This window comes from Heptranchias perlo, chromosome 1 (genome assembly GCF_035084215.1).
Source record: "Heptranchias perlo isolate sHepPer1 chromosome 1, sHepPer1.hap1, whole genome shotgun sequence".
NCBI lineage: Eukaryota > Metazoa > Chordata > Chondrichthyes > Hexanchiformes > Hexanchidae > Heptranchias > Heptranchias perlo.
In genome coordinates this window covers 37,257,849-38,316,844 of record NC_090325.1, presented here as the reverse complement: position 1 = coordinate 38,316,844, position 1,058,996 = coordinate 37,257,849, and the positions used below count along the sequence as shown (strand labels likewise).

At 42.4% G+C, this 1,058,996-nt stretch overlaps 2 protein-coding genes across 3 annotated transcripts; one reads left to right on the top strand and one right to left on the bottom strand.

The window, feature by feature from the left end:
* Positions 1-323,378: 323,378 nt before the first annotated feature.
* LOC137321425 (WD repeat-containing protein 7) lies at positions 323,379-967,588 on the bottom strand. Of its 2 annotated transcripts, XM_067983813.1 has the most exons (29): positions 967,509-967,588; positions 956,208-956,321; positions 921,691-921,862; positions 917,852-917,958; positions 915,909-915,987; positions 913,744-913,918; positions 910,730-910,806; positions 906,397-906,516; positions 905,019-905,164; positions 897,614-897,716; positions 880,360-880,497; positions 866,263-866,410; positions 864,718-864,966; positions 861,204-861,424; positions 832,953-833,148; positions 802,002-802,216; positions 753,933-754,693; positions 746,148-746,236; positions 717,457-717,575; positions 715,217-715,340; positions 665,589-665,702; positions 542,437-542,661; positions 508,028-508,214; positions 441,752-441,869; positions 431,019-431,168; positions 423,260-423,342; positions 421,640-421,739; positions 331,996-332,100; positions 323,379-326,368 (listed from the first exon to the last, which is right to left on the bottom strand). In XM_067983813.1, exons 3-29 carry the CDS (start codon positions 921,847-921,849, stop codon positions 326,165-326,167), a joined length of 4,512 nt encoding a protein of 1,503 aa, XP_067839914.1. In that variant the 5' UTR covers positions 921,850-921,862; positions 956,208-956,321; positions 967,509-967,588; the 3' UTR covers positions 323,379-326,164. The 2 variants fall into 2 exon arrangements, with proteins under 2 accessions (XP_067839914.1, XP_067839921.1); XM_067983820.1 differs by lacking the exon at positions 880,360-880,497.
* A 5,648-nt stretch (positions 967,589-973,236) lies between these two features.
* Positions 973,237-996,559, top strand: txnl1 (thioredoxin-like 1). Its single transcript, XM_067983802.1, has 8 exons — positions 973,237-973,500; positions 976,753-976,849; positions 979,660-979,830; positions 983,005-983,127; positions 985,253-985,322; positions 993,544-993,716; positions 994,283-994,387; positions 995,771-996,559. The coding sequence occupies exons 1-8, from the start codon at positions 973,400-973,402 to the stop codon at positions 995,798-995,800; spliced, it is 870 nt and encodes a 289-aa protein (XP_067839903.1). The 5' UTR covers positions 973,237-973,399; the 3' UTR covers positions 995,801-996,559.
* Positions 996,560-1,058,996: the final 62,437 nt, after the last annotated feature.

Sequence of the window (1,058,996 nt, the reverse complement as noted above, 5' to 3'; positions counted from 1 at the left end):
CCACCTCCTTTCCACTATTAGGTGGTCTGTAGTATATCCCTATTTGTGTGATAGATCCCATCTTATCTTTTATTTCAATCCTTCTGTTAGTTATATCCCTTTTTTTTCTACTGCCATTATGTTATCTCTAATTAGTACAGCTACATTAGGACTAAGGGTGATCATAACAGTGAAATAACCATATGCAATCTCAGTAGATACAACACTGTAAGAGTGGAAAATAATTTTTTATTTTGAAATCCAAACTTATTGAAAGAACAAAGGACACTACATTATCAAATACTGAAACTGTACATTAGTATAGAAGCTCACGAGAAATTGAAAAAGATTCTCCTTGTGACATAAATGGTTGGATAATATTGAAGTATCTGTAATTCTGAGGGCCATGATTTAATATCTGTTTTGTCAGCATCTCCATTCAGTACATAGAAGATATACAATGGCAAACTTTGAGATACCAATACTGATATTTCTCACCAATGGAAAACCAAGCATTCCATTTACACAGTGTACCTGGAGATAGCTACCAAAAATAACATGTAAAAAATATTTGAGGATAATAAGGTATTTCAACACTCCTCAATACACTGTGTGAATTGCGTCTGACCTCTCTCTAGATGTGATTGCACACTATCTTGAAAATCCCCTGAATCAGGTTCTTAACTCCAAATATTGCTTCTTTCCATCAGTGAGTTATGGAGCTAGCATAAGCAATCCAGTGGTTGTGGCCTAGAAACCTGATTGTGCCAGAATCAGGCGCACAGGGAGTAGTGCATGCTCTACACACACCTGTTGGAAGTGACTCAGGCAGCATGTGATATCCGTGTAGCCTGATTATCATCATCATGCAAGCATGCAGCCAGTGCTACCCGATCTACTCATTGGCTGTACATCTGTAGGAAGGCCAGATATTGGGCCTCTCTGACGCCACTTAAAAGCAGCTAGCAACTCTTGAAGAGGAAGTGTATTCTAGCTGCGGACACCAGGGAAACAGTTTCGAGTGAAGAGACGGCTCAAGCAACTAATGAGAGGGCACCAAGGTTCTCTGTTGCTGCCTTGGAGGCCCTGGTGCAGGCAGTGGACTGGAAGAGGGACATCCTCTTCCCCAAGGGGTCAGGAAGCCCCCCAGGCATCAATTCAGGAGACATTTCAAAGGAGGAAGAGAGAGAATGGTTGAGCAGATCAACAGCTACAGACCTATCATGGCAAATGAAGGGCCAAAGGCTAGGCAGTTAGAAGTCAAAGTGCAGTTGTAAATGACTTGAGTGAGTTTTTTCCAGGGTGATGCATTTGTCTCCAATAAAACCTTTACTATTTCCCATCCTGGGCATTTATCATAGTATCATAGTAGGTTCAGCACAGGAGGAGGCCATTCAGCCCATTGTGCCTGTGCTGGCTCTTTGAAAGAGCTATCCAATTAGTCCCATTCTCCCGCTCTTTCCCCACAGCCCTGTAAATTTTTCCCCTTCAAGTATTTATCTAGTTACTATATAGTCTGCTTCCACCACCCTTTCAGGCAGTGTATTCCAGATCATAACAACTCGTTGCGTAAAAAAGTGTTTCTTCATATCGCCTCTGGTTCTTTTGCCGATCACCTTAAATCTGTGTCCTCTTATTTCTGACCCTTCTGCCACTGGAAACAGTTTTTCCTTATTTACTCTATCAAAACTGTTCATGATTTTGAACACCTCTATCAAATCTCCCCTTAACCTTCTCTGTTCTAAGGAGAACAACCCAAGCTTCTCCAATCTCTCCACATAACTGATGTAGCTCATCACTGGTACCATTCTAGTAAATAAGAACATAAGAAATAGGAGTAGGAGCAGGCCATACGGCCCTTCGAGCCTGCTCCAGCATTTAATAAGATCATGGCTGATCTTCCACCTCAACTCCACTTTCCCGCCCTATTCCCATATCCTTTGATTGCCTTAGTGTCCAAATATCCATCAATCTCAGTCTTGAATATACTCAATGACTGAGCATCCACAGCCCTCTGGGGTAGAGAATTCCAAAGATTCACAACCCTCTGAGTGAAGAAATTTTTCCTCATCATGGTCCTAATTGGCCGACCTCTTATGACCCCTATTTAGATTCCTGGGACATTGGGACAGGTTCTGGGGAAGGTGGGACCTGTACAAGCGGGACGGATTACACCTGAGTAGGACCGGGACCAATGTCCTCGCAGGGGTGTTTGCTAGTGCTGTTGGGGAAGGTTTAAACCAGAGTTGCAGGGGCATGGGAACCTGAGCGGGGAGTCAGAATGGAGTAAAGTTGAGAGCAGCAAGAGAGGGGAAGATCCAGGGGAAATTTACAATACAAATAGTACAAACAGTTGTTCGAGAACAAGTGAAAGGAAAAAGCATAGAGCAGCAGAAAGAAAGTGTACTTTAGGCACTACAGATAAAGTGAAAACTAGAAGGCGTAAAGAGATTAAGCCAGCATCAAAGCTGAAGGTCAGGCTAGGGTGTGTGGCCCAACTAAGAGTTCTATATACAAATGCACAGAGTATAATAAATTAAATGAACTACAGGATCAAATTCAAATTGGAGGGTATGACATGATAGCTATTACTGAGACATGGCTGCAGGATGATCAGGATTGGGAACTAAATATACCGGGTTATAAGGTCGATAGGAGAGGTAGGGAAAATGGAAGAGGGGGAGGAGTAGCCTCAGTGATTAGAGATGAAATCACTTCAATGATAAAGGAGGATATAACAAGGGGTAAGCAGCCAACAGAGACCTTATGGGTTGAATTGAGAAATAGGAAAGGATCTAAGACTATAGTGGGAGTTGTGTGTAGGACCCCTGGCAGCAACTCTGAAGTGCTAGATTGTATAAATGCAGAGATTAGACAAGCGTGTAACAAAGGCATAGTGGTCTTAATGGGGGACTTTAACCTTCACATAGATTGGGAAAAGGAGACTAGCAACAATCAGAAAGGTAGTGAATTTCTTGAGTGTGTCCAGGATAGATTTCTACAGTAGTATGTCCTAGAGGCAACAAGGTGGCAAGCCATACTAGATTTAGTGATGAGTAATGAACCAGATTTAGTTAACAGCTTAACTGTGTGTGAACATCTATCCAATAGCGATCATAACATGATCGAGTTCAATGTAGTGTTTGAAAGGGAAAAAAGTGAATCAGCTGCTAAGATTCTAGACTTGGGTAAGGCTGACTTCAATGGGATGAGACAGAGACTGTCCACAGTAAACTGGGCAAATCTGTTAATGGGTAAAGCGACTGATGATCAGTGGGAAATGTTTAAAGAAACATCTAACGAGATACAGAACTGGTTTATACCCCTGAGGGGCAAGAACTCTACTTGCCATAAAAAACAGCCATGGCCAACTGAAGAGGTAAGGGACAGTATAAGACATAAGGAAAGGGCATACAAAAAGGCAAAAAATGGCACAGATCCTGGTGAATGGGAAAGATACAAAGATCAACAAAGGGTCAGAAAACAGATAGTAAGAGCTACAAAAAGAAAGTATGAAAAGAAACTTGCAAGGGATATCAAAACCAATACAAATAATTTTTATAGTTATATTAGGAAAAAGAGGGTGGTCAGGAGCAGTGTTGGCCCCTTAAAAACTGAAAGTGGGGATATTGCCATTGACAATGGGGAAATGGTGGACATGTTGAACAATTACTTTGCGTCAGTATTTATAGAAGAAAAAGCGGATAGCATGCCGGGAATCCCAAGAAAACTAATACTGAATCGGGGACAGGGACTCAATAAAATTAACATAAGTAAAGCAACAGTAATGAAAAAAATAATAGCACTAAAGAGTGACAAATCCCCAGGACCAGATGGTTTCCATCCCAGGGTTATAAAGGAAGTAGGTGAGCACATTGCAGATGCCCGAACTATAATCTTTCAAAGTTCTCTAGATTCAGGAACTGTCCTTCTAGATTGGAAAATTGCACATGTCACTCCACTTTTTAAGAAAGGAGAGAGAGGGAAACCAGCGAATTATAGACCAGTTAGCCTAACATCTGTTGTGGGGAAAATGCTGGAGTCTATAATTAAAGATAGGGTGACTGAACACCTCGAGAATTTTTAGTTAATCAGAGAGAGCCAGCATGGATTTGTGAAAGGTAGGTCGTGCCTGACAAACCTGATTGAATTTTTTGAAGAGGTGACTAAAGTAGTGGTCAGGGGAATGTCAATGGATGTTATTTATATGGACTTCCAGAAGGCATTTGATAAGGTCCCACATAAGAGACTGTTAGCCAAGATAGAAGCCCATGGAATCGAGGGAAAAGTACGGACTTGGTTAGGAAGTTGGCTGAGCGAAAGGTGACAGAGAGTAGGGATAATGGGAAGGTACTCACATTGGCAGGATGTGACTAGTGGAGTCCCACAGGGATCTGTCTTGGGGCCTCAATTATTCACAATATTTATTAACGACTTAGATGAAAGCATAGAAAGTCTCATATCTAAGTTTGCTGATGACACAAAGATTGGTGGCATTGTAGGCAGTGTAGATGAAAACATAAAATTACAAAGGGACATTGATAGATTAGGTGAATGGGAAAATCTGTGGCAAATGAAATTCAACGTAGGCAAATGTGAGGTCATCCACTTTGGATCAAAAAAGGATAGAACAGGGTACTTTCTAAATGGTAAAAAGTTAAAAACAGTGGATGTCCAAAGGGACTTAGGGGTTCAGGTACATAGATCATTGAAGTGTCATGAACAGGTGCAGAAAATAATCAATAAGGCTAATGGAATGCTGGCCTTTATATCTAGAGGACAAGAGTACAAGGGGGCAGAAGTTATGCTTCAGCTATACAAAACCCTGGTTAGACCGCACCTGGAGTACTGTGAGCAGTTCTGGGCACCGCACCTTCGGAAGGACATATTGGCCTTGGAGGGAGTACAGCGTAGGTTTAGTAGAATGATACGCAGACTTCAAGGGTTAAGTTACGAGGAGAGATTACACAAGTTGGGGTTGTATTCTCAAGAGTTTAGAAGGTTAAGGAGTGATCTGATCGAAGTTTATAAGATATTAAGGGGAACGGATAGGGTGGATAGAGAGAAAGTATTTCCACTGGTTGGGGATTCTAGGAGTAGGGGGCACAGTCTAAAAATTAGAGCCAGACCTTTCAGGAGTAAGATTAGAAAACATTTCTACACACAAAGGGTGGTAGAAGTTTGGAACTCTCTTCCGCAAACGGCAATTGATACTAGCTCAATTGCTAAATTTAAATCTGATATAGATAGCTTTTTGGCAACCAAGGGTATTAAGGGATATGGGCCAAAGGCAGGTGTATAGAGTTAGATCACAGATCAGCCATGATCTTATCAAACGGCAGAGCAGGCATGAAGGGCTGAATGGCCTACTCCTGTTCCTATGTTGCTATGTTCTCTAGTTCTAGACTCTCCAGCCAGGGGAGACAGCCTCTCAGCATTTACCCTGTCAAGCCCTCTAACAATTTTATACGTTTCAATGAGATCACTTCTCGTTCTTCTAAACTCCAGAGAATATAGGCCCAGTCTACTCAATCTCTCCTCATAGGACAACCCTCTCATCCCAGGAATCAATCTATTGAACCTTTGTTGTACCCCCTCTAAGGCAAGTATATCCTTCCTTAGGTAAGTTGACCAAAACTGTACACAGTACTACATGTGTAGTCTCACCAGAGCCCTACATAATTGCAGCAAGACCTCCTTACTTTTATACTCCAACCCCCGTGCAATAAAGGCTAACATAGCGTTTGCCTTCCTAATTGCTCGCTGTACCTGCACGTTAACTTTCTGTGATTCATGTTCAAGGACATGCAAATCCCTCTGACTACCAACATTTCTTTGTCTCTCACCTTTTAAAAAATATTCTGCTTTTCTATTCTTCCTACCAAAGTGGATAATTTCACATTTCCCCACATTATACTCCATCTGCCACCTTCTCGCCCATTCGCTTAACCTGTCTATATCCCTTTACAGCCTCTTTGCGCCCTTCTCTCAGTTTACTTTCCCACTTAGCTTTGTATCATCAGCAAACTTGGATACATTACATTCGGTCTGCTCATCTAAGTCATTGATATATATTGTAAACAGCTGAGGCCTAAGCACCAATCCTTGCGGCACCCCACTAGTTACAACCTGCCAACCCGAAAATGACCCGTTTATTCCTACTCTGTTTTCTGTCCGTTAACCAATCCTCAATCCACTTAAATTTATTATCCCCAATCCCATGAGCCCTAACCTTGTGTAATAATCTCTTGTGTGGCACCTTATCAAATGCCTTTTGAAAATCCAAATATTTAACATCCACTGGTTCCCCCTTATCTACCTGGCTGGTTACACCCTCAAAAAACTCTACTAGATTTGTTAAACACGATTTCCCTTTCATAAAACCGTGTTGACTCTGCCTAATCATATTATGATTTTCTAAGTGCCCTGTTACAATGTCCTTAATAATAGATTCTAGCATTTCCTGTACTACTGATGTCAGGTTAACTGGCCTATAGTTCCCTGTTTTCTCATTCCCTCTTCTTGAATAGCGGGGTTACATTTGCTAGCTTTCAATATATGGAGACTGTTCTAGAATCTAGGGAATTCTGGATCAAAACCAATGCATCCACTATTTCTGCAGCCACCCCTTTTAAAGCCCTAGGACGTAGGCCATCAGGTCCAGGGGATTTGTCGGCTTTTAGTCCCTTTAATTTCTCCAGTACTTTATCTTTACTAATCTTAATTGCTTTAAGTTTCTCCCCCTCATTAGACCCTTGGTTCCCCACTATTGCTGGTATTCTTTTGTGTCTTCTACTGTGAAGACAGATACAAGGGGCCCAATTTTCAAAGGGCGGCGGGATGGCAGCTGGGGTGGGGGGAATGGGAGTCAATGGGCGCGCGGCAAACCCGTATAGTAAAAACTTACCTTTCACCACGCGATCGCGAGTTAATTGGTGGCCCTTAACATGGCTTCCGAAAGCTGTGCAGTGGGCGGACTGTGCTCCCGCATGACAGGCTGTCAGCTGGAGCATCTAGATTTGAAGGGCCATTGATCCAATGGCTTTTGCTGGAGCAAAGACCAAGAGCATACAATATGGAGCAGCACAGGGGCAAGGCTGCTCCAAGCAGTTCACACTGTGTGCGGACAACACAGTGTGAACTGAGAGTTTGGTAAGTGTGGGAGTTTAAGGGTTAATCTCTTTAAAATCTAGTGCATATTGCTTTCAACTGTTTAAGTTCAATTGCTATCAACTGTTTAAGTTCAATTTTAAAGTTTAAATGTTTAAGTTTCTGTCAGGCTTCAGCAGAGAGAGCTGCTGTAGTAAGTTAATTGGTTAGCTAGATTAAACTGGTACCTGAAGGTGGGGCAGGCCTGACTCATCTGAGTCACAAACTGTAGAAATACAGGGGCCTGTCAGTGCGACAGCACAGTGTGCGGACAACACAGTGTGAACTGAGAGTTTGGTGAGTGTGGGAGTTCGGTGAAGTGGGGGAAGGAGGTGCTGCTTTGCCTTGCTTTTCCTAACTTTTTCCCCAGAGCGGCAGTGGACCTGAGAGTAGAAGACTGAGATCGGGGAATAAAAGCAGCAGCAGACCTGCAACAAGAGACAACTACTGTGAGACGTCACAGGTGAGGCAGGAGAGTCTGAGAGGTGAGCACAGTATAAAAGGAGAGACCTAGAGCGGGAGGAGAGTCTGAGAGTCTAAGGCAAGTCATGGCAGCACAGCTCGCACCCGTGATATGCTCCTCCTGCACTATGTGGGAAGTCATGGACACTACCAGTGTCCCTGGCGACCATGTGTGCAGGAAGTGTGTCCAGCTGCAGCTACTGGCTAACCGTCTTTCGGAGCTGGAGCTGCGGGTGGATTCACTGTGGAGCATCCACGATGCTGAGACTATCGTGGATAGCACGTTCAGTGAGGTGGTCACACCGCAGGTAAAGATTACGCAGGCAGAAAGGAAATGGGTGACCGCAGGGCAGAGTAAAAGGACTAGGCAGGTAGAGCAGGAGTCCCCTGGGGCCATCTCCCTCTCAAACAGATATTCTGCTTCAGATACTGTTGGGGGAGATGGCTTATCAGGGGAAAGCAGCAAGAGCCAGGTTCGGGGCACCACGGGTGGCTCTGCTGCACAGGAGGGGAGGAAGAAGAGTGGCAGGGCTATAGTGATAGGGGATTCAATTGTAAGGGGAACAGATAGGCGTTTCTGCGGCCGCAAACGTGACTCCAGGATGGTATATTGCCTCCCTGGTGCTAGGGTCAAGGATGTCACGGAGCGGCTGCAGGGCATTCTGGAGGGGGAGGGTGAACAGCCAGTAGCCATGGTCCATATTGGTACCAACGACATAGGTAAAAAAAGGGATGAGGTCCTGCAAGGTCAATTTAAGGAGTTAGGAGATAAATTAAAAAGCAGGACTTCAAAGGTAGTGATCTCAGGATTACGACCAGTGCCACGTGCTAGTGAGTATAGGAACAGGAGAATAGACAGGATGAATGCGTGGCTGCAGGGATGGTGTAGGAGGGACGGATTTAGATTCCTGGGACATTGGGACCGGTTCTGGGGAAGGTGGGACCTGTACAAGCGTGACGGGTTACACCCGAGCAGGACTGGGACCAATGTCCTTGCGGGGGTGTTTGCTAGTGCTGTTGGGGAAGGTTTAAACTAGAGTGGCAGGGGGTTGGGAACCTGAGCGGGGAGTCAGAAGGGAATAAAGTTGAGAGCAGGAAGAGAGGGGAAGACCCAGGGGAAATCTACAATACAAATAGTACAAACAGTTGTTCAAGAACAAGTGAAAGGGAAAAGCGTAGAGCAGCGGAAAGAAAGTGTACTTTAGGCACGACAGATAAAATAAAAACTAGAAGACGTAAGGTGATTAACTCAGCATCAAAGCTGTGGCAGGGGGTTGGGAACCTGAGCAGGGAGACAGAGGAAAGCGTGTCAGGAAGGGACAGAAGGTATGGAGTAAAAGGTAAAGTGTTAAAACAGGAAAAAGCAGGAACTAAGTGTCACAAAACATATTTGAAAGTTCTTTATCTGAATGCACGTAGCATTCGTAACAAAATGGACGAGTTAACTGCACAAATAACTACGTATGGGTATGATCTTGTGGCCATTACAGAAACATGGCTGCAGGGTGACAACGACTGGGAATTAAATATGCCAGGGTATTTAACAATCAGGAAGGACAGGCAGGAAGGAAGGGGAGGTGGGGTGGCGATGTTAATAAAGGAAGGAATCACTGTAATACAGAGAAATGATATTGGGACAAAGGATCAGGATAATGAAACAGTTTGGGTAGAGATAAGGAATAATAAGGGGAAAAAACCACTCGTGGGCGTAGTATATAGGCCTCCTAATAGTTGCAACTCTGCTGGAAGAAGTATTAATCAGGAAATAGTCGGGGCATGTAATAAGGGAACAGCTATAATTATGGGGGATTTTAACTATCATATTAACTGGACAAATCAAATTGGGCAAGGCAGTCTTGAGGAAGAGTTTATTGAGTGTATTAGGGATGGATTTCTTGAGCAGTATGTAACTGATCCTACAAGGGGGCAAGCAACCTTGGACCTGGTCCTGTGTAATGAGCCAGGATTAACTAATAATGTCCTAGTTAAGGATGCCCTGGGAATGAGTGACCATAACATGGTTACATTCCATATCCAATTAGAGGGTGAGAAGGTTGGTTCTCAAACAAGCGTACTGAGCTTGAATAAAGGAGACTATGATGGTATGAGAGCGGAATTGATTAAAGTGCACTGGGAAAATAGATTAAAGGGTAAGGCGGTACATGAACAGTGGTGTTCATTTAAGGAGTTATTTTACAACTTTCAAAAAATATATATTCCACAGAGGAAAAAAGGAGGTAAAAGAAATGACAGCCATCCATGGCTAAGTAAAGAAATTAAGGATAGTATCCAACTAAAAACAAGGACATATAAGGTAGCCAAACTTAGTGGGAGGATAGAAGATTGGGAAGTCTACAAAAGACAGCAAAAAGTAACTAAAGGATTGATTAAGAAAGGGCAGATAGATTATGAAAATAAATTAGCAAAAAATATAAAAACAGATAGCAAGAGTTTCTACAGTTATATAAAAAGAAAAAGGGTGGCTAAGGCAAACGTAGGTCCCTTAGAGGATGAGACCGGGAAATTAATGGTGGGAAACATGGAGATGGCAAAAATGCTGAACAAATATTTTGTTTCAATCTTTACGGTAGAGGACACTAAGAATATCCCAACACTGGACAAACAGGGGGCTCTAGTGGGGGGGGAGGATCTAAATACGATTAAAATCACTAAGGAATTGGTACTCAGTAAAGTAATGGGACTCAAGGCGGATAAATCCCCTGGACCTGATGGCTTACATCCTAGGGTCTTGAGGGAAGTGGCAGTAGGGATTGTGGATGCTTTGGTAATAATTTTCCAAAATTCTCTGGACTCAGCAAAGGTCCCGGCAGATTGGAAAACTGCTAATGTAACACCCTTATTTAAAAAGGGTAGTAGGCAGAAGGCTGGAAATTATAGACCAGTTAGCCTAACATCTGTGGTGGGTAAAATTTTGGAGTCTATTATTAAGGAGACAGTAGCGGAACATTTGGATAAGCATAATTTAATAGGACAAAGAAGGGGAAGTCATGTCTGACAAATTTGCTTGAGTTCTTTGAGGACATAACGTACAGGGTGGATAAAGGGGAACCAGTGGACGTAGTGTATTTGGACTTCCAGAAGGCATTCGACAAGGTGACACATAAAAGATTATTGCTCAAGATAAAAAATCACTGGATTGGAGGTAATATTCTGGCATGGGTGGAGGACTGGTTATCTAACAGGAAGCAGAGAGTTGGGATAAATGGTTCATTCTCGGACTGGCAACCAGTAGCCAGTGGTGTTCCGCAGGGGTCGTTGGTGGGTCCCCAACTCTTTACAATCTATATTAACGATTTGGAGGAGGGGACCGAGTGTAACATATCAAAGTTTGCAGATGATACAAAGATGGGAGGGAAAGTAGAGAGTGAGGAGGACATAAAAAACCTACAAGGGGATATAGACAGGCTGGGTGAGTGGGCGGAGATTTGGCAGATGCAATACAATATTGGAAAATGTGAGGTTATGCACTTTGGCAGGAAAAATCAGAGAGCAAGTTATTATCTTAATGGCGAGAAACTGGAAAGTACTGCAGTACAAAGGGATCTGGGGGTCCTGGTGCAAGAAAATCAAAAAGTTAGTATGCAGGTGCAGCAGGTGATCAAGAAGGTCAACGGATTGTTGGCTTTTATTGCTCGGGGGATAGAATATAAAAACAGGGAGGTATTGTTGCAGTTATATAAGGTATTGGTGAGACCGCACCTGGAATACTGCATACAGTTTTGGTGCCCATACTTAAGAAAAGACATACTTGCTCTCAAGGCAGTACAAAGAAGGTTCACTCGGTTAATCCCGGGGATGAGGGGGTGGACATATGAGGAGAGGTTGAGTAGATTGGGACTCTACTCATTGGAGTTCAGAAGAATGAGAGGCGATCTTATTGAAACATATAAGATTGTGAAGGGGCTTGATCGGGTGGATGCGGTAAGGATGTTCCCAAGGATGGGTGAAACTAGAACTAGGGGGCATAATCTTAGAATAAGGGGCTGCTCTTTCAAAACTGAGATGAGGAGAAACTTCTTCACTCAGAGGGCAGTAGGTCTGTGGAATTTGCTGCCCCAGGAAGCTGTGGAAGCTACATCATTAAATAAATTTAAAACAGAAATAGACAGTTTCCTAGAAGTAAAGGGAATTAGGGGTTACGGGGAGCGGGCAGGACATTGGACATGAATTTAGATTTGAGGTTAGGATCAGATCAGCCATGATCTTATTGAATGGCGGAGTAGGCTCGAGGGGCCGATTGGCCTACTCCTGCTCCTATTTCTTATGTTCTTATGTAAGATTTAATGATGCCTCACTCCAGGTGCTACTGGCCGGGGTGAGGAGGAGGAGGGAAATTTTTTACCTGGAGGACAGGAGGAAGTCGTGCTCCCGCTGCCACCAAGAAGGCCTGGCTTGAGGTGGCAGAGGAGGTCACCAGCAGGAGCAACATATCCCGCACCTGGGTCCAGTGCAAGAAGCGTTTCAATGACCCAACTCGGTCAGCAAAAGTGAGTACACTTACTGATTCTCCTGCATTCCATGGTGCACACCCCCATCCCCCACCAGCCCATTCTGCACTGCCAAGACTACTCCATCACATCAATCCTCACACCCACGTAAAGCTCATCCTAAATTTACCTGCACTTCCTCTCGTCCCCATTCGTCACCCCACCACTACCACTCACCCCAATCCTGATCCAATGTTATGTCTCTGTCTCATACTCACCCTCTGATGCACCCCTTTCATGGTCAGCCTCACTCAAACTAATGCATTCATCGGTTGGCCACTTCACCCTCACTCACTCACACGTCTGTATTTTCTCCCCTTCTGGGAGAAGAGGGCGCAAAATGTATGCAAGAGGGCGAGGACTGGAGAGGGGCTCCACAAATAGTGGTCCTCACAGACGCGGTGGAGGAGGTCCTGCAGATCAGCTGCAGCGTGAAATGCCTGTCCGTCGGGGACGCTGAGACTGGCACCCCACAAACGTCTGGTGACACAACTTTAACATTCATCACACACAACATGAATTGATGTTAACGATGATTGGCACGTTGAACTCCTCAGTATGCTCATCACAACATGACACATCTGTGATGATGCTTAATATTGCCTTCTGTTCTCTTACAGGCCCTTCAACGACCGCAGTGACGGTAGAGGGCGATTCCTCAGAGGAGCTCCAGGCCTCTGAGGGCGCACCGTCACATCTTAGTGAGCCATCCACCAGTGCAGATACTCACACCTCGGTTGATCCTAGTAGTCAGTTAGTTGGGTTGGCACCTGGTGAGTCACCACACACAAGTGAGCACGAGCAGACACTGGTGGCAGGGGCAGCTGTGGAGAGTCCGCCTCGGTGGGCGCACTCCTCTCCAGGCTCTGCTCAGCTGGATGTAGATGCTGAACCCTGGGGGCCATCCTTTAAAAGGAGAATGATCGAGGGACAGCAGCACATTTGTGAGGTACTGGAACAGGTGCCACACGCACTCTCTCCGCAATAGCGCAGAGGATGGAGGAGTCCAACTCCTGCATTAGTGGAATGGTGGCATAGGTATGGGAGGGCATCTCTGAGATAGTGTCACAGGGACGTGAGGAACTGTCTGAGATAGTGTCACAGGTAGCTGCTGAAATGTCTGAGATAGTGTTGCTGGTAAGCGCGAGAGTATCTGTAATGGAGAGAAGGCTAGACTCCATTAAGCTTCAAGCACGGCTCATAAATGAATCCATTCAAACCCTGACAACAGCTGTTCAGACTCAGGGTGAACAACATTCTGCTGCCTTAAATATGCTGTCAGATACTTTAGAAGTGGCCTTCCAAGGCATCACACGTCATACGAACATACGAATTAGGAGCAGGAGTAGGCCATTAGGCCCCTCGAGCCTGCTTTGCCATTTGATGAGATCATGGCTGATCTGATTGTGTCCTCCAAACTGTTGTCCAGAAGGGTGGTAGGAGTGAGGTGGGCCTGGCCCAGAAGAGGGATGATGGCAAAAGGGGACATGGAAGTGGGGACGCCACTCAAAGTGCTTCCACATCTTACCCATTGCCCCCCTCTCAACCAGCACCTGCAATGCTGTCTCCTCTCCAGTGGCCAAATCTGCCCCTGCACAGGTGCAGGTGGAACAGTCTTTGGAGGGGCCCTCATGGGCTCCAAAACTCAGAGGGCGTAGACCGAAAGCATCTAAGGAGTCAGGGCATGAACATGAGCAACCTGCTACTATCTCTGCTGCAGCCACAGGGGATGTACCACATAGAAGTTGTAGGAAGAGACAGGCGAAGGTTTTGTTATCACGAAGGGTATGCACAAAGGTGTCTGACAGATTGTCATGTTTTTCATTTATATTTGGTTTTTGTTAAAGTCACATTAAATGTTAACATTCTCACCGCTACTGCCACGTCTTGCCCATTCTTGACTGGCTTTTGTGATAGCGCCCTTTCATGTGTTTCATCATGAACGGCGACACTTGATGCCACCCAGTGGGTCACCTTACAGTGGGTGTATGTGTAGTTGCAGGACAATTTTGTGCAGCGGCGGGTGTGCTGGTGTTGGCGCTGCTCTTTCCAGGTGGTGAGAGGACCGAACTCTTCTCACTTTCTGATCTTACGAGAACCGTTCACATATGAGTGACTCCCTGGCCTCACAAGCAGCCAGGTGAATCGTTGCTCTGTCCATGGGTTTGTCCTCCTCCTCCTCCTCCTCCTCCTCAATGGCAGATGTGGATGGTGGATGAGGGCGTGGGTTCTCCTCAACCGGTACCCCTCTCTGTTGCGCCATGCTGTGCAGGACACAACACACTATTATAATGCAACCCACTCTCGCTGGTGCGTATTGAAGCGCTCCCAACAGAACTATCGAGGCACTGAAATTGCATCTTCAGCTGGTGCACCTGGTCGTGATGTGGCTGTCGTTGTATCAACGCCGCTGTTGCTCACTGATGGGGTTCCTCAGAGGTGTCGTGAGCCACGTGTGCAGGGGGTATCCCTTGTCCCCAAGAAGCCAGCCCTTAAAGGGCAAAAGGGTAACTAGGGAGAGAGTAGGGCCTCTTAAGGATCAACAAGGTCATCTATGTGCGGAACCACAAGAAATGGGTGAGATCCTGAATAAATATTTCACATCGGTATTTACGGTTGAGAAAGGCATGGATGTTAGGGAACTTGGGGAAATAAATAGTGATGTCTTGAGGAGTGTACATATTACAGAGAGGGAGGTGCTGGAAGTCTTAACGCGCATCAAGGTAGATAAATCTCCGGGACCTGATGAAATGTATCCCAGGACGTTATGGGAGGTTAGGGAGGAAATTGCGGGTCCCCTAGCAGAGATATTTGAATCATCCACCGCTACAGGTGAGGTGCCTGAAGATTGGAGGGTAGCAAATGTTGTGCCTTTATTTAAGAAGGGCGGCAGGGAAAAGCCTGGGAACTACAGACCAGTGAGCCTGACATCTGTAGTGGGTAAGTTGTTAGAGGGTATTCTGAGGGACAGGATCTACAGGCATTTGGAGAGGCAGGGACTAATTAGGAACAGTCAGCATGGTTTTGTGAGAGGAAAATCATGTCTCACAAATTTGATTGAGTTTTTTGAAGGGGTAACCAAGAAGATAGATGAGGGCTGTGCAGTAGACGTGGTCTACATGGACTTCAGCAAAGCATTTGACAAGGTACCGCATGGTAGGTTGTTACATAAGGTTAAATCTCATGGGATCCAAGGTGAGGTAGCCAATTGGATACAAAATTGGCTTGACGACAGAAGACAGAGGGTGGTTGTAGAGGGTTGTTTTTCAAACTGGATGCCTGTGTCCAGCGGTGTGCCTCAGGGATCGGTGCTGGGTCCGCTGTTATTTGTTATTTATATTAATGATTTGGATGAGAATTTAGGAGGCATGGTTAGTAAGTTTGCAGATGACACCAAGATTGGTGGCATTGTGGACAGTGAAGAAGGTTATCTGGGATTGCAACGGGATCTTGATCAATTGGGCCAGTGGGCCGATGAATGGCAGATGGAGATTAATTTAGATAAATGTGAGGTGATGCATTTTGGTAGATCGAATCGGGCCAGGACCTACTCCGTTAATGGTAGGGCGTTGGGGAGAGTTATAGAACAAAGAGATCTAGGAGTACAGATTCATAACTCCTTGAAAGTGGAGTCACAGGTGGATAGGGTGGTGAAGAAGGCATTCGGCATGCTTGGTTTCATTGGTCAGAACATTGAATGCAGGAGTTGGGATGTCTTGTTGAAGTTGTACAGGGCATTGGTGAGGCCACACTTGGAGTACTGTGTACAGTTCTGGTCACCCTATTATAGAAAGGATATTATTAAACTAGAAAGAGTGCAGAAAAGATTTACTAGGATGCTACCGGGACTTGATGGTTTGACTTACAGGGAGAGGTTAGACAGACTGGGACTTTTTTCCCTGGAGAGTAGGAGATTAAGGGGTGATCTTATAGAAGTCTATAAAATAATGAGGGGCATAGATAAGGTCGATAGTCAAAATCTTTTCCCAAAGGTAGGGGAGTCTATAACGAGGGGGCATAGATTTAAGGTGAGAGGGGAGAGATACAAAAGGGTCCAGAGGGGCAATTTTTTCACTCAAAGGGTGGTGAGTGTCTGGAACGAGCTGCCAGAGGCAGTAGTAGAGGCGGGTACAATTTTGTCTTTTAAAAAGCATTTGGACAGTTACATGGGTAAGATGGGTATAGAGGGATATGGGCCAAGTGCAGGCAATTGGGACTAGCTTAGTGGTATAAACTGGGCGACATGGACATGTTGGGCCGAAGGGCCTGTTTCCATGTTGTAACTTCTATGATTCTATGATTCTATGATTAGGGTATTCAGTGCGTGGAAGAGGCCCAGAATGTTGGATTCCCTCAGAATGAACGAATCGTGGCAGCTGCCAGGGAATCTGGCGCACACGTGAAGGAATCTTTTCCTGTGTGGTCGCAAACCAGCCGTGTGTTGATGGAGTGATATCCCTTTCTGTTGATGAATAGTCCTGGCTCATGTGGAGGTGCTTGGATTGCTATATGTGTGCAATCGAATGCACCTTGTAACCATGGGAAGCCAGCCATAGAGTGGAAACCCACTGCCCCCTCCGTCTTGCTGAGGTCATCCATGGGGAAGTTGACGTAGTGGGATACCCTGCGAAACAAACCATCAGTGACCTGCTTTATCCGCTTGTGTGCAGACGACTGAGACGCCCCGCGATGTCACTGGTGACATCCTGGAGTGATCCGGAGGCAAAGAAGTTGAGGGCAGTGGTGACTTTAACAGCGATGGGTAATGAGATGCCGCGAGGCCCAGCCGAGAGCAGCTCAGCATGAAGGAGACTGCATATGTCTGCGACTACCTGGCGACTCACTCTGAGCCTCCATATGCACTGCTCCTCAGAGAGGTCCAGGAAGCTGAGCCTCGGTCTCTAGACCCTCTGGCGAGGGTAGTGCCTCCTGCGATGTTGCTCCCTCTGTTGTTCCCCTCTGTGTTCTTGTGCAGGTGCCTGTGGCGCAGCACTGTGTTGTGGACCTCCAAGTGGCGGAAGTGCATGGTGATGTTGCTCGTCCTCAGATGTGCTGGTAAATGCAGCCATCTCGCCCCCCCATCCTGATGGTGTGAGTTTGAGGGGGTCCGGAAAGTTGGTAAATATGTGTAAACAGAACAATTCCGAGTGTAAACCAAGAATTCTCAGTCTAAACACAAAGAGCTCGCAGCCAAAAGTTTGTTTGAGAGAACTCAGTGCCTTGCTGCAATAACTCATCTTTTATCCCCACCTGTCAAACAGGCATTTAAGTGTCCAAATGGCTGCCGGCTCAAACACAACTCCTTCAACATGGTGTGTTTCACACAGCACAGGAAACAAGCTGAAGCACAATGAAAATCCTTTCCCTGCCTCAATCACCATAAAATTAGTACTTTAACAACTTTAACTATCTTAATAACTGCTTTAAATATCAGCCCACCAGGACTTCCGGATTCCTGAAGCACGCACAAATACAGGTGCATCTTTGTGAAACGCAGAAGTCGGCGGGTTGGAGACGGGTTCCTTTCCCGCTCCGGATTTTCCCAATTTTCGTTGCTCCCCCCCCCGCCCCCAACGCATCCGGACTTCCATTTGAAAATTGAGGCCAAAATATTTGTTTAACATCTCTGCCATTTCCTTATTCTCCATTATAATTTCTCCTGTCTCTGCCTCTAAGGGACCGACATTTACTTTTGCTACTTGCTTCCTTTTTGCATACTTGTAGAAGCTCTTACAATCTGTTTTTATATTTCTTGCTAGTTTACTCTCATATTCAATTTTCTCCCTCTTTATCAATTTCTTAGTCATCCTTTGCTAATTTCTAACCCTCCCAAACCTCAGGTTTACTACTATTTTTCGCAACATTGTAAGCCTCTTCTTTTAATCTAAAACTATCCTTAACTTTTCTCGTCAGCCACGGTTGGATCATTTTCCCCATGGGGTTTTTGTTCCTGAAGGGAATGCATATTCGTTGAGAATTAGAAAATATTTCTTTAAATGTTCGTCATATCTTTTAATGTAATTTCCCAATCTTCCTTCACCAACTCACCCCTCATTGCTACGTAATTGGCTTTGTTTCTCTTCTGTACCCTCTCCAAGGCTTGACATCCTTCCTAAAGTGTGGTGCCCAGAATTGAACACAATACTCCAGCTGAGGCCTAACCAGGAGGGGCTAAGGATGGATCCTTAGGGATTCCATAAGTAATAGTGCAGGGTGGGAAGTGAAGCTATTACTACAGATGCTCTGGCTACAATCTGATAGGTAAGAGCGGAACTGAGCGAGAGCAGTCCCACTGAACTGGACAACAGAGAAGGAAGCCTTGGAGGAAGATGGCATTGTCAACTGTGTCAAAGGCTACAGAAAGGTCAAGAAGGATGAGAAGGGATAGTGCACCATGATCACAGTCACAGAGGATGTCATTTGTGACTTTGATTAGGGCCGTTTCAGTGCTGTGCCATGGCGGAAATGTAATTGGAGAGATTCAACATGGAGCTGCGGGAAAGATGGGCATGGATTTGGAAGTGACAATATTCAAAGACTTTGGAGAGGATGGGTTGGTTGGAGATACGGCAGTAGTTTTCAAGGACAGAGGGGTTGAGGGTGAGTTTTTTGAGGAGGGGAGTAATGACAGTAGTTTTGAAAGGGAGGGGGACTGTACCTGAGGAGAGGGAGCTATTTACAATGTCAGCTAGCATGGCACCTAGGAAGGGAAGATGGGAGGTCACCAGTTTTGTGGGACTAGGGTCAAGGGAGCATTGGGGTGAGCCCCATGGGCAAGATGATCTCTTCGGCTTAGGGCAGGGAGCCTAAGAGGAGATTTGGCTTGCTAGTCAAGGGGAAAGGAGGGGATGTAGCAGAGGCAGTTGAACAGATGGTCTCAATCTTAGTGACAAAAAAGTCCACGAGCTCCTCGCACAAGTTGTTGGAGGTGAAGGAGGAAGTGTCATGGGAAAGGGATGACCTGGAATAGTGAGCAGTTTTGGCAGAGGAGTGCTAAGCCCGATAGTGCTTGATGTGATCCCGTCAGATCTGGTGATGAATGGATAAACCAATTGTGCGCCAGATGCGCTCAAGTCTGTGTCTCTTGGACTTAAGGGAGTGAAGATGGTGGCCATACCAGGGTAAAGAATTTGTTAAAGGGGAATTGTTTGACTAGCTTGATTGAATTCTTTGATGAAGAAACGGAGAGGGTTAATAAGGGTAATGCGGTTGATGTGTATATGGGCTTTCAAAAGGCATTTGATAAAGTACGACATAATAGCCTTGTTAGCAAAATTAAAGCCCATGGGATTAAAGGGACAGTGGTAGCGAGCATACAACATTGGCTAAGGGATAGAAAGCAGAGGGATCTGGTGAACGTTCATTTTTCAGACTGGAGGGAAGCATACAGTGGTATTCCCCAGGGGTCAGTATTAGGACCACTACTCTTTTTGATATATATTAATGACCTAGACTCGGGTATAGAGGGTATAATTTCAAAGTTTGCAGATGACACGAAACTCGGAAATGTAGTAAACAATGTGGATGATTGTAACAGATTTCAGGAGAATGTGGACAGATTGGTGAAATAGGCAGACACATAGCAGATGAAATTTAAAGCAGAGAAGTGTGAAGTGATACATTTTGGTACAAAGAATGAAGAGAGACAATATAAACTAAAGGGTACAATTTTGAAGGGGGTACATGAACAGAGACACCTGGGGATGCACAGACACTAATGTTTGAAGGGGCAGGACAAGTTGAGAAGGCTGTTAAAAAAGCATATGGGATCCTGGGCTTTACAAATAGAGGTATAGAGTACAAAAGCAAGGAAGTTATGCTAAACCTTTATAAAACACTGGTTAGGCCTCAGCTAGAGTATTGTGTCCAATTCTGAGCACCATACTTTAGGAAGGATGTGAAGGCCTTGGCAAGGGTGCAGTGGAGATTTAAAAAGAAAGACTTTCATGACCTCAGGACGTCCCAAACCACTTTACAGCCAATGAAGTACATTTGAAGTGTAGTCACTGTTGTAAAGTAGGAAACACGGCAGCCAAATTGTGCACAGCAACGTGATGAAGACCTAATCTGTTCTTAGGTGTTGGTTGAGGGATAAATATTGTCCAGGACACCAGGGAGAACTCCCCTGCTTTTCTTTGAAATAGTGCATTGGGATCTTTTATGTTCACCTGAGGGCAGACAGGGCCTCGGTTTAATGTCTCATCCAAAAGACGGCACCTCCGACAGTGCAGCACTCCCTCAATACTGCACTGGAGTGTCAGCCTAAATTTTGTGCACAAGTTCCTGGAGTGGAACTTGAACCCACAATCTTCTGACTCAGAGGCAAGTATGCTACCACTAAGCCATGGCTGACATCTATGGTAACAGTTAGCAGAATGGAACCAGGGATGAGGAAACTCAGTTATGTGGAGTGAGAAGCTGGGATCGCTCTCCTTAGAGCAGGGAAGGTCAAGGGGAGATTTAATAGCGGTGTTCAAAATGACGAATGGTTTTTATAGAGTAAATAAGGAGAAACTGCTTCCACTGGCAGGAGGGTCGGAAACTAGAGGATGCAGATATAAGATAATTGCCAAAAAATCCAGGGTTGAAATTAGGTGAATTTTTTTTTTATGCAGCAAGTTGTTATGATCTGGAATGCACTGCCTGAAAAGATGGTGGAAGCAGATTCAATAGTAACTGTCAAAAGGGAATGAAAGGACGGAAGGAATGAAAGGAAGAAAAGACGGTAGGAACGAAAGGAATGAAAGGAAGAAAAGACGGGAGGAATGAATGAAAGGAAGAAAGGAAGGAAGGAATGAAAGGAAGGACTGAAAGAAAGGAAGGAAGGAAGGAATGAAAGGAAGAAAGAAAGGAAGGAATAAAAGGAAGGACTGAATGAAAGGAAGGAAGGAAGGAATGAAAGGAAGAAAGAAAGGAAGGAATGAAAGGAAGGACTGAATGAAAGGAAGGAAGGAAGGAAGGAAGGAATGCAAGGAAGGATTGAAAGAAAGAAAGGAAGGAAGGAATGAAAGGAAGAATGAAAGGAAGAAAGAAAGGAAGAAAGAAGGGAATGAAAGAATGAAAGGAAGGAAAGAATGAAAGGAAGGATTGAAAGAAAGAAAGGAAGGAAGGAATGAAAGGAAGAAAGAAAGGAAGGAAAGAATGAAAGGAAGGATTGAAAGGAAGGAAGGAATGAAAGGAAGAAAGAAAGGAAGAAAGAAGGGAATGAAAGAAAGAAAGGAAGGAAAGAATGAAAGGAAGGATTGAAAGAAAGAAAGGAAGGAAGGAATGAAAGGAAGAAAGAAAGAAAAGAACTTGCAATTATAAAGTGCCTTTCACGATCTCAGGATGTCCCAAAATGCTTTACGAACATACGAAATTGACGGTCAGGAAAAGACCAGCTGGTCCATCATGGCTAAACACCTCTTCCCTCCCCCGATCTCCCGTCCTCATACCCATCCCCGCAGCCACGTAAGAGGCAAAAAACAGAAAAACCCAGGGCTAATATGGGAAAAAATACTCTAAAATTCCTCTCTGACCCCCTCAGGTGATCAAAACCAGTTCAGGAGATCACATGGACCAAGTGTCATCTATAAAGACATTTACCTGCTCTATGATACAATCTCTGCCCCACTCAGGAACTGGTCCAGGTCCCTTTTGAAGGCATTCAGAGAGTCAGCACCCACCACACCAGTCAGCAATGTATTCTAGAGGCTCACAATTCTCTGGGCAAGGAAGAACCGCCTAACATCCAGTCTATTCCTACTGTTGCATAGTTTAAACTCGTGTCCTCATGTCCTCCCCAAACTGTTAAACTGGAATCATCTATCAATAGGAACGCTATCCAGCCTTTTAATTATTTTATAGGCCTCTATCAAGTCACCTCTAAGTCTACGCTGCTCTAAAGTAAATAGACCAAGGTCCTTGAGCCTATCTGAGTAGCTGAGGTTCTTTAAGCTAGGAATCATTCTTGTTGCTCTCCTCTGGACCTTTTACAAGGCCACTATATCACCCACCATGTGGCGGGACCAAAACTAGGCACAGTACTCTAAATGCGGTCTAACCAGTGACCTGTATAATGTCAAAATGGAGTCCTTTGATTTATACTGAATGGTTCTATTAATACAACCTAATACCTTGTTAACTTTAGCTACAGTTTATCTACTTTGGTCATGAACCTTTAGTGATCTGTGCACAATAACACCAAGATCTTTTTGTCACTCAACCTCTTTCAGTATTATTCCCTGCAAATGATACGTGTATTCTGTGTTGGCCCTACCAACATGCATGACACTACATTTATCTAAATTAAACACCATTTGCCAATATGTGGCCCACTCCCCTAGCACATCGAAATCATTTTGGATTTGATTACACTCCTCTACTGTCTTAAGCCTTGCACAGATTTTAGTGTCATCTGCAAACTTACTTACCATACTCCCAACACCGCCGTCCAAGTCATTAATAAAGACTGTGAAGAGTAGCGGGCCCAGGACCGATCCCTGGGGAACACCACTAGTAACAAGTCTCCAAGCTGAACCACATCCGTTAACTACAACCTTTTGGCTGCCGGATTGGAGCCAATTCCTAATCCAGATTTTCAAATTTCTACTGATACCACAAGATGAAGTAACATAGTGTGAGGTAACATATCAAAGGTTTTCTGAAAGTCCAGGTAGACAGCGTCTATTGGATTACCCTCGCCCACTACCCTAGTGACTGCCTCAAAAAACTCTATCAAATTTTTTAGGCATGGTCTATTTTTTCAGAAGCCATGTTGAGAATTTCTAATGGCCCCTTTCCCAGTGACCATAAAGGGCATCTCTTACGATCCCTTCTAGCATCTTCCCAATAATAGATGTCAGGCTGATAGGCCTGTAGTTCCCCGGCTCTGATTTGTCCCCTTTTTTAAAAATAGGAACTACATGAGCTAGCTTCCAGTCTAAGGGAACTATCCCTGACTCTAGTGAACTATTAAAGATATGGGCAAGGGGCTCACAGAACGTCTCTTTAATCACCCTTGGATGAATATTATCCGGCCCTGGAGCCCCATCAACTTTGAGCTTTCCTAATCTATCCAAGAGGACATTATTATCTATTTTAATATTAATAATGCTATTCAATACTAAGCATCCTTCATCTGGAACATAAGCATCATCTACAGGAGCAGACTGATGCAAAATAATCATTTAGCAACTCTGCGATAACCTGAGAATCAGTTTGTATCTGCCCTACAGTATACTTTAGTGGCCCTATACGGTCCTTTATGGTTTTCTGACTACTGACATAGCTAAAAAAGCTTTTGCTATTACTGCCACAATTATGCACCATCTTCTTTTCCAGAGATCTCTTGGCTAATCTTATGGCTACTTTTGTCTTCCTTAATTGCGTGCGATACGTTTCCCTGTTCTCCTATGAGTTAAATGCCTTAATAGTGTAGCATACCTTCTCTTTCGATTAAATTTGCCTCTGTTCATTCCTCGTCAACCACAATGGTTTTGTTTTACCATGTGCCCTTCTTTTAACCATTGGGACATGTATCGCTTCATTTTATTTGAGAATGGTTTTAAATAGAGCTCATTTGTCCTCAGTATTTACTTGCCTATCTAGTAGAGTTGCCCAGTCAACTTTTGCCAGATCTTCAGCCATTTTTGTAAGGTTAGCCCTCTTAAAATCTGGGACCAGCATTAGACTGGCTGCAACCTTGGATTGGCCAATAAGATTAAATCGAATTATATTACGATCAAAGCTGGCCGGATGTTCCCCCACATGGAGATTTGATACAGCACGAGGGCCACTGCTAAAAACCAGATCTAGAGTTTGTTTATCCCTAGTTGCCTCACCCACAAACTGTGTAAGGAAACAAACATTTATGTGTCTACAAAAATCTCAGCTACTCCAGATGGTTCACCATAAAATCACTTATACAAGGAAAGTTGAAGTCTCCCATAACGCAAATTGGGCCCAGCCCAGCAATTTGTGAACAAAGTTCCTCATTCGCTAGGGATGCTTATCCTGGAGGTCTATAACAGGTGCCAATCATAAATCTGGGGCCACTGCCTAATTGAATCAAAACAACTTCAGCTCATGCTGGTATCTCTTGCCACGGCAGGCAGATCATTTCAGACAAATAAGGCTACACCACCTCCCTTCTGAGCTGTTCTATCTTTCCTAAATCAGTTATACCCTGCAATATGGCATTGGGCATCATCATTTAAATCTAGCTATGTCTCAGTAACACCCATAACATCTGGGTTTTCTAGTGCTGCATAAGATTATAGTTCCAGCAGTTTATTTCTAAGAGTTCTCGTATTAGCATAGAAGCATTTCATTGGTTTGTCAGTTAGCTGACTCTGGGTGCCATTCATTTTCTATGCCTTACCTTTAGAAAATCTGGGTAGTCTATTAATGCTACCTACCCCAGTAAAACTACTGGCTGGTTTATCTAATTGGCTCAACTAGTTTAAATGCTCCCCAAAGGCTACCTCAAAATTCTCAGCTAATGAAGTACGGAGGTAAGGGAGCAAGTGGTTGGCTTTATGGAAGAGTGACAATGGGAGGGGGGAGATGGAGGAGAGACTGTGAAGAAAGAGGGGTGAGTGCCCTAGGGTGGAGTGAGTGAGGGTGAGATGGGGAGGGGGGTGGGAAATGAGGGAAAGGCAGCAGACTGGATGTCCACAATTTTGGACACAAAAGATTCCATGAGCAACTTGCCTTTGGTGTCTAAAATGAGGATTGAGGGTGCAGTTGAAGATGATTGGAGGATATGGCTGTTTTGGAGGATTTTCGAGTTGTTCCTGGTCTCCAGGTGATCTTATACTAGTATATAGACTTGGCTGTGGAAGGGGAAAGATAGTAGACCTTGAGATGATCAAGCCAAATTTGGCAATGGATAGCTAGGCTGGTCACTCGCTAGGTACATTCCAGTTCATGGTCATAAAAACATAAGAACAAGGAGCAGGAGTAGGCCGTAGGGCCCCTTGAGCCTGCTCTACCACTCAATTAGATCATGGCTGATCTTCAATCTCAACTCCACTTTCCTGCCCGATCCCCATATCCCTTGATTTCCCTAGAGTCCAAAAATCTATCTCAGCCATGAATATACTCAATGACTCAACATTCACAGCCCTCTGGGGTAGAGAATTCCAAAGATTCACAACCCTGAGTGAAGAAATGCCTCCTCATCTCAGTCTTAAATGGCCCACCCCTTATCCTGTGACTATGCCTCCTAGTTCTAGACTCTCCAGCCAGTGGAAACAACCCCTGAGCTTCTAGCTGTCAATCCCCCTTAGAATCTTATATGTTTCAATGAGATCATCTCTCATTCTTCTAAACTACAGAGAGTATAGGCCCATTGTACTCATCCCCTCCTCATAGGAGAACCCTCGATCCCAGGAATTAATCTAGTGAACCTTCGTTGTACCGCCTCTAAGGCAAGTATATCCTTTGTTAGATAAGGAGATAGTACTCTAGGTGAGATCTCACCAAAGCCCTGTACAATTGTAGTAAGACTTCCTTACTCTTGTACTCCAACCCCCTTGCAATAAAGGCCAACATGCCATTTGCCTTCCTAATTGCTTACTGTACCTGCACACTAACATTTTGTTTCTTGTACCAGGACACCCAAGTCTCTCTGGACGCCAACATTTAATAGTTTCTCACCATTTAAAAAATATTCTGTTTTTCTATACTTTCTACCAAAGTGAATAACCTCACGTCTTCCCACATTATACCTTCTTGCCCACTCACTTAACCTGTCGAAATATCCCTTTGCAGACTCTTTGTGTCTTCCTCACAGCTTACTTTCCCACCTAGCTTTGTATCGTCAGCAAACTTGGATACACTACACTAGTTACACCCTGCCAACCTGAAAATGACTTATTTATCCCGACTGTCAGTTTTCTGTCCGTTAACCAATCCTCTATCCATGCTAATATGTTACCCCCAACCCCATGAGCCCTTATCTTGCGTAACAACTTTTTATGTGGCACCTTTTCGAATGCCCTTTGAAAATCCAAATATACGACATCCACTGGTTCCCTTTTATCTACCCTACTGGTTACATCCTCAAAAAACGCGAATAAATTTGTCAAACACGATTTCTCTTTCATAAAACCATGTTGACTCTGCCTAATCATATTATGATGTTCTAAGTGCCCTGTTACCATTTCCTTAATAATGGATTCCAGCATGGTCAGGGCATTTTAGGCTTCAGTGCAGGTTGTACCGGGGGAGCGATGGGGATGGAGACTGTCCAGGATCTGATGGGAACAAGGGTATTAAAGTAGTGATTACAAAGAGCCCTGTTAGTAATAGAAAAGAAAGAAAGACTTGCATTTATACAGCGCCTTTCACACCCTCAGGACGTCCAAAAGCACTTTACAGTCAATACTTTTGCAGTGTAGTCACTGCTGTAATGTAGGAAACCTTGTAGTAAGGTAATAGAGACCTTGTAGGTATCAAGACATTGTATGGTGACATGTTCTGGAAAGTGGCTGTGTTCACAGTTGGGTGAGTCAATGTGGGGGGACAAGGTTCAAGGAGAGCAAGGAACTTGGCTGTGATGGGGCAGGTGAGTATAGGTCAAATATACCAGGTCCCAGCTTTATGGGGAAATTCTCAAACATCTTGCCTGTCTCTGATAAGGCAAGTGGTGTAAGAGGAGGTGAGGTGGCGGTACAGTGATATACAGTCAGGAGGGAGTGGCCCTGGGAGTCAACATTGACTCTGGACCCCATGAAATCTCATGGCATCAGGTCAAACATGGGCAAGGAAACATCCTGCTGATTACCACCTACCGCCCTCCTTCAGCTGATGAATCAGTCCTCCTCCATGTTGAGCACCACTTGGAGGAAGCACTGAGGGTAGCAAGGGCACAAAACGTACTCTGGGTGGGGGACTTCAATGTCCATCACCAAGAGTGGCTCGGTAGCACCACTACTGACCGAGCTGGCCGAGTTCTGAAGGACATAGCTGCCAGACTGGGCCTGCGGCAGGTGGTGAGCGAACCAACACGTGGGAAAAACTTACTTGACTTCGTCCTCACCAATTTACCTGTCGCAAATGCATCTGTCCATGACAGTATTGGTAGGAGTGACCACTGCACAGTCCTCGTGGAGATGAAGTCCCGTCTTCGCACTGAGGACACCATCCAACGTGTGTGGCACTACCACCGTGCTAAATGGGATAGATTCAGAACCGATCTAGCAGCTCAAAACTGGGCATCCATAAGGCACTGTGGGCCATCAGCAGCAGCAGAATTGTATTCCAACACAATCTGTAACCTCATGGCCCGGCGTATTCCTCACTCTACCATTACCAACAAGCCAGGGGATCAACCCTGGCATGGTTCAATGCATGCCAGGTGCAGCACCAGGCGTACCTAAAAATGAGGTGCCAACCTGGTGAAGCGACAACTCAGGACTACATGCATGCTAAACAGCGGAAGCAACATGCTATAGACAGAGCTAAGCGATTCCACAACCAACGGATCAGATCAAAGCTCTGCTGTCCTGCCACATCCAGTCGTGAATGGTGGTGGATAATTAAACAACTAACGGGAGGAGGAGGCTCTGTGAACATCCCCATCCTCAATGATGGCGGAGTCCTGCACGTGAGTGCAAAAGACAAGGCTGAAGCGTTTGCAAACATTTTCAGCCAGAAGTGCCGAGTGGATGATCCATCTCGGCCTCCTCCCGATACCCCCACCATCACAGAAGCCAGTCTTCAGCCAATTCAATTCACTCCACGTGATATCAAGAAACGGCTGAGTGCACTGGATACAGCAAAGGCTATGGGCCCGACAACATCCCAGCTGTAGTGCTGAAGACTTGTGCTCCACAACTAGCTGTGCCTCTAGCCAAGCTGTTCCAGTACAGCTACAACAGTGGCATCTACCCGACAATGTGGAAAATTGCCCAGGTATGTCCTGTCCACAAAAAGCAGGACAAATCCAATCCGGCCAATTACCGCCCCATCAGTCTGCTCTCAATCATCAGCAAAGTGATGGAAGGTGTCGTCGACGGTGCTATCAAACGGCACTTACTCACCAATAACCTGCTCACCGATGCTCAGTTTGGGTTCCGCCAGGACCACTCGGCTCCAGACCTCATTACAGCCTTGGTCCAAACATGGACATAAGAGCTGAATTCCAGAGGTGAGGTGAGAGTGACTGCCCTTGACATCAAGGAGCATTTGACCAAGTGTGGCACCAAGGAGCCCTAGTAAAATTGAAGTCAATGGGAATCAGGGGGAAAACTCTCCAGTGGCTGGATTCATACCTAGAGCAAAGGAAGATGGTAGTGGTTGTTGGAGGCCAATCATCTCAGCCCCAGGACATTGCTGCAGGAGTTCCTCAGGGCAGTGTCCTACGCCCAACCATCTTCAGCTGCTTCATCAATGACCTTCCCTCCATCATAAGGTCAGAAATGGGGATGTTCGCTGATGATTGCACAGTGTTCAGTTCCATTCGCAACCCCTCAGATAATGAAGCAGTTCGAGCCCGCATCCAGGCTTGGGCTGATAAGTGGCAAGTAACATTCGCGCCAGATAAGTGCCAGGCAATGACCATCTCCAACAAGAGAGAGTCTAACCACCTCCCCTTGACATTCAATGGCATTACCATCACCAAATCCTCCACCATCAACATCCTGGGGGTCGCCATTGACCAGAAACTTAAATGGACCAGCCATATAAATACTGTGGCTACGAGAGCAGGTCAGAGGCTGGGTATTCTGCGGCAAGTGACTCACCCCCTGACTCCCCAAAGCCTTTCCACCATCTACAAGGCACAAGTCAGGAGTGTGATGGAATACTCTCCACTTGCTTGGATGAGTGCAGCTCCAACAACACTCAAGAAGCTCGACACCATCCAAGATAAAGCAGCCCGCTTGATTGGCACCCCATCCACCACCCCAAACATTCACTCTCTTCACCACCAGCGCACCGTGGCTGCAGTGTGTACCATCCACAGGATGCACTGCAGCAACTCGCCAAGGCTTCTTCGACAGCACCTCCCAAACCCGCGACCTCTACCACCTAGAAGGACAAGAGCAGCAGGCACATGGGAAAAACACCACCTGCACGTTCCCCTCCAAGTCACACACCATCCCGACTTGGAAATATATTGCCGTTCCTTCATCGTCGCTGGGTCAAAGACCTGGAACTCCCTTCCTAACAGCACTGTGGGAGAACCGTCACCACACGGACTGCAGCGGTTCAAGAAGGCGGCTCACCACCACCTTCTCAGGGGCAATTAGGGATGGGCAATAAATGCCGGCCTCGCAAGCGACGCCCACATCCCATGAACAAATTTTTTAAAAACTTCAAACGTTGGCGTTCCCACGTTCAAGGGCACTCAGCTGGTGGAGGCAGGATTAGCAGTCAACATGCATGATAGAACATAAGAACATAAGAACATAAGAAATAGGAGCAGGTGTAGGCCAATCGGCCCCTCGAGCCTGCTCCGCCATTCAATAAGATCATGGCTGATCTGATCTTAACCTCAAATCTAAATTCATGTCCAATTTCCTGCCCGCTCCCCGTAACCCCTAATTCCCTTAACTTCTCGGAAACTGTCTATTTCTGTTTTAAATTTATTTAATGATGTAGCTTCCACAGCTTCCTGGGGCAGCAAATTCCACAGACCTACTACCCTCTGAGTGAAGAAGTTTCTCCTCATCTCAGTTTTGAAAGAGCAGCCCCTTATTCAAAGATTATGCCCCCTAGTTCTAGTTTCACCCATCCTTGGGAACATCCTTACCGCATCCACCCGATTAAGCCCCTTCACAATCTTATATGTTTCAATAAGATCGCCTCTCATTCTTCTGAACTCCAATGAGTAGAGTCCCAATCTACTCAACCTCTCCTCATATGTCCACCCCCTCATCCCCGGGATTAACCGAGTGAACCTTCTTTGTACTGCCTTGAGAGCAAGTATGTCTTTTCTTAAGTATGGGCACCAAAACTGTATGCAGTATTCCAGGTGCGGTCTCACCAATACCTTATATAACTGCAACAATACCTCCCTGTTTTTATATTCTATCCCCCGAGCAATAAAAGCCAACATTCCATTGACCTTCTTGATCACCTGCTGCACCTGCATACTAACTTTTTGATTTTCTTGCACTAGGACCCCCAGATCCCTTTGTACTGCAGTACTTTCCAGTTTCTCGCCATTAAGATAATAACTTGCTCTCTGATTTTTCCTGCCAAAGTGCATAACCTCACATTTTCCAATATTGTATTGCATCTGCCAAATCTCCGCCCACTCACCCAGCCTGTCTATATCCCCTTGTAGGTTTTTTATGTCCTCCTCACTCTCTACTTTCCCGCCCATCTTTGTCTCATCTGCAAACTTTGATATGTTACTCTCGGTCCCCTCCTCCAAATCGTTAATATAGATTGTAAAGAGTTGGGGACCCAGCACCGACCACTGCGGAACACCACTGGCTACTGGTTGCCAGTCCGAGAATGAACCATTTGTCCCAACTCTCTGCTTCCTGTTAGATAACCAATCCTCCACCCATGCCAGAATATTACCCCCAATCGAGTGATTCTTTATCTTGAGCAATAATCTTTTATGTGGCACCTTGTCGAATGCCTTCTGGAAGTCGGCCACCAATCCGTATAAATTTCCCCACCTTGGGAGGCAGACCCGGAATTTGGCCTGCAACCCAGAAGAGGAAGCCCCGGGTAAGTTTCTTTTTGATTTAAATGCAGCTGCTTTATGAAGGAAGCCTCAGGGGCATAACTGAAGGCAGCACCGACCCAATCCCCAAGACACTGCATTTTTCAGCCTCTGGGGGCAGTCAGGCATCTGAGATGAACTTCCAGCGGCACAGATGCCTGATTAGAGAGTGCTAAATAGGGAGCGTCCTCTTGATCCCAGATAGTCTGCTGGGGTCAGCAGCAGAGGATCCCGGCAGGTATGATCCTAGTGTAATTGCAGGGGTTGCAGGCTTAGGGAGGTTTGGCCCCCAATGTTTCTGAAAAGTTTCACGTGTATACTTTGCCAATTGACACATACAAGCAATCACTTTATTAGACCCATGAAAAAATGTTGCCTTTTCACCACCAGTTTTCATTAGAGTAGCAACATCATTTTCAACATGAGAGATTTCATCACTTACCAAACTGGTAATGATCTGTAATATTTGCTCACTGAATAACAAGTTACAACTAAGCTTTCAATTTATATTCATGATTCTATTTTTCTCCTCCTATCTCACCCCAAAAATATGAAGTCATATTATCTGCAAATGCTAGATAATTACAGCAATCAAGCTTGGCTTCCAGTTCACTTTTGTAATTGTTTTTTTAAGTAGAGGATGATCTCGAGTTTGACCAGTGCTACTGATTGCATTTAATGGCATCATTTCAGGGTAATTTCTGTTGTTCGTGTGGAAAAGCATATCAATGGCAATGTTCAGTAATACTCTGGATCTATGCAATTTTTATAGCTACCTGAATTACCCACGTCACAGACAAACACCAGTTCAAACATAATGGGACACTGCAGCTACGGCTCAGTGGATAGTACTCTTGCCTCTGAATCAGAAGGTTGTGGATTCAAGTCTCACTCTCGGGACTTGAGCAAAAAGTCCAGTGCAGTACCGAGGGAGTGCTGCACAATCAGAGGTGCCGTCTTTCGGATGAGACGTTGAACTGAGGCCCTGTTTATCCTCTCATATGGACGTAAAAGATCCCGTGGTACTATTTCGAAGAAGAGCAGGAGAGTTCTCTCTCGTGTCCTGGCCAATATATGTCCCTCAACCAACATCACCAAAAAAAAAGATTATCTGGTCATTATCACATTACTGTTTGTGGGACCTTGCTATGTGCAAATTGGTTGCTGCGCTTCCTACATTACAACAGTCACTTCACTTCACTTCAGCAAATACTTCATTGGCTGTAAAGAACTTTGGGACGTCCTGAGGTCGCGAAAGGAGCTGTATAAATACAAGTCTTTCTTCTTTGATCCCAGTGTTAAGTGCTGGCATCGGGCCACCAGAAACCACTGGACTTTCAGGGTCAGGAGAGTTTCATTGTTTCAATAATCCTGGTGGGCACATCTCCCAGTCCAGGGAGGCCACTAAATGTAATGGAGGCTGGCTCCCCATGAAGGGGAGGGTGCAGCCGGGCCTCACCCCACCCCTCCCAAAAATGGATGTCTCAGAAGCCCCTTTTGTAAGGGAGCCGTGGAATTCACAATGCCGTTACCTTTTCTTCAGGGGTGCAGCCCCTGTCCCGGGACTGGACCCCCAAGGTGAGCCGCACGTGTTCTCCAGCGGCAAGTACGCCTCCATTCTCCTGGAGTACTGGCTGCTATTCAGCCACTAGGCCAGGCCGGGGATGAGGAAACTTCTGTCCTGAGAGTTCTCTACGGCTGGCCGTGATCCCTCTGATGCAGGTGACCTTGTTTGGGGCAACGGAGATTCCATCCCAAACAAGGTCCCAAGGAAGCTGGCAGAGAAGGCCAGAACCCGGTATATTTGAGTTCCGGCCTCATTGCCAGGCCTTCCAGCACACTTCATGGAAAATAGGGGCCAATAAAGTAAAAAATATGACTTTTTTTAAAAAAGACCTTGTTAAAACCCAATCTGCCTAGAAAAGCAGAATCTTTCTCAGCTTTGACTACCAAAGCAAATTTACCTATTTATTCATAACAGACCTGTAAATAAGTTTTTTGGAGAACTGGCAAGACGCCAATGTTTCCGCACAGCCTGCCGGATGTGAATAATGCAGCATGGTTTTCAACACTGCAGAATGGATCGAGCAGCTGACACAACCATACAAACCTCAGCAGTCTGGAGAAACTTTATTGAATGGTGATTGTGACAAAAAATTAATTTTATCTAAGATTTAGCATGGTATTAATTCTTTATTTCTGCCATGGTGCATAATAGGTTAAAATCAGCTTCACTCAAAGAAATTATGTGCCAGCTTAACTTGATACATTTGTTGCAACAATTATTTGAGTTCTTGACAGGCAGTTGCCCATGGGAGGAGTGGAGGCATTCAATTCAAATACAAACATCTTGTGCAATTTGTTAGTATGTTTTTTTGATTGGTAGCTCCCTTTTTATTAACAGACAGTTGTTTAAATTCAGTGAGCCTCAGGACCAGTTATGAAAGCATTTAAAAGCTCATCTTTTTCAAATGGCACAGCAGTATAGAAATATTTATGATTTTTCCAGTACAAGGTTCTAGATAAGCTTAGTAAAAACATAGAATCATAGAATAGTTACAGCACAGAAGGAGAACATTTGGCCCATCGAGCCCATGCCGGCTCTTTGTAAGAGCAATCCAGTTAGTCCCGTTCTTCCGCTCTTTCCCCGTAGACCTGCAAATTTTTTCCCTTCAAGTATTTATCCAATTCCTTTTTGAAAGCCGTGACTGGATCTGCTTCCACCACCCTTTCAGGCAGCGCATTCCAGATCATAACTACTTGCTACATGAAAAAGACTTTCCTCATGTTGTCTTAGAGTCTTTTGCCAATCACCTTAAATCTATGTCCTCTGATTCTCGACCCTTCCGCCAAAGGGAACAGTTTCTCTTTATTTAATTTATCTAAACCTTTCATGATTTTGAATACTTCTATCAAATCTCCTCTCAACCTTCTCTGCTGTAAAGAGAACAACCCCAGCTTCTCCAGTCTATCAACGTAACTAAAGTCCCTCATCCCTGGAACCATTCTAGTAAATCTTTTCTGCACCCTTTCTAAGGCCTTCAGGGCCTTTCTAAAGTGCGGTGCCCAGAACTGGACACAGTACTCCAGTTGTGGCCGAACCAGTGTTTTATAAAGGTTCACCATAACTTCCTTACTTTTGTACTCTATGCCTCTATTTATAAAGCCCAGGACCCCAAATGATTTTTTAACCGCTTTCTCAACCTGTCCTGCCACCTTCAAAGATTTGTTCACATATACCCCCAGCTCTCCCTGTTCCTGCACCCCCTTTAGGATTGTACCATTTAGTTTATATTGCCTCTCTTCATTCTTCTTGCCAAAATGTATCACTTCGCACTTCTGTGTTAAATTTCATCTGTCATGTGTCCGCCCATTCGACCAGCCTGTCCGTGTCCTCTTGAAGTTTATTACTATCCTCCTCATTGTTTACTACATTTCCATGTTTTGTGTCCTCTGCAAATATTGAAATTGTGCCCTGTACACTCAACTCTAAGTCATTAATATAAATCAAAAAAGCAGTGGTCTAGTACTGATCCCTGGGGAACACCACTGTTTATCTTCCTCCAGTTCGAAAAACAACTGTTCACCACTACTCTCTGCTTCCTGTCCCTTAGCCAATTTCGTATCCATGCTGCCACTGACCCTTTTATTCCATGGGCTTCAATTTTGCCGACATGCCTATTATGTGGCACTTTATCAAGTACCTTTTGAAAGTCCATATACACAACATCAACCGTATTGCCCTCATCAACCCTCTCTGTTACCTCATCAAAAAACTCAATCAGGTTAGTTAAACAAGATTTGCCTTTAAGAAATCCATGCTGGCTTTCCTTTATTAATTCACACTTGTCCAAGTGACTATTAATTTTGTCCCGGATTATCGTTTCTAAAAGCTTCCCCACCACCAAGGTTAAATTGAGTGGCCTGTAGTTGCTGGGTTTATCCTTACACCCTTTTTTGAACAAGGATGTAATATTTGCAATTCTCCAGTCCTCTGGCACCACCTACATATCTAAGGAGGATTAGAAGATTATGGCCAGCACCTCTGCAATTTCTACCCTTACTTCACTCAGCAATCTAGGATGCATCCCATCCGGACCGGGTGACTTATCTACTTTAAGTACAGCCAGCCTTTCTAGTATCTCCTCTTTATCAATTTTTAGCCATCCAGTATCTCAACTGCCTCCTCTTTTACTGTGACTTTGGCAGCACCTTCTGCCTTGGTAAAGACAGATGCAAAGTACTCATTTAAATTAATGGGACACAAGAGGTTGTTACACAAGATTAGGGCTCACGGGATTGGTGGTAATATATTAGCATGGATTGATTAGTGGGGATATAAAGAGCGGCGGGCCGAGGCCTGAGACCAGAGAGGCGGCGGACCTGAACGGGAGCAGAGGAGAGAGACCGAGAGCGGGGGATATAAAGAGCGGCGGCCCGAGACCCGAGACCAGAGCGGCGGCGGACCTGAACGGGAGCAGAGGAGAGAGACCGAGAGCGGGGGATATAAAGAGCGGCGGCCCGAGGCCCGAGACCCGAGACCAGAGCGGCAGCGGACCTGAACGGGAGCAGAGGAGAGAGACCGAGAGCGGGGATATAAAGAGCGGCGGCTCGAGGCCCGAGACCAGAGCGGCGGCGGACCTGAACGGGAGCAGAGGAGAGAGACCGAGAGCGGGGATATAAAGAGCGGCGGCTCGAGGCCCGAGACCAGAGCGGCGGCGGACCTGAACGGGAGCAGAGGAGAGAGACCGAGAGCGGGGATATAAAGAGCGGCGGCCCGAGGCCCGAGACCAGAGCGGCGGCGGACCTGAACGGGAGCAGAGGAGAGAGACCGAGAGCGGGGATATAAAGAGCGGCGGCCCGAGGCCCGAGACCAGAGCGGCGGCGGACCTGATCGGGAGCAGAGGAGAGAGACCGAGAGCGGGGATATAAAGAGCGGCGGCTCGAGGCCCGAGACCAGAGCGGCGGCGGACCTGAACGGGAGCAGAGGAGAGAGACCGAGAGCGGGGATATAAAGAGCGGCGGACCGAGGCCCGAGACCAGAGCGGCGGCGGACCTGAACGGGAGCAGAGGAGAGAGACTGAGAGTGGGGATAAAAGAGCGGCGGCCCGAGGCCCGAGACCAGAGCGGCGGCGGACCTGAACGGGAGCAGAGGAGAGAGACTGAGAGTGGGGATAAAAGAGCGGCGGCCCGAGGCCCGAGACCAGAGCGGCGGCGGACCTGAACGGGAGCAGAGGAGAGAGACCGAGAGTGGGGATAAAAGAGCGGCGGACCGAGGCCCGAGACCAGAGCGGCGGCGGACCTGAACGGATCAAAAACGACAACAGAAAACCAAGGAGTGACGTCACAGGACAGCAGGTAAGTGATTGGTTGGTGAGTATTACTGTTTTTTTTCTCTAAATTAGGGCATTGGTTCAAACTAAGAGCTGGGAAACTAAGCAGCTTTTATAGCAGGTAGTGTTTTTTTTAAAGTGAACCTAGGTCCCTAGTGTAGTTAACATTTTCTAATTTCAACGTAATTTAAAAGGGGTAACTGAGCTAAGGCAAGTCATGGCAGCAGACCTCGCACCCGTGATATGCCCCTCCTGCAAGATGTGGGAAGTCATGGACACTACCAGTGTCCCTGCCGACCATGTGTGCAGGAAGTGTGTCCACCTGCAGCTACTGACCGATCGTATCTCGGAGCTGGAGCCGCGGGTGGATTCACTGTGGAGCATCCGCGATGCAGAGAAACTCGTGGATAGCATGTTTAGCGAGTTGGTCACACCGCAGGTAAAGGGAGTACAGGCAGGAAGTGAATGGGTGACCACCAGGCAGAGTAAGAGGTGCAGGCAGGTAGTGCAGGGGTCCCCTGTGGCCATCCCCCTCTCAAACAGGTATACCGTTTTGGATACTGTTGTGGGAGATGGCTCACCAGGGGAAGGTGGCAGCGGCCAGGTTCATGGCACCATGGCTGGCTCTGCTGCACAGGAGGGCAGGAAAAAGAGTGGCAGAGCTATAGTGATAGGGGACTCGATTGTAAGGGGAATAGACAGGCGTTTCTGCGGACGCAACCGAGACTCCAGGGTGGTATGTTGCCTCCCTGGTGCAAGGGTCAGGGATGTCTCGGAGCGGCTGCAGGGCATTCTGGAGGGGGAGGGTGAACAGCCAGTTGTCGTGGTGCATATAGGTACCAACGATATAGGTAAAAAACGGGATGAGGTCCTACAAGCTGAATTTAGGGAGTTAGGAGTTAAACTAAAAAGTAGGACCTCAAAGGTAGTAATCTCAGGATTGCGACCAGTGCCACGGGCTAGTCAGAGTAGGAATGACAGGATAGCTAGGATGAATACGTGGCTTGAGAGATGGTGCCAGAGGGAGGGATTCAAATTCCTGGGACATTGGAACCGGTTCTGGGGGAGGTGGGACCAGTACAAATTGGACGGTCTGCATCTGGGCAGGACTGGAACCAATGTCCTAGGGGGAGTGTTTGCTAGTGCTGTTGGGGAGGGTTTAAACTAAAGTGGCAGGGGGATGGGAACCGATGCAGGAAGTCAGTGGGAAGTAAAGTGGTGACAGAAACAAAAGGCAGTCAGGGAGAGTGTACAAAACATGACCGGACAGATGGTCTGAGAAAGCAGGGCAAAGACCAAGGGAAGTCTAGATTAAACTGCATTTATTTCAATGCAAGAAGTCTGATGGGCAAGGCAGATGAACTCAGGGCATGGATGGGTACATGGGACTGGGATGTTATAGCTATTACTGAAACATGGCTAAGGGAGGGGCAGGACTGGCAGCTCAATGTTCCAGGATACAGATGCAATAGGAAAGATAGAGCAGGAGGTAAGAGAGGAGGGGGAGTTGCGTTCTTGATTAGGGAGAACATCACGGCAGTAGTGAGAGAGGATATATCCGAGGGTTCGTCCACGGAGTCTATATGGGTAGAACTGAAAAATAAGAAGGGAGAGCTCACTTTGATAGGATTGTACTACAGACCCCCAAATAGTCAACGGGAAATTGAGGAGCAAATATGTAAGGAGATTACAGACAGCTGCAAGAAAAATAGGGTGGTAATAGTAGGGGACTTTAACTTTCCCAACATTGACTGGGACAGCCATAGCATTAGGGGCTTGGATGGAGAGAAATTTGTTGAGTGTATTCAGGAGGAATTTCTCATTCAGTATGTGGATGGCCCGACTAGAGAGGGGGCAAAACTTGACCTCCTCTTGGGAAATAAGGAACGGCAGGTGACAGAAGTGTTAGTGAGGGATCACTTTGGGACCAGTGATCATAATTCCATTAGTTTTAAGATAGCTATGGAGAATGATAGGTCTGGCCCAAAAGTTAAAATTCTAAATTGGGGAAAGGCCAGTTTTGATGGTATTAGACAGGAACTTTCAGAAGTTGATTGGGAGAGTCTGTTGGCAGGCAAAGGGACGTCTGGTAAGTGGGAGGCCTTCAAAAGTGTGTTAACCAGGGTTCAGGGTAAGCACATTCCTTATAAAGTGAAGGGCAAGGCTGGTAGAAGTAGGGAACCTTGGATGACTCGGGAGATTGAGGCTCTAGTCAGAAAGAAGAAGGAGGCATATGACATGCATAGGCAGCTGGGATCAAGTGGATCCCTTGAAGAGTATAGAGATTGCCGGAGTAGAGTTAAGAGAGAAATCAGGAGGGCAAAGAGGGGACATGAGATTGCTTTGGCAGATAAGGCAAAGGAGAATCCAAAGAGCTTCTACAAATACATAAAGGGAAAAAGAGTAACTAGGGAGAGAGTAGGGCCTCTTAAGGATCAACAAGGTCATCTATGTGCGGAACCACAAGAGATGGGTGAGATCCTAAATGAATATTTCGCATCGGTATTTACGGTTGAGAAAGGCATGGATGTTAGGGAACTTGGGGAAATAAATAGTGATGTCTTGAGGAGTGTTCATATAACAGAGAGGGAAGTGCTGGAAGTCTTAACGCGCATCAAGGTAGATAAATCTCCGGGACCTGATGAAATGTATCCCAGGACGTTATGGGAGGTCAGGGAGGAAATTGCGGGTCCCCTAGCAGAGATATTTGAATCATCCACCGCTACAGGTGAGGTACCTGAAGATTGGAGGGTAGCAAATGTTGTGCCTTTGTTTAAGAAGGGCGGCAGGGAAAAGCCTGGGAACTACAGACCGGTGAGCCTGACATCTGTATTGGGTAAGTTGTTAGAGGGTATTCTGAAAGACAGGATCTACGGGCATTTGGAGAGGCAGGGACTGATTAGGAACAGTCAGCATGGTTTTGTGAGAGGAAAATCATGTCTCACAAATTTGATTGAATTTTTTGAAGGGGTAACCAAGAAGATAGATGAGGGCTGTGCAGTAGACGTGGTCTACATGGACTTTAGCAAAGCCTTTGACAAGGTACCGCATGGTAGGTTGTTACATAAGGTTAGATCTCACGGGATCAAAGGTGAGGTAGCCAATTGGATACAAAATTGGCTTGACGACAGAAGACAGAGGGTGGTTGTAGAGGGTTGTTTTTCAAATTGGAGGCCTGTGACCAGCGGTGTGCCTCAGGGATCGGTGCTGGGTCCGCTGTTATTTGTTATTTATATTAATGATTTGGATGAGAATTTAGGAGGCATGGTTAGTAAGTTTGCAGATGACACCAAGATTGGTGGCATTGTGGACAGTGAAGAAGGTTATCTAGGATTGCAACGCGATCTTGATAAATTGGGCCAGTGGGCCGATGGATGGCAGATGGAGTTTAATTTAGATAAATGTGAGGTGATGCATTTTGGTAGATCGAATTGGGCCAGGACCTACTCCGTTAATGGTAGGGCATTGGGGAGAGTTATAGAACAAAGAGATCTAGGAGTACAGGTTCATTGCTCCTTGAAAGTGGAGTCACAGGTGGATAGGGTGGTGAAGAAGGCATTCGGCATGCTTGGTTTCATTGGTCAGAACTTTGAATACAGGAGTTGGGATGTCTTGTTGAAGTTGTACAAGACATTAGTAAGGCCACACTTGGAATATTGTGTACAGTTCTGGTCACCCTATTATAGAAAGGATATTATTAAACTAGAAAGAGTGCAGAAAAGATTTACTAGGATGCTACCGGGACTTGATGGTTTGACTTATAGGGAGAGGTTGGATAGACTGAGACTTTTTTCCCTGGAGAGTAGGAGGTTTAGGGGTGATCTTATAGAAGTCTATAAAATAATGAGGGGCATAGATAAGGTAGATAGTCAAAATCTTTTCCCAAAGGTAGGGGAGTCTATAACGAGGGGGCATAGATTTAAGGTGAGAGGGGAGAGATACAAAAGGGTCCAGAGGGGCAATTTTTTCACTCAAAGGGTGGTGAGTGTCTGGAACGAGCTGCCAGAGGCAGTAGTAGAGGCGGGTACAATTTTGTCTTTTAAAAAGCATTTGGACAGTTACATGGGTAAGATGGGTATAGAGGGATATGGGCCAAGTGCAGGCAACTGGGACTAGCTTAGTGGTATAAACTGGGCGACATGGACATGTTGGGCCGAAGAGCCTGTTTCCATGTTGTAAAGTTCTATGATTCTATGATTCTATTGAGGATTGGTTAACATACAGAAATCAGAGAGTAGGAACAAACGGGTAATTTTTGGGTTGGCAGGTTATAACTAGTGGGGTGCCGCAGGGATCAGTGCTTGGGCCTCAGCTATTTACAATATATATATCAATGACTTAGATGAGGGGACCTAGTGTAATGTATCCAAGTTTGCTGTTGATACAAAGCTAGGTGGGAAAGTAAGCTGTGAGGAGGACGCAAAGAGGCTGCAAAGGGATATAGACAGGTTGAATGGGTGAGAAGGTGGACAATGGAGTATAATGTGGAGAAATGTGAAATTATCCACTTTGGTTGGAAGAACAGAAAAGCAGAATATTTTTTAAAAGGTGAGAGACTAAGAATGTTGATAGAGGGATTTGTGGGTCCTTGTACAAGAATCAAAAAAAGTTAACATGCAGGTACAGCAAGCAATTAGGAAGGCAAATGGTATGTTAGCTTTTACAGCAAGGGGGTTGGAGTACGAGAGTAAGGAGGTCTTGCTTCAATTATATAGGATTCTGGTAAGACCACATCTGGAGTACTGTGTACAGTTTTGGTCTCCTTAGCTAAGGAAGGATATACTTGTGTTAGAGGGGATGCAACAAAGGTTCACTAGATTGATTCCTGGCTTGAGAGGGTTGATCTATGAGGAGAGATTGAGTAGAATGGGCCGATATTCTCTGGAGTTTAGAAGAATGAGAGGTGATCTCATTGAAATGTATGAAATTCTTGGAGGGCTTGACAGGGTAGATACTGAGAGGCTGTTTCCCCTGGTTGGAGGGTCTAGAACTAGGGGGTCAAGATTAGGGGTCAGCCATTTAGGACAGAGGTGAGGAAAAATGTCTTCACTCAGAGAGTTATGAATCTTTGGAATTCTCTACCCCAGAGGGCTGTGGAGGTTCAGTCACTGAGTATATTCAAGACTGAAATAGACAGATTTTTGGACACGAAAGGAATCAAGGGATATGGGGATCGGGCGGGAAAGTGGAGTTAAGATCGAAGATCAGCCATGATCTTAGTGAACGGTGGAGCGGGCTCGAGGGGCCGTATGGCCTACTCCTGCTCCTATTTCTTATGTTCTTGAACCAAGGCCATTTACGAGTGAAATCAGGAAGCACTTTTTCACCCAGAGGTTAGTGCAAATCTGGTACTCACTCCCCAAAATGGCTGTGGATGTTGGGTCAATTGAAATTTTCAAAACGGAGATTGACAGATTTTTGTTGAGTTAGGGTATCAAGGAATATGGGGCAAAGGCAGTCAACATCACATAAATGCAAGAAGTTATTGTTTTTAAATCAAAAATTTTAAACAGCTAGGTTATAGGTTTGTTTTTGGAATCTGCCAAATAATTCCTTGACTTTGCCAATTTCTCAGCGGTTAAACCACCCAGTATATATATTTAATTGAATTAGTTGTTAAACCAAGCAAACCAAACAATGGCCCAGAATGTGTCAAAATAACGGTGATGCTAATGATGTTCACCGTTATTTATGTGCAAATTGCAAATCAACTTCAGGCGAGGGCAGACGCGTGATTAAACATGAAAATCCGGACGTCGTTGTCCGAGATGTGACGCTCCACCGTCAGCTTTGTGAAAACGGCATCTCGCTGTCTGACTCACCATGCATTGAACAGCATGAAGTTCCTGTATTTGCATGGTAGACTCGAACTAAGCTCGCCACAGAAAGTTAGGTCTTGTCCATTTCAGTCTAAGTATCCTTTTTAACGGTGTGATAAGTGTTAATTACTGCCAAACAACCTCTTTGGCACTGACAATTAACTATTACAAAGTGTGGAGTCTCATTCCTTCAGCTTTTAATTGTTGTATGGGCAAAAGCAATTTAACATTGTAATAGTTTGAAGTGCTATTTACATGAATTTATTTTGTAGCAACAAATTTGCTATTGACAAACATATTGGGCCAGAATTGCGATTACTAGTCATAACCCGCTATATATCTGACAGTCTCATCTTCATTACCCTTTCATTACATAATCTGTAGGAGATTTTAAAAAAAAATTTAAATTAAATTTTTAAAAACTTTTTCTTTCTGTCTCTTTTATCTCTTAATCCAATCTTTCTTTCCCATTCTTTCGCTTTCTGTACCTGATTTGACATTGAATTCACTATTCTAACTTACACTTCCTGGTTCCAACTCTGTGCTAGACAATAACAATTCTTCAATCTAATTATTAAGGAGACACACAGTTGCTTGCCTTGTTCACATGGATCCCAGATGCCCTGTAGAGTCTGTGCTGTTTCAATCTCTCACCTACAGCAACTTGCTGTACAAAAGCTCATGGAAATTAAAGGGCAAGGATAACAAATGGCAGGTGCTGTTCGTTTACCGGCTACAGTAAATTCTGGCCCAATATGTTTGTCAACAGCAAATTTGTTGCTACAAAATAAATTCATGTAAATAGCACTTCAAACTATATATATATATATATTAAAAACAATGTTAAATTGCTTTTGTCTATCTATTATGTATAATATATACCCACTACATGGTATACTTTCTGTAATCTATCAAAAAATAAAATTGCGATTACTAGTCATAACAATGCTACATAACTGACAGTCTTATCTTCATTACCCTTTCATTAAATAATCTGGAGTAACATTTATCTTAATCATCCTAGTTTAGCAGTATCACTAACACAACCACCAACTCACACCAAATCACTTCTAACCAAGTAGAACTAGTAAAATTAGTTCTGATGAAAGGCCTCACCCGAGACAGTAACCTGGAGTCATATACGAGTGTAGGTTATTTTTGAAGAATTAGCAAAGATTGGCTGAATGGCCTTCTTTATTCATATTTATCTAGTGACCCATGCATTCTTTATCATATTCTGACCAACCTGCGGTGTATTTCTAGAATTTCCTGTTTTTATTTGAGATTTCCAGAATTTGTATGCTTTCTCTTCTCTAGAAATAATTAGTATATATATTTTAAAGAATAATAACTCCAAGACCAGACCTGATGACATTATGAATTGCTCAAATTTCCCTTTTGTGCTTTATGAATCCCTTTGTTCAGTTACTATCTTGTATCTGGCTGCCGACATTTATTATTCTATACAGTTTTCATACAGTACACCAAATTGAAGAATAATCCTTATTTCCCACCAAAGCCTGTAATACTTTCTCATTTTATCATGGTTGAAGGTGCTCACAGTATTTTGAAGGGCTAAATCCATTTTGTCTTCTAAAAACAGCTGAAAATTCTTTACTTAAAAGGTTAAGCAGTTCTTTTGGAAAATTGGTAAAGATGAAAAAAGGAAACCGATGCCTTAAGCATTTAAGTCCCCCGCCCGATACGTATAGATTAGAGGTCAGTGCCCAACCTGCCACTCTGGGACAATGGCTATTGCACACACTAAGTGACCACTACTGACCAAAGGCTACAGTTGCCTAGCAACCAATTGTCTAGAGAGCTTTCTCTAAATTGCAGTCAGCTCTGATCAATTTTTAGCACGTGATCAACTGACCAGTATCAATCACTGACTCCCAATAGTGAGGAGGAAGCCAATTCATTAAATGGGTTTTGGAATAGCCCCAAAACAAACGAAAATGAGGGTTTGGTATTAGTGACGGTTTAAACATAAATAAATATTGCTTTGTAAATCTCTGGGAGGACAGGTCCTCCCCATTAACCTGGTACTTAAAGTTAGCAATGCTGTTCAGATATCTCATTTTATAATGGATGCCTTATGCTACAACACATTTAATGAGAAGCATATATGCAAATTGTGTCTTTGGGTTCTCCTTTGTGTCATTTAAAAAATATAATTTTTGCATTCTTAAATTACAATACCTTTGTTGTTTAGAAATCTTTTTTAAAAATCTGCCTTTTTATTAAACTTGCAAGCACTGTGAGGATGATGGAAGACTGTAATCTATCCTTTCTGGAAGCAAGGTAAAAGAGCTCCTACTGCAGTTTTCCAAAGGTAATTCCAAAACTGTTTACAGTTCAGTGCAAGCCTACAGGACCTTTGTGTCATTTTCTAATTGAATTTGATGTGGGCTTTTTTTTTTAAGGCTCCCACTGCTAGGTTTTGTCTCTCAGCTGGGAGACCTGAAATGATTAGGCTGTAGTGTTCTTCGTGTTTGAGTCTCCACAGTCAGCTGACAGAAGGTGTGCCTCTGTGGGATGGGACCAGTGCAGCTACCTTCTTCTTTCTTCCCACCCCTCCCCCATTCCGTCCAGTTGATCAGGCATGAACTATTGGAATATCTCCACAGAGAGATTAAAACGAAAACTGTGAATACTTGAAATTGGAAATAAAAACAGGAAATGTTGCAAACACAAAATAGGTCAGTTAGCACCTGAAAGATAAGGATTTTCACTGCATCCTTTAAGAGAACTGGTGGATCAGATAAGAGAGCCCCTTTATAGTGCTGACCAAAACAAAGGGGGGAATAAAGAACAACCCAACGAGAGCATGCTTGCATAACACAAGAGGCTGGGTTGGAGACCAATGCTGTACTGGCTGTTAAACTAACCACCCAATAGACTTGTTAATTGACCAGAATTTGTCCAAAGTGTTGTTTTTGTTAATAGTGTCTCAACAACATTTCACTCTAACAGGGCTTCACTGGAGGTACATTCAGCAAGACCACACTCCCTGGTGCGGAGCCTCACTTGACGGGAACATAGATTCCAGAATCGACCCTTAGTATTAAGTGATGTATCTGTGATCACACTTCTGTTGAGTGATGCTCCTCACCAGGAGAACAGTTTTATTCAACTTAATCTTATGTCAAGAGCCTAATGACTGGCTGTAATTTGGTCAATTGGAATAAAAGTCAAACTCAAAAGAGTAAACAGTCAGTTCAACTTAAAATTGTTTTCTATTTATTTAAATTAAATTTGAAAGACCGATCTGAAGAAAGTACTGCAATCTCTTTTCATACAGTATGTGAGCCTGAGGTGAAAGCGAGTATAGTCTAGAAAGAACTGTTTGTGATACTAATGTCTGAATGTTTAACACTTACTATGGTATTCCTTTGTCTGCTACTTTAATTGAACTGTTAACCTGATTACTTTAAAACGGCTAACAGGTCTGATAAAAAAGAGGACTGTCATGCAAGCATGTTAGGTATTAATGCACCACTGATATTGCAAACAGTCATTTTTAATCTTATGTTATTTGAAAACAAAATTGTTTTATTTTCAGTCCTGAATGTAAAAATCACCCAGGCTCCTTTCATGCATCTCCTAGAGTGATGGTTACAGAACAGTGTTAACAGAAGGGTGGGAACAAATAGTTTGTCAGCCCTTTAATTGGGGACAGCGTGATACTGGTAGCCCCAAAAAGGGGAAGGGGGGGGTAGATTTTTGGTGGGAAACCCAGAAGTGAAGTGAGCGGAATCTGCAATCGCAGCTCAATTGATGTCAATTACCTTTGCTTCCAGGTTTCACATCTCCAGTCTCCAAGCTGCGTATTCGGGCGTACTGTGCACCCGCATGACGTGATCTGGAGTCCACTATTTAAAAGCCCAATGCAAAAATGGATTTTGGAGGAGAAAGGAGGAAGTGAAGCCATGGATTCGCAGAAAGCAAAGGCAGCACCCAGGTTCACGGATGAAGTACTGCTAGGTGCAGTGAGAACCAGGAGGGAGGTAATTTACCCAAGTGATGGCAGGAAAAAAATGAGTTCTGCCACCAAAACGGTGTGGCTGGAGGTGGCAGAAGAAGTGAGCAGCAGGAGAACGGTGCCCAGGTCTTGGCTGCAGTGCAGGAAGTGGTTTAATGACCCAACCAGGTCAGTGAAAGTGAGTACAGTTGCTGATTCACCCGCGTACAACACCCACCTCTCACTCTGTCTTGGCAAGCCTACTCCATCACATTTCTCCCCACACCCACTTAAGCTTCAGCAGCAACATTCTTCACTTTCCATGCACTTCCTCACCTCTCCATGTATCCATCCACCACTGCCACTCACCCCAATCCTTATGCAAAGTGACACATCTGTCTGATAGTCACCCTCACCCAATGCACTGCATCCATCGGGTGAATACGTCACCTTCAGTCACTCACAGGTCTGTTCTTTCACCCCTTGTTGAAGAGAGCGCAAAACGCAAGGGAGAGGGCGAGGACTGGAGGTGGACCTCCACAAATAGTCTAGCTCACAGATGTAGAGGAGGAGGCCGTGGAGATAAGTGGGACAGCTTTTCATTGAAGAGCGAGAGACTGGGAACTCACAGATCCCTGATGACAGAGCTTAAACATCTTTAACACCCATGATGACTTTATTTCATCAATGATTGAACTATGAGAAACTGAAGTATGGTGATTGGCAAGATTGTTACTTTGCCATGACTAATTCATATCGCTTTCTGTTGTCTTCCAAGGCCTTCATGCACAGAAGAAGAATGTGGCAAGATGGAAGACATTGATTCCTCCGAGGGCCTTATTCCTTCTGAGGGTGCACCATCACAGGACATACAGCCATGCACCAGTGCAGATACTGGCACTTCGGTGGGTCCTGTTAGACAGTTAGTTGGGTTGTCACCTAGTGATTCACAACTCACAAAAGAACACGAGCAGACACTGATGGCAGGGGCAGCTGTGGAGAGTCCCCCCTGGGGGACACACTCCTCTCCAATCTCTGCTCAGTCAGATACAGATGCTGAATCCCGGGCAGAATAATTGAGAACGAGAATGATCGAGGTACAGCTGCACCTTTAAGAGGTACTGGAAAACGTGCCATGCGCACTCTCCACAATAGCAGAGAGGATGGAGGAGTCCAATTCAAACATTAGTGGATTGATGCTGCAGGTAATTGCAAGAAGGTCTGCCATGGAGAGAGTGGCCGCCTCCATGGAGCTTCAAACACGGCTCTCAAATGAGTCTATGGAGGCCATGAACACGGCCGTGCAGACTTTGGAAGCTAGCATGTCTGCCGTCTTAAGCAGGATGATAGATACCTTATCTGTGGCCTTACAACATGGCACATATATTCACCAACCTGCTGTCCAGCAGAGTGGTGGGAGTGATGTAGCGCTGGCCCGGGAAAGGGATGATGGCGAAAGGGGACATGGAAGTGGGAACTCCACTCAAAGCACTCCCACATCTCAACCAGTACCCGAAATAGTGCCTCCTCTTGCGATGACCGAGTCTGCCCCTGCACAGGTGCAAGTGGAGCATTCTTTTGAGGGGCCCTCACGGGCTCCAAAACCCAGAGGACGTAGGCCAAAAGCATCTCAGCAGTCAGGGATCTGAGCAGCCTGCTTCTACCGTTGAAGCCACAGGGGATGCACCACGTTGAAATGGTAGGAAGCATAAATTTAAGCAATTGTAGTTCACCAAGGGTGTTTGAAGAAATGTTATGTAACAACATAAGTGTCCTTTTTATTTTAATATTGGCATATGAAATTTATTGATTATCGCCACTTCCATGTCTTGACCATTGTTGCGTCCAGAGTGTGAAGTCACCCTTTCATTTGCTTCAGGATGAATGCTAATACATGACGGTACCCATTGGACGGAAGTGCAATGGGCATATGCATGGTTGAAGGACTGTTTTGTGCAAGGAGGGTGGTGGGGTGGTGATTATGCCAGGCGGCCTTAGTATCTGAATGTCTCTCTCTTGCGACTGTTATTAACAGAACCTGCGAGAGATGAGGGCACCCCTGCCAGCAATGTATGCGAATGGTGGCAATGGGTGCCCCATCTTCATCTTCCTCCTCATCCTCTTTTTCAAAGTTGTCACCAACAGAGGATGATTGAAGAGCGCCTTCATCCTCCTGCATCTCTAAAGCTCTCTGCTGCACTGTGTTGTGCAGGATGCAGCACACCACGATTATCCCGGAGACCCTTGCTGACGAGCATTGAACGGCGCCTCCAGACCTATCCAGGCACCGGAAGCGCATCTTCAACATGCCGATGGTTTGCTCAATTACACACTTGGTGGTCATGTGGCTCTGGTTGTTTCACTGTTGTGCTTCATTGGTGGGGTTCCACACAGGTGTCATGAGCCATCTTTGCAAGGGGTAGCCCTCGTCTCCACGAGCCAGCCCTTAAGTTTGTCTCCTGTTTCAATAAGGTCTGGCATGTTGGACTGGCGCAAAACGAACACATCATGACAGCTGCCAGGGAATGTGGCGCACACCTGTAGAAATATCTTCCTGTGGTCGGACTCCAGCTGTGTATTGATGGAGTGATAGTCCTTTCGGTTTATGTAGACCCCTGGCTCATGTGGTGTTCCTCAGATTGCCACGTGTGTGCAATCAATTGCGCCTTGCACTCGTGGGGAGCCAGCCAGAGAGGCGAAACCCACTGCCCTCATTCTGGCTGATGTCGTTGCGGGGGAAGTTCACATAATCGGACGTCCTGGCAAACAACCCATCTGTCATCTGTCTAACACACTTATGTGCAGACGACTTACACACTCTGGAGGTGTCACCGGTTGCACCATGGAAGGACCCACAGGTGAAGAAATTGAGGGCACCAGTTACTTTTACTGCGACGGGCAATGAGTGGCCACCCCGTCTAGTGGGGAGCAGCTCTTCCTCAAGGAGGCTGCAGATATCTGCGACCACCTGCTGACTCAATCTGAGCCTGCGTAGGCACTGCTCCTCAGAGAGGTCCAGGAAGCTCAGCCTCTGCTTGTATACCCTCTCACGTGGGTAGTGCCTCCTGATCCCTCTGCCCCTCTCTGCTGTTCTCCAGATCCTTGTTGTGCATTTCTCTCTTGTGCACGTGCAGATCCCAACACAGCACCATGTGGCTGAAAGGATGGTCATTTTCCTCCTCCTCAGATGTCCTCTGGAATACATCCATTGAGCCCCCCATTCCTGATCTTGTCAGGTTGAGAGGCTCCAAAGTTTTGCTAAAGATGTCTCAACACAAGAACTCTCAGTCTCAACAAAGAACTTGCACAGTCTCAACACAAGAACTCTCAGCCAAATGTTTGCCTGAGAGCACTGAGAGTCTGGCTGCAGTACCTGAGCTTTCATTGAGATGTGTCAATCACAGGTTTAAAAGGCCAAATCAACTTCAGCATGAATCTTGCCTCCATTTCACTGGTGAGATTCAGAAGCCATGAGAAACCCATGCAGGAGAAGTAAAATTTGTTTTTGTTTCAGAATCAATTAAAAAATACCTACCTCAAGTATTTCAAGTAGGTAAATTGTCCCTTAAAAATCCACTCGCCGGCAGTAACTGGGGACACAATTTCCGGGTTTCGGCTGCGGACGTGCATCCAAACACGCCCAAGTTAAACCTGGAAGTGGGCGCGTTGGAGCCAGGTTGCAGTCATGATTTAAAAAGCTGCAAAAATTTGACCTCCCACCCGCCCCCAGCCCACCCTTTTTTGGGGGCTAAAATTCCCACCTATCCAACATAATATTGTTTTCCCCTTTTTCCTCTTCTTCTTCTGAACATGCAGAGTCATGGTGTAGGACAGTTGCACAGATACCAGAAGACCTCTGTTACCTCACCCAAGTGGCCAATCTTCATGTGAGATTAGACCGTAGGGCCTGGAGTTTCCCGTCGAAATCTGCCCAACCTCAGGCGGTGCAGAGGTGATACGGCAAGGGAAATGGAGCGGGGAGATCTACCACCAAAACACTGCCTCAAAAAATATCTGTCATTAATTTGCAGCGACGATTTGACGTCAACTGAATCCCCATGCCCTGAGCCAGTCCCACTTCATGTAAATGAAGGTGGGGTGATGTAGCTTCATTATCCTTGGGATTTCCCTTTGGTTCCTCCTATTTTCTGCCCTCAAGAAACGTCGGCACTATAAAGGCAGCTGTGTTGAGCCTGGTATGGTGTCCAAGCGACGAGAAGCATAGTGGAGGCCATTGCTTACACAGATCTACCATCCTGTAGGATTGAAAAGCATGATAGCAACTGCTAATTAAGAAGCCTATTGGAATCTCAGGATTTAAAAGACGTTGCTAGATTCTTTAAACAATTAAAAAAGATAATTTGATTTTGGGAAGTAGTGGATTTGTCTTTGAAATTCCATTGTTCTTGTGCTTTGAGGAAGAGAATGATGAGGATGATGAGGAGAGGATGGAAGCCAGGAGAGTCTGGCATCATGCACTTGGACTACACCTGACCCGTAGCTATACATAACAGACGGCCTACAGATTAGGAAAGTTTTATCTTTAGTTCTCGTACAGGCATTGTGTAAGAAGGCTGCGGTTTCCCCCCCCACCGTAAACCCCAGGCCCCCTCCCTCCCCTCAGCTTCAGAGGTAGGGACCCGATAATGTGGAAAATTGCCCAGGTATGTCCTGTCCACAAAAAGCAGGACAAATCCAATCCGGCCAATTACCGCCCCATCAGTCTACTCTCAATCATCTGCAAAGTGATGGAAGGTGTCATCGACACTATCCATCAAGTGGCACTTACTCACCAATAACCTGCTCACCGATGCTCAGTTTGGGTTCCGCCAGGACCACTCGGCTCCAGACCTCATTACAGCCTTGGTCCAAACATGGACAAAAGAGCTGAATTCCAGAGGTGAGGTGAGAGTGACTGCCCTTGACATCAAGGCAGCATTTGACCGAGTGTGGCACCAAGGAGCCCTATTAAAATTGAAGTCAATGGGAATCAGGAGGAAAACTCTCCAGTGGCTGGAGTCATACCTAGCACAAAAGAAGATGGTAGTGGTTGTTGGAGGCCAATCATCTCAGCCCCAGGACATTGCTTCAGGAGTTCCTCAGGGCAGTGTCCTAGGTCCAACCATCTTCAGCTGCTGCATCAATGACCTTCCCTCCAACATAAGGTCAGAAATGGGGATGTTCGTTGATGATTGCACAGTGTTCAGTTCCATTCGCAACCCCTCAAATAATGAAGCAGTCCGAGCCCGCATGCAGCAAGACCTGGACAACATCCAGGCTTGGGCTCATAAGTGGCAAGTAACATTCGCGCCAGACAAGTGCCAGGCAATGACCATCTCCAACAAGAGAGGGTCTAACCACCTCCCCTTGACATTCAACAGCATTACCATCGCCGAATCCCCTACCATCAACATCCTGGGGCTCACCATTGACCAGAAACTTAACTGGACCAGCCACATAAATACTGTGGCTGCAAGAGCAGATCAGAGGCTGGGTATTCTGCGGCGAGTGACTCACCTCCTCACTCCCCAAAGCCTTTCCACCATCTACAAGGCACAAGTCAGGAGTGTGATGGAATACTCTCCATTTGCCTGGATGAGTGCAGCTCCAACAACACTCAAGAAGCTCGACACCATCCAGGACAAAGCAGCCCGCTTGATTGGCACCCCATCCACCACCCTAAACATTCACTCCCTTCACCACTGGCACACAGTGGCTGCAGTGTGTACAATCCACAGGATGCACTGCAGCAACTCGCCAAGGCTTCTTCAACAGCACCTCCCAAACCCGCAACCTCTACCACCTAGAAAGACAAGAGCAGCAGGTACATGGGAACACCACCTGCACGTTCCCCTCCAAGTCACACACCATCCCGACTTGGAAATATATCGCCGTTCCTTCATCGTCGCTGGGTCAAAATCCTGGAACTCCCTTCCTAACAGCATTGTGGGAGAAACTTCACCAGACGGACTGCAGCGGCTCAAGAAGGTGGCTCACCACCAACTTCTCAAGGGCAATTAGGGATGGGCAATAAATGCTGGCCTCGCCAGCGACGCCCACATCCCATGAACGAATAATAAAAAGGCAGTATGAACTAGCTTCCAAAGGATCTGGTCAGAAGCTAAGCCAAAAAAGATAAGGAAGCCAAGAAAGTTGAAAGAATTGAAGATGGAACTCACCAAACAAGAATCTCACTGTTGTCCACAGTAGAGTGAATGGCTTAAAAAAATTGATGCAGAGCCCACCTGTCTACACAGGCTCCTATGCCAGTGAATATTGTGCATGTTGAATGTAACAGCAGCTGGTGCAGTAACCAATTCACTGGCACAAATGAGTGTTTAAAATAGCAAATTCTGTATTGATCCTAAAGTTAGTAGCTCTGCAATGATGATCTCAGTGGAGATTGCCAGAGGCGAGAATGCATCCTGCGTTTAATGCTCACCTCTGTAGCTCGGAGGGAGGAGGTGTGACTGGCATTGGGAGAGCATTTTCCGATCATGTTGCAATGCCAGCTGATCTTGCCTATGGGACCAACGGAGGTGAGAGCTACTGGGGATGACCTGTATTCCCATTATCTGCCTTCTTGTGGGTGATTGAGTTTTGTCTACTGGCAACTGTTGCTCGCACACGAACAACTTTTATTTAAAATCTTCTGAAAAACTATTTATTTTGTCTCCCAAAATTTCCCTAATGAGGTGTACAGGTGAGTGGTGTTGCAAACATTTCACTTCCTGTACGGAGGAGAGTGGAAACACTTTTTAAGGCCCTCAGCCTGGTTCAGCCATGTTTTTTAAAAAACCTCTTTTTCTGCCCTGACAGCTGCTAATACTACTTTGTAATGTAAATGGAATGGTTTCAAGAGCAGTAGAGTTGGAAGTGGGATCAGCAGATTTGCTTCCTGCAGTATTTCCACCATATAAACAGGGTATGAGATTGAGAACTTGCTGCATGGGGAGTCATGGGTGTGACCGAGCATTGTACTGTTGCATGGAAAATAAAGTCAGCTAACATACAAATTGAATTGACGTAAAATGTATGCAAAGGAATACTTTACACAGCAATTAATGGGTACCCGGTGAATAGGAGCATTTTTTTTAAACTGGAGAGACTTGCCATCAGTATATTAAAAACTATGATTAAATTTAATAGTTCTGTTGAAGAGCCGTTACCTGTATTGTTAATTGTCTTTTCTCTTTTTAGATGCTTACTGCTCTGCTGTTTATTTCCAGTATTGTCTGTTTATAATTATTATTTTTGTTTTTATATTATTAATTTAATATCCATACTAAAAAAAATGAAGTGCTGATAACATAACCTGGAAAACAGGCATATGCAACTATGTTGCTGTGCAGCATGATGCTCTCCCACAGCAGAGTCAGTGAAGACGCAGCAATGTAGTTATGCCACAGACACCATAAAACACTCCAATTAAGAAATGCGGATCACTAAGAAGGGAGACATGGAGACACCATCTGCTTGACTCCTGGATGAATGGTGAGGGCAATTTTGGAGTCGGCCATTCAGTTTTGGTCACCCTATCTCTAAAAGGACATTGGTGCATTAGAAAGGGTTCAAAGAAGAGTTATCAAAAATTATACGAGGTTGTGAAGAAAGACTCGAGCAACGAAACTTATTTTTGCAGAAAAGAATACTGAGGGGAGACTTTTTTTCTATTCGTTCATGGGATGTGGGCGTCGCTGGCGAGGCCAGCATTTATTGCCCATCCCTAATTGCCCTTGAGAAGGTGGTGGTGAGCCGCCTTCTTGAACCGCTGCAGTCCATGTGGTGAAGGTTCTCCCACAGTGCTGTTAGGAAGGGAGTTCCAGGATTTTGACCCAGCGACGATGAAGGAACGGCGATATATTTCCAAGTCGGGATGGTGTGTACTTGGAGGGGAACGTGCAGGTGATGCTGTTCCCATGTACCTGCTGCTCTTGTCCTTCTAGGTGGTAGAGGTCGTGGGTTTGGGAAGTGCTGTTGAAGAAGCCTTGGCGAGTTGCTGCAGTGCATCCTGTGGATGGTACATGCTGCAGCCAGAGTGTGCCGGTGGTGAAGGGAGTTTATGGAGGTGGATGGGATGCCAATCAAGCGGGCTGCTTTGTCCTGGATGGTATCGAGCTTCTTGAGTGTTGTTGGAGCTGCACTCATCCAGGCAAACGGAGAGTATTCCATCACACTCCTGACTGGTCCCTTGTAGATGGTGGAAAGGCTTTGGGGAGTCAGGAGGTGAGTCACTCGCCGCAGAATACCCAGCCTCTGGCCTGCTCTTGTAGTCACAGTATTTATATGGCTGATCCAGTTATGTTTCTGATCAATGGTGACCCCCAGGATGTTGATGGTGGGGGATTCGGCGATGGTAATGCCGTTGAATGTCAAGGGGAGGTGGTTAGACTCTCTCTTGTTGGAGATGGTCATTGCCTGGCACTTTTCTGGCGCGAATGTTACTTGCCACTTATGAGCCCAAGTCTGGATGTTGTCCAGGTCTTGCTGCATGCAGGCTCGGACTGCTTCATTATCTGAGGGGTTGCAAATGGAACTGAACACTGTGCAATCATCAGCGAACATTCCCATTTCTGACCTTATGATGGAGGGAAGGTCATTGATGAAGCAGCTGAAGATGGTTGGACCTAGGACACTGCCCTGAGGAACTCCTGCAGCAATGTCCTGGGGCTGAGATGATTGGCCTCCAACAACCACTACCATCTTCCTTTGTGCTAGGTATGACTCCAGCCACTGGAGAGTTTTCCCCCCGATTCCCATTGACTTCCATTTTACTAGGGCTCCTAGGTGCCACACTCGGTCAAATGCTGCCTTGATGTCAAGGGCAGTCACTCTCACCTCACCTCTGGAATTCAGCTCTTTTGTCCATGTTTGGACCAAGGCTGTAATGAGGTCTGGATACATGATACAGGTCTTCAAAATAATGGAAGATATTCGATGAGGTGAAAGTAATGAAGCTATTTAACTTGGAGAATGAGATTAGAGGACACAAGTACAAAATTCACAAATCTCAAGCAAGGTTAGTGATTAGATTTTTTTCCCCCCCACAGGTTAGTGGAATTGTGGAACAAACTGCCAGAGACGGTAATTGATTTGAGGCCAGTTTTCACCTTTAAAAGGAGCTGGATTGATATCTGTTGAGAAGAGAGATTCAAGGTTATAAGCAGTTTTTATGGGGTGCTAGGTCTACTGGGTCCTGATGTGCAAGTGTCTCACGGCCAACAGAAATCCCAGAGTTAGCTTACTGGAATTGCTAAGGCTGGCTGCAGGAAGACCAGTCTTCAGAGGGACAGCCCTTAGGGAATTCAGCAAGCTTATTCTAGGGTTGCCACCTGCTATGTAAGAGACTTGTATCATACCAAAATAGGGTAAAACTGCAAACCCTTCTTCAATTACCCTTCAATCTGCTGAAGAGGAACAGATACTCGTCAGAAAGAAAGTGAGACTGGCATGAAGGCATTGGAAGATTTCCAGAGCTAAATTCTTGAAGATAGGCCACTAGTATCATAAACGCCGCTATTAAGTATAAAGATAAAAACACAAACCATCCGTACAAGGAATAACGTATTAACATTCCCATCATCAGTTACACAGCCCCTGCCCTCATCATCCTCAAGATGACCTTTGATCCATGTCTGACTTTCCTGCTCACATCTCACTTCATAATTTTTAATTTGTGTCAGTCAGTATTTGAACACTTCATCATAACAAACAATTTGCCTGGATGAATTTTCTTTACATTTTGAAACCTTCAATTAAATTATCTCACAATCTCTGCTTTTCCAAAGAAAACGCATCCAACTTATTTAACCTTTCCTATAACTTGAATTCCTGATAACTGGATTGGCTCCATTGCTCACCTCTGTACCCTTTCAAGGCAGTACTCATCCTTCCTCCTATGATATTGCTTTCAACAGCCAAGCTTTGCATTTATTAACTTGTTACAATAACATTTGTTTTGCAAAACCATCATAGTACCACTAATATATTAGTACATCACTGGCACGTCACATCAATGCAGCAAAAATTATGCTATTTCCCTCCCTAAACAATAGTGGTCCCCTTCAAATTGCTGTTTTCAAACCATAAACTAGAAATTTTTGTTGGCAATATTAATGGGTGAAAACTTGACATGTTCATACGACATTCCTCTGTTGCTATTTTAACAGAGATGTGAGATGAAGTAAGGTGGGAGGAGGCTTATGTGGAGCATAAACACTGGCATAAACCTGTTGAGCTGAATGGCCTGTTTCTGCGCTGTAAATACCATGTAATCATTTATTTTAAACCATCTAATGCCTCTGTTAAAATAGCAGACAGACGAATGCCATACAAACAGCATTAAACATTTGCCTGCTAATATCCCCTGGAGTCATTTCTAACTTTGTATATTACTTTAAGTTTGATCTGTGCGATTGTATTATTTCCTAAGACCCATCAGGTTTGCAAACTTTTCTCCAGCTGACTCCTATTGCTGTGCCTCTCAGCACTGAGTGGCACATTGTTGTTACAAGTTCTATAGTAACAGTTTAGTAAGTTACAAGTTCTTGTACAGATTGTTCTCCCCATGCCAACACACATGTGCGTAATTGGGCTTAGAGTTACAAAAGGCTGCCTGCTCAGTTGGATTATAATTGTAGAGTTCCCTTATTAAAGTAACTGCATTTTTTTTTCTTTTTTGAATTGACTAAATTTACAGCAGTTTTCTTTGACTAAATTTACAGCAGTTTTCTTTAAAAAAGAAAAATTACATTAAAACTTGCAGCAGTACACTCAGTCTTCATCTGAAAAACGGCACCTCTGACAGTGCAGCACTCCCTCAGTCCTGCACTAGAGCATCAGCCTAGATTGGGTGCTCAAGTTTCTGACTCAGAGGCGAGAGTGCTACCGACTGAGCCACGGCTGACACATTATTATTGTATCATATCGTGCGACTACCTGGATGGAAGAAGGCGAACTAGATGAACCATGGTCTTTTTTTTTTGTCTAGCAATTCTTATGTTCCTTCGTAGGCAAATGCGGCATTAAATTTACACATGGTAAGGTCCCACTTAAATCTACTTATGGTCTAGGGAAGAATGTTGGCCAAGACATAGAGAATTTCCTCCTCTTCAAATAGTGTCATGGGATCTTTTCCGTACATCTGAACCACTGAAATGAACAGATGGGATCTTGTTTTAACCTCACATCTTAATGATGACACCCCTAAAAATGCATACCTCCTCAGTACTGTACTGAAGTATCAACCTAGATTATATGCTTATGTCCTGGAGCGGGGCTTGAACCCACAACCTTCTAACTCAGATGAGTGTGCGATCAGCTGAGCCAAGTTGATACTTACGCAAAGGAAGAGAAGCAAATCCGGTACTCTGAACATTATTGAATATAGCAATGTAGTTCTTGTTGTTTTCTTCTTGATATACAATTATTAAGGAATATTAATAAAAAGAAATAAAGCTGCATTATTGGAAATCTGAAAAAAAAACGTTGTAGCTACATAGTAGGTCAGTCTGTATTTGTAAAGAGAAGACAGGTTAATGCTCTGGGCATACCCATGCATCAGAAATGAAAAATGAAAAGCTGTTGGGAGAGAATTCTCTTCCATTCCTATATCATCAGCAGCCCTCCTTGAGTTTTTGAACAGTATTCAGCCACTCTTTCAAGAGCTGCGTCTTGCAATTATAAAACTGATATTAATTCACAATGCAAAACTGTTGTCACATGATTACCTGATAACTCCTAATTTAGAAAGGCTGCAGTGTCAGAAGTGGAAAATGCTAGGTTGGTGCAGGAAGATGTGCTCTTTTGAGGTTGAAGGTGAGGTACATTGTATGGACAGAGTACAGGGAGAATTATTATGCATCTCATCATGTCACTGCCAATGCTGGGTGCCTGAAGTGGAAAAGTGTTTCATTTTCCAGTGTTTAAAAAAAAATCTACCCTCACAGTCTCCTCACATGGTGGGTGATATTGAGGCTTTGGAAAGCATGCAGAGGAGGGCCTGTAGATTAATTCTCAGCTTGAAGCATCTTAGTTATCAAGATAGGCCAAAAGAGCTGGGAATCTACACTTTAGAGAAGTGTAGACTTAAGGATGATCTGATCGAGGTTTGTAAGATAATGAAGGGAATAGATAGTGTTCCAGTTGACAGTTTGTTCCAATTAAAAAGGTTAGGGAGGACCAGGGGTCACATTTTAAGTTGTATAAGGCCAGATCTAGGTTAGATGCCAGGGGGCGGTTCTTTTCCCTGAAAATAGTGGATGTCTGGAACAGGCTGCCGGCTTGTGCGGTGGATGCCGATTCGCTGAATTCCTTCAAGCGAGAGTTTGACCTGTTTTTGGCTAAGGGCGGAGATCACCTTGTACAAAAGATAGCTGCTTTTTTTTCTAATTCATTCATGGGATGTGGGCGTCGCTGGCGAGGCCAGCATTTATTGCCCATCCCTAATTGCCCTTGAGAGGGTGGTGGTGAGCTTCTTGAACCACTGCAGTCCGTGTGGTGAAGGTTCTCCCACAGTGCTGTTAGGAAGGGAGTTCCAGGATTTTGACCCAGCGACGATGAAGGAACGGCGATATATTTCCAAGTTGGGATGGTGTGTGACTTGGAGGGGAACGTGCAGGTGGTGCTGTTCCCATGTGCCTGCTGCCCTTGTCCTTCTAGGTGGTAGAGGTCGCGGGTTTGGGAGGTGCCGTTGAAGAAGCCTTGGCGAGTTGTTGCAATGCATCCTGTGGATGGTACACACTGCAGCCACTGTGCGCCGGTGGTGAAGGGAGTGAATGTTTAGGGTGGTGGATGGGGTGCCAATCAAGCGGGCTGCTTTGTCCTGGATGGTATCGAGCTTCTTGAGTGTTGTTGGAGCTGCACTCATCCAGGCAAATGCAGAGTATTCCATCACACTCCTGACTGGTCCCTTGTAGATGGTGGAAAGGCTTTGGGGAGTCAGGAGGTGAGTCACTCGCCGCAGAATACCCAGCCTCTGACCTGCTCTTGTAGCCACAGTATTTATATGGCTGGTCCAGTTAAGTTTCTGGTCAATGGTGACCCCCCCCCCCCCAGGATGTTGATGGTGGGGGATTCAGCGACGGTAATGCCAAGGGGAGGTGGTTAGACTCTCTCTTGTTGGAGATGGTCATTGCCTGGCATTTGTCTGGCGCGAATGTTACTTGCCACTTATGAGCCAAAGCCTGGATGTTGTCTAGGTCTTGCTGCATGCGGACTCGGACTGCTTCATTATTTGAGGGGTAGCATAGCATTATCAGGGCCAGAGTGATCTGGACTAGTTTCGATCGCCTACAAGGGTCGGAGAGGAATAAACTGGCGAAGGAGCTGATTGGCTGGTAGCTGATGAGCGTTTCTTTTTCTGTTGAGTTTTTTTTAAGGCTTGATTTATTTTTGTTAATTTTAGTAAACAATCTAATAAATCGAGGCATGGCAGGGCAACTCAGACCCGTCAAATGAACGGCCTGTGCCAGGTGGGAACTCCAGGACGCTTCCTGTGTCCTGGACAACCACAGGTGTAGGAAGTGTTGTCAGCTAGAGGAACTTGAGCTCCGGGTTTCAGAGCTTGAGCAGCAGCTGGCATCACTGCAGTGTATCCGTGAGAGCTACGTGAATAGCACATTTCAGGAGGTGGTCACCCCGCAGCTTAAAAAAGTGCAGGCAGAGGGGGACCGGATGACCACCAGGCAGACAAGGAGGACCAGGCAGGTAGTGCAGGAGTTCCCTGAGGGTATCTCACTCTCTAACCAGTATTCAGTTCTGAATACTGGTGAGGAAAGGGTTCCTCTGTGAAGTGCAGCCACAGCTAAGACCATAGAACCATGGATGGCTCAGTTGTACGGGGGCCAGGGGAAGGAGAACAGTCTGGAGAGCAATAATGATAGGGGATTTTTTTTTTATTCGTTCAAGGGATGTGGGCGTCGCTGACAAAGCCAGCATTTATTGCCCATCCCTAATTGCCCTTGAGAAGGTGGTGGTGAGCCGCCTTCTTGAACCTCTGCAGTCCGCGTGGTGAAGTTTCTCCCACAGTGCTGTTAGGTGGGGAGTTCCAGGATTTTTAAGTCACGGGTTTGGGAGGTGCTGTCGAAGAAACTTTGGCGAGTTGCTGCCGTGCATCCTGTAGATGGTACGTGCTGCAGCCATGGTGCGCTGGTGGTGAAGGGAGTGAATGTTTAGGGTGGTGGATGGGGTACCAATTCTATAGTTAGGGGAGCAGACAGGTGTTTCTGCGGTCGCAGACGAGATTCCAGGATGGTATGTTGCCTCCCTAGTGCCAGGGTCAAGGATGTCACTGAGTGGCTGCAGAACATTCTGTCAGGTGTGGGGGGGGGGGGGGGGGGGAAGAGTGAACAGCCAGAGGTCGTGGTCCATATCGATATCAACGACATAGGTAGAAAGAGGGATCAGGTCCTGCAGGCAGATTTTAAGGAGTTACGAAAGAGATTAAGAAGTAGGACCTCAAAGGTAGTAATCTCCGGTTTACTCCCAGGGCCACGCGCTAGTGAGTGTTGAAATGGGAGGACAGAGCAGATGAATGAGTGGCTGGAGAGATGGTGCAGAAGGAGGGGCTTTAGATTTCTGGGGCATTGGGACCAGTTCTGGAGAAGGTGGGACCTGGACAGGTTGCACCTCAATGGAGCTGAGATCAACGTCCTCGTGGGGAGGTTCGCTAGGGCTATGGCGGGGGGGTTTAAACTAATTTAGCAGAGTGATGGGCTCCGGTATGTAACAATGGAAAGGAGAAGCAAGGGGCAGAAAGGTTCAGGGGAGGAAGATAGCACTAGAGCAAGTAATAGTATAGTATTAGGTGGGATCAGACTAAGAGAGAGTACAAGAAAGTCTAAGACTAGTTTGCAGTACATATGTGTAAACGCACCAAGAGTGGTAAACAAGGTTGGTGAGCTGAAGGCGCAAATAGCCACATGGGAATATGACGTCGTGGCGATAACGGAGACCTGGCTCAAAAAAGGGCAGGATTGGGTAGTGAATATTCCTGGATACAAGGTGTTCAGGAAAGATAGGGAAGGAAAGAAAGGAGGGGTGGTGACAGTGTTGATTAAAATCATGAAGGGTCTAGACAGAGTGGATAGAGAGAAACTGTTCCCATTTGTGGAAGGGTCAAGAACCAGAGAACATTAAGGTGATTGGCAAAAGAATCAAAAGAATCAAAAGAACCAAAGGTGACATGAGGAAAAACTTTTTTACACAGCGATCTGGAATGCACTGCCCGAGGGGGTGGTGGAGGCAGATTCAATCATGGCCTTCAAAAGGGAACTGGATAAGTACTTGAAAGGAAAAAAATTGCAAGGCTAGGGCGGGGGAGTGGGACTAACTGGATTGCTCTTGCATAGAGCCGGCGCGGATTCGATGGGCCGAATGGCTTCCTTCCGTGCTGCAACCTTTCTATAATTCCCCAGCTCTTCCCCCCCCCAAATTGGCCTGGATTTTTAATCTGCTTTTTTCCCTCCCCCAGGAGATCATATGATTTTGGGTGGGGAGTGTATATATTGTGATGCACAATGTGTGGCATAGGCTGGATGGACCCAAGGGTCTTTTCCTGACTGTCGTTATTTGTATGTATCTAATGTTTGGATTAACATTTATTGTAAGAGCCAGTTTTTGGAGTGGAAAATTGCAGGTTTTTCCTTGTGTTGAGGAAAAAGTGTTCCAAATTAGGGTCAGATTCTGGCAGTTGGCAAACAGCCTTGCGGGGCAGTATCATATTTTTCGTCGGCCTCCTGCGCCTCCTCCTTCAGTTGCTGCTCTGTGGGTTCCTGCGGCAGCGCCTCCCAAGTAGACACCTCCTTCTCTGACGATTTTGTGCAGAATACAGCAAACCATGCTGATCAGAGATACTTTGGTTGGCTGGCGCTTCAGGGCATCTCCTGACATGTCGAGGCACTGCAATCTCCATGATGACAATCATATTTTCCACAATGACCTCATGGACCTTATTTTACATGTACTCGTCTTGTGTGTGTGGAGGTCATGAGGCAAGGGAGGAGCAGGTATCCTTGACCTCACCAGAAGCAGCCCATCACCATCTATGGATAATGAGAGTGCTGGAATGGAAGACTATTGTAAAATGAAGATTTCAAGTGTGTTGCTTGGAAATTTGACTATGGATTGACATGATGCAGTATACATTTTCATACACACATTAATGGAGTAGCAAGCCTTACTGTTCATGTAGGGGCCACTCCTTCTGGATACTATGCCATCTATCTCCAACTACGCTTTGGGAATTTCTGACATTTTGAAGAACCCAAGGATGTGGGTCTAATGTTCCTTGAGGTTCACTGGGAACTTGATGAAATTGTTGGATCTTTGGAACAAGGCATCAGTCACCTGTTTTTTTTTACAGCGATGTACTCTGATTAACAGATTTGACTGACATCCTCAGTCGCTCCTGGAAAGATCTCGACAAAAAAAAAATTAAGACACAACGACCTTGATTGGCACTGTTAGTGCCATGCTTGCCCTGGAGTGAGGCTGCAGTTGCTCCTGCAATATGTCACATACTCTCAAACTACCTCCCTGGGGAATCTTGGCCTGCAAAGTGAATGTCACTATGCAAGATTCTGGAAAGTGCTACAGGTAGATCCGTCCTACTGCATAGGAGGTGGGTGGGTGCTCTCCTTCTCCTATGATATCTCACCTCCCTGGCCTCCTGCTCATCCTCCTTCTCCTCCAAATAGACCAGATATGATGCGATCCCAAGTAGAACCCCCACTGTGCTTTATGGGATTGGTGGCCTCGCAGCACTCCCCAGATCTTCCCTGAAATTTGGGGACAGAATATTCCCCTAGTGCATTTACATAGTTCGAAGCAGAGCAGGGGAGTTCTCCCCGGTGTCCTGGCCAATATTGATCCCTCAACCAACATCACTAAAATAGATTATTGGTCATTATCACATTGCTCTTTGTGGGACTTTGCTGTGCGTAAATTGGCTGCCGCATTTCCTACAATACTACAGTCACTACACTTCAAAAATACTTCATTGGCTGTAAAGCGCTTTGGGACTTCCTGAGATAGTGAAAACCACTATATAAATGCAAGTTCTTTCTTGATTAATATCGACAATTCTTTGGGCCAAAAGTGAAATTCCATGTGTTCAAAAATTTATAGCCCGTCACTTTGAGAGAAAACATTCCCTGAATCAGCCCCAAGTTTAAACGGTGGCAACTTGCATCGGACCTGTGACAGTGGAAATAGATCAAAGCTGGCCGTAGACAGACATCATTTGACCCCTATTAGCATATCATTTCAAAAGCAATGCCTGTTTTAGGTGCAAGCAATCACACCCCCAGGGCAGCGTGACTGGAAGTTGGTGGGCAGTGCAATCGGTGCGCAGGTCTCCGTCCATTGTTCCACATCACTGCTTTCCCAAATAGGTGTAATTGGGGTGGAAACCAGAGAAATCAAGACATCAAACAAAGAAACATAGAAAATAGGAGCAAGAGTAGACCATTCGGCCCATCGGGCCTGCTCCGCCATTCAAAATGATCATGGCTGATCGTCTAACTCAGTACCCTGTTCCCGCTTTTTCCCCATATCCCTTGATCCCTTTAGCATTAAGAAATATATCTATCTCCTTCTTGAATACATCTAATGACTTGGCCTCCACTGCCTTCTGTGGTAGAGAATTCCACAGGTTCACCATCCTCTGAGTGAAGAAATTTCTCCTAATCTCGGTTCTAAATGGCATACTCCGTATCCTGAGACTGTGACCCCTGGTTCTGGACTCCCCAGCCATCGGGAACATCCTCCCTGCATCTAGTCTGTCTAGTCCTGTTAGAATTTTATATGTTTCGATGAGATCACCTCTCATTCTTCTAAACTCTAGTGAATATAGGTCTAGTCGATCCAATCCATCCTAATACGTCAGTCCTGCCTTCCCAGGTATCAGTCTGGTAAACCTTCGTTGCACTCCCTCCATGGCAAGGACACCCTTCCTCAGATAAGGAGACCAAATCGGCCCAAAATATTCCAGATGTGATCTCACCAAGGCTCCGTATAACTGCAGTAAGACTGGTGTACAAGGACACCCAGCTCTCATTGCATCTCCCCTTTTCCCAATCTATCACCATTCAGATAATAATCTGCCTTTCTGGTTTTAAAACTAAAGTGGATAACCTCACATTTATCCACATTATACTGCATCTGCCTTGTTCTTGCCCACTCATCCAACTTGTCTAAATCACATTGGAGCCTCTTTGCATCCTCCTCACAGCTCACATTCCACCCCAGCTTTGTGTTGTCTGTAAACTTGGAAATGCTACATTTAGTTCCCTCATCCAAATCATTGATATATATTGTGAATAGCTGGGGCCCAAGCACTGATCCCTGAGGTACCCCACTAGTCACTGCCTGCCACCTGGAAAAAGACCCGTTTATTCTTACTCTCTGTTTCCTGTCTGTCAACCAATTCTCAATCCATGCCAGTATATTCCCCCCAATCCCATGTGCTTTAATTTTGCACATTAACCTCTTGTGTGGGACCTTATCAAAAGCCTTCTGAAAATCCAAGTAAACCACATCCACTGGTTCTCCCCTATCTATTCTATTAGTTACATCCTCAAAAAACTCCAGTAGATTTGTTAAGCATGATTTCCCTTTCATAAACCCATGCTGACTTTGTCCAACCCCGTTAATGCCCTCCAAGTGTTCTGTTATCACATCTTTTATAATAGACTCTAGCATTTTCCCCACTACTGATGTTAGGCTAACTGGTTTGTAATTCCCTGTTTTTTCTCTCCCTCCTTTTTTAAATAGTGGGGTTACATTTGCCACACTCCAATCTGTAGGAACTGTTCCAGAGAGTCTATAGAATTTTGGAAGATGATCACCAGTGCATCCACTATTTCCAGGATCACTTCCATTAGTACTCTGGGATGTAGATTATCAGGCCCTGGGGATTTGTCAGCCTTTAGCCCCATTAATTTCCCTAGCACAATCTTTTTTTTACTAATACTGGTTTCCTTCAGTTCCTCCCTCTCACTAGACCCTTGGTTCCCTAACATTTCTGGCAGGTTATTTGTGTCCTCCTTTGTGAAGACAGAACCAAAGTATGTGTGGGAGACTAAAGGTGGGTCTCCTTACACATCCTCATGTAGATGTGCCTGGGCCTCAAAACTTGGATCCTGGCTTGAAGCTGAATGGGCACTACATGTCTGAGGTGTAATTGTACTTGCCACTTTCCCCCTCTTCCTCCTCCAAATCTAACACTGCCATTAGAAGGCCAAATGGAATTCCCAATCTGAGCAATGTGGTTATTGCTAAGGAAGCAGCTGCTGTCAGCAACAGTGCCGTGGGAAAAGGTCTCTTTGTAAAAGGAGTCTCACAATGCAAAAATGCAGCAAGAAATACACCTATATCAAAACAGCTATGTGAAAAGTAAAAAAAGTGAACTTTTAATGCAGTAGTAAACTGTCACTGATACCTTCAAGAATCAAATTTCTTAAAGCCAGAGCAGGAAATCCCAGCAACAGTCATTTTAAATTGACAAGCACACTGAATGGGTGAACAGGTTTAAAAAAAAATCAGTAGACATACCATTGACTAAAATTAATAGTTATAAGACTCATGCAAAAAATTTAAGTAACTGAATTTGGCACCTCACGAATCAAATGCTCAGGCCTACTTGCTTGATTCAGTGTGATGTGCTCTCAATGTGTGGATGTGCTCACCGAATGCACCAGTACTGAACTGGCCCCAGGGTGAAAGAGAACAAGGTTGCTCTGCCATCAGACTGTCTGAGGATTACCCAGCTGAGTCACATTGCAATATTAAGGCAAATGTGCTTAAAAAACAAACAAACTGAAAAAGTGGGAATAAATCTGTCTATCATAGTAGGTACAGTACAGGAGGAGGCCATTCAGCCCATCGTGCCTGTACCAGCTCTTTGAAAGTGCTATCCAATTAGTCCCATTCCCCTGCTCTTTCTCCAGAGCCCTGTAAATTTTTCCCCTTCAAGTATTTATGAAATTGGTTAGCAAAGAGAATTGATATGAAGAACTTTGAGCAACTACAATCAAAAACTCAGCCAGGTGAATGAATGAATGAAAGATAATTGTTTTAAATTCCATCCCAGACAAGAATGTAGGACCCAAGAAGACAGCCCTTTTGGAATCAATGGCCATTTCATCAGTGTACCTGAAAGCCTAGAGGGGAGTAGCTGTGATATTTGTCACACATGTTATATTCCCATCCTGCCCTTCCTGGGTGCCACTTTTAGTGCTCAGGCAATTTACTCTCCTACTATGAAGGCTCAACAAAAGATAAGGAAATTTAAGAGCAACACATTCAACAGAATAATTTAGTTGTCAGCAACCTTTATAAAAGTGCTGTGCCCACTCTAGAATTTTATCCTGAATTTTAACTGCATTTACACTGCTTATTTCCTATATCAGTATTTCACCAGGGAAGTGAAATTTTACTCACACATTAAATATCAGGGTCAGTAATCACGATCTGAGATGGGGGGAGTCTGCATGGATCTGAGTCAAGGGCTCCCTGACCTAGCTGCTCTCAGCACACTATGCTCACTCCTTTCTCCTCTGTCTGCTTTGTCTCCTGACAGGACAAGGACCCCAATCCCAGTGCTTCAAAAGATGCCTGTAATACCAACTAACTGCTGCTGTAAAATACAAATTCTGTAAAATTCAAAAACAGCATATGGTAACAAATATATGCTAACTTTCTTTTAGAAAAATGTGATTATAGCCCTGTCCTTGTGCTTAAAAAATGCCTGTTAAGTGCAGAATTATACTTACTACTGCCGAAATTAAATAAACTTTCTACATCAATTTTTGCAATATTCTAAACTGTTCTACAAACATAAATGTATACAAATCAAGAATGAAAAAATATCAATCAGGAAGTAACTAAATAGGGCAGGAACTAAGACAGCCTCTGCGATCCTTGTAAGAGATGGCAGTCAGCCTATTTAAGAGCATTGTTTATAACAAAATATTTTTAAAATTCACAATTGGTGATTTATGATCACACTCGGTTTTATTGGATTACCTAGTAACACTTATAATTTTATTATACTCCATTAGCATTTGGCTGATATAATTTTATATTACAGGCATCTCTTTGAAGATCTCCAACATCAGGAAGAGGGCAGGGGGGGTCCTTGCCTTATTAGGAGGCAGTGCTCATGGAGCAGACAGAGGGAGAGATTGGGGTGAGGAGTGCTCATCCCAGGCTTATTCTTATTCCCTTTATTTTAGATTGTGATGATTAAAATTCTGGTGTATTCTTCAGACCATTGCTAATCTCCCTCCCACAAAAAAAATATATTTCTGGAGAAATATGGAGTGTAAAAATGCAGGAACTGCTACTGGAAGTAATTCCTCAAGTTAAATGGGGTATTTGTGGCTAGCCTTGAGCAGCTTTTAATAGAAATCTGGGAGCTGCCCTGCCACCTGTGACTATGTAGGGAAACCGTCCACCTCCTGCCATCCATGTCCCCCTCCACCCCCCTCCCTTTGATAGGAGAAAATAAAATTCACTTTTACAATTCAGTATGTGTTGTATCCAAAAAAACCTCGAAGTGTTACACTGTTTTATTGTTTTGATGCCTTCTGGAACCTTGCATATCCTTGATGAAAAATTGATCTTTGGAGGTGCATACATTTGACATATATAGGTCAATGGGGCAATATGTAACTACTGCAAAATCAAATTTGCTTGTGCTTATTTGTGTTTGAGTATACATTCTGTTATCTCATGCAGATTTTTTTTTCTGAACAGGTTTAAATTCTAGTATCTTAATTTAACAAATGTGCAGTGTTAATAATTATACACAGTTTTATTTGGCTGAGTATGAAATTAAAATAGAAACTTAGCCCCTCGAGCCTGTCCCGCCGTTCAGTGAGTTCATGGCTGATCTGTGACCTAACTCCATATACCTGTCTTAGCCCCATGTTCCTTAATTCTTTTGGTTAACAAAAATCTATCAATCTCAGATTTAAAATTAACAATTGAGCTCGCATCAACTGCCATCTGCGGAAGAGAGTTCCAAACTCCTACCACCCTTTGCGTGTAGAAGTGTTTGCTAACTTCACTCCTGAAAGCCCTGCCTCTAATTTTTAGACTATGTCCCCTCGTCCTAGACTCCCGAACCAGCGGAAATAGTTTGGGGTCTAAATTGGGCCGCGTGGCACCCACTGTGTAGGCGCTACGCGGACTCCTAAGGACCCAAAATGGCATTCAGAATGAGCACACAAAATTGTAGCGTGGTGTGCGCTGGACGCCATATTAGTAAAGGCGTTTGTGCACGCGCAGATAACAAACGCCGGCACCATGTAAAGTAGGGACAATATGCAGTAGATCAGTGTGCATTTCTGATTTAAAGGGACAGATGCGATTTTGGAATTCAACGCTCCAGTCAACGCACTGTCTTAACCTCGCACGGCTCAACAGGTTGTAAACAGCACGGAGGACCCCCCCCCCACCCCACCCCGGCTAGCGCTATGTAAAGGGATTATGCAGGAGTTACAGGTTAGTTGCTGGATTATTGCTTCTGGCTGCTGATGCATTTGTACTTGTTTTTGGAGGCGTCTTGTATTTGAATACTAGAACTGGGGGACACAGCCTAAAAATTAGAGCCAGCTCGTTCAGGAGTGAAGTTAGGAAATGCTTCTACACGCAAAGGGTGGTAGAAGTTTGGAACGCTCTTCCGCAAATGGCAGTTGATGCTAGCTCAATTGTTAATTTTAAATCTGAGATTGATAGATTTTTGTTAACCAAAGGTATTAAGGGATATGGGGCGAAGGCAGTTATATGGGCCCCGATATTAGCGGGGAGGCGGGATGGCAGCGGGGAGGGAGGGGTGCGATTGGACGCGTGGGTAACCCGCCCTGTAAAATCCGTCCGTTCCCCATGCGATCGTGGGTAAATTGGAGCCATTTAACGTGGCTTCCGGGGGTTCCCGTCGGAAACCTGCGCAGCGAGCGGACTGCGCACCCGCATCACAAGCTGTCAGCTGGAGGAGCCCTATTTAAAGGGGCAGTCCTCCAATAGCTGCTCCTGGAGCAAACACCCAAATTACACAATGGAGCATCCCAGGGGAAAGGCTGCTCCTAGATTCAGTGATGCCTCACTCCAGGTGCTACTGGATGGGGTGAGGAGGAGGAGGGATGTCTTTTACCCAGCGGACGGGAGGAAGTGGCGTGTCTCTGCCACCAAGAAGGCCTGGCTCGAGATGGCAGAGGAGGTCACCAGCAGCAGTAACATCTCCCGCACCTGGATCCAGTGCAGGAAGCGATTCAATGACCTAACTAGGTCAGCCAAAGTGAGTACACTTACTCATTCTCCTATACTCCGTCTTCCACATCACTGCCCTCACCCCACAACTCATTCTGTACTGCCAACACTACTCTATCACATCACTCCTCACACCCACTCAAAGCTCATCCTCAACTTACCTTTTTTTTATTCGTTCATGGGATGTGGGCGTCGCTGGCAAGGCCAGCATTTATTGCCCATCACTAATTACCCTTGAGAAGGTGGTGGTGAGCCGCCTTCTTGAACCTGTTGAGCACACCCACTAGGTTTCTCTGACACTCCCTGAGTGGTCACAGACTATAAAGGTTAATACCCGAAAAGGAGAGCTGACGCTGGCCAGGCATTCCGTTCTCTCTCTCTTTCGACGTCGTCTCTACGTCCCTGATGTAGTTTCTTCCACTTCCGCGATGGTTGGTCTCTGGAGTCTTCGCTGGCTCCATGCCCGAGATTCTTCCTTCTTATTCCGAATCTTATCTCTTCAAGCTGTGCTGTCTCTCTCCCGTTGGTTTAGGTTTGCTCGCCGAGTCCGTGTCTTCTCCTTATTGACTCTGTCCCAAGGACTTAGGTAGCATTACCTCATTACTCCTTTTCTAAATAAGGACTTGTGTCTTATCACATCTCCTTTGTCTTTCACGAAACTTAACTAATTCAAACCGGTTCCAGCCAGCTCAGGCCAGCGACTGAACTCAGGTTACTTCAATTCAAAAGTTGCTTTTGCCTGTGTGTCAGCAGTTCGGAATAAACTCAATAGTTTCTGCATTCCCTGGCCAACAATCTGCTGCAGTCTGTGTGGTGAAGGTTTCCCCACAGTGCTATTAGATAGGGAGTTCCAGGATCTTGACCCAGCGACGATGAAGGAACGGCGATATATTTCCAAGTCGGGATGGTGTGTGACTTGGAAGGGAACGTGCAGGTGGTGTTGTTCCCATGTGCCTGCTGTCCTTGTCCTTCTAGGTGGTAGAGGTCATGGGTTTAGGAGGTGCTGTTGAAGAAGCCTTGGCGAGTTGCTGCAGTGCATCCTGTGGATGGTACACACTGCAGCCACCGTGCACCGGTGATGAAGGGAGTGAATGTTTAGGGTGGTGGATGGGGTGCCAATCAAGCAGGCTGCTTTGTCCTGGATGGTGTTGAGCTTCTTGAGTGTTGTTGGAGCTGCACTTATCCAGGCAAGTGGAAAGTATTCCATCACACTCCTGACTTGTGCCTTGTAGATGGTGGAAAGGCTTTGGGGAGTCAGAAGGTGAGTCACTCACCGCAGAATACCCAGCCTCTGACCTGCTCTTGTAGCCACAGTATTTATGTGGCTGGTCCAGTTAAGTTTCTGGTCAATGGTGACCCCCAGGATGTTGATGGTGGGGAATTCGATGATGGTAATGCTGTTGAATGTCAAAGGGAGGTGGTTAGATTCTCTCTTGTTGGAGATGGTCATTGCCTGGCACCTGTCTGGCACAAATGTTACTTGCCAGTTATCAGCACAAACCTGCACTTACTCACCACTTCCTCACCTCCCCAGTACTCACCCCACCACTACCACTCAACCCAATCCTCGTACAATGTCATGGCTCTGTCTCACACTCACCCTCTGATGCAACTCTTTCACTGTCAGCCGCACCCAAACCAATGCATTCAGCAGTTGGCCACGTTACGATCACTCACTCACGTCACTCCACTTTCTACCCTTATAGGAGAAGAGAGCCCAGAATGCACGGGAGAGGGCGAGGACCAGAGCGGGGCCGCAACATCTAGTCGTCCTCACAGACGTGGAGCAGGATGCGCTGGAACCGAGCTGCACCCTCGAGTGCATGTCCGTCGGGGACGTTGATTCAGGCACCCGATAAACGTCAGGTGACAGAACTTTAACATTCAGAACACACAATATCAATTGATAGCAAAGTACCTTGCCATCTTCAGCACCTCAACATCTGTCATCATGCTTAATATTGCCTTCTGTTCTCTTACAGGGCCTTCAGCGACCGCTATGACGGCGGAGGGCGATTCCTCAGAGGACCTGCCGGCCTCTGAGGGGGCACCGTCACATCTGAGTGAGCACATCACCAGCACAGATACACACACCTCAGTGGGTCCCCATCCTCAGTTAGTTGGGGTCACACATGGTGAGTCACCACACACGTGAGCATGAGCAGACACTGGTGGCAGGGGCAGCTGTGGAGAGTCCGCGTCGGTGGGAGCATTCTTCTCCAGGCTCTGTTCAGCTAGGCACAGATGCTGAACCCTGGGGGCCATCCATGAAAAGGAGAATGATCGAGGGGCAGCAGCACATTTGCGAGGTGCTGGAACAGGTGCCACGCGCACTCTCCACAATCGCGCAGAGGATGGAGGAGTCCAACTCCTGCATGAGTGGAATGGTGGCACAGGCAAGGGAGGGCATCTCTGAGATACTGTCACAGGGACATGAGGGCATCTCTGAGATAGTGTCGCAGGTAAGTGCGGGAATGTCTGCGATGGAGGGAATTCTAGCCTCCATGGAGCTTCAAGCATGGCTCACAAATGAGTCCAATGAGGCCCTGACAATGGCCCTTCGGACTCAGGGTGAACAACATTCTGTCGCCTTAAACAAGCAGGCAGATACACTAGCACTGGCCTTACAAGGCTTCACACATGTCCTCCAAACTGTCATCCAGCAGAGTGATAGGAATGGTGTAGGCCTGGCCCAGGGGAGGGAAGATGGCTAAAGGGGACATGGAAATGGGGACGCCACTCAAAGCGCTCCCACGTCTCACCAGTTGCCCCCCTCTCAACCAGTACCCACAATGCTGCCTCCTCTCCAGGTGGCTGAGTCTGCTCCTGCACAGGTGCAGGTGGAGCAGTCTTTGGGGTGGCCCTCACGGACACCGAAACCCAGAGGGCATCCGCACAAAGCATCTCATCGGTCAGGGCATGAATAAGAGCAACCTGCCACTACCTCTGCTGCAGCCACAGGGGATGCACCATGTAGAAGTAGTCGGAAGCAAAAGGCGAAGGTTTTATAAGCACAAAGGGGATGCACAAGGGTGTTTGACAGTTGGTCATGGTTTTTATTTATATTTGCTTTTTGTTAAACACACATTAAATATTATTATTGTCACCACTACTGCCACGTCTTGGCCATTCTTGACTGGCTTGTGTAATAAGGCCCTTTCATGAGGTTCACCATGAATGCCCACACTTGAAGCTACCCATTGGGTCACTCTACAGTGGGCGTATGTGTAGTTGCAGGACTGCTTTGTGCAGGGAGGGGTGGGGTGGTGGGCTGGTGTGGCCGCTGCTCTGTCCAGGTGGTGAGGACTGGACTCTTCACACTGTCTGATGTTAGGAGAACCTTTCACATATCAGTGACTCCCTGGCCTCACGAGCAGCCAGATGAGCCGCTGTTCTGCCCATGGGTTGCTCCTCCTCCTCTGTCTCATCCTCCACCTCCTCCTCCTCCTCCGCCTCCTCAGGGCACAACGCACGACTATAATGGGTCCCACTCTGTCTGGTGCGTATTGAAGCGCTCCCCCAGAACGATCAAGGCATCTTGAGCAGCCCTATACCATGCTCAATTGTAGACCCGTTGGCGATGTGGCTGTCGTTATATCGACGCTGTTGCTCAGTGATGGGATTCCTCAGAGGTGTCATGAGCCATGTGTGCAGGGGGTATCCCTTGTCCCCGAGGAGCCAGCCCTTGCGGGTGTTCGGTGCGTGGAAGAGGGGCAGGATGTTGGACTCCCGAAGGATGAAGGAATCGTGGTAGCTGCCAGATTATCTGGCGCACACATGAAGGAATCTCTTGCGGTTGTCACAGATGAGCTGATTGTTGATGGAGTGATTGCCGTTCCTGTTGTTGAACAGTCCTGGCTCGTTTGGAGGTGCTCGTATTGCTATATGGGTGCAATCGATTATACCCTGCACCCGTGGGAAGCCAGCCACAGCGTGGAATCCCACTGCCCTCTCCGTCTGGCTGACGTCATCCATGGGGAAGTTGACGTAGTGCGAGGCCCTGCAAAACAAGCCATCGGTGACCTGCCTTATACAATTGTGTGCAGATGACTGAGAAATCCCGGCTGGCTAGCTGACAGGCAACAGCAAGGGCATTGGCGGAGGTGGGACAGAAATGCTGTCATCCAGAGAGAGGACAGCAATTTCATGTTCCATGGAGCCACTGCCACTTGCTGCCTCCTGTTTTGCACTACCTTCCCCTGCAATAAAGCGGGACGTGTGTCGGTGAGTGTCCTGCAAAATGTTTGGGTGATGTGGCTGTCATGGTTGAATAGCTGCCAATGTGTGTGAACTGTGAGTTGTGGGTGTGCAGCTTGCAACAGTGGTAATGTGTGAGGGTAAGAGGAAGCATCTGATAATTGAGTACTGATTGAAAGAGTTTGTCGGTACGTGGGTGATGGGGGGTGTAGCGTGTGGTGAATTTGGTAGGAGACGCCACTTGACAGTTGACCTCACTCACCTTGTCCACTCATGTCAAAGCATTGAACTTCTTCCTGCACTGATTCATATTCATGGTGCTATATGCCTGGCATTGACTTTGTCCCCTACTGCCTCCCACTACCACAGGAGCATATGTCTGGAGGGCCTCTTGTCCTCCCTCCTTCTGTCCATCTCTTGCACCAAGGCCTCTAGTGCATCATCCGAGAGCCTTGGTGCATGCTTTCTCGCAGGCCTGGTACAAACTCAGATCGGCAGATTGGCGGGATCTGGCGTGCAGATTGGAGGGCGTGGGATTTAATAGTGCACAACCTTTATTCAAAGTTTTAAACTAACTCAACAGTTTGTAAACATAAGGATGGGACCTGCATCTGTGTGCTACATGTGTGATATCTGATCTCCAGTCAGGCTCCTTGCAGCCCCCTATCTTATGTTTTGCAAATATCAGAGTCCCGCAAACGTTGAGCAGCCCAGTTATTGCTCATTTAAAAATTCCAGAGGTCCCATCATCACATGCTGCATTATATTACAGCACAGATTCACTATATTACAGCACAGATTACAGCAGACTTCTACCACTTCATGCAGCCAAAACGCACCTTTCCTTTAAGAGGTGCAGGCTGCCTTTAAGCAGTGTCAGCCACTCGCAGTATCTGGGCCCCCTGCTGGTGAGCAGCCACTCAACAGTGCAGGTAGCGCTGGCTGCGCGCAGCAATCATGTAAAACAGCAAGCAGCATGAATGTTACATGCTGCTTGCATCTCAATGACTGGGTGCAGGTTAATCGCACACCGCGACCCCCACGCCTGGTTTCGGGGGTTATCTCATATAACCCCCTTTCTCTCTATTTGCCCTATCAGTTCCCTTTAATATCTTGAAAACTTTGATCAAATCACCCCTTAATTTTCTAAATTCCAGGGAATAAAAACCTGGTTGTGTAATCTCTTCTCGTAATTTAACCCTTGGAGTCCAGGTATCATTCTAGTAAATCTATGCTGCACTCCCTCCAAGTTTCCCAAGGTGCGGTGCCCAGAACAGAACACAGTACTCCAGGTGTGGTCTAACCAGGGCTTTGTATAGCTGTAGCATAACTTGTACTCCCTTGTATTCTAGTCCTCTAGGTATAAAGCATTCTACTAGCCTTTTTGATTATTTTCTGTACCTGTCCATGACATTTTAATGATCTATATACATGGTCCCCAAGTCTCTTTGGACCTTCACTGTTTCGAGCTTTTCACCATTTAGAAAGTACTCTCATCTTTCCTTTTAAGGTCCAAAGTGGATGACCTCACACTTGCCTACATTGAAATCCATTTGCCACAGATTTGCCCATTCACTTAATCTATTAATATCTCTCTGTAATTTTATACTTCCATCAAATGCCTTCTGGAAGTCCATATAAACAACATCCATGGTCATTCCCCTATCCACTACTTTAGTCACCTCTTCAAAAAATTAAATCATGTTCGTCAGGCATGACCAACCCTTTACAAATCCATGCTGGCTCTCTCTGATCAGCTGAAAATTTTCAAGGTGTTCAGTCACTCTATCCCTAATTATAGACTCTAGTAATTTCCTTGATAACAGATGTTAGGCTAACTGGTCTATAATGCCCTGGTTTCCCTCTCTCATCTTTCTTAAATAGTGGAGTGACATGTGCAAGTTTTAAAGTTGTAAGAGTATATAACCTGTTCATTTTATCAAATACTATGTGCAAAATTCCATGATGGATTTCAAAGCTGCTGAATTAGGGGATAATTCCTCTCATCACATCCTGAAATAAGAACATAAGAAATAGAAGCTAGAGTAGGCCATACGGCCCCTTGAGCCTGCTCCGCCATTCAATAAGATCATTGCTGATCTTTGACCTCAACTCCATTTTCTTGTCCGATCCCCATTTCTCTTGATTCCCTTCGAGTCCAAAAATCTATCTATCTCAGCCTTGAACATATTCAATGACTCAGCATCCGCAGCCCTCGGGGGTAGAGAATTCCAAAGATTCACAACCCTCTGTGTGAAGAAATTCCTTCTCATCTCAGTCTTAAATAGCTGACCCCTTATCCTGAGACTATGACCCCTAGTTCTAGACTCTTAAGCCATGGGAAACAACCTCTCAGCATCTACCCTGTCGAGTCCCCTCAGAATCTTATATGTTTCAATCAGATCACCTCTCATTCTTCTAAATTCCAGAGAGTATAGGCCCATTCTACTCAATCTCTCCTCATAGGACAACCCTCTCATCCCAGGAATCAATCTAATGAACTTTCGTTGCACCGCCTCTAAGGCAAGTATACCCTTCCTTAGATAAGGAGACCAAAACTGTACACAATATTCCAGATGAGGTCTCACTAAAGCCCTGTACAACTGCAGCAAGACATCCTTTCTCTTGTACTCCAACCCCCTTGCAATAAAGGCTAACATGCCATATGCCTTTCTTACTGCTTGCTGTACCTGCATGCTAACTATCTGTGTTTCTTGAACGAGGACACATCCAAGAGCAGACATCCAGCTTCCTTACGCAACTAATGCAAGGATCACAAAGTGGGCAAAGCATCACATCATGAAGGGATGCATAAATTCTAACAGCTTCAGTAAACACGGACGAATGAAGATCCCATCCACTGTTGCCGGTGCAATTAACTACAATTTCAAACAAACTGAAAAATCATTGTAAGTATACAATTTCTAATGAAGATTTTAATTGGTGATTTTTACCAGTGAGTGAATGGTATGCTGAATCCAAGATAAAAATGAATCTGCTGGTGTGCACATATTGAATTTTCTTTTCTGATGCTGATAATTACTGGAATGCTGCCCCCTCATATGCACATGCCTCCTCATTCATTATTGCTTTTGTGCACCATTCACATGCTGAATAAATGCAGAGGCCACCAGTTGAGTCATTTTTTAATGTATAAGAACATTCAAAATCATGAAGGGTCTAGACAGAGTAGATAGAGAGAAACTGTTCCCATTAGAGAAAGGATCAAGAACCAGGAGGCATAGATTTAAGGTGATTGGCAAAAGAACCAAAGGTGACATGAGGAAAAATTTTTTTACACAGCGAGTGATTAGGATCTGGAATGCACTGCCCGAGGGTGTGGTGGAGACAGATTCAATCATGTCTTCAAAAGGGAACTGGATAAGTACTTGAAAGGAAAAAATTTGCAGGGCTACGGGGAAAGGGCGGGGGAGTGGGACTAGCTGGATTGCTCTTGCATAGAGCCGGCGTGGACTCAATGGGCCGAATGGCCTCCTTCTGTGCTGTAACCTTTCTATGATTCCATGAACAATTTATTTTTGATGATACACCACAGAAGTCTACATTTATCACTATAACATTTTATACTTTAAGAAGGAATTTTTTTTTTAAATCATAAGTAGAAGCAATTTAAACAAAATATCTGTTCTATTTATAAATACTCAAAGGGAATAAATGTGCAGGGCTACATGGAAAGAGCAGGAGAATGGCACTAATTGGATAGCTCTTTCACAGAGCCGGCACAGGCATGATGGGCCGAATGGCCTCCTCCTGTGCTGTACCTACTATGACACTGGATTCTAGAGTCTAGCTTTTTTTTGAATTTTCGAAAGTTATCATGACATGGAACAGAAATGTAATCAATCACTTATTCTCTAATACTACAACTTAAACTCATATAGTGACCTAGAAATTGGATTGTGCTGCGCCTGTTTTACAGGTGTAAAACTGGTGCGTTAAGGTCCAACATGATGGGCGGCACACTTACGGCACGGAATGAGGGTTAGGGTTAGGGCTTCTCGTTAGGCATCCAGGGCGTGTGCCTGAAAGTGCTGCTAAGCCCATTGCATATACAAATCAGAGACCTAATGTCTGTGTCAGGCGGCTTTGCAAAATTGGACTGCGAATGACTGCATCATGCGCTGTTCATGCTGAGTTCAGTTTCTTAAGGCGCTCAGCAGTTAAAACACCGGTCCTTAAAGGGACCGCCAGAGGCTGCCACCTGAAAGAGAAGTTTGAAGTTTTTTCCTTACCTTATTGTTGAGCCAGTAGCCACAATAATACTCTTCCCAATTCCATATTAAAACCGTGAGCCACTGCTGCCCATCGCTTGCCCTCCCCTTGATTGCCTTCTCCCCCACACCCCACACCCCACCCCCACGGTCCCGCGGACTCTCCTGGGGCCCTCGGCCAGTGTCCAAGCCAGCCGATCTTGCTGCCCTCCCCGACAGGCAAGCTGCCTCATGGGCCCCAAAAAGCACCCGCAGCTCTCCAGCTCTATTAATGTGGCCCGTGGACCAATTTGCTGCGCTCCTGCTGCTGGCCCCTTAGGCGTGTGCCGTGTGCGCTGCACCAGGATCGCATCCCGATTCAGATATAGAAACATAGAAAATAGGAGCAAGAGTAGGCCATTCGGCCCTTCGGGCCTGCTCCACTATCCAAAATGATCATGACGGATCGTCTAACTCAGTACCCTATTCCCGCTTTTTCCCCATATCCCTTGATCCCTTTAGCATTAAGAAATATATCTATCTCCTTCTTGAATACATCTAATGACTTGGCCTCCACTGCCTTCTGTGGTAGAGAATTCCACAGGTTCACCACCCTCTGAGTGAAGAAATTTCTCCTCATCTCGGTTCTAAATGGCATACCCCGTATCCTGAGACTGTGACCCCTGGTTCTGGACTCCCCAGCCATCGGGAACATCCTCCCTGCATCTAGTGATCCAATTTCTAGGCCAGTGTCTTTCGCATAGCAAATGTCTCTTGGCATTTTAAAGGATAATTGGAGGACAGCAAGTGAAGAAATAGAGAGAGGTTATGAGAGATGACTGAAAGTGCAGTTGGAAAGGTAGGCGGAGAGACCTTTGAATGTGGGGAAAAGGTTGATAACACAGAGAGGTTTAGGAAAAGAGTTCCATAGTGTTGGGACGTGAAGGCTGAAGGCTGTGGTCAATCGATAATCAAGGATATTGCACGATAATTCTGATTGGGCCAGAAATTGCACCGAATGGCAAGTCAACGCTCCTGCGAATTAAATTAGCAAAATTATTTACTGCAGACTCTGTGGCGTTGAATTGCTTGAATTTGAACTTTAAGAAAGTTGTGCGCCATCAATCCAGCCTTTGAGCAGCGTGAGTTGACGTGGCTGGAAAAGACACGCTCATAAAATCTGTCAGGATGAGAAGTCATGCCCACAGAATCAAGTGCAGTGCTCAAGCAGACAAGCAGACTTCATTCATTTAAAGTTTGTATTCTGTATGTAATTGTAAATAAAAAATTTAATTTTTTTTAATAAAAAGCCAAAGAAATAATTGAATTAAATAAAAGACAGAAGGGAAAAGTAAAAAAAATGTTCTTAATTTTTTAATTAAATTTTTTTTTTAATGACCAAAATCTATGAAAATAAGAAGTAATGAGACTCTACATTTTTAAAAGTTAATTTTTAGTTGTTTGACAGTCATTAAGACTTAAAACTTAGTTTCGACCTGTATTTTTAAGCATGCCTGTTTGGTGACGTAATTAGTTACTTTCTAGCTGGGCAGATAACAAATTGGCGCTATTTCAATGATTTCTCTGATGGCAGCGTGCGATGTCCCTTTAATTCGAAGCTGTCATATTGGCGGCGAACCACGAGGAGTGAATTCCAGATTTCCGTGTTTCACTGCGCATGTGCAAACGCCGAAACTTGCTCCTTCAATTCGCCACTAACAACGGAGAGCGCTGTTGAGCTCCTCCGTTATTTTGGGAGCGGTTTGTGTCCTATTATTTTCACTGATGGTATTTGTCCATGTGGTAAGTTGCAATTCTATAATTGGATAAGAATTTTTTGGGTCCGTCCTGTAAATCAAATTGTAATTTATTTCAAGCTATTGTCCTATAAAAAGAAATGCAAATACTGTGCAAAGCAGGTCCCTGTGTACCAACGTATTATTCATGGGGAGTTTTCAGATAAGTACAGTTCTTGAGAAGACCAGAAATAGCCTGCTCACTGTACACTATCATGTTGGGCAAAAGGGAATGATGCAGCATGTTCCCACTAGGGAATGAAATAAAGGAAGAGTTAGCATTTATGTAGTACTTTTCACAACCTCAGGACTTCCCAAAGTGCTTTATCGCCAATAAAGTACTTTTGAAATGTAGTCACTTTAGGGAAATGATGCAGTATGTTCTCAGTAGGGAATGATACAGAATATTCCCCACTAGAGAATGATTTGGTATGTTCTGCAGTGCAAATGCCTCCATTTGTTTGTTGCTTTTCAGTACTAGTTTTTAGAGTTTTTCAAAACTATTTTTTTTCTTTTCCCATTTGGGCACCCTATGTTAGTGTCATGCACTCTCAGATTAGAGATTGCACAGTTATGTTGCTGTAATACTGGTCTGAGACTGATATTTGTAGAGTGCGATGGCCAATTGGCAAACCGAGTTATACAACCTACCCCAAAGTCGAGTGAACTCAGTGTCAAAGGAACTCTGCACATGCAAGCCCAGAATGGGGCACACAGCTCTACTCTTGGGGAATCTCATTTTTAATGTTAAGAGAGGGTAGTCAAGAGTATTGAAAAATAAGTTAAAGTTTTGGAGAGTTCCAGTGGACCGCTAAATAAAAATGTCTGATTTGTAAATCTGTTTTTTAAAATTTGTTCATGTGATATGGGCGTCGCTGGCAAGGCCAGCATTTATTGCCTATCCCTAATTACCCTTGAGAAGGTGGTGGTGAGCCGCCTTCTTGAACTGCTGCAGTCCATGTGGTGAAGGTTCTCCCACAGTGCTGTTAGGGAAACAAAGGCAAAGTGACAGCAATCAAAGGGATCTAGACAAATTAGTAGCTGGGCTAGGGGATTTCAAATGGAATTTAATGTGGAACAGTAACATGAAACATAGGCGTACAATAGAGGTGTGTCTATTAAAAAAAGATGGAAAAGGAAAAGCAGTAATGATCATTCACTGAAAGTTTTCAATCAATGTGAAGCTGTTATTAACAAAGTACTCGGATACATCTCAGGATATTTGATTATTCATTGAATAAGTTAATTCTAAGTTTATTATTCCAATTCTGGCCTCTTGCGCAACCCCAATTTTAATCGCTGCACCATTGGTGGCTGTGCCTTCAGCTGCTTAGGCCCTAAGGTCTGGAATTCCCTCCCTAAACCTCTCCGCCTCTCTATCTCCCTCCCCTTCTTTAAGACACTCCTTCAAACCTATCTTTTGATCAGGCTTTTGGTCACCTGTCCTAATGTGGCTTGGTGTCAAATTTTGTTTGATAATGCTACTGTGAAGTGCCATGGGACGTTTTACTATATTAAAGGTGCTACATAAATGCAAGTTGTTGTTGTTGTATACAGATTACTGATGAGACCACATTTGGAATAATAGGACAAATTCAGTAAAGCTCAGTAGGAGTTAAGGGACTCCTGTGGGTGGCACTCTGCACTGGCACTTCAACTTGCTCTGCCAATGAATGATAGGATGTAATTTCATACCCAGGATTCCCTACAGTACAAATTCCCAGTATCTACTGTGCAGCCAGTTAAAGTCACCAAGTCAATGGCTAAGCTCATCCCCATAGGGGAAAATTGAAATCTGCCATCTCAGTAATATCAGATTGCTCTCATGCCTCCTCGTGGTTAGTACAAGAGCCAGATTGAGAAATGTATGGGATAAGGTTCCTCAAACAGGGAATGAGTGGGCCCATAGTGGGAAAGAATCAAAGACCTAGAATGCAATTTAATGTGGATAAGTGTGAAGTGATGCACTTTGAGAGGCAGTATAATCTAAATGGTACTATTTTGAGGGGGGTACGAGAGCTAATGGACCTGGGGGTGCATATTCACAAATCTTTGAAGATGGCAGGGCAAGCTGATAAGGTGGTTAAGAAAGTGTATGGGATACTCTTGGCTTTGTAAATAGGAGTATTGAATACAAAAACAAGGAAGTCATGCTAAACCTTCACAAATCACTGGTTAGGACTCAGCTGTACAATTCCGGGCACTACGCTTTAAGAAAGATGTCAAGACCTTGGAGAGGGTACAGATTTACCAAGATGATACCAGGGATGAGTGACTTCAGTTATGTGGACAGATTGAAGAAGCTGGGATTGTTCTCCTTAGAGCAGAGGAGGTTAAGGGGAGACCCAATCGAGGTATTCAAAATTGAGGGGTTTTGATAGAGCAAGTAAGGAAAATCTGCTTCCTCTGGCAAGTGGGTCAGTAACCAGAATTCAAAGAATTTAAAAGAATTGGCAAAAGAACTAGAGGGGAAATTAGGAGAAATTTTTTCACACAGAGGGTTGTTAAGATCTGGAACGCACTATCTGAAAGGATGATCGGAGCAGATTCTACAGGAACTTTCAAAAGGCAATTGGGCATATACTTGAAGAGGACTAATTTGCAGGGTTATGGGGAAAAAGCTGGGGTGTGGGGTTAAATTGGACAGCTCTTTCAAAGAGCTGGCACTGGCACGATGGGCCTCCTTCTGTGCTGTAAGATTCTATGATTCTAGAAATTCCTCTGCCTGAACGGATAGGCCCAAGGCTCACCCAATATTGGGCCTCGGGCCTCATAGAAATGAGACCGGCGAGCTGCCGACACCTGCTGGGCATCCCCAGGCAGCTCGCCGGCAAAGCGGCTTCGAATTTCGGGTTGCTGAGTCGCTAACAGCGGCCCTCAGGTAGGTTGTTAAAGGAGAAGGGGATGATTGGGATTGGGGGGCCACCGGGACGGCTGGTCAAGGCGGAGGTCGGGAGCACACCCACTCCTCCTGGCTTCACATTCAGGTAAGTCATTTTTTCCATTTTGGAAGTGGTCTGCAGCGGTCCCTTTAAGGACCACCGGTTAGGTCACATGTAGACCTAGTTTTCCTGAACGCTGCTGGCCTGGCGCCAGCTGTGTTCAGGGCAACCCAATTTTGCTCAGGGGGCCTGAAACAGGCATTAGTTCCCTTACTTGCATATGCAAAGGGCTAATACCTGTTTCAGGCGCATTCCCCTGGACCCCTATTTTTTTGTCTACATCAATATGGCAGGTGGCGTAACTTCCGGCTTGTAATTAGCCCGTGCTTCCTGCTTTAAAAATTGGAAGCTTAGGTGCCCATTTTGCACCCAAAAAACGGGTGTGGAGCCAATCCAATTTCTTCGCCAAAGTGCCTAAAGATTAGGACAAAACCAGTTGCTGGATCAATCAATGCCAGAGAAATATACTCCCTTGAATATTCTGTAACATTATTTAGATATTTAAGCAATTTTATGAAGTATAATGGTAACTTACTTTCCCTCAGTCATGATCACCTTTAGCCTATGGCTTCTGTGTTTATTCAGATTATTTAGTGGGAATTTAGTCTTGTAACAAAGCCTTTCCTCTCCTCTGCTGAAGTGCTACCTCATGCTGGGATGCTGATTGTATGGTTCCACAAACACTGGTGGTCCTCTTACCTATTCTTCTTGTGTGAGCCTAGACACTGAGGGCCCGATTTTAGCACCCGCTCTCGGGTGCGTTCTCGGTGGGGGGGCCTCGAAAATTGCGAAATGGAGGAGCGGGACCAGATCGCGCCTCGATCCCGCCCACTTCCGGGTTCCCCGCTGACACGCGGGCGTGCGCACGCAGCCCCCGCTGGTGGGAATCCCGCAGGCAATTAAAGCCAGCAGGATGCCACTTGACGCTATTTACTTTGCTATTTCAGGTCATTAACTGACCTGATTAAGGGACTGTGTGTGATTTTTGAGCAACATGGGACTGTTTCCCGTACTGGGGGAAACACTCCCAGCTGGAATGGACGTGTTGCAGCTGTCAGCCTGTGGCAGCTGCAAAGGTCCATTTGACAGGTGGAGGGGGGGAGACCCTCACTCATTGCAGGAGGCCATTCTGTCACTTGGGACAAAGTTTGGCCTCCACCACCCTCCTCCTGACGGTCAAAGTCACCAACCTGCACACTTACCCCGGGGTCCGGAGATATGTACCTACCTTGCGGACCCCCTCAGATGTACATCTTGCAGATGGGGGCCGCCGTAGCTGCAGTCATGACCTCCTCAGAGGGCGAACAGCCTCGCCAGCCTCGCCATCCATGCCGTCCACCTCTGACATGTGGAGCTCCACAACAGAGTGCTGTGACACATCCACCTGTACAGCAGGAGGGAGGGCTACCGCAGAGAGAGATGGTCGCAGAGGGCACTACCCTCGCCACAGGGTCCACAGACCGAGGGGCAGCCTCCTGGACCTCTCTGAGCAGCAGTGCACACGGAGGCTCAGAGTCACTCGACATGTAGCCGTGGACATCTGCAGCCTCTTTCATGCCGAGCTGCTCCTGGCTGGCCCGTGCACCATCTTCCTACCTGTCGGTGTCAAAGTCACCATTGCCCTCCCGAACTTCTCCTCCGCATCCTTCCAGGGTGCCACCGGGGACATCGCCGATGTCTCTCAGTCGTCTGCGCAGAAGAGCCCTGCAAATACACCTACACCCACTCTGTAGTGACACAATGGGTGGCATCAGTGGTGGGTCCTCATAGTAATACCCAGGAGTGGGCTTTATTGCACAAACCGGACAGGATTCGCGAAGACATGGCAGTAGTGGTGCCAATAGAATGTGTGATGTGAGTTGTTCTGAAATTCAATAGAAGTAACAACCATGACAAACCCTCAAACACCCTTGTGCATCCCCTTCATGCTCACGAAACGTTTGCCTTACGCTGCCTACTGCACATTTGTGATGCATGCCCTGTGGCTGCAGCACAGGTGGTGGCAGGTTGAGTGAGGCTGGCCGTGGGAGAGATGCACGAAAGGGTGAGTATGGGATAGAGCCATGACATTGTATGAGGATTGGGTTGCGTGGTAGTGGCGGGATGAGTACTGGCAAGGTGAGTAGGTGCAGGTAAGATGAGGATGGGGTTTGAGTGGGTATGAGGGGTGATGTGACAGAGTAGTGTTGGCAGTGCCGAAGGAGATGTGGGGTGGGGGCAGTGATGTAGCAGACGGAGTGTAGGGGAAAGACTATGTGTACTCACTGTGGCTGACCTACTGAGGTCATTGGAGCGCCTCCTGCACCGTATGCAGGTGGGCGATATGTTGGTGGCGCGGGTGACCCCCTCTGCCACCTCGAGCCAGGCCTTCCTGGTGGCAGAGGCGGGCCGCTTCCTCCCGCCCGCCGGGTGGAAGATCTCTGTCCCCCCTCCTCCTCACCCCATATATTGATACCCTGGAGTGAGGGATCATTAAACTGGGAGCAGCCGTCCCCCTGGGCTGCTCCATGCAGTCATCTTTGCTATTTCTTGCAGCATCTGTCAGTGGAGGACTGCCCCTTTAAATAGAGCTCCTCCAGCTGACAGATCTTACTGCGCATGCACAGCCCGCCCGACGCGCAGATCAGCATCAGGGAACCCGGAGGAGCAGGTAAGTGGATCCAATTAGTGCGTTGCCTGCTGCGATCGCGCGGGAAACCCACTAATTTCACCGGGCGCGTTACTAACGCGCCCGCTTGCCCATCCGCCGGGAACCCGCACCCCTGGTAAAATCGGGCCCTGAGTCTTAGCAGACTATTCATCCATGAGGGGGATCACAAGCAAACCTGACACATTTGCACTTTCCAGAATAGGGGTTCACTACACAGGGATTAGGAGAACCCTCGGTGATTTTCTCCCTTCCCTAACCCAGTGCCATTGAGGCCAACTGAAGTGCCTTTCTGCAGCTAATTCAGTACAGAGTAGCAATTAAAACGGGGACCTACCTAAGTTGCATAGTTTAACAGCACACTGGGCTCTTTTTATCCATTAAACCATTATGGGAGCTAAGTGTTCTTTTTTTTAAATGAGATATTTTGGTACAGCAGGTGGGGGAGAGCGGGTTCCACATTATGAATATAGTAATCCAAACAGATCTCAGCAAACACATTTTTATCAATGCATGTATATCTAGTTCTCACAAACTGCATTAAGCTGAAGTGAAGCCTCTTGCAATCAGCACTTAAAGGATTACGTTTTTTTAATAGATTTTTGAAATGTTGCTGCTAAAAGAACTCTTCATCAAAGTGTAGATTAGATCTCACCAGACACTAATTAATTACCTGTTACCTCACCAAATCCATAACGAGCTTTCTATTTCCATTTTTTCTACGTCATTTCACCATTCCATCTCATTGTTTTGGTTTGCCATGTCAATCCTTTTTGCATATCTCCACTCTTTCCCTATCATATCCTCTTTCTGTTTCTCTTCCTTACTGATAGCACAACAGGGTATTCCCCTCCCCCTCTCCCACACACACACTCCCTGCAGCTACTGTTCTGAATCTTGCAACATATCTCTAACTGAATATTTCCATTTTTTATATTACTGTGGGTTGTAACATTGCACTCCAAGGAACCAATATACATTCGATCTTTTTTCCTACATCGTTTGAGTCCTAAATGCAGAGTTCAGAATACACAGGTTTACTTTCCATAGACCTTCTGCACACATTTTTTTTGTCGATTGAGATGCTGAACATTCTAAGGTAGAGTGCACTAGCAATAAAGCACAGAATCCACAAGGAGATTTTTGAATTCACATGATTTTCTGAGCCAACAAGATGCACCGTTCCTCATACCGTAACCAGCAGAAATAGATTCCTGTGCTTTCCCTCAAGTACCCAACACATGCCCCCAACACAGCCTTATTTACTCTCGTTGAGTCCAGTTAAATTCAGCTCAATTAATGACAATTAATCAATCAGTATCTTAAATTATCCACACACTACAAGGAAAACTAGGGCAAAACCATATTACATTTTTCATCCCAGACTACAAACATATAAATGCAGAGGAGCATATCAAAATGGCTGTCAGTGAATTAGAATATGGGTAATCTGATCGTGAGGTTCAGATGACATCACAAACTGTGACAGCAAAGCTGAAGTCTTTTTTGTTGGTCACCGGAACCCTGAGATTGGATTATTGGCTGCAATTTTCTGACAAGTATTGAGTGGAGTGTTAGATTTTTAAAATATTATTACCAACTAGCATTGACAGCAGCTGGCTCTTTTGATGGTGAATGTGTTGCCATGGTGCAGGGCTTCAGAGAATATATTTTTTGCAATATACAAACATGTCATTTTTTGATAGCAAGTTACCCAAAAATTCATTTGCTGGTGCTTGTTATAAATACAAATAAAATTAGAACAAGTGTATTTTGATCTCCTATAGCAAATGAGATTGACATCACACTATTGTTAAACTTGGTCTCATAATTGTGCAGCCGCTCTAGAGGACAACATTGACACCTCCACCTTTCAGGCTCTGGTATTGCGGTTTCTGTCAAGGAAGGATTTGCGAATGCTCTCCTCGGTCATTAAGTGGCACATTGTCACCTCAGTGGGATCATAGAATCATAGAAAATAGGATTCATTGAAAATAGGATTCTATGATTCTATGGATCGGTGCAGAGATTTCAGCCAAAGGTTCATTGCCAAAGCTGCTGGTTTAAATATCAATTCTTAATATGGAGTAAAGACAGGCAAAAGATTCCCACGAACAATTGTGGCCTGCGAGCTCTTATGCTCCAACCCATAAAGCTGCCACTAGTTCCTGTCTTCCTTGCAATTGTACACAAATCCAACTTTAGCAGCTTTGGACAGCTCTTTGAAGTTCTCGGGGCTGGAGTACCGGAAAAGGCTACTCCATTATTGGTCAGAATCTACCAATCAGGAAGCAGCCTTTTCTAGTCCTCCAGGCCTAGGATCTTTATAGAGTTGAAGTTTCCATGTTTAGCAAGCTCGCATTATCACTAGTGGCGTTCAGGCTTTGGAGGCAGGGGAAGACTGCGAGGGAAAAAGAAGGATGAGGTGGCTTCACTTTTTGTGTGTAGGAGGGGAGGGGGGGGTCTTGCTTTCTCTGCATAGGTTCTCAATTTTAGGGGTCTCACTTTTGATGTGTATGGGGACTCGTATTATTGTGTAATCATTTGCAGCCCACTCATTAGTTTTGACATGTGTATCCAGTCCCACCTCCAAAAGATTCAACATCCCTGATCTAGAGCACAGACTAATCAATTGCTTGTACATCTGCATAGCACCAGGTAGTGAATCAGCAAGGTTCTTATCGTAATTAAAGATTCTGTTTGAAATAAAGCCACAGACTTCTCCATGATCTTTTGAAAAACAAGTGAAACAGCATTGGCAGCAAGGAAAGGTTTACATTGCAGCATTTCACTACATCGAGAGCCAGATGCTTGAGATCTTTGCTGCTTTGACTCCCATGCATCTTGTCCTCGGTTCCAGTTCTCTATTGTTCAGATCTGGTTTGCCCAGTAAAAATATAATCAGGCCCTTCTGATCTGATCCATTTATACCAAGATACCAGTCTGAGTACATAGAGAAATGTTGTCAGCACTACAACTGGTGATGATTCTCCTTCCCTCCTCTGCCCCGGCATTCAACAGAAACATGCCCAAAGAGCAGTGCATCTTTCTAAACCGAGCTTTGCCCGAATTTGGTGGGCTGGGATATCGACATGGTCCGATCCTGCCTCCAGTGCAGGCCTGCCCCCTGACAAAGTCTTGCGATGGCAAATGGAGGAGTAAAACAGGAACACGAGACTTGCAGCTGTGGGCTTGACCGGAGGCCTTGGGGATTTCTGGTTGCTGCTGGACAATAGCAGCCAGAAGGCCTCTTGGCCCAGAAATCCGCCTGTTCTTGCCAAAAAAGTGGGCAACCTACCTTCTGACCTTGTTGCCTGGCCTCTTCAGACATTCTGATCTAAGGGGAGTGGGGGAGGTGGGGGGTCACTGGCACAAGGGCTACCATAAAGCTCTGTGCCACTGTGACTGAGCACCTGACTGGCTAATCAACAGGAAAATGAAGCAGGAGGACCAGGGATGTCCCCTCCAGTCTCATGTAAACTGATATGGTGGGCCTACGCCTATTGCAGGTGCAAGTTCTGCTTTGCCCATTAAGGGAAGCCCTGGAAATCTCGGGGAATGGAAAGCAAAGGGGTGGAATCCACTGTAATGGGTCTCTGACCTTTGCACCTAGGGAATAGGCATTCTCCAGGGGCTAAGGTCAGGAAAATCTGCCCCAATATCACAAGCATTAACTCCAGAAACGAAAGATTTCACAGACTTGCAGATCATTTCTGCTTCCATTCAGACTCTCGATGCAGTCTGTTTTCAAACAAAGGCAATCAACTTATGTTGTCATGGTTACAAGCTAAGAGCAACCTGTCATAAATACCAGAACATTTACAACTGTCATATAACGTGATGACCCTGTACTATCAAGGTCAATGGTTAATGCAACTTTCTTAAGCGCTGAACCTTTTAGTAGCTTTTTTCTGAGATCCTTCCCACTTTAACCTTCCCAATATCTTTGAACAATAGCTACCTTGAATATCCTTGGTATTATATGTGTCATCACTTGCAGGGTCAACAATAGGCTTATTTAGTGGACAAGCATATCGCTCATACTATTAGTTTAGTGAGTTGGGGGATGTGTTGATTTGAAATAGGGATGTGAAAAATATGAATGGGGAAGCCTCATTAATGGTCGCCTTGGAGAAAAACCGACTGAAAGAAACAGTTGATGAGCTGGTGAGCAGTGCTCGGTATTGTAATCAGTTGAAAGGATAGTGGTCCCTAATTCAGTGATCTGATTGGTCAAAGGTACTCTATAGCACAGCAGTCATCTATTCACACAAACACAAGGGCCCTGGAATTCCGCAGGGCTCACTCAGTCTCCCACGGTTTACACCATTTCTCATGGGGTGCTGCAAGACTTTTAATAATATATAGTGGAAAATTATCTCTGTTCATTTAAGAGAAAAATTATTAACACTGGAAGTAGTGAACAGCAAAAATCTTCCTCATAGATACATTGGTACCAGTGTATTATAAGACAACTTACACTTAAGCCAATATGCTCTGACAACGTGGGTCAGAATTTACTCGGCACTGCTCCTGCTCCACCACCGGAACTTTGCCGGAAGTATGTGATTTCCGCTGAAGTTACGAGTGTGACCAACTCTGAGGAAATTCCCTGCCTGTATCAAGGTGTTTTTTTGTGTGATGCTTTTAATTCATCACCTCAAATAGCTCCCACTACCATCACTCGTGACAAACCTGTAACCAGCATTACTTCAGTCTGGTCTCATATAGCTCAAAATGCTTTCTCCACATACAACCAAGTTTGGAAGACAAAATATATAATTGCACTGATGAGCATTTTTCGCAGTTCAAGTGGACATGGTATAAAAATTTAACATGTTCACTATTAGGCATTACTGACATCCTAGTGACAACACCAACTTCCCGCTATCAGAACAGCGCACTATTTAATTCATCTTCTAGATGTGGTATCAACATTTTTATGGTTGTCCTCAGTATTACATAGAATTATATTGAACTTTACACCATAGAAACAGGCTATTTGGCTCAACAGGTCTATACCGGGTGTGTTTATGCTCCACATAAGCCTCCTATGCTGCACAAACTAAGCTGTTCACGAGTATGTTATTCATACTTAAAATTCAAACAGCATAGGGGATGAATTTTCTTGTCGCTTCCAGCGCATTAGTGGTGCTGGAATGGGGTCGGAAATTTTTCCAGCGAGGAAACTCATGAGGACGTCCTTTTTAGCGCTTGTGCGCCTTTAAACGGCCTCCCCTTGAGATCCCTTGTGCTTCTGGAGCCATTTCACAATGCATCCATGGCCTCATTTACACATAGCCTCATTTATACATGGCCACTGGCCTCATTTACACATGGTCAGCCAGTGGCACCATGGATGGAAGTTTCCTGGATTTATCGCACCATTACACTCAGCATAAGTTTACCTGTTTGTAAAAGGTGCAGCAGCTGCCAGGGTCAACTGATACTGGTAGAAGTGAGGGGTTTCTGACAGAGAGGAGTTAGCACATCTTTTATGGAAGATTTATGAAGGTAGCAAATCCTTTTCAAAGTGTTTTTTTCCCCCATTTCACCTATAGACACCTGCAATTCCTTCTTACTGCTTCTCAGAGAATCAGACCACTGGCAGACCTTTGGACGCTCGAACCACCCCCACCCTACACCCACAGTCAGGGCTTCTCAGAGCAGATATGGCATTCCCTATGGGCATACTCTTGTATGCCATTACATTAGACAGACAGCAGCACCACAGGATGAAGCGAAGGAGACTCAGGCAGCATTTACTGCATCACAGCTCACTTCATCACTAAAGCTTTCTCTTCTGTGGAACAAAGTCTACATTTGACACCACAATCATACATCCTTCTACCTCCTTGCCAATAAAAGGACATTCCCTCAGGGTACTACCCATCCTCTACATGACAACACACAAGCACTCTTTGCCAATCATCATCACATTAGTGAACATATCAGCACAATGTAAGTGCACCCTTTCCTGCATGATTCTAACTTCTATCAGGAACCTATAGGAACAGGAGCAGGCCATTCAGCCCTCGAGCTTGTTCCGCCATTCTATTAGATCGCGGCTGATCTATACCTCAACTCCATTTACTCACCTTTGCTCCATATCCCAAAGTGCCATGTCAGTGCCATTTTATTACAGCAAATTCCAAAGTGCACACAATTAACCTATTCTTTCTTCAAGCTGTGCTTCTCCTGGTGTCTGTATGTACCTTTTTTTTTACCTTTTCTAATGCTTTGAGGGAGGCGGTTTGCCGCTCATGCCCTACATAAAGCTTATACGACTGAGATGACCCTCGTCTTATGGCAGCTTCTTGGCAGTTTGATGTCACCCCACACTGACGCATTGCTATGAAGGGGAGGGCTGGAGGCTTGGCATGTGTTGCTGCCCTGAGAGATGGCAGTATCATGCAGCTGCAACTTCTGAGTGGCTTGGTCCTCATCAGCGTCTCCATCATCATCACCTTCCTCCTCCTGCGCGACTTGTTGCTATGGTCAATCTGCAGGAAAGGAGGATAGAAACCAATAATGGGTGAGCAATCCCCCCCCCCACCTTGGGATTAATGCCTGCACCAATGGGTATGCAAATGAGCATAGCCAGGAAACTCTGCGTATTTCCTGCTAGAGCCCACTGACAGATGTTGCACTTTTTTTGAAAGGTGCAACAATGGTATAAGTCACATCAAGATTAAATTCCAGATCGTAGAGTCATACATTGAGAATTTCCTCGGAGCTGCACCCACTCTGCCACTGTAAACATCTGAAGTGCGGTAAGAACCCCATTCACATGCATAACAGGGGTCTCTGCCACACCTTCAGTGAAGTTACGGTGGCGAAGTGAGAGCGGCTCCCAGGAAATTCCCAGCCATAGAACTTTACACCAAGAAGCAGGCCATTAGACCCATCATGCCCGTTCTGGCTGTCTGAACAGATATCTGTTTAGTCTCATTCCCCTGCCCATTCCCTACATCCTTAATTCAGTTTGAAGCAATATGAATTTAACTGCCAATGATTGAATCTTGAAGCTGACATTCATATAGGATATATAACACATGGGTCCCATTTGATATTACATTTATCCAATCAGAGAATTTATGCAGAGAAAAAGATTCAGGGAAGAGTGACCCCAAAGGTTATTACTGGCCTTGAATTGTTTATGTTATGAAAAGAGGCTGACAAAATTGGTTTTCACTGAAGATTGAGAGGTGACACGATTCAGGTTTTTATAATATAAATGAAATTAGAATATTGATTGTAGATGTATTGGACACTAGTAGAACATTAACAAGCCCTAGTGAGGTTAGAGATTGGAAGGTTTCTATTGTTTGTGGAGCAGTAGATATATGAAACAGAGTCCTATTAACAGCAGTTACAAGTACAATGGAATCCTTGTTTAGTGATCATAGCTTAAAGTGATTATGCAGATGTAATGCTCAAATCATAATTTCAAAACTCATTTATATTCGCTTTATGCACCTTCCATCAATTTTGTACTGCAATCCTAATTGTTCTCACCCATCTGTACTAAAAAAAAAAGAGTTTTCAGATAGTTTGAATTAAACAACTTTAAATTAAGGGGAGTAGGCTGTACCCGAAAGAAACACAGAGACAGTATGAGCAATTGATTTTAGATGATATATCAGTCAATTCAAACTCAAGTAAAGGAGGGAGATGTAATGTATTGCTTTGTATGAATCTGTATTCTCTGTGATCAATCCTTGTAAATAAGGTAAGGCACTTCCTGTGTTGTTGCCTTGCTCAATCAGTCTGTGTGCACGGATCACTGAAACCTGAAAACCTTATACTGATCATGAGTACGATATTCACTGGGGACCAGAAGTTTAAGTAAAATAAATCACTCAATGGAAATTACCGTATACCTCACAAAATGAGGTATGTCAGCTATGCCACAAGTGACTTGCTTTCCATAAACCACAGAGTGCACAAACTATTTTTAATTTATTTTGTGAAGTTTTTTCTTTTATTTGCACTTTAGATTCTTTTGCATTTGAGCATGGAATGAAACACACACAATTTTCATTCACATTAATGTTTTTATGTTTTGATCTTATGTCATAGCTCATCTGCTGCTGAAACCCTCTTTGTTACCTTTAGACTGGATTATTTCAATGCTCTCCTGGCCGGCTTCCCATCTTCCACCCAAAGCTCATCCAAAACTCAAGCTGCCCATATCCTAACTTGCACCAAGTCCCACTCACCCATCACCCCTGTGCTCGCTGACCTACATTGGCTCCCGGTCCAGGAACGCCTTGATTATAACATTCTCATCCTTGTTTTCAAATCCCTCCACGACCTCACCCCTTCCTATCTCTGTAACCTCCTCCAGCCCTACAACCCTCCGAGATCTCTGCGCTCCTCCAATTCTTGCCTTTTGCGCATCACCAATTTTAATTACTCCAACGTTGGCGGCCGTGCTTTCAGATACCTAGGCCATAAGCTCTGGAATTCCTTCCCTAAACCGCTCCGCCTCTCCACATCTCTCTCCTCCTTTAAGATGCTTCTTAAAACCTACCTTTTCCACCAAACTTTTGGTCAACTGTCCTAATATCTCCTTATATGGCTCGGTGTCAAATTTTGTTTGATAATCGCTCCTGTGAAGTGCCTTGGGATGTTTTACTACGTTAAAGGTGCTATATAAATGCAAGTTGTTGTTGTTATGTGTATTATTGCATCATAATAAGTAACAAAAAAAGCTACTTGTGATTTTCCACGAGAAGCAGATACCATTGAGTGTAATTCATTAGTATGGAGACCACATATTTGATCCTCTTCTGCTTTATTTTAACCAGTTTCTTTTTTGTTTCTATTTTTGTACTTAGCAAAGTCTGGGTTGTTAGTATATAGATGATTTTTCCACATCCAGTCGTGAATGGTGTTGGACAATTAAACAACTAATGGGAGGAGGAGGCTCTGTAAACATCCCCATCCTCAATGATGGCGGAGTCCATCACGTGAGTGCAGAAGACAAGGCTGAAGCATTTGCAACCGTCATCAACCAGAAGTGCTAAGTGGATGATCCATCTCGGCCTCCTCCTGAAATCCCCACTATCACAGAAGCCAGTCTTCAGGCAATTTGATTCGTTCCACGTGTTGTATCCAGTGCACTGGATACAACAAAGGATATGGGCCCCGACAACATCCCAGCTGTAGTGCTGAAGACTTTTGCTCCAGAACAAGCCGCACCTCAAGCCAAACTGTTCCAGTACAGCTACAACACTGGCATCTACCCAAACAATGTGGAAAATTGCCCAGGTATGTCCTGTCCACAAAAAGCAGGACAAATCCAATCCGGCCAATTACGGCCCCATCAGTCTACTCTCAATCATCAGCAAAGTGATGGAAGGTGTCGTCGACAGTGCTATCAAGTGGCATTACTCAACAATAATCTGCTCGCTGATGCTCAGTTTGGGTTCCGCCAGGACCACTCGGCTCCAGACCTCATTACAGCCTTGGTCCAAACATGGACAAAAGAGCTGAATTCCAGATGTGAGGTGAGAGTGTCTGCCCTTGGCATCAAGGCAGCATTTGACCGAGTATGGCACCAAGGAGCCCTAATAAAACTGAAGTCAATGGGAATCAGGGGGAAAATTCTCCAGTGGCTGGAGTCATACCTAGCACAAAGGAAGATGGTAATGGTTGTTGGAAGCCAATCATCTCAGCCCCAGGACATTGCTGCAAGAATAAAAAGAAAATATAAAAATATAAAGGGTGGCTAAGGCAAACGTAGGTCCCTTAGAGGATGAGACCGGGAAATTAATGGTGGGAAACATGGAGATGGCAAAAATGCTGAACAAATATTTTGTTTCAGTCTTTACGGTAGAGGACACTAAGAATATCCCAACACTAGACAAACAGGGTGCTCTAGGGGGAGAGGAGCTTAATACGATTAAAATCACTAAGGAATTGGTACTCAGTAAATTAATGGGACTCAAGGCGGATAAATCCCCTGGACCTGATGGCTTATATCCTAGGGTCTTGAGGGAAGCGGGAGTAGGGATTGTGGATGCTTTGGTAATAATTTTCCAAAATTCTCTGGACTCAGCAAAGGTCCCGGCAGATTGGAAAACTGCTAATGTAACACCCTTATTTAAAAAGGGTAGTAGGCAGAAGGCTGGAAATTATAGACCAGTTAGCCTAACATCTGTGGTAGGTAAAATTTTGGAGTCTATTATTAAGGAGACAGTAGCGGAACATTTGGATAAACATAATTTAATAGGACAAAGGCAGCATGGCTTTATGAAGGGGAAGTCATGTCTGACAAATTTGCTTGAGTTCTTTGAGGACATAACGTACAGGGTGGATAAAGGGGAACCAGTGGACGTAGTGTATTTAGACTTCCAGAAGGCATTCGACAAGGTGCCACATAAAAGATTATTGCTCAAGATAAAGAATCACTGGATTGGGGGTAATATTCTGGCATGGGTGGAGGATTGGTTATCTAACAGGAAGCAGAGAGTTGGGATAAATGGTTCATTCTCGGACTGGCAACCAGTGGTGTTCTGCAGGGGTCAGTGCTGGGTCCCCAACTCTTTACAATCTATATTAACGATTTGGAGGAGGGGACCGAGTGTAACGTATCAAAGTTTGCAGATGATACAAAGATGGGAGGGAAAGTAGAGAGTGAGGAGGACATAAAAAACCTACAAGGGGATATAGACAGGCTGGGTGAGTGGGCGGAGATTTGGCAGATGCAATACAATATTGGAAAATGTGAGGTTATGCACTATGGCAGGAAAAATCAGAGAGCAAGTTATTACCTTAATGGCGAGAAACTGGAAAGTACTGCAGTACAAAGGGATCTGGGGGTCCTAGTGCAAGAAAATCAAAAAGTTAGTATGCAGGTGCAGCAGGTGATCAAGAAGGCCAACGGAATGTTGGCTTTTATTGCTAGGGGGATAGAATATAAAAACAGGGAGGTATTGCTGCAGTTATATAAGGTATTGGTGAGATCGCACCTGGAATACTACATACAGTTTTGGTGTCCATACTTAAGAAAAGACATACTTGCTCTCGAGGCAGTACAAAGAAGGTTCACTCGGTTAATCCCGGGGATGAGGTGGTGGACATATGAGGAGAGGTTGAGTAGATTGAGAAGAATGAGAGGCGATCTTATTGAAACATATAAGATTGTGAAGGGGCTTGATCGGGTGGATGCGGTAAGGATGTTCCCAAGGATGGGTGAAACTAGAACTAGGGGGCATAATCTTAGAATAAGGGGCTGCTCTTTCAAAACTGAGATGAGGAGAAACTTCTTCACTCAGAGGGTGGTGGGTCTGTGGAATTTGCTGCCCCAGGAAGCTGTGGAAGCTACTTCATTAAATAAATTTAGAACAGAAATAGACAGTTTCCTAGAAGTAAAGGGAATTAGGGGTTACGGGGAGCGGGCAGGAAATTGGACATGAATTTAGATTTGAGGTTAGGATCAGATCAGCCATGATCTTATTGAATGGCGGAGCAGGCTCGTGGGGCCGATTGGCCTACTCCTGCTCCTATTTCTTATGTTCTTATGTTAGTTCCTCAGGGCAGTGTCCGAGGCCCAACCATCTTCAGCTGCTTCATCAATGACCTTCCCTCCATCATAAGGTCAGAAATGGGGATGTTCACTGATGATTGCACAGTGTTCAGTTCCATTCGCAACCCCTCAGATAATGAAGCAGTCTGTGCCAGCATGCAGCAACACCTGGACAACATCCAGGCTTGGGCTGAGAAGTGGCAAGTAACATTCGCGCCAGACAAGTGCCAGGCAATCACCATCTCTAACAAGAGAGAGTCTAACCACCTCCCCTTGACATTCAACGGCATTACCATTGCTGAATCCCCCATCATCAACATCCTGGGGGTCACCATTGACCAGAAGCTTAACTGGATCAGCCGGATAAATACTTTGGCTACAAGATCAGGTCAGAGGCTGGGTATTCTGCAGTGAGTGACTCACTTCCTGACTCCCCAAAGCCTTTCCACTATCTACAAGCACAAGTCAGGAGTGTGATGGAATACTCTCCACTTGCCTGGATGAGTGCAGCTCCAACAACACTCAAGAAGCTCGACACCATCCAGGACAAAGCAGCCCGTTCGATTGGCACCCCATCCACCACCCTAAACATTCACTCCATTCACCACCGGCGCAATGTGTACCATCCAAAATATGCATTGCAACAACTCACCAAGGCTTCTTCGACAGCACCTCCCAAACCCACGACCTCTACCACCTAGAAGGACAAGGGCAGCAGGCACATGGGAACAACACCACCTGCACGTTCCCGTCCAAGTCACATACCATCCCGACTTGGAAATATATCGCCGTTCCTTCATTGTTGCTGGGTCAAAATCCTGGAACTCCCTTCCTAACAGCACTGTGGGAGAACCTTCACCACACGGACTGCAGCGGTTCAAGAAGGCGGCTCATCACCATCTTCTCAAAGGCAATTAGGGATGGGCAATAAATGCTGGCCTTGCCAGTGATGCCCACATCCCAAGAACGAATAAAAAAATACTTTTAGCACCCAATGTCAGCAACCAGAACATCTTGGTCAGCGATTGAAGAGCTCACACGTATAGAGTAAAGGTTTCCCTGTACTGCCACAACGACATGCTTCGATTCAGCCTCAGAAGAGAATCAACTGCTGTGCCTTTTCCATTTTCCATACCACCAATCTTGTTTCTGAGTGAAATAGCCAACTTAGTGCCGTGGGCAGTTTTTTGCTGTGGGCCCACCTCCCATCGGAAGTGGTTTCAGACTCGTTTCCCACAGAGTGCCAGCAAAAAGAGGAGAATTTCATCCCAATGCATGGAGTTAGATTTTAATCCAGGTACTAGAAGTAGATGAACCAAGGTGGTCAGCCTTGGCTCAGTGGTAGCACTCTCGCCTCTGAGTCAGAAGGTCATTTGTGGGTTCAAGCCCCACTCCAGAGACTTGAGCACATAATCTAGGCTGACACTTCAGTGCAGTACTGAGGGAGCACTGGACTGTTGGAGGTGTCATCTTTCTGTCTTCTCAGGTGGATGCAAAAGATCCCATGGCACTATTTCGAAGAAGAGCAGTGGAATTTTCCCCAGTATCCGGCCCAATATTTATCCCTCAACCAATATCCCTAAAAAAAAAGATTATTTGGTCATTAGCTCATTGCTGTTTGTGGGACCTTGTTGTGCGCATCTTGGCTGCCGTGTTTCCTACATTACAACAGTGAGTGCACTTCAAAAGTACAGTCTCCACCATTGATACCGGCCACACTTATCATGGGTAGCCACTTATAACGGGCAAACCATTTGCCATTACCGCTGAATTCAATTACAAAGACGCAGCTTACAACACATGAAGGGTGCCGACTATTTTGGGCAGCAGCGGATCTAATGGTGGTTATCGCGTTTGTGATATCGCAGTATGTGGCCAGAGACACGGGAGGTGGAAGCTTTGTCATGAAATATTAATAATCTGCCCTTTATTACATTCTCTTTTACATTGTACGTTTCACAAGGTCGGAATTCTTGCAGCTCGGGATAATATTACAAATATCTGTTGTTTACTGCCATGGTACAGATTTGCCATTTACAAGCGTGGCTACAATTAGATTTAAACAGTGAGGAAAGGCTGATAAGTTACCTTATATTCTGGGAAGAAAATGAAAAGGCATTTTTCATTAAAAGGAATCTTCAATAGTTAAAATTTCAGTAATTGCTGCATTGCTGAGCGGCTCTGCTAATACATTTTATATTGAATTGATTAAACATAAGAAACATAAGCAATAAGAGCAGGAGTAGGCCATACGGCCCCTCGAGCCTGCTCCACCATTCAATAAGGCTGATCTTCAACCTCAACTCCACTTTCCTGCCCTATCCCCATATCCTTTGATTCCCTTAGGGTCCAAAAATCTATCGATCTCAGTTTTAAATATGCTCAACGATTGAGCATCCACAGCCCTCTGGGGTAGAGAATTCCAAATATTCACAACCCTCTGAGTGAAGAAATTCCTCCTCATCTCAGTCCTAAATGTCGGACCCCTTATCCCGAGACTATGCCCCCTAGTTCTGGACTCTCCAACCAGGGGATACATCCTCTCAGCATCTACCCTGTCAAGCCCTCTTAGAATCTTATATGTTTCAATGAGTTCACCTCTTATTCTCCTAAACTCCAGAGAGTATAGGCCCATTCATAGAATCATAGAATCAAAGAAAGTTACAGCACAGAAGGAGGCCATTCTGCCCATTGTGTCCGTGATGGCCGAAAAAGAGCTATCCAGTTTAATCCCACATTCCAGCACTTGGTCCTGTAGGTTACAGTACTTCAAGTGCACACCCAAGTACTTTTTTTAATGAGTTGAGGGTTTATGCCTCCACCATCCTTTCAGGCAATGAGCTCCAGACCCCACCACCCTCTGGGTGAAAAGATTTCTCCTCCGCTCCTCTCTAATCCTTCTACCAATTACTTTAAATCTATGCCCCCGGTCACTGACCCCTCTGCTAAGGGAAATAAGTCCTCCCTATTCACTCTATCTAGTCCTGTCATAATTTTATATACCTCAATTAAATCTCCCCTCAGCCTCCTTTGTTCTAAAGAAAACATCCCCAGCTTATCCAATCTTTTCTCATAGCTAAAATTCTCCAGCCCTGGCAACATCCTCATAAATCTCCTCTGTACCCTCTCCGGTGCAATCACATCTTTCCTGTAATATGGTGACCAGAACTGTATGCAGTACTCAAGCTGTGGCCTAACCGATGTTTTATACTGTTCCAGCATAACCTCCCTGCTCTTATATTCTATGCCTCAGCTAATAAAGGAAAGTATCCCATATGCCTTCTTAACCACCTCATCAACCTGTCCTGCTACCTTCAGGGATCTGTGGACATGCACTCCAAGGTCCCTCTGTTCCTCTACACCTCTCAGTATCCTCCCATTTATTGTGAATTCCCTTGCCTTTTTTGCTCTCCCCAAATACATTACCTCACACTTCTCCGGATTAAATTCCATTTGCCACTTTTCTGCCCACTGACCAGTCCATTGATATCTTCCTGCAGTCTATAGCTTTGCTCCTCACTATCAAGCACACAGCCAATTTTTGTATCATCTGCAAACTTCTTGATCAAGCCCCCCACATTCAAATCCAAATCATTAATATAGACCACAAAAAGCAGGGGACCTAGTACTGAGCCTTGCAGGACCCACTAGAAACAGCCTTCCAGTCGCAAATTCACCCGTCAGCCATTACCCTTTGCTTCCTGCCACTGAGCCAATTTTGGATCCAACTAACCACCTTCCCTTGGACCCTATGGGCTTTTACTATTTTGACCAATCTGCCATGTGGGACCTTGTCAAAAGCCTTCTTAAAATCAATGTACACTACATCAAATGTGTTACCCTCATCGACCCTCCTTGTTACCTCCTCAAAAAATTCAATCAAGTTAGCCAGACACAACCTTCCCTTAATAAATCCATGCTGACTGTCCTTGATTGACCTGTGCCTTTCTAAATGACGATTTCTGCTGTCCCTCAGAATTGATTCCAATAATTTGCCTATTCTACTCAATCTTTCCTCATAGGACAACCCTCTTATCCCAGAAATTAATCCAGTGAACCTTCATTGCACAGCCTCTAAGGCAAGCATATCCTTCCTTAGGTAAGGAGACCAAAATTACACACAGTTTCTTGGTGTGGTCTCACCAAAGCCCTATACAATTGTAGCAAGACTTCCTTATTCTTGTACTCCAACCCCCTTGCAATAAAGGCCAACATACCATTTGCCTTCCTAATTGCTTGCTGTACCTGCATGTTAACTTTCTGTGTTTCGTGTACAAGGACACCCAAATCCCTCTGAATACCAACATTTAATAATTTCTCACCATTTAAAAAAATATTCTATTTTTCCTACCAAAGTGAATAACCTCACATTTCCCCACATTATACTCCATCTGCCACCTTCTTGCCCACTCACTGAATCTGTTGATATCCCTTTGCATCCTCCTCATAGCTTCCCATCTAACTTTGTATCATCAGCAAACTTGGATACAATACACTTGGTCCCTTCATCTAAGTCATTATTTTAGATCATAAATAGCTGAGGCCCAAGCACTGATCCTTGTGGCACCCCACTAGTTACAACCTGCCAAACCGAAAATGACCCGTTCATTCCTACTCTCTGTTTTCTGTCCGTTAACCAATCCCCAATCCATGCTAATATATTAGTCTCAATCCCATAAGCCCATGATTAGCTCAAAGTACTATAACAAAGACAGACAATACTCCGATATGTTCTCTCACACTTTACTGTTCACTTATCGCGGGCAAATCGCATTAGTATCAACGCACCCGCACTAAACGGTAAGGACTGTACTTCATTGGCAGTAATGCGTTTTGGGGACATCCTGAAGTCGTAAAAGGCACTATATAAATGTAAGTTCTTTCTTTCTTCAATTTTTGTTGTATTTTTCACTTGGTAATTTCTCCTCTCATATTTTTCACTTAACCTCTATCCCAAGTTAAGTTATTCAGTCAGGAAGGCAGGACAATCCATAAACAATTGTGTAGTATGTCAGACAACTTGACCTGGCAAGAGGTCTGAAACATTAGCTCAAATGGGAATGCCTTAGGTATGAGAGGTTGTAAATAATTTTTTGTTTTACACTTTGGGAGCAATAATTTTATCTTGAAAGTACCACTCCCCCCACTATCACCCTGAGCAATGTTTCCCATTGTTTGTTCCACTAGTTTGATTCAACACAAACTCACACATAAAAAAATCTCAATTTTCAGGAAGCTCAATGTCACTTTTCTTTTTGGAAACACACAATAGACAAAGAAGAAGATAATCTCCCTTCCATCTTCACTATCTTTGTCAAGTCATTACGCAGGGCTGCCATTCAGCCGTGGATGACAGAACCACTCAATTGTAAGTGCAACCAGCAAAGACATACTTACTGGATAAAATTGTACAGACTGGGAATTCATCAGCGCTCTCACTAAACTTCACAAGCTGACAAATATTTTTAAATGTACAGCGCTAGGAAAATTTTAAAAATGATGTTTGGCATCAGTTTATTATTAGTGACAGATAAAGCTTATAAAAGATCTGCTTACCTATTCTTCTTGTAAGTCTGAAGTGCAAATGGTAAATGGACTGTGTCCTAATTAATTGTCGCACAATAGTTGTTTCCTTAAAGAGAAAAGCAATCCTTTTCCTATCTGCTGGTAATAATCATCACATATCAACAGAGAAAATTCAGTAAAATAAACAATGGAATGAGGCGCTCTGCGGGATCTGAATTTGAATTATTCTACAGTTGCCAGGAAAATGCACTTAATGTTCCAACAAATGCAGACCTGAATATATTTTCAGAAATTAAAGTCCATTTATTTTTTTGCCTTGAGTGAGAAGCTGGACAGTTTCTGAATGGTGCAGTAAGGGGTGACATAATCATCTCCGTGGGATTGGAAATACATTTTGTATTCTACACTAACGTGTGCTACTGTTCTTATGTCAAACTGGGGCATAAAGTGGAGAACAAAAACTACCACTTGGGACTTGATAAATGGCGTGTTATGTATTTTAATGTTTTTTGATGGGCTGACCAACTTAAGTCTTAACTGTTTGACTTAAGTCGAACAGTTAAATTCCTGAAAGAAGAATGTTTTCTACTAATTCATCCAACAAGCTTTTTCTCCCCAGCTCATAAAAATGTATTTAAGCACAGCCTTAATTCCCATCATTATGTGAAATTCTTGACCAATGTTAGATATGAGTCAGCCTTGGCTCAGTTGGAAGCTCTCTCTCCTCTGAGTCAGAAGGTTGTGATTTCAAGTCTCACTCCAGAGACTTGAGCACAAAATCTAGGCTAACACTCCAGTGCAGTACTGAGGGAGTGCTGTACTGTCAGAGATGCCATCTTTCGGATAAGATGTTAAATCGAGGCACTGCCTGCCTCTCAGGTGGACATAAAAGATCCCATGGCACTATTTCGAAGAACAGCTGGGGAGTTCTCCCCGGTGTCCTGGTCAATATTTATCCCTCAACCAGTATCACTAAAAACAGATTATCTGGTTATTTAATCTAATTTCTGTTTGGGAGAGCTTGCTGTGCCTACACTTCAAAAGAACTTCATTGGTTGCAAAGCACTTTGGAACATCCTGAGGTCATGAAAAGCACTATATAAATGCAAGTCTTTCTTTTTTCTTTTCATATCAGAACACTAACCCACGGTGTTGGATAAAAAACATGCTTCGTTAGGAGATAGAACATATTACAAACAATGCTGCTGACCCCATCTTCGGCACATCCAAAACAACCTTCCAGGTTAAGGGCAGGGATACTGCCCACTAATATGAATCTGGAGGGAAATAAGTTATGTTGCAGCAGTCAGTTATAGGGGAGCATCACTTTCTGAACAAGAAGAAGAAGAGCAGAAACAATATCTGAAGCAGCAGCAGCACCCTCAGGAGGATCGGCAGATGCAAGGGTCCCTTGACATCTAACTCTCAGGTGAACTTCTGGGGGTGTTGCTGGCTGAAGTCAAGGTCAGCAAAGGCAGACTTCTGGGCACTGAGGGCCGGAAGCCCATAAGAGGGTGGTGCAGGCTAAATGGAGGGGGATGGCTGAGGTGGCCAGTGCAACCTTGACTGCCACACAGTGCATGAAGAGGTTTAATGGTCTCACAAGGGTGGCCAAGGTAATCTTACTCTCCCAGATGACATGACACGATGGGGACGAAATTGGTCTTCACCAGTAGCGTGAAACGCGGACATAACAGATCGGCAGCCCGTTTTACACTGCGCTCGATTTTCTTTTCCATTTACTTCAATGGAAAAGGAAATCTGGCATCATGTAAAACAGGTTGGCGATCCGCTATGAGGGCATTTTGCAGTATTGGTGAAGTCCAATTGCACCCTCATACAGCCATCGCTCATCTCCTTACCTATCGTACTTTCTCTCAGCATTAATAAAATAAAAGCCTTTCCTATTCAAAAAATTAAGGGAGTTGTCATATAGGATTTTGAGTGCAACATGCCATTCAGTCCTTCACTGTGTTGTTGCTTCCCAAATCAGTGCCTATCTCTCCTGTAACTTCCTATTTGAATCTTTCCAATCAGGTTTCTACCCCTGCCACTGCATTGAAACTGCCCTAACCAAAGTCACAAACAACCTCCTCTGCGACAGTAATTGTATCCTCGGTGCATTATCCCTCCTTGTCCTCCTCGACCTCTGCAGCCTTTGAAATTGTTGACCACACTATCCTCCTCCAGTGCCTCTCCTCCATTGTCTTTGTTCAGGGGCAAGGTGTCACCAAGCACGAGCCAAGTTTCAATCAAAACCAGGATGTCAATGCAATCATTCACAATAAGATTGCGGACAGTAAAGAACTTGTTCATAATGAAATGGACATTCTGAAGGGAATCTAAAATGGTTACAACACAGAAGGAGGCCATTCGGCCCATTGAGCCCATGCCGGCTCTTTGTAAGAGCAATCCAGTTAGTCCCACTCCCCCTCCTTCCCCGTAGCCCTGCAAATTTTTTTCCTTCAAGTATTTATCCAATTTCTTTTTGAAAGCCATGACTGAATCTGCTTCCACCACCTTTTCAGGCAGCGCATTCCAGATCATAACCACTCGCTGCGTAAAATAAATTTTCCTCATGTCGCCTTTGGTTCTTTTGCCAATCACCTTAACTCTGTGTCCTCTGGTTCTCGATCCTTCCGCCAATGGGAACAGTTTCTCTTTATTTACTTTATCTAAACCCTTCATGATATTGAACACTTCTATCAAATCTCCTCTCATCCATCTCTGCTCTAAGGAAAACAACCCCAGCTTCTCCATTCTATCCACAAAACTGAATTCCCTCATCCCTGGAATCATTCTAGTAAATCTTTTCTGCACTCTCTCTAAGGCCTTCACATCCTTCCTAAAGTGCGGTGCCCAGAATTGGACACAATACTCTGGTTGTGGCCGAACCAGTGTTTTATAAAGGTTCATCATAACTTCCTGGCTTTTGTACTCTATGCCTCTATTTATAAAGCCCAGGATCCCTTATGATTCTTCAACCACTTTCTCAACCTGTCCTGCTACCTTCAAAGATTTGTGCACATACACCCCCAGGTCTCTCTGTTCCTGCACTCCATATAGAATTGTACCATTTAGTTTATATTGCCTCACCTCATTATTCCTGCCAAAATGTATCACTTCATACTTCTCTGCATTAAATTTCATCTGACATGTGTCCACTCATTCCACCTGCCTGTCTATGTCCTCTTGAAGACTATCATTATCCTCCTCACTGTTTTGTGTCATCTGCAAATTTGGAAATTGTGTCCTGTACACCCAAGTCCATGTCATCAATATATTTCAAAAATGCAGTGATCCTAGTACCAACCCCTGGGGAACACCACTCCAGTCCGAAAAACCACCGTTAACGACTACTTTCTGTTTCCTGTCACTTTGTCAACTTCGTATCCATGCTGCCACTGCCCCCTTTATTCCATGGGCTTCAATTTTGCTGATAAGCCGATTATGTGGCACTTTATCAAACGCCTTTTGAAAGTCCACATACACAATATCAACCCAATTGCTCTCAACAACCTTTACTTCATCAAAAAACTCAATCAAATTAGTTAAACATGATTTGCCTTTAACAAATTCGTGCTGGCTTTCCTTTATTAATCCATACTTGTCCAGGTGACTATTAATTTTGTCCTGATCATGGTTTCTAAAATCTTCCCCACCACCGAGGTTAAACTGATTGGGAAATGTGGAGAAGGCCAGCGTTAACTGATCCACCAGCAGAGTCCAAGGCGGCAGTGGTGGGTGGGGTCAGTGGGCCAGGAAGGTGGTTAGTGAACTTAGCTGGCAGCGGGCAAGCTGGTAGAGAGGGAAGAGGATGGGGCAGTTGGGGTAGCTGTTTGAAAGAGGCAGTGATGTCTGCCTCGATGGAGTATGCAGGGGATAGTTATAAGCTTATTCAAGGGGTATTCAAACCTGGGATGGCAGCAGAAGAGTAGAACAGTGGAGAAGCAGGGGAACGGATTGGTGGGGGCAGGGTCCAAGAGGGGAGAAATTAAAGGTAGCATGACTGAGTGACAGAAAGGGGAGGAGATGGAGCAGAGGAGTGGCCCATAAAAAGGCGGAAGTCAGGAGCGCAGGATGAGCTATGGCGGTGGACCAGAGGAGCGGCTGAGTGCGAGCATCAGGGAGAGCGAGAAAAAAGCCCAAAGTGACATCAGCACAAGGGAAGGAGCTAACTGGCGAGTAGCTGATTGGTGAGTGTTTCTTTTTCTGGTGAGTGTTTTTTTTAAGTCTTCAGTTTATTTTTGTTAAGTTGAGTTAATAATATAATAAATAGAAGCATGGCAGGGCAGCTCAGACCAGTCGAATGTGCATCTTGTGCCATGTCGGAACTCCAGGACGCTTCCCGTGTCCTGGACAATCATAGGTGTAGGAAGTGTCGACAGCTGGAGGAGATCGAGCTCAGGATTTTGGAGCTTAAGTGGCAGCTGGCATCACTGCAGTGCATCCGCAAGGCTGAGAGCTACGTGGATAGCATGTTTCAGGAGGTGGTCACCCCACAGCTTAAGAAATTTCAGGCAGAGGGACTGGATGACCGCCAGTCAGAAAAGATTCTGAGGGGACTCGATAGGGTAGATGCTGAGAGGATGTTACCCCTCATGGGGGAATCTAAAACTAGGGGGCATAGTCTCAGAATAAGGGGTCGCCCATTTAAGACGGAAATGAGGAGGAATTTCTTCTCCCAGAGGGTCGTGAATCTTTGGAATTCTTTACCCCAAAAAGCTGTGGAGGCTGAGTCATTAAATACATTCAAGGCTGAGTTTGACAAATTTTTGATCAGCAAGGGAGTCAAAGGATATGGGGAAAAGGCGGGAAAGTGGAGTTGAGGTAAAAATCAGATCAGCCATGATCTCATTGAATGGCGGAGCAGGCTCGAGGGGACGAATGGCCTACTCCTGCTCCTATCTCTTATGGTCTCTTATGGTCTACAAGGAGGACTAGACAGGTAGTGCAGGAGTCCCCTGAGGGCATCTCGCTTTCTAACCAGTATTCATTTCTGAATACTGGTGAGCGAGAGGGTTCCTCTGTGGAGTGCAGCCAGAGCCAAGACCATAGAACCATGGGTGGCTTAGCTGTAAGTGGGGGAGGAGAAAGGTCAGGAGAGCAATAGTGATAGGGGATTCTATAGTTAGGGGAGCAGACAGGCCTTTCTGCGGCCGCAGACGTGAGTCCAGGATGGTATGTTGCCTCCCTGGTGCCAGGGTCAAGAATGTCAGTGAGCCCACTGCAGAACATTCTGGAGGGGGAGGGTGAACAGCCAGAAGTCGTGGTCCATATCGGTACCAATGACATAGGTCCTGCAGGAAGATTTTAAGGAGTTAGGAAAGAGAGTAAGAAGCAGGACTTCAAAGGTTGTAATCTCCGGATTACTCCTGGTGCCATGCACTAGTGAGTATAGAAATAGGAGGATAGAGCACATGAATGCGTGGCAGGAGGGAGGGCTTTAGATTCCTGGAACATTGGGACTGGTTCTGGAGGAGGTGGGACCTATACAAGCCGGATGGGTTGCACCTCAACAGGGCCGGGACCAATATCCTTGTGGGGAGGTTTGCTAGTGCTGTTGGGGAGGGTTTAAACTAGCTTGACATGGGGATGGGAACCTGAGTGTAGATTCAGATGGGACAAAATCAGAACTGGAGATAAAAGGCAGAAAATTAGTAAATGACAATGGTTCAAAAATAAACAACAAGGGAGTTTGGCAGTGCTTAAAGGTATATACTTCAATGCAAGGAGTATAGTGAATAAGGCAGATAAGCTGAGGGCACAGATAGACACGTGGCAGTATGATATCTTAGCTATTACAGAAACATGGCTTAAAGAGGGGCAGGAATGGCAGTTCAACGTTCCTGGTTACAGGATTTTTAGACAAGATAGAGAAGAGGATAAAAAAGGAGGCAGGGGGTGGCAATTTTGGTTAAAGAAACAATTACAGCTGTGAGGAGGGATGATATGTTAGAAGGATCATGAAATGAGGCCATATGGGTTGAGCTAACAAACAAAAAAGGGGCAGTCACACTACTGGGAGTGTACAATAGACCCCCAAACAGTCAGAGGGAGATAGAAGAGCAAATATGTTGGCAAATTTCTGAGAAGTTCAAAAATAGTAGGGCGGTAATAGTAGGGGATTTCAAATACCCTAATATTAACTAGGACACAAACAGTGTGAAGGGTATAGAGGACACAAAATTTTTAAATTGCATTCAGGAGAACTTTTTTAGCCAGTTTGTAGCAAGCCCAACAAGAGAGGGGACAATTCTGGATTTAGTTTTAGGAAATGAGGATGGGCAGGTAGAAGGAGCAATAGTGGGAGAGCATTTTGGTGGTAGTGATCATAATACAGTTAGTTTTAGCATAGTTAGGGACAAGGACAAAGATAGAAAAGGAGTTAAAGTTCTCAACTGGGGAAAGGCCAATTTTACCAAGCTAAGAAGTGATTTAGCAAAAGTGGACTGGAAACAACTACTTGAAGGTAAATCAATGTCAGAGCAGTGGGAGGCATTCAAGGGGAAGATTCAAGGGGTGCAGAGTAAACATGTTCCCACAAAGAAAAAGGGTGGGGCTGCCAAATCTAGAGCCCCCTGGATTTCAAGGAGCAAACAGGGTAAGATAAGGCAGAAAAGGAAAGCTTATGTCAGACAGCGAGAACTCAATACTACGGAAAGCCTAGAGGAGTATAAAAAGTGCAGGGGTGAAATTAAAAAGGAAATTAGGAAAGCAAAGAGAGGGCATGAAAAAATATTGGCAAGTAAAATCAAGGAAAACTCATAGATGTTTTATAAATATATTAAGAGCAAGAGGATAACTAAGGAAAGAGTAGGGCCTGTTAGAGACCAAAAAGGTAATCTATGTGTGGAGGCAGAAGATGTTGGTATGGTTCTTAATGAAAACATGCGTCTGTCTTCACAAAAGAGATGGACAATGCAGACATTGTAGTTGAGGAGGAGGAGTGTGAAATATTGGATGGGATAAACTTAGTGAGAGAGGAAGTATTAAGGGGATTAGCATCTTTGAAAGTAGATAAATTACCAGGGCTGGATGAAATGTATCCCAGGCTGTTAAAAGAGGCAAGGGAGGAAATAGCGGAGGCTCTGACCATCATTTTCCAATCCTCGCTGGATACAGGCGTGGTTTTTTAAAAATTTGTTCATGGTACATGGGCATCGCTGGCAAGGCCGACATTTATTGCCCATCCCTAATTGCCCTTGAGAAGGTGGTGGTGAGCTGCCTTCTTGAACCGCTACAGTCCGTGTGGTGAAGGATCTCCCACAGTGCTTTTAGGTAGGGAGTTCCAGGATTTTGACCCAGGGACAATGAAGGAACGGCGATATATTTCCAAGTCGGGATGGTGTGTGACTTGGAGGGGAACGTGCAGGTGGTGGTGTTCCCATGTGCCTGCTGCCCTTGTCCTTCTAGGTGGTAGAGGTCGCGGGTTTTGGAGGTGCTGTCGAAGAAGCCTTAGCGAGTTGCTACAGTGCATCCTGTGGATGGTACACACTGCAGCCAGAGTGCGTCGGTAGTGAAGGGAGTGAATGTTTAGGGTGGTGGAAGGGGTGCCAATCAAGCAGGCTGCTTTGTCCTGGATGGTGTCGAGCTTCTTTAGTGTGGTTGGAGCTGTACTCATCCAGGCAAGTGGAGAGTATTCCATCACACTCCTGACTTGTGCCTTGTAGATGGTGGAAAGGCTTTGGGGAGTCAGGAGGTGAGTCACTCGCCGCAGAATACCCAGCCTCTGACCTGCTCTTGTAGCCACAGTATTTATGTGGCTGGTCCAGTTAAGTTTCTGGTCAATGGTGACCCCCAGGATGTTGGGGGATTCGGCGATGGTAATGCTGTTGAATGTCAAGGGGAGGTGGTTAGACTCTCTCTTGTTGGAGATGGTCATTGCCTGGCACTTGTCTGGTGCAAATGTTACTTGCCACTTATGAGCCCAAGCCTGGATGTTGTCGGGGTCTTGCTGCATGTGGGCACGGACTGCTTCATTATCTGAGGGGTTGCGAATGGAACTGAACACTGTGCAATCATCAGCGAACATCGCCATTTCTGACCTTATGGTGGTGGGAAGGTTGTAAAGAGAGTGGATCCAGGAGCCATTAGAGGGGCAAGTATCAGCAGGCATGCTGTTGGACATTCTCCAGTAGAATCAGAGGGCTGAGGAAGGGTAAAGAGTCGACCATGAGCTAGTGGCCTTGGAGAGAGTGCAGCGTAGGTTTATTTGAATGAAACCTGGACTCCAAGGGTTAAATTCCAATGAGAGATTACACAAACTATGGTTATATTCTCTGGAATTTAGAAGATTAAAGGGTGATTTGATCAATGTTTTCAAGATATTAAGGGGAACTGATAGGATAGATCGAGAGAAACTATTTCCGCTGTTTGGGGAGTCTAGGACTAGGGGACACAGCCTAAAAATTAGAGCCAGGACTTTCAGGAGTGAAGTTAGGAAACACTTCTACACGCAAAGGGTGGTAGAAGTTTGGAACACTCTTCCACAAACGGCAGTTGATGCTAGCTCAATTGTTAATTTCAAATCTGAGATTGATAGATTTTTGTTAACCAAAAGTTTTAAGGGTTATGGGGTTAAGGCGGGTATATGGAGTTAGGTCACAGATCAGCCATGATCTCATTGAATGTCGGAACAGGCTCGAGGGCTAAATGACCTACTCCTATTACTGTGTTCCTATAATTCAGTGAAGGATCATGGAGGGGTTCTGAAGGACGAGTGGAGTAGAGTCAGTGGCCATGGGAAGTGGATAGCAGTAAAACAGAGATCATTCAGCAGCAAGGGAGCAGTATCCAGAGCAGGATGGGAACCAATAGGAACAGATCAGAGCTGGCCAGCATAGAGTAAAAAGTCCCATTGAAGGAATAGAAACTGAGATTGCAGAAACAGACTAAGTAGTGGGATAGAGGCGTCCAGCAGAGAAAATAGGGTACAAAATTGGGCCATTTAGCGCCCGTTTTGTAGGCGCTACGCCGACACCTAAGCCCCGAAAATGCCGTCCAAGATCTGTGCCCACACTTATAGCATGACGTGCGCCGGACACCATCTTGGTAAAGGCGTTTGTACATGTGCAGATAACGAACGCCGGCACCATGTAAAGTAGGGAGAATATGCAGTAGATCAGTGTGCAAAGCTGATTTAAAGGGACTGATGTGATTTTAGAACTCAGCGCTCCAGCCAACCTTACATAGCAGAACAGATCTTAAATGGCATGGAGAACCCCCAACCAGCGCTATTTAAAGGGATCATGCAGGAGTTACAGGTTAGTAGCTGGGTTATTTGTTCTGGCTGCTGATGCATTTGTACCTGTTTTTGGAGATTCCTATCTTTAAATAAAGTTGCTATACTCCACAAGGAGTGGGCTGTCTAGTTTACAGGCAACAGCAAGGGCACTGGCGAAGTGGCAGGGGTGGGACAGGAATGCTGTCATCCTGAGAGAGGACAGCAGGTTCATGTTCCATGGAGCCACTGCCACTTGCTGCCTCCGGTTATGCGCCACTTTCTCCTGCAAGAAAGCGAGATGTGTGTTGGTGAGTGTCCTGCAAAATGTTTGATTGATGTGGCTGTCATGGATGAATAGCTGCCAGTGTGTGTGATCTGTGAGTTGCGGGTGTGCGGTTTGCAACAGGGATAATGTGTGAGGGTGAGATGAAGCATCTGATTGGAATAGTTGAGTACTAATTGAAAGAGTTTGTTGGTAGGTGGGTGATGGGGGGTATAGTGCGTGAAGCAGTGGATGCGGCTAGTGGTGCAATTGGTAAGATATGCCATTTGACAGTTGAAGTCACTCACCTTGACCACTCGTGTCAAATCATTGAACCTTTTCCTGCGCTGCATCCGTATTCGTGACGCTATGCTCCTGGCATTGACCTCATCCGCTATTGCCTCCCATTGCCTCGTGAGCATATGTCTGGAGGGCCTCCTGCCCCCCTGCGGATATAGGATGCTAATCCTTCTGCCACCCTCTTCCACCAAGGCCTCTAGTACATCATGCGAAACCTTGGTGCACACTCTCTCGCAGGCCCGGTACAAACTCAGACTGACAAATTGGTGGGATCTGGTATGCAGATTGGAGGATGTGGGATGTAGTTTTGAGACACCTTTATTCAATATTTTAAAATGCAACAACAATTTTTAAACATAAGGACGAGACCTGCATCTGTGTTTTACATGTCCAATTTCTAATCTCGGTTCAGACTCTTTTCAGGCCCATATCTTATATTCTGAAAATATAAGAGTCCCGCAAACCTTGAGCTGCCAAGTTGTTGCTCATTAAAAATTCCAGAGTTCCCATCATCACCATGCTTCATTATATTGCAGCACAGATTCACTTCACAATTAACCTCCACCACTTTCTGCAGCCACAGTGCACCTCCCCTTCAAGAGGTGCAGGTTGCCTTGAAGTGGTGCTAGCCACTCCCGATATTGGGGCCCTCTGCTGGTGTGTGCAGCCAATCAACAACGCAGGTAGCACTGGCTGCATGCAACAATCATTGAAATCATCAGGCAGTGTCAATGTAACGTGCTGCCTGCATCACAACCAACGGGCGATTCCAGCGCCCGTTTTCGAGGGTTAACCCCCACAAATCCAATCCGGCCAATTACTGCCCCATCAGTCTACTCTCAATCATCAGCAAAGCGATGGAAGGTGTTGTCGACAGTGCTATCAAGCGGCACTTACTCACCAATAACCTGCTCACCGATGCTCAGTTTGGGTTCCGCCAGCACCACTCGGCTCCAGGCCTCATTACAGCCTTGGTCCAAACATGGACAAAAGAGCTGAATTCCAGAGGTGAGGTGAGAGTGACTGCCCTTGACATCAAGGCAGCATTTGACCGAGTGTGGCACCAAGGAGCCCTAGTAAAATTGAAATCATTGGGAATCAGGGGGAAAACTCTCCAGTGGCTGGAGTCATACTTAGCACAAAGGAAGATGGTAGTGGTTGTTGGAGGCCAATCATCTCAGCCCCAGGGCATTGCTGCAGCAGTTCCTCAAGGCAGTGTCCTAGGCCCAACCATCTTCAGCTGCTTCATCAATGACCTTCCCTCCAACTTAAGGTCAGAAATGGGGATGTTCGCTGATGATTGCACAGTGTTCAGTTCCAGTCGCAACCCCTCAGATAATGAAGCAGTCCGTGCCCGCATGCAGCAAGACCTGGACAACATCCAGGCTTGGGCTCATAAGTGGCAAGTAACATTCGCGCCAGACAAGTGTCAGGCAATGACTACCTCCAACAAGAGAGAGTCTAACCACCTCCCCTTGACATTCAACGGCATTATCATCGCCGAATCCCCCACCATCAACATCCTGGGGGTCACCATTGACCAGAAACTTAACTGGACCAGCCATATAAATACTGTGGCTACAAGAGCAGGTCAGAGGCTGGGTATTCTGCGGCGAGTGACTCACCTCCTGACTCCCCAAAGACTTTCCACCATCTGCAAGGCACAAGTCAGGAGTGTGATGGAATACTCTCCACTGGCCTGGATATGTGAAGCTCCAACAACACTCAAGAAGCTTGACACCATCCAGGACAAAGCAGCCCGCTCGATTGGCATCCCATCCACCACCCTAAACATTCACTCCCTTCACCATTAGCGCACAGTCGCTGCAGTGTGTACCATCCACAGGATGCACTGCAGCAACTCGCCAAGGCTTCTTCGACAGCACCTCCCAAACCCGCGACCTCTACCACCTAGAAGGACAAGAGCAGCAGGCACATGGGAACAACGCCACCTGCACGTTCCCCTCCAAGTCACACACCATCCCGACTTGGAAATATATCACCGTTCCTTCATCGTTGTTGGGTCAAAATCCTGGAACTCCCTTCCTAACAGCACTGTGGGAGAACCTTCACCACACGGACTGCAGCGGTTCAAGAAGGCAGCTCACCACCACCTTCTCAAGGGTAATTAGGGATGGGCAATAAATGCCGGCCTCGCCAGCGACGCCCACGCCCCATGAACGAATAATAAAAAAAAATTTCCTAACCAGGTCAATAATTTGCCCTTACTTCCATGAGCTTCAACTTTAGCTAACAGTCTCTTATGAGGGATTTTATTGAATGCCTTCTGTAAGTCCATATAAACAACATCTATATACATTTCCCTGTCTGCTATTTTAGTCACCTCTTCAAAAAATTCAATCAGGTTTGTTTAGACATGACCTACCCTTTCACAAATCCATGCTGGCTCTCTCTGATCAGCTGAAAATTTTCAAGGTGTTCAGTCACTATCCTTAATTATAGACTCCAGTAATTTCCCAACAGATGTTAGGCTAACTGGTCTATAATTCCTCGGTTTACCTCTCTCACCTTTCTTAAATAGCGGAATGACATGTGCAATTTTCCAATCTAAAGGAACGGTTTCTGAATCGAGAGAATTTTGGAAGATCATAGTTAGGGAGGGCATCTGCAGTTTTTCACCTACTTCCTTTAAAACTCTGGGATGGAAACCATCTGGCCCTGGGGATTTGTCACTCTTTAGAGCCATTATTTTCTTCATTACTGTTAATTTGCTTACATTAATTATGTTGAGTCTCCGTCCCTGATTCAAAATTGGTTTCCTTAGGGTGTCCGGCATGCTATCATCGTCCTCTACTGTAAACAGCAGCAGGTGGGGAATGGGCATTGTAGACTGGAACAGGTTACTGTAAACTAAAAGAGTCTGATTGGCTGAGCAGTCACGACAGCCGAGGTATACAATGCGGTCCAGCAAAGAAGCAACAATGTGATGGCAGAGGAGTTCATGAGCGCAGGAAATCCTGAATCAGGTATGTCTAGATAGCATATCTTCATTTAGCTGAAATCAAAGTCTCATTATGTGGAAAATCAAGGGCCAGCAATAAGCGAGTGTACTCTCCAGAGTGAGCTACAAAACTCCCTCTGCCCCACTTTTCATTTCCCAAACAATGGCTTTAATCTCTAGTCTTACAGGCAAGTATATGCAGTGTATTATAACTGATTATTAATGTAGTTGATCTCCGTTACATTCAATAGACCAATCCTTAATTGTATTTAACCATGGACCATTAATAGATCCAGGGAAATCCAAGTCTTCCTGGTCTGGCCACTTTAGCAAAGCTTTCAGCTCAAATGACATGGCACTAATATCGTAGCAATAAAACAACTCAAATTGTAAAGAGTACAGATGGAACAGGTGTTACTGTTAAGGCTGCAGTGAGAAAAAATGGAGTTTTCACTTGAAGCTGAAATGCTGCAAATTTTCTTTCCACATTCGAGGCTTTTGCACAGAATGATGACTGCATTCAATACTCCATTAGGTTGCTATACTTAATGAGCTCTTTGCACTTGGTTCCATCTGAGGGAGACAAATGCATCAAGCCTTGCATAAACATGATAAGATGGTGCCTTTCACTCTTAAGCACCTAATCTGCCAATTTAGCACTCAAACTAAAAAATTCTTCCAACAGCAATTTTGTAACGGGTGTGAAATGAAAGAAACGAGTGCTTTGGGCACAACTGACATTATTGGCCACTAATGCACATTTTCTGTTGGTGTTAGGCTTAATAATGCACGTGTTTACTTTAGAGGGCCTATTTTACAAATGCGTACCACCATTAGGGAGCCTTGCCCACTGAGAGTGCATATTAGGAAATTGTGGGCACAAGCCAATAATTTCCCATCCATTCATTCTGATGGACGGAAAATTATGAAAATTGCATCTGCAATTTCCCGATATGTGCTCTCAGCAGGCAAGGCTCCCCAGTGGGAATACAACATTGTAAAATTAGCAGTATACATTTATAGCATAGTAATAGAGGTACTGTTAAAATTGGAGTCCTTTTATTACTACATTATTTGTGTCATGTCATCTGGCAAAGGGGGACTGGCAGGAGCAGAAAGGGTCTCAAGACATACCACCATGTCAGTGGTATGCAAGTCTTGCCACTATTTTACATAGACGAGCTGATTATGTGCCCCCAGTAGTGAAACCCACTGACAAGGAGTCTGGATGAAAGAAATGAGATTATAATGCTGTAGCCCAACCTCCAATCGATGTTCCATTCAAGTGTGGCTTCCCTACTGGCATTATCCGCTGGGCTCCACTGGTCTCCCTTTGGAGCTACGACGGGAGTCCACTGGAACTCCCGAGGAAATTTGGGGCCCGCATGCTGTTGCATTCTTTTATTGTCAATTTCTGTTGGTTTAGTATTTTCCTTTTTAATTGGTGTTCTTGTGTTTTTCTTCCTGCTGTCATGGTTCTCCTTTCCGCTCCTATTTTAGTATTTCAGAGAACCGTGGCAGGAGACTGAAAAATAATGATACATGATACTAGGAGGGGGAAGGGAGAGGAGCTGGTAATCTCTGAATCAATCTGTGAGGAGAACGTAGGTCAGAGAAAAACAAAAAGACTGCAGTAGGATACCTGTCGCCACCTGAATTACAATTTTGTTTAGCCGCAGGTAATTCTGGTAGTCAGTTAAGGGATTTATGTTGTAATCTTGTCTGTTGTACTAAGAAATTCTACAAATAGAGAAATCATGGGCTTAAAAAGAGTGACTTTACAGCACAACTACCCAGTCAGATCAGCATGAATTTCAGACATAGGGCTCACAGCTCGCCTGCCTGCTGTACTGATTACACCAGGATTTCTGAAGCAGGCATTAATTAGGGGCTTCCTGGTATTTATTCACATGTGCAAATATAAGTATCACACAAACAGTTATGTGTCATTGATCTTGAGAAGACGCAGAGCCAATTAATGAAGATGATTCTAAAGGCCAATTGTACAAGGCTTAGCTGATGTACTGAATGCTGCATTCTGTGGCAAAGACATTTCCCATTGCTATCAGCCAGTACTAGCCTCATTTTACTTTTGAACATAATAACATAAGAAATAGGAGCAGGAGTAGGCCATACGGCCCTTCGAGCCTGCTCCGCCATTCAATAAGATCATGGCTGATCTTCTACCTCAACTCCACTTTCCCACTCTATCCCCATATCCCTTGGTTCCTTTAGAGTCCAAAAACCTATCAATCTCAATCTTGAATATACTCCACAACTGAGCAGAGGGCAGAGAATTCCAAAGATTCACAACCCTCTGAGTGAAGACATTTTTCCTCATCTTGGTCCTAAATGGCCGACCCTTATCTTGAGACTATGGCCCCTAGTTCTAGACTCTCCAGCCAAAGGAAACAGCGTCTCAGCATCTATACTGTCAAGCCCTCTAAGAATTTTATCCGTTTGAATGAGATCATCCCCCATTCTTCTAAACTCCAGAGAATATGGCCCCATTCTACTCAATCTCTCCTCTTAGGACAACCTTCTCATCTCAGGAATCAATCTAGTGAACCTTTGTTGCATCCCCTCCAGGGCAAGTGTATCCTTCCTTAGATAAGGAGACCAAAACCGTAGACAGTATTCCAGGTGTGGTCTCACCAGAGCCCTTACTCTTATACTTCAATTATATTAATGACCCCCAAGCTGAAATTCCTGATTTCTCACTGGCTCCTCTCCCATAACTCAGCTCACTTATGTAAAACTGCCTGGCCTGTAAAAGGAGGCTTCTTAAAGCTGTTCTGAAATTATCACTTTTTATTTAATTTCATCTGCATCTTTTTTTTTGTGAATTGGTCCCTATTGCAGACCATGGGGCTGAAATTTCACAGAAGTCTTTCTGGGAGTGGATCTAGTGTGGGATGGAAGTTTCCTTGCCCATGTCTATATAATTCTGGCCCATTTCACAAGGGGGAGGGGCACTTAAATATTTTGGGCAGACGCTGGTGACATTTACAACACCAATGGGGCTCCTGCCTCAGGTGGGGGAGGGGGGAAGACGGGATGGGGTAATTCACCAAGGTGCATTGAGCAGTGTCAGTGGACTGTTGTCATGTCTGAGCAGTTACAAAAATGTTAAAACTGGCCTGATTTTAAACATACTGATTTCTATAATGCAATTGATTGCGGAATGGTAAATCTAGGTGGGAGGGCAGTTAAAATTGTCCAGGTGACTTACCTGCCGACGTTCCGGATCGATCTCACCATCTTCAATTTTAGCTGCTCTTTGAGCATGCGGCAAGGAAACATGCTTGAAGCCAATTGGGTTCTTTCTTAAATATGCAGATCTGGGTCCAATGACATTATCAAGCTCCGACTACAATTTTAACTCTGGCCTGAGCAGAGATGCAGTTGTGGTTTTCCTGCCAGACCAATCTAACAGGAAGAGGATTCGGAACTGGAAGAGGCCATTCAAAATACATTTTTTTAACTTTCCTTATGGGGCCAGGAGGAGCAGGAATGCTCCTTCTGGCCCCACACAGAAAGTTTAGGCATCTCCTGCCCTAAGCTCCCTCCGCCCCCGGCCCCTTCCCTCCCGTGAGATCCTCCCAAAGCCCCTTCCTCATGACTTCCCTTCTTGCTGTGGGCCTCCCTTTGGTGATGGCTGGTGGCTTCCTGCCTTCCGAACCTCTGCTCCCACCTGCTGGCATGCTGCCTCTTTCTGCCCATTTCGGGAGGTTGGCAGACCAGCAGCATGCGGATGAGGCCTGGAGGTTAAATTGCCCAGGCTGCATGCTGCCGAGGTTGGGCGGAGAGGTTTGGGTTTGGTGCCAATCTTGCACCACCCCCGCACCCCCACCACCACCACTTCCACCACCCGCCCGAAACGTGCTGCAGGTTAAAATCGGGGCTATAGATTCCCGAACAGTGGAAAGCAGATAGAGAAATGGATATGTAAAGAAATAGAGAAAAATACAGAAACAACAGAGCCATAATAATGTGTGACTTCAATTATTCATGGATGGATTGGGATAAAAGTTATGTGAGCGGCAAAGAAGGGGAGGGCTTTCTACAATGTATTCAGGACTGCTTTCTAAATCAGTAAGTTTTTAGTTCAACAAAGAAGGAGGCAGTGCTGGATCTAGTTCTGGGAAATGAAGTGGGGCAGGTAGAGAACATCTGGAAAACAACTGCCATAACATTATTATGTTAAATATAAACATTGAAAATGAGTGGAACCTTCAAAGACTGAGAAAAGCTAATTTCAATAAGATAAAAAGGAAACTTGCCGAGCTAAATTGGAAAGAAAACTGGCAGTTAAGTCAGTGGGTAAACAATGGAAAACTTTTTAAATAGGAAAGAAAGAATTTGCATTAATACAATCTCAGGACATTCCAAAGTACTTCACAGCCAATGAAGTATTTTTGAAGTGTAGTCACTGTTATAATGTAGAGAAAGATGGCAGCCAATTTGAATGCAGCAAGGTCCCACAAACAGCAATAAGATAAAAGACTTGACAATCTGTTTTTTAGTGATGATGATTGAGGGTTAAATGCTTGCAGGACACCAGAACTCCCCTGCTCTTCTTTGAATAATGCCATGTGATCATTTACGTCCACCTAAAAGGGCAGAGGTGCCTCAGTTTAATTTCTCATCTGAAAGGTGGCACCTTTGACAATGCAGCACTCCCTCAGAACTGCGCTGACGTTGCCTGGATTATATGTTTAAATCCTGGAGTGGGTCTTGAACCCATGCCATTCTGACACAGAGGAGAGCAGGCTACCACTGAATCAAGGTTGATACCTTGGATGCTATTAGGGTACAGACTAGGCATGAAATAGATGGGTACAGCAAAAGTTGGAGATCCTTTGATGAAAAGAGGAAATAACATTAAATTGAGGTATATTACATATCAAGGGCTAATATACAAAAGAAAATCCAGCAAAGTGTAGAAATATAGAGGGGAAGTAAGAAAAAGAGACTGGAAAGGCTAAAGAGATATGAAGAAAGACTGTCAGGGAATGTAAAGGGAAATAGTAAAGAATTTTATAGAGACATAAAAAGTAAAAGAATAGTTGAAAAGGTAGGGCCAATTAGAAATTAAAAAGGAGAATAAAGGAATGGAGGAGATACTAAATGAACACTTTGTCTTTTTTTTTACCAAAGAGAATGATAGTGGGAATGAAAACATGAAAGAGGAAGAGGTGGAACAAAGCTAGGCATTAGGACCCTGATTTGCATATTCAAGGCACCTAACTCCTGCTTCAGGCGGGCACACTGCACACTTAGAAGTTGCTGGCTTCCAATTGGGCACCAGTGCTCTTCCGATGGAGATGAAATGCAAGAGTTCGCGACCTAAAATTAATCTCTCCAACAGTAATTTTTTGCCCAAAAACAAGCGAAACAAGGTTAAATTGCTCCCCCATGGTATTTAAGGGAATTTACATGGATAGAGTTGGCCTAAGAACAGAAAACGGAGCAAGAAAGAAAGAACTTACATTTTATATAGTGCCTTTCACGTCTTCTAGACCTCCCAAATTGCTTCTCAGCCAATGAAATACTTTTGAAGTGCAGTCACTTTTAAAGTAGGAAAACACAGCAGCCAATTTGGGCATAGCAAGGTCCCACAAACATTAATGAGATGAATGATCAGATAATCTATTTTAGTGGTGTTGGTTAATGGATAATTTTCAGACTGGAGGGATGTAAATAATGGTGTCCCCCAGTGTTGGAACTATTCTTAATATATATATATATATATATTTATATATATATTTATATATATAAAACTATCTGCATGCCCCCAGGTAGATTACCTGGGCTGGTGAGTGAGTGAGAGAAAGGAAGAATGATGGCACGGATGAGGATTGGCTGGTTGGACAAAGGTGGAAGCCTGTTTTGCTTCTTTCTTCCTCCTTCTCAGTGGCACCTTGCTTTGGGTTATGTAGAGGGAAAGGAAATGAAGAGATATATTAATGTTAGTTAGATACCATGACAGTTTCTTTGTAGCTTTTGAAAGTGCTTGATCAGTTTGACACATAAAGTTACAACAGTGGCAGAAAGCAAGAAAAGATAGGCAGCCTTACTCGCCATGTTCTCCGCAGCCTTCAACATGTCATCAATGAGGACAAACACCTCGCTATGGCCATCCCCACACCTCCACTACTCGCCTTTAAACAGCCACCCAACCTCAAACAGACCATCGTTCGCAGCAAATTACCTAGCTTTCAAGAGAACAGCGTCCACGACACCACACAACCCTGCCACGGTAACCTCTGCAAGACATGCCAGATCATCGACACAGATACCACCATCACACGAGAGGACACCACCCACCAGGTGCATGGTTCATACTCCTGTGACTCGGCCAACGTTGTCTACCTCATACGTTGCAGGAAAGGATGCCCCAGAGCATGGTACATTGGCGAGACCATGCAGACGTTGCGACAACGGATGAACGGACACCGCGCAACAATCGCCAAACAGGAGGGTTCCCTCCCAGTCGGGGAACACTTCAGCAGTCATGGACATTCATCCACCGACCTTCGGGTAAGCGTACTCCAAGGCGGCCTTCGAGACACACGACAACGCAAAATCGTCGAGCAGAAATTGATAGCCAAGTTCCGCACCCATGAGGACAGCCTCAACCGGGATCTTGGGTTCATGTCACGCTACACGTTACCCCACCAGGGAACAAATGTTATCTGTTTTTAATATAACGGGTCAGTTGCTGTCTTTTCTATGTTTCTACCTCTCTATCTCTGTTTTTTTTTGTTTGTTTTTTTTTGGTGATTTGTATATTCTGAGACCTGGCAGGTAACACCTGTCTGTCTGCACACTGATTGCCTTGGCAACGGGCAGTTGAAAAAACTGTCTGTAATCACCAAGCATTGTTCTGTGAATTATAAATGCGATTTCATTTCGAGGATTTCATTTTCACATCGTTCACCTGACGAAGGAGGAAGCCTCCGAAAGCTTGTGAATTTAAAATAAAATTGCTGGACTATAACTTGGTGTTGTAAAATTGTTTACAATTGTCAACCCCAGTCCATCACCGGCATCTCCACATCAAGGAAGGTACACATGAAGTAGATTGAGAGGAGTCAATAGTTCAGAGTATAACCTTATAGCACAGAGAGAGTAATGAATGAAGGTGTATCACACATATAAAAGGCTATAAGGGCAGGCTGAGAAAGCAGGTAGCTTACCTTGGCTGCTCCAGCAAGGTCATTAAACTTTCTGCAATGCATTCGAGATCTTGGGATCAAGGAGGTAGCACTTACTGCCACAGCCATCTGCTTTCACAAAGTGCACACCACATTCTTGGCGGGTTCCCTCTTCCCTGACCCCAAACACCTCATTCCTCCTGCTGCGTATCCCTGTTAGTAGGGCATCCAGTTCAGACTCCTTGACGTTTTCTCTTTGGTCTGGTGTCGTCGTTCTCTTCCGGTGTTGCCATTGCTTCTTTAAGCAGCAGCAGGTTTTATATCATGCCTCTGTACCAGGCCTTCACCTCTCCCACAACTATTTTCTGGCCCCTCCCTGTCTGCCTACCATTTCAGAGGGCATTTGTTACCTTAATTCCCACATCTTTGTGTTTTCTGCCTGACACCTCAAGCCCCACCCAGCATATCTGAGGTATATTTACACAGCCTGAACACCTCTTAATATTTAAATTATCTGACCCTGCACTTTCTGGTAGAGTCAATGCCGCAGGGTCATGATGTGGGGGAATCCTATGGCACAATAGCGCCATTGGAATTTTGGCCCCTATCTTTCTATTTGGGTCCTCTTACATTAGCAATCTTGACGAGTCCAGAAAATTTCTTTCTCATCAGTTCCCATGACTTCGGGATGTTGGGGTCCGGCTTCACTTATTCAGTCACTTCCACTCAAGTAACAGTGCTTCTGAGTGGGGGTGCCCCTCAGTTCCAAAGGGGAAATCCTCTTTTGCAGTACCTCCCATTGGAAGACCTTCAGAGCATCGTCCTCAAAAGAAGTAGTCTGTCCTTGCTTCCATTCTGAACTGCTAGCAGCAAGGCTACATTTTTCAATGTACAGCTTTGCTTTAACTATAAGCAGTATCCCTTTAAGAGCTGCTGACTCACTGGATATCCTGCCTACGCAACCAGCCCATACGTGCACCCAGCACACTCCCAGTGCATCAGCTAATCTGGTCAGTGAGCATTTGATAATGATTAAAATTAGTGAACTGCCCTTGTGAGTTCAGCTCTATGCTACTTGTGGGCCATGTGAGTCATACATTGCAGCCCCATCATAATCAGCTGTATGGTGAGAAGGCAGATCAGTGGAGTTGAGATCAATCAAAATGAAATGGTATAATTGAGCTCAGTGTTTTTTTCCCAGTTCCTAAATATTCTTACGTTTTAAAGAAATCCTTTAAATGTTTGCCTGGACCTTATGATCTTATTTATCAGAACACAGGATTATAATTAACTGGAACATCCCGATACTCCAATAGGTTTGGGCAGGGAAGGGGAAAATCAGCCAGGGTTTCCACACCTGATCATTATCAAGTGACCCCAGCTGAAAAATGCACATCTGTGGATGTCAGGTGAGGACAGCTTTGAGCTTGATTATGTGTTAAATAGCCTGCCAACACTCACTGGGTGCACACGTGAAGAATGGTCACTTGGGTAAGATACTAGAGGGCAGCCAATCCTGTGGAACAGTATTGAGTCACCACCTTTGAGAGAGGAGGGCAGCATATTAGAGAAAAAACAAACTGTAAAAACAAGTTGTCAATGCATTCTGACATCCAGACAATGAACTGTACAGCGAAAGGACTCCACTAAACTTGATCCCCAGTTCAATACATGTTGTGCTTCTGAGATAATGTCCAATATCTGACAATCATTCAAAATCAATAGAATATATTAATAGCAAGTTGTATAGTTTAACCCCTAAAATATGTCAGATGCAATAAAAGGGGCACTGAAAAATATTGATTTTATTTTTGTAATGCAGTTGGTTTCATTGAATATAACATTTAATGAGTAAGTGGTTTGTTTAACCAAATACAAAAAGAAAAGAGCACTTACTGAATGCTTCTAAATGCGATGTACTTTTGGCCTGGTTCAAAATGTCATCAGCTTCATAGCTCACAACAACATAGGTTGCATTTTCCAGCAAAGCACAAAATTAGCTTATGTGACTTTTTAGATTTGAGAAAAATGAGTTACATAGAAGGTAATGGATACCTGTTGGTGAATTAGACAGCAGCAATTCAATCAGGGGCCTCAGAAGACATCACATGTCTCATACTGCCTTAAATTCACAGGGACATACTTGTTACTGTTTGGTTCTTTCTACTTTCTTTTGCCATGAGGGCAATTTTCGGTGAATTTCTGTTCCCTTTCTGCAGGGAATGATATGACCTATAGCCATTGCCAGGCACAACTTTTTGTGACAGCTTGGCTTAATTGATAGTACTCTCATCTCTGAGTCAGAAGACAATGGATGTGAGGTCCACAGCAGAATTAGAGACATAATCTAAAATTATGCTCCAGTGCAGTATGAGGAAGTGCTGCATTGCTAGAAATGCTGTCCTTCAGCTGAGACATAAACTGAGGCCCCATCTCTCTACTCTCATGGTTCAGGAGGACATTAAAAAATCCTTTGGCATTATTCAAAGGAGAGTAAAGAGTACCACTGCTACCTTGGCCAACATTCCTTCCTCAATACCATCACCAAAAAACAGATTAACTGGGCAGTTGCTTTTTGCTTTTGTGGTATAAAAATAAAAGGATCTTGAGATGTACAACCCGAGAGATAGGGCACAAATCCTAGGAGGTAATAATGACTCTGTACAAAGTACTGGCATGACTACATATGGAGTACTGTGCACAATTCTGGTCACTGTACTACAGGCATTGGAGGCAGTGCAGAAAAAGATAACCAAATTGATATCCAGCTTAAGGCAACTGATTATGAGGAGAGAGTGAGGAGCCTAGGTTTGTTTACACTGGAGAAGAGAAGGCTCAGGAAAGATATCATTTAAATATTCTAGGTATTCAACAGCACACCTGTAAGATCTCACCTTCAGTCTTCCTCAGCTATTGGTTTGTTGCCCCTGTTTCATAGTGGCATAAATTAAATCAGTTGATCTTAAAATCATAGAATCATAGAATGGTTACAACACAGAAGGAGGCCATTCAGCCCGTGCCGGCTCTTTGTAAGACCAATCCATTTAGTCCCATTCTCTTGCTCTTTTCCTGTAGCCCTGCAAATTTTTTCCCTTCAAGTATTAACCCAATTCCTTTTTGAAAGCCACGATTGAATTTGCTTCCACCACCTTTCAGGCAGCGCATTCCAGATCATAACTACTTGCTGCATAAAAAAGATTTTCCTCATGTCGCCTTTCATTCTTTTGCCAATCACCTTAAGTCTGTGTCCTCTGATTCTCGACCCTTCTGCCAATGGGAACAGTTTATCTTTATTTAGTTTATCTAAACCTGTCATGATTTTGAACACTTCTATTAAATCTCCTCTCAACCTATTCTGCTCTAAGGAGAACAACCCCAGCTTCTCCAGTCTATACACATAACTGAAGCCCCTCATCCCTGGAACCATTCTAGTAAATTTTTTCTCCACCCTTTCTAAGGCCTTCACATCCTTCCTAAAGTTCGGTACCCAAAATTGGACACAATACTCTAGTTATGGCTTCTTTAACTGCTTTCTCAACCTGTCCTGCTACCTTCAAAGAGTTATGCACATCTACCCCCAGGTCTCTCTGTCCTGCACCCTCTTTAGAATTGTACCATCCAGTTTATAGGGCATAAATGTCGGAATTTAGGACGTAAGAGTTTGGATTTTCCTCCTGCTGGGTGGGATAGAGGCGGAAAATGGGACCAAATCAGTTGGCGAGGCATACCGCCGCCTCCTTGTCCTGAGCTCCATTTTCCTCCCTTCGCCCCTATTGGGACCATTGCCAGCAGCCGCCTTCCTGCCTTCTACATCTAAATGCCAGCAAGGGGGACACAGCTTGGCTTCCTGCCCAGTTTCCTCCCATCCACAACACCTCCTGGGACTACCTGGTGAAAGTCCCAGGGTACTGGTGGAATTCACACTCCAGTGGCTCAACTGGGACTTGGCCTATGTGTGGAGGATGTACAAACCTTCACAGTGATGGATATGGGCTCTACTTGTATGGTCCAGGTCAGGAAAGCGGCCTGGACCCTTGAAAAAACACACAGGTATTTCAGGCGGCTGAGGGGGTCACTGGGTGTCAGGGGTGCAGGCTGGATACACCACGCTGGAGAATCCTGTCACAATGAGCCAGGCAGGTGCTGGAGTTACGCAATAGTGGCACTCGTGCCTGTAGTCCACCTCATCCTAATTAGCTGCCCTCCCACTGACTCCACAAACTCTGGTGGAGTCAGTGCTGATGCTCACAAGTGGTTACGATCCCAGAGTAACCATGAGGATCGCGTCCTGAGGAATTTTGACTCCACTAGCTTTATCCTAAGTGTCCTCCATGAGCAGCTTGAAGCAGCTGTCTGAGAATTTGCAGAAGAGCACAATAGTCACCATTGCCGTGCTGCAAGATGGATTTGCACAAACGCGGAGTATCATGGAGTGAGTTGCAATTCCATGACCATCTGCAGTGGAGACAAATCACAGAACAATGCATTTTCAGGAACGTTGTGACTGATGGCAAGGAGATTTTGGACATTCACTCGCTGCCAGAATGGAAAAAGTAGGCAGTGATGGCAGGTTCTCCTGCAGGTCGCCCAGCACCAATGGTGTGGCTGCAGAAGGATGATGAGATGGATTTCTGTTCATTTAGCCTTACATCTTCCCACTCTCAAGTTGATCTCACATCCTCACACTCCATCCTTCCCTCAGGAGTTCAAGACCACAAACATAAGAATATAAGAACATAAGAAATAGGAGCAGGAGTAGACCATACGTCCTCTCAAGTCTGCTCCACCATTCAATAAGATCATGGCTGATCTTCAACCTCAACTCCACTTTCCCGCCCGATCCCCATATCCCTTGATTCCCCTAGAGTCCAAAAATCTATCCATCTCAGCCTTGAATATACTCAACAACTCAGCCTCCACAGCTCTCTGGGGTAGAGAATTCCAAAGATTCACAACCCTCACACAAACATCCTCCAAGCACTCCACCTCTTCCTGCTACTGGAGTTGCTCCTCCCACTTGGGGAACACTTCAAGCATACCATACACAGTTATCAAAGGGAAGCACTGGTGCAGGGATTAGATCACTTGGCTTTCCTTTATGCACTTAAATAAATTATGGTGTCCACACTTAAGAAAAGACATACTTGCTCTCGAGGCAGTACAAAGAAGGTTCACTCGGTTAATCCCGGGAATGAGGGGGTGGACATATGAGGAGAGGTTGAGTAGATTGGGACTCTACTCATTGGAGTTCAGAAGAATGAGACGCGATCTTATTGAAACATATAAGATTGTGAAGGGGCTTGATCGGGTGGATGCAGTAAGGATGTTCCCAAAGATGGGTGAAACTAGAACTAGGGGGCATAATCTTAGAATAAGGGGCTGCTCTTTCAAAACTGAGATGAGGAGAAACTTCTTCACTCAGAGGGTGGTAGGTCTGTGGAATTTGCTTCCCCAGGAAGCTGTGGAAGCTACATCATTAGATAAATTTAAAACAGAAATAGACAGTTTCCTAGAAGTAAAGGGAATTAGGGGTTATGGAGAGCAGGCAGGAAAATGGACATGAAGCTGAGTTCGGATCGGTCAATGCCCTGTGGGTGGCGGAGAGGGCCCAGGGGCTGAGTGGCCGGGTCCTGCTCCTACTTCTACTTTAGATTTGTGGTTGGGATCAGATCAGCCATGATCTTATTGAATGGCGGAGCAGGCTCGAGGGGCCGATTGGCCTACTCCTGCTTCTATTTCTTATGTTCTTATGAAATGTTATTTTCCTCTTCATATGGTCTTCCATTGCTGTTTGGGTGGAGGGTTGGTAGGCTGTCGGTGCAGGGAAGTGTGAGCAACTTGACAAGCCAGGTCACCCTATTATAGAAAGGATATTATTAAACTAGAAAGAGTGCAGAAAAGATTTACTAGGATGCTACCGGGACTTGATGGTTTGACTTATAGGGAGAGGTTGGATAGACTGAGACTTTTTTCCCTGGAGAGTAGGAGGTTTAGGGGTGATCTTATAGAAGTCTATAAAATAATGAGGGGCATAGATAAGGTAGATAGTCAAAATCTTTTCCCAAAGGTAGGGGAGTCTATAACGAGGGGGCATAGAATGAAGGTGAGAGGGGAGAGATACAAAAGGGTCCAGAGGGGCAATTTTTTCACTCAAAGGGTGGTGAGTGTCTGGAATGAGCTGCCAGAGGCAGTAGTAGAGGCGGGTACAATTTCGTCTTTTAAAAAGCATTTGAACAGTTACATGGGTAAGATGGGTATCGAGGGATATGGGCCAAGTGCAGGCAATTGGGACTAGCTTAGTGGTATAAACTGGGCGACATGGACATGTTGGGCCGAAGGGCCTGTTTCCATGTTGTAAACTTCTATGATTCTATGATTCTATGAATACAGTGTGCTGTTTATAGAACCTTCGCTCTGTTGGCTATCGTAGGTTAATGAAAGATAGTAGGTGGAAGTAGGTGTCCCTTAATGGAAGCAGTTTTTAATAACAGAGTTTTAGGCCAATCTTCCTGTCTGAACATGTATGGCCCTCCATCTCACCCTCCTCTTTTTCCTCCTGCTATCTCACTGGCCTCCTCCAGCTGGATGCTTAACTCTCCTTTAATGGCAAAATTGTGCAGCATGCAACAGACAGTAATAAGTTTGCACATCTTACAGTCTAAGCAATGGAATAATTTCTTGATTATCCTAATGGTGTCTCCACAGTAATTTGGGTGTTATCAAGGGCCTCATTGTATCTACACTCTATTGCTGTGTGGGGGTTTCTAATTGGGGTCAGGAGCCTTGAGTGCAAAGGGTAGCCCAGCTGTCCCAAGGGCCATTAATTCATTCTCTTGGCACCTTCAAACAATGCAGGCAGCGTGAGCCACTCCAGGATGAAAGCTTTGTGGTCGGAAATCGCCTACTGGAGTGGTATCCCTTTCTGTTCATATACACAATGGGATTATCATAAGGAGCTGTCAGGTAGACCAGGTTTTAGGATAAGTTTTGTGAAAAAGGCTAAGGTATGGGAAAGGTTAGCTAGCGAGGATTAAGGATATAGGGAAAACAACTGAGCACCGTATATTCTGACTGCTACAAGAAAGACAATGAGCCGACTTCCCTGACCTGAGTAATAGGACTGGCATACTTCCTTGTCTCTGCCTTCACAAGGTCGTCTCATTGTTTTTCTTTGGCAGATGTGCTATCTGCACATTTGTCCAAAGTAGGCAAGAATGGTGAAACAAGAAGGGGTAGGTATGTGAGGGTATGTATGGCCAAGGTTTGTTAGAGAAATTGAGCAGTTTTAAGTACCTGAACTAGAGGTAAGAACTGGAAGGCCGGGTTATCCCAATGAGCTGTTTGCTTGTAGATGCATAGATATCTGTATTGTCTGCCTGCTTATTGTAATTAATATCTGAAATAAAGAGAGTCGACCGCTGATACCAGAGTGCAAATCTGATGATTATTTGAGATATCAAGACAATATCTTACAAGCTCTAGTAGTCACACGGTTTACGTCCATAGTGCCCTGCACTCTTGGAAAGTGCGGACGTGTAAATGTACTCTCTAAGTGTGGACTGCAACACCCCATCGCTCTTTAAGAAGTAAGCAGGCCTGCTCAGCAGTCACGTGCCCAGTTTTTAAGGGAGAGGCTATCGCTATAGACAGAGCCTTACTCAAAATCATGAAGTTGGGTTTTACATCATTCCTGTATGGTAATGATGCCGGTAGCAGGGTTTCACTTCCAAGTCTCAAAACATCTGTTGTATAATCGGGGATGCTGCAAATATTTTCTGATATGTGCCTGCTGTCTGTGAGGTCCTGGCACAGCATCGCAAAATTTACCGTTAAATGCCATTTGCCACTCATTAGCCTGCCTTCTCAACCTAATCAAAAACTTTATATTTTGTTTGCCTCTTCCCTCTTGTTTCAACTCCTATTCCCATTTCGTATCATCTGCAAACTTAGCTTTCTTCTGTTCCCAGCCCCAAATCATTTATATACACTGCAAACAGTAATGGACCCAGCAGTAATGCCTATGGCATCCCCACCAGTGAGGCCTAGCCATGTTGACAAAGCATCATTTACCACCAATTCTCTGATTTACCCAATTTTCAAACCACCTCGGAAGCTTGCCATCAATTCCATGCATTCCTACCTTGTGGACTAATCATTTGTGTGGCACAAAATAAAAAGCTTTGCTGAAATCTAAATGCCAGGCAATGACCATCTCAAGTAAATGGAAGCCCTGCCATCTCCCCTTGGCCTTCAACCACACCACCATTGATGACTCACCGACCATCAACTTCTTGGGGGATCATGATTTACCAACAACTTAACTGGACTAACCATATCAACACCGTGGTTACAAGATCATGGCAGAACCTGGATACTTTGTGATGAGTGGTTTATCTCCTGACCTCTCAAAGCCTATCCAACAGCTACAAGGCTCAAGTCAATAGTCACTCGCATGCAGGAAGCTCGACACAATCCAAGTAACAGCAGTTTGCTTGACTGGGACTACTGCCACTGGACTTATTATCCACCCCCTCCATCACCAGTGCACTGTGGCTGCAGTACATATGATCTACGAGATTTACTGCAGCAACTCACCAATGTTACTTAGACAGCACCTCCCTCCTCTGCAACCTCTACGACCGAGAAGAACAATAGCAGCCATATTTTGGGAGTACAAGTACCCCTCCAAGTCACACATCATCCTGACTTGGACATATATTTCGATTCCTTCATTGTTGTTGGGTCAATATTCCTGGAATTCCCTACCTAACACCATTGGAGGAGCACCATCACCACAAGGACTGCAGCAATTCAAGGAGAAGGCCCACCACCACTTCCTCAGAGTAACTAAGGATAGGCAGTTATTACAACCTTTCCAGCGCCGCCCACATCCTGAGAACAGATTTAAAAAAAGAACCATGGTCGCAGTTTAGTATTGGCTACAAAAGGCGACACATTTGACAATACAGCATACTCTCAATACTGAACTTAAGTATTATCCTAGATTGTGTGCTGAAGTCTTGGAGTGGTGCTTGAACTCACAACCTTCTGTTCGAGAAACAAGAATGTCACCACTGACCCACGTATGATATTTAAGTGTTATTGTGCAGCTTACAGTGGCTGTGATTAAATGGAAAGATTTGTGTGGGTGAGTCCCTTAAACGACATGGCAGAAAGAACACTTACTGGTGTAAGCTGCTGGTGCAATATCCTTCTACATCACGGCCGTACATTGATAATCATTCAAAGTATTGTAATATAATGTGAGGGGGAGGAAATTATACTGTGGAAATTTTCTGCTTCTGCATTGAAATTGTGCACCTTAATCATGTGATTTTTCTGTCCTTTAAATTGTGCGCCGGGGAAAAGAAGTGGAAAATTTCCCCTTATGTGCCATGCATACTTTGAACAGTTAATGACTGTAAGAGGTGATTCCATGATTTGTTCCTTGCATCTGGAATGTCTGTCTCAGGGAGTCCATGTCAGGAAATTAAGGGCATGCAGGGGGTTAAATTGGTTAACCCCTGAAAACGGGCGCTGAGATCGCGGTACACGATTAACCCGCGTCCGGTTGTTGAGATGCAGGCAGCACGTAACATTCGTGTTGCCTGGTGATTTCAGTGATTGCTGCATGCAGCCAGTGCTACCTGCGCTGTACAGTGGCTGCATGCACCAGCAGGGGACCCAGACATTGGGATTGGCTAGCACCACTTAAAGGCAAAAGGGGAGATGCATTGTGGCTGCAGGAAGTGGCGGAGGTTAATTGTGAAGTGAACCTGTGCTGCAATATAGTGAAGCATGGTGATGAAGGGAACACTGGAATTTTTAATGAGCAACAACTGGGCAGCTCAAAGTTTGCGGACTCTTATATTTTTAAAATATAAGATACGGGTCCAAACGGAGATCAGAAATCGCACATGTAAAACACAAATGCAGGCCCCGTCCTTATGTTTAGAAACTGCTGATTTATTTTAAAACATTGAATAAAGGTTGCTCACAACTACAACCTACATCATCCAATCTGCATGCCAGACCCCGCCAATATGACGATCTGAGTTCGTTCCGGGCCTGTGAGAGAGCGTGCACCAAGGTTCTCTGATGATGCACTAGTGGCTTTGGTGCAAGAGGTGGACAGAAGATGGGGCATCCTATATCCACAGGGGGCTCGAGGCCCTCCAAACATATGCTCCCAAGGCAGTGGGAGGCAGTAGGGGACGAGGTCAATGCCAGGAGCATTGTGCCAAGAACATGGATGCAGTGCAGGAAGAAGTGCAATGATTTGACACGAGTTGTCAATGTGTGTGTGTTCAATTGTTAAGTGGCATAGCCTACCAACTGCACCATTAGCCGCATCTACTGCTCCACGCACTGCACCCCCCATCACCCACCCACCCGCCAACAAACTCTTTCAATCAGTACTCAACTCTTCCAATCAGATGCTTCATCTCACCTTCACACATTACCACTGTTATAAGCCGCACATCCACAACTCACAGGTCACACACGATGGCAGCTATTCAACCATGATAGCCACATCAACCAAACATCTTGCAGGACACTCACCAACACAGAAGGTGGCGCATAACAGGAGGCAGCAAGTGGCAGTGGCTCCATGGAACATGAACCTGCTGTCCTCTCTCAGGATGACAGCATTCCTGTCCCACACGTGCCACTCTGCCAGTGCCCTTGCTGTTGTCTGTCAGCTAGCCAGCCTACTCCCTGTAGAGTACTGAAACTTTATTATAGTAACATAGGAACAGGAGTAGGCCATTTAGCCACTTAAGGCTGTTTCGCCATTCAATGAGATCATTTTTTTTTATTATTCGTTCACGGGATGTGGGCGTCGCTGGCAAGGCCGGCATTTATTGCCCATCCCTAATTGCCCTTGAGAAGGTGGTGGTGAGCCGCCTTCTTGAACCGCTGCAGTCCGTGTGGTGACGGTTCTCCCACAGTGCTGTTAGGAAGGGAGTTCCAGGATTTTGACCCAGCGACAATGAAGGAACGGCGATATATTTCCAAGTCGGGATGGTGTGTGACTTGGAGGGGAACGTGCAGGTGGTGTTGTTCCCATGCGCCTGCTGCCCTTGTCCTTCTAGGTGGTAGAGGTCGTGGGTTTGGGAGGTGCTGTCGAAGAAGCCTTGGCGAGTTGCTGCAGTGCATCCTGTGGATGCACTGCAGCAACTCGCCAAGATCATAGATCATGGTTGATCTATGACCTAAATCCATATACCTGCCTTAGCCCCATATCCCTTAATACCTTTGGTTAACGAAAATCTATCAATCTCAGATTTAAAATTAACAATTGAGCTAGCAGCAACTGCTGTTTGCGGAAGAGAGTTCCAAACTCCTACCACCCTTTGCGTGTAGAAGTGTTTCCTAATTTCACTCCTGAACATGCTGGCTCTAATTTTTGGGCTATGTCCCCTAGTCCTAGTATTCAAGTATAGGACATCTCCAAGAACATGTACAAATGCATCAGCAGCCAGAAGCAACAATCCAGCAACTAACCTCTAACTCCTGCATGATCCCTTTAAATAGCGCTGGTGCGAGGTCCTCCATGCTGTTTAAGACCTGTTCAGCTGTGCGAGGTTAAGACAGTGCGTTGGCTGGAGCGTGGAGTTCAAATATAGCAATGGTCCCTTTAAATCAGCATTGCACACTGATCTACATCATAATCTCCCTACTTTACATGCTACCGGTGTTCGTTAGGTACGTGCTCAAATGCCTTTACCAAGATGGTGTCCCGCGCACATCATGCCGGAAGTGTGCGCGCGCTTCTCGGACGCCATTTTCGGGGCTTAGGGGTCCGCATAGCGTCTACGCAACTTAGCCCCCATAGTCTGTGGGGCTAATTTTAATTTTCGGTGATAGTGAAAAACAGACGTCATCGGATGGGTTGCCCATTATACACCCCGCCTGAAATTCCTTTCCATTGAAGATGTGTAACGGGCAGCCGACCCGATATCGCCCGTTTTACACCATTGCGGGAAGTTAAAATTAACCCCTGTGACTTTACATCGTTGTACAGAAAATCACAGGCTGCACAGCTGCAATTTCCCAACATGTTTCTTGCGTACTGCTCCCCAATGGAAGTGCCGGATTCGTAGAATTGCATCCCTATAAGCAGCTTGGCTGACTTATTCTTCACTTGTTGCCAGCTCCTCTTGATATTTGATTGTGCATTCACATGCATAGTCACCTCATCCCAAACTCTCCTTGTGTGGTTGCCTGTGTAGATGGTGCCTCTGCTGCCAAACAGTCCTATCCCTTCTGTCCACTTCTTCTAGCAGGCCTTCTACAACAAATCTCAGGGTGCTGCAGCACTTCTGGCAGCAGTTTTTGCAATTGAAATTCAAGAGATTTGAAAATTGGCCAGGAAAAACACACCTCTCTTTGAACTTTCTCCTGCAACCCTACAAATCCTACAGCAGCATTGGCATTCCCATGTTCACAAATAGCAAGCTCCCATTGCAGACAATCTTCATACCGGTGGTTACTGTCATGATAATTAAGCAGGGCCCAGAAGTTCGACCCTGAAAATCAACTCTATTTTATGTGAAGACATTTCTGAGAGATGTGATAAGTACAAGGCTTTCCTTATTTTCATTTCTTTCTTTCTTCTTTTCTTGCTGTGAAACACTACGGTCCCCAATCAGTGTCTCCTCACTCTGCAGGACGCAAACTTGCATTTGTGGCATTGGGTGTTAACAAACCAACACCATGCTAAACCATGCTGACTGTCTGTTATTTGTTGAGAATATATACAAAGTTGTGAATTTTTTTTACAAATAGATCTTCCTTGCTACTGTGGTAGGACATGGAGCCCAAAGGTATACCAGATTTGTGTCACAGGATCTGTAGGCGATTTTAATTTGTGTGGTAGGATGTACGATTCACTAACTTATAATTATGACATTTAAGAAAATAGCTCACATTTAATAAATCTTAATCCACAAGATTGGTTGCTGTCGAATTCATGAGAACATGAATTCCCATTGAGTGAATATTCCCCATAAATGAGGAAAATTTGATGGCAGGAAGGTTACTCGCTTGTCAGGAACAAATTGTAAAGAGAGGCAAGGATAAAAAGATTGATTTGTTTTGACCAATATTTGACTATTGGCCACAATTAATCAGCTCACTAAAATCTGTGCTCAGTGCTCTTCTAGTTATTAATTGAATAGTCATTGCACCCTTAAGGCTTGGTTCTAATGCTGCAGTAGATACTGTCGATGCATTTCCATTAGCTCTTTGGTTTCTGCTTGTGGAACCTTAGTGTGATGTTCATCTTCAACCTCCCAAGTGCACTGTAATTCTCTGGAACAGTACTTACTGCCTGTAATAATATTACATCTCTGTATACTACATGGTCCCTAAGCCAGTTTTTCAATTAAAAAGGGAGCACTGCTCTATTAACCTTTTGGCTGCTAACCACATTTTTCATGTAAACATTGCACTAAGCTCACGACTATTGTTTAACCCTTTGAGAACTCTTGTAATGTTCTGCGATGATTTTAAGAAGAGAAAAGGAATCATTTATCCCCCATTGATTATTCCCTACATCTTCACAGGTGCCTATTTGGAGGCAATCTTTGGAGGTCCCTTGTACCCCAAGGCCCCAAGTGAGTATATACACAGAAATTTAATTTTCACCTCACACAAAAGGGGTAATTTTGACTTTGGATGATAGCATAATACGGGCAATTTTTATTTCCATTTGCTTCAGTGGAAATTAAAAGTAGGGAGAGATGTATAATGGGCGGCCGAATCATTATCGCCCGCTTTACACTCTCGCCCAAAGTCATAATGACTCCCATAGTGTGATGTTAGGTCACATTCTGGCCTCAATTTTAACAGGGAGGCATGTTCTAGATGGCGGGGGTGCGAGAGGGAAACCCCCACAGGGGTCTCAGCATGAGGCCTGAGCCATTTTTAACTCCTGGGCCTTATTTAAATAATAGAGTTCCTGAAACTGCAGGACTGACGTCAAGGCCGGGGGATGGGAGTGGGGAATCAGGTTGGAAGCCTTAGGACACTGGAGACCCAAGGGAATGGTCCTCGGCATGAATTTAGCACTGGGAGAGGGCTTTGGCATCTGATGCTCGCACCAGGAGAAAGAGACAAGGCCGGGGCTGGGGAGGCCCAAGGATTCCTTGCGGGGTCTGGGAAGAGCGCTCGTGTTCTTCCTGGCCCACAAGGATTTTGCAGCAAAGTTATTTTTAAAACTTGCCTTCGTCTCTTCTGGCCAGTCGGCGCCTCCCGCCAAGTTTCTCTAGCAATTTGACACCGGGCGGGCCGCCTCCTGACTCGTCATGAAAATCAAGTCACGACACCGATTACATCATCGGTCTGTGACTTTTAAATTTAAATTAGGCCCACAGCGAGAGCCTCGGCTGACTTCAAAGTCGGTGAAGATATGATGTTGCCGGGCAGGCACAGTGCAGCCTCAGGCCGGTAAGTGGACTCAGCCTAATCTTAACCCTTCCCATGCACGATTCTCGCTGGGCATGGAAGGCTAAAATCGAGGCTTTTATGTTTTTGTTCCCCCTCTGCCCCATAACCCTTCACAACAACCCATAATACTACAACTGTGTAGTCCTCCATCTTGTAGTGCTTGCTTGAGAACTGCTCAGACTTGCCTGGGTGGCAGTAAGCAAGTCCCAATGTCAGCCATGCTGATATTTGAACTTGCGACCTCTTGCTCAGGTTAGGAGTCCAGTGCTCTATTGTTTAACTCTGTACCAAAGTGCATCCAATATTTAAGATAAACATATGCAATACCTATAATTTACTGCAGTTAAATACCATTTTAAGAATCAGTACTTCAACTTACAAACATTTTCAAATACACTTTGTACAAAAAAATTGCAAGTTGCCGTAATAACATTGAAAGTTTGTTTTCCAGCCTGAGTAGCTCCATTTTGAGTAAGATTTTAATTCATTATCAATTTTAAATTGTTGCCAGCAGACTAATCAAGAACTGGGTTGCTTCTTCAGATTATTATCTGATTATAAATCAAAACAAATTACTTTAACCCTACATAGCCCAAATTAAGACACATTTAAAAAAAAAATTGCTCTTAGGATATGGGCAACATTGAATTTATCGCTCATCCTAATTGCCCTGACAGCATTAAGAGTCAACCACATAGTGTGGGACTGGAGTCACATATAGGCCAGACCAGATAGGGATAGGGCTTCCTTCCTACAGCAATACAGTAACTTTCCTGGTGGTACTATTCAAATCACCAAATTACGGTTTTACAATTTTTTATGGTGGGATTTGATTTCACAACCTCTGGGTTGCTAGTCTAATTTCATAGTCACTAAACTACCATACCCAACTTTGTACTATAACATGTAGTTTTGTATACTTATAACCACAACAACAATTATTACATTCCAAAAGTAATTCATTATGTGAAGTGTTTTCAATGTAGTAAGGTGCTATATTATTAAAAGGGGCATTAATGTTTTGGACTGGGTTCATAGAAGAATAACAAGGATAATTCTGGAGTCAGAACACAATTTCAAATGTGAACATCGTGTCACACAACTGGAAATTGTTTTGATTGGAGAGAGAATGAGGTTTTTAAACTGCCAGATCACAAATTGAAAAATTAACAACTTGAAATAAAACTAAAAATTAAATTATTTTTCTGATAGTGGACTCATATAAGGGCCAATTTTACAAAGGGATGTTCCAGGCAGGAAGTCTCATCCACCAAGAGTCCAATTCAGGAAATCACAGATGGATGGAAAATGAGAGTGAGAGAGAAAATGAGATGAGAGTGCCCTTGATTTCTTGATATGCACCTTGTGTGGGCAAGTCTCCTCACTTGAAGCATAATTTTCAAAAATCGGTGCTGCACAATAAAATAGTAAGTCTTATGCTTAAGAAGTAGCTGACTATGAAATGAATTGAAAGTTATAGGGATAAGTCTGGACACAGAGGAGGAAATATTTCACAGAACACTTTTGTTTCCATAAAAATGTCAACTATGGAATTCACCAGATAAGATGGAATAATGTTTGATGTTGTGGAATTTTTCATCCAGTGGCAAGAGGAAATTTCATAGAGTTTCTTATTTTGAAGGTATTTACATCCATATAGGGATTAAATAAATTAAAAATATTCAATTATAAAATTGTGCATGACCTGAGGAAGGAATAGTCTTTACAGACCTAATGGGTTTTTGTCATTTGATATTTTTTTAGTTTTTATGTTCTTAAATTTTATACATACAAATAAAATGAAGATAATTCTCCTTACTAAATAAAAACAGAAAATGCTGGAAATGCACAGCAGGCTAGTCTATATTGGAAAGAGAATGAGAGGTTAACATCAGGACATAAAAAAATCAAGGATGTGAAAAGATGGGACGTCATCCCTCTAACATATTGTATGGTACTCTCATACACCTTACAAGTTATCTGGGAAGATCCTGGGGCATATCTTTTGGTATTTGACTTCTGATTAGCAAGCAAGCTTCCTGAGCGCATTGCTCCTGGCAAGGCAATGGAGCAGTGCAGCTGGGACATTGGGAGCTGAGAGGCAATATAGTAGCACAGGTTATCAGGGTACCTGTAGGGTATATCCTTCACCAGAAACCCAGTTCTGAGACTTGTGCCTTAAGGTAAATAAAACCACAGCATCAATTGGTATGAAGCCAGTATTAGTAACTCAGCAGTCTGAATGTTACCATAGTAATGGAGATGTTAGTCGTAACAAAATCTTATTAGTCATTCTTCCTCTCACTGGACACTCACATATACAATCTTAGCACCACACAGAAGTATCCTGCTGTGTGACTCGTGCAGTCAGAGTAAATCCTAACCTTGTCAATACAGTGCCAAGAGCAAAGAAACAGGTTTCATGCTAGGTAAGTAATGGAAATAAGGTATAGGTTTATTCATTTTTTTTATTGTGGAGAAGATTTGTGCTCGGCTCGCATGGATTTTTCAAAATGTGTCAGTACTAATGTTCGTGGGATGTGAGACTTTGAAATCAAATATCAATACTGTCATTAATTATTTCAGAGACTATAGATGTATGAAATGTTTGTACTATATCCGTTTGTAGTATGAAAACTACCTACAGTACAAGTGCAGATTTTGACTTACCAAACGTGGATTGTGTCTGTAGAGAGTATTTTGAATTGTATGAAACTAGAGTTAAGCTTTGATGGTTACAGATCTGTCACTGGTGGTGGTAGTGGTGGGAGTAATTCAAGGTGGTGAATTAAGAGCATCACATAAAAAGCAAATTGGCTTAAGAGTGAATTTTCCTACTGGTAGCATATTGTTACCAGTACGTTAAGTAAGCCCATTAATAGCACTGAAATATTATCACATAATTTCATGGGTGTAAAACTATTTAAAACAGTTTTAAAAAGTAGTAGATTCTCTGCCAAATAATTCAGCTCCTTCATATTGTCGGAATCAGTAACATATTTAAACCTGAAAGATATTATCAATGCTAGCTGCTTAAAAAAAATTATTTGCAGATATTGACAAAAATATCTTTTAAATAATCATTGTGAGATTTACTCTTTAACATGACCTTATTCCCAAAGATATGTTGACCGACTAAAATACAATTCGCTGCCATTTCTTGTCTGGTTTTTCTTCAAGTAATAATTTGCAGGGGAAAAAAAGCTAGAAAAAAAGCATTTGTTGAAAATTACATTTGATCAAATCAGCAAAGCTTTGTGATTGAGCACTTGTTGATAAATAATTACAACCTACACACAATGAGTTCCTGATCACAGCCAGGCTTCCATAGAGGCACATTTACAGACTGACAATGATTGGAGCATGGGAATAGGTTGCCTGCTCCAACCTCTCATTGGAAGAATGTGTGAAAGTTTACTTTTCCAGGCACTGTCATGTTGCAAGTGCTACAATGAATACACTCGTTGGTAGTTGCCTTTTCAGATTTTGATGCACACCAATCCATCAAAGGTCAGCCAACCATGTCAGCCTTTACATTATGGGCTTAGAACTACCTAAAAAACTGGCCATCAAGTCCAGTTTTCAGCTAATCAAAACTGTTTAAAAAAAAAACCTGCTTCCACTTCCAAACTGAACGCTTGGAGCCAGAAGAAAGAGGAAGACAAGGGGGCTGAAAATCTGTGGCTGTTCCAAGAAATTTGCAGGGCCATTGGAAAAGAGCAAGGGCGTGGGACTGATTGGATAGCTCTTTCAAAGAGCCGGCATAGACACGATGGGCTGAATGGCCTCCTTCTGTGCTGTATAATTCTATGAGTCTATGATTCTATATTCCCACCTTAACGTGGACAGGAGCCTACCAGTAAGGCCATAAACTAGGTGCTGAGCCCTGGCATAGTGCCTCAATTTCCGGATAGCCTTGTGGACACACAGCCTTTGCCTGCCCTCAATAAGTCCATTGTCATAAAGGGGGCAGGGTGCCACTGGGGGCAGGACTTGCTATATCAGGATTTCCCGTGACCTCGTTCCTTAAAGAGACCCGGCATATCATTGGTGGTGGTAGAACTGGTGAAAGTAGGAAAAGGTGCAAATTGTACATAGATAATTAAATTACTTCTCTCTCCACCCGCCCCCCCCCCCTCCAAACTCTAACAAAGGGAGCTGAGGGGGCCAGAAATCCATCGCCAGAAATCCATCTTTCCGGGCATCCCCGAGCCCTGGATTGAGCCACTATGATATGTGGATTTCCAATGATTGGGCGCCCCATGTCGCCGACACTGCCAGTGCTATTTGAATTAACAGATCTCTCCCCCAGCCTACGGAGCATGCCAGTACTTACACCAATAATGCACCTCCCCCCGGAGATTAGGGAGAAACTAAAGTTAAATGAAATTTAAAAAATAAAAATAGGACAGAGAATAGAGGAAAAATGAAAATGAAAAAAGAGGGATATTAGGATGAGCAGAATTAATGTTTACAATTTTCTAACATTTAGTTTAATGTGTTTTTAGTGTTATTTTCATGGTTTAGGGTTAACTCACACTTTAGGGAGAAATTCATCTGACAGCCTCTTTGGTTCAAGAATGCATGGGAAATAAAAAACAATTGCAATTTGGGAGAAATTGAATTAAAAAAACGTATTTTGTGAGGGCCTTTAGTGGCTCAGTTTGGAAATGTTCTGCTGTAGGTGGAACAAGACTCAATACCTAATTCCTAATTCCTAATTCAACATTCGTTCCCAATGCCTCAGAACTGTGGAACCCTTTACCTTCTGCAGTTTTTCCCTCCTCCTATAATCTTAAGTCTTTTAAATTCACCTAATCACTATTTCCTAATTTACCTTTTCTTATAGAATCATTGAAATGTTACTGCACGAAAGGAGGCCATTTGGCCCATCGAGTCCGCGCCAGCTCTATGCAAGAGCAATCCAGCTAGTCCCACTCCCCTGGCCTATCCCCGTAGCCATGCATTTTTTTTTCCTTTCAGGTACTTATCCAGTTCCCTTTTGAAGGCCATGATTGAATCTGCCTCCACCACTCCCTCGAGCAGTGCATTCCAGATCATAACCACTCACTGTGTAAAAAAATTTCCTCATGTCACCTTTGGTTCTTTTGCCAATCACTTTAAAATCTATGTCCTCTGGTTCTTGACCCTTCCACCAATGAGAACAGTTCTCTCTATCTACTCTGTCTAGACCCTTCATGATTTTTAATACCTCTATCAAATCTCCTCGCAACCGTCTCTGTTCCAAGGAGAACAACCCCAGCTTCTCCGGTCTATCCTCGTAATTAAAGTCCCTCATCCCTGGAAACATTCCAGTAAATCTCTTCTGCACCCTCTCTAAGGCCTTCACATCTTTCCTAAAGTGCGGTGCCCAGAACTGGACACAATACTCCAGTTGTGGCCGAACCAGTGTTTTATAAAGGTTCATCATGACTTCCATACTTTTGTACTCTATGCCTCTATTTATAAAGCCCAGGACCCCATATGCTTTTTTAACTGTTTTCTCAACCTGCCCTGGCACCTTCAATGATTTGTGCATGTATACCCCCAGATCTCTCTGTTCCGTTACCCCTTTTAGAGTTGTGCCCTCTAGTTTATATTGCCTCTCCTCATTCTTCCTACCGAAATGTATCACTTTGCATTTTTCTGCGTTAAATTTCATCTGCCATATGTCCACCCATGCCATCAGCCTGTCTATAGCCTCCTGAAGTCTATCACTATCCTCCTCACTGTTTACTACCCTTCCAAGTTTTGTATCATCTGCAAATTTGGAAATTGTGCCCTGTATTTCCAAGGCCAAGTCATTAATATAAATCAAGAAAAGTAGTGGTCCCAGCACCAACCCCTGGGGAATATCAATGTACGCCTCCCTCCAGTCCGAAAAACAACCGTTCACCACTACGCTCTGTTTGTTGTCCCTTAGTCAATTCTGTATCCATGTTGCAACTGCCCCCTTTATTCCATGGGCCGCAATCTTGATGATAAGCCTTTTGAAAGTCCATATACACCACATCTACTGCATTGCCCTCATCTACCCTCTCTCTTACCTCATCAAAAAACACTGTCAAGTTAGTTAAGCACGATTTGCCTTTACAATTCCGTTCTGGCTTAATTAATCCATACTTGTCCAAGTGACTGTTAATTCTGTCCTGGATTATCGTTTCCCTACCACTGAAGTTAAACTAACCGGCCTGTAGTTGCTGGGTTTATCCTAACACCCTTTTTTGAACAAGGGTGTAACATTTGCAATTCTCCAGTCCTCTGGCACCACACCCGTATCTACGGATGTTTGGAAGATTATGGCCAGTACCTCCGCAATTTCCACCTGTACTTCCCTCAGCAACCTAGGATGCATCCCATCTGGACCGGGTGACTTATCTACTTTAAGTACAGCTAGCCTTTCAAGTACCTCTTCTTTATCAATTTTTAGCCCATCCAGTATCTCAACTATATCTTCCTTTACTGAGACTCTGGCAGCATCTTCTTCCTTGGTAAAGACAGATGCAAAGTACTCATTTAGTACCTCAGCCAACCCCTCTGCCTCTATGAGTTGATCTCCTTTATGGCCCCTAATCGGCCCTGTCCCTCCTCTTACTCCCATTTACTGTTTACATGCCTATAGAAGACTTTTGGATTCCCTTTTATGTTTGCCACCAGTCTATTCTCATACTCTCTCTTTTCCCCTCTTATTTCCTTTTTCACTTCCCCTCTGAACTTTCTATATTCTCCTTTCCTCCATTTTCAACAATGGTATTGCTCTGCCCTATGGCCCTTACCCAAGGTCCTCAACTATACTCACTGTTTCGTACGTATCTCTGAAAAACAATGGCTGAGGATCTTCATGCTAAGTTAAAATTTGTTTTTAAAACTTCAGTTATTAGATTATTGAAAATGAATGCCTGTAACACTGTGAGAGCCACTTCAAGCTCTGTTCTTACAAATAAGTAAGCTAAAGAAGAGAACCAATAAATATTGATGTAATTCAATGCGATCCTCATTTAACCCCGTGGAAAATAATGTTAAAGCGCTAAAACAATCGATATTTTTGGCATGTAAAATGAGAGTCAATATTACTTGCTAATTTTCAAAAAAAAGTAACATCCCTATGCACAGTGATAGGGTGAATTTCCCTTTCCATGAACCTTAATAGGATGTCCTTAGATGCTATCTTCTTATGGACATTCTGACCTTCACAAAGGAAACAATCAATGTGTTTTAAAGACATTTTAGTCAAATAATAGGGTAGTTATTCTGCAAAAGTCAGCAATCACCATTTTATGGGTCTGTAAAATAGATTATAATATGAATATTACTCAAGTCTATTTGAAAGAACTTTTTTTCTGAATGGTATGTTAAGTGTATTTGATTAAGAAATAAAGGCTAAATTCTCCATTGATCTTTCCCATAGACTTATATATTTTACAGTTGCACCCTTAAAGTGCTGACAGTCAAAGAAAGAAAAATGGATTTAAGTCACAGAGTAAAGATACCTGGTTGTTAAAGTAGAACTCAAGTAGAATATATGGGCAATTTGTTTTTTTCCTTCCGTGGTTGTTAGAGTACTCTCTGGATAGCTGATTTTTCCCTAGAGATGATTCAGGAAGTGACAGGAAGTACGGACACTCCATGTAATGGCAATGGGGCCTTTTTTTTGCTGAAGTCTGCAGTTTTTTTCTAACATTTTTTCATTGATGTGCAACATCCATCAAATAATATGGTTGAGGCTTCAAAAGATAAAGCTCAGCAAACTTTTTTGTTAATTGTCAATTTTCTTTTTTATTGATAATGTATTGTTAAATCATTTTTTTTAAAGTTAGGTTTAAAACATTGCACATAAATGGAAGCAATTAACAAAAACTTGCGTACTAAGGCAGGAGAGAAAAGTCCAACAGCACATCAAAGTGCAAAATTGCATTACATTGTTTGATTTTTCTTTTATGGAGAAACCCTGGGTGAAGGACTGAGACCCATGGGGGGTGATTTTAAACCCCAAGAATGGGTGGGTTGGGAGCGGGTGGGAGTTGAAAACAGTTGTTTTTTGTGTTGCGACCGCAACCCGGCTTTATTTCCAGGTTTAACATCGGTGCAGAAAAGTACTGGCTTCCCACTGGGAATGCCGAGTCCAAAAATTTTGCAGTCCCGACCCAAAAAAACAACTGTTTTCAACTCCCACCTGCCCTTAACTCACCCGTTCTTGGGGTTTAAAATCACCCCATAGGAACATAGGAACAGGAGTAGGCCATTCAGCCCCTCGTGCCTGCTCCGCCATTTGATAAGATCATGGCTGATCTGTGATCTAACTCCATATACCTGCCTTTGGCACATATCCCTTAATACCTTTGGTTGCTAAAAAGCTATCTTATCTCACATTTAAATTTAGCAATTGAGCTAGCATCAATTGCCGTTTGAGGAAGAGAGTTCCAAACTTCTACCACCCTTTGTGTGTAGAAATGTTTTCTAATCTCACTCCTGAAAGGTCTGGCTCTAATTTTTAGACTGTGCCCCCTACTCCTAGAATTCCCAACCAGCGGAAATAGTTTCTCTCTATCCACCCTATCTGTTCCCCTTAATATCTTATAAACTTCGATCAGATCACCCCTTAACCTTATAAACTCTCGAGAATACAACCCCAATTTGTGTAATCTCTCCTCGTAACTTAACCCTTGAAGTCCGAGTATCATTCTAGTAAACCTACGCTGTACTCCCTCCAAGGCCAATATGTCCTTCCGAAGGTGCGGTGCCCAGAACTACTCACAGTACTCCAGGTGCGGTCTAACCAGGGTTTTGTATAGCTGCAGCATAACTTCTGCTCCCTTGTACTCTAGTCCTCTAGATATAAAGGCCAGCATTCCATTAGCCTTATTGATTATTTTCTGCACCTGTTCATGACACTTCAATGATCTATGTACCTGAACCCCTAAGTCCCTTTGGACATCCACTGTTTTTAACTTTTTACCATTTAGAAAGTACCCTGTTCTATCCTTTTTTGATCCAAAGTGGATGACCTCACATTTGTCTACATTGAATTCCATTTGCAACAGTTTTGCTCATTCACTTAATCTATCAATATCCCTTTGTAATTTTATGTTTTCATCTACACTGCTTACAATGCCACCAATCTTTGTGTCATCGGCAAACTTAAATATGAGACTTTCTATGCTTTCATCTAAGTCGTTAATAAATATTGTGAATAATTGAGGCCCCAAGACAGATTCCTGCGGGACGCCACTAGTCACATCCTGCCAATGTGAGTACTTACCCATTATCCCTACTCTCTGTCGCCTTTCGCTCAGCCAACTTCCTAACCAAGTCCGTACTTTTCCCTCGACTCCATGGGCTTCTATCTTAGCTAACATTCTCTTATGTAGGACCTTATCAAATGTCTTCTGAAAGTCCATATAAATGACATCCATTGACATTCGCCTGTCCACTACTTTAGTCATCTCTGCAAAAAATTCAATCAGGTTTGTCAGGCACGACCTACCTTTCACAAATCCATGCTGGCTCTCTCTGATTAACTGAAAATTCTCGAGGTGTTCAGTCACCCTATCCTTAATTATAGACTGCAGCATTTTCCCCACAACAGATGTTAGGCTAACTGGTCTATAATTCCCTGGTTTCCCTCTCTCTCCTTTCTTAAAAAGTGTAGTGACATGTGCAATTTTCCAATCCGGAGGGACAGTTCCTGAATCTAGTGTGGGATAGCCGCAACATTGCAAAGAGTTAGAGAGAAAGCTAAGGAAATTTGAGATTTAATGTCCATAGGCTGTAGAAAAAAGTATCTCACTAATTTACAGGTCACTTCTGCTGTCTGTGGTCTGTCACTGTGATCTAATTGAAGTTTTCAGGATAATGAAGGGTATTCACTGATTTGCGCCAGCCAAATAGTTCAATATGATGAAGAATTCAAATACCAAGCAGGACAAGTTGAAGATTAGAAGTAAGAAGGGAATCAGCTGGAATTTTCTTTTAATACACAAAGTGTAGTGGGATTGTTCAATAGCTTATCAGGCAAGGTATTGAAGCAAACTGTTTAAAAGATGCCTGAAGGAATTGGATGCATTTTTAAGAGAAAGAAGGAATCAAGTAGTATGGTGAGCTGATGGGTATGTGGGATTGTTGTTATGTGTTTTTCTTATGTTTATATTGCATTAGGGAATAACCATTATACTTATGACTGTATTGGAAGATATATGAAGCCATGGCAAATTTGTAGCATATCTCATTGTCACTTTCCAGGGTATTTCTGTGCATTCAGCAATCACCAACAATGGTGTTACAATGAAGCTGCATAATTTCAATAATTTATTTTAATGCCATTTATGGTATGATATCACCTAAGTAAATATTATAGTATAATGTTATTCTTATGTTGTCCAAAATTTCAGTGTGGTGATGGTGGTTGTAGGGCAGCCCAATTCATAATAATCAACTGTTCTTCTGCCTGAGGAAATATATCAACACAATTATCACCCATGTATTTTTGTAATTATTCCATTGCCACTCAATGTTGAATCATTAGGAACCCTAACATACTATAAACATAAGAACAACGGAAAGTTGTCAGTTTTTGAAGTGTAATCACCGTTGTAAAGTAGGCAAACGTGCAGCAAGGTTCCACAAACAGCAATGAGATAAACGGTAAACCAGATAACCTGTTTTTGGTGATGTTGGTTGAGGGCTAAATGTTGGCCAGGACACCGGGAGAACAAAACCTGCTCTTCTTCGAATAGCGCCATGGGATCCTTTATGTCCACCTGAGGGGGCAGGGGGACCTCTGTTTAACGTCAAATCCGAAAGACGCCACGTCCGACAATGTGGTACTTCCTCAGTAGTGCACTGAAATGTCAGCCTAGATTATGCGCTCAAGTTTGGGCCTTGAACCCACAACCTTCTTACCCAGAGGCACGAGTGGTACCACTGAGTCAAGGCTGATGCTATGGATGGCGCACCCGGACGTAACTAAGAGTCGGACCTCATTTCCATAAATTTTCTCCAACTCTAAATGTTTTTTAGCGATTTCAAATTTAATCCAATATCCCTATTCATCTACGGAACCCCAGTGCTCATTATACTACCTTTTTTCCTTATTGAAATATACTTGATTTGTACCCTTTCCATCTTTTGTTTAAGTATTTCCCATTGCTGATCTATGGTTCTATTTAATAATTTTTCTTTCATTTAATTTGAGCAAGGTCCCTTTTTATCCTGCTGTAATTTGCTTTTTTCCAGTCAAGTACCTATATCCTAGATTTTTATTTTCCTTTTTCTATTCTTACACTAAAACTAATGTTATTATGTCATTGCTTTAAAGTCACATGCTCCACTTCATTACCCAAAACCAGGTCAAGTAGTACTTCCTTCCTTGTTGGAGCAACAATATATTGACTGAGAAAACAGTCCTGAACACTACAGGAAAAACTCCCCTTTCTCACCACAAGCATTTTCCCTATCCCAGTCTATTTTTGGATAAATACAATCTCCTACAATTATAATCAATTGTTAATACACACCTCTTTAATTTGTCTGCAAATGTCATTCTCTATTCCCTTTCCACTGTTTGGTGGTCTATAATATAGTTGCACTAGTGTAACCAACTATTTGTAATTCCTGAGCCAAATTCAATGTTTGGTCTATTTAAACCCTTATGCTCTACTGCTATGATACTGGCTCCAATAATTCTGGGATCAAACTTGCTGGTACCCTCCATCCCTGACCCTGACAGAGTTTGTGGGGTAACGGGGGGGGGGGGGGGGGAGAGGAGGGGGCACCTAATTAGCATAGGCCAGGCAGGCACCCATTACACCATGGGTATATCCTGGGCACCCGCCAGCCCACACAGGCCAGAAATTGCAGTGCCTGCTGTGACCCATTCTCCCCTCCCCCACCAAGAAACAATTTCCGGGCCCATTCAGCTCCCCTACAAAGAAGGTTGATAATAATAAGCTTTTAAAAAAATGATCTTTCCTCAGGCCTTCCATGGCCTGGACCTTCCCGATTTGACCCACTTGTTTCCTTCAGGAGGCTGGTATACTTCAACTCACTGGGAGTACTGGCCTCCACACTTACATTGGGTCTCACTGAGGATGACGAAGTGGGAACTCCCAGCATAGGGAGACCCTGCCCCTGGCCCATCCCCATCCCGACGTGATGGGACCATATTTGTGGCGGACAGAGATTCTGCCCAAGACAAGACTCTGCAGAAACTACCAGTGAAGGTCAGGACTCATGACCAGGCCCCGGCCTATTTTCTGGGCTTCCCACTGCATTCCCATTGGAATTACAGAAGGCCCATACATTTTCATAGCCATTGTCTCTAATTAATAATCCAGAACATTTTATTCCCAGTCTTAATTGCCATGTTTCAGTTGTTACTATTATGTAATGATTTTCTATTTTAATCACTGATTCTAGCTCCCCAATTTTGTATTTTTTATACTCTGTGCATTAATACACACACATTTTATTTAAACAGTGTTTGCTGATGAAATTATCTGGAGCAGTGACTTGGAGGAGATACTGAAACCTGACACTGTGAGGGAGCTGGATTGACATCAGGAGAAATATAATCATTAACTTAACAATGCTTAACAATGCTTCCACTTAATTGTGTGAATTCAGCTCCCTCAGTCACGGTTTGTGACCTCCCAGCCAATATCATCAACATTCATTGTTTAAACAATTCTTTTAAAATCAAAAAGAAAAGATGGAAATAAAACAAAACAAAAATGACCAATCTCTTCTCCTGAAGGCACTGATTGAGGTTGGGGTACAGTTCCATGGGTACCAGTTCAAGTGGCCATCCTTGATGTGTAAGCTCAGAAAGTGAGTGTCAGCAGACTATGGTGCCATTGCAGTAAAGTCCACCTACACACACTGAGATAAAGGCCAGCAATCACGAATGGGCAACCAGGCTATTTTTCCTCTCCTCAGCTAACTGCTAACAGACCAGGGATTGAAACTGCAACCTCCCTTTTCTGTATAGTTCAATTCCACACTACTAAGCCATCAGGGAGCCTCAAAACAGATGGATGTTAAAGCTTGTATGAATTATTTGTTCTTGCTATACTCAAAAAAAAAATCTATCCTGTGCTACCACCTGCTCACTAAGCAAAAGAAAAGTGAAAAATGCTTTCGTAGAAGATTTTTTTTTTTGTCTAACTAAGAACAGAGGCCAAGAAATCCAAACACAAATTATTTCATCGCTATGGAGTTTGTGGACAAAATCACTGCTTTTTTGTAAAGTCGGTGAAATGTTGCCAAGGTTAACAAACCATGACAGATCACATCAGGTGAATAACCCCAAATACGTGTGCTGTTCCTTGGACAATCAGTGGGGTGAAGCAATATTCACTGAAATATCGCTGTCTTCTATACCAACAAGCTTCAGGGTACTTTTAATTCCAGCCAAAGGATTTGTACAATTTAAATTACCTTATACCATTAAAGTGAGCCTGAGACTTGTTGTAGACCATACATCAGATACACCAGAAATACATGGGCATATAAGAACCCAGGGATATTTTAAGCTAAACAATGTTCCATAGCATGACTTCTGACCATATTGCCTGACCAGGGTTGCCCTTTTTTGCCATATCAAAACAGGAAAGGGACTAATATAGGAGCAAATTTCATGAAGGGTCCACACCTGGAACGTTAACTCATCTGTTTTCCTGACAGATGCTGTTTGACCTGATGACTGTTTCCAGCATTTCCTGCTTTTGTTTCATATTTCCAGCATCTGCAGTTTTTTTGCTTTTTGTAAAATACGGACATTGGAGGGAATGTCTTAAGTTCCGAAGTGCGCTTTGTTGGTGATTAAAATCCTTAGTAATATTATTAACTATATTTCCATAAGATGCATAAGAGGAACAACTTTGTTTTAAAAACCTGACTTGCGGGAGTGAATATTTTGATTCAATGTTAGAAAATTGCCGGCAGTGCACCCAAGATTTTCTGATACAAACTGATGGCAGGCAAGGTACTTCATCACTGGCCATGAGCTCAGAAAAGTTAGACTTCGGTGTCTTGTCCACATTTTAGAAATTTCTGGATACTTCACTGAGAAAGTGAATCTAGCAGGCGTCAACCATACTCACTGTCATTTGTTTTTAATTTCTTTCTTACCATAGAATCACACAACATAGAAGGAGGCCATTCAGCTCATCGTGCCTGTGCCATCTCTTTGAAAGAGCTGTCCAATTATCCAATTAATCCACTCTCCTGCTTTGTTCCGACAGCCCTGCAAATTTTTCCTTTTCCCTTTGAAAGTGTACCCTACTCATCTGAATTGCTCCATAATCTTAAATCTTTGTAGCATTGATATTTGTACACTTACTGCTGCCACTTAGTTCTCCTTGTTTTGCTTTAATGGGCCTGATGCACTGTGGTGATGTGACAAGTTTTCGCTATGCATTGAGCCTAGATTAACAGTAGCTTGAGACCACAGACCTGAGTGCAATTCAGATTTTGAGAGGTGCTAGCCTCTTAGCATTTGGGCTTCAACCAGTATGAAGTATTTTTTTTTAACAAAAATCATTAACTGCAGTTTAATCATGAGAGAAGACTGCTAGTCAGTGGCAGCACAGAGCAGATTGTTTGGGTAAAACCTTCCACTGCAACAACATCATAAATACACTCATTGCACCATCTCCTACCTCCTACTCTAATTCATTCTTTCGCAGGCCCTCAAAACTGTGGGACTCCTTCCGTCTCCCTCATTCTTCCCTTCCTCTAGAAAGCGACAGGCTTTTAAAGCACAAGCTTGGTGCGCCTCATCACTGCTTCCTGATTTGTCTCATTTTCTACCCTACTCTTTTCAATTTTGGCAGATTTAAAAGATTTCAATTGGATATGGGCAGCACTCCCCTTTCATAACATCACTGGAATAGAACTATGTGATAACACAGCAGGAGAATTTTCCTACACAAATGGGTCGATTTTTACTCCTGGGCGGGAACACGGCCTAGTGACCGGCCGGCCTGTCTGGGAGCAGTAGCAGGGAGGGTCGGCCGAATTTTAACGACTGGGCCTCATTAGCAGGCCGCTTGTCGACTTCCCGATCAAAATGGCCTGAACCTTGGTGGGAAGTGGCTGTCTGGCCTTTAAATTGGGATGCTCGGAGGCCGCCACCGGACGGTAAGTGCATCGGAGGGCTCGGGGAGGCATCCTGGTTGAGGAAGGGAGGGAAAGCCTGGAGCAGGGGCAGCCCCAGGTTTCCTGCTCTTCCTGGCAGACAATGAAACCTATAAAAATATTAAAGCTTACCCTTACCTGAGCCTCCTCTGGTCCTGGATCCAACTCCAGACAGCGTTAGCCTGGTGGGGAAGCCACCATTGGTCCTCTGCCCAGGCCTCAGGTAAAAATAGCAGTTGGGCTCCCATGACGTCATTGGAGCCCGCTCTGCATATTTAAAGAAGGACCCAAGTGGCTTTTAGTGGTGTCCTTGCCACCAGCAATTTAAAATTACTGTTGGCCAGATAGGAGTGGGTAAATCCCCCCCCCCCTTCATTTTAACTGCTGCCCACCCCCTGCCTAGTTTCCGCCGGGCAGGGAGCTTAAAATTCTCCCCATTTACTTATAGGACCCTCCTGCCAAGTTTAAATACTACTGAAAGAATCTGACACTTATTTCTTTCATCTCGCTGCCACAAGGCTGCACACTAATGCTCATGAGTTAATCAACCCAGCAATCAGATTGCCAATTGTTCCTGATGGCTGCATCCCAGAAGGGTTAACAATGAGCTGATGAGAATAGGGTATTTGGGGAGGGTTATTGTTTTTAATAGGCAGGTGAAAGAAAACATTAAAAATCTATTATTATACTGATTAAAGAGTGTTTATTAATAGCCTGTTCTTTGCCTTGTAAGGCTATTTTGTTGATCTTATTGAGCTCATTCAAACAGTATTAATTATATTGGTTTCATTCTGGTCAACAAGTCCAAAATCTTAAGCTAATTATGACATTTGCTTTTTTATTACATCACTTTTCTTCCCTCCACACCTCTCCTGACAGCAATGACTCCTTGCTGGGCTGGTTTCTCTGGTACTTCATCCAAGGGGTCTTCATTCATATGTGAGCCTTCACAGTGAGTGCCAAAACACTATTCAATCATGGGAGGGAGGGGGGTATCACAGACAAACATCACCCTGTCCTCACCTATGTCCGTACAAGCAGACTTCCAGCAGGGGTTACTGGATAGTAATCAGAAATCTTGACCAATTTTCTCCTCCCTAACTCAGGGGTACTGAGGCCAATTGTGGCATGATTACCATCACCCTGACTGGGACAAGCTAACTCAGCACAGGCCACTGATTGAATTGAGTTTTATTTACAAACCTTGTGATACAGACAAATCTTTGAAATAGCCAACACCTAGTGAACATAAGAAGGAAAATGTGAATTGAGACTTAATTGAAGAGGAGGCAGATTTTCCTCTTCAGCACCTGAGCTTGACGGAGTGAAGCGCTTATCTCAAATTCGGGGACAAGCTGCGCACGATTTGTCCCTGGATTTGCGATAAGCATTTCCATTCTGCCAAGCTCTTAAAGCCCAGTGCCAAAGGGGAAATTCTGTGAAGAAGAGACAAATCAAGAAGTAGTGATTAGGTGATGTCAAGCTTGAGTTTTAAAAGACAGAAGATTTACATGGAAGGGAAGACTGAGGGAAGTAGTGATCAAATTGTCACTCGTGTTTTCAGAATAAAATCACAGCAATAATTATCATTTTGAGCAAAGAAGCTAAGCACAGCTGGATTTCAGAATGCATCCTCTGGACATAGATTCACTTGGCCTATAAATATAGTGATGATATGGAGATGCCGGTGATGGACTGGGGTGGACAAATGTACGGAGTCGTACAACACCAGGTTATAGTCCAACAGCTTTATTTGAAATCACAAGCTTTCGGAGCTTTGCTCCTTCGTCAGGTAGGAGCAAAGCTCCAAAAGCTTGTGATTTCAAATAAAGCTGTTGGACTATAACCTGGTGTTGTACGACTCCGTACATTTATAAATATAGTATAATTTACCAAAGAATACATTTGAAATAGGAGTTTGCTACTGAACACATTCGTCAGCCTAAATGAGATACAGCAAGCTTAGATAAAAGAATATTTTTGATCTTTTGATTTCTATTTACTTACCAGGATTTTACTTGGCATACTTCTAGAAAATCAATATATTCCAACCTCATTGAATTCTTTTGGATTTTGAGATTCATGTTTTGGAAGAACAGTGCAGAAATATTTAACCTATGACCCTTTGCTAATGACAGCAATTTCCCCGCTCGTTCACTTCCCTTGACATCCGTCGCTAGGTAACACTCTGATAAACCAAGAATGAGGGGCCAATTGCCACCTACACGCACCCTATTTGTACTGTAATAAATATTATGTGATCCCCTTGACAGTCTGTGCATGTTGGGTAATGACCTTGATTACCACAGGGTGAGAAAGGTTCAGTGACTGTCGCCTTACATTTCCTCTTATCTCAGCTCTTTAATGTATTGCCTTCTGCATAATGGGAGGGCAGGGCCTGCGGCTGCTGGTTCCACAAGTCCCTCGCAGCTCCTCTGACTTACAAAAGCACTACCTTTATTTAGGCTTTGATAGGGGGTCATGCACATCTGTGATGCTCAGTCACACTCTCCCCCCACCCCGCTCCACACACCCACAACCCTATTCATCTGAAAGAATAGTGTTAAAACTGCTGACCTGTCTTGCAGGAGAGCTTTGTGTTAGCCACCCTTCTTCTGAAAGAGATGCAAATAGGAGGCTCTTCACTGCATTGTGTTTTCTTGCTCCCTCTTTTTATCGAAAGTATAATGGATGGCCAAGCATGAATTATAGGCGTTGAAGCAGCCCTGGGTTAGTTTCGCCACGAGCACGCCTTACAAACCCAAAACCAACAAAAGGGCCGCATACACAATTCCGATTCACTCCCTGACCGTCTTTTATTTTTCTACAATAGAAACAAGATATTTCTGATTTTCTTTCTTGTTTCTGCTCAGTAAAAGATGGCTACCTTTGCCTCACGACGGGCTGACACAGCTGAAGAAGCCAAGGCCAGCTGCAGCATAGAATAATGGGTGCCTGACATCAGCACTACAACTGCATAATGGGCAGCTGATGTCAAAGGGGGAGAATGGAAAGAAAATAATCGGCACGTTCTGATGTAAGAAAGTGCAATTTACAGCAATGTCATTTTGAGGAAGTGCAGGGGGAATAATGTATCTTGTGCATGAATTAGATGTATATTATTTATTTGTTTATGGGCTTGACATTGGAAGAAGAAGATGTTTAAAAAGTACAGTAAAGTAACAAGATTTCTAATGACCATTTGATTTGCAGCTTTTTTAAATTAAAAAAAATTAGATGAAGGGCTGAGACCCATTGTACAAAAAACCACCAAGTTTCAAAAGAACCAGGAAAGAAATTATAAGATGACTCTTTTTCAACACAATATGGATGCAGGAGGAGAAAGAGCATGCTGCACTATTTCCTTTATGGCCCACCCAGGCTGTCTTTCAGGCTGCCTTTACAAATAACTCATGAATTCGCCAAACTCTCCATTTGCTTTTAGAAAGTGACTGAAATTTGTAAAGCTTTTTTGTACAGGGTGAATTCTACGACCCTGTGCTGCGAGTCGGGTGCTGTATTCACAGGAAGCTTTGGCCAAAGAATCAAGGCTACAATGTTGTAGGTCCATCTCCAACCTGGGCGTCCTTTACAACAACATGCATTCATTTATATAGCGCCTTTAACATAGTAAAACGTCCCAAAGCTCCTAGCACAGCTTCCTCACTCGGAGTATGGGATCGTGGAATTTACCCCATATGTTACATACTTACACATTTATACTGATTACGCCTTAGCAGTCCAATCTTAGCTAGTTTGCCACAATACATCTTTATTTTCTCATATTATCATAATTTAATAATTTAAGGTTTTATCTTTCACAATGATTATCATTTGTATATGTTTAATGCTTCATTTATAAGCAAAGAATATAGCATGGCCACTTGGTGCAAATGTCTTAAATTGGTGTATCATGTGGCACAGACACAGGTACAGAGTGCTCGGACATGGGTTTATCCCTGTGATTCCCCACCTAGTGATTTACCAATCTCAACTACGCCATAAAGGTTGGTTGTGAGCCAGGCCACCGAGAGAACTGGTTCTACTTTTAAAAATTGACATGGGATCGTTTGTACGTATATGAACAGGTAGATGGACCTCTGTTTAATGTTTCATCTGAAAGATGTCACCTCTGACAACGCAGAACTCCTTCAGTACTGCACTGAAGTGTCAGCTGTCACTTGGCTCAGTTGGCAGCGCTTGCTCCCTTGAGTTAGAAGCGTATTCATTCGCGTAAAGACTTACAACCAAAAGGCTCTGCCAAAAACTGCCATAAGTTGCTCATTGAAGGATGTCAAATTCAAAAAGTTAGCGGAAGCTGGGATCTGCATTCAAACCCGCCAGCCTCAAGCTCTGAGTCCAGCACTCTACTGTTAGAGTTACTTTTCCACCTGCCCTTTAGAAATTTTAATGGTTATTGATGGTCTATTGATATTTTTGTATGCAACTTCATAACAGACCTAATATGACGTATTTACTTCCTGCATTTCAACTTATTTAGTACATTGAACAGGAAAGAACATTCAGATTCTGAGATTTTAAGATAGTATTTGGACTTAAATGCATCTGTTTGGACAGATTAACTGCATACGTAAGCACTTTTTATGGCAGTAATGCAAAGAATATTCTTATAGATTACTTTTTCAATGGGTTTGAAATTTGTTTGGATAGACAACAGAAAGGGAATATTATAGCTTTTAAAAAAATCAATCATTGTAAAAAAAAGAAAAATATAACAACCGATTTCATATTGCAATGCATTAAGTGACAGAAAACTACCCTAATACACATTAATTATTAAATCCTGTTTATGTCTGCAGGGCTACAAACAGGTTTGCAGACTTTAAAGTAAACAACAGGAACTTCCAAAGACAAGACTAAACTCAAGACCAGCTTTCTATAGATTGCTCATGATAATAACCGTGGTTTGTAATGGTAGAGAAACTGCAAATGCTGCAAATTAGAATTAAAAATAGAAAATGCGGATGTGCACAGCAGATCCAACCACATCTCACAAAAAGACAGGTTAACTTTTCCGGTAGGTACTCTTCATCAGGACTTGAGTTCCGAGAAAGGATCCCACACAAAAAATTAATTTGTTCTTTTCTCTTTCAAGTGCTGATAAACTTGCTGTATAATTTGAGCAGTTTCTGTTTTTATTCGTTTGTAATATCTGTACTTCAGGGTTTTTCAAACATTTAATCATTTATTCTGGAACTAAATCGAGATTAAAGCCCCATATTATATCAAAACTTGACATAGATCTACTGCAGCTTGAGATAGAGATGTGAAGTAAAAGAGCGGTGCTTTTGGTCTGATTTTTCTTTTTATTCGTTCATGGGATATGGAAGTCGCTGGCGAGGCCGGCATTTATTGCTCATCCCTAATTGCCCTTGAGAAGGTGGTGGTGAGCCGCCTTCTTGAACCGCTGCAGTCCATGTGGTGACGGTTCTCCCACAGTGCTGTTAGGAAGGGAGTTCCAGGATTTTGACCCAGCGACGATGAAGGAACGGCGATATATTTCCAAGTCGGGAGGGTGTGTGACTTGGAGGGGAATGTGCAGGTGGTGTTGTTCCCATGTGCCTGCTGCTCTTGTCCTTCTAGGTGGTAGAGGTCGCGGGTTTGGGAGGTGCTGTCGAAGAAGCCTTGGTGAGTTGCTGCAGTGCATCCTGTGGATGGTACACACTGCAGCCATGGTGCGCCGGTGGTGAAGGGAGTGAATGTTTACGGTGGTGGATGGGGTGCCAATCAAGTGGGCTGCTTTGTCCTGGATGGTGGTGAGCTTCTTGACTGTTGTTGGAGCTGCACATATCCTGGCAAGTGGAGATTATTCCATCACACTCCTGACTTGTGCCTTGTAAATGGTGGAAAGGCTTTGGGGAGTTAGGAGGTGAGTCACTTGCCACAGAATACCCAACCCCTGACCTGCTCTTGTAGCCACAGTATTTATGTGGCTGGTCCAGTTAAGTTTCTGGTCAATGGTGACCCCCAGGATGTTGATGGTGGGGGATTCGGCGATGGTAATGCCGTTGAATGTCAAGGGCAGGTGGTTAAACTCTCTCTTGTTGGAGATGGTCATTGCCTGGCACTTGTCTGGCGCGAGCGTTACTTGCCACTTATCAGACCAAGCCTGGATGTTGTCCAGGTCTTGCTGCATGCGGGCACGGACTGCTTCATTATCTGAGGGGTTGCGAATGGAACTGAACACTGTGCAATCATCAGCAGACATCCCTATTTCTGGCCTTATGATGGAGGGAAGGTCATTAATGAAGCAGCTGAAGATGGTTGGGCCTAGGACACTGCTCTGAGGAACACCTGCAGCAATGTCCTGGGGCTGAGATGATTGGCCTCCAACAACCACTACCATTTTCCTCTGGAGAGTCACTGGAGAGTTTTCCCCCTGGTTCCCATTGACTTCAATTTTACTAGGGCTCCTTGGTGCTATACTCAGTCAAATGCGGCCTTGATGTCAAGGGCAGTCACTCTCACCTCACCTCTGGAATTCAGCTCTTTTGTCCATGTTTGGACCAAGGCTGTAATGAGGTCTGGAGCCGAGTGGTCCTGGCAGAACCCAAACTGAGCATCGTTCACTGGCCCACAGTGCCTCATGGATGCCCAGTTTTGAGCTGGTAGATCTGTTCTGAATCTATCCCATTTAGCACGGTGGTAGTGCCACGCAACTCGCTGGATGGTGTCCTCAGTGCGAAGACGGGACTTCGTCTCCACAAGGACTGTGTGGTGGTCACTCCGACCAATACTGCCAATGGACAGATGCATCTGGGACAGTTAGATTGATGAGGACGAGGTCAAGTACATTTTTCCCTCATGTTGGTTCGCTCACCACCTGCCGCAGACCCAGTCTGGCAGCTATGTCCTTTAGGACTCGGCCAGCCCAATCAGTAGTCCTTCTACCTAGCCACTTTTGGTGATGGACATTGAAGTCCCCACCCAGAGTACATTTTGTGCCCTTAATACCGCAAGTGCTTCCTCCAAGTGGTGCTCAACATGGAGGAGGACTGGTTCAACAGTTGAGGGAGGACAGTAAGGGGTAATCAGAAGGAGGTTTCTTTGCCCATGTTTGACCTGATGCCATGAGATTTCATGGGGTCCAGAGTCAATGTTGAGGACTCCTAGAGTCACTCCCTCCTGACTGGATATCACTGTACCGCCACCTCTGATGGGTCTGTCCTGCCGCTGGGACAGGACATACCCAGGGATGGGGAGGGAAGAGTCTGGGACATTGGCTGAAAGGTATGATTCTGTGAGTATGTCTATGTCAGGCTGTTGCTTGACCAGTCTGTGGGACAGCTCTCCCAATTTTGGCAAAAGTTCCCAGATGTTAGTGAGGATGACTTTGCAAGGTCGACTGGGCTTGGTTTGCCTTTGTCGTGTCCGGTGCCTAGTGATCCGGTGACGGGTGGTCCGTTCGGTTTTATTCTTATTACAAATTTTTGTAGCGAGATTGTATAACTGAGTGGCTTGTTAGGCCATTTCAGAGGGCGATTAAGAATCAACCACATTGCTGTGGGTCTGGAGTCACATGTCGGCCAGACCGGGTAAGGACGGCAGTTTCCTTCCCTAAAGGACATTAGTGATGTTTTTCTAAGTTAAAGGTTCTATACTTGACCTCGTCCTCACCAATCTACCTGTCGCAAATGCATCTGTCCATGACAGTATTGGTAGAAGAGCATGCCAGGAGCAGCACCAGGCGTACCTAAAAATGAGGTGCCAACCTGGTGAAGCTACAACTCAGGACTACATGCATGCTAATTAGCGGAAGCAACATGCTAATGACAGAGCTAAGCAATTCCATAACCAACGGATCAGATCAAAGCTCTGCTTTCCTGCCACAGCCAGTCGTGAATGGTGGTGGACAATTAAACAACTAACGGGAGGAAGAGGCTCTGTAAACATCCCCATCCTCAATGATGGCGGAGTCCAGCACGTGAGTGCAAAAGACTGAAGCGTTTGCAACCATCTTCAGCCAGAAGTGCCGAGTGGATGATCCATCTCGGCCTCCTCCCGATATCCCCACCATCACAGAAGTCAGTCTTCAGCCAATTCGATTCTCTCCATGTGATATCAAGAAACGGCTGAGTGCATTGGATACAGCAAAGGCTATGGGCCCCGACAACATCCCGGCTGTAGTGCTGAAGACTTGTGCTCCAGAATTAGCCGCGCCGCTAGCCAAGCTGTTCCAGTACAGCTACAACACTGGCATTTACCCGACAATGTGGAAAATTGCCCAGGTATGTCCTGTTCACAAAAAGCAGAACAAATCCAATCTGGCCAATTACCACCCCATCAGTCTACTCTCAATCATCAGCAAAATGTTGGAAGGTGTCGCCGACAGTGTTATCAAGCAGCACTTACTCACCAATAACCTGCTCACCGATGCTCAGTTGGGTTGCACCAGGACCATTCAGCTCAAGACCTCATTACAGCCTTGGTCCAAACATGGACAAAAGAGCTGAATTCCAGAGGTGAGGTGAGAGTGACTGCCCTTGACATCAAGGCAGCATTTGACCAAGTGTGGCACCAAGGAGCCCTAGTAAAATTGAAGTCAATGGGAAACAGAGGGAAAACTCTCCAATGGCTGGAGTCATACCTAGCACAAAGGAAGATGGTAGTGGTTGTTGGAGGCCAATCATCTCAGCCCCAGGACATTGCTGCAGGAGTTCCTCAGGGCAGTGTCCTTGGCCCAACCATCTTCAGCTGCTTCATCAATGACCTTCCCTCCATCATAAGGTCAGAAATGGAGATGTTCGCTGATGATTGCTCAGTGCTCAATTCCATTCGCAACCCCTCAAATAATGAAGCAGCCCAAGTCCGGATGCAGCAAGACCTGGACAATATCCAGGCTTGGGCTGATAAGTGGCAAGTAACATTCGCGCCAGACAAGTGCCAGGCAATGACCATCTCCAACAAGTGAGAGTCTAACCACCTCCCCTTGACATTCAATGGCAATACCATCGCTGAATCCCCCACCATCAACATCCTGGGGGTCACCATTGACCAGAAACTTAACTGGACCAGCCATATAAATAATGTGGCTATAAGAGCAGTTCAGAGTCTGGGTATTCTGCGGCGAGTGACTCACCTCCTGACTCCCCAAAGCCTTTCTACCATCTACAAGGCACAAGTCAGGAGTTTGATGGAATACTCTCCACTTGCCTGGATGAGTGCAGCTCCGACAACACTTAAGAAGCTCGACACCATCCAGGACAAAGCAGCCCGCTTGATTGGCACCCCATCCACCACTCCCTTCACCACCGGCGCACTGTGTACCATCCACAGGATGCACTGCAGCAACTCGCCAAGGCTTCTTCGACAGCACCTCCCAAACCCGCGACCTCTACCACCTAGAAGGACAAGAGCAGCAGGTACATGGGAACAACACCACCTGCACGTTCCCCTCCAAGTCACACACCCCCTTGACTTGGAAATATATCGCTGTTCCTTCATCGTCGCTGGGTCAAAATCCTGGAATTCCCTTCCTAACAGCACTGTGGGAGAACCTTCACCACACGGACTGCAGCGGTTCAAGAAGGCGGCTCACCACCACCTTCTCAAGGGCAATTAGGGATGGGCAATAAATGCTGGCCCCGCCAGCGACGCCCACATCCCATGAACAAATAAAAAAAGTGTGAACGTTGTAGTGAGCAAGTCCATGTTTGGATCACAACAGAAATGCATAACTGATGACAATGTAACTCCCACAGTGTGGCACAACTGCTGCTTAATAAGCAAACTAGCCACTTAAGCGCTTTAAAAAGGGAAATGTTGCTTCATCCAGGTTTGCACAAAATTTGCTGGGCAGATAGAGAGTAGCAGTCAGGCAGATTTGGTGAAACAGCCATTGAAGCCCTAGTGCAGGGCAAAATGCAATGCAAGGATATAAGCTGGAGGTATATTTAAAAATATAACGATGCTTATTCTCATCTTATTACTAATTTTTGATTTATCTTGTCCTCTTTCCTGTTGATTTCGATCTTGCTGATGTTTTGCACTGTGGATCTTGGCTTTTCAAGTAGGGTTCTCACTATTAAAAACAAAACAAAAATCGTCAGTGAAAAGAAATAGCCAGTGCAAACTATCCATTTAGAATCTGCTATATTTTCATTGCAGTTAGCTAGCACCATTTTCCAAGGTAGAAAAATTTGCAGGGCTACGGCGAAAAAACAGAGGGAATGGGACTAACTGGATTGCACTTACAAAGAGCCGGCACAGTCTTGATGGGCTGAATGGCCTCCTTCTGTGCTGTAACCATGCTATAATTCTATGATTCTAATAAAGATTGGGGATTAGGTGACTCAGCGGGGGTGCAATTCAGCTTCAGCGGGTGTGCAATACCAGCAGTAGCAGATTGACTGCCCGTTATACACTCCGCCTGATATTCCTTTCCATTGACTCGTTTTGCACTGCCGCCGAAGTTGAATTTCACCCCAAAAGAATTGTAGCCATTTCCATTCACTCCCTTTTTGAAACTTTTGATTATACACGCTTTTGTCCTCGGGTACCCGCCCTATATTTATGAAGCACCTAAAAATATAAACCAGAGCCATATCTACTTTCTTGCTCATCTTATTGAAGATTCTAGCACACGGTCTGGTTCAGGTTCCTTCGTAACAGATGCTTTACTATATATGATGCTATATTTAAGAAAATAGCCAATAAATTCTGATTGAGCAGCCGTGCCCACGCAAGTGCGGTGAGGAAAGACTTCCGCTCGCCATTCTGCCCCGACGATGACTCCTTCGCAAGTCTTATTTCCATTAAAGGGGGAGGTGCTCATGCCATTGACAGCATGTCTGCCACCTGCGGGCACTGGAATTTCAGAGCTGTATATTGCTGCTTCATCGGTGGAGGGCGGGGGGTGGGTTGGTCTGGGCAAAGTAGCTGAAGATGAAAGTGTTATATGCAGGCTGCTCCTTTGGTGATTTTCTGCTTAACTGACACTTCTCTCTCTGAGATCGATTGCTGTTGGGAAGCAGCATTGTGGGCTCCACTGTACGGAATGTACAGCAAGTACGCATGCACCACGCAGGCATACTTTCTGTTTGCCATACGCCAGGCAGAACTGGCAGGATTTCTGATGGAGACTGTCATATCACCAGTCCTGTCTCTAACTGTGATGTCACCCTGTTGGTATTTTTGAACGTGACCAAAAAGGGGCAGATACCCAGCAGAAATGGGTTCAACCTCAATTTCCTCCAGCCCAAATTACATCATTTCCACGCACAAAACAGGACCTATTGGGCCCAACAAGCCAAGGTCTATTTGATAGATCAGCCTGACCTACCCATTTTTCTACCATATCCCAGTCTTGGCCCTGCTATATTTTTTCTCATAAGAATACATTTTCTTTCCCCATCTCTTAAAATAAAATAATCCCTTTAAAAAAAGGATTTTTTTTTCTTTTTGTTTTATTTCACAGAACACTTTCTGCTTAGTCCTCCCTGGAACTGTTCCCTGAATTTGTTCTTGTACATCTGTTTTTATTTATAACAGTATAAATTATAACTATAGAATGACCACAAGATGCTGGGCATTCACCTACTTTTGAGTTACTAGTTATTCCTTGTTATTCCTGGGCATTCACCTACTTTTGAGTTACTAGTTATTCCTTGTGAATCTAACATAACATCTGCTCAAAGGCTTTGTTCTACCTCTTGTGTTAAGAACACAACTGCAGGGGTAAGTAACATCACTGAGGGGTATATATCCATTGAACTCCGACAAAGATTAAATAATTTTTCCCATTTTAGTTTTTTGTTAACTGTATTTACAGGTCTCCTTTTCCCTGTAACCTTTCGTAAAAGACATTGCGGGTTAAATTGGTTAACCTCCGAATCCAAGGATGGTTCCGATGCAGGCAGCACGTGAGATTCGTGCTGCCTCCTCACTTACCTTGAATAAAGGTTGTGCACTACTAAATCCCACATCCTCCAATCTGCACGCCAGACCTCAGCAATCTGCCGATCTGAGTTTGTACCAGGCCTGCGAGAAAGCGTGCAACAAGGTTCTCTGCTGATGCACCGGAGGCCTTGGTGCATGAGGTGGACAGAAGGAGGAGCATTCTATATCTGCAGGGGGGCAAGAGGCCCTCCAGACATATGCTCAAGAGGCAGTGGGAGGCAATAGGGGATGAAGTCAATGCCATGCGCATAGCACCATGAACATCGATGCAGTGCAGGAAGAAGTTCAAAACTTTGGCACGAATGGTCAAGGTGAGTGAGGTCAACTGTCAAGTGGCATCTCCTACCAACTGCACCATTAGCCACATCCACTGCTCCACGCACTACACCTCCCATCACCCACATATCAACAAACTCTTCCAATCACATGCCTCCACCACCCTCATACATTACCACTGTTGCAAGCTGCACACCCACGACTCACAGGTCACACACACTGGCAGTTATTCAACCATGACAGGCACATCACCCAGACATCCTGCAGGACACTCACCAACACACTTGTCGCTTTCTTGCAGGGGAAGGTGGCGCATAAAAGGAGGCAGCAAGTGGCAGTGGCATTTAGCCCCTTGAGCCTGTTCCATCATTCAGTGAGATTATGGTTGATCTGTGACCCAACTCAATATACCCGCCTTAGCCCCATATCCCTTAATACCCTTGGTCAACAGAAATTTATCAATCTCAGATTTAAAACTCAGAATTGAGATAGCATCAACTGCCATTTGCAAAAGAGCATTCCAAACTTCTACCACCCTTTGTGTGTAGAAGCATTTCATAACTTCACTCCTGCAAGTCCTGGCTCTAAATGTTAGGTTATGTCACCTCGTCCTAGTATTCAAGTATAGGAGACCTTCAAAAACATGTACATATGCATCAGCTGCCAGAAGCAATAATCCACCAACTAACCTGTAAATCCTGGACCTTTCTGAGGAGCAGTGCACACGAAGGCTCAGAGTCACTCGACATGTAGTCGTGGACATCTGCAGCCTCCTTGATGCCGAGCTGCTCCAGGCTGGCCCGAGCACCATCTTCTTACCCGTCGCTGTTAAAGTCACCACTGCCCTCAACAACTTCTCCTCCGCATCCTTCCAGGGTGCCACCGGGGACATCGCCGGCGTCTCTCAGTCCTCTGCACAAAAGATCCCTGCAAATACACCTACACCCACTCTGCAGTGACACAATGGGTCGCATCAGGTGTGGGTCTTCATGGTGATCCTTAGGAAAGGACATTATTGCACAAACCAGACAAGATTTGCAAAGACATGGCAGTAGTGGTGATAACAAATTTTAATATGCTTTGCAAAACAAACAAAAGTAAATCAAAAACATGACATTTTGTCTTACACCCTTGTGCATCCCCTTTGTGCTCACAAAACATTCGCCTTACGTTTACGGGAACCCCTACGTGGTGCTACCCCTGTGGCTTCAGCAGAGGTTGTGGCAGGTTGCTCTTGTTCATGCCCTGACCGATGAGATGCTTTGCGCGGACGCCCTCTGGGTTTCGGTGCCCGTGAGGGCCCCTCCAAAGACTGCTCCACCTGCTCCAGTGCAGGAGCAGACTCGGCCACCTGGAGAGGGAGAGGGGGCAGCATTGCGGGTACTGGTTGAGAGGGGGGCAACGGGTGAGATGTGGAAGCCCGTTGAGTGGCTTCCCCACTTCCATGTCCTTTCACCATCATCCCTCTCCTGGCCCAGGCCCCCATCACTCCTTCCACCCTACTGGACGACAGTTTGGAGGACTTGTGTGAAGCCTTGGAAGACCAGTTGTAATGTATCTGTCAGCCTGTGTAAGGCGGCAGAATATTGCTCACCCTGAATCTGAACGGTCATTGTCAGGGCCTGAATGGACTCATTGTTGAGCCGTGCTTGAAGCTCGATGGAGGTTAGCCTTTTCTCCATCGCAGACATTCCTGCACCTACCCATGACACTATCTCAGAGATGCCTTCACGTCCTTGTGACAGTATTCCACTCATGCAGGAGTTGGACTCCTCCATCCTCTGCACGATTGTGGAGAGTGCGCATGGGAACTGTTCCAGTGCCTCGGCAATGTGCTGCTGGCCCTCGATGATGCTCCTTTTCGCGGCTGGCCCCCAGGGTTCAGCATCTGGGTCCAGCTGAGCAGAGTGCTCCCACCGACGCGGACTCTCCACGACTGCCCCTGCTCGTGCTCACATGTGCGTGGTGACTCACCATGTGCAAGCCTAACTAAGTGAGGACAGGGTCCCACTGACGTGTGTGTATCTGCACTGGTGGATGGCTGGCTCAGATGTGACGATGCCCCCTCAGAGGCCGGTAGGTCCTCTGAGGAATCGTCCTCTGCAGTCACGGTGGTCGCAGATGGCCCTGCAAGAGAACAGAAAGCAATATTAAGCATGTGGACAGATGTTGAGGTGCTGCAGATGCCAAGTGATGCTAAGATCATTCGCTATCATAAGTGCTGAGTGTTAGATTTCTGTCACGAGCCGCTCGTGCACTCCCAGTCTCGGCGTCTGCCACGGACAGGCACTCCAGCGTCTGGTTACTTCCAATGCCTGCTGCTCTGTGTCGATTAAGATCACCTGGTGTGGCGGATCCCCTCCGGTCCTTGCCCTCTCCCGAGCATTCTGGCATCTCTTCTTCTATCAAGGCAAAGCACAGAGGCGTGATTGAGTTATGGTTGCATGGTGACCCGCTGCATGCATTGGTGTGGGTGGGGGTGACCGTGAGGGAGATGCATGGGTGGGCGCGTTTGAGACCTAGCCATGAGATTGTATGAGGATTGGGTTGCGTGGTAGTGTTCGAATGGGAACTGGGGCGGTGAGTGAGTGCAGGCAAGGTGAGGATGATGGTTGAGTGGATGTGAGGAGTGATGCGAGAGCGTTGTGGTGGCAGTGCAGAAGGAGTTGTGTGGTGGTGGAGGTGATGTGGAAGACGGAGTGTGGGAGAATGCGTTAGTATACTCACTTTGACTGACCTGGTTAGATCATTAAAGCGCTTCCTGCACTGGACCCGGGTTCGGCACACATTTCCGCTGCTGCTCGGCCACCTCCAGCCAGGCCTTCTTGGTGGCAGAGGGAGGTCACCTCCTCCCAACAGATGGGAACAAAATTTCTCTCCTCCTCCTCACCCTATCGAACAGCACCTGGAGCGAGGAGTCAGAGAACCTTGGAGCAGCCTTGCCTCTGGCCTGCTCCATGATCCAAAATTGGTTCTTTGCTGCAGGAGGAGCATTGGAGGACTGCCCCTTTAAATAGGATTCCTCCTGCTGACAGCCTGTGATGCGGGTGCGCAGTGCGCCCGCTGCGCAGGTCTGGAACGGGAAACCCGGAAGCACGCGTTAGTACCTTCAATTAGGCTGCGATCGCGTGCGGAGCACCCCGATACAACCCCCCGCTGCCAACCTGCCTCCCTCCTAACATCGGGCCCCTAGTCATCCTAAGAAGGTGGTGGTGGGCCTTCGTTTTGAACTGCTGCAGTGCTTGAGGTATTCTTTGTAGCCGTTTGATACTACTAAGCAGCTTGTTCGGCCTCTACAGAGGACAGTTAAGAATCAACCACATTGGTGTTAGACTGATAAAGATGGCAGATTTCCTTCCCGAAAGGACATCAGTGAACCGGTTGGGTTTTTAAGAAAATCCGACATCTTCATGGTCACTTTCGCTGATACACACTTTTCTTTCATTTCCAGGTTTTTTAAAAACTGAACTCAAATTCTCAAACTGCCATGGTGGGGATTTGAATTCATGTTCTCTGGATTATTAGTCCAGACCTCTGGATTACTAGTCCAGTAACATAACTACCTCACTACCGTATCCATATTATTGTAGCTAAATTTATTAAATTGTCAGCCCAGTGCTTCCCACAGTGAAAAAGGCAAATAAAGTACATGGTTACATTAGCAGAGGGATAAAGTACAAATCATGCAAGGTCAGTGTTGGTCAGACTCCATTTGGTCACTTAACTAGAGGAAGTATATTATTCCCTTGAGAGGATGCAGAGGACAAGAATAAAGATTAACTCCTGGTGTCAGGAATTTAAATTATAAGGAAAGGTTAAGGCGGTCAGATTTAATTTCTTTGGAAAAGGGGAGGCATTGAGGTGACCTAACTGAAAGAATCGGCAAAATTGTTCCAGGCAAATTGTTTACTATGTTGAAGAGTCTGTATAGCAGAGGACGCACGTTAAAGAAGGAATAGGAAAGGCAATCAGGTAGAATAGTTTTACATAAAGGAAAACAAAACCTGGAAAGCTATTTAAGCAGATAATATAAAACAGGTTTAAGGCTTTTAGGTAACATTTCTGGAGGAAGAAGAAATTGTGGGGTATGGTGAGAAGGCAGGTAGGTGGAGTAAATCTCTCAAAAAGGGATAAGCTGATTAACCTAATAGCCTTGTCCTGTTCCAAAAAAACTTGTTTTATTACATTCTATGATATTATTGCTCATGTGGGTCCCAAACAGAAAATGGCACACCAGGCAGGGGCTAGGTCACACTACTGAAAAATCAGGCACTACCAAACTCTCCTTGCATGAAAAGTTTTCTGTAATATGTAAACTTCAAGACACAACTGTCAGTCCACACACAAAACAGAAGGCTATCTCACTACCTCATTAAAAATGTCAGATCCTTAGGTAGGAAAAAGGAGTTTTCAATTACAATATTTAACTGAAAGTGATTATATAAGGGACAGTTAAACAGTTGTGACCGAGAACATTCATACTTTGCTCCGAGTTTAGATATTTCAAATAAAGCTCACTGCAGTATAAGTAATAACAAAAGGCAGCTTAAATATTACAAAGTCTTGTTTTAAACTCTACCCGATCCAAGATAAAAGTCTTGTATCTAATGCAGTCCGTCACGCTCCAGAAATTGCACACCAATGTGGCTGCAGATGCAAAACAATTTTAAAATAAGAGAGAGAAAGCCAGTCATTTACCTGGATCCTAAAATTTATAAGTATTTATAACTGCCCTCTGGCTGCAGTGGGTTGTTTATAAATGGCTACATTTGATTAGATCATAGAATCATAGAAAATTTACGGCACAGAAGGAGGCCATTCGGCCCATCGTGTTCGCGCCGGCTGAGAAACGAGCCACCCAGCCTAATCCCACTTTCCCGCATTTGATCCGTAGCCCTGCATGTCACGGCTCTTCAGGTGCACATCCAGGTATTTCTAAATGGCTTGAGGGTTTCTGCCTCTAACACCCTCTCAGGCAGTGAGTTCCAAACCCCCAACACCATCTGGGTGAAAAAAAATTCCTCATTTCTGCTCTAATCCTTCTATCAATCACTTTAAATCTATGCCCCCTGGTTATTGACCCCTCTGCTAAGAGAAATAGTCCTTCCTATTCACTCTATTTAGGCCCCTCTTAATTTTGTACACCTCAATCAAATCACCCCTCAGCCTCCTCTGTTCCAAGGAAAACAACCCCAGCCTATCCAATCTGTCATCATAGCTAAAATTCTCCAGTCCTGGCAACATCCTCGTAAATCTCCTCTGCACCCTCTCTAATCAATTACACCCTTCCTGTAATGTGGTGACCAGAACTGTGTTCAGTACTCAAGCTGTGGCCTAACTAGTGTTTTATACAGTTCCAGCATAACATCCCTGCTTTTATATTCCATGCCTCGGCTAATAAAGGAAAGCATTCCATATGCCTTCTTAACCACCTTATCTACCTGTCCTGCTGCCTTCAGGGATCTGTGGACATGCACTCCAAGGTCCCTCACTTCCTCTCAGTATCCTCCCATTTATTGTGTATTCCTTTGCCTTGTTTGCTCTCCCTAAATGCATTACCTCACACTTCTCCGGATTGAACTCCATTTGCCACTTCTCTGCCCATCTGACCAGTCCATTGATATCTTCCTGCAGTCTACAGCTTTCCTTCTCACTACCAACCACACGGCCTATCTTTGTGTCAAAGGCAAATTTCTTAATCATGCCCCCTACATTTAAGTCCAAATCGTTACTGTATACCACAAAAAGCAAAGGACCGAGTACCGAGCCCTGTGGCACCCCACTGGAAACAGCCTTCCAGTCGCAAAAACACCCGTCGACCATTACCCTTTACTTCCTGCCACTGAGCCAATTTTGCATCCAATTTGCCACATTCCCTTGGATCCCATGGGCCATTACTTTTTTGACCAATCTGCCATGTAGGACCTTGTCAAAAGCCTTGCTAAAATCCATGTAGACAACATCAATTGCGCGATCCTCATTGACCCTCCTTGTCACCTCCTCGAAAAATTCACTGTCCTTGATTACTCCATACCTTTCTAAGTGACAGTTTATCCTGTCCCTCAGAATTGATTTCAATAATTTGCCCACCATCGAGGTTAGGCTGACTGGCCTGTAATTACTCAGTCTATCCTTCGCTCCCTTTTTAAGCAACAGTACAACGTTAGCAGTCCTCCAATCCTCCGGCACTACGCCTGTATCCAGTGAAGTTTGGAAAATGATTGTTAAAGCCTCCGCTATTTCCTCCCTGGTTTCTTTTAACAGCCTGGGATACATTTCATCCGGCCCTGGTGATTTATCCACTTTCAAAGATGCTAATCCCCTTAATACTTCCCCTCTCACTACGTTTATCCCATCCAATATTTCAAACTCCTCCTCCTTAATTTCAATCCCTGCATCATCCCTCTCCTTTGTGAAGACAGATTCAAAGTATTCATTAAGAACCGTACCCACATCTTCCGCCTCCACACATAGTTTACCTTTTTGGTCTCTAATAGGCCCTACTCTTTCCTTAGTTATCCTCTTGCTCTTAATGTATTTATAAAACATCTTTGGGTTTTATAAATACATTATTGATTTTACCTGCTAATATATTTTCATGCCCTCTATTTGCTTTCCTAATTTCCTTTTTAACTTCAACCCTGCACTTTGTACACTCCTCTAACCTTTCCGTAGTATTGAGTTCCCGATGTCTAACATAAGCTTTCTTTTTCTGACTTATCTTACCCTGAATGCTTCTGGACATTCAGGGGGCTCTAGATTTGGCAGCCCCTCCCTTTTCTTTGTGTGAACGTTTACCCTGAACCCCTTGAATCACCCCTTTAAATGCTTCCCACTGCTCTGACACTGATTTACCTCCAAGTAGCTGTTTCCAGTTTACTTCTGCTAAATCACTTTAGTAAAATTGGCCTTTCCCCAATTGAAAATTTTAACTCCTGCTCTGTCTTTGTCCTTTTCCATAACTATGCTAAAACTAACTCTATTATGATCACTGCCACCAAAATGCTGTCCCCACTGCTACTTCCTCCACCTGCCCCTCTTCATTTCCTAGAACTAAATCCAGAACTGCCCCCGCCCCCGCCTCTTGTTGGGCTTGCTATATACTGGCTAAAAAAATTCTCCTGTATGCAATTTAAGATTTCTGCGCCCTCTAAACCATTCACACTGTTTGTATCCCAGTTAATATTTGGGTAGTTGAAATCCCCTACTATTACTGCTCTATTGTTTTTGCACTTCTCAGAAATTTGGCTATACATTTGCTCCTCTATCTCCCTCTGACCATTCGGGGGTCTATAGTACACTCCCAGGAGTATGACTGCTGCTTTTTTGTTCTTTAACTCAACCCATAAGGTCTCATTTGATTCTAAAATATCATCCCTCCTCAAAACTGTAATTGTTTCCTTAACCAAAATTGGCACCCCCCTCCTTTTTCATCCCCCTCTCTATCACGTCTAAAAACCCTGTAACCAGGGACGTTGAGCTGCCAGTCCTGCCACTCTTTAAGCCATGTTTCTGTAATAGTAAAGATATTATACTATCTGTGCTCTCAGCTCATCCGCCTTATTTCCTATACTCCTTGCATTGAGTTAAATACATTGAAGGACTGCCAAACTCCTCTGTTTGTTTTCTAACCTTCGTTCCCTCTGGCTTCCAGGCTCACTCAATAATTTTCTGCCTTCCATTTCCAGTTCCGACTTTATCCCATCTGAATCCACACTCAGGTTCCCATCCCCCTGCCAAGCTAGTTTAAACATTCCCCATCAGCACTAGCAAACCTCCCCGTAAGGATATTGGTCCCGGCACTGTTGAGGTGCAACCCGTCCGGCTTGTACAGGTTCCACCTCCTCCAGAACCAGTCCCAATGCCCCAGGAATCTAAAGCCCCCGCCCTTGCACCATCTTTGCAGCCACGTATTCATCTGCTCTATCCTTCTATTTCTATTCTCACTGGGAGTAATCCGGAGATTACTAGCTTTGAGGTCCTGCTTTTTAATCTTTTTCCTAACTCCTTAAACTCTGCCTGCAGGACCTCATCCCTTTTTCTACATGTGTTGTTGGTCCCGATATGGACTTTCTTATTAAAAAAAATCCTTAAAGTGACAGTCCAGGTTAGCAGCTAAACATCACGGGGGCTAAATTGGGCTGCATAGCGCTCCTTCTGTAGGCACTATGCGGACATCTAAGCCCCGAAAATGGCGTCTGAGGTGCACGCGCACACATCTCGTGTGACGTGCGCAGGACGCCATCTTGGTAAAGGCGTTTGCAATGCTGATTTGAAGCAGCCGGCGGCATTTTCAATCTCCCTGTCCCAGCCAATGCACTGTCCTAAGCTTGCACAGCTGAACAGGAGTTAAGGGCATGAAGGATCTCCCCACCAGTTCTATTTAAAGGGATCATGTGGGACTTGCAGGTCAGTTGTTGGATTAGTTATTCCAGCTGCTAGTACAATTGTGGGTATTTGTGGACGTTTCCTGCACTTGGAGAAAGTTGCAATCTTTTATAGAGAGTGGTCTGGCTGGTTGTGCAGTACTGCTGGTGGCATTTAAAATTGTGCGCTGATCAAGGTTGCTGCCAGACATGGATGGCCTGCTAGGGCTTCCTCTGGGAATTGAACATGATTGGGAGCATACAGAGAAAGCACCCAGAGCAGGACAAGCTGCGAGAAGAGGGAGGAGAAGGAGGAGGCGCAGGGCACTCAGCAGGAGGCCATATCCAATGAGGGCCTTCAGGGACCAATTCTCTTACCTCAACTTCAGTGACGACCAGTGCATCAGACGGCTGTGGTTCACTAAAGAGGTCATGACTGAAATTTGTCAACTGCTGCAGCCACAACTGCAGCTCTGGCTCCTTTCAGGCTGCTGCTGGAAATATAAGCAACATCTCGTAGTTTGCAGTACACTGCTGTAAAAGGGAGGTCACCGAGGCTCATACACACTCAGAAACAGATTCATCTCAATCCCTCTTGACAGAGGCAAGCAGCAGGAATGAGCACGAGGGTTGCTTGCATTGCAGGCTTTCCCAAGCTGCAGGGTGCCATTGACTGCACACATATTGCCATGCGTGGTCCACATCTTAACTTGGCCATATTCATGAACAGAAGGGAATTCCACTCCCTCAATGTGCATCTGGTGTGCGACCACACGCAGCACATCATGCAGGTCAATGTCCGCTACCCTGGCAGCAATCATGATTGCAGACCAAACGTGCCACCTATATTTCAACCAGCAGGGCAAGTCAAAGGCTGGCTACTGGGCAACAAGGGTTATCCCTTCATGATGTGGCTTATGACTTCGGTCCGGAATGCACGCGCACATGCACAGCAGGTTTACAACAAGAGCCATGCTGCAACACGAAACATCATAGACCACACCATAGGCGCCCTCAAGCAACACTTCCGCTGCCTGCACCGCTCTGGAGGAGCCCTGCAGTACTCAGCTGAGCGGGTATCAAGATTTGTCAATGTATGCTGCACAACCTCGGCATTATGAGGGAACAGCCTTTGCCACCACCCATCCGTTGAGAACCTGAACCAGAGGCAGAGGAAAAGGAGGAAGAGATGGAGGAGGAAGTAGAGAAGGAGGAGGAGGAAGTGCAGCAGGAAGTGGAGGAAGAGGCAGGGGAGCAACAAGGTAGACAGGTCATGTCTGCTAGGGCTCTGCGTGATCAGATTATTAATGAGCGATACCAGTTATCTCAATGACACCTCCCCATTCACCAACAGTCCCACACTCCTTACCTTTCCTCTCCCACATGACCATCAAATCATCATCCTCCTTATGATTACACATTGCTTCCTCCCTCAGCTCATCGCAGAAATATAAACCACCACCAAATGCAAATTAAAATCCAAACTTATAAATTAACACATGAAATGATTGAAACAACATGAGACTATTCATCCTTTTTGCATTCCCTTAGTGCCTGTCGTTCATGTGCTCCTACAAGGTACCTGGAGCATGAGTGGTGGGAGGCTGCTGACCTTCAATTGAGGAGAGTGCAGATGGCCTTGGAGGACGACCTCGAGCAGCTCTGGGCCGGGAAGGCCCGGCTTCAGACTGCACCACCTCAGACTGGGCTGCAGCAGTCTGGCCTGGCTGGCTGACAGGCAAAAGCAAGGGCCCTGGCGGAGCGGCAGGGATGGGAGCATGAATGCTGTCATTCTGAGAGAGGACAGCAGGTTTGTCTTATATTGCGCCACAGCCACTCTCCCGGGGCAGCGCCTCAGCAATCCTGGTGATCTGTTGGAGAACAGATTGCTTGACTGCTGTGATGCCCTGGAAGTTGCGTTCCACAGTGGAACCCAGAGCCACCACCATGTGGGAAAGGATGGGCTCCAAGCTCTGTGCAAAGCCCTGTGCCAAGTTGGAGCTGGACTCCCCCATGCCCCTTGACATTGTGTGCAGGCTTTCTGGCAGGCTTTCCAGTGCACCAAACATTTGGTTGTGTACGCCCATCAGCCTTCTTCAGTAGCCTGGAACATGGAAGTCATCATCTGACTCCACTGCAGCAGACCGAGTGTGGAACCTCGCCCTCTGGCGAGCTGGTACCTGCGATATCCATCCCCTCCTCCCCCCCCTCCAGCACACTTGTGCCCGGTGTCTCACCACGTGCAGATCCCTCCTCTATCCTAGCCTCTAAAGTATGTGCAGTTTCAGCCTCTGAGCTGGTGGCTGCAAGTGTGTCTGCATCATCACTGTCATCTTCCTCTGCCCCCCTCGGATGGTGCCGGCTCCAGTTCTTAGGTATTTGAAATGACAAAGGGACACGGGTTGAGTTGTGGTGCGGGGAGAGGAGAAAGTAAGACGTGCGTGCTGACACCATCTGCAGCACTTGAGTCAGAGAAAATTGTGAGATGAAGGAGAAGTGGGAAGCGAGAAGGAGGATTAGGTGTGCAGAGACCCTCATCATTGATACCTCCAGCACCGCCAGTGGCCATGGCCGCAGTGATGGCCTGCCCAATGATCGACAGCACTGTCTCCTCCATGGGGTGAGGAAGTGTAGGCGAGTCTGTCCTCCCCAGGCCTCTCCTGCTGCCTACTGTTGTACGCCACCTTATCCTGCAAGAAAGAGGGAAGTGTGTCAGTGAGTGTCCCGCAAGATGTTTGGGTGATGTGGCTGTCATGGTTGAATAGCTGCCATTGTGTATGATCTGTGAGTTGTGGGCGGGCAGCTTGCAAGCGTGGTACTGTGTAAGGTGAGATGCAGCATTTGATTTGAAGAGTTGCGTACTGATGGAAAGAGTTTGTTGGGAGGTGGGTGGCGAGGGATGTAGTGCATGGAGCAGTGGATGAGGCTAGTGGTGTAGTTGGTAGGATATGCCACTTGACAGTTGAACTCACTCACCTTGACCATTCGTGTCAAATCATTGAACTTCTTCCTGCACTTTATCCATGTGCGTGGTGCGATGCTCCTGGCATTTACTTTGTGCGTGACTTCCTCTGACTGCCTCTTCAGCATGTACCTGGAGGCCCTCCTGCACCCCCCACCGTGGGATGCCCTCTGTGTGTCCACTTCTTGTACCAAGGCCTCTAGTGCGTCGTCTGAAAACCTTGGTGCAAGCTCTCTCGTAGAAGCAGCTAATCCTCACTTTCCTGTAGCACAGGGTTAGTTGACAAACAAGTTCCAGCTCTCCCTGCAGCCACAGTGCACCTCCCCTTAAGAGATGCTGACTGCCTTTAAGTAGCCACTCCTGATATCGTGGCCCTTGCTGGTGCGTGCAGCCAATCAACAGCGCAGGTACCTCTGGCTGCACGCAGCAATCATGGAGATCACCAGGCAGCACGAATGTTATGAGCTGCCTGCATCGCAACCAATGGGCACGGTTTAATCACACAGCACAATCCCAGTGCCCGTTTTTGGGGGGTTAACCAATTTAACCACCCACAACAATGCTCCAGACCTCAGACTACACGTGAGCAATGCCATGAGAGATCTGCTGGTAATTTACTAACATTGATGTATAAAAAGAGGTTATTGTATCAAGCCAAAGAGCACTGTTATTCATTCACTCATTTTATCAAACTTTTTTTTGTAATGAGCAGGAATCCTCTCAGTCGTGTTAGTAGTTGATATCACTTGCACTCCAAGCACATCTATATGTCACCCTAAGTGGCTAATGATTTACTCAAGGAATAGAGTGTGTTCATGTTTTGAACTGAATGTGAGATGAAATGAGCAAAAGAAAATTATGTTTGTTGAGGCAATTTTAGTTTTGCCATAGCATTTTAATTTTATTTCAATAGAAACGGGCAGCCATGTGAGTTAAATTAACCTCACAGTTACAAAGTGTTTTAAGGATACAGAAATAATGGGTTGGTTGTCCAGGGGAGGTTATATCTCGAACTCAGCAGCTCAGGGCTCAATGCACTGTGCAGTAATGCAAACGGACCGAGGCCCTGATCGATAGGTTTATGAAGGCTTCCATCCCCTGGTTGTTTTACTGACTTGATATCGCCCCAAGCTTCAGCTGTTTTCATCAATATTTCAATTCCACAACCCCCTGGGTTCAACAGTAGCAGGAGTAATCAGATTGTTTCAGGGTGCTTCAGCTAACCCTTTTCAACCTACAGTGCGTTCAGATGTTTGGCAAGGTTAGAACATTTCAGTGTTAAGTTCAAAGGAAAAAATGCATTAAACAAAACTGTTTAACTGCTTCAAGAACCAACACTGTGATAGCTAGTTCTGGTTGGGCTACATGGCTGTATTTAAAAATATGTATAAAATCAAAGCTGCTTAAAATTCATACATTCTTTGGGCTACTGAATCATATTAAGCACAAATTTCCAGTTTTAATTCCTGACTGGGTTAGCTGATCTCAGCTGGGGCAGCAGTTGAGTGACTATAATTGGCTGCAGCACCTTTCGGATGGGGAAGAATGCAAATCAGCCAGGGTTCCGGCTCCTGATTGCGAACCAGTGATTCCTGCTGGAAAACACACATGTGGGATCTGGGTTAGGACAAGTTCAGGCTCAGCTGTGCTGCCCTCCAATCTTATATACACTTCCAACATCCGCTGGCAAAGTTCACAGGTGAGATACCAGAGGGTAATTTTAACCCCCAAGAACGGGTGGGTTGGGGATGGGCTCGGAGGCTAAACTAGCAGCTTTTTGGAGCAGGACCATGTCCTGGCTCCAACGTGCTCTCTTCCGGGTTTAACCCAGGATGCAGCAACAGAAACCTGGAAGTCCTGTTCCACTTAAAGCTGGCGGGCCGATATTTAAAGGGCCAATTCAGGTAATTCAAACACTTTAGGTACTTAAATTTTTGTGGATTCTGCAACAGAAACGGATTTAACTACTCCTGAACGTGTCTCCCGTGGCTTCTGAAACATGCTATTGAAACGGATGGGAGCTGCAAACGAAGCTCATTTTGCCCTTTAAACCTGTGATTGACACATCTCAATAAAAGGTGAGGTATTGCAGCTGGGCACTCAGTTCTCTCGGACAAATGTTTGGCTGGGAGTTCTTTGTGTTTAGATGGAGGGTTCTTCGTTGAGACTGAGAATTCTTGTGTTCAGACAAATTTACCTATATTTTGGAGCCCCTCAAACTGACAAGATCAGGATCGGGGCACAATGGATCTATACCACAGTACATCTGAAGAGGAGGAAAATGAAGATGGGGAACCCATTGCCAGAGCAGCATTTCACATTGCTGCCAGGGATGCCCTCATCTATAACAGGTTCTCATAATGAGGTGTGCTAATTGAAGAGTTTGAAATACTCAGGCTGCCTGGAACAACAACCACCAATCACCCCTCCCCCCACCTTCCCTTTGCACAAAACAGTCTTTCAACCAAGCATACACCCATTGCACATACGCCCAATGAGTGTCGTCATGTCTTGGCATTCAAGATAAAGCACATGAACGGTGGAATTCACAAGAGGGACTCAATAATGGCCAAGACGTGGTGGTGGTAGTGACAATGATTAAATTTAATATGCCATAACAAAAAAAATATAAATTAACAACATGACAGCTCGTCAAACACCGTTGTGCATACCCTTGATGAATTACAATTACTTAGCCTTTCACATTCTACCGCTTCTACATGGTGCTTCCCCTGTGACTTCAGCAGAGGTATTGACAGGTTGCTCAGACACCTGCTCTGACTGCTGAGATGCTCTCGGCCTTCGGTATATGGGTTTTTGACCTTGTGAGTGCCCTGCCAAAGACTGCTCCACCTGCACCTGTGCAGGGGCAGACTCAGCTATCGGGAGAGGAGGCAGCATTGTGGGTACTGGTTGAGGAGGGGGCAACGGGTGAGACGTGGGAGCACATTGAGTGGAGTCCCCACTTCCATGTCCCCTTTCACCATCATTTCTCTCCCGGGCCAGCGCAACATCACTCCCACCATTCTGCTGGCCAGCAGGTTGTTGAGCAGGTGTGCCTCATTGTAAGGCTACGGCTAACATATATGCCTGCCTGTTTAAGGTGGCAGACATGTTGGCATCCAAAGTCCACATGGCCATTGTCATGGCCTGCATGGACTTATTTGAGGGCCGTGCTTGAAGCTCAATGGAGGCTACCATCTTCTCCATTGCAGACATTCTCACACTTACCCGTGTCACCAATCCACTAGCGATGGAGTTGGACACCTCCATCCTCTCCGGTATTGTGGAGAGTGTGCATGGCACTTTTTCTATTACCTCGTAAAGTTGCTGCTGCACCTCTATCATTCACCTTCTCAACGATGGCCAGGGCCCAGGGTTCAGCAGCGATGTCCAGCTGAGCAGAGCTTGGAGAGGAGTGCGCCCTCTGACACAGCTGCCCCTTCCACCAGTGCACATTTGTGAGTGGTGAATTACCAGGTGACAACCCAACTAACTGTCTAACAGGACCCACGGAAGTGTGAGTATCAGCGCTGGTGCCTGGCTGGATGTCCTGTGACGGTGCACCCTCAGAAGGAATGAGCTCCTCTGAGGAATCGCTTTCTTCCATTTCTGCTGATTCCTCGTGAAGGCGTGAGACCCTGGAAAACACCAGAAAGTGATATTAATGATTCATTGCAAAAGTTAAAATCTTTCCAATGACCCTACTGAGGTCTGGCACAGTTACATCATTGATAAAATTATTTCATCATGTGTATGAAAGATGTTAAAGTTCTATCACCAGCCACCTGCGGGTTGCCAATCTCTCCATCTCCGATGGATAGGCATTCGATGATCTGACTTATTTCCATGGCCTCCTCCTCCACATCTGTCACCTCCACAATGTGATGGGCCACTTCCAGTTCTGCTCCCCTCCCTGGTGTTTTGAGCTTTCTTCTCCCACAAGGGGAGAAAGATCAGACCCGTGAGTGACTGAAGGTGACGCATTCACCCTATGAATGCATTGCTTTGGGTGAGGCTGACCATGAAAGAGATGCATCAGAGGGTGACCAACAGGCAGATACATCACATTGCATCAGGATTGGGGTGAGTGGCAGTGTTGGGTGAATCAATGGGCAGCTAAGGAACTGCATAGAAAGTGAAGTATGGTTGCTGCTGCTGACACTTAAGTGGGTGAGAGGAGTTCTGTGATGGGGTAGGCATGCCAACATGGACTGACGGGGGTAGGTGTTGAATAACACAGGATGTGTGAATCAGCAAACGTACTCACTTTTCCCGATCTGGTTAGGTCAATAAAATGCTTCCTGCACTGAACCCAAAACCTGGGTACCGTGCTCCTGCTGCTCACCCCTTCCACCTCCATCCAAGCATTTTTGGTTACAGAGCCAAGTTTCTTCCTGCCAACCATTGGAAACATTACCTCCCTCCTGGCTCTCACTGCATCCAGCAGTACATCCAGGGAGGCATAATTAAATCTAGAGGCAGCCTTTGCTTTCCTGGACTCAATTTCTCCTGCAAAATCCATTCTTGGACTGGTCCTTTAAATAGTGGGCTTTAAGTCGCTTTATTCGGGTGCGCGGTAGACCCACTGCGCAGATTTAAACTTTGCCTTCATGTTCCCCACGTGCAAATCCACCCACGCGCTGACTTCCCATTGCCATGCTAAAATCATGCCCCAGAGGTCTGCCGATGCCTGCAGAACAGCTCCCTAGCATGAGTTAGTGTCTTGAGGAGCAGAAATAAGGAGAGAAAATTTGGAAAATGAAAAACTGTGACACTACCAAAAACAAATCCGCAGCCGTTTTAAGAAGCTCCGGTCATCAAAATGACTCGTTATTTAAGGAATAGAGTGCTGACTCCCAATCCTGAGGCTGCAAACTCAAATAACCTTCCATGGCTGACAATGCAATTTGTCTACTGCCACTGGGGAAAGTTTAACTAATTCTTGGGCAAGCTGTGTGCTATAGAAGGTTGTGTAGATTGTTTAGAGGCATCCCAGACAGTGGAGAGGGAAAGAGAAGAATAAGAACAGAAGTGTAAGTTGACTATGGATCAGTATTGACAGCAGCTGTGGAGAAGGCTACAGCTAAGATCATCCTGTCCTCCTGGCTGAAAGAGAAAGCACAACACTGGGAAGCAGCTGTGGGGACCAAAGCTGGTACAAGGGGGTGGAGGGGGGGGGAGGTTTTGAAGATTTTTGTACCGCACAGTGACATAGTGACATTCAACAAAACAGATACAGCAGCCTTATATTCCTCTCTCTCAGTTGTAATAAAAATAAACCTAATATAAATTGAACTGCACTGCACTGCAACACTTACTGGGGCTCTTTGTTTATTACCTGCTTGAGTCATCCTGATACAGTGTCACATTTGGTTTAGCAGCGCAAGAAATTTTATTGGAATTGTTGTCACGAGTTATTGTCTTGAGGAGCAGAAATAAGGAGAGAAAATTTGGAAAAAGAAAAACTGTGACACTATCAAAAACAAATCCGCAGCCATTTTAAGAAGCCCTGGTCATCAAAATGGCTCGTTATTTAAGGAATAGAGTGCTGACTCCCAATCCAGAGGCTGCAAACTCAAATAACCTTCCATGGCTGACATTGCAACTTGTTAGCTGGGGCTGAGTAATGCATCTTCACGAGTCCGGGTGTATAATCCACATAGTAGCTGATTTTCAGTGATAATTCATACAGGACTAATCTTAGAATTGAGAGGAATCAAACAACATGTAAGTTCTGTGGGTGTGAGTGGGTGGTTTAGCTCTACTCACCAGTGGACAGATTCTGCATTTAACGGTTTAACATTGCTGATTCTGTTTAGACCTGAAGTTTGGTACGAAAAATGACAATAAATGCAGGTTATTTTATTACCACATCAATCTTACTCAAGTATGGCCAACCGCAAATATGAAAGATGCTTTAATGCCTCCTGTGTCTTTATGTGAAATGGATTTCACTCTGTCCAGAAGATTTTGTCTCCCGTATCGAAAATTCCATTTCTGAGGATTGAATAGAGTGGCCACGTTTTACCTCATCCGCGACAGTAATGCACATGAAAAATAAACAGGAACAAATGGTACATCATCAATTTTAGTATCCAACAGTATTATCGAGATCTTTACAATGTGCATCATATTTTAAAGAATATAAAAGCCCCTCTCCATTATTATTATTATCATTAGTCATTGAGTTGTGTAGTAATTTGTTTTTCTTTTGGACAGTTCACTCTATGCAGTACAAAAACGCTTATGTCAATTAAGCCCAGAAATTGAGTGAATTGATGGGGGGGGGTGGGGGGTGGTGGTAGGGAGGAGAACATCATTTGGGATGAAACCTGGACCTACCAGGTTTCCCCTGCATCGATAAATGTAAAACAGATTGTGCTCCGTGGGGAGTGAGCATTTCTTCTGCCCACCCTTGTTATGTTTCACCTGCCTTTGGAGCATTACCGAGGAAAATCCCAGGATTGCCCCAAAAATCTGCCCGAAGCACTCTGATTGGCCCACCGAGTGCAGACGTGTGTCCCCGTTCTGGGTCTAGTGAAGGCCTAGCGAAGAAGCAGTGAATGGTAATTGATTCAAGAAAGATTGATTCCAATCACCAAGTCACCCCTCTGTTCTCTGAGGGGTATCATAAAAAATGTATCAGCATCTTTCTTTGCCCCAATCCGGGTTGTGGACTCTCCCTCTTGGAGTGGCAGAGTTTCACTCCGCTGCCGCCTGCATTGGTCAGGTGCCCTGTTGCATCGATACAGGCAAAGGTGTCTGCCCTGATTGTTTAAGACAGGGTCAGCAGAAGTTCCACCCGTTCTGTGCACTTCTGTGGGCACAGTGGTGCCACGGAATTTCTACATTGTAAACTTTTTCTGGTGCCAGAACTAATATTATGAACTGACAAACTTTTTTGTACTGGAGATGCACATTAGGCTGACGAGCGCAGGACACATATTTTCCTGAAATTCCTCTGCCTAGCCTCTCAAAACTAGACTTTTATGCTCTGTTTAAAAATGGGTTGATTACCAGGCAGCCTACCCTGGTTGTAAACAATCAGGTTTTGCATTCTTGACCACTATTGATTGATGGCTGCTACAAAAAGTATGTGCGTGAAAGTCAAGTGAGGACAGGATCAGACTTGGTTGTGATGCATCCCATGATACAATAGCCGACTGATGCACATTGTCCAGGTTCTGACAACTAGGGTGAGGAGTGCAGGAATAAAGGGGAGATAAATAAAAGGGAAACATTGCCTTTGTTTATTACCTCCCAAGTGGGTAATTTTCAAAACATGCTCATATTTACAGAACTAATGAGTTACAAAAGTGGAAATGTAGATAATTAAGTACAATAAGTTATTAAAATATATAACAAGATAGAGAAAGAAATCGAAAAAGGGTGGAGAGAGATGTTCAGTTGCTGATGTGGTGACACTTTCAGCACCAGAGATGGAAATAGCACCCTGATTGGGAAGTGTGGGCTACAGACAGCGTGTAGGCGTTGCTTGATGTTAGCCTCAGCTGGAGGAGACAAGTTCAGATACAGTCCACTCATGTTATATAAATAGAGGACATACAGAGATAGCTAGGAGAGAATAACAATTATTTATATAGAAAATAAACATTTAGACTGCAGCAACCATACAGTACTCAGTCAGCCCATTCCTGTTAGTACCACAGGTACCAATGAGTTAAAACATTTAGTGCTAAGTTTCTATTCTATTTATGCAATACAATTGGTGAATGATATATTCAGTGATTAAATAAAATTTCATTTTTCACTAATGTTCTTTGTGCTTTCTGGTGAACACATCGGGCTCAATTTTAAAATCAAATTATGGGTGCGTTGGGGGCGGGGCGGGGGGGGGGGAACTGCGAAAATGGCAAAAATCCCGATCGGGTTCGGAAGCCAGCTCCAACCCGCCGACATCTGGGTTCCCCACAGATGTGCCTGTGTGTGCATGAGCTTCACCAATCTGGAAGTCCCGCCGGCTTTATGATAGTTAAAGAACCAAATATACCTCATTGGGGTACTTAAGGCACTTTATTTCTGATATAGTAGATAATTAAAATGATTTTAAACTTATCTGGGCAGCTTTCCCACGGCTTCCAATTCACGGCTGGTGAAACCAGGTATAAAGGGCCGGATCAGGCAAAATTAAACAAAATAAATTAAATAAAAAACGATTGCACAAAGTTAAAAAACAAAATAAACCTAACTTTCCACCCTGCTCCAATGTCTCCCTCTCCGCTGTCCCTCTCAGCCCCCAATGCCTCCCTCTCCAACCTTCCCTTCTCCCCCTCCCCGATCTTCCCCTCTCCCCCCCCGATCTTCCACTCTCCTCCCCTCGATCTTCCACACTCCCCCCCCCGATCTTCCCCTCTCCCCCCTGATCTTCCACTCTACCCCCCCGATCTTCCCCTCTCCCCCCCCGATCTTCCACTCTCCCCCCTCCCGATCTTCCCTTCTCCCCCCCCGATCTTCCACTCTCCCCCCCGATCTTCCCTTCTCCCCGCCGATCTTCCACTCTCCCCCCCCCGATCTTCCCTTCTCCCCGCCGATCTTCCCTTCTCCCCCCCCCGATCTTCCACTCTCCCCCCCGATCTTCCACTCTCCCCCCCCCGATCTTCCACTCTCCCCCCGATCTTCCATTCTCCCCCCCCCGATCTTCCACTCTCCCCCCCCCGATCTTCCACTCTCCCCCCCCCGATCTTCCACTCTCCCCCCCGATCTTCCACTCTCCCCCCCCCGATCTTCCACTCTCCCCCCCGATCTTCCACTCTCCCCCCCCGATCTTCCCTTCTCCCCCCCCCGATCTTCCACTCTCCCCCCCCCGATCTTCCACTCTCCCCCCCGATCTTCCACTCTCCCCCCCCCGATCTTCCACTCTCCCCCCCGATCTTCCACTCTCCCCCCCGATCTTCCACTCTCCCCCCCCCGATCTTCCACTCTCCCCCCGATCTTCCATTCTCCCCCCCCCGATCTTCCACTCTCCCCCCCGATCTTCCACTCTCCCCCCCCCGATCTTCCACTCTCCCCCCCGATCTTCCACTCTCCCCCCCCCGATCTTCCACTCTCCCCCCCGATCTTCCACTCTCCCCCCCCGATCTTCCCTTCTCCCCCCCCCGATCTTCCACTCTCCCCCCCCCGATCTTCCACTCTCCCCCCCCCGATCTTCCACTCTCCCCCCGATCTTCCACTCTCCCCCCCCCGATCTTCCACTCTCCCCCCCCCGATCTTCCACTCTCCCCCCCCGATCTTCCCTTCTCCCCCCCGATCTTCCCCTCTCCCCCCCGATCTTCCACTCTCCCCCCCCCCGATCTTCCCTTCTCCCCCCCGATCTTCCCCTCTCCCCCCCGATCTTCCCTTCTCCCCCCCGATCTTCCAATCTCCCCCCCCGATCTTCCACTCTCCCCCCCCGATCTTCCCTTCTCCCCCCCGATCTTCCACTCTCCCCCCCCGATCTTCCCCTCTCCCCCCCGATCTTCCACTCTCCCCCCCCCCGATCTTCCACTCTCCCCCCCCGATCTTCCCTTCTCCCCCCCGATCTTCCACTCTCCCCCCCCGATCTTCCACTCTCCCCCCCCGATCTTCCCTTCTCCCCCCCGATCTTCCCCTCTCCCCCCCGATCTTCCACTCTCCCCCCCCCCGATCTTCCACTCTCCCCCCCCGATCTTCCCTTCTCCCCCCCGATCTTCCACTCTCCCCCCCCGATCTTCCACTCTCCCCCCCCGATCTTCCCTTCTCCCCCCCGATCTTCCCCTCTCCCCCCCGATCTTCCACTCTACCCCCCCGATCTTCCCCTCTCCCCCCCGATCTTCCACTCTCCCCCCCCCCGATCTTCCCTTCTCCCCCCCGATCTTCCAATCTCCCCCCCCGATCTTCCCCTCTCCCCCCCGATCTTCCACTCTCCCCCCCCCGATCTTCTCCTCTCCCCCCCGATCTTCCACTCTCCTCCCCTCGATCTTCCACTCTCCCCACCTCGATCTTCCACTCTCCTCCCCTCGATCTTCCACTCTCCTCCCCTCGATCTTCCACTCTCCCCACCTCGATCTTCCACTCTCCCCACCTCGATCTTCCACTCTCCGCCCCCCGATCTTCCACTCTCCCCCCCCCCAATCTTCCACTCTCCCCCCCCCAATTTTCCACTCTCCTCCCCTCGACCTTCCCCTCTGTCACGGAGCAGGCAATTAAAATCACTGTGTAGAACTTGCTGCTGTGTTCCCACTGACCGCCATTTTAGCCATGCAGTTTTTTTTAGTTGGTCGAGGTGCCCATTAGAGACCGGCGGGGGAGGGCCTCATCAATACATGCAAATTGGGTCTTTATGATGTCATTAGGACCCCAGCATAATTTTAACGTGAAATTGCAGAGGTTTTGCACAACGCCCAACTCGCCAGCAAAACCTAGCGGGATCGGTCTCTCAGAGCCACTGGAAGCACTATTTAAAAGGGTACTCACCCGCAGCTAATTGGATCATAAGATCTGTGTGCCAATGTGCTGTTTAGACTAGCAGGAGAATTCCAACTTACACATCGCTTCTTTCTAACAATTTTTCCCTAACTTATTCCTTCATCGTCGCTGGGTCAATATCCTGGAACTCCCCACCAACAGCACTGTGGGAGCACCTTCACCGCACCGACTGCAGCGGTTCAAGAAGAAGGCTCACCACCACCTCAGGGACAACTAGGGATTTGCAATAAATGCCAGCCTTGCCAGCAAAACACAACCCAAGAATAATTTTTTAAAAATCCTCAGTAAGCTCTGACGGCTTATCATGAGTATTATTATTGCCAGTTTCTTTTGGACAGAGGAAGAGGTGCAACATGAGGAGGAGCAGCAGCAGCAGTAGCCCTAGCAACCAGCACAAGCAGCAGGTGACCCTCTTTGAAGATAACAGGTGAGTGGGCCTGTTTGTAGGAGGCCATACGCAGCACAAAGGGACGTAGGCCAAGACTCAGTTTCTTAGGTCTATCTGAGGAGTAGTGCATCAGGACACTGTGCTTCTCCAGGCAGGCTGTTGTAGACCTCTCCAGCCTCTTGAAACAGGACCTGCTGCCTGCTGGACCAGGTGGTCATGCTTTGCCAGTGGCTGTAAAAGTCACCAAAGCCCTTATCTTCATTGCCACTGGCTTGTTCCAGTCTGCTACAGGGGACATCTCCTGCATCGCCCAGACTGCAATGCACAGCTGCATTAAGCATGTCACCGATGTCCTGTTAACCAGGACTAACCAGTATAATCATTTCTCCCATTGGCAACAGTCAACAGTCAACAGGTGAGAGTTCAGGGATTTGCAGCAGTGGCTGGCTTCCCTTGTGTCGTAGGCTGCATACATGTTGCCATCAGGGCACCACAAGACCAGCCAGCAGCCTTCAAAAATAGGAAGGGCTACCACGCTATCAACGAGCAGCTCGTCTCCGACCACAGAAACAGGATTATGCAAGTTTGAGCAATGTTCCCAGGTGGCTGTCACAATGCTTTTGACCTGTGACACTCAACTGTCCCCTCAGTACTCGGCCCTGGCAGGATGGTAGCTGGAGGACAAGGGATACGTGGCTTGTGACACCCCTCCCCAACACCACCACGCCTGAACAACACAGGTATAATCAAAGCCACAGGACCACCAGGATCATAATTGAGCACACTCTAGGGCTCCTCAAACAAAGATTCAGGTGTTTCGACAGCTCCGTACAACATGCCCCACAAAGAGTCTCCCGCATCATAGTGGTGAGCTGCATTCTGCACAACCTTGCCAGACAGAAAGGCCTGCATTTGGAGGAGGCGCAGCAGCAGGAGCAGTCCTCATTGGATGAGGAAGACCAGGGCGAGAATGAGGAAGCAGCAGAAGAAGGAGGGCGAGCACAACACATTGCAGCAAGAGATGTGAGGGATGAGCTAATTGTACAACGATTCCAGTGACCAGCTCACTCCTCTGCCCTGAAAACTGACACAAAGCCCCTCTGCATTAACAACCCTTATTACATCTTTCACTGCTCCCTTAATCCTGCATTAAAGAACATTGAAACCATTCTGCCCAACTTCTAAATCAATGACACACTGACAATGCACACTCAGAAGCTGCTATAAAACTGCAGTGCGAACCGAACTTCCAAATGTGATGAAAGTGATGAATTTAATATCAAACACAATAATTGCACTGAGTGGCTCTTGAAAAGGAAAGTGGTGATATGGCTTCTGTACACAGTGCATCTGCGGACGGCTGGAGAAGAAGCAAGATAGAATCAGGATGGGAGCTAATGAATGGAAAGACAAATGAATGAATGTGAAGTGAGGAAGGAGTCGTGAGAAGAGTTGTTGGTTTTGCAAGTGCTGGAATGTGAGAAGAGAAAGTGTCTGGTTTTAAGGTAGCAAAGGAAGAGGTGAGTGTGTTTGGATTGAGAAAGAGAGGTGTTGCAAGGTGCCCTTGTGATTGTATGCTGAAGGATGCGATGGAGGGGAGGGAATTGTTGAGAGTGCTGGAGAAGGGGGTGAAAGGTTGTCAGGTGTTGGTGAGAGAGATGGAGAGCTGTACTCACTGTGCTCTTCTGAAGTAATCGAACTACCCTTTCTACATTGAACCCAGCTTCTGGGGAATGATGCTGCTGTACTGACCCTGTCAGAAAACTGCTTGCCTCTCACAAGCAGTTATACCAGATATTGGAGGACCTGCCAAGGAGTTTCAGCACCATGGCTGAAATTTTGGTGGAGCCCACTTCCAAACTGTGTCATCTCGCATGGCATCAGCACTCTGCAGTCTACTTTGAGGAGTGTGCCCATCTTCAGGGACACTGCAGTCAGGCCCTCATAAAAGGAGTCAATGTCAATAGCCTTTGCGGCTTTGATGGATATTCTCCTGGGTATGTTCCTGCAGGTTCTAGGGAACAGTATATCCCTCCTTACCCTGACCTCAACCACCAGGGACCTCCAGGGAGGCATCAGAAAAACTGAGGGCAGCTCTGCAACTCATTCTCCTATTTGATCCTTCTTCTAGCGGTGTAACAAGCAAATCAGGCCGAAGGGTATACAATCTCGATTTAAGAGGTGCATTCCCACTTTAAATAGGCCTCGGGCGGCTCGCTGGTAATTACATTGTGAAAATGGGCAGGCTTCCCGTTTCCCGATGCTATCGGGTGGGCAGCCCGTCAATCGTATTAAAACGAGGCCTGGGGTTAAAATTGCTTGGACTCACTTTGTTGCTCACCCCTTTCCACACCACCCCTCCCCTTTCCCCATCCAATTCCCACTCTAATTTAAAACTGGGGCTATAGTTACAGTTTCAGCCAGGAGAAGACCTTCGGTCCATTTCCTTATCCACAGTATGCCCTTGGCGAATTTCTAATAATTATGAAACAGAGTAACGTTGTCTGAAGTGACCTGAAATGGCTGAAAAAACTATTTAAAAATGCTTAAACTCTATCATATATTAAAATAAACATAGGAACTAGATGAAGAAAGACTTGCATTTATATAGCACCTTTTATGACCTCAGGACGTCCCAAAGCGCTTTACAGCCAATGAAGTACTTTTGAAGTGTAGTCACTGTTGTAATCTAGAAAAAGCAGCAGACAATGACCTGATAATCTGTTTTAGTAATGTTGATTGAGGGATAAATATTGGCCAGGATACCGCAAACTCCTCTGCTCTTCTTCAAAATCGTGCCATGGGATCTTTTACGTCCACCTGTGAGGGCAGACAGGGCCTTTAATGTCTCATCCAAAAGACGGCACCTCTGACAGTGCAGCACTAATTTTGTGTGAGTGGGACTTCAACCCACAACCTTCTGACTCAGAGGCGAGAGTTCTACCACTGAACCAAGGCTGACACCTTAATGGCTTAAAAAAGGTATAACCACTATTCCTCACAGTTTGAAAAAGAAGATTCCAGCTGTGGGTGAGTAGTGGCATAAATGATCAAATGTAAACCCCTGTCACACAGTGAACATGCATTGCATAAAAGAATAACTTCACTGATAGTTGACAAGTATTATAAAACACATAAAATGTATCAATTTTTCATGGTTAATTCTCTTAATGCCAATACCTTTTAGGAAACAAGCATATACGATTTATGCTAAAACATAAAACTGCCCCCTATAATAAATTGCACCTGACCCTTTACATTGTGACCAGACCAGAGCTGCAAGCTCTCATTACTTTCAGGGGCACTGTTGAAATTCCAGGACTTAGAGTGTGAGAGAAGAGGAGAAAAGTTGAAAATGGAAGTGATATGTGGGAAGGGGAGGGGAGGGGAGACATTTTGCCTTTTGTCTGGAGAGAGAATCTGCATTATTATTAATGCCATATATGAATCCATATCCTACAGCTCTGTAACATAGGACTGGTGATCAAAGGCCCAAACCCATATCCCACCACTCTTGGGAGCATTACATTAGTATTAATAGGCCCAAATATTTTTCTTTATTTCTTTAGACTACAAGGAACCTTTTGTAATGTTTGCCTAGAAATTACTGTTCGGCAATATTAGCAAACAAATTCTTAATGTGTTCCTATGACATTCCTCTGTCCAATACATCTGCTAATGTCACTAACAGCAACTTCTAGACTATTATCATTCAAATATATTTATACTGATAATAGGCTAGTATAATATCCTGAAGACATATATGGGCTGTTAATGTGATTCTAGCGCAGAGCTTCTGGGGCCAGTGCTCATTGCTGCTGACTACGCCTGTGCTCAGATGTACTGAGCTCGCACAATATCGGAAGGTCAGATCATTAATATATTTTAGTAGCACTCCTGTTGTATAATCTCACGTACTGGGTGCGTCACATGGTTTAATTACCATCATGTTGGACACCAAAAGCCAATGAAGGGCTGCTGGCTGACTGTGAAGCTCCACCATGTAATTTTAAAATGTGGTGGAGACCTAAGCCTCATTACAGATTTGGCCATTTGAAGGATTTGAGAAGGGAGGGTGACCCTATAATCAACGCCACCCAGAAGCAATTTTTCCCCCTGACAGATCGTGCTTGAACCGCCAGTTCTAAATAAGCATTTAGCTTCTAAAATGTCCCTCAGGCACTCCAGTTGCATTATGGAGAGGACCCTGAAATTAAATGGAACTTGGGAGTTTAGCAGTCTCGTGCACAGAAGATACAGGTTCCTAGCAAGCCCCAATTTTATTTAAATTGATTTTTTTTCCTCCAATTTTCTCCTCATCTGATCTGAAGGCACAGGTGCATCCTGGAAACTGGTTCCATGGGCTGTTAGCAGCAACAACTTGCATCTATATAGTACTTTTAATGTTCAACACATCCTAAGGTACTATGCAGAGAAACAACTGGAAGGGACATCAAGCCAAGGGAGAAAGATTAAAAAACATGACTGAAAGCATTTAAGATGGTTTGTAAAAGAGGACAGAGAATTAGAGAGGTGGAGAGATTTAGGAAGGAACTTCCAGAGATTAGGGTCCTCTCAAGTAACCATTTCATGTGTGAACCTAGACAGTGCATGTTGACAGGCTATTTGATTGTGGAAGCAAGGTTAACCATGATGCTGTCGTCACCTAGTGTCCACACCAAAGGGCCAGAAATTGCGCCGACTGGCGTGGCAAGGCTCGCGGCACATACTGCGAATAAAAAGTACAAAAATTCGTGGCCCGCGACATCCAATTGCTCCATTTTGAATTCTTTTCAACTTGTGCGCTCTGAAATCTGCATAGGTTCTCATTCACATCGGACAGACTGTGGGAATGGAAGCAAAGCCCACAGAATCTGTCAGGAAGAGAAGTCACGCCCACAAACAGGCAAGTAGAAATCATTCATTTAAAGTAAACTTCTGTATTTCAGTGTAAATAAAAATTTAACATATCTTCTTATAAAAAGCCAAGTAAATGATTGAATTTAATGAAACAGAAGTTAAAAGTAAAAAAAATAACTTTTAATTTAAAAAAATATTTTTTAATGATCAAAAATGTTAAAATAAGTGTAATATGACATTCCACATCTTTAAAATTTAATTTTTGTTTTTTTCGCAGTCACTAGGAGTCATCGCGCTTTTAAAAAGTAGACCTGGAATTTCTCAGCGTACCTTTTGGTGACGTAAGTATTTTCGTTCCAGCTGGGCAGATGGGTAAGTTTACGAATGTTCATTGATTTGAGTGATTGTAGGGTTGCATGCCCCTTTGATTCGCAGCTGTGAAACCGCAGGCGAACCAATGGGAGCAAGTTCACGATTTCTGGGTTTCAGTGCCCGTGTGCGCATTTGTGAACTTACTGCATCGATTCACCGGCAGAGAGCGAGGACGCCATTATGGAATGGCGTCCTGACGTGAGTAATTTCTGGCCCATTGTGTTTTCTGGCAGAGGTCAGTGGACAGTTTTTTTTAAATTCATTCTCAGGCTAGCATTTATAGCCCACCCCGACATGCCCTAAGAAGGTGGTGGTGGGCCTTCTTCTTTGTAGCGGCTTGATACAAAGGTGCTTATTAGGCCACTTCAGAGGGCAGTTAAGAGCCAACTGTGGGACCGGAGTCATATATAGGCCAGATTGGGGGTATGGATGGCAGGTTTCCTTCCCTAAAGGACATTAATGAGCCTATTGGGTTTTTATGGCCATCTAACAGCTTCATGGTCACCATTACTGACACCAGCTTTTTATTTCCAGATTTTTTTTTTAAAACTGAATTCAAATTCTCAACTGCCATGGTGGGATTTTAACTCACAACCTCTGGATTTTTAGTCCAGTAACATACACTATCGTACCCAAGTCCAAGAAGAGAGAAACCTTTCCCCGTTCCTGGAGTCATTCTTTTCAAAATATTTTCATAGTTTTTAGATGCTTTCTAGATAAGCGGAGGAAATAAATAACATTTCCAACCATAGCATGTTCAACACTGTTGCATAGTTCATTCACAAATATACACTCACGCTCAAATGCTGACAGCAGCTGAGGTTTCGGGGGTGGGGGGTGGAAACTGTGAAAAATTTCCTCATAATTAATAAATGAAAAATGTTGCTGCTGCTAATCAATAGAGTTGTTAGGAAGAATTGATTGGACCGGAATCCTCTTTCTCTTTTTCTTCTTTCCCCATGTTAGGTTGTGCCCATTCAGAACAAAGACTCCCCAGGGTGCCATCAGCCTGATAGGCACTCAGGAGTCCGAGTCAAAAAGGAAAAAAAAAATAGAACGGTAATTAATTATCATCAAAAGAAGTGACATCTAATTCCATTTCTGCAGGAAAAAGTCAGCGTTGTACTGCTCTCCCACTGTTAATATTTATCTGTTCTTTGATGCTCTCTGAAATGCCAGGACAGCTGGTGGGCTCAAAGGAATATCTTCTATTCCCACACAGCTCAAAGGGGAACAAAAAGGCGGAAAAAAATCTTCTTCAATGGAAATGTGTAAGACAGCAAACAGCAAGCTGAACAGGTTGAATTTTCAAAATTTCTCAAATATCGCACATGAATATATTGTATCCTGTACCATTTAGAAAAAAATATATAATAGTTATAATGCAATCTGCAACTGTAGAAAGAGTCAGTGCCTAAATGGTATGATTTATCCGACGTGGTTATGTGATAACAGATTTACTGCCGATTAGTTTGGGTGATTTTGTTTGTTTTTCCTTCTCCAATTTTGTCCGACCTTCTCCCGCCATTTCCTGAATCAACTAATTCATGCCGGGATGCAGTTCAAACCAGCGGCAGTTACTTAATACAAATGGCTATGCTTTATGTGTGGGCCGCGACAGTGAATGAGCCTAGACAGTCAGGGCATCACTGCTCACCTTGATCCTCTACTCAACCAATATCCACACATAAGACGCTTTTCAGCAGGGATCACTGGATAGTGAACAAGAGCAAAAACCTTAGCTAATGCTGCCCCCATAAGAAGAGGTAATCAGTTGTAGCATCCCTGCCAGTGTCCCAAATGAGATCAGCTAGCTCAGTACAGACTGGGAGTTGAAGCTAGGACCTTCCTGGTCTAAGTCTTTTTGGATTTTTTTTGTGGATATTCTAATGATTGGATTATTCCAAAAACAACAACAACTTGCATTTATTTAGCACCACCAATGTAAAGAATGTCCCATGGTTCTTCACGGATAGGCCTAAGGCCCGGCCGTTAAAATCACCTGGGTCTCAATCTGCCATGGGCAGGAGGAAATTAACTTGCCAGTACAGTTTCCTGCCGGAAACCCGCTGACAGTTAAAGTCCAAGCCGAGGTGTTCCCTCAGCAATGCAGATGGGTTAGATGGTCTGAAGATACTTAATAAGTCTCAGTACATGCCGGAAATGAGTGACTGATATCACAAAATTCTCCTAGCTGGGATGAAGTTTAATTTTACAGACCAAAAACAGAAAGTAATGCTTTGCTTAAAGGACTACCCACAAAAATTATGGGGGTGAATTTCCTGCTCCACCATAGTGACTTTGGTGAGTTTCCACTGAACTTCAGCCAAAGTTAGGGTGGCAGAGCAAGAGCAGCCCTGAGGAATTTCACCCGCTATACTTGTGATCCATATCCTGGAGTCTGCCAATACCTTCAGTAAAACAAGATCAAGTTTAGACTTACTTACATTTCATAGTTCAATTATTTATCCATAAACAGCTGCCCTGTATATTGGGGATAATTGCACTTATTAAACTGCACCCTTGGATTTAAATAATTCAGGTCTGTTGAGACTGACAGGGAGAACGGCACTTTATTCAGTGGACTGCAGAACAGCACTTGACAATGAAGTGGGAGTCCTGAGCAGGTAGAAACACAACCGGTCAGTCCACCTCATCTTCAGGACTCAGCTTCTAGTACAAATGAAGTGCTCTAAAAATAAATAGTCCTCTCACACTGTTCATTTCCTTATAGATATAACACTTTGTTATATTGTATACACTGACATAAAAGACTCATGTTTCACTATAAAAACAAATTTGCCCTGAATTTCCATGCTGTGAGTTGCATAACTTTTATGGCAAAGAAAAAATAATTGCTCCCGCCAATGACCTGGTGGGGTATTTACACCAGAATTTTCTATTGGAGTAGTGATTGGCATAAAACCTGTGTAAATGGCAGTAATCTGCTAGGGTGCGTGGACATAGGAATGCAGCCTTTAAATAATACAGTTCTGATTGAAGATTGCAACTTATAGAAGCAGCAGGTAAGTAAGGAACAGCATTCAGCTCACTCAGTTAGCTGAAACTCAACATGATACCCATACAGCCAATCAATCTGACATCAGCTAACTCAGCGCAGATTGGAAATCAGACTTGGCACCTTCTGGTTTTTATGGTTCAGTTCTAGGAACATAGGAACAAGAGTAGGCCATTCAGCCCTTCAAGCCTGTTCCGTCATTCAATTAGATCATAGCTGAACCACACTGGGTACACTGGGTGGTGCCTTTACCTAACAGTCCATTGGGGGAGCTGTATTTTATATTTTTATTTCAGAATTCTAAAATTCTTGATTTTTAAATGATCATTTTATGGCTTACTTTTGTGGGTCAAAAATTGTGGAAGTGTGTTATTCACATTTAGATTTTAGTGGTTAAAAAGTTAATTATAAACACTGTAGTTACTTTCTAAAAATGACTGTATACATGCAGTCAATACTTTGTACAGCGTCATGCCCTTAAGGCTTAATTTAAATTGGACACATGGAAGGGCAGTGCTCTGACATGACACTACTGTTCTGCTCAGTCACTGCCATTATAGCCAAATAAGCTGTCAAACAATCATGTTATGGGGAGTGGGGTAGGTAGGTGAGAGAATTGGTGAGATAAAAACAAAGAATGTTAAAAATCTAGAATACAAACAGAAAAGTTTGAAAATGCACAGCAGGTAAGTCAGCATCTAAAAGCGAAATATAGGTAAATGCTTCAAGTGTAACCCTTCATCAGAACTGGCATGGGCAAGACGGAGGAGTCTCTTTATAGGACTGCCCAAAACAAAGAGGGAGAAAGAGAACAACAGGTAGAAACCAAGGGCTTAATTTTGACTTTGTGCGATATTGTAAAACGGGTGATAGCGAATCGGCAGCCCGTTTTACATCTCTCCCCATTTTTATTTCCATTCAAGCTGATGGAAATAAAAATGGGGAGAGATGTAAAACGAGCTGCCGATTCGCTATCACCCGTTTTACACTATCGCACAAAGTCAAAATCTACCCCCGAAAGTTTCAATACGATAACTACTTTTATAGTGACCCTCCGGAGGGTCGCTACCCTCAGCTTGACATGTATGCCCAAGCTGTCAGGAAATGCGTCAATGCCAGATTCATCAGGCGCACTCAGAAGACAGTCCAGAATGTCACCCGAGCACAACGCAACGCCATCAACGCTCTCAAGACCAACCGAAACATCGTCATCAAACCAGCGGACAAAGGAGGAGCCATTGTCATACAGAACAGAACGGACTATTGCAAAGAAGCATACCGACAACTGGACAACCAGGAACACTACAGACGGTTACCCGCAGATCCGACCAAAGAACACACCCACCAGCTCAACAAACTGATCAAGACCTTCGATCCAGACCTTCAAAGCATCCTACGCACTCTCATCCCACGTACTCCCCGCGTGGGAGACTTCTACTGCCTCCCAAAGATACACAAAGCCAACACACCCGGACGTCCTATCGTATCAGGCAACGGAACCCTGTGTGAGAACCTCTCTGGATACGTCGAGGGCATCCTGAAACCCATCGTACAGGGAACCCCCAGCTTCTGTCGCGACACTACAGACTTCCTACAAAAACTCAGCACCCACGGACCAGTTGAACCAGGAACACTTCTCACCACGATGGACGTCTCGGCACTATACACCAGTATCCCCCACGATGACGGCATCGCTGCAACAGCCTCAGTACTCAACACCAACAACAGCCAATCTCCAGACGCCATCCTACAACTCATCCGCTTCATCCTGGATCACAATGTCTTCACCTTCAATAACCAGTTCTTTACCCAAACACACGGAACAGCCATGGGGACCAAATTCGCACCCCAATACGCCAACATTTTCATGCACAAGTTCGAGCACGACTTCTTCACTGCACAGCATCTCCAACCAACGCTATACACCAGATACATCGACGACATTTTCTTCCTATGGACCCACGGCGAAGAATCACTGAAGAGACTACATGATAACATCAACAAGTTCCATCCCACCATCAAACTCACCATGGACTACTCCTCAGAATCGGTTTCTTTCTTGGACACACAAATCTCCATCAAAGACGGGCACCTCAGCACCTCACTCTACCGCAAGCCCACGGACAACCTCACGATGCTCCACTTTTCCAGCTTCCACCCCAACCACGTCAAAGAGGCCATCCCCTATGGACAGGCCCTACGAATACACAGGATCTGCTCAGACGAGGAGGAACGCGATGGACACCTACAGACGCTGAAAGACGCCCTCGTAAGAACGGGATATGACGCTCGACTTGTCGATCGACAGTTCCGACGGGCCACAGCGAAGAATCGCATAGACCTCCTCAGAAGACAAACACGGGACGCAACCAACAGAGTACCCTTCGTCGTCCAGTACTTCCCTGGAGCGGAGAAACTACACCATGTTCTCCGCAGCCTTCAACATGTCATCGATGACGACGAACACCTCGCTAAGGCCATCCCCACGCCTCCACTGCTCGCCTTTAAACAGCCACCCAACCTCAAACAGACCATCGTTCGCAGCAAATTACCCAGCTTTCAGGAGAACAGCGTCCACGACACCACACAACCCTGCCACGGCAACCTCTGCAAGACATGCCAGATCATCGACACGGATACCACCATCACACGAGAGGACACCACCCACCAGGTACATGGTTCATACTCCTGTGACTCGGCCAACGTTGTTTACCTCATACGTTGCAGGAAAGGATGCCCCGGAGCATGGTACATTGGCGAGACCATGCAGACACTGCGACAACGGATGAACGGACACCGCGCAACAATCGCCAAACAGGAGGGTTCCCTCCCAGTCGGGGAACACTTTAGCAGTCAAGGACATTCAGCCACCGATCTTCGGTTAAGCGTTCTCCAAGGCGGCCTTCGAGACACACGACAACGCAAAATCGTCGAGCAGAAGTTGATAGCCAAGTTCCGCACCCATGAGGACGGCCTCAACCGGGATCTTGGGTTCATGTCACGCTACACGTAACCCCACCAGCAAAAAGGGGGAAAAAATTTATATGTTTTTTAAAATTCTCTCTCTCTCTCTTTCTGCCATTTTGAGTTTCTTTCTGCCTGCCTGTGTAAAAGACACAATGTATATCGAGTGTACTGGGACGTGCTGTTCTCCGTGACAGGCCTGTTTGAATAACAACGACACCTTTTGATTGGTGTGATGCTGTCCCAACATCGTATAAGATATGCGATTTGAGAACCTTTTCATTCAATCATCTGACGAAGGAGATAATCTCCGAAAGCTTGTGATTTTAAAATAAATTTGTTGGACTATAACCTGGTGTTGTAAGATTCCTTACTTTTATAGTGAGGCAGCTAATGTGTTTACTAGCTTGTAAATACATTTTAAAATGTTGAAAAGAGGTGCAAAGTACTGGACACTCTATAAAGATCACCTCAGTGCAAAAGTATTGGAAAGACAAAGGACAATTAAACAGAGCAAGAAGTGGAATCTGAATGGCAGAATACAGCAGGAAAATTGGTAAGAGAACTGAGGACTGAAGTCAATGTGCAGAACAATCTATTTACAGGTCAATCCTATAAAAGGGGTTCCTTCAGCCTGGCCATGTCAGTTCTGATGAGAGCCCTTACATGAAATGTTTCTTCCCTTTCAGATGTTATTTATTTCCTGCAATTTCTAAGCTTTAACATCTTGCTAGAGCTACAAGTGGAATGACTTTACATAGGCTGTTCCCTTACATCTTTCATCAGCAAATGAAAATAAATATGGTAGCATCCAAAGAAATGAACTACTTGTCTGAGAAGAACAATCATAATGCAAAGATAAAGAGGAAGGTGACTGTATCAGTGCATTTCTCAGCAAATCCTTTCAGCACTTGAATACTGTAGTGCATTATCTTTTAATGCATTAAGTTTAAAATCTTCTCTTTAAGTGCTGCTCTGTAAACCTGTCAAAACAGGCATTTTGCTTTGTTGAAAGGGCCTATTGACATCACATGGCATAGTTCTATCACAAGCACCTCCACTGCTCAGTACTACTGCCAAACTGCTCCATCTTATTTTTTTTAAATAATGTGTGTAATTCTTATTTAACTTCCCTTTGTTTTTTGTAGAGAAGGTTTTAAAACACGAACAAAGAAATCAAGAAAGTGGGGTTGATTTTGACTGCCTTTCTCTGGCGTTAACAGGGCGGTAACGGCCTCTAAATGGGGTCGAAAGCCTGACTGCCATGTTAACAACGGCAATGCGACTGGCTCCATTTTGAAAGGGACCTCATCAAGGTGTCCGAAGCATTTGCCTGTTTCAAGTGATAAGCCCCTTTTAATTATGGAAATCGGGGTCCTATGACGTAATTAGGACCCCTATTGCCATTTTTAGTCAGAACTGGTTGGAGCCTGCGCAATATCAAACTGGCAGGGATTTGAACCAAAGAGGCCTGCCAAAGTGTTGAATTATGTTTATGGGTCCTGGAGGAACAGGAATGCTCCCACAGGGCCCACAAAAAATAATCTAGGCTGCTGCTGCCCCGGGGACCCCACCCTCTGCGATTGCAAATCCCCCGTGCAACTTACCTTCCTGGCGGCCCTGTCTGGTGAGCTGCACCGGGACGCCTGTTTGGCGCTCTGCTGCTCGTCTGCCAGATTTAAATGAGGCCAGGGCCTCGAAATCACGTGGGCCTCTTTGCCGCTGGAATGGGCGGCTGACTAGTCGGTTGCCCAAAAGTCAAAATAGACCCTAGTGAGTCCATTTTAAGTCTCAAGTAAACCTTTCCCTCTCGATGTTACTGTCTCTTTTAAACAGTCACTGACTTTTTTTTTTATTCGTTCATGGGATGTGGGCGTCGCTGGCGAGGCCGGCATTTATTGCTCAACCCATGTCCCTCTCAGTTCTCCACTTGGCTTCCATCCAGACAATGCATACATTTGTACTGCAGCATCGACTTATACATTCATTTTCTATATTTTATTGTGATAAAAAATAAATTTGTAGCAGCAGATCCAATTAGCAAAATGGCAATGTATTCATCTTCTTGATCACTTTAGTGTGCCCTGTTCTGTTTACAAATATAAGGGTAAATTTTCTGTTTATGTGCTCTACGCATAGAGCTAGCTTAATCGCAGCAGAATATAATAATGAGGGCTTGTGCCGGAAGCACAGTGGGAAATTTGCCATATAGTTTCTTGCATAAATGCTTTGCCATAACAACAATGTACCTCTAACTCTCTACCTTGTTATCCATTACTGATATATAATTTACAGATAAGGCCTTCAAATAATCCCTTGTCTGTGATGAGTTAACTGATCTCAGCTACCGGGAGCAGCTCGGCATGAAGGAGGCTGCAGATGTCCACGACTACATGTCGAGTGACTCTGAGCCTCCGTGTGTACTGCTGCTCAGAGAGGTCCAGGAAGCTGAGCCTCGGTCTGTGGACCCTGTGGCGAGGGTAGTGCCCTCTGCGACGCATCTCTCTCTGCGGTTGCCCTCCCTCCTGCTGTGCAGGTGGATGTGTCACAGCATTGTGTTGTGGAGCTCCACATGTCAGAGGTGGACAGCGTGGCCGGCGAGGCTGGTGATGCTGTTCGTGCTCCGAGGAGGTCATGACTGCAACTATGGCGGCCCCCATCCGGAAGATGTACATTTGAGGGGGTCCGCAAGGTAGGTAAATGTGTCTGCACACCGGGGTTGAGGTTGCAAGTTTGTGAGTTTTATTGTTAGGAGGAGGGTGGTGGAGGCCAAACTTTGTCCCAAGTGACAGAGTGGCCTCCTGCAACGAGTGAGGCTCTCAACCCTCACCTGTCAAATGGACCTTTGCAGCTGCCACAGGCTGGTGGCTGCAACACATCCATTTCAACTAGGAGTGTTTCCCCCAGTAGGGAAACGCTCTCAGTTTAGTTGAAAATCCCACCCCTCCTAAAATATCCTACAAATCAAGTCTGCTAATGACCTGAACTATCACATTAATTGCCTTAAGTGGGATCCCGCCGGCTTTAATTGTCGGCGGAAGTCCCGCATGCGGGGGCTGCGCGCGCATCTAATTGCGTCACAGGGGAACCCGGAAGTGGGCGGGTTGGAGCCGGGCTTCGGACCCGCCCTGGGAATCCCTGATGTTCGAAGCCCCCCTGCCATGAACACACCCACTCGGGGGTGCGAAAATCGAGCCGTGTGTGTGTGTGTGTGTGTGTGTGTGTGTTGATATTGGGTAAGGGTAGGATTTGGCTTCACTGTCACACCACCTACCCCCACTCACACATGAGGAATGGCCACTTGTGCAGGTACAAGAAAGGAACAGTATGCAAACATTGAGTGACCCAGTCAGAATATGGTAGTTTTGTGATTATGGTGCTTGGTTAGCAACCCAGAGAGCCTGAGTTAAAATCCCACCATGACAAGTTGTAAAAATGAATTCAATAAACCTGGTAATTTATGGGACCAAGGTAAAGTGGCCATGAAAGCTGTTGGTTTTTTGTATGAAACTTACCTGGTTCACTGACGTCCTTCATGGAAGGAAACATGCCCCCTTTACCTGGTCTGGCCTATACATGACTCCAGTTGTACATATGTGATCGACTCTCACTGCCCCCTGAAATACTTCAGCAAGTCACATCTGTCTGATGAGCAATAAATGCATCTTGCCAGTATCTTACACATCCCCAGACCAAATTCAAACAATTAAAAAGACACCTTCAGGATAAAGAGAGAATATTGTAGGATAAAAGTCCTGTGTAGCATAATCCTTTCTTTAAATAGCAAGCTTAACTCAACAGCACTTAAAGGATATCAATGCATAAAAATTAAATCGAGGGGAAGCATAGAAATAAACATCAGCCCCCTGAGAATTGTGCACTAGGTAACAAAATAATTCTAATAAGTAGCAAAAGCTAAATGCTGGGGCTGATGCATGACCACTTCACAGCAAATTCTCATTGTGATCTGCTGCAGCTTCTCCACAGCTCAACACAACCCCTCCTCTTCCCAGTGCTACTGATATAGAGCTGAAAGGTCTGTGATTTATCAGATATTCTGGAGTGAAATTGAAAAAATCAGGAAGGAAAGGGTGAAGAAATATTACTGGTACATTAGCCTGTTTTCAAGCCTAGGTAAGTAGGCTAACACAGTGTAACAGGGCCAATAATGAGTGTGAATTTTCCTCATGCATTTTCACTTAAAGTAATTTATTAGCCCTAAAGAGAGTGATTGATCATTATATTTGGTTCCACAACAATTAATTAATTTTGTACAATGTTAGTTAAAAATGAAACTAAGGAAAGGTTGCGAGCACTTTCCTTCCTCAGTTCTGTGGTGTTTTTGAAGAACAACCACTGGCGATTTGTTGTGCTGTGGTCATCACATTTGGGCAGAAATGATGGCTGAGTTGGGTCTTGAGGGACTGGAGGATAATGGAAGTTTCCCCCATTCCAGCCTTTTCTCTAGAATAAGGCTTTTAGATGTTTTGACTGACACCCCTAATTACTTCAGTACTTGTTTTATCCCCTATAGGAAACCTCCCGCAGCCACATGTGCGAGTGAAAATATTACTTAAATGGGAGACATAAAACTCCTTCCCTGCTGCTTTTTGTGGTTCATTTTTCTAACCATTACATAAATGCATTGGCCTCAATATTAAACCTCCCCACACCAATGACGGAAGGGAAAGGGTCTAGTGGGGGGGGGGGGGGGTTAAAGACTTAAATAAGGGGAACGCGTCCCCATCACGCTGTGCCCACGCCCGCCGCCTTTTTAATGGTGGTGCATATCGGGGTGTCCAAGTGTCCTGCCATGGAGAAGTGGGACACTCATTAACATATTTAAATTAGCCTCCCACAGTGCAATTTGGAGCCTGATTTAAAACTGACTGCTGCTGCATGGTTTTCTCAGGGGTCGAGAAACCCGGCAGTGAAAGGGAGGCGGGAGCTGCCTGCTCCACAAGGCAAGTGCCTTTTCCAGCACTCCTTGCTGGCCAGGAGGAGCAGGAGTGCTTCCCTCGACCCCTCAAGGAAGCCTTCGGCCTCCCCCCTACCGATCGTGGCCTCTCTCCTCCCCCCCGTGGCAAATGGAATTCAATGTAGGCAAATGTGAGGTCATCCACTTTGGATCAAAAAAGGATAGAACAGTGTACTTTCTAAATGGTAAAAAGTTAAAAACAGTGGATGTCCAAAGGGACTTAGGGGTTCAGGTACATAGATCATTGAAGTGTCATGAACAGGTGCAGAAAATAATCAAGAAGGCAAATGGAATGCTGGCCTTTATATCTAGAGGACAAGAGTACAAGGGGGCAGAAGTTATGCTGCAGCTATACAAAACCCTGGTTAGACCGCACCTGGAGCAGTTCTGGGCACCGCACCTTCGGAAGGACATATTGGCGTTGGAGGGAGTGCAGCGTAGGTTTACTAGAATGATACCCGGACTTCATGGGTTAAGTTACGAGGAGAGATTACACAAATTGGGGTTGTATTCTCCAGAGTTTCGAAGGTTATGGGGTGATCTGATCGAAGTTTATAAGATATTAAGGGGAACAGATAGGGTGGATAGAGATAAACTATTTCTGCTGGTTGGGGATTCTAGGAGTAGGGGCACAGTCTAAAAATTAGAGCCAGACTTTTCAGGAGTGAGATTAGAAAACATTTCTACACACAAAGGGTTGTAGAAGTTTGGAACTCTCTTCCGCAAACGGCAATTGATACTGGCTCAATTGCTAAATTTAAATCTGAGATAGATAGCTTTTTGGCAACCAAAGGTATTAAGGGATATGGGCCAAAGGCAGGTGTATGGAGCTAGATCACAGATCAGCCGTGATCTTATCAAATGGCGGAGCAGGCTCGAGGGGCTGAATGGCCTACTCCTGTTCCTATATTCCTATGTCCTATGTTCCTATGATCCTCCCCGCTGTGTTTACTGACCTCCCTCACAGCCCCGATGGCCTCTCTTCGCCCCTACTGTCAATCCCCCTCGCCCTTCATCGATGGCCTCTCTCTGCCCCCGGCCCTGTTTGCTGACCTTACCCCCTTCCGATTGCCGTGGACTGTCGCCAACGGTTCCCGTCTGCAGCCTCCTGCCACTGGTTTTCCCTCCCGACTACTGATAAGGCTGTCAACTTGGCCGGCTGCCAGGCAGGAAACGGAACTAAATAATGATAATGAGGTCCTGCCGTTAAGTTCGGCAGGACCTCCGTGTCCCCGGCCTTGCCAGGTTCTTTGGCCGTTTTCGGCCGCCCCCGCACCTTCCCCACCTCCCCATAAATATCGGGGCCATCATGCTCCCTCTACTTCCTCATGTTATTACGGCTTCTAAGAGACTTTTTTTCAATTGCAATCTGAAAATAAAATCATCTTTTGGAAATGTAGCAAACTTATAGACATTTTTTGTGGCGGGGGAGAGCTGTATACCTGCTCTTACAAAGATTTTAATCAGATTTGGGTATTTTCTTTTTCTTCGCTTTCCAGCTAACAATGTTCTCTCCTGATAGTCTAGAGTTATTGATGATGCATGTTTCCATGGCCCAATCTTCCTCTCGTACCTTGCCCAAATGGCCATTTTTCATGTGTGAAACAAGGCAGAGTTTCCTTGTGGGCTATTCAACCATGGAGGGCATCGTGCTCAAGTCTGATCCTGTCTTTGCCCAGCATGTGTACTCCAGCAGGGACCTCTGGGTATCAATCAAGAGCTGGGACCCTGACTGATCTTCCCCTTTGCTAGGTCAGGGATGCTGACATTGATTGTGGAGCCTCTACTACTGTCTCAGATAAGATCAGCTGGTGCAGTTAGTAGCGCACTTGTCTCTGGGTCACAAGGTTGTGGGTTTGAGCCTCATATCAGAGTACTGAAGGATCACTGCATGGTCAGAAATGCTGTCATATGAATTCAAGGCCCTGCCTGCCTGTTCAGATGGATGTTAAAGATCCCATGGCATGATTTGAAGCAGAGTAGGGAGCTATCCCATTGTCCTGGCCCAATAATCTTTCCTCAAACAATGTCACCAAAAAAAAATTAATGGGTCGTTCATCTTATGTTTGTTTATGGGATATTGCTGTAAGCAAAATAGCTGCCATACTTGCTTACATAACAGCAAGTCATTGCACTTACCTCACCACCACCTCTATCGACCCCTCCACCTATTTCTCTGATTTATCACACTGCTTGTCCGACAGGATAAGCAAAAATTCCCCCCAACTAAATATTGGGAAGACTGAAGCCATTGTCTTTGGTCCCCGCCACAAACTCCGTTCATTAGCTAACGACTCCAACCCTCTCCCTGGCCACTGTCTGAGGCTGAACCAGACCATTCGCAACCTTGGCGTCCTATTTGACCCTGAGATGAGCTTCCAACCACATATCCGCTCCATCACCAAGACCGCCTACTTCCACCTCCAGAACATTGCTCATCTTCGCCCCTGCCTCTGCTCATCTGCTGCTGAAACTCTCATCCATGCCTTTGTTACCTCTAGACTTGACTATTTCAATGGTCTCCTGGCCAGCCTCCTCTTCCACCCTCCACAAACGTGAGTTCATCCAAAACTCTGCTGCCCATATCCTAACTCTCACCGAGTCCCATTCACCCATCACCCCTGTGCTCGATGACTTACATTGGATCCCATTCCGGCAACGCCTTGATTTTAAAATTCTCATCCTTGTTTTCAAATCCCTCTATGGCCTCGCCCCTCCCTATCTCTGTAATCTCCTCCAGCCCTACAATCTTCCGAGATCTCTGCACTCCTCCAATTCTTGTCTCCTGTACATCCCCGATTTTAATCGTTCCACCATTGGCAGCTGTGCCTTCATCTGCCTGGGCCCTAACCACTGGAATTCACTCCCTAAACCTCCCATCTCTACCTCTCTCTCCTCCTTTAAGATGCTCCTCAAAACCTACCTCTGTGACTACCTGTCCTAATATCTCCTTATGTGGCTCGGTGTCAAATTTTGTTTGATAACGCTCCTGTGAAGTGCCTTGGGATGTTTTACTAAGTTAAAGGCGCTATATAAATGCAAGTTGTTGTTGGTAATTTTAACTTTGGCCAATGGTGTAAAATGGGCGATATCAAATTGGCCGGCCACTATATGCCTCGCCCGAGCTTCCCTTCCATTGACTAATTCGATATTGCTTATTTTACACCAAAAGCTATCCAAAGCTAAAATTATCCTCAGTGTGTGAAATGATTTGATGAGTTTCATTATGTAAATGAAAGTATTATTATTTAGAATCATAGAATCATAGGAAGGTTACAGCACAAAAGGAGGCCATTCGGCCCATCAAGTCCACGCCGGCTCAATGCAAGAGCAATCCAACTAGTCCCACTCCCCCGCCCTATCTCCGTAGCCCTATAGATAAGATATCTCAACAGCATAGACCAGGGATCAAAATTGGAACCTGCTTGGTTGGCAAAGCTCAGTTTCTTACTGGGGAGTATTTTTAATAACTAGGTCGTTGAGGGAGTTTCAGGTCTGTTTTAAACACCATGAAAATGTTTAACAAGGAGACAATAGGTCAACACTGGCACTAGATGGTTTGTGGTTAATTATTCACAGTACAGTATAACGTTTATTCAGACTTTTTGTATTAGGATGTGTCACTGTACATATAAGGTCACATGGTACCTGGATTTATACCTGGAGACGAGAGTGCTAGCAACTGAGCAACGGATCTTAGTTGAGGCAGTGGTGGCGGTGAAACAGCAATGGGACATCTGTCAATCAAAACCTCCTTCCCTGTTGTGTGCCCTCTTCTTACATGCCCACTCCGGCCGACTCTTCCACCAATTCTGCCACCTCACCCAAACAAGATGGATGAAGACTTCAGGAGGAATGGTAAGTTGCCAATTTTTGAATGTCAGCTTGGCTCAGCTGATTGCAATTTTACTGCTGAGTCAGAAGGTTGTGGATTCAGACCTCATTCCAGGAATGCTGTTTGTGGGACCTTACTGTACACAAAATGACTGTTGTGTTTACTACACAACAACAGTAAATGCATTTCAAGGCAATTCATTGCATGTGAGGTGCCTTGTGATGTTTTTGAGAGATGTGGTAAAAAGCAACGTAAATGCAAGTTCTTTCTTTTTAGGGGTTACTTACAGAGTGGCAAAGCTAAGTTGCCAGTGTGCCCCCATGGCTGAGGAGGGATGGTGTTTGGAATAAGACAACCTAAAAGAATAAGGAAAGTAACTAAACTAAAATAAAGAAAACCTTCTTTGAAAGTGTTGCTGCAATTCATCCTCTGGCCTTTTCTAGTTCTATGCTTTCTTGTGGTCACTGTAACAATAGCCAAGGAACAACAACATGTAGAAAAATGTCCTAAGGTGGATTCACAGAGGCATAAGGAAAAAATGGACACTGAACCAGAGAAAGAGATATTAGGAGGGCTGACCAAAAGCTGGCCAGAAAGGTGGGTTTTAAGGGCATTAAAATATTAGCACTGGATAGTCACAAGACATAAATCAGTAAAATATGTATCAACAACATAAAATACAACTGCACAAAGAACAAAATACAAGTCTGAAAAGGAACTTCACACACAACATGGGGTGCATAATACAGGATTATCATATGCAAAATTAATTCAGCTTTACAGAGGGAGAGTTGGAGCATATAGTCACATTAGAAGGAGGAGAGAGACAAGAAGATAAATTGATTACCCAGAAGGCAGAGCAGCCAACGGTGGGGTAAAGGGAGAGGGGATGCATAAGAGGCCAGAGATAGAGGAACGGAGAGTTCAAGGTGAGGTGGGTTTGTAGGGCTGGAAGAGGTTACAGAGATAGGGAGGGGCAAGGCCACGAAGAGATTTAAACATGAGGATGAGAATTTTACATTTGTGTCATTGGGACCCAATGTTGATCAGTGAGGATAGGGATGATGAGTGAGTGGAACTTGGTGCAGGATGTGATAGAGGTAGCAGAGTTTTGGATGAGCTGATGAAGAATGGGAAGCCAGCCAGGAAAGCTTGGAATAACCAAGTCTGGAGGTGACAAAGGCATGGATGAGGGTTTCAGCAGCAGATGGGCTGAGGTAGGGGTGGAGGCGGGCAATGTTACACAGATGAAAGTAAGCACTCTTTGTGATGGTTCAGCCTGAGGCAATAGCGGGGAGGGGGATGGAATCGGTGGCACATGTACAGAGTTTGTGGCAGGGCCAAAGACGATGGCTTCGGTCCATTTCTTCAGTAGAGGAAATTGAGGCTGATCCAAGACTGGATTTCAGACAAGCAGATAGACAACACGGAGGCAGTGGAGGGGTTGAGAGAGGTGGTGGACAGGTAGAGCTGGGGGGCATCAGCATACATGTGGAAGCTGACCCAATGGGCCAGAATTTGCGCACAGCGGCATGGCAAGGCTCTCGGCACATCCTGTGAGAAAAAGGAACGAATATACTTACTGCAGGGTCCATGACGTAAACTTCCTCCACCTTGAAGTTTTCTCAAGCTGTGCATTGTCAAATCAATGTAAGTATGGGACAGACTGTGGGAATGGAAGCCACGCCCACAGAATCTACCAAGAAGAGAAAAGTCACGCCCACAAGCAGGCAAGTAGAAATCATTCATTTAAAGTAAACTTCTGTACATCAGTGTAAATAAAAATTTAACAATTTTTTAATAAAAAGCCAAGCAAATAATTGAATTTAATTAAAGAGGCAGAAGATAAATGTAAAAAAAAATAACTTTTTAATTTTTATATATTTTTTAAAGAAATGATCAAAAATTATTACAATAAAAAGTAATATGACATTCCACATTTTTACATTTTAATTTTTAGTTGTTTCGCAGTTATTATTGTTCATCGCGCATTTAAAAAGTAGTGTAGGCCTGATATTTTTCAGCGTACCTTTTGGTGGCATAAGTATTTTCGTTCCAGCTGGGCAGTTGGTTAAGTTTACGATTTTTCAGTGATGTCCATGATTGTAGCGTTGCATGCCCCTTTAATTCGCAGCTGTCAAACCGCTGGCAAACCAACGGGAGCAAATTCACGGTTTCCGGGTTTAAGCGCACATGTGCGCATTCGTGAACTTGCTTCATCGATTCGCCGGCGAAGAGAGGGGATGCCATTGAGGAACAGCGTCCTGAGCTGAGTAAGTTCTGCCCCCATGTCTTTGGATGATGTCGCCAAGGAGCAGCATGTAGATGAAGAAGAAGAAAAAGTCGAGTCAGGTATGCTGACTTCTGTCACAGAGAAATAGTGAATGGTTCTAATAACTTGTAAAAAACATTTTTTTTAAAAAACTGAGAAAGGTTGATAAGACTACCCAGTGATATAAGGATATATGGAGTGAAAAAGTCCCTTCGCCCTATCAAGCCCATTCTTTCCACAGTTTATGCATAATATGGCCTAAAGGGGACAACCAAACATAGGTAAACTCTCTAAAAAGATAAATCTGTGGTTTCCACATGATGATTAAACGAGTTTATAATGAAGAGAAGGCGGTTCAGAGAAATTCATTTTGAGAGATTCAAAATTCTAAGGCTTTTCTCATTGTGGACCATATGGAGCTTTTGGGGAACCCACATAGTTTGAATTCATGATCCCATTAATTTACTCAAGTTTATGCTGCTAACAGATCTTGGTGCTCTAAAGCAGGATTTATTTACCAATTAAACAACGACTTTAAAGAAACAGCTCTTTCCAAATTTCCAGCTTCCTAAAATTTAAACAAGACAGGCAAGCAAGTTGGACACCTCTGTTCTAAGGGGTATAGATAAACTGAACCTTCATCGTGTGTTTGACAAAATCCTAAATTCTATAACAAGGAGATACAGAATCCAGCTAAGAAGAGAGAAAGTGAAGAGATAATTTAGATTTAACTATTATATATGGAATTGACATGCTAGGGTAAAAGTAAAGATGAATAGTGTTGGCAAATTCAAAAAGGAACCAGATAGATATTTGAGAGAGAAAGATATTGAGGGGTATGAGGGTCAATGTAGTGTACATTAGCTTTGGAAATTTTGGACTGGCCAGATGGGGTGAAAATTGGCAAAAAGAAAACTCAAAATTAATTTCATGGCGTTAGGTAACATTGCAAATCTGAAGAGAGTAATCTGAACCCTTCAATGGAATTGTAACTTGCTCACAGAGAGTCAGTATTTCTGATAAAGGATCGCACCTGAAATGTTAACTTGCCTTTCCCTTTCAGGTGCTGAGTGACCTGGTGTATTATTGTCTGTTTCTCTTCAGTATTTATATCTATATAATTTGATACATCTGATGTTTATGCATTAAAACGTGATATCTGTTTAAAACATTTTGCAATTCAATTAGGTTCCATTGTAGAAAATGGTGAGGGAGAGGCACCACATTTGTTCTAAGAGTATGCATTTATTCAAGCTGTCCAATCATAGTGTTATAGCTTCATTTGCCACCACCGCCTCTGTTTAGAAACTTCTGCCACCAGCTCCTGCAAGCAGCATTCATCTCAGTCTGCAGTGATTAGATCCCATTACTGATAGAGCATCTCTACCTCCAATCTGTGGGAATCAATGTACAATAAATTACCATAATCAAGTGGAGGGGGGCTGCACTTACAGAAGGATCTTTTTTTTTATTCGTTCATGGGATGTGGGCGTCGCTGGCGAGGCCAGCATTTATTGCCCATCCCTAATTGCCCTTGAGAAGGTGGTGGTGAGCCGCCTTCTTGAACCGCTGCAGTCCGTGTGGTGACGGTTCTCCCACTGTGCTGTTAGGAAGGGAGTTCCAGGATTTTGACCCAGTGACGATGAAGGAACGGCGATATATTTCCAAGTCGGGATGGTGTGTGACTTGGAGGGGAACGTGCAGGTGGTGATGTTCCCATGTGCCTGCTGCCCTTGTCCTTCTAGGTGGTAGAGGTCGCGGGTTTGGGAGGTGCTGTCGAAGAAACCTTGGCGAGTTGCTGCAGTGCATCCTGTGGATGGTACACACTGCAGCCATTGTGCATCGGTGGTGAAGGGAGTGAATGTTTCGGGTAGTGGATGGGGTGCCAATCAAGCGGGCTGCTATGTCCTGGATGGTGTCGAGCTTCTTGAGTGTTGTTGGAGCTGCACTCATCCAGGCAAGTGGAGAGTATTCCATCACACTCCTGACTTGTGCCCTGTAGATGGTGGAAAAGTTTTGGGGAGTCAGGAGGTGAGTCACTCGCCGCAGAATACCCAGCCTCTGACATGCTCTTGTAGCCACAGTATTTATGTGGCTGGTCCAGTTAAGTTTCTGGTCAATGGTGACCCCCAGGATGTTGATGGTGGGGGATTCAGTGATGGCAATGCCGTTGAATGTCAAGGGGAGGTGGTTAGACTCTCTCTTGTTGGAGATGGTCATTGCCTGGCACTTGTCTGGCGCGAATGTTACTTGTCACTTATCAGCCCAAGCCTGGATGTTGTCCAGGTCTAGCTGCATGCGGGCACGGACAGCTTCATTATCTGAGTAGTTGCGAATGGAACTGAGCACTGTGCAATCATCAGCGAGCATCCCTATTTCTGACCTTATGATGGAGGGAAGGTCATTGATGAAGCAGCTGAAGATCTTCCTTTGTGCTAGGTATGACTCCAGCTACTGGAGAGTTTTTCCCCTAATTCCCATTGACTTCAATTTTACTAGGGCTCCTTGGTGCCACACTCGGTCAAATGCTGCCTTGATGTTAAGGGCAGTCACTCTCACCTCACCTCTGGAATTCAGCTCTTTAGTGGACAGGACATACCTGGGCAATTTTCCACATTGTCGGGTAGATGCCAGTATTGTAGCTGTACTGGAACAGCTTGGCTAGAGGCGCGGCTAGTTCTGGAGCGCAAGTCTTCAGAACTACAACTGGGATGTTGTCGGGGCCCATAGCCTTTGCTGTATCCAGTACACTCAGCCGTTTCTTGATATCATGTGGAGTAAATCGAATTGGCTGAAGACTGGCTTCTGTGATGGTGGGGATATTGGGAGGAGGCCGAGATGGATCATCCACTCGGCACTTCTGGCTGAAGATGGTTGCAAACGCTTCAGCTTTGTCTTTTGCACTCACGTGCTGGACTCCGCCATCATTGAGGACGGGGATGTTCACAGAGCCTCCTCCTCCCGTTAGTTGTTTAATTGTGCACCACCATTCACGACTGGATGTGGCAGGACTGCAGAGCTTTGATCTGATCCGTTGGTTCTGGAATCGCTTAACTCTGTCTATAGCATGTTGCTTCCGCTGTTTAGCATGCATGTAGTCCTGAGTTGTAGCTTCACCAGGTTGGCACCTCATTTTGAGGTATGTCTGGTGCTGCTCCTTGCACGCTCTTCTACACTCCTCATTGAACCAGGGTTGATCCCCTGGCTTGTTGGTAATGGGAGAGTGAGGAATATGCCAGGCCTTGAGGTTACACTTGGAGTGTCTCAGTGACTAATTGGTGTCCCTGGCAAAGGCAGTCAGCTGTCAGCTGTCAGCTGTCTCTGCGTCTCCTGGCCAGACGAATCGTAGAATCATCGAAAGTTACGGCACAGAAGGAGGCCATTCGGCCCATCATGTTCGTGCCGGCCGAGAAAGAGCTATCCAGCTTAATCCCACTTTCTAGCACTTGTTCGGTAGCCCTGTAGGTTATGGCACTTCAAGTGCACATCCAAGTACTTTTTAAATAAGTTGAGGGTTTCTGCCTCTATTACCCTTTCAGGCAGTGAGTTCCAGACCCCCACCATCCTCTGGGTGAAAAAATTTCTCCTCAGCTCATCTCTAATCCTTCTACCAATTACTTTAAATCTCTGACCCCTCTGCTAAGGGAAACAGGTCTTCCCTCTCCACTCTATCTCGTCCCGGCAAAATTTTATATACCTCAATTAAATCTCCCCTCAGCCTCCTTTGTTCCAAAGAAAACAACGCCAGCCTATACAATCTTTTCTCGTAGCTAAAATTCTCCAGCCCTGGCAACATCCTCGTAAATCTCCTTTTGTAATACACAAAAAAATAAGTACCTCATCTATTTCAATGATGTACATTTCCCCTTTAAGTATTGGCATTCCAGCTTTAAGTGGGGGGTGGGACTTCCGGGAGTTTCTTGTGCACACGCATTCAAACACACCTGGGCCAAACCCAGAAATGGGCGTGTTGGAGCCGGGATGCGGTCCCACTCCAAAAAATTATTATTTTAACCTCCCACACCCCCCCCCCCCCCAATCCACCCATTCTTGGGGGTTGAAATTACCCCCGAGGAGTCAGGTTTATAACTTTAAACGGGCTAAATTCAGAAATGAGGGAAGAATTTAGACAAATGGACTGGAGGAGGATGTTTGTCAATATTTCAGTAGAAAATTTGTGCAAGTGTTAAGACTGTAGAAGAGAACTAATTTCTGCAACCAGATTTAGATATGCTAGGAGATTGAGCCATACTCTGGCAAATGGAGTATTGTGCACAGTTCTGGTATCCATGTTATAGAAAGGATATAGAGGCATTGGATAGAGTGCAAAAAAGATTCACAAGGATGATATCAAAACTGAGAGGATATCCTCATCAGGAAAGGCTGAACAGGCTGGGGCTCAATGAGAAGGCTGAGGGGAGACCTGATCGCGGTTTTTAAGATAATGATAGGGTTTGATAGGGTAGACATAGAGAAAATGTTTCCACTTGTGGGGGAGTCCAAAACTAGAGGTCATAAATATAAAATAGTTGCTAATAAATCCAATAGGGAATTCAGGAGAAACTTCTTTACCCAAAGAGTGGTAAGAATGTGGAACGTGCCAGCACAAGGAGTAGTTGAGGCAAATAGCTTAGATGCATTTAAGGAGATGCTAGATAAGCACATGAGGGTAAAGGACTAGAAAGGTATCCTGATAGAGTTAGATAAGTAGGGAGGGAAGAGGCTCATGTGGAGCATGAACTCCAGCATAGTTGGGCCAAATGGCCTGTTTCTGTGCTGTAGTTTTGATGTAACTCGTGTAACCTAGATAAGCACAGTACTATACACTTGGGCAGGACCAACATATATATAAATGTGTATTTCAGTTTTACATGGAACAGAACTGAAATCGGTTGAGACAGAAAAGGATCTTGGTGCTCTCGTTCAGAATTCTCCAAAAGTTCGTGACATTGCCGAGAAGCCACAGCCAATGCAAATAGGGTATTAGTTGTATTAACAGGACTGTTCAATATAAAACAAAACACATAATTTTGTCCTTGTACAAGACCTTGGTTAGACCACATTTAAAATACTGCATCCAGTTTTAGTCCAAGAGACCACATTGATCATGCTTATATTACCTGGTATTTCATTTACCTTTTATAGGATGTGATCTCCACCCATGCCTGGAACTGGTCCAGCTCTCTTTTGAAGGTATGCAGAGTCAGTACTCACCACACGAGCCAGCAATTTGCTCCATAGGTCTTCTATCCTCTGGGAAAAGAAGAACAGCCTAATGTTTAACCTAGCAGAAAAAAGTTAAAAGAATGATCAGAGGGGCTGAGAGATCTAGAACAAAGTATAGCCGCAAAGGCCAAATAAAACAGTAAAAAAATTATTTCAGTACTATAATAGCAAGACGACTGTCTGAAAAGAGGTGAGAACATTAAAAGATGCAAATGGATTGAAACTGATGATGAGCGCAAAAAAGTTAATATTCTAAATGAGTGCTTCCTCGAGGTATTAACAAGGAAAGACATAAACAACACGGCCTCCCCATAAAGGAGTAGCAAGGAATAAATCAAGACTTCAGTGTAAATGACATGAAGTCCAAGATAAGCTGAAAGGGTTTAAAACAAACAAATCCCCAGGGTTAGCTGATATTTATGCCAGAGTGTTGAGAGAGACTAGCGAGGAGAGTGAGGCACTGACAACATTTATGAACGAGTCCCCCAGTGGATGCTGGCGAAGTTCCAGCAGATTGGAAACAGGTGAATATGGTGACAAAACAGACACAAGCAACCATGTCTTACTTCAATTCCATGTAAAATAATGGAACTGATTATCAGTAGTTAACTCAAGGATTATATGTACAACAACCTAATAAGGTTGGGGGCCAACAGCTTTAGTGAAGGTCCTGCCTGACCAACCTCTTGGATTATTTTAAGCAAGTGACAACCCAAGTTGACTATGGTAAATCCTACAACATTATTGATTTAGACTTTCCCACAAAAGATTCAAAGCTTTGAGGATTTGGCGAAAAACTTAGGTATGGATAAGAAACTGGCTAAAAGGTAGAAAGGAACAGGTACCGGTTAGAGGGTAATCTCAGAATGATAACAGGGCTTGAGGACAGGTTGCATAAACTTGGCTTGTATTCCCTTGAGTAGAGAAGATTGAGGGGTGATCTGATCGAGGTGTTTAAAATGTTAAAAGCATTCAATAGGGTAGATACAGAGAAACTATTTCCTCTGATGGGGGAATCAAGAACGAGGGAACATAATATTAAAATTAGAGCTAAGCCATTTAGGCGGGAAATCAGGAAGCACTTTTTCACACAAAGGGTCGTAGAAATCGTGAGTTCTCTCCCCAAAAAGGCTGCGGATGCTGGGACAATTTGAGCTTTCAAGGTCGATAGATTTTTGTTGAATGGTGGAGCAGGCTCGAGGGGCTGAATGGCTTACTCCTATTCCTATGTTCCTAATGTCAAGGTGGGGCAAGTACTGAGTGAGGTCCCTGTAATTGGTCGCCGCTGGCAGCATTGGTCAGTCCAGGCAGGCTGAGCTCTCAACCTAACATACTCTGTTACTGCACAACTGGTCTGTATGGATCTTCCCCATTATCGGCAAAGTCCTCACTTTAGCGAGTAGAACATCCAAGGATGCCCCAAAACATGGGGACTCTTCCTGCTGCTGAATTCCCCCGAGGCTGCTTCTCCTTTGGTGGGTCTTTAGTCTATCACTTGCTGTGGTGTGGTTCTAAAATTCACCATAAGCATGTGCCTCTTTAGTCAGCTGCAGCATTTTAAACACTGCCAAATAACTTGATTTACCCCACTCCTAGCAGCAGTAAACCAATAAGCAGCAATTTCACCGCAGTAAACCCACCAGCCTACATAGTGAGAGGGACTCTAGGGAAAAGGAGCTGGTTAGCAGCAGACTCATGTGGGCAGGCAGATATTCCACCCTACCACTAACCTACTAATCTGAAGAAAATCCAGCCTGTGAGACTGATGTTCATCCCTATACTTGATTACTATTCACTTTTGAGCAACGCAAGCTATTGCTTTCATGTATCTCCCACAAGAAGAGTGGAAACTCTTGTCTCTGCTACTTTGGCTAAAAAAACAGTATCCAAAAAAGTGGTGGAATTTGAGAAGAAAGTGCTATTTTTCCATTTTTAGTATTTGTCTAACAGTTCCCAACACACCAAAGATTGAATAATGTTTCTTAGCACAAAAATTGGAATAAAACTAGTTTATGTCTTATCATGGGAAATTCATGAACATGGCTTTGGAGGTTGTTCAAAAAGTGAGTATTTAATGCCAGTTCTGACCTGCTGTTAGTCAGCTTAATAAATTGGAAGCACTGCAAGAATCAGCACAGCAGTCACACAGGTGTATAGTACAGCACACAGCAGGAGTGCATCAGCCATTCCTGGTTAAGAACATAAGATAAGAACATAAGAACTAGGAACAGGAGTAGGCCTTACGGCCCCTCGAGCCTACTCCACCATTCAATAAGATCTTTGACCTCAACTCCACTTTCCCGCCCGATCCCCATATTCCTTGATTCCCTTAGAGTCCAAAAATCTATCGATCTCAGTCTTGAATATACTCAACGACTGAGCGTCCACAGCCATCTGGGGTAGAGAATTCCAAAGATTCACAACCCTCTGAGTGGAGAAATTTCTCCTTGTCTCAGTCCTAAATGGCCGACCCCTTATCCTGAGACTATGCTCCCTAGTTCTAGATTCGCCAGTCAGGGGAAACAATCTCTCAGCATCCACCCTGTCAAGCCCCCTCAGAATCTTATATGTTTCAATGAGATCACCTCTCATTCTTCTAAACTCCAGAGAGTATAGGCCCATTCTATTCAATCTCTCCTCAAAGGACAACCCTCTCATCCCAGGAATCAATCTGGTGAACATTCGTTGGACTGCCTCTAAGGCAAGTATATCCTTCCTTAGGTAAGGAGACCAAAACTGTGCACAGTACTCCAGATGTGGTCTCACCAAAGCCCTGTACAATTGCAGCAAGCCTTCCTTACTCTTGAACTCCAACCCCTTTGCAATAAAGGTCAACATACCATTTGCCTTCCTAATTGCTTGCTGTACCTGCATGTTAACTTTCTATGTTTCATGTACAAGGATACCAAAATCCCTCTGACACCAACATTTAATAGTTTCTCACCACTTAAAAAATATTCTGTTTGTCTATTCTTCCTACCAAAGTGAATAACCTCACATTTCCCCACATTATAATCCATCTGCCACCTTCTTGCCCATTCACCTAACCTGTCCATATCCCTTTGCAGACTCTTTGTGTCCTCCTCACAGCTTACTTTCCCACCTAACTTTGAATCACCAGTAAACTTGGATACATTACACTTGGTCCCTTCATCTAAATTATTAACATAGATTGTAAATAGCTGAGGCCCCAGCACTGATCCTTGCAGCACCCCACTAGTTATTGCCTGCCAACCTGAAAATGATACGTTTATTTCTACTCTCTGCTTTATGTCCGTTAACCAATCCTCTATCCATGCTAATATATTACCCCCAACCCCATGAGCCATTATCTTGTGTAACAACATTTCGTGTGGCACATTATCGAATGCCTTTTGAAAATCCAAATATACTACATCCACTGGTTCCCCTTTATCTACCCTGCTAGTTACATCCTCAAAAAACTCTAATAGGTTTGTCAACCACGATTTTCCTTTCATAAAACCATGTTGACTCTGTCTAATCATATTATGATTTTCTAAGTGTCCTGTTACCACATTCTTAATAATAGATTCCAGCATTTTCCCGACAACTGATATCAGGCTAACTGGCCTGTAGTTCTCTATTTTCTCTCTCCCTCCTTTCTTGAATAGCGGTGTTACATTTGCTATCTTCCAATCCACTGGGACCGTTCCAGAATTTAGGGAATTTTGGAAGATCACAACCAATGCATCCACCTTCTCTGCAGCCACCTCTTTTAGAAGCCTCGGATGTAGGCCATCAGGTCCAGGGGATTTGTCAGCTTTTAGTCCCTTTAATTTCACCAATACTTTTTCTTTACTAATATTAATTACTTTAAGTTCCTCACTCTCATTAGTGTCTTGATTCCCCACTATTTCTGGTATTTTTTTGTGTCTTCTACTGTGAAGACAGGCACAAAATATGTGTTCAACGTCTCTGTCATTTCTTTATTCCCCATTATAATTTCTCCTATGTCTGCCTCTAAGTGACCCATGTTTACTTTCGCTACTATCTTTTTTATACACTTGTAGAAGCTCTTTCAATCTGTTTTTATATTTATTTTTAGTTTACTCTCAAATTCTATTTTCTCCCTCTTTATCAATTTTTTGGTCATTCTTTGTTGGTTTCTAAAACTCTCCCAATCCTCAGGCTTACTACTCTTCTTGGCAACATTATAAGCCTCTTCTTTTAACCTAATACTATCCTTAACTTCTTTAGTTAGCCATGGATGGATCACTTTTCCCATGGAACTTTTATTTCTCAATGGAGTGTATATTCATTGAGAATTATGAAATATTTCTTCAAATGTTTGCCATTGCTTAACTACCGTCAAATCTTTTAATCTAATTTCCCATTCAATCTTAGCCAACTCGCCCCTCATACCTATGTAATTGGCTTTGTTTAAGTTTAAGACTTTGGTTGTCTGTTTAAGGAGAAAAAGGAGGAGTAACAGAGTCCACAGAAACTGATCTCCTGTACTTGCCTGGAAGGACCCTACTGCATGAAGGTTCAAAGTAGTATAACCTTGACAGCTACTGACAGAGCTGTCTCTGTGTTAAAACTGCTTACCAAGTCTGGTTGCAGAACTGTACAGAGTTCGGTGATCGCTCCTCCAGGAATCTTAGTCAGAGCTGGCAGCTTTCTTCAGATCCAGGTCCTGTATACACACGTGTCAGTGTAAGGATGTGTCTGAATACCAGTCTGCCATTCCTTGTCTGATCCTTCTCCAAAACCTGCAAATAAAGAGGTATGCCCAGAGAAATAGAGGAGGAAAGTGCTGTCAAAGTAACTTTGGTGTGTTGCTGTCGTGCATCTTGTAGATCATACATACTGCAGCCACAGTGTTCTGATGGTGGAGGGCTGGATATTCAGTCCAGCAGCAGGTCATCGATCAAGCAAACTGCTCTGTCCTGGATGATGTTGAGCTTCCTTTCTGTTCTTGCGGTTGCATCCATCAAGGTAAGTGGTGAGTATTCTATCACACTCCTGATTTGAGCCTTGTAAATGATGGAATGGCTTTGAGAGGTAAGGAAGTGAGCCACTTGTCACAGAATGCTCAGCCTCTGTCCTGCTTTTGTAGCTGCGGTGTTGATATGGCTGTTCCAATACAGCTTCTGGTCCATGGTGTCTCCAGGTTGTTGATGATGAGGAACTCAGAGATGGTGCTGCCACTGAAGGTCAAGAGAGGTGGTTGAGCTTTCCCTTGTTCCAGATGGTCACTACCTGGCACTTATGAGGCACAAATGTTACCGACCACTTGTCTCCAAGTCTGGATGTTATCCAAATCCAGTTGTAGGCTTTTCAGAGAATTTGTGAATCTAATAACAAGGCCCCAAATAAAAGGAACATGATTCCCCAGCAGCACTTGATTTATACAACCTATCACATATTGCCCATGCTGCCCAATCACATTATGGGACAGAATCCTCATTTACATAAAATTGCAGGCTATAATGGGAAAAAAATAATAAGTAAAGAATGGTAGTAGACTGCATTAGCCCAGAACTTGATGGAGGCCTCTGAATTCACCTTCTCCATCTATGGACATTGGCTTCAGAATTTCAAGGCCGTCTACTCATAGACAGGACAATGGCAATAGCTAGGAGGGTCTCCCTGATTGATGTTGTTTTCAGCTACTATGCAGCCTTTTCCTGTAAGTAAATAAAAAATGTACATCCTCTTCAAGAGTCCTGAAAACATTTTACATTTGCACCAATGACCAATGAACATTCACTTGCACTCCATTCTTCTATAATATAAATCCTGTTTTTGAGGTCTTCAATGTAAGTCCCCTCGCAATGTGAACAGCAGCCCTTTCAGAGCTGCTGGCTTGCTGGGTAGCCTGTCCATGTATGAAAAGCATGCCTGAGCCAATAGGGTTGCAAATTTATAGTGGAAGGGTCAGAAATTAGGCCAGGGCCCAAATAAGGTCCTGTTTGGGGCAGAGTGAACCAAGATGTACCAACCTGTCAGTCAGAAGAATGGGGACAAACCTAATGGTCCAGGCTTGGATCATGGCCTGGAACCCCAAAATGTCTGATAGGCACAATCAACATATTTATGGGTGGGCCCAGTACCGCTCCCCCACACTCCCACCCGGAACGGGCACTCTCTGGAAAGATTCCTAGCCTCCCCCAACTGGTAGGTGCTCGAGATGTGCTCCTAGTGGTGTGGGTGCCTACCATTGATATTAATCAGATGTCAGCTTTGCCTCAGTGGCCTCACCTCTGAGTCAGGATGTTATGGGTACAAGTTCCATTCCAGGACTTGAACACACAATCTAGGCTGATGCTTCAGTGCAGTACTGAGAGAGTACTGCATTGCTGGAAGTGCCATTTTTTGATGAGATGTTTCTCTCAGTTGGATGCCAAAGATCCCATGGCACTATTTGCACAAAAGCTGGAGCAGTTCTCTCAGTATCCTGGCCAACATTTACCTCTCAGCCAACAGCACCAAAAACCAATTAACTGGTCAGTCATCTCATTGCTGTTTGTGGGACCTTGCTGTGTGCAACTTGGCTGCCGCACTTGCCTAAGTTACCACAGTCACTACATTTCTAAAGAAATTAATTGGCTGTAAAAGGCTTTAAGATACCCTAGAAACATAAAAGGTTATATATAGATGTAGATTTCTGGGTGTCAATTTCCATGGGGGTTCTCCCACTTGCCCACTGTAACTTCAATGGAAGAGTTGCAGAAATCTCGATAAAACAGTTTAAACAACATTTATCAGGAGCTGACCTTGCAAAATCATAAAGTCAGTGTTGCATGCACTGTGACCCAATCCCACCAGTATTGTACCAGGATTGGTTAATCAGCCCTTTAGTGTCAGTGTCAAGCACTTCCAAATCAGGCATAGCATGACTAGTTATAGAGTTTCCTTACTCTGCTCCAACAACGTAGCTCTGCCTTAACCCCAGCAAAGCATCTCTCACCACACAGGGTCAAATTTTCCATTTCCCACACTAGTCTTTCTGTGAACTCTCTGAGGGAGATTGCAAATTTAATGCCAATTTAGAGGGCAGTTTTGTGCTGCATAAGTATGCTTACTAAAAACTGTACTGATGCTACCCTTATTTCACATTGTTCCCAAACAGTTGACAGACAGACGAGACCTTCATCCCAACCATCTGAGCTGGATTTTATCTCGGTCCTAGAGGCAAAAGGCAATGTATTAGCCCAGACCCTTACCTTGGCCAGTTTTATATGTGAGATTGTGTTCAACTACTCAGTAACCTCATCCCATGCTTTATGTTGTGGTGAGGTTGGAAGAGTTTGTACAGGCCGTAAATATTTGCTTTCTTCACAATACCATAGTTTCCTTATTCTCTTGGTTAAGTTGGCCATTTTCCATACTTTTGGGTATTTGGTAATACCATACAGTAACTGGGGGGGAGGAGGATCAATTATCTCATTTCTCGGACAGCATAATTAATGAAATCGTTTGGAATTCACCATCTTAATTCATCATGTGTGATAGACTATTAATTGAGATTACAGATGTTACTGTACTTACTGCACAAAGGTAAATATCTGTTATTTATAAATACTTATCAGGCAAAGTACTTTCCCATTGTCCTGTTAAACAGACTCCACCACAAATTTATTTTTAAGTTTAATAGATCTATTACCCCCTCTCCCCACCACCACCCCCCACCCCCCGACTATGATGGCAAAATTGTAACTATCACATATCTGACTTTTATGCCCATATTCTCCGCACCTCATGACATCACTGGCTCACTATCGGCAATTACAGCTGTCAGCAGGTAAAGGGGGTTCACAGCCTTCATTTCTGTCAGAACTGGCTGGAAGCTGTGAAAGACAAAATGGAATGGACATCTGTGGGTGGAACATATAGATCTGATACCCTTTTGGGCTGACTATGCCTAACCACTATTAGAAATGCCTTGTCAGGGAATCTGTAGGAGAGATAGAAAGGGAGAAATTGAATTGAATTGCATTCCTCTCAATTAACACAGAACACTGTGCTTATGCTTCCCATTCAAAACCCAGGATTTATAGATACAGTCAGTATCACTTTTCTAATCAACTCGTCAGTTCCCGAAAGTGACCAGTGACCTTTATGACTCATGCTAATTTAAATGCCAGATCATCAGTATAGATTATAGCAGTAAAATTTGAATAGCTTATATGAGCAAAATATATTTGAGATAGTATAATTACAGCAATTCATACAAGGATAATGTACTTTCATGTGATAAACTTCAATATGGATCCATAAAGAGACTTATAAGAGGGATAATGATACATCAAATGGAGTTTTTAATGTTTTCACTGAGTATTATTGCATGGAGTTAATGTATATGTGATGTCTGTGCTGACTGTGAGGACCAAAATGGCTTGTGAAGCTAATTTTTAATCAGTTGCATCCTATTGAAGTGAATGGGACGCGGAAACAGATTTCAATGTGGTCATGATGGTATGATGAAGCAAGTTTAAGACATCTTTTACTGCTTGTTATGGAGATAGTTCCTATCTATAAACTATGCCATGGACTCTTTGTTAGGTCCTTTTCGAATGTGAATAGTTTTCATGATAACTTCACAACAGATGCAGTATCAACCTTTTTTCCCTGAAAATTAAAAATTAATATACTTCCAGTGATAAGTATTTTTGTCCCTACTGTTAGCATCAAAAACTCATGGATCAAGTATCACAGAAACTAGGTGCAAATTGATCTCTTTCTGTATTACCTGACTCTTTATTGCACCAGTGCAGTGGCGGATTAATGCATGGGCCCACAGGCCTCATGCTCAGGGTCCTCAGCCAAATATGAGGCCCCTGCCAGAAGGCCGTTTCATTTAAGCGTAGTATATTGTGATTTTGCGTTTTTATTAATGCAGTGTGTAAACATTCTATGGGCCTAGTTCTTCATGCATGTAAGTAAACCTTTGTCACCCTCAATCGATCAGGGGGTTTGTGCAGGGAGTGCGGAAGGGTCCTGAATTTTCTTGGTGCCCAGGGCCCCAAGAATTCTTAATCCAGCTCTGCACCAGTGTGACGTTTTCATTTGCAGCACAAGCCATTGATATTGTCTGTCTAAATGAGATTGCCAATTAGTGCTGAATTATGGCTATTATTGTACTGTGGGTTGCTGTCCGCCATGAAGTGTGTTGATACTGCCCCATATTAATTTTACTAAAAATCTATACATTCAGTGAAGTAGTTCATCCCATTATTCTGGGTTGGATCGAAAACCAGACCCCAACAATCGAAAACAGAGATGAAATGCTCTTCTCAAATGCTAGATAAGCCTCAGTCTCTCTCTCTCTCTCTCTCTCTCCCGCACTAACATTTCTATTTACTACACCAGAAATCCTTAACCTTTCTGAGTAACATTGTCAATTCAATACTAAATTTGGGACAATTTTGCATTGTAGGAGCATGTCCAATAAACACTCCTTTTATATTGGACTTTTACATCCATCAAAGAAAGACTTTCATCCCTTCATTCTTGCTGGATATGAATCTAGATGCTAGAGCTGAAAGGATGGTTTGGCACCCAATCTTTTGATGATACAAGTCACACTTTCCAATCCCTGCATCCCTGGCAGTTTGATGTTTGTATTGATCACTATCCAATGCACATATTAGCAGACATATTGTGGACAAGCTAGTGTAACAGCAGCAAAAATAGCATACTCTTATCTAGCGTTTACTTGTAACAAAAATCCGTAGCACTTTACAGCTCCAGGAACTAGGAAAAAGGTTATGGGAAGTGACCAAAGGTGTGATCGAAAGAGGTTTGAGAAAGCTTTTGTAGGCAGGGGAACAGGTGGCAAGCTGCAGGGGTCTAGGAAGACAGTTCCAGAGTGCAAGGGCATGGTGATTGAAGGCTCTTACATCAATGGCTAAGCAGAGATAGAAGGGGGTCACACGGTCGAGTAAAGTCAGAAGAACTGAGGGTATATGCTGGGACATAGGACTGGAGAACATTGCAAATTTAAGGGGGAGTGAGTCAATGGAGGTATTTGAAAAGGAAAATTAGGGTTTTAAAGTAAATGGAGATCGAACTGAGGTCAAAAAGGACAGGAGTAATAGGTGTGTGGGACTTAGTACAAAATAGGATATGAGTGGTAGAATTCTGGATGAATTGGAATTTATGAATAGTGGAGCTCAGGAAACCTATCCTTTCTAACATTGTAAATTGCTCCCTCTCCTCAGGCACTGCCCTCTTCCCTTTCTAAACTGCTATTATCACCCCCCCCAATCAAAAAATCCACCCATGACCCCTCCGTCCTTGAAGGCTACCACCGCATATTCAACCTTCTTTTCCTCACCAAGTCCTTGAACGTGTTGTCACCTCCGAGGTCTGTGCCCACGCCTCCCTGTTTGATTCCCTTCCATTAGGTTCCCTTCTCCCGCACAACACCAAAATGGACTTAACCAAAGTCGTGAACAACATTCTCTGTGATGTGAACATGTTGCATTATTCCTCATTGTCCTCCCTAGCTACTCTGCAGCCTTTGACACAGTTGAATTAAATAGAAAATGTGATTTTTTTTTTATTACATGAAGCATAACAAAACAAGGTTACTACATTCAATATTAAATTCACAAGACATTTCAGGTGTTTTGACTATAACCTGAGTAGTGCAATGAGCTTTAATCCCTTTGGGATGGTTTCAAAACCAGCCCAAGCTGATGAGGTGAAAGTCTATTGTATCTGTTGGCTGTGTAAAATGAGTTTGTGAAATCTTAATTCAATTCCTAGTGGCCATCGGCTCCAAACACTGAACTGCCCCTTAAATTGAACTAATTTGGCAGTTTCTTTCAGAGAGGCAATAGGATGGCTGGTGTGGGAAATGGAAAATGTCACACTGGAAAAGTACATGGTGCTGTCCTGAAGTTTAGGCTGGGGCATATTATTGGGTCAGGGCAGAGAAAGTTTTACTCTGCGGCTAACTGTACCATACCAGTCCCGAGAGTGCCTATTGCTGAAATGGAGAGGTTACATTTCCCATTGCTAATATGCACTTTGATGAGCACAAAATCCACTTAAAAAAAACTACAAAAGAATAGATCATACTTGTCAAACCAGAGTGTAGTGTTTTTTCAGCACATTGCTTCACCCTTAATAACAACTGGCTCCTGGTTCATCAAGTATTGGGCCACTTAACTGATGTTCCACCTCGCATTTTTATATGGTTACCTGGCTACACTTCAACAGCCTGAAACTGGCTCAGTTAACATTGGAGCCAAGGGAACTGTATGAGTTTTCAGTAAGCTTCTTAGTGAGGAGTCCCACTGATATTTACTTACCAACTTTGAATATCTCAGTTTCATGCCAAGGCAGTAATTGCACTGCACGGGACTAGTACTGGAGAGTGAGTACAACATACAAAATATTTACTACAACAGACAATACAGTTAACTATAATACAAAATTACAATAAGCAAAGTGTACATCAATATTACAACAACTTAACGTTGATGAGGAATGTGCAATGTTTATGAGTGCGCATGAGATCAATGTATTTTCTGAGCGGCTAGCCCCCATTTCCATGACAACCAGCAATCCCAGTAAGGGTTCTGGTCACTGTGAAAATCACGCTTATCACATAAACCTAATGATTTTGAAAGAACTCTGTGTCTGTTTTCCAAACTGCTGGTTTACCTATTTGCCTGATTTTGGATAAGAAGAAACCTGGTTCTTTACAATCACATTATGGCAGTTTTCTGACTGTTTTTCATACAGAATTGGGGTAACATTGTTAGGCTGAGGAAATGTAGTTGCTTTAATCTGTGACATAAATGTCCAGTGTAAACGTTGCTCTTCACAGATTTACTGTGTGGTGCAGTCAAAGTGAAATCAATTCAAATAAAGTGTTAGCATAAGTACACAGAGTTGTTGCTTTTAGACTAATGCAGAATAGTTTTCAGGCATATAAACCTTCAGGTCTCGAGAGTCCACGGGGATGATTTTAACATAAGCCACCTGGCGGGAAACTGACGGGATCAGATCAGCCGACTGTTTTACCCCCCGCCTGATTTTACTCTCCATTGAAGTTACTATTACTCCCATGTCTTTAGACACTATCTGGGACACCTGCTTTGCTTCAATCTCTGGCCTCGATTTTAACCCTACGCGCCTGATGGAAACGGGGCAGGTGAGCGGTTAAAATCGCGGCATTCCACTTACCGCACGCATAAACTCCCTGATTTTAATGGTCGAACTGACTCCGATGGGAAACACACCCATCACAAACTGGTGGGTGCCTGATGTGCCATGGAATCCATGGAATCCAGGGTGCCTTGGCACTTTGGATACAAAACTGGCTTAGTGGCAGAAGGCAGAGGGTGATGGTCGAAGGTTGTTTTTATGACTGGAAGCCTGTGGCCAGTGGGGTACCACAGGGATCGGTGCTGGGTCCCTTGCTGTTTGTGGTCTACATTAATGACTTGGATATGGATGTAAAAGGTATGATCAGTAAGTTCGCTGATGATACAAAAATTGGTAGGGTGGTAAATAGCGAGGAGGATAGCCTCAGTCTGCAGGACGATATAGATGGGATGGTCAGATGGGCGGAACAGTGGCAAATGGAATTTAACCCAGAAAAGTGCGAGGTGATGCACTTTGGAGGGACTAACAAGGCAAGGGAATACACAATGAATGGGAGGACCCTAGGCAAGACAAAGGGTCAGAGGGATCTTGGTGTGCAAGTTCACAGATCCCTGAAGGCGGCGGAACAGGTAGATAAGGTGGTAAAGAAGGCATATGGGATACTTGCCTTTATTAGCCGAGGCATAGAATATAAGAGCAAGGAGGTTATGATGGAGCTGTATAAAACACTGGTTAGGCCACAGCTGGAGTACTGTGTGCAGTTCTGGTCGCCACACTACAGGAAGGATGTGATCGCTTTGGAGAGGGTGCAGAGGAGATTCACCAGGATGTTACCAGGGCTGGAGCGCTTCAGCTATGAAGAGAGACTGGGAAGATTGGGTTTGTTTTCCTTGGAGCAGAGGAGGCTGAGGGGGGACATGATTGAGGTGTACAAAATTATGAGGGGCACAGATAGGATGGATACTAAGGAGCTTTTTCCCTTCGTTGAGGGTTCTATATCAAGGGGGCATAGATTCAAGGTAAAAGGCAGGAGGTTTAGAGGGGATTTGAGAAAGAACTTTTTCACCCAGAGGGTGGTTGGAGTCTGGAACTCACTGCCTGAAAGGGTTGTGGAGGCAGGAACCCTCACAACATTCAAGAAGCATTTGGATGAGCACTTGAAATGCCATAGCATACAAGGCTACGGACCAAATGCTGGAATATGGGATTAGATTAGACAGGGCTTGATGGCCGGCACGGACACGATGGGCCGAAGGGCCTCTATCCGTGCTGTATAACTCTATGTGTATATTCAAAACTGGGTCTCGTGATATTATTAAGACCCTGACCCGATTTTAACTGGGCAGGACAGAAGCCCCACCCAGCAGCTAACCCACTTAGTAAAACGTCGTGAGATTAGACTCAGAAACTGACTGACAAGACTGGGCAGCTAATTTTTAATGCTGTGAATGAGCTGACAGCTTCTCTCATAGTGTTAGATATATTCCATGCTAAGTTTAGAAAGTGTCCTGCTTTAAATGTGACTTGGAGTTAGACTACACCAGGTGTGGTCTCACATCACCTGGCTTCGGTGCGGTCAGGAGCTAGGTTCCAATCTGAGTTCTGAATTACACTCATATCTACATACACCAGAAACTGTTTCATATCAGGGTGAAAATGGTAGCATACAGTAACATTAATTTATCAATTAACTCAAAATCCTAACTCATAAATTAATGCCACCAACTGTATTATATTACATAGAATTACATTGAAATTACAACACGGAAATAGGCCATTTGGCTCACCCAGTCCATGTTGGTGGTTATCCTCCATATGAGGAGTAGTTTTAATTGTATGTGTCTGCCCTGTTGCCATATCCCTTTGTTGCCCTTTCCTTCAATCACCTATCCAACTTATTCTTAAAAGCTGATATGGGCTCTGCTGGTAGTACATTCCACAGCTTCTCAACCTTCCGTGTAAAAAAGTTTCTCTTGCTCACTGTCCTAAATCTCTTAAATTTAATCATATTTACATCCCCTAACATTGCATATCTTCTTTAATATGTAAGATATCTGCATGAGATACGCATTGCATTTGGTTTCCATAATGCTACTCGAGGGTTTTCATATGCTTTCAAATGCCAAGTAGTTCAGCCTGGTTAAATGTTCACGAAAAAGTAAGCAACAGTCTCTATGCAGTACAATCATTATACACTGAAGTACGTTGTGAAAACTGGATTTGACAGGGTAAATGTTAGTATACTAAAAAGAAGTTGGCTAAGCTTCCAGCATTTAAAGAATGTTTACACTACACCTTCACTTTCACTGTGAAACAGAAACCGCTTCAAACAACGCTAAAGTTGCAGTATAAACCCAGAGACAGAACCTGATGACTCTAGGGAGAGGTGGTGTGAGAGGGAGCAGTCTCACACCACTTGGTTTTGACACTCCATGAAGTTTAGCTGCACTGTGATGTCAAACTGAGTTTAAAAAGTGCTCAGGGGTCTTTTAGACCTCCTGAACACTGTTTAAACCTACAAGGAGTTGTTTTAAATGTTTATAGAGGACGGATATTTCTGCCTACACTCTCTAAACATTTAAATTTAAACTGCTTGGAGACAAGCTCTGCATATGTGTGTAGCCATGCATGTGCAGAGCTCTCTCCTGGGCACAAGAGTTGAAGTACCAGCCAGGCAGTGTAAACAAGGTACTGCCAGGCTGGATCTGACACTGCAGCTATCTATTTTAAACTGGTAGCCGGAGTATAAATGTAGCATTAAAGAGGTTAAAAAAAAGGCTGGAAATCTGAAATAAAGAAAATGCTGGAAATATTTAGAAGGACTGTCAACATCCAAAATAGAATTAACGTTCTGAGTAAGGGTCCTACCTGACATGTTAACTTATTTTTCTCTTTCACGTGCAAAAGGTCACACTCCTCCAGGTCACACACCATATATCACCCTTCCTTCATCGCTGGGTCAAAATCCTGAAATTCCATATCTAACAGCACAGTGGGAGCACCTTCACCACATGGACTGCGATGGTTCACGAAGGTGGCTCACCACCACCTTCTCAAGGACATAAGAACATAAGAACATAAGAAATTGGAGCAGGAGTAGGCCAATCGGCCCCTCGAGCCTGCTCCGCCATTCAATAAGATCATGGCTGATCTGATCCCAACCACAAATCTAAAGAACACAAGAAGTCGGAGCAGGACCCGGCCACATAGCCCCTGGGCCCTCTCCGCCACCCACAGGGCATTGACCGATCCGAACTCAGCTTCATGTCCAATTTCCTGCCCGCTCCCCATAACCCCTAATTCCCTTTACTTCTAGGAAACTGTCTATTTCTGTTTTAAATTTATCTAATGATGTAGCTTCCACAGCTTCCTGGGGCAGCAAATTCCACAGACCTACCACCCTCTGAGTGAAGAAGTTTCTCCTCATCTCAGTTTTGAAAGAGCAGCCCCTTATTCTAAGATTATGCCCCCTAGTTCTAGTTTCACCCATCTTTGGGAACATCCTTACTGCATCCACCCGATCAAGACCCTTCACAATCTTATATGTTTCAATAAGATCGCCTCTCATTCTTCTGAACTCCAATGAGTAGAGTCCCAATCTACTCAACCTCTCCTCATATGTCCGCCCCCTCATCCCCGGGATTAACCGAGTGAACCTTCTTTGTACTGCCTCGAGAGCAAGTATGTCTTTTCTTAAGTATGGAGACCAAAACTGTATGCAGTATTCCAGGTGCGGTCTCACCAATACCTTATATAACTGCAGCAATACCTCCTTGTTTTTATATTCTATCCCCCGAGCAATAAAAGCCAACATTCCGTTGGCTTTCTTGATCACCTGCTGCACCTGCATACCAACTTTTTGATTTTCTTGCACTAGGACCCCCAGATCCCTTTGTACTGCAGTACTTTCCAGTCTCTCGCCATTAAGAAAATAACTTGCTCTCTGATTTTTCCTGCCAAAGTGTATAACCTCACATTTTCCAATATTATATTGCATCTGCCAAATCTCCGCCCACTCACCCAGCCTGTCTATATCCCCTTGCAGGTTTTTTATGTCCTCCTCACTCTCTACTTTCCCTCCCATCTTTGTATCATCTGCAAATTTTGATATGTTGCACTCGGTCCCCTCCTCCAAATCGTTAATATAGATTGTAAAGAGTTGGGGACCCAGCACCGACCCCTGTGGAACACCACTGGTTACTGGTTGCCAGTCCGAAAATGAACCATTTATCCCAACTCTCTGCTTCCTGTTTGATAACCAATCCTCCACCCATGCCAGAATATTACCCCCAATCCCGTGATTTTTTATCTTAAGTAATAATCTTTTATGTGGCACCTTGTCGAATGCCTTCTGGAAGTCTAAATACACTACGTCCACTGGTTCCCCTTTATCCACCCTATACGTTATATCCTCGAAGAACTCAAGCAAATTTGTCAGACATGACTTCCCCTTCATAAAGCCATGCTGACTTTGTCCTATTAAATTATGCTTATCTAAATGTTCCGTTACTGTCTCCTTAATAATAGACTCCAAAATTTTACCCACCACAGATGTTAAGCTAACTGGCCTATAATTTCCAGCCTTCTGCCTACTACCCTTTTTAAATAACGGTGTTACATTAGCAGTTTTCCAATCTGCCGGGACCTCTCCTGAGTCCAGGGAATTTTGGAAAACTATCACCAAAGCATCCACAATCCCTACTGCCACTTCCCTCAAGACCCTAGGATGGAAGCCATCAGGTCCAGGGGATTTATCCGCCTTGAGTCCCATTATTTTACTGAGTACCATCTCTTGAGTGATTTTAATCGTATTTAGCTCCTCCCCCCCGAGAGTCCCCTGTTTGTCCAGTGTTGGGATATTCTTAGTGTCCTCTACTGTAAAGACTGAAACAAAATATTTGTTCAGCATTTTTGCCATCTCCATGTTTCCCACCATTAATTTCCCGGTCTCATCCTCTAAGGGACCCATGTTTGCCTTAGCCACCCTTTTTCTTTTTATATAACTATAGAAACTCTTGCTATCTGTTTTTATATTTTTTGCTAATTTCTTTTCATAATCTAACTTCCCTTTCTTAATCAATCCTTTAGTTACTTTTTGCTGTCTTTTGAAGAATTCCCAATCTTCTATCCTCCCACTAAGTTTGGCTACCTTATATGTCCTTGTTTTTAGTCGGATACTATCCTTGATTTCTTTACTTAGCCACGGGTGGCTGTCATTTCTTTTACACCCTTTTTTCCTCAGTGGAATATATTTATTTTGAAAGTTGTAAAATAACTCCCTAAATGAACACCACTGCTCATGTACCGTCTTACCCTTTAATCTATTTTCCCAGTCCACTAGGGGTGGGCAATAAATGCTGGCCTTTCTAGCGACGCTCATGTCCCAAGAATTAATTTTTAAAAATGACTTGCTGTGTAATTTTAGCATTTTTTGTTTTTGTTCCAACGTTTGAAATTTAGTAGCATATTCACATTTTGGTAGCCTGGATTGTTATATATTTTATTCCCTGACGGTGTTCGTAGAGAAAATCTGCAGCTTGCTTGCCCAGTGACGTACTTGCAGATGAAAGCACTGAATCAGGAAGTAAAGGAAAGAAAGTGGGGTGATGAGGAGGAAAGGAAGAAGAAGATATAAGCCCGCATGCACCTTGGCCGTAGTCAAGCCTAACCCTAACCCCAAACCCTAACCCTAATCATTGCACTGTTCCCATTTCGTTACATTGCACACTGGCACGTTTTACATAGTGGATTGTAACATAATGTGGGCAGGTTGGACCTGAAAGCACTCAAACAGGAGTGACAGTAGTCAGTTCAGGAGCCCCTTATCAATGTGTGCAACCAAGAGGAGATGGTAGTACTGTGATTATCGACTCCTCCCAAGCTCTTACACACACTGCAGATAAGCAGCTTTTGTTGATCATTTACTTTCTTATTTTTAAAATAAAACTATAAATCAATCAAGTCAACTGCTCCCTGATAAGCCAGCAAACAGTATCTTGGTTTCAACAACACTTTATTTTGAAATGTCAAATAGACCTCAGGAAACTGAAAGGGTAGATAACAAATGACCAGCTACAACATGGAAATACAACTATGTGCAAACTTTGGAATAATCCTCCTTCTGTGTATTTGTAGGTCAGATTCCTTGACTGGGTATGTACCACAGTCTCTGATTCTAACATTCCTCGATGTACCATGACCTCAGAGACGTTTTCAAAAATATTTTTTGCACCTCAATCTTCTCCCATCTCCTAGGGGAACTGACTCAGATGGGGGATGTTTTCATGAGAGTCGAATGCATTCTAATGCTTTGCCCAAGGGTCCATTATTAATATATAAGCTAGGATGGTGATTGTCAGGATATTCAACTGTGAAGGGCATCCTCTTTACATCTGATGTCCACAAACGTGTACTTGCTGCAGAAGTCACTGGAAAGCGAACATAAGTAGGAACCCAGATTACATTTTCTCCTCCTTACCCCAGGGGAGCTAAAGCCATTTGTTGTACTCTTGTTGGCCATCCCATCTAAGATCAGGGATTCTAGGAATAGGGGGCACAGTCTAAAAATTAGAGCCAGACCTTTCAGGAGTGAGATTAGAAAACATTTCTACACACAAAGGGTGGTAGAAGTTTGGAACTCTCTTCTGCAAACGGCAATTGATACTAGCTCAATTGCTAAATTTAAATCTGAGATAGATAGCTTTTTGGCAACCAAAGGTATTAAGGGATATGGGCCAAAGGCAGGTATATGGAGTTAGATCACAGATCAGCCTTGATCTTATCAAATGGCGGAGCAGGCACGAGGGGCTGAATGGCCTACTCCTGTTCCTATGTTCCTATCAGCTACCTGGCAAAAGAACCAAAGGGGAGATTAGGAGAATTATTTTTACACAATGAGTTTTTAAAACTTGATCTGGAATGCACTGCCTGAAAGGGTGGCGGAAGCAGATTCAATAATAACTTTTAAAAGAGATTTCGGTATATACATGAAAAGGAAACATTTTCAAGGCCATGAGGAAAGAACGGGTAGTGGGACTAATTGGATAGCTCTTTCAAAGAGCTGGCACAGGCATGGTGGGCCAAATGGCCTCCTTCTGTGCTGTAAGATTCTATGATTCTACGAGCTCAAAACAGATTAGAGATCAAATCTCTGCCCCTGCCTCAGCCAATCTGCTGCTGAAACCCTCATCCATGCTTTTGTTACATCCAGACTTGACTATTCCAATGCTCTACAGGTCGACCTCCCATCTTCCACCCTCCATAAATTTGAGCTCATCCAAAAGCCCATATCCTAACTCGCACCAAGTTCCGTTCACCCATCACCCCTGTGTTCGCCAACCTACATTGGCTCCCAATCCATTAGCGCCTCAAGTTTTAAAATTCTCATCTTTGTGTTCAAATTTTTCCATGACCTCGCCCCTCCCTATCTTTGTAACCTCCTCCATGCCTACAAACCTCTGAGAAATTTGCGTTCCTCCAATTCTAGCCTCCTGTATATCTCCCACCTTTTTCTCTCCACCATTGCTGGCCGTGCCTTCAACCGTCAAGGCCCTAAACTTTGACCAAGCTTTTCGTCAGCTGTCCTAACATCTCCTTCTTTGGCACGGTGTCAGTTTTTGTTTGATAACTCTCCTGTGAAGCGCCTTGGGATGTTTTACTACATTAATGGTGCTATACAGATGCAAGTTATTGTTGTGCATCTCCCACTCCTTTCACCCTACCATCAGCGGCCATGGCTTCAGCCATCTAGGCCCTAATCTCTGGAATTCTCTCCCCAAACCTCTCCACCTCTCTCTCCTTCTTTAAGACCTTCCTTAAAACATAGAAAATAGGAGCAAGAGTTGGCCATTCGGCCCTTCGGGCCTGCTCCGCCATTCAAAATGATTGTGGCTGATCGTAAAACTCACTTCTTTAACCAAGCTTTTAGTCACCCCACAATATTTCAAAAACATACTACAATTAAAACAATAAAGAGAGAGAGACTTGCATTTATATAGCACCTTTCACGACCTCAGGACGTCCCAAAGCGTTTTACAGCTAATTGATAAAATAGAATTAAAAGGCTTAAAGGTGATGTGCATTCTTGGTGATAGGCAAACAAGCAACACCGCACTGTGCTGTGAAGACATAATTGTACACGTGTTGTGATATCATCATCCAATTTTGCATGCACAAACCCTTCACTGTGTAAATAAAAAGAAGCGTTTTGCTTGAGATGCATAATTGTTGGAGCTGTCATAACATTTAATTTTTTGATTTGCAGTAAGAACCATTCTGTATCTGCTTTATGAGGCCAGAGCCTTACAATAATCAAGGCACTGGGTTCCCTCGAGACTGGTCCAGCCCAGCTCCTCACCATGTTTTCCAGCTCACTGTACGACATGGCAGTGGCATTGTAATTTGAAACCGTTCAGCACATGTTCTGCTCCAAGGAGAAGGTTCTGAGTGCTGAGGGAGATTGAATTCATTTTGGAACAACACATCCAAAGTGAATTCTATCTCCTGTGGAAATAGGGTGGTGGAAATTCTGATCTTTTTGCTCACCTTTGACATGATTATCTTTGTGCCCTATACACCAGGGAACACTTGTAGATAAGCCTTATCTAGTCCCAGTTGAATTTTAATTGCTTTGTAATTTTATAAACAGAAAGTAAACGGGTAATGTAAAGAATGGGACAGAAATGCCAATGAATGAATTTTATCATCAGGATGCCTTTTAAAAATCAAATGATTACAAACAATCATCATTCATTTTAACAACTGTTTTTTCTGTTGTTTTACAAAATACTTCTTTAAACAAGGAGCACTCATGGGGTCAAGCATGGCTTGAGAGACCTAAATTAAAACAGCAGAGATACAGTGGTTAACTCTGGTTCAGCTCCAAGCATGTGTGTGACATGAACCCCCTGAAACCATTGCTCTAAGCAACTCTTCCAGCCTGACGCTGCCTTTAACATTCACTATTTAAGCAAACATATTTTTGAAAAAAACAAGGAAATGCAGAAGGATATTAATAAAAATTGTTTGTGATTCATTTTTAAAACAGGTCATGATGGTGGAGATTCAAGCCTTGCACTAAGAGCTCCTAATCGCAGTCATGTTGCTCGACAGACATCAACAAAAATAACTTTATATAACGATATTAATGTAGAAAAACATCCAAAGGCATTTCACAGAAGTGTGATCAAACAAAATAAGACACTGAGCAAAAGAAGGAGGTATTAGGAGGGGTGACTTGGTCAAAGAGGTTCGGTTCAAAGAGAGTCTTAAAGGAGAGGGGCTGGAGAGGCAAAGAGGCTTAGGGAGGGAATTCCAGAGTGTAGGGCCTAGATGGCTGGAGGCACGGCCACCGATAGTGAGTTGAAGGTATTGGGGGATGCACAAGAGACCAGAGTTGGAGGAACGCAGGGTTCTTGGAGAATTGTAGGGCTGGAGGAGGTAACAGAATGGGGAGGGGCGAGGCCATGAAGGATTTGAATACAAGAATGAGAATTTTAAATTTGAGGCATTGGGGGACTGGAAGCCAATATAGGTCAGAGAGTATAGGGATAATGGGTGACTGGGACATGGTGTGGGTTAGGAAACGGGCAGCAGAGGTTTAGATAAACTGAAGTTTATGGAGGATGGGAGGCCGTCCAGGAGAGCAAGGTGAGGGAGTGATTGAGTAGAGTGACAGCTACAGAAGTGGTGAATGGCGAGCCAACGGCTAGGGTTGGGAGTTTGAAAGTGCAGTTGTAAGTGACCTGGGAAAGACATTTGTCAGAGGGCAGGCACAGAAGGAAGTGGGGTTAGAAGGGGGAATTAGGATATGAACTTAAGAACATACGAATTAAGAGCAGGAATAGGCCATTCGGTCCCTCGAGCCTGCTCTGCCATTTGATAAGGCCATGGCTGATCTGATTGTGACCTCAACCCTACTTTCCCGTCTACCTACTATAACCTTTGACTCCCTTGTTAATCAAGAATCTATCTAACTCTGCCTTAAAAATATTCAATGACCCTGCCTCCACCACTCTCTGGGGAAGGGAGTTCTACAGACTCACGACCATCTGAGAGAAAAAATTTCTCCTCATCTCTGTCTTAAATGGGAGACCCCTTATTTTTAAACTGTGGCCTCTAGTTCTAGTCTCTCCCACAAGGGGAAACATCCTCTCAGCATCTATCCCTTCTAGTCCGGTCAGGATCTTATATGTTTCAATAAGATCACCTCTCATTCTTCTAAACTCCAGTGTATACAGGCCCAACTTGTCCAACCTTTCCTCATAAGACAACCCCCTCATCCCAGGAATCAGTTGAGTGAACCTTCTCTGAACCTCCTCCAAAGCAATTATGTCCTTTCTTAAATAAGGAGACCAAAACTGCATACAGTATTCCAGATGTGGTCTCACCAATGCCCTGTACAACTGGAGCAAAACATCTCTACTTTTATATTCCATTCCCCTTGCAATAAATGACAACATTCCATTTGCCTTCCTAATCACTTGCTGTACCTGCATACTAACTTTTTGTGATTCATCTACTAGGACACCCAGATCCATCTGTACCTCAGAATTCTGCAATCTCTCTCCATTTAAATAATATGCTGCTTTTCTATTCCTCCTGCCAAAGTGGACAAGTTCACATTTTCCCACATTATACTCCATCTGTCAAATTTTTGCCCATTCACTTAACCTATCCCTTTGCAGACTCCTTATATTCTCTTTACAACTTACTTTCCTACCTACCTTTGTGTCATCAGCAAATTTAGCAACCATACATTCAGTCCCTTCATCCAAGTCATTAATATAGATTGTAAATATTTGAGGCCCAAGCACCGATCCCTGTGGCACTCCACTCGTTACATCTTGCCAACCTGAAAATGTCCCATTTATGCCTACTCTCTGTTTCCTGTTAGCTAACCAATCCTTTATCCATGCTGATATGTTACCCCCGCTGATATGTTACCCCCGACACCATGAGCTCTTATTTTGTGTGCTAGCCTTTGATGTGGAAATCCAAGTACACCACATCCTCAGGATCCCCTTTATCCACATTGCTTGTTACTTCCTCAAAGAACTCTAATAAATTAGCCAAACACGATTTCCCTTTCACAAAGCCGTATTGACTCTGCCTGATTGCATTGAGATTTTCTAAGTGCCCTGCTATAACCTCCTTAATAATAGATTTTAGTATTTTCCCTATGACAGAGGTTAAGCTAACTGGCCTGTAGTTTCCTGCTTTCTGTCTCCCTCCTTTCTTGAATAGAGAAGTTACATTCGCTATTTTCCAATCTGATGGAACCCTTCCAGAATCTAGGGAACTTTGGAAAATTAATACCAATGCAACTACTATCTCTGCAGCCACTTCTTTTAAGTGAATGATGAGGGATACAAGGAATTAATCAGAGATGGCCTTGTCTCTGATCGAGACAACCCTTGTGAATCAACTTCCATCTACAAATCGCTACGTGGCCTTTCTCCACTCTATTTGAGTGATCTTATCCAGCCATACATCCCTCCACTCTACCCGTCTGACACTGGTTTACTGCTTGTTCCTCAATCACTCTGCTCAAGTATCAGAAGCCAATCTTTTATTCTCAAAACCTCTTCACTTTGTATTTCAAAGTTCTCCTCAAAACCCATCCCTTCAATCCCGCTTACATTTTCCTCCTTTTTTTCTGCTCAGTGTCTACCTTTCTGCCTTATTGAACACTCTGAGACATTTTCTTCTATACGTGAAGCACTGTATAACTGCAAATTGTTGTTATACAACCACTTCTGTTCAGAGCTTCGTTTTGTAGCAGTAAAATTCCGTGTTCCCAGCTCACATTGTTCTAAAGCAAACAAGTACCTGCAGTATAACAGGGCCATAAATAATGAAGGCAGTACTTTCAGTCCTTGACTCCCAATGCTTCACTGGTAACAACAAATAAACTGAGTGATGATTCAACGTTCAGCTTGAGAGAAATGAACAATTGAACAAATGTGAACATTCAATTGTCTGAATTAATCTGACTTCAGTCTGAAGCCAAATGTCAGATGCTCTTTCCTACCAAAATCAAACTGAAAATTAAATTAATAATAACAGATGAGTAAGTGGTTAAAATATTATTTATTTATAATGCTTTGAGAGCTACTTTAAAAAAAACTTAGAGAATATAGAGCAAAAATTATTGTGTCCCACTGTTGCTGTATTTATTTTATCAATATCCATTGATTATGTTATTATATTGGCAGGACCTAGCTCACAACTCTCCCATTTTAATCACATCATCCCAATGTTAAACAGTACCACTGAAGGGGAAAAAAATCAGCCTATTTTCCAGTTTCTCAGAATATAGCTCTCCTGCTTCAAACACCAATCTGAATTCCAAACTTTTGCACATTAGATATGGTTGAGAAATAAGTGGCAGGAATGGAATAAATTAGTGTGTAGATTTTTTTGTGGTCCCTATACTTTATTGATTTTATTCCTTTAGGCCAGGGAGGAGGTACAACTGAAAATAGTTTCCTTTCTGAATTACAGTGCTGTCCTGATAATGGCGGTGACCAAGGTTACATCACACAGGAAAACCAAGTCTGGTTGGGTCATCAGGGGGATGCTTTGAGGCTCCTCCATGCAGCACATGTCACTGGGTGCCCATACAGTACTAAGTTATAGTGCTGACATTTTGTTTTGTAGATTTTTGGAGTTTTCTTCAAAAACAGATTTCCATTAGAACAGATACCCAGCTTTTTAAGGACTTTTCCCTGCACCTTATTCTCAAATGTCACTATTGTAGGAGCATGACTGATGTGCCCTCAAATGGGGACAGTTGAGCATTGGGACAGTGTCAAGCCTGCCATGCCTTGTTAATAAATGTTTGAATGTGCTCCATTTTGGCAGTGTTTCTTCTTCATCTATTGTTGAAACACTTTCTAAAAAAAAGTGGAACAATGACGCACGAAAAGTTATTTTATTGTATTTATTATTTTTTTCCCTCTGTTTTCTGCCAATTTTTTCCTCTCCTCCTTTTCTGATGACGTTGCTCAGGTACACTTTCACATGTACTGGTCACCTCTGGCACCTCGTTCAAATGGTCATTCTTCATGTGTGTGCCCAGATAGACAGTGTCGGCAGGCTATTCCAGCGAGGAAGGCATCATGGCTGAGCCAGACCATAATCTCACCCAAAGTCCATACATGCACATTTGCCATTGTAACCCAGGATCTCATTCGGGGATGATAAGGACAAATGTGGCACCCCAACTTCTGCCATCATTGACTCATATTGACTAAGGATTGTCCTGATCTGTATGGTTTAACTAGTTACTGCCTTAAACAGTTCAGCCACTGGGAAAATTGGAAAGTACATTTTCAAAATGAAAGAAGACAATAGTCAGGTGGTGTATTCAAACGCTGGGGTCGAATTTAACTTTTAGGCAACCAGCAGCCTGCCCGTTCTGGGGCGAAGAAGCCGGGGTCTCATTTAAACAGAACTCACGAGCTGTGGGCGCCAAACGAGCATCGCGATTCAACTCAACGGATTCAGGTCAGCCCAATAACGTGCGACCTGGAGCAGCGAGGCAAGTCCAGGGGATGTCACGACAGCAGGATTGGGACAGCAGTGATCCAGTTTATTTATGTGGGGCCTGGAGCAGCATTCCTGCTTCTTCTGGCCCCACAAAAATAAGTTAAAACTTACGTTTCAATGGTCTCTTCGGCATCACCAGCGAAACTAGTCGCAGAGTGCCTGGTGCACGCTCTAACCAGTTTGCATATTAATAGGGACCTCCCGCTAAAGGAGGCAGGCACTTCGGTTGGCCAGCGATAGGCTCCCCTGAAAGTGTCAGCGGGCTGATCATCGACGCTAATGGTGCAGTAAGTCTACCAATCCCAGTTTGAGGCCATCATCGCCCCATTAAAGCTGATTTTGGTGTGAAAATAGGTTATCCTTGTACAATAAAAAATATCAAATGAAATACAAAAAAAAGATGGATTTTTAAAACTGTTTGGAGTGAATAGTTTCTACCGAAATTGCCAGTTCATTAAAGGATGATTTTAATCTTGCCTGTCCAACTGAAACTGGATGGGCGGGCAGTTAAAATCACTCAGGTGACTGGCCTGCCATTGTTCAGCTTCCTTCCAGCAGTCTTCAATTTTAACCTGCTCTCTGAGCAGGTGGGAAGGACACCTGTCATAAACCGATGATGGTCCTTCTTTAAAAATGCAGATTGTGCTCCGGTGATGTAATCGAGGCTTGACTATTATTTTAACCAGTGGCCTAAGCAGGGAAGCCGTTGTGGCTTTCCCGCAGGGTGAAGTTAGTGCCCCAAGCACACCCCTCTCCAATCACGAGGCCCTACCAAAATCACCTCTCTGTGACTTACCTGCGTGCTGGAGACTGTTCCTTCGGTCCCCACTGGCAGCCTTCTACCGCCCGATATTCCACTTCCGCCCATCGGCCAGCTACTGTTTCTCGTCGGTTTTGGACGGGCAATTGACCGGGGGCATGCAGCTGAGGCCCTGGAGTTAAAATCGCCCAGGCCTCAAGCTGCCAGGGTCAGGGGGGATTTGACACTCACCTCGGACCCTGCCCGACAGATTCCCACTCCGGGTTAATGTTTGTTTCATGCCCTATTTAGAGGTTTGTTAGATGCTCAGCATTGAATGGCCTGTGATACAAAGATTAACAAACTGACAGTTTTTAGTTCTGTTCATGAAATTCCCAACTCCATGCAAAATGCTAATCCAAGTAGAGTGTTAGGAAAATACCCGTCAGAATTCCACAGTAATGATCATTTTCAAAAAGGCGTCAATTTTATGTAAGTACAGCAGTGGCAAGAAGGGGGATTAAAACTCTATTATAAAATGAAAAGAGGAGGGAATAGCTCGGTCTGCTTAATTCTTTTATCATTCTGCTTATCCTTATCAATATAACTGGGTTTATATTGAGGCCAGTTACACAAACACAATAGGCAAGCTGATCGAAGAGTATCTCACTGATAGGCACCAGGTAGATAGAATTCTGTGGAAGTCTGAGAGCAGATATTTCAGCAAACAGTTTGAATAAATACAGGAGAGAATCCTGGGAGATTCTAACAGAGCACAGCATTTTCCAAAGAACAGGTCGCAAAAATCCTAAAAATCCAAATTTGTTAGTTAATCTATGTCATGACAGTCACAATTAATTTCTGCCAGCAGAAAAATGAATATAAAATAATAGATAGCTCAGGGTGATTACAGCTACTAATCTAATCGAGGAATTCAGTTTGTTTATATTCAACGGCATTACCATCGCTGAATCCCCCACCATCAACATCCTGGGGGTCACCATTGACCAGAATCTTAACTGGACCAGCCATATAAATACTGTGGCTACAAGAGCAGGTCAGAGGCTGGATATTCTGCAGCGAGTGACTCACCTCCTCACTCCCCAAAGCCTTTCCACCATCTACAAGGCACAAGTCAGGAGTCTGATGGAATACTCTCCACTTGCCTGGATGAGTGCAGCTCCAACAACACTCAAGAAGCTCAACACCATCCAGGACAAAGCAGCCCACCTGATTGGCACCCCTTCCACCACCCTAAACATTCACTCCCTTCACCACTGGCGCACTGTGGCTGCAGTGTGTACCATCCACAGGATGCACTGCAGCAACTCGCCAAGGCTTCTTCGACTGCACCTCCCAAACCCGCGACCTCTACCACCTAGAAGGACAAGAGCAGCAGGCACATGGGAACAACACCACCTGCACGTTCCCCTCCAAGTCACACACCATCCCGACTTGGAAATATATCGCCGTTCCTTCATCGTCACTGGGTCAAAATCCTGGAACTCCCTTCCTAACAGCACTGTGGGAGAACCTTCACCATACGGACTGCAGCAGTTCAAGAAGGCGGCTCACCACCACCTTCTCAAGGGCAATTAGGGATGGGCAATAAATGCCAGCCTCGCCCCCGATGCCCACATCCCATGAACGAAAAAAAAAATATATAGAACAAAGGCTAACTGGGAATGATTAAAAGGCAGCAATCTAAGCAGTGGGTTCAGATGGTTTATATATATAATAGTGAATACTTGGGAACAATTACAAAGCAGGAATGAATGAGAAGGTTCAAAAAAGCCCAAGACCGTTCAAAATTTGAATACTGCTTCCATAGCTGGGAATGATAGAAGTTTAGAGAACAGAATGAGGACCTTTGGCTCTTTGCAAGAGTAATTCAAAGCTGATCCAACTGCCTTGCTCTCTCCTTGTTGTCTGATAGGCAGTTCCTCTCCTGCATTTTGGGAGGAATAAACAAGGAATGGGAGTACACATTTAAAGGAAAAACACTGAAGGGTTTGGATGAACAGAAAGACCGAGAGGTTCATGTACATAATTCCCTGAAAGTGTGAGTGCAGGTAGGTAAGGCCATAAAAAAGGCCAACAATATTTTGGGATTTATAATCATATGGAGTACGAGTAACTAAGAGCACCAATGATAAATTTGTACAAAACATTAGTTAGAGAAATGTCAAAGTACCGTGTGCAATTTTGGGCACCCGAGGTGGATTTTAACATTCAACTGTTACTGAATGTTCCAGTCTCCGATAATTCTGATTGGGCTCAGGATTGAACAGGATGCCGGATGGCATGGAAAGACAAGGGGGGAAATTCATTTCAGCCTGTTTCTGGCAGCTCACCAGTTCCGCGAGGATGAAGTTGGGCCAGCTCCCTTCCCAGCAATGGTTCTCAGGTTGGTCCTGGGGTGGAGGGAGGGAGGGTGATCGAGTGGGAGGGAGGAAAAGCGATCGGGAGGGGGCCAGCAACGATCTTCAGGACTGCTGTGGAGCCGGGAGGAGCACTCCTGCTCTTGCTATTCAGTTAAGTATTTTGTTAGAAACGTACCTTTTTGTTGGCAGCCTCCAGTGGTCCCTCTAAGGAGGCAGGCCTGGCACTGGGCACCTGTAAAATAGGCACAGCATCAACACATTTCAAGGCCATGGAACTCAGCACTGCTGATCTATAACTCTGTGAAGTCAGGTTTCTAGCCCATTCTCTAGGTACTTAAGTGCAAAAGGTGCACGGTACAGGGCTGATGAGACTTTCAGTTTTTGATCTACAATCAAAATTTAGACAACTAGCTTGTGAAAACAAGTGTTAATAACCCAGTTCAGAAAAGTAGTCAGACATACTCAATTGTAGCCAATGCTAAATAAAAATAATAATTTGAAGGTTTGAATTTATGTTAGATATTTAATATGTATATATGCCACATATGCTAATATTCAAAATAAGCAAATGGAGTTGTACTTGATGGTGAACAGTGAAATTTGTACAGCACTCTTGGGGATTTGTAAATACCATGGGAGTCAGATCAGACGTTTCTTTGATGTCTAGGGCATTTAAAGTTGTTTTCTTTGCATTTGTGGCCCTTGACTGAATGTCAGTGAGGAGCCCTGTTAATTAAGCCATATAGACAATGAAGGTCCCAGATTTGATCTCTGGTCTAAGTTCAGTTAACTGATCTCACCCAGAATTACAATTGGTCTAAGCAGCCCGAGGTCAAAGATAGGGAAAAGTCAGCCAGGAGCTCCCACTTCTGAATGCTAACCTGCGACTCCTGATGGAAAGTATGTGTGCGTCGCACCAAGTGGAGACAGGGTCTGACTCAGCTGTAATGAAGGAATAACCTGCTGTCTAAGCTAACGCATTAAGAATGGTCACATGTGCAAAGTACCAGAGGACTGCCAATGTCCATGGAACTGTATCCCACAAGACTCAACATCTTCAAGATGCTGGGAAGGAGGGCGGGGAGGATGGTCAAAGTTCTAAGTTGCTTTCTACTGCTGCTTTTTGATGTAAAGATGAGTATGTTAGGTAATTTGCATTTCAGAGGAATTCACTCTTACATTTGGTAACCTTTATCAGTACAAATTGTAGTCTGGTTGCAAGTAGCCTAGTTATGAAAAATAGTATATAAATATGGCCCAGAAGGAAACGTCAGTAGGAGGGAGAAGTGGTATTTGTGCAATCATGCTGCAAAACAGTGGGAGATATCTTCACCTTTTTGTTTTTAAACCTTCCAATTATGATCAGTTTTATGCACCAAGAACAGTGTAAAATTGATTTATTGCTTTCTACTAAATCATCAAAAGCAATAAATTAAATTCCATTCAAAATGTTCCTCTGTATGGTAGGTACCATTGTAGATTTATCAACGAAACATATATATTCCTGGAGAAATGACTCCTGTTGTGTCACATGCTTTTACAGCTTTTCAAAGAGTTAACATAAGAATATTTAGAAGCTGGAAAAGGCCACAAGCTGTGCAACTTTGATTAACCCCCACTCACCCACCTTCTTGCTGTATTGCTCAATCCTTTTTATCTTTAAAAAACACATCTAATTGCCTCTTGAACCCATTTATACTCTCCACTTCAATACTCTTTCCATGTACAGGTAATTTATTCCAGAATTTTGTTTCACTGGTGCACTAAAAGGTGGTTTAAGGTTAAGGCATACTGTTGAGGTAAAGTGGAGGGAGTTTTAATTTTCTTTCAACCCTCTATAAAACTGACCTTGGAGTTTTTTTTTAATTCGTTCATGGGATGTGTCACTGGCAAGGTCAGCATTTATTGCCCATCCCTAATTGCCCTTGAGAAGGTGGTGGTGAGCCGCCTTCTTGAACCGCTGCAGTCTGTGTGGTGACGGTTCTCCCACAGTGCTGTTAGGTAGGGAGTTCCAGGATATTGACCCAGCGACGATGAAGGAACGGCGATATATTTCCAAGTCGGGATGGTGTGTGGTTTGGAGGGGAACGTGCAGTTGGTGTTGTTCCCATGTGCCTGCTGCCCTTGTCCTTCTAGGTGGTAGAGGTTTTGGGTTTAGGAGGTGCTGTCGAAGAAGCCTTGGCGAGTTGTTGCAGTGCATCCTGTGGATGGTACACACTGCAGCCACAGTGCGCCGGTGGTGGAGGGAGTGAATGTTTAGGGTGGTGGTGGGGTGCCAATCAAGCAGGCTGCTTTGTCCTGGATGGTGTCGAGTTTCTTGAGTGTTGTTGGAGCTGCACTTATTCAGGCAAGTGGAGAGTATTCCATCACACTCCTGACTTGTGCCTTGTAGATGGTGGAAAGGCTTTGGGGAGTCAGGAGGTGAGTCACTTGCCGCAGAACACCCAGCCTCTGACCTGCTCTTGCAGCCGCTGTATTTATATGGCTGGTCCAGTTAAGTTTCTGGTCAATGGTGACCCCTAGGATGTTGGGGATTCGGCGATGGTAATGCCGTTGAATGTCAAGGGGAGGTGCTTGATATTGTCACGGAGTGAAAAGATGGTCCATTCCCCTGCATTGGCATCTGCTAACTTGATGAGCTCAAAAAGAAATTAAACTTGGAGAAGTCAATGAATCAAGCTGAAGTCTACACACTAACGCTAAATTGATGTGTGGACACATTGGCCTAGAAATTTGATCGTGCCTGAAAGCAGCACAGGGACCACGTGAAATTGGTGCTGGTGACTCATTATAATGAGTCAGGTGTGCAGCCAGCTCGACCCACGCTGCTTATTGTCTATAGAGGCAGCAAGAAATTTGGCTTCTGTGATGCCACTTAAAGGCAGCCTGTGCCTCTTAAAGGGGAGGTGAACTGTGGCTGCAGACAGGAGGTAACGCTGGGGATGAGAGAAGTGGCTGCAAGACATGTAGATCGGGCTCCCAAAGTTCTCCATAGTGCTGCATTGGGAGCCCTGGTCCAGGTGGTAGACAGATGGAGGGAGATCCTGTTTCCCATGGGCAGGCAGAAAGCCCGTCAGGCAACACAGCTGTTGCCAGCGGAGAAGAGACGGCAGAGGAGGTCAATTCAAAGAGGTTAGCTCCCAGGATATGGCTGCATTGCCAAAAGAAGTTTCATGATCTCAGCAGAGTTGTCAAGGCAAGAATCCTACCTCGCAGCTCAACTGTTTTCTCCTCACACCTGAACCACCTCCAGCCTCACTACTCACAATACTCCCCTCCCCCGCTTCTCTTCACTCTCCTACACTTCACTCCACCTCCTTCTCCTCCTACTCACACACTCTGCACCTTCTACTCTCATCGCTATTGCAACCCTCACTTCCCCACACCTCACATCTTGCAGGCTACATCTGCACTATTCGACCATGTCATGCATATTCTCAAAACAGCTCACAAGGCTGTCACTAACACACTCCCTTCTTTCGTGCATAACAAGGTTGCACACAACATGATGCAGCAGATGGGACCGGAGAAGCCAGAGAAGGCCTGCACGTCTGCTCCCCACTTGAGGAGGATGTGCTGGAGATGACAGGTAGAAGGTGAGTCACGGCTATGGCATGTGGCAACGTGTGAGGAGACATCGCGCAGGGTCTCTTCGCATCTAATGCTCTTTTTCCCTTCTTACTTCTATCTCACCTTACACACTCTGCATGACAATCTGCAGCTGTTTTCAGCAGCCATTTATCTCTCCCTACTCTCCCTTTACACTAAAAGCTAACCCTTGTCCCTCTCTTTTATTTCCAGTGATGCAAATATCAAGGCCCTTGTGCCAGTGCAGGGAGAGAAGGGCAGCCTTCCTGAAGATGCAGCATCACTTGATCCGACCCTAGCAAGCGCCAGCTCAGAGATTGGCACCATATGTACTTTAGAGGGTAGGCTAGAGGAGGGGTCTTCACGTGGTGAATCACTGGCCACAAGTGCTCAAGAGTAATGGGCAAGGGGATAGGGCATCGTAGGTGTCAGATCACTGGATGGTGAGATTATATACTAGCTCTGCTGCAGAGGACTTAGATACCAACTTCGAGGGTCCAAACTACCAAAGAAGCTGATGGGCAAACACCAGGAAATGCTCGGTGCACTGGGCATCCTGCCAGTGAGCATGTGCACAATGGCTTCTGGCGCGGGATGGGTATGCGCCGCGCTCCCCGCCATATTAAACCCTTAGACGCTCGGTTTTCAGGCATAAAACGGGCATCTAAGGGTTTAACATGGCGGGAAGCACGGTGCATACCCGTGGTGCAATCCAATTTCTAGGACACAGACTGGGTTGTTCATGTAAACACTATACTAAACAAGAATAATTTCAATAATATTAAAATGGTGAAGAGTTATGTTATCAAAGGACTGAGATGTATAAATATGGCTTAAAGAGACAGTGTTTAATTTAGCTGTTTAATATTTTTTAAAACCAAATTTTAAAATAGTGATGGTCATATATTCTCATCTTAACAATTTTTGCTGCTCTCCAAATAAGGTTTACCTCAAGTACGCCATGTTCTCCGCAGCCTTCAACATGTCATCAATGAGGACAAACACCTCGCTATGGCCATCCCCACACCTCCACTACTCGCCTTTAAACAGCCACCCAACCTCAAACAGACCATCGTTCGCAGCAAATTACCCAGCTTTCAAGAGAACAGCGTCCACGACGCCACACAACCCTGCCACGGTAACCTCTGCAAGACATGCCAGATCATCGACACAGATACCACCATCACACGAGAGGACACCACCCACCAGGTGCATGGTTCATACTCCTGTGACTCGGCCAACGTTGTCTACCTCATACGTTGCAGGAAAGGATGCCCCAGAGCATGGTACATTGGCGAGACCATGCAGACGCTGCGACAACGGATGAACGGACACCGCGCAACAATCGCCAAACAGGAGGGTTCCCTCCCAGTCGGGGAACACTTCAGCAGTCATGGACATTCATCCACCGACCTTCGGGTAAGCGTACTCCAAGGCGGCCTTCGAGACACACGACAACGCAAAATCGTCGAGCAGAAATTGATAGCCAAGTTCCGCACCCATGAGGACGGCCTCAACCGGGATCTTGGGTTCATGTCACGCTACACGTTACCCCACCAGCGAACAAATGTTATCTGTTTTTAATATAATGGGTCATTTGCTGGCTCTCTCTGCCTTCCGGATGTTTCTGCCTCTCTCTGTTTTTTTTCTCTGTTTTTTTTTCCCTGTTTGTTTTTTTGTTGAATGTGTATTCGGGGGTTCTGCAGGTGACACCTCTCTGTCTGAACACAGTGATTGCCTTGGCAACGGGCAGTTGCAGGGGCAGTCTGTAAACACCATGTATTGTTCTATATGTATAAATGCGTAGGCTTCAAGGAGATCCTGAAACATTTGCCTGAGGAAGGAGGAAGTCTCCGAAAGCTTGTGAATTTAAAATAAAATTGCTGGACTATAACTTGGTGTTGTAAAATTGTTTACAATACCTCAAGTATGTCCAAGATGAGTATACTGCTCCTATATCTGGGGAAATGCCTCTCTCACACTCTTGGACAGGATACAAGAAAAAGCTTGTTCCTTCATGGGTGAAGCTTCACTCATCTCAGCTTCCAACCTCTTTCATACATTTCAACCTTTCCATTTTATCAATACTTCTCTCATGTTTTTCCTACGTTCTAAATATATTTTCCCACATGCCCATCCCCCTTCTTGCATCCCTCCTGTGTTAAACTCAAGATTCCCTGCACAATCTGCTACTCTGATCAAATCTCCTTCTTTCTTCGATTCTGAAAACTATGGAATTCCTTACTAAGCTGATTTTTTCCCTTCCTCCCTCAATTCACAGCAGTCAAAGTACAAGCTTGGTGCTACCTAAATATAACTTATCGGGGTCGATTTTAACCCCTGATGGACATCAGACAGGTGACAGGCAATATGATCATACGTTCTGCATGAGGCCTGAGCCATTTTGAGGGCTGGGTCTCCTTTACATTAAACTGCTCACAGGCACTCTCGCCAGTTGAGGGGGGAGGGGGGCAGGAAATCCGCCAGCTCCGACTCAGAGACGAGTCGGAAATTTTATCCGGGTGGGGAGACAATCACGGTGGGGTGGGGGGGGGGGAGGCAGGGTTGGAGAGATGGGCCAGCAGAAGGCTGGAAGATTGGCATCTCACAAAAATCAAAGTAAAATAGAAAAAATGTACCTTTTGTGAGTGGTCTGCAGCGATCCCTTTAAGGGTCACTAGTTAGGCAGATCAACGCCTGGTAACTAATGGACAGATTGTGCAGAGTGCATGCATCACCCATTGGTACCTAAAAATAGTGTTTGAGTCTTATGTACATCATAGCAACTCAATGAGCATATTGGAACAAGGCTCTCACTTCAAACAGGCTCAGCACCTGGGCCCTCAGGAAAATGGCGGGAACGCAGTGCGAGCAGAGCAGTAAGTACAGCACCATGACTCTTGGGAAGCCGCTGCCCTGTTCCTGCTCGGCGGAATGACTTAAAATTGGCCCCACCTTCTCTCCTACTCTTTTCAACTTGGTGGTGACCTGCATAATGGGGGCTAGTCCTTCACTTATGTTCCTGGAAAAAGTGACAGATGTGACATTGAGTCAGTGCCATCATTCCCCGTAGGACACAGAGTCAGACTGCAGATGGGACGCTACATTACTTTTGATTAGTTAATGTAATAGTAGGAAGCATTAAAAAAGGTAAACTTTAATTTGGGATACTATTAGCAATAGAATTGTAGAATTAACATTATCATTTACAAAGTTTAAAGCAAATCACCTTTAAAAACTATTAAAGAATGTTTTTCCTGAATACTAATTGTTCCCTAAACTAAAAAAATCTGACATTTGGAAAGTGTGTAAAATACTCTCATAGTATATTACTTAAAAGTTTACAGACTAGATTGAATGAGATTCAACAGACACACCAATTTCGCTGATAGCAGACTAAGAGCATTACTTACATAGCTACTATAATGGTTAACCATAGTAAAGAAGCAAGGGTTTATAGCTGTAGTGATATATTATTCTATCAATACATTGATCTCAGAGGGTTCTAGTACAATATAAACTCTGTTAAATCAATAGTTTCAGTAGTAGCCTAACATAACACTTTGTCTTATTTTACAGATTGTGTTTGCTGCTTAACACAAGGTACCCAAGTCCTCTTACAGATCACATTGTAATAAGCTTAACTGTTACCTCTGATAGCTACTGATAAGCCAACATAGTCTCCAGTATTAGTATAATCAACAACATGAGAACAGTTTGAACATATTAACAACAACTTGCATTTATATAGCATCTACAACATAGCAAAACATCCCAAGGAGCTCCACAGAGGCACGAGGAAAATGGACACCCTTGATTCCCCTAGAGTCCAAAAATCTATCGATCTCAGCCTTGAACATATTCAACGACTCAGCATCCCCAGCCCTCTGGAGTAGAGAATTCCAGAGATTCACAACCCTCTGTGTGAAGAAATTCCTCCTCATCTAAGTCTGAAATGGCTGACCCCTTATCCTCAGACTATTCCCCCTGGTTCTAGAGAATATAGGCCCATTCTACTCAATCTCTCTTCATAGGACAACCCTCTCATCCCAGGAATCAATCTAGTATGATTGTTTAAATGTTACTGATAAGACAAGACTGATTAGGATAGAAACTGCGCAGTTCCAAGATGGAACTGGAGCATGATTCCAGTAAGAGAGCCGCCATTTGGGGAAGAATTCCAGATTCACTGTTTCTCTGCTCCATGGAACCAAATTGAGAAACTGCACTCAGTGGTGGGCATAGCTTTGACCCAATTTAGCTCTTAGGTGCCCCCTTTTGGAGCAGTAAGGTGCCACTCCAACTTCTGCCTCATCTGCAGGGCAAGCATCTGTGTGGCACTCTGCCCAAAATATTTAAATGACGCCATTCCTGGATTTAGGACCAGGTCGTTGGTTGCACCTCCGTTCCCTCCAAATGCATTACAGCATTTCTAGGTCATTATTGTTTTCCAACATTGCTGTTTAATCCAACTTGTGCATCGTTAAATTATTCTGAATGGAAAGTCCTGTTGTGACTTGACAGCACAGTCTGGACCTCAACTTGCCACCTGGGCATAAAATTGATGTTGAGGATTGGCCGCCTGATATAGTAACCGCCTGATTTTCATTGAATTGGAAATGAAAATCAGGCGTTTCTATAATGAGAGGCTGGTCCGCAACGCCAATTTTACTCCCAGGTGCCAAGTTGAAAATCTACCCCCACGCCAAGTGGTTGCAGACATCTGCAGGCTCCTTCATGCAGAGCTGTTCCAAGCTGGGCCTGGTGGCAACGCATTGCCCGTCGCAATTAAAGTCACCACTGCCCTCAATTTCTTCGCCTCCGGATCCTTCCAGGGCACCACTGGTGACATCACCAGGGTCACTCAGTCATCTGCACATAAGTCCCTCACAAAAGACAGGTCACAGATGGCTTGTTTGCCAGGGCATCCCACTATGTCAACTTCCCCATCAATGACATCAGCCAGACTGAGAGGGCAGTGGGTTTACACTCTCTGGCTGGCTTCCCACGGGTACAAGGTGCAATTGATTGCACACACGTAGCAATCCGAGGAACTGCACATGAGCTAGGACTGTTCATCAACCGAAAGGGATATCACTCCATCAATGTGCATCAGGTTTACAACCACCGGAAGAGCTTTCTGCAGGTGTGTGCCAAATTCCCTGGCAGCTGCCATGATTCCTTCATTCTGAGTGAATCCAACATCCCGGCCCCCTTACATGCACAAAACAGACTTAAGGGCTGGCTCCTTGGAGACAAGGGATACCCCTTGCAGGAGTGGCTCATGACATCTGTGAGAAACCCCACCAGCGAGGCACAGCAGCAGTACAACCAGAGCCACATCACCACCAGGTCTGTCATTAAACAAGCCATAGGACTGCTCAAGATGTGCTTCTGGATCGATCTGGGGAAGCCCTTCAGTATTCACCAGCGAGGGTGTGTAGAATAATAGTCATGTGTTGCATCCTGCACAACATCGCTCAGCGGAGAGGATTACCGGGGCATGAGGTCCCATCTTCTCATGAAGCATCCGCATCTGCCATCAACATTGAGGAGGAGGTGGAGGAGGAGGATGAAGATGGGGAACCCATCGGCAGAACAGCGGCTCACCTGGCTGCTCGTGATGCCAGGGAGTCACTCATATTTGATAGATTCTCATAAAGGAGATCTGCAAAGTGATGATAGTGAAGTACTCAGACCACCTGGAATGACCACCACGACCACCAACACCACCACCCAGCCCCCACCCCCCACCCCCCCTCTCCAGGTTGCACAAAACATTCCTACAACCACACATACACCCATTGTAAACGCACCCAGTGGGTGGCATCAAATCTCGCCGTTCATGATGAAGCACGTGCAAGGGCACTTTCACAAAATAGACTCAAGAATGGGCAAGACGTGGCAGTGGTGGTGAGAATTATAACATTTAATGTGCATTTAATAAAAAACAAATATAAATGAAAACAACACATTCTCTCAGACACCCTTGTGCATACCCTTTGTGATTAGAAAACCTTACACTTTCTCTTCCTACCACTTTGACGTGGTGCATCCCCTGTGGCTTCAGCAGAGATAGTAGCAAGTTGCTTAAATTCATGCCCTGACTCCTTACATGCTTTCGGCCTACAACCTCTGGGATTTGGAGCCCATGAGGGTTCCGCTAAAGACTGCTCCACCTGCACATGTGCAGGGGCAGACTCTGACGACGGGAGAGGAGGTAGCATTGCTGGTACTGGTTGAGGGGGGACAACGGGTGAGACATGGGAGCACTTTGAGTGGAGTCCCCACTTCCATGTGCCCTTTCACCATCATCCTTCTCCCGGGCCAGCGCAACATCAGTCCCACCACTCTGCTGGACAGCAGGCTGGTGAGGAGATATGGCGCTTTCTAAGGCCACGGATGAAGTTTCTGTCTGCCTGGTTAAGGCGGCAAACATGTTGGCTTCCAGAGTCCCCACGGCCTTTGTTATGGACTCATTAGAGGGCCGTGCTTGAAGCTCAATGGAGGCTACCATTCTTTCCATCGCAGACATTCCCGCGCCGCCAGTGCACTAGCGATGGAGTTGGACTCCTCCATCCTATCCGCTATTGTGGAGAGTGTGCGTGACACCTTTTCCATTACCTCGCAAAGGTGGAGCTGTACCTCTATCATTCTCAATTTCAACGATGTCCCCCGGGGTTCATCATCTGGGTCCAGCTGAGCGGAGCTTGGAGAGGAGTGCGCCCCCCGACGCGGACTCTCCACAGCTGGCCCTGCCATCAGTCTCTGCTTGTGCACACTTGTCAGTGTTGAATCACCAGGTGACAACCCAACTATCTGCCTAACAGGACCCACCGAAGTGTGAGTATTTGCGCTGGTGCATGGCTGGATATGATGTGACGGTGCACCCTCAGAGGAATGGAGCTCCTCTGAGGAATTTCCTTCTTCAATGGCCCGTGCCTCCTCATCGATCCTTGAAGGCCCTGGAAGAGAACAGAAAGCAATATTAATAATCATCACAGAAGTGAGTTTGCAATGAGCATACTGAGGTGTGCAACAGGCATGATGTGTGTGATGGATGTTATAGTTCTGTCACCAGATGTTTGCGGGGCTCCAGTCTCGGCATCCCAAACGGCCGGGCACTTCACCGTTCTACTCAGCTCCAAGGCCACCTTCTCCACCTCTGTGAGGGCCACTATTTGTGGAGGCTCCCCTCCAGTACTCGTCCTCTCCCTTGCATTTTGCACTCTCTTCTCCTACGAGGGGAGAAAGTACAGACGTGTGAGTGAGTGAAGTCACCCGATGGATGAATTGCTTTGTATGAGGTTGACAATGAAAGAGATGCATCAGAGGGTAACTATCAGACAGATTCATCACATTGCATCAGGATTGGGGCGAGTGGGAGTGGTGGGTGCACAAATGGGGAGGTGAGGAAGTGCACAGAAAGTGAAGGTAACTTGATACTGAGCCTTAAGTGGGTGTGAGGAGTGATGTGCGATGGAGTAGGCCTCGGAGGGCAGAGTGTGAGGGGGGGGTAATGTGCACCATTGAATGCACGTGAACCAGAAAGTGTATTTACTTTTCCTGACCTGGTTAGGTCATTGAAGCGCTTCCTGCACTGCACCCAAGTCCAGGAGATGTTGCTGCTGCTGGTTACCGCCTCTGCCACTTCGAGCCAGGCCTTCTTGGTGGCAGAGGCAGGGCACTTCTCCCATCAGCCGGATACAGTATCCCCCTCCTACTCCTCACCCCGGCCATTAGTGCCTCAAAAGTGAAGTCACTGAACTGGGGTGCAGGTTTTCTTTTCTGCTGCTCCATCTTTTTAAATTTCTTCTTTCTCCCACAAAAACCATGCTTGCAATGGCCCTTTAAATATTCCAGCTGCGAGCACGTCATTTGGATACACAATGCGCCCCCTGCGCAGCATGGGGACGCCAAACCCAGAAGCCACATTAAGGGCCTTCAATTAAGTCGCGATCGCATGCAAAAAGGTAAGAACTTTTTTTCAGGTTTCCCACCTGCATATTGATCCCGCCACCATGCTAAAATTATGCCCCTAGTTTGTTTTCCTTGCCCTAGATCAGTTAAAGGGCCAATCCTAATGCTGCTCGCTGAGTTGTGCATTTACCAATTGAACCATCCAGAGTTTTAAGGGTAGTTGCTCAATAGGAACCATCTGATAAGGGGGCATTTTGTTTGCCTTTCATTAACAAGCTGCTGCTGCAATAAAAAAAAATCATCCATTACAATCCCAGTCAATCTCATCAGTAGTTGATTCTGTTAAAGTACTTCCAGTCTCCAGCACTTCTTTTCAGCCATTCTTTTTCCTCTGGGAAGGACTGGGTTGACTTCTTCCACAGTGTCTTTCTGGAGTCATGCACTGAAAGCACGCTTGTCACTCCCCGGGGGCGGGGGGGTGGAATTACCCAAAATCTGTACTAACCTCTGTTTCCATGGCATCACCTCACTCTCACGAGCATGGAGCAGGTCTGTTAACACAGCTTTCAAACTTCACACCCTCTACAAAGAGCAGAAATGCAGCAAAGATGGAAATAGATCAGCCAACAGCAAAAACTATTGACTGAGAGCCATCCAGAATTATTTCAGCTTGTATAGATTTTACTAAACGCACTTTTACCTGTCATTGCTATTGACCTCTTTAATGGCCAAGCAGATGGCTGATGGAGTTGGATTATAGTACAGAGCTGCCCATTTGAGAATGGAAGTCTTTTCCTTAACCCCTTGTAACTCAGCATGGATTAACTTGGAGCAGGTGCACAGAGGGGAAATGTATTGGTGCTCGGTAGAGTATCAGTTTTTTTTAATTAAAAATGTTCTCCTTTTCTTTCCTGAGTCTTGCTGGGCTTTGGGTTCACTCGAACTTCTCGTACCTTTCTCAAGTAGCCATCTTTCATCTACACAGTAAGGTGTATGGCAGTGGGCTATTTGACAGTGTAGGGCAGCACACCCAAGCCAGAACCTGTTCTCAGCCAACATTTACAAACTTGTACATTTCACCAGACGGTGATCAGGAGCAGGAACATTTGCTGATACTTCTCCTTTGTAGTCCAGGGATTCTGAGGTTGTTTTTTTAAAATAGATATTAGAGTGTGGGCTGGTTAAATTTCTTTTATCATTTAATCACAATTACATTTCTATAAATGTTATTTTTATTTTATATTTGCAATCTATATACATTCTGTATTTTTAATCTCTATATCATATTGTATGTATAAATCCTTCACTGCTGCATCCTTTTGTCCAACTCCCTTGTTCAAACCAAAGGCTGTCAGAGCATGACACGAACAACTGCACCAAAGTCGATTGGGGACTGATCCCATCCGTATTTCTCTTCTCTGTCTAGGTGTGCGTGCGTGCATTTGCTACAGCGTGCTGCTTGGATCACACAACCTGTATGCAACCAGCTGAGATGATATCAGATTCACTGGCAAAAAGGCACAAGTTCAAATCAAATTTGGATTCATTCTTCCCTGAATGTGCATTCATTTCTAATACATTTTGGATTAGCATTTTACAATGATCCATTTTGTATGTGCACATTGGTGTGTGAGACATTTCGAATAAACTGCAGGGCCATATGATTAAATCACACGACACAGGCAGCAGTAAGGTTATGCTACATGATTTTAATTTCTACTGTAGCCATACTGGGTTGTATTTCAAGTATGTTACAGGGAAGAGCACATATGTAATAACGTACCTTATAATAGATCCTCTAATAACAAACTTTATAATAATACATCTTGAAACTGCATTCTCGTTATACATCGTAAAGAAATTTTGTGTCTGGGTTTCTAATTAAAATGAAAAGCCAATGTTCTGACAATAGTAAACGAAAAAGAATCTCAGGGAAAGATGACAGTTCAGGAACAAGCTCTAAAGAAATTTTTAAATCATAATTCAGCCCATTTGGGGAAATTTCTAATCTATTGAAACCTATCTGAAAGTTGGGTTAAAAAGAAAAAAAATACAAATGTTCATGATGTTAAATGAAAGCAAAAAATGCTGGAAATGCCTGGAAGGTCAGTCAGATCTGATGAAATTGTGACAGGTGACAACCTAAACTTTCTTTTTATTTAGTTGCTAATCAACCTGCTGTACATTTCCAGCCTTTTCTTCTTATTTTGCCTGAAACTGCCTACCTTGGAGCAGCTGGGACCATGGGCAGCACATGTTGGCCAGTTCAGGTAAGTGCAGCTCCATAGCTTTTGATCCTGGTGTGGCAGTTCCCCTCTGAAGCCCTTCAGCAGAACGATGGTGATCTTAGAATCATAGAAAATTTAGGGCACAGAAGGAGGCCATTGGCCCATCGTGTCCTTGCCGGCCGAAAATGAGACACCCAGCCTAATCCCACTTTCCAGCACTTGGTCCGTAGCCCTGTAGGTTACAGCACTTCAGCTGCACATCCAGGTACTTTTCAAAATGAGTTGAGGGTTTCTGCCTCTACCACCCTTTCAGACAGTGAGTTCCAGACCCCTACCACCCTCTGGATGAAAAGATTTTTCCTCAACTCCCTTCTAATCCTTCTACCAATCACATTAAATCTATGCCCCCTGGTTATTGACCTCTCTGCTAAGGGAAATAGCCATGATGTGGAGATGCCAGTGATGGACTGGGGTGGACAAATGTAAGGAATCTTACACCACCAGGTTATAGTCCAACAGTTTTATTTGAAAATCACAAGCTTTCAGAGGCTTTCTCCTTCCTATCCACTCTATCTAGGCTCCTCATAATTTTGCACACCTCAATTAAATCACCCCTCAGCCTCCTCTGTTCCAAAGGGAACAACCCCAGCCTATCCAATCTTTCCTCATAGCTAAAATTCTCCAGTCCTGGCAACATCCTCATAAATCTCCTCTGCACCCTCTCGAGTGCAATTACATCCTTCCTGTAATGTGGTGACCAGAACTGTACACAGTACTCAAACTGTGGCCTAACCAGTGTTTTATACAGTTCCAATATAACCTCCCTGCTCTTATATTCTATGCCTCGGCTAATAAAGGAAAGTATTCCATATCTACTGTCCAACTATCTTCAGGGATCTGTGGACATGCACTCCAAGGTCTCTCACTTCCTCTATACCTTTCAGTATCCTGGCATCACATTTTTGAATTTCACCTTTGGAAGTCTGCAAAAAGGTCCAATTTGAAATCCAAATTCAGATTCACAGTTATCTGAATGCATTCATTTCTAATACAATTTGTACGAACATTTGACAATAATCTATTTGATTTATCCACACCAGTGTGTGTCTACGTTATGTAAATCTAAATTCTGAATGTTTCCTCTTCCCACCAGTAAGGACAGACTAATGAAGCCAGTATTTTGCTGTTGTCCTCATAAATAAATAATTAACGAGGTCTTGAGAGGATGGAGTGATTTTATGTTTTTGAAAAATAACATTTATTAGAACAGTTTCCGTTTCTATGACACTTTGTTGAACCTCAAATTAATTAATCAAAAAGCATCCGCTTCATGAAGATAGGATACTTGTCAATTGACCTCTCTCCCTTATGGCACTAACCTCCGACCTCCAATGCCCTGACCTCTGACCCTGTTCCCATCCCCCACGACCATGGATCTACTCCTATTATAAGAACCAAACAGTACATAGCATAGACCATCATAGTTGCCCTGACCTCTGACCCTGTTCCCATCCCCCACGACCATGGATCTACTCCTATTATAAGAACCAAACAGTACATAGCATAGACCATCATAGTTGCCAGATTTGAAACTGGCAGTTTATTTCTTTATTAAATTGGATGAGTTTAAGATTTCATACAATAAACCACAGAGACAGCATGTTCAATATAAGCTCTGATGTTTATTCCGCATCAAAAACTAACAAGTTTATGATATAGTTTATTGAAAGAATTCAAACCACTCTATGTTTCTTGAACATTATATTGCTTGAGTTTTGAAGTTATATTTATTTCTATTTCTTCAATTAGTTCCCCCACTTTTTGGACTCCAATGTGCCGTACATCATTCCTCTGAGAGGACAGGCAAATATCCTTATCTCATGCCCTTGCCAATGCAACTTTGTAATGGATTGCTCTGGGCATAAGTGTAACAAGTTGACTCACCCTTCATCCTGTGCGCAACCAATTCCATCTGGCAGCTCGAATGGATCAAGAATGCACCACATGACAGTTGTAGGCACCATCCTGCATCATAGGAAGAATTGCTAGACAGAAAAAGACCACGGTCCATCTAATTTGTCTTTTTCCATCCGAGTAGTCACATGATACAAAAATAATGGCGTTGTTGACTAATCATGGCAATCAATCTCTATCAATTACTCTACAACAGATCCAGACATGAGGTGAGGAAAACGCCTAGTGGTGGAAAGCTTTGGGAACCTAGGCCTAAAGTCACTTATTCCTCCCAAGCGTGCTACACTTATCACAGGTCATGTCTCAAATTACTCATATACTGTATCCCAAAATGTTATTTTCTGAAATAAATCAATCTAATTTTCATTTGAATTAATCAACATTATCTGATTCTACCATTTCTACCGCTCACTCACTCACTGAAATAATGTTTTCACAGATTAGTTTTGAATTTATCCCCAAGTGCAGGCCATGTCCTCTGGTTCTACTGTTCTGGACAAGGTGAAATAGCTTGTCATGGTCGACATTATCTAGTCCCCTCAGAATCCTAAAAACAGCAATCATATCACCTCCCATCCTTCTCTTTTCTAGTGAGAACATTCTCAGTTTACATAATTACTCCTCATAATTCAGTCCTTCCATCCCTTCAATCATTCTGGTTGTCCAGTTGGACACTTCTGTATCCTCTCAACAGCTGCAATATCCTTTTTGTATTGCAGCAATCAGAACTGTACACCGTATTCGAAGTGTGATTGCACTAATGATTTATAAAGTGGCAACATTACCACACTATTTCAGCTTAAAATTGAGCTTTTAATAAGAACATAAGAACATAAGAAATTGGAGCAGGAGTAGGCCAATCGGCCCCTCGAGCCTGCTCCGCCATTCAATAAGATCATGGCTGATCTGATCCCAACCACAAATCTAAAGAACACAAGAAGTCGGAGCAGGACCCGGCCACACAGCCCCTGGGCCCTCTCCGCCACCCACAGAGCATTGACCGATCCGAACTCAGCTTCATGTCCAATTTCCTGCCCGCTCCCCATATCCCCTAATTCCCTTTACTTCTAGGAAACTGTCTATTTCTGTTTTAAATTTATCTAATGATGTAGCTTCCACAGCTTCCTGGGGCAGCAAATTCCACAGACCTACCACCCTCTGAGTGAAGAAGTTTCTCCTCATCTCAGTTTTGAAAGAGCAGCCCCTTATTCTAAGATTATGCCCCCTAGTTCTAGTTTCACCCATCTTTGGGAACATCCTTACTGCATCCACCCGATCAAGACCCTTCACAATCTTATATGTTTCAATAAGATCGCCTCTCATTCTTCTGAACTCCAATGAGTAGAGTCCCAATCTACTCAACCTCTCCTCATATGTCCGCCCCCTCATCCCCGGGATTAACCGAGTGAACCTTCTTTGTACTGCCTCGAGAGCAAGTATGTCTTTTCTTAAGTATGGAGACCAAAACTGTATGCAGTATTCCAGGTGCGGTCTCACCAATACCTTATATAACTGCAGCAATACCTCCTTGTTTTTATATTCTATCCCCCTAGCAATAAAAGCCAACATTCCGTTGGCTTTCTTGATCACCTGCTGCACCTGCATACCAACTTTTTGATTTTCTTGCACTAGGACCCCCAGATCCCTTTGTACTGCAGTACTTTCCAGTCTCTCGCCATTAAGAAAATAACTTGCTCTCTGATTTTTCCTGCCAAAGTGCATAACCTCACATTTTCCAATATTATATTGCATCTGCCAAATCTCCGCCCACTCACCCAGCCTGTCTATATCCCCTTGCAGGTTTTTTATGTCCTCCTCACTCTCTACTTTCCCTCCCATCTTTGTATCATCTGCAAATTTTGATATGTTGCACTCGGTCCCCTCCTCCAAATCGTTAATATAGATTGTAAAGAGTTGGGGACCCAGCACCGACCCCTGTGGAACACCACTGGTTACTGGTTGCCAGTCCGAAAATGAACCATTTATCCCAACTCTCTGCTTCCTGTTTGATAACCAATCCTCCACCCATGCCAGAATATTACCCCCAATCCCGTGATTTTTTATCTTAAGTAATAATCTTTTATGTGGCACCTTGTCGAATGCCTTCTGGAAGTCTAAATACACTACGTCCACTGGTTCCCCTTTATCCACCCTATACGTTATATCCTCGAAGAACTCAAGCAACATCTCATTTGCTTTACTTACTGTCACCAAGAATTGTCGCGATGGTTTCAATTTATTGTCAGTGAGGTTCCCAGATCTCTTTCATTTTCAGTGCACATTATTTTCTTTCCATTTAAGTATCCCTTTTGAAAGTTATTATTGAATCTGTTTCCTCCACCCTTTCAGACAGTGCATTCCAGATCATTACAACTCGCTGTGTAAAAAAAATGTTTCCTTATGTCGTCTCTGGCTCTTTTGCCAATCACCTTAAATCTGTGTCCTCTGGTTACCAACACTTCTGCCACTGGAAACAGTTTCTCCTTATTTACTCTATCAAAACCATCCATGATTTTGAACACTCCTATCAAACCTATCTTTAACTTTCTCTGTTCTAGGGAGAACAATCCTAGCTTCTCCAGTCTCTCCACATAACTGAAGTCCCTCATCCCTGGTACCATTCTAGTAAGTACAACGTAATAGCCTCTTCCTGGATTTTTTTTGTCCCTGTGTGAAGCACTTTGCATTTCATTACATTGAATTTCATCTGCCACCTGTCTGCCCAATTCCCAAGTATATCCAAATCCTCCTGTTCAGCTTTGCAGTCCACCTCTTTCATTAGCTTTGCATCATTTGCAAATTTAGCCACTGTGCTTGTGACTCTAGCTGCAGATCATTTATACATCAAACAAAAGAGGTCCCAAAACAGATCCCTGTGGGACCCCATTGGTAACATTCTCCCAGGTTGATGACAATCCCTAAACCCCGGAGGTAATTTTGACTTTGGGCGATAATGTAAAACAGGTGATAGCGAATTGGCAGCCCGTTTTACATCGCTCCTGATTTTCATTTCCGTTGAAGTTATTGGAAATGAACACCGGGAGAGATGTAAAATGGGCTGCCGATTTGCTATCGCCTGTTTTACATTATTGCCAAAGTCAAAATCACCCTCCCTTTTGTCGGTCAACCGACTACGTATCCATTGTAAAATATTTCCACTGATTCCTGCTTTCTTTATTTTCAGTACCAACCTTTCCAGAGGAACTGGATCAAAGGATTTGCTGCATTCCAAGTATACCAAATCCACTGCGTATTCCCTCTCAAGCTCCTTTGTCACACCCGCAAAGAAAACCAGTAAATTAGATTGGCAAGACTTCCCGTCATGAATCCATATTGGCTAGCTTTTATCATTTTATTTCTAGCCTGATGCTCCATGATCTTATCTTTAATAAGGGTTTCCATAACTTTAGCCACAATGGACGTCAAACTCACTGGTGTGTAGTTTCCTGGAACATGTCCTATACTTCGATACATCTATGTGTCACGCTTTCGGCCTCCCATCAGATCTAATTTTCTAATTCTATGTTATAACAGTCAGTATTATGAATGCACAGAAAATCCACTTTTGTTAATGCTATTTTTTTTTTTATTCGTTCACGGGATGTGGGCATCGCTGGCGAGGCCAGAATTTATTGCCCATCCCTAATTGCCCTTGAGAAGGTGGTGGTGAGCCGCCTTCTTGAACCGCTACAGTCCGTGTGGTGACGGTTCTCCCACAGTGCTGTTAGGAAGGGAGTTCCAGGATTTTGACCCAGCGACAATGAAGGAACGGCGATATATTTCCAAGTCGGGATGGTGTGTGACTTGGAGGGGAACGTGCAGGTGGTGTTGTTCCCATGCGCCTGCTGCTCTTGTCCTTCTAGGTGGTAACAGGTCGCGGGTTTGGGAGGTGCTGTCGAAGAAGCCTTGGCGAGTTGCTGCAGTGCATCCTGTGGATGGTGCACACTGCAGCCACAGTGCGCCAGTGGTGAAGGGAGTGAATGTTTATGGTGGTGGATGGGGTGCCAATCAAGCGGGCTGCTTTATCTTGGATGGTGTCGAGCTTCTTGAGTGTTGTTGGAGCTGCACTCATCCAGGCAAGTGGAGAGTATTCCATCACACTCCTGACTTGTGCCTTGCAGATGGTGGAAAGGCTTTGGGGAGTCAGGAGGTGAGTCACTCGCCGCAGAATACCCAGCCTCTGACCTGCTCTCGTAGCCACAGTATTTATATGGCTGGTCCAGTTAAGTTTCTGGTCAATGGTGACCCCCAGGATGTTGATTGTGGGGGATTCGGCGATGGTAATGCCGTTGAATGTCAAGGGGAGGTGGTTAGACTCTCTCTTGTTGGAGATGGTCATTGCCTGGCACTTATCTGGCGCGAATGTTACTTGCCACTTATCAGCCCAAGCCTGGATGTTGTCCGGGTCTTGCTGCATGCGGGCTCGGACTGCTTCATTATTTGAGGGGTTGCGAATGGAACTGAACACTGTGCAATCATCAGCGAACATCCCCATTTCTGACCTTATGATGGAGGGAAGGTCATTGATGAAGCAGCTGAAGATGGTTGGGCCTAGGACACTGCCCTGAGGAACTCCTGCAGCAATGTCCTGGGGCTGAGATGATTGGCCTCCAACAACCACTACCATCTTCCTTTGTACTAGGTATGACTCCAGGCACTGGAGAGTTTTCCCCCTGATTCCCATTGACTTCAATTTTACTAGGGCTCCTTGGTGCCACACTCGGTCAAATGCTGCTTTGATGTCAAGGGCAGTCACACTCACCTCACCTCTGGAATTCAGCTCTTTTGTTCATGTTTGGACCAAGGCTGTAATGAGGTCTGGGGCCGAACGGACCTGGCAGAACCCAAACTGAACATCGGTGAGCTGGTTATTGGTGAGCAAGTGCCGCTTGATAGCACTGTCGACGACACCTTCCATCACTTTTCTAATGATTGAGAGTAGACTGATGGGGCGGTAATTGGCCAGATTGGATTTGTCCTGCTTTTTGTGGACAGGACATACCTGGGCAATTTTCCACATTGTCGGGTAGATGCCAGTGTTGTAGCTGTACTGGAACAGCTTGGCTAGAGGCGCAGCTAGTTCTGGAGCACAAGTCTTCAGCACTACAGCTGGGATGTTGTCGGGGCCCATAGCCTTTGCTGTATCCAGTGCACTCAGCCGTTTCTTGATATCACGTGGAGTGAATCGAATTGGCCGAAGACTGGCTTCCGTGGTGGTGGGGATATCGGGAGGAGGCCGAGATGGATCATCCACTCGGCACTTCTGGCTGAAGATGGTTGCAAATGCTTCAGCCTTGTCTTTTGCACTCACGTGCTGGACTCCGCCATCATTGAGGATGGGGATGTTTGCAGAGCCTCCTCCTCCCGTTAGTTGTTTAATTGTCCACCACCATTCACGACTGGATGTGGCAGGACTGCAGAGCTTTGATCTGATCCGTTGGTTGTGGAATCGCTTAGCTGTCTATAGCATGTTGCTTCCGCTGTTTAGCATGCATGTAGTCCTGAGTTGTAGCTTCACCAGGTTGGCACCTCATTTTTAGGTACGCCTGGTGCTGCTCCTGGCATGCTCTTCTACACTCCTCATTGAACCAGGGTTGATCCCCTGGCTTGTTGGTAATGGTAGAGTGAGGAATATGCCGGGCCATGAGGTTACAGATTGTGGTGGAATACAATTCTGCTGCTGCTGATGGCCCACAGCGCCTCATGAATGCCCAGTTTTGAGCTGCTAGATCTGTTCTGAATCTATCCCATTTAGCACGGTGGTAGTGCCACACAACACGTTGGATGGTGTCCTCAGTGCGAAGACGGGACTTCATCTCCACGAGGACTGTGCGGTGGTCACTCCTACCAATACTGTCATGGACAGATGCATTTTCGACAGGTAGATTGGTGAGGACGAGGTCAAGTAAGTTTTTCCCTCGTGTTGGTTCGCTCACCACCTGCCGCAGGCCCAGTCTCGCAGCTATGTCCTTCAGGACACGGCCAGCTCGGTCAGTGGTGGTGCTACCGAGCCACTCTTGGTGATGGACATTGAAGTCCCCCACCCAGAGTACATTTTGTGCCCTTGCTACCCTCAGTGCTTCCTCCAAGTGGTGCTCAACATGGAGGAGGACTGATTCATCAGCTGAGGGAGGACGGTAGGTGGTAATCAGGAGGAGGTTTCCTTGCCCATGTTTGACCTGATGCCATGAGATTTCATGGGGTCCAGAGTCAATGTTGAGGACTCCCAGGGCCACTCCCTCCTGACTGTATATCACTGTACCGCCACCTCTGGTGGGTCTGTCCTGCCGGTGGGACAGGACATACCCAGGGATGGTGATGGAAGAGTCTGGGACGCTGGCCGAAAGGTATGATTCTGTGAGTATGGCTATGTCAGGCTGTTGCTTGACTAGTCTGTGGGACAGCTCTCCCAATTTTGGCACAAGTCCCCAGATGTTAGTAAGGAGGACCTTGCAGGGTCGACTGGGCTTGGTGTTTTGCCGTTGTCGTGTCCGGTGCCTAGTGGTCCGATGCCGGGTGGTCCGTCCGGTTTTATTCTTAATATGACTTTTCGTAGCGAGATTTTACAACTGAATGGCTTGCTCGGCCATTTCAGAGGGCAATTAAGAATCAACCACATTGACAGAAACAGCCAACGATAGAGCAGTATTGCATTCTGTTTGACAAAGACTCATGCCTTGAAATGCTCCAAGTGAACAGTCTCAGTGTGCCGTTAGTGGCAGTTTCCTTGCAAACATATTTCCACAGGAAAAGGAGAGAAAAAAAATCATAGGGCAAGTCACCCTGACTACTGTCACAAATGTAAACAATTTTACAACACCAAGTTATAGTCCAGCAATTTTATTTTAAATTCACAAGCTTTCGGAGGCTTCCTCCTTCCTCAGGTAAACATTTACCTGAGGAAGGAGGAAGCCTCCGAAAGCTTGTGAATTTAAAATAAAATTGCTGGACTATAACTTGGTGTTGTAAAATTGTTTACAATTGTCAACCCCAGTCCATCACCGGCATCTCCACATCATGACTGTCACAAACACCTCCTAGCAGCCAGTTACAGAGCACCATTGACTGTAGCCCCATCCCCCATTCACTTGGAATGCAGTGCTCAGCATGGGTGGGTTCTAAATAACAAAATGAGAGAAAATATAAAACCAAAATAAACAAATCACAGAAATGGGTCTGTATTTTGAAATCTGTGAAGGACATTCCGTTCTCAGGCAATTGCAAGGTGAGAGTCGGTACATTTATAAATAAATACATAAGGTTATCAGCCGTTGCCATTGATTACCTTACTACAGATATATAATGAACAGCATTGGCTGAACTGTCATCACCTGTTCAAAATAATCTGTAATGTTCACCTCAGGCAAGCTAATAAGCACAGTGTAAACCTCTCACGTTTGTCTCAGGTATGAGACAGGAAATAAATCCCAATTTACATATAAAGCAAATACAACTCTGTTTAAAGGAGTGCAATGTTTTCTAACATTTGTTCATCTTGGCACTTTTATTACTCCCTCATCTTCAAAAAAGTTCATTACTCCCTCATCTTCAAGATGTTGCTGAAGGGAACCTCTAACCCAACTATTCTGAACTCTTCCAGAATGACAGCAGCCAGCACTGTTCTTTGCACAAAAAAAGAAATTGAAGTACTTTCCAGCATGGATCATTGGACAGCAATCAAGAATAGGAGTCCTGGCTGATTTACGCGCTCCCTAGCCCAGCAACATCGAGGCCAATTGTAATGCTCTTGATTGAGTTTAAATAACGTAGCACAGACCAAGGATTAAACCTGGATACTTCTGGTCTGTACTGTTCAGTACTACACCTGACAGTATACTTTTCTGAATTAAGAAAGTGAGTTGATTGGCCTATAATATGGGACATCATCAAGTTGAAAAGCGAGGAGAGAAACCAGAATAAATCATAAAATAGTGGTTAGGCGATGCCAAGCTTAGGTTTTAAAAGTCTGTAGATTATAGGAGGAAGGGAAAGCATAACAAAGGAGGGGTCCACGGTTTGAGGCTTTGGGAATGAATGAATTGGAGCAGGAGACTTAATTCCAACACAGTGGGGATGCAATTAATCTTTGAGGCAGCCTCCAACTTGGCGATATAACATTAAACCTAATATTTCCCTCATCGTACAAATACAGTGCAGTGTTGAGGAGATATGTTGCTAAACTTTACAAGGATGACACCAGAACTGAGAGGTTATACCTATCAGGAAAGACTGAACAGGCTGGGGCTCTTTTCACTAGAAAAGAGAAGGCTAAGGGGAGACCTTATAGAATTCTTTAAAATTATGAAAGGGTTTGATAGGGTAGATGTAGAGAAGACGTTTCCACTCATGTGGAGACCAAAACTAGGGGCAATAAATATAAGATAGTCACTAATAAATCCAACAGAGAATTCAGGAGAAACTTCTTAACCCAGAGAGTGGTTAAAATGTGGAACTCGCTACCACAAGAACTAGTTGAGGCGACTAGCATAGATACATTTAAGGGGAAGCTAGATAAACACATGAGGGAGAAGGGAATAGAAGGTTATGCTGATAGGACTCGGGGTGGGAGGAGGCTCATGTGGAGCATAAATGCCGGCAGGGACCAATTGGGCCAAATTGCCTGTTTCTGTGCTGTACCATTTATGTAATTCTACGTGACTGAATACACCATTTTTTAGAGAAGACCTTAAATTGAGGTCCTGTCTGCCAGTTCTGCTACACACTTAAAGGTCCAATGGTGCTAATCAGAAAATGTGTACAGGAGATAACCGCAGTTTCCAGGCCAATAATGTCATGTGCAAAAACCCTAGAGTACATGGGAGATGCAATACAAATGGTCAAGATTGGTTGGAAATTTAAAAGTGGCAGTAATTCTATAGTGTCAACTGTTTGGGCCCTTTTGTTGCATACGTGGAGAGCTCAAGGAATGAACACTTGTTTTCTTCTGATCCCTGAAGGTCTTTCTGGGATGGAATCTTCCTGCTTCAGTTCCACATTGGATGGTACATTTACCAGCTGAGTCATTGGAGAAGTCCCCTCCTTAAATATGGTTTTATGCTGAAAAACAGGTTTCAGTTATTCTCCCTTCTCCTACCTTTCCAGGTAATGTAGAGACTTGCCAAAAACAGAACATTCAGGTCCAAACTGAATCAAGAGTACAGTACAAGAAAAAAGAAATGATCGACTGTCTATTTGATCTATTTGAGGGGGGTGTGGGGGGGGATTTTACCCCCACAACCCCCTCCACCACCACACACATTTTTAATCTCCAGAGGGAAATCTGTGCAAAATTGTTTCCTGACTCCCAAAGATAGTCAAACATGAGTCCACAATATCTACACATATTGTTGAGTCGATTATTCAAATGTGCTCAGGTGCTTTCCACAGATGACATTTCCATGGTCCAAGTGGAACAAGGAACCGCAGGCAATACTCGACCATATCTACCCATGCTCATCCTGATCATCTTCTCTCGCATTTTTGCCCAAGTACTTATCCAAGTTTTTTTTGAAGGAGTTAATCATCAGAGCCTCAATCACTTTAGCTAGAAGTCTGTTCTACTTTATTCACTACCCTGCATGGGGGAGATGTTAGAGGAAATTTTTTCTAATATTTAGGACCGATTTTAACTCCCTCCACCTGGTGGAGACCGGTCATGGAGGCCAATTAAAATGAGGGCAGTCACTTACTCCCTCTGATCCTGCTGCCTTCCTGTCGTGTCCCGATCTTAACCCATTCTTTTGAGCAGGCGAGCGGGACACCGGCAGGAAGGGACCTCTTTAAATATGCAGATCAGGGTCCGATGATGTCATTGGGACCTGATTGGCAATTTTAATTGGTAGCCTGAGCGGGGGAGTAGTGACGGCTTTCCTGTTAGACCAGATCTGCCAGGTGATTAATCGTAGGCAAGGTGAAGACCTATTGATGAGGTAACAGAAAGGATTGTTGAGGGTATTGCGGTTGATGTTGTGTATATGGACTTCCAAAAGGCATTTGATAAAGTGCCACATAATAGGCTTGTCAGCAAAATTGAAGCCCATGGAATAAAAGGGGCAATGGCAGCATGGATACAAAATTGGCTAAGTGACAGGAAACAGAGAGTAGTGGTCAACTGTTGTTTTTCGGACTGGAGGGAGGTATACAGTGGTGTTCCCCAAGGGTTGGTACTAGGACCACTGCTTTTCTTGATATATATTAATGACTTGGACTTGGGTGTACTGGGCACAATTTCAAAATTTGCAGATAACGCAAAACTTGGAAGTCTAGTGAACAGTGAGGTGGATAGTGATAGACTTCAAGAGGGCATAAACAGGCTGGTGGAATGGGCGGACATGTGGCAGATGAAATTTAAGATAGAAAAGTGCAAAGTGATCAATTTTGGTAGGAAGAACGAGGAGAGGCAATATAAACTAAAGGGTACAATTCTAAAAGGGGTGCAGGAACAAAGAGATCTGGGAGTCTATGTGCACAAATCTTTGAAGGTGGCGGGGCAGATTGAGAAAGCGGTTAAAAAAGTATAGAGGATCCTGGGCTTTATAAATAGAGGCATAGAGTACAAAAGCAAGGAAGTTATGATGAACCTTTGTAAAACACTGGTTTGGCCACAACTGGAGTATTGTGTCCAATTCTGGGCACCGTACTTTCGGAAGGATGTAAAGGCCTTAGAGAGGGTGCAGAAGAGATTAACTAGAATGGTTCCATGGGTTGAAGGACTTCAGTTACGTGGATAGACTGGAGAAGCTGGGGTTGTCCTCCTTAGAGCAGTGAAGCTTGAGAGGAGATTTGATAGAGGTGTTCAAAATCATGAAGGGTCTAGACAGAGTAGATGGAAAGAAACTGTTCCGATTGGCAGAAGGGTCCAGAACCAGAGGACATAGATTTAAGGTGATTGGCAAAAGAACCAAAGGCGACATGAGGAAAAACATTTTTACACAGCGAGTGGTTAGGATCTGGAATGCACTGCCTGAGGGGATGGTGGAGGCAGATTCAATCATGGCCTTCAAAAAGGAATTGGATAAGTACTTGAAGGGAAAAAATTTGCAGGGCTACGGGGAAAGGGCGGGGGAGTGGGACTAGCTGGATTGCTCTTGTAAAGAGTCGGCACGGAGTCAACGGGCCGAATGGCCTCTTTCTGTGCTGTGACCATTCTATGATTCTAAGAGGCCCAGGCAGGTAAGTACTTAAATTTAATTTTGGGTTGCCTCATGGGGCAGGAGTGCTTCTTCAGGTCACACAAGGAAACTTTGGGTCTGCCTTGCCCTGGGTTCCCCCCACCGATTGCATCCAGAGCCCCCCTCACCACTTACCTGGGTCCCCAGTTGCGGCCTAGTGCTGCCGAATTCCTGCTCCCACTTGCCAGCCAAGTAATGGATCTGGCCAGGTTCGGGCAAATCATCGAGAACATTTATGGTAATGAGACCCGGCCGGTAAGATCGGCCGGTCCTCCACGTCGCCTCCCTGGGTTCACCGCCCCCTTCGGGGCTCCCATGAACTGTGCCCGCCTCCCCCCTTTAAAATCGGGGCCATACTCTTACCTGAGAATCATTCGGATGCCTCATTACTATATCAAGTTATGTCAATCAAATGATTTATTATCACTCTTTGTGCTTCATAAAGATTGCACCACCATAAGACTGTCAGAAAGGCATTACCAATTTTTGCCACATAGAACCTGGTAGTACATACTGTACATGTTTATGGGTATCAAATGTTATCACACAATATGCATGTCTTAGTCATGACAGTTATTGCATTATCTTAAAAACTGATGGCTGCTTATATATAAACTGAAACTATTTATTTTGCGACCATGTCATAAGCAGGTTGATGCAGGGCGGTGATGAACAGGAAGACCTGTGAGAGCATTTACTTGAGTTAAAGGCCGACAGATTAATAAATGACTAATTTTTAACAGGGGCAAAGCTTTCTGCATAATGCAGCAATTAAACTAAAAACTTCCGCAGTAATAAAATGCCAGAATGAAGAGACCTTAGTAACATGCAAAAAGAAACAGGATTCCAGTCCTCCGTTTTCATTCCCAATTTTCTTCTCTCCTTTGCGGATTCTTCCTGGGATACACTGCTGCTGTCAGCCCTCCGGTATCTCGTCCGATTGGTCATTCTTCATGTGCGACCCTGGACAATGAGTATCAGCAGATTTTCCAACTGTGGAGTATAAGAGAGCTGAGTCCAACTTTGTCATCACCCACTGTGCACAAGGAGCCAATACCACCACACACGGAGCATTTAAAGTGCCCTGGCCCTGAGTCCTCCACGCACCTTCTAATGAGAAATTATGATTACCTCCTTTTGTTACTTTGTTACACTTTTAAGTTGTAATTTTCTCTCCATTATACGTGTTAATGTGAAACCAATTTAAAGGTGAACATTGTTTTATTGTCCTAATGGTTATTCAGTTTCCGTATAGGAAGATTTTTCAGATAGCTGAAGTCATTGATATGGCCAGGAAAGCAATGTTATGAAAGGTTACAGCATGGAAGGAGGCCATTCGGCCCATCGAGTCCGCGCTGACTCTATGCAAGAGCAATCCAGCTAGTCCCACTCCCCTGCCCTATCCCCATAGCCCTGCATTTTTTTTCCTTTCAAGTACTTATCCAGTTCCCTTTTGAAGGCCATGATTGAATCTGCCTCCACCACCCTCTCAGGCAGTGCATTCCAGATTCTAACCACTCCTAACCACATATAAGACCCACTAGCCTCAAAAGAAATTTTATGCTGCAGCAACTGTTACAGGTACAAGTACAGTAGAACAGATGTCTGCAATGTTTTCATTTTTAATTTTAATTTTTACTTAACTTTTAATATCATTAGTAGTAAGTGTGTTGAGTTGTGTATATTCCAGATCAGAGATGCCATCAATGGACAAGTCTTTAGTATTAACATTATACTAGCCCACTTCCTTACAATCCTTCTTGTCTTGTAATGTTATCAAACTACAGTGTTCATTGCTCCTCTGGACCTTTCTTTGTGGCTCCTCCTAAGCTCCAAAAATACCATCTGATTTGCTCGGCTTCCTACTTGCATTCTCACATTTTTGTTCCAACACATTCTTTCCTGGCACCTCAAAACTGCAGAACTCCAAATCTCCCTCAGCCTTCTTTTCCCTCTTAAAAACGACAAGCTTTTGAAACCCAAGCTTGGGGTCACCTAACCACTACTACTTAATCTTCTCTCACACTCTTTTCAACCCCAATGGTGTTCTACACAATAGGCTTGGTTCTTCACCCATGATATCTCAATAAATAAGGTTACTTAACCACCAGAAAGCTGCCAGGTACTCACAGTTCTGAATTTTAACCTGCTCTACTGAGCAGGCGACAAGGACGCGAGGTCCTTCTTTACATATTAATTTTGGGTCCTGATGACATCAACTGATAACACTTACAACATCATCCCAACTGGTATTACTTTCCTGCTGGGGCCAAGAGGAGCAGGAGTGTTCCTCTGGGTCCCACAAGGAAAGGTTAAACCTCTCCTCTCCACCCCCCCACCTCCCGAATGCAAGATCCCTGTAAGATGGCCCCCCGAAGCCGATCCCACCACCTACCTGGTGTTGGTGAGTGGCCTCCCGGGCCACGCAATTTTCCGCTGGTTCCGGCGACTCCCCTCCCAGAACAGGTGGGAAATCAAGCGGCAGGATTTGAATGAGGCCCAGGAGTTCAAATAGCCCAGGGCCTTATTTCTGGATCAGTGGGTGAGTTTCCAAATCACCTCATTACCCACCTGCCCGTAGTTAAATCGGGGCCAATAGGGGTAATATTAGCACAACCCATTCAGCGTAAACTAGGCAGGAAGGGGAATTAAAATCGACCGGGAGATTTATCCCGCTCCCTTCCAGCAGTGCTCAATGTTAACCTGCTCTTCTGCTCTTCCACTCTTCCATGTAGATCTAGAAGGATCAGGATTGCTCATTTAGCCCCACAAGGAAACTTTAGGCCTCCCCTGACTCAGGCTTCCTTCCCTTACCAATTGTGAAACCCCCTTCCCACAACGTACTGGAGACCGTTCCTTCAGTCCAGGCCTGCGGCCTCCTGCTGCCCGACATTCCGCTGCCGCCCGTTGGCCAGCTGCTACTTTCCACTGGTTTTGGGAGGGCAACTGATCGGGGGCATGTAAATGAGGCTTGGGAGTTAAAATCACCTGTGTCTCATTCTGCCATGGTCGGTGGGGGGGGGGCGGTGAGGGGGTGAAGGTGGGGGGGTGGGGCTCACCTTGTCCCCCATCTGCCTTACTCGCGCTCCATGTTAAAATCGGGGCAATTGTGTAGGAGGTTGAAAATTATGGGTAAAGCCCATATCTTGCTAATCTGCGGCACAGCACATTGAGGTCCAAATAGTTGTCTGACAGTACTGTGCCACTATGGAGCCTTTAAATGTGATTTCAGACAGAGCCAGCAATTCTACACCAACTGTAGGACCCCGATCGAAATTGATCAGCAAATGGGTGGAGGTTGCGCTGCTCATGCTCCACCTGGTTGTTCCGGGTCTTCAGCGGCTGCACCAACAATCCTTACTCCAGAAATGTAAGGAAATACTTTGATTTCTGTGGAGTGCTCCTCCCGACTCCACAAACATACCGTGGGTCGCAGCCGGCCCGCCCACTTCCGCTCCGCTCCTCCCCCCCCCCCAGGAGCTCCCTGTGGCCTGGCTCAGCGTCGGAGCCAATTGAAATTCCAATGTCCCCGAATGCCAAGCTGCAGTGGGACACCTGATTAGCCTCCGCAGCTCGCCAGTTCAATGTAAATGAAGCCCGAGGCCCAATTTCATTAGTGCGTCAAGCCGACGTCTTCGAGCACACACTGGGATTGCGCTGCCCATTTCAAGGTGGAAACCATTGAATATCTTGCACCTGAACTCTATTCTGCGAGAAGTAAAAGCATGACGGCAGCATTGAGATAGTCTGTGATGCCCTTGAAGTTGAAGAGGCTGCGGACACTCACTCTCCACATGACCACTTACGTGAGGTGGCACTGCCTGTGGGACCATACCTTAGCATTTGTATTTAGTATGAAGGGTAAGGGGGAATAAATTAGAGAAGAAAAATTAATGCAGACACAATTCCGGGTGGTAGAGCACGCTGGTGCTCTAATGCACTACAACATGAATTTTTAAAAATTCATTCATGGGATGTGGGCGTCGCTGGCAATGCCAGCATTTATTGCCCATCCCTAATCGCCCTTGAGAAGGTGGTGGTGAGCCGCCGCCTTGAACTGCTGCAGTCCGTGTGGTAAATGGTTGGACATGGGCTTGATGCATGACCATAAGACCATAGGAGATAGGAGCAGGAGTAGGCCATTCAGCCCCTCGAGCCTGCTCCGCCATTTAATGAGATCATGGCTGATCTGATTTTTACCTCAACTCCACTTTCCCGCCCTTTCTCCATATCCTTTGACTCCCTTGCTGATCAAAAATTTGTCCGACTCAGCCTTGAATGTATTCAATGACTCAGCCTCCACAGCTTTATGGGGTAAAGAATTCCAAAGATTCACAACCCTCTGGTAGAAGAAATTCCTCCTCCTTTCCATCTTAAATGGGCAACACCTTATTCTGAGACTATGCCCCCTTGTTTTAGATTCCCCCATGAGGGTTAACATCCTCTCAGCATCTTCCCTATCGAGTCCCCTCAGAATCTTGTATGTTTCAATAAGATCTTCTCTCATTCTTCTAAACTCTAATGGGTATAGACCCAACCTGTTCAATCTTTCCTTATAAGACAATCCTTCCATACCCAGAATCAACCTAGTGAACCTTCTCTGAACTGCCTCCAATGCAAGTACGTCCTTCCTTAAATAAGGGCACCAGAAATGTGCGCAATACTCCAAGTGTGGTCTCACCAGCACCCTGTACGGTTGTAGCATAACTTCCCTGCTTTTATACTCCATCCCCCTAGAAATAAAGGCCAATATTCCATTTGCCTTCCGGATTACCTGATGTACCTGTATGTTGACTTTTGTGTTTCATGTACGAGGACATCCAGATCAATGGGAATCAGGGGGAAAACTCTCCACTGGCTGGAGTCAAACCTAGCACAAAGGAAGATGGTAGTGGTTGTTGGAGGCCAATAATCTCAGCCCCTGGGCATTGCTGCAGGAGTTCCTCAGGGCAGTGTCCTAGGCCCAACCATCTTCAGCTGCTTCATCAATGACCTTCCCTCCATCATAAGGTCAGAAATGGGGATGTTCGCTGATGATTGCACAGTGTTCAGTTCCATTCGCAACCCCTCAGATAAAGAAGCAGTCCAAGCCCGCATGCAGCAAGACCTGGACAACATCTAGGCTTGGGCTCATAAGTGGCAAGTAACATTCGCACCAGACAAGTGCCAGGCAATGACCATCTCCAACAAGACAGAGTCTAACCACCTCCCCTTGACATTCAACGGCATTACCATCACTGAATCCCCCACCATCAACATCCTGGGGGTCACCATTGACCAGAAACTTAACTGGACCAGCCATATAAATACTGTGGCTACAAGAGCAGGTCAGAGGCTGGGTATTCTGTGGCGAGTGACTCACCTCCTGACTCCCCAAAGCCTTTCCACCATCTACAAGGCACAAGTCAGGAGTGTGATGGAATACTCTCCACTCACCTGGATGAGTGCAGCTCCAACAACACTCAAGAAGCTCGACACCATCCAGGACAAAGTAGCCCACTTGATTGGCACCCCATCCACCACCCTAAACATTCACTCCCTTCACCACCGGCGCACTGTGGCTGCAGTGTGTACCATCCACAGGATGCACTGCAGCAACTCGCCAAGGCTTCTTCGACAGCACCTCCCAAACCCGCGACCTCTACCACCTAGAAGGACAAGAGCAGCAGGCACATGGGAACAACACCACCTGCACATTCCCCTCCAAGTCACACACCCTCCCGACTTGGAAATATATCGCCGTTCCTTCATCGTCGCTGGGTCAAAATCCTGGAACTCCCTTCCTAACAGCACTGTGGGAGAACCTTCACCACACGGACTGCAGCATTTCAAGAAGGCAGCTCACCACCACCTTCTCAAGGGCAATTAGGGATGGGCAATAAATGCCGGCCTCGCCAGCAATGCCCACATCCCATGAACGAATAAAAAACAAGATCCCTCTGTACCGCAGCATTTTGTAGTATTTCTCCATTCAAATAATATTTTGCTTTTTTATTTTTCCTCCCAAAGTGGATGATTTCACATTTTCCAACATTATATTCCATCTGCCAAATTTTTGCCCATTTGCTTAACCTGTCAATATCCCTTTGCAGACACTTTGTGTCCTCATCGCAACTTGCTTTTCCACCCATCTTTGTATCATCAGCAAATTTGGCCACAAGACACTCTGTTCTTTCATCCAAGTCATTGATATATATTGTAAATAGTTGAGGCCCCAGCACTGAGCCCTGCGGCACCCCACTAGTTACAGATTGCCATTTTGATAATGACCCTTTTATCCCGACTATTTGTTTTCTGTTAGTTAGCCAATCCTCTATCCACACCAGTATATTACCCCCAACACCATGAGCTCTTATCTTATGCAGTAATCTTTTATGTGGCACCTTATCAAATGCCTTTTGGAAATCCAAATATACTGCATGCATTGGTTCCCCTTTATCCACCCTGCTCGTTACTTCTTCAAGGAACTCTAATAAATTTGTCAGACACGATTTCCCCATCATAAAACCATGTTGACTCTTCTTGATTTTATTATGAGTCTCCAAATGTCCTGCTACTACTTCCTTAATAATGGATTCTAGCATTTTCCCAATGACAGATGTTAGGCTAACTGGTCTATAGTTACCTGCTTTCTGTCTCACTCCCTTCTTGAATAGGGGTGTTACGTTTGCGGTTTTCCGCTGGGAACTTACCAGAATCTAGTGAATTCTGGAAGATTACAACCAATGCATCCACTATCTCTGTAGCCACTTCCTTTAAGACCCTCGGATGCAAGCCATCAGGTCAGGGGGACTTGTCAGCCTTTAGACCCATTGTTTCCCCATGCAGGGATGTTTCCTTCTTGAATGCGTCACAGGGAAGGAGGTAGCACTTCCCCAATGAAAGGAGAGAAGAGAACTAGAGGGTGAGTCAACTGGTTGATTCAAAAATTAAACTGGAGCGTTATTAAAAAAAACGACACAGTTCTGCATTACTTTACGTAATAGCTGGAAATGTGTTCGCAGCCACAGTTTTCTAAATGAAAAGCTCCTGATTAAGGCAACGTTAGAGAGTGAGCCAAACTCCTTGTGTACAACTCCCAGAAGTTGGTTCAAGAGTGGTATTGGCAGAAAGTGGCACCAGTGCTCAGTGTGGGAACAATGTATAGTGTGGAGACTTGGGGACTTGGGGTGGTGGGGGGGGGGAATAACTGAAAACAGGCTGAGGGGGGATATTTTTTTTTTAAAAAGGCACCATTCTGTAATATTGCATTTGAAGTGATTTTATATAAAAATGTCCCTGGTCATAGATCTTCTCCGAGATGGTGCAAAGAGTAACTAAATCTGAGACGTTTTCTCCACTTAAGAAAATTGTTAATTAAAATGTACAGGAAGGTTTATGAGATCTACTCAGACAGTAACCTTAGCTCAGTTTATTGCCATTATAAACTATCACATTTAAACTGCTTCTCAGGATTTATGTCTTTCACAATAAGGGCTGAAAATTGGCTATTGATCACGGTATGTTATAATTAAGCTAAGATTTTTTTTTCTAGAAGTACACTAAGTAACAAAATATGTTCATCTACGATATGTTACTCATTCCTCATAGTTCATTCATTATCTCGTCCGGAGCGAGAAGCTGCAAAGGAGCAGAAAGGCTGCATGAGACTGGCAGAAAAACTCAGAGGAAAAAGGCCATTTGGTCAATCAAGCCTGCCCTGTCCAAGAGTCCATGAATGATTACTCTATCATGCACTCTCTGCCCCCCAACTTCCACTTTAAGGAACACCTGGGCCCAAATTCCTTAGCGCCCCAAACCGGGCCCGATTCCAGTACCGGGTAGCGACGGCGCTCTGGAACAGAGTTCGTCCTCAGGTCTCATTAGAATAAATCAGGCAAGCTGCGGGTGCCAATTGGGCGCTCTGACGCAGCTCGCTTGTCAGGGCCTTACCAATTTCTCCCTGCATCTGCATTGAGGTCCAGAGGTAAATCCAGCAGGGAGAGAAGGAGGGAGGAGAGAGGGAGGCGATCAGGAGAGGGACAAGGGCGGGCCGGCAGAGGGCTGCAGTTGTTTTGTGGAGCCAGGAGCAGAAAACCTGCTCTTTCCGACTCGAAAAATTATGAAATAGTTTCAAAGTTTTTGGGCCTTTTTTGAGCGGCTTCCCTTTAAGGACTGCTGGTTAGATTGCTCAAACCCCAAAAATGCGTATTACAAGCTTGGACTAGGGCAAACCAATTTACCAATCCGGGTCTGAAATGATGCCTGTGTTGTAAATATCTGTATTACCTCAATTCCCCTTTTGAACATAAATTAATCCAGCTCCCTAATAAAGGAGTTAATTGGCCCTGAATCAACTACTTCTCTGGAGTCTGTTCCACATGTCCATTATCCTAAGAGGAAAAAAGCTTTTTCTAATTTCTAACCTTACTCAAGAGCTTTGAATTTTGTTCTTACGTCCTATGATAAGAGAGGCTTCATGATACTGGAGAGAAAGACTGCACAAGATTGATAACAGAGGCTATAGACATAGGAGTGGGGAAAAAGAATGATTTTAATTGGGGAGAGAGTGCACGAGAATGGGGAGATAGCGCATGAGATGGACAAGGGAGACTGTATTAAACTGACGAGAGAAGGTAAATGAAAGTGATGAGAGGTCACATGAGACTGATCAAATAAATTGTTTGAGACAAGAGAAGCTGCATGAGATTGACGAGAGAGCCTGGACAAAACTGGTGAGAGAAGCTGTTTTACTAATATTTTGTGTGGTGAAATGTTAACCTATACACTAACACTCTACGGGGTCGGTTTGGACTTTTAGACTGTCGACTGATGGAGCGCACTAGCCGGCCACCCATTCCTGAGGCGGATATGATTTTGAGGCCCCGGCCTCATTTGAATCAGGCAGGCGAGCTGCAGCGCAGCACAGGGGTTCTGATGCAGCTCGCTGCTGTTTGGCCTCAGGAATGTCGGCCGGCTGGGAGGTGCTCAGAGTGGGGGGAGGGGGGAACGTGATGCCCTGGCGGGGTGAAGTCGGGTCGGCAGCGGCCTGCAGTATTTCTGTGAAGCCTGGAGAAACGTTTCTGCTCCTTCTGGCTCCACAAAAAAAAATCATTTTTAAATTGTTTAAATGATCGGAACGCCAGTACACACGGGCGGAGTGTTGGCATCAGAAGCTCTGCCCATGTGTCCCTTAGAATTGCGATCGGGGTCCTAACTATCTCATTATGGCCCTGTTTCGAATAGGAAAGAGGCCTACCGCTTGATTCAGGCAGGCGCTTAGGCCGCCCAGCGGTAAACTCCTGACCAAATTATAGGGGACTGGTCGTCTGGGTTAACTGGGCCAGTAAGGCGATCAACCCCATTTTTAGGCCCTTACTGCCCCATTAATGCCAATTTGGCCAAGTTAAAATCGTCCCCTATAGGTTTTTCCCTGATCCCCTCCCCCCAGTCCTTGTGAGGTACAAGGCTGATGCCAGATATATTGGAAAATGGGAGCTGTTCCTCCACAAGGACTGAGGGAAAAGAAATGATGGCAAACATGCCACCTAAATATTACCAGAGACTGTAAGAATGACATTGGGAAAGATGTTTACAGCCTTCTTAGTCTGGAGAGGGTGTGAAGTTTTATCAAGTTAAACTTGATAAATGTTAAAAAGTATAGTGGGAGAAATAAAAATGAAACTTAAAAAAATGAATTTGTGTCAAATGAGTTGATTTTTAGATCTAATATTGATATGATTGAACATACATACGAACATACGAAATTGAAAAAAAGTTATATAAAACCAATATGAAGACCAGGAAGGTTCTTGATTCAATTCCATGCCTCTGTTGAATGAGTTATTCTTAGCAGGGCAGCATTAGAGATACTACAATTGGCCTCAGCCCCTGAGCTAGGGAGGGGGGAGAAAATCAAATACAAGTCCCAATCCTAATCATTTTCCAATGACCGCTGCTGGAAATTATGTGTGTGAGTGAAATTCAGGTGAACACAGGATTAGGCTTGGCTATGATGCCCCCATAGTCAAATAGCCTGCCATCAATCACTGTCCAGACTCATACATGAAGAATGACCATTTGGGCAAGGTACTAAGGATGCACTTATGGGACAGGAACCTAGTGTCAATGTTTTCAGCATACAAGGGGAAAAGTATTGCATTTTTCATGGCCAATTGTGAAATTTGCTTCTCAGAAAGCGATGTGACAGAAGCATCGTCTAAACATTGAAGAAAATTGTTTTCCCTGTGAGCCATCTTCTTCTCCAAAACATATCCTTAGCATGAGAGAGAGAAACACGGTAGTTTTCGGCTGGCTACTTCTCCATCTGTCAGTGTTGGGTCTCTCCCAGGCTTCCCTGGGCTCTGATCCCTGTTACTAACAAGCCAGAGCTCTGATAACAAGAAAAAAGAAAATCCATGTCAGGAATGCTGGGAAGCGGAGATAGGCTCCTAGAGTCCCTAGCAGATGCAGACAACAATCAATGAAATCAATAGATAATGTTCGCTGACTGTAAAATGGTTAAAGAGGTTGCTGTCAAGTGACCATATGATGGATGGGCAGTGGGCACCAGGACTGCATAAAGGTCAGAGGTGGCTATCACCTTGAGATGTAATCTACAGCTGGCCTCTTCTACTGGACACTGATTGTGACCGTAAAAGTGGCTTTGTCAGCCTTCTGGTGCATCACTAGATCACTAAGAAGAAGTTGCCCAGTGTCCTTTAAAAGTGACAATGTTTCTTCTGAAGGCCTACATGGGTCAGTAGTTCACTACAGTTTCTAAAAATAAGAAATAAGATCCACACACAAATTTCTTTTCATGTTGTAACAGCAGTAAGCACACTCAAAGAACTGGGCGACACAATGCGTTGGAACATCATTCGGAAGCAATGTTCTTTCAACTCTGGAGTCCAGATTTGAATACAGCCCCACAGAGAAGGTCAAAAGTCAACTGCCTTGTGACAGTGGATGACTGCACAATGCAGAACTGCAGAAAGTTGTCACTAATTTGGCAACCTTGCTCTTTGAGGCCTCGAGGGTGAAAGTGACATGGTGGTGCAGCGGGACACTGGGCTAAAGACACATTGTCCGAACAATGTAAAGGGAGGCGTGCATTGTATCTGATCTCTGGCTTTATCTGACCTAAGAGCACTTGATTGTGTGACTGAGTGCAAAGCAGAAAAATGTTCCATACTTCAGCGCTGTTAATCACTTACTCTGTTGAACACACATGAATAAAGCTGGACCTTACCTATAAAACAGAAATCACTTTTTTATAATTGTTAATTTTGGATATACGGGATCAAGCTACAGCCCATGCAAAAAAAAAGACGCTCCAGATCAGTCTGCAACATACATTTAAAACCTGTTGGGGGCTTGCAACATGCGGGTACACAGTTACCAACATATACCAGACTTCAACTTGTTTTAGTTGATTCACCATCAAGAATGAATATGTTTACGTTGATGGAATTATCAAATCAAACCCAGAATCCAATCTAACCTCAATTTCAGAAGCTCAGGTTCTTTCCTACTGTGTACTCCCGAGGTATAGGACCAAGACTCATAGTGCAGCAAGCACTAAGATTGATAGGAGTAGAAGAGAGAATAAAGTAAATCCGAAAGTGCTGATTAGATGATGCTAATCTGAAGCTTTAAAAGCCTGGAGATTATAGGAGGAAAAAAAGGCAGAGGGAAGTAAGAAGTTTCACAATTTACAAGTCCTGGGAAGGAAAGAATTTGAGTAGGAGACTGTACGATGAGTCTTGATTTCAACACAGTGAGGATGTAGGGAGGAGGATATGCTTATAGGATGGCATATTTAGAGCTGAGAAGGAACCAGAGAGGAAAACTCAGAGGATAAATAAGATTGCGATGGAGAGAATGAGGTTGGATGCTAGAGGTGAGTGTGAGATCGCCTATCAGGATTATGACAGAGATGTTAGAGGGAACTCTTCACAGGAGAAGTATTTAAAGTCTTGGAACTTGGGTTTTATAAAGAGTTGTTGAAAGGGAAAGAAGTATTTGGCACGAAAGAGGGAAATGGATTTCTAGGAGACAGTTTTAGCCATGGAGGAGTCAGTCGAATGAAGTGAATTATTCTGCTATTATGGTTCATGGGGCATTGACCTTATTTTGATGTCCTAAAAAAATGTCTTCTCAGATTGTGGCAATCCTTCTCAAACTAAAACACAGTTTTTGTCCCTTAGAAAATATTTTCAAGATCCGGTCAGAATTTCTAACTCTAAGGCTCTCTACCTGAAACATTTGCCAGGAATTTCTTCAGAGCTGCAGCAGAAACCCCATATCTTTGGCCCTCACCACAAACTCTATAACCTTGCCACAGATTCCACCCCCCTCCCTTGCCATTGCCTCAGGCGGAATCAAACTGCTCACAACTCCAGCATCTTATTTGACCCCGAGCTGAGCTTCAGACTCTCTATCACAAAGACCACCTACTTCCAGCTCCATAACATTACCCCCCGCCACCCTCACCTCAGCCCATCTGCTGGTGAAACCCTCATCCATGCCTTTATCACCGCCAGACTTGGCACTCCTTTCTGGCCTTCCATCGTCTACCCTCCATAAACTTCAGCTCATCCAAAATTCTGCTGCCTGTCTTCTATCCTGCATCAAGTCCACCTCAATCATTCCCCTTGCTGATCTACATTGGCTCCTGGTTCCTCAATGCCACCAATTTAAAATCTCATCCTCATATTAAAATCTTTTCTTGGCCTCATCCTTCCACATCTCTGTAACCTCCTCCAGCCTTACAACCCCTGCCCTGACTCTGGCCTTTTGTGCATCCCCCTCCCTATGCCCCACCATTGACTGCTGTGCCTTCAGCTGCCTCGGCCCAATATTTCCTCCCTAAACCCCTCTGCCTCTCCATTTCCCTCTGCTCCTTTAAGATCCTCCTTATAATCCACCTCTTTGACCAAGCTTTTGATCACTCCTCCGAATATCTCCTACTTTGGCTCAGTGTCCATTTTTTTCTGATTATGCCTCTGCGAAGCACCTTGGATGTTTTTCTATGTTAAAGGTGGTTCCTAAATGCTAGCTGTTGTTTTTGTAGTAGTGCAATGGGATTTTTTACGTCAACCTGAACAGATAGACAGGGCCCTGGTACAATGTCTCATCTGAAACGCAGCCTCTCTAACAATGCAGCATTCCTTGAATACTTTACTGAGCTTTGAGCCTAGCTTATGCACTCAAGTGGAGTTTGAGTCCATGGCTTTCTGACTCAGGGGTAAGAGGACTACCACTAAGCCAAGCTGCTTTTCCTCTACCTAGCTCGAGATACTCTGATCAATTGTAGGTCCTATTGTCACATAAGCTAAGATCAGCGAACTTTGCACAGGCACAGGATCAAACCTGGGAACTTATTTGGCTGTATGGCAAAGCTTCTCGTTGGATAAATTTACTAAGTCATCAGGAGAGCATTTTAAAGGTAGTTGCAACTTTAGGCAGTATTGGGAGCCAATTGAAAACATCCTGGCTCAAGTAAAACACACTACTGACAGCTATTGGTAAAATGACTGGTACTATTCTAGGACGCAGGCCGCTCCTCCCAATCAGCATCATCACTGGGACACCGGGAGAGAAGAAAACTGAACACAATGGGTTTCTATCTCATGGTAGCAAATTTGATGTTTTTATAAAAAGGGTAAACATTTTTGGAGTTATATATTCTTCAAATATAACTTGGGGAGTATTTTGAAGACTTTGCTTCCTCTTAAATAAAGAAAAAGAAAGAACTTGCATTTATATAGTACTGTTTACGACTTCAGGACGTCCCAAAATGCTTTACAGACAATGAAGTACTTTTGAAATGTAATCACTGTTGTAATGTAGGAAACATGGCAGCCAATTTGCACAGAAAGGTCCCACAAATAGCAATGAGATAATGACCAGATAATCTATTTTACTGATATTAGTTGAGGGATAAATATTGACAGAATAAACAATAAAGAACATCTGCACTGGTTCTTTTAGTGCACTGAATGAGGAGATTGTCAGGTAGTCTCAATCCTGCTGATTCCCAGATATGCTAAATGGCAAGTTCTTTATTCCTATTCATATGCGGTATCGATAATATTAAAAGTAAACTTCTATTTTATGCTGTTCATAAAAGGAATTCTGAACTAAACGTCACAGACATGTGCCAAGTAGTGTTGGTGTTTATGTCATGTTTCGAGATTTTTGACTATTTGGTCTAGGAGGAATTTTGGGTTAATTTATAGTGAGATGTTACTATTAGTTGAATTCACCGCATATGGGGTTAAATTCAAACAATGCACAAGCTACCTGGGAATGCATATTCGATCCAATGGCTGGGACTAGATGAAGTGGCTGGCAGAATATTAGTTTGAGATAAAGTGGTTCATTAATGACTTTCACACTTTAAGCAGTGCTGGTCATAGCAATTTCCTGTCCTGTACTGCTTATGAATAGTGAGAGACTGTAAGAATCAGCAGCAACAGCAGCGCTGACTCACTCCTGAATACATCCTGGGACCCCAAATTTAAATATGTGCAGGTGGTTCCTTTCTATTTCTGGCAGGAGCGCTGGACGCCTAATTGGGGCCCACTTCAAAGTTGCATTGGGTGGGCCTCGGGTGGCGTTTTCTTCTGATATTTTTGTTTTGTTACCGCCCTGTTCACGCTGAAAAATGGGATGGAAGGGAGATGAAAATTGGGGCCTAAATGTGCACAAAGAAGCATATTTGTGGTGACATGTCTAACTGGGAAATGCACATCTGAATTAAGTACAACAGCTTAATATATTATTTATTGATTGTTACTCATAGTTCTTACTTGTATTGGATGACATTGCTGTAGTATGCAAAAATGTCACAACTATAGGTGTGTGACTATGTTTTAACAGTCACCCAGAGAGCTCTCAAATAGCCAGGAATGTTAGAGGAAGAATGGAGCTAAAATTCAAAAACAGTGAAATATCGATTAACACAGCTCACTATTAATATGACTGCTCACAACTAAACAATAAGCATGACTGTTCACTGCTCCCAGTTAATTACTGACGTAATTGGAACCATTGTTTCATTGTCAGACAAGGGCCCAGAATTACCTGGAAACTTGCACCGAAATAACTGTGCAAGTACAACATTAACACGATTTTCAGTGCAAAAGATTAAGGAAATTCGGACATAGCTGACTTGTGCCAGTTTTTATTCTATGCCTGAATTTCCTCAATCTTTTGGCCCAAATCTGTGAAATTTCCTCTGAAACCCTCTGCTGCTGATTAACATATCTCCACCCCCATGCAAAAGAGCAGCTCACTTAAATTTCCTGCACATATACTAATTTTCTGCAGGTGGAGATTTGAGACAAAAAATTAAGGTGCAGCAGGGACCAAAATCACTATTTATGGAGTTTTACAGCATTTTTTGGGCAGTTTTTTAAAAAAGAATTCTTACTGTGACCTTCACAGTATTTTCTGTACCTTTGAATGTTTTTTTATGGCAACAATGTTAACATTAAAAATTGAAAAGCTTCCAAGATTGCATTTTCTTGAACATGCTGTGCCTGATGTGCATAAATGAATCTTGATGGCTTCAAACTTTAACTTTCATAGATAAAGAGGGACTTAAGGAAGGAATATGATCTAAGTTCAGCGATTTCCTCAGGCCCTGACTGTTTACAATGACTTCTACTTGTTCACCCTGATTTTTATGGTTTGACAATGCTAATGAGATTGGCAGGAAACTTTGGCATCAGTACCAGTCGGCAAGATCAGCGTAGAAACCAGCGTAAATTTTGGTATATCTTTAGATTTACGCCAACTCAGAAAATACCACGCCAAGTTACTTTGATGAGGGAGGTGGCATTGCAAAACTGGGAGTGTAGGATACCTTCTTAATTTGTGTGTATGTGTGTGTTTATATATGTAAAGCTAGTGGTACATAAAGCAATCAAAAAAGGCTAATGGAATGTTGGACTTTATCTCAAGGGGGCTGGAATACAAAGGAGAGGAAGTGATGCTTCAGTTGTATACAGCCTTGGTCAGACCCCATCTGGAGTACTTCATTCAGTTCTGGGCACATCTCAGGAAGGATATATTGGCCTTGGAGGGGGTGCAGCACAGATTCACCAGAATGATACCGATGCCAAAAGGGATAAATTATGAGGGCAGGTTACATAGACTAGGCTTGTATTCCCTTGAGTATAGAAGATTAAGGGGTGATCTAATTGAGGTGTTTAAGATGATTAAAGGATTTGATAGGGTAGATAGAGGAAACTATTTCCTCTGGTGGGGGAGTCCAGAACAAGGGGGGCATAATATTAAAATTAGAGCTAGCTTCCTGACATCACCCTACTTCAGGGTGATGTCAGGAAGCACTTCTTCACACAAAGGGTAGTGGAAATCTGGAACTCTCTTCCCCCCAAAAAGCTGTTGAGGCTAAGTCAATTGAAACTTTCAAGTCTGAGATTTATAGATTTTTTGTTAGGTAGGGGTATTAAGGGATATGGAGCAAAGGCGGGCAAATGGGGTTGGGGTACAGATCACCCATGATCAAACTGAATGGCAGAACAGGCTTGAGGGGCTGAATGGTTTACTCCTGTTCCTATGTTCTTATGTGTGTGTGTTTATATATGTATGTATGTGTGTGTTTGTGTGTTTATGTATATGTGTATGTGTGAGTGTTTATGTATGTGTTGTGAGGGGGTGCTTTAACAAAAGTTCACAGTAACAACATTTATAAAAAGGGGCATGGATATTTAAGGAAGGAGCAGGTATTTTGGAGGAAGGAGGCCGATAATCACTGAAGGCCTACTGCACTGTGTGGGTGTAATTTTCAAATTATGTGGCAGCTAGTTGCACAGTTCTGAAATAGTTATGATAAATCAAATTCTTTTCTACCAGGAAATTACAGAAATCATTCATAATTTCGTACTTGGTCTATTGCGTTAATCTATAATGATGTAGATTTCCTGTGCAGAAATTAAATAGATATATGGTAATATATGAACAAAATGAAATCATTAAATTAAGTGCCAACCTTGCAATCTGTGTCAGCGAATAAAATATTTTTTAAAAGTACCTAATAATTTCTAATTGTTATATGGATCCGAAAGAACTCAATGATTTGTAGTTTCCAAATTGAATCGTAACTGTGCATTTCCAAGGCCCTTGTTGTGTCTGCAAACTAAGCACTCCTTTTAGGACTTGCTTGAAGGAGCTGGTCCTCAGTGAGATCTGCTGCTAAGTTGATAATGTTACAATTGGTCATACTTAAGATAATAGTGATACCATAATAATGTATATAGAGGGTTAAGGTGATAATATATTAGGTAAATTGTAGAAGTGCCCAAGGTTATATTATGACAGAAACTCCAGCCAAAAGTCCCCAATATTCAAATTATATTGTAACGGTGCCATCAATGATACACATGCTCCATAAGCAAGAAAGGTCTATGGAATGAGTGCAGCTAGTGGCAAAGCAGATGGCTGCACCAAGTGTCTATTTTCCAGCGAGTCCACCATTTTATTCTGAAAGCAGACAGGCTGAACCCTCAGACTGCTCATACAGGCCAGCAATACAATTTTCATATTGCTGACCTTTACAAACCTTCCCTAGACATCACGGAAGGTCCACCCCTGGAACACTGCCTGTCTCCCCCCGCCTATCTGCTGCTAAAACCCTCCTTACATGCTTTTATTACCTCCAGGCTCAACGATTCCGATGCTGTCCTGACCGGCCTCCCTGTCTAAACTTCAACATCCCAAAACTCTGCCGCCCGTATGTTAACCCGCATCACGACCCGCTCACGCATCACACCTGTGCGCGATGATACACATTGGCTCCCGCCTCCAATTTAAAATCCTTTAAAATCATTTTCAAATCACTTCATGGCCTCGCCCCTTCCTATTTATGACCCTCTTCCAGCCCTACAACCCTCCAAGAACTCTGAATTCCTCCAACTCTGGCATCTTGTGTTTCCCCCACTCCCTTCACCACCACTACCCCCCCCCCCCCCCCCCATTGATGTCTGTGCTTTCAGCTATCCAGGTCCTAAGCTCTGGAATTCCCTTCCTAAACCTCTTCGCCTGTCCATCTCCCTCTCCTCCTTTAAGATCCTTCTCAAAATACACCTCTTTGACCAAGATTTTAGACATCCCTCCAAATATTTCCTTACTTGGCTCAGTGTTAGTTTTTGCCTGATTACACTTCTATGACGCACTGTCGTTTTTTTTAGATGTTATATAAATACAAGTTCTTGTTGTAGGAGTTGTTAGTGTTTAAGGCAGACATTTATTTTTATGTCTGGAAAATAAGATTTCTTTTTGCAAATCCTCAAGATTCTGGATCAATTTATGGGGGCAATTTTAACCCTACACTACCGGCAGAAACTAGGCGATTAGGCAATTAAAAATGCCCTGAGTTACTTACCTGCCCCAGAGCTACCAGGATCCTGCCATCCGTGATTTTAACCAACTCTCCTCAGCAGGTAACAAAGACACCCATCCAAAGCTGATGGGATCAAAATCGAAACCCATGCGATTAAAGGGGCAGAAGCACCGAGGATACAGAATTGGCTAAGAGACGGAAAGCATAGAATACTGGTGAACTATTGTTTTTCGGACTGGAGGGAAATATACCATGGTGTTCCCAAGGAGTCGGTAATAGGACCACTGCACTTTTTGATACATTTTGGTAGGAAGAATGAGGAGAGGCAATATGAACTAAATGGCACAATTTTAAAGGGAGTGCAGGAATAGAGAGACCTGGCGGTGTATGTACACAAATCTTTGAAGGTGGCAGGACAAGTTGAGAAGGCTGTTAAAAAAGCATAAGGGGTCCTTGGCTTTATTAATAGAGGCATAGAGTACAAAAGCAAGAAAGTTATGCTAAACCTTTATAAAACACTGGTAGGCCTCAGCTCAAGTACTGTGTTCAATTCTGGGCACCACACTTTAGGAAGGATGTCAAGGCCTTAGAGAGGGTGCAGAAGAGATTTATTAGAATGGTACTAGGGATGAGGGACTTCAGTTATATGGAGAGACTGGAGAAGCTGGGATTGTTCTCCTTAGAGCAGAGAAGGTTAAGAGGAGATTTGATAGAAGTGTTCAAAGTCATGATTGGCTTTGATAGAGTAAATAAGGAAAAACTGCTTCCAGTGGCAGAAGGGTCAGTAACCAGAGGACACAGATTTAAGGTGATCGGCAAAAGAACCAGAGGTGACATGATGAAACATTTTTTTATGCAGCGAGTTGTTATAATCTGGAATGCACTGTCTGAAAGGGTGGAGGAAACAGAGTCAATGGTAACTTTCGAAAGGGGGCTGGATAAATACTTGAAGGGAAAAAATTTACAGGGCTATGGGGAAAGAGCAGGGGATTGGGACTAATTGGATAGCTTTCAAAGAGCCGGCACAGGCTTCTGTGCTGTACCATATTATGATACTAATGACCTTGACTTGGGTATACAGGGAATAATTTCAAAGTTTGAAGATGACACAAAACTTGGAAATGTAGTGACCAGTGAGGAGGATAGTAGCAGACTTCAGGAAGACAGGTGAAATGGGCAGACACATGGCAGATTAAATTTAACATGAAGAAGTGTGAAGTGATACATTTTGGTAGGAAGAATGAGGAGAGGCAATATAAACTAAATGGTACAATTTCACAGGAGATGCAGGAACAGCGAGATCTAGGGGTTCACATACACAAAGCTTTGAAGGTGGCAGGACAAGTTGAGAAGGCTGTTAAAAAAGCATACGGGATCCTTGGCTTTATTAATAGAAGCATAGAGTACAAAAGAAGGAAGTTATGCTAAACTTGTGATTTTCAAATAAAACTGTTGGACTATAACCTGGTGTTGTAAGATTCCTTACATTTATAAATCACTGGTTAGACCTCAGCTGGATTCTTGTGTTCAATTCTGGGCACCACACTTTAGGGAGGATGTCAAAGCCTTGGAGAGAGTGCAGAGGAGATTTACTAGAATGGTACCAGCGCTGACGGACTTCAGTTATGTGGAGAGACTTAGAGAAGCTGGGGTTGTTCTCCATAGTGAAGGTTAGGGGGAGATTTAATAGAGGTGTTCAAAATTATGAAGGGTACTTTTCATAGAGTGGATAGGGAGAAACTGTTTCTATTGGCAGGAGGGTCAGTAACCGGAGGGCACAGATTTAAGATAATTGACAAAAGATGCAGGGCAGAGATGAGGAGAATTTTTTTTTGTGCAGCGAGTTGTTATGATCTGGAATGCACTGCCTGAAAGGGTCATGGAAGAAGATTCAATAGTAACTTTCAAAAGGGAATTGGATATATGAAAAGGAAAAAAATTGCAGGGCTATGGGGAAAGAGCAGGGGTGTGGGACTGATTGGATAGCTCTTTTAAAGAGCCGGCACAGACACGATGGGCTGAATGGCCTCCTTCTGTGCTATGTGATTCTATGACGGGGATCCATCTTTACATAAGTATGTCGGCGATGACAAACAGGCCAATGAGCCTGTATGAAATACTAGTGACAGAGCTATACAGAGCAATTCTCCTGCATGTGGAACCCTTGCCCAACTGGAACGCTGTCCCTCATACAGACATTTAAACACAGGGTTAAGCATCACTTGCTGAACCAAGACTTTAGAGCAATTGGAAGGCACAGACTTTACACTCTGTGCCACATCACAGATCCTCTAGGGCTTTGAGCTCTCAGGGGTCACTGGTGTGCTTATCTCATGTCCTCAGTACAGCTTTTCTGTGACTGCCCCATGTTGTTGTGCTTCTTAGTAGCTACATACAAAACAAAGAAAGAAAAATAAAAGTCTCACGGTTTGAAATGACCATTTCACTATGATTAATTCTCTTGGATGAAGAATTAAAGATCACAAACCTAGTTGGTTACAGCATTTTGATTAAAACATGACAAAAAAGATAAACAGACAATTTTATCTTGCTAGTGTTTTGATCGGTTGAGTCTTCATTATGTAAAAACCGAGTATGATGTCTTGAATTTTATAAATGCTGCTTGGATGCAGTGTGATGATCTTATACACATGCTTCTATGCTAATCCTGGAGTTAGCTTACGCTGTTCTGTCATGCTGCTAGCTGGTATTGGGTATATTATCATAACAGGTTCTATACAACACTGAGGCTTGAGCTGATTTACCGTTGATGGCAAGTGTTCTACTTCAAACAAAGGCATTATTTTTATTTCATAGTGACATTTTTTCCAGGATATTTTATCGATCCGTAAAAATGTATTATGCTCTTTCATTTATTTTTGCCTTATTTTACAGTCTCTCTACATTCCAGGCACCAGAGGCAACTTGCTGCCTGACTTTTGCTAATTAGCTTGTGAAATAACACTAGGGAAATGCAGGACGATGGTTTGGGATGAGCTCTCTGTCTATTTTCACCTCCCTTCCTGTGTAGAACTGCTGAGAATCTGTTCATTGTCTATCTTTTTGTACTCTGATTTTTATGTTACTTGACAATTTTTTCCCTTCCTTCCACTCCTTGCTGAAGTGCAGTTCCAGGACCTTAGCTGAGGCTTTTGCTCAGGCGTGAGCCTAAATGACGAGTATCGTCAGATGATCTTAGATGATTGTGAACAATTTTACAACACCAAGTTATAGTCCAGCAATTTTATTTTAAATTCACAAGCTTTCGGAGACTTCCTCCTTCCTCAGGTAAATGTTTCAGGAGCTCCTTGAAGCCTACGCATTTATACATATAGAACAATACATGGTGTTTACAGACTGCCCCTGCAACTGCCCGTTGCCAAGGCAATCACCGTGTTCAGACAGAGAGGTGTCACCTGCAGAACCCCCGAATACACATTCAACAAGAAAACAAACAGGGAAAAAAAACAGAGAAAAAAAAACAGAGAGAGGCAGAAACATCCGGAAGGCAGAGAGAGCCAGCAAATGACCCATTATATTAAAAACAGATAACATTTGTTCGCTGGTGGGGTAACGTGTAGCGTGACATGAACCCAAGATCCCGGTTGAGGCCGTCCTCATGGGTGCGGAACTTGGCTATCAATTTCTGCTCGACGATTTTGCGTTGTCGTGTGTCTCGAAGGCCGCCTTGGAGTACGCTTACCCGAAGGTCGGTGGATGAATGTCCATGACTGCTGAAGTGTTCCCCGACTGGGAGGGAACCCTCCTGTTTGGCGATTGTTGCGCGGTGTCCGTTCATCCGTTGTCGCAGCGTCTGCATGGTCTCACCAATGTACCATGCTCTGGGGCATCCTTTCCTGCAACGTATGAGGTAGACAACGTTGGCCGAGTCACAGGAGTATGAACCATGCACCTGGTGGGTGGTGTCCTCTCGTGTGATGGTGGTATCTGTGTCGATGATCTGGCATGTCTTGCAGAGGTTACCGTGGCAGGGTTGTGTGGCGTCGTGGACGCTGTTCTCTTGAAAGCTAGGTAATTTGCTGCGAACGATGGTCTGTTTGAGGTTGGGTGGCTGTTTAAAGGCGAGTAGTGGAGGTGTGGGGATGGCCATAGCGAGGTGTTTGTCCTCATTGATGACATGTTGAAGGCTGCGGAGAACATGGCGTAGTTTCTCCGCTCCGGGGAAGTACTGGACGACAAAGGGTACTCTGTTGGTTGCGTCCCGTGTTAGTCTCCTGAGGAGGTCTATGCGATTTTTTGCTGTGGCCCGTCGGAACTGTCGATCGATGAGTCGAGCGTCATATCCCGTTCTTACTAGGGCGTCTTTCAGCGTCTGTAGGTGTCCATCGCGTTCCTCCTCGTCTGAGCAGACCCTGTGTATTCGCAGGGCCTGTCCATAGGGGATGGCCTCTTTGACGTGGTTAGGGTGGAAGCTGGAAAAGTGGAGCATCGTGAGGTTGTCCGTGGGCTTGCGGTAGAGTGAGGTGCTGAGGTGCCCGTCTTTGATGGAGATTCGTGTGTCCAAGAAAGAAACTGATTCTGAGGAGTAGTCCATGGTGAGCTTGATGCTGGGATGGAACTTGTTGATGTTATCGTGTAGTCTCTTTAGTGATTCCTTGCCGTGGGTCCATAGAAAGAAAATGTCGTCGATGTATCTGGTGTATAGTGTTGGTTGGAGGTCTTGTGCAGTGAAGAAGTCCTGCTCGAACTTGTGCATGAAAATGTTGGCGTATTGGGGTGCGAATTTGGTCCCCATGGCTGTTCCGTGTGTTTGGGTAAAGAACTGGTTATCGAAGGTGAAGACATTGTGATCCAGGATGAAGCGGATGAGTTGTAGGATGGCTTCCGGAGATTGGCTGTTGTTGGTGTTGAGTATTGATGCTGTCGCAGCGATGCCGTCATCGTGGGGGATACTGGTGTATAGTGCCGAGACGTCCATCGTGGTGAGAAGTGTTCCTGGTTCAACTGGTCCGTGGGTACTGAGTTTTTGTAGGAAGTCTGTAGTGTCGCGACAGAAGCTGGGGGTTCCCTGTACGATGGGTTTCAGGATGCCCTCGATGTATCCAGAGAGGTTCTCACACAGGGTTCCGTTGCCTGATACGATGGGACGTCCGGGTGTGTTGGCTTTGTGTATCTTTGGGAGGTAGTAGAAGTCTCCCACGCGGGGATTACGTGGGATGAGAGTGCGTAGGATGCTTTGAAGGTCTGGATCGAAGGTCTTGATCAGTTTGTTGAGCTGGTGGGTGTGTTCTTTGGTCGGATCTGCGGGTAACCGTCTGTAGTGTTCCTGGTTGTCCAGTTGTCGGTATGCTTCTTTGCAATAGTCTGTTCTGTTCTGTATGACTATGGCTCCTCCTTTGTCCGCTGGTTTGATGACGATGTTGCGGTTGGTCTTGAGAGCGTTGATGGCGTTGCGTTGTGCTCGGGTGACATTCTGGACTGTCTTCTGAGTGCGGCTGATGAATCTGGCATTGACGCATTTCCTGACAGCTTGAGCATACATGTCCAGCTGAGGGCAGCGACCCTCCGGAGGAGTCCAGTTTGACTCTTTCCTCTTCGGTTGCTGTACCGCGGATCCCTCTGTCTGCTGTTCCGGATCGTCGATTGTCTCATTGGGTTCGCTGCTGAAATCTTGGGATGAAGCAAAGGCTTTCACACACACACGGACACACAGGGTGCGATTTTAACCCTACCCACCCAAGGGAAACCAGGCGGGTGGGCAGTTAAAATCGCCCAAGTTCATTACCTGCCCTGCAGCCGCCAGGAGCTGGCATGTTCCAGTTTTCACCTGCTGTCCTGAGCCCAAAGCCAGCGGGGTCCTTCTTAACATATACATGTCGGGTCCCCATGACATCATTGGGATCCGATTGCAATTTTTACTAATTTGTTTACCTGGCCTGATCGGGAAGCAGCAGCAAGTGTCTCATCAGGTCAACCCAGCAGCGAGGAGAATAGGGGCCAGAAGAGGCCCAAAAAGGTAAGTTTTTAATTTTTGTTTCACTTTTCTTGTGGGAACAGGAGAGCTTACCTGGTGTTGGCGGATGGTCTCCGGGCCACGTGATATTCTGTGCTATCCACCTGGCAGGATTCAAATGAGACCTAGCCGCTGGGAAATGAATTCGCCATTGCGGTTTGCAACGGGAAAGCCACTGACTGATAAAGTCCAGGCCACACACACATTCTAGTAGAGGTCACTGGATAATGATCAGGATTGGAACCCTGGCTTGTTTTCCTTTCGCTAACTCAGGGGTGCAGAGGACAAGTCAGTACAGGTTGGGGATTGAATCTGGGACCTTCTGGGCCTGAACTGCGTAACTAGTTACTGGATAAACTTGCTGCGCTCCTTATCCGGTCTCCTCCAAATATGGCAAAATATGGTAAATGCTTTTCCACGGTACAACTTGGTTTGTTTACACCTGGGGAAAAAAAAATGGTTTTTGAAATGTCTATACTGAGAGGGTGCTACCCTGTATTCATCCACTTAGTGCACCAGAGGCTATAATGGATGTGCTGGACAACACAGGGCAGCATACTGCCTTACAACATATTCACTCAGTGTGCTTAGATCCAGCTGTGATGTTTTGAAATAAATCTCAATCGAGCATTTCCTACATTTCATTATAGAATCTGAATTAGGAACTGGATTGAGGCTGTGGAGGGTAATATCATATCCTGGGCTGGATTTGAACACAGATTTCAAGTGCAAAAGGATAGTGTGATAACCTTTCCTATACCTTTCCATGCACCTGTCCCACACATAGTAAACACTATTTTATAAGACTTAAAACATCATGGTTTAATAAAACTTAAAAAGTAGAAAATAGGATTGTAGACAAAGAGGGTAATGATATCTCCAACAACACACGACAAAACCATCATTAGTAATTGATTTACTATCACCATTTGATAGATTATAATTCACCATTACATTTTTACAAAATTGCTAGATAACTCCCTGTATTCAAATATCAAACAGGATCATTTTGCTGCTGTAAAATAGATTCACATGTGGAAAATACCACCCACTGTAACTCAATTTAACACACTCCAAACTGAGTCCAATGCCAGCAAGGAAAATAAGAAGAAACACTCCTTGATGAACCTTCTCGTATACATCACCTTTTCCAATACAATATACTCTGGATGGCATTTCCTTGACTTGATTTCAGGCATGGCTAAAATGGCTCCTGAAATGGCTACTTCTGCAGATAGGAAATCTATCCAAACCAGAGTACACATAATCTGGTGAACAAAGTTAACAATTGCATTACTACAGAGAGAATACATTCCCTATCTGGCCATATAAATCTATCGATATTATTAGAAAGATTGAGTTGCCCCTTCCCCAGTGTCATTCTTATGTGATCTGATTTATTTCTTACCTAAACGACCAATTAGATTGCAGAAAAGCACCAAGTGGGCCAATCACTGCTAATGCTAAATGAAGCTAATGCCAAGTGAAGTGAATCTAATGCTAAAAGCAGATGAAAACTTTAAATGTCGTCTACTTTCTCTTTCAGAAATCTCCAGGATTTCTTCTTACCCACAATATAAGAAACCACAAGAAGGAAAAAAAAACAGAAAATAGCATCATTAACCCAGTGACCTTTTGAGTTGACAGCAGTTGCCAGGGCCTGGCTCTGGTTTCCTCAGCAACAGCTTCTCCACAAGCTCCGTGATTCTGTTTTCCAGAAGAACCTGCCTTCAATAGCATTAAAAAAAATCCGCACTAACTTCATGGCCTGCTCAGCCTCGGCATCTCTTCTCTGTCCAACACAACTCAACCTACGTCTCTCCTTTCCTTCGAGTGCAGTTACCTACTGAGGTTCCAGTGCACTCAGCCTCTGCTTCTCCTCAAGTGACCCAACCCGTATCAACCTCTCTGCTTTCCTATTCCTGTCTACAGAGCAGCAAAGTGCTCTGATCCCTGATTCCGAAAAAGTTAAGAAAGGAAAAGCATATTTTAACAAACCCTGAAGTAAGAAGAAAGATCTTGCATTTATTTAATGCCTTTCACGTCCTCAGGATGATCTCAAGAACTTCACAGCCAAAGAATTATAATTGAAATGTAAGCCCCGAATTTAACTTTAAATTTAACTCGAGGAGGGAAACAGGTGAGCAGAGGCCGAAGCAAGCGGCAAACTCCCTGACCTTATCAGCATGCGGTCCGGCCTCATCTGCATGCCTCCTCCCTCCTTCCGCTCCAGCTTTGAGCCTTGGCTCCATTCCCTCGGGCTCAGCTGTCTTCTAGCCTTGGACCCAAGCAGAGGCTGAGTGCACTGGAGCCTCAGTAGGTATCTGCACTCGGAGGAAAGGAGAGATGTAGGTTGAGTTGGTTTGGACAGAGAAGAGATGCCGAGGCTTCTGGAAAACAGAATCACGGAGCTTGTGGAGAAACTGTTGCTGAGGAAACCAGAGCCAGGCCCTGGCAACTCAAAAGATCACTGGGTTAATGATGCTATTTTCTGTTTTTTTTTCCCTTCTTGTGGTCTCTTATATTGTGGGTAAGAAGAAATCCTGGAGATTTCTGAAAGAGAAAGTAGACGACATTTAAAGTTTTCATCTGCTTTTAGCATTAGATTCACTTCACTTGGCATTAGTTTTTCTGCAATCTAATTGGTCGTTTAGGTAAGAAACAAATCAGATCACATAAGAATAACCCAACCTCATTTTTTTTATTCGTTCATGGGATGTGGGCGTCGCTGGCGAGGCCGGCATTTATTGCCCATCCCTAATTGCCCTTGAGAAGGTGGTGGTGAGCCGCCTTCTTGAACCGCTGTAGTCCGTGTGGTGAAGGTTCTCCCACAGTGCTGTTAGGAAGGGAGTGCCAGGATTTTGACCCAGCGACAATGAAGGAACGGCGATATATTTCCAAGTCGGGATGATGTGTGACTTGGAGGGGAACGTGCAGGTGGTGTTGTTCCCATGTACCTGCTGCTCTTGTCCTTCTAGGTGGTAGAGGTCGCGGGTTTGGGAGGTGCTGTCAAAAGAAGCCTTGGCGAGTTGCTGCAGTGCATCCTGTGGATGGTACACACTGCAGCCACTGTGCGCCGGTGGTGAAGGGAGTGAATGTTTAGGGTGGTGGATGGGGTGCCAATCAAGCGGGCTGCTTTGTCCTGGATGGTGTCGAGCTTCTTGAGTGTTGTTGGAGCTGCACTCATCCAGGCAAGTGGAGAGTATTCCATCACACTCCTGACTTGTGCCTTGTAGATGGTGGAAAGGCTTTGGGGAGTCAGGAGGTGAGTCACTCGCTGCAAAATACCTAGCCTCTGACCTGCTCTTGTAGCCACAGTATTTATATGACTGGTCCAGTTAAGTTTCTGGTCAATGGTGACCCCCAGGATGTTGATGGTGGGGGATTCGGCGATGGTAATGCCGTTGAATGTCAAGGGGAGGTGGTTAGACTCTCTCTTGTTGGAGATGGTCATTGCCTGGCACTTGTCATGCGCGAATGTTACTTGCCACTTATGAGCCCAAGCCTGGGTGTTGTCCAGGTCTTGCTGCATACGGGCTCGGACTGCTTCATTATCTGAGGGGTTGCGAATGGAACTGAACACTGCAATCATCAGCGAATATCCCCATTTCTGACCTTATGATGGAGGGAAGATCATTGGTGAAGCAGCTGAAGATGGTTGGGCCAAGGACACTGCCCTGAGGAACTCCTGCAGCAATGTCCTGGGGCTGAGATGATTGGCCTCCAACAATCACTACCATCTTCCTTTGTGCTAAGTATGACTCCAGCCACTGGAGCGTTTTCCCCCTGATTCCCATTGACTTCAATTTTACTAGGGCTCCTTGGTGCCACACTCGGTCAAATGCTGCCTTGATATCATAACTCACAACCTCCCCATTTCAGATCCCAGGTTCATATTCTCAATTTCTCTCTCATCTGCAAATGTTGCAGTGGTTCAGGGCCATGACTCTGGAGCTACCATGACATCATCAAATAGAACTGGCCTGTTGTACAGCTGCATCTCAGGCTAGACCCTGGTCCCACTGCCAGCCCAGGTCTTGATTTCCCCCCAGAGCTTCACTTTGAGATTGCTCCTGTCCTGAATCCCAGATTTCCTCCCAGCCTAGACCTCAGTCCCCCTTTCACCTCTACATGTAGCAGTAGCTCCCTGCCCACCCCCAATGTCCATCTAGAACATCTAAAGCTACTAAGAGTAAATGAAAACAACCAATTCAAAATGAGCAGTCAGCAAAACCTACCAACAATAGAGGAAAATAAAATTGTTCAAAATATTTTTTGAAAATCATTTTGGCCATCATCTACAGCAACTTGCATACATAAGCCATAAGCTCAAATTGTTTGCAGGGGATACCTTAATTTTAGAGAGAGCAGATTCGAAAACCGCCTGAGAGAGTTGAGGGGAGTGCTGCACCTCCACCGATGGAGAGAATACATATTGGAGGCATTACCTGTTAGTGAGTTAGTGCTGGCAACCTTCTCACGCCCTCTGATAGACTTGTTGCGCTCCCACTTTGGGAACTGCTGGTCTATTTAGATCACTTCGCCAGAGGGACTACTTGATTAGTGACCTTGAAGGAGGAAGAGCCATTCGGCAAAGCTTCATCTTAGCCAGGAATCACAACTGTGCTCCAACCTGTGAGCAATTCCACAAGAGATCTACTATTGTCAGCATATTCTTACATTAATATATCTTCATATCATGTTCAAAATGTACCTATTGGTTTCAGAAAGCTAAATTTCTGTACTGAATACTTACATTTTTAATAGCTACAGATCTTTAACATTATAGTTATAGGCCTTTAAGATTATGAAAGGGTTTAATAGGGTAAATGTAGAGAAGATGTTTCCACTTGTTGGGGAGTCCAAAATTAGGGACCATAAATATAAGGTAGTCACGAGTAAATCCAATCGATAATCTGGAGAAACTTCTTTAACCAGAGAGTGGTTAGGATATGAAACTTGCTACCACAAGGAGTAGTTGAGGTGAATAGCATAGATGCATTTAAGGAGAAGCTAGAAAAACATGTGAGGGAAAAAGAAATAGAAGAATATGTTGATAGGGTTAGATGAAGAGGGTTGGGAGGAAGCTCGTGTGGAGCATAAACACTAGCATAGACCGGTTGGGCCGAATGGCCTATTTCTGTGCTGTAAATTCTATGTAATTCTAGAACTTGATCTATATTGGCTGCCACTGAGAGCCCTGGCCTCTAAATAAGGAAAAATATATTAATTCAATAGCTAAGTGGAAAACAAACAAAAGGGCAGAAAGGAGTTAGAATTACAGAGTAGATGATTAGCAGAAGTACAGTCATTGGAAGAAGGAGATGGTTTTAAATATTTTTTAGACTGCTGGCAACAAGAAATCAGCTAGCATGTACAAATTATGATTGGCACAATTAGAGAAAGAATCTCTTGATATTTTTGGTATGATTCCTAAAGATAATGTTTCAGAGGGGTTCTACTGTATACAAATCTGGGAATGTTCTATGATACCCAAATGGATTCAGTCAAACTGTTGAGAGTACAGATTGTAACTAACATGATACTGTCAACACAACTGAGGACAAGTGTGGTTACCCTCAGTGTGATCCAGGATCATTGAGAATACCCTCAGATTGAAAGCTGTAAGAGTCAATTTGTACCCAAAGGGATTTTCAAAATACTTAGACAGAAAATGAAGATATACCTTTAAATTTCTGGCATCAGAGATCCATCTGGAATATAGGATAAAGTAATTTGTTCCAAATTAAGTTTCAAGTTTCTAGTCTCTACAGCCAGAGGAAACAGCCTCTCAGCATCTACCCAGTCAAGTCCTCTAAGAATTTTATACGTTTCAATGAGATCACTTCTCATTCTTCTAATTCCAGAGAGTATAGGCCCATTGTACTCAATCTCTCCTCATAGGACAACCCTCTCATCCCAGGAATCAATCTAGTGAACCTTCGTTGCACCCCCTCTAAGGCAAATATATCCTTCCTTAGGTAAGGAGACCAAAACTGTACGCAGTACTCCAGGTGTGGTCTCACCAGAGCCCTATATAATTGCAGCAAGATCCCCTTACTCTTATAATCCAGTCCCCTTGCAATAAAGGCTAACATACCATTTGCCTTCCTAATTGCTGGCTTAGAACAAACTTAGAACAAAGCAACAGATACTGGTGGAAGTGCTGTGCTTTGAAGCCTGCAGACTGATGAATTCAAGTTATTGCTGGAGTTAGAGAAGAGCTTTCAAAGCATTTTGTTTTTGCCCTGCATCTGGATTGAGCTGGACTTGCCTGTGAGGGGCTTTGAGGCCACCGGCAATTCTTTACCCCCACCCAGAGCAAAAGGTTCTGAGCACCAGATATGGGAGTCCCAAGGGGCATTCCCTTGTATGCAATTATAATGGAGGATGAGGAGCAGCGGGGCGGAATGGAGGAAAGGAGAGCATTTCAGGAGACGTTGCCCTAATACATATTACCTCCTGCACCACCACAAAAACAAAATTTACAGGCCACACAGATCATATGAAAACCTTAACTTGTGTTAAAAGAGTGCATTTATCCAAAGAATAGGGAAACTTTGCCAGCTACTACATGAAGACCTGTAACCATGATCAAAATCAAAAAATCATACTAAACAAATTACAAGGTAGAAAATACACATTCTATGGACTCAAGAAGATAATAAAACACACCCTGACTATAAAATACATACAAGATATTGAATATAGAAGGCAACAAGCCTAGGCCATTCAAAATTGGGACTGTTCCTGGTTACCAGACCAGACTGGATTTTCCTTTGTAAAGGCAAGTTAACTCAGTAGCTTGCTCCTGGAGAGAAGACCAAGTCACTAGCTGTGATTACTGTGGTGACCAGGGTCTTTATGGACTGAGGCTGAACAGATTCACGTTTCATTACAAATTACTCCTATAGACTAGACCTGGAGGTGCATGTTGGGTGGCCAGAATAACTGCCCATTCCTGAGCAGCTCTGCCTGTGTCTGTCAAAGTGACAACCGCACTCAACTTTTATGCCACAGGCTCATTTTACATAGCCAGGGGGGATATATGTTGTAATCAATCAGGAGGCCATCAAGTAATTGGCACACATTTTAGAAGAGCTGCAGAATTCATCGAGTTCAGCATGATAGCAGGGCAGTAACATGATAGAGCCAACCAGTTTTACCAAAGTGCAGAGTGCGATAGATGGCACTCATGTACCATTGCGAGCTCTTACTATTAGCCCCCTCTACTTTCTTAAAAGAATGGGGTATCACTTGCTGAATGTCCAGATTGTGTGCGACCAGATTCAAAAAATCCTTCACATGAATAGCAATTTGCTGAAAGTTGTCATGATGCATTCATCCTCAGGAATTCTGCCTCTCTGAGCTCTACAAGGAACGCCTGGATTGTAGATGACAAGGCATTCCCATGCTGCCATGGATAATGACCTCACTAAGAGTTGCAGAGACAGCAATAGGGACAACATATGCCTCTATTACATTGGTCAGTGATAGGACCATTGAGGTCCTACAGCATAGGTCCTAATGCTGTATTTCCACTGTCATGATAGATCCAGAGGGGTTTTGCAATATCCCACATAGTTGAATTTTGCTGTGCCATGCACTACTTCACCATCCAAAAAGACCTGGGCATGGACATTCTTGGGAAGGTGGTGCTACTTGTTTTTGGATGCAGAACAGCATGGAGTGGAAGACCGTCACTTAAAGGATTTGTCAGTGCCCCTGCAAGGGGCATGAGAGGTGAACTTATCAATGAAGTTTTCTCATCTGTTTAACACAGCCTACTTTTCTCACCACTGCCACAACTTCTCTCCACCTTCATATAAATGACAAATCCTTCTATCCAGTGCCCATCTAGAACATCACATCATATCAGACCTCTTGGGCCTTACATGACCATGCAAGTCTTAATCATCTCATGTAATCGCCATAAATAACAATGGAGGTGGATGGCTACTCCTGTGGTACAAATGGATCATTGGACTGAAGTGGTCCTCTTCTCATCGCACCCTGCTCTAAGGAGGGAATTGTTGCTGGCTGCACCCCTGGAGCTTGTGCCTGCGCAGCCCGGTGTCACCTCCTATGTGCCATTTGTGTGGTGCTCTGAGAGGTGAAGGCAGGATGCCTGGAATGTGCGGCTGTCCCGAGAAACGGCAAAATTGTGTAGGTCACCTCCGGCTATCACCATTCCACTGGGCCCAGGATCTGTGTCCCCACTGATCACCAGGGATGGCTGGTTTGATGGCAGTCTCAGATCCTGAAAGGCCTGAGAGACAGCAGCCTGTATCCCAGCCCCCAGGGTCTGGAAACTGGTATGCAGGGTGCAGTCTGTGCTTCTGTGGAGTAGGATTCACGAACTGGTCCCAAGCTGCTCACATGCTGGAGGGCTGCTGCAATTCCAACGAAGCAACCACACACTCCATTTATCAAACAACAAAAAAAAAAGCTTCCCTAATGTTGCAGCAAATGAGACACCAGAACTGGTGAAAGGACATCGACCTGAAACATTAACTCTGTTTCTCACTCCACAGATGTTAGCTGACCTGCAGATTGTTCCTGACTCCTGACTGGGATATGATTTAAGGGCCGATTTTCCTGACTCTTGACCCTGAGGAACACTCATTCCCCCAGGCATGAAGTTCAGGAAAAAGGGGCAGAGACCCATTTATCAAGTCTCTGCTCCTTTTACTTTACCCAAGGATTTTGGGGGATTCCCTGAAGTCGGGGAGCTGTGCCTGTGCCTGCAGTAACTACAGGCCCATTACAACCATACTAATGTAATGGGAGGGGATATTCCAGCCTCCTGTCTCATTTTCCTTCGTCGTCAATGGCTGGGCACCTCAGGGGTGCCTAGTGAAACATGATGCTTTGACCCTGTTAGCTGGAAGGTCTGTGGGGGTCCTGGGGGCAGGCTAAAGGCAGGAAGCAATTCATTCTTTTGATATTTTTAAATCCCCCAAGTTCACAAATAACCAAGACCTTCTGGCTGCTGGTCTCCAGCAGCGGCCAGAAGGCCTTGATCTTGGATGCCTGAGAAGCTTGCAGCTGTGCTTGCATTTCCTGCTCTTTCTGTCAGAACTACACCCTGGCAGATGGCAGACCTGCACCAGGGGTGGCCCTGGCCCATGTAAATGGCCCGGGACAGGAACTCCTAGTGCTCCTGTGCCTGGACAAGAGCAAGTGTACTTCAGCTTTGCCACTTCTGTCCAGTAACTGAGGCAGGAAGGAGAAAAATCTGCCCTGTAATCTTTGTGTTCGTTTGGTATTATGTAAATGATTTGAAGCTATGCAGACAAAAATATATCTTAGCTTCCCTACAATCCAAAGTTTAATTGCACATTGTAGAAAACTATTACTTTTTTTTTGAATTGTAATACTGTTAAGTTTGAATATTTGCCCAGGAATCCATCTAGAAGCATCCCAAATGCAATCTCATGTGCCTATGAGTCATTATTTGCTTTTGATGGGAAAGGAAACATTGGAAATTTTCCAGGACACATGCTGCTGACAGCCCAAATTACAAATGCAATATTTTCCAATTCAGCCATTAATTTTCTTAGTGGTGAGATTTGACCAGATGGAGAAGAATCCTTTACAAGAGGCTTGCATTACAGGCATCATATTCAAGACCAATTGACACAGAGACCAAAAGGGGCCAAGAGAGCAAAGACAGGCAGAATATACCATTCCAGGTAGTATTATTTTCCAAAGCCTTTTCTCCGAAAGGGCAATTAACATGTTGTGGGCTTTGCAAATCATATTTCTATGTCGTATTTTATTGACAGTATTTCTTGAATTATTTTGTGCTTTATTGCTCCACTGAATTGTAAATAAGCATTTAGTTGATTTAGCCTGCAAAAACTCTGGACTGTCTTGTTTGAAGACACTGATATTGAAGACATGAAGACATTGTTGTTGAAAACTGTGATTAAGCCAGCAGGTCGTTTCCAGCAAATAGGGTAATTATCTACAGATCAGTAAATTACAGAAAAGAGACAGTTTCTGGTTAGTAGCAAGTGGGAACTACTGTGGAATCATTAAGAGAGACACAGTTCTAGAAAATAGCAAAAATTATAATGGTAAGGTTAAGAATTCATTTATAGAGTCCGAAGGGATTGTATATAAGGTTCTTGAGAACAAACATATTGAAAAATCTGCTTCCAGAGCAGTTGCTGAATTTTTGACATTCTTTTGTTGTACAAATCTCCAGTGTCCATACTTATTGACTCTTTCTCCTTCCTTACCCTGATAAAACCTTGAAGTGTCAAGCTTTAAGAATGAGCCTCCTTTTTTCCTCTTTCTTTGTTGCTCGGATTAGCCTGGCCTTGTCAAAATGCATTTTCTAGTTAGAACCTAAAAATATTTCCCTCCTGGCTCTGCAGTATTGATTTTCTACGCCAGCCATGTCTGTGAACTGAAGGGGTGAAAGGTGAAAGTTCAATCCAGATGGGCTGGCTTTATTTTTCCTATCAGCATTGAGCCCCTTCCAAGTCCGACTGCAAGTGACCAATAACAGAGGCTAAAAATCCATTTACTGACGATCCTATTCGAGTAAATGAATGAAGTTTGATTGTGGGTTAGCATGCATTTACACAGGCTAAACTGGCCACTTGAGCTAAAATATGAATTTCTACAGCATGAACCGATCAATTCTACAGTTCCAGGGAGCTATAACCAGTATTTCATTCACCGTGAGCAGCGACAGAAGACTTGTTTTATAAATAAACAGTTGATTTCCTAGAATTTGTTAAATGGTTTTCCTACTAAAACAATTGCGATAAAAATTATTTTGGTACAAATAATTTTACTGAATTTTGGCCTCACAGGTCTTCCGCAAGACGGTGAGGTGAGTTCATACTTTGGAAATGAAAGATTTTTTTTTTCAACGTACACTCCATGGCATTTAAATTATCAAAAATATTATTTTTTTAACCTAAATTTCAGGGCAACATGTACACAAACGAGTTTAGGAAGTGAGGTAAATGCTGGAAATGTTTTATTGAAGAAATGAAAATGCAGAACTGGTGCAGTGCTGAAAGGACAGCAGCTCATTGTGGCAGGGTGCAGTAAAAGATGCGAGCTGTCACCGCAGGTGGACAAAGTCACTCGAGGTCACAGCCTTGCACGTGCTCTATGCAGCCTATAGCGAACTCACACTGACATGATGAACTGCAGAATGAAGCACAGCTAGGCCACATCTGCTCATTTTTCCAGAGGACCATATTATCCCTTCACATCCACTCCTCCCCCTCCCCCATCCTCTGTCCAGGCATTTAATCTACAGTGGACATTGGGGTTAGAGACCAAAAATCAAAGTGTGGGAATTAACTATCAATACTAGGGTGGGGGAGGGAAAAGCATAAAACCACTTGGGCTGGTGCATAGGGGACAAGCTGCTCTGGTAAAAAAAAATACATTAAAAAAATTCTTTTCAATTTATTTGGACTGGATTTGATCATTCTGATGGGACAACTCAGCAGAAGCATTTTATTTTGAAGGATCTATAGACCAAACTGTGCAGATAATCTGATTCATGAGTGCAAAAAGGGGAGGGAAGGAGCCCAACGCATACTGAACCACAACACTTCATTTTAAAAAGGTCAGTAGATTTACTGCATCAAATTTCTGTGCAATAAATATCAGAAAAAAGGGCCTTTCACATCAGCAAATTTAAGTTTCAAGTGGACTGCTGATTGCTACACTGTGGCTGCATCCCAGCCCCACAAGCAAACCATTGCATCCTGAGCAAAAAAAAAAGTTATTTTTACACAAAGGTCTTCATTAGGTTTCTTATTCTGTAGCTTAACAATGTAACTACAGGATATTGTTTTTTTTGTGGTTTTGTTCCCTCTCTGGAAGGCACTAACTCATGCTGGAGTACAGTTTCATGCATGCTGGCAGCCCTCCCAGTACTCATGGAAGTGGCCTTCACATATGATAGTGACTGTCAGAGGTTGGGCATCATGACCAATGCTCTTCCATGTCCTCACCTGATACTCATTTTCCAACACAGGTCACTGGATAGATAATGCAAGAGGCATTGGGACTAACTGACTCCTACTGCTGCCCCATTGGAGATGCTTCATCTCAGCAGAGACTGGGAATTAAAACTTCTTTGTTCTGTATGGCTCAATACACTGATTAAATCATGGTAGTGCTTTCAGAGTATTGTTTGAATGTTTTTTTACACTAATTCAGCATCCCCATATGTGCTTAGGATCATATCTGGAACCTTTCTGAAATGTGTGAAAGTGGTTTACAGAGGCCATTGTAATGTCCTGCATGTTAAGGAATCATATTGAAAAGGAACATTTTTAAAAAGATTATATTTTATTTTTAAAGAGATATTTAGAGTTGACAAATTGTGATGATACAATGTATATATAAAGATTACATGAGACAGATTTCCCCCCCCCACAGGGAGGTATGAAGGCAGTTTTGTATGGTTGGGAAAAGTATTCATTTTTGATAGTGGGGAGGGGGTCTCACAGGCTGCACAAGTTCATGAGAGAACAAGGCAGATTATTTACTAGAATCAAACAACAGGTGGCATGTTTCTTGTTCATCATTTGATGTTGACCATCCTAGGTTGGGAGGCAGAGCGGGAAAATTCATGCAAAAGGATCAGGTTGCGTTGTTGTGCAGGAAGGGAGAAATTATCAGCTGAAACCCATGATGGATAAAGTCCCCATTTACTTGATGCAGAGCATATAATCATGAAAGTATTACCTGCATTCAACAGTAAATGCTTCCTCACAAAATTACAGGTGCAGCCTAACTTTTAGCTACGCCTGGTGCTGCTCCTGGCATGCTCTTCTATACTCCTCGTTGAACTAGGGATGATTCCCTGGCTTGATGGTAATGGTAGAGTGAGGAATATGCCGGGCCATGAATTTACAGATTGCGGTGGAATACAATTCTGCTGCTGCTGATGGCCCACAGTGCCTCATGGATGGCCAGTTTTGAGCTGCTGGATCTGTTCTGAATCTATCCCATTTAGCACGGTGGTAGTGCCACACAACACATTGGATAGTGTCCTCAGTGTGAAGATGGGACTTTGTCTCCACAAGGACTGTGTGGTGGTCACTCCTACCAATACTGTCATGGACAGATGCATCGGCGACAGATAGATTGGTAAGGACGAGGTCAAGTAGGTTTCTCCCTTGTGTTGGTTCGCTCACCACCTGCCGCAGGCCCAGTCTGGCAGCTATGTCCTTTAGGACTTGGCCAGCTCAGTCAATAGTCGTGCTACCGAGCCACTCTTGGTGATGGACATTGAAGTCCCCCACCCAGAGTACATTCTATGACCTTGCTACCCTCAGTGCTTCCTCCAAGTGCTGCTCAACATGGAGGACGACTGATTCATCAGCTGAGGAAGGACGGTAGGTGGTAATCAGCAGGAGGTTTCCTTGCCCATTTTTGACCTGATGCCATGAGATTTCATGGGGTCCAGAGTCAATGTTGAGGACTCCCAGGGCCACTCCCTCCTGACTGTATACCACTGTGCCACCACCTCTGGTGGAACTGTCCTGCCGGTGGGACAGGACATACCCAGGGATGGTGATGGAAGAGTCTGGGACGTTGGCTGAAAGGTATGATTCTGTGAGTATGGCTATGTCAGGCTGTTGCTTGACTAGTCTGTGGGACAGCTCTCCCAATTTTGGCACAAGTCCCCAGATGGACTTTGCAGGGTTGACCGGGTTTGGTTTGCCGTTGTCATGTCCGGTGCCTAGTGGTCCGATGCCGGGTGGTCCGTCCGATTTTATTCTTATTATGACCTTTTCTAGTGGGATTGTACAACTGAGTGGCTTGCTAGGCCATTTCTGAGGGCAGTTAAGAATCAACTACTGTGGGTCTGGAGTCACATATAGGCCAGACCGGGTAAGGACGGCAGGTTTCCTTCCCTAAAGGACATTAGTTAACCAGTTGGGTTTTTACGACAATCCGGTAGTTTCATGGTCACCATTACTAATACTAGCTTTTTATTCCAGATTTTATTTAATTAACTGAATTTAAATTCTCCAGCTGCCGTGGAGGGCTTTTGGCAGATACAAAAGGCTAAAGACGGAAGAAGCCCTAGAGGAGTACAAAAAGTGCAGGGGGATACTTAAAAAAGAAATTAGGAGATCAAGGAGGGGCCATGAAATAACACTGGCGAGCAAAATAAAGGAAAATCCTAAGATGTTTTATAAGTATATTAAGGGTAAGAGGATGACTTGGGAAAAAATAGGGCCCATTAGGGACAAAAATGGCAATCTGTGTGTGGAGCCGGCAGATGTAGGAGGGGTTCTAAATGAATTTTTTGCATCTGTTTTCACTATGGAGAAGGACGATGTGGACATAGAAATACGGCAGGGGGACTGTGATATACTCGAACATATTAACATCGAGCGGGAGGAGGTATTGGCGGTTTTAGCAGGCCTAAAAATGGATAAATCCCCAGGCCCGAACGAAATGTATCCCAGGCTACTGTGTGAGGCAAAGGAGGAGATTGCGGGGGCTCTGACACATATATTCAGAACCTCTCTGGCCACAGGGGATGTGCCAGAGGACTGGAGAACCGCTAATGTAGTACCATTATTTAAGAAGGGGAGTAGGGAAAAACCAGGGAACTACAGGCCAGTGAGCCTAACATCAGTGGTAGGAAAATTATTGGAAAAAATTCTGAAGGACAAAATTAGTCTCCACTTGGAGAAGCAAGGATTAATCAGGGATAGTCAACATGGCTTTGTCAAGGGAAGATCATGTCTGACTAATTTGATTGAATTTTTTGAGGGGGTGACTAGGCGTGTGGATGAGGGTAACGCAGTGGATGTGGTATACATGGATTTCAGTAAGGCCTTCGATAAAGTCCCCCACAGGAGACTGGTCAAGAAGGTACGAGCCCATGGAATCCAGGGTGCCTTGGCACTTTGGATACAAAACTGGCTTAGTGGCAGAAGGCAGAGGGTGATGGTCGAAGGTTGTTTTTGTGACTGGAAGCCTGTGGCCAGTGGGGTACCACAGGGATCGGTGCTGGGTCCCTTGCTGTTTGTGGTCTACATTAATGACTTGGAAATGAATGTAAAAGGTATGATCAGTAAGTTCGCTGATGATACAAAAATTGGTAGGGTGGTAAATAGCGAGGAGGATAGCCTCAGTCTGCAGGACGATATAGATGGGTTGGTCAGATGGGCGGAACAGTGGCAAATGGAATTTAACCCGGAAAAGTGCGAGGTGATGCACTTTGGAGGGACTAACAAGGCAAGGGAATACACAATGAATGGGAGGACCCTAGGCAAGACAAAGGGTCAGAGGGATCTTGGTGTGCAAGTTCACAGATCCCTGAAGGCGGCGGAACAGGTAGATAAGGTGGTAAAGAAGGCATATGGGATACTTGCCTTTATTAGCCGAGGCATAGAATATAAGAGCAAGGAGGTTATGATGGAGCTGTATAAAACACTGGTTAGGCCACAGCTGGAGTACTGTGTGCAGTTCTGGTCGCCACACTACAGGAAGGATGTGATCGCTTTGGAGAGGGTGCAGAGGAGATTCACCAGGATGTTACCAGGGCTGGAGCGCTTCAGCTATGAAGAGAGACTGGGAAGATTGGGTTTGTTTTCCTTGGAGCAGAGGAGGCTGAGGGGGGACATGATTGAGGTGTACAAAATTATGAGGGGCACAGATAGGATAGATACTAAGGAGCTTTTTCCCTTCGTTGAGGGTTCTATAACAAGGGGACATAGATTCAAGGTAAAAGGCGGGAGGTTTAGAGGGGATTTGAGAAAGAACTTTTTCACCCAGAGGGTGGTTGGAGTCTGGAACTCACTGCCTGAAAGGGTTGTGGAGGCAGGAACCCTCACAACATTCAAGAAGCATTTGGATGAGCACTTGAAATGCCATAGCATACAAGGCTACGGACCAAATGCTGGAATATGGGATTAGAGTAGACAGGGCTTGATGGCCGGCGCGGACACGATGGTCCGAAGGGCCTCTATCCGTGCTGTATAACTCTATGACTCTATGACTCCAGATTATTAGTCCAGGCCTCTGGATCAAGAAGCCCCAGTAAAATTGAAGTCAATGGGAATCAGGGGGAAAACTCTCCAATGGCTGGAGTCATACCTAGCACAAAGAAAGATGGTAGTGGTTGTTGGAGGCCAATAATCTCAGCCCCAAGATATTGCTGCAGGAGTTCCTCAGGGCAGTGTCCTACGCCCAACCATCTTCAGCTGCTTCATCAATGACCTTCCCTTCATCATAAGGTCAGAAATGGGGATGTTCGCTGATGATTGCACAGTGATCAGTTCCATTTGCAACCCCTCAGATAATGAAGCAGTCTGTGCCCGCATGCAGCAAGACCTAGACAACATCCAGGCTTGGGCTGATAAGTGGCAAGTAACATTCACGCCAGACAAGTGCCAGGCAATGACCATCTCCAACAAGACCACCTTCCCTTGACATTCAACAGCAGTACCATCGCTGAATCCCCCACCATCAACATCCTGGGGATCACCATTGACCAGAAATTTAACTGGACCAGCCACATAAATACTGTGGATACAAGAGCAGGTCAGAGGCTGGGTATTCTGCGACAAATGTCTCACCTCCTGACTCCCCAAAGCCTTTCCACCATCTACAAGGCACAAGTCAGGAGTGTGATGGAATACTCTCCACTTGCCTGGATGAGTGCAGCTCCAACAACGCTCAAGAAGCTCGACACCATCCAGGACAAAGCAGCCCGCTTGATTGGCACCCCATCCACCACCCTAAACATTCACTCCCTCCACCACTGGCGCACCGTGGCTGCAGTGTGTACCATCTACAGGATGCACTGCAGCAACTCTCCAAGGCTTCTTCGACAGCACTTCCCAAACCCACGACTTCTACCACCTAGAAGGACAAGGGCAGCAGGCACATGGGAACAACACCACCTGCACGTTCTCCTCCAAGTTACGCACCATCCTGACTTGGAAATATATCGCCGTTCCTTCATCGTCGCTGGGTCAAAATCCTGGAACTCCCTACCTAACAACACTGTGGGAGAACCTTCACCACACGGACTGCAGCGGTTCAAGAAGGTGGCTCACCACCACCTTCTCAAGGGCAATTAGGGATGGGCAATAAATAACAGCCTTGCCAGTGACGCCCACATCCCATGAATTAATAAAAAAGAAAGCCCTGAAATCACTTCAGAAATTATATAAAGGGGACATCAGGGTACAGTCATTGTCTCATTAACTTTATCTACCCCATCAATTAAAACTGTGTATAACACAACATATATAACAGAACAACCTGGAGACCTGCCCTGCTATATTTGAAAGGCAAAAAGAAAAACTTGAATTTTATAGCAATTTTCATGATTTCAGGACGTCCCAATGCGCTTTACAGCCAACAAAGTACTTTTGAATTGTAGTCACTGTTGTAATGTAGGAAAAGCGGCAGCCAATTTGCACACAGCAAGGTCCCACAAACAGCAATAAAATAAATAACCAGATCATCTGTTTCAGGTGTTGGTTGAAGGATAAATGTTGACCCAGGACACCGGGAGAACTCCCCTGCTCTTCTTCGAATAGTGCCATGGGATCTTTTATGTCCACCTGAGGGGGCAGGCGTAAAAGCACTGGTTTAACGTCTCATCCGTAACACAGCACCTCCGACATTGCAGCACTCCCCCGGCACTGCACAGAAGTATCAGCCGAGATTATGTGCTTAAGTCTCTGGAGTGGGGCTTGAAGCCATCACCTTTTGACTCAGAGGCAAGAGGACTACCACGGAGCCACGGCTGACACAACAAGAACCAAGTTTCAACTCTGACTCAATTGAGTCCATTTTTTTAGTGAATCAAATACATAGCAAGGATCTCCATTATAAAAAAAAATCCAAATTAAAGTGATATTGTAAAGCTCAGTAAAAAAGGGGCTGATAATGTAATGGTTGGTACGAATAGTGTAGTTTTGCGGCACACACAGGTGCTGAGGTTTGCACAGTGCCATGCAGCCATACCTTGAAAATACTTCAACCAAAGAGACTGCTCTTTCATTGATGTTAAGTTGACTGCTGCCTCAATTTTTATCCCATGGCAGATATCTGTCAAATCTTACAACTAGCAGTGGAAATCTGAATTTTGCAGATGACACATTAGACCAGATTTTCCTGCAATGGTGAGATCGGCAAATTACACCTTATTCCGCTGGTTTTCTAATTAGAATATATCACAGTGAGCACAGCGGCGAATCAGAAGCTGCACAGCCAATGGCCAATGAATGACTTATTACGGAACCATTTAGACCAATTTAAACATCTGAAAAGTAATATACTGTGACAAACATGACAATGAAATGGGAAGGCTGGGTAATTTTTAATAGCTTTTGTAACACTACAACCCTTTCATTTCAGTTCTTCTTTATTTTTTTTTGTAAAAATATTACCTCATACATTTCAGCAGCTTGTTAATGAAGTCTCGGCAGATATTTTCTTTTAAAGCTAGAATCGCAGCTCCAAATATCTCCAACTTACATAAGTTGCTACCTCAGATTCTCATGAATGTATTATTGAACGGTGAATACCAGGGCCAGTGATTACACTTGAGCTTGAGTTATGGCGAAAAGGACAACTATCTTATGAAGGCAAAGTTGGGCAATTGTAATGGAATTGGACGCAGGCATAGAAAACTGCGGGACCACGATTGTTCTCAAGTTAATCTTTTACTTGTTCACATTGCTGACGCTGTATTGCTTAATCTAATGAAATACATCGCCATATTAAAATTAAGTAAAATGTTGGGGCATTATGGGCTAGCGCAATCTCTTGGAGCTTTGTTTGATCGCTTTAGGAAAGATGAATTTCCCAGATTTTTTCCTGAATTGGCAACAGATTCTTTCTCTTTTTTTTGCCTTTCCCAGGCATGGTTAGAGGGTACGTCAATAATGTATATGGTTGCCTGTTAAGATGGGGTGGACATGATGGTCTTTTTGTCATTTTCATATCATAAGCATCAAAAAGCTAGGGTTCCATGGCCAAATATAAAGTAGACAAATGAGATTTTAAAAAAGAGGCATATGATAAATATAGGAGACTGAGAAATATAAAAAGTACATAAAGCAAACAAAAAGGCAGAATAAGAATAGTGGCAGTCAGCATAAAGGTAAATAGCAAGGGCTTTTATAAGCACATAGGAAGTAAAGGGACAGTCACAGAATGGGTAGGGACACTTGAGACTGCTTATAAAGTATTTCACCTCATTTTTTATAGATGAAAACAGAAGAGGTACCTCAGGAGGATGGGTAAGAATTAATGTTGGAGATAAATATTCAAAAGGAAGCAGTGTTTAAAAAGTTAATGAGGCCAAAAGTAGAAAAGTCACCACGATAGGCATTCCAGAATACTAAATACTGGGGAGCGATAGTGGAGGCAAAAATCCTCATTTTCCAAAATCGTTGGAAACAGCAATTGTTGCAAAGGACTGGAGGGTGGCAAATATTAGACCTGTATTCAAGCAGGGGAAAGAGATAAATTAGGAAATTATAGGTCTGTTAGTCTTACCTTGAGTGTGAGTAAACCTCTAAGCACCAATGTGTAAACCTGCTGCCAGCACTGGTGAAGCAAGGCCCTTCCCTTGATTTTAATAGGCTTCTGGTCCATGGAAAACATGTGAAGAGAAGCAAACCTATACACTAGTTGTTTGGAAGATGCAAAATTAAGGGAGCCAACAACTCTTAGAAGGCTGCTACATGCACTTAAAGGGGATTTCAGGAGTGCAGTCATTAGTGGAAGTTGAGCAGCATTTTGAAAATGTGTGCAATGATGGCTATGGGAAATCTTCCTGTTCCATTGTAACTGGAAGCAAATGAGGAAGAAGTTTGTTGGTATCAGAAGTACAAAGGTAAGCAAAATCACCATAGTATACTTGCTTACTCTTCCTCCATGGAAGGTGTGGCACCAGTGTCAATCTGCAGAGACCTTTCATCCAACACTCTTTCATCCAACAGAAGATAGAGGGCACAATAGCGGAGGGGCACAGTAAAACCTTACATACAGCAGTTTTAAGTTCAGCTAACAGTCAGCAGAAATAGCATGCTAGCTCATCTGAAATGTCCTGGCCCCAAGTGAGAGGTTGCCTGGGCACAGAAGTACTGTTTGGGGTGCTCAAGTCATTGCTATCATCTTCCTATATGTATGCTGCTTATAGGTCAAGACCACAGAAAGAGGACCAGCCATGCTTAGAGAGTTCACACATGTGGGGAGATGGCCCTCACCATTTTTTGGCTGAGAAGCTGTGGAAAGGATTGGTGAGGGTGAGTTTCGAGGCATAGTGCTACCACCCAGCAAGTACCCTCCAGTTATTATGATCTTTCCCCACACTCACTTTCTAAATCTCCCCCACTGGGGCTTCACGTGCTAAGCAGCTGCATGGTGTACAACGTTCTTATGATCTTACTTCTTTTTGAAGTCTTGGGGATACATGGTAAATCTTTTTTCTTTTGTCTTCCTACAGGTTCATCCCAAGATGAACCAGCAGCAAGTGGCTCCCCGGAGTCTGACACATCACAGCACGATGCAGAGAGTACTTCCACTATCCCCAGCACTAGCACAGATACTGGCACCCTGGAGAATGCAGAGTCTGAGAATGAATCACAACTCACAAGTGGGGATGAGCAAGGACAAGACAGTAGAAGAAGAAAATGTTGTGAGGCAGGTTGTGAGCCCATGCAATCACTCAATTGTAAGGGCAAAGGAATTGGTATCCTACTGTGCCTACCTTCAGAAAGGAGGTAGTGCAGGAACAAAAGATATTTTCTTCATGCTTTGAGTCTGTCCTGAGCAGTCTGCAGTAGCTGGTGGAGGATATGCAGCAGAGTACCTCTGACATTGCTGCAGTCCTGCAGGAGGGATTTGCTTAAAGGCAAAGTACAATGGAGCGAGTGACATTTTGATGGCTGTCTGCAAGGGAGTATTAAATTCTTTTTTTTAATGTAGTTGTTTTTTAAAAATCCTTTTGTATAGGTTGCTAGCCTGGCCTGACTTAGAATACTGTGCACAATTCAGGTCACTGCATGATGCTGTCGACATCTAGGCATTGGAGAGTGCAGTGAAGGTCAACTAAATTGGTAGATGGGATCAGGCACCTAAGTCATGAGGAGAGGCTGCAGAAGCTGGGAATGTTTACACTGGAGAAGCAAAGGCTCAGGAGTAATTCATTTAAGTATTCAAAATTCTAAAAAGTATAGACAAGATAAATATCAATATGTCACAGATTCTATGAAAGGGCATAGCCTCAAAATTAGACAAAGGAAAAGGAAAAGAGAGCTTAGATTTAACTATTTTATCCAAAGGGTGGCGAACATTTGAAATGGACTGCCAAGGGAGGCAGTGGGGGCTGATTGCAGCAGCAAATTGAAGAAAGAGTTAGATAAGGCCGGAGCATCATGACTACACACTTCCTCTCCTCTCCTCCCCTTCCCTCCATCTAACCCCCACCCCACCGCCATGTAATCTCCTAGGGGAGGCAAAAAAAAGAGAAAAGTTTCAGGGCCAAAAAGGGAAAAAATACTCTGGAAAATTCCTCTCCGACCCCCTCAGGCGATCAAAACTAGTCCAGGAGATCACATGGACCAAGTGTTATCTTATAAAGACACTTACCTTCTCTATGTTGCGATCTCTGCCCCAGTCAGGAACCGGTCCAGCTCCCTCTTGAAGGCAGAGAGTAATGACCCACCACACCAGCTGGCAATATATTCCAGAGGCTCACAACTCTCTGGGAAAAGAAGAACCGCCTAACATCCAGTCTATTCCTACTCTTACATATGATGTGGAGATGCCGGTGATGAACTGGGGTTGACAATTGTAAACAATTTTACAACACCAAGTTATAGTCCAACAATTTTATTTGAAATTTACAAGCTTTCGGAGGCTTCCTCCTTCCTCAGGTAAATGTTGTGGCCACAACATTCACCTGAGGAAGGAGGAAGCCTCTGAAAGCTTGTGAATTTCAAATAAAATTGTTGGACTATAACTTGGTGCTGTAAAATTGTTTACTCTTACATAGTTTAAACTGTTGTGGGATTATATTATTTCCGAGTCACTGGTACTGCCTGTTAAATTCAAAAAGCTGGCAATCAGACATTAATCACTAAGGACGCTTATATTTGACAGAAAATGCTGGAAATACTCAGCAGGCCAGGCAGCATCTGTGGAGAGAGAAACAGAGTTAACGTTTCAGGTCGATGACTGTTCAAAAGTTCATCGACCTGAAATGTTAACTCTGTTTCTCTCTCCTCAGATGCTGCCTGACCTGCTGAGTATTTTCAGCATTTTCTGTTTTTATTTCAAATTTCCAGCATCCACAGTATTTTGCTTTTGAGGCTTATATTTGAATTGACATATCTCCTCCTTCAAATAAACTGCTCGGTGATAGCTGAACCATCGACACAACAATGTATCATGGAAATGATTAATGAGTGAAGTTTGTTTCAAACTCCTAATGCACCATGTTGGATTTAAAAATTGAAGCTAAATATTAAATGAAATTTCATTTTTGTCACAACTGGTTCTGACATGAACTACGACTTCTGGCTGATCAAGCCTTCCTTTTCAAAAACTTTTCCACCCACTCTGTTATGTCCCTTACTCTGGCAGTCGAGAAGCAAAGCACTATTTGGACTCGGTCACAGCTGCAAAAAAGGTCATTTATCCTCTTAATTGTGGAATTCTCAACAACTGCCACTTGCTTGTTCTCCTCATTTACATTAAAACTTTTTGCCCTGGGTAATCACTTGCTTCACAGGGCTGTAGTGTTGCTTTTGGTTACTCTATAAGACCACAAGAGATAGGAGCAGGAGTAGGCCATTCGGCCCCTCGAGCCTGCTCCGCCATTCAATGAGATCATGGCTGATTTGATTTTTACCTCAACTCCACTTTCCTGCCTTTTCCCCATATTGACTCCCTTGCTGATCAAAAATTTGTTTAACTCAGCCTTGTATGTATTCAATGACTCAGCCTCCACAGCTTTTTGGGGTATAGAATTCCAAAGATTCATGACCCTCTGGGAGAAGAAATTCCTCCTCCTTTCCGTCTTAAACGGGCGACCCCTTATTCTAAGACTATGCACCCTAGTTTTAGATTCCCCATGAGGGGTAACATCCTCTCAGCATCTACCCTATCGAGTCCCCTCAGAATCTTGTATGTTTCAATAAGATCTCCTCTCATTCTTCTGAACTCCAATGAGTATAGACCCAACCTGTTCAATCTTTCCTCATAAGACAACCCTTCCATATCAACCTAGTGAACCTTCTCTGAACTACCTCCAATGCAAGTATGTCCTTCCTTAAATAAAGGCACCAGAACTGTACGCAGTACACCAGGTGTGGTCTCACCAACACCCTGCACAGTTGTAGCATGACTTCCCTGCTTTTATACTCCATCCCCCTAGAAATAAAGGCCAATATTCCGTTTGCCCTGTGCTGCTTGCCCTGTCTGCATAATGGTTATCAAATACAATATATCTATTGGATAAATCAAGACTCACAGCAGTCCCTTGCTCCGACTTCCCAGTCTCTTCCTGCCTCCCTTGTGGATGGTTACCAATTCCAAAATATATTCCAGAAGTCTTTCCTCTGAGTGTTAGGAGAAAATGCCAGTATTCATCCACTCTTAGTACATTTAGACGACACTTCAGCGCAGTTCTGAGTGTGTGCTGCACTGTCGGAGGTGATGTCTTTCGGATGAGGCATTAAACTGGGGTCTGTCTGCTCTCACAGGTGAATATAAACGATCCCATGGCACTATTTGCAAAAGAGCAGATGAGTTTTCCTGGTCAATATTTATTCCCAAACCATCATCACTAAAACAGAATTTCTGGTCATTCTTCTCACAAATAACCAATCCAGATATGGTGCTGACTAAATCATAGAACACATGAAACTGGCAATGTAAGTTTAGCAGCAGATGCGCACTAGGGCTGGAGTGACATCATAATATTCAACTGAATCTGGGCAAAATTATGGCGCAATATTTGGTCTGCAAGACAAACAGTTGGTTTGCTCAGGACTACTCACATTTCTAAGAAACATTGTTGACTCCAAAAGCTACAATATTAGAACTTTAAGACTTCCAGAGCTCACATTCCAATTAACTGGCATTCATATTCAAGATTTCCCTAAAGGGCACATTTTGCCAGGCTTGATCGGGTTATCTTGAGGGACAAGGGAAAGTAGAAAGCAAAGAGCTGTTAAAACTAAGTTTGTTCCTCAGAATTGCTGTTTGTGGGTCCTTGCTGTTTTCAAAATTGTTTGCCGCATTTCCCTACATGACTGCACTTCAAAAGTACTTCATTGGCTGTGAAGCACTAGGGGACGTCCTAAGTTTGTGAAAGGTGCTGCTATATAAATGCAAGTTCTTTATTTCTTTTCTTCTGGTGTCCATACTGCTACCCTAGGAGACATGAGGATTAACCCGAAACCTTCTGGGTCTATATGGCTCGGTACCAAAGTGGGCACTGCATTCACCCACCAAGCTGTCTGAGGATCTAAGCTGGAAATTTTGATTAATGGGAGCTACCTTGCTGCAAGACACACCACCCAGTACCTATGTAAAAAAGTAGCTGAATATTTGCACCCACCCTTGCCTTGTAAATTCCCGCATCACAGTTTAAAATGTTTAAGCCATGCGATTCCTTGTATGTCTCTGGTTGGTAAGTTAGTAAAATAACGACAGTAAATTGTTGAACTATAATTCTCTTTTAATTAGATACATGGATATAGAGTTACAGAAACCAAAAGCAACATGTTAGGATATGTTGCAAAGTAATTAAATTACAGGACAAACACAGGCATTTACAGCTATTTAATAGAACAAATGACATTAAATTATAATTTTACAAGTATCACTTAATTTTTTTTACTACCAAATGGGGACTAACGCCAGTTAATTCCATATTGTGTATACAAATGACCAATCCAGATATGGGGCTGACTAAATCACAGAACATATGAAGCTGGCAATATAAGTTTTGCAGCAGGTGTGCACCAGAGCTGAAGAGAGATATCATAATTCTGAACTGAATCAAACTGGGTAAAATTATTGCACAATATTTGGTCTGCAAGCTGAACAGTTTTGCTCAGTTTATCTAATAGGTTACATAAAGTGTGTTACTAATGGAATTTTGAGATGTCAGTGAGTTGTACAGGCTTCCCTCAACAAAAGAGTTTAATATTGATGGGTGGGTGAAGAGGAGAAAAAAAATGATAAAAGAATAAGTTCCAATTAGAATATGGATCAAAGTCATACAAATATACATTTTTATATGGTTTATTAACAGCCTTTCCCCTTATTTCCAATAACAGTAACCTGGGGATGAATATGTGGCCATATCTTCACCGTTGCAACCATACCAAATTTTATAAATATGTCTAACAGAACCAGATCTGACCTTCTATTACTCCCTTTGGTGTTATCTGTTTCCAAAACACTCCACTGGAATCAATTAGGATGTGATTAAGAGACCCTTACTTGTGGTTCAGCCTTAAAAGGGCAATTGCACTTATTACCAATAGTATGGAGATGCTGAAAATCCAGTTTCCATGCCGTGTAAGACTAGTTGCATCTAACTCAGCAAAGTTGCTGCTGTCAAATACTACAAATTACTTCCTATAGGTTCAGGTATTACTTCCTTATCTTTGTGTCACAATATACAGGGCATAAATTCAAGCTCATCAAAAAAGTATGAAGGGAGAGGTTAGAAGAATTTGTTTTTATAATGTAGAGGGTTGTTAGGACATGGAATGCCCTAAGCAAAAGAGGTTTGGGAGCAGAATCCAAAATAGCTTTTGAAAGGGAATGGTATGAATATTAGAAAAAAATGAAAGACTAAAAGGAGTAGGGCAAGGAAATGGAACTAAGTGGATAGCTTTTTCAGAGAACCAACACAGATGCAAAATGTCGAATGGCCTCCTTCGGTGCTGTAAAATCCTATGATTCCATGTACAAAACACAAGCTGACTGCTGTAATCATTTTAATATTCTGGGAGAGATAACCCATAATCAAAAGAAAATATAAAATGAACCACAGATGAACACAAGATAAACAAACTTTTAAAAATTCAGAAAAATTCTGGAGTTTTGGACAGTTATTCTCAAACAGGAAATGACTGTCCGAGGTACAACTCCGAAGAAAGGTAACATCACTAGCCTCAATCATTCAGGCAAGTTACCTGTGATTTTTCACACCAGGAATTTTCAGACAGAAACAAATTCTGTAATACTGCTTAGTTTATTCCCAATTGTAATCTGGGAGAAACTGTGTATCAATACTGAAAGAGATTCTACATGAATTTAAAGGGAAAGGGCTAATAATGGTTGGCAGCAAATACTGTGGATGAGGGAAGTCATTCCAGTTCAGATTACCATAAATTCTCAAAATCTGAATTTACGATGTAAAGCATCACTTGCCCAAGCACAGGGAGGCAGGGAAATGACACAATTCCACCAGATGCAGTAGGAGAAGCCACCACTTTGAAATACAAACTGCTCCAATTTTTTCTTGGAGAAACGCAAACTTTCCTGACTTAGTCTGAATTCAGATTGATTGGGATCTCTAATCCAGTTTTGGTGTTTATTCATCAATAAACACAGAATAACTGGAATCAACTCTGCACCTGGCCATGGGGCGTTTAATAACACCTAGATGAGTACATGTCAAAGAAACACCTGAATCGGTCCCAAAATCACACTTTGCACCACTATGGTTGCACATTGATATAATTCACTACATTCATTCAATGCATATTGTCCAAGACTGCCATTGTACTGCAGATCAGCACCTTTGTGGAAGGTAACAGCTACCATTATGTATTGGGACTATTCTAATAGCAAAGCAATATCAAATGCACAGTGCTTACACAATTCAAATCTATCAGCATACAAACAATCTCAGAGACTTCAGAACAGAATTTTAGGTCTTCTCGCAAGTGTACATTTTCGGCAGGAATTACAATCATGTATGACCTCTTAAAAAAAGGAAAAACAAAGCAATGTCCCCCTTTTGTGGTTTTTACCCGTATTCTGTATTAAGTGGTCACCTTTTAAACTAGCCACATTATTTCTGGCCCATTACTAAACTAATGGTTTGAGTGGTCAATTTTATTTACTCCTAAATTAACTATAAATGTATACTTCACTATAATCTTGCTAAATCCATAGCTTTAATATAGATTATTAAAAAGGCAATATCTGGTGTGCAAAATTGCCCAATCAGCAATTTTTTAGGATTTGACTCAATTTGATATGTTTGTTGGAAAATAGATGATGCACTTTTTTTTTAAAAAGGGGTTATTTTATTAGTGGAGGTTTTGCAGCAAAATAATGTCTTCATATCCAGCCCATAACCCAACTTAAACTATGGTCAAAAAGGCACTGAGCACATTGGTGAAATCTGTACAATTTTTGCCTTTCAATCATCCCTCCACTTGACTACTTGTTTTTAAGTCAGCCAGGTATCTGACATGCAGAAAGCTGTCAACGTGGTTGAGTGTCTCCAAATCATGCCACTGAAAAATTCACACAAGTATAATTTCTATTTACCTGACATGGAGTGCACACTCTGCCCCTCTTGGGAGACAGCCCATTTATTAAGTCCAGAGACCTTGGGTGTAGGTTGGCAACAGTCAAAGCATAGGATCCCCAAGTGTGTGCAGGGGTAATGTTGGAGTTTAACCAGCTAAGACATTGCTGCTTACTAGCAAGCACCACTGGTAAACTTCCCACTGCTTGTCTAGCCAGGGCCACCATATTTTTTTAAAAGCATTGGCTTGCAGGGGTTATCTGGAAGAATCCCTTCAGGTTACATTAACGAATCAGCCTGACTGGTCAATTAGCAGTGCCCAGGAGTACTGTGAATCTCACTGGCCAAGATATCAACTTACAAATCTGCCAAATACGGTTGACATAGTTTCAATCTTCCATTGCCAGGCATGTCATCATAGAGCCAACTCAACTCCAAAAAGATCCCACTTACCTCTCCCTAAGGAGGATAGTCACTAGTTCCTCACGTTTGACTGTATGGGATCTCAAGAACAACTTTTATTTTAGCAGCAGCCTGCCATCAAACAGAGAAAACAGTAGTATTTGGAAAACACAAAGCAAATAAAACCACATAATATGAATTTTTACTTTCTTTTAAAAAAATACCAGAATCTGGTTGTCCAGGTTATATTTAAATGGCCTGTATTCTATAATTTACACCTATTACATTCTGCTCCTTAGAATTTGTGATGGTGTGAAGCTCTATTTGATTTTTTTTTAAAGGAACATTTTTTTCCTCCTTTGCTGCTAATTTTCTCCCATCCCTTCTCATCACCTGAAAACATTGACATCTTGCTGGATTCTGCTTCCATGGGCATCGGTCATCCTTGTTCTAGTAGCCATTCTTTATAAGATGGCCTAGAGAATGAATATTAACATGCTATGTCACATAGTAGCATCTGAGCCAAGTCCAATTGTGTCCTCACCTGATGCCCACATAAATGCACTTTCAACAGGGGGTCACTGATAATGATCAGAAGTGGGAACCGTAGCTGATTTTCTCCTTCTTAACCTAGGGACTCAGAAGCCAATTGTAGCTAATTTTCCAAAAGCCATATTTCACACCTGGCACTGTCTTGGTTTGTAAGGCCTAGCAACCCCTTGTCTTGACCACTGAGCCATCGGGACAGCTATTTAATTTATGACAGGAAATAAAACATACTATCACAAAGTGAAAAATAGTGACAAAAATCCTTGAGACACACAAAACTTTGTTACTCAGATTAATACTATTACACCTCACCTGTTTAAAGGGATAGTTACAATCGATACTAAACACTGGATTTTTTGGTTGTGTGGGTGAGCATATGATGGAAAATGCATATTGCATCATTATCTAATTTAGAACAATTTGAAATCTATTTCCAATGTCTACCAGATATATAAAACAAATGTCAACTAAACACAGAATAACCTTGGTAATGTGTTGCTATTTCTTGAAGTTTTGCAATTGCAAGAACACTGTTTTAGTTGGTGAAACAATCTGTAGAAAATAGAAGTTTCTTTGGTGCATGAGTGAATCTACAAACTCAGTTTGGAAAGAGAACAGCTAATTTACAAACAATAGACTTAATGAAATGATCATTTATATCAAAATAAGGATAGTTTCATATAAAAAGATAATAGAGCCAAAATAAGTTAATATGCACAAGCAAATTAACTTTACACACTGAACATTTAAGCCCAAGTCATAAACTTGAACCTATATTAGAAGCAAATGCTTTTTTCACATCTCTTTTATTAGTTTGAAAACTCATTGGTGAGAGGATAAGTTAATAAAGCTGCAAAAAATTGCATACGGGATCTTAGGTTTTATAAACAGAGGCACAGAGTACTAAAGTAAAGAAATAATGCTAATCCTATACAAATCAAGGTTTGGCCACCGTTAGAATATTATATCCAGTTTTGGGTGTTGAGGCACGGGGAGAATGCAGAAGAGATCATTAAGGTGATACCAAGGATGAGAGGCTTTTATTATGAGGTGAAATGGGGACTTTTTCCATTAGGAAAAGATTAAGAGGCGATCTGGTGGAGATGTTCAAAATTATGAAGTGTTTTGATAAGGTAAATCAGAAAAAATTATTTCAACTGGTCAGCGAGTCAGTAACTAGAGTATAAATTTAAGATCATCACCAAAAAAACAAATAGAAATATTGAGAGATTTTTTTTTAACGCAGAGGGTTGTTAGGACATGGAATGTCTTATCAGAAACATGATGTGGAGATGCCGGTGATGGACTGGGGTTGACAATTGTAAACAATTTTACAACACCAAGTTATAGTCCAACGATTTTTATTTGAAATCTACAAGCTTTCGGAGGCTTCCTCCTTCCTCATTTACCTGAGGAAGGAGGAAGCCTCCGAAAGCTTGTAGATTTCAAATAAAAATCGTTGGACTATAACTTGGTGTTGTAAAATTGTTTACAATTATCAGAAACAGTGATGGAAGCAGAATCCATAATAGCTTTTAAAAGGGAAGTGGATAATTATTTGAAAAAGAAAAGCTTAAAACGGTATGGGGAAAGGGATTGGAATTAAGTGGATTTATTGACCAAATGCATTGGCCAAACGGCATCCTCTCTTTTGCTGTAAAATGTTCTGATTCTAGATCAGTTCTTCAAAGACCCCTGGAAACTGAGGTTAGTACATGCGGAGAACAGCGGAGCTCAAAAAAACACAAAGATGACAAACCAAGATGACACACATTTATAGCCACAAAGTATAAATATTAATTCACTATGAAAAAGAGCTATCTGTCAGAGGGAATGTGACTTAAGAGGGGGCAGTTACTCGAGAGTTGAAAAAATACTGAATTTTGTGCCTAAAATTAATCGAGGGCATTTTCTCCTTTGTTGAAAATTTAAACTTAGCCCTTGTCCTTGTATGAATATCTGACAAATAAATGGCTTGTTATTGGCACAGAAGAATTATGCATACACACAGTGTATTCAGTCATGTCATGGTCATTTCAGTCATAAATTCGTATTACGTGAATTGACAAGTGGCAGTTTTGCCCAGACCGCACACTGTGACTTTTAGTTCAAATTACAGGCATCTTCTGCATCACATGACCTCTGCAGGGACAAGGTTTTGCATTTTTGTCATAACAACAATTTGAGCTGAAGGTTTCAAAATAGTGCTTCTTCAACTTCAAAATATATGCATTTGAACTGGATTTTAAAGCATTTCAGATATTTTATTACCAAGTACAATATTCAGCAGCATTCTTCAGCCTTGTATATTTGAAGTAGGTAAGTTTAAAAAAACCTCACTGTGGCATATTAGGGTACTATGGCAACCCTGCATGGAACCTGGTCACCAGCTAATTTTGTTGATTCTGAGTGTTCTTGTTCAGACAGATACTCATTAAAGACAAGTTAGCAACAACAAAAAAATCCTGTAACTGCGCAATAATATTCAGTGTGTGTGATTTAGCAGGGAGAAATGCAGTAGATATGTTTATTCTAATAGGATTTTAAAAATATTTAAATGTAACCAATTCTGCTGGTGGTAAGAGTACTATTTCACCAGTGGAAAATTTTTTTGCTAGTGAAACATGTCAAACACATTAGGAAGCTGGCGATTCGTGGAATTCTTAGTACAACACTCACAGGGTATGAATTCCCCTTGCAACAAAATACAATGCCTTCTCAAGACATCCAATGGGCTCTCCAACAACAAGTGTTAGATTGATCAGTGACAGATACACTTGCACAGCCCTAACAGTACAACAGACCATAGTACACTACATTTTTCTCCACTCACTTACATATACTAGTTAGGTTGTGTATAACAGGAATTGTGTGCATGTGTAAGGTTTTACTGTACTGGAATGTTAATTTAAAAGAAGAATGTGACAAACCAAGCTAAAGGTGAAATAATTTGTTAGTATTTGAAAGCAGAAGTAACCATATTCTAATTGTAACTGATAACTAAAACATAACAATGATCTTTCATAGAACTGAAGAGATTCAACAGTGTATTAAATGGTGTATCTGATGCAGGGTTTGAATTTTATATACCATCACACAACAAATGACTGGAAACTTTTCTAAACTCTATGGCCAGTTGCTAAGAAGGACGTTTACTGCAACATGGTATACCTTGTGCCAGTTACTTCTGCTCCCCTGCAAAAAACTGAAAAGTCACACTGCCAGTAATATGATACAGCTCATAATTTGGATGAAAAATGATGAAACTTACAAAAGTGCTGTCAGGAGTTAGCAGTGGTGAGACCTAAATTAACAACTTCAAGATCAATGAAGAAAGTTCCCTAACTGAGGGTGATAGATCAATTGCAAATGGAGGAATTTGTCTAAGAGGATGACAACACTAATGGTCTAGTTCAAATTGTCTAGTCCACCACTCACCAGTAAGCAATATTAGTTGTTGCCAGTGGAGCAAATTCCCACCTTGGTTACCCATTGTCACTATCAGAAACGCCCAGGTCAGAAAGAGCATTGTTGAATGCAGAATAATGCTCCCTCCTTTCTGCTCCAATCTTAGAAGAGTACACCTTACTGAATCCATATGTATTTTTGCCACTTCAAGCAGCCATCCGTGCGTCTCTTTGGGTGAAACTACCAGCTTGGGCAGTATCATGCTGGGCTCCACCATCACAAGAAACTGGGCTGCGTGTTCGTAAACTCATTTCACATAGGGCCCTTTATCCCATAGGTCAAATCTACATTCTTAAGACCAAAAACCAGTGTCTAAACCCACTGCACCATTGTGGTGATCCTTGGGAACTGTCTTCTCAGTCTAACTACTTTTGGTGAGGAAAGATTACCAACAGATCACTTGACTTTGGTCCTTCTTCCCTTACAATGTGTTCCCAGGATAGCTCAAGGAGAGCCCAACTTTTATTGCAATGCAAGGGATGTGCTTCATACCAGCAATTGCAGTATTGAGATTTTTATCATAATAGATTGTACTCACAATAGCATGAGGGAGGAAATGATGTGCAAACACAATAAGACTGAACTCTTAAACCATCAGTATCAGGAATCAGCAATGAATATTTAGTAATTGGGTACAAATATTGGATAGCCATTTCACCTCTTTTCAAAAACCCACAGAAAGTTGACATTGCAAATTATAACAAACTTTCTGGAAAACAAAATCTACACATAAGTAACTTAATGTAAACATTAACCAGCATTGCAAACAGCACACACATTTTTATTTCTTTAGTTTTTTCATGTGATTAAGGTGATGGCTTCAAACCATAAATCGATGCTCTTTCCCATCATGTGCCATGAGGATGACATTGCGGTTGGAGGTCCAGATCAGACGTGCCAATTTCAGTGCATTCTGGGAACCAGGAGATGCAGGATGAACAGGGGGCACCTGGTACGTTTTCATACAACGGAGCTGGGGGGCAGAGTTCAGCATACCAATACTCCCCAACAGTGAAGTGTTCATCTGTAATGATAGAAAAGGAGTGAATACAAAAATAATAAATGAAAGGCAACACAAAAAACACTATCAAATTATACAGAATGATTTTTCAGCAGAGATAGTCAGAACGTAATTTCTTTCCAGAGAAAACTCGCCTGATGGCTCAGGTGGTAAAACCTTCAGCCAAGGTTTTTGTGCCTGATTACTACCAGTGACCCCTACTTCAAAGTGTATGTACATGTGCGTATCACATGGACATCATAGGAACACATGAAAGTACATGATTGGCCAACCACATGGAGTGTAAAAACCTTACCTTTCAATCACCCATTCCTGTTGTCCATTCCTCAGGGGAGAAATTGGTGATGGCCTGTTTTCTGATGCATAACCAACGACGCGCAGACAGCGCGAGCCCCAACAGGGGAGGCCTGAACTCACCCGAAATTGGAAGTTGGGCCTCATTTTAATAATTTGGGTGAGCTGCCATCGCTTGTCACGCCTCCTGAGGTAGCTCACCATTTCAAAAGGATGAATTTTGGGCCGCTGTCATTAGGTAAGTCTCAGGTAGACCTCACTAGACTGCTGCCATATTTGAGGCTGTTAAGTGCTGTGGAGGAGCAAGGCCACTGTAGCTAGACATGAAACCAAAACAATTACAGTCACTTGTCACCTTTAAAAATGAATAGCAAGAAGAATGATATCATCTTTTGCTGGGCTGGATTTAAACTTAGGTTTTCAGAAGTGAGGGAGCAAGTTTCATCTGGAATATCTCCAGCAGCAGATGAAAAATGTCAGTGACATTTTCAGAATTATTTTAATTCATATTGAGTAATCACCCTTGGAAGATGACTAATGCTACTGATTTTTTTTTTAACATTAATATAGCCCGAGGTCACATGTTAAAAGCACGTGGTCTGCCCTACCTGAGACTACAGCCACTCCGTTCCCTTCATAAATACATCCAAAGATTAATGTAGAAAACAATTTGAGAAGGGCAGAAGGCTGATTAGGGTCTGATGGTCATGACAAAAGAGCGAAGATTCTAATTACTGTTCTTCCCAACTCAAATTGTGACTCACCATTTATTTCCTTGTAATAAATTTTAATGCTGAGAAAATGCTTTTAGGTTTTGTTTTTTTTTAAAAAAAACAGTATTTGTATTGTGAAGCCATCAACGTTTCTCAGCTTCCTGTCTGTGGGAATGATGTGGAGATGCCGGTGATGGACTGGGGTGGACAAATGTAAGGAATCTAACAACACCAGGTTATTATAGTCCAACAGTTTTATTTGAAAATCACAAGCTTTCGGAGATTATCTCCTTCGTCAGGTGAGTGAGTCACCTGGTGTTGTTAGATTCCTTACATTTGTCTGTGGGAAGGTAAACTCAGGAGTGGATTTATTGATGCAAACAATGAACTGATGAGCTGGGAACAAGTGATGTGAAGCGATCGTCTGATCGATTAAGGAGGAGCTGAAAAAGGTATAAATTTTATGTTGGGATCTCAGTAATGATCACTACTGGCAATTGAAATGTTTGGAAAAGAATATTAATTAAAAAATGTAATTTTCAATTAAGCAAACGATTTATTAAAGAAGCTCTCTCCTAGATTTTAATGAATCAGAAATTAACTCTCTTACTGGATCTTTTAAATCTTGGCGAGGTTATCGCTATTCATCTGTACAGTAGCATCACAGCTGAGCCCAATCCATCAGCCAGGAATGCCGAGGCCAATTGAAATAGCTAATTCAGCATAGACCATGGATCCATCACAGGACCTTCCTGGTCTTATGGCTCAGTGACGAACCATACAGTGAATTTACCAACGGAACCTATAGATCATAAGATAGGTTTGGATGAAGTAGTTCTGGCCATTTGATCTCATTCTACCAGAATACCAACTATGCTGCCTTCCTAATATAGGATGCAGCCATATCTTAAATGGTTCTAGTGTCGTGGATTCAAGAATTCTTCCTGGCAAATTAATCCATCTGTTGATTGATTTCACTGTCTAAAGAAATAACTCCTAAAGTCGGTGATAAAACTGCCCTTCACAAAGTTGAATCTATGCTCTCTGTCATGCTGTACTGGCTTATGTGAAAGTACTATTTCAGGTTGAAACTTTGCTCGTACTCCTTCATTCTGATATTGCTCTCCTATGCACAGCCTCCAGAATCTGAATAGCCTCCTTATGCTGTGACAATCAGAACTGCGAGCAGTAATCCAAATACAGTCTGAACTGCTTCAGCATGACGAATGAGGTATTCTAACTCAGCTTATTTGGCAACGCAACAGAGCATGTTATTTGATGACACCAAACTCCCTGTGCCTCTGCAACCTCCAGGCTTGATTATTTCAAAGTCCTTTTTGCCATCTTCCCATCCACAACTCTACATAAACTGAAACTTGTCCATAATGCACCTATTCTATCCTGTGTTAAGTCGTGCTTGCTAATTACTCCCTTTCTCGCTGAACCACATGGGCTCCCTGTCCCCAAAATACTTAATTTAAAATCCCTGTCTTCAAATCCCTCCATGGATTTGCTCCATCCTATCTCTGCAATCTCCTCCAATCTTATAACCCCTCCAACACTTTTACATCCTCTCACTCTAGATTTTTGTACATCATCCCCCTTGCCCTACCAATGGTGGTAGAGGCTCCAGCTGCCTCTACCCTCCTTTCAGAAACTCCCTCTCGAAATCCTTCCACTTCACTCTCGACTTTTAAAAACCCACCTTTTAGACCAAGCTTTTGGTCTCCCTTCCCAATCTCCGTCTCCATGGCTTGGATTCCATTCCTCTACCTATCTCCACCAGAAACTTAACTGGACCAGCCATATAAATACTGTGGCTACAAGAGCAGGTCAGAGGCTGGGTATTCTGTGGCGAGTGACTCACCTCCTGACTCCCCAAAGCCTTTCCACCATCTACAAGGCACAAGTCAGATGGAATACTGTCCACTTGCCTGGATGAGTGCAGCTCCAACAACACTCAAGAAGCTCGACACCATCCAGGACAAAGCAGCCTGCTTGATTGGCACCCCATCCACCAGCTAAACATTCACTCCCTTCACCACCAGTGCACAGTGGCTTCAGTGTGTACCTTCCACAGGATGCACTGCAGCAACTCGCCAAGGCTTCTTCGACAGCACCTCCCAAACCCGCGACTTCTACCATCTAGAAGGACAAGAGCAGCAGGTACATGGGAACACCACCACCTGCACGTTCCCCTCCAAGTCACACACCATCCCGACTTTTTTTTTATTCGTTCACGGGATGTGGGCGTCGCTGGCAAGGGCGGCATTTATTGCCCATCCCTAATTGCCGTTCCTTCATCATCGCTGGGTCAAAATCCTGGAACTCCCTTCCTAACAGCACTGTGGGAGAACCTTCACCACACGGACTGCAGCGGTTCAAGAAGGCGGCTCACCACCACCTTCTCAAGGGCAATTAGGGATGGGCAATAAATGCCGGCCTCGCCAGCGACGCCCACATCCCATGAACGAATAAAAAAAGTCATGGAACATTCTTTATGTTAAGGATGTTATTTATATACAACCTGTTGTTACTGTGCCTATTGCTGCTTAACATGGTTTAGACGTGGTGAGTGATGAGCCATAGGTCTCATTCAACTTCCTGCTTGGCCTGTTCTATTACACCCAGGGAGGAGATGTGCCTTTAAGTTTTAGTTCCAATATACAGTACTTGCATTTGTCCACACTGAACTTTATTTGCCACAGATCAGCCCAAGTGCAAAGTCTGTTGAGCTTCATTTATAACATCTTGTCTGAGTCCACAGTGTCCCTTAGTTTGGTGTCATCCACAAATTTAACACTTCTTATCGAGACTGGTTACTTACATAAGCCAGAAACAGGTGGGGGTCCCAGTACAGGTCCCTGGGGCACCCCACTCATTATTTGGTGATGAATGGCATATTATTACTCCTTGGTAAAAATCTCCAAGAAGTATTGTGGAGTATTTTTGTCTGTAATTATAAATTTTTGTACTGTATTTCTTGCATTAAAAATAGGAAGATGCTACCTTTAAAATAGCTTCTACAATGGCATGCTTCTGTTCTTTTGGCTCTGCATGAGGTTTATTGGGAAAAAGCTAGTCAAGTCAACGCAGTTGATCACTAACAGATGTATGCATCTGGACAAATAGCCAACAAGTATACCCAATGCTGGAAATAATTAACATGCTATTAATCAATGAAATAACATAATCAAAATCGTCCTAACACAGACAGCATTCGTCATACACCACTGATGGCCACTGGCAAGTTTTTGTGTACAGATTATGAAGTTTGCTGTACATTCGAGTACCTGTCTTGCCAACTGACTATGCAAAGGTGAGGCTGCATTTCAAAGGTTTTATTAATATAAGAATCCAAATGTTTAATGTGCCAATGGGTTATTGGCTTGACCTTGATGCAACAGATATGGAGGCATAGCAACGGTCCTTAGGTACGACACCTATATGATCCTGATTAAAAATGTAACCAGTAGGGACTGGGTGGCTGATCCCCTTTGGAGAGTTGTCAATCACGTACATAACTTAACCAAACATGCGGCAGTATTTATTTTTGAATTATGTGGCTTGGTTTGTTTCTCAATCCTGTAATCTTGGAGATAACCAATTAATCCTCTCAACATCTATACTAAGTTAGGCTGGGAATTTGGAATTTAATTGCAGTTGGCTTTCAAACTCCATCGAGGCAAAAATACCTTCTGACACATAGGTCCAATTTTGGTCTTTGTCTCCTTAACTCCCCTATTTGACAGCCAGACACAAAAAGCATACCAGAAATTCTGGGGAACCAAGGGGCTAATGAGAGTGAGGAACCTAAAGTGATTTTTATCAGTAGAGGAAAAGTACTTGAGAAACTAATAGGACTAAAAGCTGATAAACATATAAGATTCTGAGGGGGCTTGACAGGGTAGATGCTGACAGTTTGTTTCCCTTAGTGGAGAGTCCAGAACTAGAGGGCATAGTCGCAGGATAAGGGGTCGGGAAAGTGGAGTTCGGTGGAAGATCAGCCATGATCTGATTGAATGGCGGAGCAGGCTCAAGGGGCCACATGGCCTACTCCTGCTCCTATTTCTTATATTCTTATCTTTTCTTGCTGTGTGGACTATGTAACACTTCTGGTAAGGCTGCATTCTTAGCCCTGTCCTGATTACTCCCATTAACCTCTCTGTTCTTATGCCTGGTCTACTCCCTACCCTAACCTTCCCCATCATCCAGTATAAATGGTGTCCAATAGCTATTTCTATGTTAGTTGCAAGGTCCTAGTACCCACACTATTTAAGTGCAACGCTTCACTCTTGTAGTGGCTTTCTCTGTCTCAAAAATAATCGTTGTTATTGATGAATTTTGTTTAGTTGCTCTTTTAGGGTAATCTGATCCCTTTGCCTAGTACTGAAAGCATTTCCTCTAAACTTCTACGGTTCTAGTCCCCCAGGTAGTCCCTCTAGCCTATCTTCAGCATGGGCAGCTCTAGGTCCAGTCAGGTAGCCACCATTCTGTTTAATTGTCGTGTGGATCCTAAATTTCAAGATTTTTGTGCAAATTGATGTAGCCTCATTTTAATTTCAAAAAATTTCCCCTCTTGGTGTAAAGCATACACAACCAAAAGAACAAATATAGGCATACCTGCCAGAAGGAGATGTGACTGTCAGCATTGGAATATGTGGCTAGATACCGTCCATCAGGAGCAAAGGACACTGCCGTTATCGGTCCACTGTGGCCATGAATGGTCTGTAGGAGGGAACACAGACAAAGAGATCTGAGATGTGTGACTTCGATGCTGCAAACGATGTTTGTACAGCAAGTAAGACAAGGTACTACACCAGCAACGTTTTATAGATTTTATAGATTTATATAAAAAGTAGTCTCTTTTCAAAGAGCAAGATTTAATGTGTTCAATAAAATTATTGCATAATCAAAATGTGAAATAATGTCAGTCAGTCCACTGAGACACAAACATATTGGAAACAGAAATGGAATCAGTAAAATATTTTTGTTTCATGTAATGCAAGCCTTTGTGTGGATTGTAAGATAGTTCCTATGGTAACGGATCCAACATCAGTTAAAATATGAATGGTACAATTTACAGATCCCTAATAATCCTAATTCTTAAGAAATAAAATGGCTATCACCCCTTGCTAGTTTTCTTTGGCAAGTTGATTGACAGAGCTGGAAGAGGAAAACATTTTGCCCATGTTTCTTACTGTTGATAGTATCAAGCACTCACTAGTTAGATAGAGCATCAATCAGATTGTGACAGCCTAAAAAAAAACTTTCACAGCATTAACAGGCATTTCTGGTGGCGGTGCGAAGAATGAAATAAGTCACGTTATATACATCTGAGCAAGTAACAAAAATAAGAGAACTTTGATTCAATGGTCTACATCCAACATGAGTAATATAAATTGGACTACTTTCTGTTAAAACCTGAACACAGCAAGCAGGAATCAACAGCATGAAAAGTCTCATTTTGACAACTGTGATGGTATTTCTTCCTGAGAAGCATTAACCTATCTTTGACTTTCAGATGCCAGTAGACATGCTATGAATTTCCATAATGTTCTGTCTCTAATTTAGATTTCCAGTATTTGCAGTTCTTTTTTTAAATATCTCTAAAAGGATGTTCTATTCATCCATTATGCTTGGTTTCATTGGTCAGAACATTGAATACAGGAGTTAGGATGTCTTATTGAAGTTGTACAAGACATTAGTAAGGCCACACTTGGAATACTGTGTACAGTTCTGGTCACCCTATTATGGAAAGGATATTATTAAACTAGAAAGAGTGCAGAAAAGATTTACTAGGATGCTACCGGGACTTGATGGTTTGACTTATAGGGAGAGGTTGGATAGACTGAGACTTTTTTCCTGGAGAGTAGGAGGTTTAGGGGTGATCTTATAGAAGTCTATAAAATAATGAGGGGCATAGATAAGGTAGATAGTCAAAATCTTTTCCCAAAGGTAGGGGAGTCTATAACGAGGGGGAATAGATTTAAGGTGAGAGGGGAGAGATACAAAAGGGTCCAGAGGGGCAATTTTTTCACTCAAAGGGTGGTGAGTGTCTGGAACGAGCTGCCAGAGGCAGTAGTAGAGGCGGGTACAATTTTGTCTTTTAAAAAGCATTTGGACAGTTACATGGGTAAGATGGGTATAGAGGGATATGGGCCAAGTGCAGGCAATTGGGACCAGCTTAGTGGTATAAACTGGGCGACATGGACATGTTGGGCCGAAGGGCCTGTTTCCATGTTGTAAACTTCTATGATTCTATGATTCTAACTTTAGAACTTTTAGACCCAGCAAACCTGCATGTTTTTTGAAAGATCTCAACTCCTGTTTTCTTACTATATCTTTCAATCCTTCTCATTCCAGAAATGCAACTAAGTGTCCCGTGAATCGATTTATATGGTCTTCTTCAATGGTTTTCTCTGGTAACTTATTCCACAAGTCTATTACTTCTCTGCTTACTCCCAACTCTCTAATTTTTGACAGGTGTCCTCCTGGTTTTGACCCCTTCACATAATGAAAAGTAAAATTCTGCATTATTCTGAACACCATCTTTATAGCTGTAAAGTTACCCAAGCCTTGCTGAGATTGTGACAAAGCAAAAAAGGCACTCCTTTTATCTCAGCAATATTTCAGTCAACTGAACAAGATTAGAGATGTTACATTTTGATTATTTTCAAAAGCATAGGCAGTTAAAGTCAGCGCCTTACATTCCAAATGTGACTGCTCTTGATCTTTAACATTTTCTCAGTTAAATAAGGATATTCTTGCATTGCATTTTTTTTTGGTTCAGCTTCTGTAATACATACAACTCCGATGACCTTTTACATTGCTGAACATTCAGTTTCAACAAAACAATGGTCAAACCTTCCCACATCAGGAAGGGTGCAAATACGAGCGAAAGAAAGTAATCAATCAGATTCCCTTCTCTCAAGCATTGCTTCTTTAAAGTCATATGTTCTGTGTCTACCAAGTCTTCTTTGAATGATGTTGCCATGGATCAGCATGTAAATGAAGAGGAGGAGGAGGCTTGGGGGGAACTCCAAAGATATCGATTCGTGGGTGGAAGAGCTGGAGATGCTCTGGCTATGATTGAATAGTTAGGAGTGGATCCAAGTGAGGGCAGTCCCATGGACCTGGATAATGGAGGAGACATGCTGGAGAATTGTCAACTGTGTTAAAAGTTGCAGGGAGAATGCGAAGGATGAGGAAGGATAATGCACCACGATCACAGTTACAGAGGATGTCATTTGTGATTTTGATTAAGGTTTGTTTCAGTTCTGTGGCAGGGGTGGAAACTTGATTGGAGAGATGCAAACATGGAATTGCAGGAAAGAATGAGCAAGGACTTCAGAGGCGTCAACACGTTCAAGGACTTTGGAGAGGAAAGGGAGGTTGGAGATGGGGTAGTAATTTGCAAAAGTATAGCATTTGTTTTGAGGATGTGGAGATGCCGGTGATGGACTGGGGTTGACAATTGTAAACAATTTTACAACACCAAGTTATAGTCCAGCAATTTTATTTTAAATTCACAAGCTTTCGGAGATTTTCTCCTTCCTCAGGCAAATGTTTCAAGAGCTCCTTGAAACCTACGCATTTATACATATTGAACAATACATGGTGTTTACAGACTGCCCCTGCAACTGCCCGTTGCCAAGGCAATCACCGTGTTCAGACAGAGAGGTGTTACCTGCAGAACCCCCGAATACACATTCAACAAAAAAACAAACAGGGAAAAAAAACAGAGAAAAAAAAACAGAGAGAGGCAGAAACATCCGGAAGGCACGACACACGACAACGCAAAATCGTCGAGCAGAAATTGATAGCCAAGTTCCGCACCCATGAGGACGGCCTCAACCGGGATCTTGGGTTCATGTCACGCTACACGTTACCCCACCAGCGAACAAATGTTATCTGTTTTTAATATAATGGGTCATTTGCTGGCTCTCTCTGCCTTCCGGATGTTTCTGCCTCTCTCTGTGTTTTTTTTTCTCTGTTTTTTTTCCCTGTTTGTTTTTTTGTTGAATGTGTATTCGGGGGTTCTGCAGGTAACACCTCTCTGTCTGAACACGGTGATTGCCTTGGCAACGGGCAGTTGCAGGGGCAGTCTGTAAACACCATGTATTGTTCAATATGTATAAATGCGTAGGTTTCAAGGAGCTCTTGAAACATTTGCCTGAGGAAGGAGAAAATCTCCGAAAGCTTGTGAATTTAAAATAAAATTGCTGGACTATAACTTGGTGTTGTAAAATTGTTTACAATTGTTTTGAGGAGGGGGTGATGATGGCAAGGGAGGGAGACAGTACCCGAGGAGAGGGAACCATTTACAATGTCAGCTAGCATGGGGGCCAAAAAGCGAAATTGGGTGATCAGCAGTTTAGTGGGAATAGGGTCGTGAGAGCAGGTGATGGGTCTCATGAACAAGATGAGCTCGGAGAGGGCATGAGGGGAGATAGGAAAGAAACTAGACAAAGGTTCAGGGCTAGGGCAGGGGGAAAACTTGGGGGAGGTTTTGCTTGGTGGGGAAAGGGAAGAGGAGGATATGGCAGAGGCAGCTGAATGGATGTTCTCAATCTTAGCGACAAAGAAATCTATGAGCTTCTTGCACTTATTGTTGGAGGTGAGGGTGGAGGGGGCAGGAGAGAGGGGTTTAAGGAAACAGTTGGTAGGGGAGAAAGTAAGCTGGGGGATTATCTCTTGAGATGGAGTAGTGAGTGATTTTGGCAGAGGACAGCAAGGCCAGATAATGCTTGATGTGGTCCAGCCAGATCTAGTGATAGATGGTTAAGTCAGGCGTAGGCCAGATATGCTCAAGTCTGCATCTCTTGGACAAAGATGGGGGCTATACCAGGAGGAGTGACCAGGGTGGGAGAGAATTAAGGGTTTTACGTAGGACAAGGACATCAAAGAGTGGAGGTGAGGGAGTAGGTGAGTAAATCAAAAGCTGAAGTATCGTGGCGAATGGAGGGCCAAAGGCTAGACAGTTGGGAGTTTGAAAGGGCAGTTGTAAACAACTTGGAACAGTGTTTTTTTTGGGTAGTTGCAGAAGAAGATTGGAGTTGGAAAGAGGATAGGGGGATGATGGTGGTGAGGGATAAAAGGAAGTGGTTGGAGATGACCTTTACTGTGGTTGAGACAATACAAGTAAACAGGCCAGGTGAGATGACAAAGTCAGGGATGGGGGGGAACCTTGAACATGGGTAGAGAGTTTATTTGGCGGGTGAGGTTAAAGGAGGACAGGAAGGCAATGAAATTGGAGGAGAGAGGGCAAGGTGAGTTGGGATGGAGATTGAAATAATTGAGGCTGGGGTATGAAAGAAGGGAGGATATCTCAGTGAGAAACGCGAAGTGAGGCGGTGCCAGAGGAGTTGGGGGTGAGACCAAGGCAAGCTTTGGTCATAAAAGCCACACTGCCAACTCGGCAGTTTGTGTGGGCCAAGTGGTGGAAAGGGTGGCCAAGGGGGGAGGCTTCAGTAAGGGGCGTGGTGTCGTCACCAATGAGCCAAGTTTCCGTCAAAGCCATGATGTCATGCAATCATCCACAATAAGGTTGTGGATGGCAAGGGCCTTGTTTGCATAACTTATTAATCAATAAACATTTACAGCTGCAAAATATTTCTTTTACTCTCAATTTTATTTTAAATTTTTGTAAAATCAAAATGAATCAGCTGTAACAGAGATATCTGAAGTAACATCCTTTAATTTAGTTTGAATCTCTATACCAGTTGCATTAACGGTTACTACAGATACATCAACTAGAGATCATGGCATCATAGCATGACTCAGCAGCAGCAATTACTGCAATGTTATTTAAATTAACATTTGAAAAATAGCTTCCTCTGAAGCACCATATGGCACTATAAAGGTCTCAGGTTTGGTCCTGTCTGTGATAGAGTTAGGTGATCTCAGCCAAGGTATCAGTTGGACAGGAAAGAAAATCAGTCAGAGTTGATCATCATCTAGGGACCCTGGTTGGAAAGTGTGCATGCGTGGATGTCGGAGAGGACAACATTGGGCTTGGCTGTGTGCGGTCTTATAGCTTTCTGATAATCAGTGCCTAGACTGGATAGTCATTTAGGCATGGTACCGGAAGGTTACTGACCAGAGTGAGTGCTGTATCCCAGCAAGAGTCAGCACCTTCAGAAGAGGAAGAAAGAAATTTGGAAAGAAAATAATGAACAGCAGCAATGCAAATATTACAAAAATTTAGAAAGGGACATCGCAGTTGGGGATGTGAAAAAAATCCTGAGGAGAAGTACTGTCACTTTAACTTATTTCCCATAAAGAAAAGAGAGACTTTTAGTGGGAAGGAGCACCTCTTAGTTGATTTTTGAGCTTCATAACACACTACAGCATCAAAAAACCTGGGATGTTTTGATGCTTGGTAAATGGAATGAGCATGAAGTGACCTTGAGCAGCAGTGTATGAAATACATTTATCTCAAAAACTGCAGACCGTCCGTCAATATCTGCCTCTCATTTGTTAAGAATTCCCCTGCTGAGATTCCCTCATAGCAGCCCGTTTTCGCTTCCTGCAATCATGACAGGCAAGATGAAGCAACCTCTCTTTTTCCTGAACCAGACTCACTGGTGAAAAATTTAAGTCGACAAGTGTAGCCAGTCACACCCGTGGATCCCGCTAAAAGTGGTCCTTCTAAAATCAGGTTTGAAACACCCAAACCCTTGTATCATTGGTTTTTCATTATCATCCGGACATCAATAAATTCAGTAAGAAAGGCATGTTTAAAGTGCTTTCTTTTAAAAGACACTCATTTTTGTTCTTTCATTGTTAGGAAACTTTACTTGTCAGCAAATCTTCCACTGTGTTTGGCAGCAGTCATTTTGGGATCAGTCTACTGGTAAGTGCTGGATACTTAGGATCCTGCAGTCTTGTGGTTCTTTGTTTATCTCCTTGTATTGTTACTTACAGAATCCACAGAGCCATAGAATCTGACAGCACAAAAGGAGGCCAATCAACCCATCATGTCGGAGCTGGTTCTTTGCTGGCACATTCCAGAACTAATCCCACCCCCTACTCTCTTCCCATAGGTTTGTATCTTCTTCTGCTTCAAATACTTACACATTTTTCCTTAAAAGTTGCAATGGGGTCTTTGCCTCAACTACTGTCTGAGGCAAAGCATTCCATGTGCCAACAACCATTTGTGTAAAGAAATGTCTCCTGACCACTCCCCTCACACTCCATGATAATTTTAAATTGATGACTCCTTGCCACTGACTCGCCAACCAGTGGCATTAGCCTTTCACTATTCAGTCTATCAAAATTCTTAATTAAATCTCCTCTTAGCCGCCTCTGCTCTAGTGGAAATAGTTCCTTCGTTTAACTAAAGTTTCCCATCCCTGGCATCATCTTGGTAAATCTACACTGTATGCTCTATATGGCTTTGATGTCCTTTCTTTAATCGGGTGCCCAAAACGGCAGACATACTCTAAATGTGGCCTAACCAATATTTTGTATCAATTTTTCACTCCTTTCCTCTTGTAATCTACGTCCTTATTTATAAAACCTGATATGCTATTGACCTTTTTTATGGCTTTATCAACTTGCCCTCATACTTTCAGAGAACTATATATTTGAAGCCTTAGGTGTCTTTATTCAAAATCAAATAACACACTTATCCACAATAAATTGCAATTACCACCTTTCTATCCATTCTGCTAATCTATATCCTCCTGAAGTCATTTACAGTACTCCTTACAGTTTTATTTTTACAATTTTTTTTTAATAAGCTCCCCAATGGCTTTGTGGGGAAATGCACTGCCTAATGTGTAATCAAGCCACACTGAGCGCAAGATTACAGTCTCGATTCTGGATCTACGATGAGTTAGCAGGCCTCAGCGAAGTGGTATTACGGATGCTACGAATGGTCTTTGTGTGCGTGAGCATTTTTAAATTTGTTCTCAGGATGTGGGTGATGCTGGCAAGACCGCATTTATTGCCCTTCCCTATTTACCATGAGAAGGTGGCGGTGACCTTCTTCTTGAACTGCTGCAGTCCTTGTGGTGGCGGTGGTCTCAAAATGGTGCTAGAGGAGGCAAAGCAAAAAGGCAGGTTCCTGCTCCTGGTTGTGATCCAGTGGCCCCTTCCCCCTCCCACTAGAATATGTTCACTACAAGTGAGGGCGAGATTGGATGAGGCCGTGGAGGGAACCAAAGCCCCACTGTATTTTCAGAAGAAGCTGGGAGAAAATGGAAAATATTTTAAAAAGTTTATTAAGCGCCTCTTCTCTACAGGTTCTTCCTTTGGCTGAGAGGGTGCAAAGGCTCCAAGGCTTCTGCCTCTCTCAGTTTGAGAGCTGGGAGAAAAAGGGTTTGTGCGAATTGCATGGGGTTTCTCCTTTGTTGATCTACCCTCTTCCTTCTGAGGAAGCGCTGAACCTCGAGTCACCTACTTCCCCCCTTGAACACAACAACCAAGATGAAGCCCATGGGATTAAAGGGACAGTGGCAGCGTGGATACGAAATTGGCTAAGAGACAGAAAGCAGAGAGTAGTGGTGAACAGTTGTTTTTTCAGACTGGATGGGGGGGGAGGGGGGAGGGGGAGTATACAGTGGTGTTCCCCAGGAGTCAGTATTAGGACCATTGCTCTTTTTGATATATATTAATTACCTGGACTTGAGTATACAAGGCATAATTTCAATGTTTGCAGATGACACAGAACTCTGAAATGTAGTAAACAGTGAGGAGGATAGTAACAGACTTCAGGAGAACATAGACAAACTGGTGAAATGGGCAAACACATGGCAGATGCAATTTAACGCAGAGAAGTGTGAATTGGTGCACTTTGGTAGGTAGAATGAGAGGCAATATGAACTAAATGGTACAATTTTAAAGGGGGCTCAGGAACAGAGAGACCTGGGGATGTATGTACACAAATCTTTGAGGGCAGCAGGACAAGTTGAGAAGACTGTTAAAAAAGCACACAGAATCCTTGGCTTTATAAACAGAGGCATAGGCAGGATTTTAACTGTGAAAAACAGGTGGGTTGGGGGCGGGGGGTATTGAAAATTGCAACAATTTCAGACCCGCCCTCAACCCGCCTGTTTCCGGTTTTCACCGGGGCGGGACGAGAGGTGGGAAACCAGCCCGCTCTCAGGAGGCGGGATGGTCACGAAAACCTTTCAAGAAGGCTGCAGACCTCCATTTTGAAAGGTTTTGTGATTTCAATCTCTGGGCGCCGGGATTCCCGGGCCTTCTCCTTCACGCAGTATGAGAGGAGATGAAAAGGCCCGAAACTGCGGCTAAGTGCCTTTCTGACACAGCTTGTGGGCCTGAAGGAGCAGGAGTGCTTCCACCAGGCCCAACAAGCCCACCTGCAACGCCCCCCCACCAACAATTGCGGACCCCCCCAAACCATCGCGGACACCCCTCCCCCAACGATCGTGACGCTCCCCCCCCAACCCCGTGACTGACTCCTGATCGCCCCGCCACCATGACCACCGATCCCCCCCACAATAACTGACCCTCCCTCCCCACGACTGACTCCCCAGTGACTGACCTCCGATGACTGACAACCCCCCGCAAAATGAGTGACCCCACCCCGTGACCCCCATGCCCACTGATGCTCCGTGCCACCCGTCATCCATACAATCTATGACTTATCTGAACACTTACCTTTTCACGTCCTCTTTCTTGCTCTGCTCCGTCCGACTGAGACCAGCCTGTCAATCAGGCCGGCCTGTTGGATGGCAATCCGACAAAAATAAAAGACGTCCTTACATCAAAATCGTAAGGACGACCGGGAAGCCTGTACTTCTGGGCTTCCTGTCCGCAATTCGACCCCCCCCACCCTGCCCCACCGCCGCTGCCCCCTTCCCGGCTCCAGATCAAAATTTGGCCATAGAGTACAACAGCAAGCAAGTTATACTAAACCTTTATAAATCATAGGTTAGGCCCTAGCTGGAGTATTGTGTCCAATTCTGGGCACCAAACTTTAGGAAAGATGTCAAGGCCTTAGAGAGGTGCAGAGGAGCTTTACTAGAATGGTACCAGGGATGCAGGACTTCAGTTATGTGGAGAGACTGGAGAAACTGGGCTTGTTCTCCTAAGAGCAGAGAAGGTTAAAGGGAGATTTAATAGAGGTGTTCAAAATCATGAAGGGTTAAGAACATCAGAAATAGGAGTAGGAGTAGGCCATACGGCCCCTCGAGCCGGCTCCACCATTCAATAAGATCATGGCTGATCTTCGACCTCAACTCCACTTTCCTGCCCGATCCCCATATCCCTTGATTCCCCTACAGTCCAAAAATCTATCCATCTCAGCCTTGAACATATTCAACGACTCAGCATCCCCAGCCCTCTGGGGTAGAGAATTCCAAAGATTCACGACCCTCTATGTGAAGAAGTTCGTCCTCATCTCAGTCTTAAATGGCCGACCCTTTATCCTGAGACTATGCCCCCTAGTTCTAGACTCTCCAGCCAGGGGAAACAACCTCTCAGCCACTACCCTGTCAAGCTTCTTCAGGATCTTGTATGTTTAAATGAGATCACCTCTCATTCTTCTAAACTCCAGAGAGTATAGGCCCATTCTACTCAATCTCTCCTTGACGGAATAAATAAGGAAAAATTGTTTCCAGTGGCAGAAGGGTCGGTAACCAGAGGATACAGATTTAAGGTAACTGGCAAAAGAACCAGTGGCGAGATGAGGAGACATTTTTTTTAAGCAGTGAGTTGTAACGATCTGGAATGCACTGCTTGAAAGCTGGTGGAAACAGATTCAACAATAACTTTCAAAGGGGAAGTGGATAAATACTTGTAAGGGAAAAATTTACAGGGCTATGGGGAAAGGGCAGAGGAATGGGATTAATTTGCTAGTTCTTTCAAAGAGTCGGCACAGGCACAGTGGGCTGAATGGCCTCTTTCTGTGCAGTATTATGATTCTATGAGGGATCTCATTATCTTTGCGACAGGAAAATCATCAACATTCAGTTGAAGTTAAGTGATTTCTTTTAGATAGGGAAAAAAATTGAGTCTACTGAGGTTTTGTAGTTACTGCTGACAGGCAGCCTTTACTTTGAAGAGCTTAGTAACAGTGATTTTACAATTTTCTTTTAAATATCCATGTTAGCTATTTATGTGTAACAGAATTACGGGTATCAGCATTTAACTACTTCTCAAAGAGGTCTGTAGAAACATTGAACTGTACCTTCCACTTTATACTATAACTCAAGAGTAAGATCTCAATTGTTCCCATTATTTCCTATGTAACTGTGAAATGGAATAAAATGCAATTTTTGCTTACTTGTCAATATTTTGTTTCTTTGATTGATGTCCATCTATATTTGCATCTTGAAGTGTTCTGATCCAACAGGAACCATTAATGTCTTAACAAAACCGAGAACATGTAATTTCCCAAGGTATAAATGTGGCAAAAAAACTAATTGAAGAATGAAGTACTCCATTGTTCTAGTACTTTTCACTATGTCTGACATGCTTTTGAAGAATGCAAACCAAAAAAAAAGTTAACGGTTTGTTCTAAAGGATCAATTCTCTCTCTCTCTTACCAATTAATTGAGCAAAAATCACATGCCTGTGTTGCAAGAGCATTCTTGATGCAAATTTATACCTGCAGCCGTGTAATTCAGAGTAAAAATCATAACACAAAGCAGCCAAATTGCAATTCAATTTGGCTGCTCTACTTAGTCCAGGCTTCTGGATTACTAGTCCACTAACATGACCATTACACAACCGTACCCTTATTAGCTCAGCAATGCAGTAATACTGTTGCCACCAGTAAAGAAGTCAGTATGAACAAAATGGATTAGCAACATGATGCACATTGAAACATCCTATTTACTGACCACCATGAGCCTGACCAACCTCGCCCTTCCCCCTTCCTAGGCTCACACTGGCAAATACATTCAAATGTGTATGCAGCTAAGTGAAACAGGATTATACACTGCATATTCTAGAGCACTGCTGTCTACAGCCATTGCAGCCTACTCTGTGCGAATTAGGTGGTATTTGTTAATCAATTCTACTCACAATAAATATGTTAAGTACTTTCAGGGCATTAATTGCATACAGTTGGAAATTTACTCAAGACCCATACCGTATGATAGTTTTAAAAAACCTTACGGCGGTAACGCAATTGTGACTGATGGCCGTATGTTGAGTCAGTCACTGTTGTAAATAAACTGGGTCACATTGTTCTAGTGTGAGTGCCCTTTATTGGCTAATACAGCTTGATTTAATTGCATAATCTACTTAATTGCACAAAAGTCGCTGATTCCTACGCTATACGATTCAGGGAGAGCTACTGTAATTGCACAACAGCCCATTATATTTGACAGCAGCCTGTTAGAAAGCTAAACAGTTACTTCATAATCATGACAAGGCATAATACACAGTATCTATGCTGAGACAACATTCTCTTTAATGTGGTTTTAATTTCCACATTATTAATGTCTGTTAATTGCACTTGCATTAACTGGAGAATTGATCACATTTTAAATTGGCAGTTTGTAGATGATCTGATCTACATTAGGCTTGGCTTTGGAGTTGATAAAACAAACGTAATATCACAGACATTGTAGCAGTGGGGATGTGGATTATTCACATGTTCAGTAATATCGCATGTACAGTAACTCAACAATGAACAGCTATTTTTTTTTATTCGTTCATGGGATGTGGGCGTCGCTGGCGAGGCCGGCATTTATTGCCCATCCCTAATTGCCCTTGAGAAGGTGGTGGTGAGCCGCCTTCTTGAACCGCTGCAGTCCGTGTGGTGACGGTTCTCCCACTGTGCTGTTAGGAAGGGAGTTCCAGGATTTTGACCCAGCGACGATGAAGGAACGGCGATATATTTCCAAGTCGGGATGGTGTGTGACTTGGAGGGGAACGTGCAGGTGGTGTTTTTCCCATGTGCCTGCTGCTCTTGTCCTTCTAGGTGGTAGAGGTCGTGGGTTTGGGAGGTGCTGTCGAAGAAGCCTTGGCGAGTTGCTGCAGTGCATCCTGTGGATGGTACACACTGCAGCCACTGTGCGCCGATGGTGAAGGGAATGAATGTTTAGGGTGGTGGATGGGGTGCCAATCAAGCGGGCTGCTTTATCTTGGATGGTGTCGAGCTTCTTGAGTGTTGTTGGAGCTGCACTCATCCAAGCAAGTGGAGAGCATTCCATCACACTCCTGACTTGTGCCTTGTAGATGGTGGAAAGGCTTTGGGGAGTCAGGAGGTGAGTCACTCGCCGCAGAATACCCAGCCTCTGACCTGCTCTCGTAGCCACAGTATTTATATGGCTGGTCCAGTTAAGTTTCTGGTCTATGGTGACCCCCAGGATGTTGATGGTGGGGGATTCGGCGATGGTAATGCCGTTGAATGTCAAGGGGAGGTGGTTAGACTCTCTCTTGTTGGAGATGGTCATTGCCTGGCACTTAACTGGCACGAATGTTACTTGCCACTTATGAGCCCAAGCCAGTCATTGCAGAGCAGCAAATAAATGATAAATTTTTGAAGCCCCAGTTTCTCTCCCTTTCCCTCAAGGTCCTTTCCCTTTGACAGGAGAGGAGGATGGTTCTTGCTGTGGATAGTTTTAAAATTGTCAACCATGCTAGAGCTGATCAATAGTGGCATTCTTTTAGAGGGATATTGTGGAGATTTGTGTTCTTCACTTTTCTTCTCAGTGCTTTACAAATGCCATATGACTCCATATGCACCTTCACTCATCTGGCTATGTAAATACATGTACAAGTGAGTGTCATGTAACCAGGCTTAATCTTCGCTTAACCAGGCATGCAAACTTCACAGAAAGCTCAGTCTCATGGAGGGTAATAGATAAGAGCACCAAATACCCTGCGGACAAAAACTGACAATGTTTGGACTTAGACTGTCCTCTTTTGGCTTAGTTAACACCACAATAGCTATCAGCGAATTTTAGGCAGACACAAATCTAAGTGTGCTGTTTAAACCCAATTTTCCTAGGTCAGCTTATTTGTATATCTTCAGGACAGATTTGAACAGGTCTACAGAGCATACTAGTGGTGGGAGCAGGAAACTGTGCAAGTCAAATTTAAAGTGATGGGGACAACTGAAAGAGAATGTCACAATAGGGTGACAAATTCTCAAAGCCTTTGAAGAGCCTCAAATGGCTTCTCACCCCATTCAAAGCTTCTGCCAAAGCAGAACTATCTGGGGACTAAAACAAAATAGGCAAAAATGAAAAGGAAAGTACACCCAAGGTGCAGACATGATTCTGCAGGTAAGGGACAGATGATGGCTCTGCATCTGACACTCAGTCTGATGCCTGCTTAAGTGGAGATGGTTCTGCATGAGTTGGTTGCGAGGACAGTTACCCTTTGTGCCACTCCGTGGCACCACCCCCCATGTCAGCACTGCAGCATGCCTGCAAGGAAGTGGAGCAAAGTTTCAGAACACAATTGACCATTTCTGTCACTGCATGTGCCAGTCCTAAGTTGCATGATAGCTGTAGACACCTTGCAGCAGATGCTCACCTAGACCCAGAGAAGACAGTTCTCTATGGTCACTGGCAGGTGCCAGGGCAAGGCCAAATAGATAATAGAATCTAGTCAGGAATGCCCAATCAAACTATGCCGGCTCTAGATCACCCTTGCATTCCTTATTTCATGCAATGCCAGTAGAAGCACAATAAACTGTCAATGGGGTGCTTTGGAGGAAGCATCCAACATTATGATTAGTTAGGCATTCATATATCTTAGTGATGCCATCAGTTCTACTGTTCCAGCTCCTACCAGCACCAATTGTCTGCAAAAGCAATATATTTTAACTTTTGTCCACAGATGGGGGTGTACAGGTACTGGAGTGTGGGCACAGATCATCTCTTAGTTGTGGCAACCCTCTGTAGGTCCTGCTGTTCTTCCAAACATGTCAAAGAACACCATCCATCGTGTTGTGTTGCATTACCACTGTGCAAAATGGGATAGATTCAGAACAGATCTAGCAGCTCAAAACTGGGCATCCATGAGGCACTGTGGGCCATCAGCAGCAACAGAATTGTATTCCAGCACAATCTGTAACCTCATGGCCTGGCATATTCCTCAATCTACCATTACCAATAAGCCAGAGGATCAACCCTGGTTCAATGAGGAGTGTAGAAGAGCATGCCAAGAGCAGCACCAGGCGGTGCCAACATGGTGAAGCTACAACACAGGACTACATGCATGCTAAACAGAGGAAGCAACATGTTACAGACAGAGCTAAGTGATTCCACAACCAACGGATCAGATCAAAGCTCTGCACTCCTGCCACATCCAGTCGTGAATGGTGGTGGACAATTAAACGACTAATGGGAGGAGGAGGCTCCGTGAATATTCCCATCCTTAAAGATGGCAGAGTCCAGCACGTGAGTGCAAAAGACAAGGCTGAAGCATTTGTAACCATGTTCAGCCAGAAGTGCCGAATGGATGATCCATCTCGGCCTCCTCCCAATATCGCCACAATCACAGAAGCAGTCTTCAGCCAATTCGATTCACTCCACATGATGTCAAGAAAAGGCTGAGTGCTCCGGATAAAACAAAGGCTATGGGCCCCGACAACATCCCGGCTGTACTGCTGAAGAATTGTGCTCCAGAACTAGCTGCATCTCTAGCCAAACTGTTCCAGTACTGCTACACACTGGCATCATCCCAACAATGAGAAAAATTGCCCAGGTATGTCCTGTCCACAAAAAGCAGGACAAATCCAATCCGGCCAATTACCGTCCCATCAGTCTACTCTCAATCATCAACAAAGTGATGGAAGTTATCGTCGACAGTGCTATTCAGGCGGCACTTACTCACCGATGCTCAGTTTGGGTTCCACCAGGAGCACTCGGCTCCAGACCTCATTACAGCCTTGGTCCAAACATGGACAAAAGAGCTGAATTCCAGAGGTGAGGGGAGAGTGACTGCCCTTGACATCAAGGCAGCATTTGACCGAGTGCAGCATCAAGGAGCCCTAGTAAAATTGAAGTCAATGGGAATCAGGGGGAAAACTCTCCAGTGGCTGGAGTCATGCCTAGCACAAAGGAAGATGGCAGTGGTTGTTGGAGACCAATCATCTCAGCCCCAGGGCATTGCTGCAGGAGTTCCTCAGGGCAGTGTCCTTGGCCCAACCATCTTCAGCTGCTTCATCAATGGCCTTCCCCCCATCATAAGGTCAGAAATGGGGATGTTCGCTGATGATTGCACAGTGTTCAGTTCCTGTCGCAACCCCTCAGATAATGAAGCGGTTCGTGCTCGCATGCAGCAAGACCCAGACAACATCCAGGCTTGGTCTGATAAGTGGCAAGTAACATTCGCGCCAGACAAGTGCAAGGCAATGACCATCTCCAACAAGAGAGAGTCTAACCACCTCCCCTTGACATTCAACGGCATTACCATCGCCAAAGACCCCACCATCAACATCTGGGGGTCACCAATGACCAGAAACTTAACTGGACCAGCCACATAAATACTGTGTCTACAAGAGCAGGTCAGAGGCTGGGTATTCTGTGGAGAGTGACTCACCTCCTGACTCTCCAAAGCCTTTCCATCATCTATAAGGCACAAGTCAGGAGTGTGATGGAATAGTCTCCACTTGCCTGGATGAGTCCAACTCCAACAACACTCAAGAAGCTCGACATCATCCAGGACAAAGCAGCCTGCTTGATTGGCACCCCATCCACCACCCTAAACATTCACTCCCTTCACCACTGGCGCACTGTGGCTGCAGTGTGTACCATCTACAGGATGCACTGCAGCAACTCGCTTAGGCTTCTTCGACAGCACCTCCCAAATCCGTGACCTCTACCACCTAGAAGGACAAGGGCAGCAGGCGCATGGGAAACACCACCACCTGCATGTTCCCCTCCAAGTCACATACCATCCCGACTTGGAAATATATCTCTATACCTTCAAAATCCTGGAACTCCCTACCTAACAGCACAGTGGGAGAACCTTCACCACACGAACTGCAGTGGTTCAAGAAGGCGGCTCACCACCACCTTCTCAAGGGCAATAAATGGTGGTCAATAAATGCTGGTCTTGCCAGTGACACCCACATTCCATGATCAAATAAAAAAAAAGGAGATTCCCAATGGTGCCAGTAACGGTGCTGAGGGAAAAAAATGAATTACAGCAAATGGCACAATGGCTCATTAGAGCCTAAGTGCTTGTAGGAAACAAAAACAAAAGTAAAAAAATGGCTGAAATACACTTAACATTTCAACTGTCATAATTCACATCCTGCATGCCTGAACAGCAGGAAATTAGATGCATGACTAATATGCCTAAAAATGAATATTCAAATAAAGTGCCTGCCTGTTTAAGATGGGGGCACCCTCTACACTGAACCTGTCAATTGGAAAATGCAACCGAGTGGAAAGTGGGTGGAATTCTGGTGGAGCGGGAGTGGACTTGAGCCCATTTTCTACCCCACCTGCGCAAATAGGTCTGACTCCAAAGCCCAGTTTTCGACAGTAGTCATAGAAAAATGTGGGCTTGAAGTCAGATGCTGCTATCATGATACCATGAAAGGATTATCTTTGATCAGTTGCTGCGGAGTCTAAATTGTTCAGCAACAATCTATTTGTACAATACAAACATCCTAGGCTGGATCGTCCGAAACAAATGCTGTAGATAGAATAATTTATACAAGTAACAATAAAACAAGACAAACCAACCACCAGGCATCAAGATATTTAAATATCTTGTTCTTTGTCCCTTTGTTCTGCTAAAATATGTATTTTCACCTTGAATATTCTGTGACGGGGAAACATACCCAGATAGATTAAGTAAAAATGGCCTGATTGCACATTTCTGCATTCCCAGCAGCCCTTTTAAATTTTGCACATAGAATAAATAGACTTAAACAGCCCACATTAACAACTTACATTTATATAGCACGCTTAAGGTAGGCAAACATCGCAAAGCACTTTGGATAAAACATAATGAATCATTCCTACAAATTGAAAAAAAGAACTGTATGTGCCTGTTGAAATCCTGCCCTAACTCATATTCTCACAGATATCATCATGTATAGGTGTGCTTGATCTCTGTACAACTAGTCCTGGCTGTCAGATTGGACGACCCTTACCTGACGTGCCGTGCCGTGCCGTGCCATGTTATTCCTGGCTTACCTCTTCTCACAGCACATAGAATAATTTCCAAGAGTAGGGCTTATTAGAGACCAAAAAGGTGGAAGGTGTGGGTATGGTTCTTAATGAATACTTTGGTTCTGTCTTCATAAAAGAGGTGGACGATGCAGAAATTGTAGTTAAGGAGGAGGAATGTGAAATATTGGATGGGATAAACATTGTGAGAGAGGAAATATTAAGGGGTTTGGCATGTTTGAAAGTAGATAAATCGCCAGGCCCAGGTGAAATGTATTCCAGGCAGTTAAGAGAAGCAAGGGAGGAAATAGCGGAGGCTCTGACCATCATTTTCCAATCCTCTCTGGCTACAGAAGTAGTGCCGGAGGATTGCTAACGTTGTGCCATTGTTTAAAAAGGGAGAAAGGGATAGACCGTCTAATTGAAGGCCAGTCAGCCTAACCTCGGTGGTGGGCAAATTACTGGAAACAATACTGAAGGACAGAATTAATCATCATTTAGAAAGGCACTGATTAATCAAGAACAGTCAGCATCGATTTGTTAAGCATAGGTCATGTCTGACTAAATTGATTGCATTTTTTGAGGAGGTAACAAGGAGGGTCGATGAGGGTAGCACGTTTGATGTTGTCTACAAGGATTTTAGCAAGGCTTTTGATAAGTTCCCACATGGCAGACTGGTCAAAAAAGTAAAAGCCCATGAGATCCAAAGGAAAGTGGCAAGTTGGATCCAAAAGTGGCTCAGTGGCAGGAAGCAAAGGGTAGTGGTCGACGGGTGTTTTTGTGGCTGGAATACTGTTTTCAGTGGGGCTCCGCAGGGCTCAGTACTAGGTCCCTTGCTTTTTGAGGTCTTTATATCGATGATTTAGGCTTAAATGTAGGGGCATGATTAAGAAGTTTGCAGATGATACAAGAATTGGCCTTGTGGTTGATAATGAGGAAGAAAGCAGTAGACTGCAGGAAGATATCAATGGACTGGTCACGTGAACAGAAAAGTGACAAATAGAATTCAAACCAGAGAAGTGTGAGGTAAAGCATTTGGGAAGGGCAAACAAGGCAAGGGAGTACACAATAAATGGGAGGATACCGAGAAGTGTACAGGAACAGAGGGAACTTGGAGTGCATGTCCACAGATCCCTGAAGGTAGCAGGACAGGTAGATAAGGTGGTTAAGACGGCATACGGGAGACTTTCCTTTTTTAGCCGAAGCATAGAATATAAGAGGGAGGTTATGCTGGAACTGTATAAAACACTAGTTAGGCCTCAGCTGGAGTACTGCGTACAGTTCCGGTCACGATATTACAGGAAAGATGTGATTGCGCTAGAGAGGGTACAGAGGAGATTTACGAGGATGTTGCCAGGACTGGAGAATTCTAGCTATGAGGAAAGATTGGCTAGGCTGGGTTTGTTTTCTTTGGAACGGAGGAGGCTGAGGGAAGATTTAATTGAGGTGTATAAAATTATGAGCGGCCTAGATAGAGTGGCTGGGAAGGACCTATTTCCCTTAGCAGAGAGGTCGATAACCAGGGAGCGTAGATTTAAAGTAATTGGTAGAAGGCTTAGAGGGGAATTAAGAAGTTTTTACATCCAGAAGGTGGTGGGGGTCTGGAACTCACTGCCTAAGAGGGTGGTAGCGGCAGAAACCCTCATCACATTTAAAAAGTACTTGGATATGCACTTGAAGTGTTGTAACCTACAAAGCTATGGACCAAGAGCTAGAAAATGGGATTCGGCTGGATAGTTCTTTTTCGGCCGGCACGGACACGATGGGCCGAATGGCCTCCTTCCGCGCCGTAAATTTCTACGAGTCTATGAAGAACATTTGATAGTGACCTTGGGATTGGGGGGGGGGGGGATGTGGTGAGGGGGAGAGAAAGAGGCATTAAATGGCGATGGGGAGGATTGGGGGCAGACCATGTGTTGAAATTAACCTGTTGGAAAAAAATTGTCAATGGGCTCTGTTTCTCATCAGCTACAATTGAAGTATGTCTTATTCTAGTGCAAAAGTTGAAAAGCAATCAAAGGTGAATGTAATTTATCAGTTGCTGAATTGTCTCATCGATGTTATGAACAGGAATTGAGTGGGGGGGGGGGGGGTAGGGAAAAAAGGAGACAAAATTGAATTGCAACACTATCTATAATTACTGGACTGGCTATCCAATAAATAGTTCCTCTCCTTGATACCTATTCAAGATTCCTTCATCATCGCTGGGTCAAAATCCTGGAACTCCCTTCCTAACAGCACTGTGGGAGAACCGTCACCACACGGACTGCAGCGGTTCAAGAAGGCGGCTCACCACTACTTCTCAAGGGCAATTAGGGATGGGCAATAAATGCCGGCCTTGCCAGCGACGCCCACATCCCATGAACGAATAAAAAAAAAGAATTACTCCATGATAGCTTTATTGTTAGGTAATCTTTTTCCATTCAAATATTTATCCAATTCCTCCTTGAAAGCTACGATTGAATTTGCTTCCACCACCCTTTCAGGCAACGCATTCCAGATCGTAACTACTTGCTGCGTAAAAAAGTTTTCCCTCATGTCGCCTTTGGTTCTTTTGCCAATCACCTTAAACCTGTGCCCTCTGGATCTCGGCCTTTCCGCCAATGGGAACCGTTTCTCTTTATTTACTTTATTTAAACCCGTCATGATTTTGAATACCTCTATCAAATCGCCTCTCAACCTTCTCTGTTCTAAGAACAACCCGGGCTTCTCCAGTCTATCCACGTAACTGAAATCCCTCATCCCTGGAAGCATTCTACTAAATCTTTTCTGCACCCTCTCTAAGGCCTTCACATCCTTCTTAAAGCGCTATGCCCAGAATTGGACACAATACTCCAGTTGTGGCTGAACCAGTGTTTTATAAAGATTCAACATAACTTCTTTGCTTCTCTACTCTATGCCTCTATTTATAAAGCCCAGGATCCCCTATGCTTTTTTAACTGCTTTCTCAACCTGTCCTGCCACCTTCAAAGATTTGTGCACATATACCCCCAGGCCTCTCTGTTCCTGCACCCCTTTTAGAATTGTACCATTTAGTTTATATTGCCTCTGCTCGTTCTACCTGCCAAAATGTATCACTTCGCACTTCTTTGCATTACATTTCATTTGCCATGTGTCCGCCCATTCCACCAGCCTGTCTGTGTCCTCTTGAAGTCTATTACTATCCTCCTCACTGTTTACTACACTCCTAAGTTTTGTGTCAACTGCAAATTTTGAAGTTGTGTCCTGTACACCCGAGTCCAAGTCATTAATATATATCAAAAAAAGCAGTGGTCCTAGTACCGACCCCTGGAGAACATCACTGTATACCTTCCTCCAGTCCGATAAACAACCGTTTACCGCTTCCCCACTATTTCCAGTCACTTAGCCAATTTCATATCCATGCTGCCACTGCCCCTTTTATTCCATGGGCTTCAATTTTGCTGACAAGTCTATTATGCGGCACTTTATCAAACGCCTTTTGAAAGTCCATATACACAATATCAACCGCATTGTCCTCATCAACCCTCTCTGTTACCTCATCAAAAAACTCAAACATGTTAGTTAAGCACGATTTGCCTCTAACAAATCCGTACTGGCTTTTCTTTATTAATCCACACTTGTCCACGTGACTATCATTTCTAAAAGTTTCCCCACCACTGAGGTTAAACTGACTGGCCTGTAGTTCCGGCTTTATCCTTACACCCTTTTTTGAACAAGGATGTAACAGTTGCAATTCTCCAGTCCTCTGAAAACACCCCCGTTTCTAAGGAGGATTGGAAGATTATAGCCAGCACCTATGCAATTTCCACCCTTACTTCCCTCAGCAACCTAGGATGCATCCCATCTGGTCTGGGTGACTTATCCAATTTAACCATAGCCGCCTTTCTAATACCTCCTCTATCAATTTTCACTCCCTTCAGTATCTCAACTACCTCACCTTTTACTGTGACTTTGGCAGCATCATTCTTCCTTGGTAAAGTCAGATGCAAAGTACCACTGCCATGCCCTCTGCCTCCATGCGTAGATCTCCTTTAGGGTCCCTAATTGGCCCCACCCCTCCTCTTACTACTCATTTACTATTTATATGCCTATAGAAGACTTTTGGATTCCCTTTTATGTTAGCTGCCAGTCTATTCTTATAATCTCTCTTTGCCCCTCCTATTTCCTTTTTCACTTCTCCTCTGTACTTTCTATATTCAGCCTGGTTCTCACATGTATCATCAACCTGACATCTGTCATACGACCCCTTTTCCTGCTTCAGCTTACTCTTTATCTCTGTCGTGATCCAGGGAGCTCTCGCTTCGGTTGCCCTACCTTTCCTCCTCATGGGAATATACCTAGACTGTACACGAACCATCTCCTTTTTAAAGGCCACCCATTGTTCGATTACAGTTTTGCCTACCAATCTTTGATTCCAATTTGCCCGGGTCAGATCCGCTCTCAACCCACTGAAACTGGCCCTCCTCCAATTAAATCCTCTTGCATTGCAATATCTGCATCACTGCCTCTAAGCTTGCATGGTAGGTTCCTAGCGGATTACTGCCAGAAATCAGGAGGCCGCCAGTGGCCTCAAGCAAAATCTACGTGGTGCTGCAGTGGGGCCACCTCTGTAATATCTGAAGTGAAGAGAATCGCAGTAAAGGGGCAGAAGAGCCCCTAACAATTCAATAAATATCCCACTGAAAGCCTAGGCCAAGAGAAGTTAAATCAAGGTCTGCCTGCCTGATCAGATGCATGCAAAAGATCCCATGGCACTATGCTAAGAGGAATCATAGAATCATAGCACGGAAGGAGGCCATTCGACCCATTGAGTCCACGCTGGCTCTGTGCAAGAACAATCCAGCTAGTCCCACTCCTCCGCCCTTTCTCCATAGCCCTGCAAATTTTTTTCCTTTCAAGTACTTATCCAGTTCCCTTTTGAAGGCCACGATTGAATCTGTCTCCACCACCCCCTTGGGCAGTGCATTCTTTGCTTACATAACAACAGTTACTACACTTGAGAAGGAATCCTTGGTTGCAAAGCACTTCGGAACATTCTGAGGATGTAATAAGGCACTATATAAATACAAGTTTATTTTTTCTTCAAAGATTAGTTTCTTCAAATCTAAGCAACAGCTATCGCTGCTAATAGGAACATAAATAGGCCACTTAGCCCATTGAATCTGCTCTCTAATTTTGTTAGCCATGGCAGTTCTATTTTTTAAGCCCAATTCCCTGCCTTTTCTCCACATCCCGTAATAACCTTACTTACCAAGTATTTATCTCCCTTTTAAATACTTCAATTGATTTTGTGTCTATGGCTTTCTGATGCAGTGTGTTCCACATCCTAAAAACCCTTGGGTGAAGAAGTTTTTCCAGGATTTACTTTCATAGGCACAGTCGCAGGATAAGGGGTCAGCCATTTAAGACTGAGATGAGGAGGAATTTCTTCACTCAAAGGGTTATGAATCTTTGGAATTCTCTACCCCAGAGGGCTGTGGATGCTCAATCGTTGAGTATATTTAAGGCTGACATCGATAGATTTGTGGACTCTAGGGGAATCAAGGGATATGGGGATGATGCAGGAAAGTGGAGTTGAGGTTGAAGATCAGCCATGATCTGATTGAATGGTGGATCAGGCTCAAGGGGCCATTTGGCCAACTCCTGGTCCTATTTCTTATGTTCAACAGACTTAGCACAAATTTAGTAGCTGGGCTGTTCACTGATGATTCTACAGACGACTTCTCCATTTACATCTCTTCTGATAATGAAGTAGCCCATGCCAGCATATAACATGTCATGGATCACATCCAGACTGGGGCTGACAATTAGAAGGTAACATTTGCACCACATAACTGGTGGGGAATGATCACCTTGAACAAGAGAAAGCCCAGCCCACCTTCCCTTGACCTTCAATGACACGGCCATCGCCGAGTCCCCCCTCATCAATATCCTGTGAGGGCCATCATTGACCAGAAGTTGAACTGGGCCAACCACATCAACACCAAGGCTACAAGAGCAGGATAAAGGATTCTGACGAAGGGTCACAGATCTGAAATGTTTACCCTGCTTTACTCTTTCCACAGATGCTGCCTGACCTGCTGAGTGTTTGCAGCATTTTCTGTTTTTATTTCAGATTTCCAGTATCTGCAGTATTTTGCTTTCTGTTTCAATGAAGATGTAATGTTTTTGTGATTTTTTTTGTGCTGATCAATTTTAAAAATGTGTGGCTGGAGAATGGGACAGTATAAACTAAATGATACAATTTTAAAGCAGGTGCAGGAACAGAGAGACCTGGGGATTTACGTATACAAACCTTTGAAGGTGGCAGGACAAGTTGATAAGGCTGTTAAAAAAGTATATGGGTCCTTGGCTTTATAAACAGAGGCACAGAATACAAAAGCAAGGAAGTTATACGAAACCTTTATAAAACACTGGTTAGGCCTCAACTGGAGTATTGTGTCCAATTCTGGGCACCACACTTCAGGAAGGATATCAAGGCCATAGAGAGGGTGCCGAGGAGATTTATTAGAATGGTACCAGGAATGAGGGACTTCAGTTATGTGGAGAGATTAGAGAAGCTGGGATTGTTCTCTTTACAGCAGAGAAGGTTAAGGAGTGATTTAATAGAGTTGTTCAAGATTTTGAGGGGTCTTGATAGGGTACATAGGAAGAAACTGTTTCCAGTGGTAGGAGGGTCAGTAACTAGAGCGCACAGATTTAAGGTAATTGGCAAAAGAACCAGAGGGGAGATGAGGATAATTTTTTTATGCATCATGTTGTAATGATCTGGAATGCATTGCCTGAAAGGGTGGTAGCAGCAGATTCAATAGTAACTTTCATAAGGGAATTGGTTAAATACCCGAAAAGGAAAAAACTGCAAGGCTATGGGGAATGAGCAGGGGATTGGGACTAATTGGCTCTTTCAAAGAGCCTGCACAGACAAGATGGACTGAATGGCCTCCTTCTGTGCTGTATGATTCTAATTTCCCATTTGAGGAATTCCATGTCACCATCAAGTACCCCAAATCAGTGACAGTGTGCTCTGCTCTAAAACATACCTTGTCTAAACTTCAGAAGAGCATTCCCTCACTGCACTTGTGTGAATTTTTTGCATTTCTCATGAGAGCCACTCCTATTGTCTCACTTAGTGAGTTTGCCAATTTAGTGGCAACTGGTGCAAAATTAGGAGTGTTTTTTGTGCAATGGGTCCAGACCTATTACTAGGAACTGGGTTGACACTATCCAAGTTTACTTCAAATAGGACCAATCAGTAGAGAAAGGAAACTTTCATTCCATCAACCTGATCTAGATTTGAACCCATGTTCCAGAGATAAAAGGCTAATGTCTAACCCAGTGCACCAACTATTTCCATGCAAGACATTCAAAATTAAGTAAAAAATGAAAAATCAAATTGAGATACATAGATAAACAGGACTGGGAGAGGGCAAAAAAACCAGTTAGAAAAGCTGATTTTAAAGAGAGGCAATGAGGTAAATCCTGTAACCAGTCATGGAAAACGTAGCCTGCTTAGAGGCATGTGATGAGTCAACAGGTCTAGCAATAAACAGTGACAGATTGCATGCTCATATTTCAATGACAGATGCATTCCCAAAACAGACAATTTATACAGCTTGATTTTAAAAAAAAATCAGTTGTGTTTTTTTTAAAAGAAACTGGTAAAATCCAACAAGGGGTTCAAGTGATAAGTAAAATTTTAAATAAAATGTGCCAGCGAAGAGGCCAATCTAAAGCATTGGTTGACTCAGATGAAAAACTGCAGTGAAGAAAATTTATATAACTTGGTTACACCAATGTGTACGCACTAATTAAACATGAGTTCTCACACAGTGTAGCTCCACTGGATCACGCATCTACAGTAGTACTATTTACAACATTAAGTAAGTTACACTGGAGTAAAGATTCTTTTGATTGCTTATATATAAATACGAATGACATCTGTTATAGCTCGGAATTTCCTGGAAACATGCGGCACAGTAATGTCGCATCGACAGTGTGAGACATTATTCCAGCGTAGAAGTACCTTTGCGCTGCTCCGCCGATGCCCTCACCGAAATCTAGAAAAGTTCATCACATTGCTTCGCCCACCACTGGAGTCAATGGAGATAATGAATTTCCTGGATTTACACTTGTTTTCTCACTGCAGCCACTTAGACTTTAAAATAATGGTGCAGGAGACCTGGTAATGATGTGATTTATGGCCTTCACATGATTATCTCAGCCGGAGAGGACAAAAAAGGGATATTTAAAGCTGTAGTGCTGCATCCCTGCAGTCTGGAAACTGTTCTGAGATTTTCTTCTCTGATTTTCTCAGTCTTAGCAATCTTGCCAGTTTTGCCATCCAGAGTCTTGTGTGTCTGAAGGCAATACTTTCAGGACTCCCACCCCTCTCTATGTATTAAGAAAGTGAAAGAATTGCAGTTGCCTATCTATTGGGAATTCTCCTGCTCTTAATTATTATGGATGATGTGGGGGGGTAGGGGAGCATTTTCCTACACAGTCCTTTTAAGGGCCATCATTTTCACGCAAAACTGGCAAACTTTTTTGTTTGGAGAGGTAAAAGAGCCAGAACAATGTGTCATATCATGTTGACATCACGTGTGAATAATGTGGCAATGGATTTTAATCACATGTTTGTAACAAAATGAAAAAACATTTTTTGAAAACAAATAGAGTTTCTTTTGACTAACTGAGGAGCAGCTGACATCACTCATTAGGTTTCAATCCAAAACACATTGAGCTGTGACACAAAGTGCCTCACCTCATCTACTGTTCTTAATTTCTGTTCAATTATAGATTTTTAGATTACTTTTATCTGTATAAACCTGGAATAGAAAATCTCACACTGTTAAATGTTTACCTCATGCTTGCTCAATGTGAACAGAGCTTAACCTTCAGCAGAGAATGAATAACTAACATCTGGCATTACTGCATTAAACCACCTTACAACTACCATAGCTACCATATTTGCGGCGGGGGGAGGGAAGAGAAGGACATTTTTGAGATACAGTGCTTGTGATGTTATATTTATCAAATAAATTAAAAAGAACAATCTGCTATTCAGTGGCAGAGCTCATTGTATAATTGCAACACAATAACACTCCAAAAAAAGCAGGGCACTTCCTTTTATAAAGGTTACTGACCACCCTGACACTCTGACTGAAAATGCAATGAACTTTTGAGACCTTGCGGGTATACAAATCACAAACAAAAAAAATGCACTGGTAAGTTTCAGCGTTGTGACTGGAGAGGAGGAGGAGGTATATTATGCAGTCTCTGCCTGACCTTTCTGGATGGATTGATCACGAAGGATGCAGCAGATCATTACAAAGCTTTGAGATTTGCCCTTCCACTGAAATAAAGCTACAGTAGTTCCCTCTAGGATTGCATAGCACACTGCAGTTTCTCTATACGTCCTGCGTGCATTGGCCTGCTGCATGGCATCTTCCTTTAAAATTCTTTGAATAAATGGGATGCATTGATATACAGTATTTAGGCTACTAAAGGGTTAAATTTATTTAACAAATACTGAATGGGAATTTTTGTCCCCTTTCCTCTCTTCCTGTCCTGAAGTTACTAATGCTGCTGAGGCCTGATTTTGTAGATGCTGATAGCACTCCAGTACCTTACTCAAGTTGACAGTCTTCTTGTGCATTCTGTTCCACTGTGGGATGTATCGCACTGAGCCAGATGGTGTTCTCATCCAACATTCATACATGCGCACTTTTCCAGCAACAATCACGAGATAGCATTCAGGAGATGGGATCCTGTCTCCTTTTCCATCTCCGTAGCTCAGGGATCCTGAGACCAATTGTAGTATCCCAACCACTGCCCCAGCTAAGGTCAGCTAAATCAGTATAGAGCAGCCCTATGGTTGAAAGCTGCATCAGGCAACGCCTTTACCAGTTCGGCTATTGGAGGTGCTGAGCGGACATGTTCCAATATATTTGCAACATATGGCATGAATTTTTTTAACACATATTTACATATTATAAACAGACTAAGCAGAAAGAACCTTTTTTAAATAGAAGAGGTGCAAAGAATTCTTACTTTATTCCTGTTGATTTTTTTTAAAGGAATGTTAACAGTTCAGTGATGATGACCTCACTAAGTGAAATTGGTTTGGAAGAGATAACGAGGTCAACGGAATGAAAGAAACAAATTAACAGATACTATTAAAGCTGGCTAAATAAATCTCTATTTTAATTCATCTCCTTCACATTGTCAAGCTCAGTAAGTCCTGCTGGTCATTTTTTTGGGATGTTGTCAACACTTGTTGTCAAAATAACGGTGAGACTAATGGCACTCACTGTTATTTATGAGCAAATGGTACAACAACATCAGGCGAGGGCAAATGCGCGGTTAAACGTGGAAATCCAAAAGTTGCTGTCCTCCGTTAGCTTCGCGAAAACGGCATCTTGCCATCTGGCTCACCATTGAAGTGCATTGAATAAGCTTCCGATCACATATCCCCTCCATCCCCAAGGCAGCCTATTTCTACCTCTGTAACATCGCCTGCCTCAGCTCATCTAGTGCTGAAACCTTCATCCGTGTCTTTGTTATCTCTAGACTTGACTATTCCAATGCTCTCTTGGTCGGCCTCCAATCTTCCACCCTCCATAAACTTGAGCTCATCCAAAATTCTGCTGCCCGTATCCTAACTCGCACCAAGTTCCATTCATCCATCCCCTGTGCTCGCTGACCTACATTGGCTCCCAGTCCGGGAATGCCTCGATTTTAAAATGCTCATCCTTGTTTTCAAATCCCTCCATGGCCTCGCCCCTCCTTATCTCTGTAACCTCCTCCAGCCCTACAACCCTCCGAGATCTCTGCACTCCTCTAATTCTTGCCTCTTGTGCATCCCCAATTATAATCGCTCTATCAGTGGCGGCCGTGCCTTCAGCTGCCCAGGCCCTAATCTTTGGAATTCCCTCCCTAAACCTCTCTGCCTCTCTACCTCTCTCTCCTCCTTTAAGACACTCCTTAAAACCTATCTCACCTGTGCTAACATCTCCTTATGTGACTCGGTGTCAAATTTTATTTGATAATGTTCCTGTGAAGTGCCATGGGATATTTTACCAGGTTAAAGGCGCTATATAAATGCAAGTAGTTGTTGTTGAAGTTGCTATATTTGCGTGGTAGATACAAACTAAACTCGCCACAGAAAATTAAATCTTGTCCATTTCAGTCTAAGTACCCTTTTAACGACATGATAAGTGTTAATTACTGCCAAACAACCTCTCTGGCACTGAAAATGAACTATTACAAGTGTAGAGTCTCATTCCTTCAGGTTTTAATTGTTGTTGGAGATTTTAAAAATGTAAAATTTAATTTTTTTTTACTTTTCCTTTCGGTCTCTTTTTTTCTCTCTCTCTTAATCCAATCTTTCTTTCCCTCTCTTTAATTCTCTTTTGGTTTGGCATTGAATTCACCAATTCTAATTTAGACTTCCTTCTCAGTCCTTGTGCTGTTTATTTCTCAGTTCTTCAATTTGATTGATTAAGGAAATACCCTATTGCTTGCCCTGTTCACTCAGGTCCCAGATGCCCTGTTTCCCTCGCTGCGACGTTATCAGCTCGCACTTTTAGCAACTTGCGGTGCAAAATATCATTGCAATTAAACGGGCAAGGGCAAGTCTAACAGCAGATGCCGTCCATTGCCCTGCTACAGCAAATTATGGCCCATTGTCTTTGTAAATCTATTGTGCTCAGGTGGACGGAACAAAAATATTTGTTTCAGAAGCTGAAACTTGATTATAATAGGGATAATACTGATTCGACCTCCAAAGCTCTCAGTAGCATTTCACAAGATAGGTAAAATGAAGACAAATGTATCCTTTTTAAATATAGAATTACATTACTGGAATATTGCTGAAGTAAACATTGGAAGCAAACTTTAGAGCGTCAGTATGAAAAGCTGGCCATATATCTTGTTGGCTTCTGAGCAACAAAAAATGATTATTTAAAGCTGCAGTCTCTACACTGCTGGTTTATGAGGGGCAATTTTCAAGTGTTTCCGCAGTAATTGTTACATACACTCATTCTGCTTTCTGAACTTCGAAACCATTAGTGGTGACAGGAAACATAAATGAAAAACAATCTACACAAAGTGTTACAAGGCATTTAGCCCATCTAAGTTCTGATTACAATAATTATCCTGAGCACAGGCTCAACCACATCCTGTCAAACTTTTCTAACATGAAACATTCATACTCCCTTCAGTTTCCGATCTGAGATGCTTCAAATGTGAAATTGATGAACAGATACTGCAGTCTTTGGCTGTAGAGGGGAGGGGTAAATCATCAGGAATAGTCACACCTGGGTGGTTTCTAGCACAGCTGCAGGGAGCATTGGTGTAATCTGGGAAGTCTAAATAGTAGAATTGTTGAGGACAGTTGGATCAAAGATGGGGAATAATTTATCAGAAGAAAAATAAGATTCCTACAGTGTCATTGTTGGAGGTAAACCTGGTCAAATCAGCCAGATCTCCCCGACCATCAGTGGTTGGGGATCCCATCTGGCATTCCAGGCTGGGAACAAGGCTCACAAAACATTTTTTTTTTAAAAAAGAAAAAAAGATTTGTCTAGTGGTCCTCTTACAAAGGGGCTGCTGGGTGAGGGGGGCAACAACCCCCTGGCTGAGCCACCTCCACTGGGCTTTCCAGCTTTATGTCAATGGTGGGCACCTCAGATGCAACCCTAAGCCATTGGCATGATAATTAAAGGACATCCAGTGACTCCACAAACCTTGGTGATGTCAACAGCAGAGGTTCCATACCAGGTGCATCTCAGCACTTACGCCAAGATGCGTTGCTACGTGAATTTTGGGGGCCAAGGAGAATAATGGACCAACATGGCATCTTTTAAGCTATTTAGTGGGATCTAAAGGGAAGTGGTGATAGAGACAACATCATGATGTTCAGTGTTTTGGTCCTTCAACAGTGTGTTAAAAGCTCAGCCTCCAATTCCTGCATGCAGCAGTTGTGAGATGTTGAGAGAAAGTGCAGTGGAACTGGTTAAAGTGGGTGGGTGGGTGGGGGGGGGGGGCGTGACTTCATCTTTTAAAATTTGAAAGAGATCAAGTGAGAAAGTTGACTTGCAGTTAAAAGGAAACTGAGAGCAAGAGATATCTGAAATTGCTAATGACACGTTAGGGGTAGGGAGAGAGGAGGAAACAGATAAGAAAGGAGGAAGAGAAAGAGAAGGGAGAAAGAAAGGGGGAAATTCAATTGGAAAAAGAATGAGGGGAGAGAATAAGAAAAAAATTCTGGCAGCAGGTTTCAAAGAAACACTGAGTACATTTGAGCTTTTAAGCTTTGGCTTCAGATGCAATTTAGATGCCAAAGTTAAATACCCCCAGGGTTTCTCCTAGATATCCAGCCTGAAGCATCTGAAACAATTCAATATGTCTTCGCATTGATGGAATCATTTCCAAAGGTGAACTTTTGAATGCCACCCCTAATAATGAGTATAGATAATTTTGGCAATTCCTATATCCCCTTAACATGTCTCTTGAATGACTCCACAAGTCACATGTGCAGCAACATATGGTTTAAAAAAAACACTAAATACTAAAAAACTGAAGAAAAGTCTAAACAATTTTAGCTGAACTCCGATAATAAGAAACAGCTTAAATTTATATAGTGCTTTCCACATGCTCAGGACGTCCCAAGACACTGCACAATTAATTATTTTTGAAGAGTAGTCACAGTTATGTAGGTAAATGTAGCAACCAATTTGCATGTACAAGGTCCCATAAACAGCAAACAAGATGGTCAATTAATTAGTTTTGGTGGTGTTGGATGAGGCATAAATGTTGGTCAGGACATTCAGAGAAGTCCCCCAGCTCTTGAACAAACAGATCTCAGTTTAACGTCTTATCTAAAAGTTGACATCTCCAAAAATGCAACACTCCCTCAGTACTGTGCTGGAGAGTCAGCCGAGATTATGTGTTCAAGTCTTAGAACCTGCATTGGTCTGGCACAGAGGCAAGAGTGTTAATACTGAACTAAGATAACATTAATAAAAAAATAACAATTGTTGATTACAAGGATATTGTTGTTCAGTGGGGTGGGTTTCCAAAGAAGAGTGGGACAAAGGTTTATGCCCAAATTCATTCCTCCAAAAGATAAGTTCCCAATCTAAGCTACGCTGTCAGAAGCATATTCAATCAGAGGCTTGGTGCTTCCCGACTTGGAGGTAAAAAATCTGAAGATTAGCCATCTTGGGTTGCTCTTATGCATGTCCCAGTTGGTCAATTGAAGGGCAGCAGTGCCAGATCACAGATAGCAGATCTCTACCTGCCCTTGCCATTAGGGAAGCTAGAGGGGAGGGGGATGATGAATAGGTGATGTGGAAAAATATTAAACAAGTATTTGAGGAGTTCAAGAATGTAACACAAAATGGGTTTGAGAGGGTAAATGCTGACTGTTAGAAGTATTTTTTTTTCATGCTAAACAGTTATTGGAATATGGAATTGAATAACACAAATAGGCTTTGAAGCCATCAACGACAATGCTTAAGAGGCAATTAAAGAAAAATGCTTAAAAAAAGGCCATGGGGAAAGAGCAGGGAAATGAGATTAGAGTAGACAGTTCCAATGTGGAGATAATAGGCACAGGCAAGATGGACCAAATGGCTTCCTTCTGAGTTGAAAATTCTATTGTTCTTCTATATGAATGTTATACAATGGACTAACAAAAGTTTGTTTGAAGCAACCCAGACATTTACAAGTCTCAATTTCAGCTGTCTGACTAACAGGCTGAACCGTTACCTCACCCAAAATTATGACATACTGTCATATAGCCTTCAACTCTTAGCAAAATCCCAAGTACAGTTGTACAACCTATAAATCAGCGTGATCTGCACACATTTTTAGAACTTTCACCGCCCACTGTGCTTGTTTAAACATAAGTAGGTATCAAGAAATCTTATGCTCATAGTATCATGATTTCAAAGATTAAATCTGAAATTTTCGTAGACTCAGAGGGAGGGAAGGGAGGAAGGGAGGGACGAAGGAAGGAAAGAAGCTTTCACAACCTTGGAACATCCCAAAATGCTTTACAGCCAATGAAGCACTTCTGATATGCAGTAACGTATGCGGCAGCCAATGTGCACACCACAAGGTCCGACCAACAGCAATGAGACAATGAGCATAATTTAGTTTCTTTTCGTGATGTTGGTTGAGGGATAAAATTGACCAGGAAACCGGGGAGAACTCCCGAGCTCTTCTTCAAAATAGTGCCATGGGATCTTTCACGCCCACCCAAGGAGGCAGACGGAACCTCAGTTTGACGTCTCATCCAAAAGAAGGCACCTCTGACAGTGCAGCATTCCCTCAGTACTGCACTGGAGTGTTAGCCTAGATTATGTGCTCAAATCTCTGGAGTGGGACTTAAATCTACAACCTTCTGACCCAGAGGTGTGAGTGCTACCCACTGAGCCAAGGCTGACACTCAAATGCAGGGTGGTGAATGTTACCTTGTTCAAAAAAAGAAAAAGGATAAACTAGGTAATTATGGATCAGTTAATCTCGCGTCAGTAGTAGTTATACATTATAATAAAATTAATGAACACTTATGTATGGGTTAATCAGGGATAGTTAACACATGTTGGTAAAGGACAGATCATGCTTGACTATTTTAATCAAGTTGTTTGGGGAAATTGCTGGGTATTTAGGCAAAAAGAATGCAGTGGATATGGTACATTTGGAATTTCAAAAAGAATTTGATGAAGTGCCACATTACAAATTTGCTGTGAAGATTAAGGTCCATGGTATTAAAAGTGAAACAGCAGCATGAATGGAGGGTTGGCTGAAGGATAGATAGCAGAGCAAGAGTAAATGGAAGCCTCTTGGATTGGTAAGAAGTAGCTTGTGCATCCCAGAGATCTGTGTTGAGACCTCTCTTGGTCTCCATATGCTATTTGCTGATGATATCAAATTAAGCAGCAAGGAAAATTGTGTGCAAGAATGCAAGAGACTGCAGGTGGCCAGATAGGTTAGATATGTTGCAAATGTAAAGCAGTATATTTGGGGATAAATAACAAATGGAAATAACTGTCAATGGAGTGGAGGAACAGAGAGGCCTGGAGTACAATAATCTTTGAAAGTAGAACTGCAGGTAGAAAAAGCCATTAAAGGTGAAATGGGATTCTGTGTTTGATATACAGGAGCACTGAATACCAAAGAAAGGAGGTGATGGTGGATCTATACAAGACATTTGTTAGGCCATAGTTGGAGTAGTGTTTGTAGTTTTGGTATCTCATTATGGAAAGAATGTTAGAGCCATGAAAAGTTGTAACATAGATTTATTAGGATAGTACCAGGGATAAGAGGATAGAGTTATGATACATAAGAAATAGGAGCAGGAGTAGGCCAATCGGCCCCTCGAGCCTGCTCCGCCATTCAATAAGATCACGGCTGATCTGGTCCTAACCTCAAATCTAAAATCATGTCCAATTTCCTGCCCGCTCCCCGTAACCCCTAATTCCCTTTACTTCTAGATGAGACACTTGAAAAAACTAGGATTGTATTCAGTACAGCAGAGAATATTAAGAAAGAGATCTAATAGAAGTTTTTACAGGTTTGAAATGTTAAATAGTATAAGGTTATTTCCACTGGTCAGTGTGAAACAAGGGCCATAAATTTTGGATTAGTCCTAAAAGCATAAAGGGGTAGGTGGGAAGATTTTTTTCAAGTAAAGGGTCATTAGATTCTGGAATGCATTATTCACACTGTGGTTATTGAAGGTGATTTAATCATGGCATTTAAGATAGAATTGAACCCTTGAAGAAGAAAAACGTTAAAGGGTGTCAGAGAAAGAGAAGGGCAATGGGATTAGAGTGGATAGCGCCAATGTGGAGCTCCTACTGTATATGAAGGCCTTTTGCGCTGAAAGTTTTACAATTCTAATATTTTAAATAACAACTACTTAAAAGTCCAAGATATCAAATGGCTGAGAGACTAATACCATTTCAAGAGTTAAAGGCTCCCTGCACCACAAAACATCTCATTAAAATTTTCCAAAGCACAATTCCAAAAGATACAGACAGATTACTGCAGGAGTTCCTTAGGGCAGTGTCCTAGGCCCAACCATCTTCAGCTGCTTCATCAATGACCTTCCCTCCATCAAAAGGTCAGAAATGGGGATGTTTGCTGATGATTGCACAGTGTTCAGTTCCATTCGCAACCCCTCAAATAATGAAGCAGTCCGAGCCCGCATGCAGCAAGACCTGGACAACATCCAGGCTTGGGCTCATAAGTGGCAAGTAACATTCGTATCAGATAAGTGTCAGGCAATGACCATCTCCAACAAGAGAGAGTCTAACCACCTCCCCTTGACATTCAACGGCATTACCATCGCCGAATCCCCCACCATCAACATCCTGGGGCTCACCATTGACCAGAAACTTAACTGGACCAGCCATATAAATACTGTGGCTACGAGAGCAGGTCAGAGGCTGGGTATTCTGCGGCGAGTGACTCACCTCCTGACTCCCCAAAGCCTTTCCACCATCTACAAGGCACAAGTCAGGAGTGTGATGGAATACTCTCCACTTGCTTGGATGGGTGAAGCTCCAACAACACTCAAGAAGCTCGACACCATCCAGGACATAGCAGCCCGCATGATTGGCATCCCATCCACTACCCTAAACATTCACTCCCTTCACCACCGGCACACAGTGGCTACAGTGTGTACCATCTACAGGATGCACTGCAGCAACTCGCCAAGGCTTCTTCGACAGCACCTCCCAAACCTGCGACCTCTATCACCTAGAAGGACAAGAGCAGCAGGCACATGGGAACAACACCACCTGCACGTTCCCCTCCAAGTCACACACCATCCCGACTTGGAAATATATTGCCGTTCCTTCATCGTCGCTGGGTCAAAATCCTGGAACTCCCTTCCTAACAGCACTGTGGGAGAACTGTCACGACATGGACTGCAGCGGTTCAAGAAGGCGGCTCACCACCACCTTCTCAAGGGCAATTAGGGATGGGCAATAAATGCCGGCCTCGCCAGTGACACCCACATCCCATGAACGAATAAAAAAAAAATCTGCTGTGTTGTTGAAAAAGTGTAACAATGGTTTTAGTTGCTGTAATTTTAAGGAATATTTTCAGATAGGGAGTAGTAGTTTGATGGGCTGGAACAAAGTCTCAGCCATGTTATGTGGCAAGGGAACAAGTTAAAGTCAGGTGCTTCCCCGAGGAAGGGAAATTTGTAGATATAGAGTTGCTCCATGCTACTCTTAGTGGATGTCTCAGAACGACAGTAGCAAATACTTGACAAGTCACAAGCTTGCCCTCTGCGCCATAGTTTTGTGCGAGCTTGGAAAGTCCGGGTTAGGAAGAATGTGGAGAAAAAATTAAAAGTTAATTCTTAAAGCAACGACTTGCATTCATATAGCACCCCTCGGTTGCAGGAACTTGTCTCAGAGTGCTGTAGAATAAGGAGGAAAGGGATACAGTGGACATTAAGCATGGAAAAAGAGGCAGGAGAATGGAGAAGCTAGGATGGGGAACCGAAGATACAGTTGAAGAGGAAGGTTTTGAGGAGGTTACTGAAAGCAGGATATGGTGGGGGGAAATGAGTGGCAAAAATATTTTATGCACTGTGAATGCCATCCTGAAATCAGCTATCTCAGCACAGACTGGAACCTTCCTGGCCTGAATGGCTCAATGGCACACTTTGCAATGCACTTGACAAGCTGAGCCATCTTTAGCTTACTAAACAATTTCTCAGTGTAACATGGCCCTGCAACAAATCATACAATCTTTCCTTTTGCAAAGTAATGTCCTGTACCAGCATAACCAAGGCCTAAGCAGCAGGTTTGACAACAGGTGATCAATAAATTCACAGATGCCAATACACTCTCTGTTATAGCAATCTTTAAACATTAACTGAAAATGAATGAGACGGGCCAATTATCTGGTTACCAGGCAGACTGCACTGAATGGAACAAGGCAAACAGGCCGGAGTCAAACTCTTTTCTCAACGAAATCTGTCAGACGAGTTAGCAAACTTGCAAAGAAGTCAAGGTGTGAGAAGATGATTTGTAAAACTGCAGGTGAACTAATTATTAACATTCTTGTTCCTTCTCCTAATCTTATCGAAGCTGTGTCCAAGCTCCTGTCAGATTTCTATTGCTCAGCCCACATCACAGGAGACCTTAGCTTATTATATTCTATAAATAGAGATGCACTGCCTCTTCCATTGCCCTCTGCATCCCCAATTACTGGTTTGAAGTAGCCCTATCACTTCACATTATATCTCATAGCTTTATTTAATCTATTGAAGAGGAGGTTTCCAGAATGGCTGCTGCAGTCCTAGAGACTATGGTCAAGTAAACAACATTATAGATAACCAGACACATATAAAATTATTGCTTCTCTAATGAAAAGCAGGGCAAGAAACAGACTGTGCAGCTATATATTAGGCAGAGGCCAGTACATTGCAAGGATTTAGAGATAACATCTTCCATATACAATCACCATTAGAAAAATCCAACATGCAGCTTTCATCATATTTCATTCCCCTTAAGTGATACTTTCCATTAAGTAAACCTTAATAAATAAGACAAGGTCAGTTAATTTAAGAGACACCCCTCATCCTGTTTTAGATTTTCCTCCCACTTTCTGCAGGTTCCTCTTGTGCTACGTGCCATTCCTAACTGAGAGCACGGTCAGAAGGTCCACTCCCAAGTCTTTGCTGGCATGAGTTGAATGTCAGAAGTTACCTATGCACTTATTCACCTGAGATTAAAAATGGACCATGTGGGGGGGGTTACAGATGCAAACTTGCTACATATATCCACCTTCAACGCATTGTACCAACACATCAACTATACTTACCATTTGTATTTGCTGACTGGACACTTGAAACTGTAAATTCACACTAAATATGTCAATTGCGCAATCTACTCATGTTTGCATACCCATGTCCAAGTCTACCTAAGATCCTATCAAAATGAACCTTAAAGTAAAATAACATCCAAGTAAATACAAAACAAAATGTTTAATTTTAGATCATTGTTTTTCATATTTCAAATGAAAATAATTTTTAAAGTAAATGCATTTAGCCTTGGAGTAATATTTGTCACGTGGCTTTTAAATGATTCAGAGTTTTTTCTTATAATTCACTAGCTGGAGCATGCCACAACTTATGTATTTTAGAATGTTTTCAAAAAGTTATTTAAGTGTAAAAGTTGGTCTGACCAGTCGTTTAAAGAAATTCCAATGTGCATGGGTGGTGCTGATCTTTGACATGGGACCACGGCTCAAATCCAGTCCTGATTGATGGACTGAAATGTCTCTTCTGTGTGCTGGCTGTAGGATTCTATAGAAATAGGTTTGGACAGTCTCAGTCCAGCTCCTCTTGGACATAAGCCTTAAACTGCCATTAATTTGTTACTAACAGGCAATCTCACTCAGAGGCCACAGGATGGCTGGTACTGATGCTCTTCTGGGTTGGAACTGAGGCACACTTTTGGAGTAGAGTGAAAGAAGCTAGCTGTAACTGGTTGACATGTACACTGCAACATTACTGGATGCCCTAAATGGGACAACTCTCCATTCCCTAGCAGGAGCATATAAAATTAGTTAACAGCCAACATCTCATTAGCCTATTTGATTGCTTATTGTACCTGTGCACTAGCTTTTAGTGATGTGTGTACATGGACACCAAAATCCCTTTGCTCTTCCACACCTCCTAGAATCTCACCATTAAGAAAATATTCCAATTTGTCCTTCTCAGATCCAAAGTGGATAACTTCACACTTTCTCACACTGAACTCCATCTGCCATAGTTTTGCCCATTCACTTAGTCTGTCCATGTCCCTTTGTAACTTCCTGCTCCCATCCACACAATTTACAGTGCCTCCTAATTTAGTGTCACCTGCAAACTTTGATATGCAACGCTCTATTCCTTCATCCAAATCATTAATGTTTATGGTGTAAAGCTGAGGCCTCAATACAAATGGGGAATTCCATTTGCCGCCAGAGAACAAACTCTTTATCCCTATTCTCTCTCTCCTACCTTCCTCCCAAACAATTCCCAACCCATCCCACAAGGATACATTCTATGCGCTCTCAATTTTGCTAATAATCTCTTGTGCGGAACCTTAGCAAATGCCTTTTGGCAGTCCATATAGACAGCATCCATAGATACTCTCCTATCCACCATACTTGTGGCCTCCTCAAAAAGTTCAACTAGATTAGTTTGACCTACCCTTCACAAATTCATGCTGACTCTCTGTTCGGCTGATACTTGTCCAAGTGCTCAGTCACTATTTCTGATGATAAATTCCAGTAACTTCCCCATAATTGATGTTAAACTGACAGGTCTTCGATTACCTGGTTTCTCTTTTATCTTAAATAATGGAGTGACATTTGCAATTTTCCAATCCAAAAGCACAATTCCTGAAGCTTTAGAAAATTATGACTAATGCAACTGCAATTTCCTCACCTATTCCTTGTGGTTCTGTTGGAGCTACTTTCTCCCTGTGCTATGCATAGTCTCTAACCAGGGAGGTGAAGACCTACCCCCAGGCTTATGACTGTGTTGCTTTGATACAAACATCTACCCAGGAATGAGACTCTCCAAATTTCCTTCTCTCTCAGTGGGGAAAAACTCAGGTTCTGCTTAGTACTTCCCCAGAGAAATGCAGACACTGAAAGTTGAAATCCATACCTCTCCACTGTGTTTTAATATAAAATTAGTCTTCTATTCCTTACTTGGTATCTCCTCCTGACTTATTGGGAGCCTACAGTTTGAAGAATTGTGAGTCTGTGAATGAGGGTACATTAAACAGCAGTACTAATTTCACAACTTTTAGCACATTCTCTTAGTTGTAATAGCTTGTATGTGTATTAAAATTCATACTAGGTTTAATTAACAAACACACATAGAGCATGCTGAGTAACAGGAAGCACAGCTTAGATAGTTTTCTGTACTATATTGGAAGCACAGCTTAGATAGTTTTCTGTGCTATATTGTTAACATATATCTTGATATCAACAGCATCTTTGCAAAAATGTACTCCACTCACACAAAAAGTGTGTACCTCCTGCTTGCACAAGCAGAAATACACTGCGCAGCTGCAGTTTATAGAACATGTCATAAGTGTACGTGAGTTACAGCAGCAATGGTACCAGTGGTTTATTTTCTGTAAACAATTTTACAACACCAAGTTATAGTCCAGCAATTTTATTTTAAATTCACAAGCTTTCGGAGACTTCCTCCTTCCTCAGGTAAATTTACTATAACTTGGTGTTGTAAAATTGTTTACAATTGTCAACCCCAGTCCATCACCGGCATCTCCACATTATTTTCTGTAAGCTAACATACCCAACATGCATTTTGCTCATTACACATCCTATATATTTTCTTCATTTTAAAAAAGCTCTTGTGAAAGTGGCCTGGCTGACAGATTGACACTGCTGATGAGACAGTCAGAAGCGAAGCATCCAAAGCCCAGTTTGCAACTGCAGGGTTCACTGTTCGCATCGGGAGCTCTATAAATTGAAACCATTATGTGGAGGATAGATAGACAGGAAAGAAACAGAGGGGTGAGACTAAGCAAGGAATTAATCAGAAGATGGACAGATCAATGCAAGCAGAAGAAGAAGAATATAAGATTAAAAATAAGGCCGCAGCCAGGAAGAAAGCAAGCCCAAAAGTGCTAGAAAATGGTTCCAATAGTGTAATTTGAGACCTTAAAGCCATTAAGTATAAAGCATTACTATATATGGGTCCAAACCACTGTGATTCACGTCTGCCAGTGTTATCCTTTAAACTGTGTGTGTGTTCTCCATGCTGGCTACCTCCAACTTCAATTCTCATTCACACCTTGTATTGATTCAAGCATTTTCGATGAACTAGCATAACTTGACTAACGAGAATGTGTTTCTTGTTTTCAAAGATTAACACTTAAAAAAAATTCTTGGTAAAGCTATTTTTAAATTTGATCTTTGTTGCATGTTCTTTATTTGTATAAAATATCAGATGCTTAATTTTAATTTCACTAAATAAAGATTACAGTGAAAACCTAAATATAAATAGGTTTAGATAGTGTGAAGGAGTTAAGCCCTGTGAGAAAAAGAAAAAAATGCATTCAATTGTGACACAGACATCATTAATACCCCACGAAGGAAGATATTGACAGGGTATTAAGACCATGAAAATAGAAAACAGACAAAATGCCAATCAAGGTGCAAAGGAAAAAAAAATATTAAAAGGCAGCTCCCTGCCTCTGTATTTCAGAACTGGCAGGCTAAAGATTTTTCACCATACCTCCCTCTGGTTTCCATCACTTCAAGATGTGATACATTTAGCATAGTTCAATTCAGAATTACATGGGCGATTAGAGGAATTTCAAATTGATTGGTCTCGTCTATCGACGATGTTAGGCTCCAGTTTCACAGCCTACAATAATTTAAAATGCTGTTCATCTACTGTCGGGTGTTGTTCACTTCCTTTCTGCTATAATTGAATTTTTTGTTGGGTTGGGGGGGGTGGTTGGGGGATGAGAAAGAACCACACTGACTGCACACTCATAGGTTTAGATTTAAGCTCCTTATTTAAGTTTTTGTATCTGTATTTTTTCTGAACTTTAAATGCAGTCCAAGAGGAGGTGAAAAAAATCAAAGGGAAAGAGAAAAGGAACAGGAGATAAAAAGAGAACGAAGGTGTGAGCAGGAACCTGAGAGAATTGAATTGAGAAAAATGGGGGAGGGTTGAGCAGTGAAGGACAGAGAAAAATAAAAGAGAGCAGGTGGCACCGCAATCCATCAATTTTCAGCTTGGCAGCAGTTGAGGATATGTATTGCATTAAGGCGGCGGCACATACAGCACCTGATCTTCAGCAGAGATTCTCCCATGGTGTACCCCTCTTTGTGAAGCTCAGCAACTGCGCACTGCAGCTATTCCAATAAAACTCTCTGGCTACTCTACTCTCAGCTGCTATACATCATTTACTGGGGAGCTCTGAACTATTGACACGTGCCATAGCTGGGAACAATTGGGGCAGAAATTGCTTGCAAAATAACGGCGAGCTCACCGTTGTTAGTGGCAAAATGGAGGAGCAAGTTCCGGCGTTCGCACATGCGCAGTGAAACGCGGAAATCAGAAACTTCATTGAAAAAGCGCCAACTTGCTCATCTGCCCAGCTGGAAAGTAACTAATATCGCCACAAAACAGGGACGTTTAAAAATACCTGGTCTAAACTAAGTTTAAACAGCGCAGTAAGTCTTAATGACTGCCGAACAACTAAAAATTAACTTTTAAAAATGTGGAGTCTCATTACTCCTTATTTTAATAGTTTTTGGTCATAAAAAAAAATTAAAATTAAAAAATATAATCTTTTTTACTTTTCCGTTCTGTCTCTTTTATTTATTTCAATTATTTCTTACCCATCTTTTTTTGCTGTCTATAACTGTTTTTACAATGATTTTAATGTTGTACCTTTCACTTCCTGGTTTTAACGTTCCAAGCCTGCAGAGACAGTGAACGCAGTGTGTCAAGAATGCTGCAATCTGAATGGTCGAGGGGAGAGATCGCTCCTCTCGCTTCTCCCAGGGTCCTAGCTTCCCCTGAACTGACGCTGGGCTCTTCTCCACTTCCTATTCGAGGAAGTGGCCGAAGAAAAATAAGTTAGTGGGTTAGTATAAATGTATGGAGCAGCGAAGATTGTTGGTTCACCGCTCCGAGCAATTTCTGCCCCATTATTGAGATAAGAAGTGGGTGAACGGAAATACCAAGATCCGCTGAAATGCACAAAGGCCATAAAACAATTCTATTTCTGTGCAGCTCACCACAAAGGTCAGTTTAAAGAAAGTCTTAGCACAAACTATTGATTCACCCTTATATAGTCAAATGCTAATTTTTAAAAATACATATTTGTACCCCCCTATAATCTTTCCTCATTGCTTTCTTTAGGCCCCTCTTGGCCAAGAGGCCAAGCAGGTGAGCAATAAGCAGTTCTCTGCCAACGCTGGGCTGGAAGTAACCATTTGGAAGGTGGAATAGTTATCTAGGAAGATGTTCCTTCCCAATGTTTCCCTTCTTCCTCTTGACGACAGATCCTTAACTGTTCACTATGTTGAGAACCATGTGGACAAATCAACCAACCATTTGTGAATCCACTTTAAATACTATTGTCCAATGAAAGAACCAAAAATGAAATAATCTATGCACGGTAATCTAAGTCCTTTACATCAATTCTTCACCGTGGTAAAAATAATAAATAATTAAACGTGTGAAAATACCAACTAATCATTGCTATCACATGCATCACTCAAATGATGCCAAACAAGTCATAAATAGCATTGTCTATTCAGAGCTAATATCATCCATGGCAACTGCCACATAATTAATACAATGAAAATCCCAACACTATGTTTTTTTTAAATTTAGATGAAATTAAATAAAATAGTTCTCTGGGTTTGATCATCTAACCATTGAGGAAGATTTATTATTCACTCATATACAGCACTTCAGAATTATGGGTTTTTCATGCTTGTTCAAAGAAATTTACTAATTCACCATCGGACTGACACTCTATATATGCATCCAGTCTACCAAATTTTGTGAACTGAATATTTATATTCATGTAGAGGAGAATTTTCATTGAAAATTCACACTTCACCCTATTTGTTTCACACAATCACTGCTTGAACACTCTTCTGCATGGTTGTAGTAGCTATTGTTGTTTTTCCTCTAAAATGGTGCATTTCAATAGTACCGTAATAGGAGAAAAAATTAAGATTCAAATAAATTGCAGTTAAAACTATATAATATGCTTTGGCTTTCTGGCAATGCAGTCTAATGTTTTCATGTGAATTACTGCTAAGTAGAACGTATGGATTAGAAACATAGAAAATAGGAGCAGGAGTAGACCATTCGGCCCTTTGAGCCTGCTCTGCCATTCAATATGGTCAAGGCTGATCCTCTATCTCAATACCATATTCCTGCTCTCTCCCCATATCCCTTGATGCCTTTTGGTCTAGAAATCTATCTAGCTCCTTCTTAAATATATTCAGTGACTTGGCCCCCACAGCCTTCTGTGGTAGAGAATTCCACAGGTTCACCACCCTCTGAGTGAAGAAATTTCTCCTCATCTCAGTCCTAAATGTCCTACCCCATATCCTGATACTGTGACCCCTCGTTCTGGACTCCACAGCCAGGGGAAACATCCTCCCTGCATCCAGTCTGTCCAGCCCTGTCAGAATTTTATATCTTTCAATGAGATCCCCTCTCATTCTTCTAAACTCTAGTGAATACAGGCCGAGTCGACCCAATCTCTCCTCATACGACAGTCCTGCCATCCCAGGAATCAGTCTGATGAACCTTCGCTGCACTCCCTCTGTGGCAAGTATATCCTTTCTTAGGTAACTAAAGATATTTAAATATGTTGTTTAAGTGCTGCAGTAGTTGCCTTCTCCTTTTCTGTTTAGTGAGGGAGGAAACTAATTTTCTATTTTCACTAAGAGGAAATTGTACACACTCAAATGAACACTATTATTAAATAAATTACTTCAGCTATTTAACTGTTTCCTAAATCAGTTTATTTTTTTTGAAGTACAAATACACCGAGCAACACCTTGGAGTTGAGGGGCTACGTACATATATGGCAAAAGAAGACCTCTATGATGTTGACAATAATAGTTAAGATCCATGGACCATTCTTACACTTTGACTTTGTATTTCGCAGAGACATGGTGTACCTATCTGACTTGCAATTTATCTTTTGATGTACTGTCATTTATTTATGTATCACAATAAAAATTGAAATTAATGACTTAATCTACTTGGTATTAAGCCAGACCTGACAAACTTGGTTTGATCCTTTAGATTCTAGTCGGTCCACAGGACTACCAACATTTGTGTAATAACTAATCAATGGATTATTTTTTAAATACACCCCTTTTTTTTAAAAAAAAGTTGCTCAACGCATGTATTGGCTGAAATGCAAAATCTCAAACAAGCAGCAGTTCTTGCAGCTAGACAGGGACCCGTTAGTGGACATGACCCTGAAGCAACATTTAATCAGGAAGTCGTACCATTTTGATGATAGTTTAATGTATTTGAATATTTAATTAGCAAAATAATAAATTGGCACAGCCCCTACTTTCAAAGTTAACTTAATTTCACGATAGACCTTTCACTGAACAGGAACTGACTGTATAATTAATGAAGTGATCTCCAGATTGCCTGGTTATTCTTATTCGCTCTCTCTGAGCATGTTCAGTCATTGTTATGACTTTATGCAATTACATTTTAGATTTAAATAAATATTAGCGACCTATTTGCATATTGCAAGCTAGGACAGAAATTGGGCAAGACATTTAGAAAGCAGAATGCAATAATTTTCTTTGAAAATTCTATTCAAAAGTAGAAATATTAGCTTTATGAAAGATACATCTAAAGATTGTTCCAGCATTTGCACTTTGTTTTAACAATATGTACTATGACTAAATCCCATGTTTCTTGATGAAACATTAGAAAGGCATGTTACAGTCATAAACATCAGGTTACAGTCTGCATCGATTTATATTCAAAGACTATGCTTGACTTAATTAATTGAAATTTTTGAGGAATTCAGAAAGTATAGGTAAAGAAAATGTGGTAGATGACGCATCAAAGGCGACTACACAAAATAAGAGCGCATAGTGTAGGGGGTAACATATTAGCATGGATAAAGGATTGCTTAGCTAACAGGAAACAGAGAGTAGGCATAAATGGGTCATTTTCAGGTTGGCAAGATGTAACGGGTGGAGTGTCACAGGGATCAGTGCTTGGGCCTCAACTATTTACAATCTATATCAATGACTTGGATGAAGGAACCGAATGTATGGTTGCTAAATTTGCTGATGACACAAAGGTGCTGATGACATCAAAGATGACATAAGGAGTCTGCAAAGGGATATAGACAGGTTAAGTGAGTTGGCAAAAATTTGGCAGATGGAGTATAATGTGGGAAAATGTGAACTTGGAGGAATAGAAAAGCAGTATATTTTTTAAATGGAGAGAGATTGCAGAACTCTGAGGTAAAGAGGGATCTGAATCACAAAAAGTTAGTATGCAGGTACAGCAAGTGATTAGGAAGGTAAATGGAATGTTGTCATTTATTGCAAGGGGAATGGAATATAAAAGTAGAGATGTTTTGCTACAGTTGTACAGGGCATTGGTGAGACTACATCTAGAATACTGTGTGCAGTTTTGGTCTCCTTATTTAAGAAAAGACATAATTGCTTTGGAGGCGGTTCAGAGAAGGTTCACTCGACTGATTCCTGGAATGAGGGGGTTATCTTATGAGGAAAGGTTGGACAAGTTGGGCCTGTATACACTGGAGTTTAGAAGAATGAGAGGTGATCTTATTGAAACATATAAGATCCTGAGGGGACTAGAAGGGGTAAGATGCTGAGAGGATGTTTCCCCTTGTGGGAGAGACTAGAGCTAGGGGCCACAGTTTAAAAATAAGGGTCTCCCCATTTAAGATGGAGATGAGGAGAAATTTTTTCTCTCAGAGGGTCGTGAGTCTGTGGAACTCCCTTCCCTAGAGAGCAGTGGAGACAGGGTCATTGAATATTTTTAAGGTGTCGATAGGCAAAATCGTCGAGCAGAAATTGATAGCCAAGTTCCGCACCCATGAGGACGGCCTCAACCGGGATCTTGGGTTCGTGTCACGCTACATGTAACCCCACCAGCGAATAAAAGTTATCTGTTTTTAATACAACGGGTCATTCTCTGTCTTTCTCTTCCTTTCGGATCTTTCTCCCTCTCTCTCTCTGTCGTGTGTTCTGGCCGTTTGTATATTCGGTGGTCCTGTAGGTAGCACCTCTCTGTCTGAACAGTTTGATTGCCTTGACAACGGGCAGTTGGAAAGATTATCTGTAATCACCAGGTATTGTTCCCTAACTATAAATGCGAAACGTTCAAGGATTCCCACATTCACCTGACGAAGGAAATAATCTCCGAAAGCTTGTGATTTTCAAATAAAATTGTTGGACTATAACCTGGTGTTGTAAGATTCTTTACATCTGAATATTTTTAAGGCTGAGTTAGATAGATTCCTGATTAACAAGGGAGTCAAAGGTTATAGTAGGTAGACGGGAAAGTAGGGTTGAGGTCGTTATCAGATCTTCCATGGTCTTATCAAATGGCAAAGCAGACTCGAGAGGCCGAATGGCCTACTCCTGCTCTTAATTCGTATGTTCGTATGTATGTATAAATAGATTATAAGAACTGTTTGATAAGGTGCAATTTAAAAAAATTAAGGGACATGGTATTAAGGGGAATGTATCCACACAGATAGAGGGATGATTAGGAGACAGAAAGTAAAAAATAGGGCAAAGTGGGTGTTTTTCAGATTAGTGGAATGTGCCCAGGGCTCTGTACTGGGGCCGCTTTTGTTTTTCATTTATATAAATGATTTGGACAAAGGGATAAGCAACAATATCGAAGTTTGCCAAATTGGGGGCATGGCATATATGAGGAGGAAGGATGAATGTAATTGCAGGAGGACATAGACAGGTTAATGGTGTGGGCAGATAGGTGTCAGGTGCAGTTCAATACACAGAAAAGTGAAGTTGTACAGTTTGGGAAAAAGTAGTGAAAGAAAGTATTCTGTAAATGTTGAGATTCTTAAAGAATAGAGAGATCTAGCAGTCTACATACATAGATTTCTGAAGGTAGGACTGCATGGAGAAAATGCCATAAAAAAAGGAAAATCAGATTCTGAGTTTCATACATATATAGGATGAATTTGTACAAGACATTGATTAGGTCACAGTTGGTGTATTGTGTGCAGTTCCACTTTAGTAAGGTTATTAGAGCCATGGAAAGGGTAAACCAAAGATTCACGAGAATTTTTTTTATTCGTTCATGGGATGTGGGTGTCGCTGGCGAGGCCAACATTTATTGCCCATCCCTAATTGCCCTTGAGAAGGTGGTGGTGAGTCGCCTTCTTGAACTGCTGCAGTCCGTTTGGTGAAGGTTCTCCCACAGTGCTGTTAGGAAGGGAGTTCCAGGATTTTGACCCAGCGACGATGAAGGAACGGCGATATATTTCCAAGTCGGGATGGTGTGTGACTTGGAGGGAACGTGCAGGTGGTGTTGTTCCCATGTGCCTGCTGCCCTTGTCCTTCTAGGTGTTAGAGATTGCAGGTTTGGGAGGTGCTGTTGAAGAAGCCTTGGCGAGTTGCTGCAGTGCTCCTCTGGATGGTAAACACTGAAGCCACAATGTGCCGGTGGTGAAGGGAGTGAATGTTTAGGGTAGTGGATGGGTGCCAATCAAGCGGGCTACTTGGTCCTGGATGGTGTCGAGCTTCTTGAGTGTTGTTGGAGCTGCATTTATCCTGGCAAGTGGAGAGTATTCCATCACACTCCTGACTTGTGCCTTGTAGATGGTGGAAAGGCTTTGAGGAGTCAGGAGGTTAGTCACTCGCCACAGAATACCCATCTTCTGACCTGCTCTTGTAGCCATAGTATTTATGTGGCTGGTCTAGTTAAGTTTCTGGTCAATGGTGACCCCAGGGGGTCGGGGGATTTGGCGATAGTAATGCCGTTGAATGTCAAGGGGCGGTGGTTAGACTCTCTCTTGTTGGAGATGGTCATTGCCTGGCACTTGTCTGGCGCGAATGTTACTTGCTACTTATCAGACCAAGCCTGGAGGTTGTCCGGGTCTTGCTGCATGCGGGCACGGACTGTTTCATTATCTGAGGGGTTGCGAATGGAACTGAACACTGTGCAATCATCAGCGAACATCCCCATTTCTGACCTTATGATGGAGGGAAGGTCATTGATGAAGCAGCTGAAGATGGTTGGGCCTAGGACACTGCCCTGCAGCAATGCCCTGGGGCTGAGATGATTGGCCTCCAACAACCACTACCATCTTCCTTTGTGCTATGTATGACTCCAGCCACTGGAGAGTTTTCTCCCTGAATCCCATTGACTTCAATTTTACTAGGGCTCCTTGGTGCCACACTCGGTCTAATGCTGCCTTGATGTCAAGGGCAGTCACTCTCACCTCACCTCTGGAATTCAGCTCTTTTGTCCATGTTTGGACCAAGGCTGTAATGAGGTCTGGAGCCGAGTGCTCCTGGTGGAACCCAAACTGAGTATTGGTGAGTAGGTTATTGGTGAGTAAGTGGCACTTGATAGCACTGTCGCTGACAATTTCCATCACTTTGCTAATGATTGAGAGTAGGCTGATGGGGCGGTAATTGGCTGGATTGGATTTGTCCTGCTTTTTGAGGACAGGACATACCTGCGCAATTTTCCACATTGTCGGGTAGATGCCAGTGTTGTACCTGTATTCGAACAGTTTCGCTAGAGGCATGGCTAGTTCTGAATGATACCAGGAATAGGAGATTATAATTATGAAGGAAGAGTCTCAAGATCAAGACTTTTTCTCTATAGCAGAGAAAGTTTATGGGGACGTTTTCAAAACTATGGAAGGTTTTGATAAGTGTGAAAACTTGTTTTCACTGGTTTGCAAGTCATTAACTTGGGGTATAGATTCAGGATTATCATTAGAAGAACGAAAGGTGAGAAGACTTTTTTTTACACAGAGGGTTGCTGAAATATGGAATGCTTTATCACAGGTGGCTATTCAGTCATCATTTAAAAAGGAATTTGATAAGTATCTGAACATGAAGAGTGTAGGAGGATAACAGGGAAAGACAGGAAAATGGGAATAGGATAGACAACTCCAGTTGAAGGGTGTGGACCAGATGGCTGTAATTCTATGAGTCTCTGAGTAATTAATACATGTTAGCAACTTCATCCTGATGAGATGCTTCACTGAAGCATTAGAGTAGGGCTTTAAGTGTCTGCAACAGATTCTACCTAGTCCCTCAAATTAGCAAGTCTCCCTAGGGGAGATTCACTGAAAAAACTGAAAATGTCTACCGTTAATATCAAGCAATTAAACTGTACCAAAGCAAAACTAAACCTTGCATGTACAGTATTGTGAAGTTGAAAACATGATTGAGGGATCAATCGAATAAATCAAATTCTTCCACCTTACAGCCTACCCCAGTTACAAAGGCTTTTATTCATTTGCACATTTTAAGTTCCTTGTTATTTTAATGTTTCCCTCTCTCTCCCCTTCTTCTTTCAGTTAGACATGGTTGGTGACCTCAAAAAGAGGCCCCTAGAACAAATGTATTTAATATTCAAATGAAGAGTGATTTAATTCACAGTAAATTTGAAATGTTTGATACATTGGTTATTAAAAAAGACCAGTTCTTTCCCTCACCCCCTACACTATCCGATTCCTGGAAACCATGATTGGTTACAACAACAACTTGCCATTTATATAACGCTTTTGATATATTGTAAACAATTTTACAACACCAAGTTATAGTCCAGCAATTTTATTTTAAATTCACAAGCTTTTGGAGGCTACCTCCTTCGTCAGGTGAACGATGTGAAAATGAAATCCTCGAGATGAAATCGCATTTATAATTCACAGAACAATGCTTGGTGAGTACAGACAGTTTTTTCAACTGCCCGTTGCCAAGGCAATCAGTGTGCAGACAGACAGGTGTTACCTGCCAGGTCTCACAGAATATACAAATCACCAAAAAAAAAACAACAAACAAAAAAACTACAGACAGTTGAAAAAACTGTCTGTACTCACCAAGCATTGTTCTGTGAATTATAAATGCGATTTCATCTCGAGGATTTCATTTTCACATCGTTCACCTGACGAAGGAGGTAGCCTCCGAAAGCTTGTGAATTTAAAATAAAATTGCTGGACTATAACTTGGTGTTGTAAAATTGTTTACAATTGTCAACCCCAGTCCATCACCGGCATCGCCACATCATGGCTTTTGATATAGTAAAACGTCCCATGGTGCTTCACAGGAGCGTAATCAGACAAAAATTGACATTGAGCCAAAAAAGGCGCGATGAGGACGGGTGACTAAAAGCTTGGTTTTAAGCAGAGTCTTAAAGAAGGAGAGAGAGGCGGAGAAGCAGGTGGTCTTGGCGGAGAGGATATGGGGTCAGAAGCTCAGCTCAGCGTCAAATAGGACGCCAAGGTTGTGAACAATCTGGTTCAGCCTAAGACAGTAGCCATGGAAGGGGATTGAATTGGTAAGCGAGGGAACGAAGTTTATGGTGGGTGCTGGATACAATGGCTTTGATCTTCTCAATATTTAATTGGAGGAAATTGCTGCTCATCCAGAACTGGATGTCAGACAAACAATCTCACAACACAGAGGCAGTGGAGGGGTCGAGAGTGGTGATGAGGCAGAGCTGGGTGTCATCAGTGTACATGTGGTACCTGACGTCATGTCTTTGGATGATATCACCGAGGGGCAGCATGTAGATCAGAAATAGGAGGGGGCTAAAGATAAATCTTCGGGGGACTCAAGAAATAACGGTGTGTATTTCAAGGATAGAAGTTGCAATATCCATTTTTCAAGGCCTTCAAAGGTCTTATCTTTAGAAATTTATTTTTAATATTACTTAATTTATGCACAACTGCCAAGAAAATTAAGCCCATTAAACATAAATTACTGGTCAGTTGAATCTGAGATCATGAAATCTATCAACTGTTGAGAAGTGTTGGTGCAAATTTAAACCCTTCTTCAAAAATTAAGATGAACATTGCAAATTATACAAGTTAACCAGGACAAATAAGAACACACAGGATTTTTAGAAAAAGGAAGAGAGTATTAAGCCTGCAAACCCATCTCAACTTCATTGATCAAGCCTATCTGGTTTCCCTTCTTACTCTTAACTTCCTAATTAATTTGTGTCAAGTAGTATTTGAACCTTTCACCACAGTGATCAATTTGCCTGAAAAAAGTTTTATTGGCAGAGTTTGTCAAACTGGTAACACAACAAGAATAATGTAGTTCTTACAGGGTTAATGTTAGCATACACTAAAAATCAGCATCCATTTATAGACACTGCAACTGCAATTGAACGACTATAGAATTAATGCTAATAAATGTCAATATGGATTTCTTTATAAATACCACAGCCTCCTATTGAAGTCAATTATCAATTTATAATACAATTTGCATCCCCAGAATATTTTTTACATTTCAAAAAACAATCCCTAAAAACACATGACTTTAAGAATCAAGAAATTAAAACATTTCACCTCGAATATTAGTAATCTTAAAATATTTTTTGTATATTGCAATAGTGATAATTAGGGACCTTTGTACTGAACTACCACGTTTTATCCAATCTGAAGGTTGGCAAATGGACAAAACGCTGTAAATAAATACTGAAAAGTATAACCTTGTTAGATATTTTTACATTGGATCCCTGTTGTATTCTGGCTGAGTGTTGCACCATTCTTAGAAAATACAGGATACCTAACGAGCAACAAGAGACTTTTCTTCTTAAGAGAACCATTTTAACAAAATTGACATAACGACCGTAACTCTTAGTCATAAGTTGAATGGGCAGTGGCAAGAGAAAATAAACCTGATCCTGCTATGGCATATGATTAAACCCTTCTTGAAAAGAATCTACAAACAATTTGACGTGTTTTAATTTAATTTATTGGGCTGCAAATATCAATTCAGAAACAGTTAAAGTAATTTAAATCTAATAAATCATAGAGAGTATAAAAATCTTTTACGCCACATTCATTTTTGTTAAACTCGAAAATCATTTCCATCTATTCCATGATATCTCTCTAAGCATCCAAGATCCATTCCACATTGAGAATTCACAAATTTACAACTGTGTAGTGCTAAATATACTGTAAAAGCACTACTTGTGTTGTTTTAAGTACAGAAAATGAAACAGAAATGAGGAGCCCTAAGATATAAATAACAGAACCTTGTAACCAACACAATTAACAAAATGGCTAATCAATGTGGGAAGCTATTTAGCCATGTCAAACCAGATTACATGCAGTAGTTTAAGAATCCACGTCATCAATAAATATATTTGTACTGCTGTTACTTGGTAAACGTTCTTAACCGTATTTGGCCGTTGCTTTTCCAGATCAACAAACAGTTCAATAGACGTAGCTGAATCCTGGCTTTACAGCAGGTATTATGGCAGCCACTTTCCAATTCACTGCAAGCCATCAATTATCTTTATCACGTAACAGTATCTCATCTCAGACCATTATCAAGATGGAGTCTTATTTTAGCCAGTCGGCAAATGTCTGCAGCCCTATCTTTATCAAAACTGGTTACAGTGCCATATAGTGACTGAAAGACTGTGAAATGATCAATAATCATCATCAAATTGTGGTCAACATATTGTGGCTTGGACGTTTACTGAAATCTTGACAAGTTCTGCTGAAGGTAGAATTTAACCTTTACAGTACCTTCTCATCATTTGAGTCTTCTCAAAATAAATAATTATTTCATTGCTCCTGTAAAAAGTATCGGCGGTTTATGAATATGCTAGGAAACAGGCTTCTTTTGATTTATGTGATGGCAGATTTTGATGGACCAAGAACCCACAGAGCTGCCGAAAACTAAACTTTGTGTTAGATGTTGGCATTTCTACTGAACCTTCAGTTCTGAGCTTGGAAAACAACTGATAAAAACAGCTTATATGTGTTGAGTGCCTACTTGATATAAAAATTCTACATTTGATAGTTTCATGTTAACAAATAGCCAGCTTCGGTCAATGGCGCAATAATCATTTTCATACCACGCCAACTTACAACGACAACTGGCTTGCCATTTGGGAATCAATTATTTTCCCTTATTTTTTGAAATTTCTTTCTCCCAGTCCCAATATATTACTGGAAGAAAAAAAGTTTCAATTAATTTTCTTTTTAAAACAAATTGCATAATTGCAAACAGAGAATTTGAACTGTCATATTGACCAAAGGATCAAATTTTGAATTGTGCAGATCATTCCAAATTGCAAACCCCCCCACCCCCAACCAATTGCAAATGACAGTGCATTTCTAAAGAGGTGGGGAGGGACCATGCTTCTCTGGAAAAGTTTTGAATTTTTATATTAACAATGGTGCATACTGGTTCATATTAAACACTTTTATATTTTACGATTGATAGATTTATAATCCTAACAAGGAATTAACAAAGTAACATTTGGGTTTTCAACAGATCAGCTGGACCATTACATCCCCAAATGCTATCTCAACAATCACTCTGCCACACCAACCCCTAGTTCCCCGACCCCAGTTCACAGAACATAAGAAACAGGTGCAGGAGTAGGCTATACGGCCCCTTGAGCCTGCTCCTTCCAAATTCCGAGCTGAATTCTCCAGTCATGGCCACATCCTCGTAAATCTCCTCTGTACCCACTCGAGTGCAATCACATCTTTCCTGTAATGTAGTGATCAGAACTGTACGCAGTACATTAGCTGTGGCCTAACTAGTGTTCTATACAGTTTTAGTATAACCTCCCTGCTCTTATATTCTATGCCTCGGCTAATAAAGGAAAGTATCGCGTATGCCTTCTTAACCACCTTACCTACCTGTCCTGCTACCGTGAAGGATCTGTGGACATGCATTCCAAGATAACCTCTGTTCCTCTACACTTCTCAGTATTCTACCATTTATTGTGTATTCCCTTGCCCTGTTTGCCCTCACCAAATGCATTACCTCACACTTCTCTGTTTTGAGTTCCATTTGCCACTTTTCTGCCCACCTGACCAGACCATTGCTATCTTCCTGAAGTCTACAGCTTTCTTCCTCACTATCAATCACGTGGCCAATTTTTGTATCATCTGCAAACTTCTTAATCACGCCCCCTACTTTTGAGTCTAAATCATTGATATAGACCACGAAAGGCAAGGGGCCTATTGCTGAGCCCTGCGGAGTCCCACTAGAAACAGCCTTCCAGTCACAAAAACACCCGTCGACCATTACCCTTTGCTTCCTGCCACTGAGCCAATTTTGGATCCAACTTGCCACTTTCCCGTGGATCCCATGGGCTTTTACTTTTTTGACCAGTCTGCTATGTGGGACCTTATCAAAAGCCTTGCTAAAATCCATGTAGACTACTTCAAACGCGCTACCATCATCAACCCTCCTTGTTGCCTCCTTAAAAAATTCAATCAAGTTAGTCAGACATGACATGTTGACTGTCCTCGATTAATCCGTGCCTTTCTAAATGAAGATTTATACTGTCCCTCAGAATTTTTTCCAATAATTTGCCCACCACTGAGGTTGGACTGACTGGCCTGTAATTACTCGGTTCATCCCTTTCTCCCTTTTTAAACAACGGTACAACGTTAGCAGTCCTCCAGTGCAGCGGCACCGCGCCTGTAGCCAGAGAGGATTGGAAAATGATTGTCAGAGCCTCCGCTATTTCCTCCTTTGTTTCTCTTAACAGCCTGGGATACATTTCATCTGGGCCAGGCGGTTTATCTACTTTCAAAGGTGCTAAACCCCATAATATTTTCTCTCTCTCTGTTTATCCCATCCAAAATTTCACACTCCTCCTCCTTAACTACAATGTCTGCATCGTCCCCCTCTTTTGTGAAGACATTCGCAAAGTTTTCATTAAGAACCATACCCACGTCTTCCGCCTCCACACATAGGTTACCTTTTTGTCTCTAATAGGCCCTACTCTTTCCTTAGTTATCCTCTTGCTCTTTATGTATTTATAAAACATCTTTGGGTTTTCCTTGATTTTATTTGCTAATATTTTTTTATGCCCTCTCTTTGCTTTCCTAATTTCCTTTTTAATTTCACCTCTGCACTTTCTATACTCCTCTAGGCTTTCTGTAGTACTGGGCTCTCGGTATCTGACATAAGATTTCCTTTCTTGCCTTATCCTACCCTGTATGCTCGTTGACATCCAGGGGGCTCTAGATGTGGGAGTCCCACCCTTTTTCTTTGTGGGAACATATTTGCTCTGAACCCTAACTATTTCCTCATTGAATGCCTCCCACTGCACTGACATTGATTTACCTTCAAGTAGCTGTTTCCAGCCCACTTTTGCTAAATCACATCTCTGCTTAGTAAAATTGGCCTTTCCCCAATTGAGAACTTCTACTCCTGGTTTTGTCCTTTTCTATAACTACACTAAATCTAACTGAATTAAGATTACAACCACAAAAATGCTCTTCCACTTGTCCAGCTTCATTCCCTAAAACTAAGTCCAGAATTGCCCCCTTGGGCTTGCTATGCACTGGCTAAAAAATTACTCCTGAATGCATTTTAAGAATTCTGCAACCTCTATACCTTTTGCACTGTTTGTATCCCAGTTAATATTAGGGTAGTTGAAATCCCCTACCATTACTGCCCTATTGTTTTTGCACTTCTCTGAAATTTGCCCACATATTTGCTCTTCTATCTCCCTCTGACTGTTTGGGGGCCTATAGTACATTCTCAGCAGTGTGAATTGCCCCATTTTTGTTCTTCAGTTCCACCCATATGGCCTCATTTGATGATCCTTCTAACATATCATCCCTCCTCACAGCTGTAATTGTTTCTTTAACCAATATTGCGACTCCCTCTCCTTTTTTAATCGCGCTCTCTATCTTGTCTGAAAACCCTGTAACCAGGAATGTTGAGCTGCCATTCCTGTTCTTCTTTCAGCCATGTTTCAGCGATTTTACATCCACATGTCTATCTTTGCCCTCAGCTCATCTGCCTTATTCACTAAACCCCTTGCATTGGAAGTATATACCATTAAGCACTGCCAAACTCCTTTATTGTCTATTTTCTAGCCTTTGTTTCCTCTGCCTTCCAAAGTCGCTTACTAATTTTCTGCTTTCCATTTACAGCTCTGCTTCTCTCCCTTTTGATTCTACGCTCAGGTTCCCACTCCCCTGCCAAGCTAGTTTAAACCCTCCCCAACAGCACTAGCAAACCTCCCCATGACGATATTGGTCCCGGCCCTGTTGAGGTGCAACTCATCCGGCTTGTACAGATCCCACCTCCCCCAGAACCGGTCCCAATGCCCCAGGAATTTAAAGCCCTCCCTCCTGCATTCATCTGCACTATTCTCCTATTGCTGTCCTCACTAGCGCGTGGAACTGGGAGTAATCTGGAGATTACTACCTTTAAGGTCCTGCTTATTAATCTCTTTCCGAGCTCCCTAAAATCTATTTGCAGGACCTCATCCCTCATTCTACCTATGTCATTGGTACCGATATGGACCATGACCTCTGGCCGTTCACCCTACCCCCTCAGAATGTTCTGCAGCCACTCAGTGACATCCTTGATCCTGGCACCAGGGAGGTAACAAACCATCCTGGAATCACACCCGCGGCTGCAGAAACGCCTGTCTGTTGCCCTAATTACTGAATCCCCTATCACAGTATGCAGTGGCTGAAACAAGTTCAAAAGCAGCAGGACTCAGATTGGAGTGGAGTTGAGGGAAGAGAGGCCCACTCAGCACTGATTTTGTCTATGAGCGTGGACTTGCAGATGGTTGGTATGTACATTTTAGCCATATTTTATATATGTACTCATTGTCCTATATTAGTTTCCTACATCAATGCGACCCTCCTTGGGTTTGGAAGCATTGAAAATCCTTATTGATGGGTTAATGCTGCTCCTTGATCAATTCAACAAAAAGCATGCGCTTGAACGGAACAGAAAATCATCTTTCCCACCTCCCGCAGAAGATTTAGGCCAAACTGGAAAAGCCGCCCTCAGGGAAATGTCATCAAGATTGCGATTCTTAATTGGCTTCCGTACAGAATCCATTGCTCTGGCTCCGTTGCTTTCGTGATCAGAGAGCTTTTAAAATTCAAGAACATGTAATAGAAGCACCCATGATTAGGTTATTTTCTCACTACATTTAGATTCCCTTCTCCCCCATATCCACACTTTTGATGGTATTCCTGGGCCACTAGTATAGCTGGCTGGGAAGTAGGAGGTATGCTGGCCTGGACAGTCTTGACTACATTTTGTTCTCCTTTCCTGTGGGGAATTGCCTATTCTACTTTTGAAGGCCCAAAAAAATATATTTTTTTGACAGTTTTAGACTACAGCCTTTTTGAGCCCAGTAAACAACAAAAAAACCCCAAAATTTCACAAAATTCAACAGCGTCATCTACACTAGATTGTTGTATGGGAGCATATACAAATATCAACAAATACTTAAAACTCAACTTGAAAAAACATCAAAATTAACTGCAGCTTACTTCAATGACACTATTTACATGAAGTCTTTGTGTAGATCTACCACTTATATTTTCTGTTTTACTAGAGATATTTACATTTATAATCGTGTTTCCTATTCATAAACCAGCTATTAGTGCAACCTGTTAATTTGGCATTAATTTCATGATTCTCAGGGGAGTGATTTTAACTTTACCTACCTGCGGAACCCAGAGAGGCTAGAGAAGCTGGGGCTCTTTTCATTAGAGCAGAGGAGTTAAGAGGAGATCTGATAGCGATGTTTTAAATTATGAAAAGTTTTGATAAAAAGTATTTCCAATGGTCAGTGAGTTGGTAAAAAGAGACCATAAATTTAAAATCATCAAAAGAACGAAGGGAGAGGTTAGGAGAATTTTTTTTTATGCAGAGGGCCTACTAGAAACTGTGGTGGAAGCAGAATTCATAAAAACTTTAAAAAATGAAGTGGATATATATTTTAAAAAGACTCATTTTAAAGAGTATAGGGAAAGAGCAGCAGGTAGGACTGTGGATAGCTTTCAGAAAGCTGGTACAGGGACGATGGGCTGAATGGCCTCCTTTTGTGTTGTCATTATTCGTTGCCCCTGCCACCAGCAGCTGGTTATATAGTGTTAGTAACATAGCAGGTTACATGTCTAATGTTTTAGCTGGGTTAAGAGTGGTTGACACATGTGGAAAAGAGAAAAAAACAAAAACTAAAAGTGGCGGCGGGGGGGGGGGGGGGGGGCGGTGGGTGGTGGAAAGGCACAAAAGACAATATAACAAACATTTGGTCTTTATGATATGTGGAGCTGTTGGTGGGAAGAACAAAATCTTGTGATAAACTAAATGGTTAAGCAGAAAACACTGGCGCGCTGTGCAAATAGCCCTCATCAGTAAATATGTACACATACCAGAGCTCATTGATATATCTCAGGGCAGTGAGTGAAATCCAAAGCTTAGTTTTCCAAGAAATGTGTTTGAGATCAAAGTTAGCAGAGATTAAAAACAAAAAGAAAAGTTGAGGGGAAGAAAAAAAAATCGATTCCCACAGACCAAAGGCTAAAAATTACTGTTACCAATAATAGGAAGAAATGCTTACCATGTACGTATCAATTCCTGTCTGCTGTTTTAATGGAGGTGTTAACCAGTTTATTTCAGATGCATTAATACCTTTGTTAAAATAGTGAACAGAGGAAAATCATACAAACATGCTAAGCATTTGTCAGCTATTTTAACCAACCGTAATTCTTGATCCTATTTCCTTAGTCTGTCACTTTGTATTGTGCCAAAAATCCAGTCTTCCCAAATTTGATGGTGCTCCAACATAATTTTGTGCTTCCCTGTCAATGAATATACAACATTGTTGTCCAAAAAATACAAATAGTTCTGCTATCTCGAGTGCAGTCAACTCCAGAATTGACCTTTGCACCATCCTACCCTACCCTCTCCAAATCCCAACACTAATGCATCTGTTGCCAGAGAAAGAATCACTGGCAACAGGATTCCTTGTAGGATGTCGTTTCTGGCTCACCATCAGCTTGCACAAGAAACTTAAACATTATTGTTGAGAAAATCTATCTGCATAGAAGGAAGTTTAGCTTAAAATTACATAGCTACATCTTGGCATTGGGAGATATAAAGGCAATTCCTGCAAGAAACAAAAGGAAGCTCCTCTCCTCTAACCTCAGGGGGGTCTGCATTACAATGTCAATTGCCTTATTGTTTGAAGGCCATCTTCTGGAAGCATCACCATTGCTCATCTGTGAGGAGCTCAGTGTTTCTATCTCTATGGAAATCCTTCAATTTCACAACACCTCCGTCCAAATTTGGATGCAGGCAATGATTTCTTATGAAACTGGATTTCTTCACATAAGAAATATAGAAATTTCTGTAAGTGTCAGCTCCATAGATATCAATTGTCATCGTTTCACACCAACATCAGCGTTTAGGGGGTGTGGTCAGCGTATTGATATTTGCTGATAAAAATCAGCACAGAATCAGATTAAACAAAATATGAGTGGGCAGAACAACGGCGGATAAAATTTAATGCAGACGAATTATAAGGTTACTTTGTCCACTGCCTAGTGATGGTTTGCGATGAAGAAGAGAATCTGACACTGGCATATCCTTTCAGTCCAGGATGATGCACAGCAGAGGGAGATCCAGGAAAAATGCACGGGAGAAAATATACTAATTTACACAGGAACATAAGAACAGGAGTAGGCCATTCAGCTCCTCGAGCTTGTTGTGCCATTCAATTAGATCATGGCTGATCTGTATCTTTACTCTATCTACCCGCCTTAGTACATAGCCCTTAACACACTTGTCCAACAAAAATCTACCAATCTCAGTTTCAAAATTTTCAATTGACCTAGCCTCAGCAGGTTTTTTGGGGAGAGACTTTCAGATTTGCACCATCCTTTGTGTGCAGAAGTTCTTCCTGACATCATCCCTGAACGGCCTAGATAATTTAATACATATTGATATTAGCTCCCTGAATAGCATTAGTGGTTGTTGGAGGCTAATCATCTCAGCCCCAGGACATCGCTGCAGGAGTTCCTCAGGGCAGTGTCCTAGGCCCAACCATCTTCAGCTGTTTCATCAATGACCTTCCCTCCATCATAAGGTCAGAAATGGGGATGTTTGCTGATGATTGTACAGTGTTCAGTTCCATTCGCAACCACTCAGATAATGAAGCAGTCCGTGCCCGCATGCAGTAAGACCTGGACAACATCCAGGCTTGGGCTCATAAGTGGCAAGTAACATTCATGCCAGGCAACGACCATCTCCAACAAGAGAGAATCTAACCACCTCCCCTTGACATTCAACGGCATTACCATCACCAAATCCCCCACCATCAACATCCTGGGGGTTACCATTGACCAGAAACTTAACTGGACCAGCCATATAAATACTGTGGCTACAAGAGCAGGTCAGAGGCTGGGTATTCTGCGGCGAGTGACTCACCTCCTGACTCCGCAAAGCCTTTCCACCATCTACAAGGCACAAGTTAGGAGTGTGATGGAATACTCTCCACTTGCCTGGATGAGTGCAGCTCCAACAACACTCAAGAAGCTCGACACCATCCAGGACAAAGCAGCCCGCTTGACTGGCACCCCATCCACCACCCGAAACAGTCACTCCCTCTACCACCGGCGCACTGTGGCTACAGTTGTGTACCATCCACAGGATGCATTGCAGCAACTTGCCAAGGCTTCTTCGACAGCACCTCCCAAACCCACGACCTCTACACCTAGAAGGACAAGCGCAGCAGGCACATGGGAACAACAGCACCTGCACGTTCCCCTCCAAGTCACACACCATCCCGACTTGGAAATATATCGCCATTCCTTCATCGCCGCTGGATCAAAATCCTGGAACTCCCTACCTAACAGCACTGTGGGGGAACCTTCACCGCATGGACTGCAGCGGTTCAAGAAGGCAGCTCACCACCACCTTCTCAAGGGCAATTAGGGATGCGCAATAAATGCTGGCCTTGCCAGCGACGTCCACATCTCATGAACGAATAAAAAAAACACACATTTGCTTGTTATTGAGCAAAATTTTAACAAATGTTCAACGATTGTAGGGAACTAAGTCTACTTTTGGGAACTGCAGGGAAACCATAGAGAAAGAGCAGGTATATAAAATCTTGAAAATGTAACAGTAAAGAATGGTTACTGCTAATTGTGTTTATTTTTGGCTGTGACTATGTTGTTACAATATCTGAGATTTTTATTAGACCGTGCTAATTTTCCAACTAATGTTCAGAATTAGATACTGACTTGTGCTTTTGTTCACATTTTTCTTGGGATTTTGGTCTGCTAAATCTTCAAGTTTTACCTTCAAATACAATTGAATCATCACACGCACACATTACCTCGATTAGAAACATGCAAGGGCTTAGATTTCATTTGTATGCGTCTTTCTCTCTTCATACACAAATTAAAGACCAATTTGTATTATTTTACCTCCATTCCTTTTGTTGCAACTGATTCCAAATTAAAATTCTATTATGCTAAATATTACTTTACAGGAACTCATTTGAGAGTGAAAGATCTAGCAATATCACGTTTGGATCAGGCAGCCTATACAATGGTAATAGAATTAATGTAATCTGGTGCAACAGGACCATCCAGGAATAAGTTAGGTGATGGAGTCAACTGTATTTTAATAAATTTTAATTTGAACAGAATGAGATAATTCAAACATAAAATGTGAAAAAAATTCTAGGGTATACCAAATTATGTTGAGCACTTCAAGGCAGAGTAAAGAGGGGGAAGAGAGAGGCAAACAAAATCTTTGTTCAAACTATAGGCATTTAAAAGATATTTTTTCAAATTATCTGGTGGTTAAAGGTACAAAGGTACTGCCATACAGACCAGGCTCAATCCCTGGTGTGTGCTGAGTTAGCTGATCTCAGCTGGTACAGCAGTTGGGATGCTACCTTGCTTCAGCATCCCAGTGATGGGGGGAAAAGGATGAAAAATCAGCTAAGGCTACTGCTTCTGATAATTTCCCAACTTCTGATGGAAAGTGCAAGTCTATCTATGCCGGGTCAGGATCGGATCAATCTTGCTGCAATGCCCTTAGTGGCTAAATAGCCTACCAGCTCTTATTAGATGCGTGCATGAAGCAAGTACTAGTGGGTTGCTAGCCATCCATGGAACCATGGCCCAGCATGAATCAGTGGCCTCAAGTGAGGAAAAAAATGTTTATTTTAAAGCACAAATTTACAGAATTTTGCAAACAGAATGCTGAAGCATTAAACAGAATGCACAGAATCTAACCTTTGTTCGCTGTAAAATGATCTGATTGTTGGCCAGTATTGGTCCTTCATAGTCCTGAAGGAATCTTGATCCAATGGAAATGAGGAAAGCTCTGCAGCCAAGCTATCTGCTTTCAGAGCAAACTTAGCTGATGTGAGTGGGGGGTGGGGGGGGTGGGTCCATAACTGTACCACTGAGAATTAAAAATAGCTCCAGCTATTGCACTGTTTCATGGATTGAAAATTCAATTATGGAACAAAATTCAGAACATATGCTGACTGGGTAATTCACCAGTAATGAACTGCAAACTGACACAATAATCCTGGAAGATTACATAACAATTAGTGATTCTTCAAATATTCTGTTATCACACATTAAATACAGTATCCTGACCACCAATATCTATAGCACAAAAATCCCCTGAAAATACAATGAAGTTGCTTTCTCAAAATCACATTATTGTATTGTAAAAAAGTAGTGCATGAGACTGACTGATTTGAAGACTGTAGTCGCATGAAGTGTTCAGATTACTGTTATAAACTGCCCAAGCTTTGTTCTTGCAGTTTATGACATCAGCTTGATGAGAGAAGTGCATTGTAATCACTCCCAGATATTGATTACTTTATACTGATTTCAGTCACAATTTCACCACGAGTGGTATTAAGAAAATTTACACAGGGCGGAAAATGAAAACAACAAATATTGCAATGAATTTTACACAAGCAGAGCCATAACCTTTGCACTGCTGCTAGCCACATTTTAGAGAGAAAGAATAGCCCCTGGAAATAAAGGGAAAAAAATCACATCCATGTGGAATTGTACAGATTAATAATTACAGTACCCTTAACCACAGTCATTTATTTCAGGTGCAATCTGACAGGCAGGGGAGGACACACATTCATAAATTTAACAAAATCCACTTCATCTTACATAAAGGATAAGACAACTGGTTGCATCTTTGACTTCAGATGATGAAACACTTCAATTAGTATCTTTGACTCTATACCGGACAAGCCTGGTAATTTGCACCTGGCAAACTGCAGTTCACAGACCCTGATCAAAGTTGAAGCAGATGGCTTGGATCAGACCCCTCCTCATTTCTGTAGGATCAAGGTTCCTTCCTGAAGTAGAGAACACTGAGGTCCAGCAACAGCCAGGCTACTTTTGATCAAACAAAGGTTCCAATCTGAGCCCTGAATAATATTTTTATTGTTGCATGCTTTTCAAGGCGTGAAAACAGCATTTTTGCAGAAGTGAAAAATGAACCGATTACAACTGGGGTTAGAGTTAAAATGTTCCATTAAATTTCAGGTATGGAAACACGCTGTGGGAATGATGAACAGGCAATGCTTATATAAAATGTAATTAACATAAAGAATGGAAACTGCTTCTGTCAGTTGGCACTTTATTAGCATCAGTATTTATTAACTTTCAGCGCCATGGATAGGTTTACGCTCTCAGGTGCTGTTCAGGTTCGGAAGCCGCCTATCAGTTTACTCATTGATAAAGCCCCTTCCATAAAGATTTGTCAGAGAATGATCTGGTTGCACCCAAGATGTGACCATGGCAACCTTTACATTCTGAGTTTATGACTGGAAAATTAGCCAGTTTTTAGTGAATGAAAAGCCAGGATTTTAAAAGTCGCTTCCAACTCCAAAATGAACAGTGGGAGGCAAGAGAAAAAAAAGTCTGGCAAAGGGGGAAATAGTAAAAAGATGACAGGGCAAGCAGAACTGAAGTACTTTGCACATTTTGTTTTAAAATTACTGTATTTTAAATCTATATTTTTATAGTTTAGGGTTAATATAACTGTAATAAAGCTACCCCCGACATTTGATTCGCTGTACTATTGTAATATTAGTGTGTGTTTCATTGTAACAGTATATCAACAGGAAACTTAAAATGGCTAAGCCAAGGAGACAGAAATATCCCTGGACCTGTTGGCATTCTAAAAGTTAAATGCGATTCAAGAAAATCTCTCTCCCCTTCTTCTGCTACCGAAGCTCTCTCTCCTCCTCCTCCTCCAAATTAGATTTTTTTTCTGTCCTCCTTCCCTCCAAATAGGGTCTCACCTTTCCTCTCTCAACTGGATCGCTCTTCTTCCAAAGCCAGATAAGCACATGAGCGAGAAAGGAATCGAAGGGTATACTGATAGGGTTAGATGAAGTAGGGAGGGAGGAGGCTTGGGTCGGCATAGACCAACTGGGCCGAATGGCCTGTTTCTGTGCTGTAGTTTTGATGTAACTTGATGTACGTAACTCAACTCAACTCGATCTCTCTAACCACCACCCCCCCAAGCTGGATCTCTCATCCACATTTAACTGTTTCTCAACCGCCCCGCCCGTCAACTGCGTCTCCCTTCAAACTCTCCCTAAAACAGTGTCTTTTTCTCCCTCTCTCCTCCCTCACTGCACAGGTTCTCTGCTCTTTACCCATCAATATATTTCCTCTCTCTCTCTCTGTTCCCCTTTCCGATTCATAGTAGACCCCGCACATAACTGAGAACATGAGACCAAGAACACAAATCCCCATCTATAAAATAAACACTCTCAATCTGACTGAAGAATACATTAAAAACCCCTCCCTATCTCTGTAACCTCCAACCCCACAACCCTCCAAGATCTCAGCGCTCCTCCAATTTTGGCCTCTTCGCATCCCCGATTTTCATTGTTCCAACAATGGCGGCCGTGCCTTCAATTGCCTAGACACTAAGCTCTGGAATCCCCTCCATAAACCTCCCCATCTCTCTCTCCTCCTTTCAGACACACCTTAAAACCTACCTCTTTGACTAAGCTTTTGTAATATGTAACCTATTCGAATAACTCATGTGGCTCGGTGTCAAATTTTGTTTGATAACGCTCCGGTGAAGCGTGTTGAGACGGTTTACTACGTTAAAGGCGCTAAATAATTGCAAGTTGTTGTTGTTTTATTTCTCCCTGTCCTTGCTCCCTCCCTATGATTACAAGCCTTTCTTGTTCTCCTCGGAGCTTACATTCGGAAGTACAAAATCAGGAAAGACAAAGCAGTCTTTGTAGGCAGTCCCTAAAACTAATACCTCTCAATTACTCACTCCTTCAAATATCAATTCAATTCTTCATTAAACTTTTCCACATTACCCCCACTGCCTCCCTGGGCAGACCATTTCACACATTCACCATCCTCTACATAAAGTAGTTAAATTTATGAAATTCAAAATTATGAAGAGGTTCGATAGGGTAGACGTAGAGAAGGTGTTTCCACTTATGGGGAGTCCAAAACTAGGGGCCATAAATGGAAGATAGTCACTAATTTTTAGGGCATCCCAAAGCATTTTACAGCAAATGATGTAGTTTTGAAATGTAGTCACAGTTGTAATGTAGGAAACGAGGCAGCCAATTTGTGCACAACAAAGTCCCCCAAATAGCAATTAGATAAATGATCAAATAATCTGTCTTAGTGATGTTGCCAGGACACCGGGAGGACTTCCCTGCTCTTCTTCAAAAAGTACCATTGGGATCGGTTTAATGTTGCATCTGAAAGAGGGATTTAAGTGCAGGACAAGGTGCAGATGCCAAAGTTTGGACAAGCTGGAGTTTGTGTAGGGTAAAGATCCAAAGGCCAGTGAGCAGGCCATTGTAAAAATGTAGTCTGGAGGTAACAGAAGCATGAGTAAGGGTCTCAGTAGCATTGGGGTGAGGTAAGGGCCTAGGCAGTTGATATTGCAGTATTTCATATGCACAATGGATAGTATGTGCGTTTTGGTTCAGGCTTTAATAGTACATGGAAGTTCCGAACTATCTGCTTCAGCCTGAGAGAATGGCATTGGAGTTGTTGGCAGCAGCTGAGTAAAATGACTTCTGCCTTCCTGATGTTCAACTGGAGGAAATTCTGGCTCATCCATAAGTTGATGACAGACAAGCAACCTGACAATACGGAGGTGGTTGAGGAGTCGAAAGTGGTAGAGAAGTAAACCTGTGTGCTGTCAGCAAACATGTGGAAGCTGACCCCATTTCCATGAGGACAATATACAAAGAGAAAAAGGAGGGAATTAAGGATAAAACCTTGGGGTACTCCCATGGAGGGGTGGGAAGAGTTGGCATTGCTAGAGATATGCTGGTAGAAGTGCAACCAGTCAAAGGCAGTTCTGCTGGAGTGGACCACAGAGGAAATGCAGCAAGGAAGGATGGAATGGTTGACTGCGTCGAATGCCACCAAGATGCCGAGGAGCACAAATAGGGATAATGCATCACAGTCACAGGAGATGTCATTGTTGACTTTGACCAGGGCTGTCTGATATTGTGGACTGAACAGACACTGGACTGAAAGGGGCTTTAACAGGGAATTTGGGAGGAGCCGAGGCAAAAACTGAAAATATATTGTACATAGTAACACTGATGCAATATCAGTATTATATTTGACATGGTCAACACTTTGCAACTTCCTCTCTATGCCGTGAGGATAACTGTCCTTCTGATTTTCCTTCCCAATGAAGATGGACTTTCAAAGCTGCAAGTTGCAGTGATTAGCTCCCTGTATCTAAGAACAGGAAACGAGGGCCAGCACTTTGGATTGGCCTGGCAACTGATCCATGGCTGCTCAAACCTGGAAGCTCTCTACCGGCTGAGCACTCAAGCAGTACCCAGAAAGAAAGGAGACTTAAAAGTGTCTGATCTCAGTCAGGCAAGAAATTCAATATAATTCGACAGGCAACAAATATATGTGTTACTATGTTTTTTCAGATTGATAGTGGGGGAGTACTTCAAACAGAAAAAATTCTGATACTTTCATTTCCCCTTATTTAAACAATTATATTCAGGAATGTTTTGTGCATTTTCATAACGGAAGCTGCTTTATTAAAACCAGCAATTACAATTACAATTTGTAGCTAATCCGCTAAGAAAAGCTTAGTGGAAAAAAATACATTGACTTACACTAAAATACATCTAAGATCACAAATGATCAGAAAATGTAGTATAATTTCAACTGCAGTTATTAATTTAAACCTTGTAACCACTGCTCTGCACAATTCCTATTCCACATCTTACAGAATTCAGCACTTTACACTCTCTCCTCCTCCCCCCACCTTTCAAAAAAATAATAATTTCCAATTAGCGCTCTCTGGAAATTTTCAGGCTGTGCCAGGGAGAAAAATCAGGTGGCAGCCGAGACAGGATGCAGGAGATACAATGTTTTATTACAATTGCCATGGCAACGGTGTGGAAAACCAAGAGCCACGGGGCAGTAGCTGCAACCAGGTCAATAATGCACACAGAGACATTGTGTAGATAATCAACAACAGGGCCCTTGGTTCTCTTCAATGTGCAAACAGCTGAAGGGCAAATCAATACAGCAATGGGAACAAGGCTGCCCCAGCTCCATTTCCCACAATCCACCATCAATAAGTACTGAAGGAACCCAAAAAAACCTTCCTAATTTTGCTCTGTAGGCAGTAAAATGAATAAAATTCTTAAAACATTTCAATAATTACTTACATTTATTGTGCATCAGGTGATCAATATTTCTATTTTTTGATATTGCAACATCCTCTCAGGCAGAATGTTTCAGCAGGTATTACATTATACTGTTCCTTGCTATGAAATATGTAAATATTCCTCTCAATTTAAGATGGTTAGAAAATCCAGCTTTTGAAATTGTGCTCAAACTTAAAAAGAAACCTATTAAGTTAGCATTGGTTGGAATCATTTAAATAGGAACTACTACAGCTATTTTTTAAAAATAGAAACATTAAAACTGGTCTCCTTCCTACTTATTTGTACTTTTTAAAATCTGTAACCAGCAATAGTTTCTTTAAATTTAAAAACAAAAAACAAATTTTCAATTATTATTTCCCCCAAACATCTGTTAAAAATATAAAAAATATTGGGCCAGAATTTGCTGTCAAAATAATGGTGAGACTAATGGCGCTCGCCATTATTTATGTGTAAATGGTACTGCAACTTCAGGCGAGGGGCAGATGTGTGGTTAAACGCGGAAATAAATAAAGTTGCTGTCCGAGTTTCGCCGCTCCGCTGTTAGGTTCGCGAAAACGACATTTCGCTGTCTGCCTCACCATTGACATTGAATGTTGTGAAGTTGCTGTATTGGTGTGGGAGATATGAACTAAACCCGCCGCAGATATTTAGAGCTAGTAATTGGTAACGTAAGTACCCTTTTAACAACGTACCCATCTCATTCCTTCAGGTTTTGAATTTTTGGTGGAGATTTTTAAAAAGTCACATTTTAAATTTAATTTTTTTTTCTTACTTTTCCTTTTTGTCTCTTCTTTCTTTCTCTCTTGCTCCAATCTTTCTATCTCTTTATTTCTCTTCCTGTACCTTATTTGACATTGAATTCACCCTCTTTCTTAGTTCTTCTGCTGTTTATTTCCTAATCCTTCAATCTGATTGGTTAAGTAGATACCTTTGTGGTTGCCCTGTTCACTCAGGTCCCAGATTGGATCCTCAAGCCAATCTGAAGATGCTGGCCTTCATTCTAATAAATTCAGCTGCTTTAGGGCACAGGCAATTTATCCCCGTCTGTAATATTACCAAAGCATTCTGGAGGGAAGGAGATCCAAAATGGCAGGTTTCCATTGAGGCCAGAAATTTGAAAGTTTTTTTTTGAAATGTTAGCAAATATGTTTAGAATTACATACTTTAATCTTGACATGAGGCGAATACCTTAAACAAAAAGGAGTCCCCTAGATTTTTCTTCCACTTTAAAATATTTGTACTTTGATGGTTTCATATACATTGGTTTGAAGGCTAACCGTGCTTGTACTTAACATTGAACTAGCATAAAGGCATCCTTCAGTCAAGGAAAAAAAGGTCAAGTATTTTCAGAGCAGTTTATAAAGAGAAACCTCATGACACCATAGTAAATGGGTATTCCACAGCAGAATAACATGAAGAATATTTTTAACATTGCTAAAATATTTAGGAGATAGTTTAAGTTTCTTATCTTCTTACAACAGAGAGGAGCTTGATGGTGTGGTTTTTGTTGCCACAGGACATGTTTAACGATAAATGACATTGTGAACTTCAAATTATATTATTCTAAAAATGTCATTCATATAATCTGTTACAACATTAAAATATTTAGAAGTAGGTGAAACCTAGTACTCCATTGCAGCATCAGAGAGGAGTATGTCAGTGCTACTTGTATTATAGTGGTCTATGATGCATACTGAGTGATCTCCCCATTCTAAAATATTTAGTGCCAGAAGTGCTGAGCGGATGATCCATCTTGGCCTCCTCCCGATAGCCCCACCATCACAGAAGCCAGTCTTCAGCCAATTCGATTCACTCCATTTGATATCAAGGAACAGCTGAGTGCACTGGGTACAGCAAAGGCTATGGGCCTCACAACATCCCGGCTGTAGTGCTGAAGACTTGTGCTCCAGAATTGGCCGCACCTCTAGCTAAACTGTTCCAGTACAGCTATAACACTGGCATCTACCTGACAAAGTGGAAAATTGCCGAGGTATGTCCTGTCCACAAAAAGCAGGACAAATCCAATCCGGCCAATTACCGCCCCATCAGTCTACTCTCAATCATCAACAAAGTGATGGAAGTTATCGTCGACAGTGCTATTCAGGCGGTACTTACTCACCAATAACTTGCTCACCGATGCTCAGTTTGGGTTCCGCCAGGAGCACTCGGCTCCAGACCTCTTTACAGCCTTGGTCCAAACATGGACAAAAGAGCTGAATTCCAGAGGTGAGGTGAGAGTGACTGCCCTTGACATCAAGGCAGCATTTGACCGAGTGCAGCATCAAGGAGCCCTAGTAAAATTGAAGTCAATGGGAATCAGGGGGAAAACTCTCCAGTGGCTGGAGTCATACCTAGCACAAAGGAAGATGGTAGTGGTTGTTGGAGGCCAGTCATCTCAGCCCCAGGACATTGCTGCAGGAGTTCCTCAGGGCAGTGTCCTCGGCCCAACCATCTTCAGGTGCTTCATCAGTGACTTTCCCTCCATCATAAGGTCAGAAATGGGGATGTTCACTGATGATTGCACAGTGTTCAGTTCCATTCACAGCCCCTCAGATATTGAAGCAGTCTGTGCCCGCATGCAGCAAGACCTGGGCAACATCCAGGCTTGGGCTGATAAATGGCAAGCAACATTCGCGCCAGACAAGTGCCAGGTAATGACCATCTCCAACAAGAGAGAGTCTAACCACCTCCCCTTGACATTCAACAGCATTACCATCGCCGAATCCCCCACCATCAACATCCTGGGGGTCACCATTGATCAGAAACTTAACTGGACCAGCCACATAAATACTGTGGCAACAAAAGCAGGTCAGATGCTGGGTATTCTGTGGCGAATGACTCATCTTCTGACTCCCCAAGTCAGGTGTGTGATGGAATACTCTCCACTTGCCTGGATGAGTGCAGCTCCAACAACAGTCAAGAAGCTCGACACCATCCAGGGCAAAGCAGCTCGCTTGACTGGCACCCCATCCACCACCCTAAACATTCACTCCCTTCACCACCGGTGCACAGTGGCTGCAGTGTGTACCATCCACAGGATGCACTGCAGCAACTCGCCAAGGCTTCTTCGACAGCACCTCCCAAACCCGCGACCTCTACCACCTAGAAGGACAAGGGCAGCAGGCACATGGGGAACAACACCACCTGCACATTCCCCTCCAAGTCACATACCATCCCGACTTGGAAATATATCGCTGTTCCTTCATTGTCGCTGGGTCAAAATCCTGGAACTCCCTACCTAACAGCACTATGGGAGAACCTTCACCAAACAGACCGCAGCGGTTCAAGGCGGCTCACCACCACCTTCTCAAGGGCAATTTGGGATGGGCAATAAATGCTGACTTAGCCAGTGACGCCCATATCCCATGAACGAATAAAACAAAATCTGGTATGATAGTCCAAGCGTTATGGCACTGGGCGAGTAAAGCAGAGTTCAAATACCAACAAGCTGTGAAAATGAATTTAATAAATTTGGTAATTTGTGGGCTAGAACCAGAAAAATAACCAAATGGTTTTCGTAAAAACCTCTTGCAATGTGTACCTGCTACCAGTCTGGCCTACATATGATTAAGATGGTTGACTCTTAATGCCCTCTGAAGTGGCCTAGCAAGTCACTCAATTTGTACAATTGCTAGAAGGCAGACCACCACCTTCCCAAGGCAACTAGGGATGGGCCTTAAATGTGTAGGGGAATCATTTGGAATGTTAATAGCTTCTGCACTTCAACCCCTGCCCCCTGCCCCCCCACCGCACCCCCCCTCGCCCAACATGGGGTGAGATATGGTTTCACAGGAATGGTTCACACTGCAAGAGGTCGTACTTCATGTGTAAACCTAGAGAGTGAGTGATAGCAAGCTAATCGACTAAGATTGCCGTCACAGGCAAGCCCTCACACAACATCCACATGTACACTTTCTATCAGGAATCACTGGACACTAATGAGGAGCAGAAACCCGAGATGATTTTCTCCCTCCTTAACCCAGGGTACAAAGAGCAACAGTGGCATCCTTACCAATACCCCAACTACAATCAGCTAATTCAGCACAGATCAAGAATTAAACCATTACTATGTGAATTTGATAAGTATACCGTCTTATAGGGAAGCACACAAAGATCATTATTTTGTCACACACCAGCAATTTTTCATGATTTGCTTTGACACAAATTGCTTCATCAAGTCTTGAGTTTTTGGCAAATTAAAAAACAAATTTGGCTAACAATTTTAGATAAAGACTATGCTGCTCTCCCTAAACCATCATCGTCTCAGCTTTCAAAAACCTCCCATAAAATCCTCCTGTTCAACTGTATTTTCATACTTCCTAGTCTCACAGTTTCCTTTTCTCCTCAGTGTCCACTTTTTTGCTGTACCACAAAAGTGCGCTGAGACATCTTCATATATGAGGAGCGCTCTAGAAGTTTAAGTTATTGTGTTCCTTTAAATATAAATTGCCATTTTTTACATAGTTTTATTATTCCCAACCTACTGGTTTAATAATTTAATCAAAGAACTATAGATGTTAACAGCACAAAGATGCATTTTGGACCACTGTGTCTGTGCCAGCTCTATGCTAGAGCAATCCACAACTAATCTCACAGCACTACTCTCTCCTTTTATGTCCCTCTACTTATTTATCCAATTTACCATTAAAAGATGCAACGGTGTCTGCCTCAAAAACTTGCCGTGGCAAAGCATTTCATGGTCCAATGTGAAGATATTCTCCTAGCCTCCTTGCGCACTCTTGGTTACAATTATAAACTGATGACCCCTCATCATTGACTTCCCTATCACTATTATTATTCTTCATTATGTTAAAAACCTCAACCTTTTCTGCTCCAGTTGAAATAGTCCTAATAGTTCAAATCTCACCTCATATTAATGTTGCCCATCCTTGGCAACACCCGGGTGAATCTACGCTGTATGCTCTCATTGACTTTAATGTCCTATCTATAAAAGAGGTACACAGTACTTTAATTTGGTCTGATCAATGTTTTTCTTTATAAATTTGTCATTCTTTCTTAACTCTTATACTCTACGCTATTATCTATAAAATCCAAAATTTTATTCGCCTTCATCTACCTGCATTCACACTTTCAGGGAATTATGTATTTGAACCCGTAGGTCTCTTGTCACCCAAACTTTCAGTGTCTTGGCTTTCAGTGCACACTTCTATTCCTTGTTTTTTTGTCCCAAAATGTATTTCTTCACACTTATCCACATTAAATGGCATCTGTTTGACCATTTTGCTAACCTGTCCAGCTCTTCCTGCAGTCTTCCTTACTGTTTGCCAAGCCTTCTACTTTTGGCAAATTTTGAGATTGTGTTCCCTACGCCAAAGTCCAAATCATCTATATATACACCGAGAACAAAAGTGGATTCATCACTGGTTCCTGGGTACACCACTTACAGCTCATCTCCAGTCCAAGCAACACTTCCTGTCCATCAACCAACTCTATATCAATGGACATCTCTTCTTATAACAGACGTCTGAATTTTTCAAACAAGCCTTGTGAGCCACCTTATCGAACGTCTTGTGAAAATCCATATACACTACATCTACTGCATTCCTTTTATCTATCCGATCAATTCTTCAAAAAGCTCTATTAAATCCACCAAACCGGACTTGTCTTTAACAAATCTATGCTACTTGTCCTTGATAAACTGTGCATTTCTAAACGCTCTTCTAATTTTATCCTGAATTATGGATTCTTAGAGTTTGCCCACAACTGAACCAATGGCAATGACAAATTCCACAGTGCTTGTGTATCAGGGGTTTTACCACTGTGCATCATGTCATACCAAAACAATCAATGACACGAAAAATATCATACATTATTGTTTCTGTAGGTAACAAATATTTTAGTTTACACCCAAATTGGATATATTTCACAACTGGTACAGCTCATTTAATAGAACACTTATTCTTACCTTTAAGCTAATCACCATTAGTTTCCGTTATTGTGTAAATTAGAACCAGTCAGTCCATCAGCTTGCAGTTATGTGAAAATATTCCAATCCTGTTCCATGCAGTATTTTCTTTCTCCCCCTCCCCCCACCAAAAAATATGTTGCCTTAATATACTTGGTGAATTATCTCATTCCGTTCACAGGTTTTCCTTGACTACTGTAATTAAATTTTAAACATATTTTTGAGATGGAACTGTTACTTCAACACTTGAGTGGTTAAACCATATTCAATGGAAGGAGTTAAAATGTTGGTGAAGACAGTGCCTTTGACAATAGTAATTTTTTTTCAATAATAAATGACTTAAAACACTGTCCTATTAAATAGAGAACAGCTATTAGTCTAAGCGATGGGACCAGAGAAATTTGGTGATCTGGTCCTCACACATAGCTATGATCGATAGTCATCCCATTGACTTAACAACAATGTACCCTGCCAGCCAGCAATGTGTGCCGGCAGCAACTGGGAGAAATCCTGTTTGAAAAGACTCTGCTATAATAGCACAATTTATTTTTGTACTTACAACTTTATGTGCAGCTGTACACCCAAGTGTACATGAACAAGTACATTAACACATAACAGTTATATTTGCATACCATATATACTACAATGAATGCAGCACCTTGAAATACTAAAATCTCATCCAATTACTTCCAGGCTCTCCCCGAGCAATAGGCTTGTGATGCCTTCTAGCTTTAAATCACAATGTCACCAGGTTCTACAAAATCACTATTGAATCTTCTTGAATGGTGCAGATGTTTGAAAGAAACTGAGTAATCAGTGTACATTTATTGGATCTATATGTTTCACAGAATGAGGTAACTGCAGGAAACTTATTCTCACAAAACGATGATCTGTTTTTTTTCACCTCAGGATAACTCCTTTATACTATTAATAATTTATGCCAGTAATGCTTTGTGACAGACAACCTTCAATCCTGATGTCAGATGTCATTACTGAGGAGTATGAGGACAGAGGCATGTTTCAGTGCTATTTATTGCAGGTGACAGCGGTATCTTTAGTGTTTCAGAATGAGGTAACTACCTACAGTTAAAATAAAATCAGCTAACTGCAGTGTTGTTAAACACATTTAAAATGGCACAAAAAATTCCACTAATGAAGTAAACTTTTTCATTAGTCACTTTTTTAAAGGTTTCTTATTGTAGATACTTTTATTTTCATCCTGTCTGGATTGCTATGTCATTTTTTTAAATGATTATGAGTAAGTGATGTAAATGAAGACCTCAGTTAATGTACAAAATCACGGCCAACTCCCTTCACATGATTTGATTCTAATAAAATTAATTTTGTGGAACAGGGCTTTACACAGGAACTGAATTTAATTATTTACCTACATTTGTTGGTAGAGGGGGAAAACGTACATGTGATACAGTGGCCTAAATAAATTATAGTAGAAAGGACTGACTCAAGGAATGACAAACAATCATTAGAAATGAATTGACTTCACTACTTTTTCTCTTTATATTAAATAAAGCCTCTCCGTAGTGATGGCATCTTAAGGACATTGAGTTACTTGTGCAAAGAACACAACTCACTTATTCTGTGGTACACAAAACTTCACATATCTTTCACACTCGTGTGTATGTTTGTATCATGTTAGTGTAATGTAGAAACTGTCAACATTGAATAAGTGTTAGGAGTGACATGTATGACCACCATAAAAGAAACTCACTGCAAACTCATTTTAAACATATCAAGCTGTGGCCTAGAAATTGAACTGCACCTGAATTGGAGCACGATCCCTGTGTAGTGCACGCTGCACGTGCCTAATAAGACCGGCGACAGGACCATGGCAAATTGGTCTACCGGCCTCATGAGGATAGTACTGGTGAGTTGCGGGCACCATTAGCGGCCCCAGAGACAGCTACCAAGACTGGTCACGAGGGGTTGGGCAGCAGGATCGTCCGCCTCAGATGGTGGCCAAGGCCCTCGGTAGGGGAGGAGCAGGAGTAGGCAATCAGGATGTGTGAGAGCAGTGGCTGGCAGCGGCCCACAGTTTTAATGTGGAACCATAATAAGGTAAGTAAACAATGTTAAACTTTACCTATTGGGTGGCAGCCTCTAGCGGTCCCTTTAAGGACCACTGGTTTGGCTGCTGAGTGCCTGAAAAAACTGACCACAGCACGCCTAATGCCAGTTTCAGGCCCTGGATACTTACTGAGCTGCCCGATCAAAATATGGCGGGCAGTGAACTTCCAGCACGGAAGTAGCGTGCGCTCACAGCTCACTATACTGAATCCTTAGGCGCCTGTTTTATCCTTGTAAAACGGATGCAGCACGATCTAATTTCTATGCCTGTATTTTTGAGAGAATAACATATCTTGAAATGGGTCATGTTTATACAGCAAAATAATTAACTATAACATGTAATGCATGACATTTGATGGGCCTGTTTATGCTTTATAAAAAAAAGGAAAATTGAAGTGGTGTACATTTTGTATTTCAGATGGCATTGTACACTGTTAGAATTCAATCTGTATAGTGAACTTTCAACCCTCTTACAGCCATCCATTACTAAATTATTTCTTGCTATAATGCTTCAGCTGCACAAATTTGGAAACAAAATTATGTATTGTCAGGTTTTATGTCATTTCTTGCCAGATACAAACCAGAATGTAAGCAACATTCAACAATGAAATCACAAAATGTGATAAGGGAATGCTTATGAATTATTTTAAAATAAGTAGTCAAGACATCACAGAGGTATTGTAAAGCAAAATTGTTTCCATTTTCAAAAATCAGAAAACAAATGTTAGTTGGTTTCGTGCTGCTTCCCACTTTTAAAATGCTTTAATATCAGTAATATTGAGCATTACATTAATTAGCTGTTCCACATAAATGGAAAGTACCTACCATTCAAATTTACTAGACTTTATTGTGAAGCACTGAAATTCTGATGAGTCTTACTGAGGTCACAAGTTAATGTCTATGGGCATGTAAATGTAGGCAGAACAATTTCCAGCTTGTCTCATATTGAGAAATACCAACAGTCTGTTGAGAAAAAGTCTTAAAAGCTGAAGGAAAATGCAGGATAGTTTTTGTTCAATTATTTCCATTTTTATACAGGACAATTATGCTTTACCAGATATTTATTCAATGTTGCTCAAAACACATAAATTTTATTGGCACTATGGAGACTTGGTGTCCCACAAGTAGGATCTCTTTCCCTACTAGGTTGCTTTGATGATACCAATTACTGGTTGCGTTACAGAGCAACTCCAACGCAAACAGCAGGTGAGCATGGCTTATGAGCCACTCCAGGAAACCAGCTATAGGCTGGACTGATAATTACTGTTAAACAATGGATGAGGTAGAATCTGTGGTACATGGTGTATGGAAGGACAGGCTCTGTGGATTGAATCGCCATTTCTCATTCCATGCTTTATGTAATTCCTGTTCAAATACTGGATAATGTGCTGTTGACCTGCATCAGTTTTTTTCTGTAGGTTTGTGCTGGTCAGAACCCCGTAGCACTTCACAAAAAAAAAATAATGGAAGGAAATATAGTAGCTTAAAACAGGAAGATACTGCCCATAAATGTAGTACAGCTAGAAAAGCTCATCCACAATTAAATCATACCATCTCAAGCCACTATGATGTTGGGAGTGGGAAACATAAGCTGTCAGGATATTGCTTTGTACCTGCAGTGACCAATGTCATCTGCCTAATTATGGGAAGTCTGCAGGCTTCCTCACAGCAAAAATCAGAGCGAACGTCTATTCCTTGCTGCTGTTGTCCACCCCCCAGCAAAGATGAAGTCCATTTTAATCCCAAGGTAATTTTCATATAAAATTATCTAAGTAAAGGTAACCTCTCCTTTGAGATGGTACTATTGTTAACAGATTCAAAACTAAAATCTATTCATCAAATGACTTAAGGGGCATGATTTTAGCATGGAGCCGGATATTGATGCTCATGTGAGAAACCCGGAAGCGCATTGAGTGCGTCGCAATCTGCGACTGCAACTCAATTGAAGGTAAGTACGTGTGTTTCCAGGTTACCCATGCGCCAGGGAAAGGAGCCGCGAATCGGAGAGGGGGAGGGAGGGAGACATCGATCGTGGGCTGTAAATCATTTTTAAATGATACAAAAAAACCCAGAAAAGTTAAAATAGAGTACATCATTCAGAAATAACTAGACCATAGTTTAAACAGCAAAATTAAAGAAACAACATGAGAAAAAAGAAAAAACTGGGGAAGTCAATGTATAATTTAAAAATGAAAGTATTTTAGTAGTTTATAGTTATATTACAGTCATAACATTATTGCTAATATCTGAGCAGCTTTAACACTAATATTAAAGCTTGTTTCATTGTCACTGTGTGTGAGCTGAAATCTGAAAAAAAAATGATTAGCTCAGGAGCCTAAAGTTCCAGAGCTTTTGGCAGGCAAACAGTCCAATAGCTGTTGGGGCTAGCCCAGTGAATCGATCTTTATTGGAAATACTACAAATGTTAAAAACTGGTGGCTAGGATTGAAGGTAATTCAGGGATAAATTATAAATTGTGGAATCATTTTCAAGAAGGAAAGGAGAAAGTACAGGTAATGAAAGGATGCTGGGATTGGAGGAATGTTTTACTGTAAGAGAGACATAGTGGGAGACAGTGAAGGCAGAGGTAGAAAAACAGCAGAAATAGAGAGGAGACAAGCAAAAATAATTAAAGGGAGACTAAGAAGAGACGTATGAGGCAGATTATTGTGTGAAATTAAAGAAAGTAACTGTAAGGAGGAGAAGCAGCAGTGGAGCAAAGAGAGTGGCAAAGGATGAGACACTGGAAGAAATCGGAGGGGGTTGACATGGACATCATGGGAGGGCCTAGGAGAAGATGGGGGGGGTGTCCATCGTGGTGGGGGGGGGGGGGGGGGAGTGGTCGGCCGATCGCGGGGGCCCTGTGGGCCAGGTGAGCTTGTTGGGCCTGGATGAAGCACTGCTGCTCCTCCGGGCCCATAAGCAGCGCAATAAAGGCACTCGTCTCATGGATCCAGCCCTTCCCGCCTGCTTTCACCTGACGTGAATCAGAAGCGATGGGAAACCCGAACAGGTGATGTTAAATTCATTTTACTTTTCAAATACACAAAACATTAAGTGCCTCAACTATCGCAATGAGGTACATTGCCCCTTTAAGTGTCGGCCCACCGGCTTTAAGTGGGGACTGGACTTCTGAGTTTCTGTAGCGCCAGGGCTATACCCAGAAGTGGGCGCGTTGGAGCTGTGGTGTGGTCCCGGTCTAAAGACTAACTATTTTTACTGCCCTACCAGCCCCAACCTTCCCTTTCTTGGGGACTAAAATTACCCCCAAGATGTTCAAGCTCCCTTATTAAGACACGTGGCTGGATGACTGAATATAAAATTCAAATTATTTGATTCAAAAATTAAGAATCAAAGAAAATGGAAGTTAAATTGGATAACCACATTCATGCTGCCTGCTATTTTAAATGATTGCTGCGTGCAGCCAGCACTACCTGCATTGTTGATTGGCTGCACACATCAGCAGGGGGCCCGATATTGCGAGCAGCTCGCACTTCTCAAAGGCAGCCTGCAAAGGGGAGGTGCAAAAAGTGGTTGGAGTCCTTTGTGAAGTGATTCAGTCCTCTAATACTTTGAAGAATGGCTGAGCCTGGGAGAGAGAACCAAGGTTCTCTGATAATGCACTGGAGATCTTGGCGCAAGAAGTCGAGAGAAGGAGGGACATCCTGTATCCGCAGGGGAGGCAGGAGGCCCGCCAGACATATGCTTAGGAGGCAGTAGGAGAATGTAGCGGCGGAGGTCAATGTCAGGAGCATAGCTCCAAGAACATGGATGCAGTGCAGGAAGAAGTTCAATGATTTAACACGAGTTGTCAAGGTGAGGGAGTGAGTTCAATCTTCAAGTGGCATATCCTACCAACTGCATCACTAGCCTCAGCCACTGCTCAATTCACTACACCCCATCACCCATCTACCAACAATCTTTATCAATCAGTACTCAAATCTTAATTTCAAATGCTTTACCTCACCCTCACACACTTAGCACTGTTGCAAGCCTCACACCCACAACTCACAGTTCACACACACTGAGTTGTGGGTGTGAATTCACTATTCAACCATGACAGCAACATCACCCAAACATCTTGCAGGACACTCACTGACACACTTCCCTCTTTCTTGCAGGAGAAGGTGGCGAATAACAGGAGGCAGCAACAAAGAGGTGGAGGAGGACATGCGCACCTACATGTTTTAACCCCCACAGAGGAGACATTGCTGACCATCATGAGAAGGGGCGTTGCTAAGGCTGTGGCCACTGGCGGCGCTGGAGGGATCAATGATGAGGGTCTTTTGCATACCTAATTCTCCTTTTCTCTTCCCACTTCTCCCTCATCCCACAATCTTTTTTGATTCACAAGCTGCAGACTTTCTCCTCTCCCCACAATCCAATCTGTGTCTCTTTGTCATTTCAAATACCCAAAAACTGGAACCTTCCCAGTCAGAGGAAGAAGATAGTGATGATGAAGAGACATTGTCACTCAATCTTATACTTGCAGCGACCAGCTCAGAGACTGACACTGCATGTACTTTAGAGGCTAGGATAGACAAGGGATCTGCACGTGGTGAGACACCGGGCACAAGTGTGCAGGAGCCAGGGCAGGGGGGGAAGGATACCGCAGGTGCCATCTCGCCAGAGGGTGAGGTCGCATACTAATTCTGCTGCAAAGGATTCATATGAGGACATCGATGGCCCAGGCTACAGAAGGCGGCTGATGGGCGTACACAACCAAATGCTTGGTGCAGTGGAAAGCCTGCGCACAATGTTAAGGAGCATGTAGAAGTCCAGCTCCAACTTGGCATAGGGATTTGTGCAAAGCTTAAGCCCATGCTTTCTAACATGGAACTGGTGGTCACCTCCATCAGCACACCTGTGGAACCCACCATGATGCAGCGTCTGATGGTTGATGTCACATCTTCCATCAAAGATCTAACTGCTGCCATCGTGGCTCTGGGTACCATTGTTGAAAGGGGCTTCCACGGCATCACAGCACTCCAGCAATCTGTTCTCCAACAGATCACGAGGACTGCTGAGGCATTGCCCCGGGAGAGTGGTGGCGGCTCCACAGAAGATGAACCTGCTGTCCTCTCTCAGGATGACAGCATTCCTGCTCCCACCCCTGCCACTTTGCCAGTGCCCTTGCCCTGTCAGCCAGCCCAGACTGCTGCAGCCCAGGCTAAAATGGTGCAGTCTGAAGCCGGGCCCTCTAGGCCCAGAGCTGCTCGAGGTTATTCTCCAGGGCCATCTGCTATCTCCTTAGTTGAAGGTCAGCAGCCTTCCACCACCCATGCTCCAGCCACTGGGGATGCAGCTCGTAGGAGCATTAGGAAAGGTAATGGCACATGAACAACAGGCACGAAGGAAATGCACAAGGGTGAATAGTCTCATTTTGTATGCATTATTTCATGAGTTAATTTATAAACGTGGATTTGAATCTGCATCTGGTGGCGGTTTTTGTTTCTGCGGTGAGCTGAGGGAGGAGCCAATGTGTAATCATAAAGAGGACGATTTGAGGATCATGTAAGATGGGAGAGGTAAGGAGTGAGGGACTGTTGGTCAATTGGGAGGTGTAGTTGAGATTACTGATATCCTTCATTAATAATCTGATCACGTGGATCCCTGGCAGAAAGGGCCTGTCTACGATGTAGCCTCCCTGATCTTCCTCCAATTCTCTTGCAATTCCTCCTCCACCTCCACTTCCTCCTCCTCAGGTTCTCAACTGATAGACGGTGGCTAGGGCTGTTCTCTCACGATGGCCAGGTTGTGCAACATGCAGCATACAACCACAAATCTTGGTATCCGCTCAGCTGAGTACTGCAGGGCTCCTCCAGAGCGGTCCAGGCAGCGGAAGCATTGCTTGAGGTCGCCTATGGTGTTCCCTGTGGCAGCATGGCTCTCATTATAGGTCTTCTGTGCATGTGTGCATGGATTCCTGAGTCATTTCATGAGGGGATAACACTTGTTGCCCAGTAGCCAGCCCTTGACTTGCCATGGTAGTTCAAATACAGGTGGAACAAAAGACTGCTGCAGAATGAACGAATCATGACTGCTACCAGGATAGCGGAGATTCACCTGCAAGATGCGCTGCGTGTGGTCGCACACCAGCTGCACATTGAGGGAGTAGAATCCCTTTCTGTTTATAAATATGTCCGAGTTCAGATGAGGAGCACACACGGCAATGTGCATGCAGTTAATGGCACCCTGCACCATGGGGAAGCCTGCAATGCGAACTTGCATTCCGTAGCACGAGCATGACCTCCCTTATACAGCAGTGCACTGCAAACTGCGAGATGTTGCTTATACCTCCAGCAGAAGCCTGAAAGGAGCCAGAGGCATAAAAATTAAGAGCCACGGTCACCTTGACAGCCACAGGCAATGCTGTCTTTGCCCTGCTTTGAGGTTGCAGTTGTGGCTGCAGCAGTTGACAAATTTCAGTCATGACCTCTTTTGTGAACCGAAGACGTCTGATGCACAGGTTGTAGCTGAAGTTGAGGTAAGAGAATTGCTCCCTGAAGACCCTCCGCGGATATGGCCTCCTGCTGAGTATCCTGCTCCTCCTCCCTCTTCTAGCAGCTTGTCCTGCTCTGCATGGCCTCTCTTCATTCTCCCAGTCATGTTCAATTCCCAGAGGGAGCCCTATCAGGCCGTCCATGTTTGGAAGCAACTTCTTTCAGCACAATATTTTAAATGACACTAAGAGTACTGCAAGGCCAGCCAGACCACTTACTTAAACTTTAGCCAAGTAAAGGAAACCTCCAAAAACGTGTACAATTGCACCAGCAACCAGAAAAATAATCCAGCAACTAAGCTGTAAGTACTTCATGATCCCTTTAAATAGCACTGGTGAGCGGTTCGTTTAACGTTGTGTTCAGCTATGCGAGGTTAAGACAGGGCTTTGGCTGGAGTGTGGAGTTCCAAAATAGTAGTGGTGCCTTCAAATCAGCATTGCACACTGATTCGCGTCATAATCTCCCTACTCTGCAAGCTGTCGATAGTTGTTAGGTGCGTGCGCAAACCTCTTTACCAAGATGGCATCCTGCGTACTTCCCGTCTGAGGTGCGCACACGAATCTCGGACCTTATTTTTGAGGCTTGGTTGGGCCGCGTAGCGCCTAAAAAATGGGCGCTATATGGCCCAATTTAACCCCCGATATGTTTAATTGGTAGCCATCTATTTCCTGATTAAGATTCTGGACAGAACACTGTCTTGCTTTGTACGCAGTGAAAGCAGTAAGGCTGTTAAACCTCTTGTGGCCCTCCATTTCTCCTCCAAAACAGCATGTTGTTTCTGTGCTTCAAACTAGCATCAGGGAAGGCTGAAATAGGTGTCAAATCTGGGGCTGCTGTGGTGATGCTGACAATAAATTGAGACTACAAAATTCGATTCACCGATGAACAGTCATCAGTGAGGGAAGGTCTTAATCTCCTTTCCTTCTGCAGGCCTGCCAGTGGTGCCAGCATTCAATTACTGAAAATGGGGATCAAAGGGATAATGCTTAGATGGGGAATCTGCAAAATGTGCACAGAGAAAATGCAGGTATATTAAAACTGCTAAAATCTTTCAGTTTTAACTGCTGGATTAAGTAACAAATATTTATAAACAACCACTGAAAGAATAAAAATAGGGCAAACAAAAGGTCTTGAACTAAATGTAGGAATTTCAAGAAAATATTGGGGAAACTGCATCTAAAGAGAGACAAATGCTAATTGACTTCTCAGGCAATAAAAGGTGGGTGTAGGTACCTCAGCTGGATGTACTATTTCTTCACCCAATTACTGTATTAAGTTTTTAACAAAATGTTTCCAAATCAGTCTTCATTTTATGCCATTACCTTTGTTTAGCTGAATATTTAAAGCATACTCTGAAATAAGTGCTAAAATTGCCTAAAAACAAAACCAGAAAAGCTGGAATTGCTCAGTTGGTCAGTCAATATCTGCGGAGAAACAGAAGTCAGTCAGTCAGTCGATGTGTCAGGTCTAAGAGCCTTCCTCAGGAATGAGCATTTCCAGCTTTTTCTTTTTTTGTTTTCAAATTTTCAGGATCTGCACAATTTTGCTTTTTGTTCCTATAATTGCCTTCTCATTAAAGAAAGAACTTGCATTTACATGGTGACTTTCACAGCCTCAGGAAGTTCCAAAGTGCTTTACAACCAATGAAGTACTTTTCAAGTGTAGTCACTGTTGTAATGTAGGAAACACGGCAGCCAATGAGATAAATGACCAGATAATCTATTTTAGTGATGCTGGTTGAGAGATATATTTGGCCAAGGATACTGGGTAGAACTCCCTTCCTCTGTTTTGGATAGTGCCATGGGATCTTTTACGTCCACCTCGTTTTAATGTCTCATCTGAAAGACGGCACCTCTGACAGTGCAGTGCTCCCTCAGTACTAAACTGAAGTTTCAGCCTAGATGATGTGCTCAAGTCTCTGGAAAGGGTCTTGTATGAAGTGCTAAACCAAGGCCCCATCTGTCCTGTCAGATGGCCATACAAGATTCCATGACACTATTCAAAGAAAAGCAGGGGAGTTCTCCCAGTGTCCTGGCCAACATGTATCCCTCAGCATAATTATCTGATCATTTGTAGGACCTTGCTGTGCATAGGTGTTTGCCTCGTTTCCCTACATTACAACAGGGAGTACATGTCAAAAGTACTTCAGTGGCGATGAAGTGCTTTGGGATGTCCTGAGGTTGTGAAGGATACTATATAAATGCAAGTTCTTTCTTCTTTTCTTTGCTTTTGAGAAATGTATTTATAGAAATAGTTTTAGCCTGTATACAGAGGCCTACAACTGTTATTTTTTAACCATCTGACATTGTGGTGGGCATCCCATGTATTCTCCAACGAGTGGTTTACGGTGAATTGGGGTTAATTATTAGACCTGGGCAACCCTAACCCATACTTAGCAGAGAACAGAAATGCAGGTTTCAGCTCACAAGACATTCGGTCAGCATACAAAAACCAGATTTAGCCATGAAGGCAAGAAAAGTGCTGTGAAAAAGCAGTGAGGTGCTGGAATCTGAGGTTGACCTTTGAAAATTAATTTACCTGGTAGTTTCTTTGAATAACATGGATCTTCTGCACACTGCAGGAATAAGTCCTAGCTTGACAGGTTTTAGGAAAATGTCACCATGATGTGGCAAATAGCAGTGTCATATACTGTCTCTGAATTCTGTGTTGTATCAAAGCCCAGTACCTGTCTGCTTATTTCAACCTGAAGCTAAACTGCAATTAGTAACCACTTACTAATAACTCCACAAAAGCTATACCCATAGAGGACCTGTAGGGTTGAATAGGTGGGATTGTAGTGAGTAGAGGATGTATATCAACCAAAGAATGAATGACACCCTGCCCGCCAAGCATTTTATCTTCATTCCATGTCCTCCAGACCATAGCAGCATAGGATTTAAAGCCACTGGTAGGTGTTGATGCAGACATGTCAACCAACTTTGAAGACACTAGTTTGCTTTGATGCAGGTAATACATTTTGTGGACCAGTGCGCTCCGCCAGTGTAACTTCACTGGAAGTGCGGTGGAAACCCTGTTTACATGCGTAAATAGGGTTTCCGCCACAACTCTAGCAAGTCATGGTGGCGGAGTGGGAGAAGCTCTGAGGAAATTCCCAGGCATTATCAACAGGGTGGACAGGCATCATGCTGCCAGGTTTCCCTTAATACGAATCTGAAATGGTTCCTAGGAAGTTTGTAAGAGGACTTCTCCTTCATGATTGAATCTGCATCGCATCGCTCCACAAAGCATGACAAGCTTCAACATGCTACGTCTCAAGTTTTAAAATATATATACGGGGGGGTGGGCTTCTTTGGCTTGAGAATTATGCTTCTGTAAGGCCTTAGCCTGCAATATTCCTTCAGGGATCATAGTGTACTGTAGTAACCGCATAAAGTTGTGATTCAGTCAATATGTGCAGAGGTAAACATCAAAAAGAATCGATGACTTTGTAATGCTGCACAAAGCAAGTCAGATTAAATGTAAGTGGATGAATTGGACTGCTATTATTTTACTCCACCATTCCTTTTTTTTACTGTTCCATAGTCAAAAATAGAGAAAACAATTGCGTTACAGTATGCAAATCTGTTGATAGTTATTTTTAATAATATTCAGCTATCAAGTCTGCAGCAAATATTCTATGTATAAAAAAAAAACAAAGGGTTAGTAGAATTTGATCATTATGTTGATCTGAACAGACCATAGAAAGATCTAGCAAACAGTGGGCAGTGAACAGACACAATCTCGTTACCAAACAGCCAGCGGTCGTAGCAGACAATGGATTCTAAAAGGATTTGAAAATCATAAGATAAGATACTTCAGCGTGTCAACCAAACCAAGGGCAATGAGACCCACAGGCAAGTTTGTTACTGTGAACTCAACAAACTAAACAAAATGGCTGCAGGCAGCAATGACCCTGTCCATCAACACCTTTAGCCTTAATTGAGATAACTCAGTCCAATAGCGCCGACAGTGCATTGCAAGCATTAGCTACACCATGCTTCTTAAAGAAACCACGCTCTTTTCTGCAAACATACCTGAGCTATTTTTCCAATATATCTTTGAGGCCACTTCAATCTTTGTAAGTCTGATTTAAACAAAAAATTGTAGAATATGCTCTGCGACAGACAGCAAATTTGAAAAATACATTGATTTTTAAGATTCCACTGTACATTGCTCAAATAACTATATTTCAAAAAATAAACACATCATTTATCAGCGCCTACGATTACATATTTAGCTGTTGCAGTGTCTAGATTCGGGTTTCCTTTTCTCTGCAACATTGCAGTTATACTGTATCATTGCTAAGTGGTTTCTGCTTCATGGCAACACAAGAATTACAGCACAAAGACAAGAAGAGTGAAGAAGATTAGCTTTTGTACTGGTTGTAGTGTATTTAAAATTTAAAAATTTAAAAATCTGCGAGAGTTCCTTTAAGTTTCTAATGTTATAAAACTGTGCAGGAAATGGGACTGGAGTAGATAGTTCCAGTTGTTAGCACTGGCACAGGTGTGATGGGCTACATGGCCTCCTTCTATCCTTTAATTTTTATGATTCTGTGAAAATATCCAACTACCCCACCTGCTCTTTTATGACATAAAAAATTCCATATTGTGGGGAGCAGTGCATGTACTCCTGGAAAAGTTTAAACTTTTACATTAAAATTGTGCATTCCAGTTCATTTTACAAATGTTGATACTTTTTTAATCTAAAAAAAGGTTATGGAAAAATAGGTGACACCATGGTTTATTATATGCAAGGTACCAATTAGACTATCACTTCCCCAAAAGCTACTCAAGAGTCACTCTACCCCCTTCCCCTTCACAAATGTATTCCCGTCCCTTTTCATAGAGCCACACCCTTCCCCCCAGCCATCTCTCCACAATTAAATTCCCTCTCATATAACCATCACCCCCCCGATTCAAAGCCACGCTTTTCCTCTTAACCTCTGCCTAGCTGTCCATTTTGGCACTCTTCTCCCTTTCTCCTTCAGTTCACACCGGCACTGCCTTCCCCCTCCCACTTCCTAAAAGGCAATTTTCCTACTCTCTCTCCTGTAGTTTGCACTGGCACCTTTCACTGCCCCATTGATCACAGGAGAGATCACCCTGCTGCCCCTTCCTCAGTTCATGGTGGTGATTTTTCACCCTCCTCACTAACCGCTCGTACCTTTCTCCCACCTCCTCCACAGTTCCCGCTGGCACTTGCCTCTTTCTCCTCTCCACTCTCAGAACCACTTCCACTCCTACCTCCTGCTGTTCCAGGAATGAAGCATTGATGTGGGTGGTAATTCTCACAATTTGTTTTTGTGAAATCAGAAATTTGAATCTTCTGAAAGTGCCATGGGGATTCCTGCTCACAGCAGTGTTTCATTCCTGCAGTAGCAGCAGGTCAGAAAGGGGAATGGCCTTGAGGGGCTGATCGAGGGCCAGAGTCGACCAACTTTTAGTATCCCAGGTACTTAAAAAGCACATGCGATTGCACAGACCTGGCTACGTTCACAAGCTCTACTGATGTATTTAACTACACTGCTTTCCCCTAACTAGGGCGCAATGCTAATGGAGGAGCATAACTCAATACTGCCTGCTCTTGTCACTGTAAAAACAGATATCAGTGTCAAACAGCACTGAGAGTGAAACTGCAGCCTAAAAGCAATTGTGCCCTTTCAGAGAGGCCTGAAAAGTGAACTCTATTACCTTAGCCAGTATAACATTCTCCTTTTATTTCTTGATAGGACAGGAATTTCAATCCTCCCAAAAATATATTAATTGTAAAATATTCTCTTGCAATCTGATATCTCACACTCAATTCAGAACAACTTTACACCTTAGTCAAAAAATATTCATGAAATAATATGAATATCACAGCAGGTGGCAGTACATTTAAATTAGAGCATTCCATTTGTTACAGGAGAGATCAATAGACAGGTACAAGGAGGTGTGCATTTTTATGTAAGGGTGATACATTACATATACCAACCATATGTTTGCCTGATTCATAATGATGGAAATATATCAATTTCAGAAGATCTTTACAGATCTGCATCATGTTTCATGAGCACATTTTCTGGTAGAGAGTTTTTTTTTAATTTAGCTTTTTTTAAAAAGTGAATTTTGTGCTCAAGGTGAGTGTTGTGAAATGGAACATTTTTCTGTTTTCAGGCATCCAGTGTCAGCAGCAAGCACTCCCAAGGCACGTAAAACAAAGTTAGATGCAAAGTAACAATATCTCTAAACAGGTCCGATCTCAGAAGACCAACTGCAGGTACACTAGAGTGACATTTCTTTATTTTCCACATCAAGCACTCTGTGGTCTCTTGGGTGTGATTGCTGATTAGTGTTGAATTGGAAGAGTTTTTATGTCACGGGCATGATACTTAATGCCACTTCAAAGAGGAGACTTTTCATTCCATCAGTGCGGACTAGATTTGAACCTGGGTTCAATTAATGTAATGTATAAACTCACTGCATCACCCAGTACCCCCAGGAGCAATTCTTTTTGAACAACACCAGACTGAAACCTTAAATGTAGGGACAGTCCAGTTACAGCAGAGTGCTTCATCTAGCACGGGGAAGAAGGAAAAGACAGAGAATAGGACTACAGATTCACCTGCAGCGCATTTTAGTACTCAGCACCAAGCTGGCTACAGACCACCATTGAAGGAGACTACAGGGATCTCTATAGCTAGCCTAGATCCTATTGGCCACAGTGCAGCCTGGAAAGATACAAAAATCAGAATAAACCAGATAAATAGTAAAGATTTTATGAAAAAACTAGAAGTTGAAATACTAGGATAACATTTTAGAAGACCTGAAGCTATATGGAAAATCTCTAACCGTTAGTGTTCTCAGTACTGTAATTGCTCATTGCATCTGCATTAAACATGGGCCAGCTCTTTACAGGAAAGCCACAGGATTAGGGGTAGTCAGTGCAGGCTAACTCCCTAGGAGTGCTGCAGTGCCATGATTTTCCACAACCCAGCAACTGTCACTAATAAAACCGCACTGCCATACCACGAATTTCCACAACCTGCTAATTGTCACTAAAAGTAAAAATACCTCAAGGTTTATTAAATATGTCACTGGTCAGTAACAAATTCCTCAGTAACAAAAGATCTGATTACTAATAATCAAGGGATGGATAGCATTCATGTCAACTCATAGTTTCACCCAATTCAGCTGACCGTCTTCCTGTAGCAAATACAATACATACTTTTGCCATTAACCCCATCTATGGTAGCCACTTCGGTTACAGTGAATGGCAACATGGGGGGGTCTCTATACAGTCAAGTCCTTCATTAAATTATTGATTAAGTTGCCTTATTCATAAAGTTACCCCACCGTGGCAAGTCAAAGGCTGCAGTGCAAGTCTCTCTCCTCAATCACTTTCAGAGTTTATGGAGAGGAAGTCACAATGATTTATTTACCTGGCATTTTCCTGTGCGGATGTCGTATAAAGCCATTGAGCCATGTCGAGCTCCGACTGCTATTCTGTTACTCCTCTCGCAGTAGCTTACCATGTAGAACCTGAAATCCACAGAGAATAACAAAAGGACTGAAATCTACTGGCACGTCATAGCAGCAATCCAGCAATGGCAATTCTTTGAGGTCACTAATCCTTGTTTTTAAAAATTCCAAATCAAAAATCTAATGTGTTATTCCTAATACACATGGGTAGTTTTAGGTTAATGTGCACGTTTTATCATGTAACAATTGTGAAAAATATTATTTGCCATTTTGTATCAATAACATTGCCACCATTTTTTATGTCGAAAAAGAAGCTTTGCTATAGAAGCAATACTGTAAGGTGATCAGTGGCAGATATTTGTTAATCCTGCCAAGCACTTGCTCATGAGCTGATGAACCATTCCAGTAAATAGGGCATTAAAAAAAATATACAATGCAGCGATCATCTTCCAAACTAACTCTCTCGTATCTAATTTTTCAGATCAATGCTACTGACGCAATACCGTTTCAGAAGATACTCCAGCAGTTGGCCGAGTTGTACTTTTGTGTACAAATACAGAAACGCAAACTTAATAGAGTTTAAAAGAGAAAAACTTTTTTTTAAAAAGTTGTGACTGGTACAAATTATAACAGGTACAAAATGTGTTAAATGGATAATCTAGTGCCATTTACTTAACTGCCTTTCTCATATTGGTGAAAAACCCCTGTAATTTAATCAAGGATCCTTCTAGGCAATCTATTCGACCATTTATCAGCATGATTTCTTGGAAACAAAACAAAACTGCTGATGATTTTCTTTTTTTAAAATATAACTACTAATGCTACTTTTCTGTAAAAGATATTTCATAGTTAATTGCTCTTGTCGTCTATAGAATACTTGCATCAAAATACTGTGAGGTGGCCCTTCTATCACAGGGTGGGGACATACATGCCTAGATTTTCCAACTGTAGCACTGACACTAACCCATTTAAAGTAAGAGAAGGATTACCATCAGCGTTGAAATTGAAAAATCTAAGCCATGATGCTCAACTGAGAAAACTCAGATATAAAAATAGTTTGTTTTATTTAAGATATATTGTTTATAAAATCAAATCATTAATAATGCTGCTGTAATATTTAGCATTTTGACAACTGATAGTTGAAGACACCATTCAAATATCTCACTCTTGTGGTTCATAAAAGTATCAGAATCCTTTGCTACAGTCTCATAACACTCTCCCAAACTTATGCATTATTCTACATGTACTACCTTCACTCCAGTGACAACTGATACCTACACTGTGCAACTTTACTATTACCAGAAGTCATATTTTTGGTGTATAATATTCATTACTTGATAAGCTGTATCATTCCACTTTGTCTTAATGTCTGTATTCCAGAAAAAATAATTTAAATCACCAATCTCCCAATTGCCAAGCACCAATGCAATAGCTGCAGTGTAAATGTAGTCGAAGTCCAGACTTAAAGCCCAATCTGGAAGAGGGAGTCTCACAACTTTGCCAGGTGAGGCTTTAACTCAGAAATCTAGCATCATGTGAAAGCTAAACTTGTAGTGCAAATGTACCTCGAGTCCACTCACCTACAAATTGAGGGAAAACATTCTTGAAGCCCCTTTTTCTTGACCAAGGATCCTTCTAGGCAATACATGATGATGTCCATAACCTGAAATAGTAAATAAGGATGTCACTGGTTCAACAATAAAAATAAACTCTTCAGCTATATTATTTTCCTTTTCCAAGAGTCCTTTAGCTTTTCAAAAGTATCTTTTCATAGTCTCTCCACCATCTACAAGGTTCAAATCAGGAATGTGATGAAATTTGCCTGGATGGGTGCAGCCACAATAATAATCAAGCAGCTCAATACCATCCAGGACAGAGCAGTTCACTTGATCAGTGCCCGTTACTAGACTCAATATCTAGCCCTTTTATCACTGACGCACTGTGGTTGTCGTATGTACTATTTACAGGATGCACTGCACCACCTCCCTCCCTAGTGGCCACCAAGAAGCAGAAGTGCAGTAATGTCGTTAAAACACCATCAGTTCCAAGTTTCCCTCCAAGTCACACACCATCCTGATTTGTACAAATATTGCCGGTCCTTAATAGATTTTCAGCGACTGAACAAGTAAAATTCTATTTTTGTTACATGGTACAGAATTTTTACCAGGGTCTAGGACACTGAGGGTTGATTCAATGTCTGGGACTGTTCGGGTGGGAGAGAGATGGGTCCAGGAGAATGTGACTCGAACTGCTTCAGCCAGTCCCTGGCCATTAGTCACCCCGACCATCCCCAAGTTCTTGAGCCTTGACCCAAACCAACGTTTATGCCTGAAACTTCTGTCACTGTATTTGTTATTTGTAGGCCAGTGCTGGTTCACATTTAACAGTTCCACGCTTAAATACAGTACTTAAAGTGTCTTCCCTGCTTAAAACTGACTTTAGACTAATGGCCTGGGATCTTGCAGGGGGTGTCCGTTTGTCAGGGAACAGGTCAGGTGACATAACAGATAATTAAAGGCTAGGAACACACCAGGGTACAGGATAGCTGACATCTAGGAGCAGGTCATATACACTAGCACACGCTCAAATGTTCTCTTTCTCTCACACATACGCATGTTATTACCAATCAGAAAAATTCTAAAACTTATCTCTCCATGTTTTGCCTCAGGTTCACAGTGTGTTCAGTGACTGGAAAAGGATCTATCCTTGGCCCCCCTCCTCTTTAACATCTACATACTGACACTCGGCAACGTTATCCACAAGCAATGATTAGCTTCCAAATGTACACAAATCACACTCAGCTCTATGTCTCCACAACAACAACAACTTGCATTCATATAGTGCCTTTAACGTAGTAAAACGTCCCAAGACGCTTCAAAGGAGTGTTAACAAACAAAATTTGACACCGAGCCACATAAGGAGATATTAAGACAGGTGACCAAAAGCTTGATCAAAGAGGTAGGTTTTAAGGAGCATCTTAAAGGAGGTGAAAGTGGTAGAGAAGCGGAGAGGTTTAGAGAGGGAATTCCAGAGCTTAAGGCCTAGGCAGCTGAAGGCATGGCTGCCAATGGCGGAGTGATGAGAATCGCAGGAGGCCAGATTTGGAGGAGCACAAGAGGTCTCAGAGAATTGTAGGGCTGGAAGAGGTTACACAAATAGAGAGGGGCGAGGCCATGGAGGGATCTGAAAACAAGGATGAGAATTTTAAAACCGAGGTGTTGCCGGACTGGGAGTCCATGTAGGTCAGGGAGCACAGGGGTGATGGGTGAACGGGACTTGGTGCGGGATAGGATACGGGCAGAACAGTTTTGGATGAGTTCAAGTTTACGAAGAGTTGGATAGTTGAGTTTGGATATGACAAAGACATGTTTAAGTGTTACACCTCTCGACCCCACCATGGACACTGAACAAAAATAATTTGCAACTCTGGAGTATTGTTGACACTGAGTTGAGCTGTAGATCCCATACGTCTCCATCATTAAGACTGAACAGTTCCACCTCTACAACACTGCCCACCTCCCCTCTACTCCTGAAACTCTTAAACATATCTTTACATAGAATGTACAGCACAGAAACAGGCCATTCGGTCCAACAGGTGTTTATGCTCCACACAAACTTCCTTCCACCCTTCTTCATTTAACCCCAAGAACATATTCTTCTATTCCTTTCTCCCTCGTGTGTTTATCTAGCTTCCCCTTAAATGCATCTATGCTGGTTGCCTCAACTACTCCTTGTGGTAGCGAGTTCTACATTCTAACCACTCTTTGGGGAAAGAGGTTTCTCCTGAATTCCCTATTGGATTTATTAGTGACTATGGACCAAATGCGGGAAAGTGGGATTAGGCTGGGTGGCTCGTTTCTCAGCTGGCGCGGACACGATGGGCCGAATGGCCTCCTTCTGTGCTGTAAATTTTCTATGATTCTATGACTTCTATGATCTTACATTTATGGCCCCTAGTTCTGGTCTCCCTGCAAGTGGAAATATCTTCTCTATGTCTACCATATCAAATCCTTTCATAATCTTAAAGATTTCTATCAGGTCACCTCTCAGTCTTCTCTTTTTAGAGGCAAGAGCCCCAGCCTGCTCAATCTTTCCTGATATGACACCAGAACTGAGAGGTTTTACATAAGAACGTAAGAAATTGGAGCAGGAGTAGGCCTTACGGCCCCTCGAGCCTGCTCCACCGTTCAATCAGATCACGGCTGATCTTCCACCTCAACTCCACTTTCCTGCCTGATCCTCATATCCCTTGATTCCCCGAGAGTCCAAAAATCTATCGATCTCAGTCTTGAATGTACTCAACAACTCAGCATCCACAGCCCTCTGGAGTAGAGGATTCTAAAGATTCACAACCCCTGAGTGAAGAAATGCCTCTTCATCTCAATCTTAAATGGCCAACATGCTATTTGCCTTCCTAGCTGCTTGCTGTACCGGCACGCTAACTTTTTGTGTTTCTTGTACCAGGACACCCAAGTCTCTCTGGACACCAACATTTAATAATTTCTCACCATTTAAGAAATATTCTATTTTTCTATTCTTCCTACCAAAGTGAATAACCTCACATTTCCCCACATTATACTCCATCTGCCATCTTCTTGCCCACTCACTTAACCTGCCTATAGCCCTTTGCAGACTCTTTGTGTCCTCCTCACAGCTTACTTTCCTACCTAGCTTTGTATCATCAGCAAACTTAGATACACTACACTCGGTCCCTTCAGCTAAGTTATTAATATAGAATGTAAGTAGCTGAGGCCCAAGTACCGATCCTTGCAGTACCCCACTAGTTACAGCCTGCCAAACTGAAAATGACCCGTTTATCCCTACTCTGTTTTCCGTCCGTTAACCAATCTCTATCCATGCTATTATGTTACCCCCAACCCCATAAGCCCTTATCTTATGTTACAACCTTTTATGTGGCACCTTATTGAATGCCTTTTGAAAATCCAAATATACTACATCCACTAGTTCCCCTTTATCTACCCTGCTAGTTGCATCCTCAAAAAATTCTAATAAATTTGTCACACGATTTCCCTTTCATAAAACCATGTTGACTCTGCCTAATCATATTATGATGTTCTAAGTGCCCTGTTACCACATCATTAATAATGGATTCTAGCATTTTCCCAACGACTGATGTCAGGCTAACTGGCCTGTAATTCCCTGTTTTCTCTCTCCCTCCCTCCCTTACTATCATCCTGGTAAATCTTTTTGCACCTTCTCCAGCACCTCTATATCCTTTTTTATAATATGAAGATCAGAACTGTTCACAATACTCCTAGTGTGGTCCAACCAAGTCTCAGGATAAGGGGTCAGAGATTTAGGACTGAGGAATTTCTTCACTGAGAGGGTCGTGAATATTTGGAATTCTCTACCCCAGAGAGCTGTGGATGCACAATCGTTGAGTATATTCAAGGCTGAGATCGATAGATTTTTGGACTCTAAGGGAATCAAGGGATATAGGGATCAGGTGGGAAAGTGGAGTTGAGGTTGAAGATCAGCCATGATCTGATTGAATGGCGCAGCAGGCTCGAGGGGCCGTATAGCCCACTCCTGCTCCTATTTCTTATGTTTCTATACAAGTTTAACATAACTTCCCTGCTTTTCAATTCTATCTCTCTGGAAATGAACCCCAGTGCTTTGTTTGCTTTTTTTGTGGCCTTATTTACCTGCGTTGCTACTTTTAGTGATTTGTGTATCTGTAATCCCAGATCCCTCTCCTCCTCCACCCCATTTAGACTCTTACTTTCCAAGGAGTATGTGGCCTCCTTATTCTTCCTGACAAATGCCTTTGTCATCTCCAAACTCAATTACCCAACTCTATCCTTGCTGATCTCCTATCGTCCACCCTCAGTAAATTCCTTGTCCAATATTCTGCCACATAAGTCCTGCTCGCCCATCAGCCGCGTCCTTGTTGACCGACACTGGTTCCTTCTCTCCCAATGCCTCCAATTTAAAATCGTCGTCTTTATCTTTAAATCATACCATAGCTTCACCCCACCCTATATCTGGAACCCCCTTCAATCCCAATCTCTCTTTTCTTGGCTCAATGTCTGTGAAATGCCTTAGGATGTTATTTACATTATGCAAATGCAAGTTCTTGATGAAGAAAAAAAATAAAAATGCATCACCAATGTGTTTTGGAATCATTTGGAAGAAAGAGAAATTCTGTCATAGGACAAATGGCCAGTCAATCTGCAGTAAGAAAATCCAAACGTAGACTGGAAAAATGTGCACACCACATATGGTCAGACTGCACTGGCTGATAGCTGTGGTTCAAAATACAAACTTCAAGCTCAGGGCTTTTTCAGTAGTTGAGGCCTTTATATAAAAACAACTCAAATACATAAAGTACAACTTTATGGCTATGTTTAATCATATTACAGTGAAATATGTAATTATCCAATGTTTTTATTAAGGTCAAAACCTATTTTGGGTATCTAAACATCAAACCCTGCTCCAGACCCCAGACGATCATGAACAATTCAACAGGAGATCCACTAGTTTATAAAAATGAAATACAAAATAATTCCTCCTCCACCTTTTCTGTTCGGTATTGGAGCTACTTACATGCTTTTTTTCTTTATATGGACCACAGCATAGTTGCATAATCTGTTTTGCAAGTCTCCATGTTTGTCAAAGGAAAGGTGAAGAGATAGATGCAATAATGAGCTGATTCCAGTAGGGAAATAGGACTGAGTGATGAAGGTGGAAATCCACAATTTGAGTTTCCCCCAATGTTTTAGATCCATAATGTTGGGTGTTACATAAAGAAAAAGATTTCTAGTGTTCAAGTGTTCAGAAATAAACTGAGGAAACTAAATATCAGGACATTTTAAGAAAGGGTATAGTAGCCTAGTGGTTATGATACTGTACTAGCAAATCAGAGATCAAGGGCATGATTTTAGCATGGAAGCGGGAAGGGAGCAAGGGGGAAGATAATCGGACGCAAAACCCGCAAGTTAAGTTGGCGGGTCGCAATCTGCCAACTTAACTTCTGGGTTTATGTCCAATTATCAGGCTGATCGACAGGCTGATTGACCGGCTGTTTGACCCGCTAACTTAACTTCCGGGTTTTGCTTCCGATTATCAGACTGACTGACGGGCGAGCGGGCGGGCTGGCTGGCTGTCGGGCGGGAAGGCCGGGGACTGGAGAAGAGGGGGGATGGGATTGTGGGCCATGAAGGACATTGGGGGTGCGGGGGGTCTAATGCCAGAGGTGGACATCTGAGGTTGCAGAGATCGGAGGTCGGCTGCAGATCGGGAGAAGAGAACGGAGGTCGGGTGAAAAGGTCACAGATCGGGAGAAGAGACCGGCGGTCGGGTGAAGAGGTCATAGATTGGGAGAAGAGAGCGGAGGTCAGGTGAAGAGGTCACAGATCGGGAGAAGAGATCGGAGGTCGGGTGAAGAGGTCATAGATTGGGAGAAGAGATCGGAGGTCAGGTGAAGAGGTCACAGATCGGGAGAAGAGATCGGAGGTCGGGTGAAGAGGTCATAGATTGGGAGAAGAGATCAGAGGTCAGGTGAAGAGGTCACAGATCGGGAGAAGAGATCGGAGGTCGGGTGAAGAGGTCATAGATTGGGAGGAGAGATCGGAGGTCAGGTGAAGAGGTCACAGATTGGGAGAAGAGATCGGAGGTCGGGTGAAGAGGTCGGAGGTCGGGTGAAGAGGTCACAGATCGGGAGAAGAGATCGGAGGTCGGGTGAAGAGGTCACAGATCAGGAGAAGAGATCGGAGGTCAGGTGAAGAGTTGGAGCACCATCTGGGGGGGAGATCCACCATGGTGGGGGGGGGGGGGGGGGGGGAGGGTTTGCTCGTCATCGGCCAAACCTGGGGATCGGATCATGCCAGGTAGACTTCTTAGGCCTGGACGAAGCTCTCCTGCTCCTCCTGGCCTACCAACAGTGCAATAAAGGCACCCACCTCATGGATCTGGCCCTTCCTGCCTGCTTTCACCTGACGTGAATCAGAAGCGATGGGAAACCAGAGCAGGTAAGGTTAAATTCATATTACATTTGTAATGCACAAAAAATTAAGTGCCTCAACTATTTCAATGAGGTACATGGCCCTTTTAAGTACTGGCCCGCTGGCTTTAAGTGCCAGTGGGACTTCCAGGTTTCTGTTACATGCGCGCATCCAAAAGCACCTGAGTCAAACCCAAATGTGGGCGCGTTGGAGCCGAGATGGGGGTCCCGCTCTAAATATTTACTATTTTGACTGCCCACCCATCCCCAACCCAACTGTTCTTGGGGGTTATAAATACCCAGTGTTCAAATCGCACAAAGCAGATTGTAAAATTGAATTTTTTTAAATCTGGTAATTTGTGGGCTAGTACCAGAAAACGACCATTGATGATGTTGGATTGTTATAAAAATCCAAACAGCTCACTAATGTAACATGCCATCCCTACCTGATATGGCCTAAATGTGACTCCAGTTTAAAATTATGTGGTTAACTCTTAATGGCAATAAATACTGCTGCACCAGAGTTGCCCACATCCTAAGCACTTAAAACATGGGCATTTCAGGAATTCACTAAATACTAAACGGAAAGTTATTTGGTTATTTAGATCAGAACTAAACTTAGGAGAGGTATTGTTACTAGGGTTATAACATTCATATAAAATCAGAGTGGTGCAGCATTTTATATCCAGAAGGAATGACAACCAATGATTAAATATCATTGAGTATTTTTTTCAAAAAAATAGTTGCATCCCTTTGGAGACCAAGCATGATTTTTTTTTACATTAAAAACAATTTTATAATTTTGGTCACTGAAGTACCTCTCCCCAAACAGGCTACAAGCAAAAAGAATCCAATGGATCAGTATTAAATAGGAATATAAAGCCTACTTCCAACTTAGATGTCTGGTCTAAAATGTTATTGAGGGAGAACTTCCTCTTCTCTCACCCAAAGAACCTCCAATGACAGCAGGGATGCCTAGGTTAAGGACACCTTGTACTGCTGATTGGAAGCAACTCCTAAGAAGTCTGTGACTGAGGTCAGCTTATCATCCTGTCTGAAGGAAAACTGTGACACAAGATGAAATGAAGTTAAAAAGAACTAATAAAAAATAACTTCATTCAGAGGAAGGTAAAGTATATAAGCTTAAGAACATAAGAATTTTTAGGAATAGGAATAGACCATTAGGCCCAACAGGTTTGCCTTTTTCTTAATAGATCAATCTCATCTACTCAATCACTGAATTCCTTTTTCTCTCCAAAAATGCAACTACTTACATCTTTAACGCATTTATATTGCCTGCTTCACCTGATAAATTATTCTATCACCCTTGAAAATAGTTTCTATCAAACATCAAACTTCCTAGTTTCTCCACTTACTTCTACTAGAAGATCCACTACATCTGTGGCCATCTTTTCGATCAATATCTCAATCACTCGCAGAATTTCACTCTTTGCACGAGCCAAGATGCTGGTGTGCACATTTGGCTGGGACTGTGAATTGGCTGCCAAAGCTGTGTGCCTGTGGACCTACAAAAGAATCACATCATCAAATGTAAACAAGGGTTTAGAACGAAGAGAGGGTACTTCCTAGTTGATCTATTTTAAAAGGATTATTCGCCAAAGAATATATGTTTCACCATATCCTGACATGAAAGATTTTTCCCCCTAAATAAATGTGGTCATATAGATTTTATTTTAAAAGAACCATAAGCATTAATCTAAGTATCATCAAACGTTTTTATGAAAAATGTGTTGAAAACTATTGAAGGGAAAGTACATGTTTTTAGCAGATGTAAACTATAGGAGCTAAATACGTCAAACATTCTATGCAGACACAAATATGTTTTGATGCACAACTGTGCACTACAATGTAAAATCTTCAACACTGCAATACAGTTAAAGCATGCTTTAGAAAAACTGAGACATATTCAGTGCCATGCTTATTCAAAAAGAAATTCTTAATTTTTTGGTTATAATCTTTTTATTCTGGAAGGGGAAAAAACCTTTGGAACAATCGATTCTATTTTTTTTATTCGTTCATGGGATGTGGGCGTCGCTGGCGAGGCCGGCATTTATTGCCCATCCCTAATTGCCCTTGAGAAGGTGGTGGTGAGCCGCCTTCTTGAAACGCTGCAGTCCGATTCATAGTATCCTAGTATGTTACAACATAGGAGGCGGCCATTCGGCCCATCGTGCCTGTGCCAGCTCTTTGAAAGAGCTATCCAATTAGTCCCACTCACCTGCTCATTCCCCGTAGCCGTGTAAATGTTTTCCCTTCAAGTGTTTATCCAATTCCCTTTTGAAAGTTATTATTGAATCTGCTTTCCTCTCACCTCTCCTTTAAAATCCTTGTTCTCTACCACCCACCCAAGTACCATGCCAAGTTTCTCACTGAGATATCTTAACTGCTTTCCTCCCTCAGCCTCTGCACCGAGCGATTTCTCATCCTCAGTGACTTCAACCTCCAACTCTCCTCTGAGTTTACTGCCCTCCTATCCTCCCTTAATCTCTCCCTCCATATAAACACCCCTACCCACATTCACGGCCACCCACTAGACCTTGCCATCTCATGTGGCTTCTCTACTCCCATCATGTCAATTATGGATAAGGCCATCTCTGATCACTTCCTTGTATCCGTCTCCACCCAAATCCTCCTTCCCCCTCCCAATCCCACATCCTTCTGTGTTCGCTCCTGGAAAAAACTCTCCCCCAAGTCACTTACAACGGCAGTTTAAAATTCCCAACTGATTAGCCTTTGGCCCTCCATTCACCACAACATTTCTGCAGCTACCAATCTGCTCAATCACAACCTCACCTCCACCTTTGATGCCCTTGTCCCCATTAAAACCATTACTCTCTCTCATCCTGGTTGTTCCACCTGGTATGACCCTCATCTCCACTCCCTTAAGTCCAAGGGACGCAAACTTGAACGTTAACGGTGGACAACTGGTTTAGCCATTCATCGCCAGATTTGGCTGGACCACATAAAGCACTATCGGGTCCTTCTCTCCTCTGCCAAAACTGCTTGCTATTCCAGAATCATCCTGGAATGCAAAGATAACCCCCGGCTTCTCTTCTCCATTTCAAACCGTCTTCTTAAACTCCTCTCCCCTGCCTCCTCCACCCTCACCTCCAACAAAAAGTGCGAGGAGCTCATGGAATTCTTTGTCACTAAGATTGAGACCATCCGCTCAGCTGCCTCTGCCGCTTCCCTCCCTTCCCCTAGCCCACCAAGCCAAACTTCCCCCCTGCCCTAGCCCAGAACTTGCATCTTTCTCTAGTTTCTCTCCTACCTCCCCTCATACCCTCTCCAAGTTCATCTTGACCACGAGACCCACCTCCTGCTCCCTCAACCATATTCCCACCAAATTGCTAACCACCCAACTTTCCTTCCTGGCCCCCATGTTAGCTGATATTGTTAACAATTCCCTCTCCTCAGGTACTGTCCCCCTCCCATTTAAATCTGCCATTATCACCCCCCGCCTCAAAAAACCCACCCTTGACCTCTCTGTCCTTGCAAACTACCACCCCATCCTCTCCAAAGTCCTTGAACGTGTTGTCGCCTCCCAAATCCGTGCCGATCTTTCTCACAACTCCATGTTTGAATCCCTCCAATCAGGTTGCCGCCGCTACCACAGTATTGAAACAGCCCTTATTAAAGTTACAAATTACATCCTATGTGACTGTGATGATGGTAAACTATCTCTCTTCATCATTCTCGACCTATTGGCAGCCTTTGGCATGGATGACCACACCATCCTCTTCCAACGCCTCTCCTTCGTCGTCCAAACTAAATATTGGGAAGACCGAAGCCATTGTCTTCGGTCCCCATCACAAACTCTGTTCACTAGCTACCGACTCCATCCCTCTCCCTGCCCACTGTCTGAGGCTGAACCGGACCGTTTGCAACCTTGGCGTCCTATTTGACCCAGAGATGAACTTCCGACCACATATCCGCTCCATCACCAAGACCGCCTAGTTCCACCTCCGTAACATTGCGTGTCTCCGCCCCTGCCTCAGCTCATCTGCTGCCCATATCTTAACTTGCACCAAGTCCCGTTCACTCATTGCCCCTGTGCTCGCTGATCTACATTGGCTCCCAGTCCGGGAAACGCCTCGATTTTAAAATTCTTACCCTTGTTTTCAAATCCCTCCACGGCCTCACTCCACCCTATCTCTGTAACCTCCTCCAGCCCTACAACCCTCCGAGATCTCTGCACTCCTCCAATTCTGGCCTCTTGCACATCCCCAATTTTAATCGCTCCATCATTGGTGGCCGGGCCTTCGGCTGCCTAAGCCCTCAGCTCTGGAATTCTCTCCCTAAACCTCTCCACCTCTCTCTCCTCAAAACCTACTTCTTTGACCAAGCTTTTGATCACCTGTCCTAATATCTCCTTATGCAGTCAGTGTCAAATTTTGTTTGATAACGCTCCTGTGAAATGCATTGGGACGTTTTACTACGTTAAAGGCACTATATAAATGCAAGTTGTTGTTGTTGCTTCCACCACCCTTTCAGGCAGTGCATTCCGGATCATAACAACTCTCTGCATAGAAAAATCTTTCCACATGTCATCTCTGGTTCTTTTGCCAATCACCTTAAATCTGTGTCCTCTGGTTACCAACTCTTCTGCCACTGGAAACAGTTTCTCCTAATTTACCCTAGCAAAACCATACATGATTTTGAACACCTCTATCAAATCTCCCCTTAACCTTCTCTGTTCTGAGGAGAACAACTCCAGCTTCTCCAGTTTCTCCGCATAACTGAAGTCAGTCAGCCCTGGTACATTCTAGTAAATCTCTTCTGCATCTTCTCTAAGACCTTGACATCCTTTCTAAAGTGTGATGCCCAGAATTGAACACCGCACTCCAGCTGAGTCCTAACATGTGCTTTATAAAGGTTTAGCATCACTTCCTTGCCTTTGTACTCTATGCCTCTATTAATAATGCCCAGGGTCCCATATGCTTTTTTAACAGCCTTCTCAACTTGTCCTGCCACCATCACTTGTGCTTACACCCCCAGGTGTCTCTGTCCTGTACCTCCTTTAAAATTGTACCATTTGGTTTATATTGCCTCTCCTCATTCCTCCTACCAAAATGTATCACAACACACTTCTCTGCGTTAAATTTAATCTGCCATGTGTCTGCTCATTTCACCAGTCTGTCTATGCCCACCTGCATCCGTTACTATCCTCTACATTGTTTACTACATTGCCGAATTTCATGTTATCTGCAAATTTGAAGTTGTACCCTATATACCCAAGTCCAGGTCGTTAATATATATGAAAAAGAGCAGTGGTCCTAATACTGACCGCTGGGGAACACTGTTTACTTCCTCCAGTCTGAAAAACAATTGTTCACCATTACTTTCTGCTTTCTGTCCCTTAGCCAATTTTGTATCCACGCTGCCTTTAATCCCATGGGCTTTAATTTTGCTAACATGTCTATTATGTGATACTTCACCAAATGCCTTTTGAAAATCCATGTACACATCAACCACACTACCCTCATCAACCCTCTCTATTACTCCATCAAAGAACTCAATCAGGTTAGTAAAACACGATTTTCCTTTAACAAATCCATGTTGACTTTTATTTACTAGCCCATACTTTTCCAAGTGCCAATTAATTTTGTCCCGGATTATTGTCTCTAAAAGTTTCCCCACCACTGATGTTAGGCTGTCTGGCCTGTAATTGCCGGTTTTATCCCCCTCCCCTTTTTGAACAGGGGTGTAACATTTGCAATCCTCCAGTCCTCTGGCACCTTTTATTCTTGTAAAATTCAGAAAATGTCACTGCATTTTAAAAACAAAACTTCAATACAATGCTTCTTTTAAAATATAACCTTGATATATGGTGGAATCCTGTGGTTTTCTTAAAAACATATCAATAATAAGTACCTAAACCTGAAGCATTTAAAATAAGTTGCTTGAATCAAAACATATATAGTTACAAGATATTATGACACTGTCAAAGATGATCACCCCAGAAGGAAATGAAAGAAAGATTTGCATTTAAGTAGTGCCTTTCACTACCTCAAGACGTCCCAAAGCACTTTGTAGACCATGGAGTATTTTTGAAGTGTAGGCACTGTTGTAATATAGGAAAACCGGCAGCCAATTTGCACACAGCAAGGTCCCACAAACAGCTATGTGAAAATGACCAGATAATTATCCATGGGATCTTTTACATCCATCTGAGAGGGCAGATGGGCCCTTGGTTTAACGTCTGAAAGATGACACCTCTGACAGTGCAGCACTCCCTCAGTACTAAGTGGGACTTGAACCCACAACCTTCTAATTCAGAGGCGAGAGTGCTACCCACTGACACGACAGCTGACTACGACAGAAGATGCAAGTGAATTTGCTATGCAGAGGTTTAGATATTCATAAGGATACAAAAGGGAAGAGAGGAGGAAGGTCTTTTAGGTTCAGGCTAATTTAGAAATTATGGGAGCAGATTTGATGATGGAAGATACAAAACAAAATAGGCTAGCTTGAGTTAACAAGCAGATGATGGTGGAGTTAATAATAGCAGTCTGCTATTGGGCCCTGGGCAAAATGAAAACATATATAAGGGTATGTAATAATGGGCAAACAATCAACCCAAGATATACCGGGTATGTCTGAATGCAAGTGAGGCAGCAAAAACAGAGCTACTCGTGGATTTAGGCCACATTCCAGGACCTAATTACATAATCTCAGCTGACACTCCAGTGCAGTACTGCTGGAGGCACCATCCTTAAATCGAGGTGCCGTCTGCCCTCTCTAGCGGACGTAAAAGATCCCACAACACTATTCGAAGATGATCAGGGGAGCTCTCCCGGTCTCCTGGCCAACATTTATCCCTCAACCAATGTCAATAAATGATTTATTTGGCCATTTCTCTCATTGCCATATGTGGGACCTTGCTATGCACAAATTGGCTGCTGCATTTCCCTATCTGACAACAATGACTGTGCGACAGAAAAACAAGGCAGAACATCAGGCCAGGTGAGAAGATGTTGGCTAAGAAAAAGATTTTTAAAAAGGAGAGAGCGCCATGAAAGAGATGTAGACCCCGATTTTCAAATCAAATTGCAGGTGCGTTGGGGGCGGGGGAGCTGCGAAAATCGGGAAAATCCCGAGTGGGTGAGGAAGCCGGCCCCAACCCGCCGACTTCCGGGTTTCCCACAGACGTGCCTGTGTGCGCGCGCTTCCCGAATCTGGAAGTCCCGCCGGCTTTAATTGCTGGCGGGATGATAGTTAAAGAACCAAATGTACCTCATTGAGGTACTTACGGTACTTTATTTCTGACATAGTAGATAGTTAAAATGATTTTAAACTTACCAATGCCTTTCCCATGGCTTCCGATTCACGCCTGGTGAAACCAGGCGTGAAGGGCCGGATCAGGCAAAAATAAATAAAATAAATTAATTTAAAAAAAATTGCACAAAATTAAAAAACAAAATAAACCTACCTTTCCACCGATGTCCCACTCTTCCCCCCCTATGTCCCCCACAGTCCCCGACGTCTCCCTCTCTGATGTCTCCCTCTCTGCCTCCGACGTCTCTATCTCCCCATCTCCCCCTCTCCCACCCTGATCTTCAGCACCCTCCACTCTCTGTTCCAATGCCAGATGACATCTCTCTCTCTCTCTCTCTCTCTTTCTCTTTCTCTCCCTGCCCCCCCCCCCCCACCCCCGGCATTGCAGCTCCTGTCGGCAGCCTGCCTGTCAATCATGCTGGCTGCCGGGCGCGAAACCCGGAAACAACTTTAATCACCATCAATTACATCACGATCATGTCGGAAAAGGTAAGTTTTTTAAAAATTCGGGTTTGCCACGCGCACCTTCACCTCCCTCCCGCCTCCCCCGCCGCCATCCCACTACCATTTCAAAATTGGGCCCGTAATGTCAGACTGGAGGGCGGGGGGGGAGGGGGTGTTGAGTGGAGGCCAGTGTTTGAACCCCTGTTGATTCTGATCTAAATAACAACTTGATATCAAAACCAAATGTTAGCATGTCAAATATGCTATTAAAATAGGGAGAGCAGTAAAGATATAAGTTTAATGCAAAAGAGTTGAAGTTTTCAGATTGCTTATACAATTGGGCTGACAAATGGCAAATAAAATTTAATATTAAATTTGAAATATTACATACTGGTTGAAAAAATGTGTCATAAGTGTAAAATGAAAGGAACTGAATTAGCAGAGAGAGATTTAGAAAGGGACCTGGGAATAGCAATAGACTCATCACTTTTAATGTCTAGGGAAAATGGTGAATCAATTAGAAGAGTTAATAGAATGTTGGGATATAGTGGAATCCAGTTACCGTGATCGATTTGGACAGGTACTGAAATGATCACTATAATCGAATGATCACTAAATCAAAAGGTGGCCATTCCACGATACCATACAAGGCAGTTCTCAGCCCAAATTTTAAAGTGCCAGTGAGCAATGTTGTTGAACAGCTGAGCAGTGCTAACCTGCAATTTAAACAGCTGATCAGTATGCTGTGTAAAAGCCATGATGCGCTGCTTAGCCACCTTCTGCTACAGTTCTAAAGTACTGCAGGTGTGTTGAAGAGTAAGAGAGACTAAGCAGTACATTTTACTGGCCAGTTTGAATTGCTGGTCAGCACTGTTCAGTGTTCAATTACTCTGCTTACTGGCATTTAAAGCAACACTCTCTTCAGAATGCTGATTTTGGACTGAGAGCTGTCTTGCAGGACACAGTGGGATTGTCACCTTCCGGTTCTACATTAACAGCAATCAGTATAGCTTACTGCTAAGAAAGGTTTTGCCTGAGCATTGAGAACAATTAATGGCATTCAATGGGGAGAAGAGGTTGTGGGCTGAGAGTTAAGAACAATGAATGATGCTTATTTTAAATGAGGAATCTAGCATAAACCTGATCAGTACAGCCAATGGAAAATGAATATACCTAATACAAATTTGATTGTTATAGTCCCATGATCACTAAAAGGGAATTGCACTATGTACATCCAAAACAGAACTGTACAAGTCTTTAGCATTATGCTAAGGCTTATTAATGTATAGTCACACGATACTCATCTCCATTTTTTCCTGATTTTTTTTGTCCAGTTTTTGGTCATCCTCCTAAGAGTTGGGTTTAAAGGAAGGTCTTAAAGGAGGAGAGGTAGATGGAAGGGATTTATGGAGGGTGGGAATCCAGAGCGTGGGGACTAGATGTCTTTTTTATATTATTCATTCTCAGGATGCGGGCGTTGCAGGCAAGGCTGGCATTCATTGCCCATTTCTGGTTGCCCTGATAAGGTAGTGGTGGGCATTCTTGAACCGTTGATACTGGTTTCATACAACTTACTGGCTTGCTAGGCCACTTCAGAGGACAGTTAAGAGTCAACCACATTGGTGTGGAAATGGAGTCACATTTAGGCCGGACAGGTAATGACGACAGGTTTCCTTCCCAAAATGACATTAGTAAATCAGTTGCGTTTTTACGACAATCCAACAGCTTTTACTGATGGAAACTTTCTGTTTCCAGATTTTTTTTAAAAACTGAATTCAAATTCTCAAGCTGCCATAGTGGGATTTGAACTCGCATTCTCTGGATTATTAGTCCAGCCTCTAAATACTAGTCCAGTAACATAACCGTACCCAATGTAGGGGCAGGTGATGCACAAGAGGCCAGAGTCTGAGGAATGCAGAGTTCTGGGGGGATTGGCAGGTCTGGAGGAGGTCAGAGAGATAGGGAGGGGAAAAGCTATGAAGAGATTTAAATATGAGAATAAGAATTTTAAATTGGAAGCATTAGAGAATTGGGAGGCAATGTAGCTCAGCAAGGATATGAGTGATGGATGAAGGGGATTTAGTGCAGGATAGTGTACGGACAAATTTAGATGAAGTGAAGGATTTCAGAGGTTGCAAAACATCTGGTTGAAACTGAGACAGTGCCTGAAGAGGAGGATGGAATTGGTGGGTACGGCTACAGAGTTTTCGGCTTCATCTTCCCGATGATTAACTGGAGGAAATTGCAGCTCATCTGACTGGATGTCGGACAAACAGCTGACAGCACAGAGGCAGTGGGAGAAGTTGAGAGGGGTAGAGCTGCATGTCATCAACATACATGTGGACGCTCACTCCATGTCTTTGGATGATGTTGCCAAGGGGCAGCACAATGAGGAAGAGGAGAGGCCAAGGATAGATCCTTTGAGAACTCCAGAGATAACGATGTTAGGTGGGAAGAGAACCATTGCTGGAGATGCCTGGCTACAACTGGATAGGGAAGAGTAGAACCAAGAAAGGGCAATTCCAGTGAGCTGGACAACGAGGGAGAGGTGTTGGAGGAGGATGGTGTGGGGATCAACCGTGTCAAAGGCTGCAGAGAGGTTGAGGAGGAGTGAAAATGCACCAGTCACATGGGTTGTTATTTGTGACTTTGATTCAAAACAGATATGAATTTAAAAAATTCAAACCAACCTAGTGTCATTAATTCAAAATAACATGAAGGATGGGCTGCCAGCAAATAGTTCATGCAACCAAATTTAAACCTTCAGTCAAAATAATTGATCAGCATCTGGTAAGTTCAGAAAATAAGTTTTTATTCAAACCCACCTAAGGTCGACATTATGATATAGCTAGATGGGGTATTTACTGATAAATGGTTATTAGCTAATGATCGGTGAAGTGTTGTGAAATTTAAAAGGGTCTAAAGTTATCTTTTTTAAACAAAGGATGGAATATTCCTAATTCTAAAGAAATATTCAGTGTTTATTTCCTTGTACTCAAAAGAATCTTGTGTTTTATTTCCACAGTTTCCTTTTGTCACCTTTCCTACATGCAGAAATTTATGCACAGAACAACCATTAATGATCTGGACTTGGGTATAGAGGGTATAATTTCAAAGTTTGCAGATGACCCAAAACTCGGAAATGTAGGAAACAATGTGGAGGATAGTAACAGACTTCAGGAGGACATAAACTGGTGAAATAGGCAGACACATGGCAGATGAAATTTAACGCAGATTAGTGCGAAGTGATGCATTTTGGTAGGAAGAATGAGGAGAGGCAATTTAAACAAAATGGTACAATTTTCAAGGGGGTGCAGGAACAGAGAGACCCGAGGATGCACATACACAAATCTTTGAAGGTTGCAGGACAAGTTGAGAAGGCTGTTCAAAAAGCATATCCTGTGCTTTATTAATAGTCATACAGTGCTAAACCTTTAAAAAAACATTGGTTAGGCCTCAGCTGAAGTATTGTGTTCAATTCTGAGCACCACACTGCATTAGGAAGGATGTCAAGGCCCTAGAGAGGGTACAGAAGAGATTTACTAGAATGTTACCAGGGATGAGGGACTACAGTTATATGGAGAGATTGGAGAAGTTGGGGTTGTTCTCCTTAGAATAGAGAAGGTTAAGGGGAGATTTGATAGAGGTCTTCAAAATCATGAACGGTTTTGACAAGAGTAAATAAGGAGAAACTGGTCGGTAACCAGAGGATACAGATTGAAGGTGATCGGTAAAAAAGCTAGAAGCGATATGAGGAAACATTTTATTACGCAGTGAGTTGTAATGATCTGGAATGCACTGCCTGAAAGAGGGTGGAAGCAGATTCAATTGTAATTTTCAAAAGGGAAAATTAGCTAAATACTTGAAGGGAGAAATTTTACAGGTATGGGGAAAGAGCAGGGGAATGGGACTAATTGGATAGCTCTTTCAAAGAGTCAGCACAGGCACGATGGGCCGAATGGCCTCCTCCTGTGCTGTACCTACCATGATGCAATGAGGAGTCCATGTTTGTGCTCCTGCTTTGCTTTTCATGTGGTACTTGTTTTGTTTTCCTTACTCCAATCCATAAACACTAATGTAACATTCAGATCCAAGGTTTTTGTATCAAAATGATTTAGTTTCAAACTGCTTCTGGGTGGTTAAAATAATAAAAAGGGGCAAAAAAGGAACATGTACCCCTAAACTAAATATAAAGACTTTTTCTTTATATCAAACTGCTTCTAAAAAAAATGCAGGATAGGATTTAAAACATCTGACTTTAAACAACGCGTTTTTCCATGAAGCCTTGTCAGGTTTGCGACTGAAAACGGGGGTATAATTGCTGGTTAACAGTTGTAATTTGCTAGAACACAGCACAATGACTCACCTCACGTGCAATAGTGGTTATGAAGGCTGGTGGTCTGGCTGTGGCAATGAGTGAAAGAGCGTGACGTGCTGAGCGGGCGGAGTCAGCTGCTGGGCTGAGCGGCAACCCCATTGTAATGCTAAACAGGATCAAACAAGGGGGAAGAGAGAGAAAAAAAAACACATTGAAAGACACAGAGTGAAAAGATTACCAGCTTATAATGTCATTTCAAGGTCAATGGAATCATTCAAACAGTTTGAAAATAATGGACTGCAACAACGCGGTGTGATTTAGGATTCTGGGGGTCCAGTATCACCTACAAAGTCAAGTAATTATACGTATCAAAATACAGAGCATCTGTTTAACAAGTGAAAGGGGGATATTAACAAATTAATCCATTTGGTTGAGGAACATCCAGCTGAGTTCTTACCACCTGAAGATTCAAATGCTGTTTGGTTTTAAATAAAACACAAAATGCTGTAATTTTCTTAACAGTTTAAGAATAAAATTGGTCAATAGTAATCTTCCTCCAGGAAAATAAATGAACTTTTAACTGCTGCGTGTTGATGCAGTTAAAAAAAAAAACTCAAGTTGAAAATAAATTACTAGGGTTAACAAAAACTGTTACTCTGCCGTAACTTTTATTTCCCCTCTTCCAAACTGTCAAAAAAAGACTTGACAAAAATCTGATCAGAGTAATTTAAAATAACTCAAGCAGGTATAAAAACAGAAAATGTTTAAAATATCCAGCAGGTCGTTCAGCATCTGAAAATAGGAGAGACTGGTTTTGGGTGTAGAAAAGTTCAGCATCTCTTTTTAGATGCTAGCCACCTGCCATATTAGCATTTTCTGCTTTTATTTCAAATTTATAGTATTTTTTCTTTTTATTAGCACTGAAAGGGCTATAGGAGTTCATTATTTAATTGCTTATAAATTGAACAAAAAAACCTACTCAGATGTTGTTAATATCAGGTTAGGGATGAATTTGCAAAATTTTACTATGGCAGTATTATTCTGACTTTAAAGTGAAATTTTCAAGCCAACATTTATTCAAGGGCAGACTGCAGCCTAAAACTCTCTTCAGCTGGTAACCAATTCTGTTGTGCTTAAAAATTTTCAGGAACAAAAATATAATAAATGTAACTGTGCAGTAAAACCTACGCAAACAGAGAATATTCAATGGGGACATCACTCTGCGGAAACATAATTTAAAAATCCAACCCAGACAAGGTGGGATGGCTGCTTTCCATCTCTACCCGGCCCTTTCCTATCCTACCCCTCCCATTGCAGGGTACCCTATGGCTATACCAATGTGCACAATTATGTCAAAAAATTCACTTCATCAACATAAACCTTTGCAAATACCCAGCTACAAAAATGTACAACTATACCAATCAGTACAAAATTCTGAAAATAATTTAAATTACTGTACTGAAATGACAAATTATCATTTGTGTAATTCCACTCTGCAGTGATGATCACTGGTTATACTTGTCCCTTTCAGTTTCCTTCCAAAATTCTTTCAAGATGCATCACAAAAATCAGTTTTGAATTAATCTAGGATAAAACTTTTCAATTACTGTCAAGTTAGGAGATAATAAACAATGATGAATTATATTTTTGTAATTATTTGCATTGAGTAGGATCCTATATTTTTTTAGTGACTTGCTTTGGGAGGTTCAAAAACACTCACTCATTCATTTCTTTCTCCCTGACTCTTCTATTTATTGAAAACGATTTCAAGTGAGAACATGATAGTAAAGCAAACAAAACACCATATTCAAATGTAACTTCTCAAGATGCTTCAGTACACTGACTTTACATAATTTTTATTTAAAGTTCGCTGTGATACACAAAAATCATTGGCACTTTCTGTCTTGCATCAAAGAACTAGAAGATAGCACTTCTGGATCAACAGCATTTATTAAAAAATGCACTGAGGATTATATGTAAACTGTTTTCATTTTGGCATGGTCGTACAATTTAATGAATTGCACTTATCACAAAGTACACGCTGAAGCATTAAAGTCCATTTCCTTAAAATATCTAGCAAACATATTGGTGACTTGTAGTGAAAGAATTAAGCAAGGAGACGTCAAGAATCTAAGGAACAGGTTTTACATGTTCAGATGGGAACAGTCAGTCAAGACTAACCTCCTGCTATAATTTGTCCTATTATTAACAAACTGCTTGCAGCGCACTCAGGATGTCTCTACAAAGCTGCATGTCATCAGTTTGGTAGCATATGCTACAAACATTTTCAAAGCCTCTCACAACCTCCCACCATCCTCTTTTTTGTGAACGCAAAAAAGCATAAAATACTGCATAGCAGGGTTCTTCTTTGAACTTGGTAACAGGCGAAACACCAAAGCATGCTGCCTATTGTTGCAGCGTTCATCTGTTCAGAAAAAAATAACATCCCTCATTTTAAACGCCCAACAACCTAAAGGTTTTATCTATTGAAACGCAATATTAAAAAGGTGATGTTTGGCAAGGGAATAAAGTGTGCCCTCTATCAGACCTTGAAAGCTCTTAAAACAAATCCAAACAAACTCATTAAATAAAAACAGAAAATAATGGAAATGCACAGCAAGTTGATCAGCTTCTGAAAGGTAAGGTGGGTTAATTCTGATTCAAGTTTTGATGACCTCAATCATCAATCTATCTTTTTCAGATTTTTAAAAATATATTCGTTCATGGGATGTGGGCGTCGCTGGCGAGGCTGGCATTTATTGCCCATCCCTAATTGCCCTTGAGAAGGTGGTGGTGAGCTGCCTTCTTGAACCGCTGCAGTCCGTGCGGTGAAGATTCTCCCACTGCTGATGTATCTGCTGTGGATTTCCAGCACTTTGTGTTATTTCAAAATTTCCTGTATTCACTTTTTCACTAACATTTATAGTAAGAATGGCAGCACAGAAAGGGACAGTGATGTGTGTGGGACATGGGAGTTTCAAGTAGCAGACGTTGACTCTGACAAACTGCTGGGTCTCTACTGAAATTACTTGAGCTCAAGATATCAGAACTTGTATCCAGTTGTCTCCAATTTCACCTCATCAGGGAGGGAAGGAGGTTTTTAGAGCAATAGTTTTAGTGGGTAGTTACCTTGCTGAGAGAGATAGGGAGCTGGCAGTGGTAAAGGAAGGAGTGGTGACTTTCTACAGGTCAGGCAAACTAGAGCAGGAATGCCACAAGTAAATGATCACAAAGAAGTTTGAAGCACTGTCTTCTTGTGGGAATGGATTGTAATGGTACCAAAAAACATGAGCTGGCTCAGGGAGCGAGGTGTGTGTGGTGGGGGGTGATTAGCAATTCAGTTAGGAATGCAGTAGTAATAGGTGTCATTTTAAACTCAGAAGAAAGAAGGAAAACGAAAGCAATCAGCTAGAGCAGGTAGAGAAAAATAGAAGTGAATACACAAATAAAAGAAGAATTTAGCAAAAGGAATAGCATGCAGAAGACATATGAGTACAGGAGGAAAATTAAATTGACCAGTTATAAGCAGGAGACCATTAATGAAGATTAAGGGATATGGAATTAGGGGAACGGCTGCAAACTGGATTAAAATTGGTTAGAGGGGAGGAAACAGAATCAGAGTTAAGGATAGTTTCTCAAATAGTTGAAAGTGGGTAATGGTGTTCAATAGAGTTCTGTTCTGGGACCACTTCCGTCTACTGTGCACATCAATGATTTGGAGTTTTGGGCTGGAGGGTGTAGGTGTAAGAGATATGGTAAATAATTCTGAGATCCAAAAATGGCTGTAAGGGCATATTGTAGAATGGGCAAAAAAGCGTCAGATGGGTGACAAGGTTGTTAAGTGTGAGGTGGTATATTTGAGTAAAAATGTAACGTCATAATTACATTTTGAATGGGGTACGGTTGGGTGATGCAGAACAGCAGAGGGATTTGGGAGTTCAGGTTCACAAGACATTAAAAGTAGGATCTCAAGTGGATAAGGCCCTTGAAAAAAGCTAATGGAATACTCAGGTTTTATAGCAAGAGGTATACAATACAAAAGCCCAGATGTAATGATAATCCATATAAAATCTTAGTGAGACCCCACTTAGAGTATTGCGTACAGTTTAGAGGAAGGATTTGAGGCAATAGAGAGGGGGCCCTAGGATTCTGCCTGGTATGACCGTTTTCTTTAGATCAGATAAGATTATAGGGTGATTTGATAGAGATGTTTAAAATTATAAAGGGATGGGTAAAAAGATGTGGATGATGAACCTAAAATGAGGGAACCTACAAGATTAAATGAAAAAGAGTTAGGACAGAGAACAAGAGAAACTTTTTTTTTATATACAGAGGGTTGTGAGACTGGAATACACTACCAGAGATAGTGATTGAAGCAGAGATCATGTCAACATTTAAGAATAGGTTAGATAGGTGGTTGAAGGATAGGGAGATAAGGGGCTATGGGAATAAGGCGGTACATGGGTTTGTCTGGAGGATAAGCATCAAAACAGACTAATTGGGTCAAACGGCCAGTTTCTGTGTTGTAATTTCTATGTAATTCTAAGTAATCCTTACATAAATCCTTTAATGTCTTATCTTTAACAATGATTTATGTTTGTCTGAAAATGTGAGTTTTCATTGGTTGCAGTTGACTTAATTGGTTGTTAATGTAATACTATTATCCACAACATACTCAGTAGCTTCTTTTGTACCTGGTGGCTTCTTTATTTATGCCTTGCAACACACAACCTCAGTAACGTGTCTGAGAACTGGTTCAATCCAACTGTGTATTGTATTTATGGTGACCTGCTACAAAACATAATGATCCAGGTGTTTGTCTAACCTGGTCTGTAAAATATTGGTATACTTTAAGTGGCAGTACTGGACCAGTGCCATAGGAGGTTGTATGCACTGGAAATAAGACTTGTACGAGCAATAATGGTTCCACGTATTAAGTTATTTTTCTAACAATGCAAATTGACAAAGGTTCTAGATCATACCACACTTCAAGTTTTATGAGCCCGAAAAGGAAAGGGAAGTCCAGGGTGATCTTTCTTTCAAAGTACTCTGAAATTTTATAGAAGAAAATATTCAACTTATGAAAATCTTGTTAAAGATAAAAAAAACATGAATTTTCTTACTGCCACGGAGACCCTTAAGTTGGGTCTCCATACTTTACGGCTGTTCCAATAACAAGGAGTGTCACTGTGAACCTGAAGCAGCTCTAGCGCTCCTAGGTTAGGAAAGGGAAAATTGCTAGTCTTCCCAGTCCTGATTACTATCCAGTGAGCGTGGAAAGAGGAGTGACTTCAGTAGGGTCATGTATGACGTTCAACATCAGTGGAAGCATACACCAACAGAGGGTCAATGCTTTTGGGTGAGGAGAGGAGAAAACTGGTGAGGAAAAAAAGCAAAGGACTAATGTCAAAAGCTCTTGAGTCTTTTGCACTGCGCACATTTTTGAATTTGTTACTGCTGTACCCTGAATCAGTATTTACCAGTTCAACAGTCAATTTAGATAATGTTGGTATTGAAACAATTTTTTCTCGCTAGTATTAATCTGTTAAGGCCTATGTTTCTATTTTAAAATTATATAAAAAAGAAATGATGCATAAAAAAATTAAAATTTATAACTATTCTCCTTATAACTCTAAACTTTCATAAGTGTTACGTGGCAAAGGGAAAATGAAATAGCATTCCACTGAAAGTATTAGTCTCTTAAAATTTTAGGTACATTTTACCCTCAAATTATAGTTCCTTTGCTGATAGAACTATTAATAGAACTAGCTATCAGCACAGCTCATTCACACATTCTCACAATCTTATTGGATGTTTCTTAATTTCTATAACGAAAAAAGTGTAAAGAAATTTGAAAAAGAGACAATGACTTTTGTCCAAATTAATTTTGATTCTGCGTGGTTTCAATTGCCAATGGAACAAGAAAGTACCAAGCACTTCTAAAGTTAAAATGATCTAAATTAAAGCTTTTGCATCGCAAAAATTTCAATAAGCTCTAGTCCTAGAAGATCAAAGTGACATAAGTACGTTCTAAATCTGTTACCTTGTTCGATTATTACAATCTGCATTATTGACTGCGTGCAGTGCACCTGTTATTGCTAAAGTTTTCTTTCTCTAAGGTTGGCAATGCTTGACTCTTTCCAAAAAGCAACAAGCTGCCTTTCCCTTTATTAACAAAGCCCAGTAGTGGTAGTATGTGGGCAGGGATTAGTCCCTCCTGCAGCTGGGACAGCTGGACTGTATGTCATTTTCTGGGGGCAAGCAGAGTGTGATGGGATCAGCACTTGCAGCACTGACTCAAACGATGGCAGCTGCAGGCCTGTGCTGGAGCCAGTAGCCTTCCGGCGTCAGTAAGGTTAAATTCTTCCAATATACATTTTGAAACACAGGTGAATGAAACTAAAAATGCTCCAACATAACTCTAAATACATTTCTATAATGCCGTTCATCCCTCTATCACGTTTAAATGATAAGGTGTCAGCCTTGGCTCAGTGATAGCACTCTTGCCTCTAAGTCAGAAGATGGTGGGTTCAAGTCCCATTCCAGGGACTTGAGCACAATATCTACACTGACACTCCAGTGCAGTACTGAGAGAATGCTGCACAGTCGGAGGTGCCGTCTTTCGGATGAGACGTTAAACCTAGGCCCCGCCTTCCCTCTCAGGTGGGCGTAAAAGATCCCATATCACTATTTTGAAGAAGAGCAGGGCAGTTCTCCCTGGTGACCTGGCCAATATTTATCTCCCAACCTGGTCATTATCATAATGCTATTCATGGGACTTTGCTGTGCACAAATGGGCTGCCGCGTTTCCTACATTACAACAGTGACTATACTTCAAAAGTACTTCATTAGCTGTAAAGTGCTTTGGGATGTCCTGAGGTTGTGAAAGCCGCTATATAAATTAATGTCTTTCTTTTATTTAAATCACTTAAATCGTTTACCTGTGATATTGTACCACTATGGTCCTGCATGTTGATTATTGGATCAAATTTCCAAACATTACAAAACCTTTAAAATCAATTTAAAAGATCTGATTCAAAATACAAGTGTTTCTTTATATACCCACACACATGTATGCATATAAACATATACACATACATTATATATATATCTAATAGATTACATAATATTAAAATTATTAAAAATTAAAATTGGATTGAAGAGGTGAAGTATATATTCAAGGAACATACCAAGGTGGTCTAGTGGTTGCTGTTATATCATGCAGAGAGTGGTGTCACAATGGTCATTTCATGAGTCCTGCACATTTGGGGATGCATGCAGCAGTTGAAGTTGTACTGGAGGAGTCTGCCTGGGAAGTTCCTCTGGCTCCTAATTGGCAATGCAGCACAATTCGACAGCTTCATCCCCTAAACCCTTATCAAAATCAGTACAGAAACACAGTACCATTTTCAAGCTCAATTTGGTCAGCCACACCATGGTGGCACTGAACAGAGAAGAGACCATCAGACAAGCTTTGATGAGAAAGGGAGCAGATTTTTTTTTCTGGAGACTTGACATCTTGACTTGTGCCCACAAACTTGGAAAGTATGAAGGACAATCTCTCTGAGAGTCTGGGTCAGATTGTTGAAGGTTAATACCCCATCCTAGGACTAGGCTGTCACTGTAGTGCAGGACCGAGGGACTGCTGCATTGTTGGACGTCCTAGCCTTCGGATGAAACGCTAGAATGAGGCTCTATCTACTTGTTGAGGTGGATGTTAAAGATCTAATGGCACTATTTGAAGAAAAGCAGGGCTTATCCTGGTGTCTTGGCCAACATTCCTTCCTCAAACACCACCAAAAACAAATTAATTCACTATTCCTCTCACTGATGTTTGTGGGACCCTATCGTATGCAAAATAGCTGTTGTTTTTGCCTACATAACAGTTATTACACTTCTTTTGGCCATTCAAGCTTTCTCAAACACTTGAATATCTCAACATCTATGCTGGGTCAGTACGCTTTATATTTTTTTGCAGGGCTATTCCTTAAACCCTTAGTTCACCCTGATCGCAAACAAACTCCTGCTTCCAACTGTCAGTTTGAATTCAGCCATAAAAGGACACATGTCATGACATTCATGTTATAGGAGGCCACAAATTTAAGACAATCACAAAAAGAATTGAAGGGGTGATAAGATAAAAATTCTTTACACAGAGGGTGGTTGGATTGTGGAAGTAGAGACAATAAATAATTTACAAGAAGAATTAGATAGTTGCTTGAAAAAGAGGACTATTTAAAGGTTGCGGGGAGGGAGGAGCGTGGGATTAGACTACTTGTCTCATATGGAGAAAACCAACTGCACAAACGATCAATTGGCCTGTTTCTGCGTTCTAACATTCTATGATTCCACGTTAAAAAAAAGAACAGTCTCGGATTCTATTACAGGCCCTGTAATACTTCTTGCAAGAGTGGGGAAAAGCAAAGTTCTTAATGAAGTGTCCACACGCCTGAAATGGCAACTTGTCTGTACTCGCCTCAAATCCTACCTGACAAACTGAGTGTTTCCAGCATATTCTGTTTTTGTTTCAGATTTCCAACATCTGCATATTTTGCTTTCTCTTTATTATTTTATTTGGGCGTGCTTAGAAATCCAAATAGCACTAGTTCCTAATTCAAATATTCTTTTCATTAAAAGTTCATCTGATTCTCTTATTTCTCCCTTTCTCTACCCATTTCATGTTCTATTTAGCCCCAAACAAATGCATTTGAAAAAAAGGATAGTTTTTTTATGGAGACTAGGTGGAATATCATTTAAAAACACTCATTTGTCATTCATCTTATTTGCTGTTTGATTTTAGATTGTGTTTCATGTTTGCCTACATAACGACAGTGACATTTCAAAAAGTAACTCATTGAATGTGAAGCTCCTTGGCACACCCTGAAGACATGATAAGGAACTGTATAAATGCAAGTATAAAGTATGAATGAAAACTCAACCAGTTATTAAAAAAAATCATTCTTAATTTTAACCTAACTCTGTTTCAAACGTTGAACTGACTTATTGTGTATTTCCAACATTTTCTATTTTTAATTTCGAGATTTTCATCTCATTAAACTGAGAAATATTCAAAACCTTGGTTACAGAGGTTAAAAGCCCTGTGATATATCTCACTATCCTGCTACCATTTGTAATTTCTATGTAATTCTATCCCAGCTAGTTCTTTTTTAAGTTTTTAACTTTATATGTATTTCAACTTTGTTTTTGACTGATGCACGGTATTAAGACATATTAGACATAAAATCAGAAGTGACATCTATCAAAACAAAAAGCCATATCTCAGCATTTTAAAAATATTGTGAAATAATCCCTTCAAAATTACATCTAAAACCAAATATCAAAGAAAAAGTCATAATTCTTCTTTCTCCATTGTTAAATCAATGAAATCTTTGTTAATTGTATCCATGTGATTTATATCAATTAGTGTTAATTATTTTAAGGTGGTGCGTATGAATTGGGAACTCTCTTGTACCCTTTTATGTGAGAGCTTATCTAGGTGTGGGTTGCATTGATCTCTTTGAATAAAAGCTTGGAAGCAACTGAAGACCAGGCACTAGTATTCTATCCTTCACCATCTGGCTATCCAATTTATAACAATCTTGACATAGGTGCAACATTTTTGACAGTTATTACCTGTGTAAGAATACTAATTCTCCCCCCTACCCCACCATAATATAATCAGAGCTCACCAAACTATGGCCTGTGGGCCATGTCAAGCTTGAGAGCCTAGTCAATCTGGCCCATGATGCCTAGCAAATTAGTTCTATTTGTGCTTATATTTTTTACTTGCCAGTTTCTCTTGTTTGAAATTTATAGGCTGAAGATTTAGAATCATCTGTTCTTAATACTGTTGCCTCATTGGTGGATAAATCAAAATCAGAACTTCAAGATCTGTTAGTACCGCTTGACATATAAGCAAATTAAAAGTAACAATGATTTAAACTTTATATGTGGCTCACAATGCTCCATGGAATGCATCTAAGACAAAAAACTGGACACTCCTGACATATGCTAAGGCAGTCACAGCTACCAGTATTCACAGATGTTGATGAAGCTTGAATCCATTTTTTTTTTAACCAGATGCAGCCAATTCCCAGAGGTGATAATAATGTGGTGTCTTTCTCCTTTACTTTGTCATCTCACACAGCTCTCACAATACTGCACGTTAGCAAAGAAATATTATTTTTGTTTTTCTGTCCTGCATGTTGTCTCATGTTGAGGACACCATTTTGTTTTTTAGTTGTCTTTTCTACTTCCTCTTTATTCTTGCAGTCTCAAGAAAGACTTTTTATTTTTACTTAAAATTCAGCCTCTCCCTGACCCTTGTGTTTCACAATTGTAAACAATTTTACAACACCAAGTTATAGTCCAGCAATTTTATTTTAAATTCACAAGCTTTCGGAGGCTTCCCCCTTCGTCAGGTGAACGATGTGAAATCGATGTGAAATCACCTGACGAAGGGGGAAGCCTCCGAAAGCTTGTGAATTTAAAATAAAATTGCTGGACTATAACTTGGTGTTGTAAAATTGTTTACAATTGTCAACCCCAGTCCATCACCGGCATCTCCACATCTTGTGTTTCACAGCATTATCCTCCTCAGTGCAATTTTATAATATTTTAATTTCCATCATCGTTTTTCCAACCTTACTCCTCATCAGTCAATATCTCTTTCCATCTCCACGTAAAAATGTACTCAGGACATAACAGGCAATTTTGCAGATAAATTGAACTTACATGTGTGATGGTGTCAGGGTTTAGTGCACAAATCAACTGGATTTCAAGAGGTCTGCTGCTAAAACCCAAGGCTGAAAATCTAAAAATTTTAGAACTGGCAATTGGGAGTTTATCAACCCTGGGCAATTTGGAGATTGTTAACTGTGACATTTTTGTGAATGAGCTACAAACTCCTTCCCTAGTCTGAAGTGACCGTATACAAATTAACTGTAATTTTACTGTTCATCAGCTGCTGCATTTATTGGGCTGGATTTTCCTCAGTGAGGCAGAGTAGCAGTGACCTCGACCCATTTTCCTGAGATGCGGTCAGTAGTTACGCAGGACAGACTCCCAGCCATCAACAGAGCGCCCGCCAGGGCCAAAAAGCAAAATGAAATTGTGCTGCAGCAGGGATGCTGCTGCACCGGAAGGCATGGCAAGGGACCATGAAGGGGTAGGGGATCCCTAAGGAAGAAGCTGCAGATTAAGTGCTGAGGGCCAAATTGGAAGATGAGGAAGCATCTACTAGGTCCTCTCCGGTCCATCATTTGAAAACATTGAAGCCTTTACCACCAGTTCCTCAGGCCTACCGCTACCTTCCACCAGCTGGTCCCAAGGGAGGGAAATAGGATGGGAAGCAGGATTGCCCGCCTGCTGGCATTTACAAGTGGCATGCAGGAAAGGGCTAGTTGGTGGCAGTCCTCGTGAGGGTGGGATAGGGAGGAAATCCTGGTCATTGCGGGGAGGTGGCGTTAGGCCTCGCCACTCTATTTTACCACAGTGTCTGCATCTATCTCACCCAATTCAGCTCAGTATAACCCTTCAATGGTCTTGAATCAGTTGGTCGCAGAAACATAGAAAATTTACGGCACAGAAGGTGGCCATTCAGCCCATCATGTCTGTGCTGGTCGAAAGAGAGCTGCCCAGCCAAATTGCACTTTCCAGCACTTGGTCCATAGCCTTGTAGGTTATGGCACTTCAAGTGCATATCCAAGTACTTTTTAAATGTGATGAGGGTTTCTGCTGCTACCATCCTTTCAGGTAGTGAATTCCAGACCCCTACCACCCTTAGGGTGAAAAAAAGTTTCCTCAGCTCCCTTCTAACCCTTCTACCAATTACTTTAAATCTATGCCCCCTGGTTATTGACATCTCTGCTAAGGGAAACAGGTCCTTTCTATCCACTCTACCTAGGCCCCTCATAATTTTATACACCTCAATTAAATCTCCCCTCAGCCTCCTCTGTTCCAAAGAAAAGAACCCCAGCCTATCCAATCTTTCCTCATAGCTAAAATTCTCCAGTCCTGGCAACATCCTTGTTAATCTCATCTACACCCTCTATAGTGCCAATCACATCTTTCCTGTAATGTAGCGACCAGAATTGTACGCAGTACTCTAGCTGTGGCCTAATTAGTGTTTTATACAGTTCTAGCATAACCTCCCTGCTCTTATATTCTGTGCCTCGGCTAATAAAGCAAAGTAAGGTGGTTAAAATGCCTTTTTAACCACCTTATCTACCTGTCCTGCTACCTTCTGGGATCTGTGGACATGCATTCCAAGGTCCCTCTGTTCCTCTACACTTTTCAGTATCCTCCCATTTATTGTGAATTCCCTTGCCTTGTTTGCCCTCCCCAAATACATTACCTCACACTTCTCCGGATTGAATTCCATTTGCCACTTTTCTGCCCACCTGACCAGTCCATTGATATCTTCCTGCAGTCTACAGCTTTCCTCCTCACTATCAACCACACAGCCAATTTTTGTATCATCTGCAAACTTCTTAATCATGCCTCTACATTTAAGTCTAAATCATTAATATATACCACAAAAAGCAAGGGACCTAGTACTGAGCCTTGTGGAACCCCACTGGAAACAGCCTTCCAGTCACAAAAACACCCATCAACCATTACCCTTACAAAACATTATCTACCAATGGAACAATTATTGAAAAAAAATGATGGGTCGTCTGTGTCTATTTTTCTTCCTATCTCACCTCTAAGATTGTATAAACTTTCAAGTCAGTCTACGAAGTGACTGGGACATTTATTATTATTCAGGTACTTCACTCAATATACTGCAATATTATCATTTTTATAATTTTCCTTAAAATGAAACTGCATACGAGAGGGGTCGAAATTCTTTGCAGCCCGATAGTCTCAGGCTACTAAATAATGAGAGAGGCTAAGCATTTTTCAAGCTGACTGGTCACCACAATTTTTTCTTAATCATTGCTAAACTTGTATATATTAATTGACTCAGACAGCCAAATACAAGGCACAGTGAACAGTTCCCAAAATTCTTTAGGGAACATCCCTGAATACAGTCAAGTTTGAAACTTAATATCCAGTCAAAGTTTCGGCTACAATAATATCTTTGGGTGAGACCCCTCACAACAGAATCTAATGTCCACACATCCAGCAGGGATTGCTGGGTAATGATAGGAATAGTAACTCTACCTGATATTTTCCCCACCCTAACCCAAAGACATGGAAGCCAATTGTACCCCTGATGATAATATTTGGCATAAGACAACTGTTCTTATAAAATCTCCAACTGACTGTAAAGTATAGCACAGGTGTTTTGCTTATAAAGCATCAACCACGTTACATTTGTTGTCATGTAAAGTATGCTTTGTATTACTTCATGAAAGAACCTCACGAAAAACATTATAACTGAGAATTATTACAATTTAATTAAACAATTTATTATTACATTTTAATTGCTTTTCTTGTTATATATAAATGATCTGGACTTGGATATAGGGAGTACAATTTTAAAGTTTGCGAACGATACAAAACTTGGCAATGTAGTAAATAGTGAGGAGGATAGTAGCGGACTTCAGGAGGACAGACTGGAGAAATTGGCAGACACATGGCAGATGCAATTTAATGCAGATAAGTATGAAGTGATGCACTTGGGAGGAACAGCATGGAGAGGCAGTATAATCTAAATGGTACTATTTTGAGGGTGATGCAAGAGCAGAGGGGCCTGGGGGTGCATATTCACAAATCTTTGAAGGTGGCAGGGCAGGTTGATAAGGTGGTTAAGAAAGCATATGGGATACTTGGCTTTGTAAATTGGGGCATTGAATACAAAAACAAGGAAGTCATGCTAAACCTTTACAAATCACTGGTTAGGCCTCAGCTGGAGTATTATGGGCACCACACTTTAGGAAAGATGTCAAGGCGTTGAAGAGGGTACAGAGGAGGTTTACCAGGATGATACCAGGGATAAAGGACTTCAGTTACGTGGAAAGATTGGCGAAGCTGGGATTGTTCTCCTTAGAGCAGGGAAGGTTAAGGGGAGACCTAATAGAGGTATTCAAAATAATGAGGGGTTTTGATGGAGGGAGAAACTGTTTCCACTGGCAACCAGAGGTCATTGATTTAAAATAATTGGCAAAAGAACTAGAGGGGAAATGAGGAGAATTTTTTTCACACAGAGGGTTAAGATCTGGAACACACTACCTGAGAGAGGGTGGTGGAAGCAGGTTCCATAGGAACTTTCAAAAGGCAACTGGACATGTACTTGAAGAGGACTAATTTGCAGGGTTATGGGGAGTGTAGGACTAAATTGGACAGCTCTTTCAAAGAGCTGGGATGGGCCGAATAGTCACCTTCTGTGCTGTAACATTTTATGATTCTAGAGAGCCTGGGCCATTTTTTTTAAATCACTTTTGCCAATTTGTTTGAGAAATAAGATTCAAGAGCAGAGGGCTGGATCGTAACAGTGAAAGGAAGTTGCCAGGCAGATAAGCTGCATCCAGAATTGTAACTTGCAGCACAGCAAAAGGATTGAATGACTGAAGGAGACAATTACATGGAACAGAAAGACTGAGCTATCATTTTAGGTCCAACTTTTAAGACTCCAGTGAAAATATTGCAATTACACAGACCCTTTAAAAAAAACTCAGCTAAATAAATTCTACAGCTCAGATTTACTGCAACTGTGATATATTTACAAGGTATAGCTTTAACAAAAATGAAGGGGGAGTCTTCCACTATTCTATATATTCTTTTTATATCACAGAGATGAAAAGAGCCCCCCACCCCCTTGAAGGATACTGGTAAAACTCTGATTAGCCACATGCGCACACAGCATGCTTAATGCAGCGGATTCTAGGGGGATTATCCCTAATGCTGCGGCAGGCCGGGGTGCTGAAATTCGTTTCAGTCAATGCACATAAACTGATGAACACAGCCTGCTGTTTTTCTAGTCAATAAATGTGAATTGAAATAAAAAAAAAGCCACGAGCTCAACATAAAAGCTCTCTTGTGAAGCATGCTTAACATTGCAGACAGAAGCAAGGCAGCTGTGTGCATTTTATTGTGTACATGGTGAATCAAGCACAAAGGGGGCAGCGCAGCAGGGCACCAAGAGGGCAAGATGCACGCTTCATAATACATCTGCTATTCCAATGTCTTCCCTCTGCCCCCTCCCCCGTACGGTAAGCTTCAAGGATGTAATGCACCATTTTCAATCTAAATCTGGTTATGGATTAATAAGTAAACACTTTCTTGCTTATTATACAATTTATCACATTGAAAATTGCATTGAACTCCTTGAGGCTGCTTGGTGATATATTCGTTACCTGACATTTTGCACGCACAGCAAACTTTATAATCTTTAGGAAGTGAATGTATATTTATAACTTGGTGATCAAAATGACACCTTTTGTTTCTTCAAAAAAATTCAATAAAAACAGATAATTTCCCATGCAGCAAAGGAGGGAAGGAAAACAAAAAATCTGTCAGTCTTCTGTGTTATGCCACAGAATGCAGGTTCAGGTCCCAAAATTCTTCAAACAAGTTCCCAAATTTCTGCCCAGCAGTCATGGCAATACACAGCTTCCCTTAGGAAGGGGACGTTTAAAAGAAAATACAAGAATGCACACAAAATGAGGTAAATGCCAGACTACACCACTTATGCTCCTCTTTATGGGCAACTCAAGAGTGTTACTGACAGGCCTAGGACTGGGTCACCAGGTTATCCTCTCAAGTAAGGAATGGCATTTGGTGAGAGGAGAATGGAAGGAAAATAAAAAATTACATGAGATAAAAATAAAAAACTGAAAATTGTTGCAATCGATTAACATGACAATAGATCTACTTTATTTAGCTATGCTTATTAATAGTATGTTTTCTTGAAGCCAAACAGACAGCATGTGCATTCTATTTTCCAACACTTAATGACTGAAGATCATGGTGCTGGTATAATGGGAAAATAAGTCCTTGCTTAATTTTGTACAGGAAAATTTTCAATGCCATATGTTGAAAATAAATGTGTAATAAATAAAGTGCTAATTAATGCATTATTCTGAGATGATGCTTTCTATAGTGATTTTAATGTGTTTGTTGTCCTTTGGGAGGGGCAGGTCTGCTGAGTCAAAACCGTGGACAACTTCCAAATATTTATACTGTATACTTCAGACGTGGTGGTGTACTGGAGTGCCAATGCATGGGGCCATAACCTTGGGGAATGTAGCTTCAATCGACATGCTGTTAAGTTGCTGAAATTAGTTGTATTGCTGTGTGAAGACACCAAGTACAGCACATACTTTCTCCTTATCTGTAAGTAATGCACATTCTGAAGTTACATGGATTATTTAATGACAGAATTATAAGGGGTTCACACCTAGACCAAAATGACAAAATATGAAATATCCTGAAGGTACTTTTCCATAATGAAATGTCGTCTATTTTTATAATAGGCTTAATTTTCAGTTGTCATTTAACTCAGCACCAGTTCCAAAAGGTACCAGCAATTTGCCTCTGACTATTACCATTTTGGAATAGGAATGCATCAAATGATTAGCGAGTCTCAAAATCCTTGCCCCACATCTATAGGATTGGACTGCTTCAATTCTGCACCACAGTCAAAGTCTGATTTTTAAGGTAATTTTTCATTATATAGAGCTAAAATTTTCCGACAGACTAATGTAACATTTTCTGGTTTGACGATAAGGAACCCCATGAATTGTTAAATCCCATTTAAGAAAATTTTCAAATGAGGGCTATTCATAGCTGGAGACCGGCTGCTTACCAGCTCTAACAAGCAATATTACTGTCCCTTATCAAAAAGGTAAATGAGAATATAGTTATACTTAAAAAAAAGTTATCACAAGCATGTTACATACTATAAGCAAGAAAAGGTTAAAGAAGTTGGTCTTCTTTAGATTAACTTAATTGATGTATTTGGGATGACGAAGGACACTGACAAAGTTCATCCAGACAAATTATGTGTCACTGTGGTGAACGGGTCAAATACAAATTAAGTTAAAAATTTGGATGTTCGGAATAAGGCGGCGGCTCACCACCACCTTCTCAAAAGCAATTAGGGATGGGCAGTAAATGATGGCCTTGCCAGTGATGCCCACATCCCATGAACGAATAAAAAAAGATGGCAAACTTCTCTTTCAAAGGGTAAAAGACCTGTGGAATAACATATCGGGGAAGGCCATTAGGCAAATTTATTTCTGGAGAGAGAAGGACTTGAGCTAAGTCAGATTGATGGTGCTACAATCAATCAAAAAGGGACTACCCTATCAAATCCTTTCATAATCTTAAAGACCTCTATCAGGTCACCCCTCAGTCTTCTCTTTTCTAAAGAGAGCCCAGCCTGTTCAATCTTTCCTGATAGGTATAACCTCTCAGTTCTGATATCATCCTAGTAAATCTGTTTTGCACCTTCTCCAGTGCATCTATATCCTTTTTATAATATGAACACCAGAACTATTCACAGTACTCCAAGTGTGGCGTAAGCAATGTTCCATACAAGTTTAACATAACTTCCCTGCAGTTCAATTCTATCCCTCTAAAAATGAACCCCAGTGCTTTGTTTGCTTTTTTTATGGCCTTATTAACCTGCGTCACTACTTTTGGTGATTTGTGTATCTGTACCCCCAGATCCCTCTGCTCCTCTCCCCCATTTAGACTCCTATTTTCCAAGGAGTATGTGGCCTCCTTATTCTTCTCACCAAAATGTACCACCTCACACTTGCCTACATTGAAATTCATTTGCCAATTACACGCCCATTATCTTCCTCTTTCTAAAAATTCTTATACTTTTGAAACATATTAGTTAATGGAGAACAGCAGCAGACAGCATTAATTGTTTTTGTGAGGAAGACCTTGATATTTCATATGACTTTGTCACTCATGACTTAGCAGGTCACCATCAGTTGAAGAATAAATCTTGTATTCCAACAGTTCATCGAGTATCCTCTATATATACATCACATTTTAAATAAATTACAGCATTAACTATTGTAGCTGCCGTTTTAAATGATATATGTAGAATTTATCTTTCATGTGAGGCTGTTAATTTTATAGATGCTTCAGATCAGCAACTAGAGGAAAATAATTAAGAATGACTTCATCTTAAGCCATCTTAAGGTTATATTCATTAAAAATATAGTTTTTTTTCCCCCAATTATATCCTTCATTTCCAAGACAGATTCTGTGCGGCTTTTTAAGTTGTATGACAGTGCTACTGGTTTCTGGATTTTAGCTCTACACTCAGATTAGATGAATGGAGCATTGTGCTGAACCTTTAGTAAAGATTGTATATAAATGTATATATAAATATGTATATATATATATATATATATATATAAATGAAGTTGAGTAATACAATATTCAGAGGCTCAAAGACTCTTTCTACAGATGACACAGAGTGCTTTAATATAAATATTTATTTTACCGGACTAATGAATATTGTAAAACACAAAAGCAATGATCGTACATTATATTAGCTGAAGGAAGGAGAGTACATTTGTTTATGTGTTTCAATAAAGGTTTTTCTAATATATGGTGTTTTTTTTTCAGGAACAGATTACCAAAAAGTAAATAGCCCACTGGTACAACTCAATATTTGATACAGGGGGGCTGAAGATACACCTCATTATAGGATGCTATAAGTATTGAGCTCCTGGATAATCTTTCATTATCCTTTAATCTCCATTCATAGTATTCATCACATTAAGTGATTTTAAAAAGTCTATTTAATAAAAAAACACTATAGATTGGAGTTTATTTGATAACAAGGGAGTTCTAATGCAGAACTTTTTCCTCTGGATATTAAATGGGTGGGGCAAAGTCCATAACAGGGAAGATTGTATAATTGTTTATGAATAAGATGGGTTTAAGAGCCAAGTGGCATTTTCCCAATGCTTACATTCTGATGCTTTATAAATAATGTGAATTAATGTTTAATGGAGTGTTTTAAATCTAGAGTTTTGCTGACAATGCTAAACCATCCTTGCAGTTTAGAACTGCTTGACTGAATTATACTTGTGTAATGACCAACACTTATTTTCAATATGTACATTCATGCATCAATTGTACAAATATATATCCACATTCAAAATGAACATTAAAATCTTGCAAACTACTTTTTAGCAAATGCCCATTCCGGAGAAGAAATAAGATTCCATTATCACAAAGCCTATTGGTATTTTTAAATATAAATACACAGATTTCTGGTTCATATGGCATTACGTTCTGTTTAATCATAACCACAGTTATTTGCCACTGTGCATTATTCCATGTAAAGTATTATATATGTGTATTCCCCAATAATCTATTGAAAAATAATTATTTTACGCTGTTGTACCCATTGTGTGATGCAATTAATCTTCAGGTCAAAGTTCATTTAATGACTTCTACCAATGTTGCCTCTGCGCAGCCCTCATCTTCCTGATAGTATGGACAAAATTACCACAATGAACTGCATCTGAAGACCAAAACACAGAACATTGGAAATGCTAAATATGTCCAAGTTTTTTCAAGACTCTTGCCATATTAACTTTTTTTTGCAACAAATTAGTTTCATCTCTAACAGTAAGAATCCACAGGTGTTAAACTATAGCACAAATGTTTTAAATCTTAAATTTATATCAGGTGTAATCCTGTCCTACAAATCAGTCTACGGGAATCCAACAAACAAAACTATTTTTTTTAAAACGGGGCCGAGTTAAAATTGGTAATTCCATCTCATGCTTTGTACTTCTGGTTTACAATATAATCTAGGACCCTTGCCTTGTAACTCTCTGTCTAGAATTTATTATTCTATGTATTTATAAAAAGGTGCTGCTTTTGAGCACTTAACAACACCAAAACCAATTCTGAGGTTTTTTTTCAATAAGGCCATTCTGTAGAAGTCTGTTTGAACAAAAAATGTACAGTTGTTCTAGCAGAGCAGTTATACACAATTTGAAATCTACTAAATTCAAATACTACCAATTTCCCATTTGCTTCAAATACTGAACATGACTGTGATTATGCGACTACTTTGCTTATTTTGCCGCTACAAAAACATTTCTTGCCATCACAATTGCTTTAATAGAGGTGCATATTGCAAAATAAAATATATTGTATTGAAATTGATATAAAATGCATAAGCATTCTGCAAAATTAAATTTTATAACACATGCAGTCTTTTAGATTACATGAGCACGAATCCAACTGCCTAAAAGGAATCATGCTCTTACACAGCATTACAAACTTAGAATATCTTTGTTTTCAGGCACAGTGCATGATTTTCTTCCGTATCATATCAGTTAGCTGACTGTAAATTCAATATGGGCTCTGCTTTTATAATGAAAAGAATAAAATCTGAATGATTTAATAATAGTCTATGAAATGTAGCTTCTTTAAAATATTTACTGCAGGATTTACGCAGGTTATATTTCTGCTTAATATACAAATATGGATATCACTATTTCATAAACTCAGGAAGACAATTATTGGGGTAGAAATTCATCTTGCACAGTAGTGCTTAAAGGGCGATAGTGAATTGGCCACAGAGGGTAAAACAGGCTCTAATTCGCTATCGACCATTTTGCTCTCCTGCCTAAAAGGAATTTCTAGCGCATTATATTTCAGTCTCGAACTCTTAAAATATTTTCAAGCTAGATTTCACTTCAATTGGACATCAATTCAGCCTGGAAAGGGGGCCTCTAAGAGGGGATTTTATGGAAGTATATAAGATTCTTAATGGTATAGAAAAAGTTAGCCTGGAATATTTGAAGTAAAAGTAGGGGACATGGATCAAACTAGTAAATGGTAATTGTTCTTCACACAAAGAGTGATCAATGTCTGGAATAAACTTTCAGATACAGTAGTGGAAGCAAAACCCTGGAAACATTTAAGAAACAATTGGATCTTACAATGGGGGGACAGGTTAGGGTCTCTCTGGATGGATGAACTAAGATGGGCCGAATTACCTCATCCGTAATTATCTTCAGTACTTTATCCAAATGGGTATTACTCATTTTCCAGCCTTGACATCGAGTGTTGGCAGGTTATGAGACTACTGAAGACATCAAAGTTAAGTGATTTTGTTGCCAACTGACATCCAGCGAAGTGTACTTCCAGCAGGGGCCATTCATTAGCTGTAAGGAGCAGGAACTCCGGTCAATTATAGTGGCCCTAGTGCTGTCCAAGCTGACATCAACTAACTCAGCACAGACTGGGGATCAAATCTGGTACTTGGTACCCCATTTGGCTGAGTTACTCACTGGATAAACTCACCGAGCTAATGGAGACCCAGGATTTCAATTTTAAAAGGTAATGCTTATGCAAGAATAGATTCTCCACGAAGCTACACAAATTGGGGAAGCATCCACGCAGCATAGAAACATAGAAAACAGGAGCAAGAGTAGGCCATTCGGCCCTTCGGGCCTGCTCCACCATTCAAAATGATCATGGCTGATCGTCTAACTCAATACCCTGTTCCCGCTTTGTCCTCATATCCCTTGATCCCTTTAGCAGTAAGAAATATATCTATCTCCTTCTTGAATACATCTAATGAGTTGGCCTCCACTGCCTCCTGTGGTAGAAAATTCCACAGGTTCACCACCCTCTGAGTGAAGAAGTTTCTTCTCATCTCGGTTCTAAATGGCATACCCCGTATCCTGAGACTGTGACCCCTGGTTCTGGACTCCCCAGCCATCGGGAACATCCTCCCTGCATCTAGTCTGTCTAGTTCTGTTAGAATTTTATATGTTTCGATGAGATCACCTTTCATTCTTCTAAACTCTAGTGAATATAGGCCTAGTCGACCCAATCTCTCCTCATACGTCAGTCCTGCCATCCCAAGAATCAGTCTGGTAAACCTTTGTTGCACTCCCTCCATGGCAAGAACATCCTTCCTCAGATAAGGAGATCAAAAACTGCACACAATACTCCTGATGTGGTCTCACCCAGGCCCTGTAAACTGCAGTAAGACATCCCGGTTCCTGTACTCAAATCCTCTTGCAGTGAAGGCCAACATACCATTCACCTTCCTAACTGCTTGCTGCACAATGCTTTCAGATACAGTAGTGGAAGCAAAACCCTGGAAACATTTAAGAAACAATTGGATCTTACAATGGGGGGACAGGTTAGAATCTCTCCGGATGGATGAACGAAGATGGGCTGAATTACCTCATCTTTGTGATTGCACAGTGCTTGCCGGCTTCTAGTAGGGCCAATGTCCCGGGATTACCCAGGATAGGTTCTCATTATTTATTCAAAGTGAGCTCCAAGGTCGCACTGAGTGTAGCACTGAAAGTTTGCCAAAAAGACATGGAAAGAAATTACGTACACCAAGTAAAGGTGTGTGGCCAGATATGGAGGCAAATAACTTTTTAAGCTTTCAAAAGGCTGTAAATATATCATCTGTATATTTCATTTTTTCCGAAGAGTCTTTGGGCAAAACCTACTGGACGGCACATTAAAATTGGTGGTAGGCAAACAGTCTATGGACAAATGATGCAGCAGCACAGCAATGTGAACGCCCTAGGTGTGGAGGCACATTCCGTCGCACATTCCCTCCTCCGTCCCCCGAGGACAACAGTGCTGCCTGCCTGGCAGAGGTGGTGAAAAAACATTGAGGGAGGAGGTGACCTTGATTGCCACTATTGATCCTGGTACGGGTTGTCTACAGGTGTCCTTGCAGCAGACGGCACAGATCTGCAACCTACCATGTTGATCTGGAGCTAGTTCTTCATGGTCATTTGCAGGTAGCAGCTCCTGCACTAAAGGGCTTCACAGCCAGCAAATTATCTGTGATATGTAGTCACTATCATTATTTAGGCAAATGCGGCAGCCAATGTGCACTCAGCAAAGTCCTACAACAGCAATGAGAAAATGACCAGTTAGTCTTTTTTTTTGGTAACATTGGTTGAGGGATGAATGTTGAGCAGGACACAAGGAGAACTTTACTGCTCTTCTTCACACTAAACAAATATCTTTGGTGGTATGACTGTGGGTACGGGCAGTCTAGCTCTGGTGCCTGCTGATCATCCTGGCATGGCTTTTCATCTTGTACCACTTCAAACATGAAATGCTATCTTTGTGATGCATCCAAACCAGCCCCCATCATTAATCACTGAGTGTCAGCATGGCTCAATAGAAGCACTCTAACCTTTGAGTCAGAAGGCTGTGGGTTCAAGCCCCACTCCAGAACTTCAGCACAAAGTCTAGGCCAACACTTCAGTGCAGTGCTAAGGGAATACTGCATTGACGGGGTGCCATCTTTTGGATGGGACCTTAAATTGAGGTCTCCTGCCTACTCATAAAAGACATTTTTTTTTCATTCATGGGATGTGGGCGTCGCTGGCAATGCCAGCATTTATTGCCCATCCCTAATTGCCCTGGAGAAGGTGGTGGTCAGCCGCCTTCTTGAACTGCTGCAGTCCGTGTGGTGAAGGTTCTCCCACAGCGATGTTAGGTAGGGAGTTCCAGGATTTTGACCCAGCAATGATGAAGGAACGGCGATATATTTCCAAGTCGGGATGATGTGTGACTTGGAGGGGAATGTGCAGGCGGTATTGTTCCCATGTGCCTGCTGCCCTTGTCCTTCTAGGTGGTAGAGGTCGCGGGTTTGGGAGCTGCTATCGAAGAAGCCTTGGCGAGTTGCTGCAGTGCATCCTGTGGATGGGTACACACTGCAGCCACAGTGCGCCGGTGGTGAAGGGAGTGAATGTTTAGGGTGGTGGATGGGGTGCCAATCAAGCGGGCTGCTTTGTCCTGGATGGTGTCGAGCTTCTTGAGTGTTGTTGGAGCTGCACTCATCCAAGCAAGTGGAGAGTATTCCATCACACTCCTCACTTGTGCCTTGTAGATGGTGGAAAGGCTTTGGGGAGTCAGGAGGCGAGTTACTCGCCGCAGAATAGCCAGCCTCTGACCTGCTCTTGTAGCCACAGTATTTATATGGCTGGTCCAGTTAAGTTTCTGGTCAATGGTAACCCCCAGGATGTTGATGGTGTGGGATTCGGCGATGGCAATGCCGTTGAATGTCAAGGGGAGATGGTTAGACTCTCTCTTGTTGGAGATGGTCATTGCCTGACACTTGTCTGGCGTGAATGTTACTTGCCACTTATCAGCCCAAGCCTGGATGTTGTCCAGGTCTTGCTGCATGCGGGCACGGACTGCTTCATTATCTGAGGAGTTGCGAATGGAACTGAACACTGTGCAATCATCAGCAAACATCCTTATTTTTGACCTCATGATGGAGGGAAGGTCATTGATGAAGCAGCTGAAGGTGGTTGTGCACAGGACACTGCCCTGAAGAACTCCAGCAGCAATGTCCTGGGGCTGAGATGATTGGCCTCCAACAACCACTACCATCTTTCTTTGTGCTCAGTATGACTCCAGCCACCGGAGAGTTTGCCCCCTGATTCCCACTGACTTCAATTTTACTAGGGCTCCTTGGTGCCACTCTCGGTCAAATGCTGCCTTGATGTCAAGGGCAGTCACTCTCACCTCACCTCTGGAAGTCAGCTCTTTTGTCCATGTTTGGACCAAGGCTGTAATAAGGTCTGGAGCCAAGTGGTCTGGGCGGAACCCAAACTGAGCATCGGTGAGTAGGTTATTGGTGAGTAAGTGCCGCTTGATAGCACTGTCGACGACACCTTCCATCACTTTGCTGATGATTGAGTGTAGACTGATGGGGCTGTAATTGGCCGGATTGGATTTGTCCTGCTTTTTGTGGACAGGTAATTTCTGGGCAATTTTCCACATTGTCGGGTGGATGCCAGTGTTATAGCTGTACTGGATCAGCTTGTTCATAAAAGATCCCATGCTAAAATTTGAAGAGCTGTAGAGTTCTCCTTGTGTCCTGCTCAACATTGATCTCTCAACCAATGTCACCAAAAAAAAGACTAACTAGTCATTTTCTCATTGCTGTTTGTAGGACTTTGCTGTGTGCACATTGGCTGCTGCATTTGCCCAAATAATGATAGTGACTACACATAAGAAATAATTTGCTGGCTGTGAAGCCCTTTAAGAGGCCGTAAGGGCATGAAAGGTGCTATGTATATAGGCAAGTATTTTTTTCTTTGAATTTTTCCTTCAAGGGACCAGCCATAGGACTCTGCAGTTTGCATCTAGATACCTAGTAGCTCCCTGAGCTCTCATAGAGAACTTTATTTCACGTGTCCTCTTTTCTCATCAGTTTCTGTTCTGCTGAAGTCTGTTTTCCGGAGATTTAGAAGACTATAATGGACATTTATTTCAGGATGTTTAAAAATAAGCTTACCATAATGAGTAAAGAAAAATTATCCTCCAAAAAATTATTTCAAAAATACATATATCAATAAACTTTTCAGAATATTTTTTTTTAAAAAAGTACTGAAAAGGTACGGTAAACGTTGCAGCAAAAAACCTATATTAAGCCTTATTCCCCTTTAAGAGCTCCATTGTACATGGGATTTCCCTTATGCACATTTAAAATGGGCTTTGAAGGCAAAAAGTGCAATCCTGGCACAAAAACTGTGAGATGGCAGCAGATATTATATTTTTTGCATTACTTCTGGTCCTAATGAGGTTGTGGTAGAAAATGTGGTCTATCAATCTAGCGCACAAAATGCAGCCAGATAGAAAATTGTTTGCAGAAAGGATCAGGTTCGAAACATGCCTTAGACCTGCTTGCCCAATTTTTTGATTCCCCCTGCCTCCGTTCTGCGCCTATATAACCAGTGCAGTTGACTGGAAAATGTAGCCTGTAATTTGCGTTGATAGTGATCAACCTGCTGTGCATTGCCAACATTTCTGTTTTTATTCCTGGTGATCAGTTAACCTCGTATGAAATAGTTTTTACATCAGCAAGCTTATTTTTTTTAATCTTAAGAGGAATCCTGTCCTAATCTTGGTGATAGTTCAGGAATGGTCAAATCGTGCAAGGAACATAAGTGGAACATAGTACCAAATTTGCTTATGGCCAGGCAGTGCCAAAAATTCAGACATATATATATATAGTTATATGTATCAGGATTGCAGCATTGGTTCTGTCAAACTGTACACATTCTTAATATTGCTTACATACAATATAAACAAAAAGGGGCTCAACATTAATTCCTGACAAACCTACTGTACAATTATTTTACTAAATGCATTAGCAACATATTAACATATAAAAACATAAAATATCTATTACAAATTGAATGAAAAATTGGACATTGTCTATTAAACAAAAAATCAATTTAGCCACAAAGCAATCATTCTAGATCTTTGGCTGCTCTTCACTATTGACAGCATGAACTGCTAATGTCTTGCCAAAGTGAATTACTTACACTGGATTACTAGACAAGAGGACCAAGGGTGGAAATCGGTATTCAAGCATGAAAACACCTGGGGATTAACACCTGAGCCTTATTAACCCTGGAAGGACTGTTGGACTATTATTGTGTGCAAATCAGAAATAAAACAAGTATATTCTAAGAAAATGAGAGATTAATGGATAGGTTAAACTTTTTAGTTTATTTAACCTCATTTTATAACACAGCACTAGAAAGCAGAAGCAAACACAAAAATTAAACTGATATAAAAGGCCAGTAAAGTCTAATTTGCACAAAGTTCAACAAGCATTTTGATGTTGCTACTGCCTTTTTATTAAGGATGAGTGTTTGTTTAATCCTGATTTTGGACAGAGGGGAATGGAGCTAGGAACTCTCTGATTCTAAAGCCTGCATTTGAAAGCTACACTATTGATATGAACCTACTACAAAACCTTACAAACTGGTACTGTTGTCACTTTCTGACTTGTGCACCACATGCTCATTGGTGTAAGTGAAACCTAAGATTAAAGAGTGGCATCGCTTATAGTAAGGAGCTCGGGGACGATAGGACGGATACATTAATGCCACATCATGTAACATCCTGCCCAGTGGACCAAAGATTGGACTGAAGCATCACTACCCATGAGGCCACATGAAGGCATTCTCTCCTCTACCTCCCTCCCTCTCTTAAAAAAAACACTAGACTCTTAGCAATTAGGATCCCCCTGCAGGATGTTTTTCTTTCTTTTTAAAATCCCTTTGATGTCTTGTCTCCCACCAACAAGCAGCAGCAGTCCACTAGTGATTCATGACAGGGGAAGCTTGAAGTGAAAAAGTGCACTGACAGGAGGACATTTTGTTCCTTTGTGCATTGATGCCATATTGAAAAAAAATTATAAAAATGATATAGGTCAATCGGAAACTTTAAAAGGAATAGAGGAACAAAGAAATGTAAGACACGCTGTAAGAAAAAGCATATGGGATCTTAGGTTTTATAAGTAGGATTATGGAGTACAAAAGCAGTGATAATGCTAAACCCACATTAATCTTTGCTTAGGCCACAGTTAGAATACTGTATCCAGTTCCGGGCACCTTCCTTCAAAGAGGATGTCAAGGCCGTAGCGAAAGTACAAAAAAGATTCACTAAGTTGATATCAGAGATGAGAGACTTTAGTCATGAGGACTAGACAAACTGGGGCTATTTTCATTAAAGCAAAAAAGGTTAAGAGGAGACCTAATAGAAACATTCAAAATTGTGAAAGGCTTTGATAAAGTAAATCAGTAAAAACGATTTCCATTGGTCAGATAGTCACTAACTAGGGGGCATAAATTCAAGATTGTCGAAAGAACAAAGGGAGAGGTCAGGAGAAAAAAAAATGTCGAGGGTTGTTAGGACATTGAATGCCTACCAGAAGCAGTGGTGAGAACAGAGTCCATAATAGCTTTTAAAAAGGAAATGGGTAAATATTGGAAAAAGAAAAAAATTGAAAGGGCATGGTGAAAGAGCGGGACGATTGGACTCAGTAGATACCCCTTCAGAGAGCTGACACAGACACAATGGGCTTAACGGCTTCTTCTGTTCTGTAAAATTCCAAGATTCAATGACAAATTAAACTTTTTTTTCGTAAAAGAACCTGAATTGGCCCAACCTGGTTCAGCTGAGGTTTGGAATTTTGTTCACAGCTCATCATTATTTTTATACATATAGTTAAAAATCAAAAAGTTGGTATGCAGGTGCAGCAGGTGATCAAGAAAGCCAACGGAATGTTGGCTTTTATTGCTAGGGGGATAGAATATAAAAACAAGGAGGTATTGCTGCAGTTATATAAGGTATTGGTGAGACCGCACCTGGAATACTGCATACAGTTTTGGTCTCCATACTTAAGAAAAGACATACTTGCTCTCGAGGCAGTACAAAGAAGGTTCACTCGGTTAATCCCGGGGATGAGGGGGCGGACATATGAGGAGAGGTTGAGTAGATTGGGACTCTACTCATTGGAGTTCAGAAGAATGAGAGGCGATCTTATTGAAACATATAAGATTGTGAAGGGTCTTGATCGGGTGGATGCAGTAAGGATGTTCCCAAGGATGGGTGAAACTAGAACTAGGGGGCATAATCTTAGAATAAGGGGCTGCTCTTTCAAAACTGAGATGAGGAGAAACTTCTTCACTCAGAGGGTGGTAGGACTGTGGAATTTGCTGCCCCAGGAAGCTGTGGAAGCTACATCATTAGATAAATTTAAAACAGAAATAGACAGTTTCCTAGAAGTAAAGGGAATTAGGGGTTATGGGGAGCAGGCAGGAAATTGGACATGAAGCTGAGTTCGGATCGGTCAATGCCCTGTGGGTGGCGGAGAGGGCCCAGGGGCTATGTGGCCGGGTCCTGCTCCGACTTCTTGTGTTCTTTAGATTTGTGGTTGGGATCAGATCAGCCATGATCTTATTGAATGGCGGAGCAGGCTCGAGGGGCCGATTGGCCTACTCCTGCTCCAATTTCTTATGTTCTTATGTTCTATAGATACCCTTATATATGATCACTGTGCACACCACATGCATGCAATGACATATGGGCCACTTCCTCAGGCTTAAAAAAAATTAAACTAAAAGACATGTACGATATCATGTCAGCAATCTGTAGGGGTAATGACCAAACTCAAAAAGTATATAGGAATTTAAAAAAAAATGGATCGGGGAGAGTGAGATGCAGAACTACTTAGGATAAGTCTAAGATTGAATAGCAAGAATCTAAACAATGGAAGTGATCTACCCCAGGAGTCAGTACTGGATCTACTTTAGTTCTCTCGATATATATATATGTTTTGGACTTGGGGATCAAAATTTGCTGACACAAAAGTAACAAAGGTTGCTTACAAACTGCAAGGAGGACTATAACAGACTTCAGGAGGACAAGGTGAGGCTAGTGGAATGGGTAGACTGGTGGCAGATGCAATTTAACGCAGAGATGTGCGAGGTAATGCATTTTTGGAGGGGGAAGAAATGGAAATATACGCTCGATGGAAAGGCATTGAAGGCATTGAAAATATAAGCGCAGGTGGATAAAAGCCATAAAAAAGGCCAGTAGCATTTTGAGTTTTATAAACAGGGGGCATGGACTATAAGAGCAAAAAGGAAATTCTAAATTTATATAAAGCAATGACTAAACCACAGGTAGGGTACTGTGTACACCCATTAAAGAAAGGATATAAAAACACAGAGCACAGATTCAACACTATTCAGGAGCTATAGGCCAGTCAGTTTAAACTCGATGGTGGGGAAACTTTTAAAAACGATAATCCAGGACAGACTTCGCAGTCACTTGGACAAGTGTGGATTGATTAGGGAAAGCCAGCACGAATTTGTTAAAGGAAAATCATGTTTAACTAACTTGATAAGAGTTTTTTGATGAGGTAACAGAGAGGGTCGATGAGGGCAATGCAGTTGATGTTGTGTATATGGACTTTCAAAGGCATTTGATAAAGTGCCGCATTATAGGCTTGTCATCAAGATTTAAGCCCATGGAACAAGGGGGCAGTAGCAGCATGGATATTAAATTGGCTCAGTAACAGGAAGCAGAGAGTAGTGGTGAACGGTTGTTTTTCGGATTGGAGGGAGGTGTATAGTGGTGTTCCCCAGGGGTCGGTACGAGGACCCCTGCTTTTCTTGATATATATGTAAATAATTTGAACTTGGGTGTACAGGGCACAATTTCCAAATTCGCAGATGACACAAAACTTGGAAGTGTAGTGAACAGTGAGGTGGATAGTAATAGACTTCAAGAGGATATAGACAGGCTGGTGGAATGGGCGGACACGTGGCAGATGAAATTTAACCCAGAAAATTGCGAAGTGATACATTTCACGAGGAAGAATGAGGAGAGGCAATATAAAATAAAGGGCACAATTCTAAAGGGGGTACAGGAACAGAGAGATCTGGGGGTATATGTGCACAAATCGTTGAAAGTGGCAGGGCAGTTTGAGAAAGCGGTTAAAAAAGCATAGGGGTTCCTGGGCTTTATAAATAGAGGCATAGAGTATAAAAGTATGGAAGTCATAATGAACCTTTATAAAGCACTGGTTCTATCACAACTGGAGTATTGTGTCCAGTTCTGGGCACCACACTTTAGCAAAGATGTGAAAGCCTTAGAGAGGGTGCAGAAAAGATTTACTAGAATGATTCCAGGGACGAGGGACTTTAGTTACGTGGATAGACTGGAGAAGCTAGGGTTGTTCTCCTTGGAGCAGAGAAGGTTGAGAAGAGATTTGATAGAAGTGTTCAAAATCATGAAGGGTCTAGACAAAATAGATAGAGAGAAACTGTTCCCATTGGCGGAAGGGTCAAGAACCAGAGGACATAGATTTAAGGTCATTGGCAAAAGGACCAAAGGTGACATGAGGAAAAACTTTTTTACGCATCGAGTGGATATAATCTGGAATGCACTGCCTGAGGGGGTGGTGGAGACAGATTCAATCAAGGCTTTCAAAAGGGAACTGGATAAGTACTTGAAAGGAAAAAATTTGCAGGGCTACGGGGAACTAGCTGGATTGCTCTTGCATAAAGCCGGCACGGACTCGATAGGCCAAATGGCCTCCTTCTGTGCTGTGACCTTTCTATGATTCTATGATTATACCAGGGATGAAAAACTATAATTATGAAGTGACACAAGGTAATGGCACTATTTCCACTGGATAAGAGAATGCTAAGAGGAGGTTTCAAAAAATTAAGTAGGGCCTGGATAGGGTGAATAAGAAAAGTGTATTTACTCTGGTTGGGGAGTCAGTAACAATGGCTCATCAATTTAAAATTGTCAATAAGAGTGAGGAGAATGATTAGAAGTTTCTTTAATCAGGAAGTTGTTAGAGCATGGAATGGTTTTCAACAGGGAGTAATTGAGGTAGAGACCATTGCACCTTTTGAAAGAAAAGTAAGTAAACATTGAGCAGAGGAAGATTGAGGGCTTTAGGATTCATTTTGGATTGCTGTGGCAAAGAGCCGACACAGACACAATGAGCCACATGATCTCCTTCTGTGCTGTAAACATCTGTAGTTCTAACAGTAGTTCCAACAGTCCACCTGAATGTGTCCCGATCGCCTAAAAGCTAGTATTAATTGCATCTATTAAGTTGGTCCAATTGAAGCTAGACATAGTGAACTTTGCAGTCTTTCTTTTTTCATTCAAAAAAACAAGCAGCCTATGTGATGGACCAATATTCATACATTGCAGGACACCACTCAAAGCAGCAGAGAAGGATAAGTTGAATTAAAAGTAGTAATCAGATGATACCATGCTTGGGTTTTAAAATCTGGTTGTAGGAGGGAGGTTGTGGTATGGGCTCAAAGGGCTGAATAGCCTACTCTGATTCCTATGTAAGAAGTTCTTTAGTTTTGAAGTCCCAGGAAGGAATCAGGTAAAATAAGAGAGAGTATGATGAGTCTTGATTTCAACAAAGTGAGCATGTATGGAGGAACCTAGCCGACCAGACTGGACAGGACATTTATTTTGGTAAAACAGCCATGAATGAAGTAGGTTCAGCCAGAAGTGCCGAGTGGATAATCCATCTCAGCCTCCTCCCGATATCCCCACCATCACGGAAGCCAGTCTTCGGCCAATTCGATTCACTCCACGTGATATCAAGAAACGGCTGAGTGCACTGGATACAGCAAAGGCTATGGGCCCTGACAACATCCCAGCTGTAGTGCTGAAGACTTGTGCTCCAGAACTAGCTGCGCCTCTAGCCAAGCTGTTCCAGTACAGCTACAACACTGGCATCCACCCGACAATGTGGAAAATTGCCCAGGTATGTCCTGTCCACAAAAAGCAGGACAAATACAATCCGGCCAATTACCGCCCCATCAGTCTACTCTCAATCATCAGCAAAGTGATGGAAGGTGTCGTCGACAGTGCTATCAAGCGGCACTTACTCACCAATAACCTGCTCACCGATGCTCAGTTTGGGTTCCGCCAGGACCACTCGGCTCCAGACCTCATTACAGCCTTGGTCCAAACATGGACAAAAGAGCTGAATTCCAGAGGTGAAGTGAGAGTGACTGCCCTTGACATCAAGGCAGCATTTGACCGAGTGTGGCACCAAGGAGCCCTAGTAAAATTGAAGTCAATGGGAATCAGGGGGAAAACTCTCCAGTGGCTGGAGTCATACCTGGCACAAAGGAAGATGGTAGTGGTTGTTGGAGGCCAATCATCTCAGCCCCAGGGCATTGCTGCAGGAGTTCCTCAGGGCAGTGTCCTAGGCCCAACCATCTTCAGCTGCTTCATCAATGACCTTCCCTCCATCATAAGGTCAGAAATGGGGATGTTTGCTGATGACTGCACAGTGTTCACTTCCATTCGCAACCCCTCAGATAATGAAGCAGTCCGAGCCCGCATGCAGCAAGACCTGGACAACATCCAGGCTTGGGCTCATAAGTGGCAAGTAACATTCGCGCCAGATAAGTGCCAGGCAATGACCATCTCCAACAAGAGAGAGTCTAACCACCTCCCCTTGACATTCAACGGCATTACCATCGCCGAATCCCCCACCATCAACATCCTGGGGGTCACCATTGACCAGAAACTTAACTGGACCAGCCATATAAATACTGTGGCTACAAGAGCAGGTCAGAGGCTGGGTATTCTGCGGCGAGTGACTCACCTCCTGACTCCCCAAAGCCTTTCCACCATCTACAAGGCACAAGTCAGGAGTGTGATGGAATACTCTCCACTTGCTTGGATGAGTGCAGCTCCAACAACACTCAAGAAGCTCGACACCATCCAAGATAAAGCAGCCCGCTTGATTGGCACCCCATCCACCACCATAAACATTCACTCCCTTCACCACCGGCGCACTGTGGCTGCAGTGTGCACCATCCACAGGATGCACTGCAGCAACTCGCCAAGGCTTCTTCGACAGCACCTCCCAAACCCACGACCTCTACCACCTAGAAGGACAAGAGCAGCAGGCGCATGGGAACAACACCACCTGCATGTTCCCCTCCAAGTCACACACCATCCCGACTTGGAAATATATCGCCGTTCCTTCATTGTCGCTGGGTCAAAATCCTGGAACTCCCTTCCTAACAGCACTGTGGGAGAACCGTCACCACACGGACTGCAGCGGTTCAAGAAGGCGGCTCACCACCACCTTCTCGAGGGCAATTAGGGATGGGCAATAAATGCCGGCCTTGCCAGCGACGCCCACATCCCGTGAACAAATAAAAAAAAAGATCAGTCTTGGATCCCCATGTCCTGTAAATTATATGCTCAAGTTTTTATATTTATTTTTAATTTAAAGAAGTGGACACTTACTAAATAAATCAAATCTACTTACCCCAGTACATTCAGATTATGAGAAATAATTGCATCAATATCAAATCTACAAAAAGATAAATTGTTTTCATTGCTGCCAAGATTTTACAATCTGCTGCAAACTTGACTGTCATTTTTTTTGGATTAAATTATCAATTTATCTTTTCACTGAGTCAAAGGCTTACTGTCCAAATAGGCCTCTGGTTTCAGGCTCCTTGAAGCATCGTACAAATAGAACTATTAACTCAATTAGTAGGTCTTTGTGCTATTAAGTTGGTTAATGCCCCATTTTGTATTTATAATCTTACCTCTGATGGCCTGCTTTCACAGGCAGGCAAAATCAGCTCTCAGCCAACCCATACAACAACAACTTGCATTTATATAGCGCCTTTAACGTAGTAGAACGTCTCAAGGCATTTCACAGGAGCATTATCAAACAAAAATTTGACATCAAACCACATAAGGAGATATTAGGACAGAGTAGGTTTTAAGGAGCATCTTAAAGGAGGAGAGGTAGAGAGGCGGAGAGGTTTAGGGAAGGACTTTCAGAGCTTATGGCCGTCAATGGTGGAGTGAAGAAAACCAGGGATGCGCAAGAGGCCAGAATTGGAGGAGCGCAGAGATCTCGGAGGATTGCAGGGCTGGAGGAGGTTACAGAGCTAGGGAGGGGCAAGGCTAGGGAGGGATTTGAAAACAAGCATGAGAATTTTAAAATACAGGCTACTGAAATTTGCAAATACGACTATATAGCAATTTATACTTATGTGTAGAAGGCACTTATCTGCCTTTAATGTAGAGAAAGATCCCAAAGCAGTTCACAGAGGTGTGGGGTGGGGGTTAATGGGCACCAAACAGGAAGTGGGAAAAAGCTAGAGAAGGTGACTGAAGACATGCCAAGGAGATATAGGTTTTGTAGATTTTGAAGTTGAGAGGTCCAGCAAGGTGCAGGGGTTTAGTAAGAGAATTCCAGAGGAAACAGGTGGGCGTGGTGACAGACTGGATGAGAGGTTTAAGCATAAGAAGTCTTCTACATTGAAAGCTTTTGTACAATATAAATGACATATAAAGAAATTTGATATTAGGAATGCAGACAGGTAGCAGCTGTATGCTTTACTCAGCAGCTCTACTATAAACTGGTATATTTTGCACAGTGGCAGTTTTAAATTGATGACCCCTCATCCCTGACTCCCTAACCAAGAGAAATAGTTATTCCATATTCACCCCATCAAATCCCTTTATAATTTTAAACAATCTCTATTAATCTCCTCTTAGCTTTGCTCTCCTCCAATATAAATAGTTCCAGTATCTCAAGTCTCTCCTCATTACTATTTCCTCATCCCTGGTATCATCCTGGTGATTCTACACTGCATACTCTCTATGGCTTTTCTATAATGGGTAGTGTCTTTCTGAACTGAGGCGGGTTGGATGTGAGAGAGTGACTGTTGGGATAATTTTTGGGTAAGTGACAGCCTGGTCAGTCGTCTTCTTCATATTGTTTTTCTTTTTTTAAAAAAATGAAATCAATTACTTATGAAATATACGTGCTTGAAATGAACAAGAACGCATACTTTTTAATGCCCCTGGACACCCCAAGAAATGCACGACCAATTTTATACTGTCAACATTTGGATTACCCCTTCAGACTTTCAAGTACTTATGTTATTTTATTCCTCCTATACAAGTGAAGGAATGTGATGTATACCTACTGCTTAAGTTACAGAGAATGTGTGCTTGTTTTCAAGTCTGGGTCCTTCTTGAGTTGTCAGCTATGAAGCTCTAAGCCACCGTTTGCTCGTTTCCTAGGCTGGCATGTGTGAATTAGTGATGTATTTTATTGCTTAAAATGTACATTTTTGCCATAGTGCCCTGTATTAAAACTCAAACTATACTTATTACAAATCTGCTTGGAACTATATAATTCAGAAAGCAAATATATTGAGGATTTGCAATAGTCTGATGGTTGTCAAACACACAAAAGAGTGAAACTGTATTTTCATATAAGAGTTATATAAGAGTGCTCCTCCTCTCTTATATAACTCATTTTCACAATTATCAAAAATAATATTATATAAAACATGACTTCTAGTGCAAGTCAATCTCCCTTAACCCTCTAAGTACAGAATGCCTCACACTATTTTCAAAATACACAAGATATTTTCATCACCTTACATCTGTCTTGGATATTCTGAAGCAGAATTACAGAAATGCAGTGACCCACAGCTTATTTGTTTACAGTGTTTTCTGTTTGAGCAAAAAGTATAATTTTATTCTGTTACACAAACTGCTATCGTAGTGTTGAAAAATTAACAGTGATGTTGATATTTTCATACATGCCAACTATCAGCTTTTGAAGTTGACAATCAGTGTTTCAACCCACGTGTCAGCTTGCCAATATCTCACTGGCATTGGAGGTTGTCGACATGAACAATTAGATCAGCTGGAAGGCAGGATTAGAGGCTATTAGAACCAACCAGATATTATTTCTCCCATTGTTGCCCGCACATGAATTTGAGGCAGAAAAGTTTTAAAATGAGCTGATGGTTTCTGAATCACAGTCACAGATATGTGTCCCTACAGGACTTATATATAACAAATTAGCTGCTAAAATGAACATGTCAAAAACTAATTTTTCTCAAAGGAACTTTCTGCAGTATGTCTGACAATAGTCTTATGTGAAGGTCTATTTTCTTCAAGACAAGTTTCAGCTGCTTTTTTGAGATAAGGAAGATACTCCTTTGTGTGAATCCATTAACTAGCTTTAGTTTAACATTCCTATCAGTGCACTTGCAGAATTGCCAAAGCTTAGAAATAAAGTGGGGAGTGGGGTTGAAGTGATGAGTTTTACTTCATTTAAAAAAAAATTAGACTAAGATTTCTTTATTTAGGATTTTACCATAGTGTACGACTACGATGCAACCATTAGCTTATAGAATCATAGAATCTTACAGTACAGAAGGCGGCTATTTGGCCTATTGTGCCTGTGCCAGCTATTTGAAAATGCGATTCAATTATTCCCATTTCCTCCTGCTCTTTTCCCATAGCCCTACAAATTTTTCCTTTGTGTGTTTATCGCAATGCCGGGTTATGCAACTATGAAAGCTGTTTTCAGTTTGTTTATGCACCCATGGTGGAGGTCACTTTGTTACCATGGAGCAGCTGGAGAGAGAGAGTGACAGCCCACACCACCCCTATTAGAGCAGTCAACACCTACAGAGAATAGTATAATACATTGCAAATCTCAGACTGGAGATAGTCAGTCAAGTGTACCTGAGAGCACAAAATTTCACACTCTGTGCCTGGTCTTGCAAACTATGTTTTTGTGCAGTTTTAGATTTTTTTTAATGATTGTAGTGTGCAATGATATTTATTTCCAGTGCAAGCAAATAGAACAATATAAGGTAGAAATGACTGTTGACAATAATAGCCAACACTGCAAAAATGTACTGAAGTCCATATTTTTTTTATTCGTTCATGGGATGTGGGCATCACTGGCGAGGCCGGCATTTATTGCCCATCCCTAATTGCCCTTGAGAAGGTGGTGGTCAGCCGCCTTGAACTGCTGCAGTCCGTGTGGTGACGGTTCTCCCACTGTGCTGTTAGGAAGGAAGTTCCAGGATTTTGACCCAGCAACGATGAAGGAACGGCGATATATTTTCAAGTCGGGATGGTGTGTGACTTGGAGGGGAACGTGCAGGTGGTGTTGTTCCCATGTGCCTGCTGCCCTTGTCCTTCTAGGTGGTAGAGGTCGCGGGTTTGGGAGGTGCTGTTGAAGAAGCCTTGGCGAGTTGCTGCAGTGCATCCTGTGGATGGTACACACTGCAGCCACTGTGTGCCGGTGGAGAAGGGAGTGAATGTTTAGTGTGGTGGATGGGGTGCCAATCAAGCGGGCTGCTTTATCTTGGATGGTGTCGAGCTTCTTGAGTGTTGTTGGAGCTGCACTCATCCAAGCAAGTGGAGAGTATTCCATCACACTCCTGACTTGTGCCTTGTAGATGGTGGAAAGGCTTTGGGGAGCCAGGAGGTGAGTCACTCGCCGCAGAATACCCAGCCTCTGACCTGCTCTCGTAGCCACAGTATTTATATGGCTGGTCCAGTTAAGTTTCTGGTCAATGGTGACCCCCAGGATGTTGATGGTGTGGGATTCGGCGTTGGTAATGCCGTTGAATGTCAAGGGGAGGTAGTTAGACTCTCTCTTGTTGGAGATGGTCATTGCCTGGCACTTATCTGGCGCGAATGTTACTTGCCACTTATGAGCCCAAGCCTGGATGTTGTCCAGGTCTTGCTGCATGCGGGCTCAAACTGCTTCATTATTTGAGGGGTTGCGAATGGAACTGAACACTGTGCAATCATCAGCGAACATCCCCATTTCTGACCTTATGATGGAGGGAAGGTCATTGATGAAGCAGCTGAAGATGTTTGGGCCAAGGACACTGCCCTGAGGAACTCCTGCAGCAATGCCCAGGGGCTGAGATGATTGGCCTCCAACAACCACTACCATCTTCCTTTGTGCTAGGTATGACTCCAGCCACTGGAGAGTTTTCCCCCTGATTCCCACTGACTTCAATTTTACTAGGGCTCCTTGGTGCCACACTCGGTCAAATGCTGCCTTGATGTCAAGGGCAGTCACTCTCATCTCACCTCTGGAATTCAGCTCTTTTGTCCATGTTTGGACCAAGGCTGTAATGAGGTCTGGAGCCGAGTGGTCCTGGCGGAACCCAAACTGAGCATCGGTGAGCAGGTTATTGGTGAGTAAGTGCCGCTTGATAGCACTGTCGACGACACCTTCCATCACTTTGCTGATGATTGAGAGTAGACTGATGGGGCGGTAATTGGCCGGATTGTATTTGTCCTGCTTTTTGTGGACAGGACATACCTGGGCAATTTTCCACATTGCCTTTCTCTCTTCCATATAACTAATTTTATTTTCATATTTAAAATATCTGTATCTCTTCCAGGAGAGATTAGTTTTGGCTTGAAAAGAAGAACTGCAGTTGGCTCCAAAGTGTTGGAACTGCACCAAATGAAATGTTAAAAATCCAAAACTTTTAGGGGGTCTTCCCCCAGATCTTCCTCGAAAACAATCTCATATATCAGCACTCACATCCCCGACAGTAATTTTTAAATCTATTCCTGTTGCTGGGTATATCTACATGTTAAGTTATGATAAATTATGAGGGGAAATTGTTGCCACTGGCAGGAGGGTTTTATGCAGCAAGTTTTCATGATCTGGAATGCACTGCCTGAAAAGGTGGAGGAAGCAGATTCAATAGTAAATTTCAAAGGGGAATTGGATTTATACTTGCAAAGGAAAATTTTGCAGGGCTATGGGGAAAAAGCAGGGCAGTGGGACTAATTGGATAGCTCTTTCAAAGAGCTGGCAGAGGCACAATGGGCCACATGGCCTCCTTCTGTGCTGTATGATTCTATGATAAGCCTGTGTCCCATTGCACTTTCAGTCTAAGTTCTTGTCTTCATGTGTCATAGGCCTAACATTCAAGACTGTGCCATCTGTTTGGAAACTGTAGGTCAGTTTTTACTACTTTTCTAGATTCGCACGCAAGTATTTTAAGGGCACAGAAACTGGAGTCTAGACAAATTAACTATTACCAGACAATATCCACTGAGTAAAAGTTACAAACTTTTTTTTCCCCACTTCAGCTGCTGCACCGTGGGTCTGTAAGCCTATAGTGATAGCTAGTCTGGCTGTGAGATATTGACTGAGCCAGGATTTATTACTGTTTTCCATCTTTTTTTTGCTTTTTAGCAAAAGAATATTATTAAGCTGGATATTCCAGCTTCGGTAGAGCAAGTGAAAGGTCCCCGTTAAAATAGAATGGTTTTACAGGACCGTTGGCCTGACTGCCTTTCTCTCTTCCTGTAGGGAAGTTCTGGCCTACACTTTGCTATTCTCCACTGTGGCATGATTGAAACTAGGACCCGCAGCTCCCTCCTCCTTCCCCATATCATTCCATGATGCCACATTGCTGAGAGTGAGCCCAAGCTACACAATGGTTGGGACTGTGGCTGTTAACAAAAAGCTAGCATTGAAATGAACAATCTACAATGTCCTTTTTTTGTTAAAATTTAGTTCTCCTCTCTTACCGTTTCCCCATGTTACATAGCATTCACCAGCCAAGAAGGCAGGAAGATAACTAGTGTCCAGCCATCTGCCAATGCTGCCTTGTTTTTCCAAGGAAGATGACTCCCAGACTGGCAGCTCCGCACTGAGCTTCTCTCTTTTACAACTATCCATGGCCATCCATTGCGTCCTTTATACTTCCCACTCACCATCCCCCCCCACCTTATCCCCAACTGCTTAAGATCCCCAGGCTCTAATAGAAGGTACAATTAGCTCTAGCTACAAATTTAAAGCTGCTGGTGCAGAGCACATTGCCCATCCCCCAACCCTGCTTGTTCAGTGTTTTTACTGTGCTCTTAATGGCTAGAACTCTGCTCACACTTGATTTACTAACTCCTGGATTCGACCGTATGCCTTGGCTCTGACACTCAGTCACTTCAAGTTTAAGGTAACCAGTTAACCAAGCACTGGGGTTTATTTCTAGAGGGATAGAATTGAAAAGCAGGGAAGTTATGTAAAACTTGTATACAACCTTGGCTAGCCCACACTTGGAATACTGTGAACAGTTCTGGTCTCCATATTATAAAAAGGATATAGAGGCACTGGAGAAGGTGCAAAAAAGATATACTTCGATGATACCAGAACTGAGACGTCATACTTATCAGGAAAGATTGAGCAGGCTGGGACTCTTTTCTCTAGAAAAGAGGAGACTGAGGGGTGACCTGATGGAGATCTTTAGGATTATGAAAGGGATTGATAGGGTAGATGTAGAGAAGATATTTCCACTTGCAGGGGAGACCAGAACGAGGTGCCATAAATATCAGAGAGTCACTATTAAATCCAATAGGGAATTCAGGAGAAACTTCTTTACCTACAGAGTGGTTAGAATGTGGAATTCACTACCACAAGGAGTAGTTGAGGCGACTAGCATAGATACATTTAAGGGGAAGCTAGATAAACACTTGAGGGAGAAAGAAATAGAAGGATAATGCTGATAGGGTTAGATGAATAGAGAGGGAGGAGGCTCGTGTGGAGCATAAACACTGGCACAGGCCAGTTGGGCTGAATGGCCTGTTTCTGTGCTGTAAATTCTATGCCATTCTACATTATTTCCAGCCTACAGTGCCCACCCCCCACCTGTTGCTGTTATCAGCTGAGCTGCAGGACGGTGTTTCATTGCATTGCTGGCTTCTCAGCTTTGACCTGCTGCTGTGTCGGGTCTTTGACAGAAATCTTTCTTCTCAAGCAAAGTCCATTTCGCCACTGTTTTTGGCTCCACCTTTGCTGCTGGTTTCCACTAGAGACTCTATTCTTTGCTGGATTGCCATTATTCTATTACCTGGTCTACTTTTACTCGCTCAGTTTTCTGCTCCTTTCCTGGGAATTTCTCACTATGTTGAGCTGGGTCTGATCTGTTCTTGCTGGTTCCCATCCTGCTCTGGATTCTGCTGCCTTGCTGCGTAATGATCTCTGCTTTGCTGCTTTTCGTTTACTTCCTATGGTTGTTGACACCAGTCATCCTTCAGAACTCCTCTGTCATCCTTCGTTGGATTGGGTTGAACATGCCTCTGGTCTTCTATGCTCCTTACAGCTGCTCCTCAGACCAGCTCCCTCATCATCACTGATCCTGTGGATTTACCTTTCATCCTCCCCTGGACTTCACTGTTCTTGGTTCTTGGATTTCACTCCCACAGCTCCCCCTCTCCCTGATCCTGATCCTGCAGCCCCCCCCCCCCCCCCCCATGTCACTTACAATTGCATTTTCAAGCTGTCAACTGTCCAGCTTTTGGCCCTTCAATTGCCACAATACGTCTGCAGCTGTTGATCTGCTCAACCACTCCCTCTCCTCCACCTTTGATGCCCTGGTCATCGGTAAAACCTTAACTCGCTCCCATCCTGGTCATTCCCCTGGTATGGTTCCCTATCTTGCTTCCTCAAGGGTGCAAACGAGCACATCTGGCATGCAACTGGTTTAGCCACGCATCACTCGATCTGGCTAGACCACCAAGCACTTATTGGATCCATCTCTCCTCCGCCAAAACCACCACTACTCCAGAATTATCCTGGAGAGCAAGATAACCCAACTTCTTTTCTCCACTACTGACCATCTCTTTAAACCCGTCTCCCCTGCCGCCTTCACCCTCACCCTCTAATAACGTTCAAGGAGCTCATGGACTTCTTTGTCACTATGATTTGGCGCATCTGCTCAGCTGCCTCTGTTCCATTTTCCCCCCTTCCCCAACAAATCAAACCGCCCCCCAGGCTCACCTCACCCTTGCTATAGGCCTGAGCCCGTGTCTTTCTCTGAGTTCTTTACAATCATTCTCATGCCCTCTGTGAGATCATCTTGTCCATAAAACCTACCTCCTGCTCTCCTGACTCAATTTCCATTAAACTGCTGACCACCCAACTTCCCTTCTTGGTTCCCATGCTAGCTGACATTGTAAATGATTTCTAATCATGATACTGTCCCCCCCTTCCTTTCAAAACTGTTGTCATCACTTCCCTCCTCGAATCTATCACCCGTGCAAACTATCACCCCAGCTCCAACTTCCCTTTCCTCTCCAAAGTCCTTGAACATGTTGTTACTTCCCAAAAATCCGTGCCCGTCTTTCCTGCATCTGTTTTAATCTCTCCGTGCCATTTCTGACACAGGACTGAAACGGTCTTAATCAGTCACAAATGACATCCTCTGTGACTGTGACTCTTCTTCATCCTTGTAGACCTCTCAACAGCCTTTGACATGGTTAACCATGCCAGGATGCATTTTTTTTTACACAAACCATAGTGGGAACCTGGAACTCTGTCACCCCAAAAGGCTGTAGATGCTGGGTCCAATGACATTTTCACGACTGAGATTGACAGATTTTTTAAGGATATCAAGGGATAGGGAACAAAGGGCAGGTAAATGGAGTTGAGGTACAGATCTACCATGATCTAGTTGAATTGTGGAATGGGCTCAGGAGGATGAATAGACTACTCCTGTTCCTGTTCCTATGCCATCCTCCTCCAACACCTCTCCTCCATTGTTGTGCTCAGTGGGACTAACCTAGCTTGGTTCCACTCCTATCTATCCAATAATAACCAGAACATCTATCGAAATGGCTTCTCTTCCTACCCCCGGCACCATTCCAATGCTCTCCTGGCTGGCCTCCCATCCTTCACTTTTCTTAAACTTCACCTCATCTGAAACTCTACTGCCCATATCCTATCCCACAGCAAGTCCTGCTTACCCATCACCCCTGTACTTGCTGACCTGCATTGGCTCCCGGTTCCCCGACGCCTCCAATTTAAAATTCACATCCTTGTGTTTAAACGACTTCATGGTGTTGGCCAGAGGCTGCAGAAGACTGCTGAGCTGAATTCAAAGTGCTAACAAAGACACTGACCTTTTGAACTGAGGTGACCTGGAGTTCAGTCACTGGTCTGAACTGGCCAGAACCGGTTTGAATTCATTCCGCTTCTTACAGAGACAAAGAAACGGTGATGCTACCTGAGCCCTTGGAACAGAGCCAATCAGGGGATGACATCGGTCACTCCAGCAACTTTGAGCCAACCGGAGAAGATTGCATCGTTCGAAAAGACAGACTTGGGGAATAAAAACTGAAGAGTTGCTGGCTTGGGCTCAGTGTGTGTCTTTGTTTGTTTGTGAGCAAGAGAGAGAGTGAGTGTGAGTGTGAGTGTGAGTGTGAGTGTGAGTGTGAGTGTGAGTGTGAGTGTGAGTGTGAGAGAGTGTGTGAGAGTGTGAGAGTGTGAGAGAGTGAGTGAGTGAGTGAGTGAGTGAGTGAGTGAGTGTGTGTGTGTGTGTTTTTGTTTTTGTTGGTGTGTCTTTGTTTGTGAAGGACTCTGGGAGACTCTGGAAACTAACCCTCGTGTAAGTGGGAACCTTACGTCAGGGACGTAAAGACTGCGTCAAGGACGTGGAGACGACGTCGGGAGTAAGAGGGAGAATTGCCTGGCCAGCAGTGTCTCTCCTTTCCGGGTAATATAATATCCTTTCTATTCTGGGACCACTCTGGGAGTGTCGTCAGGAAACCTAGTGGGTGTGCGTTTAAAGCCTGATACTCGGGGAGTATTACTAGAGAAACCTAGTGGGTGTGCGTTTAAATCCTAGTTTGAGTATAAACCTGTATAACCTGCTGTAAACTACATGCCTATATCTAACTAGACGTATAAGCGGTATGTACATGATCTAATAACGTTAATAAAGCGAATTGAGAATTAAGAGAGAATTGACTCTTCCTCTGTGTACTAAGTCAAAACCGTTAACCGGTGACTTCCGGTCAACAATGGCCTCAACCCTCCCCATCTATGTACCCGCCTCTTGCCCTACAACCCTCCAGAATTCTTGATCCTGCCACTCTGGCCTCTTGTGAATCCCCTCTCCCTTCGCCCCACTATTTGCAGCTGTTCCAGCCCTATGTTCTAGAATTCCTCCCACCCTCCCCTCCCAAACCGCTCTGCCTCTCCGCCTCTCCACCTCCCTCTCCTCGTTTTTTAAGACCTTCCTTAAAACCCATCCCTTCACCTTCCTAACATCTCCTTCTTTGGCTCAGCGTCCATTTTTGCCTGACTATGCCCCTTTGAAATATCTTGGGATGTTTTTCGATGTTTAAGGCACTACATAAATACAAGCTTTTATTTTTGAGACAACTGTTACATAGCGTGAATGAGTGCAGTGAATTGACTTGTCTTCTGGGTCTCCCCTTCCTTATTGTATGGTAAACTACTTTGTCACCATTAAGTAAATCTCTCTCAAATCTCCTGGTTAAGATCATGAACTGAGTGTGGCCAACAGTGGGTAGAAAAAAAACATTCTCCTACTCTGTGGCATACAATGTTTACGTACCATTAATACAGCTAAATGTAGACTTTTCAAATTATTAACTGAATTTACCAACAAATCCATAATATTTTAACAGAGTAACCCTAGATAGTATACTCCTCTGAGACAAAGTCCTGTTATGGTGAAAAGTAGGCGTTAATGAAGTTGTACGCAATTTTTTCATCATTTAAGAGAGCAATAGGTACCAGTAGTGCATCACAAATCATCAAAACAAGAGTTAATTCATATGTGTTCAAATGAAAAACATTGGCATTCCAGATAGTGTTTTTTTCTTTAAATTCTCATTTAAGTTTCTGAAGCTGTGTCTATTAAAGCTAATGTAGCTATAAGATTTGCTGACGTTTGTTTCATTAATATTCATTGCTGTTTGTATTCCTTTTAGTGTTTGTATAATTGCTACAAGAACCTAACACTTTCAAGCCAAGAAGTTTGCTAATGGTTCATATAAATGCTAAATGCTACGTGAAAAACTGTAGATTTTATTTGATAATTTTGATAGAAAGTTCTTAGTATACTCTACTCCAAAACAAAAATTCTACTTAAAAAAAACCTCAAAACAAACATTGGAATTTGAATGTAGGAACAAGTAACCTTGAAGGTCATATTAGCAGTCAACAAATTATGTATAGCAGTGCATGAATATTAATGTTATTTTATTAATTTCTGGCTTCCTATCTGTTCATTCTTCATCTTAGCCAATGTAAGAGCTAAGTAAAGTGGGCACTGACTCAATTTTCCCCTCCTGATGCCTTTCAGTGCTGGACTAACAAAATATATCGCTTGCTGTGGAAAGACAAAGTGCCAGTAAGTAGAGCTGAGATGGGATGTTCTGGCTCTATGAGATACTGCAGAAAGATTGTCATTTCAGCTGCTGTGGGAAGAACAACTGTTGTATCACAGGGATGCTTACAATTTAGGTATCTTATTTTCTCAGGGACGGGAAAGTATTAACATGTTTGGAATTTATAAATCATGCAGTCAGTGTAAACATGGACTGGTTTTACACACAGGCATTTATTTGTTTACTCTAAAACCCTCTAGTAATAAGCTGAACTGTTTTCGCAAATGAGTGATATTGCCCGAAGCTTTCTAGGATTGTTTTCTAAAAGCTGGTTCTACATTATAGGCCAAAAAGCATGTGCCGAGTTCAAAAATAATTTATTCTGTTCCAAGTAAAGGTCACAGAGCATAAACCAAGTGATTTAATTGGTTGGGCATCCACAATGGGCAAGAAGAAAGGGAAATTCCTATACAAAGTTGAATTTAGAATTTCTCACCATCAATGTGCATTATGACAATCCTGCCACCATAGAGGAAGACAAAAATCCCAACAGGTACAAATACAAGTGAGTTATTATAGCCTTCTCCACAAGTGAAAGCTGGGTTGCCCTCTTTTACCTAGTTCAAATCTGCACAACGAACAGGAGGTGGAAGAATATGTTGATTTATGAGATTTATTTTTCTGATGAAAATGTATTGAAAATCTTAATAATTAATACCACTACATCTAATATCATAGACAACAAATTGCTTTTTTTTAATCCCTTTACCTGAGAAAAACATTTCAAGGCATATAGTGGAAAACTATTTCATACTAAATCGAAGCAGAAGTAAAATGAAACACAAACCGTTGCTAAGCAAATCAATTTACATCTGAGATTACATTTAAACAGATCACAGGATGAGATAATTTGACGCGGTGGGGGAGGAGAGAACATTTGGAAAATCAAATGTTTGATGTTGCTTTATATTTTAGAAATTTTTCTCACTGAAAAGCTGGATAGCAAGGTAACTGTAGTGAACCGAAACGCTGCATCAGGAACTGCCTGCTGATGAGACACTCTGTACATTTTATACAACTGTGTCTCTTTCTAGAGTGTGGAGCAGGAATTTCTATCTTTAGCTGCCTGCTGCTGCATAATGTTAAGTGTTATTTCACTTGTGTTACTGTCGATTTTTACACGTGTGAAGTATTGATTCTGTGGGCAGTACAATGGAGCTCTTTTATTGTTTCATTTGTCCACAGGTACAATGGAGCTTGTAGAAAAAAAATGTAAATATTTCAATGAATAAAAGGGATCAGAAACGGAAATACTTTAGATCTAATGCCAAAGCAAAGCAGTAGTAAAATGAATTACGCACTGAATTAACAAGTTAATTTACATCTGAAATGTCATTTAAACTAGCCTAAAAAAGAAATAATTCATCCGTGGTTATAGTTATATCTACAATGATAACGTTTTCAACAGCAGTAAATGGTCTCCGATATCTACAACAAAGCCAATAACATTCTGGAGTTCTGAACATGGCCATTTATATTTAATAACAGGATCTGTAAAAGATTTTAGAGAAATCAATTAAAATTTCTCCAGGAATAACAATAGGTTAAGAAAACTGAATTTACAAAAGAGCCTTAATAAGCTATTCTGGTAACAGAAAGGCTCTCAGAATGGTTCCAAGGCTGTTTTACTTTGCTGTACGACCAATTTGTTCCCAACTGTTTTCAACACTATGGCTTCATGCACGCTTTGCATCATCCAGACTGATTCAACATTGTACTGACAGTCGACAGGGAACCGTGTAAATTGGGATGTAAGCGTGTGTCATTAAAGAGTCTTTTTTTCAAAACTCTAAATAGAGTTTTTGCTGATAGGATTAATGCTTGAAAATCTAGATCTACAACCAGTCGATTGTTCGCTTCAAAATTTCTAGGATAGCACATTCTGGTGTTGGACTGACATCTCACCCCAAATTAACAATAGTGAGCCACGTTTCAGTAAATTCTGTACATTTTATCAGCTAGTTCCAAATCTCAGACACTACCAAATAGTTATCCTAGATTGTAGTAACAAATATGCAAATTAAATATAAATATACAGTAACGAGATTCTTTTTTAAAAAAGAGCTTACTATTACAGTTTTGAGTCTTTTTTAACATTCGTAGTCTAGATTATTTCACCTCACATCTTAGATCATTTTTACGAACAAGTCCCAACTCCCTCTACATTTGAGAGTCTATATCCTTGCCTTGAGAACTAGGTAAGCTTTTAGTAAGGTACCTGGGAAACAAACAGAAAACCCTAATGGTAATTGCATTTAGCTACAGGACTATGTAGTTACATAGACAGCACACCAGACTTTGAAAGAGGTAGAGCATCACATCAGGCCTTTTCTAAGTTTGTACAATAAATTTGCCTGATAAACTTTAAACTTATAGTAAAGATAAACCAGCAAATAATATAGTTACATATTTACAATAGACATTCTTCCACCTAGTTCAAGTGGACAAAATTATTTTTAAAAGTGCAACTCCAAGAATTAAGCTAACCTTTTATAAACTTAAAAAAATAAATTCCTAGCTTTTTTTACCCACTGTAGGAACCTATATAAATTTTAACTGTTTCTTGGAAAGTCAAATTGATTTTTTTCTCTCAAACTGACGGGTTCCTTCTCTCTGTGATTTTCAAAATGCAACCCCACACTCCCAATGATTCAATCTTTTTTATACCCCAGAAAAAAGTTACCAGGATTTTGCGTATCTCACTACTAAAATTTGAAAAAACAATCAGCCACATATGAAGTGAACCAATGACACAGCACTATTTAAGTTTCATTTAATTCCTCTCACTAAACTGTTACCAACAAAATTTGCAGCATTGCACTAAAATGAACTTGGCACAGGAATCTGAACTGCAGTCTTTTTTTTAACACCTATGTATTGTGACCAGATTTATAAGAATAGCTATTAAATCAAAACACCCATGTTTTGGAATTTTTTTTAAAGAGGTAAAGATACAATGGGCCTTGAAATTGCCTGGCGCGAACTGGGTGCAAGTAACAATTACTGCACGGGAAAAGGCACACCCGCTTTTGAGCCTCATTTACATGAGACTGGTGAGCTGCAGACACCTGCTGGGTGTCCCCAGACAGGTCTCCGGCGAAGGTAAGTCCTGGGGGTCGGGGAGGGATCGGGAGGGTGGGGGTGCAAGAGATCGGGAGAGGGAGGGGTGCAATCGCGAGAGGGAGGGGTGCAATCGCGAGAGGGAGGGGTGCAATCGCGAGAGGGAGGGGTGCAATCGCGAGAGGGAGGGGTGCAATCGCGAGAGGGAGGGGTGCAATCGCGAGAGGGAGGGGTGCAATCGCGAGAGGGAGGGGTGCAATCGCGAGAGGGAGGGGTGCAATCGCGAGAGGGAGGGGTGCAATCGCGAGAGGGAGGGGTGCAATCGCGAGAGGGAGGGGTGCAATCGCGAGAGGGAGGGGTGCAATCGCGAGAGGGAGGGGTGCAATCGCGAGAGGGAGGGGTGCAATCGCGAGAGGGAGGGGTGCAATCGCGAGAGGGAGGGGTGCAATCGCGAGAGGGAGGGGTGCAATCGCGAGAGGGAGGGGTGCAATCGCGAGAGGGAGGGGTGCAATCACGAGAGGGAGGGGTGCAATCGCGAGAGGCCATATGGGATGATCAGGCGTCCATTTTGCGACAGTTAAGCAGGTGCAGCGTCATTGAATTTCTAGGCCAACATGTTCAGAATGATTAGTTTTACATTCTTATAGCATTAAATATACAGCATATTATTTGGCAGATGTTAGTTTTATTTTGTGATGTACAAATATATTGTGTACTTGATTTAAAAGAAAATGGTTCAAACCACAATGGCTGTCTCATAGATCTGAATAGCTTGATCCATGCAAATTCAATTAATTCCAGGCTATCCTCACAATTTTTGAAGAGTCTGTCTTTTACTTATTCTATGCTTACTACTACTTTTCTAAGAGATCATGCACAGCATTAAAGGTTTCCTATTAATGTTCACAATACTGCCGGGCTCAAAGCAAAATGTAAATGACTAATAGGGACCTGGTTTGATGCTGTAATCATAATGTAATAATCAGCTTCAGTGCACACATTTCATAAAAGCATAGCAACTGGTCCTAGGAGCCAACCTATGAAGCAGCTCAAATTACTGAAAAAAATGAATTCCATTGCTCAAAAGATTTACACATTTCATAAATGTTTACAAAATGATTTTAATCCTGGTATTATCACAAACCCTACTCCCCCCAAAAAATCAGGCTCCTTCCCCCTCCATTCCTCATTGTTCTCGGGTATCATTTACCTCTTTTGCTTTATATTATTGAACAAATTATTTGCTTTTCCAATTTATTAAATATCTAGAAATTAAAGATTTGAGTTTTTAAATCTCTCAAACATAGTGGTTAATTTTCTGGAATAAAAAAGCAAAACTGGTTTGTTTTTGTTTATTGACACTAAAAATGAAGAATCACGTTCACAATCAATTCACCCTGCAGACCTTATAAAAACTATCAGGGGCTTTTTTCCCTGAAAAAACAATGCACGAGGCATTCAGCACTTAACCCTCATTTCCCCCTGCTGAATACATTTCTACAAATATTCAGACAATGGGTAGGCTCATTTTACCAATACATACTGGCATTAGCAGTGTGTGCGTGCTCGGAGAGAGAGAGAAAATGAGGATTTAATCATTCAATCTCAAGATGTATCTTTCAATGCAGTTACTAAAGCGCCATCTAGGGGTAAAATTCTGACCTGAACATCATGGATTTTAAACGGCTCTTTAACCCTTACTCCACTGAACAAAACAAGGACTGCAATAAGGTGCCTTTCTAAAGCTCTCACACTGGCCTTAGATACATAATGACGGGAGTGTGGCTAAAGGCACAAAAATTAGGCCGAGATCCAGATACATCGTGTCCTGGCCTTCCCCTGGAGTTTCCAATGGGCCTTGTCAGGTGGTGGAGCTCCCACAAACCCCATTCAAGGTCAACGGCATAGACAGGTTGTAGTTGGGGCGGGGACTCGAGACCAGGAGTTTCCATGGAATGGCCTGGAATACGTTAGGAAATCTATTCATGACTAGTGAGCCGAATGAAAGCAGATGTATCGACCTCCAGGGTAGTGGATATGGGCCGTCCTGGTGGTCTAGTCCTGAATTGTGGCCTGGAACTCTGAGAATTGAGGTAATTTTTTTTTACCTTTCAACCTCCCTACAAAGCAAAATTGTTACGTTTTTGTTTGGTGACTCAGAAAATGAAGGATCATTCCCACCCCTAAACTTGGCACCCTCTGTCAGGATTCCTGGATTCTCCATCATGGCATGCGCCCGAGATGCACCACTAGTATTATAATAAGATGACCTCACCCTGAACCCATATATTTTGGTAGGGTTGGCTCCAGAGGTCGCTGGTGGGTAGATTCCAATATTTACACTGGGATCGAAGGCCTGTGGGTTTTCATCCCCATAGCGACTTATTTGGGAAGTGGATGATTGTACATTCATCTAAATTGAGGATTGTGACAATAGCAAACACTGAAATAAAGTTTGATAACTAAAATAATTCAGTGCCAATATATTCTGTAAACAAAGATTTTTTTAAATTTCATGTTCTGATGGTTTATTTTGCATTTACCGTTTTCATACTTTACTCCACCTCCATTATGGTAAAAAAGCATATAGAGCTTCTTTCTTTGGGAGGTGGGTTTGGAGTGCTTGAATCATCAGCTACAGTTGGGGGGCATGATGTCCGAGACCACTAACCTTAAAACAATGGCTCCTACTAGTACTTTAAGTACTAATACTTAAATGTATTTGTGTCAGCATTGGGCTGCCTTTTGTTAGATTAAGTAGTTTTTAAAAAACGTTATGGAATCTGATTGTAGGAACGAACTTAGCAATTTTTGCGATGTAACATTTACAGAAGATTGCTTACATTGCATTGCAAGGTTCTTGAACCATTTCATTAATATTAAACATTCCAGCATAAATTATAAAATTAAAGCACTATTGGGACTATGATGTAATGTGGCCACTCATGCAACATGCACTGTTTACAGCTCTTCATTGATCAAAAATAGCACAGAGCTTCATTGTATCAGGTTCCCAGAACATTGTTGTCTTGTGCTAATTCACTTTCTACAGGGTCCAGAGCTTATTTTAAGTTAGAATGGACTTCATTATCTGATACTTTATGCCATGACATTATCCTTCACTGTGCCAACAATTAGAATACATATTCGGAAATGAAGTAGGAGCAAACTTACTTATCCTGTATACGTGATCACTGTCACCACTTCGCTGAGTATTTGACAAAGTGGAGAATTCTATTAAGTAAACAGACACTATGAATTAAAACCGTTTTCGATTGAAGCCCATCATCTTAGGCTGCATTTCTACTACAAGTTTGATTTTGACACAAAGGGATTTCTGCTTCGCACCGATGCTAAATTTATGTAGTAAAAATCGTAAGTTAAGGCCCGCCTTGAGTCTGCAGCGAAGAACAGTGATATTCCCTTTTTCAGGGAGTCTTACTCCATTTGTCTCCAGTTTCAGATTTAAACTCCAAATTTAGGCTTTATTTACATTCAAATTGTAGCTTATTTGTGAAGCCAAGCTGCTTTACAACAACATTGCAGTTGCAGTTTAATGCATCCTTAATCTGAAAACAAAAACAGAAAAAAAGCTGGGAATGCTCAGCAGGTGAGGCAACATCTGTGAAGAGGCAGAAGTCAATCAATGTTTCAGGTCTTAAAACACTGGTTAGGCCCTAGCTGGAGTATTGTGTCCAATTCTGGGCACCGCACTTTATGAAGTATGTCAAGGCCTTAGAGAGGGGGCAGGAAAGATTTACTAGAATGGTATCTGGGATGAAAAACTTCAGTTACGTGGAGAGACTAGAGGATCTAGGATTATTCTCCTTAGAGCAGAGAAGGTTAAGGGGAGATTTGATAGAGGTGTTCAAAATCATGAAGGGTATCGATAGATTAAATAAGGAGAAACTGTTTCCAGTGGCAGAAGGGTCAGTAACCAGAGGACACAGATATAAGGTAATTGGCAAAAGAACCAGAGGCGACACGGGGGGAAAAAGATTTACGCAGCGAGTTGTTATGATCCGGAATGCACTGGCTGAAAGGGTCTGGAAGCACTTTCGAAAGAGAATTGGATAAATACTTGAAGTGGAAAAATTTGCATGGCTATGAGGAAAGAGCAAGGGAAAGGGACTAACCGTATAGCTCTTTCAAAGAGCCGGCACAGGCATGATGGGCCGAATGGCCTCCTTCTGTGCTGTATCATTCTATGATACTATGATTAAGACCCTTCCTCAGGATTAGAAGATATTTGGATGAACAGTATTTCAAAAAACCAAACAGAACAAGGGAAAGGGGTAAGGGGAAAAAAGGAAGAGGTGCAGGGAAAGAAATGACCCGTGAAGTGTTTGGGTGGAGAACAGAAGATGGTTAAATGGCAGAGTGATATTGGCAGGAGACAAAAGGAAGTATAATTTTAGAATCACAGAATGATTACAGCACAGATGGAGGCCATTCGGCCCATCGAGCCCGTGCCGACTCTCTGCAAGGGCAATTCAGCTAGTCCCACTCCCCCACCCTTTCCCTGTAGCCCTGCAAATTCTTTTCCTTCAAGTACTTATCCAATTCCCTTTTGAAAGCCACCATTGAATCCACCTCCACCACTCTTTTTGACAGTGCAATCCAGACCATTACAACTCGCTGCTTCAAAAAATGTTTCCTCATGTCACCTTTGGTTCTTTTGCCAATTACCTTACATCTGTGTCCTCTGGTTCTCGACCCTTCCGCCAATGGGAACAGTTTCTCTCGATCTACTCTGTCTAGATCCCACATGATTTTGAACACCTCTATCAAATCTCCTCTCAACCTTTTCTGCTCTAAGGAGAACAACCCTAGCTTCTACAGGAAGCAGAGAGTTGGGATAGATGGTTCATTCTCGGACTGGCAACCAGTGGCCAGTGGTGTTCCGCAGGGGTCGGTGCTGGGTCCCCAGCTCTTTACAATCTATATTAACGATTTGGAGGAGGGGACCGAGTGTAACATATCAAAGTTTGCAGATGAGACAAAGATGGGAGGGAAAGTAGAGAGTGAGGAGGACATAAAAAACCTACAAAGGGATATAGACAGGCTGGGTGAGTGGGCGGAGATTTGGCAGATGCAACACAATATTGGAAAATGTGAGGTTATGCACTTTGGCAGGAAAAATCAGAGAGCAAGTTATTATCTTAATGGCGAGAAACTGGAAAGTACTGCAGTACAAAGGGATCTGGGGGTCCTGGTGCAAGAAAATCAAAAAGTTAGTATGCAGGTGCAGCAGGTGATCAAGAAGGCCAACGGAATGTTGGCTTTTATTGCTAGGGGGATAGAATATAAAAACAGGGAGGTATTGCTGCAGTTATATAATGATGTACTGGGACGTGCTGTTCTCCGTGACTGGCCTGTTTGAATAACAACGACACCTTTTGATTGGTGTGATGCTGTCCCAACATAGTATAAGATATGTGATTTGAGAACCTTTTCATTCATTCATCTGACGAAGGAGATAATCTCCGAAAGCTTGTGATTTTAAAATAAATTTGTTGGACTATAACCTGGTGTTATAAGATTCCTTGCAGTTATATAAGGTATTGGTGAGACCGCACCTGGAATACTGCATACAGTTTTGGTCTCCATACTTAAGAAAAGACATACTTGCTCTCGAGGCAGTACAAAGAAGGTTCACTCGGTTAATCCCGGGGATGAGGGGGCGGACATATGAGGAGAGGTTGAGTAGATTGGGACTCTACTCATTGGAGTTCAGAAGAATGAGAGGCGATCTTATTGAAACATATAAGATTGTGAAGGGGCTTGATCGGGTGGATGCGGTAAGGATGTTCCCAAGGATGGGTGAAACTAGAACTAGGGGGCATAATCTTAGAATAAGGGGCTGCTCTTTCAAAACTGAGATGAGGAGAAACTTCTTCACTCAGAGGGTGGTAGGTCTGTGGAATTTGCTGCCCCAGGAAGCTGTGGAAGCTACATCATTAAATAAATTTAAAACAGAAATAGACAGTTTCCTAGAAGTAAAGGGAATTAGGGGTTACGGGGAGCGGGCAAGAAATTTGACATGAATTTAGATTTGAGGTTAGGATCAGATCAGCCATGATCTTATTGAATGGCGGAGCAGGCTCGAGGGGCCGATTGGCCTACTCCTGCTCCTATTTCTTATGTTCTTATGTTCTCCAGTCTATCCATGTAACTAAAGTCCCTCATCCCTGGAACCATTCTAGTAAATCTTTTCTGCACCCTCTCTAAGGCCTTCGCATCCTTCCTAAAGTGCGGTGCCCAGAATTGGACAAAATACTCCGGTTTTGGCCAAACCACTGTTTTATAAAGGTTCATCATAACTTCCTTGCTTTTGTACTCAATGCTGCTATTCATAAAGCCCAGGATCCTGTGTACTTTTTTAACCACTTTCTCAACCTGCCCTGCCACCATCAGCAATTTGTGCACATAGACCCTCAGGTCTCTCTGTTCCTGCACTCCGTTTAGAATCGTACCCTCTAGTTTATATTGCCTCTCCTCGTTCTTCCTACCAAAATGTATCACTTCACTCTTCTCTGCATTAAATTTCATCTGCCATGTGTCTGCCCATTCCACCAGCCTGTCTACGTCCTCCTGAAGTCTATCACTATCCACCTCACTGTTCACTACACTTCCAAGTTTTGTGTCATCTGCAAATTTTGAAATTGTGCCCTGTACACCCAAGTCCAAGTTATTAATATATGTCAAGAAAAGCAGTGGTCCTAGTATCAACCCTTGGGGAACACCACTATATACCTTCCTCCAGTCCGAAAAACAACCGGTCATCACTATTCTCTGTTTCCTGTCCCTTAGCCAATTTTGTATCCATGCTGCCACTGAACCTTTTATTCCATGGGCTTCAACTTTGCTGACAAGCCAATTATGTGGCAATTTATAACGCCTTTTGGAAGTCCATATGCACCACATCAACCACATTGCCCTCATCAACCCTCTGTTACCTCATCAAAAAACTCAATCAAGTTAGTTAAACAAGATTTGCCTTTCACAAATCCATGCTGGCTTTCCCTATAATGAGAGAAATAACAAGCCATAGAGGGCCCGATATTAGGAGGGCGGTGGGTTCACAGCGGGGGGTCGACAGGGCGCGTGCGTAATGTGCCCAGTGAAATCGGGGTGCTCCGCATGCAATCGCAGGCTAATTGCAGCACTTACCTGTGCTTCCTGGTTCTGCGCTGGTAAGCTGCGCGTCGGGCGGACTGCGCATGCGCAGCATAGGCTGTCAGCTGGAGGAGCCCTAATTAAAGGGGCAGTCCTCCACTGACTGATGCTGCAGAAAATAGGAAAAATTACAGCATGGAGCAGCCCACGGGAAAGGCTGCTCCCAGGTTTAATGATGCCTCACTCCAGGTATTATTGGATGGGGTGAGGAGGAGGGGGAGGACAGAGATCTTCCCCCCGGCGGGCGGGAGGAAGCGACCTGCCTCTGCCACCAAGGCCTGGCTCGAGGTGGCAGAGGAGGTCACCTGCACCACCAACATATCGCCCACCTGCAGACAGTGCAAGAGGCGCTTCAATCACCTAAGTAGGTCAGCCGAAGTGAGTACACTTACTCATTCTCCTACACTCCGTCTGCCACATCACCGCCCCCACCCCACATCTCCTTCTGCACTGCCAACACTACTCTGTCACATCACCCCTCATACCCACTCAAAGCTCATCCTCATCTTACCTGCACTTACTCACCTCACCAGTACTCATCCCACCACTACCACTCAACCCAATCCTCATACAATCTCATGGCTCTATCTCATACTCACCCTCTCATGCATCTCTTTCACGGTCAGCCTCACTCAACCTGCCACTACCTGTGCTGCAGCCACAGGGCATGCATCACATATGTGCAGTAGGCAGGGTAAGGCAAACGTGTCGTGAGCATGAAGGAGATGCATAAGGGTGTTTGAGGGTTTGTCATGGTGTTTACGTATATCTAATTTCTGATCGACTCACGGAATATATTATATTGTCACCACTACCGCCACGTCTTTGCGAATCTTGTCTGGTTTGTGCAATAATGCCCTTTCCTGAGGATCACAATGAAGACCCACAACTGATGCCACCCACTGCGTCACTGCAGAGTGGGTGTAGGTGTATTTGCAGGGCTCTTTTGTGCAGACGACTGAGAGATGTCGGTGATGTCCCCGGTAGCACCCTGGAAGGATGCGGAGGAGAAGTTGTTGAGGGCAGTGGTGACTTTGACAGCGACAGGTAAGAAGATGGTGCTCGGGCCAGCCGGGAGCAGCTTGGCATGAAGGAGGCTGCAGATGTCCACGACTACACGTCGAGTGACTCTGAGCCTCCGTGTGCACTGCTGCTCAGAGAGGTCCAGGAAGCTGAGCCTCGGTCTGTGGACCCTGTGGCGAGGGTAGTGCCTTCTGCGACGCATCTCTCTCTGCGGTTGCCCTCCCTCCTGTTGTGCAGGTGGATGTGTCTCAGCACTGTGTTGTGGGGCTCCATATGTCAGAGGTGGATGGCGAGGCTGGCGATGCTGTTCGTCCTCCGAGGAGGTCAGGAGGCAGCTACTACGGCCCCCATTCGGAAGATGTACATTTGAGGAGGTCTGCAAGGTAGGTAGATGTGTCTGGACACCGGGGTAAGTGTGCAAGTTTGTGAATTTTATTGTTAGGAGGAGGGTGGTGGAGGCCAAACTTTGTCCAAAGTGATAGAGTGGCCTCCTGCAATGAGTGAGGGTCTCCACCCCCCAACCTGTCAAATGGACCTTTGCAGCTGCCACAGGCTGATGGCTGTAACACGTCCATTTGAACTGGGAGTGTTTCCCCCAGTACGGGAAACAGTCCCAGTTGTTTGCAAAATCCCATCCCTCCTAAAATATCATGTTAATCAGGTCTCTAAACGACCTGAAATACCTAAATAATTACTTCAAGTGGCACCCCGCCGGCTTTAATTGCTGGTGGGAGTCCCACATGCGGGGGCTGTGCGCGTGTCAGTGAGTCATTGGGGAACCTGGAAGTGGGCGGGTTGGAGCCGGGCTCCGGTCCCGCCCCGGGAATCCCCGATTTTCGCAGCCCCCCCGCCACGAACGCATCCGCTCGGGGGTGTGAAAATCAAGCCCAGAGTGTGTGAATAGCTAAAGGGGGATAATAGAAATGGAAACATGAAAAATGGACAAGGTGGAGCAGTCTCCAGTGGCCCTTAATCTGATCTGATTTAATTGTTTACTTCACCTAAATAACATGTTTTATCATATTTACTGTCCAAATTGTACAATCACCCACTGCAAGACTTGTTATATCAACATACCACAGCATGATAAAACCAGAAATAGCATGAAACAATTTACATTAAAATAGTATACAATAAACTGAATGGCAGAAAATTATGACATTGAAAATTTTTCATTGTTAACTCCTGTCAAGTGAAAAACGTTGCGAAAAACAGGTTACTGGCTGAATTGAGATTGACTGTAGTTCGCAGAACAATGTGAACAATTAACATAATTTTATAGTAGGGCGCAGAGACCAAAAACTATATGTTGTAGGTGATGCATTTTATTTCCATTAAGATTGCCCATAATTTTGAAGTTTTCAGTATGAAAGGTCTACATTCTAGACCTTCAATATCAAGCTTCAAATTAAAGTTACAACATCCAATTTTGAATGTTACCAGCACATCAAATTGTAAATCAAGTGAGCAATGAATTTGATGAACTTGAACCGATATAGAAGTACTGCAAGGACCACCCTAAACAGATTTTGATGCTTAACTACTCCCCTTCTTCATTTCAACAGTGACCAAATGGTGCCAAAGTAGTGCTCATTTCCAAAGGTAAAGTTAAAAAAAAAAGCTGCAAAATACAGGGTTTTCAAGAACGTGCATATGAATAGGGAGCCCATTGATCTGTGTTGACATCAGTGACTGGCCAGCCAATCTGACTTTGGGCAACCAACAGTACCCTATCTGATCGGTAAATGTGAGGATGTCAGTAAAACTGTGCCCTCACTCAAATCTGTTAGCATTCTTCTGGCATGGACATCTTAAATTCCTACAGTCGCTTCATTACTTACCACCGCAGTGCTGCCACGTGGTACAATTCGCATCCACGCTACTTGATTACATTGATACTACCATCTAGTCCCTTACTGGCATTGTAGGAACAATGACAAATAGTAGTGAATGAGCTATGTGCTAAAAATCAACCATATTGCACTCTAAATCCAATGCAAAAGTTGAATGATTGCGCTAGCTCAGGCAACGTGGGAGTGCAAGGTTTCTGTGTGGCCACACTCCATTAAAGCCATAATTATGACTTTTAAACTGACAAGATCATTGAATTTTACAGTAATCATTTCAATATTTCAGAACAGAAATGGAATTTCCAGCTTTAAAGATCCAGAACTTTAAATCTAAGGCAATTTTATTGAATAGGCATCACCAACAGGTAACATTTTAATTCAAATTTTCACTTGGCATTCTTATTTTTCTCCCTCCCTGGGATTTAATTTTGCTCTGTGCATACGTTCCATATAATTTAAATGTAGTTAGAATGTTAGCAGAATCCAGCATTTCTATATGTGGATCCTGTACTGCTTAGCATTCCAATAATTGAATGCCCATTTGTGAAACCTTTTTTCAAAGCTTCACTTTGATATGTGGTCCAATAATCTCTCTCACCCAATAATATTGATTGAAAATGTATCATACAATTATAGAATGACCTTCCACACTATAGCAACCCAGCAAACTACTACTGAAATATTGTACAGCAGGTTATTTTGACAGGTCAAAAACGCAGCAATTTGAGTGTTAGGAATGGGGGTGGGGAGGAGACGAAAATATTCCTGCCTCTAACTCTAGTGTTTGATAAAATTGGGCAAAGTGTTGATTATAGCCAAACAGAATTTTAGTGTTTGAAAGCTAAATTAGCTGAAATTAGTCCACACACTCAGCTTTCTGATCACAGGTATTCTTAGCACTTCTATCGTCAATTTTTTTCCCTCAAGCCGTTTAATTGCGCTCCCAGTTTAAATATTATTCTTCTATTTTGTAAGGTTAAAACAAAAATCTTGAGAATTCAAATAATAAATACAAGAGTTTTAAAACTATTCATTTCTGATGCACCAAGACTGACTCACAAAGCAAAATATATTTTCTTGGCAAATTCACTGATTTGCAATATTGATTACAAGATGTATTTTTAAAAGTTTAAGAGCGATGAGGTTTTCAGAAATCAGATATTAATTTGGTTTGGCCTAAATGCAGCAAAGGAGAAGCATCACCCTGTGCTGAAGATTATTCGAAGAATGGGAATCAGAAGCAGAATTAGGGCTGGCCACTCAAGCTTAACTGACAGAGACTGAAAAATATAATGCAACCGAACAAACCAACATCATCACAAAATATGTATCCAACAAGCAGCTCTCTGATTTTCAAGGTAAGCCTGATCAGTCCAGGTCATGTTACAGTACATTCCTGTAAATCTTTCTTTGCCGTCTGCATTTATTTTTATAACAAACACTAAAGGGAATCTTCTTGACTGTAGTACAGTATAGATTAAAAGAAGGAATGCCCAAGGCCATAATAATTTCATGTCTTGAACAGGCCTAGCAAAGAAAAAAAGGCAGGGTTTGTTTGCAAAATCTCCCCTTACCTAAGCTTTCTCCCCTGCGTATAACATTATGGCAACACTCTTCTGATACCAAGTTACAGTAGGCTCTTTGGCATATTTGGATGAAAATGGTTGGAATAGCACAGCAATTTGTGATGTCATTATTAATGTCATGTGATGCCATTTTTGTTGTCTCATGCAAAAACTGCAATGCAAATTAATTTCCAGGCCTCAGTATTAGTGAGAAATGACCAATACCTATTAAATTCTATTGTAGCTTTTGTTCATTTTCAGCCGTGCTAATGGAATGCTCCAAATATTTACACTCGTGTTTTTTTTATGTGGAGTTGCTTTTGAGCACGTGTATCCACATCATATAAATGGACAGAGGTAGAATTTATTTTCTCAGAAGTATTATTTGGTTTGGATTGAATATTAAGGTATTAAGATCACAGTATCTCAGGTGTAATTGAATTATAAAGGGTGACTATTTTGTTTATGGAGGGTGACATGTCTATCCAAGGCCACAGAGGAAGGCAAAGTATTCCTCTGTGGCAATTCCTCTATTTACAAGGTGCCACCCCATAATCTTCAAAATTCCAGGGAATACAACCCTCATTTGTGTAATCTCTCCTCATAATTTAACCCTTGGAGTCCAGGTATCATTCTAGTAAATCTACATTGCACTCCCTCCAAGGCCAATATTTCCTTCCTAAGGTGTGGTGCCCAGAACTGAACACATTACTCCAGGTGTGATCTAACCAGGGCTTTGTATAGCTTTAACAGTTGCAACTAGTGTCAATTTAGGAAGGAGTTTTAGACCCATACCCACTACGTACTGGGTTTAACTCAATAAACAGAGGAGACTTTTGCTCCAGTAGTTTGGGCTGGATTCAAGCTTAGGTCTCAGAGGTGACAAGACAGTTAACCCACTGCACCATCCACTTGCACATCCCATTGATTTCTTTCATGTGGCAATTTATATCTATTTCTCCTTATTTACTCCATCAAAACCACTCATGATTTTGAACACCTCTATTAAATCTCCCCTTAACCTTCTCTGTTCTAAGGAGAACAACCTCAGCTTCTCCAATCTCTCCACATAACTGAAGTCTCTCAACCCTGGTACCATTCTAATAAATCTCTTCTGCACCCTCTCTAAGGCTTTGACATCCTTCCTAAAGTGCAGTGCCCACAATTGAACACAATTCTCCAGCTGAGGACTAATCAGTGATTTACAAAGGTTTAGCATAGCTTCGTTGCTTTTGTAGTCTATGTCTCTAAGAATAAAGCCAGGGATACCATATGCTTTTTTAACAGCCTTTTCAACTTGTCTTACCACCTAAGGTTTGTGTATGTGCATCCCCAGGTCTCTCTGTTTCTGCACCCCCTTTAAAATTGTACCATTTAGTTTATATTGCTTCTCCTCATTCTTCCTACCAAAATGCATCACTTCACACTTCTCTGTGTTAAATCTCATCTGCCATGTGTTTGCCCATTTCACCAGTCTGTCTATGTTCTCTTGAAGTCTGTTACTATCCTCCACATTGTTTACTACATTTCCGAGTTTCGTGTCATCTGCAGACTTTGAAATTATACCCTCAATACCCAAGTCCAGGTCATTAATATATATCAAACAGAGCAGTAGTCCTAATACTGACCCCTGGGGAACACCACTGTATACTTCTCTCCGGTCTGAAAAACAACCGTTCACTACTACTCTCTGTTTTCTGTCCTCTTGTCAATTTTATATTCACATTGCTACTGTCCCTTTAATTCCATGGGCTTCAATTTTGCTAACAAGTCTATTATATAGTATTTTATCAAATGCCTTTTTGATCAACTGCACTACCATCATCAACCCTCTCCGTTACTTCATCAAAGAACTCAATCAGGTTAGTCAAACACAATTTTCCTTTAACAAATCCATGATGACTCATTTATTAGCCCATAGTTTTCCAAGTGCCAATTAATTTTGTGTTGGATTATTGTCTCTAAAAATTTCCCCACCATCGACGTTATGTTGACTGGTCTGTAATTGTCGGGTTTAATCCCTCTCCCCCTTTTTGAACAGGGGTGTGACATTTGCAATCCTCCAGTCCTTCGGCACCATCCCCATTTCTAAGGAGGATTGGAAGGTTGTGGCCAGAGCCTCTGCAATTCCACCCTTACTTCCCTCAATAACCTAGGATGTATCCCATCTGGACCGGGTGACTTTTCTACTTTGAGTACTGCCAATCTTTTAAGTACCTCTTTATTTTTATCCTGTCCAATATCGCTACTACCTCCTCTTTTACTGCTACAATGTCAGCATTTTCTTCTCTAGTGAAGACGGATGCGAAGTATTCATTTAGTGCCTCAGCCACGCTCTCTGTCTCCACAAGGCTCTAATTTTAAGATAATGCCCCTTCTACCAGGGTAGGATGTAGGTTTTGACTGAAATAGTTAAGTATAATAGTACAGCAATTTCCATTCAGTTGTGGATTTTACAGTAATCAATTTAACTCTTCAGTTATTAGATGGTACTTTTATGGCGAAATTGTTGACCGTACATCCTTCAATTCTTCATGAGACTGGGCTCCTCACAGCTAATGAATTACTTACATAATTTTACTTAAATCAATTAATTTTTGCCAGGTTATAGACAAAATTTTGAGAAATTTAGTTCAAGGAAAAATTTTGACTTTTCCCCATCCTTGCTGCTTGCAGTGCAGTGGAATGAAAACGCTGCAGTTATGCAGTGTGGAGCCAAGCCAATTGGGTATTGATGCGCAACATGGGAGCCAATTGTGTTGTTTTAGTGGGAAGCTCATTGAAGGAAAGTGATAATGTTACATTCTAAGCCCTGATGGACCAGAAAAATATGTAGCAAAAGCTAACAAAATGGAATAGCACGGCAGTTCCTAAGACAGTATAAATTTGGGTGAAACAGTATAAGTTTCGGTGAAGCAGAGCAAAGTGAAGCTCACAATTATGCACTGTCCAGTTTCACAGCTCAATTTTCATTAGAATATATTGCAATTATAAGTAGAACTTTATCAGTTTTTCAAAAAATCAAACTGAGTTATAGTTGCCTGGCCTTTTGTATTATCAGGAAAATCTACCTTTTTCCGCTTTTTTTTTGCAAAGACAGTGGGAGATTATTTTTCTGCTGTAATAGATCCTTTTTGAGCACAGGCCCTGGGTGCATTTACACTACAAATTTAAAGTTGGCTTCCATTTCCATTTTGAACAGATGATAAAGTTGCGCAGTATAAATGTGGAGTTAAGGCTCAATCTGACTCCAGAATGAAGTGGAGCCTTGCTCCAAATCATTTCGGTGTCAGGTAAGGCCCTGACTCCTGGGCCTTACCTGACGCTGCTTCACACTGACATTAAACTTGTTAGTGTAAATGCACGCAAATACTAGGGAGAAAAAGACACAGGTATGAGAATTAACTGGATCTCAACCCTCAAGCTTCTGAACTTTTGTATGAAATGGCCAAAGGACCAAGTCCACAGTGAATTCAGCATTACTATGTGATAGTGCAACTGAGCTGGGTGGTAACTGAAAATATGACACCAAATTATTACTTGCTTTTCTAACTTCCAGTAAATTTAATACCTTGGAGCATCTGATGCATTATGTCTACAACTGCCAGTGTTAATTTTACATTTATACTGCTACAAAAACATCTTAGCAAAAGTTACAATCATAGGTAAAATAAATAAATTAATACTGAAAAGTAGGTGATTATTACAGACTGCTAAATCACACGTTTCATGTACTTGAAACATGCTGAAGATTTACACACATTAAAAAGAAACACCTCGGATTGGAATAACTAGTTCAGCAAGCTAATTACTATCCTTTGACAAAGGTAGAAATATTAATTTCTGACATAAGCCCGCTGCTGGGCAGAGAGAGAAAATAAATAATTTACCAACAAAATCTAATTTCCGACTAGCAAGCACGTCTCATCTCTAACTCTAGCTGTGCTAAGCGCACTGTGCTGCCTTGCATTAGCCCCTTTCTAATAAACATTGAAAGATTACACTCTCAGTGTAACTATATTAGAAGGGGTCACAGCAAGTCAGAATCATTTATGTAGTAAATCTACATTGAGTGATGTAATCACTCAGCAATTCGAAGCTCACATCCTCCCTCAGGTTGCTGACTAGATAATGATTACTAGTGGATGGCATTTGTGCTTCAGTTTCTGCAATACCAGAGTGATAATGTCATATTGGGATATTACAAACTCACAATATTAATATCCTGACAAAAAGGCCAGTTTATGATAATACCCCTGGACATATACCAGTGCATGTGTTTTCCAAGTGATAAAAAACATAAATCCCGAAACAAATTATGCCATTGGCAAAATAATGGTTCCATTCATCATTGAATCTGTTTCTTTTTTTTTATCGTTGGGATCCGATGTCTAAAAATAATCATTGGGTAATTATATCAGATCAAGCTTACTTACAGTCAAAAGGAGTACAGAATTACCAAAATTATGTGATAAAATGCCACCAACTCAAAATTAGAGATGCTACATATGCCCTACTCTATACATTTGTGATGATTGCACTTTTACCACAAAAGATATGGCTGGTACAAATGTAACACAATATTTTGACATTTCTAACAATTTGCTATTTAAAAAAATAAATACAAATGTCAACCTTAAAGGAGCTTCATTATCACCATCACTTTTAAAAGCAGCAGTTCAAAAATTCTAACAGCACTATGATTTTTCTGTTGATTTTTGTTCCATGTTGATGTTTCTTTTTAAACATTGTGTGCTGTTGACAGCAGGGGAGATCATTTTTGAGGAATTGTTGAATCTGGCATTGTGAATTAGGTAAATTGACGTCACTATATGCTGTCATTAACCTAGGATGCTACAGTTATCTTGTAATTACAATTGTGGATGTTAATGCAATTCCCTCACACAGTCAGGGCACAATAACAGAGCCACAACAGCTTTCCTCAATGACAATCTCACCATTCAATACTTAAGCAAAAGTTTTTCTTAAAAAAAGCAAAAGGAAGCTAAAGTTAAAAACGAAATTATAATTAGCATGGTTTTAAAAGAGTTAGAAAATGTTAAAAGTGTTACATAAGAGACTTGTTACTCAAATTAAGTCACACGGTATTAAATGAATGTAGCTGCATGAAGGTTAGATGGCAGAAAACGAGTAAGGATAATGGATTTTTTTTGGATTGGTGTCATATTGGCAATGTGTGCGCCCCAGGAATTTGTACTAGGATCTCTTTTGTTTTCTCTTTATGAAAATAATGTGGATATTGGTACAAGAATGATACTGAAATGTGCTAATAATACCAAAATATGGGGCATGGCAAAATGAGGAAGAAGGCAGGAGATCACAGGAGGACAGGGGCAGGTTAGAAGAGTGAACAGATGGGTGGCAGACACAATTCAATACAGAAGAATGTGAATTGGTACTTGTTAGAAAAAAGAACAGTAAAGGAAGTAAACAGTAAGATTCTTAACAAGGTGGAGGAAGAGAAAGATCTAGGGACACAAATACATGCATTTATATCGCACCGTAATGTTAAAAAAAAGTTCAAAGGTGCTTGACAGATTCATAATCAGACAAAAATGGACACCAAAATAAATCAGGAGCTATTAGAAGGGATGACCAAAAGCTTCAAAGAGATGGGTTTTAAGGAGGGTCTTAAAGGAGCTAACATGTGTAGAGATGGAAAGGTTTAGGACAGAATTCCAGAGTGTAGGGCCTAGACAGCTCAGGGCATGGCAAATAATGGTGGGGTGAAGGAAGGGGGGCTGCACTCGATGCCAGAGTTGGAGGAACAAAGAGTTCTTGTGGGGTTGTAGGGCTGGAGAAGGTTAGAGATAGAGAGGGGTAAGGCCATGAAGTGATTTGAAGGTCAGAGTACAATCAGAAAAGGCAAATGGGATTTTAAGTTTCATGCACGCTCTGGAAATTCTCTCCCTAAATCTCTATCTTGTATTTTTAAAACCCTCCTTGAAACATACCTCTTTAAGCAAGCTTTTAGTCACTCCTCCTAATATCTCCTTTTTTGGCTCGGCGTCAATTTTTTGTCTGATTACGTTTCTGTGACGTGCCATGAGACATTAAAGGCGTTATATAAATGTAAATTTTTGTGGTTGCTGCAATACATCAAATAGAAGGAAAAGGACCCAAAGGGTCTGGCGTTCCTCTTGTATAGTTTTCAATTGGAGACCCCTGAACCCTGGATGGGATAGGACTCTTTAAAAAAAAAATGTCCCATTCAGCAATCTGTAAACAAGTATGGAACAAAATCATTGTAATCAAGCCACCCCTTTTCAAGTGGATTCAGGCTTATGTTCTTTCCATTCTCTACTTACTTAGTGAGATGTTTTTCAGCATCAGCACAGAGCTCTAGAAGTCCCATCAGCACAGCCGACACATCCATATAGGGTTCCCACACAGTAAAGCCACGCCCAATCAAATCAATGGCAGTTCTGCGGATTGTGCTGTGTGCTGGAAGCTTAGGGCTAGATGGCTGCAGCAGTAGGAACGTCAAAGCCTTGCCTGGCAATGAAAACAGGAGAAGTCAATATTAAAAAAATGGAAAATTATTATTGCAGCTAAAGAAAATCTTTAGCTGCAGCATACTTTCTTTTAATGAGCTACAGTGTAGACTGTATGGCATGGCAAATACTGCACACTGCAGTAACAGCAGAAGTACTTTGAAGTGGACTAACATAGATATTTGGCAAGCTGACTCAGCACTGTAGAGTCACAAGTGCCAAGGAACATATGTTTGATGTATGCTCCTTTACTAGTAGTAGCCATGCTAGTCCGCTATCTATTGCAAAAATATAAATACCCATTATTGGAAGGTCGCTATGATAGAACCATCCACTCTCCACCCCTTTCCCTCGCAGCAGTGTTTTTTTTCCCAACAATGTTACATGGATTTGGAAAAGAAAACCAATAAAAGGACACAAACCAGGGAGCTCTGTATCATCACTGCCCAGAAAAATAGGACAATTGACCACCTGCAGTTTTTTATGCTGCCACTAGTCGTAACATCATCCTTGGCTATCACCAGTGGAAATATACCATTCATTGGTTCTGATATCGATTTTTTCCTCCCAAATTGTCCTCACCAGTAATCAGTAAAGACCAATTCAAACATCAAAAAAAAAAAATTTTTGCCATAGTCATAGGGAATCATATTTTGAGATCCATCACAAAAACTTTTCCTACAGGTTATCATTTTTGAAAGAAATATAGACATTTTGAAATTTTCTAACACCAAGAAAAAAACAAGTATTTTTAGCTGTCATCTTGGTTTCTTCTTTGTTGGTAAAAGTTGTCAAGTATTAATTAATGCTCCATTACAATGACAAGTGAACACCACACTTTGCACGATGCCTGCTAAAATCCTTGTGCATATTTTCATTTAGAAAAGCTTTAAGTGCAACACAGGTGGTAGAGAAATTACTAATACTTAAATATCATCCCTCCTGACGGCAGTCCTACCGGTATCCTCCCCACTACTGTTAAGCACAGGAAGAGATAGGACAGTGAGCCGATCATGTGCAAATGCAGTTTGAGAAATGGGATCAAACTGCAGGTCGGCAGCAACATGCAGATGCAGTTTCCTCTGCTTATCTCTTGAATAAAAGTGACCCAGGAAGAGTACCAGTACTTCCCCAGTTTTAATCCAATTTTTAAGTGAAAAGGTAGTTTTATTTTTAATTTAAAATGTGCTTAAATGTATTAGAGGTAGCTGAAATATAACAAATTCCACCATTAACAAATCCTGCCAAAATAATACCTACTCCTTAAAGATGCAGTGGATGTGACAGTGAATGTTTATAACTTAGATATTTTAGAATGTCCCATGTTTGTTAAATAAAGCCAAAAGCATTGGACTGTGGACCAATGATGTAATTTTATTACCTAAAGATTTTATGTAATAACCTCTGCTTACAGAATCATTGAATTGTATAACTCCTACACAAAGAAAAAGTCTTCTCTCAAAATAACTTGTCATTTCACCTGTGACATCTATAACAAAACATCTACACATACTTGAATGAAAGCCGAGTCATCCAAATAATTAACTCCAAAATATAGTCTAAATATTCTTCTAAATTAGCGATGCCTTTCTTGAATGCTTCGTCAAGACCATCAGTCCATGTGCTGGCTTATTTTCTGCTGCAGAGATGAACTCTTTTCTGCAAAGTAGTCACTTGTTAAGGTGAGGCTCTTCACTATCCACATTAATGCTCTTCGTTATTGATATTAATCCTCTGGATGAAGGTGGTGGTAATCAGTAGTTAGCAGATGACACAAAGATTTTGCTGCTGTTAGACCTGGAATGTCAGCTCAGATGCCTCTTGGTCACTGTGGTCTCCTAGAACTTGTTCTAATCGCGTTCAGAGTCAGAGAGGAATTTTCCAGAAATCTTTTTTCCCTTGAATTGGTCTAAGTTTTTTTTTAATCTGTTGCTTTTGCCTCTCCCAGGAGATTACATGGTGGGTGGGACCATTGGGGATCTTAGTGCTTAGTTGTAACATGACTGCACGGGACAGGCTCAATGGACCAGCTGATCTTTTCCTGTCTGCCATTTTCATATATTTGTAAGTTGAAGCACCCTTAAATAATCATGTTCTGTATTTTCACACAAAATAAAAACAGCTGAGAAACTAACTTATTAGTCAATAACTTTAGAAAACATTTTTGATAAACATTATTGCATTCTGTAGACCTGATAAATCTTTAGGCTAAACTCAAATTCATTAAGAAGTAATCTTTGACAAAATAGGGAAATTAGGAGGGTAAATTTAGTCTATTTTGTTATCTTGTGATTCTTGCTTTTTATTTAAGGTATAACAGATGGAAAACTACATGTTTTTAAAGAGTTGTTTGTGTAGTATTGCTACCTGTATTTTACAGCTTACAAAAGTTAGTTACTAAATAATTTATACAAAGATAGTATGTCTTGAAGGCAAATACTTCAAATAGTTATTTTTAATTCACATTTTTAAATAAAGAGGAGGCAAAATATAATTTCAACAAAATGTTAAGCCTGATAAAGTTTATAGCTCAAATCACAGATCAAAAAATCTGGTTTATGACATTTGCGAATAGGCCTTTGTTTTGTTAAAACCCTGGAAAGGTTTCAAAGCACAGCTAAAAAAAAGGCTGCAGATCCTCTTTGTTGTCTCATAAAATCTGACACACAGTATCATTGACTTAGTATCAGTCGCCCAAACAGAAAGAGTATCTTTGGGTCACGAACTACAGACCCTGTGAACGTAGCTAGCCTTCTGCTGTGGTCAGCAAAGTGCACAAAGGGGAAGGGTCTCAGGAGAGTGTCATGGCAGCTTACAGTGGCATTTATCGGAAACCTTTTGGCTATTGCTTACAGATAAGGATAGGGTGAATTATGGCCTTAGCTTACAGCATCAATCTGTGCTGGACAATTATCTGGCAACATAATGATAAGTATAGAGAGGGCCATGACTAACTACAGTTTTGCCAAATGAAGACAGGAAAAAGGTAATGGTTTCATTTTTTAAATTGATGTTTCAGTAATATTTTGCATAACAATGGCGTCTTATTTTTTTTAAACAGGTTAACATCTCTTCCCATGTCATTAGCATCTAAAGATCAAATACGAAATCCATGAATGTCAGTTTTGAAAGGAAGCAGCCAGACTAAGCAATTTTCTTTTCATGCAGAGAAAGAACATTTGTGCAACACAGATATTCATCTTGAACTGGATGAGCAGCCTAATTAAATAACAATGAAAATAAAATAAGAAGACGGTGATGCAACAACAAAAATAGATTGACATGAGTAGCTAAGGTTTCAATATTGGAACTAAACAGAGATAAATGCAGGGCCACCTACGTTTTTTTCATAAAGCAAATGTATTGAAGTATTAACATTCCATAGGCATCATAAGCAAAAACTCACCATAATTTCAAATTTAACATCTGCAAATTTCTTTGGTGAGATTTTATTTGATCTTTTGACAATTCAGTTACGAAAGTCAATTGTGTAGCTGGAAACATGGCTTACGAAAATTTCTAGCATCTGAAGTATGTGGCAATATTGGGCCAAAATCAATCAAATGTCAAAATATTTCCTGGCCGCTATTACTGTGACAATGTAATAATGTAGAGATTATGCTATATAATTGATTACTCAAGCGTTCTGTTTTAACATTCACTCCTTCCTCACAGCCCACCAATTATTTGTGTTGAACTATAAACAATAATTATTCCCCTCTCAATCTCAGCACTGAAAAACTAACATGGGATAGTCTTAGAAATGCAATGTAATATCATCAGAATATTGCTCATGAACAGTGACATTTTCTGTTAATAATGTCATAAATTATGCTAAGGATGACCAGAAACTATTTGGAGGAAGGGAAAGGATATTATTCTCACTAAAATAGGAGAAATAATTGGAACTGACAAATGCTGTGTATTGCACAGATCCAACTTGATCTCCTGCTCCTGTGCATTTTAAGGAATTGCATTATTTTAAAATTAATAGAATGCGCATCGTATGGGTTCATCGTCCAATTTAATAAATTAATGATTCTACATATTAACCTGCATATTTATGATTAAATGGAAATTATGTATTGCATTCAATAATTAGATATTAAAACAAATTCAACTGACACCTGCAAAATTGAAAAAAATATAAAAACAAACAGCTTAACTGTGCCAATTCCAAAGTAGGCACTCTCTGGGAAAATAAAAAAAATGGATAGAGAGACTAGGTTTCAAGTCAGGAAATTTGAAAGTGAATCGGATTTTGAAGCATTTCTTGAACGTGAAGATTCTCGTGTATTAGTTTTTTTTTCTTGCCTGCAACAGACATTCTGATGGACAGTGATTTCCAGAACACACTGTGTGTTCAATGCAGAATGATCTTCACTGAAGGATTAATAATTACGATGTAATCACTGCAAATTTACTGAGAAGTAATCTAATTTCCACAGTCAGTCAGTATATAGTAATTTTTACAAAGCCAGTGTGACAAACATGCAGTGATAGAGAGAAGGATGCAAGTTCATAACCACAACTGCCGATGTAGTGAATGCACCTCTTGGCTGGGCTAACAGGGGAGGAAACATATGGAGGCGCGTGGTTTTTATAGAAAACCAATAGAGGAAAAAAAAAATAGAATTCTGGGCTGATCATTTATAATGACATTGGAGAAAGCCCAGGATCAGATCACCCGTTCATTTGTTCAGCTAGGGAATTTAATTTTGAGGTGTAGTATGTAAGAGTTAAAAAGCAGAAATTTTAAAAAGCACATGATCAGATTTTTAAAAAATACATTGATTAGAATAGAAGCAAAACCAACCTTATTGAATGTTCTTCAGAATGTTCTTCAGAAATAAATATATAACATAAGAAATAAGAGCAGGAGTAGGCCATACAGCCCCTCGACCTGCTCTGGTATTCAATAAGATCATGGCTGATCTTCTACCTCAACTCCACTTTCCAGCCCGATCCCCATATCCCTTGATTCCCTTAGTTTCCAAAAGTCTATCGATCCCAGTCTTGAATATACTCAATGACTGAGCATCCACATCCCTCTGGAGCAGAGAATTCCAAAGATTCAATACCTTGAGTGAAGAAATATTTCCTCATCTCGGTCCTAAACGGCCGACCCTTTATCTTGAGACTATGTCCTCTAGTTCTAGACTCTCCAGCCAGGGAAAACAGCCTCTCAGCATCTACCCTGTCAAGCCCTCTAAAAATATTATATGTTTCAATCAGATCGCCTCTCATTATTCTAAACTCCAGAGAATATAGGCCCGTTCTACCCAATCTCTCCTCATATGACAACTCTCTCATCCCAGGAATCAATCTAGTGAACCTTCGTTGCACCACTGCTAAGGCAAATATATCCTTCCTTAGGTAAGCAGACCAAAATTGTACACAGTACTCCAGGTGTGGTCTCACCAGAGCCCTATATAATTGCAGCAAAACCTCCATACTCTTGAACTCCAACCCTCTTGCAATAAAGGCTACCTTCCTAATTGCTTGCTGTACCTGCATGTTAACTTTCTGTGATTCATGTACAAGGACATCCAAATCCCTCCGAATACCAACATTTCTTAGTCTCTCACCTTTTAAAAATATTCTGCTTTTCTATTCTTCCTACCAAAGTCGATAATTTCACATTTCCCCACACTATACTCCATCTGCCACTTTCTCGCCCACTCACCTAACCTGTCTATATCCCTTTCTATCCTCTTTGTTTCCTCCTCACCTTTTAAAAATATTCTGCTTTTCTATTCTTCCTACCAAAGTCGATAATTTCACATTTCCCCACACTATACTCCATCTGCCACTTTCTCGCCCACTCACCTAACCTGTCTATATCCCTTTCTATCCTCTTTGTTTCCTCCTCACAGCTTGCTTTTCCACCTCGCTTTGTACTGTCAGCAAACTTGGATACATTACACTCGATCCTCTCATCTAAGTCATTGATATATATTTTGAACAGCTGAGGCCCAAGCACTGTTCCTTGCAGCACCCCACTAGTTATAACCTGACAACCCGAAAATGCCCCATTTATTCCTACTCTCTGTTTTCTGTCCATCAACCAATCCTCTATCCATGCTAATATATTACCCCCAATACCATGAGCCCTAATCTTGTGTAACAACCTCTTGTGTGGCACCTTATCGAATGCCTTTTGAAAATCCAAATATACTACATCCACTGGTTCCCCCTTATCTATCTGGCTAGTTACACCCTCAAAAAACTATTGGATTTGCCAAACACGATTTCCCTTTCATAAAACAGTGTTGACTTTGCCTAATCATATTATGATTTTCTAAGAGCGCGGTTACTATGTCCTTAATAACAGATTCTAGTTTTTCCCTACTATTGATGTCAGGCTAACTGGCCTATAGTTCCCTGTTTTCTTTCTCCCTCCTTTCTTGAATAGCAGAGTTATATTTGCTACTTTCCAATCCACAGGAACCGTTCTAGTTTGAAAATCCAAATAATGGGTGGTTCTGATGAAGAATTACATATAGAATTTTGGCCTAGCTTTCTCTTTCAGAGTATGGTAGTGTAGTGGTTATGCTACTGGACTAGTAATCCGGGGCCTGGACTAATAATAGAGAATGTGAGTTCAAATCCTTCCATGGCAGTTTGAGAAATGCCACTCAGGTTAAAAAATCTGCTAATAAAAATCTGGGATCAGTAAAAGGGACCATGAAGCCGTCGGATTGTCATAAAAACCAAACTGGTTCACTAATGTCCTTTAGGGCAAGAAACCTGCCATCCTTACCCGATCTAGCCTGTATGTGACTCCTATCGCACACCAACGTAGTTGACTCAACTGTGAAGCAGTTTGGGATGTTTTACTATGTTAAAGGCGCTATATACATGCAAGTTGTTGTTATTCTTATTATTGTTATAAATGTTACAAACTGTTTTATAAATCTGTAAATTTAGTCTTCTGGTGTTGTAAAATGTTGTGATCCAATCTCACCTGGGTACAATGGGATTGCTACAGGTAGCTGCAGCACCCCTGAGCTAGAAAGGAAAAAAAAACACATGCAATATTCAAGTCCCATTGCTGCTTTAAAAAACTTGGAATCAACAAAGTACTAAGAAAATATAAGTGTAAAAATAGAAAATGGAATAGGAAACACCTTAATGCACTGCACCACTAAGTGATTTGATGCAGGTTCCACCCTCGATTCCACAAGTTAGCAATCTTGGCTGGGAAAACAATAAAAAAAGTTTCCAAAGATCATTACAGAATTTCCATGAATAAAATATGGAAATTTGCAAAATTCTTTTCATTTTAAATATCTGCTACAGAAAACATTTTATAACAGGTTTCATATAATTGTACTGACCCCATGCTTCTCTGTAATTCGATGCATGGGCTAATTACAAAGTTCTGAAGGGTTTAATAATTCTGAAGATTTACCAAATTTAACAGTATATTTTGTCATTTGAACTGTAGCATTGGAGAGACTACCAATAGGCTGCACCAGAGTGATAGGATGAATCTATTTGCCTCCAATTGTCATCTGTGCCACCCAGTCAGTGCTAAGCAGGGAGGGAAGAAAAACAAAATATAAGCAGAGTCAGTTGACACCTCCAGTAAACTGAGAACTCTTCTGGTGGAAGCTCAAAACCCTGTGATTTACATTACTTCCAGTATCACTTATGTGAGTTGATATTGCAGTTGCTGTATTTGGAAATACACTGTATCCATGCCTTGATGCCAATTTCTGTCTGCCTCTGGCTTGTTCAAATCTAATCACATTCAAGAATAATCTCCAGGACCCAAATTATTTCACACTTCGATTGAAATACAAAAGTCAAAGAGCAAAAAATATCAACGCTATCGCTCTGTCTAAAAAAACTGTGCTGTCAAGTTTTTACATTATGATACAACAAAATAATTGTAATAGACTTGCACTGTTTGGGCAATTAAACAGGAAATATGGAATCAAAAAAAAATCTTTTAAAAGATTTTAAAAAAAATCTACCTTTTCATGAGCGCAGAACAAACCTGGCAGCAAGTTCCAGCGCAGTTGATTTTCAATCCATTTAATACTCACTATTGATATTTTTGCCCAAATATAAAGTATATCGAGGATGAGATTTTTTTTTGTACAGACGCACAGTAAATAGAACAAACCACCATTCTGTACATTTCTCCAATTCCATTTTATAATGTTCATCATTTGAAATTTACAGAGAACCAGTTATGCTATTGGTAAATGATAAAAATTGTCTTTTATTGGTGGTTGAAACTAATAAATATTCAACAAATGTTTAAAGTCCAACTATGTGTTGTGCAAGTGCAGAAACCTAAACCTGTTTCAATTTGGACAGACCTTAACAAACCTTTACAGGATGAGAAAAAGAGGCTGTTTCTGACACCAAAACAATTGTAGTTGAATTTCTGTCCATCTTATACATGAAGGGGTCAGAACAAACAGTCCTTGTCCTGCTGCCCATTTCTGAGAACAGACATCTTTGTTTAAGCTTTGACTTGGCTTAAATGAACGAATTAATATTGACAAAACATCAACTAAGCTAATGATTGTTAGTTAAGGCAATAAACATGTCACATTACAGTCAGCACGGTAAAGAGGTAATTAGCTCTGGAAAAGCACTGCTGATTGGAGCTGTTGAGATCCTTTGCTCTTAACCTTTGAGCCCATTATCTGGCATAGGCCATACAGCAGCTATGCTAATCTGAATTCACAGCTGACAGCTTGGTTGCTGAAGATAGTGTGCATTCATCAGTATTCAGTTAGTATTAGTTTAGACCACAAGTGTGAATTTTAAGTCAGTGTGTTTATTTTTAAATTAACACGTGTTTAAAAAAAGCTTACATTCTAACATGAATTGCATCATAACCAAGAAGTCACATATGACATTTACCTATTGCAAAACTAATTACAGCTAAAGCCATGAACTTCAAAACTCTTCCACTCGATGGAAAAGATAGATAAGCAAAATCAGGTTTATATAAAAATTACCAACATGCTTTAGGCATGAAAGCTTCAATGGGATCCCACAGCTATTGGCTGCATTACATTGGTGAGCAATCTGTAAAATCATTTCTGAATTTACTCTGCTCAGGCTTTTTGCACGCAAGTGTAATTCCAACCTGTATCTCACTGATCCTCATTGAGAGCCCTCTATTACAAACGTATGGGGCTGGTCGCTGTGCAAATATTTTTTGTGTTTGTTACAGTGGCTTAGTGACGCCATTCTTCCTCAAGAAATACAATTTCTGTTTTGATTTCAGAGGCCGAAAGTACTGTATGAGTGAATCGATCGGTCTCACTGATGCAAATATAAATTGCACTTCAATAAGAATTATTAAGTATTCTCCATTTATCATGAATCAATCCTTTAATGGATTTAGGCTGCAAAATCACCATATAATAAAGAAAGTGGCAAGCAAAAATAAAAAATGGCTTTGAGTTTTGTACAGAGCATAGCACAAAGGTTGTAGTAGTATAAAGAAAGTAACAGAGAGGCTGAGATAGCATACACCACAAAGGTAAAACTCCAGCACTTTATCAATGTCACCTCAACCCGGAGATATATAACTGACTCTATATACTATAGTATATACAAATGGAGTTCACGGGGATGGCATGATTTATTCAGTTTTTAGCATGTCTCTAGCTAGCTGCAAGTATCATGATGAGTCCCAGCTCCTGCAACTGAATCACATGACATGCAGAAGTAATGTTGGAACTGCAAAAATATCAGGTTTTATTCTGTTGCCTTCTTCCACCTCCATAAAAGCACTTGTCTCCGCTCCAGCCTCATCCACACTTTGGTAACCATCCAGTCTCGATTATTATTCCATTGCTGTTTTGGCCAGCCTCCCAGCTTCCATCCTCCATAAACTTCAGCTCATCCAAAGCTCTGCCGTCCATATCCCAACTCGCACCAAGTCCCATTCACCCATCACCCCTGTGCTTGCTGACCTAAATTGGCTCCCGGTCCAGCAACGCCTCGAATTTAAAAATCTCATCCTCGTGTTCAAATCGCTCCATGGCCTCGCCCCTTTCTATCTTTGTGATCCCCTCCAGCCCTACAACCTTCCACTAACTCTGCGTTCCTCCAACTCTGGCCTCTTGTGCATCCACGATTTTCTTCGCCCCGCCCGTGCTTTCAGCTATCTAGTCCCTAAGCTCTGGAATTCCCTCCCTGAACATCTATTCCTCTCTCTGCTCCTTTAAAACCTACCTCTTTGGCCCTGTCCTAATATCTCCTTGTTTGGCTCGGTGTCAAATTTCATCTGATTACGCTCCTGTGAAGCACCTTGGGATGTTTTACTATGTTAAAGGCGCTATATAAATGCAAGTTGTTGTTTTTGCATGATACAGTGAAAAAACTCTACTTTGTATATGCAAGACTGTAACAAGACAGTGGGTCTGACAATATCGTAAACAAGAAGAAAGCCTGAGTAGCTTAACATTTATTGTGTTACAGCCTTGAAAACATTTTACAAATTATTATATATTATTTCTTCCCTTCCAATTGATGGTTTCTGCTAGAGCCAAAAGGTTTCATATTATGTGAAACTTCTACTGAAAAATAATGCATTCTGTTTACCACAACAATTGCCCTCCTGTATATAAAACCAAAATGTATTCTCTGTCTGTAACCAGTTTGAAAGAAAAAAATACAACTCCAAAAAGGTTTAATATATTTATATGAAGGAAGTCAGTAAAAAAATTACATTTTAAAATAACAGCAAATAAAGTAATTTCAGTTGATATTTGCCAAATTAACTATAAAGTAATAAAAATGGAGAACAGCACCTTTATAGAGCATTTACCTGGTCAATCTTTCTTTCAAATGGTACAGTGCCAACTTGTCCTTAGTTTGAATTATACCATGTAACAGGACCACACATAGACAGCAGTACACAAATGGGGATATATTGAGTGAGGAGACTGCTTTTATTATCTTACAACACACACAAGGTAGTGAACCTCCTTGTAATTCACTGTTGAAAATAACCTGGCATTATTGAATTTCCTGTGTCATAAATTTAACTCTCTTCCAATCCATTCGCTTCTCTTTGCTTGTTCTTACTATTGTATTGGTTTTATTCCACTCTTTCTTTTGTCCTGAATATGTACCTTCTTTATTTTGCCACTTAACATCTGTATCAGTTATGTCACAGTTTCAAGTGTTTAAACATCTCTCACTGTTATCCTGCTTCCCTGTCATTTTTCCTTTATTTTCCCTAATGTAAAACTTACTTTTGATGTGGTTTCCTGCTGAATGTCTTTCACATTTTTATTCTCTGCAGCAGAACAGCAAGTCACCACTTATTTTTACCCAGCTGCAGGAGAATGAACACTGCTTCTCACAACAAACTTGGCAAAACGGATCACGAACGTGGAGTGCACTTGTCATCAGTGTTTGCTGTAATAGCTAATCATGATGACAAAAACAGCCCCAAAACTGAAGATCTACTCCTTAAACCAACACTAGATATTATAAATATATCACAAAAATGACTTTGAATAGCTCAAGTTTTGTCCTTTTAGTTTATGATATCAGAACCTTTCAATAACATTAGCATCTTATAACTACTCCCAGGTATGTGTTATTGTCGCTATAATAGGTAGTCAATGATTTTTGTTAAATCCCAGATTACAAATGCCTGCACATTTGCAGCTGAGGCAACAATTTTTATCTCTCATCCCTTCTCACCCAATAACCTACAAGTTAAAAACTTTTCTTCACAGCATTATCTTTTAGGAAGATATTACAGATTTTCATAAGAAGTAATTTACGAGAACATGTGGTTTATGCACTCATGTTAATAACCACTGCTCTCCACTATACCAATAGAGGTTACTGACAAGTACACAAACTGAATCCTGAAAAAACAAAAAGGTGATTATGCAGCTAATTAAATTTCTTTTTAACTATTTAATATTTAAAATGCTTACCAATAGCAAAATTCCCAGCCAGGGCCTAGCAAATCATGCTCCTTTCAAAATCTTCATTTGTAACAGGTCTAATAAGTTCATCACAATACACTATTTACATGCGTTTTGGCTTTTTAAAGATTAAAATTAGAAGAGATGTATTGCAATATTATGGCTATAGAATAAATATCCAAAATACCACACTTGTTTTATGGGTTAATATGATGTGAAAATTATTATTGGCGGAGTCTAACCAGATAAATGGAAATGTGAAAGCACCAAGTTGAACAACAAATAAATCTAGCATGCAGCAAGCTTCTGAGTATTGTCACTGGCAAGAGTAACCTTTAGGTATTTAGTTTACAAAGGACAGCATCATTAAATACTGACTACCAGGGTCTGTGGCTCCCACATTCAATTACTGTATTAAAAGATTGTGCATACTTCACAGGATTCGCCTTGTACGAGCAAAACAAATTGCTTCTGCTACTATTTTGCAGCGACTAAAAAGTCTCATGTTAGGCTTTTAATAGCTCTCCGTTCTAATGAACCAATCACAATCTATCTTAAGTATTTCCTCCAGAGGATGATCCATCACCTGACTGGAAAAACAGGAAGAACAATGGCAGCAGACAAATCTCCACTACATGCATGGACGACCATCCCAGGTGACTAAAAATATGTACTGAGGCACACTGATGATACCCCTCTTGATATTCATAGTGGTTCAAAATTTAATTTTGCAGAAACAGATAATCAGGTTTCATGGGACCCCTGCCTCCTTAAATAAGATACAAAGGAACTCTGAATAGCTTAGTTATCCTACATAATATTATGTGCCCTGAGGCCTAGCTATCACAATTATGATGTCAGTTAGTCATCACTGAGAGAAAAAGGGGAAAAAAAGAGCCTCTGGCAGTTTTTAGTATACCCAGCCCCAAAAAACCCTTCAATGTGCCAATAAGTGTTTAGCAAGCAAACCAGAGGAAGACTATGCCAGTTGCGCATAATCACAGTTACAGAAAATCCTAACTCTTTGCTGCAATTTCTCTTTGAAAAATGTTAGCAAATATTTAGATGTAAAATGGTTTTAAAATACACTACACAGCTCAACAGCACATTGCTTTCAAACATCTCCATCCTAGTACTAGTCATTTCATACCAACATTCAAACACAATTCGTAGTTGAGGTGACCAAGATTTTGGGGTACAGATCAAACGTACAATTTTACATGGGATCAAATTAATAAGGATTAAGGCTGAATATACATCTTTTAGAAACTACTTGGTTGGGGAAGGAAGTGTGAAATGTCTTTTAAGATCTATTCTCACTCAAGACTGCATTTTGAATCTGCATTCTCCAATTCTGCTCTCACAGATCAAATTAAAATACAATATTTAATTTGAAGTTATACAATTTGATCATGAGGGCCTGAGTACAGCTACCATGGCACCAATGCAAGGAATACAATAAGGACTGGAAATATTATAGTCCAGCAACTCTAAAAAGTTGCAATGTTTTGTTACAATATCATTTTCTTGAAACTCAATGGATCAGAAATAGGTTAGTGCTATATTTTCTTTAAAAAAACAGATTTTATTCTACTGGACTTTTCAGTAGATACAACAGAACAGTCAAAACAAACATCTATGAGGAAGATGTAGTACCTGGTGTATGGATAACTTTGCAATTTGGCTTACTGCACTTGAGACATAAACATCTGTGTTGTGAGAGTTCTTTACCATATAAAACATTTCCTCACAATTACTAATTGCAGAATATAATTTAAATACTTCAAAAGCATACAGAATAACTGGCATCAAGTTACATGTGTGTCATTTAATTGAGGAGCACCCAAAGAAATCAAAAACTATGACAGCATAACTTAAATGGTTATATGTGGAACCAGTTAATTCACTGTTAGAAAAATGCATAACAGGGGGGCTATTTGTTATTTTACATATTAAAGAAAAAAAACAAATGAACTTGCAGTCATACAGTGCTTCATCACACCCTTAGGACATCCCACAGCGGTTCACATTCAAAGAATTATTTTTGAAGACATTGTTGTCATGTAGGCAAACATGGCAGTCAGTTTGCACACAACAAGGTTTCACAAACGGTAAACAAGATGAATGACCAGATAATCTATTTTTGGTGGTGTTAATGGATAAATGTTGGTCAAGGCAGTGGAAGAACTCCCTGCTCTACTTCAAACGGAGCCACAGGATCTTTTGTCTACCTAAACAGGTGCCTTAGTTCAATGTCTCATCTGAAAGTCAGCACTCCCTATTTACTGCACTGAAGGGTCAGGTAGATTATATGCTCAAGTTCTGGAATATAACTTGAACCTATGATCCTTCTGACTCAAGAGAAGAGAGTGCTACTACCTGACACTGAGAGTTTTAGGAAAAAAAGCAACACTATCACATGCTGGCTGATCTCAATGATCGCAGAGGTGAGTTGACATGGAACAAAAAACTTTTCAGATGATTGTTGCACTTGACCTCTAGGTGCACATCATCAAAGCACAATTTCTGGAGTTTTATAAGGTTTGCCTACATGACGGAAGGTTCTTTAAAACTTTTCTACGTGATAAGATCAAAATATAAATGCAGTAATATTTACTATTAGGTCTGCTCCGGCTACATTTTACAGGTTTATATATTGCTTGGTACGTAAGATTTTTCAATTCATACTGTTGATTGCTTTCTTCTCCCCACAGTATCCCTAGATACTGGGACAGATATCCTTCAGTTGACCTGGCTCCAAGCTTCTGCCATTGCCATTCTGAGCCCACAAACAAATTAGTGCACATCTGCAGCCTGGAGTCATCTCTTCCTCCGATTTCCTTCCCTCTGCTCAACATCTCCCCACAAAGTCACACCTGAGATCAAGGATTTAGCAAAGGATCAAACCTCTGTGACCCACACATTGGTGCTATGATGCGTTGCACCAAAAGGCTAACCAAAGTTTTTTTTATGCAAGCCACATCAAGAGACAATAAAACACTCTTAATTTATTGAGAACAGTGCAAAAATTCACAAGAACCAAGAGAATAAGGTAAAAATGACACACAAGAATCCGTCTGCCATCGATGTTCATCAATAGTTCCAGTGACAATGCAGCGTTCTTTTTTATTATTACCAAACTGATTCCAATTTTGAAAGGAAAGTAGCTTATCCTCTAGGGATCTCATGTGCTTACAAAATCTGGGAAAGGCCCTGTGGTCCCTCCTGAGTTAAGCGGCTTCTGTCATTTTGTCCCAGACAGGCACAAGAGCAGATGAAGGGAACAACTATTACATCCAATTCTCTATAGGATAAGTAACAAGATCAGGTACCAGGCTTATGGGATTAGTGGGTTACTTTAAGAAAAGCAAAATGAAGTGAAAGTATAGGCGGTTAAAAATATGCCAAATACCTGAAATGTTTTTCTTTAAAATTAAAAAAAAATTAAAAAATTAAATGAAATATTACAGCCAATGCACTTTTCATTGCAAAAATCATTATGCAGTAATATTTTTCAGTGATTTGCTCTGAGGCCACTTTCAATTTGAACTGCCTTTCTGGTTAATCCTACAGGCTGATCTATAAAACAATATTTTTTCCATGCAAAGGTATAATTGCAACCATCAAGCACATTTTTACATCAAATCTGTGCAACAGCTGAAAGATCTGGAGTTGGAATGCCATTCTGCAAGGTATATCAGATATTAAATACTCACAGGATTAAATACTTGGGAGAACAGAAATTAACTGCTGTCAGAAATTTAACTAAACAGCTTTTTACATATGGCAGCTTTTTAAGTGGTTCAATTTTAGATGGATGTTATTGTTCAACAAAAAGGTGTGTGACCCACATTGTAGATGTCATCTGGTGCATCAATAATGAGACGCTCAATGGGTGGCATCATGTTATAATTAAATAGCTCATGAACCATTTGTATGGTCAACAAAGATTAATGTTGTAAGTCAACCAGGGTCAGCATGTGCATTTCTATAGAATTTTGTCAGTGTCAATTGGAGTGCAAAAGAAAGCTTTGAATTTCGTAGCAGTGAACAAGCTCAATAGGAATCTCAAAGTCATGGCTAGTAATTATAAAAGGCAATGTCAACTGGATACAATTTTTCGGTTGCTTCATTTAACCGTTGAATTTTATTGGCTGTATTCTTTTCCTGTGTCGTGACTAGAATATTATGGAGTTTATTTAAATGAAATTCCAAAGAGGTGCCAACTCAAGGCAGCCATGTCTAATATTATAAAGGAGATTAGCAGTTTATTTATATTATCTACGTGCACAATACTCTGACAGTATCTTGTATGACAAGAATTTCATGCATGTTCTTAAAAGGACTGCAAACTGAACTACCCACAAGTGGCTGGAGTTTGGGAATATCCAGGTTTTATTCTGAAATTGAAGACATTGATGTGGGTGCAAAGGTTCTATGCTTAAATGGAGGGTAGGATTTGAAACATTAGATAATAGGTTGCTTAAATTATATTGATTAGACAATGTTGTTCAAAACATTGTCAAGGCTTAGGGACCTCGAGGTCCTGCTGGAGGTACTGTTGGTGTTCAATATGTTAAAACCACTCAACTTATCAGCACAGAGCTTGGTTAAGTTTCCTGCTGCTTGTCCAGCGAGGATCACCCTATCCATTAGAGCACCTGCTTGCATATTTACCTGGAGCTGAGATGGAAGAAATCTAATCCCTAGTAACAGGTCTATCCCTCTAGGTCCCATTAATGAGCCAGGCTGGCTGATCAATGAGCAATAATGCACTGGAGTATTGCAGACATAACTGGCTCAGGTAAGAAGATTTCTGAATCTATCATAGAGGGTTGATTCAGTTCCAATCCTCCATCGCAGGGTGGGTCATTTTGGAGCCAATTCAATCCCAAAAAGACCCTTCCTGTTCTCCTCCTCCGCTACTGCCCTGCAAAGATGATAGTCACTGGTTGATTAGACAACTGTTTTTTTGGAAAAATAGATGTTCTCATTCCAGAAAGGTACCAAGGCTCATTCTCGAGATGGGTTATCGCTGGCAAGGCCAGCATTTATTGCCCATCCTTTGTTGCCCTTAAGGTGGTGGTGGGCCTTGTTTTTTAACCGCTGCAGTCGGTGTGATGAAGGAGTTCCAGGATTTTGACCCAGTGACAATGAAAGAACGGTGATATATGTCCACGTCAGGATGGTGTGTAACTTGAAGGGGAACTTGGGAGGTGATGGTGTTTCCATGCACCTGCTGCCCACGTCCTTCTAGGTGGTGGAGGTTGCAGGTTTGGTAGGTACTGCCGAAGAAACCTTGGCAAGTTGCTGCAGTGATCCTGTAGATAGTACACGCTGCTGCCACGGTACGCCAATGGTGGAGATAGTGGATAGGCTGCCTATCAAGTGGAGTGCTTTGTCTTGGATAGTGTCGAGCTTCTTGAGTGTTGTTGCAGCTGCACCCATCCAGGCAAGTATTCCATCACACTCCTGACTTGTGCCTTATAGGTCATAAAGAAGCTTTGGGGAGTCAGGAGGTGAGCCACTCGCTGCAGAATACCCAGTGTCTGACTTGCTCCAGTAGACATGGCATTTATGTGGTTGGTCCAGTTCAGCTTCTGGTCAATGGCGATCTCCAGGATGTTGATGGTGTGGGATTCGGCGATGGTAATGCCACTGAATGTCAAGGGGAGGTGGTTATGCTCTCTCTTGTCTGACATTTGTGCCACACAAGGGTCATTGCCTGACACTTGTATGGAACAAATGTTACTTTCCACTTACCAGTCCAAGCCTGGATGTAGTCCAGGTTTTGCTGCACACGGGCATGGACTGCTTAATTATCTGCGGAATTGCGAATGCGAACACTACAATCATTAGCGAACAGCCCCACTTCTGACCTTATAATGAAGGAAAGGTCACTGATGAAACAGCTGAAGATAGTTGGGCCTTGGAAGCTGCCCTGAAAAACTCCTGCAGCCATGCCCTGGGGCTGAGATGATTGGCCTCCATCGACCACAACCATCTTCCTTTGTGCCAAGGATGAATCCAGCCACTGGAGAGTTTTCTCCCCAAACTCCACTGACTTCAGTTTTACTAGGGATTCTTGGTGTCCCACGGTCAAAAACTGCTTTGATGTCAAGGGCAGTCACTCTCCCCTCACCTCTGGAATTCGGCTCTTGTATCTATATTTGTAGTCTGGAGCTGAGTGGTTCTGACAGAACCCAAACTGAGCATGGGTGAGCAGATTATTGGTAAATGCCGCTTGACAGCACTGTTGATGACTCCTTCCCTCACTTTGCTGATGATTGGGAATAGGCTGATGGGGCGATAATTGGCCGGTTTGGATTTGTCCAGCTTTTTGTTTACAGGGCATACCTGGGCAATTTTTCACATTGTTGGGTAGGTTAGTTGCTGCTTTGCCCATTTAGGCTGCTGGTTAATTTCTGGTCATTTTTTTAAAGCTATTTTCTGCCTTTAATGACCAAATTCTGACCTGTCAATGTTTTTCTGCTGTTGGACTGCTTTTATCTGCCTTCAAAGCAGTTTTTTTTTGCAGCCATGGGTGATCTGCTAGGTCTGCCTTTGGGGCTGGAGGACCCTGGGAGCCACAAAGAAGACAGGAAAGAGCAGGAGAAGAGGGAGGAGGAGGGCACTGCGCAGGAGGCCACATTCATAGTGGGTCTTCAGGGAGCACTTCTCCTACCTCAACTTCACTGAGGAGCAATGTGTCAGGTGCCTTCACTACACCAAGGAGGCTATCACCAAGCTATATGGTGGTATAGGTGTGAGAAGAGAATAATTGATATGACATAATTGATATTACCTTGACAAATTTGGCGAGGTCATTCAACTGTTTTTCTGCATTTGAGGCATGTCCTAGGAGCTAAGCTCCGAGCATGACTTCCTCTGCAACTTCTTCTAACTGGTGGTGGAGGTAGAGGGAAACGGGATCTCCCTCCCCATCAACCTGGACTAGGGCCTCCAAAGCTGCATCCGAGAACCTGGATGCTAAATCTGCACCTCTTCTGGCCATTGTGGACCTTTCACAGCATTTCCCGACTGTCTGCAGCCAACGCGCATTTCCCCTTTAAGAGGTGTTGACTGCCTTTAAGCCCAATTTCCCGCCCCCTACCCACCCGCCCCCAAAAAAACAGGCATGCAGCCGACTATTGTGTTCAAGGCAACAAACGTCAGTGCTGGGGAACGGAACGTTTTCCCACTTTGTACACCCACTCTCAGCATTAAGCACTCCAAGAGCAGGCACAACACAGTGAGAAACAAAGTAAAACTTCCTCTAATCTACATCAAATCATCTTTGCAAATCAACCATTTTATGTATCCAAATAACTACTGAATTAGTGTTGATTTGTGTCAAATTAGGTACATTTTGCATTGCAGCCTGAAGCCACTAGTTACTGGGTTGAAATTCCAAAATTCATTTGATGTGGGACTGTTACAGGCAGCAGACAAGAACCTAGAGATGCAAGGGCAGTGTATTAATCTAATGTACCATCCAGTCCCCGACTAACTGACTGCACCCAGTTATGTCAGATAAGGGTCAGCTTATCTGAGATAGATGAAAGTATTAAATTACCTGATAAATGTATTATTTAAATTACCTCATTAAAAAAGTAGTAAAATTTCAGTATTAAACAAAAAATCTCAAGGCCACTTGTATAATAAATGCACAATGGGGAACTCAGTTTATTCTACTCTTGAGGAAGACCTTTAAAACTCAAGATATGAAGGTCTTCCTCATTAAGGAATGAATGGCAGTTTCCAATTATTTGGCCACTATCAATCAGCTCAGCAATGTTGGCAAGAATCCCTGATATATTGGAACAGGAGAAGGCCATTCAGCCCTTTGAACCTGTTCCAACATGCAATCAGATTATAGCTGATCCATGCATCAACTCCATTTACCTGCCTTGATACCCTTACCTAACAAAAATCTATCAATCTCAGTCTTGAAAACTTCAACTGACCCAGGATTCTGGGAATGAGTGTTTCCTTTGTATGAAAAAGCGCTTCCTGATCTCACTCCTAAATGGCCTAGCTCTAATTTTAAGATTCTGCCCCCTTGTTCTGGATTCCCCCAACAGAGAAAATAGCTTCTCTGCATCTATCCTATCAAATCATTTTATAATTTTAAACACCCCAATTGGATTGCCCCTCAACTTCTTAAACTCAAGCAAATACAAGCCAAGTTAATGCAACCCCTTAAGCCCCAGTATCATTCTGGTGAATCTGCACTGTACCCCCTCCAAGGTCAATGTATCCACCCTGAGGTGCGGTACCCAGAACTGAACGCAGTACTTCACATTGGGTCTGACGAATGCATTGTACAACTGAATTTCCTCACTTACTGCTTTTAATACCATTTGGTAGAAACCATCAGGTCCTAGAGATTTGTTTATCTTAAGTTCCTTTACTTTCTCCATCACCATTCTTTTTAACTTATATTAAATCCACTAAGTTCCTCCTCTTGACTTATTTTTTAAATTAAGAGGACGCGCCGGTAATTTGTCCTATTCCTTTTCTGTGAAAACAAATAAAGTATTCATTTAACAAGTCTGCCATTTCCTTATTGATCGTTATACTCTCACTTGCATCTGTCTTCACTGGGCCCACATTCCCCCTTTACCACTCTTTTCCTTAATATATTTATAAAAACTTTTACTGTTGGCTTTGATATCCCTTGCACATTTTTTCATGTTCCTTTTTGCACCTCATTACTTTCTTTGCATGCCTTTGTTGCTTTTTATAGCTCTCCAGTCCATTGGATTTTCACTTTTCCTTGCATTTGTGTAATCCTTTTCTTTTAGCTTAATATTGCCTCTTACCTCATTTGTAGGCCATGGTTGCTTAACTGCACCAGTGGTGCCTTTGCCTTTTAGGGATATATACTGGCTTTGTATTGTACCAAATACTTCTCTAAAATTGAAACATCAGCTGCACTTTCTGGCAAAATATAGCACGATAAAGTAACTTACATTTTAAAATTGCAATTAGGTTTGAGAGGGAGAAGAATCACAAACCAAGGTTTTAAATTGAAGTAAGGCAAACTTCGAAGGGATGAGAAATAAATAGTAAACTGGGCCGAACTGTTAATGGGTAAACTTACAGACAAACACTCTGATTAAAAATAAATGAACAAATCCAAAGGGAGGGAAGCGAAACAGAGACACAGAGCCCTATAAATTTGGACATGCCCATTTTTGGGGAAGCAGGGGACGATCCCTGCCTCTCAATGGTGAGGCCTGAGGTGTACCCGATATTGGGCCTCAGGCCTCCTTACAATCGAGTCGGCGAGTTGTGGACAGTACCAGCCAGGTCACCGGAAAAGCGGGATGGAAGATCTGGCCACTGCGATGCCAGCAGTGGCCTTAAGAACATAAGAAATAGGAGCAGGAGTAGACCATATGGACCCGCGAGCCTGCTCCGCCATTCAATCAGATCATGGCTGATCTTCGACCTCAACTCCACTTTCCTGCCCGATCCCCATATCCCTTGATTCCCCCAGAGTCCAAAAATCTCTCTCTCTCAGCCTTGAATATATTTAATGACTCAGCATCCACAGCCCTCTGGGGTAGAGAATTTCAAAGATTCACAACCCTAGGCGTGAAGAAATTCCTCATTTCAGTCTCAATGGCCGACCCCTTATCCTGCGGCTGTGCCCCCTAGTTCTAGACCCTGTAGCCAGGGGAAACAATCTCTCAGCATCTACCCTGTCAAGCCCCCTAATAATCTTATATGTTTCAATGAGATCACCTCTCATTCTTCTAAACTCAAGAAAGTGATTACTTCAACTAAGTGATTAAAGGGAAACGGTGGGGGGATTGGATCGAAAGGTAGCAAAGGGCGAGTGGGAGGGGGGAGATAGTGGCGGCCAGAGTGGGGTGGTAGTGAACGCGATCGGGGTGGGGGGGGGGGGGGGGGGAGCAGGGGCCGGCAGTGGCCCACGTTCTTTTAAAACCTTACCTTGTTGGTTGCGGCCTAACAAGACCGATTGGTAGGCTGCATATAGACCTGGTTTGCCCTGAACGCAGCTGGCGTATGCAAAGGGCCTAATGCCTGTTTCAGGTGTGGGCACTGCATGGCATTTTTTTTTTTACTTTACCACAATGGCAGGCAGCGCACTTCCGACTTGTAATTAGTGGGGCTGCCTGTCTGCCATATTGGAGGCGTAGAAGGGAGGAGAGAGGGAGAGAGAGAATGTGAGTTTATGCACACGTGTGTGTGCGCTCACAGGTGAGTGACAGTTCACTTCTGTGTCAAATCTACAATCGTGTTTTTAAAATGCACGTTACTTCACTGTGCCACATTTTGCAAGACTGTGCAGCTGAAATTTCATGGCCGTATATTGGTTGAGTGGAAAAGAGGGAATGACAATCAAAAGCTGCACAAATACCATACTTGTTGAGCAATCATCAGGATCTTTGAAACACACCTTACAAAATATTCCATGGCTGTCGTCACATTTATCCACTTTCTAACGTGCTCAGATTACTAAATGTCCCTTTTCGATAGTCAGTCCTACCCTTCAATTATTGCAGCGTTGTGTATGCAAGTTTCCAATCTGCCAACAAATTCAAAGGGTCACCCGATGATCAGTGTTCACTGCTGCTGAACTGAGTCCCTAACAGGTACCACTTAGTCACAATATTGTCCACACAATTGAAATAATGAAAGCAGACCCATGAATTGCTGGGATAAGATGTTCTGCAAATCAACTCAATACAATCCTCATTTTATCCCTCTAATTTTAAACCAGGCTACAGTTTTTCCTTAGTCCAAGTAAGATAGATGCACCTCAGACTGTACAAAATACTAGTCCCAAACCTAATCTAATGTAATGTATTCCATATTAATCTCTCCCTAGGAGAGAAAACAGCATTATTTATTCGATCATTGATATTTCTGGTATGAGACAGCTAGGAATGTCATCTTAATAAAAGTGTCATCACTTTATTTCTTCACCAGAGGGAAAAAGAAAATACCTGTGAATTTATTGCTGCTATACCTCAAGCTGCCGTTTAATTAAATATATTTGCATTTATTGCATGAAATGCTAATGCAACAGGTACACTGTCTAAAATTGAAGCCCAGTAGGTTATATTTGAGGTCATCATTAAATATTGCAATTTCCCCCCCCCTTTAACTGCTGACTGCATTTAAAGGAGCTTATTTTGCCACTGGTTGCACTTACATGCACACACATAAATCCACTTCATCCTTTTAATAAAGGAATTTAGGTCAATGTGTTTTCCTGGACAAGACTAACTATATATTGTGAAATGTGTAAGATATGATGTTTTCGTATAACTCTATAACACTCTATTCCAACCTGGACCTAAACCTAATGGATGTTATAAAAAACATTTATAAGTGAAGAATGGCTTGCAATTATGAGCAAGTGTATTATAATGCAGCAATGCATAATATATTGCACAGAATTCAAAATTCACCATACAGCTTGATAACTGTTCCTCTATGTTTTCGGAAGATTGTTTCCGGCAACAGATAAGTAGTGCGTTTTAAATGTACTTGAGTGATTTCCGATTCCAAGCCAGCTGTCACATATAAAAGCATTACAAATAATGCTGAGACTGCCAGATGCTATTTTTATTAACCCTTCTAAATCCTGGCAAATGGAAAGGGCAATAAAATGATTCTTGCTCCGGTTATAGTGTACTACCTTCCCCGTTCAAGAGCTCTTCTGCCAGCTGAAATGTATTTGGAATTTGGATAGAAGTTGCCAATGAAACTATTAAGTAAATGCTAAACACAAACAGCTACAGAATCCAAATTTAGGTGCACATCTTCCAATGCTGCTATGACTTCACCGTTACAAAGGGCCCCTCAACAACAGTGATTGCATTAGGATTTAGCAACACTGTACTGTCTTCAGAACAGTTGAGAAAACTCAGTAGGTTCACGAAGAGTCCAATTGAATCCTTTGCAGCAGTAATTTTAGCATCAAAATCTATTTGCTCTGATGGGGGAACTCAGAACAAGAGGGTACAATCTTAACATTAGAGCTCGGTCATTCAGGAAGCACTTTTTCACACAAAAGGTAGTGGAAATCTGGAATTCTCTCCCCAAAAGGATGTGCCTGCTTGGTCAATTTAAATTTTCAAGACTGAGATTAACATTTCCATTAGGTAAGGGGGTCAAGGGATTGTGGATCAAAGGCAAGTAACTGGAGTTGACTTAATCAACCATGATCTAATTGAGTGGTGGAACAGGCTAGAGGGACTGAATGGCCTACTCCTGTTCCTATGTTTCACCCATTGAGTAATTAGATCTTGCATAGCCCAGATCAGTGTTTGCTTTCAACTTGTTATATACTAATTGGGATGAAGCAGAATGCTGTATACAGAGTGTGTACTTAGAATGGGATGTGAGTCATTAGTCTAAAATCCATGTAGTCAACATGGATTTTAGCAAGGCTTTTGACAAGGATAGTCTACATGGATTTTAGCAAGGCTTTTGACAAGGTCCCACATGGCAAACTGGTCAGAAAAGTAAAAGGCCATGGGATCCAAGGGAAAGTGGCAAATTGGATCCAAAATTGGCTCAGTGGCAGGAAGCAAAGAGTAATGGTCAATGGGTGTTTTTGTGACTGGAAGGTTGTTTCCAGTAGGGTTCCGCAGGACTCAGCACTAGGTCCCTTGCTTTTTGTGGTATATATCAATGTTTTAGGCTTAAATGTAGGGGGCATGATTAAGAAGTTTGCAGATGATACAAAAATTGGCCGTGTGGTTGATAGTGAGGAGGAAAGCTGTAGACTGCAGGAAGATATCAATGGACTGGTCAGGTGGGCAGAAAAGTGGCAAATGGAATTCAATCCGGAGAATTGTGAGGTAATGCATTTGGGGAGGTCAAACAAGACAAGGTAAACACAATAAATGGGAAGATACTGAGAGGTGTAGAGGAACAGAGGGACCTTGGAGTGCATGTCCACAGATTCCTGAAGGTAGCAGGACAGGTAGATAACATAGAAACATAGAAAATAGGAGCAGGAGTAGGCCATTTGGCCCTTCGAGCCTGCTCCGCCATTCAATATGATGGCTGATCCTCTATCTCAATACCATATTCCCGCTCTCTCCCCATGCCCCTTGATGCCTTTTGTCTCTAGAAATCTATCTAGCTCCTTCTTAAATATATTCAGTGACTTGGCCTCCACAGCCTTCTGTGGCAGAGAATTCCACAGGTTCACCACCCTCTGAGTGAAGAAATTTCTCCTCATCTCAGTCCTAAATGTCCTACCCCATATCCTGAGACTGTGACCTCTCGTTCTGGATCCCCAGCCAGGGGAAACATCCTCCCTGCATCCAGTTCGTCTAGCCCTGTCAGAATTTTATATGTTTCAATGAGATCCTCTCTCATTCTTCTAAACTCGAATGAATACAGGCCAAGTCAACCCAATCTCTCCTCATACGACAGTCCTGCCGTCCCAGGAATCAGTCTGGTGAACCTTCGCAGTACTCCCTCTATGACAAGTATATACCAAAACTGCACACAATACCGCAGGTGTGGTCTCACCAAGGCCCTGTTTAACTGCAGTAAGACATCCTTGCTTCTGTACTCAAATCCTCTTGCAATGAAGGCCAGCGTATCATTTGCCTTCCTGCATGTTTGCTTTCAGTGACTGGTGTACAAGGACACCCAGGTCCCTTTGTATATCAACATTTGTATATCAGCCTTTGTATATCAACATTTCCCAATCTATCACCATTTAAATAATACTCTGCCTTTCTGTTTTTCCTTCTGAAGTGGATAACTTCACATTTATCCACATTATACTGCATCAGCGATGTATCTGCCCAGTCATTCAACTTGTCTAAATCACCTTGAAGCCTCTTTGCATCCTCCTCACAACTCACGATCCCACCTAGTTTTGTGTCGTCAGCAAACTTGAAAATATTACATTTGGTTCCCTCATCAAAATCATTGATATATATTGTGAATAGTTGGGGCCCAAGCACTGATCCTTGCGGTACCCCACTAGTCACTGCCAGCCACCCCGAAAAGACCCATTTATTTCTACTCTCTGTTTACTGTCTGTTAACCAATTTTCAATCCATGCCAGTATATTACCCCCAATCCCATGCGCTTTAATTTTGCACACTAACCTCTTATGTGGGACTTTATCAAAGGCCTTCTGAAAATCCAAATAAACCACATCCACTGGTTCTCCCTTATCTATTCTACCAGTTACATCCTCAAAAAACTCCAGTAGGTTTTTCAAACATGATTTCCCTTTCATAAATCCATGTTGACTTTCTCTAATCCCACTGTTATTTTCTAAGTGTCCTGTTATCACATCTTTTATAATAGACTCTAGCATTTTCCCTACTACTGATGTTAGGCTAACTGGTTTGTAGTTCCCTATTTTCTCTCCCTCCTTTCTTAAATAGTGGAGTTACATTTGTCACCCTGCAATCTGCAGGAACTTTCCATAATCTATAGAATTTTGGAAGAGGACAACTAATGCATCCACTATTTCCATGGCTACCTCTTTTAGTATTCTGGGATGCAGATCATCAGGCCCTGGGGATTTATCGGCTTTCAGTCCCATTAATTTCTCCAGCACTATTTTTTTACTAATACTAATTTCCTTTAAGTCCTCCTTCTCACTAGTCCCTTGGTTCCCTAGCATTTCTGGGAAGTTAAGGTGGTTAAGAAGGCATACGGGATACTTTTCTTTATTAGCCAAGGCATAGAATATAAGAGCAGGGAGGTTATGCTAAAACTGTATAAAACACTAGTTAGGCCACAGCTAAAGCACTGCGTACAGTTCTGGTCACCACATTACAGGAAAGATGTGATTGCACTAGAGAGGGTACAGAGGAGATTTACGAGGATGTTACCAGGACTGGAAAATTTTAGCTACGAGGAAAGATTGGACAGGCTGGGGTTGTTTTCTTTGGAATAGAGGCGGCTGAGGGGTGATTTAATTGAGATGTATAAAATTATGAGGGGCCTAGATAGAGTGGACAAGAAGGACCTATTTCCCTTAGCAGAGAGGTCAATAACCAGGGGGCATAGATTCAAAGTAATTGGTAGAAGGATTAGAGGGGAGCTGAGGAAACTTTTTTTCACCCAGAGGGTGATGGGGGTCTGGAACTCACTGCCTGAAAGGGTGGTAGAGGCAGGAACCCTCATAACATTTAAAAAGTACCTGGATGTGCACTTGAAGTGCCGTAACCCACCAAGGCTACAGACCAAGTGCTGGAAAGTGGGATTAGGCTGGGTAGCTCTATTTCGACCGGCACAGACACAATGGGCTGAATGGCCTCCTTCTGTGCTGTAAATATTCTATGTTTCTATTAATGAATTAATTGTGTTTATGAGTTATCCTCGGCTAGATCAGCCACCTCATCCTCATACAGGCTTGAGATACTTTCAACTATCCTTTGTATGTGCATGCTTCAATTGCTGACGATTCAGCCTCACTACAATCTTTTAAAAATAATTTTGGTGAAATAACATATCTAAATAAAAACCTTGAGGAAGCAGTATAAAGGAAGCGTCCCAGGTCAAAAGTACAAGATGGATACGTTGAGTAGGACCTCTGCATGTAAAAGTGGAATTGAGACCAGAATCAGATCAGCCATGACCTCATTGAATGGCGGAGCAGGCTCGAAGGGCCAAATGGCCTTCTCTTGCTTCTATCTCTTATGTTCTCATGTTCTTATGTTGAACTTCAATTAAAGAATGAGGAAGATCATTCCAAACGTAACGAACCTAACATTCTTCTTCATTCACTCATACTCCACACACAGTGGCAGCATGCCATCATAGTGCAGAACTTTGCTAGTGGATTTGCAAGGAACTACATTTTCAGGACTGCTTGATCTCGGTCACATCAAAGTGCTCATCATAATGGACTGCCAAGTGAACACAGTTAGTGCATATGTGCTGCTGTAGTCTGCTGTTTTATGAATAACCTCAAGAGAAATTCTCTGCAAGCTGACCCAAGAAGTGACTACTGTAAAACTGAAGAGTTCAAACTTTCTTTGGGAATAGCACAAGGATTCACATTCTGTACCAGTCTGCTAACCTCTACGTAGTAATAGGTTTTACTCAAAGACACAGCAATTGGCTATGAAATCTAATGGCCTCTGTAGAAAAGCATGGTGATCCAGTCAAAGTAGTGTGCAGAGGTGTGTATATTGTTAGAATCGTTGACTCCTTAAGTTATTAAAACTCAAACAATTTAGGACAAGAATGGGAAAGAAAGAATTTGCTCCATGCACTAGTGCAGCAAAACCAGAAGTACAATCTTTATCAACAGATTTACAATTTCATTATATACAATGCGCAGATAAAATCTTTCCCCAAATTGTGCATTCTAAGGGTTGCCCTGTCTACATACCATGCAAAATAGGGAGAATCTATAATTCTGGTGTATAGTTCACTAACCTTACATACTGATGTGTGCCAAACAGGTGGGTGTTTTGAGTGAAAAGAGCTTCAACTCAAAGTAACCTATAGTGATAGTAGTCAAAAATACAATAGCTTATATAACTTCATCCAAAGAATAATGGTCTTCCTCGTTACCAATCGTAGCATTCACATTCCCAATTAATAAGTAAAACCTTGATGTAACAACGACAGATACAAGAGAATTTAACAGCCTGTCGTGTGCATTTTCTCCAAGGAATGCAGAAGAAGAAACAGAAAAGATTTGTTTTGAGTGATCAATTGGTATCATGCATTGCTTCTGAGTGCCTCTTGATAGGTAATTACACTTTGTTATGGATATCTGATGCCATGGTATCTATTATGGACAGGCTAAGTGACTACCAGAGCTAATAGTCAGTCGTTATCGTGATCCTATGAAGAAAGTTCTAGTTCTCTACTTGTGGAGGAAGATGTGGAGATGCCGGTGATGGACTGGGGTTGACAATTGTAAACAATTTTAGAACACCAAGTTATAGTCCAGCAATTTTATTTTAAATTCACAAGCTTTCGGAGGCTTCCTCCTTCCTCAGGTGAATGTTGTGGAAATGAAATCGCATTTATAAATCACAGAACAATGCTTGGTGATTACAGACAGTCTTTTCAACTGCCCGTTGCCAAGGCAATCAGTGTGCAGACAGACAGGTGTTACCTGCAAGGTCTCCGAATATACAAATCACCAAAAAAAAAGAGATAGAGAGGTAGAAACATAGAAAAGACAGCAACTGACCCGTTATATTAAAAACAGATAACATTTGTTCGCTGGTGGGGTAACGTGTAGCGTGACATGAACCCAAGATCCCGGTTGAGGCCGTCCTCATGGGTGCAGAACTTGGCTATCAATTTCTGCTCGACGATTTTGCGTTGTCGTGTGTCTCGAAGGCCACCTTGGAGTACGCTTACCCGAAGGTCGGTGGCTGAATGTCCTTGACTGCTGAAGTGTTCCCCGACTGGGAGGGAACCCTCCTGTTTGGTGATTGTTGCGCGGTGTCCGTTCATCCGTTGTCGCAGCGTCTGCATGGTCTCGCCAATGTACCATGCTCTGGGGCATCCTTTCCTGCAACGTATGAGGTAGACAACGTTGGCCGAGTCACAGGAGTATGAACCATGCACCTGGTGGGTGGTGTCCTCTCGTGTGATGGTGGTATCTGTGTCGATGATCTGGCATGTCTTGCAGAGGTTACCGTGGCAGGGTTGTGTGGTGTCGTGGACGCTGTTCTCCTGAAAGCTAGGTAATTTGCTGCGAACGATGGTCTGTTTGAGGTTGGGTGGCTGTTTAAAGGCGAGTAGTGGAGGTGTGGGGATGGCCATAGCGAGGTGTTCATCATCATTGATGACATATTGAAGGCTGCAGAAAACATGGCGTAGTTTCTCCGCTCCGGGGAAGTACTGGACAACAAAGGGTACTCTGTTGGTTGCGTCCCGTGTTAGTCTCCTGAGGAGGTCTATGCGATTTTTCACTGTGGCACTGTCGATCGATGAGTCGAGCGTCATATCCCGTTCTTACGAGGGCGTCTTTCAGCGTCTGTAGGTGTCCATCGCGTCCCTCCTCGTCTGAGCAGACCCTGTGTATTCGCAGGGCCTGTCCATAGGGGATGGCCTCTTTGACGTGGTTAGGGTGGAAGCTGGAACAGTGGAGCATCATGAGGATGTCCGTGGGCTTGCGGTAGAGTGAGGTGCTGAGGTGCCCGTCTTTGATGGAGATTCGTGTGTCCAAGAAAGAAACTGATTCTGAGGAGTAGTCCATGGTGAGCTTGATGGTGGGATGGAACTTGTTGATGTTATCGTGTAGTCTCTTTAGTGATTCCTCGCCGTGGGTCCATAGAAAGAAAATGTCGTCGATGTATCTGGTGTATAGTGTTGGTTGGAGGTCGTGTGCAGTGACGAAGTCCGGCTCGAACTTGTGCATGAAAATGTTGGCGTATTGGGGTGCGAATTTGGTCCCCATGGCTGTTCCGTGTGTTTGGGTAAAGAACTGGTTATCGAAGGTGAAGACATTGTGATCCAGGATGAAGCGGATGAGTTGTAGGATGGCGTCTGGAGATTGGCTGTTGTTGGTGTTGAGTATTGATGCTGTTGCAGCGATGCCATCATCGTGGGGGATACTGGTGTAGAGTGCTGAGACGTCCATCGTGGTGAGAAGTGTTCCTGGTTCAACTGGTCCGTGGGTGCTGAGTTTTTGTAGGAAGTCTGTAGTGTCGCGACAGAAGCTGGGGGTTCCCTGTACGATGGGTTTCAGGATGCCCTCGACGTATCGAGAGAGATGACGGCATCGCTGCGACAGCATCAATACTCAACACCAACAACAGCCAATCTCCAGACGCCATCCTGGATCACAATGTCTTCACCTTCGATAACCAGTTCTTTACCCAAACACACGGAACAGCCATGGGGACCAAATTCGCACCCCAATACGCCAACATTTATGCACAAGTTCGAGCAGGACTTCTTCACTGCACACGACCTCCAACCAACACTATACACCAGATACATCGACGACATTTTCTTTCTATGGACCCACGGCGAGGAATCACTAAAGAGACTACACGATAACATCAACAAGTTCCATCCCACATCAAGCTCACCATGGACTACTCCTCAGAATCAGTTTCTTTCTTGGACACACGAATCTCCATCAAAGACGGGCAACCTCAGCACCTCACTCTACCGCAAGCCCACGGACAACCTCATGATGCTCCACTGTTCCAGCTTCCACCCTAACCACGTCAAAGAGGCCAACCCCTATGGACAGGCCCTGCGAATACACAGGGTCTGCTCAGATGAGGAGGAACGCGATGGACACCTACAGACGCTGAAAGACGCCCTAGTAAGGACGGGATATGACGCTCGACTCATCGATCGACAGTTCCGACGGGCCACAGCGAAAAATCGCATAGACCTCCTCAGGAGACTAACACGGGACGCAACCAACAGAGTACCCTTTGTCGTCCAGTACTTCCCCGGAGCGGAGAAACTATGCCATGTTCTCCGCAGCCTTCAACATGTCATCAATGACGACGAACACCTTGCTATGGCCATCCCCACACCTCCACTACTCGCCTTTAAACAGCCACCCAACCTCAAACAGACCATCGTTCGCAGCAAATTACCTAGCTTTCAGGAGAACAGCGTCCACGACACCACACAACCCTGCCACGGTAACCTCTGCAAGACATGCCAGATCATCGACACAGATACCACCATCACACGAGAGGACACCACTCACCAGGTGCATGGTTCATACTCCTGTGACTCGGCCAACGTTGTCTACCTCATACGTTGCAGGAAAGGATGCCCCAGAGCATGGTACATTGGCGAGACCATGCAGACGCTGCGACAACGGATGAACGGACACCGCGCAACAATCACCAAACAGGAGGGTTCCCTCCCAGTCGGGGAACACTTCAGCAGTCAAGGACATTCAGCCACCGACCTTCGGGTAAGCGTACTCCAAGGTGGCCTTCGAGACACACGACAACGCAAAATCGTCAAGCAGAAATTGATAACCAAGTTCCGCACCCATGAGGACGGCCTCAACCGGGATCTCGGGTTCATGTCACGCTACACGTTACCCCACCAGCGAACAAATGTTATCTGTTTTTAATATAACGGGTCAGTTGCTGTCTTTTCTATGTTTCTACCTCTCTATCTCTGTGTTTTTTTTTGGTGATTTGTATATTCGGAGACCTTGTAGGTAACACCTGTCTGTCTGCACACTGATTGCCTTGGCAACGGGCAGTTGAAAAAACTGTCTGTAATCACCAAGCATTGTTCTGTGAATTATAAATGCGATTTCATTTCGAGGATTTCATTTCCACAACATTCATCTGACGAAGGAGGAAGCCTCCGAAAGCTTGTGAATTTAAAATAAAATTGCTGGACTATAACTTGGTGTTGTAAAATTGTTTACAAATGTGGAGGAAGAATCGACTAATATAATCCAACTAATGTTGAACAATTCACAACGTTATAAAGACATGTTTTTCGGCCACCACTTCTTGTTTTTGTTTTAAAAATGCTATGTAGTTAAATAGCCCCAAGAAGTGGACATTTTGTGTCGGACTGGCTCTGAGGTGACACCAGGGAGTTTTATTTCACAGCAACAACACAAATGGAGACTGCTTTCCATAACAGAGTAGTCCTTATCAATGCCTACTGGTAGCCAACTTCATAATATTTAGAACATGATAACTGAAAATAATATCCTTTCTCTTTGTGATACTGCACATGTCTGGAACTCAGGAAATATTTAGGCACTGAACAGCTCCCAAATACACAGGTAGCGGAACACGTTTATTGCTAGTTATTACCAAGCAACCTCCTGAACTCTGATATGTTGTTCACTATAGTGTTAAAATAATGTTCAACAATGTTAAAATACTTGGAGGTAAATAAAATGTATTAGTCTGTTACAGAATTAGGAGTGTTCTGTAACAGTTTTTGGGTGGAACTTTTGATTTAAACTGGCTTGGCAATAGGAAGCAGAAGGCAACGTAAAATTGAAAAAGGACAGTATAGGAGGGCAGTAACTAGTCTAGTTCTGCTCTCTGCTACACTCTTCAGAATCATTCATAAATAAACTTGGAACAGAGTACTTTACCAGTAATATTGAAAATTGATGAGGCCATTACCATCCCCTTTTACAATGCAAAAAAATGGTTAAAGGAGGTACATAAAAATTCTTTGCTATTAACTCTAAATTAGGTGCAGGACAAGTCAGCAACATTAGGGAAACCCAACAGTAAGCCACAATTTGGAGAAAAGGATAGTTGTTTCACTTTCTGCATAGTTAACCTAAACATCTCGAGGCTGACTGGGACAATGTACTGTATGCATTATGCTACATAAAATCAAACTTTATTTTTGTATAAATATACATAAAGAAAAAACTATATCAACTAAACAATGGCTTCAGGCTAGAGAACATGGTAGGAGCGTACTCTCTATTCATCACTGAAATTATTCAAAAGAAAGTTTATTAAGTGTCCAGGCATGCATTGGAAAGTCCATTTGTCTAAGTGTTAGCTTGGCTCAATTGGTAGTACTCTCACCTTCGAGTCAGGAGTTGGCGGTGCAAGCCTCACGCCAAGACTTGCGTACATATTTTGGGTTTACAAGTGCCGTCCTTCCAATGAAACACTTAACCAAGGACCTGTATGCTTACTCAGGTGGATGTTCAATGTCCCATGGCACTATTCTTGGTGTCCTAGCCAACATTCTTCCTGTATCCATTACCACCAAAATCAAATAAACTGTAATTTATCTCATCATTGCTGTCATCTCCAGTTGAGGCCTAACCAGTGCTTTGTAAAGATTTAGCATGACTTCCTTGTTTTTGTATTCAATACCCCTATTTACAAAGCCAAGTATCCCATACGCTTTCTTAACTGCCTTATCAACTTTCTCTGCCACTTTCAAAGTTTTGTGAATTTGTACGCCTCTGCTCTTGCACTCCCTCCAAATGGCTGCCACATTCACCTGCATGGCAACAGTGATTACATTTCAAAGTAATAAGTATGTGAAGCACTTTGGCACATCGCAAGAGATGTGATGAGGTGCTATTTGAAGGCATGCTTGAAATGTGGCTCTGCAGTGGGCTGGACCTCAAATGCATAAGCACTACAAGTAGATCAGGACTGGATGTCTGAGTTACACCGCCAATTTTGCATTGTTACGGATCAGAAACAGATTTATATCAACACGAGAGCAGTGGTATAATGACGTGATCTGTAAATCTTTAAAAGCAGTTGCTTAAAAAAAAATCAGATCTTGGGCCAGCTATCCCAGGAATTTAAATTTGCAACTCCTAACATGAAAGGAATCTTGTGAAATCTGAATACTTACAAGTGTGTCTAGCCAGGGAATAATTGGAGCCTCCACTGGTCAGTCCAAAGCCCTCTGGGACCTGACTGGTGTTACGAGTCCTAGTCGGCAGCTTTGGAGGTTCAATCTCAGCACCAAATTCTGCTCCAATGACACCTAGAAGGACAATGGCTGTAGCCTGTTTACGGCGTTCCTCGTAGGAAGATGACGATTTCTTCATATGTGCAAGAAGACCTGGCAAACAGCCTAAAAGACAAACCAAAGAAAGTAATGGTAATTATGTTAATCAAGATACAATGTGGCACTTATCCCCAATGTAAAATTTGCAGAATGTCCCTTAAAGGAGAAGTTCCACTCTCAAATGTTCTTCCTTTTGAAGGGATATTGCTTCTCTGATTTAAATTGGAGCATTCTCTAGTGACACTCTTTCAGGCTACAATTATTTCTGGAGAGGGACAATCATCAGCATGATTCAAGCAAAGCTTGACAAAGTATTGTGATTAACTGTTAACATTTTCTTATTTAGAATCATAGAATCTTACAGCACAGAAGGAGGCCCATCATGCCTGTGAAAGAGTTGTCCAATTTAGTCCCACACCCTAGCTTTTTCCCCATAACCCTGCAAATTAGTCCCCTTCAAGTACATGTCCAATTGCCTTTTGAAAGTTACTATGGGAATCTGATTCCACCATCCTTTCAAGTAGTGCGTTCCAGATCTTAACAACCCTCTGTGTGAAAAAATTTCTTCTCATTTCCCCTCTAGTTCTTTTGCCAATTATTTTAAATCTATGACCTCTGGTTACCGACCCACTTGCCAGAGGAAACAGCTTCTCCCTATTTGCTCTATCAAAACCCCTCATCATTTTGAATACCTCTATTAAGTCTCCCCATAACCTTCTCTGCTCTAAGGAGAACAATCCCAGCTTCTCCAATCTCCACATAACTGAAGTCCCTCATCCCTGGTGCAATTCTTGTAAATCTCTTCTGCACCCTCTCCAAGGCCTTGACATCCTTTCTAAAGTGTGGTGCCCAGAATTGTACACAATACTCCAGCTGAGGCCTAACCAGTGATTTGTAAAGATTTAGCATGACTTCCTTGTTTTTGTATTCAATAGCCCTAATTTACAAAGCCAAGTATCCCATATGCTTTCTTAACTGCCTCATCAACTTGCCCTGCCAAAGTTTTGTGAATTTGCACCCCTCTGCTCTTGCACTCCCTCAAAATAGTACCATTTAGATTATACTGCTTCTCCACGTTGTTCCTTCCAAAGTGCATCACTTCACACTTTTCCACATCTGCCATGAGTTTGCCCATTTATTTGTTTCTATTGATTTTAAAAAAACTTTTTTTTATATCAATGATCTCTGATGACAATAAGACAACTACTCAGCTGAAAGAACACAATTACCAAAGCATACAAGCTTAAGGGTCTCCATCAATATCATTTGAGTTCCTACACACAATTGGGCTCACTGGCGCCAGTACTCACTATTTACACAAAACTACTATAAAAGTAAGGAAACATAGATTCTTTGTAACTGATTTGTAAAGAGGCTCTGCTTTGCCCTGGATGGACCCAGTACCTCAACATAGTTCCCTTAAGTTCCAGGGCCTGAAAGGGGAATTGAGTCCTGACCTAAAACATAGGAGGAAGTCGCTTTTCTTAGCAGAGAATCTTCAGCCCTCACCCCTGTAATCTAAGGATCTTCCTCATTTCTTCCCAAATGGGATGGCAGATCCTCACCTTTGCTTATATAAAATGCCAGTATATGCACATTCATATTCTTAAGGAGTGTGCTTATCCAGTTGAAGTATGTAGGTTGCTCCCCTGCTAATATTGCAATTGTGCCAATAATCTAAGAATTTAAAATACAATTTTTTTAGATAACAAATACAAGCAGAGTAGCACTCAACCTGTCTCATCAAGGGCTGCTATTTTGCACTTGTGGAATAAATAACTTGGCCTTTATTACAAGAGGATTTGAGTACAGGAGTAAAGATGTCTTACTACAATTATATATAGTCTTGGTGAGACTGCACCTGGAGTATTGTGTACAATTTTGGTCTCCTTACCCAAGAAAGGATGTACTTGCCATAGAGGGAGTGCAACAAAGATTCACCAGTCTGATACCTGGGATGGCGGGATTCTCATATGAGGAGAGATTGAGTCGACTAGGTCTGTATTCTCTAGAGTTTAGAAGAATGAGAGGTGATCTCATTGAAACGTACAAAATTCTTACAGGGCTCGACAGGGTAGATGCAAGGAGGATGTTTCCCTTGGCTGGGGAGTTTAGAACGAGGGGGTCACAGTCTCAGAATAAGGGGTAGGCCATTTAGGACTGAGATGAGGAGAAATTTCTTCACTCAGAGGGTGGTGAGTCTTTGGAATTCTCTACCCTAGACGGCTGTGGAGGCTCAGTGATTGAGTATATTCAAAACAGAGATTGATAGATTTCTAGATATTAAAGGCATCAAGGGATATGGGGATGGTGCAGGAAAATGGCGTTGAGGTAGAAGATCAGCCATGATCTTGTTGAATGGTGGAGCAGGCTCGAAGAGCCGGATGGCCTACTCCTGCTCCTATTTCTTATGTTCTTAACCTGCATTTAAATAGCGCATCTAACATGGAAAAATGTCCCAAGTTGCAAACAGAATACAGTTGCAGATCCAACTACTTGCACCCCATTTCCAATTCATGTCTGACAACAGCAAATACAATATCCTCATCACAGCGATTTTATGAGTACTCAAAGAATGAGGATAAATTAAACATACATTTCAAGAAATACATTTCTTCATGTGGGTTTCCTAAAACCATTAAACCCCCTAATGCAGACTGTTTAAAGCTAATAGCTTAGAAGTTGCTGCGAGTAAAATTACTGGATGAATGCTTAACGCTTTCGTATGACATTCTGCTATTTTAGCAGAAGCATTAAGCTTGCATTAAAATAATGGAAAGATGAATGTAATATGAATGTGTTAAGTGCTCTCTGCTAATAATGCTAACAATAATTTTCAGACTTGTATCATATCATGGGGCCCATAACTCAAACGCAATATTTTGACCAAGTATTTTGACAAATTACGAGCATTAAAGATGCTCAATAGACAGGGAAATGTCATCTCATGTTGACAATACCTTTTTAACTCTAGCCCAAACCTTCCATCTTAGAGGAAGTCTTGAGAAGACATAAAAGGATATTACAGATATATTCTATATCATGTACATTTAAACTCTGTTGCTCTGAAAATGCTATAGCCTTTCTGATATATGCACAAGGAGATGAAAGGATTAAATAAGTGCTTAATAGCTGAGCAGTCCTGTTGATCGGAGTTTAAGCCTGTAATGGATTCCATGGCCTTTCTAATTCATGATAAATCAAAATCTAATTGTCCTGCATGACTAAAAGTCACAAACATCTCAAAGTGCTTCACTTCAAAAGTATGACAATGATACAATTCAAATAGATTTTTTTCTATTTCCCTTTTCACTTATTTACTTTCTCTCCTCCTTAGTACCTCCCTTTACCTTGCAAACAGTGTCAGCAGGTTGGAACTTCTGTGTGTATGCCAATCTACCTCTTGATCTGGTAACTAATGGCAGTTTAACACTGAGAATGTGCCATCAACAACAATAATTTGCATTTATATAGCGCCTTTAATGCGGTTAAACATCCCGAGGTGCTTCACAGGAGTGTTATCAAACAAAATTTGATACCGCGCCACATAAGGAGATATTAGAACAGGTGACCAATCGTTTGATCAAAAAGATAGGTTTTAAGGAGCGTCTTAAAAAAGGAGATAGAGGTATTGATGCGGAATTGTTTAGGGAGAGAATTCCAGAGCTTAAGGCCTAGGCAGCTGAAGGCATGGCCGCCAATGGTGGAGCAAAGAAAATCAGGGATGCACAAGAGGCCAGAATTGGCAGAGCGCAGAGATCTTGGAGGGTTGTAGGGCTGGAGGAGTTTAGTGATAGGGAGGGGTGAGGTCATGGAGGGATTTGAAAACAAGTATAAGAATTTTAAAATTGAGGTGTTGCCGGACTGGGAGTCAACGTAGGTCAGCGAGCACAGGGGTGATGGGTGAACGGGATTTGGTGCGAGTTAGGATTGAGTTTTGGATGAGCTCAAGTATGTGGTACTCTTACACATATGACACATTATCATTGTAAAGGAGATGGAAATGAAATTCATGTGGGTCTTGAGAGCTGTTCAGAGGCAGTGCAAAACACATTCTCAGTGTTAAACTGTCATCCTACTGGTCTGGCAACAGATACAGTAAGAACCAGTGGGATACTGAAAAATATTAGGAGAGGGATATTCATGGGTGGCAGAGCCTCCACTTACTGCTCTTCTGGGGCCCTGCCGTTGACATAAAGATGCCTTAAAAGATACATCAGTGGGTTCCTGGTTTACTGCTGCCAATTTTTCTCCATCATGAAGCACCTCACCAAAAGATTGGCTGAGACTGAGAAATCAATATATGAAGAAGTGTCCTATTCACACCATGACACGCCGCACTGACACACAAATGCACTGTCACTGGAGCAACCTAAACATGATTGAAAGGAGTATGAAGAATAAAGGCCTGGACAACATCCAGGCTTGGGCTGATAAGTGGAAGGTAACATTCGTGCCAGATAAGTGCCAGGCAATGACCATCTCCAACAAGAAAGAGTCTAACCACCTCCCCTTGACATTCAACGGCATTACCATCGCCGAATCCCCCACCATCAACATCCTGGGGGTCATCATTGACCAGAAACTTAACTTGACCAGCCACATAAATACTGTGGCTACAAGAGCAGGTCAGAGGCTGGGTATTTTGCGGTGAGTGACTCATCTCCTGACTCCCCAAAGCCTTTCCATCATCTACAAGGCACAAGTCAGGAGTGTGATGGAATACTCTCCATTTGCCTGGATGAGTGCAGCTCCAACAACACTCAAGAAGCTCGACACTATCCAGGATAAAGTAGCCCACTTGATTGGCACCCCATCCACCACCCTAAACATTCACTCCCTTCACCACCGGCGCACAATGGCTGCAGTGTGTACCATCCACAGGATGCACTGCAGCAACTCGCCAAGGCTTCTTCGACAACACCTCCCAAACCCGCGACCTCTACCACCTAGAAGAACAAGAGCAGCAGGCACATGGGAACAACACCACCTGCATGTTCCCCTCCAAGTCACGCACCATCCCGACTTGGAAATATATCGCCGTTTCTTCATCATTGCTGGGTCAAAATCCTGGAACTCCCTACCTAACAGCACTGTGGGAGAACCTTCACCACACGGACTGCAGCGGTTCAAGAAGGCGGCTCACCACCACCTTCTCAAGGGCAATTAGGGAAGGGCAATAAATGCCGGCCTTGCCAGCGATGCCCACATCCCATGAATGAATAAAAAAATATTATCCTGGGAATTTTTGTGAGAAAAGTGACCCAACTGAATATCTCTGCTTTAGATCACTATGTGCATTTTTAAAACAGTTATGTTCAAATCAAAAAAAAGTTTTAAAATCTCACAAGTTGAGATACTGTATTTAAAATATATATATATTTTTAAACCTTTTTCTATCAATTTTCTTCTCTCCTGAGGGTGACACTTGCAAGGGGTATGGTTCTACATTACTAATCTGTTTTTCCAAATGCCCCTTATTCAAGCATGAACTTTGACAGCAAGTGTCAACAAGTTGGGGGAGGTGGGGTGGATACTTTACAACCAAGCACAATTCTGTCCTGAGCTGTCAACGACACACACATTTCCAGATGGCTCACTGAATAGCGACCAGGAGTGGTAACCATAGGCAAATTTCCCTCCCTAATACCGAGACACTGTGGCTGATTGTGGGGACTCCTCCTGTTATCCTGGATGAGTTTGGCCAATTCAGCATAGGCCAGGTGTCAAATTGGAACTTACCTGGTGCAAACATCTCAACTACTCATTGCTCAGTAAGTTTATCCGAACAGGAGATCGGAGACCACTATCATGTGGCATTTTCAAGGCTATGCACAGAAACGTGTTACTGAATTGTTTAGTGAAGGGAAGATGAGCAATACGGACCAGGGCAATCCCAGGTTTGAACTTCAGTCTGTGCTCAATTAGCTGATCTCAGCTGGGGCTGCAGTAACTATGCTACAGCTGGCTTCAGTGTCTATGAGCTAGAGCATGGAAAAATCAGCAAGGGCTCCTGCTTCTGATCTCCGTTCAGCATTCCCTACTGGAATGTGCACATCAAGTGAGAACAGGGCTGAGCTTGTTTGTGATGCTTCTGAAGGTCAAATAATCTGCTGACACTCTGCTTAGGTTCACAAATGAAGAATTACCACTGGAGTGGGGTACTAGGAGGGTGTCAAGGGTTCATGGAAATCGACTCCAGTCAATGCTTTCAGAAAAGTGAGGAAGAAATTTTGAGGGGGAGGGGTAAAAGCAAAATGAAATTTAAAGTATTACTGCAGCCAGAACTTAGAACAACATAATACTTTTCATTAGGTGACTGAATGATTCCATACATTTACATACAAATAGACTGTCAGACCAAGCCTTGCAACCTAATGATCAACAACAGCTTGCATTTATATGGCGCCTTTAACATAGTAAAACGTCCCAAGGCACTTTACAGGTGTATAATCAGATAGACTGACACCGAGCCAAAGAAAGATATATTAGGACAGGTGACTAAATGCTTGATCAAAGAGGTAAGTTTTAAGGAGCGCCTCAAAGGAGGAGAGAGCGATGGAGAGGTGGAGGGAGGGAATTCCAGGGCTGAAGGCACAACCACCAATGGTGGGGCAAAGCAAGTGGGGGATGCACAAGAGGCCAGAGTTGGAGGAATGCGGAGTTCTCAGAGGGCTGTAGGAGGTGGGGGATGAGGTCTTGGAGGGATTTGAACTCGAGGATGAGAATTTTAAAGTCAAGGTGCTGGTGGACCGGGAGCCTATGTAAGTCAGAGAGCACAGGGGTAATGGATCAATGGAATTTGGTGTGAGTTAGGATACAGGCAGCAGATTTTTGGATGAGCTCAAATTTATGGAAGATGGAAGATGGAAGATGGAAGATGGAAGTCAAGCCAGGAGAGCACTGGAATGTTTGAGTCTGGAGGTAGCAAAAGCATGGATTAGGGTTTCAGCAGCAGATAGGAACGGAGGAAGATAGGAACAAGAGTAGGCCATTTAGCACCTCGAGCCTGTTCCACCATTCAATGAGATCATGGCTGATCGGTGACCTAACTCCATATACCTGCCTTAGCTCCATAACCTTTAATAGCTTTGTAAACAAAAATCTATCAATCTTAGATTTAAAATTAACAATTGAGCTAGCATCAACAGCCATTTACAGAAGAGAGTTCCAAACTTCTACTCCCTTTGCATCTAGAAGTGTTTCTTAATTTTACTCCTGAAAGTCCTGGCTCTAATTTTTAGGCTATGTCCCCTAGTCCTAGAATCCCCAACCAGCGGAAATAGTTTCTCTCTATCTACCCTATCAGTTCCCCTTAATATCATGAAAACTTTAATCAAATCACCCCTTAATCTTCTAAATTCCAGGGAATACAACCCTAGTTTGTGTAATCTCTCCTTGTAATGTAACTCTTGGAATCCAGGTATCATTCTAGTAAATCTACGCTGCACTTCCTCCAAGGCCAATATATCCTTCCTAAGGAGCGGTGCCCAGAACTGAACACAGTACTCCAGGTGTGGTATAACCAGGGCTTTGTTTGGCTGTAGCATAACTTCTATCCCCTTGTATTCTAGTCCTCTAGATATAAAGGCCAGCATTCCATTAGCCTTTTTGATTATTTTCTGTACCTGTCCATGACATTTTAATGATCGATGTACATTGGCTCCTAAGTCTCTTTGGCCCTCCACTGTTTTGAACTTTTCACCATTTAGAAAGTACTCTGATCTATCCTTTTAAGGCCTAAAGTGGATGACCTCACACTTGCCTATATTGAAATCCATTTGCCACAGTTTTGCTAATTCACTTAATCTATTAATATCTCTCTGTAATTTGAGTTGGGGCAGGGGCGGAGACAGGCAGTATTACAGAGGAGGAGCTAAGCAGTCTTGGTGATGGAGAGGATATGGGATCGAATAGGAGACCAAGGTTGTGAACAGTCTGGTTCAGCCTGAGACAGTGGTCAGGAAGGGTGATGGAATTGGTGGCAAGGTACTGGAGTGCACGGCGGGGTCGGAAGACAATGGCTTCGGTCTTCCCAATGTTTGATTGGAGGAAATATCGGTTCATCCAGGACTGATTGTCGGACAAGCAGTCTGACAACACAGAGGCAGTGGAGGGGTTGAGAGAGGTGATGGTGAGGAGAGGGTACCGCTTACAATATTAGTTAGCATGGGAGTCAGGAAGGGAAGTTGGATTGTTTAGCAATTTAATGGGTACAGGGTCAGGAGAGCAGGAGGTAGATTTCATGGGCAAGATGAGCACGGAGAGGGCATGAGGGTGATAGGAGAGAAACTAGAGAAAGATGCGAGTTCAGTGCCAAGGCAGGTGGTAACCTTGGGGAAGCTTGGCTTGGTGGGCATGGGGAAGGGTGGCAGCATCAAGAAGAAGCACCAGACATAGAATAATGGACTTTAATTTCTTCCTGCCTGCTCAAGTGATGCACTTGTCCCTCCCTTGGCATCTTACTTCCATTGCCAAGAATCTATAACGCTCCCTTGTGTGGGAAAGGCAGGTGTGACCTTGCCACCTACAAATCCATGGTACAATCCACAGGTGTGCAAAAATTTTAACTATGCTATGAGCCCACTCATCCTGAATGGTAGAATTAGTCATAAAAATTAAATTTGGATGGGGCAAAAACAGGCAACATTTGATATCCTAAGCTTACACTAGAAAAGAAAAGAAGCAAGATTCTGACTTGTGCTCCCTTCATCTGTGCAATGGGATGTTTAGAATTTGTATTTCTTAATTGACTTTTTAAAATAAATAGCAATTTTATAGGGTTTCCCCAATAGTTTATTGCATGAATGCATGGTGTAGTTCTGAGCCACACAGAGCAAGTATTTCTGGATATGATTCCTAATCTACGCTGATCTGAGGCCAATGAGAAATGGGGGAGGGCTACAATTGTTCTCAGCGTCCTCAAGCTTTTAGAGTCATACAGGGCCCGGGGGCGGGGGGGAGGTGGCGGGTCGTAAAAAGGAGAAGGAAGGGAAAATCAATCAGAGAGATCCCAAGTACTATCCAGCAGCCCTGCTGGAAATGCAGGTTGGTGAATGTTGGATGAAGGCCATCTTTGTCCTGGTGATAACCTCACCCCCCAAGGTTGAATAGCCCACCCACATTCACCATTGAAGGTAACTTCAGGGCAAGATAGTGGAGGGTTGCGATATTCCACACAAGGAGGACTGCAACCTCCCAAGAGTCCCCCACGACTCCCCCACAGTGGTCCACCACACATAGCCTCCTACCTACATGCCCTTCCCGCTTCTCCACCGTCCATGAGTTCTAACCTGCGCACCCCCACAGCCGTCCCAAGTGCGCTGCTCTGCTCCAAAATGCTTGCTAAGTATAATAACAGAATCTGAGTTAGAACAATTAAGAGCACACTGGTAACAATGGTTTGCTCTTCATGCATAATAAAAAGATTAAAAGGGAAAGTTAAACATGAAAGCATTAAGACTATTCCCAAACGCTCACTACTATGCTTATGGATCGCCTTGAAATAGTCTCTAACCATACTGATGTAAACAATCTTAGATGGCTTTGATGACTGCCAGTTATAGATTAGTATCACAAACATATAACTGTGCTCATGTTAGTTTAAAATATAGTTCATACTGTGATCATTGATTTAAATTGCAAATGTCTGCATCAATGAAAATAATACAATATCCTGTTTCCTCATCAATCGAATCTGTGTTCCATTGTATTTGTCTGGTAACATGTAAATGGAATGAAGCGGTGCAGACTAAAAGTATATTAACTGCTCTACGATACTGTGTTCAATTGAATGTTGTAGGAAGCCATTTGTATTTTGGAGTGTAATATTATTGAGTATTGTCCATTCTCAGGAGCTCAAATACCAGCATCCAAATGCAATTTCAGATGCTAATTGCATATCATGAGTCATTATTTGCTCTTACTGGGATGTGAAACATTTCAGATTTCCTAAAATGAATAGTTCCAATCCCCCAACAGGTTAAAAACTGCAAGGTTCTTCAGCTTATTCTGAATTTAAGATTTGATCAGCCAGGAGATTCTAACATGAGGCTTGTGTTATGTACAATCTTCAATTGAAACTGACACCAGAGGCCAAAAGATATTGGGAGGTCAAGGATGAATAGAATTTGCCAATCCAGAATCTCTTCTTATCCAAAGATATTTCTTGAAAAAGGTAATGAACACATTAGGGACTTAGTTTATAATGTTACATTTAATATTTGCACTTGATAGTATTTAGTTATATACAGTTCCACTGAACTGTAAATAAACATGCTTCTAACCTGTAAAACTATAGTCCATGATTAATATTCTATTTCCAAAGAGAGCTCATGTAGTGTAGTACAAAATTACTTTATTCTAGTAACCAGATCACTGCAAGTACAGCAATTATTAATTCTCAGAACCACATTGCAAGGCCAGATGGCTGAAAAGGTATCGCACTTCAATTGTGAGGGACAAAGTCTGCTTAAGGAGGTGCTGTGAAATTGTTGGAAAAGAAAGTCTTTATAAAATACCCAAAATTGTAACAGTTCATATGAACTGAGGAATGTCTTACAGAGGGAAGCTATGCAGACTGAGCAGAGCAGAAACTATGCATCACAATGCAGAACAGAAGACACATTTACTCAACATTCATTTTCTACTGCGCCTTTAGAGGTTAATCGATATAAAATGCTACTGAATAAAGCTGAAGTTTGTGCTTTATAGAAATTTAAATCAGAAAACCTTATCCATACACAATGTAAAAATTCACCTTTAAATTTTGTGAAAGAAAAAAAAATCACCTGACATAACTACCCCCATTCTTTTGAAATAGTATTTTCCCTATGACCTTGTTGGATAGAACGTGCAGTGTTCAATGACCCATTATTTCTCGTTAAAACAAATGTGGACACAGCCAGTTGGGCCAAAAAAAATATACAAAAACCTACAACTTACAGAATGACTGAGCACAGCCAGCCTCACTTTGATTGTTCTGTCAGCTGACCTCTGCAGAGGCAATGGTTAGGTGCTCCTGTGCTCCTTAGCTGACAAATGAATGATCCAAGCTCCTTATATTTTCTACTGCTGCAGCCTTTAGCCCAGGTGCTTGGACAGTGAGCCGGCATGACATCTCAGATCAAGATGAATTGGTGCAAACTCCAAGCCAAGATTGTTTTATAGCATTTAATTTAGTTTCTTCCCCTGCTTGGATGAGCACAGTCTGGTTATGGATTTCTATTCTAATGTACTGGAGCAGGCCTGAAAGGAGCCAATGAAGCAGATGCTAGAGTGGAGAGGCAGGAATACCGATCAATAGGCAAGGCCCTGACCTCAGCACTCTCAGCCCTAGCAATGGCCACCACACTCTGGAGGAAAAAGTAAAGCCATGTGTGTTCATTCCAGTCAGAAATGAACCACAAGGAATGTAGAGAGAACTGTTTTGCATTTCTTTAATGATTTCTGCTACTGAATAATTTTTTGCTTCAAGTTTTCACATTTTGTTTGATTATGCAACAATCATGTGAACAGTTAGAATAGAAGGTCATTTTTTAAAATACATTTTGCAGTCTGTTGAAGAAGCCATAAAGCAACGCTAACAATTTGGGGTGTATTCCAGGAGCACCTTTCAAAAAGATATAATTCATAAAGTGTAATCTGGATTTTACATGATTTTGATAAATGATAGCATTTTTTTTGTTTTGCAATATTCTGCTGTGAAGTTTAAGTTATGATAGTCAGCAGTAAAACATAGGCAAAAAAAAATAGTACCCAGCCACATCAATACACAAAACAGTCCTTTCCTTCATTCACTGATCAATGAGATGGAGGTTTCAGGGTCCAAGTGCTGGACAAGTCACATGACATCCATCAACACTACTGCACGTTTGTGTGTCACTGTGTACAGTTTAATTCAGACAAAATAAAGCAAGTTTACCAGAATAGTTCTAGAAAATTATACATAGAAAAGCAGTTAAATATATTGAAAACCTGAATGCATACACATATATGGATTATACCTTATTGTTTTCAATTGACCATAATATTTATCAATGCCCAGGGTGGAAAGAACAGGAATTTTTAAATGAGGACCAACTAAAACTGAAAAATTTTGCTCCCTGATTTTACACTGTGGAGCTTTCTTGAAACACATCCTCAAATTCTGATTTAATTTTAATAGTATGTTTTATATTATTACTGCATGCATGCATTCCTAACAGGGGTTTTATTTATGAATTGAATAGACACTATTATACAAAATATTATACATATTTCTGAGTGTGAAACACATTTAAAATAGAGCAAAACAACAGATCACACAGTACCATAATGGATTTCTTAAGAAAATGAATTCTCTTGAGCTTATTGAGAAAATAGTTTTTATTGGCTTTTAAGGTTTTGTAACAATTTAAGTTGTAAATAATCCCTTTGTTTAGAAGAGAAATTTCCACAAAAATATTTCCCCCCTCTGATTCTGAATAATCTAATGCCACAATTCCACAAGTACCAATTGTCCTCTGCTACCATATCTTAAGTCATAATTGCAGTAACTTTTTAGATATATATATATATATAAAAAAACTGAATTAATTCTTGCAATATATAGTTGATTTGCTGCAATTATAAAAAAATTAAATTCACATACAATTTAAATTCTAGATAGCCTGCCATTCACTTATTTTCTCTAATATTTGCTATAAAAACATTTAAGTCAGTGATAGACTATCCAATGCAGATGGAGCTTTCACAAATTGAAATTGGTGCAAGTATTGTCACCTACTATCTCAATTGCTGTGAAAATCATATAAATAGAAGGTAATAAGATCTGTAAAAGAAATGTTGAACTGATTTTGAACAGATTATTGTTATAACTATGATTTCTTTCTGTGAGCAATAACGCTCCATTTAATCATAGTACATGTGACATAAAGATCTATTTTCTTGACAAGACAGTTGATCACCCTATCACAGCAAGAAAATTAATAACCTGAAATAACCATTTCAATGCTGAATTTCATTTCACATCAGATTTTGAATTTCTGAAACAGCATTTTATACCACAATTTTATTGCATATTGCAGTTCTTTTAAAAAAATCTAGATTTGTGTCTCAGTTATTAAATGGAAGATGAGAGAGGGGAGAAGGTAAAACACTATCAGAAGCTAGGCTGTTAGCTACATGCTCTTTTTTGTCATTGCTAAAACTATCACTGTACCATTAATGGGAAAAAAAGTTTTACAATAGAGCAAATTAAAATCAAAAAATTGGCTGGAAACACACAGGTAAATCAGTATTGAAAAAGAAAATCTGAATGAAGTGTCCCACCAAAATACTGGCCTAGCTTTCTCTTTCAGATGCTGACTAACCTGCTGTGTATTTCCAATATTTTCTGTTAATTCAGATTTCCAGCATTTGTGCACATGCTTTTTCTTGTGACAAGAGGACAGTTGCTAATCCACTATAAAATGCAGTATACTGGCTGTGCTCTCAGTTTTTATGGCAAAGGTCTCACAGGTACAAAAGTAACATCACTTCGCAATAAAATGAAGATGCAACATATCCAGACTTTACAGTACTCCACTTGTAAATAAAACTCTACTTTGAAGAGTTAAATGGACCATTTTGAGAGAAGTATACAGAAAGTAAAGCACAGATTTTCTCATATACAGTTATACAAGCCTACAAACAACAGATTGGAACTCTGTTCATCTTTGTAACTCAAACTCAGGGGAATCCCACTCACATTGCTTCCATCGATTAACCCAAGGCTTTCAACATAGTACCTCATGTGGTTCCCCCCCTCCCCCCTAAAGAGGCTGGAAGCTGTGGGAGTGCATAGCAAAATCTTGGATTGTAGCCAAGATTTGTACTGTAGTTCCAAGACCCATGTAAGGGCACGAAAGACTCACTGAACTTATCTCTCTCTCAGAGGAGGGGTGCGTCAAGGTTGTTCACTGCCAGCCATCCTATTTGATCTCTTCATTTTGCATGGCCTCATAAGGTACAGACCTGGAGTGTCTGTTCCAGACATTTCTGAAAATACAGTGGCACTCTTTTTTGCAAACGATATTACATTACTGACAAACTCAACTAAGGATCTAGTGTGTTTTAGACACCATCTTGAACAATGGGCGAACCAATGTGATATGGTAGTGGATGCCTCCTAGTGCAGGATATGACTTTGCATAGATCAACAAGAGATCTTGAAGGTATTGATTGGATAATGGAAGGGTTTCTGTCTTAACTGTTGATTCATATTGCTACCAGGGCAGCTTGATAGATAACAACTTCAGCCTGGACACAGTTCTCTAGGATCATGCAAAGGGTCCTTTGGTTTGTCTTATATTTCTTCAATGACAGCAAAATCCCATGCAAGACAGTTGTTCTTCATAGTTTAAAACTCCTAGGCATAAAATGGAAGGATTTCCTTTGGTCTATGTGTAAAATCCCAAGACCAAGAAGTGAGTTGGATTTACGGATTCAGGGAGGGAGGGCTTCAGCCTACATGTGTCACTGAGTGCCTTGGAGGCAGAGTAAGCCTTACAGCAAACGCATCTGGTGTAGGAGGGAGGGGTTTAAATTCCTGAGGCATTGGGACTGATTCTGGGAAAGGCGGGACCTGTACAAGCTGGACGGGTTGCACCCAAGCAGAACCAGGACAAATATCCTCGCGGGGCATTTGGTAGTTCTGTTGGGGAGGGTTTAAACTAGTATGGCAGGGGGGTGGGAACCAAAGGGTAGGTACAAATAGGACAAATTCAGACCATGAAACCGGAAGTAGAAAAGCAGTTAATGACGTAGTTAGCGACTCAGAAAAGCAAAAGAAGCAAAGGTTAGTGTTCAGCACAGGAATTTGACGGGGTTAAAGGATATATACTTCAATGCAAGGAGTATTACAAACAAAGTAGATGAGCTAAGGGCACACATAGACACATGGCAACATGATAACATTGCTATAATGGAAACCTGGCTTAAAGAGGGGGGATAATTGGCAGCTCAATATCCCTGGATATAGAGTTTTCAGGCAGGATAGAGTGGGTGATTAAAAAAAAAGGAGGGCTAGCCTTCTATAAAGAATCAATTACAGTTGTGAGAAGGGATGATATGCTAAATGGATCATCAATCGAGGCCATATGGGTTGAGCTAAGAAATAAAAAAAGGGATAGTCACATTACAAGGAGTATACTGTAGACCCCCGAATAGTGAAAGGGAGATAGAAGAACAAATATGTAGGCAAATTTCTGAGTGCAAAAATAAAAGGGCGATAATAGTAGGGGACTTCAACTACCCTAACATCAACTGGGAGTCAAACAGTGTGAGGGGCACAGAGGGCACAAAATTCTTGATCGGTGGACATAATTGCTCTGGAGAGAGTGCAGAGAAGATTTACAAGAATGATGCCAGGGCTTGAAAATTGCAGCTACGAGGAGAGATTGGATAGATGGGGTTGTTTTCCTTGGAGCAGAGGAGGCTGAGGGGAGACTTGATTGAGGTGTAAAAAATTATGAGGGGCCTAGATAGAGTAGACAGGAAGTACCTGTTTCCCCTAGCGGAGAGTTCAAGAAAGAGAGGACGTAGATTTAAGCTGATTGGCGGAAGGATTAGAGGGGACATGAGGAAAAAGGTTTTTAACCCAGAGGGTGGTGGGCTGTATGGAATTCGCTGCCCGAATTGGTGGTAGAGGCAGGGACCCTCAACTCTTTTAGAAAGTACCTGGACCTGCACCTAAAGCGCTGTAAGCTGCAGGGCTACGGACAGGATGCTGGAAGGTGGGATTAGAATGGGCACCTGGTTGTTCTTCGAGCCGGCGCGGACACGATGGGCCGAGTGGCCCCCTTCTGTGCTGTATCTTTTCTATGGTTCTATCTCTTTGCTCAATCCATCATACAAGGACCTGGGTTAGATAGTTGGTGATGAATAAGCCTAATACATGACACTTGACTTGGACGTCTAGAACAAAAAGGTGGCTGGCATGACACAAGTTGCACATTATAGGTCCATCCACCATACTGAAGGCAGAAGCTCATTGTATAGCTGTTGAGGAAACCGAGAATTGGGACAACCACATCTGGGAGGCATTACCTGGAGCCAAGTATGAGAACACATACAGAAATCCACGGCTTGATGCCTACTATGATCAGGTTGTAGTGAGACAAACAGCAGCTGCTGAAGTTCCACATATCCAATTGGTGGAACCTGCAGTCAATGAGATTTAGTGTAAGTCCATTCTGTGGTCAGGTGGTTGATGGCAATGCATGCACATATTTTATGGTGAATTGTGTTGCTCACTTTGCTTTTCATGAGGAGTTCCCAGTACCAGCTGCCCAACTAGCAAGGGCTCAAACTCACACTAGTTCGCTGCCTAATGATCAACTAGTGAAAACTATCTTTGTAGCTGAGGGGAAGGGGAGAAGAAGAAAGTATAATTGGATCTCTTTGAGGTTAAGATGGCTTCTATATGATATGCTTGACAACGGAAGGTCGGAACTAAGTCAACCATCCATGGCCAGCTCAGTATTCTGTGAACTGAGCCAGAAAAATCCACAGTTCTCCATGGCGCTGTTAAGGACTGACAGCCAATCTGGCTCACTAAAGGAACCTTGAAGAGTAGTCCTGTCAGTGGGGTGTGGGATTCTTCCCACTTGGCTCCAGCAACCAAAGTCCTACCTTGTACAGTGAACCCAGCTAAAAGCTTACTAGTACTCTGTGTTGGTGAGCTGTATGGATTTAGCTGATTAAACTGTAGCAGTACCCTTGGGAGTCCCAAAACATTGGCGTGAATCTGAGGTCTCTGGACTTGGACATGTGTCCCTATGAGAAAAGGATTTGCAAACAGAAACCCACCAAGTAGATATAAACTTGAATTAGCTACTGTAAGCATTGTGATGGGCTTCCATCTGCATCAAAAAAGAAAGAACTTGTATTGATATAACATCTTTCACAACCTCAGAACATTCAAAGGTGATACACAACCAATGGATTACTTTTTGAAGTGCAATCATTGGTGTTATGTAGATATCTGACATCCAGCTGGCCAAACAACAATATTAAGCTTTCTTTATTCCTTTATGCCCTCAATGGTGCAGATAATATACTGACTAGTGCCATCATTTATGGGTACTCGTTTGTTTTTCCTCAAGGTATTGGCTACTACCATTGAATTCCCCCTCACTCGCAATTTATAGAGCTGTTGTAGAGTACGCTTTTTGGCAAGTGCATCATGGGTAGGATGCACCTTCGCGCTCCTGAAACATTGCCTTCACATCTCCTCAGAAAGTACAAGAACCTTACACTGTTGAGCCAAATGCCTATATACAGAGCTCACAAGATTCCTCAACGTTAAAAGTATTTTCCATAACCTTCTGCTCCTCCTCCCAAAAAAAATCTGATTGAGATTTAAGTGGTAAAACAAAGTAATGTCTGTTAAAAGGAGAAAAACAAAACAACTTTTAAATGGAAATACAGGGTATCCCACAATACCATATGCACTTATTGTTTTAGATTATATTTTAAGAACCACCTCTTGAAGTCCATCAATGATCCATTTGAGTCCCACCACAAACTTGCATTTTCAGTACTCATATTGTAGTTTTTTTTGAGCAAGGCCATGAAAACAACACCAATCTATACTGCACTCAACTCCACTTTTGCAACATAAGCTTGCATTCATTGTAACAAGATTCTATCTGCCGAAATTCATCTCACTCAGCACTCTTAACTATCTCCAGGGAGAAGTGGCCTTTATCTTGTCTGGCTGGACACGACTTGAACCCACACTCAAGAGGTGGCAGATAGTGTTATACTGTGGCAATCAGTCTCTTGATAAAGTACTTCAATTGTAGAAAATAATACAGAAGTTATATTACCTATAGTGCAATGATTGTGCACACCCACAAGTAGTTTATCTACTAAAAATCTGATTCAGATTGGATTTAAGTCATACAATTATTGGAGGAATGGAAATGGATGTGGAGACTGGGTGGATAAAAACATTAAGTTATGACCATCCTCATTTTTCAATTGTAGTTCAATCTATGACATTTGATTTCCATCAATACTGTATCTACATTGCACTGAGATGAAAAGCAAGGGAACAATTCCAACCTAGCCTAGCAGATCACCGTCATGTTACCATCCAGACCTTCATTAACTTACCTTCAACTGTCTTAAAGCCAACAGCCTGTACTCTAGTCTGTTTAGATGCCAAATATGAGATGGAGAATCCCACATTCTTTGCTCTCCCTATATGTGATCTCCATCACTGTGCCAGGGAGCCATTCACTACTAGTGGAAGGGACTAAGGTGGAGGCTCCAGCCACAGAGCAATCAGCAGATGCATCACAACTTATATTGCTCAGATATCTGTTCAGAGCCAACTATAAACTAAGGATTTTACACCACAGGGAAAGAGACCAAAATGCTAATCATAATTGGGCAATTGGAATCAGACAAACAATAAGGGTAGTCGGGTGAGAAAAGCTATCCTGGTCTAAGGATGTGTTTTTGCAAAGCTGAAGCATATTTATACAGGAATGAACATAAGAACATAAGAAATAGGAGCAGGAGTCGGCCAGACGGCCCCTCGAGCCTGCTCCGCCATTCAATAAGATCATGGCTGATCCTCGACCTCACCTCCATTTTCCCGCCCAGTCCCCATATCCCTTGATTCCCTTAAAGTCAAAAAATCTATCAATCTCAGTCTTGAATATACTCAATGACTGAGCATCTACAGCCCTGTGGAGTAGAGAATTCCAAAGATTCACAATCCTCTAAGTAAAGAAATTCCCCCTCATCTCAGTCCTAAATGTCCGACCCATTATCCTGAGACTATGTCCCCTGGTTCTAGACACTCCAGCCAGTGGAAACATCCTCTCAGCATCTAGCCTGTCAAGTCCTCTTAGAATTTTATATGCTTCAATGAAATTCCCTCTCATTCTTCTAAACTCCAGACAGTACAGGCCCATTATACTCAATCTCTCCTCATAGGATAACCCACTCATCCCAGGAATCAATCTAATGAGCCTTCGCTGCACTGCCTCTAAGGCAAGTATATCCTTCCTTAGGTAAGGAGACCAAAACTATACACAGTACTCCAGGTGGGGTCTCACCAAAGCCCTGTACAAGACTTCCTTACTCTTGCATTCCAAACCCCTTGCAATAAAGGCCAACATAACATTTGCCTTCCTAATTGCTTACTGTACCTGCATGTTAACTTTCTGTGTTTCATGTACAAGGACACCCAAATCCCTCTGAACACCAACATTTAATAGTTTCTCACCACTTAAAAAATATTCTGCTAGCACAGCATTATCAACATAATACCACAGAAAACAGTTTCTACATTTCTCAGGAAAATTTAGAGTCCATCTGGCTGCGGTCTTCTACTGATCTGAAGTAAAAAGACAAATCTAAAGGCACAGAATGCACAAAGCATTCGTAATAAGGTAGACAAATTAACAGCGCAAATAGATGTAAAAGGATACGACATAATTGCAATTACAGAGACATGGCTGCAGGGTGACCAAGGCTGGGAGCTGAATAGCCAAGAGTATTCGATATTTAGGAAGGACAGGCAAAAAGGAAAAGGAGGTGGGGTGGCGTTGTTAGTAAAGGATGAAATCAGTGCAATAGTGAGAAAGGATATTGGCTCAGAAAATCAAGATGTAGAATCAGTCTGGGTGGAGTTAAGAAGCACCAAGGGGCAGAAAATGCTGGTGGGAGTTATCTAAGGCCTCCATCAGTAGTGGTAATGTAGGGGATGGCATCAAACAGGGAATTAACATGTAACAAGGGTACTACAGTAATCACGGGTGACTTTAATCTACATATAGACTGGCCAAACCAAATTAGCAATAATACTGTGGAGGATGAATTCCTGAAGTGTGTACAAGATGGTTTTTTTAGACCAGTATGTTGAGGAGCCAACCAGGGAACAGGCTATCCTAGATTGGGTATTGTGTAATGAGAAGGGATTAATTAATAATCTTCTTGTGTGGGGTGCTTTAGGGAAGAGTGATCATAGCATGATGGAATTCTTCATTAAGATGGAAAGTGAAGTAGTCCAAAAGAAACTAAGGTCCTAAATCTAAACAAAAGAAACTACAAAGGTACGAGGAGTGAGTTGGCTATGATCGATTGGGAAGCTTCATTAAAAGGCATGACGGTGGATAGGCAATGGCTAACATTTAAAGAACGAATGCATGAATTGCAACAGTTATACATTCCTCCCTGGTGCAAAAACACAAAAGGAAAAGCGGCCCAACCATGGCTAACAAAAGAAATTAAGGATAGCGTTAGATCCAAAGAGGAGTCATATAAAGTTGCCAGAAAAAGTAGTGAGCCTGAGGACTGGGAGTGGTTTAGAATTCAGCAAAAAAGGACAAAGAGATTAATTAAGAGGGGAAAAATAGAGTATGAGAGTAAACTTGCAAGGAACATAAAAGTGGACTGTAAAAGCTTCTACAAGTATGTAAAAAGAAAAAGATTAGTGAAGACAAATGTAGATCCCTTACAGTCAGAAACGGGAGTATTTATAATGGGGAACAGGGAAGTGGCAGAGCAATTAAACAAATACTTTGGATCTGTCTTCACGGAAGAGGACACAAATAACTTCCCAGAAATGCTAGGGAACCAAGGGACCAGTGAAAAGGAGGAATTAAAGGAAATTAGTATTAGTAAAAAAAAGTGCTGGAGAGATTAGTGCTGAAAGCTGATAAATCCCCAGGGCTTGATAATCTGCATCCCAGAGTACTAAAAGAGGTAGCCATGGAAATAGTGGATGCATTGGTTGTCATCTTCCAAAATTCTGTAGATTATGGAACAGTTCCTGCAGATTGGAGGGTGGCAAACATAACCTCGCTATTTAAAAAAGGAGGGAGAAAGAAAACAGAGAACTACAGACTGGTTGGCCTAACATCAGTAGTAGAGTCTATTATAAAGGATGTGATAACAGGACACTTAGAAAATATCAGCAGGATTAGACAAAGTCAACATGGATTTATGAAAGGGAAATCATGTTTGACAAACCTACTGGAGTTTTTTGAGGATGTAACTGGTAGAATAGATAAGGGAGAACCAGTGGATGTGGTTTATTTGGATTTTCAGAAGGCCTTTGATAAAGTCCCATATAAGAGGTTAGTGTGCAAAATTAAAGCACATGGTATTGGCGGTAATATACTGGCATGGGTTGAAAATTGGTTAACAGACAGGAAACAGAGAGTAGGAATAAATGGGTCTTTTGCGGGGTGGCAGGCGGTGACTAGTGGGGTACCGCAGGGATCAGTGCTTGGGACCCAGCTATTCACAAAATATATCAATGATTTGGATGAGGGAACCAAATGTAATATTTCCAACTTTGCTGACGACACAAAACTAGGTGGGATCTTGAGTTGTGAGGAGGATGCAAAGAGGCTTCAAGGCAATTTAGACAAGTTGAGCGAGTGGGCAAATACATGGCAGATGCAGTCTAACGTGGTTGAATGTGAAGTTATCCACTTTGGAAGGAAAAACATAAAGGCAGAGTATTATTTAAATGGTGATAGATTGGGAAATGCTGATGTACAAAGGGACCTGGGTGTCCTTGTACACCAGTCACTGAAAACAAACATGCAGGTGCAGCAAGCAGTTAGGAAGGCAAATGGTATGTTGGCCTTCATTGGAAGAGGTTTTGAGTACAGGAGCAAGGATGTCTTACTGCAATTATACAGGGCCTTGGTGAGACCACACCTGGAGTATTGTTTGCAGTTTTAGTTTCCTTACCTAAGAAAGGATATACTTGCCATAGAGGGAGTGCAGCGAAGGTTCACCAGACTGATTCCTGGGACGGCAGGACTGTCGTATGAGGAGAGATTAGGTCGACTCGGCCTGTATTCACTTGAGTTTAGAAGAATGAGAGGGGATCTCATTGAAACATATAAAATTCTGACAGGGCTAGACAGACTGGATGCGGGGAGGATGTTTCCCCTGGCTGGGGGGTCCAGAACGAGGGGTCACAGTCTCAGGATATGGGGCGGGACATTTAGGACTGAGACGAGGAGAAATTTCTTCACTCAGAGGGTGGTGAACCTGTGGAATTCTCTACCACAGAAGACTGTGGAGGCCAAGTCACTGAATATATTTAAGAAGGAGCTAGATAGATTTCTAGTCACAAAAGGCATCATGGTGTATGGGGAGAGAGCGGGAATATGGTATTGAGATAGAGGATCAGCAATGATCATATTGAATGGCAGAGCAGACTCAAAAGGGCTGAATGGCCTACTCCTGCTCCTATTTTCCAGGTTTCTATGTTTCTATGTTAAATAATTTGAATTAAGCAATGTAAATAACATGGCCAACTGGGGATTTGGTGCTAAAAAAAATTGAATTATCAGATAATTTGAATTAAGCACATTTCATTTAAGAGAAGAGGGTATGAACATAAATAAAATTTCACGTATTTTAGAAATTATATTGTCCCGATCTGAGCCTGTGGGGTAATTTTTTTAACTGTAGTTTGTAATTGACCTAATCTGTCCGTAACTTTGCGACATGAGGAAATGGTTTTTTACGCGAAGAATTATGATGATCTGGAATGCACTGCCTGAAGCAGATTCAATAATAACTTTCAAAGGGGAATTGGATAAATACTTGAAGGGAAAAAAAATTACAGGGCTATGGGGAAAGAGCAGGGGAGTGGGACTAATTAGATAACTCTTTCAAAGAGCTGGCACAGGCACGATGGGCTGAATGGCCTCCTCTGTGCTGTAACATACTATGATCCTATGATCCCGTTTTTCTATTTTTTCTACCTAAGTGAATATCTTCATATTTCCCCACATTGTGCTCCATCTGCCACCTTCTTGCCCACTCACTTAACCTGTCTATATCCCTTTGCAGACTCTTTGCATCCTCCTCACAGTTTACTTTCCCACCTAGTTTTGTATCGTCAGCAAACTTGGATACATTATACTCGGTCCCTTCATCTAAGTCATTAATATAGATTGTCAATAGCTGAGGCCCAAGTACCGAACCTTACGGTACCCCACTAGTTACAGCCTGCCAACCTGAAAATGACCTGTTTATCACTATTCTTTGTTTTCTGTCCATTAACCAATCCTCTATCCATGCTAATATGTTACCCTCAACCCCATGAGCCCTTATCTTGCAAAACAACCTTTTATGTGGCATCCTATCGAATGCCTTTTGAAAATCTAAATACTACATCCACTGGTTCCCCATTATCTACCCTGCTAGTTACACCCTCAAAAAACTCTAATAGATTTGTCAAACACAATTTCCCTTCCGTAAAACCGTGTTGACTCTGCCGAATCATATTATTATTTTCTAAGTGCCCTGTTACTACGTTCTTAATAATAGATTCTAGCATTTTCCCTACTACTGATGTCAGGCTGACTGGCCTATAGTTCCCTGTTTTCTCTCTCCCTCCTTTCTTAAATGGCGGGGTTACATTTGCTACCTTCCAATCCATGGGGACCGTTCTAGAACCTAGGGAATACTGGAAGATCCAAATCAATGCATCCACTATCTCTGCAGCCACCTCTTTTAAAACCCTAGGATGTAGGCCATCAGGTCTCAGGGATTTGTTGGCTTTCAGTCCCATTAATTTGTCTAAAACCATTTCTTTACTAATCTTAATTACTTTAAGTTCCTCCCTCTCATTAGACCCTTGGTTCCCCACTATTTCTGGTATTTTTTTGTGTCTTCAATTGTGAAGACAGATACAAAATATTTGTTGAACATCTCTGCCATTTCCTTATTCCCCATTATAATTTCTCCTTTCTCTGCCTCTAAGGGACCCACGTTTATTTTCGCTAATCTCTTCCTTTTTAATATACTTATAGAAGCTCTTACAATCTGTTTTTATGTTTCTTGCTAGTTTATTCTCATATTCAATTTTCTCCATTTTTATCAATTTCTTGGTCGTCCTTTGCTGATTTCTAAAACCCTCCCAATCCTCAGGCTTACTACTCTTTTTGGCAACATTGCAAGCCTCTTCTTTTAATCTAATACTATCCTTAACTTCTTCTTGTTAGCCACAGTTAGATCACATGGAGTTTTTATTTCTCAAGGGTGTGTATATTCATTGGGAATTATGAATTATTTCTTTAAATGTTCACCATTGCTTACCTACCATCATACCTTTTAATCTAATTTCCCAATCCACCTTAGCCAACCTGCCCCTCATACCTACATGGGTTGGGCAAAAAATGCTGGCCTTGCCAGCAATGCCCACATCCCATGAATGAATAAAAAGAAAACATAATTGGCCTTGTTTAAATTTAAGACCCTAGTTTTAGACTTAACTACATCACAGAGTTTAATATACTCAGTTAGCATTGGTACCGCTCATCTGGATATATGCATAATGAAGGGCTGACACCTGTGTCTGCATGTCTGAAAAACTTAGGTGTAGGTGTTAATTGTATCCATGTGATTTATATCAATTAGTCTTATTTGTATTCAGGTGGCGGGTATCAATTGGGGACTCTTGTATCCATTTACAGGAGGGAGCTTATCTAGGGGGTGCACGATGTGTAAGGGTGATCTCTGAGAATAAAGGCTTAGAAGCAACAGAAGACTAGGCTCTAGTATTCTATCCTTCACCACCTAGCTATCCGACTTTTTACAGTAGGGAGTATAATTTTGAAGTTTGCGGATGATACAAAACTTAGCGACATAGTGAATAGTGAGGAGGATAGTAGCTGACTTCAGGAGGACATAGACAGGCTGGTAAAATGGGCAGATTTTCTGCAATAATTTTATAATATATTGACTAAGCAGGTTTATACTGTGATGTAGATTGGCAGATGTAATTTAATGTGGATAAATGTGAAGTGATGCACTTTGGGAGGAACAACATGGAGAGGCAGTATAATCTAAATGGTACTATTTTGAGGGGGTGCAAGAGCAGAGGAATCGGTGGCTGCATATTCACAAATCTTTGAAGGGCAAGTTTATAAGGTGGTTAAGAAAGCGTATGGGATACTTGGCTTTGTAAATAGGGGTACTGAATTCAAAAACAAGGAAGTCATGCTAAACCTTTACAAATCATTGGTTAGGCCTCAGTTGGAAGATTGTGTACAATTCTGAGCACCACACTTTGGGAAGGAAGTCAAGGCCTTGGAGAGGGTACAGAGGAGGTTTACCACGATTCTACCAGGGATGAAGGACTTCAGTTACGTGGAGAGATTGGAGAAGCTGGGATTATTTTCCTTAGAGCAAAGAAGGTTAATTGGAGACCTAATAGAGTATTCAAAACGATGAGGGGTTTTGATAGAGCAAATAGGGAGAAACTGTTTCCTGTGGCAGGTGGGTCGGTAACCAGAGGTCAGAGATTTAAAATAATTGGCAAAAGAATTAGAGGGGATATTAGGAGAATTTTTTTCAGAGGGTTGTCAAGATCTGGAACGCACTACCTGAACGGGTGGTGGAATTAGATTCCATAGGAACTTTCAAAAGGCAATTGGACATATACTTGAAGAGGCCCAATTTGCAGGGTTACAGAGAAAAAGCTGGGGTGTGGGACGAAATTGGACAGAGCCAGCAATGGCACGATGGGCCGAATGGCCTCCTTCTGTGCTGTAAGAGTCTATGATTATATTCAATGATTCTAAGTACAAAATGAGAATCCAAAGGCTGCATCCCATGTATATGTGGTGAATTAAACCTCTCTCCAAGCTTTCATAGAAATTCTGGACAGCCTTCAAGTGACATTGAGCAATGAGATATATTGAAGTCTAGATTTTCTGCAATAATTTTATAATATATTGACTAAGCAGGTTTATACTGTGACGTAGATTATTTTCTTACAACAATAACATTTAATTTAATAATTCAAGTTTGACGAGTAAAGGCATCTTCCTGTTTTGAAAAAAATGAAATGAAACATCCGAAATTCAAGCACATAAAATACATATTTCAGTTGAACCCAATTGTGTTGGTAAGGGTCACGCTCACTTTAATTGGTTCTGGTTGGCACAATAATGCATCCAATAATGCTAACTTTAATTAACATCGTAAATCGATTAGATCCCTCACACAGTTCTGAAGGAATAATCATAATGGGGCTCAATCAAACCTAATTAGGACTAAAGTTTTTAAAATAATACATTACTGGATCTTGAATGTGAAGAGGGATTTTAAAATGGAGAGCAAAGCAGAAGGGCGACTATCCCATTGCCTGACTGCTGCCACTATAAGCCAACCAATAGTGTTTTATAATCCACACTAATAAAACCAATGGAGCACACTTACACCCACCGTGACTAAATAAAACTGTCTGCAGCTATGAAAAATAGACCAAGTAATTCACTACTGGTGCTCAGTGCCTATTCTGTCCTAAGGACCATAATTAGATAATCATTAAACAAAGTTCACCAAAAAGCTTAACATTCTTATCCTGTAACACCACCAAACATTAGGATAGATTCCCAAGTACTTATTGTTACAGAACACAATCCTCTCCATTTACCAATACATCTGTCAACATCCAAAATCATTGCCCATTCCAGCTGATGAGCTAGATTATTTGACAAGGGTCCGATCACCCATTCTTCACAGCTGTGAATAGACGCAATCGAAGGAAGGTTTAAAGCTGCTTGTAAAACACACATTCCAATACCAACACTATGCTGGGTCTATTTTACCGTTCTTAACAGAAAATAAGGTTTGAAGAGAAATATTTATGGAAATGGTTTAATGGTTCCCATTTGATGATGAGGCATCGGACTTTGGGTGCAGTTTGAAATTTATCACATGTTGCAATAAAATCATTGATCACAACTAGTTTTACCTGCCTCGTGTAAATTGGCTGCATTCAGGCACTTTGTGGCAATTATACTTGAAGTGATAGTTTGGCTCGGTGGGTAGCATTCTCACCTGAGTCAGAAAGTTGTGTGTTCAAGCATACACCAAATCCTCAGCACATTATGTATGCTGATATTCCAGTGTGGGACTGAGGGAGGAGCTGTCTTTTGGATGAGACACTAAACCCGTCTATCTGTTCAGGTGGATGTAAAAGGTCCCATGGCACTATTCAAAGGTAAGCAGGGAATTCACGCTGTCCTGGTCAACTTCAAATCCCACACCTGGCCCATCATCAAGACACTTAATTTCATCTATGACTCACCACCTGCATACATCCTTATTCTACCCTCACTGTTGTCACCTCAAGGCTCAATTTCTCCAACTCTTCCCTTGGAGCTCCACCCTACATAAACTCACCCTGAATTCTTGTAAATCTATCACCCCCGGCATCGCTAACCTCCACTGATTTGCCACCCTCCTGTTCATGAACTTCAAAATCCTTGTTCTTATTTTCAGATTCATCCATGGCTTTGCTCCATCATATTCCACACTCTCCCCTCCTTTCCTATGTTCCAACATGCACATTCTATTTGTCCAAATCTAGTCTACAGTGCGTCCAACCCTCGCTCTACTCCACCATTGATGGCAACCTGCAGTTTGGAATTTCCTTTCTACCTTGCTCCCTTTCTTCCCATCTTCGAAACCTACCTCAAAATCTTCCCATTCAATGCTGTCTTCCTAGCTTCACAATCCAAGCTGTGCCAAGAGAGGCACCAAGTGGAATCTGTGATATTTCACAACAGGGAAGTGAAAATTAGAAGGTGAAACTACTTTTGGGGAGTTCCTAGTGTCTCACAGCAGCTAGCTAAAAGGATATGGGTACCAAACTGCTACCAATATCCTCCTAAGAAGAATTCACAATGGTTTCTAGAGTACATGTTGCATAGAGAAAATGTAGGGACTATGTAAACATGTCATTTTACAGTATACAAAGATTCAATGTTTCCCTACAAGAACAGAAACATATGGAATATAGAGGGCTGTAAGAGGCCATGGTGATCCATCTGATGGAAAAATATCATGTACTACTCTTTCAATTGCTTTCCAAGAGCGAATGAAGGAAGAAATGGGGGCGGGGGGGCTCCAAATTTGAAAGCAAACTCTGAACCAGTTCTTCACTTAAAATTTGTGAAGGAAGACAAGTCAAAAAAAGGGGGGAAATTGCAGAAGGCGATGGTTGGGAAGACTGACTCAGAAAATATCCTTGGAAAAAAGTAGGGGCAAAATGCTCATCAGTGGCATGGTGTTCTTGCTCCCTCCAATCTTCTTTTATTCCCTCTTGAAAAACAAAAAGTGGAGATCTCACCCTGATAGCATAGGCAAGATGCTAACAATATCCCAGCTGTAGTGCTGAAAATCTGTACATCTGAGCTAGCCACTCCCCTAGCCAAACTGTTCCAACTGTGACACTGGCATTTACCTGACAACGTGGAAGATTTCCCCCAAGTATGTCTATTCCACAAAAAAAAACTGGATAACTCCAACCTGGCCAATTAACACCCTATTAGCCTCCTCAAAAACATCAGTAAAGTGATGGAAGGAGTCAACAATAGTGCCATCATAGGACACCTGCTCACCAACACTCAGTTCAGGTCCTGCCACGACCACCTCGGCCCCAGCAAATCAATTGGAGTCAAGGGGAAACTCTCAAGGGCTAGAGTCATACCTCACACAAAGGAGGATGGTTTTGGTTGTCAGAAGCCAATCATCACACCCACAAAACATCACTGCAGGAGTTCCTCAGGGAAGTGTCAGTCGCCAACCATCTTCAGCTTCTTCACTAATGACCATCCCTCTGTCATGAGATCAGGAGTGGCGCTGAGGCGTGAGGCACGGATTCATCAAGGACAGTCAGCATGGATTTGATAAGGGAAGGTTAAGAATATCTAACTTGATTGAATTTTTTGAGGAGGTAACCAGGAGGGTCAATGAGGGTAGAGCGTTTGATGTAGTCTACATGGATTTTAGCAAGGCTTTTGACAAGGTCCCACATGGCAGACTGGTCAGAAAAGTTCAAGCCCATGGGATTCAAGGGAAAATGGCAAATTGGATCCAAAATTGGTTCGGTGGCAGGAAGCAAATGGTAATGGTCAACAGGTGTTTTTGAGACCGGAAGGCTATTTCCAGTGGGGTTCCGCAGGGCTCAATACTAGGTCCCTTGCTTTTTGTGGTATATATCAATGATTTAGAATTAAATGTAGGGAGCATGATTAAGAAGTTTGCAGATGATACAAAAATTGGCCATGGGTTGATACTGAAGAAGAAAGCTGTAGTCTGCAGGAAGATATCCATGGACTGGTCAGGTGGGCAGAGAAGTGGCAAATGGAATTCAATCCGGAGTAGTCCAAGGTAATGAATTTGGGGAGGTCAAACAAGGCAAGGGAGTACACAATAAATGGTAGAATACTGAGAAGTGTAGAGGAGCAGAGGGACCTTGGAGTGCATGTCCACGGATCCCAGAAGGTAGCAGGACAGGTGGATAAGGTGGTTAAGAAGGCATACGGGATACTTGCCTTTATTAGCCGAGGCATAGAATATAAGAGCAGGGAGGTTATGCTAGAACTGTATAAAACACCAGTTAGGCCACTGCTAGAGTACTGCGTACAGTTCTGGTCACCACATTACAGAACAGATGTGATTGCACTAGATAGGGTACAAAGGAGATTTACAAGGATATTGCCAAGACTGGAGAATTTTAGCTATGATGAAAAATGGATAGGCTGAGGTTGTTTTCTTTGGAACAGAGGAGCCTGAGGGGAGATTTAATTGAGGTGTATAAAATTATGAGGGGACTAGATAGAGTGAATAGGAAGGACCTATTTTTTTTAATTCATTCATGGGATGTGGGCGTCGCTGCCAAGGCCAGTGTTTATTGCCCATCCCTAATTGTCCTTGAGAAGGTGGTAGTGAGCCACCTTCTTGAACTGCTGCAGTCCATGTAATGTAGGTTCTCTTACAGTGCTGTTAGTAGGGAGTTCCAGGATTTTGACCCAGCAACGATGAAGGAACAGCGATATATTCCCAAGTCAGGATGGTGTGTGACTTGGAGGGGAATGTGCAGGTGGTGATGTTCCCATGCACCTGCTGCCCTTGTCCTTCTAGGTGGTAGAGGTCGCGGGTTTGGAGGTGCTGTCGAAGAAGCCTTGGCAAGTTGCTGCAGTGCATCTTGTAGATGGTACACACTGCAGCCACAGTGTGCTGGTGGTGGAGGGAGTGAATGTTTAAGGTGGTGAATAGGGTGCCAATCAAGTAGAATGCTTTGTCCTGGATGGTGTCGAGTTTCTTGAGTGTTGTTGGAGAGTATTCCATCACACTTCTGACTTGTACCTTGTAGAAGGTGGAAAGGCCTTGGGGAGTCGAGAGGTCTAGATAGAGTGGACAGGAAGGACCTGTTTCCCTTAGCAGAGAGGTCAATAACCAGGGGCATGGATTTAAAGTAATTTGTAGAAGGATTAGATGGGAGTTCAGAAGAATTTTTTTCACCCAGAGGGTGGTGGGGGTCTGGAACTCACTGCCTGAAAGGGTGTCATCGCATTTAAAAAGTACTTGGATATGCACTTGAATTGCCATAGCCTACAAGACTACGGACCAATGGCTGGAAAGTGGGATTAGGTTGGTTAGCTAGCTCTTTTTTGGCCAGCACAGACATGATAGGCCAAATGGCCTCCTTCTGTGCCATAACTTTTTCAGATTCTATGAGGTTGATGATTACATTGTATTCTGCTCCATTCATAACTCTTCCCATAATAAAGCAGCCCATGCCAGCCTACAGCAAGACTTGAACAACATTCTGGCTTGGGCTGACAGGTGGTAGGTAACATTCACACTGCATAAGTGCTGGGTAATGACCATCTTAAACAAGAGAAAGCCTCTCATTTCTCCCTGATTTTCAACAGCATAACTATCACTGGATCCCCCACCATCAACATCTTAGGGATCATTATTGACCAGAAGCAAAACTGGATTTGCTATATGAAGATTGTGGCTACAAGAGTAGGACAGAGGTTGAGTACTCTGAGACAAGTGGATCACCTCCTGACACCTTAATACCCCATCACATATGAGGCTCAGGTCAGTGTGATAGAATATTCGCCACTTACCTGGATGGGTGCAGCCACAGCAACACTCAGGAAGGTCATCATCAGCTAGGTCAGAGCAGTTTGCTTGATCAACAAACCAGCCATTGGACTCAATATTCATCTCCCTCTATCACCGGCACACTGATTGGAGAATGTATTATCTATACGATGCACTACAACAACTTGCTAAGATTGCTTCGACAGCACGTCCCATCCCTGCAACCTCTACCACCGAGGACAAGAGCAGTCATGTCATCGGAACACCATCGCTTTTAAGTTCCCCTCCAAGTCACATACAACCCTAACTTGAATATGTATTGCCATTCCTTCATTGTTGCTGGGTCAATATCCTGGAATTCTCTACCTAACATCACTGTGGGAGCGCCATCATTTCAAATACTGCACTGGTTCAAAGAAAAGACCCACCACCAGCTTCTCAGAGCAACTAGGAATGAGCAATGAATGCAGCCTTACCAGTGTCACCCACAACCCAACAAAAAAAAAATTAAAAAGAAATTGATAAGTAAATTTGCAAGGGAATTGTTGGCAGAGTTATTGAGTGATTTCTGGGCCAGTCCTGAATGCCATTTGTGACATGTTTGCAAATCACTGTACCGGGCCATGACTCATATTATCACTTAATTGGATGATCAGCATCCAAGACTGGCCCAGATACTCAACCACATGATTTCCTGTTGAAGAACCTTATTGTTGATGTCAGCAAAGGAATGATATGCAGCAGATCCGATATGGAAAAGCAGGTTAAAACTACAAGCTAGAAATAACTGTTCACAATATTAGCAAACAACGACGTCACATGTATGTATGACATTCCTTTGTCTTCCGCTGTTGCGCAGGCATTAACCAATATATTTGAAATAGCTTAATATCCCTACTGAAACAGCAACAGAATGTCATACAAACAGGTTAAGCATAATATTGCCGACAGTCATTTCAAGGTTTTCAATTTACTTTTCCATAATAATTAATGGAGTGAGGAAATACAAACAACATACAAACATACGAAAAGATGGATAGAAAAAGACCGTCTGATCCATCAAGTCTGTCCCATTCAGCCATGTTGCAACTAAGCAACATGACCCTCAATACACCCCACTCAGCGGTAGCTATATAATCTTCTGGGAGAGGCATAGAACAGATTTTTTTAAATCCCTAGGCCAATTTGGGGAAAATGGAATTGTGAGAAATTCTCTCCAACCCCCAAAAGCAATCAAAAACAAGTTCCAGGAGATAATAATGACCAGAAGGTGCATTAAACAACATCCCATCCTATCTTTTGTACAAAGCGCTATCAGCCTCCTCCAGATGACGTTTGCAGTGAATCTACATCCACTGCATGAGCCTGCAACTTATTCTAAAAGTCAATAATTCTGATGAAAAAGAGAAACTTCCTGACATGTAACCTAGTTCAACACTTGCCCAGCTTATCCACATGTCCATTTGTATTGAAAGTGCCAATTACCATACTTACTCTCCTTTAACCTAATTGATTCCTGATGTGGAAAGGTGGAATTATTTTTAAAATATTTCAAGCAGATCCCATTTGGTTTGACTGTAATATATATTACACTGTTAAAAACAGGAGCCCAAGTAAGTATTCTTAATAGCCCAGAAGAGGGAGGAAATAGGCGAATATTTACCAGAGCTTTTTGTGGACATTTGTGAGCCCATAAAAAAAAAAGCTTTCATATTTTTTTCTTAACTTTTCTCAGGTGAGCCAGTGGGATTGAGCATACAAGCCAATCGATCACCTCACATAAGTTCATACCCTGAGGTTGTTTCTTTTGTTTGCAGCTAGTGTGATGAATGATGATCAAGTTAAAAAGTTAGGTACTCTCTGCAGAACATGCTTCAAAACTTTGAGTATTTGTAAGACTAGGTACTGAATTTTGTAAAAATGGAAAAGAATTATTACTTAGTAAGCAGTTCGCCCATCGTATTCACTATACACACATGTTGTATACAACAGTTTGTGCATTAAATGGAAGGATGAATTACCCAAACTTTTTGCCCTTCACCCCAAAAAAGAATAATAGTCACTTTGCAAAAGCAAACAGCACAAATAGAACATTAATATGATTATGCATTAGAAAACACAGAATTCAGATCGGTGAAACAAAGATGAGGACTGGGGATTAAACAGCGGCTTTTCACTTCACGTATGCATGAAGAATAGGCAATTGGGTGATTTACACCACAGGATGCCCGGCATTCATGGCACCATACCCCAGCAAATGTCAGGGGGGAAATTAGAGGGGGGGGGAAAACGTTGCAACAGCAGGGTGTAGCGAATCAAAAAGGAAACTGAAGTACCGCAAAAGGAGGCCACTTTAAACATAGTGAAAATCTGACAGATGTATTCAATTCAAAAAGATATTACAATTCATTGCTTGCAGACATACATAACAAATGCACATATGGCTTCCAGTTTGCCTATTTACTTCTTTCCCTTTTTATTGATTTTTTTTTGCAGGAAATACAGGAGAGGAGAGAAATGTCAACAAAAGCTTTCCAGGGTTAACATACTCATCAACCCATATCGGATGCATACAAATACTTAGGTATAGCAATGCATTAGTACACGGTGAACAAATTACCCATTAGCACAGACTGGATAGTTATACTAGGTTACCAGACAGTATCACATATTTTATGCAGCCATTCCCAACAGATCATCTTAAACCATTACCAGTCTACCATTATATATCACACTTTATTTAAGATAACTGAGAAAGGAGGCCTAAGAATCTTTAAATGGGAAAAGCACTCCATCCCTGAAGTCTTGCATATCATGTTACTAGGCACTTTGCTGGGAGGATAAACACACACTCAGCTAATAGGGGTAGCAATAAGTCATGCCAATATCGCAAGAAAATTGTTCTTTTGCCCATGAACAAGAGTGCCGTAAGTAAGCATGGCTTTGGCCTTAGACTGGTTGTGCATAACCAACATGCTGCCCAAAGGCAAGACTAACTACATGAAGTGCACATTGCTGTTAATAAATCTCCCAAGCAGGAGTTAGCAGCATGAATATTTTCAAGACTAAGCAATAGTTTGATGTATGCAAGATAAGTATGGGGAAATTAAAGCATTTTGAAGCGGCTGAGGTGGCTATTCATCATTTATGCTTTCTATGCATAGACACATATTTTCTAGCAAACTCATTTCCAGATGTACTCTTCAAACAGATGAGAGGAAAAAGTTTCCATTCAAATTTTGTTAAAATTAATTAAGTTATGTAGGTGGCAACATGGTGTTCAGGACAGTGTGCCCTGTAGCTGCATAAAGCATTGATTGCTCCTTGCATACTATTTTTGAAAGAAAATTAAGTTTTTAGTTAAATGCCTATCTGATAAGAGAAACTCACTACAAAATGTTGCTGACAATCTAAGAAAGCATTGTTATTGGAAGTAATTATTACATTAAGACTGGATAGAGAGGCCATAACAAACCTCCTGTTTCCTTTGGTGCGAGGGTGGAGGTGAAGAAGAGAACTGAATTATATTGTCAGCAGTTTAGTGCATTGGTGCTTAAGGCACATTCCCAATCCCATCACAAATATCATTTTGTCAGCTTTTACCTTTTTAGAAAATGGCCAATATCCAGAACACTTAACAGTGTTATATAATTGTTATAAAAGAACAGATCTGGCCTTTGTTATGAAACTCTTTTTGTCTGGCTCCAAATTGTTTTGGAACAAGGGTCAAGGCATTTTATGTGCTTTTTTGACTGGAGAGGGAGCTTACAGACATTTGAGTGTTGTGCGAAGGTGTACTTTACTAAGGGTAACAGTGCAATAATATTGACTAGAAGGGTCCATGAATGTCAAATTATGCTTTGAAAATAGGTGTGTTCATTTAACCTTCATTAAAACTATTTATAAAGGAGTAAAGCAACTCATCCAAAGAAGGTATTAATTCTAATGGCACTGTAAATATACCAGCAAAACACATCAGATAAGTCAGATTTAGCCATTGAAAATCTAACATAACGAGCTGAAATCAGAAAACAGGAAGCACTTCTAACTTATGTTCAAATTATTTTCAAGCATCAAGCTAGATTATAATTTACAGTTTAAAATATGGTATATACTTTGTGATAATATAAAAATATTAATAGATGACTTTAGAACAAAACCAGCCACAACCACATGAAATGATTTTGGAGCTTTTGTAGCTGTAGTATTTGATAAAGTTTTTGTATATCATGCATGGCTTGAGACATAATTTTTCACAATGTCATAGTTTAAGAAACAGAAATACAAGCTAATCAGCACCAACAAATATAACATCTTAATTCAGAAGTTATGTAACTACTTAAAATATAAATTATGTCTCAATTAAGAGAATGACCTATATGTACTATATGTTTACAAAGGCATTCAAACAACTTGATGCCTCATCTTTTATACCGTAGGGCAGATCAAAACACGATGGTAGTGGTTAATATTTTAAAACCTTACTGCTGTCTTGGAGCCAAACTCCCACTGAGCATTGAGATCAATATTTTTTCCTAGTCACCTGTGTTTCCATTTCAAACCTGCAAAATTACTGTGAACTATTTAATTAAAAAATGAAAGTATTTTATTACCGTAAACATGATTAATATATTAAAATACTTTATGAAACTGTGGTTTTAAATAAAACTTGTAACATCACAGAACTTGACATGTGATTCAGGAATATCTTGGGGCTGAGATCCCCATTAGTAGTATTAACTTTGGTTTCTACGTCTTACCAGCTCAATCACTGGATAACAATGAGATTTTTTTTAAAAGCATAATTTAGTACACAGTATATCTGGTAATCAGCTAATGGTTCTAATTAAATCTCAAATTATATATAACTATGTGAAACTGTTGGTGCTTCATTTTCCCATGTTAAATTACAGTCTTGGAAACAAGTTCGTAGGTCTTGTTCAAAGTGTAAGTCATTTACAGTCAGTTTTATTATACTGGATCAGATCATGTGCTCCTTTCAGGAATTCTCACAGAAGTTTCTTTCCTCTCATACTAAAAATCATTAAGCTATAGGTACAAACAGTAACTCAAATTCAGTCCAATAAATGGAAATTACTCAAATGCACTTTGTCTGAATAATCTGAGAAATAGTTGTATATGGTAACTATATATTAATACAAACCATATCTATATTATAGTTGCATGTACCTTATTCAAAGGCAGTGTTTATTAGCACCCCAATTTCCAACAATGAAGATAGATTTTTTTTTTAATTTACAAGTTACTTAGCATATGTAATGAAATGAAAAGGATTTTCACTAAACAACTTAATACTTACAGCACAAGTAACAAAATAGAAAGGATTTTTGCCAAACGGTCTACAATTAGATTTGTTAATCCATTATCAGAACTGTACAGAGCTTAAAATACTCAGCAGCTCAGTATAGAATCACTATTTGGGGACTCCAGAGAGTTAACTCCATGTGATAAAAGGCTCAACAAAGCAATTTTGACTGCACAGCCACAACGAGGTGTGCACTGAATACTAGAAAAGGAGTGGGAACTGCTGTTCTTTCAACCCACACAATTTGCACATGGCTTATCAATAGCCTTAGTGCTGAATATAGAACTCAGTCTATTTGGCTTTTAGTCAATTAAGCTTTAAGCTGTCAGCAAACAACACTTTTAAGTTAATTTTGAATCACTGAGCATCAAGCTGAAGGTTGTGAAAGGGCGCGCGCACACACACAGACATGAAAAAAGACAGTTTAATTGCCCTGAACAGCCATTATGTGTTGTGATAGGTCTATTGAATCTTAGCTAATCTATTTATCAAAAGTGCAACTGAATGGTTGGTTAAGTCCCACTATGCGTCGATCTTTAATAATGTTTCATACTAATAATAGAAACATCATAAAATAAATATACTTTTAAAATCTATTATCCAATTGCAGATCCAGGGCATTAATCCAAGAAAGAATTCTGTGCAAAACATTTTCATTCTCAATATCTAAGCTATTAAATGTCAATTTACAATATTAAATGTTGACAGAAAAGCAACACTAAAAAATGTGACAATTGGAATAAGGTTTATGAACAGCAAGTGTGCGCCCCTATGCAAGATTCTATTCTGTACAAGATTATTAGCAAGTCCTTAAAATAATCTGAAAAGGGGTTTCAGCTTTGATTTCTACTGTACAATCAATCTAGACTAATTTATTACTGTATTGTGTAATTCAAGCAGATTCAAAGATAGTCACATAATTCTGTGTGACTTACACATCGTTTTCTTAAAATCACAAATTATGATTTTTTTTTGTTCTGTATATTTTTGTAAATTAAAAAGTTATATCAGAGGGGGATTAAGGAGTTACTGAACCCAACCATGAAATAGTTGAATTAACATTAGCAGATATAGTTATAAATCCAGGGTTCATAGAATCATACAGCACAGGAGGCGGCCATTTGGCCCATCGTGTCCGTGCCGGCTCTTTGAAAGAGCTATCCAATTAGTCCCACTCCCCTGCTCTTGCCCCATAGGCCTGCAAATTTCTCCTTTTCAATTCTCTTTTGAAAGTTACTATTGAATCTGCTTCCACCACCTTTTTAGGCAGTGTATTCCAGATCATTACAACTCGCTGTGTAAAAGAATTTCTCCTCATCTTCCCCCTGGATGTTTTGCCAATTATCTTAAATCTGTATCCTCTGGTTACCGAACCTTCTGCCAATAGAAAAAGTTTCGCCCTGTATTTACTCTTACCAAAATCCCTCATAATTTTGAACAGCTCTTTTAAATCTCCTCTTAACCTTCTCTACTAGAAGGAGAGCAATCCTAGCTTCTCTATTCACTCCACATAACTGAAGTCCCTCATCCCTGGTGCAATTCTTGCAAATCTCCTCTGCACCCTCTCCAAGGCCTTGACATCTTTCCTAAAGTGTGGTGCCCAGAATTGGACACAATACTCTAGCTGAGGCCCAAGTCCCCCTCAAGAGTCTTGAGCACATAATTTAGGCGAACATTTCAGTGCAGTACTGATGTAGTGCTACATTGTCACAGATGCCATCTTTCAGATAAGACATTAAACCAAGGTTTGTCTCTCTGCTCAGGTGGTCGTAAAAATCTCCCATGGCATTATTCAAAGAGCATGGGAGTTTTCCCGATGTCTTTATCTCCCACCCAACATCACCAAAACATAGGAACAGGAGTAGGCTATTCAGCCCCACGAGCCTGCTCCGCCATTTAGTTAGATCACAGCTGATCTGTACCTCAACTCCATTTAATAGCCTTACCTAGCAAAAATCTATCTCAGTTGTGAATTTTTCAATTGATCTAGCCTCAACAGTTTATTAAGGAAGAGTTCCAGATTTCCACTACACCTTGCGTGACGAAGTGCTTCCTGACATTACCCCTGAACGGCCTAGCTCTAATTTTAAGGTTATGCCCCCTTATTCTGGACTCCCCCACCAGAGGAAATAGTTTCTCTCTATCTACCCTATCAAATCCTTTAATCATCTTAAACACCTCAATCAGATCACCCCTTAATCTTCTATACTCAAGGGAATATAAGCCTAGTCTATGCAACCTGTCCTCATAATTTAACCGGTCATTTATTCACGGTCATTTATCTCCTTGCTGTTAATTTTAAACAAGTCACTTAATATGTAGGCTGATTTCAACCGTCTTCATACCAGTTTGGATCAGTTGAAGCAATTTCACCTCAGTCAGAAGGATGTGGCTTCAAGCCCCACTTCAGGGCTTGAGCATAAAATCTAGGCTGACTCTTCAGTGCAGTACTGAAGGATTGCTGAATTGCCAGAGTTGCTGTCTTTGACATGAGATGTTAAACTGCCTGTTCAGGTAGAAGTAAAAAATCCCCGTGGCACTATTCCAAGAGAATCAAGGAGTTCGCACAGTGTCTTGGCCAAAATTTCTTCCTCAACTAAAAATAAATTATCTAGTCATTTATTACATATGCTGTTTGTGGGACCTTATGTAGGCAACTTAAATGTAGCATTTGCCAACATAAGAACTGTAACTATACCTCAAAAATAACGTGTTGCCTGGGGAGCATTTTGGAGCCTGGGAGGGACATGAAGGCACTTTATAAATTCAAGTTCGTTCTTTCTTCTTTGATTCATATTAACATTCCTCCTGCTAAAATGAACCATAGCTACATATGATTAATGCAGCATTACACTTCTAATCCTTAAAGTGGTAGCAGTACCACTAGGCCTTTGAATTATAAGTGTAAAGGAATTGGTGAATAAAGACTAGGTCAAATACGGTGAAATCTGTACAAATGGACACCTCCAAAAAAGACACCTGCAAAAAACGGACACTTATTGACAGTCCCAAATAACTTACATTGTAACAGATAAGCTGCACCTTGAAACCACAAATTACAAACTACGGCCAGCCTTCAATGCACCAAGTCCGTTTACAACTTTAAACAATGGACATGCAGGTAAGCGCGAGACGGCATTGGGTGAAAAAAAAACGGCTTTTGTGGAATAGCGAGCTCTTTACCCATTAAATAAATTTAAAACAGAAATAGACAGTTTCCTAGAAGTAAAGGGAATTAGGGGTTACGGGGAGCGGGCAGGAAATTGGACATGAATTTAGATTTGAGGTTAGGATCAGATCAGCCATGATCTTATTGAATGGCGGAGCAGGCTCGAGGGGCCGATTGGCCGACTCCTGCTCCTATTTCTTATGTTCTTAATCCATAGTGGCAGAGAAACCGCTCTACCCCTGGGATTGAACGTCACCACGGCTTTATCCCAGGGATAGAGCGGTTTCTCTGCCGCTATGGATTCTGGGTAAAGAACTCCGCATTCAAGTAAAGCCAGGAACTGCACCGGGCAACATCACATCTCACTCTACCAGTACGTCAGGGAGCGATGAGCTGTTAACAGCCTCCTATCCACCCCCCAGCACTTGAAACATTAGCAGCTGCAGTACACGGAGCGAGGAGTCCAGGACAGGGGACGGCGGGACATTAATCCCCCCTTCAATTTGGCTGGGATCTCCCTGGCACTCCAGCCCTACCTCAACCACCTCACCCTGTGCAAACATAGCAGATCCCAGGATCAGGATATCTCTCCCTCAATGGAATGACAATGAACTTGGAAACGCAACAAACAGAAAATGAACTGAAATCACATCCCGGTGGCAGGACTCCAGAATTAGGCACGATCCCAGGTGAGGGCAAAAAAAAGGAATGCTGCAGGAGATTAAGCCAATCCCAGGATAATTGGGTCATCCGGTTTACTGTACATTCAATGTCCATTTTGAAAAATAAGGACACCTGCAAATAAAGGACGCTTGATGCAAGTCCCATAGGTGTCCCTAATTTACAGGGTTCACTGTATATAAGCTGCAATTTTTAGAAAAATATTCTGATATTGAAGATTACTGTACAGACATGGTTCAACTAAAATTTGGATGAACATGCATTTTTAAAGGAATTATGGCACTTATTAAGAACATATCTGATGAAATTCTAATGGAAACACTTACTTAATTATTAAAATTTTCCAGTTATACCAACAGCAATCTTGAATAATTTAATGCTCCTCAAACAGATTTGCTGTGAAGAATATAATGAGAACAGCATACATTTCAAGTAGCTTCTCTCCTCTCCCAATTGAATAAGTATATAGTTTGCTTATGATAATGTCACCTCCGAATACAGAACAGGGTGGTGGAAGTAGATTCTAGCAAGAATTAAAAAAGCTATATGGTCTCAATATTGTGATCACATTTTTCCCTTGTATTTCACAATGAAGAAAAGGTATTAATTGTATAATCCATGTATTACATTAAAGTTGTCATTTTAAGTGATCACTACCAAATGACATAATTATTCCCAACATATTGCTACTTGTTTGCAATGGTACAAAGATTGCAGTAAAACATTAAAACACAGCAGCAGAAGTGCAGGTGGCTGACAGGATTTATCTGCTGATTTTCACCTTCTCAGGTCCTTGTCTGAATCCCGCCTCTGGCCACTGTCAGTTAGGCTTAATAAAGGACCTTTTTTGGTGTAGAAAGTGGTCTGGTGTAAAATGAGTTTTGTCAGCAGCTCGCACTCTGGGGCTGAGGACAGCCTTCCTTATATCATAAAACTGACAAAGCTGGGCATTGTTAACAATTATATGCAGACCACCTGCTCAAAGGCCCCCAGGTTCTATTTGCACCTTCGGATCTGGATCTAAATACAGTATTTGAAGTGAGCTTCCCAAGGGTGTACAACATAATTAGAGCTAGGCAATTTAGGAGGGAAATCAAGAAGCAGTTTTTTTTTTACACAAGGGGTAGTGGAAATCTGGAACACTCTCCCCCAAAAGGCTGTGGATAGTGGGTTAATTGAATTTTTTAAGCCTGAGATTGATAGATTTTTGTTAGGTAAGGGTATCAAGGGATTATGGAGCAAAGGCGGGTAAATAGAGTTGAGGTACAGATCAGCCATGACCTAATTGAATGGCGGAACAGGCTCAAGGGGGCTCAATGGCCTCTTCCTGTTCCTATGTTTTTAATAGATAGTAGTAAACATAGAAAAATAAAAACAGAGAAAATAGGAGCAGGGGTAGGCCTTTGGGCCCTTCGAGTCTGCTCCACCATTCAATATGATCATGATGTGGAGATGCCGGTGATGGACTGGGGTGGACAAATGTACGGAGTCGTACAACACCAAGTTATAGTCCAACAGCTTTATTTGAAATATGTAAAGAACCTTTCAACACCAGGTTATAGTCCAACAATTTTATTTGAAAATCACAAGCTTTCGGAGATTATCTCCTTCGTCAGGTGAGTGTGGGATTCCTTGAACGTTTCGCATTTATAGTCAGCGAACAATACCTGGTGATTACAGATAATCTTTCCAACTGCCCGTTGTCAAGGCAATCAAACTGTTCAGAGAGGTGTTACCTACAGGACCACCGAATATACAAACGGCCAGAACACAAGACAGAGAGAGAGAGGGAGAAACATCCAAAAGGAAGAGAAAGACAGAGAATGACCCGTTGTATTAAAAACAGATAACTTTTATTCGCTGGTGGGGTTACGTGTAGCGTGACATGAACCCAAGATCCCGGTTGAGGCCGTCCTCATGGGTGCGGAACTTGGCTATCAATTTCTGCTCGACGATTTTGCGTTGTCGTGTGTTTCGAAGGCCGCCTTAGAGAACACTTACCCGAAGATCGGTGGCTGAATGTCCCTGACTGCTGAAGTGTTCCCCGACTGGGAGGGAACCCTCCTGTCTGGCGACTGTTGCGCGGTGTCCGCTCATCCGTTGTCGCAGTGTCTGCATGGTCTCGCCAATGTACCATGCTCCGGGGCATCCTTTCCTGCAACGTATGAGGTAGACAACGTTGGCCGAGTCACAGGAGTATGAACCATGTACCTCGTGGGTGGTGTCCTCTCGTGTGATGGTGGTATACCATAGATACCACCATCACACGAGAGGCCACCACCCACCAGGTACATGGTTCATACTCCTGTGACTCGGCCAACTTGTCTACCTCATACGTTGCAGGAAAGGATGCCCCGGAGCATGGTACATTGGCGAGACCATGCAGACACTGCGACAACGGATGAACGGACACCGCGCAACAATCGCCAGACAGGAGGGTTCCCTCCCAGTCGGGGAACACTTCAGCAGGCAAGGACATTCAGCCACCGATCTTTGGGTAAGCGTTCTCTAAGGCTTCTTCGACAGCACCTCCCAAACCCGCGACCTCTACCACCTAGAAGGACAAGGGCAGCAGGCGCATGGGAACAACACCACCTGCACGTTCCCCTCCAAGTCACACACCATCCCGACTTGGAAATATATCGCCGTGCCTTCATTGTCGCTGGGTCAAAATCCTGGAACTCCCTTCCTAACAGCACTGTGGGAGAACCGTCACCACACGGACTGCAGCGGTTCAAGAAGGCGGCTCACCACCACCTTCTCGAGGGCAATTAGGGATGGGCAATAAATGCCGGCCTTGCCAGCGACGCCCTCATCCCGTGAACGAATAAAAAAAAACACGACAACGCAAAATCGTCGAGCAGAAATTGATAGCCAAGTTCCGCACCCATGAGGACGGCCTCAACCGGGATCTTGGGTTCATGTCACGCTACATGTAACCCCACCAGCGAATAAAAGTTATCTGTTTTTAATACAACGGGTCATTCTCTGTCTTTCTCTTCCTTTCGGATGTTTCTCCCTTTCTCTCTCTGTCTTGTGTTCTGGCCGTTTGTATATTCGGTGGTCCTGTAGGTAACACCTCTCTATCTGAACACTTTGATTGCCTTGACAACGGGCAGTTGGAAAGATTATCTGTAATCACCAGGTATTGTTCTCTGACTATAAAAGCGAAACGTTCAAGGAATCCCACACTCACCTGACAAAGGAGATAATCTCCGAAAGCTTGTGATTTTCAAATAAAATTGTTGGACTATAACCTGGTGTTGTAAGATTCTTTACATTTGTCAACCCCAGTCCATCACCGGCATCTCCACATCATTATTTGAAATAGTCAGGTGACGAAGGAGCAAAGCTCCGAAAGCTTGTGATTTCAAATAAAGCTGTTGGACTATAACCTGGTGTTGTACGACTCCGTACAATATGATCATTGCTGATCCTCTATCTCAATACCATATTCCCGCTCTCTCCTCATACCCCTTGATGCCTTTTGTCTCTAGAAATCTATCTAGCTCCTTCTTAAATATATTCAGTGACTTGGCCTCCACAGCCTTCTGTGGTAGAGAATTCCACAGGTTCACCACCCTCTGAGTGAAGAAATTTCTCCTCGTCTCAGTCCTAAATGTCCTACCCCGTATCCTGAGACTGTGACCCCTTGTTCTGGACCCCCCAGCCACGGGAAACATCCTCCCCGCATCCAGTCTGTCCAGCCCTGTCAGAATTTTATATATTTCAATGAGATCCCCTCTCATTCTTCTAAACTCGACTGAATACAGGCTGAGTCGACCCAATCTCTCCTCATATGACAGTCCTGCCATCCCAGGGATCAGTCTGATGAATCAGTCTGCACTCCCTCTATGGCAAGTATATCCTTTCTTTGGTAAGGAGACCAAAACTGCACACAATACTCCAGGTGTGGTTTCACCAAGGCCCTGTATAACTGCAGTAAGACATCCTTGCTTCTGTACTCAAATCCTCTTGCAATGAAGGCAAACATACCATTTGCCTTCCTAACTGCTTGCTGCACTTGCATGTTTGCTTTCAGTGACTGGTATACAAGGACACCCAGGTCCCATTGTACATCAACATTTCCCAATCTATCACCATTTAAATAATACTCTGCCTTTCTGTTTTTCTTTCCGAAGTGGGTAACTTCACATTTATTCACATTATACTGCATCTGCCATGTATTTGCCCACTCACTCAACTTGTCTAAATCGCCTTGAAGCCTCTTTGCATCCTCCTCACAACTCACGATCCCACCTAGTTTTGTGTTGTCAGCAAACTTGGAAATATTACATTTGGTTCCCTCATCCAAATCATTGATATATATTGTGAATAGCTGGGGCCCAAGCACTGATCCCTGCGGTACCCCACTAGTCACTGCCTGCCACCCCAAAAAAGACCCATTTATTCCTACTCTCTTTCCTGTCTGTTAACCAATTTTCAATCCATGCCAGTATATTACCACCAATCCCATATGCTTTAATTTTGCACACTAACCCTCTTATGTGGGACTTTATTAAAGGCCTTCTGGAAATCCAAATAAACCACATCCACTGGTTCTCCCTTATCTATTCTACCAGTTACATCCTCCCTTATCTATCCTACCAGTAAATTTTAGCGATTCCATTATGGGTAACCACTCCCCACTTTAAACTCAAAATTCTTCCCATTCTCTCCCACATGGAAAAATGGTGTTATCATACTAACCTGTTTAGAAAATAGGAGAAATTAACCTGCAGATATCTCTACTGACACATATCTTTTGTCAATTCAATAGGAAAGGCACTTCAGGGATGTCTTATCTCCAACCCACCCATCAAGACTGTTGAAACTCTTTCCCCAATAGCCACATCAAGAACATTATTGGAGACTAGATTTCGTCTTGAATTTGCTGAGTTGAAATCCTTCCCCACCTGAATCAGTTTCTTTTTTGTTTGTTCAGGTCTGAAGGCATGTTTGCATACAGTTAGTCATTCTTGACTCTTCTAAAATGGGATATGCATACACCTTAATAATTTATAAATTGGATTAAATGAAAACCAGAACACAAACTAGCCCTGAACGGAAGCCCATGCCCAAACAATTTTAAACTGACACAAGATTGTCTAGTGATGTTCTTTAGGTGTAGTAAGCTGCCCATGAACATGGCCTCCCCCACTATGGTGTGAAATCAATACCAAGACATTTTAATAGACCTGATTGATAGTGATGTCAGTACTAGTATTTCTGTTCATGCATCCCTTGTCCTGACCTACTCTCCAATATAAATATCGGCACCTCAGAATCAAATCAACTAGATTAAAATTTAATTTTTTGTGCCCTTTAATCAGAATGTTTTTACATTAGCAGAACAGCGATAACATCGCTCATTTTTAAGGTTGATAATTTTTATATTTTGGGAGTTTAGCATCTGGTGGACATTATTTTAAATATTCTCTGTACACAGTTAATGGGCATGAAGATGCAACCAACTCTACTCTACATTTTGCATGTTTACCAGGCATGCAAGTTATTTTGTTAAGTCACATTTGGGGTGGGGGGGGGGGGGTGGCGGGGAGGAGGAGGAGAGGGGGGAGGTTCCTCTGTGTGGTATGCATAGCAAAATTGTAAATCCATTTATACAGAATGGATTTACAATTTCACTATACACGGTACCCAGAGGAAATCTTCCCTCACTATTTCTATCATGCTACATGATCTTTGCAATGAAGTAACAATAGCTTCTACAAAACTCCTTAGAAAGGGAACCATCAGAAGTCAGTTAGTTGCAGCATCATTTATTGATAGCACTGTACAAAATTATTCCGTGATTAGTGCATACTAATGCTACTCTAGTTTTTGGCAAAGGGCCGTAATTCCAAACTTTGCCCCAAACATGACCCTCCTTCATTTCACAAACAGGGGCCCATAATTACCCCAACTTCCTTTGCAAAACATGACTCTCTGCTTCCCTCCTTTTCAAAACATAGCCATAGATTCCTGTGTCGATTTTATTTCTTAAAGGTCGTGCACTTAAATTTGACCTTAACAAAACGCAGTCAAAATCGCAAGTCTTCCTAAGGGCTGCAGCAGAATACTATGGGTGCTCTGGTATGTATTTTTCCTTCGCCCCCCCTGCCCACCTCCAATTTTCTCCTATCCTCCCTGAAGGTACTATCATTGGGGTACATTTCCTCTGATGCTGGCAGCCTTATAGTACCTCATTCAAATGTCATTCTTCATGCATTACCCTAGACAGTAATTGTTGGAGGCTATTCAACTTGAGAGAGTTTAGAGATTAATACAGCTGAGTCCAATCAGGTCTTTATGCAATGAACCCTGTCTGATACATTGAGTTTACAGCACAGAAACAGGCCATTCGGCCCAACTAGTCTATGTTGGTGTTTATTCTCCACACGAGCCTCCTCCCTCCCAAGTTCATCTACCCCTATCAGCATACCCTTCTATTCCTTTCTCCTTTGTACGCTTATCTAGCTTCCCCTTAAATGCATCTATGCTATTTGCCTCAACTACTCCTCGTGATAGTGCGTTCCATATTCTTACCACTCTTTGGTAAAGAAGTTTCTCCTGAATTCCCTATTGGATTTATTAGTGACTATCTCATATTGATGATCTTTAGTTTTGGACTCCCCCACAAGTGGAAACATTTTCTCTACGTCTACCCTATCAAACTCTTTCATTATCTTATAGACTTCTATCGGGTCACCCCTCAGCCTTCTCCTTTCTACAGAAAAGAGCCCTGGCCTGTCTTTCCTGATAAGTATATCTTCTCAGTTCTCATCATCCTTGTGAATCTTTTTTGCACCTTCTCCAGTGCCTCTATATCCTTTTTATAATTTGGAGAGCAGAACTGTGATGGAGAAACCCTGCTGCGTTTTTCCCTTCCCAGCCCCAGAAGTTCCAAAACCAATTCTAGCACTCCTAATTGCTGTAATCAGCCAACTCATCTTATTCAATCTGGAATCACACCACGCACCAAGCTTCTTTGGCCTTACCAATAGCCACACAGGGTTAAAATAACCCATGATCATATGTCCTTGGGATGCATCTCAGTGTTTGATTAGCTTCACTGATAACAGCTTCACATTGACTGAATACTTTAAGTGGATGGTCAATAATTACATTCAAATCTGTATGTGAAGGTTGAACTCCAAAGAATGAGGAAGACCATACCAAAGAAAACAAATCCACCGCTTTTGCTCATTTATTCAATACTCATAAAGAAAGTGATTATACCAAAGTAGTACAGTAAAAGCTCCGAGACACTTCGACTTAATTTTGAGAGTCCAAAATATTTATCATCTTAAGTACTCCATGCTTCAATAAAAACAGTAGACTAGTCTTTGCATCTGACATTGCAGATCGAATTGTACATGGACACCCTAATTCGAAAAGGGCATTGGTACATCAAAGAAGGTTCAGAAAACAGCATCAAGAACAATTCTGGAAGTTAAATCTAATTTTCAAAGTCAGATTCAAGGTGGGTAATTTTAACCCCACCTGGACGGGTGGGACAGTGATGGAGCGGGGGGGTTAAATTGTTATAAATGGGAAACCCGACCCCAACCACCGAGAACATGCCTGTTTTCGGTTTAACTGGGCTTTATGGGTATTGAATAAATGAGCAAAACCGGGGTGGGTTGGGGGTCAGGCGAGCAACCCGCTCTCAAGAGGCAGGTCGGTAATTATAATATGTTAATGAGTCTCTGTGCCTCAGATTTTGGCAGCCATTTGGATTTACCGCCTCCAGCACGGGTTTCCTGAGGCTCGGGAAACCGGGCAGCTAAAGGGAGACAAGAACCGCCGGACCCAGCAGGTAAGCGCTTTTCCAGCACTACTTGTAGGCCAGGAGAAGCAGGAGTGCTTCCCCCCGGCCCCCCAAGCAAACCTGTCGTGATCTTTAGATCCCTCCACGATCTGATTTCTCCCCCTCGCGATCTCTCCCTCCCTCCCTCCTCTCCGGTCCGGTCCACAACTGTGGCCTTGTACAGCAGGCTTTCCTGCCTGACAGCCAGCCACCCTCTCAATCTGGCCAGCTGCCAGACGGGAAATGGAGTAAAAAAATTCGGCAGGACCTCCGCCTTCCCCATATTTCTGGGTTTCCCAGCTGCTGACAGGCGTCCCTACTCCCTCCCCGCTTCCCCGTAAATATCGGGGCCAAAGAGTTCACTTATTTCAATGAAGAAAAGGTGATTAGAGAGCAAATATGAACCTTGTATCCTTAAAGTTTTAAGATGCATTGTTAAAATAGATACAGCAGATTGTTTCATTTAAACAATAATGTCTAAACTAGAAGATACAAGTACAAAATAAGTAAGCCTAAAATCATATAATTTTACTGCAAAGGAGGTGGCCATTTGGCCATCTGGCCATCACGCCAACATCAGCTCTCTGAAAGAGAGTCCCTTTTCTCTGCCCTTTCCCCGTATACTTTTAAGTTTTTCTTTTTCAAATAGTTATCTACTTCCCTTTTGAAAACTATTATAGATTTTGCTTCCACCATTGTTTCTGGTAGATTATTCCATATCTTTACGCTCTCCCAAGTAAAACAAAAATCTCCTAACCTCTCCCTTCATTCTTTTAATGATGATCTTCAATTTATACCCTCTGTTCTATTGAAAAAGGCCCCATTTTCTCTCGTCTCTGATTAAACCTCCCATCTTTGGTGTCACCTTAGTAAACCTCTCCTATATCCGCTCCAAGACCTTGACATCCTTCTGAGGTGTCAGCCTTGACTCAGTGGTAGTACACTCACCTCTGAGTCAGAAGGTCGTGGATTCAAGTCCCACTCCAGAGACTTGAGCATAAAATCTAGGCCGTCACTCCAGTGCAACACTGAGGGAGTGCTGCAGCGTTGGTGGTGCCGTCTTTCGGATGAGACATTAAACCGAGGCCCTGTCTGCCCTCTCAGATGGACATAAAATATCCCATGACACTATTCGAAGAGCAGGGGAGTTCTCCCCAGCGTCCTGGCCAATATTTAATCCTCAACGAACATCACTAAAACAGATGATTTCGTCATTATCACATTGCTGTTTGTGGGACCTTGCTGTGCACAAATTGGCCACGCGTTTCCTACATGACAACAATGACTCCACTTCAAAAGAGCTTCTTCGTGGCACCTTATTAAATACCTATTGAAAATCCATATACACATCACTATATTTTCTTCATCGGTACACTCCATTTTTTCTGAAAGAGCTCTATTAAATTTGCTATATACAACTTCTCTTTTAGAATCTCTGCTGACTTTCCTTAATTACAAAAACAACTTGCATTTATATAGCGCCTTTAACAGAGTAAAACATCCCAGGGCGCTTCACAGCAGCGTAATCAGACAAAAATTGACACTAAACCAAAGGAGGAGACATTAGGACAAATAGAGTTAGTTTTTAAGGAGCATCTTCAAGGAGGAAAGGGAGGCAGAGAGGTTTAGGATGGGAATTCGAGAGCTTAGGGCCTAGGCAGTTGATGGAACAGTTGCCAAAGGTTGGGAGAAAGAAGTGGGGGTTGCACAGGAGACCAGAGCTCTCAGAGGGTTGTAGGGCTGGAGCAGGTCATAGAAATAGGGAGGAGCGAGGCCATAGAGGGATATGAACATATAGATGAGAATTTTGAACATGAGATGTTGTTGGACCGGGAGCCAATGTAGGTCAGTGAGCACAGGGGTAATGAGGGAAAGGGACTTGGTGCGAGTTATTATATGGGCAGCAGAGTTTTAGATGAGCTTAAGTCCTTCAGAAAATAACATTTTGGCATACAGTATATGAATCTGTTATAGACTAATTGATAGAGATTGATTGCTTTGATTAGTCTACATATCCATTATCATTGTATTATGCGACTACCAGGATGGTAGAAGGCGAACTAGATGGACCTTGGCCTTTTTACATCTAGCAATTCTTATGTTCTTAAGTAATGGAGGGCGGAAGATGGTTGGCCGGCCAGGAGAATATTGGAATAGTCGACTCTGCAGGTAACAAAAGCATGGATGAGGGTTTCGGCAGCGGATGGGCTGAGGCAGTGACGGAAACGGGTGATGTTACGGACGTATAAGTAGATGGTCTTTGTGATGGAGAGGATATGGAATTGGAAGCTCAGCTCAGGATCAAATAGGATACCGATGTTGCATACAGTGTGGTTCAACCTGAGACAGTGGCCAGGGATGGAATCAGCGGCTAGGGAACGAAGTTTGTGGCGGGGACTGAGACAATGGCTTCCCGATGTTTAATTAAGCCATTTCTTTCTAAATGAGCATTATTTTTAATCCCAATTATTGGCTTCTTGATGCTTACCCACTACTGATGTTAGAGTGACTGGTTTATCTCTTTCTCCTTTCTTGACCAGGGGTTTTACGTTGGCAAACTTCCAGTCCGCTGGCAAGACTTCCATATCCAAGGAAGTTCGAAAGATGGTGTAAGGAGCTATTTCCTCTCTCATCTTCCTCAGCATTCTAGGATGCATACCATCAGGGCCCAATGCCTTCTAACTCAAAAGAGAGGGTGCTACCACTGAGCCAAGTCATATGATTTTTGAGATCTGATGGGTTCAGATGACCTTTTCACAACAGTGGATATTGCCATCTTCCTTGTTTTTGATGAAACGTCAGTTTGCTGAGAATGGATATTTTTGTAGCCATTTCCTGAATTACTTTTGATCCAAAATTCTGCAGTAGGTTTGAATAGAAATCACAATAGTGATCTCAATACCCGTTAATACCCCTGGAAGCATTTTACAACCCTCTCGGTGAAGAGATTTTTCCTCATCTCAATCCTAAATGGTCGACCCCTTATCTTGAGACTATAACCCTTAGTTCTAGACTCTCCAGCCAGGGGAAACAGCCTCTCAGCATCTACCCTGTCAAGCCCTCTAAGAATCTTATATGTTTCAATGAAATCACTTCTCATTCTTCTAAACTCCAGAGAATTTAGGCCCATTCTACGCAATCTCTCCTCATAGGACAACCCTCTCATCCCAGGAATCAATCTAGTGAACTTTCGTTGCACCGCCTCTAAGGCAAGTATATCCTTCCTTAGGTAAGGAGACCAAAACTGTACACAGTACTCCAGGTGTGGTCCAATCAGAGCCTTGTAGAATTGCAGCAAGACCTCCTTACTCTAATACTCCAACCCCCCTTGCAATAAAGGCTAACATAACATTTGCCTTCCTAATTGATTGCTGCACCTGCGTGTTAACTTCTTCTCTCAGCTGTCTGGCCAGATTCTTCTTTGGACACAATGGCTTAGCTATTAAGAGGTAAGTACCTAGACTAATGGTTTCTTACTCCTGATATGGAATCGTTAATGGTTTCAAGGAAGCATTTTACAAACAAGTCTTTAGAAGGAATATGTTTATTGTGTGGTACACTATCAGCCGTCTTAGCTCCTTATGTGAAATCCCTTGTATCCTTGAACAACATGAGCACATTTTGTCCCTGAAGCTAAAACTAAGCTCCATTAGAAGATCTGTACCCACAATTCCACCTTAGCTTTCATCTTAAGGGGGCTGGAATCATAGAATCATAGAATGCTAAAGCACAGAAGAAGGCCATTCAGCCCATCGTGCCTGTGCCGGCTTTTTGAAAGAGCTACCCAATTAGTCCCACTCCCCTGCTCTTTCCCCATAGCCCTCCAAATTTTTTCACTTCAAGTATTTATCCAACTCCCTTTTGGAAGTTATTATTGAATTTACTTCCACCACCCTTTCAGGCAGAGCATTCCAGATCATAACAACTCGGTGTAAATTTTTTTTCCCCATGTCGCTTCTGGTTCTTTTGCCAATTACCTTAATCTTTGTCCTCTGATTACCGATCCTTCTGCCACTGGAAAAAGTTTCTCCTTATTTACTCTATCAAAACCCTTCATGATTTTGAACACCTCTATCAAATCTCCCCTTAACCTTCTCTGCTCTAAGGAGAACAACCATAGATTCTCCAGTCTCTCCACATAACTGAAGTCCCTCATCCCTGGTATCATTCCAGTAAATCTCTTCTGCACCCTCTCTAGGAAAGAGGTCAAGGCTTTAAAGTGTGGTGCCCAGAACTGAACACAATACTCCACAATACTGGTGCGGCCTAACCAGTGTTATATAAAGGTTTAGCATAACTTCCTTGCTGTTGTACTCTTATGCCTCTATTTATAAAGCCAAGGATCCTGAATATGTTTTAACAGCCTTCTCAACTTGTCCTGCCACCTTCAAAGACTTGTGTTTGTATATCCCCAGGTCTGTTCCTGCAACCCCTTTAAAATTGTACCATTTAGTTTATATTGCCTCTCTTCATTCTTCCTACCAAAATGAATCACTTCACACTTCTCTGCATTAAATTTCATCTGCCATGTGTCTGCCCAGTTCACCAGTCTGTCTTTGTCCCCCTGAAGTCTGTTACTATTCTCCTCACTGTTTACTACATTTCCGAGTTTTGTGTCATCTGCAAACTTTGAAATTTTGCCCTGTATACCCAAGTCCGGATTATTAATATATATCAAAAAGAACAGTGGTCCTAATACTGGCCCCTGAGGAACACCACTGTATACTTCCCCAGTCTGAAAAATAACCGTTCACCACTACTCTCTGCTTTCTGTTTCTTAGCCAATTTCATATCCACGCTGCCACTGCCTCTTTAATCCCATGGGCTTCAATTTTGCTAACTTGTCTATTTTGTGGTACTTTATCAAATGCCTTTTGAAAGTCCATATACACAACATCAACCGCACTACCCTTATCAATCCTCTCTGTTACTTCATCAAAGAACTCAATCAAGTTAGTCAAACACATATTTCCTTTAACAAATCCATGCTGACTTTCATTTATTAACCCATATTTTTCCAAGTGCCAATTAATTTTGTCCCAGATTAGTGACTAAAAGTTTTGCCACCACCGACGTAAGGCTTGTAGTTGCCAGGTTTATCCCTCTCCCCTATTTTGAAAGGGTTGTAATATTTGCAATCCTTCAGTCCTCTGGCACCACTCCTATATCTAAGGAAGATTGAAACGTTGTGACCAGAGCCTCTGCAATTTCCACCCTTACTTCCCTCAGCAACCTAGGATGCATCCCATCTGGACCGGGTGACTTTTCTACTTTGAGTGCTGCCAACCTTTTTAGTACCTCCTCTTCGTTTACTTTCATCCTATCCAATTTCTCCACTACCTCCTCCTTTACTGTAACATTAGCAGCATCCTCTTCTTTAGTGAAGACAGATGCAAAGTATTCATTTAGTACCACAGCAATTCCCTCTGCCTCCACAAGAAGATCTCCTTTTTGGTCCCTAATCGGCCCCACCCTTCCTTCGACTATCCTTTTACTATTTATATGTTTATAAAAGACTTTTATGTTACCCGCTAATCTATTCTCATACACTTTTATTGTCCCTCTTATTTCCTTTTCCAGTTCTCCTCTGTACTTCTTGTATTCAGCTTGGTTCTCTACTGAATTATGAACCTGACATTTATCTGTTTTTCTGTTTCATTTTAATCTCTATATCTTTAGTCATGCAGGGAGAAAGAGCTTTGGATGCCGTTCTTTTCTCCCCCGTGGGAATGTGTCTAGTCTGTACCCGAACTATCTCCACTTTAAAGGCCTTGCATTGCTCATTTACTGTTTTACCTGCCAATCTTTGATTCTAATCACCTGGGCAGATCCCTTTTCAACTCACTGAAATTAGCCCTTCTCCAGTTCTATACAAAGAGAAAGAAGTTATGTTCAATTGTAGAGAGCCTGGGTCAGACCCCTTCTACAGTACTGCATTCAGTTTTGGGCATCAAACCTCAGGAATGATATACTGGCCTTGAAGTGGAGAAATGTCTCCTCCTTGGGCCAATTACCTTGTTCTTTACAAGCGAATGTTTGACCTTTCTTAACCCAAAACATTGAGGGACCCAAGATGTTTCAGTATGAAAATTAGCACACTTTTTCTTATCCCTGCATGGAAAGTAAACGAACAGCTCATCTTGACGGTTGGCTCACTCCATTATGTTTAGCACTTATGTAAGGAATCTTACAACACCAGGTTATAGTGTTGGACTATAACCTGGTGTTGTAAGATTCCTTACATTTGTACACCCCAGTCCATCACCAGCATCTCCACATCATGTTTAGCACTTAGGCAGCACATCCAAGGTTTGGCTTGCGGGGGCCCGTCCAAAGGTTCGGTTTGGGACTTCTACATTTTACCAGGCAATGATACTACATACTACCGACTTAATCTGATGTCAAATCAATATTTGCCAACTTTTAAAAAAAATAAAACAATCAGATGAGCTAAAAGAAAAGAATAAATAAATAGAGGTAAAAAGAAAACAAATGACAACTCTATCAGGATCTGTCTCTGCAATGGGTTTGATTAAATTTGTAATTTTATGCGTTACATGCACTGCTATCTTTAGTATTTATATTCTATTGTTAAACTTTAGGGACTTCTATTGCTCGCTCTTAATCAGCATCTGGGAAGTGCGATTGTCATTTCCCAGTATATTGAATCACTCAGACATTTTATGTAGGAATATTAGTTAACAGGTCGGAGGAGATAGTAAGTATTCCAGTGCAACAGATTGCACTTATGGTAAGAAATAACAATTTTGTTAAAAAAAAATGTAAATGGGAGAGGTATTTGCTCGAGAGTCACCTTTGGGAGAGGAGTGGCACAGATAAAGGACCTTCTCCATCCAAAAAGCGAGCTGGAGAACAGAATTAAATATAAGAATATTAAAATCAGAAAAGTGCAGTCAGAGCATACATCTTCTATGACTGAGAGTTAGGCTGGAATGCAGAAGATGATGGACATGGACACAAAAATTTTAAACGCCCTGCAGAACTTTAAACGTGACTAAGAGAGGGTGACTATAGTCAGGAGCAGTTACTGATTCCTTCATTATGGCACACATTGAAGAACATCGGTTTGCTCACAGAAAATTTACATCGAAAACATAGGAACAGGAGTAGGCCATTCAGCCCCTCGTGCCTGCTCCGCCATTTGATAAGATCATGGCTGATCTGTGATCTAACTCCATATACCTGCCTTTGGCCCATTTCCTTAAGACCTTTGGTTGCCAAAAAGCTGTCTATCTCAGATTTAAATTTAGCAATTGAGCTAATATCAATTGCCATTTGCGGAAGAGTGTTCCAAACTTCTACCACCCTTTGTGTGTAGAAATGTTTTCTAATCTCGCTCCTGAAAGGTCTGGCTCTAATTTTTAGACTGTGCCCCCTACTCCTAAAATCCCCAACCAGCGGAAACAGTTTCTCTCTATCCACCCTATCTGTTCCCCTTAATATCTTATAAACTTCGATCAGATCACCCCTTAACCTTCGAAACTCCAGAGAATACAACCCCAATTTGTGTAATCTCTCCTCGCAACTTAACCCTTGAAGTCCGGGTATCATTCTAGTAAACCTACGCTGCACTCCCTCCAAGGCCAATATGTCCTTCCGAAGGTGTGGTGCCCAGAACTGCTCACAGTACTCCAGGTGCGGTCTAACCAGGGCATAACTTCTGCCCCCTTGTACTCTAGTCCTCTCGATATAAAGGCCAGCATTAGGTGACAGCTGTGGCTCAGTGGGTAGCACTCTTGTCTCCGAGTCAGAAGGTTGTGGGTTCAAGTCCCACTCCAGAGACTTGAGCACAAAATCTAGGCCGACACACCAGTGCAGTACTGAGGGAGTGCTGCACTGTCGGAGGTGCTGCCTTTTGAGGTGTCAGTGTGGTTCAATGGGTTTTTCTCTTACCTCTAAGTCAGAGAAATAATTAGGCACAAACCGACTTTATTATTAGACAAGATGGGTGCCAATGACTAATTCATTAATTATATGTTCAAAGTAACATGTTATCATTGATTTAAGGCAAAAAAAATTATTTTGATTTTCAAAAATGAGTTCACCTTTGAAATCAAGTAGAGTTATGGAAAAGAAGAAGGCTTGCACATATTCTGATTTCAAACCCATCTCAAATTGTAAACCCCTCAGGAAGCATTTTACTGAATGAAAATAATTGATACACAAATATGTATTTTAAAAATGTCAATAAAAGTATTGTGATTTGCGCATATTTTATTTTATATTTATAAATAAGCACACTGGATCTGCTTGGGGCCTCTGAATGGCTCCTAACGCTGCCCCTGTTAGGCAGGGTTACTGTAAGACCAAATCCAAAGTTATTTTTGCCTGAAGCTGTTTGAATTTCATCTGTCTCAAGTGATTATAGTAGCTATGTTTTATATGCATATGAAGACACAAAATGGGTGAGAAAACCCCATTAGGCCCATCCTATTTATTAGACAGCGCAACCTCATACATCACCCATTTCAACCATTAGTAATGTTCACCTCTATGGGGAGGTAAAAATTGAGGGAGGAAAAGAAACATTTAGCAATTTCAGGAAAAACTCTTGGAAATTCCTTGCTTGCTGCGTAAAGCCATCAAGCCATGGTTACCCATGATGCATCATTAGGCATACTCAACTATGCCACATCTCCCACCATCCCCTCCCTCCCTCCCAACACCCAATTTCCTCATAAACAAAGAACTGTACTGGAGCAGAAAAAACTAATTTCATCCATCGGGTCAATCCCAAAAGTCAAAGGCTTGATAGTTCACTTTGTCTCTCATACCCTTCAACAAGGTCTGTTTGCCATTTTCACAATTACTACACTAACATTTTAAGGGCATTTTCCATTAAATCCCAAATCCTCCTTCTGTTTTGTTTCTGATTTATTTTGTATTCCCATTGTTCTTTTTTTCATTTCCCCAGCTTCCTGACTTTACATTTTTCTACATTAAACATTTCTCTCACTTTCTGGCCTTATATCCTACTGTCCAAATCCCTCTGCAACTAATTTGTGTGTTCCTTACTAATTTAGGACCACTTCCAATTTGGTACAATTTGCAAACTTGGAGAACTTTTCTTAACCTGTGGTACTTTGCTAATCACCTCTTTCCATGTTAAGCTACTCACTTGAATACATTTTGCATCCTCTGACTCAAATGGTTAGTTATTCACTTTAAAATCTTCCCTCCTATTTCATGCCTTTCTAAGTAGCAAAGTAATCTTCACTTTGGTAGTGTGTCGAAGGCTTTGCTAAGACTAGGTATATTAAATCTACTGAGTTCCTCTTGTCAATGCTTATATGCTTAAGGAACTCGTGTAGATTTGTCAAGTTAGATCTGTCTACCATTTCATGCTGAGGATATTCATCCATCCAGGCATTTATTTGTTTTAGTTTGGGGAAAAACCTTTAGGTAATTTAATTACTAAGTGTCTGTCTAAGGGAGTAGCAGGATGCATTTGTTTGTGTTATCATGCCAGATGGCTCGCAACGAATTAAAGGTGTAAAGGTTCATTCTACTTGTGCTATAATACCCATATTGTGAACACAAGGAAAGATAGAACACAAAAAGCTATTTAACACATCATACTTGGTCAGTAAAAGACTATCTAGAACTTTCTGTTACAGATCAGGCTTTATCCTCTATAGCATTCTTGTGTTCACAGCTAGACTGTAGTATCCATAAGCAGAGCAAGTCTCCTATGAACCAAAACCTGCATCTTAATTCTTTGATTGACACAGCTTCAACAACTGACCCCAAATTGTGATAAAACACTTACTGCAGAATCAGTGGCATACCCATCACATTCGACATTTACCTCAGAAGGTGAAAAGAAATAACATGACTGAATCACAATGTACAAGCTAAACTACTTGGTCAGATTTATTTACAGATAAAACATATAACAAGATACTACTACAGAATAGTTAACAAACTCAAACAATATAAATGCTAATTTGACTGTTTAAGACAAAAATATCCAAAATTCTTGTAGTCGTTTTCATCAAATTGTTGATAGTACAGCCTTGGATGGCAATTTATGTGCGATGATTGCTCACGGAGTTCGTATTCCACACGAGTCATAACCGAACAGAAGACTAGGTACCACAAGAGTAACTCTTAATTCGAAGGGAGTCTTTTTCTTTGATGCAAAAGCAGACTCTTTGAATACTGTCCTCAACAGAGTCTGAGCAAGGCGAATAATCCAGGGGACTTCTTAGCAACGTTCACACCTTCCCAGTTAGACTGATTCGCAACATTTGATGCTAGAGGTAGTTATTACAAAAAGCAATTCACAGAGTAGTGAAGCAAAGGAACCCTAGGGATACATACTATGGACTGTATTTTGAGTAGCCTGATATGAATTGAAATAACAAATTAAGTCTATTTAGGACAAACCTTTTATAATATGTATATCGGTCACCTACAAATTAACAGAACAGAGGAAGTTTTCACAAAGATATCCAAATTTGCAGCTGGCTGAGGACATTTTTTTTACATTTCAAATAAAGATAAGAATTTGTGTTTCCATCACACTAAACCTAATTTAAGAAGGTAGAAAGCTATGAAACTCCTTTGACACCCCTTCACTTCTCTCAAGGAAAAGTTCAGCAAAACTCTAGAGCATCTATCTTCTTTTATGAGATTTTTTTTTAATCCTTACTAAGATGAGTGCTGTTGGTACTCAGGACTGGAACATTTTCCAGTTCAGGATGCCAACATCAGCTTCAAGCACTCCGAAGTGAGATGCAGCTCTGATGGGTGCTGAACAAAGCTTCCTCCAGTCCACCCAGCAACTTGCCTCATACCCAACCTCAGCATAGCATCCCCCAATACATCACCAACCAATCTGTGATGGTTAGTACCAGCTATGCTGCTCGTATGGGTTGCATAGCTACAGTAAGATGTAAAAAAACTCAACTCAAAACCCTGAAATTTCTCTGCTTTGAATTACTGCTTATTTACTTGTATGTGAAAGCTAAATGAACGAGGAGGAATTTCCCCCCTTATTCCTCTCAGTGTTGAGCCACACTGGAAAATACATTGCCTGGCACTAGGTAATTTCAAGTTATAGGTTAAAGTACTCCAGTGTACATTGGTTTAAATTTTACCCTTGGTACGCCATTTCATTACCTTGACATTTTTATGAACAAAGTGTGGCAAATGTTGCTGTTTGTACCATTCAAGACAAGGTTCCAATTTAACACTTTTAATAGACAGCATATTTTTTGCTGGTGGCTATAGCTATCTGTCACAAATTTTCATTTCCACTGGCAAAACTGCTCAGAATCATGAGAGAGACGGGACGACTGATTCTTGGGATGCTGGTTGTGATTTCTTTCTCGCGAAATGTTCTTTGTGATTGGAATTCTAACCAGCAAACCTGAAGAAAGAAAATCCACTCACATTTATTCCAGTTAGTTGGGACTAAATTCAAACTCTGCAAGCTATGTAAAAGAGATAGGACTTTTCTGTTGCCTTTTTCTGTTGAAATTTACCCTTTGAAAACTTCAGGAGTATTTTTGTCTCAAAATAACGAAATACAATTTGTCTAAGTATTCAAAACTGTTGTAAATAAATAATTTGTATATTTCTCCAATTGTGCATAAAAACTCATCAAAATACAGAAATTTTTAGTTTGACTTTTAAAGGTAGAGTCTTCCCATTAGTATGCCACTTACAAAAAAAAGCCTGTTAATTAAGTAGACATACTCTTCCCCTCCACCCTGCCATGTCAAATACCTCCTGTATCTAACAAGGCAAGAAGGATAGCTAGCCTACTTCCAGATCATTCACAGTGTTGCTCTTGGGATTGCTACCAGGAGACAAGCAAATTTAGCCCTCTGAAGATTGTCTTTTTAACTTTCTCCCACAGGGAAGCAACTTGCTTTGGCTCAGTGGATCTTGTGTAGTACAGCTGACAGCAAGAACTCAGGAAGAAAATAAATCAAACCTGCGTTCCTCCAGAAAGAACGAACTTGCATTTATATTGCACCTTTCACCTCAGGACGTCCCAAAGCATTTTACACAATGAAGCAATGCCTGCATCCTCCTTTCTTTCTGATCTCTGTAAACATTTTTGTATTTGTTTAAACAGTGAGTGGCTGGTGACTCCATTAGGAGGTCTAGCTGGGAGAGTCCACAAGGCCAATAGTGCATTAAAACAGATTACTATTAAACTTCAGTGCATACATTCCGCCATCACATAGATTTTTTTTAAATGGTAATTCTATTGTCTTATGAAATGATAGGATACACATTGTTTCCCCACAACTGCCCAAACAATGAATAACCAATTTCTGATCAAAGCTGGTACTAGGCAGTGGTGAAGCCCTTCGAACAAGAGAAGGAAAATTTAGGGGCTAAAGTCAACCCCCTTTAAAATATTTGTTCTCATCTACTAAAATATAATGTCAAACTGCTACTAATATGTGATTTTCTAATTTGAAAACAAAACTGCAGGGTAAATAGAACTGTCCCTTCTTAGGAAAGAAACCAGACAAAATAGGCAGTGCTAACATTGTTATATTTATTGAACAAAAGCAGAATTGAGATTAATGATCTTAAAAGCAACTAGCTTGATATTCCAATAGGGAATGTATCCAGAATACACACTGAACACTAATCCTTTATTCGAAATTATAATTGTCTTTAAAATCCAATTTAGTTTGAATACTTTCTGTTCAATGGGAAACTAATTAATAGCTGTTTCAGGTAAGCAGCCCCATCCCTCCCTTTAATATAAAATCACCAATGTACATCAAAATCGAAGTGTATAAAACAAATCCAGAAATTAAACAATGCAACTGTTACATTGGAATCTGTTTGTAGGAAAGTTTGTTTTAATGAAGCAGTTCTGATCTTTCAATTGCCATGTAACTGAATGAATTGGCCAGAGTCAGGATATCGAAGAGTGCAGGGGGGTTTGCATGGCTGGAGGAGGTTACAGAGATAAGGAGGAGCAAGACCATGAAGATATTTAAACAAGTGGATGAGAATTTTAAATTAGAGCATCACAAAAAGAATGTTCATTTTGTTTTTGCACAGCTCTATCAAGCTTACAGTCAAATGCAGTTAGAACACATTGCAAGATGATATTGTAACCTTGATAATCTTCAACAACCAGCAAATTTCTTCCTCATCTCTCTCCAGGATCTGGCCATAGGTGAGACAGCATTGACTCTTTCAGCAAACTCCATCTAAGCTGCTATGGCCTTGTTCTTCACTGGAGAATGTCCCTCCATACTAAAATGGCACTGTTCTCTGCAGGACCTCTTGCAGCAAGAGCATCCTGGAACAGTGCTGTTCCACCTCATGCTCCAGCCATTTCTTCCCCTCAGTAGTAGGGAAGCTTTAAGAACAACCAATAGCCTTTTAAGAGCTGTCGGTGCCATATAACCCATCTCTTGACCCCAGTGCACTCCCAGGGGGTCATGCACTCTGTTTTGGGAACACTGCACTTTTATGGAAATAAATTGAACTTGCATTATAATACGGGGTCAATTTAAATTGCTGCAGGTTCGCAGCACCCAAAGAGCAGCGGTCTTGCTGCTACTGTGCTAGGACTGTATTTTCAGCCCCTAAACGTTTGGTCCATAATTCTGTGTCAATTGACAACAAGATTAGGAACGTAGGGATTGCTTGACGAAAAGTGACGAAGCTCCACCTAGTTTGCCTTCTACCATCCTGCCAATCACGTGTATAATGATAATGGAGTTGTTGGCTAATCATGGCAATCAATCTCTATCAATTAGTCTACAACAGACCCACACAGAGGCGAGGAAACACTCAGTGGTGGAAAGCTTTGGGAACCATAGGTCTATAAGTCAGCTCTTCCTCTCAAGCATGCTACACTTACCATATGTCACGTCTCAAATTGTTCATATACTGTATTCCAAAATATTATTTTCTGAAAGAAATTTATCTCATTTGCATTTGAATAAATCAGTACTATCTGCTTCCATCGTCTCCCCAGGGAGCCAGTTCCAGAGACAGACCCCTCCTTCATTGAAGTAATGTTTCCGCAGATTAGTTTTGTATTTATCCCCTTTCAAGCGTAGGCCGTGTCCAATGGTTCTACTGTTCTGGACAAGGTGAAACAGGTTGTCATAGTCTACATTATCTAGTCTTTTTAGAATCCTAAAAATAGCAATCATATTGCCTCTCAACCTTTTCTTTTCCAGTGAGAACATGTTCAATTTACATAATCGTCCTTTATAATACAATCCCTCCAACCCGTCAAGATTAAAAAAGGGGCAGATGAAAACGCTATGCTTTGTATTATACAACCTAGTGATTCCACAGTTGGAATGCTACAGAAAAGTGCTGTATAGGTGTGGAGGAATTGGCAGCCTCCTCCAGATCTTCTGGGTCTGTCCTCATATCTATTTTAATTGGGTTTAATTCATTAGCTAGGTCAAATCAATCAGTGGAATTATCCTTAGCATAATCCATTCATTGCAGACTGAGAGTCCCTTTGAAGATTTTCCTACATTCCAAAAAGAATTGTCCAATCGATTTCTTTCTGCATTCTGACCCACAAAGCATCCCAGTCATGCAGTGCCAGTGAGGAACTTTCATGAAGATCTACTCAGATCTAGATACTGTGACAACTTGCCCATAGTGTGTAACACCTGCCTCATAACTGAAGCTGGACAAGTTCTTTTGAATGTAATCTACATTCTTACTATGCATTACTACTATGAACAAATTGGAAGTTGGATAGTGAGAAGTGGTGGAAATGGTGCTACTTTTACAGATAGAAACCGACATTTCCACTATTACAGGGTGGGAATTGTGAAGGTGATGCAAAATGGGCTTCAGTATGCTGTGGTAGACCTGATTCCCTCATGTTTGAGTACCCAAGGGTCTTAGGCCTTACCTATCCTTCTAGTGGCATGGACTAGGTAGAGTCACTAGTTCATACGGTAACTATGGAGCACAGAGTTCTGGTGCTTGACGCAGGGTCTTGTGAAGCAGTACCAATATCATTATCTGACATGCCTTTCTTTTATAATACCCCTTCCCTTGTTGTGGGATATTTTGTGAGAAATGGATATCCTTGCTGCTGGCTGCACTGTGTATGCTACCTGAGAATTAGATACCTTGAAATATTCATCAATAAAAAGCTGTGAAACATACAACTTGCATTAATTGAATTCCTTTAATATAGACATATATTTTAAGGTGCTTCAAAGATGTGTGATGAAAATGGACACCAAGCCAAAGAAGGAGAGATTGATTGAAAGGGTGACAACGCAGAAAAAGATGCGACACAAAAAAAATGCTGCCAATATACTATTGACCTTATTGAGAAAAGGTGTGAATTTGAATGTATTGTGCACTAATACATATTTTTCAGTAAAAAATGTAACTCCAGAATAGAATTCAAAGTTGGTATTTTATGTTTCTATTTCTAGCAGTGATTTGTGCTAATTAAATTGACACTTTTATATCTCCAATTCTTTGTAATGGCCTGTTACACTAGTTAACTTCTGGAGAACAAAAATAATTAATCTTAACGTGCTTAATTCATCAACCAGTGTTTAATTCAGTCCATGATTACAGTGGGCACCTGGGCTCATCTTGCACCCAAAGTAATGTTATTGAACACTAATCACTAATTGATGAGGACCATATTAGGTGTTACTGTTAATTAGCATCTAACTGTTAGTTTTAGATTGTGTCAGATTCGTAATACTACACATTGCAAACTGATCCCATAAGTCATTCAGAATTCAGAAACTGTTTGGTTGAAATGAACGAGAAAAAGAACAAGTGTGCATATGCCTTTTGAAGAAAAAATGTAATAATGTTTCAAACTATCTTATCAGTTATTTTATCTATACTATTAAAAATCCTCTGTTTGCCTGTGCTTCCTGTCAACTTTTTCCATTATAAATTTCTTCACCTATAATAGAAACTGCCTATGTAAACTTGTCAAGCTACAATTAAACCCTTTCCCTAAAGGAGGTGTTGAAGCACCATTACTGGCAGAAAGTTGTAATTACATGACAAGTTTGGTCCAGGTTTTGCTGGAGTTGGGCATCTCGCGGAGTGCTCTGTTAGTTAAACTTGTTTGTGCACATTTAGGTTTTAAAATTTTTTGCCCACAAAGTTGCTGGAAGTGCGAGCTGATAACGGCGTGGTGAGAGCAAAAGGGCATCTGGGACCTTGGTGAACAACGGGACAAACAGTGTATCTCCTTAACCAATGAGACTTAAGGATTGAGAAATAAACAGAGGAAGGACTGAGAAGGAGGCTAAATTAGAATGGGTGAAATCAATATCAAATCAGGTACAGAAAAAGAAATAAAGAGGGAAAGAAAGACTGGATTAAGAGAGACTGAAAAAAGAAACAGAAAGGAAAAGTAGGAAAATAAACTTAAAAATCTAAAATTTGACATTTTTAAAATCTCCTAAAACATTTCACAACCTGAAGGAATCAGACTCCACGCTTATAATTGTTCACTTTCTGGGCAAAAGAGGTTGATTGGCAGTCATTAACAATTATCATATTGTTAAAAGGGTACTTATGCTGTTAAATATTAGACTTAACTTTCTATGGCAAGTTTAATGGGCAATTAATGTGCAAAATGCAGCAACTTCATGAAAATCACAGGGAGGTTAAGCAAGAGATGTCCTTCTCGCGAAGCGTACGACAGAACGACGCAAATCGGCCAGCAACTTGTGGCGATTCGCTATTCATGGGGTATCTCTTCCTCATCACAAGTTGCTGGCCAATTTGCGCATTAATAACAGCATGCAACGTTCAGACCCCGTTATTTTTGCAGCAAAATCTGGGCCTTTATGTAGGCAGATTCCATTATTATTTTGGACATAAGAATTTATAATGGATATATATAACAATATGGAGAGAATTTTAGAATGGGGACTGAATCTGTACACTCTAGTCTGATTTCCTCCTGCTCTCCAACCCTACTTCACCTGAATACTACCATGGGTTTTGATAAATTGGAATTTGAGTTCCCAGTATCTAATTTATGAACAAGTATACAACTGTCACTGAAGCTAAGTTCTGGTTGATGTACCTTCTATGAATTTTAAGAACAGGAAAAGGAACAAAATTAAACACAAATAAAAGGCAACTTAGAGAGGTTTGAAATTTTAAGGAATCACAAAATAAGAATTTCCTTTTGTTACAGTATTTGTTTCAGAACCTTCATTTTCTCAAAATGTCTTAGTAGCTAAAGTCAGGGGGAAATGAGGGGGAAGGGAGTGAGAGGAAACAAGTGATTATCCTGGCTGGAGTGTCTCATGACTGAATTTATGACACTTAAGAAGACAAGGAGTGCCTGACTAGATACTACTACATCCACTCAAGGTATCCCATCCTCAGTTATGATTGGGAGGCCCACTGCAGGTATTAAAAGCATATATAGTGATTTTAAACAACTTATTCTGAGATATTAATTTATGATTTCATGATAAATCCAAGGCAAGATCATAAAGCCTTAGCCTGGCGTACTCCTCCAAACCATTTGCAGATTCCTAAACTCTTGACAGCTATAAATAAAAAATAATCTTTTCCAGCAGCAAATTATAGCAACGTGGAACATTCTGGAAAAGTTATGCAAATATATATTTACTCAGAAATTTGCAGACTTGAGACTGGCAGATTCTGAAACTTTTTTTTTGTATATACTAATTATAGGGGTCAAAAATGCTTAACGACCAAGGTCAGAACAAAATGAAAATATTCTTTACAAGTCCCAACTGACCAGTGGTTACACAGTCTAAGATTCAGACTGAATAGAAGAAGCTCCTTTTAAGTGTTTGTTCCCCCACCCTCCATAAAATTTCAATTAATTGGTAGCCAAGCACTGAACTGAAACCAGGAAAAAGTGAAAAAAAATTAAAATTATGAAAAAAGATTGAAAAGCTGTGAAAACCACAGGAATGAATGGACTAGTAATTTTCTGTCCCTTACAATCTGCTACTCCCTGCTTTTGTTTCTTTTTTAAAAAAATTGCTCTTTTCCCATCCCCACCCATACACCATCCTCTGTAGCAGAAGTGTGAGTGACCAAGAGACAGAAAACCAGTGTACACACAAGAGCAGATCAAGAACATCCAAAACAAAGAGAGACAAAAAGAACCAATCGAGGGAGGGTGCTCGACAAAAAGAAGCAAGGATGAATAGGGCATGCACATACAAAAACCCAAGAGGATAAAAAAGCAAGTTCATACAAGAAAATATATATAGATACATAACAATGAAGCCATAACAGCATGTAGGAGGTGAATTAAAAAGATGAAGTACTATTCAGAAATACTTTATTATCCACCGAGTTCATTTTTTCACATATACAATATCCTAATTTCTTCCATGAATGGCAAAATAGAAAACTGCTTTCAATGTCAAATACATTACAGGCAGATTCTTGCTATCAATCACTTATTCAAAAGATTAAATAATTCAAAACCATTAAATAATTGCTAACAACATTCAGTTCTTTTTATTTTTGTAAAGTTAGTGCTGACTTGGGTGGATGAAAGTGGAGAGAAGAAAATTGGCTGGGTATGAGTTACTCAGACTGCCAGTGTGCAGGAGCTGAATTAAAATCAGTAGGCCTTGTTATTAACTCAGGATGTTCAATGGTTTTATCATTTTAACTGGATATGTGAATTTGACTTTCTTGCACTGTTCAATTCAGCAGCAAATCATACCCAATTTCCTCAATTAGGTTGAAGTTCAATTTATAAAAGTGGCACTAATGAGACTCCTTCTTTAAAAAAGCAAATGCATTTTTTCCTTTTTTATTTGAGTGTCAGCAAGGATTCTTCCATTTTGAACTGGAGAAGTTTCCCTCAAAAAGTAAAATTATTACTAGTGTACAGGAAACTACAAATTTAACTTTGGACATTATGAAGCTCGTATCAGGAATCATGTGGGTGGAATTAAGGATCTGTGTCAAGAATTTCAGTTTTTGATTAAAAATGTGTGTAGTGGAAGGGGGAGGGTGACAAGAGAATTTGTAACTAATTTTGACTGTTAACAACTTAAACACTATTGTAGCCAAATTATTTCTGTGGACATGCATCTCAGATTAAAATTCAAATGGTTCCATTCAATCATTTCTCTAAATTTTAATACTGCCTAACCTTATAGTGTATTCATCACTTTCAGCTCAGTCCTTCAATGAGTCATCTGTGTACAACAAGATCATAATGTAGCACCAATAAATGGAGAACCAAAGTAAAACAATTTTTAAGTAATTACATTGGCCTGAAATTCGCTGCAATAGCGATATTGGCGATGAACGTCATAAGTTAGACCGTTGTGCTCCCTGATCCTCCGATGTGTGAATTCATGCCACAATTTACTGGAAAATTTATTAGAATACACTGCAGCGAGCATAAGGGCGGATCGGGAGCAGCGCGGCCAGTGTCTGATACACATCCAAGGTACCGGAGCCCGACAGAGAAAGGAGTAACAGGTTATATAATGTTTCCATAAAAGTAAAGGAACTAAGTAATGCTTGAAGGTTTCCCATTTTCATATTTTAAAAATTGATTAGCACAAATGGAGTTAGCTGTTTTCTTATTTTGTAATTAATTTTCGTTGCTTATAATGGGGACGGAGCGAAAGGGCACCAATCTACCAAAACAAGGGCCACTCATTGTTGAAAATCCCAGTGTCTGTTTAATTTCACTTCTGACAGTCTGACTTGTCAGTAAGTGGCTAGTTGCTTTATTTTAAACAAAGTCCTCACACACGCAAACCACCCCTCCATATAATACCGGTTTATTTCACACCCATTTTACCCCAGAGTTGTCGGATCGACCTGATTAGGGGCTAGTGTGCTGGACGTTTATTATCCGAATGGTGGGAGTTCAATTATTTACAGGCTGCACTTCTAACAAAGATCAAATGTAGTTCGCAAAATTGTTTATATTTCCTTTCCTGATAATAAGATGGACTGGCATGAAAGGAGATTTATCTAACCCACAATGAACAATGTCCAGGAAGTCCTTCCATCTCCTGTGACTAGACTTATGTTTTTAAATAGATCAGTACAATCCCTCGACCTGTAAAGTAATTAGGTTGTTCCAAAATAGCTGCATTTGAGTATAACTCCTACAACATTTCAGACACAAGGAATTTTATTTAGTGGGAACTTCATGCAAACTGTGTCAAAACATACAGAGCGATTGAATACCAAGACCTCCAGCGCTATCCTATAATGGTCTAAATGGCGATCACAGTGGCGTTAAGTCAGCAAACTCGATCTCACCATTGATTTTAATGGGGGCGGAGCTTTGATAATTAGCTGTTCATTTTTCTGGCGAGGGTCTCTGTGGAACAGCGCAAAAATCCCATCTAATTACGGCATGGTATATTGTAATGGCAAGTCACTCACAACATCATTTCTTAGAATTTCTGCACCATAATAATAATGTATGTCGTAGATGCGCCATTACTGTGGCACGTTTTCAGCAAATTCAGGCCCAAGGAAAGCAAACTACAAAATAAAATTTAAGAAGTAAAATAAAAATAAGCAGGCAGCAGATAAATAGTTTGGTGTTTACTGTGGGTTTTGGTGCAAAAACCTCGTGACACTGGGTATGAAAATGCATTCGGGTGTGATAAAACTTGTAAAAACACTTGACTGCCAATAGATTATATTTTGTTAGCAATTTTCCGGAATAACCTCCCCCCTTCACAGCAGCTTTGACACAGTAAAACGTTGGGACTCAAGTGGCACTTCATTTTACAATTATTTTCAGCCAATCAGAACTTGTGGTTTAACTTATACAAGCAAAATGTTTCAGATAAATATCAGAGGAAAATAAAACTTCCAACTTTCACCCACACTATTAAAATAAAATTGCACTGAAATTAAATTCAAATAGATGCAAATCTCTAATAGTATGAGTGTGTTTAAACAGCCGTAGCTACTACCCACATTAATCTGTTCTGTCTTGTCCAAACTTAACGGTCTGCCTTGTACTCCCTGAAAAAAACTATTATAATTGGTTCCTTCTGAAGCCCAAGCGACAGGTGCATTTATGCATAACCTTCCCCCCTAGCTATGCACGAGCCATTGCCCAATATTTTGCAAGGTCTGAAAGTAAGTAACAGATGAGGCCATCTGTCAGTCCGAACAAACAGATCTGTGACCCACTGCTGGAGACAATGATCGTGCCAAAGAAGTCAGGCGCTGACAAAGTTCCTGCTGGGTTCCATTTAAGGGGCTTAGGCGAACCCAAGAGCATGCTTCAGACCCTGTCAACATGCATTTCTGTAAGCGGCCTCATGCGAGCCTGTCTCGCAATGATCAAAGGACCTTTTAATTTGAATTTAATTACTTCTTAGAAACCATCAGTGCCATCTCTCAGAACCTTACTGCAGCCGGAAACATTAAACCACAATCTTATCCCTGCGCACCCCAAAAGATTTCCCCTCTTCCAGTTTGACAAATGAGCATGATACAGTTTAGGATTTATACAGAAAATACATTCTCAGAGGTTTTCCTTCCAATTCTAATGATTATTTCACACGCACTAGAACATGGCACAGGTATAATTTCTGCTAAAAACAGTAAAGCCTCTACAAGAAACATTTTTCACTAAAGAATAAAAAGAATAAAATAACAAAAATGTAAAACTAAAACAATGTCAAATAGAAAAATTTATTAAGAATGTATATTTTTCAAATGTAGCCTAAAGCTGATAAGGCAGCCTCATTAGACTTCAACACACTTACAGAAATTTAAATTTTGGATTTGGTGAATTTAGTGCTGAGCTAGGTAAAGACTTCAGGAAGAGCAGAGCCAGATGTAGAGCATCTGTGTCCCGACAATGTGCTTTAACTCCAACCCAGAACAGCATGCCCTACTGCAGCAGTGTGAGGTGGATCTAAAGGGAGGGAAGAGTGTGAGAGGAGGGAGAAGGGGAGAAGGAAGTAAGACGGGAGGAGGAGGGAAACACAGAGCGGAGAGGGGGAGGCGCGGAGAGGGGGAGGCGCGGAGAGGGGGAGACAATAGAGGAGAGGGGGAGACAATAGAGGAGAGGGGGAGGCGCGGAGAGGGGGAGACAATAGAGAGGGGGAGACAATAGAGGAGAGGGTGAGGCGAGGAGAGGGGGAGACAATAGAGGAGAGGGTGAGGCGAGGAGAGGGGGAGACAATAGAGGAGAGGGTGAGGCGAGGAGAGGGGGAGACAATAGAGGAGAGGGTGAGGCGAGGAGAGGGGGAGACAATAGAGGAGAGCCTATTATAGAAAGGATATTATTAAACTAGAAAGAGTGCAGAAAAGATTTACTAGGATGCTACCGGGACTTGATGGTTCGACTTATAGGGAGAGGTTAGATAGACTGGGACTTTTTTCCCTGGAGAGTAGGAGGTTTCGGGGTGATCTTATAGAAGTCTATAAAATAATGAGGGGCATAGATAAGGTCGATAGTCAAAATCTTTCCCCAAAGGTAGGGGAGTCTATAACGAGGGGGCATAGATTTAAGGTGAGGGGGGAGAGATACAAAAGGGTCCAGAGGGGCAATTTTTTCACTCAAAGGGTGGTGAGTGTCTGGAACGAGCTGCCAGAGGCAGTAGTAGAGGCGGGTACAATTTTGTCTTTTAAAAAGCATTTGGACAGTTACATGGGTAAGATGGGTATAGAGGGATATGGGCCAAGTGCAGGCAATTGGGACTAGCTTAGTGGTATAAACTGGGCGACATGGACATGTTGGGCCGAAGGGCCTGTTTCCATGTTGTAAACTTCTATGATTCTATGAGAGGGGGAGACAATAGAGGAGAGGGGGAGGCAATAGAGGAGAGGGGGAGGCAATAGAGGAGAGGGGGAGGCAATAGAGGAGAGGGGGAGACGAGGAGAGGGGGAGGCAATAGAGGAGAGGGAGAGGCAATAGAGGAGAGGGGGAGACAATAGAGGAGAGGGGGAGACAATAGAGGAGAGGGGGAGACAATAGAGGAGAGGGGGAGACGAGGAGAAGGGGGAGGCGAGGAGAAGGGGGAGGCGAGGAGAAGGGGAGGCGAGGAGAAGGGGAGGCGTGGAGAAGGGGAGGCGAGGAGAAGGGGGAGGCGAGGAGAGGGGGAGACGAGGAGAGGGGGAGGCGAGGAGAAGGGGAGGCGAGGAGAGGGGGAGACAATAGAGGAGAGGGGGAGGCGAGGAGAAGGGGAGGCGAGGAGAAGGGGAGGCGAGGAGAGGGGGAGACAATAGAGGAGAGGGGGAGGCGAGGAGAGGGGGAGGCGAGGAGAGGGGGAGACAATAGAAGAGAAGAGGAGGCGAGGAGAGGGAGAGGCGAGGAGAGGAGAGGGGGAGACATTGGAGAGGGGGAGACAATAGAAGAGAAGGGGAGGCGAGGAGAGGGAGAGGCGAGGAGAGGAGAGGGAGAGGCGAGGAGAGGAGAGGGAGAGGCGAGGAGAGGAGAGGGGGAGACAATAGAGGAGAGGGTGAGGCGAGGAGAGGGGGAGACAATAGAGGAGAGGGTGAGGCGAGGAGAGGGGGAGACAATAGAGGAGAGCCTATTATGGAAAGGATATTATTAAACTAGAAAGAGTGCAGAAAAGATTTACTAGGATGCTACCGGGACTTGATGGTTCGACTTATAGGGAGAGGTTAGATAGACTGGGACTTTTTTCCCTGGAGAGTAGGAGGTTTCGGGGTGATCTTATAGAAGTCTATAAAATAATGAGGGGCATAGATAAGGTCGATAGTCAAAATCTTTCCCCAAAGGTAGGGGAGTCTATAACGAGGGGGCATAGATTTAAGGTGAGGGGGGAGAGATACAAAAGGGTCCAGAGGGGCAATTTTTTCACTCAAAGGGTGGTGAGTGTCTGGAACGAGCTGCCAGAGGCAGTAGTAGAGGCGGGTACAATTTTGTCTTTTAAAAAGCATTTGGACAGTTACATGGGTAAGATGGGTATAGAGGGATATGGGCCAAGTGCAGGCAATTGGGACTAGCTTAGTGGTATAAACTGGGCGACATGGACATGTTGGGCCGAAGGGCCTGTTTCCATGTTGTAAACTTCTATGATTCTATGAGAGGGGGAGGCAATAGAGGAGAGGGGGAGGCAATAGAGGAGAGGGGGAGGCAATAGAGGAGAGGGGGAGACGAGGAGAGGGGGAGGCAATAGAGGAGAGGGAGAGGCAATAGAGGAGAGGGGGAGACAATAGAGGAGAGGGGGAGACAATAGAGGAGAGGGGGAGACAATAGAGGAGAGGGGGAGACGAGGAGAAGGGGGAGGCGAGGAGAAGGGGGAGGCGAGGAGAAGGGGAGGCGAGGAGAAGGGGAGGCGAGGAGAAGGGGAGGCGAGGAGAAGGGGGAGGCGAGGAGAGGGGGAGACGAGGAGAGGGGGAGGCGAGGAGAAGGGGAGGCGAGGAGAGGGGGAGACAATAGAGGAGAGGGGGAGGCGAGGAGAAGGGGAGGCGAGGAGAAGGGGAGGCGAGGAGAGGGGGAGACAATAGAGGAGAGGGGGAGGCGAGGAGAGGGGGAGGCGAGGAGAGGAGAGGGGGAGACATTGGAGGAGAGGGGGAGACAATAGAAGAGAAGAGGAGGCGAGGAGAGGGAGAGGCGAGGAGAGGAGAGGGGGAGACATTGGAGGAGAGGGGGAGACAATAGAAGAAGGGGAGGCGAGGAGAGGGAGAGGCGAGGAGAGGAGAGGGGGAGACATTGGAGGAGAGGGGGAGACGAGGAGAGGGGGAGGCGAGGAGAAGGGGAGGCGAGGAGAAGGGGAGGCGAGGAGAAGGGGAGGCGAGGAGAAGGGGAGGCGAGGAGAAGGGGAGGCGAGGAGAGGGGGAGACGATAGAAGAGAAGGGGAGGCGAGGAGAGGGGGAGACGATAGAAGAGAAGGGGAGGCGAGGAGAGGGAGAGGCGAGGAGAGGAGAGGGGGAGACATTGGAGGAGAGGGGGCGACATTGGAGGAGAGGGGGCGGCGAGGAGAGGGGGCGGCGAGGAGAAGAGGGGATTATGTAGGAGGAAACAAGGATGGGTGAGTAGGGGAGAGGGTGAGTCAGGGAAGGGATGAGCATGGGCAGAGGTGAAAGGCGGGAGGGAGGGCAGAGGTGAAAGGCGGGAGGGAGGGGAGAGGTGAAAGGCGGGAGGGAGGGGAGAGGTGAAAGGCGGGAGGGAGGGGAGAGGTGAAAGGCGGGAGGGAGGGGAGAGGTGAAAGGCGGGAGGGAGGGGAGAGGTGAAAGGCGGGAGGGAGGGGAGAGGTGAAAGGCGGGAGGGAGGGGAGAGGTGAAAGGCGGGAGGGGAGAGGTGAAAGACGGAAGGGGAAAGGGGGAAGGGGAGAGGGGGAAGGCGGGGAGATGGATGCGGAGGGGGACAGTGGAGATGGAGAAGGGGGGAAGGGAAGAGGTATAATGGGGAACGGCAGAGCAGGTGGCAATGAGCTGATTTTCTTCTCAATGGGAGGGGATGCAATGGACAAGAGTCTATTTTGTTCTCAGTGACGGGGGTCGGAGTGATTTTCTCAATTGTGAGGAAGCTGCAGAAGGTTCGTATTCTGTTGAGAAGAGAAAAGCCCAAGCTCCTTTTGTGAGCGGGATGGGTGGGGGTGGAATTGCTCCACAGAAGGTTTTCATCAGTAGGGAGTAGGCGTGCTACAAGTCAAAGATGGTTTTTATTTTGTGAAGAGGAGAATTGTTATTCATGGGTGGGGGGAGGAAGTAATTTTCGGAATGTTGCTCGAGTAGTAGTGGTGATGGAGGGTGCACACAGAATTGCTTCGTAATGGGGATGGAGAGGAAGAGTGTGGAGTATCTTCTCAATATGGGGCAGAGTTGCCTGCCAGTGAAGGGGTGAGGTGGAACTGCAAGCATAGGTTAGAGATCCCAATTCTTAAAGGTGCTAATACTGGGCAATTTCAGCTTTCCATTCCCCGGCATCTGGGATCACCTTCAGGTTTGAAACGCGCATGTGTAGCTTACACTTTCCGCACCAGTGGACTACACTTGACATCTTTCCTTGACTATGGGACCAACGGGTGAGTTAATGGCCAAATTTTGCTGGAGCAGGGCATCTCGTGGCGAGCCCCGTTAGTTAGACTTTTTCCCTTGCCCTTCAGCTTGAAAGTTTTTTGCCCTGTAAATTACTGGAAGTGCGAGCTGGTAATGGTGAGGGCACTGGGACATCTGGGATCTTGGTGAACGACTGGAACAACAGTTTATCTCCTTAAGGATTGAGAAAGAAACAGGGACGACGGAGAAGGAAACAGGGTGAATTAGAGTCAAATCAGGTACAGAGAAGGAAGGAAAGATTGGATTAAGAGGGCGAAAAAGAGAGAGATAGAAAGGGAAAGAAAGAATATTTTTTTTAAATTGAATTCTCCAACAACAATTTACTACCTGAAGGAATGAAACTCCACAGTTTAAACTGTTCCCTTTCTGGGTCTGAGAGGTTGATTGGCATTGCAGGAACATAAATCTCATTAAAAAGGTACTTGCGTTGTTAAGTAGCAGCCCTAACTTTCTGCGGCGAGTTTAATTGGCAATTAATGTGCAAAGCAGCAACTTCATGAAACTCACGGGGAGGTTGAGAGTGGAGCGAAGCAAATCATCCAGCAACTTGTGGCTATTCGCAATACATGGGGTATCTTTCCTCACCACAAGTTGCTGGATGATTTACATATTAATAACAGGGAGCGCCATTAAACGTGACGTTATATTGGCAGCAAAATTTGGGCCATTACAAATTACTATGTCCACATTTATAATTGTAAACAATTTTACAACACCAAGTTATAGTCCAGCAATTTTATTATAAATTCACAAGCTTTCGGAGGCTTCCTCCTTCCTCAGGTGAATGTTGTTGGAAATGAAATCCTCAAAATGAAATCGCATTTATACATCACAGAACAATGCTTGGTGATTACAGACAGTTTTTTCAACTGCCCGTTGCCAAGGCAATCAGTGTGCAGACAGACAGGTGTGACCTGCAAGGTCTCCGAATATACAAATCACCAAAAACAAACAAAAAAACAACTGACCCGTTATATTAAAAACAGATAACATTTGTTCGCTGGTGGGGTAACGTGTAGCGTGACATGAACCCAAGATCCCGGTTGAGGCCGTCCTCATGGGTGCGGAACTTGGCTATCAATTTCTGCTCGACGATTTTGCGTTGTCGTGTGTCTCGAAGGCCGCCTTGGAGTACGCTTACCCGAAGGTCGGTGGATGAATGTCCATGACTGCTGAAGTGTTCCCCGACTGGGAGGGAACCCTCCTGTTTGGCGATTGTTGCGCGGTGTCCGTTCATCCGTTGTCGCAGCGTCTGCATGGTCTCACCAATGTACCATGCTCTGGGGCATCCTTTCCTGCAACGTATCAGGTAGACAACGTTGGCCGAGTCACAGGAGTATGAACCATGCACCTGGTGGGTGGTGTCCTCTCGTGTGATGGTGGTATCTGTGTCGATGATCTGGCATGTCTTGCAGAGGTTACCGTGGCAGGGTTGTGTGGTGTCGTGGACGCTGTTCTCCTGAAAGCTAGGTAATTTGCTGCGAACGATGGTCTGTTTGAGGTTGGGTGGCTGTTTAAAGGCGAGTAGTGGAGGTGTGGGGATGGCCATAGCGAGGTGTTCGTCGTCATTGATGACATGTTGAAGGCTGCGGAGAACATGGCGTAGTTTCTCCGCTCCGGGGAAGTACTGGACGACAAAGGGTACTCTGTTGGTTGCGTCCCGTGTTAGTCTCCTGAGGAGGTCTATGCGATTTTTCGCTGTGGCCCGTCGGAACTGTCGATCGATGAGTCGAGCGTCATATCCCGTTCTTACTAGGGCGTCTTTCAGCGTCTGTAGGTGTCCATCGCGTTCCTCCTCGTCTGAGCAGACCCTGTGTATTCGCAGGGCCTGTCCATAGGGGATGGCCTCTTTGACGTGGTTAGGGTGGAAGCTGGAAAAGTGGAGCATCGTGAGGTTGTCCGTGGGCTTGCGGTCGAGTGAGGTGCTGAGGTGCCCGTCTTTGATGGAGATTCGTGTGTCCAAGAAAGAAACTGATTCTGAGGAGTAGTCCATGGTGAGCTTGATGGTGGGATGGAACTTGTTGATGTTATCGTGTAGTCTCTTTAGTGATTCCTCGCCGTGGGTCCATAGAAAGAAAATGTCATCGATGTATCTGGTGTATAGTGTTGGTTCGAGGTCCTGTGCAGTGAAGAAGTCCTGCTCGAACTTGTGCATGAAAATGTTGGCGTATTGGGGTGTGAATTTGGTCCCCATGGCTGTTCCGTGTGTTCCAGTTGTCGGTATCCCCCACGATGACGGCATCGCTGTGACAGCATCAATACTTAACACCAACAACAGCCAATCTCCGGACCCCATCCTACAACTCATCCGCTTCATCCTGGATCACAACGTCTTCACCTTCGATAACCAGTTCTTTACCCAAACACACGGAACAGCCATGGGGACCAAATTCGCACCACAATACGCCAACATTTTCATGCACAAGTTCGAGCAGGACTTCTTCACTGCACAGGACCTCCAACCAACACTATACACCAGATACATCGATGACATTTTCTTTCTATGGACCCACGGCGAGGAATCACTAAAGAGACTGCACGATAACATCAACAAGTTCCATCCCACCATCAAGCTCACCATGGACTACTCCTCAGAATCAGTTTCTTTCTTGGACACACGAATCTCCATCAAAGACGGGCACCTCAGCACCTCACTCTACCGCAAGCCCACGGACAACCTCACGATGCTCCACTTTTCCAGCTTCCACCCTAACCACGTCAAAGAGGCCATCCCCTATGGACAGGCCCTGCGAATACACAGGGTCTGCTCAGACGAGGAGGAACGCGATGGACACCTACAGACGCTGAAAGACGCCCTAGTAAGAACGGGATATGACGCTCGACTCATCGATCGACCGTTCCGATGGACCACAGCGAAAAATCGCATCGACCTCCTCAGGAGACTAACACGGGACGCAACCAACAGAGTACCCTTTGTTGTCCAGTACTTCCCCGGAGCGGAGAAACTACGCCATGTTCACCTCGAACACCTCGCTATAGCCATCCCCACACCTCCACTACTCGCCTTCAAACAGCCACCCAACCTCAAACAGACCATCGTTCGCAGCAAATTACCTAGCCTTCAAGAGAACCATGTCCACAACACCACACAACCCTGCCACGGTAACCTCTGCAAGACATGCCAGATCATCGACACAGATACCACCATCACACGAGAGGACACCACCCACCAGGTGCATGGTACATACTCCTGTGACTCGGCCAACGTTGTCTACCTCATACGTTGCAGGAAAGGATGCCCCAGAGCATGGTACATTGGCGAGACCATGCAGACGCTGCGACAACGGATGAACGGACACCGCGCAACAATCACCAAACAGGAGGGTTCCCTCCCAGTCGGGGAACACTTCAGCAGTCAAGGACATTCAGCCACCGACCTTCGGGTAAGCGTACTCCAAGGCGGCCTTCGAGACACACGACAACGCAAAATCGTCGAGCAGAAATTGATAGCCAAGTTCCGCACCCATGAGGACGGCCTCAACCGGGATCTTGGGTTCATGTCACGCTACACGTTACCCCACCAGCGAACAAATGTTATCTGTTTTTAATATAACGGGTCAGTTGCTGTCTTTTCTATGTTTCTACCTCTCTATCTCTGTTTTTTTTTTGTTTGTTTTTGGTGATTTGTATATTCGGAGACCTTGCAGGTAACACCTGTCTGTCTGCACACTGATTGCCTTGGCAACGGGCAGTTGAAAAAACTGTCTGTAATCACCAAGCATTGTTCTGTGATGGATAAATGCGATTTCATTTCGAGGATTTCATTTCCAACAACGTTCACCTGAGGAAGGAGGAAGCCTCCGAAAGCTTGTGAATTTAAAATAAAATTGCTGGACTATAACTTGGTGTTGTAAAATTGTTTACAATTGTCAACCTCAGTCCATCACCGGCATCTCCACATCACATTTATAATGGAAGCTGCAGTGCCACTACTGGTGAGAGAGTATAATTACAGTGTGACTTCGAGGCAGTTTCCATTATCAATGTGGACTCCGGAATTTACACTGAGAAAAGGTGACAGGAAGTGCATGAAGATGTAAGATTTTTCACATATAATAGATACATGACAAGACAAGAACAGAATGTATGAGTTTCAAGCGGCTACTGTCACCATGGATAATTCAAGCATCATGTGTTTTTAAGGTTTTAGGAACAGAAAATAACAAATGCTTAGCAGGATGATCTGCATCTAAAAAGAGGAAAGTTAATGTTTAGATTAATGGATGTGACTTTCTCAGAATTTGATTCTAAGGTTTTGTTTTAATAATGTTGGCTTGCTTGCCCTTGTCCCTTGTGAAGCTACTGAACAAAAACTTTTATTTTTAAAATTAGTTAAATCAGTCTCCATCAGGTACTTTCCCGCCTGCCTCTGGGCTGCCATGGGATCCGGCACTTGGACAGACACAATAGTGAGTCAGTTTTGCCTTGTGAATGTAGAATGCACTGCCACTTGGGATTATTGTAGATGTGTGTTGTAAAAGGTTTCAGTTCATAAGATAACATGATATAGCTGAAGTTACACTCCCAATAAAAGGAACTGGATGTTTTGAAGTGGTACTCAAGTCCCTACAGTTATATTTCTCATATTTAAAATATTTGTAACCTATGCTGAATACATTTTTGGCTTTAAAGGCAGAATTAAAATAGACTCCCAAATACCCGAAAATGCACTGAAGTGCTAAAAATAAAATTCAGACCTCCAAAGATAATAAAATCTCACTCTTCTGCAATCATATTCCCCTTCAACTTCCACTCTTTCTGCAACTTCCACTTCTGTGTATTCTGATTTTTTCCCTGTAATAAAAGTGATTGAATGCAGGGTATACTAGGAGCGCACACTTTTTGAAGCCTATTTCAATCCTGTCTTTCAAGCCAAAACTAATTAATCCTGCAAAGGTAACAGATATTTTAAATATTGAAATAGAAGTAATTATAAGGACCTGAGCACAGCATTACAGGGTCCAGTTCCTTTCATTGGGAATGTAGCCCCAGATACATTATGTAAATTATGACAATCAGCATCCCACTGATTTTTCAGCATAATGGTTTTTTTTTTATTCGTTCATGGGATGAGGGCGTCGCTGGCGAGGCCGGCATTTATTGCCCATCCCTAATTGCCCTTGAGAAGGTGGTGGTGAGCCGCCTTCTTGAACCGCTGCAGTCCGTGTGGTGACGGTTCTCCCACAGTGCTGTTCGGAAGGGAGTTCCAGGATATTGACCCAGCAACGATGAAGGAACGGCAAAATATTTCCAAGTCGGGATGGTGTGTGACTTGGAGGGGAACATGCAGGTGGTGTTGTTCCCATGTGCCTGCTGCTCTTGTCCTTCTAGGTGGTAGAGGTCGCGGGTTTGGGAGGAGCTGTCGAAGAAGCCTTGGCGAGTTGCTGCAGTGCATCCTGTGGATGGTACACACTGCAGCCACTGTGCGCCGGTGAAGGGAGTGAATGTTTCGGGTGGTGGATGGGGTGCCAATCAAGCGGGCTGCTTTGTCCTGGATGGTGTCGAGCTTCTTGAGTGTTGTTGGAGCTGCACTCATCCAAGCAAGTGGAGAGTATTCCATCACACTCCTGACTTGTGCCTTGTAGATGGTGGAAAGGCTTTGGGGAGTCAGGAGGTGAGTCACTTGCCACAGAATACCCAGCCTCTGACCTGCTCTTGTAGCCACAATATTTATATGGCTGGTCCAGTTAAGTTTCTGGTCAATGGTGACCCCCAGGATGTTGATGGTGGGGGATTCGGCGATGGTAATGCCGTTGAATGTCAAGGGGAGGTGGTTAGACTCTCTTTTGTTGGATATGGTCATTGCCTGGCACTTATCTGGCACGAATGTTACTTGCCACTTATGAGCCCAAGCCTGGATGTTGTCCAGGTCTTGCTGCATGCGGGCTCGGACTGCTTCATTATTTGAGGGGTTGCGAATGGAACTGAACACTGTGCAATCATCAGCGAACATCCCCATTTCTGACCTTATGATGGAGGGAAGGTCATTGATGAAGCAGCTGAAGATGGTTGGGCCAAGGACACTGCCCTGAGGAACTCCTGCAGCAATGTCCTGGGGCTGAGATGATTGGCCTCCAACAACCACTACCATCTTCCTTTGTGCTAGGTATGATTCCAGCCACTGGAGAGTCTTCTCCCTGATTCCCATTGACTTCAATTTTAATAGGGCTCCTTGGTGCCACACTCGGTCAAATGCTGCCTTAATGTCAAGGGCAGTCACTCTCACCTCACCTCTGGAATTCAGCTCTTTTGTCCATGTTTGGACCAAGGCGGTCATGAGGTCTGGAGCCGAGTGGTCCTGGCGGAACCCAAACTGAGCATCGGTGAGCAGGTTATTGGTGAATAAGTGCTGCTTAATAGCACTGTCGACAACACCTTCCATCACTTTGCTGATGATTGAGAGTAGACTGATGGGGCGGTAATTGGCTGGATTGGATTTGTCCTGCTTTTTGTGGACAGGACATACCTGGGCAATTTTCCACATTGTCGGGTAGATGCCAGTGTTGTAGCTGTAGTGGAACAGCTTGGCTCGAGCCGCAGCTAGTTCTGGAGCACAAGTCTTCAGCACTACAGCTGGGATATTGTGGGGCCCATAGCCTTTGCTGTATCCAGTGCACTCAGCCGTTTCTTGATATCACGTGGAGTGAATCGAATTGGCTGAAGACTGGCTTCTGTGATGTGGGGATATTGGGAGGAGGCCGAGATGGATCATCCACTCGGCACTTCTGGCTGAAGATGGTTGCAAACGCTTCAGCCTTGTCTTTTGCACTCACGTGCTGGACTCCGCCAACATTGAGGATGGGGATGTTTGCAGAGCCTCCTCCTCCCGTTAGTTGTTTAATTGTCCACCACCATTCACGACTAGATGTGGCAGGACTGCAGAGCTTTCATCTGATCCGTTGGTTGTGGAATCGCTTAGCTCTGTCTATAGCATGTTGCTTCCGCTGTTTAGCATGGATGTAGTCCTGAGTTGTAGCTTCACCAGGTTGGCACCTCATTTTTAGGTACGCCTGGTGCTGCTCCTGGCATGCTCTTCTACACTCCTCATTGAACCAGGGTTGATCCCCTGGTTTGTTGGTAATGGTACAGTGAGGAATATGCCAGGCCATGAGGTTACAGATTGTGCTGGAATACAATTCTGCTGTTGCTGATGGCCCACAGTGCCTCATGGATGCACAGTTTTGAGCTGCTAGATCTGTTCTGAATCTATCCCATTTAGCACGGTGGTAGTGCCACACAATACGTTGGATGGTGTCCTCAGTGCGAAGACGGGACTTCATCTCCACGAGGACAGTGCGGTGGTCACTCCTACCAATACTGTCATGGACAGATGCATTTGTTACAGGTAGATTGGTGAGGACAAGGTCAAGTAAGTTTTTCCCTCGTGTTGGTTCGCTCACCACCTGCCGCAGGCCCAGTCTGGCAGCTATGTCCTTCAGGACTCGGCCAGCTCGGTCAGTAGTGGTGCTACCGAGCCACTCTTGGTGATGGACATTGAAGTCTCCCAACCAGAGTACATTTTGTGCCGTTGCTGCCCTCAGTGCTTCCTCCAAGTGGTGCTCAACATGGAGGAGGACTGATTCATCAGCTGAGGGAGAACGGTAGGTGGTAATCAGCTGGAGGTTTCCTTGCCCATGTTTGACCTGATGCCATGAGATTTCATGGGGTCCAGAGTCAATGTTGAGGACTCCCAGGGCCACTCCCTCCTGACTGTATATCACTGTACCGCCACCTCTGGTGGGTCTGTCCTGCAGGTGGGACAGGACATACTCAGGGATGGTGATGGAAGAGTCTGGGACATTGGCTGAAAGGTATGATTCTGTGAGTATGGCTATGTCAGGCTGTTGCTTGACTGGTCTGTGGGACATCTCTCCTAATTTTGGCACAAGTCCCCAGATGTTAGTGAGGAGGACTTTGCAGGGTCGACTGGGCTTGGTTTGCCGTTGTTTTGTCCGGTGTCTTGTGGTCCGATGCTGGGTGGTCCGTCCGGTTTTATTCTTATTATGACTTTTCGTAGCGAGATTTTACAACTGAGTGGCTTGCTAGGCCATTTCAGAGGGCGATTAAGAATCAACCACATTGCTGTGGGTCTGGAGTCAGATATAGGCCAGACCGGCTGAGGACGGCAGGTTTCCTTCCCTCAAGGACATTAGTGAACCAGATGGGTTTTTACGACAATCCGGTAGTTTCATGGCCACCATTACTGATACTAGTATTTTAATTCCAGATTTTTTTTGTGTTGTCTTCATATGTGTCATTAGGTCTATATTCACAATTGTTTTTGAGCGATTAGCTTTTTTAGGGCAATGCCAGCTGTTTTGAAACTGATTAGTATTTGCTCCTTTTTTCAGATTGGCATATATGAAATAGTGATGTATTTTATCAGCATCTGGTATGGTACTTCTTCTGCATTCGGTCATATTTCAAACACGTGCATTTAATTTCATTAAGTATCTACTCTTTTAAATCTGATGCTTAATATATTTCAGATGATGGAAACTGGACTTCACTACCTACCTCTGTTGGTGGTATCACTGCTTCCAGTAGTGCCACAGACTTTTCTTCAGTAATGGCCTTGTCTATTAAACTTACCCAAGACGTGGACCAGTACTGATCACTTTTTCTGATATTTGATAACTAGCCACCCAGGTGGATAAGACAACTACACCTCTCAGGGATCTCGAAGTTTTGTTCTTAACTGATCCAGGATCTGATCAATGTGTCTTTTCCAATTGCCAGTCCAAGTCTTTTAATTATCACTCCAGAGATCCAACATTCTAACTTATTTCTGTAATCATGAATCAACAATAGATCTTCAGTTTCCGTAGAATGTGCTTTTTCCTCTGGAGGTGTGGCTTGCCTTTGAATAGTATCACTACAGTTAGGCCTCATTATATTCAAAAATTCAGTATACATGCGCTTGAGAGTGCTGTGTGGCAAGATTCAATATTATAATAGGAATAAGGACATTTTCTGAGCCAATGTACCGGACTCAGATATTGTCATCTTACTGTTTGAAAGTTCCAACAAAACATTCTAACATACTATGCAAACTAGAACGATAAGGCTAGGATAAGTAGCAACATATTTCATTAAATTTTACAATTCTCTGAATATAAACTGCAAACCATTGTCCAAAATTAGTTTTCCATGAAAGTCATGAGATGAAAAGGCAATTATCAATGCCTTATTAACATTGGTGGTTATGGATGGCTTATGAATGACTTCAGGCCACTTAGGTTTAGCATACACCATAATAAGAAAATTCTCATTCATAAACAAACCAGCAAAATATGGATCCACTGAAGGGTAAATCAAGAGTTTAGCTAGATTTATACCAACTGGTCAACGTCAGAATGCAAATTTGGCCACCAAGTTTGCATTCTGGTCAAGGCATTCATAGACACAATACCAGCCTGATTTTCATATAAATTTGCTAGACCTTGGCTCTGATATTGAATAGTCCTTTGCAAACAGCCTTCTTTAGTTAGTTTATCCTTTTTCCTCTCATAGGGTTCCATTTCAATTTTCATCTGGCTAGCCTTGTGGTGCAAAATGTAAAATTTCTAACAAAAGTTTGTTTGCGTGTATCTTGAGTTTTACTTGGTGCCACTGGATAATATTCAAAATAGTGCCTCGTGTCAAAAAGTAGCCTCCATGGTAGAATTGCTAATCCTTTCATATTTTGTACCTTTAAAAGATAACCAAGGTCACAGAAATTTCATAATTACATAAGTAAACCATTTGGCCCACTGGGTCTGTGTTAGTGCTAACTCTTTATTGGAGCTAACCAATTCCATTTCCCTGCTCTTTAGCCACACCTTTTAACAATTTTCATCACACATTTATCTATTCACTCTCAAATGTTCTGATTGACTCCATTCAATAACCACTTGTGCTAAAATATTCCATATTCTAAAAAACCCTTTGAATGAGAAAATGTCCGCCAACCTCCCCTTTATGTTTGTACCAATCTTAACTTTATTTTTCTTGTTACTGATTCATTGACTAGTGGAAATAATCTTCTATTTTTTACCCTTCCAAATCAGCTCAAAATTTTGAACACTTCTATTAGGTACCTCCTAACCTTCTCTGCTTCAATGAATATAGCCCCAGAGATAATCCATCAACATTAGCATTTTTCTTACTGGATCTATACTTGGTGTCATAATGATAAGCTGACAACTGCACAGTCCTTCTTTGCAGCTAGAACTGGAACTTCTATATTCGGAGACAATATCAAAGAAGCGCCTTATAGTTGATCAAAATAAACTCTTACCATACAAATGGTGAAATTTCTGTACACCAGAACTAGTGCTTCCTTTTCGATCAATGAATAATTTCTTTCAGGAGAGGTCAGCAATTGAGAGGCATGCACTATTAGTCTTTTTTAAGCCCATTCAAAATGACAGCACCAAATCCATAATGTGAGACATCCACACACTTTGGTAGAATCATAGTGAACTAAAATAGATGCCAAAATCTGTTTTAACTGCTGATAAATGACCTTAAGTTCACTAGTCCAACTCTACGGCACTTCTTTTCAAAGCAAAATATTTTAAAGGCTGGCTACAGTTGACAAATTTGGAGTGAATCTTCTGTGGTAATTGACTGCCAAGTAAGTCACTTTTTCAGATGGAGAAGCTTCCAAGATAGTTCCAGTATTCTTGGGACATGAAAGAGGCCTTTGACCAAACAATAATTCCTAAAGAAAGAACTTGCATTTATATAGCGCCTTTCACAACCTCAGGACACACTAAAGCGCTTTACAGCCAACGAAGAATCAAGTCCCACTCCAGAGACTTGAGCACATAATCCAGGTTGATACATCAGTGCAATACTGAGGGAGTGCTGCGCTGTTGGATGTGCCAGCTTTTGGATGAGATGTTAAACCAAGGCTCTGTCTGCCCTCTCCATGTGGACATAAAAGATCCCATTGGACTAAGAGCAGGGGAGCTCTCCCTGGTGTCCTGGCTAATATTTATCCCTCAACCAACATCACTAAAACAGATTATCTGGTCATTTTCTCATTGCCGTTATTGAGACCTTGCTGTATGCAAATTGGTTGCCGTGTTTGCTACATCACAACAGTGACTACACTTCAAAAGTACTTCATTGTATAACCAATGACGCACTTTTGAAGTGTAGTCACTGTTGTAATTTTAGGAAACACGGCAGTCAATTTGTGCACAGCAGGGTCCCACAAACAGCAATGAAATAAACAACCAGCTAATCTGTTTTAGGTGCCGGTTGAAGGATCAATATTGGCCAGGACACAGAGGCGAACTCCCATGCTCTTCTTTGAATAGTACCATGGAATTTTTTACGTTCACCTCGGTTTAATGTCTCATCCGAAAACAAATAAATATCAACTACGTGTGGGTGAGTTTGTATAATTGTATAAATGAAAGTTGTAGTCACACTGCTGCAAGGTGAAAGTGTCTTTAAAAGACAAAATGAATCCAGTAATTTTTCTCAAATCAGCAACAGTACATGGAGTACAGTGAAGAAATGAACAGTAAGTTTCTTTTCCCAGAGTTAGAAGAAAACAACAAAGAGGAGGGAAGAAGTGAAGAAGCCTTGCTTAGGTTTCCACTCATTCAATTTTCACCATAAAATTCTTCTTAAAAAGTTGTAGATGCTTTTGATCAGCTTACCAAGGAATGTGTAATTGTAAGCCATGAAAGCAAGATTACATTGCTAGAACTCAGCAATGTGCCCCACTAATAGGTAACTCTCTGCAATCATATACAAGGACACTCTCTGCAAAGTCGACCTGGAGGCTAAGGCAGAACTGTAGATCTCTAAAATCTATTTATAATTCATAAACATTTTGCCTTTAACAGCTTCAATAAATTTACACTGTACAGCAGTTGCTAATAAAATCTCAACAGCAATTTCCTGGTCTACAATGTGAATCTTTTGCCTCCAAAACAAATTTTCCATTGAAAGCATTAGGTTACATTTTAAATTCTTGGCCAAACCCAAAATGGAAGGGTAAAATGTCAGCCACCATGGGGTGCAGGAAGACAGGTTTGATTCCTCACTCCACTGACGTCCTGATCTCAGCAGTACTTCTGTGGAAAGGCACTGTGTGGAGTGCAGGCACTTACCCTGGGGGCAAGGACATTAAAACAAGAGCCACTATCTGGCTACCAGTAACTACCCTCTAGTGGCTAGCTGAAGAGCAACATCAGTTGAAATTGTTTGTGCACCATTTTTACCACAGGATGTCCAATGGTAATTAAACCTACATAAGGAGAAAATAAAAGCTTTCACACCTTCGAAGTAACGGAGAAAATATCTGTAGTATTCTTTTACATAGAAAGTACAGCACAGATTCAGGCCATTCGGCCCAACTGGTCCATGCTGGTGTTTATGCTCCACACGAGCCTCCCCCTACTCCTCTTCATCTAACCCGATCAGCATAACCTTCTATTCCTTTTCCCCCCATGTGTTTATCTAGCTTCCCCTTAAATGCATCTGTGCCATTCGCCCCAACTACTCCATGTGGTAGCGAGTTCCACATTCTAACCACTCTCTAGGTAAAGAAGTTTCACCTGAATTCCCTACTGGATTTATTAGTGACTATCTTATATTTATGGCCCCTAGTTTTGAACATTGAATAATATCCACCATAATTAAAGTGACTAAAGAGTTACAGCTAGTGAAATGTAACCAGAATATGCAACATACCATTATTCCATCTAAAAGGATAGCACATTTTTATCAATACTAACTGGAGGGAAAGGGTGATTCAGCTTATCTATTCCATCCCACAAAAGACCAGATCACTGGATCTGTTATCACACACCAATGCAGCCCATTCTACAATTTTCATTCCAGCCTGATGACAATTTGGGGATTTAGTGTTCCAAATTATGAGGCCAGACTCCAAGAGCTGAACTTGTTTTTATTGGAGAAAAGATTAGGGGATGGGGAAACATAATCCAGGTCTTCAAAACACCAAGAGGAATAGATGGTGCAACCATTACTTGGACTCTGAGCATAGAACTAGATGATACAAGTTCAAAGCAAACAAATCTCAAACATCAGCAAAGGATGACCAAGAGATTGATAAATAGGGAGAAAATTGAATGAGAGTGTGAACTAGCGAGAAATATAAAAACAGATTTTAAGAGCTTCTACAAGTATGTAAAAAGGAAGAGATCAGCGAAAGTAAACATGGGTCTCTTAAAGACAGAGACAGGAGAAATTATAATGGGGAATAAGTAAATAGCAGAGACGTTAAACAAGTATGTTTTAACTGACTTCACAATAGAAGACACAAAAACATACCAGAAATAGTGGGGAACCAAGGGGCTAATGAGAGGGATGAACTTAAAGTAATTAAGAATAGTAAAGAAAAAGTAGTGGAGAAATTAATGGGACTAAAAGCTGACAAATCCCCTGGACCTGAAGGCCTACATCCTAGGGTATTAAGAGAGGTGGCTGTAGAGATAGTAGATGCATTGGTTTTGATCTTCCAGAATTCCCTAGGTTCTAGAATAGTCCCTGTGGATTGGAAGGTAGCAAATGTAAACCCGCTATTCAAGAAAGGAGGGAGAGAGAAAACAGGGAACTATAGGCCAGTTAGCCTGACATCAGTAGTAGGGAAAATGCTAGAATCTATTATAAAGGACGTAGGAACAAGACACTTTGAATGTTTTATGAAAGTGAAATTGTGATTGACAAATCTATTAGCGTTTTTCTGAGGATGCAACGAGCAGGTTAGATAAAGGGGAACCAGTGGATGGAGTATAATTGGATTTTCAAAAGACATTTGATAAGGTGCCACACAAGAGATTGTGACACAAGATTAGGGGTCATGGGATTGGGGGTAATATATTAGCATGGATTGAGGATTGGTTAATTTTTTTTTATTCGTTCACGGGATGTGGGCGTCGCTGGCGAGGCCAGCATTTATTGCCCATCCCGAAATTGCCCTTGAGAAGGTGGTGGTGAGCCACCTTCTTGAACCGCTGCAGTCCGTGTGGTGATGGTTCTCCCACAGTGCTGATAGGAAGGGAGTTCCAGGATTTTGACCCAGCGACAATGAAGGAACGGCGAAATATTTCCAAGTCGGGATGGTGTGTGACTTGGAGGGGAACGTGCAGGTGGTGTTGTTCCCATGTGCCTGCTGTTCTTGTCCTTCTAGATGGTAGAGGTCGCGGGTTTGGGAGGTGCTGTCGAAGAAGCCTTGGTGAGTTGCTGCAGTGCATCCTGTGGATGGTACACACTGCAGCCACAGTGCGCCGGTGGTGAAGGGAGTGAATGTTTAGGGTGGTGGATGGGGTGCCAATCAAGCGGGCTGCTTTATCTTGGATGGTGTCGAGCTTCTTGAGTGTTGTTGGAGCTGCACACATCCAAGCAAGTGGAGAGTATTCCATCACACTCCTGACTTGTGCCTTGTAGATGGTGGAAAGGCTTTGGGGAGTCAGGAGGTGAGTCACTCGCCGCAGAATACCCAGCCTCTGACCTGCTCTTGTAGCCACAGTATTTATATGGCTGGTCCAGTTAAGTTTCTGGTCAATGGTGATCCCCAGGATGTTGATGGTGGGGGATTCGGCGATGGTAATGCTGTTGAATGTCAAGGGGAGGTGGTTAGACTCTCTCTTGTTGGAGATGGTCATTGCCTGGCACTTATCTGGCGCGAATGTTACTTGCCACTTATGAGCCCAAGTCTGAATGTTGTCCAGGTTTTGCTGCATGAGGGCTCGGACTGCTTCATTATTTGAGGGGCTGCGAATGGAACTGAACACCGTGCAGTCATCAGCGAACATCCCCATTTCTGACCTTATGTTGGAGGGAAGGTCATTGATGAAGCAGCTGAAGATGGTTGGGCCTAGGACACTGCCCTGAGGAACTCCTGCAGCAATGTCCTGGGGCTGAGATGATTGGCCTCCAACAACCACTACCATCTTCCTTTGTGCTAGGTATGACTGCAGCCACTGGAGAGTTTTCCCCCTGATTCCCATTGACTTCAATTTTACTAGGGCTCCTTGGTGCCACACTCGGTCAAATGCTGCCTTGACGTCAAGGGCAGTCACTCTCACCTCACCTCTGGAATTCAGCTCTTTTGTCCGTGTTTGGACCAAGGCTGTAATGAGGTCTGGAGCCGAGTGGTCCTGGCGGAACCCAAACTGAGCATCAGTGAGCAGATTATTGGTGAGTAAGTGCCGCTTGATAGCATTGTCGACGGCACCTTCCATCACTTTGCTGATGATTGAGAGTAGACTGATGGGGCGGTAATTGGCCGGATTGGATTTGTCCTGCTTTTTGTGGACAGGACATACCTGGGCAATTTTCCACATTGTCAGGTAGATGCCAGTGTTGTAGCTGTACTGGAACAGCTTGGCTAGAGGCGCAGCTAGTTCTGGAGCACAAGTCTTCAGCACTACAGCTGGGATGTTGTCGGGGCCCATAGCCTTTGCTGTATCCAGTGCACTCAGCCGTTTCTTGATATCACGTGGAGTGAATCGAATTGGCCGAAGACTAGCTTCCGATGGTGGGGTTATCGGGAGGAGGCTGAGATGGATCATCCACTCGGCACTTCAGGCTGAAGATGGTTGCAAACGCTTCAGCCTTGTCTTTTGCACTCACGTGCTGGACTCCGCCGTCCTTGAGGATGGGGATGTTTACAGAGCCTCCTCCTCCTGTTAGTTGTTTAATTGTCCACCACCATTCACGACTGGATGTGGCAGGACTGCAGAGCTTTGATCTGATCCGTTGGTTGTGGAATCGCTTAGCTCTGTCTATAGCATGTTACTTCTGCTGTTTAGCATGCATGTAGTCCTGAGTTGTAGCTTCGCCAGGTTGGCACCTCATTTTTAGGTACGCCTGCTGCTGCTCCTGGCATGCTCTTCTGGACTCCTCATTGAACCAGGGTTGATCCCCTGGCTTGTTTGCAATGGTAGAGTGAGGAATATGCCGGGCCATGAGGTTACAGATTGTGCTGGAATACAATTCTGCTGCTGCTGATGGCCCACAGCGGCTCATGGATGCCCAGTTTTGAGCTGCTAGATCTGTTCTGAATCTATCCCATTTAGCACGATGGTAGTGCCACACAATACGTTGGATGGTGTCCTCAGTGCGAAGACGGGACTTCGTCTCCACGAGGACTGTGCGGTGGTCACTCCTACCAATACTGTCATGGACAGATGCATTTGCGACAGGTAGATTGGTGAGGACGAGGTCAAGTAAGTTTTTCCCTCGTGTTGGTTCGCTCACCACCTGCCGCAGGCCCAGTCTGGCAGCTATGTCCTTCAGGACTCGGCTAGCTCAGTTAGTTGTGGTGCTACCGAGCCACTCTTGGTGATGGACATTGAAGTCCCCCAACCAGAGTACATTTTGTGCCCTTGCTACCCTCAGTGCTTCCTCCAAGTGGTGCTCAACATGGAGGAGGACTGATTCATCAGCTGAGGGAGGACGGTCGGTGGTAATCAGCAGGAGGTTTCCTTGCCCATGTTTGACCTGATGCCATGAGATTTCATGGGGTCCAGAGACAATGTTGAGGACTCCCAGGGCCACTCTCTCCTGACTGTATATCACTGTACCGCCACCTCTGGTGGGTCTGTCCTGCCGGTGGGATAGGACATACCCAGTGATGGTGATGGAAGAGTCTGGGATGTTGGCTGAAAGGTATGATTCTGTGACTATGGCTACATCAGGCTGTTGCTTGACTAGTCTGTGGGACAGCTCTCTTAATTTTGGCACAAGTCCCCAGATGTTACTAAGGAGGACCTTGCAGGGTCAACTGGGCTTGGTTTGCCGTTGTCGAGTCCGGTGCCTAGTGGTCCGTCCGGTTAATGGACAGAAAATAAAGAATAAGAATAAACGGGTCATTTTCGGGTTGGCAGGTTGTAACTAGTGGGGTGCCACAAAGATCAGTGCTTGGGCCTCAGCTGTTTACAATCTATATCAATGACTTCGATGAGGGGACTGAGTCTAATGTATCCAAGTTTGCTGATGATACAAAGCTAAGTGGGAAAGTAAGCTGTGAGGAGGACGCAAAGAGGCTGTAAAGGGATATAGATAGGTTAAGTGAGTGGGCGAGAAGGTGGAAGATGGAGTATAATGTGGGGAAATATGAAATATGAAATTATCCACTTTGGTAGGAAGAACAGAAAAGCAGAATATTTTTTAAAAGGTGAGAGACTAAGAAATGTCGGTAGTCAGAGGGATTTGGATGTCCTTATACACTAATCACATTCCTATAAGGAGAGATTGAGTAGAATGGGCCTATATTGTCTGGAGTTTAGAAGAATGAGAGTTGATCACATTGAAACTATAAAATTCTGAGGGCTTGACAGGGTAGATGCTGAGAGGCTGTTTCCCCTGATTGGAGAGTCTAGAACTAGGCGTCATAGTCTCAAGATTTAGGATCGAGATGAAGAAAAATTTCTTCACTCAGAGAGTTGTGAATCTTTGGAATTCTCTACCCCAGAGTGCTATGGATGCTCAGTTGTTGAGTATTTTCAAAACTGAGATCGGTAAATTTTTGGATACTAAGGGAATCAAGGGATATGGGGCTAGGCCATATGGGTACAGAATTAGCTAAATGACAGGAAACAGAGAGTAGTGGTGAACGGTTGTTTTTCGGACTGGAGGGAGGTGTGTAGTGGTGTTCCCCACGGTTCAGTGCTGGGACCACTACTTTTCTTTATATATATTAATGACTTGGACTTGGGAGTAAAGGGCACAATTTCAAAATTTGCAGATAACAAAACTTGGAAGGGTAGTGAACAGTGAGGAGGATAGTGATAGACTTCAACAGGATGTAGACACGCTAGTGGCATGGGCGGACACGTGGCAGATGAAGTTTAATACAGAAAAATGCGAGGTGATGCCTTTCGGGAGGAAAAATGAGGAGAAGCAATATCAACTAGAGGACACAATTCTAAAAGGGGTAGAGGAACAGAGGGATCTGGAGGTATATGTGCACAAATCGTTGAAGGTGGCAGGGCAAGTTGAGAAAGTGGTTAAAAAAGCATGTGGGGGTCCTGTACTTTATAAATCGAGGCATAGAGTACAGAAGCAAGGAAGTCATGATGAACCTTTATAAAACATTAGTTTAACCACAACTGGAGTAGTGTGTTCAGTTCTGGGCACCGCGCTTTAAGAAGGATGTGAAGGCCTTAGAGAGGGTGCAGAGGAGATTTACTGGAATGATTCCAGGGATGAGGGACTTAAATTACGTGGATAGAATGGAGAAGCTGGGATTATTCTCTTTGGAACAGAGAAGGATGAGAGGAGATTTGATAGAGGTTTTCAAAATCATGAAGGTTTTAGACAGAGTAGATAAAGAGAAACTGTTCCCATTGGCGGAAGGGTCAAAAGCCAGAGGGCATAGGTTTAAGGTGATTGGCAAAAGAACCAAAGGTGACATGAGGAAAAACTTTTTTACACAGCGAGTGGTTAGGATCTGGAATGCACTGCCCGAGGGAGTGGTAGAGGCAAATTCAATCATGGCCTTCGAACGGGAACTGGATAAGTACTTGAAATGAAAAAATGTGCAGGACCATGGGGATATGGCAGGGGAGTGGGTCTAGCTGGATTGCTCGTGCATAGAGCCGGTGCAGACTCGATGGGCCGAATTGCCTCCTTCTGTGCTGTAACCTTACAATGATTCTATGAGTCTAGGCCGGGAAAGTGGAGTTGAGGTAGAAGATCAGCCATGATCTTATTGAATGGCGGAGAAGGCTCGTGGGGCCGTATGGCCTATTCCTGCTCCTATTTCTTACGTTATGTCATAACATTCAAATTTTTCCTCCCCAAAGGATCAAACGTGTGAAATAGACTCAAATAGAAGCAACCACCTGCTGACTGAAGATTGACCACACACTGGAAATACAAATCTTACCTGAACATTCAAGTAAATGATTAATAAGGTGATCCAAGTCCCTTACTCTACAAACAAAATGTCCAGAGCTCCCCAATTCTTAAGCCCATTTCTCGTTCCTTCTCCTGATCCCCACAAAATCAACTTCACTTCCTAAAAGGGCAGTATCTTCATGAAAATGAGTAAACAAATGATAAAAAAAAGATTTGCTAAACAAACACAGATTGAATAATTTGCAAGTGATGGTGACAAAAACTGATATACAATTGTTCTGGGTCTTCTTGATGCCCAGACATTAGCAGCAACAAGCTATATTTATGCAGCATCTTTCACATAATAAAATGTCCCAAGGAGGAGTGGTGAACATTATGTAAGAAGTAGGATGGAAGTTATGGGAAGTGATCAAAAGTAAGGTTTATGGGTGCTTCTGAAGGATGGGAAAAGATAGCGAGCCGAGTATATTTACGGAGAGTTCCAAACTGCAGAGGCATGGTAACTGAAAGCTTTGCTACTGATGGTGGAACAGAGGGAGGGGAAGAAAAAAAGGGGTTGTCAAACAGTTTTTCATTAAGTTTGCTTTTCTTTAAGGATGAGGAAGGTGTGCGAAAGCCCCGCAAGCAAAAGAGTAACAACCTGCCAGTATATATTGTTTAACATATATTTCTGTGATTCTCCATGCACAACCTACAAAAATAGTGATATTTAAGATAGACTATCACTATGTGAGAAAGATATTTATTTGACTAAACTTTTACTGTATCACAGTTAAAGATATCATGATGCTAGCCATCATTAAAAACAGCATTTGTTACAGTTACAAAACATTTTTGGTGCCAAAAGCAGACAATGCAACAATGAAACCACAATATTAGGGAATCCTACAGACACTCCCTTTCATCTGAAATATCTTATTCACACTCAACATTACTGATTACTCAGCAAGCACAGTGTCATCCTGTGTCATCTCTGGTGCTAGGAAGCATGTGAGATTAAGTACTGAAAGAGTATATTTCCAGTTGCCACAAAATGTAGTTAGTTGTTCTTTTAAGTGGACCAAATTATCTGAATCTTGAACCGCGTGGTTAGTTTACAATAAAAGGATAAAAATTATTTTTTAAAATCCGCCCTCAAACATTTTCACGTTCTGAAGAAACTATTAAAGCCACCTACTGCTGATTCGAGTCTGAAAATCCGGCAACATAAAGGGCCCATTAGCAGCTTTATCTGCAACTCAATATATAAAAATGTAATTATTAAGTAAAATGGAAAGAACTTGCATTTATATAGCCTCTTTCATGTCCTCAGGAGGCTTCACAGCCAATGAAGTACTTTTGAAAGGTAGTCATTGTTGTAATGCGCCACTCAATTTACGCCTAACAAGGTTCCACAAACAGCAATGAGATAAATGACCAGATGATCCACTTTGGTGGTGTTAATTCAGCGATAAATGTCGACCAGGACAATGGAGAAATCCCCTACTCTTCTTTGTATAATGTCATAAGAACTGTTATGTCCAAATGAATGGGCAAATGGGGCCTGCATTAGCATCTCATCCTGTTATAAATTGGATAGCCCGGTTGTGAAGGATAGACTACTGGAGCCTGGTCTTCATTTGCTTCCAAGCCTTTATTCACAGAGCTCCACACAACAACCCATCACACTCTAGATCAGCTCTCTTATAAATGGATACAAGAGAGTTCCCAATTGATACGCACCACCTAAATACAATTACAGGGTCAAAATCCTGGAACTCCCTTCCTAACAGCACTGTGGGAGAACCGTCACCACACGGACTGCAGCGGTTCAAGAAGGCGGCTCACCACCACCTTCTCGAGGGCAATTAGGGATGGGCAATAAATGCTGGCCTCGCCAGCGACGCCCACATCCCGTGAACGAATAAAAAAAAAACACTAATTGATATAAATCACATGGATACAATTAACAATCCAACAGAGTGCAACACTCCCTCAGCACTGCCTAGATTATAGGCTCAAGTCTCTTGAATGCAGCTTGAACCCATGACCCTCTGACTCAGAGGTAAAAGCACTACCACTGAACCAAGGTTGACTCCTTATAATAAAAAAATCTTTTGATGAAAGACTGCTTGATTGAAATATAAAAGTCAAATTTGACAGATTACTCCAATCATCTCCTATTGAGTTAAGATTTATTTGAAGATTTTTTTTCAGGGGTTGCTGAAACATTTGAGATATCCAACGCTGACATTATTCAAAAGTTTGAAGTACTTTTGCTGGCCACAAGAATTTCACTGCACATGTGACTCAACTGGACTCCAGGGTACAAAGTAGTGGTGTGGGAGTAATAGGCTATTTGCCACACAGCTTGATTATTGTATGATTTTTCTTCTGGAAATAAGGGTCGATCTCTAGGGCTGACCCTGCAACAAGCATTGATCCCACAACTGCTACCCTTGAGCAGTTCATATTTGTCCATAATTTTATCCAGTTCACAAAAGGGTTAGCCTTGCCTTCACACATACAAAAAGAAAATTAATTTCTTTCTCCATTTTTCATACTTCACAGTGAAGCAGTGGTGTGTGTATGTGCACGCTATGGGTATTTTGAAAGAAATATGAAATCACTATGGATTTTTACATTAAGATGATAAGAGTGTGTTTTCATGGAGCGTCAGGTTTCCAGTCTTGGTTGTTATAGTTCTAAACACTTTCCAAATTCCAAACTTTTGTAATGGCGTCGCAAAACTAAAAAATACAACACTTACATTTTTCAAGTACATCAATAAAAATACATCTTGGTGGTGACCAGTAGCTGTAGTAAAATATTGAATTTTCAATCCAGACTGATATTCGGATTTGCCTCTCATTATCAAATGAATTTCTTGATGTTTGAAATAATTGCTTGATTGATGCCATTCAGTACTCTGAGTGTTTCACATTCTTGGGGGGAAAGAAGGGGTGAAGGGGGGTGCTGAGGACTTGCAAAATCTGCCATGATTTTCTAGACAGCAGTCCATTTTGCATGATTACACATTAACACTAATGAAATCATAAATGTGCAATCCAAGCCTGTCCACCTGAAAGGTATAATGAAACAAGTTCTTTTTACGGTTAAAAACTTCTCAGATAAATTTATTGCCTCTTTTTATATATTAATGAGCAATGTCAATACCAGGCAGGTTCATTCAAAGCCAAATCATATGATATTCTTAGTTGGTATTTCCCTGAGTTTAGGAGGTCAAGGAGTGATCTAATCGGGGTCTTTGAAGTGATAAAGGGATTTGATACGGTAGATAGAGAGAAATCTTTTCCTCTGGTGGGGGAATTCAGAACAAGGGGATGTAACGTTAAAATTAGAGCTGGCCATTCGGGAATGAAATGAGGAAGCATGTTTTTCACACAAAGGGTAGTGGAAATCTGGAACTCTTTTCCCCCAAAATGCTGTGGATGCAGGGTAAATTGAAATTTTCAAGATTGAGATCAAACAGACTTTTGTTAGGCAAGGTTATCAAGGGATACAGAGCAAAGGCGGGTAAATGGAGTTGAGGTACAGATCAGCCGTTATCTAAATGAATGGTGGAACAGGCTCAAGAGGATGAATGGACTACTCCTCTTCCAATGTACTGCCAAACATACATACATTTGAAAACATCAACCTAGAGAATTTATGTTAATCTCCACAGCTACCAGTTAAACAATATAAATTGAGTGGTCCTCAGCTGGAGTATTGTGTTCAATTCTGGGCACCACACTGCATTAAGAAGGATGGTGAGGGTGCAGAAGAGATTTACTAGAATGGTGCCACGGATGAGGGACTTCAGTTATGTGGAGAGACTGGAGAAGCTGGGGTTTTTCTTCTCAGAACAGAGAAGGTTAAGCAGAGATTTGATAGAGATGTTCAAAATCATCAATGGTTTTGACAGAGTAAATAAGGAGAAATTGTTTCCAGTGGCAGAAGGATTGGTAACCAGAGGACACAGATTTAAGGTGATCGGCAAAAGAGCCAGAGACATGAGGAAACATTTTTTTACGCAGCGAGTTGCAATGATCTGGAATGCACTGCCTGAAACGGTGGTGGAAGCAAATTCAATAGTAACTTTCAAAAGGGAATTGGATAAATACTTGAAGGGAAAAAAATTACAGGGTTATGGGGAAAAAAGCAGGGGAGTGGGACTAATTGGATAGCTCTTTCAAAGAGCCAGCACAGGCACGATGGGCCGAATGGCCTCCTCCTGTGCTGTACCTACTATGATACTATGAGTGATGTTCCGCGCGTTCGTGTGCGCAAGAATCAAACAACACAGATCTGGGTAGTAGATTCTAGGAAACACTGAATCACGGTATCTCTATTATGAGCCACTCTTTATCTAGCAGTAATTGTCAGAGTTTGCTATATTCTCAGCCAGAATACAAAAGCAGAATATGCCTGGTACTGCTTTTGAAATCCCAAATTGGCACAGTGGTAATGAAAAAAAATTGATTTACATCTTGGCAGAGTCGTAGTTAAAAAGAAACATGATACATTTGATATAATGAAACTGTCAGCATATGCTTATTATGTGTCAGCCTGGGCTCAGTGGTAGCACTCTCACCTTTGATTGGAAAGTCATAGGTTCAAGCCCCATGCCACAGCTGATATTTCAGTGCAGTTCTGAGGGAGTGCTGCACTGTTAGAAATGCTGACTTTCGCATGAAAAGTTAAACTGAGGCCCAGTCTGCCCTCTCAGGTGGATGTGAAAGATCACATAGTGTTTTTGAAAAAGGACAGAAAGGGATTTCTCCCTGTGCCCTGGCCAATATTTATTCCTTAACCAACAGGACTGAAAAAATTATTTATTTATCTTACTGGTGTTTGTGAAACCTTGCTGTGCGCAAATTAGCTGCTGAGTTTCTCTACAATGCAATAGTGACTACATTTCAAAAGTATTTCATTGGCTGCAAAGCGCTCTGTGACGTCATGCAGTAGCGAAAGGTGCTACATAAATGCTAGTCCTTTCCTTTTTCTTATAAGTTCAGGAGCTTACCATGTTCAGGTCAGGGTATTCATAGGGTGGTAGGAGGGAGAAAGAGAGGGGAATAATTGGACACAGGTGCACAGATGCTATCCTATCCTTTCTGGCAACCGTGTTGTTCTGGGTCACTATTCTTGATTGCTGGGATCAGGTTTGTTCCCATCTTGCCTCTTGCTCCTCTTTCTGCAGGGATGTGTTGTGGTGTTGGTGAGTGGTGGGGGGCGAGCGAAAACAGACGATTTCTTGTGTTGGCCTTCAAGAGAGGAATTCAGGCTGCGCATTGCTTTGCCAGTTCTAGGCAAACAGCATATTCTCTGACTCTCCATAGGTGCTCAATCCACAATTGTGTTAGAATAATGCATTTTCTCACTACTAGCAGTGCAAGTTATGTGCGTCTTCACATTCCATATAGACCTCGAGCCTGCCACATCCAGTCGCGAATGGTGGTGGACAATTAAGCTACTAACGGGAGGAGGAGGCTCCATGAACATCCCCATCTTCAATCATGTTGGAGCCCAGCATGCAAGTGCAAAAGACACAACCATCTTCAGCCAGAAAAAATTAAATAGGGACGCAATGTGACTTTGTAAAATCATAATATTAAAGCAGGAGTGTCACCACCAGGAACCCTATAGAAAATTCAATCCGTTTAATCAGCGAGTAGTTGGGCCATATATACCAGTAAGATCTCACATTTGTTCCCCAGTCAATGTCAAGTAAGCTGATCCGAACCAAAACAGCGAAGAGTCATATGGCAAGGAGACAGAAAAATTGCCGGAGAAAAACAGGCATGGAAAAATGGACAAGTTTTACGTCTGTATTTCTATTTAAAAAAGAAAAACCAAACAGTGAAAAAAAAATGGATTAACTCAAGCATTGTTTGATTTTCTCCATGTTTCTGTGCTTTAAAAACTGACTGCTGATGACATAATCAAGTGAATGCATTAGAGAAGTTATTGAGGGAATTGAATTGATGTGCATGCAGTTGAAGCACCCTTGGTTAATGATGGCTATCAATTAATTCAGCTCTTTTATCTGGTCAAAATCAGCAACTCCTTCAAATGTCATCATTTGGACATTCTGGTTCACAATCCATTACACAGATCGTTCAGCAAGCTACTGCATTGAAACAAGGGAATTACTTAATTTCATCCATATATCATACACTTAGTACAGCTACTGGATTCCAACAATATTGCAGTGGAACTATGTCGTAGTCATTACATCGAAACTGTCAGGAGTCATATTAAGCTATATATATATATATATATATATATATGTATATAGATAAAATATTTGACCCATAATTGTTTGAGCGAATGAATGTGTTTTCCACAATATCGAGGTTTCTAATTAGTTTATTGTGCGCAATAAACTAATTATTCTCTGAGATGGTCATCGCCTGGCATTTATTGGCATGAATGTTGCCTGCCACGTGTTGGCCCAAGATTTTGTCCAGATCCTGCTCTGTGCTGGTATGGGTTGCCTCAATTATAAAGTTTTGAATTGAGCTAAACACTGTGGAATTGTCAGCAAACAGCTACACTGCTGACTTTATGGTGGAGGGAAGGTCATTGAAGTAGCAGTTGAAGATGGTTGCCACCCTGAAGAACTCCTATAGTCCTGGGGCTGTGACAGTTGGCCTTCATCAAGCATTACTTTCTTCTTGTATGTTAGGTACAATTCCAGCCACTGGACTCATAGCTGGCACACAGGAAGATGGTCATTGTTGTTAAGTAGGGTTCAGTTAATCCTGTTCTCTGCAGTTCTCTTGTATTACAGTTTACAAATAACTTCTTTTATTAGTCTGGAATTCTGGTAACTTCTATAACAAATTACTTCAGTGAATATATAAGACAGTAGGCACAACGCCCAGTCTTTGGGAGCAATAAGGTAACCAGACAAAAGGATTGGTGCTCTTGAGATCAAAAATGGTGCCAAAAAGAAAGCACCCTGATGCAGTGCAGAAACTGCAGCAGTATCCAGAAGGTACGGTAGCATAGTGGTTATGTTACTGGGCTAGTAATCCAGAGGCCTGGACTAAAATCCAGAGTCATGAGTTCAAATCCCGCCACGGCAGCTGGCGAATTTAAATTCAATTAATTAATTAAAATTCAATTAATTAAATAAAAATCTGGAATTAAAATACTAGTATCAGTAATGATGGCCATGAAACTACCGGATTGTCGTAAAAACCCATCTGGTTCACTAATGTCCTTTAGGGAAGGAAGCCTGCCGCCCTTACCCGGTCTGGCCGAAATGTGACTCCAGACCCACAGCAATGTGGTTGATTCTTAATTGCCCTCTGAAATGGCCTAGCAAGCCACTCAGTTGTAAAATCTCGCTACGAAAAGTCATAATAAGAATAAAACCGGACGGACCACCCGGCACCGGACACGACAACGGCAAAACACCAAGCCCAGTCGACCCTGCAAGGTCCTCCTTACTAACATCTGGGGACATGTGCCAAAATTGGGAGAGCTGTCCCACAGACTAGTCAAGCAACAGCCTGACATAGCCATACTCACAGAATCATATCTTTCAGCCAACGTCCCAGACTCTTCCATCACCATCCCTGGGTATGTCCTGTCCCACCGTAAGGACAGACCCACCAGAGGTGGCGGTACAGTGATATACAGTCAGGAGGGAGTGGCCCTGGGAGTCCTCAACATTGACTCTGGACCCCATGAAATCTCATGGCATCAGGTCAAACATGGGCAAGGAAACCTCCTGCTGATTACCACCGACCGTCCTCCCTCAGCTGATGAATCAGTCCTCCTCCATGTTGAACACCACTTGGAGGAAGCACTGAGGGTAGCAAGGGCACAAAATGTACTCTGGGCGGGGGACTTCAATGTCCATCACCAAGAGTGGCTCGGTAGCACCACTACTGGCCGAGTCCTGAAGGACATAGCTGCTAGACTGGGCCTGCGGCAGGTGGTGAGCGAACCAACACGAGGGAAAAACTTACTTGACCTCGTCCTCACCAATCTACCTGTCGAAAATGCATCTGTCCATGACAGCATTGGTAGGAGTGACCACCGCACAGTCCTCGTGGAGATGAAATCCCGTCTTCGCACTGAGGACACCATCCAACGTGTTGTGTGGCACTACCACCGTGCTAAATGGGATAGATTCAGAACAGATCTAGCAGCTCAAAACTGGGCATCCATGAGGCGCTGTGGGCCATCAGCAGCAGCAGAATTGTATTCCAGCACAATCTGTAACCTCATGGCCCGGCATATTCCTCACTCTACCATTACCAACAAGCCAGGGGATCAACCCTGGTTCAATGAGGAGTGTAGAAGAGCATGCCAGGAGCAGCACCAGGCGTACCTAAAAATGAGGTGCCAACCTGGTGAAGCTGCAACTCAGGACTACATGCATGCTAAACAGCGGAAGGAACATGCTATAGACAGAGCTAAGCGATTCCACAACCAACGGATCAGATCAAAGCTCTGCAGTCCTGCCACATCCAGTCGTGAATGGTGGTGGACAATTAAACAACGAACAGGAGGAGGAGGCTCTGCAAACATCCCCATTCTCAATGATGGCGGAGTCCAGCATGTGAGTGCAAAAGACAAGGCTGAAGCGTTTGCAACCATCTTCAGCCAGAAGTGCAGAGTGGATAATCCATCTCAGCCTCCTCCCGATATCCCCACCATCACGGAAGCCAGTCTTCGGCCAATTCGATTCACTCCACGTGATATCAAGAAACGGCTGAGTGCACTGGATACAGCAAAGGCTATGGGCCCCGACAACATCCTAGCTGTAGTGCTGAAGACTTGTGCTCCAGAACTAGCTGCGCCTCTAGCCAAGCTGTTCCAGTACAGCTACAACACTGGCATCCACCCGACAATGTGGAAAATTGCCCAGGTATGTCCTGTCCACAAAAAGCAGGACAAATCCAATCCGGCCAATTACCGCCCCATCAGTCTACTCTCAATCATCAGCAAAGTGATGGAAGGTGTCGTCGACAGTGCTATCAAGCGGCACTTACTCACCAATAACCTGCTCACCGATGCTCAGTTTGGGTTCCGCCAGGACCACTCGGCTCCAGACCTCATTACAGCCTTGGTCCAAACATGGACAAAAGAGCTGAATTCCAGAGGTGAGGTGAGAGTGACTGCCCTTGACATCAAGGCAGCATTTGACCGAGTGTGGCACCAAGGAGCCCTAGTAAAATTGAAGTCAATGGGAATCAGGGGGAAAACTCTTCAGTGGCTGGAGTCATACCTGGCACAAAGGAAGATGGTAGTGGTTGTTGGAGGCCAGTCATCTCAGCCCCAGGGCATTGCTGCAGGAGTTCCTCAGGGCAGTGTCCTTGGCCCAACCATCTTCAGCTGCTTCATCAATGACCTTCCCTCCATCATAAGGTCAGAAATGGGGATGTTCGCTGATGACTGCACAGTGTTCAGTTCCATTCGTAACCCCTCAGATAATGAAGCAGTCCGAGCCTGCATGCAGCAAGACCTGGACAACATCCAGGCTTGGGCTCATAAGTGGCAAGTAACATTCGCGCCAGATAAGTGCCAGGCAATGACCATCTCCAATAAGAGAGAGTCTAACCACCTCCCCTTCACATTCAACGGCATTACCATCGCCGAATCCCCCACCATCAACATCCTGGGGGTCACCATTGACCAGAAACTTAACTGGACCAGCCATATAAATACTGTGGCTACGAGAGCAGGTCAGAGGCTGGGTATTCTGCGGCGAGTGACTCACCTCCTGACTCCCCAAAGCCTTTCCACTATCTACAAGGCACAAGTCAGGAGTGTGATGGAATACTCTCCACTTGCCTGGATGAGTGCAGCTCCAACAACACTCAAGAAGCTCGACACCATCCAAGATAAAGCAGCCCGCTTGATTGGCACCCCATCCACCACCCTAAACATTCACTCCCTTCACCACCGGCGCACTGTGGCTGCAGTGTGTACCATCCACAGGATGCACTGCAGCAACTCGCCAAGGCTTCTTCGACAGCACCTCCCAAACCCGCGACCTCTACCACCTAGAAGGACAAGGGCAGCAGGTGCATGGGAACAACACCACCTGCACGTTCCCCTCCAAGTCACACACCATCCTGACTTGGAAATATATCGCCGTTCCTTCATTGTCGCTGGGTCAAAATCCTGGAACTCCCTTCCTAACAGCATTGTGGGAGAACCGTCACCACACGGACTGCAGCGGTTCAAGAAGGCGGCTCACCACCACCTTCTCGAGGGCAATTAGGGATGGGCAATAAATGCCGGCCTTGCCAGCGACGCCCACATCCCGTGAACGAATATTAAAAAAAAGTGGTGGAAGAGCAAGTTGACTTACACAGAAAATGATTGAGTATATGTCAGATTTAACCAGGATCAGAATCCACTAGCTATCCTAGATAAACCTGGATAAGGCTGAAAGAGAGGACTCCAAACCCGCCATCACTTTCATCCCCTTAAAAACCTAACGTCGTGATAGATAAAAGAAAGATTCCCAGTATTGAAATGTTCTGCTGGTGGTACAGGATATAAGCAGACCGCAACAATGACAAAATAAGGACACTATGCAACAAATGAATAGGAAAACAACTCGAGTTGGCAACATGAAACAGGCCAGGTGCAGCACTTTTGAGTATGTTCAATGAATGGCCATTGATAGGTTGGCTATAGGCACAATGAACACTCCAATCTGTGGCAGCAGAAGATAACACAAGCAATGGATTAACTCTATTGGAGAAAATAGGAGATGAGAGGCAGCTGGTGCCAGGCTATCATGACATCTCAACAAGTCAGATGAGAGATGATGAACAGGGTGAAAAAGAGGGCAAGCTTCTTTCATTCGACTTTTTTTTGTGTGATGACATTTTCTGTAGAGTAAAGATTACCAACATGGCAACTGAATTAGAACTACTAACTTTTGATGCTGTTACTGAAAGTTGACTAAAACGCTATGGCCAGTTTGAATCCACAACACTTTTGAGGGGGAAAACACAAGGTAGATCACCTATTGTTTAAAAGCATTACTAATTATTTTTAAAGGATGCTGGAGCTCAATCATATTTAAAAAAAGAAAAATACCTGAATTTTTATTCAAAACATTATTTCAGCCGTGTACAAATTTGAGGTGGCACAACCTTGCAAGACTCACCAATATTTTGCAGTGCAGAAAACTTCTGAGATAATCATATTATGTGCCTTTTTAAGTATTTATAAATAATAATAAATGACCAGGAAAGTATTGTTCGATAGTAACACATTTGAAAGGCTCTAAGGTCACAGATTACAACAGCAAAGACTGAGCAGCTACATTTAGTTATCAGAATTCCAAGACTGTGTTTATATACTTAAGCATGCTTAAGTATATAAACATTTATATGAGGTTTAAAAAAATATGGTTCAAAATTGTTTCAAACTAAACATCCAACCACTTCACATTTTTGTAAATTTGAGTACTTCAATAACACATTAAAACAAAAAATAGACTGATTTGTCTATTCAATGATTCATAGAAAGTGACCTTTACATATTTTGTTACAGCATTTAATATTCATAGCCATTCCCCTACACACAGAGCACAGTTCGTCTGTAAAATTTATATTTCAATACATACAAGCTGAAAATGTCACCATAGGTTAATAGTTTTCTAAGTCCTTGTACTGAAGCATATATGGTCATGAAATATTTAAGCAGATACAGTGAATGCAAACAATGACAACCTCTGCATCTCTTGATAAAGCTGTTACTTCAGTTAAGAAGGCTGACAGCAACAGATATTATCCAGGAATATTTCTCTTCTTTTTTGCTTCATATATATTTAAATGCTGTATTTTAATAAAATAAATTTGAACAAACTGGTCCTATCATTCTCTGAATCTGCAGAATGGATTGCAGAAACCCTCATTAGCCAATGCATGCTCTCCACTGTGTCAGATCAATCAATAGGTATTAGTTTAAACAAAGACAGATAACATAATGAGCTCCATATTTTTTGTTTCCAAAGACCAAAAAGAGGGTTGAAGTTGATGATGAATAGCCACGTAGGCGGGGTATCGGCAGATTCCCAGCACCAAGAAAGAATCAGCACGTTGACTGGAAAGTGACTGGAAAAAAAAATTCAAGGGGCCAGATTTTGCAGTCAAAACAACGGTAAGGCTAACGTCACTCACCATTATTAATGTGTAAATGGTACAGCAACTTCAGGCGAGGGGCAGATGCGTGGTTAAATACAAATATCGAAAAGTTGCTGTCCGAGTTGCACCGCTCTGCCGTTAGCTTTGTGAAAACAGTATTCAGCTGTCTGCCTCATCATTGACATGCATTGAATGTCATGAAGTTGCTGTATTTGTGCAGTAGATACAAACTAAACTTGCCACAGAAAGTTAAGTCAAGTCATTTCAAGTTTAAGTGCCCTTTTGACGATGTGATAAGTGTTAATTGTTGCCAATCAACCTCTCTGGCACTGAAAATTAACTATTACAAGTGAGCAGTCTCATTTCTTCAGGTATCAATTGTTGTTAGTGATTTTAGAAATGTCAAATTTAAAATATTTTACTTTTTTTTTTACTTTTCCTTTCTGTTTCTTTTTTCTCTCTCTCTTAATTCAATCTTTTGTTTCCTCTCTTTATTTCTCTTTCTGTGCGTAATTTGAAATTGAATTCACCCACTCTAATTTACACATCCTTCACGGTCCTTCTCCTGTTTATTTCTCAATCCTTCAATCCGATTGGTTAAGGAGTTACACAGTTCCTTGCCCTGTTCACTCAGGACCCAGAAGCCCCATTTCCCTCACTGTGCCGTTATCAGCTCACACTTTCAGCAACTTAGTGGGCAAACACGTTATGAGCTGAAGGGTGCAGGGGCAAGTCGAACTAACGGCTGATGCCGTTAGATGCCCTGCTACAGAAAATCTGGCCCAAGGACTTTCCTTATGGAATTTCAAAATAATACACTAACAACAACAACTTCCACATTAACTTAATAAAACATCCCAAGGAGCTCCACAGGAGTGTTATTAAACACAATTTGACACCGAGCTACATAAGGAGATGTTAGGACAGGTGACCAAAAGCTTGATTAAAGAGATAAGTTTCAAGGAGTGTCTTAAAGGAGGAGAGAGAGGTAGAGAGGTGGAGAAGTTTCGGGAGGGAATTCCAGAGCTGAGGGCCTTGGCAGCTGAAGGCATGGCCGTCAATGATGGAGCGATTAAAATCAGGGATGCGCAAGAGGCATGAATTGGAGGAGTGCAGAGATCTCATAAGAGCATAAGAAATCGGAGCAGGAGTAGGCCATAAGGCCCCTTGAGCCTGCTCCGCCATTCAATCAGATCATGGCTGATCGATGGCTTCAACTACACTTTTCTGCCCGATCCCCAGATCCCTTGATTCTCCGAGAGTCCAAAAATCTATCTATCTCAGCTTTGAATATATTCAATGACTCAGCATCCATAGCCCTCTGGGGTAGAGAATTCCGAAGATTCACAACCCTCTGAGTGAAGAAATTCCTCATCTCAGTTTTGAATGGCCGACCCCTTATCCTGCAACTATGCCCCCTAGTTCTCGACTCTCCAGCCAGGGTAGACAATCTCTCAGCATCTACCTTGTCAAGCCCCCTCAGAATCTTACATGTTTCAATGAGATCACCTCTCATTCTTCTAAACTCCAGAGAGTATGGGCCCACTCTATTCAAACTCTCTTCATAGGACAACCCTTCCAGGAATTAATCCAGTGAACTTGTGTTGTACCACCTCCAAGGCAAGTATATCCTTAGATAAGGAGTCCAAAACTGTATGCAGTATTCCAGGTGAGGTCTCACTAAAGCCCTGTACAAATGTAGTAAGACTTCCTTACTCTTGTACTCCAATCCCTTGCAATAAAGGCCAACATGCTATTTGCTTTTCTAATTGCTTACTGTACCAGTGTATTAACTTTTTGTGTTTCTTGTACGAGGACACAAAGTCTCTCTGAACACCAACATTTAATAGTTTCTCACCATTTAAAAAATATTCTGTTTTACTATTCTTCCTACCAAAGTGAATAACCTCACATTTCCCCACATTATACTCTATCTGCCACCTTCTTGCCCACTCACTTTAATCTGTCCATATCCCATTGCAGACTTTTTGTGTCCTCCTCACAGCTTGCATTCCCACCTAGCTTTGTATCGTCAGCAAACTTGGATACATTACACTCAGTCCCTTCATCTAAGTCATTAATATAGATTGTAAATAGCTGAGGCCCAAGCACTGATCCTTACAGCACCCCACTAGAACTCGGAGGGTTGTAGGGCTGGAGGAGGTTACAGAGATAGAGAGTGGCGAGGTCATGGAGGTATTTGAAAACAAGGATGAGAATTTTAAAATCGAGACGTTCCCGGACCGGGAGCTAATGTAGGTCAGCGAGCACAGGGGTGATGGGAGAAAGGGACTTGGATGCGGGCAGCAGAGTTTTGGATGAGCTCAGGTTTACGGAGGGTGGAAGATGGGAGGCCAGCCAGGAGAGCATTGTAATAGTCGAATTTAGAGGTAACAAAGGCATGGATGAGGGTTTCAGCAGTAGATGCGTTGAGGCGGGGCAGAGACGGGCGATGTTACGGGCTGGAAGTATGCGGTATTGGTGGTAAGGCGGATATGTGGTCAGATGCTCATCTTGGAGTCAAATAGGACACCAAGGTTGTGAGTGGTCTGGTTCAGCCTCAGACAGTGGCCAGGGAGAGGGATGGAGTCGGTGGCTAGGGAATGACGTTTGCAGCGGGTGCAAAGACAATGGCTTCAGTCTTCCCGATATTTAATTGGAGGACATTTTTGCTCATCCAGCACTGGATGTTGAACAAGTAGTGTGACAAATTAGAGACAGTGGAAGGGACAAGAGAAGTGGTGGTGAGGCTGGGTGTCGTCAGCATACACACAGAATCTGACGTCGTGTTTTCGAACGATGTCGCTGAGGGGCAGCATGTAGATGAGAAATAGGAGGGGGCCGAGGATAGATCCTTGGGGGACTCCAGAGATGACGTTGCGGGGGCGGGAAGAGAAGCCATTGCAGGTAATTCTCTGGCTACGACTGGATAGATAAGAATGGAACCAGGCAATCACAGTCCCATCTAGCTGGAAGACGAAGGAGAGGCGTTGGAGGAGGATGGTCTAGTCAACCGTGTCAAAGGCTGCAGACAGGTCGAGGAGGATGAGGAGTGATAGTTTACCATGGTCTCAATCACATAAGGTGTCATTTGTGACTTTGATAAGGGCCGTTTCAATATTGTTGCAGGGGCGGAAACCTGATTGGAGGGATTCAAACATGGAGTTGCGGGAATGATGGGCACGGATTTGGGAGGTGACAACACGTTCAAGGACTTGAGAAGAAAGGGAAGTTGGAGATGGGGTGAAAGTTTGCAAGGACAGAGGGGTCAAGGGTGGGCTTTTTGAGGAGGGAGGGTGATGACAGCGGATTTGAAGGAGAGGGTTGACAGTACCTGAGGACAGTTAATAATATCAGCTAACATGGCGGCCAAGAGGAAAAGAAACAGCCAAATATTTTAAAATACTATTTAATAAATAACAAATTAGATTATAAATAACAGAATAGAAATTTTGCAACAAAAGAAAATACAAGTACAAGTTTGAAACAATCTTAACCTGCATCAAAACTGATCAATGATAATGTTACAAAAATAATATAAACTAAGGTAAATAAATTGTACTAAGAGTCTGGACCACAAGGAGAACCATAGACGTCCTAATCAGGCCTGATATTGGTAGTAATAATTAGGACCAAAACAACAAATTATGGAACTGATGTTAAAAAAAATCTTACAGATGATTCTTAGCGCTCTGAAGGATCAGTCCAAACAAGAGGGAATTAGCTTTTGGGGCAGTCAAGAGGAAATCACAACTGCTTCCATTAGTCTGCAACTCTGCTTTGTCTGATGATATATTCTCTACTGGACAGAAAACAGATAAAGGCAAATGTATTCCTTAAGCAGAACTATTAACTTTTGATTCTGTTACTGAAAATTGACCTCAATACAAATGGAAAATAAAAATAAGAGGAAATAAAAACAGAAAATGCGAGAAATACAAAGAAGGCCCGTCACCATCTGATAAGATAGTTTAATGCTTTGTGTGTAGGCAACAACTTGCATTTATATAGCATCTTTAATCTTGGAAAACATCCCAAGGCATTTCACAGGAACACAATCAGACAAAAATTGACACTGAACCAAAGAAGGAGGCATTAGGATTCGTGACCAAAAGCTTGTTCAAAGAGGTAGGTTTTAAGGAAGGTCTTAAAGGAGGAGAGGTAGGTGGAGAGGCAGAGAGGTTTAACATAGAAACATAGAAAATAGGAGCAGGAGTCGGCCATTCGGCCCTTTGAGCCTGCTGCACCATTCATTATGATCATGGCTGATCCTCTGGGCGTCATTTTAGCACCCGCTATCGGGTGTGTTCCTGGCGGGGGGGGCTCCGAAAATCGGAGAATTCCGGAGTGGGTCGGGAGCCCGACTCCAACCCGCTCACATCCGGGTTCCCCACTGACGCGCCGGCGTGCGCGCGCAGCCCCCGCTGGTGGGAATCCCGCAGGCAATTAAAGCCAGCGGGATGTCACTTGAAGCTATTTATTTTGCTTGTTCAGGTCATTAACTGACCTGATTAAGGGATTATGTGAGGAGGGGTGGGATTTTAGAGCAAACTGGGACTGTTTCCCACACTGGGGGAAACACTCCCAGTTCAAATGGACCTGTTGCAGCTGTCAGCCTGTGGCTGCTGCAAAGGTCCATTTGACAGGTGGGGGGGGGGGGGAGACCCTCACTCATTGCAGGAGGCCACTCTGTCACTTTGGACAAAGTTTGGCCTCCACCACCCTCCTCCTGACAATCAAAGTCACCAACTTGCACACTTACCCCGAGGTCCAGAGACATATACCTATCTTCCGGATGGGGGCCGCCGTAGCTGCAGTCATGACCTCCTCGAAGGGCAAACAGCATCACCAGCCTCGCCATCCACGCCGTCCACCTCTGACACGTGGAGCTCCACAACACAGTGCTGTGACACATCCACCTGCACAGCAGGAGGGAGGGGAACCGCAGAGAGATGCGTCGCAGAGGGCACTACCCTCGCCACAGGGTCCACAGGCCGAGGCTCTGCTTCCTGGACCTCTCTGAGCAGCAGTGCACTCGGAGGCTCAGAGTCACTCGACATGTAGTCGTGGACATCTGCAGCCTCCTTCATGCCGAGCTGCTCCCAGTGGCCCGAGCACCATCTTCTTACCTGTCGCTGTCAAAGTCACCACTGCCCTCAACAACTTCTCCTCCGCATCCTTCCAAGGGGCCACCGGGGACATCGCCGACGTCTCTCAGCTGTCTGCACAAAAGAGCCCTGCAAATACACCTACACCCACTCTGCAGTGACACAATGGGTGGCATCAGTTGTGGGTCTTCATAGTGATCCTCAGGAAAGGGCATTATTGCACAAACCAGACAAGATTTGCGAAGACATGGCAGTAGTGGTGCCAGTATAATATGTAATGTGAGTTGGTCCGAAATTCAATATAAGTAACAACCATGACAAACCCTCAAACACCCTTGTGCATCCCCTTCATGCTCACGACACGTTTGCCTTACGCTGCCTACTGCACATATGTGATGCATGCCCTGTGGCTGCAGCACAGGTAGTGGCAGGTTGAGTGAGGCTGACCGTGAAAGAGATGCACGAGAGGGTGAGTATGAGATAGAGCCATGAGATTGTATGAGGATTGGGTTGAGTGGTAGTGGCGGGATGAGTACTGGCGAGGTGAGTAGGTGCAGGTAAGATGAGGATGAGGTTTGAGTGGGTGTGAGGGGTGATGTGACAGAGTAGTGTTGGCAGTGCAGAAGGAGATGTGGGGTGGGGGCGGTGATGTGGCAGACGGAGTGTAGGGGAAAGAGTAAGTGTACTCACTTCGGCTGACCTACTGAGGTCATTGGAGCGCCTCCTGCACTGTATGCAGGTGGGCGATATGTTGGTGGTGCTGGTGACCTCCTCTGCCACCTCGAGCCAGGCCTTCCTGGTGGCAGAGGCAGGCCGCTTCCTCCTGCCCGCCGGGGGGAAGATCTCTGTCCTCCCCCTCCTCCTCACCCCATGTATTGATACCTGGAGTGAGGCATCATTAAACTGGGAGCAGCCTTCCCCCTGGGCTGCTCCATGCTGTAATTTTTTCTGTTTGTAGCAGCATCTGTCAGTGGAGGACTGCCCCTTTAGAGCTCCTCCAGCTGACAGATCTTACTGCGCATGCGCAGCCCGCCCGACGTGCAGATCAGCAGTGGGGAACCCGGAGGAGAAGGTAAGTGGATCCAATTGTGCGACGATCGCGCGGGGAGCTGACTGATTTCGCCGGGCGCGTGCCCCCCACCGCCGAGAACCCGCAGCCCTGGTAACATCGGGCCCTCTATCTCAATACCATATTCCTTCTCTAGGGAGGGAATTCTAGAGCTTAGGGCACAGGTAGCTGAAGACACGGCCAACAATGGTGGTGTGAAGGAAAGGGGGTATGGACAAGAGGCCAGAGTTGGAGGAGTGTACAGATCTTGGAGGGTTGTAGGGCTGGAGGAGGTTACAGAAATAAGGAGGGGTGAGGCTATGGAGGGATTTGAACACGAGGATGAAAATTTTAAAATGGAGGTATTTAGAGACAGGGAGCCGATGTGGGTCAGGGGCCAGACCTTCCATCGGGTTTAAACAATTCTGTTCTAACAGAAGTTCAGTCTTTTCTCTTTCAAATGCAGATGGACCTACTCTATATTTCCAGCATTTTCTGTTTTTATTCCAGGTTTCTGTTATGCAGTTTCTTTTTTCCCTTTTACAAATCAGAGGCAACTAATATGAGAAGAAGGTGTGCAACCAGGTAATGCCAGAGGAGGGAGGCCCTTCCTGCAGATTTAGAGAACTAGCTGTTAGTTCAAGAGAAGGCAACTCACCTCTGTTTATATTCTTGTCCATAAACAAAATCCAAACAGGTAAAGGCTGTCTGTCTAGTGCCTCCAATTAGTGAAATGTTAATGTGAACAAGTTTGCCACTATGAGAATAGAATCATAGAAAATTTACGGCACAGAAGGAGGCCACTGAGCCCATCATGTCTGCGCCGGCTGAGGAACGAGCCATCCAGCCTAATCCCACTTTCCCGCATTTGGTCCGTAGCCTTGCAGGTCATGGCTCTTCAGATGCACATCCAGGTATTTTTTTTAAATGAGTTGAGGGTTTCTGCATCTACCACTCTCTCAGGCAGTGAGTTCCAGACCCACACCACCCTCTAGATGAAAAAGGTTTTCCTCATTTCCGCTCTAATCCTTCTACCAATCACTTTAAATCTATGCCCCCTGGTTATTGACCCCTCCGCTCAGGGAAATAGGTCCTTCCTATCTACTCTATCTAGGCTCCTCATCATTTTGTATATCTCAATCAAATCACCCCTCAGCCTCCTCTGTTCCAAGGAAAAGAACCCCAGCCTATCTAATCTGTCATCATAGCTAAAATTCTCCAGTCCTGGCAACATCCTCGTAAATCTCCTCTGCACCCTCTCTAGAGCAATTACATCCTTCCTGTAATGTGGTGACCAGAACTCTGTGCAGTACTCGAGCTGTGGCTTAACAACTGATTTATACAGTTCCAGCATAACATCCCTGCTTTTATATTCCATGCCTCAGCTAATAAAGGAAAGCATTCCATATGCCTTCTTAACCACCTTATCTACCTGTCCTGCTACCTTCAGGGATCTGTAGACATGCACTCCAAGGTCCCTCACTTCCTCTACACCTGTCAGTATCCTCCATTTATTGTGTATTCCCTTGCCTTGTTCGCTCTCCCCAAATGCATTACCTCACACTTCTCCGGATTGAACTCCATTTGCCACTTTTCTGCCCATCTGACCAGTCCATTGATATCTTCCTGCAGTCTACAGCTTTCCTCCTCACTATCAACCACATAGCCTATCTTTGTGTCATCCGCAAATTTCTTAATCATGTCCCTTACGTTTAAGTCCAAATCGTTACTGTATAACCACAAAAAGCAACGGACCTAGTACCGAGCCCTGTGGCACCCCACTGGAAACAGCCTTCCAGTCGCAAAAACACCTGTTGACCATTACCCTTTGCTTCCTGCCACTGAGCCAATTTTGGATCCAATTTGCCACATTCCCTTGGACCCCATGGGCCTTTACTATTTTGACCAATCTGCCACGTGGGACCTTGTCAAAAGCCTTGCTAAAATCCATGTAGACAACATCAATTGCGCTACTCTCATCGACCCTCCTTGTCACCTCCTCGAAAAATTCAATCAAGTTAGAGAAGAAATGGTGCTTGTTGTTCAAGATTCTTACAACCATTAACAGAGTGTCAGATCAGACAGAAATTCCAAAATGCTTTGTTTCAGGCATGACCAAGATCCCTATTTACTTGATGATAGAAATAATTGTTATAATTACTAGTATGTTGGAGAACAAGAGACTTTTTTAAAGATGCTGGCTTCTTCTGTCAAAGTAAGGGAGGGGAGCATCTGGGCAGCAACCCAAAGATTTTCAGTTTATTTTAATTCAACTGCATTTTTACACCACGGTAATGAGTCAGAATTCTATAGGTGCAGAGGTGTGCATCTATACATAAAAAATCATAAAAGGATTCAGTTTTTAAAATTCTAAAAAGGGATTGTGTTTCTTGAGAGCTTTATTTTTAAGTTGTGCTTAAGTTTAATATTGTTCTGCTGAATTCATTTTTGCATGTTTGTAAATTAATTTATTGTAATAAATTCAATTAGTAGTCGAACCATGCAGTTCAGCAGAGGGCAGGAGCATGTGATGGGCAAACCACATGGATTCCAGGTTCAAAATAACTCAGTAAAGGGGTAATTATCTATCCTGAAGCAACCGAGCCCGTCTTCACAGTGAAGACACCATCCATCGTGTTGTGTGGCACTACCACTGTGCTAAATGGGATAGATTCAAAACTGGGCGTCCATGAGGTGCTGTGGGCCATCAGCAGCAGCAGAATTGTATTCCACCACAATCTGTAACCACATGGCCCAGCATATCCCTCACTCTACCATTACCAACAAGCCAGGGGATCAACCCTGGTTCAATGAGGAGTGTAGAAGAACAGGCCAGGAGCAGCACCAGGCGTAACCAAAAATGAGGTGCTAACCTGGTTTAGCTAAAACACAGGACTACATGCATGCTAAACAACGGAAGCAGCTGCTATAGACAGAGCTAAGCAATTCCACAACCAACGGATCAGATCAAAGCTCTGCAGTCCTGCCACATCCAGTCGTGAATGGTGGTGGACAATTAAACAACTAACGGGAGGAGGAGGCTCTGTGAACATTCCCATCCTCAATGACAGCAGAGCCCAGCACGCGAGTGCAAAAGAAAAGCCTGAAGCGTTTGCAAACATCTTCAGCCAGAAGTGCCGAGTGGATGATCCATCTCTGCCTCCTCCCTAGGTCCCCACCATCACAGAAGCCAGTCTTCAACCAATTCGATTCACTCCACATGATATGAAGAAATAGCTGGATACAGCAAAGGCTACGGGCCTCGACAACATTCCGGCTGTAGTGCTGAAGCCTTGTGCTCCAGAACTAGCCGTGCCTCTAGCCAAACTGTTCCAGTATATCTACAACACTGGCATCTACCTGACAAAGTGAAAAATTGCCCAGGTATGTCCTGTCCACAAAAAGGTCAAATCCAGACCAGCCAATTACCCTCCATCAGCCTACTCTCAATCATCAGCAAAGTGACGGAAGGTGTCATCGACAGTGCTATCATGCGGCACTTACTCACCAATAACCTGCTCACCGATGCTCAGTTTGGGTTCCGCCAGGACCACTCGGCTCCAGACCTCTTTACAGCCTTGGTCCAAACATGGACAAAAGAGCTGAATTCCAGAGGTGAGATGGGTGTGACTGCCCTTGACATCAAGGCAGTATTTGACTGAGTGGGGCATCAAGGAGCCCTAGTAAAATTGAAGTCAATGGGAATCAGGGGGAAAACTATCCAGTGGCTGGAGTCATACCTAGCACAAAGGAAGATGGTAATGGTTGTTGGAGGCCAATCATCTCAGACCCAGGACATTGCTGCAGGAGTTCCTCAGGGCAGTGTCCTAGACCCAACCATCTTCAGCTGCTTCATCAATGATCTTCCCTCCATCATAAGGTCAGAAGTGGGGATGTTCGCTGATGATTGCACAGTGTTCAGTTACCATTCCTTCAGATAATGAAGCAGTCCATGCCCGCAAGCAGCAAGACCTGGACAACATCCAGCCTTGGGCTGATAAGTGGCAAGTAACATTCATGCAGACAAGTGCCAGGCAATGACCATCTCCAATAAGAGAGAGTCTAACCACCTCCCCTTGACAGTCAACGTCATTACCGAGGTTGAGGGGGGGCGGGTGCGGGGGTGGAGATGAGCAAGGAGCTTGCTACAGATGCAAATGCAGAGTGAATTTAAAATGGTAATTTACCAACTTTAGTGTTATTCTATTTGTGATAACTACATAGCAGTGCTTACTAAGATGTAACAAGATATAAGGAGAAACTGTTTCCAGTGGCAGAAGGGTCAGTAACCAGAGGACACAGATTTAAGGTGATTGGCAAAAAAAAGAGGCAACATAATGAAACATTTTTCTACACAGAGAGTTGTTATAATCTGGAATGCACTTCCTGAAAGGGTGGTGGAAGCAGATTCAATAATAACTTTCAAAAGGGAATTGGATGAACACTTGAAGGAAAAAAAATTACAGGGCTATGGAGAAAGAGCTGGGGAGTGGGACTAATTGGATAGCTCTTTCAAAGAACCGGCACAGACTCGATGGGCCAAATGGCCTCCTTCTGTGCTGTAACATACTATGATACTATTAAAGGCAGTGAATGTCTAAAATGTATTCGGGACAGTTTTCTAGAGCAACATGTTTTGGAACTAACAAGGAAATTAGCTATACTAGATTTAGTGATGAGCAACGAAGCAGAATTAGTTAACAATCAGATGGTAAGTAAACATCTTGCAAATAGTGACCATAATATGATTGAATTTGATATTAGGTTTGAGAGGAAGAAGAGAGAAGGGAAGAGTCTCAAACCAAGGTTCTAAATCTAGGTAAGACAAACTTCAAAGTGATTAGAAATGAATTGAGCGCAGTAAACTGGGCTAAACTGTTAATGGGTAAACCTAAATACAAACAGTGAGAAGTATCAAAGAAGTATTTAGTATGATACAAAATCAGAACATACTCCAAAAAGGCAAAAGCTCCACTTGTGTAGTTAAGCAGCCATGGTCAGCAAATGACATTAGACACAGTATCAAGCTAAATTAAAAGGCTTACACAAAGAGAAAAGTGGAAATCCAACAGGCTAGAAGAGCTTTAAAAAGCAACGTATGGACAGAAAGAAAGTAATAAGAGGTGCAAAAAGGGGATGTGAAAAATATTTGCAAGGAATATCAAAGCTAACAGTAAAAGATTTTATAAATATATTAAATACACGATAACGGGGAATATGAACTCTTTAAAAACAATGCAGGTGAGAATATAATGGCTAAGAAGGAAATGGCAGCATTGTGAAATTAGCACCTTGTATCCATTTTCACATCAGAGGAAAGAGGAAAAAATTACCAGTGGTACAATGGAACCTATAAATTAGTCAAGGGCAGGAATTTAATATAAAAAAAATGGTAATGGAGAAAGTAATGGGACCTAAGATGGTCAAATATCCAAGACCTGATGGTTTCCACCACAATGTAATAAAACAAATAGGTGAGGAAATTGCAGACGTGTTAATCATAATTTTCCAAAGCTCTCTAGATTAAGGAATTGTCCTTTTGGATTGGAAAATTGCAAATGCCACTCCATTATTTAAGAAGGGAGAAATCTGTCAGTTTAACATCAGTTGTGGACAAATTACTGGAATCTATCACCAGGGACAGAGTGACTGAGCACTTGGACAAAGAGAGTCAGCATGGATTTGTGAAGGGTTGGTCATGTCTGACTAATCTAGTTGAATTTTTTGAGGCGATCTCTAGCATGGTGGATAGGGAAGTGTCTGTGGATGCTGCCTATATGAACCTGCAGAAGGTATTTGATGAGGTTCCGCACAAGAGATTAGCAGCAAAAATGAAAGTGCATGGAATTGGAGGTAAACTTGTTTCTTGTGTTGGCATTTGGTTGGGAAGTAGGAGACAGAGAGTAGGGATAATGGGGATGTTCTCTGATTGGTGGGATGTGACAAGTGATGTTCCCTGTATTGGATCTGTACTGGGGACTCAGCTCTTTACCATATATATTAAAGACTTGGATGAATGAATCGAGAGTTGTATATCCAAGTTTGCAGATAATACTAAATTAGGAGGCACAGTAAGCTGTGTAGATGGGAGCAGGAAGTTACATAGACAGACTAAGTAGATGGGAAAAATTATGGCAAATGGGGTTCAATGTGGGGAAGTGTGAAGTCATCCATTTCTTTTCGCATAGAATATACAGTACAGAAACAGGCCATTCGGCCCAACAGGTCCATGCCAGTGTTTATGCTCCACACGGGCCTCCTCCCACCCTTCTTCATCTAGCCCCATCAACATATCCTTCTATTCCTTTCTCTCTCACGTCGTTATCTAGCTTCCCCTTAAATACATCTATGCTAGTTGCCTCAATTACTCCTTGTTGTAGCGAATTCGAGTTCCACATTCTAACCACACTCTAAGTGAAGAAGTTTCTCCTGAATTCCCTATTGGATAAATTAGTAACTATCTTATATTTATGGCCCCGAGTTCTGGGCTCCCCCGCAACTGTATCCCCAGATCCCTCTGCTCCTCTACCCCATTTAGACCATATTATCTAAGGAGTATGTGGCCTCCTCATTCTTCCTACCAAAATGTACCACCTCACATCTATCTATATTGAAATTCATTTGCCAATCACACGCCCATTCTGCAAGTTTATTAATTGTATTTTGTCGCAGTCCTCCTCAGTATTAACTACAGTCCCCAACTTGGTGTCGTCCGCAAATTTTAAAATTGTACTTCTGATTCTCAAATCCAAATCGTTTATGTAAATGGTGAACAACAGTGATCCCAGCACCGATCCTTGTGGAACGCCACTTCCCATCTTTTGCCAGTCTGAGTAATTATCTTTAACCACCACTCTCTGTTTTCTGTTTCGTAGCCAGCTTGCTATCTATTCTGCTACTTGTACCCTGACTCCACATGCTCTGACCTTAGTCATAAGTCTACTATGCAGTACCTGATTGAAGGCCTTTTGAAAGTCCAAATATATTACATCTACTGCATTACTCTTGTTTACCTTTTCTGTTACTTCTTCAAATAATTCAATAAGGTTGGTCTTGGATCCAAGAAACACAAATGTGAGACTGTGAGCTGTGGAGGAGCAAAGGGGTTTGGATGGCTATGTCACAAATCCCTAAAAGCTAGTGCACAGGTACAAAAAATAATCAAAAAGGCTAATAGAATGTTGACCTTTATCTCAAGGGGGGTTAGAATACAAAAGTGAGGAAATTATGCTTCAGTTATACAGAGCTTTGTTCAGACCTCATCTGGAGTACCACGTTCATTTTTTAAGCACCAAACCTCAAAGGATATATTGGCCCAGAGGGGGTACAGAGTAGATTCATCAGAATGACACTAGGGCTTAAAGAGTTAAATTATGAGGATATGTTGCTTACACTTGATTTGTATTGCCTTGAGTTTAGAAGGTAGAGGGAGGTCTAATCAAGATGTTTTAAAGGATAAATTGATAGGGTAGATACAGAGAAACTATTTCCTCTTGTGGGGGAAATCCAGAACAAGGCGTCATAATCTTAAAATTAGATCATTTAGGAGTGAAATCAGGCTGCATTTGTTCACACAAAGGATAGTGGAACTCTGGAACTCTTTCCCCCGAAATACTTTTGTTGGATAAGGGTATCAAGAGATATGAAGCAAAGGTGGGTAAATGGATTTCGTAGAATGGCAGAACAGGCTAGAGCAGCTGAATGGCCTATTCCTGTTACTATGTTCCTATATAATGGACCAGTCCAATAATATGGAATGAAGCCAAGGTCATCAAAGTGACAGCATATAGTCAATAGCCCATTTTTATTTTAGCATTTATATTCATTATTACAACAAAGCTAACCATCTTCCACATAGTTGGATCTGAATAACCAAAATCAAAACACTATACCATCATTAAACAAAAAGCAAAATATGACAGATGCTGAAAATCTAAAACAAAAACAAAAAATGCTGGAACCAATCTGCAGGTCATTCAATATTTTTGGAAAGAACAGATAAATTAACATTTCGGGTGTAGACCCTTTGTCAGTTCTGACAAAAGATCTATACAGGAACAGGAGGAGGCCATTCAGCCCCTCGAGCCTGTTCTGCCATTTACTTAGATCATAGCTAATCTGTACAAATGGGCTCTTCCTCTAACATTAACTTAGCTATTCTCTCCAAAGATGCTCACCAACCTGTTCAATGTTTCCAGCATTTTTTGTTTTTATTACATTATCCTTATACTGACTGGCTGAGAAGTAGATTATTTATAAATTCAGAAAATTTTAATGAATAATAATTGATTGACAACATTCTATAAAATGAGAAAGTAAGTCCACACAAATGGCAGTAAATCATAACTTATAATGACATAAAGCCCATACTTTTTAAGTATAGTTTCTCTGAAATTAAAATAACCACTTTAAAAATAAATAGTATTATTTTAAATCTGGTCTCTAATTTAAACTCGACAAACCCCTGAACAGAGCAAAGTATACACAAAAATCCAATATGTTTCTCATTCAGGACAGCAATGTCTGTAGGAATGTTGAATGATGTTCCAGTAATATTTAGATTATTTTCTTACTGTCACACGTCTTACATTAACCTCATTGTATAAAATCTTATTTGATCCTATAGTTCTTAGATAAAAATTGCACTCCAATTTGTCCAAACGACCACAAAGTTTCCATTTTTTTTAAAAAACAGAATATCCCAATAGGATATTTTTATAGAAAATTCAGTAAATAAGTATTTCAAAGATTTGATTAGAATCAGCTTTTACAGCCATAACTCACTACAGATAAAGAAGAATTTAAAAAGAAACATAAACTATATGAAATCATCAGTCCACAAACCACCTACTAAACATTCACAAACCAGAAGCCACAATTTTCTCCAGTTAAATATTGGGAAGAGCGAAACCATCGTCCTCAGCCACTGTCCCAGACTGTTCACAACCTCACATCCTATTTGACCCTGAACTGAACTTCCGACCCCCATATCCGCTCCATTACAAATCCACCTACATCCACCTCCGTATCATCACTCCTCTTATCCCCTGCCTTAGCCCATTTTCTGCTGAAACCCTCATCTATGCCTCTGTCACCTCAAGACTTAGTTATAGTCCAGCAATTTTATTTTAAATTCACAAGCTTTCGGAGGCTTCCTCCTTCGTCAGGTGAACGATGTGAAAACCCTTTTCACATCGTTCACCTGACGAAGGAGGAAGCCTCCGAAAGCTTGTGAATTTAAAATAAAATTGCTGGACTATAACTTGGTGTTGTAAAATTGTTTACAATTGTCAACCCCAGTCCATCACCGGCATCTCCACATCATGACCTCAAGACTTGACTATTCCAATGCTCTCCTGACTGGCCTGACATCCTCCACCCTCTATAAACTTCAGCTCATCCAAAACTCTGCTGCCTATATCCTATCCCTTACCAAGCACACCCATCACCCCCGTACTTGCTGACCTACATTGGCTCCCAGTCACCTAATGCCTCAAATTTAAAATGTTCATCTTCCTGTTTAAATCCCTTCATGTCCTTGACCCTCTCTATCTCTGTAACCTTCTCCAGCCCTGCATTCCTGAGAACTCTGCATGCCTCCAAGTCTGGCCTCTTGTGCATCCCCCACTCCTTTCACCCAACCACTGGCAGGTATGCCATCAGCCGTCCAGGCCCTACGCTCTGGAATTCGCTTCCTAAACCCCTTTGTCTGCACCTCTCTCTCCTTTAAGACCGTCCTTAAAACTCACCTCTTTGGCGAAGTTTTTCGTCACCCCTAATAACTTCTCCTTTGGCTAGGCATCAGTTTTTGTCTGATTATGCTTCTGAGAAGTGCTATGGGACACTTTTCTATGTTAAAGTTAAGTTGTTATCGTCTTACAATTGTTTTATTATTCCTATTGTATAGCTAAAGGAAAACTCCAGGATTAAACCAATGACTTTATATACATCTGCTCAACTGAAAAAAGGCAGCTCCAATTAGAGAAAAACAAACCACTGTAAAATCGTCGGGCCTCTCAGTCCCACCATCAGAGTCCAACTGTCTCTTGAATGTTTGCTGAGAGTTTTCCTCCACAAGCCTACCTGAAAGACTTTTTCAGATAATAATCAATCTTTGTGTGAAGAAATGCTTCCTGACATTAGTATTGTATTTGCCTTTTACAAGCCTATACTATGGCGCTATATCCTTGATTAACTTGAAAACACTGGACAAACTTTTCCTATTCCACTTACAGTCTTCCAAACCTCTACAAGACCAGCTCAGTTTCCTCCTTTCAAAACTAACAGCAAGTTTCTCTAATCTTCTGTCATAATTCAGTCATCTAACACTCAGAATTAGCCATGTGGTCCTTCCCTTCACAACCTCCAGGACTTGGGATAGTTCTCTTGTTTTTCAATGACCATAACTGAACGTTGTCGTCAAGATGCAGCCTGACCAGAGTGCTGTATACCTTCAACATGACTGCATCAGACTCTACTGATTTGATATTCTGTTTGCTAAAATACTTGTTCGTTTTTCTAGCCTCAGCTTTCAGCACTCTTGTTACTCTACAAAAAGCAAAAGGCAGCACCATATGCATTTTTTTAAAAGGGAAAGGAGAGGATCCGGCCACAGAAATGTAGTGAAACAAACAACAGAAAACTTTTTTTGTTTAAAAAAAAATCAAAACTATGGCTTTACAGCCAACTGCTGAAGAATAATGGCCTTCACGTGCTTTGTCCTGGAGTGTTCCTTTAATAGTATCCTGGCTAGATATTTTTCAATTTGGTTGTCCTGAAAATGGTTCAGTTCTGCTTCGCTGTTAGCATAAAATGATAACATTCTGAAAGCCCAATTTTGAAAAACCACAACCAACAAAGCTGTCATTTATCAATGGTTTAAAGTTGAAATTCTTAGGAATTTATTAAAAGCAGCTAGAAAATAAATGTTATGCAATTGCTTTACATTCTCGTGTACCACTATCAGAGGACTGCAGCCATTTTTGAATTTAAATATTTTTGGAGTTACAAAAATTAGCAATGGAGAAAGAAAGCCTATTCAAATTAAACATTCAATTTATCATAGATATGCTATTTTTGGTCTTAAATTATGTTATTGACTCACAAAAAAAGCTATGAAAGATTCCAACTCATAATCTTTGAGTACACTGGAATCAATGTTCCTTTGGTGTCACAGTTGTCACTCTCAATTACGACACTTGCTGATCAAAATTTATGAGATAGATGCTCGAGCCACTATTTGGTTACAAGTACCTAAGCAATTAAGGGTAAAATAGCAATGTCTAATGAACAATTCCCAAAGTACTCAAAGTCAAAATACAAATCTAATTTACCAAGAAATGACACCTGAAGACAGAGTAATTCTCATCGTGTTTGCCAAGGTCTGCAACACCATTATGCAAAGCAATATTCACCTAATTACATTTACTTAGGTAATAATTTCCATTCTGGATAGCACAAGACTATAAATGGTACTGTGCACATTAAATGCAAAGGCCGCAAGCAAAGATGTTTAATCAGTAAATGGGCCTCTCTGGACATAGTAAAATCATTGCCATCACATACTGAATTACAGAGTTAACCTTTATTAAGAAGTATAAAAGTTACAGTAAGTTTAAATTTAAAGGTTGGTGAAAACAATCACATGACAATTCTGTTACTTTAACTGCAAAAAAAAATTCTCAAACGTTGCATGATCACAGTTTGCAGTTGGCAATGACTAAGCAGTCATTGCCAACTGCAAACTAGGGGTCTCATGCGATGTTTGCCAATATTTTTATTTTTTATACTATATGTTACATGCTATATGTAGTATAATTAGAACAAAAGTTTTGTACTTTCATAAAGGTTTGCACCATAGAGACTTATCTAGGTTAAGATTTCTTCAAAACAAAAACAAGAAAAAAAGAAAATGCTCTTCACAGATTTCAAAACAGAACCACTTACCTGCAGCAATGTCATCATCTGCCAGGTCAGGTTCTTCTTCCTGAACTTTGGCATCTGCCCCTTGTAAATCAGGACTTACACCGACAGCTTGAATGGTTTCCGTTGTCACACCAGCTAAAAAGCAACCAGTCAAAAAAGTTAAGATCAAAGATTTTAGGCTAAGTTTGGTTTCTAGTAAAATTTGAACAAAATCTAATTTTTAGCCTTTAAACCCCCAATGCCACACACAATTCACTAATCGGTGCAGTAATCGCAAGTATTTCCCAGAGCACTGTGAACGAAAGGCTGAGGTCAAATCAATTACTTGCAATGCTGTTCAAATGGGCAAAGCAAGGCTCCAGATATGCAACATACCCGTGTAGAGTATTTTTCATGTAACAAAATGTCCTAAAACATTTTACAGGAAGAGCAGTGGACAACAAACAGGAAGTGGGAGAATATCAGACAAGGCAGCTAAAATCTTGGAGATTTTTGAAGATGGGAAGAGAGGTAGCGAAGCAAAGAGGCTGAGGAAGAAAAATCCAAAGTGCTGGGGCTTGCTTCCTGAAGGCTATACCCGAACCCATACTGAAGCAAAGGGTGTGGTGACAAACAACAAACCAGAATTGGAGGAATGGTGGATACAGAGATAGCGTGGAATAAAACCATGGAGTGATTTTGAAATTTTCCAAACTGGCATCATGCTAACAAGCATTGTAAATGGTTCCCTCTCCTCAGGCACTGCTGCCTCCTATCTTTAAAAAACTACTATCATTACCCCTCTCTTCACAAGACCTATCACACCCTCTGTCCTTGCTAAATACCGCTCTACCTCCAACCTCCCTTTCTTTTCCAAGGTTCTTGAACGTGTTGTCATCTTCCAGATCACTGTCCATCGCTCCCCTAACTCCCTTGAATCAGGTTTCTGCCCCTCCCAGAGCATTGAAATAGAACTAACCAAAGTCACGAATGACATTTTCTTTGACTGTCTTGGAGAATCACTACTGAGAAGAGGGAAAAAAAGTGCTTCACAGTGTCACCCAGTGGAAAAAGCCTACGAGAACAAGCAGACTCAAAGCAATTCTTTTAAACTGACTCTCACATTAATAACAAAATTTTATTAAAATGTGACAGGCATCAGCATCACCAAAAAAAAGCGTTACATACAAATATGTGTAGGTATGAACACATTTAAAATTCAGAAATCCATAGGAACTTTTCATATAGGAGTTTTCATGGGAGGATATGACAGACATACAGATTTTAATGTATAGTTATAATATATTTTTATACAGTAAATATTGTGTTCAATATAATTTGTATGGATTATTTTGGATATAGGTTAAATACTTAATATTTAGGAAACTGTGTATTTGCAATAATGTCAATTTGTGTGCTGGGGGAATGTTATCTTTACGCTGGTGTGCATCTAACAGTGGGTAAGGCAGAAGTTGGGGTTGACTGTTTAAGTGGAAGATTTATCTTGAAAGCATCTTGGAGATTGTGGGATGAGGTAGAGGGAGAAAGAGAGGCTTCGGGTGGTGGTGAAGGGAAGAATGGTGAGGCAAAAGTATGGAGGAAAGCAAAATATGTAAAATGCACAGTAACGTCCCAGGTTTCGGAATATTGGCTGAGTTTTGGAGTGTGAGATTTATAGGTGTGGAAGAACAGAAGATGGTGCTTCTACATTATGGGAGAATTGGAAACAGGGAGGTTGTGAGATATACAAGCAAAAGAAGAGGGTTATGGGGTGTATTAGTAGTGGGAGCCTGTGGCGTTGCAACACTGCATATGTGTGTGTGGTGGCAAAGGGCATGGGGTAGATCATTATTGCCGGTTGTCCCCACGTATAGAACAGGAAAGAAAGCAGTTCTGGGATGTCGGAGTAGTGAGGAGACCCTGGCTTTTGGGAACAGCAGGAAGTGGTATCATGTTCTGTTAGGAATGGAGGGCGGTGCTAGGGATTGGGAGGAATGTTGGATATCAGAGTGCTGGAAGAGGAGTATTGGGGATGCAGGATCACCTGGATGGCGGTGATGAGTAATGGGAGGAGTGTTGTGGCAGAGCTGGGGGGACAGTCATATTCAAATCTGGGAGGGTTCCTGGGAGTATGATAGTACTGGGAAATTTATGGTCTGGGAGCATTGGGAGCTGAAGTCACAGGGTGCAAGAACATTGGGCTGGGTGCCAGAGAGAACAAAGAGTGGGAGTTGCACGAAAAGCTGGTAGCAGAGCGACAGGACTGGAAGTGATGTGTTGGGGTATGGGATCAGGGGTGGGAGTCCTCCAGCAGTGGCATGGCAATAGGAATCTTTGTCAGGGACAGCAATAGTCACTGGGAGAAAGTTATAGAGCACTGTGGGAGTGGTAGCAGTGAAATGCAGCAGCAAGAGGTGCCGGTGCATTGAGAAGCAGTGAGAGACAGCAGAAAGTGTGGAGCAGAGAAGAAAGGAGGAAAATAGGTGCTTGAATGGGAATGGTGACAGTTGATACAAGAGAACATGGAAAGGCAAGGGCACTCGAGATGGCAACAGTTAGCAGACGGGAATGGAGGGTGAAAGGATGGGTGCTCAGGGCAGGTGAATCTGGTAAAACACTATAAGGAGCAAGGGGTTGAGGAATGTCTGCTCTGGCAGAGGGTGCAGCAAGAAGCATCCCCTCCAATAGAAAATTACTGAGAACAAAAATCCAAAAGAAAGTAACTGCATGTTTTTTTGAATATAGAATCATAGAAGTTACAACATGGAAACAGGCCCTTCGGCCCAACATGTCCATGTCGCCCAGTTTATACCACTAAGCTAGTCCCAATTGCCTGCACTTGGCCCATATCCCTCTATACCCATCTTATCCATGTAACTGTCCAAATGCTTTTTAAAAGACAAAATTGTACCCGCCTCTACTACTGCCTCTGGCAGCTCGTTCCAGACACTCACCACCCTTTGAGTGAAAAAATTGCCCCTCTGGACCCTTTTGTATCTCTCCCCTCTCACCTTAAATCTATGCCCCCTCGTTATAGACTCCCCTACCTTTGGGGAAAGATTTTGATTATCTACCTTATCTATGCCCCTCATTATTTTATAGACTTCTATAAGATCACCCCTTAACCTCCTACTCTCCAGGGAAAAAAGTCCCAGTCTGTCTAACCTCTCCCTATAAGTCGAACCATCAAGTCCCGGTAGCATCCTCGTAAATCTTTTCTGCACTCTTTCTAGTTTAATAATATCCTTTCTATAATAGGGTGACCAGAACTGTACACAGTATTCCAAGTGTGGCCTTACTAATGTCTTGTACAACTTCATCAAGACATCCCAACTCCTGTATTCAATGTTCTGACCAATGAAACCAAGCATGCCGAATGCCTTCTTCACCACCCTATCCACCTGTGACTCCACTTTCAAGGAGCTATGAACCTGTACTCCTAGATCTCTTTGTTCTATAACTCTCCCCAACGCCCTACCATTAACGGAGTAGGTCCTGGCCCTGATATACTATCAGACCAGGGTAAAGCATAAACAACTTTTTTTGGAAGTAACTTCGAAAGCAAAAACATGAAGACTATATACTAGCCGATCGCCCACAAAGGAGGGGAGGATTGGGTATTTAATATTCCTGGCTACAAGGTATTCAAGAAAGTTAGGGAAGAAAAGAAACGAGGCGGGGGGTGTTGATCAAAGAAACTATTATAGCTCTGAAAATGGATAATGTAATTGAGGGATCAAAGACAGAATCTATTTGGTTAGAATTACTGTATACTATAGGCCAGCAAATAGTGGGAAGAAGATAGAGGAGCAAATTTGCAGGCAAATTACAGAAAGATGCAAGAATTATAGAATAGTGATAATTCAGGACTTCAATTATCCCAATGTAGACTGGGACAGTAACAGTGTAAAAGGCAAAGAGGGGAAGAAATTCCTAAAATGTGTACAAGAGAACTTTCTTGAACAGTTTGTTTCCAGCTCAACAAGGCTGGATCTAGTTCTGGGGAATGGAGTGGGGCAGGTGGAGCATGTTTCAATGTGGGAGCATTTGGGGAACAGTGATTATAATATCATTAGGTTTAGAATAGTTATGGAAAAGGACAAGGAACAATCAAATGTGAAAATACTTAACTGGAGGAGGGCTAATTTCAGTGAATTAAAAAGGGATCTTGCCCAGGTGGGTTGGAATCAAAAATTTGTAGGCAAAACAGTAATTCAGCAAAGGGAGGCCTTGAAGGAGGAGTTGGTTCGGGTACAGAGAAGACACATTCCTATGAGGGGGAAAGGAAGGGCATCCAGAGCTACTGCTCCCCAGATGACTAAAGATATAGAGATTAAAATGAAACAGAAAAAGGAAGCTTATGATGAATGTAAGGTTCACATACAATAGAGAACCAGGGTGAATACAGGAAGTACAGAGGAGGTACTTAAAAGATTGGCTGTAGAGAAGAGATCTAAAAAAGGGAGTAAGAGGGCAAAGAGAGACCATGAGAATAGATTAGCGACTAACATAAAAAGGAACCCAAAAGTCTTTTATAAATTTGTAAATAGTAAAAGGATAGTCAAGGAAGGGTGGGACCAATTAGGGACAAAAAAGGAGATCTTCTTGTGGAGGCAGAGGGAATGGCTGAGGTATTAAATGAATATTTTGCATCCATTTTCACTGGAGAAGAGAATGCTGCCATTGCAGCACTAAAGGAGGTAGTAGCGACATTGGATATGATAAAAATAGATAAAGAGGAGGTACTTAAAAGATTGGCTGTACTCAAAGTAGAAAAGTCAGCCGCTCCAGATGGGATGCATCCTAGGTTGCCGAGGGAAGAAAGGGTGGAAATTGCAGAGGCTCTGGCCACAATCTTCCAATCCTCCTTAGACATGGGGCGGGGCCAGAGAACTGGAGGTTTGCAAATGTTACACACCTTTTCAAAAAAGGAGGGATAAACCCAGCAATTACAGGCCAGTCAGCCTAATGTCTGTGGTGGGGAAACTTTCAGAAACAATAATCTGATCGAAATTAATTGGCACTTCGAAAAGTGTGGGCTAATAAAATGAAAGTCAGCACTGATTTGTTACAGGAATATTTGTGTTTGACTAAATTGATTGAGTTTTTTGATGAAGTAATGGAGAGGATTGATGAGGATAGTGCAGTTGATGAGGTATATGGACTTTCAAAAGGCATTTGATTAAAGTACCACATAATAGACTTGTTGTCAAAATTAAAGCCCATGGGATTAAAGTGACAGTGGCAGCGTGGATACAAAATTGGCTAAGGGACAGAAAAGCGGAGAGTCGTGGTGAACAGTTGTTTTTCAGACTGGAGGGAAGTATACAGTAGTGTTCCCCAGGGGTCAGTATTAGGACCTCTGCTCTTTTTGACATATATTAATGAGCTGGACTTGGGTATAAAGGGTATAATTTCAAAGTTTGCAGATGGCATGAAACTCGGAAACGTAGTTAACAATGTGGAGGATAGTAGCAGGCTTCAGGGGGACATAGACAGACTGGTGAAATGGGCAGACACATAGCAGATGAAATTTAATGCAGAGAAGTGTGAAGGGATACATTTTGGTAGGAAGAATGAGGAGAGGCAATATAAACTAAACGGTACAATTTTAAAGGGAGCGCAGGAACAGAGAGATCTGGGTGTGAATGTACACAAATCTTTGAAGGTGGCAGGACAAGTTGAGAAGGCTGTTAAAAAAGCATATGGGATCCAGGGTTCTATTAACAGAGGCATAGAGTACAAAAGCAAGGAGGTTATGCTAAACCTTTATAAAATACTGGTTAGGCCTCAGCTGGAGTACTGTGTTCAATTCTGGACACTATACTTTATGAAGGATGTCAAGGCCTTAGAGAGGTTGGAGAAGAGATTTACTAGAATGGTACCAGGGATAAGGGACTTCAGTTATGTGGAGAGACTGGAGAAGCTGGTATTGTTCTCCTTAGAACAGAGACGGTTAAGAGGAGATTTGATAGAGGTGTTCAAAATCATGAATGGTTTTGATAGAGTAAATAAGGAGAAACTGTTTCCAGCGGCAGAAGGGTCAGTAACCATAGGACACAGATTTAACGTAATCGGCAAAAGAGCCAGAGGCGACAGGCTGAAACAATTTTTACGCAGCAAGTTTTAATTATCTGGAATGCACTGCCTGAAAGGGTGGTGGAAGCAGATTCAATAGTAACTTTCAAAAGGGAATTGGATAAATACTTGAAGGGAGAAAATTTACAGGGCTATGGGGAAAGAGCAGGGGAATGGGACTAATTGGTTAGCTCGCTCAAAGAGCTAGCACAGGCACGATGGGCCGAATGGTCTCCTCCTGTGCTGTACCTACTGTGAACTATAGTCAATATTCCATCAACTGCATTTCTTTTATGTATGTTTATAGTAAGAACTCAAAAACAACAATTAATCATAGAAACAGTACCAAGTTCAGGAAGAACTGTTCTTCAAGTTTGGAAGGAGATTCTGAATAATAGCCATGAATTTAAATATTTAATTAAATAGAACCTTTTGGTTTCACCAAGTACGGATGAGAAATATTTGGTAAAGAAGGAAAATGCAAATTAATATTTCCTGAAGTCTTATATATTTCTCGACCTTTGTTGTAAAGATTCACATCCTAATAGATGGACAGTAAAGGTAACTAACTACTTTCTCATATTACATTCATGTATTTATTTCTTTGTGATGTGGTATGTGAGGAGAACGTATTCATTGAACTGCAGTGGGTAAGGAAAATACTATTTATTTTCCAACATCAGAAATACATTTTATTGTCTTTGTTCAAACCTACATACTTCTCTGCAAATCTTTTCACTCGGGAGGTGTCTCTCTCTTCCTCCTGTTTCCTTCTGTACCTATTTTCATGCATTATTTGAATGCCACTCTGGACCCATGCCCATTATTGCTATCAACCTTCTCTTGGCCCTTCACTCCCTTCTGTCACCTAGTCATGTTACCTTTCAATTCTCCCCTCTCGGGCACTTCACTCCCTCAATCCCTACACCAACCCATCACAACTCCTCTGCTTTTCTACTCTCCTGCCACCATCCCAGGCATAAATTTCCCTTGAACAAGCCCATAGCTATCTTCAGTGGCTCTCTTGGTATTCTCTGAATGGCCTGTTGAGGCAGCTGTCACTGCCTCCTTGCGAGCAGCAACCCCAACTGCCCCATCCTCCTCTCTTGTCTGCTGAGGGCTAACCTCGCCAGCCTCCTTCGTGTTCTGTTTACCACACCCACCACAGCCCCTTTGGATGCTACCAGTGGATCTATATTCATCACCACACTCTGCATTTCCCTCCAGAATGTCCGTTCACTTACAAACAATGCCCTTGCCATCTATGATCTTATTACAGGTCAATGTATTGACATCTTGGCTTTGACTAAAACTTGGCTCAAAGGTGATACTGTCATGCCCCGTACCAAAGCTTCCTCACCTAGTGATACTTTCACCACCACTGAAGTGGCAGTGTAGCACTCATCACCAAGTCACACCCTGGTCTCTTCCCCCTACTCTTCTGGGACCTTCTCCTCCCGCGAACACCTTAGCTTGTTCCATCTCTCTAACTCTCCTTTAAAATCTTGGTTATTTACCAGAACGCATTCCCCAGCCTAACCCTAGGTATCTCACTGAGATATCCTCCCTCTTTCCCTCAGCCCTTGCACTTAGTGACTCCTCATCCTTGGTGAATTCAATTTCCATCTCAGCTTCCCTCTCTTCCTCTGAATTCAATGTTCTCCTGCATTACCTAAACTTCACCCTCAATATAAACTCGACTATCCATATTTACAGCCGACCTTCAAACATGCCATTTCCTGTGGCCTCTCCTGTGGTCCCTTAATCTTGATCAGTGACAAAGCCATCTCCAACCAATTCTTTGTATGCCTCACCAGACAAACCCAACTCCCTACCAACCCCACTTCCTTTTGAAACTGCTCTGGAAAAAACGTTCCCCCTAATGACTTACAACTCCACTTTAAATCTCCCAACTGCTGAGCCTTTGGCCCTCCATTCACCAAGATACTTCAGCAACTGTAAATTTTCACAATCACTCCCATCTTTGATAGCCTTGCGCCCAGCAAAACCTCAACTCTCTCCCTCTCATCCCAGTCATTCTCCCAGGTATTGCTCCCATTTTTTCTCCTTCAAGTCCAAGGGTTAGCCAGCCATCGTCAGATCAGGCTGGACCACATCAAGCGCTTTTGGGCCTCACTCCCCTATGCCAAAACTTCCCACTGCTCCAGGATTACACTGGAGGGTGAAGATAGCCCAAGTGTATTTCATCCACTACTAACTATCTATTTAAACACTCTCCCCTGCTCTCTCCACTCCCAAATCTAGCAACAAATGTGAGGAAGTCACGGACTTCTTTGTCACTAAGATTGAGACCATCCATTCAGCTGTGTGCACTGCTTCCCCACATCCCCTTGCCCAACAAGGCGAGGCTCCCTCCTTGCCCTAGTCCTAAACAGTGTCTGTTTCCTATCTCTCTTCATACCTTCTCGGAGCTCATCTCACCCATGAGATTCATCTCCTACTGCCTTTACCCCAATTCCCACTGAACTCCTGACCATACAACTTCCTTTCCTGGATCCATGCTAGCTTATAATGTAAATGATTCCCTCTCCTCAGGTGCTGTCGTCCTCCCTTTCAAAATCACCCTTTCCTCAAAAGATCTACCCTCAACCCCCTGTCCTTCCAAACAACATCTTTTTTCTCTAAAGTCCTTGAACGTGTTGTCATGTCCCAAATATGTGCCCATCTTGAACCTCTCCAATCAGGTTTCGGCCCTGCCACAGCACCAAAACGGCCCTAATCAAAGTCACAAATAACATCCTCCGTACTGTAACCATGATTTCATTATTCTTCTTTGAATTCCTTGACCTCTCTGCAGCCTTTGACACAGTTGACCACGCCAATCTCCTCCCATGCCTTTCCACCAATGTCCAGTTCAGTGGGACTGCCCTTGCTTGGTTCGACTCTTACCTAATCATATAGCACCTTTAGCAGTGGCTTCTCTACCCAGCCCTGCACCGATACCTCTGAATTCCCTAAAGGATCCATCCTTAGCCATCTCCTCTTCCTCATTTATAAGCTGCTCCTTGGCAACATCATCAGTACACATTGGGTCATCTTCCACATGTATGCTGATGATACCCAACTCTACCTCTCCAATACTTCTCTTGACCCTTCTACTTCTTTAGGTGTTATTCCCTCCCTTTCAAAACCGCAATCAACCGTTCCCTCAAATGCCCCCCCTCAGCTCCTCTGTCCTTGCAAACCACAGCCCCATCTCCAACCTCCTTGAACATGTGCTACCAGACTGCTTGTCCAACATCCAGTTGTAAAATGGCTAAAATTGCCTTTATCTAAACATTGAGAAGACCCAAATGATCGTCTTTGGCCCTCGCTACAAACTCCATGCCCTTAACATCTTCATCCCCCTCTCCGGCCACAGTCTCAGGCTGAACCAGACTGTTCGCTATCTTGGTGCCCTATTCAACCCAGAACTGAGCTTCCGATCCATATCCTCACAAAAATCGTCAAATTCCACTTCTGTAACGTGGCCCGCCTCCGCCCCTACCTCAATCCATCTGCTGTGATACCTTCATCCATACCACTGTCACCACTACACTCGACTATTTCAACATTCCCCTGGCCGACCTCCCATCCTCCACCATGTGTAAATTTTAGCTCATGCAAAACTGTGCTGTCAGTATCCTATCCATCTTCAAACTCGGTCACCCACCACTGCTGTCCTTGCTGACCTACATTGGCTCCCGACCACCAACGCTTCAAATTTCAAATTCTCATCCATGCGTTTAAATCCCTTCAAGGCCTCATACTTCCCTATCTCTGTAATCTCCTTCAGTTCTACAACCCCCACGAACAATCTGCTCAACTGACACTGGCGTCTCCTGCAACACCCCGCCCCTTTTAATTTGCCCCATCATTGGCAGCCATGCCTTCAGACTCTAGGACCTACATAAACCCCCCACCTCTCCACCTCCCTCTTGTCCTTTAAGAAGACCCTCCTTAAAATCCACCTGTTTGACGAAGCTTTTGGTCACCCCTCATTGTCTATTTTCTTTTTGATTATGCATCTTGTGATATTTTTCTACATTAAAGGCACTACATAAATGCAAGTTGTTGTTTGATGCCAAGCCTGTGTCCCTCTTCTCCCCAGCATATCAGGCCTTTGCCTATTTTTGAGTACTTCCACTGAGTCTGCATTTACTGTGCTGGCTGGCATTGTGGACCACAATTATTAACTATACTCCATAAACTATATTTAATTTGATGTTCCCTAGTTCTCTTATTCTACAAAATGAACTTCTCTGCCTTCATATCAATGTTTTCATAATTTAAAGAAAACTTATATTACATGACTTTTACCTTACCTCCCCTTTTTCACAAGCTATTCTTTTCTAAAAACAGATTTAGTACCCTTAACCTCTATTTATAGGTCATCTAGACACAAATGGACTTAAAATCCCCTCTGAACCATGTTATAACCTATCTAAAGGATTTTTTTTTAAAGAAAAAACTTCATCATTCAGCTGGGGATGCTTTTATCTCCCTCAGCATATAATCAATGATGGTATATCTGCCATCTTTCTAATTTATATAAAAGCTTTAAATTTGAAAAGGAGGCCATGTGTTGAACAACACAGCTGAACTCTGGAGAGTGTACATATCCAACCTAATATTTATCCTTTTACACCTTCTTTCATTGTTGTGTGGATTTCTTGAACTGGAATCACATCACATTCTGTACATGAACTTATTCAGGTGTCCAATCCAATGTTATAACCCTATCCTGTGAAGCAGTGCATCATTTAATTTTGTATTGGCGCCCCAGTAGACATCATTTTTTGTCTTCATCAATTTGATTTTCTGATTTGTTTCCTGTTCCTCCAAGTCTAAGATTGAGTTTTTGGCAAGTTCAACTTTCGAAGCACCATGTAGTGCCAAAAGATTACTTACAAATCGCGTATTATAATCTACTAACTGATGACATTAATTTAATAGTAGATAGCAAATTACTTCAGCATTTAGGTCTTGAAAATGAAATGTTGATTGACTAGTCTTAGAATCCCTCAACTCATATAAGAATTCAAATTTTGTACAAAATATCTCCATTATATGTGTGGTTCAGTCCTCCGGTAAATTGAGCTTGCTACCACAGATCAGTTCTGCCCTAGATTCCTAGTGTACTTTGATAGACAGACAGGCTGCCTCACATTAATTCACTTCACACCATTTCAATCGATCAATGGCAGGCTCCCCAGCCACTTTAGACAGTGCCTGTCTGGCTGCCTGCATGCACAGGAGCACACTAACTCAGACAAATCAGTGCTCAGGAGCGTGCACAGATTGAGAGTTCACTGTAGTCAAGGCCTTGAAGGTGGAGCCTGATGGGATTCCATGCCCTGCCATTCAGATTGGCCAATCATGCATGTCACGTGAAGCAGCTTCAATTTCTCTGCTCATTTGTGACTACAGCAGATGACTACGTGGCATGCATTTGAGTGATAATGAGCACAGTACATGGCTGACTTGCACCTTTTAACCCTTTAAAAGCTCTGGTCTCTCTTCTGTTTAAAGGCTTTTAATTATATTGTGTGAAATAAGATTGATCTTTTTACATCATGAAATACCAAACACAAAATAAGGTACTTTTACATCCTTTCATGTTCTTGTTAAAAATTGCACACAAAAGGATATCACCTAATAAATACAATAAGACAGCAACGAGACTCTCACATAACTTAGGAACACAGGAATTGCTAGATGAAAAAAGACCAAGGTCCATCTAGTTCGCCTTCTACCGTCGCGTAATACAATGATAATGAAGTTGTTGACCTATCACAGCAATCAATCTCCATCAATTAGTCTAGAAATGACACAAGGAAAACCCCAGTGGTGGAAAGCATTGGGCACCATCGATCCAAAGACACCTTTATCCTTCCAAGCATCCTACATTTACCACAGATGATATCTCAAGTTACCCATACACTGTATGCCAAAAATGATGGGGAGTCAACAGAAGGCCTCCCTGCAAAATTTCCTAATCCCACCTCCCAGAAGCCAGGTGAAATTAGGGAGAAATTCAGTAAAAAATCTAAGCCCGTGAGTGGTTCTTCATCTTATCGCAACATGTAATCCCATGCCAGAGTTCAGTCTCTAAAATGGAAAAATGCTGTTCATTCTTTCCAAGCTAATGGCCAGAACATCTACCTGAAACACCAATGGTGATGCTATGCCTGCTGCAGGAGTTCTATTCTAGGCAATGTAGTCATCTGGAACTCTTTCCTTTTATGCAGAGTTCCACACTTATTGAACTAGAGTTGTTGGAATATGAATTATGTTAAGGAAACTCTGAACAATTTCTCTCGTGTCCTATGCTCCATCGATCACTAAGTCCAAACTCGTGACTTATCTGTCTTAGTTACAGCTGTCTTCAGTTGCACCCCGTTATGTCATCCAAATAAATTAAAAGCAGACTAAAAAAAATTAAACAAAAACTTATTTGCAATAATTCAATTTTTCAGTTGTGTTCTTTGGAATTAAATGAAGCGCTTGTTGTAAAGACCACAATACTAGTCAAAATGAGTGACAGGCTTCTATAAATTGCTGCTGGACTGCATTTGAATTTCAGAAGAATTTGTCATATGGTATTGTATTGTCAGCAGTAACTACTGCTTTACTATAGAATGGATTACATCAGGTACCTAAGCATTAGTGTTTTGTTGACAACCGGCCTTATACATGGTTATCCATTGTATGTGGCGTGTTTTCTCCTCATGGAAAATGATTTATAAAATAATGTAGAGTTTCATTTAATTGATAATAAATTTTTACTTGAGCTGACAGGGTTAATATAAATAGCTCTTTCTATTGCAAACAGAGCACTTTTTCTCCCTGATCTACATAAACCCGAAAGTTAATTTTTACCTCACAAAAAAGGTAAACAAATCCCTTCTCAAAACCATCAATGTACTAACTTTGCTTTAATAATCGATATAAATGTCAATCATTTCTATCGGGCAACAATTACAACATTGAAGATTACATAATCTCAAACTAGATCTTTTCTATTTGGGAGATTCCAATGCTTAGGCCAATTCTTGAAGTTTTAATCTCAGAATTTGAGCGAAGTTCAAAAGAAAACAAAATAAAAAATAACTGTGCCTTTAGAAAAAGAAAAACTATAAAACTTTAATCATTGTGTTCCCTACATTTTGTAAGGATGTTTTCAAATGTATTTTGTAGCCCTTTTAAATCTCTAAAGCATTCAGAAGCAGCTCTGTTCTCTAAATATCATGAAATGGCTGGCATTTTCAGCAAGTCTGAGTGTTCTCTCAAACACCAATTCTCTTCAATCAATATTGATTTAAAAAATTTCAACAGCTCTAAAGAAACAGATTCCCAAGGAAAACACAGCAGCTGACTTTGTATTGATCAGTTCGGCGCTCCACGACACTATTATACTCATACTTTTCTATGGAAACCTGGGACATGATGCAAAAATCAAGCACAGACATAGACCTGAACTAATGATACTGGGAATTCTATTTTCTGTTTCATTATGACTAGAATTCCTTCTACTCGTGTATTCAGAAACAGTTTTTGTGTTTTTTGTCTGTGCATCAATACCACTGATTAACTATGTACAGGACAAAAAACAACCTGTTTCCTTTAAAGATAAATCTTCCTTTAAATAACGCCATCTTTGAATTTGGTTTTCTTGAACACAAAGTAGAATTGGTTATAACTAACATATAATCTTTCCTCATGGTAGAGCAAAATGAAGGATGTTGGAATGGTTGACAGGAGGGACACCTATGCTAAATGGCAAACAAGGTCCAGATTTACAAAAGAGGGAGTATTTATCATTCCTGGAAGTCTGCTAAAGACTGAAAAATTCACCAGACATGTTATGGACAATGCTGGATTCAGCCAGGATATCAAACTTATACAACAGCAATATCAACAAAGCTAGTTCCCCACATGTCACCATCAGATTGAATAAGAGCAGTTGTGGAGAACTGTTTCATATTCACTGTTACCTTGGCAAGTAACATTCGCGCCAAGTGCCAGACAACGACCATCTTCAATAAGAGAGTCTAACCACCTTCCTTTGACATTCAACGCCATTACCATCGCCGAATCCCCCACCATCAACATCCTGGGGGTCACCATTGACCAGAAACTTAACTGGACCAGCCATATAAATACTGTGGCTACAAGAACAGGCCAGAGGCTGGGTATTCTGTGGCGAGTGACTCACCTCCTGACTCCTCAAAGTCTTTCCACCATCTACAAGGCACAAGTCAGGAGTGTAATTGAATACTCTCCACTTGCCTGGATGAGTGCAGCTCCAACATCACTCAAGAAGCTCGACCACATCCAGGACAAAGCAGCCTACTTGACTGATGCCACATCCACCACCTGAAACATTCACTCCCTCCACCACCGGCGCACTGTGGCTGCAGTGTGCACCATCTACAAGATACACTGCAGCAACTCACCAAGACTTCTTCGACAGCACCTCCCAAACCTGCAACCTCTACCACCTATAAGGACAAGGGCAGCAGGCGTGTGGGAACACCACCACCTGTACATTCCCCTCCAAGTCACACACCATCCTGACTTGGAAATATATCGCCGTTCCTTCATCGCGCTGGGTCAAAATCCTGGAACTCCCTACCTAACAGCACTGTGGGAGAACCTTCACCACACAGAGTGCAACGGTTCAAGAAGGCGGCTCACCACCACCTTCTCAAGGGCAATTAGGGTGGGCAATAAATGCTGGCCTTGCCAGTGATACCCACATCCCACGAATGAATTAAAAAAATACATCATTCCACAATCCATTGCTTTATTAACATTGCTAGATTTTTAAAAATAAAGTGTTAAAATGATTTTCCAATCTTAAACTCCAAAGTTTAAGATGTATACAGCAACATTTCCACAAGTCTGTACCATAGAGAAGAGACATTAAATACAGCATCCTACTGAATTTATCATGCATGGGCAACATCTGTAGAAATTATGCAGAAAAATAAAGGAATGCAAATGGCATTTATTGCAATGCCGATATGATGATTCCTCTTTATGAACAATAGGGCCTATGGCCCAATACATCAGATGACTATGTACCACTGCAAAGTGATGCAGCATTGTGTGAGGAATCATGTGCTTGGTAGAAGGAAGAACAGTGAGCATATGAAAAACACTGCCATCAAAACATCTCAAAGCACTTCACACAATGAGTTACTTAAGGAGGTAAGTGCGACAGTTATTCTGCACTAGCAATATCCCACAGACAGCAATGAAATGAATGCCCAGCTAACGTGCTTTATCCTGTCAGAAGGAATGTTGGCCATATCACCAGAAGAATTTTCTGTTCTTCTTTGAATAGCCATGGGATGGTTACTCTTAACCAAACCAATAGCCTCCCTTTTCTTCCTCCTTTGGTATCCTCTGCCAAGTCCAAAGAAGCACCCGTCACTGGTTCATCCAGAGTAGCATCCTCTGCTCCCAGTGACCATCCCATTCAGCTTGCACCTTAGAAGTTAAACTGTGTAACTTCCTCTCCATGCCTCTTAAAGTGCTCCCTCTGACCCTGCCAGTGGATCACCAACCACTCCACATCGTCTTCCAGAACATTCACTCATTCGCAAATAAGACCCTTGATATTCACAAGCTTATTGTGGATGAATCTATTGAAAGTCTGGCCTAGATCATGCTAATAATTTCCAAATCTTAAAACTCCAAAGTTTAGGATGTATATAGCAACATTTTTACATATCGGTCCTGGCCAGAAAGAAACGTAACTTACTGAGGGCGAATCCTCCACCCTCACAGAAGCCTCCCCACCTAGCTACACATTCTATCACTTGCTCCATCTACTGCCATTGCAGTTGAGCAATTATCATCAAGTCCACCTCAGCCTCTCCCTTACTCTGTTGGAACCTTTGCCTCCTTCGAGCACCTCACCCTATTTCATCCTTCTCACCTCTCACTGTCGGCCTTGGCTCAGTGGTAGCACTCTCGCCTCTGAGTCAGAAGGTTGTGGGTTCAAGTCCCACTCCAGAGACTTGAGCGCATAATCTAGGTTGACACTTAGTGCAGTTTTGACAGAGCGCTGCACTGTCAGAGGTGCCATCTTTCAGATGAGACATTGAACTGTCTCAGGTGGATGTATAAGATCCCATGGCTCTACTGGAAAAAGAGCAGGGAGTTCTTCCGGTGTCCATTTATTTCATTGCTGTTTGTAGAAGCTTCCTGTGCACAATTTTGGATGCTGCAATTCCTACATTACAACACTACTTAATTGGCTGAGCAGTGCTAAGGGTACAGTAGCATAGTGGTTATGTTACTGGACTAGTAATCCTGAGGCCTGGACTAATAATCCACCACTGCAGCTGGGGAATTTAAATTCAATTAATTAAATAAAAATCTGGAATTAAAAAAAACAGTATCAGTAATAGTGGCCATGAAACTACTGGATTGTCGTAAAAACCCATCTGGTTCATTAATGTCCTTTAGGGAAGGAAACCTGCCATCCTTACCCAGTCTGGCCTATATGTGACTCCAGACCCACAGCAATGTGGTTGATTCTTAATTGCCCTCTGAGATGGCCTAGCAAGCCACTCAGTTATCAAGAAGGTGGCTCACCACCACCTTCTCAAGGGCAATTAGGGATGGGCAATAAATGCTGGCCTTGCCAGCGACGCCCACATCCCATGAACGAATAAAAAAAACATCCTGAGGTTGTGAAAGTTGCTATAAAAATGCAAGTTCTTTCTTTGTTTCTTTCATTTCACTCAAAATCATCATTGTTTAAAGACTTCCCAAGCTCCAAAACAACCATTCACAAGATCTCTTGCCTTTTCTCTTCCTTCAGCACAAGCCTCGGTGATTTCAATCTACATCTAAATTTCCCTTGCTCCCTCTCCTTCAACGTTTGGCCTCCTGTCCTCACTCAATCTCACCTTTTACCTTATGTCTCCCACACACATCCATAGCCACCCTTGGTCTCCACCATCTCACAAGGCCTTTTTAACCATCAAAAATCTTAATCATGGATTAAGACCTTTGTTAACCACTTCTTCGACTCCTTCACTAACTATGTCTCCTTGCCTTGCCCCAAGCACATGACCTTCACTTTCTGCCCCTGAAAAAAGATTCTCACAAATTTACTGAAGCTCCCAACTTCCTCTCGTTTGGTCCTACACCTGTCATGACATGTCTGCCGCTGTTGAACTGCTCCTTCGCTTCTGCTTATGATTCCCTTGTTCACACCAAACCACTCAGCTTTGCCATACTACTGTTTCTCCAGCGCATTATCCCATTAAATCAGAGGGGTGCAAACTTCAGCACATCAGGCTCACAACTGACCAAGTCATTCATCACCAGATCCAGCTCAACCATGTTAAGCTCTATCATGCCGCATTCTCCGAAGCCCAATCTAGTTATTACAGGATTATCCTGGACAGCAAAGACAATCATGGCTTATTTTTCTACATAATGAACCATCTCCTCATACCTCTTTACCCTGTCCCTTCATCCTCTCCTCCAACACCAAGTTCATGGATTTCTTTGACTCTTGAACTGAGATCGTGGGCTCAATTTTGAAATGGTGGTGGGTTGGCAGCGTTGTGGGGGGGGGTGCGGTGAAGGTGCGCGTGGCAAGCCCAAATAAAAAAAACTTACCTTTTCCGACGCAATCGCGATGTAATTGATGCTGATTAAAGTTGTTTCCGGATTTCGCTCCAGATAGCCAGCACAATTGACAGGCTGACTGCTGACAAGAGCTGCAACGCGAGGTGAGGGGGGGGGGGGGCGAGAAAGTGAGAGCGCGAGACGTTATCTGGCGCTGCAACAGAGAGTGGAGGACACCGAAGATTGGGGGGGGGGGGGGGGTGGAGAGGGGAAGGTCGAGGTGGGGGGTAGAGAGGGACATCGGAGAGGGAGACATCGGACATTGGAGCAGGGTGGAAAGGTAGGTTTATTTTGTTTTCTTTAAACTTTCAACCAGGCGTGAAACGGTGAATCAAAAGCCGTGGGAAAGCTGCCCAGGTAAGTTTAAAATCGTTTTAAATATCTACTATGTCAGAAATAAAGTACCTTAAGTACCTCAATGAAGTACATTTGGTTCTTGAACTATCATCCCGCCGGCTATAATTGCCCCCAACGCACCCGCAATTTCCTTTGAAAATCGGGGCTCATGTGTGCAAATATTTCTGCCATCACCTCCCCCACAACCCCGTCCTCCCAAACCAATCCGTAAACTCACTCATCCTAGCCCTGATCCCCTCATACTGTGTAGTTTCTCTCTTTGCCCTTGTCAAGCTGATCTCTTCTGTCAGACCCAATTCATGCTCCCTGAATCGCCTTTACATTCAGCTCCAGGCTACTCAATTACCTTTCCTGGCTACCATGTTTGCTGACATTGTTAATAGCTCCCTTTGTGCAGGCACCATCTCTTTCTCTTTGAAAACACCATCACTTCCTCAAAAAACCCACACTTGATCATGCCATTCTCTCTATCTCCTCATCTAACCTCTCTTTCCTCTCTAAGGTACTTGAATGTGTCATCACCTCCCAGCTCCATGCCCATCTCTCCCAAAATCCACTTTTGAATCTGTTTGGTCTGGCTTCTGCCCGATTCACATCAACAGACCACCCTGGTGGAAGTCACAAATGTTTTCCTCTGTGACCGTGACCAAAGTGTGTTATCCCTCCCTGTCCTCTGACTTCTCTGAGGGTTCAACACAGTTGACCATACCATCTTCCTCCATCATCTTTCCACTGTTGTCTAGCTCCATGGGGCTGTCTGTGTACGTCTACCTGTCTCAATGCAGCTAACAAATTTCCAACAGTGGCTTCTTATCTCACCCCTGCAGAGTGCCCTCCGGAATTCCACAATGATCTGTCCTGGGTCACTTCTTCTTCCTAGGCTACATGCTGCCCTCTGCTGACATCATAGGCAGGCACAAAGTCAGCTTCCATGCAGAATCATAGAATGATACAGCACAAAAGGAGGCCATTCGACCCATTGTGCCTGTGCCGGCTCTTTGAAAGAGCTATCCAATTAGTCCCACTCCCCTACTCTTTCCCCATAGCCCTGCATAATTTTTCCCTTCATTTATCCAATTCTCTTTTGAAAGTTACTATTAAATCTGCTTCCGCCACTCTTTCAGGCAGGGCATTCCAAATCATTACAACTCGCTGTGTAAAAAAATGTTTCCTCCTGTCGCCTCTGGCTCTTTGCCATTCATCTTAAAATGTGTCCTCTGATGACCGACCTTTCTGCCACTGGAAACAGTTTCTCCTTATTTACTCTATCAAAACAGTTCATGATTTTGAACACCTCTATCAAATCTCCTCTTAAAATTCTTTGCTCTAAGAAGAACAACCCCAGCTTCTCCAGTCTCTCCACATAACTGAAGTCTCTCATCCCTGGAACCATTCTAGTGAATCTCTTCTGCACCCTCTCTAAGGCCTTAACATCCTTCCTAAGGTGTGGTGCCCAGAATTGAACACAATACGAGAGCTGAGGCCTAACCAGTGTTTTATAAAGGTTTAGCATAACTTCCTTGATTTTGTACTCTATGCCTCTATTAATAAAGCCCAGGATCCCATAGCTTTTTTAAACAGCCTCCTCAACTTGTCCTGCCACCTTCAAAGATGTGAGAACATACATCCCCAGGTCCTTCTATTCTTGCACCCCTTAAAAATTGTACCATTTAATTTATTTATATTGTCTCTCATTCTTTCCACCAAAATGTATCACTTTACAGCGTTAAATTTCATCTGCCATATGTCTGCCCATTTCACCAGTCTGTCAATGTCCTCCAGAGATCTGTTACCATCCTCCTCATTGTTTACTACGCTGTACGCTGATAATGCCCAGCTCTACCTCTCCACTATTTACCTCAATGCTATCTCTGTGCTGTCAAATTGTCTGACTGACATAATTTCATGGCTGAGTCAAAATTTCCACCAACTGAACACTGAACATCAGGAAGACATAACCGTTGTTTTATGCCACCACAATAAATTCTGCTCACTTGTCAGTGATTCCTTCCCTCGCTCAGGCTAAACCATCTTTGGAAATCTCTACCCCAGAGGGCTGTGGATGCTCAGTCGTTGAGTATATTCAAGACTGAGATCGATAGATTTTTGGACATTAAGGGGATCAAGGGATATGGGGATAGGGCGAGAAAGTGGAATTGAGGCAGAAGATCAGCCATGATCTTACTGAAGGGCAGAGCAGGCTCGAGGGGCCGTATGACCTACTCCTGCTCCTATTTCTTTTGTTCTTATGTAAATCAGGCTATGTAAAACCTTGCCGTCCTGTTTGAACCAGAGTTGCGTTTCAAACCCCACAATCCTATCCAGCAGCAAAACGGCTTACTTCCATCCTACCTTATTCCAACTCCCACCAAAACGCTTATCCACTTTGAGGCTCGATTTCTCCAACATCCCCCTTGCTGATTTTCTGCTATTAGCTGTAACTTGTTCAAAACTCAGCAGCTCATACTTTATCCTCCACTAAGTCCCACTTGCCGATCACTTTGCACCAATCAACACTTTGCACCAATCAACACTTTTCCCCCGCTCCCAAGTACATTGAAAGTACTACGTTGAAGTACTTCAATGGTTTTGCCCACCCTAAATATGCAACCTCCTCCGGCTCCACAACTCTGGCTTTTTGTGCATTCACCTCTCCCTTCATCTCACCATTGGTGGCAAAGTGTTCAGTCACCTCAACCCCACTCTGTGGCACTCACTCCTTAAACCTCACCACTTCTCTTTGTCTCTCTCTCTATCTTTAACAGCCTTCTTAAAACCCCTCTTTTCAGCCAAGCTTTTGGTCACCTTTCCTAATTCTTCCATCAAGATTTGGCATCCGATTCCTTTTTATTTTTCTGTCTGTATAGCACCTTTCTCTACATTAAAGACGTTATAGGAAAGCAAGCTGTTGTATATTTCTAGCATCTTCTACTTTTTATGAAAAGATAGTACACAGTACTACACACCCTGTACTTACTTTGGTATTGAAGGTTTGCATATTTTTCTATGAAGGAGCAATCTCACTTTAATGCCAAGAAAGATTAAACTTCCATCTACAGATGACCACAATGATGTATTTATACATTTCCTGTTATATCTTCAGAATCAATGCCATTAATGGGTAAACTTACAAGAAAAAACATATCAAATATGAAAAAAAAGCAGCCTGGTTCCTGGTTGTATTTTAGTGCAATACTCTGCAGTTGTGGTCAGTTCTTAAGCCCAGTGTCCCTAGTATACACCTCCACTACTAAATATGGAAGCGTTAAGATTTTTACCGGAATTTACAAAGCAGTGTCCCAATGCAATTTGCTTCCTGTATTGTATTACATTACATATATTCATCAAGTTTTTACAGAGCTGCAAGAAAGCAGACAAGATCCCGAAAGGACTACAGATCACGAACCCACTCAAGTCCACGTACAACTCGGATTACGCTGAGAGACTCTGCCGTCGTACCTCTCGCACACTCTGCAACCTGCAGACGCCGCAACCTCGAAACCAAGATAGAGTCCATACTCTCAACCTGTACTCAGGACACAGCAGACTAGCTACGAGGCACCGCCAAACAGACGAGGCAACGGAACTACACTGCCTACATGAAAACCAAGAGCAGGAAGCTTAAGAAACTCGGCATCACCACCAGCATCAACCAAGCTTTCCCTGGTACCACGGTTGCAACCACAGGGAAGTCTATCGTCAATTTGTCCGACCACACCCTTCAACCAGACGAAATCGAAGTTCTCAGCCGAGGGCTCAATTTCTGCCCCACTACCAAAATGGACCCCACTAGTCTCGCGGCAGACACAGAGGAATTCATCAGGAGAATGAGGCTCCGGGAATTCTTCCACAAATCCCAAGATTTCAGCAGCGAACCCAACGAGACAATCAACGATCCGGAACAGCAGAGGGATCCGCGGTACAGCAACCGAAGAAGAAAGAGTCAAACTGGACTCCTCCGGAGTGTCGCTGCCCTCAGCTTGACGTGTATGCTCAAGCTGTCAGGAAACGCGTCAATGCCAGATTCATCAGCCGCACTCACAAGACAGTCCAGAATGTCACCCGAGCACAACGCAACGCCATCAACGCTCTCGAGACCAACCGCAACATAGTCATCAAACCAGCGGACAAAGGAGGAGCCATCGTCATACAGAACAGAACGGACTATTGCAAAGAAGCATACCAACAACTGGACAACCAGGAACACTACAGACGGTTACCCGCAGATCCGACCAAAGAACACACCCACCAGCTCAACAAACTGATCAAGACCTTCGATCCAGACCTTCAAAACATCCTACGCGCTCTCATCCCACGTACTCCCCGCGTGGGAGACTTCGACTGCCTCCCAAAGATACACAAAGCCAACACACCCGGACGTCCTATCGTATCAGGGAACGGAACCCTGTGTGAGAACCTCTCTGGATACGTCGAGGGCATCCTGAAACCCATCGTACAGGGAACCCCCAGCTTCTGTCGCGACACTACAGACTTCCTACAAAAACTCAGTACCCATGGACCAGTTGAACCAGGAACACTTCTCACCACGATGGACGTCTCGGCACTATACACCAGTATCCTCCACGATGACGGCATCACTGCAACAGCATCAATACTCAGCACCAACAACAGCCAATCTCCGGACCCCATCCTACAACTCATCCGCTTCATCCTGGATCAAAATGTCTTCACCTTCGATAACCAGTTCTTTACCCAAACACACGGAACAGCCATGGGGACCAAATTCGCACCCCAATACGCCAACATTTTCACGCACAAGTTCGATCAGAACTTCTTCACTGCACAGGACCTCCAACCAACACTATACACCAGATACATCAACGACATTTTCTTTCTATGGACCCACGGCGAAGAATCACTAAAAAGACTACACAATAACATCAACAAGTTCCATCCCACCATCAAGCTCACCATGGACTACTCCTCAGAATTGGTTTCTTTCTTGGACACACGAATCTCCATCAAAGACGGGCACCTCAGCACCTCACTCTACCGCAAGCCCACGGACAACCTCACGATGCTCCACTTTTCCAGCTTCCACCCTAACCACGTCAAAGAGGCCATCCCTTATGGACAGGCCCTGCGAATTCACAGGATCTGCTCAGACGAGGAGGAACGCGATGGACACCTACAGACGCTGAAAGACGCCCTAGTAAGAACGGGATATGACGCTTGGCTCGTCGATCGACAGGTCCGACGGGCCACAGGGAAAAATCGCATAGACCTCCTCAGAAGACTAACACGGGACGCAACCAACAGAGTACCCTTTGTCGTCCAGTACTTCCCCGGAGCGGAGAAACTACGCCATGTTCTCCGCAGCCTTCAACATGTCATCGATGACGACTAACACCTCGCTAAGGCCATCCCCACACCTCCACTACTCGCCTTCAAACAGCCACCCAACCTCAAACAGACCATCGTTCGCAGCAAATTACCCAGATTTCAGGAGAACAGCATCCACGACACCACACAACCCTGCCGCGGCAACCTCTGCAAGACATGCCAGATCATCGACACAGATACCACCATCACACGAGAGGACACCACCCACCAGGTACATGGTTCATATTCCTGTGACTCGGCCAACGTTGTCTACCTCATACGTTGCAGGAAAGGATGCCCCGGAGCATGGTACATTGGCGAGACCATGCAGACACTGCGACAACGGATGAACGGACACCGCGCAACAATCGCCAGACAGGAGGGTTCCCTCCCAGTCGGGGAACACTTCAGCAGTCAAGGACATTCAGCCACCGATCTTCGGGTAAGCGTACTCCAAGGCGGCCCTTGAGACACACAACAACGCAAAATCGTCGAGCAGAAATTGATAGCCAAGTTCCACACCCATGAGGACGGCCTCAACCGGGATCTTGGGTTCATGTCGCGCTACACGTAACCCCACCAGCGAATAAAAGTTATCTGTTTTTAATTCAACGGGTCATTTTCAGTCTTTCTCTTCCTCTCGGATGTTTCTCCCTCTCTCTCTCTGTTTTGTGTTCTGGCCGTTTGTATATTCGGTGGTCCTGTAGGTAACACCTCTCTGTCTGAACACTTCGATTGCCTTGACAACGGGCAGTTGGAATGATTATCTGTAATCACCAGGTATTGTTCTCTGAATATAAATGCAAAAGGTTCAAGGATTTCCTGACATTCACCTGACGAAGGAGGAAGCCTCCGAAAGCATGTGATTTTCAAATAAAATTGTTGGGCTATAACTTGGTGTTGTAAGATTGTTTACATTTGTCAACCCCAGTCCATCACCGGCATCTCCACATCATTACATATATTCAGAATAGCTTTGAAGTTTAGTTTAACGTTGCAGGGGAAAATGAATTTTGCAATATTACAGTGTAGTATATGTAACTGTTTACTAAAATCTAGCGAACAAATGTTAATAATTGATAGCTCCAGTCAGGCATTTAAGCACAAAAAGATATGGTGCAGGTGTAGAAATCATTTCTAACAGGAAACAAGCTGCTTCTTTTTTTTTAAACAATCCTTTTGGGAAAGACGAGGCCCAGGAAGTACTTCCTCACAGGATACATTTTTCCTTTAATTCTAAATGCACCTAGGTTTTTATTATAATGAAAATGAAGAACTAGGAAGGACCTACTTCATTCCCACTAATTTGGATATGAAATTGCAGGATAAACAATTCTAAAGACATCTGTTGTGGAACTGATAAAAATTGCACTGATTGAAAATATATATTTATTATTTAACAATTAATATTTCCCTCGCTCTGATTATTGTAAGCTCGGTGATGACTGAGGGGGATAAGCAGGTAACCGAGCCCTCTGCATGTACAAACAGCTTATGGGAGCTATACAAATCCATTTGTGTTGACTCACTGTGCCATTTTTCCATCCACTTCTGGAAGCACTTTGCTTCTACTCAACATGAATGAACTCTTTTCAAAACTAAACAGGCTTTACTTGTAATCATTAACAGCACATTCGCTTTGGGATTTAACAATACAATTGGTTATATGTGATGGTGACAAGGAGTTTAGTCCGGTTCCTCATAATTTAGTACATTTCATATTGGGGACTTAATAAATAAAAATTATGTATTAAGCATGTGACTAGTGAAAGACTACCAGCTTTCAAAGTACACAATTCTCTTCCTTCCACCTGATGAATTTTTCTCTAGAGATGTCAAGAAAAAAAACATTTAATTCATAATATTCTTGGGTTCATTAAAAAACTCCTTTCACATTCAAATTTGGTTCAAAAATGCTACTAGTTCTCAAAGGGTGGAAGGGTGGAGAGAGCTGGTGGAGGAGTAGAGCTGGGTGTCATCAATATATATATATGGAATCTGATCACGTGTTTGTCGACAATGTTCCCAAGGAGCAGCATAGAGATGAATCCTTGGGGGATTTCTAAGATGAGGGTGGGAAGGGAAGCCATTGCTTGAGATGTTCTGGCTAAGATCAGATAGGTAAGAGTGAACAAAGAAACGGCAGCCTTGACTAGCTGGACAACGGAGAAGATCCATCAGAGTGGGATGGTACAGTTGACTGTGTCAAAGGCTGCAGAAAGGGGGACAAGGAGGGACAATGCACCACGCTCACTGTCAGATAACGTTGTTCATAACTTTGGTTAGGGCTTTCTTGGTGGAAGAGGTGGAAACCCAATTGCAAAATTCAAACGGGGGTTTTGGGAGAGATGTGCAGAGATTTGGGAGAGATGTACACTGGATTGGGAGGTGACAAAACGTTCAAGGACTTTGGAGAGGAAGGGAATTTGAAGGTAGCATTAATTAGGTCGATAACCTTTTGTCAGAACCCTGGGGGAGGGGGGTCAACCTTTTCAAGTAGTGATGGGCAATAAATGCCAGTCTTGCCAGCAATGCCCACATCCTGAGAATGAATGAAAAAAAATCCCTCCAAGCTAGGAAGTGAAAGTAAGTACAATTCAGTGGACCCTATTTATGCATTACCACTTGAGAGTAACTCCTTTCTGAGGAGTACCTCCCCACTACTACCTTTTACATTCTTTCTCCTTCCCAGTTATGTTTTCCTCATGTCACACATGTTTTCCTAGTAATCTGCTCTAACATCTCTGCCAATGGTCACCCTAGCCCCCAAGAGATGCACGATAATAGTCCAGGTTGACTTTGACAATTTTCTCATCTTTCCTTCCCTTTGGGGAGAAGCACATGGATTGGTTGAGATCTTGAACTGAATCTCAAGCATGAGCTCACATCCAAATGCACTCTGAGACAGTGGACTCTGCTTTCCATTCCCCTCACCCCCAATTGGGCTGCATCTCCAATGGTATAGGACATCCACACACCCAGAAACAGTCCCAGAGTCACTTCAGGCAGGCTTTCCAGGCCTCGGGGATCTGTCGTAGCAGGAGAAAGGGGTAGCCAGTGAACTGTCTGTAAAAAAAAATTCCAAGAATTTTTTTTATTTCAATGATGTAGCCTGTGCATGAGCAGGCTTTGAGACTGCTTCAAACATTCCACACTTCTCTAAATGCCGCAAGGACCCCTCCACTGACTTTTGAAAACATAGCCAAAAAAGGTGGCTGCTACAGCCAGCAAAGAATGCAAATGGCAGGAAACATAGCATTTTGTTAACATACATCCACCCACATATGGGTGGTCATGCACATTGTACCCCAACAGAACTGGCTCCTGGAAAACAGTGGGGAGGCTGCGATGCAGCAGAACACTTCCTCAAGTCATTTTCCACTTCCAGTGACCCAGATCTACTGAAAAATTGGTGGGGACAGGGATACATGCAAAGCCTAGGCCAATATGTTCAAACCCCTTTTGAAATCATTATAGAAATTATAGTATAGAAAGAAGCCATATCTACACAGGACAGAAAATTTAGATATTTTCTCATGAACTGAAACCTCTTAGTCTATCTGTGGAAATTTCAGCCGAGCCACAAATCCAAACTGCAACAGTGTCATTGCCCCAACATGCCTGTGCAGTTGTTGGCTCTTCAACTGGAGCTACTTACTCTAATCCCTTATCCCTATATTTTCACTGTACTCCTTTATATTGTCTTTTCACAGTCTGTACCTCAATAGCCAGCTGTGTTAAAGCATTCCATGTTCTGATAATGCTGTATGTGAGAAAAAATACTTCAAACTCCCTCCTTCCTCCTGAATCTATTTCACCTGGTTATTAATTCACAAACCATTGGAAACTATTTATCCTCTGAAAACCTTTCACATTCTCGAAAATGTCTATTAGGTCCCCCTTTAACCTCTCTGTTCCAATAAAAAAAAGCACAGTTTTGCAGGTCTTCTTTCAATAATTATAAGACATAGGAACATAGGAACAGGAGTAGGCCATTCAGCCCCTCGTGCCTGCTCCGCCATTTGATAAGATCATTTCTGCTGCCATTCTAGTGAACTTTCCATGAATGTGCCCAGAACTTCCAAGCAATAGTCCAACTGGGGGTTTAACCTCCACTCTTACAAAATTTATCATTTAGGGTGTACTTCCTTTCATTGTTCTTTCTCCCAAACTGTACTACCACATATTTCTCTTCATCCGCCCATGTTACTAAGAAGTCTATGCTATCTTCCTTCGTTTTCATCCCCCTAATTTGATATCAACAAGCTTCGATATCATTCTTTTTGTGGCTTGTCTAAATTATTAATAGAAATGGAAAACAAAAGATGACCAACACAAATCCCTGGGGCACACCATTATTCACATCCCACCAACCTGAAAAATATCCACTTACTCCTACTCTACTATCCCTTATCCATGCAGCTACAGCAACTTTAAATACTAAGTGTCTTCATTTTCACAAGTCTCTTATATGACAACCTTTTGTCAAATGTCTTTCAAAAATCCATACAAACATCATCCACTGCATTCCTTATCTATGAATTTTTTGAAGAAAAAGTATAAATAAATGTATCAAGCGCCATGTAGACACCACAAATCCATGCTGACTGTCCATGCTTCTCTAAGTGTTAACTAATTTTATTCCATATAATGGATTCTAGAAACTTACCCACAGCCAAGACCAAAAATTTTCTGGAGTATCTATTTTCCCTTTCTTGAACAAGGGTCTATCATTTGCAAAACAGTAACAGTAGGTTCCTGGCAAAGCACTGCCAAACACATCTGCTTGATCTTACTATTTAAGAGATTCAAGAATTTTGGACTGGTTTTTTTTTGTTTTAAACAGCCAATTTAGCATGACGCTGTATTGGTATCATGTCTTTTTTGCATTAATATATTTTTATGCGTAAATAAATTTGTAATTTAGTCTGCACACAATGATCTGGTTGTGTGTTATTTTTCCACTATCTGAAGTGGCAAGAGAAAAGTTGTTAACATTTTATGTAATCTCCAGTAAGCAACTTACAGCCATTCAGGGATTAATTATTAAACCCAAGCTACAATAATCTACACAGGACAGAAAATTTAGATATTTTCTTAAGAACTGAAACCTCTTAGTCTATCTGTGGAAATTTCAGCCGAGCCACAAATCCAAACTGCAACAGTGTCATTAAGCTTTGAAATACACCTCAGCTTAGACTTGATCAAGCAACAAAATTCAACCCAAGACAGCTAGGTAAATAAAGTACATAAATTACCTGGCTATATTTCAAAAGCTGAGGACATTGTCAGTATATATGGCCTCTTACTTGCACCACTGTTGCAAACTCGAAGTTATGACCAACTCAATTTTCCAGAGGTTTTTGATTTTGTCTCCATGTATTAACTATGCTGCATATACTGCTACAACAACAACAACAACTTGCATTTATATAGCCCCTTTAATGTAGTAAAACATTCCAAAGCGCTTCATAGCGTAGTAATCAAACAAAATTTGATACCGAGCCACATAAGGAGATATTAGGCAGGCTTGGTCACAGAGGTAGGTATTAAGCAGCATCTTAAAGGAGGAGAGAGAGGTAGAGAGACGGAGGGGTTTAGGGAGGGAATTTCAGAGCTTAGAGATATGGCAGCTGAAGGCACTGCCACCAATGGTGAAGCGACTAAAATTGGGAATGCGCAAGAGGCCAGAGTTGGAGGAGCACAGAGATCTTGGGCAGTTGTGGGGTTGGAAGAGATTACAGAGATAGGGAGGGGTGACGCCATGGAGGAATTTGAAAACAAGGATGAGAATTTTAAAATCGAGGTGTTGCCAGACCGGAAGCCAATGTAGGTCAGCGAGCACAGGGGTGATGGGTGAACTGGACTTGGTGGGAGTTAAGGTACAGACAGCAGAGTTTTGGATGAGCTCAAGTTTATGGGGGATGGAAGATGGGAGGCTGGCCAGGGGAGCATTGGAACAATCAAATCTAGAGGTAACAAAGGCATGGATGAGAGTTTCAGCAGCAGATGAACTGAGGCAGGGGTGGAGATGGGCAATGTTACGGAGGTGGAAGTAAACTATCTTGGTGATGGAGAGGGTATGGGGTCAGAAGCTCAATACGATGCCAAGGTTGCGATCGGTCTGGTTCAGCCTCTGACAGTGGCCAGGGAGAGGGATGGAGTTAGTGGCTAGGGAAGGGAGTTTGTTGCAGGGACCAGACAGTAAGCTTTGATTTTCCCAACATTCATTCGGAGGAAAGTACTGGATGTCGAACAAGCAGCGTGACAAATCAGACAGTAGGAAACCAAGAAATTGTACCACTCATTTTTCCAAAAATTGTAAAATAAGAGCAACTGCCATTTGTTCTACAATGTGCTTAGATATTATAGAAAGGATATTATTAAACTAGAAAGAGTGCAGAAAAGATTTACTAGGATGCTACCGGGACTTGATGGTTTGACTTATAGGGAGAGGTTGGATAGACTGAGACTTTTTTCCCTGGAGAGTAGGAGGTTAAGGGGTGATCTTATAGAAGTCTATAAAATAATGAGGGGCATAGATAAGGTCGATAGTCAAAATCTTTTCCCAAAGGTAGGGGAGTCTATAACGAGGGGGCATAGATTTAAGGTGAGAGGGGAGAGATTCAAAAGGGTCCAGAGGGGCAATTTTTTCACTCAAAGGGTGGTGAGTGTCTGGAACGAGCTGCCAGAGGCAGTAGTAGAGGCGGGTACAATTTTGTCTTTTAAAAAGCATTTGGACAGTTACATGGGTAAGATGGGTATAGAGGGATACGGACCAAGTGCAGGCAATTGGGACTAGCTTAGTGGTATAAACTGGGCGACATGGACATGTTGGGCCGAAGGGCCTGTTTCCATGTTGTATGATTCTATGATATCAGACTTAACTTACAAGCAAGTCCATCTCAACAGCAAAATATTTCTGACATGTTATGTCTTGGAATTGTCACATCAGCTGCTATCCTAATTTCAGTTAGCCAAGGAGATGTGTTCTTGAAAAGTTAATTGCTTATAGTCAGATGCTTCTACAAGTTCTGACTATTTGAAGCAAAGGTTTAGCATCTGTTACCAGTGCTTTGTAATGCAGGCTGCATCACTAAGCAATGTGCTTCAGTAAATCATCATTTGACAGAGACTAATCAAACACTGAATAATGTACCGGCTGACATCTCACATGGACATTCGCATTTAGCTGAAAAATGGGCAGAAATGAGATAGACCTGGCCCCTGTTGTATTATCAGCAGAATCTTCAGGGACCACCACCTAACATATTATCCTTTACAGTAAGAACTGTAATTACTAAGTAAATGTGTGCTTGAATACAGAGTTGAACAAACAAGTGTGCAATTTAGTATCATTAGCGAAAAATAAAATCTTGTGAAATTAACAATGGCATATTTATTGCAAGTGAAATTGTCGATTAAAGCATTTAATGCAAGCAGCAGGGTATTTTATCGTCCTGATGTGTGGCCACAATCCACGATGACCCTATTAGAAAGGCTGGCCAATTTGACTGGAAAACAGCAAATGGATAGTGTGCTATGATACAGCATTGGTGCTAAGAAGAAGCTACTGCAATACTGTGTGAAATTTATTGCGACAAAATGTTCATTTCGGTGACATACAAACCTAAACTGGATCTTCCCAGATCGCCCTTCATTTTAAAAACCCATTAGTTTGGCGGTCAGGCTGCTTCTGAATATAAAATGCAATTTATTGACCTTACGACCCAAGTCACAGAGGGGTCAGGCAGCATCACTTCAGCTGAAACAAAATACTGACCATCAGTGGTTGCTATGGAAGTTGTTCCCTAGAGCAGGGCTTCAACGGCTTTCAGCATCTAGTCATTCCACCAACTGACCATAGCTAACAGCATACTTCAGGAAATGAATGCAGTTTACTGAATTACTGCTACACCATTCATGCTGTGTCATTTTCTCTACTTCTTTCAAAAAAACAGTCCTACTTTAATCAAAACCATGGTTTGCAATGGGCAAGATGCTTTATGGACTGTATGCTGTATTTAAGATACATATTTTCCCATTATTTCTCTGGATAGCATTTGGTATCCTTTTTGAAGTAATAGATCTGTGTTTTATTGTGCAAATGTCTAACAATGATAATAGCAAAAATCTCAGATGCTTATTTTAGGTTTTTAAAGAATTGGTCAATATATTTATCAGTCTAGTAATAGATTTTGTTATAGTCCTCAGTTTACTATTATGTGCAGGGTGACTTCCAAAACCTTCAAGTTGCATTAAAACCTAAAAAAAAATTAACTGGAGAGAAACTTAAAAGCTAATTTAAACCACAGTTCCTGTTTATGAAACATCACCATTGACCCAAATACCACAAGCTACATCTCAATGAAATTTAGTATATTTACATAATCCCCTTTATGAATCGACTAAAAATATGCTTTCTCAAAGAAAATAAATGTTTCCATTGCTGATATTTATTTACTCAATTTGTTTAATATGCTCATAGAATGATTTGAATTACTAGTCCAGTAATATAACCACTAGACTACATCCAAGGGCACCAGAGGCCTAGACTAGTAATCCAGAGGGTAAAAAGCAAAATACTACAGATGCTAGAAATCTAAACTAAAAACAGAAAATGCAAGAAACACTCCAGCACGTTAGGTAGCATCTGTGGAGAGAGTACAGTAGCGTTAATGTTTCACGTTTCAGGTCGATGACCTTTAGTCAGAACTTTGGAATACTGTGTTCTGGTCAAACTCCCCAGCAACCATCACAGGTCATATTTGTGAGAACTTATCATGATTGCCCATTAAAAATGAGTCATTTGCAGCCTCAGGGAAAGGCAAAGGGGCATTCATGGCTTTAAGAATAACACTGCATTGATGAGATGTCACATGTATGTAAAAATAATGTTATCTTTAAGCCTGTCAATCAAAAATGGCACACATATATGGTGATAATGTTATCTTTATGTCACATCACCGTCATTAAGAATTATTTTTTATCAGCTATTCAATATCTGAATCATACTTGTATTTCTGATGAAAACTAAGAATCCCACTTTATTTTTTCTCTTTCCCTTTTTGTTCGCTTAACATTTACCTGCCAAAATTAGCTTCTGGTTTAAAAAAAATCACAGAATGAAGTCATATAGGGTGGGAAAGGGAAAAGAGAGGAGAAAGCAATTCAGGATATGTTAAATTGTATATGCAACTTCAAAGAAAATGCAACAAAACCTTGGAACTAAAGTATTTCTGCCACGTGTTCAAAAAAATATAAAGTCCTTATTGAGTATCTGAAATCTCAAAATCTGCATTACAATAAATGGCAATGGGGCAAATACATCAGAGGTCAATTGTTAGTTTAAATACATGATAAGGTATGCTAAAAATCGCATCAATGCAGTTTGATTTTTTGACAGTTTGATATTTTATCACTAGTTTGTTACAGGGTTTTTCATACATATCACTTTTTAAAATCTTATAACAGAAAATTATTATATATCACAGAAATCGACACATAAATACAATATATAAGACAAATGTGCAAGATGGCGGTCAGTTCAGAAAAAGTTGAAAGGGAATAGGCAAATCATAAGTAAAGCCAGTGATCAAGAATACACAGAGTACAACATATCCCCCAAGTCTTCCATCTTTTAGGCTAAGACGTTCTTAGAAATGGAGCACATCTTTTCAAACTACTTTGCAACTATTACATCAAAGGCATTTTTTGGACATGCAGGGCCTAACATAGTACTCAGCAACTTAGGTAGTGATTATGGATGTTCAGAAAGTTACTAACTTACAATAGGTCTCATCACTTTGTCCATTAGAATATTTATACTGACTTGATCAAGGTTTCCCAGAACATTCTCCATTAATTCTCTTCCTGCCTGATCCCTGCAATATCCACCAAATCAAAGTTTAAATATATAGACAATCAGAAGAAAAATATACTGGTTAAAATGAACATTGGAATCTATTATGGGTTTTTTTTTTATTCGTTCACGGGATGTGGGCGTCGCTGGCGAGGCCAGCATTTATTGCCCATCCCTAATTGCCCTCGAGAAGGTGGTGGTGAGCCGCCTTCTTGAACCGCTGCAGTCCGTGTGGTGACGGTTCTCCCACAGTGCTGTTAGGAAGGGAGTTCCAGGATTTTGACCCAGCGACGATGAAGGAACGGCGATATATTTCCAAGTCGGGATGGTCTGCAGTGAGCACCGAATTCACCAACAGCAGCAAATAGCAGCAGTCAGAACATTCAGCACTGTTAGAGTAAAACTTATTTCATGCAGGAGTCAGGCAATTTTTTTCCTTTTACTGTATTTTAGGGAACATAGAAAGACAGAGCAGGAGACAACCATAACAGACAGTTCTCACAAATATGACCTGTGATGGTTGCTGGGGAGTTTGACCTGAACACAGTACTCCAATTTTCTGTAACCTAAATTCATGCTTCATACTGAATAAATTCTCTTGTATCTGCCTGCCTATATGCTCCCCCATTTAAAAAAAATCCAAATACAATTTCACACTTTGTTTTCTTTCACATAACTTGTACAGGGACAAAATGGGGAAATCTGTTGGGTAATGTGAAGCCCTTTGATAAATAGTAAATCAACACAAATAAAGATGGACATTGAATTTGTTCAGAACCTTGGTTGAAATAAAGAGCTGCTTGTAACGTTATTTTGATAAAAGATTACAACTTCAAGTCCATGAAATAAAACCTTGTTTATAAATATTGAAGCACATGTCAGGCCTTATTTTATACACTGCCTATCAGAACAGGGCTGCCATCATGCGTGTTTTAAAATGCATTTGAGTGCAATTGAAAAGTCAAATTTGTGTCAGTACCAAAGTATAATTAATAGAACATGCAAAATAATTTTAGTTGTTCTTGATTTTAATCATCTATCTAACTTTGAATTTAATTCAAAATACTATAGTACAATTCAGCAAAGCAACTTTTTGTTGCAATGGCAAAGTTTTGTGCATTATTATACATGTTGCAGTAGTAGTGGTGTTAGGTCACGGATTCAGAGTGGCTCACAGCTTTGTGATTGACTCTGGTAAGTGATAAATGTATTCAAGTGTTCTGTTTTGTATATCCTCAGATCTCCTGGTTTGAGTTTCTACAGCCTTTCTTTTTTTTTCTCCAATTGGTCGGATTGATATGTAGACATTTAACCACTCTGCTATGGGTACTGTAGGCAAGGGCATGAGGTGGGGTTGATCAACCCTTCTGCAGTTAGCAGTAGGACAGAAAAGTATGACAGGTTATGCAGTATTTGCTGTGATTCAATGCCAGCAGGTATAAAATCTTAAGATGAAATTACTTTTATACTTTATTTTTCTTACTTTCTAGCACCAAAATGCAATCTTTTCCCTTACCATCAAACACCATTTTGTTGACTTTCTCAGACATCATCAATGCTGCACCTCAACTAACCTGTAAGGAAGCATATTTTAAGAGTACAGGACATCCTTTCCCCCAATGACCTGGCTATGACTAAGGAAATGCTGAATACAAATATCAGTAGGATTCAAACTCTGGTCTCCCAGTTGACAGTCCAGTGCTGTAGTTATTTGGCTGAGCTAATATGAAATTTTAGAACAATAGAGTAAGACAGGAACAAGATAGTTTTGACAAACAGCCTATACAGAATGGCGAAAAGGAACACGTTGTGCTCTCGATATGTATAAAAAACATGCTAGTGCAATTGGGTAACAGTAGATTCTGCTGCAGCTTCATTAATGTTTCAGCTTAATATGATCACTTTTTATATTAAAAAAAGACAAAATGTGGACATTTACTGGCATAAATGCAGAAACTGCAAATTTCTCCTAGCTTAGCTCAGGATGCTATTTGTAACCCACTGATTTCTATGACTAGGATGTTAAAAACCTATTCATCACTTTGATGTATTGGGTATACAACAGGATTAATGCCAGTGGCAATGTAAAAACAAAAACCATAGGAATCGCAACTAATGAGCTGTGCCTCTCTCAGCTTCTGAATAAAACACGACTTATAGTTAACCCTTTAGTCTCCCAAACACCCTTAAAGAAGCTGTATTTTAGTGAAAAAGATCAATTGGTGTGGGGAAATAGGCTAAAACAAAATATTGCAAGAAATATTTGAACTCTTTACATAGCTTATAAGAACATAAGAACATGAGAAATAGGAGCAGGAGTAGGCCATGCAGCCCCTCGAGCCTGCTCCGCCATTCAATCAGATCATGGCTGATCTTCTACCTCAACTCCACTTTCCTGCCCGATCCCCATATCCCTCGATTCCCCTACAGCCCAAAAATGTATCTATCTCTTCCTTGAATATACTCAACGACTCAGCAGCCACAGCCCAGAATAAAGAATTCCAAAGATTCACAACCCTCTGAGTGAAGAAATGCCTCCTCATCTCAGTCTTAAATGGCCGACCCCCTATCCTGCGACTATGCCCCCTAGTTCTAGACTCTCCAGCCAGGGGGATCAACTTCTCAGCATCTACCCTGTCAAGCCCCCTCAGAATCTTATATGTTTCAATGAGATCACCTCTCATTATTCTAAACTCCAGAGAGTATAGGCCCATTCTACTCAATCTCTCCTCATAGGAATTAATCTAGTGAACCTCCGTTGCACCGCCTCTAAGGCACGTACATCCTTCCTTAGATAAAGAGACCAAAACTGTACGCAGTACTCCAGGTGGGGTCTCACCAAAGTCCTGTACAATTGTATTAAGACTTCCTTACTCTTGTATTCCAACCCCCTTGCAATAAAGGCCAACATGCTATTTGCCTTCCTAATTGCTTGTTGTATTCTGCAGGGGGAAGGGGAACAGCCAGAAGTCGTGGTCCATGTGGGTACCAACAACATAGGAAAGAAAAGGGATGAGTGTGAAAATAGTAACATTGAAAACCACAAAAGCATATTTATACAATTTATCTATCTTTGCATCCTATAAAATTAAAAAAGGAAAGACATTACTAACCAACAGACAACATATCTAGTTCTTCATTCTCTCCACCCTAATTTATTTTGCTGGTGCTTTAAAGTTATAAGAGGTGTTCAGGTTTAAAAATTTACAGTTATCATAGCGGAGGAAGAGAGGAAATTAGGGATAGGAGTAGACCATGAAGCATCATCGTCCATTTTGTTAACCATAGCAGTGCTTCATCTTTTTAATTCCAATTGCTCGCTTTAAAATCCCTTAATGCCCTTACTTCCAAGTAAGTATCTACCTCCCCTTTAAACACTTCAATTGGTTCTACCACTACATCCATATCTGGGGCAGTGCATTCCATATTTTCTTTATCTGGCTTAGTTCAAATGCTATTATGTCCTCTTGTTCTAGACTCTACTAGAGTTGCCCTCTGTCAATCCTGTCAAGTCCCTTATTTTAAATTGATCATATCACCCATTTATCTCATCTTCTGGAAATACACTCCTCACAGATCAGGCAACGCATAGTGCTAACACTCCCCACAGTTCAAGCAATGCATAGTGCTAACACTCCCCATAGTTCAGGCAACGCATAGCGCTAACACTCCCCACAGTTCAGGCAACGCATAGTGCTAACACTCTCCACAGTTCAAGCAACGCATAGTGCTAACACTCCCCACAGTTCAAGCAACGCATAGTGCTAACACTCCCCACAGTTCAGGCAACGCATAGTGCTAACACTCCCCACAGTTCAGGCAACGCATAGTGCTAACACTCCCCACAGTTCAGGCAACGCATAGCGCTAACACTCCCCACAGTTCAAGCAACGCATAGTGCTAACACTCCCCACAGTTCAGGCAACGCATAGCGCTAACACTCCCCACAGTTCAGGCAACGCATAGCGCTAACACTCCCCACAGTTCAGGCAACGCATAGTGCTAACACTCCCCACAGTTCAGGCAACGCACTGTGCTAACACTCCCCACAGTTCAGGCAACGCACTGTGCTAATACTCCCCACAGTTCAGATAATGCACAGTGCTAACACTCCCCACAGTTCAGGCAACGCATAGTGCTAACACTCCCCACAGTACAGGCAACGCACTGTGCTAACACTCCCCACAGTTCAAGCAACGCATAGCGCTAACACTCCCCACAGTTCAGGCAACGCATAGTGCTAACACTCCCCACAGTTCAGGCAACGCATAGTGCTAACACTCCCCACAGTTCAGGCAACGCATAGTGCTAACACTCTCCACAGTTCAAGCAACGCATAGTGCTAACACTCCCCACAGTTCAGGCAACGCATAGCGCTAACACTCCCCACAGTTCAGGCAACGCACAGTGCTAACACTCCCCACAGTTCAGGCAACGCACAGTGCTAACACTCCCCACAGTTCAGGCAACGCACTGTGCTAACACTCCCCACAGTTCAGGCAACGCACTGTGCTAACACTCCCCACAGTTCAGGCAACGCATAGTGCTAACACTCTCCACAGTTCAAGCAACGCATAGTGCTAACACTCCCCACAGTTCAGGCAACGCATAGCGCTAACACTCCCCACAGTTCAGGCAACGCACAGTGCTAACACTCCCCACAGTTCAGGCAACGCATAGTGCTAACACTCTCCACAGTTCAAGCAACGCATAGTGCTAACACTCCCCACAGTTCAGGCAACGCACAGTGCTAACACTCCCCACAGTTCAGGCAACGCATAGTGCTAACACTCCCCACAGTTCAAGCAACGCATAGTGCTAACACTCCCCACAGTTCAGGCAACGCACAGTGCTAACACTCCCCACAGTTCAGGCAACGCATAGTGCTAACACTCCCCACAGTTCAGGCAACGCACTGTGCTAACACTCCCCACAGTTCAAGCAACGCATAGTGCTAACACTCCCCACAGTTCAGGCAACGCACTGTGCTAATACTCCCCACAGTTCAGATAATGCACAGTGCTAACACTCCCCACAGTTTAGACAATGGACAATGCGAATAGCTCCCAAGAGTTTAGGCAACAGACACGGCTAATATTGCAGGTGGGAAGGTGAGGTGCTAACGCTAACACGAGGGTGGCCACAAAAAGCATGTATTTACTCTGCTGACTTGAACGGGGCAGCATGGTTTCTTACTTCTCTTCTTTATGAGGAGGACGCTGAGTGACGTTATGCTGAAGAGTATTAGATGTGCCCCAACTGTCACTGGTCAGCATGGGCTCACTCCTGCATTGAAAGAATATCTAAGGCAGACCTGAAATTTGTTGCAAGGTAGACAGATCATCAACCTGCTACCTCATGATACTCCAGGCAGAATTACTCAGACAGCCTTAACATGGCAGACAGGCAACAAACAGCCTTGCCTTCTACTCCACAGTGGCAGACAACACACAATGTCTTTTTGCAATACAGGCGCTCGCTCCTGGAAGACACAGGCATCACACACTGCACAGTGCCACCACTTCACCCCTAGAGCGGTCCTGACAGTCGGGTTGCATAAAAAAAGTTCTCCTTAGAGAAAAGAAGGTTGAGAAGAGATTTGATAGAAGTGTTCAAAATCATGAAGGGTTTAGATAAAGTAAATAAACAGAAACTGTTCCCATTGGCAGAAGGGTCGAGAACCAGAGGACACAGATTTAAGGTGATCAGCAAAAGGACCAAAGGCAACATGAAGAAAAACATTTTTACACAGCGAGTAGTTATGATCTGGAAATCGCTGCCTGAAAGGGTAGTGGTGGAAGCAGATTCAATCGTGGCTTTCAAAAAGGAATTGGATAAATACTTGAAGGGAAAAATTTGCAGGGCTACGGGGAAAGAGCGGGGGAATGGGACTAACTGGATTGCTCTTACAAAGAGCCAGCACAGGCTCGATTGATCGAAAGGCCTTCTTCTGTGCTGTAACCATTCTATGATTCTATTCTATGATTCAAACCCTATAAACTGGTTAAAGGCAAGCAGCTCAATGTTCATCAGGAATTCAAGATAGAGTCACAGATGGATATGACAATCATTTTATTCACAACACTACCACTGCCGACACATTCTTGAAGCTGGAAAATAATTTCTGAAAATTAAAATGGTTTTGGAAGTCACATTGTTAGAACATTCATGGAAGGCAGAATTCTAAATATATGGTGCAAATTTTAGAAATACTCTTATCACAATCACTTATTTTCAGAAATTTGGAAAGAAAAATAAAATAAAGTTTCTGTGCTGTAAATTCTATGTAATATGTTAAAAAAAATACTTTAGTTTGGGGGATGGGTTTCACTTTTTAATTAAAACAGCTGTAACTCAAAATGATTTATGGACAGTTATTCCTATAAAATTTTAGTAAAATTAAAATCATACTCGATATTTTGGAGAAATTATGATTGAGGAGGAACATGATGTAGGTCTTCAAAATGTTGAGAGGCATACATGATGTAAATGTATGGAGTTTCAAAATTAACAAGCCTCAAGCAAGATGAGAGATTTGAAGATGTTTTTCTTGCTCTGTACGGTGATAAATATGTAGAACAGACCTTACAAGTCAAATCAGTCAACCTTGTTTAATTCTTTAAACCATGAGCTGAATATTTATGGGTAAATTAGGAATTGGATTGAATATTACAGAGGTAAGATTAGACAAGAAATTGTCAAATTAAGTAAAAAGTCAAGTTAAATTAGCATACAAACTTGTGGCAACTATGCCTTCAGCTGCCTAGGCCCGAAACTCTGGAATTCCCTCCATAAGCCTCTCCGCCTCTCTCTCCACTTTTAAGGCGCTCCTTAAAACCTACCTCTTTGACGAAGTTTTTGGTCGCCTGTCCTAATATCTCCTTATGTGGCTCGGTGTCAAATTTTGTTTGATCACACTCCTTTGAAGCGCCTTGGTACATTTTACTACCTTAAAGGTGCTATATAAACGCAAGTTGTTGTTTTGTGGAACATGTGGGTTTTTTTCGTTCGTGGTAATGTGGGCGTCGCTGGCGAGGCCGGCATTTATTGCCCATCCCTAATTGCCCTTGGCATCAGGTCAAACACGGGCAAGGAAACCTGCTGCTGATTACCACCTACCGCCCTCCCTCAGCTGATGAATCAGTCCTCCTCCATGTTCTGCAGGTAACACCTCTCTGTCTGAACACGGTGATTGCCTTGGCAACGGGCAGTTGCAGGGGCAGTCTGTAAACACCATGTATTATTGTTCAATATGTATAAATGCGTAGGCTTCAAGGAGATCTTGAAACATTTGCCTGAGGAACGAGAAAATCTCCGAAAGCTTGTGAATTTAAAATAAAATTGCTGGACTATAACTTGGTGTTGTAAAATTGTTTACAATTGTCAACCCCAGTCCATCACCGGCATCTCCACATCATGACCACTTGGAGGAAGCACTGAGGGTAGCATGGGCACAGAATGTACTCTAGGTGGGGGTCTTCCATGTCCATCACCAAGAGTGGCTCGGTAACACCACTACTGACCGAGCTGGCCGTGTCATGAAGGACATAGCTGCCAGACTGGACCTGCAGCAGGTGGTGAGCGAACCAACACAAGGGAAAAACTTACTTGACCTTGTCCTCACCAATCTACCTGTCGCAAATGCATCTGTCCATGACAGTATTGGTAGGAGTGACTACCGCGCAGTCCTTGTGGAGACCAAGTCCCGTCTTCGCACTGAGGACACCATGCAACGTGCTAAATGGGATAGATTCAGAACAGATCTAGCAGCTCAAAACTGGGCATCCATGAGGCGCTGTGGGCCATCGCCAGCAGCAGAATTGTATTCCAGCACAATCTGTAACCTCATGGCCCAGCATATTCCTCACTCTACCATTACCAACAAGCCAGGGGATCAACCCTGGTTCAATGAGGAGTGTAGAAGAGCGTGCCAAGAGCAGCACCAGGCGTACCTAAAAATGAGGTGCCAACCTGGTGAAGCTGCAACTCAGGACTACATGCATGCTAAACAGCGGAAGCAACATGCTATAGACAGAGCTAAGCGATTCCACAACCAACGGATCAGATCAAAGCTCTGCAGTCCTGCCACATCCAGTCGTGAATGGTGGTGGACAATTAAACAACTAACGGGAGGAGAAGGCTCTGCAAACATCCACATCCTCAATGATGGCAGAGTCCAGCACGTGAGTGCAAAAGACAAGGCTGAAGCGTTTGCAACCATCTTCAACCAGACGTGCCGAGTGGATGATCCATCTCGGCCTCCTCCCGATATCCCCACCATCACAGAAGCCAGTCTTCAGCCAATTCGATTCCCTCCACGTGATATCAAGAAACGGCTGAGTGCACTGGATACAGCAAAGGCTATGGGCCCCGACAACATCCTGGCTGTAGTAGTGAAGTCTTGTGCTCCAGAACTAGCTGCGCCTCTAGCCAAGCAGTTCCAGTACAGCTACAACACTGGCATCTACCCGACAATGTGGAAAATTGCCCAGGTATGTCCTGTCCACAATAAGCAGGACAAATCCAATCAGGCCAATTACCGCCCCATCAGTCTACTCTCAATCATTAGCAAAGTGATGGAAGGTGTCGTCGACAGTGCTATCAAGCGGCACGTACTCACCAATAACCTGCTTAGCAATGCTCAATTTGGGTTCCGCCAGGACCACTCGCTCCAGACCTCATTACAGCCTTGGTCTAAACATGGACAAAAGAGCTGAATTCCAGAGGTGAGGTGAGAGTGACTGCCCTTGACATCAAGGCAAAATCCTGGAACTCCCTTCCTAACAGCACTGTGGGAGAACCTTCGCCACACGGACTGCAGCGGATCAAGGCGGCTCACCACCACCTTCTCAAGGGCAATTGAGGATGGGCAATAAATGCCGGCCTCGCCAGCGACGCCCACATCCCATGAACGAACAAAAAAAAAGTTGGTGGTGAGCCACCTTCTTGAACCGCTGCAGTCCGTGTGGTGAAGGTTCTCCCACAGTGCTGTTAGGAAGGGAGTTCCAGGATTTTGACCCAGCGACGATGAAGGAATGGCGGTATATTTCCAAGTCAGAATGGTGTGTGACTTGGAGGGGAACGTGCAGGTGGTGTTGTTTCCATGCGCCTGCTGCTCTTGTCTTTCTAGGTGGTAGAGGTCATGGGTTTGGGAGGTGCTGTCGAAGAAGCCTTGGCGAGTTGCTGCAGTGCATCCTGTGGATGGTACACACTGCAGCCACTGTGCGCCAGTAAACGTTTCGGGTGGTGAATGGGGTGCCAATCAAGCGGGCTGCTTTGTCCTGGATGATGTCGAGCTTCTTGAGTGTTGTTGGAGCTGCACTCATCCAGGCAAGTGGAGAGTATTCTATCACACTCCTGACTTGTGCCTTGTAGATGGTGGAAAGGCTTTGGGGATTCAGGAGGTGAGTCACTCGTGGCAGAATACCCAGCCTCTGACCTGCTCTAGTAGCCACAGTATTTATATGGCTGGTCCAGTTAAGTTTCTGGTCAATGGTGACCCCCAAAATGTTGATGGTGGGGGATTCGGCGATGGTAATGCCGTTGAATGTCAAGGGGAGGTGGTTAGACTCTCTCTTGTTGGAGATGGTCATTGCCTGGCACTCGTCTGGCGCGAATGTTACTTGCCACTTATCAGCCCAAGCCTGGATGTTATCCAGGACTTGCTGCATGTGGGCTCGGACTGCTTCACTATTAGAGGGGTTGCGAATGGAACTGAACACTGTGCAATCATCAGCGAACATCCCCATTTCTGACCTTATGATGGAGGGAAGGTCATTGATGAAGCAGCTGAAGATGGTTGGGCCAAGGACACTGCCCTGAGAAACTCCTGCAGCAATGTCCTGGGGCTGTGATGATTGGCCTCCAACAACCACTACCATCTTCCTTTGTGCTAGGTATGACTCCAGCCACTGAAGAGTTTTCCCCCCGATTCCCATTGACTTCAATTTTACTAGGGCTCCTTGGTGCCACACTCGGTCAAATGCTGCCTTGATGTTAAGGGCAGTCACTCTCACCTCACCTCTGGAATTCAGCTCCTTTGTCCATGTTTGGACCAAGGCTGTAATGAGGTCTGGAGCCGAGTGGTCCTGGTGGAACCCAAACTGAGCATCGGTGAGCAGGTTATTGGTAGTAAGTGCCGCTTGATAGCACTGTCGACGACACCTTCCATTACTTTGCTAATGATTGAGAGTAGACTGACGGGGCGGTAATTGGCCGGATTGGATTTGTCCTGCTTTTTGTGGACAGGACATACCTGGGCAATTTTCCACATTGTTGGGTGGATGCCAGTGGTGTAGCTGTACTGGAACAGCTTGGCTAGAGACGCAGCTAGTTCTGGTGCACAAGACTTCAGCGCTGCAGCCAGGATGTTATCGGGGCCCATAGCCTTTGCTGTATTCAGTGCACTCAGCCGTTTCTTGATATCACGTGCAGTGAATCGAATTAGCTGCACACTAGCTGCTGTGATGGTGGGGATATCGGGAGGAGGCCGAGATGGATCATCCACTCGGCACGTCTGGCTGAAGATGGTTGCAAACGCTTCAGCCTTGTCTTTTGCACTCACGTGCTGGACTCCGCCATCGTTGAGGATGTGGATGTTTGCAGAGCCTCCTCCTCCTCCCGTTAGTTGTTTAATTGTCCACCACCATTCACGACTGGATGTGGCAGGACTGCAGAGCTTTGATCTGATCCGTTGGTTATGGAATCGCTTAGCTCTGTCTATAGCATGTTGCTTCCGCTGTTTAGCATGCATGTAGTCCTGAGTTGTAACTTCACCAGGTTGGCACCTCATTTTTAGGTACGCCTGGTGCTGCTCCTGGCATGCTCTTCCACACTCCTCATTAAACCAGGGTTGATCCCCTGGCTTGTTGGTAATGGTAGAGTGAGTAATATGCCGGGCCATGAGGTTACAGATTGTGCTGGAATACAATTCTGCTGCTGCTGATGGCCCACAGCGCCTCATGGATGCCCAGTTTTGAGCTGCTAGATCTGTTCTGAATCTATCCCATTTAGCACGGTGGTAGTGCCACACAACACGTTGGACGGGGTCCTCAGTGCGAAGATGAGACTTCGTCTCCACGAGGATTGTGTGGTGGTCACTCCTACCAATACTGTCATGGACAGATGCATTTGAAACAGGTAGATTGGTGTGTACGAGTATGTGTAATAACATCATCATTTTCATTTCAATTAGGTGTTGAAATTGATTATGTGCAAGTGTCAACTGGGACTGCAGCCCCTCAATTACATAATATGTTTGTAATTCTTCCCATAAAAACAATGCCAAAGTAATCCAGGAGATTTAAGTAATAGCTAAACAAGATACAAAGCAATCAAAAGCAGAGAAAAGTAATCGAATGATTTCACTACTAGGATCTACTTTCCTATCATTCCAATGAGAAGAATTTCAAAATATTTGTTCACTCACTGACAAGTACCTTGCCATCCACGATTTTATTGCGGCTGTTTGAGTTGGCATCCAAGCTTTGACTGAAAATTGGCTTGTGTGGTGGCACCTTTCCCCTTATCATTGCCTCCCCATCTGGCTATTCTTTCCACCACCTGCTCAGCCTAAAATGTTAACCCAGAGTGCTGAGGGATACTAGAAAAATAATGGAATCGATTATCAGGATCATCTGTACAACAATAACACAGTTAACAGAAGTCAACATGGAATATCCTGGTTGATTAACCTTGTTGACTTCTTTGAGGAAGTGCCAAGCCAAGTGAACTTTGGTAAGCCCGATGACAGGACGTACCTTGACTTCCAAAAGGCTTTGAAAAGTTCCACATAATAGGGTATTAATTAAACTCAAAGTTTTGGGGATTCAGAGTAAATCCTGGCAATGGATAAGAAACTGCCTGAACAGTGGGAATCGAGTGCTCATTAGAGGATTAATTTCAGAGTGGAGAGAAGTAAAGAGATGGGTGCCACAGGGCTCAGTGCTGGGACCATTACTGTTTCTAACTTATATAAATGGCCTGGATTCAGAAACTCAATGCAAAGAGCTAAAATTTGCAGATGATAAGAAACTAGATGGAGCAATGGAATTGGAAAGAGACAACTCAGAAATTACAGCATGAGTTGGACAAGATGTGTGAGTGGGCAGAACAATGGCAGATGAAATTTAATGCAGGCAAATGTGAAGTGCTACATAAAGGAAGGAAACATAGATGACATATAATTCCCTGCATAATTCCCTCGGAGTCTTAATGGGTTCAACACTGAACATGTCCAACCAATTCAGTGCAAAAATCAACAAAACCAATATACATAGCCATAACAGGAGAATACAAGTCAGAGAAGGGAATGATCAAACTTTATAGTTCTCTGGTCAGAGCATATCTTGAATACTGTGTCCAGTTCTGGTCACCATGAATCAAGCATTGATGGCAGTAAAGAGGCACGAGGCTGATCCTTAGTGACTGGGGTATGAGTTTTCAGGAATGAATGAAGAAACCTGACTTTTCCCTATCCAGCTGACAGTAGTTGAGGGAAAAAAATCAGAAGACATGTTGTCATTGGACTGCTCTTGCATGAAAATATTGAATCCAGAACAAGAAAGGAGGTGTCTGAGAGATGATCTTATAGACATATATAAGGTTGTTGAAGGTATGGAAAATGTTAACCCTCAATATCACTTTAAATTAAACTGTGGGAGTGCAACTAGGGAACACAGGTTCTGACTAGTAAATGGTACCTTTAGCACTAATAACAAGGAAATTCCTTACACTGAGCGATCATGTAGAATAAATTTCCAGAAAGAGTAGTGGAGGCAAAAACCCACAAACCATTTAAGAACCAATTGGACGCTATAATTAGAGAGGGGGAAGCAATGTTAGAACCTTTTGCATGGATGAATTAAGATGGGCCAAATATCCATCCTTAACCTTAATATTTTTGTGATCTTGTGATGTGGAAAGAAGGAGTTGAATCTAGGTCTTCTGACATTTTTAAAAAGGTATTAGAATAATATCTGCTCAGAAGCAGGACTGAGGGTTTTACATCACTACTTGAATTTTTTTCAAGGAAGATAGCGGATTCTCTAAGTAGATCAACAGGTGTTGTGGGAGGAAAATCCATGACAAAATAATTCTACATGGCTTCTGGGTAGAACAAGATTGATAGGCTGAATGGCGTTTTCTTGTTCTGGATTCAATATTTTCACGCAATAGCAGTCCAATAACAACACATTTTCTGATTTTCCCTCAACTACTGTCAGCTGGGTAAGGATAAAGGGCAAAAAAAAGAAACAGACACAAGTGTCAGCTTGGCCCAGTTGGTAGTACTCTCATCTCTGAGTCAAAAAGCTATGGGTTCAAGATCTATTCCAGGGTCTGAACACATAATCAAGGCTAACACCTTATTGTATTATTGTGGTACAGTCCTTCAAATGGAACATTAAACCGAAGTCCAGTCTGCTTGGTCCAGTGATTTAAATGGACATGAAAGATCCCATTGGACTATTCTTAGATGAGAAAGGAGTTCTTATGGTATGCTGGACAATATTTATTCCTTAATCAAAACCACCAAAAAAAAGATTAATTGGACATTCACCTTATTTATTTGTGGGACTATGCTTTATGGAAATTGGTTGGCAAGTTTACCCACACCACAACAATAACTACATTTCAAAAGATAATTAATTGTACGCGAGTCACTGTGGAACATCTTGAGACACACGATAAGGCAATCCATAGTACATATAGAATACAAGTCTCTTCCATAATGCAGCCTTCTGTGTCGTTGTTGTGCAGCACCCTGGTGATTTTACGGCCTACACCACTGTCATGTAATTAATTTTTTAAAAATCAAACCAATTTTTTTAGACAGCTGACAGCACTTCATTTGTCATGCATGGGATACAAAACCTTGGAAAATCTGCACACATAATAAATGAAAGGGAAAAGTAAAAATTTAAAAACACACAATTTCTTCACCAAAATGTTAAGTGTGTGGAATATTTCTTGTTATATAAAATCAATTAAGTGGTTGTTCAACTGACTGACTGACTGCTGTCAAAAAATAATCACAACAGGCAGTAGATTAATCCCCTCTAGGGATGTAATAAATAATAACCTCAATCCTAATACTACACCATTAGCAGATTAATCAATCTCACATTACACAGCACTTAGATGATTTCAACTCAAACAGGTTTTAAATACTGATACGCAATACAATAGCAGCAAAATTACGTTCTTGACGTTGTTTCTCGTTCAATTACCACAAAAGCCTAATGTCTCTAAGGAAATGAAACTAATCAAAATAATTATCTGAAAAATAAATAAGCAATTGAGTTCATTTATTCTGGGAACAGGAATATAAAAAAGCAACAATTACAAGTGGCTTTAGAATACAAATGCAAATAATAAAAATGATAATGTACCTACGAATGTACCATAAAATAAAATGCTTCATATGATTGACTAATATGCAGCAACTACTGTTTGAAGTCAGCAAGTAATAATTCAATTGCACGTGGCATTAGGTACCATGCAAAATGAATTTCAAATTTATTTTAGTCCAGGAGTATGATTAAAAAAGAATGGATTCCCAGTTTAACAGCATTATATAGGCTTATACCCGAAATGTGTCAACCTTAGCTCAGTCGTAACACACTCAACTCTGAGTCAGAAGGTTGTAGGTTCAAGTCAACTCCAGAGACTTGAGCACATGATCTGGGCTGACACTGTTGACTTTCGAACATGCCATTAAGCTGAAGCCCCTTCTGGCCTCTAAGATAGATGTAAAAGATCCCCGGCACTATTCTATTATCCCTCAACCAACATCACTAAAAAGCATATTATCTGCTCATTTATCTCATTGCTGTTTATGAGACTTTGCTGTGTGCAAATTGGCTGCTGCCTTGCCGTACATTACAACCGAGACTACACTTCATAGTACTCGTTGGCTGTGAAGCACTTTGGGACGCCCTGAGGTCATGAAAGGTGATAAGAAAAATGCAAGTTCTTTCTTTTCTCTTTACAGATTCTGGAGGGTCTGCTATGTATTTCCAGCGTTTTCGTTATCCATAGATATAGCCTTGGTACCATATATAGAACTGAACAGTCCTTTATATGGACTTGGAAACGCAGCTAGATTTTGGAATAGCCTTTTCTCATTCCTACCTTCTTATGTGCCATAAAATATCAACTGCAGTTTCAGACTACATCTGTAAAATATCTCAGATTAAAGTGCTGCAAAATAAAAGTCTAACAAAGCAGCAGACTGATCTTGTGAACAGTGCCACTGAAAACCAATTCCTAGTAACCTGTAGACCCCCATCACTGTACCTAAATGCATCTTCAATTATGCCAGAGGTTTTCCCTCTGCTACCCTACCCAGAAAGCAATTCCAGTTATTAATCACTCTTTCCTGACATCAGTCCTGAACTTGCCTTTATCAGGTTCTACCCATGTCCCTTGATTTGCAGATGTGGCTCAACTTGAAATAGTGCTTGAAATACCTTTTCTATTCTATTTCGTATCATTTGCCTCATTTCAAAGCTGAAGAGTTGGAATGTTTCTAGCCTTTCTTGAAACTCTGTCGTCTGACCCTAGGAATCAGCCTCATGATTCTTCTGTGCAACCCCTTCAGGGCTTGAATATTTACCGTGTGCCAAGATGAGAACTGCATGGGCTCGATGGGCCGAATGGCCTCCTTCTGTGCTGTAACCATTTTATGATTCTATGACCAAAATTGAATGCAGTGTCATGGTCCTCAAGAGCACTGCATAGTTTCAGCATGACTGCCTCAAACTGGTATTCCAAAACATTTGGCAATATAGCTCAGTATGAGATGTACTTTGTTAACTATCAATCAAAAAAGAAAATATTACGGGCATATAACGTCTACATAGATAAATATGGTACCTATATTGAAATTCCGTAAAGTTACTTGTCTCATAGAAACGTAGGATTTTGGATTTTTTTTTTAAAAAACAACTTTTTTTAAACTCTCCCTCCCTAATGCTAGAATACAATTCTATAGGTGCTGGCTTGGATCACTCGCCCAATGGCTCTTCTTCATGCACAAATTTTAACAATAGATTTGCAGGCTATTATACGTGGGGAGCATCGAACTCAGGCTCAGTTCTGTCCTCACCCAGTATTCACACATGTTGCTTTCAAGCAGGAACTCTGTCTGATTTCTCCTTTCCTTGTCCAGCGGCACTGCTACCAATTGTAGCACACCAACTGCTGGCTCAGCTGGGATCATCTAACTTCACACAGACCTAGGATCAAACCTGGTACAGGCAATGTATTTATATATTAAGCCATTAGAGTAGTAAAGTACAGTACTCTAAACTACTGCACTTGCTCCCTGGTTTCAGAATCTTTCTGGTAAAAGGACCAAGAAGATACTTACGTGACATAACGTTGTCAACATACTGTGGCAGGTATGGTGCCCACATGTCTATTGTTTCCTTTCGTCCTTCTTTTTCAATTCTACGAAGCTCTGCCAACAGTAAAGCTTGAGCAGCTTCTCTAACCTATTGAAGGAAAGATAATTCAAATATATTCATTGCCGTGTGAAATGCTATATAAAAAGCATTTATAAAATTTAAACACTCAAAACTTTATCAAATTTATAGACCTTGTAGAAACATTTGGAACTTTTAGATGATCAATTAGTGGATGTAGAACTTTTAGCAACTTCATATTGCAACAAATACAGACTCAAGGAAAGTTAATGGGCTTAATATCCCACAGAGAAGATAGTCACTCTTTGACAATGGTCAAGACATTTTATCCTCAAAAACAAGAATCATCCTGTATAAAAAGAGCACATGGCTGCCACGTCAGGCAGACAACTTTGAAATCACCTGTGAACCTGATCAATAGGTCAAAATTAATTGGTTACATGATGAGGTTCAGTTTTGATGTAAAACCTCTAGCCCAGATGTCAATCATGAATCTTCTAACAAATAAATTCTGTTTCAAATATAGTAAATCCACCCTCTCTCGAGTGAGTAGCAGATTTTTATCTGGAACTGATATGAAGACTCCCAAGTGATGAGCTTCATCTGCTCTCTAATGGAATACTAGGTTAGTGTGCATTTTGATATCTGAACCAAGAGTAACACTGACAAGTTTTTGAAGTCAGAGAATGGTGGGGGGAGCAGTGAAGGAGGAGGTGTGAAATCCAATTGCTCACTGAACTATGAAAGAGCTTTCAAAATTATGAGGAGGGAGTTTTCCTCAAATACCACACCAGTGAAGTTCATTTTTATTTTTACATATATTACAATGGAACTTACAATGCTAACCTTTGTAATGCTGCAAAAAAAGAGTATTTTATGTTCAAGTTATTTATCAAAATGGTAAAATTCCAGCTGGTCCCCATTCAACTCCTCATAGTCTCTTTTTTACAAAGCTGCACATTCAACAACATTTCTGCCACAACAGCAGAGGTGTGATGTCAAGGCTACCTACTCGTTTATCAAACATAGGTACCAAAAACAATTTACCAGTCTCTATGAAATGCTCTAAAATTGTAACAGTCAGCAGTGTCACCTGGTAACCACACAGTACAAATTTTGCCATTGCAACAGCCTCAAATAAACTTATTCGAATATAAAACTGGAAATATCAAATTAGAATATGGCTTGCACATAAAACAAACTTAAGGTTTTACAATATTTATGATTTGCCTTCAAAAATGGAATTTTGACATTTTCTGACTGCAGTACTCCCAAATGACATGTCCGTCAGGTTCATGCAGACCTCTCGACTTTAGAGCACTGTAAATTAACTGAGTACAAAGAAAGGTATTCATTTTCTTTTTGCCAACATCTCTTACTCCCCTCACCGAAACCACTAACATCTTACTGCAGTGCAGTTCTATTTGGTAGTCTGCTTAAATGATCATTATGTAAATGTAAGTCTTGCTGGTGATTGTTGGCAGGCTATTCACAGGTAGGGGCATCACAGCCAAACTTGATTCAGTTCTCATCTCACATCCACACTTAAGGCACATAATATTATTGTGCGATGCGCCTCTACTTTAACACTGAGAGGATTGTATGGTATAGGGAGAAACTATCCCCATCCTGGACTCTGTCATATTTAAACTCAAAGGAATTCGGCACAGGCACCATACTATGACTATACTTTGTAAAATAGTGCCTGGATAAATATTTATCTGTTCCCATTATTCATCTTGTGCAGACCATATTGTTTCCCCCACCAGAACTAGCAGCACAAGGAAAATTCTGCCCCACAGAATATTTGACTTCAGTCTATTCCTATCAGTTTAAATTCTAATTCCATTAGGTATGAAACAATACAGTGTAATCTAGAGTTTACTTTCTCATAACATCCAAATTTGGAGACAACAAATAAGGATAAAATGAGTGTGCATCACTGCCAGGATCCACTGTCAATATCATGAAATGTAATACAATGCAATCTCAGTACATTTACATTGTAGCACTTGTCTATTTGTTCATCTATTAACTTAAAAAAAAAATGTATATGACCAAAGAGAAGCTGCATCAATGGGAATAATTAAAAAGGGTTACACCACATCAGGAAACAACATTCCATTGCACAACTAGCTTGGTACATAATCAGTTGAAAATAACATTTCTTTAAATAAAACTTTACCTCTAAACAGCGATCTTGCCATCGCCGGGCCAACATCTCCAGAAGTGGAGGTCTAAAGTTGTCCTGTCCGAGATGATCAGGAAGCATTACACAATGCATGGCTGCTAGTTGACTCCAGCCTATGAAAGTACATCAAGTGCATTGTTCATGATGACGATAATAAGACACGTTGACTATTAACCAGAAGTTACAACAATCCTAATAGTCTGGCACACATTTAATTCAAAATGAGGTGTCAAAGTTATACCTTCAACTTGAAATACTACTGATGCCCCTGCCAGAGGAATACTATCAACTATATCTTTGACTCCCTCTGTAAAAAAAACTAATTGCAGAGATTCTATGGTGACCAACTTCAAAAATATAAATTCAAATAGATGTTGTCTGCTTAAACTGCAATGATTAAATGTAAAATAAAAATAATATACAGACTTGCCAAGAATAAAAATGACTACAATATACTGTGGACTACAAAGATAGCAAAATGCATAACTTTGACAAAACATTCAACAAGGATTTAACAAGTATTAGTATTCAGCTACCATTAATAAAATGTTTACATTTTTTCATAAATTTAATATATACACAAATGAATATTACAGTAATACATTTTAGCTGACTCATTCTTAGTGTTTTCTTAAATAACATTCATAATATGTCACTTGCATGAAACAATTCTGCAAACTGTTTTAGACCATTAACTAGAAAAATGGGAATCTGGGGATGCTCTTAGATTAGAAATAATTTCAAGTACAATCCAAAATGTGGCAGATAATCAAAAGGGAATTTTATTTAAATGATCACATAATCAAAATCATGTTAAAGGGACAAACTTATACACCTACCGGTGTCATTTAGTCTCCCCTTGTTACCATTTTTATGCTTTATAGCTGCTAGTTAGAAGCAACTTGGAAGTAGACATTTTGCGTAGAATTCTCTCCGGTTTGACAATATTAAGTTCCACTTTACTGATGGGTTGTGGGCAGATCTCATTTCATCACTAAAATGCAACTTCATGTCATTGCATCAGAAAGCGGCCATAAAAATGCCCTGCTCTCAGACAATCTCTGGCCAACTTTAAACAAGGGGCAACTGAACAATACCAATCAAATGACCAATAGAGTTATCCCCCTTTGACATTTAGGATAGCTTTTCAGGTTTGTTTATAGACTTCCATTTTTACATCTAAAGTAGAAAGTCTACTCTCAATCCAGCAGACACATTTAATTTATTGCAGCAAAATTGTTCCAATTTTTATCCAAACACTCTACTTGCAGTAAATCAGAAAAACATAACTGAAACAGTTCTCAGGACAGGCTTTGTCCAGTTTGATCAAAGTTCGAATCATTTACAAATTTTATGCAGTTAAATTTCTACTTATAAAAATGCAACATTCTTCTTCCCAAAATGAGAAAAATTGTCATACGGAGGCAGAAAAGAAAGAAGGTGCATCATAACTCTTGTACTACTCCTGCACTAATGCACTTACCTCTATATAAGACCGGTAAATGCTGCATGATAAATAACTACTGAACTTAAAATGATGAAAGCTAGTATGATGTATTAGAGAGGGAGGAGAATACCTTCATTGACTGAGGGGCAGCTATGTAAAACATTGCCAGAGCAGTCAGCCTCATGGGCAGCAACAGCAGCTTGGAGAGGAAAAGGAAGACAGAAAAGAGAAGAGAAGCAGAGTAATTTTTAGGAGGACAAAATAAAAATAATAGCATTAGTAAGAATGGAAAAATGAGACTGTAAAGATATATTAATGGAGTGTTACCCCATGGTTTTGTAAAACTTACATTAAGTAGAATCCACAGTTCCTTTAACTACAAGACCGTCACATTAGAGACACACAACATTCTTATGCTAATTTCTATGATTTCTTTTAAAGTTCTTAAAGAGCATTACACCAACTTATATTAGTGCCAGCAATTTTAAAGCAATGTGCATTATAGAAAATATCTGAAAGCTCTAGCAAACTAACTTTTTCTTGAAAAGCAGTCTAATAATTAGTGCCAGTCATAGCAATGCAATAACTACAAACCATCCATGTTTTCTACATATACTTGGAAGGATTATTTATCTCCCCTTGATTCCAATAACAATTCATTCTTCTAACCCGCTAGCCCAACTATCAAAAAAGTATGTAAGGTGTAAACATACTAGAAGCATCAGAATATGGTTCTTATCAAAACATCCGCTGAGCATGAAGAGTTACCATAAAATACAGTCACATGAGTTTTGTTCAGATATAACAAATTATTTGTAGACTCTGACTTACAGTCAGTGGGGAAATTTCATTTTAAAAAAAATTTAGTCCCTCTTAGTGGAATATTTTTAGCCCGTTTCTCATATTTATGTACACCCATCAAAGGAGTATAAAGATCTCAAATACTGTCCTAAAATCATTACTTTTTGCAAGATTCTCCATCCACCCCATTTCTTGCTGGCACTCTAAAATGGACTATTTCTTTATCAAAATTCTGCTGCATATTTGGTGGCGGCGTTCGGCAATGTTTAGTCATGTGTGTCCTTTCTCTAATGATTAAGCATTTGTCCTGGATATCAACTGATATAGTTGACATGAAAGTACATATTCATCAAATACTGTCCTTTAAAAAAGGATAAGTAATTAATTACTGTGTTCTCTTTAATTTGGATCTTTTCTATGACTCTAGTTACTGATAAGCTTCCCTGTTCAATATCAGTTGAAGAACTGATTTCAATTTTTACAATGAGGCATGCTATGCCATGGAGTGTTAAGACACACATTTGGGCCTAGAAACATCTAATATGATCTAACATCAAATTCCTGATATCAGCCACAGGTTTAAAAGCAAATTCTGATATTAACTTGGTTGGAACCAGATTCAAGTCCCACGTAACAGCGACTGAAAGAATACAAATCCAGCTGAAAGGCATCAGCTAGTCGCTTTCCCCAGAATGGTGAGTCATTCCTGATCACAATTTTAGGTTGCTTTTTCTCCATTTAATAAACTCACTGCTATATTAATATACCATAAACAAAATAACCTGCAATAAATCACTCAATTTCAGTATTATAGTATGGAATAGAAACCAGGAAAAGGGATGAAAAGAAAGTTAAAAGCATTATAGCTAATATTCTTCACCAGAAATTTTATTGAATCTCGGAAAAAATCTTCCCCTGCGCTATTATTGAGTAAAATAAAACAAGCCGGCATAGACACGATGGGCCGAGCGGCCTCCTCCTGTGCTGTACCTACTATGATACTATGAAATAGGAGAGAACTGTCTAACGGTATGAAATTTGACCAAAATGAAACAAAACATAGTGAATTCAAATGTTAAAATGCTCAATTCAATCAATTTTACAGTTAAAAGTTGAGTACAGATCTGCAGTTTTGATGAAAAATATATTAGCTACAGGAAATGACATGCTATGACATATAGGGCTCGATTTTAGGGTCGGGTTACCTGCGGGTTTCCAGCGGGGGGGCCCCGAAAATCCCGATCTCCGATCACGTGACCGGATTCGGACGAAATCCCGGCCACTTCCGGGTACCGCGCTGACGTGCGGGGCTGCGCGCGCAAGCCCCGCTGGTGGGAATCCCGCAGGCAATTAAAGCCAGCGGGGTTCCACTTGAGAGTACTTAACTTGCTCGTTGTGGTCAGTTAATGAGCTGAAGCAGCTGTCAAAAGAGGAAGTGTGGGATTTTACGTTCAAAGCAGTCAGTTTCCCACACTGGGGGAAACAGGACCCTTCAAACCAGGCGTGTTGCAGCCAGCAGCCTGTGGCAGGTGCCAAGGTGCGCTCCACGGGGGAGCGCCCTCACCCACGCAGGAGGCCACCGCGTCACATAGGGCAACCCCTGCCCCCCACCACCCCCCGGCCAAGCCAGAGGACAGACCGACACGAAACCGCAGCCCCAGTCCGAGGACCCACACACCTACCCTGCACAACCCCTCAGACCAACACCTGCCAGTTGGGTGGTGTGTGGACACCCTCGGAGGACGAAGAGCATGACCACCACCAGCAGCCTCGCAGTCCACGCCGTCCGCCGCAGAGACGTGGATCCCCCCAACACGGTGTGGTTGCACGCCCACCTGCACAGCAGGAGGGAGGGCTACCGCAGAGAGAGACGCATCGCAGAGGGCACTACCCTCGCCACAGGGTCCACAGACCGAGGCGCAGCTCCCCGGACCTCTCCAAGCAGCAGTGCACAGGGAGGCGCAGATTCGCTCGACATGTAGTCGTGGAGATCTGCAGCCTCTTTCATGCCGAGCTGCTCCTGGCTGGCCCCAGCACCAACTGCTTACCTGTCGCTGGCAAAGTCACCACTGTCCTCCACACCTTCTCCTCCGCATCCTTCCAGGGTGCAGCCGGCAACACCGCCGATGTCTCTCAGTTGTCTGCGCGGACGAGCCCTGCAAATACACCTGCACCTACTCTGCAGTAACACGATGGGTGGCATCAGTGGTGGGTCCTCATAGTGATACCCAGGAGCGGGCATTATTGGACACAATGGACAGGATTCGCGGAGACATGGCAGTGGTGGTGTCAATATAATGTGTGCTGTTTGTGGCTCTGAAATTCAATATGGGTAACACCCATGACAAACCCTCAGACACCCTTGTGCACCCCCTTCATGCTGACGAGACGTTTGCCTTACCCTGCCTACTGCACATATGTGATGCATGCCCTGTGGCTGCAGCACAGGTGGTGGCAGGTTGAGTGAGGCTGGCCGTGAGGGAGATGCACGAGAGGGTGAGTATGGGATGGAGCCATGAGATTGTATGAGGATTGGGTCGCGTGTTAGTGGCAGGATGAGTACTGGCGAGGTGAGTAGGTGGAGGTAAGATGAGGATGGGGTGTGAGTGGGCATGAAGGGTGATGTGACAGAATAGTGTTGGCGGTGCCGAAGGAGATTTGGGGTGGGGGCAGTGTTGTGGCAGACGGAGTGTAGGGGAAAGACTTCGTGTTCTCACTGTGGCTGACCTACTGCGGTCATTGCAGCGCCTCCTGCACTGTATGCAGGTGGGCGATATGTTGGTGGCGCAGGTGACCCCCTCTGCCACCTCGAGCCAGGCCTTCTTGGTGGCAGAGGCAGGCCGCTTCCTCCCGCCCGCCGGGGGGAAGATCTGTGTCCTCCCCCTCCTCCTCACCCCATCTGATGATACCTGGGGTGAGGCATCATTAAACTGGGAGCAGCCTTCCCCCTGGGCTGCTCCATGCTGCAATTTGTCCCATTGGTTGCAGCATCTGTCAGTGGAGGACTGCCCCTTTAACTAGAGAGCCTCCAGCTGACAGATCGTACTGCGCATGCGCAGCCCGCCCGACGCGCAGGCCAGCGCCGTGGACCCCGGAGGAGCAGGTAATTGGATCCTATTAGTGGATTGCCTGCTACGATCGCGTGGGCAACCCACTAATTTCGCCGTTCGCGTCTTCGACGCTCCCGGAGGACCACCCGCTGGGAACCCGCAGGCCTGCTAAATTCGAGCCCATAGTGTACAATCTCCTCATTCTTTGAAAGAAGGTCAAACTTCCACAACCATCCCATGGGACAGTGTGCTAATTTCTAAGTTAGATAGACAACTGTCCTTCCTTCACATTGCTTTCTATACAAGGCTATGTTCTGACACATGCCCTTAGTTCACCAGACAAAGGAAGCATGTTGACACCAAGGAACATGCAAACCTCTAAAGTGCTGGGCCAAGGCCTGTAATGCAGGACACCACCACAACAGTAAAAGGCAGCAAGTAGTGGTTAAGTGATGGCAAGCATAGTTTTTAAAAGTCCAATGATATCGAAAAAAACACTTATGAAATTCCCCAGTGTGCGATCCTGTGAGAATGAGAATAGAATGCTATACAATGAGTCTTAATTTCAACACAATGAAGATGTAGGGAGGAAAAAGAACTGGTCAGGTGGCACATTTGGAATTTAGAAGGGAAACGATGGGAAAATTCAGAGAATCACTGACCACAGTCATTTAAATAAGACACAGAAAAACAAGAAAGGGTATGATGGGCTGGATTCTGGAGGTGAAGGAGGAATTGCCGATCAGATGATAAGCCTTTTCTAGCACCCTGCTCAGGAGTGTGAGAAAGGTACCAGAGGAGCCTCCCCACAGTAGTATTCAAGTTGTTTAAGGGGAAAGATAAATGTTTGACACAAAAGAGAAAATCTGGCATCTTAGAGGGAGTTTTAGCAGTGTCCATGTGGGACTTCCACTTGAGGTCTGAAGAGCGAGGTGAAGAATGTCAATAAATGGAACACTAAGAATCTGACCACTTTACAGTGCAACACACTGGAGTTTTCCAGCATGCTGTGCTGCCATGCCATCTCTACTGTAGCAATCATAGATTACGGCCTTATATAATAAGAAACATTTTAAAACACTAGATGAATTGTAAACATTTTTGGAGCCATGGCACAAATCCAGTAGCTTTATTTGTACACATTACTAGATATAGAGCAGCCAGTGTAGTCAAACAAAAGAGAGTGTATGTTTTGGACTGCAATTGTCAAGTCAATTTTCCTGTTGCTTTTAGATTACTTTTTAACTGTATCCAAGTTAATCACGCTTACAAACTTAACTGAATTGTGAATAAGGCTACATTATGATTACAAAACACAGTGTCCACATGACTCCCTTGAAATTTAAACTGCCTTAGAATAATGAGCTGATGCAAGCTAGCCTTTAAAAATAGGCTTCAACAACAATTTGACACAGTGAATTCCATTAGTGGCCTTACACATGCAAAGACATTTTTCTAATCCCCCTTTAATTCTTTTAAATTTGTACTTTTTTATTACTAACCAGTGGAAACAATCAATCACTACTTACCTGATCATAACCCTTCATACTTTTGAAGGACTCTATTAGGTCACCTCTAAACCAAAGACATTTTTCTATCTTTAAAAATAGACACAGTAAGATTTAACTACTCAAATGTGTGGCCTGTTTCTTAGCCTGATGAAAACACACAAACTTAGGGAAATCCCAATAGTACTGCACAAAAGTCATAAATAGTTCATTGTTACAAACAAATGTCAATGTTAACACATAGGTGTACAAGAATACTATTTTTATGTTGAGGAAACTAAAAATGTATTCAGTGAGTGTGTGAGAAATGTGTTAAGCGTTGCACATTTGTCAGGCCACAAGGTATTTAAGCTTCCACAAATAGTTGAAAAGTTATGATTATCAAGTTGAAATCTGGGGATATACTCACAAGAGCAGCAAAGGTTAGGGAGGAATCTAATAGGTATGTTCAAAATTATGAAAGGGTTTGAGAGAATCACAGAGTTATAGCACAGAAACACAATTTACACACCAAGTCTTTGCTGATATTTTTCTCCATATAAGCCACCTATTCTAATACCACTCTCCTGCTCACTCTCAATATTCTTCAATATTCCTCTTTTCAAACAACTATCTAATTCCCTTTGAAAAGAATTTAGGAGCTCTGCTTCAACAACAATTTGAGACAGTGAATTCCATTAGTGGCCTTACACATGCAAAGACATTTTTCTAATCCCCCTTTAATTCTTTTAAATTTGTACTTTTTTATTACTAACCAGTGGAAACAATCAATCACTACTTACCTGATCATAACCCTTCATACTTTTGAAGGACTCTATTAGGTCACCTCTAAACCTTCTCAGCTCCAGTGAAAACCCCCCGACTTGTCAACCCTATCTTCATAACTATATATCTATTACATATCTATATATCTGCTCAGGTTCAGTAGTGTCAGTCGCTCCCGTACGCAGTATGGTCACTTGCTTCTTACAGAAGTTGACTCCTACTGCTCTATATCTACTCACGCAGCAACAGGAGCTGGGACTGTAACAATAAAACTCCCTTGTGTTCTGGATGGGATCTGTGTCTTATGCACATGTACTCCTTCAATCTCTCCAAAGGTAGACCGAGTTAACACGATTCAGAAGCCACTTTATTCAACACTAGGCAAAACATACAGAAAGAACACTGAGTATGATCAGACATACTTGGTACAACCAGTATCATTCCTATTACAGCATTACAAAAATAAAAAAAATGGGACACCAGCCTACTTCGCTGGGTCATCTAGCTCAACTTAAAATCACAAACTCTGTGTTCCCTGTTCTGCCGCCCAGGACAGCGGATTGCTCTCTGCGCAGACTTCCACTGCTCCACTCACCCTAGGGGTCTCTGTCGTGACTTTTAAGAAAGACCTTTACATCAAAGACGAGTAGAGATCAAAAAAGTGTTTGTCAACATCAAGGTGCCTTGCTGGACGGCCAGACATTTGCTAATGATCTGGCCATTTTTTGGGAGCTGTGCAAAACAACTGCCCATCCCGCATTCATTTGCTTACCGATCCACAACTCAGCAAGTAGCCATCTTGGGAAGCTTTTGCCAAAAAAACACAATTAACATGGTTCATATCCAAATTCCTTAATGAAAAAATGGCCAAAGATTCACAAACTATGACACCCCTCATCAATCAGAATATTTTGGATATTTACACTTAACTTTTCCATTGCTTTTATACTCTTCCCATAATGACACATAATCTAAAATTGTACATAATACTCCTACAGCTTCAGGTCCTACTCAACATTGCCGACTTGCTTTTGTATTCTACACCTCTAGTTACAAAACCAAGGATCTTGTTTGCTGTTTTTATGGCGTTATCTATATCATTATTTAGTTAGCTTTATTTAAATATATAGTTAGAGGGAGTGGTGTCCAAATTTAGACAATACTAAAATAGGAGGACCTTCTAAGGACCAAAGGAAGCTGCAAGAAGATATTGATAAAATGGTGGTTTGGGCAAAAAGTGGCAGATGGAATTCAATGTGTGTAAACCTGAGCTGGTACATTTAGGCTAAAAAAAAGTATTAAGTATATTTTGAATGGGATAAAGCAAGGTGATATAGAAGAGCAAAGGGATTTGGGTTTCAGGTTCACAAGGCATTAAAAGTAGCATCTCAAGTAGTTAAGACCATAAAGAAAACTAATGGAATATTGGGTTTTATGGCAAGAGGTATAGAATATTAACATCGAGATTTAATGGTGAATCTAAATAAAACCTTAGCAAGTCCAAAGTTGGAGTACTGTGTACAGTTTTGGACTCCTGGGCTCCACACTTTTGGAAAGATGCTAAGCCAACAAAGAGGGTGTCGCGCAGATTCATTAGGATGTTGCCTGGTATAAGGAAATATAAATACAAATACAAAATTGAGGCTTAGATAGAATTACATAGAGCCTACACCATAAAAACAGGCCTTTTGGCCCAACTGATCTATGCTTGTGTTTATACTCTACACTAGCCGCCTCCTACTTGAATTACCTCTTCCCATCCTGACCCATCTCCGTCTATTCCCTTCTCCCTCATCAGGTCTCCCCTTAAATGTGTCAATGCTATCTACTTCAACCACTCAATGTGGCAGCAAGTTCTATATTCTCATCACTCTGTATAAAGAAATTCTGCCTAAATTCTTTATTTGATCTTAGTGACTATCATATTTATGCCCCCTTGTGTTGGACTCACCCACAAGTGAAAACAATTTCTCCACATCCACTCTATCGAACCCCTTCATAATTTTAAAAATCTCTATCCGATCTCGTCTTAGAATGGAAGAGATTAAAGGGCGATTTGATAGATGTGTTTAAGGACAAAGTAGGTAGAAACAAATTGTTTCAACAGATAAATATAAGATATTTAGGACAGAGAGCAGGAGAAACTTTTTTTACACAGAGGGTTGGGCAGCTGTGGAATGCACTACCAGAGTTAGTGATTAAAGCAGAGACTATGATAATATTTAAGAACAGGTTAGATCGGTGGTTGAAAGAAAGGGGAATAAAGAGATTTTAATGCACAGGATTATTACAATATGCTGCAAGTACTGCTGCAACTGGCTATCAAAACCAAGTCGATTACAACATTTAAGAGGGCATTAGATAAACAATTAAAGAAAGATATTATTGAGTCATAGAATTTAATGGCACAGAAGGACGCTCTTATAGAATCATAGAAAGTTTACAGCACAGAAGGAAGCCATTCGGCCCATCATGTCCGAACCGGCCGAAAATGAGTCATCCAGCCTAATCCCACTTTCCAGCACTTGGTCCGTACCCTTGTAGATTATGGCACTTCAAGAGCACATCCAAGTACTTTTTAAATGTGATGAGGGTTTCTGCCTCTACCACCCTTTCAGGCAGTGAGTTCCAGAGCCCCAACACCCTCTAGGTGAAATTTTTTTTCCTCAGCTCCCCTCTAATCCTTCTACCAACCACTTTAAATCTATGCCCCCTGGTTATTGATCTCTCTGCTAAGGGAAATAGGTCTTTCCTATCCACTCTATCTAGGCCTTTCTTAATTTTGTACACCTCAACTAAATCACCTCTCAGCCAACCACACGGCCAATTTTTGTATCATCTGCAAACTTTCATGCCTATTCCGGCTCTATGAAAGTGCCCTGCACTTAGTCTTTGTGAATGTTCTCTGGATTTTTTTAACTATTTTTCCGCAGAAAGGATTGAGAAAAAAGTTATATTGAAATGTTCTGTGTAAAAGCAAAGTCTATTCACGAGTTCAGAAAAAGGCAGTGAGATGAAAGGAGGTTAAAATACTAACAATCTAGGCACTGACATAATTCCTCAAAGACAATAAGCAATTCATTTGCATGTCTCAGTAATTGCTAAACATCTGTCCCACTGTTTTGGGAAATCCCTTGTGCCGAGGGGTTGTCCAGCAGAGGCCCTTGCCTATGGTTATGAACACCGGGAGATACAAAAAGGGACAGCAACACACATTGACAACCAGTTTTATTTTATAAACAGAAAGCTGCTAGGGCAGGCTTTCACCAGACGCAGAAAATAGAACAAAAGCAGAATATTGCGGATGTTGGAAATCTGAAATAAAAACAGAAAATGCTGGAAGCGCTCAGCAACTGTGGAGAAAGGAACTGAGTTAACGTTTCAGGTCGAAGATCTTTGTTCTGTGTTCCTGTGTTCTTACGAAAGGTCTTCGAACTGAAATGTTAACTCTGTTTCTTTCTCCACAGGTGCTGCCTCACTTGCTGAGCTTTTCCTGTATTTTCTGTTCTTAATTCCGAACAGTAGAATGGTAGGTGGGTAGAGTTATTAAAAGTCAAGCCAGACAACCCACTGATGTGGGGCAGTGTAGCAAATTCATTGCCTTGTATTACAACATGAATACCAGTTGTACTGATTCAATAAATTGAGTCTGTTCATAACTGCTGTTTTGTATGTTCACTTGCTGCCTAGGAAAAGAAATAGCTTCAGGTTTTGTTCTGGCCTCATCTTATCGAGTGCTTTCTTGGCACGCCTTCGAAAACATTAGAGACGTTCATATAGGAGTACATATGAAAGATACAAAAATCCAGTTCAGATCACAAAGGAGTCCTATTGTTACACTCCTGAGTTGCACTAAAGAGAAAATTGGATATTGGACAGTCAAGCACACCCCAAGATGTTCAGACCACTTATGGGAGTGACCAGCATACTGTACCAGGGAATATCCAAGACAAGACCCAAATTCATAACTGTCCCATTCTCCTGCCCTTCCGACAGTGCTATCAAGCGGCACTTACTCACCAATAACCTGCTCACCGATGCTCAGTTTGGGTTCTGCCAGGACCACTCGGCTCCAGAACTCATTACAGCCTTGGTCCAAACATGGACTAAAGAGCTGAATTCCAGAGGTGAGGTGAGAGTGACTGCCCTTGACATCAAGGCAGCATTTGGCCGAGTGTGGCACCAAGGAGCCCTAGAAAAATTGAAGTCAATGGGAATCAGGGGGAAAACTCTCCAGTGGCTGGAGTCATACCTAGTACAAAGGAAGATGGTAGTGGTTGTTGGAGGCCAATCATCTCAGCCCCAGGGCATTGCTGCAGGAGTTCCTCAGGGCAGTGTCCTCGGCCCAACCATCTTCAGCTGCTTCATCAATGACCTTCCCTCCATCATAAGGTCAGAAATGGGGATGTTCGCTGATGACTGCACAGTGTTCAGTTCCATTCGCAACCCCTCAGATAATGAAGCAGTCCGAGCCTGCATGCAGCAAGACCTGGACAACATCCAGGCTTGGGCTCATAAGTGGCAAGTAACATTCGCGCCAGATAAGTGCCAGGCAATGACCATCTCCAACAAGAGAGAGTCTAACCACCTCCCCTTGACATTCAACGGCATTACCATCGCCGAATCCCCCACCATCAACATCCTGGGGGTCACCATTGACCAGAAACTTAACTGGACCAGCCATATAAATACCGTGGCTACAAGAGCAGGTCAGAGGCTGGGTATTCTGCGGCGAGTGACTCATCTCCTGACTCCCCAAAGCCTTTCCACCATCTACAAGGCACAAGTCAGGAGTGTGATGGAATACTCTCCACTTGCCTGGATGAGTGCAGCTCCAACAACACTCAAGAAGCTCGACACCATCCAAGATAAAGCAGCCCGCTTGATTGGCACCCCATCCACCACCCTAAACATTCACTCCCTTCACCACCGGCGCACTGTGGCTGCAGTGTGCACCATCCACAGGATGCACTGCAGCAACTCGCCAAGGCTTCTTCGACAGCACCTCCCAAACCCGCGACCTCTACCACCTAGAAGGACAAGGGCAGCAGGCGCATGGGAACAACACCACCTGCACGTTCCCCTCCAAGTCACACACCATCCCGACTTGGAAATATATCGCCGTTCCTTCATTGTCGCTGGGTCAAAATCCTGGAACTCCCTTCCTAACAGCACTGTGGGAGAACCGTCACCACACGGACTGCAGCGGTTCAAGAAGGCGGCTCACCACCACCTTCTCGAGGGCAATTAGGGATGGGCAATAAATGCCGGCCTTGCCAGCGACGCCCACATCCCGTGAACGAATAAAAAATTTTTTTAAAAATATCTTTTTAATTTCTTTCCTTTTAAAATATTTATCCACTTCCCTTTTAAAAGCTAATGTGGATTATGCTCCCACCATGGTTTCTGAAATGGCATTTCATATCCTAACTAAAGCTTCTCAATCCTGGTATCATCTTAGTAAATCTCTTCTGTGCCTTACCCTGTCCTTGGCAGCCAAAAAGTAGGCACAATATCCTATTGGGACCTAAGCAGTGATTTGTATAGGTTTAACCAACAATTTATACATGTTTAGCATTACCTCCTTGCTTTTGTACTCTATGTGGCTGCTTATAAAACCTTGCCCTCACACCTCTTAAGATTTGTGTATTTGAAGCCTTAAGTGACAAGCTCTTCAATTATTTTTAAAGTTTTACTGTTTAGTGTATATATCCACTCGTTATACCTTCCAAAATGTATCACCTCACAGTTTCCTGCTTTAAATTTCGCTCAACATCTATTTCCTAATCTCTGTCCACCTAAAATCACTTACAGTCCTCTTCACTGGTAAGCACACTGTCGATTTTTGTTTTGTCTAAAATGTTGATAGTATGCTCCAATATCCAAGTCAGAATCATTGATATGTATTGAGAACAGCAATAGTCTTAACACTGACCCCTGGGCTGCCACCAATGTTTACATTCCTCCAGTCCAAAAATATCCATTAACCACTTCTCTGTTTTCTGTCCTTTAGCCAACTTCCATTCCATGCTGCCATATTCCCCTTTTTACCTTCAGCAAGCCTCCTTTTGACAATCTACGTACACAACATCCACGGCATTACCTGTATCCAAACACTCTGTTAATTTAATTAAGAACGCTATTAGATTTATCACACCTGATTTGCCTTTCACAAATCCATGCTGGCTGCCCTTAATTACCCCATATTTTTCTAAGTGAGTGTTAATTGTTTTCATATTACAGACTCAAGAAACTCACTCACTACTGATTTCAATCTAATTAGTCTATAGTTATTGGGTTTAATTTTGCTAGATTGAATCATCATAAAAAGAAAACCACTCCACAATCTAGTAACTTCTGGAGAAAGGACAGGTAAGTGAATTAAAATTTAAAATGGAAAAATATAATGATTCTAATGTTGAACCCTGAGGTGCTCCAACTAACAGCATTAATAAATAGAAGGAGTCGCACAACACCAGGTTACAGTCCAACAGCTTTATTTGAAATCACAAGCTTTCGGAGCTTTGCTCCTTTGTCACGAAGGAGCAAAGCTCCGAAAGCTAGTGATTTCAAATAAAGCTGTTGGACTATAACCTGGTGCTGTGCAACTCCTTACATTTGTCCACCCCAGTCCATCACCGGCATCTCGACATCATTAATAAATAGGACAGTGCCCTTAAAAACAATTCCAGTAATAACCAGATTAGATTTACACTAGGAAGTGGAATTATTTTTGTGTGACAAAATGAATAATTTACAAGAGAGAAAAACCTTGCAGGCTAAAGTAAACAATCAGGGTAAAACCAATGCTTGTTTATAGAACCAGTTCCTACAAAAGAAATCAAGAATACGTATTTCCTTGTCAATAGTCTTACACATCTTCAATTGTAATGGACCATTTTCCAAAATGCAATCTGTTTCATATTGTTAATTTCAATTTGTTGTAGTCTATTAGATTACAGAAACAAACATCTTTTGTCTGCTATTTATCACAGTACATTAATTACCATAGTAAACTAATTGCTAACCACTGAAAATTGAATAATTTTGCCAAACTAAATTTTTACAGGAGCAAGCTTAATAAAAATGAGAATTTTCATTTTGTGCCAAGCCATTTTTGTCCCATTTCATAATAAATGAGACAAACATTTGTCAGCGGTTTAATTTTTGTGACAAAAGGGTAGAGATAAAGTTCACAAAAACAAAGTCCACATGAAAATAACCTGATCTTCAGTGCATGGCACAATTATTGCACAGGTTTTTTGCAGGTTTATTGAAAACGTGGTGATTCACTATAAGTGTCTCAACAATTAATAGATGACAAGCCTAACAGCAGAGAATTAGTCTCATTTTTGAGGTGGGGAGGAAATAATGAGAAATATCTCAATGACTTTTATATACAAGATTGAGACTGGACAGATATGATTTTTTAAGCACTTGGCTAATTAACATAAAAAAGGAAATTAGCAAAAGAGCGCTTTGGGTTAAGCAATGTTAACTTTGATATCTATACTTATTCTCAACTTTGATTTAAATAGCATCCAGATCAACAAAGCAGCTTTTCTTTTCCTTTTGGGGGTGAAGGATGGCATTAGAATATAGAAGTAGTAAAACAAGAGTGCATTTTACCTATTTGTCAGCATTTGAAATTGCATCACCAAAGGGAAAAAAAAATTGACAAAGTGGGGCCCAGCTGTAGAAAAAACTGATATTAACATAACAAAAGTGAGGGTCCTTATGGTAAGCCGGTCATCCAACCAAAGGTCAACATCAAGATTTAGAGGTCATTACTTGACACTTCTCCATTTACAGAAAAAATACCATATGTCCTGCACAAATGGATCAAAATAAAACTCTGCAATTTCCTTCATTATGGAATTACAACAGATGCAAAATCCTGTCTGGATTATTTAGTGCCGTGCAAATATTGTATTTGCTTTTTCCTTGATACATTTTTTGTCAGTCATGCACGTAAAGAGTATTTTTTGTCTTTCACACTGGCACTGGCCAATGATATTTTCATCAACTTAAATCACTTAAAAATAATATACATAAATAAATTATACCAGACCTGTTGGATGCCATTACTTTTTTTAAAATCAGGCAGCATTTATGCTGCAAAGTTAACGTTAATGCAAAGTGCTTTCAGCTGCACACCAACACTAAACTGGCAGTGTTGAGGGACTAATCTGATGGCAGAGCCAGCGTCCTTGGACAGGATACTTTCACATAACCTTTATTCGACTGAGCATGAAAGGGAAGTTCTGTGCAGAATCAAACTTGGTTTACAGGATTTTGCATCTGTTGAACAGTTAGACATTTTGTAATCACACCTAATCTCAATTTAAATATTTGGGGGGGTGGGGGAGAATTCTCTCCTCCCCACTTTCTAAGCCTTTTAATTTGTAACTGGTGGAGGAGAGCTATGTCCATGGAAAGTAGAGCATATATATTGCTACAGGCTTCCATTCTTTGATGTAAACATTTGTACACAAAAAGTCGAACAAGGTCATGTTTAAACAACCATATTGAATTCTTTGAAGACTTAACTGAAAGAGTAGACAAAGGCAATGCAGTGGACGTAATATACATGGATTTTCAGAAGGCCTTCAATAAGAGGCCAAATAAGAGACTCATGACAAAGGTCAGGGCGTGTGGAACATAGGAACAGGAGTAGGCTTTTTAGCCCCTCAAGCCTGATCCACCATTCAGTGAGATCATGGCTGATTTGTGACCTAACTCCATATACCCGCCTTAGCCCCATTTCTCTTCATACCTTTGGTTAACAAAAATCTATCAATCCCAGATTTAAAATTAACAATTGAGCTAGCATCAACTGCCGTTTACAGAAGAGAGTTCCAAACTTCTACCACCCTTTGCGTGTAGAAGTGTTTCCTAATTTCACTCCTGAAAGTCCTGGCTCTAATGTTTAGGCTATGTCCCCTAGTCCTAGACTCCCCAACCAGCAGAAATAGTTTCTATCTATCCTATCAGTTCCCCTTAATATCATGAAAACTTTGATCAAATCACTCCTTTATCTTCTAAATTCCAGGGAATGCAACCCTAGTTTGTGTAATCTCTCCTCGTAATTTAACCCTTGCAGTCCAGGTATCATTCTAGTAAATCTAGCTGCACTCTCTCAAAGGCCAATATATCCTTTCTAAGGTGTGGTGCCCAGAACTGAATACAGTACTCCAGGTGTGGTCTAACCAGGGCTTTGTATAGCTGTAGCATAGCTTCTACCCCCTTGTATTCTAGTCCTCTAGATTATAAAGGCCAGCATTTCGCTGGCCTTTTTGATTATTTTCTGTACCTGTCCATGACATTTTAATTATCTATGTACATGGACCCCTAAGTCTCTTTGGACCTCCACTGTTTCGAGCTTTTCACCATTTAGAAAGTACTCTGATCTATCCTTTTTAGGTCCAGAGTGGATGACCTTATACTTGCCTACATTGAAATCTATTTACCACAGTTTGGGCCATTCACTTAATCTATTAATATCTTTCTGCAATTTAATGCTTCCACCTATACTGCTTACACAATGCTGCCTATTTTTGTGTCATCGGCAAACTTGGAAATGTGGCTCTCTATCCCATCATCTAAATCATTAATAAGTGCAGTGAATAGTTGAGGCCCCAACACTGATTCCTGTGCAACACCACTAGTCACATCCTGCCAATTTGAGTACCTGCCCATTACCTCTATTCTCTGTCTCCTGCTGCTCAGCCAATTTCCTAGTCAGGCCAATGATTTGCCCTCAATTCCATGAGCTTCAACTTTAGCCAGCAGTCTCTTATGAGGGACTTTATTGAATGCCTTCTGGAAGTCCAAATAAACAACACCCATAGACATTCCTATCCATAGACATTTTGTGACTTGAAGGCCGTTTCCAGAGGGGTTCCACAGGGGTCCCTTGCTTTTTGTGTTATATATTAATGACTTAGGCTTAATGTAGGGGGCATGATTAAGAAGTTTGCAGATGACACAAAAATTGGCCATGTGGTTAATAGTAAGGAAGAAAGCTGTAGACTGCAGGAAGATATCAACAGACTGGTCAGGTGGGCAGAAAAGTGGCAAATGGAATTCAATCCGATGAAGTGTGAGGTAATGTATTTGGGGAGGGCAAACAAGGCAAGGGAATACACAATAAATGGGAGGATACTGAGAAGTGTAGAGGAACAGAGGGACTTTGGAGTGCATGTCCACAGATCCCTGAAGGTAGCAGGACAGGTAGATAAGGTGGTTAAAAAGGCATATGGGATACTTTCCTTTATTAGTCGAGGCACAGAATATAGGAGCAGGGAGGTTATACTAGAGCAGTATAAAACACCAGTTAGGTCACAGCTGGAGTACTGCATACGGTTCTGGTCAACACATTACAGGAAAGATGTGATTGCACTGGAGAGGGTACAGAGGAAATTTACAAGGTTGTTGACAGGACTGGAGAATTTTAGCTATGAGGAAAGATTGGATAGGCTAGGGTTGTTTTCTTTGGAACAGAGGAGGCTGAGGGAAGGTTTAATTGAGGTGTATAAAATTATGAGAAGCCTAGATAGAGTGGATAGGAAGGACCTATTTCCCTTAGCAGAGGGGTCAGTGAACAGGGGCATAGATTTAAAGTAATTGGTAGAAGGATTAGAGGGGAGTTGAGGAGAAATTTTTTCACCCAGGGGGTGGTGGGGGTCTGGAACTCACTGCCTGTAAGGGTGGTAGATGCATAAAACCTTATTCCATTTAAAAAGTACTTGGATATGCACTTGAAGTGCCATAACCTACAAGGCTATGAACCAAGATCTGGAAAGTGGGATTAGGTTGGATAGCTCTTTCTCGGCCGGCACAGACACAATGGGCCGAATGGCCTCCTTCTGTGCCGTAAATGTCTATGATTCCCCTGTCCACTACTTTAGTCACCTCTTCAAAAAATTCAATCAGGTTCGTCAGGCATGACCTACCCTTCACAAATCCAAGCTGACTCTCTCTGATCAGCTAAAAATATTCAAGGTGTTCAGTCATCCTATCCTTATTTATAGACTCCAGTAATTTCCCGACAACAGATGCTAGGCTAACTGGTCTATAATTCCCTGGTTTCCCTCTCACCTTTCTAAAATAGCAGAGTGACATGTGCAATTTTCCAATCTAAAGGAATGGATTCTGAATTGAGAGAATTTTGGAAGATTATAGTTAGGGCATCTGCAATATTCTCACCTACTTCCTTTAAAACCCTGGAAACCATTTGGTCCTGGGGATTAGTCACTTTTTAGTGCCATTATTTTCTTCATTACTGTTAATTTCCTTAAGTTTATTATGGTGAGTCCCCGTTCCTGATTCAAAACTAGCTTCCTTGGGGTGTCCAGCTATCCTCTTCCTCTACCGTAAACACTGATGCAAAGTAATTATTTAACATGTCCACCATTTCCTTATTTTCATTTACAATATCACCACTATCAGTTTTTAAGGGATCCACATTGCTCTTGACCACCCTCTTTATCCTAATATAATTGTAACATTTTTTGGTGTTGATTTTGACATCCCTTGGAAGTTTTTTTTCACACTCCGTTTTTATAGTTCTTTCTATCTGTTTTGTCACCCTTTGCTGTTCTTTGTATCTCTCCCAGTCGCCAGGATCTGTACTATTTTTTGCAATTTTGTATGCTTTTTCTTTTAGTTTCATGTTATCCCTTACCTCTTTTGTCATCCATGGCTTTTTTTTTGGCAAGTAGAGCTCTTGTCCCTTAGGGGTATAAACTGGTTCTGTATCACATTAAATTCTTTTCTGAACACCTCCCATTGATCTTGAGTCGTTTTACCCATTAACAGATTTGCCCAGTTTACTGTGGACAGTCTCTGTCTCATCCTGTTGAAGTGGAGATGCCGGTGATGGACTGGGGTTGACAATTGTAAACAATTTTACAACACCAAGTTATAGTCCAGCAATTTTATTTGAAATTCACAAGCTTTCGGAGGCTTCCTCCTTCCTCAGGTGAATGTGGAATGTGGCATTTCCACATTCACCTGAGGAAGGAGGAAGCCTCCGAAAGCTTGTGAATTTCAAATAAAATTGCTGGACTATAACTTGGTGTTGTAAAATTGTTTACAATCATCCTGTTGAAGTCAGCCTTACCTAAATTTGGAATCTTAGTAGCTGATATGGGTTTCTCCCTTTCAAACACAACATTGAACTCGATTATATTATGGTCGCTATTAGATAAATGTTCTCGCACCAATAGGCTGTTACCTAAATCTGGCTCATTACTCAATATTAAATCTAATGTGGCCTGCCCCCTTGTTGGTTCCAGGACATATTGTTGCAGAAAGCTGTACTGAACACACTCAAGAAAGTTGTTACCTTTCTCACATGAGCTCATCTGCTTATCCCAATCAATATGAAAGTTAAAATCCCCCATTAAAACTAATCTGCCTTTGCTACATACTTGTCTAATCTCTGCATTTATGCATTCTGCCACTTCACAGCTGCTATCAAGGGGCCTATACACAACCCCCACTACTGTCTTAAGTCCTTTTCTATTTCTTAATTCTACCCATAAAGTCTCCATTGCCTGCTAACCTCTCGTTATATCCCCTCATCATTGAAGTAATTTCTTCCTTAATCACGAAGGCTACTTCTCCCCTCGACCAGTTTCCCAATCCTTCCTATATATCTTATAACCTGGTATATTCAGTTCCCACTCCTAGCCATCTTGCAGCCATGTCTCAGTAATGGCTACCATGTCATATCCTCTAAGTTGAATTTGGGCCTGCAATTTATTCAATTTGTTCGTTATACTCGGTGCGTTTGTATAAAGAACGCTTATTTGGGCCACACACCCAAACCTGTCCTTCTGCTCTAATGTTGTTTTTCCTCACATATTTCTCCCTCCTGATTTAATTACTTTACATCTTTTGGTTTTCCCTTTATCTGTAGTGCCTAATGCATAATTTCTGATTATTACTCTACTCTTTTCCTTTATGTTTGTTTTAGAATTATTATTTATGCTACCTTTTCCTTCCTCCCTCTTCCCCCCCACCCCATTTACTCGTTTAAAGTCCTTGTGTACGCCTTACTTATCCTTTCTGCTAAGACCCAGGTCCCAGCCTGGTTCAGGTGGAGCCCATCCCAACGGTACAATTCTTTCCTGTCCCAGTGCTGGTGCCAGTGTCCCATGAAATGGAATCAGAGGCTAGGTAACAGAATAAATTGAAAGATGGTTAGAAAACAGAAAACAAAGGGTGGGAATTAAGGGAAGTTTCCCGGACTGGCAGGTAAGGTCCTGCAGGGATCCGTGCTGAGACTACTGTTGTTCACCATATACAAAAATGACTTGGATTCAGAAATTAGAGGTATGGTGTTAAAATTTGCAGAAGATACCAAATTGAGGGGTATAGTTAATAATGTGGATATTCAATATAATTCAGCATAGCGAAGTATGAGGTGGGTCATTTTGATAGGATGAATAAGGAGACCACTTATTTACATATACAATTGTACTCCTCCTTTGAACAATGGTATAATCCAAATACTATAGTAGAATGCCACATGTAATTGTCAAAAATCTCATGGGTGTCTGTCCCTTTAAGAGTTTAGCCAAGCTGATCATTCCATTCCTGCAATACATCGGTAACCAACACAGCTATCTTCAGTTCTTCTTGACTGCCAGAGGCATTGGCAAAAGGTCATCAAGTGACCCTAGAGGAAACTAAAGCCTTCAACTTAAAAGAAAGGTGTTAAAAATACATTCCTCAATTGTCTAAGAACACAGTGGATGTCTCATCGTTATTAAAATCACATCATCTAAAGCTGTCCTTGCAATCCAACTGAAGACACAAAATATCCCTTAACATGGGATATTAACTCTTCTCAACTATGAGACAGATGAATAACCACAGGTAAAACTTCCAAAAAGATAAAACTGAAATTTGCCTCCGATTCCTTAAGTGCAAATACCAGGACATCCTATGTACTTATTCTTATAATCTTTCGTCCAATTCTTTAACCAGGTGTCCACTCAGTTCCTTTCCAAAGAGTTTAATTAAAGCAGTATTAACTTTTTTTGATGAGAGTCCATTTCACAAAACTATTAGTCTTCTCCAGTGATACATGAACCAGCTAAAAATATTCCCAAGGTTTATATAGACTCTCTTATGAAAATTAACTAACAAAACAGCGACAAACATCAAAAAAATGTTAAAGTACACCAACACAACCAGCAAAGTTACCATTACATGGTTATAGAACACCTCCTGTGGGCAATACATGCCAGATGAATGGCTTACTGGAGCTGTATTCTACAACCAGAGGTAGACAAGAGAAAAGATAATAGCAGGCAGAAGAAATCTCAAGCAAAGGCTTAAGAAATATGACATTCATCCAAAAAAATGGGAAAATGTAACAAGGATCTCGTTAGCTGGAAATCTGCTGTGAAACATGCTGTAAAGCACACTATAAAGTCAACAGTTTTAACAGTAAAAAAGCATTGTAAAAAGCCAATCAGCAACATTTGGTAAATGGACACGTGGTTAACAACTTGCTATTTGCAATGGTCAACAGAAGCATTACCACCAACACTGATTATGACTCCTTTATTGGTTGTGCGATCTACATTTTTAAATTAGTTATTGTTCTGTGAAACACGAAGTCCATTATTGTCTGATTTGAAACTTCCAAATTTTATACCAGTACCTTCCAATTCTATGATCACAAGAAATGAATAAACCCATTAACATCCACGTTATATGTGCTATTCACCATTTTAAGTACTTGGATTGTGTTCCCTCTCGGTCTTCTTTTGTACAATGAGAAAATTCAATTTAGTCAGCTTCTTCCAATAACTTATATTTTTTAACTGCCAGAATTACATTTGTTGCCTACTCCAAAAAAAAGTTAAGGTACCTTAAAATAACTTATTTCAAATTATGATCAAATGCTCTTAAGATGCACTTCAGCATCTGATTAGCCTCATGGACACACAGATTACATATTTGCAAATTTACAATTGATAATCTTCCAAATATATCTCCTTTATTAATGGAACCTCCTATGTCCTACACCTGCAGTTGATTTACCAACTCAGACAACTGGGCGAGCTACCTTGTGGAACTTTATCCTACACCAACTGAAAAAGTCTATATATATTTGTCCTTGTAATGTGGGAAATGCTGACAAGGTGTCAGCCGTGGCTTAATGGTAGCAATCTCACCTCTGAGTCAGAAGGTTGTGGGTTCAAGTTCCACTGCAGAGACTTGAGCACAAAATCAAGGCGACATTCCAATACAGTATTGAGGGAGTGCTGCACTGTTGGAGGTGTCGTCTTTCGGATGAGATGTTAAACCGAGGCCCAGTCTACCATCTCAGATGGAGATAAAAGATCCCATGGCGCTATTTCTGAGAAGAGCAGGGGAGTTTTCCCCGGTGTCCTGGCCAATATTTATCCCTCAACCAACATCATTAAAAACAGATTATCTGGTCATTATCACATTGCTGTTTGTGGGACCTTGCTTTGCGCAAATCGGCTGCCGCGTTTCCTACATTACTACACTTCAAAAAGTTCTTAATTGGCTGTACAGCGCTTTGGGGCATCCTGAAGTCGTGACAGGCGCTATATAAATGCAGGTCTGTCTTTCTGTCACATATGGCCTATCCCTAGTTGCCCTGGAAAGGCAGTGGTGGGCCTTCTCCTTGAACTACTGCAGTCTTTGTGGTAATCGTGCTCCCATGATGGTAGAAACTTTGACCAGAATTTTCAGACAGCGACAACAAAGGATGGTGTGCGACTTGGGGGCAACTTAGAGGTGATCCTGCTCCTACAAAATTGTTGTTCGTCCTTCTCATTGGTAGAGGTTTCAGGGGATGGAGGTGCTATCACAGTAACATTGGTTAATTGTTACAGTACACGGGGGATGGAAGGGGTGGATATTGAACCTGGTGTCATGGGTGCCAATCAAACAAACTGGTCCATCTTGGTTGGTGTCAAGCTCCTTAAGTGTTTTTGAGGTTGCTCTCATTCAGACGAGTGGTGAGTATGCTACCACACTTCTGACTTGAGCATTATAGATGATAGATAGGCTTTCAGGGGTCAGGTGTTGAGCCACTCATCGCAGAATATCCAGCCTCTGACCAGCTCTTGTAGTCACGGTGTTGGAATGGCTGGTCTAGCATCTAGTCAACGGTGACTGCTCACGGTGCTGACAGTAGGACACTCAGTGATGGTGATGCCGTTGAATGTTAAGAGGAAATGGCTGGTCTTTCTCTTGTTCAAGTTGGTCATTACCTGACACTTATCTGGCATGAATGTTACCTGCTACTTGTCAGCCCAAGCCTGGATGTTATCCAAGTCCTGCTGTAGATTGGCATGGGCTGATTCATCATCGGAGGAGTTGTGAATGCACCTCAATATCGTGAAATTGTCAGTGAACAGTTCTGCTCCTAGCCTTATGACAGAGGAAAGGTCATTGATGGAGCAGCTGAAGATATTTGGGCCAAGGACATCTCCCTGAGGAACTACTGCAGTGACTTCCTGGGGCTGCAATGATTTTCCAACTCCATATCCTCTTCATCACAAAGACTGCCCACTTCCACCTCCATAATAACGTCCGTCACCACTCCTGCCTCAGCCCATCTGCTTCTGAAACCCTCATTTATGTTACCTCCAGACTCGACTATTCCAATGATCTCCTGGTGGGTATCTCATTTTCCACCCTCCATGAACTTAAGCTCATGCAAAACTCTTCTGTCCATATCCTTACTGGCACCGAGTCCCATTCACCCTTCACCCCTTTGCTTGCTGACCTACATTGGCTCCCAGTCCATCAACACCCCAATTTTAAAATTCTCATCCTCGTGTTCAAATCCCGACATGGCCTCACCCCTCCCTATCTCTGTAACTTCCTCCAGCCCGACAACCCTCAGAGAACTCTGCATTCCTCCAACTCTGGCCTCTTCTGCATCCCCCACTCCACCATTGGCAGCCATGCCGTCAGCCATCCAGGCTCTAAGCTCTGAAATTCCCTCCCTAAAACCTATCCGTCTCTCCACCTCTCTCTCTTCCTTTTAGACGCTCCTTAAAACTTAGTTCTTTGACCAAACATATTATGGTCACCTGTCCTAATGTCTCATCTTTGGCTCGATGTCAATTTTTGTCTGATTGCGCGGCTGTGAATTGCCTTGGGACATTTTACTATGTTAATGCAGCTATATAAATGCAAGTTGTTGTTGTTGTTGTTGTTGTCTCCATCTGACAACCACAAGCTTCTTCCTTTGCTTCAGGTATGGAGGGCTATCCATTTGACCTCAGTTTTTTTCGGGTTCCTTGGTCCCATACTTAGTAGAATGCTGCATTTATGTCAAGGGCTGTTACTCTCATCTCTCCTCTATATCCAAAGAATAGCCTTCATCCACTCTTTTAGTTACCACTTTAAAGAAGTCCAGTGGCTTTGTGAGGCAAAATCTATTGCTTCTAAAACCATACGCAATTATTCTAAGATCTATTGCTCACTATGCTCTTCAGATGTACATTCATAGGGCTGCGTAAAATGCTCATGTTTGAGTATTTTTAAGACTATTGGTTTTAGATTTCTTGACGTAATCCTTACTTTTTGAATATTAGAATTAGATTCATTATTCTCCAATCCTCAGGGACAGTCCAGGACTAGACAGCAAATGCAATCTTGATATTCAAAAAGATATCTGAAACTGAGGAATTAAAAAACTGACAATTGTAGTGTAGAAAATGCTTCAACTCATCTTTTTTTGAGCTCTTAACTATATTAATAGAATTTCCTTGCCTGTTTCCTCACTTTTCGAGGCGATTCTAATGAAAAATTCTAAATAGGTCATTTTTACTTTGAATTTCTGCATAACAACTGCATTACTGACCTCTATATCCATTATCTATTCTTGAGTCAATTTGAGTTCAATGAATTATTCACATCTCTTAATTCCAGATTCTCACATGCTACCTCAACCCAACATACCTCTAAAAAGACCTGGCAATTTATAATTTTGCTCACTTCATGTATTGCTATCATTCATTTTGAGCACCCTTGCTGCTATCCAAAAAGTATATTTCTGTTTTCTACCAAGTCCTTGTTATACTCTTTACATTCTCATCTGACTTTTGCAAAACATCGAGGCAGCATTTGACCGAGTGTGGCACCAAGGAGCCCGAGTAAAATTGAAGTCAATGGGATTCAGGGGGAAAACTCTCCAGTGACTGGAGTCATACATAGCACAAAGGAAGATGGTAGTAGTTGTTGGAGGCCAATCATCTCAGCCCCAGGACATTGCTGCAGGAGTTCCTCAGGGCAGTGTCCTAGGCCCAACCACCTTCAGCTGCTTCATCAATGACCTTCCCTCCATCATAAGGTCAGAAATGGGGATGTTCACTGATGATTGCACAGTGTTCAGCTCCATTCGCAACCCCTCAAATAATGAAGCAGTCCGAGCCCGTATGCAACAAGACCTGGACAACACCCAGGCTTGGGCTCATAAGTGGCAAGTAATATTCGCGCCAGATAAGTGCCAGGCAATGACCATCTCCAACAAGAGAGAGTCTAACCACCTTCCTTGACATTCAACGGCATTACCATCACCGAATCCCCCACCATCAACATCCTGGGGGTTACCATTGACCAGAAACTTAACTGGACCAGCCATATAAATACCGTGGCTACAAGAGCAGATCAGAGGCTGGGTATTCTGCGGTGAGTGACTCACCTCCTGACTCCCCAAAGCCTTTCCACCATCTACAAGGCACAAGTCAGGAGTGTGATGGAATACTCTCCACTTGCTTGCATGCGTGCAGCTCCAACAACACTCAAGAAGCTCGACACCATCCAAGATAAAGCAGCCCACTTGATTGGCACCCCATCCACCACACTAAACATTCACTCCCTTCACCACCGGCGCACAGTGGCTGCAGTGTGTACCATCCACAGGATGCACTGCAGCAACTCGCCAAGGCTTCTTCGACAACACCTCCCAAACCCGCGACCTCTACCACCTAGAAGGACAAGAGCAGCAGGCACATGGGAACAACACCACCTGCACGTTCCCCTCCAAGTCACACACCATCCCGACTTGGAAATATATCGCCGTTCCTTCATCGTCGCTGGGTCAAAATCCTGGAACTCCCTTCCTAACAGCACCGTGGGAGAACCGTCACCATACGGACTGCAGCGGTTCAAGGCTGCGGCTCACCACCACCTTCTCAAGGGCAATTAGGGATGGGCAATAAATGCCGGCCTCGCCAGTGACGCCCACATCCCACGAACGAATAAAAAAAAACTCCCAGACTTCTTGATTCCCTGAATCCTTTAAAATAGCTATATAAATATCCCAATATTAAAACATAAGTAATACTAGTAAATTGTGTGTGGCACAACTGGCTCATGGGTAATCCGGAATATGGAGCCAGGGAATGGAGTAATTCGGTGGGGAATAGATCATTAAGAGCAAAGCAGTTGAGTTAGGTATGTAACATAAGCATGGGAGGGGAGTAGCTGTACAGAATACAAGGCCTGATTTACAACTGGGATGGAGCAATATCAGTTTATCTGGCAACTGGGAGCTGAAAAGTCTGGGGCTGAGATAGATGGAAGTTGGTAAGAGCAGCATATAGAGTTAATTCTGTACAACATATAGAAGATTTCTGCCATTATACATTACAAGACCGTGTATATAGTTACATTGTTTTTCTTGTCAAAGTTAACTCAGAATAAGTTCAATAGTTTATTTCTTAATCACATTGTTTTCACAGTTACATTCAATGTATTCATGGTCCGTATAACATCCAAAGGGTTTTAGCTCTCTCAGGTCTTTTTAATTGTCATACAAGGGTCGGTGCAAAGTTTATAAACAGCAAGTGCTAATCTCTTGTGTGACTGGCTAATCATGCTATCAATCATAAAGGAAAATCCTGGTATGTTTTGCACCCCAACATATGCAGCACATGGTGGTGTTCACTGAAATACCAGTGAACACCACCATGTGGAAATTGTAGTCCACAGAGTGCTTGCATAGAGTGATGGTGGTGCATTTTGGGAGGTTCAGTCTGTTACCTTGTTGACCCTCTTCATTTAATGATGTGGAGATGCTGGTGATGGACTGGGGTGGACTCACTCACCTGACGAAGGAGATAATCTCCGAAAGATTGTGATTTTAAAATAAAATTGTTGGACTATAACCTGGTGTTGTAAGATTCCTTACCTCTTCATTTAAGGTAGCTTGTAGCGGGCGCACACATAGGTGTGAGAAGCCCCATGAACTAAATTCATACATTTATAAGTGAGACAGGCCTCCAAAGGGAAATGCTATTAGAAAGATTTGAAACACAGAAAAAAGAATTTGATGGATAAGTTTAATGATTTGTTGCAAATTAGGTAATTTTTTATGTTTATTATTTTAGAAACCTTATTTCCAATACTATGTCCTGAGATTACTGACAAAGGAAGATGGCAAGCAAAAGTATTTTCTTTTCACTGGTTTTCCCTTCTCCACCTGATCAGCTGCTTTACTGGTAGTGTGGCTTGTTGATTCCTGATTGGTACTGTTCTGTTCATCAGTAGGTTCCCTACCTGTTCAGTGGCAATTTCCTCCTTTTTTATGAATATGACATTTAAGTAAATCAATTTGTAGTGCAAAAGACACATGCTGGATGCAAGACCTTCAGATACTATAAATAGGTCATTTATACATTCACAAACTGTTCAATTTTTGAAGTATGTTAAAATATGTTACTTTCTACTCATTGATCTTCATCTGCTCAACATTTGAATTTGAAAAGCAAAATGGGTACTAAATACCTAACAATGGAATAGCAGCAAAACCCAGTAATAATGACTAGATCATCTACAGTAAACAAAGTTCATGTTCCATAATTACCTCCTGTACATTCTAATTAAATCACAGAACTGTATTCTCTTACCGTACAAGAATTTAATACATTGAAACTTCTTGTTATGTATATACCACATTGCTCAACTCTGGACTTTTAGAAAGGTAGAAAAATATTTCAACAACACACAAGATTGAGGAGGAATCATTTCACACAGTACATTTAGCCTTCCCCCATGTCATTTTAATACTGTGCTCCTCTCCAAGATTTGCTTTGTAGTTACCTTGTTTGATCTGTCCCTGTACAGCAGTGGTGAAGACTGGAGGGGAAGGTTTCCCTTTAGTCATCTCTAGGGTGCTTGGTTTCTGTGGTCTGCAAGGAATAACAATCAAATATTAATTACAATCTTTCAGAACAGGTCAAGCTTGCTTGAGGTTCAGGGTTTGAAGCTCTACTACATCAGTCATATGTTGTGAGTTTTAGTGTCTACCCATCTCATTAACAAATCTCTAAGTAACTACAGCCTTTAAGTTAAAACCCATTTAACTTAAAAGAAAAAACAAATCAGAAAAAACTCTTCTCCACAACACTCTAGAAATACTCTAGGCTACATGTTAAAGGTGTTTACCATTTAATAAAACCAAATCAGTCAAGTCACCAATGTTTATTTCCTCCTTGAGGTGCCGTGCCAGATAACCATTGTGAATGCAATAGTATCAAAAACGGTAAGTTTAATGCTGGCAATCATTACAGACTTCCTACATATGCTATAAAGAAAAACAAACAATTGATAGACTTGATCAGCTAATTTTTCAGCATGAAAGCCAGGCTATCTTTTGTTCCTTGTGTGAAATACCAAAACTCTCTGGTACTTCCTAATGGAAAATGCATTCAGTGGTAATAACATTTCAATACTATTATTTCCTAGGGGAAAAAAATAAACTAAGATACTACTTTAGGAAAATAGCAGCAGCACCCCAGCAATAATTTTAGTTTTGTCTCTATTTCAAAGTTTAGTCAAGCTTTAATTGTAGCCTTCATAATACAGTAATTTTAGTTTAGTCTGTTGTTACCATATTTTAGCTTCAGTCGTTTTTTGTTTTCCGTATTTCCATTCCATTTTATTCTTTCAGGTCTTCTACTAAATTAATTTTTTTTTAAATGTTATATTTGCTGTTTCACTTCTCTCACTAATAATCATCTGGCCGCCAAACTGAAAATATGAAAGTTACGTCTTTCACGTCTGCACTAAAGTAACTAAGTACAGCTTTATGTCTTTCCATGCAAGTTAAACAATGAGAATTACAGGTGATATGAAATGAATAATTTCAAATTAAATTACTTCATCAGTGAAATTTTACCACTGGCATGGACATATAATGATATAAGTATTGTTAATTCAGCTGATAATCAGTTACAACAATATGTGCTGATGCTGATACAGTTTCCTTTTACATTGTGCAATTTTTGTTCCCATTATTAAACGGAATCTATCAACTCAGAAGAATTTGAGGCCCATGGTTGACTGCTTCATACAGAACAGGCAGTCTTGCACTGAACTAAACATCGACTACTTAAACCTTAAATTCTGGCATACCACATAATGCTCCAGGGAAATGACAAACCATGCCACATTTTGATCGGAGTATTTCGAGTTGCTGTCATATACTGAATCTGTTGCCTGTTGCTGCATAGAAAGCTGCACTTCAATTTTGATTTCTTTCTCCTCGATGTGGTTTAAATACAATAGCCGCTTACTATAACCAATAAAATCCTTTGATACAAATTGTGAATAGTTCTCTTAACACATGAACCTATCACTAACACCCTGCCTATTGATATATTCTCTTGTTGGAAACAACTTTGATTTATATAATGCTCATGCAAAAGAACTTCACAGCACTTTACAAGGGGAAAGGTGGAAATCAAGCAAGGAAGAATTTGGGGCTGACTGAAATTTCGGGCAAACTGAAAAGGACAGGTCAGGTTTTAAAACAATTTTTGAAAACAAGGAGGAGTAGCAAGTCAAATAAGCTAAATTGCACACAGCAAGCTCCCGTAAACAGCAATGAAATAAATTACCATATGATCTGTTTTAGGTGTTGGGTGAGGGATATGAGTTGGCCAGGACATCAGGAGAACTTCCCTGCTCTTCTTCAAATAGTGCCGTGGGATCTTTTACATCCACCTGAGAGGGCAGGCAGGGCCTTGGATTAATGGCTCATCCGAAAGACGGCACCTCAGACAGTGCAGCACTCCCTCAGTATTGCACAGAAGTGCTAGCCTAGGTAATGTGCTCAAGTCTCAGGAGTGAAGCTTGAACCCACAACCTTGTGACTTAAAGGTGAGAGTGCTACCACTGGACAAGGATAAAGATCTTTAACTCAATTTGTTATTGTACGGGAAGGCAGTGAAGCTTGGCAAGGATGGAATGATAGATGTGTGAAGTTTTGTTGTGAGAGGACTTGGACTAGAGTTCTGAATTAGCTAAAGCTTAGTTTTAAACAGAAATCAAGGTTGCATGTCAATGAATTGAGCCTGAAAGGGCAACCGGGTGATTGATAGAGTTAGATCCAGAAACACTTGGCGTTGGTGCAAGCCAAAAAACTACAGTTCCAGTTTTATAGATGCTGCTTTGAAGGAAATATTCACTCATCCACAGCTTGAAGTTGGATAAGCAGTTGGTTAGTACAGCAACAGCCTGTATGGAGAGGAGGAAATGGTAATTGTCAGCATACATTCAAGAAACTGATGCTGTGCTTGTGGACGATGTTTCCAATGGGCGGCTAGGGTAAATGACAACTGGGAGATGACCAAGAATAGAGTCCTAAAGAATACTAGAGTTAACCGTGCATGGAAGAACATTTTTTGAGGAAATATAGTGACTGCCTTGGGTGGATAGGAATGGAAACCTGCGAGGACTGTACTGTTGAGATTCAAACTTGTGAAAAGTTTGGGAAAGCACCATTTGGGTCATCAAGCCTACCTATCAAGATATGGTGTAGCCATGAACACCATTCATCCACTTCCCTAGTCAAGTAATTTCCTGAAAGAAGGGAAAACGCCAAAGAACTATTCAGGAAAATGAAATTCACCACCACCTCCCTTGGGATAATCAAGCAAAGCTCGAGGAGACTAATAACTTGTAAATCCTACTATTCCCAGCTACATTACAACTTAACCTCTATACTGAAAATGTCCTCCACTCTCAGGAACTTGTCCCTTGTGAAAGTTTCCAGGGTATACTACGCTTCAGTAATATGTACCAGAGTGTGTAAAAAGCAATATTTCTAAACATCGAACTGAATTCTTCACCTATGCATTTTATACTCACGCTTCCTACTTTAGTGCCGTGGGATCTTTTACGCCCATTTGAGAAGGCAGATGCAGATTCTGTTAACTCTCATCTGATAAAGATGAGAGAGACATACAAGGAAATTATTGACTTGTTAGTCTAACATCTGTTGTGGGGAAGTTATTGGAATCTATAATTAAAGACAGGGTGACTGAGCATTTGGACAAATTTGAGCTGATTAGAAAGCATCAACATGGATTTGTAAAGGGTAGGTCATGTCTAAAGAACCTAACTGAATTTTTTGAGGAAGTAACTAAAGTAGTAGGCAGGGGAATGTCTATGGATGTAGTTTATATGGACTTCCTGAAGGCATTCGATAAGGTTCCACATAAGAGACTGTTAGCTAAGATTAAAGCTCATGAAATTGAAGGCAAATTGTTGACCTGGTTAGGAGATTGGTTATGCGGTAGAAGACAGAGAGTAGGGGTAATGGGTATGTACGCAATTGGAAAGAAGTGAGTGGCTAGTGGTGTCCCACAAGGATCTGTGCTGGGGCCTCGACTATTCACAATATTTATTAATGACTTAGATAACACAATAGAGAGCCATATATCCAAGTTTGCCGATGACAAAGATTGGTGGCACAGTAAGTAGTCTAGACGGGAGCATAGAATTACAAAGAGACACTGATAAAGTGAGTGAGCAAAACTGTGACAATGAATTTCAATGCAGGTAAGTGTGAGGTTATCCATTTTGGACCAAAAAAGGATAGCTCCAAGTATTTTTTAATTGGTGAAAAGCTAGGAACGGTGGAGGTCCAAAGAGATTTAGGGGTCCATATACACAGATCACTAAAATGTAGCAAGTCAGGTACAAAAAAATCATCAAAAAGCCTAATGGAATTAGCCTTTATAACTAGAGGACGAGAATATAAAGGGGAGGAAGTTTTGCTACAGCAATGCAGAGCCCTGGTTAGACCACATCTGGAGTACTGTGTACGGTTCTGGACACCGCATCTTAGAAAGGATATGGTACAGATCGGCGGAATGGCCTCCTTCTGTGCTGTAGCCATTCTACGATTCTATATTGGCCTTGGAAGGAGTGCAGCACGGATTCACCAGAATGTTACCAGGGCTCCGAGAGTTAAGTTATGAGAAGGGATTACATAAACTAGGCTTGTATTCCCTGGAACATAGAAGATTAAGGGGTGATTTCATTGAGGTTATTAAGATTTTGAAAGGAATTGATAGGTAGATAGAGAGAATTTTTTTCCGCTGGTGGGGGAGTCTAGGACAAGGGAACATAACCTTAAAATCAGAGCCAGGCCATTCAGGAGAAAAGTTAGGAAACACTTCTTCACGCAATGGGTGGTAGAAGTGTGGAACTGTCTCCCACAAAAAGCAGTAGATGTTAGCTCAATTAATAATTTTAAAACTGAGATCGATAGATTTTTGTTAGCCTAGTGTATTAAGGGATATGGAACCAAGGAGCCGGTGGATGGAGTTAGGATACAGATGAGCCATGAGCTTATTAAATACAGAATAGGTTCGAGGGCTGAATGGCCTGCTCCTGTTCCTATTCCTATGAAAAACAGTACTTCAAACAGTGTAGCATTCCCTCTGTACTGCACTATTTGAAGAATGAGACGTTAAACGGAGGCCCTGTCTGCCCTCTCAGGTGGACATAAAAGATCCCACAGCACTATTCGAAGAACAGCAGGGGAGTTCTCCCCAGTGTCCTGGCTGATATTTATCCCTCAACCAATGTTACAAAAACAGATTGTCTGGTCATTTATCTCATTGCTGTTTGTGAGACTTTGCTATGTGCAAATTGGCTGCCATGTTTCCTACATTTCAACAGTGACTACACTTCAAAAAGTACTTAATTGGCTGTGAATTGCTTTGGTACGTCCTGATGTCGTGAAACGCACTATATAAACGCAAGTTTTATCTTTCTTTCTTTACACTAAAATATGTGTTCAAGTGTCTGGAGTAGAGCTTGAACCCATGCCCTTCCAACTCAAGAGGCAAGAGTGCTACTGCTGAGATGTGTAAGGACCAAAACTGGAGACAATATTCCAAGTGTAATTGTAGCAAGGCTTTGTGCAGCTCATGTACAGTACTCTTAGTTTTATATTGTATTTTCTGGCACTATAACCCAAAATCTTAATTGCCTTCAGTGTTGTCAAACTGCTTGTGGATTGTCAATGATTTATCAACTATGCCTCCAAGGTCTCTCTTCTGTTTTGTAACCTATATCATTTATTTCTGCATTGTATACACATGGTTGGAGTTTCCCAGACCAAAATGCATAACACTGCACTTAACCACACTGAAGGACATTTGCCACACATATCTCAATGGATCCAAATCACAGATGTCTTGTAGGGGAGCGGCAGTGGAGGACAATGGAATGATCAACAGTGCCAAAGGTGCTAGAGGTCAAGGGGGACCAGGAGGGCCAGTGAGCCACCTCTGCAATCACTCAGGTCATTGGTGACTTTGACCAGGGGGGCCTCAATACTGTGGGCAGATCAACAAACCATATAGTTGGATGGCAATAATGCATTCAAGAACCTTGGAGAAAAGGTTAAAGCTCGGATATTAAGATAGCTTTGAAGGATGGGGTCAGTGCTAGAAGATAGGGAGAAGTGAATGATTTTGCTTAAGTATCTGGGCAAGAAGGGGAAGTTGAGTATTCAGGAACTAGGTCAAAAGAGGGACAAGAGAGCAGTGGAGCACCTTAAGGAGGAGAGAATTTGATGGAGGCTGTGTTGGGGGGAGAGCAAGGAGGAGTGAAGGGTTGAGAAGAGAAGGGCCTGAGGTCAAATGGATAGCCTGGATTTGTAAATACAGAAATCTACACATGAGCATTATACATTTAAAAAGTCAGCTGAGAAGAGCATTATACATTTAAAAAGTCAGCTGAGAACTGGCGGTTGTATGGAAAGAAAGTTGGAATTTGTTGGAGGAATTTGGGGTTACTCTTCTCTCTCTAGGATAGCCTTGGGGCAAAGGAAGAATTTGCCATGGAAGGGGAAAATGGTACTGTTTTAGATAGTGAACATCAGCATGTGCTCTAGTCCATGGTCTGCAGTCCTGAATTCATGGAAGTGGATATTGTACTCAGGAATGATGAGGTAGAAGGCCAGATCGTTTGAGGTGAAGGTAGTTAAAACTGGATGCAAGGCAGATACAGAGCAGATTGATGATATCATACACTCTATACAGCTCCTCTGCAATCTACCAATTCTATTGCTAGTTTCAGAAAATAGAGGTGGAAAAAGTAGGAGATATATATTGTAAATACACAACAGTTAAGGCAACTGGCTCTTAACATATTTGGTTAAGCTTCCGAATGCTATTGTTTCTGGCATTAAAATCATATTTAGGTTTGTAACTTGACTGTTGTGCTGCTTGACTATGAGGGGTGCACTGCACTGGCATCAGAGTAACAGATTAACTCATTACGCACAAGATCCTTACCACCTAGGGAACTCTACAAAGACATTACCAACTATGAGGGAGGGGAAATGAGGGGAGCATAGTAAAAAAACAAGTGAAATCAAAATTAACAATGTAACACAAGCAAAGATCAAACTATTCAGACACAAAATAATAATGCAAAATAAGTAAATATTAGTACAAGTTAACCAGCAATTAGACAAATAAATGTAAAAAACCTTCTTGTAACACTTCATCACATCCCTCAAATGTCCCAAATCATCTCAGATGCAAATAATTATTTTGAAGTGCAGTAAGTGTTATGTAAGTATAAAATGCATTATATAAGCAAAGAATTGTTTTAAGATGCAATTCAGCAAGTATTTTGAACAACTTATATTTCTCCTCACAAACAGAAATATATCTGTGTTCTATAGGGCAGCAGAAAAAAAATGAGCAGTGAGGATAAGAAAAAAATTAAGTCAAGGCCAGAGGCGTGTAGGTACTGGAAAAAGCCAAAGAGGTTGGCTTTGCTTTTGTTAACATTAATTTCAATTCATCCAGATCTTACTGTCATACAGGCAGTTGGACAATGTGACAACAACCCATGGAGGTGGTGGAAGAGGTAGAGCTGGTTTTGGTGTACATGTGGAAGCTGCTCACATGCTTCCAAATGATGTTCACAAGAAGCAGAACACAAAAGAGGAAGGGATCAAAGATGGAGCTTGGGATACATCAGAGCTGACTGTGCAGGCAAAAGGGACAAAAAGGAAAAACCACTGGAGGCAATGTCTACAATCAGACAGGTCAATTGAAACCACTGAAGGGCAGTGGCAGGGAGATGAACGGTAGTGAAAGAAATGTTGGAGTAAATGATATTGTTGAAGAACGGTTGAGGAGAAACAAGTCATGGTCACAGTCACACAGGTGTTGACTGTAACTCTGACCAGCACAGACTCAGTGGTGTGGCTGGGGCAGATGCCAAATTTGTGAGTCTTAAGGAGGGAGTGGTGGGAGATGTGGAAGTATTGTTGTGAGACAACAAAACAATGAAGAGAAAGGAAAGGTTGAAGCTAGGGTAAAGGTTGGAGACTATGATCATAATGCACAGTCTGACTATTTCTTAAAGTTGCTTTTGTCAGAAAAATACAATATTTATATACACAACTATATTTAGAAAATAAATGGGTTGGGTTTTTAAAGTTATGAAATAAATAATTATTCTGAAATAACTTTACCCTACAATACCTTTACATCAAAATTCAATATTAATTTTCATAATTTAAATGATTTTACTTTAAATTGCACTAGAACAGAGAAAGATTCACACCTTTGTGGCAATTTTTTCATGTGCTCCCCGATGAAAGTGGCATTGGTCATGCTCATTAGTGTATTGGCTAAGGAGATAAGAGAGAGCAGGTGTTGGGTTGTGACTGCCCGGGACACATTATAAGTGCTGTTTCCCAGAACTAGCTTTTTTCCTGTTTCAATGGCACCATCTAGTGTCTTGTAAGCAGTCTGTTTGAAGCCAGGAAGCATCAATGACATGTGTCCTCCCCTTGACAGCAAACCAAAAGATACAGGACAGTGAGGTTTTAACATGCCAAGGCGGATGAGGCAAACCTCATCTAATACTTCACTCAACCCCCAAGCATGAAGGCAGGACATGAATAGCTTGGCAGTGTCCATTGTTAGATTGTACTCTAACAGTGTGAGTGGCTTTGATTTGCTGCCCTTGTATTCTGAGTCACTTTCTTCCCTCTTCTGCCTCTTCATCTCATCGTCATCATCTTCATCATCATCCAGCAAATGCTCTTTAATATTCTCTTTGATAGTTTCCTTCACCTGTTGGAAGAGGACAGCTGCTCTCTTCCCAGTCAGGAAAGAGCTGCTTTTGTCTGTGCTGCCTGGTGCTTTCTGAAGGCTCTCTGGAGAAATAAGAGTGGGGTTGGGTCTGGATGCTTCCTCCGTTAGCAGCTGGATGATCAGAGCTTCCACATCAAAGAATAATATATGGATGTCTGGATCTGTCAGATTGGTCTTCATGGCTTGAACCATAAGGGCATTATGGGAGTACTTTGGTAAAGCTCCCTAGAGAAAAAGAACACAGGCAAAAAAATTAAAGTAAGTACATGAATCTGTAAATAACAAACTGAAGTCTCCAAATGAAACATTTTAAATGAAATATGTCAGCAAGCTCTCTCTCCCAAAACCTAGCATTTGAAATGAATAGGTTGACCTAAACGTTTCTGCAAAAGCCAACAAGAAAATTAATAAAATTAGGGAACAAGAGTATCTTCACCTTATCAAGACCATTTCTTCCACAGAACACATACCAAGCACTTTATATTTGGTCCATCTCAACTATTTAAGCTCTTGAGGACAGGATATACAAAGTTTCTCCTCACCAGCCCAGGACAAGAAAAATCAGCTTTTTACACTGGAATTGAAAGCTGTCATTGTCAACTGATCAGATCAGTTGGAGGGAAAACTGGAGCCCATCGGAACCAATCAAATCAGTTGCTGGGCAGGTTTGGATTCTGTCAGAACCCAAATTGGTAGGAGGCTGGAACTGGAGGCTGTTATAACCAAAGCAAGCAGTAGGAGACTGTCAGAACCAAACATTACCGTGTACCGGTACAAACTTGAGGCAAAAAAGTTTTATGATGAGCTGATGGTTTTTGAAAGCCATAGTTACGTGTATTTACTTAGCATTTATCCCTGAAGAATTTATACAGAACAAATATGAGACTAAAATGCAGTTTTTAAAAACACTTAATTTCCTTCAAAGAAACTTTATGAGGCATACGTAGTTGTTGCCTTTCGTGAAGGTTTATTTTCTTTAAGATTAGTTGCAGCTGTTTTCTCAAAATATAGAATGAATGCAGTAACGGGCTTTACTTCAGCATTCTTGTCACTGCACTTGTGCAATTGCCAGTGATTGGAAATAAAAGAGTCACTGAGCTTTACTTATATAACTTTAAAAAAATACACTGATATTCCCATACTTAGAGTTTTACAATACGACTGTGATGTGTGTGATATAAACCATTGGGCATTTGCAGGTGACTTATAATGCCTGGCTATCTTGTGCAACACCAAAAGGTGTTTTGGTTTGTAACCATGACGTTCCATATAATAGAGCAGTCAACATCCATTAGGAAATGTGAGAAATGACATTAATAATGAATAAGAGTAGCACAGATTGAAAACCCTAGAGTGGGGCAGTCAGTCAGGTCCGCAGGAAAGAAGAAAATTAGCTTCGCATGCCTGTTCCTGCAAGCCACACCTTTGTATATTTTCGATTTCAGTGATTTCATTGCGTAATGATATATTTTCCAGTATAAGAAAATAAACCTTTCAGACAGGGTTAAAATAGCAATATTGGCTAGAAATTAATTTTGGCAAAAATACCAGATGAAATTCCTCTGTCTCTACAAAGTTATATTTAACTGATCTGTAACCTTTCCAGGAGAAATTATTCTTCTCTTTAAAAATAGTATAGTAGTGCCTGAAAATACACCAAATAAAGTGTCAAGATCTAAATTTTCTGTTGGTGGGGGGGGGGGCAAAAACAAATTTTGCTTCTTCAGCTGTCATGTGCGTTATCAGTAATTTCTAAATTTGATACTGCTGAAAACTGCTTTTCGTGCACTTTAAGCATTTTCACCTTCAATAAGCTTAAGTTATGACAAGATGGCAGTACACTGGGGGCTTTCATTCTGACTCCTCATCTTCATGCTACATAAGGCCGATATTCAGCACTCCTTTTGAGTTATCAACCACTGTTGGTCATTGTCAGCTTTTTCTAATTTTCTAGGTTGGCACATGTGAACCCAGCAAAATCTAACATACTTTCTCTCATCCATTTCAACATACTTATATCCTCTTCCAAGTATGTGAACCAAAGCCAAAACTAAAAGTGGATCTAATGCTATATTTTAAATATACACATACAAAAATAATGGATGGAGTAAAATAGAACCATGTAATGTATACAATTTTTTTTACGGGCTTTTGGACGATGCATACACAAGTAGATAAATCATGAATGACTATACATAGCCATAGCGACATAATAATATAAGTTTATAGCCCAGAAGGCAATTCAATACATCACATTTGGGTTTGCTCTCTGCTAGGGCAGTGTCAGCTCTTTTCTGGAGCAAACAACCCAATTTGGCAAATTAATTTCAACATAGATAAGTGTGAGGTGGTACATTTTGGTAGGAAGAACAAGGAGGCCACGTATTGCTTGGATAATAAGGGTCTAAATGGGGTAGAGGAGCAAAGGGATCTCGGGGTACAGATACACAAATCACTAAAAGTAGTGACGCAGGTTAATAAGGCCTTAAAAAGGTAAACCAAGCACCGGGGCTCATTTCTAGAGGAATAGAATTGAAAAGCAGAGAAGTTATGTTAAACTTGTATAGAACCTTGGTTAGACCACACTTGGAGTACTGTGAACTGTTCTGATCTCCATATTATAAAAAGGATATTGGGGCATTGGAGAAGGTACAAAAAAGATTAACAAGAATGATACCAGAACTGAGAGGATATACTTATCAGGAAAGACTTAACAGGTTGGGGCTCTTTTCTCTAGAAAAGAGATGGCTGAGGGGTGACCTGATAGAGGTCTTTAAGATAATGAAAGGTTTGATAGGATAGACATAGAGAAAATGTTTCCACTTGTGGGGAGTCCAAAACTAGAGGTCATCAATATAAGATAGTCACTAATGAATCCAACAGGGAATTCAGGAGAAACTTCTTTATCCAAAGAGTGGTAAAATGTGGAACGCTCTACCTCAAGGAGTAGTTGAGGCAAATAGCATAGATGCATTTAAGGGGAAGCTAGATAAGCACACGAAGGAGGAAGGAATAGGAGGGTATGCTGATAGGGGTAGATGAAGTAAGGAGGGTGGAGGCTCGTATGGGGCATAAACACCAGCATAGACCAGTTGGGCTGACTGACCTGTTTCTGTGCTGTAGACTCAATGTAATTTGATTCTATGTCATCTTATTACCAGTTTGATTAAAAATGGTTGAGTTAAAGACTAATTCAATCTCTGGGTTCAGCTGATGAAATGCTCAAATTTTGCTCTCCAGGTGTGCATAGATGAGGTAGGATAGACAAAGCCATGGAGGAATTTGAAGGTGAAAACGAAGATCTTCAAACCTTAGAAACAAGGAGCCAGTGGAGTTTGGCAAGAATAGGAGTGATGGAAGCACTGTATATGTGTTGGTGAGAACAAAGATTGTGGCGTTCTAAATGAGATGCAGTTTGTGACGACAGAGGTGCGGTTAACCTCAGCATGAGACACTGAACCCTGAGGTGATGGAGGCATGGATTAGGATTTGGACAGCATAGGGGAAAGGCAGTGCCAGAGTTTTCCAAGTAAATGGAGATGTGATCCAAAAAACATTTAGATGATAATGGTGTGCAGAAATTTAAAGGATTTAATACCAGCAAGGCTGCTAGGTCAAAAGGGATATATCTTCGAATTTTCAGTTAATTAAAGGAGGAAATTTGTGACCATTTGCTTGATATTCATTTAAAGAGTTAGGCAAAAATCTGCTAATTACAGGTGAGCATAGCATCGTAATGAGAAAAATGCTCTTAGTGTATATCTAAAGAGCACATGTATTATAGGGAGCAGTGAACATGTTTTTAGAATAGGTCACATCTTACAAATCTAATTGGAATTCTTTGAGAAGGTAAGTAAGCTAGTGGATGAATGTAATCCAGTAGTTTACTTGGATTTTCAAAAGGTATTTAGCAAAATCACTCATGTAAGACTGGGTAACCTCATGGGAATAGATGACCAACTTTCTAAATGGATTAGGAATTATCTTTATGACAGAAGACAGATGAAGATAATAAATGGAAAATACTCTTGCTGGGAAAACAGGATTCAGTACTGGAGTTCTCTTGTTCATAATATTTGTGAATGGTACAAAACAGCATGTCTATAGTAGCATTGAATTTGATTATACAAAGCTATGTGACCTGGTAATGAGTGGAATGGTAATTGACTATCTTGAGAGACTTATGCCAATTATGTAGAGAGCCTGGGATAAGGTAAATGTATTTTCATAGAATCATAGAATGATTTAGCACAGAAGGAGGCTATTTGACCCATCCTGCCTGTGCCTGCTCCTTGAAAGTCCTACTTCCCTGCTGTTTCCACATAGTCCTGCAAATTTTTCCCCTTCGAGTATTAATTCAATTCCATCAGAAACGGCTCATGGAAAAACGATCAGGGTGAGTTCAGATTTTATGGGACTAAATTAGAAAGAAAAGCTCACAAACTTCTCTTCACTGGAGAGAGACACAACACAGGTCTTTAAAATAATGAAAGGTAAAGATAAGGTTGAAGTAAGTGTGTAACTTAATATGGAAAACGTGCACAGAACTAAAAGATTCAAGTACAAAAAATCATGACCCAAGTTAGAGATTAGATGCTCTTTGCCACAGCAGTGTAGTAGACTTTTGAAGAAGAGCAGGGGAGTTATCCCCAGCGTCCTGGCTATATTTATCCCTCAACCAACATCATTAAAAAGCATATTATTTGATTATCTTATTGCTATTTGTGGGATCTTACTGTGCGCAAATTGGTTACCACATTTCCTTCATAACAACAGTGACTAGGAACATAGGAATAGGAGTCGGCCATTCAGCCCCTCGTGCCTGCTCCGCCATTTGATAAGAGCATGGCTGATCTGTGATCTAACTCCATATACCTGCCTTTGGCCCATATCCCTTAATACCTTTGGTTGCCAAAAAGCTATCTATCTCAGATTTAAATTTAGCAATTGAGCTAGTATCAGTTGCCGTTTGCGGAAGAGAGTTCCAAACTTCTACAACCCTTTGTGCGTAGAAATGTTTTCTAATCTCGTTCCTGAAAGGTCTGGCTCTAATTTTTAGACTGTGCCCCCTACTCCTAAAATCCCCAACCAGCGGAAATAGTTTCTCTCTATCCACCCTATCTGTCCCCCTTAATATCTTATAAACTTCAATCAGATCACCCCTTAGAGAATACAACCCCAATTTGTGTAATCTCTCCTCGTAACTTAACCCTTGAAGTCCGGGTATCATTCTAGTAAACCTACGCTGCACTCCCTCCGAATATGTCCTTCCGAAGGTGCGGTACACTTCAAAATAGTGCTTTGGGACGTCCTGAAGTTGTAAAAGGCGCGATATAAATGCAAGTCTTTCTTTTCTTTTAAACTGGGTAGTAGATACGTGGAACAGAAACTGAGAAGGTAGTTGATACAAGGTCAATTGACACATTTAAAAGAGGATTGAATGAATATCTGTTGAGTCAATGACATAATAAATAATTACGCAGAGATTCAGGCTGAAGCAATGGGTTGAATGAGCTTTTCTCTTTCCAGACTCTCTCATGAAACGACAAATAGTCCACTGATAGCTAATGACCAATTCATGGCTGTCCTCTTTATGGGAGAAACCTCTTTGGGATCAGGTTGGGTTCAAAATGATATGCCTAGCAATGACAAATTGGAACCAAGTCTGTGTCAGCCTTGTTAGTACAATACCTGAGCTAATCAGGGCTACAGTACTCCAGAACAGTCTGGCTCTTCGGTGGACCAAGACAAATAGAACCATTTGGGGCTGGGGTTCACAACACTCAGCTCCAGATAACCCTACACCGGAACAAGTAAGGTGATCCTCACTGGCAGGAAATGGGTATGGTAGCATAATGGTTATGTTACTGGACTCGTAATCCAGAGACATGAGTTCAAATCCTGGCAGTTGGGGAATTTAAATCCAGTTGATTAAAATGTTTTAAAAACTAGAATAAAATGCTAGTGTCAGTAATGGTGGCCATGAAATCTACTGGATTGTTGTAAAAACCCATCTGGTTCACTAATGTCCTTTAGGGAAGGAAATCTGCCATCCTTACCCGGTCTGGCCTATATGTGACTCCAGACCCACAGCAATGTGGTTCATTCTTAACTGGCCTCTGAAATAGCCTAGCAAGCCACTCAGTTGTACAATCCCGCTACAAAAAGACATAATAAGAATAAAACCGGACGGACCTCCCAGCATCAGACCACGAGGCACCGATCAAGAAAAAGGCAAACCAAGCCCAGTCAACCCTGCAAAGTCCTTCTCACTAACATCTGGGGCTCGAATTTAGCAGGCCTGCGGGTTCCCAGCAGGTGGTCCTCCGGGAGCGTCGAAAACGCGAACGGCGAAATTAGTGGGTTGCCCGCGCGATCGTAGCAGGCAACCCACTAATAGGAATCAATTACCTGCTCCTCCGGGGTCCACGGCGCTGGCCTGCGCGTCGGTAGGGCTGCGCATGCGCAGTACGATCTGTCAGCTGGAGGCTCTCTAGTTAAAGGGGCAGTCCTCCACTGACAGATGCTGCAACCAATAGAACAAATTGCAGCATGGAGCAGCCCAGGGGGAAGGCTGCTCCCAGTTTAATGATGCCTCACCCCAGGTATCATCAGATGGGGTGAGGAGGAGGGGGAGGACACAGATCTTCCCCCCGGCGGGCGGGAGGAAGCGGCTTGCCTCTGCCACCAAGAAGGCCTGGCTCGAGGTGGCAGAGGGGGTCACCTGCGCCACCAACATATCGCCCACCTGCATACAGTGCAGGAGGCGCTGCAATGACCGCAGTAGGTCCGCCACAGTGAGAACACGAAGTCTTTCCCCTACACTCCGTCTGCCACAACACTGCCCCCACCCCAAATCTCCTTCGGCACCGCCAACACTATTCTGTCACATCACCCTTCATACCCACTCACACCCCATCCTCATCTTACCTCCACCTACTCACCTCGCCAGTACTCATCCTGCCACTAACACGCGACCCAATCCTCATACAATCTCATGTCTCCATCCCATACTCACCCTCTCGTGCATCTCCCTCACGGCCAGCCTCACTCAACCTGCCACCACCTGTGCTGCAGCCACAGGGCATGCATCACATATGTGCAGTAGGCAGCGTAAGGCAAACGTCTCGTCAGCATGAAGGGGGTGCACAAGGGTGTCTGAGGGTTTGTCATGGGTGTTACCCATATTGAATTTCAGAGCCACAAACAGCACACATTATATTGACACCACCACTGCCATGTCTCCGCGAATCCTGTCCGTTGTGTCCAATAATGCCCGCTCCTGGGTATCACTATGAGGACCCACCACTGATGCCACCCATCGTGTTACTGCAGAGTAGGTGCAGGTGTATTTGCAGGGCTCGTCCGCGCAGACGACTGAGAGACATCGGCGGTGTAGCCGGCTGCACCCTGGAAGGATGCGGAGGAGAAGGTGTGGAGGGCAGTGGTGACTTTGCCAGCGACAGGTAAGCAGTTGGTGCTGGGGCCAGCCAGGAGCAGCTCGGCATGAAAGAGGCTGCAGATCTCCACGACTACATGTCGAGCGAATCTGCGCCTCCCTGTGCACTGCTGCTCGGAGAGGTCCAGGGAGCTGCGCCTCGGTCTGTGGACCCTGTGGCGAGGGTAGTGCCCTCTGCGACGCGTCTCTCTCTGCGGTAGCCCTCCCTCCTGCTGTGCAGGTGGGCGTGCAACAACACCGTGTTGGGGGGATCCACGTCTCTGCGGCGGACGGCGTGGACTGCGAGGCTGCTGGTGCTGGTCATGCTCTTCGTCCTCCGAGGGTGTCCACACACCACCCAACTGGCAGGTGTTGGTCTGAGGGGTTGTGCAGGGTAGGTGTGTGGGTCCTCGGACTGGGGCTGCGGTTTCGTGTCGGTCTGTCCTCTGGCTTGGCGGGGGGTGGTGGAGGGCAGGGGTTGCCCTATGGGACGCGGTGGCCTCCTGCGTGGGTGAGGGCTCTCCCCGTAGAGCGCACCTTGGCACCTGCCACAGGCTGCTGGCTGCAACACGCCTGGTTGGAGGGAGTCTGTTTCCCCCAGTGTGGGAAACTCACTGCCTTGAACCTAAAATCCCACACTTCCTCTTTTGACAGCTGCTTCAGCTCATTAACTGACCACAACGAGCAAGTTAAGTGCTCTCAAGTGGAACCCCGCTGGCTTTAATTGCCTGCGGGATTCCCACCAGCGGGGCTTGCGCGCGCAGCCCCGCACGTCAGCGCGGTACCCGGAAGTGGCCGGGATATCGTCGCGATCCGGTCACGTGACCGGAGATCGGGATTTTCGGGGCCACCCCGCTGGTAACCCGCCGGAAACCCGACCCTAAAATCGAGCCCCTGGAGTCTTGTGCCAAAATTGGGAGAGCTGTCCCACAGACTGGTCAAGCAACAGCCTGACATAGCCATGCTCACAGAATCATACCTTTCAGCCAATGTCCCAGACTCCACCATTACCATCCCTGAGTATGTCCTGTCCCACTGGCAGACCAGAGGTGGCGGCAGAGTGGTACACAGTCAGGAGTGAGTGGCCTTGGGAGTCCTAAACATTGACTCCGGACCCCATGAAATCTCATGGCTCAGGTCAAACATGGGCAAGGAAACCTCCTGCTGATTACCACCTACCGCCCTCCCTCAGCTGATGAATCAGTCCTCCTCCTGAGCACCACTTGGAGGAAACATTGAGGATAGCAAGGGCACAGAATGTACTCTAGTTGGGGGACTTCAATGTCCATCACCAAGAGTGGCTCAGTAGCACCGCTGCTGGCCGAGTCCTGAAGGACATAGTTGCTGCCTGCAGCAGGTGGTGAGAGAACTAACACCAGGGAAAAACCTACATGACCTCATCCTCACCAATCTACCTGTTGCAGATGCAACTGTCCATGCCAGCATTGGTAGGAGTGACTACCTCACAGTCCTTGTGGAGACGAAGTCCAATCTTCACTCCGAGGACACCGTCCATCGTGTTGTGTCGCACTACCACCATGCTAAATGGAATCGATTCAGAACAGATCTAGCAGCTCAAAACTGGGCATCCATGAGACGCTACGGGCCATCAGCAGCAGCAGAATTGTATTCCACCACAATCTGTAACCTCATGGCCGAGCATAGCTCTCATTCTACTGTTATCATCAAGCCAGGGGATCAACCCTGGTTCAATGAGGAGTGTAGAAGAGCATGCCAGGAGCTGCACCAGGTGTACCTAAAAATGAGGTACCAGCCTGGTGAAGCTACAACACAGGACTACATGCATGTTAAACAGCGGACGCAACATGCTATAGACAGCTAAACGATCCCACTACACCAACAGATCAGATCAAAGCTCTGCAGTCCTGCCACATCCAGTCATGAATGGTGATGGACAATTGAACAACTAACGAGAGGAGGAGGCTCCGTGAACATCCCCATCCTCAATGATGGCAGCACCCAGCACGTGAGTGCAAAAGACAAAGCTGAAGCGTTTGAAACTATCTTCAGCCAGAAGTGCCGAGTGGATGATCCATCTCGGCTTCCTCCTGAGATTCCCTCCCACCATCACAGAAGCCAGTCTTCAGCCAATTCGATTCACTCCACGTGATATCAAGAAATGGCTGACTGCACTGAATACAGAAAGGCTATGGGCCCCAACAAGATCCTGGCTGTCGCGCTGAAGGCTTGTGCTCCAGAACTAGCCGCACCTCCAGCCAAGCTGTTCCAGTACAGCTATAACACATCTACCCGACAAAGTGGAAAATTGCCCAGTTATGTCCTGTCCACAAAAAGCAGGACAAATCCAATCTGGCCAAATACCACCCCATTAGTCCACTCGCAATCATCAGTAAAGTGATGGATGATGTCATCGACAGTGCTATCAAGCGGGAGTTACTCACCAATAACCTGCTCACCGATGCTCAGTTTGGGTTCTGCCAGGACCACTCGGCTCCAGACCTCATTACAGCCTTGGTCCAAACATGGACAAAAGAGCTGAATTCCAGAGGTGAGGTGAGAGTGACTGCCCTTGACATCAAGACAACATTTGACCGAGTGTGGCATCAAGGAGCCCTAGTAAAAGTGAAGTCAATAGAATTCAGGGGGAAAACTCTCCAGTGGCTGCAGTCATACCTAGCACAAAGGAAGATGGTAGCGGTTGTTAGAGGCCAATCATCTCAGCCTGAGGACATTGCTGCAGGAGTTCCTCAGGGCAGTGTCCTCGGCCCAACCAATTTTAGCTGCGTCATCAATGACCTTCCCTCCATCATAATGTCAGAAGTGGGGATGTTCACTGATGATTGCACAGTGTTCAGTTCCATTCGCAACCCCTCAGATAATGAAGCAGTCCCTGCCCGCATGCACAAGACCTGGACAACATTCAGGCTTGGACTGATAAATGGAAAGTATCTTTAGCAAAGCCTTTGACAAGGTACCGCATGGTAGGTTGTTACATAAGGTTAAATCTCACGGGATCCAAGGTGAGGTAGCCAATTGGATACAAAATTGGATTGACGACAGAAGACAAAGGGTGGTTGTAGAGGGTTGTTTTTCAAACTGGAGGCCTGTGACCAGCGGTGTGCCTCAGGGATCGGTGCTGGGTCCGCTGTTATTTGTTATTTATATTAATGATTTGGATGAGAATTTAGGAGGCATGGTTAGTAAGTTTGCAGATGACACCAAGATTGGTGGCATTGTGGACAGTGAAGAAGGTTATCTAGGATTGCAATGGGATCTTGATAAATTGGGTCAGTGGGCCGATGAATGGCAGATGGAGTTTAATTTAGATAAATGTGAGGTGATGCATTTTGGTAGATCGAATCGGGCCAGGACCTACTCCGTTAATGGTAGGGCGTTGGGGAGAGTTATAGAACAAAGAGATCTAGGAGTACAGGTTCATAGCTCTTTGAAAGTGGAGTCACAGGTGGATAGGGTGGTGAAGAAGGCATTCAGCATGCTTGGTTTCATTGGTCAGAACATTGAATACAGGAGTTGGGATGTCTTGTTCACGTTGTACAAGACATTAGTAAGGCCACACTTGGAATACTGTGTACAGTTCTGGTCACCCTATTATGGAAAGGATATTATTAAACTAGAAAGAGTGCAGAAAAGATTTACTAGGATGCTACCGGGACTTGATGGTTTGACTTATAGGGAGAGGTTGGATAGACTGAGACTTTTTTCCCTGGAGAGTAGGAGGTTTAGGGGTGATCTTATAGAAGTCTATAAAATAATGAGGGGCATAGATAAGGTAGATAGTCAAAATCTTTTCCCAAAGGTAGGGGAGTCTATAACGAGGGGGCATAGATTTAAGGTGAGAGGGGAGAGATACAAAAGGGTCCAGAGGGGCAATTTTGTTCACTCAAAGGGTGGTGAGTGTCTGGAACGAGCTGCCAGAGGCAGTAGTAGAGGCGGGTACAATTTTGTCTTTTAAAAAGCATTTGGACAGTTACATGGGTAAGATGGGTATAGAGGGATATGGGCCAAGTGCAGGCAATTGGGACCAGCTTAGTGGTATAAACTGGGCGACATGGACATGTTGGGCCGAAGGGCCTGTTTCCACGTTGTAAACTTCTATGATTCTATAACATTCGTGCCAGACAAGTGCCAGGCAATGACCATCTCCAACAAGAGAGTCTATCCACCTCCCCTTGACATTCAACGGCATTACCATCATCGAATCCCCCACCATCAACAACTTGGAGGTCACCATTGACCAAAAATTTAATTGCACCAGCAACATAAACACTGTGGCTGCAAGAGCAGGTCAGAGTCTGGGTATTCTGTGGCGAGTGACTCACCTCCTGACTTCCGCAAAGCCTTTCCACCATCTACAAGGCACAAATCAGGTGTGTGATGGAATACCGTCCACTTGCCTGGATGACTGCATCTCCAACAACACTCCAGAAGTTCAACACCATCCAGGACAAAGTAGCCCACTTGATTGGCACCCCATCCAGCACCTTAAACATTCACTCCCTCCACCATCGGCGCACCATGGCTGTTCTGTGTACCATCTACAAAATGCACTGCAGCAACTCGCCAAGGCTTCTTCAACAGCACCTCCCAAATCCACAACCTCTACCACCTAGAAGGACAAGGGCAGCAGGCGCATGGCAACACCACCAACTGCACGTTCCCCTCCAAGTCACACACCATCCCAACTTGGAAATATATTGCCATTCCTTCATCGTCGCTGGGTCAAAATCCTGGAACTCCCAACCTAACTGCACTGTGGGAAAACCTTCACCACACGGACTGCAGCGGTTCAAGAAGGCGGCTCACCACCACCTTCTCAAGGGCAATTTGGGATGGGCAATAAATGCTGGCCTTACCAGCGACGCCCACATCCCATGAATGAATAAAAAAAACAGGAAGCTTACCAGTTCTCTATATTGACAAGTTCAGCCAATTTAGCCAGTTAAATTCCAGCAGTACCCCATCACAAACAAGCCTCAGCTCTTGCCAACCTGCACCTCAGTTCTCTGGGTTATGGAAGTGGGATGAGACTCTATGGAAAATCCATATCAGCCAAATCAGAAACTTTGCTTCTCTGGATTTCTAGATAGTTTGATTTGGATACTCTATACCATGGTGATGTCTTTCCATGCATGTCATACACAAAGCTGAATAAAAATAAAAAACATATTTCAGGCCTTGTTTTGTTTTTAAATTGCTTCTCCCCTAGAGAAATCAGCAGTATTTAAGGGCTTTGTGATGATTGCAAAAACTATATTGTTGATCATACTTTGGTATACAAACGTTTTCTGCCTTCAGAAGTTTTCTGTAAACATCATTTAATTTGATTAAACTTGTCATTAGTTCCTCCGAAACAAAGGCAGACTGAGGATCTGACATGCTATACAAGACACACGGATAGTTATTTGCCTAACAAAGCAGCAATTGCAGACTGCATGTGGATTTCTCAAACAGGGGTAGAATGAGGACTTTATGATCTCTTTACTGTAAATGTCTTTCCAATTACAGAAAGGGAGGAACGTCCCAAAAATGTTTTAAAAGAACACAAAAACTGCAAAGAAAATTGATGGAGAAAGTTGTATTCTAGAAACTGAGTATTAACAAATTCTATGTAGATTCCAGGTACTGGAATAAATGAACACCCCAAAAATAGCTGCATCTCCAACTAATTCACTTCAAAAACAGTTAGAATCATAGAAATTTACGGCACAGAAGGAGGACATTCGGCCCATCATGTCTGTGCTGGCTGAAAAAGAGCTATCCAGCTTAATCCCACTTTTCAGCTCTTGATCCGTAGCCTTGTAGGTTATGGCACCTCAAATGCACATCTAAGTACCCTTTAAATGCAATGTGGGTTTCAACGTCTACCACCCTTTCAGGCAGTTTGTTCCATGCACCTCCTGGGTGAAAAAATTCTCCTCAACTCCCCTCTAATCCTTCTACCAATTACTTTAAATCTATGCCCCATTATTGACCTCTCTGCTTAAGGGAAATAGGTCCTTTCTATTCTTTCTATCTAGGCCCCTCATAATTTTATACACCTCAATTAAATCTCCCCTCAGCCTCCTCTGTTTCGAAGAAAACAACCCCAGCTTATCCAAACTTTCCTCATAGCTAAAATTCTTCAGTCCTGGCAACATCCTCATAAATCTCTTCTGTAACTTTTCTAGTACAATCACATCTTTCCTGTAATATGGTGACCAGAACTGTATGCAGTACTAATGTTTTATACAGTTCGAGCATAACCTCCCTGCTCTTATATTTTATGCCTCGGCCAATAAAGGAAAATATCACGTAGGCCTTCTTAACCACCTTATCGACCTGTCCAGCTACCTTCAAGGATCTGTGGACATGCACTCCAAGGTCCCTCACGTCCTCTACAATTCTCAGTATCCTCCCATTTATTGTGCCATTCCCTTGACTTGTTTGCCCTCCTCAAATGCATTACCTCACACTTCTCCAGACTGAATTCCATTTGCCACTTTTCTGCCCACCTGACCAGTCCATTGATACCTTCCTGCAGTCTACTGCTTTCCTCCTCACTATCAACCACACGGCCAATTTTTATCACCTGCAAACTTCTTAATCATGCCTCCTAGATTTAAGTCTAAATCATTGATATATACCGCAAAAAGCAAGGGACCTAGTGCTGAGCCCTGCGGAACTAAACTGGAAACAGCCTTCCAGTTACAAAACCACCTGTCGACCATTACCCTTTGCTTCCTGCCACTGAACCAATTTTGGATCCAACTTGCCACTTTCCCTTGGAACCCATGGGCTTTTTCATTTCTGACCAGTCTGCCATATGGGACCTTGTCAAAAGCCTTGCTAAAATCCATGTAGATTACATCAAACGCACTACTCTCATCGACCCTCCTTGTCACCTCCTCAAAAAATTCAATCAAGTTAGTCAGACACGACCTTCCCTTAACAAATCCATGCCGACCGTCCTTGATTAATCCGTGTCTTTCTAAATGACGATTAATACTGTCCCTCAAAATTTTTTCAAATAACTTGCCCACAACCGACGTTAGGCTGGCTGGCCTGTAATTACTCGATCTATCCCTTTCTCCCTTCTTAAACAACGGTACAACATTAGCATTCCTCCAGCCTTCCGGCACCACGCCTGTAGCCAGCAAGGATTGGAAAATGATGGTCAGAACCTCCGCTATTTCCTCCCTTGCTTCTCTTAACAGCCTGGGATACATTTCATCCGTGCCTAGCAATTTATCTACTTTCAAAGATGCTGGACCCCTTAATATTTCCTCTCTCACTATGTTTATCCCATCCAATATTTCACACTTCTCCTCCTTAACTACAATGTTGGCATCATCTCCCTCTTTTGTGGAGATAGACACAAAATATTCATTAAGAACCATACCCACTTTTTCCGCCTCCACACAAAGGTTACCAGTTCGTTTGTGTGTGTTTTTCTTACATACAGGGAAGAATACATTGTAAAATAAAGGTAGTGGAGCTGTGAAGCAGACTAAAAATCTATTTTGTAAAGAGGTGCTTAAAATTTGACTTAGAATTTTAATACTGATGGCCAGAGCAGATACACATTTAGCCATTGCTCTCTTAGATTCTAATATAAATGACTGGGTGAAGAGGTATTATGTGAGATGTATTAGGGATTGAGATTCAGAAGTCATAGAAAATAATCCACAGAGGTTTACAGTATAGAATGAGACCACCCAGCCCAAAGTGTCTGTGCCAACTCTTTGCGGGAGCAATCTAAATCTAACCCTACTGCCCTGCCATCTTCCCATAAACCAGTATTTTCCTCTGCTCCAAAATGTATAAATGGAAAGATTGGGTGAGGGAGGGGGGTTGCCTTGGGAGAGCGTGGGAGCTTTTGTGAAGTGTGAGGCCAAGAAATTGAAGGAAACAAGGGGAATTTACACGGTTACACATTCTTCCTTGAACGGAGCCCCAACCAGTCTCCATCTACCACCACCTTCCTCCGCCTGGCTGAACTTGTTCTTACGTTGAACAACTTCTCCTTTGTTTCCGCTCACTTCCTCCAAATAAAAGGTGTCCCCAAGGAAACCCGTATGTGTCCTCGCTATGCCTGCCTTTTTGTGGAATACGTGGAACATTCTTTGTTACAGTCCTTCTCAGGATCCCCCTCCACCCCACCTCTTTTTCTGATATACTGATGACTGTATCGGTGCCGCTTCCTGCTCTCACCCCTTACTAGAAAATTTCATCAACTTTGCTTCCAATTTCCACCCTTCCCTCGCCTTCACGAGGTCCATCTCTGACTTTTCCCTTCCCTTCCTTGGCTTCTCTATCTCCATTTCTGAGGATAGGCTGTCAACCAATACCTATTATAAGCCTACCAACTCCCACAGCTACCTTCATTACACTCCCTCTCACCCCACTTCCTGAAAAGACTCTATTTCATTCCCCCAGTTTCTCCATTTGTCGCATCTGTTCCGACAATGCCACCTTCCACATCAGTGTTTCTGATACTTCTTCCTTTTTCCTCAACTGAGGAAATTGACAGGGCCCTCGACTGTGTCCGTCCCATTTCCCGCACTTCTGCCCTCACCCCTTCCCCTCCCAGAACCAAGATAGCGAATCCTTGTACTCACCTTCCACCCCACCAGCCTCCACATTCAACGGATCATCTTCCGCCACTTCCAGCGGGATGCCACCATCAACACATGTTCCTCTCCCCTCCCAGCATTCCGAAGGGACCATTCCCTCCACGACACCTTGGTCCATTCTTCCATCTCCCGCTCTCCTTCCCACGACACCTTCCTGTACAAGCGTGGGAGATGCAACACCTGCCCTTTCACCCCTTCCCTTCCCACCGTCCAGGGCCCCAAACACTCCTTCCAGGTGAAACGATTTACTTGTACTTTTTTCAATTTAGTAAATTGTATTCGCTGCTCACAATGTGGTCTCCTCTACAATGGGGAGACCAAACGCAGATTGGGTGATTGCTTTGCTGAACACCTCCGCACAGTCTGCAAGAGTGACCCTGAGCTTCCGGTCGCTTGCCATTTTAATTCCCACTCCCACTCTGACCTCTCTGTCCTTGGCCTCCTACACTGTTCCAATGAAGCTCAATGGATGCTCGAGGAACAGCACCTCATCTTTCAATGAGGCACTTTACAACCTTGCGGACTCAACACCGATTTCAGTAACTTTCAGATCATAACCATTGCTCCCATTTTTTCTGACATCGCCATTTACAGCTCTACTAGACTCATCTTTTGTTTCTTAACCTGTCCCATTACCACCCTCCTTGCCTTGCACCATCATCCCTTTTGTCATTTAATCACTCCTGCCCTCCACCCTATCAGACCTTCCCTTTTGTTCTCCCTGCAACCACCACCCCCTCCAAGCCCCGGGCCATTGCCTGGCTCTGATCTTGCTTAAAAAAACTGTTAAATCTTTACCTCTGCCAGTTCCGACGACAGGTCATCGAGCTGAAACTTTAACTCTATTTTTCTCTCTCCACCGATGCTGCCTGACCTGCTGAATATTTCCAGCATTTTCTGCTTTTATTACACGTTCTGTTCCTTTTGCTTAATTTTTTTAATTTAATGCTCAGGTGACGCTGACAAGACTACATTTATTGCCCAGTTTAAGCAGCCCTGAGAAGGTGGTGCTGGACCTTCGCAGTTAAATGCTAGCGTCTAGCTGTACCAGAACAGCTTATGATGTGGAGATGCCGGTGATGGACTGGGGTTGACAATTGTAAACAATTTTACAACACCAAGTTATAGTCCAGCAATTTTATTTTAAATTCACAAGCTTTCGGAGATTTTCTCCTTCCTCAGGCAAATGTTTCAAGATCTCCTTGAAGCCTACGCATTTATACATATTGAACAATACATGGTGTTTACAGACTGCCCCTGCAACTGCCCGTTGCCAAGGCAATCACCGTGTTCAGACAGAGAGGTGTTACCTGCAGAACCCCCGAATACACATTCAACAAAAAAACAAACAGGGAAAAAAAACAGAGAAAAAAAAAAGAGGCAGAAACATCCGGAAGGCAGAGAGAGCCAGCAAATGACCCATTATATTAAAAACAGATAACATTTGTTCGCTGGTGGGGTAACGTGTAGCGTGACATGAACCCAAGATCCCGGTTGAGGCCGTCCTCATGGGTGCGGAACTTGGCTATCAATTTCTGCTCGACGATTTTGCGTTGTCGTGTTAGTTAGGGGAGTAGCTTGAACACCACAGGGGGGATGTTGTCAGGACCCATAGCCTTCAGTCAGTACATTCAGCCACTGCTTCAGTGATGGCATGTTAAGTGCCAAATCTACTATCAACGCCACATTTCTTTCTACTTCATTTTTAATCTACAACTTCCATAGTACACTTGTGACTTCCATTTTTCTTTCCAAGAGAGCATAGGCAGGATGTTAGTCACTATCTTGACACTAATATTCAATCATCAAGACCTCCACATTGCACTCTGCACTGCCAGCTCTAACAACTGTATGTCCATTGTTACTCTTTTATTCATATCTTCCTGCAAACAATCCTACCATTTCAGCTTTGTCCTTCCACACCGTCTTTTCTCAGCTGTGAATCATTCCAAAACTCAGCTCTCAGCACCATTCGTAGTATCAAATGGAGTACAGCCTCCTACTCTCTGTCGCATTGCACAATAGGTGTCTCTTTCTCCAGAATGGTTTCCAAACACTTCCAGCCAGAGAATGTGTTTCTTTACTTCTTTCTTGTAAGCTGTTGCATCAAACCTCACCTGCATTTAATATTTTCATATTCAAATATAACCAAGTTATAAGCCAGACCAATTGTCACACCAGAGTACTGGGTGATCACATTCCAGAAAGACCAACAGATGGTGATACAGCAGACTTCAGTTTTAATGATTGCTTGCAATGATTGATCTGTCCTTGCCAAAACACAACTGAGAAGTTTATGTGATTACACTTATGAGTGGGGCTTGGTTGTATTGATCAGAATAACAGTACGGTACCTCTAAACATTGTGTATTTTTTCAGCATTGGAAAAAATTAGTGGTATAATGCTGCTATGCTAAACCTGGAGTTGCTCACAGTCAAAGTCGTGCTGTTTCTCTCCCTGGCCAACTGAGTCCTGATGCTATGCCTCATTGTAGAGAAAAAAATTGGAACTTTGCTCTCAGATGAGTGGAGTACATGTTGAATGTACAGTAACCAGCTGGTGCTTAATTTTAAACAGGAACATAGTGAATGTAATATCAGTTGGTTGTTGCACATTCAGCAACACCCACTCCACTCACTGGCACTTCAAACATTTAAAACTCTTAACTCAATGTTTAAAATGAATTGCAAATTATAAGTACCCAGCTGATGTTATTTGCAACAACATTCTTAACTCTCTAGCACTTATCTGCCTACGCTTTTGTGAAATTGATCAGTTGGATATAATGATCAAACGTGACTTTGTCCAAATTCATTTATGTAGTGGACTGTATTAACAAAACCGTAACCATTAGAGCACCAATTCCCAGGCAGGTCATTGCAACAGCTGTTATATATCTAATATCATAATTCAACAAACAAATGTCTTTCAAAAGTGGACATCTCTTTCAGAGCCAGCCTCTGACCTGCACAGGAAGTGACCATTATAGCTGGGTCAAACTGGAGTTTCCCTTGTTTCTTCACCCTATCTTATACAAAGGTAGCTCATTCACACAAAGCTTCTAAGTTGTTGGACAATAAAATTAAAAAATCAGCCCCCAAAATGAAGTTTTACTCTCCTTTTCTCTCTTTAGTACTATTAATTGGTAAAGCAATGATGGTTTGTGAGCAGCAATCAAATAAGCTGCACTGATAAAACTTCAGTAGTTTCCTGTTTTACCCATCTTGATTAGAGCAGCTGTGGAATCAGAAATATAAGGCAATGCTGTGCATCTAATACAAACCTACAATTTTTTGTGTCAAGGTAATAAAATGAGGTGTCTTTTAGGAATCCAATCTTGATTAGTGTTACAAATATAAAATAAAAATGCTTTCTGACGAAAGGTCTTCGACCTGAAACGTTAACTCTTCTTCTTTCTCCACAGATCCTACCTCACTTGCTGAGCTTTTCCAGCATTTTCTGTTTTTAGTGCCTTGTTGTAATGCTTCAATGGGAATCAACATTACAATGAAATCAACACAACCATTACTATAAATGGGATATTGGTACGGTAGCTGGTGTTCCGGCCACAGTGCAGAAAAGATCACGCTAATTAGACAAACCTAAGGAGGGCAAGGTGAAAGATCAACATTTCTAAAACAGAGTGCACTAGCAGAAAAAAATCCAGATTTCTCTTTATGAATTTTCTTTTCATTTCTGTTTACTGTGGAAACACTAATCAAGAATAGATTCCTAAAAGACACCTCATTTTACTTCATTCACACAAAAAATTGTAGGTTTGTATAAAATGTACAGCATTGCCTTATATTTCTCATTCCACAGCTGCTCTAATCAAACATATTACAAATCAAAAATGCAGACCAACTCAAAAAGATTTTATTTTTAAATTTGAAAACTGACAAAACAAACATTAAAAAGCTCTCACAATAACCAGAAATTGATGCTCTAATGAGATCTTCTATCATTAGCCATTGAAAGCTTGAACAGTCAACTAAGTATAGGCAAAGTAACATTGTATATTTATATATACACATGCACACGAGAGAATAAGATATTATATATATATATATATATATACACACACACGCATAAACACGTGTACCTGTCAGCACCATTTATCCATCTTGAGACTTGAATTTCACAGCAGTTTCTATCTCAAAAATATTTATACCGTTCATATGTGGAAAGAAACAATTTGAGTGCTTCTCAGTCTGAATCAACATTTTTAATCAAAATTTTTTTTTAAGTTCACATTATAAACAAAAGGCTAAAAGTACATCATTGTTACAAGAACAACTGGCAAATGTGTACAAATAGAGACTGTCGTAATCGAGTTTGTGTTCATTTTCATGAGTGCACACAAATGCAAAACCAATGGGCTGGATTTTGCTCTAAAAACAATAGGGCTCACCGTTATTTCAGTGCATCTGCTACATCAACTTCCGGTGACTGCGCATGTGCAGCTAAACACGGAAATCTGGAAGTTGCTGTACCAGATGCCCTGCTCCTCTGTAAGCTGCATCTCACCAGCTGACTCACTGTTGAAATGAATGCAACAGTGCAAAGTTCCCCTACTGCCCTGATGGAAACAAAGTAATCTCGCCAGAAAAAGGTACATCAAGTTTTTTTTTTAGTCTGAGCAAACTTTTAACAGCGTGTAAGTCTTAAGACTGCCAAGCAACCTCCCTGGCACTGAAAATTTACTTTTACAAGTGTGGAGTCACCTTCCTGCAGATTTTAATTGTTGTTGGACATTTTTTAAAAATTGTATTTTATTATTTTACTTTATCTTTCTTTTATCTCTGTCTTTTAATTCAGTATTTCATACCCTCTCTTTATTTTGCTTTCTGGAACTGATTTGACATTGAATTCACTATTCTAACTTACACTTCCTGGTTCTGTGTCTGCGTGGCTTATTAACATGCTTCAACCTGATTGGTTAAGGGGATAGACAGTTGCTTGCCCCGTTCACACAGGTCCCAGATTCCTGGAAGAGGGCGCCGCGCTGGATTGAAGTGCAAAAGCCCATGAAAAGTCTACGGGCAAGTCCAAGTCTAACGAACGGCAGACGCTGTTTGTTCGCCCGTCAGAGCAAAATCTGGCCCAATGAATTGAAGTAGGTGCGAATCAACCAGCATTTAAATCAACTGCAGATTTAAAAATGGCCACATGATTAAGTCATACTAAAATCTACCCCCCAGTGCACAGATTCTTACACAGCATGCATTCCAATTTTCCAAATGATGAGTGATGCACTTGTCTATCATGGTATGAGTTCATCAGGTTATAGGTATTAATTTAACATGCATAATCATGTTTCTTTCCTTATGTTGTGTTTGTATCTGATTATAAAGCAAAACACTAATTTCAACTTCAGGCCTAGAGCTCATCAGTATGATGTTCTGGAAATTAAGTGAAAACGTAATGCAATGATAACAGATACAGGATTGCTGCTCAGTGGTTCATAAGATCACAATATAATTACAGATGAGGAAAGCCATTTGGCCTATTTCAATTCATCCATCCAGAGAGATTCAAATGCCCATCCTCCATTGTAGCATCCAATTGTTTATTAAATTGTTCCACGGTTTTTGCCTGCACTACAAAGAATCATAGAGAGTTATAAGCATGGAAGAAGGCCATTCAGCCCATCGAGTCCACGCCGGCTCTATGCAAGAGCAATCTAGCTAGTCCCACTCCCCCGCCCTATCCCCGTAGCCCTGCAAATTCTTTTACTTTCAAGTATTTATCCAGTTCCCTTTTGAAGGCCATAATTGAATCTGCCTCCACCACCTCCTCGGGCAGTGCATTCCAGATCATAACCACTCGCTGCATAAAAAAGATTTTCCTTTTGTCATCTTCGGGTTTTTTTGCCAATCACCTTAAATCTATGTTCTCTGGTTCTTGACCCTTCTGCCATTGGGAACAGTTTCTCTCTATCTACTCTGTCTAGACCCTTCATGATTTTGAATACCTCTATCAAATCTCCTCTCAACTTCTCTGTTCCAAGGAGAACAACTCCAGCTTCTCCACCCTAGCCACATAACTAAAGTCCCTCATCCCTGGAAGCATTCCAGTAAATCTCTTCTGCACCCTTTCTAAGGTCTTCACATCTTTCCTGAAGTGCGGTGCCCAGAACTGGACACAATACTCCAGTTGTGGCCGAACCAGTGTTTTATAAAGGTTCATCATGACTTCCACACTTTTGTACTCTATGCTTCTATTTATAAAGCTCAGGATCCCATATGCTTTTTTAACCACTTTCTCAACCTGCCCTGCCACCTTCAATGATTTGTACACATATACCCCCCAGATCTCTGTTCCTGTACACCTTTTGGAGTTGTGCCCTCTAGTTTATATTGCCTCTCCTCATTCTTCCTACCAAAATGTATCACTTTGCATTTTTCTGCATTAAATTTCATCTGCCACGTGTCTGCCCATGCCAGCAGCATGCCTATGTCCTCTTGAAGTCTATCGCTATCCTCCTCACTGTTTACTACCCTTCCAAGTTTTGTCATCTGCAAATTTTGAAATTGTGCCCTGTACACCCAAGTCCAAGTCATTAATGTATATCAAGAAAAGCAGTGGTCCCAGCACCGACCCCTGGGGAACACCACTACTCCATATACGTCCCACAGCATCAACTTATTTTATCCCCAGGTGCCTTTTCTAAATGCACTATACCCACCATCGTAGTTCTCAACTGTCACAACAGACTCCACTTCTGGCATCTTAATTTCTAATGCTTCTAGTATTCAGGTTCATACATCTTATTTGCCTCCTCCCACATTTCTCTGGTCAGCCTATTCTTGACCTTTAGTTCCTGTGAGTCTCTAAGTTTCTGCATCCTTACCTATTTATTGACTACCTTCTATCCTATGATCTGAGATCTTGTTTCTAATTTGCTCTCCTCCCACCTATCCAGTTCAAAAGATTTTCTATTACTACCTCAAAGTTACTAGTGAGTAATTTTGTTCCTATTTTGTTTATGTATAGCCTGTCTCTCCTGTACCGGTTCTTTTTATTCTTGAAGGATTCCCAGTTATTTAGTGGCCTGTCTTGTGCTATATCTGCTGGCTCAGACTCCTCTGTGATCAAAAGTAGGACTGGTTAATTCTGTAGGGAAGCTTAGAATAACTTCAATCCTTAAACATGTTTTATGATTCCACTGAAGATGAAGAGCCAGAAAACCTTACGCGAAGACTGAGCAAGGGAAGAACAGGAGTCGGGAAGAACAGGAGTCGGGAAGAACAGGAGTCGGGAAGAACAGGAGTCGGGAAGAACAGGAGTCGGGAAGAACAGGAGTCGGGAAGAACAGGAGTCGGGAAGAAATGAGGAAAAAGAGTGAGGGGGGAGGGACTCTAGTAAAGAAAGAATGGATGAAAAGAGATGCAGACAAAAACAAGGAAAGAAGAAAAGGCAAGGACCAACACAGAACGAGGAAAAGCAGCAATAAGAATATTATAAATAAGGAGAGTAAAATGTTACAATAGTAAGTCAAAGCTGAAGGTCAGGCTAGGGTGTGTGGCCCAACTAAGAGTTCTATATACAAATGCACGGAGTATAAGGAATAAATTAAATGAACTACAGGTTCAAATTCAAATTGGAGGGTATGACATGATAGCTATTACTGAGACTTGGCTGCAGGAGGGTCAGGATTGGGAACTAACTATACCGGGTTATAAGGTCTACAGGAGAGATAGGGAAAATGGAAGAGGGGGATGAGTAGCCTTAATGATTAGAGATTAAATCACTTCAATGATAAAAGAGGATATAACGAGACGTAAGCAGCCAACAGAGACCTTATGGGTTGAATTGAGAAATAGGAAAGGATCTAAGACTATAGTGGGAGTAGTATATAGGAGCCCTGGCAGCAGCTCTGAAGTGCTAGATTGCATAAATGCAGAGATTAGACAAGCGTGTAAGAAAGGCATAGGGGTCTTAATGGGGGACTTTAACCTTCACATAGATTGGGAAAAGCAGACTAGCAACTGTCAGAAAGGTAGTGAATTTCTTGAGTGTGTTCGGGATAGTTTTCTGCAGCAGTATGTCCTAGAGGCAACAAGGGGGCAAGCCATACTAGATTTAGTAATGAGTAATGAACCAGATTTAGTTAACGGCTTAACTGTGCGTGAACACCTATCCAATTATGATCATAACATGATAGAGTTCAATGTAGTGTTTGAAAGGGAAAAAAGTGAATCAGCTGCTAAGATTCTAGACTTGGGCAAGGCCGACTTCAATGGGATGAGACAGAGACTGTCCACAGTAAACTGGGCAAATCTGTTAATAGGTAAAACGACTGGTGATCAGTGGGAAATGTTTAAAGAAACATTTAACGTGATACAAAATCGGTTTATACCCCTGATGGGCAAGAACTCTACTTGCCAAAAAAAACAGCCATGGCCAACTAAAGAGGTAAGGGACAGTACAAGACATAAGGAAAGGGCATACAAAAAGGCAAAAAATGGCACAGATCCTGGCAAATGGGAAAGATACAAAGATCAACAAAGGATCACAAAACAGATAGTAAGAAGAGCGTATGAAAAGAAACTCGCAAGGGATATCAAAACCAATACAAAGAGCTTTTATAGTTATATTAGGAAAAAGAGGGTGGTCAGGAGCAGTGTTGGCCCCTTAAAAACTGAAAGTGGGGATATTGTCATTGACAATGGGGAAATGGCGGACATGTTGAACAATTACTTTGCGTCAGTATTTACAGTAGAAAAAGAGGATAGCATGCCGGAAATCCCAAGAAAACTTATATTGAATAGGGGACAGGGACTCGATAAAATTAACATAGATAAAGCAACAGTAATGAAGAAAATAATAGCACTAAAGAGTGACAAATCCCCAGGACCAGATAGTTTCCATCCCAGGGTTTTAAAGGAAGTAGGTGAGCACATTGCAGATGCCCTAACTATAATCTTTCAAAGTTCTCTAGATTCAGGAACTGTCCCTCTAGATTGGAAAATTGCACATGTCACTCTGTTTTTTAAGAAAGGAGAGAGAGGGAAACCGGGGAATTATAGACCAGTTAGCCTAACATCTGTTGTGGGGAAAATGCTGGAATCTATAATTAAGGATAGGGTGACTGAACACCTCGAGAATTTTCAGTTAATCAGAGAGAGCCAGCATGGATTTGTGAAAGGTAGGTCGTGCCTGACAAACCTGACTGAATTTTTTAAGGAGGTGACTAAAGTAGTGGTCAGGGAAATGTCAATGGATGTTATTTATATGGACTTCCAGAAGGTATTTGATAAGGTCCCACATAAGAGACTGTTAGCCAAGATAGAAGCCCATGGAATCGAGGGAAAAGTACGGACTTGGTTAGGAAGTTGGCTGAGCGAAAGGCGACAGAGAGTAGGGATAATGGGAAGGTACTCACATTGGCAGGATATGACTAGTGGAGTCCCGCAGGGATCTGTCTTGGGGCCTCAATTATTCACAATATTTATTAACGACTTAGATGAAGGCATAGAAAGTCTCATATCTAAGTTTGCCGATGACGCAAAGATTGGTGGCATTGTAAGCAGTGGAGATGAAAACATAAAATTACAAAGCGATATTGACAGATTAGGTGAATGGGCAAAACTGTGGCAAATGGAATTCAATGTGGACAAATGTGAGGTCATCCACTTTGGATCAAAAAAGGATAGAACAGGGTACTTTCTAAATGGTAAAAAGTTAAAAACAGTGGATGTCCAAAGGGACTTAGGGGTTCAGGTACATAGATCATTGAAGTGTCATGAACAGGTGCAGAAAATAATCAAGAAGGCAAATGGAATGTTGGCCTTTATATCTAGAGGACTGGAGTACAAGGGGGCAGAAGTTATGCTGCAGCTATACAAAACCCTGGTTAGACCGCACCTGGAGTACTGTGAGCAGTTCTGGGCACCGCACCTTCGGAAGGACATGCTGGCCTTGGAGGGAGTGCAGCGTAGGTTTACTAGAATGAAACCCAGACTTCAAGGGTTAAGTTACGAGGAGAGATTACACAAATTGGGGTTGTATTCTCTAGAGTTTAGAAGGTTAAGGGGTGATCTGATCGAAGTTTATACGATATTAAGGGGAACAGATAGGGTGGATAGAGAGAAACTATTTCCGCTGGTTGGGGATTCTAGGAGTAGGGGGCACAGTCTAAAAATTAGAGCCAGACCTTTCAGGAGCGAGATTAGAAAACATTTCTACACACAAAGGGTGGTAGAAGTTTGGAACTCTCTTCCGCAAACGGCAACTGATACTAGCTCAATTGCTAAATTTAAATCTGAGATAGATAGCTTTTTGGCAACCAAAGGTATTAAGGGATATGGGCCAAAGGCAGGTATATGGAGTTAGATCACAGATCAGCCATGCACTTATCAAATGGTGGAGCAGGCACGAGGGGCTGAATGGCCTACTCCTGTTCCTATGTTCCTAAAAACAACTTGTACTTTAATATAGTATCTTCAACATAGTCAATGTCCTAAGGCACTTTACAAAGAGGAATCTGGACAGCGAACAGAAGTTTGAGAGGGCAGTTAGGGGAAAGACTGAAAATGCAGTTGAAAAACTAAGTTTTGAAAAAGTTTTTGAAAGTGGGGAGAGATGCGTCAAGACAGAGGGCTCAGCAAGGAATGAAGGTTCTGCCACCTATGGTGAAGTGAAAGGAAAGCAGGATGTACATCAGGAGTCAGAAGTGCAGAGGTGCCAGCCAGGGCATAGATCTGGAGAAGGTTGTAAAAGTGCAGTGGAGCAAAGCCATGGAGGGATTTACAGAAAAGGATGATAATTTTGAAACCAATGCACTGGATGATGAGCCAGTCGAGGTCAGCAAGGAGGTGCAATAGTTAAGCAGCCTTGACAACAGACCAGATATGAGTTTTGCATCTCAGTTCAGGATCAAGTAGGACACCAAGGATGCACATCAATGTGATCAACCTGAACAAACTCTGGGGAAGAGTGATGCAATTGGGAGGGAAAGGGAGATGGAATTGGGATGAAATCTACTTTATGTATAAGAGTGACAGCACAAAGTTTGGAAGTCTTCCTTTGATGTATTTGGGCTCATATGCCAGCAGCAAAATACATACTCATCAGATCTGTACACAGCCAGGGGGCAAACATATAAATGCTAATGCAATATCATACTCTTTATTGTATCTATCCCTGAACAATTTTCAACTAATACAAAAGCAATTTTAAAAATCTACAAGTAAAATAAAAAAACCTACAAATAAAATAAAAATTCATGCTGTGTGCATGCTTTCATTGTGATGCTAGTCACTGAAAATGTTGCCCCTAATATTTCTAGTGAAGTACTTCATGATTCAACAATAAAACAAGTAGTGCTATATTTGTGCAGAGATGACCTCGTGAAGTCTTAATCATTATTGGAGAATTTTCAAAATGGCAGCCTGTCATTTTTTTTTTGGAGAGAGATGACTCACAAAGTATAATGGAAAGAAAGAGTCTCTGCTTGTAATATATCTCCATTAGAATGAATACAGATAAATGGATTTGAAAATCCTGTGTTGTAAAATACAGCAAGGAGAAAATGAGATTTCCAGTTCACTTTCATTAGGGAGGCCTCCATGGCAAATCTGGTGACTTGTTTTGTTTATGTATTGTGAGAATCAATGTTACAAGGTCCTCTTTATGAGTGATTTTTCTCCTGAATCCTGTTCTGATCTGACCATTAATGTTGCATTAGTGGCTAGTAGGGTGACCTGCTCCTACCAAGGCCATAGTACTATGAAATAGGAGCTAGCCTAGGAATAAGCACTATGCTTCCTTCCTTCCTTCCAGGAAAGCTTTGTCCAGTACTTCCAAACAAAATACTGCACTATACTACACTCTATTAAATGTGATAACTCTCTATTGTGTCCATCTGATTTGTTCATTTCTCTGGCAACTTAAAATGGCATGATTGCAAATTAAGAAATAAGAGAAAGAGGCTAGTTATAAGAAGCTATCCATAATCTATTAAGGTTACTGTCAAGTTGTTACACTTTTATACAAAGTGAAATCTAACTATCCCGCCATCATCTTTTTTCAATGAAACTATTCACTGCAGTTTTGTCCCATCATTAGCCTACCGTGAGATAAATATTTTAGACCCTCATGGCTATTCAGTTCATCACTTTTTAATTAAGGCTGAACATTGTTAAAAAAAAGAAACTGTTCACATGACTGTCCTGGTTTTAATACTTTTGTTGAACTATACATTGCTTAAAGAGGATGGAATCCTATGTGCCTTAGCAAAGAAAGCCCATCCTGGCTAGTCATGCTGGTGCATTGGTTCCCTCTTCTGTCAGATTCAAGTATTAACATATATGTCACATTAGTTAGAAATTTATGCTTAGCACCAGCAACACCACATTGGACTGCCATGTGGCAGAGGCAATTTCATTATCTTTGTCATCATCATCACTTAAATTTACAATATCTGTTATTTAGATTATTAAATTAACAAATACTTTCATTGGTAAATGTTGAAGAAGAAAATTTTATACTAGCAACTCTGGTGCCAATATGAGATACATTGAAACACTGGTGTTAATTATGCAAAACTATACAAACCTCTGGATTTCAGAATTACTATTTGAGAATACATTCAATCCCAGCCATTATGAGCATGATGTGGTAAAGTTATGCAGCAATACCAGTCCTCCGTTGCCTTCCCCAATTTACCATTTCTTCATGTGTGAGTTTGTACATTGAAGTTTAGTCAGCTAATTGACCATGAAAGGAATCACAGCCAAGTTTGATCATGTTCTGACCCAATAACCACACACACTCATTTCAGCAGCCATAGTGATGTGGAGCAATATTCTTGGTTGATTTTTCCTCTCCATAATGATTCTTACCAGGGGTTCATCAGATTGAGTTTTGTACTCTTAACCTCAATGCAGTGTTTTCTCCATTGCATTGAAACCTCACTGGATTATGGTTCCATTGACACCAGGTGCCTCCTGTATCTTGCCCAAGTAGCAATTCCTTATTCATGTGAGCCTCAACAGTGAATGATGGCCAGCTATTTAACCACAACTGGGCCAAATCCTGCCCTTACCCAGCGAATGGGCAAGCACCAGGGATTATTTAAAAATGATCAAGAACAGGGATTGTGGCCAATTTTTCATTCCCTAACCCTAAGGTGCTGAAGCCAAATGCAGAGCCCCTCCTCCAACCTTAGATAAATTAAGTTAACTCAGAAAACTGTGAATTGAAAAACACAGCTCAGCTGAGCTGTTCACTAGATAAAGTGCTATTGCTATGAATAAATGTAAGGAATCTTACAACACCAGGTTATAGTCCAACAGTTTTATTTGAAAATCACAAGATTTCGGAGGCTTTCTCCTTCGTCAGGTGAGTGTGACACTCACCTGATGAAGGAGAAAGCCTCCGAAAGCTTGTGATTTTCAAATAAAACTGTTGGACTACAACCTGGTGTTGTAAGATTCCTTACATTTGTCCACCCCAGTCCATCACCGGCATCTCCACATCATTGCTATAAATAGAGTTGGGAGAGCTTCAAGTAAATGCAGAATTACCTGGATCCAAGAGAACTTACCTGTTAATTTTTATTAATTGCCATTTGCCTCCTCTCAACTCTTGAAGGGCTGACTGATTCTGGGGCATGGTGGCTGCTGCCCATAGAACCATTTGGTGCTTTTCCCAAATGAGCATTATGTATGAGTTTCACAGGTTATCCAATTGGGTTAGGGAAGGGGTTGGGACGAAGGCAATGACAGCGTGGAGAATTTTCCAGCAGAAGTTACTGATAAGGATAGAAATAAGACCACTTGTAGCATCTGGTTACAATCAGCTAGCTCATCAGAGACAAGGGACTGAACCGGAGACATTGTTGGTCTGTAAGGCGCAATTTGCCACTGGACAGCATATATATCACCTCACCCATTGGAGTAGCCCACTCATCTATTCATAACAAGTAGCTTGTAACAGGTACACTATTAGCAGTACATTTTTACTTCAGAATTATTTAGAGTCTTACATGCCAACCTAGAGAGATAGCAAAAGCTGACACAGCCGCAAAAAAAATCAACTATTCCAAAACATAGGCCTGTAGCACGTCAACACAAGCTAACTGTATTTCAGTGTAAATCTCAGTTTGACTAAGTACCTCTCCAACCCTACTCCTCATTTTAATTCCAAATTTTGGCAATTCTGCACGTGCATTCAGAGGAATGTTCAAAAAAGAAATTTGCACCTCATCTCAAAAAAGTGGCTGCAATTGGTCTTCAAGAAAATAAATCTTCGCGTAAGGCAACAGCCAGCTACACCCACATATTTTCTTTCAGGAAAATAGAAATACAGGCATAGGAACTCCCTTCCTAACAGCACTGTGGGAGAACCTTCACCACACGGACTGCAATGGTTCAAGGCGACGGCTCACCACCACCGTCTCCAGGGCAATTAGGGATGGGCAATAAATGCTGGCCTCGCCAGCGACACCCACATCCCATGAACGAATAAAGGAACATAGAAAATAGGAGCAGGAGTAGGCCATTCAATATGATCATGGCTGATCCTCTATCTCAATACCATATTCCCGCTCTCTCCCCATACCCCTTGATGCCTTTTGTCTCTAGAAATCTATCTAGCTCCTTATAAATACATTCAGTGACTTGGCCTCCACAGCCTTCTGTGGTAGAGAATTCCACAGGTTCACCACCCTCTGACTGAAGAGATTTCTCATCTCAGTCCTAAATGTCCTACCTCATATCCTGAGACTGTGACCCCTCGTTCTGGACCCCCCAGCCAGGGGAAACATCCTCCCTGCATCCAGTCTGTCCAGCCCTGTCAGAATTTTATACGTTTCAATGAGAGCCCCTCTCATTCTTCTAAACTCGACTGAATACAGGCTGAGTCGACCCAATCTCTCCTCATACGATAGTTCTGCCATCCCAAGAATCAGTCTGGTGAACCTTCGCTGCACTCTCTCAATGGCAAGTAGGTAAAGAGACCAAAACTGCACACAATACTCCAGGTGTGGTTTCACCAAGGCCCCGTATAACTGCAGTAAGACATCCTTGCTCCTGTACTCAAATCCTCTTGCAATGAAGGCAAACATACCATTTGCCTTCCTAACTGCTTGCTGCACCTGCATGTTTGCTTTCAGTGACTGGTGTACAAGGACACCACCCAGGTTCCTTTGTACATCAACATTTCCCAATCTACCACCATTTAAATAATACTCTGCTTTTCGGTTTTTCCTTCCGAAGTGGATAACTTCACATTTATCCACATTATACTGCATCTGCCATGTATTTGCCCACTCACTCAACTTGTCTAAATCGCCTTGAAGCCTCTTTGCATCCTCCTCACAACTCACGATCCCACCTAGTTTTGTGTCATCATCAAACTTGGAAATATTACATTTGGTTCCCTCATCCAAATCATTGATATATATTGTGAATAGCTGGGGCCCAAGCACTGATCCCTGTGGTACCCCACTAGTCACTGCCTGCCACCCTGAAAAAGACCCATTTATTCCTACTTTCTGTTAACCAATTTTCAATCCATGCCAGTATATTACCGCCAATCTCATGTGCTTTAATTTTGCACACTAACCTCTTATGTGGGACTTTGTCAAAGTTTTTGAAATCTACATTAAAGCAGCTCATTTGATACATGCAATTTCTTTGGGGAGCAAACACTAAATAAAGATACCAGTGACTTGAACTCTCAAAACTGAACAGCTCATTCTAAATTTTTCTGCCTCAAGATCACGTGTAACCAACAATGGGAGAAAGCAACATCTGATTTATTCATTCTAACAACAAATTGCATTTATATAGCACCTTTGACATCAAGCCACATAAGAAGATATTAGGACAGGTGAAGCAGGTTTTAAGGAGCATCTTAAAGGAGGTGAGGTAGAGAGGCAGCAAATTTTAGGGAGGGAATTCCAGAGCTTAGGGTCTACGCAGCTGAAGGCATGGCTGCCAACGGTGGATCGATGAAAATCGGGGATGCGCAAGAGGCCAGAATTGGAGGAGCGCAGAGATCTCGGAGGGTTGTAGGGCTGGAGGAGGTTACAGAGATAGAGAGGGGTGTGCCCATAGAGGAATTTGAAAAAAAATGAGAATTTTAAAATTGAGGCGTTGCTGGACCGGGAGCCAACCTAGGTCAGCAAGCACAGAGGTGATGGATGAACGGGACTTTGTGCGATTTAGGATACGGCAGCAGAGTTTTGGATGAGCTCAAGTTTACGGAGAATGCAAGGTGGGAGGCTGGCCAGAAGAGCACTGGAATAGTCAAGTCTAGAGGTAACAAAGGCATGGATGAGGGTTTCAGCAGCAAATGAGCTGAGGCAGGAGCGGAGATGGGCAATGTTATGGAGGTGAAAGTGGGCGGTCTTGGTGATGGAGAGGATAACAACCTTCAGTCTAACCTTGCAAGCAGTCTGATTTCGTCACACGGCCTTCAGTTCACCCTCAAACCAATCTGGTTCTGGCAGTCTCTAGTTTTGACTTCCGGATTATTTAATTGGTTCGTATTAACACCTCCAATCCTCATAAAAGGGAAGCTCCTTTTTCCTTGTGAAACGCTGACAAGCTGACATATGGTTTGAAATGCTGACTCTCAAATTAAAACATTGACAATTACATTTATGTAGAATATTACAAAAATCCTACCAAAATACACCCTGCTACTTTTTGATTTCTCACAACTATGAGCACATGGGAAGCTAAACTAAATTTCCGAGTATAACTGCCAGTCTTGTTTAAATAGTAATGCTTGCATCTATACATTCATAGAGATATAGTGGATTTAGGAAAACTACAATTGATTGTTGAGTTAGCCTCCAACACAGTTTATTCCTAAGGCCATTTTTACATATAAACAAGTCATAAAACTGTAACAACCCATTTTTTAAGCGACAGAAGAATTTTGTTGCAAGACAATCTCAAAAAATAAATCAACTAATTACAGTAATCATTTTTATTCTCAACATGTATAGCAAATAGCAAACTCAGAGCTGAACTGCACACATTAAACTTAGGTACAGCAAACACCAACACTGCTGACTAGTTGTGTATGTCTTTATGTTGCCCAGATTGAGGAGGAACAGGACGTAGGTATACACAGATGTCAAGCAGATTAAGAAAAAGCTTTTTGTTGCATTAGTACCAATGATTACTTAATTTCTATCCTAATAGATCTACTCAATTATGAGTCAACAGGAGGAAATTCTAGGGTTTAAAATGTTAAGTTAAATAATTTCCTGAATTGCTAAAATTGTACTTCCATTTATGATAAATAATTAAATATAGTTTTCATTTGGCATAAATAAACCAACTTGATAGCATTAGCTCGAGAAAAATCATGGTTGAAGGTTTGTGTGTGGTTTTTTAAAGTTTTATTTCCAGTATAAGTCAATACATAAATGGTTTCAGTTTCTTTGTTATAAACTCAAAATTATACATATGTCAGAAGTGATGACACAATATATTTAATATAGAGCTTATTAAAAAAAATATTTCCTTATTTTATTACATAAACAAAGAAAAAGGCAATCAAACCAATTCAATAAACATATCGTAACTAATAGAAATCCCCATTACATCATTTAATCTAGATCATTCCCAGCACTTTCAAATTAGAAATTATTTTTTAATTATTGAATATACATTTGGTATTTTACTCATTTATTTATTAAAATATTCTATTTCAAGGCCTCAACGATCAGTGCAGAGTAGCTAAATTTGTAGATGACACCACGCAAAGGAGGGCTGCAACCAAGACAGTGCGATAGGACATGCACTTAAGGTGAAATAAAAACAGAAAATGTTGAAAATACTCAGCAAGTCAGGCTGCATCTGTGGAGAAAGAAACTTTTCAGGTCAATGACCCTTCGTCAAGACTGGAAGAAGTTGAAGATTAAACAGTTTTTTTAAAAAGTGCAGTGCCAGGGAAAGGAGGGGGGAGAGGAAGGGGAGGGGAGAAAAGAAGAACAGGGAAGGTGTCCGATAGGGTGGAGGGCAGGACTGATTAAGTGTCAAAAGGGATGATGGTGCAAGGCAAGGAGGGTGATAATGGGACAAGAAACAAAAAGTGGGTCTAGAGGAGCTGTAAATGGCAACATCAGAACCATTAACAGCGCCTGCTGTCCGAAAAAATGGGAGCTGTGGTTATGATCTGAAGTTATTGAAATCAATGTTGAGTCCAGAAGTTTGTAAAGTGCCTCATCGAAAGAGATTCCTCGAGCAAGCTTTCGATGAGGCACTTTACAACCTTCTGGACTCAATATTGATTTCAATAACTTCAGATCATAACCACAGCTCCCATTTTTTCGGACAGCAGGTGCTGCAAATGGTTCTGATGTTGCCATTTGCAGCTCCTCTTGACCAATCTTTTGTTTCTTAACTTGTACCATTACCATCCTCCTTGCCTTGCACCATCATCCCTTTTGTCATTTAATCACTCCTGCCCTCCACCCTATCAAAGACCTTCCCTTTTGTTTTTTCCTCCCCTCCCCTCCCCTCCCCTTCCTCACCCCCCACTTTCCCTGGCTCTGGCTCCATACTTACTTAAAAACTGTTTAATCTTCAACTTCTTCCAGTATCGATGAAAGGTCATCGACCTGAAACGTTAACTCTGTTTCTTTCTCCATAGATGCTGCCTGACTTGCAGAGCATTTCCAGCATTTTCTGTCTTTATTTTAGATTTCCAACATCTGCGGTATTTTGGCTTTCGTTTTTATACACTTCAGGTGACTAGGTTCCATATGGACAAATGCAAAGTATTGTATAATGGAACCAAATAAGGAACCACAAGTACTCTATGGTCAGATTCAACTTCCCACTTGGACAAGTCTAAGAGATTAGGGATGTTCATTAATTGCTCGCTCACCAAGTCCAAAAGTGCAATGGCAATAAACACAGTATACAGGATACTTGCCAAATCAGTTAAATTCCAATGCCTAGAGGTCGTTCTGAAGCTGTGTATACTGTGGCTAGAGTACTGTATTCAATTCTGGTCGCTGTGTCACAAGAAGGCCATCGCCCTATAAGCAGTCAAGAGGAGAGCAACAGGCTGATCGCTAGCCTTGGACTGATGAGCTGTGAATATGCTAGATAAACTAACGCTGTTGAAGGCATCTCAGAGGGACCTCATAAAGGTATAGGAGATACCTAACAGAATAACAGGTTTGCTACTGCTGTTGGTGAGGATTTAAACTAGCTTGACAGGGGGATGGGAACCTGAGCGTAGACTCAGAAGGGAAAAAAGCAAAGCTGGAAATGGAAGGCAGAAAATTAATAAGCGAGTGGTTATGATCTGGAATGCACTGCCTGAGGGGGTAGAAGAGGCAGATTCAATCGTAGCTTTGAAAAGGGAATTGGGTAAGTATTTGAAGGGAAACAATTTGTAGGGTTATGGGGAAAGGGCGGGGGAGTGGGACTAACTGGATTGTTTTTGCAGAGAACTGGCAAGAGCTCGACAGACCAAGTGGCCTCCTTCTGTGTTGTAACTATTCTGTGATTCTATGAGTTTGGAAGGCAGAGGAAACAAAGGATAGAAAATAGACAACAAAGGAGTGCGGCAGTGCTAAATGGTACATACTTCAATGCAAGGAGTATAGTGAATAAGGCAGATGAGCTGAGGGCACAGATAGACACGTGGAAGTACGATATCATAGCTATTACTGAAACATGGCTTAAAGGAGGACAGGAATGGCAGCTCAACATTCCTGGTTACAGGGTATTCAGGCGAGATAGAGAGAGGAATAAAATAGGAGGGGGTCGCAATATTGGTTCAAGAAACAATTACAGCTGTGAGGAGGGATGATATGTTAGAAGGATCGTCAAATAAGGTCACATTGGTTGAAGTGAAGATCAAAAAAGGGGCAATCACGCTGCTGGGAGCGTACTATAGACCTCCAAACAGTCAGAGGGAGATAGAAGAGTAAATATGTAGGCAACTTTCTGAGAAGTGCAAAAACAATAGGGAAGTAATAGTAGGGGATTTCAACTACCCTAATATAAACTGGGATAAAATCAGTATAAAAGGTATAGATCGTGCAAAATTCAGTTCTGGACTTAGTTTTAGGGAATGAAGCTGGGCAGGTGGAAGGGGTATCAGTGGGAGGGCATTTTAGTGGTAGTGATCATTGTTCAGTTAGATTTAGCGTAGTTATGGAAAAGGACAAAGATAGACCAGGAGTAAAAGTTCTCGACTAGGGAAAGGCCAATTTTACTAAGCTGAGATGCAATTTAGCAAAAATAGACTGGAAACAGCTACTTGAAGGTAAATCAGCGTCAGAGCAGTGGGAGGCATTCAAGAACGAGATAGTGAGGGTTCAGAGCAAATATGTTCGCACAAAGAAAAAGGGTGGGACTCCCAAATCTAGAGCCCTCTGGATGTCAAGGAGCATACATGGTAGAATAAGGCAAAAAAGGGAAGCTTATGTCAGATACCGAGAGCTCAATATTGCAGAAAGCCTAGGATAGAGGAGTATGGAAAGTGCAGGGGTGAAATTAAAAAGGAAATCGGGAAAGCAAAGAGAGGGCATGACAAAATATTAGCAAGTAAAATCAAGGAAAACCCAAAGATGTTTTATAAATACATTAAGAGCAAGAGGATAACTAAGGAAAGAGTAGGGCCAATTAGAGACCAAAGAGGTAACCTGTGTGTGGAGGCTGAAGACGTGGGTATGGTTCTTAATGAAAACTTTGCGTCTGTCGTCACAAAAGAGAGGGACATGCAGACATTGTAGTTAAGGAGGAGCAGTGTGAAATATTGGCTGGGATAAACATAGTGAGAATGGAAGTATTAAGGGGTCTAGCATCTTTGAAAGTAGATAAATTGCTCGGCCTGGATGAAATGTATCCCAGGCTGTTAAGAGAAGCAAGGGAGGAAATAGCCGAAGTTCTGACCATCATTTTCCAATCCTTGCTGGCTACAGGCGTGGTGCCGGCGGACTGGAGGAATGCTAAAATTGTACCATTGTTTAAGAAGGGAGAAAAGGATAGACCAAGTAATTACAGGCCAGTCAGCCTAACATCGGTGGTGGGCAAATTATTGGAAAAAATTCTGAGGGACAATATTAATAGTCATTTAGAAAGACACGGATTAATCAAGGATGGTCAGCATGGATTTGTTAAGGGAAGGTCGTGTCTGACTGACTTGATTGTATTTTTTGAGGAGGTAACAAGGAGGGTCGATGAGGGTAGTGCTTTTGATGTAGTCTACATGGATTTTAGCAAGGCTTTTGACAAGGTCACACAAGGCAGACTAGTCAGAAATGAAAAAGCCCATGGGATCCAAGGGAAAGTGGCAAGTTGGATCCAAAATTGGCTCAGTGGCAGGAAGCAAAGGATAATGGTTGATGGGTGTCTTTGTGACTGGAAGTCTGTTTCCAATGGGGTTCCGCAGGGCTCAGTACTAGGTCCCTTGCTTTTTGTGGCACAAATCAATCATTTAGACTTAAATATAGGGGGGCATGATTAAGAAGCTTGCAGATGATAAAAATTGGCCATGTGGTTGTTGGTGAGGAGGAAAGCTGTAGACTGCAGGAAGATATCAATGGATTGATCAGGTGGGCAGAAAAGTGGCAAATGGAATTTGATCTGGAGAAGTGTGAGGTAATGCATTTGGGGAGGGCAAACAAGGCAAGGGAGTACACAATAAATGGTAGAATACTGAGAAGGTATAGAGGAAGTGAGGGATCTTGGAGTGCATGTCCACAGATCCTTGAAGGTAGCAGGACAGGTAGATAAGATGGTTAAGAAGGCATACGAGATATTTTCCTTTATTAGCTGAGGTATAGAATATAAGGGCAGGAAGGTTATGCTAGAACTGTATAAAACACGAGCTAGGCCACAGCTGGAGTACTGCGTACAGTTATGGTCACGATATTAAAGGAAAGGTGAGACTCCACTAGAGAGGGTACAAAGGAAATTTACGAGGATGTTGCCAGGACTGGAGAATTTTAGCTATGAGGAAAAATTGGATAGGCTCGGGTTGTTTTCTTTGGAACAGAGTAGGCTGAGGGGAGATTTAATTGAGGTGTATAAAATTATGAGGGGCCTAGATAGAGTGGATAGGAAGGACCTATTTCCCTCAGCAGAGAGATCAATAACCATGGTGCATAGATTTAAAGTAATTGACAGAAGGATTAGAGGGGAGTTGAGGAGAATTTTTTTCACCTAGAGGGTGGTAGGGGTCTGGAACTCTCTGACTGAAAAGGCGGTAGAGGCAGAAACCCTCATCACATTTAAAAAGTACTTGGATATGCACTTGAAGTTCCGCAACCTACAGGGCTACGGATCGAGAGCTGGAAAGTGGGATTAGATTGGATGGCTCTTTTTCGGCCGGCGCAGACACGGTGGGCCAAATGGCCTCCTTCTGTGCCGTAAATTTCTATTCTTCTATACTGAACTCAACTTGGAATGATACTTTTAGATTTGTCAAGTTAGCAGAAGAGAAAACAGCTTCAGAGTTGCAAAGAGCAAGTTTAGGACAGATGCCAAGAAGTACTTCTTTACACAGAGGAATCAAAAGCTGGAATGATAAAAGGGTTGTTGAGGCCAGTAAACTAGAAACAGTTGATGATCTAATAAGATAAAGTAGGGTTGGAAGGATGCAATCAAATGGGTCAAGGTGATTTTTTCAGCCAAATTCACATCCTGATCTGCATGGTGTATAGTGTGAACTCCATTGATTAAACAAGTTCTTTCCGAAGTACTGCCTATCATTCTAAATTTTCAGTGTTATATTAATACAACTCCCATCTTTGTTTAAACTTTGTTTAATCAGGAAATTGAGGAATATTTCAGGAGAAAGCCACTAATGGCCCAGAATTTCCTGGAACATAGTTATGCCAAAATTTACGCTGGTTTCTACACCAATCTTGCCAACCAGTACCTATGCCAAAATATCCTGCCAATCTTATTAGAATATACCAGAATGAAAAAATCAGCATAAACCAGCATAAATAATTGGGGCTCATGGAAAACATGGAACGTGAACTATATTCTTTCTTCAAATCCTTTTTTAAGTATGAAAATTAAACTTTAAGGCCATCAAATCATCATATATGCACATTCGGCACAGCATGTTTAAGAAAATGCAATTGTGGATGCTTTTCAATTTTTAATAAAACCCATTCAATGTCATGAAAATGCATTCACTGATAAAGAACACAGTGCAGGTCTCAGTGGGGCCTTGGAGAGGGTGTAGAGCAGATTTACCAGAATGATAACAGGGATGAGGGACTTCAATGATTAGGAGAGACTAGAGAAGCTGGGATTGTTCTCCTTAGAGCAGAGAAGGTTAAGGGGAGATTTAATAGATGTGTTCAAAAATGTGAGGGGTTTTGATAGAGTAAATAAAGAGAAACTGTTTCCATTGGCAAGAGGGTCGATAACCAGAGGAAACAGATTTAAGATAATTGGCAAAAGAACCAGAGGCGACATGAGGAAAAAAGCCAGGGGTAGATGAGGATAAATTTGTTTACGCAGCAAGTTGTTATGATCTGAAATGCACTGTCTGAAAGGATGGTAGAAGCAGATTCAATGGTAAGTTTTAAAAAGGGAATTGGATAAATACTTGAAAAGGAAAAATTTGCAGGACTATGGGGAAAGAGCAGAAGGGGAGTGGGACTAATTGGATAGCTCTTTCAAAGAGCCGGCACACAGCCTCCTTCTGTGCTGTATTATTCTATGGTTCTATGAAATAATAAAAAAAACAGCTTAAAAAAAATCAGTAAGGCTGACTTTGGATGGTTGAGGCAGGAACTGACCGCAATAGACTAAGCAGAACTATTAATGGATAAAACTAAGGATGAACAGAGAGAGAGATTCAAAAAAGTATTTGGTGGAATACAAGACCTGTACAGACCCCTAAGGTGCTCTATGTTGAGCTAACCTCCTTCCTTCGGTGGTTCTGGCAACATGCTTCGAGTAAGCACGAGACAGTTGCATGTACGGAACAGACTTTATTTATACAGTATAGATGATCAGTCCATACAATACAAAGGGTAGCAATTTAGGTTTCTCTCACTCCTGTTACCTGACTTAACCTTGCAGCTTCACCCTCTTTATACATTGGTTGTTTACCACAAAGATGGTATTACATGTCTCATCTCTTCTTGGGTTATCCAGGCTACCAGCTGGTCCACCGACCAGTTATGGGTACTATAGTTCATTATGGTTACTATAGTTTAGTTTCATTATTAACCCTCAACTCTCCAACATGTCCAACGCTCTACGAGTGTACCTAAACAACCTTGGTCAACAAGGGAATCAAGAGATAGCATAAAACGAAAAGGAAGGGCTTATAAGAAAGCAAAGAACAGTCGAGATCCCATGGACTGAGAAATATAAACAACAGCACAGGGATATAAAGAAAGTGTTAAGAACTGCAAAAAGGGAATACGAGAAAAAGCTTGAGGGATATCGAGGATAACACTGAAGGTTTTTACAAATATATAAAGAGAAAGAGGGTGGGCCCCTTAATGACAGACGCAAGTGATATTGTAATTGGAAATCAGGAATTACTAAATAGCTACTTTGTATTGGTCTTTACAGTAGAAGATGAGGATAAAGTACCAGAGATACAAGGAAAAATAAAAATAAATTAAGGGGAGGAACTAATTAGATTCAATATAGATTAAAAAAAGGACAATAGAGAAACTAATGAGATTAAAGATAGACAAATCTCCAGGACCTGATGGTTTCCATCCCAGGGTAATAAAAGTAGGTGAGGAAATTGTCAATGCTCGAGTCATGATCTTCTCATACTCTCTTGATTCAGGAATTGTCCCCTTGGATTGGAAAACTGCTAATGTTACTCCATTATTTAAGAAGGGTAGGAGAGATAAATTAGGAAACTATGGGTGTATTAGTCCAATGTCAGTTGTGGGGAAGTTACTAGAATCTGTTATTAGGGACAGAGTGACTGAACATTTGGATAAATATGAGCTGATCAGAGAGAGCGAGCATGGAGTCGTAAAGGGTAAGTCATGTCTAACGAACCTAGTTGAAATTTTTGAGGAAGTAACTAATGTGGTAGATAAGGGAGTGTCTATGAATATAATTTATATGGACTCCCAAAAGGCAGTCAACAAGGTTCCACTTAAGAGACTGTTAACAAAAATGAGAGCGCATGGAATTGGAGGCAACCTATTGGCTTGGATAGGGAATTGGTTAGAAGGTAGTAGACAGAGAGTAGGGATAATGAATATGTACTCATATTGGCAGGGTGTGGCTAGTAGTGTCCCCCAGGGATCAGTACTGGGGCCTCAGCTTTTCACTATATTTATGAATGACTTGGATGAAGGAATAGAGGGCCATATATCTAAGTTTGCAGATGACACTAAGTTAGGTGGCACAGTAAATAGTGTAGACGGAAGCAGAAAGTTGCAAAGGGACATTGACTGATAGATTAAGTGAGTTAGCAAAACTGCAGCAGATGGAGTTCATTGTAGGAAAGTGTGAGGTCATTCCACTTTTAACCCAAAAAATTGATCAGAGTATTTTCAAAATACTGAGAAGCTAGAAACTGTGATGAGCAGAGAGATTTAGGGGTCCAAGTACAGAAATCACTAAAAGCTAGTGGACAGGTACAAAAAAAATGTAAAAGTCTAATGGAATGTTGGCCTTTATCTCAAGAGGGCTGGAATACAAAGGGGTGGAAGTTATGTTACAGCTGTAGAGCTCTGGTTAGACCCCATCAGGAATACTGCATTCAGTTCTGAGCACCGCACCTTAGGAAGGATATAATGGCCTTGGCGGGAGTGCAGTGCAGATTCACCAGAATGATACAGGGCTAAAAATTATGAGAACAGGTTGCATAGACTAGGTTTGTATTCCCTTGAATATAGAAGATTAAGGAGTGATCTAATTGAGGTGTTTAAGATGATTAAAGGAGTTGGTACGGTAGATGGAGAGAAACTATTTTTTCTGGTGGGGCATCCAGAACAAGGGAGCATAACCATAAAATTAGAACTAGGCCGTTCAGGGGTGATGTCAGAAAGCCCTCCTTCACACAAAGGATAGTGGATATCTCCTGCAAAAAGCTTTTGAGGCTAGGTCAATTAAAAATTTCAAAATTGGGATTGATAGATTTTTGTTAGGCAAGGGTATTAAGAGTTACAGAACCTAGGCAGTTAGATGGAGCAGAACAGGCTTGAGGGGCTGAATGATCTACTCCTGTTGTTACATGCTGATTAAACACCAGAAATATGACACTGGGTCCTACTACACTTAAAATTTTAGGTGTAAATTTGCAACCCACTCAAAACTGGCATAAATGCAAGAAACTCATATCCTCTGGCTTTTTGCATGGGGGCGGGGGTATATTAATGGGAGGCAGAAGGTTTCAGCGGAGGTTTCTCTGAATCATTTTAAAAGATCGAGGAACCTCGGGCATAGCGTAAAAACACGGTGCAAGTCACTCATACGCAAATTTCCTTGATCTTTTGTGCTGAAAATTGGTATTAAGCCGTACTACGCCGTTGTTTCAGTGCAGGTTTCAAGGAAATTACAGGCCTATTTTCCTCACCCGCCCGCAAGCAAAGCATTTAACCCATTTTTAAAGGCAAGGAAATCAGATTTTCATTGGACAGAAAACAAACATAATGCCATTTTGGATACAAACACAGGCAGTGGGATGGTTGTATAAGCTGCCCAGTACTTGCTAAAAGGCATTTGATAAGGTGCCACACTAAAGGTTGTTACACAAGATAAGGGCGCATGGGGTTGGGGGTAATCTGTTAGCACGGATAGAGGATTGGTTAACGGATAGAAAACAGAAAGTAGGAATAAATGGGTCATTTTCAGGTTGGCAGACTGTAACCAGTGGGGTGCTGCAAGGATCAGTGCTTGGGTCTCAGCTATTTACAATCTATATTAATGACTTAGACGAAGGGACCGAGTGTAATGTATCCAAGTTTGCTGACGATACAAAGCTAGGTGGGAAAGTAAGCAGTGAGAAGCACACAGAGAGTGTGCAAAGGGATATAGACAGGTTAAGTGAGTGGGCAAGAAGGTGGCAGATGGAGTATGATGTGGGGAAATGTGAGGTTATTCACTTTGGTAGCAAGAATAGAAAAACAGAATATTTCTTAAATGGTGAGAAACTATTAAATGTTGATGTTCAGAGGGATTTGGGTGTCCTTGAACACAAAACACAGCAAGTTAACATGCAGGTACAGCAAGCAATTAGAAAGGCAAGGGGATTGGAGTACAACAATAAGGAAGTCTTGATGCAATTGGAAAAGGCTTTGGTGAGACCACACCTGGAGTACCGTGTGCAGTTTTGGTCTCCTTATCGAACAAAGGATATATTTGCCTCGACAGGAGGTGCAACAAAGGTTCACTAGATGGATTCCTGGGATGAGAGGGTTGTCCTATGAGAAGAGATTGAGTAGAATAGGCCTATACTCTCTGGAGTTTAGAAGAATGAGAGGTGATCTTGTTGAAACATATAAGATTCTGAGGGGACTTGACAGGGTAGATGCTGAGAGGATGTTTCCCCTGGCTGGAGAGTCTAGAACTCAGGGGCATAGTCTCAGGATAGAGGGTCGGCCATTTAGGACGGAGATGAGGAGAAATTTCTTCACTCAGAGGGCTGTGAATCTTTGGAATTCTCTACCCCAAAGGGCTGTGGATGCTCAGTCATTGAGTATATTCAAGACTGATATTGATAGATTTTTGGACTCTAAGGCAATCAAGGGATATGGGGATCGGGCGGGAAAATGGAGCTGAGGTTGAAGAACAGCCATGATCTTAGTGAATGGTGGAGCAGGCTTGAGGGGCCTTATGGAGTACTCCTGCTCCTATTTCTTATGTTCTTACAATCAAACAACTGAAAAATTAAGAAGAAAACATGGAACTGTAAGAGAACAGTTGACTGCATGCATAACAACTATTTAAAAGGAAGTGCAGGCTGGGTCTGTCAGTGTCCAGGACAGTTATCTTCGTTCAGACCATTAGCCAAGTTTGCAAGACAGCACAGATGCCCAGCCAAAACTTATATTTTAAAAAAAATTAATGTGACTACTGGAGATCTGCCAAAGCATTACATGAAATGGTATTGAGTCAAACAGATCAGGGAAGTTTTAGATTTGATCACCAGTCTGCCATTGGCTAATTTCAGCTAGGGTGGCAGTGGGGCCACTATAACTGGCTTCAGTGTTTAATATCCCTCGTCAAGAGGAAGGAGTAGGAAACAGAAGAGTGTGGAGTCTAGAGATATTAGTCAGTGTTCCTGCCCGATTGTAATCTAGTGACCCTTGTAAAAAGAGTGCATGCATATGTACAGACAGACAGGATCAAGGACATCTCTGGGTCAACAACATGAAATAAATGAAATTCACATTTATCAACTATAGCAATGTTACACATGTTTGAAATGTGGAAAGCTAGGCTAGAGATACATTAAGCAGAAAAATGTATTTTATCTTCCAGTAATCTGTAATTTTTTCTGGAGCAAATCATTTCTGATTTATAAGGAACTGTAACAGTTTGTAGCATGATCTACTTATAATTTAGCAGTACCACCGTGCTAAATGGGATAGATTCAGAACAGATCTAGCAGCTCAAAACTGGGCATCCATGAGGCGCTGTGGGCCATCAGCAGCAGCAGAATTGTATTCCAGCACAATCTGTAAACTCATGGCCTGGCATATTCCTCACTCTACCATTACCAACGAGCCAGGGGATCAACCCTGGTTCAATGAGGAGTGTAGAAGAGCATGCAAGGAGCAGCACCAGGTGTACCTCAAAATGAGATGCCAACCTGGTGAAGCTACAACACAGGACTGCATGCATGCTAAACAGCGGAAGCAACATGCTATAGACAGAGTTCAGCGATTCCACAACCAACGGATCAGATCAAAGCTCTGCAGTCCTGCCACATCCAATTGTGAATGGCGGAGGATAATTAAACAACTAATAGGAAGAGGAGGCTCTGTAAACATCCCCATCCTCAATAATGGCAGAGTCCAGCACATGAGTGCAAAAGACAAGGCTGAAGCCTTTGCAACCATCGTCAGCCAGAAGTGCTGAGTGGATGATCCATCTCGGCCTCCTCCCGATATCCCCACCATCACAGAAGCCAGTCTTCAGCCAATTCGATTCACTCCACGTGATATCAAGAAACGGCTGAGTGCACTGGATACAGCAAAGGCTATGGGCCCCGACAACATCCCGGCTGTAGTGCTGGAGACTTGTGCTCCAGAACCACCCGCGCCTCTAGCAAACTGTTACAGTACAGCTACAACCCTGGCATCTACCCGAAAATGTGGAAAATTGCCCAAAAAGCAGGACAAATACAATCCAGCCAATTACCGCCCCATCAGCCTATTCTCAATCATCAGCAAAGTGATGGAAGGTGTGATCAACAATGCTATCAAGCGGCACTTACTCACCAATAACATGCTCAGTTTGGGTTCCGCCAGGACCACTCGGCTCCAGACGTTATTACAGTCTTGGTCCAAATATGGACAAAAGAGCTGAATTCCAGAGGTGAGGTGAGAGTGACTGCCCTTGATATCAAGGCAGCATTTGACCGAGTGTGGCACCAAGGAGCCCTAGTAAAATTGAAGTCAATGGGAATCAGGGGGAAAACTCTCCAGTGGCTGGAGTCATAGCTAGAAGATGGTAGTGGTTGTTGGAGGCCAATCATCTCAGCCCCAGGACATTGCTGCAGGAGTTCCTCAGGGCAGTGTCCTAGGCCCAACCATCTTCAGCTGCTTCATCAATGACTTTCCCTCCATCATAAGGTCAGAAATGGGGATGTTCACTGATGATTGCACAGTGTTCAGTTCCATTCGCAGCCCCTCAGATAATGAAGCAGTCCGTGCCCGCTGGCAGCAAGACCTGGACAACATTCAGGCTTCGGCTGATAAGTGGAAAGTAACATTCGCGTCAGACAAGTGCCAGGCAATGACCATCTCCAACAAGAAAGAGTCCAACCACCTCCTCTTGACATTCAACAGCATTATCATTGCCGAATCCCCCACCATCAACATCTGGGGGTCACCACTGACCAGAATCTTAACTGGACCAGCCACATAAATACAGTGGCTACCAAGAGCAGGTCAGAGGCTGGGTATTCTGTGGCAAGTGACTCACCTCCTATCTCCCCAATACCTTTCCACTGTCTACTAGGCATAAGAAACTGCACATCTGACTTTTGATAAAACCTCTGCATTTATGAGCGGTGCAAAAATACAAAAATACATCCCCCAAGAAGATCCAATACATCACACCTATAAATTCCTAAAGAGTTACTTTTTGAAATCCTGCAAGTTCAACTCATTTGCTCATAATCTGTGAGCTTCCTGTAGTTTATTTTGTGAGCTGTTTTAAAATATCCTCATTTCTAATGCATAGCCTCCTGACAGAAGCAGGAAACCTCTCTCACCAACAGGGTGTCACTTTTCTATTATTTTGCAAGAGGATGCATGGCTTTCAACAGCAGCTTCAATCTCTGCACAGGAGTATTGCAAAATCCCCGATGATAGTGGCTGCATACATTTTTCATAAAGTGATTAATCCTTCATCAGCTCAGCTGCTCCTTTTCTTTCTACTCCATAATTGTTACCACATAGGTAAAGAAATAATTGCAGCTGCTCTAGACCCCAACAGGGCTTTACAGACCATATATTTTCATGTTTGGAAGCCTGAGTAATGTTTGCAATTTCTACCGCTATTATCTCTAATTGCACTATAAAACAGCGCTATTAAAAATTCACAACAGAAAATAAAAGTGGGACTTGTAATTGTAACACTACATATAATGCATGTGGTGAATGAACGGTATCAAGTAGATCACCTAAAGGTTATAGATAGATGCTGTATTGCAAGTCTGTTGATTCACTTTTAAACATGTTCATTTACAACTCATATTTAGCACTGAAGAAAAACCACTTTGCTCCACTAGAATTAATATTTTCCATATTCTGCATAATGCAAACAAAATGAGATGCAAATCAATATAAGTTTGGCACTCATTTAAAATATTACAATAGCCTAAAGAGAAATCAATATAAAACTTTAATGAATCTTAATTTTGCACATGCAAGCATTGCACATGGTCAACGCTCCATTTTCTTCTCTATGCTCCAAATATAACACCGCACGTATATTTCCTGCATCCTTATGGTATTGGAATCCAGATTCACTGCACCAGTTTATCCTCCAACTAATCTATTCCCAGAATCCCAAAATTGTGGAACTCGTCACCACCCCGGTTTTCCCTTCTTCAATCTATTGGCTTAATACCCAAGTTTGTCATCACTTACTGATTTATCCCATTTTCTTCAACCTTGGCAGTGCCCTGCAATATAGGCTTTAGCCTTCATCAAAGTTTTAAAAAAATCTTCCATTGCCCATCAAGACATTTCAGGCAAATACATGAAAATCAGCACTAAATCAATTTTAATTAGTATTAGGTATTTTTTTTAACATTTTACTACAAAATATAGTTGCAGAGGGAGAAAATGAAACTAGAATTTTAAAATACCTTATCAGCGGCTTCAGAGGCCAAAAGATTGGTAGCAAATGTCTGCAGCTTGTGGTGTGCCATATGTTTCAAAGCGGTGAGGCTCCGTCGAGTCATGGCTTGTTTTAGGTTTACAGCAGGGTGACTTAGGGTGTCTACAGCAGCTGGAACAGCTTCATCACAGGCATTCAAGATTTCTATTGCAGTAATTCCCATTACACAGCGGTCTAATGCACCTGTAGAAAGAGAAGAAAAATCTGTGATGCATTATTTGCAGTTGCCACTATCACTCTTTTCAAAACTGGAGTTTATGCAAACTAATGCAGGATGCTGATGGATACTGATTGTACATGGCTTGTGAAAGGTGCAGGGGATGTGACCAGCCAATTCACATTCTGTTCTTTCTAAGGATTCTTATATTGTATGCAATACCTCTGTTTCAGTTTTAACCTTCTCATATCTTTGTAAATTGCTGCGCTGTATGGAATAAATGTATGCATCTTGAATCAGATTTGAAGTTGCTTTGTTTTTTGCTCAAACGCAGCATTCAAATAAATATGAGCATTAAAAAATGCACAACTGTGTAAAACTCATTGATAAAGGCATCCCATGTCCGAAGCCCCAAATCGACATGTTCATTTTTCCAAATGACCAGCATCTTGACTCGAGAGGCATAACTGTCAATATACACAGATGTCATTACTTTCATCATCAACCATGTTTTCTTTCTCCCCAACCCCACGTTTTGTTGCAAAATAAGCAATTAGCATGGGGAATTAGCATGATTCAGCAGATTTTCTCTCAATGTTTATTTTTTTGCTTCAACTCAAACTAGGATAAAAGGGTTAATTGGTGATACTTTTAACAATGCCCCCCCCCCCCCTTGAGCTTTAAAAAAACCATGGCAACTGAGCGACTTCTGACCTCCTGTGGTCTTTAACCGAATAGGGTGATGGGCTGTAATGAATGGGTTCTGCCAGTGGCAAGTGAACCGGTGCTGGAGGTGGGGGAGGGTCCGGACAAATTGGCTTTGGAGAAGAGCTGCAGGCTGAAAAGTTGACAATGAAAGGGAAACCTGATGCCGTTTCATTCAAGAAGAGTTAAAATCAAGGAGAAGAGATGGAAAGCTCACCGAAGATATAACCAGGAGACAGATTTCCAATATATCCTGGTGTGGACATGTATTACTTCCACCTGTTAGAGCACCCAGGATACCCTTTTTTTTAAACAAGTTTACAAATTGGATGTCCCTATAAATAAATGTCACCATTGTACATTAATAATTTTCAGTTTAATTTGAACACTTTGATTTGGAACACAAAACAAGGTAATTTCAAACCTACTTAAAATGTCTGTATTTTATACTTGAATTGCAGTTACACAAAGCTATGATCATAACAAACATCTTTCTTGTACCTAGAATTTCATTAACGGCCAGAACAATGCCATGATTACCATCAACAAATCTGACAATGCACATAATGACTACAATAGTCCTGCATTTAAAAATAATGACTATTTGATAAGTATTTGAATCACAAGGTATAACTAAGACATTATACAAAGTAAATGATTCTTGGAGAGGCATTTGAAATTAAATATAGATGGATTTACTCTCGTTCTGACACATTAGTTGAGCTTTTGGAAGATGTGTTTTACACCTTCAGGTCCATAATCAACTGGTACTCCTAGCTTTGCAAGAAACTGACTGGTCAGGCTTATGCATTTCATTAGCAAAATTTTTCAAATCTAAATTAAAAAACATTAATATTCAAAATTTATGTAACAATGCTGTGACAATCTCACTATTGCAATTTTATTCAAGGCAGGATTCCAAATCATACATATGTCATAACTTTATTCTCTTTGATATTCTGGGAATCCATACATATTCTTTTAGTCAGTTTCATATTCATTCACCTATCTGTGCCACATACATCTCTCTACACTGGCACAAGGAATGTACCCCAGGCTTGAGAAATTGGATTCTTCCATCAACTCAGGATATTTCTCAGCAAGATGACTTAAAAAATGACGTTGATTCCAAAGTGCCGTATCTCAAAAAAAAAACATGGCCAGTTACTTCTAAAATACAGCTCAGGCATTGAGTATATTCAAGACTGAGATTGATAGATTTTTGGACACTAAGGGAATCAAGGAACATGGGGATAGGGCGGAAAAGTGGAGTTGAGGTAGAAGATCAGCCATGATCTTATTGAATGGCAGAGCAGGCTCAAGGGGCCGTATGGCCTACTCCTGTTCCTATTTCTTATGTTCTCATATGCAAGGATGGTCACAGAGTGAAACCTCAGCGCAAATTTATCTTGTTCGTGGACAATGCAGTATCCTTTGAACCCTTATGAATAGCAGCTGGCCAATGCTGACCTATTGCTTTCTTGCTAGATAACGTATTAAGCAATGAATTTTAAATAGGCAGATACTGATCATATTTAAGTAGCCTTTATAGAAATGAGTAAAACCAATCTATGGTCCTGAAGATGGATGTGACATGTCTTTCATAGACTTGATCAGTGTGTCAGAACACTATAGTGAGAGAAAAACTGCCTTATGTTTAAATCAAAAATGTCTGTGATATGATACCCTTATGCTTCATCAGTCACTCGCAGGCACTTAATCCCCTTTCTGGCAGATCACTGATTTACAAATTTGTTGGATCTGCCAATCGCCTCGGTTAACTACCTAAATTAATTGAGATATTCAGGAGGAAAAGAAAAAAAGAAATCACCCTCTTCCCACTCCTGATTGCTATTCAGTAACCTCTGCTACAAAGAGCATGTGTGGATGTCAAATGAGGGTAGAATCAGGCTCAGCTGTGATGCTCCTCTGTAGAATTGTTTGACACCATTCACTGTCTAGGTTCACATGTAAAGACTTGGGTGGGCATCCTGTTGCAAATGTGCACATCTTAGCAAATTTACAACTTTAAAATGCAAATTTGCATTGTGGTGAGTGCCCTTCACACATTAGGAATTTGTGGTGCACTTACACTTTGGTGGGGGGGGCGGATGTGGAGAAACAGGGCTTATAGTTCTCTCTGATTGGCTGTATGTTGTATCAGTCATGGTTAGTCACCACTCTTTGTTGGTAAAAGTTCATCCCCTCCAGCTCTACAATGACCCCAGATGTGGGCAGCGCTCTTCCACTGCCGTGATGGACCCAGCCTGCTCAATCTCACTACTATTGCCCACATACTCACTCTGGTGCCAAGGACCAGGCCCATTCCCTCATGTTGCTGCAACAAACCAGCCTGCTCCCTCAGCCATGGCTGAACTCCAGAAGTTCTTTATTCTAATCCCACAATCCTTCTTCATTGTACCCCTCCCCCCCCCCACCCCTCCCCCACCACACAGAGCTGAACAGAAGATAGAGGCTAGAAATTGGAAGATGGGGGGTAAGAGAAAAGCTGCAAAGAGGAGAAACATTGAGGAGTGAAGACAGAGAGGGACAAAAGAGAGAAAAGCCTGTCTGAGCCAGCAAGGAGGGAGAAAAAATGAACTGACAACTTGCATTTAGATAACACTTTTTGAGTAAAAAAATGTTGTGAAATGCTTCACCGAGGCACAAGAAAAAAATAAGACACTGAGCCAAGGGAGGAATGATTAGAAACAGTGACCAAAAGTTTGGTCAAAGGGATGAGTTTCAGTTTAACATGCATTTATATAATGCCTTTAATGTAGGAAAACATCCCAAGGCACTTCAGAGAAGCATAATCAGACACAAACACTGAGCCAAAGAAGGAGATATTAGGACCTGTGACTAAATGCTTAGTTTAAGAGGTAGGTTTTGAGAGTTTTAGAAGAGAGAGGTGGAGAAACGGAGACAGCTGAAGGCACGGCCGCCAATGATAAAGTGAAGAGAGTGGGGGATGCATAAGAGTGAAGAGATGGAGAAATACAGATTTCTTGGAGCGTTGTAAAGGACGTGAGGGAAGTGGAGAACAGATAAGAAAATTAAAATCTAAATCAGAAGAAAATGAACCAGAAAAGAAAAATTGTGAACCAGAAAGAACACAAAGTGGAAAAGAGGCAAAGTAAATAAGAAAATTAACCTGAAAAGGAGAGCAAGCAAACCAGGGAGAGTGCAAACTGGAAAAGGAGAAATCTAATCAGAAAGGCAGAAGGAAAATGTGACCCAGAAAGGAAGGGAGAGTGAGTGTAAATAAGAAAAAGTAAGAGAGAGTAAACCAGAAATGGGGTGGGGGGGGTCGGGGGAGAGAAGAGAAAGAGAGAAAGATGGAAAACTATAGAGAGGGAAGAGAAAGAAAAGGGGGGGGGGAAGAGAGCAAAGCAGGAAAGAAGGCAGGGGGAAAGAGAGATAACCAAAGAAGGAGAGTGAACCAGAGAGTGAAAGAGAGAACACTATAAGAGACAGAGAAACAGAAGAAAGGGGAACAAAAGAATAGTAGAGGAAAAAGACAGTACACAGAATGGAAAGAGGAGAAATAGACAGAAGTGGAGGAGAAATATACAGAAGAGTCAAAGGCAAGAGAGATGGAAATAGAAGGGAAGGGGGAGACAGACAAACAGAAGGGAAAGAGACAGAAGAGAGTGAGACACAAATATAGAGTAGATGGAGGAGAGAGACACAGAAGGGAAGGAGAGAAAGAAAGGAAAGAGCAAATAAAAACACAAAGGAAGGAGCTGAGAGATAAATAATAGGTGAGGGAGACACAGTAGGATAAATGAGAGAAACACAGGAGGAAAGAAAGAAACACACAGGCAAAGGAAAAGATAAAGAAATACAAAAAGGAAGGTGAGGGAGAAAGACACCTAGAAGGAAAGGAAAGAGACTTTTTCCTCCAGACTTACTGTATCTGTGTTCTTGGTTACAGAGTTGACAGAAGCAGGGAGTTTTTTTTAGTGGAATCAACTTTAAAGTATTTTGAAAACTTTTTTTTGCTTACATTAATGTCAAGAATGATGTGCTCTGTGAATGAGCCTCAGGAAACATGGCTTTAGAAATATAAAAAAAGTATATTTTTGCTCCAGAGCTTCATGAGTTTGCTCCAACAAAATTAGGTGTGCTCATTCCTGGAATAATGGCCACTTGGGTGCCCTACTGAAGGACAGCTAGCACCTGTGAAATCATACACTAGCATATGTCTTCAGGAGAGAATGGGGCAAAAAGAAAGAAATGATAAAGTTACAATCAAGCCCCCCTTGAAAAAATGTCCATTAGCAGCTTGGGAGCTTTCGTATGAGATGAAAAGAAGAATCAGAAACCTTGTAAAACAAGCCGGTTTCATGCATAAGCACGCTCAATTTCAGCTGTTTTTTCACAGCATCACAATCAAAATAGCTTACATTATAATTACCCACTTTCATCTACATTCAGGGTGGGATTCATTCAGGGTTAAATGACAAAGAAAGATTACACAAACTAGGGTTGTATCCCTGGAATTTAGAAGATTAAGGGGTAATTTGATCAAAGTTTTCAAAATATTAAGGGGAACTGATAGGATAGATCGAGAGAAACTATTCCGCTGTTTGGGGAGTCTAGGACTAGGGGACATAGACTAAAAATGAGAGCTAGGACTTTCAGGAGTGAAGTTAGGAAACACTTCTACACGCAAAGGGTGGCAGAAGTTTGGAACACTCGTCCACAAATGGCAGTTGATGCTAGCTCAATTGTTAATTTTAAATCTGAAATTGATAGATTTTAGTTAACCAAAGGTATTAAGGGATATGCGGCTAAGGTGCGTATATGGAGTTAGGTCACAGCTCAGTCATGATCTCACTGAATGGCGGAACAGACTCGAGGGCTAAATGGCCTACTCCTGTTCCTGTGTCCCTATGACTCCTGACTGCTTAGTCTTAGACTACCAACTCCATTCAGTTTTAACGTCAAAGGATTTATATTCTGAATTATTTCCCTTACAGGACAACTTCATACAATCCGTATAAAACTAACTGTAGCAATATCATTTTTGAATACAATTTTAGTTTAAGTGTGCTTTAAACTGAGCATTTTGAAGTATAAGTTCAAGAACATCTTGCTTTATAAAGATTATTTTTTCGTGGAAAATCTGATGTTTTTGCGCCAGATATGGTGGAATGTGTGATTGTCGATTCTGACTGGTGTACACTTCAGCGCCACTCAATGACCCCTGCACCATAAACCACTGTGATTGAATTTTGCTAAGGGCTGCCACCTACTGCAGGCCCACAGACAGTGCAGTATTGCAAATAGAAGGGCAGAGCTTGTTTCCCCCTCCGCCCCTGTATATCAGCAGTGTGAGATGAATCTCTCCAGCAGCTTTCCCTGGCAGCTCAACAGGCTGATAGGGTGTAATTGCTGGGGTCATTAGAGTCTTTGTCTGGTTTGTGGGCCATTATGACCAGAGCTGATTTTCAGCATCTCGAGAAGCAGTGCAGCACTAACGACTTGGTGAAGACCTTGACTGTTATCGCCATCATTTCACCGAGGTACTCACTGAGCGTGTATTTGGCGATGCTGTTCTCACCTAGGGTGTTCTTTTACATGCTCCATATCCTCAACCAGAGTGCAACAGCAGTATTTGGCTAGGCCAATGGTAGTTAGAATCATAGAATGGTTACAGCACAGAAGGAGACCATTCGGCCCATCGAGTCCGTGCCGGCACTCTGCAAGAGCAATCCAGCTAGTTCCACTCCCCCACCCTATCCACGTAGCCCTGCAAATTTTTTCCCTTCAAGTACTTATCCGATTCCCTTTTGAAAGCCACAATTGAATCCGCCTCCACCACCCCCTCACAACCACTCGCTGTGTAAAAAATGTTTCCTCACATCGCCTTTTACCCATCACCTTAAATCTATGCCCTCTAGTTCTTGACCCTTCACCAATGGGAACAGTTTCTCTCTATCTACTCTGTCCAGACTCAAGATTTTGAATACCTCTATCAAATCTCCTCTCAACCTTCTCTGCTCTAAGGAGAACAACCCCAGCTTCTTGCCTTGCTCTTTGATGAATTATCTTCCATGTTACTTGCAGGGCTGTGCTGAGGCTGGACTAGTTCTGGTTGTATGAGTAATCTTAAAAAAGCCAGTTTTACTAACACAGTGTATATTTGTTCTAGAATGTGCCTTTTCTGGTAATCCCTTTATCCTGCACATTTAACAGAAGCCTGAATAAGCTGTTACAGACAAACTATTTTCCTGATGTATTGCTATTGACATTTTGGATATTTTTGAATAAAAATGAAAATATGCTTATGCTGTTGGGCACTGAAATTCAGACCAAAGCACTAGCAGACAAAAGGAGATCATAGAAAATTTATGGCACAGAAGGAGGCCATTCGGCCCAATGTGTCCGTGCCAGCCGAAAATGAGCCACCCAGCCTAATCCCACTTTCCAGCCTTGTAGGTTATGGCACTTCAAGTGCTGGAAAGAGATATTACCTAAAACACAATTCAGAACAAATCAACCATCACTCTTACTCCCACATCTAATATTTGATACTCCACTGGATTTCTCATTTCATATGTCAGGTACAACAATGCAGTGTGCTATTTAGCAATGTTGTTACATACTCCATAAATTGGTTTATAACATCATGCCAGGGCCATCTTGTAAAATTTGATTTAATTTGCTAATTGGGGGGGGGGGGGGGGGGAAGAGACATGCATACAAAAATCCAGTCAATATTTTAGGTAAAATTTAACTTAAAAATGTTTCTGATCAATACTTTGATGGCTCAATATCTGTTAACAATATCAAGTTAAGAGCTGTAAAGTGATATGCTTGCAAATCTCCACTTGCTGAATTACTAATTTCAGCCATATTGCTGTCGAGAAGTCACAATAGTGCCAGGGGAAGGAAGGAAAATAATAAATCACCAAGGATGTAGCAATGATAGTTAGGGAACAGGTTGGCAGCCAACTCACTCTATATCTCTTGTTACAAACTCTATTTGTAATGCAAGAAACAACAGAATATTTCTATAAGTTATCACCATAAAATTACCCACACTATGATACAAATTGCCAATCTCAGGCCACAAGAATTACGAATCTGGAGTGGAAAATTGCACATTGGTACAGTGCGGAGGATTCTTCTAAAACCAGTCCAAGCACAACCTGTAAGTGTCTAATGAGCAAGCTAATTTTTCAAAAATATAAACATTTTACAGAGAACATTCCTGTTTACACAGCCCTATAAACACAACTTTTAATTTGATATTTTACTGATAAAGCACCAGGAAGGGGGAAGAGATAAGCAGGATGTGCCAAAATGACATGACAGCTAATGAAATATTGGAACTATATCAGCTCTCTGTGGCAGACTGGGTAATTCAATATTGAGCCAGGGCACTGCTGATTGACCAGCCAGCCTGGTTCATTAATGGGGCCTAGAAAAGTAGTGGGACCTGGAATTCTTCCCAATGCTTCTCCAAATAACCCAACATACCATTGCTAGACAAGCAGCTGGAAGCTTCATCAGTGTTCTACAGTGGTTTTAAATGATGAAATTCCAGCAGTACCTCTGCACACACTTACAGGTGCCTGAGACTTGGCCCCTGCCAAACTGCATTTACGCTCTCTGGAGTAACTGGAATGTACGGGCAAAGAGAAGCACTATCTATGTGGATTTCTCAGTAGCTTAGTTTAGAGATCCTTAACCGTGATGATTGGTTTTCACATTCGTCAGACGCTCAGCTGACCCACAAAAGAAAACCCAGGGAAATGAAATGTGTTGGAGTTATCCAGAATCGTCTCTTGCTATCTTGCTCAATTCATTTGCAGTCTTATCTAAAAAAAATCCAAGCAGTTGCAGTCCTCTCATCTTTTTGTTAGATAGAAATACATTATTTAGATGGTGAAAATATTGAGATATTTCTCTAGTTTGTGGGAAAATTTGCCACAATTGTTGCCCGAAAAGATTGTATGTTACTGGCACAATCTTATAAATTTATACATTCTGATCCTCATCTAGACTAATGGTCAAGTGATTTCTACATTTTCTTACATTAAAGCAATTGCTGCAAATCTTTCAAAATCAAAAAAATAATTTGCTCTGAAAACAGCCAGACCAGATCTATTTCTCCTGCAATCAATGTAATTTTGCATCCACTTGACATTGCAACAAGATTACAAGTTAAATAATACACATGGCACAGTAGCACAGAAGAAGGAATGCTCATTTCAAATCCAAAGGTAGGTCACAGGTTCAAGTGCCTAGGGCTACCAGACACTTGAACCTGCCAGACTAAATCATGGTGCATTTTGTTAGGCTTCAGTGGAATGTCAGCTAGAATGCCTCAAGAGTATGAATTGTTCCAGCTTTGGTAAAGGTGTGAAAAAAATTGCCATTTCTCACTCTGCTAAAAGCAATGACTGATGCCAGGTGATTATTGTATTGGTGGCAGTTACAAAATCCTGCATCTGTTCTGTTCCACTGACCCAGCTAATAACTGCACAAATGGTATTTACCACAGAAACTACAGACCCAGTTGTCTGCCAATTTGCCATAACAGTGCCATAATTAGGCCTTCAATTAAATAATAACTCAAAATGCGAGAAACACTCAGCAGAACAGGCAGCATCTGTGGAGAGAAACATAGGATGAACATTTCAGATTGATGACTGTTCAGAGTTCTGACGAACAGTCATCAACCTGAAACGTTAACCTTATGTCTCTCTCTTCACAGGTGCTGCCTGATGTGCTGAGTGCTTCCAGCATTTTCTGTTTTCATTTCAGATTTCCAGCATCTGCAGTATTTTGCTTTTTGTTTTTAGGCCTTCGCTGATCAAGGTTCACTTCATTTCAACATTTTAGTGCATTACACAGAAAATGAAGTGAAGATCAACCTGATGGCTTCTCAAACTATTTAAGGGCTATAGAAACCTTTGAGTGAACCAAATTCAGTCCCCACCGCTTATAGCAGATGCGTTGGTGTTAACGTGATTTGTCCACTATCAGAAGTGGGCGGTAAATTGTGAGAGAACATATCAGAGTTAGTATCTTTCAGCTAATTAATTGAAAAGCATTTAAAAGGGCAAATTAAATAATAATGATAAAACTAATAGCATTAATCATTGGCCCATAAATTACTCATGAAATAACGGCGAGGCTAACAGGGCTCACTGTTATTTCTGAGCAAGTGGAAGAGCAAGATCCGGCGAGCATGCATGCGCAGTCAAACGCAGAAATCCGGAGATTGCTCTACCATTTGCCCTGCTCGTTTGAAAGCTATGCAGGAAGGACAGCTCTCCGGCTAAATTAATGGACCACCGTGAACTTGCTGCACTGCCCAGCTGGAAATGAAAGAATCTCTCCATAAAAAAGGTATGCTGGGTTGTTTTTTTAGATCTAAACTAACTTTTAACGGCATGGTAAATATTAATGACTGCCAAACAACCTCTCTGGCACTGAAAACTAACTTTTAAAAATGTGGAATCTCATTCCTCCCGATATTAATTGTAGTTGGACATTTTTTAAAAATTTAAATTAAATTTTTTAATTTTTTTTAAAACTTATTCTTTCTGTCTCTTTCATCACTTACCCTCTCTTTATTTTGTTTTCTCTAACTGATTTTATAGTGAATTTACCAATCTATCTGACACTAACCTGGTTCTTAGTCTGCACGGCTTGTCAAGGATGCTTCAAGCTGATTGGTTGAAGGGAGAGTGACATCCTTTCCCCGCTCTGACAGCTCGTAGAAGCCCAGGAAAGAAAGCTGCACTTGTTTAAGCTTACCACTGAAAGAAGTTGCTGCTGAAAAGCCCGCGGATACTTAGTGGTTGAAATTTAAATCTAATGAGCAGCAGGCACTGTTGGTTCACTGCTCAGAGCAATTTCCAGGCCATTCAATGTGTTTATTGCACAGAAAACCTTGATGCAATGTACAGGTCTCTGAAATGTGTTGGACTACAAGAGTTAATAGCATTATCCAGATGACCGGTGGCAGCGTGTGAGCATTAACTTGACAAAGTTTCCATCTCCCATATCTCATCTCTGGCCATGTACTCCAATATCACAACAGTGATAACCACCATTAGATCCGCCACTGCCTGAAATAACCACCGCACTTTACATGTTATAAGCAGTGCCTTTGTAATTGACCCCTATGGTAATGGCAAATCATTAGCGCCATTTGCCCCATATAGGCGGCTGCCCGTGATAAGAGTGGACAGTGTAAGTGGTGGGGATTGTAACTGCAAAACGTTAACAAAATCTGTTGCAATTGCATATATTATTTAATTTCAGTTAAGTTTTACTAAATCATGAGAATCTCCAGGATGACAGCCTTCCTTCAAGTCTCACAGAAGCAAATAGTTTCAAATAGTCTGAGTATCACATTTCTATAGAATCATTCGCAAAACCAGCTGCTTAACTAAAGCCAATTGCCTTTAGCAATCTGCATGTGTACATCAGAAAATTCTACTGAAAGCTCTTCTTAAGTAGCTCTTCAAGTTTGTGACATATTCAGTGGACCATGATGCCCTTCAAACTATGTTTTTATTCCCTCAACCTTCTATAGCAGCTAATGTGTCTAATGTAGCCTGAAATGTTGACTTTCAACATGTGCACACTTAGATTTATTAAGAATGAAAATTGCATTGAAATGAATGGCCTCTATTTTCTGTGCTAGTGAACACTTACAGCATCAATTAACTAAATGCAATTTAAATGAGAATTGCTCAGGCTATACTTCAGGCAATAAGATCACTGAAGCTTAGCTGAACAAGGTCCTTGCTAGTGAGTGAAATGGACTGGACCTCTGGGAAGTGGGGGAGGGGGACAAAGCATTAAAAAAAAATCCACAGAAGATATTATAGCCTAGCTTATCAATGTTCACCATCACAGAACTAGAAAAGGAAACTAATTTAAAGCCATTATACTGGTACATAAAATTGGTCACAACTTTAACACAGCTTAAATTTTAAAAATCTGTTTTTAAATACAGCAAAAAGTTATGCGGATTTGGCGGTTTTGAAGGGAATCCCATCTTATGTCATGAAAGGAACTTCAGAGACATTAGAATAAGAACTTTTTTTACTTTAATAATTGACCATCAGGGAGCCAACCCATTCAGTCAGCCACTCACCCAATCCATTCTCCTCCCTTGAACTGTAATCAAGTCATTAAAGTATATGGCATGTATTGACTAGCAATGCTGCAATTATCAAAAACAAAAATACTACAGAATACTGTACTATTAACCCATTGGAGAATACACCAGTTATACAACAATTCATAGTTTCATGTATTCAAAATATATTAAGATCCAAATATTTTATATACATCTCTGGTCCCACTTTATATTTTTTACCACTACAAAATTAGATCTTTTTTAATATTAGGACAGTAAACATTTTGAAATCTTGCAAAGGTCATTAATGCTGCAAAACAGTCTATTGATTTTTCGTGAACAGTTGATATCCTTCACCAGATAAAAATCTGTGATGACATATAATTTTGTTAATCCATCACAATTGTAGTTTAGGATTGTGAAATGGGATTATTAGACCATGTGACTACATAGTTTGTACATAGAAAGAACAATGAGATCTTGCTGCAATTATATAGGGCTCTGGTGAGACCACACCTCAAGTATTATGTACAGTTTTGATCTCCTTACCTAAGGAAGGATGTACTTGCCTTAGAGGGGGTGCAACAAAGGTGCCATAGATTGATTCCTGGGATGAGAGGGTTGTCCTATGAGGAGACATTGTGTAGAATGAGCCTCTATTTTCCGGAGTTTAGAAGAATGAGAGATGATCTCTTTGAAACGTATAAGATTCTTAGAGGGCTTGACAAGGTAGATGTTGAGAGGCTGTTTCCCCAGCTGGGGAGTCTAGAACTAGGGGCCATAGTCTCAAGATAAGAGGTCAGCCTTTTGGGACCGAGGGGGAAAATTTTTTCACTCAGAGGGTTATGAATCTTTGGAATTCTCTACCCCAGAGGGCTGTGGATACTCAGTCGTTGAAGTATATTCAAGACTGAGATAGATAGATTTTTGGACACTCAGAGAATCAAGGGATATAGGGATTGGACAGGAAAGTGGAGTTGAGGTCGAAGATCAGCCATGATCTTATTGAATGGCGGAGCAGGCTCAAGGGGCCGTATGGCCTACTCCTGCTCCTATTTCTTATGTTCTTATTAACAAACTTGCAACTATATAGCGCCTTTCATGTCCTCACGGAGTCTCAAAGTGCTTCACAGCCAATGAATTACTTTGAAGTACAGTATGTAGGAAAATGCGGCAGGGAAAATGCAACAGGGAATTTGCGCACAGCAAGGTCTCACAAACAATGAAATAGATGGCCATTTCATCTGTTTTATTGGTGTTGCTTGAGGGATAAATGTTGGGCCCCCTGTGAGAACTCCCCTACTCTTCTTTGAATAGCGTAATTGGATTTTTTGCCTCAGAAATATGCTCAAATCCAGCAGCAATTTTTCCACCCTGCTGACTTCCTCCTCCGTAACATCACCCATCTCTGCCCCTGCCTCAACTTCTCTGCTGCTGAAACTCTCATCCATACTTTTGTAACCTCCAGACTCGACTATTCCAAGCCCTTCATGGCCGGCCTCCCATCTTCCACCCTCTATAAACTTCAGCTCATCCAAAACTCTGCTGCTCGTATCCTATCCCGCACCAAGTCCCGCTCAGCCATCACCCCATGCCCGCTGACCTACACTGGCTCCCGCTTCAACACCTCGAATTTAAAATTCTCATGCTCGTGTACAAATCCCTCCATGGCTTTATCTCTCCCTATCTCATACATTAAGAACAAGAGAATAGCTCAGGAAACGGTGGGACCTATCAGGGATGATAAGCGTAATGTGTGTAGAAGCAGAGGATGTGGGTAGGGTTTTAAATAAATATTTTGTCTCAGTGTTCACAAAGGAAAGGGATGATCCGGATGTAGTTAAAGAGGAGAGGTGTGAAATATTGGATATGGTAAACATAACGAGAGAGGAAGTACTAGAGGGACAGGAAACCTTGAAAGTTGATAAGTCACCAGGGCAGGATGGATTGTTTCCTAGGCTATTGAAGGAAGCCAAGGAGGAAATAGCGGATGCTCTGAGAATCATTTTCCAATCCTCACTAGATACAGGGGAGGTATCGGAGGACTGGAAGACTGCAAACGCAGTACCATTGTTTAAAAGGGGTACGAGGGAAAGGCCGAACAATTATAGGCTGTCAGTCTTACCTTGGTGGTGGGCAAACTATTTGAATCAATACTGAGAGATAGGATAAACTGTCACTTGGAAAGGCATGGTTTAATCAGGGAGAGTCAGCATGGTTTAATCAGGGAAGGTCATGCCTTACAAATCTGATTAAATTCTTTGAGAAAGTGACAAGGAGGATTGATGAGGATAGTACAGTGGATGTTGTCTACATGGATTTTAGTAAGGCATTTGACAAGGTCCCACATAGCAGACTGGTCAGAAAGGTAAAAGCCCATGGGATACAGGGAAATGTGGCAAATTGAATCCAAAATTGGCTCAGTAACAGGAAACAATGGGTAAAAGTCGATGGATGTCTTTGCGAATGGAAATCCGTTTCCAGTGGTGTGCCACAGGGCTCAGTGTTGAGTCCCTTGCTGTTTGTGTTATATATTAATTATTTGGACTTGAATGTAGGGGGCACGATTGGCAAATTTGCAGACGACACAAAAATTGGCCGTGTAGTTGATAGTGAAGAGGATAGCTGTAGACTCCAATAGGATATCAATGGGTTGGTGGAGTGGGCAGAAAAGTGACAAATGGAGTTCAGCCCGGAGAAGTGTGAGGTAATACACTTAGGGAGGGCAAACAGTAAAAGGGAATACGCAGTAAACGGGAATATATTGAGAGGGATTGAGGAAGTGAGAGACCTTGGAATGCATGTGCACAGGTCCCTGAAGATGGCAGTACAGGTAGATAAGGTTGTGAAGAAGGCATACGGAATGCTCTCCCTTATTAGCCGAGGTATAGAATACAAAAGCAGGGATGTAATGATGGAACTGTATAAAACGCTGGTAAGGCCACAGCTGGAGTATTGTGTGCAGTTCAGGTCACCACATTACAGGAAGGACGTAATTGCTCTGGAGAGAATGCAGAGAAGATTTACAAGAATGTTGCCACGGCTTGAAAATTGCAGCTACGAGGAGAGATTGGATAGGCTGGGGTTGTTTTCCTTGGAGCAGAGGAGGCTGAGGGGAAACTTGATTGAGGTGTACAAAATTATGAGGGGCCTAGATAGAGTAGACAGGATGTACCTGTTTCCCCTAGCGGAGAGTTCAAGAACTAGAGGACATAGATTTAAGCTGATTGGCGGAAGGATTAGAGGGGACATGCGGAAAAACTTTTTTACCCAGAGGGTGGTGGGGTGTAAGGAATTCGATGCCCGAATTGGTGGTAGAGGCAGGGACCCTCAACTCTTTTTTAAAAGTACCTGGACCTGCACCTAAAGTGCTGTAAGCTGCAGGGCTACGGACCGGGTGCTGGAAGGTGGGATTAGATTGGACACCTGGTTGTTCTTCGAGCTGGCACGGACACGATGGGCTGAATGGCCCCCTTCTGCAATGAGAAAGGATTAATTAACAATCTTGTTGTGTGGGGTCCCTTAGGGAAGAGCGACCACAACATGATAGAATTCCTCATTAAGATGGAGAGTGAAGTAGTTGAATCCGAAACTAAGGTCCTGAATCTAAATAAAGGAAATTATGAAAGTATAAGGTGTGAGTTGGCTAGGATAGACTGGGGAACTTTACTAAAAGGGATGACGGTGGAAAGGCAATGGCTAATATTTAAAGAATGTGTGCAGGAATTACAACAATTATTCATTCTTGTTTGGTGCAAAAATAAAACAGGAAAGGTAGCTCAACCATGGCTTACAAAAGAAATTAGGGATAGTATTAGATCCAAAGAGGAGACATATAAAATTGCCAGAAAAAGCAGCAAGCCTGAGGATTGGGAGCAGTTTAGAATTCAGCAAAGGAGAACAAAGAGATTGTTTAAGAGGGGGAAAATAGAGTGTGAGAGTAAACAAGCAGGGAACATAAAAACTGACTGTAAAGACTTCTATAAATGCGTCAAGAGAAAAAGATTAGTGGAGACAAATGTAGGTCCCCTTACAGTCAGAAATGAGGAAAATCATAATGGGGAACAAAGAAATGGCAGAACAATTAAACACATACTTTGGTTCTGTCTTCACAAAGGAGGACACAAATAACCTCCCGGAAATGTTAGGAAACGAAGGGTCTAGTAAGAGGGAGGAACTGAAGGAAATCAGTATTAGTCAAAAAAGTGCTAGGGAAATTAATGGGGCTAAAGGCTGACAAATCCCCAAGGCTTGATAATCTACAACCCAGAGTACTAAAGGAAGTGGCCCTGGAAATAGTGGATGCATTGGTGGTCATCTTCCAATATTCTATCGGCTCTGGAACAGTTCCTACAGACTGGAGGGTGGCAAATGTAACCCCACTATTTAAAAAAGGAGGGAGAGAAAAAACAGGGAATTACAGACCAGTTAGCCTAACATCAGTGGTGGGGAAAATGCTCGAGTCTATTATAAAGGATGTGATAACAGAACACTTGGAAGGCATTAACAGGATTGGACAAAGTCAGCATGGGTTTATGAAAGGGAAATCATGCTTGACAAATCTACTTGAATTTTTTGAGGTGGTAACTAGAAGAGTAGATAGGGGAGAACCAGTGGATGTGGTGTATTTGGATTTTCAGAAGGCTTTTGATAAGGTCCCACACAAGAGGTTAGTGTGGAAAATTAAAGCACATGGGATTGGGGGGAATATACTGGCATGGATTGAGAATTGGTTGACAGACAGGAAGCAGAGAGTAGAAATAAATAGGTCTTTTACCGGGTGGCAGGCAGTGACTCGTGGGGTACAGCAGGGATCAGTGCTTGGGCCCCAGCTATTCACAATATATATCAATGATTTGGATGAGGGAACTAAATGTAACATTTCCAAGTTTGCAGACGACACAAAGCTGGGATGGAATGTGAGCTGTGAGGAGGATGCAAAGAGGCTCCAATGTGATTTAGACAAGTTGGGTGAGTGGGCAAGAACATGGCAGATGCAGTATAACGTGGGTAAATGTGAGGTTATCCACTTTGGTTGCAAAAACAGAAAGGCAGATTATTATCTGAATGGTGTTAGATTGGGAAAAGGGGAGGTGCAACGAGACCTGGGTGTCCTTGTACACCAGTCGCTGAAAGTGAGCATTCAGATGCAGCAAGCAATTAGGAAGGTGAATGGTATATTGGCCTTCATTACAAGAGGATTTGAGTACAGGAACAGGGATATCTTACTGCAGTTGTACAGGGCCTTGGTGAGACCACATCTGGAGTATTGCGTGCAGTTTTGGTCTCCTTATCTGAGGAAGGATGTCCTTGCCATGGAGGAAGTGCAATAAAGGTTTACCAGACTGATTCCTGGGATGGCAGGACTGACGTATGAGGAGAGATTGGGTCTACTAGGCCTATATTCACTAGAGTTTAGAAGAATGAGAGGTGATCTCATCGAAACATATAAAATTCTAACAGGACTAGACAGACTAGATGCAGGGAGGATGTCCCCGATGGCTGGGGAGTCCAGAACCAGGGGTCACAGTCTCAGGATACGGGGTATGCCATTTAGAACCGAGATGAGGAGAACTTTCTTCACTCAGAGGGTGGTGAACCTGTGGAATTCTCTACCACAGAAGGCAGTGAAGGCCAAGTCATTAGATGTATTCAAGGAGATAGATAAATTTCTTAATGCTAAAGGAATCAAGGGATATGGGGAAAAAGCGGGAACAGGGTACTGAGTTAGACGATCAGCCATGATCATTTTGAATGGCGGAGCAGGCCCGAAGGGCCGAATGGCCTACTCTTGCTCTTAGTTTCTATGCTGTATCTTTTCTATGGTTTCTCTGTAACCTCCTCCAGCCCTGCAACCCTCCAAGAATTCTGTATTCCTCCAATCCTGGCCTCCTGTGCATCCCCCGCTCCCTTTTAAAGCCTGCTCCCTAAAGGTCTGAATTCATCCTGTTCACTCCTTTTTAATGTAGCTCCATCCTTTTTGAGGTAGAATGACCAAAATTGAACTCAAAATGCATTTGACAAAGTTCCTAAAATTAGACTAGTTGTGAAGGTTAAGGCTCATAGAATAGATGACAAGTTGTCAAGGTGGACTGAGAATTTGCTCAGCAATGGAAGGCAGTGAATGGTGATAACTGGAAAATGCTCTACCAAGAAAAAAAGTAACCAGTGATGTTCCTCAAGGATGTTTTCTGAGACCTCTGATATTCACAATAGTCGACATGATATGGAACAGGGGGTTGGTAATGGTGTTACATTTGCTGATGGCACAGCTATGTAGGCAGATGACCAACAAAATGGAGATACATTATCCTCAGGAACTGGTATATTTAACCATTCCAGTTTCAGCATAACATAATAGTTTCCATATGTGTTGCAGATCGCTTAACCCCATTTACTATGACTACAATCTGTCTACAGCCCTCTTTTGTGAAAACTGATGTGAAGATCCATTCAACATATCTGCCATATCCATAATCATCTGTAACAGTTTAATCCAATTTATTCTTTCATGCTCCCAACTGTTCTTTGACCTTCCCTCTACTATTAAAGTTTGTAATACAGTTTGAGCTCCATTTTGTTGCCCCTAGTGATTTGCCTATTCTTCCCTATCTTTTCTAATAAGTTCTTCGGCAATAGCTGACTTTTACACAAATTCCACTCTTATTTTTGTTTCCTTGCACATTTTGAAGTATTTTAAGCATTTTTTTGTTTCCATTCATTTTGTTAAATTATTTTGATCTAGATTCTGCCAAGCTTCTTTTTTAAAATGGAATATACTTTCTTTCCTCATACTTACTGATGATCTTGTATGCATAGAATCATAGAATGATACAGCCAACAGAAGGCTGCCATTCGACCCATCGTGCCTGTGCCAGCTCTTTGAAAGAGCTATCCAGTTCGTCCCATTCTCCTGCTCCTTCCCTATAGCCCTGCAAATTTTTCTCCTTCAAGTAGTTATCCAATTCCCTTTTGAAGGTTATTATTGAATCTGCTTCCAGCACCCTTTCAGGCAGTGCATAACAACTCGCAGTGTAAAAAAAAATTCTCCTCATCTCGCCTCTGATTCTTTTGCCAATTACATTAAATCTGTGTACAGTATTGTCATACTTCTGAGTATGGTTTCCCAATTAATTTTCCCTTGACACTTCTCATAGCTCCAAAATCGTATCACCAATTGTTATTTTGAGCCTTAGCTTTAACAATAATACCAAATTAAATAATATAACGATTGCTAAATCCCAGGCTTACCAACCTCCAGGTGACTGACCATCTCAGGTAGATTACTACCCATCAAATTCAATGCGGCCTCTGCCCATGTTGTGTGACGAAGCAATTCTGGCCGCCTTCGCACATTTGTTTATTTATTTACCCTCTTCAAGACTACCATTCCACATTTTCCTGTCATTGAATTCTACAAACACCACAACATCTAGCTGTTTTTCTCAACTGTTTAATTATGTCCCTTGCTTTGGCACCTAGGAGACATCATGCTATTCAGAACTGCAGCTCACCGATGCAAATCATACCATCTACCTCTTTACTTACATTATCACCCACTACCACCACTTCCCTGTCCTTATGGATCGTGTCATTCCTTTCTCCTTGTTTCATGGTGTTGTTATTAGTTACCCTCCTATTTGTCCCCATCCTTGTTTTCATTCTAACCGTCAAGAATTGAATATCTACTTGGCAGTCAGCCACTTTCTACCCTCTCAGTCTGTCGAGTGATTACCTTCCAGAAACATTTCCTCCCTTTTTATGTTGAGGAGTGGAGCCACCTGGTTCTCAAATTTAAGCAACAGAACCGTCTGACACTTGACATATACTTCTCCTGGATATTTAACAGATCTAGACTATTTCACATCATGAATGCTACACTAATCACAAGTCTTTCTCCTTAATCTGACATTTCAATACTTCCAACTGTTGTGCTATTCACTACTAATCCTAGGACTAATTTTCTCACTTGCATGCCCTCATCTTGCAGATTCAGGCTCTAGTCCATCTCAGCTCTGAACTCCTGCTCAAGCCATTTTCCTTTTCTTACTTTCTCAGCAGAAATTTACTCGTTTTGCTTTCCACTCAGTTGTCCTCTCGTAGTTCAAGTACAAACCATCATCTGTGTCTGAGATATCAATTGAGATCAGACAACACTGCGAAAGAGTTTTCAATGCTATCATCAGAATTAGTCTAAAATCTGCAGATCTATTTAGCTTTCATTTAAAATTTACATCTTATTTTAATTTACCTTAACAGAATACATTATGAGGATCATTGAGATACAATCTGTACTCCATTTGTGGTATTTGCATAACTCATTCAGGTAGGATATAAATCATAATCTATGGTCCATTATATTTCTTCTATTTACTCTGTATGTGACACAATATACCTATTCTGGAAGTATTTGATGCTGATCGTCAGTGTCAAAAGTGGAAATTAATATTAGCCACCTTGATAAACACAACTCATGCATAGAAAATTTAAAAATGATCTAGGGCTTTCAGAATTTTCCCCCAAGGATTAGGAGCAAATATTGTTGCAGACTTAGTTTCTCTGTAAAGTAAGAAGGGATAAGATGAGACATCAGTTTCATGGAAGTCATGAATGAGAGTACTCGGACCTAAGAGGACAAGAGTAAAGGGAGACATGATAAAAGGACATTAAAATATTTAAAAGCATGGTTGATGTACTTGGATAGCTTTGGTCAACACACTTGCATGCACTCGAGAAGAGCAACAGGAATGATCCCAAGTGAAAAGCAGAAAAGCTTAAGCTATCTGCTATAGAAAAGAAAGTGAACAGAGGGAACCCTGAACATTACTTCTAGACATTACATCAGACCAATGAGAGCAGAAGACACAAGTTTAATGCCATGGGGCTGAGGTTGAAAAGTAATTCATTGGCTGTGAAGTACTTTATGGCAGCCTAAGGTTTTGAAAGTAAATGCAAGTTCCTTCTCAATTTAACACCCCAATACGCCAACATTTTCATGCACAAGTTCGAGCACGACTTCTTCACTGCACAGGACCTCCAACCAACGCTATACACCAGATACATCGACGACATTTTCTTCCTATGGACCCACGGCGAAGAATCACTGAAGAGACTACACGATAACATCAACAAGTTCCATCCCACCATCAAACTCACCATGGACTACTCCTCAGAATCGGTTTCTTTCTTGGACACACAAATCTCCATCAAAGACGGGCACCTCAGCACCTCACTCTACCGCAAGCCCACGGACAACCTCACGATGCTCCACTTTTCCAGCTTCCACCCCAACCACGTCAAAGAGGCCATCCCCTATGGACAGGCCCTGCGAATACACAGGATCTGCTCAGACGAGGAGGAACGCGATGGACACCTACAGACGCTGAAAGACGCCCTCGTAAGAACGGGATATGACGCTCGACTTGTCGATCGACAGTTCCGACGGGCCACAGCGAAGAATCGCATAGACCTCCTCAGAAGACAAACACGGGACGCAACCAACAGAGTACCCTTCGTCGTCCAGTACTTCCCTGGAGCGGAGAAACTACACCATGTTCTCCGCAGCCTTCAACATGTCATCGATGATGACGAACACCTCGCTAAGGCCATCCCCACGCCTCCACTGCTCGCCTTTAAACAGCCACCCAACCTCAAACAGACCATCGTTCGCAGCAAGTTACCCAGTTTTCAAGAGAACAGCGTCCACGACACCACACAACCCTGCCACGGCAACCTCTGCAAGACTTGCCAGATCATCGACACGGATACCACCATCACACGAGAGGACACCACCCACCAGGTACATGGTTCATACTCCTGTGACTCGGCCAACGTTGTTTACCTCATACGTTGCAGGAAAGGATGCCCCGGAGCATGGTACATTGGCGAGACCATGCAGACACTGCGACAACGGATGAACGGACACCGCGCAACAATCGCCAAACAGGAGGGTTCCCTCCCAGTCGGGGAACACTTTAGCAGTCAAGGACATTCAGCCACCGATCTTCGGGTAAGCGTTCTCCAAGGCGGCCTTCGAGACACACGACAACGCAAAATCGTCGAGCAGAAGTTGATAGCCAAGTTCCGCACCCATGAGGACGGCCTCAACCGGGATCTTGGGTTCATGTCACGCTACACATAACCCCACCAGCAAAAAGGGGGAAAAAATTTATATGTTTTTTAAAATTCTCTCTCTCTCTCTCTCTGCCATTTTGAGTTTCTTTCTGCCTGCCTGTGTAAAAGACACAATGTATATCGAGTGTACTGGGACGTGCTGTTCTCCGTGACTGGCCTGTTTGAATAACAACGACACCTTTTGATTGGTGTGATGCTGTCCCAACATAGTATAAGATATGCGATTTGAGAACCTTTTCATTCATTCATCTGACGAAGGAGATAATCTCCGAAAGCTTGTGATTTTAAAATAAATTTGTTGGACTATAACCTGGTGTTGTAAGATTCCTTAAATTTAAAACTGATGTTCATAAAAATGTCTTTACTCAAGGAGTGATAAATGTTTGAAATAAACTGCCAAACAATGTAGAATTTAAATAGTGCCTTTCGTGTCCTCAACACTTCCCAAAGTGCTTAACAACCAATGGATTAATTTTGAAGTGCACTATTATGTTGGCAAACATAGCAGCCAATTTGCACACAGCAAGGTCTCACAAATAGCAAATAAATAAGTGATCTGATAAGCTGTTTTTCATGGTTGAGGAAGAAATGTTGGGCAGAACATCAGGAGAGATCCTTTCCCTTCTCTGAATAGTGCCAGGGATCTTTTACATCTACCTGAGCAGGCAAATGGGATCTGTGTTTAACATTTAGCTGAAAGACAACACCTCCAATAATACAATGCTCTCTCAGTGCTGTACTAATGAGTCAGCCTAGATTATGTGCTTAAGTGTGTAGTGGGGTTTGAACACACAAACCTTTGACTCAGAAGTGACAGTGCTAGCAACTAAGCCAAGTTTACAAGAATCAAACACATTAGGAGCATTAAAAATACTCTTGGATAGGTAGGCTAGGTGAGTTGGAGGATCAGATGGATAAGCTTCAGTTAGCTGAATGGCCTTTGCTCATCCTTCAATTTTCTTACATTGTTTTTTTTTAAAAGAGAACAGTCAAAACAACAGTAGTTTAATGGAGAGAAACTCAAATAAAGTAATGACATTTAGGTTAATTTTTGGAGTGCTGCAAAGAGTTTTATCATCGAGGTGAGTTTGGGCTGCCATGGCCACTATAAGCAAGTTTTTTGATCTGTAACACTTGCTCTTTGATACTGAAAAATCCTACATCTATGCATCCATGATATAATCAAACCAACATTTAGACTTCTGAGCCTTGATCGGTATATAAAAAACACTGGTCTGATTAAACCAACTTTTAAGGTGTGGTTCTTACCCGAAATCGGCACCAAAAAACAAAGGCAAGATTTTTCTTGAACAAAAGTTTACAGAAATCTCAGACTAAATTTTATTACTTAGAAATTAGGTCAGTGTTAAAACAATTAAAAATAGAAGAGATTGTTGAAATGGATACAATAGGGGAAAAGGGAAGATAAAACATACTTAGTAAGATACCACCTTTGGTACCTACTTATCCACACCACCCATCAGGTTTCCTACTGTGATTCTAGGACTATTTTTTGCCTTAAACCTTTGAAGCACTTTGGTGTATTCTTCTATGTTAAAAGGTGTTATGTTAATATAAATTGTTGCTATGTTGTTGCAGCTGCCCTAGACCCACTTTCATTTTAAGAATTATCTCGTCCTTTTTTAAAACATTGTTATGGTTTTCTATTCCACCAATCTCATTAGTAATGTTTTCCACAATTTTATCACCCTCTTACTAAGAAAGAAATTGCTTATATTTCCTATTTTTATTTGTCCCCGGTCCTCAAATTCTGTGCCCAACAGAAGAACATTCCCCTAATTTCAATGTATTTGTGAAAATCTTAAACTCTGTCAAGTCCCAGGATGAAATATTTTTCCTCATAATAGTCTTCTAAGTTCACAAATCAATCTCACAGTACTCTTCTAGACTCCCTCCAAAAACATTCAATCTTTTCTGTCATACAGAGAGCAAAATTGAACATAGTACTCCAGAAGCTGTCTCACCAAAGCTAAATATAACTTTAATATACCTCCATTAACTTATAAGTCACATCCCTAACTACACATCACAATATTTTATTTGTTTTCTTGACCACCTTTGAACACTGAACAGACAGTTTTCATGACCTATCCACCCCAGATGTCTTTCCTCCTCTTACCTCAAGCACAGTCATTTAATATGTAATCCACATTCTTGTTCATTCTACATAATCTCATCACTATTTATATTGATTTCCATCATCTACCTTTCTGCCCACGGTCTTCACCTCTCCAGATGCCTTTGGACTATTGGTTAGCATCACTATCACTGCACCCAATTAGGTGTCATCTGCAAACTGAGGCACCTTGAATAAATATTCCACATTTTATAAAAAATTCTAAACAGTGGCCCCATCACTGACTCCTGTGGGTTTTCTCCAATAAGACTTTATCTTTCCATATGATCTCTTATGCAAAGTCTTGAACACTGTTCCCACAATCAAGATAAGACTCACAGCTCTAATGTGAGGGATCATCTCTTGCTCCTTTTTAAAGATGGAGTCATATTTGCTACTTTTGAATCCACTGGGATGTTACCGGATTCCAGTGAGCTTTTAAAGGCATTCGTAAGGGAATCTGTGATCTCTTCAGTGAATTCCAGTAACACCATTGGATGGAAATTTCAAAGCCTTGCTTACCTTAAGCTTTCTAAACCTTTCTACTTTGCCTTTCCTTGTGATACTAAGGGCTTCCAGTCAGCTCAGTTCCTTATACCTCTTTCAACTTAGGCATCCTTTCTTTTCAGTGATGAGAACAGTCAAAATGATTTAGTAATTTCACCTCTTCCCTGTTCCCAGGCACCGCATCCCCTTTGGTAAATTGTCAATGTCCGTCTGCACCTTTCTCTTGCTTCTGATGTACTTAAAGAACACTTCGTTATTGGCGTTCTATATTCCTTCTTTGTGTCTCATCAGTTTCTTGATGTTCCTCTACTTGATTTTATGGTTCTCCCTATCCTGTTCCTTCCCTCCACATTTTTGAATTTTATATGCACCTTCTTTCTCTCCAATGCATTTTATGATTATCATCCCCAATGATTTTACCCTAATATTTTGTCCTTGTTCTCTTTCTGGGATAGAATCATAGAAAGGTTACAGCACGGAAGGAGGCCATTCGGCCCATCAAGTCCATGCCAGCTCCACATGAGAGCAATCCAACTAGTCCCACTCCCCCGCTTTCCTTACATCCTTTTTTGAACAAGGATGTAACGTTTGCAATTCTCCAGTTCTCTGGCACCACACCTGTATCTAAGGATGTTTAAAAGATTACAGCCAGTGTCTCTGCAATTTCCACCCTTGCATCCCTCAGCAACCTAGGATGCATCCCATCCGGACCGGGTGACTTTTCTACTTTAAGTACAGCTAGCCTTTCTAGTACATCCTCTTTATCAATTTTTAGCCCATCCAGTATCTCAACTACATTTTCCTTTACTGAGACTCTGGCAGCATCTTCTTCCTTGGTAAAGACAAACGCAATGTACTCATTTAGTACCTTGGCTATGCCCTCTGCCTCCATGAGTAGATCTGCTTTTTGGTCCCTGATCAGCCTCAAACCTCCTCTTCTTTTTTTTATTCATTCATGGGATGTGGGCATCGCTGGCAAGGACACCATTTATTGCTCATCCCTAATTGCCCTTGAGAAGGTGGTGGTGTGCCGCCTTCTTGAACCGCTGCAGTCCGTGTGGTGAAGGTTCTCCCACAGTGTTGTTAGGTAGGGAGTTCCAGGATTTTGACCCAGCGACGATGAAAGAACGGCGATATATTTCCAAGTCGGATGGTGTGTGACTTGGAGGGGAACATGCAGGTGGTGTTGTTCCCATGTGCCTGCTGCCCTTGTCCTTCTAGGTGGTACAGGTCGCGGGTTTGGGAGGTGCTAGCGAAGAAGCCTTGGCGAGTTGCTGCAGTGCATCCTGTGGATGGTACACACTGCAGCCACGGTGCGCCGGTGGTGAAGGAAGTGAATGTTTAGGGTGATGGTTAAGGTGCCAATCAAGCGGGCTGCTTTGTCCTGGATGGTGTCAAGCTTCTTGAGTGATGTTGGAGCTGCACTCATCCAGGCAAGTGGAGAGTATTCCATCACACTCCTGACTTGTGCCTTGTAGATGGTGGAAAGGCTTTGGAGAGTCAGGAGGTGAGTCACTCTCTGTAGAATACCCAGCCTCTGACCTGCTCTTGTAGCCACAGTATTTATGTGGCTGGTCCAGTTAAGTTTCCAGTCAATGGTGACCCCCAGGATATTGATGATGGGGGATTCGGCATTGGTAATGCCGTTGAATATCAAGGGGAGGTGGTTAGACTCTCTTTTGTTGGAGACGGTCATTGCCTGGCACTTCTCTGGCGCAAATGTTACTTTCCACTTATCAGCCCAAGCCTGGAAATTGTCCAGGTCTTGCGGCATTACTGCATGACTGCTTCATTATGTGAGGGGTTGCGAATGGAACTGAACACTGTGCAATCATTACTACCCATTTACTGTTTACATGCCTATAGAAGACTTTTGAATTCCCTTTTATGTTTGCCACCAGTCTATTCTCCTACTCTCTCTTTGCCCCTCTTATTTCCGTATTCACTTACCCTCTGAACTTTCTATATTCAGCCTGGATAAACTGCCTCTGCAATGTAAATAAATGTCTTAAGACTCTCCCATTTTCTCTCCATATCCTTCCCTTGAAATAGTTCTTCCCATTTTATTCCTTTCATGCATTTCATCCCCTCAAAGTATGATCTCCTTCAATCTAACATCTTAATAATATTTATATGTTCTATCCTTATTATTAAAATTAGCTTTATGATCACTAAACCCCAAATGTTCTCTTATTTCAACTTGGCCTATTCTTCCCTCTTCATTAGTTAGTTAGGAGCAAATTCAATATTTCTGTTCCCCTTGTGGGTTTCCTCACCTACTGTTGAAGAAAAGATCCTTGAAGCACTATAGTGAATTCCCTTGTGCTTACAGGCTCTCCCACTGCAAGTCCCGGAATGAGCCAAAGATGGACTCGGTCTTATCACTGTTCAGTTGGAGGAAGTTCTGGCTCATCCATGATTTCAAGTTGGATAGACAGTCTAACAACACAGAGGTGGCTGTGGAGTTGAGGGCGGTGGAGGAGGAGAGGCAGAGCAAAGTGCCGCCATTGTACGAATGGAAAGTAACTCCATGCCTATAGATAATGCTATCTAGGGGTAATATATAAATGATGAAGAGGAGGGGGACAAGAATGAACCTTGGGGTACTCCAAAGGTGACGATTTGTGAGCAGGAGGAGAAGTCTTTGTTAGAGATGTGCTGGCTGTGTTGGGACACAAAAAAGTGGAACTAGGGCAGTCCTGTTAAGTTGGACCAGAGAAGCGATGTGGTCAACCACATCAACTACTGAAGAGAGGTCACGGGGATTAACGTGTCATGTTGCAACCACAAAGGATGTCATTGGTGACTGACCAGGGCAGATTCAATGCTGAGAGCGGGGCAGAAACTGAACTGTTGGAATTTGAATTGGGAATTCTGAGAGAAGTGAGCACACAGCTGAATGGCAACAGCACATTCAAAGACCTTAATGAGGTAAGGGAGCTTAGAGATAAGATGGCAGTTGGGCAGAACAGAGGATTGAAATGAACTTTTTAACAAAGAGGTGATCATTTCTGTTTTGCTGGATATGGTGACAATACCTGTGCATAGGAATCCATTTACAACTTCAGTGAACAGTGGAGAAAGGAAAAGTAGTTGAGTGGTCAAGCATTGGTTGGGAAAAGGATTGATGGAGCGAAAATGCACCTCAGTGGAAACAAGTGAAGGGAGGAGTTAGATGTGGGAAAAGACAAAGAGGGGGAAAGAAGGGTGAGGAGGAGAAGGAGGATGGTAAGGAGGTTAGCAGCTGAGTGGACAGTTTCAGCGTCCGAGTTGGAAAATGTTCATCAGCTCCAGCTTCGTCTTGCACCAAATGGGCTTGAGTCTGCATCCCTCAGTTTTGCGGGTTCTAAGCTGGCAGCTATATTGGGGAGTGGCAGACTGAGTGAGTTGGTGGAGACAAGGGCAGGAGAGACAAAACCAATTGATCTAAATGACTTTAATTTAGTTATCATCAAGAACAGGTTTTTATGAAATCTCATGATTAAGAAAACCCTTCCTAATTTGGTTTCCCAGCAATAAATGTTATCTGGGTAGCAAGTCTATTAATGATCTATGAAGTAGTAAACAACTGCTCAAAGTGGAAAATTTGCTTTGACTGTGTACTGATAAAAATGAATGCTAACAATACACCGAAGGAACGTGATGCCCATAGATCTCCTTTATCTATAAATTGGAGAATACAGACAGCAAATTGCCAATCAAGCTGATAGACATTTTTTTAAAATAAAAGTTCCTGGCTCCACCTGAGGTTTTTTAAATCCTGCCCATACACAGACATTGTTGCATTTGTAATAGTCATGCAACAAAAATCTGTGTAAATTCAACATCCTGGGGTCACCACTGATCAGAAACTTAAATGCACCAGCCACATAAATACTGTGGCTACAAGAGCAGGTCAGAGGCTGGGTATTCTGCGGCGAGTGACACACCTCCTGACTCCCCAAAGCCTTTCCACCATCTACAAGGCACAAGTCAGCAGTGTGATGAAATACTCTCCACTTGCCTGAATGACTACAGCTCCAAAAACACTCAAGAAGCTCGACACCATCCAAAATAAAGCAGCCCGCTTGATTGGCACCCCATCCACCACCTTAAACATTCACTCCCTCCACCACCGGCGCATCATGGTTGCAGTGTGGACCATCTACAAGATGCACTGCTTCAACTCGCCAAGGCTTCTTCGATAGCACCTCCCAAACCTGCAACCTCTACCACCTAGAAGGACATGGGCAGCAGGCGCATGGGCACACCACCACCTGCATGTTCCCCTCCAAGTCACACACCATCCTGACTTGGAAATATATCGCCGTTCCTTCATAGTCGCTGGGTCAAAATCCTGGAATTCTCTACCTAACAGCACAGTGGGAGTGCCTTCACCACAAGGACTGCAGCAGTTCAAGAAGGCGGCTCAACACCACCTTCTCAAGGGCAATTAGGAATGAGCAATAAATGCTGGCCTTGCCAGCGATGCACATATCCCATGAATGAATAAAAGAAAATTAGCAAAATCTATCATTCCTTGTAAAGTTTAACCCAATTCAATTCTCTTAAATGTGTCATATACACATATTTAGACACATAATTTTGAAAATTGATAGAGCCATCAGTTCAAACTTAATTTAGAGATGATGTCAAACTAGATTGACATAACCCAGGTATTGAAATTCGGAGTCAAAACCAATGGCCTAAATCCTACTCAATGTTCTTGTAAACTACACAAACTGACATCTTCAAAAAAAAAAGGTCTCTATGGCAACACTAACAAATGTATAAAGAAAATTCACAATCTTAAATTATACTCTACCTACTTCGCACTGAATTTAAGACAGTAATTTAATCTTGAGTTCATGTAATAATTCAAACATTCAAACTTCGTTTTTGTGGATTAGATCATAAACTGAATTGGATTGAAAAGAAAGAGTTGCCTTTATTTGGAGCCTTTCATGAACTCAAGACGTCCCAAAGCGCTTTACAGTCATTTTTGAAATGTAGTCACTGTTGTATGTAGGAATCGTGGCAGCCAATTTGTGCACAGCTAGGTCCCAAATACAGCAATGTAATAATGAGCAGATAATCTGTTTTAGTGATATTGGTTGAGGGATAAATATTGGCCAGGACACCAGGGAGAAAGTATCATGGGATCTTTTAGATCCACCTGAGAGAGCAGACAGTACTTATTGTCCTCAATAGCATCTTCTGCATTTTGCAGAGTCATCTTGCACCAGAAGTTGCACAAGGTTGGCTGCCATGTACCTCTGCCATCTCAGAAAGATGAATAAAAAACACGTCAGGCCTTTAATTTAGGCTAAAATTAGTAATGACATTTATTTACGAGATATAAAGAAATACAGTGTAATAAACAGCAACACAAATGTTTAACTTAAACACTACATTAAACCGTCCAAAATTGTAAGCATCCTTTCCAAAATCTTTTGTTGATGATTGTAACATGAGTGTACCATGAAGTCAAAGGGCTGAAAATAGGAGAACTGTAGTTTAGAGAAGTCTAGCCATACCTATTCTGCTCCACATAGTGTTTTGCCACTCGAGATCAAAGGAGTTCTTCCTCTTACACAAGCCATTTATCAATTTTACAGTGTGCGAACAATGGCCCCCTTTGCTTATCTGCCTTAATACCAGATCAGTAACTCCAGCATACTTTCTTGTAGACAGCATGAACTGTGTATCAGATAGTTAGGTTGTGATCAGATAGCCAGGGACAATGAGGCACTGCAAGGACACCTGTATTTAGCAATTTAAAGACCTGATGTAATTGAAAATGGAATTAACTTGTAAATATAGACCCTCTGGCATCCACAACATCCCCACCTCCGCCCCCATAACAATAATTTCTTCTAGACTGAGTTTGTGTATTTAGCTTCAACTCACCCACACAAATCAACTTCTATTCGTAAGGTATCTAATGGAGCTCCATTTAAATACATAATTTACTGGCCTATCTAAAACTTCAAACTGTAAAATTCGCTATTATTTTAATTTGAAGAAAAATGAAGCTCTGCATCCATCATAAGGTGTACAGATTAATATAAAGAATTGTGAGGATTTAAAATTCTCATCAGTTTTTAAGCTTCTGACCATCTTTTGGCAGCAAACATTATTCAATTACATTAGCAGCTATTTAAATTGAGAAGCATGAACTCACCAGTATCCATTTGCCAGACATACACCGATCCATCCGAGCATCCCACGACCAGGTAATCGTCAGAGGGTCTCCACTTGATAATTTGTATGGGGAATAGATGTCTCGATGCTAGCATTATGCACTTCTTGTCTCGAAGGCTGAGAAGGCCCACCGAATGGTCACTGGCCACCGAGCAGATACAGTACTGAACTCTAGACTGCAGCCAAAGCCAACAAAGAAGAAAATATATATTTTTAAAATTAGGTAGATATTTTGATTTGGAGACGTGTTCACTGAAGAGGTCACTTTCTAGTTTGAATAAGAGATTGAACTGTAAATCCAATGGATGAATCTTATCATCTAAAGCCAACAAACAAATTATTTGTAGACAAACTAAACTTAAAAGGAACTGTTTTACCAGATGTAACAAAAATTACTTTCAAAAGAATAGGGATAATCAGAAGATTCAGTTGAGGTTTACAAAATTTGCTTTTAGCAAAGCCAAAAGAACAATGGTAAATAGGATTGTGGATCGAAGCAGTGCTGAAAGTCCTGACCTCCTATATTCCATAACCTTCCACTCATCCAAAACTCTGCTTCCTATCCCACAGCAAGTCCCACCGCTCACCCTTCCTTGCTGACTTACATTGACTCCATGTTCCCTCAATGCTTCACATTTAAAATTCTCACCTTTGTGTTAAATCACTTCATGACCTCACTTTTCTGTAACCTCTTCCTGCCCTACATCCTCCAGAACTCTTTGTTCCTTTGACTCTTGGCCCTTCTGCATCCCCATCCCCTCCCTTCACCCCACCAATGGCAACTGTGCCTTCAGCCACCTACGTCCCATGCTCTGGAATTTCCTCCCTAAACCCCTTCACCTCTCTCTCCTCCTTCAGGACCCTACTTAAAACCCACTTGTTTGACCAAACTTTTGGTTACCTCGCCTAATATCTCCTCCTGGCTGGCTGAAAAGCAGATCATCCACTTGACCCCCACATCTAGGAGGCTCCTGCAGAAATACAATTCAAGACCCTCTGAAGTTGAAAAAAATAAAAACGAATCAAAAAAGACTGCATTTCCATCATCAATATTAAACGGTTCACGAAGGTGGCTCATCATCACCTTCTCAAGGGCAATTAGGGATGGGCAATAAATGCTGGCCTTGCCAGCAACGCCCATATCCCATGAACGAATAAAAAAAAGTATAGTCAATCTTTGACAACGACTATGATATTTGCCATGCAAGTCAAATCTGTGGCCATTTAACCCAATAGCACACTAGACTTCCTATTGTGCTTTCCTTAACAATTTACAGCTTGTGAAACCTACTGCAGCCTGGTCTTTTACCTCACAGCTTTTCCTTCAAGAAATACTCTATGACTGCAGGCCATTGCTATTCGCAGCATTAAAAAAAAGTAAAAAATTCAACGCAAACAAAAATCCTTTTCTTTTGTCACAACTAGATATTTGCATTGACTATTGAAATTGTTTCTCTAAAGATTCTGGCTATTTAAAACTCAGTGGTGGCTTAGGTCTGTGGACAGTAGTGCATGCATATTTTAATAATAATCCTAGTCGATCTCCCATGGCAGAGAATTTGGTCTCTCCTTTATCTATTTCTGGTGCCTTTATGTAGCTCTTCTCACTCTTTGTCTCTCCTCTTCTGCTTCTCTCTCCCTAACATCTTTTTGCTTCTCTCCGTCGTTTCTTTCTTTCCTTTCAGTTGGGAACTGGTGCATGACATGATGTAGTGGGGAAAGGAATCACAAATTGCTGCATTTAGGGTCAGATGTGCAGGAAAAATATGTCCCTCGCTGGTTTCCTTCATATCACCTCCCCCAATCACTCATGCTTCCCCCCCAACCGTTCACTCTCCCATCCCATCCTCGACTCCTTCACTTTCTACTGCCCCTCACTTCCATCAGTGGCCCCACCACTATCGCTTTGAACGACCTACTGTAACTCTGCATCCTCCCCTCACTCAACCCTCCACCCACTTCCATTCACCCTCACCAAGATTAGCTGCCAAGAGGCCAGAGACCATTTCCCTCCTCCCACCCACCTCACTTCCAATTTGCTTCCCTCAAAGAAGTTTTGATTGGTTTAAAAATGTAACTTGTTTCTTTAAAATATATCAAATTGAGAACGAGGAGAGAGTCCTTTTCATCTGTCTCTACATATCTGTCTCATAGGTGTTTACAATTGGAATCTCTAACGATGTAAGCAATTAGCATACTTACTTTTTCTAACTGTCAACAAAATGCAGTTGAGATAACCAATTTTTGGAAAATGGTTAACATGAGAAGACTCGCTCTGCTTGATATGCTTTCTATCATTTACAGAACAATATAGTCACAACTTATGCACAAATACATAGATACAATCTCTCTGTTTTTAAAACCAATCAATATGAACTTTATCTGAAATTTGTTTTCCACCTTTCCTTTACATAGCTTAAAACAAATGACCAGGAATTGCTGGACTCTCAAGGAAAATATGCCATGACAAAGCTGCACTGATGTAACCTGGGACATGAGGTGCACTGCACATGCTCAACCTGCACAATTCAAATTCAGTTCACAGCTCTGGGCACAGATATACAAGTCCCAGCCTAGACTGAGGCTGAAGCCTCAAGGCACTAAAAGACACAAAACACAATTCATGGACATTAAAAATATCAGTTACTGAGGAAGAAAATGGTGCATCAACTTTTCCGCTGAAAAATTTTCAGAAAGCATTTTGAACCATTTGTGCAGAAAATACTAGGCTAAACTGTGCAATTACAGTGTAACCTTTATATTGCCATTTTCCATTCGAAATGTGGACATAGGAACGTATAAAGGAAAAAGACAACAAAAAAGTGTGAGAAAATTGCAACAATCGGAAGTAACGTTTGTAGGCAGGAAGTGCATGCAGTCGTAAGATTTTTTTACTAAGGAAGATATTGCAATGTCCATCAGTTACAGGTTAGAGAAACATAATTCAAGTTTAAACAATGCTGTATGATTGATTTACTTTGTATTTGGCTGAAAATTTCTTTTAAATTTGAAAGGCCAAACATTAAAATCCAGGAACTCTATTCTAGGATACAAAGAAAGCAATTCTGTTTGTAACTGAAATTTCTAATGTTCAAAATAAGGTTTAAAGAAGAAAAAATGCATATTTCTAAATGCGAGGAAGAAATTTACCCACTGAATTATTGTTTTGATTTCAGACATATCTCACACTTTAAAAATTAAAACTGCTCCTTTGATATGTAAAAAAATCCTTAAGCCGCAATAATGCTTCAAGAAAGACTTTTTTAAATCAAATATACAAACAAAGGAAGAGGTAACTGACTAAAACAGAAATCCAGATGCTGTTGAGCATTGATGTTTTCTGAACAACTCATAATACAAAATAGCATTTGTTAATAAATGCCATCATTTGCCTGAACTTAAGTTTTGAGAACTCAATCTCCAGTTTCTTTCCAAGTCTTTTGAAAAAAGCAAAGAAACTCTCAATTTCTCACAGGATGAAATGATACATGATGAGATGATTCTGCCCCTGTTGATGCACAGGTCGCTTGCTGGGGAAAAATGCAGAGATGATTAAGCTAAAAAAAAAATCTATTTGAAGCATCAGCTTTTAAGGTATCTTGAGGCTTTCTAGTTAAAAACTTTAAGGAAGGTATTAAAAAACAAAGACAATTCAATGAGTAAATCTAATACTGTTAAAATTAAATTTGAAATTTTTGATTTTTTTTAAGTTTTGTTTAAAACCCTATTTTGGGCATTAGAATTTTCAGTCATTGAGGGAAAAGTGGTGGGCAAAAATGTTTTCACAAAGCACAGGAATTTCAATGTTAAATGTTGACATAAGAATTTATAATGGAAGTATAAAAATAAGGACAGGACTTATGACTTTAAAATGGGAACTAAACTATGTCTACATGCTCTGGTCCAATTATCCCCCACTGTCTAACCCTGCTGCATGTGAAAACACTTGGCCTCAACATTCCATCTGCAATGCCACAGGAAATTGACTACAGGATGTGCTATACACACAATTCACATGGGTACATTTCATACTTCTTCTTAAAAAAGATAATTTCTGAAATTCTTAAGAGGAATAGCTTTTAGCCTGCTGAAAACTAAGTTGGTCTTAAAGTTGGATGTTCTAATTTTTCCTGTGTGTTTGAAGCTACAAGGTGCATGTCTGAATCCCTTCCAGACAAATTGTAAAATGTAGAATCATAGAAAGGTTACAGCACAGAAAGGAGGCCATTCGGCCCATCAAGTCCACGCTGACCCTATGCAAGAACAATCCAGCTAGTCCCACTTACCCGCCCTATCCCCATAGCCCTGCATTTTTTTACTTTCAAGTATGTATCCAGTTCCCTTTTGCAGGCCATGATTGAATCTGCCTCCACCACTCCCTCGGACAGTGTATTCCAGATCTTAACCACTCGCTGTGTAAAACAGTTTTTCCTCATGTCACCTTTGGTTCTTTTGCCAATCACCTTAAATCTACGTCCTCTGGTTCTTGACCCTTCTGCCAATGGGAACAGTTTCTCTCTACCTACTCTGTCTAGACCCTTCATGATTTTGAATACCTCTATCAAATCTCCTCGCAACCATCTCTGTTCCAAGGAGAATAACCCCAGCTTCTCCAGCTATCCACATATCTGAAGTCCCTCATCGCTGGAATCATTCTAGTAAATCTCTTCTGCACCCTCTCTAAAGCCTGCACGTCTTTCCTAAAGTACAGTGTCCGGAACGGGACACAATACTCCAGTTGTGGCCGAACCAGTGTTTTATAAAGGTTCATCATGACTTCCACACTTTTGTACTCTATACCTTTATTTATAAAGCCCAGGATCCTGTATGCTTTTTTAAACCACTTTCTCAACCTGCCCTGCCACCTTTAACGATTTGTGCACATATACCTTCAGATCTCTCTGTTCCTGTACCCCTTTTAGAGTTGTGCATTCTAGTTTATATTGCCTCTCCTCATTCGTCCTACCAAAATGTATCACTTCGCATTTTTCTGCATTAAATTTCATCTGCCAAGTGTCCGCTCATGCCACCAGCCTGTCTATATCCTCTTGAAGTCTATCACTATCCTCCTCACTGTTTACTACCCTTCCAAGTATTGTGTCATCTGCAAATTTTGAAATTGTGCCCTGTACACACAAGTCCAAGTCATTAATATATATCAAGAAAAGCAGTGGCCCCAGCACCGACCCCTGGGGAACACCACTGTACGCCTCCCTCATGTCCGAAAAACAACTGTTCACCACTACTCTGTTTCCTGTCCCTTAGCCAATTCTGTATCCACGTTGCTACTGCCCCCTTTATTCCATGGGCTGCAATCTTGATGATAAGCCTATGATGCGCCTTTTGAAAGTCCATATACACCACATCAGCTGCATTGCCCTCATCCACCCTCTCTGTTACCTCATCAAAAAACTATCAGGTTAGTTAACCACGATTTGCCTTTAACAAATCTGTGCTGGCTTTCTCTAATCAATCCACACTCGTCCAAGTGACTGTTAGTTCTGTCCCGGATTATCGTTTCTAAAAGTTTCCCCACCACTCAAGTTAAACTGACTTGCCTAAAATAGTCCTGTCTATTTATTTATCTATTTATTTAAAACCAAAGATTGGTAGCATCGGGAATAAGAATCATATGAAATGGAAAACCCTCATTATAACTGCATTCATAAATACGTAAGTGACATGGATCCCACCTCCGACAGCATGCCTTTGTACTTTTAAGCAAAATTGGATAGCTGGCTTTTTATAATGCTTTGATCGTAAGAGCTGTGGACATGCGGGGAAACAAAATCCCCATTGGCCAATCTAAATGGAGAGTTGGATCTAAAACCACTCTGAACAGTTAACCCAAGGGACAAGGTCTCATTCTTATCAAAGCGAATTTTGTAGTTAGAATACAGACAGTAACCTTGGATTATGTTGAGTACTATAGGCAGTGACACAACTTCATTTATTTACGTATCGGGCAACAGTCTGCATTATAAAGAAATCCTCTGTAATGCTAAAAAATGTCCACTTGTGCGCATTGCCATAACCAACAGCTCTATCACCACAGCTTAGATGACAAAGGCGGATTCTAGCTTAGTGAAAGACAAATGATGACCCAGGCATCTGAAGTGCACACTCCATACACTACCACAGGGAGGAAAAAACGCCTATAATAATCTTCTTAAAAAATTCAATAAAACTTAAAAAAAAAAGACAAGTTAGCCAATTAAATGCATTCTCAGGCTACAACAGCACTAACGCTTTAAGACACAATTCAGACACAAGATGGGCAATGTTCAATAAATGTTTGCACGAAGCACGGTAAATAAAGTTGGTGAGCTGCCACATGGGAATACGATGTCGTGGCGATACCGGAGACCTGGCCCAAAAAAGGGCAGGATTGGGTATTAAATATTCATGGATGCAAGGTGCTCAGGAAAGATAGGGAATGAAAGAAAGGAGGGTGGGGGGTGGCAGTATTGATTAAGGAGAATATTGCAGGACTGGGGAGAGAGGATGTCCTGGAGGGGTCAAGGACAGAATCTATTTGGTTAAAGTTGAGAAATAAAACTACTGGGTGTACTCTATAGGCCACCAACTAGTAGGAAGGATATAGAGGAGCAAATTTGCAGGGAAATTACAGAGAGGTGCAAAAGCCATAGAGTAGTGATAACTGGGGACTTCACCTATCCTAATATAGACTGGGATAACAATAATAATAAGGGTAAAGAGGGGGAGGAATTTTTGAAAATTCTTCTGGATAACTTTCTTAACCAGTCCGTTTCCGGTCCAACAAGGAAGGAGGCATTGCTGGGCTTGGTTCTAGGGAATGAGGCGGGCCAAGTGGAGCAAGTGTCAGTAGGGGAGCATTTAGGGAGCAGTGATCATAGTATCATAAGGTTTAGAATAGTTATGGAAAAGGACACGGACCACTCTAAAGTAAAAATACTCAATTGTAGGAGGGCCAATTTCAACGGGATGAGAATAGATCTGGCCCAGATAAATTGGAATCAAAGATTGGCAGGCAAAACTATAATTGAACAATGGGTGGCCTTCAAAGAGGAGATGGTTTGGGTACAGTCTAGGTACATTCCCACGAGGCAGAAAGGTAGGGCAACTAAAGCCAGAGCTCCCTGGATGACAAAAGAGATAGTGAGTAAGATGAAATGGAAAAAAGGGGCGTATGACAGATGTCAGGTTGATAACACAAGTGAGAGCCAGGCAGAATATATGAAGTTCAAAGGGGAAGTGAAAAAGGAAATAAGAGGGGCAAAGAGTATGAGAATAGACTGGCAGCCAACATAAAAGGGAATCCAAAAGTCTTCTACAGGCATGTAAACAGTATACGGGTAGTAAGAGGAGGGGTGGGGCCAATTAGGGACCACAAAGGAGATCTACTCATGGAGGCAGAGGGCATGGCAGAGCTACTAAATGAGCACTTAGCATCTGTCTTTACCAAGGTAGAAGATGCTGCCAGAGTCTCAGTAAAGGAAGATATTGTTTAGATACTGGATGGACTAAAAATTGATGAAGAGGTGCTTGAAAGGTTCGCTGTACTTAAAGTAGATAAGTCACCCAGTCCGGATGGGATGCAGTTGTTGAGGGAAGTAAGGGTGGAAATTGCAGAGGTACTGGGCATAATCCTCCAAACATCCGTAGATACGGAGGTGGTGTCAGAGGACTGGAGAATTGCAAATCTTACATCCTTGTTCAAAAAAGGGTGTAAGGATAAACCAATCACTATGGGCCAGTCAGTTTAACCTCAGTGGTGGGAAACTTTTAGAAACAATAATCCGGGACAGAATTAACAATCACTTGGACGAGTGTGGATTGATTAGAGAAAGCCAGCACGGATTTGTTAAAGGCAAATCGTGTTTAACTAACCTCATAGAGTTTTTTGATGAGGTAACAGGGAGGGTAGGATGAGGGCAGGATGAGGGCAATGCAGTTGATGTGGTATATGTGGACTTTCAAAAGGCATTTGATAAAGTGCCGCATGATAGGCTTATCATCAAGATTGCAGCCCATGGAATAAAGGGGGCAGTAGCAACGTGGATACAGAATTGGCTAAGGAACAGGAAGCAGAGAGTAGTGGTGAACGGTTGTTTTTCGGACTGGAGGGAAGCGTACAGTGGTGTTCCCCAGGGGTCGGTGCTGGGACTGCTGCTTTTCTCTATATATATTAATGACTTGGACTTGTGTGTACAGGGCACAATTTCAAAATTTGCAGATGACACAAAACTAGGAAGGGTAGTGATAGACTTCAAGAGGATATAGACAGGCTGGTGGCATGGACGGACACTTGGCAGATGAAATTTAATGCAGAAAAATGCGAAGTGATACATTTTGGTAGGAAGAATGAGGAGAGGCAATATAAACTAGAATGCACAACTCTAAAAGGGGTACAGGAACAGAGAGATCTGGAGGTATATGTGCACAAATCGTTAAAGGTGGCAGGGTAGGTTGAGAAAGCGGTTTAAAAAAGCATACGGGATCCTGGGCTTTATAAATAAAGGCATAGAATACAAAAGTGTGGAAGTCATGATGAACCTTTATAAAACATTGGTTCGGCCACAACTGGAGTATTGTGTCCAGTTCCGGACACTGTACTTTTGGAAAGATGTGAAGGCCTTAGAGAGGGTGCAGAAGAGATTTACTAGAATGATTCCAGGGATGAGGGACTTTAGTTACGTGGACTGACTGGAGAAGCTGGGGCCGTTCTCCTTGGAACAGAGCCGGTTGCAAGGAGATTTGATAGAGGTATTCAAAATCACGAAGGGTCTAGATAGAGTAGATAGAGAGAAACTGTTCCCGTTGGCGGAAGGGTCAAGAACCCGAGGACGTAGATTTAAGGTGATTGGCAAAAGAACCAAAGGTGACATGAGGAAAAACTGTTTTACACAGCGAGTGGTTAGGATCTGGAATGAGCTGCCCGAGGGGGTGGTGGAGGCAGATTCAATCATGGCCTTCAAAAGCGTACTGGATAAGTACTTGAAAGGAAAAAAAATGCAGGGCTACAGGGATAGAGCGTGGGAGTAGGACATGCTGGATTGCTCTTGCATAGAGTCGTCGTGGACTCGATGGGCCGAATGGCCTCCTTCCGTGCTGTAACCTTTCTATGATTTTATGTTGCATTAGCCAGTTGCACTATGTAGTTTGAAAACTTATATGGCAGGCTTAAAGTAGCAGCCGCACGTTTCAGCTGCAGTACAAACACAACTGATGCAACGCAAGCTTTAAAAAGTTCTTAGATGGTCCAAATGATAAAAGATAACAATTTTCACAAGTGCCACAAAAATAACATCACCTCAAAAATACCAAGAACATGCATGTCTGTGGTGCACTTCAGAGGTAGGAAGGAGTTTCAACACATTGAGAGATAAACACATATGTTGATCATGAGAGAAAAAAGGGAAGAAAGAGAGGGTTAGAGTGGGGAGGACAAAGACATGGGCAAAAAGAAGAGTTTTGAAAACAGGTGGAGAGACGTTAAGGGTAAGGGAATGTGGTAGGGAGTTCCAGAAGAAAGTGGTCTCGGCAATAGAGTGGATGTGGGAAGGATACTGACTATAGCGAGATTCCACACCCTCTGACTCAGCTTGAGGTGGTACCCATAAAGCTTAGTGGAGTCAAGGCCAAAGGCATGTATCCATGCGTGAGAGCCATCCAGTTTTGGTTCAGCAAATGTTCAACTGGAATTAATTTTGACACAAATTGACATATATCCCCCCCCAGTTTCAGAATGAGGACTGAACAGAGAAGGGGAAATTGATATTCGAGCATTGTACATCAAGATAAGTGGAACTTTGGAACAACATTGCCACTACATTTATATTCCTGCTACCATAGCAGATCTCATGAGTCATTGCTCATGGTAAGTTGGATAATATGCATGCAATTATACATGTGATTGGTACAGATGATTACATTCAAGTGAAAATTTTATTGATGTTTAGTAATTTTTGTAAATACAGAAATTTATATGAACAGTTCATAGAATCATCGAAAATTTATGGCACTGAAGGAGGCCATTCGGCCCATTGTGTCCGCGACGGCCGAAAATGAGCCACCCAGCCTAATCCCACTTTCAAGCACTTGGTTCGTAGCCTTGTAGGTTATGGCACTTCAGGTGCTTATCCAGGTACTTTTTAATTGTGATAAGAGTTTCTGCTTCTACCACCCTTTCAGGCAGTGAGTTCCAGACCCCCACCACCCCCTGGGTGAAAAAATGTATCCTCAGCTCCCCTCTAATCCTTCTATCAATTACTTTAAATCTATGCACCCTGGTTATTGACCTCTCTGCTAAGGGAAATAGGCCCTTCATAATTTTGTACACCTCAATTAAATCACCCCTCAGCCTTCTCTGTTCCAAAGAAAACAACCCCAGCCTATCCAATCTTTCCTCATAACTAAAATTCTCCAGTCCTAGCAACGTCCTCGTAAATCTCCTCTTTACCCTCTCTAATGCAATCATGTCTTTCCTGTAATGTGGTGACCAGAACTGTACGCAGTAGTCAAGCTGTGGTCTAACGCGTACTTTATACAGTTCTAGCATAACCTTCCTGCTCTTATAGTCCACGCCTCAGCTAATAAAGGAAAATATCCCATATGCCTTCTTAACCTGTCTACCTGTCCTGCCACCTTCAGGGATTTGTGGACATGCATTCCAAGGTCCCTCACTTCCTCTTCACCTCTCAGTATCCTCCCATTTATTGTGTATTCCCTTGCCGTGTTTGCCCTCCCAAAATGCATTACCTCACACTTCTCCAGATTAAATTCCATTTGCCACTTTTCTGCCCACCTGACCAGTCCATTGATATCTTCCTACAGTGTACAGCATTCCTCCTCACTATCAACCACACGACCAATTTTTGTATCATCTGCAAACTTCTTAATCATGCTCCCTACATTTAAGTCCAAATCATTAATATATACCACATTATGTATTAAAATATGTAGAAATTAATATATAAAGTTGAAGTAAAACAATAATACTTAATTGTTAGTTATTGGAATATATAGTTAAATATAATGAAGTATATTATGAAATATAACTTGTATATTGCTGTCTCATCAACAGTAGACTTTTTGCTCCCAATATACTGGAAGGCTCAATAACAATGCTGTTTGAGGTGGTAAATATGAAGTGAAGTTTCCTCTGTGATTGTGTAATATCGGTTTTATGGAGTCTTGTTTCTATTGGTGCCAAGTGCTGAATAACAATTTTGTCTGCCACTACAATAGCATGAGATTTATAGGCATCTGCAGGATGGGTAGTCAATGCTCCCATATGTGTGATTGAACAGCAGAAAAATAATTAATTGAATATGAAGGATTACATATAGGCAGCAATATATAGATGTAGATACAAGATGAAATGTTTTTTTAAAGAAAAGTTTAAATGAAAACTTAGAAAGACACCAGAATAAAAGCAGGTAGGTGGCACGTGCATAGACCAGCAAGTACATGCTGCGAATATGAAAGAAGATGGATACGAACATTGAGGAAAATTAAATGCAGGAGAGACTGAAATACAGACTCAAGTATGTCGTACATGAACAGACTCTGAAAAAAAAAACTTCACGAGAGAGATCACAAAAAGCAGTAGAAGAAATGAGCAAATGCAAATCAAAAGGAAAGATTTTGAGGAGGTTTCTTTTTTTCAAAAAGATGGGATGGGGAAGAGTTGGAATTCCAGGATGTAGTGCTAAAAGCTCTGCCACCAAGTGAGGAACAACTGCATAGAGGGGAGAGGATTCATGGGAGCCCAGAGTCAGAGAATCATAGGGCACAGTCTGTGTTGTAGAACTGGAGCAGTAAGTTTAATCGTGAAATAAAAGTTTTTGGTTATTTCAGAACGGTTGCATTTAGGAGTATATATTTCAGTTACTGAGAAATCAAGAGATGGCAAATGAAAAGATTTTGAGTGATTCAATTGCTTCAATTGGTAGATTTACCTTAATGAATTGGTTAAAGTTGTGATGTGTTCTTTTAAAATAATTTCAACTAATGAAAAAGGATGATGGTAGACCATGACAGAAAATGACACCGGAGGGACAGGAAGTGCACACTATTGTGCAATTTTTCATATATTAAAACTATATAGTTAATTATAAATGACCACCATAATAATTTATAAATTTGCAATGAGTACCAAAAGAAAAGGCTGCAGAAGAGTGAATCAAAGAAAATACAACTTTGCATTGTACATAAGGTTGAAATTTGTAACAGTCCCTTGAACTTAAACAATACAAAATCTTTTAATTGAATAATTGAAAATTAATAATCTATTCCCACGTAACACAAAAATAACTATGTTCACTTGATTGGTTGACAAAATGTGACATCCATCTAAAACTCAAATCAGATTGTCAAGGCATCACACTGTCAATTTCATGGTGAGATCATCATTATTTGTTCGCAAAATTGAAGACATATATAAAGGTTGAGCACTTTTATCAGTTTTGTGAGGATATAGTTGAGTTACTGACTGTCATCTTGTGCAATAAAAAAAGATCAAATCAACACCCTATTCACTTCATTGCGTTTGTTGAAAGTCAATTATATAGTGTTCAGATACCCAACACTGTGCCTTTGTTTTTAATCAATAAAGCAAAACTAAAAAAAACTTTAAAATTAAGGACAGCCATCATCATCAATTTAGCTCATAGGAAGAAAAACGTGAGGCAAAAAGATAGTTCCCTGTTTATTTAATGCATTTGATCTTTAATCGATTCACTTTATTCCAATGAATAATGAATTTACATAAAATAGTTAGCTGGAATGCAAAGATTGATGACAGGAGTGTGCCTGAAGTATCCAACAAAGCTAACAGCTTTTATAATTAAGAACATTTCAAACCACAGTTAGCAGATTACTTATATCACTTTAAAAAAGACAGACTTGTCTTTATATAACGCTTTAAATCAAGTCTCACAGAAATATCTTAAAGAGCTGCATGTACAGTGAGTGATTTGAAATACAGTAACTATTAGATAAGCAAACTTGACAGCAACGGAACACAAACAGAAATGAGAGGAATGACCACATAATCTGTTTTTTGTGGTGCTGGTCGAGGGAACATTGCTGCCAAGGACATCAAGAAAACTCCCTGCTCTTCTTCAAGTCGTCCCAACTGGATCTTTAATATCTCCCGAAAACAATGGAGAAGGCAGATAGAGCATCTATTTAGCAGCTCATCCAAAGGATGGCATTTCCAACAATGCAGCACTCCCTCAGTGCTGCACTAGATAAACAGATTTTCAAGTGTGTCCACAAGAGGGTCTGTATTTATTGGCTTACTAGCATGTCATTTCTGTTACAACATCCTAGATTTTTTTCTGTAACAATAGCACTGTTTTCCTATTGGTAACCCCTTTCCTCTGCCACTCCATAGGAACATAAGGAGTCTCCATCCTCACTTCCAACAAGTGCAAGGAGCTCATGGACTTCTTTATCACAGAGATGTTCGGCTGCCTCTGCTACTTCCCCAGTTCCCCTGGTTCACCAACATGGTTGACTCTTAACTGCCATCTAAAGTTCTTTGGCAGGCCACTCAATTGTATCAATCCTCAGGGCACCTAGGGATGGGCAATAAATGTTGAGCTTGCCAGCACTGCCCACATCCCAAGAACGAATGGAAAAAAATAGTTCCCTCTGCTCATGTACTGACCCCCTCCTTTCAAAACCACTGTCATCACCAGCCTCCTCAAAAAAAAATTCAACCTCGACCCCTCTCTCCTTGCAACTTATCAGTCCAACTGCAATCTCCCATTCATCTTCAAAGTTCATGAACATGTTGTTACTGCAAGAAGTGCACTGTACAAGCTTTCTTCATTATTGTAAATGTCGTATTAAAGTAAAATATATATGTTAATTTAGCTGTGAACAAAGGGACTTGCTGTATGTCCAAGACAAGCTTTTTACTACATTGTGAAAGAAAAGGCCCCTTTGAGTAATGAGCACCTGGTGCCATCTGCATGGCCTTGTGTATCAACTGGAGAAGGGGAGTTGTCTCTGGCTGAATTATGTTTCGCTTGAAGATAAGAGTTACTGGCATCTTGGAGGCAACTAATCATGAGACAGGTGGCACAGCCAAATGTGGATGTAAGGGAGGAGGGACTGATAACGATCTGAACTGCAGAGAGAATATAGCGCTAATTGTCTCTAAAACATATATGATGTTGAGTGCTTTTCGGTACCGATTAGAATATTCTTGGGGCAAGGCTGGACTACTCAACTAATCAGAACCTTCGAAAGTGCACTTCGAAGTCTTGGAAAGTGATCAACTTTGTATCAGGTTGTATTCATCTTGTATTATGTTGGATTGTACTCTTGTATCTTAATATCTTTTGTTACTTATTATAACTTCTTAATAAAGCCATTGTACTTTGGAACAAACCACCTGGCGACCTTTTGATTAAGGACTCGAACAGTAAAAATATATTACTTAGTCACCTCCCAAATCCATGTGCATCTCCTAAATTAGATTTCCACCCCTGCCACAGGACTGAAATGGTCCGAATCAAAGTCACAAATGACATACTCTGGAACGGTAACTGTGGTGCATTTTCCCTCCTCGTTGTCCTCGACTTGTCTACTGCCTTTGACATGGTCGGCCACAACATCCTCCACCAATACCTCTTCTCCATTATCCAGATCAGCGTGACTGCTCGCTTGGTTCATCCCTTACTTTTCCAATCGTAGTCAGGGTATTTTATTTTCCACCCCCAAACCGTTACCTCTGGAGTCCCCTAGGATCTTTCCTTCGCCCCTGCTATTCTTCATCTACATGCTGCCACTTGACAATATTATCCGAAAAAAGGGGGTCAGCTTCCACATTTACGCTGATGACACCCAGCTTTACCTCCCCACCACCTCTCTCAACCTCTCCACTGCTCCTGTCCTGTCAGACTGCTTGCCCAACATCCTTTTTTGGATGAGACAATCACCTCCAGTTGAATATTGGGAAGACGGCAGCCATCGTCTTTGACCCCTGCCATAAACTCCGTACCCTTTGCACCGACCGATTCCATCCCTTCCCTCGCCACTGTCTCAGGTTGAATCAGTCCATTCGCAATCTTGCCGTCCTATTTGACCGAGGTGAACTTCCAACCCCATATCCTCTTCGTCACAAAGACCTCCTTCTTCCACCTCCGTAACACCGCCTGCATCAGCCCATCTGCTGCCGAAACCCTGAACCATGCCTTTTTCACCTCCACACTCGATTCTTCCAATGCTCTCCTAGCCAGCCTAATCGAAACAACGAATTCAAAACTCTGGTGATAGTGCTGTAAATTATCAGTGGAATTTACAAAAAGGTTGAAGCACAATTGGTAGAGTTGAATAAATATCCCACTAAATGAAGAGTAACTTGGTAGAAGTTAAGTAAGCAGGTATTGAACCACGCGATGAGACATTATGGTTTAATTAACAACAACTTGTATTTATGTAGCGCCTTTAACGTAGTAAACGTCCCAAGGCGCTTCACAGGAACAATTTTCAAACAAAATATGACACCAAGCCATGTAAGTAGATATTACGAAAGGTGACCAAAAGCTTGGCCAAAGAGGTAGGTTTTAAGGAGCGTCTTAAAGGAGAGAGATGTATAAATTTAGGGAGGGAATTCCAGAGCATAGAGCCTAGGCAGCTGAAGGCACGGCCACCAATGGTGGAGCGATTAAAATCGGGGATGCACATGAGGTAAGAATTGGAGGAGCACAGAGATCTTGGAAGGTTGTATGGCTGGAGGAGGTTACAGAGATAGGGAGAGACAAGGCCATGGAGGGATTTGAAAATAAAGATGAGAATTTTTAAATCGAGGAGTTCCCATTCCAGGAGCCAATATAGGTCAGGCAGCACAGGGATGATGGGTGAAGGGGACTTGGTGCAAGTTAGGATACAGGCAGCAGAGTTTTGGATGAGCCCAAGTTTATGGAGGGTGGTAGATGGGATGCCAGCCAGGAGAGCATTGAAATAGTCAAGTCTAAAGGTAACAAAGGCATGGATGCGGGTTTCAGTAGATGTGCTAGGGCAGGGGCAGAGACGGGCAATGTTACAGAGGTGGAAGTGGGCGGTATTGGTGATGGAGCGGATTTGTAGTCGGATGCTCATTTCAGGGTTAAATAGAACTCCATGGTTGCAAACGGTCTGGTCCAGTCTCAGACAGTGACCAGGGAGAGGGATAGATTCGGCGACTTCGGTCTTCCCAATATTTAGTTGGAGGAAATTTTTGCTCATGTTGGACAAGCAGTGTGACAAATCAGAGAAAGTGGAGGGGTCGAGGGAGGTGGTGGTGAGGTAGAGCTGGGTGTCATCAGCGTACGTGTGGAACCTGACGTGTTTTCGAATTATGTCGCCGAGGGACACCATGTAGATGAGAAACAGGAGGGGGCCCAGGCAAGTCCTTGGGGGACTCCAGAGGTAATGGTGCAGGAGTGGGAAGAGAAGCCATTGCAGGTGATTTTCTGGCTATGACTGGATAGATAAGAATGGAACCAGGAGAATGCGGTCCCACCCAGTTGGACGATGGAGTTGAGGCGTTAGAGGAGGATGGTGTGGTCAGCTGTGTCGAAGGCTGCAGACAGGTCAACAAGGATGAGGAGGGATAGTTTACCATTGTCAAATAGAATGTCATTTGTGACTTTGATAAGGGCCGTTTCAGTACTGTGGCAGGGGCAGAAACCTGATTGGAGCGATTCAAACATGGAGTTGTGGGAAAGATGGGCACGGATATGGGAGGTGACAACACGTTCAAGGACTTCGGAGAGGAAAGGGTGGTTAGAGATGGGGTGGTAGTTGGCAAGGACAGAGGTCAAGGGTGGATTTTTTGAGGAGGGAGTGATATCGGCAGATTTGAAGGGGAAGGGGACTGTACCTGAGGAGAGGGAACCGTTAACAATATCAGCTAACATGGGGGCCAGGAAGGCAAGTTGGGTGGTCAGCAGTTTGGTGGGAATATGGGCGAGTGAGCAGGATGTGGGTCTCATGGTCAAGATGAGCTCAGAGAGGGCACGAGGAGAGAAAGGCGAAAAATTAGAAAAAGCTGCGATTTCAGCGTTAGGGCAGGGGGGAGCTATAGGGGAAGTTTGGCTCGGTGGACTGAGGAAGGGAGGGAAGCAGCAGAGGCAGCTGAACGGATGGTCTCAATCCTAGTGACAAAGATGAGCTCTCGCATTTGTTGTTGGAGGTGAGGGTGTCGGAAGCAGGGGAGAGGGGTTTAAGAAACCGGCTTGTAGTGGAGAAGAGAAGCCGGGGTTTATCTTTACCAAGAATCACAGAAATGTGGTTTCTATGTTTATGACCCCTTACAGATTTCACCAAACCCCTCCATTTTTTTTTATATAAGCTTTGGACTAAATTTAAATTAAAATTGATACTGAAATGTACATTTTATAGCACAAGTAATTTAAGATCATTATTACGGGATTAAATTAATTTATCTTCCATTCCAAACAATATACTTTCTTTCTCTTGTCAAGGAACCCGTAAAGGCAGAAGAGGTTTGATTTTTCTCCAACATTGGCAATGGGAATTGGGGCTATATTACTGACTACTGTATGCATCATGGAAAAATGATCTGGGAAGACTGCACCCTTTCTTCTAAACTGCTGAGTACACATCACTGCAAAATCCAACATACTTTGAAGATGGTTATCAGCATAATTCTAAGAAGCCTGTTTCAAAGGGATGGGGATAGGAATCAGTACACTAAAACAGTATTATCTTTTCACCCACAAGAGCTAGGATCAAACTCAGTACACAAACAAAGATGAAGGCTTCTCCTTGACAGCTGTCAATAGCCACACGTGAAATGCTTTCAGGCAGACATGAATTCCCGATAGACACAGTGCTATAATACAAAACTACCACAGGTTTGGCACTTTGGGTTCAATTTTAAAATCAAATTGCGGGTGCATTGCGGCTCCAACCCGCCGACTTCTGAGTTCCCCACAGACGCGCCTGTGTATGCCCGGATGGGCTTCACGCATCCGGATGTCCCGTCGGCAATTAAAGCCGGCGGGATGATAGTTAAAAAACCAAATGTACCTCATTGAGGTACTTAAGGTACTTTATTTCTGACATAGTAGATAGTTAAAATGATTTTAAACTTACCTGGGCGGCTGTCCCACGGCTTCCGATTGAAGGGCCGGATCAGGCAAAAATAAATTAAATAAAAAACCCTTGCACAAAGTTAAAAAACAAAATAAACCTACCTTTCCACCCTGCTTCGATGTTCCCCTCTCCCCCCTGATCTTCCCCTCCCCCCCCACCCCGCCCTGATCTTCAGCGTCCTCCACTCTCTGTTCCAATGCTGGATGACATCTCGCTCTCTCTTTCTCTCCCCCCCCACCCCCACCCCCCCACCTCGGCATCACAGCTCCTGTCAGCAGCCAACTTGTCAATCATGCCAATCATGCCACGCGCACCTTCACCATCCTGCCACCATTTCAAAATTGAGCCCTTTATTTCAGTGTTGCTCTGAAAAGCACCAGAACAGAGAATCTGGAGAAGTATTATGTCAATGCAGAAGAGGGAGCTCCTCAGAGATTAAGCGCTTTATCACAAAACTAAATACTCACTCAATTTAATTTGAATAATGTTCAATTTTCCACCACAAATATAACTGATGAGGACCAAAAAATGACAAGCAATTTTTTCCCTAAGCCACAACCTCAGAGGACAGCACATGCTCAAAACAGCAGCAGTGTTTCCATAAGAAGCTGGGAACCACCCAATTCATTTGTTATACTATTTCTCTATTTGCTTTGCCATTATTTGAAGGGGAACATATTGTCTTGACTGTTTCCATCACCCACTCAGAACATGAATATCCCATGTTCTGAGAGGAAACAAGGGAAAGGTGTACAGAATCCTCACCTGCCAATGGATCAAAAGGCTTTCTGACCCATTGCCTAGCATTCTCTGGTTTTAAGACATGACCATGAGGTTTATTTCCATATAATTCCATTTACTCAAAATCAAGTCAATTGCTTCTCAGTGAAGGCTCTATTTCTAAAAGTGGAGTTTCCCTCTGTTAAGGGCATCTGTTGCTTCAACTTGCACCTTGCTAGGTGTTGGGCTTACAGAGCTGTAGAATTTGACTTGCACCATGGCATATTTTTACAGCAATGAAACTGATGAAACGTTTGCTGATGACTGCACAGTGTTCAGTTCCATTCGCAACCCCTCAAATAATGAAGCAGTCCGAGCCCGCATGCAGCAAGACCTGGACAACATCCAGGCTTGGGCTCATAAGTGGCAAGTAACATTCACGCCAGATAAGTGCCAGGCAATGACCATCTCCAACATGAGAGTCTAACCATCTCCCCTTGACATTCAACGGCATTACCATCGCCGAATCCCCCACCATCAACATCCTGGGGGTCACCATTGACCAGAAACTTAACTGGACCAGCCATATAAATACTGTGGCTACGAGAGCAGGTCAGAGGCTGGGTATTCTGCGGCGAGTGACTCACCTCCTGACTCCCCAAAGCCTTTCCACCATCTACAAGGCACAAGTCAGGAGTGTGATGGAATACTCTCCACTTGCTTGGATGAGTGCAGCTCCAACAACACTCAGAAGCTCGACACCATCCAAGATAAAGCAGCCCGCTTGATTGGCACCCCATCCACCACCCTAAACATTCACTCCCTTCACCACCGGCGCACTGTGGCTGCAGTGTGTACCATCCACAGGATGCACTGCAGCAACTCGCCAAGGCTTCTTCGACAACACCTCCCAAACCCGCGACCTCTACCACCTAGAAGGACAAGAGCAGCAGGCACATGGGAACAACACCACCTGCACGTTCCCCTCCAAGTCACACACCATCCCGACTTGGAAATATATCGCCGTTCCTTCATCGTCGCTGGGTCAAAATCCTGGAACTCCCTTCCTAACAGCACTGTGGGAGAACCGTCACCACACGGACTGCAGCGGTTCAAGAAGGCGGCTCACCACCACCTTCTCGAGGGCAATTAGGGATGGGCAATAAATGCTGGCCTCGCCAGCGACGCCCACATCCCATGAACGAATAAAAAAAAACAAAAGGCCACTATATAGATAGATATATATATCCTCACTTTCAGGTTAGTCCTAGAGAGTGAGCAGTTTTGGCAAAGAAGTGTGAGGCCCAGCACAGCTTGATGTGGTTCAGCCAGCTCTGGCAATGGGTCACTAACGCAATTGTGTGCCACATATGCTCGAGACTGTACCCTTGGATTTGAGAACAAAGATGGGAGCCATATTAGGGAATTGACCAAGATGGGAGGCACTGGAGGCAAAGGAGTGGTTGAGCAAATCAACAGCTGCAGAGGTATTGTGCCAAAGGTTAGGTAGTTGGGAGTTTGAGAATACGTTTGTAAGAGAATTGGGTAGTGAGGAAAGAGTTTCTAATCAGAGGCAGATGCATAAGGAAGTGGGCTTGGGAAGGAGTAGAGACATATGGGGGGTGAAGGATACAAGGAAGTGGTCGGAGATGGCCTCATCAGTGATCGAGACCATGGGAGTTGAGGCATCACAGGAGATGCCGAGGTTGAAGAACTGGCCATGAGAACATTTAAATGGAAGAAGCTTAAGGAGAATGGTGAGTTCAGCGGAGAGGGGGCAAGGGGAGCCAAAATGGAAATTGAAATCACCAAGGATGTCTCATCATTCAGTGCAGAAACTCAGTAAAGAACGAAGATGTCATGGGGAGAAATTCAATCTGAGGGCAGTGGACAACAAAAATTTTAAAAGAGAAAGAAGAGAAGTGGAACAGGGTGATCTGCTTGAAGGAAAGCTGCCAGATGAATAGGGGTAGAAAGGAGTAGGTGTGACTTGGTGGTAAAGGCCATAATGCCACAAAGGCAATTTGGTCAGAGCAGGTGGTGGAAAGTATAAGTCAGGTGAAGAGGCTTCAGTGAGGGGCAAAGTGCTACTACCCGTGAGCCAAATTTTCAGTCAAAGCCAGGATGTCAGCACAAACATCCACGAGTGAGGGGACATTCGGGAGGAAAATGCAGAGGGGACAGTTATTATTGATCTACCAGCAGCGTCCAAAATGGTAATAGTGGTGGGGGTGAACGGAAGTTGGTGAGATTAGCCTCCAGCAGGCATGTTGAGCAGGAAGGTCAGAGAGAGAGGAATATGGGACAGTTGGGTCTGCTTCTTGTAAGGAAGCAACAATGGGGCCTTTGAAGAATGGCAAGATAGACACACAGGGTAGTCATGGGCTTATTCGAGGAAGATTGAAGCCTGGGATGGTGGCAGGAGAAGGCAGAGGAGTGAGGGTGGATTAGCGTACGGATTAAAAGTGCAAAGTACCTGAAAGAGAAAAATGAAAGGTGGCATGGTGCGATGATGAAAATGAAGAGAGGAGAAAAGGGCCCAAGAGGGGGCCCCCAAATAATAGATGTAATGGGCTTAGGTCTGGAGGGGCAGCCAACTTGTGCCCGCAAATAGAATTCAGGTTACATAGGCATGGTAGACATGTCATGTTCATCAATAGAGAGAGAGATGAGATGATATCAATCCAAAGTTGAAGTTTGAGGCCCTGTGGTGTGGTTGACTTGTAGTCAGGATGGAGTCAGCTTGGAACATTCACAAGCCAATGCCCAGTTCAAAGTTAGTTGTGGAGAGGGAATGAATCCAAGAGCTGTTTGTGGAGCAGAGTACCAGCCAACATGCTGCTGGAGGTTGTCCAGTGGAATTGGAGGGCTGAGGAGGATCAGATGGACAACCATGTGCCAACAGAGGTTGATCCTGAGATCCAGTGGAGATAGGAGCAACTGGTTGAAATGTATTGTCTTTCTTCCCAAAGTAAGTATTATAATAGTTGGAAAGTAAGTGAGGGCTGAAATTTACAACCAATAATGTATGGATATGTAATGCCGTGTCAGGTCCAAAATTAAACCGAAGAGTTCCAATATCTTTAAGCTGAACTAATAGCTTTTCATTTTTCAAAAGCTTTTTGGAAGTCACGATACACCACACTGCAGGAAAAGTAGGATGTCACTTCCTCAAAAAGTCAAGCATGATCTTCCCCTTCTGAATCTGTATTAGGTGCTTTTTGCTAGGTTGAAAATAAGAACATTTTCTATTCACATTCATTGCTGTTATTCCTTTTGATATTTCTCAATCACATTGAGCCACCATTTATCCCCATCTCTCTCCAGAAACACACCAATTGTCTCTCTAATTCATTTATACAGTCCACTTCAATGGTCTTCCCTGGTAATGCATTCCACAAATCTGCTACTGTGAATGCTTGATGAGGGAAAATAGATTTTGTACAAATGTCTCTAAGGAACAATCAAGCATAAAAATACCTAGCTGGAGATAGGCTAATTTCAGTGAGTTAAAAAGGGATCTTGCCTTGATAGATTTCAATCATAGATAGGCAAAACACTAACTGAACAATGGGAGGCCTTCATGGTGGAGATGGCTTGGTTACAGAGTCGACACATTCGAACGAGGAGTAAAGGAAGGGCATTCAAAGCTAGAGCCCCCTGGATGATTGAAGATGTAGATATTAAAATGAAACAGAAAAAGGAGGCTTCTGACAAATGTAAAGTTCATAATACAGTAGAGAACCAAGCTGAATACAGAAAGTACAGAGGAGATCTAAAAAAGGGAATGAGGGGTAAAGAGCGAGTATGAGAATAGATAAGCGGCTAACATAAAAGGGAACCCAAAGGTCTTTTATAAACAAATAAATAGTAAAAGGGTAATCAAAGGAATGGTGGGGTCAATTAGGGACAAAAATGGAGATCTTCTTGTGGAGGCTGAGCGTATGGCTGAGGTAAAATCACAGAAAGGTTACAGCACGGAAGGAGGCCATTCGGCCCATCAAGTCTGTGCCAGCTCTGTGCAAGAGCAATCCAGCTGGTCCCAGTCCTCTGCTCTGTCCCTGTAGTCCTGCAAATTTTTCTTTTCAAGTACTTATCCAATTCCCTTTTGAAAGCCACGACTGAATCTGCCTCAAACACCCCCTCTCGCAGGACATTCCAGATCCTAACCACTCGCCGTATAAAAAAGTTTTTCCTCATGTCACATTTGGTTCTTTTGCCAATCACCTTAAATCTATGTCCTCTGGTTCTTGACCCTTCCACTAATGGGAATGGTTTCTATCAAATCTCCTCTCAATCTTCTCTGTTCCAAAGAGAACAACTCCAGCTTCACCAGAAAATCCACATAACTAAAGTCCCTCATACCTGGAATCATTCTAGTAAATCTCTTCTGCACCCTCTCTAAGGCCTTCACATCTTTCCTAAAGTGCAGTGCCCAGAGCTGGACACAATATTCCAGTTGCAGCTGAACCAGTGTTTTATAAAGGTTCATCATGACTTCCTTGCTTTTGTACTCTGTGCCTCCATTTAAAGATCCTGTATGCTTTCTTAACCGCTTTCTCAACCTGCCCTGCCACTTTCAACGAGTTGTGCACATATACCCCCAGTTCTTTTCTGTACCCCTTTTAGAATTGTGCTCTCTGGTTTATATTGCCTCTCCTCGTTCTTCCTGCCGTTCACCACTACTCTCTGCATCCTCTTACTTAGCCAATTTTGAATCCATGCTGCTACTGCCCCTTTTATTCCATGGGCTTCAATCTTGATGACAAGCCTATTATACGGCAATTTATCAAACGCCTTTTGCAAGTCCATATACACCATATCAACAGCACCGCCCTCATCGACCCTCTCTGTTACCTCATCAAAAAACTCTATCAAGTTAGTTAACATGATTTGTCTTTAACAAATCCGTACTGGCTTTCCTTAATCAATCCACATTTGTCGAAGTGACTGCTAATTCTGTCCCGGATTATCTTTTCTAAAAATTTCCCCACCACTGAGATTAAACGGACTGGCCTATAGTTGCTGGGTTTATCCTTACACCCTTTTTTGAACAAGGGTGTAACATTTGTAATTCTCCAGTCCTCTGGCGCAATCCCCATATCTAAAGATGTTTGGAAGACTATGGCCAGTACCTCCACAATTACCGCCCTTATTTCCCTCAGCTACCTAGGATGCATCCCACCCGGACCGGGTGACTTATCTACTTTAAGTACAGCTAGCCTTTCTAGTACCTCCTCTTTATCAACTTTTAGCCCATCTTGAATCTCAACGACATCTTCCTTTACTGAGACTCTGGCAGCATCTTCTACCAGATGCAAAGTACTCATTTAGTAGTTCTGCCATGTCCTCTGCCTCCATGAGTAGACCTCCTTTTTGGTCCCTGATCGGCCCCACCCCTCCTCTTACTACCCGTTTACTGTTTACATGCCTATAGAAGACTTTTGGATTCCCTTTTATGTTTCTCTCTCTTTGCCCCTCTTATTTCCTTTTTCACTTCCCCTCTGAACTTTCTATATTCAGCTTGGTTCTCACTTTTGTTATCAACCTGACATCTGTCATACCCCACTTTTTTCTACTTCATCTTATTCTCTATCTCTTTCGTCATCCAGGAAGCTCTGGCTTTAGATGCCCTACCTTTCTCCTGCGTGGGAATGTAGCTAGACTGTACCTGAACCGTCTCCTCATTAAAGGGCGCCCATTGTTCAATTACAGTTTTGCCTGCCAAACTTTGATTCCAATTTACCCGGGCCAGATCTGTTCTCATTCCACTGAAATTGGCCCTCCTCCAATTGAGTATTTTTACTTTAGAGTGGTCCATGACCTTTTCCATAGCTATTCTAAACCTTATGATACTATGATCGCTGTCCCCTCAATGTTCCCCCACTGACACTTGCTCCACTTGGCCCGCCTCATTGCCCAGAACTAAGTCCAGCAATGCCTCCTTCCTCGTTGGGCCAGAAATGTACTGGTCAAGAAAGTTCTCCTGAACACACTTCAAAAATTCCTCCCCCTCTTTGCCTCTTATATTATTAGAGTAGTTGAAGTCTCCCATTATCACTACTCTATGGCCTTTGCACCTCTCTGTAATTTCCCTGCAAATTTGCTCTTCCATCTCCTTCTCACCAGTTGGCGGCCTATAGAATACACCCAGTAGTGTAATGGCACCTCTATTGTTTCTTAACTCTAACCAAATAGATTCTGTCCTTGACCCCTCCAGGACATCCTCTCTCTCCAGCACTGCAATATTCTCCTTAATCAATACTGCCATCCCCCTGCTTTCTTCTCTTCCCTGTCTTTCCTGAACACCTTGTATCCACAAATATTTAGGACCCAAACCTGCCCTTTTTTGAACCAGGTCTCCGTTATCACCACATCATCATATTTCCATGTGGCTAATTGCGCCTGCAGCTCTCCAACCTTGTTTACCACGCTTTGTGCGTTTACACAAATGCGCTGCAAACCTATTTTAGACTTTCTTGCACTCTCTCTTAGTCTGTTCCCATCTACTACCTTCTTGCTCAAGTGCTATCTTTCTTTCCCAATCCTTTGTGCACCTTGTTTCTCCTTTCCAATACTACATCCTGGTGCCCATCTCTCTGCCAAATTAGTTTAAACACACCCCCCCACCCCCCACAGAACTAGCAAACCTCCCCGCGAGGACATTGGTCCCAGCTCCAATGAGGTGCAACCCGTCCAGCCTGTACAGGTCCCTCCTCCCCCAGAACTGGAATCTAAAGCCTTCCCTCCTGCACCATCTCTCCAGCCACACATTCATCTGCTCTGTCCTCCTATTTCTATGCTCACCAACGCGTGGCACCGGGGGTAATCCGGAGATTACTACCTTTGAGGTCCTGCTTCTTAATCTCTTTCCTAACTCCTTAAAATCTGCCTGCAGGACCTCATCCCTCTATCTAACTATGTCGTTGGTACCAATATGGACTACGACCTCTGGCTGTTCACCCGCCATCCAGGAAGTTCTGCAGCCGCTCAGTGACATCCTTGACCCTGGGCACCAGGGAGGCAACTTGCTATCCTAAAATCACGTCTGTGGCCGCAGAAAAGCCTGTCTGTTCCCCTAACTATAGAATCCCCTATCACTATTGCTCTCCTGACCTTTCTCCTCCATCCATGTAAAGCTGAGCCACCCATGGTACTCTGGTCTTGGCTCTGGCTGCACTCCCCAGAGGAACGCTCTCCCTCACCAGTATTCAGAACTGAATAAATACTTTGCATCGGTCTTCACTAGAGAAGAGGATGTTGCCAATGTAGCAGTAAAGGATAGGATAAAAATAGATAAAGAGGAGGTACATAAAAGGTTGGCAGTACTCAAAGTAGAAAGGTCACCTGGTCCAGATGAGATGCATCCTAGGTTACTGAGGGAAGTTAGGGTAGAAATTTCAGAGGGTCTGGCCACAATCTTCCAATCCTCCATAGATATGGGGGCAGTGCTAGAGAACTGGAGGATTGCAAATGTTACACCCCTGTTCAAAAAAGGGGAGAGGGATAAACCCAGCAATACAGGCCAGTCAGCCTAACGTCAGTGGAGGAGAAATTTTTAGAGACAATAATCTGGGACAACATTAATTGGCAATTGGAAAAGTATGAGCTAATAAATGAAAGTCAGCAGGGATTTGCTAAAGGAAAATTGTGTTTGACTAACTTGATCTGAGTTCTTTGATGAAGTAACAGAGAGGGTTGATGAGGGGAGTGCAGCTGATGTTGTTTATATAGACTTTCATTTGATAAAGTACAAACATAATAGACTTGTTAGCAAAATTAAAACCCACAGGGTTAAAGCGACAGTGGCAGCATGGATACAAAATTGGCTAAGGGACTGAAAGCAGAGAGTAGTGGTGAACTATTGTTTATCAGACTGGAGGGAAGCACACAGTGGTGTTCCCCAGGGGTCAGTATTAGGACCACTGCTCTTTTTGATATATATTAATGATCTGAACTTGGGTATAGAGAGCATAATTTCAAAGTTTGCAGATGACACGAAACTCTTAAATGTAGTAAACAATGTGGAGGATAGTAACAGACTTCAGGAGGACATAGACAGACTCATGAAATGGGCAGACACATGGCAGATGAAATTTAACGTAGAGAAGAGTGCAATGATACATTTTGGTAGAAAGAATGAGGCAAGGCAGCATAAACTGAATGATACAATTTTAAAAGGGGTGCAGGAACAGAGAGACTTTGAGGGCAAGTTGAGAAGGCTGTTAAAAAAGCATATGGGATCCTGGGCTTTATTAATAGATTGTAAACAATTTTACAACACCAAGTTATAGTCCAGCAATTTTATTTTAAATTCACAAGCTTTCGGAGGCTTTCTCCTTCCTCAGGTGAACGATGTGGAAAAAAAAATTTGTACTCTATATGCCTCTATTAATAGAGGCATAGAGTACAAATGCAAGGAAGTTATGCTAAACCTTTATAAAACACTGGTTAGGCCTCAGCTGGAGTATTGTGTTCAATTCTGGGCACCACACTTTAGGAAGGATGTCAAAGCCTTAGTGAGGGTGCAGAAGAGGTTTACTAGAATGGTACCAGGGATAAGGGACTTCAGTTATGTGGAGAGACTGGAGAAGCTGGGGTTGTTCTCCTTAAAGCAGAGAAGGTTAAGAGGGGATTTGATAGAGGTGTTCAAAATCATCAACGGTTTTGATAAAGTAAATAAGGAGAAACTGTTTCCAGTAGCAGAAGGGTCAGTAGCCAGAGGACAAAAATTTTGACTGGCAAAAGAACCAGAGTAAACATGAGGAAACATTTTTTTTAACGCAGCGAGGTGTTATGATCTGTAATGCACTGCCTGAAAAGGTGGTGGAAGCAGATTTTCAAAAGGGAATTAGATAAATACTTGAAGGGAAAAAATTTAAAGGGCTATGGGAATGAGCAGGGGAGTGGGACTAACTGGATAGCTCTTTCAAAGAGCCGGCTCAGGCACAAATTAGCTGAATGGCCTACTTCTGTGCTATATCATATTATGAAACTACAACAAGAACTAAATGCAGTACTAAGTTCTAGTTGATTGTATGATCTGAAAGTTCAACATTCTGAAGGTGAATGGAGTCGGCCCAGTTAATCACTATAAATTTTTACTATCCAAAAGAAACCAGGCTGGATAGGAATCTAGCTTACTTAGGTCAAAGTTCAGAATTTCAGGAAGAATATTTCTATAAACTGTCCTTGTAAAATGTTGAATCCATCCACGGAGTCTGACCTCTAACTAGGTTAAATCTACAGGGAGAAAGTAACATATGTTTTAAGCACTAAAATTTATATTACAAAATAAACATGGAGATTCTAAAAGAACTAACGAGTAGTAAAAGGCCAGGGATAATATTTAAATACAAAGGTGAAATACTTTAAAAACTGAATGCCAATACTTTTATAGTGAACTTACACTGCAATTTTCAGGTGGAACTACCAGTTGGGTGATTTCTCCACCATGGATGCAAAAGATATGCTTCATTTCCCCCGAGTTGATATCCCAGATGATTACAGAGAAATCTACTCCACCAGACACCAAGTAGCGCTGATCATATCGTGTCGAGACCTGGTGTGGGTACAACAGGCAGGTCACTTTGCTTCGATGGCCACGAAGTGTTCGATGAGGAGGCCAGCCTGATGAAAGATAAATTAATGTGCAGGAATGATTACATCCATCACTTTCTATTTATATTCATACAAAAGCACACACTTCAAAGAAAATCATAAAATTATAGAAATGCCAGCAGAGAAAGAGACAATATGGTACATCACACCAGTTCCTGTGCCAGCTTGAACACCACAGATCTCTCTGTTTCTCCACTCTGCTTAGAACTGTGTTTTGGTTCTATTTCCATTCAATTCTCTACTCTTTTTCCCAAAATATACTGCTTCACATTTGTTTATTTCAGGTTTTTTTTTTAAATCTGGAATTTTTTTTTAAAAGCTGGCACCAGGTAAAGTGACTACAAAATTATTGGATTGTCGTAAAAACCCACTGGTTTACTAATGTACTTTAGGGAAGGAAACCTGCTGTCCATTCCCCGTCTGGCCTATACGTGACTCCATTCCATGCCAATGTGGTTGACTCTTAACTGCTCTGTGAAGTGGCCCAGCAAGCTACTCAGTTGCATCAAAAAAAGGCCTTCCACCACCACCTTCTCAAGGGCATGTAGGGATAGGCAATAAATGCCAGCCTTGCCAGCAACGTGCACATGCACAGAATGAATATGAAAAAGAAAGAACTTGCATTTGTATAGCATCTTTCACAACCTCAGGATCCTAAAGCACTTCACAGCCAATGAAGTACTTATGAAGTTGGGGTAGTCACTGTTGTAACGTACAGAAACGCGGCAGGCAATTTTCACACAGCAAGGTCCCACAAACAGCAGTGAGAAAATGATCAGATAATCTGTTTTAGCAATGCTTGTTGAGGATTAAATATTTGTTAGGACTCCTGGAGAACACCCCTGCTCTTCTTCAAATAGTGTCATGGGATTTCTTACGTCCACCAGAGAGGGCAGGCGGGGCCTTGTTTTAACGTTTCATCCAAAAGTCAGCACCTTCGACATTGCAGCACTTCCTCAGAACTGCACTGAATGTCAGCTTACATTATGTGCTTAAGTCCTGGAATGAGGCTTGAACCTACAAGACTCAGGCAAAAGTGCTACCACTGAGCCAAGGCCGACACCCAGCATGATCCTGAAGTGAACGGCAGTTTTGGCACAGGAGGGTGAGGCCAGATAGTGCTTGATGTGGTGCAGCCAGACCTAGTGATTGATGGCTAAATGCTCAAATCTGTGCCCCTTGGACTTGAGGGAGCAAACAGCAGACCATACCAGAGGAAGTGACCGGGATGGGAGAACGTAAATGCTTTTCTCGGGACACGGTCATCAAAGGTGGAGTTGAGGAAGCGGTTGAGCAGATGGACGGCTGTAGATTTATCATGATTAATAGAAGGCCAAAGGCTAGGCAGTTGTAAGTGACTTAGGGAGATTTTCTCCATGGGTGGATGCAAAAGCAAGTGGGGTTGGAAGGAGTAGGGGATGTTGGTGGCAAGGGATGTTGGATGCTGTCAGAGATGGCCTTCTCTGTGATCGGACACCAAGGGAGTAGAAACGATGGGAGGTGGCAAGGTCAAGGGGATGGTCATGAATATGAGTCAGAGAGTTTATATAGAGGCAGAGGTTTATGGAGGACAAGAGGGAAGTGGATTCAGAGAAGAGAAGGCAAAGGCAGCTGAGGTGAAGATTAAAATTTCCATGGATAAGGAATCACTCAGTGCAAACGATATCACGGGAAGAAACTCAGGATGGAGCTAGGAGGGGTCGGTAGACAATAAGAATTTTAAAGGAGATTGGTGAAAAAAGGTGAGGTATTCAAAGGAAAAGATACCAGAGGAGGAGGGGGTAAGGCCACAATGTGATTTGGTGACAAGGGCCACACTACCGCCAGTACTACAAGTAAATAGTGGAAAGAATAGCCAGATGCGGAGGCTTTAGTAAGGAGCAAGGCATCACCACCCATGAGCCAAGTTTCAGTCAATGCAATTATCCACAATAAGGTCATGGATGGCAAGAACCTTGCTCGCGAGTGAATGGGCATTCTGGAGGGAAAAGCAGAGAGGGGCGGTGATTGTTGATCCGCTAGCAAAGTCCAAGGGAGCAGCGGTGGGCATGGTTAACGAGTTCAGAAGATTGGCAAGGTTATCCCCCAGCCGATGCAGTGGGCAAGAACGTTAGCAAGAGAAGAGGACGAGAGTGTAGTAGTTACTGCTTGTAAAGAGGCAGTCATGGGTGGTGGCAGGAGAACAGAACAGTAGCGTAATAGTGATGGGTTGGGGTAGGGATTGGGGAACAAGTACCTGAGAGGTGAATTGCAAAGCTGCTTTATTTCACACTGAGTGAATATACAGAACAATGATCATATGAGATTCACATTTCAATGAGCACAACTTACCTTCACATGATATGAAATAATAAATGTCATGCTTCCCCACATCAGTGGGTCATCTTCCTTGACTTAAACAAGATGTCTTCCTAACTGTCAGTCCAGCACTTCTGACTCTTAAACCTGTCTAAAGCTTTCACAGCTCTGTTTCAAAGCCTGAGTGCCCTCACAGCCTGCTGTTTTCCAAAAAAGCTTGCCCCACCACCTTGTGTCCTTTCTTCTCCCACTTGTATGCAGACACTGTAATCGCAGGATATTTCCAAAATGAGTGAGAGATGTTTTTTGATTACCCGGTCAAGCTAACGATTTCCTGACTGTTCAGTCTCTGTGGAAAACCACTTCTATTTAGCATATTAACCACCTTTCATCCAGGTGCCTTTTTAAACTTGTGGGAATACACTTTGCTTAAAACAACTATTGAAATTATTCTTATTTTTAAATGCTTTCTGTGGATAAATGGTCAAATAAATTTGAAATATGACAGACACATTTCAGTGAAAAGGAAGAAGGTTGTATTGGTTCTATCTGAGGACCAATACAGTACAGATTAAGAGATTATGGCTCCCTAACATTGAGTATGCTGACGCCAATCCAATTATGGTTTAAACCAGCTACCAGAGGTTAAATTAGCTAGTAGGGTTAAATATTACTTGAAGCACATTCTACCCAGTTCAGCATTTATTTTAATTTTTGAAAAGTGGCAGTATTTTTAGAAATAAGAAAAGGCAATCAGGCTCAACAAGTCAATCCACTTTTTGAGATCAACACAATATATATCCCTCAATTATTTCCTGAACTCGACTGTTCTTTTCCTTTAACAAAGAATGGTTTCTAAATGTTTATTTGTTAAATCTTATGAAATCAGGCAGCTCTGAAAAATTATGCATTAAAAACAAATCTAAATGCCTTTTCTTAAAAATCTATTACAAGTGATGACATTTCAGCATGAAATTCAATCTACAACACAGAAGACATTTTACCTCGTCTCAGCATGTGTTCTCCTTGCAGTAACTGGACTATAGCAGTCTGAGTGGCTGGCACAATAACAATACTGCCATCTTCACGGCCACATACCAGACGTCCATGAGAGGGAATATAAACGCTGGCTGTCACCTTCAAAGGCTCCTCATTGCCAGGAAGTGCGCTCAGCTGGTCTATAATTCCAGCAGGCCTTGGAATGAGATGATCAAACATATCTTGCAAGCATGAAGAAGTGGTGACTTTCAACTCTGTGAAGGCAATTTGCAATGCAATACATAATACATAATGCAGAGTAAATTTGGTTTCTTAGGTGGGAGGGGATATTCATTTTATTAACATTTTGAACAGCTGTATTTCTATCACAACAAACTCAGATTAAATCAACCGACATTTCAGTAGGAGACAAAAAAATTTCAGTTGTGAAAACCCCTCTGTGTTCAATTCAGAGAATTATACATAGCCATGGATTCATTTCAGCTTAGTTGTTGAGAGATTATATAAAAAAAAATATTATGGAAAGAAAAAAAAGCCAGGTAAAAAATATCTAGCCTGTACACTCTTAGGACTCTAATACACACGGCACTCTAACCGTGGTTTAACCAAAATTTGGATTAATTCACCATTATTACTTTAGTCTAGTACTATTTATAAACCCCAAACTTCTATTGATCTTTTGGCTTACACTTTTATTACAATCTGAAACTAAATATAGCAACATTCAGTTTTTGTGATACAATCAGGTCCAGGCACACACTTCTTCATGACACTACCTGCTGAATGAAGAGTTACTCACTTTGGCCAAGTCAGATGCAAGATTAGAAGGGAAAATTACGTAGCTAAAGGTCAAACTTACCCACACAATCGCAATGCCTACTAGAAATTAGGAGCAAAAGGGACATAAACATGTACTAGTCAACAAAGGGGCCCTCAATGCATTGTGCACCTAAAAGCCAAGTCATTCAATTCAGCCGAAACTTATTTTTCTGGTGACCACAAAGATGAAAAATCCAACAAGAAAGATTATATTATCCAGTAATTTTTACAGCACATAAGCTTTGGAATGTTTTGCAGATTTAAATTATTCCTCAACGTTAGTGTTCTGACTGCATTGAAAAACTAATCCTTAAATGGTTTGTGTACTAACATTTTTGTAAAATCATTTTGATGACAGCCACATTAGCTAAAATATAAGGGGAGCAAACCTGAAGAACTAAATCCCAATCACATGTAACTGGGGTTTAATCAGCTGTTTAACTATCTGCTAATTCCTCTACTTATCTCTCACCATGAATTAAGGTTGCTGAAAGACTGATTCCCTGATGATTTTCCAAACTTAAAATTCAGAACTGACATGTCAACTATGATTATTCAATTCAGACTTGGGTTGATTAGGTACATTTAGTTACATCATCAGCAACTAGTATTGAGACAGCATGGTACAAAAATACAAAATTCAAAGACTGCCATACTGTTCTTGAGCACTGTGCATATTCTTGTCAAGGATGAGTATGTGAATTATTAAGTACTAGGTTCAAGCATCTTACCTTGAACAGTACCTCGCTGAGATAAGTCAACTGTTTCAGGAATACACCATATTAAGAGTCTCCCTGATGAATCTCCCTGAATCAGCAATTTATGGAAGGGTTCTCTACGACCATAGAAGAACCGTGTGACAGGTGGGCAGATGAGGAGCTGCAATATCACAAAACAAAGAGGTCAGTTCCAGTTAGCACACTGGAAGAATGAACAGTTGGCCTCCGCCGCAGATATTATTTATAAAGCTCAATCACCAAATTTAGCAAAATGAAAAGTAAGCAAAGATTTGTACAGCCAGGAGCTGATTAAACTATGTCTCGTGAAGAAAATGTTAAAAGCTCGGCAAATGTGTCAGTTTATAAATTTTTAAATAGGTATACAATTTAGAAGCTGCAGAACCTAACTACACAGTTGCCAATTCTAGATGTTACTTAATATGGCTACAGCAAAAAATAACTTCTAAAGTAACAACTTTTTTTAGGGTTTTACTTGAGGAAATAACATCCTCTGATTCCCCTCAAAAAACTCCTAAAGTACAGGATTCTGCCGATGAAATACAAATATGAAGACGTGAAAACTTGGCTCTTTATTCAATAGAACAACACAGATAACATAGCAATATGATAGAAGTGTTTAAAATTATGAAAGGATGGGGCAAGGTAGATAGAAGCAGACTATTTGCAATAATTGAGGGGTCAAGAACAAGAGGCTACAGACACAAAATTAAATGTAAGAGATTTAAAACAGAACACAGAAGAAATATCTTTACACAGAGTTTTGAGGCTCTGCAATTCACTTCCAGGTTTAGTGGTTGAGGCAGAAACTAGGTCAACATTCAAGAATAGATTGGATAGGTGGGTGAATGAAAAGGAGTGGAAGGGCTATGGGAACTATTTGCTCACATTCTGACATGGACAGGTTGGACCAAATGGCCTGTTTGTTTTGTAACTTCTAGGTAGTTTCATACAGTAAGGCTTTTAGCTTTCTTCGAATGTTTATAACGTGTCTTTCACCAGACAGAAACAGTATTTTTTCAATTAATTGTTAGTATTAAATCATTTAAGTGACACCATGGGATGTTTCTTTATAGTTAATAAACTTTAAAATATATGTTATTTTCACTATCTGTGGTATAACTATGTGAAAACTTCAGACCTATTAAAAATAGTAAAAGAACTGCATTAAGAAATATGTTGCAATAAAGTTTTTTTTAAAATCTTTTGGTAAGATTCTTGGGTAACTGGAGTGGTAAGTTAGCGTTTTGATACAGATGTCCAGATAGTGCAAGGTATGCCTGCTTTCTACGCAGTTCAAAAGTCTGATATGAGGAAGTCACCTCTACATTTTGGGGGACAAATGATAAAATGCAATGGCAAGTCATTGTTTCTGGATGCTTGTCAGAAAAGACCATTCCCTCCAGTATCCTTTCCAATTTAACAGGGTTGTCTTAACAAGGACTTTGCACAAAAAACGCCAGTGAACTATGACTTAATTTACACATAATCCTTAAACATAGGACCTGGCGACCTAGATGAGCTGAACAAGTGATAGCATAACAAAATGCTTGGAATACAGCAAGAAATAATCTAAGCAATTAAATACAAAGAGGAGAGATCCAGAAAGAGGCTCCACTCCAGGGGTATAGCAATTACGACTTGAAGGATAAATTAGTAGGGCATTATCCTGTTTTTGTCCTATAGTGCAATTTTGAAATCCTAGAAATTGAAACAAATCATGTTACTTTGCACTAAGGTTAATTGCACAAAATTAGCTCCACGTGCACAAAATACAGGTTGAAAAAAATTCTCAGCTCTACAAACCCTTAAGCATTCTGGAAGAAAATAAACAGGCGCTAAAAAAGCAGGTTATAAATTCACCAGAAACAGCCATGAATGCAAGCAGCTGCAAACCTGTTAAATTTTACAATGCTACGACTAACTCTTTAATCTATAGAAACACCTTTAGACAACCTTGCTAATATATACAAACAGACTTACTGATCACTAAAATTGTCATGAAAAGGCTTCTAGATAAATAGCTGGTATTTTTCTAACACAGAGTTTTTGTAGTTTAAAACAATTCACAAATAGAAAAAAAACTGTTGTTTTCCATTTGTCACAGCAGAATATTTAATCACAGCCTGCCTTGCGCACAAATAATGTAACAGCTTCAGACAGCCTAAATGAACTGAGTTAAAGAGTTACAGGAAATTTCCATAGGATGAAGCTGTAAGTTTCACTTTCTGAACTCCACCACAATAAAATATTAAGATGCAGTTAAAAAATAAATTCCTTTTTTTCTTTTGCATACAATCCTCAAAGACAGATAACATCACAGCAAGATACAAGCATAAAGTTCAGCTTTGATAGAGCAGCCAAACATTGATTTAACACCAGCGCGGTCTTTAATTCTCTGGAGATCAGCCATGGAATTCTAACACTTGAAGTAACAATTCCATTAATGTTACTATCATGCATTTGGTTGCCCCTTTAAGTTTCCACAGTGCTCCTCAGATGCAGATTAGTGTAGAAGTAGCAGTTAAAGTGAAACATGCTGAACAGGATGCCAAGCTTACTATATGCGAAGCAAACCTAGGTGAACTTAAAGCAACATTCTATAAGATTTATCAGCATTTGGTATGGTCCCATGTAAGAGACTTAAGACAAAGTTAGCATATGGAATTAATATTCTAACCACCCTCCATAAAGACAGGATGTAATTTATGGTTACATAAATACAGACATGATTGGAGGGAAGAAAGTGAAGGGTTAGAGGTAAAGGGAAGTTGCTCAGACTGGAAATGTATTAAGTGGTGGTCCACAGGGTCTTATTTACTATCTACAGACAAATGATCTGTACTTCGAAACTGAAGGAACATTGAAACTTGTGAATGATACCAAATCGTCAAACTGTGACGAAGATAGTGAAAGACGGCAGGAGGACATAAATAAGCCTTTATAAGAATCATGGGCATGTAGGTTGCAGGTGCAGTGCTTTGTAGAAATGAGTGAGGCAATACATTTTAGGGCAAGAAAATACATCTTAAAATGAGACCAATTTTTAAATGGAGCAGAAGAGTGCAGATACACAGATCATTAAAGATGGCCATGCAAGTAAGACCATAAAAAGATGAAAAGAATACTCAGTTTTGTATCTGCAGGCATAGAATACAAGGAGATAATGTTGAAGTAGTACAAAATCTTAGGATTCAGTTGGAGTACTGCATATGGCTTTGTGCAGCCAATTATAGGAAGGATACAAGAGCAATGGAAACACTGCAGCACAGATTCACTAGGATGTTATCAAGAATGAGGGGTTACAGTTATTAAGACAGACTTGAGAAGTTAAGAGTTTTTTCTCTTGAGCTGAGAAGCTTAAGGGTGACCCAACCCAGATCTTCAAGATTATGAAGAATCAGAAAAAAGTAAATAGTGATTGTTTCCACTGGTTGACGACATGGCATTGAGCGGGTACAAATTTAAGACAACAAAAGGAATTAAAGCAGAGAACAGAAAGAAATGTCTTTATGGAGGGTGGTTAGAATGTAGAATTCTCTGCCACAAATCACTGTTGAAGCAGAGTCCATAATTTTTTTTTCAAGTGTTAGATACTTGTTTGGAAAAGAGCAATATTGAAGAGTTTGAGGACTGAGCAGAACAGTAGGATTAGACTAGATGGCTCATGTGGAGAAAAACACATAGCAACATCGATGGGCTGAATGACCTGTTTTTATGATGTAACATTCTATGATTCTATTGCTTCATTCACCATACATCTCATTAACACTATATACCTTATTAACACAGCATACACTTATAAAAAAAATTGTTTGTGCCGTTTCCATTCTTTAGCTGGTTGGAAAGGGATTGGGGTTTTTCTTACAATTTTTTTTTGTTGTAATTTTAGAGCAATTAAAATTTTTAAATTGGTAAAAAAAACAGAAATCCGCAGCCAGATCTGCTAGTAATAATGAAAAGAATTTACAAAGGAAAAGGCTGACGTGCACAGCCCTAGGTTGAAATTAGACTTTTACTTCTCAGTATTTATCTCCCAATTTGACTGGATGGTTTTAAACATCAAAATAAGGCTACAATTTTTGTTGTACTGGTCACCATATAAGACAGCGAGCACAAGAGATTGCTTTTAATGGACGATATTATAAGACTCTAACTTTATTTATTTATCTTTTTGAGCTGAGTGTAGGTTACTACAAGCAACAAATCACATCAACTATCCTATAACAATGTTCACCATGATGTTGAGATGGTGGCTCAACTTCACAGCTTTTGTTACCAAATTTTTTCAAATTTCAAATTATTCACTATATTTATTAACGACTTAGATGAAGCAATAGAAAGTTTCATATCGAAGTTTGCCGATGACACAAAGATTGGTGGCATTGTAAGCAGTGTAATTACAAAGTAATATTGATAGATTAGGTGAATGGGCAAAATTGTGGCAAATGGAATTCAATGTAGACAAATGTGAGGTCATCCACTTTGGATCAAAAAAGGATAGAACAGGATACTTTCTAAATGGTAAAAAGTTAAAAACAGTGGATGTCCAAAGGGACCTTGGGGTTCAGGTGCATAGATCATTGAAGTGTCATGAGCAGATGCAGAAAATAATCAATAAGGCTAATGGAATGTTGGCCTTTATATCTAGAGGACTAGAGTACAAGGGGGCAGAAGTTATGCTGTAGTTATACAAAACCCTGGTTAGACCGCACCTGGAGTACTGTGAGCAGTTCTGGGTACCGCACCTTCGGAAGGACATATTGGTCTTGGAGGGAGTGCAGCGTAGGTTTACTAGAATGATACCCGGACTTCAAGGGTTAAGTTACAAGGAGAGATTACACAAATTGTTGTTGTATTCTCTGGAGTTTCTAAGGTTAAGGGGTGATCTGATCGAAGTTTATAAGATATTAAGGGGAACGGATAGGGTGGATAGAGAGAAACTATTTCCGCTGGTTGGGGATTTTAGGAGTAGAGGGCACAGTCTAAAAATTAGAGCCAGACCTTTCAGGAGTGAGATTAGAAAACGTTTCTACACACAAAGGGTGGTAGAAGTTTGGAACTCTCTTCCGCAAACGGCAATTGATACGAGCTCAATTGCTAAATTTAAATCTGAGTTAGATTGCTTTTTGGCAACCAAAGGTATTAAGGGATATGGGCCAAAGGCAGATATATGGAGTTAGATCACAGATCAGCCATGATCTTATCAAATGGCGGAGCAGGCACAAGGGGCTGAATGGCCTACTCCTGTTCCTATGTCCTCCCCACACTAATATGGCAATACTCTGAATGAGATGAAAGACAGGAGCATGCTTCTTCACCTCTCTATAAATGAGTACTTGAAAGTACAGCCAAGGATGACTTAACTCCTATTTTACTTGCATTGATGACGTCATCATACAACACTCTTGGAAGATAACAAACTTACCATACAGGAAATCATAGGTGAAAACTCAAGTCCCATCATTCCTCTGCTTTGCACCAGTATACTGCATCACATACTGCCATTAACTAACATTTTACAAAAATGAGAAAATATTTGTCAAAAGTTTTTTTTTATATAATAAAATTGTTAATATTGAGATGGATTTTCATTTTCAAAATAAATGTACAAATAATCAAAATATTCATCTCATTGCCATGGCATCCAAATCTTTGCAAAGAGAACACTATTTGGCAAGAATGTGTTTTTGAAAAAGTCAGTAGGCAAAGGCCCACGATGATATTTGAAAACAAATAATAGCCATTTAAAAACACAACAATCTCTGAAAATTACAATCACCTCTTACTTCCAAAAGCTTGTACCTGAGTTAATCTAAAAAGATCAAACGGTTAGTGTTTGAAACTCGCACAAACTCTGAAAATGCATTTTATGTAGATTTATTAAAGCAATGCAATATGGCAGCATTAAAAACATATTACCAGAAAAATAAAAAGGAAACATATAGCATTCTTTACTGGCGGCAGCCTCATGTAATATTAAAACAAATATTCAATAGGTTTATGTAAAATAGTCATATTAAACAAGTACCCTCAATAAAACATATCCCATTTGCAACACGACCTGGAAATCACCACTGCAACAACTTGCATTTACAAAGCGCTTCTAAAATTAGAAAAACCACCCAAGACACTTCACAAAGCTGTAAGGAAAACATGGTTGCCTGAGCCATAGGAGAGGTGATCAAAAGGTAGGTCAAATAGGTAAGTTTTCAGCAGGGTCTTAATTGAGGAGAAAGAGGTGGAGGGGCTTAGGAAGAGAATTCCTGAATATGGGACCTAAGTGGCTAATGGCACAGCCACCAATAGTGAGGTGAAGTGAAGGGGGATACACTGGAGGCCAGGGTCAGGGCTATATGGAGTTTGGAAGGGGTTGTAGCTTGGAAGTAGATGACAGAGATAGGGAGCGACGAGGCCCTGGAGGGATTTAAACATAAGGATGTAAGTCAGCGAGGACAGGGGTGATAGGAATTTCAATCTGGGGTGTAAACGACACAGATGAAGCGGCAGACAGGCTGCAGCGGGCAATGTTACTGGGGTGGAAGTTGACGATCTTTGTGATGGACAGCATATGAGGTCGGAAGCTCTGCTCGGGGCTGAAGTTGTAAACAGTCTGGTTCAACCTAAGACAGTGGCAAAGGTTGTAAGCTAGTGTATAGATTGTGTGGCAAGGGCCAAAGATGGTGGCTTTGGTCTTCACAATGTTTACTTGGAGGAAATTACAGCTTATCCAAGACTTGATGTCAGTGACAGTCTGACAGCACAGAGGCAATGGTGGGGGGGGGCGTTGAGAGAGGTGGTGGAAAGGTACAGCTGGATGCCATCAGAAAATGTGTGGAAGCTGACCCAATGTCGGCAGATGATGTTGCCAAGGAGAAGCATGTAGATGAGGAAGTCAGGAGCCAAGGATGGATCTTTGAGGGATTCCCAAGATAACTGTATGGGGGTGGAAAGAGAAGTGACAGGTAATGATCCAAGCTTAGCCATAGGCTCTTTAAGAGTGGAATAATCCCACGGATCTGGAACACTTTCAAGGACTTTCGAGAAAAAGGAGATTGGAAATGGCTCAGTAATTTACAAAGTCAGAGGGATCGAGGGCGGTTTTTGAGGAGAGGGCTGATGGCAGCAGTTTTGAAAGGGAGGTAATGCATAAGGAACGAGAACCATTTATAATGTCAGCTAGCATGGAAGCCACAAACGGAAGTTGGGTGGTCAAGACCTCAGTGGGAATGGGTTTGCAGGAGCAATAGGTGGGGCTCATGGACGAGATGGGCTTGGAGAGATTGGGGGGAGGATGGGAGAGAAAAGAGAGAGACATGGGTTTCCGGGCTAGCGTAGACATGACACTGGGCGCATTTGGGGTAGGGTGGAAGCAACAGAGGCAGCTGAATGGATTGTCTCAGCCTTGGTGACAAAGTAATGCACATTTTTAGAGGTGAGGGTGGAGAGGGCAGAGAGAGGAGTTTTCAGAGGTGGGTAGTACTAAAGAAAACAAGCCAGGAGGATATTATTGTTCTGCAGAATAATCCCGAAGTTGTGGGTGGTTTTGGCAGTGGCGAGTGAGGCCCACTGGACTTAAACATGGCCTAGCCAGATCTGGTGATTGATGGCTAAGGCAGTTGTGTGCCAGATACATTCAAGTTTGTACCCCTTGGACTTAACAGAGCGAATATAGGAGCCATACCAGGGGGAAAGACAGGGATGGAAGACTGTGAAGGTTTTGCTGTAGACAAGGGCAACAAAGGTGGAAGTGAGGGAGTGGCTGAGCAATTCAACAGCTGCAGAGGTGTAATGCTGAATGGAGAACGAAAAACAAGGTAGTTAGGAGCTTTAGAGTGCAGTTGTAAGCGACTTCCGGGGGCCGAAACAGAAGTGGAGTTGGAAGACGTTGGATAATTTGTGGTTGCACTGCAAATGATATACTTAGGGTCGAAGGTTCACAAATAATAGGACCATAGCTTAAAAATATTAGAATTATTTGTATAGAAGATAATATCTAGAAGAGGATGCTGCCAATGTAGCAGTAAAGGAGGAAATAGTAGCGATATTGGATGGGATAAAAATAGATAAAGAGGAGGTACTTAAAAGGTTGACAGTACTCAAAGTAGAACAGTCACCTGGTCCAGATGGGATGCATCACAGGTTACTGAGGGAAGTAAGGGTAGAAATTGCAGAGGCTCTGGCCACAATCTTCAAATCCTTAGATACGGGGGTGGTGCCGGAGGACTGCAAATGTTACAGCACTGTTCAAAAAAAGGGGAGAGGGATAAATTCGGCAATTACAGGCCAGTCAGCCTGACGTCAGTGGTGGGGAAACTTTTAGAGACAATAATCTGGGACAAAATTAATTGGCAATTGGAAAAGTATGGACTAATAAATGAAAGTCAAGCATGGATTTGTCAAAGGAAAGTCATGTTTGACTAACTTGATTGAGTTCTTTGATGAAGTAATGGAGAGGGTTGATGAGGATAGTGCAATTGATGTTGTGTATATGGACTTTCATTTGATAAAGTACAAACATAATAGACTTGTTAGCAAAATTAAAGCCCATGGGAGTAAAAGGATACAAAATTGGCTAAGGGACTGAAAGCAGAGAGTAGAGGTGAATAGTTGTTTTTCAGACTGGAGGATGTATACAGTCATGTTCCCCAGGGGTCGGCGTTAGAATTACTGCTCTTTTTGATCTATAATAATGACCTGGTCTTGGGTATACAGGATGTAATTTCAAAGTTTGTGATGACATAAAACTCGGAAATATAGTAAATAACGAGAAGGATAGTAACAGACTTCAGGAGGACATACAGACTGTTGAAATGGGTAGTCACGTGGCAGATGAAATTTAACGCAAAGAGTGCAATGATATCATTTGGTAGGAAAAATGAGGCAAGGCAATATAAACTAAATGGCACAATTTTAAAACGGGTGCAGGAACAGAGAGACTTTGAAGGTGGCAGGACAAGTTGAGAAGGTTGTTTAAAAAGCAGATGGGATCCTGGGCTTTATTAATAGAGGCATAGAGTACAAAAGTAAGGAAGTTATGCTAAACCTTTATAAAACACTGGTTAGGCCTCAGCTGGAGTACTGTGTTCAATTCTGGGCACCACACTTTAGGAAGGATGTCAAAGCCTTAGAGAGGGTACAGAAGAGATTTACTAGAATGGTACTAGGGATGAGGGATGTCAATTATGTGGAGAGACTGGAGATGCTGGGGTTATTCTCCTTACAGCAGAGGCAGTTAAGAGGAGATTTCATAGAGGTGTTCAAAATCATGAATGGTTTTGATAGAGTAAACAAGGAGAAACTGTTTCCAGTGGCAGAAGGGCAGGTAACCAGAGGACACAGATTTAAGGTGATTGATAAAAGAACCAGAGGAGATATGAGGAAACATTTTTTTACACAGCGAGTTGTTATAATCTGGAATGCAATGACCCATATATACAATCATAAAATTGTTACAATTCTGTTTTTTCTGCTAACCCACCTATACCAACTTAATTCCATGGCAACCACAATCCTCTACCCAATACGCAGTATTGAAAATCTAATGATAGCACTGCTGCTAACTGAATTTACAGAATTCCTACCACACTATGACAAAATTCTCTGTACGCTGTCTACTATTACTGGTTTCCCTATGAAACAGTGCAGCTCTCATGAATCTACTTTAAGCACTTCACAGTTGGAAATTTTATATAGATCAGCAATTTTACACTGAAGTAAAAGATGGCACTTAAATTCCCCTTTCCATTAGTTTCCTGTTTTCTTTAAATCTGTAAATACACAATCTGGAACCCCCAGCCTTTCTCTTCTAGAAAATTCTATTTGTTTCCTTCCCTCAAGCAGAGCAAGCAAGCAATGCAAGATGAAGTGCAGCAGCATACCGATAAAAAGTGAAATGAAGGACAAACGAAAACTTACAAAAACCATGTTTTTTGGATCAATGCAGTGGTTCCTCCTTGCTAATTAGCCTATTTTAGCCAGAATAGACCATTTTAAATCTTTGAGTTTCATCTGTGTTGTACAATTAATAATCATATGCAATATTTTTCAACCTATATTATATTGCTTGAATTTGGGAGGCCAAACCAGGCATTTTGTTTTGACTACAAAATCATAAATTTAGCCTCCATCCAAGGAAAACACTTCATAATCTTATCATGTTTTCTGTTGACATGTTGTAATTAGCAGAATAACTGTTTATAATCATCACTACAATGGGAGAAGGAAGAGGGAAAAAGGAAACAGTCTGATCATTGAGGGCTTTCCACACTGTAATGTATTAGCATATCACTGTAACTTGACATCAAATACTCTGGAGGTATGAATTTTGAATGTATAGATCAACTGTCAAACCATCACACGATTACTACAATTACTTAAACACAGATTTCCATCAATCTATGCACATAAGGATTTTATTTCTTTTAGCTGATGACTGTGCCTCCAAGTGCAGTTGTGACAGATAGTATCTGGGACTTGAGACAAGAATTGTTGTCCTGTTCTGTATTTCCATTCAGAAATGTTAGTAAGTAGTGAAAGATTCTATAAGAATTTCTCACATCAAGCATACATCTTCATGCACATTTAAAAAAACACAAATATGGCTTCATGCATTAAAAAAATCTGTTTAGTGCATCACACAGCAAGCACAAGTAAAGGGTTATGCAGAATCAATATGGAGAAACAGTAACTACTAACAAAAAGGACTGTGAAAATCCATGCATTTTGGGGCTGCACCAATCAGTTACAATTTTAGTCAACAGAAATTCAAATCTATCAACTGATCAAAGTGATATGTACCAACAGAAGCAGCATGATATTGTACACATTTTCATACAGTCTGGAGTGGGGCTGTGCTGTTCACTGACTATTCCAAAGTGTTCTGTTCCCTTCAGAACTCCTCAGATAATGAAGCAGCCCATGCCTGTCTACAACAGGGCCTGGATAACATCAAAGCTTGGGCTGATAAGTGGTAGGTAACACATAGGTGCCGGGTAATGACCATCTTGAACAAGACACAGCCTAGCCATCTCCCTCTGACCTTACAACAGCACCAACATCACAACTCTCCCACAATCAACATCTTGGGGGTTACTGTAGACTGGAAGCTGAACTAGTTCATTCATATCAATACCATGGCTACAAGATGTGGAGATGCCGGTGATGGACTGGGGTTGACAATTGTAAACAATTTTACAACACCAAGTTATAGTCCAGCAATTTTATTTTAAATTCACAAGCTTTCGGAGGCTTCCTCCTTCCTCAGGTAAATGTTAGCCTCCGAAAGCTTGTGAATTTAAAATAAAATTGCTGGACTATAACTTGGTGTTGTAAAATTGTTTACAATGGCTACAAGAGCAAGTCATAGGCTGGGTACTCTGATGAATGGTTCACCTCCTGGCTAAACAAAGCCTTTCCTCCATTTACAAAGCTCACATCAGAAGTGTGATGAAATACTCACCACTCACCTGAATAGGGAAGTTGCAACAACATCCAAAAAGCTCGACACCATTCAAGACAGAGTAGTCCACTTGATTAACGTCCTGTCACTGAACTCAATATCTATCCCCTCCATCTCCGGCGCACTGTGTCTATAGTAGATATAATCTACAGGCTGCAGTGCAGCAACACATCAAGGTTACTTGGACAGCAACACATTCCCCTGCAACCTCTACCACCAAGAAAACTAAGAGCAGCAATGTAGTTGCAACACCCTCAAGTTCCCCTCTAAACCACACACCATCCTGACTTGGACATACACCACCATTCCTTCATTGTTACTTGTTCAATATCCTGAAATTCCCTCCTTAACACCATTGTGGGAGAACCACCATCACAATGACTGCAGCAGTTCAAGAAGGCGGCCACCGCCACCTTCGCAGGGCAACTAGGGATGGGCAATAAATGCAGCCTTAGCAGGGTCGCCCAGATCCCGAGAACAAATAAAAGATAATAACTTCCAGGCCAGGTTAGAAGACCGACAACTGTTATTTTGCATTTACAGAACAAGATGTATTTTTAGTCTTAAACATGAGCAAACACTTCAACAAAGAAACTTGATCTGAACAAAAAGAAGTTTATTCAACACAACATTAACATCTGTGTAGAAATTGCACTACTGGGACATGTATTTAAGTTTTACTTTTAGGGTAGAACAGCATCCAAATATTTTGCCAAATATTTCAATCAATAGAGTATCAGATTCAGTGATAACTGGTTAGTACAGCCTTACAAGACATATACCATTATTAAAACATATCAAGACACACAAAAGGTATGAATCTTCACTTGGAAAATGTAATGTATTAACTATATCGTAAGAATTTGTAAATTACACTGAGACTACTGTAAATTCATTTCTGATTTTTCCAAAGGAATAGACAAAATAAACATGGATTAATTCTACTAGTATGGAAATGCAAGATATGAGACTATGATCTTAAGGTTACACTAGACACATAAAGGAGGAAATTAGAACGAACATTTTTTGCATAGACTTATCAGAATGTGGAACGCTTCACCACAGTGATCGATGTTAAATAATTACAACATCCAGAAAATCATTGGATAATTACTTAAATAATACAAATGGCTATGGGGGAAAAGCAGGAAATTGGATTTATTTGAGGAGAAAGTAGAAAAATGGACCGTGTAAAAAATCATCTCCTAAGAGGTGCCCAAGTTCAGTAAAGGCAAGAAAGCCCAAATTGCCTTCTTGTGTACTATAATTTCTATGATACTCCCACCAGCCACAGGGTACAGCAACAAACCAAGTAATGAATTTGAGTCTCTCACTACCTGACTCAAAAACTCAGTCAACAAAAATGTTAATTGTAAAGTAGCATTCTTCAGAATGATAAAGGGATTCTCGGGATCTGGGCGACCCTGCTAAGGCTGCAATTATTGCCCATCCCTAGTTGCCCTGTGAAGGTGGCGATGGCCGCCTTCTTGAACTGCTACAGTCATTGTACCACTAAAAAGAAACTGCACTTTAAATTTTATTTTATGTATAAATTTGCCACCAGATATGGGCCTGGAAAACATTTTTTAAATTTCACTAATCATACCTTTGTGTGTGTTTTAATATCCTCTAAACATAGGGAAATAACTTGTTCACTGGTTGACCATTAGAAAAGTGGCAATCATAAAATAAATCATGTGAGTTGTATGAAAAGTTTCCAGCTTGCAGAAAATAAAGTAGGCTCACAGTTTTTAGATTGGATACATACAACTGGGAACAGTGAGTAGCTAATTGAGAGATTATGATCTGGTAACTTACTGATAACAATGTTACCAAAGAGTCTGCCCCATAAAAGGGAAAATCAGTTTCTCCACTGTGCACGCTGTTTATGAAACAGACTTGTGCTTTGGTTTTAAACATTTTTTTTATTTTAATGGCAATTACTACAAAGCACAGAGGGCATTATAACATAAATTATACCATGCTCATTGCTTGCCTCCAGACACAACTGGCCATGATTGTGAAAACTCTCTACTGGGGATGAAGTTCACAGAGCTGTTTGGAACTCCATAAGTTGTTACTTTAAACTGGAAACTCAAGAAACCAGTATATTTAGCTACTTGACTATGGACCAAAGGTATGTTGTCAAATTCACCAGCTTCTTAACTTTGTGATTCTCCAATTAACTACAGCAAATCACACGTGCCATTATTAACCATCCGAATATAAGTTTCATGGTAATAGTCAGAAAGGGGGAAGCACCTCAATTCAACAGTAACACACAGTGGAGTGTGAAAAATCATCACACATAATGAGACTATCAAATCACCTACTGGGTAAACTGATATATAGTAATAAAAACATTATTTTCCAATTCCCAGTACATTTTTACATCACCTTGAAAGAAAAATCAGAAATGAATTGATCAGAAGTTGCAACGTACATTTGAAAATAACTTGCTTTAAATTTTCAGCATGCTAGATTATCTTACTACATACCACTTTGTGTCAAAAATGATGAAATTAACCAGTCTATGTTAAGATTAACTATTGTTATTTTAGTCACCAAATACCACATGGCTAGACAGAGACACACAAATACAGAGGGAGAGAATGGTTGATGATTCTTACTGGAGCCTCGAAAGGCCGAGCGCAAGATAGTAGCTGAGGTGTGTAGAGCTCCCAGGCCTTTACAGGGTCGGGGTAATGCTCATGAGGAACGTGGACAACTGCCTCCCCCACATACCCATACTCTACATGCTGGACACTCTGCCAAAAGGGTAAATAATAGTAGAGGAAGAGGGACAGAGCAAAAGAAAAAAAAATGAAAACAATTAATGTTCAAATCATATATAACAATAATGGTATTAACAAATATCTAGATAAATAAGAAATGTGTAAACAGATTAACAGTAAAACAGTAAAACAAATTTTAAAATCTCTACAAAGCCAAATGAACCACTTAATAATTATTGTAGTCTTCTGCACTAAAATAAAATATATGTTAAACGTTTAGCTTATTTAGTAGATCATACAAGTAATTCTGTGATATAACACATTTTGCAAATTAATACAACAATATAAAACAATGGCAGCAAAAAATTATATACTAAGATCCACGTGCTCACATCAAAGGCTGCAATAGAATTTTCATTTTGAAAGGATTAAATATGGAGTTACAAAAGTAATTAATTTCAAAATATGCAATTTAAAATTAAGTTTTTCTTCATGCACACATATAATTTAGGATACAGAGACATGTCCTTTGACCAATCTCCATTACACATCAATTCATTCAGATAATGAATTTGCCCATTCATTAACCTCCCTGTTAAAGCATTTTCAATGCTAAACACTGGTGGGAGAATCAAACTACTGGCCAGTAACATTTAATACCAAAAGCAGGCATTTTATTGGCCTGTGATATCCAAGCTTGACTGTAAACATTCTGCTTTAGTCTTCTTTGAGCAATCAAACATACACAAGAAAGAGAATTTTCCTGCCAATTTAAAAAAAAATAACCAGCTGTAGTATTGCAGGTTCAATGTCAGATTCAATATACCTTCAGGCTCCAAATAATTAAATCATTTACTTTATGTCATCCACTGTATGTCATCAGAAAGACAATAGCACAATGGTATGAAAAAAGAAAATTCACTGCACTATACCTCTCAGTTTATTTAAGATTGTAATCCAATTTCAGAGTTCAGATGCTAAAAATAAACTGCTCAAGCTTTGCTCTTGCACTACATGACATCCAAATCGCTCAACTGGATTACTGCCTTCCAATTCACTTAGGAGGTATCTGTTATCTAATTAAAGAAAATTGAAAGCAGTGCAGTGATGGTCATCTGCACCGTATTCAACATTAAAATTACATCACAAAACTAATACCAGCTGAAAGAGTCAGTGTTTTGATGGGTATATTATGAGGTTTCATTTTCACTTTTCTGGATTCACCCTAGATTCTAGGAAATAATTCTCCTTGTCCCCGTTTCAGAGAATGACTCCTGTACGCAATCTCTGTATTTGAAAAACGAAAGGCAGCAATCACACAGTCAGTTTTAAATTACATGAAGATCCTAAACTGGAATACTTCACTCGCAATAAGTGAAAGAGATATGCTGTTATGGTTCATGTTCTGGGAAAAAAAATCCTGAAAACAAGACAGTTCTTCCCGGAACAAGTTCACAACATATTTTTAATATTTTACAAAAACCTTGACTCTGGGGATCATATTTCTTGAAAATGCCAAGTATATAATTGCTGTTATTCTATACTTATATATAAGCAATGACCAAATCAGGAAAACGACAGCGTCATTTTATGAAAGGATGAATTAAGATGATTGCTGGAGAACTGTAAACAGCTCACCAGTTGCATTACGTTAAACTTGTACATTTTAAAGATATTTATTTCATGAATACTGGATGATGTCCACTGGGGGAGGAGGGAGGGACAGATTAATGGCTGAAAGTTGTTACTGAGCCCAATTGTACCACACAACTAAATTAAGAGATAGTAATTGAAAATGGAAACAAAGGAGTGAAGGAAGGAAAGAGTATCAGAAGGAAGGAAAGTAAAGAATACAACTTGAATTTATATAGCACCTTTCACAATCTCAGGATCCCCAAAACCGCCTTACAGCCGATGAAGTACTTGCTGAAATATGATCACTGTTGGAATGTAAGATACCCGGTAGCCAGTTTGAGCACAGCAAGGTCCCACGAATAGCAAAGAGATAAATGACTAGATCACCTGTTTTTTGATGCTGGTTGAGAGATAAATGTTGCCCATCATATCTTCTTCAAAAAGGGCAATGGAATCTTTTACAGCCATCTGAAAAGGCATATGGGCCTCGTTTTAACTTCTCATCCAAAAGACAGCACTTCCAACAATTCAGCATTCCCTCGGTACTGCACTGAAGTGACAGCCAAGATTATGTGTTCAACTCTCTGGAGTAGGGCTTGAACCCACAATCTTTTGACTCAGGTGTGAGTGCTACCACTGAGCCAAGGCTGACACTAATTTCATATGCTAATTCAGTTCCTATCACTATCAGACTCAGCAACTTCTCCAATCTTGTTTCTTCCCCTTCCTCTCTTCCCCTCTGACCTCACCAAAACATCATGAGCAAGCAAAATATCTTAAAGAGAAAGAAAATATGCGACTAAGCTACAAAATTGTATTCGCAGAGGGGTAGAATACAAATTAAATATAGATTGCATTGATGTTGTACGAGGCATTGGCTAGACCCTATCTATAGTACTATGTGTAGTTGTTGTCACCTAATCATGGAAAGAATATTGGGCCAGAATTTGCTGTCAAAATAACGGTGAGGCTAATGGTACAGCAACTTCAGGCGAGGAGCAGATGTGCGGTTAAATGCCAATATCCAAAAGTCGCTGTCCAAGTTGCACCATTCCACCGTTTGCTTCACGAAAACAGCATTTTGCTGTCTGCCTCACCATTGACATGCATTGAATGTCTTGAAGTTGCTGTATTTGCATGGTACATACAAACTAAAGATGCTGCAAATATTTAGGGCTAGTAATTAGTAGCTTAAGTACCCTTTTAACAACATCATAATTGTTAATTATTGCCAATCAACCTCTCTGGCACTGAAAATTAACTATTACAAATGTGGAGTCTCATTCCTTCAGATTTTGAATTTTTAGGGGAGATTTTAAAAACGTCAAATTTAAAATTTGAATTGCTTTTTTCTTACTTTTCCTGTAATAACTTATGTATGCTACTGTCGCACAAATAACGAGCTAAATGACCAATTAATTTGTAGTATTTGTTGAGAAAAAAAATTGCTGCTCTTCTCCAAATATTGCTATGGAATTTTTGAAGTCCACCGAAACAGGTAGACAGGATCCTGATTTTATCCAAAAGGTGGCAGCTCAGACAATGCAGCACTCCGTCAGTATTACAGTGGACTATCAGCTGGCTCATGTACTTCAGTCCTGGTGTGGGGCTTGAACCAAAAGCCTTCTGAGCCAGGGGAATGAACGCTATGAATTAACACTTGTTTATATTTAATTGAGGGGTTCAGATAATTCCATAAACTACAAGTTTTACCTAACCTGCTGTCACATTGAATAGCTTTGTCTCAATCAAGGTTGTATTGATCACTACAATTTTTAATGAAATTGCTAAGATTTCTGTTGCTTGCATGCATGTGCAATTGGTGTCCTGAGTGTCAGAGGAAGTCAGAATGCCATTTAGTAATGTGCCGTGTCAGTTTAACCTAGCTCCGTATCGCTTACAGTCTTTTAGCACATTATCTGCAGGTCTGAGTCAGACTTGCACCAGTCAGCAGATGCCAGCACCAATGATGTTATATCATAGTAACATCCATTTGAATCTGGAGCCTTGTGTCAGCTCTCCAAGTGTCAAGCTAGTGTCAACATATTACTGCATCAGATTAACACCTTTTGTAGGTCTTGTTTGGGGTGATACAATCAGAAAAGCGTTGGATTTGTGACTCAATACGATACTGTGACTTCCACATTTCAATTATACCACAACAGTTGCTGCTCAAGCATCCCTGCCTTCAGGATCTCATCCAAGTGACCATTCTTCATGTATGAGCCTGGGCAGCAAGGGTCGCAGATTTCTCAATCATAGGATGCAGCACGGCCAAGCGCAATCCCATCCTCACCTAGAATCGACACACACACTTTTCGGTAGGGGTAACTGGATCATGATCAGTTGTAGGAACCATGACTGATTTCCCTCATCCCTACTCCCACACTAACCCAGGATTGCTGAGACCCATTGTAATGCCCTTGCTAATATTAGTTAACTCAGCTCAGCATATGGTGCAAACTATAACCTACCTGGCCCATAAGACTCAATTCCACACTCTCAATATATTTAGCAACTGAGCTATCAAGTCTCATCTTCATGTTGGAGTTTTTATCTATTTATAATCGGCATTTCTACCACCAGTAGCTGTTATTGTAGGCACCGGCCATTAATTTGTTTTCTGTCACAGACAAGAGAATAATTACATACAAGAGAACAATTGAGAAATTACTACTCCAAGATCAGGAACTTGTCTGCCTAATTCATATAGTGCTTACAGCAGGTCACAAAAACGCTATGGATGACAAAAGCCTATTTTAATTCATTCACAAAAAAGACCCGAAAGTTACCCTACTGCAGCATCCAATAGAACACGTGAGCTGGAGTGCATTATGAGATAATAGCTCAGATGCTTAACACAGCATAAACTGAGAGCAAAGCTACAGCAGACTTATCCAATGTCACTTTGATCCTGGAGTTGCATTACATCCTTAAAACATTCCAGTCTAAGAGTTCCACAAATTAATCAGTTGAAATTTGCACCTGGGGTAAGAAAGACAGCTTTATTCCATTTTCAACAAATGTCATGAAGGACAGCAAGAGACTGCAAGATCCCACGATTTAAACTTGGATTTGGACTGCAATGATATTGGGTTTTATTTAATTGCATATGGAAGTAGCAAAAAAAAATCAACTATATATTCTAACACTTCAAAAAGGAACTGTATATTTAATTACAAACATAGCACTCCCGCTATCACATCATGGTCCTCTTTTTGCATGTGATCTGGCTGAGCTGACTGTAGTTGTACATTCCCAATATTTTAGCATTTCCATGGTAATACAGTGACAGACACAACAGTAAACCTGCCATGTCTCAGCTGACCTGAAGAAGGGCAGAATTATTTGGTTTTGAAGAAGCTGTTCGTCATTTCAATTCAACATACCTAAAAAAAAATGTGCCATTAAAATGAATTGAGGTATAAATGAGAGCACACAGTTCCTTAATACTAAGGGAATATCTGGACCGTTGAAATTTTCAAGCCAATTAAACAAAAGATGCCACAACAAGATGTGTTCTTTGCTACTTCTATTCAAATGTTCACACTCAGTACTGTTTGGGGATATGACTAAAATCTTACTGTCTGTACTGTTTTTCAATAACCCAAGTTTAGAGTTATAAACAACATACTTTGAAACCAATATTAAATTTAAAAAAGGGGGAAAAACTGCAAATGCTGTAATTCTGAAATAAAATATACAGTACCTACTGATACTACAGCATCCTCTACTGGTTAACTGGTAGGACTGCAGTAAAGGCATTGTCTACCGAAGAAAGCTACACTCTGCTCCAATTTGTGCAATTAAAGTTGAAATATTGCTGCTATTAAAATGGATCACCAATGAAACACTATATGAAATACTACTTTCCCCAGTAGATTATTTACCAGTAATATCTTTACTCCAGACCTTTCCCAGCCAATGAACACTTCACAGATCATATACCAACAGCAATGCAGAATTGTCACTTCACACCTCAGCAGCCATTTTCCATTTGCTTAGACCTTGGTCCTTATAAAGAGCACTAGCCCAAGAAAATATAATTCAGTTTCTCTCAGTTTGGCAAGATCCCCTTTACTGTATCGAATGGAAAATTTAATTCATAATAACCTTAATGAAAAATGAAAAGTGTACATAAAAAAATAAGTTAACTTGGATTTGAATAAAAATGCCTCGACTCAAATACAATTCCATTTTTTTTTAAATATGCATAGAATTAAAATGTTATTTTAACTGGTCATTCATGTCACTATTTATGCGACCTTGCTGCGTGCAAATTGGATGCTGTGTTTTCCTACAAAACAACAATGACTACACTTTAAAAATAATTAACTGGTTGTAAAGCTCTATGGAACATCCTGAGCACAAGAAAGGCACTATAAAAATGCAAGTTCTTTATTTCTTTAATCCTCCTTTATATCACTGTTCAGTTTATTTTTCCGTAAATTGCAACTCATTTATTGTTTGTCTGACTAGAGTAGTGATAATGGGGAACTTCAACTACCCTAATACAGACTGGGATAGTAATAATAAGGGGCAAAGAAGTGTGTTCAGGAGAACTTTCTTGACCAGTATGTTTCCAGCCCAGCAAGGAAGGAGGCATTGCCGGACCTGGGGAATGAGGTGGGCCAAGTGAAGCAAGTGTCAGTGGGGGGAACATTGAGGGAACAGCGATCATAGTATCATAAGGTTTAGAATATGGAAAAGGTCATGGACCACTCAAGTAAAAATACTCAATTGGAGGAGGGCCAATTTCAGTGGGATGAGAACTGATCTGGCCCGGGTAAATTGGAATCAAAGATTGGCAGGCAAAACTGGAGTTGAAAAATGGCCGGCCCTAAAGGAGGAGATGGTTCAGGTACAGTCTAGGTACATTCCCACGAGGGAGAAAGGTAGGGCAATTAAAGCCAGAGCTCTGGATGACAAAATAGTTAGAGAGTAAGATGATGCAGAAAAAAGGGGCATATGACAGATGTCAGGTTGATAACATAAGTGAGAACCAGGCTGAATATAGAAAATTCAGAAGGGAAGTGAAAAAGGAAATAAGAGGGGCAAAAAGAGAGTATGAGAATAGACTGGCAGCAAACATAAAAGGGAATTCGAAAGTATTCTATAGGCATGTAAACAGTAAATGGGTAGTAAGAGGAGGGGTGGGGCTGATCAGGGACCAAAAAGGAGATCAATTCATGGAGGCAAAGGGCATCGTAGAACTACTAAATGAGTACTTTGCATCGGTCTTTACCAAGGAAGAAGATGCTGCCAGAGTCTCAGTAAAGGAAGATGTAGTTGAGATACTGGATGGACTAATAATTGATAAAGAGGAGGTACTAGAAAGGCTAGCTGTACTTAAAGTAGGTAAGTTACCTGATACAGATTGCATGCATCCTAAGTTGCTGAGGGAAGTAAGGGTGGAAATTGCGGAATTACTGGCCATAATCTTCCAAACATCCTTAGATATGGGGGTGGTGCCAGAGGACCGGAGAATTGCAAATGTTACACACTTGTTCAAAAAGGGTGCAAGGATAAACCCAGCAACTATAGGCCAGTCAGTTTAACCTCGGTGGCGGGGAAACTTTTAGAAACAATAATCTGGGACAGAATTAGCAGTCACTTGGACAAGTGTGGATTGATTAGGGAAAGCCAGCATGGATTTGTTAAATGCAAATCGTGTTTAACTAACTTGATAAAAGTTTTTTGATGAGGTAACAGAGAGGGTCGATGAGGTGATGTGGTTTATATGGACTTTCAAAAGGCGTTTGATAAAGTGCCGCATAATAGGCTTGTCATCAAGATTGAAGCCCATGGAATAAAGGGGGCAGTAGCAATGTGGATATAGAATTGGCTAAGTAAGAGGAAGCAGAGAGTAGTGGTGAACGGTTGTTTTTCTGGAGGGAGGTGTATAGTGGTGTTCCCCAGGGGTCGGTACTAGGACCATTGCTTTTCTTGATATATATTAATAACTTCTACTTGGGGTACAGCGCACAATTTCCAAATTTGCAGATGACATAAAACTTGGAAGTGTAGTGAACAGTGAGGAGGATAGTGATAGACTTCAAGAGGATATAGACAGGGTGGTGGAACGGGCAGACACGTGGCAGATGAAATTTAACGCAGAAAAATGCGAAGTGTTACATTTCGGTAGGAAGAATGTGGAGAGGCAATATAAACTAAAGGGTACAATTCTGAAAGGGGTACAGGAACAGAGAGATCTGGAGGTATATGTGCACAAATCATTGAAGGTGGCAGTGCAGGTTGAAAAAGCGGTTAAGAAAGCACACGGGATCCTGGGCTTTCTAAATAGAGGCATAGAATACAAAAGCAAGGAAGTCATGATGAACCTTTATAAAACACTGGCTCGACCACAACTGGAGTGTTGTGTCCAATTCTGGGCAAAGATGTTAAGGCCTTAGAGAGGGTACAGAAAAGATTTACTAGAATGCTTCCAGGGATGGGGGACTTTAGTTACGTGGATAGTCTGGAGAAGCTAGGGTTGTTCTCCTTGGAGCAGAGAAGGTTGAGAGGAGATTTGATGGAGGTATTTAAAATCATGAAGGGTCTAGACAGAATAGATAGAGAGAAACTGTTCCCATTGGCAGAGGATCAAGAACCAGAGGACATGGATTTAAGGTGATTGACAAAAGAACCAAAGGTGACATGGGGGAAAAAAAAATTATGCAGCAAGTGGCATGCACTGCCTGAGGGAGTGGTGGAGGCAGATTCAATCGTGGCTTTCAAAAGGGAACTGGATAAGTACTTGAAAGGAAAAAATTTGCAGGGCTACGGGTATAGGGAGTGATCTTGCATAGAGCCTGCACGGACAAGATGGGCCGAATGGCCTCCTTCTGTGCTGTAACCTTTCTATGATTCTATGATTCAAACCACTTTACAGGTAATGAAGTGCTTTCGATAACGCTGTAATGCAGGGAAACGCAGCAGCCAATTTGCACCCAGCACTACATGACCAGATCATTTGTTTTAGTGATATTGGTTGAGGGATAAATATTGGCCAGGACACTGGGACAACTCCTCTTGCTCTTCAATGAATAGTGCCATTGGATCGTTTACATCCACCTGAGAGGGCAGACAGTGCCTCGGTTTAACTTGTCATACGAAAGACGGCACTTCCGACAGTGCAGCACTTCCTCGCTGAGCTGTCAGCCTAGGTTATGTGGTCAAATCTCTGGAGTGAGACTTGAACCCACAACCTTCTGACTCAGAGGTGAGAATGCTACCACCGAGCCAAGGCTGACACTTATAGGCATCTTCACTGGTGGAATGTGTACATAATGTCAATGCTGGTACAGTCTGTCTCATTTTTGAATGTGGTTCATCCTCCATATACCTTATGATAGGTAACTTATCCACCAAAAGGCAGTGGGGGAATTTGCTCCATGGACAAACATTTGAAGCAGAGAAAGATACAAGGTATGACAAAGAAAGCAAGGCTGTGGAATTCATTTTGGATTGCTCAAGCAAAGAACCAGCACAAAGATTTGAATGGCTACCTTCTGGGTGGGTTGTGAAATTCTATGTGCTATATTCATAAACTTGCTCTTTAAGAAACTGTTTACGTTTTCTCCACACAACCAACGCACAGTAGAAATCTTTCACCAGGAGTTTTATACTCTTGCTATCGGACAGTCATCAGATATTCCACACAATCCTAGACTAATGCTGAGTATAAGAATAGTAGGATAAGACAGATAAATGCATGGCTGGAGAAATGGTGCAGGAGGAAGGGTTTCAGATTCCTGGGGCATTTTGGGACCAGTTCTGGGGCAGAAGAGATCTGTTCAAGATGGACGGGTTGCACCTCAACAGAGCTGAGACCAATGTCCTCACGGGGAGGTTAACTAGTGCTGTGGGGGAGGGTTTAAACTAATTTGGCAGGGGGGGGTGGGCATCAGGTTAAAACATTAGAAAGGAGAAACAAGGTGCACAGAGGACTGGGAGAGACAAACAGCATTAGAGTAAAGAGTTCAAAAATAGGAGGGATCAGACAGGGGGCAAATGCGAGGCAATCTAAGATGAGTTTAGAGTGCATGTGCATAAATGCATGTAGTGTGGCAAATAAGGTTGGTGAGCTGCAGGCTCAAGTCACCAAATGGGTCTATGATATAGTGGCAATAACAGAGACCTGGCTCAAAGAAGGGGAGGATTGGGGACTTAATATTCCTGGCTACAAGGCATTCAGGAAAGATAGGGAAGGAAAGAAAGGAGGGGGATGACAATATTGATCAAAGAAACTATATCACAGGAAAGGGATTATTTAGTTGAGGGGTTATAGACAGAATCTATTTGGTTAGAATTAAGCAACAATAGAGGAACTATACTCAGCTGGTGTATAATGTAGGCCACCAAATAATGGGAAGGAGATAGAGGAGCAAATTTGCAGGCAAATTACAGAAAGATATAAGAATGTGATAATGGGGGACTTCAACTATCCCAATATAGACTGAGACAGTAACAGTGTAAAGGGCAAAGAGGAGGAGGAAATCCTGAAATGTGTGCAGGAGAACTTTCTGGAGTAGTGTGTTTCCAGCCAAACGAGGAAGGAAGCAGTGCTGAATCTAGTTCCGGGGAGTGAAGTGGGGCAGGTTTCAGTGGGGGAGCATTTGGGGAACAGTGATCATAATATCATTAGGTTTAGAATAGTTATGGAAAAGGACAAGGAACAATCAAATGTGAAAATACTTAACTGGAGGAGGGCTAATTTCAGTGAGTTAAAAAGGGATCTTGCCCAGGTGGGTTGGAATCAAAAATTGGTAGGCAAAACAGTAATTGAGCAATGGGTGGCCTTCAAAGAGGAGTTGGTTCGGGTACAGAGTAGACACATTCCCACGAGAGGCAAGGGTAGTGCATCCAAAGACAGAGCTCCCTGGATGACTAAAGATATAGAGATTAAAATGAAACAGAAAAAGGAGGCTTATGATGAATTTAAGGTTCATAATACAGTAGAGAATTAGGCTGAATACAGGAAGTACAAAGCAGATTTAATAAAGGGAATAAGAGGGGCAAAGAGAGAGTATGAGAATAAATTAGCACCTAACATAAAAGGAAACCCAAAGTCTTTTATAAACATATAAATAGTAAAAATGTACTTAAAGGAAGGGTTGGACCGATTAGGGACAAAAAAGGAGATCTTGTGGAGGCAGAGGACATGGCTGAGGTGCTAAATGAATACTCTGCATCCATCTTCACGAGAGAAAAGGATGTTGCCAATGTAGCAGTAAAAAAGGAAAAAAGAAGTGATATTGGATAGAATAAAAATAGATAAAGAGGTAGTACTTAAAAGGTTGGCAGTTCTCAAAGTAGAAAAGTCACCTGGTCCAGATGGGATGCATCATAGGTTACTGAGGGAAGTAAGCGTAGAAATTGCAGAGGCTCTGGCCACAATCTTCAAATCCTCCTTAGATATGGGGCAGTGCCAGAGGACTGGAGGATTGCAAATGTTCAAAAAAGGGGAGAGAGATAAACCTAGCAATTATAGGCCAGTCAGCCTAATGTCAGTGGTGGGGAAAATTTTAGAGACAATAATCCAGGACAAAATTAATTGGCACTTGGAAAAGTATGGGCTAATAAATGAAAGTCAGCACCGATTTGTTAAAGGAAAATAGTGTTTGACGAACTTGATTGGCATCTTTGATGAAGTAACAGAGAAGGTTGATAAGAGTAGTGTGATTGATGTTGTTTATATGGACTTTCATTTGATAAAGTACAACATTTTTAAAATTCATTCATGGAATGTGGGCGTCGCTGGCGAGGCTGGCATTTATTGCCCATCCCTAATTGCCCTGGAGAAGGTAGTGATGAGCTGCCTTCTTGAACCGCTGCAGTCCGTGTGGTGAAGGTTCTCCCACAGTGCTGTTAGGAAAGGAATTCCAGGATTTTGACCCAGCGACAATGAAGGAACAGCAATATATTTCCAAGTCAGGATGGTGTGTGACTTGGAGGGGAACGTGCAGGTGGTGTTGTTCCCATGTGCCTGCTGCCCTTGTCCTTCTAGGTGGTAGAGGTCGCGGGTTTGGGAGGTGTTGTCGAAGAAGCCTTGGCGAGTTGCTGCAGTGCATCCTGTGGATGGTACACACTGCAGCCACGGTGCGCCGGTGGTGAAGAGAGTGAATGTTTAGGGTGGTCAATGGAGTGCCAATCTGCTTTGTCATGGATGGACATAACAGACTTGTTAGCAAAATTAAAGCCCAAGAGATTGAAGGGACAGGGGCAGCATGGATACAAAATTGGCTATGGGGCAGAAAGCAGAGAGTAGTGGTGAATGGTTGTTTTTCAAACTGGAAGAAAGTATATAGTGGTGTTCCCCAGGGGTCAGTATTAGGACCACTGCTCTTTTTGATATATATTAATGACCTGGACTTGGGTATAGAGGGTATAATTTCAAAGTTTGCAGATGACACAAAACTCAGAAATGTAGTAAACAATGTGGAGGATAGTAACAGACTTCAGGAGGACAAAGACAGACAGGTAAAATGGGCATACACATGGCAGATGAAATTTAACACAGAGAAGTATGAAGTGATACATTTTAGTAGGAAGAATGAGGAGAGGCAATATAAACTAAATGGTACAATTTTAAAGGGGGTGCAGGAACAGCGAGACCCTGGGGGTGCACATACACAAATCTTTGAAGGTGGCAGGTCAAGTTGAGAAGGCTGTTAAAAAAAAACATTTGGGATCCTTGGATTTATTAATAGGGGCATAGAGTACGAAAGCAAGAAAGTTATGTTAAACCTTTATAAAATACAGGTTAGGCCTCAGCTGGATTTTTTTGTTCAATTCTGGGCACCACACTTTAGGAAGGATGTCAAGGCCTTAGAGTGGGTGCAGAAGGGATTTACTGGAATGGTACCAGGGATGAGGGACTTCAGTTATGTGGAGAGATTGGAGAAGCTGCGGTTGTTCTCCTTAGAACAGATATGGTTAAAGGGAGATTTCATGGAGGTGTTCAAAATCATGAAGGGTTTTGATAGAGTAATTAAGGAGAAACTGTTTCCAGCGGCAGAAGGGTCAGTAATCAGAGGACACAGATTTAAGGTGATCTGCAAAAGAGCCAAAGGCGACACCAGGAAACATTTTTTTAACGCCGTGAGTTGTAATGATCCGGAATGCACTGCTTGAAAGGGTGGTGGAAGCAGATTCAATAGTATCTTTCAAAAGGGAATTGGATAAATACTTGAAGGGAAAAAAATGTACAGGGCTATGGAGAAAGAGCAGGGGAATGGAACTAATTGGATAGCTCTTTCAAAGAGCTAGCACAGACACGATGGGCTGAATGGCCTGCTGCTTTGCTTTACCTACTATGATACTAAATAAAAGCTCCAAGCATATACAAGTCAGCTCTTTCTAACGCAGGCAGCATGCAGCATTGGCTGTAATTACACAGCTAATGAACTAGTTATTTCCCTAAAGTATAACGTATCAAAAACATCCCTAACAGAAATAGGTTGGAAATGATGTATAAGAAGGACTTACTACATTAAAATAATGAGAAGGACTATATCAAAAGTAGATAAATGGAATATTTTCTACTTTCTGTGTCAGGACCAAGTACTCTCATGGACAGCTACTAAAGGATGTCATATCAGATATTTCTAAACTTTTATCTTGGTGGGCTGCTTAGTTACTTTTAACAAAGCCTTGCAGGCTATCCATACTATAATTGATAATAGAATTTCTTTAAATGTTGCAACAGCACAAACTGTACATACACGCACACAGAGCAAGGGTTGACTCCAGTCCGAGTGCTTTTGCATCCTGGTACAGCAATACCGGAGCAACAGGAGCAAAAGTTTCTGGCTATACTATACAAGGTTGTGATAATAAGGGAGGTCACCCTCTTATGGCTTTTGAGATGTCCTCTATCAGTTGATCAGGCCTCAATGCAAATAATGGCAAATGCCTTCACTCATCCAAAACAAAAAGTACGCAAAGCAGCAATTTATTTCACTTTAAAACAGGAGAAATTGATATTTCAAGGTTGAATTTAAAAAGCAGAGGAGTTGTTGCTCTCATGCAGACTCAGGTTCAACAAGTCACGGAATTAAAAACGGAACTGGATAAGTAAGGGAGAAGAAAGAAAATAAAAAGATAAAGGAAAGAGCAGGGAAATGGGATTAGAGTAGATAAGTCCAGTTGAAGAGCACAGGTGAAATGGGCAAAAGGCCTCTTTAGCTGTCAGCCGTGTTTCAGTGGTAGCACCCTCACCTCGGAGTCAGAAGATCGTGGATTTAAGACACACTCCAGAGGCTTGAGCACATAATCTAGGCTGACATTTCAATGCAATACGGAAATGCTGAATTGTCAGAGGTGCCGTCTTTCAGATGAGATGTTAAACCGAGGCTCCGACTCCCCTCTCAGGGGGACATAAAAGGTCCCATGGTACTATTCAAAATAGTGCAGGGGAGTTCTCCCAATTTCCTGGCCAACAGTTGTCCCTCAACCACCACCTAAAACAGATGATCTGATCATTTATTTCATTGCTGTTTGTGGGACATTGTTGTGCACAAATTGGCTGCCGCATTTCCTACTTTACAACAGTGACTACGTTTCATAGAATCATAGAAAATTTACAGCACAGAAGGAGGCCATTCGGCCCATCGTGTCCACACCAGCTGAAAATGAGCCACCCAACCTAATCCCACTTTCCAGCACTTGGTCCGTAGCCCTGTAGGTCACGGCACTTTGGGTGCACATCCAGGTACTTTTTAAAATGAGTTGAGGGTTTCTGCCTCTACCACCCTTTCAGGCAGTGAGTTCCAGATACCCACCACCCCTCTAATCCTTCTACCAATCAATTTAAATCTATGCCCCCTGGTTATTGACCTCTCTGCTAAGGGAAATAGGTCCTTCCTATCCACTCTATCTAGGCCCCTCATAATTTTGTATTCCTCAATTAAATCACCCCTCAGCCTCCTGTGTTCCAAAGAGAACAACCGCAGCTTATCCAATCTTTCCTCATAGCTAAAATTCTCCAGTCCAGGCAACATCCTCATAAATCTCCTCTGTACCCTCTCTAGTGCAATTACATCCTTCCTGTAATGTGGTGACCAGAACTGTACACAGTACTCAAGCTGTGGCCTAACCAGTGTTTTATACAGTTCCAGCATAACCTCCCTGCTCTATTAAGTACTTCAAAAGTATAATCAATCTATAATGCAAGTTTTTTCTGTGCTGTAAATTTGAGGACATATTTTTATTTTATTTTTTCCCTTCTCATCGACCCCCAGCAAAATTCTAATTTCCTTTGTACTAATCATGCTCCCGCTTATTTTCCTCTCTTCCAAGTTGACTCAACATTTTGAGCAGCATTAAAAGCATAAAGCTAGTGATGTTTATTTCCCCATCTCCCCCTCTGTTCTCCCCAAAGCCCCATCAGGCATTGTTGCACACTTAACTTCTTTAAATACGCATTCATATCCTACTTAACAGCTTCATTGCAACAACATGGTCTGTAATTTGGACACCTGTTGGTTAGATGAATGACAAAGCTCCCTCTACGCTGCTACAATCTCTAAAAAGTTCTGCTACTGCACAAATGATGACATTCTCACTTTCAAAATCATTTACATCTTAAGGTGATTACCAGAATGTTACCAGGGCTCCAAGCGTTAAATTATGAGCAGAGATTACATTAACTAGGCTTGTATTCCGTAGAATATAGAAGGTTAAGGGGTGATTTCATTGAGGTCTTTAGGATTTTGAAAGGAATTAATTGGTAGATAGAGAGAAACTTTTTCCACTGATGGGGGAGTCTAGGACAAGGGGACATAACCTTAAAATCAGAGCCAGGCCATTCAGGAGAGAAGTTAGGAAACATTTCTTCACGCAAAGGGTGGTAGAAGTGTGGAACTCTCTCCCACACAAAGCAGTAGATGCTAGCTCAATAAATAATTTTAAATCTGAGATCGATAGATTTTTGATAACCAAGGGATACGGAGCCAAGGCAGGTAAATGGAGTTCGTATACAGATTAGCCATGATCCTGTTGAATGGCTCGAGGGGCTGAATGGCTTACTCCTGTTCCTATAAGTAAGAGCATTGTTCACCCTGATCCAAAGCCACAACTTGCTGGGAAACTCATTATCATATACCACAGTGATGACAGTTGCGATCGAAGGAGCTTTGATGCGGCGCTACCGCTTAGAAGTGGACCAGTTGTATACACAGCAGGGAAAGACTGCCTGTATTTTGAAACTGAACCTGTTTCGCTTTGAAGGGTTAAGCTGGAGACAATAAGCCCATGCTTAGAGAGAAAGCAAACTGCATATTTATTGTTTTCATAACCCAAAAAGTGCAGAAAATGTTTTGCTGACTGAAGAAACTATATATTGTTCATGCATAAATTTTATGCAATTAAACCAGCTACTGCTCTGAAGTCTGTGCCTTGTCTCGGTAGACTACACATTCAGCCCATCTTAAATAAAGAGAGGAGAATTCACGTGATGGCACACGTCATATTTCAGTGGTCAATACATAGAGTAAGTTCTGTTTTATGAACCCTCGGTCATGCTATCGTTTAACAAGATATTGGCCAAAAAAAGATGCGCTCCAGATCACAAGACCTGCTTACGGAAGTGAACCGTGACGCTGAACACTAAAGTATACCTACCGTAAAAACCCTAAAACTGTGACAGCCATACAAGCAATAGTCAAGAATACATGCTCAAGAATTATTTACTTTTACAAATTCTCCCCAGTTCTAGGTTCCTCGCATCTTTCAGCCTCGAGGTAAATTTAGTGTAAAGTGGCAACTTCACAATCAAAAGGCTGGAGGTACAAATGAAGTAGAAATAAAATGGGCAACTTTTATACAAAGTGACTCATTGCTTGAAAACTGAAGTTGCAAAATCTAGTCAGTTTAAGTAAGCAGATTTGACTGGTCCAAATTATGGGCCCAAGACTGCTTATACTTGGATGAGTGCAGTCTTTGAAAGGCATTATTTTGAATGAATCAAAACATGATTCTGCAAAAAGTTCCAAGATCTAAAAGATTTACATTGGCAAATTCCAGAACACATTTGAGTAAAATTGAACTCATTTAATGCAATACAGCAATGGTACAGGATGGGTCAGTGAGGTAGCCGACTGAGCTTGAAACTGAACTCAAATCTAGCCAAGGCTGATGGCATGAAAGTCCCCTCACTCTTTAATCTGCAAGGTCCTGAATAAATCTTAAACCAGATCGCAGGGATACGGGTCCATTTCAAAATAGTCCTCCGACAATGCAACATAGAACACAAAACCCGTTCTGAAAGTTTTAAAGTGAGAAATGAAAATGTGACAACGGTGCAATAATTTAATGTTAATGGGTCCTGTCAAGAGCAGATAACAAGGAGCTCAATTCTGCACCAGATGTTATGTCAAAAATGGAAGTATTCAATTCTCTAGAATGAACAACCTTAATAAATGCGCCCAAAAATCAAGAAAGGAAATATTTTACATAACAAAATAAATAAGTTGCCTACTTAAATCTATTTGTTGAACAAAATACTGCTTACAGATTTATCCTTCCTGTCCAACACGTTATACAGTAAAGGAGGAATGGAGTTCTCAATGGCTTTGCCAACTTCACTGCGGAACGATTCACTGGCTGGTAAACAGCTGTTGAAAAAAAAGGAAAAATATTTTGCATGGCCACATATTGCAAATTCTCACCGCAATAAACTTTTCCACAACATAGTGAATAACAGGGCAGCATTTATGGGAATTTCAAAGACCAAGAGATAAGAAAATGCTTTACATGTACAAATTTAACACTTCCACACGCACGTAACTGGATTTAGATTTAAGTAAGTGCAGTACTATTTTCCACAATAAGAATTACGTAACTAGCTTAAAAAGAGAACCCTCATAATGCTACTAACATTTTCAACAGTTACCATTATAAGAAACAGGTAATGCAGAGGCCTATTAGACCTGCATACTAACAAATTAGCATGGTTTTGTGAGTGGAAAATCATGTCTCACGAATTTGATTGAGTTTTTTGAAGGGGTAACCAAGAAGATAGATGAGGGCTGTGCAGTAGACGTGGTCTACATGGACTTTAGCAAAGCCTTTGACAAGGTACCGCATGGTAGGTTGTTACATAAGGTTAAATCTCACGGGATCCAAGGTGAGGTAGCCAATTGGATACAAAATTGGATTGACGACAGAAGACAGAGGGTGGTTGTAGAGGGTTGTTTTTCAAACTGGAGGCCTGTGACCAGCGGTGTGCCTCAGGGATCGGTGCTGGGTCCGCTGTTATTTGTTATTTATATTAATGATTTGGATGAGAATTTAGGAGGCACGGTTAGTAAGTTTGCAGATGACACCAAGATTGGTGGCATTGTGGACAGTGAAGGAGGTTATCTGGGATTGCAATGGGATCTTGATAAATTGGGCCAGTGGGCCGATGAATGGCAGATGGAGTTTAATTTAGATAAATGTGAGGTGATGCATTTTGGTAGATCGAATCGGGCCAGGACCTACTCCGTTAATGGGAGAGTTATAGAACAAAGAGATCTAGGAGTACAGGTTCATAGCTCCTTGAAAGTGGAGTCACAGGTGGATAGGGTGGCGAAGAAGGCATTCAGCATGCTTGGTTTCATTGGTCAGAACATTGAATACAGGAGTTGGGATGTCTTGTTCACGTTGTACAAGACATTAGTAAGGCCACACTTGGAATACTGTGTACAGTTCTGGTCACCCTATTATGGAAAGGATATTATTAAACTAGAAAGAGTGCAGAAAAGATTTACTAGGATGCTACCGGGACTTGATGGTTTGACTTATAGGGAGAGGTTGGATAGACTGAGACTTTTTTCCCTGGAGAGTAGGAGGTTTAGGGGTGATCTTATAGAAGTCTACAAAATAATGAGGGGCATAGATAAGGTCGATAGTCAAAATCTTTTCCCAAAGGTAGGGGAGTCTATAACGAGGGGGCATAGATTTAAGGTGAGAGGGGAGAGATACAAAAGGGTCCAGAGGGGCAACTTTTTCACTCAAAGGGTGGTGAGTGTCTGGAACGAGCTGCCAGAGGCAGTAGTAGAGGCGGGTACAATTTTGTTTTTTAAAAAGCATTTGGACAGTTACATGGGTAAGATGGGTATAGAGGGATATGGGCCAAGTGCAGGCAATTGGGACTAGCTTAGTGGTATAAACTGGGCGACATGGACATGTTGGGCCGAAGGGCCTGTTTCCATGTTGTAAACTTCTATGATTCTATTCTAAATTGATGATATCCTTCATTGTAATAATCTGTATAATCTAGAAATAACTTATTTAAAACTTTAAATAGATGAAAAATATCTGGTTAGATTCTATTCATCTAACAAATCTCCTGTGGTTGCTCTTAGTGAGTCAGAGAATTCGTAATTTTGTAACAATAGGACCAAACATCACGGTCACTGATTTACAGTGGCTGAATAAGTCAAATTCCATTTTTATTAAATAATACTCTGGGATTTTACCAGTACTTTGGGGATTCATTTCCACAACTCTATCTATTATTCTGTGAAAACTGGAATTGATTGATTTTTAATAATCTATTTAATTTTTAACCATTACCATTTTTAATGCTGAGAATATGCAGCAAAATGGTATGCAAGATGCACCAATCGGAAGTAGATATTTGGTATGTGGCAAGACTGGGATGGGGAAATAGGATGCTTCACTAGCAATGAGGACAGCAGTGGGCTTTTATATTACTGGAGATGGTCCTGGGCTTTGGTAGCACCAGTGAATGGTCCTGTGGATGCTCAGTCGTCGAGTATATTCAAGGCTGGGATCGATAGATTTTTGGACACTAAGGGAATCAAAGGATATGGAGATAAGGCGGGAAAGTGGATTTGAGGTAGAAGATCAGCCATGATCTTATTGAATGGCAGAGCAGGCTCGAGGGGCTGTTTGGCCTACTCCTGCTCCTATTTCTTGTGTCCTGTGGTTTAACAATACTACAGTAGGCCTGCTCAAATTTGGCAGCATTGGAATCCTTTTATCCAGCATCATTATTAAGGGGGAACCTGGGGTTTCGCAAAACTGTGGCAGGCGAACCTGAGTTTTGGCACAACTTGGTATGAAATGTGAATTTTGGTTTACTGGGAGATTTTTATATCTGTCAGCAGTGAGGAAAGGGACATGGCGTGGGCCTGGGTGGAAGGAACCCATATCTGGAGGCACTGGTTTATGACTTTCTAAGGGTGTAAGGATAAAGCTGGCAACTACAGGCCAGGCCAGTTAACCTCAGTGATGGGGAAACTTTTAGAAATGATAATCTAGCACAAAATTAATAGTCACTTGGACAAGTATGGATTAATAAAGGAAAGCCAGCACGGATTTGTTAAAGGCAAATTGCGTTTAACTAACTTGATTGAATTTGTTGATGGGTGACAGAGGGGGTTGATGAGGGTAGTGCGGTTGATGTTGTGTATATGGACTTTCAAAAGGCATTTGATAAAGTGTCACATAATAGGCCTGTCAGCAAAATTGAAGCCCATGGAATAAAAGGGGCAGTGGTAGCATGGATACGAAATTGGCTAAGTGACAGGAAACAGAGAGTAGTGGTGAACGGTTGTTTTTCAGACTGGAGGGAAGTGTACAGTGGTCCCCAGGGGTCAGAATGAGGACCACTGCTCTATTTGACGTATATTAACGACCTGGACTTGGGTATCATTTCGAAGAGTGCAGATGACATGAAACTCGGAAATGTAGTAAACAATGTGGCGGATAGTAACAGACTTCAGGAGGTCATAGACAGACTGGTGAAATGGGCAGACACATGGCAGAAGAAATTTAACGCATAGAAGTGTGAAGTGATACATTTTGGTAGGAGGATTGAGGAGAGGCAATATAAACTAAATGGTACAATTTTAAAGGGGGTACAGGAACAGAGAGACCTGGCGGTGTATGCACACAAATCTTTGAAGGTGACAGGACAAGTTGAGAATGCTGTTAAAAAAAGCATATGGGATCCTGGGCTTTATAAATAGAAGCAGAGAGTACAAAAGCAAGGAAGTCATGATGAACCTTTATAAAACACTGGTTCGGCTCCAACTGGAGTATTGTGTCCAATTCTGGGCACCGCACTTCAGGAAGGATGTGAAGGCCTTAGAGAGGGTGCAGAAAGAATTTACTAGAATGGTTCCAGGGATGAGAGAATTCAGTTACATGGATAGACTTGAGAAGCTGGGGTTGTTCTCCTCAGAGCAGAGAAGGTTGAGAGGAAATTTGTTAGAAGAATTCAAAATCATGAGTGGTTTAGATGAAGCAAATAAAGAGAAACTGTTCCCATTGGCAGATGGATCAAGAACCAGAGGACACAGATTTAAGGTGATTGGCAAAAGAACCAAAGGTTACAAGAGGAAAAACTTTTTTACGCAGCGAGTAGTTTTGATCTGGAATGCGCTGCCTAAAAACATGGTGGAAGCAAATTCAAACGTAGCTTTCAAAAAGGAATTAGGTAAGTACTTGAAGGGAAAACATTGCAGGGCTATGGGGAAAGAGCGGGGGAATGGGACAAACTGGATTGCTCTTACAAAGAGCCGGAATGGGCTCAATGGGCCGAATGAACTCCTTCTGAGCTCTAACCATTCTATGATTCCATGATAAGAACATAAGAAATAGGTGCAGATTTAGGCCATATGGCCCCTCAAGCCTGCTCCACCATTCAATAAGATCATGGCTGATCTGCCTTAGCTCCACCCTCCCATTCCATATCCCTTGACTCGCTTAGTGTCCAAAAATTTATCGATCTCAGTCGCGAATATACTCAACAACTGAGCATCCACAGCCCTCTGGGGTAGAGAATTCCTAAAATTCACAACCCTCTGGGTCAAGAAATTTTTCCTCATCTTGGTCCTAAATGGCCGACCCCTTACCTTGAGACTATGACCCCTAGTTCTAGACCCTCCAGCCAGGGGAAACAGCCTCTCAGCATCTACTCTGTCAAACCCTATAAGAATTTTATACGTTTCAATGCGATCACCTCTTATTGTACTAAACTCCAAAGAATATGGGTATAGAGGGATATGGGCCAAGTGCAGGCAATTGGGACTAGCTTAGTGGTATAAACTGGGCGACATGGACATGTTGGGCCGAAGGGCCTGTTTCCATGTTGTAACTTCTATGATTCTATGATTCTAATATAGGCCCATGCTACTCAATCTCTCCCCATAGGACAACCCTCTCATCCCAGGAATCAATCTAGTGAACCTTCGTTGCATCTCCTCTAAGGTAAGTATATTCTTCCTTAGGAAAGGAGACCAAAACTGTACAAAGTACTCCAGGTGTGGTATCACCAGGGCCCTATATAATTGGAGCAAGACCTCCTTGCTCTTATACTCCAACCCCCTTGCAACAAAGACTAACATACTATTTGCCTTCCTAATTGCTTGCTGTAACTGCACGCTAACTTTCCATGATTCGAGTACAAAGAACCCAAATCCCTCTGACTACCAACTTTTCTTAGTGTCTCACCTTTTAAGAAATATTCTGCTTTTCTATTCTTCCTACCAAAGTGGACAATTTCACATTTCCCCACATTATACTCCATCTGCCACCTTCTCGCCCACTCACTTAACCTGTCTATGTCCCTTTGCAGACTTTCCCACCTAGCTTTGTATCGTCAGAACCTGCCAACCCTAAAATGTCCCGTTTATTCCTACTCTTTTTTTCTGTCCATTAATCAATCCTCAATCCACGCTAATATATTACCCCCAATACCATGAGCCCTAATCTTTTGTAATAACCTCTTGTGGCACCTTATCGAACGCCTTTTGAAAATCCAAGTATACTACTTCCACTGGTTTTCTCTTAGCTACCCTGCTAGTTATACCCTCAAAAAACTCTTAACTAGATTTGTCAAACACGATGTCCCTTCCATAAAACTGAGTTGACCCTGCCTAATCATATTATTATTTTCTAAATGCCATGTTACTACGTCCTTAATAATAGATTCTAGCATTTTCCCTACTACTGATGTCAGGCTAACTGGCCAGTAGTTCCCTGTTTTCGCTCTCCCTTCTTTCTTGAATAGCGGGGTTACATTTGCTACCTTCCAATCAGCTGGGACTGTTCTAGAATCTAGGGAATTCTAGAAGATCAAAACCAATGCATCCACTATCTCTACAGCCACTTCTTTTAAAACTCTAGGATGTAGGCCATCAGGTCCAGAGGATTTGTCAGCTTTTAGTCCCATTAATTTCACCAATACTTTTTCTTTACTAATCTTAATTATTTTAAGTTCCTCACTCTCATTCAGCCCTTGGTTCCCCACTATTTCCAGTGTGTTTTTTGTGTCTTCTATTGTGAAGACAGATAGAAAATATTTACCGTCTCTGCCATTTCCGTATTCCCAGTTATAATTTCTCCTGTTTCTGCCTCTGAGGTACCCACGTTTACTTTTGCTAATCTCTTCCTTTTTACATACTTGCAGAAGCTCTGATAATCTGTTTTTATATTTCTTGCTAGTTTGCTCTCATATTCAATTTTCTCCCTCTTTATCAATTTCTTGATCATCCTTTGCTGATCTCTAAAACCCTCCCAATCCTCAGGCTTACTACTCTTTTTGGCAACATTGTAAGCCTCTTCTTTTAATCTAATATTGTCCTTAACTTGACTAGTTAGCACAGTTGGATCACTTTTCCCGTGGAGTTTTTATTCCTCAAAGGAATGTATATTCGTTGAGAATTATGAATTATTTCTTTAAACATTCATCATTGCTTAACTATAGTCATATCTTTTAATCTAATTTCCCAATCTACCTTAGCCAACTCGCCCCTGATACCTACGTAATTGGCTTTGTTTAAATTTAAGATCCTAGTTTCGGACTTAACTACATCACTCTCAAACTCAATATGAAATTCTATCATATTATGATCACTCTCCCCCTGAGGATCCTTAACTGTAAGATTACTAATTAGCCCCATCTCATTATAATACTAGATCTAAAATCACCTATTCCCTAGTTGGTTCCTCGACATATTGTTCTAGAAAACTGTCTCTAGTGCATTCCATGAACTTGTCCTCCAAACTACTTTTGCCAATATGGTTTGCCCAGTCCAGATGACTATTAAAGTCCTCCATGATTATTGCATTACCCTTGTTACATGCTCCTCTAGTTTCCTGATTTATACTCTGTCCAACACTATAACTACTGTTAGGGGGGCCTATAAACTACTCCCACCAGTGTTTTCTGCCCCTTGTTATTTCTTAGCTCCACCCATACTGATTCTACATCCTGGTTTTCTGAGCTAAGAGCTTTTCTCATTACTGCCTTTACCTCATCCTTTATTATCAGGGCTACCCCACCCCTCCTTTTCCGCTTTGCCTATCTTTTCTAAGAAAAGATCGCTACAAACATTGTATTTGGTGTTTTGGCATAGATTCCTGGACATATGTGTGTGTGTGTGTGTGTGTCTCTCTCTCTCTCTCTGATACACACACGGAAAGAAAATCTAAACATTGTACATACTAACAGCAAAATACTGCAGGCAATTAGAGCTTTCAAAATTTATCTCATTTATTTTTTTTGAAAAAATAACTCAAATTAAGATGATGAAACACAATTTGTCTCTATCGCATCACACTAATTCATGCAAAAATCACTAATTAGAATATTAGTATTTTCTGTTACAATAACAGTTAATACTCAGAAGCTAATTTGAATCATACTCACTGACTTTCCCTCCCTCTGACTCCAGCTCTCTGTTTAACAGATGTCACTAATTAGAATATTAACATTTCTAACCATCAGTGTAACACAGGTGATAATCAGGTGGTAATTATAGGCACAAGCATCAGGAGGATACATGTTAAAGTCTGGTATCTTTACAAGATTTGGAAAGTGTAGGATGTGAAACAGCAAAAAACTTATCTCTAGCTGACTATTAATCAGCATGCAAAAAATACTTTCAAATTCAAGATACCTAGAAGGTAGCCGGTAAGTGAAGCTCCTCCCATCTTCTGTCCAAATGACAACCTTGTCAGCATCTACAAATTCACCCCCAGTCCAAGACTGATCACTCTCACAGGGTACTGAGCATAACAAAGAAAAATCTCCAGCATCAAATACCTGGTAGAGAAAGGAAAGAAATTTAGTACTGTATTTAGAAAATATTAACACACATTAAGAGCAAATTCCAGTGTGTCTGGATGGATTAAGATTTTCAAAAATGCCTGTGACAACTAATTTTGACCGAAATTGTGACAAAAATTACGAAGTGAAAAACGTCTGAATGGAACTGAATTACAGTAATGTCTTTGTGACACCTCATTTTGTTTTATTAAATCATTTATTCTAGAGTTTAAATAAAAATGTAACAAATCTAAAACACAAACACAGGATGCTCAAAAAATTTAACTGGATACACCTAAAATATGTAATTAGCTTCTTCAATTTAATTTATGGTCAATTCTTGTTCAAAGCATGTCCAAACCAGTGTCAGGAAGTGACCTTTCAAGCTTAGTGAAACACAAGGATAAATTGTTTTACAACTATTTCTAGGTGGAGAAATCGTCACTATATTTTGTTAGTTAAGGCATGTCAGTTTCCTGACTATTACTATCACTGCATTAAAAGAAATTTAAGAACTTTGCTTATCCAATGAATAACATTTTTAAAATTCAGGATTTTAACCAAGGATAGAGTAAAATCAATACATACACAAAAGCAAATTTATCTTGAATTACAATAATATTAGAATATGTATTATTTGCCCCTAAGAAACTGAAAAGCTATTTCAATAGGGTGACATCCATTTTTCTTCAGAGAAGGAATAAACTATGCATGTTTGTAAAATAATCTGCAATACTGTACACTGTTTCACTGTGAAACTACTGGATGATTTTCTATTAAGTAAAATTTGTCAATAATTATGCTGGATTCATTAGCAATGTCCTAAAATCACCAATCATTTAAGACCCAAATAATTAACCATGATAAAAAAAAATTATAACTATAAAAAGTTCATTCTCAAACCAGAATTTCACATGTGAACCAGTTAAAAGCACAGAATGTAAATAATTTACAAATATTAAAATGTTTTATTGGTGTAAAATTCTAATATATTGCCAATTAAAACAACTTACATTTCTATAGTGAGGTACAGAGATGTCTCAGAGAGATTAACAAGATGTGCACAGAGAAGGGAAGTTAGATGGAGAAAATGTGGCAACTGATTATTGCACAATTTTTTTTAAAAACTTGGATATACAAGATTTACTCATCTTTACATTTAAAAGTTTGATCTCAAAGCTTTTGATTCTTTCACAAAACCATAAATGGGTATACTATAAAAATCTTACCCTCCAATATTTGGAGCAAACCACCAACAGGGATCGCTGTGTATATGTACAAAATGAAATGCTTTGGCAGTTCAGACAGTAAATGGGTTTGGATTCCTCTTCAAATATTGGCTCAGTATCCTATAAATATAAAAGTAGATAAAGCATTTTTGTACTTGTCACAATTTTGACATGGCTTTGGAGGAAGTAGTGCACTGCACATTAATTATAAATGTATCAAAGAAAACTGAGGTACAATGATCAATAATCCAAGCTAACAAGAATAAGACCGACATCCAAACTCGTGTTCTTACACATCAAAGATAACCTGACTATGCACAAAACCTCTCTCATTTAATAATTGAACTGGAAAAAATAAGCATATAAGGTAAACTAATTCAGTGCCTAATTCTAGTATGTGATCTCTCAAGATGACACCCTTAAAAGAGCACCAAAGCCAATATTCTGAAGAAGTCTGAACCCATTGGGAATTAGCAGCTATGACAGGTACTGATGGGAGACCAAACTTTCCAGTACTGATCTTGCCTCGGCTGAAGTGTTTTTAAGTATATAACTGGAGTCTAAAATGTGCTAGCTCCAAGACCAATTAAACAAGTTATTGGTGAAAATCTGTCTATTCACCTTATAAAAACATTGAGATCACGTCATGGACTGATCTAGTGTTTGGCTAGATCAGTCCATGTTGCTTTCTAGCAATCTGATCGGTCTATGGGAACCACAAAACTCGTACTTTCATTATTCTTCCAGTTAGTTGATTGGTCTGTGAGAATCATGGGAAGGCATGCCCCCAATATTCCTCCAACTATCTGAATTATTTGACTAGTAGGGCAGGATTTTACTTTACATGACCACCAAAACCGCTAGCAACCCTTATATCACCCCAGACTCGATTTCTCCAATATTCTCCTTGCTGGCCTCCCATCCTCCTACTTCTATAAACTCCAACTCGTTCAAAACTCTACTGCCTGTATCCTGTTCTACATTAAGTTCTGCTTGACCATCATTCTGTCCTCACTAATCTACAATAAAGAGTGCATTGAATTTAAATCCTCATCTTCAAATATCTCCAACCCTTCTCCCACCCGACCTGTGCAACCTCCTCTGCCTTATATGTCTTCTCCAACACCTTACGGTCCTCCAATTTTGTCAGATTGGTTCAGTGTTGTAGCACTCTTGTCTAAGTCCAAAGGTTGTGGGTTCAAGCCCTGCTCCAGGACTTTAGCCTATAATCTAGGTTGATAATTCAGTGTAGGGCTGAGGGAGTACTGCATTGTCAGAAGTGTCATTGTTCGAATGAGATGCTAAATGAAGCCCCATCTGCTTGTTCAGATCAGTGTAAAAGATCCCACGCACTATATGAGGAAGACCAGAGTTTTCCCAGAGTTCTAGCCAAAATTTATTTCTCAACCAACACTACCAAAAAAGATTAACTGGCCATTCAACTTATTGCTGTAGGTGGGACCTTGACTGCCACACTTTGGAATATCCTGAGGATGTAAAAGTACAATAGCAGTCTCTGACACTGCTAGCTTCATACCAGAGCTATCTACTCCAGTTACATTTTCCTGCTTTTTCTCCATACTGTTCAATAATTTCCTTCTTAAAGTGTTTTTCCTTTCTTAGTCTTAAACGTTGGCTTCAATTGTCCCCTGTGGCAATGCATTCCATATTCTAATAACCTATGTATGAAAAGAAAATCATCTGACCTCGTTAGCCTCTCCATTTAGGCTTCTAAACTAATTCTAAATTTGTGCCTTCTTCCTATTGATTAACCAACCACTGGAAATAATTTTTCTCTATCTACTCTCTCAAACTCGAGTAATTTTGAACACTGCTACAGGATCTCTACTTAATCTTCTCTACTGCAGTGAATACAGTCCTAGCTTTTCAAGTCTCTCATCAGAACTATACCATCACATCTTTGATACCATCCTAGCAAATCCTAATGAGGTATCCAAAAATAAACTCAGTACTTCAACTGTGGCCTAACCAACATTTTGCATAAATTCACCATCAACGCCTTTCATTCAATGCTCCTATATATAAAATCTAGAACCCCACTTGCAATTCTACTTTTAAAGATCTGTGCATTTGCACCTCTAGATGTGTCTTTCCTCTGCTGAATAGAGAATTTTACAATTTATGGTATATTTCTATTCAATGTTGTTTTTCTTAAAATGTATGACTCCATTTTTGTTAATCTGCATTTGCCACATATTTGCCTACTCCCCTAACTTGTCTATATCATCCTATAATATGCTGCATTCTTATTCACAGTTTGCCACAATTTGATGGTATCATTTTTTATGATATTCCCCCTATGCCTACATCCAAATTATTTATCTAATTGTATATGGAGAACAAGAGAGTTCCAACACAGATCCCTGGCACATGCTACTAGCTATATCTTGCCAATCTTAGAAACAACCATTTACTCCTACTCTCTGCTTTCTATCCTACAGCCATTCCTCTACCCATTCTATCACTTTACCTTTAATAACATGGCTCTTGTGACAAATATATTACATCCATCCCTTTGTCTATCCACTTGATAATTTTCTCAAAGAACTTGATTAAATTAATCAAGCATGATCTCCCCCTAACACATCCATTCTGATTGTCCCTGATTAGCTTAAATGCTGTTATCCCTTATTATAATTACTGGCACTTTCTTAAAACTATACATATGGTATGGGGAGCATTATTTAATCATCTCACATGAACTTTAAATCTGATTTTTAAAATGTACTTTTTTGGTCTGCTTTTAGATGTTTTTAATTTTTCATGGCCTTTTGTCAACCTTATTCATGATTTTATGGTCATATCAACATATACCACGAGTACAGAACCACATGTAAACTAAATCCTTATACAATTAACATACTCTACGAATTCAACAAAAAGCAAATTACTGAAAGTGCTGTAAATCTTAAACAAAACCAGAAAAAGCTAAAGTCAGTCAACATCTGTGGACAGGGCAGGCAATTGACATTCCAGGCTGGTAGCCTACTATGGCTTGTGTGCAGAAAGAATTTCTTACTCTACTGATCTCATGTGAATGCTTTACACCAGGACAAACTGGAAATCAAACTTAGATGAAAAAAGTTCAAGAATGCCACCATGGACCTCAGATGAAGTTTTATGAAGTAGCTGTATTCATTGCACCTCTTATTGTCTCTCTATGATAGAGGCTGCAATGCAATCAGAGGATCAGCAAGCCACTGCCTAGAAGCCAAAGCTGAGTGCAGATTACTCCAGCTTAGAAAAATATGGAAATGGTGGGTTTTATTTGGTAACTAGGCACCAATTAAAACAAATGTTTTCCTAGATAAAGGAAATAATTTAAGAAAAAGAAATTAGAATCATAGAATCTTACAGTACAGAAGGCGGCCATTTGACTCATCGTGCCTGTGCCGGCTATTTGAAAGAGCTACCCAATTAATCCCACTCCGTTGCTCTTTCCCAATAGGCCTGCAAATTTTTCCTTTTCAAGTATATATCCATTTCCCTTTTGAAAGCTACTATTGAATCTGCTGCCATCACCCTTTCAGGCAGCACATTCCAAATCACAACAACTTCCTGCATAAAAAAATTGTTCATCTCCCCTCCGGTTCTTTTGCCAATTAGCTTATATCTGTGTCCTCTGGTTACCAACCCACTGGCCAGTGGAAACAGTTTCTCCCTATAATTTGGAACACCTCTATTAAATCTCCCCAGAACCTTCTCTGCTCTCAGGAGAACATTCCTAGCTTCTCTAGTCTCTCCACATAACTGAAGTTCCTCATCCCTGGTATCATTCTGATTCTTGAAGAAATATATTAAGCTCAGATCATATAGGGCCCTAACCTGACGCATGACCGGAGGGGAGATGAACAATTTTTTTATGCAGGAAGTTGTTGTGATTTGGAATGCGCTGCCTGAAAGGGTGATGGCAGCAGATTTTCAAATGTATGCAAACACATTAAGCAATAAGCATTGCCGGGTTATATCGCAATTGTGAGAATACCATAGGGAAAAAATGATATACAAAGTACAATAAATGTATTGAACAAAAGCAATCACTGGTTCTCAAATAAAACATGTGCACTTGAAAATTCAACAATAATTAATTATAAATAAGGATAGGGTTGGGAACCAAATAGTTACCAGTCTGGTCTATTTGGTATTCAGAAACCAGTTCTAATCTCGAGGTTAGGGCTGTATTAACATTACAGTTTCTCGTGACACATGCAAAGTCTGCACTGGTATAGATTCAACATGAAATTTCTGATCACAGAACTTGTAAACCATGCAGATTTACAAAACTACCCTATCCAAATGCTTGAAATCATACCTGCATTCGATTGATTTCAGCAGTAATAATCCACACCTTCAAAATTCCAGTTACTGAAACTGCTACCACTGTGTCTTCTGAGAACAGAAAATAGCAAAATGTCGATCATTCAAATGCAATATCTTCATAATAGTAATGGGAACAGTTTAGCTAAAGGTCATGCATGATGGTATGATCTGCATTACACCCTATTTCTATTACAGTGCTGCCTCTGGATCCAGTCCTGTAATACAATACAGATCAGAGTCCATGCTTCCACAGGCACATATCATCACGCCAAAGCAGCCTGATTTTGTACTTCCTGGTGCAAAGTGTCACTAGCGACTAGATATCCATTCCCAGCTGCTGTGTTGTTCTGGTTGCAGGCGGATAAGCTTGCAGCCTGATACAGGCCACATTTTCATATTGCTAGTCTATTAGACCTTCCCTTGACAATGGAGAAGGTCCTTACCAGAATCATGATGTCACAAAAGTGCAATCACATCATGAATTTTATACATGCACATTGCTTCATTGTTACTGCCAGTGCTCTAATTCCACTGCCCAGTATAAACAGGGTGAATGTGGAATAGTGGTGGCCAATGGAACTTGTTCCACAAAAAAAAGATGCATTTTTTGGCCAACCCTGGAATCTAACTATCTTTGGACTAGGGAGAGGCCAACCCAACTCAGAAGGAATACTCACAAGAGAGTCAAAGACAGTAACTATCTATTTAGCCACAAATCAGCAATAGTGTAATATGGGACAAGTCTGGCGATTCAGCAGCTCAAGCAGAAAGTTGGTGCCAACAAGGCAGTTGTAATTTCAACCCTCAGAACTATCACCCACAGCAATATTTATAAAAGATTTTTCACAGGTTGGAGAAGCAATGAAATAACTCTTAATCTGAATTCTGACTGTATCTAAGAGGGTCTCCTTTTATACATTTGCCTCATTAGCACCATGATTTCACAATACTTAAATGACCATGACAGAATCAGATCTTGTGAAGTTAGAGATAATATCTAATTAACAACTTGAATAATTTGGACAGCTTATCTACTTTGAAGTACAATTTTGCAACTACAACCAGGAATACACCTACTCAGCAACAGTATTTAACACCTACGTGTTACAAATTTTCATTTCCTTTTCACTGGACATTATCTCATCTTCAGCATCATCAGTTCAGCCCATAAGCATATTTTGCATCCCCTACAATCCAAAGTGTATCTACTGTCTAACATCTAGTTAAACCTGGGAATTATAATATAGAATCCTTACTACATATACCATCTACTACAATCTTACACGTGCCACCAGGTGCATTCTCCTAACTTTAAGGAAAGTGACTGAAAAGCAATCTAGCAAAACAAGGCATGTCTGTAAACCAATAAACTGGTTTATTTTACATCAAACACATGATTTTGGGTGTCCTTGTACACGAATCACAGTGGGATTTGTGTGTCCTTGTGCACGAATCACAGAAAGTTAACATGCAGGTACAAGCAAGTAATTAGGAAGGCAAATGGTACATCAGCCTTTATTGCAAGGGGTTGGAACATAAGAATAAGCAAGTCTTGCTCCAATTATATAGGGCTCTGGTGAGACAGCACCTGGAGTACTTTGTGCAGTTTTAGTCTCCTTACCTAAGGAAAGACATAATTGCCTTAGAGGGGGTGAAACGAGGGTTCACTAGATTGATTCCTGGGATGAGAGGGTTTCCTATGAGGAGAAATTGAGTAGAATGGGCCTATATTCTCTGGAGTTTAGAAGAATGAGGAATGATCTCATTGAAATGTATAAAATTCTTAGAGGGCTTGACAGAGTAGATGCTGAGAGGCTGTTTCCCCCGGTTGGAGAGTCTAGAACTAGGGGTCATAGTCTCAAGATAAGGGGTCGGCCATTTAGGACCAAAATGAGGAAAAATTTCTTCACTCGGAGGGTTGTGAATCTTTGGAATTCTCTACCCCAGAGGACTGTGGATGCTCAGACATTGAGTATATTCAAGACTGAGATCGATAGATTTTTGGACACTAAGAGAATCAAGGGATATGGGGATAGGGCGGGAAAGTGGAGTTGAGGTAGGAGATCAGCCATGATCTTATTGAATGGCGGAGCAGGTGTGAGGGGTCACATAGCCTACCCCTGCTCCGATTTCTTATGTTCTTATGAATGAACAGAATATAGTTTTCACAGTGAGGTTGTAAAATTTCCTAGCACTCCTCCTTCCCTATAAAATACTTTAAGAATGTAACTCTGTCATTGTTCTAAGTGAAAGCTTATTTTCAAGTCACCTAAATCCAAGTTAACTGACCACGTCTTTCACTGTTGCAGGCAGCATATGTTCACACATCTTCTCTGATATCTCCCTGACAGAGAGAGTTCTCTGTATCCTGTCTTAAGTCTGTTTATGGACAAATGCTTTTTCTAATTTAATTAACCAACAATGGGTATTCTATCAACATGACTGAAAACAAAGGAGACCATCTTTATGGATGGTCCAAGACACTACTCAATGATGTGACTGTTTATCTAACTGAGGTTTCCCTCCCCAATTATTTAAAAGCTACAGAAATTTATGTCAATAAATAACTTTATAGCTGGCCTGTCTCTCTTTGGTGGCTAATTAAAACTTCAAATCACCCTAGTTCTGTATCTGCTGGTTAAGTCAAAAAAGCAGCATTTAATATGTAAGAAATACCACAAAATTGATAGTCAGGCTCAGGCAATACCAGTAAAACCCAAAATGCTACAGTAGGTTACATTCTTTGAAATCTAATTTTTTGCAATCTCTGCAATCATTTTGCAACTAAAGCTTAAAGGGCTAACAATTTTTTTGGGGGGTGGGGGTTGAGCAGAATCCTGTATTTTTGCAGTGTGGAATTTAAAAATGGTTGACTATTGCTCATAGAGATAATTCAAAAGTAACTCCATAACAGATTTTAAAAAATTGTGATTACAACTCAATCATCATTTGTAATTACAAAGAAAAAAAAAATCACAATACAGCTTTTAAAAACTCATTCCTCACCTTGTGTTCTCAGTGAACGTATAATGCTCACTGAACTAATCCAATCAGGAGAAATCTTGGACACCAAAGAATAAAGGACCTCCAGGCTAGTGGCATCAACTACAAGGATTTCTGGATAATGTCCATAACACAGCAATCTTCCTTCTCGTTGAGTTCCAATGTTGAACTGATAAAACTATTTTTTGAAACATAATTAGAACAAGAAAGTTAACAACAATATTCCTATCTCCCTTTTTTTAAACTTCTGCTAATGTTTTCACCTCCGTCAATCAAGATTTCCTTTTCCTCTCCAAAGTTCTTGAACACATCCTCTCCAAAATCCATGCCCATCTTTCCCACAATTCAGAGTTTAAATCTCTCTGATCAGGTTTCCACCCCTGCCGAAGCACTGACACAGCCCTAACCATCCTCTGTGACTGTGTGTGGTGCACTGCAGCCTTTGACATGGTTGACCAGGCTACCTTTCTCTTCCTCCGATGCCTCTCCTCCAATGTCCAGCTCAGTGGAACTGCCCTCATTTGGTTCCACTCTAATTTATCCGATCCTAGCTGCAGCATCTCCAGCAACTGCTTCTCTTCCCACGCCAAGAGTTACCTCCAGAGTAGGCACAGGAGTGGGCCATTCAACCCTTTGAATCTGTTCTACCATTCAATCCAATCATGGCTGATCTGTACCTCAACTCCATTTATCTGCCTTTGTTCCATTTCTCTTGATACTCTTACCTAACAAAAAATCAATCGATCTTAGTCTTGAAAATTTCAGTTGACCTAGCATCCACAGCCCACAACATTCCAAAAACTCTACATTCCTCCAACTCTGGCCACTTGTGCATCCCCCACTCCCTTCGTCTCACCAATGGTGGTCAAGCCTTCAGCCATATAGGCCCCAAGCTCTGAAATTCCCACCCTAAATCTCTCTGGCTCTCTCCTCCTTTAAGACTCTCCTCAAAACCTACCTCTTTAAACAAGCTTTTAGTCACATGTCCCGTTGACCCCTTCTTTGGCTCAGTGCCAATTTTTGACTTGGGACTTGGGACGTTCTCCTACATTAAAGCAGCTATATAAATATAAGTAGTTGTTGTTAAAGTGGTAAATGGTCTATCTCTAATTTAAGATTATCCCCTCTTGTTCTGAATTCTCTCACCAAAGAAAATGGTTTCTCAGTCCTCCAAGGATCAATACTTGGCCCCCTCTTCATCATACGCAAGTGGCTGCTTGGCAATATCATCTGCATTACTGAGACCAACACCACATGTACATTGACGACACCCAGCTCTACCACCTTTCTCAACCTCTCCACTGCCTGTCCTGTCAGGCTGCTTGTCCGACATCCAGTCTTGGATGACTCAAAATTCCTCGAGTTAAATATTGGGAAGAACAAAGGAAATTGTCTTCGGCCTCCACCACAAACTCCATACCCTCGCCACCAATTACATTTCCCTCCCTGTGCATTGTCTCAAATTGAACCAGACTGGTCACAACCTCAGTGTCCATTTGACCCAATCTGAGCTTCCGACTCCATATCCTCGCCATCACAAAGATTGTCTACTTCCACCTCTGTAAGATCACCTGCTCCACCCCTGCCTCAGCGCATCCGATGTTGAAACCCTCACCCATGCCTTTGTCACCTCCAGACTCAACTATTCCAATGTTCCCACGACCAGGCTTCCCATCCCCACCCCGTCATCCACCCTCCATAAACTTCAGCTCATTCAAAACTGTACCGCCTGTATCCTATCCCACAACAAATGCCACTTACACATCTTTCCTGCTTGCTTATGTGCATAATCAAAGCTCTATTCTGGCCAGTAAATTTGAAATGTTTCGAAGATGGTAGCATTTACACTCTAAATATGTTACAAAATAACCTTCATAAGATTAGAAAGTACCCAGGAGGTCCAAGGAATCACACTAAAATTATACTCTATATGGCGCTAAACCTAGCTATGTGAGACAATCTCCATGAGCAATTTACACACTGCTGTGCTCCCAAGTATCAAGACCTGAATCCAGGGTAATACAAACACTTTTGCATCATGGGAAAGTGTTTTCCGTTTCACTGCGACACAAAACATATAAATAGGAGACAACTACTTCATATTCCAGATTTTTTTCCTTTTAAAAGTAAAAGTTTACAAGGGTCCCAGCAAATTCACGAGTACTCACTTGTATGCCGGTATGAGTACATGCCAGTTTAGTAAATTCTATGCATCTTCCATCACTCACATCCCAAAGGCACATCTCTCTGCAAGAAATTTTTTTTGTGTGACTTAGCAAAATGATATTAAGATGATGTTAGTGATTTAATTAAATATATTTTAGTATCATGAGCACAAAAAAGAACTTGAATGATGCAGAAGATGCACCAACAGGGTTCCACAAAATGTTGGGAGATAAGTTAGGTACCTATCTTAGTTACCCAGACAGGCTCAAAGCTGTGTCACTATACTTTAGAGAAGCATAGACATTGGTATGATTTGATCAAGATTTATGAGATGATGAAGGGATTAGATTGTGTTTGTGTAGACAAATTGTTTCCTTAACCTCTTAACTTAAATTCCTCACACCCAGAATGATGCTTGTTGTTCATCTCTGTACCCTCTCAGGAGCAAAAATATTCTTCTATGATTGGGAATCCAGCTACATTTAACAATTGTTGATAAAAAGTTAAAAACAGTGGATGTCCAAAGGGACTTAGGGGTTCAGGTACATCGATCACTGAAGTGTCATGAACAGATGCAGAAAATAATCAATAAGGCTAATGGAATGCTGGTCTTTATATCTAGAGGACTAGAGTACAAGGGGGCAGAAGTTATGCTGCAGCTATACAAAACCCTGGTTAGACCGCACCTGGAGTACTGTGAGCAGTTCTGGGCACCACACCTTTGGAAGGACATATTGGCCTTGGAGGGAGTGCAGCGTAGGTTTACTAGAATGATACCCAGACTTCAAGGGTTAAGTTAAGAGGAGAGATTACACAAATTGGGGTTGTATTCTCTAGAGTTTAGAAGGTTAAGGGGTGATCTGATCGAAGTTTATAAGACATTAAGGGGAACAGATAGGGTGGATAGAGAGAAACTATTTCCGCTGGTTGGGGATTCTAGGAGTAGGGGGCACAGTCTAAAAATTAGAGCCAGACCTTTCAGGAGTGAGATTAGAAAACATTTCTACACACAAAGGGTGGTAGGAGTTTGGAACTCTCTTCTGAAAATGGCAATTGATGCTAGCTCAATTGCTAAATTCAAATCTGAGATAGATAGCTTTTTGGCAACCAAAGGTATTAAGGGATATGGGCCAAAGGCGGGTATATGGAGTTAGATCACAGATCAGCCATGATCTTATTAAATGGCAGAGCAGGCACGAGGGGCTGAATGGCCTACTCCTGTTCCTATTTTCCCATGTTCCTAATTGTTAAAATCAACGCACTGAACAAATATAGTCGGGATGGGATAGGACCAACACCTTTTACAAAAACATAAACTTTGTCAATTAGTACTCTATCCTTTTGTTATTCGAACTGAAAACATTGCCTTTTCACTGCAGCATGGCATTGTGCCAATGATCTTTTGCTCCATGCATTCCTCATAGTATTACAGTAAGCTTACTTTAAGAAACAAAAGTTTATATCAACTGATTATTGGAGACATCGTAACTGAGCACAGTGGCACTTTTTAAAATTATACAGCAACAATGTTACTTACGTAATTTAAAATATACAATCTAAGTGTAACAATAGATCAAGGGGTAGACAAAGTCTTTCAGCTTTCAAAATAACAAACTTCAAACCATCACAGAATCTGTACATTTCCCCCCAAAGCAAATCATGCCTCCATTGATAGTCATCTTCTAAGGATCTTGGAAACAACTTAATTGGGGGTTTTCTCTCCTTTTAATTATGTGTGCCCATTTCTACATTTTTTCCTTCCCCGTTTTGACTTCTAGTATCAAAATCTTTTACTTTTGTAATAGTATAAATATGTTTCCCATTATTGAATTTTTTTTGAAAACCTGGTTAATTCAATGGATTAAAAACAATATTTCCTAACAGAATTGCTATTATACAGGTTTTACCACAAGCTCAGCTGTTCCCATTTTTCTATTTTACTCACCCACTTTCAGATGCACTGACGACATATTGTTTGTCACTGCTGGCATTAGCTTTAGAAAGGCAAGTGATGGATGATGTGTGGCCAAAAAGCAAAGCCCTAGGAATGATCTACATATACACAATGTAAAAACATAGGAAGTGGTTAGTGCATAATTTCTACAGTAGTCAACAAAATCCTGCTACTTATAACCAGGTTTTGAGTAGTTGTTAACCCCATTAAAAGTCAATATTTTTGATGGTAAAGTTCTTAGTATGTAAAGCATAAATTATTTAGATTAGACTAAGCTTTTGTGATTTTTTTTCTCAAACTAAATGTTTCATTGCTGTGAATTAAGCTTAAAGTACTTTGGGTTTCATTATAAATCAACAAGAAGAAACAAGTACCCATCTCTCTTTCTTTCTGCTCTTTAAATAGTTATCAGAACCACATAACCAGAATTTGGGAAAATGTACAACTTACAAAACCTTAGACATTTGTTTTATTTACTTAGAACCATAGAATGGTTACAGCACAGGAGGCTGCTATTCAGCCCATCAAGCTCGTGCCAGCTCTTTGCAACAGCAATCCAGTTAATCCCATTCCCCCGCTCTTTCCCCATAGTCCTGCAAATATTTTCCCTTCAAGTATTTATCCTATTCCTTTTTGAAAGCTACGATTGAATCTGCTTCCACCACCCTTTCAGGCAGCGCATTCCAGATGATAACAACTCGCTGCGTAAAAAAGTTTTTCCTCATGTCACCTTTGGTTCTTTTGCCAATCACCTTAAATCTGTGTCCTCTGGTTCGTGACCCTTCCGCCAATGGGAACAGTTTCCCTTTATTTACTTTATCTAAACTCTTCATGATTTTGAACACTTTTCTATCAAATCTCTTCTTAACGTTCTCTGCTCTAAGGAGAACAACCCCAGCTTCTCCAGTCTATCCATGTAACTGAAGTCCTTCATCCTGGAACCATTCTAGTAAATCTTTTCTGCACCCTTTCTAAGGCCTTCACATCCTTCCTAACGTGCGGTGCCCAGAGTTGGACACAATACTCCAGTTGTGGCCGTACCAGTGTTTTATAAAGATTCAACATAACTTGCTTTTGTACTCTATGCCTCTATTTATAAAGCAAAGGATCCCATATGCTTTTTTAACCACTGTCTCAACCTGTCCTGCCACCTTCAAAGATTTGTGCACATATACCCCCAGGTGTCTCTGTTCCTGCACCCCATTTAGAATTGTACCATTTAGTTTATATTGCCTCTCCTCATTCTTCCCGCCAAAATGTATCACATCGCACTTCTCTGCATTAAATTTCATCTGCCATGTCTGCCCATTCCACCAGCCTGTCTATGTCCTCTTCAAATCTTTCACTATCTTCCCCAGTGTTTACTACACTTCCAAGTTTTGTGTCATCTGCAAATTTTGAAATTGTGCCCTGTACACCCAAGTACAAGTCATTAACATATATCAAAAAAAGCAGTGGTCCCAGTACCAACCCCTGGGAAATACCACTCCTCCAGTCCGAAAAACAGCCGTTCACTACTACTCTCTGTTTCCTGTCAATTAGCCAATTTCCTATCCATGCTGCTGCTGCCACTGCCCCTTTTCAAGTCTTTAAAGGAAAAGACTTCAAGTCTTTTTGTTTAAAGAAAAAAAAGCTAAGTAAAATTGTACAAGTTAAATGGATGAAAACACCAGAAAACAGTTCTGAAAAAATTACCAAACAAAATTAACTGTCTGATAGTATCCACAAAAAGAAGTTGCATTTCAACAGAATCAGTAGCACAATAAACAGGAGGGGAGCGGAGGCGCGAGTGGAGAAGAGAGAGGTGGGGGCTGAGGAGAGGGGGAGACCTTTGCCACTTATTTTTGATCTGGTAGTTTCCAAGTGGTCCCCAGCTGGTCACTCGCCTGCTACAACCATGTATGGCTTCAAGTGGCTATTTCCTGGTGCTGTCTTTAATTCCTCGGCTGCTGCTTAGTGGGTACTCCGTTTATGTCTCTGGCTCATTTTGTGCCTCTCATCTGCTTTCTATTCCAAATTTTCTTTTTCAATTTATTTATTCAGTGGCTGACCACCATTTGGGAACTCTCAAATGTTATTTGACAGACTCGTTTTTACTATTTTCCGTTAACGATGCTTCGGTCCATATTTATAATGAGTTTTACCTATATAACCCTCATTAACCTGATTGTACAATCCAGCCAACATGTTCTCTCAAAATATTCAAAATGCTTTCTGAAACTTCTTTTCATCCATCAGTTTTTTTCCTCAGTAACAAATTTCTAATGTCCAAAATACTGGTTTAATCAAAATTTTAAAATTACATATCTCAAAATATTAAATTTATCAATTGAAGTTTTATTTTACTTCAAGGGCTCAGCCTTTTCCAAAAGCTTGGGCTTGGTCTTGGACTTGGGCTTGATATATTTGCAGAGAGCTGTAACATTGAGAGCTAAATTTAGATTGTGCATTCTGAGCATGTGCAGTATACCTAATTTTCCAGATGCATAAAAATCTTTCAGCCAGCTATTGATGGAATAATTTGCTTTACCTTCTAGCCTTTTCTACACAATATTAAGTTTTTAATAATCTTGAAAAATATGGGAACAAATTTCAAAAAGCTTTACCGAGGTAAAATATACATAGAATCATAGAAGGGTTACAGCGCGGAAGGAGGCCATTCGGCCCATTGAGTCCACACCAGCTCTATGCAAGCGCAATCCAGCTAGTCCCACTCCCCCACCCTATCCCCGTTGCCCTGCAATTTCTTTTTTCAAGTACTTACACATTGAGGTGTTTTTTTTTTAAATGTGCATGTGAGAAAGACAAGAAGTGTCCTGATTATACACTTATTAGTTTTGTGTTCTATAAATATTAGAAAGCTTATTAAAAAGGGAAGGGAGAGAGGCAGCCACCATCAAGGGTTGGGGAGAAGGGAAGAATGTCATTTTTTCATTTAATGTTACCTCAATTTAAATAGCAATTGAATTTTTAAGCCATCTCATTATCTCACTTGTGGTTTGTTGACAGTTAGAAAAGGATAATACTAATCACTTACACTTGTGAGATTGAGATTCTAATTTCTAACATCTATGAGAGAGAGGGCTAGATTGACAGAAAGAAAGACAAATTGAGAGACAGGGAGACAGACAGCTTCTTTCTTCGTACTAATTCGATTTTTTTAGTTAAATTTTAAAAACCAACAAAGCCTCTTTTGGAAAAGACATAGGAAGGGAAAGTAGGAGAGAAAGTGGCTGAGGGAGAGTTTCTGGTCTCATCACCAACCCCTATCCTTTGGAGGGTGAGGGGGGTGGAAGAGTGGATGGATATGATGTGAGTGACAGCAAAACAAGGGGAACGAGGAGGATATGAGGTTGAGCACTTAGTTTAAAAGGCCAGGTTTTCCCCCACCACCCCTCCCCAAATACAATCATTGCTGAATCTTTTCCCTGTCATACCTCCCACCACCTGAAAGGAAAGAACAAAATGACAGAGCAAAGCAAAAGAGGGCAGAGAGAAAGAGAAATAAAGAGCATTAAGGGGAGAGAAGCAGAAGGGAAGAGAAAAGAGAGGCAGAAGCAAAGAGAGACGGAGAGAAACAGCAATATGAAGGCATCTGATACAGGCAAGACAGTGGCCATATTCTTCAACTTACCCTGTGCAATATCACAGGAAATCAACCAGCATACTCAAGATATGTGGACTTAAATTAAGTGGTTCATGTGGAGATAAACACTTGCACAGGCTTGATGGTCCAACAGCCCATTTCTGTGCTGTGACATTCCGTGATTTTATTCTATCATTTTAAAAAGACTGAACAGTAGACACAATCTGCAGTTATAAGGACTGACCTCTAGTTTTGGAGTTAGATCCCAAAGACAAATTTGTCCATCATGACATCCTGTAACGATGGTTGCCAAATCATCCATCACCAGTAAATTTGAAATGCAATGCGTTGGAGCTTTGCGGCCCCACAGTACGATAGGTAACACCAGGCTATTTCCAGCCATTTTTATTTTAGGCCTGTTTAAAAATAAAACAAAATTTAGAAGTACGTAAAGACAGAAAAATTAAAATGGAATAGCTGTAATTACTGTTATGTAATCACAAAGTTCTCAAAGCTGTACAACTGTTTCACCAGCAATTTGATTTCAAAATTATTTAGTAATTTTAGACACAGTAAATTCACATATCTTGCAGTAACTTTGAAACAAATGAGTACTATTTCTGTATCAAATCTGTAAAAAATTTACATATTTATTCCAAAAACAGTATAAGCAAATATTCTATTGCTCTGTGTGCACAAGCATTACTTCACAATTATGTTTAATTACTCCCCAATTCCTATTCTGGTTGAGATAATGAGTAGCAGAACTGTGCAAACCATAAAAAGTTCCAGATTCAATCCCCAGTTTGTGCCGTCAGCTATTCTCTGTGGTTCCCTTATCAAAAACAAAATGAATGGATCCAAACTTAACCTTGTCCTATGCCACCTTATCAGTTTCTCTTCCCCCTAGTACACCTTTCCTTTCCTTGAAATTTGCTCTTGTGATCCCTAAAATAGTTGGTCCCTCTTACTATGCAATTGCCCTTACATCAGTACTTCAACAACAACAATACGCATTTATATAGCATCTTTAACATAGTAAAACATCACAGGGCGCTTCACAGGAGCGTTATTAGACAAAATTTGACACCAAGCCACAACTAGATATTAGGACAGATGACCAAAAGCTTGGTCAAAAAGGTAGATTTTAAGGAGCAACTTAAAGGAGGAGAGGTAGAGAGGCGGAGAGGTTTAGGGAGGGAATTCCAGAGCTTAGGGCCTAGGCAGCTAAAGGCACAGCCGCCAATGTTGGGGCAAAGGAAATTGGGGATGCAAGCGCCCAGAATTGGAGGAGTGCAGAGATCTCGGAGGGTTGTAGGGCTGGAGGAGGTTACAGAGATAGAGAGGGGCAAGGCCATGGAGAGATTTGAACACAAGGATGACAATTTTAAAATTGAGGTGGGTTAGGGCATAGGCAGGAGAGTTTTGATTGAGCTGAAATTTACAGAACATGGAGGATGGGAGGCCAGCCTTGAGAGATTTGGGAATAGCAGAGTCTGGAAGTGACAAAAGCATGGATGAGAGTTTCAATAGCAGATAGGCTGAGGCCAAGGCAGAGCCGCAGGTAGGTGATGTCTTGAAGGTGGAAGTAGGCTGTCTTTGTGATGGAGAGGATATGGTGTTGGAAGCTCACCTCAGGGTTCAATAGGACGCTTAGGTTACAAACAGTCTGGTTCGACCGGAGAGTGTGGCTGGGAGAGGGACGGAATCGGGTATGGAGTTTGTGGAGGGTGCCGAAGACAATGACATTGATGTTTCCAATATTTAAATAGAAAAAAATTACATCTTATCCAAGACTGAATGTTGGACAAGCAGTCTGACATCAGAAAGGCAGTGGAGGGGTCGGGAGAGGCGGTGGAGAATTAGAGCTGGATGTTGTCAGTGTACATGTGAAAGCTGAACCCATGTCTTTGGGTGATGTCAGCAGGGGGCAGCTTGTAGATGAGGAAGATGAAGGGGCCAAAGATAGATCCTTGGGGGACTCCAGAGGTAACGGTGCAGGGGCAAAGAAGAAGTCATAGCTGGAGCCATAGCCATAGATGGCTACGATTGAATAGGTAACAGTAGAACCAATCGAGGACAGTCCATTTAATGTGCATAAACAGGGTTTCTGACGCATTTCCTAAGAAGTTACAACGAAGCGGAAGCAGCTCCAAGGACATTCCTGGCCAATTGTTACTATACTGTTTGGGCGTTAGAAATGTTAGCTGTGGAAAACAAGTGATCAGGGTTGAATAATGTAAGTATTACAGTCATGCTATCCTCAAGTTTAATATATAGCATATAAAAGATCCTTTAACAACTTGATAGAACTTAAAAGATCATGATAAGAATAGCACTGATTATAGGGACTAAAAATAACTAAAACGCCTTATGATTTCTGTGCTGCTGAGATTATGCAATTTACATGTGGAATGTAACTAGCCAAGCTTTTTGACTTTTTCTTAATTATTTTTGGGAGGTTAGGGAGAATTTTTTCATAATTTTTTATTCTTTCCTCCTTTTTCTGCTAATTTTCTTCCCTCCTCCTGTATTTGATCCCTTACTGAGGTACTATCCCATAGATACTAAGTACAATGGAACCTCTCCAAATTATCACTCTTCGTATACAAGCATAGACGGAGTTCAATCCTATCCACACCTAATTATCACATAGGGTCACTTCCAGCGGTGTTTGCTCAATAGTAATAAGAAACCAGAACACTGGCCAATTTTTTGCCTCCCTAACTCAGGGGCACTTATGTAAACTGTAATGATCCAAGCGCAGACTAGGATTCAAACCCATGAACTCTGGTCTGTCTCAATTGGCGATTAATGGCTTTCCAGAAAGGGAAAACCATTTAAAGTAGCAGCATTCTTTAAAAAGGTTCTGTACGAGGTAGAATTTCCGCTTTGGGCGCAATCGGAAAATTGCGCTGGTTAGGTCACAGTTCAAGTTTCCGATAAAATTCATTTGCATAATCACAAATGTAAATTCTTTCATGAACCAGCACAATCGGGCAGCGTAATAGAACATAATCATTTATTTCCATTAAAAAGTATTCCTTGATGCATTTATGAGTGGTAACCTGGTGCAGTTTTATTAATACAGCTTAAAATGGGTTTAAGACAAAAAATGAGCATTTTTAATAAGTGTCCAGTCCTCCACCTGTGAGCAACCTGATTTAAAAATCACTGAAATTGACATTAAAAACTATACTGAACCATTTGCTAGTTTCATTGGTGTACACTAGTCAGTTTCCTATAAAATGAAATTTTTTTTGATCTGAAAAAATATTTAAAACGTGCCTACTAGAGCCTGTGGGCCTCAGAAAATGAGCGCAATTTGAAGAGCTATCCCGAACCAGCACAATCGTCAGAATCTTGCAATGTTGACTTGGGGGTGTGGCCAGCTTTGTGGACAGGACCGAATCCGGGCAAATTGAATTTTAAACCAGTGTAAAAGATCGCGGAAACCACAAACACAAATGGTTTTGGACGTAACTCACTTACGTTTAAAATTCCCCAATCTTTTGCGCTGGTTTGGACGATTGCACTGGAATCTGGGCACAAAACTAGCAGCAACAAGCGGAAACTCTACCCCACTATACTTATTTGGATGGGGGGGGGGGGGGGGCGGGGAATTATAATTGGTCAGAGGCCAGGTGTGTTGTTATGTAACCACAATTCTCTATATTGTAAATATATCAATAGGCATTTAGTGATGCCATGATGAAAGCTGCTTATCTACCAACACTGACAATTACTTACCCATTAAATCAGAATCAGCAGGATTTCCCCTTTAATGAAAGGAGAAAACAAAGAGAAAAGGCAGGTTAATGTTTCAGGTTTATACCTTCATCAGAACATGAAACATTAGTCTGTCTTTTCTCTTTACAGATGCTAACCAACCTGCTGTGTATTTCTAGCACTTTATGTTTCTATTTCAGATTTACAGCACTTAAAGTTTGTTCTTTTTATTTTACTGTTTGTTTCCTTGCCCACCTTTTCTGCATTTCAGGATGTTCGTTGCAGCATGGAGTTTAATTTAGATAAATGTGAGGTGATGCATTTTGGTAGATCGAATCGGGCCAGGACCTACTCCGTTAATGGTAGGGCGTTGGGGAGAGTTATAGAACAAAGAGATCTAGGAGGACAGGTTCATTGCTCCTTGAAAGTGGAGTCACAGGTGGATAGGATGGTGAAGGCGGCATTCAGCATGCTTGGTTTCATTGGTCAGAACATTGAATACAGGAGTTGGGATGTCTTGTTCACGTTGTACAAGACATTAGTAAGGCCACACTTGGAATACTGTGTACAGTTCTGGTCACCCTATTATAGAAAAGATATTATTAAACTAGAAAGAGTGCAGAAAAGATTTACTAGGATGCTACTGGGACTTGATGGTTTGACTTATAGGGAGAGGTTGGATAGACTGAGACTTTTTCCCCTGGAGAGTAGGAGGTTTAGGGGTGATCTTATAGAAGTCTATAAAATAATGAGGGGCATAGATAAGGTAGATAGTCAAAATCTTTTCCCAAAGGTAGGGAAGTCTATAACGAGGGGGCATAGATTGAAGGTGAGAGGGGAGAGATACAAAAGGGTCCAGAGGGGCAATTTTTTCACTCAAAGGGTGGTGAGTGTCTGGAACGAGCTGCCAGAGGCAGTAGTAGAGGCGGGTACAATTTTGTCTTTTAAAAAGCATTTGGACAGTTACATGGGTAAGATGGGTATAGAGGGATATGGGCCAAGTGCAGGCAATTGGGACTAGCTTAGTGGTATAAACTGGGCGACATGGACATGTTGGGCCGAAGGGCCTGTTTCCATGTTGTAAACTTCTATGATTCTATATATGGTGGTCAATTCACAGGTCATTGAAGGGAGTTTGGTTACAACCTTGACGTAAAAGGAATGTTTCTATACAGAAACATAGGGCCGGATCTTGCTGTCAGTGGCGAACAAATGGCACCAGCCGTTTGTTGGACTTGCGCTTGCCCATAGACTTTCTATCAGCTTTTGCACAGCAAGTTCCTGAAAATCAGAAATGCGAAAAGCACGGCGCTCTCTACAGGGAATCTGGGACCTTTGTGAACAGGACAAGCAACTGTGTATCTCCTTAACCAATCAGATTGAAGCATCGTTAACAACAGCGCAATCAGAACCAGGAAGTGTAAGTTAGAATAGTGAATTCAATTTCAAATCAGGTACAGAAAGCGAAATAAAGAGAGGGTAAAAAAGATTGAATTAAGAGACAGCGATAGAAGCGGTAGGCAGAAAGAAAAAATAAAATAAGTATTTTTAAAAATTTTAATGCCCAATAATTAAAATCTGAAGGAATGAGACTTCTCACTTGTAAAAGTTAATTTCCAGTGCTGGAGAGGTTGTTTGGCAGTAATTAAGACTTACTATGCCGTTAGAATGGTACTTAGATTTGAAATGACTTGACTTAACTTTTATTGGCGTGTTTAATTCATATCTGTCAGGTAAGTACAGGAACTTCACAGCGTTCAATACATTTGATCAAGGAGCCAGACAGTGAGATGCCACTTTCGCACAGCTTTTGGAGGAGAATCGCATCTCGTACACCAACTTCCAGATTTCCGAGTTTAACTGCGCATGTGCGATCGCCGGAAGTTACTGCCCAATTTGCACATGAATAACGGTGAGCGCTATTAGCCTTACCGTTACTTTTACAGCAAAATCCGGCCCAACGACTTCAGAACAGTTGTAGTGGCTATTTTTCGCAAATAAAAATACTCTAACTCAATTGCCAATTTACCAGCTCAAGACAGAATGGGAAACACTTACACAAAATTGAATAGGGTAGTTAGAAATGAAAAAGAGTGACAGGGGAATCTTAACTAATCCTGATTTCTTCCTCTGTCTGCAACCCCCCCACCCTGAACCAAAGTTAGAACCCCAATGTTGATAAACATGCAAACCCACAGTGGGGAGATTGGAGGAACAAAAGAGAGAGTGCCCATGAGGTCATGCCATCACTTGTTAGCTGGGCTCCATGTGGCAGGACTCGGCTCTGCAGAATTATCAGAAAATTACGGAAGTGCCAACCATGCCTCCAGGAAGGCTTATGTATCAGAATGTTATATTTGCTGCTGGGTTTTTTTAATATATAAAAGTGTAGATAAATCGTGATACTTCAGGAGATTTTAGGACAGACCTGAATACAAGCACAGTAATATTGTTTTATGAAAAAAAAAATTCAAACATATGCAGTTCTCAAATCTACAACCAAGTTGAATATGTTCATAAGTGTAGATCAATTATGCAGTTCTCATGAAGAATTTCATACCCAAAGGTCACTAACCTAAATTTTGCAGTTACAGATGCTGACTGATCTGTGTATTTCGAACATTTTCTATTTTCATTTCACCCTTTACAAGCAGATTGCCATCAGCCAAAGCTGACTCTTATCCCACAATTGTCATTTCAATTAATTACCAAGCTTTGCATATAGCTGAAATAAACTTTCATGCAGAATATAACACTTGTTTTAGCTTATTAGAACTGTTAATCTGCAATTAGCTTGAAACTGACATTTATTTTTCCCCAATCTGCAAAAACGTGCCATCCTCAACATGCAGGTTTCTCAACAACTGTCAATTTACAGCTCTTCACATCACTGCTCAATGTGTTGGCAGCGAATTTCCACTGCTCATATCAACCCTACACATTCAGTTAATGATCCAGCCTTAGACATGGAACATATCTCGTGTCCTCATAGTTGAATAGCATGCTTAAGATCGGTTAATGGCTAAAAGCATCTACAGTGGATACACAATCATTTCCTGAATATAAAACAAACATGAAACAAGTTATAAAATACATTAAAGTTACTTTAAAATCCATTGCGTGATGGATATTGTCACATGCACACATTTATGTCCCAAACTGTACTGAGATTTTTTTATGCAAGTCACTTTGTAGCAAGTAAAGATTTAGGATCATTACTAAGCTAACACTAACCGGGCTTCATTTTACTCAACTGCTGCCATGTAATTTCAGAGTATGTCACACAAATTAAAATTGAATAGTCTTAAATATTTTTTTTAAAAAAGATGCAATTTGACATCTAGACTTAATTACTGCAAAAGAAACTCCAACTTCCAGTCTTTTTTTTTTTAGCTCCTCAGCATAACTCACTGGCTGTAATAGTGGGCAGAAGACCCTGCAACCACCACTAGGAGCTGGATAAACTTGGCTCAGAGAATTGTCTGCTGATTTTTCCACCTGAGAAATACTAGATCACTGCTCTACTAACCTATTAATGGTTCATTCAAGAGCAGGAACTTCTTATGGAGAACTATGGGCCTAGACATCCTTCGTAAAGTGTGGTGCTCAGAATTGGACTTCATACTCTAGCTGAGCTGAGGCCTAACCAATGGTTTATAAAGGTTTACCATAACTTCTTTGCTTTTGCCTCTCTCCATTTTTCCTCCAAAATGCAGCACTTCACACTGGGCCATTTGGAACCTTGGCGTCCGATTTGACCCTGAGATGAGCTTCCGACCATATTTCCACTCTATCACCAAGACCACCTACTTCCACCTCCGTAACATCGCCCGTCACCGCTCCTGCCTCAGGTCATCGGCTGCTGAAACCCTCATCCATGCCTTTGTTACCTCTAGGCTTGACTATTCCAATGCTTTTCTGTCCAGCCTCCCATCTTTCACCCTCCATAAACTTGAACTCTGCTGCCTGTATCCTAACTCGCACAAAGTCCCGTTCACCCATCACCCCTGTGCTCGCTAACGTACATTAGCTCCTGGTCCGGGAACGTTTGATTTTAAAATTTTCATCCTTGTTTTCAAATCCGCCCCTTCCCATCTCTGTGACCTCCTCCAGACCTACAACCCTCTGAGATCTCTGCAGCCTTCCAATTCTTGCCTCTTACACATCCCTGATTTTAATCACTCCACCATTGGCGGCCGTGCCTTCAGCTGCTTCGGCCTTAAGCTCTGGAATTCCCTCCCTAAACCGCGCTCTCTACCGCTCTCTCCTCCTTTAAGGCACTCCTTAAAACCTACCTCTTTGATCAAGCTTTTGGTCACCTGTCCTAATATCTCCTTAACTGGCCCGGTGTCAAATTTTGTTTGATAACGCTCCTGTGAAGCGCCTTGGGACGTTTTACTACATTAAAGGCACTATCTAAATCTAAGTTGTTGTTTTTCTCTGCATTAAATTTAATTTGCCATGTGTATGACCATTTTACCAGTCCATCTATGTCCTACAGTAGTCTGCTACTATCCTCCTCACTGTTTACTACATTTCCAAGCTTTGAGTCATCTGCAAAATTTGAAATTATGCCCCCTATACCTAAATCCAGGTCATTGATATATATCAAATAGAGCAGTAGTCCCAATACCAACCCCTGGGGGTCACCACTGTATACTTCCCTCAATTTTGCTAACAAGTCTATTATACGGCACTTTATCAAGCGCCTTCTGAAAGTCCATATGCACAACATCAACCGCACTACCCTTATCAACCCCCTCTGTTATTTTATTGAACAACTCTATCAAGTTTGTCAGACATGATTTGCCTTCAATAAATCCATGTTGTTCCAAGTGACAATTAATTTTGTCCCTATTATGGTCTCTAGAAATTTTCCCACCACTGGTGTTAGGCTGACTGGCCTGTAGTTCCCTGGGGTGTAACATTTGCAACCCTCCAGATGAAATAGGTTATTGTTATTGATACACGGGGATTACAAACAAGTACAAACCATCCTTCCTACTGCTGAAGTTGAATTTCTACAGCAAGATGATGAGATTCTAAGAAAAATAAGTGATTAAAAAAACAATAAAGAGGTGAAGGACTTGTAGGACACCAAGTGTAGATGGATTGCACTCTATGGTGCTAAAGGAAGTAGCTAATATAATTGGACTGGGTTCAAGAAGGCCCGCCAAAACCTTCTCAGGGCAACTATGGATGGGTAATAAATACAGCCTTGCTAGCATGACTCATCTCCCAAAAACAATTTTTTTTTAAATGTACCTTCTGGTCTAAAGCAAGAGTTAAGAGTGGATGAATGCTTGGATTTTTCGTTAACACTCAATAGCTCATTTATATCATTTGCATATGCCATCACTGTGAGCAAACAGCGATGGCAGGGAAATGAACTGTGTCATTGTCATCTTCTTTTCAACAGCCACCTGCTTTTTATTCTTTGGTTTAAGACAAAGTGTGAAATTTCAGGAAGTAAGTAAACGGTGTGATTGTTGCTGGAATTCAGGCTAACTTTATCTAAGAGAGATCAGCTCTGAATTAGTATGGACTAAAAAAAATTTAACAGTAAGCTTTTGTTTATTTTCTTCGATATTACATATTACAGAGCAGTGAGTGGACAGTTTGGACACATGGACAAAGAGAGCCCCAGCAATGGAGGAAAGATAAGAACCTTTTGTTAACTTACTTAGCTAGAGGTTGGACTGCTTCAAAGTTCAGGCTGAGAAGAGGTTAGTGACTAAATGTTTTCTTTTCACATGTCCATCATGTGTGTCATCCTGGATCCAAGATGACTATTTCTGCCTCAGTTGCTGGAGGGTGGAGGCTCGAGAGAATAAGATTGCTGAGCTCAAGAACTAATTCTTTACAAATCTGCATCATCCAGAAAAGTGAGGATTGTGCATTCCAGTGTGCAGTCAGGAGATAGTCAAATGAGAGAGGAGAGCTTAAAGGAGGACCCAGTTGCAAGAGCCATTAGCAACAGCTTCAAAGGTCATCTGCTCACTCTCTCAATTGAAGGCATCAGGCTATAACAGGGATTAAACCAATACAAAAATAAAATCTGGAATATTACCCAAATATATCCCACAAAAATTCTGTTGTTGAATGAAAAAGAATGATTACAAAGAAAAGTGGAAGTCTAGGAACGTGTTGTTATGGTCACGTCTGCTGTTATACCGCATCAAGATTTCCTACATGCTCATGCCAAAAGAACCCGCTATGTTGCTAGTGTAGATGGTAACACATTAAACATGATTACCTCCAGCTTTATTTTCACTTTGCAACACCAGCAGAAAACTATTGCTCACGTATAGCCTGCTTTACACACATTCTTAAAATAAACACTCGATAATAAAGAAAGCTATCCTTTTCCTCCTATCAATTAAAAAGAACTGCTTGACCCATTAGCTTTTTGCAATCAGAGTTTGGCTCTGCACAAATATAAGTGTGTTTCCACATCTCTGCAACTGGCAGAGATCAAAGCAGGCACCTTAATCACAATTTCTAATCTCATGTCGCTGAGGAAATGCTGTTACCACCACACTGATAGATTCAATATAAAGAACTACATGAATCCTTCTTAGTCATTCAAATTGTGGCATCAAGCTATTGATTTTATAACTAGGGACAAGAAACAATCTCATCTACTGCAAATGTTGACCTTATTCAACTACGAACATAGTATTCAAGTAGTCCATTATATGTCATTTACTTCAATTGGGGTAATATATATTATTAAAACTTAAACTATTTAATTTATCTCCAGTTCAGTGGCAGCACTCTCACCTGAGACAGAAGGTTGTGGGTTCAAGTCCCACAGTAGACTTGAGCACATAATCTAGATGGACATCTCAGTGCAGTACCGAGAGATGCCATCTTTCGGATGAAACGTTAAACTGCCCTCTTGGGGAGTTAAAAGATCCCATGGCACTATTCAAAGAAAAGCAGGGGCGTTTTCCTGGTGTCCTAGTTAACATTTATCCCCCAAACAACAGCATTAAAAACAAATTATTTGTCGCATGTGGGACCTTGCTGTGAACAAATCAGCTGCCGCATTTTTCTACATGACAGTGACAACACTTCAAAAGTGCTTCATTGGCTGTAAAGCACTTTGGCATGTCTTGAGATCATGAGAGTGGCTATATATATAAATCCTATAAAGCCCTTGCTGAAATGTTTCTAGCCCAAATTTCAAGTTTAGCAAGTCTGGAAAGTACAGTGGTAGTGAATTGCTTCTGAGGTTCATAGTAGGTACAGCACAGGAGGAGGTCATTCGGCCCATTATGCCTGTGCCAGCGCCATGTGCCCTAGCCAATTTTGTATACACGCTGTCATTGTCCTTTAATCGTAAGAACATAATAGGAGCAGGAGTAGGCCATCCGGCCCCTCGAGCCTGCTCCGCCATTCAATAAGATCATGGCTGATCTTCTACCTCAACGCTATTTTTCCTGCACTATCCTCATATCCCTTGATGCCTTTAATATCTAGAAATCTATCAATCTCTGTTTTGAATGTACTCAATGACTGAGTCTCCGCAGCCCTCTGTGGTGGAGAATTCCAAAGATTCACCGCACTCTGAGTGAAGAAATTTCTCCTCATCTCAGTCCTAAATGGCCTACCCCTTATTCTGAGACTGTGACCCCTCGTTCTAAACTCCCCAGCCGGGGGAAACATCCTCCTTGCATCTACCCTGTCGAGCCCTGTAAGAATTTTGTTATGTTTCAATGAAATCACCTCTCATTCTTCTAAACTCTAGAGAATACAGGCCTAGTCTACTCAATCTCTCCTCATACGACAATCCCCCCATCCCAGGCATCAGTACGGTAAACCTTCGTTGCACTCCCTCCATGGCAAGTATATCTTTTCTTAGGTAAGGAGACCAAAATTGTACACAATACTCCAGGCACGGTCTCACCAAGACCCTTTTTAGTTGCAGTAAGACATCTTTACTCCTGTACTCAAATCTATTGAAATAAAGGCCAACATACCATTTGCCTTCCTAATTGCTTGCTGCACCTGCATGTTAGCTTTCAGTGACTCATGTACAAGGACACCCAGGCTCCTTTGAACATCAACATTTCCCAATCTCTCACCATTTAAAAAATACTCTGCATTTCTGTTTTTCCTACTAAAGTGGATAACTTCACATTTTTCCACATTATATTCTATCTGCCATGTTCTTACCCATTCACTTAGACTGTCTATATCCCCTTGAAGCCTCTTTGCATCCTTCTCACACTCACATTCCCATCTAGTTTTGTGTCATCAGCAAATTTGGAAATAGTACATTTGGTCCCCTCATCCAAATCATTGATTTGGATTGTGAATAGCATCCCATGGGCTTTAATTGTGCTAACAAGTCTATTATGTGGTAACTCTCCGACACCTCCTCCTACCTCCCCCTGGGCCATGACCCCACCGCCGAACATCAAGCCATAGTTTCCCAGACCGTCACTGACCTCATCTCCTCTGGAGATCTTCCCCCCCCCCACGGCCTCCAACCTCATAGCCCCCCAACCCCGCACAGCCTGCTTCTTCCTCCTTCCCAAGGTCCAGAAACAGGACTGCCCTAGGAGACCCATCATTTCAGCCTATTCTTGCCCTACGGAATTAATTTCCTTTTTTTTCTCCCCTTGTCCAGTCTCTTCCAACCTACATTCGCGACTCTTCTGATGCCCTCTACCACTTTAACAGTTTCCAATTCCCCGGCCCCAACTGTCTGATTTTCACAATGGACGTCCAGTCCCTCTACTTTCCCATCCCCCACCAGGGTGGCCTGCGGGCCCTCCGCTTCTTCCTTGAACAGAGACCCAACCAGTCCCCACCATCACACTCTTCCGCCTGGCTGAACTTGTTCTTACATTGAACAACTTCTCCTCTGACTACACACACTTCCTCCAAATAAAAGGTGTCGCTATGGGAACCTATATGAATCCCAGCTGCCTTTTTGTGGGATACGTGGAACATTCCTTGTTCCAGTCCTACTCAGGTCTCCTCCCTCACCTCTTTTTCCAGTAATTGATGACTGTATCCATGTCGTTTCCTGCTGTTGCCCCGAACTGGAAAATATCATCAACTTTGCTTCAAATTTCCATCTTTCCCTCATCTTCACATGGTCCATCTCTGACTCTTCCGTTCCCTTCCTCGACTTTTCTATTTCCATCTCTGGGGGTAGGCTGTCAACCAATATCTATTATAAGCCCACCGACTCCCACAGCTACCTTGATTACACTTCCTCCCACCCCGCTTTCTGTAAGGACTCTATTCTCTTCTCCATGTTTCTCCGTCGCATCTGTTCTGATGATGCCACCTTCCACACCAGTGCTTCCAATATGTCTTCCTTTTTCCTCAACCGAGGATTCCCCTCCACAGTAGCTGACAGGGCTTTTGACCACGTCTGTCCTATTTCCCGCACTGCTGCTCTCACCCCTTCCCTTCCAGAACCACGATAGGGTCCCCCTTGTCCTCACCTTCCACCCCACCAGCCTCCACATTCAACATATCATCCTCCGCCATTTCCACCACCTCAAGCGTGATCCCACCAAACACATCTTCCCCCTCCCCTTTCAGCATTCCGAAGGGACCGCCGCCTCCGCGACACCCTGGTCCACTCTTCCATCACCTGCTCTCCTCCCCATGTGAGCGCAGGAGATGCAACAACTGCCCCTTCACCTCCTCACTTCCCACCGTCCAGCGCCCCAAACACTCCTTCCAGGTGAAACAGCGGTTTGCTTGTACTTCTTTCTATTTACTATAATGTATTTGCTGCTCACAATGCAGTCTCCTCTACAATGGGGAGACCAAACGCAGATTGGGTGATCGCTTTGCTGAACACCTACGCTCTGTCCGCAAGCATGACTCTGACCTGCCGGTCTCTTGCCATTTTAATTCCCTGTCCCACTCCCACTCTGACCTCTCTGTCTTCGGCCTCTTACAGTGTTCCAATGAAGCTCGACGTAAGCTTAAGGAACAGCACTTCATCTTTCAATGATGCACTTTACAACCGTCCAGACTCAACACTGATTTCAAAAACTTCACATCACAACCACTGCTCCCATTTTTTTGGGCAGCAAGTGCTGGTAATGGTTCTGCTGTTGCCATTCACAACTACTCCCGACCAATCTTTTGTTTTTTAACCTGTCCCATTACCACCTTCCTTGCCTTGCACCATCATCCCTTTTGTCATTTAATCACTTTTGCCCTCTACCCTCTCTCAGACCTTCCCCTTTGTTCTTTGTTCTTTCCTCCCCCCGCCTTTCCCTGGCTCTGTACTTGCTTAAAAACTTTAACATCTTCCATTTCTGATGAAAGGTCTTCGACCTGAAACGTTAACTCTGTTTCTTTTTCCATAGATGCTGCCTCACTTGCTAAGCTTTTCTAGCATTTTCTGTTTTTATTTCTATTATGTGGTGCTTTATCAAATGCTTTTTGAAAGTCCATATACACAATATCAACCACACTGCCCTCATCAACCCTGTCCGTTACTTCATCAAAGGACTCAACCATAGAATCATAGAAATTTACGGCACAGAGGAGGCCATTCAGCCCATTGTGTCTATGCCGGCCGAAAAAGAGCTATCTAGCCTAAACGCACTTTCCAGCTTTTGGTCCGTAGCCTTGTAGGTTACGGCACCTCGGGGCACATCCAAGTACCCTTTAGATGCTATGAGGGTTTCTGCCTCTACCACCCTTTCAGGCAGTGTGTTCTAGACCCCCACCACCCTCTGGATGAAAATATTTCTCCTCAACTCCCATCTAATCCTTCTACCAATTACTTTAAATCTATGCCCCCTGGTTACTTATCTCTCTGCTAAGGGAAATAGGTCCTTCCTATCCACTCTATCTAGGCCCCCCCATAATTTTATACACCTCAATTAAATCTCCCTCAGCTCCAAAGAAAACAATCCCTGTCTATCCAATCTTTCCTCATAGCTAAAATTCTCCAATCCTGGCAACAGCCTCGTAAATCTCCTTTGCACAAGAGAGGGTACAATCACATCTTTCCTGTAATGTGGTGACCAGAACTATACACAGTACTCTAGCTGTGGCCTAACTAGTGTTGAAGAATAGTAGTAAGCCTGAGGATTGGGAGAGTTTTAGAAACCAGCAACGGATGACCAAAAAATTGATAAAAAGGGAGAAAATGGAATATGAGAGTAAATAGCAAGAAAGATAAAAACAGATTGTAAGAGCTTGTACAAGTATGTTGAGTGGAATGGGTTTGTACTCTCTGGAATTTAGAAAATGAGAGGTGATCTCATTGAAACATAAAAGATTCTGAGGGGGCTTGACAGGGTAGAGGCCGAGAGGTTGTTCCCTCTGGCTGAAGAGTCTAGAACTAAAGGGCACAATCTCAGGATAAGGGGTTGGCCATTTAAGACTGAGATGAGGAGGAATTTCTTCACTCAGAGGGTTGTGAATCTTTGGAATTCTCTACCCCAGAGGGCTGTGGATGCTGAGTCATTGAGTATATTCAAGGCTGAGACAGATAGATTTTTGGACTCCAGGGGAATCAAGGGATATGGGGATCGGGCAGGAAAATGGAGTTGAGGTCGAAGATCAGCCATGATCTTATTGAATGACGGAGCAGGCTCGAGGGGCCATATGCCCTAATCGTGCTCCTATTTCTTATGCTCTTATGTTCTTATACAGTTCTAGCATAACCTCCCTCCTCTTATATTCTAATAGAGGAAAGTATCCCGTATGCCTTCTTAACCACCTTATCTACCTGTCCTGCTACCTTCAGGGATCTGTGAACAAGCACTCCAAGATCTCTCTGTTCCTCTACACTTCTCAGTATCCTCCCATTTATTGTGTACTCCCTTGCCTTGTTTGCCCTCCCCAAATGCATTATCTCACACTTCTCCAGATTGAAACCCATTTACCACTTTTCTGCCCACCTGACCAGTCCATCGACATCTTCCTGCAGACTACAGCCCCCTACCTCACTATCAACCACAAGGCCAATTTTTGTATCATCTGCAAACTTCTTAAATATAGGGGGCATGATTAAGTCTAAATCATTGATATATACCACAAAAAGCAAGGGACCTAGTACTGAGCCCTGCAGAATTCCACTGGAAACAACTTTCCAGTCACAAAAACACCCGCCAACCATTTCCCTTTGCTTCCTACCACTAAGCCAATTTTGGATACAACTTGCCACTTTCGCGTGGATCCCATGGGCTTTTACTTTTCTGACTAATCTGCCACATAGGACCTTGTCAAAAGCCTTGCTAAAATCCATGTAGATTACATCAAACGAGCTATCCTCATCGACCCTCGTTACCTCCTCAAAAAATTCAATCAAGTTCGTCAGATATGACCTTCCCTTAACAAATCTATGCTGAATGTCCTTGATTAATCCATGCCTTTCTAAATGATGATTAATACTGTCTCTCAGAATTTTTCCCAATAATTTGCCCACCACCAAGGTTAGGCTGACTGGCCTGTAATTACTCGGTCTATCCCTTTCTCCCTTTTTAAACGGTATATCGTTAGCAGTCCTCCAGTACCATGCCTGTAGCCAGGGAAGATTGGAAAATGATCGTCAGAGCCTCCACTATTTCCTCCCTTGCTTCTCTTAACAGCCTGGGAAAGATTTCATCCAGGCCTGGCAATTGATCTACTTTCAAAGATGTTAAAGCCCTTAATATTTCCTCTCACAAAGTTTATCCCATCCAATATTTCATACTCCTCCTACTTAACTACAATGTCTGCATCATCTCCCCCTTTCGTGAAGACAGACGCAAGTATTCATTAGAACCATGCCCATGTTTTCCGCCTTTCCGGTCTCTAATAGGCAATATACTTTCCTTAGTTATCCTCTTGCTCTTTATGTATTTATAAAACATCTTTGGGTTTTCCTTGATTTTACTTGCCAATATTTTTCAATGCCCTCTCTTTGCTTTCCTGATTTCCTTTTTAATTTCACCTTTGCACTTTCTATACTTCTCTAGGCTTTCTGCAGTATTGAGCTCATGCTATCTGACATTAGCTTCCCTTTTTTGCCTTATCCTGCCCACTATGCTCCTCGACATCCAAGGGGCTCTGGACTTGGCAGTCCGACTCATTTTCTTTGTGGGAACATATTTGCTCTGAACCTTCACTATCTCCTCCTTAAATGCCTCCCACTGCTCTGACACATTTACTTTCAAGTAGCTGTTTCCAGCTGTGATTTTTGCCAAATCACATCTCAGCTTTGTGAAATTGTCCTTTCCCCAGTTGAGAACTTTTACTCCTGGTCTATCTTTGTCCTTCACCATTACTAAGCTAAATCTAACTGAATTATGATCACTACTACAAAAATGCTCTCCCATTGATACTCCTTCCACCTGCCTAAAATTCCCTAAAACTAAGTCCTTCATTCCCTAAAACTAAGTCCAGAACTGCCCCCTCTCTTGTTGGGCTTGCTACGTACTGGCTAAAAAAGTTCTCCTGAATGCAATTTAAGAATTCTGCGCCCTCTATACCTTTTGCACTGATTCTATCCCAGTTAATATTAGGGTAGTTGAAATCCCCTATTACTGTTCTATTGTTTTTGCCCTTCTCAGAAATTTGCCCACATATTTGCTCTTCTGTCTCCCTCTGACTGTTTGGGGGTCTATAGTACACTCCAGCAGTGTGATTGTCCCTTTTCTGTTTTTCAGTTCAACCCATGTGGCCTCATTTGATGATCCTTCTAACATATCATCCCTCCTCACAGCTGTAATTGTTTTTTTTAACCAATATTGCGACCCACTCCCTCCTTTTTTATCCCCCTCTCTATCTCATCTGAAAACCCTGTAACCAGGAATGTTGAGCTGCCATTCCTGCCCTTCTTTAAGCCACGTTTCAGTAAAGCTATGATATCATACTTCCACGTGTCTATCTGTGCCCTCAGCTCATCCGCCTTATTCATTAGACTCCTTGCATTGAAGTATATGCCATTAAGCACCACAGAGGTTGCACAATCAAGTTAGTCAAACACGATTTTCCTTTAACAAATCCGTGCTGACTTTCATTTATTAGCCCATACTTTTCCAAGTGCCAATTAATTTTGTCCTGGATTATTATCTCAAAGTTTTCCCACCACCGACATTAGGCTGACTCGCCTGTAATTGCCGGGTTTATCCCTCTCCCCTTTTTTGAACAGGGGTGTAACATTTGCAATCCTCCAGTCCTCCGGCACCATCCCCACATCTAAGGAGGATTGGAAGATTGTGGCCAGAGCATCCTCATTTTCCACCCTTACTTCCCTTGGTAACCTAGGATGCATCTCATCTGGACCGGGTGACTTTTCTACTTTGAGTACTGCCAACCTTTTAAGTACCTCCTCTTTATCTATTTTTATCCTATCCAATATCAGTACTACCTCCTCCTTTACTGCTAGAATGGCAGCATCCTCTTCTCTAGTGAAGACGGATGCGAAGTATTCATTTAGTGAGATGGATGTGAAGTATTCATTTAGTTGAAACGGTGGATATAACCTGGCAGTGATACTTTATGAATAAGTAGATCTGGATTAGTCTTTCTGAATTTCTCAAACAAAACCCACTGTTTTGCCAACAAGAAAATTGACACAAGATTTTCTTTTCTTTGATTCAATTTAATGAGCTTTATTCACAGCAACAATATTGAAAATTCCCAGATTGTCTGTAAAATCAGTTCTTCATCTGAATACTTGAACGTTTAGCAACAAATGTAAAACATTTTCTTTCTTCCAACTACTTCCCAATTTACAGACCAAGTTGAGGCATTACAAAACATTCATTAACAGCATTTAATGATTACATTTTGTGACTTTTCACACTATGTTTAACCCTTTGCTTTATCTATAAAACTTTTGTTTCTGGTTACAATGCAATCCAGTGAAGTCTCAGGATTAACATGTATACAAGTTCTTATGTTCAATAAATAGAATCATTGAAATTATTAATTTGAATACCATGCTAATATAGCATATTTATATAATTTCAGAAAACACAGTTAAATATGTATTCTAACCAAGCTGTGACAGCAGGGATAGTACAAAGGAAACGTAAGACCACTCCACTGAACCCCTTGAAATAAGTGTTAATTCTTCCACTGTTCACATCAGTTTAACCAAAGAATTGCAATGTATACCCAAGAACATAATGAACAAAGATCTACACTATATAATTATCCATTAAAAAAAATCACACTGCAGTGAACAAAGAAAGATACTGATCTACCTGTCTGGCACTGGCCACTTCCCTTTGACAGAAGCAAAACGTAGGGATTTCACAAATATTTTCTTCATGTTCTTGCAAGCAAAGGAATGCATGATAAAGTCAGAGATATTATCCACTCTACATTAGTGTGACTGAAACATCCAAGCCTCGGATTAATTAACTGAACAAAACCAATCTGCACAGCTCTGCACCAGGCAATCAATATTCATAGAGCCAAGGGTGGAGAGGACATTACATGTTCAATGAGACATCATAGCATTTTTGCTAATGTGAAATGTGCTGCTTAACTTCGCTTTTTTCAATGGTGGTCTGTATCATTACTATAAGTTGTACAGGATACGAACTTCAGCTGTATACTGGAAGGTAGCTGATGCATAATTTTTATACTTATAACTGCATGCATATCAACCTACAAAGCTGACAAACAGCTTTAAAAAACTGGCACACACCCCAAAAAAGCTGACAACTCAAATAAACCATGTACAGCTGAAACTCAGCCCTGAATAAAGGCCTATTACCAAGGCCACTGAAGATTTAAATTCCTTTTTTTTTTAAGTACAGAACACTGAATTTCAGGATTCCTATTAATGTTTTAAGGTCACATTTTGCAATTTAGTTTGTTATATAAAATGAAACCAAATGTATCCCATACAAAAATAAGTTTTTACACAATGGGAGTGTAGTGGCACATGAACTTGTCATGACTTAGCTACAGCTATACTCAATAAATACTCCATGAGTTTCATGATAGGGGTAAAAAGTTAAACTACTTAAAAGTGCAAATTTTGCAGTGATAGATTTAGAAATTATTGAAGGAGGAAGTGTGCTCTGATAGCACAGGTTTTATTTCCATGGGGGAGTCTAGGAACATGCTCCTCCCCCCAACCTGGATAGGAGATTCAGATTTTTGACAATTTTGGTACATTTTCCAGCATTTTGTAGCGTACTGTGATTAAGCACTTGAAACCAAAAATAATTTGTTCTGGAATATGATACAACTGACTAAAATTAACCAAACAGCTAACGAAATTACCTTAAAAGATTTCATCCAAGAATATAAACTGCTTCTATTCCCAAAATGAAGAAACATGATGTTGGTTAAATTGAACTATTTTGTGGGTGATGCAATTGTGATTGAAGTAATGTACATGATGTAGAAACAGGAAAGTAAAACTACCAAGCAGGAGCAGAGTGGGTCTGATTCCACAGTAGAGGGATTGCCACTCAACTCTGGTTAACTTTACACATCACCGGCATCTCCACATCATAACTTTACACAGAGTCAGTGTAGATCCTAACTTTCATCCATGCCCACCCTTTCTCAGCCACAAGGCCTTGGGTTTGCTTCAGATTCGGGAGAGGTCTGTGCATTTCAGGCCAAATGGAAATACCTTCTTTAGACAACTTCATTGAGCTACATCCTATTGCCCTTAATACATTAAAAGTTATGTCTTTAAAATATACTTTTCCTGGTCATGTTTTTCTTTAAATTGCCACCCACTTCCTGAAGAAAATGGTTGATTGCAACTATAGAGTGTGATGAAGTAAGTTGTGTCTATGCATGTTCTGAATATTTGTGAGGTGTAGCTCTTGTCCCTTCCCAGAGATTTGCTAAATAATTATTTGAAAGCTAAAGCTGCATCAAAGCAATTGTTAAAATACATTATAGTAACTGATTCAGCATAAAGTTGGTTCAATTCCAATACAGTTTCCAGGGAAAAAAAATGCATGAAATTGCCTTATTTATTGTAGAAATCTTACATTACAATAGTGGCTACACTTCAAAAAAGTACTTAATTGGCTGTAAAGCGCTTTAGGATATCCTGAGGTCATGAAAGGTGCTACATAAATGCAAAGTCTATCTAAGTTCTATCTAAGCCAATTAATTCTAGATAGAAGTGCAAGGGCCCCTGAGTAGACAAGCAACATTTTTCACTACTCCTAACAGGATGATCCAATCTTTGAGCATTTGAGCCCTCGTTCCTAACAGCCGCCACCCTCATGTCCATGGGGTTCTGCCTCACCTCTTCATGGATCCAACAAGACCAACCCGATTGGCCTACTCCTGCTCCTATTTCTGATAACCCAAAGTGGGATGCATGATAACAATATTGAATCCTAGAAGCCCATTCTACCAACTTCTCAGCATATCATGAAAAAAGATGACCATCCTCAGTTATCAACTTTCGCAACCCCCGACCTGACAGCTTGGTTGTCAATGTCAGTGCAGAATCACAGAATGTAATCAATACACATACATCAGTTTAAATAAAGATTAGTTCCCAGGCTGGCAATAATGTTTCAATTTGGTGTTTTGCATTATTGGTCTAAAAATGCATGACTTCAAGATTCTTCAGGCAAAACACTGGAAATGGCTTATAGAATCATAGAATCTTACAGCACAGAAGGAGCCTGTGCCGGCTCTTTGAAAGAGCTGTCCAATTTAGTCCCACACCCCAGCTTTTTCCCCATAACCCTGCAAATTAGCCCTCTTCAAGTACATGTCCCAATTGTCTTTTGAAAGTTCCTATGGAACTGCTTCCACCACCCTTTCAGGTAGTGCATTCCAGATCGTAACAATCCTCCTCAATTCCCCTCTACTTCTTTTGCCAATTATTTAAAATTAATGACTCTGATTACCAACCCACTTGTCAAAGGAAACAGTTTCTCCCTATTTGCTCTATCAAAACCCCTCATTATTTTGAATACCTCTACCAGGTCTCCACTTAACCTTCTCTGATCTCAGGAGAGCAATCCCAGCTTTTCTAATCTCGCCACATAACTGAACTCCCTCATCCCAAGTATCATCCTGATAAACCTCCTCTGTACCCTCTATATCCTTCCTAAAATGTGGTGCTCAGAATTGTACACAATACTCTAGCTGAGGCCTAATCAGTGATTTGTAAAGGCGTAGCATGACATCCTTGTTCTTGTATTCAATCCCCCTATTTACAAAGCCAAGTATCCCATACGCTTTCATAACTGCCGTATCAACTTACCTTGCCACCTTCAAAGATTTGTGACATTGCACCCCAGGTCCCTCTGCTCTTGCACCTCCCTCAAAATAGTACCATTTACATTATACTGCCTCTCCATGCTGTTCCTCCCAAAGTGCATCATTCCACACTTATCCACATTAAACTGCATCTGCTATGTGTCTGCCCATTTCACCAGTCTGTCTATGTGCTCCTGAAGTCCGCTACTATTCTCCTCACTATTTGCTACGTTACCAAGTTTTGTATCATCCGCAAACTTCAAAATTGTACTCCCTGTACCCAAGTCCACTACACTGTGGCATGCATCTTGAATTGTAACGTGACCAAAGAAAACATATAAACATTTGTACAACTTTAAAATGGATTAAAAAAACTTTAGCAACAGGAACCTTATGCACGCTATTTCTAAAAAAAAATTACTAAAGGAGGAAACCACATATTTGGTGAATTATTTTCACTCCATTTCCCCACATCATACAACACAATAGGAAACCTGCTCCCTCCCAAGAGCACTATAACAGACTGCTAGTTGGTGACCAAGTGCATCCCAGATGTTTCACCCTCCTCCCTCAATCCTCCAGTGGTGAAATAAACTGCGCACTACATCTTTGTTTGCAAGAGCCAATGACCTTAGCTGCATCCATACACACACACACACACACACACACACACACACACACCCCTTCAAACATAAGAATTTGCAGACTAAATCAATTATATATTGAGAGTCATTGCCGCTTAGAATTTGCAAAGAAATCATAATTTTCTTTCTTCTACAGACTGCTGATAAATATGGTTCATCAACTGGTTTTTATAAAATAAAATTCCAAATCATGGATTCATAACTATTTACAGCTTGGCACATTAAAAAGATAGAACTTTCCTACCAATATGTTAAGCACAATAATAAAGTAATAATTTCTGTATAACCAGCTAGTTATCAGGTTAATTTGGGGAAGGAGGGGGACGAACCCATATAATTTTCTTGGTCCAAATTATCACCAACAGCGATATTTGCTGCACTCATGATCAAATTAACTATGTACAGAAAAATATCAGCCACTGAATGTTTGGTCACTCACCAGAGAGAATCAATAGTCAACGGGAAATTGAGGAGCAAATATGTAAGGAGATTACAGACAGCTGCAAGAAAAATAGGGTGGTAATAGTAGGGGACTTTAACTTTCCCAACATTGACTGGGACAGCCATAGCATTAGGGGCTTGGATGGAGAGAAATTTGTTGAGTGTATTCAGGAGGAATTTCTCATTCAGGATGTGGATGGCCCGACTAGAGAGGGGGCAAAACTTGACCTCCTCTTGGGAAATAAGGAAGGGCAGGTGACAGAAGTGTTAGTGAGGGATCACTTTGGGACCAGTGATCATAATTCCATTAGTTTTAAGATAGCTATGGAGAAGGATAGGTCTGGCCCAAAAGTTAAAATTCTAAATTGGGGAAAGGCCAATTTTGATGGTATTAGACAGGAACTTTCAGAAGTTGATTGGGAGAGTCTGTTGGCAGGCAAAGGGACGTCTGGTAAGTGGAAGGCTTTCAAAAGTGTGTTAACCAGGGTTCAGGGTAAGCACATTCCTTATAAAGTGAAGGGCAAGGCTGGTAGAAGTAGGGAACCTTGGATGACTCGGGAGATTGAGGCCCTAGTCAAAAAGAAGAAGGAGGCATATGACAGTCAAGTGGATCCCTTGAAGAGTATAGAGATTGCCGGAGTAGAGTTAAGAGAGAAATCAGGAGGGCAAAAAGGGGACACGAGATTGCTTTGGCAGATAAGGCAAAGGAGAATCCAAAGAGCTTCTACAAATACATAAAGGGCAAAAGAGTAACTAGGGAGAGAGTAGGGCCTCTTAAGGATCAACAAGGTCATCTATGTGTGGAACCACAAGAGATGGGTGAGATCCTAAATGAATATTTCACATCGGTATTTACGGTTGAGAAAGGCATGGATGTTAGGGAACTTGGGGAAATAAATAGTGATGTCTTGAGGAGTGCACATATTACAGAGAGGGAGGTGCTGGAAGTCTTAACGCGCATCAAGGTAGATAAATCTCCGGGACCTGATGAAATGTATCCCAGGACGTTATGGGAGGTCAGGGAGGAAATTGCGGGTCCCCTAGCAGAGATATTTGAATCATCGACAGCTACAGGTGAGGTGCCTGAAGATTGGAGGGTAGCAAATGTTGTGCCTTTGTTTAAGAAGGGCGGCAGGGAAAAGCCTGGGAACTACAGACCGGTGAGCCTGACATCTGTAGTGGGTAAGTTGTTAGGGGGTATTCTGAGAGACAGGATCTACGGGCATTTGGAGAGGCAGGGACTGATTAGGAACAGTCAGCATGGTTTTGTGAGTGGAAAATCATGTCTCACGAATTTGATTGAGTTTTTTGAAGGGGTAACCAAGAAGATAGATGAGGGCTGTGCAGTAGACGTGGTCTACATGGACTTTAGCAAAGCCTTTGACAAGGTACCGCATGGTAGGTTGTTACATAAGGTTAAATCTCACGGGATCCAAGGTGAGGTAGCCAATTGGATACAAAATTGGATTGACGACAGAAGACAGAGGGTGGTTGTAGAGGGTTGTTTTTCAAACTGGAGGCCTGTGACCAGCGGTGTGCCTCAGGGATCGGTGCTGGGTCCGCTGTTATTTGTTATTTATATTAATGATTTGGATGAGAATTTAGGAGGCATGGTTAGTAAGTTTGCAGATGACACCAAGATTGGTGGCATTGTGGACAGTGAAGGTGGTTATCTAGGATTGCAACAGAATCTTGATAAATTGGGTCAGTGGGCCAATGAATGGCAGATGGAGTTTAATTTAGATAAATGTGAGGTGATGCATTTTGGTAGATCGAATCGGGCCAGGACCTACTCCGTTAATGGTAGGGTGTTGGGGAGAGTTATAGAACAAAGAGATCTAGGAGTACAGGTTCATAGCTCCTTGAAAGTGGAGTCACAGGTGGATAGGGTGGTGAAGAAGGCATTCAGCATGCTTGGTTTCATTGGTCAGAACATTGAATACAGGAGTTGGGATGTCTTGTTCACGTTGTACAAGACATTAGTAAGGCCACACTTGGAATACTGTGTACAGTTCTGGTCACCCTATTATGGAAAGGATATTATTAAACTGGAAAGAGTGCAGAAAAGATTTACTAGGATGCTACCAGGACTTGATGGTTTGACTTATAGGGAGAGGTTGGATAGACTGAGACTTTTTTCCCTGGAGAGTAGGAGGTTTGGGGGTGATCTTATAGAAGTCTATAAAATAATGAGGGGCATAGATAAGGTAGATAGTCAAAATCTTTTCCCAAAGGTAGGAGAGTCTATAACGAGGGGACATAGATTTAAGGTGAGAGGGGAGAGATTCAAAAGGGTCCAGAGGGGCAATTTTTTCACTCAAAGGGCGGTGAGTGTCTGGAACGAGCTGCCAGAGGCAGTAGTAGAGGCGGGTACAATTTTGTCTTTTAAAAAGCATTTGGACAGTTACATGGGTAAGATGGGTATAGAGGGATATGGGCCAAGTGCAGGCAATTGGGACTAGCTTAGTGGTATAAACTGGGCGACATGGACATGTTGGGCCGAAGGGCCTGTTTCCACGTTGTAAACTTCTATGATTCTATGATATTTGTCATGTATGTTGGTCAACCCCACTCCCCAATTATTTTTATATACCCGTTTTGACCAATCCCCTTCACCTATCTTTAGCTATAATCCCTTAAGTAGAAAATACCTGCATCCAATTTGGGGGATGGATTTTTTTGGTGCACAAAAACAATATTGCTTCCTGCACAAATACAGATATAAAAATGACTATTCATGTTTTACTGCAACAAACTTCAATTAGAGTCATGGCAAGCCAATACACCAAGGCCAATTGATTTGCAATGGGAAATGTTAGCTACTGTATATTTTTAGATGAAAACCTATTTAATCTTTGTGTTATGATAAAATACCTAGAGGCAAGGGCAAGCTTAAAAGAACATTCAACTTAACCCTCTCTTGTCCAGACTAAATCGAAGAATATCACCATTATAGCACATTTGAAATATTGTCTATCCCCACCCTCCTTCAAATTCGTATGCACTTAAATTGTAGATAAGTGCCCATAAACACTCAAGTCTTCTGCCATCTGCACAACTCGCCAATAACCACTTCTGGACTGTACGCTAACAAGCAGTAAGCATACTTCTATAATTTGCTATGGTTGAGCTTTAGCTATGCAGTAAAAGATGAATATAAAGAAGCATTACAGTACATTCAGAGTACAAGTTTAGCATTGTATGAAGTAGTTTCAGCTTCAGCTCTGTGTGGGTGACCAAACATTCAGTGGTGGATTTTTTTTGAACTTTTAGAGTGCAAATCAGGTGGCAAAGACCAAACAAGCTCTGAACTGAGGTGGAGTGAGGCTACCTCCTCCAGGGAATTCTCCTCCTCTTCACTCCAGTGTCAGGTCAGGTCTGGACTCTGGATACAGGCTACATGCACACTATAAATAAAAAGCAAAAATCTGAAACAGAACAGAAAATTATGGAAATACTCAGCAGGTCAAGCAGTGCCTGTGGAGAGAACAGATAAGTTAACCTTTCAGGTGTAGATCCTTAATCACAAACAAAAGAAATTACAGATGAACAGCATTTAAAAAAGAGAACAAAAGGGGGAAGGGGATAAAAACACACATGCACATGTACGCAAAACACACAAAAGGAAGTAGAACAACCTGTAACGTGCTTAAATGGAAAACAAGAGATGATTAAATGGCTGAAGTGATATTAACATGAGGCAATAGGAGGTCTCCTCTACATAGGAAAAACCAATTGCAGATTAGGTGAGCATGTTGCTGAACATCCTCATTCTGTCCCAAGTGTGACCTTAAACTCAGTCACTTCCAACTTCAACTCCCCATCCGACTCTAATCTCTATCTTTGACCTTCTACACTATTTCACTGAAGCTAAACAGAAGCCAGAGGAATAGCACCTTTTCTTTCTAAAGACTGGCCTTAAAATTGACTTTACTAACATTAGCTCTTAAGCTCCCACTTTCTCTTTGGTATGGCATGATGAGAGTAGGGTGGGTGTGTTGGCATTTGGGGGGGGCGGGGGGGGGGGGGGGAAAGAGGAGGGTGAGGAGAAACAGGGACGAATTGGCACTTGGTAAGCAGACTCTCCATCGAAACACCATGCTGGCAGAGCAATCTGCACCTATCTCCCAGGCTACAAGGGCTCTGGAGCTGCTCTCCTTTGCTGGTTTTTCCTGTTTCCATTTCCACATCATCCGTAGTACTCTTGCCTCGAAGTCAGAAGGCCTGGGGTTCAAGCCCCACTCCAGAGACTTGAGCACATAATCTAGGCTGGCACTTCAGTGCAGTACTGAGGGAGTGCTGCACTGGCGGAGATTCCATCTTTCAGATGAGACGTTAAACCGAGGCCCCGTCTGCCCTCTCAGATGGACGTGAAAGATCCCACGGCACTATTTGAAGAGCAAGGGAGTTCTCCCCGTTGGCCTGGCCAATATTTATCCCTCAACCAACACCAATAAAACAGATTATCTGGTCATATACCACATTGCTGTTTGTGGGACCTTGCTGTGCGCATTTTGGTTGCCTGTTTCCTACATTACAACAGTGACTACACTTTAAAACTACTTCATTGGCTATAAAGCACTTTGGGACGTCCTGAGGTCCCATAAATGCACATTTTTTCTTTCTTTACCTGCCTTACCGTCCATCGCCTCAGCTATTCACACATTCTCTATCTGGTAAATATCTTTAATTATTCCTCATTTTATCTCATGTTAATATCACTTCAGCCATTTAACATCTGTTTTCCATTTATGCACTTTACAGGTCATTCTATATCCTCGTATGTGTGTGTGTGTTTTTTTCCCTCCCGTTCCCTTTGTTCTGTCCTTTTTTAAATGCTGTTCTTATGCATTTTCTTCTAGTTCTGAGAAAGGGGCTACACCTGAAACATTAACTTATCTAATCTCTCCACAGATACTGACTGGTCTGCTAAGTATTTCCAGCATTTTCTGTTTTTGCATTCGCACTATAATTGAAACACTGGTGCAAAATGAAACTGCTTTACACAAAGTTATCATGTGATTTCATCCTTAGATTCAAAAGGGACAGCTCAACAGAAATCCTGTAAGTAAAATAGGGAAAAGCAATACCAAGTTTCTTTTTCCATTATAATCAGAATAAAACAGACTTGTGATAATCACAAGAGGAAACTTACCACTAGGAGATATTACATGTGGCCTTTCAATCAACTGATCTACGCACAGAGCTAGTTGAAAGACAAAGAGGCTGAGCTGCAATAACTCAAATATCTCCTATTTAAATTGTTTTATTAATTCCACTAGAGATTTTAGCAGGACCTCTCTGCACATTAACTGGAACAATAATGCTAGCGGAATCCAAACTGAGCATCAGTGAGCAGATTATTGGTGAGTAAGTGCCCCTTGATAGCAGTGTTGACGACTCCTTCCATCATTTTGCTGATAATTGGGAGTAGGATGATAGGGCGTTAATTGGCCGGATTGGATTTGTCTTGCTTTTTGTGGTCAGGACACATCTGGGTAATCTTCCACATTGTCGAGTAGATGCCAGTGTTGGAGCTGTACTGGAACTGCTTGGCTAGGGCACAGCTCGCTCTGGAGCACAGTTCTTCAGCATTACAGCCGGGATGTTGTCGGGGCCCATTGCTTTTGCTATGTCCAGTGCACTCAACAGTTTCTTGATGTCATATGGAGTGAATCGAATTGACTGAAAACCAGCATCTGTGATAGTGGGGACCCCAGGAGGAGGCAAAGAAGGATTATCCACTCAGCATTTCTGGCTGAAGATGGTTGCAAGCGCTTCAGCCTTGTCTTTTGTGCTTATGTTGAGAATGGGGTTGTTCATGAAGCCTCTTCCTTCCAATTCATTGCTTAATTGTCCACCATCATTCATGACCAAATGTGACAGGGCTGCAAAGATTTGATCTGATACTGCTCAGCTCTGTCTATAGTATGTTGCTTCGAATGTTTAGCATGCAGTTAGTCCTGTGCTGTACCTTCATCAGGTTGGCACCTCATTTTCAGATACGCCTGGTGCTGCTCCCAACATGATCATCTACACTCCTCATTGGTCATCTGACTTGATTGTAATGGAGGAGTGAGAGATATGCCGGTTACAGGTTGTGGCGATATACAAATCTGCTGCGGCTGATCTCCCACCGCACTTCATGCCCAGCTTTGAGTTGCTGATCTATTCTTAATCTATACCACTTATCTTGGTGCTGGAGTAAACCTTTGGCTTAGTGGTAGCGTTCCCGTTCTGAGTCAGAAAGTGAAAGGTTCGAATTTGAATCTGGATAGTTCCAGCAAGTGGAGACTAGAGCTCCAGTTCTGAATTATGGGTTGACATCCAACGGGATACTCACATCCATTGGCTGTGGGTGCCCCCCGTCCCCATATCGTATGGGTTGTGGAAGCCCATAAAACCCTCCCATCATGTAGGACAACCTCCCTATTGGCTAGAATAAAGATGGTTATAGCCATGGGAGGAGATTTCACGTCGCAACCGATCAGACAGTTAATCAGCCTGTGAATCCTTCCACTATTCTCCAAGGGGACAGTATGAAGACAGTATGGTGGTACTGCCATACAACACAATGGAGGTGGTCCTCAGTGTGAAGACAGGACTTGGTCTCCATGAGGACTGTGTGGTGGTCACTCCTAGCAATGGACAGATGCATCTATGAAATCTGGCGCATCTGAGGAGATCAAGTAGGTTATTCCCTCGTGTTGTTTGTCTCTCCACTTGCCGCAGGGCCAGACTGGCAGCATTGTCATTCAGGACTTGGCCAGCTCGGTCTGACTTGTATTCCACTGTTTTGGTTATGCCATTCAATATTCTATTGGCTTTGTTGATTGCTTTGCATTAGTTGGATCTGTCGAAGGTTGAATGTACTAGGACGCCTAGATCTCTTTTAAACTCATCTTTAGATACTTGCATGTTTTTGATGGAGTATGTGTGTTGCTCATTTTTCTTTCTTATGTGCAATACATTACACTTACCTACATTAAATTTCATCTGCCATTGTTGAGTCCACTCATCTTATTTAGCTCATTTTGTAACTTCTGGGCCGCTTCCTTCGATTCCACTGCCTCTCCTAGTTTGTAAACAATTTTACAACACCAAGTTATAGTCCAGCAATTTTTTATTTTAAATTCACAAGCTTTCGGAGGCTTCCTCCTTCCTCAGGTAAATGTTTCATCTCCTAGTTTGGTGTTGTCTGCTATTTTGATCAATTTTCATTGAGCTTCTGAACCAAAATTAGAAATTGGGCGTGCCACTCAGTATTTCCCCCACACTGACATTTCCCCTCTAACCAGTAACCATTGTTTTCTACCTTTCAACCAATTTCTGATCCATACCCAAGCTCTGCCCTGAATTCCCACAGCTTTGAGACTAATTAGTAATCTTTCGTGTGCAATTTTGTCCGATGCCTTTGGAAGTCCAAGTACACAATGTTGTACGGGTTACCAAAATCAACTTTGATTGCTTTGAGAAAGATTGCAAGAGGTTGCTCAAGCAGGATCTTCCCCACTTAAAGCCTTGTTGCCTGTTCATGAGATTGTTTTCTTAGATAATCCTCAAGTTTACTCCTAATAATCGATTCCATTATTTTACATTGAATTCAAGGCTAATGGGTCTGTCATTGCCTATGTCTGTTTGTCTCCTTTTTGAATATTGGCACTACTAGTAGCTCCCCAGTGTCCAGTGAATCTCTCATAATGATTGTCAGCACCTCACAGATCTCCTCGCTAGCCTCAACAATCTGTTTTAAGTCTTTTCTGGCTTTATAAGATGACCATCTCATTTATATGTTACTGCTGAATATTGCCTTGATACTCCTTTTTGGGGAGAGCATAGTGTTCGTATCATCTCTTTTGAATACTTGAAGTAATCATTCAGAACATTTACAACATTGCACTCATCCTCAGTTTCAAGCCATTTGCAATGTTCTCATCTCTTGCTCCTGCAGCATTTAAAGAATTTTACTGTTATATTTGGCCTCTGAGCTATGCTTTTTTCTAGGTCTTAGCCCCTCTGATCACCATTTTCACTCATTTCTGCACCATCTTCTTTTTGCCCCTACAACATTTGTAGATGTCATTTTTCTTCTATTTCTCCACTTTTAATTCATCAATCCATTTAGGGTCACACTTGTTTAGTCTGAGCTTGCTGATCTTAGGTATGTACTGACTTCCCAGCATCGCACCGATACCAAGGATGAAAAAAAGCGCTCTGGTACGCAGATCTCCAGCATTACAGCCAATTTGCTGTGTCCAGTGCACACAGCTGCTTTTCAATGACACAAGGAGTGAACCGAATTGGTTAGATATGATGGTGGGGACCTCAGGAGGGCTAGTAAAATCATCCACTTGGCACTTCTAGCTGAAAATGCTTCCAAACACTTTGCTGTGTCCTGTGTACTCAGCTGCCTTAAAACATAAGTTTAAATTATCAATTTTAAACTGGATTACCAATGTGCAACACATTTCCTATACCTAGATTAGTTTAAATGATAATGTGGTTTAAAATCAATAACCAAATTGTTTCTCAATAAAATAAAAAGGTATTGCTTCTGGGCTGCTTCCTTCGATTCCACTGCCCCTAGAATTTGCAATTCATGTTTATGTTCCTAGAATAAGCAAGCTTAATTTTTGGTTTGTACATCCACATTTGTTAGGGTCTCTGAATGAAGTCAGCTTATTTCAATTTGGATCGGCATCTGAACTCTTCCAGTGGCATAAGCAGTTAGATGCTGTGACTGGGGTATCTGTAGTTTTGCCCTGGACGAATGAGCTAAGAGGGGCCGAATATCATGTGATTGTGTAAAAGGAATCACTGTTCTGTATCACTGCACTAGTTTAATTAGGGCTGCAGTACCATTAGTTTCCTGGTGGGGATGCTGCCAAGAACTATAATTGATAGCTCAGCACTACCATCAACAGGAAAATAACAGGACTACATTAATTGGTAAAATACTCTCCAACATATACATAAAAACAACTAATCTAGGTGTGCGAAATCCTGACTGTCCAAATATTATACAGCTATAGTAGAAACCCAGTATAATTTCTGCACACCCAGGAACCACCATGGCAAATTTTCAGATATTTGCAATTGTTAGTTGCAATTGTTACTGACTTTATCTAATTATGCCACCAACACAAATTCAGCAATTTAGGGCTACCATCTGATCAGCATTTATGAAGTGCAGGAACATAATATTTTACTAATCTAGGTCCTTGCCTCCTCACCTCTGCCAACGAGTTAGAGGTATTGAAAGAAAAAACTAAATGACAATGTTATCTTGAAGGTACAACCTTCTAAGAAATTTGTTATGGAAGAACCCATGTCATGATTCCCTCATATATAGCATTTATCCCTCAACCAGTCCCATGAAAACGAGGTTAACTTGTCATTTATTTCATTACTGGGATATTGCTGTGCACAAATTGGCTGCCCTTGCTTACACTTCAAAATAATTAATTGGCTGCAAAGCACTTTTGGATGGCCTAAGGACATGAAAAGCGCTATATAAATGTAATTACTTTCTTTGCTGCACCTTTTACAGTTCCTATAATGGAACTGCACACAGATTTCTAGATGGGGAAGAACCAATGTCCTGTGTAGGCTCAGTATAATGTGAAGTCAGATGATTAACATAATTTCACAGCGCTCCCAGCAAGTAACATACGACACGCTGGGAGAGTTCCAAGATTGAGAACTGCCCCAGCAGCACCTAAAACTTAGAAGGGTCTTTTGAGGAGAGCGAGGAGGAAGATGGCACCTAACCAAAAGAGACTTTTAAAGGCCAACCATTAAAGAAAAGTTTTGCTGGATGGCCCTAGTGCAAGGTCAGGGTCTCATTTAAATATGTTGTGGCCCTCATGAGTCTTGCACACAGCAATGCTTCAGATCCACATTTGGGCACAAAGCGCATCAGGTGCACGGTAAGCCTCAGGTCTCCACACCCGATAATACAGGGAACCAGAGCCTAGTGTGCATCAGCGCCAAGGAACATCAGCCGCTGCATTATCAGCCGCTATGACTTTTTTAAAAATTCATTCATGGGATGTGGGCATCGCTGGCAATGACACCTTTTATTGCCCATCCCTAATTACCCTTGAGAAGATAGTGGTGAGCCGCCTTCCTGAACCACTGCAGTCCGTGTGGTGTAGGTTCTCCCACAGTGCTGTTAGGTAGGAAGTTCCAGGATTTTGACCCAGCGACGATGAAGGAACGGCGATATATTTCCAAGTCAGGATGGTGTGTGACTTGGAGGGGAATGTGCAGGTGGTGTTGTTCCCATGTGCATGCTGCCCTTGTCCTTCTAGGTGGTAGAGGTCGTGGATTTGTGAGGTGCTGTCGAAGAAGCCTTGGCGAGTTGCTGTAGTGCATCCTGTGGATGGTACACACTGCAGCCACGGTGCGCCGGTGGTGAAGGGAGTGAATGTTTAGGGTGGTGGATGGGGTGCCAATCAAGCGGGCTGCTTTGTCCTGGACGGTGGTGAGCTTCTTGAGTGTTGTTGGAGCTGCACTCATCCAGGCAAGTGGAGAGTATTCAATCACGCTCCTGACTTGTGCCTTGTAGACGGTGGAAAGGCCTTGGGGAGTCAGGAGGTGAGTCACTCGTCACAGGATACCCAGCCTCTGACTTGCCCTTGTAGCCACACATTTATGTGGCTGGTCCAGTTAAGTTTCTGGTCAATGGTGACCCCCCAGGATGTTGCTGGTGGGGGATTCGGTGAAGGTGATGCCGTTGAATGTCAAGGGGAGGTGGTTAGACTCTCTCTTATTGGGGATGGTCATTGCCTGGCATTTGTCTGGCACAAATGTTACTTGCCACTTATCAGCCCAAGCCTGGCTGCATGCGGGCATGGACTCCTTCATTATCTGACTGACAGGAAAAGCAACAACATGTACTTGTACAGCCCTCCCTGTAACAAACATCTCAGAGCATATAACAAGGAGGAAAAATTGTACATTGAGCAGCAAAAAGGAGGACCTTTATAGAATAGGCTAAAGGCATGATCAATGAAAAGAGTCTTTAAAAGACTTGAAGGCAGAGAGTTGGGTAGTATGGAAAAGCAATTTTATGAGAGCATTTCAGAAGATAATGTTTGGCCTCTGATGATGGAGCAGTAATCCAGAATCAGACAGGAGGGTGTCTGCAGGAATATGTGGCTGGAGAAGATCACTTTAATAAGGTGGACAGAGGCCATGGAGAAGAATTTTAAAGTTTATTCTCTGGGGCACTGGAAACCAGTGGAGAACCAAACAGAATCAAGACAGCTAAACTAGAACCTCCAGCTGCAAAAGTCCACGGACTCTGCCACATTCACACAAAAGGACCCAACTACAAGTATACCGAGCAAATCACTACATGCAACTACAGTATTCCTCCACGTGCAAGTATAAAAGACAATATCTCGCATTAACTTAATCTTCCTTCAGAGTACACAGCAAATTATAATTCAATTAGGCATGATACAAACAAAACACTACTCAGGTGCTCACAGTTTAGAGTGGGTTCTGCTCATTTTACAATATTCCACATTTTATTGTGTTCCACAAATGAAAAATTCTGATATTTGGTGGCATAGTTTCATCAATCTCCTTGCTGAGATAACTGATATCAGAATTGTTTGACCATTTTTCCACAGAAAGGATTTGGGGAAAAAAAGTTACATTTAAGGGTTGCGTTTTAAAGCAATGCATATTCACAGGTCATACAGCAAGATTCTGAAAATGCATAACCCTCAACTAAGATTGGACCGCTTACTTGATGTCTCTGTCGTCACACTTTCAAGTTCTTTAAATCTGGGAGTGTTAGCACAGAGGAATCCTCCACAACTTCCAGTACTGTTCTACATTCAAGCAAATGCAGCTGGATTTCCTACAGAAATAAAATGAATAATGGTCAGTACTTAGACAAAAGTCATACTCCATCTCTATATTAACAGTCTAAAGAAAACAAAACTCACTACAGAAGTACATCAACCAACCAGCATAATACTTATTTTTAGATTAAAAATTTTTTAAATGACAATTATTTGCATTCACCAGTGCCCACAGCCTCAACCTAAAGTGGCAAATTTGCCCTAAGAGGAAACCAGAGTACAAGTATCATTCAAGGCTGCAATTTGAATAATTCAGAGCCATGAATTAAAAAGTCTCTAAAAAGAGAAAGAAAGGGATAAATATTGGCCAGGACACTAAAGACCTAGCAAGTCTTGTGGTAAATAGAGATGATAACCAAAAGGCAAAGAAATTGTACTTGTGTAGAATGGCAGAATACCAGAGATGTTTGATACCAAAATTCAAAATGACCTAAGCAATAGAAGGAGATTGAGCTCCAGCAGCCAACACACAGTCACTACAGGGATGTGACCACCTGCCATTCCTCTACACATTACATACACTGGGGGTCATTTTGACTTTGTGTGATAGTGTAAATCTGAGAGGGCAGACGGGACCTCAGTTTAATGTCTCATCCAAAAGACAGCGCCTCTTACAATGCAGCACTTCCTCAGTACTGCACTGGAGTGTCAGCCTAGGTTTTGTGCTCAAGTCTCTGGAATGGGACTTGGACCCACAACCTTCTGACTCAGAGGCAACAGTACTACCACTGAATCACAGCTGAGCACTCCAATGCCTGACTTAATGGCTCAGTGGGTACATGCACTCAGTGGTATCAAATCATACAAACCTGGAAGATGGCAGGTTTGGTCCAACCTGCTGAGTTAACTGACCTAAGCAATAGCCATGATGTGGAGATGCCGGTGATGGACTGGGGTTGACAATTGTAAACAATTTTACAACACCAAGTTATAGTCCAACGACTTTACTGTTGCAATAGCAACAGTAAAGTCACAATAATAGGCCTCAGCACCTTGAATAAAGAGTAAGGGGAAATCAACCAAGGTTCCAGCTTTTGCCCACTCACCCAGGGACCTCTTGTTGGAATTGTGCGCATGTAAAACTGCACAGGTTCAGTTCACTTGGGTGAGGGACCATACTTGCATAGCTCCACTCTATCAAGGGAGAATGGGCGAGAAAACTGGCAAAAAATGTTAAATTTGTTGCATTTTCCCATGCAAGAAAAATTCTGCCCATCATCTTTGAGGTATGTAGCTCAAGTCTGAGACGATAGTCATCTAAGTCCCCTTGGAGGAGGGTGTATATGCCATTCAACAAAAGGTACAAACGAGGATAACAGAAACTACCTGAATGCTTACAACACAGAATATTTTTCAGTTGAGCCTGTTACCTCAATGTGATCAATTAAATAGCCTATAAATACAGTGGTCACAAAATTTCATGTTGATCAATGACAATTTTCCTTGACAAGCAGTTACAGACATCATAATTATTAATTCTTCAGTGTAAACTTCATAACACATCAAAAACCATGGGGCACATTGAAACTGGCATTGATGATGAGCTGTAGTACCCTTTCTAGTTCTTTGCCTAAGTACTTTTCCAAAAGTAGATCCAAACTGAACAAAACCTAGGGCAAAGAAAAAGGTATTTATATAAAAATCATTTGTCTTTGTGAACGTATGGCCATGTACATTAGTGCTGTAGTGTTATATAGTCCCCTCAACCAGAGTCTACAACCAGAGATCAAACAATCAGATCCATCTTTGTAGTCTCATTTCTGATGGTTCCTCTAACAAAAAATATTCTGCAGCATACAGCCAACATGTCAGCTCCTCACTCGCTACACTATATACACCTAAAAATAAAACACACAAACAATTGGACAATTCAGAACATAAAATTACTCATCCCATCTTGCAATCATTCCAACAACTTTTTCCGCATGGTCTGACGCACATGGTGGGCCTCATGAAAATTAGTGATTTCAGGATTACCTTCCTCCGTACCGAACAGCCCAGCCAGTGGAGCCCCAATTTGAGCAACATATGCAAGGACATTTATCCACAGAGAGCAAATTGTTGCCAGCTGGCTGCACTAGTGCTTATGTGAGTAAAAAATATGCTTTCCAGCCTGCCCACCTGGGCTCTCCTCACACACCCTGGCTACCTCAACACATGTACTTCCAAGTCCCACACATGACCAGCTGCTCCCCCTAGCACAAACCCTTATCTTAGCTATCTAGAAAGAAAATTCAGTATTAAACTGAAACTTGAACAATTGCCAATACCAAAAATCTCAGCAGCAAAACAACAATCTCTGCAATCAGCTCGAGACAGGATTGATACTGAATACAGAGATCAATAAATACTCTGCAAAACTTAACTGTTTTATATTACAATATTAATTACTGCAAAAGTGTATTTTTGTGTCAAAGCACACTAAGGTACTGTACAGCTTAAAGGAAGCTGCAAGGGGATATTGATGAGATGGTGGAATGGGCAAAAAGTGGCAGGTGGAATTAAATACCACTAAATGTGAGGTGGTATATTTTGGTATAGCAGTATACTTTGTATGGGAGAAATAGGGGTGATGTGGCAGAGCAGAGGGATTTGGGGGGTTCAGGTTCACAAAACCATTCCAGTAGCACTTCAACTGGATACGGTCATAAAGAAAGTTAATGAAATACTGGGCTTTATGGCAAGACGTATAGAATATAAAAGTCGAGTTGTAATGGTGAATCTAGTCAAAACTTTAGTAAGACCACTGTTGGAGTAGTGTGTGAAGTTTTGGGCTCTACGCAATGGAAAGTATGTTGAGGCAATAGAGAGGGCACTAGGATGCTTTTTATGAAGAAATACAAAAATGAAGACTTGAAAAATTGGGCTGTTTTTGTTAGCACAGAAGAGATTTATAGGGTGATTAGATAGCATTTAAAATGATAAAAGGATGGGACGGAGTAGATAGAAATAGGCTGTTTCTAGTGATTGAGGAGTTATAGAACAAGAATTTAAGAACTTAAGAAACAGTAGCAGGAGTAGACCACATGGCCCCTCGAGCCTGCTCCGCCATTCAATCAGGTCATATTGATCCTCGACCTCAGCTCCACTTCCCTGCCCGATCCCCACATCCCTTGATTCCAGAAATCTGTCTATCACAGCCTTGACCATATTCAATGACTCAGCATCCACAGCCATCCGGGGTAGAGAATTCCTAAGATTCACAACCCTCTGTGTGAAGGAATTCCATCTCATCTCAGTCTTGAATGGCCAACCCCTTATCCTGAGACTATGCCCCCGAGTTCTAGACTCTCCAGCCAGGAAACACTCTAGACCCTCAGCATCTACCCTGTCAAGCCCTCTCAGAATCTTATTTGTTTCAATGAGATCACCTCTCATTCTTCTAAATTCCAGAGTACAGGCTCATTCTACTCAATCTCACATTAAAGGACAACCCTCTCATCCCAGGAATTAATCTAGTGAACCTTCGTTGCACCACCTCTAAGGCAAGTATATCCTTCCTTAAGTAAGGATACCAAAACTGTACACAGTACTACAGGTGAGGTCTCACCATAGCCCTGTACAATTGTACTAAGAATTCCTTACTCTTGTACTCCAACCCCCTTGCAATAAGGGCCAAAGTGCCATTTGCTTTCCTAATTGCTTGCTGTACCTGCATGCTAACTTTTTGTGTTTCTTATGCAACGACACCCAAATCCCTCTGAACACCAATAGTTAATAGTTTCTCACCATTTGAAAAAAATTCTGTGTTTCTATTCTTCCTACCAAAGTGAATAACCTCATATTTCCCCACATTATACTCCATCTGCCACCTTTTCGCCCACTCACTTAACCTGTCCATATCCCTTTGAAGGCTCTTTGGCCCCGATATTAGCGGTGAGGCAGGATGGCAACTGGAGGGGAATTCGGCTCGTGGCAAACCTGCATGAACTGAACTTAACATTTCCGACTCAATTGCACGTTGATTAATAGCAGTTAACGTTCTCTCCAGGTTTTGCGCCCAGCAGCTAACATCATTGACAGGCTGGCTGCCATCATAAGGTGCAACGCGGTGGGGGGGCGGGGGGGGAGAAAAGGAGGAGAGGGGACGGTCGGGGGGGGGGGAAAGAGGAGAGGGGACGATCGGGGGGGGGGAAAGAGGAGAGGGGACGATCGGGGGGGGGGGGGAAAGAGGAGAGGGGACGATCGGGGGGGGGGAAAGAGGAGAGGGGACGATCGGGGGGGGGGAAAGAGGAGAGGGGACGATCGGGGGGGGAAAGAGGAGAGGGGACGATCGGGGGGGGGGAAAGAGGAGAGGGGACGATCGGGGGGGGGGAAAGAGGAGAGGGGACGATCGGGGGGGGGGAAAGAGGAGAGGGGACGATCGGGGGGGGGGGAAAGAGGAGAGGGGACGATCGGGGGGGGGGAAAGAGGAGAGGGGACGATCGGGGGGGGGGAAAGAGGAGAGGGGACGATCGGGGGGGGGGAAAGAGGAGAGGGGACGATCGGGGGGGGGGAAAGAGGAGAGGGGACGATCGGGGGGGGGGAAAGAGGAGAGGGGACGATCGGGGGGGGGGAAAGAGGAGAGGGGACGATCGGGGGGGGAAAGAGGAGAGGGGACGATCGGGGGGGGAAAGAGGAGAGGGGACGATCGGGGGGGGAAAGAGGAGAGGGGACGATCGGGGGGGGAAAGAGGAGAGGGGACGATCGGGGGGGGAAAGAGGAGAGGGGACGATCGGGGGGGGAAAGAGGAGAGGGGACGATCGGGGGGGGAAAGAGGAGAGGGGACGATCGGGGGGGGAAAGAGGAGAGGGGACGATCGGGGGGGGAAAGAGGAGAGGGGACGATCGGGGGGGGAAAGAGGAGAGGGGACGATCGGGGGGGGAAAGAGGAGAGGGGACGATCGGGGGGGGGGAAAGAGGAGAGGGGACGATCGGGGGGGGAAAGAGGAGAGGGGACGATCGGGGGGGGAAAGAGGAGAGGGGACGATCGGGGGGGGAAAGAGGAGAGGGGACGATCGGGGGGGGAAAGAGGAGAGGGGACGATCGGGGGGGGAAAGAGGAGAGGGGACGATCGGGGGGGGAAAGAGGAGAGGGGACGATCGGGGGGGGGAAAGAGGAGAGGGGACGATCGGGGGGGGGAAAGAGGAGAGGGGACGATCGGGGGGGGGAAAGAGGAGAGGGGACGATCGGGGGGGGGAAAGAGGAGAGGGGACGATCGGGGGGGGAAAGAGGAGAGGGGACGATCGGGGGGGGAAAGAGGAGAGGGGACGATCGGGGGGGGGAAAGAGGAGAGGGGACGATCGGGGGGGGAAAGAGGAGAGGGGACGATCGGGGGGGGAAAGAGGAGAGGGGACGATCGGGGGGGGAAAGAGGAGAGGGGACGATCGGGGGGGGAAAGAGGAGAGGGGACGATCGGGGGGGGAAAGAGGAGAGGGGACGATCGGGGGGGGAAAGAGGAGAGGGGACGATCGGGGGGGGAAAGAGGAGAGGGGACGATCGGGGGGGGAAAGAGGAGAGGGGACGATCGGGGGGGGAAAGAGGAGAGGGGACGATCGGGGGGGGAAAGAGGAGAGGGGACGATCGGGGGGGGGGGAAAGAGGAGAGGGGACGATCGGGGGGGGAAAGAGGAGAGGGGACGATCGGGGGGGGAAAGAGGAGAGGGGACGATCGGGGGGGGAAAGAGGAGAGGGGACGATCGGGGGGGGAAAGAGGAGAGGGGACGATCGGGGGGGGAAAGAGGAGAGGGGACGATCGGGGGGGGAAAGAGGAGAGGGGACGATCGGGGGGGGAAAAGAGGAGAGGGGACGATCGGGGGGGGAAAGAGGAGAGGGGACGATCGGGGGGGGAAAGAGGAGAGGGGACGATCGGGGGGGGAAAGAGGAGAGGGGACGATCGGGGGGGGGAAAGAGGAGAGGGGACGATCGGGGGGGGAAAGAGGAGAGGGGACGATCGGGGGGGGAAAGAGGAGAGGGGACGATCGGGGGGGGAAAGAGGAGAGGGGACGATCGGGGGGGGAAAGAGGAGAGGGGACGATCGGGGGGCGGGGGGGGAGAACGGAGAGGGGACGATCGGCGGAGGGGGGGGGGGGGGGGAGAGAGAAAGAGGAGAGGGGACGATCGGGGGGGGGGGGAGGGGAGAAAGAGGAGAGGGGACGACCGGGGGGGGGGGGGGGGGGGGAGGGGAGAAAGAGGAGAGGGGATGACGGGGGGGGGGGGGGGGGAAAGAGGAGAGGGGACGATCGGGGTGCGGGGGGGAAAGAGGAGAGGGGACGATCGGGGGGGTCGGGGAGGAGTTGAGGGGACGATCGCGGGGGTGAGGGGAGGAGAAGGGACGATCGGGGGAAGATCAGGAGGGTTTCACCATGCGTGAATCAGAAGCAGTGGGCAAGCCGCCCAGGTAAGTTAAAAATCTTTCTAATCCTTTCACCTGTCACAGGTAAAGTGCCTGAATACCTCAATGAGGTATATTTGGCTCTTTAACTGTCATCCTGCCGGCTTTAATTGCCGGCGGGACTTCCGGTTTCAGGTCACCCGTGCGCACACAGGTGGGTCCCTGAGAAACTCAGAAGCCAGCAGGTCGGAGTATACTTGTTTAAATCATTGTAAACAATTTAACAACACCAAGTTATAGTCCAACAATTTTTATTTGAAATCTACAAGCTTTCGGAGGCTTCCTCCTTCCTCAGGTAAATGAGGAAGGAGGAAGCCTCCGAAAGCTTGTAGATTTCAAATAAAAATTGTTGGACTATATCTTGGTGTTGTTAAATTGTTTACAATTGTCAACCCCAGTCCATCACCGGCATCTCCACATCTTGTTTAAATCAGCCATTTCCTGATTCTCCATTATAATTTCTCCTGCTACTCTCTTCCTTTTTACATACTTGTAGAAGCTTTTACAATCCATTTTTAAAGGGGACATTAAATTAAAATTAAACGTAAGCGATTTGGTACAGAGAGCAAGAGAAACTATTTTTTTTTTACACAATGGGTTGAGAGCTGCAGAATACATTATCAGAGTTAGTGATTGAAGCAGAGACCATGTCAACATTTAAGAATTGGTTGGATGAGTGGTTCAATGGAGGGGGAATAAACCTATAACCCAACAGAGTGGGCATATGGGATCAGGACTGTCGCTCATATGGAAGAAAAAAAAACATGGACTGGGTGGGCAACAGGCCGGTTTCCGTGTTGTAATTTTTACAGAAAAGACCAAAGGAGTGTAGAGTGGGAGACAAGCTGACAGTTACAGGAAGAGAGATTTTTTTTTTGCCCATGAGCAATACAACAGATGATCAACTGTTAAAATATAAAAAGTGACATAACAAGGCACCAGTGACTTCAAGTTTATAAGGGCTAGGATGATAATTCTAGACCTTACCAGATTTGCTCTTAAAATATTTAGGATGCCACTTAAACTTCTTGCTTAGATTACTACCCTGGATAATTGAAATCGGTTATATTACTCTCTATTTTATGGTTTTTATTAACATCCAGCTGCAACAAATTCAACACAAAACCTATTTTTTCCAATTTTCTACCCTTTCCCTCCTCCTTTCTGGTAGATTTTGACCCTTACTGGAATGTGGTTTAACAAACCCTGGCAGTCCTCTGGTGCCTTGTACAAGTGGCCAGTACATGTATAAGCTTATTCATTCACTGTGAAGTGCTTTGGGTCACCCTGAAGACTTGAAAGGCACTATATAAATGCAAGTTCTTATTTTCGACAGTGTCAACAAGATGGAGGACATAACAGCCAAGCGCAACTAGCTGTTGGTTGTCTTGAATCTAGCTGCCTGAATACCAATGTTAATGCAGTAATAGATGTTTCAGCAATGTGGTCCATAGAAAAAGGGAGAGGAAGAAAATGGAAATCCTGAAATCAGTCTGTTAATAGACCTGATACACTGTGAGCAATGACACACAAGCACACTCAAAGGGATCCTCTTAGCCGAGCACACTCTAGCACATCTGCTCCACTGTTTAGCTGCTGAAAAAGATCTCCTTGTTACAAGTCTTTAAATAAGAATCTCAAACTAAAACTGTATCTCTTTTGAAGTTTACTTTTCCTCTTACTTCACTTTTCCCCTGCATCCCCGGTACTATAAATCAGCTGCAATTAATAGGACAGGCAGGTGGACAAACCTCCACCAATGCCAGTCTAAAATGGTCATGATGTGGTCGGTACAGCACAGGAGGAGCCCATTCGGTCCATCGTGCCTGTGCCGGCTCTTTGAAACAGCTATCCGATTAGTCCCATTCCCCTTAGTCCTATATATTTTATCGCTTCAAGTATTTATCCAATTCTCTTTTATTTGCTTCCACCACTCTTTTAGGCAATGCATTCCAGATCATTACAACCCACTGCATAAAAAAATGTTTCCTCATGTCGCCTCTGGCTCTTTTGCCGATCACCTTAAATCTATGTCCTCTGGTTACCAACCCTTCTGCCGCTGAAAACAGTTTATCCTTATTTACTCTGTCAAAACCGTTCACGATTTTGAACACCTCTATTAAATCTCTCTCTAACCTTCTCTGTTCTAAGGGGAACAACCCCAGACTCTCCACATAACTGAAGTCCCTCATCCCTGGCTCCATTCTATAAAATCTCTTCTGCTCCCTCTCCATTGCCTTGACATCCTTCCTAAAGGGTGGTGCCCAGAAATGAACACATTACTCCAACTGAGGTGTAACCAGTGTGTTATAAAGGTTTAGTATAACTTCCTTGCTTTTTTTGTACTCTGTGACTCTATTAATAAAGCCCAAGATCCCATATGTTTTTTTAATAGCCTTCTCAACTTGTCCTACCACCTTCAAAGATTTGTGTATGTGTACCCCCAGGTCTTTCTGTTCCTGCACCCCCTTTAAAATTATATCATTTAGTTTATATTGCCTCTCATTCTTCTTGCCAAAATGCATCATTTCACACTTCTCTGTGTTACATTTCATCTGCTATGTGTATGCCCATTTCACCAGTCTGTCAATGTCCTCCTGGCATCTGTTACTATTCTCCACATTTTGCTGACAAGTCTATTATGTGGTACTTTATCAATGCCTTTTGAAAGTCCATATACACAACATCAACCCTCTCCGTTACTTCATCAAAGAACTCAATCCATTTAATCAAACGTGATTTTACTTTCACATATCTGTGCTGACTTTCATTTATTAGCCCATTCTTTTTTTCCAGATTATTGTCTCTAAAAGTTTCCCCACCACTGACGTTAGGCTGTCTGGCCTGTAATTGCTGGGTTTAACCCGCTCCCTTTTTTTGAACAGGGGTGTAACATTTGCAATCCTCCAGGACCCCGGCACCGTCCCTATATCTAAGGACGATTAGAAGATAGTGGCCATAGCCTCCGCAATTTCTACCATTACTTCCCTCAGTAACCTAGGATGCATCCCATCTGGACCGGGTGACTTTTCTACTTTGAGTACTACAAATCCTTTAAGTACCTCCTCTATATTTATTTTTATCCTATCCAATATCACTACTACCTCCTCCTTTACTGCTACAACAACAGCAGCCTCTTCTCCAGTGAAGACAGATGCAAAGTGTTCATTTAGTACCTCAGCTATGCCCTCTGCTTCCACAAGAAGATCTCCTTTTTTGTCCCTAATCGGTCCCACCCTTCCACTATTTATATGTTTATAAAAGACTTTTGGGTTCCCTTTTATGTTAGCCGCTTATCTATTCTTATACTCTTTGCATCGCATTCCCTTTTTTAGATCTCCTCTGTACTTTCTGTATTCACCTTGTTTCTCTACTGAATCTTATGTTCATCATAAGTCTTTTTCTGTTCCATTTTAATCTCTATACCTTTAGTCATCCAGGGAGCTCTAGCTTTGGATGCCCTTCCTTTCTCCCTTGTAGGGATGTGTTTACGCTGTAGCCGAACCAACTCCTCCTTGAAGGCTTCCCATTGTTCAATTACTGTTTTGCCTACCAATTTTTGATTCCAATCCACTTGGGCAGGATCCCTTTTTAACTCACTGAAATTTGCACTGCTCCAGTTAAGCATTTTCACATTTCATTGTTCCTTGTCCTTTTTCATAACTATAAGACCATAAGAGATAGGAGCAGGAGTCGGCCATTTGTCCCCTCGAGCCCGCTCCGCCATTCAATGAGATCGTGGCTGATCTGATTTTTACCTCAACTCCCCTTTCCCTCCTATTCTAAACGTAAGGATATGATCACTGTTCCCTAAATGCTCCCCCACTGAAACATGCTCGACCTGCCCCATTTAATTCCCACAACTAGATCCAGCACTGTTTCCTTCCTGTCTAGCTGCCTAGTTTCCACCCAACAACACACCTGAGATTACAAAGGCAACAGAGCAGGCCCTAAGAATTTGCAATATGCCAAGCCAACCAAAACTAAATGTTAAAAGTTGCAGAGTACCCTCTGGCATAAATACTCATTACAGTTCTCCTCCAAAGCGTTAGAATCACAACTCCCTCCCCCAACTAAGAAAATCAGTGGGAGAAGGCGGAATCTTTACCAGCACTGTTTTAAAGAAGATAATAATTTACAATGATCAATATCAGCTTCTGCCAACGACAGTGTGAACCCAAGGGGTAGAGAGAGCAAAGGTCAGCAACATTAGCACACAAACTAAGTTTAAAAAAAACATAATATGCCAACTTCCTGAAATAGGTCAGGTTTGGACGAATTTAAAAAGCAGTGGGGCATTGCAGCTTTCAAATGGAAGCTTATATATGCTCGTAGTCAAAACCCTGATTTTTTTTTAAATGTGCAATTCCCGTTAACTGAATAAGGGGGAAATAAACACTATTAATATACTTTGAACCAATCCTATCGTTATTAACTAGTGCTGATGTCATCCAGGCCACAGGACAGCACCAAATAATAAACATGTTTCCTTAAATGAGAATAAAAACTACCCACTCAACAAAAGATGTTTACAAAAAAAAGAGTAATGTAGATCGACAGAGGCAAAATAACATTGTATTTCAAAACAGCGCAATTCCTTCCATTACAGGCAAAGAAAGCTCTAATTAAAAGGCCTGAATGAAATCGCCGTTAACAGCTGCACTTCGCCTTCCCCCTGCCATTTAAATAATTCTACTTGTGATTTACTTTGAAAACATTTTTTGTTGGGGGCAGAGTGCAGCTCTCACTCATGGTTCGTTTTACTGCAGTTTTATTTCATTCACCGACTGCCCGTACCCGCAGCTCGCTCACCTTCCCGTCTGCTTATTCGTTCCCTTTTATTTCACTCCATGTTGTTGCCTCAGGCTCCCACTTCTGACACTGGGTCAACCGGCAACAGCTACACTCGCTCCGCGGATCCGCTCAGCCAGCAACGCCTGTCATACCCGTCCCCAGCCTGGTGTCTGACTCCTGCTACAGCGCCACCTGCAGCACCCTCACACCATCTCCTCCCCGAAACTATGCAATACGCCTTAATAGGAAAGGATTCTCTATAGGAATTACTTTTTTTTTGGTTCCAGTAATAATGTATCCAAGTATTGAAAACATCAAATTTCTAATTCCACCCAAGACCTAATATGTTGAGACTCCTTCCCCCCACCCCCAGCCCAGCCCAGACTACTCTAGTCCTGTTACTGTTGGCAAGTGCCCCAGCACGCCTACATTCCTCTTAATGGGGGGTACAATTTCAGACTGGCCTGTGATCTGATCTGAAGCACCTAGACGCAGAAAAACTAATTATCGGCTTGCTGCAGTGCCTACCCAACTGGAAGCCATTCTAAATCAGTTCCCTGATAATTATGGATCAGTGAGGCCATACAGCCCATCTTTCATCATTCATTCAAAAAGACCTTACAGTCCCCCAATGTTGCATCCCGTGTTTCTTAAATGATCCCAGGGCGCTTGCCTCCACTTCTCTTTCTGGAAGTCCATTCCAAGTGTTGATCACTCTTTGTGTGGAGAAGAATTTACTGATATCAGTCTTAAATTTGTCTTTTACTAACTTGAACCCATGTCCCTTGTCCTGCTTTCACTATTTAAATAAAAATGGTATTCTGAATTTACATTTTCCATTCCCTTAACTATCTTATATATCTCTATCAGATCAACTCTCAGAGACTTCCTTTCCCAGCTGAAAAATCTATGTTTCTCATAACTCACAATTCAGGCCCTTGTTATTAGGAATCAGCCTTGTGATTCTACTCTGCACAGCTTCCAGCGCTTGCATGTCTCCCCTCTCAGCAAATAGAACTGGATACAATAATCAATCAGAGCACTGTACATCTTGATCATAACTTTCTCTGACTTATATTCTACCGTTTTGGCTACGTAATTCAACATTCTATTGGCTTTGTTGATTGCTGCACTGCATGGTTGGACATTGTGCCAGATGGTGAGAATAGCACAATAAATTTCCAAGCAAATCTGCCAACAACACAATATTACTTGCAAAAAAAGGTACTGCTTAGAAATGCCTGGATCAGACACTTCAAGTCCATTCCTTGAGACACCATCCAACAAAAGGAAGTTATGCTAAATCTTTATAAAACACTGGTTAGGCCTCAGCTGGGGTACTGTGTTCAATTCTGGGCACCGCAATTTAGGAAGAATGTCAAGGTCTTAGAGAGGGTGCAGCAGAGAATTACTAGAATGGTGCCAGGGATGAGGGACTTCAGTTATGTGGAGAAACTGGAGAAACTTAGAACATAGAAGATTAAACTTAGAACATAGACGATTAAGGGGAGATTAGGTAGAGGTGTTCAAAATCATGAATGGTTTTGATAAAGTAAATAAGGAGAAACTGTTTCCAGTGGCAGAAGGGTTGGTAACCAGAGGACACAGATTTAAGGTGATCGGCAAAAGAGCCAGAGGCGACATAAGGAAACATTTTTTTACGCAGTGAGTTGTAATGATCTGGAATGCACTGCCTGAAAGTGTGGTGGAAGCAGATTCAATAGTAACTTTCAAAGGGGAATTGGATAAATACTTGAAGGAAAAAAAATTACAGGGCTATGGGGAAAGAGCAGGGGAATGGGGCTAATTGGATAGCTCTTTCAAAGAGCCAGCATAGGCACGATGGGCCGAATGGTCTCTTCCTGTGATGTTCCTACTATGATACTATGATGATACTTCACTGATCAACACAATGAATTCAAGAGTTCTTTGAGTCTCTTCTCTACCATTATGCATATCTTGGAGCTTGAGTATACATCCCAGATAAAATCCAAGTTCTATGTATTCCCGTTGCTTTCAGTTTCTTCATAAAGACTGCAAGAGGCACTGGGTCAAAAGCCATTTAGAAATCAATGAAAGAAATGCAAATAGGCTTTCTTTGTACTTTACAATGCTCTGAGATTTCATATAAGGCCACCAACTGTCCTATACATTTCTCATGAGAGCAAATTCCAAACTATTGTTTTCTGTTTACTCCACATGATACCAGAACATTCCTTATATGTATTATGCTAATTCCAAGAATCACCTTAAGAGCCACTAATATTAGTGAGATTCCTCTGTGGTTTTCAAGCTCACTAGGATCTCCTTTCTTCTGGATAGAAACCATAACTGCACTCTTGAATACCGAGGATATGCCTGCCTCAAACAAAATCTAATTCACCAGCTTCATGACAAGTTGGTTGTTCCTGACACTGTTCTCCAGGACCACTGGCAATCCCCATCTCTCATTTAGAACAGCTTTTTGGAAATTGGCATGAATATTGTCCACATCCGTTGCCCTACCATTAGCTAAGCAACACAATCAGAGTCCACTTCCTTCTATTGAATTGATCCATTAAATGTTCTAGCTGTGCAACGCACTCCATCAGTTTTTCCAAACTGAATGCACATGAATCCTTGCAAAGCCTGTTGGACTAGATGCCAGCTCAATATAGCGTTCTCTCCAGACCACCAGGAGTCCTTCATGGCTTTATCAGATCACCAGACTTGTCATCATTGGCACCAGCCCAGAGGAACACATTTGACAATGATTGCCAATAGACTTTAGGTGAAAAAACAATTTAGGATCATAATTATAATGATTTCTGAAGAACACAACCCATTGATCTCACATATCTCCCTAATGACTCTCCTGGCTTCATAAAGCATTGCATCATAATCTACCTTTACAGCAGCTCCTGGTCACTATTATTTCAAAGACCCTTTGCTTTTGCGTAACAGCTCTTCTTCCTTTGCCAGTTGCCTTAATAGGGTGCTGTTTAGTGGATGAGCAACTAACAGATTCTAGCATTTTTGTGCATAATCTACAAAATTATATACCTTCCTTCATGTAGTAACAGATCAGCTGAAGCGTTGAACACCAGTCAGTTTCCATGATACTCTGATTCAGGTTTCATCAAATCACTTTTTGTCATCTCGTTGCTTCACAATCTCCTTCCAAAATCTTCCAAAACTTTTCCACTGATGTACCAAAACCTTCTTTAATCTTCCCTCAGAACCTTCTACAGCTTAAGTGAATGATATTTGACCTTAAATATCTTAAGCAACTAAAGTTCAACATTTGGGCAATTGGACCAATCATTTTAAGAGATGATTTAGCTAGAAAAGACATGTTCACAAATTAAGACTTTTTCTACACTGGTTACAAGACCAGGAACAACAAATTCCTTTTGGTTATCTTTTATTGAGCTAGAGAAATGTACCAGAAAGTGTATCTATCCCATTAACTTTTATCTAAAAACTTTAATGAATCCCTTTGTCTTTTGTTGAACTAAATAGATATGTCTTGAACAACTCAGCCATAGGTTTACTTTGTCTACATGTTCACTCATACAAAATTAAATTATCAAGCACAAGACAAAACTCTTTTCTTTTAGCAATTTTGCCTGTTTATCAATTTTGATAGTACAATTTCAGTATTGTCTGCATAATGATATTGATATTAATTTAATTTATATGAAATAATTAACTCTCCAACATATAATTTGAGTTTCTTCTCCAAATTCAAACTGTGAAATGGTATAGGCTCTGAATTATCACAGGCATCTTACAAGCACTTCATTTTCTGTAGCCTGCAACCGTAACTAATATTAAAACACGTATATATAACAAAAATATAACTGCAACAAAAATTATTTGCTGTTCTTCCACCTGTTCTGCCTCACCAATAATAAAGCAAGGGCTTCTTTAAATGTATTTTTTTTAGATTGCGACTGCAATTCAGAAATATGTACTCCCAGGCCTTTAACAATATACATTTTAGTGTAACTCCCAGGATTTTCACTCTTTCTTTTCTCTGCTAGGGAAGTGTCTGCCTTCACCTTACACCTCCTTTCAAAACAACAGATGAGATCAGGAACTTACATGCTTACATTCTTCAGAACAGTGTTTTACTGTGAACAATTGGCTCAGATTACAACATCCTTACTGGAGTGGCATTGTTGGCAATGATAGTCTGAGAAATTGAGTGGAAAATGTAACAACCAGAGCTTGGCAGACATAAGTGTGCACCATAACTACACTGCAGCAGTGTTAAATCATCACAATGCTATAATATGTATACAGGATACAGAAATATGTGTTTTGCTATTAATTTAAGGTTGTAGGAAATGGCGGTAGTGAAAATTTATTTTATGCACTGCATAGTCTGCTGATACATTTATTTTTGTCCCAAGAGATTGGAATTGAGACATTGAACGTAAAACACTCAGTCGGTGATTGGTTAAAGAGATAGATTTTTTTTGTTAATTGACCTTTGACATTTAGCGCAAATCTCCATTTGCTGACTCAAACCAGTACTTTAGTATTGATCTGTGTGTGGAGTATGTCGCCACATATATATGAAAATATATAACATCTCTGAAATTAAAAGTAGTTGAAAAATAAATTAAATGCATTACATATTCACAAATGATTTGGATTTCATTAACAATATTTTTCAAAGCAAAAATTGCATTCGGCTTTTTTGATTTATTTCTAAACACAATTTCAGTTAAAGTATGTTTTCGTAAATTTTAGAAGGAAAACCATTGCATTCTAGGCAGTTTTCAGGCTGGCTTACTTCCTGGAACAGATGAGAACCATCTGCTCTGAAACTCAAGTGTCGGGGATGCCAGAAATATTTGTTGAAGGGAGAGGAAACTATTTTTATTGATATTGTTCTTTGTTATGGATTATGTTTATTATGTATATCATACAGTGTACATGACACGTTGCAATAGTGATTATTATTGCATGGTTTTAATAACATATGATCCTTGAGGCTGATAGTGGCAGTTGTGCTAATAAGGTATATTGTTGCACTTGTCCACTGTCTCTGCTTATTAGGATTTGCATGCCTTTGCACAGGAGTTTTATGATTTTGAAGCCTGGACCAAGCACCAAAGTCGTAGACCTAGTCAAACCAAAGGTTTGCTTTTCTTCCCCAGAAGCTTTGGATCATCACAAATCCTTCATTTATTTTGTTCCATTCAAAATATTTCAGTAATCTAAGTAATGAAGTAAAGTCATCTCTATCAAAAATGTAAGGAATACTGGAAATATACAGCAGCTCCATCAGCATTTAAAAAGAGAAAAGATAGTTTATTGTTTCAGTGCAGACCTTATTCTTAGCTGAGAGGCCAGAAGTTGGGCCAGAGGGTAGTGAATTATCTCCCACCCCTGTAACCCACGCTGGGGGTTTCTGCCAAAGTTGGGGAGCACAGAAATAGGAGAAACCCCTGAACAATTTCATCCATCCCCCCCCCCCCCCCCCCCGCTGAAGAAATTCACCCCCTCCCCCCTCAAGCAGGGCTTCTTGACCACTTTAACTGCATTAGCAGTGTGTGCTGGGTAATTCCCGGCCATGACTTAGCAAAGAGGCCGAGTCTGGCTCAACTGACGATGACGTGGGCAAAAGTACCGTGACGCCATTTGATTGACGGTTTTCTCCACCAATCACCAGAAAACGATCAGTAATTATGTCACGGTCGGCGGTCGGGGGCCAATGGGCGGTGCGGAGGGGGGCGGGAGGGAGTTTCCAATCGGGTTTGGTTGTCGGTGGTGATTTTTTTTTTGTCTGGTGGGTTTTTTTTTTCCGCTTGAAGCGCGTTTTTTTTTATTTTAAAATTAAGATTTTGAGTGAGGCCTGAAGCGGACCGGACTGGACCGGTGGAGCCGCTCCTGGTTCAATAATTAAACACAATTCAATGACAATGAGGGTGAAAGTGGTGGCGGCCGACGCCGAGTTTCAGCCCGAATTGACCAACGCCGGCTGCAGGTTAACGGTGGTGAAGTTTACGATGAAAGGGTGAGTTAACCGCCCGGGGTGGGGGAAAAGAAATGGGCTGTGCTTCCTGCTTGAGGCCCAGGCTTTGCGGCCTAGCTGCGGGCGAACACGGTGTGTTGGGTCTTCTAATCAGTACACGGGTTCTCAATCGACATCTCTGGTGGTCGCCGCCGCCGCCGCCTCGTTGAATTCGTGGCTTCTGATTCTGAAAGAATGGCTCGAGTTTGTACTGGACAGGGAATTTAATGCTGCTGGTTATAACCCTTTAAGGAGAGACGGAGGGTTTGGAGGAGGGAGGGGGGGGGGGGGTAGCAGAATTAGTAAAGGATCCTATCTCAGTGGATGTTCGAGGGGGTGGGTAAGACCAAATCCACATGGATAGTTAAGAAATGAGGAAGGAAATGGGACAAAAGGAAATGGTGTATATTATAGGGCACCAAACAGTGGCGATAAGGTAGAGGAAAGATCTATAGTTCAGAGAGGTATGCAAGATCAGGGCAATGATATTGAGTGATTTTTAAAAAATTATCCTGAGGATGCACTGGAATAAAGATTAATGCATGTGATCAAAGCAGGGAGTGCTTTTCGATCTGCTTCCTGGAACGGTTAGTTTCAAATCCAACAAGGAGGGGAGCATTGCTTGATTCAATTCTGGGAAATGAAGAGGAGCAAATAACTGAAGAGAGTAGAACAATTGGTAAATAGTGATCAGATCACATCATAGTTATGTTCAGTGTAAGAATAGAAAAGGACAGTGAAATGCCAAAAATAAGTGTGTTAGACTGGAAAAAGGCAAAGTTTAGCAAGATAAATGGCCCAAATTAATTGGGCAGAAAAGTTAGCAAACAAGGCAATAAATAAGCAATGAGAAATCTTCAAAAAAAAAATGGACAGACTACAAAAACAACAGCTTTCATTTATGAAGTGTCTTTAACGTAGTGAAACATTCTAAGGCGCTTCACAGGAATGTTAGCGGATAAAATTTGACACTGAGTCACATAAGGAGATAGCAGGACAGGTGACCAAAAGCTTGGTCGGAGGTAGGTTTTAAGGAGCTTCCTCAAGGAGGAGAGGTAGAGATCCGGAGAGGTTTAGGAAGGGAATTCCATGGCTTAGGCCCTAGGCAGCTGAAGGCGTAGCAGCCAATGATTTAGCTATTAAAATTGGGGATGCGCAGGAGGCCAGAATTGGAGGAGCGCAGAGATCTCGGAGAGATGGAGGAGGATACAGAGTTAGGATGGGGCGAGGCCATGAATAGATTTGAAAACAAGGATGAGAATTTAAAAAATGTAGGCGTTCCCGGACCGGGAGCTAATGTAGGGCAGCGAGCAATGGGGTGATGGGTGAATGGGACTTGGTGCGAGTTAGGATAAGGGTAGCAGAATTTTGGATGAGCTCAAGTTTATTGAGGGTGGAAGATATGCCTATATGCTGAAAACGGGGTTTGTCAAATTGTAGATTTCTATGGATATATAATTACTAAACTGAGAAATTACAAGGAAGGCATATGATAAATTTAGGGCTAACAATAATAAATAAAATCATGAGGAATATAGAAAATATAGTTGAGAGGTGAAAAGAAAGAACTTGCATTTATATAGCACCTTTCATGACCTCAGGATGTCCCAAAGCACTTTGTAGCCAATGAAGTACTTTTTGAAGTGTAATCACTGTTGTAATGTTGGAAACTCGACAGCCAATTTGTGCACAACAAGGTCCCACAAACACAAATGAGATAAATAAATGGATAATCTGTCTTTGGTGATGTTGCTTGAGGGATAAATGTTGGCCGGGACATCAGGAGAGTTCCTATGCTCTTCAATATAGTGTCATGGGACCTTTTATGTCCACCTGACAAGGCAGACGGGGCCTCGGCTTAACGTCGCGTCCGAAAGACGGCACCTCCAATAGTTCAACACTCACTCGGTACTGCACTGACGTGTCAGCCTAGATTTTGTGCTCAAGGTTCTGGAACGAGACTTGAACCCACAGCCTGGTCCCACTGAGCACCGATTAAAAGGGCTAAAAGGGCATATGAAAAAAGACTAGCAAATAATATAAGGAAATATGGCTTTTACAAGTTAAAAAGAATTTTAAAAAACGGATGGAGAGGGTAAGGTCACTCAGGAATGAAGGTATAATTGGAGATATTAAATATTTTGAATAGTTTTTACAAATGATGGTGGAAGTGAGAATGTAGGTGTACTGGAGGAAGATATGGAACAATTGTTAAGAGATAACTAGAAAAGGAATGGGTTCTAAAAAAAATTAGCAGAACTCAGTAGATAAGGTCCTAATGCATGCATCTGAGATTGTTGAAAGAAGATGGTGGAGGCTTTTGCCGCAATTTATCAGTTGTCCTTAAATATGCAAATCATGCTTTGGGGCTGGAGAGTAGCCGATGCAGCACCCTTGGCAGAAAAGAGACAGAAGGATAAACCAGGTAACTATAGACTAATATTAGTTGTGGGAAAACTCTCTCAACTGGAATTTGAATTAGTAAGCATATAGAAATATGTGGGTGAATCAAGGACAGCCCGAGTGGACAGTGAGCTATAAATGAATATAAATAATTTTCATTTGAGAAAAACGTTTTTTTTATTCGTTCGTGGGATGTGGGCGTGGCTGGCAAGGCAATTATTGCCCATCCCTAATTGCCCTTGAGAAGGTGATGGTGAGCCACTTTCTTGACAACTGAGTGGCTTGCTAGGCCATCTCAGAGGGCGATTAAGAATCAACCACATTGCTGTGGGTCTGGAGTCACATATAGGCCAGACTGGGTAAGGATGGCAGGTTTCCTTCCCTAAAGGACATTAATGAACCAGATGGGTTTTTACGACAATCGTAGTTTCATGGCCACTATTACTGATACTAGTTTTTTTTTATTCCAGATTTTATTTAATTAATTGAATTTAAATTCCCCAGCTGCTGTGGTGGGATTTGAACTCATGACTCCAAATTATTAGTCCAGGCCTCTGGGTTACTAGTCCAGTAACATAACCACGTTGCTACCGTACCCAATTCTGTCATTAAAAGTGAACATGATTCAGATCTTTAAAAGCACAAGAGGTATGGGATACTATGGATTAAGAGACTGAAAGCGTGTATTTTGTCCAGCATTCGTCCTGATGCGTGGATGTAATATATTAAAATAATTGTTCTTTCACGCAAGTTATTTTTCACCCCAGTGAGCAATTATGAATCACTGATCAAAAATGTGCTTATCTCTAAGGATGGCTGAGTAATAATCTAGTTTATGATTTTTTTTAAAAGATGTGGACCTTGTGTGAGAATAGCTCCGGCTTTCAGTGCAATGAGTTCCAAGTACCCACATGCTGTCTTTCTGGAAGTTGATGTGCATCAATGTCAGGTGAGTGGATTGAAAATCCCCATAATTAGTTCATGAATTAAAAATAAAAGTTTACCATCTGGAGTAATCCAGGTGTTTTTTGCCTTGTACCCTAATTGTTTCAACTAACATGCCTCCTATGCTGCCTCTTTCTTGCATCATCACTATGTTGAAATAAAGATTCAACAGACTAAAATTTTTCCCAGGACCTCAGCTGCAACATCTAACCTCCCTCCCTCTACTCTCCCTTCTATGATCTTTGAAATCCAAACTTGGAGTCACCTAATTACTAATTCCTAATATCCCTGCACATCTCCTACTGTTTTCAGTCTTTATATCATATACAATGTCCCTTCATCTAAGTTTTGTAATAAGAGGGGAAAATATCATCTAAGAAAACCACCTCAGTTACTTAGTTCTGTTATATGTATTTGAGATGTTTTTGTTTTCTCTTAACTTACATATCATATGATCTCACTACATTGCATCAATAAATTTAGGCTAATGAAGTCTCCCAATTTAATATGTGCTAGAATAAAAACAGAAAACGCTGGAAATACCCAGCAGGTCAGGCAGCATCTGTGGAAAGAGAAACAGTTAACTGTTTCAGGTCGATGGCGATGTTAACTCTGTTTCTCTTTCCACAGATGCTGCCTGACCCGCTGTGTATTTCCAGCATTTTCTGTTTTTATTTCAGATTTCTAGCATCCACAGTATTTTGCTTTTTGTTTTAATATGTGCTGGTACGGACTAAGCATTGTGCTGCTTTTAGTATAAGCTTGTGTAAACTGGTCAGTTTTTTGAGCTGGTTGTTTTCAGACAGCTCCAAAGGCCATTACAAAACTCATGGCGCAACTTCTATTGGGTGTGTTGGTGTGCATCAAATTTATGATGTGTAATTTCTACAAATGCCACTCTATAGCCTGTCAAAGGAAATGTATGAGAGCCGATTTGTGACTGTTCAAATTTTCTCATTCTTCCTCTGGTAAATTTCTTAGCTTTCACTTAGATCCTCACCACAGCCTGAGGGTGGTAACTCAATTTTAGCACTATTTATTTAAGGTAAAAACCTACCTCTTTGGCACTTTGGGCCACTTCTTAGAAGTTTAAAAATCATTACTCTTTCTTATTGGCAAAACTAAGTTACTTGTAGCAGAAGTTTGTGTAATTATGTTGGGTATTAGCCAGAGTGATAGAGGGAAAAAATCCTCCTTTATCCTCACTGCTTTCATGTTGACCATCTTTATATATGGAATCCCTTAGCAAACATTGGCATTCTTTAGTACTGCGATTAAAATATTGTATTGCTAGGTAAAGCCTGTTAGCAAAAGATTAGTTGAACGTGCGAATGCTCAGGTGTGTAATGATAGCCACATAATTGTATTGACTAAACAAACTATGTACCAAACTTTGCGTGACTAAACAAATAGTTATAGGATTTGGATATTGAACCACTGAATTTCAGACCATACAACAATTTTCTGTATTCCTTTTAAACAGTCAAAAATTGAATTATTGATTTCTTTTATTTTTTTAAAATGTTTATCATCAACTATATTCCATCAGTTTAAAATGTTTATCATCAACTATATTCAATCAGCTCAGAACAAAATTGTGTATAATTTAACACTAAATTGGAGTGGCCAGTTTGAGAAATACTAATGCAATAGGGTGTGCTTTTTGAGGCTGGAGTAAAAGCAAGCTTTCTTCAACGTAGGAGGAGTGTCAGCTTACGCCCTAGTTGGTCTGGAAGTGCTTAATGTGGACATGCAGTGCTAAAAGCATAAAATATTCCATTCCCACCGCTGACATTCCTCATATTAATGGTCAAATACCTATCGTTAATGATAGTTGCCTGTGACGTCCCTTTTCTTTAAAAGCGTAATGACCTTTTGAGAAGTTAGCAAAAATTTACATTGAATCAGGTTCAGTATACCTGTGAGTGCATTTTAATGGTAACTTCCACTTACATTGTATGCTTGGGGAGTTTCTTGTGTAAACTTTTGAAATGCAGCAACAATTTGTATTGGTATAACACCTTTTGCACATCATTGCAAGGTGCTTTACAGGAGAGTGGTAGACACCAAACAGTACATGGGAGACTAATTATGTGACCAACGGTGCAATCAAAGATAAGTTTTGACGAGGCTTTTGAAGGTGTGGAAGAGAGGCAGTAAAGCAGCGATTTCTAGAATGCTGGGGTGTTGTAGTTGAAGACAGCCTTAAATATTGGAAGAAAGGGAGTAGAGAACATATAGTAGAGGGTGTGTGCTGAACACTGGGCTGGAGAAAGCGGTGGAATAACTTGTAAGATGAGGATTTTGAATTCAGTGCACTGGGAGTCAGTGCCCCTAGTGGTCTGTAAAAATGGGGATGATGAATGTGTGTGAATTTGTATAGGGAAAGGATACGGGCTATGGAATTTTGAATGACATGGGGTAAGGGTATGGTGATTCTTGGAGAAATCAAGCTTTGGGTGCTTTCAGCAATGGTAGCGATGAGATGGAGACGCAGGTGACTGTATTCTGGAGGGTGCATAATCCAGTTCCAGGATTTGAAACTCAGCTGAGGATCGAACAGGAATGTTGTGCACCTTCAAAAAAAAACTTAAAGAAATTTCAAGTGGAATATGTTTATAATTTAAGAACCACTTTGACTATATTAAAAGTTCTCTTCTCTCTCCCTCAACTTTTCTCTCTTCTTCCTCCTCCCTCCCTCTCCCATCAACATTGCCCAGTATCTTTATCCTATAGTCTGAAAGTCAGAATTAATTTTGTTTTATAAGACATTTTTTATTAAAAATTGTTAATAAAAAATTATTACCGTTTCAGCAAACAGCAGCAGCCAATAACATCACAGCAACGCCATCGTTTTTGTTTTTCCGAAATAAAGTGAGAATTGACCACCTTCATGGAGCAGATGCCAATGGGTTAGAAGAGAAAATTAAACAACATCTGGAAAATGATCCTGGAATTGAAGACATGGACATTCCCAGGGGATATGTACGTAAAACTTGCAGTGTTGTGAAAATTGTTTTAAAAAAAATTATGGAGAGAGAAATATCACTTCCTTGTCACTAGGCCATTCCCTGTTCCACTAATTTATCCCATCTTGATTTTAATTCAAGGGAATTTTTATTCTGCTATTATCTTTAGGACTGCTCTTTGGACCCCCTTCTGCTCTGTAAAAAGGCCTGGGACCTGTGCAATAGCTATTTCCTCCCTCAGTTTTGTGAAAGTTCTCCAAGTTTCCAGTGTTGTTTTTATTTGAGTTGCAGAACCATGCCCTGCAGGTTTAGGAGATATGAGTAGTTTTTAGCTCGAAGTGCGGAGTTATACCCTTACCTACATCATCTGATTGTTTCCAAGTTGATTCCTCCCACGGTGACTGCTTCTTTCCCCAACTCCAGGAACATTAGTCTTTTTAAATAATCTGGCAATATTTCCTGTTTTGGACACAAAATGCATTGTTTTCAAAAGTCCCTATTAGGTCTATAAATTAATAAATATCTGGTGGGGGGGGGTTGCTGGGTGCTTGTTGCACTAATATCTCCAGGAGTTTTTTTAAAAAGCAGGAACCCAGACTCTAACCCAAAAATGCATTATAATTAGAGTTGGAGATGCAACTTTCTGCTCCCTGTGTTGTGCCTAAGATATACCTGGACTAAAAAACACTACCTAGTGTGAATGACAAAACAAAGACCTCACATTAAGACAGAATGTATTCGATAGCTTGCAAAAGATAGAAGCATCCTTATGCCCTACCAATCTTAGTGTTATGAGACTTTCCCACAGCCATGTCCTAGTTTTCCAGATGAGTGACTAAATAAAATCTATTTAAACAAAGCAACATAGACAGACTGGTGAAATGGGCAGACGTATGGCGGATGAAATTTAATGCAGAGAAGTGTGAAGTGATGCACTTTGGAAGTAAAAGTGAGAAGCAATATAAATTAAATGGTACAATGTAAAGGGCTTGCAGCAACAGAGAGACCTAAGGGTTTACATACACAAATCTTTGAAGGTGGCAAGACAAGTTGATACGGCTGTTAAAAAAGCATACAGGATCCTTGGCTTTATAAATAGAGGCATAGAGTGTAAAAGCAATGCAGTTATGGTAAACCTTTATAAATCACTGGTTAGGCCTCAGCTAGAGTATTGTCTAATTCTGAGCGCCACACTTTAGGAAGGGTGTCGAGGGCTTGCGAGAGGGTAGAGAAGAGATTTACTAGAATGGTGCCAGGGATGAGGGACTTCAGTCATGTGGAGAGACTGGAGAAGCTGGAATTCTTCAGAGAAGGTTACAGGGAGATTTAATAGCAGTGTTCATAAATATATGGGGTTTTGATAGAGTAGATAGGGAGAAACTGTTTCCACTGGCAGGAGGGTCAGTAACCAGAAGACACTGATTTAAGATAATTGGCAAAAAAATCCACGGGGGAGGTTAGGAGATTTTTTTTTGCGCGGTGAGTTGTTACGATCTTGAATGCACTACCTGAAAGTGGGGTGGAAGTAGATTCAGTAGTTACTTTCAAAAGGGAATTGGACATATACTGGAAAAGGAAAAATTTGCAGGGCTATGGGGAAAGAGCAGGTGAGTGGGACTAATTGGATGGCTCTTTTAAAGAGCTGAGCGGAATGGCTTCCTTTTGTGCTGTATGATTCTATGATTCTACTCTATGATTCTATGCTCATGCCAGAGAGCCCTGATTTGAAGGCTGTTAAGCAGGCAAGAGCACGATAGTCCATTTTAGTTTCAGATAAATGAGAATTGCACCTCCCCAGTTGCTACATTTGTTTTCGCTTATCAGACTTGACAATTGAATTAAGGAAATTATTAAGGGAAGTATACAGTGGTGTCCCTTGGGTCGGAATTAGGGCTGCTGCCATTGCAGTGCCGGCCTAGATTGTGTGCTCAAGAATCTGGAGTGGGACTTGAGCCCATGACCACCTGACTCAGTTGTGAGAATGCTATCACCTGAGCCAAGGCTGACGCCTCAAGGTAATTTCACATCTCTTGATCAATGTGTGTCAAGGTACTATAGAAACTAACCATTCTGAAAAAAAAATGTAAATTTGAGGGTGAACCAGGAGAAATTCTTAAAACTCCCATCTCCATTTTTGGCATATAGCCAAAAGCTAGTTAGCACATTGATATTCTGTTATAATTTATATTAAAATAGCACATTAACTTAATTGGGTTTGAAATGGTGTTATTGCTTAGCAATATATGGCCACAGTTAGCTTTTAACAGCCTATGGGAAAGAGCTTAAAGCTACACAGGAATGATGAACTGCCCTGATGACCTAATGAGTAAAGGATTGATTGCTGATTAGAAGGTTCCAGACAAAAAATCATTTGGAGTGCTACTGCCTCTGGGTAGGGAAGGAAAAAGGTCATGGTTCCCATTCCTAGTTCTATCCAGTGACCCCTGCCTGAAAGTGAGTGATTAGGCTTGACTGTGATGTATTTTACAGTTCACCAACTTGCTGATACTCGCTGTCTAGGCTCACACGTGAGGCACAGCCACTGGATGGATATACTGGGGGGCAGCTTGCGCCCTTGGAAATGTACATTTAATAAGGAAGGGAGAACATTTGAAGAAGAAAGCAAAAATAGTGCATTAATTTATTTTAAAAATTGGGAGCTTCAAGTCATGATTGGAGTGGTTAGAATTTGTGCAAATGCTATAAAGTGCAGAATTTACAAAATATGCTATAGACCTCCAGTGGCATAAAATTGATAATGTGCTAAATTTTCTTAAGTGCACCGTTGGATATTTTTGAAACTAGATGAGTTTATTTGGATTCCTCATTTCAGAATAAAGAAATGTACTTCAAGCCCAGTGCCTGGAATGAATACATACATGTCTGGTCAAATCTCTAAGATATCTTGTTTTTATTTTAAAAGGGTACATCAATAATGTATTAAAAATCTTGCATCTGGACACACTATTTGTCTAAAATTTTACCATTGTTGCATTTTTGTCACATTTTAGTCAACTTTTCCCATCAAACTGGAGACTGAGCTACATCTACATGTTCCACTCACTCTCTAACCTCGCTTCACCTGAAGAATACTTTTGGTCTTGACTCCGGTGTGCAATACCACAGGAGGTCAACTAGTGGTATTTACTTAGTTAAATTAAGCTGGTTTATTCCTTTTTTTGTTTTTCAGATGGATTTGATGCCATTTATAAGTAAGTCTGGGTGTGAATGTCTTAATGAAAGTGATGAATATGGATTTGACAATTGTCTACAAAAAGACCCAACATATTTGGAATCAGATTGTGATGAACAGGTAAGGGTTAGAATAAAATCTATGATTAGAATAGAATAAAAAGTTAACTTAAATAAGGATTCTATAAGATTGTACTTTCTGCAGTGATTTAAAATGCATCATTTTGCTTAACTCAAATAAAGTTAATCTTTTTCGCTCTCCACTTCCGATCCATCATGGAGAAAATAACTTGCATGCAAACTTATATTCCTTTCAGTGAAATGGTAATTGATTTCACTGCTATGAAAGATTGTACACTGGATTACTACATGTCAAAGGTTTATAGCAGTAAACATGGTGCCTAAATTCACAATGTTGGTTTTTTTTGAGTTGACACTAAAACAAAGATTACTGAGGAAATAGTGCTTTTCAGAAAAATGTTGTTATATTATGTGAACTAAGGTTGGAGAAGTTTTTGATCTTGGTAAGTCCTTGGTATCACCCTTACCAGTAGACAAAGTAAACTGCTTAGTGAGCTAAATTTGCCAAATCCAGTTGAGCTCAGATCTCCAGAGATCATGCTGAGGTCACACTTCACTATAGCTGTAGTCATCGTGACATGAAACAGCCATCCTGTGCAGCGGAGAGCAACAGGCTGATCCTTAGTATCAGAGGAAAGTCACGGGGAATGATTTGGTGAGCCAAGGCTCCTCAGCATTAAGACATCTGAGGAAATATTTTGTAGCGACGTGTAAAATATTTAATGGAAAAAGTAAACCAAAACAGTACTTTGATATATCAGGACATGAGGTGACATTGACCACTTCTTCCAAATTAAACTATATTGTGAAAGACAAATTTAGGATAGATGTTAGGAAGTATTTCTTTGTACAGGGACTGGATAATACCTGCGTGATGGGGTGGTATTTTGGCAGGATGACATATCAAAGGGTATGGGAAAATGGGATTATAGTGGAAAGCTTTGATGTGGAGCTAGCACCTGCACAGCACAAATGGCTGCCTCCTGTGCTGCAGTTTCTGATTTTATGAAATAGACTAAAGGCCTTCTTAATCTAAAGTGACCTTGTAAGCAAGATGCACTCCATATTTTCCCAACTTTACCAAATACAGTGTATCTCAATCAGACAGAATATTAAGTGGAGTACATGTGAAGATGCAGACCAAAGAATCACTCTGTATTTCTTTTCAAATATAGTGAAGGCTAATTCCTGTGTCCACAGAAAACAATGTGCAAATCTTGTGAACTAGGCTGATGGCCACAAGCAGATTGATGATGCTGCCTAACAGGAAAGTAATAGTCAGCACCCTGTAATAGTTAATGTTGAAATAATTAAGAAAAATCTACATCATGGAAAGATTTTTTTTTTGCAATGCAATGTTTTCAAATTTGTTAAGCTCTGTCAAATCTAATTTTATGAGAAAATTGGACTTGAGTAGTTAGCGCTGGTGTGAAACTAGCAGTGGCAAATGCACAGTGGACAGATGGCTTGCTGTGCTTGTTTCCATGATTAAATGCTAGATTCTGAGTAAATTACAAATTAAGGGCGGCAACCAATTTCTGGAGCTTTAACGTAAACTGAGACTCTAGTTCCTGAATTTGTACAATTGTGGGGCAGAATTTTTTTTTGGAAAAACTCAGTCCCTGGTATGGACTCAATTGTCTTGCACTCTGGTAAATCTTTGTAAAGTGGAAAACACTGATTAATTTTCCCATTTAATCCATCAATTATTAAACAAAAGCCTATAAAGTCAAATCAATAAGTAAACACTAAATGAGTTAATTTGGAAGTTAATTGCTGTTTAGACTGGAGATCAGAACCCTAGCATTGTTTGTGGGAAGCTTAAGTTAAGAGTCCAAAACTAGGGGCCATAAATATAAGATAGTCGCTAATAAATCCAATAAGGAATTTAGGAGAAACTTTACTCAGAGGGTGGTGAGAATGTGGATCTCGCTACCACATGGAGTGGTTGAGGCAAATAGCATAGATGCATTTAAGGGGGAGCTAGATAAGTACACGAGGGAGAAAGGAACAGAAGGATATGTTGACAGGGTGGGAGGAGGCTCAGGTGGAGCAATGACACCGGCATGGACCTGTTGGGCCAAATGGCGTGTTTCTGTGCTATAAATTCTGTGTAATTAACTAATGTTGATATTTAATAGATTCATTTTTTTTGTTTTGAACAGCTTCTTGTGACAATAGCATTTAATCAGCCGGTCAAGCTTTATTCAATGAGGCTTCAAGCCCCTGAAAATGGTGAGTCTTGTAATTCAGATTTTTCAAAATAATTTTTGTTTTGCACTTTATTTTTCCCACCAATTGATTTGCCTTTGCTGTAATGATTGCTTATACGAGGAGTGGATCTAAACTTCTTCTCCTCGAACTTTACTCAACAACATTGCTATTTTTTTTCCCCCCACTGTGCTTTCTTGACTCCAGATCTGTTTGTTTTTTTTGGTTTTCATATGTCTATTGTTCTATGTATATGCAAGTTGTCTATTTTGGAGAGTTTTCTGTCACCTTACAAGAAAGAATGCACTGAGAGGCAGTGGTCATTCCTAATTTCACACCAATCTATTCCAAATTGCTCAAAGAAATATGGATCACATTGCTGAATTTTTCAGTACTCTGTGCTTGAAAGCTATTCAATAATTTTACTTGTTTATTGCATGTTTATTTTTTAACATGATTTTTCATTTTCTGTAGTTGAACTCTGTCATTGGAATTTCGGTCAGATTGCTGAGGTGCAGATTGCTTCATCTTGATGGCACTATCACGTTTTTGTGTTTTGGGGGTGGGGGAAACTCAAGAGAATGGCATAGGAATGAAAATGCGCACGTGTACTGAACAAATTTTTCCACATCTTGCCATTCCCCAACATGATGAGCAGGAAACTTGCTGACATAACAGACCAAGTCCTCCTTTTCCCATATACACATTTCCCCCTACCAACATGATAGAAACATAGAAAATTTATGGCACAGAAGGCGGCCATTCAGCCCATCGTGTCCGTGCTGGTCAAAGTAGAGCTGTCCAGCCTAATCCCACTTTCCTGCACTTGGTCCATAGACTTGTAGGTTATGGCACTTTAAGTGCATATCCAAGTACTTTTTAAATGTGATGAGGGTTTCTGCCACTACCACCCTTTCAGGTAGTGAGTTCCAGACCCCTACCAGCCTCTGGGTGAAAAAAAAATTTCCTCAGCTCCCCTCTAATCCTTCTACCAATTACTTGAAAACTATGCCCCCTGGTTATTGACCTCTCAAGAGAAATAGGTCCTTCCTGTCCACTCTATCTAGGCCCCTCATAATTTTATACTCCTCAATTAAATCAACCCTCAGCCTCCTCTTCCAAAGAAAACAACCCCAGCCTGTCCAATGTTTCCTCATAGTTAAAATTCTCCAGTACTGCCAACATTCTCGTAAATCTCCTCTGCTCTAGAGAGGGTACAATCACGTCACTGTAATGTGACCAGAACTGTATGCAGTACTCAAGCTGTGGCCGAACTAGTGTTTTATACGGTTCTAACATAACCTCCCTGCTCTTATATTCTGTGCCTCGGCGAATAAAGGACAGTATCCCGTATGCCTTCTTAACTACCTTATCTACGTGTCCTGCTACCTTCAGGGATCTGTGGACATGTACTCCAAGGTCCCTCTCTTCCTCTACACCTCTAAGTATGCTCCCATTTATTGTGTATTCCCTTGCCTTTGACCTCCCCAAATGCGTTGCCTCACACTGCTCCGGATATTATGAAGTTGATAAGGGAAAACGTATTGAGTGTGAACCTACTTCATCATTTTATGGTGCGCCTGGTTGACTTTATATATGTCATATATATAAAAAGTGGTCCTGAATTTCAGTGCTACAAAAGTGACTGCCCTCCATTATGTTCATTACCTTCCCTCAGTCATAAGTTCAGAAATGCGGATGTTCGCTGATAGGAACATAGGAACAGGAGTAGGTCATTCAGCTCCTCGTGCCTGCTCCGCCATTTGATAAGATCATGGCTGATCTGTGATCTAACTCCATATACCTGCCTTTGGCCCATATCCCTTAATACCTTAGATAGCTTTTTGGCAACCAATCTCAGATTTAAATTTAGCAATTGGGCTAGTATTAATTGCCATTTGCAGAAGAGAGTTCCAAACTTCTACCACCCTTTGTGTGTAGAAATGTTTTCTAATCTCGCTCCTGAAAGGTCTGGCTCTAATTTTTAGACTGTGCCCCCTACTCCTAAAATCCCCAACCAGCGGAAATAGTTTCTCTCTATCCACTCTATCCGTTCCCCTTAATATCTTATAAACTTCGATCAGATCACCCCTTAACCTTCTAAACTCGAGAGAATACAACCCCAATTTGTGTAATCTCTCCTCGTAACTTAACCCTTGAAGTCCGGGTATCATTCTAGTAAACCTACGCTGCACTCCCTCCAAGACCAATATGTTCTTCCGAAGGTGCAGTGCCCAGAACTGCTCTCAGTACTCCAGGTGCGGTCTAACCAGGGTTTTGTATAGCTGCAGCATAACTTCTGACCCCTTGTACTCTAGTCCTCTAGATATAAAGGCCAACATTCAATTTGCCTTCTTGATTATTTTCTGCACCTGTTCATGACACTTCAATGATCTATGTACCTGAACCCCTCAGTCCCTTTGGACATCCACTGTTTTTAACTTTACCATTTAGAAAGTACCCTGTTCTATCCTTTTTTGATCCAAAGTGGATGACCTCGCATTTGTCTACATTGAATTCCATTTGCCACAGTTTTGCCCATTCACCTAATCTATCAATATCGCTTTGTAATTTTATGTTTTCATCTACACTGCTTACAATGCCACCAATCTTTGTGTCATCGGCAAACTTAGATATGAGACTTTCTATGCCTTCATCTAAGTCGTTAATAAATATTGTGAATAATTGAGGCACAGTGTTCATTACATGAACATAATGGAGGGCAGTCACTTACATACCACTGTAGTGCAACATGCAAGGGCATGTGGATTTGGTTTAAAATACGGTGTGTTTAATTTTTTTTGTATTTGGTATCTAATTTGGAACTTCAGTATGTCTAGTCTTTAAAATATAATTTTAAAAAAATTTATATTGAAAATGTAAATTTGATTTTGTAGTGAAGTACTTTGTATTGTGCAGTATTCCCCTTTTAATTTAGGTGAGGGAAGATGGGTAACAAATTTGTTGAGTGGGTATGATTAATACTGAACTGTTTGGTGAGAGAGGTGCAGTACTTAGTAACATAGCGAAGTATGAGACCAGAAAATAGTGTTAGTCTTAAAAACTAATACCTTTCAAGAGATGAAACTAACCAGACCCACCATCTTCAGCTGCTTCAGCAATGACCTTCCCTCCCGATTAAGATCAGAAATGGGGATGTTTGCTGATGATTGCACAGTGTTCAGTCCCATTCACAACCCCTCAAATATGAAGCAGTCCATGCCCGCATGCAGCTTGGGCTGATAGGAGGCAAGTAACATTCGCACCAGGCATAGACCATCTCCAACAAGAGAGAGTCTAACCACCGCCCCTTGACATTCAACGGCATGACCATCGCCGAATCCCCCACCATCAACATCCTCGGGGTCACTATTGACCAGAAACTTAACTGGACCAGCCACATAAATACAGTGGCTACAAGAGCAGGTCAGAGGCTGGGTATTCTGCGGTGAGTGACTCACCTCCTGACCCCCCAAAGCCTTTCCACCATCTACAAGGCATAAGTCAGGAGTGTGATGGAATACTCTCCACTTGCCTGGATGAATGCAGCTCCAACAACACTCCAGAAGCTCGACACCATCCAGGACAAAGCAGCCGGCTTGATTGGCACCCCATCTACCACCCTAAACATTCACTCCCTTCACCACCGGCGCACCGTGGCTGCAGTGTGTACCATTCACAGGATGCACTACAGCAACTCGCCAAGGCTTCTTCGACAGCACCTCCCATACCCACGACCTCTACCACCAGAAGGACAAGGGCAGCAGGCACATGGGAACACCACCACCTGTACGTTCCCCTCCCAAGTCACACACCATCCCAACTTGGAAATATATCGCCGTTCCTTCATCGTCGCTGGGTCAAAATCCTGGAACTCCCTAACAGCACTGTGGTAGAACCTTCACCACACTGACTGCAGCGGTTGAAGAACGCAGCTCACCACCACCTTCTCAAGGGCAATTAGGGATGGGCAATAAATGGTGGCCTTGCCAGCGACGCCCACATCCCATGAACGAATATAAAAAAAAAATTAATGGATCAGATTAATGCTCAGAAGCCCTACCACATCCAGTCAATAATAGTGGTGGATAATCAGGCAACTAGGAGGAAGAGGAAGCTCCATGACGTTTTCATCCGCCCAGTATGTGAGTGCCAAAGCTGAAGTGTTTGCAAATGTCTTCAGCCAAAAGTACCAAGTGGAAGATTGCACTTGGTTCTTTCTCAAGACCCCCACTGTAATAATAGATGTCACTGTCCGTCCAATTCAGTTCACTCCAGATGACGTTGAGGAGGCTGAGCATACTGGATACAGTGAAAGCTGTTGGTCCTCGCAACATCCCAGCTGCAGTGCTGAAGACCTGTGCACCAGAACTAGTGCCCCCCACCCCCTCAGCTAGGCTACTCCAGTGCAGCTATGACACTGGAATCTACTTGACAATGTGGAAAATTGGTATGTTGTGTCCTCAAAAAGCAGGACAAATCCAACCCAGATAATAACTATCAGTTTCCACTCCATCTTCAGCAAAGTGATGGAAGAAGTCATTAATAACTCCATCAATCAACACCTGACAGATGTTGCGAGGACCAACAGTTTTCATAAAAGTGGAATGTAAAAGCTTCTACAAGTATGTAAAAAGAAAAAAGATTAGTGAAGATAAACGTAGGTGCCTTAGTCAGAAACGGGAGAATTTATAATGGGGAACAAGGAAATGGCAGAGCAATTAAACAAATACTTTGGTTCTACCTTCATGGAAGAGGGCGCAAATAATTTCCCAGAAATAGTAGGGAACCGAGGGTCTAGTGAGAAGGAGAAATTAAACTAAATTAGTATTAGTAAAAAAAAATAGCACTGGAGAAATTAATGAAACTGAAAGTCGATAAATCGCCAGGGCCTGAAAATCTGCATCCCAGAGTACTAAAAGAGGTAGCCATGGAAATAGTAGATGCATTAGTTGTCATCTTCCAAAATTCTATAGATTATGGAACAGTTCCTGCAGATTGGAGGCTGGCAAATGTAACCCCACTATTTAAAAAAGGAGGGAGCAAATAGGGAACGACAGACCAGTTAGCCTAACATCAGTAGTCGGGAAAATGCTAGAGTCTATTGTAAAGGATGTGATAACAGGACACTTAGAAAATATCAACGGGATTAGACAAAGTCAACATGGATTTATGAAAGGGACGTCATGTTTGACAAACCTACTGGAGTTTTTTGAGGATGTAACTGGTAGAATAGATAAAGGAGAACCAGTGGTTGTGGTGTATTTGGATTTTCAGAAGGCCTTTGATAAAGTCCCACATAAGAGATTAATGTGCAAAATTAAAGCACATGGGATTGGGGGTAATATACTGGCATGGATTGAAAATTGGTTAACAGACAGGAAACAGAGAGTAGGAATAAATGGGTCTTTTTCAGGGTGGCAGGCAGTGACTAATGGGGTATTGCAGGGATCAGTGCTTGGACCCCAGCTATTCACAATTTATATCAATGAGGGAACCAAATGTAATATTTCCAAGTTTGCTGACAACACAAAACTAGGTGGGATTGTGAGTTGTGAGGAGGATGCAAAGTGTTTTCAAGGCGATTTAGACAAGTTGTGAGTGGGCAAATACATGGCAGATGCAGTGTAACACGGATAAATGTGAACTTATTCACTTCGGAAGGAAAAACAGAAAGCTGGAGTATTATTTAAATGGTGATAGATTGGGGAATGTTGATGTACAAAGGGACCTGGGTGTCCTTGTACACTAGTCACTGAAAGCAAACATGCAGGTGCGGTAGACAGTTAGGAAGGCAAATGGTATGTTGGCCTTCATTGCAAGAGGATTTGAGTACAGGAGCAAGGATGTTTTACTGCAGTTATACAGGGCCTTGGTGAGACCACACCTGGAGTATTGTGTGCAGTTTTGTTCTCCTTGCCTAAGAGAGGATATACTTGCCATAAAGGGAGTGCAGCGAAGATTCACCAGACTGATTCCTGGGATGGCAGGACTGTCGTATGAGGAGAGATTGGGTCAACTCGGCCTGTATTCACTCGAGTTTAGAAGAATGAGAGGGGATCTCATTGAAAGATATAAAATTCTGACAGGGCTAGACGGACTGGATGCAGGAAGGATGTTTCCCCTGGCTTGGGTGGGGGAGGGGGGTGTCCAGAACGAGGGGTCACAGTCTCAGGATACGAGGTAGGATTGAGATGATGAGAAATTTCTTCACTCAACGGGTGGTGAACCTGTTGAATTCTCTACCACAGAAAACTGTGGAGGCCAAGTCACTAAATATATTTAACAAGGAGATAGATAGATTTCTCGACACAGAAGGCATCAAGGGGTATGGGGAGAAAGCAGGAATATGGTATTGAGATAGAGGATCAGCCATGATCATATTGAATGGCGGAGCAGGCTCGAAGGGCCAAACAGCCTACTCCTGCCCCAATTTTCTCGGTTTCTATAACCTCACTTGATACTCTGTTCAGATTCCACCCGAACCACTGCTCCAGACCTAGTCACAGCCTTGTTCCAGACATGGATGCAAGCACTCAATGTATAAGGAAAGGTGAGAGTAGCTGTCCTTGACATCAAGGTAGGATTGGATTGCTGCAATGCTTGTAATGGTGAGGATGCTATCACTTCGTTGAAGATTGAGAGGAAACTGACAGTGGTTATTAGCTGAAGATGAGATGCACTGTATCAAGCTAATCTATGAACTGAGAGCTTTGTACATCTTCTCAAAGCTGCCACATAGCTCGTTCTCCTGAGGCTATCGTAAGATTTATACTCCTTGCTGGCAGCGGCGACAGAAGCACACTTCAAATAGTATGCGAAGAGTGGTGATTCAGACGCAGCAAAAGCACTGTCAGTCATTGAATTATGCTCGCCTGAAGAGATGGAATGAACCAGTGGAGGATCTTGATTTCATTTGTTCCACTGCAAAGCTTGGGATGTACGATAAAGCCACTCAACTTCAGCACTATCATCACTGTATACTGTAGAAGAAATAAACAAGTCCCTCGTGGCTACTCAAAGTGGGGAAACTGCTGGTAAAGACAGCATTTTCCCAAATTTCTCAAGAATTTGGGGCTAAAGGGACGAGCATGGTTGGCAGATCTATTCACTGCCATACACTCAAGGGAAAGAGTCCAAAATGCTGTTGTGTGGTGATAGTCACTGCCTTCTCAAACATGGGAAATCATCAAATGATACCGCCCGCTATGGCCAATAGCACTCCTCCCCACAACTTGCAAGATAATGAGACGGTTTTACTGACCTGTCTCATCCCGATCTTTTAAGTTACTGTTCCAAAGGAATGGGTCGCTTTCAGACTGTGATGAAGTTGTTGTGACCAGGCTATTGCTCAAGATGTCGAGGGTCATCAAATGCTGTACCACAATGTTGAGCAAACATAGATACCACATCCCTTTGAATGAGCAGATCATTAGAGCATGCACCCTGAATGATGGTTTACGTCAAGGATCTGTGCTGGCTCCTTTCACTATTCAACATCTGTATGTGATTTTATCTGACACAATCTCATGTAAATACATTTATGCTTACATAACCCCTGCAACACAAGGTAAGGACCTACCCTTCATAGGCGAGCCCCTCTCTATCAACCTGAAGTTAATGGAGGCGTACTTTCAATACTGGCAGCTTTGTTCCAGCCTGCAAAACTGTGATAACAGCTTTTCACCTAAACAGCAAAGTTGCCAAGGAACCATTTAATGTCACCTTTTGTAGCCAACGAGTTCGAAATGAGCTCTATTCAAGATACTTGGGCGCAAACTTGGACTTTTAAACCTCATCTGGAAAAGATTCGCAAGGCGGTTTTCAGTCAGAAGTGACTGACAATGAAGTCTTTAGCTTTGCATTATTTTGAACATAGATTTTCTAGAGGCTGAGCAGCCAAATGTGTACTTCTGCACTATTTTAATTGAGGGCTCTACAACTGTATTTGATAAGTCCAAGAATCATTGCTTATTTTTATTATACTGATGCAGATTAGATAACCTTGTGCTGTGGATTTCACTTTACTACCATTGCTTGCCTTTAAGAGAAATGGGCATGAAAGGATTTTCATCCTTCATGTTGACTACTTGTGCCCTGTTTTGAATAAATACAGCACTTGCTTGCTCCACTCTTGACAAAGACTTGGTTCAGGTATTTAGGATGGCAACTTTCATTGGTGACGACTAGTCGACTAACCCATAATTTCATTAATATAGCATTTTAATAATTCTTATATTCACAGGCCGAGGTCCTAAGTTTGTAAAAATATTCACCAATCTGCCACGCTCTTTTGATTTTGATGATGCTGAAAGAAGTGAACCAACCCAAACCCTGGACTTAACACCAGATGACATCAAAGAAGATGGAGTTGTGCCACTGCGCTATGTCAAATTTCAGAATATTAATAGTGTAACAGTGAGTGTTGATAATTTGATTTTGAAAGTACATTTGATATTGCTCAAATTATTGGCACTGGGTTAATTTTACTTCAAGTATTGGAGGCATAATCTGAATAAATGATCGTGCAATGACTAGTAACTGCACAATGACTTTTTAAAAACACACATTTTCATTGGAAATGCTTCAGATTATTGTGAAATGATGCCCTTAAACATACAATATTTTTTGATATACTCCATTTTATCTCTAGATTATAAAAAGTGATTCTTGGTAGTTGTTTCGGAAAAAATTCAGCCTTGGGTTTCCTGGATTGCCATGACTACATCTCTTTCCTCTGTTTTCCTTTTGGAGTAGGGGGTTTGGATGGAGCTAAACGAAATTGCAAATCAAGCTATTGCTGGTTTTCCAGCAGGTCTTGAATAAGTCAGCACAGGGTGCTCGTGCAAAATGAATAAGAAATTGTTTCAGGGAATCACAGTAGTTAAAGTAAGAAGTACAATATAAGTGTGGCTAGGCTTTGCAAAATGTGAACTTGTTTGTGTGCTTTAGTTAAATCACCTTCCATTTACTTTGGTTTTCAGCTTTTTATCAAATCTAACCAAGGTGATGAGGACACCACAAGAATTAACTATCTTGCATTTATTGGAACCCCTGTGCAAACCACAAACATGTTGGACTTCAGACGGGTAAGTTGTACCAGTAAATAATTGAATTTTGATGATTTGAGAGGCGGCTGATAGGTGTAGCAGGATGCATTTGCCGATCTCTGTGACCAGTTACTCATCCCAGCTGTTTGAGCTGATGAGCAGCAGTCAGGTGAGGCACCCGAGGCTACTCCTTGCATATTTCCCAACTTGTGGCTGTAGAACATTTAACCATAATCTTAGGAGAAGAAAGGCAGCAATTCAAAGCCAATGGGGTTTAAAAGCTGTCCCTAACAAATCTTTGGAATATTTTGAGGTAACAGAATTGATGGATGGTAGTTATATGGAACTGTATTTCTTGGTGAGTGGCTAATGTGAAAGTAAAGAATAGTGATAAATGCTAACTCTGTCTGCTAGTGTCCACGGCCTTGAATATTTTAGGGTCAGTCCTGTTCGTCAAATCTTACTAGAGGGATCGGGAAACCATTCAAATTAACTAGTATTTATTAGAATCTTTGTGCAAGTCATAAACATGAATGGGTAAATTTAGGCAATACATAATTGAATGCTGCTATTTCACTATTTATAAATCATTCTGATGAAGTTATTTAAACAGCATGTTGAATGTTCAGAATTTGCTACGTTGATGGCAACATTGCTGGGTTACTCTTGTGCAACTTACAGTATCTGGGTTGATTGGCAGAGAGTGCTGTGGCTACAGAAGGTGCATGGCCATGAGAGATCAGAAATAGAGAAAAGTGAAGAAAAAAATAGTGTAACATGCTCTCAAAAAAAATAGTGGGTGACAAAAGCAATGAGAAATAAATCTTTGGATTTTTACAAAAGATCTGTCATGATAGCTGGTTTTGAGCCACACAGACCAGGACGTCACAGATTTGATCATTAATCTATTGTGAGTTGGTTACCTTTTAGCTGCATTAGCAGTGAAGTATTATAATTGGCTTTTAACTCTGGGTTGAGAATGGGAGTGGAAGAAATTAGATGAAATTCTTCATGCTATCAAAAGACCCTTCTTGGAGATGTATAGGAACAGGAGCCGGCCATTTAGCCCCTCGAGCCTGTTCCGCCATTGGCTGATTTGTGACCTAACCCCATATCCTTTAAGATTTTTGTTAACCAAAGATATTATCAATCTCAGATTTTAAAATTAACAATTGAGCTAGCATCAACTGCAGTTTGTGGAAGAGAGTTCTAAATATGGGTATGGGTGTGGATGTGGATGTTGGCTAAGAAATATAAGAAAAATTATCAGTTTCCCCCATTTGTGACTATATTATTTGACCTAAAATCATTATCTTATTAAACTGCAGCACATCAGTTTTTGTAAAGCTATAAATTAATGTTTAAAGCATTAAATGGTAGACTTTATCATAAAATAAGTGCTCTCTTTTTTAATATTCCTAGATTGCTGGAAAGAAAGGAGAAAGCCACTAACTGAATGAAGGAAAGACTGGGAATGCTGACTGTGCATTGATAGGACCACACTCAGCCAATTCTGGATTCTTGCAATATCATCAATACCATGACTCTTGACTTGGTTCACTAAAATCTCTTGCTTCCAGACTTGCAAGCAAATCATTGTTCAGTTCAAATATTTTGTGGATTATTTTTGATTGTCATGAACTGGTTTAATTATTTTCTGGAAAATGAGAATTTGTCATTCTGGAAGTCACCTTGGAATGCACCTGAAAGCTGAGGAAGTTAGAGTTGTGCACTTAGCCTTGCTGTAACTAGCCAACCTAAATGTGGTGGTACTTTTCAGATCTTCACGTCACATGGATTCCAATGGTAAGCTGGTAGCTGTTTCCTCTAAATTTAAAAAATATTAAAATGGCTGCATTTGCTGTCTGTCAACTCCAATGCTAATAGTGTTGAATAATTAAAATAATGTTTACCTAATGTTGCCAACTGATTGTGATTTTTTAAAAATTAACTGCAGGCATATTAAAGATGCACTTGGATATTAATTTATTTTCTTGGTAAATTACACTACTTGTATACAACTATTTACATTCCTTTTTACGCTGGGTCTAGTTCAAACTCTACCTGGGTAACCTCATCAAGCTCCTTCTGTATTTTTCTCTGATCTTTGATTATGGGGGATGTTCAATGCAGAGTGCCTATGTGCCTTTGTAGTTCCTTTAGAAAGTTGCTAGAGCCACTCTTAAATTAAAAATGTTTCATTTGATAGAAGTGACTTCTTTTCATTGGACAATATTCTAAAAATGCACTTCAAATCCATTGAGCCTTAAAAGAAGGATGGGAGAAAAGAGGGAAAGGAGCAACTTTTGAGAGAGAAAGAAAACTGATTTAATAGAATAAGATATTTTCTTCATAACTCCAAGTCCAGAGGTAGAAAGCAGAATCTGGAGTGAATTGGAAAGCTTTGTTCCCATGGAAGGGTCAACCAAAGGGTCAGGAGGAGGCTCTGCAAACATCCCCATCCTTAATGATGGCGGAGTCCAGCATGTGAGTGCAAAAGACAAGGCTGAAGTGTTTGCAACCATCTTCAGCCAGAAGTGCCGAGTGGATGATCCATCTCTGCCTCCTCCCGATATCCCCACCATCACAGAAGCCAGTCTTCAGCCAATTCGATTCACTCCACGTGATATCAAGAAACGGCTGAGTGCACTGGATACAGCAAAGGCTATGGGCCCCGACAACATCCCGGCTGTAGTGCTGAAGACTTGTGCTCCGGAACTAGCTGCGGCTCTAGCCAAGCTGTTCCAGTACAGCTACAACACTGGCATCTACCCGATAATGTGGAAAATTGCCCAGGGATGTCCTGTCCACAAAAAGCAGAACAAATCCAATCCGGCCAATTACCGCCTCATCAGCAAAGTGATGGAAGGTGTCGTCGACAGTGTTATCAAGTGGCACTTACTCACCAATAACCTGCTCACTGATGTTCAGTTTGGGTTCTGCCAGGACCACTCGGCTCCAGACCTCATTACAGCCTTGGTCCAAACATGGACAAAACAGCTGAATTCCAGAGGTGAGGTGAGAGTGACTGCCCTTGACATCAAGGCAGCATTTGACTGAGTGTGGCACCAAGGAGCCCTGGTAAAATTGAAGTCAATGGGAATCGGGGAAAACTCTCCAGTGGCTGGAGTCATACCTAGCACAAAGGAAGATGGTAGTGGTTGTTGGGAGGCCAATCATCTGAGCCTCAGGGCTTTGCTGCAGGAGTTCTTCAGCTGCTTCATCAATGACCTTCGCTCCATCATAAGGTCAGAAATGGGGATGTTCGCTGATGATTGCACAGTGTTCAGTTCCATTCGCAACCCTTCAAATAATGAAGCAGTCCGAGCCAGCATGCAGCAAGACCTGGACAACATCCAGGCTTGGGCTGATAAGTGGCAAGTAACATTCGCGCCAGGCAATGACCATCTCCAATAAGAGAGAGTCTAACCACCTCCCCTTGACATTCAACGGCATTACCATTGCCGAATCCCCCACCATCAACATCCTGGGGGTCACCATTGACCAGAAACTTAACTGGACCAGCCATATAAATACTGTGGCTACAAGAGCAGGTCAGAGGCTGGGTATTCTGCGGCAAGTGACTCCCCTCCTGACTCCCCAAAGCCTTTCCACCATCTACAAGGCACAAGTCAGGAGTGTGATGGAATACTCTCCACTTGCTTGGATGAGTGCAGCTCCAACAACACTCAAGAAGCTCGACACCATCCAGGACAAAGCAGCCCGCTTGATTGTCACCCCATCCACCACCCTAAACATTCACTCCCTGCACCACCGGCGCACAGTGGTTGCAGTGTGCAGCATCCACAGGATCCACTGCAGCAACTCGCCGAGGCTTCTTCGACGGCACCTCCAAAACCCGCGACCTCTACCAACTAGAAGCACAAGAGCAGCAGGTACATGAGAACACCACCACCTGCACGTTCCCCTCCAAGTCACACACCATCCCGACTTGGAAATATATCGCCGTTCCTTCATCGTCGCTGGGTCAAAATCCTGGAACTCCCTAACAGCACTGTGGGAGAACCTTCACCACATGGACTGCAGCGGTTCAAGAAAGCAGCTCACCACCACCTTCTCGAGGGCAATTAGGGGTGGGCAATAAATGCTGGCCTCGCCAGCGACGCCCACATCCCATGAACAAATTTTTAAAAAAATCTGGGAAGTTGATTTGAACAAGAATTACCATAATACTTTAATAATTGATTTGTTTGAGGTCACACATTGGAGTTGACCAAAGCATTGCACCATTGAAGTGGTGACTTACAAAGTGCATCCTTTTGAACCTCTTCGTGGCTAGCATTCTTTCCAAAAGGTAGCGGAATGTTGTGATGGAATCAAGGGTTTCTATGGAAGAATGAGTTAGATGGGCTGAATGGTCCTTTTCTGTACTTATCTAAGGGGTATGGCTTTTTTTAAAAAGGTGTTAAACTAATAAGAGATGCCACCTTTGTTGGAGCAAAGTTTCAAACCAGATATGGAAAAATAGTCCTTGAGAAGAATAGATTTAAAGGTATCTTGAGATTATTTATGGCAATTTAAATCAGCCAGCTCACTTTACAGTATGAGCCAACCAAAATAGACTTCAGTTATACAATACTTCTGGTGAACTCCAGGTGCTATTTTCCCTCATGTTTAGGGGGCTGAGACCAATTCTACTGCCCCCATCTACCCAGTTGAGATCAGTTTAAATAATCACAGACCTGGATATTTAAACTCAGACTCTCTTGGTCTTTGTGACTCAGTACCACATCTTCCTGTATATTTACTTAAAGATCCATCTGGAATGGGGACCAGTTGTTTTATATATGGAAATTAAAATCACCTGTATTGTAGCTGTCCTGTAAATTTCACCTGTTATTTACACACTGCTGTTAACTGATCAGGGAGAATTCTTTCCTTTTTGACCATTATGCCTTTTTTTTTCCATTTTGACTGCATTTAACCTTTTTTGGTTTTGGGCCTGTTCCCTCTCTTGAAAAGTTCAACTCAGCATCCTCCAATCTCTACTTCACAGCTTGTCACTTCCCTTGGCTGTTATTTTATTGCAGCATATTGTAACTTTTTCCATTACAAGAGGCTATTAGCCTGATGGCACTCACCGCAAAAATGCCTGGGAAAAGCCAGAATAAATTTGGAGCCAGGAAACTCAGCCTTTGGACCATACCAGTACTCCAGCCCAAAGTCAATAGCTGGTAAAATGAAGGTGGTAGCCTGCTAGTCATTCCAGTGCCTCCTTCCGCATAGGGCAGCATATCTGGAAGGAAGAGGACTTAAGGGCACAGATGATGGAACTAGAACTACAATGTTAGCCCCATGGTGCATGTTTGGTGCAGATGTCCTTGTTGCCGATGGCACAGCTTAGCATTTTGTTGTCTGCTTGCCTGGAGCTCATATCGCTCCACAGTCATTGCCAGGTAGATGCATCTCTGGCTGCAACTGTCCTTTTTTAGCAATCATACCTCTCCACTTAGAAGGCATTTATTCTATCTTGTTTATTCTATCTTGTCCCAAGTTTTTTTCCTCCTCGGTGCATACTGACAGCCTTGTTCAGCCATATTTGCCTGTTGCACCTTTTCTTTCTAATATTTTAGTCGTACCAAATAAAGTGGCAGTACCACTTAGCACATAGCCTAAGTGAGAAATTAAATAAACAGCAGAAGGCAAGAAAATAGATTCAGATATAACATTAAAATTCTCGCAGAATGCTCCTTTAAAATACGTTTCCATAAACGGTACACCCTAGCAGCCTTGATGACTGAGCATATGCTGGAGTAAATCTCAGGTATGTGTATGAACTTCAGAATTCACTCTTTACAACTTTTAATATAATTAACTGGCACCAGTTCAAAACTCAATGGAAAAATTGGATGGCGTGCTAAGTGGCTGGAAATCTGGCATATCTGATCTCTACTTGTTTTTCTGATTGGTTACAATTGCTTCACTTTATTTAACTAGGAGTAACAGATCAGAGAATCTATGATGTAGGGTATACGGTCATCTTAAACTAGCAGATTTGTGATGAAGGCATAAAGCACTCATTCCACAAGAAGGATATTTTCTATTGCTATAAACTGCTTGTAAGGGGTTAATGCTCATGGTCACAGAAAGCATTTTTCAACAGAGAAGCCATCAGCTCAGAATGCATAGTTTGCTAGCAAGGGCTCCTCAAGTTTCTATAACCAATGTAATAGCTTGTCTGAGGCATGAACTCTTTAATTGCCCAGAGCCAGTAAACTTAATTGCAAACACCTTTGCCATTGTCAAAGATGGACTCGCCATTAAATATTGATGAATGGCTTTTTGATCAAATGTAATTACGAAAGATGCAGATGTTAACTGCATTTGCTCCACTACAGCTACAGAAGTGATCCTATGTGATGTGACAAAGAATAAAGAATCAGGCAACACCCTGGAGGAGTGAGATTGATTCCCATCTGTGACTGAGAGCTTTGAGAAGGGGACAGGGTCATTGACTGCCAGAGGTCGCCAATTATAGATTTCATTGATCCACTTGTAGTTCAACAGTGAAGCCCTGAAAATCTATGGGGTCAGTTACTCCAAAGTTGCACTCCAGTGGTAGGACTTCTACCCATCAATGCTTTCCATGCTGACTCTAACATAAAACATGGGGTCAGCTCATTTATATCCATTAGCATTCCAGGAGTGCAACTCCCATATGACCTGAGTAATGCACTGGAGGGGGTTTGGAAACTTTGATGAGCAACCTTTTAAATGCATCATTTGAGGATAGCAGCAGTAGGTAAGTACTTCTAGTTGTACCAGAGCACTGTGAATGTCAGCTTGTGTGCATAGACGTCATACCAGAGATTTAATACAAATGACTTCAACGGGAGGAGCAGGCACAGGGAGCAAAGTTGCACTCCAGTGGTAGGCCAGCAGTCCACTGGAAGAAAGCAGAAATGAAGAGGAGAAAAGAAATTCCTTCCTCTTAGATTATATCTGAAGACCAAGTCACCAAGCGTATCTGGAGCAAGATTTTGACCTGTGTTCTTCTGTCCCAACCCCTTTGATGCGTCACTTGCTTTCTTACTCTCACCAGCTCCAATACTTTCACCTGTGGAGAAATAGATAGCGTGAAAATAGTGGCACCGGGTAATTCACAGCATAGGGGTGTCACAGGAGGAGATGATGTACTAGCTTCCCACTGGCGGCTTTGGAGATGATTGCATGTGGCTCTTAGGACTCAGATCTCATAGGTCGCTGCCGGAAAAGGAGAATGTTTGAGGAACATCACATTATGCACTATCAGTCTTCCAGAATGAGCAGCATCTGTAAGGTGTGACTGTTTTCTTCAGCCCTCATTTGCGATAACATAAGTAAAGCATTTTCCTTATTCCTGACATGAATGGAATGTGCAACAGTCCGCTACCCCTCGAGTACCCTAGAATCAGTTGATGCCTCCTGCTCCACAGAAGGACAGAATGTAGTTCTGGAGGTAGCAGGGGACAGGTTGAACAGAACCCTGCTTTCTGGCATTCGGATATTCGGGATTGGGATATAGGCCGCTCTGTCTTGGCACTTTCAGGGTCTGGTAGGAACCGTTGGACCTGCTGTTCTGTGGGTATACAGATTCAGGGTCCAGTAAAATGGCATAAACTGGAGTCAGTCTGCATGAGGTTGCCTTTTCTCGGGGCAACACCACATGTGAGGCATCTAGCCTACTCCCTCAATGCAAGTGGTATGTAGGGGACAAGACCAGGCTATCCTGGCAGACAGTCAGGAACCACACCCAACATTGGCTTCTTCCTAGGTTCAAGCTGTGCTTGAGAGGAAGACCATTTTAGTTCCATGAGCCTTTTGTACCATAAGAAATAGGAGCAGAAGTAGGCCATACGGCCCCTCGAGCTTGCTCCGCCATTCAATAAGATCATGGCTGATCATCAATCCCAATTTCACTTTCCCACCTGATCCCCATATCCCTTGATTCCCTTAGAGTCCAAAAATCTATCTATCTCATTCTTGAATATGCTCACCGACTGAGCATCCACAGCCCTCTGGGTTAGAGAATTCCAAAGATTCACAACCCTGAGTGAAGAAATTCCTCATCTCAGTCCTAAATGACTGACTCCTTAGCCTGAGACTGTGCCCCCTAGTTCTAGACTCTCCATCAGGGGAAATGGCCTCTCAGCATCTACCCTGTCAAGCCCTTTTGGAATATTATATGTTTCAATTAGATCGCCTCTCATTCTTCTAAACTCCAGAGAATATAGGCCCATTCTACTCAATCTCTCCTCATACGACAACTCTCTCATCCCAGGAATTAATCTAGTGAACCTTCGTTGCACCGCCTCTAAGGTAAGTATATCCTTCCTCAGATAAGGAGACCAAAACTGTACGCAGTACTCCAGGTGAGGTCTCACCAAAGCCCTGTACAACTGTAGTAAGACTTCCTTATTCTTGTACTCCAACCCCCTTGCAATAAAGGCCAACATGCCATTTGCTTTCCTAATTGCCTGCTGTACCTGCATACTAACTTTCTGTGTTTCTTGTACGAGGACACCCAAGTCTCTCTGAATACCAACATTTAATAGTTTCTCACCATTTAAAAAATATCCTTTTTTTTATTCTTCCTACCTCACATTTCCCCACATTCTGCCACCTTCTTGCCCACTCACTTAACCTGTCTATATCCCTTTGCAGACTCTTTGGGCTCAATTTTGAAATGGTGGTGGGTTGGTAGCGGGGGGGAGGTGCACGTGGCTGCAACACCGAGGCGGAGGAAGGGGGGAGAGAGCGAGACATCATCTGGCGCTGGAACAGAGTGGAAGGCACTGAAGATTGGGATGGGGAGGGGGGAGAGGGAGACATTGGGGCTGAGAGGGACATCAGAGAGGGAGCCATCGGAGCAGGGTGGAAAGATAGGTTTATTTTGTTTTTTAACTTTGTGCAATGGTTTTTTATTTAATTTATTTTGTGTATTTTTGCCTGATCCGGCCCTTGATGCCTGGTTTCAGCAGGCGTGAATCGTAAGCCGTGGGAAAGCCGTCCAGGTAAGCTTAAAATCGTTTTAACTACTACGTCAGAAGTTGTTGAAAACTTAATTACCCCTTATATACAATGCATTAACTCCAAACACTTATTTTCAGACAATTAAGAATTTATTAAAAGAAACTTGAGCTCAAGGGAAGCTGTGTTCCAAGCAATGGTTAGAACCACCTCTTCGCTGAGCAGAGGAAACGGTTAACTTTTATACAGTTCAATTAGTAATGTCTGTCCATCATTGAACATGGGCGTACATGTACATTCTTATTGGTTCAAGTGGTTAGTCAATCAAACAGGGAGCCTGCCTCCTCTGGACTCCATAGCTCATTCCTGTTTTGGCACGTAGCAGGCTTCGCAGGCTCGAGAACAACACCTCCCTAAATTCCAAAGCTGGTTAATCACAGGGCTGAAGTCAGAATCAAGGCTACATGGCCTCTCAAGAAACTGTATTCTCATTATATTATTAGCCAGCAATACCCTTATCTACAAAGGGGGAGGGGGGGAGGCCAGACAGTACCAAGCACCTGGACAGCCAACTTAATTATCAACGTACCAAGGACAATTGTGTCTTTCTGTGTGTGTGTATGAAATTGTAACTACCCTATGTATGGGAGTCAAGGAGTTAACATTGTTCAAATACCCATCATGCTTTTCTCTTTTTATGGTCAAGTAACTGTTCACGTATTTCTACATTAATGTGGTCTTTATGGTTTTCCACAAAGTAAAGTACCTTACGTACTTCAATGAGGTATATTTGGTTCTTTAACTATCATCCCGCCGGCTTTAATTGCCAGAGGGACTTTCAGATTCGTGAAGCATCTGTGGCAACCCTGGAAGTCAGCGGGTTGGAGTTGGCATCCGAACCCGCTCGGGATTTTCATCATTTTCACAGCCCCCCCACCCCCAACGCACCCGCAATTTGATTTTAAAATTGAGCCCTATGTGTCCTCCTCACAGCTTATTTTCCCATGTAGCTTTGCATCATCAGCAAACTTGGAAGCATTATACTCGATCCCTTCATCTATGTCATAATATAAATTGTAAATAACTGGGACCTAAGCGCTGATCCTTGCGGCACCCCACTAGTTACAGCCTGCCAACCTGAGAATTAATTTCTATTTCATTCCTACTCGTTTATTCCTACTCTCTGTTTTCTGTCCATTAACCAATCCTCTAACCATGCTAATATATTGCCCCCAACCCCATGAGCTGTGTAACTCCACAATCTTGTGTAACAACCTTTTGTATGGCACCTTATCGAATGCCTTTTGAAAATCCAAATATACTACATCCACTGGTTCCACTTTATCTACCTTGCTAGTTACATTCTTAAAAAAACTCCAGTAGATTTGTCAAACACAATTTCCCTTTCATTAAACCATGTTGACTCTGCCTAATTATATTATGATTTCCTAAGTAGCCCGTGACCGCGTCCTTAATAATAGTTTCCAGCATTTTCCCGACAACTGATATCAGGCTAACTAGCCTGTAGTTCCCTGTTTTCTCTCTTCCCTCCTTATCAGAAGGAACACTTGATTTATGGTGAGAAGCCTTGTGCACTTTCATGGCTGCAACCTTTAATAAACATAAATTTTCACAAACAAAATTTAATTTGAATACTGTGCCCTTTTGGGCTCCTTACTATAACAAAAAAATAACTTGCATTTGTACAGTGCCTTTCACGACCTTAGGATGTCCCAAAGTACTTCACAGCTAATGAAGTATTTTTGAATTATAATTGCAGGGAAACACAGTAGCCAATTTGTGCTTAACAGGTCCCACAGGCAGCAATGAGATAAATAACCATATCATTTTTTTAAGTGATTGAGGGATAAATGTTACATAAGAAATAGGAGCAGGAATAGGCCATCCGGCCCCTCGAGCCTGCTTTGCCGTTCAACAAGATCATGGCTGATCTTCTACCTCAATGCCATTTTCCTGCACCATCCCCATATCCCTTGATGCCTTTAATATCTAGAAATCTATCAATCTCTGCTTTGCATGTACTCAATGACTGAGCCTCCACAGCCCTCTGGGGTAGAGAATTCCAAAGATTTGCCACACTCTGAGTGAAGACATTTCTCCTCATCCTAGTCCTAAATGGCCTACCCTTTATTCTGATACTGTGACCCCTGGTTCTAGATTCCCCAGCCAGGGGAAACATCCTCCATGCATCTACCCTGTCGAGCTCTTTAAGAATTTTGTATGTTTCAATGAGATCACCTCTCAATTTTCTAAACTCTAGAGAATACAGGCCTAGTCTACTCAATCTCTCCTCATATGACAATCCCGCCATCCCAGGAATCAGTCTGGTGAACCTTCGCTGCACTCCGTCTATGGTAAGTATATCCTTTCTTGGGTAAGGAGGCCAAAATTGTACACAATACTCCAGGTGCGGTCTCACCAAGGCCCTATATAATTGCAGTAAGACATCTTTACTCATGTACTCAAATCCTCTTGTAATAAAGGCTAACATACCATTTGCCTTCCTAATTGCTTGCTGCACCTGCATGTTAGCTTTCAGTGGCTCATGTACAAGGACACCCAGGTCCCTTTGAACATCAACATTTCTCAATATCTTAGAATTTAAAAAATACTCTGCATTTCTGTTTTTCCTACTAAATGGATAACATCACATTTTTCCACATTATATTCCATCTGCCATGTTCTTGCCCTCTCACTTTGCCTGTCTATATCCCTTTGAAGCCTCTTTGCATCCTCCTCACAACTCACATTCCCACCCAGTTTTATGTTATCAGCAAACTTGGAAATATTACATTTGGTCCCCTCATCCAAATCATTGATATAGATTGTGAATAGCTGGGGCCCAAGCACTGATCCCTGCAGTACCCCACTAGTCACAGTCTGCCAACCTGAAAAAAAAAAGTTTATTCCTACTCTCTGTTTTCTGTCTGTTAACCAATTCTCAATCCATGCCAGAATGTTAGCCCCAATTCCATGTGCTCTAACTTTGTTCACCAACCTCCTGTGTGGGACCTTATCGAAAGCCTTCTGAAAATCCAAATACACCACATCCACTGGTTCCCCCTTATCTATTCTACTAGTTACATCCTCAAAGAACTCCAATAGGTTTGTCAAACATGATTTCCCTTTCATAAATCCATGTGGACTCTGCCAAATCCTATTATTATTTTCTAAGTGTCCTGCTATCACATCCTTGATAATAGATTCTAGCATTTTCCCTACTACTGATGTCAGGCTAACAGGTCTGTCGTTCCCTGTTTTCTCTCTCCCTCCTTTCTTAAATAGTGGGGTTATATTTGCTACCCTCCAATCTGTAGGAACCATTCCAGAATCTATAGAATTTTGGAAGATGACAACCAATGCATCCACTATCTCTATAACCACCTCTTTCAAAACCCTGGGATGGAGATCATCAGGTCCTTGGGATTTATCGACTTTCAGTCCCATTAATTTCTCTAATACTATTTTTTTACTAATACTAATTTCCTTCAGTTACTCATACTCGCCAGACCCTTGGTTCTCTAGTATTTCTGGGAGGTTTTTTGTGTCTTCTTCCGTGAAGACACAGACAAAGTATTTGTTTAATTTCTCTGCTATTTCCTTATTCCCCATTATAAATTCTCCCATCTCTGTCTGTAAGGGACCCACATTTGCCTTTGCCAGTCTTTTCCTTTTTATATACCTATGGAAGCTTTTACAGTCCGTTTTTGTGTTTCTCGCTAGTTTACTCTCATATTCTATTTTCCCTTTCATCATCAATTTCTTGGCCCTCCTTTGTTGAATTCTAAAATGCTCCCAATCTTCAGGCTTACTGCTTTTTCTGGCAACTTTATATGCCTCTTTCTTTGAGTTAATACTATCTTTAGTTTCTCTTGTTAGCCACGGTTGGACCACTTTTCCTATTGGGTTTTTGGGCCTTAAAGGAATATATATTTGTTGCAAATTATGTATTAATTCTTTAAATGCTAGTCATTGCCCATCTACCATCATACCTTTTAATGTAGTTCCCCAATCAACCACAGCCAACTTGCGCCTCACACCTTCATAGTTTCCTTTGTTTAGATTTAAGACCCTAGTTTCGGATTGAACTACATCACTTTCAAACTTGATGAAGAATTCTATCATATTATGGTCATTCTTCCCTAAGGGCTTCTTTACAAAAAGATTATTAATTAACCCTTTCTCATTGCACAATACTAGATCTAAAATAGCCTGTTCCCTAGTTGGTTCCTCAAAATACTGACCTAGAAAACCATCTCATATGCACTCCAGGAATTCGTCCTCCACAGTATTAGTGCTAATTTGGTTTGCCCAATCCATATGTAGATTAAATTCCTCCTTTATACTATGCGTTACATGACCACTACTGTTTGGTGGCCTACAAACAACTCGCACCAATGTTTTCTGCCCCTTGCTGTTTCTTAGCTCCACCCAAACTGATTCTACATCTTGATCTTCTGAGCCAAGATCCTTTCTCACTATTGTACTGCTCTCATTCTTTATTAACAGCACTACCTCACCTCCTTTTCCTTTAATGCCTGTCCTTCCTAAATGTCAAATATCCTTGAATATTCAGTTCCCAGCCTTGGTCACCCTGCAGCCACGACTCTGTAATGGCAATTAGATCATACCCATTTACTTCTATTTGTGCTGTCAATTCATCTACCTTGTTGCGAATGCTGCGTGCATTCAGATAAAGTGCCTTTAATTTTGCCTTTTTAATTTTTTTTCCTATTTTGACCTTATTTGCTGCTGGACTTTGTTTCCGCTACCTTCCAATTTCATTTACTACTTTTCTGCCTTCCACTTTCAGCTTTGTTACTCTCCCTTCTGAATCTCCTCTCAGGTTCCTATCCCCCTGCCAAGTTAGTTTAAACCTTCCACAACAGCTCCATCAAACCTTCCCGCAAGGATTGTACAGGTCCCACCTCCTCCAGAACTGGTCGCAATGCCCCAGGAATCTAAAGACCTCCCTCCTGCACCATCTCTCCAGCTACGCTTTCATCTGCTCTATCCTCCTATTTCTATACTCACTAGCGCATGGTACTGGGAGTAATCCAGAGATTACTACCCTTGAGGTCCTGCTTGTTAATCTCTTTCCTAACTCCTTAAACTCTGCCTGCAGGACCTCATCCCTCTTTCTACCTATGTCATTCGTAATGATATGGACCAATGGCAGTTCTCCCCATGTTGGTCAGAACATGGGGACAACGCCCCAGCTCTTCTTTGAATAGTGCCGTGGAAACTTTTTCAACCACCTGCGAGGGAAGATGGGGGTCTCGGTTTAATGTCTCATCCGAAAGATGGTACGCCCCTCAGTACTGCAGTGAAGTGTCAGCCTTGGTTGTGCTTGTAAGTCTCTAGAGTTGGGCTTGGAGGAATGTAATAGTCCTGGAGAACATGCATTACAGATTTATTATAATGATGTCAGGGTGAGGGGGTCTGAGTGAGAAAAGGCAAGAGCAAATAGGGTTGTATTCTCTTGAACTGAGAAGATTGAGGGGGCAATGAAAATAGCTGTTCAAAATTATAAAAGTGGTGACCGGTTACAGTTATTGGCTTAGTACAAAGAGAAGAGTCAATTCTCTCTTAACTCTCAATTCGCTTTATTCATGCCATTAGATCATATACATATAGCTTATACATCTGGTTAGATATAGACATGCAGTTTGCACCAGGTTATACAGTTTTATACCCAAACTAGGATCTAAACGCACACCCATTAGGTTTCTCTGACACTCCCTGAGTGGTCACAGAATATATGTCGTCTCTACGTCTCTGACGTAGGTTCTTCTACTTCCGCGATGGTTGGTCTCCGGAGTCTTCGCTCTCTCTCTTTCGAGGTTTCTCTGACACTCCCTGAGTGGTCACAGAATATATGTCGTCTCTACGTCCCTGACGTAGCTTCTACCACTTCCGCGATGGTTGGTCTCCGGAGTCTTCGCTCTGGCTCCACGCCCCAGATCCTTCATTCTTATTCCGAATCTTATCTCTTCAAGCTATGTTGTCTCTCTCTTTCATTGGTTTAGGCTTGCTCGCCTAGCCTGTGTCTTCTCCTCATTGGCTCTGTCTCAAGGACATAGATATCATTACCTCATTATTCCTTTTCTAAATAAGGACTTGTGTCTTATCACATCTCCTTTGTCTTTCACAAAACTTTACTAATTCAAACAAGTTCCAGCCAGCTCAGGCCAGCGACTGAACTCAGGTTACTTCAGTTCAAAAGTTGCTCTTGCCTGTGTGTCAGCAGCTGATGTCTCAGGTTACTTTCTGCAGCCCCTGGCCAACAAAAGGAATAGAAAAGGATCCCAAAATTCCTTTGGGCCTAAGGAAGAATGTTGCTAATAGTGCGACGGTAAGGACAGGCTGGGCAGGACCTGATAATATCATAGAATCATAGAATGGTTACAGCACAGAAGGAGGCCATTTGGCTCGTTGAGCCTGTGCTGGATCTCCGCAAGAGCAATCCAGCTAGTCTCACTCCCTCGCCCTTTCCACATAATCCTGCAAATTTTTTCCCTTCAACTACTTGTCCAATTCCCTTTTGAAAGCCACAATCGAGTCTACCTCCACCACCTCCCCCACCGCCCCCCCCCGCCATGTTTTTCATAATGTCGCCCTTGGTTCTTTTGCCGATCACGTTAAATCTATGTCCTCTGGTTCTTGACCGTTCCGCCAATGTGAACAGTTTCTCTCTATCTACTCTGTCTAGACTCTTCATGATTTTGAATACCTCTCTCAAATCTCCTCTCAACCTTATCTGCTCTAAGGAGAACAACCCCAGCTTCTCCAGTCTATCCACATAACTGAAGTCCTTCATCCCTGGAACCATTCTAGTAAATCTTTTCTGCACCCTCTCTAAGGCATTCACATCTTTCCTAAAGTGCGGTGCCCAGAATTGGACACAATACTCCAGTTGTAGCCGAACCAGTGTTTTATAAAGGTTCATCATAACTTCCTTACTTTTGTACTCTATGCCTCTATTTATAAAGCCCGGGATCCCGTATGCCTTTTTAACCGCTTTCTCAAACTGCTCTACCACCTTCAAAGACCCTAATGCACATATACCCCCAGATCTCTCTGTTGCTGCACCCCCTTTAGAATTGCACCCTTTAGTTTATATTGCCTCTCCTCGTTCTTCCTACCAAAATGTATCACTTTGCACTTCTCTGCGTTAAATTTCATCTGCCACGTGTCCACCCATTCCTCCAGACCTCTTGAATTCTATCACTATCTTCCTCACTGTTCACTACCCATCCAAGTTTTGTGTCATCTGCAAATTTTGAAATTGTGCCCTGTACACAATATATATCAAGAAAAGTAGCGATCCTAGTACCAACCCCTGGGGAACACTGCTGTGTACCTTCATCCAGTCTGAAAAACAACGGTTCAACACTACTCTCCGTTTCCTGTCACATAGCCAATTTCGTATCCATGCTGCCACTGTCCGTTTTATTCCATGGGCTTCAACTTTGATGACAAGCCTATTATACGGCACTTTATCAAACGCCTTTTGGAAGTCCATATATACCTCATTGACCCTCTCTGTTACCTCCTCAAAAAATTCAATCAAATTAGTTAAATATGATTTGCCTTTAGCAAACCCATGCTGGCTTTCCTTAATTAATCCACATTTGTCCAAGTGACTGTTAATTTTGTCCCTGATTATTGTTTCTAAAAGTTTCCCACCACCGAGGTTTGCTGACTTTACAAAGCTAGGTGGGAAAGTAAGCTGCAAGGAGGACACAGAGTCTGCAAAGGGAGTGGGCAAGAAGGTGGCAGATGGAATATAATGTGGGGAAATGTGAGGTTATTCACTTTGGTAGGAAGAGTGGAACAGAATATTTTTCAAATGGTGAGAAACTATTAAATGTTAGTGTTCAGGGAGACTTGGGTGTCCTCGTACAAGAAACACAAAAAGTTAGTATGCAGGTACAGCAGGCAATTAGGAAAGCAAATGGCATGTCGGCCTTTATTGCAAGGGGATTGGAGCTCAACAGTAAGGAAGTCTTACTACAGTTGTACAGGGCTTTAGTAAGAACTTATCTAGAGTACTGCATACAGTTTTGGTCTCCTTATCTAAGGAAGGATATACTTGCCTTGGAGGTGGTACAACAAAGGTTCACTAGATTAATTCCTGGGATGAGAGGGTTGTCCTATGAAGAGAGGTTGAGTAGAATGGGCCTATTCTCTCTGAAGTTTAGAAGAATGAGAGGTGATCTCATTGAAACATACAAGATTATTAGGGGGCTTGACAGGGTAGATGTTGAGAGATTGTTTCTCCTGGCTAGAGAGTCTAGAATCAGGGGGCATAATTGCAAGATACGGGGTCGGCCATTCAAAACTGAGATGAGGAGAAATTTCTTCACTCAGAGGGTTGTGAATCTTTGGAATTCTCTACTCCAGAGGGTTGTGGATGCTGAGCCGTTGAATACATTCAAGGCTGAGATGGATAGATTTTTGGACTCTAAGGGAATCAAGGGATATGGGGATCGGGTGGAAAAGTGGAGTTGAGGTTGAAGATCAGCCATGATCTGATTGAATGGCGAATCAGACTCGGGGGTGGGGTGGGGGGCCGTATGGCCTACTCCTGCTCCTATTTCTTATGTTCTTAAGTTGACCAGCCTGTAGTTGTTGGGTTTATCCTTGCACCCTTTTTTGAACAAGGTTGTCACATTTGCAATTCTCCAGTCCTTTGGCACCACCCACATATTTAAGGATGATTGGAAGATTATGGCCAGTACCTCCACAATTTCCACCCTTACTTCCTTCAGCAACCCAGGATCCATCCCATCCAGACCGGGTGACTTATCTACTTTAAATACAGCCAGCTTTTCTAGTACCTCCTCTTTATCAATTTTTAGCCCATCCAGTATCTCAACTACCTCTTCTTTTACTGTGACTTCGGCAGCATCTTCTTCCTTGATAAAGACAGATGATAGTACCTCAGGCATGCCCTCTGCCTCCATGCATAGATCTCCTTTTTGTTCCCTAGTCGGCCCCACCCCTCCTCTTACTACCATTTTACTATTTATATGCCTAAAGCGTCTTTTGGATTCCCTTTTATATTAGCCGCCAGTCTACTCTCATACTCTCTGCCCCTCTTATTTCCTTTTTCACTTTCCCTCTGAACTTTCTTTTATTCAGCCTGGTTCTCACTTGAATTATCAACCTAACATCTGTCATACGCCATCTTTTTCTGCTTCATCTTACTCTCTATCTCTTTTGTCATCCAGGGAGCTCGGCTTTGGTTGCCCTACCTTTCCCCCTCGTGGGATTGTACCTAGACTGTACCTGAACCATCTCCTCTTTAAAGGCCGCCCATTGCTCAATTTTAGTTTTGCCTGCCAATCTTTGATTCCAATTTACTCGGGCCAAATCCATTTTCAACCCACTGAAATTGGCCCTCCTCCAAATGAGTATTTTTACTCTAGTTTGCTCCTTGTCCTTTTCGATAGCTAATCTAAACCTTATGATACTATGATCACTGTTCCCTAAATGTTCCCCCACTGACACTTGCTCCACTTGACCCACCTCATTCCCCAGAACCAGATCCAGCAATGCCTCCTTCCTCGTTGGGCCGGAAACATACTGGTCAAGAAGGTTCTCCTGAACACACTTCAGAAATTCCTCCCCCTTTTTGCCCTTTACTCTATTACTATCCCAGTCTAAATTAGGATAGTTGAAGTCTCCCATTATTACTACTCTATGGCTCTTGCACCTCTCTGTAATTTCCCTGCAGATTTGCCCCTCTATATCCTTCCCACTAGTTGGTGGCCTATAGAATACACCCAGTAGTGTAATGGCACATCTGTTGTTTCTTAACTCTAATTAAATAGATTCTGTCCTTGACTCCTCGAGGACAACCTCTCTCTCCAGCACTGCAATATTCTCTTTAATCAATACTGCCACCCCCCGTCCTTTCTTTCCTACCCTATGTTTCCTGAACACCCTGTATCCAGGAATATTTAGAACCCAATCCTGCCCTTTCTTGAGCCAGGTCTCCGTTATCGCCACAACATGATATTCCCATGTGGCTATTTGCGCCTGCAGCTCACCAACCTTATTTACTGCGCTTCCTGAGTTTACACATATGCACTGTAAACCTATCTTAGACCTTCTTGTATTCTCTCTCAGTCTGATCGGTATCCAGTCTTGGCACTGAAGATATGCTTGTGGGGATATTCTTGGGGGACAGACAGGGGTTGTGTCCGCCATCGTGCAGCCTGACGTATGAAAAGGGAGGTGGGACTTGTAGGAAGGTGTCATTCACTGGAACTCCTGCTAGTTCTGCCTTCTGTGTCCCCAGTGTACTTACACTGGCAAAATACCAGCATACAGTACTTCTGTATGGAAGAAGTAGGGTCCTTCAGATATGTAACTCCAATTGAAAGATTTTTGCATATCAACTGCTGTGTATTCTCAGGTTTAAAAATGGTAATATAAGGCATTTTACGGCTTTCACAGAATAATGGACAGTCATGGAATTCAATTCTCAAAGCACCAGTAAAAATCCCAGAATGCCATTTAATAAAAATGGAATTTGACTTATTCTATCACTGTAAATCAGTGGCCCTGATGTTACCTTCTACATGGTATAAATAGCCTTAGTGTTATAAAGCAGCATATCCTAAGGATCACCATAAGTAACACCAGGGGAGATCTAGTAGAATAAGAATACTGAAGAGGGAAGTTTTAGGAATACTAGGGTAAATCCTGGGATTTGAGATCACTGGTAGACGGAATGTGCAATCTGGGAGGTCTCGGTCTGCGGGCACTTATGAGATTATGGAACACTGGGAATGAGCTTGAGGAGTTTGTGAGGACTAAGGGGGTTCTGAGTTAGAGGAAGTTGAGAGGGGGTGATCCTTGGGACCAGGAGGACTGAGGAGGAGCTTTAGGAGCATAGAGCTAGTGTCTCGCAATATTGAGTTGCTTGGATATGGCAGTATAAGGGTCTAACAGCTTTGTGGGGAAGGACCCCCAGAAAATGGAAGCTAAATTGCCGTTGGCCCTTTTCAAACTATCAGGCCCCAACCCCCTGCTATGTTCCGCCCATTAGCCTCCTCGCATTACCCATCCACAGTCCCTTTTGCACCCTCAGGCACCCCCAATACTTTCCCTATCATCATTACATTCCCACTTTAAAGCATTTAACCATAAATTTTCTGCTTCTTAAAATTAATGGGTGGAAATTCATAGGTTGAGTTCACAACTTCCTGATTTGTGTCCCTGACATTCACTAGGATCACAGAGGCAGAAAATTTAGTGCACTAGTAGTGAAGTTGCCAACTTATACAATCTTTAATGAACATACATTTCCATAGACCATGAAAGATACCTGATAAATGCTAGGTAATCATCCTTTATGTGGTTTCTGTATGAGATATATAATTATACATATAAAGCTTAAGCTTTAAAAATGGTTCAGAAGAGAAATTTTAATTGAATTTTCAATAGCAATAAACAAAACTCCATTCTCTAGAAACAATCTTTTCTTTTCAAATCATAAACAAATAAACCATTACCACAGGTGCTGATTTCACAAGTGCTGCGGTAGCCAAGTGCTATCCGTTAATAAATTTTATATAAACGCCAGACTGGCCTGAAATAAAGCTTTGACAATTCAATCTTCAGTTTCTTTCAAAGCCTTTTGGAAGAAGCAAAGAAATTCTCAAAACCTCACAGGATGAGGAGGTGTACCCTTCTACCTTTCAACTCCTGTTGCTGCACAGATTGCAGGTTGGGAAATTCTGCAAAATGCACATGCTCAGGATGCAGAGATTCTGTTGAAAGCCCACTCCAAATGCTGTAAGGTAAAAATATTCAAAGTCTGGGCTTTTGAGAACGATTGAGACTTTGAAGTAAAAACTTTGATGAAAATATAAAGTTGCAGAAAACAATTCAATGGTTAAATTAAAGTGGTGGACATTCATCCACCGACCTTCGGGTAAGCGTACTCCAAGGCGGCCTTCGAGACACACGACAACGCAAAATCGTCGAGCAGAAATTGATAGCCAAGTTCCGCACCCATGAGGACGGCCTCAACCGGGATCTTGGGTTCATGTCACGCTACACGTTACCCCACCAGTGAACAAATGTTATCTGTTTTTAATATAATGGGTCATTTGCTGGCTTTCTCTGCCTTCCGGATGTTTCTGCCTCTCTCTGTTTTTTTTTTCCTGTTTGTTTTTTTGTTGAATGTGTATTCGGGGGTTCTGCAGGTGACACCTCTCTGTCTGAACACGGTGATTGCCTTGGCAACGGGCAGTTGCAGGGGCAGTCTGTAAACACCATGTATTGTTCTGTGATGTATAAATGCGTAGACTTCAAGGAGCTCCTGAACATTTACCTGACGAAGGAGGAAGCCTCCGAAAGCTTGTGAATTTAAAATAAAATTGCTGGACTATAACTTGGTGTTGTAAAATTGTTTACAATTGTCAACCCCAGTCCATCACCGGCATCTCCACATCAAATTAAATCACGTTATTGTGAAATAGATACCTTTTTGAATTTATTATTTGGTTTAAAACCTAATTTTGGACATTATAAATTTTAATTACTGAAAAAAAATGTACCTTACCAGAAACTGATGGAAGCAGGAGGTTTAATAATCTTTAAAAGTGAAATTAGTAAATAGTTGAAAAACAAAAATTTTAAAGAGCATAGCAAAAAGTTGGAGGATTGAAACTAAGATCATTTTTTCAGGGAGTCAGCACATGGTCTCTTTCTGTGCTATAATATTCTATGATTCTACTTCACTGTCTCTGAGCATTCATTTCACAACTTTCTTTCCATATCCTTTCAGCAGTCACGTGCATCCCTTCCACAACCCCCAGCATGGTAAGCTCTGACTAACCATGAGTAACTCCACAGAAAATCCCCTAGTACGGAAAAAAAGTACTGACATGGAGAATAAGGATGTAGAAAGTAAGATAGAAGTGAAAGTAGAAGGGTTACAGTAATTTACATTATATATATTATGATAGGAAAGAGAATACTGCAGGAAAGAATTTCTTTGGGCCAAATGTCCCATTCCCAGTGCTATTCTGTTTCAAGGCTAAGCTGCCACATAACAGGAGGACACAGAATGCAATGGATGTTGGACCATCTGACCAGAAACAACTAGCTACACATGAGGAAGCCATAGTTGCGTTTTTCGGGAGGGAAAGTCTAGAAAATAGTTGGACTACAGAGACGGGGGAGGTGTGCAGAACACTAGTACGCACCATCATATGTTATTGCAGCGTGTCTCTACACAGATTATGCACAAGCACGTAATAATGCATATAGTGACAATACAGTACCCGGATAAGTGTGCTTATCTACTCAAAAGGTTTCATCATCTGTTTTCACAGAGCAAGGTGTACTTGAAGTGCACCGCTCACACAAATACTAGCTGTCACATTTCAAATAGGTATCTGCACAGAGATACACACTACATGAGAAGATCATAACCTATAAATCCCATGGCACCATTGCATCATTGGGAGTGGGGCGGTTTGGAACTTCCTCCCACCACTTTCGTCTGCTGATGAACCCATTCCAAATCTCAGGGATGGGAGATGAAAGTGGCGGGTGGCTCATGCAAAAGCAACCCTGGTAAATCCCTAGAACTGATGCAAATCCATCATTGTTTGCTGCAGATGCAGGTAGCAGACCTTGTGCATCCTGATACTAGTTGGCCCAGCAGGTACCCAGCAGTTCAACTTGGGGAGCACTTAGTATTAGAGCTTATGGATATTAAATATAGAGAAGAACATATGGAAAAAAAACATAGGTAACTTATGGTTGCTGAGTGGCCCTGCAGTTACAAGGAAAAATATTTTAAAAATTGCTATCATATATTTCTTTGGCTCAATCCAGGCTTCAACTCACTTGTAGACTGGTTACAGGCAACCAAATAGTACCTAAATTTAAAAGAGGAGCAGCAGGAACAATTATGGCCCATGCAACAAAACACCCATTAACCTCACAATAATAATTGATAAAATAATGGAAATCACTCTAAGGGTGGTGAGATTTGTTCCCTCAGTTCCCCCGCCCTCTTCACAGAGAAAAACTATATAGCAACAGCTCAATAAATAGCCATCATTAACTTAGAAAGGGGGAATCCTGCTTCACAAACCTAGGTAACCTCTTTGAAAATGTTACGAATTAAGTAAATAGTGGAACACCCAATGATATAGTCCAATGAGCCTTCAGAAAAGCTTTTGACAAATTCTCATATGAAAGACTTCCAATAAAACTAAACACCATAGGAATCCAGGTTAGAACATGGATAAAATGTTGGATAAAAGTAGGAAGAGTACTAGTGAGAACAGTAATGCTAGGTGAGTGGAGTAATGCAGGGATCAGTGCGTGGACTCCATTGTTTCTTATCTACATAAATGACCTGAGAGAGCATCGATAGGCCGAATGGCTTTTTCATATGTTCTTATGAGGGAGAAATTCTGAGAAATCACTGATGCCCACTCTTCCATGTTCAGAGAGATAAATGAGTTCTTCAGCAGCAGAATGCACAGAGTAGCAAGGGAGCAGCTGGTTGGCACTAATGTCGGCAGCATTCTGTGCCATCATGCAGGCCTGTACGGGTACAATATGTGCTACCTCTGAAAATAAAGTGCCCACACCAACTCTAGTAAATCCCTAGCACTGATGCAAGTCCATCATGATTTACTGCAGATACAGGTAGCAGATCTTCTGCATCTCCTGATGCTCACTAGTTGGCCAGCAGTCCTACTACTTCAACTTGAGGAGCACTTAGTAGTAGAACTTATAGATTTCAAACATAGAGACGTTTACAGCATCCAAAAGGCAAATGTGGGAACAAAACAAATTAAACATGCACACAATGCAAAAATAAAATTAATTAATTTTAATACATCTTGCAGTTGTTCATTCTTTCATTGTGCAGAAAAGAGAGTGTCAGGGGTCGAAAAGTTCAATAACCAAACAAAGTGGCCAGCTTCTGTGATGTCCCCTGTGGATGCCTGGTAGGACTCTGTGGACAGTAACAGTGCATTGCACATGGATGACTGTCCCTGCAGATCTTCATGGGAAGGGGTCACATTTCGGTCACAGTATCACTGGTGAGCCAGGGTCTCCTCATACACAGCACCTTCACAATGTTCAGCTGGCTAACTTTGTTGGAGTGGACCCGTTGCCTTGGGTCGTACCTGATATGAATCTATGCCCTCTGCACTCCCAGGCCGTTCTTCGCCCCTACTCCATAGTGAAGTGCTCACCCAATGCTCAACAGGAAATTCCTCTGTAATATTCTTTGTAGTATGCTGTACTTTTTTAACTGCGGTTGTTATGCTTCAAAATTTTCCCCTTTGTTGAACTGACTGACCTGGTGCAAAATATTCACTTTTTTATTTGACTCTGCAGCTGCAGAATTTATCACTGATGATCTTAGCAAGGACTTAAGAAAAAATAGACTTTGCTCACTTTTTGCTAAGGTTGTTCTATTATGATGGAGTCGGAAGGCCTTATATCAGTACTAAATACTGCAAATAATATGCTAATACGTTCTATTGAAATTACACCACTTTTTACTCATTTCTATGTTTTTACCAAAATTACTGGAAAGAAAATGTCAGCTCACAGTAAGGATATCACAATAACCTTTAGTTTCACTTTATTGAGATTATAATAATAAATATTATAAAAATAGGAGATGGTAGAGTGAGGAAAAGATTTAATTTAATCTCAGAGTTCAGATGACATCTATAAACCACGTGTGCTTTGTGCCAGTGGCTTATGATGTCATCTCAACCCCCAGAGTAAATTACAGCCTTATTAGTCACTCCAATCATCCATAATTCTTTATGCCTCTCATTTCTCCCTTGTTCCCTTGTTATATGCTTTAAAACTGCTGGTTAGAGACAGCCCAGGGACAAGATATTTGTGTAGAATCCCCCCTGCAGTGACATTATGAAGTTCCACTCCAGCGATGTTATGAATAGAGAATGCTGCCCATAGCCCACTGTCCCCATTCACAATGTTGCTGAAACAAGAACTTTAAGATGTCACTGCAGGGAAAATTGCACACAAGGTGTCTGTTCACTAGCTGCTGCTGACCAACAGTTTTATAGCATGTAAAACACTGAAACAAGGGATCGGCGGGAGACAACAGTAGGTGCACAGTAGGTCTCCTATTCAAACACATATTTCTCATGATCTTAAAACTGTGGAGCTCCTTATCTCCCTTCCACACACTTTAAAATAGGTGGAAAAGTTCATCAGCTTCATTGTACAGTATGTTACTCAAAGGCACTCATACCAGATAATAAAAACAATACTGCATGACAAGTTATAATATAATGTCATTAAACATGTAAATGGTACCAGATAAAAGAGACATACAAAGCATTATGGAATTTAGAGAAGAAGTATCAGTAACTAATAATGGTGTTGTTCTCAAAGGAGACAGCTACCATATCTAAAATATTGTAAGATTGCACAGTAGGCCTTGTACGCAGTGGTCACCAAGGAAATGCAAAAACAAAATTGCTACTCCGTGAAAATATGTGGTTTCCTGGCATCAACAAGAAAGATTAGGAAGCCATGAAGTCCAAGTCTATAATAAGCGAGAACTACTTGCGATGTCCGAATTCCTAGAATACCCATTGTCAGAAAGTAAGTATTTATTGTTGTATCTTTCCCAACCGGCAACATCCTACTCATGGGGCTCGATTTTAGGGTCGGGTTTCCGGCGGGTTACCAGCGGGGTGGCCCCGAAAATCCCGATCTCCGGTCACGTGACCGGATCGCGACGAAATCCCGGCCACTTCCGGGTACCGCGCTGACGTGCGGGGCTGCGCGCGCAAGCCCCGCTGGTGGGAATCCCGCAGGCAATTAAAGCCAGCGGGGTTCCACTTGAGAGTACTTAACTTGCTCGTTGTGGTCAGTTAATGAGCTGAAGCAGCTGTCAAAAGAGGAAGTGTAGGATTTTAGGTTCAAGGCAGTGAGTTTCCCACACTGGGGGAAACAGTCTCCCTCCAACCAGGCATGTTGCAGCCAGCAGCCTGTGGCAGGTGCCAAGGTGCGCTCCACGGGGGAGAGCCCTCACCCACGCAGGAGGCCACCGCGTCCCATAGGGCAACCCCTGCCCTCCACCACCCCCCGCCAAGCCAGAGGACAGACCGACACGAAACCGCAGCCCCAGTCCGAGGAACCACACACCTACCCTGCACAACCCCTCAGACCAACACCTGCCAGTTGGGTGGTGTGTGGACACCCTCGGAGGACGAAGAGCATGACCAGCACCAGCAGCCTCGCAGTCCACGCCGTCTGCCGCAGAGACGTGGATCCCCCCAACACGGTGTTGTTGCACGCCCACCTGCACAGCAGGAGGGAGGGCTACCGCAGAGAGAGACGCGTCGCAGAGGGCACTACCCTCGCCACAGGGTCCACAGACCGAGGCGCAGCTCCCCGGACCTCTCCGAGCAGCAGTGCACAGGGAGGCGCAGATTCGCTCGACATGTAGTCGTGGAGATCTGCAGCCTCTTTCATGCCGAGCTGCTCCTGGCTGGCCCCAGCACCTACTGCTTACCTGTCGCTGGCAAAGTCACCACTGCCCTCCACACCTTCTCCTCCGCATCCTTCCAGGGTGCAGCCGGCTACACCGCCGATGTCTCTCAGTCGTCTGCGCGGACGAGCCCTGCAAATAAACCTGCACCTACTCTGCAGTAACACGATGGGTGGCATCAGTGGTGGGTCCTCATAGTGATACCCAGGAGCGGGCATTATTGGACACAACGGACAGGATTCGCGGAGACATGGCAGTGGTGGTGTCAATATAATGTGTGCTGTTTGTTGCTCTGAAATTCAATATGGGTAACACCCATGACAAACCCTCAGACACCCTTGTGCACCCCCTTCATGCTGACGAGACGTTTGCCTTACGCTGCCTACTGCACATATGTGATGCATGCCCTGTGGCTGCAGCACAGGTGGTGGCAGTTTGAGTGAGGCTGGCCGTGAGGGAGATGCACGAGAGGGTGAGTATGGGATGGAGCAATGAGATTGTATGAGGAGTGGGTTGCGTGTTAGTGGCAGGGTGAGTACTGGCGAGGTGAGTAGGTGGAGGTAAGATGAGGACGGGGTGTGAGTGGGTATGAAGGGTGATGTGACAGAATAGTGTTGGCGGTGCCGAAGGAGATTTGGGGTGGGGGCAGTGTTGTGGCAGACGGAGTGTAGGGGAAAGACTTCGTGTTCTCACTGTAGCGGACCTACTGCGGTCATTGCAGCGCCTCCTGCACTGTATGCAGGTGGGCCATATGTTGGTGGCGCAGGTGACCCCCTCTGCCACCTCGAGCCAGGCCTTCTTGGTGGCAGAGGCAGGCCGCTTCCTCCCGCCCGCCGGGGGGGGAGATCTGTGTCCTCCCCCTCCTCCTCACCCCATCTGATGATAGCTGGGGTGAGGCATCATTAAACTGGGAGCAGCCTTCCCCCTGGGCATGCCCCATGCTGCAATTTGTCCCATTGGTTGCAGCATCTGTCAGTGGAGGACTGCCCCTTTAACTAGAGAGCCTCCAGCTGACAGATCGTACTGCGCATGCGCAGCCCGTCCGACGCGCAGGCCAGCGCCGTGGACCCCGGAGGAGCAGGTAATTGCTTCCGATTAGTGTGTTGCCTGCTACGATCGCATGGGCAACCCACTAATTTCGCCGTCTGCGTTTTCGACGCTCCCGGAGGACCACCCGCTGGGAACCCGCAGGCCTGCTAAATTCGAGTCCATGATTTTAGATGGTTAGTTAAGGTTTTCAGAAGTTGAAATTCTGAAGTTGTCAACTGCTCAGGTCACAATACAAAAACTGGACAATATTTTGCAACTTATACATTGCCAGCAGTTGTCAAGATTGATAATGGTCATCCATTTAACTGTAAAATTCCAACAACTCTCAGAATATTTAGAATTTTAGCACAGCAGTATCATACTGTATTGGCCAGAAGCAGAAAGATTTCTGAAGATATTAAAATAGACAGTTCACAGAGCCAAAGTTGAAAGAAAATCGTGGAAGCATGTCACACTAACACTGGATGCCCGCTCCACGTGTCAGTGCTTGCTAACAAAAGTCAGTGTGTAACTGGTCCCTCTCTCCTTAGTGCTGCTCATACAAGATTCCAGGTGCTAATAGATTTAATACTAGTCCCACTGCTAATGGAAGGGATTCTGGTTGCTGTAAACTGTAGGCAGGAACTCTTGTGAAAACAGGAGGTCCCACCTATCTTAGCAGTGACTGGGTATCCCTTCCATTAGCAATAGGAATGGCGTTGAGGGGAAAAGGGTCGAGTCCATTAGCAGCAGCACTTAGGAAGGATCAGCGCTGAGGGGAGAGGGAAGGGGGGTGAAAATAGATGGTAATAAAGAGAAGAGAGGAGGGGGAAATGGAAGGAAATTAAGGAAAGGAACAATGAAGGGGAGAGGGAAATGGATGACAATGAAGGGTAGATGGATGGAGGAAATGAATAGGAGGGAGAGAGACAGAAACTGTGATTAATGCTTTGGGGTGGGAGAGGAAAAATGGACTGATAGGGAGAAGAGATGGAGAGGGCAGCATTAACTGAGGGGGAAAGGGTGCCAGCATAAATTGAGGGAAATTGGAAGGGTTCCAGAAGAAAGACAAAGAATAATATGAGGGACTATGCTGATAAGATAAGTTATACTCAAAAGTCTGAGGTCAAGGAAGGAGATAAGGGGGTAGAAATTGCAAAGGGCCAGCCTGCCGGCATGAACTGGGCACTGGGAACATTGGGCCACTGTGATGCTGGCAGTGGCCCTCAGGTAAGTCCCGTGAAGGGGATTGGAACGGGCTACGGGTGGGGCGGCCGATGGCGATGCCGGTGGAGCCGGGGAACACGCCTGCTCCTCCTGGCTCCTCAGGAAGGATTTTTTTAAAGAAAAATGTATAACTTATCATTTGTTGGCAGCCCCAGAGGCCACTTAGAATCCTGAACAGGCAGGCCAGATGCTCACAAATTTTGAAAAGGGGTCCTTTAACAGGCATTAGGCTCCTAATTTATATATTCAAGGGGCTTAACGCTCTGGACGCCTAAAAAATGAGCCCACTAATTTAACTTTGGGGCCAACGCTTGGTTTCTTTTCCATTTTATTCAGAATTCAATTCCACATAAACTTCCTACAATCTACAGGCTTTTAAAATGCAAACTTGGTGTCATCAGCTTCCTAATAAACCTTGTTGTCTTTCTTCCTGTTTGCAGCCTGGTGCTGTCCTGTATTGTGGGCCTTGGCCTTTGGCAAAAAATTTCCAGCTTAAGCAAAAATTGCACTTGTGCTCTTTGTACCATTTAAGCATTCTAAGGCCAAGTCAGATGTATACAGTTCCTCTTTAATGCGATAAATGTGAAATAAAATCACCAACTACTATATTACTAATTTTTAACATAAGCTTTCATCTTCTCCCAATCTGTTTATCCATTAAACAGTTAAACTATGAACATTCCTTGCAGAAGTATGTGTGGGGGAATACATTCTAAACTATCCAAACTGACCATGGGACTATATGATTTTTATCTGATTTTAATACCAGAATATAGTGAAAATAATTGTGGAACAAAACTGCTATAAATATGTATAATCATTTTTTCTATAAATAAAAGGCACACATTGCTTTATAACTGTTATTATGTTGAAAGGTTTATTTAATGTAATAAAAATCTGAAATATAAATTATGGGGAGTACATGATTTTTTACAACCCTTTAGACTATATTTGTAGTTGTTGAATTTTCCAGCAGATGTCAGCATGCTCTCCTAAAACACAGAACTAAAAGCTGGAGTAGCTGTCATAATCAATAACACTAACCCTCGTTCCTTAGTGTCTTCAGTTGCTGCTGTACAAAAAAGATTTGGGAGCCGCTTTGGAAGCTGTTTTTTCTGATGGACAAGGTCATTTTTACTGACAAAATACACTGTGTACAGATGGCATACAAACAGCATAAGTGTAATCATTCAAAAAAAATGAAAATTTCTCGGAACAAAAAAGACCATAAGGCTCAGTGAGCCCATCCCTTTCTCAGAGATCAGCTATTCTACCCACCCACCTTCTCACTATATCCCTCAATCCCACATCTCTTCAGAAACACATCTAATTGTCTCTTCAACCCATGTATGCTTTTCACTTCAATTACCTTACTTGCTAACTTACTCTAAAACTCTATCGTTCTTTAGGTAAAAAATTTTTGCGTGACTTCCCTTCTTCCTCCTAACTTGCTAATTTTTAATTAATGCAACACAGTCCAATTTCAATAAATGTTAAAATCCTGTAAATATTCTTGCTACCTTTGTAAGGTTGAACAAGCAAAACTTTACAGATGGAAACTTTTTAAAATTAATTTTTAAAAAGTCAGTAAATGAACTTATTTAGCAAGGCGAGTACAAAAACAACGGGTTTATTTATAATTAAAAGTTAATACATTGTAGTCACTACATAAAAATCTAAAGAGTCTGAAGTTTAGTTATCCAGTGGGAAATTTAATTAGAAAATTAAATAATAAATTAGCTGTATGAAAATGCAACAAGAGATTATCACACCTTTATAATTTCTCATATTGAAAACTGTCATATATGTGTACTATATTGATAATAAATGCAGTAGGTGTACATATCTTTTTAGAAAAACAATATAAATTCTTAAATTATGTACTCCAGTGTCAGAATCTGCAGTAGAATAAACCTGTAGTTTTCATTCTCCAACATCATTTATCCGTTGTTTTTTTTTGTTACATATTACCAACGCCATCTGCTCACCTGTGCAGTGTGCTTAATATGACCATCCATTCATAGACTACATCTCAGTAAAATCATCACATTTCATAAGAGGGTTAGTATACTATGTATATTGTATAAAATAACAGATGGTCAAGGATGGATTACTGGGGTGTATGTGATCCCTTGCTGGTTTTGGGTTTGTACGTGCAACAGTGGCACACATATGCTCCCAAGCATGATTCATTCACTGCGATCCATTTTTCTTGAAATAAAAAGGAAACCAGAAAAATGCTGTAAATATGGAACAGGTACATATTTTTAGTGATGTGGAATTTCTTCCTCTTTCAGTTTGACAAGCAGCCAGTGAGGTCAGAAGCAATATTGGATTTAATCTTTAGTGCTTTACCAGAAATTGCAAGGCATCAGCTAGAATCCATTAATAATATCATTAGCATCAAAATGCTTATGAGGATATGCAAAGAAGGATAGTAAGACAAAATTTTGGACTTTAAACAATTGGGGATGGGAATTAGTTTTGCCCCATTTTCAGGCCTGAAATCAGCGGTGCGCTGGGAGAAGCACCAGAAGCCAGAGGCTTAAGGCCCACTCGAAAGGGCCAAGCGGAGAACGGCAACGGTCTTCTGGACTGCTGTGGATCCTGGAGGCGCTCTATTGGCTCCACATTCATATAAGTGTTTTTTTTAAAACTCACCCTCTAGGTGGTGGCCTCCAGTGGTGCCTTTGAGCACCGCTGGTTAGGCCGCATGTAGACATGGTTATCCTGAATGCAGCCAGCACCAGGACTGTCAAATTTCAAGAAGGGGACCTTGAATATGCATTGGGCCCCCTGTTTCAGGCATGGTCTCTGTACGCCTACACTGAAGCCTTTACAAATATGGTAGGTGATGCATATGTAGGTGATGGTGTGGAATGTGTGTGCAGACGCCACCTGCCATATTGGACGCTTAGGCATCCATCTTATGCCAGTAAAACGGGTGTGGTGTCAATGAATTTCTAGGCAGTGGACCTCAAAGGAATGCAAGGCCACCTACTCATTGGAAAATAAGAGTCTAAATGGGGTAGAGGCGCAAAGGGATCTAGGGGTATAGATACATAAATCATTATGTATTGGAGGATAGTGATAGACTTCAAGAGGGTATAGACAGGTTGGTGGCATGGGCGGACACGTGGCAGATGAAATTTAACGCAGAAAAATTTGAATTGATACATTTTGGTAGGAAGAACGAGGAGAGGCAATATAAACTAGAGGGCACAACTCTAAAAGGGGTACAAGAACAGAGAGATCTGGGGGCATATGTGCACAAATCGTTGAAGGTGGCAGGGCAGGTTAAGAAAGTTTTTAAAAAAGCATATGGGATCCTGGGTTTATAAATAGAGGCATAGGGTACAAAAGTATGGAAGTCATGATGAACCTTTATAAAACATTGGTTCAGCCACAACTGGAGTATTGTGTCCAGTTCTGGGCACCGCACTTCAGGAAAGATGTGAAGGCCTTAGACAGAGTGCAGAAGAGATTTACTAGAATGATTCCAAGAATGAGAGAATTTAGTTACATGGATAGACTGGAGAAGCTGGGATTGTTCTCCTTGGAACAGATAAGGTTGAGAGGAGATTTGATGGAGGTATTCAAAATCATGAAGGGTCTAGACAGAGTAGATAGAGAGAAACTGTTCCCATTGGTGGAAGGGTCAAGAACCAGAGGACGTAGATTTAAGGTGATTGGCAAAAGAACTAAAGGTGACATGAGGAAAAACTTTTTTACACAGCGAGTGGTTTGGATCTGGAATGTACTGCCCGAGGGGGTGGTGGAGGCAGATTCAATCATGGCCTTCAAAAGGGAACTGGATAAGTACTTGAAAGGAAAAAATTGGCAGGGCTATGGGGAAAAGGCGGGGGGGAGCGAGACTAGCTGGATTGCTCTTGCATAGAACCGGTGTGGACTGGATAGGCCAAATGGCCTCCTTTCGTGCTGTAACCTTTCCATGATTCTAAGATTCTATGATTAAAAGTAGCGATGCAGGTTAACAAAGCATTAAAAAAGCAAAGCACTGGGTTTCATTTCTAGTGGGATAGAATTCAAAAGCAGAGAAGTTATGTTAAACGTATATAGAACTTTGGTTAGACCACATTTAGAGTACAATACACAGTTTTGGTCTCCATATTAATAAAAAGATATAGAAGCACTGAAGAAAACGCAAAAAAGATTTACAAGGATGATACCAGAACTGAGAGGGTGCAAATATCAGGAAAGACTGAATAGGTTGGGGCTCTTTTCTCTAGAAGAAAGAACACTGAGAGTTGACCTGGTAGAGGTCTTTAAAATTATGACGGGGTTCAACAGGGTAGACGTAGAGAAAACTGTGGGGTATATAAGATAGTATAAACAAATATAAGATGGTCACTAATAAATCCAACCAAGAATTCAGGAGACATTTCTTTACTCAGAGAGTGATGAAAACGGAACTCGCTACCACATGGAGTGTTTGAGGCAAATTTTTTATAGCTCGCATGGAGGCCATTTGGCCCATAATGCTTGTGCTTGTTTTCTGCAAGAGTAACTCAAAACTTCCACTGCCCCAATCTCTCACAATAGCCCTTGAATCTTCCTGTGCTTCAAATATTTGTCCAATTTTCCCTTAAGAAATGCAATGTTGTTGCATCAACCACTCCCTATGCCAAGGCATTCCATGCTGCACCAACAGTATTGCAAAAAGAAATTTCTCCCAACCTCTCTCCTCACTCTTGCTAGTGACAATTTTAAATTGCTGATTCCCTAGTTACTGACTCCCAAACCAATGCATATACTCCCTATTCACTTTATTAAAACCCACCAGAGTTTTGAAAACCTCTATTAAATTTCCTTTTAGCCTTCTCTGCTCCAATGGAAATAATCCCAGTATCTCAAGTCTCTCCTTAACTATTTTCCAATGTCTGGCATTATCCTGGTAAATCTATGCTGTATACTGTCTTTGGCTTTAAGTGTCCTTTCTATAATTCCTCCAATGCCCTTCAGTGGAACAATGAAAATTTTTCTTTTCAATTGACAATTTTGCCTTCAATATCTCTTCTGGTTTCAAGTGGAATTTCAAGCATCTCTCCATTGCTAAAGCTGCCTCCAAGATGCTCAGTTCCCTCCTGTATGCCAAACACTTTTTCCACCCTCAACAATTGTTAACTTACTATAAAGCCCAAGTCTATCTAAGCCTTGAATATTGCTCCCATAAACAGGTAGGCTTTTCTAACCACTGCAACCGTCTCTATTTTATCAGTATTCTTACTTTGGTCTAACCCTAACGCTGAATGGTTTGTTTCTGTGCTGAAAATTCTATGTAATTCCTCGTAATTCTATGTAACTTCCTTCAGTATTCTGGACTGTAAACTATCTGGGCCTGGCAGCTTATCAATTTTAAGACTCACTAACCCTTTAATATAATTTCCCTTTTAATATTTAAATCTCTTAACTGCTCTCTATCCTCAACTGATACTACTGCAGTCTTTTCTTCATCTTTTTCTGTAAACATAGAGGTGAAACAAACATCTCTGTCATTCTTCTACTCGCAAAACTCTACGATCTGCTGTTCCATACTTTAGTGACCAGACCCCTTCTTTGACAATCCTCTTGCTTTTGATGTGCTTATAAAAACCGTATGCTTGATGTTGAACAACAGCCTTTAATCCTTCTAATCTCCCTTTTTGCTTCACCTCTGTTCAAGAAGGGATTGAAGAACAAACCGGGTAACCATAGACCAGTAAGTCTAATGTCAGTTGTGGACAAACTCTTAGGATCCATAATTTGAGATAAAATTAGTCAGCATTTAGGAATACATAGGCTAATCAACAAACCTAATAAGTGAGAGCCAATGTTGCTTTAGATGGAGCAGGTATTGCCTGGCAAACCTCAAAGACTTTTTTGAGGAGATGACATCCCAAATTGACTTAGGGATGCCATATATCCTGATGTACCCAAAATTCCAAAGTGGCCTTTGACAAATGAGAGATTCTCCATGGTTATCAAGTTTAAGATATGGATGTGGATTTCCAATTGGTATAAAAGGAAGCAGGGTTGAAATGGGGAAGGGATAGATTGGCGATCAGGAGTCCATGCTGGGACCTTTCCTGTTTCTGGTATATGTAAATGACCTGGAATTGCAATCTCAGTCCAAGTTAATTAAATTCAAAAATAACACCAAACAAACAGGGCTATGGGCTCAGAGGAGGCAGCCAGGATCTTATAAAGAGAGATGGATGGCTGACCATGGCAAATGAAGTTCAATGGGGACAAATACAAAATACTACATATTGGACGTGAAAATAGGAAGCACTTATACGCCCTTGATGGGCTAGATACTTATCTAGTTTCTTTTTACAGAAGTTAATCTTCTCAGTATTAACCACTTTTGAGAAAGTTAAGCCCCCAGTACAGTCAGAAGCAACCTTTTCCACCCAAAAGTGAAACTCCTTTATGTCACCACTGTGGTATATTCTGTGTTCTTCATTTTGTTTTCCTTTTGAATGTCAACTTTTAATTAAATTGTAATAATTGGGAGCAGATGACATGCAATGTTGCCATTGTGTCCCCCATTTTGACATTCTGCAGTTCTTTATTCCCTTAAACATGGCAAAGTACCATGCAAGGCGTTTTAAGGCACAAACTGTGTTTTTTCTGTTGATGTTGACCAACTTGAGCCTTAAGTAACAAACATTTCAATTTGAGATAATTTTTTCTTTTTCACTCACTGTATCTCATCAATCCATTTAATCCAATTGGTAACATTTTTATAACAGTTCAAATATATAGGAAGATTGGTTTCTTCAGGGAATAGTATATACAGGATAATACAATGGCGCCAGTGTAATCTGCCTTTTATTTCATGAGGGATTTGTCTTGCAAGTCAAATTAAAGAGAGATTACACTGGTGACCAGCTGTTAGTTTTGTTTTTTTTTGTAAGTGAGAGGAAAGTTCAGGAAAAGGTCTTTTATAAAGAGTGTTAGGCCAGGAATTTCCTTGGAGCTATCCCCGCTCCGCAACTGTAACTGCATTGAAAGCGCAGTAGAAACCTTGCGTGTGTACGGGCGTTCCGCCACACTTCCAGCGACGTTGTGGTGGCGGAGCGGGAGCAACTCTGAGGAAATTCCCGATCTAAGATTTTGACATCATGTGAGTGGAGTTTCATCCAAACATCATTCCAATTCATGATGTCAACGAAACTGTTCTCTCTAATAGACTGAAGTCAAAACATCAGTTATAGCTTAACTAATATTGGGCAAGATTTCCTCTGGTTATTATGTATTAGGAACATCATAAACACAGCAGGAAAATGTCCTATGTTCACAATTTCTAGAGAAATTATAAAAGTTTGTTTTACAATTTTGTTAGAAATTGTGATTAGAGGAAACCTTCCTGCTATGTTTACAATGTTGGTAACTGATAGCAGCCAAAAGAGATCTACTCCCATTATTCTCATTTATTTAATACTCATTTTAAATTGAACAAAAGTTCTTTGTTTCTTCTGCTTTACAGATTTAATTTTAATGATGATCCTCATCATTCGTGTGGAGGAAAGGAAATGCCTTGAAAACCAGTCATCAGCAGCCACGACCCTACATTAATGAATGAGTTTGAACTTGTATTAGGAGACCACCTGTTTATAAGGACTACCCAGTATGAGTCCCAGAGGAGGTAATAAACAAGTTGGACTGTGTTCTGCTACGTGCAGCATGAACAGAAATCGTGATTTACATCTTGAAACCCAAAATGCCAGTTATATTACAACTGGTGTCAGTTTCATTCCCCATTCAGTCCTTCATAAAAATAAACTAAAATAGCCCTTTTGTGGCCAATTTTGAAAATAAATATTGGTTTACACTCTTGCTGCCAGCACAGTTGACACCTTCACTGTCACCGCCAACACGATCATAGTATTGTTTTTATATTTATTTGAAAGTAGTTTGGGTGACACATTCGAAGGTTGCTTTTACACTGTGGTTACCAGTCTGAAACCAATAGCTGCAATTCAAGTTGCAGCCAGGCAGAACCATGTTTACATTGTTTGGCTTCTGCCTAGCTGGAATTCTTAATTGTCCTTGCCAGAAAAGCTCTGTCCATGTTTGGGTACACACGCATGTGCAGAGCTCTCTCCCAGCAGTTAGAAATGTAAATGTTTAAAGATCAGGCAGGGAAGAATTTCTGCTCTCTAAACATTTAAATTGAGGTAACAATTTTTTAATAAGCGTCCGGCTGATCTCAGCACTATGCACACTGGACTTACACTCCATGCAGTGTCAAATCCAAGCGATGCAAACTATCACCTTTATGGAGTCTCACTGCTTCACTCCAGAGTCAGATCAGAACGTGACTCCGGATTTACACGGCAAGCTTAGCATCGGTGCAAAGTGGAAATCTCTTTGCACCAAAGCTAAATGTGCAGTTTAAGTGACATATGGTAAGTGTAGCATGCTTGGGAGAAACAGGTGACTTTGGACCAATGGTTACCAAAGCTTTCCACCACAAGGGTTTTCCTCACATCATGTCTGGGTCGGTTGTATACTAATTGATAGAGATTGATTGCTATGATTTGTAAACAGCTCCCAGGTGGATTTTTTAAAATTAGTTCATGGGATGTGGGCGTCGCTGGCGAGGCCGGCATTTATTGCCCATCCCTAATTGCCCTTGAGAAGGTGGTGGTGAGCCGCCTTCTTGAACTACTGCAGTCCGTGTGGTGAAGGTTCTCCCACAGTGCTGTTAGGTAGGGAGTTCCAGGATTTTGACCCAGCGACGATGAAGGAACGGTGATATATTTCCAAATCCAGATGGTGTGTGACTTGGAGGGGAATGTGCAGGTGGTGTTGTTCCCATGTGCCTGCTGCCCTTGTCCTTCTAGGTGATAGAGGTCGTGGGTTTGGGAGGTGCTGTCGAAGAAGCCTTGGCGAGTTGCTGCAGTGCATTCTGTGGATGGTACACACTGGAGCCACGGTGCACCGATGGTGAAGGGAGTGAATGTTTAGGGTGGTGGATGGAGTGCCAATCAAGCCGGCTTGATGTTTCATGTTGCGATGAGCATACTGAGGTGTTCAACATGCCAAGCGTTATTAACATCAATTCATATTATGTGTGATGAATGTTAACGTTGTGTCACCAGACGTTTGTGGGGTGCCAGTCTCAGCGTCCCCGACGGACAGGCACTCGACCTTGCGGATGATCTCCAGAGCCTTCTGCTCCGCGTCTGTGAGGACCACTACCTGTTGCAGCCCCCCTCCAGTCCTCGCCCTCTCGTGTGCATTTTGCGCTCTCTTCTCCTAGAAGGGGAGAAAGTACAAATGTGTGAGTGAGTAATGGTGAAATGGCCAACTGATGAATGTATTGGTTTGGGTGAGGAAGACCGTGAAAGAGAAGTATGAGACAGAGCCATCACATTGGATGAGGATTGGGATGAGTGGTCGTGGTGGGGTCACTAATGGAGAGTGAGGAAGTGCTCAGGTAGTGCAGGTAAGTTGAGGATGAGCCTTAAGTGGGTGTGAGGAGTGATGTGATGGAGTAGTCTTGGCAGTGCAGAATGGCACTTGGAAAAATACACTGGGCAATATAAAGAGAAAATAACGATACAGTCCTTGTGTAGAGAACACGATTCAAGATTTTATTTAAGGGCTGTACCAGCTAACTGACATCAAAGCATATAACAAATCAATGAAAACAGCACCTGTCTTTGCTCTGTGTTCGAAGCAATTCTGGCTCAGCCTTCACACATGTTGGCACATGACAGAACGGTGCTGCCCTGTGTGGACTGGGAGTTATACAAGAAGGATTGAATGCAGGAGAATCAGTAAGTGTACTCACTTTTGCTGACCTAGTTAGGTCATTGAAACGCTTCCTGCACTGGATCCAGGTGCAGGAGATGTTGCTGCTACTGGTGACCTCGTCTGCCACCTCAAGCCAGGCCTTCTTGGTGGCAGAGGCAGGGCACTTCCTCCCATCTGGGGTAAAATACTTCCTGCCTCCTCCTCACCCCGTCCAGTAGCTTCTGCAGTGAGGCGTCACTGAACCTTGGAGCAGCCTTGCCCCTGTGCTGCTCCACTGTGGTGTGTGGGTCTTTGCTCCAGCAAAAGCCTTTGGAGCAATGGCCCTTTAAATAGAGCTCCTCCAGCTGACAGCCTGTGATGCGGGTGCACAGTCCACCCGCTGCGTAGCTTTCGGACAGCAAACCCGGAAGCCACATTAAGTGGCACCAATTCACTTGTGATCACGTGGGAATGGATAAATTTTATTGGTCGGGTTACCCATGCACCCAATCACTTCCCCCCACGCCCGCTGCCATCCCACCTCCATTCTAAAATCGGGGCCCATGTTACTATGAACAGGATGTTACTATCATTTGTTTCTATTTAAAAGTTTGGTCTGCACTGCAACATAAAATAGGATACATTTGATTGAATAAGAAATTAAATGCTGTATACGGAAAGTTAACATAATACGTTTTATTTTCACCTAGTGCTTGGTTTACAAGTATTATTACATTGTGGCACAAAAGATTTTCCTATGTGATCGACCTCTGACCTTATTATCTCAATTTAGATGCTGAGTCATGTGTTCATTATAGACAAAAATGGTGAATTATAAAGATCATTATCTGCATTGTTATCAAAAAAACTCCTTAGTAATCAAGGAATCATGAAATCTTAGGAGACCTTTAATGGTAGACGGAAAACCTTTGTATGGCATAGGTAGGAAAGCCAATTAAATGCATCATTGAGGAATTAAAACATGCTGCACACATGAACACCACGACGGATGCAACAAGCATAGTAATGGTATTATTGGGTCTGCAGCTGTTGTATTGTATCTAGGAAATACTAGCCCTCAGAGATTACAAAATGGCAGTTAACTGCCTTGGACTATTGTAATCTACAAGATTATCCCATTAATCATTCGTGTCACTTGGGTATCCGGATTCAAAAAGCAGTCTTTTTTCATGGCTGCAATGGCTTTAAAAACAGAGTCAGGGGGATTTTAGCTCATTAAAACAAAATCTGAAACAAAATATGTAACTTGTGCAATGAAAGCCTTGTTTTGCTTCACAATGCTCTGTCTACTTTGCTGCATTTGCTCATTCAGTATATACACAATTAATCTTTATTATCCTCTATCGCTCATCTAGAATGTGGCTTCAACCAATGGAAATCATTCTTGTCCAGAACAATAATATAATTCCCTCCCCATTACAGTATCAAAAAGCTAACCCATTCTTATTGAGTTGCCCCCTCATCACCATACAGCTGAATTTAGCAAATTAAAGTTTTCTCAATACAATTAGTATTACAAAGTGTGTTTTTATATGGAAATAAAACCGCCTGAAGCTTTGCCTGATATTTACCACTGTTAAGTCTTAGATTTCAGTGTATAGATCTCCCTCCACTACTTACACGAATAAAGGTGTGGACTAAATAATGTTAAAGGGGTTTATTTTGCTTTCTTTTCTTCTTTAACCTTTCTCATCTTTACTTCACAAAAATAGGAACAAGAATAGGCCATTCAGCCCCTCGAGCCTTTCAATTAGATCTTGGCTGATCTGTAACATATAAAAATGTTTTAAATGTGGTTCAACACCGCATGCAATGGTTCACATGGCTAGTTTCCTCTGAAAGTAATCAAAATAAAAGCTTATAAAATCATTGATGAGTCCAATCTATTCTTTTTTCCATCTAAGATGTGGATTTATCCTATGTAAATTATTCTTGTACAGAACAATAAAAATATCCCCTACTCAATTTTGGTATGATGTGTGCCATTCTCAACCCTAGCAAGCAAGTTATTTAATATCTGTGTATTTCTGATTTTTCTCTCCATTTAATTATTGTAAATGCTTATTGGATGTGTTTCTTAATCCTCCAGTGATTCTGATCAGATCCTACTGTGCAACCAGGGGTCACATCTTAGGGGTCACCATGGACCAGAAGCTGAAATTGGACCAGCCATATCCACACTGTGGGCACAATAACAGGGCAGAGACTGGGCACCCTGTGATGAATGACCTTCAAAGCCTCTCCACTGTCTGTGTGTGTTTGTGTGTGTGTGTGTGTGAGAGAGAGAGGGGAGGGAGAGGGAGAAAGCATTTGGATTATATACCTGTAGCTTTTGTTTTGTGCTCTATAAACTTTAGAAAGTGAATAAGTGAGATAGATAGCCAAGGGTAAGCAAGAGAGAGGGTGATGAAGAGGAGTCTTTCAGAAGGGAGATTGAGACCATACAATGGCAACATGTTCCCGTAAAGGTCAAGGGTGGTTCCAAGAACTCCAGGGAACCTTGGATGTCAGGGGATATACGAGAATGGATTAGGAAAAAAAGGAGGGCTTTTGGCAGATACGAAAGGCTAAAGACGGAGGAAGCCCTAGAGGAGTACAAAAAGTGCAGGGGGATACTTAAAAAAGAAATTAGGAGATCAAGGAGGGGCCATGAAATAACACTGGCGAGCAAAATAAAGGAAAATCCTAAGATGTTTTATAAGTATATTAAGGGTAAGAGGATGACTAGGGAAAAAATAGGGCCCATTAGGGACAAAAATGGCAATCTGTGTGTGGAGTCGGCAGATGTAGGAGGGGTTCTAAATGAATTTTTTGCATCTGTTTTCACTATGGAGAAGGACGATGTAGACATAGAAATACGGCAGGGGGACTGTGATATACTCGAACATATTAACATCGAGCGGGAGGAGGTATTGGCGGTTTTAGCAGGCCTAAAAATGGATAAATCCCCAGGCCCGGACGAAATGTATCCCAGGCTACTGTGTGAGGCAAAGGAGGAGATTGCGGGGGCTCTGACACATATATTCAGAACCTCTCTGGCCACAGGGGATGTGCCAGAGGACTGGAGAACCGCTAATGTAGTACCATTATTCAAGAAGGGGAGTAGGGAAAAACCGGGGAACTACAGGCCAGTGAGCCTAACATCAGTGGTAGGAAAATTATTGGAAAAAATTCTGAAGGACAAAATTAGTCTCCACTTGGAGAAGCAAGGATTAATCAGGGATAGTCAACATGGCTTTGTCAAGGGAAGATCATGTCTGACTAATTTGATTGAATTTTTTGAGGGAGTGACTAGGCGTGTGGATGAGGGTAACGCAGTGGATGTGGTATACATGGATTTCAGTAAGGCCTTCGATAAAGTCCCCCACAGGAGACTGGTCAAGAAGGTACGAGCCCATGGAATCCAGGGTGCCTTGGCACTTTGGATACAAAACTGGCTTAGTGGCAGAAGGCAGAGGGTGATGGTCGAAGGTTGTTTTTGTGACTGGAGGCCTGTGGCCAGTGGGGTACCGCAGGGATCGGTGCTGGGTCCCTTGCTGTTTGTGGTTTACATTAATGACTTTGAAATGAATGTAAATGGTATGATCAGTAAGTTCGCTGATGATACAAAAATTGGTAGGGTGGTAAATAGCGAGGAGGATAGCCTCAGTCTGCAGGACGATATAGATGGGTTGGTCAGATGGGCGGAACAGTGGCAAATGGAATTTAACCCGGAAAAGTGCGAGGTGATGCACTTTGGAGGGACTAACAAGGCAAGGGAATACACAATGAATGGGAGGACCCTAGGCAAGACAGAGGTTCAGAGGGATCTTGGTGTGCAAGTTCACAGATCCCTGAAGGCGGCGGAACAGGTAGATAAGGTGGTAAAGAAGGCATATGGGATACTTGCCTTTATTAGCCGAGGCATAGAATATAAGAGCAAGGAGGTTATGATGGAGCTGTATAAAACACTGGTTAGGCCACAGCTGGAGTACTGTGTGCAGTTCTGGTCGCCACACTACAGGAAGGATGTGATCGCTTTGGAGAGGGTGCAGAGGAGATTCACCAGGATGTTACCAGGGCTGGAGCGCTTCAGCTATGAAGAGAGACTGGGAAGATTGGGTTTGTTTTCCTTGGAGCAGAGGAGGCTGAGGGGGGACATGATTGAGGTGTACAAAATTATGAGGGGCACAGATAGGATGGATACTAAGGAGCTTTTTCCCTTCGTTGAGGGTTCTATAACAAGGGGACATAGATTCAAGGTAAAAGGCGGGAGGTTTAGAGGGGATTTGAGAAAGAACTTTTTCACCCAGAGGGTGGTTGGAGTCTGGAACTCACTGTCCGAAAGGGTTGTGGAGGCAGGAACCCTCACAACATTCAAGAAGCATTTGGATGAGCACTTGAAATGCCATAGCATACAAGGCTACGGACCAAATGCTGGAATATGGGATTAGAGTAGACAGGGCTTGATGGCCGGCGCGGACACGATGGGCCGAAGGGCCTCTATCCGTGCTGTATAACTCTATGACTCTATGAGTGTCTTTCTTCATTCAATTTTCAAAAAAAAAGTTGATTTTGAAGCCAGCTAATTACCACACCTGTGGTTTGCTGACAATAAGAAAAGCTCAATGCTAATTGTGTACATCTGTGAGAAAGAGATTTTAATTTCTAACACCTATGAGACAGGGGAAGAGAGAGAAAGTCACAAATAGAGAGAAAGGCAATCAGATAGTTTCTTTCCTCATTCTGATTTAATTTCTTCTTTTAAAAAAAAGTTGAATTTTGAAAGCCAACAATGCGTTTTTTAGGGTAACATATAGGAAAGTAGGGTAGTCGGGGAAGGGGAGGGAGGAAGCCTTTTGAGGGTGAGGGAGCCTCTGACTTTTTACCACATGCCCTTGGAGGGACGAATGAGAGTGGTGGGAGTGGATGTGGGAGGGTGGGGGGGAGGTTGGGTGGTTAAGGATGAAATTACTGAACAATGGACCAAGAGGGAGGGGGGGATAAAGGGGTTGAATGGGTAGTTGAAAGGGGAAAAGGTAGGGGTAGTGATGGGAGTAAGTGTGTGGCATGAAAGGGAATGGGTAATGGGGCGGTGAAGGTGAGGGGACACTATGGGAGTGCATGGTTGAGAGAAACATGAGTGATTGTGAGACAGGTTGGGAAGAGAACTGCTGAAGGCCGCATTTACTTTGCAACCCCACTCAAAATGTAGCCTGTGGCCATAGGTGGCTCCTTTCCCCACTATACACGATACATCCCATCACCTCACATGCAAAAGGAAAAATGAAAAGAAAAAGACAAAAAAGAGCAGTAAAAAGAAGAGTTAAGGGAAATGAAATAGACGAGAAAGAGAGAGATAGGACTAAAGGAGGGGAGACAGAGAGAAACAGTAACACTAAAGCAGTCGAGATAGGTAAGAGAGAGATCACATTCTGTGACTTACCATGTGCAACATGAGGAAAGATAGACTTGTAATATATTAAAAATCTTCATTTGGAATTTTTGGAGGGGTTCTCTCAATCCACTATTGTATCTTTGGTGGAGAGCTGTGGAACTTCTGGAAAAAGAGTAAACAGTTAAAAATGACTGTTTACACCATTTCTCTAGGACAGTCTGTTTCTATTTACTCTGTCCATCCCTTCAAAATTTTGACCACCTCTATCAAGTCACTCTGTTATCTTCTCTGTTCTAAAGAAAACAGCCCCAATTTTTCAAGTCTTTTTTTTGTATTTATATTTCCTCATACCAGGCAGTATTCTAGTCAATCTGTCCTGTAATCTTTCCATTGCCTCAATGAAGCCTAAAACCACACACAATATTCCAACTGTGGTCTTACTAAGATTTTATATAGATTCACCATTACAGATAGATTTTTATATTCTATACTTATTGCAATAAAACCTAGTATTCCATTGCCTTTATAGGGTGTTATCCACTTGAGCGGCTGCTTTTAATGTCTTCTGAACTTGAATTCCCACATCCGTCTAATTTTCCACATCAGCCAGCCTTCCCCTCATTCAAAGTATAAATATTACTTTTAGTTTTTTTACAAAAAGGAAGACTTCACATATAGTTACATTAAATTCCATTAGCTACTTTTTTGTCCATTCCACCATCCTATAGATATCCCCTTTCTGTTTCCTTTGGTCCTCAGAATTATTAACCATGCCTCCTATTTTAGCATTGCCTGCAAAGTTAGGCACGATTCCCTCTAGCACTATATCTAAATCATTGAAGTATACAGTGAACAGAAGTGGTCCCAGTACAGAACCCCGTGGGACATCGCTACCCACTTCGAACCACTCTGAGAAACTGTTCTTAATTCCAACCCTTCTAACCAGTTTTTAATCCAATTTGCTATGTTTCCCATAATTCCATACCCGTCAGTCCTCTCCAAGGGTGTCCTGTGTGGTACATAGAAACATAAAAACATAGAAAATAGGAGCAGGAGTAGACCATTCGGCACTTCGAGCCTGCTCCGCCATTCAATATGATCATGGCTCTATCTTAATACCATATTCTCGCTCTCTCCCCATACCCCTTGATGCTTCTGTGTCTGGAAATCTATCTATCTCCTTCTTAAATATATTCAGTGACTTGGCCTCCACAGCCTTCTGTGGTAGAGAATTCCACAGGTTCACCACCCGCTGAGTGAAGAAATTTCTCCTCAACTCAGTCCTAAATGTCCTACCTCGTATCCTGAGACTGTGACCCCTTGTTCTGGACCCCCCAAGCCAGGAGAAACATCCTCCCTGCATCCAGTCTGTCTAGCCCTGTCAGAATTTTATATGTTTCAATGAGATCCCCTCTCATTCTTCCAAACTCTAGTGAATACAGGCCTAGTCAACCCAATCTCTCCTCATATGACAGTCTTGCCATCCCAGGAATCAGTCTGGTGAATCTTCGCTGCACACCCTTTATGGCAAGTATATCCTTTCTTAGGTAAGGAGAACAAAACTGCACACAATACTCCAGGTGTGGTCTCACCAAGGCCCTGTATAACTGCAGTAAGACATCCTTGCTCCTGTACTCAAATCCTCTTGCAATGAAGGCCAACATACCATTTGTCCTTCTAACTGCTTGCTGCACCTCCATGTTTGCTTTCAGTGACTGGTGTACAAGGACACCCAGGTCCCTTTGTACATCATCATTTCCCAATCTATCACCATTTAAATAATACTCTGCCTTTCTGTTTTTCCTTCCGAGGTGGATAACTTCACATTTATCCATGTTACACTGCATCTGCCATGTATTTGCCCACTTACAACTTGCCTAAATCGCCTTGAAGCCTCTTTGCATCCTCCTCACAACTCACAATCCCACCTAGTACCTTGTCAAAGGCTGTCTGAAAGTTCATGTACGCCATTTTCATATATTTCCCCCCAACCACTGTATCCTTCACTTCCTCAAAGAACCCTTTCAAGGTTAATCTCCCTTTCAAGCATAATCTTCCGTTCTCTGCATCGAGATATTAAGCAATTTTATCTTTAATTAAAGATTCCAAAATTTTCACTAACACAGATGTTAAAACTAACTGGCTTGTAACCAGGTTAGCTCTGTCTCCCTTTTTGAAAATAGGGAGAGAAAGTAAGAGTCTGTCTTCATGTTAATATTAGTTACATTTTTAAAAAATCAGTTGAATTTTGAAGTCAACCAATTATGTCACCTATGTTTTGTTGACAGCTAGAAAAGTAAATTACTACTGGCTTACAAAGCAAGAGAAAAACAGGATACAGATAGACAGCGGCAGACAGACAATGTATTTCCTCATTCTAATTTGACTTCATAAAAGAAACCAAGTAAGTTGAATTTTGAAACCAAACAATGCCTCTTGGGTAGGAAGCGAGACTAGGAGGTGGTAGGGAAGGAAGGGAAACAGGTTGAGGGTGAGGGGGCCTTTGGCTTCTCATGATCCAGCCTTGGGGGAATGAGTGGGAGTAGGGGGAAGTAGATGGAGGGTTAAAGGTAGGGTGAGTGACAGTAGAACAAGAAGAACAGAGGATACAGGGGTTGAGCAGATAGTTCAAAGGGGAGTAGCAATGCGGGTGAAGGTGTGGAAATGAGGGGAGGAGGTAGTGGGAAGGTGAAAGGATTGGGGATGTGATAGGAGCCAGGGAGTGGGGAAAAGCAAGAAATTGACTATTATTATATGATATTATGGGGCAATAGATAAAAAAATTCTAGCAGCTCAGCCTAAGCTTCAGTTCCACTTCTAAAAGCTGCGCACAGAACACTGGCCATAAGTAGCAGCAGAAGAGGTAAAAACACAATCCATTGGTAAATAATGTCAGGACTCATACTTCCTACATGTTATAGAAGTTGAAGTCATGGGGCGGGGAAAGGAACCATGATTCTATAGTTACATCATTTACATTTAATTCTTAAGGGGAAAAGATTAATGGCAACCCAAGTAGCCTAAGCAATTTGCAAAATATTTTTCTGAACAGTCATAGAACACAGCCTAAGAACATTCAGATTTATTAAATGTGAGCAGCATAATGAAAAAGAATGGCTTGTCCCCTGGAATTTACTACTTCTTTCTGTAAATACAGTAGCTAATAATGAATGCTTTTCACAAAAAGTCAGTATGGGGGCTTTACTTGCATTGTGGCTTAATGTTCATCATTGAAATTTTTATCCACTAATGAATGGTACAATAAACGAGGTACGAATCAAGCGTTAGGATTTGCATTTACTATTTGATTGTCAGCAACTCCACAGAATTCTGTGCAACTTGTAGCTGCCAGATGTTTTTTTCCAGCTCACGCATCATGATGGTGGAAAAGTCACTGATTTGTACTGATGATCCCAATGTCAGGAGCAGCCTTATGACTGTAATATTAATGTTATATCACGGAAATACTTAATATGTTTTAAAATATTTAAATTTATTGCCCATTACAAGATTCTGCCCTACCATTTTTCCCTTATTTTCCTTGCCCAGTTTTTCTCATTGTAACTTTGTCGGGACCAATGACTGTTGCATCAATACCCAATGTTGACTGGTTTATCGATATCAGGTGTTCTGATTCTGAATGGTGTAAGTGACACCAATCTTCCAATCCCCATTCATTGCCAGCTGCTTAATTACCATGCATTTCACACTTTGCACACTTCACCTGCAGTTAGAATATGCAAGGTGCGAGATCCATGGTCTTTATACAACCCCATTGATCTAAACTCCTTAATAAACAGGTTTTTGAGAAGCTCTAGAGTCCACTCAGTAGGTAAATGTGCAAAGTGTGAAATAGATGGGGATTAATGAGCTGCAAATCAATGAAAATTAGAAGATTGGTGTTGGGTAGCACCATTCTGATTCAGAAGACAAGATATCAATATACAGTACCAGGTATTAGTTACCTACTCTGCAACTTAACTTCCACTTAATACCTAGCTCTCTCACTTGACTAAGTGAAAAGCCTGGAGAACAGCTAGGCATTAAGTGGCAGGTGTTAATATAAACAACTAAAGCAGAATGCAGAGATTCAGAGGACCACATGGTCAGATAATCAAGGGCAGTGCTCATCTAAATTTATGATTTGCGCTGCCTGTGGGTGAGTTTCCTTTCCGGCAGCATGGATTCATAAATTATCCCATATATTTCATTTTGACTGCACTGCAGAGTACTATACTATTATAAAATTGTTGAAGAATCCCTGATAGAAAGTGAGTGCACAAGATTCAACCAAAGGGTTAATTTGCTTGTACAATTTTAGTCACGAATGTTCTAAGAAATAAACAAGAATAAGCTAGACATTATAAATTAATTAGTTCTTAACAAGGAGGGAAAAGTAAGCACTGCGAATCAGAAAGGAAACAAGATAAACCTTTTTATCAATGATTATATACACAGTTGCATTAGTGATCTCAATTTGCCACGGCGATCAAGGGCTAAATGTTCTAGTAAGTTTATCTTTGGAGACAAAATTAATCACAAGAGCAGCCGGGCCAAGGTCACTATAGCTTGGCTATAGAAATTAGGCCAAAAAAAGACTAAAAACAGCTTTTTAAAAGATAAAATTGTTGAACTACATGGGCAACATTTAATTGACAATTAACTGTATACTTGTGTTATGGCCAAGTGCTAAGTCGCTCACTTGAAGCAAGAGTTTTCAAAACAAACTTTAGGAACAGGCTTTAAACCGTGAGCAAGGTGTCCAACATGAAGGAAATATAAAGTAAACATGGTTCAGGCTTGAAATACCGTACTTTCCAGCTGTTTATTCACATTTGTAAGCATTCTGCTATTGGCACAAGGATTTCAGTAAAGTATAATGCTGAGCATATCTACATAGAATTACATAGAATGTACAGCACCGAAACAGGCCATTCGGCCCAACAGGTCCATGCCAGTGTTTATGCTCCACATGAGCCTCCTCCCTTCCTACTTCATCTAACCCTATCAGCATATCCTTCGATTCCTTTCTCCCTCATGTGTTTATCTAGCTTCTCCTTAAATGCATCTATGCTAGTCGCCTCAACTACTCCTTGTAGTAGCGAGTTCCACATTCTAACCACTCTCTGGGTAAAGAAGTTTTTCCTGTATTCCCTACTGGATTTATTAGTGACTATCTTATATTTATGGCCCTTAGTTCTGGACTCCCCCACAGTGAAAACATCTTCTCCACGTCTAACCCTTTCATAATCTTAAAGATCTCTATCAAGTCACCCCTTTTTTCTAGAGAAAAGAACCCCAGACTGCCCAATCTTTCCTGATAAGTATAACCCCTCAGTTCTGGCGTCATCCTACTAAATCTTTTTTGCACCTTGTCCAGTGCCTCTATATCCTTTTTATAACACGGAGACCAGAATTGTTCACAGTACTCCAAGTGTAGTCTAATCAAGGTTCTACACAAGTTTAACGTAACTTCTCTGCTTTTCAATTCTATCCCTCTAGAAATGAACCTCAGTGCTTTGTTTGTTTTTATTATGGCTTTATTAACCTGCGTCGCTACTTTTAGTGAGTGGTGTGTCTGTACCCTCAGATCCGTCTGCTCCTGTACCCCATTTAGACTCTTATTATCCAAGCAGTATGTGGCCTCCTTATTCTTCCTACCAAAATGCAATACCTCACACTTATCCATATTGAAATTCATTTGCCAATTACACGCCCATTCTCCAAGTTTATTTTTATCTTCCTGTATTTATCTTCTTGTATTTTGTCACAGTCCTCCTTTGTATTAACTATACCCCCCAGTTCGGTGTCGTCTGCAAATTTTGAAATTGTACTTCCGATTCCCGAGTCCAAATCGTTTCTGAAAATGGTGAACAACAATTGTCCCAGCACCGATCCTTATGGAACGCCACTTCCCACTGCCTATAACCCCTACTCTCTGTTTTCTGCTTTGTAGCCAGCTTGCTATCCATTCTGCTACTTGAACTGTGAAAAACAACCAGCAGTAAAATAAGTATAGATGTTGTCCTTCCAAACTTGGGTTGTGTCTGGAGAAAGCATTTTGAGCTAAATAACACTAGTTTGAAGTACTAGTGGTTACAGGTCTTTCGCTGGTTGTGGTGGTGGTGTGAGAGTAATTTGAAGTGATCCATTAAGAGCATCACACAAGAAGTATATTGTACAAGATTAAGGCATGTTGGCTTAAGTGCGGTTTTCTATCTAGTACTTTGATATCAATACACTAAATAAGTCTAGTGACAACACTGCACTCTCATGCCTGTTTGCCAGTGTACATTATAAATGATCCTACTGTCAGGATACACTGTATGCACTAGAGGATACTTAATGTAACATGCCCCTTCATGGTGTTTTGCATAAAGTTATGTTTTCAAAGCAGAGAAATGTGTTATCTGATCAATCTGATAACATATCAGTAAAATAGCAGATGCAGTGATATTGTATTGTATAGATAATTGACTTGCACATCCAGAGTGTCTACACTTAACATTCAGTGCTGAGCTCCCCTTGGTAAATAGATAAGCTGGTGTTGAAATAAGCCACAAAGACCAGAAAGGTTCTAGCCCTGTGCTGAAATATATGATCTTAGCTGGGGTGTTGGAAAGAATGCTACAATCGGCCTCTGCGTCTTGGGCTAAGTGGGGAAAAGAACATAAGAACATAAGAACATAAGAAATTGGAGCAGGAGTAGGCCAATCGGCCCCTCGAGCCTGCTCCGCCATTCAATAAGATCATGGCTGATCTGATCCCAACCACAAATCTAAAGAACACAAGAAGTCGGAGCAGGACCCGGCCACATAGCCCCTGGGCCCTCTCCGCCACCCACAGGGCATTCACCGATCCGAACTCAGCTTCATGTCCAATTTCCTGCCCGCTCCCCATAACCCCTAATTCCCTTTACTTCTAGGAAACTGTCTATTTCTGTTTTAAATTTATCTAATGATGTAGCTTCCACAGCTTCCTGGGGCAGCAAATTCCACAGACCTACCACCCTCTGAGTGAAGAAGTTTCTCCTCATCTCAGTTTTGAAAGAGCAGCCCCTTATTCTAAGATTATGCCCCCTAGTTCTAGTTTCACCCATCTTTGGGAACATCCTTACTGCATCCACCCGATCAAGACCCTTCACAATCTTATATGTTTCAATAAGATCGCCTCTCATTCTTCTGAACTCCAATGAGTAGAGTCCCAATCTACTCAACCTCTCCTCATATGTCCGCCCCCTCATCCCCGGGATTAACCGAGTGAACCTTCTTTGTACTGCCTCGAGAGCAAGTATGTCTTTTCTTAAGTATGGAGACCAAAACTGTATGCAGTATTCCAGGTGCGGTCTCACCAATACCTTATATAACTGCAGCAATACCTCCTTGTTTTTATATTCTATCCCCCTAGCAATAAAAGCCAACATTCCGTTGGCTTTCTTGATCACCTGCTGCACCTGCATACCAACTTTTTGATTTTCTTGCACTAGGACCCCCAGATCCCTTTGTACTGCAGTACTTTCCAGTCTCTCGCCATTAAGAAAATAACTTGCTCTCTGATTTTTCCTGCCAAAGTGCATAACCTCACATTTTCCAATATTATATTGCATCTGCCAAATCTCCGCCCACTCACCCAGCCTGTCTATATCCCCTTGCAGGTTTTTTATGTCCTCCTCACTCTCTACTTTCCCTCCCATCTTTGTATCATCTGCAAATTTTGATATGTTGCACTCGGTCCCCTCCTCCAAATCGTTAATATAGATTGTAAAGAGTTGGGGACCCAGCACCGACCCCTGTGGAACACCACTGGTTACTGGTTGCCAGTCCGAAAATGAACCATTTATCCCAACTCTCTGCTTCCTGTTCGATAACCAATCCTCCACCCATGCCAGAATATTACCCCCAATCCCGTGATTTTTTATCTTAAGTAATAATCTTTTATGTGGCACCTTGTCGAATGCCTTCTGGAAGTCTAAATACACTACGTCCACTGGTTCCCCTTTATCCACCCTATACGTTATATCCTCGAAGAACTCAAGCAAATTTGTCAGACATGACTTCCCCTTCATAAAGCCATGCTGACTTTGTCCTATTAAATTATGCTTATCTAAATGTTCCGTTACTGTCTCCTTAATAATAGACTCCAAAATTTTACCCACCACAGATGTTAAGCTAACTGGCCTATAATTTCCAGCCTTCTGCCTACTACCCTTTTTAAATAACGGTGTTACATTAGCAGTTTTCCAATCTGCCGGGACCTCTCCTGAGTCCAGGGAATTTTGGAAAACTATCACCAAAGCATCCACAATCCCTACTGCCACTTCCCTCAAGACCCTAGGATGGAAGCCATCAGGTCCAGGGGAAAAGTTAGACAATGATTGCAAGCGACTGTGGTTTCCCTGTCTAAACTCTTTTATTCACTCGGGTCAAATGGCATCATGCTTCCCATGCATTGATGGATAGCAATGAAATGTTTGACTTGCTATAAATATTTTTACTATTTTTTTATTCTTTAGAGTCTGATCACGAAATTGAGGGATGCTAGTACTAATGTCAGCATTGAGCACTAGCAGGTAGCACTAGCACTACCATGAATTAGATGTCCTCCCAACTGTTCCCCAATCATATGCTTTACCCCTAACTCAGGTGACCGCACTCTACTGTATCAATGTGAAATTTTTTCCATTTCCCAGACCATTCTTGCCCTCTGAATGAGACTCCTCACTTTGTGCCAATTACTGCTAAATGGACTAAAATTAGAACTGTACACTCATTCCCACCAAGACCTAAAGTTGCCCAAACTAATTAAGCTTTAGGCTCTTGCAAACAGCAAAGAGAGGAGACCTTCATTTCATATGTCCTAGAGAAGAAAGGATAATAATGTGCCCATTGTGTTACCATTGTCCAAAGGCATTTGTTAATACTTGGATTGAAGATAAAGTTTTCCATCAATATTTATTTTTTGAAAACAAGATTTAAATAATTAATTCACCTTAACACGCTTTTGTTTTTTTTTCTATCCACTTTTGTGAGTTTTATTTTTTTTAAATTCTTGTGTCAGACCAGATGGACACATTCTAAGGAAACAAGACAAAGTGCCAACCCGTGCACTCAACCAACCCAACGATGGGAAGCAATGCCAAGCAAGGCTCAAGCTCCTCTCCTAAATACTTTTTAGAGCTAATATGGGATGATGACAATACTGAGTTTCATATTCAAGATGTTGGCCAAGACTGAGCCAGATGGAAATAATTTGTGATTGCCTGCACTTCCACAGCTGACTGATGATGTTAATGGAGCTGGCTTAATGGACCTGGCTTGGAAGAGCTACTGAGCCGGGCAATGTGAGGGAGCTGAATTAACAATATTTGAGATATAGTCATTAAGATGATGTGGTTGGGGCAACAATATACAGAGAACAGGAATCTTTCCACAGTAGGACGACCACTATACCTTCAGAGAAGAGTAACATACCCATAAAAATAAAATACAATTGTTAACTTAGACTACAACAGTGATTATGTAATTTCAGCTGTGTACCTTACTATTATTATGCATGTTTCCTCACGCTGCTGGGCTCTGTAACATCTATAAGTTTGTATCCTAGATGATGTCATTAAATTTATGCTTTAAACAACAATATTAAAAAAAGCAACATCAACACAAAACAACGAGAGCATGTTATTGTAACACTGCTGTTGGAACCTTGTACCAAGAGTACTGATGGTGAGATTCCCTCTTTAAGATATAGCACTATATTTCTTAGTAGGATTCACACCTTTGGTTATAGTAGATTTTAGATTAATTTATACCTAATCCAGGCAAACAGAGTCAAACCATATCTCAGTCACACCCATACGGCAGTCAGAATATTTCAAATTTATTATTTTGTTTCAGCATAAAACGTACTTCACTACTTGCGTTCTCTTTGCTCATCACACTAAATATTGTCTGTCCACCTTATCAGTCATCTTTCAGACACTTTCAGCATATTTTGTACATTAAAGCATTTTCATTTAGGCCCATTTTTGGTTTGAGTGACTAAATGAGTTGAGATACCAATATTACAAATTGGCCATTAAAAAAAAGTAAACAGTCTATTGAAACTCTGATTCAAATATAACATTTCTTTGCAAAGCCAGTTACAATTTTGTCAAGACTCGACTGCATTCATTAATTTAACATACTGCAGCCGCATTCCAGACAGAAGGGCTACTGCTGGAATAATCAGCACTCTTTATTCAAATAGATTATGAAAGTGATAGCAGACTTTATAGCAAGGAAAAACAATTGTGTTTATAGAAATGAAAGTGATGCACTTTGGCCATTTGCACTTTATACCCAGTTCAGATGGGATGCATGGGTTACAGAGAGAAGTAAGTATGGAAATTGCAGAGGCTCTCGCCACAATCTTCCAAAACTCCTTAGATAGGGGGATGGTGCCGGAGGACTGGAGGATTGCAAATATTACACCCCTGTTCAAAAAAGGGGAGAGGGATAAAACCGGCAATTACAGGCCAGACAGCCTAACGTCCGTGGAGGAGAAATTTGATGGTGAAGAAACTTTTAGAAACAATAATCTGGGACAAAATTAATTGGCACTTGGAAAAGTATGGGCTAATAAATGAAAGTCAGCACGGTTTGTTAAAGGAAAATTGTGTTTGACTAACTTTGATGAAGAAACATTAAGAGTTGATGAGGGTTGTGCGGTTGATGTTGTGTATATGGACTTTCAAAAGGCATTTGATAAAGTACCACAGAATAGACTTCTTAGCAAAGTTAGAGCCTGTGGGATTAGAGGGACAGTGGCAGCGTGGATACAAAGTTGGCTGGGGGACAGAAAGCAGAGTGGTGGTGAATGGTTGCTTTTCAGGCTGGAGGGAAGTATACAGTGGTGTTCCCCAGAGGTCGGCATTAGGACCACTGCTCATTTTGATATGTGTTAATGACCTGGACTTGGGTTTAGAGGGTATAATTTCAAAGTTTGCAGGTGACATGAAACTCGCAAATGTAGTAAACAACATAGAGGATAGTAAAAGACTTCAGGAGGACATAGACATAGGTGAAATGGGCAGACACATGGCAGATGAAATTTAATGCAGAGAAGTGTGAAGTGATTTTGATAGGAAGAATGAGGAGAGGCAATATAAACTAAATGGTAGAATTTTAAAGGGGTTGCAGAAACAGAGAGACCAGGGGGTAGCACATACACAAATCTTTGAAGGTGGCAGAACAAGTTGAGAAGGCTGTTAAAAAAGTATGTGGGATCCTGGGCTTTATTATTAGAAGGAGTCTTACAACACCAGGTTATAGTCCAACAGTTTTATTTGGAATCAAAAGCTTTTGGAGCTTTCCTCCTTCGTCAGGTGAGTGAGGTATTAGAGGCATAGAATACAAAATCAAGGAGGTTGTGCTAAACCTTTATAAAACACTGCTTCAGCCTCAGGTGGAGTATTGTGTTCAATTTTGGTCACCACACTTTAGGAAGGATGTCATGGCCTTAGAGAGGGTGTGGATGAGATTTAGGGACTTCAGTTATGTGGAGAGACTGGAGAAGCTGGGGTTGATCTCCTTAGAACAGAGAAGGTTAAGGGGAGATTTGATAGAGGTGTTCAAAATCATGAATGGTTCTGGTACAGCAAGTAAGGAGAATCTGTTTCCAATGGTAGAAGGGTCGGAAACCAGAGGACATAGATTTAAGCTGATCGAGCGAGTTGTAATGATCTGGAATGCACTGCCTGAAAGGGTGGTGGAAGCAGATTTAAAGTAACTTTCAAAAGGGAACTGGATAAATACTTGAAGGGCAAAAATGTACAAGGCAATGGGGAAAGAGCAGGGGAATGGGACTAATTGGATAGCTCTTTCAAAGATCTGGCACAGGCATGATGGGCCAAATGGCCTCCTCCTGTGCTGTACCTATTATGATACTATGATATGATTCTAGTGCTGGGTACAGTATTAGATGTGCACAAGTTTGTTTGGATTCATTTCCTGCTGCAATAGAATCAATTGTCTTCTAAAGATCTGTTGTGGTAGCTTCATAAGAACATGAGAAATAGGAGCAGGAGTAGGCTATACAGCCCCTCGAACTTGCTCCGCCATTCAATAAGATCATGGCTGATCTTCAACCTCAACTCCACTTTCCCATCCGATATCCATATCCCTTGATTCCCTCGGAGTCCAAAAATCTATCAATCTCAGCCTTGAATATACTTAACGACTGAATATCCACAGCCCTCCGGAGTAGAGAATTCCAAAGATTCACAACCCTCTGTGTGAAGAAATTCCTCCTTATCTCAGTTTTAAATGGCCGACTCCTTATCATGCGACTATGCCCCCTAGCTCTAGACTCTCCAGCTAGGGGAAGCAACCTCTCAGCATCTACCCTGTCAAGCCCCCTCAGAATCTTATGTGTTTCAATGAGATCACCTCTCATTCTCCTAAACTCCAGTGAATATAGGCCCATTCTACTCCACCCTTTCATCCCAGAAATCAATCTAGAGAACCTTCGTCATCGTGTGTTTACTTCTTTCCTCCATTGCTAGATTGATATTGGGCTCTTGCTATCAGGTACAACAAGGCTGTTAGACATGTACATGCACACATGCATATGTACACATGCATGGACACCCAAACTCACAACTTTTGATACAATTTAGTTTAAAGCAATTTTTTTTTTGCACTCATGATGTGGGTGATGCTGGCAAGACCTCATTTATTATTCATCCCTAGTTGCCCTGGCCCCCTCAGAAGAGATTAAGAATCAACCACATAATGTGAGACTGGAGTTAGGCCAGACTGGGTAGTGTGGCAGGTTCCCTTCTTTGAAGGACATTAATGAACCAATTGGATTCTTATGACAATCTCGCAGCTTTCATGGTTACTTTTTCGGATGCTGCAGAATCCACAAATTAATACATTTATTGAATTCAGCTTCACAACTTTCCATGGTGAGATTTGAACTCTGGGTTGCTATTCCAGTACCAAAAAGAATAACTTGCATGTATTTAGTACCCTTATCGTGGAAAAACCTCTCAAGGTGCTGCACAGATAAAAAAAGACGCTGAGCCAAAGAAGGAGATGTTAGGAGGAGAGACCAATAGCTGGGTCAAGGTGGTGGGTTTTAAGGAGTGTCTTAAAGGAGGAGAGGGAAAGGAGAGGCAGAATGTTTAAGGAGGGTATTCCATAGCATGGAGCCTACCTGGCTAAAGGCACAGTTACCAATGGTGGAACATAGGAAGATAAGAGGAGTAGGCCATTCGGCCCCTCGAGCTTGTTCTGCCATTCAATATGATCTTGTCTGATCTGTACCTCAAACATTTTGGGTGGGGCCTTTTTATCAATATGGATTCATGAGCAAATTAGAAGTCTCAATATTCTATCCCAACTATTTATATTTCTTACTGCAGAATTCCTTAATTTGAGAAAAATCAACACTCTGATGAAATAGGGCACAAATAGAGTAACTGCTTGTGGTGCCCCTAGTGGTATCTATAAACGTCAAGCTAACAGATCTTTGACTGAATTAGAATTTGTTTTTATTCTCCATTTTCTGCTATCATATTTGTGCTCAATGAACTGGAAAACTTTTCAGCCATAATTTCCCTAATTCTACTCTCATTTCTTTCTATACTCTTGGATGTATTCCATCTAGTCCTGGTGACCTATGAATATTCACATGCTCAGTTTTTAATGACATTGCTAGCCTCCATTTTCTTCATGAACTTTGATATATCCTCATCTCTCCAATTAGCAAAAAAGAGAACAATATTCCGATGTTATAAAGTGAGATCTTTAATGAAAAGAAGTCATAAAATAATCCACCATAATAATGTCTCTTTCACTATCTCTCCTCTCTCATCTTTAAATGTTCCCACTTATTTGTTAATACCTTGCCTCCTCCAAAAAATCCCCCCAAAAAATTGCCGTTTATTTTTCCCTGATGTCCGTCTTCTGTTCTCAAAGTTGTTTCTTGCACTTTCACTTTCATTCCAGATTTTCTATTTAACAGCTTTTCTTTCATAGATGTTACAATGTTTCCTTAAATATTATATTTTCTTTCTGTAATTTTTTGATCACATACCTATGTAGTGTTGAGATGAAGGATGTTAACAATGTGGAATGGAACACATATCCATTAAAGGGCTGCAGTGACAGCATCAAGCACCCTCATATCAGGTATAACATCAGTTAGGTGCGGAGGAAAGCTCCTTGTTTCTTGTCCCAATAATACCTTAATTGTAATGTCAGAAAAGCATGTGCTATCCTGTCCTCCCCTGACATCTACTCATGTGCACTTCCAGCAGAATTCACTGGATAGCAGTCAGGAGGGAAAACATTAACTGATCTTCCCTTCCCTAACCCAGGGGAACAAAGGTAAATTGTAGCACCATGATTGAGATTAGCTAATTCAGCATAGGCTAGCGGTCAAACCTTGGACTATTCTGACCTGTATGGCTCAGCTGTTCAATGGATACATTTATTGAGCTATATGGAGAACTACCCATTGGGGGAGCCACTACTCCATCTATTTTAATAATGTCACAATTGAATAGCTTTACTCCTTAGCTCCTTAGTTATGTTCGTTAGATTTTGGGATTAGATCATATACTTACATTTTTACTGCATTTGATACAGTTCCTTAACTTCTAGATGCTAAATCCACTGTCATTCATTGCATTTACACCCACAGTTTTTCAAAACGAGTGGACAGCTGCACCGATGTTGGTTGACAGGTTGTCGCACTATCTGTAGGTTCTTTTCATGCCTGTCTAGGTTGAGCAACCTGTACACAACCGTCTCCTTGTTCACTAGGTCCTGTTCAACTTCTCAGTTAGCCTGACAATTTAGGACTGCCTGAAGAAAACCTTTGATATTCTTTGACTTTCATTGATGTGAGGGCATGTGAGAAGATCATGCTCATCAGCAGAACTCAATAGGGTAAATTTCTGATTTCAGTCTTTCATTAGTAAAATAGTGTGCAGTGGGTGCCCAAATTTCTGGCATGTGCTCCTGCTAGGTGAGGCTTCCCACCATGAATACAAAAACTCCTTGCTTCATATATTCCTCATAATACCACATAAAAAGTTCTAGGAACCGGAAAAGATCATTAAGCTCCACAATACCTGAATCCCATCAACTACCTTCTCGTTACATCCTTCAATCTCTTTCTCTCCAGAAATGCATCTAATTGTCCTTTAATCCATACTTTCTGCTCAGTGGCCTTTCTTGGTAACTCATTCCATAATTCTATTACTCTTTGGCTGCAGAAATTCCCTCCTTACTCCTAACTTCCTAATTCCCCACCACCCATAACACTGTTTTATTCCTGGCTCTGTACTTGCTTATAAACTGTCAAATGTCTAACTTCTTCCAGTTCTGATGAAAGGTCATCGACCTGAAACGTTAACTCTGTTTCTCTTGTCACAGATGCTGCCTGACTTGCTGAGCATTTCCAGAATTTTCTGTTTTTATTCCTAATTTTTAACTTCGCTGTCATATTGTTTTTCCCTGTGTTCTATATAATTCCGTGAAGTGCAGAGATTTCAGTTTGGGGAAGTGCAGTGTGCCTCTCTCTCGAACCGTACCGACAATATCAAACATTGTCTTGCGTTTGGCCAGTGATGCAGCTTTAAATAGAGTATATCAGCCAATTTTCTGTTGTTGTCTCCAATGGCAGAACATTTCACTGCGATGATATTGGTCTTCTCTGCAATTACATTTGAGTCAGTTGACTCCTGGAGATAGGCTTCATTCATTTTTATGTAATATTCTCTTCTTTTCACCCCTGTGGTGTCTTGGCACCCCATTGTTGCCACCACTTATCATGTTGCTGAACAAATCCCAACGCACACCCACACACATTGACTGTCTTTGACAGCTTTCATCTAAGCCAATCACTTTTACCATATGCAGCCGTAACCATAGATTTATCAGCACAATAACAATCCATAACTTTCCATTCCAGCTGCTTAAATACCCAACTACGGAACCCGCTTGTTTCAAAAAGCTCCATACTTTGAGGCATTAGTACAAGTTCGACAATAAGCAATTTGTAGCCGCAAGTTACAGAACTGCAGTTATCATTATAGTGACAAATCTTGTCCTTTGTAGTTAACATAGGTGTTAGATCAGATGATAACACACACTACTTTGCTGATGGCCAGGACAAATGTAAAATGTGTAGGCGTACATTTTTTTTCTTAAATTTAAATAATATTTTCCTCACCAAATTTCTCTCTTCCTTTCCTGAAGTTGCTGTAATTCCATGTCACCATGAACCAGTACATCACTAAAATAACTATTCTTCATCTGTGAGCCGAGACAGTGAACATTGGAAGGTTATTCAACCAGAGGTGATATCACCACTGAACTATCCTGTCCTCAGCTGACATCTGCAGGTGAGTACTTCCCAGAAGGAATCATTGGATAATGATCAGAGGCCAGCGAGCTTTCCTTTCTCCAGTCAAGGATGCTGAGAATAATTGTTATGGCCAACTGGTGCCCCGGCTGAGATCCGTAAACTCAAGACATATTTCTATATTTCTGCTTGACACCTCCAATTCTGGCATCTTGCGTATCCTGATTTTCATCGCTCCATCATTGGTGGCTGTGCCTTCAGCAGCCTAGGCCCTAAGCTCTGGAATTCCCTCCCTAAGCCTCTCTGCCTCTCTACCTCTCTCTCCTCCTTTAAGGCGCTCCTTAAAACCTACCTCTTTGACCAAGCTTTTGATCACTTGAAGGTAACTGTGGCATTGAACTTTTACGGCTCTGGATCCTTTCAGGCCTCTGCTGGCGATATGCGCAACATCTTGCAGTTTGCAGTGCACTGCTGCATAAGTGAGGTCACTGAGACACTGTACAAGCTGCACAGCAGATTCATAATGTTCCCTCTTGACAGAGAGTAGCAGAATGAGTGGGCACGAGGGTTTGCTCGCTTTGCAGGCTTCCCCGTGGTGCAGGGTGCCATTGACTGCACGCATATTGCCATGCGTGCTCCACATCTCAACTCGGCCGTCTTCATGAACAGAAAGGGGTTGCACTCCCTCAATGTGCAGCTGGTGTGTGACTACATGCAGTTATGACGCCTTCAGTATGCGGCAGTCCAATGTCCCACCTATCTTTCAACCGGCACGGCAAATCAAAGGCTGGCTGCTGGGCAACAAGGGCTATCCCCTCATGAGGTGGCTTGTGACTCCGCTCAGGAACACATGCACACGTGCAGAGCAGGCCTACAATGAGAGCCATGCGGCCACACGAAACATCATCGAGCACACCATAGGCATCCTCAAGCAACGCTTCCGCTGCCTGAACCATTCTGGAGGAGCCCAGCAGTACTCAGCTGAGCGATTGTCATATGCTGCATGCTGCACAACCTCACCCTTATGAGAGGACAGCCCTTGCCACTGCCTATCCGGCAAGACCCTGAGCCAGAAGCAGAGGAAGAGATGGAGTCGGAGGAAGAGGAGGAGGGGGAGACGGAGGAGGAAGTGGAGGAAATGGAGGAAGAGGCAAGGAGACAACAAGGTGCACAGGTCCTGTCTGCCAGGGCTCCGCGTGCTCACCTTATTCATGAATGGTATCAGTAACCTCAATGACACCTTGCAAGTCACCAACAGTCCTACACTCCTCACCTTTCCTCTCCCACATGACCATCCAATCGTCCTCCCTATGATTACACATTGCTTCCTCCCACAGTTCATCGCATAAATAAAAACCACCATCAACTGCGACGTCAAATACAAATTCATAAACTAACACATGCAATCATGTATACAACATTGCACTATTCACTCTTGTGCATTCCCTTAGTGCCTGTCTTTCGTGTGCCTTTACCTTTCCTAATGTTTCTACGAGGTGCATCCCCAGTGGCTGGAGCATGGGTGGTGGAAGGCTGCTGATCTTCAATTGAGGAGCATGCAGGTGGCCGTGGAGGACGGCCTCGAGCAGCTCTGGGCCGAGAAGGCACGGCTTCAGACTACATCACCTTGGCCTGGGCTACAGCAGTCTGGCCTGGCTGGCTGACAGGCAACAGCAAGGGCACTGGCGGAGTGGCAGGGATGGGAGCAGGAATCTGTCATCCTGAGCGAGGACAGCAGGTTCGACTGCCATGGCGCCACTGCCGCTCGCACGGGGTGACGCCGCAGCAATCCTGGTGATCTGCTGGAGAACAGATCGCTGGAGTGTTGTGACGCCCTGGAAGCCCCGTTCCACAGTGGTACCCAGAGCGACGATAGCAGCAGTCTGAGCTTCCAAGCACTAGTCTGAGCTCCAAATGAAGTATGCAGACCTTTGATGGCATCTGTTTGTGCTGCAATGGAATCTGTTTGTGCTGCAATGGATGCTAAGACATCGGTCATCAGAGACTGCATCATGGTGGGTTCCACAGCTGTGCTGATGGAGGTGACCACCCATTCCACGTGGGTAAGCATGGGCTCCAAGCTCTGTGCCAAGTTGGAGCTGGACTTCTCCATGCCCCGTGACATCGCGTGCAGGCTGTCCAGTGCACCAAGCATTTGGTGGTGTACGCCCATCAGCCTTCTTCTGTAGCCTGACCCAACAAAGTCATCATCTGACTCCTCAGCAGCAGAACTAGTGAGCGACCTCGCCCTCTGGTGAGCTGGCACCTGTGGTATCCATTCCACCTGCCCCGGCTCCTGTGCATTTGTGCCCGGTGTCTCACCATGTGCAGATCCCTCCTCTAATCTAGCCTCTAAAGGATGCACAGTGTCAGTATCTGAGCTGGTGAATGCGAGTGTCAGATCAGGTGACGGTGTGGCTTCATTATCACTGTCTTCCTCCTCCTCCACCCCGGACGGTGCCGGCTCCAGTTCTTGGGTATCTGCAATGACAAAGGGAGACGGGTTGAGTTGTGGAGCGGGGGTGGAGAAAGTAAGGCGTACGTGCTGACACCATCTGCAACACGTGAGACAGAAAAGATTGTGGGATGAGGGAGATGTGGGAAACGAGAAGGAGGATTAGGTATGCAAAGACCCTCATCGTTGAGACCTCCAGCGTCGCCAGTGACCACGGCCGCAGCGACGGCCCGCCCAATGATCTCCAGCACAGTCTCCTCCATGGGGGTGAGGACGTGTAGGCGTGCCTGCCCTCCGCCTGTTCTTTCCTGCTGCCGGCTGTCATTCGCACCTTCTCCTGCAAGACTGAGGGAAGTGCTTCAGTGAGTATCCTGCAAGGTGTTTGGGTGATGTGCCTATCATGGTGGTATAGCTGCCAGTGTGTGTGACCTGTGAATTGTGGGTGTATGGATTGCAAGAGTGGTACTATGAGAGGTGAGATGCAGCATCTGAAATGCAGCGTTGCGTATGGATGGGAGACATTTGTAAGTGGGTGGGTGATAGGGCGATATCATGCATAGAGCAGTGGTGCAGTTGGTTGGAAGTGCCACTTGACACTTGAATTCACTCACCTTGACCACTCGTGTCAAATCATTGAACTTATTCCTGCACTGCATCCACGTGGGTGGTGCAATGCTCCAGGCATTCACTTCCAGCGCCACTCCCTCCCACTGCATCTGCAACTGTTGTCTGGAGGGTCTCCTGCCACCCTGAGGATACAGGTTGGCCCTTCATGTGTCCATCTCTTCCACCAAAGCCTCCAGTGCGTCACTGGAGAACCTTGGTGCATGCTCTCTTGCAGGTCCAGCCATTCCAGTGGTCTTCCTCCACCGATTGCATTGACAGTGCACCTCCCTGTTAAGAGATGGAGGCTGCCTTTAAGTAGTGCAGGCCATATTGGGCCCCCTGCCGGTGCGTGAAGCCACTCAACTGCGCAGGTAATGCTGGCTGCACCCAGAAATCATGGAGGTGATCCGGCAGCATGAATTTCATGTGCTGCCTGCATCTCAACGACTGGGCGCGGGTTAATCGCACGCCATGACCCCTGCGCCTGGATTCGGGGGTTATCCAATTTAACTCCCCAAGTGTTCCAATCCCTAGGACTAATAATCTTCACCTTGATGAGCACAAAATGAAAGTTAAAAAAAAATCATTAAAGCTCACCCAGTCGTCATCCAAAAAAAAGGATCCTGCCCTTATGAATTATTACACTGCACTGGTGCAAGTGCTATTATTATTATTTTCTCTAATATGGAGTAATATTACTGAATTGCACTCATGGCCACTGTAGCGTCATGATTGCCAGAAGCTCATATCGGAGTTTGGGTGCTCCTTGAGGTTTTTAACATACATTTTATTTTGATGAACAGAAAACTCGAATTCCAAAGATGTGTTCCTGAGGCATCGCATCAAGAGCACGATTTTGTAAAATTCCCCTGTAAACTGTGACCCAAGATTATCTGCAAATAGGTGATCAGATAACGAATGGGTTTCCCTTCTCATTGTCAAACAGTTTAATTTTTAAAACATTTCTGAAGAATTAACTTGCTTTGATTGTATTTAAACAATCTTTTATTATCGTATTGTACAAAGGAAATCTCTTATAAAACCTCCAGCACTGTTTTGTACAATTTTATATCTATTTTGTGTGCAGCAAAAAGAAAGAAGGAAAAGATAAATGATAAAAAAAGAACAGAATGAAAAGATAGATTCAAAAACAATGAAAGTAAAAGAGCCAGCAATAAATATGAAATACAATTAATTTACTGCAGAGAACGGTAAAGTAATCAGAAAGCACAAAAGGAGGAAATAAGAAAAAGGGAAAATGTAAAGAAAAAGAATGACTGCTAATTAGATTTTTTTTCACTCA

Excerpts from the sequence above, each read along its gene's own strand:
- txnl1 (XM_067983802.1), top strand. The coding sequence starts at position 973,400 with ATGACAATGAGGGTGAAAGTGGTGGCGGCCGACGCCGAGTTTCAGCCC. Across the intron at positions 983,128-985,252 it reads AATCAGATTGTGATGAACAG|CTTCTTGTGACAATAGCATT; the intron begins GTAAGGGTTAGA and ends TGTTTTGAACAG. Across the intron at positions 993,717-994,282 it reads AGAATATTAATAGTGTAACA|CTTTTTATCAAATCTAACCA; the intron begins GTGAGTGTTGAT and ends TTTGGTTTTCAG.
- LOC137321425 (XM_067983813.1), bottom strand. The coding sequence starts at position 921,849 with ATGGCTGGAAATAGCCTGGTGTTACCTATCGTACTGTGGGGCCGCAAA. Across the intron at positions 905,165-906,396 it reads TTTGCTCCAAATATTGGAGG|GTATTTGATGCTGGAGATTT; the intron begins GTAAGATTTTTA and ends TTTCTCTACCAG. Across the intron at positions 717,576-746,147 it reads ACAGGGACAGATCAAACAAG|GCTGGAGTCAACTAGCAGCC; the intron begins GTAACTACAAAG and ends GTACTTTCATAG.